Genomic DNA, 984834 nt, shown 5'->3' on the forward strand with positions numbered 1-984834 from the left:
TTTAAACATAAATACTACCTCGAAAATCTTATTGATAAGATAGAATACGAAAAGAAATAGTCATATGGTAAACAAAACTTGCATAGATCATAGATAAAATTTAAAGTAAAATAAGAACAACGAAATGTAAAATCATCACTGGTGAGCTGTATACACCTTGTATACATATAGCATCATAGTAAAGGACTTTCAAGACTGAACTGTCAAAACATCTGACAAAAACGTATTTTTATGTTTCGTAACTGCAATAAGTATTATACTTACCAAGACATGACAGAAAGACTTTACTGTAGATACAATATGTCGCCATTTCCAACTAGATATTAGTACCAACGCAAATGTAAACATAAAACAGCCGCGATTTACTTTCAGTTAATCTTACCAGTCGCAGGTCACTTGATAATGGCAATAAGTCGAAACCGGCCTGCCGCGTAAAATATTTAAAAGAAATATTACCTTACTGCAGCCAGTTTTGGAAAATTAATTTTCCGTATGTCTTATACTGACGTAAACTGTGCTGCGGGCCCAACAGCGCGTAAGAAATGTGATTCACTTTGATGAGTGAAGCATAGTGGAACTATTTTTATTCCGCCTCTCAGGAAACGTCATTTTCGCTTCAAATGGCTGCAACCTCTAGGTTGGGAATGACTGGTCTAATCGCACCTGGCAAGGACTGAGGTGCAGCCGCCCTCTGAGAGCCGGTCTGTCTGTCTGGTGCTGCACCCCGACCGACGTCACGAAACCACCTGCTCTGCTAACGGCCCGTAGCGGGCAGACCGCTGCAAAGCCGTGTAGTCCAGCAGCGCTGCGTATCGCATGCTCCGTGGATATATACGCAGCAGCCGTGGCTGGATTCACGTCTACAGGCCGGAAGCAGAGTAGAGCGGCCGTCACACGCCGGTGTTCCTTTCCTCCTCCTCCTCCTGCTGCTGCTGCTACTGCTGCTCGCTGTTTCTAAGCCAAGCCAGGCCCTACGTGGATCCATGAGCATTGCTGTGTACGGAGCTACGAATGATCGCACAACACTAAATGACTGAGAAAGTGTGAATTTTAATTAATAACGACAGTATTTTCGACTCATTCACATAGAGATCTACATAGCGTTTATTTGACAAGCACATGAGCCGCTGTGAATATACACATGTCGTTTTCGTCTTTTCTTCCTTTTCTCCTTCTCCTCCCTACATGGATTAGGTTGATTAGTTGACTGATTTGGGGGAGGTGACCAAACAGCGAGCTTATCGGTCCCATCGGATTTGGGAGGGATGGAGAAAAAAGTTGGCCGTGGCGTTTCAAAGGAATCATTCCGGCATTTGCCTGAAGCGATTTAGGAAAATCACGGAAAACCTAAATCAGGATGGCCGGACGTAGGTTTGAACCTTCGTCCTCCGGAATGCGAATCCAGTATCTAACCTCTGCACCACCTCTCTCGGTAACGGATTAGGTGATTTCACCTGTTCCAGTCAGGTCCACCATTTCTTCTGTGGTCTTCCGCTTTGTCTTGTTCTTCTGCGTTTCTAACCAAAAATTTGTGTTACAATCTATTTTCATGCAATTTCGTTACATGTGACCACCACGTGCTACTGTTTCGATGTATTTTACTGCGCATTGAATCAACTTGTAATTCATTCTTAGCGTCTTCTTTGCTGTAGTGATCTTCTCTGGTGCATCCTTTAATACTACGGAGAAGTCTCATTTCGGCAACCTGGATCTATCTCATATCCATTTGTTTGGAACGTCAGGTTGCAGATCCATAGAGAACAACTGTCACTGCCATGAATGTAAAATTTCAGCTCAAGGTTTTCTCTTTCATGGCCTTTTTTCTGATTTTCCCGTAGGCTGCTTTAAATTTTAGAATCTTGTCACGAATTTTATTGCATGGTTTTCTTTTTTTTTTTTTTTTTACAGACATCTGAAATCATTGTTAATCTAGAAGTGCAGGTCCATGGCTGCTCTTGGTGTTTTGAGAGTATTTCGTTCTGCTATTACCTACGATTAATTCAAAATAAAACTTTTCGTAAAACGTCCTCAGAATCTTTCGTGGCGACATGTCTGTATAAAATCTTTTTGGTTTTCAAGCCGAGTCAATTCGAATAAATTTCTCTATCTTTCAATGGCTGTCTCGGCCATCGTCGTCACGAGTAAAACCAGTTGAAAACCGAAACGATTTTATACAGACTTTTCGTAATGTATGTTTATTTCGCAATTGCAGAGTAAAATCAGGAAATAACATTGACATTGGCCGAAAATTTAAGATGACTGAAATCACCGCTGCCACCGTAAAATTATGTGAGCGGCTGCACTGATGCGACATGTGTGGCACACATATCTGTGGACCTCCGCTCGACACCGACTGTCAGGTGATGGCATCCTTCAGCTGAGGTACAATGTTTTGACATCTTGACTCTTGACGTCATTATTTAGAGCGCCAAGCGAACATTACGACATAATGGCATGTCTCGTAATTTAGTTCGTATCTGTTACACTGAAGTTGAAGGCCAATTTTCAGCAGAACCCAGTACAAACGCGAGTCGCCCGGAGAGTTCCTTTTGTGTGTGCGTGCAAATCATATTGTTTATAATGTGCTGAGTGAAATTTTCTGGCTCAGGTATAGTCAAACCAAAACAACAGCATTTACCGCAAAATTGCAACAATGAGATTTGGCTGAAATATTTCATTTGGGTAGTAAAAATATGGAATCATTTTTATTCTCTTTTAATTAATTCGAATATCGTCTTGTATTAGAAACTAAGGCCGAAAACGCAACCTGCTGGAAGCCCTGGAAATTAACAAACATCTAGCTCACAGCCCAGATCTAATCTTAAATGACCAGACACTGCTTAACACTTACCCTCTCCTAAACTTCACGTAATCCCGCTTTTCATTACTTCCCACACTGTCTGTTCCTACATATTCCCCTATTTTCTGTATTCATTGAATTCTTTTCTTTTACCCAAATTGTCTATGTAATCCATATAGACTTTAGTTACAAATGTTAAGTCTTTCTTTTAACTGGTACTTTTATTACTTTCCATGATTAATACCTCTTGTAGTTGTCTCATCAAGTACTGTTTTTATTTTACTTGGTCTATTTAATTAATGCAAACTGTTACATAGGCAAAGTTTTGAGTATAGTGTTAATGTTTCTCGTGTTTGCTCCTTTTTTACGTGTACATTGTTCAACTTTTTACTTTTAAAGTACAGTACTACCACGCCCTCAAAGACGTAATTTACTCTATGTTCCCTGATGCTGCTCCATGTTCCTGCATTTTGCTTAAGTTCCTCATATATTCTGTAGTTACATTGACACTCTTTCTTCTTTCATTTGGTTTGTGTATCACTCTCCATGTTTCATACATCCTGCAGTAACCTTGTCAAATTATTATTTTATTTTATTTTATTGCCTTTGTTTGTTAATATAAGCCATTATGTAGGCTTTCTGTCTAGTTATATGTTAAAGTTTTTCCTGTCTACTTTGTTTATATTTATTTACCGTTCAACTTTTTACTTTCTACATTGCATTACCACCACACTGTCAAAGATGTTATTTACTGTACGTTTCTGCTTCAATCTAGATGTGTAACATCTTTTCCAATGACGTTTACAAACACTGTAACTTCTTTGGCGATAAACGTCAGTAAACGTCTGCAGGTGGCCTTGTAAGCCAAAAATCGGTTAACACAAACTAATACTGTGGAACAAAAGCAAACTAACACTTTTCATTTATTATAAGTTTGTTCTACCAAGAACCGACGGAAAGTTCACTTAACATGAGAAACTACCTGCATGAATCGAGTTATTTTCATTTCCTGCTTCGCTTGACACTGCTCTTTTGTTTAAAAACATTACTTCCGAGGAAACGTAGAAACAATTGCTGCTGTTTTTTTCGTATCACGCTTTGAGAGATTAACTCACGGAACTTATCCATCACAATTCTTGCTATACACTCGCGTGGAATGTATGATGTAAAAGCAGACGATAGAAGCAAGCTGACGTTTACAGAGCTAAGCACTGACTGGACACTCACCAGTGACACAGTTTTGTCCTCCGGCTAGAACAACTAGCGGTTTGTGGTATATCGTTTTTGATACAACATGTCATAACCTGATACATTCCGCAGAGTGCTGAGAATTACATTTTATCTCAAGTATTGTTTCACCTTTTCTTTCAATCGTAATTTTTGAATGATATATTGCACCCTTCAAAAGTGAGTGCATAATTTTGCATAATTGTGAAGGTGTGCAGTCACATGTGCTTTGGTGTGGGATACAACTGATCGACTTTTACCAAGGACGTCATATTTTAGTAATAGATATCAGTTTGTTTATTTTCGAGCCGTAAATAACAACTGGGTTATCTTCAGTGGCAAAGTATCATAACTGTAAATAAAAATAAATGAACATGTTATTAAGGAATAAATATTGTGTATGCTTTTTGTCACTTGTGATAATTTCAAATTGTTTCCATACACATTTTGAATTATACCTTCATCTGATTGTGAGTCATTCCAGTTGTTGTTTCCTCTGAAATTGAATCATATCCCGTACTATGTAGGTCAACTGAAGAACAGGATACTCGTACTAGCGAAAGCAAAAAAAAAAGCGACATACATAACAATGGCATCTTGTAACTCAGTTGAACTACAAAGGTTGTATCCTATTTTTCAGTTAATCTATATAGGTCAACTGAAGTGCGGGATACAAATTGTGTGTATGTCGGTTTTTTCGCCTTCACTAGTACTAGATTCCTGTTCTTCAGTTCACGTACATAGATCAACTGAAGTAAGGATACGAATTTTACATTTGTTCCCTTTTTTCGCTAGAATTCGTATCCTTCACTTCAGATGACCTGTATAGGTCAACTTACATAGATAAAAACAATGGCTCTGAGCACCATGGGACTTAACATCTGAGGTCATCAGTCCCCTAGAACTTAGAACTACTTCAAGCTAACAAACCTAAGGACATCACACACTTCCATGCCCGAGGCAGAATTCGAGCCTGCGACCGTAGCAGTCGCGCGGTTCTGGACTGAAACGCCTAGAACCGCTCGGCCACAACTGCCGACTACATAAGTCAGCTGAAATACAGGACAGAAATTGTACGTTCGTTGCCTTTTTTCGTCTTTCCTAGTATTAGTATCCTACTCTCCAGTTCACCTACATATGCCAACTGAAGTACAGGATACAAATTTTACGTTCCTCACATTTTTCGGCTCCACTAGTACTAGTATCCTATATAGGTCAACTGAAGTACGTTATAGAAATTTGACCTTTGTCGAATTTTTTGCCTTGGCTAGTACTAGTATCCAGGTCAACTGAAGTAGAGAATACAAGTTGTATTAGGATTCCACCATTCAGTTCACCTACATAGGTCAACTGAAGTACGGGATATAAATTTCACGTTTTTCGCCTTTTTCCTCTTCGTCAGTACTTCAGTTGATACTAGTACTAGTAAAGGTGAGAAAACCAACAGATCCTGTACTTCAGTTGATCTATGTATGTGAACTGAAGTACAGGATACAACCTATATATGCAACTGAGGTATTCCACGTCAGTGTAATGTACGTCGGTTTTTCTTTTGCTTTCGGTAGCAGTTGTATCCTACCCTTCAGTTGAACTATATACATGAACTGAAGACTAGGATAACAGGAATTTCTGTTGCAAAAAAAGCGATATACGTAACGTTACGTTCGAAATATAGATATTCCTGGTATATGTCCAGGAGCTGTTTTCTCTGTACCACATTGCTCCGTTTCTCAGCATTCGTCTATGACATTGCACTGCATCATCCGTAGTAACTTGTGACGTCATTTTTCACAGTAGAAGGGTTGTATCGCATTCTTCAGTATTCCCCATAACTGCGAGGATGTGCAGTCACGTATTTGCTTTGATGTGTGTGTGTGTGTGTGTGTGTGTGTGTGTGTGTGTGTGTGTGTGTGTGTGTAGCAAAACTGTAAGAATTTCGTTTATTTCCCTTAGACAAATGAAGGTTGGTCCAAAGTACCTGATTCAGCGGTATGCGACGAGCAGAACGTTTGGTTGATCCCGACAAGTTTGAGTGTGTCACACCTGTAGGGGCGGCCTAGTAAGAATGGCAGCATGTGGGACAGGCACAGCTCGAGTCTAAATCAAGCCGAGGCGCCCTGGGTGTTATGCAGCTCTCCGGCTGGCCTAGCCACTGGCTGGCTGCAGGCAGGCTCAGTCGAGGCATGCGGCCACCGCGCTCCTTGGCAGGCCTTACATCCGCGCGTGGCCCCTGCACGATCCAAACAATGGCACAGCCCGGCGCCCGTTTCACTCGCACTGGCACACCCCTTTCACCTCCGCCTGCCAAGTTCTCCACAAAATACCTGCCAACCACAGCACGCTATGAGTGACAAAATGAAAAACTACACATTATATCCAGCGTATGGCAGACGCATGTCGGTACAGATTATACTGACAGACATACAATCTACACAATGAACAGAACTCAGTACGTCACAACAACGGAGCGTACTAGGACCTACAGTGTTCTCAATGTACACAAAAGATTTATCAGATAAGGTCATGTTGGCATTTAAAGAAATTTGGAAATCCCATAAAATTCATCTGAGCTGTGACCGCGTGTAAAAAGCTGAAAGAACATTTCGGACGCTATTGCAAATGACATTCTCAAGACATTGTGGTAGTTGCTAAGATGGATGGGCTTAAGTCGTTTGTGGCTTTTGATACTTCAATTGTCTTCTCGAAAATAGAGTGCAAGCATCCATCCATAGCAAGTACGTGCATCCTGTTCAAATGGTTCAAATGGCTCTGAGCACTATGGGACTTAACATCTGTGGTCATCAGTCTCTAGAACTTAGAACTACTTAAACCTGTCTAACCTAAGGACATCACACACATCCATGCCCGAGGCAGGATTCGAACCTGCGACCGTGGTAGCCGCGCGGTTCCGGACTGAGCGCCAGAACCGCTAGACCACCGCGGCCGGCCGTGCATCCTGTCAGTGTGTTAGACTAGATCCGCATGGACTGAACAAATAGAGTTTTCCTGAGGAGTAACGTAATGCTACCATAGGTAACACCACACGGGGACGGTGGAACTGAAGTGCAATGCCAAGTCCCCATCCCCAGCCGGTTTTCGCGAATGGGCATCTATACCTAATCTTTCCCGTCTTCTTTATATTCTCGTCTTAAATTATGCCATAAATTTATAATTTAATTCTAAATTCATGTATTTTTCTTTAAAAATATGTGTAATGGCTGTAAGTAAGTAAATAATAATACCAAAAAGTAGACAAAAAAATTCCACGCAGCCCCACCTCCACAAGGTTCTGCGTGGACAACGGTGCCCTGGCTTCAGCTGCGTAGCTCAATTCTGCTGCACGGTGGGGGTCGTAGATGCCGGCTAAGAGGTCTGTGTGGACCGCTATGGCCTTCATCAAATAATACGATATCAGGCCCTAGTAGGCATAATTCAGGTTGACGAAAAAAATGCAACTTGTCAGAGTGTACCGTACTGGGATCAGAATCCCACCACTTCCCTTTGCAGTAGGAATCCACGTGTGAAGGTACAGTGTCACGTTCCGAGACCAGTTAGGAGGATAGCGTCTCGTCTCTCAGGCTGCAAAGAACTATTCCATAACCAGATAGGTGTTGTTGCCAACACTCTTTTCTTTAAAAATTTAACAGTTCTTACTGAAAATGCTGAAGGACTATTTGACGTTGTACAGCTTATGTAGTTCTCACGTACTTAGAAAATGTCTAGTGTAAGAATGTAAGCGATTTAAGAAAAAGGTATTTTAATCAAAACTTGTTCTGCATAATACAGGCAAGATCGCATAAACGAAGTTATGAGAGACTTGGTAACTTCAACAGTTCAGGGCACTGAAGCCGAATGATGTTTTAAGGATTATGCGTAGAGTTCACAGAGGCGTGTTGTTTGTAGACTCGTGTGCTTGGCAAGCTGCGAACTTCCCGCTTGCCACAGCTCTGGGGACGCAATTACGCGGTCCGCCGAAGTTTGGCACAGTGCTGTGTGACGTCACAGGCAGCACCTGTCTACCCACGTTGAGCTATCCGGCACCATAGCACTCCCATTCGTAAAGGTTGCAGCGAAACCTCGATGTCAAGCAAATTTCCTGTATACAGGTTATTATGGACAGCATGTCCTTAAACATTGCGCATTCCATTAAAATACGGCAAAGATTTCAGAACAGGAATGTGAAAACACCGGACTTACGAGTAGCTAAAACAATATCTCACACTGTTCCGACGGAGAGAGCAATACTCCGGATCGTTTCTACAAAGTTCTACATTTCATAACGAAGAATGATAAGAAAGTGCTGCGTAAAGTAGTCATTATTAGACCATTACTTGCTGAGGAGTACAAATGCTCTTGTGGACAAGTTTGTTGGCAGTCCATGAGCCCGATCCGCGGTGTGCACATTTCTCCTGGAGAAACATGTGAGCCAACCAGCCGCTCCCCTCGCTTACCTTCCTACCTTCTCCCTCCGATGCGGCAGAACTGCTGCCCCTGTTTCGTGAAGAGAGGCGCTTCTTTAGTGGACGGGCCGTCTGGTGCAAGGCCACGAGCTTCTTTGTACCCATTAAAGATGTTTTTAGGCGAGTGCGTACGTTTGCAGCGTTTTTGTTTTGCATGTTCGTATTCCGCTTGCTAAGGGTTTTTTCGTCGATTGTCGGCCGGCCGAAGTGGCCATGTGGTTAAAGGCGCTGCAGTCTGGAACCGCAAGACCGCTACGGTCGCAGGTTCGAATCCTGCCTCGGGCATGGATGTTTGTGATGTCCTTAGGTTAGTTAGGTTTAACTAGTTCTAAGTTCTAGGGGACTAATGACCTCAGCAGTTGAGTCCCATAGTGCTCAGAGCCATTCGTCGATTGTCTTTTTTTTAAGTTCACTGATGCTATTTGAATTTATATGTTGTCATTTTGTCATTTGTAGATAGTGTGCAGAGCTGTGGACGCTAGAAAATAGAGCGCCAAGCAGAGGAATCGGAACGACATATCCTTCAGTCTGAGTTTAATAGACGGGTGACAGCAGCCAGAAACATTTTCGTCGTATACGGGGATAATGCCATTGGACAAAGCTCGGCAAGGGAATGATCTTCTCGTTCTAAGGCGGATCGTATGACATTAGTGACTCTCCACATTCAGGAAGACATAAAGATTTGATGAAGATCGTTTAGATGCATTAATCCACAACGATCCATTTCAGTGTACTCGAGAACCGACAAAAGTGATCAACTGTGATCATTCCACAATCGTGCTACAAATGGCTCTGAGCTCTATGGGACTTAACATCTGAGGTCATCAGTCCCCTAGAACTTACAACTACTTAAACCTAACTAACCTAAGGACATCACACACATCCATGCCCGAGGCAGGGTTCGAACCTGCGACCGTAGCGGTCGCGCGGTTCCAGACTGTAGCGCCTAGAACCGCTCGGCCACCCCGGCCGGCCAATCGTGCTACATTTTCATGGTAAGTGTTCAAAAATCGGGTGTACAAGTACCACATACTCTAAGCCAAAATCACATCGTATGTCCATCTTTGCTTGCTCTTAATCAATTTCCTCGTGAACAGCGCCGACCATTCCTGTTTTGTATCGTTACTGGTGACGAGAAATGGTGTCTCTATACAAACATAAGGGAAAGAAAGGAATGGTTGACCCAAAGAAAGCAACAGCTCGCCGTACAAACACCTGCACGCATCCACAAAAAATAATGTTACGCACCTGGTGGAACAGTGACAGTGTGGTGTACTACGAATTGCTTCCCCGGGGTGTAACCATCAGTGCTGACATTTATTGTCAACAACTGAGACGTCTTGCAGACATAACCCTTGCAGACTTGGCCCACTACCGCAAACACTACATGAAGTCACCCTTCTCCACGATAACGCCTGCCGGCATTCTGCTAGACTGACAGAAGCACTATAAAGTAGTTGAGTTAGGAAGTCATTCTGCAAGCACCCTACTCACCTGATCTCTCGCCATCAGATTTTCACTTTTTCCGCTCCCTATCGAACAACATTCAAGAAACTTCCTTTCCGAATGAAAATGCGCTCCCAACGTGGCTTGACGACTTCTTCGCCTCAAAACCACATGATTTCTACACTCGTGGAATCTCAAACTTAATCCAGTGTTGACAGACTGTTGTAAATAGTGAAGAAGAATATATGATTGATGACTAAAGCACTGTTATGTGTATCTGTTGTGTTTATTATTACAGTGCCTTACGTCAGCTGTGCGTTTTCCCTACTCTCAATAAAGATGTTTTACTAATTCAGGATAACTTTACGCTGCAGTAAGAAAATATTGTTGGAGGCTTAATGTGTGTACACCTAAATTAGCTTGTCCCAGCTAATACCTGTAACCCTGAATGCGGTTAATACACTCCTGGAAATGGAAAAAAGAACACATTGACACCGGTGTGTCAGACCCACCATACTTGCTCCGGACACTGCGAGAGGGCTGTACAAGCAATGATCACACGCACGGCACAGCGGACACACCAGGAACCGCGGTGTTGGCCGTCGAATGGCGCTAGCTGCGCAGCATTTGTGCACCGCCGCCGTCAGTGTCAGCCAGTTTGCCGTGGCATACGGAGCTCCATCGCAGTCTTTAACACTGGTAGCATGCCGCGACAGCGTGGACGTGAACCGTATGTGCAGTTGACGGACTTTGAGCGAGGGCGTATAGTGGGCATGCGGGAGGCCGGGTGGACGTACCGCCGAATTGCTCAACACGTGGGGCGTGAGGTCTCCACAGTACATCGATGTTGTCGCCAGTGGTCGGCGGAAGGTGCACGTGCCCGTCGACCTGGGACTGGACCGCAGCGACGCACGGATGCACGCCAAGACCGTAGGATCCTACGCAGTGCCGTAGGGGACCGCACCGCCACTTCCCAGAAAATTAGGGACACTGTTGCTCCTGGGGTATCGGCGAGGACCATTCGCAACCGTCTCCATGAAGCTGGGCTACGGTCCCGCACACCGTTAGGCCGTCTTCCGCTCACGCCCCAACATCGTGCAGCCCGCCTCCAGTGGTGTCGCGACAGGCGTGAATGGAGGGACGAATGGAGACGTGTCGTCTTCAGCGATGAGAGTCGCTTCTGCCTTGGTGCCAATGATGGTCGTATGCGTGTTTGGTGCCGTGCAGGTGAGCGCCACAATCAGGACTGCATACGACCGAGGCACACAGGGCCAACACCCGGCATCATGGTGTGGGGAGCGATCTCCTACACTGGCCGTACACCACTGGTGATCGTCGAGGGGACACTGAATAGTGCACGGTACATCCAAACCGTCATCGAACCCATCGTTCTACCATTCCTAGACCGGCAAGGGAACTTGCTGTTCCAACAGGACAATGCACATCCGCATGTATCCCGTGCCACCCAACGTGCTCTAGAAGGTGTAAGTCAACTACCCTGGCCAGCAAGATCTCCGGATCTGTCCCGCATTGAGCATGTTTGGGACTGGATGAAGCGTCGTCTCACGCGGTCTGCACGTCCAGCACGAACGCTGGTCCAACTGAGGCGCCAGGTGGAAATGGCATGGCAAGCCGTTCCACAGGACTACATCCAGCATCTCTACGATCGTCTCCATGGGAGAATAGCAGCCTGCATTGCTGCGAAAGGTGGATATACACTGTACTAGTGCCGACATTGTGCATGCTCTGTTGCCTGTGTCTATGTGCCTGTGGTTCTGTCAGTGTGATCATGTGATGTATCTGACCCCAGGAATGTGTCAATAAAGTTTCCCCTTCCTGGGACAATGAATTCACGGTGTTCTTATTTCAATTTCCAGCTGAACAGTCAAAGCAGTTCCTACTTGTGACTGCTTACGTTAGAAGCAAATATTATATGATGTATACCGGCCAAAGCCCCTCTATTACCATAAATACAGTTTAAGCACCGTGATGCCATTAATTTATTAAGATAATAGTCGTAACACAGCAGCAGCTTAATCCGACAAAACCGCACTGCTATACATACCCGGACTCGTTCGTTTATCGTACGAACTTCCACCCAATCGTAGCTGCTCTGGCTGTAGTTTTATGGTGGTAGCTCCACAAAAGCGCGTTTCCGACCTGTGGTTGTGTGGAAAGTTTTGCTCGATTCGATGGCTCCCTAGCCCGCTCTGACGTGTTTCCCTCCACCCCGTTCAATAGTGTACACAGCACGCGCCATGATCTCTATTACTTTTCTCATGCCGACTGGAGCTAGACCTGTTGCACAAATCCTCGATTACAACTTTTCTAATTTTACGCAGAAAGATGTTACCTTTCTTTTAGAGGTTTCCATTTAAGTTCCCTGGGCACCTGTTACACATGCGTATAGGGAATTCTCAAGAAGTTACATTAGTGGTTCAGATGGCTCTGAGCACTATAGGACTTAACATCTGAGGTCATCAGTTCCCTAGAACTTAGAACTACTTAAACCTAACTAACCTATCACACATATCCATGCCCGAGGCAGGATTCGTGCCCGCGACCGTAGCAGTCGCTCGGTTCCAGACTGAAGCGCCTAGAACCGGTCGGCCACAACGGCCGGCTGACATTAGTGCTTAACGCCCTTTGCACAAGCTCGGATCGTTGAAGTATATGGGAGCAAATCGGCCACGAACGTTTCAGTGGAACCATTCCGCCATTTACCCTGAGGTGTTATGAAAACCTTAATACGCACGATCGAACGGGGATTTGAACTGCAGTCAGCTGTAATTGAACTGCGGTCTGCTGACGCCTGGAGGATCTCGCTCGCTATGTCACTGTCCTAGCGGTGCGTCTCTCAATTCCATCGATGCTTGCTACTGTGTCTGCTCGGTGAAGATTCCAAATGCTGGAACTATTATGACTAAACGATAACGCAAATTCGTTGTATTATTCCTTATTTTTATTATTGTTTATCTCTAATGATGAACGCCAAAAACTTGCATGATTGTCGGTTATGGATATTGTTGTGTACATAGTTCCGCGTAGTCAGCGCGTACACAACTTTCCCACTAGAGCGCGACCCGCTAAGCACAACAGCGCAGGCGCAGCGCTCGTCCGTCTCCGCACTACGAGATGGCGCTGCCTTAGAGACGGACCAAATTCTGCTTCCGCCGATCTGCGTATTAATATGTAACGCAGCCAATGAGATTGCTGCTAACGTAGAACTATTTCTCCTGGCGGATCACACTCGCGCAGTGATACATGAACGCACGAGGTATTATAATGAGTGTGCAGACCTACGATTAGTCAGTCTGCATTTGTCTGCACCAGTCTGTACCAGTCTGCATTAGTCTGCATTAGTCTGCTCCTAATAAGATTCTCATATTCCTGTTTATAGCCATTAAGAGAAATGTATAGACACTTTGTCCAGTATCAGAGATATGTGAGAATAAGATTAACGTACCGAGACCAAAGGAACTTCAGATTGTCTGTTATAAACAGCATCCATAATCAAGTTACGTAATATCTATGATCTTTATTATTTTAATAAATGTGTGTGAAAATTAATCAAGTTCTGTTCAAAGTTGGTCACTGTTAATCTGCTACTCTAAGCCTGCAAGTGGCATTTCTATCGTCTGACCTAACGGCAGAAAATAAACACGCCACGATAAGACCACGAGACATATTGCTGACACTCGCCTCGTTAGAGCGACAAGTCAAGTAATCTGATGGTGTGTGTACCGAAGGTCTTACAGTACGCACACCACAGATATCCTCAGCACAAGAATGCTATTTTCACTTGTCAAAAAAAGTAAAACATTTACGAGGGTTGGAACTTTTATAGTGGCAACTATTTATTTACAGCTCATACAAAATAGATACGTGTTTCAAAGTTCTACTGACCTTCAGTAAGCAGTCACCAGCATTGTGTATAACCCGTTGCCAGTGATATGCAAGTTGTAGGATACTCTTATCAGTGCCAGTTGTGTTGACAGTTCGAGCGGCGCGGTCTATTGTCCGACGAATTTGTAGCAGTTCTGAAGCGAATGCCGTGAAGTGTTTCCTTCAGTCTAGAAATCGAGTTGTACTCACGAGGGCTTAAGTCAGGGGAGTGCAGTAAGTGGTATAGCACTTAGCAGCCCCATCAGTCAAACAAATCAGTAACACGAGGGCTTAAGTCAGGGGAGTGCAGTAAGTGGTATAGCACTTAGCAGCCCCATCAGTCAAACAAATCAGTAACAGCTTGCACTGTACGTGCTTGAGCGTTGTCCTGCAAAATGATTGTCAGGTCCTGTAGAAAGTGTCATCACTTCTGTCTCTAATGTGGTCGTGTGTAGTGTTTCAAAAATGGACAGCATAGTGACAGAAGTGATGACACTTTCTGCAGGACCCGACCTTCATATTGCAGGACAATACTCAACCACGTTCAGTGTAAGCTAGCGCGCTGCGCTTTAGCCTATACGAGCAGGCGCAACAAACTAAATAACACTGCACAACATCCATTCAATAAATAACCGGAGAAGATGTATAAAAATACAAAACTTCGCAGTTTGTACTTTGTTATTTTTTGTGTGCTAGAATTGTTATCAGATGGACACCCCGGACCCGCGAACTGGATGCTTGGAATCAGTGAAACAAGATGGCAGCAATCCTGCAAATTTGTACTAAGCGTGGAGCAGCAGAGTTCCATTAGATTTCTGTTAACTGGAGGGTTGAATCCAATCAAAATTCGTCGTCGGACGGCAATGCAGTGTGGTGAAAGTTATTTGAGTTGAACATAAGTGTACGAGTGGGTAGATAAGTTCAAATGAGGTGTAACAAGTGTTGAAGATTCGATGCCCCCAAGACGCTCTGCGTAGTCACAGAGAGCAATACTGCGACAGCTGATGTGCTCACACGACAAAATAGGGGTGCTACAATCGCTAATATTGCAGCGACGATGATCGTAAGTGTTGGGTCAGCCCATCATATTGTACCTAAAAACAATGTGTAAAGTGGGTTCCGAAACATTTGAAATAAGAAATGAAAGAGAGGCGCAAGGGTGTGTACAGGCAGCTTTTGCGACAGTACGAGACTGAAGAGGAAATATTTCTTCATCATAATGTAAAGGGAAATGAAACTTTGGTGCATTTTAACCCACTGAAAGAAGCCCTTAGTGGCTCAAGGTTCGCTGATGATAAGTAAGTCCAGACAGGAGTGCATAACTAGTTGCGCAGATGCCGCCAAGAATCTTTTGAATGTAGAATTAATAATCTTGTCCGACACTGGCATACGTGCATAGAACTTGAGGGGGATTACGCTCAAATATAAATAAGTGTTGTATTCCTGTCTCGTTATACATATTTAACAAAGAATCCGGTTGTTATTGAATAACCCTTATAGTTACCTAAATAGCTGGAAAACAGGAAGCCATGTAAAAATAAAAAAAATAATTCTGAAAAAAGGAGGCACTACATTCAGAAACAAGCACAAAAAATCGGGATAAGAGAATAACGAAAACGAACTCCACCAGAAATAGTTAGCACACCCACTGACACGTTCTTAGTACGCTTTATCTGTCGACGAATAAGGGTGAAGGTCGTCCACGTGGATGCTATTAATTTTGTGGAAGGAACGGATTGGCGGAGAAACAGGTCAACAGGGGCCTATCGAGGTCGAGTATGCGACACTGACGCCAGAGTTGACCTTCCGGCGAGATAACGAATGCCTCTGCCCAATCGTCCAGATGGTGGGCCAGGCGGGCGCGCACACTTAGGTAGAGGTGTGTGTGCGTGTGTGTGTGTGTGTGTGTAGGTGGGTGTGTGTGTGTGTGACAGCCTCAGAAATAAAAGGCTCGCCTTGGAACCGTGCCCTCCCGGTAGCAGGTCTAGGGTTTGCTTGTGATCGACGCTAAACTTGTTCCAGCACATGGGGGATGCTCTCTACACGCGAGACAGGGCAGCCTATCACTTTTTTTTCTTTATTCAAATTCGATTTCCCCCCCCCCCCCCCCTCCCCTCAAGAGTGGTGGTCGGGCTAACAGCAGCTTAATACGCCGCTCTACAGCCGATAGAAGAGCTTAAAAAGACATAATGAGAAGATAACAAACAAGACAATAAAGGTGATAAAATGGTGACTTTGTTAAAAACAGTGAAGTGGCGGAAAAGTTGCGGAAATTAAAATAGAATAAACGAGGGGTTGACGATGCTAACGAAGACATACAGTAAGTACACAGGCACAATTAAAAAAAAAAAAAAAAAAAAAAAAAACACGCCGCAGTATGGTTTCTGTTTGCAACACTGTAAAACGGGGCACACTACACTGAACACTCAAACACTACACTAGAGATTAGAGACGAAAATAACGCACCACATCCTAAGGTAGATTGGTGGGAGGAAGGGGGGGGGGGGGGCTATCACAGGGGCGGGCCACGTATTACCTAGTGCTCTAGTGTTTTTCTTGTCAACCGAAAGCCTAACAACTTTAAATTTCGAGGATCGATTTGGTTCCTTACGCTATCTGATTTTATATGAAAGACATTCAATAAGTACTACAATACATTTCTTATCTCCGTCAATTTCGGTTGAAAAAATGTGGAATTTGTTGTGGGACTCCGTGGAATATTCCCGTTCCAGCTCTTGTAGTTTCATAACGCACCGCCAGGTGGCGACACTATACATAGCTTTCAGAATGGCGCCTGAAACGGAGATGCATTTGTGACGTAGAGCTGTCACTGAATTTCTTTTGGCGGAAAACGAGAGCATCGCAGATATTCATAGATCCTTGCAGAATGTCTACGGATGCCTTTCACTGAACAAAAGCAATAAGGTCGCGGAAACCTTTCCGATCTCTCGCGTGCTGGCCAGACGCACACAGCTGTGAGTGCTGCAATGTTAGAACGTGCGGACACTCTCATTCGTGGTGATTGACAGATTACAATCAAACACCTCGCTGCTCAATTGGACGTCTTTGTAGTGCTGACACTCTCGTCCACCATTTCGGGTACTTAAAAGTATGTGTCCTCTGGGTTCCTCGCCACCTTACAGAAGACCATAAAGAGCAACGAAGGACCATCCGTGCGGAATTGCTTGGGCGTCACGAGCTTGGTCGAGAAAATTTTGGAGAGATTATTGATGCAGCAAGACGGCTCGGAATTCGACCAGTAGTATAGTACCATGCGAGCATACAGGCCCTCCCAATGAGGTGGCGTAAGGCCGTCGCATTGGACGGCGATTATGTTGAAATATAGGGTTTTATAGACGAAAGAAATCGGAATAATATGGCAGATTGGAAGCCTCAATAGAGCGAACCTGCTTGGAGAAACAAATGTTTTGCGTCACTTATAGAAGCCCGTCGTACATTCGATTACAGTGGTGACAAGTTGAGTGAATCTGAATTTGCAAGTAAATTAGCTCCGCTCTGGATTCTTGTAGCAGAATCCTTAAGCAGAAAAAGTCAGGTCACGCCGACCTACAAAAAAGAAAATGGAACGGATCCAAACAACTACCGTTCTGCATCACTCACATCTATTTGTAAAAGCATCTTAGAGCACATTCAGAGCTGAAACATCACTTAACAGGAACTAGAGAGCGTGCTGAATAGTAGTGCCTTTGAATTTTTTATGTGAAAACTATTAAAGCTTTTTAACATACTTTAAAATACACGGAGCGAAAGGCTAATTACAATTTGTACAGAAACAGGTGGCAGTTATAAGAGTCGAGGGACATGAAAGGGAAGCAGTGGTTGGGAAGGGAGTGAGACAGGGTTGTAACCTCTCCCCGATGCTATTCAATCTGTATATTGAGCAAGCAGTAAAGGAAATAAAAGAAAAGTTCGGAGTAGGCATTAAAATCCACGGAGAAGAAATAAAAACTTTGAGGTTTGCCGATGACATTGTAATTCTGTCAGAGACAGCAAAGGACTTGGAAGAGCATTTGAACGGAATGGACAGTGTCTTGAAAGGAGGGTACAAATTGAACATCAACAAAAGCAAAACGAGGATAATGGAATGTAGTCGAATTAAATCGGGTGATGCTGAGGGAATTAGATTAGGAAATGAGACACTTAAAGTAGTAAAGGAGTTTTGCTATTTGGGGAGCAAAATAATTGATGATGGTCGAAGTATAGAGGATATAAAATGTAGACTGGCAATCGGTAGGAAAGCGTTTCTGAAGAAGAGAAATTTGTTAACATCGAGTATTGATTTAAGTGTCAGGAAGTCGTTTCTGAAAGTATTTGTATGGAGTGTATCCATGTATGGAAGTGAAACATGGACGATAACTCATTTGGACAAGAAGAGAATAGAGGCTTTCGAAATGTGGTGCTACAGAAGAATGCTGAAGATTAGATGGGTAGATCACATAACTAATGAGGAGGTATTGAATAGAATTGGGGAGCAGAGGAGTTCGTGGCACAACTTGACAAGAAGAAGGGACCGGTTGGTAGGACGTGTTCTGAGGCATCAGGGGATCACCAATTTAGTATTGGAGAGCCACGTGGAGGGTAAAAATCGTAGAGGGAGACCAAGAGATGAATACACTAAGCAGATTCAGAAGGATGTAGGCTGCAGTAGGTAGTGGTTGATGAAGAGGCTTGCACAGGATAGAGTAGCATGGAGAGCTGCATCAAACCAGTCTCAGGACTGAAGACCACAACAAAAACAACAACATACTTTATTCCTCATGGCTACATATTTTTTTCTCAACAGGGACATCCTGGCGGCGAACAATTTCTCCCACCGAGAGGCTAGTTTACTAACACTCTCAGTGTTGAATATTTGACTTTGTTGAAGGAGCCACACCCTCACCTCTCCTTGCAAAATTTCATCCATAACAAAGTGAAGTCATCGAATGTGCTCTTTAAGTTTTGAAAACAGGTCAAAATCGGACGGGGCCAAATCGGAACTGTGAGGAGGACGAGCGATGACAGTGAACCCAAGGCGTCGGAGTGTTGCAGATGCCGCAGCGCTTGTGTGTTGTCTGGCATTGACATGCTGAAGGAGAGGATCTTCCTTGTACGAACGGACTCCTCGAATTCTAAACTAGATTACAGCACACTGTTTCCCGCGCACAGACATAATTACGATACACACCGCCATGTTACACGATATAGTTCGGAGCCCTCTAGCGGCAGAGAGCTGTAGACATGAAAAATGAAGATGTAGGACGTTAATAGCATTTGTTTTATTTTAAAAAATGGTTCAAATGGCTCCAAGCACTATGGGACTTAACATCTGAAGTCGTCAGTCCCCTAGAACTTAAAACTACTTAAACCTAACTAACCTAAGGGCATCACGCTCCTTTACTTAAAAACCTTGAAAAGTTTTCGCATAGAAAATCCGAAGACATTACATTTCAGCACCCACTCTTATGTGACATTCTTCACAAAAGTCATCATGGGTGCTCTTTTCTCGTGCTGTCCTCAGTAGTATGTAAGGCGAAACTAAACTCTCGAAAACGTTTTCATTCTGGACCACATGAGTTGAAATTCTGTTCTCTGTGGCATCTTGGATAATAGTGCTACCAAACTAACTTTTGTTTCATCAACATAAACGTTAGTCTACTTGTGAGGCTGTGCTCAGCAACCATTGATTTGTTTTAATCAAGTTTCTGAATGTGTCGCTGGTGTTGGGAACAGCACGGATCGACTGATCGATGTGCTTGCTTCGGCGATGTCAAGTGATGTTGTAAACTCCAGTGCACCTGTGACAAAAAAGTGCAACATTAACTTGACAGCGACTATGTACAGGGTGTTCTCATCTCAGACTTCTAGGGATAGATAAAGTTTTTATAAGGAACCCATGTCCGAAAATGTACCGTTTGGTTATAAAATACATTTCAAAACTCCCGATTCAGGAACGCACTGTCCTCCGTTATATCACATAAGGTACTCGTCCGACTGCAAAAACGGTTGGGAGAAAGTGTTACGTTCTGAACTGGGAAGATTGGTAGTGGTGCCCCACGGACGTGCCGCACTTTCGTCTTTGAAGGGGGCGTCGTCCGTAACGCAGAAGAGAACCCAACGACGAGTACTTGAATCATTTCCCACGCCATAGGCTCATGTAGAGCACACAGGTCACAAGGCTCGTTGCCTCCACTGTGTGCGTACTGTGGAACGCGAGATTTGAAAGTAATCCGACCTTCAAACTTAATTTATATCCAAACGGTACTTTTCAAGGCAATGGTCCCCTATCAAAATTTTAAGCACGAAGTTCCCTCTGCAATACCTAGAGGCCTCTGATAGAAGCTGTATATCCTTAGTGGTTCGCGGAAGCCAGCTCTCGCCGTTGAGACATTACAGGGAAGTTCACAGAGTTGCTTAACATATAACGGACTCCACGAGCATCCACATACCGACATAATATCTCTCAGCGTTACTCTCGACAAACAAGACGGAATTTTACATCAAACGATCGATTTTTTTCCTAATCAGGCGCAGCAACACTACCGATAATATAGTGAGGTGACAAAAGTCGTGAGGTAGCGATATGCATATGTACAGATGGCAGTGGTTTCGCGTACTCAGATGATTCGTGTGAAAAGGTTCCTAACGTGATTCTGGCGGCATGACGGAAATTGACAGGCTTTGAATGCGGTTTGCTAGTGGACATTCCATTTCGGATATCGTTAGGAAATTCTATATTCCGAGATCCACAGCGTCAAGAGTGTGCCTAGGATACCAAATTTCAGCCATTACTTCTCACCACGGACGACGCAGTGACCGACGTCCTTCATTTAATAGCCGAGACCGGCGCTGTTTGCGTTGAGCTGTCAGTGCTTACAGACAAGCAACACTGTGTGAAATAACCAGATATATCATTGTGGAACATACGACCAACGTATCCGTTAGGACAGTGCGGTGAAATTTGGGTTTAATGGGCTATAGCAGCAGACGACCAACGCGAGTGCCTTTGCTAAGAGCACGACAGCTGATCCAGCACCTTTCCGGTTAGGTCCTTGATGACCGCAAAACCGTGACCTGGTCAGATGAGTTTCAGATGGTAAGAGCTGATGGTAGGTTTCCAATGTGTTGCAGACCCTAAGAAGCCATGGATCCAAGTTGTCAGCGAGGCACTGTGAAAGCTGTCTGCTCCATAATGGTGTGGTCTGTGTTTACATGGAATGGACTGGGTCTTCTGGTCCAACTGAACTGACCATTGCCTGGAAGTGGTTACGCTCGGCTACTTTGAGATCATTTTCAGCCATTCATGGGCTTCATGTTCCCTAATGACGACGGCATGTTCCCTAATGACGACGGAATTCTTATGGATGACAATGCGCCATGTCACCATGTCACAATTGTTCGCGACTGGTTTGAAGAACATTCAGAAAAATTGGAGCAAATGCTTTTGCCACGCAGATCGCCCGAAATGAATCCCATCTAACCTTAATTTGACGCTGTTGAGAGGTCAGTTCGTGCACAAAACGGTGCACTGGCAACACTTTTGTAGTTATGAATGGCTATAGACGCAGCATGGCTCAATATTTCTGCAGGGGACTTGTTGCGCTACGACGGGCAAAAGGCGGGCCGACACTGTACCAGAAGATATCCCATGAGTTTTACCACCTCGGTGTATGTCTATAATTTCATGTTTCTATCTGTGCATAATATATGGAATAAATACCAAAAGTGTGGGTGATTTAAAACAAATGTTCTGGGACGTGTTGTGTCTCACCCGCTGAAATCTATTGCCAACAAGTTAGCTCATTCAAAGCTGCGTCCCCAGGCTGGTCTTGGTCTTAATTTAAACTTGCGAGCTGCGCTGTCTCACAGAGACCGATTGTTCGTCGTGTTTATCGGGGTCTGCCGTTTGGCTTGCTGGATTAAGTTTAGATGTCATTGCTTGGTCCACGGACGAGTTCAGGCCCTGTGGGCCGAGTCGTAATGTCACCTCTGCTACACTAGTGCTGTCGTGATGTCTGCCCTTCTCAGTAGCATCCACAAATGAGACTACCTCCAACGACTAGCACTCGGTCAGTCAGAATCGACTCAGTCACCGCGTTTACGGATGTGCCCAGTCCAATTTTCCGTAAACCGATTTCCCGATACCGCTTCTGGTTATCGACTCTATAAACGTGAGTCGACTGCGAATTTCAGTCTCCACAATCGATGTTCTTTCCATGTAAACACTTTATTGCATTTCAGTCGTGATTGGATTGTCAGGTGGCGACTTGGTTTTTAAAGAATCGAAAAAGTTATTTTGTGTGGAACGAAGAAAAAATGCCAATACTGGGCTATCCAGAATACTATTCATTCCATTCATTTTACGGATGTGCCCAGTCCAATTTTCCGTAAACTGATTTCCCGGTACCGCTTCTGGTTATCGACTCTATAAACGTGAGTCGACTGCGAATTTCAGTCTCCACAATCGCTGTTCTTTCCATGTAAACACTTTATTGCATTTCAGTCGTGATTGGATTGTCAGGTGGCGACTTGGTTTTTAAAGAGTCGAAAAAGTTATTTTGTGTGGAACGAAGAAAAAATGCCAATACTGGACTATCCAGAATATTATTCATTCCATTCATTTTAACGAAGAGAAGCAAATTTTAGCTTCGTTGCATGGAATGGGACACATCAATGCTGATAAATTTTCTGAATCAGCAAAGATGACCTGCTTTGTAAGACACTGCATTCCTGTCAAGTTGGTAAGCTACTGCAACTACCCTCCCTTTTTCTGACATAGGTTATCGTTTCCAATAAAAATAAATGTCTTTTTATTCAGATAATTGTATTATAGTCATTCGCCGTCTACAAAACGATGGAGTACAATAATGATCGGCCGATGATCGCATCGCTTTTATTTCTACAAATTGTTTGTTCTCCTTGGGTTTAATAAAACAATTCCTCATACATTAATTTGCATGGGTAAAACTTTTAAGGATCTCTTCTGGAGCAACACCCTCTTCCTCCCCCTCGTTCCGAGTATACAAACATGTGTAAGGAAACTGTGTAGTATCCCATTTATAAATAAATAAAAACTGATAATTTCACATCTGAAGAGCTGAACAAATCGGACCAGCTGATTTACAAACGCCATTCGGGGAAAAGAATTGACACTAGGAAAATAATATTTGATTGAGCTAGCAAAATTGACTTAGGCCTAACATGTAAACACGACAGTAAAAATCTGTTTCTGCAATTCTGTTTTCGTCTTCCGCCAGTTGTACCGCACGCGACAAAGTGTCCGACGCAGCAGCCTAAATACTGCAGAATTAAAATCGTCTCACAGAATAATACCGTGCTTGAAATTCGATCCGCTAGCAACAGCATTCAACCTTTTTTCCCAATGATAGCCAGGGCCGCAGCATCAGCAGAACGCCTCTTCAGATCACCATAAAAAAGAAGATTAGTACTGCTAGACAAGTGGTGAGGGGAGCTCAACTTGCAAGGGGAAGGCCTCATGCACGGCCAAACCGATACGGCTCGTATTTGGCTGCTCTCTTGTGTACAGCCTTAAAGGGAAGACAGATTATTTAGGCCGAAGACCTTCTGTTTTTGAGAAAACTATCCCTTACGTTCACGATAACTGTCGACTCAGAACTGAAAGGAGCGATAGATAATGGAGTCCACAAATGCTTATTTTCCCAGAAATCGTACAAATAAACTTTTTCGAATGCCACTTTGTACCGATTAGCTATGAACTGTTAACCGAAATCGCCGCTGGCGTAGCTACCAAGGCATCTGGCTCGGAAGCAGAGAACTAGTGGTCATTTCTCATTTGCAGTCTGCAGTTATTTTTTTCATGTTTTTTCTTCACGTCGAGACTGGTTGGAATAGGAGGCATAGTAAGGTATGTATTTCAATAAGAAATAATAACAAAACAAGCAAATAAATTTCTCAGACGACTTGGATTAGTAATGAATGGTAATCTTAAGCTCTTTGTATGAAAACAATTCGGAATAAGATAGCTGTGAAGACGAACATTCGGTACACTTTGTCTCATACGGGAGAAAAATTAACCTTTGTCGCAGTTGGTAATGTGCTTAAAATAACGTATTTGTAGACGGTGCAATATTCCATCATAGTGTCTGGAAAATTGTTGCCTAAGATATTCCTGCGCTTACAAGAAACTTGTGATTAACTTGGTCGTCGGAGTATGGAAGAGGCCAATCCTTCAACCGACTCGTTAAAAAATGTTTACTTCAATTGCTGGTAATCAGGGAAATACGAGAATTCAGTTCAGAAAACATATCTTGACGACATCTGAAAACCATACATTGCTGATAACAAGTTCTGTCATATATTGGATTTCTGGGGCGGACAAACAAACTTCGCCATGTATGATAACATGGTTATGAATGACGAGCATCAACCGACTTGCACGGTAGAAGTAGTTCTGCCAAACTTCATACCTCTGTGCCAGGCAGGTGATATTTATTTTTATCGCCAAGTTAAAAAGTGAATTTCAAGGCTTCAGAATTACAGAAATTAATTTCCGAAAATGAAACATTTTTAAATGTAAACGAAATTTGTTTATTCCGGATCTTCCGAAAGAACAATGCAATTGCGAGAAGACTGTATTCGTTACATGTTCTTGGTGCCGCAAGTATATTTGCTTCGAATATTTATACTACAGATACCACGCTTCTAGTTGTTCGAAGGAAGTTGGGGACATGTGACAGAGTAAATGAAAATGTCATTGCAAAGCGACCAGGATCAAACTTTTACTAATTTACTAACTCAAGTTGTTTGAGAAATTCATTTGTCTACCTTGTTATTATTCCTTATTGCTTTACTTACGGTATAAACTCTCCTGTGCCTACCCGTTCCGAAACGGAAAAAATACAAATAAAAAAGAAACCTGCAGACTGCGACTGGGCATCGAACACAAGTTCTCGGTTCCGTAGCCAGAATCCTTAGACATTACGCCAGGGGCACTTTCGTTGAACAGTTCTTACCTGATCGGTACATAAACGGCAGTCGAAAAAGTTTTCCCGACTTCTAGGAAAAAATGTGCTTGCGAACCCCATATATATTGATAAAAAATGCTGAACTGCCACTTACTTGTAGCTCTTGGCAATTCTGAATCGATTGCGCATCTTGAACTTCATAGGTATTTTCTCAAAAACGGGGAGTTATGAGCCAAACTATCTTAAGAGTCTTTTATCTTAGGTTGTACACAAGCGACCTGCCAAATACGTGACGAATCGATTGGCCGTCTCTGAGGCCTTTCCCTTGTCAGGAAGACACTCGGCTTAGAAGACAGGTGTCTGTGTTAGAGTTCCAAATCCACGTACTCAGTCCAGAACTATCAGGAAGTTCTCCTCTAAGAGTAGAATTAGTTCTGACACAATGAATTTCCTTAGTCATTCTTGTCTATCGTTACTCTAGTCTCGTGGTAAACAAAATGTTCCCATTAAAAATGGACACTATGTAGCAGTCCTTCGACCAGAGAAAAAGAGTTCAGGAATGTGCTGAATAGTCCTGACACTGCGACTGTTAGTTTTTCTGTTTATTTAATCACAGGATCGGTTTCGAGATTTTCTTCTATCGGTCTTCTGACTAGTTTTACGTGGGCAGCCACGATTTCCTGCCTCGTCATCTCAGAGTAACTCTTGCATACGATGCCTTAACTTTTAAAGATATTCCAATTTTTACATTACCCTTCATTTTTTGGCCTCTACGATTCCCTCTAGTTATTCCTCAAAGTGTTAACGATTATTCTACCATCCTGGTCTTTCCCATGATTCCCACATACTCCTTTCCTCCCCTGTTTCATAGAGATACTCGTCGTCCCTTACGTAACTAGCCCACTCAGTTCCAGAGTCCTTTAGCACCACATTTCAAAGCTTCGTTTCTCTTTACCGACATTCGCTCCGATCACTTAGATGCGATGCTTTCATCGAGAGGTGTATTCTGGGAAATTTCTTTCTCAAATTCAGGCGTACGTTTCATATTACTAGGTCTCCTTTAGCAAGGAATACCCTCCTTGCTTGTGTTAGACTGCTCCTTACGTACTTATTGCTTTGCCTTTACACGTTGTTGGTTGCTTCCCAACCTTGCAGTAATAACCCCCTCAGGGATCAAATGAAATTTTCTGCGGGGTAAAAAATTTCGATTCTGTTTCAGCCACAAAATTAAATTATTTAAAAAAAATCATTACTATTATTAGAATTTTGTAAGACTCTATTACTGATTATATAAGTTATGAATAATTACTTTTTCTCAGTTAGTAGCATTAATGCGGTGGACGTTACAGGCCCCTCACATAGTCCACCCACTACACACACACACACACACACACACACACACACACACACATACACATGCATACAAACTAAATACCACTGATCTTTCATCATCTAAAAAATAAAACTGTTCCAAGGAAAGTCTTTCATTCCACAGTTTAGTTAGGTGGTAAAGTTGGTGATAATGTGGGAGAGGGAGTGTGGTCAAGACATGGCAGGGAGTGGGGGTGGAGTGCGGGGGAAGGCGGACGTACTGGCTAATGTATGATTACATTCAGGGGTTATGGTCTAAGAAAAATTGGGAACCATAGCTTTAGACGTAGTAAAATTACTTCAGTTTGTCGACAATATGCGTCCTAGTTTTATGTTAAATTTGTCGCTAGTCTCATGTCCGCTGATCCTCAAGACTTTCGTCTTTGATTTACTTTCAATAAAAATTGTGTACTCAGTGGATTTTTCTTTCACTTCAACACGTCCTGTAATTATTCATCACATTCATTCTCATTACTACATGTTACGTAGATCATATTGTCGAATGATCAAAAACGGAAGAAAAGGTCCCTGGCACAGTGCAGTAGAGTGTGCTTTTTTTGTATATTTTTGTATATTCCGACCACGAACAAAATGCTATATATTAAAAGCTTCATGAAGTGTGCATCACAAACACTCAAACAGTTTGAAGGCGTGGCATGCAGTTCGTTTTCATACATGGACTTTCATGATGTTCAGAACATTAAAAAATACCGCGTTCTCCTGTACTGTACCACTTCGTCCAATTTTTGGCCATCCTGCATTAGATATGAGACTGAGTACCTCGAAACTGATCATATTAGTAAAGAAACAATAAAGACCAAACAGTGTCTGTGAAAGGATTATTCAGTATCTCTCCGCGTCGCTTCATCTGCGCCCCCTCATCGGCGCGCTACCCTGTTGGTAGGCGTTTTCTGCCCACCATCGTGTTACAGGCAGACAATAGATGCACTTGAATCTCTTCCCCGAGCGCCACTAGACGCTGCAGGCAAGATCTATAGGCTGTTCTCGCAAGCGAGTAGCGAGGATAAGAAATGGTACTAATTGCAATAAATAACCTTATTTTCTTTTTAGCATTCGCCACAAGACGTACACATATCAACAAAAGTTTTGCATCCGACCCTTTATTTCGAAATGATTGGCACAGGATATAAACATTTTCGTTGACTCACATCTATATGTTCATTTACATTGCGTTCAAATCATCAAATTAAAAAAAAATTAAGTAAAAACTTTTGTATAACAACGAAATCGTCTTTTTTCCCATGGAGGGTTTTTCAGAACACTCATGAGCTACGTCAGTACCTGGCGAACCGACCTCTTGCTCGGATGCAAGCTGGAATCCATCTTGACATACCATCGATGAGATCATCAAGCCAGCCCTGGTCCAAATTGCCCCACTTTTCAACGGCAATTCTGCGTAAGGCGCGCAAAGTAATCGGTTGTTGTCGGAAAAGAAGCTCCTTTCAATTGATCCCACACATCTCCAACTAGATTTATGTCCGGGGAAAAGGCAGGCTACTGTATTCGGCTGACCCTCGCGTGCTGAAGGAATGCGTTCACGAGAACAGCACGATGAGCACGCGAGTTATGATCAGTCAAGTTCAAAATGTCATCAAAATCTTGGCGATACGATCCACTGTTGGTTCCAGACTCTCGTCCCTGCATCGTAGAGAGTGAAATTGCCCTCAATATCCGCGAGCGGTGTGCGCCGGACCTATGTAATGCCACCCGTGGAACATCACACCATCGCCACTTAGTCACACACGTGGGAGACAGTGTTGAAGGTGTTAGATATTAGCGGATTGTCTCCAAACACGTTGTCTGCGATTATCAGGGTACAGACGGATATGAGTTTCGTCCGTAAACAACACCCGAGCCCACTCCTGCATCTTCCATTCTACATGATTTCTTGCCCACCTGTAATAGAGTCCGTGGCATTGTGATGTAAGACATGGTGCTCGTCATCATCGTCGGAAATGGAGAATCGCCTCCTTCAACTGGATACGATACTTGCCGTCCTGTAGCCTCTTCGAACGCCGAATTCAGCTCTGGAGCTCTCAGCCCACGGCTCCTTATACTAAAAAGTCGTTGATATCGCCCATCCTGTACATCTGTCAAAAGTGGACGATCCATGCGATGCAACCCTCAAAACCAATTTTCAGCTGGAACCGATTCTATGTCCGTACTACGTGGCGGACTCCGGTGCACGCATCGATCAACTTCCCTGGTTGACAAGCCTTCTGCGCGTAACGTGACGATGCGGATCCGATCATTGGTTGCGATTGTTCTTCGTGGCTTGATGGATATTCAGTGTATCGTTCCACAGACGTTTTTAACACATTTCTACTCGTGCTTCAATTTTCTACTGAAATCTACATCTACATCTACATTTATACTCCGCAAGCCACCCAACGGTGTGTGGCGGAGGGCAGTTTACGTGCCACTGTCGTTACCTTCCTTTTCTGTTCCAGTCGCGTATGGTTCGCGGGAAGAACGACTGTCGAAAGCCTCCGTGCGCGCTCGAATCTCTCTAATTCTACATTCGTGATCTCCTCGGGAGGTATAAGTAGGGGGAAGCAATATATTCGATACCTCATCCAGAAACGCACCCTCTCGAAACCTGGTGAGCAAGATACACCGCGATGCAGAGCGCCTCTCTTGCAGAGTCTGCCACTTGAGTTTGCTAAACATCTCCGTAACGCTATCACGGTTACCAAATTACCCTGTGACGAAACGCGCCGCTCTTCTTTGGATCTTCTCTATCTCCTCCGTCAACCCGACCTGGTATGGATCCCACACTGATGAGCAATACTCAAGTATAGGTCGAACGAGTGTTTTGTAAACCACCTCCTTTGTTGATGGACTACATTTTCTAAGGACTCTCCCAATGAATCTCAACCTGGTACCCGTCTTACCAACAATTAATTTTATATGATCATTCTACTTCAAATCGTTCCGCACGCATACTCCCAGATATTTTACAGAAGTAACTGCTATCAGTGTTTGTTCCGCCATCATATAATAATACAACACAGGATCCTTCTTTCTATGTATTCGCAATACATTACATTTGTCTATGTTAAGGGTCAATTGCCACTCCCTGCACCAAGTGCCTATCCGCTGCAGATCTTCCTGCATTTCGCTACAATTTTCTAATGCTGCAACTTCTCTGTATACTACAGCATCATCCGCGGAAAGCCGCATGGAACTTCCGACACTATCTACTAGGTCATTTATATATATTGTGAAAAGCAATGGTCCCATAACACTCCCCTGTGGCACGAAGAGGTTACTTTAACGTCTGTAGACGTCTCTCCATTGATAACAACATGCTGTGTTCTGTTTGCTAAAAACTCTTCAATCCAGCCACACAGCTGGTCTGATATTCCGTAGGCTCTTACTTTATCAGGCGACAGTGCGGAACTGTATCGAACGCCTTCCGGAAGTCAAGGAAAATAGCATCTACCTGGGAGCCTGTATCTAATATTTTCTGGGTCTCATGAACAAATAAAGCGAGTTGGGTCTCACACGATCGCTGTTTCCGGAATCCATGTTGATTCCTACAGAGTAGATTCTGGGTTTCCAGAAACGACATGATACGCGAGCAAAAAACATGTTCTAAAATTCTACAATGCTGCAAAATTTTCGAGTGTGTTGTTCTACCCGTAGGTAATGGGATTCTGCCAGTAAGTAACGCTCCTGGTAACTATGTGTATGTTTACAAATGACGTCAGGGTGGCCTACCGACCGGTTGAGGACCACTCATAATAGCAACACTCCTGCACTACATATGGGGTGATGGAACACTGGTTTATGCATCTGTTACTGCTTCAGTTAGGTAGTTACCACCACCTTTACCAGTTACTATGTAAGAAAATGTGTTATCATCTGTAAAGTAAAGTGACGATTTAACATGTTGGTGGGAGTGAATGTAACAGATCCTACATTCACTTCGTCTACTGTTTTTTGTCCCGCCAACGCTCTTGAGCACCTTTCATTTAACATGTGTGTAAGTAACACATTTGGGGTATTTCCAGTTGAGTCGTTCTTGCTGTGTAGCGATCCGTTGCCAGCAGACGCGTAAACAGTGGTGCTGAGGGAGGAGTATGACGTAATACTCCACGTATTCCACGCTTGGCTCGCATCTGCCAAGATTACCGAAAAGCTATTCCAAGCGCCCGTTTATGATTACAACCATCCAGGCAGCACAAGGCTAAAGGAGCGCGCAGAAGCGGAACGCCACAACGCCAAGAGAACTTGATCAAATCAGTGTGATTCGGAATGAAGCCAAACTCTTATTTCACAACTTGTGTTCACATTTCGGCTGCTTCCTTGCCCTCTCATTGTCAAACAGAGCTCGCACTGCATCTCTAGTGACCTCGGCATCGACGAGACGTTACATCTTGGCCATCCCACCTTTTAATAAGACGCCAATTAATATGGTTGGCTTCTGGGTACGGAATTACAGGTAAGAAGGTCGGCTGAAACTCTGCGTTGTCTGCTAAGAAGTTGTTCGACTAATAAAGAGAGAGAGCAGCATTAGTGCACGAGACGGTGAATTATATAGCGCCAGCTGAAGTGACTTTCATGAGACGCTCAGCAAACCCGTGATTACGGAAGCTGCTGTGTCACGTGGGCGCGTTTTGCTTTACAACTGCCATCTTCCACGTCCAGTGACACTAGGACATTTCCACAATTAATTTTGTCTTGAACGAATCGCTCATTATTTTGAAAGTATTAATGAACAGAGATTCTTCAACAATACTTGTAGAGGTCTTTTATTTTCCTTTATTTTCCCCGCAGTAGTAATATCATACAACTTTTAGAAAAATTCTAAGACTCATCAGGCGTTATTCCTCAGATGTTTCGGCTGATATCTGCAATTTCGTTTTTGTTGTTTTTAGTTAAAACCACTACAAACAAACATTGATAACCATGTTTTACGTACGACACCTGTAATCGTAGGAAAACGTGGGTTTGTTAGTCGCTACAAGCCTGTGCCGAGGTGTTTTTATGTGTCCATTTGATAGAGCGTAGCCGCCCGGTGTGGCCGTGCGGTTCTAGGCGCTTCAGTCTGGAACCGCGTGACCGCTACGGTCGCAGGTTCGAATCCTGCCTCGGGCATGGATGTGTGTGATGTCCTTAGGTGAGTTAGGTTTAAGTAGTTCTAAGTACTAGGGGACTGATGACCACAGATGTTAAGTCCCATAGTGCTCAGAGCCATTTGAACCATCTGATAGAGCGGTAGTACATTAGTCTAGTGTTGTATCCGGTTTAGCTGCTTGCGTTTACAGGAACAGCAAAACACGGACAATAGCCAGTAGTTCAACGATGAGAGCGATCGATGTTACACTGCGGCATATACAAGGTGTTAAGAAAAATGGTCCATATTTTGAGAGGTGTTAGTATGAACCAAAACAAGGAAAAAAAGTCCAGTAGACAAGGGCACAAAAATGCATAGCTTAAGGCTACCAGCACCGGTTCATCTTCAGCAGTGTGAAACACATCTCTTCTACTGAGAGCTCTTTGGTGTTAAGACCAATCTAGAGAATTCAGTAAGTAACTGAGAGCACGTTATTATGTTATCTTGGATCAGCAGAGCTTCTAATGTGCCAGAGTACGTTAAAATGGTACAAACGTAAACGTCAATCTACGCCAAAGAAAAGTCTTTATTTCACTTTCACATTTGCTGGTTTTGGCAACTCACAGAACCAATGTGTCCTCATTTGTGTACTGCATTCTGTAGATCTTCCCCTCACCCATTTGATTCGTATGGACAGGGTGTGTACGGCACGACTAGGACTTAAATGTGTGTTAACGAGAAGACAATACACTCAATCGTTTTTGAGAACATCGAATTTGAAAATTATAAGCGTGCTTTCGCTGTACGCTTTGTAGGGTCGCTACTGTTCACGGAGTCAACAGACGAGCGAGTAAGCGCTTAGTTTCATAAGCGGAGCTCTCAGGATCGAATTTCGCTGTCGGTACTATTTCTTTTTGTGAGTTACCCGCACCAATATTCAGTGCTACGCTTCCATACTGTGTGACGACCGAAAATCGTTTATGATTGTAAGGCAAGTTTGTTTTGCAATAGACACATTGAAAAAATCCATGTACTTGCAAAAATTCGCCGTTCATTACACCAGCTGTATGTCCATGTTTCTACGATCAGTATCATCCTGACTCGTGCAATGCTGCATAGGTTACACAACATGCTTGTCACAACTGTAGATGCAATAATACAAATAAGATGACTATACTAATCTGACTGAAACTTTTCTTTATCCTTTCTTCATTTTAATACTTTTAAGAAAAAACTTACAAAGGTGAAAGTATGTTTGTCTGTTACCTTTTCGCAACTAAACAGCTGAACCTATTTTGGTGAAATTTGGTATGGACATAGCTTGAACGCTGATGAAGAACACTAGCTACTTTTGAAATTACAAGATATTTATTGATTTGAAGACTATAACGCGAGTCAGAGAAACTTAGTTACTCTTTAAAAAATCTTTATAAAATCTGTGAAAATACTTCCATTGGTTGATATGTTCTACGTAATATGATTCCACGTAATGAATGCTTGTACACTATTGAATGTGTTTAATCCCTTCTTTCACACTAATACTATAAATGCTTAAGTAACGCTGTCTGTTACGTTTTCACAACCAAGCCGCTGAACCAATTTTAAGGAAATTTAGTATGGCGATAGCTTGAACCCTGAGGAAGAACAAAGATTACTTTAGAAAGTAAAAAAAAAAAAAAAAAAAAAGGTAGCCGGGCTCTATGAGGGAACAGAATTTTTTTTACCTCAGTGAACATAACCACGTTAAAAAGTTACTAAATTTGTTACATAATGTATACACTGGATAATGCATAGCTATCTCAGTAGCATGATGCATAGATGCGCGCTCTTGCCCACACTCCTCCGCATGCAATGCATGGCAGCGAGACTGTGTGTCCTGCCGCATCGTGCATTGGGACAGGTTGGACGGAGGCCGCCCATCATGGGCTGTGCTTGCCCAGACGTGTAGACACGGGATGGCTGATGTTATTCCACGTATAACAGCTAACTTACTCTCCACCGGTCGTCATAACGAAGTTACAATATCTTAAGAAATCTATGATGCTTCTATAAACTGTATAGCCTACTGTGAGAACTGTGGTGATGGTAGCAGGAAACTGGTGTTTGGACGTGCTTCATCTCATGCATACGAGAAGTGTATGCCACCTCCCGTTGTTGCAGACTTGGCCCAGCCAGAACAGTAAGATGATTCTCCTTCGGGACTTGCTGCAGCTTCGCTGATGTCGCTCGTCTGTGCCAGTGTTTCACTGACTCGTAGCAGCTGCAGAGGGCGCTGTTTGCTTCCCGCTCGGTTCGGCACTTCATTTTTAGCTCCTAGCCACTCTCGCCTGCCAATTCCACAGTACGCTACTAAGGAGCTCCAAATGAATTCCCGCATTTGCAGTTTAGGAATCACCGAGGATATAGAGGCGTTAATTCAAGTTTATCCCTTGTTCCAAGAAATATGTATTATCTTCCTGTTGCCCTTTATGTTCATCACGAACTTTGGCAGGTACTAGTGCCGTACAAAATACATTTACAATTCCTTACCAAAGCTTACCGAAAACTGCAAATTGATTCTCGAGGCCGGTATCTCTTTGAAGTATGGTGGTATGAAAATCATGGCAGTTTTTCAACATTTTCTCCTGACGCACCATGGTGATGGTGGAGCACCATGACCGTAATTTTATGGGATAGTCTTACTGTGGTGGCGCGTCATGCCGTTTGCACTTCAGGAAGCGGAGGATAGCCCTGCAATAGCCGCGAGAGACGTTTGTCTGCCACCCGCTAAAGTTTTCCTCCTGTAGCCAGTAGTAGTTCCTTGTAACAGATTTCCACGTTTTTCGTTTTGCAATATCTCTGGGAATTCAGTTAAATAAAAACTTTACAAAGGAAATAATTGGAAATCATTATGTAAACTGCAGGTTAATGCAATGATATCCGGAATTGACAGCATTTATATTTCTGCCTTCTACCAACACCGACTCAAAGGAAGGCCTCGGCGCTTGTTCGTGACGTCACGTCAGCTAGGCACGGCGAACGCCAGGTCTGTTGCAGGCAGTAACGCCTGGACGTGCTTATCACTACAAATCTCGTATTTTTGGACCAAATGTTTGTTATTGTTTTGGAATCTGCAGTTTTATTTAAATGAAAGATTTTCTTACTATCGTAAAGCTACAAATGAAGATCATAGTTCTGTATTACTGAATCCTGTCGAAACAAACGTAGATCAATATGAGAAAATGCTTCGGAAATTTTACATTCAAGTAACTATATTTACTTCATCCATTTTGTTATCGAAACTTACCCTAAACCCCTTACAATTAACTCGTTTCTTTTATTTATTTATTTATTTTCGTTTGACATCGTCACTGGAAATGTGGACTAATTTACATGTGCAAATGTCCAACTGTTGCCAGTCATTAGATCACAGTCGTTTTCAACGAAAGGAATTCTAAACAGGAAACAAAATAGCTTCAAACATCGAAAATACTGCTGAGCTTAAACTTTTTTAAACATGCACATTAGAAAAGATAAATATTCCCCTCTTGCAACTGAAAGGAGAAACTTTATAAGATACGATACCGTGAAATATATCCAGAAAGATGCCAATTTAATCATAAATCCTACTTCTTATTCATATAGCATTCCATGCCTGTTTTCATTAGGATACAATTTAGTTGTACTCCATATAACATCGTTTTTCTTGCGGCGGGGAGGGTTGCTCACTCACTATCCTTCAAACACTCCATCGACATGGATAGGTTTCAGGTTGTCTGCCCCATCACTATGCGATGGTAGACACTGGTTTAGACGACAAAAGCCCCGTTGACGAAAATTCGATTAAATACCTACCACGCAGAGGCCACATAACTCCAGTCCATGGGCAGTAGCTGAAAGTTAGTTAAACTACCGGGTGTTCGGGATTCTAGCATGACTCGTTTGAAAAAAAAAGTCTAAAACTTCCTTTAATTTGGTTTATTGTCTTTAAAACACAGAACATGGCTATCAAGTCTATATTTAATATCCTGGCTTTAATTATACAATGTTACTGTCTCTGTTATAAGTGCCGGCCGGAGTGGCCGTGCGGTTCTAGGCGCTACAGTCTGGAACCGAGAGCGACCGCAACGGTCGCAGGTTCGAATCCTGCGTCGGGCATGGATGTGTGTGATGTCCTTAGGTTAGTTAGGTTTAAGTAGTTCGGTTCACACCCGAAAGCAGCTAGAACTTTCTAAGCATTCACTCACTCACGACTACTTGCGAGTTAACACAGTCAGTCGTTCAGTACGCTTCTTGTAAAGAAGTGCTCGCCATAATGTCTCAAAGCCCTGCTCAAACGAGCGGAAAATGCTCAGTTCCTGTTGGCTAGTACAGGGTGACATTTATTGAACTATATGAAACAAAACGTACCTTCTGAACGGTTTGCGTTAGGACGTTCAAACTGCACGGAGCATGATGGGAATTAGTATTAGCATGCATGGTTTGGTTTAGCGACGAAGCCCACTTTCATTTGGATGGCTTAGTCAATAAGCAATATTGGCGCATTCGGGGGACTGAGAATTCTCATTTCGCGATCGAGAAGTCTCTTGACCCTCGACGGGTGATTGTGTGGTGTGCAACGTCCAGCCACGGAATAATCGGTGCGTTATCCATTGATGGCACGGTGACTACCGAACGGTACGTGAAGGTCTTGGAAGATGATTTCATCCAGATTATCCAAAGTGACCCTAATTTCGACAAGATATGGTTCATACAAGACCGAGCGCGACCCCTTCGAAGCAGGAGATTGTTTGATGTCCTGGAGGAGCACATTGGGGACAGCATTCCGGCCCTGGGGTACCCAGAGGCCACTGATATGGGCCTCGATTGGCCGCCATATTCTCCGGATCTGAACACATGCGAATGCCTCTTGTGGGGAAATATTAAAGACAAGGTGTACAGCAATAACCACAAAACCATTGCTGAGCTGAAAACAAGCATTCAGGAGGACATCGACAGCGTCGATATTTCGACACTTCAGCGGGTCATGCAGAATTCCGCTATTCGTCTGCGCCACATCATCGCCAATGATGGCAGGCATATCGAACGTGCCAAAACCTAAATCTGAATATCTGTAGTGACGTTTACATGTTGAATAAAGAGCGTTCACGCCGCAATTAGTAACTAATTTACGTTTTTTTCATATAGTTCAGTGACTGTCACGCAGTATAAGCAGCCAATCAGATCGCCTTGACCACTTCTGTATTCACGGCATTTCTAATGACAGTCGGTCACATTACCACAAGTAATTTAAACTAGAAATTTCGTAATTCTGAAACTGAATAAATTTTAATGAAAAATAAAATACGACTTCTTTCCAAAAAATAAATTACTAATAAATTTGCCGGCCGAAGTGGCCGTGCGGTTCTAGGCGCTGCAGTCTGGAACCGCGAGACCGCTACGGTCGCAGGTTCGAATCCTGCCTCGGGCATGGATGTGTGTGATGTTCTTAGGTTGGTTAGGTTCAACTAGTTCTAAGTTCTAGGGGACTAAAGACCTCAGAAGTTGAGTCCCATAGTGCTCAGAGCCATTTGAACCATTTTTTGAACTAATAAATTTAATACTTAACGCCCCTTCCGGCTGCCTTTTACAAATTCAACACACATCACAAATTCCCCTATTGCATAACAATTTTCCCACGCATACATTTACATAGTATTAATATCCCCCCCCATGAACCATGGACCTTGCCGTTGGTGGGGAGGCTTGCGTGCCTCAGCGATACAGATAGCCGTACCGTAGGTGCAACCACAACGGAGGGGTATCTGTTGAGAGGCCAGACAAACGTGTGGTTCCTGAAGAGGGGCAGCAGCCTTTTCAGTAGTTGCAAGGGCAACAGTCTGGATGATTGACTGATCTGGCCTTGTAACAATAACCAAAACGGCCTTGCTGTGCTGGTACTGCGAACGGCTGAAAGCAAGGGGAAACTACAGCCGTAATTTTTCCCGAGGGCATGCAGCTTTACTGTATGATTACATGATGATGGCGTCCTCTTGGGTAAAATATTCCGGAGGTAAAATAGTCCCCCATTCGGATCTCCGGGCGGGGACTACTCAAGAGGATGTCGTTATCAGGAGAAAGAAAACTGGCGTTCTACGGATCGGAGCGTGGAATGTCAGATCCCTTAATCGGGCAGGTAGGTTAGAAAATTTAAAAAGGGAAATGGATAGGTTGAAGTTAGATATAGTGGGAATTAGTGAAGTTCGGTGGCAGGAGGAACAAGACTTCTGGTCAGGTGACTACAGGGTTATAAACACAAAATCAAATAGGGGTAATGCAGGAGTAGGTTTAATAATGAATAGGAAAATAGGAATGCGGGTAAGCTACTACAAACAGCATAGTGAACGCATTATTGTGGCCAAGATAGATACGAAGCCTACACCTACTACAGTAGTACAAGTTTATATGCCAACTAGCTCTGCAGATGACGAAGAAATTGAAGAAATGTATGATGAAATAAAAGAAATTATTCAGATTGTGAAGGGAGACGAAAATTTAATAGTCATGGGTGACTGGAATTCGAGTGTAGGAAAAGGGAGAGAAGGAAACATAGTAGGTGAATATGGATTGGGGGACAGAAATGAAAGAGGAAGCCGCCTGGTAGAATTTTGCACAGAGCACAACATAATCATAACTAACACTTGGTTTAAGAATCATGAAAGAAGGTTGTATACATGGAAGAACCCTGGAGATACTAAAAGGTATCAGATAGATTATATAATGGTAAGACAGAGATTTAGAAACCAGGTTTTAAATTGTAAGACATTTCCAGGGGCAGATGTGGACTCTGACCACAATCTATTGGTTATGACCTGTAGATTAAAACTGAAGAAACTGCAAAAAGGTGGGAATTTAAGGAGATGGGACCTGGATAAACTAAAAGAACCAGAGGTTGTACAGAGATTCAGGGAGAGCATAAGGGAGCAATTGACAGGAATGGGGGAAATAAATACAGTAGAAGAAGAATGGGTAGCCTTGAGGGATGAAGTAGTAAAGGCAGCGGAGGATCAAGTAGGTAAAAAGATGAGGGCTAGTAGAAATCCTTGGGTAACAGAAGAAATATTGAATTTAATTGATGAAAGGAGAAAATATAAAAATGCAGTAAGTGAAACAGGCAAAAAGGAATACAAACGTCTCAAAAATGAGATCGACAGGAAGTGCAAAATGGCTAAGCAGGGATGGCTAGAGGACAAATGTAAGGATGTGGAGGCCTATCTCACTAGGGGTAAGATAGATACCGCCTACAGGAAAATTAAAGAGACCTTTGGAGATAAGAGAACGACTTGTATGAATATCAAGAGCTCAGATGGAAACCCAGTTCTAAGCAAAGAAGGGAAAGCAGAAAGGTGGAAGGAGTATATAGAGGGTCTATACAAGGGCGATGTACTTGAGGACAATATTATGGAAATGGAGGAGGATGTAGATGAAGATGAAATGGGAGATACGATACTGCGTGAAGAGTTTGACAGAGCACTGAAAGACCTGAGTCGCAACAAGGCCCCCGGAGTAGACAATATTCCATTGGAACTACTGACGGCCGTGGGAGAGCCAGTCCTGACAAAACTCTACCATCTGGTGAGCAAGATGTATGAAACAGGCGAAATACCCTCAGACTTCAAGAAGAATATAATAATTCCAATCCCAAAGAAAGCAGGTGTTGACAGATGTGAAAATTACCGAACTATCAGCTTAATAAGTCACAGCTGCAAAATACTAACACGAATTCTTTACAGACGAATGGAAAAACTAGTAGAAGCCAACCTCGGGGAAGATCAGTTTGGATTCCGTAGAAACACTGGAACACGTGAGGCAATACTGACCTTACGACTTATCTTAGAAGAAAGGTTAAGGAAAGGCAAACCTACGTTTCTAGCATTTGTAGACTTAGAGAAAGCTTTTGACAATGTTGACTGGAATACTCTCTTTCAAATTCTAAAGGTGGCAGGGGTAAAATACAGGGAGCGAAAGGCTATTTACAATTTGTACAGAAACCAGATGGCAGTTATAAGAGTCGAGGGACATGAAAGGGAAGCAGTGGTTGGGAAGGGAGTAAGACAGGGTTGTAGCCTCTCCCCGATGTTGTTCAATCTGTATATTGAGCAATCAGTAAAGGAAACAAAAGAAAAATTCGGAGTAGGTATTAAAATTCATGGAGAAGAAATAAAAACTTTGAGGTTCGCCGATGACATTGTAATTCTGTCAGAGACAGCAAAGGACTTGGAAGAGCAGTTGAATGGAATGGACAGTGTCTTGAAAGGAGGATATAAGATGAACATCAACAAAAGCAAAACAAGGATAATGGAATGTAGTCTAATTAAGTCGGGTGATGCTGCGGGAATTAGACTAGGAAATGAGGCACTTAAAGTAGTAAAGGAGTTTTGCTATTTGGGGAGCAAATTAACTGATGATGGTCGAAGTAGAGAGGATATAAAATGTAGGCTGGCAATGGCAAGGAAAGCGTTTCTGAAGAAGAGAAATTTGTTAACATCCAGTATTGATATAAGTGTCAGGAAGTCATTTCTGAAAGTATTCGTATGGAGTGTAGCCATGTATGGAAGTGAAACATGGACGATAAATAGTTTGGACAAGAAGAGAATAGAAGCTTTCGAAATGTGGTGCTACAGAAGAATGCTGAAGATTAGATGGGTAGATCACATAACTAATGAGGAAGTATTGAATAGGATTGGGGAGAAGAGAAGTTTGTGGCACAACTTGACCAGAAGAAGGGATCGGTTGGTAGGACATGTTCTGAGGCATCAAGGGATCACCAATTTAGTATTGGAGGGCAGCGTGGAGGGTAAAAATCGTAGAGGGAGACCAAGAGATGAATACACTAAACAGATTCAGAAGGATGTAGGTTGCAGTAGGTACTGGGAGATGAAAAAGCTTGCACAGGATAGAGTAGCATGGAGAGCTGCATCAAACCAGTCTCAGGACTGAAGACCACAACAACAACAACAACAGTATTAATATAATACCACATTCTCATTTTGCATACGTCCTCCATGCACTCTCTCAGTCTCTCCCAAACACTCACACAACTAAAACACGCTGTAATAATAATGTTCCACAGCAGTTTTAATTACGTCGGGAATATGTGGTTATGAAGCTACAGAAAATTAGAATATATGAACCTGATGATGATAATGTTTGGTTTGTGGGGCGCTCAACTGCGCGGCTATCAGCACCCGTACAAATTCCCAACCTTTGCTCAGCCCAATCACGCGATATTCATGAATGATGATGAAATGATGAGGAAAAAACAAACACCCAGCAATCTCGAGGCAAGTAATATATGAACCTGTCCTCTTGGTTACAGTTCCAGTTGAAACGATAGATGAATACATTACACTCCCCAACTCAGTTTCACAATGGCAGCACGGTTATTATGTAGTTTGGGTAAAACTTTTTATCTCCAAATGTACTGAAGCTATTGATTTGAAATTTTAACATTGTGGTTGTTTTATGCATAGAATTTGGTATACTAAGTATGAACAAGATCGATTAATAGTTAATAGTACTTCTTCAGATTCATAGAGCGTATGCGTAACGTATTGCACGCAGCGTTAGGCAAGTACACGGCTCGTTCGGCCCAGGAGCCAGAGTCGGCTGTGCCAGCGTCAGAACCAAAATCTGCTCTCCTCCCGGCACCACGGCAAGCCACGCTTCCAGTGCAAGATGACAACTTGTAATAATTTGCTATGTTACACATTGTAGCACACAAAAACATAATATGTGAGAGCTGTATGGTGCCAATCAACTGAAGGTGGAAGCACATGGACTAAAATTATTACAATGGGAATTTTAAGATAACATATTTAGACAAAGTGTGATCTTTTACAGGATTCCCAGCTAACTCTGCCACGTCACATATTTCCGAAAAGTAACAAAATGTGAAAAATACAATTGTGCAGGGATGCGCCTACGTCAGCGGCTCATACAATGACCAGGAATGTGTTCAAATCAAATGGCTCTGAGCACTATGGGACTTAACATCTGAGGTCATCAGTCCCCCAGACTTAGAACTACTTAAACCTAACGAAGCTAAGTACATCACACACATCCATGCCGGAGGCAGGATTCGAAACTGCGACCGTAGCAGCAGTGCGGTTCCGAATTGAAGCGCCTAGAGCCGCTCTGTCACAGCGGCCGACCAGGAATGTGTAATCTATGGTCAACGAACATCACGTTCATCACAAAGTTGAAGTTTTTCTACACAAATGGAAACTAGAGGTACAACGAGTCATGGCAGACTTGGTTTCACTGTCCTAAACTTCATAAATTCTGAAACTTTAAAGGACGGAAATGATTCCATGATTCCTGCCGTAATGCGCAGGTCAAGGGTGCCTGCACTGTCCTGCAAACTACTGTAAACAGACCACTGTCAGTACGCACGTTCTGCCTTCACTGTTCAACTTACTATGTCTCCTGCTTGGGCCTGCTGTCAAAAACGAAAATACTCTGTGACACATTTCACGTACGTTTGTGGAAGAGCTTTACCTGTTTTGTTGTGGCTTATGAAATTTCCGGCTGTGTCGCCGACATTCCGGTTTTCAACAATGAAGAAAAACTAGACATGATGTTAATTTACGGCGAATGTCGCAGAAAGCAACAATAGCTGTAGCAGTGTACTTTGAACGGTAGCCAGACCTACGGCATTCTTCACATCGTACCGTTCCCAACATTTGCACAAGTCTCATGGGAACAGGGAGCTGGGCGCCCAGAAATTGTCAACATACAAAGAGAACAAACAAAAATGACAACGAAATTTCTGTTCTGGCTGCTGTAGCGCACAATCCTGAGGTGAGTGTACGACCCATTGCACACAGTTGTGCAATAAGCCATAATGGTGCGTCGAAAATTTTGCAAAGGGGTACGTATCATCTGTATCATATCTCACTTCACGAAGGACTGAATCCTGCATTCAATTCTGTTGTTTTGCACTTCAGCAGTTGCAAAGTCATCCTGAGTTCGTGCGTGATACGTTGTTTACGGTTGGAGCTTCCTTTACACATCGTGGTCGTGTGAATCTGCGAAACGTGCACTATTGGTCCATGCAAAATCTCCACTGTCTTCGTGTGGTTGCTCATCAACTGCAGTGTGGTGTCAAGGTTTGATGCGGCATCACTGGCACCCGTATTGTTGTTCCCTATTTTTACCAGGGGACATTAATCGGGCGGCAATATGCATGATTTCTGCAAGACAGTCTACTCCTTCCCGTGGAGAACATGGAATTGGAACGTCTATCAGCGTTGTTACAGCAAAATGGATGCTCTGCACACTACGCACTTTTTTCTTAGGAATCTGTGGCTGTAATATTCCCAAATAGATGGATAGGGTGGGGAGTTCCGTTGGAATAGCCAGTCTGGTTCCCCGATGTGACGCCATTAGACCTCTTTCTCCGGGGTGCAGTGAAAGAGTGTGTGTACCACTAACCCCCAGCAACACCAGCGGATATGCAACAACGCATTACCACTGCGTGAGCGACAGTCTCCGAGGAAACACTACAATCTATGCAACCCTCATTTGCTCACTGTCTCCACAAGTGTACTGATGCAGAAAGTGGGCACTTCGACTATCCGCTGAGGTGACGCAGGTTCATCGAACGTGACGTTCCTGGTTATTTGCGAATGCGTTTTCCGTGCTAAGTATCACGCACTAAACTGAAGTTCCTGTCGTTTATGTACCACTAATAATTGTTTTTAAGACATTTGAACCACGACTTATTACAAAATTGTACCTACAGTTTTTATTTTCGTTTCTGCAGAAAAAAACATACATTAGTCATTTAAATAAACGTAACTTTGTGTTCAAAGTGATTTTTTTCCTGGACATTGTGTGAGGACATGTCAGGACACTTCAGGCAACCGTTCTCCAGCGAATTAAGGCAGAAACTGCGGTACCGTTGCCACTCTTTAAAGTCTAATATTTCCGAGTGTATGCAGTTTAAAACAGTGAAACCAAATCTGTTATCACTAAATGTACCTCTAGTTCTTTTATGTAAAAAAAACATACATTGCCATTTAAAAAACCTAACTTTGTGTTCAAAACGGGGTTCGTTCACCTTTATGGATGATGCATTCCTGCTCATTGTGTAAACAATAACACACATGCATTCCTGATCAATTGCGTTTTCCACATTTTGTTTCATTTTGGAAATAAAATGGGTGGCAGAGTTACTTGGGACGACCCTGTATGTACACACATTTGCATTAACTCAGTCTCGGTTATCTCCAGCACAAGGGATAAGATTAAGAAGAGGAATATTGTCACGATATTACGAACGCTCTCGTTGCGGATACTCCAGTGAGCACTCGCTGCATTTCGGCAGTGTGTGCCCACTGTCAGGCAGATGCAGCGGCGGGAGCAGTCCCTCCCCCCCCCCCCCCTTTCCCGACAATTGGTCTCGTTAGACGGGGGCCGTTATCTCAGCCAGCGGCCAGTCGCGCGCCGGCACCCGACCCATTCGCGCCGCGACGCATGGAGTTGGCAGGCTTCGTTGATGACGCGGCCGTCGACGGCGTCGCGGGCTCCAGCCTCGCCTGCCTGTTGGCGCCAGCTGACGATGCCGAGGTAACTGTCAGGCGATGCAGCAGGTGCTCCTAGCTATCGTATGTGCATGTTCACGTCCAGTCTTCTCACCCCAAAGCGTGCTGTGGAGCTGGCCATATGTGAAACAGTGTATTCGTATTTACGGCGCACTGGAGTGAGATCAATGGCAGGCATGGGGAAAACCGACGGGTTAGAATCGATACCGCTATTTTAGTTCTGAATAACCGGTATATTTCGGTATTTGTTTGGTCTCGGGTATAACAGGTGTTTGTTGTTGTTTTTGTTGTTGTTTATTAATAACCGCGTAAGAGAACCGTAATATTAATTATCCATAGCAGCAGCGCTAAAATTTCCCGTTTCGAGTAAAATTTTATTCGTAAAATTTGCATTAACGTGAAATATTGCGTTATTACAGAAAATGGGAAAAGCGAACAGTGCTTTTTTTTAAATACAATACCGACAGAAACAAGCAACAAATACTCGTACATGGCATAAGGATTGACAGAGCATTGCTGAGATAATAATGTCCCAGTTCCTGTGCGTCTTTTTCCGCTGTCGTCGATGGGCATCCGTTGTATTTCAATATGGTACCAACCCAAGCCTGGAAACATTTTTACGAAGTGACGTAGCAATAACGCAAAATGTTTATTTGCTTTAAGAGATTAAGAATTTGTCTCCCACTTCTACAACGTATTAAAATAGAGCGGAAATTACAATAACAGTAATAAATTAAAAACTTAACAACAGTTCATTCATAGTATACATTAAAATAGGAAGTAGATGATCTGTTGAGTTTGTCTATATAATATACCTATATCTGCTTGCAGCCCATGAAAACGAAAGAATTAACGCGAAAAACAGCGTTTTTCAACTTCAGTTTTGACCCTTTAGCTCTGACTATTTCAAATCTCCAAATGGTGGTAATGTCCCCGATTACGACACAAATTTAAGCAGGGTTTCAAAAAATTAGAATCACTAGGAGAATATTGGCTTTTTCTTGTAGTAGTCAACAATTTATCATTTTCGACAAAAGCAGCGAACGGTGGACGGACTAAATTTTCTTTTATTTATTTATTTATTTATTTTATTTTTTATTTTTTTACATGGATACTCTGCAAATCACATTCAAGTGCCTGGCAGACGGTTCATCGAACCACCTTATAAATCTCTCAATTGCTGCCGATACTATTTCTTTGAATTTAAGCCACATCTGGTCTACACTTATATTATTAATTTGGAATGAGTGCAGATTGTTTCTTAGGAAGGCGTCAATTGAATTTTATCTGCTTTTTTGAATAGGTATATTTTTCGCTTATTTTTCGAGGATTTGGGGATTACAATATTCAGTCTCGCTATGACCACTCTGTGTTCACTAACCCCTGAATCGGTTTTGATGCTCGTTATTAATTCAGGATTATTTATTGCTAAGAGGTCAAGTGTGTTTTCACAACCGTTTACTATTCGCGTGAGCTCATGAACTAACTGCTCGAAATAATTTTCAGAGAATGCGTTTAGCACAATTTCGGACGATATTTTATGCGTACTTCCGGACTGTTGCCTGTTTACCCATCCAAATGAAAACGGGCTTCGCCGCTATACCAAACCACACATCGCATACTAATTCCCAACATACCCCGTGGCCAATCGTGCAGTTTGAACGCCCTAACGCAAAGCGTTTAGAAGTTATGGCTATTTTATTTCAAATAGTTCAATAATTGTTACACTGTTACAATACTACACAAAGAGGCCAGTACTTTACTACATGGGTTTTTAATTTTTTTTCTTTTGCCGGAAACAAAATATTCATTTGCAACTGAAATTTAAGCTTAATTAAGAGAGTTAAATCTGAAACATATTTATTGTATGTACAAATTTATGTACGTCAGTGATTTATCTCCGTTTCTTGCAGGTCTCTTGTTATTCCACTGTCATTATTAATATTGAAACTTCGTGGCAGATTAAAACTGTGTGCCGGACCGAGACTCGAACTCGGAACCCTTGCCTTTCGCGGGCAAGTGCTCTACCAACTTTTTTTTTCTTTTTCTTTTTTTTTATGACAGACGCTCTATCCATCTTTTTTTATGTTGTAAGAAAGAAAATAAAATAAAAATAAAAACGCGGTTCCTCCGCTTTATGGTCCAACAACGCGACCACTTCTTTTTCTTTGGGAACAGGAAGGCAGGGTAAACAAACAATCTTTATTCGTGCTGTCCTAGGGATAAGAAGAGTATCGAGACAGCAAAAACAATTTGGAAAACGCAAAGGACGCCCTCTCTATTATTTTTTTTAAAAAAGTAAATGACATTCCTAGTCACGGGTGGCAGTGAAAATGAAGTTATCATCTGCATCACAATCCCTGCAGCACGCGGTGTCGCATCATAAACCTGGCAGAAAGCCAAATAATCTTGACTATTTCTGCCAGTGTGGGCGGTATGTATTTCTCCTGCGTCGACCATTCGAAGGACCATTACCTGAGGCGGTTTCGGTGTTTACCATCGTTGTGTGTGTGTGGTTTGTTTTTTTATTTCACTTTAACATAATCCAGTCATAACTGGCGCCAACAGGTAGGGGCCAGTTTTTTCTCAGTGTGCTATATGCCAATATAACTGAACCGCGCAGTACTGTCTCTAGTCGTTCTGCTGCAGGAGTCTTCTCAGTTCTGGGACATCCCAGCTGTCGGGCGGATTGTGAAAAACACTTCCTAAAGAATTGGATAAGTAAGTCCTGTATTTCGTATGACTCCGTATGAGTTCGTGTTGCTCTTGTAAATACATCCAATAATCCATCACGCACTTAATATCGTACGAATACAAATATTTCGTCGCATGTCCAGCGATCCAATTGACCGCATATGTCTTTTGTTTGGGAAAAAAGGTCTTGTCCGGTAGAAAAAGTACATCCGATGTGATTTCTGTGTAGTTAGTGCGCCGAAGGAAGGCCAGTATTCGACGCGTCAGCATCCAGACGTCCCTCGCTGCGCCACACACTAAACAATGTTCTTCCGTTGCTAACAGTCCACTGTTTGTGCAAAGAGGAGAATCGACCATATGAATTGTATGTAATCGACTCCTGGTCACAAGTTTACGGTTTATAAGAATATACCACATCGATCTCGCTGCTGTTGACAGTAATGGAGTATGCACTGCACACCAAATGTGGTTCCACGTTCTCGACGGGTATTTGAATTCCATTATGTTGCGGCCATGGTGATCCATCAAGCATCTATAGATCTCCCGAGTCGTGGGTATTCTCATCGAAGGTACTTTCAGACGAACATAACTGTAATCAACAAGAAATGAGGCAATGTGTGCAAGAGAAGGCGAAATGTTGCCCACCGCAATAGGGGTTTCGTACGAAGGTGGAACAAGTACTTCTATCAGAGCTGACGTTATGGTATGCTTTCTTTGTTGCCAATTTCGTATTATCGCTCACATGTAAAGCGCCAGAGCTTTGTTTCGCACGTTTGTGAGGTTGAGGCCACCGTTCCGGAACTGTAGCGTTAACGTATCATATTTGATCTTAAATAACATCCCAGTACTAACATAGTAACCAAAGGCAGCCATGAAGCGGTCTGCAATACCCTTCGGTATTGGTAGGATCCGCGCTAAATGGGGCAGTCGTGACGCTATGTGCACGTTGGTGTATGCGACACGTTGGATCATGTCAAAGGCTCTCAGTGAGTTGTAGCGTATAGTCAACGAACATTCTGCAGAAGCCGCCGAGAACTCGCCGCCGCTGACCGCCGTAGTGAACGGGTAAATGTAATCCCCAGACATCTCAGCGATTCCACCGTCTGAAACGGTGTTGGTACGTCTTCCAGACCCCGTCCAATGTGCATAATTTTCGATTTCGTCATGTTAACGACACTGCCTGCCTCCGTCCCGTAAGAGTCTAGATGTTCAACAGCCTGACGCACTTCATGTCCTGATCTGACAAGAAGGATCAGGTCGTACGCATATGCGCGACAAACGAAAGAGTTCTCATTAAGCGCTATCCCAGTAAGAGAGCGCCTCATAACACACATCAGCGGTTCAAGCGCTATCGCAAACAGCATCATGGAGAGTGGGCACACTTGTCGGACTGAGCTGTTAATAGAAATCCGAGCCCGCTTCCCGACCGTTTACAATCACCTTCGGCGTAGCCCCTCGTATTAGCCTCATAACGATGGAGATGAAAACAGGTGGAATCGTCATTCGGCTCATGACTGACGCCAAGAAGTCATGGTTTATCCTGTCGAACGCACGATCGAAGTCCACAGATATCATCGCTGCTCGCATTTTACACGTTTCCGCAAGGGCGATAACGTCACGGTATTCACTTAACGCAGAGGAGATGTTGCTTCGCACCCCTAGGCAAGCCTGATCAGGAGATATTGTCCTGGATATTGCCAGCTTGAGACGAGACGCTAGTAGTCGTGCAAAGGTTTTATAGTCGGTGTTTAGCATAGTGAGAGGCCGATATTGATTAACACTGCGACTCCCCGCCATCTTCGGGATGGGAAGAAGAAAGCCCGTCACAAAATCCGACGGTAGGCGCATGTCCCGACGCATCGCCTCATTGTACATCGACACCAACTGTGGCATCATGATGTCCACGAATTCTCGATAAAACTCCAGCGTAATCCCATCTGGCCCTGGTGATTTATGGGCCGCTCCTTTTGTGAGTGCCACCTTTATATCGTCTTCTGTGAGTGGCTCCATAAGCGCTGCCTTATCCGTCTCTGTCAGTGCCGTTTGCAAACTGAGCTACCCAAGCACGACTCACGCCCCGTCCTCACAGCTTTACTTCTACCAGTCCCTCGCCTCCTACCTTCCAAACTTTACAGAAGCTCTCCTGCGAACCTCGCAGAACTGGCGCTCCTGCACTCGCTGTGCAATTCACATCTCATCTGAGATTGGTTTTGCCTGTTGTTAAAAAATACTACTACGAGTACCGGCGCTGAGAACTCAAAGTAAAACTTCCAAGATTATCTTCTCTTCAGAGCTTTGCATTAAGTTCAGGTGCCTACTGTAAAGAGTTTTCTTTATGTCCTCTCTGGCCGAAGGAATAATTTCTTTACTTCCACTGCATTGCTCCAGAAGTGGTAGTAGAAAGTACATAAGGTATTTCATTAAACTGAATAAAATTAGAGGTGTTTTAAGTGAAGAACGTGCTAACCTAAACGGCTTCTTTAGTTTGTTTACATGTTTTGGATCCATTTTAAATTGTAATTGTTCTCGATCGTACAAGTAAAGGCATCTTCAAGTGTACCGTACCAAGTAAGACCTCACCTAAATTAACGCTAGTTCAATAATAATGACTGATGTTCCAGACAACGTGTAAGCTCTGGTGCATACTGCATTAAAACCTCAAGTCAGATAAGTGGTCCTCTATCTGCTAAAACAGAGACTCGTGACTAAAGATAGAAAAATCAGCAGAAAATACATATGAAGCTCTCAAGTTGAAAGACATTGTTGCTTTCTGGCGACGACATATTTAGAAAGTTTTTTTCTGTTTGCGGGAGCCAAAATAGACCCTGAGCAGTTATTCGAATCATTGTGAGATCCTCTGTAACGAGAAAAGGGAAAGACAAATGTCAATACCAAGCAACTCCCCTATTGCAGTGAAACATTAATGGGCTCAGAAGTCACGTGGAAGAAGTGAGCCTCCTAGCACAGGCAAGGTCATCGAATTTATGCCTTTGGAAACGTGATCGAAAGACACTGACGCTTCTGTAAGAAGGCTCAGTGCGGAGAGGGCTAATGTTGGTGAAACCATATTCACTCTCTATGAAAACCACGACTCGCTTTGAATTTCACCACTAACATGCAAGCAGCTGCAATATCGTGCGTGCCGCACATGTTGCCTACACTTGTTCCCTAATGAAGCTAAGAAGAAATACTGATCGTGGTTAGCACCGAGGACGTCATTGACATTTACGATACTCGTGGATACTTGGAACCTGCTGCGTGTTCCGGTTGTAACATATCGGCCAGAGGGGATGCTGAGCATGTTGATCAGGTACAATACCCGCAGGCCAGGCACCTGTACTGCTGTCAGTCAGAGGTGAAGGGACGCCGCAGCCTCTATACTGTGTCCGAACAAGTGGAGCTAAAAGCATATTGTTAGCATGGAGTGTAGGCTTGTATAAGCGCTTTACGAAAGCATACAAGACAAGAGGATATGTTCACGGGACACGGGACGTTAACAGTTCACAGTGAAGGCACAACTTGCCAAGTGAAACAGTTCCTTCTTACAATAAGTAAATAATTATCTCGGCGGTTGTGTTTGCTATTTTACCACAGGAATAATAAATTTCCTTGAGACAGAAAAACTTCTGTCCACAAATCAGCACGTTTTTAGAAAGCATCGCTCGTACGAATCTTAGCCTTCTCTTTCGTCACATGATATACTGCAACCATGGATGAAAGGCAAGAGGCAGATTCCATACTGCCATATTTCCGAAAAGCGTTTGGCGTCGTGCCCCACTGCAGGCTGTTAACAAAGGTACGAGCATACAGGACACGTCCCCAGACATGTGAGTGGTTTGAATACCTTTTGAGTAACAGTGCCCAGTAAATTGTCCACCGAGGCGACTGTTTATCAGAGAACGGTATCGTCGTTAGCGATCCAGGGCAACTATTATTCTTTACACACATAAATGATCTGACGAACAGAGTGAGAATCAATCTCAGACTGTGTGCTGATGAAGCTGTGCTGTACGGGAAGATATCGACGTTGAATGATTGTAGGAGGATACCGGATGATTTAGACAAAATTTCTAGTTCGTGTGACGAATGACAGCTAGATCTAAATGTAGAAAAATGTAAGTTAACGCAGTTGAGTTGGAAAAACAATCCCGCAATGTTCGAATACAGCATTAGTATTGTACTACTTGACAGAGTCACTTCTATTTCATTCCTAGGCGTAAGTTGCAAAGCGATAAGAAATGGGACGAGCATGTGAGGAGTGTGGTAGGGAAAATGAATGGTCTACTTTGGTTTATTGGGAAAGCTTTCAGAAAGTGCGTTTTACCTGTAAAGGAGACCGCATATAAGACGTTAACACGACACTTTCTCGAATAATGCCCCATTGTTTGGGATCTGCACCATGTCGGGTTAAACGAAGAGCCAGAAGCAGATGCGGACTGTTAGGTTTGTTACCGGTACGTTCGTTCAAGACGCAAACATTACGGAGATGCTTCGAGAACTCAAATGGGAATCCACAGAGGGGAAGCGCCGTTCTCTTCGAGGGAAAGCTACTGAGAAAATTTAGAGAACTGGCAACTGAAGCTGACTACAGAACTGTCCTATTGTCGCCAAAGTACATCTCGTTTAAGGACCACAAACAGATAATAAGAGAAAATAGTGCTCGCACGGAGATACACTACTGGCCATTAAAATTTCTACACCACGAAGACGACGTGCTACAGACGCGAAATTTAACCGACAGGAAGAAGATGCTGTGATATGCAAATGATTAGCTTTTCAGAGCATTCACACAAGGCTGGCGCCAGTGGCGACACCTACAACGTGCTGACATGAGGAAACTTTCCAACTGATTTCTCATACACAAACAGCAGTTGACTGGCGTTGCCTGGTGAAACGTTGTTGTGATGCGTCGTGTAAGGAGGAGAAATGCGTACCATCACGTTTCCGACTTTGATCAAGGTCGGATTGTAGCCTATCGCGATTGCGGTTTATCGTATCGCGATATTGCTGCTCGCGTTGGTCGAGATCCAATGTCTGTTAGCAGAATATGGAATCGGTGGGTTCAGGAGGGTAATACGAAACGCCGTGCTGGATCCCAAAGGCCTCGTATCACTAGCAGTCGAGATGACAGGCATCTTATCCGCATGCCTGTAAAGAATCGTGCAGCCACGTCTAGATCCATGAGTCAACAGATAAGGACGTTTACAAGACAACTACCATCTGCAAGAACAGTTCGACGACGTTTGCAGCAGCATGGACTATCAGCTCGGATCCCATGGCTGCGGTTACCCTTGACGCTGCATCACAGACAGGAGCGCCTGCGATGGTGTACTCAACGACGCACCTGGGTGCACCAAAAGGCAAAAAGTCATTTTTTCGGATGAATCCAGGCTCTGATTACCGTATCATGATGGTCGCATCCGTGTTTGGCAACATCGCGGTGAACGCACATTGGAAGCGTGTATTCGTCATCGCCATACTGGCGTATCACCCGGAATGATGGTAAGGGGTGCCACGTCTCGGTCACCTCTTGTTCGCATTGACGGCACTTTGCACAGTGGACGTTACATTTCAGATGTGTTACGACCCGTGGATTTACCCTTCATTAGATCCCTGCGAAACCTTACATTTCAGCAGGATAATGTACAACCGCATGTTTCAGGTCCTGTACGGTCCTTTCTGGATACATAAAATGTTCGACTGCTGCCCTGGCCAGCATATTCTCCAGATCTCTCACCAATTGAAAACGTCTGGTCAATGATGGCCGAGCAACTGGCTCGTCACAATACGCCAGTCACTACTCTTGATGAACTGTGGTATCGTGTTGAAGCTGAATGAGCAGCTGTACCTGCGAACGCCATCCAAGCTCTGTTTGACTCAATGTCCAGGCGTATCAAGGCCGTTATTACGGCCAGAGGTGGTTGTTCTAGGTACTGATTTCTCAGGATCTATGCACCCAAATTGCGTGAAAATGTAATCACATGTCAGTTCTAGTATAATATATTTGTCCAATGAATACACGTTTATCATCTGCATTTCTTCTTGGTGTAGCAATTTTATTGGCCAATAGTGTATAAAGACAGTGGTTTTTCTCTCTCTATTTGCATGTTGAACACGAAGGGAAATGACTAGTTCTGGTAGAAAGTACCCTCCGTCACGCACTGTACGGTGGCGTGCGAAGTATGTATGTAGATGTAGGTGCGTAATTGTGGCGGTAAAATAATTCGCTTGGCGCCAAAAAACATGAGGTAGGAAATTTGTCAAATTGGATGCTTACGCACGCCCATAGAAAATCATCCTAGTGCGGGGTGCTTGACTTCGGCTCACTGAAGGTGACATTTCACTACGAGACTCGAGAGCAGACACTTTACGTGGAGATGCCAGAACACGGACTCGGGTGAGACTCTTGACGGGACTTAGCTTCTGAGCGATGCTGGTGCTGACGTGGGACATCCATCCCTGGCCGCAGTCGTAATACAAGACACGCACCGCGGGCTGCATCCACAACGCCGCCGGCCGGAGATGAGATAGCCCGCTGTCTGCCGGCCCCAGCGCGCATTCAGCCGCAGCAGCAGCAGTGCGGCCGTCGCGCGGTGCAACATCTGCACTGCAGCACTACAGGGCAACACGAGGCGTGGTCTATGATGTGAGCAGCATGTCGCCAGTCCCTCCGGCCAGTAATGCCGGTAGCTGAATTCTGATGACGAAGTTCATTCTCTAGTCAACCAGCTCTTCACTTTACCTCACGAGGCAGATGGTAACTGAAGAAAACTTCACAAGCCAAGATCGCTATAAAAGCATTTTATTGGATGACAGGGTTCGACAGTGGTATGCTGTCATCACCGGATCTTAAGCTTTAAAATATTAATACGTATTGTCCGTCAGTATTGCAAGTTGTTTCGCACAGCACACTTGCAAAATTGATGGACAATATTTAGTAGTATTTTAAAGCATAAGATGCTATGATGTTAACATAGCTCTGCCGAAACCGGTTATCCAATAAAATACTTTTTGTAGCCATCTTGGCAGATGAACTTTTCTTCAGTTACCGTACAGCGCAAATCGTACCCAACTAAAAATGTCGCAGTTGACGTCGTTCCAGACCTCTATAACTCAGAAAAAATCGAACCAGGTTCCTTTGGCACCGAAGGCAGCGACACTAACCATTCGGCGATGGAAGTGATCAAGTATGCCACTTTTTGTTAACAAATGTGTTCGTAGTTAACATATTTAGAATTTTGCCTAACGATTTCCTATATACCCTCGAGGCTACAGAAAGGGAATGAAATTGGTTTAAATTATTGGTTTGGGACGGCAGTATTTTTAGTATGATGGTAATTTTAACGTAGCTACACTCAGTTTGCAATTAGCAATTTTCACCAAGTTAACAGTGGCCGTTATATACGTTAATTTGTATGAACTACGATGCCATGAGCATAAGGATACCTCTGTTGACAGATAGTTGACAGTTAGGACTAGCCAGGCAATGGCAATCTAACTGGTCCGTAAAATTCCTTCAACAGAATTTTTTAATAGGAATCTCCATTCAAAGTGACAATACCACACATCACGTCAGTAAGCCGTAGTGTTTGCTGCGACCGAGTCCTTAAACAGGCCCCAGCAGGATTATCCACTTTCACTTTCGTTATTGTTTGATTTTCTGGAGTGGTCAACACCTAACGCCCAAATGTGTAGTCAGCGTCTACCGCAATGGACTCCGTGCTAGGTTCCATGTTGATGAGAGTCCGGTACTAAGGTTACACGCGCTGAAGGCAGCAATAAGAGCATATGATGTAGTTAGAAACGTTCAACGTGCGAGTGGCCTTCAATACTGACTGGAGCAGGAGATCTGCCACGCCCACACTACTGGCTGGCTGACACACAACCAAGTTACACTGTCACTTCTCATTCAACGCATTTCTCTCTCTCTCTTTCTCTCTCTCTCTCTTTCTGTCTCGCCCTGTCTCTTTCTCTCTCTTTCTTTCTCTCTCTCTCTCTCTCTCTCTCTCTCTCTCTCGTTCGTCTCACCCAACATTGCTTTTACAAATGTGAGACGAAATTATTTTCTTAATCCATGTTTTTATTAACCATTGAAAACTGGTGATCCAAAACATTGCACTCGTTCCCTTTGATTACAACACAAAAATGTGATTCCTGAAAACTTATCAAAAGTATTCGAACACCCATATGTAATGAGGAATTGACCATCTGGTTTAATGAGAAGCAGAACCGCCATTATAGAACGAGGTGTGGAGTATTGTGTTGTCAGCAGAGAATCTGTAACAGCAGAATTGGTCGGCCAGAAGAGCTCAGTGAGTTCGAATGTTGACTTGTCACAGAATGTCACTTGAATAACATACCTCCTGGTTCATTTCAGTCCTTCTAAAGCTGTCCTAGTCGATTGTTGGTGAAGTAGAAACGCCAAGGAAAAACCACAACTAAAGCAATACCAGGCAGATCTCGTGTACTGTCGGAGACGGACTACCGTATTTTGCGGAGGGAAGCTGTAAAAAAAAAATCGCTTGACATCAGTGGAAGGAAGTTCCAAAGTGATACCTCAGGTGCAGCTATCAGAATGTCTGAAGGTAGTTCAAAATAATGGAGTACAGTGGTGAAGCATCTCCTCATAAGCCACAGTGGTAAGTGACAGTTGAAGTGGTGTAAAGAGCAACGCCAGTGGACAGTAGATGAATAGAAACGAGTGGTGAATCACGCTGTATCCCGTGGTAATCCGAATGAAGGATCTGGGTTTGGTGAATACCTGGAAAACCTTACCTACCACCATGTCTAGTGACAACAGTAAAGTACACAAGAGTGGTTATAGAGTATGAGAGTTTATTTCGTGGTTAGGATGTGATCCTCTTGCAAGAGTCGCTATCTTTAATCATAAATATATGTCTGCGTGACTCTAAGTGGTATTATTTTTGCATAATGAAAAGAATTATCTTCTCACTAACCTCCAAATTGCGAGCTACACCCTTAACTTTTATAAATAAATTAGTGATTTTACTCATGGTACTTTTGTTGCCTATGCCAGGGGTCACTATGAGAACTCAAATTACTAATCAAATTAATTAATTTAATAAGATTGAACCTTAAATTGCTAGTGTATCCGTTTACCTCCACAATGAAATAAAGACAGTGAATAAGCGAGAGAGTATGAGTGAGAACAGTGGCGTACTTATGTTTACAAAATAATGACAGCTTTTATTAATCCTGTTGTAACTACAAATAGCTGATAAATCTTACACACAAATAACAAACGAAAGTCAGAACAGGAATGGTGTTTGATTGGCACAGCATACATTGGGGTGGAAGCTATACAAATTCTCCCCTGAATGAATCCCTTTTACCACGCAGTCTGATTTTGTTTACATGAATCCTATGTGAGGCTCAACTCTATACAAATGGAATCAATTGTGATCAAGTGTACCACAAACTACGTTTCACCTGAGAACAGGGAGCTGTGGATATCATTTAACAACCCTATATTGGTGCAGCAATACTTTACCCTTCCATGTTCATTCAGGCGGCAGCAGAAAATGGGGCACTGTGGCTGAGGAGTGGTGCGCTGTGTCAGCTGTACTGTTTAGATGCACCCACGAAAAGTTGCATGCTACATGTTCTGGCGTTCTGATTATCAGAACACTGGAAGTCTCCCTATCAGAGCCCTGAAATCTTGGCAAATTTCAGTGTGAGGTGTACCCATTCGCTGGTCTGGCCGAACTAATTGCACTCACAGGCACGACAGAGAGTGCTGGAATTGTCAAACACCAGACGGTCGACTCAGGACGAATAAGTTCACCCTCATGACACATGATATGTCCAACATGATATGCAGTTCCATTGTCAGTACAGTTGTAAACAGACACAGGCTCTTAGCACACCGCAAGATACAGACCACAAGCCTCCTCCACTAGGGAAACACCTGAAGTTCTCCACAGGGAGAGGACCAGAGTATAAAAGAGGCAATGAATTACAACCACTTTCCACCAAGCCTCGGTACGGGAGCCGAATTAGCCGAGCCGAATCCTCTACGCATTGAATCTCCCCTTTTGACTGTTATGTTGACCTGTTAGCCAAACCAGACACAGCACCATGGTTTCCACTTCTCATGCGGGGGGGTGGGGGGGGGGGGGGGAAGGGGCGGAGGAGCAAGTGTCCATTTTGCATATCCTGAGAGGAGCCAATCTGTGACTCCAAATCTTTCTTGTCTGAAAAAATAAGATTTTAGACTATGGATGCGTCATTCTCACAGTGAGCATGGCTATGTCTTGGCAAAAAACGTTTGCCTGGATAGGGCCACAGTCCCTCATTTATGGAGGATCTAATCTTTCTGGGCTGACCATTTCTAATTTCTGGAAGATGGCTCTTAAGCATCCCAGAGAGTCATGCCTGTGAAATATGTGTTTTTGCCGTTCGGTAAAAGAACCGTGCGACTTCATATCGTTATGGGGGTTACAGTCTTGCCTCCACTAAACTTATACGCCAACCACATTGTCCGGATCGTCCCAGCTTCTAACATGAGAGTGCATAGAGTTTTATGACCTTCCCACCAATTGCACGAAAGCTCAGTTTACAGCAGCCTCTCTTAAATGACTTCCTGCACCATTTTCCGACAACTGGTTGCCTTCGTGATGGACTGCCACCTGCCCCAGGTAAAATGTTTTGCGAACTGGCGCCCTTCTGTCTGACCCTAAGTGGAAGGAGGAGAGAGTTTTGGCCAGAAGTCCCTCTGCAGGTAACAACTACTGAGCGCTGCTTCCCAGAATCCCTCACACAGCCAGGTCGCTGCACTCAGCAGTTACTGCCTCCAATCCATCTCTCTCTGTGTTCTGTCGCCTCCACTATGTCCTCTCCGGTACACGTTCTCTACAGATTACAAATGCATTTATAACAACATTATGCCCACAATTTTCTCATGTAAAAAAGTCGTAAACCACACATAACAAATGTAGTATTGGGGAGCAGCGAGATCATGACCTAAAATATGAACACTAATCTACGTCGTCAAAGGGATAGAATGGCGCGGTACCTCTTATTCTTATTGCACTTAAGAAAACGTTAAATGCGGAAGCCTATGAACAAATTTTAAAAAATGGTTCAAATGGCTCTGAGCACTATGGGACTTAACATCTGAGGTCATCAGTCCCCTAGAACTTAGAACTACTTAAACCTAACTAACCTAAGGACATCACACACATCCATGCCAGAGGCAGGATTCGAACCTGCGACCGTAGCAGTCGCGCGGTTCCGGACTGAAGCGCCTAGAACCCCTTGGCCATTGCGGCCGGCAACAAATTTCACAGCATTGTGTTCTGCGTGCAGTAGAGTAACAATTCAGTTGACGATCGCTAACCACAGCACGTCAGTGCACTCTGTCATGAAACAGCATCTATGAGTCAATATTTTGTGTACAATAATATGTATTAAATGGACTGGCTTGCCACGAATCCCGACCTGAACCCAAAGAAATAGCCTTGGGATGGTTTAGAACGCCGACTTCGCTCCAGACCACAGCTTCCAACGCCACTATCTTCTCTGGTTTCGGCTCTTGAAGAAGAATTAGCTGCCATTCCTGCACAATCATTCATACTCCTCATTGAAAGTGTCCTCGGTAGATTTTAAGACGTATTACTGTCCACTAATAGGTGCCGGCAAACTTTTGATCAGATTGTGTACATGTAAACAGTTGGTGAATAATACATTCAAACTATAGATTCAAATCAGGGTTTTTATAGTTCTGATATGGCCTTCTCTGTATATATCAATGTTAACCTTGACTGACCGAGCTAAGAAATAACTGCTTGTAGGTGGGGTGCTATGCTTCTGAGACTGCAGCAAACGGAATCTGTCTCCCTGGCTTCCACCTGTTAGAAGAACGGATCGGCTGCTTAACACCACCCGCTTAACATCACTCATTCATATCCACGATTCCGCTAATTCACTCAAGGTGAATACTTGGATGGTTCCTTCTATAAGCCAAGGCAGATGTCCTGCCCCATCCCTCTCAAAGTAACGTCGACTTAATGGAGCTGTAAAACTGATTTCATGCATTTCTTGATGCATTCAGCAGACCAAGCTTTAAATATACCGTACACCTTCGGGTTTCGCCACATCAGCTACATTTGACACAGTTAAGCTCGCAGATTGTTTAGATGCTGCTTCAGTGATAGTGGCTTAGTTGGGAGATGTAATTTTTCCAGTATGCGTTAGATGTTAACAGCTTTCCTCGCGTTTTCAGCCAGTTTAGCGATGACACCACTCGATTACGTGCCGCAGTAATTCCGGCAGTCAGACTTAAACGGCGAGCGGAGTGTTTACTGCGGAATGGCGCGTGGCGTATGCAGCTGCTCGCGTAATTGCTGACTGGACTGCATGTCGAGTGGTGGTCAAGGCCGCTGCGGAGGACGACGACGCCGCCTCCGTCGTCACAGCAGCGGAACGACTTTACAGAGTATTGCACAGTCCCTACTGCAGGCTTCTAGGAGATGTAGGTAAAGTTCTGACATGGAACCGATGACCGGAAATTACTGTTCGCATCAAAACTGTAAGGAGCGATCAAAGAATTTCCGTTGAGGACGTTGGTGTAGAGTACACCGAGGTGACGAAAGTCATGGGATACCTCCTAACATCGTGGCGGATCTCTTTTGCCCGGTGCAGTGCAGCAACTCGACCTGGAATGGACTCAACAAGTCGTTGGCAATAACCTGCGGAAATATGGAGACATGCTGTCTCTATAGCCGTCCAGAATTGCGGAAATATTACCACTGCAGGATTTTTTCCTCGAACTGACCTCTCGATTATGTCCATAAATGTTCGATGGAATTTGGGTGGCCTAACCATTCACTCGAATTGTCCAGAATGTTCTTCAAATCAATTGCAAACAATTGTGGTCTAGCGACATGTTTGAGAACATGACGTTCATGAATGAGTGCAAATGATCTCCAAGTACACTACTCGCCATTAAAATTGCTACACCAAGAAGCAATGCAGATGATAAACGGGTATTCATTGGAGAAACATATTATACTAGAACTGACATGTGATTGCATTTTCACGCAATTTGGGTGCATAGATCCTGAGAAATCAGTACCCAGAACAACCACCTCTGGCCGTAATAACGGCCTTGATACGCCTGGCCATTGAGTCAAACAGAGCTTGGATGGCGTGTACAGGTACAGCTGCCCATGCAGATTCAACACGATACCACAGTTCATCAAGAGTAGTGACTGGCGTATTGTGACGAGCCAGTTGCTCAGCCACCATTGACCAAACGTTTTCAATTGGCGAGAGATCTGGAGAATGTGCTCGCCAGGGCAACAGTCGAACATTTTCTGTATCCAGAAAGGCCCGTACAGGACCTGCAACATGCGGTCGTGCATTATCCTGCTGAAATGTAGGGTTTCGCAGGAATCGAATGAAGGGTAGAGCCACGGGTCGTAACACATCTGAAATGTAACGTCCACTGTTCAAAGTGCCGTCAATGCGAACAAGAGGTGACCGAGACGTGTAACCAATGGCACCCCTTACCATCACGTCGGGTGATACGCCAGTATGGCGATGACGAATACACGCTTCCAATGTGCGTTCATCACGATGTCGCCAAACATGGATGCGACCATCATGATGCTGTAAACAGACCTGGATTCATCCGAAAAAATGACGTTTTGCCATTCGTGCATCCAGGTTGGTCGTTGAGTACACCATCGCACGTGCTCCTGTCCGTGATGCAGCGTCAAGGGTAACCGCAGCCGTCGTCTCCGAGCTGATAGTCCATGCTGCTGCAAACGTCGTCGAACTGTTCGTGCAGATGGTTGTTGTCTTGCAAACATCCCCATCTGTTGACTCAGGGATCGAGACGTGGCTGCACGATCCGTTACAGCCATGCGGATAAGATGCCTGTGATGTCGAATGCACGTGATACGAGGCCGTTGGGATCCAGCACGGCGTTCCGTATTACCCTCCTGAACCTATCGATTTCATATTCTACTAACAGTCATTGGATCTCGACCAACGCGAGCAGCAATGTCGCGATACGATAAACCTCAATCGCGATAGGTTACAATCAGACCTTTATCAAAGTCGGAAACGTGATGGTACGCATTTCTCCTCCTTACACGACGCATCACGACAACGTTTCACCAGGCAACGCCGGTCAACTGCTGTTTGTGTATGAGAAATCGGTTGGAAACTTTCCTCATGTCAGCACGTTGTAGGTGTCGCCACTGGCGCCAACCTTGTGTGAATGCTCTGAAAAGCTAATCATTTGCATATCACAGCATCTTCTTCCTGTCGGTAGCACGTCTTCTTCATGGTGTAGCAATTTTAATGGCCAGTAGTGTAGCTGAACATAACCATTTCCAGTCAACGATGGGTTCAGTTCGGGCAGAGGTTCCAGGCCATTCTATGTAAATATAGTCCACACCAGTATGGACCCATCACCAGTTTGCTCAGTCCGGTTAATCAGATCACGTTAAGCACACCACGCAACCACCATTTGAATATACCAAACGACGTGCGGTGGGTGTCTAGAATGAAAGTCTGATTCCACGAAATAACTATGATGCTAAGTTTCCCCGTAAAATAAAGCTACCTTTCAAACGCAAAAATGAAGCACTAAAGAAAGAGAGATGACGAAAGAAGTCTGTGAAAGACACCTACAAGGGGAAGGAAAAGGGCAATGAGACAGCTGCTTCACCATTAAGGAATAGTCACCTCGGCTGAAGAAGCGGAAGTAGAGGGAAAAATGGAGCACGGTCAGAGTAGGGGCTGACAAATGTTGGAAGATGTTGGATGTGGATGGGGCACTTATGTAGACGCGCAAATATTATCAAAAGGTAGGAAAAGATGGAAATCAGTATCAGACCAATCGAAAGATGGGTAGCGTTAAGTAGGGACGTATGAAAACTTACAAGGGTACGTAAACGCTTAAGTATGTTTTACTGTTTGAGAGATAATTGAGTCAAATCTTGCACATGTTGCCATTATTGTATTGGCTATAATGTTAATTTTTTGTCACATAATTTGATCAGGACGTTTCCGGATATTTCTAGGACACATACTATCACATGAGAAACATTTTCTTAAACGTTACTTCATTTTTAACTTCAAAGTGTGATAACGTATTCTTAGTAATTATATAAATAATTCTGTCTACCAGTTTTTCAATGTCAGTCTTAGAACTCTCGCAACATTTCTTTAATTTAAATAAATTTTACAGTAACGTACTCTGAATAATTTTGTACCGCGGGAACTTGTATTATAGTGTAAGAATTATAGTGTAGGAAGTCAGTAGCAAATTTCGCCATTTTATTTGCGATCGTTCAACAGAAAGTGTTCCTTATTCACCGAAAAATGAAAGTTGCGGAAATTACAGAAAGAACATTTTGTTAACATTTATGCCAGAACCAAGTACCTCAGTGGTGGCCATAAACGTACATTACATCTTCTTCGTCTTCATGTAACTCTTTTCTTCTAGTCTGATTCTACGGGCATGAGCTTTTGGCAATATCCTTCAATGAAACCTCAGAATTAGCAACACGCACACCATCAGTCTTCTTTAAATGTATGTGAATTCCTAAGGGACCAAACTGCTGAGGTCAACGGTCCCTAGACTTACACACTACTTAAACTAACTTAGGCTAAGAACAACACATACACCCATGCCCGAGGAGGACTCGAACCTCCGGCGGGAGGGGCCGCGCAATCCGTAACATGGTGCCTCAAACTCCGGGGCCACACCGCGCGGCACAGTCTTCTTCAATAGGTTTCCAGTGAAGCAGCCTGCATCAAAATGCAGTTTCATAAAAGTCCTGATTCTTTCAATTTTACCACAATGGAACAGCAGACAGGCATCATATAAGGAAATTTTGACAATAGTAGACGAGCAAAACGTTGTCTTTGGGCAGCCTTCTAAATGAGGTTATTAAACCTTCCATTCGCGTTTTTGTTACACCATGTGCGCATTTCCTTAATAAATCGTAATTAAGCGCATCGTAAATCGACTCACAGCTTATCGTACTCTACTGATGACCTCTGATGGCAGAAAATAATAAAACATCTCAAACAAGGACAGTGTCGCGTAAAAAAGGTGGCGTGGCATTGCGCATTGGCTGAAACAAGATGGCTTTTGCATCTCTTACAGCTCGAATTAAACTCTGAAAATTGGAGACGACACATGTAACATGCTACAGAACTATCTGGTGGCAAAAAATTTTCAACATGTTTGACCAGTTTTATCGGAACGTGTGCGCTAGAACTGGCGTCCTCCATCATGGCCCTTACGTCGGAGCCTCGTCTTATGCCACCTCTCGGTTGTTCACTTGAAGGAGACCGCGCGTCCCTCGCAGACTGTCCGGCCTACGCACTCCGCCGCTCGAGACGGACGCCCTGGAGGATGTGCTGCGTCGTACTTTCCCCTCCAGAGTCGCCAGCGCTGCGCCACGCATGTGTAAACATGTGCTACGTTCCTCTCGCGCGAATCCCAGTGAGCTACTGCGCACGTCGCTCCGCGCTGACAGCTTTATCTCGGCTGACATATGGGCGTCCCACTCGAGCGGCGATTCCCGCTCCAAAATTCGCAGAACCTACTCGCGGCTCGCACTCCCCTCCGCTGCCAGGCGGGCAGATAAGGTGCCCTGCCGAGGCCAGAGGTCAGGCGCGCCGGCCTAGGTCTGGCGCTTATCTGAACACACGCGGCCACGTCAGTCGCCGCTCGGCTGGCGGGACCAGACAAGAGCGCGGCGCGGCGTAGGGTCAGGCCGGCAGTACGCGCAGCGCACTCGCTGCCGTATATGGCCGAGCGGGGGCCGCGCGGGGTGCAGGCGGCTCTGTGTATACGTACCTGTCACAGCCTCTGGTGTTGGGAACCCTGCTTGCAGGTAAACTGTGCACTCGACATCAAATATAGGTTTCCGAAAACGAAGATAAGGAGCACAAATGAATGTTGATCGAGCAAACTGTACATTACGATTTACTCAAGGCCACGGTGTGCCAAACGGCCCGGTTTATAATCCGCGTGCAGACCAAAGCTCGACATATCTCGGCTTTGCTCCTTCCTTCCCGAAAGTACTCGGTACAGCACGACATTTCATTTAATATTGCGGTGTGGCATTTTTCGGTCGGCACAACTCTCTTTCTCTTCAGTTTAACAGAATCTTTTTATTCTTCGCTGTTTGCTCGTTGTATGAAGGACGTTCACAGGTCCAGTGGCTGTTTGCACAAAAAGAGGCTGTATAGCGATGTATCGTCACAAGCCATTAAAATGATGGGGAATGGCAGAAGGGAGGAACGAGAATTCTCGATACATACACTCCTGGAAATGGAAAAAAGAACACATTGACACCGGTGTGTCAGACCCACCATACTTGCTCCGGACACTGCGAGAGGGCTGTACAAGCAATGATCACACGCACGGCACAGCGGACACACCAGGAACCGCGGTGTTGGCCGTCGAATGGCGCTAGCTGCGCAGCATTTGTGCACCGCCGCCGTCAGTGTCAGCCAGTTTGCCGTGGCATACGGAGCTCCATCGCAGTCTTTAACACTGGTAGCATGCCGCGACAGCGTGGACGTGAACCGTATGTGCAGTTGACGGACTTTGAGCCAGGGCGTATAGTGGGCATGCGGGAGGCCGGGTGGACGTACCGCCGAATTGCTCAACACGTGGGGCGTGAGGTCTCCACAGTACATCGATGTTGTCGCCAGTGGTCGGCGGAAGGTGCACGTGCCCGTCGACCTGGGACCGGACCGCAGCGACGCACGGATGCACGCCAAGATCGTAGGATCCTACGCAGTGCCGTAGGGGACCGCACCGCCACTTCCCAGCAAATTAGGGACACTGTTGCTCCTGGGGTATCGGCGAGGACCATTCGCAACCGTCTCCATGAAGCTGGGCTACGGTCCCGCACACCGTTAGGCCGTCTTCCGCTCACGCCCCAACATCGTGCAGCCCGCCTCCAGTGGTGTCGCGACAAGCGTGAATGGAGGGACGAATGGAGACGTGTCGTCTTCAGCGATGAGAGTCGCTTCTGCCTTGGTGCCAATGATGGTCGTATGCGTGTTTGGCGCCGTGCAGGTGAGCGCCACAATCAGGACTGCATACGACCGAGACACACAGGGCCAACACCCGGCATCATGGTGTGGGGAGCGATCTCCTACACTGGCCGTACACCACTGGTGATCGTCGAGGGGACACTGAATAGTGCACGGTACATCCAAACCGTCATCGAACCCATCGTTCTACCATTCCTAGACCGGCAAGGGAACTTGCTGTTCCAACAGGACAATGCACGTCCGCATGTATCCCGTGCCACCCAACGTGCTCTAGAAGGTGTAAGTCAACTACCCTGGCCAGCAATATCTCCGGATCTGTCCCCCATTGAGCATGTTTGGGACTGGATGAAGCGTCGTCTCACGCGGTCTGCACGTCCAGCACGAACGCTGGTCCAACTGAGGCGCCAGGTGGAAATGGCATGGCAAGCCGTTCCACAGGACTACATCCAGCATCTCTACGATCGTCTCCATGGGAGAATAGCAGCCTGCATTGCTGCGAAAGGTGGATATACACTGTACTAGTGCCGACATTGTGCATGCTCTGTTGCCTGTGTCTATGTGCCTGTGGTTCTGTCAGTGTGATCATGTGATGTATCTGACCCCAGGAATGTGTCAATAAAGTTTCCCCTTCCTGGGACAATGAATTCACGGTGTTCTTATTTCAATTTCCAGGAGTGTATTATGTTTTAAAAAAACTAAAAACCGGCCTCGATTGCGAAAAAAGCACCTAGTGTTAAGTGTTAACCCAGGTTTCGGCGTAGACCATTAAGTTATGTAGTGGTTTTGACTTTGTACATATGTACTGTTTGTGTTTTCCTTTTCTTTTTCGTTTATAAATGTATAGCTATGGTGTTCTTTTAATCATTGACAAAGGTCTTCTTAGGCACTTGTGGGTTTTATTGTTGTTCCGAAGAAGGTGTAGTTATCTGCGCCGAAACCTGGGTTAACAATTAACGCAAGGTGCTTTTCTCTCAATCGAGGCGGGTTTTTAGTTTTTCAATATATTAACCAACGATTGCTGACGCGCTGCGATGTTGAAGGCTCTTATATATTATGTTGTCGCATAAGCGAGGGATACTGCAGGTTTGATATGAAACGATGCAGAAGGAATTTAAAGATTTAGTTGACAGTGAAAGAGCAAAACATTACAATGATCGACAGACAGGATTCATTGTTCTGTACATCAAGAAGAACTTTGCTTTAAATTTGCAGCCTTGCAGCACGCGTACAGAAAATTTTCTGAAGTCACGCGGATTCTTCCATTGTCAGTTGCGACGGTTTTCGAAGAAACAGATTAATAATATGGAGACTTTATATATTACTGAAAAGTACGTTGGTTAGGTCAAGGTACACGCTCGAACGATTTTTTGACTTAAAACTCGCTATTATTTAATTTATGAAGGAGAAAGGAGTGCAGGGACGAAACTTAGAAGATCCGGAATGGACTGCAGACTGCACACACTCCACAATAAGACCCTGTAAGATGAGAAACAACTTATTTCTGATTTGATGATGATGCATTTAAAAAGAAAATTGCGTTACGAACGGACACATTTTGTAAACCACAGTCCAGTTCCCTATGCTAACTGGCGTTAAAGGAAACGCAAGGTTTGAAGAATTCATCGTGGCCATGAAAGCATTACAAGAATAGTTTCCTAAACATTTTGAGGACATTGACAATGTTACATATGATTTCGGGGCCGTTTGCCGCTTTAGTTGAAAGTGCCCTGCGCATGTGTAGATGTAACTGAATTGTCCTGGAAGGTAACTCCCGTCTTAATGAGAAACCCATGCTAAAACAGTCCGGGGCATCTACATTGCTTTCCCCATAGAGTTTCCATGTCTCCGTAATGAGATTGCCAAAGTGCTGCAATATTTCCATCGACATATTTGTGTGCGAGGCCTTTTTCTCGATTATTAAACTCATCAAGTCGTGATTACATGGCAACCTGAGTGCAAAAATTTGTGTCATTATCTGCTGACAGTTTGTACCAGATGAAAATTATGTTATATCTTCAGTGCGCCAAACATAATTAAACAATACTGAAAATTTGTTTTGTTTGGCATCTATGTTTTTGAGTAAAGTGAAATATGAAACAAAGTTGTATGCTGTTCAACTACACTGCCATTTCAATGTGGGGCGTTCGCACTTTCCTCCTCTCCCCCTTCCACACACTCAGTGTGGCCTCCTGATGGTGAAGGTGTGCATCGAGGCTGTGTGTTATGGTACTCATATCAGGGCATGGCTCACATGCAGAACTGTTGATCGCCCACGGTTTAGACGAATGAAGACCACAGCTGTAAGCGATGGTCAGGGAGAAGTTGGTTGCTTCGAGCAGTTGTACAGTAAAGTGTCAATAAAAACGCATAAGATACTTCAAGTATATCCATTGGGATTTTCTTACTCAGATAAATCATTGATTTCAAATATTTCTACAGTAGCGATATATTCCTAAAATCGTAAGTTCTACGTAAAATTTTATTCTTAAAGATATATCACTGCACATGTAACGTTGTTTTGCAAACTGAGTGCACTTAACATGGTCTCCCACCGAGTTACCACTGTTTACTTGCTGGGCGAGTTAACGACACATTACTGTGAAACATCTCAAAAATACAAATTAAAAAGGTTTAAATTGTTTTGGTTTAGAATACAAAGATAGGTGTTACCATCCTTTGACATCATGACTATAACAACTTCAGAAATTAATCTATGATTTCCCCAATATAAAATTATGTTAAGGGTGGCATTTAACATTTCTGCTATCACCCTGTCATGTAAATTCATGCAAACAGTAGTAAGGGAAAATGGTTCAAATGGCTCTAAGCACTATGGGACTTAACATCTGAGGCCACCAGTCCCCTAAACATAGAACTACTTAGACCTAACTAAGATAAGGACATCACACACATTCATGCCCGAGGCAGGATACGAACCTGCGACCGTACCAGGCGCGCAGTTCGAGACTGAAGCGCCTAAAACCGCTCGGCCACAGCGGCCGGCAGTAAGGGAAATAATATTGTTCACTTGCTTATAGAATTATTCTCATTTAGCTGATTAACAACTGCCTTGGAAGTGGATTTGCGTTCAGGAACATAGTCAGTACCTTTATGTTATCCAAATAATCTTCAAATTCGTACGAAACGTCCCTGAAAACCATTTTCCTGGCACGAACGCAGAACACGTTACTACTACTGCCAGCCAAGTTTTTGGAATTTACCGCTGTTTACATTCACACAGCACGACAAGGTTGCCATTAGTGACAATATGAAATTAGAGACAGAGCTCGAATTTCTCAGTTTATCGCGGTACTGTCAACCAGCAAGAGTAAATCACATCATCTACGACGTAATACATGCAACAACTCGGTTTCTAATCAACTGTCCCTCACTACTGTTTACAATCGAGGTCTTGATATACACTACTGGCCACTAAAATTGCTACACCCGAAGACGACGTGCTACAGACGCAAAATTTAACCGACAGGAAGAAGATGCTGTGACATGCAAATGATTAGCTTTTCAGAGCATTCACACAAGGTTGGCGCCGGTTGCGACACCTACAGCGTGCTGACATGAGGAAAGTCTCCAAGCGATTTCTCATACACAAATAGCAGTTGACCGACGTTGCCTAGTGAAACGTTGTTGTGATGCCTCGTGTAAGGTGGAGAAATGCGTACCATCACGTTTCCGACTTTGATAAAGGTCGGATTGTAGCCTATCGCGATTGCGGTTTATCGTATCGTGACGCTGCTGCTCGCATTGGTCGAGATCCAACGACTGTTAGCAGAATATGGAATCGGTGGGTTCAGGAGGGTAATACGGAACACCGTGCTGGATCCCAACGGCCTCGTATCACGTGCATTCGACATGACTGGCATCTTATCCGCATGGCTGTAACGGATCGTGCAGCCACCTCTCGATCGCTGAGTCAACAGATGGGGCCGTTTGCAAGACAACAACCATCTGCACGAACAGTTCGATGACTTCGACGACGTTTGCAGTAGCATGGACTATCAGCTCGGAGACCATGGCTGCGGTTACCCTTGACGCTGCATCACAGACAGGAGCGCCTGCGATGGTTTACTCAACGACGAACCTGGACGCACGAATTGCAAAACATCAATTTTCGGATGAATCTAGGTTCTGTTTACAGCATTATCATGGTTGCATCCGTGTTTGACGACATGGCGGTGAACACACATTTGAAGCGTTTATACGTCATCGCCATACTGGCGTATCACCCGGCGTGATGGTATGGGGTGCCATTGATTACATGAGGGTCAAGAAATGCATGCTCGCTTCCACGTGAAATATTCACTATGGGAAGGTCGGAGTCATTCTGCGTTATGCGAAGGCTTACAGATCTTCCCGTGCACCACGGAAATAAGAAAAGGGGGAGTTGTGGGGAGGGGAATGACAGTGGTGTTAGAAGGAATCTCCTCCACATTCTGTAAGGTGACTCATGCAGTACAGTTGCAGATGTATACGACAGGTATGGCGCCCGTAAACAGGCAGTTCCCATGACGCCATTACAGTCTCCCCGGAGTACTGGGTAGCCGGCCGCGGTGGTCTCGCGGTTCTAGGTGCGCAGTCCGGAACCGCGCGACTGCTACGGTCGCAGGTTCGAATCCTGCCTCGGGCATGGATGTGTGTGATGTCCTTAGGTTAGTTGGGTTTAAGTAGTTCTAAGTTCTAGGGGACTGATGACCACAGCTGTTAGTCCCATGGTGCTCAGAGCCATTTGAACCATTTGAACCGGAGTACTGGGAAAGGACGTAACCAGCCCCTGGTCTCTGGTGCAGAAACGACTTAGACGCAGGTTATAAAGGGAAAATCAGTTAATTTGGAATGTACTGCTGGTCGGATGATGATGATAAATATCCTGTGGTAGTTTTATTCATGCGCATGAATATGCACTAGAAAATTCGATACATTCACTACAGTGGCGTCTGCAGCTTATAAACTGCCGCAAAAAAATAGTACACCTGGAAAGACGACATCGATTTTTATCCGCTGACAGCATGTGCCACCTGGAGGTTCAGATGGTTCAAATGGCTCTGAGCACTATGGGACTTAACATCTGAGGTCATCAGTCCCCTAGAACTTCTTGTTGTTGTGGTCTTCAGTCCTGAGACTGGTTTGATGCAGCTCTCCGTGCTACTCCATCCTGTGCAAGCTGATTCATCTCCCAGTATGTACTGCAGGCTACATCCTTCTGAATCTGTTCAGTGTATTCATCTCTTGGTCTCCCTCTGCGATTTCTACCCTCGACGCTGTCCTCCAATACTAAATTGGTGATCCCTTGATGCCTCAGAACATGTCCTACCAACCGATCCCTTCTTCTAGTCAAGTTGTGCCACAAACTCCTCTTCTACCCAATTCTATTCAATACTTTCTCATTAGTTATGTGATTCACCCATATAATCTTAAAGCTGCATGCCCTCGGGAAAAATTACGGCTGTAGTTTCCCCTTGCTTTCAGCCGTTCGCAGTACCAGCACAGCAAGGCCGTTTTGGTTAGTGTTACAAGGCCAGATCAGTCAATCATCTAGACTGTTGCCCCTGCAACTACTGAAAAGGTTGCTGCCCCTCTTCAGAAACCACACGTTTGTCTGCCCTCTCAACAGATACCCCTCCGTTGTGGTTGCACCTACGGTACGGCTATCTGTATCGCTGAGGCACACAAGCCTCCACACCAGCGTCGAGGTCCATGGTTCATGGGGAACTTATAACTACTTACGCCTAACTAACCTAAGGACATCACACACATCCATGCCCGAGGCAGGATTCGAACCGTAGCAGTCGCGTGGTTCCGGACTGAAGCGCCTAGAACCGCTCTACCACAGCGGCCGGCCCACCTGGACGATAGTAGATGTATTGATAATGATTTCAACGTCATCCAGCAACGTAGTGCGTAGTGGCACAGCCACCAGAGCTCCGTCTTGTGTCCACCCAATAATAGGGAATGCCCACAGCCAGAAGGCTCAGTGTAGTGCAAGTATGTGAAGCGAGCAGGCAAGAAGGCAACCATGCCACGGAGATGCATTCGTGTTTCCTACAGCCAGTTAAGCGAGTTTGATAGGGGTGAGATTGTGGCCTTAACGAGTGGCGGGTTGGTCCTTTCGGAGAATTTCCAAACGATATGGACATGCTGCTTCAGTGTTGAAACGATGCTGGTATCAGTGGTCACGTGAACATCCTCACACCCATAGACGAGATTTGGACGTCCACGCAGCACAGACGTTCACGAGGATCGTCGTACTGTACGGGCAGCAGTGGCAAATCTTACAGCTACCATATCACAGATAAGAAGGCTTGTGAGCCCAGACGTGTCAACACGAACTGCTGCGAACCGCTCATTAGCAGTCCTCTAGCCCGTCTTCCACGCACACCACAGCATCAACGTGTACGATTGGACTGGTACCGTCAGAGGATCACCTGTAAGTTGGAATGGTGCGCCGTGGTCTTCAGCGATGAAAGCAGGTTCTGCTCCCATCAAGTGAAGGCCGTTTGCATGTACGTTATAGATCTGGTGAACGCTGCCTCGTAGAGTGCATTCGTCCGAGACTGACAGGCCCACCTCAGGCCTTATTGTCTTGGATGCGATAGGCTACAACTCTAGTTCATCTTTGGTGTTTTCGGAAGGGATGCTAACCAGCACTCAGTACGTGCAGAATGTTGTTAAACCTATTCTTTTTGCCGTTCTTGCAACAGGAAGGAGATGTGTTGTTGCAGCAGGATAATGAAACGCCCACACGACGCACGTGAAACTCAGTGCTCTCTGCAATACGTGCAGTAACTCTCGTGACCAGCACGATCTCCGAACATGTCTCCAATCGGTCACGCGTGGGATCTTATGCGAGACATCAGCCAACTACTCTTACAAAACTACGTGAACAGGTGGAGCACGTATGGTATAACGTATCCCAGGGCAGTATACACCTTCTGTACGATAGAGTCAGCGTCTGCATTGCCGCCCGTGGAGGCTACACCATGTACTAACATAGGTACATCAGCATGGGCCGATGCCAGGTACCTCAGAAACGCTTGTGCTGTTCATCTGTAAATATAATCATTTCATACGAGGGTTGGAGGGTCAACAGAAACATTCGATCTCACGCGTCGGCTTTGACCCGTGACGTAAGGGTGTTGTGGTGTGTGACGTCATTGCGGCGCGGAGTTTGGTTTGTGAGTGTGGCGTGTTTGTAGATGTTGCCTGGTTGACGTTACCTTAGTAGGAGTTTTAGGGCCTGTAATATATAGTTTACCTTTCTACTGTACTTTTTGTTTTAACGTCGTCTATGAGGCTTTTATCAGTTTGCCATTAGATTGTTCAATCTATATGTTTTGTCGCTACTCGTTATGTCTAATGAATCAATATTGTTTTTTTCTTTTTTTTATTTGTTTCTTTTTTTTATCTTTTGATTGACCTACACATTGATCTGTAGCGTAGCCCTGAATACGAGGTTAGGTTGGGAGTTTTTTTTTTGCGGGGGGGGGGGGGGCGCAGTCAGGGGGGGGGGGCGCAGCCCCCCCCCTGCCTGGCCTTGAGTACCACTTGTTTATTATTATCTTTGTTTGCTATCAATGTTAGCAGATTGTTCTTGTGAAACCTTTGTGTGTGTTGTTTTTCTATATGTTTTCGTCTTTGTGATACGTATGCAACGTTTCTATATCCGCCATATTGGAATTGTCGTTTCCGCTATATTTGTGACGTCATGGGTCAAAGCCGACGGGTTAGATCGGACGCTTCCGTTTTTCCGGGTTGGAACTTTAACAGTGGCAACTATTTATTTACAGTTCGTACAAAATAGGTACGTGTTTCAAAGTTTTACTGACCTTCAAAGTAGTCACCAGCATGGTGTACAACCGGTTTACAGCGATGTGGAAGTCGTAGGATAAACTTAGCAGTGCCAGTTGTGTTGACAGTTCGAGCGGCGCGGTCTATTGCCCGACGAATATGTAGCAGCTCTGAAGCGAATGCGTTGAAGTGTTTCCTTCAGATTAGAAATCGAGTTGAACTCACGAGGGCTTAAGTCAGGGGAGTGCAGTAAGTTGTATAGCACTTCGCAGCCCCATCAGTCAAACAAATCAGTAACAGCTTACATCCACACACCGTGCTGTAAAATGATGTTCAGATCTTGTGGAAAGTGTCACACGTCTTTCTCTATGCTGTTCATTTTTGGAACACAACCTACGATCAGCTTAGAGACAGAAGTGTGTAGGACCTAACCATCATTTTGCAGGACAATGCTCAAGCACGTACAGTGCAAGCTGTTACTTATTTGTTTGACTGCTGGGGCTGCTAAGTGCTATACCATCTACTGCACGCCCGTGACTTAAGCCCTCGTGAGTTCAACTCGATTTCTAAACTGAAGGAAACACTTCACGGCATTCGCTTCAGAACTGCTACAAATTCGTCGGACAACAGACCGCGCCGCTCGAGCTGTCAACACAAATGGCGCTGCTAAGAGTATCCTACGACTTCCACGTCGCTGGTAATGGGTTATACACAACGCTGGTGACTACTTTGAAGGTCATTAAAACTTTGAAACACGTATCTATTTTGTACGAGGTGTAAATAAATAGTTGCCACTATTAAAGTTCCAACCCTCGTATAGTGAGTTAATTGGATACCTCTAAAAGTGTTTTCTAAATTTTTTCCGGCACTGTATATAGCGTCCCTTGCAGCACCACAATTCAAACGCTTGCGTTTTCGTATCTCTCTTTTTCTCTCGGTTCATGACTCGTTTCCGTACAGTAGTGTCCGCCAGACATACGATTTCAGCCCGTCCAAACAAAGCGCACTCTCCACAGGAGGAAAGTGAAAGAATCGCCGTCAACACAATTTATCCCTGTGCAGCTCACATTAACGAACGTAGCAGTGCTGCTTGGAGGCATCTGTATGCTCAAGAAAAACACCGGTGGTATTTTAAAACGTGGTAACGCTAAACTACCGTGTCATCATCGAAAGATTAAATGTCAGAGCGGCAAATTTGCAGTTCCATCAGAGGACATGGCAGATGTCGGACGTTTTCTTTTCCACTTCATTTCGTTGCCGGCCTTTGATCTCTGACTACCATCGGCTGAGCCAAGCTGTCGTGCGGAGCACTACGCTGTCTTATCTGCACTGGCGCGCTCCCAGCGTTTATTAAATACGGATCAAAGCCAGCTGCGACAGCCGTGAGGCGCGTGCGGTGAGACCGCGAGTCACGGCGTTCCGGTAGGTCCCTGTTGCAGCCCTGCCGCTGTAATTGTATCACTCGGAAAAAACTATTTTGTAATTTTTTATGAGACTGTCTGGCTGTCCATCTGTTGAGACCCCTTTTCCTCAGGAAATGGTAGATGTATCAAATTGAGGATTATAGTCCTTTGGTAGCGTAAAAACGTTAAGCTTGTAAATCAGTGCAACTCAAAAGATATAGCCATTTATGTCACACGTTTTGATACTCGCCAACTCACTTATTAAAACTTGCAGGTTCAAAATGGCTCTGAGCACTATGGGACTTAACATCTGTGGTCATCAGTCCCCTAGAACTTAGAACTACTTAAACCTAACTAACCTAAGGACATCACACACATCCATATTCGAGGCAGGATTCGAACCTGCGACCGTAGCGGTCCAGACTGATGCGCCTAGAACCGTACGGCCACACCAGCCGGCCAAAACTTGCAGGTACTTTCTCTTCATGTAGAATCATAAAATTTGGTCAGATGAAACGTTTCGTAGTACAAGTAACAGAAAAAAGCAGAAAATTGTTAAGTTGTTATTACATCACATGAAAAAAAAAAGTTATTTTCTCTTTTGATCAAACTTGAAGTTAAAATATTCTCGATAGACTGGAATTCTTGGGACCAATATCTTGCCAGTATCAATATCGTCGAGATCTTCGTTTGGCATAATGGATGAAGTTCAAATGGCTCTGAGCACTATGGGACTTAACATCTATGGCCATCAGTCCCCTAGAACATAGAACTACTTAAACCTAACTAACCTAAGGACAGCACACAACACCCAGCCATCACGAGGCAGAGAAAATCCCTGACCCCGCCGGGAATCGAACCCGGGAACCCGGGCGTGGGAAGCGAGAACGCTACCGCACGACTACGAGATGCGGGCATGGATGAAGTGTCTATATACATAATTACTTTTGTTCGGAACCCTAATGGCGCGAGTCATACTCTCACATGCCCATTTTTTTATTTATTTATTGAATCAGATCGGTCAGTGTGTTTATTACTTAAAATCTGAAGAAATTGCGATTTCTCACCATGTTCTATTCCTATGGTTACGCAGCGAGTTTAAAAAAAGTTTCGTGCAGTCGAGTAAGCGCGGGTGTGAGGAATTGCCGGCGCTTCCAGCAACAGCCGTTTCAAGAAAAAGAGCTCACGATTGCGGTCCCCGCCCCCCTCCCCCCTCCGCCGGACCACCCCCTTGGCGCTTCCCAGAAACTGCTCTGCCAGACTGGTGCCACCTCTGGCTGCCACACACAGATCGAGCCATCTCGTTGCCTTCCATTACACATGGGATAGTCAAATGGAGACTTTTCTGAGTGCTGAGAACTTGCCGTGAAACGGACTGCTTTCAGTATTGTTATAGACATGGTCTATATACAAGTGATACTACTCCTCCGTGTAAGTATTTTTAAGCAAGTTAACCAACAAGCTCTAAACCTACTGGTAGGTGATTTATTCATATTACTTCACTGCTCTGTGTTTATACACAAAAACCAAAACACACAGACACACCTCTGCATGACGTCAACAACATGACGATGATGAACATTTGTATCATATTATTATGATTGACTGACATTGTCAGCTGTATTGGAGGTGACACAGAATCTAAACACGGTTATTCTTCTTGTTACAGAAATTTATTCCCCCAGATCGAACAAAAGTAGATTGACGCTACTTGCATTAGTACCGTCTCTCATCATAGAATAAGAGAACAGCTGTGCGGGCAGTGTACAATAGTTACAAATAAAATGTATAAGACGTGTATAAAATGTTTTCATGTTGTGTCCTTGTTGAGATTTATCAGATGTCAACATGTTACAACATGAAAACATTTTATACATCAACAATGACACAACAGGAAAACATTTTATGCGTATATAAACTAATGTGCACTGTGCACGCAGCTAACTCTCTTATTGTACGAGAGAGACGGTAGTATGTAAAGTCGTCTATATTAGTTCGGCCCAAATAATGGTAAGAGTCGACGGACTGGATTGGCCTTGCAATATTTCTTTCTCTGTAAATGACCTGAAGATGACGATTTAATTCTCTCAAACTAGTGAGCATTGTGCATTTTTATGCGATCTGAACCAATAAGCTTCTGCAATAATAAGAACAATAATGTTTGTATCACGTACTTCGGGTTTTAAACTCTACCTGTCTGAGCCGGCTGCTGTGGCCGAGTGGTTCTAGGCGCTTCAGTCCGGAGCAGCGCGCCTACTACGGTCACAGGTTCGAATCCTGCCTCGGGCATGGGTGTGTATCATGTCCTTAGGTTAGTTAGGTTTAAGTAGTTCTAAGTCTAGGGGACTGATGACCTCAGATGTTAAATCCCATAGTGCTCAGAGCCATTTGAACCATTTGAACCTGTCTGAGAAACTTATAAGAGAGAAAAGGAAGGGTGTATGAGGAGGGAAACGGTGTGATAAAATCCACTGTTGGTCAGCCCACGCTCCTTGAGTCCAGCCAGAATCGACCAAGATCAACGAATTCATCTCAGGGCTGGATGATCAGCGACGGACTCATTACATACCCTCAGTCGTGGAACACAGCGGACGGTTCTCGAATGTAAACCATCTCATTTTCACCAAGTCTTGTGCCGGAATCTTTATGCCACCTTTTCTTCTTCACTGGCGGATCAAAAAACTATGATGGCATTCGCCTCCGTCAGTAGCATTCGAAGCGTCTACTGCGCATCTGGCTAATGTCTGTTTCGTGGGTTGGTATGTAGACAGCCGCTACATTCATTACGTTGCCAGGAGGTGCCTTATATCTGGCAGCACTGTTGTCACCTTTCAGTCGTGATGTTCATAAGCTGCTGCAAGCACTAAAGGTACAAAACAGCTTATAGAGCAAGCGTGATAAACAAATCGGGTAGCACGCCCTTCCCTGTCGGCACACTGGTTGCTGCACGACGCGTGTTCTCTGTCCATTCACCGGGCCGCGTATAACGCTCGTTAACCCATGTTTCATCAGTCTGTATTATACTCTCCGGATTCACTGCTGACATCTCACCAACAAAATGACGAGATCGGCGGAAGAAACTGCTAACCCAGAAGAGCGTATTTTTAGTTATTGAGTATCATACACAGGGTGTTAAAAAAAGTATTCCATATTTTGAAAGATGGCAGTGCGAGCCCAAAAAAGACAAAAATATCAGTAAACATGCACTCTAAAATGCACACCTTAAGAGCTTGCACCACTTCTTCATCTATTAATTAAATTGCGGGGCTATAGACTACCGTCTCACTTGTGTACTGGATTCGCGATTTCCTGTCAGAAAGGTCACATTTCGTAATAACTGCCGGAAAGTCATCAAGTAAAACAGAAGTAATAGCTGGCGTTCCCATGACCTACATAAACGGTTTAAGAAACAATCTGACCAGTCCTCTTAGATTGATTGCAGATGTTGCTGTCAGTTGGCAGAACACGCAGAAAATGTAACAGGTGTACTAAAGAGACTGCTTACACTACACTTTTCCACCCTCTTCGAATTGGGATTCACATCAGATAGAACTGACGGAGAACATCGAAAAAGTTCAAAGAAGGTTAGCTCGTTTTGTACTATCGCGAAATAGGGGAGAGAGTGCCATGGTATGATACACGAACTGGGGTGACAGTCACTAAAAAAAGGCTTTTTTCGCTATCGCATTACCTTCTCATGAAATTTCAATTGCCAACTTTCTCCTCGGAGTGTGAAAACATTTTTATGCGCCCACCTGCATAGAGAGAAATTATCTTCCTAATAAAATAAGAGAAATCAGAGCTCGCACGGAAAAATTTACATATTCGTTTCTCTCACGCGCTGTTCGGGAGCGGAACGGTAGAGAAGTAGCTTAAAGGTGTTTCGATGAATCCTCAGCCAGGCACTTAACTGCGAATTGCAGAGCAATCATGTAATGTAGATGCAGATGTTCGCTACTGTGAAACCCTTCTACTACAAGCACTTTGCTACTACTAGCGACCTTACGTACCAGGAAACAGGTTGACTAGAGCAACGTATCTCCAGCTTCTATCGAACAATTTGCCTGTCCTGCTAGCGGAGCTACCTTTCCAACAATGGCTGGGGATGTGATTGACGAATTAGGAGCATTATCACGTTTGCTCTGAAATATGCGAGAACCCCTCATACAGATATTTAACGTGCAATGAAATAGTCGGGGAGGTCCGGTACGTTGGCCAACTCCTGCCTAATCCCTTATATTTTTAGTTGTGGGGCACTTGAAGTCTTTGGTGTATGCAAGCCCTGTTAATGATGTAAAAACACTGCAGGAACGCGTCACAAATGGCTGCAAGAGCATCCATGACCAACCTAGAGGTTTCAGAGAGAGTGTGTTTCGCTGGGACATCCGTCAGAAGTACGCCTTACCATGAATTAAATGGATACCGTATCGACCACCTTCTCTAGCGATGGTTCATAAGTGCAGGTCGTTTGTAATAGCATGCAGATTGCATTAGCAGCTCTGCTGTTTCAGAGCAACAGAATAATTTATTTTCATTTGTAACTCATTTGTTTACTGCATTCTGTAGGTAATTCGTAAGAGCAAAGAGCTTGCAGTAGAAGACAGGTGTTTAACCTTACCGAAGAGGAACACGCACTCATTGCTCTTAAAATAAGCATTTGAAAGCCCACGTTTACTGTACATTTTTCTCTTGTTTTGATCCATAGTAACACCTCTCAAAGTGCTGAACTCTTTTTTATGACCCTGTATTTGGTTAAATACATAGTAAGAATAAACAGTACGATATGACTTGGCAATTTAGTTTTTATTTTTACGGAGCTTTTAGATCCTGTATGGCTTCTGAAAAAAGAGAAACACCCATATACAGACAATTATTTGCACATGAAACAATTGCTCTTTATTTCTCTGAGAGCACAACTGCACAGATATTAGTAATACAGCCTCGCTGGTATCGCACGTAAAATTCAAAAGCATTTTAATTAAACTGTCACCCATCTCGGTTGGCGACGAACACAAGTGAAGATGCATCGCCGGTGACGTGGAGACAGCTCCAGCGCAGTACATCAGAGTATCAGAAAGACTCGACACGGAAACAAAGAAAGTCAGCAGCATTCCAAGTGACTTGACAGCGAACTTTTTATACGAAAAATATGGAGCGGAAAGACTAGTACTAAATGATAGTATTTTTCATTTATACTTTATGGGTAGGTCAGGTCGTCTGGAGGTAAAGTGTATTTATTTGTAAAACCCATTATTGCAATTTCGACCGTGTGACTATTATCAAGTGGAAATTACGTTCCTGATTACGATCATCATGTGCGTATGGCACTCTCTGAATTGCAACTTATATACGGTGCTCGTTTTCTGCTTAATTTTTGCTCTCATCCGTAATATTAGGTTGAAATGTTTCAAATGGCTCTGAGCACTATGGGACTTAACATCTGAGATCATCAGTCCCCTAGAACTTAGAACTACTTAAACCTAACTAACCTAAGGACTTCACACACATCCATGCCCGAGGAAGGATTCGAACCTGCGACCGTAGCGGTCGCGCGGTTCCAGACTGAAGCACCTAGATCCGCTCGGTCACATCAGCCGGCTGTAATATTGTGTGTCTGGTAAACTATTCCGTATTTGTTTTTGTTTCATATGAAACTGAAATTGGTCTCGTCACATGGTACTCTGTGGACTCATGTCACTTGTTACAGCTTGCGAATCCGTGTGTGAACTGCTCAATTTAAATCCACTGTAACTATATTGCTCCTCTTCTACGTTATTATAGATTGCATATGTTTTTCGTACTCTAGAATTTAATGAAGGCCACTGCTGATAAAATATGCTGTTTGCAGTACCTGTTAAGAACGTGTGAAAACTTGTGCGTAACTACTTTCGCATTTTTAGCAGTTGCAAGGAAGAATGCTCTAGTCACCAAGACTCCAAAGTATAGGGCCTTCTCGTCTACATCTTCATCCACGCTCAGCAAGTCACTCAGCGTCAAGAAGCAACACCATTCAAAGCAGAATTACAGACTCATTCCCTGGCAAGATCTAATAAAGCTGAATACCAATACTGTCAAAATCTTCCATCATGGAGTTCTCCATTGAAGGCGAAGAAGTACAGAAAACGGATGCGCAAAAAAAAGGGGGGATACGAACAACATGCATTTAAATCGAGTAGTTCACACCCAGCTTCGTAAGCAATAACAGATACACATAAGTCTGTAGAACGCCATGCAAAAAAAGCAGCCTCTGTTTTGCATGTAACAAATTTGGAATCATGTACCCCACCCACTAATACTGATGCGAGAAGAACGCAATCAGAATACGAGTAACATATTTAAAACGCAATTTAAAGAGTGCAATAAACACGAGAAGTCATAATCAGAAGCACAGTGTGATGAAACCAACAGGGAATACTAAAAATGAGCCAATAAGAAAGCGAGATGATGGACTGATAAACTTTCAGCACTGCAAGTGGCGCGGCAACCAACCAAGGGCGTGTTATCAAATGTCCCTAAAAGAGTTCCATCCCCGTGCAGCTCCAGGGACTTACTGTAGGGCGGGGCTCAGCGTCCCTGACGTCACACACCAAAGACAAACGCCGAGCCGCGCTGTTGCATAGACGGCCGTGTTTCCGGGCGCTCTCTCTGGTGTTGCCATACCCCGGCCTGCCTGTTAGCAGACTCCGCCAATTGGGGCCGGCGGGACCCGCAATTAACTGCTCTGAAATTCGGCGCAGCCCGCACAGCGGTCGGTCGGTGAACCGCACAACTCGCGGCGGCCTGCTTTACAAACGTGAGTCTTATGTGCGATAACATAACGGGAAGAAAGGCCGCAGTCCATATCCAAATATCAGTATACACTCCACAATCCGCTATGCATTGTGGGGTATGTAATAATAGGAGTTCCGGAATCATTCACCTATCCTCCTCCCTGCTTCTCCGCCGCCGCACCCCCCCCCCCCCTTGCCGGCCGCGGTGGTCTAGCGGTTCTAGGCGCGCAGTCCGGAACCGCGCGACTGCTACGGTCGCAGGTTCGAATCCTGCCTCGGGCATGGATGTGTGTGATGTCCTTAGGTTAGTTAGGTGTAAGTAGTTCTAAGTTCTAGGGGACTGATGACCTCAGATGTTAAGTCCCATAGTGCTCAGAGCCATTTGAACCGTTTGAACCCCCCCCCCTCACCCCCCCAGATCTTCCATGACCCCCTCCCACCCGTTCCCATTACGTACCCTATCTGTGGATAGGGTGACGAAAGGGTAACAGATAACACGACCCCCCGCCCCCTAAGCTGCGGCCACACCGCTTCTCACTGGGCTACAAGAGGCATAGACGAAGCGAGACCCAGACGTCACTGCAGGGGGGGGGGAGGGAGGGGCAGTGTAGACCTAGCACTTTGCGCCGCTGTGAGTTGTTGCGGTATAAGGACGCAGCGTAGGTGAGTGACTAGTGGGATGGTGTTGAGAACTTACTGTGATACCTCCTAATATCGCATCGGACTCCCTTTTGCCCGACAAAGTGTGGCATCTCGACTTGGCATGGCCTCCACAAGTCGTTGGAAGCCCCTGTTGAAATATTGAGCCATGCTACCTCTACAGCCATCCATAATTTCGAAAGTGTTGCTAGTGCAGGCCTTTGTTCACGAAGTGGCCTCTCGATTATGTCCCATAAAAGTTCGAAGGGATTCATGCAGGGCGGTCTGGGCTGTTAAATCATTCCTGTCCAGAATATTATTCAGACAAATTGCAAACAATTGTGGCGGGGTGACACGGCGCATTGTCATCTGTGAGATAACAGGCGAGTTGTGACGCCCTGAAAGTATTCTAAGTCGGCATGGCCGCACGGGCCGCTCGGCAAGCCGGGGCCCGGTATACAACCACGTGGTTCAGATGGTTCAAATGGCTCTGAGCACTATGGGACTCAACTGCTGAGGTCATTAGTCCCCTAGAACTTAGAACTAGTTAAACCTAACTAGTTAAACCTAACTAACCTAAGGACATCACAAACATCCATGCCCGAGGCAGGATTCGAACCTGCGACCGTAGCGGTCTTGCGGTTCCAGACTGCAGCGCCTTTAACCGCACGGCCACTTCGGCCGGCCAACCACGTGGTGCCGAACATTAGCTGAGCAAGAGGGGTAACCCCAGCGTGTGGTCCAGCCGACGCGTGGCTGGGAATTCCATAGTGACGCTATGTCAATGAAGGAGACATGCCGGGAGTGCCAAAGATGGCAGACTTTGTGAAACCTTAGTGGCAGACATTTCACAGTTTGTATAGACGTTAATAGTAGCCAGATGAATCATGATACCTCAAAGAGAAACATATACCTTACCATTATTTGCACGACGATTCTCATGGTCTAATCAGATTTTCAATATCTTTATTAGTTTAAAGTTTAGTATCTGACGATAAATTATACAAGTAACACCCAGAAACTAATTTCCAGAATCTAAACGGTCCATCCGATTTTGTTGATCGACGTGTCATTAGAATGCTATTAGTGTAAACCTACATTAGTATAAATAACAGGCTTGTAACTTGAATAGTATATGAGTTGTTGGAGGTCAAAGTGGCCGATTACTGCTAATCGCGTCAGGCCACAGGTACTCCACAGTCACACGAAAAAACGGTAGCAGCATGCATATAAATATATTTATTCATCTATGTTTTTGTTTATATCCGATATATACTATTCATGAAGAAATTGGTCAATTATTTACAGTGTTTTAGAAACCACAGAGACATTAGGCTACTGGCTTGCCTCTGTTCTATTTCTTTGATATATGTTTATTTAATTTGTTTATGTATTTAATAATGTGTGTTGGAGAGTGTATATGGTCCAGCCGTAGGAATATTTATTTAATTTCAAGTTATTTAAATGTAAATCCAGTATTTCGAAAGTGTTTCAAAATGTTTGTGAGAGTGCGTTGGCTTGGAGACATGACAGGAGCGCTATCGCCAATCACAGCGCTCGTAAGTAAGGGAGGTGCGGGAGAGGACACGGGAGAGTATTGGACAGTACGGCGCGATGGACTCACAGTTGGGGGAAAGACTTTGGAGAGTGGAGCAGACTTGCGCGTGGTAGCGGGAGATAGAAATATTTCGTAGTGCCGACTTGTGCACCTGTGAGTTTTCCGTGGCTTCTGCAGTGAAGACGTACTATGCGTTTAGAAGTGAATATCTCGCGAGCTATGTTGTTGTTCATAACTAATTACGTGAAGTAGGAATCCATTGTTTCCTATTATTCAGCTTATATTTTATTTAACTGCTGGACCATCGACAGCAATAAGTGTTTTGCAGTAATAAACGGCATTCTAAAAGCTACTGCTGCTATCGTACTCATCATTTAGAGTCGTTACGATAGTACCTGCAGATTTTATTTCATTTCAATCTTTCATTTATAAATTAATATTGAGAGGCACCCACATGCCTTGCTCATACTGTGGCATCAAGCAGTCAGGCCTGCAAGATGAGTGGTCTGCCAAGCGAGTGGATTCATTCTTACTTATATAGTAACATGAACTCTAGTACACACACTTAAGTTACAAGTTATCTTCCTATATGATTAATACGCAACGGAAACACGCATCTGACTATCAGTAATTTACAGAACTCTGACTGTTCACTACGCACTGGCAGTACCACATTTTCTTTTTGTCTTTTATTTAACGGCTTTTGTCAACACGTGGCCACCGCACTGAATATGAATGGCGCACACACTATAAATTCGGGACATTACGACAACATACACTTCGAAGGAAAAATCCACCAATATTTTTCTTTTCACTATCTTATTTATTCCGATAAATTCTCTAACCTAAACACACAAATTCTACAACCTACAACAATAACACATAAGAAATTCCGCCCAGTGGGCATGGCTTTACAATGGTGAATCTCTATATTATGGTCTCGTAATTACTTTTAACGCTACAGTGCACTTTCTGGATAGGATGGTGGATCTTTTATTATACCTCACACTTCGACTCTCACAATCATCATCACTAAACTTTCCTCCAGACCGAGCGGTACCGAAGGAACAAGCATAACCCACTAATCTTTTGAAACTACCTCGCTACTCTCCCATGCAAACCACACATACCCAAATTACATGACATACACCACACTACAACATGAAATACTACACAGAGAATAGTCACAACATTATCACTTTCAGCTTTCCCACTTCAATTAATATTTATCCCAGTTTCACACGACACTGCCCCACTTTGTAATTCTACTTTCCTACTATGAACTCTGGAGATATTTGCACGTCTTCCTGTGCAATGCAAGCCAAGTGGCGTTGCTGGATAGACTGCCGACTCACCTTGCTTCTCTCTCAGAGTTTGAATCAAGCGCCACACGGAATCATATCACGCAAAGTAATATTAAGAACATCACACACGCGAGTCCTCAACTGATGCCATGGACGAGTACTTCTCTTTATCCTTTGTCTCATACACAGATTGAGACTCACACAGTACTCACCACGTGGAAGTACTCGTCTCTAATTTCAAGTCCTGCACACGCCATTTCTTAAATATTTCAACTTATGGTACACACGCTATTTCTTAAATATTTCAACTTATTGTACACACGCTAGTAATTCAGCTTAACTTAAGCACACGGAAGTATTTAAACTTATTGCTACACGTGGTTTCATTGTGACCGTTGGTCACTTCCGAAGACTACTACAATCCCTTTAATATTACCTGCCTGACATTTAATTCTCCCCACAAAAGTTCCTGAAATAGAGACATTATTATTTCAAACTACTCTTAAGTATTCCACATGCATACCATGTCTCCACTCTTTCGTCATTACGGAGCACAACTAAAACAGGTGCCGGCCGAAGTGGCCGTGCGGTTAAAGGCGCTGCAGTCTGGAACCGCAAGACCGCTACGGTCGCAGGTTCGAATCCTGCCTCGGGCATGGATGTTTGTGATGTCCTTAGGTTAGTTAGGTTTAACTAGTTCTAAGTTCTAGGGGACTAATGACCTCAGCAGTTGAGTCCCATAGTGCTCAGAGCCATTTGAACCATTTTTAAAACAGGTCTTAACAGCACAAGATCCAGCGGCAGAGTGCTGAAACATGGCCGTTCTCTAGGTCCTCTCCCATCTCTGTCGAGGTGGGGGAAGCACCTTGCTATCGTATTGGTCAGCCACATTTCAGGCGCTCAAAGCTCAGGCAAATTTCATCTCTTTGGTCCCACCAAAGGTGCCCAAAGGATCGACTCAAAAATGATCATATATTCACATTCATTATCTGCGGTTAGCAGACGACCATACATTCATTCATTTCACAGATCTCACCAAACTGGATGTAGGGATTTACTTTGTAGGAGTGCACATGTGATCACTTAAATAAATAAATTGTCATTCTTTCCCACACTGGTATCCGGCTTCGCTGTATTAATTGAAATTGAGTTATTTTACAAAAAAATGTGTTGTTCTGACAAAAATAATGAAATATGTTGTACCTATTTTCAATGTCGGGCGGTACTGTACCCTTTCAATATGTTGCATTAAAAATTCCCAACTGTCAGGTGGTAGGAATCTTCGACCATTCGATTCATGTGTCTGTTCATATTGTATACTGTAGACTCAGCAGTATTTGGCTTGTAATGTGGCAACTACATATCCCAGCCCCTAGACAACGAAACAAGCCAAACTTTTAATATTTCAACTCTGAGTCAGAAGATACATAGTTGATGGCCACAACACCTCATTTAATTTTTTATTTGAAAGCCCGCACATCCATAAAAATTCCGTTCTTGTTTGGGAACATGAAGTTTATAAACGATTGCAAATGTTCTCCAAGCAGCCGAACATAACCATTTCCAATAGATGATCGGTTCGGTTTGACCAGAGAAGCGAGTCCATTCCATGTAAACACATCCCGTACCACTATGTAGTCACCACCAGCTTGCACAGTGTCTTGTTGACAACTTGGATCCATTGCTTTGAGGGGTCTGCGCCACACTCGAACCTTAGCATCAGCTGTTTCCAACTGAAATCGGAATTCATTTGACCAAAACACGGTTCTCCAGTCGTCTGGAGTTCAAACGACATGGTAACGGGCCCAGGAGAGGCGCTACAGGTGATGTCGTGCTCTCAGCAAAAGCACTCGAGTCGGTCGTCTACTGCCACAGCCCATTAACGTCTTATTTCACCGCACTGTCCTAATGGCTACGTTGGTCGTACGTCCCACCTTGATTTCTGCGGTTACTTCACGCAGTGGTGCTTGTCTATTAGTACTGACAGCTCTACGCAACCGCTGCTGCTCTCGGTTGGTAAGCGAAGACCGTCGGCCAGTGCGTTGTTCGTGGTGCGAGAGTGGCTGAAATTTGATATTCTCGGCACACTCTTGACACTGTACATCTTGGGATACTGAATTTCCTAACGATTTCCGAAATGGAATGTTCCATATGTCTAGCTCCAATTGCCATTCCGAGTTCAAAGTCTGTTATTTTCACGCCGGAAACCTTTTCACATGACCCATCTGAGTGCAAATGACAGCTCCACCACTGCACGGCTCTTTTATACATTGTGTACGAGATATTACCGACCTCTGTATATGTGCATATCCGAGAACTTTGTCACCTATTCTGTATAGAGCGCCTATAGGTGAAAAAGAATGTGACTGGCTGGTAAGCTGCACGCCATGTTTCGTACACGGGGCTCTCTCGATTCGTGTTATCGTAGTGCTTTACAGTGCTATAATAATGTTTTCATCGCTTGTGGCAATGACTTCACTGTATTTGAGTTACTTTTGTACACGTTGTATGTGTTTGCACTTTGGTCAAGAAGCAGGTGGCAAGAGGATCTACAGTTTTCTTCAATCTTACAGGATTTGTAGGATAATACCCAGACATGAGTTTCATAAAGCATTTCGACGTAATTATCAAAGAGACTCGAAAAATCACTTTGAAGATTGGAAGATTTTTAGAGCATTGTCAAATACGAAACATATCATGCATTTTACTCTAATTGCCGGTGGTTCAGCGTGTTTTGTTAAAGTTTGAAAATCATAGTTTTTACTCTTACTTAAATTCTACACTTATTATCAAATGGAAATGATAATAAACAAATACTGAATCCAAGCGACTCTATGGTCGGAGCATCCGCAGCTGTGACAGTACATTTTGTAACAAAACCTCCGCAAACAGCTGTAATTTGAACCAGTTTTATTAAGGCCTGCCAGTTTCGTGGCTTGCAGCCACATTATCAGGTGTATATCTAAACAACAAGAAATAAACAATGATAGGGACTGAATGCCTATACATCACAGTAATTCCAGTGCCAGAAGCAGCTAATTATGAGAATAGATAAAAACACACGAACAACTTATTGTTGTGCTGACTTGCTGGTAAGCCTTCTCCTTCTTGCCTCGATGATAAGTTGCTTTTGTTCCAGCATCTCACTTGCGCTCTTTAGTTATAGTTGCGTCCTTGTTACAAGGCACTGGTTATTTCCCGTCGCTCAAATTTTTATAGATTGGCTCTCCGCTCGGCGGACGCTACGTTTTAACTGTGAAGTCTGGGCCTTCTGCATTCTCCACCATGTTGTTTACTATGTTTTAATGTTTGCAACTTTATTTGTGATCTGTTCTCTTAAGTAGGTGACTATGGCTCTGGTATCACTTTGATGTATAAGGGTTCAATCACAATCACTTTTTATTTCTTTTTGTTTCGAAGAGCACCTAATAATGTGTCTACAAGCCACGAAATTGGTACTGCTTGAATAAAATAGATGCATAATACGACTGTTTGTAGAGTTGTTGATACAAAGTATTGAATTACAATTTTCTAATAACAATTACGTATAAAAGGATGTTAAAGAAAGTAATTGTTATTAGAAAATTATGTATATAATGATTTAGATATATATATGATGTCGATGAACACAACACAACAACACCCAGTCATCTCGAGGCAGGAAAGTCCCTGACCCCACCGGGATATATATCAGTAAACAGAGGAGATATAAAACACATCGACTAAAAATAAATTTGCAGTTTCTAGCAGATATTTCTGTAGATACTGTACTGCCTTTTGAATCTTTTTCACATAAGAAGATTCTATTAGATGGGGCCTGTGAGAGATGCATGTCACGGCAGTTAGTTACTTCTTTACTTGGCTCACGGCGACTCTCAAAGTTCCAGGCGACTTAGTTTATTCCTGCAAATTTCATTTACATCACCAAGTAATGCAATGAACTGATTTTTTGATGCACTACATTTCTTTAAAATTTCGTGCATACGACCGCCTGGCTTTGTGAATACTGTATCTACCAGTCTTTCCCGGTAACCTGAAGTTCCAAGCCGAGTTTTGATATGGCCCGTAAGACAAGGCTTCGTTTCGGTTTCCGTGACTGTTGTCGCGGATAAATTGTTAGCATATTTTTTTCGCATTTCTAGTTTGTTGATGAAGCACTGTTCACTGTAAATAAGTGTACAATTCCAACCTATTTGCTGAACATACCGTTTTAGCGACATTTTATAACCTCCTGACATATCACACCTGCAAATTTGTTGTCTAATTTAAATCATTATATTTATTGTGTGAGGGAGACTGTTTTCTTGTTATACTTGTTGCTTTATTTAGTTATCGCAGTACAGTTTAACATTGTGGGATCTTATAAGTCCTTGTTATTTGTAAAGTTACCCATGAAAGGCGATCAGCTTGAACCTGTGAATAATTCCATCTTCAAACACATGTTGACGCCTGAAACGTCCGATTGTTTACGATTTACGGTCTTACCCTGCAATAATGTCTTCCAGTTTTTACGTTTTGCCTTTTACGTGGAAAACGATCGTCTAAGCTTTGAGCATCTGTTTAATGCACTGATTTGTCTCCTGAACAAGTTTCAAAACAGAAATGTTTAGGTCCCCAAACAGATTTTACGTTCACTGTATGAACTCCATGTAATGTTTGCGTAAATAGCAGTAGGGAGACGCATTATTAGCCTAGCAATGACCTCATAGTTCATCAAGCATCTCTTTCGCAATGTCATCTTGTGTTTTCGTCTCAGTGACAGAAGTATTTCAGCGGACTCTGCACCCCTGAATCGTCCGTTGGTAGCTTGCGCCGCAATCTGGACGAAACATGGCCGCCGTAGCGGCTGTGACCACGCCCTCTTTCTCTCTCTCTCTCTCTCTCTCTCTCTCTCTCTCTCTACATATAGGCTCTCTAGAGTTGTGTGCCGAGGTGTCTAGGCTCATTCACATGGTCACTGGCTTTTTTTATTTTTTATTTTCACGTAAGTTAAACGTGGCTTGCAAAAGAAGGAGAGTATGTCCAGAAAAAGGTAAATAAAAGAAAACCTAATCAGTGGTGAAAGTTGGACCACGGAGTCTGAACCTAATCTGAAAAGTTCAGTTTGGACGGTATCAAAGACTATAATGTATTGTGATGAGAAAAGCGCCAATTTTGTTTGCTTTTCGCTGTATAGTCAAATTTTCGCTCATGATAAATGGTCGCTTCGCGTATTTCTCACCATTCGTGTGTGTCCAATAAACAAGTCTCTTGTACTGACGAGAAACGACTTCGCAAACCTGCGCAGGAACTGGTTGTTAACAAACGCCTGGCTCTGTGAGTGGGTTGAGGAGCCATTTCGTCATGTGAAACAAAAAAATTTCTGCTATATTTCGGCGGCATTCCACAAAAAGTAGATCCAACAGGAAGCAACAACATTACCCACGGGACGCGCGGAAAGCAAGACGCCATACTATATTCGTCGTGTTCAGTAGAAGCCTATAATTGGTGGGTTTTATGTGGTACGTTACACCCCAAGAATACATGTAGCTTCTAAGTACCAGCATATTGAATGTATCGAGAACTAATCGTTAATGATATCTTTTGTTGTAATAAAATGACGGGAAACGTCATATTGGTGGTTAAAGAATTTTTGTATTTGCTGTTGTTACTTTCGCGTTATAACGCGCGTGTTATGAGAGTAAGCATTTTTAAGAAAACGACCCATTGAAAATCCATGAAAACGTGTCTTTCTTGTTAGTATTCGTTATAATTAAATGTCAATCATATTTCAGCGATTAAAGCCTTTAGGAGACTCTAACACAAAATATGAGGACATTAAACATGCTGCGTCTCGTGAGGCTTGCGTGCACGACAATGTCAGCTGCCTCGTCCTGCGTGCCGACGGCTTTTAAGTCCTACGAAACTGTAGGAGGTGAAGGTTTCTCAATCTTACTCAATCATTAGTCGACAATGGAGCGAGTACGTATCCACAAAGGCTGTTATATCTCTCCCACAATGGCGTCGCGGTACATGGGAGAACATACTAATAGACTAAAAGATTCAATTATGTCTGAAGTAAGTGCTTTTTTAACAAGAGATGATTGCTCACCAACTACAGATATGAGAACATGTAGCGCAAGAAGGAACATAATCTAACATGGACTGTGTCCTGTTTTGTTGACTGGAATCACAAACCCTGTGTTTTGTTTACGGACTTGTTCCAGACGAGCCAAAACCGGGCGAGACGTTGGAAGAGAATTGTTGGGGCGATTCATGCCTCTTGTTACGTCCGTGACAGGTGCGAAAGACATGCCTTTTATAAACAGTCAAGGTGGGAACGCTACCGTGCGTTTCGTACTTCCTCGCGATTGAATGGTTTCCGCTGTTTATGTCGCACACCACCGTCCTGCTAAATATTTTGCGAAGTATAAACGCGTCTGTTGTCCACAACTTCAAATTCTTCTGTCTGCAGCGAAAGAACTTGTCACTTAGGCAAGGAAAACTAGCCTTCTCAATTTCCTTGACAGAACACTGAAAGGGTCTAGCAATACATACTGCAACAGGCGACTGACTCGGTAGAAAATACAATTTTCGGCTTTGTGTGAAAAGCTCTCTGGGAAGAGAGAAGCCGGCCGAATAGAAGAAAATGATATCATACTGATGGACGAATTAATTTCTCTTCCCACATTATCTACGCTACTCTATTACTGTAATTCTTATAATTCAGCTTTTAACTTATAGGAAGGCTTTTAAAACCTGAGGATTTTTACAGTTGGAGAATCCCAGTACGCCACTGACAGGCGTAAATCCTACCAACCCACTAGTTTAATATCCATTGCAAAATACTGACATAACTATTTACAGAAGAACGGAAAAACTAGTAGAAGCCAGTTTCGGGGAAGATTTGAGTTCTGGAGAAAAGTAGGAACACGCATGGCCATACAGACCCTGAGGCATATCTTAGAAGTTAGGCTGCAGTCTACATTTACAGCATTTGTAGATTTAAAGGAAGGTTTGACAACATTGACTGGAATATAGTCTTTGAAATTCTGAAGGTATCAGGAGCAAAATATAGGGAACGAAAGATTATCTGCAATTTGTACAGAAACCTGACAGCAGTTATAAGAGTTGAGGGACGTGAAAGGGAATTGGCAGTTGCCAGATTTGCCGACTATCCCCGATGTTATTCAAACTGCAAGCAGTAAATGAAATCAAAGAAAAATTTGAAGTAGGAATTGCAGTTCAGGGATAAGAAAAAAAAACTTTGAGGTTGTACTGATGACGTTGTAATTCTGTCAGAAACAACAAAGGACGTGCAAGAGCAGATGAACGGAAAGGGTAGTGTCTTGAAAAGATATTATATGACGAATATCAAGAAAAGTACAACAAGAGTAATAGAATGTGGTCGAATTAAATCAGATGATGCTGACAGCATTAGTTTAGGAAATGATGCACTAAAAGCAATCGATGAGTTTTGCTATTTGGCAACCAAAGTAGGGAGGACGTAAAATGCAGATTCTCAATAGCAAGAAAAATATTTCTGAAAAAGACAAATTCGTTATCATCGAATATAAATTTGTTAGGAACTCTTTTTCTGGAGATATTTGTACCGTTTGTGGGGTTCTTCAGAAGTGAAATATGAATAATAAGCATTTCGGGCAAGAAAGGGACGGGAGATTTAGAAATGCACCGCTAAGGAAGAGAGCTGAACATTAGATAGGAAAATCGAATAACTGATGAGGAGGTACTGAATCGAATCGGAGAAGAAAGAAATTTGTGGCACAACCTGTCTACAGGAAGAAATCAGTTGACAGGACACAACCCCGTGTATCAAGGAATCGTCATTTTGGTAATGTAAGGTAGCTGGGGAGAGTAAAAATTGTAGTTAGAGACAAGACTTGAATCCTTGTAGGCTGCAGCAGTTACACAGAGATGGTGACCCTTGTAAAGGATACACTAGAATATGAAATCTGCATCAAACTAGTCTTCGGACTAAAGCCAGTAGTATGAAAATTAAGGTTGGTGTGAAGTAGAGTAGTAAAACTAAGGCACCTTACTGTAGACTATCGTATGCAAGCACAGACTACAGTAGTTTTCCTAGCAGCTTTGGTTAGTTAAGGTCGTAACCGCGTTGCCTGTACATTATGTGTGTTGCATACGTGATGACTACCTCCTTTGCGTATACAATCCGTGTCTTACTAGATTCCTTAAAAACTAGAAGTGGAGAACCATCTAGAAAGTCAATGAGGACATATAAAGAGCTGGGTAAACTATGGAGCATTTTTGTTCTCCACAGTTATCCTCCTGTCTGTTACTTGAAAGTAAACAATATATATGGCAAAATTGAAACTGTCAATGTTTAATTCAGGTTTTATTCGAAAACTGTTTATATGTAACGTGAAACAGAGGAATGTAATAGAAAAAAAAGAAAACAATACAGGTTTATCATACAAAGACAGAAATCGCAATTTCCTAAAAAAGCTAAATTTAAAAAACAACGCAAAACAAAAATATGTCAAACATCACTTCAGTACTTCTTTGAACTTGCATAAAACTTGTTTCTGTTATTAATAAACAAATTTCCCATTTATCAATAATAACAGGAAACCATTGCATTTGATCATGAGTAAGAAGTATGCTGTAGAGTACAAAATAACAATAACAATATAATAAACTGTTCTTGTACTAGGTCTACAACTTTGCTTCCGCCATTTTTTCTCGAAGTTCAATGCTTTATTGCGAAAAACTTACAAGAAAAATTATGATTCATAGTATTGCCCATCGCTGGCCACTATATTCTCCCACGTTTCGGATAGCATACGAATCCCGTGGCGGCAGAACTGGGCGTCTTTTGTGGGGATCCATAAATCGATTCAGTTTTGCACTTCTTCGTATGATCGGTAGTGCTGGTCAACCAGACTGTATCCCACTGATCGAATAAGGTGGTAGTCAGAGAGAGCAACGTATGGAGAATACGGCGGGAGGGATAGGACTTCTCATTTCATCGTTTCCATGTATATTTTGACGGGTTTTGCGACATGGGATCGAGCACTGACCTCCTGCAAAATTACCTTTATGTGCCTATCGCTGTATTGTGGCCGTTTGTGTTTCAGTGCTGGGTTCGAACGCATCAATTGCTTTCGATAATGATGTCCTGTGACTTCGTTTGTTTCAGTAGCTACGAAAACGTTCTGTCTTCCCCCGCCATGCTGGTCTTCGACATCAGAATCACCGTTCTTAAAGCTTTGAAAACACTATCTGCACGTTCTTCCACTAACAGTCCCCTCACCACTGGTCTTACCCAGCATTTTAAGAGCCACAGCCGCAGATTTCTTCATATTAAAGTAGAAGATTAAAACTTCCCACAAATGGCGAGAAATGGGTACGTAAGATGACGTACTTAATCGAGAATAACCTAATGATGCAATCACAAATCGACTAATATTTTTATAGCATTATGTTTACAGATGCCTAAGCTTATTGTATTACACCTATAACAAACCACCCGAACCCCACTTGCCGCTGCTGCCGTCTATTGCAAAACGGCAGAAGCAAAGTTATAGACCTAATATCAAATATAATTGCTTTGGTTACATAAAGGCACAGAAGTTAAGCGATAAACTAGATTTTATTACTTGTAAAATGCAATTTATATTCTGTAAGATATAAAACATACAATGAACTAACACTGAATTACGGGAGGTTCTAATAAAGTGCAAAAGACAAAGAAAAGAAAGAAAGAAAACAAAGGGATATCGTCGGCTCTCAGTTTCTGTCTACACATTCATTTATATTGCTTCCCCTACCAATGCCACCAATACTTCCGGTGATCCCACCAAATCGTAGCTTTTGTGGAGCGTAATTGTAATCTGAAGTCATACACTGTCTTCCAAATTCTGACGACACCGCTGCCCCATTCAGTTATCGCGCAGGGAGTCCTTGAGTGAAAGATTAATTTATTTTTTTCCGGAGTAGTGAGTGGACGTCCAGTTGACTGCCCTGCGGTCCGCCAGAGCAGCCCTGCGGACGGTGACACGGAGCTCAGGGGCCAGCGTTAAATCTCTGGCGTGACATAATCAGCCGATAGCGACGTAACGCGCTGAAGTGGCGTGACATCACAGTTCTTTTGCTGCCTTGTTAACAGCGAGAAATGAGGTTGTGACGGAATCAGTTGAAGCCCGCGCCAGTTGCGAAAGAGGCAAACCGCTCCAGTCGGCTGCAAGCAGTCCCTCTACCCGCACTTTGTCACACGACCAAAAATTAAAGCGGATACCCGTTTGGAAATACCCTACAAACTGTAATCTCTGTCTCCATGCCGCCACTGGTATCGGGGGAAACACAGGTTGCACAATACTTTACGTTCGGAGTACTCGTCCCGTCATAGGTTTTTCAGTTGTGACACTGGCGTAGTAAGTGCTTAAGGTTTGTCATTTCTGGTTGGCTTCAGGAAATATCAATCGAGCAAAACATGGGTTCCGTCACACACACGATATCTCGTAAATAATAGATGCAAATGAGCTGGCAGATTGCACAACATAATATTGTTGTGAACGTAAGTCCTTCTCCAATCTGTTACCTTTTGTGTTTGAGACGTAGAAGTCCTTCTCCAGTCTGTTACCTTTTGTGTTTGAGACGTAGCGTGGCCAGCTGCAAACGACATAGCAGTAACACAACAATCAAACGTGTACTGACTCCGGCCAGAGTCGGAAGGAAACAGACAACATATTCAGAGATAATCATTTTATGATGTCAAAGACATTCGGGCATTCAATCATAAGATGGAAGCCAGTCAAAGAAACATAGTTTGTATTTGCGCAAGAGGTTGTGAACTTTTAACAGGATAGCGATAAATGGAAATACTGTAAAATGGTTCTTCAAAAATTTAACATAATAATCGACTGTCATCTACCAGCCAATGTAAGGAAAATACTCTGATGAACCAACATGTGTTACACATACGAATTCCTATGACTACCTTTCACGGTAAGATCGATGCCACAAAGCGTTGGCAATGTACAATGGTTATTGCCGGATTTCATATGTTTTTGTTGTGGTTTTCAAATGGTTCAAATGGCTCTGAGCACTATGGGACTTAACATCTTAGGTCATCAGTCCCCTAGAACTTAGAACTACTTAAACCTAACTAACCTAAGTACATCACACAACACCCAGCCATCACGAGGCAGAGAAAATCCCTGACCCCGCCGGGAATCGAACCCGGGAACCCGGGCGTGGGAAGCGAGAACGCTACCGCACGACCACGAGATGCGGACTGTGGTTTTCAATCCGAAGACTGCTCTGTAGCAGCTCTCCACTCCACTCTATCCTGTTCTAGTCTCTCCATCTTCGAATAACTACTGCAACTTACATCCTTCCGAATCTGCTCACTGTATTCATTTCTCGGTCTCCCTCTTCAATTTTTATCCTCCACACTTCTGTCCACTATTAAATCGCTGACCCCTTGATATCTCAGAATGTTTCCTATCAGCTGATCCCTTCTTCTAGTCAGGTTGTCCCACAAATTTCTTTTCACCCCAGTTCTATTCAGTACCCCCTCATTAGTCACGTGGTCTACCAATCTAATCTTCAGCTTCTTCTGTAGCACCACATTTCAAAAGCTCATATTCTCTTCTTGTCTAAACTTTTTATCGTCTATGTTTCACTTCCATACATGACTACACTTCATACAAATAAGTATTTTCAGAAAATACTTCCTAACCCGTAAGTCTACAGTTTTTCTTTTTTTTCAGAAACGCTTCTGTTGCCATTGCCACTCTATATTTTATATCCTCATTACTTCGCCCACCATTATTCATTCTGCTGCCAAAACAATAAATCTGTCTCGTTAAGTAATCCAGTTCCCTCAGCATCACCAGATTTAATTCTACTACATCCTACTATTCTTGTTTTGCTTTTGTTGATGTTCATCTTATATCCTCCTTTCAAGACACTGTCCAATCCGTTCAACTGGTCTTCCAAGCCCTTTGCTGTCACTGATAGAATTATAATTTCATCGGAAGACCTCAAAGTTTTTATTTTTTCTCACTGAACTTTAATTCCTACTCCAAATGTTTCTTTTCTTTTCCTTTCTGCTTGCTCAATGTACAGATTTAATAACATTGGGGGTAGGCTACACCCCCATCTCAGTCCTCTCTCAACCATTGTCTTTCTTTCATGCCCCTCAACTCTGGCTACTGTATTAGTTGTAAATAGCCTTTCGCTCCTTTTACCACTGCTACCTTCATAATTTGAAAGAGAATGTTCCACTTGACACTGTCAAAAGCTTTCTCTGAGTACAAATGCTGTAAACGTTGGCTTGCCTTTCCTTAACAAATCTTCTAAGATAAGTCGAACGGTCAGTATTTCTCCGGAATCCAAACTGATCTGCCCCGAGGTTGGCTTCAGTTAGTTTCTCCACTCTTTTCTTCTCTGCAGGGGCAGTAAAGACTCTCCTGCAGCCTTTTCAATGGGAAGTGTTCGATCATCCACAACACAGCCCTAATTGGCTCGTCCTGAGTATCATCTCTGTTCACATGAAACGCTGGGTAGGTAGACCAGCGTAGAGAATTATCGGAAAGCACAGTCGGTTGCTCTCTACGACGATGGTGTTGGAAATTTGGTACAACGCTCCGATAAATGTGTAAGTCGGAGTGGCGACTACGTAGAGAAGTATCTGGAAAGTGTAGCTAACTCTTGCAAATAAAATGTTTCTGATTTTCACTGTGGTTTCCATATAGCGAGCGATTGGAACTTACTTTCTGGACAACCCTCGTATAAATAACTGATGTTAGTATTTTGCAACCGTGAGTTATTAAACTGATAGTTCGGTAATATTCACACTTGTCAGCACCTGATTTCTTTGGAATTGAAATTATGATATTCTTCTTGAAGTCTGAGGATATTTCTCATGACTCGGTCATAGTGTTGATGAGACTGAAGAGCTTTTCATGGCTGGCTATTCCAAGGCCGTCAGCAGTTCTGACGGAATGTTGCCTATTCCAGAGGCCTTGTTTCAACTTAGGTTTTTCAGTGCTCTGTCAAATTCTTCTCACAGTATCATATCTTCCATCTTATCTTCATTTATGTCCTCTTTCAAACCAACAACATTGCCTTCAAGTGCACCTCCCTTGCACAGATCCTCTGTATACTCCTTCCACTTTTCAGCTTTCACTTCCATGCTTAGGACTGATCTGAGCTCTTGATATTCATACATCTTCTTCTCTTTCCTCCAAAGGCCTCTTTGATTTTCTGTAGGCTGTATGCGTCTTTCTCATAATGAAATATGCTTCTAGATCCTTACATATGTAAGAAGACTTAATTTGATCGAAACTTTATTTCCATGGCCAGAGTCAGTACACGCCTGACTGAAGTGTTGCTGCAGAGTTATTTGTAGTTGGTCACACTACGGCGTAAAGTTACAAGATAATGTAAACAACTTCGCATATCATTGTTGGGTGGGATATCCAACGGGGTCGGTTCAGCCATCTGTCAGAAAGGTTGTTCTTCCCCTCCCTTGCGGATATCTGAAGGTTGTGTATTTGTAGAGTGTAATGTACTGTTGTGTATCATGTTTCTGTTGTATGATGATGAAGATGAATATATGAAACCTGTTGCCGGCACACAGGCTATCTTCTCGAATTTCGCGAAGGGGTAGCAGGGCTGCAGAACATAACGTCCCACCTGACGGACGGCTCACCACCAACAGCGTCACATGCCCTCATTTCGTGAGACACTGCAGAGAGGTTTTGAATTTAATCAAGGATACTGATGTAAGCAGTGGTGATCAGTAACTTCATGCTACCACTTTTCCTCCCTTTCCAGCCAAATAGTGGCGGTGAAAATTGCTTCCACCAAAAGGGTTTGACCGGTTTAAACTCCAATAGAACACCATCCCACAGGCGTGCGTTGCGTCCTCGCGTACGGAGCTGCAGAGCTAATTTATAATGTTGGAAACAGTTTGTTTTTAATCATATTTTATTCCAAAGAACCTTCCTGGTGGGCATTTGCTTAACAAAAACTTCCGTGAGTGATTTTAGACAACGAGAAATTTTACCGCACCGTAAAAAGTGTGATGACAGTGGCAACAAAGTAAAACAGTTGCAGTATTTGTGTACGTCCATCCGTATGGTTGCATATATGACTAGCGAAGCAATCTGACTGTTTTCGGTGTTTTACACTTTCCGTGTCTACGCTACTCGTCTTCCAGCAGCACAGAGGCGTATTTTCACCGAAATCCTGGGCAAAATTGCAAAACTTGAAGTTCGCATGACGATTATAGCAAGTACATTTTATAGTAACTGACCAGCTGGTGGGTTCATAACTGTATTTACAGAAGCTTGAGACATGTCTGTCGACCCCTAGCAACAGTTGAAGAAGATCTTTTTCTGCCGGAGAACGTTTTTCTTGATTAAGGAATTAGCTAGGTTCTAATTCTTTTGTGGCTTCACTAGATGATTATTTAAAAACTGAAGCAAATCTACATTTTAAAGAATTGTAACAGCTTGCACGTAAAATATAAGCTATTCTAATTACTTAAATTTATAACACAATGACACCACTGAAAAGTTTTATTACTTAATATTTGAGTTCGTTTGTCATTTTTTTAGCAGTTTTGAAAGTATGTGGTGGCTTGTCGGACCTATTCTGAAGTATTGCTACAGTACTGATCAAAAAAATGGTTCAAATGGCTCTGAGCACTATGGGACTCAACTGCTGAGGCCATTAGTCCCCTAGAACTTAGAACTAGTTAAACCTAACTAACCTAAGGACATCACAAACATCCATGCCCGAGGCAGGATTCGAACCAGCGACCGTAGCGGTCCTGCGGTTCCAGACTGCAGCGCCTTTAACCGCACGGCCACTTCGGCCGGCACAGTACTGATCGGTACAGTATTGAGAGCCAGTTTCAAAGACAAAAAATTTCCCAAATTTCCATTACGGATATATAAGATTTTTTAAAATAATGTACTGTTTTTATTTATATTATCGAAAAATTCACGCGTGTTACGATTACAAACGACCTTGCCCGCCCGGCTAGCCGCGCGGTGTAAAGCGCTGCTTCCCGAGTGGGAATGCGTGCCGGTCCCCAGCTGAATCCGTCTGGCGGATTAGTGTTGAGGTCCGGTGAGCCGGCCAGCCTGTGGATGGTCTATAAGGTGGTTTTCCCTCTGCCTCAGCGAATGCGGGCTGGTTCCCCTTATTCCGCCTCAGTTACACTATGCCGGCGATTGCTGCGCAAATACTGTCTTCACGTGCTAGTACACCATAATCACTCTACCACGCAAACATTTGAGGTTACACTTGTCTGGTATGAGATGTTCCTGGTGGGGAGGGGGGAGGCTGAAGGGGGGAGTCCACTGGGGGCCGAACCGCACAATAACCCTGGGTTCGGTGTGGGACGGCGCGGCGGGGTGGGTGGACTGCTGTGGCCTGTTGTGGGGTTGTGAACCACTGAGGGCTACGCGGGACGAAGGCTCTACGTCGTTTCTAGGTCCCCGGTACAATACAGCATACACACAACACACACACACACACACACACACACACACACACAAAACCTTAAAACTAAGTACGTCTCTTCATGACTCATGTGAACCTATAAAACTTCATTTATTCACATTTAGTGATCTTTTCAATCAACAGTCAGTATTTTCAATAAAAAAATAGAACACGTATTTAACATAACGAGAAAAGAACAACATCAAGGATGGTATAATAATTCTAAGAGGAAAGGAGATAATGGAACTGTTGAAATCGGTCGATAGTTAAAGTCGTAAGCTTGGCTATCTGGCGGACAAAGGGTTAAACTTTTCACTCTGAGCCGCCATTGCATTAATCATGCCTGTACTGTTGTTGCTGATACCGACTGGTTTGTTACCAATATTTTCGCGTTTTTGAGAGCGTGTGATATTTGGGAAGTAGCTACTTCTTTATTATTGTGACGTTCAAGTTCTATCTCTTTTTGTCATGATTGTGTACTATAAAATGTAACTTTTAAGTTCTATTTTCGTCATTAATGAAACCGGACTGTGTTTCACGGGTCGTTTATTTTAGATACGAAAAACTAAGGGATGCAGATATACATGCATATTCTTTTCGGAAAGGAAAAGCATAAAAATTAACTCTTTCTGTTGCAAAAGTGGCCTTGGCACTACTGAAATATATTGTTTTTGAGCCACGAGCTCGATAGATGAAAGTTGTAACATTACTGGCCTACTAAAAATCACTTTTGTTTCAGTTTTCAGCCACTGAAAATGGCAAACTAATTTTATAAAGAGTCTGTACATGAGGTGATTAAGGAATCTTCTGCTAGATCATTCGATGAAAAACTGAGGAGTATGGAAAATAGAGTCGATGAAATAACTAGGCGCCCAGCTGCTGAGAGAAGTTTACTTAATGGTCCGCTCATATATTTCAAACCTGAATTTAAGAAAAAATGGCTTTCAGCAAAGAATGAGGAGAAGTGTTTACCGGAGAAGAATGCTGACTGCTTAGCGATGGACGTGAAGGTACCTACAGTTTATTTCACTTCTTCAGGCCGCCCGTAAAAAGATTTCAGTGAGTCAAGTGCAGAGAGCAAACGTAGGAAAACTAAAGATTCGCGACAGCTTTCTACCCCTGAGGAACTGACATTTGCTACCAGTATGAGCCAGAGAGCTGCTAGAAACCCTCACGTGACTGACACGATTAAAAAAATTACGGAGACTCTAACAAGGGCAAGGAAACTGAAGAAAAGGATTCTAATGCATGAAGAGAAGAAAGTAACGAAGCCTATAGCAGGTGATGCACTGGCCATTTTTAATGACGCAGAGCTAACAGGAAGCAGTATGAAATAACACAGAGTGCAAGAAAAGCTATATATCCTTTTACTCATTAGCCAAAAAAGTGAAATCACAATGGCATCCAACAGAAGACTCAATTATTGTCACTGAAACTTCGGCTGAAATTAAATTGCAAGAATTATTAGATTTCACCCACATAACGGCTGTACATGTATTTAGATGAAGTGTTACAAGGCACAGATTCAGAAGCAAAGCACTGCTTAGAACTAATATTGAAATGGAGTTGCGACGGTTCTCAACAATTACATTTTAAGTAAAGATTCGAAAATATCAGTGGCAGTAATGCTAACATACTTCAAAAAAATATGCATACCGAATCGTCTGAGGCACCTCTCTAAGGATCATAATGAAATAATTTAGGAATATTTACAATTACTATTAAGTTAAAAGTGAACTGCAATACCTTAAACGTTGAAAACTATTAAAAATAATGTTGGCCTGTTTTGCGTCGTAGCTCGCTTCGGCCTTGGCGTATGACTTGCTCCAGTTCTCGTTCCATGTCTACGTATCTCACGGCACGACCCCCCCTCCTTTATCTATCTGACAGAGGGCAGAGGAGGGGGAGGGGGAGGGGGAGGGCCCGCTCATCAGTGTCTGTTACGGCCGTGGCCTCTCATCAGCGCAGACGCACGCCAAGCAATTGGCCGAGTGGCCCAGCGCTTGCTGGCCTGCGGGACACTAACCACTCCCCTCTGCACTCTAAGAGTGCCTGCACGTATTCGACAGCCCCGCAGTGGCCGTGACTTCCAAAGGATGGGCGCGACAAAAATAAACGGGAGGCCATCACCAGTCGGTCCGCCATAACACACAGTTTATATTGGTCCAACGCCTCCGAATCCGTTCTCGTATATTGTCTTGTAACATACGCCGAAATAGCTTCACGAATTGCCGGGTCGACAATATACACCTCTATAATTCCTTTATTCTTCCATCTAGGTAGCTGCACGTCTGCATCTACATTTAAACTCCGCCAGTCGTTCTGTGGTGCGCGATAGAGAGAACTGCGTGCTACTGTTAACAGCTTTCCATGTTATCTAATTCGCTTACTGAGTGAGGGAACAACGACTGTCTATACGCGACATACGAAGGTGGCAAGTGTGATGGTCACACAGTGTTATTCGAATACAGTTTTTGTAGACTCACCCCACAGCGTTTCGAGAGAACAGAGTCGATTTTCTTCCAAAGATTTATATTTGAATTCCCCGACCACTGATCTGTTTACGACCCTGGTAGCTCGACTCCGAATTCTTTCGATGCCTGCTGTCACGCCTGCTTGACAATGACTGTAAATCATTTGTTATTAGCTGTTACCACCTTCACACCCAACCTCCCCTACCACCATCAAAATTAGCCCCTAACTAAACTTTAGACTGAAAAGGAGTTTTCTTTGAACACTTTAATTTCTAAAATGGCGAAAGACAAACAACATTTAATTTATATGTATTTTTTACTAAAACGCGACATAATGAGTCAAAGATTGCTTATTTGTAACAATCTTTTTTCATAGAATGATAAAGCAATTTTCAATGCATTGCGAGTGCTACCTACAGCTTCTTCTCAGAAAAGAACGCTAAATGTCCACATTGGTGATAGAAATTTGTTACAAAACATGCTTCCACGGAATCACTCCTCCCTTACAACCCTTCCTTCACCCGCACCCTGCACTCCCATTTAAAAATAAACAAGTTAGACGCGTTTATTATATTTAAACCTACTGTTTGTAAATAACTTGATTTCTGGACTAATTACTGCTGAACTAACATAAATTAGGAGACTTCAGGCTGACAATGCATTGTGTCTGACCACTACCACTAATAATAACAATAACAATGTAGTGTAGGCTCTACAGCAGTGTAGTAGCCATTACATTCTTACTGTTATGCTGTCAATTAGTTCGCTCATTGTTACGAATGATGAGAAATCAATAATTAAGCAAATTCCGATCTGTTGTGGGAAATACCCAAAACTCTGTGAAAGCATTCTCATGAGACATTTAAGCATTGTGAAGCATGTGTCTCAGTATTAATTTCATAGAAGCGTGATACAAAATTCTAAGTGTGTGTGTATCTCCATTACGTAGTCGGTAGATCACTTTTACAAGGATATTGTACATGTCCTGGTATTATAATTTATAAACAACGAAAATAACGTAATTAAGTGTAAGAACAACATCTTCATCTAGTAGTCCATGGACTACATGATGAAGATAATGCTCATACATTCAATTAAGTTGTTTTTCCTGTTCTTAATTTCTGATACAAAGACACGTCCAATACCCTCGTGAAAGTCTGGCCGAGTTTTGAATAAAGCTACAAGAACAACAACAACTAATACTACTACTACTATTACTATACATCCGCTTCAGAAGCTGTACCGTCCGCGACACTGTGTCATGCGATTTGTCGATTCCCGGCGGGGACAGGGATTTTCTCTGCCTCGTGATGACTGGGTGTTGTATGATGTCCTTAGGTTAGTTAGGTTTAAGTAGTTCTAAGTTCTAGTGGACTGATGACCATAGATGTTAAGTACCATAGTGCTCAGAGCCATTTGAACCATCATGCGATTTGTTTTTACCCTCAGAAAATTACATTTTACCCCTCAGGGGGAAATTATCCCCAGGCTGCGAACCACAGCTCTAAACTCTAAAGCATAACTCTGCAACTTTCGCAACTTCTCTATAGACACGTAAGCTTTCCTAAAAACTAAGTTTTACTTTCGCTCTTTCTAATATTGATTTTATGTGAACATCCCATTTCATGTCGCATCTTACTTACTGCCACCATATGCAGCCTGTTCCAATGGAGATAGTACCTTTTTAAAGGGCCACCATGATGAGATGCAGATGTAGTCGCGACATCTACCGCACCTAATCGAACTCACATAGTATCCCATTCAAATCAGTGTGCGCATCGAAGCAGTGGAGGAGTTCTGTCGTGTTCACAGCGTTACAACTGACCGCCACACAACACCCCGTGGAAGAGATCGCGATCTCCACGTCCCAGACAGAATGGCAATACCCATGTCGATAAAACAATAGCGTGAGGTGACTTTTGTAATCACTGTGAAGCGTAAGGGACTCGAAATTGAAGTTCAACGCCGGAGAGCATCCGACGAGTTCGTCAGCTCTACAACGAAGTCGTCAGTGATGCGTCTGTTTTCGTTTCCCAACGTTACAAATCCCTCTTAAGTCTTTGCTGAGGTTTGTGAAACAGGATTTAAGATTTCATCATTATAAGCTGCAAGTGGCGCAACTTTTACGGCCGGGAGATAAAGTGAGAAAGCACAATTTCTGTATTGTCAATAAAGAAAACTTCTGACATTATTCGTACACTAATCCGCACCTCATTCGTGAAAAGACGCAGCGTAGCCCAATGGTTGTCGTCTGGTGAGCTATTGGACAGTCAGTTGTAAATTTTGGCCCATATCTTTTTGAAAACAACGACAGCTAGTGAGTTTCAATCCAGGACGGTGTAACCTGGTGATTAACAATTTCTTCACACCACCACTGCAGGGACATTGCCGCCAAAACGGGATATGGTTTCAAAAAGACGCGGCTATGACAGATATCGCCCATAATTCAGTGCCAACACTGAGGGGCTGCTTTCCATGTCGATTAAACTCACGGTTCAGTGACATCCCATGGTCGGAAAGATCACCGAATCTTTCGGCCCATGATTTTTTTTTTCTGGGTTATCATCTGAAGAACAAAGGTTTTCTACAGCGACTGGACAATATTGAAGACTTAAAAGCCGTAAATCGGGAGAAACGATTGATGACGCAATGAAGACCTTCCCCGAACTTCTCCAGCTATACATTGCCAAAGATGGAATCCCTTTGTGTGATGCATTTTTAAGAAAAAAATCTTGTATTTGGCTGTCCAGTAATAGCAAAGTGTTCAGTGTTATAGGTGTATAGAGTTGTAAGTGATATTGGTGTAAATATACGTTAAAACTTATAGTAACCAAATGAAAACTTACTGTGTTTCGGGGGCCACCATGTACTTAAACGACATTAAGTGAGACCAGAAGTTCCCCAGTAATCTTGTAATTGCATACTATTGGATCATCTCTCCTTGCATTCATTTACAGGGGTTGGACAAAAATATGGAACCACTGTGACAAATGCATCCTTTAACATAAATTTATACGGTAGCCAAGCATACAGATTGCGCTGTTGCACGAGTATTTGACCACGTACGGTACCTGTGAAATGTCCTCAAAGTGGGTGCTTTTGTAACGAAGGTAGCCGAAGAATTTGGTGGTTCAAGGGGTACCGTATCGATGATCAATACCGTATTCAGGGGAAGCAGAAAAATATTATCCGCTGAATCACAGTGAGACGGAAATGAGTGTTAAGTGGTCACTGAAGAGGATTGTGACGATAAACATGATGACGACAGCTGCAAAAACTGCGGAACAAAATGATCCACTCGCGAACCCTGCGATCACCAAAACAGGACGAAGAGAGCTGTATAAAGACGGAACTGCGGAGCGATCTGTCATTCGGAAACCATTCATCAGTCATGCCCGGAACAGGAAAACGTGGCAGCGAAGCCATTAAGCTTGGACTATGGAGCAATAGGAGAATGTCGTTCGGTCGGACGAGCCTTGTTTCGCAAGGTTTTCAGATTCTGACCGAGTTTACGTCAGGGGAGTGAAACATAGCTGGCGTTCGGTGATGAATTGGGCAGCCATATCGTGGTATTCCATGGGCCCTATGATCACTCTGCAAGATAGCCATGGATTATATGATTAGGTCCATCCCATGGTACAACGATTGTTCCCCAATGGTGATGGTATGTTACAAAACGACAGGGTCCTGTGCACGCAGCTCGTATCGTCCAAAACTGGCTTTGTGAGCATGAGGATGGATTGTCGTATCTCCCCTGGTCACCACAGTCATCAGATCTCAACATTATTGAGTTCTGTGACCTATTTTGGAGTGCGTGATCGCTATCCAGCTCCAGCATTGTTACCTGAACTTGCCCCTGCTTTGCAGGACGAACGGTATAAGATTCCATACAGTACCTGTATATATCCAGTGCAAGATGAGTGGAAGCTGTTTTGAATGCCAACGAGTTTCGTGCACCGTATAGCACTGGGTTGTGTTTTTGGTGTTTCCATATTTTTGTCCAACCCGTATACATTTAAACAGTTGTGCCATTCATTAAAATGGTTCAACTGGCTCTGAGCACTATGTGACTTAACATCTGAGGTCATCAGTCCCCTAGAACTTAGAACTACTTAAACCTAACTAACCTAAGGACAGCACACAACACCCAGCCATCACGAGGCAGAGAAAATCCCTGACCACGTCGGGAATCGAACCCGGGAACCCGGACACGGGAGCGAGAACGCTACCGCACGACCACCAGCTGCGGACCTATTCATTAATGAAAGTGGAAATGCTGTCCAAGTCTTTTAAATTTTCTTAAGACACTCCACCGGCGATACTTTCCTGTACAAGATGCGTGATTAGTGAACTAACAAACCATTTATGTACACTGCGATTGTAAGATGTCGTGGTCTCCTGACTTTCATTGCTTACATATTCCGCCCTCACAATCATATTTCGCACATCAAGACGCTTCATTCGAACCCAAACTCGATAAGATAAAGTCAGTGTTGTATGAATTCATGTAAGCGATATGTAAATAACAAGTAAGCGCACCGTGGCTGAAATACTCGAGGCTGGCGTACACACAAACATTCCAGACACGATGTTCACAGGAGCTTTTAGTTCGAGAGAGGCAGACCGCACGCCAGGAGACCGGTCCCTTCAGAGGACGAGTCAACCTCGGCTGCCCGTGGAGCGGACGCGTTTGCCCGAGTGAAAGGAAGAACGATCCCGTGTTCGGCTTAAAAGCAAATTCCGCTACATTGTGTGGGAGCGCCCAGCCTACGCATTCTTTACAAATATAGCACACAGTTTCAGAGATTTTCGCAGGGAGACAGCAAACGCCAAACGCCAATGCTACAGATTTCCGGATTGGTTGCCTTAAACGAAACGTCATTCTCCCGTTTTAGAAGAGCAATGCTGATTGGCAGACAATATTTCTGACGCCTTGAGCTGAAGTAGTAATGGAAGAGACCAGAAGATATACCTCTTCACGTCTGACGTGGAGAGGCGCCGTTCCGTTGTCACTCTTGGAGCAAGAACACGTAACGAGAGCGTGCGCGCTCGTACATGTACTCAAAGAGCGAGGAACAAGTCTCTCCTCAGTACTGGCAGAGCACCTCTGTCGAGAGCGAATCGGAGTACTACTCTATATTGAGTCCTTGCTATTAAGCATTGTTCACTGCGTTGGCCGCCACACTTATTGTGCGGTGTGAACGGACAGAGTTATAGCTAAACGCCTGCGAGCGAATTATTGAGAGGCTTTGCAGTGGACTGGTTATCTGACCGGTGTACCACGCCAGTAGTTAGACTAGGGGCGAGTAGGAGTCCTTGACTTCATCAAGGCGTAGGGAGAGTTTGATTGGTGAAGGTCAATCCAGATAGAACGAGAGTTATCTTATTTGTCAGCACCGGGCGGTGCAGACAGCAGTCATCACAGCTTACGGTATTGTGCGCTTTAGCTCTTGCGAGCCCCATATTCCCTCCACAACAGTACACTTCACTGCATTTCACATGCGACAGCCTCGACCGTACCTAACAATATTCTAACGGATAATTATTCAAGTTGAGTAGGCGCATCTCTCAGCCATTCTGCCAAGTCAATAACAATCTTAAACTTTGTATAGAAATTTCATTAGCGAATCCTATCCTTGAGAGGTAACTTCACTTTCCGAAAAGAACCTGGAAATAACTTGTTCAGTTCATAACTAAAAGTGCCATTGTGTTTTCTTAGAATTTTTGCAAAATAAATAATAATTTTCGTAAGTTTCATGTTTTTCTGTTCATAACTAAAAGTGCCATTGTGTTTTCTCAGAATTTTTGCAAAATAAATAATAATTTTCGTAAGTTTCATGTTTTTCTTACACTAACTAGCACTACCCCAGTACCCAAGTATCCCACTAGTTACGTAAGAAATTTTGTGAATTTTTGTGTCATTTCTTTACAGCGGACGGCACCAGAAGATATTTATTGCTGAAAGGTCTTCAGGCATTTCTCTTTAGAACGTTAGGAGCGTCTGTCTGACTTCTGTAGTAGTGTGGGGGTGGAAATTGCATCTTGCAGGAGCCACAGGGTAAAGGGTACATCTCAGATTAATCCGTTGCGCAGAACGACAGAACAGCACCCACCCACACGCTCACAAGATGACAAAAGTCATGGAACAGCAATATGCACATATACAGATAGCAGTAGCATCGCGTACACTATGTATAAAATGCCAGTCCAACGGTTGGGCTGTCATTTGTACTCAAGTGATTCACATGAAAAGATGTCGACGTGATTATGGCAGGACCGCGGAAGTTAACGACTTTGAACGCGGAATGGCAGGTGGAGATTGATGCATGGGACATTCCATTACGGAAATCGTTAGGGAATTCAGTATTTCGAGATTCACAGTGACAACAATGTGCCTAGAGTACCAAATTTCAGGCATTACCTCTCACCACGGAAACGCAGAGGCCGACGATCTTCGCTTAACGACCGAGATCAGCGGCGTTTGCGAAGAGTTGTCAGTGCTAACAGACAAACAACAATGCGTATGGTGAACTTCTCCGACAGGACAGAGCGCCGAAATTTGGCGTTAATGGGCTGTGGCAAGAGACGACCGATACGACTGCCTTTGATAAAAACATGAAATCGCCTGCAGTGCGTCTCCTGGGCTCGTTACCATATCGGTTGGATCCTTGACGACTGGAAAACCGTGACCTGGTCAGATGAGATCTGATTTCAATTGGTAACAACTGATGGAAGGGTTCAACTCACAATGGTGTGGGCCGGCCGCTGTGGGCAAGCGGTTCTAGGCGCTTCAGTCCGAAACCTCGTTGCTGCTACGGATGGAGGTTCGACTCCTGCCTCGGGCATGGATGTGTGTGATGTCCTTAGGTCAGTTACGTTTAAGTAGTTCTAAGTCTAGGGGACTGGTGACCTCAGATGTTAAGTCCCATAGTGCTTAGAGTCATTTGAACCAATTGAACAATAGTGTGGGCTGTATTTACATGGAATGAACTCGATTCTCTGCTCCCCGTTATCATCGACTGGAAATAGCTATGTTCGGCTACTTGGAGACCAGTGACAGTCAATCATTGACTTCATGCTCCCAAACAGCGATTAAATTTTTAAGAATGACAATGCGCCATCTCATTGGGCCACAACTGTTCGTGATTGGTTTCAAGAACATTCTGTACAATTCAAGCGAATTATTTGGCCACCCAGATCGCCCGACGTTAATACCATCGAACACTTAGGGGACATAATGAGGAAGTCAGTTCGTGGACAAAATCCTGCACACGCTTCACTTTCGCAATTATGGACGGCTATAAACGCAGCATATCTCAGTACTTTTGCAGGGGCTTCCATCGACTTGTTGATTCCATGCCACGTCTAACTGCTGCACTACATAAGGTAAAAGGAGGCCCGACACAATATTAGGAGGTATCCCTTTTGTCACATCCGTGTATACTCAGAACAGGGGCGTTATAACCCTACCTTGTGGCACTCTTAATGTTACTTCCGTTTCTGTTGAACATTCGCTTACTAGTATAATTAACTGGTTTCTGTCACATATGTACAGAGTCAATCTCATATGTGTGGTGGAGAAGGCTGGGCTTTCGAAGGCTCCGCTGGTTTCGAGAGCGCGGCGGTCAGGAAGAGACACCGGAAGCGGTGGCGGGCCGGCCGCTGGTAAAAATACTCCCACCACGGTGGCTGCCGAGGCCTCACAAACAATGAGGCACGCCGCATTCTGGCGGGGAAGTAATCCGAGCAGACCACTGTACGAGGGGCTTGATACTGGAGCAGACGATGCAGTTCTTTGTTACAAGATTGAAAGCTTCCACTGCGTTTTACTTTAACCTGTCACGCCATAAGAGACTGTGGCCCACTTTTTAATGCTCAGTAAATCACCCCATTATATAAAACCCGACCCATGTATGAATAAACGCAATGTGACAAACTTCGTTTTTAAGTTCGTAGTGATAAAGAGCTTTCGCAAAGCACTACGGAATCATTAAAGGGGTGTTTAATAAGAGTTAATGCAATACAAAACTGGAACTAGAGGTTTTACTCTAGGCCTCATACAGCTACTAACTATGCAAGTGTAAAAATTACATTTTGTAAATGAAATTCGAGTCGTGCGCTTATTTTTACTCTGTGTATCCTGCAACATCTATTAAAAAGAAAAGACCTGAGCTTGTGTGACAGCAGAAATATATTCCGAGGTCTCCGTCTTTGCGAGTCTTGAAGTTCAACAGCATCACGAACTTAGGTGCATAGCTGAAAACTGTATTCAGATCAACTTCCCATTACTGCTCACGGCAGATTTTTTTCTTTATTGTTATTTCAGCCCCCATCGCCCCGTATGAGTTGTCACCGGTACAGCCAGCTTACTATTCAGCCAATTGTCAAGAAAATGTAAACTAGATGAAACAATAATAAACAAAAACGTGACATTCTGACAACGAATTTAAGACTTTGTAAAGGTGGAAATGAGATGGAAGTTTCTTTATATAAGAGACATGTCTTTCGCTTTTAGTCAAAAACATTTGTAACAAAAGGTGTAATCAAAAACGCAATACATTTTAAAACATTCTAAAAAGCCGTGAAGCAGAACACTGATATTAAAAAGAAGCAGTTCACTGGCACTAAAGCTGGAAGGACCTACTCTGAAATAGGCAGTCTGTTTTTTAAGGGAAAGAACTGTCGTTGAGAAAAGTAGGAAGGAGTTGATATACGGATGTTGACTAGTACTGTTGTATTGAGGAAATAGGAGTGGCTGTTGGAATACAAGAGGAGTTGCAGTAGAGGGTTATTAAAGAGGCTAAAATTTTATGAGGAAAATGAGCTAAAGAAAGAAGGATGCAAGGGAAAATATGGGGTAGGAGAAGTATGGTGAAGGGAGGGAGAGGAGTGGAATAAATCGGGTGGGTTTAAAGCACGTAGAAGGAGTAAATTTCGAGACGGAGTTCATGATCTGGGAGGGGGATACGACTGAAGAAGGCAGCATATTCCCTCTCTGCTTTAAACGCTGCCGAAGAGCATGTAGTATATTCGATGTGGTAGATCTTAAGTGAGCACATGTGCAGATATGGAACATGTGGAAGCTTAACGCATGGAAGAAAAAGTAGAGGGTATTCAGCCAAGGAGATCCTGATTTCGAAATTAAATATCTTGGAGACCAAGATCGATAAATGACTGCAACAAATATTATGATTATTGCGAAATCTGCAAGAATTCTATACAAACGTTGCACAGAAGTTCTGAAACAGTTCCAAAAATCGCAATACGTAGTGCCTACAAATAGTGCGCCACAGCTCAGAGCGATAATTTTTACAGCGTAATCATGAAAAGGGGTTTGTGTACCAAAAGAGTTTGAAATCGTGTATTTCATTGAACAACGTATTTTTCTGGTTCTGGAATACCAAAGGTTAACACAGAATCCTGGGGAACAAGGTGCAGTTTACAAAACAATTTGACGTTCCCAAAGGACCCATTGCGGAAACCATTCGCAGGCTCTTCGCGACATTCCAATAGATAGGCAGCGTTGCTGATGTTCTAGTGAGAAATGTTGCCTGCAGGAAAAATAGTTACTCCCGAAAATATCGCCACGGTTTCTGGATTAGTCAGCAAAACAAGAGTCCGTCCGAAGAATAGCATCAAAGACTAGTTTGAAGCATTCCAGCACGCAGAAAATACTGCGACAGAGCCCACATTCAAAATTCAAACCCACCAGGCCAAATCTGTACGAGCTGAGCGACAGAGAGCTCGCTTTGCAAACCAGATTCTCAGAATGGTTGATAATGAAGAATTTGATGTTGGCTGCATCTGGATCACAGGTGAAGCACATTTCCACCTGAATGGAGTCGTGAATCAGCAAAACTGGCGATTTTGCGGTTCCGAAAAATCGCCCCTTATGTGAAGCGAACACTCTGTCTTCTCCCAAAGTTACTGTTTAGGCTGCATTATGCAGCTGAGGTATTGTTGGTCCTATTTTCGTACAATAAATGTTCACTAGTGAATGTTATGTTGCAGTCTTGGAACAATGTGTCGCCACACAGCTAGCGTTGAACGATCGACCAGGCACCGTGTGGTTCATGCAAGATGGGGCCAGACCGCAGCGCACCGAACAGACGTTTCGCTTTCTTGATACATACTTCGGGGATATAGTCATTGCGTTGAATTATTGCGAGTTTACTGGCGCACGAATGGATTGGCCTCCATAATCGCTCAATATTCCTTGTGACTATTTTTTGTGGAGCACATTGAAAGCCACTGTTCACCGGAATCGTCCCATCACAATGGACGAGCTTGAATCAGCGATCTGTGTGGCATCTGAATCCACTGCCGTTCAGACATTAAAGATGTGACGCCATAATATTTCATTGTTCATTTGCTCCACCTCCAAACTCTGAGTGGTGGACAGTTGGGAAAGATTTTGATGTGATTGCAAAAACTGCTTTCGGAGGACAAGTTCAGTTATGCACCCTGGTATTGTACGAGCTGCACAATGTGCAGCGCCATCTGTTAGCAACCTTTCGAGCTATTTTGTAACTTCTGTGACTTCTCTCATGCTTCATATGCATACCCCATTCAACGGACTGCGTGTCGTTAAAAGATCATACATTACCATCAACACACAAAATATTATTCTATGGGAAGAAGAGCAATGAGCTAAGCAGCTTCAAAATCTGGATGACAAAACGGATGTGTGTTCATTGTGCTGATTTCAACGCAAAACAGATCAGCGCCCCTTCACCATAGAGGGTGGAAAAAGATATTGTGGACCCAAAAGTGCCCCTTGTCTCGCGAACTGATTTTTCTTTCTAGCTTTCGTGCTGGCTGATTCACATCAGAGCTCAGACGATTTGGACCGAGAAGTGACCACGGATTGAGGTGACTGTCGACATGGAGAAGTGATTCATTACTTTTCGATTATGCTGTTGGCAATAAATCATTCGAAGCAGAAATGAACCTAAAATTCTGAGTGACACCCGTTGGGAGAAATCTAAGCGGAATTACTACACAAGACAAAATATGGCAGAAGCAGAGGTCAGACTTGGCTTCACAGGAAGAGTCTTAAGGATATGTTATCCATCCAAGAGAGAAGTAGCTTACAAAACACCTGTAAGAGTGTTTCTTGTATATATCGATCATTTTGGACCGATAATGGAGGAGACAAAGAAACCTAATCGTTTGGCACCAGTAAACCCACGATTCTTTAAAGAATCGAACTCCCAACTATAAAATAACTTCAAATTTGTCATTACAAATGAGTTATGTGTTATATATTTGACATTAAGGATGTAATAAACAGAAAGTTTACAAAGGTTTGAAATTAAATTTAAAGTTTGTTGGAAGTCACTATTTGCTCTCATTATCAAATATTGGACGAGTATATTCTGGGTAATTTGGGCTTCGTTTTAAGCAAAAGCTAGTTTTTCAAGCATCTGAATGTTTATGACGTCATAGAGAAGCAGTAAGGAAGTAGTAAAGCAAACATTCATTCCTGATGCGACAGTTCATTGCATCAACAGCGAAAATGTAGCAAGCGACACTTTTTCTTCTTTTCGCCATTTTGCAGGTGGCGTCGGAGCAAAATAGTTTATAATAGGTTTGAAATTATGTCTACAGTTTGTTGCCAGCCAGTGAGTCCTCTCATTCTCAAATACTAAACGAATATAGTTTAGGTATTTGCGTGTGGTGATTTGGGATGCCTCAAGACATGTACATAGTTTATAACTATAATACTTCTATTACTGTGTTGAATCTTTCACGTAGGGTTATACCTCTTAATGAGTTGATTATGTCAACATTTTAAAATTTTAAACTTGGTCACTATTTACATGAAATATTGCAAATAAAATTTTGTTGCGCCTGGAAGCCAATAGATAGGCAACCTGCAACTCGGGCTGCTTCCGTGCCTCGAGTTGGCTTAATTGTTAGTAGTCCGGCCCCGGTAGCTGAGTGGTCAGCGTGACGGAATGTCAATCCTAAGGTCCCGGGTTCGATTCCCGGTTGGGTCGAAGATTTTCTCCGCTCAGGGACTGGGTGTTGTGTTGTCCTAATCATCATCATTTCATCCCCATCGACGCGCAGGTCGCCTAAGTGGCGTCAACTCGAAAGACCTGCGCCAGGCGAACGGTTTACCCGACTGGAGGCCCTAGCCACACGACATTTCAATTGTTAGTAATACAGATGCGCGGAAGTGTAATGGAGATTCTCACCCAGCACCAGTGGCAGGTGCTACATGAGAGAGGCTGCGCATTACTTAGATGTGTACTGCTAAAATTCCGAGAGCGTACGTTCCACGAAGAGTCTGGCGACAAATTACTTCGCCCCCGAACATCTCGAAATGGCCACAGCGAGAAAACCTGAGAAACCAGTCGTTCTCTGTTAGCGAATGGAAATGGGAAGAGGGGGAAGCTGATAGTGCTACCACAAATACCCTACACCACACACTGTTAGGTGTCTTACGTAGTACAGCCGCAGATGTAGATTGTACTGTTTCACGCCAAGTCGATATCGCAGCAGAGTAATTCTTGTATGCTGGCAAGGCAACTATATCAGTTCTAACGAGTGAACTGAATAAAATTTATTTTAAAATACAGTGATTTGTCTGTTCTGTCATGCATCAAGCTGATACACTTCAAACTTCCGTATTTTTACACTGTCGTTGTTAGAAGGTCAAGGAACCTACGACTACAAAGGCACAAATAGCTGGTGAAACAATACCGTCTAACAGGCAGTTATGACCGCCAGTTTCACTAGACACGTAAGCAGTTATTATTTTGGATAAATGCTAAACATCTGCTTGAAAACAATAAATTTTAGACATATTGTACTTAGTCCCATTCCCAAAACAGAGGTTGCTGTGTAATCATACATTCTTCCCATTTTCGTCAACGAAGTGCAAATTTGCAGATTCAGTCACGTAATTAAAACACAGTGGATTAGGAAAGTATGCGAACTTTACAAGGGCAACGTGTGGACCTGATACATCAGTTGCACTGTGGTAGTCCAATATCAAAAGCCATTTCGTAACAAGATTTTGACAAGCATATGTTACCATAGTTCTCTATCTCGCTGTATAATGCTGGTTGTAAATGAGAGAGTGAATAGGGGTGATGAAATGTCGATTATGTAACATGACGTGCCGTTTGTTGGAAAGTGTACAAATTAATAGAGACGTTTGGCATAGAGTTTGTGCGGTCTAAAAAATATAAACCTGTATGTTATCGGGTCTTTAGTGATCTGTGACTTTTTAGTCTTTAGATTTGTTAACCTTCAAGCATCGATTGTACATAGGTACAAAGTTTTATAGGAAAATGGCCTTGGTGTGCGGTAAAACAGACATAGCTCCATATTTGAAAATAATTTCGTTGTGTTTTAGAAGTTTGACCTGATTTATTTCTCTTATGAGTAATAATATTGCGATTAGTGGCTTGTTCCCAGGATACCTGTAACTACCGACTCGTTACAATTAAAGCACAGCTACTTACATAGGCCCAGTGTGGGCTGTAATTATCGTATGGCAGCGAAACTTGGTAGATATTCTACTGCGTTAATGTGAAACGGAGTTACGCTGAAATAAAATTAGTTTCAGTTTTGACCATTATGTGCAAATCTGGCACTGTGAATGCAAGAAAGACGTTTCCATATGTCGCGAATTAGGAACTGAGAGTGGACAAAAAAGATCAAACAAGTGAGAAAGACATAATGCTGATTTTATTATTAATCGCTGTTACATCATTTGTTCAATATGACCTCCTGATGACGAAAATTGGAACTAATTCTTTTCCAATATAAATCTGTTCTGCATTAACACAGTAGCATATCTTCCAATGTAATGCAATAATGCAATAATGACAACTTATATTGGACCTCCGTCAGTAGCTGCACTTTAGTTCTAACCATCCGGTACCTGCGTACCTAGTTTGATAATAGCCACAACACTTAAAGCTGGGAGTACAAGCGTCGGTTATTAGTTTATCCAGAATATATTTTAGTGTGAAACATAATAATATCACGCTTTCATACTCAAGGCTTATAATACAACAATAGTTCTACTAGTGTTATGTCAAACAGAGGGTTAAACCACAAAGGACGACGACGAGGCACTGTTGGCTTTCAATTGAAAAATGTTGCTAACTGTCTTTGAACCTCAGTACGAAATGCGCATGCCTGGAGCAGACGGAACAACCAGAAACTGAACGAACTGATGTGGTAATCACATGTTGTCCTGACTTAGATAGCGCTGGATAGACGAAACGTCACGCTAAGTGTTGAATCGAACTGGATGCAAACAGTTCAAGAACGCAGTCGCTGTGGGCAAATGTTCAAGGTCGCTAAACGGCGGCTGCGTAAGCGCCAAACTACTCTCGTATGAGTGGTCTTAAGGAATACCACAATACATGTCCTAGTCGAATATCCGTTTTATTGTTTCATCTTTTATTATTCCATGTTCACAAATATTTTTAACTAATTGTAATTTTTTTCTTTTCTACTGTTATTTTATTATTTTCTATTAGTGTTCAGTCTGCTTGATTACATTTTTGCTGACCATTTTAATACACGTTATAAACGAGGACCTACAGGTAATATCTACATCTACATCTACACCAACATAGACACTCCGCAAGCCATTGACGGTGCGTGGTGGAGGGTACCCTATAGCACAACTTGTCATTTCCTTTCCTGTTCCACTTGCAAACAGAGCGAGGGAAAAACGACTGTCTGTATGCCTCCTTACGAGCCCTTATTTCCAGTATGTTAGCAGCAATAGACTCGTTCAGCAGTCAGCTTCAAATGGCGGTTCTCTAAATTTTCTCAAAAGTGTTCCTAGAAAAAAATGTCTTTTCTCCAGAGATTCCCATTCGAGTTCCCGAAGCATCTTCGTAACATTTACGTGTTGCTCGAACTTACCGGTATCAAATCTAGCAGCCCGCCTCCGAATTACTTCGATGTCTTCCTTCAAACTGATGTGGTGCGGATCCCAAACACCCGAGCAGCACTTAAGGACAGGTCGCACCAGCGTCATATATGCGATCTCCTATACAGGTGAACCACGTTTTCGTAAAATTCTCCCAATAAACCGAAGTCGACCATTCGCCTCCCGTACCACAGTTCTCACTTGCTTGTTTCACCTCGTATCGCTTTGCCACGTTACTTGCCAACATCTAATTCTTCTTGAGTGTTATCCATTATTCTTAGAAGTTTGTCAACGACACCCTGAAAAACCTTGCATACTGTCGTCCACACCTAAGTTTGTTAGTGTGCAGAGTATTTCAAATTTTTTGTATACTATCTGATCAAAAGTGTGCAGACACCCCCAAAAACATACATTTTTCATATTAAGTGCATTTTGCTGCCATCTACTGCCAGGTACTGCATATCAGCGACTTCAGTAGTCATTAGACTTTGTGAGAGAGCAGAATGTGGCGCTCTGCGGAACTCACGGACTTCGAACGTGGTCAGGTGATTGTGTGTCATTTGTGTCATACGTCTGTACTCGAGATTTCCACACTCCTAAACATCCCTACGTTCACTGCTTCCGATGTGATAATGAAGTGGAAACTTGAAAGGATATGTGCAGCACAAAAGCGTATAGGCCAACCTCGTCTGTTGACAGACAGAGACCGCCGACAGTTGAAGAGGGTCCAATGTGTAATAGACAGACATCTATCCAGACTATCACACAGGAATTCCAAACTGCATCAGGGTCCACTGCAAGTACTATGACAGTTAGGCGGGAAGTGAGAAAACTTGGATTTCATGGTCTAAGGGCTGCTCATATGCCACACATCACGCCCGTAAATGCAAAACGGCGCCTCGCTTGATGTAAGGAGCGTAAACATTGGACGAATGAACAGTGGAAAAACGGTGTGTGGTGTGACAAATCACGGTACATAATGTGGCAACCCGATGGCAGGGTGTGGGCATTGCGAATGCCCGATGGACGTCATCTGCCAGCTTTTGTAGTGCCAATGTAAAATTTGCAGGCGTGTTTTTCGTGGAGGGATCTTGCACCCCTTGTTGTTTTGCATGGCACTATCACAGCAAAGGCCTATACTAATGTTTTAAGCACCTTCTTGCACCCACTGTTGAAGGGCAATTTGGGGATGGTGGTTGCATCTTTCAACACGATCGAGTACCTGTTCATAACGCACGGCCTGTGGCGGAGTCGTTACACGACAATAACGTCCCTGTAATGGACTGGCCTGCACAGAATCCTGACATGAATAGTATAGAACATCTTTGGGGTGTTTTGGAACGCCGATTTCGTGCCAGGCCTCACCGATCGACATCGACACCTCTCCTCAGTGCAGCACTCCGTGAGGAATGGGCTGCCATTCCCCAAGAAACCCTCCAGCACCTGACTGAATGTGTGCCTGCGAGAGTAGAAGCTGTCATATGCCTGCGAGAGTGGAAGCTGCCATCAAGGCTAAGGGTGGACCAACACCATATTGAATTCCAGCATTACCGATGGAGACGCCACGAACTTGTAAATCGTTTTCAGCCAGGTGTTCGGATACTTTTTTATCACGTGATGTATATAAGTATATGGATGATAGATTTATTCATGGTGAACAACTTTTGTCAGAGACAACATGTTCGCTGATGCTTTTTGGCGACGCTAGGCGTCTGTTTATTACTGATTATGTCCCTGAAAGACAGCAGGACGTAGGCTCTTTGTGGCGTGCGTGCGTATGCAATGTGTGTTGGTCACAACATAGTAATCTGACAGAGAGATTTTCAACAAGAAAACCTTAAGAATGAATATCTCACGTACGTACTCTTCCAGCAGTGTCGGTTTATGGAACCTCTCGAGGGAGTGTCTACGCCGACGTCTCTCATTCGTTGCTGCATCAGTAGTGACTGTCCTTGCTTGTGGTTCCGTCGTGAGGTACGAACTTTGCCATGGGACCCCATTCTTCGGACGACACCACAGTAGTCACAGTTTCTAGAGAGGCAGCAGGTGATTGAAACTACAGGGAAAGATTATTAAGTAGAAATGGACGCTGTGAAACTACAGGGAAAGATTATTAAGTAGAAATGGACGTTGAAAATGAAAATAATGACAGTGCGAAGAGATGAAATCGTAAAAAATATGGTGAGTGGAAATACTTTGGAATATGCACAAGACATCAAGCACTCTGGAAGTTGATCAGGAATTAGCTGAAGATTCAGCACAGACATTAAGAACAGCGATGTTAAAAATGAGGAGGATTAGTTCGAGCAGCGTGCAAATTCGAGAGGCGTACAGAGCAGCCTGTAGTGGCTTGTGCAGTAGAGAGCCGGTTGCAGCAGCCTTGACAAGTGTCTCGCGGCGTAAGTGAGGCGCGCGTTGAGGCGCGGTGCCAGAGAGGCGGGCGGCGGCGCATTGAGGAAATCCTCAATCAGGACCAGCTGTGGGACGCTGCCACCAGGCGGGGCGAGATCAGGCCTCCGATACGGCGGCCTGGGGAGGGGGCGGCTGGGCGGAGTGGAGGGGAGGATGCCACGCCGTTTAACACCACCCGCGTCAGCTCGATCACGATCAAGCTGCTATGAACTAGCGGCCGCTGTCAGCCTTAGCAACACCCACATAACGCGGTGTCCGCGTCTTAGTGTGCTGCCGATAGCTATCAGCCGCTTCGCTTCGTTTAACCCGCTTCCTGTTCCATCCGGACCAGCCGCTAAGATTAAAAAATGGCTCAAATGGCTCTGAGCACTATGGGACTCAACATCTTAGGTCATAAGTCCCCTAGAACTTAGAACTACTTAAACCTAACTAACCTAAGGACATCACACACACCCATGCCCGAGGCAGGATTCGAACCTGCGACCGTAGCAGTCCCGCGGTTCCGGACTGCAGCGCCAGAACCGCTAGACCACCGCGGCCGGCCGCTAAGATTAAAACATTACGCTTTACGTTGCTGACTTGTTTACGTAGTTTTATGATCATCTTCCGTGTTCGATACTCCGGAAGCCGTCATATTGTCTACACGGAGTGCCACACTGTCATTCAGTCCACTTCCTCCTGCATCGCGGAAATTACGGCTCGATATGAGCCCCAGTTTCATTGATTTTAGCTTCGTGGTCGTTATGCGAGATGGATGTTAGAGAAAGAACTGGTTTCTTGACTCATCTCGGAAACTGAGCTCCCGGAAATGTGTTTGTAAGACTCTCCCCGGGGTTCAAATGGTTCAAATAGCTCTGAGCACTATGAGACTTTATACCCGAAGTCATCAGTCCCCTAGACTTAGATCTACTTAACCCTAACTAACCTAAGGACAGCACACACATCCATGCCCGAGGCAGGATTCGAACCTGCGACCGTAGCAGCAGCGCGGTTCCGGACTGAAGCGCCTAGAACTGCTCGGCCACAACGGCCAGCTCTTCCCGAGGCACAGCGTCTGTTTTGTACTGTCTCCCACTTCGGTTCGGTATCTCTTTGACAAGCGGTGCATCTCTTCTTTGGATCTTTTCTATCTCCTCCATCAGTTCACCTCGAGAAGAGTCTCCGAGCGTGGAACGGTATTCAAGAATTTGTCGAATGAATAATTTTTAAGCGACCACCTTCATGCGTGAAATGCTCTGCCTTAGGGCTCTCCCGATAAATGTAAATATGATACTTCACTTCCTCAGAGCTACATTTATGTGATACTCGTACTTCAGATTGCTCTGGACAGAACTCCTAGATACTTGAAGGTTGCGACTGACTGCAGAAACTGAAGGTCAATTCCGTTGCCAAACGATATCATCTCTTTTTTCCACACTTCCTGCGCTTCATACAAAATTTGGCGGACCTCATGAAGAGATGTTTAAAAAGAGGAGTCATAGAATTTGTTCAGAGGAACGTGCGGACGAGGAAGGTGGGTCCGAAAAAACCTCGAGTATCAGATGAAATGCCTCAACTGATCGACAAAATAAGAATGTACAAAAATTGTCATGGAAAGGCAGCAAGACAGAAATGTACGTCACTAAGAAATAAAATAAATAGGAACCACACAGAAGCTAAGAGGAAATCGCTTCAGGATAAATGTGAAGAAATCGAAGCGCAAGTGGTCTACGGAAGGACTGATTCGGCATATAGAAACGTGAAAACAACCTTTTATGAAATTAAAAGCAAGGGCGTCAAAATCAAATGAGCACTGTTAATGTAGAGGAGAGAGCGGTTAAGTGGAAGAGTGCCCTGAAGGTCTCTACCAGAGGGGGGACTTGCTTGGTGATGAGACAGAAGAACAAATGGTAGTCGACATGGAAGACGTAGGAGATCCAAAATTAGAGTCAGCGTTCAATAGAGCTTTGGAAGACTTGCTATCAAATAAGGCAGAAGCGACACACAACATTCCTTTGGAATCTCTAAGATTATTGGGAGAAGTGGCAACCAAACGATTTTTCCGCCTTCCCCCGGTAGCTGAGTGGTCAGCGCGACAGAATGTCAATCCTAAGGGCCCGGGTTCGATTCCCGGTTGTATCGGAGATTTTTATCCGCTGGGTGTTTTGTTGTCCTAATCATCATCATTTCATCCCCATCGACGAGCAAGTCGCCGAAGTGGTGTCAAATCGAAGGACTTGCACCCGGTGAACGGTCTACCCGACGGGAGGCTCTAGTCACACGACATTTACATTTTAACTATTTTTCAAGATGGCGTGTAGAATCTATGAGACTCGTGACACACCATTAGATTTTCAAAAAGTATCACCACACAATCCCGAAGACAGCAAGGGCAGATAAGTACGAGAACTATCGCACAGCCAGCTTAACAACGCATGCATCAAATAATAAGAATAATATACAGAAGAATGGAAAAGAAAATTGAGGATCTGTTAGATGACGCTCAGTTTGGCCTTAGGAAAGGTAATGAGAGCTGGGAGACAGTTCTGACATTTCGTTTGATAATGAAAGGAAGACTGAGGAAAAATCAAGGTACCCACATAGAATCTGTCCATTTAGAAACAGCATTCGGCCATGAGAAATGGTGCAAGATGTTCAAAATTCTGACAAAACTATCAGTAAGCTACAGGAAGAGCTGGGTAGTATATAATACACACACGGTCCAAGACGAAACAATAAGAATGGAAGATAAAAACCGAAGTGTTTGCATTCAAAAAGGTGTAACACAGAGTTGCAGCGCTTCTCCCCTACCGTTTAATATGCACATCGTAAAAGGAACGGTGGAAATAAAAGAAAGGTTCAAGACTGGGATTAAAATACAGGGTAAAAGGATATCAGTGACAGGATTCTCTGATGACATTGCTATCAACCGTGAAAGTGAAAAATGCTTCTCCTTCTTCCGTCATGCGTTAGTCCTTACTCGCCCTGTTGCAGCTACATTTGATCATTAATCGTTTTTGCTGATCAAAATGAATCTTTTCCGTTTGAAATGTATTGCCTAAAATGTAGTGGTAATCCTCTTTACTCCATTAGCAACAGATGGGGCACCAATTTTTTTACTTTTTTGTTCAACCTTACAAGACTAGTTGCATAGAACGAAGAGTCTAATAAGTGCGGAACATGGATTGCGAGTAAACGGAGGAAAAACGAAAATAAGAGGAACTAGCATAAATAAATCAGAGCAGCGATAAATCTGTTGACTACGACGTAGCCGAAGGAATTCCTCGCGTTCGAAGAGAAATAACACATGACGAACGAAGAAAGGAGGACATAAATAGTAAACCAGCACAAACGAAGAAGACATTATTGGCCAAAAGAAGGCTGCTAGGATCAAATAGAGGCCATAATAAGAAGAAGGAATTTATGAGAATGTCTCCGCATTGTGCGGTAGTGAGTCGTGGACAGTCGGAAAACCGGAACAGAAGAGAATCGAAGCGTTTGACATGTGGTGCTATAGGAGGACACTGAAAAGTAGAAGTAGAATGGTTAGAAATGAGAATCTACGTACAACTGGCGAAGAAAGAAACTTATGGAGAACACTGACAAGAAGAAGAGGCAGGATGATAGGTCAAGTGTTAAGACATTAGGGAATAACTTCCATGGTACAAGAGAGAGCTCTAGGGGGTAAAAACTGTAAGGGAAGACAGAACCTGGAATACATCCAGCAGCCGGCCGAAGTGGCCGTGCGGTTAAAGGCGCTGCAGTCTGGAACCGCAAGACCGCTACGGTCGCAGGTTCGAATCCTGCCTCGGGCATGGATGTTTGTGATGTCCTTAGGTTAGTTAGGTTTAATTAGTTCTAAGTTCTAGGGGACTAATGACCTCAGCAGTTGAGTCCCATAGTGCTCAGGGCCATTTGAACCATTTTTTACATCCAGCAAATAATTGGGGACGTAGGGTGCAAATACTACTCTGAGCTGGAGTTGACATAACAAAGAGGAACTCTTGGTGGGACGCATCAAACCAGTGAGAAGACTGATAACACAGAAATACATTTAATTTATTTGCAAATAGTGTCAGCAGCCAGTCCTTACAGCAGACTCTTGCTGTCTGTTTCAGTTTTGTAACAGATTTACAACGATGTCAGCTTAGTTCCCTGTAAACAAGTGCGTCACCTGCGAATTGCTTCATAAAGCTGCAGACCATATTCGACGGGTTGTTTATACGAGATGATTCTAAAATGCTTCAAATGGCTCTGAGCACTATGGGACTTAACATCTGAGGTCAGCAGTCCCCTAGAACTTAGAACTACTTAAACCTAACTAACCTAAGGACATCACACACACATCCATGCCCGAGGCAGGATTCGAATCTGCGACCGTATCGGTCGCGCGGTTCCAGACAGAAGTGCCTAGAACCGCTCGGCCACACCGGCCGCCGAGGTGATTCTGACTAACGTTTAAAAACCCCTGAAACGACGTAGATGAGAGGGAGATAAGTCATTTAATATAAGGCACATGGGATCGCAAATGTCGGGAAATACCCCGAAAGTGGATGAGAAATGTTGAACCTGTGACGTCACCAGATGCTTTGGCGTGAACAGGTGATTGAGCGATGCAATACTTGCATTCGAACAAACCTTTTGCATTCGAACTAATCTTTTGTAAATATAGTCTTTAGTAAGTGTAGATGTTACGAAATTATTTTCCTCGCTGTAACCAAATATAAGCTGTTCTTATTTTGTGTTTCTTTCCTTTTGTCCCTTCTTGTTTTTTGTTTACATACATTATTTAGTACAGAAGACGTACGTCATTTACTGGTAACGATGGAATTCGGAAACTTATACTTAACAACTTGAGACGCAATATGGTGGGGTTTTGTTGTACCTTACTTTGTAATAAATCAGTGGAGACAGAGATATGGTAAATTATAAATAATAAACCCTGTATCAGTGTAAACACATAACTGTCTAATGCAATGAAAAAAATACTGCCTGCCAGACGCAAGATCCGAACCCCCCAGCACAACGCGCTAAAGCCACAGACGTGGGCCCAGAGCCACACCGACGTTAATACTCGACTTTGGTTGGGATAGTCAGGTGTGACAAACCGATAGGCTCAACCGCTGCACGTGCTGTGATATACGTCATATGGTGATGTCAGATGGTCAACATTTGTCATCCACTTTTGAGGTCTTTCCCGACATCTGCAACACCCTGTGTCTCATACTGTTTTAAGATACTTGTCTCAGCTTCATCTGCGTCGCTTCGTAGGTTTTTAACCGCAAATAAAAATCATCTTGTATAGATCATGAACAGCAGTGGTTTCACCACATTACACTGAGATGCGCCGGCCACTACCTTCATTTCTTGTTTTGGCTCTGAGTACTATGGGACTTAACATCGGAGGTCATCAGTCCCCTAGAACTTAGAACTACTTAAACCTAACTAACCTAAGGACATAACACACATCCATGCCCGAGGCAGGATTCGAACCTGCGACAGTAGCGGTCGCGCGGTTCCGGACTGAATTTTCTTGTTTTGCTTCTCCCTTAATAACGACATAGTTATTGTTGCTAATAAGCCTTCAGTCCGGTCAAAGGTACCTGTAGGGATTTTCCGTATACTCGTTTTCCGTTTACTTGGTGACTATATAAGAGGCTTTCTAGGAGTTTGGGTAATTGGCATCATTACCAGCTCCCGTGCCTGCCACACGCCCAGGTGGGTAGTCGCGAGTGTTCACACGATCGCTTCCGGGACAGGTCAGTATGCCGACCCCAGATCTAACCTGGGCGTCTGTATGCCGACCAACCTGTTTTTAGGCGGGTTTCCATGAACCAGTAGGTGAATGCCGGCCTGTTTCCCATGTTACGTCTCAGTTACACCCTACGCAGACATTTAGAACACGCTGCACAGATGGGAGCTATCCTTACAGCACAACCTTCGCTCCTGTGACCTCCCTGGCATAAACCTAAGGTAACTCGCTGCCCCCCCCCCCCCCCAGCCACGACCCAATAGTGTGTGTGTGTGTGTGTGTGTTTGTGGTGTGTACACGGTCCCCTGTCCCAGTAGCCCCGCCTAATTCGTATTAGCTAGTTGTGTGCTGCCATCTCACGCCCTAGTCTGTGAAATCGCGTGCCCAGCCGCCAGGCACCTGCCTCCTCTATATGCACCGCTGGCTAGCCCACAGACACCTCCGCACTTTCCCACTCACCGTGGGCCAGGAAAGAGCTGGCAGTCGACTGAGCACAATGTAGGGAGACAGGCGTATACATATGAGTGAGTGTGTGTATGTATGTGTGTTTTTGTGCGTGTTTCTCCTACAGCTTGAGAAAGGAATTTCATTCCGAAAGCTAGCAAAGCAAAGCTCTGTACCTTTTCCTTGTTTATTTGTCAAGGTCGCAGCACTTCTGGTTTCGGTGAGTCGTCTCCTTTATTCCTAAATTATTCGTTGGACATTTAGAACACTTTCTCACGCGTGCTCACATATTTACTCTATACTCTGCGTGCACTACATCTGTCTTGGTGGAGAGAAGAAGAGTGCTGAGCTTCGCTGTTTGGTCTCCTTAAACCCTTGCTGGGCACCATCATCCGCTGCCTGCTGAGCACAGGGTCCTGGGTCCTCACAACACGCAGGCTTGCAGACGCAGACGCAGACACGGACGCAAATAGCAGCGCGTCGCGGCGCTGTTTACACGGACTGCGGTGTCCATCTGGCTGGTAGCGCAACGCGCGCCGCTGCTGCCAGCACCTCGCACGCAGCGTAGCTCTACAACCTACTCCCTCTGCTACCTGTTCATTCTGCAAGCTCCTTCTCCATTATACTCCCGCTGCTTATGATTTTCATACTGCTCATGACGTGGGGGCCGCTTAGGGTGCGAGCACACAAATTTTATTAGTGTGTTTAATCGGATGAAACTATATGATTCCAGAGGCCTTTGCAACTCCCAAACATCTATGATGTACACTGAAGTCTACATACACCCTAAAAATAACACTTGAAGTCAAAATCAATCAAGGAAATATTATGTATTGACTTTCTGTGACATAAACGCACGTGTTCTCCTCATTTCAGCGTAGAGCCTCTTCCATTGCTACTTATCTAATATTCAGAATTCTTTTTAGGGTTGCGTACCTCAACCGATAAAAACGGAACTCTTTCAGCAGCAATTAATTTATTGTCCGTCCATTTGCACGTACCTTTTCTTTTCTCAGGAACGATCAGAGGTATCAAGTTGAAATTTTTATCAAATACTAAGGTCGACAGTCCATTGTTGGTGTAAAAAACTAAAGCTTCTAACTCAATGCAATGAGAAGATATAATCATTTATGTCACATGTTTCGATACTCCCAAACACACAGGGTCATCCTGTTGACCTAGAATCATGCAATTTTGCGAGAAGCAAATTCTCACAGTATAAGTAAGGAAAAACTCTGAAAACTGTAAGTAGTAGTTGTTGTTGTTGTGGTCTTCAGTTCAGAGACTGGTTTGATGCAGCTCTCCATGCTACTCTATCCTGTGTCAGCTTCTTCATCACCAAGTAACTACTACAGCCTACATCCTTCTGAATATGCTTAGTGTATTCATCTCTTGGTCTCCCTCTACGATTTTTACCCTCCACGCTGCCCTCCAATGCTAAATTTGGGATCCCTTGATGCTTCAGAACATGTCCTACTAACCGATGCCTTCTTACAGTCAGGTTGTGCCACAAATTCCTCTTCTCCCAATTCTGTTCAGTACCTCCTCATTAGTAACGTGATCTACCCTACTAATCTTCAGCATTCCTCTGCAGCACCACATTTTGAAAGCTTCCATTCTCGTCTTGCCTAAACTATTTATCGTCCATGTTTCGCTTTCATAGATGGCTACGCTTCACACAAATACTTTCAGAAAAGACTTCCTAACACACAAATCTATACTCGATCTTAATAAAGTTCTCTTCTTCAGAAACGCTTTCTTTGCCATTACTAGTCTACGTTTTATATCCTCTCTGCTTCGACCATCGTCAGTTATTTTGCTCCCCAAATAGCAAAACTCCTTTACTGTTTTAAGTGTCTCATTTCCTAATCTAATTCCCTTAGCATCACCCGACTTAATTCGACTACATTCCATTACCCTCGTTTTGCTTTTGTTGATGTTCATCTTATACCCTCCTTTCAAGACACCGTCCATTCCGTTCAGCTGCTCTTCTGTCGCTGACAGAATTACAATGTCATCGGCGAACCTCAATTTTTTTATTTCTTCTCGATGGATTTTATTTCCTACTCCACATTTTTCTTTTGTTTCCTTTACTGCTTGCTCAGTATACATATTGAATAACATCGGGGATAGGCTACCACCCTGTCTCACCCCCTTCCCAACCACTGCTTCCCTTTCATGCCCCTCGACTCTTATAACTGCCATCTGGTTTCTGTACAAATTGTAAATAGCCTTTCGCTCCCTGTATTTGACCCCTGCCACCTTGAGAATTGAGTATATTCTAGTCGACATTGTCAAAAGCTTTCTCTGAGTCTACAAATGCTAGAAACATTGTAGTTATAGCACATAAAAATATTTATTTGCCATTTGTCTGTCTCCCTATTTGTCTGCCCGTCTATTAAGAAGCATTTTTCTCAGGAACAGGTAGAGGTATAAAGTTGAAATTTGTGTCAATTACTAAGGTCTGCGGTCCCCTGGCGTTGTAAAACATTTAAGCTTCTAAGTCAATACAGTCAAAGGAAACGGTCACTTATGTCTCCTATTCTGCTACACAGAAACGTACTCATCAAAATGTATAGCTGAACTATCTGTGTGCGTAACGTACGGAACCCCCAGAGCTCGACTCCTACTCGCACCCGTCCGATTTTGTAACATCGCATTTTAAAATGGTCTACTCAGTTCTTGACTGTACGATTTGTGGTCAATATTTCACTTCCCTGTAAAGTTGCACTCCAGATAAAATCTTTCAGAAACGTAGTTCTCGTCTCCAGATAGTTGTCTTTCGTATAGGCAGCCTATATTTAATATTCTCTTTACTTTTGACATAGTCACTAACACTACTGGCCATTATAATTGACCCGGCGGAGGTTCGAGTCCTCTCTCGGGCGTGGGTGTGTGTGTGTTTGTCCTTAGGATAATTTAGATGAAGTAGCGTGTAAGCTTAGGGACTGATGACCTTAGCTGTTAAGTCCCGTAAGATTTCACACACATTTGAACATTTTTGAACATTAAAATTGCTACACCAAGAAGAAATGCAGATGATAAACGGATATTCATTGGACAAATATATTGTACTAAAACTGACATGTGATTATATTTTCACGCAATTTGGGTTCATAGATCCTGAGAAATCAGTACCGAGAACGACCATCTCTGGCCGTAATAACGGCCTTGATACGCCTGGGCATTGAGTCAAACAGAGCTTGGATGGTGTGTACAGTTACAGCTGCCCATGCAGCTTCAACACGATACCACAGTTCATCAAAATTAGTGACTGGCGTATTGTGACGAGCCATTTCCTAGGCCACCATTGTCCAGACGTTTTCAGTTAGTGAGAGATCTGGAGAATGTGCTGGCCAGGGCAGCAGTCGAACATTTTCTGCATCCAGAAAGGCCCGTACAGGACCTGCAACATTCGGTCGTGCGTTATCCTGCTGAAATGTAGGGTTTCGCAGGGATCGAATGGAGGGTAGAGCCACGGTTCGTAACACATCTGAAATGTAACGTTCACTTTGCAAAGTGCCGTCAATGCCAACGAGAGGTGACCGAGACGTATAACCAATGGCACCCCATACAATCACGCTGGGTGATGCGCCAGTATGGTGATGACGAATACACGCTTCCAATGTGCGTTCGCCGCAATGTCGCCAAACACGAATGCGACCATCATGATGCTGTAAACAGAACCTGGATTCATCCGAAAAAATGACGTTTTGCCATTTGTGCACCCAGGATCATCGTTGCGTACACCATCGCAGGCGCTCCTGTCCGTGATGCAGCGTCAAGGGTAGCCGCAGCCATTGTCTCCGAACTGATAGTCCATGCTGCTGCAAACGTCGTCGAACTGTTCGTGCAGATGGTTGTTGTCTTGCAAACGTCCCCATCTGTTGACTGAGAGATCGAGACGTGGTTGCACGATCCGTTACAGCCATGCGGATAAGATGCCTGTCATCTCAACTGCTAGTGATACGAGGCCGTTGGGATCCAGCACGGAGTTCCGTATTACCCTCCTCAACCCACAGATTCCATATTCTGCTAACAGTCATTGGATCTCGATCAACGTGAGCAGAAATGTCGCGATACGATAAACCGCAGTGGCGATAGGCTACAATCCGACCTTTATCAAAGTCGGAAACGTGATGGTACGCATTTCTCCTCCTTACACGAGGCACACAACGTTTCACCAGTCAACGCCGGTCAACTGCTGTTTGTGTATGAGAAATCGGTTGGAAACGTCCCTCATGTCAGCACGTTGTAGGTGTCGCCACCGGAGCCAACCTTGCGTGAATACTCTGAAAAGCTAATCATTTGCATATCACAGCATCTTCTTCCTGTCGGTTAAATTTCGCGTCTGTAGCACGTCATCTTCGTGGTGTAGCAATTTTAATAGCCAGTAGTGTGTTTTGCTGCCCAAGTAGTAAAACTTGTCTACTACCTTTACAGTCTAATTTTCTAATCTAATTTCCCCATCGTCATCTCGACTGCTCCCCATTACCTGCGTTTTACTTTTATTGGTGTTTATCGTATGTCCTGCAGAGTCAGTAGACGGTATCATGAGCAGGTAGCAGAGCGAGCAGGTATCAGAGTGCTGGAAATGTTGTGTGGTAGTATGAGTGAGTCGCTGCACGCATGCTTGTCTAGCAGACAGCGCTAGTCAGGGGCATTTATTGAGTACTGTGGTTTACATTTTACACGTAATGCTGTCTGTGTGGTAGTGTTACGTACCGTAAAAGTTTAACAACTGGGAAGGATGGCGACAAAAAGGGCATGCGGTCACCTTACACTGCTAACAATGCCAAACTCGGTCTAACACGCCGACCTCGAGAAGATGCGGGGAGAAAAGGCCAGGAAATAGAAGAACTTGATAAACTTTTTTCCCTCGTGAAATACGCGCCACTGCAGCGGGGTGTGCGCGTGACGTTGTTGCACTTGGCACCAGTTTTCGAATGCCGAGCACGTGGCTTTCAGCGACTGCGTATTCCTGTGCTGTACGCGTGGCACTGCCCACACACACTCCGGCCCGTTGGGTGGACGCGCCCGGCTGTCTCGCAGCTTCCGTTCAAACAAACAGCGGCGCCGGCCGCCGTGACGCCGCGCGCCTCCCTGCTGTTCTCTTCTCAAAAGCGAAGTCCACGTCTGGAGTGCTACAACATTCTGCTACGCTTCCAATGTCCCGTTATCGTTTTACAAAGCGCACTGTTTCTCGGGTATAAAACTCAAACTTTGCTCCGAGTTTTTGATTTTTTTTTTCGTTTTTAAATCATTAAGCTGTATTTTATACCTTTGACGATTAGGCATCTAATAACTAAACGGCCGATCATTAAAAACTTGTAGTAGCGACCGGAATCATTTCCCAACAATTCTAAGAATACGCGCATGTATCTGCGAACACAAGTTTCTGGACAGATTACCTGTCGTGTGTGACGGTATCGGTCACGCTATTTAGAGAGAGAAGGGGAAAACTAAGATGGTAACTTTGCTGCCTTCTTCGTTCTACAATCGGCATTGCACATAGCTGCTGTCGTCTTCGGATGACAAAAATGGTTCAAATGGCTGTAAGCACTATAGGACTTAACATCTGAGGTCATCAGTCCCCTAGACTTAGAACTACTTAAACCTAACTAACCTAAGGATATCACACACTTCCACGCCCGAGGCAGGATTCGAACATGCGACCGTAGCAACAGCGCGGTTCTGAACTGAAACGCCTAGAACCGCTCGGTCACAACGGCCGGCTTCGGATGACAACAGCCATTTTCACCTTTCATGACTTCTGACATAGTTTACAAATATTAGTCTATTTTCTATTTTTTTATTTCTGGTTTATTTTTTTATTTCCTTTCATCGAAATTAAGACGCTCGCATATGTGCACGCATTCATAGATGTCTCTGTGAACTAATGCCTGGAGCAAAAAGCTGTAGCCATTCCTACCACCCACATACGCCTAGTCCGAATATCTTTAACCATCCACTCTGAACTCTTATGTGGTCGTGCAGATATTTCTGTACAGTTAATTCCACGGAGCGTCGTGAACTCAAATGGGACGTTGCTTTGGCGAAACAGTATTGAGACAGTTCAGAAACCGGCATTTGTGAATAACTCCAGAACGATTCTACTTCCGCCAACGTACATTTCGCTTAAGGACCACAAAGACAAGATAAATTGAGGCTCGTGTGTGTGTGTATGTATGTGTGTGTGTGTGTGTGTGTGTGTGTGTGTGTGTGTGTGTGTGTGTGAATTCCTAAGGTACCAAACAGCTGAGGTCATCGGTCCCTACACTTACACACTACTTAAACTAACTCATTCTAAGAACAAGACACACACTCATGCCCGAGGGAGGACTCGAACCTTCGGCGAGAGGGACCGCACAATCCGTGACATGGCGCCTCTAACCGCGCGGCTTAAGGCTCGTGCGGAAGCGTCTAAACAGTCGTTTTCTCCTCGTTCCATTTGGGAATGGAACAGGAAATGGAGTGACTAGTAGATGCATTATGGTGATACATTATCATCTGGACGTTACGTGAACTCGATTAAAAGTAAGAAGACCATCACAACATATACATCTAAATTTTCGTGTAATCTAAAATGAAATTGAAGATGCTACATGGTTTGGCTCTCTTTTTTGAACTCTGGTAGCTCAGCTTGCCGCTGTCTCAGCCACACAACACCCAACGCAAACAGCTCCATTAAATCACGTAATGTCTCAAAACAATAACAGAAGGCAGATGGAAAATATACCACTGTGTCCGGAGATGGCACAGAATAAACGCTCAGTACATCAGTAGCCAATCCGCCAACATACTCTAACCAGCCACACATTCTGGTCCATTCCCTCATATGTTGATTGGGGCATCGGATAGCAAGCAGGCACGGAGGTGAAGGAAACGGTCTACCGTTCTGAGAAATGGTTTGAAATCCTCGTCCATCCATCAACAGTTATCTTTTCCATTGTTTCCCCAAATTCCTTACTCCCTCCTCTATGCCTTGTGCTTCATCTGTTATCATTCAAGTGGGACATTAAACCCTTATCTTCCTTCCCTCTCGGGCCACTCGTGACTCTGGTGAGTTATTGCTCCTGTCGCGTTCTGCAGATGGGCATCTTCCAAACGGTTTCGCCAGCCTCACTTAGACGATATCCTCATGCTTCCTGATGTGCTGTAGCGAGAAAATTATAACATATTTATATAGACCAAAACAAGGAAAAAATGTCCAATGAGCATGGGCTCTGAAGCGCATACCATAAGAGGATGATTACTCATTCGTCTTCGCTGCTGTGGGACACACCTCCTACTGAACGAGTGACCATAGCGCTTAAGGTAGGCAGTTTAGATCCCATATTTGCTGGACATTTTATCTTGTTTTCATCCATACTACCACCTCTGACAGTTACCTACATTGCAATGTTAATAGATGCGGTAGCAGTACACGTTTGCTAGTGTTTGAGGTACAAGTACGATTTTAACTTTTAATTTTCATGTGGTTCGTTTCCTAACAAGGGTCCCTTTCCTCAAATTGATAAATTTACCCTTCTTGATTGTCCCTGGAGGTTTTGAATGTCATTAGAGAATTACCCTATATATCTAAGGCATATCAAGGATCATCTAAACCTTTGCCGGCCGGGGTGGCCGAACGGTTCTAGGCACTGCAGTTTGGAACCGCGCGACCGCTACGATCGCAGGTTCGAATCCTGCCTTGTTCATGGATGTGTGTGATGTCTTGAGGGTAGTTAGGTTTAAGTAGTTCTAAGTTCTAGGGGACTGATGACCTCAGAAGTTAAGTCCCATATTGCTCAGAGCCATTTGAACCATTTTGATAATCCGTTATTCTTCTTTAAATATTTACTACGCGTGACCATGCGTCATGAGCTCGGAGCTGAAGGTTTCAAGTCTATAACAATATATTAGTCTATAATAATATAATAGTCGACAGTATAGTAGTGTATCCGTGCTGAAAACAAGTTTGCAAGCCACTAGCTGGCCACCCACAAACAAAACCGCCGCTTCCGTGCAGAGCGCCCACCCGGCAGCCCGTCGTAAACAAGAGAGGGAGGAATGTCTAGTGACCCCGCCAGTAAACAAAGGCACGGCTGTCGGTGCTACTACACTGTACGACGGCGGCCAGCGCGCCATTAATCTGAGTTGGCGCTGGGCTGACCTCTTCACGCAGACAGATTCTTTTGACTCGTCTCTGCCTCACGCTGCGTCCCTAGCACAGCGTGGTAGCCACTGTGCGTCAGTTGGTGGCGAGTTATAGTAACCCTTATAAACGCCAGCAAAGAGGGTTGTGCCCTGCGGAACTAACGATGCTGACGCATCATCATGATGCATTTCGCCCTGTATTTGATTCGTAAAATGTCCTAGGTAACTTATCGCGTTAATTCCGCATTCCCAGTGTTCCGGAATATCCACTATTGTCTTCGCAGAAAAACATAAAAATGAAAAATAAATAAACCCGAGATACTGCTCCATGTGAAGGATATCCATATCCTCAGCCTCCCAAAATTTGTCATATTCCATGTGAACGTGGTAGCCGCTACATGAGACAATTAAGTGGACCTGTTCTCAGAAGTATGCTAAGAACCAGCAACATAGCAATCGCAGAAAACTAGAAAACCAGCTGTGGCTGGACATATTGTTGTGAACAAGCACAAGATTCGGTCTCAGCAGTACAAGACCTAAGTCACCAAAGAGGGGTGGAAATTAGATTGTGCTACCGTCAGGTGGCTTGTGGAGTATGGATGTAGATGTTGAACATGGGCTACACTCAGCAGTGTGTGAAAGTGAGCAACTAAAACCAAAAGCTTACATAACAGTAGGTGCCATATTATATATCTTGATGGAAGAAAAGAAAAAAACCGTTCATCAGGTCACCGTCCATTCAGAAGCTCTTGCACGCAGCGACTGTTATTTTCACTTGTAAATAATAGATTTTAGCTATCAGTCGTCGTTTGCAATTTTTATTGGCAGATCTAGATTTCAGCTAGAAACTAGCCATTCTCAATGCACTATCATTTTTGGTCAATGCATGTAATGCCTGTTGGTCGGGTTCATCCACAGTTCATTGAATACTCAAATGCATTCGGGCTTCATCCACAGTTCATTGAATACATTTGAGTATTCAATGAACTGTGGATGAAGCCCGACTAACAGGCATTACATGCACTGACCAAAAATAATAGTGCGTTGAGAATGGCTAGTTTCTAGCTGAAATCTACATCTGCCAATAAAAATTCCAAAGGACGACTAAAATCTGAAATCTATTATTTACAAGTCAAAAACTATCTATAGAATTCCGTCGTCGTTTTGGGGGCTGGTTTGCTATATACTGACGAAAGCTAAGCATTTTATACAGATTTAACGACTACTATTACCAAATAAGCCATTCCCTGCTGCCTTTACCCACATCCTACCACCCTATCTCTTCTTATAGTCAGTGTTTCCCACACACTCATTTCCTAGCTGATTTTTCGAAGGACTACTCATTTATTACCAGGTCACCTAATTTACAGCGTACTTTTGCAACATCACACCTCAAGCGTTCCGATTCCCTTTTCTTCTGGTTTTTCTTCACCCTGTGATTAACTTCCTGTGCTTTATAGGTACACTGTCAGAAATTCTTATCTCTAAATAAGGTCAATTTTGGGCAGTAGAGCACCATTGGCTAGAAACACTCTTCGTGTTTGCTAGTCTGTTTTTTTATGCTCTCTTTTCTTTCCCCGCCATGCGTTATTATGCTTCCAAAGTAGTAGAAATGCTTCATATAGTTTAACATGTTCAAGTTATGTAGCCAATCTGAGGTAATTTAGAAAAGACAATAATTTAGAAAAGACAACGAAAGGCCCCCTATAGTATTTCACTGTGGGCCACTAATTTAATGTGACCAGTGATTTAGTAACTCTAGTAAACGTGAAAACGGCAGATTAGTGGGTGTGCATCCACAGACGATTTATGTGGTGGTGAAGTGTCGACTACTGTGGAGTATGTGCTGCAGCACGATTCGGAGAGAAAGAGCAGTAGAACAATACAACTCACAACAAACCTTATCCGAAGGAGGAGCATCTTCTTTCTCCTGGTTTTATCCCTTATTGCCACAGGGTCGGCATGTTAATCTGGATTTGTCCATGATAGTGATAGTAGGTGGCCTGATGCCCTTGCTATCACAACGCGTTTCCTCCTCCACCCCTACCCCCCAGGATGGGAATTCTGTACCCTATCTTGTCTGCATCTAGTGTTAACCCACGTCAAAATATCAGAACGTTTTTTCATGAAGTTTGCGAATCCTGTAACTCAGGCTGGATATGGGTACCACCAGCCCAGTATTCACTTAATTGGTTGTGAGAAACCACCCATAAACCACATCTGGGCTGGCTTGCACACGAGTCTTGATCATTAGTCTCGCGGGTGCATTCCATGTGAGGATGGAGCTACTCATCACAACCCGGAAGTGCCGCGTTAATGCATCCGGCTATCTGCATGGGACTGGAAGAGTGGATAAAGAGATTAAAAATGTAGAGAAGGAATAATCGTTGCGAAACGAATTATAGGAGGTGAAAATGTCCTGCTGGAGCATCCAATTCGACATTACACTTTTGAGTTGCTCTCCTAGACTGCATATGCAGTAATAATCTACATCATTGTATCATCACTCCAATGAGCCCATTTTCCAATCTGTGTTATCACATATCAGTACTACTCCACATACAATACAGTTGACAGTGGAACTATAATATTCTATCAGTCGCAGACAGAAGTCGCGTGGGATCCGGTGGACCCAATGGTGGGCGCTCGCTGAGCCATGCCTGCAGCGGCTCTGGACTACGATAACCCTCTGCGGCCATGATGTAGGACGGTCTGCAGAAGGCGCTCACCCCACGAGCCTCTTAGATAGGACACCGTTGTTCATGCTTATTACAGCGAGTCTTATCCTTGCTGACATTGTGATAGCTGGACCCTGTTTCTTGCTTCGTTGTCTGTAATGAGTTCATACACTTGGATAAATGCAAGTTAAGTAAATCTTCTGTTTTTTGTGTTAGCTTGTTCCCTAATCATTTCTGGTCCTGTCTAGTTTTCCTACGATGACAGTTGCCACACAATTTTCTAGGCCAACTCTCCATACAGTTGTGTGGAAAGTCGTACACAACACAATCCACAAAGAACATATTACTGGAGAGAGAGAGAGAGAGAGAGAGAGCGAGTAAAGACGGACCGCTATATTGGTGAGCACGTAAGGAGGTGAGTGGTGGTGGAATGTGTGTTCACGAGGGGCAGCGTTCCGTGTAACGCACCAGACAATAGCATCATTGTGCTATCATTGACTTTAGCGTGTGCCTAGATGTTTTCAACATTTACCATTTATTCTCATGTTATTTTAGGAAGAGTGGTAATACGTAAGCACTGTAGTGTTCATTGTATATGGAAAGAGCGAAGCACAGCAAGTATTACTTTCAGAAGCGGCAGAGAGAGTTTTTAGGGGTAGTCAGAAGCAGAACGAGTGTCCCAGTGTTGCGCTTACCTCAGTTCTGTTAGTTCCCAGGGTAGCCACGCGGGACTAGCGGAGCGGTCTATGGCGCTGCAAAAAAATGGTTCAAATGGCTCTGAGCACTATGGGACTTAACAGCTGTGGTCATCAGTCCCCTAGAACTTAGAACTACTTAAACCTAACTAACCTAAGGACATCACACACATCCATGCCCGAGGCAGGATTCGAACCTGCGACCGTAGCAGTCGCGCGGTTCCGGACTGCGCGTAAGGCGCTGCAGTCATGGACTGAGCGGCTAGTCCCGGCGGAGGTTCGAGTCCTCCCTCGGGCATGGGTGTGTGTGTTTGTCCTTATGATAATTTAGGTTATGCAGTGTGTAGGCTTAGGGACTAATGACCTTAGCAGTTAAGTCCCATAAGATTTTTAAAAAAAGTTCCCAGGATAGGAAACAGCTAGAACCTGCGCCGTAGAACTGACAAGGGGACAACCAGACCTGTCGATCACGAACTGTGATGAGTCTTAGCTATGTTTGTAGAGGGACCTGTCTTGAGTACCTGGCTAGCGGCTTTGCATGCGACGGTCCCTTGTTACCGAGAACATCGATGACGAAGTTTCAACGTACCTCCTATAACTGTAATATTAGGCGTGTCTTGTCTAGCGAGCTCAGCGCAGTGGCTAAGGCTCGTGTCTACCGCGATGGTGGTACGTGTTCATATCATGCCTCCGTATTTTTCGCTCCTATTTCATAGCACAGACTATCATTTAACGGTATATATCATTCACAATTATTCAAAAACTCGTTTTTTCCGTCGCAATTTTGTTAAAAAATCACTCATTATAGCAAACTTTCTTCAAAAGTTTATTCCGTTTGTTGTAGAATAAATTACGTCTATCAAATCATCCACAATGATGATTGGTCTTTCGGTCAACAGATCTTGTAATGTGCTGGATATCGCATTTCCATTTGCAAGAGAATCTGTGAAAATCGGACTTATGTGTATGAAGCTTCAAATCGTGAAGCATTCTTTCGATGTATCTGACGGTGTTAGTGAGTTCACCCTTCGATAGTTCGTCACACTCCTCTACTACTGACAGATCTTCTTTTGGCTGTCCTTCTGCAAAAACGCTTGCTTCTTCCATTTCCTGTATTCTTTTGACAGACTCTGCACTGACGGCGGCGCTGCTGCCGCTTTACAGTGGCTAGGAATTCCGTAACGGTCCATAATGGCGAGGGCATGAATCACGTTTAGAAAACGTAGGAAGCGAACTTTGTCAAAATATTTGAAATTTTAACTACGAATTATTAGTCTGATGCGTAAGTTCGTAGCATTTTTGTTTTTCATGTTGGTATTGCGGATTCTATGGTTTTATTTATAGATTTGTTTATTTGTAGTTCACTGTTCCTGCGTGAGTTTACGTATTGTCATTTGGAGATAGTGGGTGGAGCAGTGGACGCTACAAAATGGAGTGCCAGTGGAGAAATCGAAATACCTCCGACGGATTCTTCTGTCTGAGTTCAGTACAGGGGTGACAGCAGAGGGGGCAGCCAGAAACATTTTCGCCGTATATGGGAATAGTGCCATTGGACAGAACACGGCAAGAAAATTGTTTTCTCTCTGTAAGGAGGATCGTATTGACATTAGTGACCCACCACGTTCAGGAAGACCATCAGGATTTTATGAAGATCGTTTAAACACATTAATCCACAATTATCCAAGCCAGTGGCATAAGAGATGAACTGTGATTATTCCACTGTCGTGCGACGTTTTCGTGCGAAGGGGAAGGTTAAACAATCGTGTGTGTGGGAACTGTATGCTCTGAGCAAAAATCACAAAAATCAGCGGGTTTACGCATCTCTACTTGCTCGTCATTAATTGGCACGTGAACAACGCCGACCGTCCCTATCCTACGTCGTTACTGGTGTCTTTATGCTAACATAAGAAAAAGAAAGGAATGGTTCAGCCCAAACAAAGCAACAAGTCTCCGTACAAAGACCTGTGCGCGTCCACAAAAGATAATGTTATGCATCTGGTTAACGGTGTAGTGTACTACGAATTGCTTCCCCGAGGTGTAACCGTCACTGGTGACATTTATTGCCTACAACTGAGACTTCCTGCAGACGCAGTCCAAGAACAACGACCAGGAATACTGCGTGAAGTGATGCTACTCCACGAGAACCCTCGCCAGCATTCTGTCAGACTTAAAAAAAAAAAAAAAAAAAAAAAAAAAAACTCTTTACAGACAGGAGTTGGGTTGGGAAGTCATTCCATATCCACCTTATTCACCTGATCTTGCGGCCTCAGATTTTCACAATTCCTGCTCTCTATCGAACAAATGGTTCAAATAGCTCTGAGCACTATGGGATTTAACATGTGAGGCCATGAGTCCCCCAGAACTTAGAACTACTTAAACCTAACTAAGGACATCACACACATCCATGCCCGAGGCAGGATTCGAACCTGCGACCGTAGCGGTCACGCGGTTCTAGACTGAAGCGCCTAGAACAGCTCGGTCACACCGGCCGGCTCTATCGGACAGCCTTCGAGGAATTTCGTTTCCGGATCAAAATGAGGTCCGAACATGGCTCGCCGAACCCTTCGCCTCAAAACCACGTTATTTCTGAAGTCGCAAAATAGAAATATTTCCGTCGCGCGACCGCTACGGTCGCAGGTTTGAATCCTACCTCGGGCATGGATGTGTTTGATGTCCTTAGGTTAGTTAGGGTTAAGTAGTTCTAAGTTCTAGGGGACTGATTCTCTGCCTCGTGATGACTGGGTGTTGTGTGATGTCCTTAGGTTAGTTAGGTTTAAGTAGTTCTAAGTTCTAGGGGACTGATGACCATAGATGTTATGTCCCATAGTGCTCAGAGCCATTTGAACCATTTTTGTAGGGGACTGATGACCACAGCAGTTAAATCCCATAGTGCTCAGAGCCATTTGAACCATTTCCGTCGCGTTGGCTAACTGTTGTAAATAGTGAAGGAGAATACTTTAGTGATGAGTAAAGACTCTGTTAAATGTATTTGTTGTGTATATTAAACTTACGAAAGAGAGCGACGAACTTACGCAGCAAATTAATACAAACGGAATACAAAAAAAATGGTTCAAATGGCTCGGAGCACTATGGGACTAACTGCTGTGGTCATAAGTCCCCTAGAACTTAGAACTACTTAAACCTAACTAACCTAAGGACATCACACACATCCATGCTCGAGGCAGCATTCGAACCTGCGACCGTAGTGGTCGTGCGGTTCCAGACTGTAGCGCCTTTAACCGCTCGGCCACTCCGGCCGGCAAAAACGGAATACATATTTGAATAAAATTTACTGTAGCGATTGATTTATTAATGAAATTACTACGGCGAAAATGGCTATTTTTAAATAATTTTGCATGAAATATACTGTTTGATGGTATTCTGTGCGATAAAGAAAGAGATAAAAAAACATGGGTAGGATTTGAACCAGACCACCAGCAACCAAAAGCGAAATTTAGCCACTGTGCAACGCTCTCTCAGCGGCACGTGATTGTCCTTATGGATATACTTCAACATTGATTTTATCGAAAAGAGACAAGGGCGCACTGGCGACCCCAGAAAGTGTGCTCCACCTCTGCACAAGACACATTATGCCCCGCCTTCGTACTTGGAGACCACAACAATGCACTGTGCTACACAGACGGTATTACAGCTGCCCTCTGATGCGTGAATTGTGCTACTTCCCAGCTTAGCTGATATGGCCCACTAAACCGTTTCTTGACCTAACAATGTTGTCTGTCGCGTTACTACATCACTCGTCACTCTACTGAACTCCTGGCCTGATGTGGACCGGCGGCCACCCTTCCTCGTTCGGGCGTTCATTGCGGCGGATACGCGTTTGACGTTCGCCGCCGGGCCGTTAATTGGTGCGCAGCTCGTGCCACCCACGCGCCGCCGGGTTTCCCACGCTGGCCGCTGTATTTAGCCGGGAGCATCGGCCGGGCCCGTCGGCCAGTATTTTTACCTCCCCGTCGCTCGCTGCCGCCGCCTCGCTAGCCTTGCCTCGCCTTCCGTGTTGGCGTTGGCCGCTGCGACACCTGCCACAGGGCCACGCACCTTGGGACAGGCGGGCAGTACGTTCTCTGCTTTGCTCCTCACCTGCTGGGGCGGCCACGCTCAGACACGTGTCGACCTCTCTGCCCGTGTGGCACCACCGTCGTGTTTACGTCCGAGAAAAGCCGGCCGCTGTGGCCGAGCGCTTCTAGCCCCTTCAGTCCGTAACCGCTCTGCTGCTACAGTCGCAGGTTCGAATCCTGCCTGGGGCATGGATGTGTGCGATGTCCTTAGGTTAGTTAGGTTTAAGTAGTTCTAAGTCTAGGGGACTGATGACATCAGAGGTTAAGTCCCATAGTGTTTAGAGCCATTTGAACCATTTGAACGCCCGAGAATCAGGAAGGGGAACCAACACCGTACAATATAGTGTCCTTACAAGAGAGATGCTGTCATACACTGGAGAGCCAAAGGAAGTGGTACACCTGCCTAATACCGTGTAACGCCCCGCGAGCACTCAGAAGTGCTGCAGAAAGACGTGGCATGGACTCGACTAATGTCCGAAGTAGTGCTGGAGGGAACTGACACCATGAATCCTGCAGGACTGTCCATAAATCCGTAAGAGTACGACGGGGTGGAGATCTCTTCTGAACAGCACGTTGCAAGGCATCCCAGATCAGTTAACTCTAAATATAGATAAAAGTAACTTAATGCAGATGAAAAGGAAAAGGATCCTGTAATGTTTGAATACTCCATTAGTAGGGTAGCGCTTGACACTGTCACGTCGATTAAATATTTGGGCGTAACATTGCAGAGCGATATGAAGTGGGACAAGCATGTAATGGCAGTTGTGGGGAAGGCGGATAGTCGTCTTCGGTTCATTGGTAGAATTTTGGGAAGATGTGGTTCATTTGTAAAGGAGACCGCTTATAAAACACTAATGCGACCTATTCTTGAGTACTGCTCGAGCGTTTGGGATCCCTATCAGGTCGGATTGAGGGAGGACATAGACGCAATTCACCCGCGGGCTGCTAGATTCTTACTGGTAGGTTTGATCATCACGCGAGTGTTACGGAAATGCTTCAGGAACTCGGGTGGGAGTCTCTAGAGGAAAGGAGGCGTTCTTTTCGTGAATCGCTACTGAGGGAATTTAGAGAACCAGCATTTGAGGCTGACTGCAGTACAATTTTACTGCTGCCAACTTACATTTCGCGGAAAGACCACAAAGATAAGAGAGATTAGGGCTCGTACAGAGGCATATAGGCAGTCATTTTTCCGTCGTTCTGTTTGGGAGTGCAACAGGGAGAGAAGATACTAGTTGTGGTACGAAGTACCCTCCGCCACGCACCGTATGGTGGATTTCGGAGTATGTGTGTAGCTGTAGATGTAGATACGCTTAATAATGTTCATGTCTGCGGAGTTTGGTGGTTATCGGAATTGTTTAATCTCAAAAGAGCGTTCCTGGAGCCACTCTGTAGCAATTTTGGACATGTGGTGTGTCACATTGTTCTGCTGGAATTCCCGAGGTCCGTCACAATGCACAATGGACATGAATGAACGCAGGCGATCAGACAGGATGCTCACGTACGTGTCAACTGTCAGATTCGTATATAGACGTGTCAGTGGTTCCATATCACTCCAACTGCACACGCCGCACACCATTACAGAGCCTCCACCAGCTTGAGCAGTCTCCTGTTGAAACGCAGGGACCATGTAATCGTGAGGTTGTCTTTATATCCGTACATGACCATCCGCTCGGTACAAGCTGAAACGAGACTCGTCCGACCAGGCAACATGTTTCCAGTCATCAACAGTCCAATGTCGGTGCTGACGGGCCCAGACGCGGCCTAAAGCCATCAAGGATACACAAGTGGGCATTCGGCTCCGAAAGCCTATATCGATGATGTTTCGTTGAATGGTTCGTACGCTGACACTTATTGATGGTCCAGCATGGAAATGTGCAGCAATTTGCGGAAGGTTTGAACTTCTGTCACGTTGAGTGGTTCTCTTCAGTCGTCGTTGGTTCCGTTCTTGTAGCATCATTTTCCGGCCACAGCGACGTCGGAGGTTTGATATTTTACCGGACTCCTGATAGTCAGGTTACACACGTGAAATGGTCGTACGGGAAAATCACCACTTCATCGCTACCTCAGAGAAGCTGTGTCCCATTGCTCGTGCGCCGACTATAATACAACATTCAAACTCACTTAAATCTTGATAACGTACCATTGTAGCAGCAGCAACCGATCAGACAACAGCGCCAGACACTTGTTCTCTTATATAGGCGTTGCCGACCGCAGCGCCGAATTCCGCTTGCTTACATATCTCTGTATTTGAATATGCGCGTCTATACTAGTTACTTTGGCACTTCAGTATATTTGCCCATTAAAACCACTGAATTATATGCCCTACAGCAGAAGTAAGACGTACAACATATTTATCTTCACGTCCATGGTAAACAAATCCGCCACAATTGTGAAATATTTTCATTGACCAAAGTCTTTCATGACAGAAATCGTGACATATTACCTCGGTTTCGGGATCTTAGTCACATCATCAGATATATCTGAAATCTAGCAGCCGTAGAACGTCATGTCCATGCCCAAACAACTAGTAGGTAAAGATCTACCATAGATGAACCGTCAAATAGTATCCCAAATTGCAGCTGCCAAGAATCCGAACTTTCAATCACGGCCTGGGAAAATGCCAATTGTCACAAAATTGACACCGGGAATGTATGATGTCGAATACTGATACAGCACGCTGTGTGACCTGTGTGGTTACGGGAAGACGACTGTTACAATGTACACCAACCAGTTGTTTGGGCATGGATACGATGTCCTACTGCTGCTAGATTTCAGGTACACCTGATGTTGGGGCTAAGAGCCCGATACCGTGGTAGTATACAGCAACTTCTATCGTGCAGGATTTCGGTCAATAAAAGTATTTTACAACTGTGGCGGATGTGTTTACCATGAACATGTTGCTAAACAGTTGCGGGTGTCCCACAAATAAAAATTTATGATATTTATCTTCTTTAAACACTCGTGACACTTCTTCTGGCAGCATTTGAACACCAACCAAGTAGCTACTCTCATCAGCACGTGGCGGCTCGCCTAGTCTAGCGCTTTTCAAAACCAAACCGCACAGGCACAACAGTTTTTTTCAGTGTTTCCTTGCCAGTCTTCTAGTCCATTTCTGTGGAAGAAAACCTGCCAATTATTTACAAAACTTGCATTTTCTTGTATTTCTCATAATATTCCAGAGCTTTAATATAAGATACCGCGTCCACATGGATGCCTTTAGATGAAAAAATTTAAGTAAATCTGCAATTCCCGCTCACATGCATCAACATGGACACACTGCTTCTAACATAAAATATATTACAAACCGCCAACAAAGTCAAGGTTGTGGATCTCCTATTACAACTAGAAATTACATTCACACCCTCAGTTCACCCCAACGCATTCTAAATAAGGAATTGCAGTTTTGCCAACGAGCAGTTTCTTCAATATGAACCATTCATTAAAACTTTCTCTCCATCATTGTTACCTCAATGTGCCACTATTTTGCAAGGAGAATGGTATAAGATTCCCTTGAGAAACATAAAGCACCTGCATTTATCCATTCTGAGACGACTGGAAGCTGTTTTGAACGTCAACGATTTTCCTGCACCGTAATAGGCGTGGTAATGTGATGTCCGCTCCTGCTCATAAATTAACGATAATGCTGATACATGGTGAAACAACGCTCTGGTGGGCGGTTTGCGGGTTTAAATCACCTCGGGGTATGACCATGCGGTGGCGCTGGCAGCAGTCCACATACGCAGGGGTGTGTTGGTGCATGTCAGAGTACGGTGCAGCGAGTAAGTGTGCAGACGTTTTCAGACGTGCTAATGGTGACTGTATGTTGAAAATGGCTCAAAGAACACACTGATGACGTTATGAGGGGTAGAATACTAGGGCGACCGGAGGCTGGTCAAACACAGCAGGTCGTAGCACCGGCCTTCCGTGTGCCACAAAGTGTGATCTCACGATTATGGCAAAGATTTCAGCAGACAGGAAACGTGTCCTGGCGCTACAGTAAGGGACGTCCACAGTGTACAACCCCACAAAAAGACCGATATCTCACCATCAGTGCCCGCAGACGGCCACGGAGTGCTCGGAACCTTACCGCAGCCACTGGAACAGTTGTCTCCAGATCAACAGTGTACAGACGACTGAACAGACATGTTTTATTCATCCAGAGACCTGCAAGATGCATTCCACTGGCCACTGGTCAGAGGAGAGCCCGTAAAACCTGGTGTCAAGAACAGAGAACATGGTCATTGGAACAGTGGTCCCAGGTTATTTTCACGGACGTGTCTGAACAGTTTTCATCTGGCGTGAACCAGGAACCAGATAGCAACCCTTTAATGTCCTTGAACTGTATGGAGGTCGTGGTTTGATGGTGTGGGGTGGGATTATGATTGGTGCACGTACACCCCAGAATGTCTTTGACAGAGGAACTGTAACAGGTCAGGTGTATCGGGACGCCATTTTGCACCAGCCTTTTCAGGGGTGCTGTGGGTCCCACCTTCCTCGTGATGAATGATAACGCACGGCCCCACCGGACTGCCATCGTGGAGGAGTACCTTGAAACAGAAGATATCAGGCGAATGGATGGCCTGCCTGTTCTCCAGACATAAACCCCATCGAGCACGTCTGGGATGCTCTCGGTCGACATATCACTGCACGTCTTCAAACCCCTACGACACTTCAGGAGCTCCGACAGGCACTGGTGCAAGAATGGGAGGCTATACCCCAGCAGCTGCTCGACCACCTGATCCAGAGTATGCCAACCCGTTGTGCGGCCTGTGTTCGTGTGCATGGTGATCATATCCCATATTGATGTCGGGGTACACGTGCAGGAAACAGTTGCGTTTTGTAGCACATGTGTTTCGGGACGGTTTTCTCAACTTATCACCAATACCGTGAACTTACAGATCTGTGTCGCGTGTGTTCCCTAAGTGCCTATGCTATTAGCACCAGTTTTGTGTAGTGCCACGTTGTGTGGCACAACATTCTGCAATTATCCTTAATTTATGAGCATGAGTGTATTTGTGCTGTTCCAATATTTTTGCCGTCCCCTGTATTCATATATGAATTAACCTGTTCATGATGTCACTACAAAGTCAGTTAAATCGATTCACATTTTGCACCACCAACATATTTTCGTTGCTTGCTTTACATCTTTGTTCAACAGGAATGCTGACAGTTCGTTGAGGACAGTTGCCGTAACAGGTCTCTCATGGACGAAATTTGGGGAATTCCTCCTCCCGCCAAGTCCGTGAGATGCCTGAGCCGTTGTACATCGTAACGTGAACACTCTAGTATCACACAGCTGACGTTTGCGACATCATTTGGATATTTTCCGTAGCACGGAGATGGCTGAATCATCCTGTAAGATGTGAAGGATAAAAACCGTGAAGTGAGTTATAGTAGTGTCATCTAAACAACTTTACCTGTGAAAACCAGGCTTCTTCACAGAGCACTCGGTTGCATTGCTGCTTAAAGTCTTCCTTTCCACTGTTATGAGAACTGTTGCATCTTGAGGCTGTTCTCGAAAGTTTGTCTTCTTTATACCAGCAACGAAATCCGTATGCGGTAGACAAGTGCACTAAGGTTGGCCATCAATAATACTAAGTTTCGCCAGGTGGTTCACCAACTCGTTCGATAAGACACCAGAGTGCCCCTGGACCCACAATAGCTGAAGATGTTTGTGTTGGCGCTCACACTGGTAGATAAATCTATGCACATCAAGCACAGGGCTGTTAGCTTTTGACTATTTTGTAGGTGTTCCAATGTACTAATTGAATCCATGGCAGTAAGAATGTCGTTGTCCACCTGCTTAGGTGGGTGGTAACGTGCTTGCCTCCCATACACTGGACCCGGGTTCGTTTCCCGACCAGGTTGGAGTTTTTCACCGTTTGGGGACTGGGTGTCGTGTTATCCTCATCATCGGCCGCAAGTCGCCCAATGTGGCGACCGAACCCGAATGGGATATCCCGGCCAACAATGCCATACGATCATTTCATTTCAGGATGTCATTGAACCGATATGTTGCATACAAGGACCTGCTTGATTCCGAGGACTTCGCCATTGGAGATGCTGGCTTCTGTTGGAAGCTTAAACATGGAAATGTTTAGTTCAGCACTCCCTTGATGCTGTTCGAGAGGTGTAGGCAATCTGCTGGCACGCGGCCTCACCCCTTCACTTCTCTTATCATCATCATACAAAACACACACACACACGTTACAGACACGTACCATCAGCAAATAGATTTAATGGTAAGATGTAACAATCAGACATCGCGAGGAAATGGGCCCTTGCGCTCGAAGGTTGAAAACCCTTTTTAATCAGGAAATGCCAAATAGGTCTATTTTCTTACTAGCGCGGTATCATGTAACCAACCCATACCATCAGCGAGCCTTTGGCATTCATCCCACTGATACTAAGTTTGTTTACGAAATGATTGTGTTTATTCTTCAAATTACTTCTATACAGTGTCATTCAGCAACACAGCGGGCGTCTACTAGTTGTCTTAAACGACTTTTAAGTTGTTTCTACTTTCTGTCCACAGTTTAGTTTTCAGTTTCGTCGCCCTGGCTTTGTACCTCCAAGTGTAAACAGTGAGAAAACGGTGCGTCAACAGTCTGGTGTGACGGCTGTCTAGAGATGTTTGATCCTTGCCAGGCTATCAACTGTCCGTCAGAGGCTTGAATTAACTGGAAACACAAGCACATGGTGCTGAAGCAAAGGCGTCAGGGAGAATTACATTAGAGCTAATAGGATACCCGTTCTTTATGTGTAATTCTACTGTCATGGTCTTCACGATTGTTTACACGATGTTCCCTCCATAGCAAGAAGGACTTCGCGTGAACTTCAATATAAGCTCGCTACACGAGGCAGTCTAATTAACGGTTTGCTCCTATCCTGTTGCAGTGTACCTGTTCCGACTGATGGTATGGTCTTTTCTTTGTCATCTATTTTGCCAAATGGAATTCTTAGGCGTTCAGCTTATTTATTAATATTTGATGTTTGACATGTTCCAGTCCTCTCGTTTTAGTGTTGCTGTTAACATGTGCAGCATGTTTTCGGTTACAAAATTGTGTAATTCCATCTTGAGACATTCAGCTAATCAATCGGTTATGGAATACAGCGAAAAGGATCAAACGGCGTGCGCACGGAAGATACATTGTGCAAGCCCAGCCTGTGTGAGCATGTTATGTGAACATAAACTACTCCATTACTTCATATTTTGTTAATTTCCTCACTTGTTATGTCATCTAGTTTGACACTTTTATTCATTTTTTAATGTTGTAAAGCTTTTGTAAGCCATAACCTAAGTGCCCAATTACACGACGACAGCTTGTTACAGCACTTCCTTCTTTTTACAACAGATCTTATAAGCACATGTTATAACACACGACAATGCCAGAATAGTTACAAATGTATGATTTTTTCAGCTTAATGCAATAACAAGAGCAATATTAAAAGAAATGTAGCATAAAATTTAAAAATGATTAGAAATAAAAATAATATTGAAATTAAATTAGTTGTAATGGTGTTATTTATATCCCGTCCATAAAGCATATCTGAACGTAGACCAGCTCCCAAATTGATTCTACTCTGCTACCTACCAGTTCTGCTCTGGACTTGGTAAAAATTGGCCTACAGCACCCTCTATTTTACCTACTTCGATCTGCTCGTTTCTTAATGAAGTCCAATGGTTTTGTGGGTCTCAACAGACTCGTGTTGCAACGTCCAATGTCGGTTGCTAGTTGCTAAATTTTATGAAAAAAATTTAGACGTCGTCGTTAGTTTGCTGCTACGTTAGCAGGCCCTCTGCGTTAGCAGGTTTTCTGGTGGTCCATCGCTTCCTCCTTAATGCTGCCATCCAGCACATCAACTAGGATCTGAAATCTCTGCCTCACTCGTCTGCCACTATATGCTCCTCATTCTTTCTTAATAACTGGCAATCCAATTTGTTTTCCTCCTTTTGATTACACTCAGTAACTTTCTCTGCTCTCCCACTCTTCTCAGTACCTCCTCATTTTTCGTTTTATCCATTCAGCTTATTTTTTCCATCGACTACAACGTCCACAACCACATCCATTGTCTTTCTTCCTCATGGTACACGTTACAGCACCATACAGGAGGACCCTCTATACTCTTGTGTCTCTCAGTGATTGGGACTCCCTGCCAAGCAGCAGAATCGGCATGGAGTCTGAGGTACTCCACCTAGCAAGTAATAATAGTTTCTCGCAATGGGTATAGGGGGCATCCTCTGGTGGAGCTCTGCACTTAAACATGCGTCCGCTCACGCACAGACACTTAACTGTTAGTTCTTGAAATTTCCGGACCACACCATTTGATAGTTTCGACTGTTACTCTTTGTACTGTTTTCTTTCTTTCGGTATCCAGTCTGGAGTGGTTTTGTACAATTAGAAGGCCTTTCTGTGATTTGGATTCTTGTTTCCATCCAGCTATTCACTGCGCGAACTTAGTGGTTAGCGACCGCCGTTCACCGTGTCATTACGTGCTGAGTGTTACTGAACTTTCGCTACCTGTACCGAGTACGATACTGATACGAAACATATGAAACATTTTGTCAGTCTTTTCCTCATATCTTGTGACGTTTGTATTTAATTGAGGTCGCGTACTTTGCAGTACCTTTATCTCTGATCGTTACCGTAAGAATCGAGAGGCAAAAATTCTAGTTTTAGAAAACACTTACCATTTATCCGCTATCCCAGGACTGGCCTGTCGTACTTTTGCCGTTGTGATCATAATCATATCAAATAGTTTATGGTAGAAGATTGAAATACCGGTCTCGGCAGTTCCATGAACACACAAAACCTTACAATTCCTTTTAGTCCTACTCCAAGCTGCTTCGTTGACAGGACGATTCGACGGTTTATTTCATACACATAATACTTGGTAAATTAACTTCTGGGCATATTACTGTATTTTAGAGGTCGGCCAACCGCAGCCAAAATTGTACATGTTGAATAAAATCTTCCGCACTGGCTGTTAAAATACTTTTGTTAAAAAGTCTTTACCAGTTTCGCATCAGCGGAGAGGTGTCTTCAAGTGCTTTGTACAAGAAATTGAAACATTAAAGAATTACAATGGTTTTAAAAATAGATGTGTCCTACCAAAAGCCCCATATATCAATGAGAGTTGAGTACTCGCAGTTTTCTTTGTATTTTAAATAGTCGTCTTGCGACAATGTAAATATTAAGAGACAAATCCCACTGTTCATCGTCAAGATGAAACTGACAGCCCGCTAAAACCGTGGGCAGTTTGGACAAGCAATGATTATTGTAGAGCCTAAGCCTAGAGGACTTCGTTCTTGCTAGCCGACGTCTCCACTGCGCGTTTTGCATTTCCCTTTTTGAGAAACAACAGAGAAAACGGCAAGAACATTTATAATCCTATAACTGAATCCGTAATTCACGTCAAAATCCTGGTCATCGTCTTTCAGTTTCTTAGCAGAGGCACTAACTCCTCCTGAACTGCTTTAAGCCTCGTATCTATTCTTTGGACGTTCAGGTGAGATACTGCCTCGACGCAGCGTTAGATATCATGTTTTCGTTTCTTTTCTGCTCGAGTACACTTTCTTACCACTCTTTCTTACTTGAAAGACAAAACTGTATACAACTATAAGATCACAAACAAAAATCAAAACTCAATACTCCACACAAAAATCAAAACTAGAAGCGAAAGAATTGTATCTTTCCTTCACGTACTAACACTTGCTGACGTCAAGCTAACATACTGTATTATTGTTTTGAAACGCTTCTAACTACACCCGGACACTACAGACACCGCAGGAAGTATCGAGCTGGCGTTGACAAGCCGTTTCAGTTCATCCGAGGCGTTACAGGAGCGCAGAATTCTATAGATTTTTTATTTCGGAGATTAAACTTTTTGCCACGTATTTTAGAATTTTCAAAGCATATTTTAAGCTAATGATTTTTTTAATTCTACGGTGCTGTTATCCCTTATTAACACCACAGAAGACACTGCAAATGACCACCGTTGCCACAGAGTTCTGCACTGCAGACTTTTCTGGAGGCTTTGTCGAAACACTTCCAGTCTTCTGCAAACAGCTCCGCATACATTTCCCAGCAATTGAGCTTCGCATAACACTTGACTGTGAACACGCGCTGCTTTATCATGAGCACAATTTCGTGCTGCATTGAACTGGTCACTGAACACGTCTCCGGGCCCCACTCAGTTAACCGTATTGAATGACACAGCGAAGTACTCGGGACAGAGCATTGGGGAGATGCGCATGCGCAAATATGTGACAGTATCCAAATAGTGCATAAAAATAACAGTTTCCAGCATTTTCTGTAACAAGCAGTTCTCCTGTTCGTTAACAAGAGTCAATTCCGCTCAGTGTCTCCGCTCAGTCTTATTTATATTTTCCAGGCTGGTTTCCTTTTGGCCGCCCTGTACAAGAGAACGATGTAACGTTGAAAACGCCCCTCCTTTTCACTTAAATAAAAACAGGAAAAGCAGCAGAACTACGTACATAGTAAAACTTGTAAGAGAAGCAGGTGAAAGAACAAACTGACATCTCCAAAATCTACAGACCTCCAGACTCAGTCAGTGACTACTATCGTACCAGGTATTCAGCAGTTATCTATACAGAGAAGGAGCAAGTCACAGCACTCTTGAAAATAGCATAAAAGAGAGCACGTCTAAAGTTCTCCAATCATCGATTCAGACAGCGTTGTATCAGATATAAGCTACCTGTATGCCCAGCATCATAAGCGCAAACACACACACACACACACACACACACACACACACACTCACACACACACTGGAACGTCCCCTTTGAACAATTATACATGACTGTGCTTAAACTGACACACAATATTTTGTTAGCGCAACGCAATCTGACTTTCAAAATTCCCTACAAAAGAATGGCCCTGACTAACATTAAACTATACCTTTCACAAATCACTTACCTCACAAAAATCTTCGCTGCTCAAGCTACTGCAATACAGCGAGCGCCACTACTGCCAGCTAAATAAAAGATTCAAACTATGGAAGGCACTAACTACTGATAGGGATAGTTAGCAAATGAAAGATATTAATAGAGAACAAACAATGTATTTACCTTGATATCATCATATATAAATATAGCAGTTCATGACAAATTTCAAAACTCCGCCATCTCTCTCCCCACATCCACCACTGCTGGCGGCTCACCTCCAACTGCGCAACGCTACGCGCTGTTCACATCCAGCTGCCGCTGCCCAACACTACAATGGCGAGTATTACAACAATGCAAAGCAGCCACAGCCTGCACACAGCACAGCCAGTGATTTTCATACAGAGGTGGCGTTACCAATAAAAAAACCTAAACAGCCTATTTACAACACACACACACACACACACACACACACGTACACGTAGACACACAGCATATTGGACTATGATCAAACTAATCTGGGTCCAACTTATTACAACATCACTACACAGAATTCCTCAAACCTGACCAAATTGTCTAAAACTGGTCTGAATGCTAAAATATCACTAAGAAAGTTAAATCTGTTTCGCATGACACTAACAGATCCTGCAAGCTACACGGTTCATCAGGAGCCTCCGAGCCACTACATGGCAATTTTTTGTAGCATGACATTCACAGCACATTAATGCACTTAGTTGCTAACCATAGAGCGCGGGATTAGCCATGCGGTTTCAGGCGCCGCAGTCATGGACTGTGCGGCTGGTCCCGGCGGAGGTACGAGTCCTCCCTCGGGCATGGGTGTGTGTGTGTGTGTGTGTCATTAGGATAATTTAGGTTAAGTAGTGTGTAAGCTTAGGGACTGATGACCTTAGCAATTAAGCCCCATAAGATTTCACACACCTTTGAACATTTTTTTGCTAACCATAGCAAACACATGTGCACACAGAAAGTACATGAACCTGAAAATACCTAAAAATAGCCCTTAAACAAGCCACAGAGTCAGTTTGCTTAAAGCACATATTTAATTTCAGTAAAAAAAAAAACAAAAGTAGCGACAGAGTTGGCATTTAAAGTACCTAAATAAAACAAAAGTTTTGACTTTCTGCTACCGTATAATTAACAGGAATTTTTAAAAGGATCTCACTCTACACGTTCTTTCGCTGATAAGAAAATTTTGATTAAAATAAACATTACTGTTGCCTCTATTTCATGAATATTTGACAGACCAGTGTAAGACCTGCAGTTGGACCCAAGAATTCATTTTATAGAGTCAACACCAGCATTTAGACAAATCAAATTTCACATTACAGTAGTAGAATGCAAAAGAGAGCACACATGATCTGATTTATATAAGCCCAAACAAAGTACATGAATTACTTCAATGTCCCATCTCTCTCTCTCTATTCCTCACTAGGACGCTGTAGATTAATGTACACAGCACACTACAAACATAATTTTCTGCACCATCAGTTGTGTGACGTGGAGACCCACACACACACACACACACACACACACACACACACACACACAATGCATATATACAGGGTGTTTCAAAAATGACCGGTATATTTGAAATGGCAATAAAAACTAAACGAGCAGCGATAGAAGTACACCGTTTGTTGCAATATGCTTGTGACAACAGTACATTTTCAGGCAGACAAACTTTCGAAATTACAGTAGTTACAATTTTCAACAACAGATGGCGCTGCGGTCTGGGAAACTCTATAGTACGATATTTTCCACATATCCACCATGCGTAGCAATAATAGGGCGTAGTCTCTGAATGAAATTACCCGAAACCTTTGACAACGTGTCTGGCGGAATGGCTTCACATGCAGATGAGATGTACTGCTTCAGCTGTTCAATTGTTTCTGGATTCTGGCGGTACACCTGGTCTTTCAAGTGTCCCCACAGAAAGAAGTCACAGGGGTTCATGTCTGGCGAATAGGGAGGCCAATCCACGCCGCCTCCTGTATGTTTCGGATAGCCCAAAGCAATCACACGATCATCGAAATATTCATTCAGGAAATTAAAGACGTCGGCCGTGCGATGTGGCCGGGCACCATCTTGCATAAACCACGAGGTGTTCGCAGTGCCGTCTAAGGCAGTTTGTACCGCCACAAATTCACGAAGAATGTCCAGATAGCGTGATGCAGTAATCGTTTCGGATCTGAAAAATGGGCCAATGATTCCTTTGGAAGAAATGGCGGCCCAGACCAGTACTTTTTGAGGATGCAGGGACGATGGGACTGCAACATGGGGCTTTTCGGTTCCCCATATGCGCCAGTTCTGTTTATTGACGAAGCCGTCCAGGTAAAAATAAGCTTCGTCAGTAAACCAAATGCTGCCCACATGCATATCGCCGTCATCAATCCTGTGCACTATATCGTTAGCGAATGTCTCTCGTGCAGCAATGGTAGCGGCGCTGAGGGGTTGCCGCGTTTGAATTTTGTATGGATAGAGGTGTAAACTCTGGCGCATGAGACGATACGTGGACGTTGGCGTCATTTGGACCGCAGCTGCAACACGGCGAACGGAAACCCGAGGCCGCTGTTGGATCACCTGCTGCACTAGCTGCGCGTTGCCCTCTGTGGTTGCCGTACGCGGTCGCCCTACCTTTCCAGCACGTTCATCCGTCACATTCCCAGTCCGTTGAAATTTTTCAAACAGATCCTTTATTGTATCGCTTTTCGGTCCTTTGGTTACATTGAACCTCCCTTGAAAACTTCGTCTTGTTGCAACAACACTGTGTTCTAGGCGGTGGAATTCCAACACCAGAAAAATCCTCTTTTCTAAGGAATAAACCATGTTGTCTACAGCACACTTGCACTTTGTGAACAGCACACGCTTACAGCAGAAAGACGACGTACAGAATGGCGCACCCACAGACTGCGTTGTCTTCTATATCTTTCAAATCACCTGCAGCGCCATCTGTTGTTGAAAATTGTAACTACTGTAATTTCGAAAGTTTGTCCGCCTGAAAATGTACTATTGTCCCAAGCATATTGCAACAAACGGTGTATTTCTATCGCTGCTCGTTTAGTTTTTATTGCCGTTTCAAATATACCGGTCATTTTTGAAACACCCTGTATATACATGGAAACTACAACGAACATGAAACTACTCCGTCTGTCAATCAAGACCCACAGTCAGTTTGTATATAGCATCAATTTATTTTGTTTTCGTTTTAGTAATGAAATAAAATAAATACATTCTCTTGAACATTTCAACAATTACACGTTCGTATTTCATTTGTAGGCAATTCCAAATCTTTTCAAGTTTCTTTCAGGTTATCTGGTTCTGTCTTCCTTTATGACTGGTCATTTTGTCGAAGTTCTTGATAAGTATCTTTCTTGTAGCACCCCGATTTTATTCGATTTTTGAGGGGCAGGCACTTGTACTTATTATGATCACATTCATAAATTGTTAAACAGCATAGTATGGTTACAGTGGACGCTATTTCATCAGAGAGCAGTTAGTTTACCTTTGGTCAGGTATTTCCACTTCTACATTTAGCTGTACCCACACAGTACATTTTGATATTTTGATTTTTGCAGAAATTTTCACACTGTGTAGCTACTCATACGCGTTAGTGTGGGAAAAGTGTCAGCAGCGACATCTTCTAAATGGTTCAAATTGCTGTGAGCACTATGGGACTCAACTGCTGAGGTCATTAGTCCCCTAGAACTTAGAACTAGTTAAACCTAACTAACCTAAGGACATCACAAACATCCATGCCCGAGGCAGGATTCGAACCTGCGACCGTAGCAGTCTTGCGGTTCCAGACTGCAGCGCCTTTAACCGCACGGCCACTTTGGCCGACCGACATCTTCTAACTAACAATTTAAATCCAGTATTTCTGAAAAGAACTGCAGATCAAAGTATTATTATTAGCAAATGACTTTTAAATCTTAGTTTTCTTTCACTTTCGGAAACTTGCACGTACAATAATAAGCCAAAACCTTATGACCACTGCCCACGGGACGTTCGTGGCCCACTGATCGCGATCGCGGTCACGTGACGCGGTAACAAAAGTATGTAAGCGGTGCAGACGCGGACGGTAGATCACTCTAGCGAAGATATGGGCTGCAAATTGGGAAATCTATTGAGATAAGCGACTTCGGCAAAGGGCAAATTATTATTACGTAAAGCCTATAAACAAGTATCTAGAAAACGGTGAAGCTGATTGAGTGTTTGCGTGCTACTGGCGTGAGCATCTAGGGAAAGAGGTAGGAGGACAGTGAAACAAGCATTAGGCGCTAATTGGTTGGACGTCCACGACTCTTAACAGATCGTGCGGTTGGAGTATTGTCTGCTCTGTAAAATAGGATAAATGGTGGTCTGCGGCATCTTGCCACGCGTCCCATGGTATACGTGCTCTTACGTTTTTCGTTGATACTTTCTTGGGTTTTCTCTCCTTTTTTCTTCCTTCGACGTGTCATTTCTTTAGGCAATTTTGTTGATTATCCGATGCGACACCCATGTTTCATTCTAACCAAACAGTATCAACTTCATGTATATAGTTGGGTAGTCATTTCCCACTACTATTACAGGGTTTTACAAAAAGGTACGGCCAAACTTTCAGGAAACATTCCTCAAACACAAAGAAAGAAAATATGTTATGTGGACATGTGTCCGGAAACGCTTACTTTCCATGTTAGAGCTCATTTTATTACTTCTCTTCAAATCACATTAATCATCGAATGGAAACAAACAGCAACAGAACGTACCAGCGTGACTTCAAACACTTTGTTACAGGAAATGTTCACAATGTCCTCCGTTAGCGAGGATACATGCATCCACCCTCCGTCGCATGGAATCCCTGATGCGCTGATGCAGCCCTGGAGAATGGCGTATTGTATCACAGCCGTCCACAATACGAGCGCGAAGAGTCTCTACATTTGGTACCTGGGTTGCGTAGACAAGAGCTTTCAAATGCCCCCATAAATGAAAGTCAAGAGGGTTGAGGTCAGGAGAGCGTGGAGGCCGTGGAATTGGTCCGCCTCTACCAATCCATCGGTCACTGAATCTGTTGTTGAGAAGCGTACGAACACTTCGACTGAAATGTGCAGGAGCTCCATCGTGCATGAACCATATGTTGTGTTGTACTTGTAAAGGCACATGTTCTAGCAGCACATGTAGAGTATCCCGTATGAAATCATGATAACGTGCTCCATTGAGCGTAGGTGGAAGAACATGGGGCCCAATCAAGACATCACCAACAATGCCTGCCCAAACGTTCACAGAAAATCTGTGTTGATGACGTGATTGCACAATTGCGTGCGGATTCTCGTCAGCCCACACATGTTGATTGTGAAAATTTACAATTTGATCACGTTGGAATGAAGCCTCATCCGTAAAGAGAACATTTGCACTGAAATGAGGATTGACACATTGTTGGATGAACCATTCGCAGAAGTGTACCCGTGGAGGCCAATCAGCTGCTGATAGTGCCTGCACACGCTGTACATGGTACGGAAACAGCTGGTTCTCCTGTAGCACTCTCCATACAGTGACGTGGTCAACGTTACCTTGTACAGCAGCAACTTCTCTGACGCTGACATTAGGGTTATCGTCAACTGCACGAAGAATTGCCTCGTCCATTGCAGGTGTCCTCGTCGTTCTAGGTCTTCCCCAGTCGCGAGTCATAGGCTGGAATGTTCCGTGCTCCCTAAGACGCCGATCAATTGCTTCGAACGTCTTCCTGTCGGGACGCCTTCGTTCTGGAAATCTGTCTCGATACAAACGTACCGCGCCACGGCTATTGCCCCGTGCTAATCCATACATCAAACGGGCATCTGCCAACTCTGCATTTGTAAACATTGCACTGACTGCAAAACCACGTTCGTGATGAACACTAACCTGTTGGTGCTACTTACTGATGTGCTTGATGCTAGTACTGTAGAGCAGTGAGTCGCATGTCAACACAAGCACCGAAGTCAGCATTACCTTCCTTCAATTGGGCCAACTGGCGGTGAATCGAGGAAGTACAGTACATACTGACGAAACTAAAATGAGCTCTAACATGGAAATTAAGCGTTTCCGGACACATGTCCACATAAAATCTTTTCTTTACTTGTGTGTGAGGAATGTTTCCTGAAAGTTTGGCCGTACCTTTTTGTAACACCCTGTATAATAAACAAGTTTTAAGTGGTTTACAGTTGTAAGTAGGCTGTTTATGTTTTCTTATTGGCAACGTTACGTAGCGGTCTGTGTGAGAATCACTGGCTGTGCTGTGTGCAGTCTGTGGCTGGATTGCATTGTTGTCTGCCATTGTAGTGTTGGGCAGCTGAATGTGAACAGCGCGTAGCGTTGCGCAGTTGGAGGTGAGCCGCCAGCAGTGATGGATGTGGAGAGAGAAATGGCGGAGTTTTGACATTTGTAAGAATGGATGTTATGAACTCCTATATATATTATGACTTTTGATGATATTAAGGTAAATACATTGTTTGTTCTCTATTAAAATCTTTCATTTGCTAACTATGCCTATCAGTAGTTAGTGCCGTCCGTAGTTTGAATCTTTTATTTAGCTGGCAGTATTGCAGCAGTTCGAGTAACCAAGATTTTTGTGAGGTAAGCGATTTGTGAAACGCATAGGTTAATGTTAGTCAGGGCCATTTCTTTTGTAGGGATTTCCGATAGTCAGATTGCGTTGCGCTAAAAAATATTGTGTATCAGTTTAAGCACAGTCATGTACAATTGTTCAAAGGGGACGTTTCGCAGTCTCTTAGTACAGTTTCTCCATTTTCCTATTGCAGTCTTTCTCGCCTGAAAATGGACTTATAATCGCCCGAAACCGGCCGTAATTGGACCAATAAAAGCATTTACAACTGCAGCGGTTTATTATCTGATTCAAGAATAACAAGCCGATCACATAACACAAGTTGGATACTCGATTGCTTATGACAACGGCTACGGTTATCTAAAAATGTATTAAAACACATTTCTTTGATAAGGTCTAATGAGGCTGTCATGGTCAGGATCCCTTTCGTTTCTGAGGTTGTCGTCCGCTCCATTCATCACGTCCTAACCATTGGGGTTAAATGGTGAGGATAATAAACTACTGCTCCGTATTGCGCTCACTTTAATAAGTGCTTAACCTCCCGGCGAGGCATTAGGAGAGAATTCTGAAGCTATCAAGTGGTCCCTCTGTGTTGGAAGCTAGGCGTTGGTTGAAAGTAAACGCCGCTACCAATGAAAGGGCGCATTCCGCCCACTTGGGGGCGAGCGGCCCACAGCGAGATCCTCAAGCACGTAGCGGTGTGAAGGGGTCGCCGGAGTAGACAAACAAATAAATCTGAATGGGCGGCGCTTGTTAAATTTATTAGCTGGCGGCGCTGGCAGTCGCGTGTGTGCCTGCGTGCGTGCGTAAGAGCGTGTCTCGCTAATTGTGGGGGCGGCCGCGGCACGCAGGATCCGTGGAGTCTCACCGCCACTCGCTGGCTGGGTGTACGGCGCTTCAACTACGACCAAATGTCGTGCCAAGTAGTCAGTCCCTTGACGCTGGCGGTAGTGAACCGCTGTGCAGTGTGACGAAGCGGTTCTCCTCGCTCTGCAGCAAATGGACTCTCTGTGGAAGATCTGTTACTGAAGCACTGGGGCAGCTGAACAAGCTCGCCGAAGGAAATCGAGCGTAATCTTGTTGAAGGGATCATCCTAGCACGAGTTTCTAGTAGCGTATGAAAACCAATGATTATTTACGTAAGAGTAAACTATACATGCCATACCATATTTTTTTCGTCACGGTAACAGTTGCAGGAGAAAGTTTTTTTTTCCTTTATTGTTATTTTAACGCCGTACATAAGGTGGGCTGGCAGCAGTATATTACGCTGCTCTTCAGCCTCAAGTTGTACAATGAAAATGCAAAGGAGGCACAGAAGATACAATACAAAGCGGTGGGCAAAAATACCGTAGACACAGAAAAAAAGAACACGAAGCCGTTCACACTCGACGAAAAAAAAACACTATAAAACTGTGCCACGGCGCTCAAACACTGACGACTTCGACGGCACAGGTGAACGTAGGAGCGTGACTGCGAAGAACACGAAACACAAACGCGATGGCACACACACGAGAAACTGATGGCGATGATCTCCGGCGCGCGAATGTCCACGTAACGTGTGCGAGTCTCGCAGGAGAAAGAAAACACTATAGCTTAAGTAACCGTAAAATTACCAGAGTATTACAGGTACAAAAACTTTTAGTCACTTACTAAAATTACATCCTGCAATGGAGATTAATAAAACAATTGTGCCAAAGGCGTCGTCAGTACTTAAGACATCATCTCCATTTATACAACATGATTATGGGCACAGCGTCAATGCGAACCCAGTTTAGCATCAGTACTTCGCATATGAACTATCGAGACGAGAGTGTGAAAGCCCTAGGGCAGATGGTTTCGCCGAGAGAGGGCACTTGTGGTATGTGAGAGACACTCGCGCACATTAAAATCCATTGATACACACACATGCGCATCAAAACTATTAAAAGTTGTGCTAATTCAAACCTTCTGTCTCAATAAATAAAACATATCAGAACCATTTAAAAACATCTACGTAAAATAGAAACTATGGAACCAATTTACCTGTGTCCTAGTGTCAGCAGATGAAGCTTCCGCTATGGAACACATCTAACGAGAGAGGGCACTAGTGTTATGCGCGAGATCTCGCGTTACCTAAACGGTAAAGTACATACTAGCGAAAACAACCAAAATTTTAAAGTAAAACGAAACCATCTGTCGCTGTGAATAAAAACATACAGATCGAAAATCACAAACAGCAAACATCGAAAATACGTAAAATCCCAACAAGACAGGAAAAGCGCATTTCACCAGCATCAACAGGCAAGAAAACTAACTTCTAGTCAGCCAGACAATATTACATTAAAGCAAGGAGGGGTTTGAAACTGTCTAAAAATTTTGTTTCTCAGCTGCACCTGTTCATTAAGAACAAAACCATCTTTTTGAGCCAGATGCTTGAAAATCTTTAATTCTTCGAGCAGGTCCAGTTTATAACCCTTGCTCACTTGATGAAGCAATTCTACGTCATCCAGTTTACGTGGTGTGTGCTGTAAGAGCCATAGATGTTCGGCAAACGTAGAATTATGTACGTTTTCCCCATTTTACCTAGCATGTTTTCTTTATACATTCCTTTAATGGGTCTACCTGTCTGACCAATGTAATAGTTTGGACAGTCGTTACAAGTAATTTGGCTGTCGTCATTTACCGTGAAGAATTTCAACAGTTGCTGTTTCAGCCATGTTTAAAATCTGGAGATATTTTTTTCGGCTTTATGACGTACATTCAGCACCGAGAAGGGGAGGAGCAAACGAAACATCACGGGTTAAGAGGGTACGTGATGTTACTTCAGTAAGGTACGAGTACAGGTTGTAGATACATGGTTTGAAGACATATGGAAGTTTGGGTGCGGCTGCGAGTCGTGCTTGGATAGCCTACTGGTAGGGCGACCTCTCGTGATAAGCGACAAACCTGTGTTCGAGTCCCAGTCTGGCACGAATTTTCATTGTCGTCATTCAATTACACATCTTATGGTAGTCGATATTTGCAACTGCGAATTAATTTCCTGGAGTAAAAATTGCAAGCAAAACCAGAGGTTAGAATACCTCCCCCCTCCCCCCCCCCCTGCCACTCCAAAGAGTTCTGATATTAGATTAATGAAAAAATAAAACAGAGAAAAGTTAAGATGAAAATTTAATGCAACATGTGCTCTATATAGTCTCTCCCCACTCAAGTACATCGCACACAACTTTCAAAAAACCATGTGAGACTGTCAGAAAACCCTTCTCTGAAACGTTGTTCTACTCGCCACATTCACACCTTCTTCAGCCTTGGCGAACGAGATCAGAGACCCATTCTGCACTTTATCGTTTTGTCGTAGTTCCGTATTGATAACACCAAGCTGGTTTTTCCAGGCCGGCCGGGGTGGCCGAGTGGTTCTAGGCGCTACAGTCTGGAACCGCGCGACCACTACGGTCGCAGGTTCGAATCCTGCCTCGGGCATGGATGTGTGTGATGTCCGTAGGTTAGTTAGGTTCAAATGGTTCAAATGCCTCTGAGCACTATGGGACTTAACATCTGAGGTCATCAGTCCCCTAGTACTTAGAACTACTTAAACCCAAGCAGGATTCGTTAGTTAGGTTCAAATGGTTCAAATGCCTCTGAGCACTACGGGACTTAACATCTGAGGTCATCAGTCCCCTAGTACTTAGAACTACTTAAACCCAGGCAGGATTCGAACCTGTGACCGTAGCTGTCGCGCGGTTCCAGACTGAAGCGCCTAGAAACGCTCGGCCACTCCGGCCGGCGGTTAGTTAGGTTTAAGTAGGTCTAAGTTCTAGGGGACTGATGACCCCTGCAGTTAAGTCCCATAGTGCTCAGAGCCATTTGATCCATTTTTTTGGTTTTTTTTTTGTTTTTCCAGAACAGTATTTTCTGCGTTTTTCATTTCAATCAACTCGCGGCAGATGTCCACGCGTCGTCGCTTTTTTTCCGGGGTCAAGGTGTACGGTCAAACTTTACATTCACTTTTCTCTCCTACAAAACATTCTAGAGAATGACATAATAATGTTGACATACTACAGCCGCACGTCCACTACTCAACACTGCCTGCTCATTAAGTGCCTAGTCGAATACATATGTATTGTTTACAGTTGTTTGTTCAAGCTGCCACCGCAGTTACATCGCCAACGATGCAAATGCACCAGGAATAAAATCAAACTTTTTTGGGCGGACGGCATATATACATTAATTAATTGAGGACCGTGGGTATGGGCATTACTCTGAGATGAAGAGGTTGGGTGTAGGACCCAAGGATACACACACATACACACACACACTGACGAACTTGATACATTTTGCGCAGGAGCTGCTGCAGTAACTTTTTCACCTGGGACGACCAGCAGTTCGCGGTATCATCAACGTGATTCACGTGTTTGGCAGGCCAGATCACTGTCGCGTCCCTTGGCGGTGATCCCCGCCCAGTTTAACAACAGACCGACGGCTGGCTCCCCGCACCCCCACCGCCGTGTCACCATTACGGCATCTTAATTAAACTGGCAGCCGTCGGCGCGCAGCTCCGCCGTGCCCTCTGCTTCACCCAGTGCAGGCCCGTCTGCCGAGGTGTCTCGGGGCACAGCGCGCGCACTTGTCGATCGACCCGTCTCCGACTGGCTTGCGCGGCAGCTGCCGTAAACGAAGCGGTATCGTGTGCTTATCAGTTGTGTGATGTGCAAATTTGTTTCGAGTCGAAATGGGAGACGTCAATGTAACCGTGGAAAATTCTCCGGAAGTTTTCACCAGTGGCAAAGCACAAAACGCGGTTCAGCAGAGGTGTGTGGCAGATGCCCGCAGTGTTCAGCGGGAGCAGCAAGTAAGTCTTCCTGCACAATGGCCAACAGTGAGGTTATACCGTTAACACTGTTGGACTCCTTGCAAGTATGCAGAGCGAGAAGTTTCGCCGGCAACGAGCGAAAGCGTACCTAAAACTTATACAGACACGTGTACTCTTAATATTAACAGAAGATTTGGATGCGAAACCAGTAGACGCATTGTTTATGCTCTTCACGGGTATGCTGCCGGATATGATCCTGTAGCATATTCGTGAAGAGCATAAACATGTAAGACGTCGGGAAACTCTACGGAATCACAGTAGAATCATTGTTAGTAGAATCGTCTGGTACAGGGCCGCATGCTACTGGTTGCGGAGCATGCACTTTGAGACCGTGAGACAGAGCACTAGAGATCAAAACATGAGCAAAGTTTAGTTGAAGTGCTGGTGAACCGATAGGTATGTTGCGAAAGGACTCCGACGCTGAGGCAATGTTCTTCGTATTTTAGAATTTTTCGGACACTCACATCGTTGTTGTTGTGGTTTTCAGTCCTGAGACGTTTGATGCAGCTCTCCATGCTACTCTATCCTGTGCAATTTTCTTCATCTCCCAGCACATACTGCAGCCTACATCCTTCTGAATCTGCTTAGTGTATTCATCTCTTGGTCTTCCTCTAAGACTTTTACCCTCCACGCTGCCCTCCAGTACTAACCTGGTGATCCCTTGATGCCTCAGAACATGTCCTACCAACCGATCCCTTCTTCTTGTCAAGTAGTGCCACAAACTCCTCCCCAATTCTATTCAATACCTCCTCATTAGTTATATGATCTACCCATCTAATCTTCAGCATCTTTCTGTAGTACCACATTTCGAAAGCTTCTATTCTCTTCTTGTCTAAACTATTTATCGTCCATGTTTCACTTCCATACATGGCTACACTCCATACAAATACTTTCAGAAACGACTTCCTGACACTTAAATCTATACTTAATGTTAACAAATTACTTTTCTTCAGAAACGCTTTCCTTGCCATTGGCAGTCTACATTTTATATCCTCTCTACTTCGACCATCATCAGTTATTTTGCTCCCCAAATAGCAAAACTCCTTTACTACTTTAAGTGTCTCATTTCCTAATCTAATTCCCTCAGCATCACCCGACTTAATTCGACTACATTCCATTATCCTCGTTTTGCTTTTGTTGATGTTCATCTTATACCCTTCTTTCAAGACACTGTCCATTCCGTTCAACTGCTCTTGCAAGTCCTTTGCTGTCTGTGACAGAATTACAGTGTCATCGGCGAACCTCAAAGTTATTATTAGTTTTACGGACACTCACAAGTGAAAGAAAAAACAGTATATTAAAAGGTCAGACATGAGCCATTTCATATCGAGATCTTGCAGAATAAAAGTGGGTCCCACGGAATACCACTATATGGCTGCCCAAATCATCACAGAACCCCTGCCATGTTTCACTCTTGGGAAGTATACATGGCCATAATTTGGAAACAGTGTGGAACAAGACCATCCATTCTTACATTGCTCTTAAGCCCTAGTTTTACGGCTTCTGCATCACTTTTTACTGTTACGAGCATTCGCATCACTGACGAATGGCCTTGTAATTCCAGCTCGCCCTCCGATTCTCTACTTATGGAGGTCCCCTCGTGTTGTTTTGGTTCTGATACGGTTCGCGACTGCGATATTCAGTTCTGCAGTCACTTTTGCTGCAGTCGTCGTCTTATTTTTCGCCACAATCGTCTTCAATGATCGTCTGTCATGATAAGTCAACATATACTTTCATACACGTTGTGACTTAGTGGATGGCGTTTTTCCGCTTTCCCTGCATGTGGTATAAATCTATCTCTTAAACCACCAAACACTTTGGATACCTTGGTTATGGGAACACACGTCGTACGAGCATCAACAAATTGCCCACTTTCGAATTCTCTTAGTTCCAACATAGTGAGCTCACAACCGCAGAGAACACTGTTCTGCCACGACTGATATTTGCAACATACTGAGAAAACTGCGCAGGTGCCTTCATGCTCAAATAGAACGGCGCAACCAGCGGGTTTTGCTGGCGTCTGCATTTCTGTTCAAGCATGCAATTCTCGTCACCCTTCTACAGAACACAAACAGCACATTATGTCGGAAATGTTCCGATTTCTCCACTTGGTACTCCATTTTCTAGCGTCCACAGTTCCAGTCACTATGTCGAAATGACAGTACGTAAACTCTATAATCACACAATCTATAGATCTTTGGTATCAGAGACACACTTTCGACGTGGTTCGCTACTGGTCTAAAAGGTGCGCACGCTTACAGTAGTCGATTTTGATTAAGACGTTCCGGATTTACTGTGTTAAACATTTAACATAAGACTATACCTCTTAATGAGTTGATTATGACAGCATTTTAAATTTTTAAATGCTGTCAATAATTATATGAAATAATAAAATCAAATTTTTGTTGCCCTCGGAAGCCGTTAGATAAACTGCAGCTGAATCGTGCACCTTCATCCACGAACCGGGTTAGCCATTTAGTAACATAGACCTTGATTACAGCTGTATAAGTTATTAACGCTAAGAGCGCTAGAGTAGGCCTCTCACAGCCTGTTTCATATGTTTCCAAAGAAAGGTTGTAAGACCACATATTCCTGAATATACGTATGGGCTGCAGAAAGTTACAAACGTCGTTCCCACGCTAATAAGACGAGTGCACAATAATAGTGACGCATTGTCGGAAGAGTCCATGTTATAGGTTTTCTGCAGACGCAGCTCTGCTGCGGAGTGGGTAACAGATGCATCACAGTGTGTGACTGGAATGGCACTGCAGCTGGAAACGTACTCCATAGTTGAAGTAAGACGGACACCATTCTTGCGGGCAAAACGTATAAATCGCACGCAGGATCACAGTGAAATTCTGGAGGTATTTAGACAAAGATGCAGTGTTGCGTCCAGCCGTAGTGAAAACGTGCCAACAATTTTATCAAGATTGTGCAATCGAGGATGATGATGATCAGGATCTTCATATCTTGCACCATGTAATTTCCATCTTATCGGCAAACTGAAACAACATAAGAGAAGCAGAGAGATTTTCCAACGGAAAGAACTGTTGCACAGCAGGATAACTTTATTGTACGTGTTTAAATTTTAAATTCTACCAGTCGAACTCAGAACAGAGAAGACAAGCTGAATGCTGGTGTCCCAATATGAATGTCAATAAGACGTACCGCCGATGTAACGGACGTCAGGGTACCAAATGTAACTCCATCCTGGGCGCAGGAGCGTGGGACAATGACTGTTCGATGAAATGTAACAATACTGTACCAGCAGCCGTTATTTTCACATTGTTTTGTTAGGCAACCAGTATCGACATTCCAGTCACATCAAACTGAATACGTCACGCCTATACAAAGAAGTTGCAAGACAGCAAATAAACACATAATAAGATGTTACACAGTATTACATAAATGAAAGAAATGACACGTTCAAAATGGTTCAAATGGCTCTGAGCACTATGGGACTTAACATCTGAGATCATCAGTCCCCTAGAACTTAGAACCACTTAAACCTAGGCGCTTCAGTCCGGAACTGCGCTGCTGCTACGGTCGCAGGTTCGAATCCTGCCTCGGGCATGGATGTGTGTGATGTCATTATTTTAGTTAGGCTTAAGTAGTTCTAAGTCTAGGAGACTGATGACCTCAGATGTTAAGTCCCATAGTGCTCAGAGCCATTTGAACCATTTGAACTTAAACCTAACTAACCTAAGGACATCACACACATCCATGCCCGAGGCAGATTCGAAGCTGCGACCGTAGCGGTCACGCAAATGATACGTATTAATGGATATAAGTAAAACGAACCAGTAGTGAATTAAAATATTCAGGTTATATTGAAAGATATACTATGAACGTACAAGATGTTATGCATTCATACAGCAAGAACTTCAGAACTAACAGAAATAACTGTGAAGTAGTAGTTTTATATCTGTTAGGTGACTGATCTTTATTTTTGTGTATGCATATCACGTTATACGTTCATAGTATATCTTTCATTACATCCTGATTATTTTACTTCATTACTGGTTTCTTTTACTTATATACATTAATATGTGTCATTTCTTTCATTTATGCAATAGTATGTGTAACATCCTATTATGTCGTCATTTGCTGGCCTGAAACTATATTCCACAGGCATGAAGATGTGTTTGTAACCTCGAAACTGGTTGACTAATAAAACAACATCAAAATAACGGCTGTTGGTACAGTATTATTACATTTCACGACACCAGGTCATAATTCCCACACAACCACCAAGCAGAAACGCATACGCCCCAGTGCTACACAACAATGTAGTGTGAATTAACCCTACGTAACTTCAGCCCCCGAACGTCATTGCAATAATCAACGTTGCAGAAAGGCCATAGCTCGGCGATTCAGAATAATTATTGAACTACCACGGTAAGGTAAGGAGCTCTAGTGATACCAACAAAGAAGGAAAATGCATTCTTACACCCAAAGTCACCACGTCGTAGGCACAGGCCCACTCCTTTAAATAACGAGGCTTTCTGAGGTCAAAGTGACATGCAGTGGTGCTGCCTTCCTGTGCGTGTTACCAGAACCATAGAGAATGACAGTCCACTGAGTTTCAATGAGACCAGGACAAACTGATCGATTTTGACCTGCTTGCTAGCTGCCTGCTGATTTCAAGACAGAGACGCAGCTAACCTGATGCGTACCTCAGCCTTGGTTCTGCCATTGCTGCCCACTGGAACATCGCAGTTGAGGAGGAGACTGGGGTGGGCCCTCCCTCCTCCATTACGAGTCAAAGCGAATGATCAGCTGTCATCTCCACACTGAATAGGCGTGAGGCGTTCGCGCAGCCCCCTGACCAACTCGTGAACATCTACTGTAGCCTTGGTCAATTCGTGGTGGATGACAAGTGCCTAGTCTTCACAACTGACGTCCTTGACCACAGTCGGCAGTCCTCACCTGACAGCGGGATTGGCCGGCCGTTGTCGCCGAGCGGTTCTAGGCGCTTCAGTCCGGAACCGCGCTGCTGCTACGGTCGCAGGTCCGAATCCTGCCTCGGCCATGGATGTGTGTGATGTCCTTAGGCTAGTTAGGTTTAAGTAGTTCTAAGTGTAGGGGACTGATGACCTCAGATGGTAAGTCCCATAGTGCTTAGAGCCATTTGAACCATTTTTGAACAGCGGGACGGGCTGTCTCCAAGAGCATTGAGGTGGGAGCTGCACTGTACCGCAGAACTTCTCAGCGCGAATGTGCTATGAAAAGGCACAGAACTCTCAGAATACACTAATAAGAAACCTAGGTCACAGAATACACAGGCTGAGCACTACAAGATGGCCAGATCTGCTGAGGAACTGAAAAAGACAACACCCCTAACTTCTCAGTTAACCTCAGACTGTAACAACAAACGAACCTTCAATTTAATGGTCTGTTCACAGGGATCATAACTGTATCACTCTGAAAATTGTAAACAATTACACGGTAAAATTGGAAGCTGAGACAAATCTGACAACTACTGTAGTCACCATAAAGAGAAAATATGTTAGTATTATAGAACACCACATAAGTATTCCCCAGTGTATACGTAAAAATTGTACTAATTTGATATACCACTGCATTACTGTTACAGTTAAGATTTAGACACAGCAATTAGTGATAAGACACGAATGTATAGGCAAATACAAAAAACACACAGAGCTGACAAAGGCAACTAAGTCAAGTACCGAACACAAAAAAACAACCATTACCGCAGTTAATAAACATAACAACCTTACCTGATATGTAACACAAAACTTTCCAGTACAAGCCAAGATCGAAGGCGAAGCCAACATGCTAATACTTCGATTCTAGCAGGAAACCAGGAATTTCCAGCCAACAGACTGCTGCGCGCGCGACGCCTCTTAGTCCCCACGATGCCGCCAGCACAGCGCGCGGCTGTGGCTCACTGACCTGTGACGGCGACATCACAGCTCGCTGATGAGGCGTCAGCACGTCTTCGCGGCACGCGCTTACACACCGTGAAGACACTTCGTAACACTGAATACTCAGCCTGAGAAATAAATGTTACTGCAGGTACCACTGTGTCGCTGGCACCTCCAGGCATAAGCTGGATGACTCGCACACATTCTGCACTCGGCCTCTTTTCACCCTCCGTCAATTCATGACTAAAAACAATATCCTCACGCCTGAAAAGTTTGGACTCTGCGCTGAGCATTCCGCTGTCCAACAATCCCTCCGCTTGGTACAACACATTTGTCTGGCCAGGCAAGGAGAGAAGTAACAGGAGCAGGACATAGAGAAAGGATTTGACGGCGTCTGGAACGATGGCGTAATTTATAAGCTAGTTCAGATTGGGTGCCCAGTACGCGTAATCTGGATCATTGACTCCATTAACGAGCGAGGTGGCGCAGTGGCTAGCACCCTGGACTCGCATTCGGGAGGACGACGGTTCAATCCCGCGTCTAGCCATCCTGATTTAGGTTTTCCGTGATTTCCCTAAATCATTCCAGGCAAATGCCAGGATGGTTCCTTTGAAAGGGCACGGCTAACTTTCTTCCCTGTCCTTCCCAAATCCGATGAGACAGATGACCTTGCTGTCTGGTCTCCTCCCTAAAACAACCCAATTGACTCCATTCTTACAGGACGGCAGTTCTTCGCAAAGAACTTCCGTCCATAGTTTGCAAAGATTTGGTGACTATCTTAAAAAATGATGTTATTTATCTGTGTCACTTTGACTGTAGTACAGCATTCAGTAAAAGTTACTTGGCCTGCCATTATAATTTGTAACTTAATTTTTCATGTCCTTTTGTATTTCATTGCAATTCTGTAGTCTGACAAGTTCCAGTTCTCGGCGTGGTTACAAAGGATTTGGCAATGTTAGTGTTAGGGATGGCCGAATGCCTTTCCTGCCGCCACCCCATACCCCCCAGGACAGAATCAGTGTACCCCAACAGTCTGCATCTAGTGTAAATCGTGGAATAGTGCGGAAGTGTTACAAATGTCTGCGACGCGTGTAACTGAGGCGGAACGTGGGGACCAGCCCGGTATTCACGTAGCGGGATGTGGAAAACCGCCTAAAAACCACATCCAGGCTGGCCGGCACACCGGCCCTCATCATTAATCCGCCGGGCGGATTCGATCCGGGGCCGGCGCGCCTAACCGAGTCCAGGAAGCAGCGCGTTAGCGCTCTCGGCTACCCTGGAGGGTTCTGACAAGTTCCACTGTATTCACATATTTCCTCATTTAACATTTTTAGAACACAGCATAAATTAAAATTCTACATCAGTTTTGCAACAGTCATATAATAGCATTATTTACAAATAGTACCTTTTTAAACATAAAAAGTTAAGAAGTTATGGTTTCAAGTGTGTTGATTTGTGGCAGGTCCTTGAAACAGGACACAGTCCATTTCCTCCTCTATGTGCGCTTGCGGTCCGTCTCCAATGACGTCGTCGACATCGTCAGAGCCTCACCTGCCACGTCAAGGGAGCCGTCGTACACAGCGGTTTAGCCAGGGTGGCAGCACGAACGTCAGGCACTGCCTTAAGGGGAGGTTTGCTATCTTTGGTCCGAAAAAAGCATGTACTTTGAGAATTTTTTTCTCGGGGTGTGTTATAGTAACTATGTCAAATTAAGTAATAATGTTTATTGATATTTCCTCTACAAACTGGAATTTTTTCGACCGGAAATGTCGAAGAGCAAAGGCGGAAGTGCCGTCGAAACGAAACAAAATTTCCATGTAGACCTCCAGTCGCGGTATGTCACAGGTCAGCCGGCTAGTCTGAAATCAAAATTGAATCGAAGTTAGCGAAGTATATAAGATTCTTTAGGAGTTGCACCTCGCTTAAGTTATTTGTACCATAGGAAACAAAATGGCGGCCATTTTTTTAAAAAATAGGGTTTTTTCATCGATTTTTTGACTTCATCGACCAAGTGAAAATATTTATAGTTGATGGATCGGAATAAAAGTGGTAGAACGCCTAGACAATTTAGTTATCTTCCGCGGAAACAAAGAATCACGTCAATCAGTTCAGTAGATTTGAAGTTACCATACCGCGCGATAAAAAAATCGTCATTCCGAGAAAAATGCGTTTGAAGTTTTGACTACGTATAAATGCAATATTATGCAACGTACGTTCAATCTGCTGTTCCGGGTCCATAAAGTAGTCCCTCCTCTTCCACATAGAGGGCGTTCTGCTCGATTTGGGCCATCCCGCGCTGCTCCAGAGCCGCTCGTATGGCCGCTGACAGGCGGTTTTCGGCCGCTTGAATCCGGTGGTCGTCCGAATGCTCATAAAGTAGTCCTTCCTCTTCCACATAGAAGGCGTTCTGCTCGATTTGGGCCATCCCGCGCTGCTCCAGAGCCGCTCGTACGGCCGCTGACAGGCGGTTTTCGGCCGCTTGAATCCGGTGGTCGTCCGAATGCTCATAAAGTAGTCCTTCCTCTTCCACATAGAAGGCGTTCTGCTCGATTTGGGCCATCCCGCGCTGCTCCAGAGCCGCTCGTACGGCCGCTGACAGGCGGTTTTCGGCCGCTTGAATCCGGTGGTCGTCCGAATGCTTGGCGAACTGCGTCCAATAGAGGCCCAGGGCGACGTCCATCGATGTCATGGTCTTCAGAATTGCTGAATACCCTTCGTTGAAGCTGCTCACTGCCAGGAAAGTCGCAATCTCCACAGTCTCCACACGAGAATGCAAATGCTTGGCGGCTAACTTCCAAACACACGCGTTCAAACTTTCATTTGAATTTTGTGTGTTTCCTCCCAAGCACCGGTGCAATAACTCGTCCTCCGAAAGAAAAAAACTGGTGCGTGAAAAAGGCCGATTTCAGGCAGGTGCATTCTTTTGTTCAACCGCGAATAACAAACATTTCCGTTCCGCATTCGGAAAAACCGCTTCAGGGGTGGATTCTAAACACTTTTATGGATCCAAAAATGCAATTTTAAATAAATCGATTTTTTGAACCAAAAGAAACCGCCCCTTAAGTCAAACAGTGGGCGACTTTGATCGGTTTTCGTGTTGAAACAAGCCGACCGCCACATTCTTTCTCATTCGTAATCCTCTCAGCTGGTACCAGTGTCTTTTTTGTAATCAGTCTACAATGCTGATACGTAGTAAAAGAAGCAGCTAACAATCCTCAGCAGCCGTGTTTACGTGAAAGGCTGTTGCCTCTGCTGGCGACGCGGCCGTGACGTCACCAGCGTCGCCCACACCTTGGCCGGCAGCCTGTTGGCGGAAGGGGGTAGTGCGGGGGGAGGGGTGGTGAGGGGGAGGGGGGAGGGGGAGAGGGGGAGAGGAGTGTGCACCTAGCTCCCAGCGTAGATCTCACCACTTGGAATGCCGCCACAGCGGCACAAGTGTGAGTATCGCTAACAACGTCCAACATATTCAAGATTTATAAGGTGCCCTTTATGCATTGCAATGCCTCTTCTTCTTTTTAAGTAGGTAGACACACATCATAAAACGTGCGCATGATTTATGTCACATATGTTTCTCTCTCTCTCTCTCTCTCTCTCTCTCTCTCTCACGCACACACGCACACACACACACACATATATATATATATATATATATATATATATATATATATATATATGTGTGTGTGTGTGTGCGTTTTCTTTCACATGTATTTAACATATTTCACCTATATTTGTACACACATTTCAGTCGTGCATTTTCATCTGAAATCTGAAGAAGTTTTTAATTTGGTAGTAACTGATTGTCGCTGACAACTGCGCTATGTGATGTGACCCTAGAGAGGATGTTAAATGTCTCTGTCGTACCGAACCGTGTGACATGACACTAGATGATGTACCTCACCTCACGTGCTTTGGTTCGGCTTGTCGATCCTACTGTTGCCGGTATGGGCAGTGAGACACATCAGTCCTGTAGGCTACTCTGTTTTCATTAATGTAAATTGATTCATCGTAGTTTTGCATTACCACTATCGCGAGCACTACGTATCACATCGGATAATGCAAGTACGGAAACAGAGTACCCCAGCAGAACGATGTGTAACACTGTCCCCCACCGGCGAGGGTAGAATCGAGAGGCACAACCACTGCACGTACGGCGAGGTACGTCATCTGGTGAAGTCAAATGTTCAACATTCATCATTCACTTTTATGGCATTTCCCGACATTTGCTGCCCCATGTGTGTTATACTAAATTACTTGTTTCAGCATCATCCACAACACTTTTGGTCTTCTTAAACGTTAATAAGAATCAACCAGTATATATAAATGACCTAGTGGACAACATCGAGAACTCCAAATGACTATTATGGGATGACACTACTGTACACAGAGAAGTAAATTGCAGGAAGACCTGAAGAAAAAGAACTCTTGGTTCAGTATGAACAGGTGTACCGTGTCGTGCGCAAAAAGGCAGTAATACTAATTATTGAAAGATTACACGACTGATGAACATGCAGACTGTCACATCCATTCATCATCTGACACTATACGTATGGAGAAATTTAAAGTGGAACGACCACATAACTCCAATCGCAGGAGAGGCATGTGCCAGACTGAGATTCATTGGAAGTATTCTCAAATGTTGTAGTCCACCGACGAACGGCATAGCTTATCAAATCCCCATTCGACCGATATGTGAATACTGTTGCCGGCCGGAGTGGCCGAGCGGTTCTAGGAGTATTTATTGTACACGTCCTGCCTCGGGCATTGATGTGTGTGTGTCCTTAGGTTAGTTAGGTTTAAGTAGTTCTAAGTTCTAGGGGACTGATGACCTCAGAAGTTAAGTCCCATAGTGTTCAGAGCCTTTTTTTTGTGAATACTGTTCGTTAACCTTGGGTCCGTACCACATTTGATAGAGGAAACAAAGTAGATCCAAAGCAGAGCAACGCGTATCGTATAGGTTCGTTTAGCAAGCGGGAACGCATCACAGAGATGCTCGGCCAACTACAGTGGAGACGCTACAAGAGATTCCGAGTGCATACGTTCTTATAAGAGACAATCAGTGTACTATCTACGTGTATCTCGGAAAAAAATCATGAACATAAAATTAGCTCACATGGATACTTGCCGTGAATCGTTCTTTCTGTGCACCATTCGCTTTTGGAGCAGAGAAGGGGGGAAGTAAGATACACGAACTACCCTCCGTCACACACCATAAGGCAATTTGCTGCATTACGTGTGGATGTAGACACCTCAGATATGACAAAAATTACCTTCTGATATCGGGTCGCTCCAACAATTTGGGTAGCCTTTACCGCCTAACCCATGGAGTTGAAGCTCTTAAGTTTCCGTGATGAAAACGGGTCCTTGTCAGTGACGTTAGGTGTCGTCTGCCGCATGTCCAATCCGTAAATCACGATCTTATCCGGGGGGGATTCTTCTACTAGTTCCGGCGGTGGACATGGAATGTCTTTATTGTACAGACTGTAGTTGACAGATGTTGTTCGTCCCGTAGCAGCGCCCCTCAAAGTAGAAGACGCAGTATATGAGACCGACGCTAGAGTACGGACTTCCATGGTCAGTGCTCATTGTTTCAATAAGGAGGTCGCCCTGCAGCGCGCTTTCTGAGGACTAAGAGTCACAGGCAGAGCGCTTTGTGAGTGACAGGTTGCCGAAAAAGCCGTAGATGTAAAAACGCGACATTCGAGAGTTTAAATTGACAATCTGACTCGAGTAATGAGAGACGCCGTTAAGCTGTCGCTGTGACGCTTCACGTGAACTGTTATTGGTGCCAAGGCTAATTGTGGACGGCGCGGCACATTTTCAGTGGTAACTTGTAAACAATGTTCGACGTTTGCTTACTCAGCACTTTGACAATGGAAGCCTTATTTATTTATATGTCCTTGTAAGTCAGTACTTCTTTCATCCTCCTGCTTCAACGCTGGACTAAGCGGCTTAGCGATTTTAAGTGGTTCTTACTGATATAATAAATCAAGCAGGAAGACTCAGCGAATCGGTCAAATTCCCCAACAGTTCTTCTGTTTTATTAAGTGCAACTTCTTTTATCGTGTAGAGACAACCGTGTTTACTATACCTACCAAAATAATTTATATTTCCGGACACAGTCATCTTAAAAGTGCATCACAGTAGACTTATCCTCGCTGAAGATCATGTGTTGTCATATACGTATGACACCGGTAAGATAGAGATGTAAGAGTAAATGTGACCACGTCCGCGAATAAAAAAAAGTATTTTAATCATTTTCTTTTCAAAGTCATAAGCTACCACCAGAATTATATGTTTCATCGGTTAGCTGAAACACACCAGTAACGACCTATACATTGCCAGAAATTGCTCACATACTGCTTTAAACGTAAGAGACACAACGATACTTACAATAAATACATCGGGCAAAGCACCCGATATAAAGCAACTTGTTTCATTACAATAAAAATATGATCAGACATAGATAATAAGCAAATTTACAAGCCTATCACGAAACTGTAGGGGGAAATAACTCCATTCTGTCGAAACAAAAACCATTCAGCGAGGTATACTGGGACTAAGTCGGAAGAAACGAGACATTGGTGTACAGAGTAGTACTGGCTGCAAAGCAGTGTAGAAACAAAGTGGACTTCGTGCTGAAGATGTAACGGTCATTGCAGCGATTACCTGACCCTACAGCTCCACAAAGCGACCGTTGAATGCCCTGCTCTTTATTCTCTCATGGAACAGAAGTAAGATACCGACGACAGCGTACTAGTATTTAGGTCTTGTTGACAACCTGGACCCATGGCTTCGTGTGGTCTGTGCCAGCTTCGAGTCCTAACCTCAGCTCTTACCAACTGAAATCCGGACTCATCTCACCAAGCCAGTCGTCTAGGGTCCTATCGATATCGTCACGAGCCCCGGAGAGGCGTTGCAGGCGATGACGTGCTGCTAGCAAACCAACTTGCATCGGTCGTCTGCTGCCATAGCCCATCAACAGCAAATTTCGCCGCACTGTCCTAACTGATACGTTCGTCGTACGTCCCACATTGACTTCTGGGGTTATTTCACGCAGTGTTGCTTGTCTGTTAGCACTGACAGCTCTATGCAAACGCCGCTGCGTTAAGTGAAGGCCGTCGGGCGCCGCTTTGTCCGTGGTGACAGGTAATGCCAAAAATTTGGTATTCTCGGCAGACTCTTGACATTGTGGATCTCGAAATATTGAATTCCCTAACGACTTCCGAAATGGAATGTCTCGTGCGTCAAACTCGAACTACCATTCCGTATTCAAAGTCTGCTAATCCCCGCTGTGCGGCCGTAATCACGTCGTAAACCGTTTCAGATAAATCACCTGAGCCCAAACGACAACTCCGTCAATGCACTGTCCATTTATACCTTGTGCACGCCATACCATCGCCATCTGTGTGTGTACATATCACTGTCCTATGACTTTTGACACCTCCGTTTATTTTCCTCTGTACGTATACTAAACTCCCTTATCTTACTAGCCGGCCGAAGTGGCCGTGCGGTTAAAGGCGCTGCAGTCTGGAACCGCAAGACCGCTACGGTCGCAGGTTCGAATCCTGCCTCGGGCATGGATGTTTGTGATGTCCTTAGGTTAGTTAGGTTTAACTAGTTCTAGGGGACTAATGACCTCAGCAGTTGAGTCCCACAGTGCTCAGAGACATTTGAACCATTTGAACCAGCCTTATCTTACTCTCATGGTCCCAGCGCGCGATATACGGTGGTGGCAACAGAATTGTACGTGGTTTTCCTCGTATATAAGATTTGTAAGGCTACCGACGGGAATAACATTGTCTTTCTACCAAGGATTCCCTTTTAATTTCCACGTATATTACTGTCTCTCCTTCATATTCGCTGTGAGGTCCTGTTATGATCCTACCAGTGCGTCTCTGAACTTGTTCGATGTCTGCTTCCATCACTACTTTACAGTGGCCCCTAATTTGGAACAACACTCTAGAACTTGTAGTAATAACGTATTCCCGGCTATTTCCTTTGCAGATGCACTGCACTTTCCTAGAAAGCAGGCGAAACATTTTGGACTGACGATTTGTTTTCTTTATTCTCGTTCCATCTCCCTCACCTAATATGGACGAGGGATGGGCTGCAGCGATACAATTGGTCAGCTGTGCAGTCAAACGATTACAGAATACGTAAATCCCTTCAGAATTGGAAAAGTCAATTTAAATCAATTGCCATCTTGTGTTTAAGGTCCAAAGTTGCTGCCCTCTTGCAGTAAGTATTGTACGCTGCCTGCAGGCAGCCGCCGCTACGTTCCACTCTCCTCAGCGATAGAAATCGTTTTAAGTCTCTTTCTCCTACAATAATTAAGTAAAAAAAATATGAAACTCGCATAGTGTGCAGGTGTGTATGGTATCGAAGCGTGTCAAAATATATTCTTTCTCTTTCCAGATTTACGGATTTTTTTTACCACGGTATATCTCGAAAACTATTGAACTCAATAAAAAAATGTCTTTTTATTTGATTCACAAACTACCTCGTCCGGCAACAGATCTTACCAAAGTTTTGTATCGCTTGTCGGTTGTTACGTGTAAGCTGCGGAAAGCGGTGTTTACTACTTTTTATTTTGGCAACATAAATTTCACAACAAGTATACGGTTTAAATTCTACAGCTGCTACAAAAGTTACACAGAAATTCTGAAATTCACGTATGATATAGACCTGGCAGAACAATTTCTCCAAGCATTTCAAAATTCTGCTCTTAATTTTCTTGGGACGACCTTAAGTTTTTGTATTGTTCAGCAGAAGTGACATCACAGTGGGAATCGGCAATGCTAGTACATTTGCCACTGATGTACTGCTGTCGGTAGCAGTCCCGCTCGTTCCGCAATCAAATTTAAACTAATTTAAGTAGGACTACTGAAGTACGAAATATTTACAGGTGTTTTACGAAAAATGAGATTATCTTAGGGTAGAAAACGTCACTGTTGGCTTCCTTCCTCATTTTCAAATGTAAAAATACCATGTAGAAACTTGTAAGGTCTTAAAAACGAGTTACGATTGTTTTCTGAAAATTGGAATGACTTGGACTGGGAAAAGGCAGGCGAGGAAATGGCAGATGCACTGTAGGGTTGTAGGGTGAGGGTGTAAATAACGAGATAGCTGTGTGGAAGGGGGCGAGGGTGGCGGAGGGATCTGATCAGAAAGAGAAATTGTGTAGGCAACTGTCACTATAGTACAGAGAAGAAAAGAAAAGGTTAAATAAGGTGGAGAGGGGAGGAGAGACAGGAAAGTCTCGAATTTGGTTGTGATAAGAGGAGAGGCGTTAGAGCTAATAGCGCGGATCAGTATGTTGGTGTAGATTTTGTTGTCTGGGATACAGAGTCCGTTGAAGTTCCGTTGTCAGGGGAGAAGTGGTTTCCTTTTTATTTTTTGTTAAGATTTCGACGATGGGGGATCATGCTGGCAGTGGCCAAGTCGCATGAAGCAAAGAAAATCTTTGTTTGGAACAAAAACGACAATCCGAATATCAATGCATTGATGATTTGCGTATTCTTCAAATTTGTAGAGATTACGGAGATAGGAGTTACTGTTATAATATTCTAGGTGAGAGGTTTGGACGCGGAAGAGATTGGAGAGGAAGTCGTGTAAAAAAGGATATGAGTTTTGGGAAGGATCAGTAATGCAAGACGTAGGGTAGGCTATGCTTGATAGGATTGGTAGACTCCAGGAATGATTTCCTGATCTGAGAGGGGAAGGCGGTATAAAGTACCGGTGGAACGGTGGGCCTTAATTTCTCAAGGATGCGGTGTTGATGCCTGCTGTAACTTGGTAACGGCCCCACAGATTATCGACAGCTCGAGCGCAGACTCTTGATGTGTTAACCGTTGTGCTGGCCGCCTCGCTCTCAGTTCGACATCCTGAAACGTGCGTGGGTGGGCCACTAGGCGGACGACGTGCGTGTCACGGCTCGAGACGTCACACTGATCGTCGGCTTTCGGTCACGCCCAGCAATAGCACGGCGGCGAAAGCGGCCGAGGTCTCTAGCCGCTAATTATAAATCCGCGGACGGGACGGGAAGGGGAAGCGTTGGCAGCACTGGCGGCCGCGGGTTTTCCCCACGGGCAGCCTACGTGTTGCTACGTGTGGCCACCAGATGGCTCCAACGTCGTTATGCAGCCGATGCCCTGTGTGCAGCTGGCGGGTTTCGTAAGTTTCAAGTTTGTCTTCATTCAACGTGCTGGATACAGATTAAGTAATGTTCAGTTTCAAACTGGAGCATATTTAACAACTCATATTTAAAATTTCTGCCTTTTTCCATGACATGATACTTCTTTATACATACGATGTTGAAACATATAACTTGTTTACATGAATTTTCAAATGTAGTTTTCAATAAAGCTCTTTCCCCACCACCGTCCTCGTTAGACATATTAACACTCCAACATCGAGCCGGACAGGCAGATCTGTCTGCCGGATAGCAGCTCCACTTCTATGGAACAGCTTTTGCTCCACATAAAGTGAACACACTACCTTACATGAGACGTGACTGGGGTGTCATGTTGCGAACTGAGTCTCAAAATTTTGTTCTAATGCGGATGAAATGATTTGGTGTGAAATGGAGAAGAAGAAGAATTATTGGTATGATCAAGTAGTGATTTAGATCCTTTATTTGAAACGAAGCACATTCCATCTTTATTAGATGCAAAGACTTACGTAAAGGCTATTTCTTTTGCTGAATTAACAAAATGTTACTGTTTGGCAACTGCTCTATAGTGTGCTAAGCTGGATAATTTGTCAAGGTCTATACCCATTCGCTCTTCTAGGGCCAAGCATCTATTACACAATTACTAGATGGAGACAAAACATCCACTAATTCTGTGGACACTAATAGGTACGTGCCTTCATTCATTCGGAGACTCTTAACCATCAAGAGTCTCAGGAATATTGTAGTGGATGTGAGTGTTGTATCTTGACACACTTTTCAGACTTCCCGCGCCGCGAGGGGTAGCCGCGCAGTCTAGCGCCTTGTCACGGTTCGCGCGGCTCCCCCCGTCGGAGGTTCGAGTCCTTCCCCGGGCATAGGTGTGTCTGTGTTGTCCTTAGCCCTGTAATAAAAATTAAATATATTTTTATTCCATTTTTGAATTATGGCATTCACTTTTTATTTCTGCAGCCCTTTTCTGAAATTACAAAAACGTCCGCAGAGGGTTAAGTGTTCTTCAAATTTGAAAAACTGTTCCAAGCTACAACAAGATCGAGTACCTAGGAACAAACATTTTATTGCAGTTTAAAAGTGTTCCAGTCGCGAAAATTTTGTCAGTTCTTTATTTACTAGTCTGTTACATTATTAAAACATACCAATGAGTAAATGAAATGAAATTATAAATATTATCAAACAATAGTTGCAAGTTAAAAATCTATTGAAACGGAAGCTATTTAAAACTAACATGATTTCCCATTTTCAAGACAGGGAGAGTTGTTACGACATTAGCTCAGTCCATTAGTAAAAGTCATATGTTCTATGGCAGAAGACGTACTTTCGTTCCGCGGCACAAATTGGTGCTCTTCTGACGAAGTGTGGCTTCACCATTCTCCGGTTATACAACTGGTTTTAAAAATATGTAGAATTTTACTCACTATGAAAATCCGTAACTTGGGAACTAAAAGTATCTTCCAAACAGCTAAATGTATTGTACAACACATAAATGTGTAGAACTAAAATACTGAGAAATGCTGCCCCAAGTCTCATAAGAACAGAAACTGCTTTTGGCGGTCTCTGGTACGCATTCCTTCATATGAGTCTTAAACCGGTCACTAGACTGACACACTGATCACAAAACATCATGTCTACATTTTCATTAGATAGATATTCCGCAAGCCACCGTACTGTGCCTGGCGTGTTCCTAGGTGCACTATCCTCGAAATTATAACCATCTTCCCTACTACAATGTTCCACTAAGCACTTTATTCTAATATGTACGGTACATAACCTGGGCGGGTAGTATAATAAAAATTTCACGCACATTAATTGTCATAGATAAAATTTTTAAACATCTTTTTTTTAACAGTTTCCTTTTCATCCTTACAACTTCGCTTACGTCCATAAGGAAATCGTACTCTTCCTTTATTCAAACACTACGATACTACTGAACGTCCCTCCACCATGCTGATCAACTCAGTACAGCTGATTTACAAAAAAATGGTTCAAATGGCTCTGAGCACTATGTGACTTAACTTCTGAGGCACCAGTCGCCTAGAACTTAAAACTAATTAAACCTAACCAACTTGAGGACATCACACACATCCATGCCCGAGGCAGGATTCGAACCTGCGACCGGAACGGTCGCTCGGCTCCAGACTGTAGCGTCTAGAACCGCACGGCCACTCCGGCCGGCTGCTGATTTACATGCTGCATTCGTGTGAAACAACTGATACTCGGAAAATCGATACTCAATCAGTCTAGGGAACTCGCTTCAGATGTGTAAACACGACAGAGCTAATGACTTTCCGCTACTCATTTTTCGTCTCCAATAATCAGAATCACACGCAAACGTACTGACAGAAACAGCTGCCTTGTTGCCCAAATGAAATATAGAATCAAATGCGTCGGTTCTTAATTGCAAAAACAGGCACACTTGATGTTTGTCGATTTCAACGCCATGTACCACGAATGGCAAACAATAGTTTGAGTAAACAGTGCGTATTTTTTTATGTAGAATCCGAATATGCAACAAAAATGGGGGTTTTCTCGTTTGAAATTGCGAAGTTGATCCCACCCAAGCAGTAGGGGTTGTTAGGAGGTGGCCAGTTGTAACACAGGCAGCTGTCACCTTTACTAATATTAACTTTTCACCTGAAATATTTTTTTTCCTTAGATGCATCGTTTCCGAGACATCTTTTCATCTCGTCTAATTCTAATTTATTGTTCCGTCTCAGTTGCACATTTTTAATAAATTACATGTTTCGATCACTCTGGATCATCTTCAGATCCAATTAGTACTTGATATGTGGTTCTGAGTAGACAAGACTGGTTGCTAAGGCGACTGCTTCGATCTAAAGATGATCGACAGGGACAGGAACATGTAACCTAATTAAAAATTTGCAACTGAGACGAAACAATAAATGAGGATTAATTGTCTCTACAGTTGCTGAATCTCTCAAGACGATCATGTCGATTATAATGACCCTGGCTGTCCACTGATCTTGTTCGTTTCCGTGTTTCCAACTTCTGCTTCACGCCGTACCGCCAGTTTGTTGCATTCACACAGTTGCTACCACGCAGAGACTTCAAAAAGTAGTTTACACATATCTTCCCGCGCTAATACCATTGTGCAACGAGAGTGGCTCATTATCAGAAGAGAGTACATGTTCCGGGTTTCCAACAGACACATTTCTGCTGCGGTACAGATAACAGGTGCAACAGTGTGGGAGTAAATGGTGCGGTAACTGGGACTGTGCTCAAAAGCTGAACTAGAAGACACTAGGAGAAACTTCTAAATCACAACCATATTTACCGTGAAATTCTTGTGATATGTGGACTAAATGCAATGTCACGTTCGCCGTAGTGAAATAATACCGACAGTCTGACCGTGGCAGCACAGGCGTGAGTGATGTTAATCGGGAAGTCCAGATTTTGCACCAGGCTGAAGGAACATCTGGAGGGAAACAGATTTTTCAGCGATGTAGAAGTTCACAGAGCGGTTATCTTACTGGCTCTGTGGCGAAGGAGTGAGTTTATACTACCGAGGAACTGAACAACTAATAGAACATTCCGGCTGTTGTTTACAGAGACTTGGTAACTATGTTGAAAAATAATGTTGTGTATCTGTGAAGCTTTGAAGTGAAGTGCAGTGTTCAATAAAAGTTTCTTGGCCTGCCATAATAATGTATAGATTACTTTTTGATGTCTCCGCGCCTGAAGCTGTGTTTTGGACTGCGCTAAATTCTTCTCAACAGCACATACCACGAGTTTCTGTGTATTCGATTTACATCACGTTTTTCACTCCGCTCTGTGGCAGGTCTCACCATTTAGGTCCATTGTTTCAGCTTCGTACGACCCTTTGTCACGTCAGGGTGACGTCCATCAGCGTTCAGGTCACTGTGCCAGGTGTTGCGTCGACCGCTGGAGTTGTGTCCATTGACCTCCATCGTGTCGCGTATCTTTTGCTGCTGCATCATAATCTGTGTCCAAGATATCGTTTACGGTTTTCCCTAATTTTCTTTTCCACCTTCGTAGATGCTCGATAGTGGGAGGTGCAGAGAGTGAGAGAACGCAGGACTTGTGCTAGATATCCGAAATTAGACGACGACTGTCGTAAGTGATTCCAGTTGTCGTTGGTCACTTCACGCCTGTATTGATCTCACACTGGCTGTCGCCGCTGGTCAAGGACCCGACAACTGGGCTTTAGATCTGCGCAGTCCATCCTTGCGGACTGTTGTAAGTCAGTCGTCCGGTTCTCACTAATTAAATTCTGTACATACCTTGAAGAAAACCAGGTGACATTATTTTGCATCAAGCTACTCTTACAAATCGTGCATTCGTCTACCTCAATGTCTTCTTTCTCTCGTTTCTTTTGTCATGAAGTTATGACTATTTGTCATATGTTATGTGCTTCAGGAGGCACAGGTTCATCGTGCTCTTGTTTTTCTAGACGCCACTGAATTACGTGGTCTGTGATGAAGTCCAGCACCAACGTGCGATTCTCAGTTCGGGATGGCCGGACTTATTCGGTTAGACTGTTTGAAGGAAAACAAAAAAACAATAAATGACAGGGTTGGCACTTCGGCACAGAAATGATCAGTTCAAAATCAGAAACATAATGTCTCTCTCCGATGGAGCCAGGCGTTCTTCACAGTGCTGCCCGTTGTGGCCGAGCGGTTCTAGGCGCTTCAGTCGCAGGTTCGAATCCTGCCTCGCGCATGGATGTATGTGATGTTCTTAGGTTAGTTAGGTTTAAGTAGTTCTAAGTCTAGGGGACTGATGGCCTCTGGTGTAAAGTCCCATAGTGGTTCGAGCCATTTGAACCATTCTTCACAGTTTACATTTCATTCCTTATGCACATTTTTATAATAGGTCTTATGTCTAATATGTAATTCAACAATTAAGAATAGTTGTTACATAAGCTGTGAAAACAGAGATTGTCGGTTGAATGATTTAGGGTAGGGGACCAAACAGCAAGGTCATCGGTCCCATCGGATTAGGGAAGGATTGGAAAGAAAGTCGGCCGTACCGTGCCAAAGGAACCATCCCAGCATTTGCCTGAAGCGATTTAGGGAAATCATGGAAATACTTAAATCAGGATGGCCGGAAGCGGGTTTGAATCGTCGTCCGTTCCGAAAACAGAGAGCTTATATTTGTAGGTTAAAATTAGAACAACAAAGATAAATTAGAGGCAGCTATATTTAGATAGTGAGCCGTCACAGCAGTGCACTTGAGGTTATGGGAAAAAAGACAAACAGAAATATGGTACAACAAAATTGATTAAGAGAGGGGCAAAATTTGAGTGACCGAATGAGAAACGAAAATAGAAATAAACCGTAACTGGGAGAAGAGTTAATTTTTATGGATTAGATTAGATTATTTTAGACGTACTATTCGTCCCGTAGATCCACAGTGAGGTGATTTTCCAGAATGCAATACATGTCAGAAACCAAGAACACAGTAAATATTTACAAAGAAAAACGAATATGCTAATTGAGCTGCCATAAGACCCAGAAGAAATGTTTCTCATGGATATGAAAAAAGACATATTTCCAATTAAAAGATAATATCAAACTTGTCGCAAAACATGTAAATGTTAAATACACTAAGGTACGTATTATGAAAATTCTTAGGATATTGTATCCATACATCATTTAATAGAAAAATCATTTTACAATAGTTATTTGCAGTGATCACATTGCTGTACTGAATTTACACAAAGTCAGACTGAACGTAATAGTCGTATTTTTTAATATTATTAGTAACACACAAACATCAATTGGGTCTATCACTGACAAACCCTTCAGGCTCGTATCAAACTGAACTTCATTAGCAGCAAACTTTCCACTGCTGCTGACGATTTATTGAAAATATGTGATCCAGAATAATGGACACGTCGCTGGGCCTAAGAATGTCACTTTAAATCTTTGTGAAGATGATTCCATGAAGTTGGCTGTTACTTTGAAAAGAGATATATTTCTAATAACCAACTGCGGTAAGGAATATTGGGAAGCTGTAGTTAGTGCCTCTAGTTCCCTAAACAGGTCTCTGCAGGATGCTGTTGAGTTCACACCACAAATAATCTTATTACTTATTTTGGGCTCGAAACTTTTAGCTCAGCTCGATGAGTTCCCAAAAAAATAGTACCATGAGAAATTGTGTAACTCAAGTATGCCTAGTAAGCTAACTTATTTACTTTTATGTCACCTATGTCTGGCAACAGCTGCTTTGGAAATAGAGGTTTGTTTAGGTGCTTCGGCAGTTCTGTGGTATGCTACACATAGTTGAATTCATCATCAAGCTATAATCCCAAGAATTTCTCTTAAATTCTTTATCTCCTTGTCTTCATCTTTTAGCCATATACTGGCGAAAAATCTCTTACAATTTCTAAACTGCATATAGTGTGATTTTTCGAAGATTAGTGACAAAGAATTGGCTAATAAAGGTCTATGAAGAATTCATTTACTGCTCTTTCTAAGACTGAACTTGATTTTCTATTTATTGTAACGTATGTATCATCTGCAAACAAAACGTACTTGCCATCTGATGATGTTGCAGATGAAAGTCCATTGATATACACAGGAAAAAGTATGGGCTCTAAGATGAAGTCTTGTAGTACACTACATATAATTCTTTCCCAATTGGATGATGCCTGATAGCTTAATAAACTTTTCTTTCCCAGTGACACCCTTTGATTCCTGTCGCAGATATACGATGTGAAATATTCCACGGCGTTTCCTGTTACACTGTAATATTCTAATTTAAATAAATGAATATTCTGATTTACACAGTCAAATTCCTCTGACAGATCACAAAATATACCAGTAGCCTCTTTTTCTCTAATGAATTAAGAACATTCTCGCTGTATGTGTAGATAGGCTTCTCAATACCGAAACCATTTAGAATTCCAAACAGTGATTGTTTGTTGTCATATTGTTAAGAAGGCGGGTGTATATTACCTTTCTTAAAATTTTCGAGAATGCTGGCAAGAGAGAAAATGGGTAGAAATTTGACAGCACTTCTTTGTCTCTTTTCTCAAACAAAGATTTAATTTCAGTGTATTGCAACCATCCAGGAAATGGAAAAGTTATAAGATTTACGAAAGGAAATGCTTCATTTTTGTCTCGAACGCAATGACGTATTTAATTATGCGTAGGGTGGAGGACATTTTGTTCCAAGTGCGGAAAGCAGCAACAGAGGAGTTTGCGAACTTTTTTGTTTAAAAGATGGGCGCAGCTTGGAAGTAAATAAATCTAGTCATGTTGGCGCTATTGTGGCCACTTGTTAACGAATTTCTTGTTGCTTTTCGTCTCTCTATATTCGTTCGATGTCTGTTTAATGATTTTCTTGACGTTTCTCCAGTGCAAGAGGCTCGCGGTGTCAAAGATTCAAGGTTGATTGTTGGCGATGGGTTGGAGTCGATCCCGTGGCCGGAAGTTATAGTATCTGTTGCGCAAACGGCTGAGGTTCTTTCCTTGGTCGTTAGTAGTCCTGGTAAAACATAAAAATCATTAAAAATCGTTGGTCGTAGTCATGCAACTTTTCAGGGTGCAGCCATCCTAAATGGGCATATAAACCAATGGAATGGTAAAACAGACGAATGTTGCAGATATAACGCACGCAAGTGTTCATAGCAGGTTCTAACCGTCTACGGTTTTCACCACCTCTGCCTTGGTGGATTAAAGGGCAATAGTAGTTATTTGGCCAAATGAGTGATTGCCCAAGATTACGTTTCACATCCTGTGAAAACATGTTCCGTTACTTTCGAAGGACATAGGGGGAAGTAGAAGTCTTTCTGCAGCTAGAGATAGTATTTTCTGCCCATCTAATGTGCTCACCCAAAGTTATAAGCAAGTCTTTCGCTGTTTCTGGTACCTTATTTTAATGTGTAGTGAACTACAGGAGTAACATTAACCGAGTCTCTAAAAGTTTTCTCATGTAGCCTCTCTTATGGCATTCCTTTAGAATATTTTGCTTATGAATACATAATAATCGTTTTAAAAGCTCAGCCAGTGATATATTATCTTGGAATAATAACTCACAGTAGCTCTTCACTTAAAAATTTGCTTACACGATTTATTTAATCACTCTAATAACTGTCACAAACTTTTTAATCGTCGTTCTCCTCTCGTCATTCTTCCTGTCAGCGGTTATGATCAAAGGCTACAAAAACTGTAAACATTTCACAAGCTTGTCCTCCGCCACGTATTATCACAGATGTTTCCGCAATATGTTACGACACAGATTTTACGAGTTTCTTCGACTCTGTACTGAAAACAGGGAAATCGTGGGGGCCGCCCACTGCCGGACTTGAATCACCTCCTGTTTTGTCAGGATACAGACCGAGGACCTGGGTTACGTCATTAGATGCAATAAAACAGTATTCAAGATCATTCCATTTATTACTCAGAATACAAGACGTTGTCGTATCTTCTGCGACTGCTGGTGGCTACGTAATCCGGAGAGGAGTCCGCTGAATCCAATAGCGGACTCAGGGCTGTCGAGAAAGCTGCATCAGCCCGGTAGAAGTTAATGACACCCTGGTGCGACAGTTTGCCGCCCGCTAGCGAGGCAGTCGCACCGTGTCGGTAGCTCTGATTGGAGATAATGGTGCCCGCGACGTGTGTGTTTGATTCACCCACCGTCTCGGCTAGTACTCAATCCCTCCCTGGTCACTGCCCGAGTTGTACCATCAGGTGGACCTCGATGACGGATGCCGTGATGTCGTGCTGAACCTGTCCCGATGGTATGGTAGGTGCCGGCAGATCTGTGACGCTGTAGTTTTAGGGCAGCTTCTGCCCTGGACCAGAGCCTTGTTGGCAAACCCCTGGACTGTGGTCTTCAGTACTGGAGGCTGGACTTTATTGTCCGTGGCTACGGGTCGCTGATCTCGTAAGGCAGCAAATGTAAGACCGACACCAGAACAATCTCACACACAACATGTTACCATATTATAACAAGAGAATCGGGTGCGAACGACATAAGCGCCATCAAGTCTACTGATCGAGAGTCCTCATCTCGTGAAGGTGGAGTATGTAAGTCGTCGAGGAGAGCCTCCGCTCTACAACGTCATTCGTAATGACGGAATCGGTTATGCTCTTGTCGAGTAGTCAGTAGTCTTCAGTTCCGCTAAATTTAGTTAAAGACTTTGTTACAGTGTCTTTACTGCTTAGTCAGACCCCTACTAGACGTTTTTGCGCTCTATCTAGTGTCTCTTACACAACATTAAGGGAGTAACGAAGGAAGTCCGGTCTGCGCTTTTCTAACAGTTTCTTGCTGAGTTCGCTCGCAGTCTCAAAAGTGTCGAGGTTGCTGTCTTCCTGACCGAGTAACGGTGTTGAAATGTTTACGCTTCCCAGCTGGTGGCTGTTGATACTTCCAAGTGACTGAGTAAAGCGGCTGCACGAACTTTACTCTCCTGTTTCCTTACTAATTTGTCGTGTAGCAACTTGCTTGGTTGCATTCTCTCGTTCATTTCCAAGCAAAAGATCGTACATACGCGATGAAGAATTTAAAATCAACAAAGGCAACGTAGGTCACTTAACGTGAAACCGTAATAATTCACAGCTCACACATTCATTAGCTCACACATAAACAGACAGAAACAGCCACTGCAGACCACTTTTGTGAAGTACAGAAACTACAAATCCCAATCTACTCACACAGGCTGACAGTTGTGGGGAATACGCTATTGGTTATCAAAATAGCGACACCTTGAAAGCGGCAAGAAACGAACGTCAAATTGTCATAAAATGCACTACTTGCTTGGATTCAAGGTTTCAGCCCATCCACACAAACTACGTTCACTGTGGATACCTGCTGATATCGTGTCGGACCTCCTTTTGCCTGTCGTAGTGTAGCAACTCTACGTGCCATGGACTCCACAAGTCGCTGGAAGTCTCCTGCAGAAATGTTGAACCATTCCGCCTCTATAGCTGTCTACATCTGCGAAAATGTTTTGTGCACTAACTGACATCTCGACTATGTCCCATACATGTTGTATGGGATTCATATCGGGCGATCTGGTGGCCAGATCATTCGCTCAAAACAATCATGAACACTTGTGGCCTGCTGACATGGGACATTGTCATCCATAAAAATACTATCGTTGTTTGGGAACATGAAGACCATGAATGATTGCAGATGGTTTCCGAGCAGTCGAACGTAACCATTTCCAATCAATGATCGTTTCAGTTGGACCAGAAGATTCAGTCCATTCCATGTAAACAGTCCACCACCAGCTAGCAGTATCTTGTCAACAACGTGGGTCCACGGCTTCTGTGCCGCACTCGAACCCTATTATCAACTCTTACCAACTGAAATCGGTACTCTTCTGATCGACCACGATTTTTCAGTCTAGGTTACAACCGATATGGCCACGATCCCACGATGGGTGATGTAAACGATGTCATGCTTTAGCAAAGGCTCAAGCATCGGTCGTTTGTGCCATAGCCCATTAACGCCAAATTTGGCCGCACTGTCCTAACTGACACGTTCGTCGTACGTGCCATACTGATTCCTGGGGTTATTTCACCACTGCTGCTTGTCTGTTATCACTGACAACGCCGCTGCTCTCGATCGTTAAGTGAAGGCCGTCGGCCACTGTGTTGTCCGTGGTGAGAGTTAATACCCAAAACACGGTATTGTCAGCACGCCCTTGACACTGTGAATCTCGTAATACTGAATTGCCTAACGATTTCCAAAGTGCAATGTCCCATGTGTGCAGTCCAACTACCATACCGTGTTCAAAATCTATTAACTCCCGTCGTGTGGCTATAATCATGTCGGAAACTTTTTAACTTGAATCACATGAGTACAACTGACAGCTCCTCCAGTGAACTGCTCTTTTCTATCGTAGATACGCGATATTAGGACCATCTGTGTGAGTGCACATCGCTATCCCAGGTCTTTTGTCACCTCAATGGATGAATAACGTCATATACAATTTTGTATAAAAGGAAAGATTATGTAATGAGTCTCTTACTCAGAAACTGAATTTCGAATCATATTTGTGTGTGAGAAGATCTTGTTACGCTACGTGTAAGAAGGAGAAATGTCTACAAGCGCATGTCCGAATTCGACAGTTTATCGTTCCACAATATTGCTGCTTGCACTGGCCGGCATCCCATGAATGACTCGCGAGTGTGAGGTCGATGGGTTCAGGAGAGCCGTACTCAACGTCATACAGAATCTCAACGGTCCAATACGACTAGCGTCCGAGAAGACACACATATTGTTCACTTAGCCAAGCGGGATCGTCTCTCAACTTAGTACAGCTGCATAAATACCTAGTATGAGACAGCAGATAAAAACGGAAATTGGAAATTGGCCGGGATAGGTGAAAGAGCAGTCACACACACTGAGGAAAAAATTGGGTTGTTTGTAGCAGGAAGTGTAGTCACGCGAAAAGTGCTATGACGTTTGAAGAGCAACGCACTGTCAGCAAGGCAACCGTTGTCGCGATCTGCCTTGACGCGGCAGTAGAGACAGGTGCGACAACAGTGGCACCAGACGCCAACACTGGACACGGCAGGGCCACCACGTCATCGTGTCTCCATTGGATACAGCACCATGACGGACATATCCGTGTGCTGAGATTCCGAGGAGAACGGATGTTGCCACATTACCTTCGCCATCGTCAGACAGACCGAACACCTAGTGCTGTGGTATGGGGATCACTGGATACACAACGCTTTTACGTCTGGTTTGCATAGCCGGTAATTTGGACAAGATCAACCACATTTCTGACGTGTTAAGGCCGGTGGCTATGACCTATGTTCAAGGTGAGCATGACATTGCCTTTAGACAATATAGCGCAAGACCGTAATTGCCCGTGACTCCTTTCTCGATACAGATACAGCGGCCAGGATGTACTCAGGTCTCTCACTCGTTGGAGTCCGTCCCCGGCAGCTGAGTGGTCAGCGCGACAGACTGTCAATCGTAAGGGCCTGGGTTCGATTCCCGGCTGAGTCGGAGATTTTCTCCGCTCAGGGGCTGGCTGTTGTGTTGTCCTAATCATCATCATTTCGTCCCCCTCGACGTGCAAGTCGCCGAAGTGGCGTCAAATCGAAAGACTTGTACCAGGCGGGCGGTCTACCCGACGGGAGGCCCTAGTCACACGCCATTATTTATTACCTGTTGGAAACATCTGGTCACAGGGTGCCGAGAGACAAGCAACTATTGTTGAAGGACCTCTGACATAGTGCTGAAACAGCATGGAATGATGTAGCCGTATCTATCATCCATAATCAGTCTGCCTCGATATCCAACTGGGTTAGAGTAGCTGTTGCTGGGAAAAGTTGTAGCCTTTTATATCCCGAAATCCTTTACAGATTTAATCAAGCATTCGTCCTACTACGAGGGGCGTTCAGAAAGTAAGCTCCGATCGGTCGCGAAATGGAAACGACTATGAAAATCCGATAAAGCTTTGCACAGATGTGTTGGGTAGAGTCTCTAGTATAACCCCAGTTAGCATCACGTCGCTCTTCTCATTCCTGAGCTCGCAGTGAGTGCGTAAAGATGTTTAGAAAATAGAGTCTGCCGCCAAGTACGAGGGCCTGGTGAGAAATTTCGCCTGAAGCTATGCAGCTAACATTACATAACTGTCGTGCTGTTTCTTCTTCAAGACAATTCTCAGCCGCATTCTGCAGGGGCAATGAAGATGCTCCTGCATCGTTTTCAAATGGAAATGTGAGATTACCCACAATACAGTCCGCAATTGTCTCCCCCTGAGTTTCATCTCTGGTCACATGAACCGCTGTCTTTGAAGACAACATTTTGACACAGACAACGAGGTGTAGGCCAGCGTGGAGAATTGGCGGAAACCACTGGCGGCTGCCTTCTATGATGAGGCTATTGAAAAGTTGGTACAACGCTATGACAAAAGTCTAAGTCAGAACGGCGACTACGTAGAGAAGTAGCTGAAAGGTGTAGCTAATTGTTACAAGTAAAACATTTCTGATGTTCACTGTGGTTTCAATTTGGCAATCAATCGGAGCTTACTTTCTGAACAGGCCTCGTATATTGTGTAAGCACATTAAGTAAAATTTCTTTATCTACTATCCTCCTTGATGTTTCAGTATAAATGAGTGGGAGGACAGATTCTTCTATTGCATGAAAAAGCAGAAACTTTGACAATATCGACTGCTCTTTCACCTATCCCGCCCAGTTGCCGTTCTTATCTGCTGTCTCATTCTAGCTATTTATGCAGCTGTACTAAGTTGAGAGACCACTAGCAGCTTTTTCCTAAAACTACTAAAGCTGAAAATGGGTGCTGAATGAACATTACTGTTTACGGGAATTTACATCACAGATCTGGCTCTAAAAATGGCTCTAATCACTATGGGACTTAACATCTGAGGTCATCAGTCCCCTAGACGTAGAACTGCTTAAACCTAACCAACCTAAGGGCATCACTCATCCATCCCCGAGGCAGGATTCGAACCTGCGACCGTAGCAGCAGAGCGGCTCCGGACTAAAGCGCCTAGAACCGCTTGGCCACAGCAGCTGGCCTCACAGATCTGAATATTGAAATAAATTATAGATGAAGTGAGTAATAAGGTACTATTTTATTTTTGTTTTCCAATACTTGAGGATTTGCATAACCGGTCCGATCCCTTCCATCAACCTGTTATCAAATTTTGCATCGGAATATAGCACACCATTAAGAAGCCTAGCCAGAGTTTATAAGAACATTTTCTAGTACTGTGTATTCACAATTCATCCTAAATTTTCTCTAGTTATTAAAGAAAAATGCCTCTAAGGTGTAAATATATTGGTATACAAATGTAATATTTACAAGATACCAGAGAGGTTCCTGCACAATGTTTGCTTACAAATTTAACACACTATTCTAATTGGAAGGATCTGTAGAACAATATATTTGTTTATTTTTACGTTAACTCAGTAGCGCAAGAAGGTTATGCTGCAGAACAATGTTGAACGTTCATGACGTGGGGAATGCACAATCATAACTAACAGTGATCATATAAGTGGAACCCAGCACTATAGTCGTACTGCTGTAATGACTGGCATTGCTAGTCATGCTACTGGTCCATTTAGAATACGTTAGGTATGATACGTTCTGTAGCCTCCTAGTGACGAGATGCGTGAGCATGTGGAACGTACAGGATGTTTCAAAAAGAATGACCTGATTTCAATATTACAAACTTATTGACAAAAACATACTACTTGCATGGGATGAATTAAAATACCGACAAAATCTTAAGGTTTTAGCTAGGCTGTTCAAATGCCATATGTGTCCACAAGCAGCAGCACTAACAAGACCTAGACGGTAGCTAAGTTTTTCATAAACTTTACACAATGGATCTGCTTTTACAGAAGTTATGGCAGCTGTTATTCTGTTCTTCACTTCTTCTATGTCACAAGGTAAGAGGGAGCTGAATACACTTTCCTTCACATATCCCCACAACAAAATATCGCTTAGAGTCACGCGTGGTGATCTTGGAGGCCGAGAATGCAGCCAGTGTCTCGGTGTCCTGTGGGCCGCATCCAGCATTGAGGCAGGTTGTCCATGAGAAAGTGACGTGCGTTGATGTGCCAGTGCGGTGGAGACCCAACCTGTTGGAAAAGGAAGTCAACGGGGTCCTCCTGAAGTTGTGGAAAAAGCCAATTGTACAGCATTTGAAGACAACTCACTCCAGTCTCTGTGCTTTCCTCAAAAAAGAATGGACCGCAGACTTTTTCACAAGGGCACAAAAAAGGTTCGCTTTAAGTTAGTCTCTTTCGTGGTCAGTAATGTTATGAGGGTTCTGGAGTCCCTATATGTGCACGTTATGTCGGTTTGCCTTACAGCTAACATGAATTGTTGCTTCATCACTGAAAATTAATCTTGGTAAAAATATACCATCTACCACGTCCTCTAGCCGAACATTGCTGAAATCAGCCCGTTTCCTTTTATCAATAACCGTAAGAGCTTGCAATAATTGTAGCCCATATGGTTTATAGACCAAACGACGCCGTAACACTCGCCAGACAGTCTATGAGCCATTGCCAGTCCTCTGCTTGAGCGATGAGTAGACTTTCGGAGACTCCGCTCAAACGTATGCCGAACTCTTCCCACCCTGTCATCGGAAATGCGAGGTCAATCTGGACTCTCACCTTTGCATAAGAATCCTGTCTCTTCAAATTGGCGATACCAACGACGAATGTTTTTGAGTGTAGACAGATCAATGCCAAAAAGCCGACGAAAAGCACGCTGGATGGAAATCCCTGACTCACTCTTTGCAAACTGTAGCACACCAAACACCTTCTGTTGAGAGCCTTCTTACTCTTGACTGGAAACTGAGAAAACCCATTGATTGACATCTAACGCCGGCCGATGTGGCCGAACGACGATTTTTTGAAAAAGATCACACTCATTCAAACAACCAACATTTCCTGGCCCGCACGTCCCATGTTTCTTAATTATTGCCTTACACAATTAGGTCATTCTTTTGTGAACTCTCTGTACATACTGAAAACAGATTGAGCTTACAGCCGGTGCTGTTGTGACAGTTTTCTGAATTTAAAGAAAAAAGTGTTTTCCGGCCTGAGTGTTGTATAGTTCTACTGACATGTGACTTGTCTCTTTTCAGACACCGTGGAGCAAGAGTGGCAGTTCAAGTTATGGAGTAGGGGCCAACAGTGGGGCGACCAAAGATACCGGCCAGGTAAGGCAGCGTAGTCTGTGCTTATTGCAGGATGGTCTTACCCTTGCAGTACAGTGTGGTTGCATACTCTTTACGAACAAAAGCAATATCCCAAACCTTTACGAATAAATATTATATCCACGGGAGAGTGTGTCAAACTAAGCAGAGAAAAGCGGGGTAAGATCGATGAGCTAAGGCTACAAGACCCTTTAGAGCTAAACTGTTGAACTTATAAATTGTCAGATTTAGAAAAACTATTCATTATTTAATTGGGCACAATATATTAGTCCTTAAAACTAATAGCTTCAGTATTTTTTAGTGAGAGGTCACTTCATAGGAACAGTCAAATGACTTCATGTTAATCCACTAGTGGAGTAGGAGTGGGCACTCGTAAATACTTTATGGGAATATAGAGAAACAAGATATTCAGTGGAAAAGCGGCAGAATTGTTTACTGTAATATGATTTAACTAATAATATTATTCACAAATTTCACGTGTAAAGTAACAATCCACTTCATCTGCTCCGCTACTGCTTTTCTGAACCCAGTGAAGACATTTTTCGCGTTGAATCCAGTCTCCTTCTGAATTTGAAAATACGTCTTCAGAATACAAGCAACTGACGTCTAAACTGTTTTTATCGTCTTCATCCACAGAATCATTGTCAAAGGATTGACTGGGTAATGCCCGGTCTTGACCCCACTCAGTGTGTCTGGTCATACCCCAAGAGCAGACGTTATAAAAACGAAACAAAAGCACACTATTGCTCAACCAAATCCCCGTTGTTTGCTAGTGCATAAATACTTACTAATCATATAATACTCCTGACTAAACATAACTTTTATAACTGTAATGACTATTAAATAATCGCAGTTTAAAAATAAAAGAACATGTCATGGTTCAAATGGTTCAAATGGCTCTGAGCACTATGGGACTCAACATCTTAGGTCATAAGTCCCCTAAAACTTAGGACTACTTAAACCTAACTAACCTAAGGACATCACACATACCCATGCCCGAGGCAGGATTCGAACCTGCGACCGTAGAACATGTCATATTCTTGACTAAACAAAGTTTTTATAAGTAGTGGCCATTAAATAATCTCAGTTGAAAATCATAAGAACATCACTCAATTGATACCGTAAAACAAACGTACCTTCACAGACGGGGTGAGCTGAAGAGCAACAACAACCTAATATGGTCGCTCTTTCTTCCTGAGCTTTTCTTTTTTCTTTCTGTGCCAAGATTTTCATCTCACAGTAGCATTTGCAACCGATATGCTCAATCATCTGCTGTACGTATCCCAAACTCTTTCTTTCTGTGCATTTTTTGCCCTCTACAGCTCCCTGTGCTACCATACTGATGTCTTAACAAATGTCCTATCATCCTGTCCCTTCTTCTTGTCAGTGTTTTCTATATATTTCTTTCCTCGCCGGTTCTGCGGAGAACTTCCTCATTTCTTATCTTATCAGCCCACATATTTTTCAACATTTTTCTGTAGTACGAAATCTTAAATACTTGTATTCTCTTCTGTTTCAGTTTTCCCACAGTCCATGTCTAACTGCCATACAGTTCTGTGCTCCAGACGTACATTCTCAGAAATTTCTTCTTCAAATTAAGGTTTATGTTTGACGCTAGTAGACTTCTCCTGGCCAGGAATGCCAGTGCTAGGCTGCTTTTTTATGTCCTCCTTGCTCTGTCCATCATGGTTTATTTTGCCGCCTAGGCAGTAGAATTCCTTAACTTCATCAACTTCGTGGTAACCAGTTAAGATGTTAAGTTTCCCGCTGGTCTCATTTCCCCTTCTTCTCATTACTTTCGTCTTTCTTGGATTTACTGGAAACTGGAGATTGGTGGTAAGTTCCTATGGGACCAAACTGCTGAGGTCATCGGTTCCTCCCGAGGGAGGACTCGAACCTCCGACGGGGGGAGCCGCGCGAACCGTTGCAAGGTGCCTGAGACCGCGCGGCTACCCCGCACGGCCCCGATTTGCTCTAAACCCATATTCTGCACTCATTAGACTGATCATTCTATTCAGAAGATCCTGTAGTTCTTCCTCACCTTCACCGAGGACAGTAATGTCATCAGCGAATCCTCTCAACTTGAATTTTAATCCCGCCCTTTAACCTTTCTTTTATTTCCACATTGCTCCTTCGACGTATAGACTGAACAGCAGTGGCGAAAGACAACGTCCCTATGTTACACCATTTTTACTTCGTACACTTCGTTCTTGGTCTTTTACTCTTATTGTTACCTCTTGGTTTTTTGTACGTTTTGTATATGTTCTCAGGATTTCGAAAAGCTTGCGCCATTTTACATTGTCGAACGCTGTTTTCAGATCGACTAAGCCTATGAACTTGCCTTCATTAGTGGAGCGTAATTCTGTGTCTCTCCACCAAAGGCCATAAATAATGACATCAGAAACACGGTACCCAGTTTCACCCGATTACCTGCTCTTATCCCACTTTCCTCTACTTTGTTCACACCAACAACTGCTGGTCACATTGCACGGATTGCAAGAAACACTGAATTTTGCCGCTGTCTCTGAAATGTCCTTGTTCTACAATGAAAACAAGAACTCGGACGCAACCACCCACTTACCCTACTTACTTGAGTTTCATACAGAGGTCTTCCTTCATGCTTTCCCATAGAAAAATATGCACCATGGGCTCATCAAAGACGATTTTATGCTGTTTTCAAGATGGCACCACTAATGTCGATGTAGAAACATGGACAATTTACAAGCCCGTTCCTCATTGGCAATTTGTGTGTCGTGCTATACCTGTGACATCGTTCAGAAGATGAAACGAACAACTTAAAGAAAGAGATACGACAGGACGCGTTGGTGGAGGGGTGCAACTTAAAAAGCACCTACCTGACTCATCGAGGGGCAGTTTCATTCGGAGGCCGCAGAAATCAGTTTGGTGGTGCGGGGTATTTAATCACCACTTGCAGTTGCCAGCGTCAACACTGACGGAAATTTTATGGAAACAACTGCAGTTCACCCCACACAAACTGTATCCAATACAGCGTCTAGGGCAAATCGTTTTGTGAGGATATCGTAGCCATTAGTGGAAAGGATTAGCGTTTCCAGAAATGAATTGTTGAGACTGAGCAAATGTTGCACCGGCCGCTTCTGATGGCTTGGGTCACTCCATTTCAGCGAGAAAACTTGTGTGATCAGTTCCTTCAATACCACAGAGAAAATTTTGAATAGAGAGAATTACTCACTGAAAATTGTAAATACTCAGCAGGTAGCCATAAATTATTTTTTTTTTTTTTCTGAAGTTGTATATAAGCGTTCTGTTTTTGTGCTGCTGCATGCTTCAGAGCATAACGTTTCTCGTGAATTTAATCTATGGAGCGAGGAACAGACTAACTGACAAACAGATTTGATTCTGGGGAGTGGGATGCAGGGGGTTTCACAATTTGTTACAACCTCTCCACACTCCCCACCCCCTAAAAAAGTTAATTTTTGTCATCCTCCTTTTTAACGTGCCACAGGTGCCCCGGATTTTAATAAGAATAATGATTAATTTTTTTAATATTATAATTTGTTTACGTAAGTGCTAGTACATCTCTGTAAACAACTTCCAACAAACTGTAATTGAGAGAAATGTATGATGCAATTGATTTAAGAACTAAAATGCCAATAAACTCTCACAACTTTGACAAAACCAGAATTTACAAAATATAAATCTGTGAATGTGCACTTTTGCAGTGATCTCCTCAGGCGCTCAAGAAGCAAGCCCATCGATGCAACAAACCAAGAAACTGAAAACTAACCTTTGTAAAACATAAGCTGTAATTTCCCCACTCTTGGTTTTCATACTGCTTTACTCTCCAAAAGAAAACTGAGGAGTTTGGAAACGTATGCGTATGGGCGGGGGGGGGGGGGGGGGGGAGGAGGAGAGGGTTGGGAGGTTCATGTCCGTTCACCTTTGAGAAATGTTAAACTAATAGAGTATGAAATACATTCTACATCCATCTATTATCAACGTAATGAAAACATAGCTAATTCAACTGTTAACAAGTAAAGAGCAATTTTAAGCCCCCTTGGTGTATATTTGACTTAGTATTCCTGTCGTTGGACACCCTTAGAAGTGGAGTAGTGCATGTAATGTATAATATTCCAGTTACTGACCTGACTGGTGACAGTTCTCATTATACTTGCCCCACAGAGGTGGGTAGGGGAATGAGGTTGGTGGTGGGGTGATGGAAGAGAAGTAGGTTGACATGTGAAGCGTAATTGTGGGATGCGTGGAAGTATTTCACCCATGCTTGGTACATGTACCACTTACCTTCTGGGAAAGTACTGGGGGTAAGATATTCCTAGAACCTATAGGTATGAGGTGGGGGGCTGAAGAGGGTCACATGGTATTAATACGTAACCGGACAACAGCGGAAAATCAGCTGGTTTGATACACGTGTGTCCATCAGATACAGTCTGCTCCAGTATTTAACAGCGTCCTTCTGTACCCATGCCGCCACAAGGGACGCTTAGCACGCAAATTCACTGCGAAACATTTAAGACCTGAAATACTTGTCATTGATTGCACTGCGCCGGTCGCAGTGCACTTTGATAGTACTCGCTAACGCTGGCTCTGACCGGTACCCGTTGTCGTGGACGGATATCACACCGAGGTGAAACACAGAACCCTGCCAAGACGCATGTACACCGTGCGGCAGCCTCACCTCGCCGCGAAAATCAATGGAGCCCGTCTCCTTGACAAACAGCCCGAAAGGTATGCAGTTTTCTTTAGCCTCATATGGAGGGCAGTTATTTATGAGACTAGAAAATGAGCAAGTTTATTGGGGTCACAAGCTAATGGTCAGCCGACAAGCGAGGAAGCAGCCTTATCCGCGATTTATGTGATCGTAAATTTGACGCGCGGCAAACATCAGCATGATTTTCTTTCCCCTCGGCAGACAACAACATCCATGAATCCCACTTAATTAACTCTCCTCGAGACCACTTCTTGCCTTTAGGTAGAAACTTCAGATGATTTACTCCGCACAAAAAGCCCTAATCTTCCCTCTGTGTGTAACGAGCCAGTTTAGTATCTAGTTAATACTATTTTAATGTACATACGGTTACCCAGTGAACCAGGCACTCGTCCAAATACAGCTGGCTCCATTCGATTTGCAACACATGCATTGGTCACACACTGCTGTAACGCCTGTACATCGTCGACAGTTTGGGCATACTCTAGTGCCTTTGAATGCCCCTGCAGCCAGAAATCCAGCGGATTTAGTTCCAACACCCCCTCGATACTCCATCGCCCATGAAACGTTGCATTGGGTACTTTCACGCAGTTCGTAGAAAATGAGGTGGTCCCCAGTCGTGCATAAAACACAGTCGCTGCCCCTCTGAAAGGGCAACGCTGGTAATTCAGCGCGCAGAAATCGGTGATACGTAACGTCTGTTATTCTGTTTGAGACATTGTATGCCCCCATGTGCCTGTCACAGACGATTCTTGTCTATAAGCTCATAACTAAACCATACTGATGCCTCACTTTCAGGATTACTTAAGGATTTGCATCTACCCACGCGTGTGTGTATTGCGGTAATTTATTGTCCCATCTCTTGTGACGTCCTACACGACTTAATGCAACACGTTACTCGGCCCTTATCTCAATAGGTACTGGTTTGCGAGCTAATTTTAAGAACCTTACTTCTAGCTTTGGATCAATACTACCTCCTTCATGAATACTTGATAATTTTTGAAACATCTTGTGTATTGATTGACCGACAAAAGAATTAAGCACCGGGAAGTCTTGGCTGGATGACAATGTAATTTCGTACATACAGACACGATTGAGAGGGGGGAGGGGGGGAAGGTGGACGTAAATGATTACAGGTGCAATTCTTCGTGACAGGTAGAAGGAAAAGGTAAGGAAGATTAGAGGCTTAGGTCCCATCGACAACAAAGTAGTTAGAGACCGAGCACAAGTTCGCGTTAAGGATGCGCGGGGAAGAAAACAGGCCGTGCCGCTTCGAAGGAATCACTTCGACGTTTTCCTTAAGTTTAGGAAAATCACAGAAAACCTAAATCGGACGCGGATTTTAACAATCGTCATTACCATTGCATCACTTCGTTCAGTCCGTGACAGAGCGGTCACCAATACATCAGTGCTCTTCGTGTTTAGTGTTGTTACGAGACCTTGTAGGGTATATAAGGGATGTGAACAGCGTCAAACGTTGAGCGATTACTGTGAAAGACACAGAGATGCCGTGTACTATAGTAAGACATTGTTGTCAGCACCTGGAAGAGTTTTAAGGGATCCTCATTTTGGGCCTCCATTTGGTCGGCTGGCCGAATCGTGCAATATCCAGATTTGTGGGACAATCAGATGTGCAGTGACCCGATATAGGACGGCATGGGAAATTGAATATAGGCACACTGATCGTAAGCTTTCAGTGGACCACGTCTGACCATCACAATGGAGGATCTCCTTATTGTGCACCATGTACATCCTAACCCCTTCACCTCTGCGCCTACCATCCGAGAACAGGCAATGGATTTCCTACAACATTCTATGTAATCTAGGAACATTCGCCGGAGACTGGCAGCAGCTAGTCTAGGGAGTTATCGTGCCATGTGTACACTGCCGTTCACGCCACAGTACAAATAGTTGCGTATCGAGTGGTGGCGTGATTGAGAAGTTTGAACTGTTGATGAATGGTGTCGCGCTTCGTTTATGGATGAATCGCTGTTCTACACTACCCTGGATGACCATCGTCGGCGACCGTGGCAGTTACCTGAGGACAGGTCCCATTCCTCCAATGTTTTGGAGAGGCAGTTCGATATTACTTCTTGCATCATGGTATGGAGAGCTTCGGATGACGGCTGGCTGTTATTGAGGGAAATCTGATGGCACAATGGTACTTGACGGACACCCTGTGTCCTCATGTGTTACCTCTCATGCGATAGTATCGTGGTGCCGATTTCAGCAAGACAACGCTCGTCCACACATTGCACATGTTTCTATGAACTACACTTAAGAGCCAAAGAAACAGGTAGACCTACCTAACATCGTGTAGAGCCCCCACGAGTAAGCAGGAGTGCCTCAAACGACCTGTCATAGACTCGACTAAAGCCTGAAGTAGTGCTGGAGGGAATTGACACCATGAATCCTGCAGGGCTGTCCATAGATCCGTAAGAGTACGAGGGGGTACAGGTCTCTTCTGAACAGCAGGTTCCTAGGCATCCCAGATACTCTCAACAAAGTTCATGTCTCGGGAGTCTGGTGGCCAGCGGAGGTGTTTAAACTCGGAAAAGTGTTCCTGGAGCCACTCTGTAGCGATTCTGAGGAGTGGGGTGTCGCTTTGTCCTGATGGAATTGCCCAAGATCGTCAGAATACACAAAGGACATAAATTAGTGCAGATGATCAGGCAGGATGCTCACGTTCGTGTTACCTGTCAGAGTCGTATCTAGACGTATCAGGGGTCACTTATCACTCCAACTGCACACGCTCCGACCAGGCAAATGTTTCCAGCCATCAACAGTCGATTGCCGCTGTTGACGAGTCCAGGCGAGGCGTAATGCTTTGTGTCATGCAGTCACCAAGTGTACAGCAGGGAGCCTTCAGCTCCGAAAGAATATGTCGATGATGTTTCGTAGAATGGTTCGCACGCTGACACTTGTTGATTCTGATTGAAATCTGCAGCAATCTGCGGAAGGATTGTGTGTTATCGATAGCTACGATGCCACGGCGTAGGTGCAAGTTCGTAGGTTGGCACTACGACACCGAAACCGACAACAGCGCCCTATAGCCGGCGCTGTGCAGCACTGCGAGCACCGCTCCAGATTCAGCCAATTTGATGCCGAGCAGACGACCAAGCAACATTGTTTCTGTTTCATAGTGGGCGAGCCACTACTTGTAACTTTGTAACTCGATGTACAGCTTCGCACCTACGTGCTCATCACAGCCAAAGTTAAGCAAAACCATTTTGAATTGCAGTACCACGTGTTCTACCTCACTTGCTCCTCCTAGCATCCTACATTCGGCCTACCCTTCAGTTTTCAGGATCAGACTCACGCGCCGCCTTCCAGGTGGGATGCAAAAGGTTGCACGTCTGTCACATTGAAGTATTCTCTTTAGTCGTCGTTGGTCCCATTCTTACAGGATCTTCTTCCGGCCGCAGCGATGTCGGAGATTGATGTTTTACCGGATTCCTGATATTGACGGTACAATTGTGAAGCGGTCGTAAGGGAAACTCCCCACTTCATCGGTACCTCTGGGATGCTGTGTTCCATCGCTCGTGCGCCGACTATAACACCACGTTCAAACTCACTTAGATCTTGATAACGTGCCATTGCAGCAGCAGTAACCGATCTAACAACTGCGCCAGACACTTGTTGCCTTATATAGGCGTTGCCGCCTGCAACGCCTTATTCTGGCTGTTTTATCTCTGTATTTGAATACTCATGCCTATACCAGTCCCTTTGGCGCTTCAGTGTATATGCGTGATGGTGAGGTACTCCCGTGGCCAGTTTTGTGCCCAGCAGGACATACTTGTGACAGGCTCGAACTTCAACTCTGTACCAGTGAGACATCAAGGACTAGTTACAGGTGTTGTGGACCAGCTGGCATCAGGTGCGATGGCCTTAGGACACCCTTCCCAACAGAGTCAATGCATGCCTCCAGTCGAGAAGAGGTGCAACGTCATACTGATAAGTGGGTTCATAGTGCCACGTTTTTTGTGCATGTGACTCAATTTTGAGATTACTGAAATAACATCAAACGTCTGTGGCGTTTCATTTCGTTTCTTCCTTCCCTTCTGGGTAGTTTACTTTTTTATCAGGCAGTGTATATACCTGTGTATGTAACGGAACGTATCACACTAAAATAAGGTGGGCACTTCCTATCTCGTCAAATTCAAATGCACAACTGCGCCGTGGACCAGTGTTAACAATTTAGTGAGGGATCCAGCGGCCGTTACGAGGCATTCATGCAATAGGCTCTTCAAGTAAAAATTCGAACATATGATTTAAAATTTTCTAGTATTGGTAGACAGTTATTTTATATAAATGAATCTACAAACATAATAGTAAATATACTATGTACTAAAGCTAACATATAGCACCAAACAAGGTCCTTCTGAAAAGTTTGGTGAATGGTCTCAGAAAATAAAGGAAACAAGAATTACAAATAAAATACCTTTACAGCCCTTCAAAGTAATCACCATTAGTTTCAACACACTTCTGACATCGTCCGTTGCCAGCCGGTGTGGCCGTGCGGTTCTAGGCGCTTCAGTCTGGAACCGCGTGACCGCTACGGTCGCAGGTTCGAATCCTGCTTCGGGCATGGATGTGTGTGATGTCCTTAGGTTAGTTAGATTTAAGTAGTTCTAAGTTCTAGGGGACTGATGACCAAATATGTTAAGTCCCATAGTGCTCAGAGCCATTTTTGACATCGTCCGTAAAGCTGTCAGCAAACACTTCTTGTGAAATCGATCGAAGCAACGTTGTCACGCTTTGCTGGGCATCTGCGTCATTACGGCAGATTAAATCTGTTGCTACCAATACGATCCGGAGAGCTAGCGACAGTCAATGGAGTGGTGTTCATCGTCTTTCCTGCCACCCAAAAATAGTCGACAGATAAAATCCAAGATTAATGCGATACTAATCGCCCTTTTTCCACAGCAAGGAGTTGGTCCATAACGAATTCCTACCTGAGGGAGACGGCGAAGACGATGAACACCTTGCTATTTGTGAGGCTACAGCTGAGCAACAGACATACTTCTACGGATGTCAGACTGAGCCACAATGGGTGACGCTACCGATAAACAGATCATTCCCCGTAGGATCACGTGAATTTAATTACAGGTGTCGTGCCACAGACAATTTAACGAACTGAATTTGGAAACACGGATCCTGTAATTCACAAACGAGAGAATGAAACAGTGGCCTCTATTAGCTCCTGTTTATTATAAGTCCCTGTAGATTTCAAATTCAACACGAAGTGCACAAGTGATAGCAGACAATTACGTTCATGAAATATTAACAGTCTTCAACTGAATTAAAATATCACCATCTTGGCAAAGAACGGATAACGTGTCTGAGTTCAATAGGTTAAAGTCAACAGAGTATTTGGGGAAACAACTACGTTTGTAGAAGTCACACACTGAGTGCCAAAATTTAATCAAAGAGGAAAGGAAGACCTTCAGAAAGAATTATGTATACACCTACTCCCTTGACTCAGCACATGTAGAGCCTACAACTGCCGGAGTGGCCGTGCGGTTCTAGGCGCTACAGTCTGGAGCCGAGCGACCGCTACGGTCGCAGGTTCGAATCCTGCCTCGGGCATGGATGTGTGTGATGTCCTTAGGTTAGTTAGGTTTGATTAGTTCTAAGTTCTAGACAACTGATGACCTCAGAAGTTAAGTCGCATAGTGCTCAGAGCCACCTGAGCCATTTTTTGCTAATAAGCGAACTTTAAGTAAATAATGGAAGTCCTAACATCCGTCCAAATTCTTCACATGCCTCCTACAACTTGGTTAGTGATCGCTGCTGCTGCTGACCGAGCTTAAATGCTTAACATTATCGGTGCCCGTGAGTGGCTCCTCTGGTGGCTGCAATATTCTGCACCGAAGGCTGCCCAGCGCCCGAAGTCCCTCTCTCTGTTGAAGAGTACACCGTCCAGTCTCGGATGTGTCGTTCTACAGAGCACTCCCAGAAAGAAGCTGCATTTTTTTCTTACTCTTTCTTTGTGAGCGTGAGTCTTGTGCATGATTTTTACCACCAATGACAGCGATTCTTCGAAGTGGCCACCAGTCAGAAATATTCTAAAAGGCAGCAGTCTCCCTTCCATAAACTGTTTACTATAATTAATCAATATTGGGACTTTTTAGCGCTGGAGCTCAGAAATACGCAATCTCTTATTCGTACTATGTGTCGTATTGTTCGTTTCACCCAAGATGGACTTCTTCACGTATGCATAAGCGAGTTCTGTTCTCCCACACCATTAGTTATTTATATTAGTCAATGGTAACTGGTATTGTTATTTCGTAGCAGAGTCGATAAAAATTCAGTTAGCCTGGCGCCAGCCTGACAGCTGTGGGTGCCTCACTCCCAAGCACAAAAGAGCCGGGTGATATCCTCTCACTGCACCTTACAAGTCTTACCTCTAAGCCATCCCTTGGCCAGCAGTTCCCAGAACACAGGCCTCCTGCAGGGTGCTGCGCGTTGCGATACGGCGCGCCCTGGCGCTGTCGGCATGTGGCGTGCCTCCCTGGCGCTGGCGGACACACCATGTTAAAAACTGGATATTTCAGTGCCTGCGTTATTCCGAATTACGACGCAATGTTCCTTTGAACATGCATGCGTGTCTAGAGGAGAAGGCACTGTGGAGACTAGAATCGTCATGAAACACATAAAATGTATTCGCAGTTGCGAATATGGACATCCATCAGCTGTATAATGAAATGAGGACAGTGAAAATTTGTGCCGGATCGGGACTCGAACCCAGATATCCCGCTTATCGCAAGCGGTCGCCTTACCAAGGCTATCCGAGCACCACTCACGGCAACACCCAAATCTCGTCAGCCATGTGTCTACAATCTGTACTTGTACACCTATTATGTATATTCCCGTACAGGCGAGACATGTTACTTGAAAGATGCTTGCCCGGTGTCGACTGATATATACGATTTGTAGCGCCTGTGTTATTCCGAATTACGTTGCAATGTTCCTTTGGATCTGCATACATTATTCATTGTCGTCATTCGGACATACGGCTGACGGTTGTCCATATTCGCAATTGCGAAAACATTTCATGTATGTTAGAAACCGGCTCTCATTACTCAATAGCGTTCCACCGGTCTGCTGAACCTTGACTAACACGCAAAATACAGGGTGGTCCATTGATCGTGACCGGGCCAAATATCTCACGAAATAAGCGTCAAACGAAAAAACTACAAAGAACGAAACTTGCCTAGCTTGAAGGGGAAAACCAGATGGCACTATGGTTGGCCGGCTAGATGGCGCTGACATAGGTCAAACGGATATCAACTGCGTTTTTTTAAACAGGAACCCCATTTTTTATTTCATATTCGTGTAGTACGCAGAGAAATATAATTGTTTTAGTTGGACCACTTTTTTCGCTTTGTGATAGATGGCGCTGTAATAGTCACAAACGTATAAATACGTAGTATCACGTAACATTCCTCGAGTGCGGACGGTATTTGCTTCGTGATACATTACCCGTGTTAAAATGGACCGTTTACCAATTGCGGAAAAGGTCGATATCGTGTTGGTGTATGGCTATTGTGATCAAAATGCCCAACGGGCGTGTGCTATGTATGCTGCTCGGTATCCTGGACGATATCATCCAAGTGTCCGGACCGTTCGCCGGATAGTTACGTTATTTAAGGAAACAGGAAGTGTTCAGCCACATGTGAAACGTCAACTACAACCTGCAACAAATGATGATGCCCAAGTAGGTGATTTAGCTGCTGTCGCGGCTAATCCGCACATTAGTAGCAGACAAATTGCGCGAGAATCGTGAATCTCAAAAACGTCGGTGTTGAGAATGCCACATCAACATCGATTGCACCCATACCATATTCTTATGCACCAGGAATTGCATGGCGACGACTTTTAACGTCGCGTACAGTTCTGCCACTGGGTACAAGAGAAATTACGGGACGATGACAGATTTTTTGCACGCGTTCTGTTTAGCGACAAAGCGTCATTCACCAACAGCGGTAACGTAAACCGGCATAATACGCACTATTAGGCAACGGAAAATCCACGACGGCTGCGACAAGTGGAACATCAGCGACCTTGGCAGGTTAATGTATGGTGCGGCATAATGGGAGGAACGATAATTGGCCCCCATTTTATCGACGGTAATCTAAATGGTGCATTGTATGCTGATTTCCTACGTACTGTTCTACCGATGTTACTACAAGATGTTACACTGCATGACAGAATGGGGATGTACCTCCAACATGATGGATGTCCGGCACATGGCTCGCGTGCGGTTGAAGTGGTATTGAATAGCATATTTCATGACAGGTGGATTGGTCATCGAAGCACCATAACATGGCCCGCACGTTCACCGGATCTGATGTCCCCGGATTTCTTTACGTGGGAAATGTTGAAGGATATTTGCTATCGTGATCCACTGACAACGCCTGACAACATGCGTTAGCGCATTGTCAATGCATGTGCGAACATTACGGAAGGCGAACGACTCGCTGTTGAGAGGAATGTCATTACACGTATTTCCAAATGCATTGAGGTTGACGGACATCATTTTGAGCACTTATTGCATTAATGTGGTATTTACAGGTAACCACGCTGTAACAGTATGCGTTCTCAGAAATATTAAGTTCACAAAGGTACATGTATCACATTGGAACAACCGAAATAAAATGTTCAAACGTACCTACGTTCTGTATTTTAATTTAAAAAACCTACCTGTTACCAACTGTTCATCTAAAATTGTGTGCCACATCTTTGTGACTATTACAGCACCATCTATCACAAAGCGAAAAAAGTGGTCCAACTAAAACATTCATATTTCTTTACGTACTACACGAATATGTAATAAAGAATGGGGGACCCTATTTTAAAAAACGCAGTTGATATCCGTTTGACCTATGGCAGCGCCATCTAGCGGGCCAACGATAGCGCCATCTGGTTTCTCCCTTCAAGCTAGACAAGTTTCGTTCTTTGTAGTTTTTCCGTTTGACGCTTATTTCGTGAGATATTTCGCCCGGTCACTATCAATGGACCACCCTGTATAGGCCCATTGCTTTCTCCTCCTGCCCTCGCGGTAGCAGCGCATGCCTTTTTAAAAGAACTGCGACCCCATAATGGCCCGAAACTCCCTCACTCCTCTTTTCTGGTGCCCTCTGCTCAATATGCGTTCAATGGAATTCACAACTACTCATTCAAACAATCCTCCAGAATAATAAATTAATGTACGATATTAGTAGCCTTTTCTAACTGGAAATCAATTTACATTAAATGAGTTTCTCAGTTTAACGGAGTTTGATTGTGGTAATTGGCGATTTTGACAAAAATGGTCACGTAACACAATTACTGTCACTCGGTCATCTGATCGTATTGGTCTCATCTCCTGTGTGAACACAAAAAGCGTATGCTGATAGTTTCGAACAGCTTTACAGCTGATATTAGATATGTGTTTTAGCTCATGACGATGTTTTGAAGGCCTGTAAAGGTATTTTCTTTGTAATTCTTATTTCCTTTACTTTCAGAGACCATTCATAGAACGTTCCAGACGCACCCTGTATTGTACAAGACAGAACGTATTTTCCCACGCTTTTTTGGAGTCACAAGTCTTCTGATTCGTTTGATAATGGCCGTCACGACTTGCTCTCCTGTGTCAACCTTTACATCTCAGAGCAGCACTTTCCAGTCTAGTCCAGAGAGGTTGGGCGCACCGTGGTCCCAGCCCATAGGGTTTCCCAGCCCAGCCACCAACTCGGCCAGACCGTGGCTCTGAGCTGCTGCAGCCCGGCGCATTTAGCTGCAATCCACTGCGCTGGCAACCGCAAGCAAGTACAAGAATTCAGACATCTTGCACTCTGTTGCAGCTCACATCCGACGTGTGGATCCCACTGTTCCCTACTCTCAGTGAGATATACAGTATTTAATGAAATTTGACATTGGCTGCCTGGAGAACGTGATATATTTTAAGTGCACTCTTCTATTCACAAATGTCTTGAGCCACTTTGTAGGATGTATTTTAAACAAGTACAATGAGTGTCTGATGATTATCTGACGTGCTACTTTCGTAACAGTACATGTATTTTTAGCTATGATGCTAATTACAGTCTTAACAGGTTAACGGTAACATACAAGTTGATACAGCGGCCCCTGCCGCTGTGTTTTGTGCAGCACTCTACGCCTTAAATTACCACCTGCAAGATTTTCAAATTATCTCGTTCGCTACACGAAAACGATTAGTCCTAAAGAAAAAAATGAACAGTTTTGTAATGGGGTACCGGTTAGCTGGAGGCCACAGTTCTCGAGGTCGCTTTGTACGTTTTTCTTAAGTAATTCAAAAACTACAGCCTCTAACGAAAACTCATCACAGTACAAAATGTAACTACATTACACTTCCTACAGAAAAGTCCTGTTTACTTTTTCCGTAGGACTCAACGTTTGTGTGTAGTGGACGAGAGAATATAAAAGTTTCGCGTGATGTTTGAAGGCTTTTGGGTTTCATAATACCCAGCGGTAGGAGCCGCTGAATCACCCCATATAAAACAAACGCAAACAAGTCGCTTGTGAATAATATGATATATTTTTCTACATACTAACTTTAAAACATGATAACCTGAGGCTGAAATAAAGCTTCAAAAGTCACCACTGCTGTTCAATTGTAGTTTGGAAATAATATATCTTTTATTTCATTTAAATAAATCAAAAAATAGTTTGAAAAACAGTGTAGGTAAATCAAACACACCTAGAAAAATGTGTAATAAACGAAAAAAATGGTTCAAATGGCTCTGAGCACTATGGGACTGAACAGCTGTGGTCATCAGTTCCCTAGAACTTAGAACTACTTAAACCTAACTAACCTAAGGACATCACACACATCCATGCCCGAGGCAGGATTCGAACCTGCGACCGTAGCAGTCGCGCGATTCCGGACTGCGCGCCTAGAACCGCGAGACCACCGCGGCCGGCAATAAACGAAATATTTTTCTGAGTTACAGCAATAGTAAACGAAAATAAGTGGGTTAAAAGAGTTTCAGCATATTGTTTCGCTCGTTTTACTTTGTTAGAGTTACTATGAATAAAAAGAAGAGCATCAGCATTGTCCATGTGTGAGAGTGGACATATCGCTTTGAGAATGAAAGCAGCAAAATACAGCTTACTTTCAGAAGCTGAGCTGTGTGTTTGGTTGCATAATACTTTTCTGGTGAACGTCTGAAGGTTCAAATGGCTCTGAGCACTATGGGACTCAACATCTGAGGTCATCAGTCCCCTAGAACTTAGAACTACGTAAACCTAACTAACCTAAGGACATCACACACATCCATGCCCGAGGCAGTATTCGAACCTGCGACCATATCAGTCGCGCGGTTCCGTACTGAAGCGCCTAAAACCGCTCGGCCACCGCGGCCGGCGAACGTCTGAAGGGTCGGAAAGTTTTGCCCATTGTTTTCTAGTAACATGGTACATTTCCTTCCATTTTGAAATACGCTTTAAATATATCTCCAACTCATCTGTTGGACTAATACTGTTATCGACATCTGCCCACAAAGCAAACTTCTTTACTTTCGCTGGGAGTAGACTTTTGTGGAGTACGATGAAAGAATGTTCTGTTTTTGAAGTTATCTGATAAGTTCCACTGCATTTCAGACATATGTCAAAGCCGCTTACAGATTCAACCTCGACGATATCCCCACATATCTGTCTATTCTTTAAGTTAGGGAAACCCGTGTCTGAGCCTATAAGGTCCATCTTCGTGTTTGTAATCGAAACCGCTTTCGATTGGCAGTCGGTATTTCACTTTGAAACTGGTCACTGCGGGCTATTAAAATGGCAATAAATGAATTTCACGCCTTACCTCTGCCGTGATTTCTCGTCTTTTATCTTCAAATATCATTTTAGATAACGGAGTTACGGCCAGAGAACAGCAGCTAGCTTATGGCACCTCTTAACAGTTAATTAACTTTTCCTCTAAGAATAATTTGTGCAAAAGGAAATGATAGAAGATTAGTGTTTAGCGTCCCGTCGACAAAGAGGTCGTTAGAGCACAAGCTCGGTTGTTTTATGGACTGGGAAGTTATCCGCCTTGTCATTTCAATGGAACCATCCAAGCATTTTCCAGGAGCGGTTTAGGGAAATCGCAGAAAATCTATATCTGAATGGTTGTACGTTGATTTGAACCGTTATCCTCCCGAATGCGAGTCCTGTGTATAATTTCAGGCGTTTACGTAAAATTCATATTTCAGAGGCTTCTTTATCCTGAAGCGCCTGGTTTATTTGCTATATTGAAATCATCTTCCACGGAAGCAGAAGGTACCGTGTAGGTGATTTCACTAATTGGAGGTCTCCTTGAAGGTCTGTAGAAATCCTCACGTTCTGAAAAGCTTGTCATACATTACATCACGATCGAAAAGATCGCTTCAGCTGCATGATAAATATTTATGAACCATCTAGTGTCATAGTGTTACTCCTCGATACATCTGTATGTAAAAAAGAGCAAAAATTATAAAGATACTGCTTCAGTTAAAATGTAGTTGAATTATGGACGAAATTGTATGTTAACATTTCATAACTTAGTTCAAGCGATAACCCGTAGACGACCCAAAATTCCCTGTCCAGTTGTATTGAAAATGTTCAACCGTCAAGAGGATGGTAGTCAAGTTAAAATACGACAGAATATAGGGAACATAATTCCGATGAAAGAAACCTAGAATAAAGATAAATCGGTAAACCAGTTGGATGTAAAAGTATAAAACATATTAATGTATAGGAAAAGAAAACCTACGCTAACTTGGTAAAATAAAATAGGTCTCAGAACAGGACTTGAATAATTATACGATAGGTAACGAAAGACAAGTCTAGATAAAATTCTGGTTACACAATAGACCATAATCGGGATTAAAGAAGGCCTGGGGAAACGGAAAATTAAAAATATTATACAGAAATGCCAAAGGCGTAATACTGTCGTGACGACATGAAGCACCCTGAGACCGCCAAGACTGCAACTGAGCTGAATTGGGGACGGCTCCGATAAAGGAAACGCGTAAGAGTGTAAATAACGAGAGGCGACATGAGAACAAAATCGTAACATGTGACAGAGATAGCTGGGTAGCCCCTTTACAAGTAATTTTACAAATAAAAGGTAGAAGAACATAATCACAAAAGGATATTTTTTTACCTCAAAGGATGGGGGGGGGGGGGAGGGGGTACACTGCCTAAAACACTAAAATATCAAATAAAAATAATTGCATAAAAATTTATTAAAAAACATCTTTAGGAATACAAAATACATAAATGGCGATGTATGAACCTCATAAGAATCAACAATAGTGGAGGCCAATCAGGAAAATGGTGGCGTGGAGAATAATGGTTTTAGGAGAAAAGATGAAATAGCGCCGTATAAAGATAGTTTAAAACAGGGAATAGCATATATTACTAGGTTATTCTATTTAAGCAGTTGATGTTTGCTAAAACGTTGCAATGTTGTACCTCTAGTTACCCATAAATGGTATGCATTGGGAGGCTCATTTTGTGTCATAATGTTTTGATTTCTTCGTGAATGTTGCAAGTATGTACCTTTCTTTCCAGATGAAGGGCATTAAAACTGTTTTGCAGATTTGTAATGGAGTGTCCCTCCTCACGCAGATGATTGCTTAAGGCTGATTAGGAGTTAGATAGACGAAGATCTTTTTTAATTCTAGTAAGAAACTTCTGCCTCTTTATCCAATGCATCTCATAGGTTTTGCTATTGTTTATAGACAGATATATCCCTGAAAACGTACCTCTAACGCCGTGATATTAGTTGGTTCATAAATAAATATTTATCGTAGAGCCGAAGCGGACTTTTTCATCATGATATAATTCTGCAGCTGTGGATTCCCACAATACAAAATGTTCTCTAAGTTAAACGTTAACATATAATATTTACAGTAATAGAATAGCATAGATACTATGAGGAGTGAAGTTAGTTCGTTTGTTAGCGTGATAGCAATTCCTTCAATTCAACCTGCTTCTCCCTTCTCAGAGATCTTTTCGCACAAGGCTGGATAATGACTTTGTACCGATTTCAATACAGTCAACCACGTTGGATTCGTGGGTACCAACTTGCCCTTTTTGGCTCATTTAGAAACTGACTCATAAGCAAAAGAATATATCTGATGTTGTAGTTAAGAAATAGTGCCATCCGTGCGAAGCCCGTCGGGTCGCTAGTGTTAGAAGAAGGTTCCTTCCTGCGCTACGTGTTGCTGAGCACTGGTTCAATGTTACATAAACATTTACCGCGGGCATAACTACAGTACATCTTTTAGCCTTTTACAATATTCTGCCCTGTGCTGCGACACGGTGTTGAATAACATATAACAGTCTTTGCAGATAGTTTTCCGTAAACCCCTCCTATGTCGATTAATGTGTGTCTAAGATCGAGAAACCTCTACGTCTTATAGTTCTGCACGACTTGAGGTTCTCGCGCACACATAGCCATCATTTATCAATAGTCACTTCCTTAGCAGATTTATGAAGACGTTTCTCGTCGATGCAAACCCTTGTTTATTAGACACACGTGGATCGCAATACCATCCACATTGAACTTTCAAGACTGTGTGCTTCTATACTCAACGCTGATTAGTTTATCTTTTACTTCCCATTTTCTTAATATTCTCTCCTTCCTTTGCAAACCACGTTTAGTTTCCTTGTTCTTTTCCAGAGACAAGAAATAATGGAAGATCTATCATGTATACTGAGATGTCAAAAGTGAAAGGGTAGCGATATTCACATATACAGACGCCGGTAGTTTTGCATACACTAGGTGCAAAAGGACAGTGCATTGGCATAGCTGTCATTTGTAGTCGGGTGATTCATGTGAAAGGGTTCCCGACGTGACAATGGCCACACAATGGGAATTAACAAACTTTGAACGCGGAATGGTAGCTGGAGCTAGATGCACGGGACATTCCATTTCGGAAATCCTAAAGAAATTCATTATTCCGAGATTCACAGTGCCAAGAGCGTGCCGAGATTACCAAATTTCAGGCATTACTTCTCGCCACGGACAACATAGTGACCAACGGCCTTCACTTAAAAGACCGAGAGCAGCGGCTTTTGCTATAGTCGTCAGCATAACAGACAAGCAAAACTGCGTGAATTAACGGCAAGAATCAGTGTGGGACGTACAACAAATGTATCCCTTAGGACAGTGGGGTGAAATTTGGCGTTAACGGGCTATGACAGCAAACAACTGACGCGAGTGCCTTTGCTAACAGCACGACATTGCCGAAGCTCTTCTTCTGGGCTTTTAACCATATTGATTGGATCCTAGACGACTGGAAAACCGTGTATGGGATTGAAACTCAGACGATAAACAGTAGATCATGTAACTAACTAGGAGGTACTGAATAGAACTGGGAAGAAGAAATTGTTGCTCAGCCTGACTAGAAAAAGGGATTGGTTGATAGGATACATTCTGAGACATCTGTTGTGGGTGGGAGCCACGAGGTGCGGTATTAAAACTCGGCAAGAACTTTCCAAATGATTTATTTGTTTCCACTACAGTGCTCCGCTCACCTCGGTCTGCGTCACAGGGCCCCACAATGCTGAGGAAACACCCCAGCGGCCTGTGCAACACAACGTTGTGTCGTGCCGGCCTTGGCTGGCCCCCTGAATTCCGATGATGTCAGAATGGCTGCACCAGCAGCCGACTCAGAGCTGGTCAGTGTGAGCCGCGGGCAGCCAGCTGCGTCCTTCTCCTCGCACGTGTAGCTGAGATCACGGCGAAGAACAAGCGCCCGCTATCCGAATCTGCAGCCCTCACCTCGGGAAGTCTCTGGCGTGTGTCGGGAGCTGAGACGACTGCCCGCGGTAGAGAGCCAAAGAGTGGCCCGCCGCTGGCTGGCTGTGGACTCCACGTCGGCCTCAGAGGGTCGAACCAACGATCCGCTGTGGACTGGGCCGCTGGCAGCCCATGTAGCCCGGTGGTGTGATACGTCCTTCCGTCCAAGAGAGATGCCACACTTGAATGAATCGCGTTAGAAACGGCACCTATTTATACTAGGCTGTGCGCCTCTGTTTTGCCAAGCGCACCGCTTCGCATCACATATGCATAACACTTAGGTTGGCCAGTGGCCCTCTTCTGCCTATAACTTGCATCATGGAAACTGCTGTGTGCGCCCTCTCTGGCAGTTCTACGCCCCTGTGGCCTTTATTTGCCTTCACAACTGCTGGTATGCGTAACTTACTGACTTACTGCAATTCAGCCCACACCTGCCTTTAACTAGTGCTCCGAATATCGCACAAAACTAACTTTCCCTATCCTAAACAGTGGTACCGCTACACATCAAGTAAGCAGATTCAGAAGGTTGTAGGTTGAAGCAGTTACTCAGAGATGAAGAGGCTTCCACAGGATAGACTGGGACGAAGAGCTCCATCAAATCTGTTTTCGGACTGAAGACCCCAACAAGGTTAAACGAAGGAGGGAGAAAACGCTTAAACTTAAGCAGTGTGCAAAGCCGGTTTCGTTCCGTGAAATATCTATATGGACTGTATAAATGGAAGAAAGACTTACACAAAATACAAAATATGCGCCAAAATGAAACTTGCAAAAGTGTGAAAGGAATACTATTCAGACTATTTAGGAGTGTGCCATTGCCGAGGGAGATCTGCGACACTAGGTACTCTGAATTGCAGATGAAGTTAAAATTACTGATTTCCATGTTTCTTCGGCCTGGTTAAACAGATTAGGCAAATTTTACAGCAAAGGAAGTCGCAAAATTACGACGTTTACCTCAAGTTGATCAGATGCTATTATAGGTCATGCTAAAAAGAAATTCCTTAGCTGTCGTAAAACGAAACTTGTTTTTATCCTCTAAAATGCTGTGTGTAAATTTAACCCGTCAAGTCACATGCAAACCATAGTTTATCTTTTCGAGCGTAAAAATAACAGAGTGTTTTGGCACCTTTGCATAAAACAGTGCCAGTGATAAGTATCAGTCGATTACTATTTCCGTAACTTTATCTATGTCTTCAGAAACATCAAGGCAGATTAGGAGCAAAAATTAAAAGAAAAGAACTGTTTCCTTGCAAAAGTCTTGTAACCAATGTAGTAAAATCCGGAAAAATGGGAGGGTATGTTCGTTATTACATCCGAAACGTCTTCTTACCATTTTCAGAAAATAATAGATTGATTTTGTTGGGCTTTTGGCCTTTACATAATGACACCTCTGTCATTAGGACGACGAAATACATTTATTTCGGATTCAACCCAGAACTAATAGTGTATGATTCAGCCCCTCGTTAAAAAAAATTTCAACAGTGTAAATCTTTTTCAGAAAATCGTCGAACAGTATAATTTCTGACAGTTCTTTGTCATTTCAGGTTTATCTGCGGAACAGTATTGTTAAATTTCCGTCATTTCTGCATTGGCAGTTTGCATCACCACATTTTACGAATTTGATCGAGTATGCTCGGTACGCAGCATAATATGCAGAACAACGGCCACAACCATTTCTTACGCCATACCAGTTCTGTCTAAATTAAATTAGTAATTTCTGTAAATTGCCTGAATCCATCCACTTTTCTTTCTTGGGCGTGGTACAAGAAAAATTTTTGTTTTCGTCGTCCAATAGAAATTCGCATTTTTGTGACGATACAGGGAATAAACAAGGAACTGTTTCATTGTTAGCGAAATATACATTATTCAACAATTATCATCAGAACTGTTCTGCAGAAATTGTTCTAAAATATTTAAAGTCAACAAATTAAGAATCTGGCTGGTGGAAGTCGTCCGTAATGTAATATTACACACTGCCTTGATTATCTTTCTTCTGTTAGCCTTCTGTGTGACAGTTACTTCTCTGGCGACATGAACTACAACTTATTTAAATTGCTTAAAATTCACGTGTGTACTTGTGTGTATTTTGGACTTCAAGCTAAGCGGTGCTACGTTCTCTTGTGACAGCTTCATCTGTGTATTATTCGCTGATTCGCGCGCTGAGCAGGAAGGACTGTACAAACCGCTGTTATATGCGGTTCTTCGTGCCGCAAAAATGAATACGTTAAACATTTTTAAATACTTGCAATGCGCCTTTGACAGTACATTTCTTTCGGCGAATTCTTCCTGGATGAAAAATTTCAGGGTGGGTTTCGACATGTCGGTTTGGACAATTCACTTTTAAGGTTCCATTTGCGATCATTACTTCATTATCAAACACTTCTCGTAGTTCCGCCAAGACTGTATATTTGGATTAAACAGAATTTTTTTTCAAACTATTTGAAACATCTCACTTTCTGGCGGCGCCTATGTGCTCTTCTTGGGGCTGCTGTCTATGGCAGAGTCGTTACTTGGAGGAAGAAGGATTTCCTCAGCATGGAGTTTATGTGCCAGTCTTTTCCTAATCTTCCTAAGTGGATTGTGGTTTGTGCAAAAGAAGCTGGCTCAACGTGGAGTGATTTCTCCAGGGCAGTCGGTACCCTTTGCACAAAAGCTCTGCAAGTGCTTCTAGGCTGCAGAACCCTGTCGTAAGCAAGAGCTGGTCAATGAAAACGTCAACGTTCTACTCTTGATTATGATTGGCTGAATCGTTTAAATGCATAACTTTTGGAGCGGTTTGGACTTGGCCGCGGCGCTCATGGGCTGTAAAAGTTTACATCTACATATATATTCCGCAAGCCACATTAGGGTATGCGGCGGAGGGCCGTGTGCCTTCTGAGGCGAAGGTGGCGTTTTCGTTGTGTATTTCCGAAGTCGGGAATAACTGAATCTTTTTGATCAACCAAGTGAAGTACGGAAGACTGGGAGAATCCGAAATGCATACCCGGACACGGGCGTGAAATGCCGCTCAGGCATTTTCCTTTTTTTCTCGGCGAGTGTTGGGGATCAGTGAGTGGGGACTTGTTCGGCAGAGAGACCTCAGCACAAAGCGTGGAAGCATTACCAGGATTAATTCACGTCAATAAATTCCACTTTTTCCTTCCAAATTTGAGAGTGGTGTTTTTGTGTGACTCTTTCCCTGTTTGATAGTTGTTGTAATTATAGTCGAGAGTTGCTAGTGGCCAGTATATAGGCCGTGTATGAAATGCTGGCGGTGTACACATTCCAGTCCGGTGGTCGGACATAGGGATCTTAGTGTCGGTAGTTGGATTATTACAGGCCTTCGATTATTGACAGTGCAGTAGAGATGTTTACCACTGCCTTGTGGGACAAAGCGAGGCTGTCGGCTCTTATTTAGACTCGCTGTACAGCTTGGCAGTGCAGACAATTAATCCTATTCCGCGAGTAAACGTTTCTAATTAAACACGCGGGGCGACACGTCGTATATTTACCCTCGCGCGTGGACGCAATGCGAGCGTGACTTCGCGCGACACCGCGGAAGCTTTGAAGAACGGACGAAAGGAAAGCTTCACACTCTTGCCCATTTTCGGCTGTATAACCATTCTCTCGTGAACAAGTACGAGAATACGTGCTATGTAGAAACCAGCACCTAATCGTTCGATTATGACAAAACTGGTAAACGCACAACCACAAGGTCAGCAACACTGAGCACGGAACATGTTCTCGCACGAAATGGTTCCTGCGCTGTGGCGACGACCGTTTATTAGTCAGCGCGAGTTACAGGATGCTCCGTGCCCAGTTTTTCAGAACTCGTGCTTGTGTATTTACAGATTGCGTGATACGTCGCACGATTAGATGCTGTAACATGTCGCTATTTGTCTTTGCTAAGACGCCTCCAGTAGCTGCGCCTCCATCGAATGTGCCTGAAAAGTGTTTGTCGAAAGTAGACTCTTATTAATAATATAGTTTACATTGAAGTTACAGTCCAGATACTTTAATTGTACATTTATGTTGAACAGCCTACGATTTATGGCCGAATCGTGTATCATATATCACAATTTGTGCACAGATAATCCGTTAGCCACCTGCTATTCTAGGTTGATATTGTTCGAGTGCAGAAACCCTAACACTGACGTGACTATTCACAACAGTTCTCGCCTGACAAACACGTATGATTAACACAGTCACTGAATAAACTTCTAAAATTACTGTATTTGTAGTCTAACACTCAAATAGATACGAAAACGGTGTACATAGTAATTAACTATTGATGATGACACACTTCACAGTTTGACCAAATTGTCACAATAGATGGTCATTATAGAAGTTTGGCACAGTTCCTGAGCTTAACTGCAAGTTTACAGTCAATCATTAAAAACAGTCACTAAACTATACTATGATCTCCCGGATGCGAAAGTCAGCTAGAACTCGACACAGTCCACGACTTCTGACTTTTTCTAACCCGTCTGCGGTATATTTTCAGAGATGCCACCTATAGATCTTGTACCTGTCATAATCTTTCGCAGACTGACTAAAATGGCTTCCAACAGCCTCTCAGAGCTACATTTATCTATTTTTATTTACTGGAGTTTTACAAGCTACAATTAAAAATTTGTGTTCCTGATTACCTCTTGTGAAATATTCTCCTGAATGTGAATCTTTAGATACAACAATAATTGCTACTGAATTATGCTGTCTACTTTGCAAAAATATTGAATTCTATTTCTGCAAAAATATTTTAGTTAAGAATGCTAATTACTCTGGAATTAGATGACTGTAAGTCTTCGTGACATTTTCTCATCATTACCTGTACAGATACTTCACTTACAAAGGTATTTACATATAATTTTAATCTTCTTTAGCTGAAAGTTAGTAGCAGGCTATATGTTTACGAATGAACAATGATAACAAGTAAAATTACTGGTATTTGCAATTAGCTCCTTAACACGTGATAGCTAAAGGAATATAATAAATACTAAAGCTGAATTAGAAAAACTCTGCCTCAGAAGTTGAGAGTCTTAGATACTGCACATGTCATAAAAATAACACTACTGGACAAATTTACAAAAAAAAAAAAGAGGGGAAGAAAAATATAACAGGTGGATGGGATTCACCTGCTTGTTACAATGTCCTGGTTGCTGTTTTAATGTCATGTGGGGTGTAGTCACGGGATCATTCACTTCAAAATGGCTTTATAGCGGAAATTTGCCAATAGTTGTTACATAAACACTAGGATAAGAAGACCTAAATGTGGTACAAAATCACAAAATCAATCTGTATTTTCGAAAGGAAAAGAGTAACTGTTAGGAAAAACATTTCAAATTTTGGAGGGTATAAGTTGCTTCATAATGATACTGTATTTAATTCTTTAAAATTTACAATTGTAACCTAGAAAATATAAATACAGTCTATCATTTTCTGGACTGAAACTCTTAAATATGATACTCCTAGTCCAATGTATGATACACATGTGATATTGCTATGTATACGGAAGATAGATGGTAGAGATCTTAAAAATGAGATAGAGAACACACAAAACGATACACATTCATAACTGAAATTTTCCTTTGGAACATATTTCTATGATATTTGTGGCATGAAACTTACATCAGAGGGAACTACAGAAATTTCTTTATTTGTTTCTCCTATTTTTAATACAATAAGGACGGCCAGCAGTGGGTAGTAACTGTTTCCAATTATACTTAATATATTGACATTAATACAAAAGTAAGAGACACGCAAAAGAGAATCGCTGTCTTATATTTTCCCATGTACATCAACGGGATCGTTAAACACAAAGCAGATTCCTCGTTTGACATTTCTCAGCCCAGTAGTAACATTAGGAATTGGCAATTTCCGTATCACATCACTCTTATTTATAAGAGAAGTGTCTTTTTCATTTAACTGAAAAGCTACTTTTCCATCACCATAGACTTCAGTGACTTAACATTTAGGTCATTTTCCAGTACTTTTTGTATGGTGCAGACATATCTGTTACTCTATATATTCCTGTTTCCTCCTCGAAATTTAGCAAAGATATGATCTCCTCCATCTACATGAGTTGCGTCTGTTATTACAATAGATCTAGTGTGGAGACTCCAAAGTGATCAACATTATCCCCGCAGTCGCTGCTCTTCAAAGATGTCGGAATCAGTTACTTCAGTTTCTTTTCTCTTTCGTGCACTTTCCTCAGCTGTTGTCCTAGGCATATCTTTCTGCCGCTCCTGATTCTGGTTGGGGTTGTAATGTATTGTATTGTACTGAACTGGGGACCTAGAAACGACAGAGAGGTTTCGTAACCGCCTTAGCTGCAGTGGTACACAACCCGGACAACAGGCTACAGCAGTCCACTCACCCCTCCGTCACCCCACACCGAGCCCAGGGTTATTGTGCGGTTCGGCCCCCAGTGAACCCCCTCCCTCCCCACCCCCCCTCCCCGCGGGGAGCGTCTCACACCAGACGAGGGTAACTCCAATGTTTGCGTGGTAGAGTAATTATTATGGTTTGAATAGCTTAGCAAGTTTGTATGAGATATTGCCGAGAAACGGCATACAAACGAATTTGGTTTCTTCTGCTACTGAGGTCTGGCTTACTGGTTTTGCTTTGTTAGATATAATGTTTTTATCTAATTTTTCAATTATGCTTGGGTCATAAGCATTGTTTGATGCTATTGTTTTTAATATATTGATTTCATTAATTTTTGCAGTAGGATCAGCTTGAATCTTGTTGATACGGTTAAGTGCTGATTTGAAAAAAGCTAGTTTATGCTGATTTGGGTGGCATGATGTATTGTTTATTATGACATCTGAAGTGGTGGGTTTCCTATATATCTGAAATTTATGTTTGTTGTTGTGATGTGTTATGTTTAGGTCAAGAAAATAGATACCTTTTTGGGTTTGGTGTTCTACTGTGAACTGTATTTTGGGGTGAACATTATTAAGTTTACCAGCTAAGGCCTCAATTTCAGTGGCTGTCCCATCATATAATATCAGGGTGTCATCAACATATCGTTTATAATAAATGATTTTGTCTGTTTCTATTGGGTTTGCTTTAAAGAATTTAATTTCGAGATCATTAATGTAGATGTCAGCAAGAAGGCCAGCTAGACTACTGCCCATTGCTAGACCATCATGTTGAATATATATTTTGTTGTTGAAGGTGAAGTAATTGTGGGACAGCACTAATTCAAGTAAATCCATCAGCTCACAGATTTCCATGTCACTTAACTTTTTATGTTGTAATAAGTTATTTTTTATTATTCGAAGTGTGTCTATTATAGGTATGTTTGTGTACAGGTTGATAATATCAAGGGATGCAAAGTTAGCTGCATTGGGAATGGAAATTTCTCTGATACTGTCAATCAAATCATAGGTGTTTTTTATGGAATAATTGGTTGGGAATGTATAATATTTCTTGAGTATTTCATGCAGTTTTTTAGTCACTTTGTACCCTGGGCTATTTATGGAATTCACAATCGGGCGTATCGGGTGTCCATCTTTATGAATTTTAGGTTGTGATCTAAGCTTTGGTGCTGTAGGGTTCATTATAACACATTGTTTGGCTTCAATGGATGTCAGCAGAAAGTTACAATTTTTTAACATGTCTTTTATTTTAGCTTGGTATTTGGGAGTGGGGTCAGATTTCAACTCAGTTATGTTATTATTCTTGAAAAATTCTAGGGTTTTCTTAATGTAATCAGACTCGTACATTATCACGGCTGTGCTGCCTTTGTCAGATTTAACAACAAGGGCACTACTGTTTGTTAGCTTTTTGTTAATTTGTTTCAGTGTTGCAGATTCATCATGTTTATTACTGTGGAGCCTTTGTGCATCTATGGTTTTCTTTATTATTTTGTTTGCATCATGGGCTAGAGCATTTTGATCATTCTGATCTAGTTTTGATGCTATACATGCTATTTTGGTGTTAGTTATTAGGTCTTTAACACTGTTGTAATCAAGTTTTGTGGCAATATTATGTTTAAGTCCCTTATTTAACAAATTTAATTCTGTGCTATTGAAATTAATGCTTGTTGTGTTAACTAATCTCTCAAAGAATTTATGTTGCACGGGAGGGCATTCATTTGGTGGAATGGGGGATTTTTTGGCAATCAGGAGTGAGAGCTTTTCTTTTTGTTTATGTGCAATTTTCAACATCTCTTTATTCACATTTAGTTGGGTTAGATCTAAGAAATTCGTGATTTGGCTTAGAGTGAGATAGTTGCTTAACTCTAAGTGCAGCATGTAGATGTCCCTGTTTAACAAGTCTTTTCGTTTGTAATGTGATCTAATTTCATTTTTGATCCATACAATTTCACATTTTCTCTTGGCTGCTTGTGCAGATTCACTCTGGTCTTTAACTACAACTCTTATGTAATTAGGAGTTACATTCTCTAAGATACATTGCTTATTAAATTTGATGGCAAGAATAGTTTTCATTAGTTTCACTTTGCACTTCCTGTATTTGTTCATTGTTCCTTTTACCTGCCTAGGTAGCAAAATAAGACTTTTATCCATTGTGGATGTGGAACACTGCGACTGTGGTGTGAAAAGGTTTCCAGAAATTACTGCAACCAGTCGCCTTTTATGTAGATGTATTTTATTTAACCATGACCGGTTTCGAGCTGCCTAGCAACTCATCATCAGATGGTATATACATTTAGTGCTTTTTTGTACCCATTGTGTGGGTGGTTGAGTATCTGTGGCTAGACAGAAACGAGAACAAAGCTATTCAAACCACATAATGTCAAAATAAGTTTTCACACTAACAACAAAATACAGAACAAAATAGTCCACAACACAAAAAGAGCCAGCACACCCTACCAAAAATCTGGTATATATAAATTAAGATGTGACAGCTGCTCCTGCTACTACATAGGGCAAACAGGTAGAAATTTTGAGATCCGATACAAGGAGCACACTGATGCACTTCGCCTAAACAACTTAAATAGATCCACTTTTGCTACCCATCTAGCAGATAATAAACATTCCATAACAGACATTAAAACTAACCTTCAAATCCTACACACTGTAGACAAGGGATTCAAGATGGATCTTCTCGAACAATTAGAGATTTTTACCCACAAACATAATTCCCCACATACCATTTTAAATGAGCAGACAGAATTGGCGAATAACTCCTTCTTTCAGAGTTTTAAGGATTCTTTGAACTTAAAAAACTAAACAGTCATTCAGAAACAAAATGCCCCCCCCCTCTTCTCTCTCCACATCACCCTCTCAACCCCCCCCCTCTCCTTTTTCCTATACACCCCCCCCCCACACCCCCCCCCCCACCGCCAACTCCTTTTCCACACCCTTTCAAGTATCAGCATCACTTATTATTTCAAGTTAACCATCAACCTCTCATCCCAGACATCATATGCCAAGATCAGCCAATGGAAGGAGCAAGAAATTAGCTGTCATAATACTCTCAATACCAATTATCTTAAATGTAACTGAAATATAATGTAAAAAATCTAGTTTTTTATATACCTGTTAAAATTGCACAGTTAATTTATAAATAAACATTTTACTAGTTTAAGCTAATTTACATTTATTTTCTATGTAATAAAGACAAATCTCTTGTCAGTGTGTGTGATGACTAATAATGCCTCTGGTCAACTTGAAATCTTTGATACTGTAGTTATATTGCAATCTTTGGCTTGTTTATAATGTGTAAATCCTGTATTCGTATCTGTGGCTAAGTGTGTTCAGCGATGTTTACGAAAAACAAGATATATGTTTCCAACAGTGCCTCATAAAAGTAATATACATCTAGTGAAAGTTTTAACTTGTGAAATTGTGAAAAACAAGACACAATGGTTTCAAAAATACGTCCTAAAAGAGATATATATATACCTGCAGAAAGATTTATCTGTAAGTAACACCTCAAAACGTAAATTAAACTGTAAATATTTCGTGTAACTGTACCACATGTAGTGATTATTTGTTCTTATACGTTAAACATAAATTATGCTGTAAATATTTCGTGTTACTGTACCACATGTAGCGATTATTTGTTCTCGTTTCTGTCTAGCCACAGATACTCAACCACCCACACAATGGGTACAAAAAAGCACTAAATGTATATACCATCTGATGATGAGTTGCTAGGCAGCTCGAAACCGGTCATGGTTAAATAAAATACATCTACATAAAAGGCGACTGGTTGCAGTAATTTCTGGAAACCTTTTCACACCACAGTCGCAGTGTTCCACATCCACAATGGATAAAAGTCTTACTTTACTAGTAGTCCATGGATGTCATATATGCAACAAAAAGCAACATCAAAAATTTCATACAGTGGAAAAGAGTTACATATTGCTTGAAAAGAAAAACGAAGTAGTAAGGTTTAGTCAACAGTAAAATTATCCATATAAATGCTATTGCTTGGCCATAAGGCTTTTTCAACAGTAAAAATGATTAATAAAATCTCCTCGGGCTTCCAGCCGTATCAGGTCTGAAAATCTTATGAGATTTCGACCGAACTCTCCTCGTCCGTTGTCAAGTGGTAAATGACTACCGTGTCGCCGTGGCCTCGTTGTTACATAGCCGCGCTCCTGGTTGTGACGTCACTGGTGTTCTCTTCCTCGCCAACTGTGGCAATGAAATTTTCACTCTGCATCGGAGTGTGCGCTGATTTTGAAACTAGGAGGAAATCCGACGACTCGACCCACCAAGACGGATCAAGGAAGGTCCGACTTACACTCGCAAATTCCGGGTGGAAATGCTGACCAGTTATACTGTACGTCACATGTACCACCCTCTACGGACTCGCGGCTAAGCTCAGTAATAACAGTATCAGTTTAGAAGCGGGGGATCTTGCAATGTGACCCAGAAGAGCCAGGGAAGTTCTACTCAAAGTACTACTTGGGGTGACCCTTTCTGGCCGGGGCGTTATGGCCGAGCGGTTCTAGGCACTTCAGTCCGGAACTGCTTCAGTCCGGAACTGCTACGGTCGCAGGTTCGAATCCTGCCTCTGGCATGGATGTGTGTGATGTCCTTAGGTTAGTTAGGTTTAAGTAGTTCTAAGTTCTAGGGGACTGATGACCTCAGATGTTAAGTCCCATAGTGCTCAGAGCCAATTGAACCAGTTTTTGACCCTTTCTGTTCCTGTAGCTCCTCTTCCGAGTTAGTAGTAATGACGCCCTGTCCTGTTTCAGTATGACCGCAGACTCAGCGGCAGCTCGGGCTCCACGCCGGGCTCTGGCTACCGCAGCGGCAGCAGCACCGGCGGCGGCAGCGGCAGTGGCTACCACAGGGATCTGTCCTCGGACCGCAAGTACGGCTCGCAGCTCGACCCGCCGGCTGGCCGCGACCACTCCTCTACCAGGACCGGCTCCTACTCTGACACCAAGTACGGCACCTACCCGCACAGGAGCAGGGTGAGTACCCACCACAAGCAGCTGGTATTTCAGTGTTCACTTACAGCATTCAAGAAAATTCTACTCGAAGTATCACAGTGTAGTGTTGTAGATTTTATTAAAACATTTCTTTGCCCAAGGTCGCAAAGTATAAAACAATAATTATTGGTTTTAACTGCTTAAACGGTCATCTTCAGCTCTGGAAATGGTAATACAAGTTCACAAGTCAGAAATATTTTAAGAATAACGCCACAGTGCTAGTCAGTTTGTTTGCTTTCTTGATATGATTGACTTTGACGGACACTGTGACCTGACATTATGGCTTCCGTCATATTCAAATTACTACAGAAGTGTTTGTGCTACATGTTTTACATACGCATATTATAAATGCGACAGTAAGGTATGTTTTCACTGGGTTTCTGTTGTGCGTAGCTTCGTGCCACTGGCTTTGGATGACAGCAATGCATTTTTATTCTATTTTTTCTAGAGCTGAAATTTCCTTGAGGATTTTAACACAATAATATCTAAGTGTCTTACTTATTGTGTTGATTTAGGCACCACTGTTTGTATCCTGTTATACACTCCGACGGTTTTGGGGGGGTTGAAACTAGTAATCACAGTTTTCTGCTTTGTGATTTTGGCCAAACAAAGATTTACAGGTCGCTGTCACCATGCTGACTACATCAGGTAATTACAATATCACATTTCAAGTTAAAGTACACTGTTTCTTAGTTCATCCGTTATTGAGAAGCTCTTGCGCACCGATTATGTGACTGCAAAAGAACACTGCTAGTCCTTTCTGTTTTAGTCAGCAGTTTTTGGAAATGTTTGTTAGTGTTCTCCGTCCTTCCCTATTTTGTGTTGAACTTGTCATTGTAGCCAATACATGTTGCACTTTGCATGTTCTATTATCTGTCTGCACCTATCATTTTACTCTTAGATTCCTCCTTCCATTCTCAATTATGTATACGATATTCTCCTATGCTGTCCCTTTTTCATGTAATGATGTTCCATACACTTCTTTCTTAATTTATCCTCATTATTGCTTCTTCATTTCATAGCGGTATGGAACGGAATGGTCACATACACTCACATAGACAATCTTCCGTTTACTGGTGGAATGCTGGGAATATACAGTCAATTTAAATAAAAAATAAATTACAAATCTCGTGTGCATCCAATCTTAGAATACGGCTCAAGTGTGTAACACATATTGCACATAAAAAAAGGGTGGCACAAACGATCACATGTTTGTTTGACAAACAGAAGAGCGACGTAGAAACGCTGCGAAACCGGAAGTGGCATACGCTTGAAGACAGCCGCAAATTAGCAAATTATCATGCGAAAGCCTACTTACAAATTTTCAGTTACTAGTATGAAATGAAGAACTTAGAAATGTAATTCAGCTCCTCACTTGTCACTCCCATAAGTACGCAGACGATAAGATCTTACTAATTACATAGCGCACAGAAGCTTTCGAACAGAAAGAAACTTCAACACACGGTACAGCATTATTTACCTTTTCCCGTAATCTTGAAAGTGATTTGCAGAGTATGTATCCTATTCGTTGACTTAATTTTAAACATTCTTTGACAACGCCACAGTTCAAACGCTTCCAGTTACTTCTTGTCCGGTATTTCCACAGTCCACGTTTCACTTCCATACGGTGGTGTGCTCCAGATATACACTTCCGCTAACGTCTTCCTCATTTCTATATCACATTTGTTTCGAGCAGAGCTCTTTTATTGCATTACGATTTCCTCGCCTGTTCCAGTCTACACAGTCTGCCTGGCAATAAAAAAATTAAAAAAAAGGTCCATCTTGAATATATAGTCGGATGTCAATGTAACGTCGTACGCGTACGAACTATGGGCGAGTATGTAAACGATCACAGTTGCAATTCTCAGTGACAGATAGAATGGTCACCCCAATTCATTAGTGTTGTTCGCGTTTAGTGTTGTTACCAAGCTTGGTCGGGTATGTAATGGGCCTCAACAGCATAGGATGTTGAGTGATCACTGTGAGAGACACGGGTATGCTACGTAGCCGTGTGCGACAGCGTCATCAGCACCTGACAGTGTGTGAAAAGGGACACATTTGCGGTCTTCATTTGGCCGGCTGGTTGAAACGCGCAATAATCAGATTTTTAGGGCATTCGGATGTCTGATCACCCGAAGAGAGGATCGCGATATTGTTCACCAAGCACAGCGTAACGCCATCAGATTTGTGGCTGTCATCTAGGACGAAGTAGTGGACTCCTTGTACGTGTTGTGTCATCTGTCACCATAGGCCGGATACTAGCAGCAGCCATACTAGGGAAGTACTGTCCCGTGTTTAGGCTGGCGTTGACACCGCAACACAGACGACTGAGTTTGGAGTGGTACTGTGACCGAGAACAGGAGCTGCTTATGAATGGCGTTAGATTCTGTTCGTCGATGGTTCAAATGGCTCTGAGCACTGTGGGACTTAACATCTGAGATCATCAGTCCCCTAGAACTTAGAACTACTTAACCCTAACTAACCTAAGGACATTACACACACCCATGCCCGAGGCAGGATTCGAACCTGCGACCGTAGCAGTCGCGCGGATCCGGACTGAAGCGCCTAGAACCGCTCGGCCACCGAGGCCGGCTGTTCGGCGATGAATCGAGGTTCTACACTACCCCAGACTACCCATTTTCCACGAGTATGGCAGCGGCCTGTGGAGGTGATCCATTTTCTCACCGTTATGGAAGTGCACAGTTGTGGCTGGTTGGATGGTTGATTTGGGGGAGGAGACCAAACAGCGACGTCATCGGTCCCATCGGATTAGGTAGGGATGGGGAAAGAAGTCAGCCGCGTCCTTTCGAAGGAACCATCCCAGCATTTACCTGAAGCGATTTAGGTAAATCACCGAAAACCTAAATCAGGATGGCCGGACGTGGATTTGAACCGTCGTCCTCCCAAGTGTGCGAGTCCAGTGTGCTAACCACTGCGCCACTTCACTCAGTGCTCCGTTGTATTAGCTACTCCTGGTGTGGGGAGTCAGGTTATGATTAAGGGAAATCTGATGGCAACTGTGTTACATTTCATGTGACAATATCGCGGAGCTGAATACTCGTCCACGCATGGCACGTGTCTCTATGGGCTGGTGAGATATTCCTCTAGTCATCAAAATCCGCAGACCTGATCACAAAAGACGTATGTTGTGACAGCTCGGAGGTCCACTTTCTCCCAGCCTCAGACGAGGGCACAAAGGCTACACAACACCCTTCCCAACCGAATCAGTGCATGCATCCACGTCAGAGGTGTGCAACGTCATACTGATAAGTGGGCTCATAACGCCAAGTTCTTCGTAAATACGACTCGATTTTGTAATCACTGAAATAACGTCTTGTACCCTCTCAGTCCTTGAAGTTCCATTTAGTTTCCTCCTCTCTTTCTGGGTGCTTCACTATTTTGCCAGGCAGCGTATATTTCACTCTGTAAGTTGTTTTATTCTGTTGTTGTTGTTCTTGTTTCTGTTGTTGTAAACTAAACTAGACTGGTATCCTCATTTTAAACTTTCGGGTATGTCTTTAATAAAATTGAACTTGAACAATACAAGTGCTGTGATTATGTGAACGCTGTCTGATAAAAAGAGTCGCCAAATGTCTGAATTTGTATAACTGTATTACATTGAACTTCCAGAAAACGTAAAACTTTATACTAAATAAACTGCCATGTGAAATTCTGTACCGTGCAATGCAGTGAGCAGCCCTACAATGAGTGATATCACAGAAGCTGACTTACAGTTCCAATACGGAAAACTAACAGAATAAAAGTTCTACATAATGTGACAAATCGAATTTTGAAAGAACATTTGTTAAAAATGTTTCCGTGAAAATTATCTGTAAAATTGTCTATGCAAATTGATCAAATAAATTTCCAAATACTAAATAATACACAGCAAATGTAACACTGCTCTGTAAGAATAAGAGTATTTGACAAAGAAATGAAATCTGAATTGAACTTTACCTAAACCGAATCTGCCAACAATTTTGAAATGCAAGGCTTAACTGAAAATGATATGACTGATGTTAACCTGGCCCTACCAGATTTTCATTGCTTTCCTGTGGGAACGGGAACTCGGTACCGTTCGAAAGCGACGAAAATGAAAATGCAGTGCAGCAGCAATCTAGCCAAAGAGGAGAAAGCCTTGTGCAGAGCAATGCAATGACATACAGATGTGCTACGCAGATGATACATAAAGCCGAAATAACTGCGTTCCGCTAAGTGACATAAGGCGACACACAATCAAAAAATAAAACTTTCACGAGGAGACGGTGGGAAATACTCGAGTTTCTAAATGACTGAAAAGATACTAGCATTCAAAACTATATTATGAACTTTATTCCTTAACAACCAAAAGACTTCTTTACAAAATCACTTATTATAAAAATATGACTCTGTCATGAAAGATGGACTGATAAAGGAGTAGTAAAACTCTGAGTGCAAGTTATGTGAGCAGACAACTGTAATGAATCACGTCTGCCAGCCGTCGTGGCGGAGCGGCGCTAGGCACTTCAGTCTGGAACCGCGCAACCGCTACGGTATCAGGTTCGAATCCTGCCTCGGGCATGGACGTGTGTGATGTCCTTAAGTTAATTAGGTTTAAGTAGTTCTAAGTTCTAGGGGACTGATGACCTCAGATGTTAAGTCCCATAGCGCTCAGAGCCATTTGAACCATTTGAATCACGTCTCGCCAGTAGAACTAATTGACTTGAACAAATAAAGGCAAATCTTGGGAAAAGCTTAGCCTTTTTTCAAACACATCATAAATTACGTGCGAGCAAGCAATGCAGCGACAACATTACCTGAAAATCTTCACACTTTTCAAATGAGTCTTTGCCAAATCATACTTCCTAAATTCAATATCCTCTATATTTGTATCTCTGTGCTCAGCTAGGTAATTCCGAACCGCTCAGTAGCGTGAACAAGACCCGACTCGCTCACTTACTTTTCACAGAATGCTACTGGCATCGACAATGCTACTGCCAACTAAAAATCACATTGAAACTTCCTGGCAGATTAAAACTGTGTGCCGGACCGAGACTCGAACTCGGGACCGAGTCCGGCAAAAAGTTTTAATCTGCCAGGAGGTTTCATATCAGCGCACACTCCGCTGCAGAGTGAAAATCTCATTCTGGAAACATCCCCCAGGCTGTGGCTAAGCCATGTCTCCGCAATATCCTTTCTTTCAGGTGTGTTCTTTCAAAATTCGATTTGTCATATTATGTAGAACTTTTATTCCGTTAGTTTTCCGTATTGGAACTCTAAGTCAGCTTCTGCGATATCACTCATTGTAGGGCTGCTCACTGCATTGCACAGTACAGAATTTCACATGGCAGTTTATTTAGTATAAAGGTTCGCAGGAGAGCTTCTGTAAAGTTTGGAAGGTAGGAGACAAGGTACTGGCAAAATTGAAACTGTGAGAACGGGGCGTGAGTCGTGCTTGGGTAGCTCAGATGGTAGAGCACTTGCATGCGAAAGGCAAAGGTCGCGAGTTCGAGTCTCGGTCCGGCACACAGTTTTAATCTACCAGGAAGTTTCATATCAGCCACACTCCGCTGCAGAGTGAAAATCTCATTCTAAAAATGATATTGCTTGTGCTCAGACCCTCTGTGGCGCAACAAATCGACTATTGAGGAGTTCTGTTGAAAAATATCCGTTGTACAGAATTTAGAACAACACATCGAATGAAAATAGGGCTCACATCACTTTCGTTGAATGCCAATTACATGTGTTAAGTTTCGCAGAGTAAGAGCAGCCTACAGGCGAGCAGTGAGAGTGAGTGCGTCGACCCTTCCGGCTGCCCACAGGCGGACGCCAGCCACGGACCCCCGGTGACGCTGCCGCCTACGACGAGCAGCGGCCGGCGGTCACGTGACCCCAGCCCCAGCACCGAGACGCCAGGCGGCAGCTCCACCCTGCCGCTGCAGCTGCAGCTCCGCATGCTCTCGCACCGGCCCTCCTACTCGCGCTCTACGTCGCGGGAGTCCGCACCCACATCCCCTTCCACTTCCAGTCCCGGCTCCAGCAGGTTCTCCAGCGCGACGCTGCCGCGCAGCCCGCACGCCGACAAACCGGCGCCCGTCTTCGGCAGGACCGACGACAGCGCCTCTACCGACCGCGAACGGACCTCTTCGTATACGCCCTACTCTGCCAGGTAACTCCTCATGCCGTCGGCACTCCATTAACTTTCACATAAAGCCAACTGGAGAAGAGCGACCGAGTGATATCACAGAGGTAAATAAAACGAAAATACAAGCCGCACTTACTCTTTATTAACAGGTTACAAGTTTCGGTATGTTGGCCATCATCAGACTCCTCTTAAAAATACAAAGTGTCCATAAGTAAATCAGCAAAATAATAATAATAGCATTATCAATATTTCAAAAAATATAAATGTAAGGATGTAGAGGCTTATCTCATGAGGGGTAAGATAGACACTCCCTACAGGAAAATTAAAGAGACCTTTGGAGAAAAGAGAACCACTTGCATGAATATCAAGAGCTCAGATGGAAACCCAGTTCTAAGCAAAGAAGGGAAAGCAGAAAGGTGGAAGGAGTATATAGAGGGTCTAGACAAGGGCGATGTTCTTGAGGACAATATTATGGAAATGGAAGAGGAGGTAGATGAAGATGAAATGGGAGATATGATACTGCGTGAAGAGTTTGACAGAGCACGGGAAGACCTAAGTCGAGACAAGGCCCCGGCAGTAGACAACATTCCTTTAGACAGCCTTGGGAGAGCCACTCCTGACAAAACTCTGCCATCTGGTGAGCAAGATGTATGAGACAGGCGAAATTCCCTCAGACTTCAAGAAGAATATAATAATCCCAATCCCAAAGAAAGCAGGTGTTGACAGATGTGAAAATTACCAAACTATCAGTTTAATAAATCACAGCAGCAAAATACTAACGCGAATTCTTTACAGACGAATGGAAAAACTGGTAGAAGCCGACCTCGGGGAAGATCAGTTTGGATTCCATAGAAATGTTGGAACACGTGTGGCAATATTGACCCTACGACTTATCTTAGAAGAAAGATTAAGGAAAGGCAAACCTACGTTTCTAGCATTTGTAGACTTAGAGAAAGCTTTTGACAATGTTGACAGGAATACTCTCTTTCAAATTCTGAAGGTGGCAGGGGTAAAATACAGGGAGCGAAAGGCTATTTACAATTTGTACAGAAACCAGATGGCAGTTATAAGAGTCGAGGGACATGAAAGGGAAGCAGTGGTTGGGAAGGGAGTAATACAGGGTTGGAGCCTCTCCCCGATGTTATTCAATCTGTATATTGAGCAAGCAGTAAAGGAAACAAATGAAAAATTCGGAATACGTATTAAAATCCATGGAGAAGAAATAAAAACTTTGGGGTTCGCCGATGACATTGTAATTCTGTCAGAGACAGCAAAGTACTTGGAAGAGCAGTTGAACGGAATGGACAGTGTCTTGAAAGGAGGATATAAGATGAACATCAACAAAAGCAAAACGAGGATAATGGAATGTAGACGAATTAAGTCGGGTGATGCTGAGGGAATTAGATTAGGAAATGAGACGCTTAAAGTAGTAAAGGAGTTTTGCTATTTGGGGAGCAAAATAACTGATGATGGTCGAAGTAGAGAGGATATAAAATGTAGACTGGCAATGGCAAGGAAAGCGTTTCTGAAGAAGAGAAATTTGTTAACATCGAGTATAGATTTAAGTGTCAGGAAGTCGTTTCTGAAAGTATTTGTATGGAGTGTAGCCATGTATGGAAGTGAAACGTGGACAATAAATAGTTTGGACAAGAAGGGAATAGAAGCTTTCGAAATGTGGTGCTACAGAAGAATGCTGAAGATTATATGGGTAGATCACATAACTACTGAGGAGGTATTGAACAGAATTGGGGAGAAGAGGAGTTTGTGGCACAACTTGACTAGAAGAAGGGATCGGTTGGTAGGACATGTTCTGAGGCATCCAGGGATCACCAATTTAGTACTGGAGGGCAGCATGAAGGGTAAAAATCGTAGAGGGAGACCAAGAGATGAATACGCTAAGCAGATTCAGAAGGATGTAGGCTGCAGTAGGTACTGGGAGATGGAGAGGCTTGCACAGGATAGAGTAGCATGGAGAGCTGCATCAAACCAGTCTCAGGACTGAAGACAACAACAACAACAACAACAACATGGTTGAAAGCGAAAGAATCTTTTCACTAGCATAACGAAGACAGCTAACAGGCACATGTCATATAATTCCAGTAGTATCTTACTCCTGAGCTTACCAACGAGATTTTGGGCTTCAAGAATGGACCCGCTGTCTCTTATGTTGCCAATAGGGAGTTTCCTGCGTGCACACCGGTCTTCTAAGAGATTCGCTTTTTCCAAAGAGGAGCATTTTAGCCACTGACCAGCAGTTTTTCAGTACAGTGGCCACAAAACACAAACAATCATGAAGAGAAGGAGCCGTTGCGATAGTCCCCTTCTTTAAACAGTACAGCAAATGACTGTACAACGAGATCGATCTGTAGCCTATGACACGGCATTTAGTAAGAGGCTGTGGGAGGCGCTAGGCCCCAGCTCGCCAACCCACTCACTATCGACTCCACGTTCCCCTTGGCAAGGAATCCACCACCCTCACCTTCCAGACCCAAAACAACACAGAAGTTGTCACATTCTTGGTCTGTAAGAAGTCAAAAATGGAAACCTTAGAATGTTCCAGGGTCCAAAAGTGGGATTAAAGAAAGTCCCTTCGCCGAATTTCGAGTAGTTTACCTTGTGTTCCAGCGCCAGCTAGCAGTACCTGTGCCGCGACTCACCTATACTGGTGTCAGCCACCCTCTATCAAAGACGGTTGGAGCAAATGCCAGCTGCACTTGAGTCTAGCACTGACCCCAAACATTCTCAGGAGTTTGAGGTCCACAGCCGCTTATTCTGACATCGAGCGACACCCTAATTCAGAGCTATCTCCGAAGTTACTAGCACCCTACGGTGCGTCCATATACCAAGTGCGACCTGCTTCGTAATGTGATGTAATGCACTCCTCCAAGTGGTCGGATGCCTGAACCAGAACTATAGTAGACAGCTCGGCAGGATGCAGTGCTGCACTCAGGCCTCACGCAGTCATATCCGAAGGTGCTTGCAGCTCGGGCCAGGAACAGGTACCAGAGACCCAGTGGTCTTCTTTATCGTCATACATTATGGGCTAAACCATTTTTTCTGCAGATTACCGATAGCCAATTTCAACTAAGAGGGTTTTTGATACTGGCAACTATTTATTTGCACCTTAGACAAAATAGATACATGTTTCAAAGTTTTACTGCCCTTCAAAATTATCATCGGTATTTAGTACATAGTGTCTCAGAACGACGTTTCAAAAATTTGGGTACAGATTCCTTACACCAAAACAAGAAAGAAAAATCCAGTATATATGGGCTCTAAAGTACATACCTTAAGAGCTATAAGCACTTGTCTACACATGTCTACCCGACATTTTCTTTCTTCTTTTGGTCCATACTACCTCCTTCCAAAATATGGAAAGCAAAGAGCTTGCATTAGAAGAGATGTGCTTCACATTATCGAAGATGAGCAAGTGTTCATTGCTCTTTAGATCTGTTGCCAGCGATGTGGTAATCCTAGGATATCCTTAGCAGTGCCAGTTGTGTTTATAGTTTTAGTGGGGCGGTCTATTGTCCGACAAATCTTTGTAACAGTTCTGAAGTGAATGTCATGAAGTCCTTCTTTCAGGGCTAAGTCCGGGACGTGTTCTTGGTGGAAACACTTCACAGCCCCATCGATCGAACAAATCAGTCACAACTTACGACATTTGCGCCTGAAGATTGTCCTGCAAAATGATAGGCGTGTCCTGCAGAAATTGTTCTGCTTCTTTCTCTAAGCTGGTCATTTTTAGAGCACAGCCTGCGACCACCTTAGGGAAAGAAGCGGAGACATGTTTTGCAGTACCCGCCCATCATTTTGCAGGACAACGTTGAGAACAAATGGCGCAAGTTGTGACGGATTTCTTCGATAGATGGAGCTGGGAAGTGCTGTACCACCCATCACACTCCCTGGGCATAAACCGTTGTCACTGTAACTTGACTCCTAAACTGAAGGAAGCAGTTCATGTCATTCGCTTCAGAATTGTTACAGTGATTCTTCGGCCAATAGAAGGTTTCCTCCGAACTATTAAAAGAACTGGCGTTTCTAAGGGTATTCTACAACTTCTACATCGGTTGCAACTGACTGTACACAATGCTGGTGACTACTCTGAAGGACAGTAAAACTTAGAAACCTGTATCTATTGTGAATAACTTACAAATAAATAAACTACTGGCCATTAAAATTCCTACACCACCAAGATGATGTGCTTCAGACGCGAAATTTAACCGACAGGAAAAAGGTGCTGTGATATGTAAATGATTAGCTTTTCAGAGCATTCACACAAGGTTGGCGCCGGTGGCGATACTTACAACGTGCTGACATGAGGAAAGTTTCCAACCGATTTCCCATACACAAACAGCAGTTGACCGGCGTTGCCTGGTGAAACATTGTTGTGAAGCCTCGTGTAAGGAGGAGAAATGCGTACCATCACTTTTCCGACTTTGATAAAGGTCGGATTGTAGCCTATCGCGATTGCGGTTTATCGTATCGCGACATTGCTGCTCGCGTTGGTCGAGATCCAATGACTGTTAGCAGAATATGGTATCGGTGGGTTCAGGAGGACAATACGGAACGCCGTGCTGGAACCCAACGGCCTCGTATCACTAGCAGTCGAGATGACAGGCACCTTATGCGCATGGCTGTAACGTATCGAGCAGCCACGTCTCGATCCCTGAGTCAACAGGTGGGGACGTTTGCAAGACAACAACCATCTTCACGAACATTTCGACGACGTTTGCAGCAGCATGTACTATCAGCTCGGAGACTATGGCTGCGGTTACCCTTGACGGTGAATCAGACAGGAGCGCCTGCGATGGAGTACTCAACGACGAACCTGGGTGCACGAATGGCAAAACGTCATTTTTTCGGGTGAATCCAGGGTCTGTTTGCAGCATCATGATGATTGCATCCGTGTTTGGTGACATCGTGGTAATGTATTCATCATGGCCATACTGGCGTATCACCCGGCGTGATGGTATGGGGTGCCATTGGTTACACGTCTCGGTCACCTCTTGTTCGCATTGACGGCACTCTGAACAGTCGACGTTACATTTCAGATGTGTTAGGACCCGTCTCTCTACCCTTCATTCGATCCCTGCGAAACCCTACATCTCAGCAGGATAATGCACGACCGCAGGTTGCAGGTCCTGTACGGGCGTTTCTGGATACAGAAAATGTTTGACTCCTTCCCTGGCCAACACATTCTCCAGATCTCTCTCCAATTGGAATCGTCTGGTCAATGGTGGCCGAGGAACTGGCTCGTCACAATACGCCAGTCACTACTCTCGATGAACTGTGTTATCGTGTTGAAGCTGCTTGGGGTGCTGTACCTGTACACGCCATCCAAGCTCTGTTTCACTCAATGCCCAGGCGTGCCAAGGCCGTTATTACGGGCAGAGGTAGCTGTTGTGGGTACGGATTTCCTATGATCTGTGCACCCAAATTGCGTGAAAATGTAATCACATGTCAGTTCTAGTATAATATAGTTGTCCAATGAATACCCGTTTATCATCTACATTTCTTCTTGGTGTAGCAATTTTAATGGCCGGTAGTGTAGTTATCACTGTTAAAGTTACAACCCTTGTAGGCTACATCTCTTTTCCCACAGATCGTTGCATTTGTTTTCCACAGCCTGGAATTGCGGTACTCTGAACCAATTCTTCACGGTGTCCGTTGTCAGGTCGAGGAATGAGGAGCGCTCCCCGTACCTGTCGTCGCTGCTGTCCAGCAAATCGGACGAGCGGCCCAGCAGGGCGGAGGAGCGGCCCTCCGGCTCGCCCTACCGTCCTCCGCTGCTGGGCTCCTCCCCCTCTATCGGCTCCACGTCTGCCAGGGCGCGCCCAGAGGAGCGCAGCCCCTACCGGACCTCCAACAGCACCGACTCTCGGGCACTCGGCCCCACCGCGTCCTACCTCAGCCACACCAACGGGCCTCTGCGCTCCAGGCTAGACAACTCAACAGCGACCACAGCCTCACGAGAAGACAAGACTAACACCACGACCACCAACAAGGTAACTTCTTTCGGCGACGGCTGTTATACTCGTCACTGTTTTTTTTATGTTCAACAAGGAGCATTGTATAACGGTGGTTACTGTTTGGTCACACAACTGTTTATCTGCATTAAATTCATAGTTCACTGACTTCTTGTCTTCTTTGACTGTTAATCTGACGATTTACTACTTTCATACTCCTGAGTGTCACTGACCTTCATTGATCCTGCCAACTAGATTGTAGTCGAAAATGTCGTCTGAATTCCAGGGCTGTCAACATAAAATGCATCTGATAATTTACTTGACCTCAATATATCACTAACATTTTACCAGTTATTGAAAGTATTTCAGTGATTTTTCATAGTATATGCGTTAACGTGGCGTAATATTTCTCAGGACGGAGCATATGGATTTCAATATTACGAGGGGAGTCAAATGAAAACCTTAAATTTGTAATAACAAATCGAAATTTCGCGCCGTTATCCTGTAAGTTGGTAAGCGTGCTACAAACAGCGTGCAGAATGGCCTGTAGGTGGCAGCATAGTGCAGTTGCACACATACCGTCGCAGTATCATTATAAAGATGGCCGCCCCACTTGCGACTTCCACCAGGGAAGAACAGCGTTCTGTTATTCGGTTTTTGCGTAGTGAAGGTGTGAAACCTATTGAAATTCATCGACGAATGAAGGTTCAGTACGGTGATGCATGCTTGTCACAGCAGCAAGTCTACGAATGGAGTAGGAAGTTCGCAAATGATGTGACTTCAGTGGAAGACGCTCCTCGTCCAAGTCAGGCACAACGAGTTGTGACTCCACAGAACATTGCAGCAGTTGAAGCCATAGTGAAGGAAAACCGCCGAGTGGCACTGAATGACACTGCAGCATGTTTACAGATTAGTCATAGGTCAGCACACCACATTGTGCATGATGTGCTCCAGTTTCACAGTGTGTCTGCAAAATGGGTGCCACGGCAGCTGACTCCTGAAATGAGAGAACGACGTGTTGGTGCTTGTGAAGAACTTCTTCTGCACTTTGAACGAGAAGGTGATGGCTTCCTTGCAAGAATCGTTACTGGGCACGAAACCTGGGTTCACATCCACCAAGCGGGAACGAAGAGAGCGAGCAACCCAGAACTTGCCCCAAGTAATTTCCATATGTTTGGACCACTCAAAGACGCAATGCGAGGAAAGAAATTCCGTTCTGATGAAGAGGTACGCCACGAGGTCCATGAGTGGTTGCGCGGACTACCGTAAGAATTTTTTTCTAAAGGATTTTATGCGCTTTGTAAGCGCTGGAGGACTTGCATTGAGCGTGGGGGAGATTATGTTGAAAAGTGATACAACTTTGTACCACTTCTGCACAATTAATGATATTTTAAAAAAAATATTTTAAGGTTTTCATTTGACTCACACTCGTACTTAAAAACTTCTGGATTTAAATTTTCCTGGATGTAGCCAGCAGCCTGTTTTAAGTTTTACTTTACTACACGTAAGCTACAATCAGCACTTGTTACAGTAATATGGCATAAATATTACAAAATTGTATAGAAGAATAAAGGTAGTCAGTATACGTTCCCACAGAAAGGACCCTGAGGTTGGTTATCAATATCCACTTTTATCTTTAGATGTCACACACATATGAGCCACCAACATAAATAGGCTAGAGATTGTACGGAGGTAGAGATACAGTGCCTTGTAAGTTACAGGGCGATTCAAAAATACAAATAACAAATATATAGTTTTTAATTCGTTACAAGCTTTTTTGTTTAAGAGTATCATTATTGCAAAACTGAAAACATGAAAAGTAAAAAACTTGTAAAGCAAATCTAAACATAACAAATAAATGTGTTGAAATTCGGTTTATATTTTTTTGTTTTTCAAGTTTTTATGAGGAAGTATTCCTGTGACGAAATCAACAGAGACAATCTTATTCGCAATAATTTGAAACCTAGGACTCAAAGTGCAGTTATACCTGTTATTGGCTACTTCTACCATCCGATATGGTGATGTCGAACTATACAAGTGATTCTTTTTCTTTTTCTTCCTCTTATTTTTCTCCTTCCTTCACAGATTTGGTAATTTCGCCTGTTCCGGTCAGCAGTGTCCAGTCATTTCCTCAGTGGCCTTCACCTTTGTCTTGTCCCTCTTCATTTGTAATCTTATCTGAAAGCAGAAAAACCTTGGCGATATTTGGACCTGCAGTGGTTTTTAAGCCGAAATTATATAGACGCCTGGAGAGCCTTTAAAGCTAGATGTTGCAATAAAACGGGTTTGTCAACCAAAATTTTAAAAGTAGAATTGAGTATGTATGCAATTGCGACTTAAGCTCATTCTGTTTGTGATGCAGTTATTTGATTCTTTTCATCAGAAAAATATTTAAATCGCAACTGAAACAGGACATATAAAACAAATTTAATATTCTGTCCAACTTCTATATTGGCCCTATATTCTTTCTCGTACATCCAAAAACTTAGCGATGAAAATATCGAACCGTAAAGTTTAGTAAAACGTACTTCAGTGGCATTAAATTTGGTAACCAATCGACATTTACAACTATTACTGGTACATAAGATATTTTCATGCCCCCGAAAGTTGTTGAGTTTACAAAAAAACACTGGCTATTTAAAGATTAATAGCTTTCACAAAAAGTAAACATAAACAACAAAACAAGTGTGCACCAGCTGTCAGGTTTCTATACTGACCTGGCTGCAGCTGCAGCTCGTAACCAGAGAGAAACAAGTCAGATGTTATGGTAGGATCGCTTGCCGCGTAATGTCATACACCCACTTTCGTCACTCTAAATTTAGAAATGTTTACTACACGGAAAATGATAGTCTGACTTGTGAGACTTCAAATTCTTTTCGACGATTGTGGATACTACTCTAAAAATTATTAGCTGAGTTGTATGAAATGACAGAAACTTTTATTGAATGGTTCATATTGAAGAGAATATTCAAACAAATGAAAATGTGTTGAAGTATTGAAATGTTGGTAAAATTGTTAGAGAGTCCAGTCTGCCGCATTCACTGTTTTATTGTAATCGCTTCGTATCATACTGGTACATCCTCAGGTGTATCTCTGCGAAAAAAATTTAGTGAAAAGGTTTATCAGTGCAGCACTACTGAATTACTAAGTTCAAAATTCCTAACACTAAAAATTAAAATCATAGCATGCGAATTAACAACAAAAGACATGAGCAACTGTCATACATTACTTACAAGGTTTAATGTCCAAGGTAACTAAATGACTTAATGTTTGTTCCAAGATGCAATGAAGAGCAGTAACTGACGCAACCACCAAGGGTAGTCAAACTTAAGAAAGCCGGTTATCATTGTTTATTTACGTTCGGAAAGCACCAGACGTCTCTAAAATAGAAGTATTATATAAGTAATGATGAAGTAGGTCCATCAGGGATTAAAGTAAACCCAAATGAAATAATAATTACAACAATAATGTCGAACTCACATGTCGCAATGTGAAACCGTCCAGACCGTTGAATATCTGATTTTTGAGATGACAGCGGAGAACACACCTGTGCCTACCGCTCCTATTTTGACCACGCATGTATATCATCACAGTTGGCGGGTGTGTTCCTGAATGAAAGTCAATGTGAGGCGAAATTACTCGTCCTAAACTGCAGTTACCAGAAAGTGTTGCTTACAAATGTGTATGCGGAATATGCATTCATTCTGCCAAGTAGTAAGGCCGTCACAAATGGCTTCCTGGGTTAAAGGCAGACTTGCGGAGTCCAGGTAATAGCCGAACGTTAAACACTGTAAACAGGCGTGGTGGGCCACTGACATGCACGCCTTCTACACTGTGAGGTTCCGAGAGAACAGTGATATATATATTATATAGACGGTCTTACTATTAAAGAAAATACATAAAAACACTCTATAAGAACAAGGGTGTGAAGTAAAGTGGGAAGTACATAAGAGAAAGATGGGGAGAAGGGGACGGGGTATAATGGGGAGGGAGGAGGTCGGTATTGGAAAGAGGAGATGAGTATATGAGCAGACACAATAGGGCGGATTATAAGAAACTGTAAGTAAAATTATACAGCGAACCCACAATTAAAGTTAGTCGAAAGACCCTAAATAATCAAAATTCAATAAAAGACTGCGATGTTTGAGATCTGTTTGACTGTTCATGACTTGTGAAGGTGTCTGATAACTAGCTCTTATAATCTGCACCTCTTCTACAATATTTAATACAGCTTATTTGCTTTCCCTGAATAAGATCTCCAAACTGTGTTCTGCATTTGTTATTGAGTGACCAGTATCCCGTAGGTGCGTTGTTACAGATCTGGAATTGTTCAGATGGGGTGTTCTTAATTTGACAGTCGTTAATTGCATAAACATCTGTGCCATTATACGGATTGGTATTCGTTCGTTTATTGTGTCTATATCTGAATCCAGTACTTTTGTTTATGAAGAATTCTGGTATTATGTTTATTTTTATGTAATGGTTTTTGTTGGTGGAGTTCCCAATAACGGTTACGATTAGTGGCACTTACAGTTTAGCAGTATCAGTATGACACTTGATTACAAAACAAAATTGATTCTTAAATAACGTTTTTAAGTAATATTACATTAAAAGAAAGTATTTCATGATATGTTTTAATGGTGGAAATACCCCATCTGTCCAAAACGTTTGGAGACTGGATGAACATAAAATAGTTAACGTAGAGATTTTAATGCGAGAAGTATTCTACATAATTTCCCCAACTTACGTAAAATGCACAACACGTTCATCAAACCATTTGAAATTGTAAGAAAAGTCTTTTTTTCTTTTTTGGGGGGATGTTATTAAACTCACGCGACATATTGTCTTTGACGTCAGTTATGTAATATTGGTAACACCAAGTCTCGTAACACGTGACGATTTATTACACGAAAGAATTGTCGACATTCTTCATTTCAAACAAGTCGCGGCAGGCGTCCATGCGTCGTTGTTCTTGCTCCGGAGTCAAGATATGTTGAACAAACTTCACACATATTTTTCTCTTCTTCAGAACCTTCTAGAGAATGCCTTGAACACCTAATTTACATATGTTGCTTCACTGCGATTTGTGATCATCGTTGGCACACTACACTCGCACGTCCACTACAAGAGCTGTCTGTTCACAACTGACCGGTCCATTGCTGATATATCGTTTGGAGCAGTTAGTTCGAGTGCCACGGTAATTACTGTGCTGACGTCGCTTACATGCCGGGAACACAATTTCGGAACGTCCTAAAAAAACTGTGGAAGTATTTACACTAGTGAATTTAGCATATGTTAGTTTTGAATTAGACAACAAAATACGTGTTAGAGAAACTGTTAGGGTGAATTACTTTCCTGTATGATACAGTGCTGCATTAAATACGTTTCAGCAGTAAGCATCACTTCATGAAGATTGGGAAAGATAAACAGAAATTTATTAATTACAGAATCAACTACGATTATACGCATTATATTAGATTTATTACGAAAGAAACACTCTTCAGTTTTAAACAGAAAATAATTAGTTCATAAGATCTGCTTAAAAGCGCTTGCTTTTCACATCGCTCCATCACAATAAAAACCTCTGGTTTCTCAGCATTTTACCTGGTGGCTGGACAACAGCGGGGCGCTGCCGATATTTCGGTGACCTTGAATTTGCAGCAATGGCCTCAGTACGTTAATTCTTCGGTTTCAGGCGATATTCTGACAATTTCTCTGTTGTTTTTATTATTGTCGCAACAATTAATATTGTTGCGCTCCAGTCTGTCGATGTGTACAACATGAACACGTGACACACAATCAATTACTGAGTGTAAATGAGCGAACACTGTTACTGTCCATGCTAATGAAGATATCAGAGCTGTTCATTTCTTGGGGTAACACAGTTCACAGGTCACTCAGTCACTGTCAATCTTTATGCAGTTCAATTAATATCGCTGACGCATTGTTTCACCCGGAAGTAAGCACTCGTTTTCTATAATCCTCGCGAAATCACATTAGGATATTTCGTTAAGGATCACGATTCTCTGTACGTTTATCGTTAGAACTCCTGCTGTATGTACGAGTTCAGTTCACATGGTTTTCTTTCTGGGTGGTGCCAAACATAAAAAACACGACTACCCACATACGCTATTGTTGCGGATGCTCGCCGGACTCAAACTCTCCACTGTCGATAGGTCATCTCGAATCACCACGAATTCTCGTTACAAAGTTGTATAGCTATACATATAAACTCTATTATTTAAACATACATTTGCAGTAAATAAGAAATTGTGGTGCTATTAACTACATATTTCAGACACAGTAAAGAAGAGAAAACAGTATTGACGAAAGTTCTCCATAGTCATATCGTTACAACATGTTGAAGACAGTTGAATTCCATTACTATGCGACCGATTTTCCACAGTTCATTACCTTAGCGTTTTCCAAGAGCTGCCAATGTCAATAATACGTGGTGTTTCAAAAAGAATACACGTACATCGAATGCATAGATTTATTAAACCTTAGGACATACGAATATGAAACTTTACACGCATATTTACGAACCTCTCAAGTTCAGATTACAAATGATCAATGTGTCGTCTATCAGCGACATGACGACCAATCCAACGGTTCGGTAGACTTTCATTCAGATATTCACGCACTTGGCGACTGCAGTGAGTGGGTGCCCTGTCTTGTTGAAAAATGAAGTTGTCTTCGTGCAGCCTCGGAAACAACCAGTTTTGTAACATAGGGAGAAACTGCTGACCGTTAACCGTGCTTCCCTCAAAGAAGAACAGGCTGTAAACAAATGATCGGGATATAGCACAAAACACGTTGACTTTGGGCGAATCTCGTACATATTCAATGGCTGCTTGTGGGTTCTGTAGGCCCTAAATTCGAACATTGTGTTTGTTTACTTGACCACTAACATGGAAAGTCGCTTCATCACTGAGCACGATGCGTTGTCCGAAAGTGTTATCATTGTCAGTAGCATCAAGAATCTCGTTACAAAATGCAACACGATTGCGTTTTCAGGAGGACGCAGAGCTTGTAACAGCTGTAACTTGTACAGCTTCATAACCAACCGACGTCTCAAAACACGCCAAACTGTTGTTGTAGGCACGACGAGTTGATTTTAAAGGACTACGTTGGAAAGCAATTTGAAATCGTGCAACATTTTCCTCAGGAACACGAGGATGGCCAGGACTCTTTCCTTTACATACACATCCCGTACCTAGAAACTGCCTATATCATCTGCGAATGTTCCACCCATTCGGAGGATCAATTTGGTACCTCAACCTGAAAAGTCTTTGCACTGAAAGCACGGAATTGCACTTCGCAAACTCGAAAACACAAACGATTTCTGCTGCGAAGCAGCCATTTTAAACATATGACGGTTACCAAGCAAAACAGAAGACAACTGACATCTAGTGGCTCTTATTATAAACTAGACTATGTATTCATTTCTAAAACAGCCGAAACATTCTGTGTTTAACAGGGTACACAGAATTTCACACTTATTATCGATATGATTATCAACAATAGTTTTTGTATGCACAGTTCGGGTCCACGCCGTAGATATTTCGTGAAAACGTTGGGACAAAATCATAGCAAGTTTTTCGTACTAATAGCCTATGAATTTTAATTATCAATCTCTTTAATATAATAGTTATTCAGAAACCATAAATCACAAGTTTATCGCATGTATCATTGGTTCACAACACGACGATGTTTGGTGGTCGCGATGCATACTCGTCTGGCGTTGTGCCGTAGCCGTTGTCTACATTGTCACTGTTTTCTGTATTGCCTTCCAACGAAGCTAACACATTATCCGTTTGGATTGTCGCTGTCCACTGTATGAACGATGGGCCAGCTGTGTAATCGCTGTCGCCCATTTTCTCAATTCTTTTTGTCGCTACCGTAGCTTTCGCATTCGCTAGGCACTGGACAATTTTAGGCTTTTTGGATCCCTTTCGACGCAACCTTTCCTCCGACTTTCTATAATCTCGAGCATATTTACGAGTCATACGAGACGACATCTCTCATTATTTTGTACTTTTCAATTTAATACCGATTTTCATTTATATTTCGGCGAATATTTTTATTGGACATCACTACGCCTTGCGGGCACAGCCATTGTTTATTCTGTATTAGTCCCGTAGTTATTAGTGATTCGGATCTGATGGTATTTTTTCACAAAGGGAAGTCCGACCAACTATCACTGTAACAAGTGGATCAATGTCTTCACATCATTTCAGAAAACCGTTTATGTTACCAATGAGGACTGACCTTCACATACTGCCGAGTTACCTACCCTAGCAACTAGGCAACACTGCGTAACAGAGGAGGAGTCTCCTGTAAAGCGTGCCTCATCCGTGCATGTAGGTCTGCTGTTAATAGTTTGTCTCCACGCTTACTATAGGACAGCTCTTCAACATAGAATGACGACGTTGTTTGTCACAGCATTGTGTTGTGGAGGTAATGGATGACATTTTCTTCTTACACCCTCCTGGTGATTGTATTGTCATCTTCTTTCATTTTGGGAGATACGACTTTAGAACTGTTTCGACTTCGTATGACTTCTTCTAATACTCCTCTGTCTAACGTTATACCTGTCTGTTTCTCTCACTGAGGGAGATTGATCAGTGACGGGTCTTCAGACAAGTCATCGAGGCATTTAGATATCTTTGATTTTCCTAAACCACTTGAGGCAAAATGGCGGGATAGCTCCTGCCTTCCAGTTCTGAGCTTGTGCCCCTTCCGTACGACTGTTCATTGACAGTCCTTTTTTCCGAACATCTCAAAATGAAGGATTAGGAAGTTACGTCATCTCGACTAGGAGTGCATCAGAGACGAATAGTAAGCTCATTAGAGACGATAGGGAGGGACATGGTCATCGTCTTTTCCACACGAACATTTTCCTTAAGCGATTTGGATGGGCGGACAGGGATTCGAGCGCCCATCGTCGTGGTTTAGCGTCTAATGTGTTACCTCTGCGCCATCTGACTTGGTTATGTATGCACTCGAAAAGGAGGAATATGATAGTGGTATCAGAACTACCCTCAGATGCGGGAGCATATATGTAGGTGTAGGTAAGACGATTTACAGAAAAATAACAGCGTGGAAGATAAACTGATCAGCAGGGGAAAGATATCTGCACCGACTGAGACGCTTGCGAGATTTTACGGAGATTACGTGAAAGATCTCGCTCCCCTTCTAGCAGTAGTTTATCGTACGTACCTGTAGTGACGAACGCTACTTACTGATTGCTAAAATTTGCGAATCATTCCCGGTTTCAAGAAGGATCATCGGACAGATGAACTTAATTATAGGATTACATCACTGAAGTCAATCTGTTGTAGAATTATGGAATATGTTTTATGTGCAAGCATTATGAGAGTTTTGGATAAGGAAAAATCCCCTCTATGAAAATCAACATGTATTCCGCAAAAAGAAATCTTCGGAACACAGCTTGCTCTAGCCGTCCGTATACTCTCTGTCTGGTAATCTTAACAAGGTCGTATTAACAGAAGAGGTAAAGAAGATCCAACGATGAGCGGCACGTTTCGTCACAGTGTCGCTTATTAAGCGCGGGAACGTTGCAGAGATACTCCACAAACTCCACCGGCAGGTGCTGAGAGAGAGGCATCGTATACCACAGAGAGGGAAACATAGTCTCGCGAAATGACAAGGAAAATTAGAGAAATTAGAGCTGACACGGAGATTTATGGACAGCTGCTCTTTACACGCGCTGTTCGCGAATGGCACAAGGACGGGAGACACAAGAGGCTCTTAATCTATACTGCACAGGATGTGTACCACCTCACAGGGACCCGCGATGTAAGGGACTCATATCACAATGTGTGTTCCTAAGGAGGAAAATCAATTATTATCAATTTTGAATTGAAAATAGATTTATCATGATTATAAGCGCACATTTGACATAAAACTGTATTTTTGAACTTTTTAATAATATATTCTGTGTAGTTCTATATTATTAAACCACATTTTATATAGTACTTTAAACATAGCTGCGCTACAGCAATGGTTCCACGTAAATCAGACTAAGAACAGCCGACCAGTTGCAAAGGATAAAGCAATCTTTACCTAGGTTTCAATAGATATAAATCTATCTTCTTCAGAAGATGCCTGGGGACAATGAACATCGTAATATATATTAAGGTATGAAACATGAGTCAAGAATAAAGTTTAACATATATTAGGAAAATATTGTATTACAAGATGTGAGAAAGATTCTTGGTACTTACAGTATTATAACAACATGAAGTGATATGTCCTTATCGTTTAGGCAAACATCTGCATAGTTACATTAATCATATAAAATATAGCCCTGACAACAGGGTTTGTCAAACAAATAAAATAGGTACATAGAAGTTGCAGAGCGCCTAAGCGACTGAGTAAAATCGGCCAGCGTAGTAGCACAGCGGCCAGGGCAGGTGGCGCTCATGTCGCGAACTATGTGCCGATAGGCGTACTGAAGTAACATTTGAAACATCAATTTTAAATGCGTTCTTAAATAGAGTGATAATAAATAAATTGGCAAGCATTTGACACTCCCGTTATGACATTGTGGGAGGTATAGGAACAATAACGTAGATACATACATCAAAAAGACAGGTGGCGCTTCCGCCGTGAGTTACATGCAGTGGTCTATATAGCCAAAATATAAAGTTATATTACCATATTAGTGAAGCCCATAGAACGTATATAAGTCAAACCATCAAGAACAATCAGTAATGGCTTTTAAGAAAATTACGAGACCTGGTCTACAATCCAGTTACTACGTAATATAGAATAAGAGAAAATTACATGGGGGCCGCTGTAGTGGCAGCCATATATCGTGAAAAGAACACATTATATAAACGATAGTAAACTGGAGGATTTGAAAGTGCATTATAGCTTCCTGAGGAAATAGACTACTGAGGTTACTAACATTAATGTTATACATTACACAGTACGGGTTTAAAGCCTTCAAAAAATTGTTTACAAGCAAGGTTCAACTGATCATTCAGAATATTGCCGTCTTTGAGCTCTAGATGTTTAAAAATAAATAGCTCTTCCCACAGATCTAGTCTCCGTCCTTTGACCTGTCTATGTAGGATAACCGTGTCTTCTAACTGTTTAGGCGTATGGCCGGTTATCAAGAGGTGTTCAGCAAAGGTAGAGTTGCGAATATTCGTTCCTTTTTTACCTAACAGATGTTCTTTATATCGTGTTTTCACAGCTCTGCCGGTTTGACCAATATAATAAGAGGGGCAGTTATTACAGGTTAGCTTGTAAATACCTGAATTAGAAAACCAATCGCTGGCAATCTCTACTGACTGTACAAGATTTCTTTTTAAACTGTTATCTGTAGAAAAGGAGACGTTACAGTTATATTTTTTATTCAGAAGACGTTTAATCCTATACGATAAGTTACCCAGGAAAGGGATGGAAATAAATTTTTTAGTTTCTGTGGTATCCGTGGGGAGAGTATTTCTCAAAGTCGAACATTTTTGGGAGATTTTCTTATTGAGCAGGTAATCAATCATATTCTGGTTATACCCATTATTAACCGCAATCGCTTTGATGACATTCAATTCCTTTTTTTGATCCGCAGGTGATAAAGGAGTGGTTACCATTCGGTGAATGGCGGAATGAAAAAATGCCAATTTATGAGCTTTTGGATGGGTTGAGTCAGCAGGAATGACATTATCAGAATATGTTTCCTTGCGGAAGATATTAAAATGGAAGGAATTATCTTCTATAGAAATTGTTAAATCGAGAAAATTAAGTTCACGTTTATCATTTTGAAGTTCTTTTGTGAAGGAAATTTTTTCATGTAAACCGTTGAAAGTGTTAAAGAGATGCTCTAACTCATGATCAGTGCCATCAAAAGCAATGAAAATGTCATCAACATACCGTGCATAATAGCGGATTTTGTGGCGTAATTCTGAACCTGAATTGAAGAACGTTGTTTCTAGGGCGTTAATGAAAATCTCTGCTAGAATACCGGCGAGGGGGCTACCCATTGCTAGACCATCTGGTTGTACATACATTTTCCCGTTAAATGTGAAGTAATTGTATTTTAAAATGACCTTGAGCAAACCAATGAGTTCGGCAATCTGAGTTTCACTTAATTTTTTGTGTTTAAGAAGATTCTCTTTTACAAGGTCTATGGTTTCATCAACCGGAACATTTGTGTAAAGGCTGACGATGTCAAAGGACACCAGTCTAGTGTCAGGTGTACAACTTATAGATTGAATATTGTTAATTAATTCCTTACTGTTTTTTACAGAAAAATTATTTTCAAAAGTGAAAGCATCTTTAATTTTAAAATGGAGGCGCCTAGCAAGTGTGTGATGTGGACTGCCTATACCATTCACTATAGGGCGGATCGGGTGATTTTGTTTATGCAGTTTAAACTGACTTCTAAGCACTGGTGGTTTAGGGTTCATATTTATAAGCCCTTTCTTTTGGAACTTATTGAACAAGCTGACGGAATTCGTTAAAGTACGCCGGATTTCATTTTGCAGTTCAGTAGTAGGATCTACAGTAACCTCAGTGATGTCGTTTTCCTCAAAAAACTTTACAGTCTTCTCTATATATTCATTTTTATAAGCCACGACCACGGTGTTCCCTTTGTCACTCTTAGTGATTAATGCGTCGTGCTCTCTAAGTTTATGATTAATGCTTTTTATTATACTATATTCGCCCGATTGCTTATTAGGAGATAATTTAATTTCTTTTTCTACTATGTTGTTACATTCGTAGGCACATTTGACTTGCTCCGTTTTCTCTAATTTCAGAGATTCTAAACCGATTTTTAGATCTACAATGAGATTACAAATAACTGGATATTTATCGAGTTTAGCAGGCAAGTTATATTTAAGGCCTTTACACAACAAGTCATTTTCGGCCTGCGTAAAAGAAATATTGGTTTTATTTAGTACTCTATCGTAAAATAGGTGCTTAACACTATTGTCTGCTGTATTATCACTTTTACTTGTGGTCCTATTACTAAACTTTAAAAGCTTTCTTTCATGTCTGGCCTTGATTATTTCTTTACGATTAGAGAGCCATTCATTAATACTATTCCACAGGTGGTCAATTTGAAAATTACAAAGATCTTTAAAGGCTTTAGTTAAAAATAGGTGTATACAGTAGGCTTCACTATTAAGGACATCTTTTTTCTTGTACAAATTTACTGTGCTCTCGGAAATGACTAAATGCACTAGCTTCTTTTTAATAGAAGGCACCCTGTTACACTGTTTAAAATTTTGCTAGGCGCCTCCATTTTAAAATTAAAGATGCTTTCACTTTTGAAAATAATTTTTCTGTAAAAAACAGTAAGGAATTAATTAACAATATTCAATCTATAAGTTGTACACCTGACACTAGACTGGTGTCCTTTGACATCGTCAGCCTTTACACAAATGTTCCGGTTGATGAAACCATAGACCTTGTAAAAGAGAATCTTCTTAAACACAAAAAATTAAGTGAAACTCAGATTGCCGAACTCATTGGTTTGCTCAAGGTCATTTTAAAATACAATTACTTCACATTTAACGGGAAAATGTATGTACAACCAGATGTTCTAGCAATGGGTAGCCCCCTCGCCGGTATTCTAGCAGAGATTTTCATTAACGCCCTAGAAACAACGTTCTTCAATTCAGGTTCAGAATTACGCCACAAAATCCGCTATTATGCACGGTATGTTGATGACATTTTCATTGCTTTTGATGGCACTGATCATGAGTTAGAGCATCTCTTTAACACTTTCAACGGTTTACATGAAAAAATTTCCTTCACAAAAGAACTTCAAAATGATAAACGTGAACTTAATTTTCTCGATTTAACAATTTCTATAGAAGATAATTCCTTCCATTTTAATATCTTCCGCAAGGAAACATATTCTGATAATGTCATTCCTGCTGACTCAACCCATCCAAAAGCTCATAAATTGGCATTTTTTCATTCCGCCATTCACCGAATGGTAACCACTCCTTTATCACCTGCGGATCAAAAAAAGGAATTGAATGTCATCAAAGCGATTGCGGTTAATAATGGGTATAACCAGAATATGATTGATTACCTGCTCAATAAGAAAATCTCCCAAAAATGTTCGACTTTGAGAAATACTCTCCCCACGGATACCACAGAAACTAAAAAATTTATTTCCATCCCTTTCCTGGGTAACTTATCGTATAGGATTAAACGTCTTCTGAATAAAAAATATAACTGTAACGTCTCCTTTTCTACAGATAACAGTTTAAAAAGAAATCTTGTACAGTCAGTAGAGATTGCCAGCGATTGGTTTTCTAATTCAGGTATTTACAAGCTAACCTGTAATAACTGCCCCTCTTATTATATTGGTCAAACCGGCAGAGCTGTGAAAACACGATATAAAGAACATCTGTTAGGTAAAAAAGGAACGAATATTCGCAACTCTACCTTTGCTGAACACCTCTTGATAACCGGCCATACGCCTAAACAGTTAGAAGACACGGTTATCCTACATAGACAGGTCAAAGGACGGAGACTAGATCTGTGGGAAGAGCTATTTATTTTTAAACATCTAGAGCTCAAAGACGGCAATATTCTGAATGATCAGTTGAACCTTGCTTGTAAACAATTTTTTGAAGGCTTTAAACCCGTACTGTGTAATGTATAACATTAATGTTAGTAACCTCAGTAGTCTATTTCCTCAGGAAGCTATAATGCACTTTCAAATCCTCCAGTTTACTATCGTTTATATAATGTGTTCTTTTCACGATATATGGCTGCCACTACAGCGGCCCCCATGTAATTTTCTCTTATTCTATATTACGTAGTAACTGGATTGTAGACCAGGTCTCGTAATTTTCTTAAAAGCCATTACTGATTGTTCTTGATGGTTTGACTTATATACGTTCTATGGGCTTCACTAATATGGTAATATAACTTTATATTTTGGCTATATAGACCACTGCATGTAACTCACGGCGGAAGCGCCACCTGTCTTTTTGATGTATGTATCTACGTTATTGTTCCTATACCTCCCACAATGTCATAACGGGAGTGTCAAATGCTTGCCAATTTATTTATTATCACTCTATTTAAGAACGCATTTAAAATTGATGTTTCAAATGTTACTTCAGTACGCCTATCGGCACATAGTTCGCGACATGAGCGCCACCTGCCCTGGCCGCTGTGCTACTACGCTGGCCGATTTTACTCAGTCGCTTAGGCGCTCTGCAACTTCTATGTACCTATTTTATTTGTTTGACAAACCCTGTTGTCAGGGCTATATTTTATATGATTAATGTAACTATGCAGATGTTTGCCTAAACGATAAGGACATATCACTTCATGTTGTTATAATACTGTAAGTACCAAGAATCTTTCTCACATCTTGTAATACAATATTTTCCTAATATATGTTAAACTTTATTCTTGACTCATGTTTCATACCTTAATATATATTACGATGTTCATTGTCCCCAGGCATCTTCTGAAGAAGATAGATTTATATCTATTGAAACCTAGGTAAAGATTGCTTTATCCTTTGCAACTGGTCGGCTGTTCTTAGTCTGATTTACATTTTATATACATGGTGAGTCAGGTGCCACTACCGCTGGGTTTTAAACGATCTATAACTCATTCAAATACCGCAAGCAAGATTTTCGTATTCTCTCGCTCAGTACGCCTAAGCTGTTAGTCCTACAGAAGAAATTAACATGACATTTTTGTAGGAAATTTTATGTAGAATGAAAAACGTATATAAGTGACCTTCAAACGCGTTTTTCTTGAACAACTTGAAAACCATGGCCTCCAGTACGAAATTTAACTAGGCCTACATTAAATTCCCTACAAAAAGGTCATGTTCATTTATCTGTAGAACTCACAATTTTTGTGCAGCAACCGAAAGAAAGTGAAAATCTCGCGCGTGGGTTTTGAAGGCGCTGTGAGTTGCATAAAACCAACTGGTAGGGGCAGCTGAATAACACTGTATATTATAAATTGGTGGAAGTGTTTTATCTGTATTTTAACGATCTTACCAATATGGCTGTTTCTTTACAGTGTTAACAAAGTTCGCCTCAAAATATTTTTCGTTTGTATTAAGGTTAGTAATTTGTGGTTCTGTAAGGTTGTTCCTGTAATGTAAGTCTGTCAACCATTTTTAAACTCATTTCTGTGAAGTTCTCATCCATATTTTAATGTTCAAGTCAGTTACACAGTCTGTTTAACAGTTTCTATTACAGGCTTCTGGGATTTGTAGACCAAGTTCTGATAAGAAACTCGAGCCCAAGAAATTACCATTTGGATGTAAAATAAGGTTGAAGGATCACTTCCAAATCTCCCACTTCACGGTACACACACGGCGGAAACAGTGAGCTCTGACCTTTGTACTGTACATGAGCCCAGTATATTGGCAATGTTTCCAGTTATCATCATCGAGTTTTCTCTTTGGCGTGGCAAAGGATGTCCTCTCCAAAGACGAGAGCGTCGTGCACCACAGACAACCCTCCCACTTGCGGACATACCAGCTGCTGCTGTAGTCTGAGCGTAAAATGGTATGTGATGTCACAATTAGAAGGACTGAAGACGGCGCTCTCTTCTCAGTTCGTGTGCGTACCGTGAAGCAATCATACCTTCAAACTTATTTTATTTCCAAATGGTACATTTCCGGACATGGGTTTCTTATCATAACTTTATCTACTGCTCCTCTCTACAACCCCTAGATGCCCGTGACAGGAATTTTGAAGCCATTATTTTCCGGTATGCAGCGCGATGATAGGTCTCTGGATTTCACCACTAAGCATTACACAGATCAGGATTTCCCAACCGGTGTCATGTGAAATTTTACTGTGTGGCACAGTGCTATGGCGTTGTATCCGGATTATAAACTTTATGAGAATACAAGATTACGTATTTTGCTTTGTGATGTGGGCTGTAAGAGTTAATCAGCTTGGGCACAGTATGTGCAAGACAGTTCCGTTCGCCGAGGATTGCAGCGATGGAAGAGCCGTGTAAAAGTGATTATTTTAGTCCTTTCACTCGGTGGAAGCAGGAGTAAGAACGTCGTGATCATCTGGTCAGTATCACTACCTAAGCAGTCAACCAGTCAACATTATTATGGAGAGACTTCCTACTCATACAACGCAGTTCTTCATGGCTTTGTGACTGGAGCTAATACCAGAGAACTGTGACGCAGCTTTAGTTTTGTGATTGTTATTGGTTATGTTGGTGCGATAATGATTTAAAAATCAAAGAGCACAGCGTAAGTTAGGCACACTTCATCAAAATAAACTTTTATGAGACGTTACCTTCACACATTACTAACAAATAAAAGTAATGCATCACCAAAACAGGAGTGCATACGGTTGAGTAATTTTCCAGTGGATGGTTTACAGACCACAGAGCGCTACATTTTAGTAGATTCTGCTTTCAGTACAGTAAACGAGTCATAAACTAATTTACTGACGGATTTGTCCTCAATTATAACTGAAAATCAGAGAATGTGGTAAGACTTCTAAGGATTCGCGACACGTCCGCCTTTATCTCTAGAATTTCAGGGAGAAATTTTTAATGTGTGACTGGCTCATCCAATTTTTTTGTAAGTGATCAGCCAATCTCATTTCCCTTTGTAGTTATTTTAGCTTTACTCTTATGCTACTAGTTTTAGAACATTTCAGAGATTTCACGTTACCTTAGGGCATTGGCAGCCAAGACCTGGGCACGAGATTCTTGCCCTGGTCGCGTGCCGTAGCGTTCATCCTGGCTGCACGCTTCCCACACTTCAGCCCCGTTGTCAGATGGAAGAGGGGGAAACTACGAGCGCACCGCGTTCAGATGGCAATGCAGTTGCACAGAATGCGACTTGGTTTCATATTTCTCAACAACATAGATCACAAACGAAACAAATTTTCAGTATAATTTAATTCGTTTTGGTGCACTGGAGACGTAACATAGTTTTTATCTGGTACAAATAGCATACAGACAGACGCAGACTATGTCACATTCTTTCGCACTTAGGTTGAAACTTCTTAATTTAAATGAGTGAGTCTGCACTTAAATTGCTGAATCACTGAGTCCCACAATATCCTAGCACAACGTAATCTCACTGCTCAAAAAAGCACATAAGCTGACTTCAAATAATTAATTCAAAAGAATGGCCCTGACTAAAAAGAAATCCTAAGATAACCTATACATTTCATTAAGCACTTACCTCACAAAAATCTTCATTATGCGAACTACTGCAATATAGCGAGCGTCAATATTGCCAGCTTAATAAGAAATTCTAACTACTAAAGCCACTAACTACTAATAGGCATGTGGTTAGCAAAGGAAAGATTTTGTTGCAAACCAAATAATGTATTTTTTTACCTTAATAATGTGACATCCAGTTGAGACACGAATATAAATCGTCATTGACATCTAGTACAAAGATATACACTCCTGGAAATGGAAAAAAGAACACATTGACACCGGTGTGTCAGACCCACCATACTTGCTCCGGACACTGCGAGAGGGCTGTACAAGCAATGATCACACGCACGGCACAGCGGACACACCAGGAACCGCGGTGTTGGCCGTCGAATGGCGCTAGCTGCGCAGCATTTGTGCACCGCCGTCGTCAGTGTCAGCCAGTTTGCCGTGGCATACGGAGCTCCATCGCAGTCTTTAACACTGGTAGCATGCCGCGACAGCGTGGACGTGAACCGTATGTGCAGTTGACGGACTTTGAGCGAGGGCGTATAGTGGGCATGCGGGAGGCCGGGTGGACGTACCGCCGAATTGCTCAACACGTGGGGCGTGAGGTCTCCACAGTACATCGATGTTGTCGCCAGTGGTCGGCGGAAGGTGCACGTGCCCGTCGACCTGGGACCGGACCGCAGCGACGCACGGATGCACGCCAAGACCGTAGGATCCTACACAGTACCGCAGGGAACCGCACCGCCACTTCCCAGCAAATTAGGGACACTGTTGCTCCTGGGGTATCGGCGAGGACCATTCGCAACCGTCTCCATGAAGCTGGGCTACGGTCCCGCACACCATTAGGCCGTCTTCCGCTCACGCCCCAACATCGTGCAGCCCGCCTCCAGTGGTGTCGCGACAGGCGTGAATGAAGGGACGAATGGAGACGTGTCGTCTTCAGCGATGAGAGTCGCTTCTGCCTTGGTGCCAATGATGGTCGTATGCGTGTTTGGCGCCGTGCAGGTGAGCGCCACAATCAGGACTGCATACGACCGAGGCACACAGGGCCAACACCCGGCATGGTGTGGGGAGCGATCTCACACACTGGCCGTACACCACTGGTGATCGTCGAGGGGACACTGAATAGTGCACGGTACATCCAAACCGTCATCGAACCCATCGTTCTACCATTCCTAGACCGGCAAGGGAACTTGCTGTTCCAACAGGACAATGCACGTCCGCATGTATCCCGTGCCACCCTACGTGCTCTAGAAGGTGTAAGTCAACTACCCTGGCCAGCAAGATCTCCGGATCTGTCCCCCATTGAGCATGTTTGGGACTGGATGAAGCGTCGTCTCACGCGGTCTGCACGTCCAGCACGAACGCTGGTGCAACTGAGGCGCCAGGTGGAAATGGCATGGCAAGCCGTTCCACAGGACTACATCCAGCATCTCTACGATCGTCTCCATGGGAGAATAGCAGCCTGCATTGCTGCGAAAGGTGGATATACACTGTACTAGTGCCGACTTTTTGCATGCTCTGTTGCCTGTGTCTATGTGCCTGTTGTTCTGTCATTGTGATCATGTGATGTATCTGACCCCAGGAATGTGTCAATACAGTTTCCCCTTCCTGGGACAGCGAATTCACGGTGTTCTTATTTCAATTTCCAGGAGTGTATAATCATGAATAATATTCAATCTCCAAGTCGAACATATACAGATCGTTAGCCTACGCTAACACTTCAGAGATCTACCCTCCATCAATGCTAGCTTCTCACGTCTAACATCCATCACTGCTGGCTCTTCACCTCCAATTGCCCAACGGCACTTCCATCACTGCTGGCGACTAACTTCCAACTGCCCAACACTACTGGCGATTAACTTCCAACAACGAGTCCAACCAGCCATAGAGTCTCTTACAAAGAAATCGCAGTCAGAGATCCAATGCAAAGCGCTACACAGCGCTGCCAACACAGAAGCCGCCCACTTACAAGGTTGCCACATAATCGTAACTTATTTAGTTTCATGATTGGAGAAAGACGATTCACACACAAATGTCGATTTAAATATTTTATCACGCTTGCAAACTCATTATGGAGAAGCGCAAACTCTTCCTGAGGAAAACAATGTAGATGTCCTGGAAAGTTTTAACGTACCGGGATTTTTCTTTAAAACGGGTAGTACGTTGCAGGTCAATCAGTTACACCTGCACGTGCACAGGGGCGCTTCGAAGTGAAATGGCAAACTGTCTGCAAACAGCTCTAAAACAGATGTAAGACTGGCAGTGCCCTCAAAACTTTTAGAAAATTATCCTTGTAATTCTACCAAGAACATTACGAATTCTTCAAACTTCGCGTTTTCTCTAAGGCCATTGACCTTAAGAAACTGGTGTTTGTCAGAATTTGTTCCTTCTACAATGCGAATTTCTTTTTAAATGCATCGCCATCAAATCAGAAATAAGCTGTTTCTCACCTTGTAAATCTTACTGTGGGCAGCGCACAGTCAAGTACACTTAAAATGTGACATCTGAAATCCATTCCGGACGTTCTAATACCTTCATAAGTCTAACCATTGCGGATTTTAAATCGAAAAATTGTTCCAGGCAAGTCCCTCGACTAAATGAACTTACTTTGCAGTAGTAATTAAAGCCTCTTCACTTTTTGTTCAGTTCTATCGAAATTGTTGCAACTGACACTGGAACAGTGGAATAATACGTCCAAATCCAGAAATATTTCTAATCGTACCAATAATTTTTACAAGCGTTGTATGCCTGCAAATTTAGCACAAAATGCTTCTTTGTGTACAGAACAACGAATCCCGTGTCAATCGTGTAAGTTTTTTCTGTTTCAATATCAAATAAATGTTCAGATTCTTTCTGCATATTGTTATAATGTTGTTTCGTAGAAAATCTGCAGTACCCACCTACTACGCGACTGCATAATAGATTGAGAATTCCCATCCCTCTCTTCAGCCATTCCTATTTATTTTTCATGGCTTGCCTCTATTTGTGCAAACAGTCACTGAACCTGGAAATTTATTTTTACCATGAACAAATAGCGAAGGACAAACACAACTGACACCGCGAGTCGGCCAAATTGAGCATTCAGACAACGCTCAGTTACATTTTATTCAAAATTGCGGCGCGGCATTTGTCGGTCTCACGACTCCCTTCAGTTAGGCAGAATAGTGGTGACAGCGGCATTTGCCCTTTGCTATGTACTTGGTATAGAAAAAAGTCCGACAGAAGAAACAACACTCAGTTACATTAATATAATAGAGCGCGACGGCCCCATGATATTTGTTTCGATGCGGATGCACAAATATCGTTAGAACACCTACGGGAATCTAGAAATTGCGAGTAGGGTGTATAATGGACATGATACGCTGCAATGCAGGGTGCAATAAGCTGCCTAATTTGGGTCGGACCGGAGGCACGTCCGCCGGCCGGAGTGGCCGAGCGGTTCTAGGCGCTACAGTCTGGAACCGCGCGACCGCTACGTCGCAAGTTCGAATCCCGCCTCGGGCATGGATGTGTGTGATGTCCTTGGGTTAGTTAGGTTAAGTAGTTCTAAGTTCTAGGGTACTGATGACCTCAGATGTTAAGTCCCATAGTGCTCACAGCCATTTGAACCATTTTTTTTTTTTTTTTAGGCACGTCCGGGTGGCCGAGACGATTAAGGCAACCGTACTATAAAAGCGGAGCATCCGCGTCCGATTGCTGGTCCGGGACAAACTTTCAATTTTCGCCATTGCAATGCGGCAGTGCTCTGTGCGGCTAGGAGTCACGATTATCCGCCTACCCCTTTTCTTTCTTTCCCTAGCTAAATAAAACGTCACACTGTACCAAGTACTTCCGAGGAAGATCGAGCAAAACCGAGACAGGTCGAGCTATGAAATGATAATTAAATCAAGACCGTAAGCTGTCGACAGGCGTTGATATACATCAATGGGGACGGTTGAAAATGTGTGTCCCGACCGCGACTCGAACCCGGGATCTCCTGCTTACACGGCAGACGCTCTATCCATCTGAGCCCTCGAGGGCACAGACGATAGGACGACTGCAGGGATTTATCTCTTGCACACTCTCAGTGAGACCCACATTCCCACCTTAACGTCCACACACTACATTCGTACTGCCCCTGCCCATTACACTCATTACTCGCAGCAGACAATCTTAACGAGTCCCGTAAGATTTCGGGCAATGCGTGTGCATCCAGCACAGAAGAAGAATGGCCGGTTAGCCTTAACTATATGGAGATGGTATCTGTTCTTTCAGAAATGTCCTAAACAACACCCAGCCAGAGTGGCCGAGCGGTTCTAGGCGCTACAGTCTGGAACCGCGCGACCGCTGCGGTCGCAGGTTCTAGGGAACTGATGACCTCAGATGTTAAGTCCCATAGTGCTCAGAGCCATTTTTTTGTTCTAATGAATAGAGCTTTGGCCTGCACGCAGCCCGCATATCAGGCTCACGCGCGTTTTGGCACTCTCTTTCCGGCCCCATCTTATCGGATGTGATATAGTGCGACTGCGCAGGTGACGATGAGTGAGGTTGCGAAAGAATGAGTGTAATTATATAGGATTTATCTCTCCTCATTTAATAACTTTTGTAGCTATTTTAACCAGATTGGTTCCTGCTAATCTCCGTATGGGCGTTTATAACCTCGCCATTGACAGAGAGCCTGCAGATCACAGACATACAGTCCGCGGCTCGAGGTCTTGCGGTAGCGTTCTCGCTTCCCGCTGACGGGGTCCCGGGTTCGATTCCCAGCGGGGTCTGGGATTTTCTCTGCCTCGAGATGACAGGGTGTTGTGTGTCTTTCATCATCATTTCATCCTCATTCACTCGCAAGTCGCCGTAGTGGCGTTAAAGAACGTGTGGCGTGGCGGCCGAACCGCCCTGCGAGGGGTCTCCCGGCCACCAATGCCATACGCTCATTATTATTATTATTATTACAGACACACACGTATATTGTTGGGTAAGAGCCTACAGATGTTCAGTGGCGCGAGCCACGCGCAACCTTAAACTAACCCTATAAATGATATAAGCCTAGGGGACTGATGACCTCAGATTTTCAGTCCCATAGCGCTTAGAGCCATTTGAACCATTTGATACGAGTAGTAGCCACAGAAGCTCCACCAGACTCGCATTCTAGCCTGATTCACGTAGATGTAGATATCCATGTAAATGACCGCGATGCTTTCGTCTTGGGCCAAGGACAGCGAACAAGAGCACGTTGCTATTGCAGGTGCAGGATGGGAAGGCGGACGAGGAGAGCTCCAGCGAAGAGGAGGAGTCTGAGACGGAGGAGTCCGAGTCGGAGAGCAGCGAGGAGGAAGAGGACGCAAAGCAGAAGGCGGTGCGGCGCCGGCCCTCGCAGACGGTGTTCGTGACGGTGGTGTCGCGCGGCACGTCGCCCACGCCGCCCTCGGCCTCGCCGTCGCCCTTCCTGCGCAGCCGGCGCGCCGAGCTGGCCCGCGTGCTCGAGCGCACCGTGGCGCGCCCCAGCGCCGCCGCCCGGCCACGAACCCAGGACTGCGGCGTGCAGTCCGACCGCGGCGACGACACATCGCGCACCTCGCGCTTCGCCGGCGCCTCGCGGCCCTCACCCTGGACCTCCTACCTGGACAGGTATTGCCTGATGCCTGCTACCTGCTGCCTAGCCCTGTGCAGCAAGTAGTGGCATCTCTACCAACAGACGGGCGAGGGAGACGAGGGAGGGGGAGGCTGAAAAGCTCCAGAACGAATAGATTTAGGGTTCTGTCAGAGCACATTTATTCAATACATCCCCTCTCTCCACCTCTGCCCGCCCCCTCCCCCACATACACATACTCAATGATGCACTTGTTACATCACTGTTCCAACGTTTCTATGCCATTCAAGTAGAAATCATGGTCAGATATACAACAATCAGCTTGTCTCAGTAACTCATTGTCATCTAAATGACAACGTTTAGCTGTTTCTTCAGGTTAGGAAACAAACAGATGGTAGTCTCTAGGGACCAGGGGTGATCAGTAACTGAGATGATCGATCATTTGGAAACACAGAGCCTTCAATTTTGCAGACACGCCTTGGAATATATTGACAGGTGTATCGTTCCGAAACAGAACGGGCGAGGACGTGCCCGGTGGACAGAGGCCTCATATCAAATTGCGGAGCCAGTATCTGGTTGGAAGTGGTGATTAAGGGGGAACGACAATGTGACGAACGAAAATATTGTTCAAATTCAGGATTTCGTTTTTCCGTACTTGAATGTACTAGACAAACGGGGTTTGATGCAATGAATATAGCGTACATTGACGTTTTAATTGGTATTTTTTGATACAAAATATTAACATCTTCACTGCGTAATTGGAATTTTCCTGAGGCAGCTCTGAAAGGAGGTAGATCGACAGTTGTCGCTTAACTACTTGTATGGTTATCTGAAACATGAAATTAACGTATCACACTGATCCTTACAGATGCGATTTCAGTTCATCGTAGAAATTCGCAAAAAAAAAAAAAAAATTATAAATTACAGATATTTTAAAAAATGGACCCTTCTTTCTGTTCAAAAATATAAAAATATCAGCCAAAAAATCGGCTACAATGAATTGAGGAGATTTCAATTTGCTTCAAGGGAGATGAAAAACCAGTCATATCGGATGAAAATTGTTGCGTGATCGACGACAACCATGCCGAAAAACTTGGTTTTGAGAAAAACACGTTTAACGTATGACAATTATCTATCATACAAAAAAGGGGACAAAGCTTCAAACTTACAGGATATCGTCGATGCTCGGCCCATAATAACTATCGCCCCGAAGTAGTGGATGGCTGCTATCTGCTACTTTGACCTGATAAGCCCTCATTTTCGTTCTCAACGCCCTTTTCGTCGCTTAGCGCATCGACGCTGGAGTCTCTATCTTCACAGAATCGGTGCATTTCATAGCAGATTTTGACTTGACGGGCATTTGCCACGTACAGTAATGCAATGTGGCCTACGTCGAGTAGACGTACGGCCAAATTTGAAGCGATATTGGCAATTTCGCTTCAGCTGGATGTTATTTCGGGAACGTATCTCCAATTAAGACCATTGAAACTTTCATTCACATTTTGAGTGAAACAGCCCAAACAACGCTAGAGAAAATCAGGTTTACTGAAAACCTTGAATATCTCACGCACGTAACGAAGGGAGCGTGAATGCGGAACCAGTTCTCTAACGCCAAGGCGTGCCGTGCACGCTCGGCTTCAAACGCTTACAGAATCGTTACTTTTTGGCGCGCATTTTGGGGTATAATTCTACAGTGTATATACATTCTAATTCCGTAATAAAAAAATTTCGAGTTTTTTTCGGCCGTCGTCATGTCGCTGACGCTTTCTGGAGATGCTAGGCGTCCTTTCATATTGGTTATTCCCCTACGGGGGCAGTAGGGCGTAGGCACACTGCTGTATGAGTAAACAATGTGTGTTGCTTATAATTCAGTCATATGCTCCGCGTCAAAGGGTCTGAGCTGAGCAAAACTAAAGTTCCAGGTTCCCTTGTAAAATATTATTTTCCTCCACTTAGAGGCACTCATTCTTATAGTACTCGTGTCGAAAAACACTCGATTTACTGGCATAGGTAGTACGCAGCACACCAATTTACTAAATTCTGCTCATTCGGTCGGGTAGACCGTTTCGCCGGGTGCAAGTCTTTCAATTTGATGCCACTTCGGCGACTTGCGCGTCGATGGAGATGAAATGATGATGATTAGGACAACACAACACCCAGTCCCTGTGCAGAGAAAATCTCCGACCCAGCCAGGAATCGAACCTGGACCCTTAGGATTGACATTCTGTCGCGCTGACCACTCAGCTGCCGGGGGCAGAGTGCTCATTCGCTGAAATCTCGACTTCCTATGGCTGGTGCCTACTACCGTCTAGACATTTGATGCAAACGCTTTTTGAAACAATCTGCACACTGCAGCAATAAGTAACAATCACAAAATGTAAACAAATAATGAGATTGCCCTATGTACGTCACCCTGGGGATTTTAAATGCCATGGAACTCGTGACGAGGGTGCAGTATGTGTGCTGTGCGACAGGCACTTGAACTCCAGCTACTCGTATAAGAAACTATTCATGCACACTGTGCCAATGATGTTCGTCATCACGCCAGTCGTGTAAAAAATTGTCAAATGAGCTGTACCACAGGTACTAGTCCTCACGCTTGCATGTAATAAGCTGTGCCACGTATGCTGTGGTGCAGCTACTCGTGCTCACGCTACTCGTGTAATAAGCTATGCAATGCACGCTGTGTCGCAGGTACTCGTCCTCGCACTACTCATGTCAAAATCTGCGCCATGTACACTCACGCTGCTCAGGTAATAAGCTACGCCATGCATGCTGCAGGAACTCGTCCTCCTGATACTCATGTAATAAACTGTGGCATGTATGCTGTGGCGCCGGTACTAGGCCTCCCTCTACTTATGTACACTACTGGCCATAAAAATTGCTACACCACGAAGATGACGTGCTACAGACGCGAAATTTAACCGACAGGAAGAAGATGCTGTGATATCCAAATGCTTAGCTTTTCAGAGCATTCACACAACGTTGCCGCCGGTGGCGACACCTACAACGTGCTGACATGAGAAAAGTTTCCAACCGATTTATCATACACAAACAGCAGTTGACCGGCGTTGCCTGTTGAAACGTTGTTGTGATGCCTCGAGTAAGGAGGATAAATGCGTACCATCACGTTTCCGACTTTGATAAAGGTCGGATTGTAGCCTATCGCGATTGCGGTTTATCGTATCGCGACATTGCTGCTCGTGTTGGTCGAGATCCAATGACTGTTAGCAGAATACGGAATCCGTGGGTACAGGAGGGTAATACGGAACGCCGTGCTGGATCCCAACGGCCTCGTATCACTAGCAGTTGAGACGACAGGCATCTTATCCCCATGGCTGTAACGGATCGTGCAGCCACGTCTCGATCGCTGAGTCAACATATGGGGGCGTTTGCAAGACAACAACCATCTGCACGAACAGTTCGACGACGTTTGCAGCAGCATGGACTATCAGCTCTGAGACCATGGCTGCGGTTACCCTTGACGCTGCATCACAGACAGGAGCGCCTGCGATGGTGTACTCAACGAATGTCAAAACGTCATTTTTTCGGATGAATCCAGGTTCTGTTTACAGCATCATGATGGTCGCATCCGTGTTTGCGACATCGCGGTGAACACACATTGGAAGCGTGTATTCGTCATCGCCATACTGTCGTATCACCCGGCGTGATGATATGGGGTGCCGTTGGTTACACGTCTCGGTCACCTCTTGTTCGCATTGACGGAGCTTTGAACAGTGGACGTTACATTTCAGATGTGTTACGACCCGTGGCTCTACCCTTCATTCGATCCCTGCGGAACCCTACATTTCAGCAGGATAATGCACGACCTCAAGTTGCAGGTCCTGTACGGGCCTTTCTGGATAGAGAAAATGTTCGACTGCTGCCCTGGCCAGCACATTCTCCAGATCTCTCACCAATTGAAAACGTGTGGTCAATGGTGGCCGAGCAACTGGCTCGTCACAATACGTCAGTCACTGCTCTTGATCAACTGTGGTATCGTGTTGAAGCTGCATGGGCAGCTGTACCTGTACACGCCATCCAATCTCCGTTTGCCTCAATGCCCTGGCGTATCAAGAGCGTTATTACGGCCAGAGGTGGTTGTTCTGGGTACTGATTTCTCAGGATGTGTGCACCCAAATTGCATGAAAATGTAATCAGATGTTAGTTCTAGTATAATATATTTGTCCAATGAATACCCGTTTATCAGCGGCATTTCTTCTTGGTGTAGCAATTTTAACGGCCAGTAGTGTACTTGCGAACTGTGCAACAGGCATTTGTCCTCATGCTACTCATGTAATAAACTGTGCAATGCCTTCTGTGCTCCAGGTGCTCATCCTCGCACTTTTCATGTAAAAATGTATGCAGTGTATAGTGTACTGCAGGTACTGGTTCTCACGTCAGTCATGTAATAAGCTGTGCCATGCGTGCTATGCCACAGGTACTCATCCTCGCACTACTCAAGTAAAAATCTGTCCCATGCACACCGTACTGCAGGAACGCACCCTCGCTCTGTACATCTTATAAGCTGTGCCACGCATGCCGTGTTGCAGTTACTCATCCTCACGCTACTCGTGTAATAAGCTGTGCAATGCGCGCTGTGCCGCAGGTACTCTTCCTCGCGTTACTCGTCGGGCAGTGGCTCCTCCCGCGTGGGCGGCTACTCGCTGGCGTCATCCTCCCCACGGACGTCGGCCTCCCCCTCTTCGGACAGCCTGGCGTCCAACGCGACCACCGCTGCCAAGTCGCCGAGCGCGCCATCGGTTTCCGGTGACTCTGCACAAGACTCGACCAAGGACAAGGACAAGGACAAGGATAAGGCCGCTGCCGCCTCGAGCGCCAGCGCACCCAGCACGCCATCCGCCGAGGCGCCCTCCAAGGGCGTGACGCGGGCCATCTCGTTCAAGAGCCTGCCCAGGACCAGGGCCTCCCCGGACTCCAAGGACGAGAGCGCCACGTCCAGCCCCAGCGGCAGCGCCACCGCCAGCGCCGCCGAGGCGGGGAAGCCGCCCGCGCTCAGCCGCGCCGCCTCCTCCAGGAACGTCTCCTCCATCATAGGTCAGTCCCATACATTTCCTATGATGATTATCTGAGAAACCTGGCACTGTCCATGTCAGAATTACTGCCGTGGGAGGAGACTTGAGTACCATTCTACATGTGAGATGTGTGCAGACATGTAGCTCATTAAGGATGTTATGAATGCAGCTATCCTCTTAGTAAGATGGTTTGGCCGCAGTGCGCGACAGTGGATGAGTGTGGTGGGCGAAAATCCGCGAAATATGGAGCAATAAATACTCCTACGTAAAGCTAAATAATACACACATCAAAAAAAGGTTTTGCATCACCTCGGTTCCGAGAGTTCCGGAACCTGTACAGAAAATTGGCACAGTGATCAACATAAACATCATTTCGGCCCTTTTTATTGCTTATGAAAACCACACATTGCATGTTGTACCACCATACAGCGAGACCGTAAGAGGTGGTGGTCCAGATTGCTGTGCACACTGGTACCTCTGATACGCAGTAGCACCTCCTCTTGCATTGATGCATGCCTCTATTCGTCGTGGCATACTATCCACAACTTCATGAAGGCGCTGTTGGTCCAGATTGTCCCACTCCTCAACGGCGATTCGGCGTAGATCCCTCACAGTGGTTGGTGGGTCCCGTCGTCCATAAACACCGCTTTCCAATCTATCCCAGCCATTTTCGACAGGGTTCATGTCTGGAGAACATGATGGCCACTATAGTCGCGCGATGTCGATATCCTGAAGGAAGTCATTCACAAGATGTGCCCGATGGGGCGCGAATTGTCGTCCATGAAGACAAATGCCTCGCCAATATGCTGCCGATATGGTTGCACTATCGGTCGGAGGATGGCATTCACATATCGTAAAGCCGTTATGCCGCCTTCCATGACCACCAGCCGCGTACGTCGGCCCCACATAATGCCACCCCAAAACAGCAGGGAACCACCACCTTGCTGCACTAGCTGAACAGCGTGTCTAAGGCGTTCAGCCTGATCGGGTTGCCTCCAAACACGTCTCCGACGATTGTCTGGTTGAAGACATATGCGACACTCATCGGTGAAGAGGACGTGTTGCCAATCCTGAGCGGTCCATTCGGAATGTTGTTGGGCCCATCTGTACTGCGCTGCATAGTATCGTGGTTGCAAATATGGACCTCACCATGGACGTCGCGAGTGAAGTTGCGCATCATGCAGCCTATTGCGCACAGTTTGAGTGGTAACACGATGTCCTGTGGCTGCACGAAAAGTATTATTCAACATGGTGGCGTTGCTGTCAGCGTTCCTCTGAGGCACAATCCGTAGGTAGCGGTCATCCACTACAGTAGTAGCCCTTGGGCGGCCTGAGCCAGGCATGTCATCGACAGTTCCTGTCCCTGTGTATCTCTTCCATGTCCGAACAACATCGCTTTGGTTCATTATGAAACGCCTGGACACTTCCCTTGTTGAGAGCCCTTCCTGGCACAAAGTAACAATGCGGACGCGATCGAACCGCGGCATTGACCGTCTAGGCATGGTTGAACTACAGACAACACGAGCCGTGTACCTCCTTCCTGGTGGAATGACTGGAACTGATAGGCTGTCGGACCCCCTCCGTCTAATAGATGCTGCTCATGCATGGTTGTTTACGTCTTTGGGCGGGCTTAGTGACATCGCTGAACAGTCAAAGGGACTGTGTCTGTGATACAATATCCACAGTCGACGTCTATCTTCAGAAGTTCTGGGAACCGGGGTGATGCAAAACTTTTTTTGATATGCGTGCATGACTTATGAAATTTACCGTATATGTTAAAATGTTTTCATTTTTTCATTCACGATGCAATGTAATGGTGACAGAATCCCCAACGTGTTACACCAATGCTGTGGAGGATGGAAGTGGGTAATTGTGTTTAGCAGATATCTCAATAAAATGCGCGATGTGGAACACTTAGGTCTCTTAGAAAAATCTATTTTCTCTAAGACTTTTGAACTTTTCCGTGTTAGTGAATGTACTTGCTTGTACAATGCTCACCTACTCCAACCACACTGGCGTTAAAGTTACGTTACAGAGACATATGTAACCGCCGGTAACACCAGAAGGCCAATATTACGACGTGGACAATGTGCAAAAGAAGAATAGGTGAAGTGACTGACGAAAACGCGCTAGTTACAAGAAGGATTATACTCGCGAAGATTAAGCGAAATGTTTGTCCGAAATCACTGTAGTGTGCCGCTCAATTATTCATTTGTTAGTTACAAGTGTTTTTATCTTTGAGTCTATCTGGATATTTATCTTTGTGTCTCTGTCGATCTTCGGTAAAGTGTGATTGACAAAAACCCGCTGAGATATTAAAAACTGATCTGTTTAATATTACGCATTGTTATTAAAGTCTGAATGACGAATCCGCACAAGCATGGCATTATGTCAGCCGAATGAAACAAAAAACGCATTTTCACGTGCACGGTTAAGTTCGTAAGTCACAGAGAACATAACTCCTCCTAAGAGTATTTGTTGTGTCATATGTCGCGTATTTTTGCACGCCACATTTGCCCACTACCACGCATCGCCACCAAATTCCTCTGCCAACAGCATAACACCAAGGGCTATCTACCACCAACCTCAAGAATGGGTGGCAGTGCGTGGTCATGGACAAAAGTTTGTCAGTACGTACACACGCAGAACTTTTATATATAGATATAGATTTAATATGTCAACGGTAGTTTAGACACATATCAAAAAATTCGCATTAGCGCTTTCGGCAAATAGTTGCCGTTTTCAGATGTGCTTAATCCATAAAAGGCTGCACAGACAAACAAATATAGTTGCGAACTTTGAATATCATAAATATACATTTCGTCATATGATAAAAAAACTGAAATTTTAGTAAAGTCCTGCTTTTTATGGATGACAGGGAAAGCTGGGGCTGACGGGGGGAGGAGGGGGAAAAACTTTTTCTACGTTAGTTAATTAGCTTCATGTTCTGTGAATCATATGGCACGATCAGTCGTAATGATATGAGACAAGTCACTTTACATTCATATCGCAAATTAATTTGAAAATATGGTTACATGCTAAATATTTCTAAACTCTTTTTTTAAAGTACAGATGTGAGTTAGTAATATCTACCAACCACCGTTTACACAAACCTATAAGAGAAATTCTTCTACGTAATAGGGATAGTTGTCAAGGAGAAACTTTTTCAGTTTCATCCAAATGCTACTCAGCTACCTATAAGTCGTTTTATATCACTGGGTGGTGATCAAAAAAATTTTATGCAGCATTTTGCACCCCTTTTTGTGCTAAATACAACCTGATTGTGGAGTAATGAATGTCATTTCTTCTTCTTGCATTGTAATTATGTACATCATCGTCATTGTAGTATTAAGAAAACAGTGTTAATCTCGTTTTTTTATTTATTTAGTGCCGACCATATGTTCGCCCTGAAGATGGCCCCTTCGATGGGCTGAAACCGGTCGGCACTAAATGAATAAAAAACGCGATTAAGACTGTTTTCTTAATACTAAGGTAATTTATATAATCGCTGTTAATCCAAAACCATGTTGTCCAATCATCGTTATTTTTTAACTGCAGTGGATTATTTACAAGAAACTTCATGAGGAACTAAATATACTGTGAAACAGTAGTCAGAACGCTCAGCTCTTTAAATAGATGTCTACAAGGCTATCGTGGGTGAGCATCACATATTATTCTTAAAGCACGTTTTTGAGCAATGAAGAACACATCCATTTGAAATGATTCTAAGTGCAAATGTGCTTTTCCCAGTCTAAATTCTCATCAATATGGACACATGAGAATTTTTAAGTTTCCACCCTTTGTATTATTTCCTCACCTTGTATTACACTTATCGTTGGTGTAGTATCCCTAGATGTGCAGAACTGAATATGCCGCATTTTCTTAAAATTGAGGGTGAGACCGATCACAGAAAACCGTTCAGAGTCACTTTTAACAATATTGTTTACCATTTCTTCTGTTCCTGCATATATGCTTGGATTGATTGTAATAGTAATGTAATCTCGAAATGCTTTTTGTATATTAGATAGAAGATCTTTTACATACATGAGGAACAACTGCGGACCTAAGATTGAGCCTTGGGGAACCCCATATGTGATTTCTCCCCAATCAGAATTACGTCAGCGGACCATATTGGCTGAATTACTAAATTCAAGTGGGAGAATAACAGCGTACTCTGCGATTACTTATGTTTTCTGTGGCCTATCAAGTTAAGGTAGTATTTTAAACACCAGCACCAAGAATGCAAATTAATGTTAAAAAAATTTAAAAGACAAATTTTAGAGGTAATATGAAAAATTAAAAACATATGCACACGCCAACAACTGTCGTATCTTAAAATCAGACAAAATCTATGGACTTTGTATGCCAAATTTTTCATTTAAAGCCAAGATTCTAAAATGTGTACTCACAAAAACACGTACACGTATATTATAACTGATTAACAGACCCTTCATGGAAGAAAATAATCATGCAAAACTGATTACTAATAGAAATTACAAACCTTGTACCTATGATAAAACGAGCAGAAAGAAATATCATTGAAAACTGTTAAAATTAAATTATAATAAAAGACAAAGTTATTAGGACAGTAGTGCTCCAAACATTTTAAGTCACCAGAATTCAAATACTCAAGTCATGTCGTGTTTGAGCAGACATTCGAGCGTTTAAGATTTCGCCATCTTCTCCATCAGGTGCTTCCGACTCTTAATAGTATGGCTTATTGTTTGTAGCCTGACGGCACCTGGGAGGAGATTCGAACAGGGGAACAGGAAAGAGGAGAGAGTGCAGCGCCTCTACCTGCTCCCACTTATCCTCCTAACGCCAAGTTAGCTATTTCTAGATGCCGCAACAGAGGTCTACCCAACGTGCCAACTTTCCTGGTAATGGTGATACATGGGCTTCTGCCTCCGCCATTGTATATTTCTCGTAGTTATTGTGAGAATAAGATCAGACAGCTTAGGATGCGTACATAAGCGTACGTACAGTAAATTTTCCTCCAGTCAGTGTGCAACAGCTACCTGTTTCCTGACCAAGTACTTTTAGTTTTTATTCATTTAGACTCTTATCTGCCCATTTAACTTTATCGTGCTCCGGTAGCACATTTCACTTCGACCAGTTTCTCTATATTTATTATGGTCCACTTTTCACTTCTATAAATGTTGTGCTCCAAACGTATATATCCAGGAACTTCTTCCCCATCTCCACATCAATTATAAATGATGTTCGTAGAGCTCTTTCAATGAAGAAGGCTTCCTTCGTCTGGGCCAATCTGCTTTCGATAACTCCCTTGCTGGGACCATTTTGTGTAATCTTGCTTCCTAGATAGGAGAACACCTGCTGTTCTGTAGCTGGTGTGTTGTTCCCAGTTTCGATGTTAAGCTGTTCTGGTTGTTCAGGAGACATTCCATCTCCAAAAACGCCTCGTCGTGATTCTGGATGTTCCTGCTACACAATGTTTTCTTCATCTGGGAAAAGAGGGAGAAGTCAGTGGGTGTCGAATCAGGAGTTCACGGGGTGGAAGAGGCATAATTTGGTAGTCCAAAGAAGCAGCACGTGTCCTCTGCAGAATGAACTGAGGCGTTATCATGCAGCAACCCTCACCCCCACCCCCACCCCCTCCCTCTTTCGCATCTTCCCACCGACGCATCTTCTTGACTACCTAATGTAACCTCGTCAGGAGATTTCGATATGCTTTTGTCATGGTTCACTACTTAAAAACATATTCTATACTACCACACCAGTGTGGTCCTATGAACACTCGGCATCTCCTTGCCCAACAATGCTTGGGTCTTCATCTCTTTCGGCGGAGGATCAATGCACATGTTTTCATTGCTTGTTTGTCTGCTTTGTCTCGGGATGACAGTACAGCGTACTGCACTCATCCATTGGTGATACAGTAGCTAAAGAAGTCGTTTGGGTTGGCCTGACATAGATGCCACAATTTCCCTGCTTCCTCACTTTGGCAGACTTTTTAGATTAGTGTGAGAATGAAACCCAGTGTGCGGTGACGTTTATCGTGTTAAAAAGATCGTACAACTTGTCGAAAACCGATCCATGGTTTATTTCACTTTTTCTATATTACCTCGACCGTGATTGTCTTCGTGCAGTAGGACTTGAGATTCTTTTGTCGTTGCCGGTTCTTCACAGAAAGATGTTTTGCTACTTATCTGAGCAGCGCGGTCGGTTTAAGGCCTAAGCTACACAAGCTGCCACTGAGAAGGGCTCCAGCTGTGCCGCAAATGAAAGGCTTCTGTACAGGACAGGTGTTTGTATACAGTCGGTATCAAACTTAGTAACGAAGACTGACTTCAAGCTTCGTAACGAAAATTGACACGGGTGAAGGTGTACGAGGGAACAGAAGTGGATGCGGAGGGGGCGGGGGGGGGGGGGGGGGTTATAAGTCGCTTAGATAGAAAAGTGTTTACGAACCGGCCTTGTTGACCACACTCGAATCATCTACGCCAGTTAGGATGGTACACTGTTGACCTACATTTCCACCAACTCAGCATGGATTGTTGCACCGTTGTTCTTTAAATGCAGAAAACGGATTACCGGACAACACTCCATTTTATAAATAGGCTACGCCATTTGGTTTTGGCTCTTCTACTGCAGACATGCTGCATCTATAAACGTCATGACTGCGAAACTGTTGCCAGCGTAAAAGTTTGTGCACAAACTGATCTCTCGGTTAGGTCCCATAAATCTTCGATAGGATTCATGTCTGGCGATCTGGATGGCCAAATCATTTGTCGAATTGTCGAATTGTCGAGAACGTTCTTCAGACCAATCGAGGAGAATTGTTTCTCGGTGACAAGGCAAATTGTCATCCATAAAAATAAAAATCGTTTCTTGGGGACATAAAGTTCTGCGACGGCTTCGAATGGTCTCCAGATAGCTGAACGTAACCATTTCCGTACAGTACGTGACTGCTCCACCAAAACACTGCCATTTTATACCTTGTGTGGACGACACAACCACCAGTTGTATGAGTGCATGCCGCTGTCCCATGACTTTTGTGATCTCAATGTATAGCTCATCACTGTGCAATATATGGTTACATCACATACGTTTGGGCAAAATCGGGTACTCTGTGGGGCACAAAGGGGCAATGTTGCATTTTCCATCTGAGGCATGGGACACACCGATACTCATGTAACTCAACTCTAAACCACCCCGTACAATCCTCATAGGCTCACACTTTAAATACTTTACCCGATCATCTGATTTCCTTGTTGACGGTGGGTCCTTCTACAAAGAAGAAAAAGCGTTTCATTCTCATCTTCAAAAGACTACAGGGTTGCCACTCTTCTCGGATGGCTGTTATGTTTTAATTTCTTGACCGTAACTTAATGGTCCCATCTCAAATGGAAGCATACCTTCAAATGGTGGACGAGTGTGTCAGCAGCACAAACAGAGATGTCCATGTCATCAGCGAGTTGTTTGATTGTGAACCGTCGATCACCTCGAATGAGAGTGTCCACACGTTCCAACATTGCAGGAGTCACAGCTGTGCGCGGCTGGCCAACACGCGGGAGCTCGGAGAGTTTTGCGCAACCTTGTTGTGATGAAGCCAGACGCCTCCCGCAGCTACTCACCGTCCCTTTTTGCACTGCCAGGTCTCCGTAGACAGTTCACAAGGCCTACGATTATCTGGGGATGGTTATTTTCCGCCAAAAAATACTGAAAGACAGCTCTCTGCTTGGAGCGTAACTCCGTTAAGCCGTCGGCACACGGACCGTGCATCCGAACGTTGAGCGTTGAGCGTGCCGAGTTTCTGACGTCATAGCGTGGAATAGTACGCTCGGGAGCCTCTCCGAACGTGCAGAGCAATATTTGGCATGTCAGATTTTTGAGCGTGCGTCTGAGCGTTGACCAATGAGATGGTACAACGCCGTCTCCCTTCAGTACAGAGCTGTGAGGCGCCATATTGGCATTCATTTTAAGCCTATATGCATATATGCCGTTTCTGAGCACCAGCAAATTGAGAATCGCTGGAAAACCCGTTGTTAACTCTGTGATTCGTTCCAACAAAATAATGAGAAACATCATATTCGTGGCAAAATAATTATTGTAACTTGCGTATTATGAGAGTAGCCAATTTGAAGGCAGCAACATACTGAAGATTCACCCAAAACGTATTGTTCTTGGTACAATTTGTTATAATTAAATTTCAATTAGTAACATATCTACGATTAAGGTTTCCAGCAAGGGGTAACATAATGTGATTACATGTAAGATGTGTGATGTTGGTTCAGTGTAATGAGTACAGACAGTTTTTATAGAAATGTCCTTACCGATTGGTTAAAACCATAAGATTCTATCTGATAAACGTAATATTCAATGGCTGGCACATTACCCTGTCCATTTTTGCACTGTAATGTGTAAGTCAGTTTCGCAGTGAAAGACTGATTATATAGGTCTGATCACTTCAGATACTTAACATTCAATTAATGTCCAGAAAGTGTAGTTGGAAGGCTAGTCAACTTTATTATATATTTCCTTCCGCCATTCTCAAGTATTACAGAAATTGTCTAATATGATTATTAAATTGTTTTATATTTAAAATTATCCAACCAACTTGCTGATATCCATCATAAAGAACTAATTATGCTTCTGTAAAGATTGGAGCTCATGTCATTCAAAGTGCAGATTTTATTTCTTCAGGTTGAAGTTTGAATGTCTTTAAAAAAACTTTTCTTGATGTTTAACTTAATTCTTTCTGGTAATTTAGTCAGTAACATAATCTTCTGTTGTGTTTCTTTAACATCAGCGTAATTGAAATGATCAAACTGTTTTGTTTAAATAACTTCATGTATAACATGTGTACATGGTTAATACATGAACTTAGTATGTATTTGGAATGTGTAACATTGTTTTTTGAATAAATTTTTTTATTAAAAAAAAGTACCATCACTGTCCTGAAAAGAGTTGTCAGTTAGGGGCGGTGGTTCGCGACTCGACATTCCCAAATTTTTTTCCTAGCATTCGCGTTTTTATTAGGTTCTGATGCTTTATTATTACTTTAATATAAATATATACTATAATATTTGGTGTTACGTAAATATAAGTTCCCTTCTTTTTTGAGGGGTGACAGTGTTCGATTGATTAATCTACTTTTGCTTGCGCTACTTGTATAAAGATATTTTGCTCCTTTTTCTTTTACGCTTCGCAGTTCACATGTTACAAAGATTCTGCTACTGGGTAGGAACAGTGATCAAGCAACACTGACCTTGGGGTTTTACTAATATGTGAGAATGATGAAATAATGTTTATCTTATGCGGAGAAGTATTCCAAATTTGTAATGCACTGTTTCTAATGGAACTTTTATAAGCCTGTGTCCTTATTGATTGGACATGGTACTCTCCTTTTCGTGGACGATGGAGGAAATGTGCGTTTTAATAGGGCTAGCGTGGGAATTTTACGCGTGGCCGTTGAGTAAACAGTGTGATTTACGAACTAGAAGCATCCCTCAACTGCCGCTGGAGTGCGTTGCGATCGCGTATACCACGTTGGGGCCCACGTTCCGTATGCACAAGTCGCATCGCTCCGGAGCGTTCAGCAGCACGTGAACTTGACACGCTCAACGTTAACGTTCGACAGCACGGTCCGTGTGCCGACGGCTTTACAGACGCCATTTTCAGGGCTATGTTTAGCGCCGCCACCTATTGGCACTTCATGGAACTGATAGGAGCTGAAGAGGGCACACTGCACGGCCACCCAAAACCAGTTTCGCATTTTTTCAGCCGAAATTGGCCTAGAAAAAAGATGTTTGCATTACTTACTGATGTTGTGCCACAACAATTTCCAGCATTCTTTTCGCAATCATCCGTTACAGGTCGCCTCCAGAGGTCAGACTCGGACCTCTCGACGCGTTCCAAGTCGTCTTCAGCGGCATCGCTCTCGGAGAAGTCACCAGCGCCACCGCCGGCGGGAGCGGAGGCGGCTGCGTCTGCCCCCAACTCACGGGCGGCCACGCCGCACGACTCCGAGTCTTCCCGCGCGTCTGCGCCGGCAGACGCGGCGGCCATCAAGACTACACCTTCCGAGATGCAGGCGCAGACGACCAGGACGCGCTCGCCGTCGGCGTCGGCGTCGTCGCTGACCGACGCCCCGCGCTCCAAGTCCGGCTCGGCTTCGTCGCTGTCCGACAAGGCGGACGCGGCCGGCAAGCCGCCCCGGGCGCCCTCTGCGAGCGCCGGAAGCTCTGCTGGGTCCGCCGCCTCCAAGCCGCCACCTTGCCCGCCGCCCGCAGACCTGGCGCGCTCCAAGTCAACGCTCTCGGCAACCTCGCTCGCCGACAGGCAGACTGGTGAGGGCTGCTTACTCTCTACTCACAACTCACTGGCCAGTTACTCCATCTCCACACTCTCACTGTCATCTCGTTCACACCCCCACGATAACCGCAACGTGGAAATGTTGTCGAGGCGTCGCCAAGAAGCCCTGGCGACCTACGACATCCCAGATATGGCTTTACAATTGTCGTAAGACGTACACTACTGGCCATTAAAATTGCTGCACCAAGAACAAATGCAGGTTATAAACGGGTATTCATTGGACAAATATATTGTATTAGAGCTGACATGTGATTACATTCTCACCCAATTTGGGTGCATAGATCCTGAGAAATCAGTACCCAGAACAACCACCTCTGGCCGTAATAACGCTCTTGATACGCCTGGGCATTAAGTCAAACATAGCTTGGATGGCGTGTACAGATACAGCTGCCCATGCAGCTTCAACACGATACCACAGTTCATCAAGAGTAGTGACTGGCGTATTGTGACGAGCCAGTTGCTCGGCCAACATTGACCAGACGTTTTCAGTTGGTCAGAGATCTGGAGAATGTGCTGGCCAGGGCAGTAGTCGAACATTTTCTGTATCCAGAAAGGCCCATACAGAACCTGCAACATGCGGTCATGCATAATCCTGCTGAAATGTAGGGTTTCGCAGGGATCGAATGAAGGGTAGAGCCACGGGTCGTAAGACATCTGAAATGTAACGTCCACTGATCAAAGTGCCGTCAATGCGAACAAGAGGTGAACGAGACGTGTAACCAATGGCACACCATACCATCACGCCGGGTGATACACCAGTATGGCGATGACGAATACACGCTTCCAATGTGCGTTCACCGCGATATCGCCAAACACGGATGCGACCATCATGATGCTGTAAACAGAACCTGGATTCATCCGAAAAAATGACTTTTTGCCATTCGTGCAACCAGGTTCGTCGTTGAGTACACCATTGCAGGCGCTCCTGTCTGTGATGCAGCGTCAAGGGTAACCGCAGCCATGGTCTCCGAGCTGATAGTCCATGCTGCTGCAAATATCGTCGAACTGTTCGTGCAGATTGTTGTTGTCTTGCAAACGTCCCCATCTGCTGTCTCAGGGATCGAGACTTGGCTGCACGATCCGTTACAGCCATGGGGATAAGATGCCTGTCATCTCCACTGCTAGTGATACGAGGCCGTTGGGATCCAGCACGGCGTTCCGTATTACCCTCCTGTACCCATGGATTCCATATTCTGCTAACAGTCATTGGATCTCGACCAACGCGAGCAGCAATGCCGCGATACGACAAACCGCAATCGCGATAGTCTACAATCCGACCTTGATCAAAGTCGGAAACGTGATGGTGCGCATTTCTCCTCCTTACACGAGGCATCACAACAACGTTTCACCAGGCAACGCCGGTCAACTACTGTATGTGTATGAGAAATCGGTTGGAAACTTTCCTCATGTCAGCACGTTGTAGGTGTCGCCACCGGCGCCAACCTTGTGTGAATGGTCTGAAGAGCTAATCATTTGCATATCGCAGCATCGTCTTCCTGTCTGTTAAATTTCGCGTCTGTAGCACGTCATCTTCGTGGTGTAGCAATTTTAATGGCTAGTAGTATATAAGGAAGAAATAAAAACTTACATGAACATGTAACACCATAATATACGAGGCGTGTTTTTTTAAGTAAGGTCCATTTGAACGTAAGTACACAACGAAAGATAATTTCAAAAAAGTAAATTTATTTTCAGAAAGTACATACTTCACTCTATTTTTCGACATAGTTGCCACGTTTGTTCAAACACTTATCATACCTCTCAACCAATTTTAAAATATCCTCTTCATAAAAACTGGCCGCCTGTTCCGATAACCAAGAGTTCACTGCCGTTTTCACGTCGTCGTCATCATTGTAACGGTTGCCACTGAGGTGTTGTGTGAGGTGGAGGGACAGATGGTAATCGCTCGGTGCAAGATCAGGTCTGTAGGGTGGGTGGTCTAAAACTTCCCAGCCAAAACCGTCCAATAAATCGCGGGTCTGACCTGCAGTGTGAGGTTTTGCATTGTCATGGAGACAGACAATTCCCTTTGTCAGCATGCCGCGTCTTTTGTTTTGAATCGTTCTGCGTTGCTTTCTCAGGGTTTGGCAGTACGGTTCTGCATTGATAGTGGTTCCTCGTTGCATGAAGTCGACCAACAAAACACCATGCCTGTCCCAAATCGCCGACGCCATGGTTTTGCGCTGGGACAGAGTCTGTTTGGCTTTCACCTTTGTAGGCGAGTGTTGCTTCGATTCGGACGTGTTATGTGAAACACATGTTTCGTCTCCAGTTACGATATGACTCAAGAAGCTGTCACCTTCTTCGTGATGACGAGTCAAGAACTTCATCGCACACTCAAATCTTTGGTTTTTGTGGTTCTCTGTTAGTAGTTTCGGGACCCAACGGGAGCACAGTTTCCAAACCTTAAGGTGTTCAACGTTGTAAAGCACTGATGACACGTCAGGAAATTCGTTTGAGAGACCTGTTATTGTGAAGCGCCTTTTCTCAAGAATCCTCGGTTCAACTGAAGCCATCAAATCGTCTCTAATCAGAAAAGGGCGACCGGAGCGGTTCTCATCATGGACATTGTCACGGGCATTTTTGAATTCTCGTACCCACTTACGCACTTTTCTTTCACTCATAACAGTATCACCGTACACTTCGCAAATCTCTCGATGAATTTCTGCAGCAGACACGTTCCTTGCTGACAAAAACCATATCACTAAGCGAACCTCACACGCGGCGGGCGGGTTGATAGTCTTAAACATTTTGAAAGCACAGTACAGAACCGTACAGGTTAGCTACAGAGCTGAAACTGAGCACAATTGTTCCCGAGGCATGCCGGTACACGACGCACGCACTCTTTGCGGTATGCGCGCGAACTGCTAGTTTCTACAACAAAACGGACCTTACTTACAAAACACGCCTCGTAACTTAATTGTTAACTGTTTTAATAATTTAGCAGCCTAACTGTTACTTTTTTGACGTGGATTGATGGTTAAAGACAATCGGTTTTAGCACGGAAGCTCTTACAACAGAACTTCGACTGCATAATAATAATAATGAATTTAACCGACAGATTTTGAGCTAATCAATGTCGTGATTAGTTGCACTGTGTTAAATCATATATATTACTTTTGAACACAATGGCAGACAATCACCACCTTCGTCTTACATATCATGCATGTCAAATTTCAACACACACCCAGTACACCAAAAATTGACACACGCTGTTCTGATGATGCACATAGGTGGTCCACACTGTAACCTAGTGACTGACGAGAATTCTGATAACCGGCACTCTGTATCCCGCTATTCAGTTTTACTAAAACAAATACATTTTTCTAGCTAATCAGTGTATTTATTTTTATTTTACTGAGAGCCCACTTGCGGCAAGAGTGAGACACACACATTAGTTCGTTCATCCACCAGCTTGCACTACGCAATTACAAAGACCTTCTCTACACTGAGCAACAACAAATCACTAATCCAGCGCTCTCGTTGCTCGGTAACCGATCACATTCACCTGTGTGAATGTATAACAAATTGATAAGGGCGAATACATTACAGGGCCGATCTCCAGCACGTTGCTGGCAAGTGTGTTGGTCGTTTGCGAGCCACTCGGTGCGATTGATAGAGTTTGCTCAGGTTCAGTGGCGACGGCAGCACTATGAGCTCACCAGTGTGCCAAGTGGCTCGCAGAACGCTCATGCGAGTCTCTTCGTCTCACTTTTTTCCCCTCGGCTGGCTCACCGGCCCCTCGCAACCTGTTTCTCATAATTAGATCCGCTCCTTAAAACTTAAAAAATGGTTAAAAGTTACAAAGCGTGTTTACCAACTCACCGCATTCCCGTCTCTCCTCATTCACACTGAACACCTCTGAATAGTCTACACCATCTGCAAACTCGATTCCACTACTCCTATCTTTTCCCCTTCACTATCCAATACTCGTAAGCTGCCGCCCCATTACCAACACATCCCACCAACCCTCCACTTACACATCCTCCACACGCTCTCCCAACGAAACTTCAACCATCTCTCCCTCCCACATCATGAATTTCGCCCCGACATTTAATCATCCTACCAGCTATAGGTCCACTCCACCCAGTTCACCTTATCATGGTTTCCTCTTCCTCCCCTCTTTACATTTCCATACCCCCTTTTTCCCCTTCTGTCCTTCTTTCCCTACCCCCCCTTTTCCCAACACCCATTAGTGTCACCAATTCCCCCCTTTACTCCACTCCCTCATCTGCCCTAACAGCCACTCCTACCACAACGCTGCAATGCACCAGTCCTCCATCCTTATACCACCACATTCCTACCCTCTTCACTGGCCAACCTTTTCCCCTTCAGGAACTGACTCCCTATCCCATTGCGGCTGCTCTCAATTTCTGGTGACAGGAAAGTTCTTCTTTCACGTATCAGTGTTTCGGCAACATGTTTTAAATGTGCGCTTTTGGTACGTCATTTTATCTTCTATTGTTACTGTTTTTACTACCAGTGGAAAAGGTCATCCGTCGTATATCACAAAACTTCCATTTTATTTTTCACCTTTAAAAGAATTTTAAATTCAATCTACATACTTTCGCTAAGTGTTTATTGTTTTTTCATCTACTTTACTTTTTTTGTTCATTGACTGAAAAGAGGGTTTCCATTACCGCTTACAGCCCTCCTCTCCCCCCCCCCCCTCCAATATTTGGCACGGGGGGATGATGTAACAAAAAGGAATAGAAACAAAGGGCGGTGTCGGTAGAGATAATGAAAGGAACGGTGACAGTCATTCACCAAGGGAATATTTAGTCCAGTCTAGATTTCATGAACACAGGTGTCCTCCACAAGTCAAAGTGATCTCATTTCATAAATTTCGGTGTGATATGTCGTATCTTTTCGATTAATTTCATTTCCTCTCCACATCAGCTCACATTCCAAGCAGTGAAAAGTTACTCGCGACCGTTAACAGTCAGCGTAGGGACAACGCATATGCAACCACAACACTGTTAGTTTTGGTTATTTTTACGTGCCAACGCTTACATACCGAGTTTTCCTACGTAATAATTCATACGTGTACCGCATTTCGTTGCCATTGGTCCAGGCGTTTCAGACCTACGCTGGAACACACAGACCAACATGTACACACCATACGCCTACACGTTCCCAAACACACACACACACACACACACATACACACGCACACACGCACGTATGCACACAGCAAGAGAGAGAGACAGACAGAGAGAGATAAATGCTAAAAAAAGCCGCTTCTGCCAAGCAGACGGCTGTGCAGGACGATTGGGTCACAGGAAGTGTGGAAAGGTAGGATGCAGAGTTAAGACAAGCTGCGATTGTATCAGTATGTCTTTACGGTTATCGAGCGTTGAGAATTGTGCAACCAGGAAGTCGAGAACGGGACAGAATGAAGGATCGGTTGAAGTCTACTAACACGAGGCCTTATTTGGTATTGAAGCGCCTTGATCATAGAGCGCGAGGACAGTAATTGACAAGATGGACAGACGCGGCATGGACTTCTCGATCTGAAAGAGGGAGTATGTCAAACGTTGTCCAAGAGCAGAAAGTGGTTTACAGAGAGATGTGCACAGGGGATCTGTATGTCTATATGGGCACAGCACTGACCCTAGAAATGAGAGGACAGAGGACTGTATGTGTTAGTGTGGGTGTGTGTACTTGCAGGTGTGGTACGTGTGGGCGTGTGTGTTTCCAGCATAGCACTTAAATCACACAATTAAATTATTAACACTGACAGATTCCAAATTTATGTATCCTATGGATTGTCTGAGACATTCAAGAAGGAAATTTCAGTAACTGCTAGAGAATACATGTAGGACAAGGGAGGCGAGTACAGACAACAAAAAGGGTATCATGGTGTTCAAGCACCTGTAAAAAATGATAAAATTTAGGGAATGTAGAGACCCTAGCTACGAGAGTTGCGGTAAGGACAGGTTCAATGAAGCTTTTGTAGCTGCGGTGGACGACAGGTGGATACAATCTCACGTGCAGCCTATTCTTAGTTTCAGTGGGTTTAGACAATCCTGGGCTTCTTGTCGGATCGTTAGTAGATGTAACGAGAGTCAAACCAATCATATATGTAACACCGTTTAACAGTGTTTACGAGCTAACATCGTAATAATCGTTACAGTATTCAGAGCTCTGTAGTGGACTTGGGAAATTCTATCAAAAAATTTTTGCAGCTAATGATACTATCGGTCTGAATAAAAAAAATATTATTAATATGCGCTGACTGGATTGCAAATTTCGTAATATAGTAAGACAGAAAAAATTATATTAACTTAAATAATAATACCATATTCGAGTAGTTAATGATAGTAAAAATCTGATTTATAATGTTTTAATACAGGCTAAAGTTAAATGAATTTGTCCTTCAGTACAAAATAATTAAGTGACGAATCCCCTGTAAGTCTAATTACACAACTTGATTGCATTTGTATCTTTTAAGACTCAAAGAAAACCATGAGGCTAATTACTGACTAAGCAACGAAATAATTTTGAAATACTTTTGTCTAAAGTGAAATATCAAATTAACCTTATGACTGCATTAAACTCATTTTATTATGCAATAACATTTTTAAAAACGATATACAGGGTGATTCAAAAAGAATACCACAACTTTAAAAATGTGTATTTAATGAAAGAAACATAATATAACCTTCTGTTATACATCATTGCAAAGAGTATTTAAAAAGGTTTTTTTTTCACTCAAAAACAAGTTCAGAGATGTTCAATATGGCCCCCTCCAGACACTCGAGCAATATCAACCCGATACTCCAACTCGTTCCGCACTCTCTGTAGCATATCAGGCGTAACAGTTTGGATAGCTGCTGTTATTTCTCGTTTCAAATCATCAATGATGGCTGGGAGAGGTAGCCGAAACACCATATCCTTAACATACCCCCATAAGAAAAAATCGCAGGGGGTAAGATCAGGGCTTCTTGGAGGCCAGTGATGAAGTGCTCTGTCACGGGCTGCCTGGCGGCCGATCCATCTCCTCGGGTAGTTGACGTTCAGGTAGTTACGGACAGATAAGTGCCAATGTGGTGGCGCTCCATCCCGCTGAAATATGAATTGTTGTGCTTCTTGTTCGAGCTGAGGGAACAGCCAATTCTCTAACATCTCCAGACACTGTAGTCCAATTACAGTAGCACCTTCTAAGAAAAAGGGACTAAAAACGTTATTGGCTGAAATGGCACAGAAAACGTTCACCTTAGGCGAGTCACGTTCATACTGAGTTGTTTCCCGCGGATTCTCAGTGCCCCATATACAGACATTGTGACGGTTGACTTTCCCGTTAGTGTGGAAAGTTGCTTCATCACTAAACACAATCTTTGAAATGAAAGATTCATCTGTTTCCATTTGAGCAAGGATAAAATCACAGAAATCGATTCTTTTAATCTTATCAGCTGCAGACAGTGCTTGAACCAATTTCAGACGATAAGGTTCATAACTAACCTTTTTCGTAGGACTCTCCACACAGTTGATTGTGGAATTTGCAGCTCTCTGCTAGCTCTGCGAGTCGATTTTCCTGGGCTGCGAACAAATGCTTGCTGGATGCGTGCTACATTTTCATCACTCGTTCTCGGCCGTCCAGAACTTTTCCCTTTGCACAAACACCTATTCTCTGTAAACTGTTTATACCAACGTTTAATACATCACCTATCAGGAGGTTTAACACCATACTTCGTTCGAAATGCACACTGAACAACTGTCGTCGATTCACTTCTGCCGTACTCAATAACACAAAAAGCTTTTGTTGAGCGGTCGCCATCTTAGCAGCAACTGACGCTGACGTCTAGTCAACAGCGCCTCAAGCGAACAAATGTACAACTAAATGAAACTTTATAGCTCCCTTAATTCGCCGACAGATAGTGCTTAACTCTGCCTTTTGTCGTTGCAGAGTTTTAAATTCCTAAAGTTGTGGTATTCTTTTTGAATCACCCTGTATAAATTATGTATGATATTATAGAGCCAAAGATACAAAAACACGTTGTGTAATTTATCATTATATGAACTTACGTCTACATCCATTATTAGTCTGGTCAACCTTGAGAAATAAATAGTTCTACCATTGTAAAATAAATTTCGAAGTAAGTTCATCACTAGATGTTTGTAAAGACGTAGTGACTGAAGTGAAGTGTTCTAGTCAAGATTTGCAGAAATGAATATTTGCCTAATATTTATTGCTTAGAAATTCTCACTCTGTTACGATGGTTGGATGATTAACCTCAAACCTTCCCACTCTTTAAATCATATGATTAAATTATTGACACTGACATACTAACAAGCATTGTACTTCATGCAACACCTCTCAGCACGAAATTTGTAATAACTGAACGAAATATGCACTCGTTAAAAAACTTGTTTCATATCACATTATTACTTAATTATATTTTACTCATTCAGTTTACAGTTATTACTGGATAGCTGCATGGTTGCCCCATATAGTCTCAACAACTTCTTGGGTAACTTTACATTTCAAAGCTCATCGCTATTCTATACATTGTTCTCTTTTAAGACCACGCTATTTTTAATGATACTTGCTTACACTTATTACCCACCATTGACTACGCACATCTGAATTTTTTTTCACCAGCTACATCTTATTCTAAGACACCATTAAATATTATTTACTTGTTGTATGTTATTTAGAGCAATGTCTTGTTATACAGAGAAATATTATTCATGTTTTCTGCAAGGTTTTCCCTACATTTTCTATTGTTACCCTCTATTATTTGCCTATTTGACCTTCGAATTGTTTCCACTTTGGTAGGCTTTAGGAATTCCCCTTATTCTTAATGGTTAAAACAACAGCTCCTTTGAATGAGTTCCAAAACTTTTTCCTTGTAAATCAGTTCAATCATTTGATTCATTTCTCTTATTATTCATCCTTCAACTAATTATAAGCCTAAAAACATATCATACTTCGCTACTCTCTTCATTTCTCTCATTTCTTCTTTTTTCGCCTTCTTCCTGTTGTTCACTTCACATTAAAATGTACCGAATAACTGTTTTCAACACATTACTGTTTTCCACGTCAAGGTCATCAACTACTTTAGTTTCCATATGGCATATTCCATTGCTCTCCAATACATCAAAACCTCGCTAAATTGTTGTAGATAGTATTAACTGTTCTTTCTCTCACAGTTGTCTAAACTCATATATTTCAATCTCTTTCTCCAGGGTCTGCCAATTATGTCAGCTTCTGGACCCATTTTACAAATTTCTAGTTAAAAACTTTCATTCTGCTCACCTATATTCTCACACATTACTTAATAGTTAATTAACTAGGATTCCAGTTATAGTGTCTGAGATTCTATACTTTCAGTTGTATCATCTTTTAGACACTAATGAGCTTCTGTCACTTGTCCATTCACATTTAACCGTCCTCAGTCTAACGGTTTCATGAATGTTTCCTGATTTTAGAAAACTTGCTGAATAATCCCAGATGTTTTCGATGTAATTGTTGTTTGAGATACTGTTGCTAGTGTTTCATCAGTATCTCCTATCTGTGGCAGCATTTTATTCGCAGCTTATTCCAACGCTATCTCTCTTCCTTGTCCCAGTTTTTCTAGCAGTTGTTGCTCTTCCTCTTGCCGTTCAGGTTTATTAGCGTCATTTAATTCTTCCTCGTGTTTTCTTTGTTTACACCATCTTCTTTTTAACGTTTAAATCTCCATCTAAAAGATGTCAGTATTCTTCATGGTGTTCTCTTTCTGTTAGTTCTTTTTAAAGTCGCAATTTAACAATAAAATTGACTATCGTTATACTACGTGCATTACAAGCTCACATTTCTTTTGTCCAGCTGAGCTTAAAACCCAATCTCATAACAGTACTTCTAATCACTGTCACAAGCCATCTCGGCGTTTTTAACGTTGTATTTACTGTTAATTTCTTCAACAGTTTTTCACTTCCAAACATCTCACATTCCAAAAATTCACATCTAATACTATTGTAGCACCATTAAGCAACCTTCCAGATTCTTCCTTTCCCACTAGAAACACTCTTGATTCCTCCCTCAAGGTCACCACATCCGTCGCTTTACTTAAGTTTTCATCTGCTCTACAATTATTGTTACGAACGTTTGCTACCCTACCTTTTGTTGCTGCATTCTGAAATACTTATCAATCTATAATCTGACAACAACAATTCTTTTATCCTCCACGATCACCTTCCACTGTTACCATTTTATAAGACTTAGGTAAAACTTTGTTTTGACTCGCTAATCTTTTACTGTACCCCACGCAGTGAGACTGGCTGAATAATCTGAAAGGAATAGGTACCATAACCAAATGCTTGAGTTTGTTTGGATAAAAATAGCTGTGTATATGATGGTAGAATACTTGCTTTTTTAAATACTCATATATTGCTGTTGTATGTTGTATGTTAACCGAGGAGCTAGAAACGACGGAGAGGCTCCGTCCCCGCCACAGTCGCTGTGGTCCACAACCCACGACGACTACCGCAGTCCGCTTCACCCCTCCGCCGCCCCACACCGAACCCAGGGTTATTGTGCGGTTCGTCCCACGGTGGATCCCCCAGGGAACGCCAGACGAGTGTAACCCCTATGTTTGCATGGTAGAGTAATGGTGGTGTTCGCGTACATGGAAAACTTGTTTGCGCAGGAATCGCCGACATAGTGTAGCTGAGGCGGAATAAGGGGAACCAGCCCGCATTCGCCGAAGTAGATGGAAAACCGCCTAAAACCATCCACAGACTGGCCGGCTCACCGGACCTCGACACAAGTCCTCCGGGCGGATTCGTGCCGGGGACCAGGCGCGCCTTCCCGCTCCGGAAAGCCGTGCGTTACACCGCTCGGCTAAACGGGCGGGCCTATATTGCTGTTGGGGAATCATTCTCAGTTAATTTTCACATCAGTAAATAACGCTGTCTGTTTCAGCTACCTTCTTCAGTCCCCATGAAATCCACTAGCCAAGTTAGGATTTGGCAAGGACGAATACAAGCAGGAGAAACTCTCATAGTGTGCGGGCGGACATTATCTTGCTGAAGCCCAAGGTGGCTTGCCATGAAGGGCGCCAGAAAAGGGCGTAGAGTATCGTCTACGCAATGTTGTGCTGTAAGGGCCCTGCTATGAAATGAAGTGGCATCCTAGACTATCACTTTTGGATGTCGGACCGTATGGTGACCGACAGTCAGGTTAACATCCCAACGCTGCCCGGGTCGCGCCTCCAAAGACATCCTCGCTAGTGATCGGGGCTCAGTCCGGAGCGGGACTCCTCACTGCAGACAACTGACTGAACTTCCAAACCGAATGCACCCGACACCGCTCCAAACGGGCTTGTTACTGTACAGAGGTCAATGGTAGTCGGCACAAGCGGCGCCGAGAGATCTGCCCCCTTTCTGTGACCAGCCTATTAGTGATCTTTGTGCTCACTGAAGCACAGCTCGATGATGATGATGAATTCGGGGCTCTGAATGCCTCCCCGACGACTGCTCGGTCCTCCGTTCTGTCGTCTGTCTTTGATGACAGCTTCCTTCTCGACGCTGTGTTCGGCCATGGTTCACCCATTCCTGTCAACATTTCGAATAGTGGCACCGCTCCTATTCAAATGTCGAGCAAGCCGCCGATTTCTCCAGCCGTCTTCTTTGAGCCTAAATACATCTTGTCTCTCATCTACATCTACATCAACATGGTTACTCTGCAATTCACACTTAAGTGCCTGGCAGAGGGTTCATCGAACCATTTTCATACTATTTCTCTACCATTCTACTCTCGATTGGCGCGTGGGAAAAAGGAACACCTAAGTCTTTCCGTTCGAGCTCTGATTTCTCTTATTTTATTATGTTGATTATTTCTCAGTACGTAGGTGGGTGTCAACAAAATATTTTCGTATTCGGAAGAGAAAATTGGTGATTGAAATTTCGTAAACGGATCTCGCCGCAAAGAAAACCGCCTTTGTTTCAGTGACTGCCACCCCAACTCGCGTATCATATCAGTGACACTTTCACCCCTATTGCGCGATAACAAGAAACGAGCTGCCCTTCTTTGCATTTTTTCGATGTCAATTGCGGACATTTGCTTCTATTGTTCACGCGCCTGTCTGCGAGGCATAGTTACTGTCCAACTGAGTCCACGGAATGAAATTCGCAAAAACTTTTGTGCAGTGGTATCGACATGTCCGCTGTTTACTGTCCTTGCCACCTGTGTAGTGAAATTGCGCTGCACCATCACACATTCATCCATCGGCAGCCAAAGTTTACAATTTTGCATTTTCTGTAGATACATGCCTAAATATCAGTTTGTGAACAGTTTGTGACCAGTTTGCATACCTCCTTCGTGATGCGTCGCTTTTCCTGTCTTAGAGTGTATTTCAAAATTATTGAATTTGTAAATGATATGATATTTCTTATAGTCATTACTGTTTATAGACGGCATTTGCTACTACCAGGCAGTTCGAAATGAGTTTCTGGTAAAGAAAAAGTTTTTCGTTGATTGTACTGATATGTTACCTACACTTCCGACCAAACTAGTCACTATATTTTGAACTGTTACTATGAGGTACTTACAAATGCACCATTTAAATTATAAATTACTTTTAAACTCGAACTATGAATGATAGTAAACTATTTCGTGAAACCTTTCACATGCAGGTGGTCAGTTAGGTGCCCACACATTTTAATCACTCAGCTTACGGAGAAACAAATATGGTTTCGACGAATACTAACATTAGGTCAATAACTCACACACATTGTAAGGGACTATAGAGTAAGTCTTCATACGGCCTCGTCTGACAGTGGGGAAGAGGTCCGAAATAAATGCCTCCGACATCGGGACTATTAGAGACCGAATCCAAGGTGTGGTGGAGAAGAATGAGAGAAGGGGTTGGTCATGGTGTCTTTTAAGGAACCACCACAAGAGAGCCTGCATTTTCGTACAAGTCGAGAAGTGTATACTTCTTCCGATGTACATCTCGTGTAAAAATAGAGAAGAGGTACTCGTACCCTTTAATCTCGCGAGCCTTCCGCAGTAAGGTGGAACACACGAGAAAGGAGATTTCCGCAGTCGTGGTCGTCCTCAACAAAGCTTGTGCTCTCATTTGACCGCCTCTTGTTGTTCATCGAACCAACCAGTTATTTATGAAAACACTCACAAGTAAACCTACCCAAGGGATACACTTCGAGTTTTATCGGGTTTGAATATGTTGCAGTGTTCAAATGGTTCAAATGGCTCTGAACACTATGAGACTTAACTTATGAGGTCATCAGTCCCCTAGAACTTAGAACTACTTAAACCTAACTAACCTAAGGACATCACACACATCCATGCCCGAGGCAGGATTCGAACCTGCGACCGTAGCGGTCGCGCAGTTCCAGACTGAAGCGCCTAGAACCGCTCGGCCACACCAGCCGGCTGTTGCAGTGTAGAGCAAAATAACAGACACGTATTTTTTTATACGTGCCCGTACGGCCGTTAAGGAGGTGAAACACAGCCTGAAAAAAATTGAGTTTAACACACTCTAAGTAGAAAAGAAGGTAAGGAGTTAGGTAAATGGGTCACAAATGGATATACATACAGGTGCCAACTAAAAATTGTAAACTTTGGCGGCTGATGGATGAATGTGTGAGACTGCAGCACAATTTCACCGCGCGGCCGCGGGTTACCTCTTCATCATACCCGGTTGAACTTGCTATTAACGGTGTTATAATTTTTGCTGTTAGTCAAACGTGGAAATAAAAAAACTAAATAGTGGGAGAGGGAGCGGACCAAACAGCGAGGTAATCGGCTCCATCGGATTAGGGAAGAATGGGAAGAAAGTTGGCAGTGCCCTCTCAAAGGAACTATCCCGGCATTTGCCTGAAGCGATTTTAGGGGAATCACAGAAAACCTAAATAAGGATGGTCGGACACGGGTTTCAGCCGTCGTCCTCCCGAATGCGAGTCCAATGTGCTAACCACTGCGGCACCTCGCTCGGTCATTTTAACGTACATTAAAAACCATAGAACCTTTTTTGTATCTGTTACCGTTTCAACGGTATTCGTTCAAAAATATTAAACTCTGAAACTTCCCGCCAGATTAAAAGTGTGTGCCGGACCGAGACGTGAACTCGGGGTCTTTGGCTTTCGCGGGCAAATGCTCTACCATCTGAGCTACCCAATCACTAGTCACGCGCCGTCCTCACAGCTTTACGTCTGCGAGTACCTCGTCTCCTACCTTCCAAACATTACAGAAGCTCTCTTGCGAACCTTACAGAACTAGCACTCCTGAAAGAAAGGATATTGCGGAGATATGGCTTAGCCACAGCCTGAGGGATGTTTACAGAATGAGATTTTCACTCTGCAGCAGAGTGTGAGCTGATATGAAACTTCCTGGCAAATTAAAACAGTGTGCCGGACCGAGAGTCGAACTCAGGACCTTTACCTTTCGCGTGCAAGTGTTCTACCATCTGAGCTACCTAAGCACGACTCACGCACCCTCCTCACAGCTTTACTTCTGCCAGTTCGAGTCTCGGTCCGGCACACAGTTTTAATCTGCCAGGACGTTTCATATCAGCTCACACTCCGCTGCAGAGTGAAAATCTCATTCTGTAAACATCCCCCAGGCTGTGGCTAAGCCATGTCTCCGCAATATCCTTTCTTTCAGGAGTGCTATTTGTGTAAGGTTCGCAGGAAAGCTTCTGTGAAGTTTGAAAGCTAGGAGTCGAGGTACTGGCAGAAGCAAATCTGTAAGGAGGCACGTGAGTCGTGCTTGGGTAGTTCAGATGGTAGAGCACTTGCCCGCGAAAGACAAAGGTCCGGAGTTCGACTCTCGGTCCGGCATACAGTTTTAATTTGCCAGGAAATTTCATATCAGCGCACACTCCGCTGCAGAGTGAAAATCTCATTCTGGATATTAAACTCTGTTTTTAAAGGGGGTGTTACACTCTCTTAATGGCCTGTCGGGCAGTTATAAAAAATACGTGTCTGTTATTTTGCTCTGCGCCACAACATATTCAAAGCCGATCAAAATCGAAGAGTATCAATTTGGTAGGTTCACTTGTTAGCTTGAGCGTATTTCGATATTACATGACCTTCTAGATCAGTTTCGAAGGCCTTTCGACAATTTAGGAAGAAAGAATCTGCCTTTTGACCTGTATGTGGTATATGGAAGATACCGCATATCAATAAAGTGAGCGGTGGTTTACACGAGTGGTTTTCTTTGAATCCGTGTCGTTCCTTCGAGAGAAGCAGAGGAGGGAACACTGTAGCTGCACAGTGCAATCGGGTGGGAGACTGAAAGGAAACTGCGAAGGAAGAGTTGGGAGCTGTGCAAAGTGTAGGTCATCCTCGCGATGCCACACTGCACCGCTAGCTGCGCTGTCGAGTGAGGATGTCGTGTCTGTTGTGGCAGGCGCAGCCGGTGCCGACAAGCCGCCGCCCGCGCCTCCACCGCCCCCGCCGCCCGGCCCCCAGGGGCCGCTGTCGCGCTCCCAGTCGTCGGGGACGGCGGGGGCGGGCCTGGGCCGGAAGCTGCCGCCCGTGGCGCCCAGGGCCGGCAACAAGGACTTCCGCAAGTCGGCGCTCAACGTCGACCTGGAGGCGGCCGTGCGCCGCAAGCTGCGCTCCGGCTCCGACGGCGCCATCGCCGACGCGCCGGCCGCGCCTGCGGGGGCGGAGGCCCGCATCTCCGCCAGCAGCTCGGCGCCCAAGGTGCTGGTGACGGCGCCGGCAGCGCCCGGCACTGGCCAGCACCCAGCCGCCGCCTCCGCCTCTGCCTCAGAGAGCAGCAGCAGCAGCGAGACAGAGTCCTCCGAGGAGACGTCCAGCACAGAGTCAGAGTCTGAGCAGGTCTGTCTCTTTGTCTGCCACCGACTTCGTTTACTTCTTATAACATTACGACCAACAAAATTCCGTGGGATGCAGGTCACCTGTTTGTCTCCTATTTGGACTGATTTACTTTACACCCTTTGCTTAAATACCGCTCATACGAGCTAACATACAGTCCTTGTATCTCACGTTAACCAACACTATTACACGCAAAGACGTGCACGATTTCGAACCAGGGACGAACTGGGACACTGAGTGACATCCTGTGGAGTCCAGCGCTTCTGTTTGTGGCAATCAGATCGGTGATGGCATGACTTTCGACGACCTGTTCAAAGGTCACAGAAAGCAATTATTGTCGAAACCCTATTGGAGACGATAATAGGACTGATTTGGGTAATCTTTGAAGGGAGGCTAAATGTTAGCCAGTATATAGGAAGAATGGTAAACCTTGTGTTACGCTTCATGGCCAGGGCACAAAATGGGTTCTTCTAGCAGGATACTACAAGACTTCCACACTGAAGTTCACACCACTGCGTTTTTCGGTACCCTCATTTGCTTGACAGGGATAAGAAAACAATTTTTTTTCTTTTTTCTTTTTTTTTGCTTCAGTATGATGACTCGTCTGATGCGGCCCACCACGAATTTCTCTTCTGTCTCAGCCTCTTCATCTCAAAAAAAAAAAAAATTCAAGTGGCTCTGAGCACTATGGGACTTAACATCTGAGGTCGTCAGTCCCCTAGACTTAGAACTACTTAAACTTTTTTTTTTGACCAGCCTATGACGTCCACCCAACTCTACGACGTCTGGTCGTGCTTTCACCTTAGTTTTGCCAAGTGCTGAAGACACTCACCCCAGCACGCCTCGAACACCCGACAAATCGTGCAGTTTCAAAATGGTTCAAATGGCTCTGAGCACTATGGGACTTAACTTCTGAGGTCATCAGTCCCCTAGAAGTTAGAACTACTTAAACCTAACTAACCTAAGGACACCACACACATCCATGCCCGAGGCAGGATTCGAACCTGCGACCGTAGCAGCAGCGCGGTTCCGGACTTAAGTGCCTAGAACCGCTCGGCCACAATGGCTGGCTTTCATCTCAAAGTAGTGCTGTTTTCCTGTGTAGTTTTTACCTTCTACGCTCCTTTTAGCAACATGGACATTCTTCCGTGATGTCTTAACAGATGTCCTACCATCCTGTCCGTTCTCCTTGTTATTGTTTTCCATATATCCCTTTGCTCACCGATTCCCTAGAGAACCTCCTCATTTCTTACCTTATCAGTCCACCTAATTTTCAACATTCTTTTGTAGCACCTAATCTAAAATGCTTCGATTCTCTTCTTTTCCAGTTTTCTCACAGACCATGTTTCAATACCGTACAAGCTGCACTCCAAATGCATATTCTCAGAAATTTCTTCCTCAAATTAGGGCCTATGTTTGATACCAGTAGACTTCTCTTAACCAGGAATGCCTTTTTTGCCAGTGCTAGGCTGCTTTTTATGTCCTCCTTGCTCCGTCTGTCATTGGTTATTTCGCTGCCCAGCTACTAGAATTCCTTAACTTCATCTACTACGTAATCCTCAATTCTGATGTTAAATTTCTCGCTATTCTCATTTTGGTACTTATCATTACTTTCAGTTTTCTTCGATTTACTCTCAATCCGTATTCTGCACCCATCAGACTGTTCATTCCATTCCACAGATACTGTAATTTTCCTTCACATTCACTGAGGACAGTAATCTCATCAGCGAATCATTGATATCCTCTCCCCTTGAATTTTAACTTCACTGTTGAACCTTTCTTTTATTTCCATCACTGCTTCTTCAATACATAGACTGAACAGTAGGGGCGAAAGGCTACATCCTTGTCTTGCACCCTGTTTTATCCGAGCTCTTCGTTCTTGGTCCTTCACTCTTCCTGTTCCCTGTTGACTCATGTACGTATTGTGTATTACCCGTATTTCCTCACAGCTTACCTCTATTTCTCTCAGAATTTCGAACATTTTGCACCATTTGACTCTTTTTCCAGGTCTGCAAATCGTATGAAAGTGTCATGATTTTCCTTTAGTCTTGCTTCTATTAGCAACGTCATAACTGCCTCTCTGACCCCTTTACCTTTCCTAAAGCCAAACTGTCATCTAACACACATCTTACTAATGCTAATAATAGACATAAGTTCCAAACAGAATGAAAGTTTAACCATTTGATGAACATCTACATAAAGTTTTATATGCAGGACGTTTAAAATCTTTGTATCGAATCTCTAGGGACGTCAGATCACGTCTTGGGGAACACCTAGTATGAGAGACTAAATTTTTGCTGTTGCTTCCCGGCGACGACGAGTTTTCGTCCAACTAGCAGGTCTCCTGTGTTCTGCACGTTGCTTACGCCAGTGTGAGTGAAGTATTAAGAATGACTCGCTAATCAGAGAAAGAGAGTTTCGAAGCAAATCAAGAACTCTAATTTCGGTGAACGGATCCCCTTCCATATGGAGAGTTGACAGGATTATAGACAACACACAAGGCTTACGCATGCCGCATAGTGCCTTCGCCCTGGCGCCTCTCAGCGGTAAAGCCACTGCAGTCGTGAAGTAATTATCACCTCTAGCCATATTTTGTTGCAAAGACTTTAAAGCACCCTCTACATCTGACCTGTGTATCGTAGTGTAATACTTTACATTTTCAACAGTGTAAAATGGCTAAAACTCACTGCAACAAGCAGAATGTATGTAAAAGTCATAAATTACCTAAAAGTTTGACTATCTAAACCATAAGTGAAAATTTAGAAGAAAAAATGAGCAATGGGATAAATGAATGTTTTTAGCTCTTACACGCAGAACTTTTTACTTCATCCCAATGTTTTTTTGTTTTAACATGCGTTACGCCCTCGCCATCAGCAGATCGATAAGAGGACATTCACAGTGGTAGTTGCAAAACGCAGGCGTGGTAAGCTTTGACGAGCTGCATAGTATCTACATTTTTTTATATCCCGTAGTCTTTGAACTAATGATGGCGATGGCGAAATGTTTCAAATGGAAATTTGTAAAATAAAATAACTGTGATCTTACAATAATTCTGTGTTTAAGCCACAGGTACGATACTGTATTATTATAGATTAACAACCAACTTAAAATAACCCATGATGTTATGAAACATGTATACATGAAGGGGAAATAAATTGATACTGTCTTGCCTAGTGCAACGTTTGAATACTAGTTGTTTCTCTGCGAGTGTACAACTCAAATGACCGACAGTATCCCTAACACACTCTAAGACAGAGAAAGGCGTTCCACCGAGGAATCACCCGAAAGAGACGGAAATTGGTAGATGTGGCGTACATGTACATGTACGGCGAGAATTTCGGAAAAACTGGATGTTTTATTCAAGAGAAAGAGCTTCATAAATTGAGTTTTGGGGCTCAAATCCAAGAGGAGACTCATCACTGAAAACAATTCTACTCGAGTCAGTGAGATTCTAAGCCCCAATAGCCAGAGAATGCGTACCTGGAGACACCCCAGATAGCGGTGAGACACCATCCTGACTGTCACGCGGCATTCAGCTCGACAGCCAGATGTGACGGTCTGGTGTGCCATTTTTTTACATAGCGGGACCCCTTTGGTTGTCATCCGCGGCACCTTAAAAGCACAGCGTTACGTCGATGATATTCTACGCACTGTTTTGTTGCTTGTCATGGCAGGCCATCGTCGGCTTGCATTTCAGCAAGATAATGCCCACCCGCACACGGTGAGAGTTTCTACTACTTGTCTTCGTGCTTGCCAAAACCTACCTTGACGGGCAAAGTCGCGAGACCTCTCCCCAACTGAGAAAGTTCGGAGCATTATAGGCAGGGCCCTCCAACCAGCTTGGCATTTTGACGATCTGATGAGCCAATTGAACAGAATTGGACATAATATCTCTCAGGAGGACAGCCAACAACTGTATCAATCAATGGAAAGTCGAATAACTGTTTGCATAAGGAACAGAGATGGACTGACGCGGTATTGACTTGCTCAGTTTGTAAGACCCTTTCTCTTGAATGAATCATCTAATTTTCCTGAAATTGTAATCATTTGTTTGTCTGTACATGTACATCACATCTACCGATCTCCGTCCCAGTTGGGTAATTTTTTGCGTGGTGCGTCTTTTTTTTCTCAGAGTGCATAATATTTTCAATGTCAGACTAGGCTACGATCACGTAAAGAGCGCGAATGAACTTAACGGGCCGTGCGGTTAAAGGCGCTGCAGTCTGGAACCGCAAGACCGCTACGGTCGCAGGTTCGAATCCTGCCTCGGGCATGGATGTTTGTGATGTCCTTAGGTTAGTTAGGTTTAACTAGTTCTAAGTTCTAGGGGACTAATGACCTCAGCAGTTGAGTCCCATAGTGCTCAGAGCCATTTGAACCATTTGAACTTAACGAGCTGTTGTATTCGTACCTCCATTATTCTTCTCTCAAGATCTCTTCACGTCGCGACGAAACTTTTCTAGGTTCTCCTGTCAAGATTTTATATTACATCTGATGTAGGTTTTTCCATAAGACTTCATCTGTCAGTTGAAATTTTGCCTTGTGCTCTGTCTTGTACAATGTCTCCTGGAAAGTCTCTTCATGAAAACAGCTGTTTTTTGTTAAGAGCGAAAAAATGTGAATACTTTTAGCCCATTTATAATTGTTAGTTCTGATTTTACTCCCTAAAATTTAGTCGCTTCTACCTGAAAGTTTATGTGATTTCACTGCAGTATCTACATTTGTCTTGAATTCTCTTTTCATTCGCACTATTTGCAAGATAAAAGCACCTCTGCGTTCATAATAGGTACACCCAATCATTAAAGCGCACCGCCGGCCGTGTGGCCGAGCGGTTCTAGGCGCTTCAGTCTGGAACCGCGTGACCGCTACGGTCGCAGGTTCGAATCCTGCCTCGGGCATGGATGTGTGTGACGTCCTTACGTTTAAGCAGTTCTAAGTTCTATGGGACCGATGACCTCAGATGTTAAGTCCCATAGTGCTCAGAGCCATTTGAACCATTTTAAAAAGCACCATTTCCTTCAAAATAATAAAATAATTTTAAAAATTGTAATATATGTTTAAAGTGGTCGCCCTGTCTCTCTATGTACGTTTGTGATCGTGAAACCACAGTCAATCTCACTTTACGCCAAACTGTAACATCCGTTGTTTCAGTATTCAAGCGTACATTTTAATCCTGCTAGCGTATCGTTTTGGGGCTATTTTTATACGCTTTCCCTTCTATATATCACCGTAGGCAAAAATCACTGGCAGGCAAGACATTAACTGGAAGTTACAATAAAAGAAACGTCAGTATTGACAGTGGTTCGAAAGAACATTGACCCGATAGCGTGGCTGTCATAAAACGCGCACCAAATTCCATTTCTTTACCTCGAGGACGATGGTGATGCCCCACGTGAGAGTTTTCACGGTACCAGTGGTAATTACTCTGGATACTCACATGGACACAAAGGTAAAAACAAGCTTCGTCACAGTGTCGGGTCGAGTTTTACATCCACAACGACTTAAGCAACAACTCGCAACACTTGATGCTCTTTTTTTATCAGCTGTAAGTAATACCTCAGCACATGAATCTTGGTAAGTTTTCAGGTGTAAAGACCTAAGTACAGAATGACCGGCTGTATTTTTAACACCTATTTTTTGCTGAAGCGACCTGACAAATTCTTCGGGCTAGCAGTCACTTTCTGCAAAGTGCTACCTGATGAGTTACAAATATGCTTAGAATTGGAGACACCGACGATGGGGCGCTATTTTGTTACCATCTTCTAAGGATTAATTTTTGCAGGAATGCTAGAACTAGGGAATTGCTCATGAAGAATTTCACGAATCTTCTTACCCCTCCTTCTTTTTTATTAAAAAAGCTGTACGCCCATGCTGTTTTGAGTCATAATGATACGAGCGTTTATTAGCTCATGTACGGCCACATTTTTGCCAGAAACAAACAGTTTCGAAAGTATTTCCGTACTCTTTCCCCACAGAGCTCTTGTTGGTGCTAACTTGTCATTTGCTCTTCTTGCTCCTTTATCGGACTTATCATTCAAACGTTAACACGTGAGATGCAACATAATCGTTCCTGTGCCATAGCGGCAGAGAGGATAGCTTTACCTGTTTCTGGATTCCATAGACTCTTTGTTGATTCATCATTCGATTTATACACACCAGCCAGAAAGAACAAACCAAAACAGCCTTCAAGTGTAGTTTGATCTGATTCTTCCCAACTCTTACCATACATCTTTGGACCCTCATTATTAGTCATTTCCATTAAAAAAAATGGTTCAAATGGCTCTGAGCACTATGGGACTTAACATCTGAGGTCATCAGTCCCCTAGAACCTAACTAACCTAAGGACATCACACACCACAACACTCTAATATTATGGATCATAAGATTTAGAAAAGAGGATAACTCTCGGCACTACTATTCTTCAGGTACAGTTTCGATAGGAGTGGGGTCGCCATCCTCGTTTTTAGCGACGAGACACGATTAAAACTGTAACTATTCCAACACCAAAGATAATTACCCTACCTGCAATCGAAAGATTCCGAGATCCCATCACTGTATTTGGAAATGCACATCGCTAACAATATATACACCGATTCCAACTGCTTCCTTCCAACTTCAGCAGAAATATCCGCATAGCCAAAACAGGGTAATCGTTCATAACTACAAGGGTGGACATTCACTTCAAAGTCCAGGTACTTTAATTTCTCACGGAAACAATCACATTGTAATAGCTACCATTAGGCGCCACCAAAAGCCAGGTAGTCGCTCCACGGCGGGCCCACGAAGGGGAATAAAACGCCCGTCCCAAAAAGAATCCCGTCGGCAGCTGTTACTCTGAACCTCCTCTCAATGGACTCGCAATTGACCCTCCGCAAGTGTGCTGATGCTACCGTCTCTTGTGCTCAGGAGCCTGTGGAGAAGCCGGCAGACAGGGAGGAGGCCAAGTCGTTCCTGATGCGTGCGCTGGCACCCGTCACCAGCTTCTTCCGCGGTTCCGGCGAGGCTGCCACGGACAAGGACAAGGACAAGGACAAGGAGAAGCTGGCGCGACACATCCGGCACGTGCAGTCTGGGGAGCGCGCCTGGTGGCTGGACCCCAACGCCGAGGTGCCCGAGGGTGTGGCTCGCATCGCCAGTAGCCACCAGCTGGCCGGTGGTCGGTATTCTGCACCATTTGTCTACTCAACACCCTGTCTGTACTCCACACCCTGTCTGTGCTCCATACCCTGTCTGTACTCCACGCTCTGTCTGTACTCCACGCCCTGTCTGTACTCCACACCCTGTCTGTACTCCACGCCCTGTCTGTACTCCACGCCCTGTCTGTACTCCACGCCCTGTCTGTACTCCACACCATCTGTACTCCACACCCTATCTGTACTCCACACACTATCTGTACTCCACAATATTTTGTACTCTCCACCCTGTTGTACTCTCCACCCTGTTGTACTCACCACCCTGTTGTACTCCACACACTTTTGTACTCCTCACCCTGTTGTACTCCACACCCTATTGCACTCCACTCTCTATCTGTATTCCACACCCAGTCTGTACTCCACACTGTCTCTATTTTATTCTCTGCCTGTACTCCTTACCTTCTCTGTATTCCATACTCTCTCTGTCCTCCAAACTCTCTCTGTTCTGCACTCTCTGTCTGTACTCCACTCTGCCTGTCTGTAACACACGCCCTGTGCTTCAGGTCAACATAGCTGTCTTCCTTGATAACACCCTTTACATCTAGACTTGTCAGACAATTCTCTTCTATACGAACAGACATAGTATAAATTTTACATTTGTGTAGCCATAGTGTCTGCAGTTGGTTTAAATTATTAAAGGTATTTCAAATCCATCTTTTCAACGACTAAAAAAATATGTATTTATTGAACTAAATGAGTTTCGTTTTGATGACTTAAAATATTGGTAGTTGTTTAGAGTGAAACATATTTACATTTCTGGTTTGCTTCTACATCTCAAAACAGTTCGTTACAAAAGGTATCGAAGTGTGACGTTTACTATGTATGAAAGATTTTGTGTGATCTCCACTTATATCTGAACTGTCATCTTCTTGCACATTTCCCAGATATTTCTTCGTTTGTCACTGATTTTTTGGCCTAATTTCACGTTGGCTGAAGCAATGCGCATTTGTTGACGACAAACACGACAAAATATTGCACCACCACTGTTTACTTACCTTCCCCTGGCTAGACCTATGGTAGTATGATGATTTCAACTTATCTACTAATTCTGGTTACCAGTCTTCTTTAAAAAGTTCTTTTTATGAATGGTTTGCCAAATGTCGAATGATTTTTGTTCATATGTACACTGTGTGCCAAAAACGTGAAGCACCCAGAACATGTGACCAGATGTCAATATAATTTCCTGCAAGTAAACAACACTGGAGGGTAAGTAAATTGTTAGAATTGCAGTTCTCTGTGACAGGTATAATGCCCATTAGAGTGCATAAGTGTTGTTCATGTTTAGTGTTGTTGCCATACATGCTAGGGTACGCAAGAGGCTGAAAACCGTCGGATGTTGAGCGATCAATGTAAAGGACAGAGATGCTGTTTACTCGTGCGAGACAACGTTACCAGGACATAACAGTGTTTTTTAGCCTCATTGTGGGCTCCACTTGCCCGAATGGTCGAAGAGCGCAATATCCAGATTTGTGGGGCATTCGCATGTGACAGTGGCCTAATGTTGGATTGCAAGGGAACATGAGGGCAGACATACACGTCACCATTGTTCTTGTTGTGTCTAGACAAGACAGCCTAGACACAATGAGAGGAAGCCGAAAGGCACGCGCTAAGCTAAAGCAGGATGGCGTGAGGTCTGAAACAGGATACGTAATGAATGCTATAAAGAAAAGTACGTAGCTTCTGGAATACTTAACTTTAATCCATCCTTCTGGTACATCTGGAGATTGTGGCGATACAAGTGAGACTCTTTAGATACATGCAATGTTACTAATGGTGCCTTGCTAGGTCGTAGCCATTGACTTAGCTGAAGGCTATTCTAACTATCTGCTCTGCAAATGAGCGAGGCTTCGTCAGTGTGCATCGCTAGCTACGTCGTCCGTACAACTGGGCGAGTGCTAGTCCGTATCTCGAGGCCTGCCTTGTGGTGGCGCTCGGTCTGCGATCACACAGTGGCGACACGCGGGTCGGACATGTACTAATGGACCGCGGCCGATTTAAAACTACCACCTAGCAAGTGTGGTGTCTGGCGGTGACACCACAGTTCTAGTCGACCACGTCTCATCAGCACGAGGGAGGATCACTGTATTATGTACCAAGCACATCGGAAACTTTTCACATCTGCCATTCGAGAACAACTCCCGGAACCATCGCAACATTCTAAGTCATCCCACACCATTGGTCAGAGACTACAGCTGTCGGACAAAGGAATTACCGTCCGATGCGTAGGCTGCTGTTAACACCACTGTACAAAAGGCTGAGTTTGGAGTAGTGTCCTGACCAGGAAGCATGGACAGCTGACGAATGGCGTCTCATTGTGTTCAGCGATGAACCATGGTTTTCATTCTAATGTTTTGAAAAGGCACAGCTGTGTTAGTACCGGCGTCACTGTTTGGGGCGCAATAGGGTATGACTTCAGGTCATGGTTAGTAGCGACTGAGGGAACTCTAGTGGCACATTGATAGGTCACGAACATTCTGCGTCCTCATGTGTTACCCCACATGCCACAATACTGAAGCGCCATTTCTCAAGAGGACAATGTCCGTCCACACGTGCGCACATGACACGTGTCACTATGCACTGTCTACATGATGTTGAGATACTGCTGTGGCCAGCAAAGTTCCTTTATTTGTCCACAACAGAACATGTGTGGGGCCATCCCGGACGTCATCTCTGCCCCAGTGGCAGTACCCAGGACCAGTTAACAAAAGCTGTAGGCCAGTTTGCCTCACGAGAGGATCGAACACCTTTATGACACCCTACCCAACCGAATCAGTGCATGTGTCAAGGACAGAGGAGGAGGAGATTAGTGTTTAACGTCCCGTCGACAACGAGGTCATTAGAGACGGAGCGCAAGCTCGGATGAGGGAAGGATGGGGAAGGAAGTCGGCCGTGCCCTTTCAAAGGAACCATCCCGGCATTTGCCTGAAGCGATTTAGGGAAATTACGGAAAACCTAAATCAGGATGGCCGGAGACGGGATTGAACCGTCGTCCTCCCGAATGCGAGTCCAGTGTGCTAACCACTGCGCCACCTCGCTCGGTTGTCAAGGACAGAGGGGATGCAACGTCATCCTGATAAGTGGGCTGTTACTGCCAATTTCTTTGTAAATTTGGCGCGATATGGTAATGACTGAAACAACATCACGTACCATCTCAACACGTGTGATTTCATTTCCATTCGTCATCCAGTATTGGGGGCCCCACTCTTTTTTCAGGCATCGTGTTTATTTTAAACATGCAAGTAAGGTGAATGAGCAGTGTGGACGTCAATGATTTATATGGAAACTGGGGATGTGGGATATGCAAAGATGAGTACAAGGTAGTGAATAGTGAGTGCAAGGTATTTGGTCTATGATATCCCTGTTTATGGTTATTTGAACGATATTGGGTGGTTTGCAACAAAACACAGTCTGGATGGCGCGTATTTATTCCAGTGATTGGTTTCGCTCGCATTATGTCATCTTCAGATCTAAAATATGGAGACTGTGGAAGCTGACACTAGCAACAGACGAACCTGCAAGCTTCATGGTTTTTCATGGAGTTGAATATGACAATCCGGAATACGAACAGTCATCTTTATTCTGAAATACTTTTCACATAAATATTTATTTTATTATATATTTTGGTATTTAAAACTGTTATATTCAATCTCATTCTCCGTAGCCCATTGTCTACCAAAGGAAACTGTTCTGCTGTCAAGAAGTAGTATGAGACTTCATTTTTAGTTGCAGGGTTACTTATTAATTGAACTTAACGCGAATAAGAGCGTAGATTTCATGGTGAAGACACTTCTACAAAGAACAGAACGCACATTAGTTTCAGTAATAAGCCATGTAGTCTAACAAGGGAAGTGCGTGACCTCGAACGTTCAGAACTGCACGAAAATTTTCTTAAGAATAAAAAACACTCATCCCAAAAACACAGGTATGAGACAATCGCATACCAAACTGGGCGTCTTGTCCTGGGAGACATTTGAATGATCATCTGTTCAAGGTGTAAGAGACCAGCTTCGTAACTCAGAGAAAGAAAATGTCGATATAATTGACTACTTTGCAGAGTGCCGGGTAGTCCGTTCCAGAAGCGGACAACAGCAACAGAGGATGAATTTTCAGACGTCTCTATTTTATAGATGAGCTCAGCTAGGAAACTAGATAAGTTAGATCTTGCATTGGTGTTATGATGGGATGACAGGTACTTGACGTCTAATGCCAAGTACTGAGGCATATATACAATGTTAATCATGTAAAACTTGCACCACAAATATTGCGGAAATGGAAAGTGCTATTGGTGTGCGGTTTTCACAAAATGGGTTGGTTGTCAGAACCTCGGATTGTTAGCTAATAAAAAGACTGTAATAATACTTAGAAAGTGTATTTTTTGTGCAAACATACACTTTTTAAAGGGAACAATGCCTATTGATGTTAACAAACTAAAAGTACGGCAAATCAGAATGTCAGTGGTGTTTATTGCAGGACGAGATGTCGTATTTGAAAAGTTTCCACACCGACACTTGTACAACAGATGAGCTAGCGCACACAGAGAACACCACGGGCTCATACACTAATTATATGGATTCTGACCAGTAATGAGACAACTCATCATCACAAGATGTGTTCAAAATAACCGCCGGCAGCGGCAATACACGCTTCCAGTTTGGTATGGCACGACAGTTGCTCATGTGCTAGCATTTCACCGGAGATGTCCAAGTAGGCTGCAGTAATACCTCGTTGCATATCATCGGATGTAGTTGGTATCTCCTTCTAGACAGCGTCTTTCAGCTTTACCCACAGACAAAAGTCTACAGGCACCAAATCCGGGGAAGAGACCTATGAATCCAATCCAACGATTGGGAAACAATTCGTGAAGACATGCTGTAGTACTACGTGCACTTTGGGCTGTTGGTACCCCATGTTCCCCATACTCTGCAGAGGAACGTCTTTTACCATACGTGGAAGACGATCCGTTAGGAGGCTGCGATGCTTTTGCGCGTTCAGTATCCCTCCATGAAACACAGGCCTATGAGCTGATGGTTCACTATCCCAAACCTCACGTTTACACTCCATGGACGCCGACGTTCCACCTGACAAAGCCAACACGGATTGTCAACAGACCAATAGTACATGTTTCGGCAGTTTACCTTACCATCTACATCTACATGGATACTCTGCAAATCACATTTAAGTGCCTAGCAGAGAGGTTCATTGAATGATTGGTAAATGTGGCTTCATCACTAAACAAGATACATGATACATCTGGAGTATTTCCATGCAGCTCTTGATGGAGATAAATATGATAGGGATGGAACCTGTGTCGATGAAGAATGCATAGGACACTTGCCTGACTCATACCACGTCCTCGTCCGCTTGCATGAGAGCTAACATGCGGATCAACTGCAATAGCAACAAGAACATTGATTTCCTCCTCTTCTGCCGTCAGTTGTTTCCTTCTGTTAAGTTGTCTAGATGCTACACTAGCAATTTTACGTAACTAGTTGAAGAGCTGATAAATATTTGTCAAGATGGTCACATCTATTGGGATATCTTGCCGCTTACACCGTACAAGAACGAACTGCATTCTTCCTACACTCTCCTTACACCATAAGCATGTTGGTATTTGCTGCATTGATAAATCCCATTGTCCACCCACAACCTACTGCTTAGACTGCCACACACTAAATGACTAGCAACTCGCAAAGCACTCAAGGATCACACAAGAACACTGTAAGCAAACATAATAACATCGTACCTAGCAACGACGCAGGTTGAATGGGCACAAACAAGCGTCGGTGTGAAAACTTTTCACAGAACGACATCTCCTGAACGACTCTCACTAGAATCCTGCAACAAACACCACTGACACACTAATTTACGCTACTTTTTGCTTGTTAATGTCAATAGGCATTGTTTCATTCGAAAAAGTATATGTCTGCACAAAAATACACTTCATAAGTATTACTAAAATCTGTTTAATGTCTAACAGTACAGGCTCCTGATTACCAACCCATTCTGTCAAAACCGCACACCAATAGAACTCTCCATTTCCTAATATTTGCGGTGTAAGACTTACGTGATTCACTTGTATAATTAGGTGACAAAAATCGTGGGATAACGATGTACACATATAAATGAGGTGATTCGTATGTAAAGGCTTCCGACGTGATTGTGGCCGCACGACGGGAATTAACAGACTTTGAACGCCTAATGATAGTTGGAGCTAGACACATGGGACAATTTATTTCAGAATTCCTAAACGAATTCAATATTCCGATATTCACAGCGTCAAGAGTGTGCCGAAAATTCCAAATTTTAGGCATTACGTCTCACCATGGACAACGCAGTGGCCAACGACCTACATTTACCGACCGAGAGCAGCAGCTTTTGCATAGAGTTGTCAGTACTAAAAGACAAGCAAACCTGCGTGAAATAATCGTAGAAATCAATGTGGCATTTACCCTGTAGGACAAAGCGGTGAAATTTGCCCTTACTGGATTATCCCAGCAGGCAACCGACGCGAATGCCTTTGCTGCAGCGCCTCTCCTGGGCTCGTGACCAATCGGGTGGATCCTAGACCACAGTAAAACCGTGCCCTGGTTCTGAGTCCCGATTTCATATGGTAAGAGCTAATGGTAGGGTTCGAGTGTGGCGCAGGACCCACCAAACCATGGAACCAGGTTGTCAACAAGGCACTGCGCAACTGATGGTGACTCCATAATGGCGTAGGCTGTGTTTACTTGTAATGCTTTGGGCATATTGATCCACCTGAATCGATCATTGACTGTAAATTGCTCTGTTCTGATCCTTGGAGGCCATTCACAACTATCAATGGACCTCATGTTCCCGAGCAACGGTGGAATCTTTGTGGATGACATGTCACCGGGCGACAATTGTTCGCGATTTGTTTGAAGGACACTGTGGAATATTCGAGCGAATGATTTGACCACCTAGATCGCCCGATATGAATTCCATCGAACATTTATGGGACATAATCAAAAGGTCATTTCGTGCACAATGTCCTGCACCAATAGCACATTTACACTTATGGACGGCTATAGAGACATCAAGGCTCAATATTTCTGCAGGGGATTTGTTGAGTCCATGCCACGTCGAGTTTCTGCACTTCGCCGGGAAAAGGAGGTCCGACACGATATTAGGAGGCATCCCACACTGAGGAGCTGATGAAGTAGATAGACCGTACAACAGCCAACTTAAATGGGCGTTTGAAGTACTGAGACAGACGGATGTTGCAGATGTAACGCACTCAAGCGTTCATAGTTAGTTGTAACTGTTTAGTGTTTTCACTACCCGTGCCGCGTTGAACTAAGTATCAATAGTGTTGGTTTGGCGTAATGACTGATTGCACAAGCGTATGTTTCACATCCTGTGGAATTATATTCCGACAGTTATTAAGAGCAGAGGCAAGTGGAAGCCTTCCTGTATGTAACGACAGTATTTTCTACCTATCTGAGATGCTGATGCTCCTCCAAAGTCACACCCAAGCACTTCACCGTGTTGTGACCTGATGTTGGGTACGGTTAATGAACAGGAGAAACTTTTCGCGGAATTCTGAACTCATTAGTTGATGATGGGATATTAAAATTATTTCTGACTTTTTCGAATTTAGTTTAGGTCCTAAGTTTTGTGCTTATCTCTCCACTGAAGACAGGTTATCAATCATCTGGATCTCTATCTTCAGGCCTGACACTTACGTAAATCTCGAGGTTATCATAGAAATGATATTTACAGGACAGTATCGACGAGATGTCATTGACATACAGGGAGAACAGTAATGGACCAGGAATGAGCTCTTTAGCTTTCATGAGAGAACATGCTTGCAGGACCACTTTTCATTCCCACAGACAACATTCTGCTATCTCTTTCTCAAACTGCTTTCAAATCACTATCCGAAAATTTTAGCTGTCACATTTTTCTGAGTATTGTGTCGAGTTGACGGTAACAAATGCTTTGGTGGAATCTGGCAGTGTTAATATTTTGGTCTCGCGGTTTTCCGTGGCATATGTAAGGTCATCAGCTACACTAATTAGTGTCGTGTTTCTGCTGTGGTGCCTACAGAAACCGGACTGATATTTGCCATGTACAGTTTACGTAAGTTTTCAATAATTTGATCGTGAACAATACATTCAATAGCTTGAATGCAGCGGGTAAAAGGCTTCTTGGGTGGTAACCACAACGTGTTTGTGGGTTTTCGTTCTTAAGAATAGGTCGGACTGTGCGTTTTTCCCATTGAGTGGAACATATCTCGCTCACAAAAGAAAAATTAAATATGTCTGTCAGGCCTGGGTTGGGTTCTTTGGGGAAGAAGACCAGATAGTGAGGTCATCGGTCTCATCGGATTAGGGAAGGATGGGGAAGGAAGTCGGCCGTGCCCTTTCAAAGGAAGCATTCAGGTATTTGCCTGGAGCGATTTAGGGAAATCATGGAAAACCCAAATCAGGCTGGCCGGACGCGGGATTTAACCGTCGTCCCCCCGAGTGCGAGTCCAGTGTCTAACCACTGCGCCACCTCGCTCGGTCTGTCAGGCCTGGTACAAAGCTGTCCATAATATTCTTTCTCAATATAATTCTGATGCTGTCGTCGACAATCGCTTGAGAAGAGATTCCCACTTCTGTTTATCTCGCTGTGTTTATTGTAAAGTGTTTTAGATGGAAAGTGTCAGGGTTAGAAATGTAGTCTGGGGATTCTTAGTGTGATAGTTATTTGCAGTCTGGGGACTGCCTAGTGATAAAAAAAGTCACATAGTTCTTCAGCTGAGACCTTGAACACCAGTTTCTAATTTTGTCTTTCCTGCAGTCAAGCTACGGAGAGTCCACCATAGAATCGCAGGGTTCGAGTCGCTGCACACAACGGAACGAACATGCCTGGTTTTCACATTAAGGACGCTCTGCTTTGTCGCGTTTCGCGTCTTTGTGTGTTCTTCGTAGCGCTCCGGTTAGACTTGTCTTGCTATTGCCAGTCTGCATTTTTTATCCTCTTTATTTATAGCATTATCAGTTACTTTGTTCCTCAAACAGTAAAACTCCTCTACTACTATAACTATCTCATTTCCTGATGTAATTCCCTCTTCACTGTCTGGTGTTTTTTCTACATGTACATTTCATGAGACTTGTTTTGCTTCCGTTGATGTTCATCTTATAATCTCTTTCCGGGACACTATCCGTTATGTTCAACTGAGCCAAGGCCTTTGTTGTCTCTCACACAATTAGAAAGTTAGTGGGAAATCTTAAAATTTTTATTTCTGTTCCTTGAACTTCAATTCCTTTTCAGAAGTCGTCTATAACTTAGTTTACTGTCTGCTCAATGTACTGATTTGGTGGACGTCTCACTCCCTTCTCAAACACTGCCTTCCTTTCATGTCCTTTGGATCAGAAGTGTAGTCCGTCCACTGTACAAGTTGTACATAATCTTTCGTTCAACTACGTTTTATTCCTCAGATCTTCAGAACTGCAAAGATTCCAACCCTGTTAACGTAATGAAAAGCTGTTTCTGTATAGGCGCAGTTTAGTCCGTTGTCGAAGAAGTTTTGAGACTGGATTAATAAATATAAAAGTTAAGATGGTGGTCTAAATATCTCCACACACACACACACACACACACACACACACACACTCCTGAGTACAACGCGCAATACGTTACGTTCACACAATCATGTGAAAATGTCAGATAAATCTCCTTCGGAATGTTGTTCAACTAGCGCGTCACATTGGCTTGAATATTGGTTTTGTAGTCAAAGCGTTGACCTTCACGTAAATTTCAGCACTTGTCGTTTTTTTGTGGTAGGTTCGTATTGATAACAGCAAGTATCTTCGTCCACGATGAGGCTGGAGACTTCGCGTCGTTGTTTTTCTTCGGAAGTCAAGGCGTAAGGGACAAACGTTGCACACACTGTTATCTTCTTCAAAACATCTGGAAAATGTATTGAACATTTGATTTAGAGATGTTGCTTCTTTGCGATTTGTGACGAAAGGACGTTGGCAGACTACGTGCGCAAGTCCACTATTTAATACTGCCTGCTCACAACTCACTGGTCGAATGCACACATCTGTTGTTTACAGTTGTTAGTTCAAACTACCACCTTAGTTACCGTTCACGTCGCTTATACACAGGAATAAAATCAATTTCGGAACGTTTTGGACGGACGGAGTATATTTCATACGTCTATGCCGTACAGTGCTTTGTACAGAATATATGGCATCCGAGATGTATTGTACTGTCTCCTCCCCTGGAGAATGGTGCAACCGAGATTTATCGGATAATGTACATTTTAGAAAAATCTGTAGGGATGTTGGCTGGATTTTCGTCTGTTTACAGAAAATGAATCCACCATTTAATTCGTCCTTTACGGTTTTTCTAACTGCAATATAGGCTTGCCTCCATAGTGGGCGGTCACTATGTGTGAATCCCGAGGAATGTGGTCAATTCCCGGTACTGCCAGAGCTTTCTCCTCGGGTGAGGGAGAACAAGAATTAATGCACTCATTCACTTGAGGCCAATTTAGGAGCTACTTTAACGAGAAGTAGCGGTTCCGAGAGTCGGAAAACAGACAGTTGCTGCAGTTCTGACTACACATTTTAGCATTCCGTATCCAAAGGAGTTGCTTGCAGATAATGACAGGACGACCAACCAGCATCGTGTGATCACCATTGCGAAATTATTTTCCTTTTTAAACTGCTGTTCCCGATAAAGAGAGAGACAGGTACACTACTGGCCATTAAAATTGCTACACCACGAAGATGAAGTACTACAGACGCGAAATTTAACCGACAGGTAGAAAATGCTGTGATATGCAAATGATTAGCTTTTCAGAGCATTCAAACAAGGTTGGCGCCGGTGGCGACAACTACAACGTGCTGTCATGAGGAAAGTTTCCAACCGATTTCTCATACACAAAAAGCAGTTGACCGGCGTTGCCTGGTGAAACGTTGTTGTGATGCCTCGTGTAAGGAGAAGAAATGCATACCATCACGTTTCCGACTTTGATACAGGTCGGATTGTAGCCTATAGCGATTGCGGTTTATCGTATCCGAAATTCCTGCACGCATTGGTCGAGATCCAATGACTGTTAGCAGTATATGGAATCGGTGGGTTCAGGAGGGTAATACGGAACGCCGTGCTAGATCCCAACGGCCTCGTATCACTAGCAGTCGAGATGACAGCCATCTTATCCACATGGCTGTAACGGTTCGTGCAGCCACGTCTCGATCCCTGAGTCAACAGATGGGGACGTTTGCAAGACAACAACCATCTGCACGAACACTTCGACGACATTTGCAGCATCATGGACTATCAGCTCGGAGACCATGGCTGAGGTTACCCTTGACGCTGCATCACAGACAGGAGCACCTCCGATGGTGTACTCAGCGACGAACCTGGGTGCACGAATGGCAAAACGTCATTTTTTCGGACGAATCCAGGTTTTGTTTACAGTATCATGATGGTCGCATCCGTGTTTGGCGACTTCGCGGTGAACGCACATTGGAACCCTGTATTCGTCATCGCCATACTGCGTGAAAATGTAATCACATGTCAGTTCTAGTATAATATATTTGCCCAATGAATACCCGTTTATCATCTGCATTTCTTCTCGGTGTAGCAATTTTAATGGTCAGTAGAGTAGATCCGGCACCCTCGGCCTGTTCAGTTAGGCAGGGAGGACTGAAGCGAGGTTGCGCCGCTGCCAGCAGGTGTGTCCCGCACGCCGAGCGCGGCGCAGGTGGCGGCCGGCGGCGGGCTGGCGCGCGCCCCGAGCTCCAGGAAGCTGGCCGCGCTCCAGAGGGCGCCCAGCTCCCAGCGCGTGGGGCCCGGCTTCCGCATCCGACCGCAGCAGTCGGGGGAGCTGCCCTGGTGGCTCTGCAAGGACGCAGAGGTGCCCGAGGGCGTCGTCAAGCTCGAGACCAGCTCCAGCGACGAGGACCACAGGTCAGTATCAACACTGTGCCACACATTCTGAAAAACCTAGTCCACTTTTCCATCCACCAGAGCAGTCGTGTCAGATGACTAGACAGTTCTGCAAGGATGTCGAGGCGCCCGAGGGTGTCGTCAAGCTCGAGATCAGCTCAAGCGATAAGGAGAACCACAGGTCAGTGGCACCACTGTTCCACAAATTCTGATAAACCCAATCCACTTTTGCATCTAGCAGAGCAGTCTTGTCAGGTGTGTAGACAATTCTGTAAAGATGTTCGAGATCAGCTCCAGCGAAGAGGAGGATCGCAGGTCTGTAACACCACTGTGCCACAAATTCCGAGAGACCTAGTCCACTTTTGCATCCAACTGAGTAGTCGTGTCGGATGTGTAGGTAATCCTGCAAATTTTTCGAGGTGCCCAAGGGCGTGCTCTAGCTCGAGATGCTCCAGTGACGAGGAGGATCGCTGGCCAGTACAGACACTCTAATACACCTACTGAGATATTCAGTCCACTTTCGCATCCGGCTACAGCACTCGTGCCAGATGCTCTGGTGATTCGGCGAGGATTCCAAGGTGTCCAACAGTATCATCGACAATTGGACACGCTCAGCACGATGATATGTATCACATGTTCATATCAGCACAGCAGGCCTCAGCCCACTGCATATCTAGCAGGTAGCATCCAATACAGTTATGAGAGCAGGCCAATGTTTCCTTCAAAACACAGCATCCGTGTCTTATATCACAGATCACACTGCCCCCCTCCTTCGCACACCGTGCCACATTTTTCCTAGGTATCCATGTTCAACTATCAGAGGGAGGAATTGTTGAGTATTTTCTTCTTTATAGTATGGCAGGAGACTTTACTGCCTGCCGGAGTGGCCGAGCGTTTCTAGGCGCTACATTCGGGAACCTCGTGACCGATACGGCCGCAGGTTCGAATCCTGCCTCGGGCATGGATGTGTGTTATGTCTTTAGGTTAGTTAGGTTTAAGTAGTTCTAAGTTCCAGGGGACTGATGACCTCAGAAGTTTAGTCCCATATTGCTCAGAGCCATCTGAACCATTTTTTTGAGACTTTACTTACGCCTGCAGCCCCATTTGATTTTCGTGGTTCCAATCGATAAAAACGGAATCCTTACAGTATGACTTTGTTGTCTGTCTGTCTGGTTGTCCGTCTGTCCGACTGTTAAGAACCCTTTTTCGCAGGAACGAGTAAACGTAACAAATAGTAAGGTCTATGGTACCTAGCCGATGTGAAAACTTTAAGCTTCCACGTCAGTGCAGTCAAAAGATGCGGCCATTTACGTCTCATATTTTGATGTCTTGCCAGTATCGATATCGATAACAGGCAAAACTCGATTCCCGGGTTGGATGAACTATCTGTATACTCGTACATTGTTAAGTTTGCACGGAACCCTCGGTGCTCGAGTCCTACAAGCACTTATCAAGATTTTTCTTTTCAATGATGGGCCATTTGAATGGTTGGATGTTATCATGTATCTCTTCCTAACCTGGCTAACTTTTGTTTATCTCATTCTGACTGTCATACACCCATCTTGGACATGAACATCATTGCGCGATACATGTTGTAAACCTATCTTTCATCACGCAGTTCACTAAACACAACAAAAACTGAGTTCATGACAGGAGTTCCTACTTATGGAATGTTCCATTCCGGCAGCAAAGTGATGACAATATCAGTACCGATAACGAAGCTAGAATAAAAACGGTTTGGATGTGATAATAGCAGTGATCCAGATTCTGTATGAAATACATGCCATTTCACTGAATGCAAAGATGCACAATTTTTCCCCTGTTTGTTATATGGTAATGGGCGCTGAACAATAACAATGGGACAACTCGATGCTGTGGAAATTCGTACGCTGTATTGGATAGCTAATAACTGATACCTCATCAGGTCACAGTGTCTTCCTCATCTTCTTGTTCCTATGGGGCGTAGGGTGACAGTTCACTATCGTAATGAACCATTCGCTTTCCGGCCGCAGATACATTATTATTTTCCGTACTTCCTTAAATTCCATAGCTGGACGTGTTAGAAATTTTTCACTTCAAATGCCATCTTCAATCTCACCGGTGTCCACATCCACAATACGTAATATTCGGTGTCTATATTCATTGCTCCAACTCTTAACTTTTCACTAAGACAGAAGTGTAACACGTCGATTACATAAGTTAACGTAGGAGACAACGTTCATTACTGTTCCTCGCTTGTTCCTAAAACTCATTCCAGAATCCAAATCTAAACATTTGTTTGTTTGTATGACATCACCTTCACGAGTACCACATAGATTCATGAATATTATATTTATAAAAATTTGGACATAATTCTGAATAAACTCATTAGCTTCAGTCAGTCCTAAAATACGCGATGTGTTCATAAGGGAGTTCATCTAGAACCATGTCGAGTGTTGCCGAATAACATGTTACTGCAGCTATATACACGTATTCCATATCAGCGACCTCAGTAGTCATTAGACATCGTGAGAGAGCGGAACTCACGGACTTCGAACGTGGTCAGGTGATTTGGTGTCAACCATTCCTTTCTTTTCCTTATGTTAACGTGAAGACACTACCTCCCATCACCAGTAACGATACAGGATAAGAATGGTCGGTATTGTTCACGAATCAATTGATGACGAGCAAGCAGATATGCGCGTATTGCCACCCGCAGATTTTTGTGATTTTGGCTTACCCACACACCCGATTTTTGAACCTTCCCCCTTGCAGGTAAATGTTGCGAGTTCTCGAGCACAGTGACGTTGGTGGCTGTGGATTTATGCATTTAAACGATCTTCATCAAACACCGAAGGTCTTCTTGAACGTGGGGAGTCACTAATGTCAAAACGATCCTGCTTAAAAACGTGGAAACCATTTTCTCGCCATGCTCTGTCCATTGGCGTTATTGTCATACACGGAGCAAATATTTCCGACTGCTTCCCCTGCTGTCACCCCTCTAATATACTCGAACAGAAGTATATGGCCGCGCGGGATTAGCCGAGCGGTCTAGGGCGCTGCATTCACGGACTGTGCGGCTGGTCCATGCGGACGTTCGAGTCCTCCCTCGGGCATGGGTGTGTGTGTTTGTCCTTAGGATAATTTAGGTTAGGTAGTGTGTAAACTTAGGGACTGATGACCATAGCAGTTAAGTCCCATAAGATTTCACACACATTTGAACATTTTTTTAGAAGAATATGTCGGAAATTTTTCGATTTCTCCACTTGGCATTCCATTTTCTAATATCCAGAGCTCCACTTACTATTTCGAAGTGACAATACGTAAACTGAAATAACAACAGCGAATTACAATTAAAAAATGACAATCGATAAATAAGACCATAGCAATTAGAATACCAACATGCGAAACAAAAACGCTACGAACATACGCACCAACCTAATAAAACTAAGGAATTAAATAAACTAAAAAAGTCAGGTGTCAAATAACTCCAGCACACAGTAGTGTCAAAATTCGTACAAGGTTCAGTCTTCAACACCGGTTTTCCTCTTCGCTTCACGAGCGGTCTAGGGCGCTGGTCCCGGCGGAGGTTCGAGTCCTCCCTCGGGCATGGGTGTGTGTGTTTGTCCTTAGGATAATTTAGGTTAGGTAGTGTGTAAACTTAGGGACTGATGACCATAGCAGTTAAGTCCCATAAGATTTCACACACATTTGAACATTTTTTTAGAAGAACATGTCGGAAATTTTTCGATTTCTCCACTTGGCATTCCATTTTCTAATATCCAGAGCTCCACTTACTATTTCGAAGTGACAATACGTAAACTGAAATCACAACAGCGAATTACAATTAAAAAATGACAATCGATAAATAAGACCATAGCAATTAGAATACCAACATGCGAAACAAAAACGCTACGAACATACGCACCAACAAAACTAAGGAATTAAATAAACTAAAAAAGTCAGGTGTCAAATAACTCCAGCACACAGTTGTGTCAAAATTCGTACAAGGTTCAGTCTTCAACACCGGTCTTCCTCTTCGCTTCACGAACGGATTGTTAATTTGTATGAATGTCACAAGTGAAGTATTGCTGATTCTACGACGCTGGCATAGTGTACGTTTATCTCGCTTGCAGTAAGGCGGACAGCGGGCGGCGCTCGCCATACGACAATGTGCCGGACACCGAACCTGAGCCCGGCGTCGGGCCCGACGTCGAGGCTGCCCAACAGACCGGCGGGACGGCGCGCAGGCGCAGCCGCGGCTTCATCGGCGCGCACACCAACATCGACGACATCCTGGGCAGCGTCGCGTCGCTCGTCGAGCCCGCCATGGGCGTCGCCAGGCTGCGCCGCCGCCAGATGGGTCTCGCCGCCGAAGACGACGACGAGGACGCTCAAGGTAACCACCGGCCACAGCCCTGGCACTGTGCGGTGTCGCCTGTAGTGCTGAGGCTGTACACCCTCCCACAACAGATTTAAGTAAACAAGCACACCAGACAAACAAATGGCACCCACAGCAGACACCCTGCCAAGGCCTTTCTGCCTTGATATACTGAGATGACAGAAGTCATGAGACAGCTATATGCACATATACAGATAGCAGCGGTATCACTTACACCAGGTATAAAAGGGCAGTGCATTCTCGGAGCTGACATTTGTTCTCAGGTGATTCACGTGATAAAGTTTCCGACACAATTATGGCCGCACGACGGGTGTTAGCAGACTTCGAACGCGGTATGGTGGTTGGACCTAGATGCATGGGACATTTCATTTCGGATAATTGTTTGGGAATCAATATTCTGACTTGCGCAGCGTCAACGTCGTGCCGAGAATCCAGATTTCAGGCATTACCTCCCACCACAGACAACGCGGCGGCTAACGGCCTTCACTGAACGACTGGGAGCAGCGGCGTTTGCGTAGAGTTGTCCCGTTGAAAAATGGCACCAGAATTCTGCCGCATGAGAGGTAGCACATGAGGCCGGAGGATGTAAGTGACGTATCATTGTAGCGTCAGAGTTTCCACAGTTACTACATGCCGTGATCTGAAGTCACACTACTGGCTCTGCACACCATGATGCGAGGAGCAATACTGCTGTGCATATCCAGAACGTTGGAAGATAGAACCCCTCTCTATATCGTTGTCATACTACCTTCCGATGATCATCTGGCGCAGTCGCAGCCGCAACTCATCGCTGAACACAATGCAAAGTCATTCACCAGAGCCTACGCCTCCTGATCACGGTACCACTCCAAACCCAACCGTTTGTCTTGTGATTTACACAACGAACGGCAATTCGCTTGTCCAGGTGCTGGTAGTCTCCGACCAATGGTGCACGGTGAGACAGGATGTTACAGGGAGCCTATTACTTGTTCTCTGATGGCAGACGTAGTTGTAAAGGGGCTACAATGTGTTTTGTGGACAGTACAGCCATTCTCCTTAATCGTGGCCGGATTTTGTCGACCAGAACCTTGACGAGTATGCCTGCGCTCACGTTGCCATGCATTCCGACATCGACCCACTACCAAATCCGAATGCCCCACGAGTCTGGATGCTGCAGGATTCGATCAACTGGTCGAATGGAGAGCCCTTTCACACACTGTCAGGTGCTGATAAAGCTGTCTCACGTATGCACTCAGCATCTCCATGTCGTTTACGTGATCATTCAACATCTGACACTGTTCATGCTCCTTATATACACTATCCAGGCTACGCAACAACACTAAGCACGAACAACACTAATGCACACTGGTGACCATTCTACTTGCCAAGAGAATGGCAACTATAATCTTCTACACACTTGCCAACGGTCTGTAAGAAGTTACAATTACTTCCGACCATATCTTCTGGATGCTTCACATTTTTTGTCAGGCAGTATGTATGTGTAACATGCTTCTGCACTTTCTCTTTTTTTATCCATATATGACCTACTACTAGCATATGTATGATAAAATATCCATATAAATACAAGGTGCCTATCTCTTAGTACGCTCATGGTTGTAAAGCAATGTCACTTTCTATATTTACTAGTGTTTCGTTCTCTCTGTCACTTTTGCCACATCTATTGGCATCTAGCGTCACGGTTTTGTAATTGGTTAGGTCAATCTGCCTGGTGTAGCGTCCTGGCAGTCGGAAACCTGACACAGGGCTTCCCAGGAGGAATGATCAGTTTTCAGATATACGACAGGAACGATCATTCGAAGCAAAAAACTCTAGTAAACGCGGGCTCTCAATTGCGTACCTTAAGCTATAGGAACTATTTCATCTTCGATACTGTGAAACAAATCTCTTCTACTGCAAGTTCCGTGCTTTCCATATTTTGAGTGGAGATAATACGGACAAAAGCAAGAAAAAATTGTCAAATAAACATGGGCTCTAAAATGCATACATTTTGAGCTGTGAGAACTTGTTCAGTAGAGGAGATGTGCTTCACAGTAGCTCTTAAGACATGCGCTTTAGAGTCCATTTTACGGGACCCTTTTTTTTCTTGTTTTGGTCCATGCTGTCACCTCTCATTATACGGAAAGCAAAGAACTTGCAGAAGAATAAATTTGTTTTACAGTCGTAAAGATGAAGAAGTGCGTATAGCTCATAAGTAATGCATCTTAGAGCCCACGTTTACTAGACCTTTTCGCTTCGAATTATCATTCCTGTCATAGTTAAATAGTGATTATTTCTGGGACACCTTGCATGTGTAGCCCTACCTGGAGACGGCTGACCTACCGTTCACAGCGACAGAGAGTTTGAGACACCGCCATGAATGGACGTATGTCTGTCACCTGTACAGGTAGCTGGGGAGCGGAGTCATTGTGTAGCTGTGCTGCTGATCGTGTATTCAGTAAACGTAATCTCTTTGTGATAAAAATTTTGCTTCGTAAGGGGAGAGCAGCGCGTCCCCTTGCACCATATGCTGGGAAACTATATAAACGATTTCACTTACAAGGGGTTATTTGCATACAACTAAGTAAGAGGGACAGTCAAATGAAAACGGAACACCCGACACGATGGGACCATGGAATGGTTCAGCCGGTCGGTGTGGCCGAGCGGTTCTAGGCGCTTCAGTCTGCAACCGCGCGACCGCTACGGTCGCAGGTTCGAATCCTGCCTCCGGCATGGATGTGTGTGATGTCCTTAGGTTACTTAGGTTTAAGTAGTTCTAAGTCTAGGGGACTGATGACCTCAGATGTTAAGTCCCATAGTGCTCAGAGCCATTTGAACCATGGAATGGTTCCATTCAAAAGTAATCAACCCACGCGTCAAGACATTTGTTCCACTGGGAGACGAGACAATCAGTTTCTGTTTCGCAGAACGTGATCGCCCGCTGTGGGATCCACAACTGCACTCATTCTTTTCCGACTGAAACCGACGTCTATGCACATCTTGCTTCACGTCGCCAAAGATGTGAAAATCAGACGGTGAAAGATTCGGGCTGTACAGAGGATGTTGCAGTGTTTCCCAACCAAATTGTCGAAGCATACCCTTCACCGATTGACAGTGTGCTGGTGCAACAGGATGATCCCCTGCTCGTTGAGTTCCTCGAGCGTAGAACCACAGTCAATGCGGAGCACTATGAAGACACTTTGCAGAAACTGCGAAGCACCATAAAGTCAAAACGCTCAGGAAGACTCTCGCACTGCATTATCCTGTTGGACGATAATGTCAGCCCCCACTGCCAATCGGAAGAAGGCTACGCCTTGGCGATTTGGTTGGAAAACACTGCAACATTCTCCATACAGCCAGGATCTTTCATCATGTGGTTTTGAGATCTTAGACGGCCCGAAGAAAGATATGCGCGGACGCCCCCCCCCCCCCCAGTGAGATAAATAATGCGTGTGGGGATGACTTATGAATGGAACGGTTCCATAGTCTCGTTGTGGCGGGTGTTCGGTTTCCATTTGACTGACCCTTATGTACACCCATCAAGAGGACTGTAGGTTAAAATTTAGCGAATAAAGTATCTTATTCGCGTAATACACAGCCTCACAGCATCCATGACTTCTTTTAGTCGATTTTCGAAAACTATGGTACGAAGCATAACGGAAACAACTTCTGATGATTATAATTACTTCTTGAAACTGTTCGAGATAATAAATCAAAATGCATCTGCAACTTCTTCGATTCAGGAAAAACTGACGATAATCTGTGCATTTGCTGCCGCGTCGCTTTGACTGGGAGCTAGGAACATATGATATTAATATCTCGTAACTCTGTGAAAGGACGAATAATGTACGTTGTTAGAATCTATAATGGACCACTTATACTTTAATACCAAAGTGCAGGTTCGATTTTACATAAGAGACTAATAACTACAAGTTATTCCGAAAGTTAATCTCACCAGACAGAATGGAAAACGCAGCACAATGTGAAATCTACCATCAAGTTTCTCAAACACGTTCCTTCTGTTAAGAAATTTCCCGCACCCGGGTTCCCGGGTTCGATTCCCGGCGGGGTCAGTGATTTTCTCTGCCTCCTGATGACTGGGTGTTGTGTGCTGTCCTTAGGTTAGTCAGGTTTAAGTAGTTCTAAGTTCTAGGGGACTGATGACCATAGCTGTTAAGTCCCATAGTGCTCAGAGCCATTTTTTTGTTAAGAAGTAAGACATAAATATTTACTGCAATCATGTACGCGGACATCACAAATTCCTTTAGTTACACTTTTTATTCCTCAGTGATAACAAGTTTCACAGTACTGTACCTGGCTTTACAATAGGTTCGTAGCAATTACTAAGCACAAATAACAAATCTTTTACGTCCGCAAGAGAAATAAGCTTGCATAACAGACAGTTCGAAAACAGAGTGCATTTTCAATACTTCTTGTCGAATCCAAGTTTTCTCTAATGATGTCAGCAAGTATCAATGTATATTGCATGGAACCCTAGATTTCTTCACACGCACATTACCTACTGTTAGCAGGTAACTGATCAGCAGTTAAAACATTTACAAAAAATAAGCGCTCTAAACTGGGACACCATAAATCACTGCGAACTTTCCTTTCTTCAACAGGTACTAATGTATCCTTCCCTGGAAGGAAAGAGTTTTTCGTTTGCAAGGGGACCATACGAACTGCCCTCTCAACGATTTGATTCGTATTGACAGGGTGCGTAGGGAACGACTAAGACTTCAAAATGTTTAAATAGGGAGATGCAACTCTCATCCTTATCGAAAAAACCGAATTTGAAAATTTTAGGTGTACTTATGCAGGGTGTTACAAAAAGGTACGGCCAAACTTTCAGGGAACATCCCTCACACACAAAGAAATAAAATATGTTATGTGGACATGTGTCCGGAAACGCTTACTTTCTATGTTAGAGCTCATTTTATTACTTCTCTTCAAATCACATTAATCATGGAATGGAAACACACAGCAACAGAACGTACCAGCGTGCCTTCAAACACTTTGTTACAGGAAATGTTCAAAATGTCCTCCTTTAGCGAGGATACATGCATCCACCCTCCGACGCATGGAATCTCTGATGCGCTGATGCAGCCCTGGAGAATGGCGTATTGTATCACAGCCGTCCACAATACGACCACGAAGAGTCACTACTTTTGGTACCGGGGTTGCGTAGACAAGAGCTTTCAAATGCCCCCATAAATGAAAGTCAAGAGGGTTGAGGTCAGGAGAGCGTGAAGACCATGGAATTGGTCCGCCTCTACCAATCCATCGGTCACCGAATCTGTTGTTGAGAAGCGTACGAACACTTCGACTGAAATGTGCAGGAGCTCCATCGTGCATAAACCACATGTTGTGTCGTACTTATAAAGGCACATGTTCTAGCAGCACAGGTAGAGTATCCCGGATGAAATCATTATAACGTGCTCCATTGAGCGTAGGTCGAAAAACATGGGGCCCAATCAAGACATCACCAACAATGCCTGCCCAAACGTTCACAAAAAATATGTGATGATGACGTGATTGCACAATTGCGTGCGGATTCTAGTCAGCCCACACATGTTGACTGTGAAAATTTACAATTTGATCACGTTGGAATGAAGCCTCATCCGTAAGGAGAACAGTTGCACTGAAATGAGGATTGACACATTGTTGGATGGACCATTCGCAGAAGTGTACCCGTGGAGGCCAATCAGCTGCTGATGGTGCCTGCACACGCTGTACATGGTACGGAAACAACTGGTTTTCCCGTAGCACTCTCCATACAGTGACGTGGTCAACGTTACCTCGTACAGAAGCAACTTCTCTGACGCTGACAGTAGGGTTATCGTCAACTGCACGAAGAATTGCCTCGTCCATTGCAGGTGTCCTCGTCGTTCTAGGTCTTCCCCAGTCGCGAGTCATAGGCTGGAATGTTCCGTGCTCCCTAAGACGCCGATTAATTGCTTCGAACGTCTTCCTGTCGGGACACCTTCGTTGTGGAAATCTGTCTCGATACAAACGTACCGCGCCACGGCTATTGCCCCGTGCTAATCCATACATCAAATGGGCATCTGCCAACTCCGCATTTGTAAATATTGCACTGACTGCAAAACCACGTTCGTGATGAACACTAACCTGTTGATGCTACGTACTGATGTGCTTGATGCTAGTACTGTAGAGCAATGAGTCGCATGTCAACACAAGCACCGAAATCAACATTACCTTCCTTCAATTGGGCCAACTGGCGGTGAACCGAGGAAGTACTGACGAAACTAAAATGAGCTCTTACATGGAAATTAAGCGTTTCCAAAAAATGGTTCAAATGGCTCTGAGCACTATGGGACTTAACATCTACCGAGCGAGGTGGCGCAGTGGTTAGCACACTGGACTCGCATTCGGGAGGACGACGGTTCAATCCCGTCTCCGGCCATCCTGATTTAGGTTTTCCGTGATTTCCCTAAATCGTTTCAGGCAAATGCCGGGATGGTTCCTTGGCACGGCCGATTTCCTTCCCAATCCTTCCCTAACCCGAGCTTGCGCTCCGTCTCTAATGACCTCGTTGTCGACGGGACGTTAAACACTAACCTCCACCACCACCACTTAACATCTATGGTCATCAGTCCCCTAGAACTTAGAACTACTTAAACCTAACTAACCTAAGGACATAACACCCAGTCATCACGAGGCAGAGGAAATCCCTGACCCCGCCGGGAATCGAACCCGGGAACCCGGGCGCGGGAAGTGAGATAAGCGTTTCCGGACACATGTCCACATAACATCTTTTCTTTATTTGTGTGTGAGGAATGTTTCCTGAAAGTTTGGCCACACCTTGTTGTAACACCCTGTATACGTTGCGTGGTAGCTAATATGCAGGGAGTCCGCAGCCATTCGAGTATGCGCTTAGTTTCATAAGCCTGAGGTCTCTAGATCGAATCTCACTGCCGGTATGTCCGCATCTCGTGATCTTGCGGTAGCGTTCTCGCTTCCCGCGCACGGGGTCCCGGGTTCGATTCCCGGCGGGGCCAGGGATTTTCTCTGCCTCGTGATGACTGGGTGTAGTGTGTTTCATCATCATTTCGTCCCCATCGACACGCAAGTCGCCGAAGTGGCGTCAACTCGAAAGACTTGCACCAGACGAACGGTCTGCCCGACGGGAGACCCTAGGCACTTGGCATTTCCATTATACTGCCGGTATTAATTCTATTTGTGAGTTATCCAACCCAATGTTTGTTGCTACGCTTAGTTACGTGAGGTTCGCCACGAAAATGTGTGACGCCTGAGAACCATTTGTGAATGTGAACCAAATCTGTCTTGCAATAGACACAGAAAAAAAAATGGACATACAAAAATTCGGCGTTCATTACATCTGCTGTATATCGCGATAACTACAGGGTTCCGTATTGTTATGATCAGTATCATTAAGATTCGTGCAGTACTACATACTTTAAGCATTATACTTTTAACAAATGTAGATACAATAATACAAATAAAATTACTGCACTGATTTGATTCTAAGTTCTTGTGTATCATGTTTTCATTTACAATCTCCTTAAGAAAAAAAGCATTTCCTCTCGTTTTCGTGTTAAAGATCATGAAAGAGTAAATTAATGACTAAATATCGCTACCTTGCATAGTCAAAATAAACCTGTTGTTAGAATTACGTGAGAATAAAAAATACCAGCAGCGAGATTCGATCCAGAGACCTCACTTTATCAAACTAAGTGCTTACTCGCTCAGCAGCGGACGCTGTTTTTTTTTTTTTTTAAAGATATTTATTTAGCTTTTAACAGTTTCACATAATATCAGAAAAGGAACTCATGTTCAAAATAAGTATACACGTTACAAGACATTCGTATTTCTGTCTTTTTAACGGAAATCTGCAAGAAACTGTGTATTGAATTATTTCTTATATGACAGTTTTGCAGAATTCACATTACACTAGCGGCCCTACAAAGCATAAAGCGTAGGTACACCTATAATTTTCAAACTCGGTTTTCTCAAAAACGGTTGAGAGTTGCGTCTTCCTGTTTACGCTAAGTCCTAGTCATGCCTTACACGCCATGTCAGTACGAATCAGGTTGGAGAGAGGAAATTCGTACGGTTCTCTTGTTGGTGTCGCACCAACAGCTGTGAAAGATCGCTCTTGGCCGTCGCCTGCTGTTTCCTTTGCCTCGCCCTGCCGACTTCTCCGTCTGTCTCACTAGGCTGTTTACAGATAGGCGCTACGCAGCAGTCTAGTTTACGACGCGAGGAAATTGCGGGACGTGTCTGGTTAAGGCAGGGCCCGCTGCCCGCTGCCAGCACTGCAAGTGTAGTAACGGACGCGCGGGCGTAATTAGCTTTAATCCCGGCAATCGGCCATGTCGACATCTGTAGAGCCACTCGGCAAATCACAGCGACGCCAGTGCAGCCCCTGCACTCCGTCGCATTTTGTTTCGCTCTGGCGTAAGCGGTTCGTTGTTAGACTGTGTGACAGTTACTCGAATTCGCGACTGTAATTAGGATGGGCCGACACCCCTGACGTGTGTTCCGCCCTGCGCTCCCTGTTTCTGTTCTAGAAAACAAGTAAGTACAGAGTACTTAGCTTTGTTCTTGATGCTCACGTAGAAGTAGAAACTGCGCAGTCGGTATCTCCGGCTCACAACCTCAGCCTTGCCGGCCGAAGTGGCCGTGCGGTTAAAGGCGCTGCAGTCTGGAACCGCAAGACCGCTACGGTCGCAGGTTCGAATCCTGCCTCGGGCATGGATGTTTGTGATGTCCTTAGGTTAGTTAGGTTTAACTAGTTCTAAGTTCTAGGGGACTAATGACCTCAGCAGTTGAGTCCCATAGTGCTCAGAGCCATTTGAACCATTTGAACCTCAGCCTTGCATTAACTTGCATGATGAACTTAACTGCTATAAATAAAAGGACTACCTGCTGGTTTTGATAATCGTCATTATTTATTTAAGTTTCTTGTTCCTCATATTTTCTTTAGAACCATTAAAGTTGCAACATAAGTACAACAATGCGCAACAATACAGCATGACGAGGATCTATAAAAATGTCTCTCTCCGAACACATCTCGACATCGACTTCCCCTCCTGTTACTTGTGTCAAACCAATTCGCACTTGGTCCAAAGTCAATTAACTTTCACACTTTAATTTCCTTGCGCAGGTTATTAATAATCTTTCAAAATGGTTCAAACGGCTCTGAGCACTATGCGACTTAACTTCTGAGGTCATCAGTCGCCTAGAACTTAGAACTAATTAAACCTAACTAACCTAAGGACATCACACACATCCATGCCCGAGGTAGGTTTCGAACCTGCGACCGGAGCGGTCGCCCGGTTCCAGACTATAGCGCCTAGAACCGCATGGCCACTTCGGCCGGCTATAATCTTTCAACTTTATGGTAAATATTAAACATATATTGATAATTATCAGACAGTATTTCTGCTTCTTCGTAGCAATCAATAGCTATAAAAATATAATTTAGTATTCTTGTTGAAGGAATTTGGTCTCGGTGAGGGTTGTGATGCTCGCAAAACCGAAATTAAAATTTAATGTCGACTTTTCAGTGTTATAAAAATCCAAAAATGGTGCTAGTATCGCTAATTATGAAAATTAGTTGTGTTTCGGTATTTCGATTTAACACAATTTACTTTTTAATATATGGATATTATCTAAACAGCTTCTGCATGCTCTAAAATTCGTTGTGTTTACTCCTCACTGTGAACTTTCCAATGAGCTAAAAGTTATCGAAAGGTAATAATGACTTTCTGCAATAAGCAACATCTGTAGCAAAATGATTCGTCAGATTATGTGTCAATTGTACTGTTTCAAGGTTTAGTCGATGTTTTCGCTTTTACATTTTTACACATGTTGTCATGGTCGATGCAAATGAAGTAACTGCCATAGTTCAGTTGCTTGCCAAAATATTATTTTTGGGCATGTAAATGTTACAAACATGGCTGTAATTAGCGTTCGTCAGAAAATTTTCTTTTCTTTATCGACATTTGAGCGTAAGAACAGCTATTGCCGTATCCAATACACGGCAAATACGAGTACTACTGTACTGCCGACACGCGATTTAGAACGCTATATTTGTCACACGAGCGCTTCAAAATCCCCTTGGGAACGGTAAATGAAAGGAACCTCCTGGCGGATTAAACCTGTGTGCCGGACCGAGACTCGAACTCGGGACCCTTGCCTTTCGCGGGCAAATGAAAGGAGTTTATGAATGCCACTGGTATCACATTATTTCTGGTGATACTGTATTTTGTAACTACGGTGTACCAGTGCGATTTCACGTGTTGATATACGCATTAAACAGGAGTGAGGGCTGGATCCACCTACGTCGGAACCCCTGTAAGCTACAATACCATATATTCACACGCTATTCATTAACTTTCACATTTGAAACCAACCTACATTGACATCTATATCTATACTCCGCCAACTATTACGGTGTGTGGCGGAGGGTACTTCTTATACCTCCTTCATCTCGCTCCTTAATTTTTCAGTTCATGAATGGTATGTGGGATGAACGACTGTTGTTAAACCTTATATGAGGTCTAATTTCTCTAAAACCCTGTCGTGTCTTTTCACAACACGTACAGTCGTGGACAAAACGAGTGAGACCCCTCGCCTTTCCGTTATGCTGATCCGCACAGCTGTAAAGTCTGCTACACAGCATAACAGGCTAGGCGACGAAGTGCTACCAACATACTATGCACAAACGTGAAATTGAAAAACTATCCGAAATTTGTCAGACTGTTTTCAATCATGTGTAAGACTATATTAATGCTGATTAGTGTGTTAACCACAACACGTAAATATAAGATATGAATGAAAGAAGAAACGCTAATTAGTATGAACTGTATTAGTAAAAATGAATTTCAGCTTATCGAGATAACATAACTGTTTTAGTAAGACAAAGTACCCCAGATCGTTACGAATTAGCAAAATATTATGCGCATTCGGCGGCGAAATGGTCTGTGTCAACGTTCAGACCAGTCATACTGGATTACCGTTGCTGACCTACCATGAAAGTGTGCAAATTTAGCAATGCATCAAGATTCATAACGAAATTTCATTCAGAGCCACACTTAAGTCAATTCAATTATTGACAGAAGCGGAAAAAGGAGGGAGTAACAAGTATGAAATTCTACAAGAGTTTCTTATCGACATCCACAGGGCGCCAGTACAGAATAAAGGTAGCAATAAAACGTACTGGGAGGCGCGAGAATTTCTTAAAATTCCTTTACTGATAGTCTATCTGCCTCCATCGAGATTAGAACCGAAAACAAACCAGACCTCCCTTGCAGTAGCAAACACCTTTCACTATGCTAGCAGACAACCCAGGCACACAGCCCTCTATTATTACCCCAGACATGAACAAGCCAGCAATTTCGCAATGAAAATGGCAAAATGATCTGCAGTTTCTGTTGCATAAAGCTTTCTGGACTCAAAAACATGAGTTGTCTACCTTTATGTCACCGCTTATGTGACAATCATTCGGGATGTTTATCGAAATAGCAAAAAACTGTTATTAGCGAGTAAATTTAGTAGTATAATTCTGCACCATCCCAGGAAATAAACGGCGACGTAGCTGCCAAACGTATTCTACAATGTTTCGAATTCTCCATTAGACGTGCCACAGCCAGAAATCGTTCATTAGCCGAAGTGTTCCATAAGGTAGCTAGGAATTGGAATGCTCGCACATCTAAAACGTGGTGGCATTAATAGTGGGATCTGAATTACCACGTGTATAGGCAAATGGATTTTATTTGCATTCCTGTAAACGTGATTTGGATCGAAAGCGTAGCTACGATTAATATGCTGATGTATCGACTGCAACTGGAACATTTCGAATAAATAGTAGGGGAAATTACTATGCGTCCCTCATCTTCAGTAACTGTGGTAGCTATTTTCGTTGTTAGGACTTCGTCACGTAAATCGGTAAAAATGGAACCCTACTAGTCTCACTTTCTTGACCGTCTCTCTGTCTACCCAACTCTTACAACACGTTTACGTCGAATACGAGTGGACATAATAAGCGGAAATGTATCGCACTTCCTGCGGTATACGGTCCCTTGGTGGTGTAAAAAAGTGAACTATGTCAACGCAATCTAAAGGTACGGCCGTTTATGTAAAGAAAATTTACACCAAAGGTCAAAAAATGGCTCCAAGAACTATGCCACGAAACTGCTTAGGTCATCAGTCCCCTAGACATAGAACTACTTAAACCTACCTAACTTAACACACATCCATGTCCAGGGAAGGATTCGAACTGACGGCGCAAGGAGCCGCGCGGTCCGCGATATGACGCCGTTGAGCGCACGGTTAACCCGCGCCGGCAAGCTGTTAATATCATCTGGTGTTACTAAAAAGTTATTCACTTTTGGTGAATGATTTTCTGCGCAGTTCATTTAAGAAAGAATAACTAAAAGATATTTGATGTTACGGAAGAGGAAGGACGCCTAATTCGTTTCCCCTTGTCTTCTTCATGATGTTAGATTCGCAATCTGAGCATACGTACTATCCATAAGCACACTTTAGATCCAAGTCATAGTCACAGATATGCGAATACAACACATTGGCTTATATTTGAGGTATTTCGTTTTCCACGAAGTGGTGGCAGACGACGCTGCGGCGTCTTGGAAGCGCGAGTTTCGCCAGTTATCTCAGCGCATCAGCTGAACGAACTTGCATAGTATGTTGGTAGCCCTTCGTCGCCTTGCTTGTTATGCTGTGTAGCAGACTTTAAAGCTGTGCGGATCAGCATAACGAAAAGGCGAGGGGTCTCGCTCGTTTTGTCCACGACTGTACATGGGAGGAAGCAGAACGCTCTACAAAGTTTAAAGTAAACCTCTTCGTCATGCACTACTAGCTCTCTTGTAGCGTCTGCCACATCTCTCTCTCTCTCTCTCTCTCTCTCTCTCTCTCTTATATTATCCACCCTGGTAAGGGTCCTGTAGTAATAAAATGTTGGTAATTAACACTCTGTATCTTGCAAGAGCGCACAAGAGCAACTATGCCGAACGGGAATAATATAGAGCTGGAGTCCCGTCAGAACAGCGATTGCATGATGACCATCAGGCAAAGTTCTGCTGTCAGTCTGGGAAAGGTTTAGTTGCTACCGAGGATTCATGTGGTGGAACCGCGGTGATGGCCATAGGCCTGCATTTGACACTTATTAGTGAGGTCTCATCCAGGAGAGCCGGTGTAGCCGAGCGGTTATGGGTGCTACAGTCTGGAACCGCGCGTCGCTGAATGTGACAGCTGGTACAGTTGGTGCCTAGTACTTTAACTAAGTGATCCAGCCACCTCTAGATATGGATTTTATACAACCCGCAATGCCTTCAAATACAACAAGCAAGACTCTCATTTCCTCTTTCTCACTATGCTCAAAATACTAGAACTACAGAGAAAAAACGAACAGAACCTTTTTGGTAGGGAGTTTAATGTAGTTAAATTTTGTACTGGAACAAGTTTCCAGTAGAGGCCGCAATTTTCGAATTATTCGAGAAAAACCTACAGAAGCGATTTTCAAACCCGTTATTCTTGAGTAAGTCGATAACTGTGGCCACCAGCGAAAACTTATCACAATACCGAATTTAACTAACTTAAATTTCCTACAGGAAGGTCCTGTTCATTTTTTCTGTATTAATAATAGTTGGCACGTAGCGAGCGAGAGAATATTAATCTCTCGTGTGTGGTTTTTGAAAGTGTTGTGGGTTGCAGAGAACTTAGAGGTAGAGGCAGTTGAATCACCCTGTATACAAACACTCTAACATCACTCGCAATGTAAAAGGTAGCCTTCTGAGAGCTTTACATTACATATTTTTGTTCATATTTGTCTTCCTTCTTTCTTAACCGGCCACCAAATTCGACCTTTTTGAGTATCATCCAGCAGCCTAATTATCTTTCTTCCTCTGGCTCACATCCCCAGATTCTCTACTACTCTTCTTCGCTGAGGTAATTTCTTCACAGTACATGTCTGAATCAAAAGGTTTCTTCATTCATATCATTCCCACTAATTTCTGCATTCAACATTGTACCAATTTGCCGATCTTCAACACTTAACAATGAACAATTTAAATAGGAGTATAGAAAGGTAAAATCTGCTTTAGGTTATTATATAGTTTTTGCATTTTAGTATCAGGAGTTCATAGAAGAGCTCTGAACAGTATTTAATATGAAACTTCCTGGCAGATTAAAACTGTGTGCCCGACCGAGACTCGAACTCGGGTCCTTTGCCTTTCGCGGGAAAGTGCTCTACCAACTGAGCTACCGAAGCACGACTCACGCCCGGTACTCACAGCTGTACTTCTGCCAGGACCTCGTCTCCTACGTTCAGGAGTGCTAGTTCTGCAAGGTTGCAGGAGAGCTTCTGTAAAGTTTGGAACGTAGGACGGTAGCTCAGATGGTAGAGCCCTTGCCCGGTAAAGGCAACGGTCCCGAGTTCGAGTCTCGGTCGGGCACACAGTTTTAATCTGCCAGGAAGTTTCATATCAGCGCACACTCCGCTGCAGAGTGAAAATCTCATTCCAGTATTTAATATGTTTTAAAGTTACTTTCAGAAACATCAGTGTATAATAGTTGCTGCCACATTCCACTTGACATATTGCCAACAGCTGAATGTGCTGGGTTCGAATCAAATCATTTCTTTTGATAGCGCAATACGCTACTAATGTATTAAATTCAGACCGTTCGTTCATTAATTTATCTGGTCTCTTCGTCTTCCGTTCTACGGAGCATTTTCTTTCCACCAATGTCATGTTGTAATTCCACCAATCAATCATGTCTACCAGGAGCTGACATTAGTCGAACTATGAATTGGTTACCGCCCTCTATTTAGTCTTTTTTTCTGATTTTACATAGGGTGATTCTGTGATGATGTTACAGACTTCCGGGGATGATGGAAGAGTACATGTATCAATTGGAGGTGAGGGACCCTGATCTGGATAAGACAGAGTCGGAAGTTATTAATGAAAATCGTTCTGATATCTGCAAGCTCTTTGCTTTCCATATTTTAAGAAGAGGTAATGTAGCCCAAACTTAATAAACACGGGCTCTAAAATGCATTCCTTAAGAGCTACGAGCACTTGTTTTGTAGAAGAGATGTGTTTCACAGTATCAAAGATGAACAAGTTCTCGTAGTTCTTAAGGTATATGCTTTACAGGCCATGTTTACTGGACATATTTTGTTGGTTTTGTCCGTACCAAAATATGAAAAGCAAAGAGCTTGCAGTAGAAGAGGTCAGAGACTCAAATGGTTCAAGTGGCTCTGAGCACTATGGGACATCTGAGGTCATCAGTCCCCTACAACATAGAACTACTTAAATCTAACTAACCTAAGGACATCACACACATCCATGCCCGAGGCAGGATTCGAACCTGCGACCGTAGCGGTCGCGCGGTTCCAGACTGAAGAACCTAGAACCATTCAACCACACCGGCCGGCGGTCAGAGGTATCAGAATGATTTTCACTTATAGCTTTCGTTTCAGTCGTTTCCGGAATTGGGTCCCTTGACTCAAATTGATATATTTACTTTTCTCCGCCATCCTCGGAAGTCTTTAGCACCATCACAGAGTTACACTGTAGAGTCGGCTAGTTCTCTGGAAGAGATACTGTGCTGTGTTTTCGTTTTGGAGTCTGGAGCGTGGACAGTAAAGCGTGTGTTGTATGTGTTGTGTTGGCAGACGTGGAGGAGGTGGACGCCGCGTCGGTGCGTCTGCACGACAGCTCCGCCCAGAGGCCCACCATCGTGCGTCGCAGGTCAGTATACCACACTAGTATACACTACTGAAGTACCTTCGGCCATAAGTTACATCTTTTATCGTTGACAGGACGTTTTGGTACATAATTTGAAAACCGACACAACATTTTCACGTTTTCAACTTTCTTTGTACATATTGATATCATGCTACAGTCCAAGGGCACTTTTCTATAAGGCTATGGTGGGGGGAGAGGGGGTGGGGAAGGGGGCATTTGTCTACGGCAGTCGTCGTCAAAGTGCGACCTGATTCAAATATTCGTGCAGCCTGAGGTCAACCTGTTTTGTAATAATATGCATCTAGCAACTAACAGCTGAATCCAAGAACATCAACTAACGTTAAAGGCTTCCTGAGGGTATAGTTTTCCTGCTCATAACAAAAAAATACTTACAGAGACAATAATATTTCAGGACGTGCTTAATTGTAAATGACGTTTCTGAAGTCGGCCGTGAGCTAAAAATGTTGGTGGCTTACCTCAGGAGCAGAGGGTATGCAGTGCGGCCACTGCGGAGGGTGTGGGAGGAGGAATGCTTTATTGTTTGTCTACCAGTATTGCCAACTGACTGGCGTGGGCGACTCATGCCGATCAGCTGCTGTGGTATAAATATTGACACTAAAGTAATACGGATTCGTGAATGAACATTACAGAGATGGTCGTCTTCAAATGCGATACATAATTGTAGCAAGGAATATGATATTAAATTAAGACTATTGTGATAAACCACAATGAGCAGAAGAAAAATGGCATTCAAAACATTTAATAAACATTGATTTATCCGCTCACACAGTCAACGAAACACTTCGTCAGACAATCAAGCCAGGTTCACACACGCAACTAATGTGGCGCCACAGCTTGTGACTTCCTGTAGTTGCATAGTGAGTTATTGTTCACACCGGACACCATAAGTTCTATGTCGTTGCACAGTTTTCACTATGGCGGCACCCGAAACCGTATGGGCCCGTATTAATGATACAATGCAGGCTGAGGCATTACAGCTGTGACAGGAGTTAAATATAAGGAAGAGTAAACCCCAAATGTTGAATCCGAAAATTGATTCGCACAGGGATAAATCAGGGTCCACAAACACATTTTAAAAGAAATAACACTCGGAGACGAAAATGCTGCCTGCAGTTGCAAACTAACCAACAGCTGGCATGTAAATGTCATCTGGAGAGATGCTACTCTTCCAAGATTTTAGAATCTTATTGTATTCGTTTATATCATGAAGTTTATACGACTCGTTTTTTTGGTTACACGTATTAAGTTTATTTATTTATTCGTCCAAACATCTTTTAAGATTTTGGAATACGCCAGTACGTCACTGGTTTGCACACACGCACACACACACACACACACACACACACACACACACACACACACACACACACACACACATTGCTGCAGAAAATCAGACATAGGTTGCTGTTCTTGTAGTTCCAGAAGCTGTGAAAGTGTATCTGGTGACCATTGTTTTCACCGTTTTCAGAAAAAAAATGAAAACATACTGAGATCGAATGGAGTACAGCAGCAGTTGTCCACAATAACTGCGACAAAATGCTTGTTTCGAAATACTACCACCAGGGACATGTGGTGGAAAGAAAGTGGCCCAACAAAGTACAACCAAGCTGAACTTTTTGTGCAATGACAAAAGTGGCGTCTATTAAGTTGCGCCACTAAAAACTGGGAGTTCACACATGCAACTGCAGTATGCTACTCGGTGTGGCGACATATTTGTTGCGTTTCTGAAACCGGCTTTGCAGTATTTCAACTTTGTTGTCACTGAGGGCGGTAGCAACCTGAAACAGAGAACAGTCGACACGAAGTGTTCCGAATGGTGCCGACGGTCAGCACTTTGAGGTCGGCAGGCTACTCGTCGCGCACTTACTATAGCTAGTCTACTGAGGGCTCATAAAATACTAAGTCATGTAGGTCACCAGATAGTAATAAGATCGGTACATACGCAGCCCGATGTGCCATCCCACAATGTCAGTATTGGCTTTTGTGCAAAAATGTTGTACAGCCTTGTTTCATGACCCGCCACGCCTTCCTCTCCTGTGCCTATTTCTGTATCTCATATTAACACCACCCAACGTTCTCATTTACTTGTTGTTTGTATTCCAATATCTACTGTCTCCAACAATTCTTGCGCTCCACTCCTCCCATCGGTAGCATGGAAGTTTTTGCCTGATATCTTCCTAAACGCAGCATGGTGCTCCTTTTTCTTGTGCAATGGTTCCCAACCTGTGGTAATCATCCCCTGAAGTGTAAAATGTAATTTCTGAGCGGTAAAAATAAAAAGATTCAATTGTGTTCTGGTCACGAAACTAAAGTGTTTTTAAAAGATCATCACTGTTATCACCATTTAGTAAGACCGTAATACTGATTACATAAGTGCCCAATAATTTTTAATACTATCATTAATGCATAGCACAATATGGTGGAAGTTACAGCTTGTATGAATAATATCTTCCTCACATACACTACACACATTCTTTCTACCACGCATCTATGACAGTAAAATTGAGACTTGTTGTTGTTGTGGTCTTCAGTCCTGAGACTGGTTTGCGGCAGCTCTCCATGCTACTCTATCCTGTGCAAGCTTCCTCATCTCCCAGTACCTACTGCAACCTACATCCTTCTGAATCTGCTTAGTGTATTCATCTCTTGGTCTCCCTCTACGATTTTTACCCTCCACGCTGCCCTCCAATACTAAATTGGTGATCCCTTGATGCCTCAGAACATGCCCTACCAACTGATCCCTTCTTCTGGTCAAGCTGTGCCACAAACTTCTCTTCTCCCCAATCCTATTCAATACTTCCTCATTAGTTTTGTGATCTACCCATCTAATCTTCAGCATTCTTCTGTAGCACCACATTTCGAAAGCTTCTATTCTCTTCTCGTCCAAACTATTTACCGTCCATGTTTCACTTCCATACATGTCTATACTCTATACAAATACTTTCAGAAATGACTTCCTGACACTTACATCTATACTCGATGTTAACAAATTTCTCTTCTTCAGAAACACTTTCCTTGCCATTGCCAGTCTACATTTTATATCCTCTCTACTTCGACCATCATCAGTTATTTTGCCCCCCAAATAGCAAATTTCCTTTACTACTTTAAGTGTCTCATTTCCTAATCTAATTTCCTCAGCATCACCCAACTTAATTCGACTACATTCCATTATCCTCGTTTTGCTTTTGTTGATGTTCATCTTATATACTCCTTTCAAGACGCTATCCATTCCATTCAACTGCTCTTCCAAGTCCTTTGCTGTCTCTGACAGAATTACAATGTCATCGGCGAACCTTAAAGTTTTTATTTCTTCTCCGTGGATTTTAATACCTACTCCGAATTTTTCTTTTGTTTCCTTTACTGCTTGCTCAATATACAGATTGAATAACATCGGGGAGAGGCTACAACCCTGTCTTACTCCCTTCCCAACAACTGCTTCCCTTTCATGTCCCTCGACTCTTATAACTGCCATCTGGTTTCTGTACAAATTGTAAATAGCCTTTCGCTCCCTGTATTTTACCCATGCCACCTTTAGAATTTGAAAGAGAGTATTCCAGTCAACACTGTCAAAAGCTTTCTCTAAGTCTACAAATGCTAGAAACGTAGGTTTGCCTTTCCTTAATCTTTCTTCTAAGATAAGTCGTAAGGTCAGTATTGCCTCACGTGTTCCAACATTTCTACGGAATCCAAACTGATCTTCCCCGAGGTCGGCTTCTACCAGTTTTTCCATTCGTCTGTAAAGAATTCGTGTTAGTATTTTGCAGCTGTGGCTTATTAAACTGATTGTTCGGTAATTCTCACATCTGTCAACACCTGCTTTCTTTGGGATTGGGATTATTATATTCTTCTTGAAGTCCGAGGGTATTTCGCCTGTCTCATACATCTTGCTCTCCAGATGGTAGAGTTTTGTCAGGACTGGCTCTCCCAAGGCCGTCAGTAATTCCAATGGCATGTTGTCTACTCCGGGGGCCTTGTTTCGACTCAGGTCTTCCAGAGCTCTGTCAAACTCTTCACACAGTATCGTATCTCCCATTTCATCTTCATCTACATCCTCTTCTATTTCCATAATATTGTCCTCAAGTACATCACCCTTGTATAGACCCTCTATATACTCCTTCCACCTTTCTGCTTTCCCTTCTTTGCTTAGAACTGGGTTTCCATCTGAGCTCTTGATGTTCATACAAGTGGTTCTGTTATCTCCAAAGGTCTCTATAATTTTCCTGTAGGCAGTATCTATCTTACCCCTAGTGAGATAAGCCTCCACATCTTTAAATTTGTCCTCTAGCTATCCCTGCTTAGCCATTTTGCACTTCCTGTCGATCTCATTTTTGAGACGTTTGTATTCCTTTTTGCCTGCTTCATTTACTGCATTTTTATATTTTCTCCTTTCATCAATTAAATTCAATATTTCTTCTGTTACCCAAGAATTTCTACTAGCCCTCGTCTTTTTACCTACTTGGTCCTCTGCTGCCTTCACTACTTCATCCCTCAAAGCTACCCATTCTTCTTCTACTGTATTTCTTTCCCCCATTCCTGTCAATTGTTCCCTTATGCTCTCCCTGAAACTCTGTACAACCTCTGGTTCATTCACTTTATCCAGGTCCCATCCCCTTAAGTTTCCACATTTTAGCAGTTTCTTCAGTTTTAATCTACAGGTCATAACCAATAGATTGTGGTCAGAGTCCACATCTGCCCCTGGAAATGTCTTACAATTTAGAACCTGGTTCCTAAATCTCTGTCTTACCATTATATAATCTATCTGATACCTTTTAGTATCTCCAGGGTTCTTCCATGTATACAACCTTCTATCATGATTCTTAAACCAAGTGTTAGCTATGATTAAGTTGTGCTCTGTGCAAAATTCTACCGGGCGGCTTCCTCTTTCATTTCTTAGCCCCAATCCATATTCACCTACTATGTTTCCTTCTCTCCCTTTTCCTACACTCGAATTCCAGTCACCCATGACTATTAAATTTTCGTCTCCCTTCACTATCTGAATAATTTCTTTTATTTCATCATATATTTCTTCAATTTCTTCGTCATCTGCAGAGCTAGTTGGCATATAAACTTGTACTACTGTAGTAGGTGTGGGCTTCGTATCTATCTTGGCCACAATAATGCGTTCACTGTGCTGTTTGTAGTAGCTTACCCGCATTCCTATTGTTTTATTCATTATTAAACCTACTCCTGCATTACCCCTATTTGACTTCGTGTTTATAACCCTGTAGTCACCTGACCAGAAGTCTTGTTCCTCCTGCCACCGAACTTCACTAATTCCCACTATATCTACCTTTAACCTATCTATTTCCCTTTTTAAATTTTCTAACCTCCATGCCCGATTAAGGGATCTGACATTCCACGCTCCGATCCGTAGAATGCCAATTTTCTTTCTCCTGATAACGACGTCCTCCTGAGTAGTCCCCGCCCGGAGATCCGAATGGGGGACTATTTTACCTCCGGAATATTTTACCCAAGAGGACGCCATCATCATTTAATCATACAGTAGAGCTCCATGCCCTCGGGAAAAATTACGACCGTAGTTTCCCCTTGCTTTCAGGCGTTCGCAGTACCAGCACAGCAAGGCCGTTTTGGTTATTGTTACAAGGCCAGATCAGTCAATCACCCAGACTGTTGCCCTTGCAACTACTGAAAAGGCTGCTGCCCCTCTTCAGGAACCACACGTTTGTCTGGCCTCTCAGCAGATACCCCTCCGTTGCGGTTGTACCTACGGTACGGCTATCTGTATCGCTGAGGCACGCAAGCCTCCCCACCAACAGCAAGGTCCATGGTTCATGGGGCGTGTGAAATCCATCACGGACATTCCACGCGCGAGTCCTGACAAGCGCATGACATATTTGCACACATCCTGTGTATCTATAAAATTATAAGCTCCAGAAGCCACTACTTACATCATGACTGATAAGGATCATTAGCAAAATAGACTGACAAATTAATTTTCTTTCATTTATCCGTTCATTTATGTAATCTTTACGAGAGGGTGAGCAAAATAGCTAAGTGACTGGCAGGCCGTTTTCTCCTGTCCACATATAAGGGGTGCTCAGATGAAAACAAAACAGATGGAAAAAGTAAGTAAACAAGTTATAATGTTGAAAGTTAACGCCATAACTGTTAATAGGGGATGGTTATAATTAAACTGACGCTGTTCCAAGTGCTACAGTCTGGGCTATATACGTCGTAGATATGTTCATTATTCGGTGCGCTCGTGGAGTATGCTGAAAGCAATAATAGTTTCACTTTCTGCCACTAGATGAAAATATGGCGCTGTAAGAATCCAAAACGTGGTTGGATAAAGGAAAAGAAGAGGGAAGATCAACTACATAATGGTGGTTCTGTCACGCTTATTAGGATATGGTCACAAGTTACGTTCAGCATAGTCTCCCAACTCAGCAACATGCTGCATCCATAATCCGGCATGGTCGATAGTTGCTCGCAGCATCTCCGGTGGAATCAGAGCGACGAATGCTATCACTCAGGTCAGGTGGGGTCCGGATACATCCTTGACAGACACGATCTTTCAGATATCCCCACAATCAGAAGTCACATTGATTATAGTCGGAGGATCTGGAAGGGCACACATCTTGAAATTCCCTAGAGATGATGCTGTCGTTAGCGAAGGTTTCTAGTAGCAAATCTTTCACCTGGTAAGCGACTTGAAATGTTACCCCATCAATCTTGAAAATAGTGGAGTGAACACTGTTGCGGTGTCGCAAAGGTGGAAACACTCCTTATAAAGTGCAGATGTCACTGTACACCTAACAGACCTGCGAGACCATACGCGACAGTTCTGTGCATTCACAGCACCGAGCAGAGTAAAATGTGCCTTGTCCGTCCAAAGAATATTCTCCAGCCACATGTCATCCATTTCCATGAGTGCCAAAAAAACCAAGGGCAAAGTCACGGCTTTGTAGACTATTTTGGGGCTTTGTTTGGCACATATTCTAAATCTTGTAAGTATACCAGTGTAAAACGCGGTGCAATATCTTTTGCATTGTTAACAAAGGCAGAGAGAATTCTCTTGACCCGCGCTGCTTCCTGGACTCGGGTAGGCGCGCCGGCCCCGGCGGATTAACGACGGCGGCCGGTGTGCTCGCCAGCCTGGATGTGGTTTTTGGGCGGTTTTCCACATCCTCCTAGGTGAATACCGGGCTGGTTCCCAAGTCCCGCCTCAGTTACACGACTCGCAGACATTTGCAACACATTCACACTATTTGACGATTTACACTAGATGCAGACAGCTGGGGTACACTAATTCCGTCCCAGGGGGTATGGGGTGGCATCCAGCCACTCCTTAAAATTAACCATACCAGATTGGTACTTAACCCTGCCAACCCTGCGCACAATGCGGGATAAAGGCTGTAGCAAAAAGCAAAGAGGAGAGAGAATTCTCTTGACACAGCTCGAGCAATGGTAGCAGAAATTGAGGCACGTGCTCCACAAGTGGCTATAGCTACAGCAATATCATCAACTGCCATGGGAATGGGTTGTCCCTCTCCCTGTAAACTTTCTACGAAATATTGGCTATATGAGAGAAAACTGAATATATTAATTTCAAAAACTTTCCTGTCATGTAACATCGTACTCAATTGCTGTTGGTTGGTAGCTGTGTTGCGCACCTGAAAAGTGTCGTAAAATAAAACTATAAACTTCATCAAATGCAAATGTTGAAACAAAGAAACTGAATCTAACAAAATGCAAAAATGAACTAATCGCATGTTCAAAGAAAACAATATAACTAAAGCTCAGTATGGAAGTACATCATGATTGTTGCGTGATATGAAGTGCAATGTTTAACTTCGAATATCCACAATAAAAATAACTACGCTTCTCGGTAGAAAATGACTGTTTGAAATTACCAACACTGTTCACTGAAAAATCATCTGCTTGCTAGTACGACAACTGACAATTCCGACTACACACTTTTTGCACAATAATGTAAAGGGAGATCTGTCCTTAAATGTGACGTACCTCTTGCTCAGCATGCTGCTTTTGTGAAGTACCGACATTCTCGAAAGCAAATGTAGCAGTTCAAGATAAATAATGTAATCTTTTTTTGTCAGAAACAGTGTGTTACTGCGCGTGGCGTAAGGTGCAATGCACGCGTGTCAGATTATTTCAAACTTTACTATGAATTATGGAGGTGGTTTTACTTTAAAGAAAATCGATATTAAGTCATCTAATTATTGATAAAAAGACTGTGCAACATAAGTAGACTAACAATTGCAGAATTCTCTCATTACAAAGAAACTACAAGGGTACCTTTAAAATTCTCCATCAATATAAACGAGATTTCATCTACATAATAAAGTATTCCAGATTCCTCCTCCCAGATTCACAAATAAAGATCTCATTCTCTGAAAAACACAGCTACTAAGCCTCACAGAATTTCCCAGCGCTGGCCAACCGACTGTCTAGCAAGGCAACCACAGATAAAACCACACACAGAGTCAATAATCTTCGCAGTGCGTTCATTTATCTCTGTCCCAGCACAGTAAAGGTGAATTATTTACAATAGCAGGAAACATATGAGAACCTTACATTATCTCCTGACCACCAGAAAAAAATTTGATACGGATTGTCTTAGCTGTGGTAAACCAAGGTGAATGAATTTTTAAAAAATACAACGAAGTGAGTACAATGAGTTACAATTATAAATAACACTACAAGAGTTAGGGTTCGGATTACAAAATGTACAAGATAACGCTCTGATCTGAGTTTTTTATAAGAAGATGTCTTTGCGCAGATAGGAGGCACACATACTATTTGTCGTGTTCTGCAGATTGTAGGTGAATATTGCGTCACTCATAACCAGCGAAGATTTGCTTTAAAATGTGATATCATTAATCCTGAGGCTAGGACGTCAATACAATTGAAGGTAAAATGTTGCACCACGTAGCACCAATGAAGTCTCTTTTCGTTAATCTTGTGGCTAAGAAAAGGATGCAACTGGCACAATATTGATACATTTCTTCAAGCTTGATAGCCTATGAGAACGCTAAACCTGTAGTGCTGAACCCACAGGTGCGCAATACCGACGAGTATTAACAGTGTAATATTCGGGCTTAGGGGCAGCGAATAAGGCAATTGAATATCTACATCTACAACCATACTGCGCAAGCCACCTGACGGTGTGTGGAGGAGGGTACTTTGAGTACCTCTATCGGTTCTCCCTTCTATTCCAGTCTCGTATTGTTCGTGGAAAGAAAGATTGTCGGTATGCCTCTGTGTGGGCTCTGATCTCTCTGATTTTATTCTCATGGTCTCTTCGCGAGATATACGTAGGAGGGAGCAATATACTGCTTGACTCCTCGGTGAAGGTATGTTCTCGAAACTTCAACAAAAGCCCGTACCGAGCTACTGAGCGTCTCTCCTGTAGAGTCTTCCACTGGAGTTTATCTATCATCTCCGTAACGCTAAATGACCCTGTAACGAAGCGCGCTGCTCTCCGTTGGATCTTCTCTATCTCTTCTATCAACCCTATCTGGTACGGATCCCACACTGGTGAGCAATATTCAAGCAGTGGGCGAACAAGTGTACTGTAACATACTTCCTTTGTTTTCGGATTACATTTCCTTAAGAGTCTTCCAATGAGTCTCAGTCTGGCATCTGCTTTGCCGACGATCAACTTTATACGATCATTCCATTTTAAATCACTCCTAATGCCTACTGCCAGATAATTTATGGAATTAACTGCTTCCAGTTGCTGACCTGCTATATTGTAGCTAAATGATAAAGCATCTTTCTTTCTGTGTATTCGCAGCACATTACACTTGTCTACATTGAGATTCAGAGATCCTCCTGCATTTCAGTACAATTTTCCGTTGTTACAACCTCTCGATATACTACAGCATCATCCGCAAAAAGCATCAGTGAACTTACGATGTTATCCACAAGGACATTTATATGTATTGTGAATAGCAACGATCCTACGACACTCCCCTGCGGCACACCTGAAATCACTCTTACTTCGGAAGACTTCTCTCCATTGAGAATGACATGCTGCGTTCTGTTATCTAGGAACTCTTCAATCCAATCACACAATTGGTCTGATAGTCCATATGCTCTTACTTTGTTCATTAAACGACTGTGGGGAACTGTATCGAACGCCTTGCGGAAGTCAAGAAACACGGCATCTACCTGGGAATCCGTGTCTACGGCCCTCTGAGTCTCGTGGACGAACAGCGCGAGCTGGGTTTCACACGATCGTCTTTTTCGAAACCCATGCAAGCCATCACCGACAACACTCTGAAGATTGGTAGTAAATGTAGAATCAATATGAACAGACTCAGGGAAGAACTTTTCGACGGGTAACTCATATGCCCCGTTCAAGTATCATAAATAACTTTGCACTCAGTGCTACTATTTCCTTTATGTGTGTGTGCAAGACTATTTTAAGAATTCATGACTATTTTCTCTTAGAGTAGCTCTTAGTTCCATGAATAACTTCGTAGCCAAATGCGTTTGCCATTTCACTTTAAAATTTGAGGATACCTTTAATGTTTCGCTATGTATGTGTATTTTCTGTTATATTTTCGTAATTTTATTGTAAGATGCAACCAGACTAATGTACTTTGTTGACTCCAAACTATCTTTCAATTATAGTTTATATTTTGTAAAGAAATCAGACGAATATCCTGTTTGTCTTGTTTTATGCAATAATTGTATCTGGTGAAATCAGCCCTGCCTGAAACGAAATAAAATAAAATTTAAAAATAAAATGTTTCAAAACCTGAAATGGCTGACATTTGGAAGATAGACGCTAGCTATTCCGCTAAAGTCTGGCCAGAAAATTTCAATACCTAGCATTACGTGAGTAATCTAGGAATATGCTGCAAGACTATTTATCATTTCCGTAGTGAGCGGAAAAACAAAACTAGACAGCGCGCACAGAAACACTACAGTAATCATTTTACCAGCCAGCCAATTGCGAATGGAAGAGGAAGTAAAGTAATACATGATACTGTGAGAAATACCCTCCGTCATGCGCTATACAGTTTGTAGAGTACAGATGTAGGTGTAGACGTAAACTTCGAAGAATTCTGAATATTATCAGGGCAATAATCGATACTTACATTCATATTTCCCAAAGATACATTATTAACGTTGCATCTGGTGCTGCGAAAACTATTTCCACCTGTGTGAAACATCCGAATGCCCAGGACCGCGTGATTCAGTTATAAAAACTCTTTTGTTACGCGGTTTGTGTGACATGGATGCCGGAAAAATTAATGATAAACTTTTAAAAACGTTGACGAAGGTATGTATCAATAAGCAGCACGAGACAAACTGATTTTATTGCTAGTGAATTGCTCTTGAACAGTGTGCTAATTTATATTATGATATTTTTGCGAGGAAGGATACAGATCCAACTTTCTTGTCGTGGCCACTTCTCGCAGCTGCTGCTAAACACCATTTACATAAATTGTGGTGTAAGAAAACACTTTTCGCATGATATATATAAATACAAATTGATATGCAGCGTGCAAAATAGGCGTTAAATGCGCTGAGTAAATTCGTCACACGCAGAATTAGCTAAATTTAGCCATTGTTGAAAAGGCAGAGCATATTCGGTGTCTAAAATAACCAAAACATTTTGTTGGTGAGGATGTTACAGTCTATGGAAATAAGTAACGTAATATGTTACATATTATCTATTGCCTCAGAAAAAAATACAGGGTGTTACAAAAACGTACGGCCAAACTTTCAGGAAACATTCCTCACACACAAATAAAGGAAAGATGTAATGTGGACATGTGTCCGGAAACGCTTAATTTCCATGTTAGAGCTCATTTTAGTTTCGTCAATATGTACTGTACTTCCTCGATTCACCGCCAGTTGGACCAATTGAAGGAAGGTAATGTTGACTTCGGTGCTTGTGTTGACATGCGACTCATTGCTCTACACTACTAGCATCAAGCATATCAGTACGTAGCATCAACAGGTTAGCGTTCATCACGAACGTGGTTTTGCAGTCAGTGCAATGTTTACAAATGCGGAGTTGGCAGATGCCCATTCGATGTATGGATTAGCACGGGGCAATAGCCGTGGCGCGGTACGTTTGTATCGAAACAGATTTCCAGAACGAAGGTGTCCCGACAGGAAGACGTTCGAAGCGATTGATCGGCGTCTTAGGGAGCACGGAACATTCCAGCCTATGGCTCGCGACTGGGGAAGACCTAGAACGACGAGGACACCTGCAATGGACGAGGCAATTCTTCGTGCAGTTGACTATAACCCTAATGTCAGCGTCAGAGAAGTTGCTGGTATAGTGGACGGCTGTGATACAATACGCCATTCTCCAAGTCTGCATCAGGGATTCCATGCGACGGAGGGTGGATGCATGTATTCTCGCTTACGGAAGACGTTTTGAACATTTCCTGTAACAAAGTGTTTGAAGTCACGCTGGTGCGTTCTGTTGCTGTGTGTTTCCATTCCATGATTAATGTGATTTGAAGAGAAGTAATAAAATGAGCCCTAACATGGAAAGTAAGCGTTTCCGGACACATGTCCACATAACATATTTTCTTTCTTTGTGTGTGAGGAATGTTTCCTGAAAGTTTGGCCGTACCTTTTTGTAACACCCTGTACATTCAGTGTGTTTCCTAACACAGACTTCGTTTGCGCACGGTGAATTCAAAAGACTTTATACTCTGTTCCTAGAATTGTTATAGGTACTTAGAAATTATGCAGCATGTAATTTTGTTATTATTAATTGTGTTTGCAGTACAGAATACTTTCTGTATCTGATGACTGCAACTTGCTGTTACAGGAGCCAACCGTCAGATGGCCCGGCGAGCGCCCGAGACGGCATGATCAAGGTAAGCACGCTCTCAACAGATGGCAGAAGCGTCGCTAGCGTCTTCGTGTTCGCGAGCGCGCTGTTTCCGAGCGAACGCGTACAAGTTTGATAAACATCGGCTTGCGTTTTATTATGAATTAGCAGAACAACGAATACATTTTGTACGAGCTCCAAAATAAGAGCAGTAACCATATAGCGATTATTATACCATCCAGTTCATACTGTTACAAGCACTTTGAGTTTGAAGCAAAGAAGTCTTATTACCTCCTCTGATCCGACTAGCATCTTCATCAAACATACACCATATTACTGGAAAACTATGTTAGAAGCATTATTTGTACTGAAAAATCAAAGGAGCAAATTTGAATTCAATTAATAGCTTTAGGGTGCAAGATCTATGGGGATATTCTTTTCGCTGTAACGCTGCTAGTTAATGAGCTGAAAACGTGATTGAAAACAAAAAGAAAATCATTACGAACTTTTATAGTGAAATTTATGTTACACGACACGTTCACTACCGAGTCCTGTTGATTGTACACAATCATTATTCCATTTTCAATACGACGAAGTTGGAAGAGTCTGTGTCGCTTACGGTAGCTCAAGACAAAGAATAGTTTTAATAACATTACGTTTAATTTGCAGACCTGTTCTCCTTTCGCTGGAGCTGTGTTAGTGTCTCGTGCACCGAAATCGATTGGCTTATGCTACGACGCAAGTTACTCATAGTTGAAGAAAGGGAGATCAATTAAGTGTCCGGATAGCAATTAGGTATTTAGAAACGTAGTACTAGCTGCATTGTGCAGCCAAGTCCTTATTAACAATCAAGAATTTAGACAGGTGCGTTCCAAATTGTATCACCTATGAAAAGCAACTAATATTATACGTTAATTCATTAATTGTAACATGAACAACAGCGGTCGTATCTCACTCCCCTGTGCCACACCAGATGTTACTTCAGAGTCTGCAGATGGCTCTCCATTCATCATAACGTGCTGCGTCCCGCCTGTCACGGAAAATTCGAACCAGTCGGAAACCTGCTTATCTGTCCGACAGGAACGTTTTTCTGTAATGGCTCAAATGGCTCTGAGCACTATGGGACTTAACATCTGAGGTCATCAGTCCCCTAGAACTTAGAACAACTTAAACCTATCTAACCTAAGAACATCACACACACCCATGCCCGAGGCAGGATTCGAACCTGCGACCGTAGCAGTCGCGCGGTTCCAAACTGAAGCGCCTAGAACCGCTCGGCCACACCGGCCGGCGTTTTTCTGTAGAAACCGTTCTGGATCAAAAACTTTTCGAACGTCTAGAAATACCGAATCAACTTAGTTACCTCTATCAAATAACATTGAGGGTATCATATGAGACGAAGGGAGTTACGGTTTTCATGATGGATGTTTTCAAAGACACTTCTTATTTCCACGGAGAACGTTATTTTGTTCCAGGACAGTCATAATGTTTGAACTGACACTATGTTTCAGTATTCTGCTAGAAATAAATACGAGCGGTATAGGACGGTAGATCCATATATCATTTCTACTCACTTTTTTGTAGGCATTTCCCACATGGCTCCTGATTGACAGTTGGGCGCTAGTTTTCCTTCGGTACTGCTGCCAGTTTATCTCGTGGAACTAATTACGGAGGATGTTCCGCTCTGCCGACCTAATTTCGCGCTGGCGGCTAATCGAGCTCCGCGCTCATCTTAATGAGTTTGCTCGCAGAAATTGGCTTCCTCTTTTAGCTAATGACTAAGCGAAGCATTTTACCCTTCAATTTCCCGGCAAATCTGCGCTGATGAAACTTTAAGTGACACATTAATTTCCTACTTATGGCAACATTTTCAAGCCGCGGTCACCCTGGCTTATTCGTGAAATTTAGCGTGTTCCACAAATATCTGTGGTAATTTTCGTGCTAATGGAGTACTTACGTGACGTAACAATACTTCCCAACAGCTATATATTTCATGGCCTTACTGGCGAATAACTTCATCGCGTAACATCTAGTTGAAAGCAGCTTACGTTGTTATCAAGCAGCGCAAGTAAGAAAACAATATTTATTTTATTCATTTATTTCTGTTACAATTAAACCTGCAGTTCAGATTGCACAGTGCAAATTGTAACCATAGTAGTAATTGAAACACTGGCTTCATAAAGGCATAACCAGTGGCTGCCTTTCTGTGTTCCAGATAGAATAATCTATCCTGAAAATCCACCGACTAACCTGTTGGAAGTAAATATCAATTTTCTGTATTACAATTTTAAATACTCTTAGATCTACCATGTTACTTAGGAATCACGACATGGTATTTGTGGAGCTAGTGGCGGTTAGACCCTCAGAATCCGTACCAGACAATTCAAAGACACGTGCTGGAAGTACTGACTACTTTATTACAATGAAACTACTGTTGAATATCTCTGATCCACTGTACATTATCCAGTCCTCTGGAAGTCTTTTCGTAAGAAAATCGTTTTATTTGCTGACTATGAAAGGGCCTCCGTGTCATCAGAAACCTTGGTAACACATCAGGAGCACCGGAGTAATACACTCCTGGAAATGGAAAAAAGAACACATTGACACCGGTGTGTCAGACCCACCATACTTGCTCCGCACACTGCGAGAGGGCTGTACAAGCAATGATCACACGCACGGCACAGCGGACACACCAGGAACCGCGGTGTTGGCCGTCGAATGGCGCTAGCTGCGCAGCATTTGTGCACCGCCGCCGTCAGTGTCAGCCAGTTTGCCGTGGCATACGGAGCTCCATCGCAGCCTTTAACACTGGTAGCATGCCGCGACAGCGGGGACGTGAACCGTATGTGCAGTTGACGGACTTTGAGCGAGGCCGTATAGTGGGCATGCGGGAGGCCGGGTGGACGTACCGCCGAATTGCTCAACACGTGGGGCGTGAGGTCTCCACAGTACATCGATGTTGTCGCCAGTGGTCGGCGGAAGGTGCACGTGCCCGTCGACCTGGGACCGGACCGCAGCGACGCACGGATGCACGCCAAGACCGTAGGATCCTACGTAGTGCCGTAGGGAACCGCACCGCCACTTCCCAGCAAATTAGGGACACTGTTGCTCCTGGGGTATCGGCGAGGACCATTCGCAACCGTCTCCATGAAGCTGGGCTACGGTCCCGCACACCGTTAGGCCATCTTCCGCTCACGCCCCAACATCGTGCAGCCCGCCTCCAGTGGTGTCGCGACAGGCGTGAATGGAGGGACGAATGGAGACGTGTCGTCTTCAGCGATGAGAGTCGCTTCTGCCTTGGTGCCAATGATGGTCGTATGCGTGTTTGGCGCCGTGCAGGTGAGCGCCACAATCAGGACTGCATACGACCGAGGCACACAGGGCCAACACCCGGCATCATGGTGTGGGGAGCGATCTCCTACACTGGCCGTACACCACTGGTGATCGTCGAGGGGACACTGAATAGTACAGGGTACATCCAAACCGTCATCGAACCCATCGTTCTACCATTCCTAGACCGGCAAGGGAACTTGCTGTTCCAACAGGACAATGCACGTCCGCATGTATCCCGTGCCACCCAACGTGCTCTAGAAGGTGTAAGTCAACTACCCTGGCCAGCAAGATCTCCGGATCTGTCCCCCATTGAGCATGTTTGGGACTGGATGAAGCGTCGTCTCACGCGGTCTGCACGTCCAGCACGAACGCTGGTTCAACTGAGGCGCCAGGTGGAAATGGCATGGCAAGCCGTTCCACAGGACTACATCCAGCATCTCTACGATCGTCTCCATGGGAGAATAGCAGCCTGCATTGCTGCGAAAGGTGGATATACACTGTACTAGTGCCGACATTGTGCATGCTCTGTTGCCTGTGTCTATGTGCCTGTGGTTCTGTCAGTGTGATCATGTGATGTATCTGACCCCAGGAATGTGTCAATAAAGTTTCCCCTTCCTGGGACAATGAATTCACGGTGTTCTTATTTCAATTTCCAGGAGTGTACATACTAGGAGCGCTTCATGAAGCTCATAGTGGAATGCTTGCAATACCAAACATCACATCCTCACCAGGCTCATCACGAGACAAGCCGCAGTACTTTCCTATGCACAGTCCTATTGGAAGTGGTATTTTTCAGCTGACCTAAACAGTCAGTTAAACATGGTTTCCGAACCACTTCTGACACATAAATATCGTTACTACAGCTTAAAGGAGCGATAATCGACAGAAAAAAAAAAATCTTGAAATCAACTCGTGACTGAACGCGGGAATTTTGGATAGCCATACAATAAGCACACACGCGTGCGACATGCATATTTTTTTAATTTTTATATGGGACAATGGGAAGAATACTCAGAAACAAATTGAAACTAGTCACAATCCTCTGGTTCCGACCAGGGTTTTCAGAAGGTTACCCTCATCTGTCGAGGGAGTGCCAGAAATTGAAAACTCATCGCAAACATTGTCTTTGGGAACCGCGCTTACTCGCTCTAAACCCTGCAGGAACCTCTTCTCGCTTAGAAACAAGTCGCTTCTTAGCTCAGAGTTGAAATCTTGCCGTGCTCAGCACTCCGGTGCCAGACTACTGTGGTGGAATCCTCGTCGGCCAACTGTGCCAACGAGTAGCACATCTGCGAATTATCAATTCTTAACCTACGCTCGTGGCGCCATCGGAAGTCGTAAAGGGAAGGCAGTGCGAACTCGGGTGGTGCGACATTGGACTATGTGAGTGCTTACCTGGCTGGCTGGCTCAAATGGCTCTGAGCACTCTGGGACTTAACATCTGTGGTCATCAGTCCCCTAGAGCTTAGAACTACTTAAACCTAACTAACCTAAGGACATCACACACATCCATGCCCGAGGCGGGATTCGAACCTGCGACCGTAGCAGTCGCGCGGTTCCGGACTGCGCGCCTAGACCACCGCGGCCGGCGAGTGCTTACCTGTATAGGTGGCTTAATCAGCATGTGAAGATGTCTTATAGTTGTGAATTGAGACGGAGATGATTGAAGATTATTGAGCTTTACAGAAGTAATACGATACTACATTCGAAGCCAGCAAACGATTGATTTGATTGTGTAAAGATATGTTTGACTTATGAGGTGTTGGATGGGCAATGGAGGTCCGGTAAATGCTTGGCTTTGGAACGATCCGATGTCAGTTGACACCGACTGGGCAGCCAGGGCTGTTAGCAATAACGGGTCCACTGAGGACTGGGGCGGCTTGATTATGTGGACCGAGGTACGGTCATAGGACACTACCTTACTTGGATGCAGCCTCGTGTAGTTTAAACCACTGTCATTGCATTTGACTGTATCATAAACTTTGGATATTTACTTGCTTTCAAGATGCGTAAATGGTCTCTTAAAATTTATTGTTATATACTTATGGATTACTCACGGAGTTTGTTTAAATGATCAGCCTACGATTAAAAAAAAAGACAAGGGTAGCTTTACCACACAGTCGTGATAATCTAGAAATTTTACAAGGAGTTATTGTCCTGTAAATGTATGGTTCTTGTGAATGAATTTCAATTTTATGTTTTTAAAATTCGACTGATTGGAAGTAATGGTCTTGTGAAAGATTTTAATTTCATGTTTTCTTTTTAATTCGACTGCACGTAAAAATTTAGAAAGGTGTTAATTTTTTGTTTTAATGAATGTTTGAAATTGTTAGTCTGCCTTTTGACACCCAGCTCTCGCTCCACAGCCCACTTGGTACACAACTAATCAATCGACATTCCCCGTATTAGTCGTTTCGCCAGCCGTCAACTCCTACACACGACAGTACTCTGCGCGGTATGTTTCTACTAAGCACGGTTTGTTGCGCTACATTCGAAGGTGGAATGCGACCACTCTGACTCCCCATGCAGCCGTAAATAAAGTGCCATATCAACAAGGACGATGTGGTAGTTCCGCATTGCTGTCTTGGGCAGGTCCTAGTGGATGTAGTTTGTCATTGCGTTTTTCAAACCCGCCTTTGAAGTCTCAAACGATTCTGTGTCACCAGGAGGGCTAACGAGTGCTCGTAAGATGTAGAAATAGACTGAAAGAAAAGTTGACTCAAAGCCTGCTCGTGTGGAATAGCACCGAGACGGCCCATCGTCAAGGTCCACAGCCGACGGACGTATCTGCATCTACAATGAGTTATCTCACTTCTATGGAATTTACCTAAATTTGTCTCCCCATTTAGCTATGAGAAACCTATGCTGTCACAATTTCTTCTAGTTGCAGTATACGAATCAACTACACACTAGTCGTTGGCGGCCGATCCACCTGCATCTGACAATAAACAAGTAAATAGACGAACAGTTCGTTTCAAAAATAAATTTATCGTAATTACCAGTATTTCTGGAATGGAAAAACTGATAGAACCCAAACTTGGGGAACACCAACTTGGACTTCTGAGAAATGCAGGAACACGCGAGGCAATACCGATCCTTAACGTGAAGATAGATTGAGGAAAGACAAACCTAAGTTTATAGCATTTGTAGACAACGATGACTGTAATACTCTCTTTGAAATTCTGACGGTAGCAGTGGTAAAAGGAGCAAAAAGGCTGTTTACAACTTGTACAGAAACCAGACGGCAATTGTCAGAGTCGAGAGGCATGAAAGTAAAGCTGTAGTTGAGAAGGGAGAGAGACAGGGTTGCAGTCTATCCCCAATGTTAATCAATCTGTACATTGACCAAGCTGTAAAGGAATCCAAAGAAAAATTTGGAGTGGGAATTAATGTTCAGGGAGAAGAAATAAAAACTTTTTAGGTCCGTCGATCACATAGTAATTCCGACAGAGACAGCAAAGAACATGGAAGAGCAGTTGAACGGAATGGACAGTGTCTTGAAAGGAAGATATAAGGTGATCTTCAACAAAAGCAAAACAAGTATAATGGACTGTAGTCGAATTAAATCAGGTGATGCTGAGGCAATTAGCTTACAAAACAACACATTAAGTAGTAGATCAGTTTTCCTATTTGGGTTAGGAAAATAACTGATCATGGCCGAAGTAGAGAGAATATAAAATGTAGATTGAGAATGGCAATAAAAGCGTTTCTGAAGAAGAAAAATGGCTCTGAGCACTATGGGACTTAACTTCTGAGGCCATCACTCTCCTAGAATGTAGAACTACTTAAACCTAACTAACCTAAGGACATCACACACATCCATGCCAGAGGCAGGATTCGAACCTGCGACCGTAGCAGTCACGCGGTTTCAGACTGTAGCGCTTAGAACCACTCGGCCACTCCGGCCGGCTCTGAAGAAGAGCTATTTGTTAACCTCGAATATAGATTTAAGCATTAGCAAGACTTTTCTGAAGGTATTTGTGTAGAATGTAGCCAGATATGGAAGCGAAACACGGACAGTAAACAGTTTAGACAAAACGAGAATAGAAGCTATTGAAATGTGGTGCTGCAGAATAATGCTGAAGGTTTCATGGATAGATCACGTAAATAATGAGAAGGTACTGAATAGAATTAGGGACACAGGAAATTTGTGGCACAACCTGACTAAAAGAAGGGATCTGTTTACAGGGCACTTCCAACGACATCAAGGACCATTAGTTTAGTATAGCAGGGAAGTGTTGGGGGTAAAAATCGTAGGAGACCAAGAGATGAATATAGTAAGCAGATTCAGAAGGACGTAGGTTGCAGCAGATATTCGGAGATTAAGAAGCTTGCTCACGATAGGACAGCATGGAGTGCTGCATCAAACCAGTCTACGCCGGCCGGAGTGGCCGAGCGGTTCTAGGCGCTACAGTCTGGAACCGCGCGACCGCTACGGTCGCAGGTTCGAATCCTGCCTCGTGCATGGATGTATGTGATGTCCTTAGGTTAGTTAGGTTTAAGTAGTTCTAGGTTTTAGGGGACTGATGACCTTAGAAGTTAAGTCCCATAGTGCTCAGAGCCATTTGAACCATTTCTGAACCCCATCATCGTTGGAGGAGACTTAAATCATTCAACAAGCAATTCGGCAAGTTACGGTTATTAAGTACCGGGCTTGACAAAACGCCGTGCGCAACAATACTAAATTTCTGTCTTAGGAACTATTGATAAAAGATAGTTCGGAAAGCTACTCATGATGTAAATACGTTAGAGGCAACAAATAGACCTGACGTCCTTGAGGGGGTCGACATTGAAATTGATATCAGTCACCTCGAGACAGTTGTAGAAATAATTATTGCCAGATTACAGAGTATAACGAAAACAAGTAGTAGTCTTTAATATTCAGCAAGCTATGAAAAGAGGCAGTAATGTTGTATCTCAATAAGGAACTCGAAAAAATTAGGTCTGAAGAAGATAATGTAGAAGGATCGTGGTTGAGGATTAAGAAAATAGTCGACTACGCATTTGATATGCTCCTAATAGAACAGTTCGTGATGGGAAGGGCCTTCATGGTATACAGGCACTGTCAAGGAACTTGTAAATAAAAAAATCCGACTACTACATAGTAGGTGTAAACTAAAGCGTAGGGCTGTGGATAGAGCCATGCTGAGTGAAACGCGTCTGTCTTGTCAGGAGGGCTATGCCTGAAGCCTGCAACGACTACCGTAGAAGAATGTTACCGAAAGATCTCCCACAAAATCGAAAAAAATTCTGGTTCCTCGTAAAAGCTGTTAATGATATCAAAGTTAATGTCCAGACGCTTATGGACGAGACAGAAACTGATACTGGCACAACAAAAGCAAAAGTTCTGAACTCCGTTTTCAAATGTCACGTTAGTCCAATTTAGCTAACGCACCACTGCAAAAATGGGTGATACGGATATTGATGTCAGTGGTGTTGAGAAACATCTGATTGTTGTTGTTTTTTTTGGGGGGAAGGAGACCAGACAGCGAGGTCATCGGTCTCATCGGACTAGGGAAGGACGGGGAAGGAAGTCGGCCGTGCCCTTTGAATGGAACCATCCCGGCATTTGCCTGGAGCAATTTAGGGAAATCACGGAAAACCTAAATCAGGATGGCCGGACGCGGGATTGAACCGTCGTCCTCCCGAATGCGAGTCCAGAAACATCTGAAATTGCTAAAACAGAACAAATCTCCAGCCCCTAATTTGCGTCAGATTTAGCCGTCTTTTTAACCACAGTCCACCATATGTGGTGGTTCTTTTTACGTATGTGTACTGCTGGTTTTTGTTTGTTATGCAAAGTTGGAGTTAGTATTATTCTGCCTGCTTCACAACTGGAAAATTATTTACGCCATCGACTCAGTTATGGTATTTCTCGCAGTTAGTTTGCCCGACAAGCTGTTTTTATATCAAAAGACACCACTAACACACAGCTTACTTCTGTTTAATGTTTAGGATTCCATTGTGAAAAGTAGAGATGGGCGAATTGAAACACGTAACTGTTTCGAAACAAATGTGACAGTACAATGAAATATTAAATGTGACAGTACAATGAAATATTTCGAAACAGAGAAACAGTTTCTGTTTTGTAATCTAATAAACCTACACACTTTATCATCTTGAATGTCTACTGTATAAGTATGTCCATATAAACAAAAATGAGGTGCGAGAGCAATAATCATATCGCAGAAAGTATGAAACTATCACTTAGGCGTCTTGGCAGTTTCGTATTTCCTGCAGCAAATGCGCTGCTTTCGTGTCGTGTGACTTTCATACTTTTCAATTGGCTGAGGACAGCCATAGCTGAAGACAGAAGAACCACCACGAACGGAACTGGAGGTGGGAGCAAACTGCAGAAACAACGGATATGCTACTGGGATTCCCACATTCCGTTAGTATGGGTAATATACCCATCCTGCTAATTTCCATGCGCATAAAGGGAATCATTGTGGATAATAGGCACAGTGACTATAGACTCACAAATAACGCCAAATAATTTGAATAAATAACAAAATATAACAGAAAAAATTTTGTCTTTCAAGGTGTTTCGAACCGTTACTATAAATTCACCATGCTTCCCAGCCCTTCCCGTTCACCATTACACTATCAGTGATATGTCAAACAGATTGCTTGCAATTATACCTACATCAAATTTATGTATATGCCTAATAACTGTCACTCTACACCCTTTTTTTATTCAAAATGTTGTAAGCTTACTTGCGTTTCTTAATATGATTACTGTACATGAACAGAGAAGCGTATGTTATAAAAAAAAGTGTAATTTAACTGAATGATTTTTACATATTTGTTATTTTGAATGTGAGTAGTATGCGTTGTTTTATTGTTTGGTTAGTGTTTATAAAGCAGATGTTACGCCATTTCGAAATAGGACAGTCAGCTAGAAATGAAGCTTTATTTTCGGATATCTTAAGCTTCATGCTATTGCTTGTCAAAAAGATTTCGACACTCTTGAAAGTGTTTCATGAAGTGGCATGTGTTTCAGTACCTGTGCCGAGCCCGAATCTCGTCCGACACAGAGCGGAATGAAACACCACTGTTTCGAAACAGTGAACCACAGCCGTTACGAAACACTGAAACAGTTCCACGTATCGATACACTGTATCGAAACATAGAAACAGTGGCCAAGTCTAGTGAAAAGGCAATGCTGGCGAGATTCTCGTAATATCCGTTAAGCGAAGATCAAAAAATTTACTGAAATCACGTTAAATGAATATGATTCAATATTAGAAAAACTGACTACTATTACTGTTTCAAAAGAAGAACCACTAATGAAGAGAAATCTCCTACATTTACATTTATTTTTAATTATTTGTCAAAATTAGCAAATATTTATTCCGACTCTAGGCCGTTACCGTTTAGAACAATGGCTTTGACCTCTGCGCCAGTGTTCCCCTATAAAATTTGCATAAATCGTTAATATATATCACTTCATGAATATAGGAGTTGTTACAGTAAAACATTAGTGACACTTTTGAGCACTATTTGATTATATTTAGTCTTGTGCCTCGTCACAAAATGGCTTCTTACACTACGAAGAAACAAAAGGGAAGTGAGTGCGATCCTTTATCAAAAGGCACAGAGATTACAATAACAATCATAGATCATATTAGTTGATTACATAGTCTTTTCAATTTTTCTGCGATAATACTCGTATTTATTTCGTTACGACGTCAGTTTTGTTAAATTTGCGAAATTGTTCAATAATATTTTTTCACATTATGTGCCGTACCGCCACACGTAGATACCTCGAACAAAAGGTGTCAGTTCATTCAGTTTCCATTTCCGTTAGAGTACGTACGACGGCACAGATGGTTTTCAAAATGTTGAAGTTTGATTATTCTGATAAAAGCTTAAGGTTCTCTATCAAGTAACCACAACAACACGTCCAGTGAAGACAACACGATTTACAGCGGAGGTGAAAACGATTCGATCTTGTGAAGCGTAGCGTATTGGTAATGTATTTTTTCATCTATGATAATGATGCAAGCAAAAGCAATGAATCAAATTTTTTACTAGCGCCGGGATTCGAATCGTGACCTGCTGCTTACTGGACAGAAGCGCTATTCGTTATGCAGCTCTGGCACTGCAGATACCGCGCCTGCACGGACTATCCTAGTACGTCTCCCTCACCGATTCAAATTCTAACGCACCCCTGAGCCCATCGCTATTCCTTTCTAAACACGCATCACAAATAAAGATGAGACTCAGTACGTCTCAGGAATACCAACTTTATATGGTTAATTTTTTCATCGTACATACTTTTCTACGAAGTGTGGAATAAGGTTCTAGAATCTGCGCGAAGATTTTTTTTTTAGGCACTCAAGGTTGCTTCCTCACTCCAAATGCATTGTTGTTGTTGTGGTCTTCAGTCCTGAGACTGGTTTGATGCAGCTCTCAATGCTACTCTATTCTGTGCAAGCTTCTTCATCTCCCAGTACCTACTCCAACCTACATCCTTCTGAATCTGCTTGGTGTATTCATCTCTTGGTCTTCCTCTACGATTTTTACCCTCCACGCTGCCTTCCAATGCTAAATTTGTGATCCCTTGATGCCTTAGAACATGTCCTACCAACCGATCCCTTCTTTTTGTCAAGTTGTGCCACAAACTCCTCTTCTATTCAATACTTCATCATTAGTTATGTGATCTACCCACCTAATCTTCAGAATTCTTCTGTAGCACCACATTTCGAAAGCTTCTATTCTCTTCTTGTCCAAACTATTTATCGTCCATGTTTCACTTCCATACATGGCCACACTCCATACAAATACTTTCAGAAACGACTTCCTGACACTTAAATCTATACTCGATGTTAACAAATTTCTATTCTTCAGAAACGCTTTCCTTGCCATTGCCAGTCTACATTTTATATCTTCTCTACTTCGACCATCATCAGTTATTTTGCTCCCCAATTAGCAAAACTCCTTTACTACTTTAAGTGTCTCATTTCCTAATCTAATTCCCTCAGCATCACCCGACTTAATTCGACTACATTCCATTATCCTCGTTTTGCTTTTGTTGATGTTGACCTTATATCCTCCTTTCAAGACACTATCCATTCCGTTCAACTACTCTTCCAAGTCCTTTGCTGTCTCTGACAGGATTACAATGTCGTCGGCGAACCTCAAAGCTTTTATTCCTTCTCAATGGATTTTAATACCTACTCCGAATTTTTCTTTTGTTTCCTTTGCTGCTTGCTCAATATACAGATTGAATAACATCGGGGAGAGGCTACAACCCTATCTCACCCCCTTCCCAACCACTGCTTCCCTTTGATGTCCCTCGACTCTTATAACTGCCATCTATTTTCTGTACAAATTGTAAATATCTTTTCGCTCCCTGATTTTACCCCTGCCACCTTCAGAATTTGAAAGAGAGTATTTCGGTCAACATTGTCAAAAGCTTTCTCTAAGTCTACAAATGCTAGAAACGTAGGTTTGCCTTTCCTTAATCTATCTTCTAAGATAAGTCGTAGGGTCAGTATTGCCTCACGTGTTCCGATATATCTACGGAATCCAAACTGATCTTCCCCGAGGTCGGCTTCTACCAGTTTTTCCATTCGTCTGTAAAGAATTCGCGTTAGTATTTTGCAGCCGTGGCTTATTAAACTGATAGTTCGATAATTTTCACATCTGTCAACACCTGCTTTCTTTGGGATTGGAATTAATATTGTGTTCTTGAAGTCTGAGGGTATTTCTCCTATCTCATACATCTTGCTCACAAGATGGTACAGTTTTGTCAGGACTGGCTCTCCCAAGGCTGTCAGTAGTTGTAATGGAATGTTATCTACTCCCGCGGCCTTGATTCGACTCAGGTCTTTCAGTGCATTAAGTGTATTGAAAATGCCAAGTTGTGCCACGGTTCAGAACCTACGTTAAAGTGTCATTCTCCGCGTATCTGTTTAGGTGGAAAGGATCCAAGGCCGTAAAAGGCAAGGGTGGTGCATGGTAAAGCTCAGCCTGTTTAATGGACCCATCACTGCTTATCCTGAATATTATGTTTTATTCCTCACTCGTAATGGGCGTAAAAGACGTTTTGGTTTTTGCTGTGATGCAGAGAGTAGACAGAGTCCGACGCCTCTGTCCAGGCCCGCTTGACCATTCTGGCGACGCGTCCGCACCCATCCGCGCGGCTGCAGAAATCGTAAAAGGCGCGCAGCCCCGCCTGTCGTGCACGACGGCCGTGCCGTCTGCAGGCCAGGCACGAGGGCTGCCTTCTCAGATCCGCCATCGCGGAGAATACCCGAGACGTGCCCGGAGGCGCCAAATTCAGTAGGAGGGCGGCGAATATCAGACCAGCGGCGGGCACGAGAGCGCCACATAGCCGCAGGCTGCGGACCTGTGTGTACACACAGCACGGCCGTAACGGCGCGACACCCCTCGCGCTCTCGCCCTTATCTGGCATTCCGTCGCGCCACATTGATCGCGGGACGGTGGTTTTCTCAGGTGCTTCATAATTCCTTGCCTCTGCTGACTGTGGAATGTAAATACTATCACGATTTTCATGCAGCAACTATGCTCTTGTCTACACTTGCCTTTTTATCAACGTATACGAGCAGTTACAATCAGGACTTACTACCCTCCAAACGCTGGCATGTCAACGTTAAAAAACTGTGGCTAATAGAGAAGAGCAATGATCAACCTAGTACTGTAAAGCGACAAAATGACAAACAATCAAACACCGTTTATATCACTCTACCAGGAAGCAACATCACCGTTTGATGTCCCGTCGACATTGGGGTCATTAGAGAGTAGCAGAAGCTCTCATTGGGAGAAGTATGAGAGCCCGCATCTCGTGGTCGTGCGGTAGCGGTCTCGCTTCCCACGCCCGGGTTCCCGGGTTCGATTCCCGGCGGGGTCAGGGATTTTCTCTGCCTCGTGATGGCTGGGTGTTGTGTGCTGTCCTTAGGTTAGTTAGGTTTAAGTAGTTCTAAGTTCTAGGGGACTGATGACCATAGATGTTAAGTCCCATAGTGCTCAGAGCCATTTTTTTGAAGTATGAGAAATAATCAGCCGTAGCGTTTCCAATAGCCCCAACCGGACATTTGCCTTAACGGATGCCACAGAGAACTAAATGTGACTGACCGGGCGGGTATTTGAACTATCGTCGTCCGTAAAATGTGTCGCTCTATAATATGAAGTGTTACCATCCACGGCCTAGAAACGGGCGTGCTGAACGAAAGAAGCAACAAAATCCGTGTTTTTCAAATATGTTCCTCCAGAAGAAACAGCGATATTTCAAAGCGTGAACACGTATAGAATTCGAAGATCTGTGAAAGAACGGGCATAAAAAGTGTAAGTAGGCTGTTTAGGTTTTTATGTCGGTAACGCCACGTAGCGCTCTGTACGAAAATCACTGACTGTGCTGTGCGTAGTGATGGGGAGCTCGTGAATGAGTCGTTCAAATGAACGCTTCACTCCAGTGAAGTGTGAACTAACCACTCAGTTTCAATGAACTGGTACTCCAAACTCTTCACAGATAGCACACTCCACACTTTTTTCTAGTTCAGTCACTCTCTTCCCCTCTCCCTCTCCTACTACATCGGCGCTACGTCACTCATCCTCCCTTCACTTCAGTCCTCCCTCTACTGCCTGTCGACGAATCGCGCGGTGTTTTTGGGGAACGATAGGTTTGCGAGGGGAAGTCAGCGTCAGCTACTTCCTACAGTGCTGACATCATTACACGTGACTATTTGTGCAGTTAAACGTCGCGTCTGCGGGTAGACTACCGTTGGCAGCGCTTGCAGACAAATGAATATTAAAGATGCAAACGAAGAGGCTGGCTGTGTGAACCTTCGACCATAGATACTAGTAGACTGGCCTTGCTGTGCAGAAGCTATAGGGCTGGTGTGGCTCCAACATAAACCACGTGACTGTTGGCAAAACGTGGCGGGATTTCAAATGAGCGGTCTGCCATCCTGTGTTTGTATCGTATTTTACCCACATTTCTCAATTGACTGCCAAACGCTTCCAACAAAAATTACTTTTTTATTTGCGAAACATTATGTCAGAACTGCATTTGACCTGGATTTGTTCACAGTACCATTTATAAAATCTAAAAAATGTATCGAAGGCCCCTCTGGTGGGCAGCGGGACTAAATTACTATAAACTATCAGTTAAAGTAAAACGTCGTTAAAATTCTTTTAAACAATAAGAGTGGGCTCGTGTCAAAACTTTAAATATTGGATTCGCCGCGTTTTGAGCTCTATTCACTTATAAAAGAAAATGGGATATGGGAATTATGTCAACTATAGGTCCCAAAATTGTCGACTTTAGGAGCAGGTCCATTTTAGAGTATCAATTTTAGGTGCACTTCAAAGGTTCAGTTCCTACTATTTTTACAAAAGTTTAAACTATCAGTTTAAAAAAATGATAATTTAAATGAAAGGTGAGACTCTAAAGTTTCAGAAAATAATTTTGGAACCTACATTTATTTAATAGTATTAGAAGGTAGAAAAAAAATGCTCTTCATGTGTCGACTATAGGTGCTCTTACCTTATTATAATCTCACTTCTATATACAAAAAGGCGCCTATGTGCAGATGGCTTAAAGTTTTTCCGTTTCAGGGCCTGTATCCAAAGCTGTCTTCGGTTTTCATCCTTAGGGAACCTATGAGTAGGAACGAGAAACACTTATACTTACTTCTATAACCGAATTATCACAGATACTTTCCAAAATGTAATATGAGTCTGACTTTACAGGCAACGCTTTCAACGCTTTAATTTACGTGATACTCTACTTCAAGTGTAAAAAACATATAAAAGTCACTTCAGCAGATTTCAATAAACGCATCTGCATTATCGTAGAAACACACGTGAAATGTAATGCCATTTCCCCCGACAAAACGCTGAGTACAGCCATAAGCGCAACATGAAACAACCATGTTTTGCCAACATTCACATGACTTTAGCCCAGAGATGTTGGAGCCACGAAAATGACGTCAGGGCCAGTCTATTATATTATGAACACGCGCAGCCAACATGAAAATAAAAGATTTGTCGATAACACTGAAAGAGGGATTTTACCTGAAATCGTACCAATGACTACAGGTGACAGTTTACGTTTTGAATCTGGAGGGTTATTGGTTCAAATGGCTCTGAGCACTATGGGACTTAACATCTGTGGTCATCAGTCCCCTAGAACTTAGAACTACTTAAACCTAACTAACCTAAGGACATCACACACATCCATGCCCGAGGCAGGATTCGAACCTGCGACCGTAGCGATCACGCGGTTCCAGACTGAAGCGCCTTTAACCGCACGGCCACACCGGCCGGCTCGAGGGTTATTATTCTCAACAAAAATAAAATCTACAGGATACGTTCTGAACAATTACTTAACGTAGGTATATAGACTTTGTGACAGTGGTAAACATACTCATTCTAGTTTGGATTAAATTTTAAAAGGAACATAAAATTGGACTGCATTTCGTTGGTAGCCCTAGTTTTCAGTCCATGAATATAAAAATAATGTTTCATTTGGCAGCTAAAGACTTTTTTGGGCGCTTCATGAGAAAAGTCGAGCAAGGGTAAATGTAATACCTTCTTTATACGTGACAGGCTTCTCTGTTTATCTTTCCTTTGTCCCCTTCGACCATGCTCTATTTAACTCAGACGCTATAAGAGCGTAAAACGTTGCGTGCACGTTACTGCATAGTTCGGCCATCTGTTGGTAAAATTATGAAGTATTACAAAGCTTTATTGTACGAGCGAGGCGAAGCGAGCGTAGCCACGGCTGAGCGGCGAACTGGGCAACTTCGCTAGGCTTCAGTACTTCATGAATGAACTACTTCATTTGAACGCTTCACGGCAAAGAGTGAAATGAATGAAGTAGTTCACGGGAATGAACGAGTTCGACACATCTTTAGCTGTGCGCAGTCTGTGGCTGGTTTGCATTGTTGGAATATTTGCTGTTGTAGTGTTGGGCAGTTGGATGTGAACAGTGCGTAGCGTTGCGCAGTTGGAGGTGAGCCGCCAGCAGTGTTGGATGTGGGGAGAGAGATGGCAGAATTTTGAAAGCGGACGATCTGGACGTATGTCCGTCAGAAAGAGTAAATTTGTAATACTGGATATCATGAAAAAAAAAAAAAATATATATATATATATATATATATATATATATATATATATATATATATATGTGATGACTTTTGAACATTATTAAGGTAAATACATTGTTTGTTCTCTATTAAAATCTTTCATTTGCTAACTGTGCCGATCAGTAGTTAGTAGTGCCTTCAGTAGTTAGAATCTTTTATTTAGCTGGCAGTATTGGCGCTCGCTGTATTGCAGTAGTTCGAGTAACGAAGATTTTTGTGAGGTAAGTGATTCATGAAAGGTATAGGTTATTGTTATAGTCAGAACCATTCTTTTGTAGGGATTATTGAAAGTCAGACTGCGTTGTGCTAAAAAATGGTGTGTCAATTTAGTGTTGATCAGAATAAGTAAAGAGAGAAATGTCTGAGTACGTTCAGTTCTGCTCAGCTGTTTGAATATCAAATAACATAAGAGGTTTATCAGCACAGTAATTCATTAATTTTTCTAAGGGGATGTTTCATAAATGGACTGTAATTTAAGTTTGTGACAAAACGTCTACTGTCTTATTGGCACTTCGGAAGTATCCACGAAAATACTTTACTTCAATACTGGAAAATGATACCTAAAGAAAGAAGATTTTTAGAATATGGCTGGATTCTATTTGTGATTTTTTGCGCCGCAGAAACCTTCAATAGAGTGACTGCAAGGATACAGCAAAGCGAAAATCGGGAAACGAGAGACGTCAATCTTAAGAAGGCTCGCTAATACGTAACTTATTTTTGGTACGACAGATGTCCCACCTAAAGGCGAATTCTTACTATACAAGGTGAAAATGATAATTGTTTACTTGTTTACAACGTATCACACTGATGTAGGCGAAGACGAGACGAACAAACTGATATAGGACACTTGCTGTCTACAAAGCCTGGCAACAGCCTGAAATTATCCTAAGCTACAGCGCATGACAGCAGAACGAAACTGTCGATATCTTCTATCTATCCTTACGCCACCTGCGTGCTCTGTTACTTCGTTAACATTATTAAACTCTCCCGTGAGTTACTGAAAGAAAAATACTTTCGTAAACACTGTACAAAAACAAATTACATTTACAATTTGACGTAATCTTAGCCTTCAAAAGCACAGTAGTCTTGTTATAAGAAGACTAGAAAAACAAAACAATATAATTGGGTTGTTTGGGGGAAGAGTCCAAACAGCGAGGTCATCGGATTAGGGAAGGGCGGGAAAGGAAGTAGGCCGTGCCCTTTCAAAGGAACCATCCCAGCATTTGCCTGGAACGATATTAGGGAAGTCACGCAAAATCTAAATCAGGATGGCCGGACGTGGGACTGAACAGTCGTCCTCCCAAATGCGAGTCTAGTGTGCTAATCACTGCGCCACCTCGCTCGGTAATTGTTAATTGTATGGTGTCAAAATTCGCAATATTTCGAGGAAAAATTTACACACACTTCTATGTTATATTAGGTATGTGCAGGAACAAGGGGTTTTTTAATATTCGATATCGAGTTCATCCAAAACTGCGCTCGCCGCGCATATCCTTACGTGGCTTTTGTACTCGAATTTGAGGCAGTTTCCTCCCGGTTTGGTAACCAAAAGTGCCCTATATGAGTTTGTTCGTCTCGACTTATACGCCACTGCGGTACTTTGTAAATATTTATCGTTTACTCCCTGTGTACGCCAAATGTTTGGCGACACTGCTGTTGGCAACCCTGCTACCTCAGTCGTGGAAAAAAGAATTAAATTAGGGTTTAAACTTCCGTGGACGATGAGTCTGTTGTTATACTCCACAGTCGAACTTCTCAGGAAGAACGAGTGCCACGAAGCTTCGATATGACCTCTGATTCCTCTAATTTTCCCTCCTGATCATTTAGCGAGATCTGTGTTCCCTGACTCTCGGAATTTTATTCTCTCTGTGATGCTCAACGCTTCTCCGTAACAACTGCTTCGGAGACCCATGTGCATCTTCATGATGCTGTCGCTATTATTAAACGACCTCATCACGAAACGCGCCGCTCTTCTTTGGGCCTTCTCTATATCTTGTTAAGCCCACCTGTAAAAGGTCCACGTCATCCACAGAAATTTGTCAGGGTTAGGGTGTGTGTGTGGGGGGGGGGGGTGGTCAGGACTATAAAATTGCCATTTTTTATATAAAAGAGCTGGTCAGTTTCGAGACGTGTCATGTCATAAGATCCAAGTTTTTATGTGTGAAACAAAAAGCTTGTTAAGCCTATAAGGACCATAAGACTGATGGTTATCCCCTCGCTGCATGAATAAAAATTCTTTACTCCAGATTTCAAAAGGTGGTGGAGAGGGGGAGCGGCAAGTGCAAGAGGATGAAATCCAGTGGCAGCGTATAATCACTCTTCTCAAATAGCACCAGGAGGGTCACAGACCTTACATCCCCATCCGACGGGCGGTTCACCATCAGCAGTATCTCATGGCCTCACTTCAAGAGACACTGTGGAGGAATTTGGAATTTAATTCAGGAATTGGCTACCACAGAGCCTAGGCCACAGTGCATGCATGCGTTAGTGATCTCAGCAAACGGCTTTTGAAAAACCCATCACGGGAAACCCGGGAGACAATTAACGGAAACAGAGGAATTCCTAAACCACTATGGCCGGTCGTGGATTTGAATCCCTATCCTCCCAAAGATAATACCAGTATCTTTATATCTGTGTCAGCTCGGGTGGAACAAATCCTTCACTACAGTTGTACAGATGGTTCCCATGCTATCATTACTTGCACTGCAGTGATGACGCTTTGACTATTACTGAACTCCATACAAATCCTTTGTGTCTTGCTGCACTTTTAGTACAGCAGAGATGACGGGCATTATGTATTGTTTAATAGACACAGTAATGCCTTTATTTTCACACTAAACTTTTAGAGACTGTTTTTTATTATTTCACTAGCGCGGGCTCGCCTACAGTAAAAACAGGAAGCGACGGCTCCCCTGTGTGCAAAGTTAGCAGCAGGGGTCGTGTCGCCATGGCAACCGTAAGGGAGGCCGTTGGGAATCGTTGGGCTTTGGTCCTGCGCAAGTCTGCCTCTGTCCTCGCTGCGTATAGTCGTGTGACGCCAAAGCCATAAGTTCGTTCTTTACAGAACACGCATAGAACGCCTTTTTACGGCAATGAGTTATCGAAGTATGAGGCAGCATTGATTAAATTTAAACACAATCTGTATCGTAGACTTCTTTCCATATTCCAGTGACTCTTCACATACAATCTGTGGAATATAATTCACGTAGTACAAACATGTAATGTAAACCAAAAAATCTTCATATTACGCTCGCCAGTTATTGATGTTGAGATTCATTACAAAGGTCTTTATGAATAAACAGTTGTCAACAAAGACCTCGGCACTGAAGTTGTATTGTCACTTCCACTTGCGGATGTTTATCGAAACGCGACAAATTACATTTGCACTGGAAAGCGAACTTACCTCGCACCAGAAACTGCGTGTTGGCTCTATTCAGAGCATTGGAAAAGTTGTGCACCGATACTAGTCATTTCAAGTTCTTACAAACGGCCACTAGTTCGCCGTCTTGAGATGTATTGTTACCAGTGTTTTAAAATTTCTCGTTTTACTAATTCGTTAAAATGTGTCAATTGTTATTGTTAAGACAATGACGGCTGAGTAACTGGCAGAGTAGCTCGTCTACAGTTTTCTTGAACCCTCCTACTCGGTTTTTGAACTGAATTCAGAACACAAAAATATGTTACTTCGGTTAAAATTCCCTGAAAAATATGCGTATTTTATATAAAATTTTGACCCAAGAAAAAGTTTTAACGCTGTCTGACCATGACTTACTAACGCTATTCAAGAGTAGAAGATGCTTACATTGCGCAACAGAAAGAAAACAGGGAATGAATGATTATCTGAGTGTACAGTTTGGGTCCACTTTCACGAATAATTCTGCTGAAGTCAGAGTTCACATTGAAGTTTGTGCCCAACCCAATCAAGCACAGATACAAGAATGAAAATAAGGCCACGTATGTAGACGAAGTACAGCAATGATTTCATAAGTGACTGGGGAAGGTAACTAAATGATACATGTTTTCGTGGAATTTCTAATTATTAATACTAATTTCAATAAGCATTAACAAATACGAAAATCGGGACAAAATAAAACTCTATACATGCCAAAATACTTTCAGCAGTATTAAATCAGTGGGAGTTTAACGAAGCCAGCACGCTAAAGTCACAGACAAAGAAGTGAAATAGCGATACTGTACCGCTAGCATGGCACAAGAACCATCTCTTTGGACAATGAAAACTAAGTCTGAACACCAATGAATGTACAGCTATAGACTTAAAAGTGGTGAAAAAAAAAAATATTACACCAAGCAGCTCAAGAATGCCGTGGCCTCATCGTAAACCTCATAGACGGAAGCACGAGAGTAGCCATCAGAATTTAACCTCAGTTCAAATACATACCGTCCATAAGCCAGCTCCGACCAGTGTCGAGTAGCAGGAGAAAGCAAATCGTCCGTACAAACGGCAAACAGCAGTGGAATAGAAGGCCTTTGTGTCCGTTCAACAGGCCACGCTAATACATAACTCTGGTCGTGCTGATCTCTGATTGGCCGGTTTACTAATCCTCCAAAGTATCTCCTAGCAAACATACCTTCACTTTACCAGCCACAGACTTTAGTATGTTTAGCAATCAATAACACGCGTACAGAAAGCCTTTGCAAACAGATCTGCGATTCATAGCTCACGTAAGAATGAATGACTCAAAAGTTGAATTTTTAACGAACGACTGTCAATATTTTAAAGAAACAGCATTCCCAAGAAATGGAAATTTCACATGTAGCTTCTTGATAGATTACTTTTTACGATTTTCGTAAAGACGTGATTCTACATCAATGCCTCGAATCATTTTGTTCAACTTTCGGCAGTCTCCTTCGGAAAAGAGTTTACAGTAGGTTTGCAAAATTTCTACATTGTCGTGCTTCGTCAACGATGAAATTCATCAAGGCCCACAAAAATAGATTATTATTTCGACAAAATCGATTTATGAGGATCAGCATCCCTAGACACATCGAAGACTGCAGTAAATTCCATATTTTGCATGAATATGGATTAGGTACAATTTGATCGAAGCTCAAAAGCAGGCTCACGTCAGTTGGTGTAAAGAAATGCTCACAAAATCCTATTCAGGAATTAAATATTCATGTACAACATCGCAATGGGTGACAAGTTTTGGCTTCGGATACTAAACAGCAATAAACCGTTTAGATGTTCCAAAGTGAACCGAAACCAAAAAAAGGGTTCATTTGCGAAGCTCTTACAAGAAAATGACGACTTGGCCCTTTCGTAACACAGGACACGTCGCGTCCATTGCTTTACAGGACTGAACATCATTTAAAGAGAAATAGTACACAATTTGTTTTTGCGACACGTAAACGTATGATTCTTCATCATAACAATGTCAGCTGTCACGTAGCACGGCACACATACACCGTCCGTCCAAAAAGGTACAAAATGGGGTAAATGGCTTTAAGCACTATGGGACTTAACATCTGGGGTCATCAGTCCCCTAGACGTAGAACTATGTAAACGTAACTAACCTAAGGACATCACACACATCCATGCCCGAGGCAGGACTCAAACCTGCGACCGTAGCAGCCGCGTGGTTCCGGACTGAAGAGCCTAGAACCGCTCGACCACAGCGGCCGGCTTCCAAAAAGGCCCGAGACTGATTTTATTGCTGGCGTATAAGTGACGTCAGCGTAGTAACACCGGAGGTAGCTTGGACTAACAACTGTAAACAAGATGTGCATTCTACCAGTCAGTTGTCAGCAGGCAGAGTTAAGTACTGAACGTGCGGCCTTAGTGTGTCAACGTTGCTGTGTCACAAATCGCAATGGAGCAGCCTCTCTAAATCAAGTGTTCAAGACATTCCTCAAAAACTTTTGAAGAAGAGGAAAGTGTACACAAAATTTCTCCCGCACGTCTTGACTCCCGAACAAAATCACGACGCGTGGACGACGGCCGCGATTTGATTGAATGTACTGGAAAAATCGTCACGGATGACTACACTTGATGTTGTCAATACGAATCAACCACAAAACGACAAAGTGCGGAAATTATCCTGACGGGTCAACACTTTGACGAAATAACCGACATTCAAGACAATGTGACGAGCAAGTTGAACAACATCGCAATGAAGGATTTTTCCAACAGTTTCACGCACCTGAATGTACGTTTCGTGTGTTATACTAAAGTTCGAGTAGAATGCCTGAAGCAATAAAATCACCATCTTATCATGTCTATGTTTTTTATTAACCCAGTCTCTATCCTGACTGATAGAGTTTGATTATTTCACGGAGAAAAACTCGAATTAATATGTCATCGTATAACGACTTCTTTTTCTTTCCTTATTTCAAACAGAATATGTGCGGACAGTGATTTTCGTCAACTCAATAAGCTATTGAACCCTTCCAAAACCATGATTTTGTGGTAGCAACGTCATACAGAAAACATTTTTGGAGAATTAGTTCGAAAGCATGCAGAAGAATGTAAATTTTATAGACGAATATTTTTTAGAAAAAATAAAACGTTTTACATGAAAAAATGTTTTTGTAAAAATAAGCAGACCTTGTACTTAAAAAGCTGGAGCGCATTTATTTGGCGTTTATTTCAAAAGTAAACAGTAGTTAAGTCACTGAAAAATAAACTGAAGAGCCAAAAACATTGCGTATTCAAATCCAGAGATATGTAAACGGGCAGAATACTGCGCTGCGCTTCGTAACGCCTGTATAAGACAACAAGCGTCTGGCGCAGTTGTCAGATCGATTACGCTGCTAAATTGGCAAGTTACAAGATTTAATTGAGTTTAAACGTGGTGTTATAGTCGGCGCACGAGCGATGGAATGCAGCATCTCCGAGGTGGCGATGAAATGGGGATTTTCCCGTACGTCCACTTCACGAGTGTTCCGTGAATATCAGGAATCCGGTGAAACATCAAATCTCCGATATCGCTGCTGCCGGAAAAAGATCTTGCAAGAACGGGACCAACAACGACTGAAGAAAATAGTTCAACGTGACGGAAGTGCAACCCTTCCGACAAATTGCTGCAGCTTTACGCCTCGCCTGGGCCCGTCAACTCCGACGTTGGACTGTTGAAGACTGGGAACATGTTGCCTGGTCAGAAGAGTCTCGTTTCACATTGTATCGAGCGGATCGACGTGTACGGTATGGAGACAACCTCACGAGTCCATGGACCCTGCATGTCAAATGGTTCAAATGGCTCTGAGCACTATGAGACTTAACATCTATGGTCATCAATCCCCTAGAACTTATAACTACTTAAACCTAACTAACCTAAGGACATCACACAACACCCAGTCATCAGGAGACAGAGAAAATCCCAGACCACGCCGGGAATCGAACCCGAGCGCGGGAAGCGAGAACGCTACCGCACGACCACGAGCTGCGGACCCCTGCATGTCAGCAGGGGACTGTTCAAGCTGGTGGAGGCTCTGTAATGGTGTGGGGTGTGCGCGGTTCCAGTGGCATGGGGCCTCTGATAGTCTAGATACGACTCTGACAGGTGACACGCACGTAAGCATCCTGTCTGATCAGCTGAATCCATTAATGTCCATTGTGCATTCCGATGTACCTGGGCTATTCCAGCAGGACAATACGTCACCCCACACATCCAGAACTGCTACTGAGTAGCTCCAGGAACGGCCTTCTGAGTTTAAACACTTCCGCTGGACACCAAACTCCCCAGACATGAACATTATTGAGCATATCTGGGATGCCTTGCAAAGTGCTGTTCAGCAGAGATCTCCACCCCGTCGTACTCTTACGGATTTATGGACAGCCCTGCAGGCCGGCCGGGGTGGCCCAGCGGTTCTAGGCAGTCTGAAACCGCGCGACCACTATGGTCGCAGGTTCGAATCCTGCCTCGGGCATGGGTGTGTGTGATGTCCTTAGGTTAGTTAGGTTTAATTAGTTTTAAGTTCGAGGGAACTGATGACATTAGAAGTTAAGTTCGATAGTGCTCAGAGCCATTTGAACAGCCCTGCAGTATTCATGGTGTGAATTCCCTGCAGCACTACTTCAGACACTAGTCTAGTCCATGTCACATCGTGTTGCGACACTTCTGCGTGCTCGCGGCGCCCTTACGCCATAATAGGTGGGTGTTCCAGGTTCTTTGTCTCTTCAGTGTATATCCACTTCCCGACAAGAAAAATGAAGCAGGCAGAAGGGGAGGGAGGAAATGAAATAAAAAATCACGGGTTGAGAGGGTATGTGATGTTACTTCAATGATTACAAAATAGAGTCAAATTTAGAAAGAATGTGGCAGTAAGAGCACACATATCAGTATGACGTTCCACCACGTCTGGCCTGGATTCATGCACTTATTCGACTAGGAAGGGAGTCGTAAGGCCTTTGTACGCTGTCCTGAAGCATCGCGGCCCACAACTGTTGTAAAAGGCGCTGCAGTCTGGAACCGCAAGACCGCTACGGTCGCAGGTTCGAATCCTGCCTCGGGCATGGATGTTTGTGATGTCTTTAGGTTAGTTAGGTTTAACTAGTTCTAAGTTCTAGGGGACTAATGACCTCAGCAGTTGAGTCCCATAGTGCTGAGAGCCATTTGAACCATTTTGAACAACTGTTGTAACTCTTCCTTGATATCCTGGGTACTGTCACTGGGACAAAGTTGACGTCCGATGTGGTCCCACGTATGTTCTATGGGGGACAGATCTGGCGATCTTTGTAGTCACGGAGTACTTCAACACTACGAAGACAGTTCACAGAGACGCGCGCCTTGTGTGGATGAGGACTGTCCTATTGAAAAATTACACCACGATTGTGTCGCATGAGAGGTGACACGTGAGGACGCGGGATCACATTGTACCGTTGTGCCGTCAGATTTCCCTGTCGGTGAAATGTCATACCCGATGGCTCCCCACTCCATGACGCCGGGACGAACACCACGGTGCCTCTTCAAAAGAATGTGACCAGGTCGCGGCCATACTCTCCGACTATGGTCAATAGAGTTGTTCAGAACCCCGATTCATGCCCTCAGGTTCCCATGCAGTCTACCTTAGGGCCACTGTCATACCAGAGTAGCCCATAAATCTGGGTGCTGCACGCTTCGACCAGTCGATCATATGGAGACTCACAAGGACGCCCTTTGAAACTCTGTCAAGTACTGATAACGCTGTTTCATACAAGTAGGCTTCATCTCAGAGTCCTTCACAGTGATCACTCAACATCTGATGCAGTTCCGGTTCCTTATGTACCATACCAAGACCGGTAATAGCACTAACCACGAACAAAGCTAGTCGACCCTAGTGGTCGTTCTACCTGTCAATAGAGTTGTGCGGAACTTTAATCATTTACATACTTGCCGATTGTTTATACGTGTACGAAGTTACAGTAACAAACGACCATGTCTTCACTTTTTTCGTCAGATAGTGCATTTCGTACAGAACAGAAATCATCTTCTACATTTCGTTTAAATGTCATTTCCATTATATGTTTTGTCCTTTCCGATCATCATGATTTCTCGTCGGATAATTCAGAAACCGGTATTCATGCCGCGTTCGCAATCAGTATCCGTAACGCTTCCAGATGTCGTAGAAATAAGTGACGTGGTCAAAGTTTCTCTAGAGTCACACCGTAAAGTGCATAGTCCTATGATTCATTTCCAATTTAGCTATTGTAATACGTGTCGATAATTTACTTCTTAAATAACAAAACGCAGTACGATGTCGTCGATGGCGAGTGTTCGTCAGAGATAAGGTTATCGCCAGGAGTGCCAGAGGGAAGTGCAATAGCACCGCTGTTGCTCGCTATGTAAATAAATGATACAGCGGACAGGGTGAGCAGCAAACTGCTGCTGTTTGCTGATGACGTTGTGGTGTACGTGAAGGTGACATCTTTGAGAAACTGCAGGAAGATGCAAGATAAGACAGATAAAATTTCTAGTTGGTGTGATGAATGGCAGCTAGCTCTAAATGTAGAAAAATGTAAGCCAAGGCAAGTGTTTAGGGAAAACGAACCCATAATGTTCGAGTACAGCGTTAGTAGTATGCTGCTTGATACAGCCACGTCGATTAAATACGTAGGCGTAACATTACAGAGTGATATGAAATGGAACGAGCATGTAAGGATTGTAGTAATGACGGCGAATGGTCGAATTCGGTTTATTGGGAGAATTTTAGGAAAGGATGGTTCATCTCTAAAGGAGATCGCGTATAGGACATCAGTGCGAGCCATTCTTGAGTACTGCTCGTGTATTTGGGATCCGCACCAGGTTGGACTGAAGCGAGACATCAAAGCAATTTAGAGGTGGAGTGTTAGAAATGTTACCGGTAGGTTCGAATGACAAGTAAGTATTCCGGAGATGCTTCGAGAACTCAAATGGGTACTGTTGAGAACATTTAGAAGAGTAGCATTTGAAGCTGTTTGCATAACGATGTCTACTGCCGCCAAAGTACATTTCGCGAGAGGACCACAAAGAAAAGTGAACAGAAATTAGGTCTCATACGGAGGCATACTGACAGTCGTGTTTTTCTCGCTCTGTTTGCGAGTGGAACAGGAGAGGACACGAGTAGTAGTGATACAGGCTACCCTCCGCCACGTACTTAACGGTGCCTTGTAAATGTGTGATGTTATCTCTTGACGTCGTAGTGATCTCTACGTATCAGTTAAAATTCAGCAATGCACGACGGCCGAATGAGTCAACGAGCGTTAGATCTTGCTGCTGTCCACCAACTCTGCATTTCGCATTCACCCTCATAAGATGAAATTATAGAAAACGTGTCCGCTGAAACTCCACGCCACGTCTTCCTTTTCAGTCTCCTTATTCAGATATTTCTGAATGTTGGTTCTTACGTAATTTACTTTTTTTTTTTTTAAATGTTCACACAAACAATTTTGTCGACCGCCTGTCGGAAGCACAGCGAGCTGTGTAAACAGCGGGCCGTTTCTGCTCGCCAGGCGCTCGGCAGAATGTTTATGAACAGTGTTTCCAAACTGTATCTTTAACGTTACATAATACAACCAGACCATTTACATTATGATAGTGGTACAATTGGTAAACGTGATGATGTTCTCAAACCGAAACCGATCATGACGCAATAAATTGTGTAATAACACAGCTGTGGTGGTTTTCCTTGATGTTGACATTGAAGAGACCGTGTCGTCAGTTTCAATAGATACTGCCAAGGAATATGCCAAACTAACCATTACAAATAACTTAAGTAAAATGAATGTGACCCTCACTACAGCAGTTAGAAATAATGTCCACTACAAAATCTATAAAGTCAAGAATGGTACCGGTTATGAAAAAATATCTACAAAATCAAGTAAGAGTTTACTGGTGAGTCTTCCGGGCTGTGTGGCCGTGGTCGACGAAACTTTTCAGCATCCGACGTTTCTTCCGGAGCTGCGTTGGACATCTTCGGAGGTGCTCCTGGCGACGCTGATTCTTGCCGACTGACGAGTCGGACGTCGGAGAGAGACATAAGTACTGTGTAAAGTCGGCGTGGTCCAGTTTACACGTGATCAGCATAGATAATCTTTGTCAGAGATAAAACTTAACTACCGATTGTCCTCTGTCATAGATAAAAACTTATCTATCGATTCTGCAGATCCACTGTCCATCACTATGGGACTTAACATCTGAGGTCATCAGTCCCCTAGAACATAGAACTACTTAAACCTAACTAACCTAAGGACATCACACACATCCATGCCCGAGGCAGGATTCGAACCTGCGACCGTAGCAGCCGCGCGGTTCCGGACTGGAGCACCTAGAACCGCTCGGCCACAACGGCCGGATAAAATTATCACTCTGATTGTATATTTCGATGATTCTCTATTTAGGATAATAGTTTGTCATAGTAGATAAAATAGTGGTTACGGAGAACTTCACTTCATTATTTCCTGACTGAGGAGCATGCTCTGCTACAATTGATTTTTCTATTTTCCTGTAGTAGGCAAAGACTTTCATGTTCTTTCAGTCTTGTATTCACGCTTCTCTTTGAAGTTCCAGTGTTGACCTTCTATAAGTACACGAAAGCTTGTATACTCGACCTCATGACAGAGGAGGGCGTCTGTCCTTTAGAGATAGAAGTGCTTGACGTATTTTCTTAGTTGGTTTAAAATCGGTCTAATGTCATGTTTCTGTAGAATCTTGCCGACCTGATGAGTTACTTTTTTGATAAAAGGGAGAGATACCGTGTCCTTCCATCGCTGTTTTATCGTTGTCCTTTTTTCTACTGTTGTTCGTTCGCAAAACCCTATTTACCTCTACTTCTATGCCTGAATAGCTATTCTTCTCGAAACCGTGTGTCAGATGTTTTAATTCGGCGTCCAGGTGTTCCGGCGCGCAAATTCTTTTGGCTCTGTCAACAAGACTTTTAATGGCACCTCTCTTTTGTTGCGGATGATGGAGTTCTTATGCAAATATCTATCCGTATATGCCTTTCCGAAAAACCTTATATTTCAACTTTCCATCAGCTTGTCTCATAACTGAAAAATCCAAGAAGGATATTGCGTTGTCTTTCACCATTTCCATTGGATTTTTCGATTTATCTCATACAAATAACAAAGGAATTCTCCTGAAGCTTTCTTACCATGTGACTAAACCACGAATGAATCATCGACAAACAGATGCCATCGGCATTATTTCTTGTTTGCATTTTTTAGAGCCGACTGTCGAATTTTTCGATATAAAAATTAGGGATCGCAGGATCTAATGGGTTACCCATTGCGACACTTTCAACTTTCTCATAAAATGCATTGTCCCACTAAGAGCGTTCTTTTGCGTTTAGCGGCGCCCTTAGAGGGGAGTGTGTGCCGTGTGTTGGCTGTGACGAGCAGCCGAGATGCTGGCCGCTGGACGCTGGCAGGGACAGCTCCTCCGACGCCCGAAATATTCGCTTTAGGGCGCTGCGTCGTGCTCTGGCTGCGACGCGATTTCGACAGTGGCTCGCGCGCCCAGGGGTCTACGTGGCCACAGGCTCAGCCTTTGTCTCGCGGTGCGTCACAGCCAGACGTCTCCACACTACCGGCGGCTCCAACTGCAGCGGTCTGAGCGTGCCGGCCAAACACCTCGCCCAATCACGAACTATCACTAGAGAGGAAAAGAAAGTACTTTATGATCCTGCGCCCACATGATAAAAAATAAAAACACCTACAGCCGTCCTTATGATTTTATTTTATTTTGTCGCTACCAGTTTCGATTCATTGCGTCATCTTCAGGCTGTTTTGATGCGGTACAGGTTGATACGATGTTGTTGTTGTTGTTGTTGTTGTGGTCTTCAGTCCTGAGACTGGTTTGATGCAGCTCTCCATCCTACCCTATCCAGTGCAAGCTTCTTCATCTCCCAGTACTTATTGCAACCTACATCCTTCTGAATCTGCTTAGTGTATTCATCTCTTGGTCTCCCTCTATGATTTTTACCCTCCACGCTGCCTTCCAATGATAAATTTGTGATCCCTTGATGCCTCAGAACATGTCCTACCAACCGGTCCCTTCTTTTTGTCAAGTTGTGCCACAAACTCCTCCCCAATTCTATTCAATACTTCATCATTAGTTATGTGATCTACCCACCTAATCTTCAGAATTCTTCTGTAGCACCACATTTCGAAAGCTTCTATTCTCTTCTTGTCCAAACTATTTATCGTCCATGTTTCACTTTCATACATGGCTACACTCTATACAAATACTTTCAGAAACGACTTCCTGACACTTAAATCTATATTCGATGTTAGCAAATTTCTCTTCTTCAGAAAAGATTTCCTTGTCATTGCCAGTCTACATTTTATATCTTCTCTACTTCGACCATCATCAATTATTTTGCTCCCCAAATAACAAAACTCCTTTACTACTTTAAGTGTCTCATTTCCTAATCTAATTCCCTCAGCATCACCCGACTTAATTCGACTACATTCCATTATCCTCCTTTTGCTTCTGTTGATGTTCATCTTGTATCCTCCTTTCAAGACACTGTCCATTCCGTTCAACTGCTCTTCCAAGTCCTTTGCTGTCTCTGACAGAATTACAATGTCATCGGCGAACCTCAAAGTTTTTATTTCTTCGCCATGGTCTTTAATACCTACTCCGAATTTTTCTTTTGTTTCCTTTACTGCTTGCTCAATATATAGAGCCGGCCGGAGTGGCCGTGCGGTTCTAGGCGCTACAGTCTGGAACCTAGCGACCACTACGGTCGCAGGTTCGAATCCTGCCTCGGACATGGACGTGTGTGATGTCCTTAGGTTAGTTAGGTTTAATTAGTTCTAAGTTCTAGGCGACTGATGACCTCCGAAGTTAAGTCGCATAGTGTTCAGAGCCATTTGAACCATTTTTAAAAACAATATACAGATTGAATAACATCGGGGAGAGGCTACAACCCTGTCTCACTCCCTTCCCAACCACTGCTTCCCTTTCATGCCCGTCGACTCTTATAACTGCCATCTGGTTTCTGTGCAAATGGTAAATAGCCTTTCGCTCCCTATATTTTACTCCTGCCACCTTTAGAATTTGAAAGAGAGCATTCCAGTCAGTTGATACGATACCCATGTATAACCCACCAGTTGCCAACATTACTGGATTCGCAGATACGGTGTCAGCACTCCAACTATCAACTGTCAACTCTTGATGGTTGGAGTGCTGTCACATTATCTGCGAATCCAGTAATGCTGCCAACTGATGGGTTATGCATGGGGATCGTATCAACCTGTACCACATCAAAACAGCCTGAAGATGACGCAATGAAGCGTGGAAACTGGTAGCGACAAAATAAAATAGAATCATAAGGACGGCTGTAGGTGTTTTTATTTTTTATCACGATAGTAAACGGCCGTCGTCCCAGAGACGTCCTGCTAAAAGGATGGACATACAAATGCACCCACATGAGTCTGTTACACCCGATGTTCCAGATTTCCGGAGAAGAACAAAGTTAACTGTTTCTGTAACAGTTCCGCTGTATCATTTCAAAACTCGAGTGTGATCTGGAAATTGGCTGGCTTATTAGAAAATTGTTTTGCTTTATTCTCACTCATGCTTTACCCACTCATCCCAATGCCGTGCAAAACAACGCAGTGGGGTACAGCAGATATCTATAATTTAGATACTGTATTAGCCACGTCTTTAAGTACATGTAATTCTTAAAATAAAATGTCCCAAACAATGCAGCTGTCTGTTGCTCAGACATGCCTTTACTGATGATAAAAATTCCGAATGAACTACACAAGTACCCTCTCAATCAAAAACCGATATTGTCATATGCAAGGGCTCATGTCTAAAGTGAAGTACACTTTACGTAATTGGTATCCGATGTGATGTACTGCCTGGCGGATTCACCGATCTTTCCACTGCCACAACCAGCGGTGCTGCCAACTTGAGGTACGAATCTTTAGAGTGTGAAATTTTCATATAGGGCGCTTCTAACACTGTTTTCTACCGTAGCGCAACAACTCACGAAAAATACTTCGCCATAGTGTAAGAATAAAAATCGAAAACTGACGATAATGTAAAGTGTATCTTGAAAATCATGTGAACAGCCGTCTGATGATGAACTTGCCGGTTCGAAACCGGTAACGGCGCTAGAATGAGATATTCACTCTGCAGCAGAGTGTGCGCTGATATGAAACTTCCTGGCAGATTAAAACTGTGTGCCCGACCGAGACTCGAACTCAGGACCTTTGCCTTTCGCGGACAAGTGCTTTACCATCCATTTCCATGTGAGAAAGTGTCGTTTATATCCAAGCTAAAATTAAGAGAACTTCCAAGAAATACACAAGGTCCATCGACGAGGGCGTGGACTGCATCACTCTTCACTGGAATGCGATTTTTCTTGTCTCCTGATGTTATTGTAAGTTCAATGTTTTCTATGGTTTAGTAGACTGTTGTGCGAGTACGACGATGGTAGAGCACTTGCCCGCGAGGCAAAGGTCCCGAGTTCGAGTCTCGGTCGGGCACACAGTTTTAATCTGCCAGGAAGTTTCATATCAGCGCACACTCCGCTGCAGAGTGAAAATCTCATTCTGGAAACATCCCCCAGGCTGTGGCTAAGCCATGCTTCCGCAGTATCCTTTCTTTCAGGAGTGCTAGTTCTGCAAGGTTCACAGGAGAGCTTCTGTAAAGTTTGGAAGGTAGGAGACGAGATACTGGCAGAAGTAAAGCTGTGAGGACCGGGCGTGAGTCGTGCTTCGGTAGCTCAGAGGGTAGAGCACTTGCCCCCGAAAGGCAAAGGTCCCGAGTTCGAGTCTCGGTCGGGCACACACCTTTAATCTGCCAGGAAGTTTCGGTAACGGCGCTATTTACCTAAATAAACAGCCGTGTTAATAGTGGCTGATTGCTGTTTTCATCTTTGTAAGAATTAACCTACATTAAGAAAAGATTCCCCGTACGGCACAAAACTTTTTATGTTAAATTACATGCTTAACTAATGAGCGTTTTAAAACAAAAAAATTTTGGTCTTAAGTTGATGCTTTAATCAATGGTGCTTTAAAAATTGATTTGGATGTTACTCCACTAGATCTGTTGCTGGCGCCTTTTTCAAATTTATTGCATTTGATGCATGATACGATAGTTTAATGATAATTTGCCATTTTTCAACTGAATAATTAAATTTGCTCAGTCTACCAGTGTGTGCCTTATGTCAATTGATAGTCATTATCATCATCATCATCATTTAAGACTGATTATGCCTTTCAGCGTTCAGTCTGGAGCATAATCCCCCTTATAAAATTCCTCCATGATCCCCTATTCAATGCTAACATTGGTGCCTCTTCTGATGTTAAGCCTATTACTTCAAAATCGTTCTTAACCGAATCCAGGTACCTTCTCCTTGGTCTACCCCGACTCCTCCTACCCTCTACTGCTGAACCCATGAGTCTCTTGGGTAACCTTGCTTCTCCCATGCGTGTAACATGACCCCACCATCTAGGCCTGTTCGCCCTGACTGCTACATCTATAGAGTTCATTCCCAGTTTTCCTTTGATTTCCTCTTTGTGCACACCCTCCTGCCATTGTTCCCATCTACTAGTACCTGCAATCATCCTAGCTACTTTCATATCCGTAGCCTCAACCTTATTGATAAGGCAACCTGAATCCACCCAGCTTTCGCTCCCATACAACAAAGTTGGTCGAAAGATTGAACGGTGCACAGATAACTTAGTCTTGGTACTGACTTCCTTCTTGCAGAGAGAGTAGATCGTAGCTGAGCGCTCACTGCATTAGCTTTGCTACACCTCGCTTCCAGTTCTTTCACTATGTTGCCATCCTGTGAGAATATGCATCCTAAGTACTTGAAACCGTCCACCTGTTCTAACTTTGTTCCTCCTATTTGGCACTCAATCCGTTTATATCTCTTTCCCACTGACATTACTTTTGTTTTGGAGATGCTAATCTTCATACCATAGTCCTTACATTTCTGATCTAGCTCTGAAATATTACTTTGCAAACTTTCAATAGAATCTGCCATCACAACTAAGTCATCCGCATATGCGAGACTGCTTATTTTGTGTTCACCTATGTTAATCTCACCCAGCCAGTCTATTGTTTTCAACATATGATCCATAAATAATCTGAACAACAGTGGAGACAGGTTGCAGTCTTGTCTTACCCCTGAAACTACTCTGAACCATGAACTCAATTTACTATCAACTCTAACTGCTGCCTGACTGTCTATGTAAAGACCTTTAATTGCTTGCAAAAGTTTGCCTCCTATTCCACAATCACGTAGAAAAGACAATAACTTCCTCATAGGAACCCTGTCATATGCCTTTTCTAGGTCTATAAAACATAGATACAATTCCCTGTTCCACTCGTAACACTTCTCCATTATTTGCCGTAAGCTAAAGATATGGTCCTGACACTCTCTAAGAGGCCTAAACCCACACTGATTTTCATCCAATTTGTCCTCAACTAATACTCGCACTTTCCTTTCAACAATGCCTGAGAAGATTTTACCCACAACGCTGATCAAAGATATACCTCTGTAGTTGTTACAATCTTTTCTGCTTCCATGTTTAAAGATTGGTGTGATTACTGCTTTCGTCCAGTCTGATGGAACCTGTCCCGACTCCCACGCCATTTCAATTATCCTGTGTAGCCATTTAAGACCTGACATTCCACTGTATTTGATGAGTTCCGACTTAATTTCATCCACCCCAGCCGCTTTATTGCACTGCAATCTACTGACCATTTTCTCCACTTCCTCAAATGTGATCCTATTTCCATCATCATTCCTGTCCCATTGTACATCGAAATCTGAAACATTACTGATCGTATTTTCACCTACATTGAGCAACTCTTCAAAATATTCCCTCCATCTGCCCAAGGCATCAACAGGATTCACCAGCAGTTTTCCTGACCTGTCCAAAATACTTGTCATTTCCTTCTTGCCTCCCTTTCGAAGACTGCTATTTACACTCCAGAATGGTTTTTCAGCAGTTTGACCCAAGGTCTCCAACCTGTTTCCAAAGTCTTCCCAAGATTTCTTCTTGGATGCTGTAATTATCTGTTTGGCTTTGTTTCTTTTTTCAACATAATTTTCTCTGTCTACCTGAGTTCTAGTATGTAGCCATTTTTTATGTGCCTTCTTTTTCCTTTTACAGGCTGTCTTGACTGTGTCATTCCACCAAGCTGTTTGCTTCATCCTACCTTTACACACTACTGTTCCAAGACATCCTTTGGCCACTTCTAGTACTGTGTCCCTGTACCTTGTCCATTCCTTTTCCAGTGACTGCAATTGACTACATTCAACTAACTGGTACCTTTCTGAGATCACTGTTATGTACTTGTGTCTGACTTCCTTATCCTGCACTTTCTCCACTCTTATCCTCCTACACATGGACCTGACCTCCTGCACTTTCGGCCTCACAATACTAATTTCACTGCAGATTAAATAGTGATCAGTGTCATCAAAGCCAATTGATAGTGTTAAATAAAATTGTGAAATTTTGATTAAGAGTGGGCTTCCTCGCTTACCGTTCCCCGGACCTCAAATCATATACCTTTTCAAGACACAATGTAAAAAAAAAAAGTTGCTATTGTAGGATAATTTACGTGACTGAATGGCCACGTATTTCGCACCTGCGGATAAGATTTGTATGACACATTGTGCTTGTTTTAAAATAGTCAGAGCGGAAAAATATAGTACTAGTACCTGTGACTTGGACAATAAGTATGTATGATTAATATTTCAATTTCTCTAATGGTGAAATAACATTAAACGTATAGCACTGTTTTTTTGTAACCTTCAGTCCGAAGAGTGGTTTCACATAGCTCCGCACGCGTATGCTACTGGGAAGTAAAATCGGAAAAATTTTAATTTATTTCAAACTATGATTTACTTCAAAGTGTGGTAAATCGCTAATCTGGTACATATCGTTGCTCCAAATTCGATGTCTTCGCGACAATTTTATATTCGAGTACTAGCGACCCATTTCGTACTGTCACTGCAGCATAATTTGTTAAAACAGAGACTCGGTAATACGATTAAGTGAACTACAGTACCTGAAACTAGCGGTGGCTCTCCCTTATCTTTCTGTAATTGGAATAAAGCGACATTTGCAGTATGCAGTCGCCGCAAAAAAGCAAAATGCTTTGCATTTATCACTTCAAAGCTTTACTGTGTTTATTTCAGATACCGAATTCAAATTATTAATGTGCCCATGAAACTCGTATATAAAAAAAATCCACGGTTCTTTTGAAAGGGGTCCGCATGTACTAGCGATAGATCAGCAGAGCGGTGAAAGCAGACTTTACGTCATACCAAAGTCATGTAGTTTTAGATGCAATGTACATTGGCGACAAAAATTATATTCAGCGTATCTGAATGCTCACTCAGTAGGTATTAATGCTCATTAACGAATGAAATTTAACTGCTCGAACAGCTAAGATGAACTCGAATCTTAACGCTGCATTCCATCTGTTCAAGGCAAAAATTTTTCCTCTTCTTCTACTATAACTACGGCATTTGACGTCAATTAATGCTTGGCAGCACGTAAAATTTATGTTCAGCTCAATGCTGTGATACGACTGATTCTAATTTCGTTCTAATATTCCACGCAAACAGTATTTGCCTGGTGATTTTCCGGCTTTAACGGAAGCCTAAACTACCTCTGTGGTGAAACAGCGTCGCACCCGACCCGTGTGCTGTTTGCTCTAAGACTGCTTTACGACCGTTGTGAATCTGAAAAAGCAAGACTCAGATCTGTGCACAAGCTATAAAATTTATGGTTATGTCTTCAGTCATGATTCCACAGTTTTAGCAAAAATTACGGTGGTTGGTTGGTTGATTCGGGGGAGGGGACCAAACGGCGAGGTCATCGGTCCCATCGGGTTAGGGAAGGAAGTCGGCCGTGCCCTTTCAAAGGAACAATCATGGCATTTGCCTGAACCGATTTAGGGAAATCACGGAAAACGTAAATCAGGATGGCCGAACAGGATGTCCTCCCGAATGCGAGTCAAATATGGTAACCAATGCGCCACCTTGCTCGGGAATTAGGGTGGCTATCCTAATGCTGCTTAGCCATTTTGCACTTCCTGTCGATCTCATTTTTGAGATGTTTGTATTCCTTTTTGCCTGTTTCACTTCCTGCATTTTTATATTTTCTCCTTTCATCAATTAAATTCAATATTTCTTCTGTTACCCAAGGATTTCTACTAGCCCTCGTCTTTTTACCTACTTGATCCTCTGATACTGATACTGCGTGAAGAGTTTGACAGAGCACTGAAAGACCTGAGTCGAAACAAGGCCCCCGGAGTAGACAATATTCCATTGGAACTACTGACGGCCGTGGGAGAGCCAGTCCTGACAAAACTCTACCATCTGGTGAGCAAGATGTATGAAACAGGCGAAATACCCTCAGACTTCAAGAAGAATATAATAATTCCAATCCCAAAGAAAGCAGGTGTTGACAGATGTGAAAATTACCGAACTATCAGCTTAATAAGTCACAGCTGCAAAATACTAACACGAATTCTTTACAGACGAATGGAAAAACTAGTAGAAGCCAACCTCGGGGAAGATCAGTTTGGATTCCGTAGAAACACTGGAACACGTGAGGTAATACTGACCTTACGACTTATCTTAGAAGAAAGATTAAGGAAAGGCAAACCTACGTTTCTAGCATTTGTAGACTTAGAGAAAGCTTTTGACAACGTTGACTGGAATACTGTCTTTCAAATTCTAAAGGTGGCAGGGGTAAAATACAGGGAGCGAAAGGCTATTTACAATTTGTACAGAAAGCAGATGGCAGTTATAAGAGTCGAGGGACATGAAACGGAAGCAGTGGTTGGGAAGGGAGTGAGACAGGGTTGTAGCCTCTCCCCGATGTTGTTCAATCTGTATATTGAGCAAGCAGTAAAGGAAACAAAAGAAAAATTCGGAGTAGGTATTAAAATTCATGGAGAAGAAATAAAAACTTTGAGGTTCGCCGATGACATTGTAATTCTGTCAGAGACAGCAAAGGACTTGGAAGAGCAGTTGAATGGAATGGACAGTGTCTTGAAAGGAGGATATAAGATGAACATCAACAAAAGCAAAACAAGGATTATGGAATGTAGTCTAATTAAGTCGGGTGATGCTGAGGGAATTAGATTAGGAAATGAGGCACTTAAAGTAGTAAAGGAGTTTTGCTATTTGGGGAGCAAAATAACTGATGATGGTCGAAGTAGAGAGGGCATAAAATGTAGGCTGGCAATGGCGAGGAAAGCGTTTCTGAAGAAGAGAAATTTGTTAACATCCAGTATTGATTTAAGTGTCAGGAAGCCATTTCTGAAAGTATTCGTATGGAGTGTAGCCATGTATGGAAGTGAAACATGGACGATAAATAGTTTGGACAAGAAGAGAATAGAAGCTTTCGAAATGTGGTGCTACAGAAGAATGCTGAAGATTATATGGGTAGATCACATAACTAATGAGGAAGTATTGAATAGGATTGGGGAGAAGAGAAGTTTGTGGCACAACTTGACCAGAAGAAGGGATCGGTTGGTAGGACATGTTCTGAGGCATCAAGGGATCACCAATTTAGTATTGGAGGGCAGCGTGGAGGGTAAAAATCGTAGAGGGAGACCAAGAGATGAATACACTAAGCAGATTCAGAAGGATGTAGGTTGCAGTAGGTACTGGGAGATGAAAAAGCTTGCACAGGATAGAGTAGCATGGAGAGCTGCATCAAACCAGTCTCAGGACTGAAGACCACAACAACAACAACATCCTAATGCTGAGCCTTTTTTTTCTGACTGCTTTGATGCAGCCCGCCTTGAATTTCTCTCCTGTGTCAACCTTTTCATCTGAGAGGAGCATTTGCACCCAGTGTCCACATTTATTTGTTGTTTGTATTGTAGTACCTTGGAAGTTATTCCTTGATGTCTTAACGTATGTCCTATCATCCTGTCCCGTCTTTTTATAAGCGTTCGCCGTATATTACTTTGTTCACCTATTCTGCGGAGCATCTCCTTATCCCTCATCTGGTCAGTTCACCTACTTCTCCCTCTTTGCCTTTATCAGTCTGCTTTTTACGTCCTTGCTTCATCCGTCATCTGTTATTTTGCTTCCAAAGAAGCAGACTTTTTTACTTCGTCTGTTTCGTGGTCCGCTCGCAGAGTCGTGATTTCTTATGATAATTATATACGGCGCGCAACTCAGATTTTAATCGTACGGCCCCTAGAACAAACTGTACCGTATGGCCCCACCTTCCTGACACAAGTGGTTACCTCAAATCACTTCAGTAAGTGCGTATTTTTGACGCGATCCGATGATGGACGACGTGTTTCGTCTGCATATCGTCATTCTAAAGTTATTAAAAGTAGTTATTAAAATGAAATATAAAGTTATTGGATGATAGCTTACTGTCGAGGGGGTAGCTAGTATGATTGTCAATTAAATCTGAGTCATATTTTTAAAAAATATTAATATTGGGCGCTGGCCCAAGGGTAGTCCCTACATCTCCTGTTGCGGCAACCAATCAGATTCACACACTATAAATTGGCGCAGTTTATCACAGAATCGGTACCCACTATACCATCTGCTGTCTGCACCTCAATCCATTTCTTACGCCTTACACCAGTTAATACAACCTCAACTAAACTATGAAGTAAAGCTTGCGGTTGAATATTATGGCTACTAAAGCCATAAATGTTATAATAGTTCGCTGTTCTTCACAGCTGCCGGTTAGTAACCGTTCACTCAGAAATACTGGGTTGGTGTCTGGGATGGAAACAGTTAAACAAACTAGAAAACTAATGCATATTTATTGCAAACAAGTACAACTGCCAACGTTTCAGCACTTGACTCGTGATCTGTAACAAGAAACACGTAAATACTTTGAAATTCGAGTGACGTTGAGATCTCTGTAGAGACTCCACAACCGTCCATCCCGGTTTAGGTTTTCCGTGATTTCCCTAAATCCCTTCAGGAAAATCACAGGATGGTTCCTTTGAAAGACCACGGCCAACTTCCTTCCCTAATCCGCTGGGACCGATGACCTTGCTGTTTGGTGGAGGGAAGGAGGAGATCAGTGTTTGTCGTCCTGTCGACAACGAGGTCAGTAGAGACGGAGCACAAGCTCGGATTAGGGAAGGATGGGGAAGGAAATACGCCATGCCCTTTTAAAGGAACCATCCCGTCATTCGCCTGAAACGATTTAGGGAAATCACGGAAAACCTAAGTCAGGATGGCCGGAGACGGGTTTGAACCTTCGACCTCCCGAATGCGAGTCCAGTGTGTTAACCACTGCACCACCTCGCTTGGTGCTGTTTGGTCCCCTCCCCCGAATCAACCAACCAACCAATCAACCAACCAAAAACCTGTTCTTAATTTTAATTAATGTTGGAGCTATGTCTTCTTCTTTCCCCTTCAAGCTAGATGAGTTTCGTTCTTTGTAGTTTTTTGTTTGATGCTTATTTCGTGAGATGTTTGGCCCGGTCATCCGGTCATTATCAATGGACCACGCTGTATAATGGACTAATTCTCAGTTTATTAAGTGGGTACTTATTTGTATTTGTTAAATGAGACATTACGTAAAAAACGTTCCCTAAGGTCTCCTACCTTCCAAACTTCGCAGAAGCTCTTCTGCGAAGTTTGGAAGGTAGGAGACGAGGTACTGGCAGAATTGAAGCTGTGGGGACGGGTCGTGGGTCGTGCTTGGCTAGCTCAGACGGTAGAGCACTTGCCAGCGAAAGGCAAAAGTCCCGAGTTCGAGTCTCGGTCCGGCACACAGTTTTAATCTGCCAGGAAGTCTCACCCCCGAACACAATTTTTTCTTTAATACGGCTCTATTCCATTGAGATGCGGTACATAAATTGAATTTTTTTTAAGTCACTTTGTAAGCAGGCTGTTTAGGTTTTTATGTTGGGAACGCCATGTAGCGCTCTGTATGAAAATCACTGGCTGTGCTGTGTGCAGTCTGTGACTGGTGGGCATTGTTGAAATAGTCGCTATTGTAGTGTTGGGCAGTTGGCTGTTAACAGTGCGTAGCGTTGCGCAGTTGGAGGTGAGCCGCCAGCAGTGGTGGATGTGGGGAGAGAGATGGCGGAGTTTTGAGAGCGGATGATCTGGACGTGTGTCCATCAGAGACAGTAAATTTGTAAGACTGGATGTCATGAACTGATATATATATTATGACTTTTGAACACTATTAAGGTAAATACATTGTTTGTTCTTTATCAAACTCTTTCATTTGCTAACTATGCCTATCTGTAGTTAGTCCCTTCAGTAGTTAGAATCTTTTATTTAGCTGGCAGTAGTGGCCCTCGCTGTATTGCAGTAGTTAGAGTAACGAAGATTTTTGTGAGGTAAGTGATTTGTGAAAGGTATAGGTTATTGTTAGTCAGGGCCATTCTTTTGTAGGGATTTTTGAAAGTCAGACTGCGTGGCGCTAAAAATATTGTGTGTCAGTTTAGTGTTGATCAGTATAGGTAAAGAGCGAAATGTCTGAGTACGTTCAGTTCTGCTCAGCTGTTTAAAAATCAAATAACGTAAGAGGTTTATCAGCACAGTCATTCATAAATTTTTCTAAGGGGACGTTTCTACTTCATTTAAGGATGAACATTAATTTTATCCCTTTAGAACGATCTTTTTAATAACCAGCGATTTTTCCATCCCCTGAACGCGGAAAATATTAGTCCTAGAGAAAACGTGAACAGGACCTTTTTTGTAGGAAATGTAATGTAGTTTATACACGGAAACATTTTCTCTAGAAGCATTAGCTTTCGAGTTATTTGAGAAAAGCGTGAAAAAGTGGGCGTCTAACCGTTCCCCACCCCAACGCACACACCTCACCGGTTAGGATTTCTCGTATGTTACTATGACACTCTCTCCTAGCACTGTGTAAAGATTTGTGACTAGACGATTTTCCCCCTGCTTTTCCTTCGATGACTGCACTACTACGGCTGCTGTTGATGACGTGGCGTTTTGCCTGACACAGTCATGGGCTGGGAACGGGAACTGTGCATGTGTCTCCACCTTGGCGACCTCCGCGCCTTGGGCAGCTTCCAGCGCCTCGCGTGGCGTGGCTTGCACGTGGCCCGCTGCCCACCAGGTCGTCACTGTCACCAGCCTGTGACACGTGTCTATTTTAAACATCTTCTTTTCCAGTGCACAGCTTCTTTGAGTCTGCGTAAAACATGTTACTGCTTTTCTTTGGTTTCAACAAAAATATGCGTGTTTTCTTATCGCAAATACATCGCCATGCTTTGTCACACAAACTAAGACTTTAATTGCGGGAAGAATACAATTAAAAACGAAGGGATAAAAATTTAATCATAGTATACATGGTGACATTTCGATGAGCACGGAAACTCAAACGACGTACACATAATGCTGAAAGAAATGGAAAAGATGTAAAGGATGAACATCAACAAAACCGACAAACTGCAGAGATGGATTCCTGACTGGAAATGGAGAAAAAAAGATCCTACGAACATGTGCCCGGAAACGGGCAGCGTGCGTGCAACGACAACAAATAGTCTCCGAACACAGTACAGAACTGCATCGCATCCACGTCACGAGAGATGTTCTAAATGGCTTCCATGGGACTGCAGGTGTCAGGGATAATAGTGGTTGTCAAGCAGGACATAAGTAATCGTACTTTGGCTTACACCATGTTGGCGAGCCACTTGCCTGTAGAACCCGGTCCTCCAAATTTGGTGTACGCACAGTCCGCCACCTCCCGACACGTTCATCTGTCTGAAAAGACCCATGATCACACAAACGCCCAAAAAGTGCTTGAAATATTGTCTGTTGGCGTCTGTAAGGATAGTTGCTGTGGTAAAGCCGTGCTGCCTCTCGACCGTTTCCATCTGCTTGGCCGTACGCAAAGCCCAACTAGGCCTGTTCCCGGAATGAATACCAAACCACTCTGCTGCTTACAGTAAGTTGCGAAAATTACACAGCCTGCTACACAAAAGAAACACACGGTACGTGGTCAGAAAAACTGTCATTCGTCAGCGCAATCTACAGTGGCAACGATGCATTTCCGGACACATGTTCAGAGGACCTTTTTTTCCTCCATTTCCAATCAGGAATCCATCCCTGCAGTTTGTCGGTATTATTAATTTTCACCCTATATCCCAGTTGTTTACTCAGAGCAATATTTTCGGCGATATCATTACTTTTCTGTAGCTAGCTAACGACTAAGAGAAAGGAAATAAAACTAATTTATAAGTAAGGTGATGACTTTATAAAGATTTAAAGGAGCTTCTTCGTTAAAGTCGTAAAGCGTACGACAAATTTCAGTAGTGGACTGAGTGATAGAGGGTCGTGACTTCGGGAGCATCATTCTTCCTCCGGGCTTGGCCAGAAGTGCCGTCTGGTCAATAACAACTCGAGGTAATATGACGTACTTGTAAATAAATCTGCCGCGTATTGCCTTCACTCTCTGAGAAGTCTAGGGTTGGTCGACTAACAAATGGAAGAGGAACTTTCGTCTCGAAAATTATTCCAGACGAACTTTCTGTAAGCATCAAAAGTCATCCCAGATACAGGGTGAGCCAGAACTTCACCGACAAACTTTCAGGTTTGGTGATACAGAGAAAAAGAAGAAAACCTTGTCTAGTAAACAAGAGCTCTAAAATGCATACATTAAGCGCTATGACTACTTGTTCCTCTCCGCTACTATTAGACACATCTGTTCTACTGAAAGCTCTTTGCTTTTCGTATTTTGAGAGCTGGTAGCACAGACCAAAACAAGAAAAAAATTGTCCAGTTAACATAGACCATGAAGTGTATACCTTAAGAGTTATGAGCACTTGTTCTTCTTAGCTAGTGTGCAACACCCCTCTTCTACAGAACAAGCTCTCATAGCTCTTAAGGGATGCTTTTTAAAGCCCATGTTTAGTGGACTTTTTTCCTTGTTTTGTTCCATACTATCTCCTCGCAAAATACGGAAAGCAAATAACTTGCAGAAGAAAATATGTGATTCGCAGTATAGAAGATGAACAAGTGTTCATAGGTCTTACAGTATTTTTTTAGATTCCATGTTTGTTAGAAGTGTTTATCTTCTTTTGGTCTATATTAGCACCTCGGAAGGTTGGTCGATGGAGTCCTGGTTCAAGCAGTATAGCTTTGACTGCAATAGCATCCTATGTTGAGTTTAAAACTACTTCCCCACATGTTTGTTGATACTGATTTACCTACTTATTTAACCTAATCATATTGACATCTTCAGGCCATATATTAAATCGAGCAGTGTTTTACACACACGATATTTTTTGCATTATAATTTAATTAAATGATGACAGTCGCTATAATGTTACAAATGATGATAATAGGGAAAATATTGAAAGGATGCTACGATCTAGACTTACATTATTTCTAACACAGAAAACTTTTAGTAATGCCATTTAGAATAATAATTCTAAGATCTGATAAAAGCAACACTAGTAAAGCTGTACTCAATCCGAAGCACGGTCGTGTTGGAGGTGGTGTGCCATTGCCTTCCTCCGAACTCTGAACAGAGCTACCCAACACTTTATGAGTGGAGGGAGTCCACAACTTAATATGGACTCCAAACCACGATGCAGTTTGACATTTTTCACATTAACAACTCGTTGCCAGAGATGACATAAGCAACAAATGAGAATTAACTATTAATCTTTGGGTTTTTATTCTGTCATTCATCTACCTAGCTACGTGTCACCATTATTACTGACAGTGATAACAGTGATAATATGCAGGCAAAAATACCAATAAAAACACATGTCATTCCGACTAAAAACGAACAGTACATTTTGACGCAGTAAGGAATAGCTAACAGCTGCAGGGATTGTCGACATCAAAAGGAAACCTTGTTCCACATTATATCTGAATGTAAAACACGAGCACACTTAGAATATTATTGAAAAGTTCGGTTCTTAAAAATATTTTACGACACAGAAATGCAGCGGTTATCAGTTGATAAAAGTCCTTTCTCGGTCTATAGATTCGACCTTTCCACTGTCACAGGAAACTACCCAAAACAAAATTTACTGGAACTGCAGCATAATAAACGATAAAGCAATCCGATAAAAATGTTAACAAAATCTGTGTAACTCACCTTCCTCGTGGACTCCGTTGTAACCTTCATCAAACATTTTCAGACTGTAGGGCCCGCAGCCTAATATAGGTCACAGTATGACATTTTTATAAATAGGTAATTCCTGTTAGCTGCTTAAAGGTTATTATTCTTTCGTACGACTTTATCAGCTTATTTCAGAGTTATTGCCATTTTCTAGTACAAAATGCAATTATTATACACAGGACAGATTTTCAATTAGATGCTATTTTTACATAGAATATGCACAAAGGTATACCTACGTTGTGTTGTTCTTAACGTATGTATATACTGCATCTATGTTTGGTCGCGACTTTCTTGTGTCTTATGAATAACTGTGTATTTTCATAAGATTTGACACTTGATTGTATTTTGACAGCCTATTAACTTGATTCAGGTTTACATATGTTAAGTTGTTAGAACATATATAGATTTACCCGATTTGTATATGGTCGTAATTTTCTTGCAATCTTATATCGTCAATAATTGCATATTTTTCGTAAGACTTGACAGTTGGTTCTATTTTGACAGCTTTACAGCTTGATCCAGAGATGCTCTATGCTTACATTTGTTTATCTATATCATAGATATCGTGATTTCAGGTTTTATTTGTGCAATCATAGATACCGTGGTTTCAGCTGTTTTTGTGTAATCTTTGGTCTGTGTTGTCACTCGGATGCTAATAAAATTTTCTAAAAACGTCTGTTTGTTCCTTTAGAATACCTCGTAGGCTGTTTTTTATGTGTAGGTAATTTTCCATTTCTTCTAGAATATTCATACTGACTCCTTCTGTAATTTTGTGTAATACATGAATGCTGTTTCGATGTTTTCTGTGTTACAATTGTGCGTTCTTACATGTAGAAAGAAGGTCGATTGGTTAGTGTAGGAATCTCTTGCATGCTCTCTGCATCTGTCATAGAAGTTATGTGCCGTTTGTCGTATGTAATATTTTTCGCAGATTCCGTAATTAACATATGAAATTAATTCTAAAGCTGTCAATACAGAACTGTCAACTCTTATCAAAAATCTGTAATGATTAACATTACAAGACAGCTAGAAAATTAGGATCATATACTAATCCAGTGTATTAATGCGTTATAACAACTTAACCTAAGTAAGCCTGGATCAAGTTAATAAGTTATCAAAACAGAACCAACAGTCAAAACTTATGAAAATATATACTTTTTCATAATATAAGACAGCAATAAAATAGCGACCAGACACAGAGGTAGTATTTACAAACGCCATGAACAACTTAACGTAAATATACCTTTGTACATACTCTATCTAAAATACCACGTAATTGACGACATGTGTACTATCTATGTTGATTTCAGATTGTACTATGAAATAACAGTAACGCCCAAATGAGCTTATAGTACGAAATAATAATAAACTTTAATCAATTAACAGAAATTAACTATTCACCATAAAACAATTTGCAAAATAGCTCCAGTGAGAAGACTGTGAAATGCAGGGATCTGACAGATGAAGTAAAATTAAGTGGAAAGAGAAATCATGCACTTTAATAATATCGGTCTCTGACTTGACTGCTACGAAGAGCCTACAGGACCTAAAATTCCATCCTGAATCTGGTTGACAAATGAATGTGGCAGTTGGGCTGATCACCTACTGAATAATTCGTCGAGTTCTCGGAGAACATAGTTAAAACCCTTATAATTTGTCGTTTAAATTGAGGTCATTATCAATATCATGCAAATGGAGTGAAATGGTACGTAGTAATAACATGACAGAGAACACGCAGGAAGAAAGTAAGGTCAGCAGACTTTACAGTTCTTGACTATTTTCTGTGAAGTACAGTATTATGAAAACTATGATGACGGTTTTGTATAAAATTGGTGGTTGGTATTTACTTGCTAGTTCAAGAAACATGATACAGTGCTGTCACGAGGAAAATGAGGTAAATAATACAATGCAACATAAGAGGAAGAGTCCATCGCATGAATCCAGGCTGCGACTGAAATACTGAATACACAGCTGCATTTATTTCCCAGTGAGCGCCAGTCTCTACACCACGAATCCTTTTTAAACTCTTTTGTGAGGTTGTCTATGGTACCCTCTTCCTAATTCACTGTACGGAGGAACGCTTTTATTGTGTTTCTTAACGATATATCAGATGCACATTCATCACTAAATCCGAACTTTGACCCTCCCACAGCTTCCAAATCACGAATTTTTCCGTCTTGGTAATGATGAGGTTCCCATCTCGCTCAACATTCTTCACGTTGTCGGTGTTTTTCCGTGTGCGCCGTGTGAAACACAGAAAGTTTTCCTGTAACTTCTGTTCAACGCTGGACGACTTCTGTCTGTAACGCCACTCATTAACATGGAGTTCGCCCACACTCAGCAGTTGGCGTCAAAGGTCGTTGCTCTAACGCAAACGGGTTCCCGCTGGTCAGCTATAATTGTAACTACCCACTGACTTGAAATACAGCCTTCGAAATGTTGCAGCCCACATAGGTAGCAACTTTCTATAGCCACCTGGGGAGCACGTCTGGTCATTTCAGACCGTATTGTTCAAGTGTGCGACGTCATACTTGGCCGCTAGAGTAGGTGATATAATATTCTACTCCTGTCTTTACTGACAATCAAGAGAAAAGTTTACTAAAGCAATTCTATGGTAAAATATCAGTTCTTACAGTCGGTTTTCGGAGTTTTCTTAACTCATCCGATCATCTGTATTTAAACTTCCTATTTTCCGCCAAGAGTTGAAAGTACTTAGCCCCGGTTCACCGAATTAAAGTGGTCGGGCATTCTTCTTATTTGCTGCACCTTTCGAAAAAACATTCGATGATCCTCTAGACCTATTAAAAAAGTCTCGCCTGAGAAAAGAACTGTTCATAAATACAGTGTAGGTGCAGCATTCCACTGCCAACGACTCGTGATGGTAAAAACCCACCAATGTTTCCTGTTGCAAAGATTCTGGAAGATTAAGATCCAAAGCCCAGACTTGGCTTTCCTAATGGCACATTTCCTTCCGCGTTCAGATATTTTCCGAGCTTGTGCCACCTTAGATAACCTTGTTTGCAAATGGTCCATTAAATTCTGTCCGTGCTCACTTCTTTCTACGGTAGAGAAACGCGCCTTTCTTGTACGTAGCTTTTTCACCTCAAGAGCAGCCATCTAATTGATGGCTTCTCAACGAATTATAAAAAAGAAAAATATCGTCACTTAATGTGCTTCATGGCGTGTTAAAGTAAAATCGAAAATCTGCCTCAAATTACATATTCGTATAAGGATTCTCGGACTTCTTGCCGCATCAATTCAAGGTAAAACTTAGAACTTTCGACGATTACCTCTATCATCTTCGTCAAGAGCAAATGACTGTCAGAATTGCCGTTGTGATTACCTTAAATTTGTATAGCCCATAGACGGCTTCGATAGGGCAAACATTGCGACGAATATCTCTCTTTTCTCCACCGAGAGCTCGCTTCCATGCACCGATAAGATTATATCCGCTGTCACGGTTGAAGTTCTTCTCGCGCATTCTTATTTCTACAGCCTCTGTAATTACAAAATCCCAGTATGTAGGAGCCTGGGATAAAACATTTATTTCGTCAAACAGTATCTTGTGTTTGTTTGTGAGGCTGTGCTGAGCATCTGCAGATTTCTCCAGTTCTCGAGTTTTCAATATGCCGTCAATGTTCTGCACAGCCGTCAGAATCGCTGCGGACGGACTGACCGATGTAATTGCTTCCGCATCCACAACGGATGTTATAAATCCCAGGGATCCCGAGGCCGAGACTGTTCTTTACAGGACGTAGCATCTCCTCTTACTTCTTAGGAGACCGGAAAATAGTTCTTCCATCTCGTCTTCTCAAGACTTCGCCTATTTTACCGAATATAGCGCCGCAGAAAGGAATGCTATCGGTGGCTCATCACGTGAATGTTCGATATTTTCACGTTTCCCTGCCTTGGAGAACGCTGATTTCATATCACGTGAACCATTGTCGTTCTGAAACTTCCTGGCAGATTAAAACTGTGTGCCGGACCGAGAATCGAACTCTGGACCTTTGCCTTTCGCGGGCAAGTGCTCTACCGACTGAGCTACCCATGCACGACTCACGTCCCGTCCTCACAGCTTCACTTCTGCCAGTACCTCGTCTCCTACCTTGCAAACTTAACAGAAGCTCTTCTGCGAATCTGCCAGGAAGTTTCATATCAGCGCACACTTAATTTTAGAGATTGTTTACTTTATTACTGCTGAAACTGTTGACGCAAATGTTAGTATCAAAAACTGAAATAGTTAGGACCTTTTATAAGTTGTGTTTTTTAGATGCTACACACTAATATTTCGTTAGTTCGCCAAGCAAGTAAACAGTGGTAAGTCAATGCTCACCCATGTTAAGTGCACCTATTTTGCAAATAAACAGTGTTAAGTACCTACTGAAGAATTTTTAAGAAGAAAATTTTGGGTAGAATTTTACATTTTAAAAATATGGTGTAGACTACATCTACATCTACATATTCAAGTAACTCCGTTAGCCACAGTACGGTGCGTGGCTGAAGGTACCCTGTACAACTAGTCTTTTCCTTTCCTATTCCCTTCGCAGATAGAGCGAGGGAAAACCGACTATCTATATGCCTTCGCATAAGCCCTAATGTCCAGTATCTTTCTTTTGTGGTCCTTACCCGAAATGAATGTGGCGGTAGTAAGATCGTTCTGCAGTCAGCTTCAAATGCCGGTTCGCTAAATTTTCTCAATAACGTGCCTCGGAAAGACCGCCTTCACTCCAGGGATTCCCATTTGAGCTCCCGAAGCATCTCCATAACACTAACATGTTGTTCGGACCTGCCAGCAAGAAATCTAGCGGCCCACCTCTGAATTGCTTCTTTGTCTTCCTTTAATCCGACCTGGTGCGGATCCAAAACAGTCGAGCAGTACCGAGGAACAGGTCGCACTAGCGTCCTAGATTCGGTCTCCTTTACCGGTGAACCACCCTTTCCTAAAACTCTTCCAATAAATCGAAGTCGACTATTCGCCTCCCTGCCATAATCCTTACACTCGTACTCTCATTCTATTTGCTATCGCTTTGCAACATTACCCGAGATATTTAAACAACATTACTGTGTCAAGCAGGATACTACTAATGCTGTATCCGAACATCACGGGTTCGTTGTTCCTGAACACCTGCATTAAATTACATTTTTCTGCATTTAGACCCAGCTGCTATTCATCACATCAACTAGAAATTTTATCTAAGTCATCTTGTATCATTCTACAGTCACTCAAAAATGACACCTTCCCATATACCACAGCATCATCAGCAAACAACCGCAGAGTGCTGCCCATCCTAGCCGCCAGATCATGTATGTATATAGAAAACAATAGCAGTCCTACCCCTGGGGCGCTCCTGACTATACCCTTGTCTCTGATGAACACTCGCCATCGAGGACAACATACTGGGTTCTATTACTTAAGAAGTCCTCTAGCTACTGATATATCTGGGAACCTATTCCATATACAGCTGCCTTCGTTAAGAGCCTACTGTGGGGTACCGTGCTGCGTCAAGTGCTTTTCGAAAATCTAGAATTTGGAAACAATGAATTATGTGAATTAAAAAATCATACTACATGTATAAGGGGCATTCAAATGAAACCGGACACTAGTGTAAAGTAACGGTAACGATATTATTAACTCAAAAATGTAGTTATACATAGTACAGATACTCAAAAATAGTCGCCAAAACTGTTGGCACATTTATCCCATTGCAACAATAGCTGGTCGACTCCATTTTTGAAGAAGTTAGTAGGCTGCTGTCGGATCCAGACCTGGAACCAGTCACACACTTCGTCGTCCGTTGCGCATCGATGTCCGCGAAAAGCTATTGTAGAGGTCCAAACACGTGAAAGTCACATGGTTAAAGGTCGGGACTGTACGGTGGATGTTCCAGCGTTTGCCACCGAAACTGCTGTAATGTCGTCTTCGCCCCATTGGCCGTGTGTGGGCGGGCATTATCATCCAGGAGGATAACGGCACTGGACAACATTCCTCGGCGTTTCGACTTGATGGCTCGTCTAAGGTTCTGCAAAGTGGCTTGATAACGATGGGCATTGATGGTGGTTCCCCGTTCCAGGAACCCGACAAGCAGTGGGCCCTTGTGCTCAAAAAAGAAGGACATCGTGACCTTACCAAAACCGTTGTGCACGGCGTTTGGTTTCTTTGGAGGTGGTGAAGTCGCATGTTTCCACTGCTTTCTCTGACGCTTGCTTTCCGGTTCAAAATGGTGACACCATGTTTCGTCACCTGTGAAAATACGAGACAAAAAACCGTATTCCTCCTCATGATAACGTTGCAGATCACTCAAAGACAGCGCCATTCGAGTGTTGCGCTGTTGGGCGGTCAGTTTTTGGGGAACCCACTGCGCACAGATTTTTCGAAAGTTCAAATGTTGATGCATTATGGTGTGGGTGGTGCCCCGCTAATGTCCAGTAACCGATGGATCTCGTCCACGGTGATTCTGCGACAACCATTACCGGCGTGACGACACGATGAACCTGTCCAGGACGAGCATCGTTTCCAGTGACTCGCACCCCTCAAAGAATCGTTTGCACCATTCCACAACACTTGAACGACTCACACTGTACTCAGCGTACACAGCCTTCATCCGTCGATACATTTCACGGCCTCCAACTTCCTCCGCCGCCAAAAATCGAATCACTCCTCGTTGTTCCTGCTTACTCGCCTGCATGCAGGAATAGAAAAGCAACTGGAATCACTCAATAGAGGAAAGTCCACTGGACCTGATGGGATACCAATTCGATTCTACACAGAGTACGCGAAAGAACTTGCCCCCCTTCTAACAGCCGTGTACCGCAAGTCTCTGGAGGAACGGAGGGTTCCAAATGATTGGAAAAGAGCACAGATAGTCCCAGTCTTCAAGAAGGGTCGTCGAGCAGATGCGCAAAACTATAGACCTATATCTCTTACGTCGATCTCTTGTAGAATTTTAGAACATGTTTTTTGCTCGCGTATCATGTCATTTCTGGAAACCCAGAATCTACTATGTAGGAATCAACATGGATTCCGGAAACAGCGATCGTGTGAGACCCAACTCGCCTTATTTGTTCATGAGACCCAGAAAATATTAGATACAGGCTCCCAGGTAGATGCTATTTTTCTTGACTTCCGGAAGGCGTTCGATACAGTTCCGCACTGTCGCCTGATAAACAAAGTAAGAGCCTACGGAATATCAGACCAGCTGTGTGGCTGGATTGAAGAGTTTTTAGCAAACAGAACACAGCATGTTGTTATCAATGGAGAGACGTCTACAGACGTTAAAGTAACCTCTGGCGTGCCACAGGGGAGTGTTATGGGACCATTGCTTTTCACAATATATATAAATGACTTAGTAGATAGTGTCGGAAGTTCCATGCGGCTTTTCGCGGATGATGCTGTAGTATACAGAGAAGTTGCTGCATTAGAAAATTGTAGCGAAATACAGGAAGATCTGCAGCGGATAGGCACTTGGTGCAGGGAGTGGCAACTGACCCTTAACATAGACAAATGTAATGTATTGCGAATACATAGAAAGAAGGATCCTTTATTGTATGATTATATGATAGCGGAACAAACACTGGTAGCAGTTACTTCTGTAAAATATCTGGGAGTATGCGTACGGAACGATTTGAAGTGGAATGATCATATAAAATTAATTGTTGGTAAGGCGGGTACCAGGTTGAGATTCATTGGGAGAGTGCTTAGAAAATGTAGTCCATCAACAAAGGAGGTGGCTTACAAAACACTCGTTCGACCTATACTTGAGTATTGCTCATCAGTGTGGGATCCGTACCAGGTCGGGTTGACGGAGGAGATAGAGAAGATCCAAAGAAGAGCGGCGCGTTTCGTCACCGGGTTATTTGGTAACCGTGATAGCGTTACGGAGATGTTTAATAAACTCAAGTGGCAGACTCTGCAAGAGAGGCGCTCTGCATCGCGGTGTAGCTTGCTCGCCAGGTTTCGAGAGGGTGCGTTTCTGGATGAGGTATCGAATATATTGCTTCCCCCTACTTATACATCCCGAGGAGATCACGAATGTAAAATTAGAGAGATTAGAGCGCGCACGGAGGCTTTCAGACAGTCGTTCTTCCCGCGAACCATACGCGACTGGAACAGGAAAGGGAGGTAATGACAGTGGCACGTAAAGTGCCCTCCGCCACACACCTTTGGGTAGCTTGCGGAGTATCAATGTAGATGTAGATGTAGATGTAGTGGACGATAACTTGTGTGACCATCTTCTCTTCGGCGTGAAACCACACTGGCGCTATGCAACATCAAACGGTGCGCACGCGTCATTCTCTCTAGTAATATATGTCGCCACCATCCCTGCAGTTACATGGTTCCACCTTACGTGTAAGACAAAGCTAGACGCACTGACCAAGTTTCATCTGAATGAACGTCATAATTGCAATACGATGCTTTATTGAAACTTTACTGTGCAATTTGTCAAAACCATTGTTTACAGCCGAGATCTTCGGTTATTCTAAGGAATGAGGATACGATCGAGCACCAACGGTGTTCGGTGATCAAGGATGGTAAGGTCTTCTGGAGACGTTGTGAAACGTAGCGAGTACCGGTTGCAAATGAACTGGTCTCGGTATGGCTTAAGAAGAGAGACGAAAATATGAGGAAGCGCAGCTGCGGCGAAGCTAATGAGAGTGCATTTGGCAGGCTGGTGCTCCGCTCTGTTGAGGAAACTGCGGATGAGTGAGTCATGCGTCGCTGTAATCACTGAGGAAGTGGTCGGGAACGCGTGGACTCTGCGACCACACTCGGTCACGCGCGTATCATCGCTGCCGTCGCGCCGTGGCGAGAAATGCGATGAGTTCCGCGCTGGCGACTCGACACGGCTGTGTATTTCGGTCACGCAGGGTGGGAAACCTGGCCAGCGGCACGGCGTCAGACTAGCAGCGCGTTAAGCGTTTAGTCGCTAAGGAGGAGCTGCTGTTGTGAGTAACAGCCCCGCGTCACGCGGGAGGCATCCGCAAGGCGTGACATGTGTCAAGCCCATGACGTGCAGCTGTACGGAGCGGGTAATATGAATGCCGCTGACTTCGTGTGACGCGCAATACGAGACAACTTGTTCTTTACAGTCAACAAATATGCTGTATTATCAATGAAAGAATTTATAAACAAATAGAAATCAAACGCATTTTCAAAAGGAAGGTGCTTGATTATACACTGACCAGTCACATTAATGTGACCAACTGTCATTTTGCAGCGCGGACCGCTTCGAAACGTGCAAGAAGAGAATCAATGAGGTTTTGGAAGGTACCGACAGGGACGTGGAACCATGCTGACTCAAGCGCCGAGGCCAGGCCGGTTACTCTGCATTTCTCGGTTGAGTATCAATGGAGCGACCAGAGCGACCGAGATGGTCCCACATATTCTCGATTGGGCTTAAATCCGTGGAGTTTGGCGGACAGGGAAATGCGGAAACTCATCCTGGTGCTCCTCGAGCTACGCTCGTACACTCCACGCTGTGTGACACGTTGCGTTGTCCTGCTGGTAGATGCCATTATGCCGAGGTAAAACAAAGAGCATGTAGAGGTGGATATGTACCCAGAGGATAGATGCATATTTTTATTGATCCATTGTGCCTTCCAGAATGACATGATCATTCAGGGAATGCCACGAAAACATTCCCCACACCATAAAACGTGCAAGATGTTTGCTTTCAGACGTTCCACACCGTACACGCCAACGGCCGTCTGTGTGCTGGAGCATTAAACAGTGATTCTTCGGAAGATGCCACCTGTCACCACTCACTGGATTTCCAGTGCGGCACTAGCGTGCCAGTTCCAGCCTTCGTCGCTGATAAACAGCAGTAAGCATGGATGCATGAACTAGGCACCTGCTGCGGGACCAATACACTGTAACGTTCGCTGAACGGTTGTTGAGGAGACACTATTGGTAACTCCTCGGTTCATCTGGGCGGTCAGCTGTTCAACAGTTGCACATCTATCGGCCCGTACGCCGTCATTCACGCCACGCGGGATTATCCGAGTGGTCTAGGGCGCTGCAGCCATGGACTGTGCTGCTGGTCCCGGCGGAGGTTCGAATCCTCCCTCGGGCATGGGTGTGTGTGTTTGTCCTTAGGATAATTTAGGTTAAGTAGTGTGTAAGCTTAGGGACTGATGACCTTATCAGTTAAGTCCCATAAGATTTCACACACATTTGAACATTTTTTGCCGTCATTCACTCCCGTCATATATGCCCCGCAGTGCACTGCAGTTGCCTCAGCGCCTGCTCTCGACAGCGCCATTTTTCCATGCACGGTATACTTTAACCAAGGCGGCACGTGAATAGTTTACACACTTAGCCGTTTCGCATATGCTTTCACCCTTGGCCCAAAAACCAATGATCATGCCCTTCTGCACGTCAGATAAATCATCCCGTTTCCGCATGACGACAACGACTGCACTGTTTTCTGCATCCTCCCCGGAACACTTTATGTACCCTCCACTGCTAGTGCTTACGGAAAGTTGAAAAAGAGCGTTAGAGAGAGATAGAGGGTGATATTTACGTGTGTATGAATAACGCCTTCCCTCTAAAATATTTCTCTTCTTCGTACCTCCTCTGTGTTACCACAGATGACGTCTCAATGATCTCATTTGTACTCACACTGCAGTACACGCGAGGTGCCTATTAGCTTCCATCGCCCTGAGTGGGAAGCTTAAGTTCTAATAAATTTTCACCAAAAAATGGTTCAATTGGCTCTGAGCACTATGGGACTCAACTGCTGAGGTCATTAGTCCCCTATAACTTAGAACTAGTTAAACCTAACTAACCTAAGGACATCACACACATCCATGCCCGAGGCAGGATTCGAACCTGCTACCGTAGCGGTCTTGCGGTTCCAGACTGCAGCGCCTTTAACCGCACGACCACTTCGGCCGGCTAATTTTCACCAACTTGCACTCTTCTGTAGTTGTCCTCTGCGCAGAAAACAGCCGTAGGTTTCGTTTCGCAGTTGTTTATTATTATTCTGGTTTTAATACTTGTGAAATAATGGAAAGATAGCACGCTATTGAGAGATGCTTTAATTTGAAATGCGAGTAAATACGCTGTTTAATTTTTCAAATACTTTAATAGTAGAAGATTACCATTTTCGCGCGCAACTTCCGAAGGCAGCAGTCAATCGCGGAGAAGAACCACAATTTAGGCGGTCGTTCTCATGAACAAACCATCTATCTGTCATCGGTACCTCACACCACATTACGTCATCTTGTCACAGCTGCCTTCTAAACTGCTCTAAAAAAAAAGCTTCTTGTAGCTGAGTAAAAAAATGATGGCTGCAAAGCCACAAATATTACATGCTGCCACCTGCCGTTAGTGAGTTGTTATTTCACGTTGATGTAGAACATACGCCGTGGTCACACTAATGTGACTCGACCGTGTACATATTATGTTACATTCTCGTTCTGTGCTGGTAATGCAAAGCCGCTTCTTCTTGCATACCACTGGCACTCAAGCTGTTTAAGGTGATTTTTATTGTTTTAGTTAGGAGAATATCAGAAAATCCAGCTTTTAACAAACAGAAAGAAAAACACACTTCTATGCTACCAAGAGCAAAGCATAAATTCAAGCTCTTCAAAAGAAATAACTTGTCTCTTTTGCATCATATTTCTCACTATATTATGTACTTCAGCTTCTCTTTCATCCGACTAAATTTTCGTACATTTGTTTTTTCTCTGTACGTGACGTGGCCACGAACAGCAGTTTGTTTCTTCCATCTGTGAAAACCGAGCATTTCAGCTTACAAGGAAACCTTGATCGATTTCCTAGCTCCAACAGAGGAGGCTATCGATTATATTCAGTGCCTGGATGTCAATTCGTAATTAAATTGTATATAAAGTCTATAATAGTAGCGACGTATGCCATACGATAAATAAATAAATAAATATATGCAAACGGCGTATTTATCGCTTTAAAAAATCCAACATTTTTTTTTCTTTCGCAAAGAGTCCGTTGTGACTTTTTCTTGAATTGTTGATGGTGTACAGCAACTCACCGGAAACAAATGTATAATTTGTTTTGATTAAAGGATGAAAAACACCGTCTGATGATGAATTGTGAAAAATTCGAAACCGGTAACAGTACTTTTTAAATAAAGTAACGTAAAACCAATTTGTGGTTGGTTGTTGTACACCATTAACAATTTATTTTATATAACAGCCACGGTCTCCAAACAAACTTTTATTGACAAAATTGCATTTCTCTTGAATGTCCTTTAACATCATAATGTTCTCTTAGTCGAGTTCCCTCTCTTCACATCAACGTACCTAAGTGTTGACAGCCGCTATAGCCTCATAGCAAATGACAGTGCATTTCACTTCCGTGGCCGCCTCAATCGGTTCGTCGTCTACAACATGAGCCGTAACTTCCTGAACTATCTCCTCTTCTGTCAGTTCAGATACAAGGTTGTCGTCTAACACCCATCTTCTCAATTCTTCTGCATCTTCTTATGGAATGTTAATTTCATCACAAAATGTAATTGCGGCCTTGGTAACTTCGTTATTATCTTCAAATCTGTTATCTCTGTCGTCTTTCTTTGTAAGAAATGGGGTTTCTGGCCAAATATTTTCTAAAGATTTTATCGGAGTTAAAGGCTTGACTTGACGCCAAGCAAATGCTGTGTTGACAATGGTATCCTTGATGTTAATATTTTTATGACAGATGTGATGTCTGCGTCAGATTGGCTGACAATATCAATCAGCAGCCGCTTTTTGTAATGTGCTTTCAGTGTTTTGATAACATTTTGATCCATCGGCTGAATCAGTGCAGTCGTATTTTTTGTCAAATACAAACCTCTATATAACCATTAACATCTTAACTTTCAATTCGTCTTCGTCCGGTTGTCCTGGAGCATTATCTCACAGCAAAAGGGCCTTCAATGCCAGATTTTTTTCTCTTGAAGTGTTGTTTGACTCCTTGTACAAAATGGTTAGAAAAGCAATCTAAAAAAACTTCTTCAGTAATCCACTCTTGGCTTTGGCTTTTGTACGTCGCTGGAAGAGATTTGACTTTTATGTTTTTAAATGCCTGTGGGGACCTGATCTTCCCACAGGTAAGAGTTTTAACGCATGACTCTTTTTGGGGTTTCCTTCCTGAAACATTGTTTTCTTCCTCCATTACATAAGATTTTGTTGGGAGTTGTTGCCAGTTTAAGCCTGTTTTATCGGCATTATACAGTTGTTTGGCGTAAGCCTAGTTCGTCAATTTTGGTGTCTAAATCTTTAATGAATTGACAAACTTCAGTGTCGTCAGGTGGTAGTTTTTCTCCGCTCAACTGCAACAAAACGAATGCTAAGCCGCTTCTTAAAGCTTTCAAACCAACCATCGATGGCTCGAAAATCATCGCTGTTGATCATTTCACGATAAAAAAACTGGGCTTTCTGTTTTAAAATATATCCCTAAATAGGGAGATGTCTGCTTCTTTGTTGTTTAAACCAAACGTACAGAGCTTCCTCAACTTGAGGGTATTCGCTCATGCCCAGAGTTTTGCTCTTAGAGTCATCTACAGTTTTAATAATTGTTCTGCTTTACCGCTGTTTTATACTGTCTGCATCTTCTTGCGGAATGTTAACCTTTTGTGCGTCACATTTAGAAAAAAATTGGGGAAAATTTTTTTGTGATGAATATTTACTGTATACGTTGCACATATGCCATATCCATTGCAAAAATTCTTTTGAAGCTATTGGTTAATAAATAAAATAATGATTCCAAATGGCATCATTAGAAATTACATAATAATTACTCAAAAAAAGCATACATAACTGTATTGTAAACTTACCGTATTTCTTTCCCTTTCCCTTGAGGAACTACGTTAAGTTGGTTCCATAACCAAGAATTTCAGTATACACAGAATAAAACTAAACACAACAGTTTTTGTTCACTCACAAATGCAGTAGCACAACTCACGACACTTCTCTGTTTGTAACCTCCCCCTCACTTATCGACCTTAATGACAGTGAAAAATTAAACCGCGTGTACCTGATGGAAATTTGGGGAAAGCAATTGTCACCGAAGTTTATCTGTCGGTGAAGAGGGAGGAAAGGGTTACATCTAAATGAAAGGAAAAATGCAAATGAAACTGGTGGATATTAATTTTGAAACAGGGTAAAGGTAATAAAGAAAGTAAATGTGCGGCCGTTACGTTAACAATTAACTAGCGGTAATTAGATATTTGAGATTTGGGGGAAATTACGGTCGCCAGTCCTATGGACAATTACTATAGTAACTGAAAAAGAAAGGTTATTACACATATAATTAGCACTAGAAGCGTAGCAACTGAAGGTTGACACGTGTTGTGTGAAAACTGAAAGTTTGTCAGAAGTAATAAATTTCGCTACACTCTGACTTAATTTAGCAAAAGAATTAATAAAACCGGAAAATTGAAAGTTAATCTAGTGACTGAAATTAATAGTAAGCTTTGTTTCTGAAGCACATCGAAATTCAGTAAAATACGGTTAGTCTTGGGCTACCTCAACAATCATTTCAAAAGCTACTTGAATCTACGCAATTTAGAAATAAGAGATTTAACTTTGAACTTGAATTAAATGATTCTGAATAATTAACAATAGTAAAATTTAGTACGTACCAAGCTGAGCTGCAGTCGCAGGTAAGCTAAAATACGGTAACAAAACTCGCACTCTTAATTTGTGCTTGGGTAATCTAAATATTGTAGCCAGCTATGAATACCTTAACTGAACTTTGAAATTAAAGCAGTGAAATCGAATGATATTACTTTAATGCTGGCGTTTGAATTTCAACGACACTCGGGTTCATTCCGAAGGAAGGGACCCTGCTTGGTCATGCAATTGGGACAATGAGCAACAAAGGTTCATGCTACGTTGCTGTAATTTAGTGAGAAAAATTTAACAGTTTGAAAAGCTGAGGTCTGCCATACAGTTCTAAAACTTTACGTGCTACCAGTCTTCCTTGTTGGTTGATTGAAGGTTTGAAGTCGTCGATCGAGGAGGTGGCGACAGTCACTCATAGTCGGCCGTCGCTGTTGCAGAAGCTGGATGTTGGCGCGCCTTCTTCTCGACACGGTCTCCAGCCGAAACGGGCTCTTGATGTGTGCCAGCTAACGCTTCCCGTCCGCGACACCGTGTCAGAAACTATCATAGCAATTCGAGCGCAATTACATGCTGCCAAACCCCGAAAGCGCGGCAACTCGCGGGAGCGTCACACAACACACCTGCTCCACTGCACTACTCCAGCCAGACTCCCCCTGCCCGCGCTCCATGCGGCAGAGTTAACACTACCAAAGATCCTAAACACTTTGGTTCTCCACACGACCTATCGATGTATTCGTTCGATAGCATAGTTTTCCCTAGGCCAGACCCAGCGTATAAATACAAATAATATTCGCAAAACAAACCAATTATACATCGACATAAATGCATATATATACAAATAGTAAAGCAATTACAATATACAAAGACACAGAAATGTTACATCTTTAGGTAACAAAATAAGGAAAAATCTATAGAACAATAGATGGAAATAGGAGGATATGCATTTCCGGCGTTACATGTTCTGCACTCCAAATAAACGGCACTGTTTAAACGCCACTGTGATCTGTTGGCCAAACTTGTAACTACGTGAAGCGATGCTAAATACCTAAAGCTTTAGAAATGGAAGTTGGAGATTCACCACTGTCATACCTTTTAATAATTTCCCATTTATCAGTAAGAGTTAAATTATGCTTACATTTAGCGTTTCCACTTGTGCTCGCTATCACGCAACACTTTTCGAAACAAAAATTAAAAAAGAACAATTAATCCACGTAGGAAAATTCAAATTCACTAATAACATGAAAGGAGCCCTCTCAATAACACATTGTTTTATATTGGCGTGAGGCACGTGGCGGGCGGGAACAACCGCTTGTCGTGACAAGTTATGTGCCTGCCTGTATCTGGAGCCAGCGCAGTGCCGACCTCCGACGCGGAATCGGACTACCGAGAGTGTGAAAGGTCAAATGTCGGATCATCACGAGTCTACTGTATTTTGATGAAAATTTCCGTTTCTTCCATGGTATCCACTCTTTCACTTTTCCCTTTTTGTGTAAAATTTCAAAGTTGTTTTCGTTTTTCAACGGGTGGCCTGTGCTTTTAACGTGTATTGTCACTGCTAATTTGTTATATCTATCGAGTCTGTAGCAGTCTACATGCACTTTAAATCGAGTTCTGAAAGTACTGTAATTTCTACCTGTTTGAAACTTTGCACAAAATCTGGAAAAGTAAAAGAATGGATATCACGGAAGAAAAGGAAAGTTTCATTCATTCAGATCGTTTCTGGGTCTTATGTCGTTTTCCTGGACGTGAAGAAACACCAAATAAAAAAATTCTGGAGACGATGAATCTGGTCTATGGGAAAGTAACGGAATATCGCCATTTCTGCTGATAAGACGACCAGGAAATCCGTGTCCAGCCAAATCCATTTCAGCAGTATTGTTCGTTGCATCATCTTGCTGGAAGAATGTTTTTTCATCTGGGTCGTTGGCATTGCGTTTAGACAGAGAAAATGTTACTGTCATGTCAGCATAACCTTTAGAGTTTACCATCACCGTGTTACCGTTTTCATCTTCAAGAAAGTATGGCTTCAAAGTTGAAGATAACACACGAGTTCGTGGGAGTAAATTAAGTTCTCGGTGGAAAGCGCGATGAGCCTTAACAAAACTATCCGAGTTTTTGTAATACGCGACTACAGCAAACGCACATTGCGCACTGAACGACAACTGCCCCCCCCCCCCCCCCCCACACACACACACACACACATACACACAACCACGGCAGCCAGCCTGTCGTCAAATCTTCCTGTTTCCCGTATAAAAACTCTTCATATGATGAGTTAATTAGTATTGCCTTATTGTTGATCTGTTTTATTTATATGCTATACTAATCTTATTGTAACTGATTTTCAAACCTATCTTCGGAATCGGTGCTTTAAGTTCTTGCAGTAGTTGACGTTTATTTGCACCAGGCAGTACAATGTCACCAGAAAAACAAAAGTGGTTGAGATGTATTACACTAAAATGTACTTCTGCTTCGTTGTCTATGTTTAAGGTACTGAAAATTTCCTCTAGGACTGCTGGGAATACTTTTGGTTTTATGAAATCTTCTTAAGTGAGTCCTCTTTCAATTGTAAAGTTCTCATTATCCTGATGGGGTGTCTTCAAGGCTGCAGTACCGTGAAACTTTTATGGAACAAATATTAGTTATATGTCTGTATGAGTCGTGTCTCTTCTTTCAGACATACCCGAAAGAACAGACACCACTCAATATGCGGCGTGAAGGCTAATACACTGAAGCATCAAAGAAACTGGTATAGGCCAGTATTCAAATACAGAGATATGCCAAACAGGAAGAATACTCTGCTGCAGTCGGCAACGCCTATATAAGACAACAAGTGTCTGGTGTCTTTGTTAGATCCGTTACTGCTGCTACAATGACAGGTTATCAAGATTTAAGTAAGTTTGAACGTGGTGTTGTAGTCGGCGCACGAGCGATGGGACACAGTACCTCCGAGGTAGCGGTGAAGAGGGGATTTTCCAGACCGGCCATTTCAGGAGTGTACGGTCAAAATCAGGAGACCGGTAAAATATCAAATCTCCGACTTCGCTGCGGCCGGAAAAAGATCCTGCAAGAACGGAACCAACGACGATTGGAGAGAATCGTTCAACATGACAGAAGTTAAACACTTCCGTAAATTGCTGCAGACTTCATTGCTGGGACATCAACAAGTGTCAGTGTGCAAACCATTCAACGAAACATAATCGATATGGGCTTTCGGAGGCGAAAGCCGATTCGTGTACCCTTGATGACTGAACGACACAAAGGTTTACGTCTCGCCTGGGTCCGCCAACACCGGCGTTGCACTGTTAATGACTGGAAACATGTTGCCTGGTCGGACGAATCTCGGTTCAAATTTTATCGAGCGGATGGACATGGACAGGTTTGGAGACAATCTCATGAATTCTGAATAGCCGATAATCACACTACTTTCAACGAAAACTAGTATCAGAAACAAGGATTGATTTGTTTATTCGCATTGCCAACTTCTGAGACGTAGCAGTAGGCACAAAACAAAGTAATTCGCAGCTTTCTAGACTATGTAGTTCCCAAGATACGACTGCTGAACTGTTGCAGTATATGCGTAGCGCGAAATTTGACAGTCACACGTCAACATTGAAAATATTATTTGAAGGTCTCACAATTGTCTGATTTTAATGTAGTATACAACGTAATGTTCAGGAAAGTCCAAAGTATATTATGGGGTAGAAAACAGAAAATGTCAAATTTCAACGAATTTCACGTACAATGTCCCTTTAACAACAATACTAACCACAGCATGCCGGGAAGACGCGTCGGCTGGCCAGACAGACTGACTTCGATACGGAAGATAAAGGGCGAACCATCGCGACCAGGATGCGAATCTCGTCTTGTAGTGTAACGACGTAAGTTTTTTATAAATGATTTTCTTTCGACGTATGACCATGTGTAGACTTCGTCACCTACGTCAGTTACAACCCACTTCAAAATTATTTATATTCCTTTTAAATTGTCTCAGAATGGTTCTTGAACGAAACTGTAAAACATCATTTGAGTCGTATGCGCAGAATTACGTCACTCGGGCCAACTGGTTTGCGTAAACTTTTTCAATTTTAGATGTCGTTTGTTTCTCCTCTGAAATTATATTGATACACGTTATCTGATTTAATCGATATTAGAACCACATTGAATAAACTTTGTGAGAGTCAAAGTCGCGATGAACGCTGTCAAAATTCAATAATCTTGTCAAATATATTATTAATTCATTCACATAATTCTTCATAAATAAATCCTCGGAACACGTATTTCAACTTTAGTAGCATCCACTAGTTTATGATCTTCCTACATACAGACGTGAATCTGAGCCTTGACGAGACAAAACTAACAGTATCAATAAGATTAAACTCTCTACGACGTCATTGCTGTACAAAACATTACAAATTATTCATTTTCAATTTTTAGAAGCACGACGCAACAAATCGGTTTCAGAATCTTCTGTCGCTCTTTGGCTGTCGACCCGCGACGTATAGTGGCCAGCGATTTTCTCTCCGGTCCCGGCAACGAAGATGCTGTCTCCGTTCGTCGCGCCGCCCTCTCCGTACATGAAACATTAAAAAAAAAATACAAAAACTTTAGACACTTCACAACCATTACAAATATTACAAAAATACATAAACAAAACTAAATTAAACTTATATTCACCTGCAAACTGGGCTGACACTGGTGGATGGTTGACGCTTCAATTTCGTCCCACTACAGTCTTCGACCACCACAACCCCGCGCAGGCAAACATACTATGGGCGGTCTTATATAAGCAAGCACGCAAGCTGCTACAGCCAGTTCATCTCATTTCGTTGTGCTACGCTGCTACGTACGTTTACTATCGAGAATTACGACTAGGCGCCGAATAATGGACCATCATTCTGGTATACCGCATCACTCACTGTCTACTCGTGGCCGTACAATCTGGACCCTATTTACCGGAACGGACTAAGGCATGTGAATTGGACATATATTTTCGCGGTGTCAATAATAAACATGCATCATTTTTGGTTCTGTGTTCTTTCTGTCATAACACCTGTTAAAGTCATTACCACGTGCACTGGTGAGAAGTGTAGCCTTAATACCAGGTATATTGAAAACTCTAGCGTTGCAAGATTTCTGTAAGACAGACCGACAACTGACGAACCACCCTGACAAGACTTTCTCTCCTCCTCGTTGATGTCCATTGTTACAGGGCTTTCTACGCCACTGCTCATCTGTATGTCCAGAAATAAACGAGTGTCTGTACCAGCAACGGATTTACGTTTCAACGCTAATTCTCGTCCGTAGGGGAGTGGCCACCTTGTCTGACTGACCCGGGATCGGTCTGTAGTAGCGTCAAGGTTTTTTTCACGTTGAGAGGATGGACGGAGTCTGCTCAGCCTCTTGGCGACATGTGAAGATCTACTTGAAGGACAAGTAGCAACTCCGTCTTCAAAAGCCGACATTAAAGCCACGGAGAGCGCTTAGGTAAACAAACGCCGCTCCTGCGACTGCACTGGATTCTGCTGCGCTTGGCACGGTTCACACAGTCCCTGGATCCTGATCGTGAAATTGGTTAACTTTTCATTTCCTGTTATCGTTGGTGGGGATAAGAGGTACTTATAGTCACGATCTCATCACATAGATTAAAAAACTGCATTTAATGTTGAAATAAAAAATTCAAACTTGTCGTTATCGGTAAGGATAAACAAGTAGTCTTAGTAGTACATAGTGACACGGGTTTCAAACAAAAATAAATATACATTGACGGAAATAAAATCGCAACAACAAGAAGGAGAAGTGCGAGATGGACAATAGTTGGTGGGTGTGTTACCACATCTGAAGGATGACGTCTATTCAGTTTTCGCGCCAGTCGCTTAAGAATGGCGCTGGTAGCGCTACTATGAGAATGGAAATCAAGTTTGTTTTGAATAAAGCAGTAATGGTCGTGAGCGTTAGCTACCTTTGAGATAGGGCGTACTGAGTCGATGTTAGTCAAGAATGCCTTTAAGAAGATGAGGACGCCATTATTAACAGTTCACTGAGGTTGCACGATGTCGTGTAATAGGGCTATGAGAAGCTGGATTTTCCTCCTATGATATTGCAGAAAGACTTGGCAGAAATGTAGCCACTGTGCATGATCGCTGGCAGCGGCGGTCAACGGAAAGTACTGCCACAAGAAGACCGTACTCCGTACGGCCACATGGCACAACTGAGAGGGAAGACCATCGTGTTCGGCGTTGGTCGTGACGTATTGTGCTGCGTCTGCAGCAGTAATTCGAGCAGCAGTTGGCACCACAGTGACTCAATGAACTATTACAAATCAGTTACGTCAAGTACAGACCCAAGCCTGATGCCCTGTAGCGTGCATTCCATTGACCACAGACCACCGCCGTTTGGGATGTCAGTCGTGTCAACCGAGAGCTCATTGGAGGGCAGAGGGGAGGTCTGTTGTGTTTTCTGATAAAAGCTGGTTCTTCCTCGGTGCCAGTGATGACCGTATGTTGACTAGGAGGAGGCCAGCTGACAGCCTGCAACTAACCTGTCTGCGTGCTAGACACCCTGCACACACACCTAGAGTTATGGTCTGGGGTGAGATTTTATATGACAGAAGGAGCTGTCTCGTGGTTATCCCGTGCAGCCTGACTGCAAATTTGCACGTCGGTCTGATGATTCGACCTGTTACGGTGCCATTCATGAACAGCACTACAGGGGGTGTTTACCAACAGGTTACCGTTCGCCCACATACCGCTGTTGTAACCCAACACCCTCTATGTAGTGTCGACATTTTGCCTTAGCCTGCTCGATCAGCAGATCTGTCCCAAATTGAGCACATATGGGACATCATCGGATGACAGCTCCAGCGTCATCCACAAACAGCGTTAAACGTCTCTGTATTGACCCACCAAGTGCAACAGGCATGGAACTCCATCTCACAAACTGACATCTGACATCTGGACGGCACAATGCATTGTAGGGAAGCAGCCTACTCACGCTGTAGTAAATTCACATCAGTTTCCATTGTGTGCCAGCCAGTCTGCTGTAACTAGCTCTGACGTCATAAATGTTGCGCAATACCTTAAAAATCAAGCAAAGGACCTAAAACTTTTCTAGCATGTCAGGAATAATACTAAATTAATGTGTGTTAAATATCAGTTCGATAACTTCAGTCATTTTCGAAATTTGGACGTTTTTCTGAAAAAATCATTGGCGCAACAGAAAAGAGCTAGAGACTTCAAAATTTATATTTAGATTCATCTTTCATAATGATTTAATAAAAACAGTACTTTGGATTTCACAAATTAAGATTTTAGTGGAAATTCATGATTTTGTGGTTTTCGTCTCAAAACTGAAGGAAGCAAGATAGATTAAGTAGGCTAATAAATAAGGCTAGGATGTTTAGATTTAAATAGGGTGGAGGTCCGCTATGACTATGAAGATGTGAAAAGTTTCTTTTGAATACCTATAAAATTATAGCGATAGCGGATCTCAAAAGGGCCAGTTCAGAGCTCATCTACTGCGTGCAGTGTAATTAAATTAATTCTCTCGCCCAAAATATTTAACTTAGCCACGTCAAAAATTTATTATCAATACTTACCTGCGTGCTGAATGCACGTTTAAATTAAGAGCTTCATCGGCCATCAGCAAAAGAAGCTATAAATTATTATGTAACTTGAAGTGGTGCGTTACTAGCCCAGCGGCTAGTCGGGAGAGCCGATTTGATCAGGTGTTCCCTTAGCCGTCCGCACCGCGGCTTTATATATAAGAACGCTGCGGAGGAAGGAAGGCCCCAGTTCTCTCCAGACGCTGAATGACACGCTATCTGTGTCGGGAGTCGCGTCGCATCGGTATCACTGCTACAAACAGCCTCGGGTGCCGTATCAAGTTACTAGAGATACGCGGAACCATGAAATCATTTCAAGTGAAGGGTTAATTCTGGGATGATTTTCATTATCTAGCTTCAGTTTGCGTATTGTTGTATTTTCACGTGCCGTCGCGGGACAGACATTCTACCAAATATTTAGCGTGGCGTTTGATGAAATATTTTCATCAAATTATGGCGAGCATTATTTTTAACATTTAATTCGGACATTTATAGTTGCATCAGCGCATTAGACTCTGAACTGCTCTGTTAGTTAGGTTGTAGGGATACTTGTGTTTTTTTATCAGTGAATTTCAGAATATACTCAACTATTTTGGAAAATCGTTTTTGATTAGAAATCCCGGACAATCTCCTAATTCCTCAGAGCTATAAGCTGCAGCTATAATTGTATTCTCAGATGAAGTGGGCACTAGGAACTCTAATTACAGGCTTCACGTTTTGTTAAATCACTTTCTGGGTGCTAAAAAATAAATAGAGAGCCAGTGTTGAGAATGGCGAAAGACAGCATTAACAACATTCTAAAAGCCAGAAACTGATTCAACATGCAAGCATTTATACAGCAATTTATTTTCTACAACTTAACCGCCGCCCCACAGCATGTACGTTTGCAAGCTTGTATTCAACATTTTGGCGATTCCACTGGTTATTAATGTACCAGCATTTCACATTTGCAATAACTACGAGGTGCGACAATAAAGTAATGAGACTGATGTGAAAAAAAATGTTGCTTACCATTTTAGTCAAGTTCAGTGTTGTCTCCTTCAAAGTAGTTCCCTTCTGATTGCACACGCTTTTTCCAGCGCTTCTGCCATTGATGGTAACATTTCTGGAGCTTATCTTTTGTAATATCCTCCAAGACCCTCGCCACAGCTTTTTGGACATCTCGTGTTGTTTGAAAATGGTGTCCCTTGACCGCCGTTTTGACTCTTGGAAATAGAAAAAAGTCGCACAGAGCGATATCTGGTGAATACGGTGGCTGTGGTAGTACTGAAATTTGTTTTGAGGTTAAAAATTGCTGTACTGACAGAACAGTATGGGATGGCGCATTATCGTGAAGCAGAATCTTCAGTTGTTGTTAGACGAACCATTTCTCAACTGATGTTCAGTTCTTCTGCAATCATTTTCACGGATAATCTTCGATCAGATCTTACGAGTTCACGCACCCTGGCCAAGTTGACATCTGTCCATGAGGTCGATGGTCGTCCACTGCAGTCGTCATCTTCACATTCGTTCTGCCTTCACTAAACATTTTATGCCAACGAAAAACTTGAGCTCTTGACATAACCTCCTATCCAAAAGCCTTCTGAAGCTTACTGTAAGTTTTCGTCGTGCTTTCACGCAATTTAACGCAACAAGAAATGGCATACCGTTGCGCAATATTATACGGTTCCATTTCTGTGACGAGAAACACAAACACGTGTTAACTTATTACAGCATAACTCACGACTGAGCAGTTGCATCGATGTGCCATTTGGACTAGAAGCAGCTTATAGACCAAGGTCAAAGATATTGTGCCTACGCAAGCCTGCAGGTTTCCCACATCTTGCTATGAAAATCAGTCTCATTACCTTATTGTCGCACTTCGTATACTCGAGTATATACTAACCTGTGATCTTGCAACCTTAATCACTTGAATATATTACCCAGACATATGTATTCCAGAAATTTCATTACTATAAATTAATTATTTCTTGGTGTTGGGATTTTTTCCGTCAGAGTATATCAATTAAAATATTTAGAAAATTAGCTTACTCTGTTCGTCCATGACGAGGCCGAGCCTATTGACGGGTTCCTTGACTTTCGGAGATCATTTAGCACAGTTATCACAGTCCTTTAATCAGCAAAATAAACGCTTACCGAATACTACACTAGATTCGTGACTGAAATCAGAACTTTCAAGGACATAGTGTTCAACACATGTTCTTAAAAGGGCGAAATGTTCACATATAACAGTAACTTCGGGAGCTCGCCAACACAGTCTTACAGAAACGTTATGGTGGCGTGGGAAGCATAATGTGGCTGTTCCTGGTTGATTCTTTTGATGGAAGTTGCAGCGCCAAATGAGAAATTCAGAAAGATCTGTAAAGGATCGACACTTGGTGCAGGGAATAGCACTTGACCCTTAACGGAAACGAATGTGGTGTATTGCTCATAAATAGGCTTAAATCCTCATTACATCTGCATTGTATTGTCGACGGTAAATTGCTGGATACAGTAACCATCGTAAAACGTGCCAGAGTAACCATCCTGAGCGACGCAATATGTAACGACCACACTAAACTAACTGTAGGAAAATCAGCTGCCAGACCGAGATTTTCTGAGGAAAAAGATGGCAAACAAAATTCTCATTTGACCGATTCTTGAGTACTGTCCATCAGGACGGATTCTTTACCAGAAATGATTAATAGAGAAGATAAATCACAGCGGCGGTTTTCGTCAAGTGTTAATACGCACGCGAGCGTTACTGTGATGATCATCAAACTCTGGAGGTAGACGCTGCAAGTGACGCATTGCGCATCACGGAGAAGTTTAGCATTAAAATTCCGAGAGCTACAGTGCAGGCGGAGTCATGCAACGCATTACTTCTTGTCACATGCATTTCGCGACTTGACCTTAACCACAAAATCACATACATTGTAGCTCACAGGGAGGTATACTTACATTCATTCATACTAAGTACTATTAGCAAATGGAAGCGGAAAGGGAAGAAATGTTAAGGGTACATGGAATACGCACAAAGAAAAGTGGTTTGCATAAAATACAGATGACCCTAAACATTATCGGCTTCTGTTGAACAGCGTAATGATTAGACCTCGGATTTTAGGTAAAAACCTATTTTGTTCCTCATTAAATAAAGGCAATAAAAGTTGTACATACACGAATTTATGGTCGAAAAGGCTAGTTTTATAGCACCCCAAAATACCTAATTTCAGGTTAGTACCCAATTGTAACTAAATTTTAAAAATCCAGTTAAACAAATTTTTTATAACTAACATTCTCTCGTGGTCTTCCCAGCTAAGAACTTTGCAAACATTTCATCGAGAACAGTAATTTTATAGTACCTCAAATAACTAATTTCATGTTAGAACCTGACTGTACCTCTTTTTTAAAAATCCTAAAAATACCTTATTTCATGTTAGAACCTGATTGTATCTAATTTTTAAAACTCCAGTCAAATAAAATTTGTATGACCAAAACTACTCTTCTGGTCTTCCTGGCTACTTAGAAAACAGTAATTGAATGATAACTGGTTTGTTTGCATGCGTGAACGTCAATAGTGAGTCACACTAGGACAGCATACGCCAGGCTGCTCCAGTCCACCCTGTTCCACACGCTCGCTGTGTGCCGTCAAATGGGCCGGCATGGCACGGAGGAGCCTTGTGATATGCCTCTGGCGCCCTCCTGCCCTGTCGGAATAGCCTGTTTACTCGTAAAACAGCTGCACTGTCTTCATTCTGTTGGTCAGCGTGCTGCTTGGATGTGGTGAAATATTTCACAGCGACAGTCTGTTGTGGAAAGTCAAGCATGCCGAAAGTAACCAACTCCAAATTATCTCTGGTTCGTCAGTGGTTACAAGAATTTACTGATTTCTCTACAGACGGAAGAGTTATTTACTGCAATGTTTCCAACAAAGACGTAAGTAAAATGTTAACCTTTTATCTGCTACACCCACTCACAGAACAGTGATGCCACTGTTTTTCCAGAGTTAACTTGGACCAGACACATGCAAACGCAAAAATATTGTTTCTAACCCCTTAATATATGTTGATTTTGCTAAGTAGATCTCGTACATAAATTCTTCCACAAAGTATTCTCATTTATTTCTGTTTTTAGGTACGTTTTGAACAGAGGTCGCATTTAAGTCAGCATGTTGCGGCGAATAAACACCAGGCAAATTTAAAAAATAAATCAAACTTGAAACAAACATTTGTAACTAAAACAAATGCAACAAACAAAAACGAATTTCATCTTTGCCCTGTGTCGAGCCTTTGTTGCAGCACACACACCATTCAATGCAGTTGAAAATAGCCAAATCAAAAGTTTTCTAGAGATTCCATCAGAATCCACACTGATACAGAACTAGTTAGATACTTTATATGACAATACACTGAGCAGTATAAGGGAAGATACAGGCGATTCATACATGTGCATCTCTGTCGATGAGACAAGTGACAGACAAGGTCGATATGTGGCTAATCTGCTTGTTGGAATGTTAGATCCTGACACTCGCTCCGTACCTCATCTCATCTGCAGCAAGGAGCTAAAAAAGACTAACCAGGAAATAATTGCTCACTTTGTTAATAAAGCCCTCATATTACTTTTCCCCAACAATCTAGATGAAAATAAAGTACTTGTAATGTACACTGATGCAGCCGCATAAATGACTGCTGCTGTTAAATTGTTGAAAGTGTTTTATCCAGCCTTGCTCTATGTCACATGTCTTGTCCATGTCATGAATCGTGTAGCTCTTACGGTACATCTCGAATTTCCACACTAAGTAAGCTAGTTTTAACCATCAAAAATGTTTTTATTAAAGCACCTACAAGAATCCAGTTATTTCGAGAGGAACTTCCCAACATACCACTTCCACCAGAACTCGTACTTACTCTCTGGGGTACGTGGCTAGAGGCTGTGGAATATTACAGCGAGAAGTCAATAAGAACATTATTCTTAAATTGTGGGAGGAGACAGTGAGTATTACTTCAGCTAAAGATCTTCTAAAGGACCCAACAATTTCCAACGACATTGCATACATAAAATCTCATTATGCATTTTTTATCCGTATTATTAAAGCTCTAAAGTGTTCAGGAAAACCAGTCTCTATGCAACTACAATTGATTGAAGAGGCGACAGAAAAGTCAACTTGGTCCCGGGCTCTATTGGTATGAGAGTTAGTGAAAAACTAAAGACAGTGCTACAAAAAAAATACCAAGATTGACACACTCTGAACAGTGGCTGACATCGTATCAGGTAAATCAACAGAACATGAGTGTGCGGTCACACTGTGCCTAATACCGTCATTTAAATATGCTCCGGTGACATCTGTTGACGTGGAACGCTCGTTCTCGGCAGATAAGATTCTATTAACAGACAAGAGATGCAGTTTTTCAACGGAAGATCTGAAGAAAGTGTTGGTTATTTACTGTCACTGTAGTTATGGACTTGGTCAATAATATAATGTGGATTTTTGTCAATGTATTTATCTTTATAGAGAATAAAACGTCAGATTTTGTTCACCTATTTTCTGATTTTTATAACCTATTTTTGTAAGTGATAGAACCTATTTTAAGTACCTAATTTAAGATTTTGAGAACCTTAAAGTCCGAGGTCTAGTGATGATACACCTTTGCAGCGCAATACTGCAGCGTTTCCGCCGATCAAAAGACAGAAGAGAACACGAGAATTGCCGAACTGTGACGTAAACTGTTTGAACACTGTATGTTGTATTCAGACATGGCCTACTTAAAACAGTGAAAACTGGGCTGAAACAATAGAAGACGAATTCTCCAAAAACACACGTGGTAGCTATCGCAAAACGTAACCACAGATGGTGCAACTTATCGTCTTTTCATACAGGTGGAGAAATATTTGTTTGTCGCATTCCGTTGACCCCCAGTGATTGAAACACGCCCTTCGATTTAAAGCGACTGTAGTTTCCCAAGCGGCTTGCGTTCGCTGTGAGTATGGACGAGGACAGAGCTAATCACTTTGTGTGTGGAAGATATTAAACGTCTCGGGCACTACCGCTAGTAACAAATATTTGCACCGCATTAAAATTGTATTCAATTAAATGACTGATTGTTGTTGTTGTTGCACGTAGGCATCAAAGAAAAAAGAGTGTCAGATGTAAGTTTTCAATTACGCTTAGAGGAAGTAAGATGTGGGATCCGTACCAGGTTGGGTTGACAGAGGAGATAGAGAAAATCCAAAGAAGAACGGCGGCGTTTTGCCACAGGCTTATTTGGTAAGCGTGATAGCATTACGGAGATGTTTAGCAAACTCAAATGGCAGACTCTGCAAGAGAGGCGCTCTGCATCGTGGTGTAGCTTGCTGTCCAGGTTTCGAGAGGGTGCGTTTCTGGATGAGGTATCGAATATATTGCTTCCCCCTACTTATACCTCCCGAGGATCCCGAAGAGATCACGAATGTAAAATTAGAGAGATTCGAGCGCGCACGGAGGCTTTCCGGCAGTCTTCCCGCGAACCATACGCGACTGGAACAGGAAAGGGAGGTAATGACAGTGGCACGTAAAGTGCCCTCCGCCACACACCGTTGGGTGGCTTGCGGAGTATAAATGTAGATGTAGATAACGGTAGTGGTGAACTTTTCCCACTGCATTAGGGACTTGGCAAAGTTTCTCAAGTAACAGATCTGACATCGTCAACACCCCATATTGGTTCTTGCTATGGTTCTCGGAGGCGATAACCTATCTTATTAAAAAGAACGTTCAAAATATCGACAGTAATCTACGTTATTTCCAAGATTAAGACGGGATTTGACGTAAAACTTTCCCTGGCAAGGCATCGACTTCGTGACGTCACACAGCCTACCCGTCACTTCTCACAGACTATACAGGGTGTTACAAAAAGGTACGGCCAAACTTTCAGGAAACATTCGTCACACACACAGAAAGAAAATATGTTATGTGGACATGTGTCCGGAAACGCTTACTTTCCATGTTAGAGCTCATTTTATTACTTTTCTTCAAATCACATTAATCATGGAATGGAAACACACAGCAACAGAAGGTACCAGCGTGACTTCAAACAGTTTGTTACAGGAAATCTTCAAAATGTCCTCCGTTAGCAAGGATACATGCATCCACCCTCCGTCGCATGGAATCCCTGATGCGCTGATGCAGCCCTGGACAATGGCGTATTGTATCACAGCCGTCCACAATACGAGCACAAAGAGTCTCTACATTTGGTACCGGGGTTGCGTAGACAAGAGCTTTCAAATGCCCCCATAAATGAAAGTCAAGAGGGTTGAGGTCAGGAGAGCGTGGAGGCCATGGAATTGGTCCGCCTCTACCAATCCATCGGTCACCGAATCTGTTGTTGAGAAGCGTACGAACACTTCGACTGAAATGTGCAGGAGCTCCATCGTGCATGAACCACATGTTGTGTCGTACTTGTAAAGGCACATGTTCTAGTAGCACAGGTAGAGTATCCCATATGAAATCATGATAACGTGCTCCAGTGAGCGTAGGTGGAAGAACGTGGGGCCCAATCAAGACATCACCAACAATGCCTGCCCAAACGTTCACAGAAAATATGTGTTGATTACGTGATTGCACAACTGCGAGCGGAATCTCGTCAGCCCACACATGTTGATTGTGAAAATTTACAATTTGATCACGTTGGAATGAAACCTCATCCGTAAAGAGAACATTTACACTTAAATGAGGATTGAGACATTGTTGGATGAACCATTCGCAGAGGTGTACCCGTGGAGGCCAATCAGCTGCTGATAGTGCCTGCACACGTTGTACATGGTACGGAAACAACTGCACTCTACATACAGTGACGTGGTCAACGTTACCTTGTACAGCAACAAATTCTCTGACGCTGACATTAGGGTTATCGTCAACTGCACGAAGAATTGCCTCGTCCATTGCAGGTGTCCTCGTCGCTCTAAGTCTTCCCAGCCGCAAGTCATAGGCTGGAATGTTCCGTGCTCCCTAAGACGCCGATCAATTGCTTCGAACGTCTTCCTGTCGGGACACCTTCTTTCTGGAAATCTGTCTCGATACAAACGTACCGCGCCACGGCTATTGCCTCGTGCTAATCCATACATCAAATGGGCATCTGCCAACTCCGCTTTTGTAAACATTGCACTGACTGCAAAACCACGTTCGTGATGAGCACTAACCTGTTGATGCTACGTACTGATGTGCTTGATGCTAGTACTTTAGAGCAATGAGTCGCATGTCAACACAAGCACCGAAGTCAACATTACCTTCCTTCAATTGGGCTAACTAGCGGTGAATCGAGGAAGTACAGTACATACTGACGAAACTAAAATGAGCTCTAACATGGAAATTAAGCGTTTCCGGACACATGTCACATTACATCTTTTCTCTATTTGTGTGTGAGGAATGTTCCCTGAAAGTTTGGTCGTACCTTTTTTGTAACACCCTGTATATCTCGTGGGCTACGTCTCCAGTAAAGAGGCTTCTCTCCCCTGTCGTAAGAGCAGCGGTCAGCGCAGACGCTGTCGGCAGCGCGACCACGGCGCACACCTGGCGACGGCAGTTGCGCTCCGTCCCGCCGGTAGCGCTAGTGTCGCGCAGCTTCGCGTCGCACCGGCAACTCGCCACAGTCGCGGCTCCAGTCTGTGCGCGGAGGTCGCGGCGACAGGAGGGCGAGGCGAGAGCGATGGTGAGCATGGAGGGCGACGGGCTGACGTGCCGCGTGCAGTTCCTGGACGACGTGGACCCGTTCGCGTACTGCAGCTCGTTCCCGGAGCCGGCGCGGCCGCCGCTGCACACGTTCAGCACTGGCTTGCCCCTGGCCACGCAGATCGCCGCCGTCCACCGCCTTCTGCGGGCGCCGCACCGGGTGAGTCCAGAGACTGTGTAGTCGAGTCGCACGTGCGCCGCGCCGTGGTCAAGGCCGGGCCGGGCCGGCGAAGGCACAGCCAGCCGGGTCGCTAACCCGCGCCACAGGACAAGACGTTGCCTGCACCCACCTGCCGCTCGCATCACCGGCCAAAACCAAACAGCACGCCTCCCGCCGTCGGCCACAACTCTGGCGAGCACATGACATTGTCAACAAAAACACACGGCTAACCGATTCGTAACTGCAGCGAAAACATATGGGACTGATGCTGTCCTTAATTGACAAAAAATACTGGACTAGTTGAAGCAAGCGCGTGCATACCCAAGGACAAGAGGGATCCGCGGCGGCCCCACCACCGCCTACCCTATCTCTCAGGGGAAGAAAAAGAAATATAATGTAGTCAGTTATTGTCTTTCAAGAAAATGATTTAAAACTCGGTATTACAGAGGTTTTAACAGCGTCGGAAGCAGAACCTCTTGTGGCTACTTACAAGTCGCCTCACGTCTTCCAAAATAATAAAAAATACTCCTGGCCTAGCCCCCCCCCCCCCCCTACTCCAACAACTAACGTACGGGCGCCCTTGATTTGAAGGAATGCATTATAGTTAAGTCTTTATAGACTATGTTTGCATGTGTTATAGAACGTTGTGGTAAGTTTGATTCGGATTCAAAACTGCTAATGAGAAAACATTTTAAAACAATCTTTAAAAAATAGAGATTCGCTGTATGATGCCCAAACTTGCCCGTAGTGCCTTCAGTATAATTTCGGCCTACACGCACTGAGCTGCCGTGACAGATTAAAAATGTATGCCGGTCTGTGACTCGAACCTTGCCTTTCGTTGGGAAAGCTCTGACCCAGGGTGCTTGGCCCTCCGTCACAACTGACTTCCTTTTGTTACGGTGGCCTCGAAGAACCCACATCCTTTGGTAAAGCTACGTTCCGTCCTCGCTGACCTCTCACAAGTCCCGTAACGCAATATGACTCGGACACAGTGCAGATTATGTGCACATTCCACCGCAGAACGAATAGTTCGTTCTCTAAAACTGAGTTGTATCGTCTATATACAAAAAAGCTCGAGTTTGTCTGTTTCCAAAATAACAGGTCAGTCACTATCCCTCGAAACGAGTGAGAGAGCTGAGCGATCTATACGTTGACATAATACTGTCTCGACATGTGCGAGACCTTGAGTTCGACTGCACGCTGGAGAGCAACGTGGGCAAAAACGTTTGATTATTGACCACATTCTAGAATGGCTATGGAGCTGGAGGCAGAATAAGTTTTTGCTGCAAGGACAAAACTAAACTTACCTACAACCGAAACAGACGACATTCTGCTCAAAAAGATGAGATCAAAGATATATTGTTGACACACTCTTGCTGCATGAGCTGTAGAACGTGTCAGAATTAACATAATTGTGCACTGTGTGAACGAAAACTCGCGCACTCGGACGCCGCAGCGCCATCCCTTGCGTACTAACAATACAAAAATGTCTGTGATGAAAGTCAGAGAAAGGCAGTTTGGCAACACTGAAATAATATGTGCGACAATGCCTTCACTCAGTACTCTGTAGGTGTGCTGGCCAGTTAGTGGAGTGGGTAGGGGATGTGTTAAGAGTTCGTTTTCGAATTTAGGTGTAATAACTACGTGGTATGGTATCCGACTTCTCGGTGGTTATACAGTAATTACAGCTGGTCTAACTCAAAACACGGACAATTATTTAGCACCAACGTAGAAATGAGAGTACAATGGTTTTTATTACTCCATTTTTAAGAAGTATTTTGTCTTTGAACGTTTACTCAGTTCTCCTCCAGGAAATATATCCTACCATGTCGTTCGACCCATACCAACATAGCTTCTTCAGTTACCCCGTTCCCCAGAATTACAAAAAAGGTCGCTTTTACTAAATACAGTATTTTTAACACCTCCTCACTGATACGTTTCGTAGTTATTTCTGTCCTAGGACAGGTATCTAATTAATATTTGATTGATTATGAATTTTTCTGGAACGTCCTTTGTTATATTAAACGTAAAAAATACTGTAATTGAGGGATATGAATCGTTTAAGAAACAGTATACTACAACATTATTGAGTAGATCATTCAGAATGAGAAATAAAAAAAATTACACCTGGTCCCTGAATCGAATTCTCGAATTGAAGTATTCTAACGAATAACTCTCGTCATATCCAGTGCACTAAATGAGCAACACACCGACTAAGTACTGAATGAAGATATGTGTCATTCAGGTGATTACATAGTTGGCAAACTGATTTTCTATGGCGTCAGTTCCACCGAAAATATGCAGGGGACGAAATTTTGTTAAAGACAATTTTGTATTGTTAGTATGCAAGAAGCGCGCACTGGCGTCCGATTGCGCGGATTTTGGTTCTCCGTGTAAATATTTCCACGAATCCAGGTAATGAACGGGCTGGATGCAAACAGTGACAACAATATGTTCGCAATAAACTCTTAGCAATATTGTTGTTATATTCTAGAGATAACAACATTTCTCATTTCGTAGCGCAGAAAAACAGAATACAATATCAGCTCTCGCGCTGTAGGCCTATATGTACTGGATATTGGGAAAATCTATTATTCCAAACAGGGCGAAGCGTAGTGGCGCCGTACTAAGATACTGGACCGCATTTGCGAGACGGCGTTCCAGAAGTACGTTTCACGAAGCTTCTCATAACCACAAGGCAGATGTCGGTATGGTTGCTTTGAAAATAAAACTGCCAATTTGCATCCACCTATTGATCTTGTGCTCCCTTGTCTTTAATGACGTAATCATCGATAAGATGTTAAATACTAATTTCTTTCCATTCTCTGAAATCGCCCATACTACACTGTCATAGGAGGTTTCAATAGTTTAAAAACTAAATACGCATTCTTTAGTTTACATGTGAGTGTTTTAGAATGTGTAAGATCAGTGCGTTCGAAAATTGCACTGATTCCATGAGCAATGTTGGCACTGCAATCGTAGCAGTCAGCGGATATTGGCGAGGGAGGTGTGCAAGCTATTATTGTAGAACATCGAGCGATGAGCTGCAATCGTTATTATTTTCATGACTAACGATACATTATCTGTATTTTTTCATTTTATTTAGCCTAAAACCAAAAACTGTTTCTTCCTTCACAAACAGTCTGCAAAAGGATTCGCCTTCGAGTTACGCGTTTTATGCTGCTGTACTGAAGTTGAAGGTGCCATAAATCACAACTGAAACCGGTAATTGCAAAAGTAAAAAAAGTGACTGTCGCCCGGTTAAACGAAATAAGAAAAGATTAATTAAAGTTTCAATAACAACGTTCTCCGAATCGGCTACACGCTACAGTGTGTAACACTCGTGCCATATTTAACACACTTTTCATTGTATTAACTTAAACTTCAAGATGAATTCAGAAAAGCTGTGTTACGTAATAGTCATATCCCCAATGGGTTTCTGGGTGTACTTACATATATAAGTCAAGTAAAATGCAAAGGGTGTCACTGCGTACTCTTACCTCCATTGTGTCGATTATGTCGTATTATTTCGTGGGAAACACGGACTCCCACTTCTGATCGCTAGCAGTTGGGAGACTTTGTGCGGTTGTGACCTGCAGATGTTCATTGCCAATAGTGCAGCGTACTTTCAGCTGGTGTTGACTGCATTGTCGTTTGCGTTTTGTTTTTGATGCGATTGTTGATCAATCGCGGGGTTATCTTATGCTTCAATTTAGAAAAGGAGGCCGGATATCAGGAGTTCGTGGAAGCTCACAGTACAGATTTGTGCTAACCTTGCACTACTTACTTGCAGTATACGGAGGCGGAGTTTATCCCCCCCACCCTCACACTCCACCTCTTCTCGCAGCAAACCCTGTATGTTCTAGCGTGATGCCAAGTTCACGAGTAGCATGCTATACAAAATTATTTGTTGTTAGAATGCATAGATGCTTTACCGCGTGTACCTTAAGCCTTGAAGGAATGGTGCGTGGAGATCAGTGGCGGGTCGTAAATAGTATCTGCTGTATGACAGTTATGCTTACCCACAAGTTCATACGACAGCCACTATCAATAATAATAATAATAATAATAGTAGTAACCATAATAATAAGATGAAGATAAATAACTTATCTGACAGAAGAAAGAATTTTTTGTGGAATTCTTTTTATTTTGTACATAATTAAGTTCACTTTAGAACAATAACGGAATAATGTGTAAGCTTTCACAACTCTCCATTTCGCATTTGTGTGTAAATGGGGATTCTCTCGCTTTTCCATTTTTTCGGACAAATTTACAAGATCCCTAATAGATATATTAGTTCACGAATTTATTTCTGGGCTGAAAATCAAATATTCTTACGCTGTACCCACATAACAACTTGTGCTAACTGCGCATTTTGATTTCGGCACACTCCCAGTCAAAGGATCTGTTCTCGTAGGGCCTCGTTCCTTTGCGGCTAACTTTTCCTCGTAATTTACTTTTCTGTTCCCAGAATGAGATTTTCACTCTGAAGCAGTGTGTGCGCTGATGTGTAACTTCCTGGCAGATTAAAGCTGTATACCGGACGGAGACACGAACTCAGGACCTGTGCCTTTCGTGGGAAAATGCTCTACCAACTCAGCAATGTTTACATCAGGTTTATTCTTATGATGAACGGATAGTAGCTGTGCACGTCATGAACCGAGGACGTTGTTTTATCAAATCCGTATGTATTCAACCCGTAATGCAATTACGTTACGCGAGTTGCGCATTCGGAAAAGCTCCGTAAAACGTGCACAACTGAAGGTGTGCGAGCGACCCTGATGCCAAGTTTCACGGAGTCCAGAGGAGCAGTAGCGCGGTAGATTTAAGTGCCGTATCTTCCGGACTGCAACCTCTATGTTACGTTTAACAGCATTCAGAGAAAAGTAGCCAATTAATGTCAAAGTTAAGGCGTTCACGTGCTCTTGTGCTCTTACACAGCGACCGCCACTGGTGGAGACTATGTACAGGGCTATTGCAAATGATTGAAGCGATTTCATAAATTCACTGTAGCTCCTTTCATTCACATATGGTCACGGCACACTACAGATACGTAGAAAAACTCAAAAAGTTTTGTTCGGCAGAAGCCGCACTTCAGGTTTCTGCCGCCAGAGCGCTCGAGAGCGCAGTGAGACAAAATGGGAACAGGAGCCGACAAAGCGTATGTCGTGCTTGAAATGCACTCACATCAGTCAGTCATTACAGTGCAACGACACTTCAGGACGAAGTTCAACAAAGATGCACCAACTGCTAACTCCATTCGGCGATGGTATGCGCATTTTAAAGCTTCTGGATGCCTCTGTAAGGGGAAATCAACGGGTCGGCCTGCAGTGAGCGAAGAAACGGTTGAACGCGTGCGGGCAAGTTTCACGCGTAGCCCGCGGAAGTCGACGAATAAAGCAAGCAGGGAGCTAAACGTACCACAGCCAACGGTTTGGAAAATCTTACAGCAAAGGCTAAAGCAGAAGCCTTACCGTTTACAATTGCTACAAGCCCTGACACCCGATGACGAAATCAAACGCTTTGAATTTTCGGCGCGGTGGAGATCATGATCAGCAATTCATGTCATGGCCTCTACGCTCTCCCGACTTAACCCCATGCTATTTCTTTCTGTGGGGTTATGTGAAAGATTCAGTGTTTAAACTCCTCTACCAAGAAACGTGCCAGAACTGCGAGCTCGCATCAACGATGCTTTCGAACTCATTGATGGGGACATGCTACTCCGAGTGTGGGAGGAACTTGATTATCGGCTTGATGTCTGCCGAATCACTAAAGGGGCACATATCGAACATTTGTGAATGCCTAAAAAAACTTTTTGAGTTTTTGTATATGTGCAAAGCATTGTGAAAATATCTCAAATAATAAAGTTATTGTAGAGCTGTGAAATCGCTTCAATCATTTGTAATAACCCTGTACTATATTAGATCGCTGGTAACTATGAATTTTGTGTCGGTCAGTATGCAGATAGTGGTACGGGGTGATCTGGATGTTGTAGAAGTGTTCACCCCCGAAGACTGTAAAATACGAATCTAAACAGTACGTAGAAGAAACGGTGCACTTTTGTCACCAGAACTTATCCCTAATTGACACACAATTGGAAACATGTGTAAGATGACGCTACCATTGGAAGCAAATCAAATATAACTGCCGAAGCATTGCTGACAGTTGTGATTCCTGAAAACTATCTCTTTCTTATGCTGTATCCGGTAGATCTTTTCTTTTGAAATACAGTGACATGGAGAACATGAATCGTAATAACACTATGCCCTTTGTTCCTCGCTTAAGTGATGAGTGAGCAATATAGAGACAAAATGGAAATATTTCTTGAATTTATTGACCGGACTCCCGCGAAGCTGGATGCGCAATACACATTGACAATAATCACAGTCATTGAGACTTCTTGCCGGGAAATGTACGAAAACAATGACTGGACCAAACAAGGGCACATAGAGCACAGATGCATGTAAATGGTATAAATTTATTGGTGAACGAATTCGTACTAAATCTGTACGACTCACAGTAGTGAATAGTCCCCGTCCTGAGCAGCAGGTATGGTCTTCAAGCTTCGATCGCGGTGGCTTAATTGGAATTTGGACTTTCTCCGCTCCATTTATGGATGAGGCGTATTCCTGAATATCGCCATGTACTCTGCTGGCTTATATCTCTGTTACTAATGGAAGAAATTATATGTTCTACAACGTTTGTTCAAAAGAAACATAATTTTTTGACCTGCCTGCCGTCGTTGGTAATTATGCTATAAGATGTTTCACATTTTCGATGTGTTTTACTTTTAAGGGTTCCGTACTTCTAGGATCACTTGGGTGTCCGCCCCTCTCTCTCTCTCTCTCTCCGACCATTTTCTCAGGAACATGTAGACATATAAAGTTGAATCATATTGGCACATACTAAAGTCTGTGGTCCTTTGGCGGTGTAAAAAATGGGAACTTTTAAGTCAGTGTAATCAAAAGGTACGGCCACTTACGTCACGTATTTTGATACAACTCACTCATCAAAATCTATAAGATACTTCCTGCTGACCTGGAATCATGAAATTTGGCAAGAAGCAAGGTTTCACAGTAAAACTGAAGGAAAAAATCCGAAAATTGTTAATTTGTAATTATATCACACGAAAAAAAATTGTCATTCAGCTATCTGCCCGTCTGTCTGTTAAAACCCCCATTTCTCTGGAACGGCGTGACGAATCAAGTTGAAATGTATGTCACATACCACGGAATGTAGTCCCCTGTCAGCGTAAAAGGCGAAAGCTAAGTCAATGCTATCAAAAGATACACCAATCCCGTCACATATTTTTATACTAGCAAACTCACTCACCAAATCCTATAGGATACTTCCCTTTGGCTTATAGAATCTTGAAATTTGGGAAAAGCCAAGAATTCAACGTGCAACCCAAGGGGAAAATCCGAAAGTTGTTAATTTATAGCTATCTCATTCGGAAAAAACCGTTATTTGTTATTTGACTGTCCATCCGTCCGTCTGTTAAGATCCCTTTTCCTTAGTAACTGGTAGACGTATCAGTTTCAAATTTATGTCAGCTACTAAGGCCTATGGTCTATTGGCGATTTAAAAAAATTAAGCTTCTATTTCAGTGCAATCAAAAGAGGCGGCCGTTTACGTCAGAAATTTTTATACTCGTAAACTCACTCATCAAAACCTATAGGACACTACCCGATGACCTAGTATAATGAAATAGGTAAACAGCAGGCCTTCACAATAAAAGTGAAAGAAAAAAATCCGAAAATTGTTAATTCATAATGTTATTATCTCACCTGACAAAAAGTTTTTGTCATTTGCTATCTGACTGTCTGTCTCTTCGTCTGTTAAGACTTCTTTTTCTCATGAAGCTGAAGATTAAGTCACATATGGAGATCCATGGCCCCTTTGCGGTGTTAAACATTTAAGCTTCTACGCTAGTGCAATCAAAAGATATGGCCAGTATCGATATCGGTAACGGGCGAAAACTTGAAATTCTCGATTCCCTGGGTGAATGAACTGTCTGCATAATTAAATTTGCATGGAACCCGCGATGCATGATTCCTACTCGCACTTACCCGGCTTTTTTGTCACGAAATTATGAAACTGTCCTGAAGCTGAAACGGCAAGACGTGTGTTGAAAAGTGTTCGGCCTGTAAGAGAAACGGTTTGAGTGAGTAGTGTTTCCAGCAGTTGGGGAGCGAGCAGAGTGGCCAGCCACAGAGACAGCTAGCAGCTACAGCTGAACCTGCCCTGCCCCGCCGGCTGGAGCAGTCAGTATTCGCGTGGGAGCTGTGAGCCCTCGCCGGCCGCTGGGAACTTGTCCGCGATTCCCGGAGGTTGCCGCAGCCTGGGGTGAAGGTTGGCGGTCGCCGTGCATTTCCCATCTCGCGTGGGAGCGGCCCTGGCTAGCATCGGAGCGAACTCTCCATTACTGCGCATAGCTTCCTGTTCAGTAACATCAAACAGCACGTCGAATGGCGCGAATTCCATTCTCAGGTGTAAACTTTCCTTCTCTCTCATTCTTACGTCTTTTTCATATTGCTTCCGTCTTCTCGACCAATAAATGAGAATATCACTGCTCCTGCTGTAAGCCACAATTTCAGATAAAGATCAGTTCACCATGTAGAAGGAATCGCAATCCAAGACTTAAAAGTACAGCATTTATTGCTTTCCCGAGTCTATTACCTGCCACCTAAGCATTACCGGAGTAGTTTGATCCGTCCCTTCTCTTATGAGCTGTTTCATAAGTGACGTTCCCATAACTTCGGGGAGATTTGTCATTTGAAACTGATGACTGGTTTGTTACGCAATATACAATTTTATCCGTAGCGTGATTCTGGGCTATCACACCCAAAGTGATTAATGGCAGAGGCGTTCTTTTGTACCATGTTCTGGGGACAGTGACGATTCGAACACGCTTCTTTAGACTTTGTTTCTTCAAGAAAATTAGCGCCCATGATACTGTCTGGTCATTTGCCTGAGGACGTGTCTTCTATGAAGCAGTTATTTGCCATGTTGTGTTATATCCTTCTTCTTAGTTGTTAAACGTTTCGTTAAGATGCACACTATTTTAAATACTTCTTTCTCTTCGATTTAATCCTTGCAATGACATGGGAGTGGAGGATGATATTCTATGTCCACCTTATGAAAATATTGTAATTGAGTCAGTTATTTTAAATTTTAAAATATCGTTTTTAATGAATTCTTGTATCAGGTTTCATAAATGCTTTAAATTTTTCAGTTAAATTAAAATTTTTGTGTTAAGTCTTAGTAGTGATGTCACTTTCCGCAGTCAGTGTCATATTCAATATTTGAAGATTCAGGAACTTACTTACACTTCAGTATCTCTTTAAAAAGTCCATTGTAAGTAAAAGTCAACAACAATCAACGGAATTTTTATTTTTAAAATTTTTTTGCGGAGCTTGGTAGTATTGAAAATGCGTAGACATTGCTAAGTGTCTACTGAAAGGGTATTTTCAGGTTCTTTACCACACTTACAGATCAGTATCTCTCTAAAAAAAGGTGTTGTTAATATAAGTCAACAACAATTAAACAATTTTGTTTTTTAACCTTTTTTAGGGTGGGCAGAAAGACCCGCACTCCTCCTCACGTGCGTTGTGGAAAATGAGTTGGTATTGCTAGGGTTAAGCTTTGCTCAGTATTTGGTATGGTCATTTGCTTCTTTAAGCTATGTTTTCCCTGACTTTCAATTTAGCTTTTTGCTGTGAGGTTTTAGATGTTGCAAAGCTTGAAACGGCAGGTTGCAAATTTCACTTCCCACATCTATTGTTCCCAGGTCTACATACAATGCCCTCATAATTTTCTTCTTTAAAAAAGATTCGATTGGTCTTGTTTAACCCACACTGTATGGCAACACTTATCTACTTTTCTTTCTATCCTTGTTTTTTATCTCTGTTTATGATTTGCACATACTTTTTTTTAAATCAAGCTAAGTAGTTTCTTCTTCCTTTAGTTTTCAAATTTTTGTACTAAATCTTCTCAAAATATGCTTTTGCTGTCTTCGCCAGATTCTAGTTTCTTTGAGCAGAACAAGAATTTTCCTCTACCTTTGGTTCCCAATTTTTTATACTGTATTTATTTCTTGTAATGTATCACGCTGCTTACAGCGCTTTAGGTTTAACTATTGCATAATGATTTCTGAGCTTGGCATTCAGAAATATTGTTATTTTATTGTTGATGTTTAATCGGGAGATCGTGTTGATCATCTTGGATCTTGATGTGTAACTTTATTTCTCTAAAATAACTAAACACTTTTGTGTGCAGCACCTTTCCATTATTCTCATCTCTGTCTGTTTGCACTAGTACAATGATCACCATTAACTTGGATTTCCTTCGAACATCTGGAGGCACTCCGTCGCCATTTGTACTTTGAGCATTTTTAAAATTTGTATCTCACGTTCTTAGGAATCAGGAGTCATGAAGGCCGTCTTCGAGTGAGAGACTGTAATCTGTCATCCTTTTACATAACTTTGCGGAAACTCATTCTCTTATTCCCTTTCCTGTCAGCTCTCTGTGGCACTCGAAAGCCTCCGTCGCTTGCCCCACTTTACAGTGCCTGTACTTATCAACAAGGAGAGTGGGACCTCCGATATACATTAAATGCAGCGTTGATCAGTCTTTTTCTTGCTCTCATAAGCAGCTACTGTAGTAATATTTTTACAATACCCTTTCGCTCATATGTATCCTTGGCTCATGAGGCATGTGCTGTTCCTGCACGTCATCTCACTTGTACTTAATTCTACCAAATGATATAGATAGATATCGAAAATGACAGTCATGGTAAAGCTACGTTGTAGCTTACACTGCTGTCACGAGGTGTGGTCTCCCAGCACACGCGAAAGTTTTCAAACTCGCTGTCACAGGTAAATTATGACGGAATGCTTCTATACGCCCCCTCCCCCCCCCCCCCCCAAACTTTTTAAATCGGCAACCATGTAGTGTTTTGTTGTCGGTTGCAATATGGCGTTTTTTGTTTAATGCTGACATGTATGGGCACCTAAAATACCTAATTTCATGTTAGCACCTGATTGTAACTAATTTTTAAAAATCCGGTCTTCCTGGCTACTTAGCAAACAGTAATTGAATTATGACTGGTTTGTTTGCATGCGTGAATGCCAATCGTGAATCAGACGACGACAACATACGCCGGACTGTTCCAACCCGCCCTGCTCCGTAAAGTGTTGTCGCTCGCTGTGAACCGTCAAATGGGCCGGCAGGGCACGGAAAAGCCTTGTTATCTGCCTCCAGCGCCTTCCTGCCCTCGGAATAGCCTGTTTAAAACACCTGCACTGTCTTCATTCAGCTGGTCAGCGTGCTGCTTGGATGTGGTGAAATATTTCACAGCGACAGTCTATTTGTGGAAAGTCAAGCATGCCGAAAGTAACCAACTCCAAATCATCTCCGATTCGTCAGTGGTTACAAGAATTTCGTGATTTATCTACAGACGGAAGAGTTATTCACTACAATGTTTCCAACAAATGTTAACCATTTATCTTCTACGCCCACTCACAGGTGATGCCACTGTTTTCCCCGAGTTAACGTGGAGCACACACATGCAAACGCAAAAATATTATTTATAAAGCCTTAATGTAGGTTAATTTTGCTAAGCAAATCTCGTATGTAAATTCTTCCACAAAGTATTTCTCATTTCTTTTTGTTTTTAGGTACGTTCTGAACAGAGGTCGCACTTAAGTCAGCATGTTGCGGCGATTAAACACCCGGCAAATTTAAAAAATATATCGAACTTGAAACAAACGTTAGTGCCTGTGTCGAAGCATTGTTGCAGCACACATACTATTCAATGCAGTTGAAAATAGCCAGTTCAAAAGTTTTCTAGAGAAATACTGTCACCGCAGCATTCCATCAGAATGCACACTGATAAAGAAATATTTAGATACTTTATAGGAAAATTCATTGAGCAGTATTAGAGAAGATGTAGGCGATTTATACATGTGGATCTTTGTCGATGAGAAAACTGACAGATAAGGTTGATATGTGGCTAATTTGCTTGTTGGAAAGTTAGATCCTGACACTCGCTCTATACCTCATCTCATCTGCAGCAAGGAGCCAAAAAGGACTAACCAGGAAATAATTACTCACTTTGATAATAAAGCCCACAAATTACTTTTCCCCAACAATCTAGATGAGAATAAAGTACTTGTAATCTACACTGCAGCCTCATACATGATTACTGCTGTTAAATTGTTGAAAGTATTTTATCCAACCTCGCTCCATATCACATGTCTTGCCCATGCCATGAATCGTGTATCTGAGACGATTACGTCTCGAATTTTCATAAATACATAAGCTAGTTTCAACCAACAGGAAGGTTTTTATTAAAGCACCTACGAGAATCCAGTTATTTCGAGAGGAACTTCCCAACATACCACTTCCACCAGAAGCCATGCTTACTCGCTGGGGAACGTGGCTAGAGACCATGGAATATTACAGCGAGCATTTGGAAGACATTAAGAACATTATTCTTAAATTGTGGGAGGAAACAGTGAGCATTACTTCAGCTGAAGATCTTTTAAAAGACCCAACAATTTCCAACGACATTGCATACATAAAATATCGTTATGCTTTTTGGTCCCTATTATTAAAGCTCTAGAGTGTTCAACCAGTCTACATGCAGCTGCGATTGATAGAAGAGGTTTCCCTTAAAAATCAACTTGGTCCCAGGTTCTATTGGTATGAAAGTTAGTGAGAAACTAAAGATAGTGCTACCAAAAAACAGGACTGACCATCCTCTGCACAGTGGCTGACATCTTATCGGGTAAATCAACAGAACATGCGTGTGCGGTCCCATTGTGCCTAATATCGTCATTTAAATATGCTCCAGTGACATCTGTTGACGTGGAACGCTCATTCTCGGCATATAAGATGCTATTAACAGACGAGAGATACAATTCTCAACGGAAAATCTCGAGAAAGTGTTAGTTATTTACTCTGACTGTAATTATGGACATGGACAATAATAATGTGCATTTTTGTCACTCTGTTTACCTTTCTAGACAATAAAATGCAAGATTTTGGTCACCTACTTTCTGATTTTTAGAACTTATTTTTGTAAGTGATACAACCTGTTTCAGGTACCTAATTTAAGATTTTTAGAACCTAAACGTCCGAGGTCTAGTAATGAGTGTTCATACGTTTGGATAAAAACAAGTAAATCTTCTGTTCGCTGTGTAAGTTGTTCACTAATTTCTGCTCTTGTCCCACTTAGCTATGCCGAATGTTGCTGCACCACTCTGTAGTCCACCTCCCCTTACCGTTGTGCCAGAAGTCCTGCACAACAGAAAGAACTTCAGAACAGTTGGAATGGAGATCTTTCTGTTTCTCCAACTACATACTTAAAGTTTTAGCTAAAATCAAATGTGTTCCGAGTGGTGGTAAAGACAAATGTAGACGCCAGCATTGAATGTCAATGTTACAGATTTCCTTTTTATACGTGTGAAGAGCAATGTTTATGTGCTAGTTTAAACCCTGGAATTTAGTTTACGTGAAAACTTGTTTGCTACAGAGATACAATATTATTTCAGAATGCAAAATTCAGTTATCTAACAGTTCATTTATGTGTAGCATTTAAAAATCGCACAAGAGTACATGATTTTGTATGGTAAAAAGTAAACTACTGCAGGCTTTGCCTAGTGCAATAAAATCAACTTGTAATATTTATACAATACGTAAATAGATCATAATTATAAGCTGGACAGTGACTCGATCTCGGGACCTTTCCCTTTCATGAAAAAATGCTCTACCAACTGAGCCACCCAAGCACGACTCACGACCCGTCCACAGAGCTCTCCTGCAAAACTTGCTAGAGTAGCCCTCTTGGAAAAAAAGGAATTGCAGAGACGTGGCTTAGCCACAGACTGGAGTTTCGTTTCTAGAATGAAATTTTCACTCTGCAACGGAGTGTGCACTGATATGAAGCTTCCTGGCAGACTGAAACTGTGTGAGCACTTGCTCACGAAAGGCAAAGGTCCCGAGTTCGGGTCTCGGTCCGGCACACAGTATTAATCTGCCAGGAAGTTCCCTATCAGCACACACTTCGTTGCAGAGTGAAAATTTCATTCTGGGAACACATAAATAATTTTAAAAATAAATGTTATATAACTTAGATTGAAAATTTCAAATAATTTGCGCCTTTAATCTCAGTTGAAACATAGGGGTCTCATAGACCTCATACACAAACAGCAGTTGACCGGCGTTGCCTGGTGAAACGTTGTTGTGATGCCTCGTGTAAGGAGCAGAAATGCATACCATCACGTTTCCGACTTTGATAAAGGTCGGATTGTAGCCTATCGCGATTGCGGTTTATCGTATCGCGACATTGCTGCTCACGTTGGTCGAGATCCAATGACTGTTAGCAGAATATGGAATCGGTGGGTTCAGGAGGGTAATGCGGAACGCCGTGCTGGATCCCAACGGCCTCGTATCACTAGCAGTCGAGATGACAGCCATCTTATCCGCATGGCTGTAACGGAACGTGCAATCACGTCTCCATCGTTCAGTCAACAGATGGGGACGTTTGCAAGACAACAATCAACTGCACGAACAGTTCGACGACGTTTGCAGCAGCATGGACTATCAGCTCGTAGATCATAGCTGCGGTTACCGTTGACGCTGCATCACAGACAGGAGCGCCTGCGATGGTGTACTCAACGGCGAACCTGGGTGCACGAATGGCAAAACGTCATTTTTTCGGAGGAATTCAGGTTCTGTTTACAGCATCATGATGATCGCATCCGTGTTTGGCGACATCGCGGTGAACGCACATTGGAAGCGTGTTTTCGTCATCGCCATACTGGCGTATCACCCGGCGTGATGGTATGGGGTGCCATTGGTTACACGTCTCGGTCACCTCTTGTTCGCATTGACGGTACTTTGAACAGTGGACGTTACATTTCAGATGTGTTACGACCCGTGGCTCTACCCTTCATTCGATCTCCGCGAAACTCTACATTTCAGTAGGATAATCCACGACCGCATGTTGCAGGACCTGTAGGGGCCTTTCTGGATACAGAAAATGTTCGACTGCTGCCCTGGCCAGCACATTCTCCAGATCTCTCGCCAACTGAAAACGTCTGGTCATTGGTGACCGAGCAACTGGCTCGTCACAATACGCCAGTCACTTCTCTTGATGAACTTTGGTATTGTGTGGAAGCTGCATGGGCAGCTGTACCTGTACACGCCATCCGAGCTCTGTTTGACTCAACCGTTATTACGGCCAGAGGCGGTTGTTCTAGGTTCTGGTTTCTCAGGATCTATACACCCAAATTGCGTGAAAAAGCAATCACATGTCAGTTCTAGTATAATATATTTTGTCCAATGAATACCCGTTTATCATCTGCATTTCTTCTTGGTGTAGCAATTTTAGTGACCAGTAGTGTAAATGCAACCAATTTGGAGCACTGGCCGTAAGGAAGAATAAGGAGAGGTCGTATTCAGATTACTTCACGTAGCAGTTCCAGGCCGTCCGAACGCTCAGCGAAGATGACGCCAGCCGTCAGTGTGTCACCGCGTCAGCTTCCGCCAGCAGACCACGGCAGGGAAGCGACAGCAGCCGCTTCTGGCGCTGACGTCCGACAGGCGCGCGGCTGCTGCACCGGCGTCCCTCTGTATTCTCAGCGTGTCTCAGCTCTTCTAAAAGCCTTACACCAACTGCGTGTCTGCGATCCTGTGTTGGCATACATCCGAGGAGAGCAGAGATTGAAAGAATAACCGTACGAAACCAGAAAAAAACTTTACTGTGAATTAAAAGCAAAAAATTACGAAAAGAAGGAAAGCACACCCCTAAATAGAGTGCGTACAGTACTTGGCCCATACCTCCCAGGCGGCGCGGATGGGGCGTACGGGACGACGGCAGGCTTGGCAGTTCCCATGTGGTAGGGGAGGTGCAGTTCGAGAGCTGCAGCCTTTTGATTAGTGTACATGAACCGTGACTAGGGTTGCCAACTTTTTTGTGACAAATAACGTGTTTTTCCAAGAAGAAGCGAATTAAAAAGTACATTTTTAAAAATGAAGTATTTTCGAAATGTGTGTGTTTCTTTACTTAAATACGAATTTTTCGTATTCCTTACATTAAACATGGCTTCTTGATTGGGTTTAAAAGGTTTATTTGCAAATTTACTTTTAGATAAATAATTTTTTTATTTAAATTTATGGAGTTTCTGTCTCTCTCGTCCCACGCGGATTCACCCATTATTAGAGCGACCAAACGTCCCGGAAAACTGGGATTATTCCGGTTTTTCATCATAACAAACGATGCCCCGAAAAATTCTTTCGAGATATTCAAAAGTTCAGGAATTCCGTTTTTAAATGTATTTTGTAGAATTGTATATACGTTAATTGAGAGTTCGCTTGATTAAACGAAATACCACACGATAAATTAATACATTTTAGCTTATGTCTCTAACGTCCTTGGCACCACAGTAATCACAGTATCAACATTTATAAACTGAAGCAATAATTTATTTTGATTGGTACTGTGTCAAAATGCAAAAGTGTTGAACAGACAGTTTCTTATTTGAAGAGGAAAAATATTGTAATCCATGACTCCATTTTATTTTATTAATTAGAGATACTGACAAATTTCGTTGAAGAAAAACTTAACAAGTGGAATGAAGAAAACGAAATATCGTTGCAACGTTATGAGAAGTGCGTGAGTTTCTTTTAAAGCTGCAACCATCTTCAGCGCTGCTGCCAGATAGTAATAATTGCAAGACATTTGTTTGCAAAACCATCCCGTAAAGCCAATGTGGATAGAATATCTTACAAGATACAATTTCTTTGAAACTTCCTGATTATGTGCTGGACCGGAACTCGAACGCAGGACCTTTTCCTTTCGCAGGCAAGTGCTCTGCCAACTGAGCTACCCAAGCACTATTCACGACTCATCCTCAAAATCATGTTATGGTTTGGGAAAAAAGGCGAGCAGAAATTGGAAGAACAGTTAAATGCCAGTCATAGAGCAATTAAAGAAGCAGGCATGGAAATGGGCTTAACAAAAAGTGCAGTACTGAAAATCAGCAGCAAAAATATAAAAAAAATGAAGGATGTAACTTGCAATGAAAAAATTATTAAAGAAGTAGATTCTTGCAAGCGTCTAAGAAGTAAATTATCCAGGAAAGGAAACATCGAGGATGAAATTTCGGAGAGAATAGAAAATTGTTCAGAATTTTATTATTGTGTATTGGTCGTAATTATAAATTGGAAAGTACCTGCCAAAGCAAAGATCGTGATGTACAAGTCATATTATCTGCCAATTTTGACCTGTGTATCAGAATGTTGGTTCAAAAATGGTTCAAATGGCTCTGAGCACTATGTGACTTAACTTCTGAGGTCATCAGTCCCCTAGAACTTAGAACTATCTAAACCTAACTAACCTAAGGACATCACACACATCCATGCCCGAGGCAGGATTCGAACCTGCGACCGTAGCGGCCGCGCGGTTTCAGACTGAAGCGCCTAGAACCGCCGGCCACTCCGGCCGGCAGAATGTTGGACTTGGACAAAAAATACCTGAGCATAATACAAGCAACAGAGATAGGCTTTCTACAAGGGATCGTGGGTAAGACGAGAAGGGACAGGATAAGGAATGAAACAATACGAAACACCCTGCAGATCAGGGTGCTAAAAGAAAATGTGGAGAGTAATAGGCGTAAATGGTTTTGCCACGTTAAAAGAATGGGACCAGAAAGACTTACGAGAAGAGCCCTAGAATGGACAGAATCTGGACGAAGTCCAATTGGAAAACCGCGAGCAAGATGGAGAGACCAGGTGAAGTATGACGTGTACTGAAGAGGACTTCAATGAGAGGAATTGCTAAACGATATACAGTGGGAGAAAAAAGAAGCTTGGAAGAGGCCATGTGAACGGTGCGTTTCAGGAAGAAGAAATAGTATGAGCTTTGCTGTAGACCGTAGGAGATCACTACATGATTCATCGTGTATGTTTTACGTCTCACGATAGTGCACTGAGAATCTAGATTTACTTTTTCGTCCAGTACATAGGTAGCTGTACGTAATGATTCTCTATTGTCAAAGAGTATGGAGAAAGAGGTTTCCGACTAGGTGCCCCACACGTGACATTCGCCACTTCAGAGGCAACTTCGGGTAGCGTTTCTACGTTGGACGGCTCTCGCCAGGTTAGTGCCGCAACGCGAAGCAAAACCACAGCTGGTACCCAGAAAGCTGCGGTCGTTTGACGCCTTGAGTAACCGCCGCGGCCGCTCTGCCAGATTGCGGCCTCTGGGATTCCTGTGGCCAGGCGGGATACTCTCCTGCCCCCGACACTGCTCAGCCACCAGCTGGCCTACCGGTCCGACCAACCAACTAGTCTAAGATGTTTTTCATCTTCTGGCTGAGGAATTCACAGTCGCGCCTATGATTTTTTTTTCTGTCGCTTATCGCTTCTTTCATATCTGACAATGATTTGTGAATATCAAGTTGCACCGAGGTTCGCAGTCCACATTACACCGAAAGCCCTCCCGCAGGTCAAATGTTGGCTTACAGTCATCTTGACGCGGTACCTGAAATATGGAAAGTGCCACAACCAATTTTTGAGCAAGTGAAGTGGAGCAGACTCGTAGGTAGGAAAATCAAATGGAAAGAAAACAGTCCCTTTCCTACGTAGCAGTCACGTGAGGACTGTAGGCCTAAAGTTACAGGAAAAGCTAGGTGTAGAAGAGGAGGTCACAAGCATCATGAAACCTAGTGCCAAGCTTAGATCAGCTACTCATAGTAGCAGGAGCAGGAAACAGCATGGCTAGTAAATTACAGTATTGGATGAAAGATGACCTAGAGGAAATAGCAACAGCATACACTCGGAGGGGTTTGTGGAGGTTCTGCAGTGCCATGACCAGCTCTGGATTAACACAGTTGACAACTGAATAAACGAAGAGCTGAGCGGTTTGCCTTTGATTGAAACGAAGTCCCATATCAGTGCTGTGCTTGTTGCTGCAATTGGGAGAAGGGATACACAAATTATGGCATACATTTGAGTAGGAGGGGGGAGGACAGACAAGCTGAGCACCCTACAGGAAGCGTAAGGGGTGCCACAACAACGCAAGGCAAAATCCCTGTGATTCCCGAGTCAGAGGGCACAGGTTTTTGGGTTAGAGTCTTTTTATAGACTGATAGTCTTGATAGACATTAGAACAGCATAGCGCCATAATATCTGTAACAAATTCCAGAAAAGTAAAACTCGTTTGCTTCGTCAGAACGTACAGGGCTGAAAACAAGGTAAATGAGCTTCTTGTATGTCTAGAAGATGAAAAGTTCTGAAGTGACAAGCGTTATGTTCCCCTTTGAACAACATATATCCACAGAGAAAGAGAAATTGAAATATCATGGGTTATAGAATAGCATAATTTTCTTGTAGAATCAACATGGAAAAAGGTGTTAAAAAATACGTTAAAGCCTGACAAAAAGTCAAAAATATTTAAACAAGCAGTTTTTGTGTTGATCAAAACTTAAAAGCATTGAAGTTTGGACAACATGGTTATGGATTAACAGCGATTAATATAAATTAACTTAGTATTAAGAAAACAGTTTTAATCGCGTTTTTTATTTATTTAGTGCCGACCGGATTCAGCCCATCGCAGGGGCCATCTTCAGAGCGAACATATGGTCGACTGCTTGTGACGTCACGTCAACCAAGTTGTGGCAGGAGACTGTGTTGTTGAAGGCAGGTGGTAGGAAAACCTCCGGTGTCTCATGAAATGTCACGCGTTGGCCTGGGTCGTGTGACGGCCAGTGTAGTGTCTTCGTAGACGAATGTAACGAAGAGGGTGCTATCCTATGTCGACACACAGTGCACTGTTGTTTCTCTGGAAGAGCACGATTTGCGCCATTTGATTTGAAGACCCCGACCTACCATCACCAGTCTCATGTACGTCTGTAAGACACGGCGAAGACGTTTGGAATTCAACCCGACTCTTTGGCACAACCTCTGGAGATTAGGAACTTCTCGCCACCAGCTCTCTTACCATTTTTCAGGCAAACACTGCTGAAGAGAAACGAGATGAAAAACCGAATTGGACAAAGAATAAGCGCCGAAAAGTGGCGGATGCGTAAAGAAAAGTGAAACAATAGTGGTCGGAGATGTTTCGATATTACTATGTATCTCAAGCTACGAGTTGCCGGAAGTATCAGTTTGATATTTTTTTACGTCATTAAGAGTCGAATGGGTTATCAGGGAGTCCTCATAAGCGTCCCGACTTTGTCTAGACACGAGTGTTGTATACGTACCTACAACAATTTATTGGTACGGCCTAGGAGTATCTGAATTGTCGTTGTTAAATATCAGTAATGTGCCAAAATCAATCAAAGCAATTGTTAATGGTGTATTAGTTGTTAACATAGAATAGCATTTCACATTTGCTACCGGGCGCTGATGGCCCTGCAGTTGAGCGCCCCACAAACCAAACATCATCATCAACCTTTGCTACATATATTTTAATTTAAATTCCACCGTCATCGGGATACCGCGTGTGTGACATCAAAGCGCCATTCCCTGTAAGAAAAAGATAAGCGGTGTTATCGCAGAATGAACATGTTGTGACAGGGCGTGCCAAACGCTAGGAGCGCTTGAGAGATATCAGAACGATAACGCGTGAAGCGTATCATACTTTTTTTTATCGGAATAATTCAAAGAAAAATCCCTCATCTGAATTTTTCTCGGTAGAACCTGTCCGTATGGGTCTGTCTCCGAAGAATGAGATGATGCATTTGTAGAACCTTGGATTTGTAATTCGGAATACTGTGCGTCTGTGCAGGCCCCCATGCCCTAGGTACGTCTCACCGATAAATGGATGCTTTGCTTTGTTAGCGGGATGATGTACTTTCCTCCTGCATCAATGTTTACTTCGTAAATGTTAAAACGCTATGCTACGATATTTTTTATACAGACCTGAGTGGATAGTATTTATTTTCAATATGGTTCACTTTATTTACTGTTCGACTGATTGTTGATAAATCTTCGCGAACACAAAGGAACATGCCCACGATTGGCCTTACTTTTTTACCACCGTATCCTCACCATTCGACAAAGGCAAAGCAGTTTATTACAGGGTGTCCCAATAAAAGCGGTACAGCTCACGCCTGATATTCAGGTAACAATGAACTAACTGAAAAAGAATAGGTGATAGTAAAGTTGAAAAAACATGTAGATACCTGTTTTTAAGAGATGCTGTAAGTGGTGGCCATATGCATCCAGGCATCGCTGGCTTCGTGTGATGACGCTGAATTCTGCAGGCGTAATGGTAACTTCTCTACGAATGTTCCGTTTAAGATCGTCTATTATGCTAGAATTGTCAGCACACACTTGGCGTTTTAGTGTGCCCCATCAATAAAAATCTGTCAAGTCTGGGGACCTTTGGGGCAAGATGCCTCTAGTGACAAGTCTTCAGGAAACACCTTGGTAATGTTGGTCATACTTTGTGACTGGTTGCTCCATCTTGAAATACTGCAAACAGCTTGGAATACTGCAAACAGCTTCTCTACGTCTTTAATTGTGTACAAGAAAGAGTGGAAGATCTCTAGATATCTGACATTGTTATATGTGCAATCGAAAAATATGAGGTCAATAATGCGCACGCCGGAAAACGCACACCAAACACCTATCTTCTCTGAGTGCAGAATATGTGGGTTGTCCTGCGACCAGTATCTACAATTCTGGGAGTTTCATAACAAGGAAAATGAAACCGGGGCTCATCTGACTTGAAGTAAAGCAAGGAGTCCAAGTAACCGTTAGCACTTGATTGTTAACAACTAGTTACAGCAATGAACTCTCTTTTTTCTTATCCTTAAATTTCAAGTCTTGCATTCGACACGCAAGTCGCCGAAGTGGCGTCAACTCGAAAGACTTGCACAAGGCTAACGGTCTACCCGACGGGAGGCCCTAGCCACACGGCATTTCCATTTCCAACTCTCGCATCATACACGATGGGTTTTAAATTTTATATCTTTTAGCACAATACGACACGATGTGCGAGATATAACAATCTGCTGCGATAACCTCCTTACGTTCTTGCGGGGACTTCTCGTAATTTCTACCCGATTTCTGCCTCTTGTTTCAGGCGTCCTCACTGTCAGTCGTCTATTTCTCTGCACATTCTGAACGGATCCCGCAACCTCCATTTCTTGTACAGATCTTGAAAAGTGCTGGCCGTGGCGAGTTTCCTACCAGGATACTTCACTTGAAAGATTTCTTTACATTCCTTGGCTTCTTTATGTAACACTCCACACTATCAATTCGCTGTTCTAACTCAAACTGCCCCATTTGTAAAACAACTCAACAATACGAGCTTCTCACAACAATTGATGCACGAGCACACAGCTACACTCAGCTTTCCGATAAAATGCAGTGTACCCAACTTCCGAGTGTGTTGCCACTTCACAAGGTATTGGACTAGACATGATTAACCAGTACGTGAGGCTTGCCGATTTTATGTGGGACAGCCTGTAGAATATGTACCAACTTGCCTTTTAAAAAAGAACCGGTTGAGAATCACAGGTTTTATTTATACAGTTACTGATTTAAACTGAAAACTAGAGACGTCTTCAGGTCAGATGTTGCAGCATAAGAAGAGGTGTATGTATTGTGATATTCACAACATCTTGTTTGCGGCGCTCTTGGGGAGACAACAGACCTATTGGGAGCTGTTTTGAGACAGCGCCATGTACTAGACGTTCCTCGTCCTTCTATCTATACATGGGTAATACAAGTACGAGTAACCCTTCAAGAACATGCGTCTGGAAAATTGTTTCTCAGGCTGTTAATATCGAGATCATCCAGGTCAAAGTGTGCCAATCACAACTCCATAATTTCATTTGCTGTTCAGCGCCATTTAGATCGTCAATATAATCTTCAGATATTTGTGTATTTGTGATCGTCTGCTATGACCAGTTATGTGCATAAGACTTTATTCTGTGATAAAATTCTTGCGACAGTACGTGTAAATTTTTGTATCCCGCCTGGGAGGCGGTGCGTGGGTCTGCTCCTGTAAACTGAAGGGTAGGCCGAATATAGCAAGTGAGTAGGAGCAGGAAAAGGGGAAATGCTTCGGTACTGTAATTAAAAGTGGTTTTACTATATCACTACACAATAACTTGAATACAAGAATTTTAACTTCCCTTTGCGTACAGATGAGCACGTAGGTGCGAAGCCGTTAATTAATCAAACCTAACATCGGCTAGAAGTTACCAAGGCAAAATCTGTAGTGGCTTGCCCACTATCAAATAGAAACAATGTTGCTTGGTCGTCTACCCGGAATCAAATGGACTGAATCTGGAGCGGCTCTCCTAAAGCTGCACAGCGCCGGCTAGAGGGCGCTGTCGTCGGTGTCTGTGTCGTAGTGCCAACCTAAGAACTTGTACCGACGCCGTGGCATCGTAGCTATCGATACCGCATAAATGTGTCCTGAGTTCACTGTAGCATCTAAGACCTCGCCAATCTTTGGTAGGTGGAGCAAAGAGATGGCGCCGCATTGAACCTGACGCCACTGAAGAGTCGATCCTGCCCGTCGACTTCAGCAGAGAGACCTTTCACAGTGACTGAACTTTCCTTTGTTAGCTTTTTTAAGTTGAAAATAGTTTGGATTTATTTCCACTTGTCCACGTCTCAGAAAATTCATTGAATGTGTAACTGTTTTCGCCCTTATTCCTATTTTCTTAGTTGTTGTTTCGGTAACAAAACACCTACACAGGATAGCTTCTAAACAATGATTGTTCAGTTTAAAGCAATATGAAGTATTTGTGTGTTGGGAAGTATTACAGTGCTTCGTATTATTTATGGGAATGAGCTCATTTAGGACTGTTTGAAAAACTTAGAAACTTTGGTGCGCCTTCCGTGTCCATATTTCTTTCAAATTTTTCTTTTTTTTGCTGTGAGCTGTTCCCATCGAACTTTGTTTCCGATGAGCTGTTTTCCATCAAATAATGTTGCTCCAGTCTTCTTCGTTATCTCCTCCCAGTCAATATGCCGCTATTAAGATTAAACAATCCAGTTAACCTTTTGTGTAACCCCTAGCAATTTTGTGTCATTCTTTTATTTCTCGAATCCATTTAACTGTCTCTGTTATCGCTTTACTTCTTGTTTCATGAATTCAACTGTTTGTGTTGTAAGTCTGTCTGGTTTCATTTCCCTGATGTAAAATTCTAATTTGTATTTTCTAATGTAACTGTGGAATGTTTGATCTATTGGTTGGTTCCTGGCGTGAATCGAAGGATTTTTCTTATACTTTTTCATCGTCCTCTTTTTCGATGTTTTCGGTAGTTGGTCTTCTGTAACAAAGAAAATGTGTTCCTGAAATCCTACAACAGAGAAATTCTGATTAATAACACAGTTGTAATGCTTCAGTTTAGTATGTTCGGAGATGCACTTCTTAGTGCGTGAGTGGGTGAGACGGTATCCTGTCCACCTTCGTTCCTAATATGCGCGCGTGTGTGTGTGTGTGTGTGTGTGTTTAACGAGAACTTTATTTTGCACTCTTCGTATTTACGAGCACTACCGCCGCGCGCTGTGGCCGCGCGGTTTGAGGCACCATGTCATGGATTTCCCCCGTCGGAGGTTCGAGTCCTCCCTCTGGCATGGGTGTGTGTGTTGTTCTTAGCGCAAGTTAGTTTAAGTTAAGTTGTGTGTAAGTCTAGGGACCGATGACCTCAGCAGTTTGGTCTCTTAGGAATTCCCACACCCACACGAGCGCTACCAGACGAACTGCAGTGATCTGAATATAGGATTCCACAGAGTTACTGAGCACGCTGAACCTAAAACAGTATGTGGACATTCACACATACTCGTACAACGCACGCAAAACTCTTGAGTTAATTACCGTGCAGCTAGACTCGGCAATAACAGCAGACAATTTAAGTGCGGAAATTTAAATCGATTTCGTAGCGCATCGTCGTTCTGCGTTTTTATTTTTAGAATGGTTTAAACTGTAATTGGAATGTTACCGTAGCTGTACAATCTGTAAGGTTGCTCCAGAGTGTACTATATTTAAAATAGATCTTCTTGTCCAGTGAGCTCCTTGTCAGTACAAGTGAACAAAGAAATGAAGCAAAAACCAATGTTAAGTTTCTTGCACGGCGCAGACTTAATTTCCAAGTACCTTGGCACAGTTTTAATGTCGTCTTTACGGCCGCGACTTTGATACGATTAGTGCGAGTAAACGCGAGGAGGAGATTCGGTAGTAGACGGGAAAGCGGCACACGGCTGTGGCGCCAGTCGTAGATGCGTGAAGAGCAGCCTGCCCGCTGCGTGTGTAACAGCGCAGCAGGGACCGACCGATCGGCAAGAGCCGGCCTGCTGCGGGCGAGCCGCGGAATCGGAGCGGTGCTAATGCTGATGGTAATTCCCTGGGCCTCGACGATAGAGCAGTCACGCAGAGCCTTCGTGACCCAGCTTTCGTGGTTAATACCAACCACTCTACAATTACCCGCCGTATTACTTTTACGTGCGTCCCCAGCACCAGCTTAGGGCAGAAAAAATTCCTCTGCCAGAAAAAGAAAAGGAAGCCCTAAGATAAAGAGCCCAGCATCGGAGTCAAATCATATGCCGTGGCGAAGTAACAGATACTCCATGGTAATTACATTTTCGGGAATTATGTTGCTCTGTTGCACTCATAAACCGCATAACAGCCGAGATAATTACCAGGTGTACCGGTATGAAATGAGCGTTTTTTTTTGTGAAAATGGAACACTAATTTTGAATTGAAAAGTAAAAACATTTTGCTCAAAGTACTGACCATAGCTTTCTATACATTTTGACCACCTTTCTGGCAATTTGTGGACACCACGCCAATAGAAATGTTCGTCTTTTGAAGCAAACCAATCAGACACCCAATTTTCGACTTCTTCGTAGGAATCGAAGTGTTCCTCAGCCAATGCGTGTCCCATTAATGAAAACAAATGGTAGTCGGAAGGGTCCAAGTCTGGTGAATACGGCGGGCGAGGTAGCAGCTCCCAGCCAAGTGTTTTGATTGTATCCTGATCCAGTTTTGCTTTGTGTGCAGGTGCATTGTTGGGTAAAAAAATTACTTTGCCATGTCTTCTGGCCCATTCAAGTCTTTTTTCGATCAATGCGTAGTTCAAATTGATCATTTGTTGTCTGTAGCGATTAGTATTCACAGTTTCACCGGGTTTTAGAAGCTCATGATACACCACACCTTTCTGATCCCACCAAACGCAGAGCATTGTCTTCTTGCCGAATCGATCTGGTTTTGCAGTCGATGTTGATGGTTGTCCCAGATTAACCCATGATTTTTCCAGTTTAGGATTCTTAAAATAAGTCCATTTTTCATCGCCAGTAACAGTTCGATGCAAAATTGATTTTCTTTCATGTCTTTAAAGCAAAATTTGACAAATGGTTTTTCGGTTTTCCACATGTGTTTCATTCAATTCATGTGGCACCCATTTTCCACACTTTTGGATCTTTCCCATAGCTTTCAAACGGTCAGAAATTGTTTGTTTTGCAACATTTAGCATTGCTGCCATTCACTTCTGACTCAAAGAATTATCTTCATACAATACTGCTTGCAATTCGGCGTCTTCGAACTTTTTTGGTGGTCTTCCACGCTCTCCATTTCTTACATCAAAATCATTATTTCTGAACCGTTGAAACCATCTTTTGCATGTTGCTTCTGATACAGCATGATTACCATACGCCTCGACAAGCATTCGATGCGACTCTGCAGCACTTTTTTTCAAATGGAAACAAAAATTAATGCTTTCCGCAAATCAACACTTTCTGGCACAAAATTCGACATTGTTAACACGATGAAAACATATGATGTTGTTTGTTCCATGACTTGATGTATACTAAATATCTTTGACAGATGTCATACCAACCAAACAAAAAAAATTAAGGCTCGTTCACAACAAATATTCCCTATCGACACATTTGTATCTTAACGCTCATTTCATACCGGTAAACCTGGTATATTTTTTATAAAAAAGGAAAAGGTTAGTTTCTCACTGGAAATCATTTAGTTAACAGGAATGTTAGAAATTGGACAGTTCCGACGATTTTACCGATCGTTTTGATTTACCTTTTATTCGTTTCATTACAGAATTTGGTGTACTTAAGCTACGCTGATCAGTCAGAACATTATATGACCACCGACCTACCGTCAATACAAACCCGTTCAGGCGACAGCAGCGTCGCCTGGCGAGGAATGACTGCTAGTCAAACACACGCACGGTGCATGTAGAATCAGTGAGCGTGCTGTCCGGGTGAAGAATGGGGAAGGCGCGTATTCTACCTGAGTTTGACCGAGGACACGTTGTGATGGCCCGGAGGCTCGGCACGAGCATTTTGGGAGCTGCGCGAGCTGGCCAGAGTGGCCGAGCGGTTCTAGGCGCTATAGTCTGGAATCGGGTGACCGCTACGATCGCAGGTTCGAATCCTGCCTCGGGCATGGATGTGTGTGATGTCCTTATGTTAGTTAGGTTTAAGTAGTTCTAACTTCTAGGGGACTACTGACCTCGGAAGTTAAGTCCCATAGTTCTCAGAGCCATTTGAACCATTTTGAAACTGCACCATTTGTCCGGTGTTCGAGGAGTGCTGGGGTGAGTGTCTTCAGCACTTGGCAAAACGAAGGTGAAATCACGACCAGACGTCGTGGAGTTGGGTGGACGGCGCAGGCTGGGCAAAAAAAAATGTTCAAATGGCTCTGAGCACTATGGGACTTAACTTCTGAGGTCATCAGTCCCCTAGAACTTAGAACTAGAACCTAACTAACCTAAGGACATCACACACATCCATGCCCGAGGCAGGATTCGAACCTGTGACCGTAGCGTTCGCGCGGTTCCGGACTGAAGCGCCTAGAACCGCTCGGCCACCCCGTCCGGCGTAGGCTGGGCAGACTGGTTAAACAGGCCAGGCGGCGAACTGTGGCGGAACTAACAACCGACTATAATGCTGGTCAGAGTACAAGTGTATATTAACACACACTGTGCACCGAACACTCCTAACGATGGGCCTCCGCAGCCGACGACCCATGCATGTGTCAACACCACGACATCGGGAACTTCGACTGAAAGGGGCATATGGCCATCGGCACTGGACGTTGGCCCAGTGTCAGACTTTGCCACTGAATCCTGATACCTTCCTCATAATGCCGATAGAAGGGCGCGAATACGTTGTATTCCAGGGGAACAGCTCCTTGACACCTGTACTATGGGATGGAGAGAGCCTGCCAGGGGTTTCATTATGCTCTGGGCAACATTCTTGTGGGCGTCTGTGGGTCCAGTAGAGCGTGTGCAAGGCACCATGACGGGTAAGGAGTATCGTACGCTGGGTGCAGACCACTTACACACCTCCATAACAATCATTTTTCCCGACGGCAGTGGCGTTTTCCAGCAAGATAATGCGCCGTCACGAGACCAGGAGTGTGATGGACTGGTTCGCGGTATATAGTGGCGAGTTCAATTCATGAGCTGCCCCTCCCTGCTCCCAGCTCGCCAGACCTGAACCTGATCGAACACATCTGGGATGTGATTGAACGTGGCGTCACTTCACAAGAATTTAGGGAAATTGGCTGACTTGTCTGTGCAGATGTGGTGGCAACTCCCTCCAGCGATCTATCAAGGCCTCATTGCTTTGTGCCACGATGTGTCACCGTTGTTTTCCGTGCCAAAGGTGGACATACAGTCTATTAGGTAGGTGGTCGTAATGTTCTGTCTGACCAATGTAAGTGTGTAGACTTAAAAGGCGTATTAGAAATGAGCTTCAGTATCTGTGCACTTTTTTTATGCCGTTTCGTACATTACGACTGTGCGCATGCCTTTTCATGAAAACAGGTGGTGCTGGGTCTGACGGCTGTAAATGCACTAGCGACCTGCCTTGGCTTCGCGCAGGTGACATTAAGTATTTACAGCCGGATAACTTATTTGGAGTAGCGGTAATTTTGTTTACCACCAACTGCTTAGAGCTATGACAAAAATTCAGTAAACAACATTAGGCAACAATATCATCACTTTCGTATAACTTGCACGCTGTCCTGGTGTTGCAGTCGGGTGGCCTTACGGCTCTCACCGCAATGACACTGTCATCACAGCAGTGAGGGACATGAACTCATTATAGTTCAGCCAATTTGTACTATTTATACAGCGCTTCCTGGGATTAGCCTGAAAAGACGGACAGAAACTGCTGCGGGAGACTTTATAGATAGATACAGGTAGATATATGGTGCCTTCACTTCACTTGACTTCAGGTAGGAATTTCGATACAATTCGGCTTTGTCACTTAGTGAGCAAAACACCAGATTACTGAGTATCGGACAAGCTTTCTGATTGATTTCACGACTTGATATCACATAAAATCTAACACATCATTCTTAACAGGGCGACATCGCCAGGTATTAAACTAATTTCGAGAGTACGTCAATGATATGTTGTGCCATTATTGTTCACTACATATACAATTTACCGGATCGATATCGAAAAACTACTGGAAACAATCGCTACGGGAAAGTTAGAGCTAGTTGCAAGAAAAGCAGATGCCAGGCTGAAATTTGGTCAATGAACTCAAAGGAAATTTAACTCATCCACAAGAGAAGTGGCTTACAAAATACTTGTTTGTACCATTCTTGGTACGCTTAGTAAATAGGCTAGAGGAAGACTAGTGGAGAACGGTACGTTGTGTCATGGCTTCCGTAGAGCACGGAGGCAATACCATGAGGTGACAACAGTCGGGCGATACCTCCTAATGTCGTGTTGGATCTCTTTTTGCGAGGCATAGTGCAACCACTCTACGTGGCAAAGACTCAACAAGTCGTTGGAAGTCCCCTACAGAACGTGTTGCCGGTACTGGATGTTGTACACGAACTGGCCTCTCGATCAAATTGTCCAGAATGTTCTTCAAACCAATCCCGAGCAATTGTGGCCCAGTGAGATGGCGCATTGCCATTTATAAAAATTCCATCGTTGTCTGAGAACAAAGTCTTTGAACGGCTGCAAATGGTCAATTATCGGTTCAGCTGGACCAGAGAACACAGTCCAATTCACGCAAACACAGCCACCTCCAGCTTGCACAGTGCCTTGTGGACAACTTGGGTCCATGGCTTCGTGGAGTCTGCGCCACATTCGAACCCAGCTCTTACCAACTGAAATCGGGACTTGTCTGAGGTTTTCCAGTCATGTAGGTTTCAACTGATATGGTCAAGAGCCGAGGAGAAGCTCTGCAGCTGATTCCGTGCTGTTACCAAAGTTACTCGACTCGGAAATTGCAGCCATAGCACATTAGCTTCAGATTTCGCCGTATTATACTACTGGATACGTCCGTCGTACGTACCACATTGATTTCTGCGGTTGTATCATGCAATATTGCTTGTCTGACAGCACTGACAACTCTACCCAAACGCCGCTGCTCTCGGTCGTTATATGAAGGTCTTGGCCACTGCGCTGTTCTTGGTAAGTGGTAACGCCTGATATCTGGTGTTCTCGGGGCACTCTCGAATTCCCCAATGATTTCCGAAATCGAATGTCCCATGTGTCTAGCTCCAACTGCCATTCTGTGTTCAGCGTCTGTTAATTTCCGCCGTGAGGCCATAATGCCGTCGGAAACCTGGTACAAACGTTAGTTCCACCAATGCACTGCCCATACCTTGTTACGCAATACTGCCGCCATCTGTGTAAGCGTATACAGCTATCCCATGACTTTTGTCACCTCAGTATAATGTTGGAGTTGTCGTCTGAGCCATGAAAACTGCACTGCTTTCTTAGGGATGGGGTGGGGGTTCAAAGTGCTACCTTGAACTGAGATTAGATTTCTGTGGTACAGGAAGTTTATGATTCAATTTTAGCTTCATGTCGGCCTGAGCAGGGGCTTTCTCGTGATCTGGGCGCCCTACTGCAGTGGTGGTTCCTGCTATTAGCTTGTAGTTTTATTGGGTTGCTTCCACAGTTGTGCGAGGCACTCGTACCTGGTGCCGTTTTTCTGGGGTGACTTAGTATGTGTTTTCCAAGCGTATGTTGACTGATCGTAGCATGCCGATTTTGATCAGTAGAGTTTGGGTTTTAATCCTTATTTGGTCACAGATCGGTTGCAAGTGGGTTTCTTGGTTAAGCAATTGACTCGAGCCCCTCTCGGGGTACCAAGTACAAGTCTTATACACCTGTTCTGAATCAACTGTAGTACCTTGAGGTTCGTGGTGCTAGTGATCCTCCCCGTTGAGCAGCTGTAGAGTAATACGGGTAGGACCGTTGCTGGTTGAGTTGTTTTGGGGAGGAGACCAAACAGCGATGTCATCGGTTTCATCAGATTGGGGAAGGACGTGGAAGGAAGTTGGTCGTGCCCTTTCAAAGGAACCATCCCGGCATTTGCCTGGAGCGATTTAGGGAAATCACAGAAAACCTGAATCAGGATGGCCGGACGCGGGATTCAACCGTCGCCCTCCCGAATGCGAGTACAATGTGCTAAGCACAGCGCTACCTCGCTCGGTAGGACCCTTGCCTTATATAGTGTAAGCTTTATATTTACGTTCGTTCGCTTGCTGGCTAGTAGGGAGTACAATTGCTGCAGAGGTGTGATAACTGCATTCTATGTTGATGCTAACTACAGTCGAAAAGACATGAGTTCGTTGACAATCCGTGCTTCCGAAGAATGCGGAGGCATCAAATCAGAGATAGTACCAAAACGGCAACTAGTTTCACGAATTTTAAATTTTTAAGCTTCTGAGATCATTTGTGGGAGGGAAAACATTGTAAAATATATATTTCCACCAACACGCATGCTATGCGCTCTTGAAATAAGCTTTACAAATAAAGATAACTGAGAATTTTTTAATACCTAAGTGAGATGCCACAGTATCATTAACGACCCGGGAAACTGCCATAAATCATAAGGCCATCTGTTGTTGTTGTTGTCGTTGTGGTCTTCAGTCCAGAGACTGGTTTGATGCAGCTCTCCATGCTACCCTATCCTGTGCACGCTTCTTCATCTCGAAGTACCTACTGCAACCTACATCCTTCTGAATCCGCTTAGTGTATTCATCTCTTGGTCTCCCTCTACGATTTTTACCCTCCACGCTGCCTTCCAATACTAAACCGATGATCCCTCTATGCCTCAATATGTGTCCTACCAGCCGATCCTTTCTTCTAGTCAAGTTGCGCCACAGATTCCTCTTCTCCCCAGTCCTATTCAGTACCTCCTCATTAGTTACGTGATCTATCCAAATCTTCATCTTTATTCTGTAGCACCACATTTCGAAAGCCTCTATTCTCTTCTTGTCTAAACTATTTATCACCCATGTTTCACTTCCATACATGACTACACTCCATACAAATACTTTCAGAAAAGACTTCCTGACACTTAAATCTATACAACAAATTTCTCTCCTTCAGAAACTCTTTCCTTGCCATTGCCAGTCTACATTTTACATCCTCTCTACTTCGACCATCATCAGTTATTTTGCTCCCCAAATAGCAAAACCCGTCTATTACTTTAAGTGTCTCATATCCTAATCTAATTCCCTCAGCATCACCCGATTTAATTCGACTACATTCCATTATTTACATAGAATAATTCAAAAAATGGCTCTGAGCACTATGCGACTTAACTTCTGAGGTCATCAGACGCCTAGAACTTAGAACTAATTAAACCTAACTAACCTAAGGACATCACATACATCCATGCCCGAGGCAGGATTCGAACCTGCGACCGTAGTGGTCGCTCGGCTCCAGACTGTAGCGCCTAGAACCGCACGGCCACTCCGGCCGGCTATAGAATAATTACCGAGCGAGGTAGCGCAATGGTTATCACACTGAACTCGCATTTGGGAGGACGATGTTTCTAATCACCATCTGATTTAGGATCTCCGTGATTTCACGAAATCGCTACGGGCAAATGCCAGGATGCTTCCCTTGAAAAGGGCGCGACCTATTTCCTTCCCCATCCTTAACAAAACAGTTTGAGATTGTGCTCTTTTCTAATGACCTCCCGTCTCTAATGACCTCGATGTCGGCGGGACGTTAAACACTGTTCTTTATCCCTTCCTTGTGGCATAAATGTCGTTGTAATTAAATAATAAACTTTTTACGTAGAAGTCAGACTTAATTTTACTGCTTTTGTCTCGCCGGTAATTACATTTACCGTCCTTGGCCGTCTCTGCTGTAGCTTCCTGGAGACAATGAGTGTGGAACGAAAGACTGTTGGATGTAACCTTTTAATGTCCTGACATTCTTATCGAACGAGCCTTTGGCGTGGGGCAGCAAAAATATTTACGCACTCCACACAAGAATAATTATCTGCAGCGAAGCAAGTAAGAAGGCAACAACAAATACAGATCTCCAGCGAGAGCTGGCTGGGAACTGTCAACGTTACATCATTGAGGGGCACCCACGCGCACCAGCATCGGGATTTCAGTCCAGGTACGTCCCGCCAAAGCGCTTTGTGTCGTAGTTGTTTTGTAAGCCCTTCTGTGCTGAGTACCTCACTTATCTTCCCTCTTCGCTCATTCCTCGACATTGGCTATGTAGCACAATTGTTTGCTGTCTCTAAAAGCTACATATACTGGCGCAGTGGGCTCTTGGAAGCAGCGTACATTCCGATCTGTGTGGGTCATAGTTTTCTCTCTGTGTATCCATCATTTGTTACATATGCAACGATTGTAGGCGACAGTAATATAGCTCCTAAAACTGAAACTGTCTCAGATTTTTCTAGAAAATATTGTTGCTGTTGTTGTTGTGGCCTTCAGTCCTGAGACTGGTTTGATGCAGCTCTCCATGCTACTCTATCCTGTGCAAGCTTCTTCATCTCCCAGTACCTACTGCAACCTACATCCTTCTGAATCTGCTTAGTGTATTCATCTCTTGGTCTCCCTCTACGATTTTTACCCTCCACGCTGCCCTCCAATACTACTGGTGATCCCTTGATGCCTCAGAACATGTCCTACCAACCGATCCCTTCTTCTGGTCAAGTTGTGCCACAAACTTCTCTTCTCCCCAATCCTATTCAATACTTCCTCATTAGTTATGTGATCTACCCATCTAATCTTCAGCATTCTTCTGTAGCACCACATTTCGAAAGCTTCTATTCTCTTCTTGTCCAAACTATTTATCGTCCATGTTTCACTTCCATACATGGCTACACTCCATACAAATACTTTCAGAAATGACTTCCTGACACTAAAATCTATACTCGATGCTAACAAATTTCTGTTCTTCAGAAACGCTTTCCTTGCCATTTGCAGTCTACATTTTATATCCCCTCTACTTCGACCATCATCAGTTATTTTGCTCCCCAAATAGCAAAACTCCTTTACTACTTTAAGTGTCTCATTTCCTAATCTAATTCCCTCAGCGTCACCCGACTTAATTCGACTACATTCCATTATCCTCGTTTTGCTTTTGTTGATGTTCATCTTATATCCTCCTATCAAGACACTGTCCATTCCATTCAACTGCTCTTCCAAGTCCTTTGCTGTCTCTGACAGAATTACAATGTCATCGGCGAACCTCAAAGTTTTTATTTCTTCTCCATGGATTTTAATACCTACTCCGAACTTTTCTTTTGTTTCCTTTACTGCTTGCTCAATATACAGATTGAATAACACCAGGGAGAGGCTGCAACCCTGTCTCACTCCCTTCCCAACCACTGCTTCCCTTTCATGTCCCTCGACTCTTATAACTGCCATCTGGTTTCTGTACAAATTGTAAATAGCCTTTCGCTCCCTGTATTTTACCCCTGCCACCTTTAGAATTTGAAAGAGAGTATTCCAGCCAACATTGTCAAAAGCTTTCTCTAAGTCTACAATTATGTTAAGATATATTAAGAAATCAAAAGTAAACGAAAATGCAAATACATGACATACGTGAGGCAGCACAAACGAAAATACGTGAATATTTTAATAAAATAAAAGGAGGTTTTCCAGGCGTTTATACAAAGACGGCTGTACAATTCTAAGCATTTAGCGAAGCTTCTAAATACAGTTCACTGTCCCTCAAATACGTTTCGTGTGACAAGTTTTGTAAACAATGCCAGACCTGTGAATGGCTATATTGTGTGTCTCGTCCATCCGTTTAGTAGAACTTCACGAGTATGAAATATATACTTGACATTTTCGACGAAGATATTTACTAAGGGTAGTAAAGTAAGGAAGGAAAGAAGTTGAGGGTTTAATGTCCCGTCGACATCGAGGCCACCAGAAACGGAGCACAAGTTCTGAATATTTCAAGGGTGGGGAAGGAAACAGACAGTGTCCTTTTAAAGCAACCATCCGGGCAGTTGGCTGGAACGATTTAGGGAAATCACGAAAAACCTAAATCTGGACGGTCAGACGCGGATTTGAACCGTCGTTCTCCCGATTGTGAGTGTCCTATAACCATTGCACCGCCTAGCTTGGTGACTGGCACTAGGGAAAGCTTTGTGATGTACAAGGCGTTTCACAATTCCTGTTCAAAATGTTCAAATGTGTGTGAATTCCTAAGGGACCAAACTGCTGAGGTCATCGGTCCCTAGACTTACACACTACGTAAACGAACGTAATCTAACTTACGACCCAGCGAAGTGGCGCAGTGGCTAGCACACTGGACTCGCATGCGGGAGGACGACGGTTAAATTCCGCGTCCGGCCATCCTGATATAGGTTTTCCGTGATTTCCCTAAATCGCTCCAGGCAAATGCCGGGATGGTTCCTTTGAAAGGGCACGACCGACTTCTTTCCCCGTCCTTCCCTAATCCGATGAGGCCGATGACCTCGCTGACTAGTCTCCTTCCCCAAACAACCCAACCCAACCCACTAACTTACGCTAAGGACAACACACACGCCCATGCCCGAGGGAGGGCTCAAACCTCCGGCGGGAGTGGCCGCCCGACTCGTGATATATGCCTCTAACTACGTGGCCACTTAGCGAGGCTTCACAATTCCTGTTCCAGGCTTCTAGGAGTTGTAGAAGGGATTTATTAAATTAAGTATTGATACTGATCCCATGTGCGACATTGTACCGTTTGGATGTAAAATAAGTTTAAAGATCGGATCAGTTTCAAATCTACCGTTTCATGGTAGGCACACAGTGGAGACAATGAGCTCAGACCTCTGTCCTCTACAGGAGCACTTGGCGAGCCGGCTGTTCGTTAAACGAGGTGAATCCGCCACTACACTGGTACTGGTCCACGGAGCGCCAGTCAACCCTCTGAGTTGCATACGTACCACATCCCCAAGCCGTTTTTGTAACTGGACCAGTACGATATGTTTGAATTTTCTCGTTTTGAGAGTTCTGAAGGACGATCTGTAAATAATTGTTAAAAACCATTCAACAGCCAAGATCGCATAAAATATTTCTTTATTCAAGACAACCGGTTTTAATTACTACTTTGCTGACAGCCGGTTTCAATAGACTTTGCTGTCATCTTCGGGTCTTAAAAATCTTTTTGTTGCAGAACGTGTTCATTTTACGCTGAAACTCACGCAAAAGGTGTCAAGTGGATAAAAATCAGTACATTATAAAAGGTTTGTCGTCGCCAAAATATTTAAATACGTAAAGCACCATGTCCAAAAGGCCGTATTCGTATACATATTGCTCGCAGATGCTTGTTAGATCACACAAATACGATACATAATAGCACATCTGTTTAAATATGCTGAATGTATTCTAAACAGTGCGAATCAACTGCGGAAGTGGATTCACACTGTTCAGAATATGTCCAACATATTTAATCAGATGTGCTATTGTGAATCGTGTTTGTATGATGTAACAAGCATCTGTCAGAAATATGTATATGAACATGGCCTTTTGCAGAAGGTAATTTATGTTTTTAAGTATTTTAGCGATGACATACCTTTTATAATGTAGTGATTTTTATCCACTTGACATCATGCGCCCATGGTTCGCCGTAAACTGAAGACGTTTCACAACAAAAAGATTTTTAAGACCTGAATATGACAGCAAAGTCTGTTGAAAACCGGTTGTCTTAAATAAAGTAATGTTTTATGCGATCTTGGCTGTGGAATTGTTGTTAAGAATTGGTATGTGATGGACTGAAGCGATCTGGGAAAGGTTCTCGATACATGCGTTATGCAGCTCTACCATCATGTACGATGCTGTGAAGCGGGAGATTTGAAAGTGATCCGGTCTTCAAACATATATACCAAAGGCTAATTTCTAGACGTGATATCTTTATCGAAACTTTATCTAATAAGTCATCTCCACAGTCCCCAAAAGCAGGTAATAGGAATTATAAAATACTCTGTAAACCTATTAATTTCGCTTTTGACAAAAATTTACTTTTAGCATGCAGTAGCTATTAACTCTTCGAAAAAAAAGAAACCCCTTTTGTGCTGCTGGGGACGCTCATCTCCACTCGCCTGCCGTCGGCACCAGATCTTGTGAAAAAAAAAAGCGGCAAACTTGCATATGACGAGATGTTGACTATAGAGACGGAAGTGAAGAACTGTGCAGCTAAATACTCAGTAGAAGTTTGTGGATGATTTACTGGAGCGGCGTGTCCATGAAATAAACAGCGGTCGGTCTGGATGTTAAGAGGTGAGGAATGAGAGAAGCGGAGGGGGCTCAGTGTGAATTGGGTGCAAGGCCTCAAATATTGACAAAGTTTCGAGAGTCTTTCTGAGCCCGTAGAGCCTGCGGTGGACCCTCGTGGGTGGCGGAGGCAGGTCTGGTAGGGCAGCTGCTGGAGTGTTTTCTGCAGCTCAGCGCAGGGGCGCGTGAGATGACGACGCCAGGGCTGCTATGCTGTGCTGAATGTTGATGAGCAGTTACGACTTTTAAAGCAAAATCTGCGGCCATGCCCTAAAGGGGTATTATCGTTCGACGGCAGCTTTGTACGCACCCACAAAGATAATAGTTGATTGGCGCAGGTGCTGACTTTGAGAGGACTACTCGAATGGGAGTAAATTAGTTAGCTCTCAAACGATCTGGGCGAAGTCTTCACCTCATAACTATATATTTTGTGGAAGTTAAAGTGCTGGAGTTTTGTGTAGCTTTCTGACTTTCATCTCTTTGAACTGTTGTCCTGATACATACATCTTCAAGAAAAATTACCCTGTAATGGTGAGGGATCTTCCTGTATTCCATCGTGTTATTGGCTTATGCTCCAGCGAGATCTTTGGACTTCTGTTTGTTCATCGGTTCGATATTTTCTTTGCATTGTGGTTTATTGTCTATTAGTCTGTCATTTGCACTGAAAATGTTCAGTTCTTTCCGGATAACATTACTCCACTCTTTTATTCAGCGCTGTATAACGTACCACAGGACTTATGTAATCTCGTATCAGCAGCTTCTAATCATCTATCCTGATCCGCTTGTGCCGGCCGGTGTGGCCGTGCGGTTCTAGGCGTTTCAGTCTGGAACCGCGTGACCGCTACGGTCGCAGGTTCGAATCCTGCCTCGGGCATGGATGTGTGTGATGTCCTTAGGTTAGTTAGGTTTAATTAGTTCTAAGTTCTAGGCGACTGATGACCTCAGAAGTTAAGTCGCATACTCAGAACCATTTGATCCGCTTGTTGTCCATTTATTACTGTACTATATTAACATTTCTAGTTTTTGGTTCAAATGGCTCTGAGCGCTATGGGACTTAACATCTATGGCCATCAGTCCCCTAGAACCTAGAACTACTTAAACCTAACTAACCTAAGGACAGCACACAACACCCAGTCATCACGAGGCAGAGAGAAAATCCCTGACCCCGCCGGGAATCGAACCCAGGAACCCGGGCTTGGGAAGCGAGATCGCTACCGCACGACCACGAGCTGCGGACTTCTAGTTTTTCACTCGTAATATCCTGCTAACTATATAAAACATTCTTTGAAATTTGTTTGTGTTATTGTTAATTTCCACTGTGTCACAATGTCCCAAGTGATTGAAACTGCTTACTTGTTCCATAATTTTATCAGTTGAGTGCTCAGTTTCCCTTGACATCCCATCACATTGGTTTTTCTTGCAGATATCTGCAGCTATAACGTTTCTGCAACATATTTCATTAACGTACTATTGGAGGAAATGACTCACAATCAGGCAGCATAGCAGTCAGGCCGTACGCCGAGGGCGTAACATACAATAATATCTGTTGTGTTATACAGGGCGTCCCACTCAGACCTCCCTGATTTCAAAGACCCAGGAAAAAGACCACAGTAGATACGACAATGGAAGATGCGCCACATTGTAGAGCATCTCAAAGAATTTATTTCTTTATATGTGAATCATTTGTAGCACGAAGAATATTGAGTCTATATTCAGTTTCATGCCAGGTTCTTTGTAGCATTTCCTCTGTTATTGTTGCAATAACATTAGTGATACGATGTCGCAACGTAGGAATATCGTCCACTCTTGTCGCATACATGTCCTTCACGAATCCCCACATGAAGAAATCAACCGGCGTAATGTCGGGTGAACGCGGTGGCAGGGCAATGGGTCCTCCGCATCCAATCCAACGATTGGGAAATTTCCTATCCAAGAACTTGCGAAAAGGCGTTAACCAATGCGGCGGAGCTCCATCTTGACCAGACGTTTAGTTTAGGGCTGTCACGAATATGTTCCTTGACAACGTGCGGATTTTGCTAACCCCAAATTCGAACATCATGCCTATTAACCCTTCCTGATAGATGAAAGCATATCCGCATCAAACTGTTGTCGGCGTGATTTGTAGTTCGGCATCAGATGTTGCAGAATTTGCACTTAAGCACACATACGAAGACGCTGATGAACTACACGATGCAACGTTGATCGAGGTACATCAAGTTGCCTAGATGCTTGACGAATTGACTTACGTGGGTTTCTGAAAAACGTTTGTCTGATATCCTCCACTGTCTCTTCTGAAACTCCGTAACGTGCACCGCCAGAATGTTTCAGAACACTTCATGTTGCCAGAAACTTCCTATACCATTTCTTAATTGTTTTCAAATCAGGTAGATCACGTTCAAACGCACGATAATAATTTCTTTGCACAGCAGTCGGCGATTTTGCTTCTGCAAGCCACACTACTGCTTGCGCACGCTGCTGTGGAGTCGCCATTTTCACTTCATGCGACCATGCTGCATTCTGACGCGGAAATATAAATTCTTTGAGGTGCTCTACAATGTGGTGCATTTTTCACTGTCGTATCTACTGTGGTTTTTCTCTCCTGGGTCCTTGAAATCAGGGAGGTTTGAGTGTGACACCCTTTACTTTATGGCCAAGCACACAGAATACATCATCTACAGTTCTCCATGTTATTGTTACTCTGCAGACATATCAATCAAAGCAAATTCTTGTCTCTCCATCCGATTGTTAGATGCGCTATGTGATGACGTTTATACATCGACAGCTCTGAAGCATTTAAACAGCAGTCGAACAGGAAATCTCTTGTGCACAGACTGATACGTCTGAGAAAGCAAACTAGAATTAAGTTTATGTCTTAAAGAAAGTTTTTCGGTAGTTTTGTAGAACTGCTGTATGTTCTGGTAATGTACAGATTTGATCTGTTATATACAAAAAGAAGTAGAACAGGGATAAATCATTAAAACGCGACGCTATAAGCAAATTAATAATAAAGTCATCATCATCTTGGACAGTTTCCAGCCACTGGCTGGGTCTGTCGGGAACACAAGCCTCTCCATCGTGTTCTGTCTTTCCACCATTCCCCCTCTTCCACCTTCGTCCAGTTCTCTCCTCTTCTCATCACACATTCCTTCACTCCCTTCGCCCATCTATCTCTTGGTCTTCCTCTGGGCCTCTTCCCCTCCAGTTGCAGATCAAACATCCTCTTTGGAATTCTTCCCTCATCCATTCTCTTCATGTGTCCATACCACTGCAGTCTTGATTTTTCTATCCTGTCCTGTACTGGTTCCTCCTTTAGTCTTTCCCTCACATACACATTTCGAAATCTGTCTCGTCTTGTTACACTCAACCTGCTCCTCTGGAACTTCATTTCAATAGCCTGTATTCTACTTTTGTCGCTTTTGTGCATTACCCATGTCTCACTTCCATATGCCAATATGGGGACAAAGTAGGTTCGGTATATCATTCCCTTGGATTTCTGTGGCACCTCCTTGCTCCAAATAAGCCCCCTAATGCATTTGTAGAACTGCCCTGCTTTTCTGCACCTTTCATTTATTTCCATCGCGTTTCCCCCCTTACTTTCAATCATGCTTCCCAGGTACTTGAAGTTCTCTACCACTTGTAGTTTTTCCCCTCCACAAGTTATATCCACATTTGGCCTATTCTTCTTCCTTGTTGTGACAATTATTTCACTTTTCTTTGCAGAGAAATGCATTCCATATTGTGCTGCCGTTGCCTCCCATACATCTAACTGCTCTTGCACCTCCTTCTCGCAATTTCCCCATAACATCAGGTCATCGGCAAAAAGCACTGCTTTCATTTTATGATCTCCAATTGCATCTGATACTTTCTGTAGGATTTCATCCATAACAATAATAAACAATAAAGGCGAAAGTGCACTTCCCTGTCGCAACCCATTTTCCAGCTTGAACCATGCAGTACGTTCCCTCCCCACTTTCACACAACTCTCACTTCCCTCATACATTTTTCTGACTTTTCGTGTTATCTCTTCATCTATCCCTTTTGCGTTCAGCACATCCCAGAGCTTGTCCCTATAGATACTGTCATACGCCTTCTCAATATCTAAAAAGGCCATGATTAAGTCCTTCCCGTACTCATAGTGCCTTTCCTGCAGTTGCCTTACCGCAAATATGAGGTCTGTTGTTGATCTTCCCGGTCTGAAACCATACTGCTCCTCTTGCAGTCTACTTTCAATACTGCTTCTTATTCTCTTCTCCAGGATCTTTTCATAGATTTTTCCACAGTGGCATAACGGGGTGATTCCTCTGTAGTTCTCACATCTCCTTTTATCCCCTTTCTTGAAGATCGGGACTATAATTCCTTTCTTCCAATCCTCAGGAATTCTGTTCTCCTTCCACACCACCCTCAGCACTCTGTATAGCCACTTGGTTCCTACTTCTCCTGCTGCTCGTATCATATCCACTGTTACTTCGTCCCAACCTGGTGCCTTGCCCCCTTTCATCCTCTTTATGGCTTCTTCCACTTCATTCCAAGTTAGATCATCAGTTTCCCCACTATTATAATCGTCTGCTGCCTTAGGCTCTCCATCGCTGTTAGTTACCCGCTTGGCGGCATTCAACAGATCTTCAAAGTACTCCTTCCAAATCTTTTTGAGCTCATGCATTTCCTCCACAACTCTTCCATTATTATCCATGATCCTCAGGCACTCGCTTCTGTCATTCCTCTTATTTCTTACCATGGTGTAAAGTACTTTTTTGTTCCCTTCACTGTCCTCTTCTAACATTCTTGTCCATTTTTCCATCCACTTCTTCTTCTCCGCCCTTACTATGGTCTGTGCCGCTTTCTTGCTTTCCTTATATTTTACTCTAGCTTCCTTTGTTCGGGTCTGGAACCATTCTCTGAAGGCTTTGTTCTTTCGAAGTACTGCCTCTTTACATATGTTGTTCCACCATGGAGTTTCCTTACTTCTCCTCTTTGTGCTAGTTCTTCCGCACACAGTCTCAGCTGCCTCAACTAGAGCCCTCTTAAAATCTCCCCATTCTTCTTCCACTGTTCTCTGATCTTCCTTTGGCAGCTTCTTCCTGATCAGTGTCTGGTACTGGGTCATCCGTTCATCCTCTTTCAGCATCCATGTCTTCAACCTTTTCTCCTGTATATCTGTTGCCCTCCTATCTTTTTTCTCTCTCAGGGTGGCTACCAACAGCCGATGGTCACTGTCTAAGGCCTCAGATGGAATGACCTTAACATCTGTGAGGCTGCTCATCATCTGCCTATCCACTAGTACATAGTCTACTACTGAAGTTTGGGACCAGTCTCCACTGTACCAAGTTATTTTGTGGCTACTTCTCTTCTTGTACCAGGAATTTGCGATCGCCAGCCCATTCCTCTTGCAGAATTCCAGCAACAATTTTCCTTCTCTATTTCGGTTCCCCCAGCCCTCTGGTCCCATTATCTCCTCGAATCCTTTCCTGTCTGTGCCAACATGTGCATTGAGGTCCCCTATTATAATCTGATTACCTCCATTTAGCTGCTTTTGCATGTCATCTTCAAATTCCTCCTTCTCCTTTTTTGTACACCCCACCTGTGGGGCATACGCTTGGATGATTTCAATGCTTTTTCCTTTCACTCGTACTCTGGCTTTTATCATTTGATCATTGATACCTTCCACCTCCTCCTGCAGACCCTCTCTGACCACTATTGCCACTCCATTTTTAAAGGTCATCGACGAGCATATAAATGATAGTCACGACTTAAGGAAAATGATCTGTGTTTCTTGCAAGGCAGTATATTAATTCAGAGACACAGCTAAATGAATCATGAATAATTAAATGAATTATTTGAATAAAATAAGACAATTAGAAGACATTGAAAAACTCCTGTTTGTGTCAACTGTACTTAGAAGATGTTGGCCCTACATGTATTCAGCAACAATTTCTTATGTAGTTAGAATCGCTAATTAATACAAAATTGTTCAAATTACTAGTTTCAGAATGTCAGTACCATCAACAATAGTGGTATGAATATTCACGGAATGGTCTCTTTTTGAAGCTAAAGCTAACAGTTCAGTGTTTAAGGACAACATGATTGTTTGACTGAAACGTGATATAAATATTTTTGTAATAACTGTCGATCGTAACTAAGTAAAAATGTTGTTGCTGTAAATGACGTCGATGGCATGACTTCCATCTGGTGATATGTGAGTCCTTACGTAATACATATAGCTCTGGTGGGCGTTAATAAAGTGTGCGCGGCCAAAAGTTGCAGCATATCCGACTGGGCAGAGTTAATCTGAAGTGCAGTTTATCACCGGCTATCTCATCCAACTGACAGAGGTCATAGGGTCGCGTTGGCCACTATTTTGGGCGACGCCTGGCCGTGAAAGAGTAGCAATTGAAGTACGTAAATTACTACTTTTTGACCATGCGAGTAATGTTACATTTCTGTCAACTTTGCTTTCGCTGTGATTTGAAACTTCCACCAGCCGGAAGCAATGCACGACATTGTAGTGTACGAGAAAGTCAGTCGAGAATAACAAAGAGCGAGGGCGATTTGTAGCAGAAGCGCACGTACTCGATCCGCTAGTGAGAAATGGTAAACCAGTCTAGAAAGAGTTGCAAACAGTATCAAATATCACGTTGGTCACTTTTAAAATTAAATCGACTGTAGCTTATACCCTCTAGTTAATGATTCACTAGGTTCCTTCGTGATACGAATGTCCACTCCCTGTTCACCTCCTTAAATCCTGACAATTACAAACACGTTTTACCATATCTAACCAGTCGCCCAAATTTTTCAAGCTGTGAGGCAATAAAACCGCTCCCGGCACTTGTGCAATATCAACAAAACCGTACCACAACAAAGTAACTTAGCGCACCCAACAGCTGTTACTTTCAACACAGTTCTGAACCAGACAAACACTATTGAACTACTCGTAGCGACTTCCAACATTTTTACTCTTCCAAATATAGAGGCAAGCTTTTGAATACTTACCATATTCACTTCCATTCACTCATTCCGCCAGTGTTACGTAGTTCATTAGGTGACTATTACTTCTCTTTATAAAATTGATCTACACACATACAAAAAAAAAAAAAAATTGTTCAAATGGCTCTGATCACTATGGGACTTAACTTCTGAGGTCATCAGTCCCCTAGAACGTAGAACTACTTAAACCTAACCAACCTAAGGACATCACACACATCCATACCCGAGGCAGGATTCGAACCTGCGACCGTAGCGGTCACGCGGTTCCAGACTGTAGCGCCTAGAACCGCTCGGCCACTGCGGCCGGCACACACATACAAAAGACACACGGAAACAACCATCTGTGGGAATCACATGCATATGTGTTTCTTCTCTTAGATGAAGGCTGTTTTCTTCCGTATGTTTCACTTGGAAAACGTTCCAGCAAGAAGAACACAGCAAGCTGTTGAACACACACATTTGTACCACTGGATTTTTGGAGTGAAGCACAAGGCAGGCGACTGGCTGCATCCAGGAGAAGAATCACACATGTAAACCACTGCATCCAGCTCTGGATGAGGTTGTAAACCTTCGAAACTCGTCGTGGAAGCAAATAAAATAAATGCCACAGACAATTTTTACAGTTTGCCTTTTATATAATAAACACAGTCAAACGTGCACAAAATAAGACCAAGTGGAACAGAACCGCTTCCTCGTCGATTCTTGTACGTTGTGATGATGCTGCGCTTTCCGTGCACGTCTACGTATTGTCCACACTTTCCTTCTGGAACAATATCTCTAATTTCACCGCCCGATTCGTTAAACTTTTCCTTTGTTTCTTCCGTACAGCTATAATGGCCGAAAAGAGATCAATAGTGGGACGTGGACGACTGTAATCGCTTTCCCGAACCAGACGAATCACGTTTCTGCCTCTGTCTGGATCTTGGGCTACGTCACTTTTATCGCAGGTACCAGGAAACCTTTCACTAAATAGCTTGCAAGAGTTGGTTCATGACAGACATCCCTTTTGGGGATGTAGTTATTTCACTGCGTAGCCAGTGTTCGCTGTTTACTATTCATGCGAACGAGATCCATATCTTGGCCAGCTCTCTCATTCAAGATACAATTCTCGCGCCTGCCTGGCTATAGTTGCGTCTGCTTAGTTGAGGAACATTCTGGAGAAATAATACAACCGGACAACCAGCAAAGTCCCTGCTTTGAATCAGTGAAAGTCCCTGTAGCTACCTGGAACTACAGCACACTCTGAAGTAGGAGAGGGCATCCACGGTTGTGCTCGACGTGCAAGAGTGTTCGGGCGGTGATAGCCAGAGCATTATGCAGTCCATGGCAATGCGAACTGCAGCTGTTAGCGAGGCTCCTGAGGCGTTCTACATCTACGTAGATACTTCAGAATATGCGCCCTAGTCTCCCCTACTTCGTCCGTACTCGAGACGAACGTTGGAGTCAGAAGACTGGTTCGCCAGTCAGCTTCAAATGCAAGTCCTCTAAACTTCCTCAACAGCGTTTCGTGAAACGATCTTTTTCCCTCCAAGGAAGTCGATCAGAGCTCATTTCCGCCACACTCTCTTACTGAAGATACCGACAAGTAACACATCTGGAATCGCGGTTCTGAATTGCTTGGACGTCTTTCTTTAATCCGACCTGGTGGGAGTCAAAAACACTCGAACAATGCTCAGGACTACACCCGATTAGGTTCAAGGTGACTAACGTTTTGGCTGGCGTTCTTTCTTTGGATCCGTGAAATCCGTCTCGAAGGCCCATCTCAAAATGGTTCAAATGGCTCTGAGCACTATGGAACTTAACATCTCAGGTCATCAGTCCCCTAGAACTTAGAACTACTTAAACCTAACTAACCTAAGGACATCACACACATTCATGCCCGAGGCAGGATTCGAACCTGCGACCGTAGCGGTCGCGCGATTCCAGACTGAAGTGCCTAGAACCGCTCGTCCACAGCGGCCGGCGGCCCATCTCAGACTTAGCGAGTACATTGCTTGCTTTCTCACAGCTGCTCCCCTCCCAGGGAATTCCGCAGCTTACAATTTTCAGAGTCCCGTTTACCGACTCGTGCCTTCGCCAACATCGTTGCGACCAGCACGTCCACTAGTCACGATCGTCGACATGCATTTCATTTCACCTTGTCGGGCCTGATGGTCCAGCAGTAGAGCGTGTCCCTGGAAACAGGTCACGGGATCGAATCCCTACCGGACCCCGGAAAATTTCAGTTTGCCTTCGGTCTAGCCTTCCCTTCTCAATGATGTGAAGAACCGCGAGGAACGGCACGTGGTTCGGATGCCACGCGAAACTCTTAAGCCCTCTTTCTCCGGCTGGAAAACTGGGCTAGATTAATGATACTCAATTCGTCAAATTGGCGCCGGTTAAGACTTGCACTCGGCCACTGAACAACGCTAAATTATTACATCATTTTTCTTTTAGAAAACGTAACATTTTGGCTGAAAGGCAGTGTATCGGTTGCCACACTGCTCTTTTGTGGAATCGAAAAAAAATTTTAAAGGGCGTTTGCTCTGGGCGTCAGGTAACAGAGAGGAACGTTAAAACATTTCACTTTGTGCGTTCCAAATGGCGGGATTCACACGGGCCGAACACAGAACGGAGCGGGACAGAATGCCGACGTAAATAATTCTGTGGAAGAAAGTTCTGACGTCGACGTTGGTAGGTGAGAAGTAGCGTCGTCTCTGAACATCGGAAGTTAACTTCTTTCCCGAGCATCCATTCAATTTATGATGTCGATTTTTTGCCCTCTGCATATTTATTTTATTCTTTAATTTATGCAACACACTGTCAACGTTACGTAACTTGAATCATTTTTCCTGTGAATTTCTTCCACAAAAGATGCCCAACATTTGAAAAAAATTGATTTATCATGATTTCCTGTGTTTTTGCCCCGCATCGGCACACAGTGCGCATGATTATTAATGCATTTGGCACTCTCATTTACGGGGTGGCTTGATGTCCTTCCTGTGACCAGCTCGTCTCCCCCTCCCAGTAGGCAATATGATTATCCCAACTGTCTGCGTGTAGCGTTATCCATGTGAATGTGAGCGAAAGTTTTCTAATTATACGTGAATCGTGTAACTGAGGCGGGACTTCGGTACCAGCCCAGTATTCGCCTAGTGGGATGCGGAAAACCGCCTAAAAACCACATACTGACTGCCTGGCACACAACCGCATCCCAGAAGCGGCGCTTTAACATGCACGGCTATCCAGGTGGGTCGAAAGAGAACATTGATTGATTTAGGTTCTACGTTACCAGAACAAACATAAAGCCCGCATAGTGCATTCAACAAACGTAAATACACAAAAAAATTCATTGAACAAATTTTGAACAGAGAAAAATTCGAGGGGTATTCAATCATAGAATTATTTTTCTCATTATTGCATACAATGGATAAGTTAAAAGGGCTCCATGCATTGCCTTCTATGTATTGTTTGATGTTTTTATGTAGAAATTTTGTCTAGCAAATAAATGTCGATGTTTGAAATGTTTGAGCGACACTTTCCCTATATTTTTAATTCTCGGAAGTTTACCATACAAATTTTGTCGTGAACATCCATTATGAATTTCGCATTAGTAGTTAATAAATTACATCGTAGCTAATTTTTTTTTAAATTCTGGTATTATATTTCGACTCACTTTTACCGCTCGGTATTGGGCTAAGTGAAGATACGTTTGAGTGGACATTCCGTTTTTAGCGTGAACACCATTTGACGCTGCTGCACTGTGCCGTTGGCGCCTAGTGTGGGTCGACGTTAAATCTGGACGCGTACCTGACAGGCGGATCGCGAGGACCAGTCGGCAGGAGGAAGAGGAGGAACCTGCAGCGACCGGCTGGCAGCCGGGGCCATCTGGCAACGACGCCGGCAGCGGGCAGCAGGCTGGTGGCTGGTGGCTGGAAAGCGGCCCCGCATTGTGCCGCCGCAGAAGGTCACGGGCCGGCCGCGGGGGTCGACCTCGGGTCCTCCGCGCCGCGTCCTAACGGGAAGAACCGTGGCCCGACCGCCGGCCATTTGCGGCTCCTCTCGCTCGCGTTGTGGGGCCACTTGCTAGGGCGCTGCACAGGACTGCGAGGGTATCTGAGCTTCGCTGGGTACAGCGGTCCCCGCACGTTTTATAGGCTGTATGGTAGACGACAATCCAGGTAGACCACACGTGTCCGAATTCTAAAAGATCTGGAGATGGTGCACCGCTAGGGAAATACTATATCATTTCCTACTCTATCAGGAGGAGGTTTCAGAGAAGGAGGGAAGATTAGAAGTTTAGAAAGCATTGTCCGTCCGAATCTCAGCTCGCCCTTTTCACCCACAATATCTCCTACGCACGAGGATCATTCCAAAAGAAATGCACACTATTTTTGTAAAAATACAGTGTTCATTCTGCATGTGTGAAAGTTTTAGTGTGTAGATACATCCTTCCCGCTTGTTTTCAAACTTAGTTCAGCCTGTTACCGTGAGTGGCGCCGTAGCAGCATGTCTTCAAGATGGCTGCTATACTTGACGTTCGTCAGAAGCAACGTGCTGTCATAGAATTCCAGTGCCGTGTAAACGAGACAGTGGGAAACATCTACAAGAGGTTGAAAAAGGTGTATGGAGATCCTGGTGTCCATCGCAGTACAGTTAGTCGGTGAGCAAGCAGGTTACGTGATGAAAGCGGGCACGGCAGCTTTGAGGATTGTCCTCGCAGCGGCAGGCCTCGTACTGCACACTCTCCAGACAATGTGCAGAGAGTTAACGAATTGGTGACTGTTGACAGACGCATCACAGTGAACGAATTGTCACGCTACGTTGGGATAGGGGAAGGAAGTGTTTGCAGAATACTGAAAGTGTTGGCGTTAAAAAAGGTTTGTGCCAGGTGGGTTGCCAGGGTGTTGACAGTGGCTCACAAAGAAACAATAAAAACGGTATGCAGCGAACTTTTGGAACAGTACGAGAATGGTGGGGATGAATTTCTTGGAAGAATTGTGACAGGTGATGAAACGTGGCTCCATCATTTTTCACGAGAGACGAAGAGGCAATCAATGGAGTGGCATCATGCAAATTCACCCAAGAAAAAAATTCAAAGCCACACCTTCTGCTGGAAAAGTTATGGCTACGTTGTTTTTCGATTCCGAAGGACTCTTGCTTGTGGGCATCATGCCAAGTGGAACCACCATAAATTCTGATGCATATGTGACGACACTGAAGAAACTTCAAGCTCGACTGAGTCGTGTTCGACCACATCGGCAAAAGCAGGACGTTTTGCTGTTGCACGACAATGCACGGCCACATGTCAGTCAAAAAACCATGGAAGCGACCACAAAACTCAGATAGACAACGCTGAGACACCCGCCTTACAGTCCTGACCTGGCTCTATGTGACTATCATCTCTTTGGGAAACTGAAAGACTGTTCGTGGAACAAGGTTTGAAGATAATGACTCCCTTGTGCACGCTGCCAAAGAGTGGCTCCAAAGGTTGGTCCAGAATTTTACCGTGCGGGTATACAGATGCTGGTTCCAAGATGGCGTAAGGCAGTTGAGAGGGATGGAAATTATGTGGAGAAATGAAAATATTGCTCCTAAAGGATGTACCTACACACTGTAAAACATTCAAACATGTAGAATAAAAGATTTTTTTTAAATAGTGTGCATTTCTTTTGGAGTGATCCTCGTACTATGGATGGAGGACATCATGCAGATTCCAAATTTCTAAATTTCCGGAAAGCGTTTGACACACTGCAGACTGTTGACGAAGGTCCGAGCAGATAGTTTACGTTTCCAGGTATGTGTGTGGCTCGAAGGCTTTTTAAGTAATAGAACCCAGTACGTTGCCCTCGACGACGAGTGTACATCAAAACAGGGGTATTGTCAGAAGTGCCTCAGACAAGTGTGAGAACACAAATGATCTAATGGTCAGACTGAGCAGCAGTGTACGACTGTTTCCTGATGACGCTGTGGTGTACAGGGAGGTGTCGTCGTTGAGTGGCTGTCAGAATATACAAGATTACTTAGACAGAATTTCTAGTGCGTGTGATGAATAGGGGCTCCCTCTAAACGTAGAAAAACTGAAGTTAATGCGAATGAATGGGAAAAATAATCCTGTAAAGTTCCGATACAGCATTAGTAATGTGCTGCTTGACACAGTTACGTCGGTTTACATCTTGGCATAAGGTTTCAAAGCTATATGAAATGAAATGAACACGCCAGGATGGTAGGAGGGAAGGTGAATGCTCGACTTTGTTTTATTAGGAGCATTTTGTAGATGTGTAGCTCATCTATAAAAGAGACGGCGTATATAACGCTAATGCGACCCATTCTTGAGTACTGTTCGAGGCTTTCGGATCCCCATCAGATTGGATAAAGTAAAGACATCAAAGCAACATAGAGATGTGCTGCTAGATTTGTTACCGGTAGGTTCATGAAATCAAATGGGAATCCCTGGAAGGAAGACGATGCTCTTTTTGCGAGGTGCTCTCACGGAATTTGAGGCGGACTCCAGAAATATTCTACTGCCGTCATCGTACATTTCGCGTAAGGGCCACGAAGATAAGATGAGAGAAATTAAGGTTCGTACGGAGCCATATAGGTAGTCACTTTCCGCACGCTCTGTTTGAGGGTGGAACAGGTAAGGAAATGACTAGATGAAGTTACAGCTTGGAATTTCACGCACACTACATCGCGAAGTGTGAAAGAAAGAATCTGGAAAGTAGGATTTTTACCTCATGGAGAGGAACGTGGCCAGTGACATGCAACCACGGTTGTACATCACAAGGAGCAATTACGAGACGCAGTACTGGATTAAGTCACGTGTAGCTGAACTCCATCTTTGGTGTTTTTTATATTACCTACATGCTGTGAATATAAGCTGTTTCAAGTCACTGGCGCGTTGAAGATCTCTCGAAAACGCGTCTTTTTGGTACATTTGTTAGAGTAGAATTACGGGAAACTACGTGTCGCTGATTAAATGTTTCCCATACCGATGCTTCTCGTATTATAACATGCCTACTAAGAAAGTAAGCCGTTCCAGTGATACTGCACATTTTTCTGGTTTGTTAAGAGTTAAATATCAAATAATGGCATCTGTGGTAACAGTCTTTAGGCATTTGTATAAATCGTATAACATACTGTGTCATTTAGATGCTGCTGTAATGTTAGAACCGTCGTGTAGTTTATAGAGTCGTGAACTCAGAAGGAAAAGGGACCAGGTTCGCGTCTGGGTACTTGCATTATTTTTTCTCACCTCATTTGTTAAAAACAATTCAAAAGCCAAGATCGCATAAAAATTCCTTTATTCAAAACAACCGGTTGCAACAGTCATTGCTGCCATCTTCAGGTCTTTAACATCTTTTTGTTATAAAACATGTTCATTTTACGCTGAACCTCACACACACGATGTAAAATGGCTAAAACTGAGCACATTATTAACGTTTGTCATCCCTAAAACGTTTTTAAATATTTTAACGATGACAAAAGTTTGTAATGTGCTGAGTTTCATCCACTTGACATCTTGTGTGTGAGTTTCGGCAAAAAATGAACATGTTTCATAACAAAAAGATATTAAAGATCTGAAGATGACAGCAATAACTGTTGAAACCAGTTGCCTTAAATAAATGATTTTTTATGTGGTATTGGCATTTGAATGGTTTTTAACAATTAAAACAGATCGCCCTTAAATACTCTGAAAATGAGAAAACTCAATTCTCACCTTATGTTTTCTAAAAGATTCTGGGACCTTCGTGTTAACTTTATAGAAGTGTGATCTCCAATGCTCGATTTTGTAAACATGTCAGGGAACATGGACCAATGAACTGCAAGACTGCAGTCTACATCACTGGCTGACTCCATCCTTCATTGACGATCGCGAGCAGAGGTACCGCAGCTATTTCACGCGTGTCTACGTTCTTAAACAAACTGTGTGATTTGCACGCAAGATGCCGCCGACAGCTGCCACCAGAGAGCGCTGCGGTCGCAAATCATGAACGCAAGTGCGTTCCTGTGCGCTAGGGTCAAATTCTGTGGTGTCGGTAGGCACGAATTGCGACCTGGTGAGTGAGCACGTGCTTAATTGTCAGGAGCTTCCCTCCTATCAGATGGTGCAGACAGCCCCTTGTTGCAAGTGGTGCAAATCACGATGATGCCCAGGTCGTTTCAGAGCGTGTAGCAACCACGAAGGACACCACGTCTGGCGTCCTTGGCAGTGAGAAACACGTCCCTTTTGAGGAAGGCTTAAGGAACGTTAAGGGGTTAGTGATTGCCCAAGCACCGTGAACGGCTCTGCGAGAGGTATGGCGATGACGAATATACGTCCAATGTGCGTTCACCGCGATGTCGCCAAACACGGATGCGACCATCATGATGCTGTAAACAGAATCTAGATTCATCCGAAAAAATTACGTTTTGCCATTCGTGCTCACAGGTTCGTCGTTGAGTACACCATCGCAGGCCCTCCTATCTGTGATGCAGCGTCAAGGGTAACCGCAGTCATAGTCTCCGAGCTGATAGTCCATGCTGCTGCAAACGTCGTCGAACTGTTCGTGCAGATGGTTGTTGTCTTGCAAACGTCCCCATCTGTTGACTCAGGGATCGAGACGTGGCTGCACGATCCGTTACAACCATGCGGATAAGATGCCTGTCATCTCGACTGCTAGTGATACGAGGCCTTTGGGATCCAGCACGGCGTTCCGTATTACCCTCCTGAACCCACCGATTCTATATTCTGCTAGCAGTCAATGGATCTCGACCAACGCGAGCAGCAATGTCGCGATACCATAAACCGCAATCCCGATAGGCTACAATCCGACCTTTATCAAAGTCGGAAACGTGATGGTACGCATTTCTCCTACTTACACGAGGCATCACAACAACGTTTCACCAAGCAACGCCGGTCAACTGCTATTTGTGTATGAGAAATCGGTTGGAGACTTTCCTCATGTCAGCACATTGTAGGTGTCGCCACCGGCGCCTACCTTGTGTGAATGCTCTGAAAACTTAATCACTTGCATATCACAGCATCTTCTTCCTGCTGGTTAAATTTCGCGTCTGTAGCACGTCATCTTCGTGGTGTAGCAATTTTAATGGCTAGTAGTGTATATGGCGCAAGAGAATGTCCACGTTCTACTTCTGAGCCTGATGGATTGAAAGAATTGAACAATGAAACGATTTTGGGGCTTTCTGGGAGCTCTAAAAATCGAGAGTCGGCCTTGTGCCATCCTGCGTCGTGGAGGTATGCCGTGGGCCACCTGGAGGCGCTATGTATTAGTGTTAGTGGCTTTTGACGTCGTCAGCTGGATTTGATGAGCCAAAGTGATCGATATAATTATTTTTGCAGTATAGTAACCTTATTGCAATTCGCAAGTGCGTTTTTGTGCGCGAGTGTCAAGTTCTGTTTCTCTTTTACGGTGTCGGTAGGCGCGTATTGCGACCTAGTGAATACGCTCGTAGTTAATAGCCAGAGGCCTTCCTCCTATCAGATCATGCAGCCTGCCTCTAGCAGCAGGTGGTGTGAAATGAAAAATGCTGACTTAGCTAGCTCTAATTGAATTCAGTAGACTGGATTTGATTTTTCCGTTCACTCCTAAACTTATGTCTTTGGGATGACTCTTGATCTTGTAGTTTCCCCTGTGGAGTTTTCTGTGGAAATTACTAGAGGCCAGTTTCTAAAAGATGTATTTCCCGGAGTTTATAGTCCAATGATCAGTACTCGCAATACATCTGAAAGCTGTTACGTTGCTACGGGACGCCATAGTTTTCGGACTAGTGACGATTTTAACACAAGACTGGCGAACCTTATTAAAGCTGTTTGAAGATTGTAAGAGTGACATCCTTGTCCGCCGATAAACGTTTCCTGGCTATTCGGTGGCACTACACATCGCATGACTAGCCTCGCGCGTCGCTGATGGTGGTTAGGGAGCCTTCGCGCGACCCCGCGCCACGGTATGTCATCTGTGCGGACGAGTCGAAAGAGCTAAACTGCTGAAGGATCTTCGTGGTCCTCTCTCAGCTGATGTCACATGGTTGGAAGGGACCTCAAATTGCTGAGAGATTTATTTATTTATAAATAAATAAATAAATAAATCCATACATATTATAATAATGGATGTACGCAACGACATCATCGATTTCAACCAAACTTGGTACATATGTATCATTTACCGTCTGGAAAGAATCGCTGTGGGGCTCAGAACCATCTATCAAGGAAAGGTGTGTGAGTGGGGTCAAAATGCAGCGCACGACGCGCGAATACCCATAATTCAGTCATCCATTATTTGAGAATAAGATCACTTAGCGAATTGCAACAAACTTTACGCATAATGTCATATCCTCACGAAACTTTTTGTCACTGACAACCCCCATAAAATGGTGAAAGGAAAAAAAATATCATCGCTTACTACGTTTTCGCTGTTCATGCAGTAAAACTGACGCATGAAGCACGACGTTTTGATTTATCGCTTCTAGGGGTTAGCCGTAGCGACGTTACTAGATACTTAACTGTACGTCCAACAGCTTTGTTAGTTCTGGCGAAAAGTTGCCACATTGGAACGAAAAGGTGTCCGGAGATCACCAGTTATCACAACATCAATGGTGCTTTATAATTTCTTTTTGCTACTTGTGTTACTGAAATGCTGTGGCAGGCTGCAGTCCAAAGAAGAAAGGCAATGATTTTCATACAGTGTCGAGGGTAATAAAGCGCTCGAGAAACAACTTCCTCAGAGCGCTGTCCTTCGCAGCAAGGTAAGTCTGAGGGAGATGACTCAGACGGCGTAATAATAGGCTCGTACTTCGCAGAAGCCAGTTTCAAGTCATGCTGTCACCATTTTAATTTAGTGGTCTCCTTTAGTCACTTCAGACAGACACCAAGAAACCACGACCGATTTTTCCGCACTAGTGCACTGACGAAAGCAATCATTTGTACTCACGCGATTCATGTGAAAAGATTCCTGTCGTGATTATGGCCGCATGACGGCAATTAAGACTTTGAACGCGGAATGGTAGTTGTAGCTAGAAGCATGGGACATTCCAAATCGGAAATCGTTAAGAAATTCAATATTCCGAGATCCACAGTGTCAACAGTGAGCAGAGAATACTAAATTTCAGGCATTACCTCACCACGGACAACGCAGTGGCTGAGGGCCTTCACATAACGACCGAAAGCAGCGGCGTTTGCTTAGAGTTGTCAGTGCTAACAGAGAAACAACGGTGCATGAAATAAACGCAGAAATCCGTTAGGACAGTGTTGCGAAATTTGGCGTTAATGGGCTATGGCAGCAGATGACCGACGCGAGAGCCTTTGCTACCAGCACGACATCGCCTGCAGAGCTTTTACTGGGCTGAGACCATATTGGTTGGACCCTAGACGACTGGAGAGACGTGGCCTGGTCAGATGAGTCCCTATTTTAGTTGATAAGGTTCGATTGTGGCGCAGACCTCACGAAGCCATGGAACCCAAGTTGCCACTTGTGCACGCTGGTGGTGGCTCCATAATGGTATGGGCTGTTTTTACATGGAATGGACTGGGTCCTCTGGTCCAACAGAGCCGATCATTGACTGGAAATGGTTATGTTCAGCTACTTGGAGATGATTTGCAGCCGTTATGGGCTTCATGTTCCCAAATAACAATGGAATTTCTTTGGATGACAATGCGCTATGTCATAAGGCCACAGTTGTTCCCGACTGGTTTGAAGAACATTCTGGACAGTTCGAGGGAATGATATGGCCTCCCAGATCGCCTGACATGAATCTCGTGGAACATTTATGGGACATAATTGAGAGGTCATTTCTTGCACAAAATGCAACAACGGCAACACTTTCGCAGTTATGGGCGGATGTAGAGGTAGCTTGGTGTAATATTCCTATAGGGGACTTCCATGCCACCGTCGAGCTACTGTATAACGCGGGGCAAAATGAGGTCAGAGACGATGTTAGGAGGTAACCTATAACTTTTGTCACTTTACTTTAGTTGTTTGGAAAGCCTAGCGACAGACAAACCACTTCACTGGACGAGTATCCGTAGGCAGTCTGTTACGATATTAAGAGATTAAAGCCTGACGAAGTTATTCCCAGTTGAGCACATGTGTTGCACGTCTAAAAACCGTTGCACAGCATCTGAGGTGAAGATTCCGCTCTCACGTGGCATAAAGTAGACAGCGTGCTAGATCTCCCCCTATCTCGCCTGCTGTAATCGACATCTGCGTCCCCGTGCCTGATGCAGTGGTTGGCTACGCCGTCTCCGGAACCATCTCCTCACCCCGCGTCCCTTCCATTGGAGGCGTGTTGTGTCCGGACAGGGAGCTTTCTCCCGGAGCTCTTCGCGTTACATTCGGTTATCTACGCTTCCTTATGACTTTCCTCCAGTTAATGTTACGTCCTAACATTAAACTTCATCACCTAGTTTCAGTATGGTCGACTGTTTCCAACAGTTTTATTACCGTGGATAATTTTATCCCACGTGTGCTGCTTCAAGGACTAACGGCGGAAACGTTGATAAAGGTTCTTCTTAATATGCTTGGGAGCGTATGAATGAAGTATAATTAAAAACTCTGTAATACTTCCAGACGGAGTCGTAAATCTGCAGTTTGGCTTTTATACAAATCCCCAGTCTCAGATATGCCCTGAAATTGGGAGCTGTAATTTTTCGGGTATTTTCAATATAAGAATTAAGACAAGAACAGTAGACGTCATATTTAACGCTTACGATGAATATCATGTCCTATGTCAAAAACCACTGCGACTTAATACATCACCTGCTCGAACCTCATGCAGTTACTTTTTTTCACGTTCTTCCTCTTTCTTTATTTTAGTATTCAAGTTTCCTTTGCTTAACACTGATAGATTATCTACGTAAAGCAAGAGAACACGTGAAATAGTATGTAACGTAAATGTCGAAAGAAAATCCGAATAATTTACTCTCCTATTTTCTACAGGGAGCGAAAGCCTATTTACAATTTGTACAGAAACCAGATGGCAGTTACAATAGTCGAGGGGCATGAAAGGGAAGCAGTGGTTGGGAAGGGAGTGAGACAGGGTTGTAACCTCTCCCCGATGTTATTCAATCTGTATATTGAGCAAGCAGTAAAGGAAAGAAAAGAAACATTCGGAGTAGGTATTAAAATCCATGGAGAAGAAATAAAAACTTTGAGGTTCGCCGATGACATTGTAATTCGTGTCTTGAAAGGAGGATATAAGATGAACATCAACAAAAGCAAAACGAGGATAAAGGAATGTAGTCGAATGAAGTCGGGTGATGCTAAGGGAATTAGATTAGGAAATGAGACACCTAAAATAGTAAAGGAGTTTTGCTATTTGGGGAGCGAAATAACTGATGATGGTCGAAGTAGAGAGGATATAAAATGTAGACTGTCAATGGCAAGTAAAGCGTTTCTGAAGAAGAGAAATTTGTTAATATCGAGTATAGATTTAAGTGTCAGGAAGTCATTTCTGAACTTATTCGTATGGAGTGTAGCCATGTATGGAAGTGAAACATGGACGATAAATAGTTTGGACAGGAAAAGAATAGAAGCTTTCGAAATGTGGTGCTACAGAAGAATGGTGAAGATTAGATGGGTAGATCATATAACTAATGAGGAGGCATTGAATAGAATTGGGGAGAAGAGGAGTTTGTGGCACAACTTGACGAGAAGAAGGACCGGTTGGTAGGACATGTTCTGAGGCATCAAGGGATCACCAGTAGTATTGGAGGGCAGCGTGGAGGGTAGAAATCGTAGAGGGAGACCAAGAGATGAATACACTAAGCAGATTCAGAAGGATGTAGGTTGCAGTAGGCACTGGGAGATGAAAAAGCTTGCACAGGATAGAGTAGCATGGAGAGCTGCATCAAACCAGTCTCAGGACTGAAGACCACAACAACAACCACATTTTCTATACCTCTTACTTAACACATGGTTCAGTCGCGTTAATGTGACCACCGACTGTATTCGATGTTAAAGTGCAATAACGACTGACAGATGGCAGGTGGCAGCAGTAGCGGTGGAGGGTACATAAAGCGTGTCCGCGGGATGGGGGTGGGGGCGGCGAACATTGCAATCGTAACGCGGAAACGGAGCGATTTATCTGACGTCCAAATGAGCATGATCATTGGCTTTCGACCAAGAGTGGAAGCATTTCCGAAACGGCTATGTTTGTAAATTGTGCGCGTGCCGCCGTGATTAAAGGATACCTGTTGTGTTGGCAGAAGAGCCAAAACCGTGTCACTAGTGGAGGCCGAAGTGCACGCGTTTTAGCTCACGCAGGCTGGCGTGAAGAGGGAAGAACTATACTGACGTGAGGTCTGGAACATGACAAGGAATTAGAATTCAGAAAGCGGACGTAATTAGTTTGATACTTAACTTTAATCCATTAATGATGAACGTCGCTCTTGACGGTACATGATTCACAATATTATCTGTTCAGAATACATTCGTAGTAACTGAATATGGCGCCTTGCTAGGTCGTAGCAAATGACGTAGCTGAAGGCTATGCTAAACTGTCGTCTCCGCAAAAGAGAGCGTATGTAGTCAGTGAACCATCGCTAGCGAAGTCGGCTGTACAACTGGGGAGAGCGCTAGGGAGTCTCTCTAGACCTGCCGTGTGGCGGCGCTCGGTCTGCAACCACTGATAGTGCGACACGCGGGTCCGACGTACACTAACGGACCGCGGCCGATTTAAAGGCTACCACCTAGCAAGTGTGGTGCCTGGCGGTGACACCACAATACCGTGCATGGGAAAATGGCGCCATCCCAAAACGACGCCGAGGTAGCTGTGGTGCACCACAGGTCTAGTTTACAGGGGTGAACGACGGCTGCGCAGATGTTTACGGGCGAATAAATACGCAACTGTTGAGCAACTAACCGCTACCAAAAGTGTCTCCTAAACGACCGTTCAGCGAACATTGCCTTGTATGGGCCTCCGCAACAAGCGCCTGGTTCATGCACCTGTGTGCTACCTGCTGTTGCGACGAAGAATAGAATTTCCACGCTCGTACCGCAACTGGACGTCCGCTGAGTGGTGACACGTGGCCTTTTCAGACGAGTCTCGTTTTATGCTCCATCGGACAGATGTTCGTTGGAGTGTACCGCGTGAAACGTCTGAAAGCAAACCCCCTGCATGTGTTACGGTTTCGGGAACGTTATCATGCCATTCCCTGAGTGATCTCGTGATTATGGAAAGCACAGTGGATCAACACAAATGCGCAACTATGCATGGGACCTTGTCTACCCATACTTGCTGTATGTTTTTCGTCGGCACGGTGACATTTACCAGCAGAACACTGCGACGTGTCTCACATCTCGCATTGTACGTGCGTGAGGCGTCGGAACCCCTCGAATTAAAACCCAACCGAGAATCTGTGGAGCCACCTCGATCGGGCTATTTGCGCCATGGATCCGCAACTGAGTAACTTAGCGCACTGGAATTGGCATGGCTCCACAGTACTTTCAGTACCTTCCAGACCCTCACTGACTGTCTTCCTGCACGTCTTGCAGTGATCCTTGCTGCAAAAAGGTAATGAGCAGACAAAAATTACTTTGCCTCAACGCAGCATGTGCCGAGAGTGCATCGCGTGCTTGTTGGAGCCATCTTGTTGTAACCATTGTTCCCGTTTGTCCGAAGAGAAGCTGACAAACTGAGGCTGGTGCGGCTCGCTGTGAGGTTCTGCGCTTATGAACGTCCACCAACTTGTGTGATTCGAATCTTAAAAAGTAGTGATAGTACCAACCGTAGAGAGGGACAGTACTCACGTATTGTCTGCCGGGACGTCGAGAACCTCGGCCGGGGTGGCCGAGCGGTTCTAGGCGCTACAGTCTGGAACCGCGCGACCGCTACGGTCGCAGGTTCGAATCCTGCCCCGGGCATGGATGTGTGTGATGCCCTTAGGTTGGTTAGGTTTAAGTGGTTCTAAGTTCTAGGGGACTCATGACCTCAGAAGTTAAGTCCCATAGTGCTCAGAGCCATTTGAACCATTTTTGAACGTCTAGAACAGAGATTTCTTCTCCTGCTTTGATTCTAATGATCGAAACATAGTCTTTTTGTAGCCCTGCACCCCCTCTAGGGCATTTGAATTTTAGTGTGAACGGTATCCGCCGCCATCTTATACAAATGATCAAATCCTCTCAAAACGATCACATCTGAACATAGATTCAGGCATTCTGATGACTGAAGCGATTTCACATAATTGCTGTAGCTGTAGTACGACATATTGTCACACACCCATAAAAAAACTAAAAATGTCGATAATTAAGTTATTCTCACCTTCGGCGCAGCGTGTCTCTGTTAATCTATTCAAAAGCACAGTTGATGTGATTTCACGTTTCTGATGGGTTTGTTGGTAGAGAAGGGGTAAACACTAAATCTTTCACATACCCCCCCCCCGTCCCAAAAAAAACAACAACAACAAAAAACGCATGGCGTTAGGTCGGGAGAGCGTGAAGGCCATGACTCGAATTGCTAATCATCAGCCCCATCAGGACCGATCCATCGGTTTCTCAGTTTCCTGTTTAAGAATCCACGAGCATCTTGATGAAAGTAGGGTGGAGCACCATTCTGTTGGTAGATGAAGTCTACAGTGTCGGTCTTCAATCGTGACATGAGCCAGTTTTCCAGCATATCCAGATAAACATGCCCTGTAACGGTCTGTTCGCAGAAGAAAAAAGGGGCTGCAGGCCGACCGGTTGATTTCCTCTTGCAGAGACATCCTGAAGCTTTATACTGCGCATACCAACGTCGAATTAACTTGGCAATTGGTGGATATTTGTTGAACTTCTCTCTGAAGTGTCGTTACACTGTTATGGCAAACTGGTATGAAAGCCTTATAAGCACAACGTAAGCTTCCTCGGCGCCTGTCACCGTCTTGCCTTACTGCTCACTGCTGCACTCTCGTGGAAGAAATCTGAAGTGCGCTGCAACAGTACAATAATGTTTGAGTTTTTCTTCATGAGTTTCAGTTTTGTGATAATATGTGAATTAATGCAGCCACAGTGAATTTCTGAAATCACTTCAGTCATATATGATAACCATGTATGTCAGGAACGAATCTTTTACGGTCACTCTTCTTTCAGAATTTTTAATCAGGGATAAATTTGTGTTTAATGTTTGGGGAACTTCGAACTAAAATTGCTAACTTGATAATATGTTCACCAGTGAGTCAGTCATTAAAATGAGTTGGGGATCTGAAATGATATGTGTTGATTTTTAGTTATCTGGAATTTCTTTCTTTGCGAATGGACACCTGCGCGTCTCGACGGTTGATGAAGCTCGCCAGGGCTGTGGCGTCATAAACCGACGCCGCACTGAATCCCGGGCTATTCCCGGATGCGCTAATATACCACTGTAGTATTGCGTTTGGTTTCACAGCCTTTCACGGTGCAAACACGGACCCTCTCTGGTTTCTGCTCCGGAGTTCGATACTCAGGAACTTACAAAAGCTTCCGCAAATACGTTTTAAGTCCGGAGGACGTGGAGGCCAGGAACTGATCCACCGCTTCCTGTACCTGTATTTGACTTCTGACATCTTGACATTAGCTAAGATACAGATACCAACTTAGTATATGCGAAGAAATATGTCAAGAAAAAGAAGAAGAGCCTGGAACTTGCAGGAAGAACCAGAGGACCTCACAAAGTACACTGTTTACTAAGTACCTAGTTAACGTAGTCTCACTATTTGAACTCTTACATGTTACCCTATTAACCTCCTCGTGTGGAGAAAGAATTGCTATTTTTGTTCAATTATTTCCAAGCAATGTGGTCAGACTTGCGAGACCTTTCAGTTCAGTATTATATTGGGTAACTTGGCTACTATACAACAAGATTACAAAGGATTATTGCAAGTGTTCATGTTAGGCAGTCGCACGTTTATAACTAAATTTACCTGAAATGGGGCAAATACCCGCACTGCGGAACTGTACCCCATTTTGTGGGGTAAAACCCCGCAATTTTTGTGTTAGCTAAATTGTAAATTTCTCTATAATTAACAGTCAGACAGAGCTGGAATTTGATTGGGTTGTAGGTAACAACCCATCACTTCACTCTGAAATCGTGGGAAAAATCTATCACTCATTAACCACAATATTGGGAAAAATCATACTTGGCGGCACTTTACCCCCACCTACACTATTCGGTTCGTTATGTCTCTGTGTGATCTCAGTATTAGTGTACTATGGAGACTTGACTGGAAATGATCGTAAGGCGATATAGGAAAGGCAATGGCAATAAAGCCTATCCGAATTTATGTCCATATAACATGGCTTTTTCATATTTGAAAAATGTGACTTGAAAGATCGCCCAAGCTTATTTATCAAGCAATTTAGCGCGCACATTAAAATCTGTGCTGATCGCGACATGCAGAAGTTATGCAAAGCTGACAACAGTCCCGAACGCACTCGTACCAACTCCTTATATCAAAGCCAATTCGCCAGACAACAACAGCCAAGTGGCTCATGTAAGTTGACTTTGTTTCGGCCGATGTGGATTTTTTTAAGGTTTTTTGAATTAGAAGTAAATTTTTTGCGCAATAAGGCGGCATTACATGGACGACAGCGAGAGGGTACTAAAGTCATGAGAACCTGAGTTTTAGAATTATCGAACTAAAATCAAGTTCTCCGGCTTCGTCTAATCGCTTAATTGATTAAATCGCTGTTACCTTCAAATAAATGAAAAAACGTAAATTCTGTTTCAAGCATAATGGTTTTTATCTCTGACTTACCGAGATATAATGCTTCTGTACACTCAGTTATTATAACCAATATAGAAAAGTGGTTAGTAGCATTTTAATAATTATAATTTCTTTGGCTGTATGACACGCTGCTGGCCCTGTAGTGTACAGTGCCGCCGAGAGCACACTTAAAATGCAGCATGCCTCTTCTGCTGTCATTTAGCAGAGAAAACTATACAACAGTTTTCGTTGTGAGCCAACAAGTAGTCGATGTAACCACTGGATATCGAATCACATTTAATACAGCCGCAGACAATGATAATTCGAAGACAGAAATGACGGCTCTACAACCTGTTCGTTATGCAAGTACTTGTTAGCTCAAGTTTGCGCAAGGACGCGTACCTTGAATCTTTTTGTGCCTCCGCTTTCTTACAGTGGATACAAGTACAAATGGGAACTAATCCACGATACGTAGTGTACGCAGTTCATAATGAGGAGTTAGTCATCGCTTGTTTCGCATAGGTCGATTCTATTGAATGCGTCGGTCTACCTGGCGCAATACGAGCTTCAGAGTGTGTGTGCCAAGCCACAACCAAAATATTTCTAGCTGCCGTACGTGATACTCCGACCGCTGCTAGAGCCATAGAGAGGAACCTAGTTCTCCTTTTAAAGCAATTTCCTAGTCAAGTGCAGCGAAATTGTTCGCAGTTAGCCGGCCGAAGTGGCCGTGCGGTTAAAGGCGCTGCAGTCTGGAACCACAAGACCGCTACGGTCGCAGGTTCGAATCCTGTCTCGGGCATGGATGTTTGTGATGTCCTTAGGTTAGTTAGGTTTAACTAGTTCTAAGTTCTAGGGGACTAATGACCTCAGCAGTTGAGTCTCATAGTGCTCAGAGCCATTTTTTTGTTCGCAGTTGTGATAGCCGTTACTTTCTAAAGGACGGCCGTTAGTATCAGGTTTCGAACGGACACCGCAATTTAGAGTAGCTTCTTAGTAGCTCTCATAGTATTAAGTGGATCCCCTTCTAGCGCTCCGACCAAGGAAAAACAGCATTTTCGTCTAGAACGAAAGAACAGTTTATTTCAACAGAACTGTTCATTTTAGGATCTCGTTAAAGGATTCAAGTGCCAAACATCGACGGGTCGGAGAACTAAATAATAAAAGCGAAACAAAAAAGACCCATACGAATAAAGAAACAAACGTATGCTTCTTTCTACATGTTGTTGTTAAGCTTAGCCCTGTAAAAATTTTTTCGATTGTTTTTCGATTGTTAGACAAAACAGAATTCTATGCTCCTATTGCCTCGTAGCAGTATATGTCACGAAGATATAAATAATCGATTCGATACGTTTCAGAATTTAATAAATGGGTACGCGCAAGTTAATCACATTCTGGTTTCTTTTTTTTTTTAATGCCACATTTTCCTTGCCAAGTAAAATCTCGCAGTTTCTATGCAGTGACATTTCTCGCAGAAGACATAAAAAAGAGCATTTATAAAATTTCTTTTTTGTAGAAACATCGTCATTGCAGGATTATTATAGTGTAATCAGCGTATAATCAAGCAAACATTTTATTCTACGCATGCTTGCAGGCAAAATTTGAATTTCAACAATGAACGAGTATACAGAGATCATCTGACCATGTATTACCATAATCTATCCTTCTCGTTGCACAAACCAGTTGTTTTCATACTGCGTCCACCATCTGCTGTACTGTCAAAACGCAATGAAATAATATTTTGTGTGATCAGCATAGCATTTTCGAACTATCTCAGCTGTAGTTAGCGAACTAGATTCGTTGATAGAATTTCATGCATCTGTTGTCTAGTGGGAGGATATTTAAAGTCTTGTAACATATTCGATCTCCTTCCGCTGACCGTCGTTATGGTTAGACGTCTATTGAGCTCTGAGTTTTTTTTCTTACGATTGTAATTCGTATGTGTACACTAATATTTTACGTACGGTCAGGGGACTTTAGGGGGCAGTTCGCCGACTGAAATTTTCTGCTGCAGTCGAGAATACATTTATAAACGATAAAAAATCGAAATTGTTGTTTTTCTGTTCAGTAGTTTGCATGATCTCATACCTACTTATCTTCTCTGTGATAACTTGTTTGAGTCAATGTTTAACGGAACTACGGTGTGGCGTCAAATATTTCCCGATAAAGAAGTAAATAGGTGCGAGAGATAAATTATGCGTAGCCGTACCCGACTGTGCCGCCACATCCTCGCAGACTATATTCTTCTAACTATTGACGGTGCTGCAGATATTTAAATTCACGGTCTATCAGTTATTTGGTTAATATTATTTACAGTGTCATGGGAATAGTTATGATCTTTACTCGATATTAATCAAATATTTACATAAATCTCACAGACAAATGTATTAGTTACAGTAGTATCACACCACCTTTAAACGGGGTCTATACAGACGTTGCACAATATGAAATTGACACCGCGCTTTGCTGTTCCATATAATTCTTGACATGTGAAACGTCTTTTTAGACTGCTATACAAATATGTTTTGTGACAGTTGCGAACGTGCGTGGATGATACCACACTCAATAGTACTACGAATCCCTCAATTGCGCTGATCTTACGTAGAACAGGTAAGATGCTCTATTCCTTCGCAGTCCTAGCGTCAACATGCAGGCTCTTGAGCCGATGACGTGTTTAGATTTGCGAACGTCCGCTGCCCCCTAAAATAGCCCGACGAGAGACTGTCATGTCATCCGTTTCCCACTCCAGGGTAGTGGGCACTGCATGGGTTTGAGTCTAAATACTGATGACCTTCAGGTAAAGAACTAAATCTCTCAATAGCCCTAAGTTCTTATTTCTGCAAAAAATGCCGAAATAAATGATTTGTACAAAAAGCCAGAGAATCCTGCTCTTCATTCGATCACTCCATGACTTCAACTCATTCTGAGGAAGGATATTCATATTTCTGAACTTTTTCGTAAAGTACGATTGTGACACTTCTATTCAGCGTACGTTGCTTTGTGGAAGTGTTCTGGTGTTATTGTCCACGTAGATATCATTTCGAAAATAGCACATTATGAAAACACTCAATGGAGCAGTAATTCTTGAGTGGTTTTAACCAGAGGAAAATGGTCTCAGCCTACTTTCTTTCAGCTATTAAAAGAGGAAGCTGTCATTCCGGAAGTTGTTTTGAACAGTGCAGTGCTTAACTGGGTATGGTCGTATTGGAAGTGGTATGCCCTTGCCTTCCTGCGACCTCTGAATTGACCCGACGCACTGTTTAAATAGTGCCTTAAGTAATGCCTTTCATGGTTGTTTCACATTTTCGCTAAACAAGGAAACTCCGTGTGATGCACAGTGATTAGGGATGTCACTTGGAATCGTTCTCGAAATGTGTTTCTTCAACTAAAGGTTGTCCTCTCTCTTTGGAGCCGGTACCAAGCGAGGTGCCACAGTAGTTAGCATGACTCGCCTTGGGAAGAACGACAGCTCAAATCCCCGTACTGCATCCAGATTTAGGCTTTTCGTGGTTTACCTAAATGACTCCATGCAAATGCCGGGATGATTACTTTGAGAAGTGGTCGACTGACTTCCTTTCCCATCCTTTCGTGATCCGAGCTTGTGCTCCGTCTCTAATGATCCCGCTATCGACGGAACGTTAAACTCTATCTCCTTTCCTTCCTTTCTTCCTCCCTACCTTCGGGAACCAGTGAGCTAATGTCTTGTGCTGAAGCTTGCCTATCCGAGACGCATTTGCTTGCAAAGTTGTCAAGTTTCACAGGAAATTCAAGAAATCTCTTTTCACCATATTTCAGAAATGCTGGCCATGGTTTCAGCAATAAACGCCACGCCGGAATGAACACATTTTTTAAGACGAGGTCAGGCCAGTAGTGATTTCATTCCGTCTCAGTGCAGCGCCTAATACAGCGAAGCTACGAAACCAGTTTTAACGTAACACTAGCCTTTCGCATGCCGCAACAGCAATACGATTTTCTCGAAGTTTGATAATAGGAAATAAGCTCCGCGTTCTAAAAACGTAACTGGCTGTGTAATGGAGACCTGCTGATGATAAAGTTTCTGTCTCCGTTTTATTTATGTAAACTGATGTTTATCAGCTAAGATGGTCACCTTTTTTATTTATGTATTTAAATCCAGTGCCGTTTTATTGCGTAAAATGGCGTCTGATCTTTGAAATATATGCGGTGATTTACTTACTGTGTTAGGCTCATTTGTAATTTGTCAAGTAATGCTTGTCTCTGTAATTCTGAGCCTAAATCAGTTAAAAGCAAATAGTTGAGTAGTGCTCAGGGAAACATTAAATACCAGTGACCAAAATGCGGGAGAAAACCAGAAATCTTTGGGCACTTTGACGCACGTCTACAAAAGTAGCCATTTTCTATTTACAGAACTGATAAATTTTTACTATTCTCTTTCACCTCGTGAAGACAGTTCGGCTGATGTCTTCTTTTATCTGCCTATATTGTTGCTCATACTTATTTTTCCTTCATTGTAACCATTTGAATACTTTTCCCATTTGTCGTTTTCTTATCGTTCAGCGTTCATTTTTATGCCGTTTGTTTTTTCCTTTCTTTACTCCTGTTTTATCCTAGTTTTAGCACCAGTGTTTAGAAAATTATTATTTCGCTTCAAATTTCCTTTTTTTGTATTTTCAGATTTTTTTAAGTTCTCGAATCCAGCCCTTAAGTTTTTTTTTTTTTTTTTTCAAAGGAATTTGATCTGTCATGTTATGCTAACGCCATAGTTTCTGTATAAATGGACGAGATACATCTATATTCTTATTGTTTCGTTTCTTTTACCTCTTATACTTGTCATTAATATTATTGGGAGCATCTCATTTAGATCTGAACCATCCCAAAAATATGTAAGGAACGTTATTAGATCTACGAATACTGTTACTGAACAGCTGAGATTTGATTGTGCATTGAAAAGTGCTCCTTAATGAATCTTGTGAGCATAGGCACACTATGATTTCTGTTTATTCAACTCGCTTGCCCAGACAAATGTGCATTTTTTTTTAAAAATATCAATCTACACGCACGCTACTTCGGTTTGTGGGCTGGTGGTTGTATCGCTCTTGTGATCTATACAGGCTTGACGTCTTGATTGGCGTTATGCTTTCGATTGCAAATATTGACTGCATCTGAAACGTACCTGAGCATGGAATTTGAGGTTCCCGATATTAATCGGTTCAAATGGCTCTGAGCACTATGGGACTTAACATCTGTGGTCATCAGTCTCCTAGAACTTAGAACTACTTAAACCTAACTAACCTAAGGACATCAAACACATCCATGGCCGAAGCAGGATTCGAATCGGCGACCGTAGCGGTCACGCGGTTCCAGACTGAAGCGCCTAGAACCGCACGGCCACACCGGCCGGCGACATTAATTGCATGAGAGTAAATTTGAAACGCAGTTTTATGGACAACTGAGCTGAATAAGCACAATTCACGTATTGCAGGTGAGCGCTCCATTTCCACATTGCTATAAAATCATCAACAGAATAAGACTGTGGTGGGGCGAGCCTTAAGTCCAGATCTTCGCTTTCGGGCCGGACGTAGTGGCCGAGCGGTTCTAGGCGCTTCAGTCCGGCACCGCGCGACTGCTACGGTCGCAGGTTGGAATCCTGCCTCAGGTATGGATGTGTGTGATATCCTTAGGTTAATTAGGTTTAAGTAGTTCTAAGTTCTAGAGGACTGATGACCTCAGATATCAAGTCCCATAGTGCTCAGAGCCATTTAAATCATTTTTTTCGCTTTCGGAGACAACATTCTAGCAGCATCCCAATTGGCTCAAAACTCGACAGAACTGTCCAAATTGCAATATCTTCTTTCTTCTTTTCCAAAGTCCACGCATTTCTTGGATTCCTACCGAAATGAATTGTAATACAATCACTAATAGAAAACAACATAACAACCTTTTCTGCATAGCATGCTGAACTAGCACTCCCTGGGGAAACGGAACCTTGTAGAATGGTTCTGATTTAGCTATGGAGTGTTTCTGGAACAGAGCTGTCATTTTTCTTTGTAACAGCCATTCTGACATTGTACACATAACTGCTCTTCCCCTTCCTGGACGTGAAGTGCTTACATCCATGAAGCACGGTGGTATGAAAATCGTACTACATCTTCAGTGTTGTCCCAGAAATCATCATGGTGGTACATCTTCAAGACCATCATGGTTTTACTATCACTTTACTGTTTCCTTGAGTAGTGTGATGCGGAATTGGGTTCGTGGTACTACAGGAAGCAGAGGAATTCTCTCAAATAATCGTCACTTGGTGATGTTAGTTGTATATTGTATTGGAGTTTCTCATTATACAGGGAGTCTCTCCTAAGAGTCATCAGGCGTATTTTCACTGGTGTTTCGGCGAATATTTCCAATTGCGTCTTAGGAACGTGTAGATGGATGGAGTCAGCCCAAACAAATACTGCTCACTTCGTCATTCAGTGTCGATGGACAGTATGGGTTGGAAACTTCCTGGCAGATTAAAACTGTGTGCCCGACCGAGACTCGAACTCGGGACCTTTGCCAGGAAGTTTCATATCAGCGCACACTCCGCTGCAGAGTGAAAATCTCATTCTGGAAGCATGGGTTTGTTTCTCGCTACAAACAAAATGATTGTGAAATCGTAATTTTGCGTGCCCATTCGATGTGTGCTAACAGGGACAGTAAAACACGAAGAGTAACGAATACTCCAGCAGCGACAACACCGTCCTGGCCCGCGTTGGTTGCTACCGGCATTCAGAAGCGCTGCTCAGTCGGTGCTGGGGTACTGTTCTTCGTGATTTACTGTTCCTCATAATACGTATCGATAAAACGAATAACTTAGTAGACTAATTTTGGAACGGTCTATCGAATGGGCCCATAAAATCACGATTTGAAAATAATTTCGTTTGTTAAGGGAAACAAACAGACAGCTTTCCTTTGACGCTAGACAAGATATGTTTGGGCTGACTCCAGCTCCACGTTGTAAAAAATGGACCCATTGAAGAGACACCCTGTGTAGTGCTTCTGGGAAGTATCACTGAGGTATTTGCTAATTATTAATTATTCATCACTCTAATTCAATGTCCAGATCGTGTTATTTATGGTGGTATGTACATGTAGGTAGAAGGTTTCTTAACCTAAAATCCATCGACTAAACGTCGTTTGAAGTTGTCCTTATGTTTTTTGTTGTTATTTCTTCTTCGATGATTCCATGGTTGTGAGTCACTGCTATGATGAAGTGTGTGGGGTTAAAAAATAGGTATTGAAAAAATGGCCGATCGAGATTCCTACTGATCGCTGGCTTATAAATGATATAGATAGTGATGCTGAGTATGGAGTCTAGTACTATGAACCGCCTTATAATGACGAGACCATCAGTGACACAGCAGTTACTTGTCACTTCACGGTGAAACCTAAACTGGTTCTACAGACCTTGACGAGCCCATCGGTACCTACCGACTGCCGTGTCATCCTCTGCCAACGGCGTCATTGGATACGGTACGTTAAAGGTGGTCTGCGAAAACTAATTATAGATGTTGGCCACTTATGCATCGTGTATACGGATGGTGTTAACCACCTCAGCATCAGCTAAGGCCTGAAGATGGTCCATTGAAACACCGAAACTGGTAGCGATACAATGAATGACATCATAAGGACGGCTGTGTTTCATTTTCTTACATAAGTGAGCGACCGACGTCTCCAGATCTCCAGTCGCAATGATGGACATACAGAAAAGTATCAATCGGTGGGCTAGAATTATCGGTGACAGACTCATAGGGCCGTGCACCTTTTCAAGCAGAATAACACGTGCCGCGTATCACCGATTTCTGTGCGCTGTGTTACCAGCGCTGTTGGAGAACGTTACCCTTTGTGCACGACGTGACTCCAAGCCATTTTCTACAGATTGTGCGATAGTACCTCATCGCAAAGTTTCGTGGGCGACGGATTGGTAGAGGAGGTCCGGTAACGGGCCATCTCCACTCACCACACCTAAATCCTTTGGATTTCTGGCTACATGGACATTTAAAGCCATTTGTGTACGCCCAACCATCGACAATAGGGAGAGGTTGCAGGAGCTTCTGACCAATGCATGTGACTCAATCCGAATGGAGCCCAGTGTATTTGAAAGACTGCGTGATTCACAGCGAAGAAGGGCTGAAGGATGTCTCAGGATGTGTGGTAACCACAAGCAACACTACGTACAGTGTTTATCTCCACGCAGCAGACAGATGGGAATGAGAAGAGATATTGACCCATATCTCAGCAGGTATTGATTTCCATACGCATCATTATAGGAACTGTTCTGGTCAGCACTAACTACATTAGGAACACTTCACACTTTTTTATATACTCAATGGTGTTGTTGTGGTCTCGGTCCGAAGACTGATATGATGCAACTTCCATGCTACTTCATCCTGTGCAAGCCTCTTCATCTCCGAATAACTACTGCAACCTACATCATCTGAATCTGCCTGTGGTATTCAATACTTGGTATCCCTATATGATTTTCACCCCACACTTCCCTCCAATACTAAACTGGTGATCCCTTAAGGTCTCAGAATGTGCCCTATCGACCGATCCCTTCTTCTAGTCATGTTGTACCACGAATTTCTTTTCTACCCACTTCTCTTCTGTATCTCCTCATTAGTTACGTTATCTGTTCATCCAACCTCCAGCATTCTGCTGTAGCACCACATTTCAAAAGCTTGTGTTCTCTTCTTTTCCAAACTGTTAATCATCCGTGTTTCACTTTCGTTGATGGCTGCACTCCATACAAACACTTTCAGGAATGACTTCCTAACACTTAAACTATGTTCGATGTTAACAAGCTTCTCTTCAAAAATGCTTTTCTTGCCATTGCCAGTCTACATTTTACATCCTCTCTAGTTCGGCCATCATCGGTTATTTTACTGCCAAAATAGCGAAACTCATCAGGCACTTTAAGTGTCTCGTTTTCTCATTTAATCCCCTCGGTATCGCCTTATTTAATTCGACTACATTCCATTATGCATGTTTTGCTTTTGTTAACGTTTATCTTACATCCTCATTTCAAGACACTGTTCATTCCTTTCAACTGCTCTTCCAAGTCCTTTACTATCTCTGACAGAATTACAATGTCAACGGTAAACCTCAAAGTTTTTATTTCTTCTCCTGGCTTTAATTCCTACTCCATACCGAGCGAGGTGGTGCAGTGGTTAGACACTGGACTCGCATTCGGGAGGAAGTCGGTTCAATCCCGCGTCCGTCCATCCTGATTTAGGTTTTCCGTGATTTCCCTAAATCGCTCCAGGCAAATGCCGGGATGGTTCCTTTCAAAGGGCACGGCCGACTAACTTCCCCGTCCTTCCCTAATCCGATGAGACCGATGACCTCGCTGTCTGGTCTCCTTCCCCGAAACAACCAACCAACCAACCTACTCCATATTCTTATTTGGTTTCCTTTAATGCTTGTTCAGTGTACAGATTGAATAACATAGGTGATAGGCTACAACCATGGCTCAGTCTCTTCTCAACCACTGCTTCCCTGTCACGCCCCTGCCGGCCGCGGTGGCCAAGCGGTTCTAGGCGCTTCAGTCCGGAACCGCGCGACTGCAACGGTCGCAGGTTCGACTCCCGCCTCGGGCATGCATGTGTGTGATGTCCTTAAGTTAGTTAGGTTTAAGTAGCTCTAAATTCTAGGGGACTGATCATCTCAGATGTTAAGTCCCATAGTGCTCAGAGCCATTTGAACCATTTTTTGTCATGCCCCTCGATTCTTACAATTGGCGTCTGGTTTCTGTACACGTTGTAAATAGCCCTTCTCTCTCTGTGTGTTACCCCTTCTACCTTCAGAATTTCAAAGAGAATGTTCCAGTCAACATTGTCTAAACCTTTCTCTAAGTCTACAAATGCTGTAAAGGTAGGTTGGCTTTCCTTAACGTATCTTATAAAATAGGTCATAGGTCAGTATTGCCTCGCTCGTTCGTAGATTTCTCCGGAACCCAAATCGACCCTCCTTCAGCTCGGCTTCTACTAGTTTTACCATTGTTCTGTAAATAATTCGTATTCGTATTGTGACTTACTTAACTCCTTTCTTTGCAGCAGGAATTATTACATTCTTTTTAAAGTCTGACGGTATCTTGTTATGGCTGGCTCTCCCGAGGCCATCGGTAATCCTGACGGAATGTCGTCTGCTCCCGGGCCCTGTTTCGAATTATATCTTTCAGTGCCGTGTCGAATTCTTCTCGCATATATCTAGAAATATTGGTTTCAGGAACTAACATTGTTGCAAAGCAATAGTACCTGTTGTAGGAATACGTGTAAATACCCTATATACGACCTTGTATTTGCAAAAATTCCATTTAATTTTTAACCGATCTCTCGGTATAACTGGTACACCCCTGTCAGAAGTACTGGTAGTATAAAATCTGTGCTGCAGGAGATGGAGCTAGTCGTTGCTGACTGGGTACCTTTGCCGTCGCCAGCGAGCAGTGCTGGAAGTGGGTTAGGCCGGCACGCGCGCGCGGGCTACGGGCCGCGACCGACGCAACCGGTGCCATTAATGCGCCGAGGCTCGCCTCCATTGTGGGCGCCGCCGCCCGCTGGCTGCTCCAAGGCCGCCGCTTTTTGCTCATTGCCATCCGAAAGCGTTCTTCTCCCGCCGCATGACGTGACTGTTTGCCGTCATTTCGGTTTCTACCAATTTGCCGCGCTCGCGTCCAGACGGATCCGGGTTCGATGCCAGGTCCGTTCTTCCGAACCGTCATTAACCGCGGCTCCGCGCAGCGCTTCTCGTAAGTACCTGGTGGCTTCTTGGGACTTAAGTGGCAGAGAGGGAGCCTACGCTCCCGATCCGCTCACAGCGAACGCCTAGCGAATGTGGTTTGCCGTGACCTTTCTGTAACCCGCCAGTGTGACGTGTCAGATGCGTAACTGTGCGTGCAATACCTCACCGTCACCTAGTAAACAAGATATGTGCATACGGATAGACATGTAACTGGAGTGAACATTTGCCGGAGGTCATCAGTCCCCTAGGACTTAGAACTACCTAAACCTAACTAACCTAAGGACATCACACACATCCATGCCCGAGGCAGGATTCGAACCTGCGACCGTAGCGGTCGCGCGGTTCCAGACTGAAGCGCCTAGAACTGCTCAGCCACACCGGCCGGCGCAAAAACTTCGCATGGACTTATGTCTTATTCCGAGGGATTTTCGAGATAAAACATTTCATGTCACCATTGTACGTTTTTATTGAATAACTCGAATGGTCAGACCCGTGGTCTAGGGGAAGAGCCGGCACGGTAGCTCAGCGTGTTCGGTCAGAGAGCTGGTTGGCCTCTGTAATAAAACACTGAGTGGAAGGATCAACAAACGAACTTGAACGAATGTCATGTGACGTCCGCAACGACCAAACACAACGATCAACAACGAACAAAATGTTTAAAAAATAAAAAGGGGGGTAGCGTCTTTGATTCATAATCAAAACCTCTTCGGTCCCGGGTTCGAATCCCGCCGCTGCTTAAATTTTTGATTAATAATCAGCACAGGCGGCCGAAGCCTTCCGGCGTAAGAAGTCACCCCTAATTCTGCCAACGGCCGTGTCAAAGAGGGCGGAGGGGCGGATAGAGGTTCAGAGCACTCTCTTGACCTTGGGGTGGGAAACTGTCCCTATAGGCGGAAGAATCAGCAATGATCAGCGGCATGAGGATGCAGAAGGCAATGGAAACCATTGGAAATCATGCATTAAAGACACGTAACGTGTATCCACATGACATGTGACCTGTAATTGAAGAAATGACATGATGATCTCTCTATCGGCAAAAGATTCCGGAATAGTCCCCCATTCGGGTCTCCGGGAGGGGACTGCCAGGGGGGAGGTTACCTTGAGAAAAAGGTTGAATAATCAACGGAAGGATAACGTTCTACGAGTCGGGGCAACAGACGAATGTTGAAAATTAGGTGGACTGATAAGGTAAGGAGTGACGAGGTTCTGCGCAGAATAGGAGAGGAAAAGAATATGTGGAAAACACTGATAAGGAGGAGGGACAGGATGATAGGACATCTGTTAAGACATAAGGGAATGACTTCCATGGTACTAGAGGGAGCTGAAGAGGGCAAAAACTGTGGAGGAAGACAGATTGGAATACATCCAGCAAATAATTGAGGCCGTAGGTTGCAAGTGCTACTCTGAGATGAAGAGGTTAGCACAGGAGAGGAATTCGTGGCGGGCCGCATCAAACCAATCAGAAGACTGATGACAAAAGAAAAAAAAAAAGAAAAACTCGAAAACTGCGGTCTCTAGAGACAAAGTGTCGGAGTTCAAAGTTAAATTACATTAAATTTCGTACAAAAAAGGTCCTATTCATTTATTTCTCTAGGACTAATTCATAGTCCAGTCACATTAATGCGACCACCGCCTAGGTTCGACGTCAGCGTGCAGTAACTATTCACGGATGGCAGGTGGCAGCACTTGCAGTGCAGGATATACTATGAAGCATATCGGAAGGATAACGTTCTACGAGTCGGGGCTACAGACGAATGTTGAAAATTAGGTGGACTGATAAGGTAAGGAATGACGAGGTTCTGCGCAGAATAGGAGAGGAAAAGAATATGTGGAAAACACTGATAAGGACAGAGTGCAGGCTCGTAATGCGGAAACGGAGCTCATCTACCAGTACAAAAGGGCATGATCAGTTACTTTCGGGCCAAGGGTGGAAGAATTTCAACGACTAAATTTGCAAGTTGTCCTGCATGGAAAAATGGCGCAGTCCAAAACCGGCGGCGAGATAACAACGTTGCAGTACGGGCCACAGATGACACGAGTGAACAACGCCCGCGAAAATGAGTACAGGCGTGCAACTGTTTAACAACACACTGCCCAGAAGAACCAAGGGGCTACTAACAGTGTTTCCTCAATGTCCATTCAGCGAACGTTGCTGCGTATGGGCCTCTTTAACAGGCGCCTTGGTTCGTGCACCCTTGCTGAAGGCTGTTCATCGACGACGAAGGCTGGAATTTGCACGCCGTTACCGCAACTGGTCAGATGAATCATGTTCGGACAGACGCTCATTGGCGTGTACTGCGTGAAACATCTGAAAGCAAGAAACCTGGGAGCGTTACGGTCTGGGGAATGTTTTTGTCTCGCATTGCAAAAGGTGGTTATCCAGTTTTTTGACAAATGATCATATTGATGTGGCTGGACAGTGTACAGGGTTATTACAAATGATTGAAGCGATTTCACAGCTCTACAATAACTTTATTATTTGAGATATTTTCACACTGCTTTGCACACACATACAAAAACTCAAAAAGTTTTTTTAGGCATTCACAAATGTTCGATATGTGCCCCTTTAGTGATTCGGCAGACATCAAGCCGATAATCAAGTTCCTCCCGCACTCGGCGCAGCATGTCCCCATCAATGAGTTCGAAAGCATCGTTGATGCGAGCTCGCAGTTCTGGCACGTTTCTTGGTAGAGGAGGTTTAAACACTGAATCTTTCACATAACCCCACAGAAAGAAATCGCATGGGGTTAAGTCGGGAGAGCGTGGAGGCCATGACATGAATTGTTGATCATGATCTCCACCACGGCCGATCCATCGGTTTTCCAATCTCCTGTTTAAGAAATACTTCTGCTTTAGCCTTTTCCGTAAGATTTTCCAAACCGTCGGCTGTGGTACGTTTAGCTCCCTGCTTGCTTTATTCGTCGACTTCCGCGGCTACGCGTGAAACTTGCCCGCACGCGTTCAACCGTTTCTTCGCTCACTGCAGGCCGACCCGTTGATTTCCCCTTACAGAGGCATCCAGAAGCTTTAAACTGCGCGTACCATCGCCGAATGGAGTTAGCAGTTGGTGGATCTTTCTTGAACTTCGTCCTAAAGTGTCGTTGCACTATTATGACTGACTGATGTGAGTGCATTTCAAGCACGACATACGCTTTCTCGGCTCCTGTTGCCATTTTATCTCACTGCGCTCTCGAACGCTCTGGCGGCAGAAACCTGAAGTGCGGCTTCAGCCGAACAAAACTTTATGAGTTTTTCTACGTATCTGTAGTGTGTCGTGACCATACGTCAATGAATGGAGCTACAGTGAATTTATGAAATCGCTTCAATCATTTGTAATAGCCCTGTACTTTACGCGAAGAGAGCGAGAGAATCTTGAAAATCTCGCCCGACGCGTATGCGCTTTAGCTTAGGTAGTTCCTACAGGCCAATTTTAGGTTGTTTTCTGGCTTCACAGACGACAAGTGCCCTATATCAAATTCCTCTGCACTATTGTGGTGCGTTTTAAACAGTGACAATGCACTGATTAGTTCATAAAATAAATAACAATGTACACTAAATGTGTTCTATCCTGGAAACCATTCGAAATAGAGCATATGTCCATACGAAGTTTTTTGCTTCAAACGATCGTTCTTGTCATATATCTGAATACTGACCATTCTACATCTACATGGATACTCCGCAAATCACATTTAAGTGCCTGGCAGACGGTTCATCTAACCACCTCCACATTGCTCTATTATTCCAATCTCGTATAGCGCGTGGAAAGAACGAATACTTATATCTTTCCACACTAGCTCTGATTTCCCTTATTTTATCATGGTGATCGTTTCTCCCTATGTAGGTCGGCATCAACAAAATATTTTCGCATTCGGAAGAGAAAGATCGTGAGAAGGTTCCTCGGCAACGAAAAGCGCCTTGGTTTTAATGATGCCCTGGGATACCCTGTAAACGAATGACGATGTCAGACTTGCAATGCAGACACTACTACTCTACACGTATGACCAACAATGAACGTGAGCTCAAGCGTCGGTTGATACATACTGTGGGGCGGCGACAATCGCTAACGATTGGAGTTTTACATCATTTATCACCATACCGTGTTCTGTCTTTTGGCAGGTTTCTTTTAGACCATTGCTGTCTCCGTCTGATCCTATTCCAGGTCAACTGCTTCGTATTCCGGTATATTCCTGTTTTCACTTCATAGACAGCATTTTCATTCGTCGTCCTTCGTACCGCAGACTACTCGCGAATTGAAATGGAAAGGGGAAAAATGGTAGTGTTATCGAAAGTACTCTCTGCCGCGTTCCATATTAACGTTTTTTTCTGTCGAAAGACGAAAGTTTAGAGTTTCAGTAACTTTTAAGAGTTAATGATGATCTTAAATGTAGCAATGAGGACTGAATTTACGAAACGCATGCTTATCATTTCACCTGCTTTAAGTTGAAGTGTGTCGTCGTGATATGCTTAGCGTTTGATAACTGCGTGTTCAGAACTACCTAGAAATGGGGACACTGAGCTGCAGCTGAAGTTTTATTGTTTTGGTTGGGGATTTTGCTGTGACGCGCTATTTCTCTGACACTGAGCAGCCTCAGATAGCGTTGTGGACAGCCGCTGAGCAGATGTCAGGCAATCGAGGTGTTCCTAGTAGCTCAGTATCAGCTGGCGATATCTCGCGCAAGCAGGCGCGACAAGCGATGCAGCGCCTCGACGCCAACAGCGGGTCAGTTCCTTTCCTTCAGCACAGGCTGTAGACGCGTGCTTAATAAATAACAGGGCGGACCAATCTGCCAAAAATTGTTTCGCACCGAGCGAGGTAGTGCAGTGGTTTTCACACTGGACTTGCTTTCGGGAGGACGACGGTTCAAACCCACGTCCGGCCATCCTGATTTAGGTTTTCAGTTTTCTCCCTAATCGCTTCAGGCAAATGCCGGAATGGTTTGTTTGCAGGGGCACGGCCGATTTCCTCTCCCTCCCGTCCTTAATCTGAGCTTGTGATCCCTCTCTGATGACCTCGTTGTCGACGGGACGTTAAACACTATTGTCGTCCTCTTGCTTCTCCACTATTGTTTCCGCCTGACATCTGCTTCAGAGAGTGAGACAGAGAGAGAGAGAGAGAGAGAGAAAATATTTTCATTCGATAGAAATCAGTGATGGCTTAGTTAATTTTGTAACGCCAAAGAAAATGTGCAGCTGAAGCGCACGTTGAAGGAACCTTATCATGTACAGGCCTAAGCACTACTAACGTCTGCACTATCGATGTTGTGTTATGTGCGACGCACATGGCGCGCTGCCCAGGTAACTCGCAGACTGCCCACTAGCTGGCGCCACCGCGTCTCGGCTCTCCGTATTATAATTAGTGGCGCTACGCACCTAGAACCGCTTGGCCCCAAATGGTCGGCGCATGTCGGTGTTACTCATGGCTGTATGCTGTGGGGAGCCATCGTGTCTGAGACGAGGACACGGCTGGTAATGATTGAACTCTAGCGGCACTACGGCACGTGACGGATATCTTGCCTCGATAAGTTTTACCTATCTTGTGAAAGAATCGTAGTGTCATTTATTAACAGGTCAATGCTCGTCCACCCATGGCACGGATGTCTATGTACTGTCTACGTGTTGTTTAGGTACCCTTGTGGCACACAGAACACTAGTGGGAGCAGCTCGGACAACAACTCCTTCCCAGAGCCAATGTTCAGGATATCGACGACTAGCTACAGCAGTTGTGGGACAGCTTGCCTCACAAGTGGATTCAACGGATTTATGATACCCTTCGCAACCAAATCACTTCATTAATCCAGGCCAAAGAAGGTGTAACGTCATACTGATAAGTGGGTTCATAATGCCGAGTTCTGTGTAAATTTGACTCGATATTGTAATCACTGAAGTAACATCACATATCCTGTTAATCCGTAAAGTTTCGTTTACCCTGCCCCTTCTGGGTGCTTAGCTTTATCAGCCAGTGTGTACTGGTCGCTTTGGGATCCAGATAAAGAAACTGAGGATAGGAGCCTGTTTCCGGAAACGTCACCTGTCTTTGCTACAGAGCGCCGAACTCGCAGCGCCCAACGTGTGCTGCTAGGCCATTCCTTCGACAGGAAACGTGATTTTGCACGCTGATGTATCGCTGGCGAAACTCTTTGCGGTCGGCCTGGCAGCATACAGGACGTTAGATGCCATCGAAAGTGTCCAGGCTTGTTCGCATCACTGTAGAGACCGCCAAGTGTAGCTCCGCCAGTGTCACGACTCACGTTCGCCACAGGCGTTTGTCCCTATAAATTCGTAATCTTTACCGTAGTCGTTGGCCGAGACAGGTTACTACATTCGTTATGTTCCCCGAATCAGTGGACACAATCCGGCCAAGTTTGTCGGTATGGTTTTGTTACACCCTGTATATACTAAAGAATCAGTTCATCAGAACCCGCAGCGAATAGAGCTATTCATAACCTCGCTATGCGGTGAAACTTTCTGGCAGATTAAAATTGAATGCCGGCCAGATTCAAACTCGGCACTTTAGCCTGTCGCCGCCAAGTGCTACAGCACGACTCACGATCTATCCTCACAGCTATATTTCTGCCAGTACCTCACCTCCTACCTTCCAAACTTCACAGAAGCTCTCCTACCAAACTTGCAAGAGTAGCAGTCCTGGAAGAAACGCTGTTGCGAAAACATGGCTTAGCCACAGGCTGGAGGGATGTTTCCAAACTAAAACTTTCACTCTGCAGCGAAGTGTGCGCTGATTTGAAACGTCCTGGCAGAAAGTCGCGAGAAAGGCAGTGGTCCCGGGTTCGAGTCTCAGTCTGGCACACAATTTTAATCTGCCACGTAGTTACACATCAGCGCGCATTCCGCTGCATAGTGTAAGTTTCACTGCTTGAGATGACGTCTCCATGCTGGTAACTCCTTGAAAAACCTAGGCCATACACAGTCTAACTGGACCAGAAAGCGGCAACAGCAGCAGGCGGCTGTTGACATTCTACAGGACACCTCCAGGCGCGCCCCGTTCACAAGTAGCCGGTGTCATTTGCGGACCACTTTCGACCACAGGTCCCCAGTTACCATCTTACTAAAATACAGTCTACTTGGTAAGTAAGTTAACGACCAGTTAACGTTCTTTTTTTGCTTCTAACATCTCGGTGTGACCTTTTACCATAACTTAACCTGGAACGGACGTATGAATCTGGTCTGAATATAAATGTCGTGAGGCTCGTCATTGGAAAACCAGTTTGAACGAATTAGAATCATTTGAAACGTGGTGCTATCGAAGAATGTCAAAAATTAAGTGGCCTTCTAAAGTCTACAGTTTGTAGAAACAGTAACAACAATAAGGCAGGGACGAAGATTAGTGTCCAACGTCCCTTCGACGACGAGGTTATTAGAGATGGAGCTCAAGTTCGAATTGAATAAGGAAATCACCCTTGTCCTTTGAAAGAAACAATCCCAGAATTCGTTTTAAGCGATTTACGGAAGTCACGGAAACCGGAGGAGCGATGGAACTGCCATCCTCCGGAATACGAGTCCAGTGTCTTGTCAAAACGCTTCCCTGACGGGTAATAAAACCAATGGGTGAGGAATGAAATCTGCGGGAGACCCTTGCCGAAACAGACAGGTTAGCGGGACGTCTGCTGCGACATTACAGAATGTCGGCCGGTGTGGCCGAGCGGTTCTAGGCGCTTAAGTCTGGAGCCGCGCGACCGCTACGGTCGCAGGTTCGAATCCTGCCTCGGGCATGGATGTGTGTGATGTCCTTAGGTTAGTTAGGTTTAAGTAGTTCAAAGTTGTATGGGACTGATGATCTCAGATGTTAAGTCCCATAGTGCTCAGAGCCATTTGAACCATTACAGAATAGTGAACTTGGTGCTGTGAGAAGTCACAGACGGAAAAATAAGACGGGGCAGAAAGACACCAGAATATGCGAAACAGATTAGAGTGTGCGCTGGGTGCAATAGGTGCGTGGTGATGAAAAGATAGGGAAAGATAGGGGACGGCGTGAAGCCGATGGCTTGAAGAAAGCAAAGCATCACAGGCGACTGCGGCGGCCAGCGTGCCTCTGTCCCTGCCGAGTCATTCAGCTTCTCGTTTTGCATTGCAAAAGTGAGTGAACTTTCTACCAAGGGAAACTCATAGGAAACACTGGTAGTAGAACCCGGAATCTCTGCGTCAGCACCCACCTTTAATAATCAGTACATCAGAGATGGCCAGTTTTACGATGAGAAAGGTAAACTTGATACAGCCTGATTTTTTTCTTATCATAGAGATCCCTATTAAGTCGGATCAACTAAATGAACTTAAAATGTTCAGAGCGCAGTTGCGTACACTGTGAATCGTTTATGTAGACGAGGAGTTTCAGAAAGCGTTTACATGTTACAAATACAAGTCTTCCTCTAAGAAAAGTGATAACGTCTATATATTTCAACCAACAGATATCGTTTTTTAATAAAAGATTAATTATGTGTTAAATTCTATGTCTATTGTTACCTACTAGTTTTAATATGACAGGACAAAAAAATGAAGATTTATGATCGATCATTATTGCTTTCCCTCTTCTCTGCAAATGATGATTAGTGTATGGACTGTGGAAGGTACTGTTATTCGTAACGACTAAGATATTCATTTTTATGAAATTTAAGAAATGTGCTACTTAGTAACCTTCAAGTGCCCACTATGTAACCATCATCCGGTCGGAGTGGCCGAGCGGTTCTAGGCGCTACAGTCTGGAATCGTGCCACCGCTACGGTCGCAGGTTCGAATCCTGCCTCGGGCATGGATGTGTGTGATGTCCTTAGGTTAGTTAGGTTTAAGTGGTTCTAAGTTCTAGGGGACTGATGACCTCTGAAGTTAAGTCCCATAGTGCTCAGAGCCATTTTTTGTAACCATCCTCACAAACCAATTGTGTTTTTTTTTGTTTTTTTTTTTTGAATCGTTATCTGATTTAGCAAAACTCGAAGAACGAGTTATTCTCCAAAGGAGTTATTCTCCAAAGTATTCGATTTGTCTAACTTTCCATTTCCCTGTTCTCAGTTGAGAGAGTGTGATTCCGTTAAGAGACCTCTATCAGAGATAACTTCTACACTCTTAACGTTTTAATATACGATATAACGTTTTTCTATACCATGACATCTATCCTTCAAGATATAATAATATCCTCGTTCAACAGTGTAACATCTGTTTTATTGGATCTTTTATTCCGCAATGCGCATACTTTTATTTCAGCTTAGTGTTGATAGCTATTTTCGACAACATTTCAGAATTTATTACCGAATTGAGTAACTATAACTTTTTACTTTAAATGATGCGTGGAAGGAGACATGAAAGAATAAAATATAAAGACAATACTTCATGCTACTCGATCACTCGAATGTACAGTTTTGTGCTTAGTCGTTATGCGGCGGTAGTTGTTATTGTAAGCGGTAAAGTTTTCAATTATTTTTTACCAGTCGTGACTCCAGAACTGAAAAAAATATTGTTGGCGAATAAATGCCGCGTCTTTTAATCGTTCAGACAGTTTTACGTTGTAGTCTACACTGAAACTCCACTTCCTTCGGACGACCCGGAGGTAACTTTGTAAATGTTTATAGCCTTGAAGTAAACACTGTGGCACCAGGGTGATTCGAAGGCAGAGAGTAATGTGCTTTGAGTGGGTCGCTAACACTACTATCACGTCCTACTTGGCGGCCCTCCTAGACCAGGACGTGTGAGCACACACAGAAACACCCATTCTTTGTACTATGGGTGATTCAACGGTGACACAACGCAGTTTCGCTTGTGGTGTTAACAGGTGATTACCAGAATAATGGAAACATCTGTGATCCAAATCACGCGACCTTTAGGTGATACGTAAGCTCAAAATCTGGCTAGAAAGGTCCGGCAGAACCTCAGGCAATCTCATTTAAAGACGGAATGCGGCAGAGGCAATGAAAATCTCACGTCAACTTTTTTACTTCAGAGAATATACGTTATTATAATGGGTAACATTTGTTTTATAAAATTAACACCGAGCATGGGCGATATTGAAGTGTTCTCCAACCTTTATGGCCTCCCTGAATTGAACTTAATGCTTTACACTTGTGTATGTCCGGATTTGAAACAAGTGCCGCACAAGCGTCAGATTTCATTCGGCAGTTGCGGGCCACGCAGGTCGAAATCACTGCTTGTCAATCAGCGTCAGTGGTGATGTAATGCAATGCATATGAAGACGATTTTATAGTGTTCAACAAAAAAATTGTATGAAAACTTATACAGTGTGTATATTAAGCGACATGCCGACAAGTCGAAACAAACGTGCCAGTAGACGTTAATCGTTCGTGGAAGGAAGCTAAGCTGAGGTTCACCGACAAAGATTCTTGTAGTGGCCATATAAACCAAGAGATTGGAAGGCTACGTAATCATCCTCTATGTCACAGAAGAACTGTGGTATATTAAAGATATGCTTTAGATGTTTTTAGTGTAATGAAGCAAACACATTAACATATCAAATATATATAATTACTTAAAGTATAGGATAAACTGTACCTGAGGTGACGGGGGTCGCACAACATCTCACCAGGCGGGGAGGGGGTTCAAATTAAGAAAAAAAAAATTCCTCACGTAATTAATGGACGCCCTCCTTTCAGCCAACAAGTCTGATAGTTAGCTTTCAGCGATTATCGTTCGCGTCTTTTCAGCGGAGCAGGAAAAAAGGAATATTAGTGTTTAATATTCCGTCGAAGGTGAAGTCAATAAGGACGGAGCACAGGCGCAAATTGGGGAAGTAAAATATCTGTGTTGCTGCTGTTCAATGCCATCGCCTGAAACTCCCTTACAAGGAAACATCACCAACTCGACTTAAGGAGAAAGAAGCACACTTGTAGGGGAACAGCCTGAGCAACCGAAACCGAGTGAAAATTCGGACTATAATTCTGACAATACACGGTTATGACCTCTTGAAAGTACGGCTTTTAAACTTCCGCGCTCACCGATTGTTCGTCACTCGCTCCACCTTACTGCGGCCGGCTAAGTACTGTACAGAGATTGAGTAAGAGGTTTGTGGAATATTGTTTTGACGTTAGTAACATGTTTGTTTGTTGTGTCAAAATGTGCGATTTCTAACCTGTAGCTGGTCCTAGAGATCTCTTTGCTTTGAACACTTTTGTGTTGCAGTTCACAAATGAAGTGCAACTGGAAGAAATGAATTAATGTCTCAGCAAAGAAATAGCGAAGCGCTGTTTCATTATTAACATCGCTGTTGTGCAGTTTAAAAAAAAAGGCTGGCACTGTGAAAGTGATGTACATCTGCAAAAGATGCACTTTCTTCAACGTGATTGGTATTTTTAAATTGTAAATTTAAAATATTTTACCTCATTTCAAAATAATTCTTCAGTTACTTGGGTTCATTAATTTTGATTTTGAGATGTATACATAACTGCAGAATGATCAGTACGAGAATATTGTTAAAATAATATTGAGCGTATATGTGCGTGAGCATACACAGGCCTGTTACTACTTTCCGCGAAAGATAACATGTGTTCTTCAACAAGATTTTAAAGCTCGTTGGATGGATATGTCCACATACCCCCTCCCATTCCATCGCCTCCAACATCCCGTGAATATGAGGGCTGTGGTTGTCACTCCGCTACGCTCGAATATTAGGCGGCTGTAGTGTGGCGCAACGAGTGACAAACAGTTTAAAAGCTGTACTTTCGAAGATCATGACTGAGTTCTATCAGAATTAAGCCCACATTTTCGCGTGGGATCGCTTTCTGCAGCTGATATCTTGCAAGTGTGCTTTTTCCTCGTCAAAATATGACGTCAAGTTGGTGGCGACCATGAAAATCAGCTACGGCGCCAATTCAGCTGAAGCAAATAGATTCTACTATCGACGTTTGCGTGAGCGACACGCAGCAGCGGCAGAGAGTAGGACTATTGGAACACTTCACCAAAGAAAGGGTGACCACCATGTGGCTATCGTTAAATCACAAGGTCATCGTATTGGGTCGACGTAGGATGTCTATTTACAGGTAATTGCTTCTCTTTCTTACTATTCAGTTTTCGTTTCTTGTGTTGGTTCTGTGTCATTTACGCCTACATGTATTCGTTGTTAGGGGATGCGGTTCCCAGTATACTGAGGATGATACTCATGTGTCAGAAAGTCACTTTTTATCGTATGAACACGGGCATTAAGAAAATAAAACTCATAAACAGTCATCTATTATTCCAAACTCTAGCTATTGCATCAACCTCTTCATCTCAGGTAGCTGTCGCACCCTATGCCCTCAATTATTTGCTGAATGTTTTCCAGTCTCTTTCTTCCCGTACTGTTTTTACTTTCCACATGTGCTTCTGGAACCGCGGAGGTTATTCCCTGATGTCTAAATGCATGCCCTATCGTCCTGTCCCCGAGTCTGCTCCTTTCTTCATCAGTTATGCGCAGAACCTCCTCATTCTTTATAAGTCCCCCTAATTTTCGATTATCTTCTGCTGCACCACATCTCGAAACGCTTAGATTCTCCTTTGTTCCAGTTTTCCAACCGACCGTGTTTCACTTCCATACAACGCTATGCTCCATATGCACACTTCCACTACATTTCTTCCTCAAAACAAGGCTTATGTGTGAATCCAGTAGATCTATCTTGGCTGAGAATGCCCCCTTTTCCTGTGTTAGTCTGCTTCTAATGTCCTCCTTGGTTCGTCCATCATGGCTTATTTTGCTTCGAAAGTAGCAGAATTCCTTAACGTCATCTAATTCATCAATTTTGAAGTTAAGTTTCTAGTTATTCTCATTCAAAGATGCGGAATTAGATCCCCATTGTCTTGTAAGACATTTTTCTGTTCCTTGTCGCTGTTTTAGCTAATTTGTACCGTATTGAAAGTGACAGCTTCACAGACCACGTTAAAACTGTTGGACATCTTATAACTAGCTGGGTAAGTCAGTAAGTCAAGTTCAAAGGTTGGTAAGAGCGTACCACCTGCACCATGACCATGCTTGTGGGTTTCAAATCAACCTCAGTTTGATGACAGACTTACCTTTATGTTACTCGTATAACATATTGTTTAAGAATTTTTTTGTTTATATGTATCTCAGTTGGCGTAATCCCTGTTTTGAATTTACGCATCTCTTACTACAGCTACAAACGAACATCCCGTGTTATGTGGTTGAGCTTTTGCTGCGGGAAGTATTACTATAAGAAAATTCAGTATCACTTTCACCGTTCCAGAAAAATATCGTGATTAATTATGCAGTAGAAACTTAAAAATGAATAAAGAAATATTAGTGATAAAAACGCAGGGTGCTCATAACTAAACTTACGCTAATTGAGCCAGTGTATGGGTCCCAATTTTATCGGAATGATGTTCAGACTGTGTGTTGCAGGATTTGCGTCGTTTGTAGTGTTAGTGTTATGACTTGCTGGTACCGGTACGGCGACGTAGGGTGGAAACACAAGCATCACTTGGCATAACAGTTGCAGAGTCAGCGTGTATCAGCGCAAGCCAAGCAGGGCTTTACTCATAAAGCTGTTTTATCAAAATCACAGCAGTTGTGCTGCTGCTCAGCGCAGGTATCGACGCATTAAAGGAATACGGTGAGGTCCTCTTTCCGCGCCGGAGTTGAAGAGCATGATTCGGATGTTCGAATGAGAAGTTACTGTTGTCACGGCTGAGAATGCTGGACGTCATGTGTGTTCTTCAAGCAGTGCAGAGCTTTGTCGCGACAATCGAACATCCATGCTCCGCCGTTCGAAATATGCTGCGAACAATTGTGTAATGGCATTTCTAGTGCGGTTCCAAGCTGTCGTGGATGTAGATGGTAGTCACATTGGGTAACGTCTGTAACCTGGAACGTAAACATGGTATGCAGTTAACAGTTGTTACCCTCTCATGTGACCGGCCGGAGTGGCCGTGTGGTTCTAGGCGCTACATTGTGGAGCCGCGTGACCGCTACGGTCGCAGGTTCGAATCCTGCCTCGGGCATGGATGTGTGTGATGTCCTTAATTTGGTTAGGTTTAAGTAGTTCTAAGTTCTAGGGGACTGATGACCACGGCAGTTAAGTTCCATAGTGCTCAGAGCCATTTGAATCATTTGAACTCTCTCATGTCGAAATTAAAATGTGTTTCTTTCAATAAATTACTCGTTGTTTATCTTCCACATCCATCCAGCCGCCATGCGCTGTTGCCATTCTTCGGGGTGCACTCAGCCTCGTGATGCCGATTGAGGAGCTACTCGACCGAATAGTAGCGGCTCCGGTCAAAGAAAACCACCATAACGACCGGGAGAGCGGTGTGCTGACCACACGGCCCTCCTATCCGCATCCTCTTTTGAGGATGACACGGCGGTCGGATGGTCCCAGTAGGCCACTCGTGGCCTGAAGACGGAGTGCTTTTTAGTGCTTATCTTCCACATGTTCTTACAAATGTATCGACAAAGTTTCATTGACCTACGACCACTTGTATTTCATGGGGGCTCTCTTACGTAGTTAAGTTTTGATTACAACCATCCTGTACATTAGGAAACTTTTTTTTTTTACGTGATATCGGCTGGAAACTGTGAAGCAATGTATTGTTACTAGCACTGTTGGATATATGACTGATTTCTGGTTGCGCAATTGTGTGTCTAAAGACGCTGGAATGACGATGTAAACGTGAGCCACAGTAAAATTGGGGTCTTCCGGAAGAACAGTCACGTGCGAACGCGAAGCCTCTCTCGGGTCTCGAGATGTTTCGTTGATGTGCGCGGCGCGCGATGGAGGCCAGCGATAAGGGCGCGAGCTACCGCGTGCCGTTTGTCAGCGGTCTCTCGGCAGCGAGATAGTCACGCGCTATCGCTGGCCGTGCGGCAGACTTCCGCTGCCTCTGATCGCGTCATCCAGCGAGGGCCTCTTATAATTACAGTGTTCCTCAGGAACAGTGAATCACATACCAGCGATCAAACCGTTTCCGTTTGTGGGAGTTAGTGCAGCGCATAGGCAACATAGGCGTGTATATACAGGGTGAGTCACTAACTATCGCCACCTAGAACAACTCCGAATGTATGATAGTACCTGAATGGTTTGTGAGACAAATGTAGCATGGGACAACGGGGGCCATAATATGACGTTGGCTTTTTGTTGCTAGGTGGAGTCGCGTCAGAGATATGAAGGTCAACTTTGTTTTTTTTATCGAATACTATAATTTGGTTGGCTGGCTCTGAGCACTATGGGACTTAACTTCTGAGGTCATCAGTCGCCTAGAACTTAGAACTACTTAAACCTAACTAACCTAAGGACATCACACACATCCATGCCCGAGGCAGGATTCAAACCTGCGACCTTAGCGGTCGCGCGGTTCCGGACTGTAGCGCCTAGAACCGCTCGGCCACCCCGGCCGGCTATAGTTTGGTACTTATTTTCTTATAGCAGCTATCAACACGAATGGTTCAAATGGCTCTGCGCACTATGGGACTTAACATCTGAGGTCATCAGTCCCCTAGAACTTAGAACTACTAACCAGACTGAAGCGCCTAGAACCGCTCGACCACCACGGCCGGCTATCGACAAGAATCCGATGGTGTGTAACAGTGAGGTCTTTGAAAGTCAACGAAGGTCAAAAAGGTGGCGTGAACGTCCATTTACAGCAATGCAGTGCTACAATCTTCTTATCATGGATTTATTGGTATTTCATATCACTTCAGCACTTATCGAAGCACATGCTCTGACAATATATCGTGCGAATAGTAAATATTCGCCGAATACAGCGTATCCATCTGACGCGCTGTTCACATGTAAACACCATTCGACGGTTTCGCAATACAACACTAATAGGAACGGTAAGACTAGTATCGTCGAATCAAGCGAATTTGAATGATATATTCCTTCGAAGAACAAGTCGATATGCCTCTCATTTACGGAGAATGCCTACGAAATTCAGTAGGAGCTAGAGATTTATATGCTGAGAGAGATATCCTCAACATACTCACCCAACACGTCGTACATTTAAACATGTGTGTGATAATTTCAGAACAACTGGATCTTTAAAGCACCGGTAACATATCCGGTAAAGGAAAATTACTAACGAGGAAGCAGAAATTGTATTCTTGCCTCTGTGGTTCGAGCTCCTTGTGCTAGTTCGCAACAAACAGCAAGGGAATTTGGCATGAGCCAGAGTAGTGTTATTCGTGTTCCGATCGCCATAAATATCATCCTTCCCATATCAGTCTCCACCAAGAATTAACTGGTACGGATTGTATGCGTCACATTGAATTCTGCCGATGGCCTCAACTTCAGATTCAGAGGGATGACACATTTATTAATTTTATTTTATTTACTGACGATGCCACATTTCACGACCCATGGAAATGTTAGTTTGCATAACTTGCATTATTGGGCAACTGAAAATCCATTTTGGCTGCGCAAGTTGCACATCAAAAACCGTAGTCGGTGAATGTATGGTGTGGGATTCTCGAGGACAAAATTATAGGCCCCAATTTTATCGAAGGAAATCTTAATGTGAGAATTTGTAATTATTCAGAATTAAAGGATCGCTTTTTGAAACCTCGTAATTGTCTCCCATTGCGACGCATGTTTGAAATCTAGCTCAAAAGTACGTACAACCGGCCTCTGTAATGGTACAAAAGGGTGGCGGCCTGAAATTCTGCCCATCGCCGCTTTGGACGTGTCATAATGATGAGAAGGTCGTCACAGCCCCTCTCACTGGCATTTCACTGTTTCGTTTGACGGATCTGCGATGGAATTCAGAACCGCGACACGCAGCATTGAAATCACGCGGTTTTCTTACGAGCGCCCAATGAAAACATTTCAGACGTACCGCTTGCTCCGAACGTAAACGAAAAGGTCTCAGCGGGTGGCGTACAGGGCGTCAATGAGATCACCTCTTTCCTTGGGACATTTCGCGGTCGAAAACGACAGTTCGCAGTGCGATGAGCAACAGAAAGACATTCTTGACAATCGTTGATACTACTGACATATCCCTGAAGCTTGAAATCTTCTTTAAAAACATCGTTAGCTAGCAACCGCATTAAACATGATTTCACCTTTTTGGAGTCCGGCCCCGTTAGCTGAGTGGCCAGCGCGGCGGACTGTCACGCAAGGGGCCCGGGTTCGATTCCCGACTTGGGCAGGAGATTTTTCTCTTCGTTTCCCTACCTGTTTGGAGCGCACTACGACGGAAATTTTTGTTGTGATGTATAGTTGGAACCATTGGACCATTATAAGAAAAAGACCTCTTCGCTGCTTCGGATCACGTTTATATTTCGTCGAATGGTTTTGAACTTGTCCGTGGTGGTTCAACCTACACACGAGAGCAAAACCTGCGTTCACATGGCACTTAAAAGGGGAGTAATATCACGTTAAATGGGGTTACTAGTCCACAATGCCCTTGAAGAAGGGTTGAAGCGTCAGGGGTATGTCAGCAGTATCAAAGATTGTCAAGAACGTCATCCTGTTGCTCATCGCAGGCAAACAGTCGTTTTCGACCTCGAAATGTGAGGGAATCAACGTCCCAAAGAAAGGGGTGATTTCATTGACACTCTTTATGCTACCCCCTGAGGCTTTCCCTTATCGACTCTGAGTGGCAGTGAGCCTGAAGTGTTTTCCTTGGCCACTCGCAGGAATTTAACGCTGCGTGTCGATAGCCGCTATAAGAAAATAAGTACCAAACTATAGTACCCATTTTAAGAAACAAAATTGACCTTCACATCTCTGACGCGACCCCACCCAGCAACAAAAAAACAACGTCATATTATGGCCCCCGCTGTCCCATGCAACATTTGTCTCTCAAAGCTTTCAGCTTCTATCATACTTTCGGTGTTATTCTACGTGGCAATAGTTAGTGACTCACCCTCTACACATACCCGCATCGGGGTCGCCTACGTTGCGTATACGCTTCACCAACGCCAACAAACGGAAACAGTTTGATCGCTGGTAAGTGATGCACTGTTCTTGAGAAACACTGTAATTATAATAAGAGGCCCTGCTCTGGATGACGCGATTAGCGGCAGCGGAAGTCCGCCGCACGGCCGGCGATAGCGCGTCACATTATTAACTCACTTTACACGTGAACTTCTCTGAGTTCTGGCCTTTTTTCGCAAGTCGACACCTTGCTTTTTCAAGGGTCGTCGAGCCCAAGGGTAACGTCGCAAGGTCCACGATTTTGTACCACTACAGGGGAAGAGTGTAGGCTGTTTTGAACCAGATTTCGAATTTATGCGTCGCAATGGGAGACAATTACGGGGTTTCGAAAAAGTGATCCTTCAATTCTGTACAGGCTCCTCCGTCATCTACGAGAACAGTCATATAGTTTCAATTGTCACCGCGAAAAGATAATGCTTCACTTGTAAGAAATTCTCCACCTATTCACTCTTCAGCGCGTCAAATTTTTCGACGTTGGATGATTTGGCGGAGACTGATTGTAGAAGTCTGCATTTTGTCTGTTAGAAAACGTTCCATTAAAATCACCTCGTTATCGTTCTGGAAAGAGGAAGTTGCTGCGCGACGTGTCAGGAGAATCAGGGGTGGGGCAAAATTTAGTAGTCCAAACAAGCAATATCTGTAACTTTCCTATGCAGAATCAGCTGGATATTTTCGTGGAGCAAAAATAACTGTCTTGGACAGCTTCCCGCAATGCTTCGTCGTGACAGTTTCCGTAACTTCGCCTGGAGATTTCGGTGGTATGCTCCTTTAGCGACTTACCTCGTACAAGCATGATCTGTTAGCAAGCATAATGGGTTATCACCACACCATGGCAGTTCCAGAATACACTTAGCATCTTCTTGCTCCATGATGTAGAAACCTTTACCTTTTCCGCCGGGAATGAATTCACATGTTTCCGTTGGTTGCTTTGCAGCGTTGTCTCGCGGCCGTATTGGTACACTCAGCACTCGTTCATTGATGATAAAGGCAGCTAAATACAATTCATTTTTGACCTGACACAGCTGCAACATTTCCGCTGGTGCCTTGGTTCGGTGAGCTTTTAGTATGAGTGTGAGCAGTCGCGGAACCGAGCGGGCGGCAATAGCAATATTATTTGAGATAGTAAGAGAATAGAAGCTTTTGACATGTGGCGTTACAGAAAATGGTGGAGATTAGGTGGGTAGATTGAGCAGCTAATGAGGAGGTAGTGAATTGAGTTGGAGAAAAAAAGAAATGTATGATAGAATTTCGCTAAAAAAAAAAAAAAAAAAGGGTAGGTTGCTGGGCAAATTCTGAGATATCTAGGAATTGTCAATTTTGCAATGGCAGAAAGTGTGAGGGAGGTCAAAATTCTAGAGGGAGACCCAGGCACGATTAAAGTTAGTAGGCTCAAATGGACTTACGTTGCAGTAGATGAAGAGGATTGCAGAGGATGTACTAGCTTGGAGAGCTGCATCGAACCAGTTTTCTGACTGAAGACCACAGCAACACAGCTTTATCAACGTGTTGGGCCTTTTTGTTTTTTGAATTTCACGGTACTTTGGCGCGAGGTTTTCAACGTGTACCACGACTGCAGACATGCACCTGCGGTCGGCCGGTGTGGCCGAGCGGTTCTAGCCGCTACAGTCTGGAATCGCGCGACCGCTACGGTCGCAGGTTCGAATCCTGCCTCGGGCATGGATGTGTGTGATGTCCTTCGGTTGGTTAGGTTTAAGTAGTTCTAAGTTCTAGGGGACTGATGGCCTCAGATGAGTCCCATAGTGCTCAGAGCCATTTGAATCATGCACCTGCAGATAAACAAAATAAATACTTCCTAAGTTTACTTGTTTACATTTTAGCGGTAATAATTAAAACTTTATGACATTTTAGCGGTAATAATTAAAACTTTATGACCATCCATCGTACAGCCAATAGGCCAAATATGGACTGAAATCTCATCCCGCCCCAACAACTCCATATTCACGATTTTCAGCTGACACTTTTCTTGTACCCACAATGACAGCTGTAGTGAATTGTGTGCATCGTCTACGTAAGTAGAATAATCAAACGACCCCAAAGCATGCTAAACAAAAAGGAATAAGAAGCTCCTGTTCGCCTTTTTCGGTCAGTGTGGACTGTTTGTAAAAAATTGCTCAGCTACCAAAAGAGGTTTTCTGGGTGGAAAGCCAAGGGCATCTCGCGCTGTAAACATATCGGGTAACTGGACCAAGACGAAGTTCCAGCACTTTGCCATCTGTACTAGAAGCCGACGAGTTGGCGCAGGTGAGGTGACGGTCAAGGCTGTGAAGGGACAAAGGGCGGGATCGATGAGTAGGGGGGAGGGGGGGGGGGGTCTGGAATGCAACAGCTGCGCGCTGCAGCCGGCTGGGCCGCCTCCCTCTCCCTCCAGCTCTCTGAGAACTCAGGCATTGCGCTCGCTATCTCGCAGGGCGAGCGCAACTTCTTGTCGGTCGAGGCTTTCACTTTTGTAACCACAACTTAGGTATTCCAGGCCCGTTGTGGTGCATTGTCGAAGGATTTAAATCCGGAGAGCAATTTCACGTGCAATTCCGGACACCACAGGCGCGAGCCACAGCATCATTTTCGGCAGATCTTCAAAGTGTATGGTAGCGCACATTCTCCGTTTATCGGAAGCCTCGTGTAGGATTTGCAGCTGTGCAACTTGCGCCAAGTCGTCGTGTGTCGGTGCGTGTCTCAGACGCAGGAAGAGACATCCGTTCAGTTGCATACCTTAGTCACGATACGTGCACATGATTGGTTCCATTCCACCGAGCCAGATTCCTCGGACGCTCCACTGAAGATGTCCGTCTTGCTAGCAGCAAGTGTCGCAGCAGCCCGTATTATTATCCTGAAACAGGTGAAATCGTAGTCTTAGAAGAAAGCGCTAGTCCTGTTTTTGTGAATGCTTCTTAGGCCGATTTGTGCGTGGAAGAAAGCGTTTTCAATGGTTCAAATGGCTCTGAGCACTATGGGACTCAACTGCTGAGGTCATTAGTCCCCTAGAACTTAGAACTAGTTAAACCTAACTAACCTAAGGACATCACACACATCCATGCCCGAGGCAGGATTCGAACCTGCGACCGTAGCGGTCTCGCGGTTCCAGACTGCAGCGCCTTTAACCGCACGGCCACTTCGGCCGGCAAAGCGTTTTCGAAGTTAATTATTCATCATGTTGGACGATTAATAGCGAAGGAAAACACGACCCACAGCGGCGACAAGGTTGTCTCTGACACTTCGATTGTTGTCCAAGTTTGATATTGCAGTTCATGTTATCTACTTTGTCTATTTCTAACTTCATTCCAGACTGAAATTTTCACTCTGCAGCGGAGGTTGCGCTGATATGGAACTTTCTGGCAAATGAAAACTGTGTGCCGGACCGGGTCTCGAACCCGGGACCTTTGCCTTTCGCAGGCAAGCGCTCTAACGACTCGGCTACTCCAGTACGACTCATGACCCGCCCTCATGCCTTCACTTCCGCCAGCACCCCATCTCCTACTTTCTGAACTTCACGGCGGTTTTCCTGCGCTACGTCCAGGGTTAGCACTCCTGGAAGAAAGGTTCCTGTCGAGACACGGCTTAGCAACATCCTGGGGAATTGTTTCCAGAATTCTGGATACAATTCCCCATTATATAACGTAAAGGTAGAAAGCACTATGATACCTGTATAAGTGCTATGGAATATTTTAAAAGTGAATTGTATTTATCATTTTCAGTTATTCGTTGAGCTTAATGCACATTCATGCCATCAGCCTACAGAAGCTACAGTAAAATGTTGCCCTGTAATTGACTGTTAAAGGAGCAAGGTCAGTAATTAAAGATCTGCCAAAACGCATAGCCAAAATTATTGTTAAGAACTAAAAAAACTATTTGTGACAGTTGCGAAAACTGGTAGCATATTTTAATTTCTGATCTACAGGAAGGATGTACAAGCGGAGTGCATGCATCAAGCGGAGTGCATACATATTCCTACACCACTGGTCGTGAATTGTGCTGCCATCGGCAACTACTTCTTGTAGAAAGGAACCTTGGTTACTAAATTTATGGTTTGCGCTCGGCGTTCTTTGCCTCTGCGTGAAACATTAAACGGTGGCCGTGACTGGCAGTTAGCGGCCATAAGTACTTGCAGTACCTGCCTGACTCCATTCACAATAGTGTGCGGCCTTCCTTGGTGTTGTAATTACTTTCACTCCTATTGCTTTCTTGCTGATGTACCAGCCAGTGTCTGAACAACGTCTTTCACTTTTTGTGCTATCTCTGAGCTTGCCAACAGATTGTACAATTGACGGTAATCATTTGCCCTTTCGCGTTAATGATTAGTAAATTAACTCCCGTCTAACTGCTCATCAGTTTGAGAAAGCTGCCGATTATTTTCAGCTGCCACCTATAGAGTCGTCCTCACCGCCAGGGACATCCGAACCAGTTTATGGCGCAATTCCTGCATCACGCCCAGTAGTTGGCGTGTAATATTTCAAATACTTTTTGGTTCTTGCACTGTGTCCAGAAACTCCCCCCCTCCCCCCACTCTCTCTCTCCCCGCCACGGCCTTCGGTACCTGGTGGTATCTTTAGAAGGGAAAAGGAAGCTTCTATTATATTGCTGGAGAACAAACTTTTTATTTAAATGCCCCAAAATTTTCCACAGATGTCAAAAAGCATTCTTGTAATTAATTTTTTTTTTATTTCAAGTTTCTACAATAACAAAAAAATTTTACTCTTGTTTTCAGAAAACACATTTGATTTATGTGATAGGAAAAAAAACAGAAAGCTGACCAAAGAAGCTAGCTACAGCTGAATTGTAGTGAATGTGGTGTTTAGGTTGTAGTTTTCCTTCCAATTCGCATTGCATGTTCTTTCAAAAATGGTCCACTATATTTACGTAGCCGACGGCGTCTGTGAGTTAAATAGACATTTTGTGAGCGTAGTTAACGCCAGATGTTTCACTCATCAGCATGCGTAGTGAGGATACAGATGGTATGATCCGTAGAAAATATTGATCAAGTGCAAAAATTGATATGTGAGAAAAGAACAGACACTTCAGGGTGAAGCAAATAAAAGCGGCCCGGACGAGGGGATACCATTAGACGTGAATGTATGCGCGTAACCACACCACGTGTACGCCAGCCACGTGCACCTTTGAGCACTTTTACACAGTCTTCACGCCTGACAGAGTCGCTAGAAGAGGTCAGTCGGGTCGCGGCCGTTGCTGGGCCACCCTGGCCATCCGATCTGTCGGTGTGCGATTACTTTGAGTGGGGAGCTCTCAAGTCTAAGGTGTATCGCAACAACCCTCATTGTCTTCGAAAACTGCAGCATAACATTTCGGATGCAGCAGTTCCAGCAATCCAGCTTCGATCCACTTCCAGCAACTTGCTGTCTAGGGCCCAAAAGGGCCAAGAGATGAATAGTGGTCACTTTCAACATCTGCTATAGTCAGATTAATACTGTATTTCCCTTCTCTGTTCTCCGAGTCTCTTTTATTTGCCGCACCCTGCATAAAAGGAAGGAAGGAAGATCGGATTTGTAGGTCCTGCCCATGACGAGGTCTGCAGATTTATAGCTTAAGTTTGGATTAGGGTAGGATGTTGAAGGAAATCGGCCATGTCATTTCACAGCCTTAAGCAATTTAGGGAACCCAAGCAAAACCTAAATCTTGGCTGCCTGACGAGAATTTGAACCGCTGTCCTCCGCAGAACGAGTCCAGTGTTTTAGTGACTGCGTCATCTCGGCTGCATTAGATAAAGGTTATTCAAAAGGGTTTTAGAAATCTGTTTATTGTCTGTGTGTGTCCTGGCTACACATGCTGTTTTACTGAACGTTTTCAACGACGCCAAATTGTAAGTTTGAATGAATAGATATTTTACTTCATTGTACACTACTGACCATTAAAATTGCTACACCGCGAAGATGACGTGCTACAGACGCGAAATTTAACCGACAGGAAGAAGATGCTGTGATATGCAAATGATTAGCTTTTCAGAGCATTCACACAAGGTTGGCGCCGATGGCGACAGCTACAAAGTGCTTGCTGACATGAGGAAAGTTTCCAACCGATTTCGCATACACAAACAGCAGTTGACCGGCGTTGCCTGGTGAAACGTTGTTGTGATGCCTCGGAGGAGAAATGCGTACCATCTCATTTCCGACTTTGATAAAAGTCGGATTGTAGCCTATCGCGATTGCGGTTTATGGTATCGCGACATTGCTCGCGTTGGTCGAGATCCAATGACTGTTAGCAGAATATGGAATCGGTGGGTTCAGGGGGGTAATACGGAACGCCGTGCTGGATCCCAACGGCCTCGTATCATTAGCAGTCGAGATGACAGGCATCTTATCCGCATCGCTGTAACGGATCGTGAAGCCACGTCTAGATCCCTGAGTCAACAGATGGGGACGTTTGCAAGACGACAACCATCTGCCCGACCAGTTCGACGACGTTTGCAGCAGCATGGACTATCAGCTCGGAGACCATGGCTGCAGTTACCCTTGACGCTGCCTCACAGACAGGAGCGCTTGCGATGGTGTACTCGACGACGGACCTGGGTGCACGAATGGCAAAACGTCATTTTTTCGGATGAATCCAGGTTCTGTTTACAGCATCGTGTTTGGCGACATGGCGGTGAACGCACATTGGAAGTGTGTATTGGTCATCGCGTATCACCTGGCGTGATGGTATGGGGTGCCATTGGTTACACGTCTCGGTCACCTCTTGTTCGCATTGACGACGCTTTGAACAATGGACGTTACATTTCAGATGTGTTCGATCCCTGCGAAACCCTACATTTCAGCAGGATAATGCACGACCGCATGTTGCAGGTCCTGTACGGGCCTTTCTGGATACAGAAAATGTTCGCCTGCTGCCCTGGCCAGCACATTCTCCAGATCTCTCACCAACTGAAAACGTCTGGTCAATGGTGACCGAGCAACTGGTTCGTCACAATACGCCAGTCACTACTCTTGATGAACTTTGGTATCGCGTTGAAGCTGCATGGGCAGCTGCACCTGTACACGCCATCCAAGCTGTGTTTGACTCAATGCCCAGGCGTATCAAGGCCGTTATTACGGCCAGAGGTGGTTGTTCCAGGTACTGATTTCTCAGGATCTATGCACTCAAATTGGGTGCATACTATATTTGTCCAATGAATACCCGTTTATCATCTGCATTTCATCTTGGTGTAGCAATTTTAATGGCCAGTAGTGTATTTTAGATTTTATGTGATTTTAAAAGTTAAATCGTTGCTCTTGGATTTGGCAAATAGGCTATAGCGCACAGGGATACTTTCGTAAGTAATAACTACCTGACACACGTGTGAATAAATTTTCCCGGCCATTACGCAAGGCTGGGATGTGTCGCATCATTATTGCGCGATTTTACAAACAGTACGCATCAATATCTTGAAGATAAACTGTATATATAGAATTATGGTGTAGCTTCTTTGGAAGAAGCGCAATACAAACGCTCGACTAGGGGATGTGTTAATTCTGTAGATTTTTTCTGTGCATGTTCGGGAAGAGATTAATGTAGATTTTACTTATACTGCATTTTAGATTTTATGTCATATTAAAATTTTAGGTACCTCCTCGTGCATTTGTCAAATACGTAATTGTGCACTGACGACACTTGTGTTGTGAGCTGGACACTAGTCGAATGACGCGAACATCAGTTAGGCGATACCGAACTCGAAATCGACTGTCTCTGCCTTCAGTGCTCACACTGGAGGTCTGGGGTCGAGTGCACTGTACTTCTTTTTTCTGGGACGGTACTTCTGGAACAGGATTCGCTGCGAATTCAGAGGAGCTGCCTGAATAAATAAGCAGATCGACAAGTGCTGTCAAACAGAAAAACTGACTCCACGCAGCGGCCATACAATGGTAATTGCGTCTACTTTTATTTCCTTTTTGCCGTTTATTCCTCCACTCCTGCTTCTGCAAGAGCCTGAGGTCGACGCAAGGGCTATGGCGGTCGGCGAACGCGGCCGTACATGAGCGACCGTCTCAACAGTGAAACGCCTTGGAAAACTGCGGCAGTTTGAATTGAGTTGTGTAACAAAGAAGAACAAGGAAAGGAATAATAACATAGCGCATTCAACAAATGCAACGAAAATTCCAGTTCTATTTTACGCGCTAACAGAATGTCTGCGAACAATAGGATGTATGACTACCGTGTTAATTGAAGAAACTTGTCACCCTTTCAATAACGCAGCTATTTATAGAAAACGAATTTTGCCAGTACTTTGTCTAGAAAGACAGATTATAGGAGAAAACAGCAGTCTGGAAGGAGCACAATGGATTCGCACAGACCACGCGAAATGCACAGGAAGTCGTATACTGGTGTGCCAACAGCTTTTTTTCTTTTTTTCACTCATTTTGCTCTTTTTATTTTTCTCTGGCATCTGTTTAAACTGTCATATAGCCGCCATCTCACCATTTCTTATAGTAACGTCCATCTTATGTGTTTAATCGCATAATTTATTCCCATTTATCACGCCAAAAAGAAAATTTTTGGTGTTATTAAAACACTAAATTTGATTTTTTTTTCATTAAACTAATGAATTTCAGTATTCTGCCGTGATATAATTCTTGATTGTAGGATAATATCACCATTCAAATTTGGTGAAAGTCTATACATAGTCTGTTTCTTTATTTTCAATAGTTTTAACAATTAAGCCAATTTGAAATATGGCCGCAACCCTCTCGCAATTGAGTAAAAGCCGTTCGAAAATGATAACCTACACAGAATGCACATCAGCAGCGGGGCAGGTACACTGCACATGTGGAGCAAGTCACCGACTTCATTCTGTATTCACGTAAACAAATACACCTACACTGTCTGAACAAAAGTATCCGAACACCTATTAGTGGACATTACTGTGGGGTGTCTCCCCCCTTGGCCTTTACGACCGCTTGAATTCTGCAGGGGACACTTTCCGTGAGGTGCTTGAATGTCTGTGGATCCTGTGGGTTCGGGTTGTGACCAGAGTAGCCAGTTCATTTCAGGAATATTACTGATGACAAACCATTACCTTACAGATAACATGTTAAATTGTCACTGAACGCAGCACACAATGATCTAGAATGTGTTACTATCCTTTCGCATTTAGTGCTTTCTTAAACGAGATAAGGGCACCACACCCAACCACTAGAAACGCCATCATACATTAACACCACCTGCTCGGTACCTTACTGTTGGCACCACACTTGCTGGATGGTAACATTCTCAAGTCATTCGCCAAACTCCTCCATGGGATTGCCACAGGATAAAGTATGATTCATCACTACGAATCACTGCTTTCCAGTCATCCATGTCCAGTGACATCACTCTTTACACTACCACAAGCGTTGCTTACAGTGGAAACTCCCATCGCACCCCCTCTGATTTGGTGGTAAGAGGGCACAGTGGCCAGCTCGTCGAAAACTGAACGCAGATCAAGCATGAAAACAGGAGGGAGATGTACTGGACTGCGAAAAAAAGTAAAAATAAAAACAGTGAACGGTCCAAAAACAGGAAGCGCAAATCAGGGCAGCCGGGCATAGAAATGGTGTTGTGGTCAAGTGGTTACGGTATTGCACTACCAAGCGGGCAACCTGTGTTCAAATTTCTGTCGCTCCTATTTATTTATTGCTTTTTCGCTGTTGGATTTATTGAAATTTGTGTCGTGATGTAACGTCCGTTTGCAACGGCGAGGGACCCATAATGACAGTTGATTCTGCACAACTGCTCTATTAGCAGCCGAAGCTAAGTGGCTTTCGATTGAGAATCGCAAACGTCTGACGACAAGGCGACAAGTCAACCGAATCCTCCACAGGAAAACACGTCCGGTGTGTCACACTCACAAGGGAACCTCCCCATCGCACCCCCCTCAGATTTAGTTATAAATTGATACAGTGGATAGGCTTGAAAAACTGAACACAGATCAATCGAGAAAACAGAAAGAAGTTGTGGGGAACTATGAAAAAATAAGCAAAATATACAAACTGAGTAGTCCATGCGCAATATAAGCAACATTATGGACAATTTGAACGGAGGGGCGCCGTGGTCCCGTGGTTAGAGTGAGCAGCCGCGGAGCCAGAGGTCCTTGGTTCGAGTCTTACCTCGAGTGAAAATTTTACTTTCTTTATTTTCGCAAAGTTACGATCTGTCCGTTCATTCATTGACGTCTCTGTTCACTGTAATAAGTTTACTGTCTGTGTTTTGCGACCGCACCGCAAAACCGTGCGATTAGTAGACGAAAGGACGTGCCTCTCCAATAGGAACTGAAAACATTTGATCGCAAGGTCATAGGTCAACCGATTCCTCCACAGGAAAACACGTCTGATATATTCTATACGACACTGGTGACGGCATGTGCGTCACATGACAGGAATATGTTGTCGACCCACCTAACTTGCACACTTGGCGAATGGGTAAAAAGATTCTTCTACCTTGCCCGATTTAGGTTTTCTTGTGGATGTGATAAACACTCCCAAACAAGTGATGAAAACATAAGAGTTTGTCACATAAACTGCAACAAATAAAGGCAACAGTTTCACAGTCGCACAGTTTTCCCTGTGCTCTGTCAAAACAAGTTTTTTTACGTTTTCAAATGTTTCCGTGCGTAGACCGTCAAATCCTGCATATGTCCAAGCAAATCTGAACATGTCCTGGAATTTTGGAGAGCGAAGTTGATTATGTGTGAGTGCCTGAACTTTGATAATTGTCTGAAAATAAAAAATTAAACTTTTCACTCGAGAGAAGGCTTGAACCAAGGACCTCTCGTTCCGCAGCTGTTTACGCTAACCACGGGACCACGGCGCTCGTAAGCTTACATTCTCCTTGATGTTGCATATCTTGCACATCGACTACTCAGTTTGTATATTTTGCTTATTTTTTTCATAGTTCCACACAACTTCTTCCTGTTTTCTCGATTGATCTGTGTTCAGTTTTTCAAGGCCTATCCCTGGGCCAACTTATAACTAAATCTGAGGGGGGTGCGATGGGGAGGTTCCCTTGTCAGCATTAGTGATAGTACGTGTGTCTTATGATACGAATCTCTTATCGACGCACGTAATTTGTACGTTTTGTAAGTGAGTGAGAAATGCCTCCTTGCCCGAAATAGATGTTCGTATGAACGTGAATGTGTTCATTCCCAAGGAAATAGATGAAACCATAATAGTTTGTCACATAAGCTGCAACAAATGAACGCAACAGTATCACAGTCACACAGTTTCTCTATGCTCTGTCAAAACATTTGTTTCTAACATTTTTGACACTGCGTTCCGTTTTGCAACATAGTTCACACCCGTTTATTTGTTGCTTTCATTTCTGTGAGACGTCTATGTGGTATCTCGCCTGCTCTCACTATACATCACGTTTACTTGCGACGGTAGCGTATTCTTACCAAATGACTCATATTCTATAGCCAACGCTATAACAACGGCCAAGATAACAGAAAGAGAACAAATATTTCAATGACCGTACAGACAATTCATAATGTTGCGAAAAAAAGGCACGAAGAACACGGCTCACTCGCTTGGCAATCCAACCCCATGACCACTTACCCACGACATTGTTGCTGTTTCATGCTGCTCGTTATTGCACGTCTTGTTCTTGGACCGTTCACTGTCTCTATTTTGCTTTTTTTTCACAGTTCAGTACACCTTCTTCGTGTTTTTATGCTTTATCTAAGTTCAGTTTTTGACGGTCTATCCACTGGGTCATCTTACCACTAAATCTGAGAGAGGTGCGATGCGGAATTTCCCTTGTTAACGTACACTACAGGAATGAGTGGGTGATGTGGAGCTGTTCAACTATTGTCCCCTACCCTCTTTAACTCCCTGGTTACAGTCATTGTGCTAGCTGTTCTGTTAGTTGCATTGGGACTCTGGAGAGATTCTTTCCGCTGATTTCATGCGTTTTTTTTACAACCACTCTCCGCTGTCTGTCAGTACATGTGGTGTCCATGGTCGTAGCTTAGCTGTGGTTCGCGATTCCTCTTCACAATCACTTCACCAACGGTCGACTAGAGGGGTTGCTGGACTCATTCCTCCCGCTGTCAGAAAGCGCGTGGCCGATCCGCGTGCCGTTCACGCTGTTCTGCGGTTTGTGTGTGTGTGTGTGTGTGTGTGTGTGTGTGTGTGTGTGAGTGAGTGAGTGAGTGAGAGAGAGAGAGAGAGAGAGAGAGAGAGAGAGAGAGATTAAAGACTTTATTAATTCAGCATTCCGTCTTAATTCTCTGTCAGGTAGACTAGTCATGAAATAACCTTAGGAGAGGCCTTTCTAGTGTCTTTCCAATATAGTTGGAATCTTGTCAGCGGGCGTTCATAGAATAATCTGGTAGATTGTTTGCTCCATTAGGCCACAATCACATTGAGCGTTGTGGACGAGCCCCGTTTATAAAGGGACGCGTTGCATCTTGCAAGCCTGCTCCAGACGCAGTTGAGGCGGCTACAGATCCTCCGTATGATAGCGCCAGAGACCGGCATCCGTGCTGTGTTGGAAATAGTGTGAAATCCTGTCTCTGGGACCCGAGTTGCTGCTGCGACGTCTTCATTCTTTTTTGCTGTCTGTTTACGAACGGACTTCGCGTTTTTAGAGACGCATAATTTGTGCAGGGCAGGCTGTACCGAACTCGTTGGAAGTACAATGATCAACGTGGAAAGCGGGCTAGTTAAGTGTTGTAACAACCCCGTTTCCTCAGTTCAGTAATCGCAAACGTAGTAAAATGAAGATAATTAAATTTCGACATTTCTGTCAGCACCAGCTAAAACATAAATTTATATTTTAAGCGGGAAAACGGGATTGTGTACAGGCTGTTCCTAAGTTGATTGTAGCAGTAGTTAGCAAACAGTAAATATACTCAACTTGATTTCTCATACATATTGTTGACTCGGCTAGTCGTCGTATAAAATTAGAAGTATGATTTCTTCAGATGCTATGGTTTTGTCAAGTTTAGTAAAAAATATTTAGCTGTTAGCGTTTTATTATCATAGTATATTGCTGATTCGACTCTGATAATACATTGATTCTCTTCATTTACTTAAACAATGACACTGATTAAAAATGATCAATTTCAAATTAAACACTGTTTTTAAGATTGTTTGATCTTATATTTCAACACAAACTGATGAGAGAGAGAGAGAGAGAGGGAGGGAGGGAGTGCGAATACACTTTGCATAGCATGGCGGAAGCTGCTGAAGATGACCGACACTAGTTCGCCCAATGACGGCTGCCCACGCGGGTGCATACGAACGCGGAAACGTCGCAGACGCGCAAAGTACTCAAACTTGCGGTTTTCTCTTCCGTGAGCTTCGCGTTGCGTGAAGACGTGTGTAACCCTCGTGTGTCCTTAGCTGCGTGGGAGGGGCCACGCGCCTATTAAGGCGCTCTTATAGTGCACCGTCTGTGGCTGCACGAATCGTGCGGCAGTGTCCGTGCGACTGTCCAGTGACACGGAATGTAATACTTCCGAGTGCTCGGCAGAGGGTTGTATACAGTCACACCAAAGAAGTGTAATTTGACAGCCGCACGGCTACTGCCGCGCCGTTCGTGTCGCGACAACCGTTGCAGTACACTCGAACCTTAAGCTCGCACTGGACGAGTGTTCCCCCACTTGGAGGCGAGGGAGACAGAACCACGTGGATAACGAGTGATGGGGAACAACTGCTGCTGATTCGGCTCGCCAAGCGTATGCAGTGCTCTAACGACGACGCTGTGCTGAGCTATTCTAGCGACACGTGTTTCGTCCGACGGCTCTTGCGCTAAGCCGTCGGCACACGGGACGACGTAGCTATCGTTGCTGTGGCGCCGTACAAGATAGCATTTCACTTACTGCTATTTCACGTTGCGGAGCCATTTTGTCAAGTGAAACACAAGATGTATTCTACGACATTTCGGCAACGTGCCATGTAAAGGAACAATAGGAACAAAAATGCTTCTTACGTAATAAGCAGAAAGCAACATGATGCTCGGTATATGTTGTGTACAGTAGAAGCCCATATTCAGTGGGTTTTGTGTTGTATATTACGCACTACGAATATATGCTGTTTCTAAGCACCACGACATTGAGTGTCTAGAGAATGAATTGTTCAAATGGCTCTGAGCGCTATGGGACTTAACTTCTGAGGTCATCAGTCCCCTAGAACTTGGAACTACTTAAACCTAACTAACCTAAGGACATCACACAAACCCATGCCCGAGGCAGGATTCGAACCTGTAACCGTAGCGGTCGCGCGGCTCCAGACTGTAGCGCCTAGAACCGCTTGGCCACTCCGGCCGGCAGAATGAATTGTTATTGGTATCGTTTACTGTAACAAAATGACGGGAAACGTCATTTGGTGGTTAAAGAATTTTCAGATTTAATTATTTTTGCGTTATAACTCACGTGTTGTGATAGTAAGCCTCTTTAAGGCAACGACCTAGTGATAATTAATGACAACGTGTCGTTCTTATTAGGATTTGTTATAATTAAATGACGACTAGTAACATTCTGGGGATTACAGCTTTAAGAAGGCTCAAAATGAAATACGAGGTTGCAAGTAATTGCGTTCGAGCATAGCGTATTCGGTTGAGGGGTTCCGTTTCAGAAAAGAGAGTACGTCGGTAGAGGGTTCGCGTTCTATTATATACACTTTTTTTTTCACCTCCGCTGGCCGTTGTGGCCGAGCGTTTCTAGACGCTTAAGTCTGGACCCGCGCGACCGCTACGGTCGCAGGATCGAATCCTGCCTAGGGCACGGATGTGTGTGATGTCCTTCGGTTGGTTAGGTTTAAGTAGTTCTAAGTTCTAGGGGACTAATGACCTCAGCTGTTTATTCCCATAGTGCTCAGAGCCAATTTTTTCACCTTCACGTTCTCTGAAAGACTGGACTTTCAGAAATAATTTCTGTAATATTTGATGTTTTGTAAATGTAAGTGCGCTCTCTGTCAGGAGTGAGTGGTCGTATGTCTTTCATTTTTGTCGTATTTGACGTTCACGGACATTGAAGTTTTTGTTTATGTATATCACAGGCAGAGCAACATGATAAGCATATGATCAAGAGAGGATTTGTGCGTTTTAATAGAGGTAACGTAGGAATTCTACGCGGGTTCATTTTCGTCCATTTTCGTAAGCTGTATGATTTGCGAGCCAAATGAAGCCGAGAACTGCCGCTGGAGAGCGCAAAATCGTGTTAACCAGCTCGTTACGTGTGCCGTCGGCGCGGTCTCTCGTGACGCTGGATATCGTACCTGTATGCACGTTTGCCTTGTATATTATTACTCCGCATCGACTTTGATGAAACCACTGTTCGCTTAGGCCTAAATGCTCGGAAGGTATTCCTGGACAACCACCACAATTTTTCCGGTGGGTTTGGGGTCATAGTGTTTATCGTGCACAAGTAGGCCCCGTAACGCGGTTACGTTGTATGCTTGAAGATGGTGGTGTGTCTGGCGATGTAGAGCTCAGGGCGGCCAGTGAAGGGTAAGCTGCGATCCCACCTCACGTGGTAGAACGGGCCGTGTACTGCGCGCCGACGGCTGCTCCGATCGCGGCGCGGTGTGGCAGACGGTGAGTGCACTTCGCCTGCGGCGGCCGGGCGTGGCCCGCAGCGGACGAAGACCCCAGAAGGCCGCCGCCGGCGGCCTTTCCCCGCAGCTTCTTCCTGTGCTACGGCAGCCTCATCGATACCAGCTCACCAGAGTGCACCGCATGTTCACGACTATTACAGTTTAATCTCTACTAGCGACCCAGTCCGGCTTCACACGTGTAGTGTTAAGTATCCACGGCCAGACGACTTGACTGGCACGTCGTTTTCTCACTTTCTAATGAGCCACGGAGTAGTTGTGGTGTCACAGCTAGACACCACACTTGCTAGGTGGCAGCCTTTAAATCGGCCTCTGTCCGTTAGTATACGTCGGACCCGCGTGTCGCCACTATCAGTGAATTGCAGACGGAGCGCCGCCACACGGCAGGTCTAGCCTAGAGAGATTCCCTAGTACTCGCCCCAGTTGTACAGCCGACTTTGCTAGCGATGGGTCACTGTCTACATACGCTCTCATTTGCAGAGACGACAGTTTAGCATAGCTTTCAGCTACGTCATTTGCTACGACCTAGCAAGGCGCCATATTCAGTTACTATAAGTACTATCTTCAAGAATGTGTTCTGAACAGATAATATTGTGACTCATGTACCGTCAAGAGCGACGTTCATCATTAATGGACTAAGGTTAAGTATCAAACTAATTACGTCCGCTTTCCGAATTCTCATTCCTTGTCATGTTCCAGACCTCACGTCAGTATAGTTCTTCCCTCTTCACGCCAGCCTGCGTGAGCTAAAACGCGTGCATTTCGGCCTCCACTCGTAACACGGTGTTGGATCTTCTGCTAACACAAAAGTAGTGATGGTTGGCAGTTGCTGTTCCGATATAAGTGGAATGGTCTCAGTCGGTACCGACTTGTCGTAATTAGCAGACGACAGTGTGTCGAATCGTAAACAACGGCAGACTATTTCAACATGTTGTTGTTGTGACCTTCAGTCCAGAGACTGGTTTGATGCAGCTCTCCATGCCACTCTATCCTGTGCAAGCTTCTTCATCCCCGAGTAACTACTGCAACCTACATCGTTGTGAATCTGTTGAGTGTATTCATGCTTTGGTCTCCCTCTACGATTTTTACTCTCCACACTGCCCTCCAATACTAATGCCCCAGAATGTGTCCTACCAACTGATCCCTTCTTCTAGTGAAGCTGTGCCACAACTTCCTCTTCTCCCCAATTCTATTCAGTACCTCCTCATTAGTTACGAGATCTACCCAACTTCGCCGGCCGGAGTGGCCGTGCGGTTCTAGGCGCTACAGTCTGGAGCCGAGCGACCGCTACGGTCGCAGGTTCGAATCCTGCCTCGGGCATGGATGTGTGTGCTGTCCTTAGGTTAGTTAGGTTTAATTAGTTCTAAGTTCTAGGCGACTGATGACCTCAGAAATTAAGTCGCATAGTGCTCAGAGCCATTTGAGCCTACCCAACTTCAAATGGTTCATATGGCTCTAAGCACTGTGGGACTTAACATCTGAGGTCATCAGTCCCCTAGACTTAGTACTACTTAAACCTAACTAATCGAAGGACACCACACACATCCATGCCCGAGGCAGGATTCGAACTTGCGACCGTAGCAGCAGCGCGGTTCCGGACTGAAGCGCCTAGAACCGCTTGGCCACAGCTGCCGGCGATCTCGGGACCTTTACCCTTCTAATCTTCAGCATTCTTCTGTACCACCACATTTCGAAATCTTCTATTCTCTTCTTGTCTAAACTATTTATCGTCCATGTTTCTCTTCCATAAATGGCTTTACTCCGTACAAATACTTTCAGAAAAGACTTCCTGACACTTAAATTTATACTCGATGTTAACCAGTTTCCCTTCTTCAGAAACGCTTTCCTTACTGTAGCCAGTCTACATTTTATATCCTCTCTACTTCGACCATCGTCAGTTATTTTGCTCCCCAAATAGTAAAACTCATTTACCACTTTAAGTATCTCATTTCCTAATCTAATTCCCTCAGCATCACCTGATTTAATTCGACTACACACCATTTTAACATACGGAGTTTGAAATCACGGAAACGTTATATGCATTTAAATTGGCTTTAAATTTGATACGCTGACTGAAGATACTCTTTGCTGTAAAATACATAGCAGTTACTTCACAAACGAAATTTGTGATTACAGATGCTTAAGTCATTTGCTAGTACTAAAAATACTTATATTTTTACCTTACACCTTTCGTTTCACGCCCTCACACAGTGTCAGGTCAGCAGTTTTGTCCCATTCCACTTGTTGTTGTTGTTGTTGTGGTCTTCAGTCCTGAGACTGGTTTGATGCAGCTCTCCATGCTACTCTATCCTGTGTGCAAGCTTTTTCATCTCCCAGTACCTACTGCAACCTACATCCTTCTGAATCTGCTTAGTGTATTCATCTCTTGGTCTCCCTCTACGATTTTTACCCTCCACGCTGCCCTCCAATACTAAATTGGTGATCCCTTGATGCCTCAGAACATGTCCTACCAACCGATACCTTCTTCTGGTCAAGTTGTGCCACAAACTTGTCTTCTCCCCAATCCTATTCAATACTTCCTCATTAGTTATGTGATCTACCCATCTAATCCTCAGCATTCTTCTGTAGCACCACATTTCGAACGCTTCTATTCTCTTCTTGTCCAAACTATTTATCGTCCATGTTTCACTTCCATACATGGCTACACTCCATACGAATACTTTCAGAAATGACTTCCTGACACTTAAATCAATACTGGATGTTAACAAATTTCTCTTCTTCAGAAACGCTTTCCTTGCCATTGCCAGCCTACATTTTATATCCTCTCTACTTCGACCATCATCAGTTATTTTGCTCCCCAAATAGCAAAACTCATGTACTACTTTGAGTGTCTCATTTCCTAATCTAATTCCCTCAGCATCACCCGACTTAATTAGACTACATTCCATTATCCTTGTTTTACTTTTGTTGATGTTCATCTTACATCCTCCTTTCAAGACACTGTCCATTCCATTCAACTGCTCTTCCAAGTCCTTTGCTGTCTCTGACAGAATTACAATGTCATCGACGAACCTCAAAGTTTTTATTTCTTCTCCATGAATTTTAATACCTACTCCGAATTTTTCTTTTGTTTCCTTTACTGCTTGCTCAATATACAGATTGAACAACATCGGGGAGAGGCTACAACCCTGTGTTACTCCCTTCCCAACCACTGCTTCCCTTTCATGTGATTCCACTTACATCTGCAAATGTCGTGTGCTTGAACATTTGTTAGCAGTTGAAAATACGGCACCCTTAAGAATTGTAAGGCAACTACGAACACAGTGGCCAAATGAAATTAAAATCAAATTTAGTTTAGGAAGATGGAGGTAAAATTTACAAAGCACTGTATACGTTACCAGTGACTTCCTTATCTTTAATGTCACTGAAAACATGTACATTCAATCCCTACACATTACATACAGAGTCACTCAAGACTATCCGTTTCACTTGCACTGGAAGTTCCATGACGCCATCGCTCGTCCAGTACTTTTTCTAATCGTGTCGCCTTATTGCGGTGCCCTCTTCAGTGACACTTTATAAGGCAGGCGTTGGTAAGGCTCCACCGGGCGTGTCCGCAGTCACAATTCTTTCTCTAAGATGTCTTTTTACTTTTGCCCAGGCGAGTTCAATTGCGTTGAGATCGCATTTGTGCGGCGGGAAGCGGACGAGTTTATGGCCTAAACTTAACGCCAATCTCTGCAGATTGGACACGCTTTTTCCAGGGTATGCAGCATCTCGCTGTCTTGACCGAGCAAGCGGGTGTAGTGGTTTCTTCTGCGGTTTATCCAGCATTTAACAACATTCATCATCATTCTGTGAGCGTTACTGCGAATCATTACTCTTTCCACAATCGCGAGTCGAAAGGGTTGAAGGCGTCACCATAACGAAGCAGCAGCGTCAGAGTGACTCAGTTTGTAGTAATAAATTGTACCGCAAATCGCGTTACGAAACGGCGAAATTAAGCTGGAATCAATATATCAGAACTTAAGTTTGTAGCGACGGCAGACAAGTGAATGTTGTTCCGAAGACCTACAGTCTTGCTAGTTACATCGAAACAGCGACAGTGGACAGTTGCCGAGTCATGGTTCTTTAGAAAGTGAACAGACAGTATTTTGTTTGGGGGGCCACGAACAAAATTCAGAGAACAATGTTAAGTAAGTGAATATCATCATTTTCATATAAGTTAGGCGATGTAAGCTGTGCGCTCCAGGGACTCAATCAGGAGGCATGAATGTTATGTGTTCCATATCGAATTGGCGTTTGAAGTAACATCTTATGGCAATGGTGTGGGCACGTTATGATTTAAGCAATATGTTTACGACCTATTTAAATATTGTATACGGGTCGTGGATGTATGTGTGTTTGTTTGTGATTCAATATGTATCGAAAAAATAAATAAAAGAAGAAATAAGAAAAAAACCACGCATGGTTTACATGTTTAGCTCGTGTTACAGCCCTCCTGTTGTGAAGGATATTTCGCGCTGAGGTGAACTGTTCAGACTCACTGCCACAGTTCTTTGTTGTCGTCACGTTATGGCTGACATTTCCGCGTCACGCAAAGAATCGTGTCCACATGTAACTTTGCTGAAAGTTAGCCATCTTCTGTGCTGCTGAAACAACATACTGTGTGTAAACGAAGCAAAGTTACTGAAGTACTTTTTCGATATAAACATTTTACTTAAAGCATAAAAAATAAAAACACCACATATTTAGGATTCGCATGTTTTTTCGCTAAGTAGTTGTTCTCAAATGATTGCGGGGCAACTACTCATTAAAAATAATTGATTATTTCAAATTGTACGTCTCACATCAGATGAGGTAGTTATCTTTTCCTTATTGGTGATATTTATTACGATACTTATGAGTATCTCCCTTACCCGTTGTTCGAAGAATTTGCAGTCAGTTAAGAGAGTGAATTGCATCTGGTAATCTGAGGGAAGCAGAAATTGGATGTCTGGAATAGTCGTAATATTTCGAAATGTGTCCATCAACCATCTGTAAAGGAATTTCGAAATCTTGTGCATTCACCTGTAAGATATGTATGAATCTCATTCAAGGAGACCGTGACCATGACTTTATGATTTTTAAAAGACATAAATCTCTTTCTCACCAGTTGTAGATACGTATAATTTGAAACTGTCCAAACAAATAGTATCTTACGCCCTACCATGCATGTAATCGTGTTCGCATCTGCGTCTGACTCAAGGAAAGCAAAAAGCTGGAAGTTGAATCATCTGTTGCGCTACTGCAAAAAATTCTTTATGTAAGCGAAGTAAAGGTGATCCCATGCTGTGTTTTACTCTATGCGTAAATAATTCAAAACCACAGGTTACGAAGAGATTGCAATCAATTGGATCTCACTTAGGTGGCTTGCATGTCCCTTGATGTCCCATGTCGCCAGGTGGCAATAGTATCTTCTTTACAGCTTAACTTCTGTGCGAAAAAACCCACGTTCGAGTACAGGTGCGGCACAAATTTTCAGTGTCGCCAATCAGTTATACAGCTGATGGTTGTCCGTATTTGCAGTTGCGAATACATTTAATCTACTCCTGAGATTGGCCTGCACATGCAGACAGATGTGAGGAAATGACTTCAATTTATATAGATAGAGAAGAGGTAGCCCAAGTCAGTGTTCACAGTGCCTGCAGTATTTGTTTAAAAGTTTGGAAACTGCACCCAGAAATGTGGGACTGCGGACGGGTCGGGTCGGGTCTTCCGTGCGCGTAGTAGCAGTTCGTCCACTTGGGGGCGAACGTTAGGGAGCACGTTCCGATGCAAGTTTTGTATAACCTGCGAAGAGAGCCACAGCTATGGTCCTCCGTTCACACATCCACCCTTACAGTTTCCGAACTAGGGCTCCGTAACTTCCGTAAGCGAAAGTGGTCGTAGAGTGATTGTGAGTACTCCACGTGAAAGAATAATCATTATGATGTCAAGCGTCGACAAGTGTCTTACGCGCAACAATCCACGATTCTTACGGTGAATTTGGAAAAAAAAAAAGATTGAAGTTTTACGTATCATCGACATCGAGGCCATTAGAGACGGAGCCCAAGCTCGTGTTGTTTCAAGGATGTGGAAGAAAATCAACCGTGCCCTTTCAAGGAATGCAGATTTGAATCGTCCTCCACCCAAAAGTGAGCCAGTGTGCTAAGTTCTGCGCCACCTGACTCGGTGTGAATTTGGAGACGACCTCTGGCAGGAATTAAAATTAGCATGAAGCTCTACTTAAGTGGCATTTCCTCTACATAGGTCGCAAACATGTTAATTGATATTGAAATGTTATGACTACTTATTTGTTTGTGCAGTATTATTATAACTAGAATTTAGCATTAGCATAGCGCCAGTCCACACAGAGTTAACGTATAACCGAGTAACGCGAAGAATCGTAGCAACCAAAGGACACCAAGAAGATAAGATACAATGTAATCACTGAGATTAAGAAGCACGACAAGGGTCGTGTTACACCGTCAAAGTTCTTCGACACGTCTTTCGCAAAAATTAGGACCACGCTGCAACTTTTATGAAAGATACGGTAAACCTTATTACACCAACAGACTGTATAAAACCAAATATTATAAAAATATTTCACAAATTTTTGATATAGTGCGGTATAGGTCTTACCGATATAGCCGTGTAACCTTCAACGTCTGTAGAATAGAAATAAATGCATAGCACACATATGTAGTTAAGTTTCCTTTCGTCAGTTGCTGGAGGCTTTATACCAACGTCATTTCATTTAATCGCGCAGAGTACGTTATGTTAAACATTCATTATGCCACGAAAAAGATTATATTTGTAACCTGAACAAAATGAACTTAATGTAGTGTCACTTAGCTTCTATGACGACAGTGTTTGATGAAACACCAACAAATACACTGCGGGATTCTAGATGCGATCTCAGTCTGTAATCTTTTTAATGAATGGGTTACGGGAGCACTGTCAACTTTTCGCGCAACGTAAAACCACCGTTCCCTCTTTCGTTCTTCCATTCGCAAATGTTTGTCGCTATCGAAGCATTGCACTTACGTGCATCTAAATTTGGGATTTTCATCTCATGTCCTAACTATGGTGCAGGCTTGAATCCAATGCCAGATACTCATTGATAAATAACTTTCTCATATGTGTTGTTACGGCATGAAGATGCAATATCGAACATGAAGTTAAAACACGGGAGTGACATTCAATGCCGGCCGGAGTGGCCGAGCGGTTCTAGGCGCTATAGTCTGGAACCGCGCGACCGCTACGGTTGCAGGTTCGAATCCTGCCTCGGGCATGGACGTGTGGGATGTCCTTAGGTTAGTTAGTTTTAAGTAGTTCTAAGTTCTACGGGACTGATGACCTCAGAAGTTAAGTCCCATAGTGCTCAGAGCCATTTGAACCATTTTTTTGACATTCAATCCTCGCCCAGATTTTCTGTTCCGTGAGCTCGTCGGCATTCCTCTCCGTCTCCATAGCTTTGGTCGGTACGCGCGATTGCCTGTTGGCTCTATTTAGCCCTTGTTTCATCACCAATATTTGGCTGGCAAAGAAAGAGAGGCGGTAAAGTTTCTGTTGTGTGCTCCCGCACGCCTCCGCAGTTTCTCATGGCGTGAGTCCATGGGTCACTCTTTTATCACGTGTTATTATCAACGGAACGAACGCGACATTGCACTCTCCACGTACTCGCTACATTCATTTCCACAGCAGAACCACTCCAAAGAAATAATAATAATAATAAAAACACTTCGCGATGGACGGTATTTTAGGATCCTTTGTGGCAAATTACAAAAAGTTGATCACGCTGAATGCGTTTTGTTTCCTCGACACGCGGGTCTTAGGATTTATGTGGCTTTGGGGAGATGGGTTTCACTAGGTCGGTGTTTTGGGAAACCTTACGGCTTGCTAACGTGAAGGCCATTTTGTTCTTGGTAGATTATTATACAGGGTGGCCAAAACAAAAATATCTCGGAAATTGCCGCATCAAACAGCATACTTATCATTATGCAAAGGCTGTTCAGCACTCATAAGAAGATAGTCTGATGGATGATTGCACCTACTCTGTGAATTCACATAATCGAACAAATTGAACCAGGCCTCACGTAAAGAAAAGAAAAACTAACTATCCAAATAATACCACTTCAGTCAGAAACAAACGATAGGGTTGAATAGGAGCCTGCTTGTCTGGACGCCTCAGTTCTTGAGCAACAGAAAATTTGTGAGAGTAAATACGCATGTCCATTATGATGATGATCTGACATACGTTAATTCCGAACTGTATAGATTACAGGCTTTGCGATTTTGTCAGATTTACTGGCAGACTGTCTTTCACTTGTCAATGGTATCTGGCTCGGACTTATTTCGCATAGTTTTATAAGATTTTTGCTGTTTAGAGTACCTTTTCACGAAATGCCCAAAACACCTTACGTCTTATCGTAGGTTTCAGCATTGTCTTCCCATACAATGTAATACAAGACAACATCGTCGGCCGGTGTGGCCGAGAGGTTCTAGGCGCTTCAGTCTGGAACCGCGCGACCGCTACGGTCGCAGGTTCGACTCCTGCCTCGGGCATGGATGTGTGTGATGTCCTTAGGTTAGTAAGGTTTAAGTAGTTCTAAGTGCTAGGAGACTGATGACCTCAGATGTTAAGTTCCATAGTGCTCAGAGCCATTTGAACCAAGACTACCATCATATTTGACATATCGAACTGATAATCAGCATAGCGACACGTATATTGTACGCTTTGAAAGGCATTTTATGCCAACCAAGTGATATTATGCATTTCCAAAAAGAAAATCCAGTGATCACCATATGACCACTTACAGTCGCAGCGGATGATACGTTTGACTACACTTTGATGATGCGTAGAGAATGTTCGAAGCGGAAAAAAACCAAGGCGCAGCTGTGAAGTCCGCTGTAAACCTAATAGCCACCTAGAGCACTATATTCCATTTACGAGGAGGCCGGACATTCTTACCTTCGCGGATGCTAATAGCTCCCACAAACCATTCCAGGTGGTACAGTCGGGCTTTCCAGAGTGCGTGACCAGACTCAGGTTCGCAGCCGCAAGATTCGTTTTCTGTTGTGTTGTTGACAGAATATATTATTGGCGTAATATGACATTGTTTTACGTTGTTCTTGCCACTGATTCTGTAATGTTTAAGGCGGAGTTCTCACGGAGGCGATACGATGTGCGGCACGGACATTTAATAAAGGTCGATGCGACACTCTTGTTTCCACTGAGACGATACCATATGCGATGCGATATGCGACTCGCGATACGACAAGCAGCTAGACGGCACGACTCACGTTTCTGTTTCAGTCTCAGTTGCAATCACGAGCTCTTCTGAAGAGGACGGTGTGTCATATCAAAACACTGAAAAAGAAAAGGAAGTACTGAATACACCTGCACAATCCTAGAAATATCAAACATACTTCGGCTGTATTTTGTCGTGAGATCTCAGCACGAACACAGATTCCACGAATTCTACAGAATGAGTTCAGATACTTTTCACTTTTTGGAGCAGTTAATATAAACTACTCTGACAAAGCAGAACAGTTGCTATCTCTACAGCTGCGAAGCTTCTCATTACAGTAAGTGAAACAGCGTGAATGACGTTAAAAATTTGGTTATGTGAAGTTTATTTTTAGTAAGACCACCTTGTATGGTAGTTTATTCAATGTGGTACATATACAGGAGGAAGGAAAATTCGCGCACTCGGACTTCGCAGCGCGCTTGCTCACATACTAGCAATACACAAATGGCTGTCACAAAATTTCCTCCTGCACATATTTCCGTTAGTAAATGGACGTTAAAGATTGACAATCTGCAATCTGGTAACACAGTAATCATATGTACAGTACGTAGTCTACCTCCTTCAGCCTGTCAACATATAGCAGTAGCGTCGTGCAGTTGGTAGAATTTTGGGTTAGCATACAGGAGGTCGAGGGCGCGATTCTGGGTCGAGGCGTTGTTTTTTTTTTTTTTTAAATAATTTGCCAATTTCATTCTGTCATATAATGCTATAGTGTACACCGTTTCTTAAGCCACATGTATTCGACATTAACATAATAGATGTTGTGAAATTATTTGCAAAGCACGTTGCTGTCCTACTGGTGACGCAGAGACATAACGAAATGTAATGAACTTGAAAGTGACAAGAATAATTGTTGGTACCAATTGATGGGACCATTGGGAGAGGGTACACAGGAAACAGGTTTGGAATCTAGTCGAAGCAGTGGTGTGAAAGAATTCGCGTCCACGACGTGCAAAAGGCTTCTTTAAAAGGTGACCAGTGAAAACCATTGTACTTCCGTTTCTGTGTTCGCAGTACGTAAGTGCAAATGTTTTGTAGAAGACCCACTGTAATTTCTGTATGACGATTAAGATACCAGATACCGTAGCACGCAGACTGCAATTAGTAAACAGAAAAAAGTACTCGTCGACACAGAACAAACCCTTGACCTCCTGCATGCTAACCCAAAACGCTATCCACTTCACCAGCTGCATTGCACTACTCTGATATGCTAACAGAGGTAGTTACCGTACATGTGAGTACAGTGATTGCCAGACTGCCAATCTTTAACGTCCATTTACTGCCGGAAATATGTGCAAGACGAAATTTTGTGACAGAGTTTTTGTATTGCTAGAATGAGAGGAATCACGCTGCGAAATCTGAGTGCGCGAATTTTTCTTCACCCTGTATAAATGATGTTACAAATTAATAAAGCTAGAATAGTATTTCTAAAGCTCTTCAGTTTTGCAAAGCGGCATATGATTCAGCTTGAGGAATGTTTAAAAGAAAGACTCGATTTGAAGTGATTATTCGCCATCGACGGTGTAGCAGTGGACGGTGAACTCTGCGTAAGTGTAGATAATGCGTTTGAAGGAACGGAAGAAGATCGAGATGTCAAGCAGAACCACGAAGTGTCAGAAGTAACAGGAATGTGGCTTTCAGCTCTCTTTTATGCTTGTCACAAATTTTCGTGAAATCATGGAGAATAGACTCAAAAAGCATACCGTCAGCATCATCAGCAGATGAGCCCCGGTGTCTTTTGATTTCACCAAGTTTTTTTCATTACCAGCTTCTGCTTGTATCGGCAGGATAAGAGAAACAAGAAGCAGCTCTGCACTTCACCTAGCAGACCAATAGCCTCGCATATGGCACGTAGCTGTGAACCTCGTTGCAAACACTCTCCAATATATCTCACGTATAGTCTCCTATACGGAAAGAAGTATCGCTCTCCTTCCACGTCAAAAACACTTTCGATATGTGAACTGTATTTGTGCGCAGCGATGTATGATCTAAAACTTACCAAAGTAAACTGGCCCGGAACTACATTCTTCACCGCAAACTGCTCAAAACATGCCAGGCAGTTTACTTATTTGCGAAGTATCACAATAACTATGGGGAATACCGGAAATAAAATCAGTTCGTTATCAGGTTGTGATGTGGGACTATAAGATGTGAAGAAATAATTTTTTTTACTGACTAGTTTTCTTCGAATCGGATGAGGAAACCTGCACAGTAAAGAATACAAGAGAATCTGGAAACCGTGGTTCTTAATTTTTTATGCGGGAAAGAAAAGCTTTACTGAGAAACTAAGTAGAGGGATGGATTAGCTTTGCTTCATTTACATATCTTTTGAGTCACTTCTCATGACCCGAAATATATGTCGTACGACACAGCTGCGTGGAGCAACCAGGACTTCCTGTTGCACAGGCGATTCGATAGAGATACGTGTCGGTGTCATATCGCTGTCGTCCCAGTGCGGACCAGTGAAGTCGCTTCAACTACTTTTCTCTGCGCGTCATCAATGTGGGTTGCCTCCGCGTCATACCGCAGGTGGAATCGCTAATCATATCGTATCGTCTCAGTGAGAACCACCTCTTCTCTCCGCTGGGCGTGTGGTGAATTAATCACACAAGCGTCGTTTCCAGCTCTTTTGTATTGACATCACTTTGTCCGTTTAGCCCAGTTTACCGTGCTGGTTAGCCCAGTCTACTGTGCTGGAATGTACGTCAAAAATTGTAAGCCATCATTTGTCGCCACGCCGTGGGTCGTCCTCACGGCGGTTGTGGTCACTAGAGCCGGTTTCCTGTATTGTGGTACAAGGTGACTTTGTCCAGCCTGGTTATGGTCGGTCGGTCTTTCCGAAATCCGCCTGAATTGGTTTGTGGGCTGAAGCTTCTTGGCTGGCTTAAGGGCGAGTGACGTTCCCAATAACGTAGGTGTTTTGGAACACCTGGTGGACATAATCTGAAAAGTTCCGGCAGGTAGCTGTTCTTTGCGTAGGAGTTCTACTGTTGGGAGTAGGAAACGCCTGATGAGGGTGCCGGTATTTTTTGCTGCTGACCTTTATCCGCTAAAAGAATTTCGTAGAGGTGTGGGTAGCTCGCGAAAACAAGGGTTCAGCTGACGGCCCTCGCAGGTGTTCAACATCCAGTGGTCCTTCGTTATCGATGAAGGTATCCCTCTGACAACGAAAGCCTTGTAGAATTCGAAGGAACGTACTTGGGCACGGAGGAGGAATTCCAGTGTGGGGGTGCTCATACTCGACAGCAGCAGGTCTCTTACCAGCGCGGGGCAGAAGTGCGCACTACCTAGACACGGCTAACGCGTCGCCAGCACGCACAGAAACTGCGGATGAACGTACCGGCTCACCTGACACGCCCGCCCCTGGCCACTGCTCGACAGAGCACCAGCGTTACGGGAACACCTCGGCGTCAGCGACAGGCCGTATGTAGCTGCAAGCCGCTGCTGCCGCTCAGACCGGTCCTCGAGTGCGGTGACGCCGCCGTAGTGTGTGGCGGGGAGGGGCGGGGCGGTACAGGAGGGGTGAGGAGAGGAGGGGGGGGGGGGGAGCCCTCCTGCATCCAGCTGAGAAGCCTCAGTCCCAGGGACCGGCTAAATTGTGACTTTCAAATATCACTGACTTCTGTGAATGTTACTTTTCCGTAACTGCGTTTATTACACTACTGGCCATTAAAATTGCTACACCAAGAAGAAATGCAGATGATAAACGGGTATTCACTGGACAAATGTATTATACTAGAACTGACATGTGATTGCATTTTCATGCAATTTGGTTGCATAGATCCTGAGAAATCAGTACCCAGAACAACCACCTCTGGCCGTAATAACGGCCTTGCTACGCCTGGGCATTGAATCAGAGTTTGGATGGCGTGTACAGGTATAGCTGCCCATGCAGCTTCAACACGATACCACAGTTCAACAAGAGTAGTGACTGGCGTATTCTGACAAGCCAGTTGCTCGGCCACCATTGACCAGAAGTTTTCAATTGGTGAGAGATTTGGAGAATGTGCTGGCCAGGGCAGCAGTCGAACAATGTCTGTATCCAGAAAGGCCCGTACTGGACCTGCAACATGCGGTCGTGCATTATCCTGCTGAAATGTAGGGTTTCGCAGGGATCGAATGAAGGGTAGAGCCACGGGTCGTAACACATCTGAAATGTAACGTCCACTGTTCAAAGTGCCGTCAATGCGAACAAGAGGTGACCGAGACGTGTAACCAATGGCACCCCATACCATCACTCCGGGTGATACGCCAGTACGGCGATGACGTATTCACGCTTCCAATGTGCGTTCACCGCATGTCGCCAAACACGGATGCGACCATCATGATGCTGTAAACAGAACCTGGATTCACCCGAAAGAATGACGTTTTGCCATTCGTGCACCCAGGTTCGTCGTTGAGTACACCACCGCAGGCGCTCCTGTCTGTGATGCAGCGTCAAGGGTAACCGCAGCCATGGTCTACGAGCTGATAGTCCATGCTGCTGCAAACGTCGTCGAACTGTTCGTGCGGATGGTTATTGCCTTGCAAACGTCCCCATATGTTGACTCCGGGATAGCGACGTGGCTGCACGATCCGTTACAGCTATGCGGATAAGACGCCTGTCATCTCGACTGCTAGTGATACGAGGCCGTTGGGATCCAGCACGGCGCTCCGTATTACCCTCCTGAACCCGCAGATTCCATATTCTGTAAAAAGTCATTGGATCTCGACCAACGCGAGCAGCAATGTCACGATACGATAAACCACAATCGCGATAGGCTACAATCCGACCTTTATCAAAGTCGGAAACGTGATGGTACGCATTTCTCCTCTTTACACAAGGCATCACAATAATGTTTCACCAGGCAACGCCGGTCAACTGCTGTTTGTGTATGTGAAATCGGTTGGAAACTTTCCTCATGTCAGCACGCTGTAGGTGCGCCACCGGTGCCAACCTTGTGTGAATGCTCTGAAAACCTAATCATTTGCATATCAGAGCATCTTATTCCTGTCGGTTAAATTTCGCGTCTGTAGCACGTCATGTTCGTGGTGTAGCAGTTTTAATGGCGAGTAGTGTAGTTGCGATTTGGCACAGTTTAGATCGCAATCTATGCATTCACAATTTGTAACCTCTTCGCAACACTGACCCTCGCAAAATGTAATATAGCCTGGCACTACACATTTTCAATTTCTTAAAAAAGTATATGTTGTTTTTAAAGATTTCTTGTATCAGATAACGTAACTGTTTTAATTTTCGTTATAAAACTTAAGCCAAAAATTCAAGTCTTAGTAGTGAATGATAGTTTTCGCAACTAATGGCATGTTCATATTTTCAGGTTCAGGACCCTTCTTAGGCATCTATATAACTTTAAAAAGTCTGATGTGAATGAAAATCAACGACAATTAACGAGATTTACATTTTTTAAAATATTTTGTGGTGGTTATATAGTATCCCTCCATTCAGTTTAAACTCCGCGGAAAATGCGTTGGTGGTACTAACTTTGTGCTAAAAGATGTTTTAGCTTCTCTATATGACTTATACATCAATACCTATTCAAAAACTGTGTTGTTAATAAAAGTTAAATATATTTAACGAAATTTGTTTCTTTTTAGTTTTGTGATGGGCACAGAGCGCCCTCCCCCCTGATATTACGTATTATGGAAGATGTGTTGGTATTGCTAGGTTTAAAATGTGATTTATTGCCGTAGATAGTACACTGTGATTAGTCGCAGTCACAAGTAGAAACTAACAGGCATTGGCACGCACTATCTGGTATTTCTAGTATTCTGTGTCAGTGGAACGGAAGTGGTATGTTCTCATTTGTAAACTGTACAAATTTAGTATTTCAAAAGTGTGTCGTTGAAGTAATTACGCGATTTGAAAGGGATGATAAATAAATACGAAATACACTGTAAGAGAATAATGAAAATTCTATTCTTCTATTGTTAAAGCTGTCGCAAATACCCAATTTTTTGCCAAGTAGTTATCGATAAAGATTTGGTGTGTCTATAAGGTTGATAATAGGCAAGTAAAAAGAGAGAAGAGTACAGATCTTCCAGCTAAAAGTTGACATCAATAATAGTTCAAGTGCAATAGTTGAAGATACTTACACAAGTTTACCTGTGTATTGTAATGTTGAAAAAAAAATCTACTTGAGAATACACTGCAGCTAAATATTTGTTAAAAGTCACTTAGTGGACCCTTGCATTTGGCGTAGTATATGTACGATACATGTGTAAATACACATCAAAATATTCGTCATAAACTTGTCCATTACGTATGTAATATAGGTTTTCTGAATTTACCTTCCAGTTTCAGTTTATATGATGAAAAATATGTTAAGTGTTTTTTTTTTATGAAATTTATTTCCTGACTGCAAATTCCTTGACATCAGCTGTATTCGGTACAGATCTACTACCCAATAGTGGCATACGAAAATTTGTGCAGCACTGGTACTCAAACCCAGGTACCAACTGATGTCAAAGAATTCTCAGTCACCAATAAATTTCGAAGTTTTTCGTAGAGCTGTGGATGGCCCAAAGTGGTTTCTTTCTCTGACATGCATGTAAGTCTGCTTTAAGTTTGTTTAAATATGGCGCGGACGTAAACATTAGGCTCTCAACCGAATTATCATCTTTCAAACTAATCTAGACCTCGGGCTGCGCTACACAACCAAGATTTCAGAGAGGGGAGGGGGAACTTCAATATCACACTCTACGCAAACATGTCAGTGCCGCTGACAACAGTGTAACGTTTTTCTCCGAGCAGATTAGCTTCTTGGTTCATTTCTTCGATCATAGTTAGGTTAAACATCCATAGCGTGAGACACAAGGTTCTTCGAACGACATACGAACATCGGTCAACAGATGGCACACGGCGCTGAATATTAAATGCTGCTTGTTACTACTCGCTACTTGTTACCCTAGTTGCGAATGAAATAGCTGCCAGATAAAGTTCTTATTGCGAAAACTTTGACTTCACAATCACTGTGATTTGCAACCGATACGTCATTTTTCGCCCACTCCTATTGAATCCTGAACCGTGCAGCATTTCGCTGGCACACCACCGGCCGAGAAGTCGCTACCGTTTCGGGACGGGCACAATCGCATCGTAGTATGAATACAAAAGCAAATTTGCTGACAAGATAATCAGCACCTGTTAAATGGAAGAGTCCAAAGGATCATAAGAAAATATAACCAATTGCAGGGCACAATCACGGACCAAACAAAATGGAAGCAAAAATCGGGAGGTTACGAGCTTCAACATAGGACCCTGCTTGCTTGCGGCCGCTTTTGTAATACAGCGCTAGTTGTAGTAATAGGCTTGAAAACACTGTCTTCCACCTCTCAGTTTGAAACTACCGTTACGACGCGCCAAGTCCCACTACATCCACGGTCATAATCTGTGTGCACTTCTGGCTATGTGCGGCGGGCGAGACACATCGCGTAACCTGTTCCTTCGCACATTCACTCGCGGAAAAGTGCAGTCGTATGGCATTGTTGGCTGGGAGATCCAAAGGGAAAGGTTCAGAAACCTGGCCGCAGAGTGTTTTTACCACCACGCAAAATGGCCACTTCTCTTGTGGACATGTGAGAGCTATATTATCTGGAGGTGGTTTTTGCCTCCGCGCAAAATGTCCACTTTTCTTGTGGATATATGAGATCTATATCGTCTGGAGGTGGTTCCCAGGAGCGCAGACGGGTCGCTGACCGGCCGGTACGCTGCGATGGCTGATGACATTGGCTCGGCTTCAAGGCGACCACGTCTTTACTGTACGTTTTCCTGAAGAACAGCTCTGTCGCATTCTCGGTTTCTCTGAGTGGTAATTATTTCCGTGTTTCACATCTGCGTAAAGAAATGAAAATTTAATGAAATGTCTGTTTTGTTACCGCCATGTTGTGAATCAATAATTCTTTTGCTGTATTCACCATCGTCCTTCCTTGTATGGCTTACCATGAGCGTTCCTTTTGTGTCACTGCTACACTCACCGGTAAATTGGATTGGATTGTTTGGGGGAAGAGACCAAACAGCGAGGTCATCGGTCTCATCGGATTAGGGAAGGACGGGGAAGGAAGTCGGCCGTGCCCTTTCAAAGGAACCATCCCGGCATATGCCTGGAGCGATTTAGGGAAATCACGGAAAACCTAAATCAGGATAGCCGGACGCGGGATTGAACCGTCGTCCTTTCGAATGCGAGACCAGTGTGCTAACCACTGCGCCACCTCGCTCGGTTCACCGGTAAACAGTGGTTACATTAATAACAGTGCGAACTCGAAAATTTCCCGCCTCAGCTGAACTCGCGCTATTATTTGCTACGTTTACATGCAGCACTTTTACTGTAAGACGACTTTGCTGGCCCAGTTAAATATAAGTTCTCCAAACCTCAGTCGTCATTTGTTTCATACGAATGGCCTTTGAAAATTGGTTGTTCCCGTTTCCGATTTAGTTAGCGAAATGGCTAGTTTCCAAAAGTTGAATAAGTGAGATGAATAAACAAGTCTAATATGTCCTCTTATCTGTAGCTGTGAACAGAGTTACTCCACACAGATCAGCCGCCTTTTGTAAAAAGCAAGTAGGGTCGTGACAACCCAAGTCCATCGCAAAACCGGTTGGCCATTTACAAGCGAGCGTGTATCGACATTGGAAGAACAGATCTAGCAACTAGAACTGCATTCCGATAAATGATGTTCGAGTGTTTATACGACCAACCACAAGTGGTATTGGGAAATAACTTCGATGTCCGGAGTGCAATCCCAGATGATGCACCGATTTTTTAACCGCTCCAGTCTACAGGACAGCCACAGGTCCACTAAGGCTGCTATCAAATTAGCAGCGCCAATCTTTAACGGGTTGAAGTGTGGCTGAGGCGATGTTCCTGCTACCCTCTCCGTATTAGTTCCGAGGCGAAGAAGGGCTGCACTCTTCCTGCTTCTGCCACAGACTTTACCTGCAGTTATGTAAACTATATTTGGGAGCCCCGGTAACGTAGTGATTAACACTGGAGAAAAGGCGTCAACAAGTGGTAGTTTTGTGTGAACATCACTGCACTTTACCGAAAGGAGGAGCCTGTAGAACTGGACATGACCTCGTCTCTTTCCAACATTTCGCCTGTCTCACTCAGTGCGTTATGTAATATACGACTCAACGTTTGACTTGATAATACGAGGATTAACTGGGACTGGAGACTCTTGCCGGCGGATCAGTAAGACCCGTATATCTCAGGTGCTATCATCTCACCTCTCTAAAAGTTCGTCGTTGTATATTTGTCGCTTCACTTGCTTTAGTGCCTGTAACCCATGAAAAGGCGGCGAAATGTATTTGGTGCTTGGCAACCATCACAATCATCATTACAAAGTATGAAGAATACAAAATTCTTCATAACACGGAGCGGTAAATGGCTGGACTATTATAAAGAAATAGCTGCAGCGGTTAGCTGCATTCGAAGTAACTGTACTGTGGATGAAATAAGGAAGAATTGAAATGGAGTAAGGAGTCAGTATTTGGCGGAAAAGTTAAAAGAAAGTACCTAGAAATGCAATTAATTGTAAATACATTTATTTTACGAAGTGCAAATACATTGTTCACGTACATTCGCCTTTATTTATAGACCGTGAGAAGTGTCAATACCGGCACGAGCACTTCGTATATTTATAAACGCAGTGTTTGTTGGTACTTGTTAATAGTATCCCTCGAGAGATAAACAAACGTCAATCAAGAGCGTAATAATCTGTATATTGTGCATTTTATTGGTTATAGGATGTGGGAGAAGAGACCGATGAAAGTTCATGAAATAGGCCACCAGGTTATTCAGGCACGCAGTCAGTCGTTTCACATACGTCCAGATTGAATGAAAAGAAAACTCTATGGTCGTGTGGAAATCTATGTGGTCTTAATAAAGAGTATGAAAGTGAAATTAACGTATTTATTCGTTGATATAAAAACGCTGTGTCAACGGCCTTGCCGCAGGAAAAATTGCTTGCCGTCAAATAACCGAAATTAAGCGCTGTTGTGCTTGCCGAGCACTTGGACAGGTGACCGTCTGCACTCAGGAGCTACTTGACTGAAAAGTAGCGGCTCCGGTCACGAAAACTGACAACGGCGTGCTGAACACGTGCTCCTCCATATCCGCATTCAGTGACGCCTGTCGGGGCCGGCCGCTGTGGTCGAGCGGTTCTAGGCGCCTCAGTCCGGATCCACACGGCTGCTACGGTCGCAGGTTCGAATCCTGCCTCGGCCATGGATGTGTGTGATGTCCTTAGGTTAGGTAGGTGTACGTAGTTCTAAGTCTAGAGGGCTGATGACCACAGATGTTAAGTCCCATAGTGCTTAGAGCCATTTGAACGATTTGAACGCCTATCGGTTGAGGATGACACCGTGACCGGTCGGTACCTTTGGGTTTCGAGGCCTCTTCAGGCGGAGTTTAAAGATGTTATGCTTCCTTTCAAAAATTCCTTCTTTATTAATATGTAGCTTCATGTGTTTCTGGAACATTACGCTGTGGAATGTGAGTGCTATATTGCGAGCTCGAATAGCTTTCACATGTTGCTAAAACTCTTAACGTAACCACGAGATGATCTTTAGCAGGAATGGCATTTCTTAGTATCTATTTAGGGCAGTGAAATTAAAGCGAAACAGATGGAAAAAAGTAAGTAAACCGTTTATACCTTCAAAAGTAATACATTTTTCCCACTGTGGTACAAGACGGCCAGTGCATTCTATTGCAGGACAGTGCCCGCCCATATGCTCCCAAGATTGTTTACACTATGTTTTGAAATTTCTCTGGTAAGTCCGTACACATCCTCCATACAGTCCCGATCCATCCTCATGTAATTTGCATATCTTTAGAGCCCCGAAGAAAGACGTTCGTGGCTGCCTATTTGCTTCAGACGAGTAGATGCACCCGTGGGTACAATCAACGTTTCATAGGCGACTGCAAACATTTTCCCATCAAGGTATTGACCAACCAGTCTGACAGTGGGGTAAATGTATTAACAGTTATGGCGATTACTTTTGAAATAGTAAACAGTTTACCTACTTTTAACCATCTGTCTCTTTTTCATTGGACTGGCCATTACAGAAGAACAAAATGAAATGTTTACTCGTCCATTATAAAATTATTTTTGTAGATCTTTAGGTCCTGTAACTCACGAAGTAAATTGTTTCATGCTTCGAGCTTCTGTTTTCGCTATGCACAGTTTCACATACAACCGTTTCCATTTCTCTTTCTTTTCAAGCCACGCGCTTGCCGCCAACATTACACTGAATGCTGCCACACAGGCGATTATATGTTTGACATCTATTCTTGATCAACTATGACGAAAAATTTTACGACAAAGAAGTAGCTCCAGTGAAGCATTTTGGCCCAAGACTTTTTCGAAAATCTTTGCAATATGGGCCTAAGTCCTCTCGGGCTAGCTGCAGGAACCAGTTAGGCCTAGTTTGTGTTTATCTCCATATCGCGAGAACTACAAAAAGTTTGTGAAAGTAGGCCTCACATGTCAGTTGTGTAAGTGGTCTGAGCCATCATTTCCAATCTGCTAACAGCCGCAGGGTCGCTGACTGCAGTTTGGGCTCCCAGCCCCTCACCCCTGGGAAAACGACGGCAGTGGGGGTGCGCGACCCTCGGCAGGCGGCTTGGCTCTCTTTCCCGTCACAGGACGCCCTTTTATCGATCTTTTCTTCCTCCACAGCTGTGCGAAACGGGGGTGCGCCTCCGTGCTGCGAAGCTGCTCTAAGAAATGTTTGGTGTCTTCAGTAGCACATGGTCTGTTTCAAATCTGGTGACAGGAATGCTATTGGATAGCTGGGGCAACGGAATCTTGTGTGGTGTGTTCGCGCAATGTTTTTATACAGGGCATTCTCGTCGGCGACGATACACGTTGTTCTTTCGCTGCACCTCAATTTATGCTGTAACATAGGTATAGCTAGACAGCATAAAAAGCGGGCATGTTTGCTGTACATGAATAGCAGAGGCGATGCAGGAATTCCAGTGGTGTTTTCTTCCTAATGTCTTACTCCAACTGCCGACTGTAGAACTGAAATGCTTGTGCATCTAAGTCTTGTATTCGTGTTTGATGAGTGCGAGCTACAACAAGGATTTAATCCAAGTCAAAGCCTTGTTAATAAATGAAATGAACTTGAATGTAAAATTTAAACACCAATCTGACGTAAAACGCTAATAAGTTTAGATCTTGCGTAATATCTGTAATAGGGTAAAACTCATAATTATTTATTAAGTTTCTCAGTGGCAATCGTAGCATCAAAGCAGAAGGTGACAGAGATAAGGTCAAAATACTGAATGTGACCTTTCCGCTTGTTTCACTGCAGAAGAGAGTAAAACGGTTAGTCCTTTCAATCATTCCCGCTTTCAGAAAGGGTTGCCGGACATAACCGTATTGTAGACCCATACCTCTCTGTTGTAGAGTTATGGAACATGTATTATAGTAACGTCTTATGACCTTTTTGAACAACTATTCTCCGCGGGAATTATCATGGATTCCGCAAAAACAGATCTTGTGAAACTCACCAATCTTTCTCATTAAAATCCTTTTGTGTGCATTGCCCGTCATTTTATAAAATACTTAAAAGGCTAAAAGTACTCGTGTTGCAGGGAGATTGCTCAAGACATAGATTTTTTAGTTGGGAAATAGGTGCTGCAATATACTAAAATAATGTTTTTCTCCTACCGACGTCACATTTATTACATTTTATTAGCGCTAAAATAAAAGTGGTCGATGTTAGGAGAGGAGGAGGGGATGCATAGCAGACAGCTCATGGACTATATGGCTTGCTGGTAGTTGACAACCAGTCCTCTCTTTTGATGCAGTCAGGATTTTAGTTGACCCTTTTATTCTGCGTGTTCGCATACCTCCTGTCTTGCAAGTGCTCGGACTTCCTGAAACTTTGCCCACAATCGCGATGATCTGTAGCGAACATAGCGCTCATGCTGTGATATGTGATTGCAAACAGGCCTTCCTGTTTGGCCACTGAAGGGACACCGCCCCCCGTATCTCGTGTACACCAGCGCTGTTAACGGGTTTTGCTACATCCTTAGTAAACGCTACCAGATCCCGCATCCTACGTTATAAATGCAGTTTACAGAAGCAGTTTCGCTCCAGATAATTAGTCTACGTTCTGAGGAAGGTCGCTGCAATACGGCCGAAACGTAGCTTATTGTGGTATCTATAGCATTTTAAGTATTTTATAAGTGACGTTAGCAGTACAACCAGAAGGGTTTTAACATGGTTGACACCAGCCACTATATTCTACGTATATATCAGCTTTTTCTGTTCGTACACTAGGAACAGAAGGCTTTCGTTAACGGCACCGACGTCGGTGTTGCGTTACTAGACTCCCGATACATTTCCGCATTGTTTCGTCACATAGTTGAATTGGCGAGTACGTTATCACCCTGTATCTGACTCCTGATTTTCTTCTCTGACGTTGCCATGTGGTTTCCCGACACGTTACTGAATTGCTACCGAGGAGAGGAACCGAAGGCGTCGTATTTCTAGCGAAATCGCACACAGGTGCCGAAGAGGAATATCGAGCAACGCCGGTTAGCGGGTAGAACTTGACGGTCCCCCCTTCAGCCGTGCGTGAGGCACCCACGACTCCTTTGTGCGTGAGGCGCCGGCGTGACTCACTGCATGCGTTGTGAGGGCCGGACCGGCTGCGAGTAGGGGGTGGAATGCCCGATGAAGCTACATGTCGCGCCGCGACGAAGCCCGATCCTAACAGTACTGGAAATGTTATGAAGGTTGTGGTTTAATCACTTGTCTATACGTTGAGGAGCTCTTTGTTAACAGTCAGTCCCAGTCTTGGCATGGATTTTCATCAGGTTCCTGTGTGATAGAGAAATTTTAAGAACTAAAAGTAGTAGGTACCATCAGACGTGAGTAATGGGTACTTACGAACAGATCGACAAAATCAGCATGGCTTCAGATATGCTCAAGATCGTTGTACCTGTGACAGAGGAATTATCTAAGAATATCAGTAACATATGAAGATTCATTTCGAAACCACATGTAAACTGTAAAAGTAATTACTCCAACAGTGCCACACGATCATTTCATTTCATTGTAAATCTGTACTTACTATTTTCTTGTGGATGTATTGCCTCTTCCGTTTTGTCGTTATTGAAATTTTTATGCCTGCGGTCAAATTTGTCCTAAGTTGTTTCTTTCGTTACACAAGTGTATCCGCACAAGAAGCAAGAACTACAGTGTCGTCAGCAAAACAAAGTTCGTTCAGATGCGTTCCATCCACGCATACATATTCAGCTTTCCTCCGTAAGGACTTAAAAACTGCCTCCAGGACTGCTGATAATTTCTCAGATATTATCTATTTAGAAACTGATCAGTGGACTAGTAGTAGTCCTCAAGGAGAAATGCTTTGATTTTCTTTTCAGAACTGTTTTCGTTGTCTGTCAGGGCCTATACTTCACAAGGGAGGTACATAGTTAAATATTTTGATGGCCCCACACTTTGCTCCTATTCGAGAAATTGCCATTTGTGGATACCATAATCGGAACTGGTGTAACTTTTTGATGATAATTAGGGAAGAATGTTTTTGCAACAGCTCGCATTATTCATTTCAAGTAGGATATGAAACGTGCATGGAGATGTAGCAGATAGCTTCTGCAGATGGTTTCTGGAGAGAGTTACGTACTGCATGTTGTGCTCTTTCAAGCAACATGTTTCCTTCAGTTTCTTAACCAGAATAACACCGTATTAACACTCACTGTATTTTAAATGGTAAAAACGGACTTATTTCGTAAATTTTGCGAGTAAATAAATGCTATACCATCTGTTCACACCTAGACTCTAATTTTTTGTTCTGTTTTTATTTGTTTACTGTAAGAAGTCCAAGCAAACACTATGTTGGTGTATTACGGATTATTTGTTGAGGGACGAGAAAATGGCTCGCAGTCTTCATAAGGGGGGTTACGGAGCTTTTCATGAAAATTTCAAGTAAACAATGTGAAATGAGTAAGCAGGTTGAGAGACTGGAAACAACTCGCACCAAACCTCTGAAGCCGAGAGCTGCAGTGTGTCGAAACATAGCATGTTCTAGTAGACCGTAAAGCGTACTTCGTCGTACATAAGCGAACATTCAATACAAGTGGACGCTGCGTCAGGATCTTATAAATTATTTGCGTACGTCGATTTGGGATGGGAAGCTTGTCGCCCTACCACGCTAGACACAGGCAGCAACACCTACGCACAGGAAGTTTGTGCGTGAGGGAACGGGCGGTGCGTGTGTCGCTGGCCAGGTGTAGCGTTGGCCGTGGAGCTGCCTGTAGCGACGAACCGAGAGAGGTGGGAGGTTGCGTCACTCGCTCGTTCCGACTAAGACAACTTTATCTGTTACCCCCAGTTCGGAGAATAGTCAGCTCCGTGGAAGTTATCCTGTTCGGTGTCATGCAGTTGTGTTGAGTGAAATACGAGGAGTATCACGACATATTGCCTAGTGATGTATATCCATCACGAAAGAGCTTGTTTACGCGACTCCAACCATAGACGTTGCTTAGTATGAAGACTTTTTGTACGGCTCGTATTTCGTGTCGTGTGATCTAAGAAAGAATCATTGTTGACAAACAATTCGTGACTTTCGGCTGGTCATCGATGAAAAACACTGTAGAGGAGTGTGTTGGAACAATTTTGAAACTTTTGTCTCCACTCAGCCCTGTAATAGAAATTTAATATACTGAAGTTAAAATCTTCTGGGTAATTAGGCCGCGTCATATTTCCTCTAAATACTCGACGTTTCGACCCCTCTGCTGGGATCTTCTTCAGGATATTCCGGTGTCAACTACTGCTAGAGTGTTCTAGCAATAGTGGAACCGGAAGATCCTGAAGAAGATCCCAGCAGAGGGGTCGAAACGTTGATTATTTTAGAGGAAATATGACGCGTCCTAATAACCCAGATCTTAACTTCAGTGACAACGGGCACGAAAGCCTGCTGACTTACATAAGTTTAATGTAGTTTCTCATTCCATTTTGAAATGATAGCATCCATGTGTGCTGCAGTATTTTTCTGAAATTATAAAAATTACCCGGAAAATTAAGGTTTTTCCAAACGTGAAAACACGTTCCAAGGTATGACATGCTGAGGTACCTACGATCAAATATTCGACTGAAATTTAAAAACGTTGCAATCGAGAAAATCTTGTCATTATTGTATTTACTAATTTCTATCCCATACATAATACTCAACTAGACACCAATAAATAATCAGTAAGTGAAATCAAACTAAGCAGAAATCTTATCAAAACCCGTTAAAACTTTCAAAAATATTTTGAAATAGAAGCTATTAGCAGTTAATACAAGTTACCATTTTCAACACAGGAAAATTTGTTAAGACATTAAAGAAAGTCAGTTCATTTCCAAATATCACACGTTTCACGGTAGAAGATATTCTACCGCTTCAAGGTACAAGATGGTGCACGACAGACGGTGTATGGCTGAACCATCCACATGTTGTGCAAATGGCTTTAAAAATATATAGAAGTTTAGTCACTATACAAATCTGTAAACGAAGAATCAAAAATATCTTCAAATTAGCTTCATTGTATTATAGAGCTCTTAAATTTGTAGACCAATGAATATTTACAATAGCTGCACAAAACACAACATAATGTAGCAGAAGAAGATAAACAGTAGAAAATGTCAGAAAGAGCTTACGGCGGCTTCTAGTGCGCTTTGCTTCATGCCATTCTAAAATCGTCCGGGAAGCAACATGTGTTCCTACGCATATTATCCTCCGTATACAACACTCTCCCCTACTCTTAAATTATTTCATATTGTCACGTATGCAAATAATTTCTTTGTATCAGAAATGGAACTTGATTATTCTTCATCGTAAAATATAGGATTTCTGAGTTATCCTCAAACAGTTCTGGAAAACGAAGCACATTATCCGTAAGTTTTCCTTTTTGCAACCTTCTTTTACTGCATTCATATGTTTTCTCCTTTCGCCAGTTAAAAGGCAATATCTCGTGTGTTATCCAAGGTTTTCAACTGCTTATCTTTATCAGGGAAAGGTACCTCTTCTTTATTTTTTGTATTTCTTTCCCCTGTTTAAGTCAATCGTTGCCTAATGATCTGCTTGAAACTTTCAGTGACGTCTGATTCTTTCAGTTTATAAAGGTCCTTGATTTCCTAGTTTTCTGCAGTTCCTTCAGATTCAAAGTCACTGGAAATACTTTGCGGTTTCCAATCTGGTTTCAAATTCTGTATCTTACCATTATGTAATTTATCTTAAACATCCTGCTCTCTCCAAGTAACATCCACGTAGATGTGGTATTCTAAAATACGTTAGTATGTTATGAAATTGACCAGGATAAAATGTTCTGCTGCGGAGACAGTGTTTATGTTGTTACCTCTTCAAAGCTGTTGCTCTGTCGACTTCAGTTGCTAGTCAAACTGAAACAATGAATTTTAGATTATGTGTAATTGAATAAATGCAATTTTCGTTTCTCCTATATTGCCACTTATTTGGTGGCAACACTGAAAATACCACAAAACGAAAATTTCCTTCATTCAGTTGCATAGGCAGACATATGTGGTTAATTTATTTTGTTTCCGTCGGCATCCCTTACATGAGTCGCAGTTGCTCGCCCGTCTGTCTCCTATGCTATTCGGTAATACGTATTGAGGTTTAGCGCTGTTGGTAGGGAAAGTTTCTTCAAACATTTACAGCCCCAGGGATATCCGCTGAAAACGTGCCAGTGCTAACCATCTGGACCGTTCGCCGTGTCCCGTGCGTTATTTATCACGGAAACGTGATGCCGCCCTGCAGACCTTTCGCGTGACTCACATGTTTACGTCACATTAATATGCGCGCCAGATTTACCCAGCATTCCAGCGCAGCGCAGTCTGGGCGGAAGAAAGGAGGCACCATTGTCGAGTATATAATGTGACATTCACAATGGCGACTTTTAAAATAGATGAGCTGTTTAAATCCGTGGTGTAAATTGATTATCAAATTCGCTTCTTGCAATCCAAAGCCATTTTTATATTGTCCATACAGGTAGCTTCAGATTAGTGTTGACTGAATTCAAAAGATCATGTGATGCCGATCATCCTGTTATTTATCGGAATTCAGCGAGTTAATAGTGTCGTATTCACACAATGTTATAACCACATACAACATCAACATCATCACCACAACCATCATCATGTGGTAATTCAAGTTTGTTAATGACGACGTGGAAAGTCGCATAAATATATGTAGTATCAGTCGACTGGTTGCCCACGAACTCACCACCAAATGGAGCACTGCGAAAAGATTAGAATTTTGTGAAAACTTAAAAGTTATTTGGCTTTCACGATTATTTACACTATAGGGAACTCGATAACCAATGACGCACGACCTGAACTGAAAGGAGGGGTGGGAGTGGCGGGTTATTAAATTAATTATTAGATCTGTTACTTCATAACTGATAGGGCACTGACTGGCAGCACGAGGGAAAAAAACAAGGCGGGTTAAAGATACAAAGCTACTGAAAGCTTTTAGAACCCAGAGACATCTGGCATTGTAAGTTTAAAGAAGAATAGCAGCAAACGGCCAATTAGCTTTCAGGACAGCCGTTCTTCTTCAAACTGATATTGAATCCTACGCCTGCCCCTGGGCATTCCCTTGTCAATGTCGTCCATCTTCTTTGCTTCACTAATACGTATAACGCAACTCTGTGTGATAACAGACATTTACACTCTTTCTGCGGCACTCAACGCCTATATTTGACTGAATGAGGCTCTGTGAATCGTTACCATTTGTGATGAATGCGAAGAATCGTATAATGAATCTCAGTCTATATGCACAAATTACCGAGATTGATATCAGTTAGTGAAATTTAGTATTCTTTCATTTGTGGACATAGCCCATGAAATCCTTGAATTGCATCCGATATGTCATTAATTGCCGGCCGGGGTGGCCGAGCGGTTCTAGGCGCTAAGAGTCTGGAACCGCGTGACCGCTACGGTCGCAGATTCGAATCCTGCATCGGGCATGGGTGTGTGTGATGTCCTTAGGTTAGTTAGGTTTAAGTAGTTCTAAGTTCTAGAGGACTGATGGCCTCAGAAGTTAAGTCCCATAGTGCTCAGAGCCATTTGTCATTAATTAATTTCAAGTTTTTCATATGGACTTGGTCAATATAAAATGTACTATTCCTCTAATATAAAAGCATTTCGAAAGTTTCTCAAGAATTTGTTAAAATACCGAAGAACTTCCTTCAGTCCAGTAACTGAATGTGCGCTTAAACAAATTATTTCTTGTGTTACAAATAAATTTATGGGTGTAATCTTGAAAGTAAATTTGACGTCGGAAGTGTTTTTGAGCTACTTAAAAATAAGATTATTGCATTATGGAAGAAATATTACATTTGTATTTACAGCCTGTTTACTTGCGACTGCTGAAAAGTGCCACATTCGTAAGGTCAGCGCTGTTGCTGCAGTCCGCCGCTAAGTTTACAACGAAAGTAAGCATTGCGCTATGTTTCCTCCGCGTTTGTTGTTACTTAATTGGAATCTCCTTTCTGTAGAGTGTAAATCACGTCCTGTCGAATACAATCGCGAACGTACCGTTACTACGGTACTATGTGCTGCAGCGTCGCAGCTCGCACATCACCTTACCGGCTGATGCTTTTACATCTAAATAATTACCCTGCAATTTACAGTTAAGTGCTTGACAGAAGGTTCATCGTAAGATCTTAAAGCGAGCTCCGATTTCTCGTATTCTATTATGATGATCATTTCTCCCTATGTAGCTGGGCGCCAACAAAATATTTTGATACTCTGAGGAGAAAGTCGGTGAATGAACTTTCATGAAGAAGGTCCTGCCGCAGCGATAAACGCCTTTGTTTTAATGACTGACACCTCAGTTTCATATCCGTGGCACTCTGTCCTCAATTTCTCGATAATACAAAACGAGCTAACTTTCTTCCATCTGTTTCGGTGTCCTCCGTCAATCGTATTTGATGCAGATCCCACACTGCACAACAGTACTCCAGAAGAGGGCGAACGAGCGTTGTGTAAGCGGTCTCTTTAGCTTGCAGTTGCACAAGTTGACCTTCCCGCTGCTGGGATCTGCTCCAGGATTTGGCTTCAACTGACGTATTGTAGCAGCACAATAATACAAAACGTCAGATTCCCGGTATACAATGATTTGTAAAACCGACGATCAGCAGGCAAACAGTATTTGTAAGGACAATAAAATCATATTCGATAAAAATCTGCAATACGCGGCACAAGGCACCAGGCGGGAAACAAAAGTTAACGTGAGAGTAGGAGCAGCAGAAAAACGTGTCGAAAACGTAAGATATTTTACGTGTGCGAGATATGTGTAATGTAAGTGTATTGTCGAGATTTCTCCGGGCAACCAAATAATGAAGCCGTAGATGAAGTCCCATACTTCGTGACAGAGCGTAGGGGAACGATGCGGTAGACCCGCACCGCCATACTAGGCAAGGTCCTAGTGGAGGTAGTTTGCCATTGCCTTCCTCCGACCATAATGAAGCCACAGAAGCACTACGTATGGCAAGTTGTCTGGTAATATTTCAGCTCCTTTTATACTAGAATTCGAGTAATCCAGTTCACAACTGGAACTGTCATACGCTTCACTGGCGACCCACTCCAGCTTCGCACGTGTATAGCACTAAGTATCAAAGGCTGGAGGACTTGTTTATAATATGTAATGAGGAACGAGATAATGCATAACGCTCTCGATCAGCGTTACGTCGCACCTTGCTTTCGTGAAGTGTTTCCAAAGAAAGAGTTAAAGCGCGATTTCTTGAGCCATACCAAGTCTCGCCTCACGATTTTCAATAGATTGTTGAGACCACATAGTCCTCAGGCTTTGAGAAATACTGGACCGTTTTCTGGGGATATTTAATCGTAAACAAAAAATCAAAATGTAATAACTGAGCAGACAAATTACTAAGCAATCAAGAAGTCAAATATAAATAAAACCTGTGGAAAGAAGCAAACCAATTTCGTTAAGTTTTTAATGCACAAAGGGAAATCAGTAAATCTTTATTTCCTAGCCAAGTAAATTCAATGTTATTTTGTATTCGTAAATATAAGATTGCGGTGATTAATTTTGCCACCGACGTAAACTTCCGAAAATACATCTGTCACTGAGATAAAGAACTAACGGGGCCATCGTGTCACTGAAGTATACATCCGAACTACCAAGCTGAGTAGACTCCTGAAACTTTAAATTAAGATACCTTTTTTCTATGGTCCGAAAAATGGTTCAAACGGCTGTAAGCACTATGGCACTTCACATCTGAGGTCATCAGTCCCCTAGACTTAGAACTACTTATACCTAACTAACCTAAGAACATCACACACAGCCATGGCCGAGGCAGGATTCGAACTTGCGACCATAGCAACAGCGCGGTTCCGCACTGAAGCGCCTAGAACCGCTCTGCCACAGCGGCCGGCTCTGTGATCCGATTTTGCTGAAATAAAGTCTACTTATTGCCCCATGTACAAACAAGTTGTTTGTGAAAATTCGACGAAAATTCGTCTAGAATTTTTGCAGATTAACGTGAGCGAACACACAGATAAAATTTTTAGAAACAGTCTTACTGCATGCTGTTACACTCCCTACATCACGCGCAATCTGTTTTTGGCAAAAGTTTTCAATGTACAGACACAACGGTTTTCCAGTTTTCTTATTAGTACATATATAGATTGGTGCGAAGCTGATCGACCACAATATCGGTAAAGCCATCCAGTTCCCACGCAGGCACCTTCTAATGCACAGAACTTTTCATAAAATTGTAAAATCCCCCTTCCCCTCTTGCCAGGAGCTGTCTGTTTACCTGTGTTGTACTTTACCTTTCACGCACCTAAAACACTCTTCGCAAATAATCCAATAAACTCATATTTCCGAAATCTGCCGTATTGGTAGCGACAGATTTTTTTTTTCTAAAAGCTTATCGAATACATGCGCAGAAAACGATTAACCCTTAGCGTCCCAGATAGTTTTTTGTCACATTCTGTCCCAGGTATATATTTAAATGGCCATAAAAATTGTATTCAGCAATTTCAGTGAAATAGTTCACTTTTCTATGTGAAATGTTACTTTAATACCACACAAAATATATAGCCAAATAAATTTCAAACTTAATTTAAAGAAAAAATGCAGAAAGGTCCTCACTTTCGCACTCTTCCTATTCTGAATTACATTAACTTTCAATTTCGTTGTCACCATCTAATCCAACATCACTTTGTCCTCAAACCACTTTAAAACAATATCCTCGACCTCAGCAGACAAAGGCCAGGCTACTGAATCCATAATGAAAAGTCCCAGGTGCGGTCTTAGGTGCCGCTAGCACGAAAGAAACAGTAGGGTAGGTCGACGTCACATTCAGGTGACTGTTGACAAAGGAAACTAAGACAGATTCGGGGAAGGACAACTAGACAAGGCTGTAATCTCCTACCCCACTCCTATGCGTTAGCAACGGAGTGACAATAAACGCTAGCGGTCTGTGAGACCGCACATGGGACGTTAAGGGTTAAAATGGAGTGAGAAACGGCCTGCGCTTAATATTTTGCACTACAGAACACATGGCAGCATTCTGACAGCGCCTATCAATGGCGTAAGTACACATGAGCACGACAGGTAAGACAGAGAAAGCTATTGTCCTATGAGATTGAAAACGAAAACTTCGCCGACCAGGGTGGCCGAGCGGTTCTAGACGCTACAGTCTGGAACCGCGCGACCGCTACGGTCGCAGGTTCGAATCCTGCCTTGGGCATGGATGTGTGTGATGTCCTTAGGTTGGTTAGGTTTAAGTAGTTATAAGTTCTAGGGGACTGATGACCTCAGAAGTTAAGTCCCATAGTGCTCAGAGCCATTTGAACGAAAACTTCACGAGCTAATCATTCAACACGGTGGTTGGCGAAGAGTTTCAATCCATTAGTATGCCTGAGAGCGTCCTCAAGCTAGAACAATAATGAAATAACTGATACGGTAACAGAGGTTTTCCAGTGACGTTACAAAATGTGGTGCAGATGTATCGCGCTACAGTCGTTGGTCGTGCTGAGCGGGTTAGGATTGAACTTGCGATGAACTAAGTATAGAAAATGTCAGTAAGTAACCCAAAAACAATTTAATTCTCTCTCTGGGGCATTTCCGACGTAATAAATTTTATTTTCCATTATATGATCTGCTGTAAAAATTTGGAGTGTCTTGTAATCAGCAGTGGACGACAAGCTGTCACTGAAGAAGAAAAAAGAAAAAAAGTGATGATGTGTTGCCTGAGTGTTTAGACAACGAAGTTCTTCTGCAGGCACACTGCGATTTCAATTTGCCTTAGGCCCATGTTTTACAAAGCGTTTTAAGTTATCGCCCAAAATCGTTAAAATGTGTTTTCTAAATATTGTGTATTTGTTTGAACGAAAATTGAAGAAGGAAACACACACCCTTTTTTGTAAGCCGAACCACCATTTTTCGTACTATGCTATTTTGAAAAAAAAAGCGTATCTGCGCCATCAGTGTACAATTGTATTTTTTTCTCTATAGGTCTGAGTTATAACAACCGTCTTCACAGAAGAAAAACGGTATACATCAATGGAACAAAAATACATTTTCTGCAAATACGAAACAACTAAGTGCAGAACATACATAACTGGCACAAGAATCTGTTTGAACATGAGCCGTACAAATGTACTGTATATTAGCACAATTAGGGCAGCGTATACTTGGTGAGAACATCACACTTTTTACGTGTTTGCCTGCTAAGCGGTCACAGGATCCGACATCACGTCCGTGGCCAATCGTACACAAGAAATCGTAATGGAGGGGGTGCGTGGCCCTGGCTCAAAAATTTTGCTTCGAGAGGATCGATAGTAGAAGCAGTACCTCTTTCTACCTCAATACATCATCATCTGATGAAGCAGTAGGGTCTATGAATCCATATACGACGGCTATTCGGAAAGTAAGGAACGATAGGTCGAGAGATGGAAGCCACAGTGAAAATCAGAACTGTTTTATTTGCAACAGTTAGCTACAACTTCCAGCTACTTATCTCCATAGTCGCCGATCCGACTTAGACGTTTGTCGTAGCGCTGTACCATCTTTCCAATACCCTCGTTATAGAAGGCAACTGCCAGCACTTTCCGCCAATTCTCTATGCTGGCCTGTGCCAAAATGTCTTCATAGCCAGCAGTTCATGTGAGCAGAAACGAAACTCAGAGGGAACCAATTACCGGCTGTGTTATGGATGGTCAAACATTTCCAATTGAAAACGGTGCAGGAGCATCTTCATTGCCCCTGTAGGGTGCGGCTGAGAATTGTCTTGAAGAAGAAAACGCACCACAGTTGTTTAATGTTGGCTGCATAGCTTCAGGCGAAATTTCTCACCAGGCCATCGTACTTGGCGGGAGACACTATTGTTCTAGGTATGTTTGTGTGCTCCCTGTGTGCTCAGAACTAAAAAGAACGACGTAATGCGATCGACGGTCATACTAGAGACACTGCCCAACACACCTGTGCAAAACTTTATCGTATTTTCACTGTGGTTTCCATTTCGCGACCAATCGTTCGTTGCCTTCCGAATAATCCTCGTATCTGTGGCCACAATTTTATTTTATGGCAAATCTTAGAGTGATGAAAGCCCTATAGCCATATTTTAACGTACAGTCTTTCTCGTCTTCGGCTTCCTCTAGCACTGTGGAGGTTATAATGCCTTAACAATACTGCTATCATCCTGTTCCTTGTACTACTTACATTTTTCCACCTGTTCTTTGCTCTTCTTTCCTCATCAGTTGTCCTAATTTTCTTCGTACTCTTAAAGTTTTCGATTCTCTTTTTTCCGGTTTCCCGACAATTCATAAATTTTTGAGCGAAGCGGAAACATGATTGCCTAAACATCACTCAGTGAAATCTTCATAACCAAACGAAGTGTGCAAAATGGACAAATTGGATATCAAACTGATCAGCATGAGGTCTAATATTTTAAATGAAAAGAAAACTTGAAAGTAACCAGGGAAATTAATAAAAACTTGATCGCTGATTTAAGGAAAAATTCGTTCTGTCGTCTAGAAAAAAATAACATAGAAATCAAATCACAACATAAATTTAAATTTGTCTGCTTTCCCTCGATCTATATAATCGTAATAGAATACTAATCTACATTTAAGTATCTTATGAGTAATGGTTCCTGAAGAAAACTTCATCATCATTTCCTTTGGGTCTTTGTCCCGCTTCAACGCGGGGTCTGCCTTGTTGCTACGGATTTGGCGGTGTTAGTTGTGTCAGAGGGTGGCCGGATGCCCTTCCTGTTGCCACCCTGTACACTCCCCTCCCCCCCCCCCCCCACCCCGGGACGGAATTAGTGTACCTCAGCTGTCTGCGTCTAGTGTAAGCCATGAAATAGTGAGACCCTTTTCAAATGTCTGCAGAACGTGGGGACCAGCACGGCATTCACCTAGCCGGATGTGGAAAACCGCTTCTGAACGGAACTTGAAAGTGAAAAAAGATCAGCTGTTTTGTGAAATGATTAGTCTAAAAGAAAGAAATAATATAGATTTTAGAAGCATGGGACGCACCCTGATTTGTCTCAAAGAAAGAAATTAGATTAGAGCAACATTTTACGCGCCTTTGAATGATACTCGAAGTCATAAGCCACCAGACAAATATCCTCTAGTACTCTTTAAAATTCTGCCTTAACCATTGAGTTTAACTTCTTAATCGCTACTTAATTTGCCGTACGTGATTTCGAGCATTACACAGAAGCGTGTCCAGTGTTCCCTAATCTAATTTGTTTCTTTTCTGTAGACAAGACATTTCACAAAACAATTGTGCATTTTTCGATTTTTTTAAAATTTTATTCTAGTGTAACAGGATTCGATTTCTACGTAGCTACCAATTTTGATAATTTGGTCCCTACTCTGCTGATAGGGTGTGTTCAGTAGACTGTTTGTTACAGTCGACAGGCCCTGTAATTCTTCCTCACTTTCACATAGGAATGTCCTCATCGATCTTATCAGAGACAAAATTTATACTGAACTGTAATTCCACTTCTGAAGTTCCACCATTGCTTTTTCGATGTGCAGGGTGAACAGCGTCCCTTTATAATAGTGTAATGTCAGTTATGACGATACCAATATTCAGACAGCACAACACCGAATCCCCGAGCGGAGAAAATCTCCGACGCCGCCGGGAGTCAAACACGGGCCCCTTCGCTTAGCAATCCGCGGCGCTGACCGCGCAGCTACCTAGCCGGACTCGTTGGTCTTCAACTCGTAGGAAAGTGTGTTTTTCCATAACGAAGGATGGCGTCAGCTGCCTCTCTGGTCTGAGTACCTTTCCAAACGCCAAAGTCTTATGGAGCGTAGAAGTCTCGGCTCGGCTGCGGGGCACACCACGCCGGCCGACCGCCTCCAACCACCCGTCCTTCCAGAGCCCGGCCGGTCACTGGCTCCCCGCAGGGCTGACGTCACCGCCCGCGAAAGCCCGGCGCCGCGGCCGCCTCCTGCCTGAGCCTGCCGGTACAGGCCTGCCTCCCCTTCTCTCCCCTTCGCGCCCCACCCCACCCCACCCCTCACCGTTATAACGACGCGACTCCCGCGTCCCCCCTGTGTCCGTCCACCAGCGGCTGGCCGGATGCTGCGGCCGCAGCAGGTACACAAGTACCAGGGCAAATTGAAAACCCCTCCGCCTCGCGGTCAACGACTTGATTTTTTTTTGTTTTTTTCCTATGTAATCCTCTTGTCCAATGTTTTTCCAGTGTATAGTTTCCATTTCTGAAGTGTAATTCAGCAGGGACTGCAAAACACACATGTAAGATTGCTGTAACGTCTCGAATGGACTCCCACGTTTTCCATCGATCGATATTTTCCTTCAAATGTAGTGTCATCCAGACAAGGAAAAGGGCGCAGGGGGATGAGATAGATACGGTGGATACTGTTCTGTGTTCACCAGTTTATACATTATACAAACAAAACTACCCGACCTCCGTATGTAATGCGGGCTATGCCACTAGATCTCACTAGAGGCGGGGCACACTGATATCAATAGAAGTGGGGAGTACTGTCAGTAGGGAAGCATAACAGCAGAATGGGACGGTTAGGAGAACTCCGTCACCTGGGTAACAAGTCCATCAGGGACATTTCGATCCTTCTACAACTGTCCATGTCGACCGTTGGTGTTACGATAGTGAAGTGGAAACGCGAAGGAACACCCATAGCTAAACCAAGACGAGACAGACTTTATGTATTGATAGACAGCGACCGTCTAACATTACTTCGGTTGTTTGTAAAAAAATCGGTCGAAATCAGCGGTAGGAATAACTCGTGGGTTCCAAAGTGCTGCCATCTAAGCGAAGCTTGGGCGGTGTAAATACCAAAGACACTGGGCAGTGGATGACTGAAAACGAGTGATTTTGAGTGCTGAATCACGTTATACCCGGTGACAATACGATGGGAGGGTCTGGGTTTGTCGAATCCCAGGAGAACGTTAAGGCGCGTTTACATTTTGTTCGGAACATTGTGTGCAACTTGTTCCCTCAACATGTTGGCAGCATTGTTCGTTGTTCTCATTCCCGTTTACACTAGCGACCAACATTTCTACGTATTCGCATAGTCTGCTGCGGTGAACTGATAGGTTACTTTGTGTATTCACATCAAGAGATACGCTATTTCAAGTGAAGAGGAAGAATTAATGACATTTGGTGCTGCATTAATAACACGTAACGAAATGAACAGACGAAGAAAACGACGTAGTCGTCGTTGGTGGACCAAAACATACTATAGAAGATGTGGCGGGAATGACATGCTTGTGAGCTGAATTTGGAAGACGGTTCTGGCTTTCGTAACTTCTGTAGGATGTCGCCGTCAGATTTTGAAATGTTGTTGAATATTGTAGGACCATTTGTTTCAAAGAAAGACAAAAATGGTTCAAATGGCTCTGAGCACTATGGCACTTAACATCTGTGGTCATCAGTCCCCTAGAACTTAGAACTACTTAAACCTAACTAACCTAAGGACATCACACAACACCCAGTCATCACGAGGCAGAGAAAATCCCTGACCCCGCCGGGAATCGAACCCGGGCGCGGGAAGCGAGAACGCTACCGCACGACCATGAGCTGCAGGCAAAGAAAGACACAAATTTCAGAAAAGCAATCCCTGTGAACGAAAGACTTGCTGTTACTCTTCGTTTTCTGGCATCACGAGACTCCTATCTAATCCAGCCATATCCCAAATAGTTCCAAATCATCCACGAAACGTAGATATTTAAATCCAAACCACTTCGTTTCGTAAAGTGTGTCAGTACCACATCCAGATTTTTTACTTCCCTCTATTTTTATTTTCTCTCGTCGATACTGAGACAAGAGTGATTCAATTTTTTTGTCCACGTCACTGCTGCTTGTGCCAAGCGCCGCAGGAACTTTTTGTAATGACTCATGTTTGATTTTAGTATTTTTGTAACCTGCGCAACGTACATTCCACAGGCACTCCTCTGCCTCATAGAGCGATACCAATTGGAAAATTTTGTCTCGTGACCACTCCATTTCAAATAAAAATGAAAGGACATAAAATAAACGCACCATTACACTCCAGCAAAACAACCACCAAAACAGTCACTCAGAGCAAACGAACACTAGCGCTGCGTAGCGGAATTTAGTGGTAGCAGGCCACGAGAAATGTTTCTTTGATCTCTACCGACGCAGCCGTGGATCACTGATTTTGTGTTTCGAACATGTTGCCAACATGTTGCGAACATCGGTAGTCCATGTTGCGAACAATGTTGTGAGCAATGTTGCGAACTCAGTGTAAACGCGCCTTTACGTGCCATCTTGTGTAGTGCAACAGTGAAGTGCGGAAGAGATGCTTCTTGTGGGTAGGTGTTTAAAAAAACGCAAATATAGAAGAATATGATCACATTTTACTGCATAGTGTACTGCTCGAAGACGATGGCTGTTTGAATTAGCATGTCTATGCATGCTGTTAAAAGGCAGCAGCTGTGTGGCAATGGTTTGTGCACAACAACATTACTGACATAAACTGACCTGCCCAGAGTCCCTACCTGAACAGAAGGGAACACCTTTGGGATGAGTCACAACGTCGACTTCGCTTCATCCCCTAGGGTCCAGCATCATTATCTTCTCTGGTTTCAGCACTTGTGGAAGAATGGGCTGCTGTTTCTTCCATAGTCCTCGCTGAATGTGTCCCCAAAAGAATTGAAGCCATCATGAAGGCGAAGGATGGACGGAACCAATAGTAATGTCCGTTAATAGGTGTCCGGATACATTTGATCAGATAGTATAGTTCATGTCTTTCGTTTTACCCAATGATAAAGGGCGTCTGTGGACACCGATACAATCACCAGTTCTTTCCTTCCAAAATTCAGACATCTACTAACGTGTTTTCTCATCTATTTGAACCAGACAATTTGAATAGTACTCGGCAGTTGTTGTTTACCAGTTTGCAAAGTAATCGAGTGAAGACAAAATAATAATTCAGCCGCTCACATCGCAAACATCACGCATAAATGCCATAATACACGAAAAACACGCTAGAGAATGGGAATCATTTCTTCAAATGCGCCGTGCAAGAAATAAATAAAAGGTAATTGCGACTGGCAGCAGTAAAGGTTGTTGTATAACAAAACCATGTCTCTGGTGCCTTTCTTATCTGCCGGACGTCTGTTCTTCCGTAGTTATTCCTCAGACATTACTTCGCAGAAGTAATGCAGTAGCCTTTCCTCGGCCTATAGACCATTCATTTGGTTCACCTCACTACATCCAGAGTCCTGACTTTCTGACGTAACTCGACTGTAGCCTTGCCCCGCAGTTAGCAGATTTGCTGATTCTCGGTGGAAGGTGACCTGAAGTCAAAGTTCCCATCTCCCATTATATTACAGCCACTTACGAGGCACTGCAAATTCCTTTCGCTTGCGGCCTTACGCTCCCCCACATTATTATTGGTTGTATTGACCAATGGAAAGGACAGTGACAGCCAGATATTGATGTTGCGTAGTGCTCTAAAAGACAACTCTCAGACCGCTCCTAACTGACTAGATGATCCTCTTTAATCTGTATTTCACTCAATGAACCTGTCTGTAGTTTACGCAGAAAGCTGTCATGTTGAAGATACCATGGCTGTTTGCAGGTGATCTGCAAATAGGGCAATTTCTTTCGTTAGTTTAGCTGTAACAGAGTCACTGTTATTCGTTTCAACTTTATTTTAATTTTACGTACAGTCACCTTTCGGCTGTACTTACGTTCTCAAGTAACTGCATACGTATCAGAGAAACATAATATGAAAGCAACTTAGAAAGCAACCATTGCAGAATAAAATCAGACTAAAAATAGAATAAAAAGAAAGCAATGCTTAACCGAGTAACTACGTATGTTTTGGGTGGTACTCGTTTTATTCTCGTGACTATAACCAAAGGTTTCGTTGTAATTTGTATGGTAATTAATGTTTTTGTGACATGTTTGCAGTTGATTGCGAATGGTTACACAGCCGAAACGTTTTAATATGTAAAATAAAACAAAAACTGAAAATGAATTCGTTCAAATGGCTCTGAGCACTATGGGACTTAACATCTGAGGTCATCAGTCCCCTAGAACATAGATCTACTTAAACCTAACTAACCTAAGGACATCACACACATCCATGCTCGAGGCAGGATTCGAACCTGCGACCGTTGCGGTCGTGCGGTTCCAGACTGTAGCGCCTAGAACCGCTCGGTCACAAGGGCCGACCGTCTCTAACAGCCGCCCTTGATAGCTCTAGTGATTAAAATCGATATGAACGTTGAGTAAACAAACATCCCAAAAGAAGGAAGTAACAGACCCGGTACGTTACGAAACGGATTATTCGCTAACAGAAAGAACAAAAGATAACAAATTTCCGTAGATCACTGTTGGGTTCTTAATGGCAACCTTCGTTAAAGCACAATACGCTGAAGAACAGGTTTCATCGCGGTAAGGTTCACTGCTGTAAAGCTTAGTCAGTTGCAATAGCTAAAACTAAGTGAAAAAGTAGTAAAGCGGCTTTAAAACCAGTGAAGACATATCCTGCAGGGAAAAGGGGAGGCGGGAGGCGGGAGGAGGGGGAAGCTTCGTGTCCCTGCGTGTGGCTTGTGGAGTCACAGGTGACTAAACTGGGCGGTGGCGTGTCGTCTGCACGACTCATACGGCACGCTGCATCGCTATGACAATAGTGCCTCGCAGGAGCCGAAACACGCGACGCCTTGTGCAAACCCTGGCAGCAGCAGCAGCTGCGCGAACACCAGTGTTCCCACTTACCGACTTCCATTGTGCAGTTCCTTTCACGTGAATCGTCGCCGCCGTCTAGCGCCCGCCGACATCGCGCCCTTTGTTTAAGCTGTCACCCCGGTATTGATCTGATGCGACCTAGACAAATCGTAGAAAATCTGTTCAAGCAGGAGCATCGAGGATCAAAACTGTGAATCGGTTACTGCGAATGTACCCGAGTTTGTGTATAAACAGTGCTTTTAATGAACATAGAGATATGACTCAGCAGCGGCCTATCAGATGTGTTGTTGTTGATATACGACCTCCCTTAACTTTTTCTATTCCTTCCCATAATCAGTCTTTTAGTATGAGAAAGTCAAGGCCGGCAAATCCGAAGTTAACCACTGTTGTGTACATAGTTTCGCGTAGTCAGGGCGTACACAACTTTCCCACGAGAGCGCGCCCCGCTAAGAACAACAGCGCAGGCGCAGCGCTCGTCCGTCTCCGCACTACGAGATGCCGCTGCTATAGAGACGGACCAAATTCTGCTTCCGCCGATCCGCGTATTAATATGTAACGCAGCCAATGAGATTGCTGCTAACGAAGAACCTTTTCTCCTCGCGGATCACACTCGCGCACTGATACCTGAACGCACGAGGTATTATAACGAGTGTACAGACCTCCGATTAGTCAGTCTGAATTTGTCTGCATTAGTCTGTACCAGTCTACAGTCAAGTTTCAGTCTGCTCCTAATAAGATTACCGTATTCCTGTACATAGCCATGAAGATAAATGTATAGACACTTTTGTCAAGTATCAGCGATATATGTGAGAATAAGATTAACGTACCAATACCAAAGGAACTTCAGACTGTCAATTGTAAATAGCATCCAGAAGCCAGTTAAGTAATTTTTATGCTTGTTATTATTTTAATAAATGTGTGTGATAATTAATCAAGTTCTGTTTAAAGTTGGTCACCGTCAATCTGCTACTCTAAGCGCGCAAGTGGCATTTCTATCGTCTGACCTAACGGCAGAAGATAAACACGCCACGACAAGACCACAAGACATATTGCTGACACTCGCCTACTTCGTTACAGCGACAAGTCAAATAATCTGATGGTGTGTGTGAACTGAAGGTCTTACAGTACGCACACCACAACCACCAACGTTTTAGTAAGAAGCAATAGTTTTGAGCAGGCGCCTGAACTTGCTGATTTTCAATTCCGTTTATTGGTGGTTTTAGGACAGACGTAGCTTCAGAGGGACCTTTGACAGTTTGGATTGATAAAAAAAACGGACGACGACACGTACAGACACTGTATATTGAGAACTGCTTATAAAAATACAAGATAGTACTCATTTGCCTAGCCTTCGCAGGTGATCTCACTCTTAGGGCAAACAGTGCAGAAGAAGCTAGTTACCAAGTCTGCTCCCTTTTTGTCAATAAATATGATAATGAATAACATTTAGATCTGTGTGAACATTATGCCGCAATCCATCCCTTTCTGTCCCCATTTCTGAAGTTGTTGTTGTTGTTGTGGTCTTCAGTCCAGAGATTGGCTTGATGCAGCTCTCCATGCTACTCTATCCAGTGCAAGCTTCTTCATCTCCCAGTACCTACTGCAACCTACATCCTGCTGAATCTGCTTGGTGTATTCATCTCTTGGTCTCCCTTTACAATTTTTACCCTCCACGCTGCCCTCCAATGCTAAATTGGTGATCCCTTGATGCCTCAGAACATGTCCTACAAACCGATCCCTTCTCCTAGTCAAGTTGTGCCACAAACTTCTCTTCTCCCCAATCCTATTCAATACTTCCTCATTAGTTATGTGATATACCCATCTAATCTTCAGCATTCTTCTGTAGCACCACATTTCAAAAGCTTCTATTCTCTTCTTGTCCAAACTGGTTATCGTCCATGTTTCACTTCCATACATGGCTACACTCCATACAAATACTTTCAGAAACGACTTCCTGACACTTAAATCTATACTCGATGTTAACAAATTTCTCTTCTTCAGAAACGATTTCCTTGCCATTGCCAGTCTACATTTTATATCCTCTCTACTTCGACCATCATCAGTTATTTTGCTCCCCAAATAGCAAAACTCCTTTACTACTTTAAGTGTCTCATTTCCTAATCTAATTCCCTCAGCATCACCCAACTTAATTCGACTACATTCCATTATCCTCGTTTTGCTTTTGTTGATGTTCATCTTATACCCTCCTTTCAAGACACTATCCATTCCATTCAACTGCTCTTGCAAGTCCTTTACTGTCTCTGACAGAATTACAATGTCATCGGCGAACCTCAAAGTTTTTATTTCTTCTCCATGGATTTTAATACCTACTCCGAATTTTTCTTTTGTTTCCTTCACTGCTTGCTCAATATACAGATTGAACAACATCGGGGAGAGGCTACAACCCTGTCTTACTCCCTTCCCAACCACTGCTTCCATTTCATGTCCCTCGACTCTTATAACTGCCATCTGGTTTCTGTACAAATTGTAAATAGCCTTTCGCTCCCTGTATTTTACCCCTGGTTCAAATGGCTCTGAGCAATATGGGACTTAACATCTATGGTCATCAGTCCCCTAGAACTTAGAACTACTTAAACCTAACTAACCTAAGGACATCACACACATCCATGCCCGAGGCAGGATTCGAACCTGCGACCGTAGCAGTCGCGCGGCTTCGGACTGAGCGCCTAGAACCGCTAGACCACCGCGGCCGGCTTTTACCCCTGCCACCTTTAGAATTTGAAAGAGCGTATTCCAATCAACATTGTCAAAAGCTTTCTCTAAGTCTACAAATACTAGAAACGTAGGCTTGCCTTTCCTTAATCTAGCTTCTAAGGTAAGTCGTAGGGTCAGTATTGCCTCACGTGTCCCAACATTTCTACGGAATCCAAACTGATCTTCCCCGAGGTCGGCTTCTATCAGTTTTTCCATTCGTCTGTGAATAATCCGCATTAGTATTTTGCAGCCGTGACTTATTAAACTTATAGTTCGGTAATATTCACATATGTCAACACCTGCTTTCTTTGGGATTGGAATTATTATATTCTTTTTGAAGTCTGAGGGTATTTCGCCTGTCTCATACATCTTGCTAAGTATAAGTGACCAAAGTTGCGAAGATCATTTTGGAACATCCTACAAAACCAAGGAACAGTCGGCATAAAATAGTGCGGAATCTATGTAAATGGCGAAGGGAGAAGACGGAGGGGGCAAAAGTGAAGCTTCGCGGCGAGAGCGGCGATGGGAACGTAAACGTGCCCAGAGATTGCGCTCTGAGTTTGCGCCGCTCCTACGGTACCCGCGCCACAGCGGCAGACCTGAGGCCACTGGCGGCCGAACAAGTCACGCGCAGCCGCTGCCACCGCCCGGACTCGACCACGGGACCGTTAGGTGGCCGACCACGCGCTCGTCCCGAGCTATGCTCTGCGTTTCACACACCACGGAATTGTGTCGGCAGGAGCTTACGTTGGCCGTCTTGTCCTGTGTTCGGAGGAGAGCGGGTTATGTCACTGCGGAGACAAGGACAAAGGGACACTAGGCCTGTTCAAAGCCGGCCACTCGCCTGCTTTCAGCTACTTCTGTTTCTTTTTTTAAGTTAACAGAAATAATACGTGTACGAGGGCAAAGCTGAAAGGTTCCGCCCCACGATGGAAGACTTTTTGATAGCAAAAAATGCATTAGGTGGAATCACTTCGTCCGAAAGTATTCCAGTGAGTAAAGTTTACCGGTGAAGTTCGATTCTGGTAAATTTAAAGTATCCTCCTGCAGCTGGCGAAAGTTCATTAAACTAGTTATGAATCGTACACACCTCTGGCCGGCTGTTGTGGCCGAGCGGTTCTAGGCGCTTAAGTCTGGAACCGCGAGACCGCAACGGTCGTAGGTTCGAATCCTGCCTCGGGCATGGATGTGTGTGATGTCAAAAAAAATGGTTCAAATGGCTCTGAGCACTATGGGACTCAACTGCTGTGGTCATCAGTCCCCTAGAACTTAGAACTACTTAAACCTAACTAACCTAAGGACATCACACACACCCATGCCCGAGGCAGGATTCGAACCTGCGACCGTAGCAGCAGCGCGGCTCCGGACTGGAGCGCCTAGAACAGCACGGCCACCGCTGCCGGCCTGTGTGATGTCCTTAGGTTAGTTAGGTTTAAGTAGTTCTAAGTTCTAGGGGACTGATGACCTGAGATGTTTGAGAGGGATTACGAGGAGCGATACTTCTTTATTGAAAAAGCTCTTCTTTTGGTCTCACGAGCCTGAGTGGACGCTGTTCCAGACCTTCCTACCCCGGAAAAATTTGATGGGGTACAGGGAATCGAACCCGGGTCATTCTGCACCGAAGACAGTGACACACACACTCCCCCCACCACGATTTTTTTCTTCGTCATTATATTGTCAGTGCTTCTTGGCGGATGTCGTGTGACACCTTTCACATTTACAGATATGAGGACTTGGCCCAGATTTTTTTTAATTACAGGTGGTGACCAGACCCTTGACCTAATACGCTGAGCTACCTTGCCGACAAATTTTAGCAGTGGCTGGATTCGATTTGAGACTCCAGGGCGACACCATTCGGCTATATATGCGGTCATTAGGCTAACAGCCGGCCGGCGTGGCCGAGCGGTTCTAGGCGCTTCAGTCCTGAACCGCGCGACCGGTACGGTCGCAGGTTCGAATCCTGACTCGGGCATGGATGCTAACAGTCCAGCAACGAATTTCTTTAGACGTGGGAAAGGTAGAGCGGGGAGCTTAATCTGCTGAGGAAGAATGTTCTAATGCATGAAAGCGTCATGCTGGTCACATTCAGAGACCAGAATATTATTGCAACAATTTATATAGTAGGCAGTTCTTTCTAGCGGTGCAAATGGAACTGCTCGTTACCAGAATATGGTGCATCCGAAACTCAATAGATAACGCAATGAAACTAATGTTTACGAGATTGAGGGTTAGCACTTACTTTCGCCTACCACCTCAATTCGTACTTAAAATATGACAATTGTCCCATTCGCAAAGATCCGATGTGGATAACACTACTGTCGTGCTGAAAATTTTCCTTTTTGAATCTAGGAGACTTACTTAGTATTCGCCAGTTATTGTGCTTCAGTATGCAAGGTAACGAATGATAAGAATCGCGTGTATTGCAAAAGTCAGAACTGTTGTACATTACGAAAAGAGCACTTCGGAAGATTAATCTGGTGCCCTCACCTCATTCACAATGTGTGTGTGTGTGTGTGTGTGTGTGTGTGTGAGAGAGAGAGAGAGAGAGAGAGAGAGAGAGAGAGAGAGAGAGAGAGATTAGAGACTTTATCAATTCACCATTCCATCTTAGTTCTCTGTCAGGAAGATTAATCATGAAATAACTTTAGGAGAGGCCTTTCTAGTGTCTTTCCAATATAGTTGGAATCTTGTCAGCGGGCGTTCATAGAATAATCTGGTAGATTGTGTGCTCCATTAGGCCACAATCACATTGAGCGTTGTGGACGAGCCCCGTTTACAAAGGGACGCGTTGCATCTTGCAAGCCTGCTCCAGACGCAGTTGAGGCGGCTACAGATCCTCTGTATGATAGCGCCAGGGACCGGCATCCGTGCTGTGTTGGAAATAGTGTGAAATCCTGTCTCTGGGACCCGAGTTGCTGCTACGACGTCTTCATTCTTTTTTGCTTTCTGTTTACGAACGGACTTCGCGTTTTTAGAGACGCATAATTTGTGGAGGGCAGGCTGTACCGAACTCGTTGGAAGTACAATGATCAACGTGGAAAGCGGGCTAGTTAAGTGTTGTACCAACCCCGTTTCCTTAGTTCAGTAATCGCAAACGTAGTAAAATGAAGATAATTAAATTTCGACATTTCTGTCAGCACCAGCTAAAACATAAATTTATATTTTAAGCGGGAAAACGGGATTGTGTACAGGCTGTTCCTAAGTTGATTGTAGCAGTAGTTAGCAAACAGTAAATATACTGAACTTGATTTCTCATACATATTTTTGGTTCGGGTGGTCGTCGTATAAAATCAGGAGTATGATTTCTTCGGATGCACTGGTTTTGTCAAGTTTAGCGAAAAACATTAAGCTGTTAGCGTTTTATTATCATAGTATATTGCTGATTCGACTCTGATAATACATTGATTCTCTTCATTGACTTAATGAATGACACTGATTTAAAATGACCAATTTCAAATTAAAAACTGTTTTTAAGATTGTCTGATCTTATATTTCAACACAACCTGGTGTGTTACACAAGTTAACATTCTTATTGAAGAAGATTTGGCCGTAATCACATTATGTAATTTCACATTATGTAACATCCTAGCAAGTCACAGATTTGGCTTTCTACGTGTAACACTTGACAAAGACTCTCCACCAGGTAATAGTAAAGTAAACAAGGATAGCACACCTCGCCTGTGAACCGGCCGTTGTGGCGGAGCGGTTGTAGGCGCTTCAGTGTGGAACCGCGCTGCTGCTACGGTCGCAGGCTCGAATCCTGCCTCGGGCATGGATGTGTGTGATGTCCTTAGGATAGTTAGGTTTAAGTAGTTCTAAGTCTAGGGGACTGATGACACCAGATGTTAAGTCCCATAGTACTTAGAGCCATTTGAACCTTGTCTGTGCAAAGAGTTTGTAAGGTAGCATTACAGCATTTCTGAGATGACATTTATAAAGAAAGTAATAATAAGAAGACAAACGTATTTTATAGAGAAAAAGCAATTATACATTCTTAAGCGTAATTTTGGTAGTGAAATTTCGTGATTTGGGCAATGTTAGATATAGAATTATCTGTCGGTTACTGACGTAAGAAACAAATTCAATTTCACAGGATAATTGATGTTCCCAAAAGTTTCACGAAAAAAATGGCTCTCAGCACTATGGGACTCAACTGCAGTGGTCATCAGTCCCCTAGAACTTAGAACTACTTAAACCTAACTAACCTAAGGACATCACACACATCCATGCCCGAGGCAGGATTCGAACCTGCGACCGTAGCGGTCGCGCGGTTCCAGACTGTAGCGCCTAGAACAGCTCGGCCACTCCGGCCGGCAAAAGTATCACGAGAATGAGAAAAGTGGATTTTCAAAATACACTCCTGGAAATGGAAAAAAGAACACATTGACACCGGTGTGTCAGACCCACCATACTTACTCCGGACACTGCGAGAGGGCTGTACAAGCAATGATCACACTCACGGCACAGCGGACACACCAGGAACCGCGGTGTTGGCCGTCGAATGGCGCTAGCTGCGCAGCATTTGTGCACCGCCGCCGTCAGTGTCAGCCAGTTTGCCGTGGCATACGGAGCTCCATCGCAGCCTTTAACACTGGTAGCATGCCGCGACAGTGTAGACGTGAACCGTAAGTGCAGTTGACGGACTTTGAGCGAGGGCGTATAGTGGGCATGCGGGAGGCCGGGTGGACGTACCGCCGAATTGCTCAACACGTGGGGCGTGAGGTCTCCACAGTACATCGATGTTGTCGCCAGTGGTCGGCGGAAGGTGCACGTGCCCGTCGACCTGGGACCGGACCGCAGCGACGCACAGATGCACGCCAAGACCGTAGGATCCTACGCAGTGCCGTAGGGGACCGCACCGCCACTTCCCAGCAAATTAGGGACACTGTTGCTCCTGGGGTATCGGCGAGGACCATTCGCAACCGTCTCCATGAAGCTGGGCTACGGTCCCGCACACCGTTAGGCCGTCTTCCGCTCACGCCCCAACATCGTGCAGCCCGCCTCCAGTGGTGTCGCGACAGGCGTGAATGGAGGGACGAATGGAGACGTGTCGTCTTCAGCGATGAGAGTCGCTTCTGCCTTGGTGCCAATGATGGTCGTATGCGTGTTTGGCGCCGTGCAGGTGAGCGCCACAATCAGGACTGCATACGACCGAGGCACACAGGGCCAACACCCGGCATCATGGTGTGGGGAGCGATCTCCTACACTGGCCGTACACCACTGGTGATCGTCGAGGGGACACTGAATAGTGCACGGTACATCCAAACCGTCATCGAACCCATCGTTCTACCATTCCTAGACCGGCAAGGGAACTTGCTGTTCCAACAGGACAATGCACGTCCGCATGTATCCCGTGCCACCCAACGTGCTCTAGAAGGTGTAAGTCAACTACCCTGGTCAGCAAGATCTCCGGATCTGTTCCCCATTGAGCATGTTTGGGACTGGATGAAGCGTCGTCTCACGCGGTCTGCACGTCCAGCACGAACGCTGGTCCAACTGAGGCGCCAGGTGGAAATGGCATGGCAAGTCGTTCCACAGGACTACATCCAGCTTCTCTACGATCGTCTCCATGGGAGAATAGCAGCCTGCATTGCTGCGAAAGGTGGATAGACACTGTACTAGTGCCGACATTGTGCATGCTCTGTTGCCTGTGTCTATGTGCCTGTGGTTCTGTCAGTGTGATCATGTGATGTATCTGACCCCAGGAATGTGTCAATAAAGTTTCCCCTTCCTGGGACAATGAATTCACGGTGTTCTTATTTCAATTTCCAGGAGTGTATAACTGAAAAAATATAAAAAGATAAGTGAAATTTCAAGTAGTAGTCGCCAAACATCATAATTATACGGAATACTCCTGTACTGAAAATAAATATGCTGTTTTCAATGAAACATCACTGGAATATAAATGGTATCGAACAGTTCAATAAATAAGGGTGTATTCATCAGGTGACACAATGATAGGGATTCGTTTCAGTGCCCAGGTTTAATTTCCAGATGCTCGCGCTTGCGTATCGAGGGAAGTTACTGACGTGAAATAACCTCAAACCTGGATTGGTGTTACTGTCTACATGAATTTCCCGGGAAAATATAGGAACATTTTCACCTCGTCTTACAAACTTTAGAGTGTGATTTTGAAATGCATTCGGAGATAAGAATGCCAGAAACCCAAACGGAAGTAAACCGGGGGCCCCATAATGAAGGTAACAGAAAACGTGTGTGGCTCGAGCAGCAGGACGCACGTTCTGCTGGCTGCCGGAAATAAACACGCGCGATGCGAAGCAGGTGGCGGGGCGGCGCCCGTCCGTCGGCCGCTGTTATTACACCGCGGCCGCGCTCTCTGCGTCCGCTGCTCCGCCAGCACTGCCTCATCCAGAGAGACAGCGGGGCCGAAGTTTCTTTCACGGCAGATGTTAAGTTTCTGTATCCCTACACGAAACAGGGTAGTCTTTCATTAATTCCATCAAAGTCCACTCGAAACGTGATGGTTAATGTCACTTTTCTGCTGCGTGTGCTGCAATCTTCTTTCTCTCTCATCCTTCCTCTCCTATCCCCTCCCCCTCTCCCCCCCCCCTCCCTCTTGCCCCGGGCTCCAACGATACCTTGTTGTTGTTGTTGTGGTCTTCAGTCCTGAGACTGGTTTGATGCAGCTCTCCATGCTACTCTATCCTGTGCAAGCTTCTTCATCTCCCAGTACCTACTGCAACCTACATCCTGCTGAATCTCTTTAGTCTACTCAACCTTTGGACTCCCTCAACGATTTTTACCCTCCACGCTGCCCTCCATTAATAAATTGCTGATCCCTTGATGCCTCATAACATGTCCTACCAACCGATCCTTTCTTCTAGTCAAGTTGTGCCACAAACTCCTCCCCAATTCTATCTAATAACTCCTCATTAGTTATGTGATCTATCCATATAATCTTCAGCATTCTTCTGTAGCACCACATTTCGAAAGCTTCTATTCTCTTCGTGTCCAAACTTTCTATCGTCCACGTTTCACTTCCATACATGACTACACTCCATACAAATACTTTAAGAAACTGCCACCTTTAGAATTTGAAAAAGAGTATTCCAGTCAACATTATCAAAAGCTTTCTCTAAGTCTACAAATGCTAGAAACGTAGGTTTGCCTTTCCTTAATCTTTCTTCTAAGGTAAGTAGTAGGGTCAGTATTGCCTCACGTGTTCCAACATTTCTACGGAATCCAAACTGATCTTCCCCGAGGTCAGCTTCTACCAGTTTTTCAATTCGTCTGTAAAGAATTCGCGTTAGTATTTTGCAGCCGTGACTTATTAAACTTATAGTTCGGTAATATTCACATCTGTCAACACCTGCTTTCTTTGGGATTAGAATTATTATATAACGAATATCACAGACTGTTCAGTCACATTAATGTGGCTACCTGTCAGAAGCTTGAATAATCACCTTTTGCAACGGGGCCGCTGCGAGACGACAGGGATGCGGAACCATGCCGACTCCCGTGCCTTGGCCCTCTCCGTTAGTTTTCTCGGTTGAGGAACCATGACGCGAACATCCCTTTCAAGGTGGTCCCATAGATTCTCGATTGGGTTTAAATCCGGGAAGTTTGGTGGCCAGTAGAGTATGGTAAACACATCCTGATGCTTTCCGAACGATGCACGTACACTGGGAGCTACGTCAAACGTTGCATTGTCCTGCTGGTAGATGTCATCGTGCCGAGGAAAAACAAAAGGCATGTAAGGGTGGACATGGTCCCCAAGGAGATTGGTACTTGTGTTGATCCATTGTGTTGATCCATTGTGTGATTGGATTGAAGAGTTCCTAGATAACAGAACGCAGCATGTCATTCTCAATGCAGAGAAGTCTTCCGAAGTAAGAGTGATTTCAGGTGTGCCGCAGGGGAGTGTCGTAGGACCGTTGCTTTTCACAATATACATAAATGACCTTGTGGATGACATCGGAAGTTCACTGAGGCTTTTTGCGGATGATACTGTGGTATATCGAGAGGTTCTAAAAATGGAAAATTGTACTGAAATGCAGAAGGATCTGCAACGAATTGGTGCATGGTGCAGGGAATGGCAGTTGAATCTCACTGTAGACAAGTGTAATGTGCTGCGAATACATAGAAAGAAAGATCCCTTATCATTTAGCTACAGTATAGCAGGCCAGCAACTGGAAGCAGTTAATTCCATAAATTATCTGGGAGTACGCATTAGGCGTGATTTAAAATGGAGTGATCATATAAAGTTGATCGTCGGTAAAGCAGATGCCAGACCGAGATTCATTGGAAGAACCCTAAGAAAATGCAATCCTAAAACAAAGGAAGTAGGTTACAGTACGCTTGTTCGCCCACTGCTTGAATAGTGCTCAGCCGTGTGGGATCCGTACCAGATAGGGTTGATAGAAGAGCTAGAGAAGATCCAACGGAGAGCAGCGCGCTTCGTTACAGGATCATTTAGTAATCGCGAAAGCGTTACGGAGATGATATATAAACTCTAGTGGAAGACTCTGCAAGAGAGACGCTCAGTAGCTCGATAGGGGCTTTTGTTGAAGTTTCGAGAACATACCTTCATCGAGGAGTCAAGCAGTATATTGCTCTTCTCCTACGTATATCTCGAGAAGAGACCATGAGGATAAAATCAGAGAGATTAGAGCCCACACAGAGGCATACCGACAATCCTTCTTTCCACGAACAATACGAGACTGGAATAGAAGGGAGAGCCGGCCGCTGGTGGCCGAGCGGTTCTAGGCGCTTCAGTCTAGAACCGCGCGACCGCAACGGTCGAAGGTTCGAATCCTGCCTCGGTCATGGATGTGTGTGATGTCCTTAGGTTAGTTAGGGGACTGATGACCTGAGATGTTAAGTCCCATAGTGCTCAGAGCCATTTAGAAGGGAGAACCGATAGAGGTACACACCGTCAGGTGGCTTGCGGAGTATGGATGTAGATGTAGATGCCTTCTAGAATGACGAGATCACGCAGGGAATACCATGAAAATATTTCCCGGACTGTAACGCTCCCTCGTGGGCTTGGACCCTTCCGACGATCCAACGGCCATCTCTCCAGTGTAGCGTAAAACGTGGTTCGTCAGAAAGGCCGCCTGTCGCCACTTAGTGGGCGTCTAGTTCCACTGTTGGCGTGCAAATTCCAGCCTGCGTCGCCGATGAATAGCAGTGAGCACGGCGGATGCATGAACCAGGCGCCTGCTGCAGAGGCCCATACGCAGCAACGTTCACTGGACGGTCGCTGAGGAGACACTGTTGGTAGTCTCTTGGCTCATAAGGGCGGTCAGTTGCTCTACAGTTGCACGCATTCGCCCGTACACATCACCGCAGCTGTCGTCCACTCTTGCCATCTATGCCCCGCGGTGCATCACAGTTGAACGGTGCCAGTTTTATGTAGAACCATTTTTCTAGACAAAGGACACTTTAACCACGGCGGCTCGCGAATAGTTCACAAACTCAGCCGTTTCGGAAATGCTTCCACCCTTCTTCCGAAAGCCAATGATCATGCCTCTTGGACGTCAGATATATCGATCCGTTTCCGCATTAGGGCAGCGACCGCATTGTTTTCCACGTCCGCCGCTCCCCCCCCCCCCCCCCCCCCCCGCCCTCGGCCCATTTTACATATCCACTACTGTTAGTACTGCCATCTGTAAGTGGTTATTGCACATTGTCGTCGAATATAGGCAGTGGTCCCATTAATGTGACTGGACGTGTGTGATCTGTTTCCATATATGCGATTTTTCTGTCATCTGTACTCGGCAAAGCGTCATTGTTAAGTCAGCTACACCAAAAGTACCGTAATACCATTAATGTAAGGCGCTGCAGCCATGGACTGGGCAGCTGGTCCCGGCGGAGGTTCGAATCCTCCCTCGGGCATGGGTGTGTGTGTTTGTCCTTAGGATAATTTAGGTTAAGTAGTGTGTAAGCTTAGGGACTGATGACCTTAGCAGTTAAGTCCCATAAGATTTCACACACATTTGAACATTTTTGAATCATTAATGTGTTAAAATAGTAAGCCCCACTACTAAGCACGTCACTAGCTACTAAGACGCTGGTGGAAAAGAAAACAAGTTATATTTTAGTCAGTCTTGTTTTTTCAAATATTAATTTTAACAAAAAATGCTCGAAATTTCTACTTCCAGTGTTGCTACAAATTTGACATCCTCTAAGAAATGATTGGCTTACCCTCTCGAAAATTTTTGAGGTGCTGTGGATGACTGTCGCGGCCTCAAAAATTCTTGCGCCAGCTGTTCGCGGCTGTCGACTCCCACCCACACTCACAGTTTAGCCTTTTAAGGTCACCTTCAAACTACATGCCTTTCAGTTCTGAAGAAAAAACTCAAAGGCGTCTACTGTTAATGGATGAATTCAGCGGAGCGCATATCTTGAGAAAATACGTTTGTATTTTACTCGAAAAAATAAGCCTTGAACCCCTGTGCACGTTGCGCTCTAATCTGCCGTGGTGTAGCCTGAACAGAGGGTGTAGCTCTGTGTATCTGAAGAATGTCAAGTCGCGTCGTTGTTTTGATGAAACTGGAATCTGTAATAAGTGACACTAAATTAGAAAACTTGCCCAAAACGTAGCAGCTATGTATTTTTATTTAGGCCTTTCACTAAAAAACTGCACGAGGCGTATTTCTAGAGACAATTTCTTTTCCTTTTCGGTTTCAATTTCCTCCTGTTCGTTTTGAAGCAGTTCTCTGCGCCTGTTTAATGAGTTTCACAGAACAATGTGCGAAAGATTAGCATTTGAATTTATTTTGTTAAGATGAAATTTCACAGCGAGGGGACACATCTACCCAATGTTTAAAATTTATAGAATTTAGTACAACCATTGATAAAAAAAAGTTTTGTTTTATGACCTATTTCGATCTATATGGTCGTCATAGTCATCTTGTAACCAAAAGAGGGACCACGAAAAGGTATAAAACACACTTTTATTATGTTTTATATATCTTCGCGGTGCATATCTTGGCTACACTAGTTTAGCAAGACAAACATATATGATGATTATCATGTAGATCGAAACCGATCAGTAAATATTTTTTTACCATAGAAGACTTTTTGAAATTCTACCGATTTTAATTTTATTGCATTCTCACAGTCATTATTCCAAAATTCGTTTCTTTGGTAGAAAAAAAAATGCTATCGTTTGATTGTATTTTCAGTAGCTTGAATTGTTTTCAGTCATATTTTAAAGATATTGATGTTGCATTATAACATGACTTCTCACAAAGTGTTTAATTTCTTTTCATCCACAAGCTAATGAAAAAAAATTCTTTTGTTTCAGGTAAGAGCCACTACTCCCTTTCGTATGACAGTTATTGGTGAGTAGATGTTTTGAAAACGTCGTTGTACTTCAAGAGAGCCGACTGAAACTAAAACTAATGCTGGTTTGGAGCGTAGTAGCAGTATGCATAAAATGTCCTGATGAATATACTTATTATTCGCTAACAAAACTAAGATAGAAATTAAGCATATATGTCTCTAAACTTGCGGAGAGAACAACGAAAAACCCGACCAAAGATGCAATTTTACTTTTTTTACTCGCTCGATGACCAGTTTTGGGCAGAGACCCATTTTCAAATCATTGTAACATAGTCAAAAATGATACTTCCGAAGGTATCAAAACAATGTCAGAAATGTGCAACGAACAGTTACAGCGCTTTATCTGATGCGCCGTAACTGTTCGTTACACTTTTTTGATATGGCTTTCACATCTTCGGAAATACCATTTTGATTATGTTACGGTGATTTGAAGATGGGGTCTCGGTCAAAAACTGGTCAGCGAGTGAATAAAAAAAGTAAAATTTGGGCTGGTTCCTCTTTGTACTGATTAACAGAAGTTGCTGACCCACAGCCACTCCAGCTTGCTGGAAGTTTGTGAACTTGCGGAGACCCTATCCTGTTGCAGAAGTAACTATCACATTATTCGTAACACATCATGGGAAGGGATTTAATCTGGCTTGTTTCAGATCTATTTTTCTTCCCACTCTCTATCAATGTATTGATGTATTGATGCCCTCTAAATGCAGCTCTCCCAGTCATTTGTGATTATACTCAACTACAATTGTTATTCACTGTTGCTCCGTTTTTCTAAATTATGATATTATAAGAATAAATCGCCTGTGCACGATTTAGTGGGTACAAGAGAAACCTGCATCTCTCAAGTGCATGTCGTGAGAATGTTTTTCTGCAAACAATAATGTAAGACACGATAATAGAGAAACACTGACGTCAGCTACGTGAGTTCACTGAAATAATTTAATGGCGATATGTGGAAATTTGTGCCGGACTGGGACTCGAACCCGGATGTCCCGCTTTACGCGAATGGTCGCCTCAACCAGGTCTGCTACCGGACCACGCTGCACGTCCGATCCAAATTCACAACTTGTCGCACACTAGGTTCCTAGTGGCCCACTATCCACTCACACAAAGCAGGATATCCGGGTTCGAGAACTGGTCTGGCTCTAACTTTGACTTGTCATTGAATTATTTCAGTGCCCTCATGCGGCTGACGTCGGCATTTCTCTATAACCCTGTATAAATACGCCACGGAATCATGAGATTCTATTCTTTCGGAGATGAAAAACAGTCTTCATTACTCCTTCTCAGCTGTCAAACCCGAGTACCGTCTGTTTTTTTAACAGTCTCAAGATGTTAATTAGTGACAAACGATCCCATTTGTTTCTGAACTATTATTCTTAGTTGCTTCGTCCGCTATGTGTAATTGTGCATCGTGCTACTGAAATCTGTTTGTTTACTTACACCGTACGCGCTTTTGTTTTTATTTCCAAACGCGTCGTAAGTGGCAGGTTTTCTCGGTGCGATACTGAGCTTCCGGATGTCCTGACGAATTGTTGTTTCCCTTTTATGCACAGTGTTTCGACGACCGACCCCCCTTCTTCAGGTGGTGCGGCTTTTGGTGTTAGGTGTACTGGCTGCCTGGGCTCTATGCAGACTGTTAGGTGCGATGTTCGCGGCGAGGATCCTTACTATTCGAGTTACATCTCCGTGTGTTTGGGGCTCGGGAGGGACCCGGTCAGGTGGCGGTTGGCGGCGTGCCAGCGGACCTCACAGATTGTCAGTGGAGGTGGAGCGGCATACAGCCGGCCGTGATTTACTGGGGGCGGCGAGTCCAAGAAAAACGCCGGAAGAGGAGGCCGTAAGAATGCGCTCAGCTCTGCTCAAAATACAGGCCACACGTGCACGGTCTCCGCCCTCCACAACTCCCAACTGATTACAACGACTGCAGCGTCCGTTGGTACAGTCATCAGCAGCTGTCTGATTCATGCTACTACTGATGACTTACATGGAGTCATTAGCGTTAGAAGTGCAATTAAAGTTCCCCTGATGCAGCTTCAGCTGTGGGAACGATTTTTTTACAAAGAAACATCACCAAGTTGTCCTCATATTTGAAGGCGAAAAAAAGCACACTTGCAAGATATCAGCCCCAGAAATCGATCCCTCGCCGAAATTTGGGCCATAATTCTGGCAGTACACAGCTATGATCTCCTGAAAGAACGGCTTTTAAACTTCCGCGCGCACCGATTGCTTGTCACTCGCTCCGCTCCACTCCAGCAGCTTAATGGCCGAGAGCGAAGTACTGTGCAGCGGAGTAAGTAAAGAGCCCTTTACACGTTCAAGTTTGTCTCAGGAGATCATAATCGAACGACCGTCCGCACATCTGGTCTCCAGTATTCAAGTCGCATTTACACCTTCCTACCGCAGTGCAGTTTTCGCATATCGTGAATCATTTTTTCTATAGTGCAGAGCCATTACCAAATTAATTAAATTTCTCTTTTATGATAATTATTCTATTTCATGCTATTTATTTGTTTGCTTCTTGGTAACATACTCCATTACAATATTTATAATGTATGTATTACGCATGTGCATGTGTGTGTGTGCGGGGGGGGGGGGGATGTGTGTGTGTGTGTGTGTGTGTGTGTGTGTGTGCGTGTGTGTGTGTGTGTGTGTGTGTGTGTGTGTGTGTGTGTGCGAGGGGAGGGGGGTGCGGAGTATAGTGTACTGTTAGTGGCGTATGGTGGTGATGAGAGAAGGGTGAGGGTGAAACCTGATTTCCGGCACTTAGCCTACTCCTCGCGAATAGCACCAAGGCGGTAGCCTAGTTTACCGTCCCCATCCGACAGACGGATCCCCATCGTCAGTGTAACATAGCCTCACTTCATGAGACTCTGCGTAGAGGTTTGGCATTTAAACGCGACACTAGCGCAAGGTCTGGTGATCAGGAACTCTACACCACCACCTCTCCTCCCCTTGCCGGCCAAATATTGACAGTCAAATTTTTTTCCCCCAGCAGGACTCGAACTGGTATCCTCTGGTCGAGCGGCGCACGAAGTAGAGCCGTCAGCTTCGGGCCGATGGAGAGAGGTTGGGTTGGGGCGAAACCCGAAGTCTGGTCACTGTGCTCCCCCTCTTTCTTGTCTCGACCTGTCCCTTTATCTGTATAATTGTGCCCATCTAGGGATAAAGAAGATATCTAAAGAACAAACACAAAATTAAACCATAAATACAACATAAAGGCCGCTCTTCTGGTGGAACCAACATTAGACACTGCACCCACGGCTACTAGCTACAAGATGTCCGCGGATACTCCTAACCCGCCATTGGGGCAAGGCACGTCTTCACAGAGAAAGGGTCCGCACGGTTCCGTCATTTGTTGCGGTCCGTAAAACTGACACGCAAATAAAATTAACGTCTCATACCTGGCACACCCCACCTGCGGGGAGAGTCCAAGAAGACACTATCCAGATAATTAGCAAAGTATTGGCGGTAGCGCTTGTGGCGTTGGAGACGAGTGAATCGTTCCAGTAGAAAGGTACAAAAATAGAGAAAATGCTTGTCACTATTCCGGTAAAGATACAATATTGCCAAACCCTTGGTCCAAATCTCTGCATGCACCTTAGTACGTGGGTAAAATGTCTTATCCGGAATAAGAAGAGATGTTGGCGTCACGGCAGTTGGGGTCGTGCGCTGATTGAGGGCCAACATCAGTCTCGTCAACCTCCCCCCTCCACGGCGAACTCACATTCTAGACGCTGTTCTTCTGCATCAGGTAGATGACCTGGAGACATAATGGAGAATCCGCCATCCGTATGGTATGGAGTCTCCGGCGACTCACATATATGTGGGTGACCGCTAAATACCAGGTATGACCTCGGCCACGGAAGCTCGAGTTTAGTGTTATTATTTCGCAAATAATAAGAAAAAGATCAGTACGGAGAAGTGGCTTCTACAACATGTAACGCTATCGAGTGTTAAAGTATCAAAAGAGCTAAATGTTGTAAAGGACAACTGCTTTACATATCTAGCACAAAGAGACATTCTTTGTATCGTTGCAGTATATTACATCGTATACACTGATGAGCCAAAACATTATGACACCGACACATTCGAGAAACAGGCCACAGCTCTGAAGTTTATGTGAGCTGTAAGGTGGGTTAATGATGTTACATGGCGCCAAATTTCACCAAAATTCTGCCTAACGCCATTGCGGACGCGTCACACGATGGGAATTTGGTTACAGCCCCTCTTGCCACATTTCACCCCTTCTTTTGACGCCTCTGCGATGTAAGTCAGAAACACGACATTCAACGTTGGAATCACGCGGTTTTCGTATGTATGTCAGACGAATATATTTCAAATACACCTCCGATATCAATCGACAAGGAAAAGCGTGAAGGGGGGTGCCATAAAGGGCGTGAATGATACCACCCCTTCCTTTGGCGCATTGATTCGCACACTTTTCGCAGTCGAAAAAGACAGTACGTAGGGCGATGAGCAACAGGACGATATTCTTGACAAACTGGGCCACTGTTGCCACATCAGCAGTCCCGTTGAACGTGATCTCACCCCGTTGGAGTGTAGGGTGACAGAGCAATTTTTACTGTGCCATGCGCGGTGGAACCACTAGGGACCGTTCGACGTTGACATATGCGTGATTAAAATGGCAAAGACCGCCAAGTTCCGCAACAACCTCGGTGTCACCGACACACCTTTCTTGAGCACTCTAAAAATGTACTTCTCAAAAACGTCGATACCAATTCAGCCTCGAAGCTGCTCTAGCGCCTGAAGTTTAGGCATCCCTTTTGACACCGTTAGGTGGAGTTTTCCTTCGTATAAAGCGGGCAAAACTGTGGTTTTTGGTTGACGTATTACCCACGTGCTGGTGTTACCTCAGTTTATTATCCATTTAGATGTGCAAGAAATTCACAAATGGAATCTCATCCAGTATATGTCCATTGATCTACGTTTCAGATATCCGTAAGAAGCTGTGATTTGCTTGTAACTGCATATTAGGAGTATTTGTAAGATTAAGGGTTAAACTGCTTGCTGTTAACTATTCTCCTCGCGGTATTTGATGTGGATATGCAGAGGGGCAGCTTCACCTGTCCTGCTGTCCGCTGGTGCTGTTGCCTAAATATGCTGGAACATGAACGGCGGCAACTGATCGAACTACGACAGCGGCAGCCTTCCCACTTCCCTCCCCTTTTTTAAGGTGTCAGAGTTAAATGCTTCAACTGCGGGTTAATGAAGTACTCCGTTAACGAGGAATGGTCACTTCACCTTTTAAATTGAAAAAAAAATGTTTCTAGTGAAGTTCTATTACGTAAACGACTTCATCTATTGAAGTAGTCTGTGACGTTTGCTTGTCTTGTCCCGTTCTACGTATTTATTTCCGTTCAGCGTAAACTAGCTTCATTCACGCCACTTCAATGACTCACTGTTATAAAGAGATTCATGACCTAAATTTGACCGCATATCTCGCTTTATCTTTGCAAAATATCGCAAGAAACGCACACTCACTTGCGCTGATCAGTCCTCGAGAAACACGTGACACGGCGTAATTCTCAGGAAGATGATACGTAGGTAGACGTCGCTTTTTAACGGCCACTTTGTGCACGGTGTGTGCTCTGCCACAGAGCCCACACCGCTGCCTACAGAAAGCAATCTCAGGCTCTCGCCTTTCATGTGTTTGCGTTGGCCGGGCGCGCCACGCCCATCGACATCGGCAGCGGCTCTTACGCTGGGAACGGACGGTCAACACCGACGCTTCGGCAAGACTGCCAGCCATGACGCCGTATGGTGTTGCTCCCGGACGTATTTCTAGAGCTGACTTGTGAAATTTTGTACAAACCATCAAGTACTGCAACGTTGTCTGTATTCCTCGAAACGAAGACTGTCCCTTTGAGCGAGGACCGACTAAGTGTAAACATCCCTACCCCTAGATGTCAATCAGGTCAACTCGCAGGCGTTAGAACTACGTGCGAGCCTCTCAGTGCTGTCTCGCGAATAATGAAGGTGGTTTGCGACTGCTTCCCCCTGGCCTGTTTTGAAGCGTCGAGTATGCGGATGGAAAGGTTCGAATGGCTCTAAGCATTATGAGACTTAACATCTGAGGTCATCAGTCCCCTAGACGTAGAACTACTTCAACCTAATTAACCTAAGGACATCACACACAGCCATGCCCGAGGCAGGATTCGAACCTGCGACCGTAGCAGCAGCGCGGTTCCAGACTGAAGCGCCTAGAACCGCTCGGCCACATCGGCCGGCTAAAGTGTGCGTCTTTGCCGTGTGGATAGCTGTGATTACAAAAAACTCCGCTTAGAACAGTGTTTGTGTTGTTTGACTAGAGTGCAGGGTGGCAAGTGTGGCTCGATTTCTAAGTGGGTGAGTGTAAGACGGCTAATCCAGTTCTCTGATGATTCGAACCTCAGCGAGTCCTAGGATTTTGTCTTTTATCGCGTGTTTCAATCCTGGAATTTTCCTCATTCATGAATCATTGTCAAACTGCACCGTAGTTCAGGATCCACGATAATTGTAAATCCCTCTGTTACAAGCTATGCCACTTCACAGGTCGGAGAAAGACAAGAATATAGCACGTGCAGTGGCACAGTGGCTTATAAATCACTGCGACGTTGAAAGCAGCCTTTTTGGCTGAGGACGACTTGACATGAGGCAAGGGTAAGGGAGGAGAATGCGAACCCCAGTGCGGGCGAACAGTATGCTGATTTCGATAGCGCCACGGGAGGCCGGCGATAACAACCTTCCCATCCGTCAGATGAATAACCATGAAATAATGCAGACATGTTTAGGATTTAGCCCAGGTTACTGGTGCAATATCTGGTGCTTTACAATTGTTCTTTGCATGTTAGCCAAATACTGGCAATAAAAATTTATTTCGCCATCAGGATTCGAAATGGCTACTCGTGGATCGAATACCAGGGCACTCAGCTATAGAGGCTGGTGGCCCTAGCCCTCCACAATAATTTCATCCAAGTGTTCATTTTATATGTAGAAAAATCACAGGATAATTAGACGAGTACGGCCTTTTTAACGTGGTACCGCGTCCAAAGCACTGAGGTGTGTTGCTATCATTTTATGGAACTGGCTGTTGTTGGATGAGACAAAAATTCCCTTTATTTCGTTTTCATTGCCATACATTTTCGATTGCAAAGCTGTTTTCAATTTTATGCACGAGTAAAATCCACCAGAATGGCCATAGTTGCTTAGCGTGCAAGAACTCATCATTTCCCTCAAGTATGAGTGTAATCGTAAGAGATTGGCCACATTATCAACCTTCACAGTCAAGGATACGACGGCAAGTGTCTAATGACGTCCATACAGTTCTAATTGGTACGCTGGACAGCTACTGCTCCCTAACTGCCATACTCACACACTGTCATCTATCATCGCCTCGCCTAGTCGCCCTAAAATATCATTTGGACAAATTCGACATTACATCTATATCACGGAAACCACCTTGAGGTTGGTGGCGAGTCATGGTGTGCATCGGACTAAAGCTACAACGGCCTTGAAGGCGTCCTCCGCAAAAGAGAAAGAAATGTCGTATTTTAAAAAGAAATTCACTCGACCACGGTATAATAGCCCGCAATATTTCAGCAAGTTTGACATTTGCGGCCGCGAAAGTTTACATTTTGCAAAAACGGGAATGGCTAAATGAGAAATGCAAGCCTCTGGACCAATGTATGACTGTAGGCTGAGATAGATTTCGCTCATGGTAAAATTAAAGATGCCTTTGGAGCTGTACGAATATCAAGACCTCAGATTACAAACCGGTACTAAGTAAAAGAGGGAAGTCTGGAAGGTTACAGTAGTATACACTAGGTCGATAGAATAAACAAACATGGGGACCGAGCGAGATGGCGCAGTGGTTAGCATCCTGGACTCGCATTCGGGAGGACGACGGTTCAATCCCCTGTCCGACCATCCTGATTTAGGTTTTCCGTGATTTCCCTAAATTGCTTCAGGCAAATGCCGGGATGGTTCCTTTGACAGGGTACGGCCGACTTCCTTCCCCATCCTTCCATAATCCGATGAGACCGTTGACCTCCCCGTTTGGTCTCTTCCTCCCATATCACCTCAACCCAAACATGGGGACAATATTACAGAAAAAAGATCAAGTAGTGGAAGATGAGGTATGAGATATGACACTGCCACAAGAATTAGACAGAGCACTGAAAGGCCTAACTGGAAACGAGGTCCCTGTAGTTGACAGTATTCCCTCAAAATTATAGAGATCTTGGAAGAGCCAGTCATGGTAAACTTCTTCCACCTGCTGTTCAAGGTATATGCGACTGGGGAAATACCTCCAGACAAAAAGAAAAATTTAATAATTCTAATTCCAAAGAAAACAAGCTGTGCTATTGACAGAAATTATTTGCAGAAGAATGGAAAAACTGATAGGGACCGTCCTCGAAGATGATAACATTCGGTACCCGATAAATTTGAGAACGCGCAAGGTAATACTGACCCTACGACTGTCTTAGGAGATAGAATGTACAAGGATAACTTACGTTTATAGCGTCTTTATTTACAACTTTTACAGAAACCTGACTGTAGTTATAACAGTCAAAGGACATGAAAGGGAAGCAGTGGGTGAGAAGGGAGTGAGACAGGGCAGCAGCCTATCGCCGATGTTGTTCAGTCTCTGCATTTAGCAAACAGTCAAGGAAACCAAGGAAAAATTTGGAAAAGGGGTAAAAGCTCAGAGAGAAAAAAAAACTTTTGCTATTTCAGGTGACATATAGTTCGATAAGAGACGGCAAACGATCGATATGGACAATGTCTTGAAAAAGGTTATAGTATGAACGTCAACAAAAGTAACAAAAGAATAATGGAACCTTACTGAATTAAATCAGGCGACGATGAGGCAGTTAGATTAAGAAATAAGACGCTGAAAGTAGTAGCTGCATTTTACTATTTGGGCAGCAAAATAACTGACGATGACCGAAATAGAGCGGGTACACTGAGGTCACAAAAGTCATGGGATACCGCCTAATATCAGGTCGGATCTCCTTTTGCCCGGCGTGGCGCAGCAACACGAGGCTCAACTAGTTGTTGGAAGTCCCCTGCAGAAATGTTGAACCATGTTGCTTTTATAGCTGTCCATAACTGCAAAGTGTTACTGTTGCAGGATTTTGTACACTGACTGAGCTCTCGATTATGTCACATAAATGTTCCATGGGTGGCCAAATCATTCGCTCGGATTGTCCAGACTGATTTTAAACCAACTGCGAACAATTATGGCCCGATGACATAGTGTACTGTCATCCATAATAATTCCTTCGTTCTTTGGGAACATTAAGTTCATGTCTCCAAGTATCCGAACATTTTGACTTAGTGCTTTTTTATGTACCGTATTTTTAAAATGTGACTACACCTATTCAGGCTGTTTTAGTTTTATTTCTAGACCATGCCCTCTTAGTCAAATTATAGATTCAGGTATATCTTCTGAAGAAGGCTCAATTATTTGGGCTGAAACCCAGGTAAAGGTTAGTTTCATTACCGTAATCGAGGCTGATGGTTTCTTGTATTTTAAATTATCGCGATTGCTGACAGGGCTGCAATGTTGAAAGTACGATAATCATTTCCAGTCAATGATGGGTTCAGTTGGACCAGGGAACCCAGTGGTTTCACGTAAACACAGACCACACCATTATGGAGCCACCAATAGCGTGCGCAGTGCCTTGTTCACAACCTGAGTCCATGGCTTCGCGGGGTCTCCGCTACACTGGAACCCCATCAACAGCTCTTACCAATTGAAATCGACTCCCCTAACCAAGCCACAGTTGCCCAGGCGTCTATTGTTCTACCAATATGGTCACGAGTCCAGGAGGGCGCTGTAAGTGATGTCGTGGTGTTAACAAAGGCACTCCCATCGGTCGTCTGCTGCCATAGCCCATTAACGATTAACTACGTCATACTGTCCAAACGAATACATTCGTCGTACGTCCCACATTGATTTCTGCTATTATTTCACGCAGTATTACTCGCCCCTTAGCATTGACAACTCTACGCAAACGCCGCTGCTCTCGAACGTTAAGTGAAGACCGTCGGCCAATACGTTGTCCGTGGTGAGATGTAATGCTTGAAATTTAGTATTATCGTCTCTCTTTTGACACGGTGGATCACGGAATATTCCAAAATGGAATGTCCCATGTGTCTAGATCCAACTCCCATTCCGCTTTCAAAGTCTGTTAATTCCCGTCGCGCGGCCACTTTCACGTCGGAAACCTTTTCACATGAATCACCTTAGTACAAATGACACCTCCGTCAATGCATTGCCCTTTTTATACCTTGTGTACGCGGTACTACTGCCTTCTGTATATGTGCATATCGGTATCCCATGACTTTCGTCACCTCATTGTACAAAAGGCTTCTGTTTATGTGCATATCGGTATCCCATGACTTTCGTCACCTCATTGTATAAAAGGCAATAGAAAGAAAATTGTGTCTGGAAAAGAAGAGTTCGTTAATATGTAATGTAAATTTAAGTGTAAGGAAATATTTTCTGAAGGCATGTCTAGGAAGGTATAGGCTTGTAACTGAATGAAATGTCGTCGACAGATAACACAGAGAAGAAAATAACAGAAGCATTCTGAATATGGTGCTGTACAAGATCGCTGAAAGATTGGATAGGTAAATCGAATAACTAATGCGGGAATACCGGGAAAAAATGGAATTTATGGCACAACTTGACTAAAAGAAGGGAGCAGTTGATAGGACACGTTCTGGGGCATGAAGAAATCGTCAATTTGGTTATGGATGAAAGTGTGTGAGAGAAAAATTGTAGTGAGAGACCAAGGCATGAAAACAGTAAGCAAGTTTAAATGGACGTGGGATGCAGTAATTATGAGAGATGAGAAGCTGGCACGGAGTAAACTATCGTGGAGAGCTTGTGGCAGGAGACCACAAGAAACAATCATATTAGAAGGAGCTGTTGTGGAGAGATTATTTCTGATCAGATTCAAAATTTGCTTTAGCAGACAGATTCACAGTTTAGGTTATTGGGCAAACCACAAAAATATTTGTGCTGCATGTGAAAACTGGCAGGCGGGACGAATATCTTCTATTTTTCTTTGTGTGTGTGTGTGTGTGTGTGTGTGTGTGTGTGTGTGTGTGTGTGTGTGTGTGTTTCTTTCTCATTGGACTAGCAGCAGCTTTTCTACACAACGAGGTTAAAATAAAGACGGATATTTAGAACTTGAGATGTTGTCGACCTTGGCGGCAGTCGATGTGTCACACTCCATGGCGAGTGAGGTTAAAGTACACACTATGGAGATGATTTTATGCAGACGTCAAGGGGCGTCAATAGTACCTGTACTGCTATGGTCGTGTGTGCCTATTTTGTTGACTTTCTCTCGAGTACTTTGTAATTTACCCATGTGCAGATAAGAGCGCATTTACTTTATTTCCAGTTTTGTTATTTCACATATGTGAAGTGAATGTATCAGCGCTGCAGTGCATAAAGAGTAAGGAATGAGCGATAAGTTCCCAGCAGAGTAGTTTGGTCATCTGGCGCTTTCAGAGCCAGTGGGCTGAGGTGTTGATGCAAAAATCGCTCGTGACTCACCAAAGAGATTGGTAGGGAAAGTACATTTATTCTGACGCGAAAAAAAGTTGGTATTTGTCACTCAGACATTAAGAAGTGTCTACGGGTAATAAATACTACCCTTCAGTAATTTTACAGTGCCGAGAAACGTTGATATTAATAGATAAAGGAATATCTGTGGCATAACTGAAGATATACGATCTTATACGAACTATACCGATTGCACTTTCATTTTACAGTCTGTGCGCTCTAGTCAGCAGTCATCGATAGTATGCCTTTCAGTCTAGTCATGCGGTAGACCCTACTCTCTTACCGTTAATGGTTAGCTTACAATCAGTGTGACCAAGTTCATTTTGCAGTGTTGTTCAAATAAATAAACCACTTAACATACTGTAAAAAAATTATTTGCGCAAAAAGACTTCTTCCAGCTTCGTTACGTAAAACACAGACCGTAGTGTTGCACTTTCAGAATCCGAAGGCGCTGATACGGCTCCGCAAGGGGACATAAAAGTACGAGAGCATCTCCACAGTATAGGCAGGAAGAATTCCTACGCAGCGGCTCACTAAGTCAGTTCAAGGACGGACTGGCTTAATTATCGGAAAACTAGGGTAGGAAAGTGTGGCCAGTCAGCCAGTAGCCCCATGTACTGACCAGCTATACTGTGCGCCCCGTTACACTGGCCAGCTACTGTGCGCTCCTTATACCACCATCTACGGACTGAAAGGCTACACTGAGATATTTCTGGAGGTTTAGTACGATTGGGAGTTTCTTGCAATTTTGCTAATGAAGAAAGCTGACGTGAGTCTGTCACAGAGACTACACCCAAATATCCGAGCAGCATGGAAGGAAGAATAATTAATATCCTGTCGACGACCAAGTTATTAGAGTCTGAGAAAGCTAGGATTGGGTAAGAAAATTGGCCGAGTCCTTTTCAAAGGAACCGTCTTAGCTTTTATTTTAAGCGATTTATGGAAAGAACGCAAGACCGAAATCTTAGAGCACCGGACCTAAATTTGAACTGCCGCTCTATCGTATGACAGGGCAGCTTCTACCCAGTGCGTTTGCCCCGACGCTCGGCAGAATTCGGTACTGCTGGTTCCACTTAGAGAAGGAAGGCTTGTAGTCACGTGGCTGAGGTCACTGCCTGCGGACAGGTGGACGGTGTACCTCGCAGAATCGGCAGCCAAGCGCGGCTACCGGAGCCCCGCTTGTCGCGTCGTGTACTGTAGTGTGGTGTGGTGTGGTGTGCTGCACTTTGGCGAGATAAGACGGCGAGCGGTCGTTGGCTACACACTTATCTCTGCGGCTCTTCCCTCCTGCTCTGCCTAATGCCGGGCGGCGACGCGGCCTCGCAAAGCAATCGAGGCGAGTGCTTTCCGGTCGCTCTCATTCATTCTCATTTCTACTTCTCGTTCCACCCAGAATTTCCGTAAAGTAGGCCGTTCTTCACTCGTTTCATTTTCATTTGCAAAGAAACGACGGTTGTTCCTAGCGGGTAACAACTTCAAAAAGAAAAGAAATCGTCTTCATATTAATGAGTTGCTATTGATGTTCAGCACTACAACACAAAAGGCATGACTCGATAAGATTTCGGCAAGCAATAATATTGCGAAACACTCGTCCAGCTCCTGTCGTAGCTACAATCAATAGTTCGAGATGTGAAATCAGACTGCCTGGAAAGACCACTCGGTCAAAGGACGTATAAGAAGTCAGAAGGTCCTTTTCGTAGATCAGTTTTCAAATTATTTGTTCGGCTTATATTAAAGCTGGTTCGCCGTCGCTAGCCATTGGTTCCTACGTGTAGGGAACACTTCGGTGTTTACAGAAGGTCGCGCAAAAGTGATACCAGCGGCAAAATGCTCCTATCGGAGCACAAAAAAAAGACCTAACTGAAAATTGGGGCCGGCCGTAGTGGCCGAGCGGTTCTAGGCGCTACAGACTGGAACCGCGCGACCGTTACGGTCGCAGGTTCGAATCCTGCCTCGGGCATGGATGTGTGTGATGTCCTTAGGTTAGTTAGGTTTAAGTAGTTCTAAGTTCTAGGGGACTGATGACCTCAGAAGTTAAGTCCCATAGTGCTCATAGCCATTTGAACCATTTTGAAAAGTGGGGCACCAGCTGCCTCATATGCCTTCCTCAGAACCTTTAAAAATTTTGTCAAAAGTTTTGCAAGCGAACGTATTCGCGCCTTTTTTTAACATGTAACTCACGTCAAACTCTCAAAGCACCCACAAGTCTACCGCTCATACCCATCTACTTTCAGTTGCCCTTTCTCACTCAATCACATCCACCAGTCTATCGCTCATACCCACACACTCCAAGTTGCCCTTTCTCAGTCGCTCGTTCACCCCAACTCATTTGTCATTATCTCCTTATGTCTCTCCGTCATAGTCTCCTGTGTCACAGTTACAGTTGCCTTTGTTCTGTCCTAAACTACAGTTTCCTCTCATTGACACCGTTTCCCTCTTGCTCTCTCTCACTGGTAGGATCTCATTCCGTCCCTCCTACTGCTGCTGTCTCTTCTTACTGTCACTATCTCTCTCTGTCCTCCGCTTTCCTTACTTCCATGTCTTCGCCACTGACACTTTCTTCTCTCTCTGCATAAAAAACCGCGAATATTTTCGCATGCCAATGTTATTGTGAAAAATTTTAAAGGTGTTGAGGAAGATGAATGAGGCAGATGGTTACCCACTTTTTTGTGCTTCCTTAGGAGCATTTTTCCGCTGGTACCCTACTTTTTCCTGCTGCAGGAGGACGTGTAACTCACATGAAAAGAAATGTATTGGTCAGTAAAATTTAGATAGTTTACTTATGTTAAATTGAAATAACGCGAAACTAATGTTACAACCACAGACCGGATCTTGTTTGCAAAAAATTTTTGCGTGTGCTTCAGTATTACTACATGGGGTTCCCAGAGGACAACGGAGACACTTTACAGCATATTTCTCCGTGCTGCGTCACTTGATAAACTGTGTCTTCGTCTCACGCCGATTATACGTGTTAATGTGCAAGTAGGGTAACTTTGAACCTATGCATCTCGGAAAGGGACAAAGACATGAAGAAGATTTTCAATATTGTTCGAGATCGGAATCTTAGGAACATGTAGTAAAGATTTTAGACATTTTTTGTGTGTAGACGTCTTGGAATCCTCGACTAGGTTTTGGTCCACGGTGAAAATATAGTAAAAAACATTTTTTGGTGTTTTCCCAGAAACAGCTAGTGAACTAATGATGCCTCCGTAAGTCTCATGAAGCCCACTGTAGGTCACACCAAATGCAAAAAGAACAAACCCCTTTGCTCCATTTGCCTAAGTAGGAGGAAGTTTGTAATATTGGTACTTTGACCCTGTACTGTAGGATACGGTTGGGTTGTTTGGGGGAAGAGACCAAACAGCGAGGTCATCGGTCTCATCTGATTAAGGAAGGAAGTCAGCCGTGCCCTTTCAAAGCAACCATCCCGGCATTTGCCTGGAGCGATTTAGGGAAATCACGGAAAACCTAAATCAGGATGGTCGGACGCGGGATTGAACTGTCGTCCTCCTGAATGCGAGTCCAGTGTGCTACCACTGCGCCACCTCGGTCGGTGTACTGTAGGATAGTGACACTAAGATGATCCTCCTGTTGGGACGCTAGCCAAAGGTGTATCCTAATCGCTTGACCCCACCTCTTTAGCAGAAATACAGTCCGAGGTATATACTCGGCGTTCTGTCGCATGCATACCGAATATAACAGAAATTTACGTTTTTAGTTTACCGTCGTGCTAGATATTCAAGCAGTCGGCAAGTAATTACTGTCGTTGGATTTGTAATGTTACCCTTTTGTATGAATCCGTGGTTGGAAGTATTATTAGTCAACAATTAAGTGCTCTTCCTTCATAAAGAACGTGACGACGAAGCTGCTGAGCCCTCTCCACTTGTGGGTGACACATTGCGGAAAAGTCTCAAGCTAAGACTGCACCGTAGATATTGACGATCATTTTGTTTTCAGTAGCCGACTCCAAACGATTACGTGACTAGGCCTGCTGCTGATGGAGCAGGGAGTGGGCCGGCTGCGCTCTGCTGACGCGATGCGCCATCCAAAGCGTGAAGGCCGCGCATGCGACGAGGACGACACGGAGGCGGAGGTGAGGCGTGGCTGCAGAAACACCCAGCATCCACGCAATACGATCGCATTTGTTGTCGCCGTAGTAATGTCTGCCCTTGCTTGTGTTAACGTTTCAGCAAACAATGGAAACGGCTTCCGACTAAACCTAATACACACATCAACAAAAATTTTCATCATTCCGATGTGTCGTGCAGGTACGTTGCTATTGTGTCTGTTCCTGTACCGTTCGGAAGGTCACCTCTGGCGTTGTTTGTAAGCAAACACAGTTACCATGAGCGCCGCTTATGGGCAGATCGCCGCACTCAAATGGACTGCGGTGTTTCAGTTGAAAGTAAAGAACGCGTAGGGACGCATTAGAGACATCTGTGGAACTGTAGAGTGACCACTAGGAAATTCGCTCAACGTTTGCACCGGAGTTAAAGTAATGTGGCACGGATATGACAGTTAGTATTGGGGACTTAAACCACGCAAGCCGTCCGCATTCGACAGGTGCACATGATGATTAATATCTACGGATTTTGAGTCAAAGGAACCGTGGGCTGAGTGTTGTAGAACGAAATTCGGCGTTAGAAATGGCTACAGGATGTTGTGTATTCCAATAAACTGTTAGGAGGCGACTGCATGATGCGAAACTCCACTCCTGACGATCATGGCGGACTCCTCGTCCTACGCCACAACGCCATGGACTCAGTCACAGATGGGCAAGAAATAAGCAGAATGGACGAGGATTAGCTTCAGATGCAGTTTACGAACGAAACTAGGTTCTGTTTGTACCTTGATAATCGCAGACAACGTGTTTGGAGACAACCGGCAACTCTTCCAACTCTGTGATCCACTTGTACATCAAGATGTTGGTGGTGGCGTTACATGGGGCCGCTTTACAGCTCTCGTTTTTACTGAGGGCAGTCTCACTGCTCTGCGGCGTAGGAACGAGATTCTGCAACCTATAGCGGGACCTTATTGCCAACATTTAGATGACAATTTCATGTTGACGGATGATAGCTCGTGTGCTCATCGTGCTGTTCTCGTGAACACTTTCCTTCAGCATGCTATCACCAGAGTGAAGTTGCCTGCACGTTCCCCAGACTTGAACCCATTCGAACACGTGTGCGGCCGATTGAAACGAGCTGTTTTTTGACGTCGACATCGATCTCGTACAATGCGCGACTTAGCTAAATGGCCATTGAAGAATGGGACAATGTGGATCTGAATTGGCTTCATGATCTCATCGACGGTATGACGGGTTCAAGCCAGCATCCGAACAAGTATTGACGCTGCTCAAGTCTGATTTGGTGTAGGAACAGATTGCAAATGAATATATACGTATGCTTAAGAGCTAATTTTTGTTTCTGTTACATGAATTTCGAGATAAAGGGATGATGCAACACTTTTGTGATACGTTTGTATTTAGACAATGTAAAAGTTCACCTACATCAATATCTGTTATGTGGCTGAGGGTGCTTCTGACACCACTGTCATATCCTCCATTCCCGTTCATTTCGCGAGTAGTGGGCAAAAAAATCGATTAAAATCGATTAATTGTTGGTAAGGCGGGTACCAGGTTGAGATTCATTGGGAGAGTGCTTAGAAAATGTAGTCCATCAACAAAGGAGGTGGCTTACAAAACACTCGTTCGACCTATACTTGAGTATTGCTCATCAGTGTGGGATCCGTACCAGATCGGTCTGACGGAGGAGATAGAGAAGATCCAAAGAAGAGCGGCACGTTTCGTCACAGGGTTATTTGGTAACCGTGATAGCGTTACGGAGATGTTTAATAAACTCAAGTGGCAGAGTCTGCAAGAGAGGCGCTCTGCATCGCGGTGTAGCTTGCTCGCCAGGTTTCGAGAGGGTGCGTTTCTGGATGAGGTATCGAATATATTGCTTCCCCCTACTTATACCTCCCGAGGAGATCACGAATGTAAAATTAGAGAGATTCGAGCGCTCACGGAGGCTTTCAGACAGTCGTTCTTCCCGCGAACCATACGCGACTGGAACAGGAAAGGGAGGTAATGACGGTGGCACGTAAAGTGCCCTCCGCCACACACCGTTGGGTGGCTTGCGGAGTATCAATGTAGATGTAGATGTAGATGAGTTGTTAATTCCCTGACTTGGCCGCCATGCTCAATTCACGCTTTTATCAGACAACCTATGAGTGATGCACAACACCTCTCTTGCAGTGTCTGCCAAGGCAGTTCCACGTAAGACTATAGCGCTTTTTAAACGTCTGCAACACTGTCGGTCGGCCGGAGTGGCCTAGCGGATTTAGGCGCTACAGTCTGGAACCGCGCTACCGCTACGGTCGCAGGTTCGAATCCTGCCTCGCGGGCATGGATGTGTGTGATGTCCTTAGGTTAGTTAGGTTTAAGTAGTTCTAAGTTCTAGGGGACTGATGACCTCAGACATTAAGTTCCATAGTGCTCAGAGCCATTTGCAACACTGTCGCGTTTACTAAACGACTTCGTGACAAATAGCGCTGCTCTTCTTTGGACATTGTGTATCTCCTGCATTAATCTGACAAGCAATATCAAGCATCGGTGGAAGAGTATTTTGTAAGTCATTTCTTCAGTGGATCTTATACTTAGTAAATGCTTCATTCGCGTAAGTTTCGCGTCTTCATTGCTCTTGCGATGAAATGGTTATTAGCTCGGCGGATGTAAAGATTAGGTTTGTTAGGACCATGCTCTTGAAAGAGTTTCTATGTGGTGTGACAGAGCTGGAGCTCGTTGTAAGTTTGTATGTTACCTTGTGCTTTTATATCTCCCTCGTTTCTTTCTCTCGATTCTTTTTTCCTGTGCTTCCCGTTAGTTTATCTGTAAACTGTGTTGGTTGCTTATTCCTTTTTTCTTCTGTTAACTGCTGTGTGGAGAAGTCATTACTTGTCTTAGAACGCAAACTGCAGACTTTCTTGAACATTTTAACTGTGAAAGGCACTGCAGTCGGCGTATACGAAGGACCTTCACCTACAGAAGCAAGAGTAATTAAGAGAGTTGAAGTGAGGGAGAGATCAGAAACACATTGCCACAAACTGTCTGCAGGTATGAAATGTCGATATGGATCTTAAGAAAAGGTTACTGCATATGTACCTCTGAAACTTCGTACTTTGCGAAAGTGAAACGTAGACAGCGTAAAAACGAGAGAAGAAACTTGAAAGAAATTAGTGCTGAACGAGGTTACACAAAAAAGTACGGAGTGATGAGCTACTGCCGGCCGTGGTGGACGAGCGGTTCTAGGCGCTACAGTCCGGAACCGCGCGACCGCTACGGTTGCAGGTTCGAATCCTGCCTCGGGCATGGATGTGTGTGATGTCCTTAGGTTAGTTAGGTTTAAGTAGATCTAAGTTCTAGGTGACTGATGACCTCAGAAGTTAAGTCCCATAGCGCTCAGAGCCATTTGATGAGCTACTAAATGGAACAGGACAGAAAACAACTGGTTTGTGGATCATGACGATGAACCGTTTCCGATTTGCAGGTGACATTATTTTGTTTGCCTCGTGTACAGAAGAACGTTGGCCAATAGTAGACGAACTGAACGTAACAAGTGTGAGGGAAGGCCTGAGGATTTAATCACTGTAAGACGCATATAAGGTATAATTAATATGCCGATAGGAAAACAGTTAAAATTAATAATGAAATATAGGAAAAGTGACGAATTTTTGTGCGTAAGTCAAATGAAAACAACAAGCGCATTGTCATTTAAAGAAAATAGGGTATATATAACTCATAATAAGTTCATTTAGGAAACTCAGTGCTCAATTCAAAGATTAAATTCCCAGTTTTACCTTAGACGAAAGGTATTAAACCATTATCTACTACCAGAATCAACTTATGGAAGTGAAACATGGATGTTAAATGCTGAAACAGTTCAAAAATTGATTGTCATCCAACGAGCATTGAAAAAATGCTTGTTGGGCATAAGGAAAACGAACAGGAAATAAATGTATACGAGAAAAGACAAAAGTTGAAGATGTGGCACTGACTGTTACGAAACTGAACTGGAGATAGATCGGCATATAGCGAAATGCAATAAATTATGAATGATTGATGGAGATCCTGTGTTGGATTCCTCTTTATAAGAAACGCACAGGGAACTGCCTAATTGAAGATGCTTGAAGATAAGTAGAACAAACTTGGATGTGAAAAGCTGAAGACGGTAACACGTGCAGTCATTTGGAAAAGACCTGTATCCAGCGATGAACGACAAAAATCTGATGATGTGATGACGATGAATTCCAGTTGACTTGTTGGCGCCCGTACTTGCTGGCGCCCGCATGTGCCGACTGCCACAGATTAATATGGAAACAGTGGTTTGGCCGGTAAGTAGTCTCCAAGTTTCATTAGAAGCCGTACCAACCTGATTTTTACTGCACGAGCAGTGAACGGTAGATCACATATGCTGCATTGTGATGGATCTCTGGGACTACGTGTGGGTCAATTCATAGGAGGGTTCACTGCCATGCAGATTTGCCAGCGAGATCCTAAACCAATTTTTGCGTAAAACTTGGGGGGAATCAAATCAAATGGCTCTGAGCACTATGGGACTCAACTGCTGAGGTCATTAGTCCCCTAGAACTTAGAACTAGTTAAGCCTAACTAACCTAAGGACATCACAAACATCCATGCCCGAGGCAGGATTCGAACCTGCGACCGTAGCGGTCTTGCGGTTCCAGACTGCAGCGCCTTTAACCGCACGGCCACTTCTGCCGGCTGGGGGGAATCAAAATTTTGTTTAGGGAGAGGTGGTGTTGCGTGTGTTGTGACACGTCGGTTTTTTAGGAGTACAAAAACGGCAGCAGTGGGCACGCCTGGAAAGTGGCAGCCGTGCTGTGTGCCTTGTGAGGTTAGCGGCCTGCGAGTGTACTGGCGCGAGGCCAGCCCCACCCCCTCCCCCCTCATCCCTGCCACAAGATCAATAGCACGCCGCCGCTGCGCTGGACCACTCGGCGAGTCCACAGCAGAAGAGCTCGACTCTTAAGGTCTCCGTGGGGAAGTATCGCTGTGCCGTCTATAATCAGTGCGGAATTCTGACACAGGTGTGCAGTCACGTATCTGTCTCATTTTCATACGAGACAAACAAGCGATTACCTTCGTGTTTGCCTGTAGCGACACAGGGACTCAGCAGCAGCAGAGGAGCATGTTCATAACGGAACGAGGGGAACAATTGGGTTATAATAACAGAGCATTGGAGGGGCTGACATCACGGCACTAAACTATGTTACAAACATATCTGAGGCTATTATTGAATACAGATATTGTATTGTATTGTATGGAACTGGGGACCTAGAAACGACAGAGATGCTTCGTCCCCGCCGTAGCCCTCAGTGGTACACAACCCCACAACAGGTTACAGCAGTTCACTCACCCCACCGCCGCCCCACACCGAACCCAGGGTTATTGTGCGGTTCGGCCCCCAGTGTACCCCCCGGAACGTCCCATACCAGACGAGTGTAACTCCAATGTTTGCGTGGTAGAGTAATTATGGTGTACGCGTACGTAGAGAAAGTGTTTGCGCAGCAATCGCCGACATAGTGTAGCTGAGGCGGAATAAGGGGAACCAGCTCGTATTCGCCGAGGCAGATGGGAAACCGGCTTAAAAACCATCCACAGGCTGGTGGATAGCGGAAGCAGTATCCTTAGGATTGGCGCTTAGACACAGCTGGATGTCGTCACCGCATAAGTGATGGGTATAAGAGTGTAATAGTTACGCGGTTTAGCCGCGTCTTGTCACGGTCCACGCGGCTGCCCTCGTCAGTGGTGCGAGTCCTCCATCTGGCATGGAGGAGGAGATTAGCGTTTAACGTCCCGTCGACAACGAGGCCATTAGAGACGGAGCACAAGCTCGGATTAGGGAAGGATGGGGAAGGAAATCGGCCGTGCCCTTTCGAAGGAACCATCCCGGCATTTGCCTGAAGTGATCTAGGGAAATCACGGAAAACCTAAATCAGGATGGCCGGACGCGGGATTGAACCGTCGTCCTCCCGAATGCGAGTCCAGTGTGCTAACCACTGCGCCACCTCGCTCGGTCCCATCTGGCATGTGTGTGTGTGTGTTGTCCATAGCGTAAGTTAGATTTAAGTTAGATTAAGTGATGTGTAAGCTTAGGGACCGATGACCTAAAATTTACAATTTCACAAGAGTATAATATGGAAGAAATACTGATATACGTGGAGTGAAGCAACGGACCAGGAAGTGAACCATGGAGGACTACTTTCCTGGCTTCTTCGACCGCCTGACGACTTAAGCTGTCGAATCACTCGTATTCCTGTCCAGAATACAGGGAACAGTTCCACTTATTCCACTTCGCATGTTTTTGCGTTAGCTGAGTTTTTCGTCGGTGCTTGCAGAACATTATAGCAATATTAAATAGAAAATACCTCCAGATCTTCTGCGAAATTACATTTATTTGGCGCTCGGCTTCTTAGGCCATCGATAGGGGAGAACTGAATGTTGCAAACGCAAATAAAATTACGTGCGACTTATACAGCTATTAATTATACAGAAGACATAAAAGATACGAAAATAATGATATGTAAGAGTGTTTACATAGGAAAGTATAACACTTGTTATGTTACGCAAAAATAGCTATATTAACTAAAAAAGGAACAAAATTTTTATATGAGGATACATATAACAACGGGTGAAAAAAAATTGAATTTACAATTTTAACTTGGTATTTGTAACTAAAACTTAATTTAGCAGTGGGGAAGGGGGAAATGAAGTTGAGTCTGGTCATTTAATGCTAAGCCAGCGTCCTGTGTCATATTTTAGTTGATGTCCTGTAGCTGTAGTAGGTTCATTTTGTGCTTTTTTTTTTTTTAACGAATATAGAACTTTACATTCTGTATCATTTAAGAGACGCTTTTTTTCTTAAAAAAAAAATCTGAAAAGACTGAATCTGTCTTTGACAATCTCCAGCGGGTTGTTCCAACAATTGCCGATCATTATTGACAAAAAATCATTCATATGATGAAGAGTCTGAAGTTTTACATCCTTTTAAGAAAAGCGGAAAGATGACACCACTGAAACTATTGAAAATCTACAAACACGTGACACTGGGTGCCAGGTCAGTATTAAACGGCCAGACTTAATTTCTTTCTCTCCTTCTCTTAAATTTAATTTTAGTTAAAAATGTGGGTTAAAATTGCTAATTCAACTTATTTCTTATCATCTGATAATGTATCCCCACATACCGAGCGAGGTGGCGCAGTGGTTAGCACACTGGACTCGCATTCGGGAGGACGACGTTTCAATCCCGTCTCCAGCCATCCTGATTTAGGTTTTCCGTGATTTCCCCAAATCGTTTCAGGCAAATGCCGGGATGGTTCCTTTGAAAGGGCACGGCCGATTTCCTTCCCCGTCCTTCCCTAACACGAGCTTGCGCTCCGTCTCTAATGACCTCGTTGTCGACGGGACGTTAAAACAACACTAACCTAACCTATCCCCACATAAATTACTTTGTTTTCTTTTTTAGTTGTGTAACTATTTTTGCGAAACATAAAAAAATTATTTTTTACTTTCCATGCAAACACTCCTACATGCCATTGTTTCCATATCTTCTGTATAAATAATGTCTGTGCAAGCCGCACGTATTTTTATCTATGTTTGCGGCATTCAGTAGTCACTTGACGGTGAACACAGAAGTCGAAAGTCAGCTCGTGACCGTGTAAATCATCGAGAAGTGTTCGCTATTTAATATCACATATTGTTATACGGGTTGGAAAACAACACTGCCTCTGGAATAGTTCCCGCCTCTGTATAGCGAGCGTGACAATCGAGGCGTGACCAAACGGAAATCAATGGCCAGCTACGTGCCGAAGTAAGGCCGATTTCAGTTGGTTAGCGTAACGCGACGGACACGGTGCGGCTAGAGATCCGCCACGGCTCGGCGCCACCCATCGCCCCCTACGTCACGCTTACAGGCCAGCAGACAGCGGAGTGCGCCTGCGTCTGCAGAAATGTGAAAGCTGTCACGACCTTGACGCACGTTTTATGACCACAACAAAAATTTCGCTGACGTGACCTTCGCCAACGAACAACCGAGCGTGTCCGTTGATCATAAACTTTCCCAACTTACAACATTACGCTGAAAAGTGCAGATATTGTAAGTGCACTCTAAGGTGGCGGTTGAAATACCCGTCCAGACATCCGTATTTATCGTTACTGTAGTTTCCCTAAATCACCAGAAGCAAATGCTGAGATGCTAACTAAGAAAAGGACACGGCCAATTTCCTTCCCTGTCCTCACCCAAACCGAGCGTATATTCCGTCTCTAATCATCTCCTCGTCGACGGGACGTTAAAACCTAAAATTGTTTCTTTCTTTCCTGTTTGAAAAGACTGTCGGCGAGCTGAGATGGGAGCAGTGGATACCATAGAAATCGAAGTACGGTGCCTGCTTTCTAGAAAATAACAGACAACACAGTATATAATGTGTCTGACATGTCATCTTATGATAATTTCAAACTGACAGTTAACTTCACGTGTCACTTCAGCTAGCGTTGACGAAGGTGCAGTAAACGCAGTGTTGCCTGCTCGCTAATGTTCTCCGCAGCCGGAAAGCAGTCAATGCCGGCCTATCGCTATAGTTCAGCTACTCCCATTATTCATCTCGCCGAAATTGTTTCTACAGTGCGCCATTAGTAGTGCTTAAGTAAGCCGAAGTTAATACCCTAAGCTGAACAATCCAAATTTCTTTTATTTTTGTTTACCTGGTTTTAGGTGGTATCCACCAATCCGCCAGCTACATCTCGTTCATACATCTGCATGTGACGCACTTTCTTAAATACACATGTTTACATACACATATATGTTGTTGTTGTGATCTTCCGTCCAAAGACTGGTCTGATTCAGCTCTTCACGCTACTGTATCGTGTGATCCTGTGAAAGGCTCTTCATCTCTGCTTAACTAGTGCAACTTACATACCTTTGAACCTCCCTCTTGTATTCAAACCTTGGTGTCCTTCCACAATTTTTGCCACACACACGTCCTTCCATTACCGAACTGGTGCTTCCCTTCTTTTAGTCAAGTTATACCACAAATTTCATTTTTTCACATATCGATTCAGTACCATCAGTTAGGCGATCTTCCCTTCTAATCGTCGACATTCATTTGTAACCCAACATTTCAACGTTTTTATTCTCATTTTGTATGATCTCTTTATCGTCCACATTCCGTTTCCATACAAGTCTGCCCTCCAGGCATTTATCTTCAGAAATGATTCCCTACCACTTAAATTTATATTCGATAGTAACAAACTTCTCATTTAACGGACTGCTTTTCTTGCTAGCCAAGACTGCATTTTATATCCTCTACTTCATCAGTTGTCAGTTATTTTCGTTTATTACTCTTAGTATATCATTTCCTAATTTCATTACATCAGCATCACATGATTTAATTCGACTAAATTTCACTAGTCTCGTTTTATCTTTGTTGATGTTCATCTTATAATTTATTTTCACGACATTATCCATTTCATTCACCTGCTCTTCCAAGTCCTTTGCCGTCTCTAGCAGAATTACAGCGTCGTAGTTTTTATTTCTTCCACTCGAATTTTGATCCCCTTTCAATTTTTTCCTAAGTTTTCTTCGCTGTTTGCTCAATGAACAGATTTAACAACATCGGGGAGAGGCACGTATACGATACACAAATAGATGTGTTGTTGTTGTCTTCAGTCCTGAGACTGGTTTGATGCAGCTCTCCATGCTACACTATCCTGTGCAAGCTTATTCATCTGCCAGTACCTGCTGCAATCTATATCCTTCTGAATCTGCTTAGTGTATTCACCTCTTGGTCTCCCTCTTATGATTTGTACCCTCCACGCTGCCCTCCAATACTACGAGTAAATTGGTGATCCCTTGATGCCTCAGAACATGTCCTACCAACCGATCCCTTCTTCTAGTCAAGTTGTGCCACAAATTTCTCTTCTTCCCAATTCTGCTGAGTACCTCCTCATTACTTGTGTGATTTACCAATCTAATCTTCAGCATTCTTCTGTAGGACCACGTTTCGAACGCTTTTGTTCTCTTCTTGTCTAAACTATTTATCATCCATGTTTCACTTCCATACATGGCTACACTTCCATACAAATAGTTTCAGAAAATATAAACGTCCAAAAATGAAATGAAGCTAAATTTTAAAGTTTCAGTCTTTATGCAAATTTGGAAAACTTATTTTCGTATCTAAGACTTGTAACATCGGAGAAGATTTCGTTGTTTACTGGGTTATGCTTGACTTTTAAGTTAAACGAAACGCCCAAGAACGCACAAAACCATAGCACAGCAGCAGTTGAGTCGGACAAAATCTCTGACATACAGTCAACGTGGTGTGATTACCGTGCATAATTGTCGCTTGTAGGCCGTTGCTTTATGTCCTTAACGACCATGACTCCGCATTTCAGACCTACGATTGTCTAAAAAGTTCTTCTCGATCTAACAAACCATACTCTCATATGACTTTCAAACCAATTGTGTTCGTTACGGCACATTAAATACATGAATAACTAAACAGTACAGTCAGTCCAAAAATCATGACATTTTCACTTGCCACGCCACACAAAACTGCCAATTTATTCAACGAAAATTATGTCACAGTCAATTTGGTCTTTCGTTTAACATCTATTGCTGCTACAAATCGTCCGGTTGAAACAGAAATAGTGTATCCATTGTCGTTTCGACATTGCGGCCGTGGAGCGACAAGAACAGTGTGAAGCGTATAGTGTCTTGCTTCGCTGTGTTATATGGGAATTTACGACAGACAGACTTGTATCCCAGTCTCTCTGTTCAACATCAACGTACGCCGGTATTACATGTGCTAATGTTTTATTAAAGCACTCTGAGAGGCCATTGATCTGTGGGTGGCAGGCGGTTATATAGCGTGGGCGATGTTGCAACTATCTACCACCCACAGACGAATGGCCTCACAGAATGCTGAGCAGTGCTTCAAGCTAGGCTCTGTGCTATGTGGCTTGGCAGTTAAGCGCTACTGGCTGGCGTGCTATGGAAGCCAGTTCGAATCCATCCACCTGCAGTTATTTTTATTTGTGCTTTTTGAAGTAGTTTTGCGAATCTGAACCACTGATATTCCACCGACGGTTACTCCTTGTGATCCTTGCCAGAAGTCCCAAACAAGAATAACTTTATTACTACATTCTGCTAAAACGATAAATTCGAAAGGCTGCGTTCTCTCATTGATGGCTATCTTCCGACAGGGTGGACGTATTTCCCATTTTCTTGCATTCAGCCCAGTCACTTTCGTATCACGGATCACATCTTTTGCAAACTAGCAGCACTCCAGCGAGCGACGCTAACCGCTACGCCAGAACGTATGCAGCCCACCTCGTGGAAATATTACCGAACTATCAGATTAATAAGTCATGGTTGTAGATACCACCACGAATCATTTACAGAGTAATGGAAAAAGTTGACTTCCGAGAAACTCAGTTTCGGCTCGGCAGAGATGTTGGTACACGAGGTAATGCTCACCCTACGACGTATCCCACGAGACAGACCGAAGAAAGGCAGTTGCATATTTACAGAAAGCATTTGACAATGTTGACTGAAATACGCTCTTTGAAATTCTGAAGGTAGTAGGGATAAAATATAGGGAGGGAGAGGTTACTTACAATGTGTACACCGATACCACACTACAGCTATAAGATCATAGCGACATGAAAGGGAGGCGATGGTTGAGACGTGAATGAGACGCGGCTGTAGCACATTCCAGACATTGTTCAGTCTGTATATTGAGCAAGCACTAAAGGAAACCAAGGACAAATTTGGAAAGAGAAATGAAGTTCCGGGAGAGGAAATAAAAACTTTGCGGTGTGCCGATGACACGGCAGTTCTGTCAGAGACAGCAAAGGACTTGTAAGGTCATTTAACAGAGTTAACGGTGTCTTAAGCATTCTTAAGATGAACATCAATAAAAGTAAAAGAAGGGTAACTGAGTGCAGTCGAATTAAGTCAGGTGATGATGAGGGAATTACGTCACCTAATGGTGTGTGGCGTATCGTACTTTTTGAACCGCTAACTGATTTCTCCACCTTTTTCACTCGTGAATAACGTGCGGGAAGAATGTTTGTCGGTAAGCCTCTGTATTGGCTCTAATTTCTCGAATTTTCTCCTCGGTGTTCATTACGCGAGGCTTATGTGGGGGTTAGTAATATGTTGTTCGACTCTTCACGAAACGTGTCTTCTGGAAATTTCAATAGTAAGCTCTCCATGAGTACAACGCCTCTCTTGTAACGTCTGCCAATGGAATTCGTTGAGCATCTCCGTATCGCTCTCGCGCCGGCTAAACAATCCCGTGACGAAACGCGCAGCCCTTCGTTGGATCTTCTCTATCTCTTCTATCAGTCCTACATCCTAGGGATCCCAGATAGGTGAACAGTAATCAAGAATCAGTCTAACAAGCGCCTGATTTTTAGCCTCTTCCTTCGTGGATGAGTTACATTTCCTTAAGATTCTTCCTATGACTGGCATCTACTTTCCCCACTTTTTGTTTTATGTGGTCATTCCACTTAAGGTCGCTCTAGACAGCTACTCCTAGATATTACACTGCAGGTACTGTTTCCAGCAGTTTCGCATCAATAGTTTAGTTGTACAATAGTGGATTTCCTTTCCTATGTGTGCGCGATATGCTACATTTATTTACGTCCAAGGTCAACTGCCAGAGCCTGTACTATCCATAAATTCTCTGGAGGTTATTCTGCAAATCGTTCTACATCTACATTTATACTCCGCAAGCCACCCAACGGTGTGTGGCGGAGGGCACTTTACGTGCCACTGTCATTACCTCCCTTTCCTGTTCCAGTCGCGTATGGTTCGCGGAAAGAACGACTGTCTGAAAGCCTCCGTGCGCGCTCTAATCTCTCTAATTTTACATTCGTGATCTCCTCGGGAGGTATAAGTAGGGGGAAGCAATATATTCGATACCTCATCCAGAAACGCACCCTCTCGAAACCTGGCGAGCAAGCTACACCGCGATGCAGAGCGCCTCTCTTGCAGAGTCTGCCACTTGAGTTTGTTAAACATCTCCGTAACGCTATCACGGTTACCAAATAACCCTGTGACGAAACGCGCCGCTCTTCTTTGGATCTTCTCCATCTCCTCCGTCAACCCGAACTGGTACGGATCCCACACTGATGAGCAATACTCAAGTATAGGTCGAACGAGTGTTTTGTAAGCCACCTCCTTTGTTGATGGACTACATTTTCTAAGGACTCTCCCAATGAATCTCAACCTGGTACCCACCTTACCAACAATTAATTTTATATGATCATTCCACTTCAAATCGTTCCGCGCGCATACTTGGTTGGTGGCTCTGAGCACTATGGGACTTAACATCTATGGTCAGCAGTCCCCTAGAACTTAGAACTACTTAAACCTAACTAACCTAAGGACAGCACACAACACCCAGCCATCACGAGGCAGAGAAAATCCCTGACCCCGCCGGGAATCGAACCCGGGAACCCGGGCGTGGGAAGCGAGAACGCTACCGCACGACCACGAGATGCGGGCGCACGCATACTCCCAGAAATTTTACAGAAGTAACTGCTATCATATAATCATACAATAAAGGATCCTTCTTTCTTTGTTTTATGTGGTCATTCCACTTAAGGTCGCTCTAGACAGCTACTCCTAGACATTACACTACAGGTACTGTTTCCAGCAGTTTCGTTACTGTTGTTGGTTCTTTTTTACAGATAATCACATCATCTGCGAACAGTCTTAAAGAACGCCCGACGCTTTCTACTTCATTATTTATATATATTATAAACAGTAACGGTCCTATCTCAATTTCTTGGGGTACTTCGGAAGTTACTTTTACATCTGTCGATTTTGCTGAGTTCTGTCTGCAAGGAAATCTTGAGTCCAGTCACATATCTGCTCCGACACTCGATAAGCTCGGTTTTTTTTCACTGAACGGCAGTGCAGGACGGTGCGAAAAGCCTTCCTGAAGTATAGGCACACTGAGTCAACCTGAGCGCAATTGTCTACAGCGCTGTGGATCTCATGGAGGAACAGAGCGAACGGAGTTTCGCAGCATCTCTGTTTGCGGAATTCATGTTGATTTTTATAGAGGAGATATTCCTTCGCCAAGAATGTCATAATTCTTGAGCATAAAACATGTTCCATAATCCTACAATAGATTAACCTCAACGATATATGTCCATAGTTGTGTGCATCTATCCTGCGGCTCTTCTTAAAAACTGGAACGATCTGCGCTTTCTTCCAGTCGCTAGGTACCCTTCGTTCCTCAAGCGATCTACTATAAATTACTACTAGAAGAGGAGCAAGTTCCTTCGCATTGTCTTGAACCTTGTAGGTATATCATCTGGTCTTGACGCCTTTCCATTATGAAGCGATTGTAATTGTTTTTCTATTCCGCGATCGGTTATCTCAATAGCTGACATTTCGACGTTCGTACGACTTTTGAAAGGAGGGACCGTGATACGATCTTCCACGATGAAACAGTTTCGGAAGACAGAATTCAGTATTTCGGCCTTCTCTCTGATATCTTCAGTTTCGGTGCCAGTATGATCACTGAGTGAATGAATAGATGATTTCGATCCACTTACTTATTTTACTTACGACCAAAACATTTTTTCTCTCATTGCTCTCCTTACGCTCACTTTCGTTTCATTCAGCTTTTGTGTCAGGTATGCTTTTGCTTCTCTTAGTTCTCTTTTATTACGTAGCAGTTGTGTACACATATAGAGGCTTGCACAATACAGACCTGTGTAGAGAGCTGCATCAACCATTCTTCGGACTGAAGTCCACGACAACAGGATGATTTCATGTTTTCACTTCAAGTCGTTTCTAGAAGAATTTCTGACAACTCCTTGACGTCAGAATCACGTAGTGTAATATCGTCTCGGTCAGGCTTAACGACATTTTAACGTTCACGCCTGGCGCCATGCTAGCAGTCTCGATCTGAATGTGGTAGTGTGTGTAACGGGGCATTGCAACTCCAGGGCAATATGCTTCCCGCAGGTCGGCAGCAACCGACTGAATTTAGCACATAGAGTTTTCATGAAATCGTCGTGATAAAATACACTGAAGAGCCAAAGAAACTGGTACACCTGCATAATGCCGTTTAGTGCCCCCACGAGCACGCTGAAGTGCCGCAACAGTAGCACTATGTGGCATGGACTAGACTAATGTCTGAAGTAGGAGAGAAATGACACCATGAATTCTGCAGGGCTCTCCATAAATCCGTAAGCTTACAAGGGTCTGGAGACCTCTTCCGAACAGCACTTTGCAAGGCATCCCGGATATGCTCAATAACGTTCATGCCTGGGGAGCTTGGTGATCAGCGAAGGTGTTCAAACTCTGAAGAGTATTCATGGAACCACTCTGCAGGAATTCTGGACGTTTGGGGTGTCGCATTGTTCTGTTGGAATTGTCCAAGTCCATCGGTATACGCAATGGAAATGAATGGATGCAGGTGATCAGACAGGATGCCTACGTACGTGTTACCTGCCAGAGTCGTATCTAGACGTGTCAGCGGTTCCATATCACTCCACCTGCACACGCCCCACACCAGTAGAGAGCCTCCACCAGCTTGAACAGTCCCCTGCTGACGTGCAGGGTCCCTGGATTCATGAGGTTGTCTCCAAAGCCGTACACGTCCATCCGCTCGATACAATCTGAAGAGAGACTCGTCCGACCAGCAACATGTTTCCAGTCATCAACAGTTGAATGTTGGTGTTGACGGGTCCAGGCGAGGTGTGAATCTTCGTGTCGTGGAGTCATCAAGGGTACATGAGTGGGCTTTCGGCTGCGAAAGCCCATATCGATTATGTTTCGTTGAATGCTCGCACGCTGACACTTGTTGATGTGCCAGCATTGAAATCTGCAGCAATTTGCGGAAGGATTGCACTCCTGTCGCGTTGAACGATTCTCTTCAGTCGTCGTCCCATTCTTGCAGGATCTTTTTCCGGCTGCAGCGATGTCGGAGATTTGATGTTTTATCGGATTCCTGATAGTCCCGGTACGCTCGTAAAATGGTCGTACACGAAAATCCCTACTTCACCGCTACCTCGGAGTTGCCGTGTCCCATCGCTCATGCACTGTCAATAACACCACGTTCATACTCACTTAAATCTTGTTAACCTGCCATTATAGCAGCAGTAATCGATCTAACAACTGGGCCTGACACTTGTCTTTATAGGCGTTGTCGACCGCAGTGCCGTATTCTGCTGTTTACATACCTCTGTATTTGAATACGCATGAGTATACCAGTTTCTTTGCCGCTTCAGTGTAATAAGAAGTATTTCGTTTTAATATGTAATTTAATTACCATTATCTCTAGTACAGGGGTTACACAGAGTAGTGTAGAGAACAGATAAATCACAAGTTTGAACTTCCGTTGGTCGATGTATGCCCCAGAAGACAGCTATGTAATCGCTTTGTGCCGTTCGTTCATTTCCTTTTCGACACTGCCATACCTCTGGCATTCTTTTATTCCTTTCACCGCGAACTTTCCTGTAACTTGTGTTTTCTGTGTTGCTGAGCATACTTACGAGACATATGAGACGACATCATTTATTCGGTGTGGCCGAGTGCTCCTAGGCGCTTCAATCTGGAACCGCGCGACCGCTACGGTACAGGTTCGAATCCTGCCTCGGGCATGGATGTGTGTGATGTCTTTAGGTTAGTTAGGTTTAAGTAGTTCTAAGTTCTAGGGGACTGATAACCTCAGAAGTTAAGTCCCATAGTGCTCAGAGCCATTTTATTTTTTTATTTTTATTATTATTACTATTTTTTTTAGTGGCCCAGTGCAGAAACTCGACGTAGTATGGACTCAACAAGTCGTTGGAAGTCCCCTGCGGAAATATTACGCCTCTATAGCCGTCTATGATTGCGAAAGTGTTTCCAGATTAGGGTTTTGTGCACGAACTGCCTCTCAACTATGTCCCATAGATGTTCGACAGGATTCATATCGGGCTATTTGGATGGCCATATCATTCGCTGGAAATGTCCAGAAAATTCTTCAAACCTATCGTGAATAATTTTGGCCAGGTGACATCGCGTATGTCAGCCCTAAATATTCCTTTGTTGCCTGGGAACACGAAGCCCACGAAGGGCTGCAGATGGTGTCCAAGTAGCCGAACATAACCATTTCGTCAATGATCGATTCGGCTGGACAAGAGGACCCAGTCCATTCCATGTAAACACAGCCACACCATTATGGAGCCAGCGCCAGCTCGCACAGTGCCTTGTTGACAACCTGGGTCTATGACTTCGTGGGGTGTGCGGCACACTCGCACCGTATCATCAGCTCTTACCAACTGAAATTGGGACTCATCTGAGCTGACCACAATTTTCCAGTCATATAGGGTCCAACCGACATGGTCACGAGGCGCTAGAGGCGATGGCGTGCTGTTAGCAAAGGCACTCGGCTGGGTCGTTTGCTGCCATAGCCCATTAACGCCAAATTTCGTGTCACTGTCCTAAAGGATACGTTAGTCATACGTCCCGCATTGATTTCTGCGGTTGTATCACGCAGTGTTGCTTGTCTGTTAGAACTGACAACTCTACACAAACGCCGCTGCTCTCGGTCGTTAGGTGAAGGCCGTCGGCCATTGTGTTGTTCGTGGTGAGAAGTAATTCCCGAAATTTGGTATTCTCTGCATGCTGTCGTCATTGTGGATCTCCGAATATTGAATTCCCTAACGATTTCGGAAGTGGAATGTTCTATGCCTCTATATCCAACTACCATCCCGCTTTCAAAGTCTGTTAATTCATGCCGTGCGGCCATAATTAAGTCGGAAACCTTTTCACATTAATCACCTGAGTACAAATGACAGCTCTGCCAATGCACTGCCGTTTTACACCTTGTGTACGCGATACTACCGCCGTCTGTATATGATCATATCGCTATGCCATGACATTACGTCAATGTAGTTCCGCCCAACACCGTATTCAGTTTGTGCGATGATCTACACTACTGGCCATTAAAATTGCTACACCAAGAAGAAATGCAGATGAACAACGGGTATTCATTGGACAAATATATTATACTAGAACTGACTTGTGCTTACATTTTCACGCAATTTGGGCGCATAGATCCTGAGAAATCAGTACCCAGAACAACCACCTCTGGCCGTAATAACGGCCTTGATACGCCTGGGCACTGAGTCAGACAGAGCTTGGATGGCGTGTACAGGTACAGCTGCCCATGCAGCTTCAACACGATACCACAGTTCATCAAGAGTAGTGACTGGCGTATTGTGACGAGCCAGTTGCTCGGCCACCATTGACCAGACGTTTTCAGTTGGTGAGAGATCTGGAGAATGTGTTGGCCAGGGCAGCAGTCGAATATTTTCTGTATCCAGAAAGGCCCGTACCGGACCTGCAACATGCGGTCGTGCCTTATCCTGCTGAAATGTAGGGTTTCGCAGGGATCAAAAATGGTTCAAATGGCTCTGAGCACTATGGGACTTAACATCTATGGTCATCAGTCCCCTAGAACTTAGAACTACTTAAACCTAACTAACCTAAGGACATCACACAACACCCAGTCATCACGAGGAAGAGAAAATCCCTGACCCCGCCGGGAATCGAACCCGGGAACTCGGGCGCGGGAAGCGAGAACGCTACCGCACGACCAGGAGCTGCGGACTTCGCAGGGATCGAATGAAGGGTAGATCCACGGGTCGTAACACATCTTAAATGTAACGTCCACTGTTCAAAGTTCCGTCAATGCGAACAAGAGGTGACCGAGACGTGTAACCAATAGCACCCCACACCATCACGCCGGGTGATACGCCAGTATGGCGATGACGAATACACGCTGCCAATGTGCGTTCACCGCAATGTCGCCAAACTCGGATGCGAACATCATGATGCTGTAAACAGAACCTGAATTCCTCCGAAAAAATGGCGTTTTGCCATTCGTGCACCCAGGTTCGTCGTTGAGTGCACCATCGCAGGCGCTCATGTCTGTGATGCAGCGTCAAGGGTAACCGCAGCCATGGTCTCCAAGCTGATAGTCCATGCTGCTGCAAACGTCGTCGAACTGTTCGTGCAGATGGTTGTCGTCTTGCAAACGTCCCCATCTGTTGACTCAGGGATCGAGACGTGGCTGCACGATCTGTTGCAGCCATGCGGATAAGATGCCTGTCATCTCGACTGCTGGTGATACGAGGCCATTGGGATCCAGCACGGCGTTCCATATTACCCTCCTGAACCCACCGATTCCATATTCTGCTAACAGTCATTGGATCTCGACCAACGCAAGCAGCAATGTCGCGATACGGTAAACTGTAATCCCTATAGGCTACAATCCGACCTTTATCAAAGTTGGAAACGTGATGGTACCCATTTCTCCTCTTTACACGAGGCATCACAACAACGTTTCACCAGGCAACGCCAGTCAACTGCTGTTTGTGTATGAGAAATCGGTTGGAAAGTTTCCTCGTGTCAGCACGTTGTAGGTGTCGCCACGGGCGCCAACCTTGTGAAAGCTAATCATTTGCTTATCACAGCATCTTCTTCCTGTCGGTTAAAGTTCGCGTCTGTAGCACGTCATCTTCGTGGTGTAGCAATTTTAATGGGCAGTAGTGTAGTTCAGAAAACGCTTGCTAGTAGAAACTCACCTTTCGTAATTGCGTGTGGAAGCAGTGATCAAAGCGACCGGACATGTGCCGCTCGGCGCGAGCAGTGAGATGCCAATACGCAGCCTCCGCCGACTCGGCGCCGCAGCCCACGCCGGCGCAGTGGGCCGGCCGGAGCAGCAGGCGGGCTATTGTCGCGGGCCCTGGACGGCGCGGCGTAGGCCTCGCGGCCTTGTCTTCCATCCCAGGACCAGCCTCCGAGCTGCAGACGCCCACTGCAAGCTGCGCAGAGTCCAGCGAGAGGCCGGGAACGTTTGCATACAAGTGTCCTGACTGTTTCGCGACGGTATCGACCTGGGGGTGGTTCAAAAGCATTGAAGAATTACTTAATGCTCTGGAAATTTGTACTAATGCACCACATTCCTGTCCGGGAGGGCACTGGTTCAAATTTTTATTCATCAATCCGGGTTAGTTTTCCGGAAATTCTCGAAATTGGCTAAGGCAAGAGGCGGGATGGGTCTTATGGAACGGACACGAACGATTTTCTTCCCCAAACTGATCTTGTGCTCCGTCAAGTACGTGACGCTAATTTCAGAGCAGTGGAACCCATACAACGGAATAAACGCTTGCGAAGACGAACAACTAACGAGGGGACCTTCTGGGAGGTGAATCGAGTTATGAGCTCCCACTTCGCCTGCTTATAGTGTGGCTCTGAGCACTATGGGACTCAACTGCTGAGGTCATAAGTCCCCTAGCACTTAGAACTACTTAAACCTAGCTAACCTAAGGACATCACACACATCCATGCCCGAGGCAGGATTCGAACCTGCGACCGTAGCGGTCGCGCGGTTCCAGACTGAAGCGCCAGAACCGCTCGGCCACCAGCGGCCGGCTGCTTATAGTGTGGATAGGCCCCTATCACACCCTAAAATTGTAGGTGCCAATGCGGACTCGTTTTTGAAATATTGCCTTTTTAAGTTTGGGCAGCTCTTTATATACAGAAAAGTTTCACTGTTGAGGCAAGTGAGCGAGTAGCCGAGTGAAGCCGGCACGGTAACTCAGCGTGTTCGGTCAGAGGGTTAGCTGCCCTCTGTAATAAAAAAAAACTGAGTTAATGGATCCACGACGAACTGAAACGGGTGTCTTTCGACGTCTGCCCCCCAGCAGATACAACGAACGAGAACGAACAAAATGAGATTTAAAAATGCCGGCACGGTAGCTCAGCGAGTTCAGTCAGAGGGTTAGCTACTCTCTGTAATAAAAAGACTTGAGTTAATAGATCAACAACGAACTTAAAAGGGTTTTTTACGACGTCCGGCGCGATCAGATGCAACGAACGAAAACGAACAAAATGAAATTTAAAAAAAAGTGGCAAGCGAGCGAGACTCTCGTCCAGGCGACCCTGTTTCGAGACCCGTCCATGCTACTTTTGTTTCCTTTTTTCAAATGTCTCTTTTATTTCATAATTAAACATGAAAGTTCGCAAGGAATTGATTATAAAGAATTACAAGCCTCTATAAATCAAAATTACACATTGAATGTCAAATTTTGTTTCAATCTTTTGCGTTTTTTTTTAACAAGAAATTAACCGTAACGCTCTTGCAGCGTGTGCCAATGCATTTGGCTAAGCATCTCTATGGTGCTTTCCCGCTTACTAAAGGAATCTGTAACAAAACACGCAGATCTTATTACGATCTTCTTTATTTCTTATGTCGGGCGTATATGTCACTCATCCCATATTCACTAACATATTGGCCGAACTATGGATTTGTAAGCTACCTCCTTGGTCAGTGGACTACATTTCTCGAGGGTTCTGTCTGTGAATCTCACTCTGGCATCTGCCTTACCTGCGATTATATCATTACGTACGCATTGTACATATGGAAGTAACAGCATGTAGTGATTGTTCTACAATGGTGTAATCATGTAGTAATGGATCTGTCTGTTTATGCGCAACACGTTACTTTTGTTGATGTCGAGGGCCAGTTGCCAGTCCCTGCCCCAAGCGTCGATTCTCGGCAGGCCTTCCTGCATTTCGCGTTGCGACTTCTCTGCACACAACAGCAGCATCCACAAAAAGCCTCGTGTAACTTGTGACGTTATACACCAGGTCACTTATATATATTGTGATAAGTATCTGTCCAATGATACTCCCTTGGGGTAACAGGAAGCTCCTTTTCACACTTGAAGAGTTTTCTCCGTCGAAAAGGACATACTATGTTCTGTTTGCTAGAAGCTCTTCAGTCGAATCACGCAACTGGTGTGGTGTTCCATACTCTGGTATTTTGTCCATTAGGCAGTGCGTAGCTGTGTCGAACGCCTTCGGAAAGTCAGCGAACACAGCATCAACCTGGACGCAGGTATCTGTTGCTCTGTGGATATTGTGGACGATCCTCCAGTATTCCACGCTCTTCATTCTACAAACTCGTTATTCGCGGCAAAACAAACCAAGTACCAACACTTGGATATGTGCAACAGCTGGGAATGTTGCTATTATTCGTTCATTGCACTGTGGGTATTTACAAACATTTTGCTTTTTGGATCCGACCAATCACTTTGGAAACGAATGACAGTTGAAGACGGAGATTAGAGGACATCTAGGGAACGACGGAGAAACGTTACAAGTTTGGGGGAAATCACGGAAAACCTGAATCTGGATGGTGAGGCGATATTTCTAACCACTGTTGGTTCCAACGTCTTACCACTGCCCTTATCATATCTCTCTGTGCATGTGTCGCAGCCACAGTTGCCGACGTTGTTGTCAACTGCATACGTTACGGAAACACCGAATCAAGTTATAACCCTAGTAGGACCAAGAAATTAACTAGTAAGGATCGGTTTTACGCTGGTCGTTAAGTTTTGCTCGATTTCAAAACGAATGCAGGTGATTATGAAGACAGGGTTAACATATGATAATATACAGGGTGAGTCATTAACTATTGCCACCTAGAATAACTTCGAAAGTATGATAGTAGTTGAAAAATTTGTGGGGCAGATGTTGCATGGGAGAACGGGGGCCATAATATGATGTTGGTTTTTTGTTGCTAAGTGGGGTCGCGTCAGAGATATGAAGGTCAGCTTTGTTTCTTTAAAGGGGATGCTATAATTGGGTACTTATTTTCTGTAAATGGACGCTCATACCACCTTTGTGACCTTCGGTGACCTTCAAAGACCTTACAGTTACACATCATTGGATTCGTCTCGATAGCCGCTATCAGAAAATAATTACTAAACTATAGCATCCCATTTAAAAAAAAAAGAAAAAAAGTTTATCTTCACATCTCTGAAGTGACCCCACCTAGCAACAAAAAACCAACGCCATATTATGACCCCCGTTGTCCCCCTCAACTTCTGTCCCATGCTTTCGGAGCTGTTCTAGGTGGCAATAGTTAGTGACTTTGGCCGCGCGGAATGGTCGCGCGGTTTGAGGCGCCATGTCACGGATTGCACGGTCCATCCCGCCGGAGATTCGAGTCCTCCCTCAGGCATGGGTGTGTGTGTTGTTCTTAGCATAAGTTAGTTAAAGTTGTGTGTAAGTCTAGGGACCGAAGACCCAGCAGTTTGGTCTCTTAGGAATTCACATACATTTCAACATTTTTGAAATAACTTCAGAAATAATTGAAGGATTTATTGACGGTATGTTTCTACAAGTATAGTAAACCGTAATGTTTTGTACACACCTAATACATCTCGATACGCACGTCATTAGTGGCGCTAGAGACATCTTAATCTGCATTCCACTTCTCTTGATTTTATGACGTATCTGCAATTTCTACGTCCGGAGGCGCTACATTTTATGGATGACATCGTGTACTGTCAGGTGGAGTAACTTTGACTGCCTACTTGCATGTCGGATTGATTTACGAGGGCTCCGCTGAAACGTCTTACCGATTAATTCAGCAGTAGCCTCTGGAACTCCGTGCTCGACGTGGTGGTCCAATATCGAAACAAACTCCCACTTTCCCGAAACCGCTTGTCCCATGTCGTGAATGTTACGTAAATGGGAAGATCGTCAGTTGGCGGGAATCCATGTTCACGCCGAAAACGATGTTGTACCAATGTAACAGACTTTACATCCGCGAGAGAAAGCACACAGATCGCCTTTTGCTGTGGAGTCCACATGGATACTGCCGCATATTTACGTGATCAAAACAGTTACACAGTACCAACTACCGCAAGCAAAAGCAGAAAACATTTTAACTAACCATACTTGTAGAAACAAAGAGCCAGTAAATATCTCAACTACGTCTCAAACTATGACAGTCTGTATTAGTATATGTTGAACACGAACACTCTGTACTACAGCATGATTGCAGCATGCGGAAACAGCCTACAGTCTAAGTTATGCTCCATTAGAACGATAATGTTCTCATCTTCTAAGCTAGCACGTCTGCTATATGGTTCGGTGACGAGTTCATCCGTTCTGTAAGTACCGAAAGGCTACTGCGAGAAAGTCTTGAGATGCTTATGCTTCGACGTACGCCGTGCAGCTTCTTAGTGTAATAGCAGGTAACCGCTGCAAATGATGCCCTATCAAGCCGCGTGTTCCTGAAGCAGCTGCCTCGGAGATTTCAACGCTAGTACAGAACAGCTACTTTTAGGCTGCGGTCAGCACACATCTACCTGCAAGACAGGGCAGGGACACAGGGGGGGAAAAAAAAAGAAAAACAAAACAGAGACTGTACACATTGCTACTATAATATTTATCATTTCGTAGCCTGCGCTGATACCGGAAATCAAATAATATTTCTTGAGCTGCTGAAGTAGAACCTGACACAAAACGGAACGCTTTTATACAGTTTTCCCTTAATTAATGCCTTTCTTCGATTTTTGGTGATGCATTGCATCCGATTTCCAGTAATCCACTCCCGTCTTCATTCTTTCGCATGCATGAAAACTTAGTTGTCTGCCAGCGTATTTGATTTTCTTTTCCACTTCCTGTACGATTTACCGCCAGTAATCTTTTATTTTACGTTACTTAGGTGTAGGCATCTGCCTTATTCAATCGTTCTGTGAGACATGAATTAACAGAACTGCGCACTATACTGCATGAATGGCATCTTAGTCACATGCTACACGACAGACATCGTGAGGTCCACACTCCCTTAGCATTTCCGCCGTGGCTTTACGGAAGTGAAAGGTAGCTGCTCACCAGTTCATGTCTACGGTAATAAATGTGTACATTCCTGTCTGTGCGTGACACACACACACAGGCTCGGCTAACCCGAATTGCCGGTTGTACACATTGGAAAAGCTGAAATAATACTTTGTGACATCCGGTTCGTTAGTGTCCAGTGCTCACATAACTCATCATGTTCCATTGTGTATTTTCCTCGGCGAGAGCTCTAGATAAGCTAGCAACGGAACTGATGGCCTGTGCTTTTGTGAGTGGGGTGTTGGGAGGGGAAAAGTGAGATTTCACTAGAGAAGTCGCCGAATTTTTCACAGCTTTTGTAATGACGTTCACACAAGGTCAGCTACGTATTTCAGCGGGGTGAATATTCGAATTAATTTTACCAAACATCCAGGTATTTCTACTTGGTAACATATTTTCCTGATGAAGCCTGAACAAGAGTCGCTCTTGAGTCCCTGTGTGGATTTATTTCAGATTACGTGTGAGACTGATTCAAATTAGCGAAGTTCCCATACCGTCAACCACGCAGCTCTCGGCAAGATATGTCACAGATTTTTGGCCGGCCCGAGTGGCCGAGCGGTTCTAGGCGCTTCAGTCTGGAACCGTGCAACCGCTACGGTCGCAGGTTCGAATCCTGCCTCGGGCCTGGATGTGTGTGAAGTCCTTAGGTTAGTTAGGTTTAAGTAGTTCTAAGTTACAGGGGACTGATGACCTCAGATGTTAAGTCCCATAGAGCTCAGAGCCATGTGAACAGATTTTTGTTTTCATTGTCGAGTATTTCATAAGTGACATATTTAACGATCGGGCCAGTTCTCACACACACAATGTTTGGATACTGTGGATAAACCAGTAATTAGGATGTATTTCATTCGTATTTGGGAATAGCGAGAATGAAATCCACATCCCACAATTTAGATCTCCCATGGTTTCCGGATATTGGTTCCGCCATTCCTACTTCATGGAGAAGGTGCGCAATCCGTGCTGTAGGCACCCGTGGTCTAGGGGTAGCGTCTTTGATTCATAATCAAAACGTCTTCGGTCCCGGGTTCGATCCCCGCCACTGCCTAAATTTTGATAAATAACCAGCATTGGCGGCCGAAGACTTCCGGCATAAGAAGTCAGCCTCATTCTGCCAACGGCCTTGTCAAAGAGGGCGGAGGAGCGGATAGAAGTTCAGGGCACTCTCTTGTCCTAGGGGTGGGAAGTTGCCCCTAAAGGCGGAAAAATCAGCAATGAACACGACATGAGAATGCAGAAGGCAATGGAAACCACTGCATTAAAGACACGTAACAAAACTTAGGTACAAAGGAGGTAGCTGCGAAGAAACCATGGGTAACAGAAGAAATACTTCAGTTGACTGATGAAAGGAGGAAGTACAAACATGTTCCGGGAAAATCAGGAATACAGAAATACAAGTCGCTGAGGAATGAAATTAATAGGAAGTGCAGGGAAGCTAAGACGAAATGGCTGCAGGAAAAATGTGAAGACATCGAAAAAGATATGATTGTCGGAAGGACAGACTCAGCATACAGGAAAGTCAAAACAACCTTTGGTGACATTAAAAGCAACGGTGGTAACATTAAGAGTGCAACGGGAATTCCATTGTTAAATGCAGAGGAGAGAGTAGATAGGTGGAAAGAATACATTGAAAGCCTCTATGATGGGATATAAGAAGAAACAGGAGTAGATTTAGAAGAGATAGGGGGTCCAGTATTAGATTCGGAATTTAAAAGAGCTTTGGAGGACTTACGGTCAAATAAGACAGAAGGGATAGATAACATTCCATGAGAATTTCTGAAATCATTGGGGGAAGTGGCAACAAAACGACTATTCACGTTGGTGTGTGGAATATATGAGTCTGGCGACATACCATCTGACTTTCGGGAAAGCATCATCCACACAACTCCGAAGACGGCAAGAGCTGACAAGTGCGAGCATTATCGCACAATCAGCATAACAGCTCATGCATCGAAGCTGCTTACAAGAATAATATACAGAAGAATGGGAAAGAAAATTGAGAATGCGCTAGGTGACGATCAGTTTGGCTTTAGGAAAAGTAAAGGGACGAGAGAGGCAATTCTGATGTTACGGCTAATAATGGAAGCAAGGCTAAAGAAAAATCAAGACACTTTCATAGGATTTGTCGACCTGGAAAAAGCGTTCGACAATATAAAATGGTGCAAGCTGTTCGAGATTCTGAAAAAAGTAGGGGTAAGCTATAGGGAGAGACGGGTCATATACAATATGTACAACAACCGAGAGGGAATAATAAGAGTGGACGTTCAAGAACGAAGTGCTCGTATTAAGAAGGGTGTAAGACAAGGCTGTAGCCTTTCGCCCCTACTCTTCAATCTGTACATCGAGGAAGCAATGATGGAAATAAAAGAAAGGTTCAGTAGTGGAATTAAAATACAAGGTGAAAGGATATCAATGATACGATTCGCTGATGACATTGCTATCCTGAGTGAAAGTGAAGAAGACTTAAATGATCTGCTGAACGGAATGAACAGTCTAATGAGTACACAGTATGGTTTGAGAGTAAATCGGAGAAAGACGAAGGTAATGAGAAGTAGTAGAAATGAGAACAGCGAGAAACTTAACATCAGGATTGATGGTCACGAAGTTAAGGAATTCTGCTACCTAGGCAGTAAAATAACCAATGACGGACGGAGCAAGGAGGACATCAAAAGCAGACTCGCTATGGCAAAAAAGGCATTTCTGGCCAAGAGAAGTCTACTAATATCAAATACCGTCCTTAATTTGAGGAAGAAATTTCTGAGGATGTACGTCTGGAGTACAGCATTGTATGGTAGTGAAACATGGACTGTGGGAAAACCGGAACAGAAGAGAATCGAAGCATTTGAGATATGGTGCTATAGACGAATTTTGAAAATTAGGTGGACTGATAAGGTAGGAAATGAGGAGGTTCTACGCAGAATCGGAGAGGAAAGGAATATGTGGAAAACACTGATAAGGAGAAGGGACAGGATGATAGGACATCTGCTAAGACATGAGGGAATGACTTCCATGGTACTAGAGGGAGCTGTAGAGGGCAAAAACTGTAGAGGAAGACAGAGATTGGAATACGTCAAGCAAATAATTGAGGACGTAGGTTGCAAGTGCTACTCTGAGATGAAGAGGTTAGCACAGGAAAGGAATTCGTGGCTAGACGTTGGACTGTTATTTGGGAGGACGGCGGTTCTACTCTGTACCCAGGCTTTCAATTTTGGTTTACCGTGGTTTCCACTAAATCTCCCAAGGAGGACGTAGGAGAAAATGGACAGGAAGGTATAAGCTGATGTACTAGGCTACTGGCTGTGACAACAACTTTTTTAATTTTTCAATTTTTTTGGTCGTATAATTTGGCCATAAAGATGCTGCGTATCTTTCGAACACATACTGTCACATGAGAAACATTTTTTTAAAGCTTACTTTAGTTATCATTCTCACAATGTGGTAGGTGTTTCTTAGAAACTAGGTAAACAAATCTGTGTACCAGTGTTGTAATATCATTTTCAGAATTCTCATAATCATTTTTTAAATGTTTGTGTTTGATACAAAGCAATTTTTACTTCATAAAATTTTAATAAATTTGGCAGAGATGCAGTTCGTAAAATTTTGCACCACAGTCAGTTGTGGTACAGTATTTAAAAAGCGTGCCGCAAATTTCACCCTTTATCTGCAAAGGCTCAGCAAACAATAAACAATCTTCCTTATACAATGAAAAATGTAAGTTGAGGAAAATGCAAAAAGAAGATTTTACTAGCATCTAAGCCAGAAACAAGTACCTTGAGCCCATAATCATACATTTGGTTCTTTTGGTCTTCATGTGGCCTTTTTCTTCTAGTCTGATCCCTCTGGCATGCCCTTTTGGTAGTAATCTTGTCTGACATTTAAGTACTAGCAATACGCATATTATCAGTCATTTTAGATACCTTACTGAAAGTGTTTATTTACTTTCAGTCACTTTCTTAAAAGCCTAGCTGCTGTATATTGGCGTTTTACACGGCAATCCAGTTGGAAAGTTTACAGACGCTCGTGCTTCTTGCAGTAAAAGCAGGACAATAAACATTTAATGTTTGTACACCACAGACAATAACAGCAGGCAAAGATAGCCAAGGGCAGACGAAGATAACGCATCGTAAACTGGCTCACTACTCTTCAGATGCTTCTCTAATCTCGAGAAATAATAAAACACCACAAACAAGGACAGAAACGCGAAGAAAAGGGGGGGGGGGGGGTGAGGGGGCCTGGGACTACGCATTGGTTGAAACAAGGTGGCTTTTTATGCTGTAGCCCCAAAAAAACTGGTATAGGCAGGAGTATTCAAATACAGACATAGGTAAACAGGCAGAATACGACGCTGCGGTCGGCAACGCCTATAAAAGATAACAAGTATCTGGTGCAGTTGTTAGATCGGTCACTGCTGCTACAGTGGTAGGCTATCAAGACTTAAATGAGTTTGAACATGGTGTTATAGTCGGAGCACGAGCGATGGGACACAGCATCTCCGAGGCGACGATGAAGTGGGGATTTTCCCGTACGACCATTTCACGAGTGTACCGTAAGTATCAGGAATCCGGCAAAACATCAAATCTTCGACATCGCTGCGGTCGGATAAAGATCCTGCAAGAATGGGACGAATCACGACTGAAGAGAATCGTTCAACATGACAGAAGTGCAACCCTTTTTCAGATTGCTGCAGATTTCAATGCTGGGCTAACAACAAGTGTTAGCGTGCGAAGCATTCAACGAAACATAATCCATATGGGCTTTCGCAGCCGAAAGCCCACTAGTCTACCCTTGATGACTGCACGACACAAAGCTTTACACCTCGTCTGGTCCTGCCGACACCGACATTGGACTGATTATCACTGAAAACATGTTGCCTGGTCGGACGAGTCTCGTTACAAAGTGAATTGAGCGGATGGACGTGTACAGGAATGGAATCCATGGACACTGTATGTCAGCAAGGGACTGTCCAAGCTATTGGAGGCTCTATAATGGTGTGGCATGTACAGTTGGAATGATATGGGACCCCTGATACGTCTAGATACGACTCAGACAGGTGACACGTACGCAGACTTCCTGTCTGACTATCTGTATTCATTCGTGTCCATTGTGCATTCCGACGAATTTGGACTATTCTAGTAGGACAATGCGAAACCCCACACGTCCAGAATTGCTACAGAGATGCTCCGGGAACAGTTTTCTGAGTTTAAACACTTTCGTTGGCCATGAAACTCCCCAGACGTGAAAATTATTGAGCATGTCTGGGATGCCTTGCAACGTTTTGTTCAGAAGAGATCTCAGCCTCCTCGTACTCTTACGGATTTATGGACAGCCCTGCAGGATTCATGGTGTCAGTTCCCCCAGCATTACTTCAGACACTAGTTGAGTCCATGCCACGTCGTATTGCGGTGCTTCTGCGTGCTCGCGGGGGTCCTGCACGATGTTAGGCAGGTGTACCAGTTCCTTTGGTTCTTCAGTATACATGATTTGCAGTACGAATCAAACTCTGAAAATTGTGGATATAATTTCTAACATGCTACAGAACTAAATGGTGCCAAAAATTTTTCGACATTAGGACCAGTTTTACGTACACCCTCCCTCCCCCCGCTTAAAGCGAGTTCTGGGATGGTTCCTTTAAAAAGGATGTAAATATTTATTTCCCTCCCAAATCCAAGTTAATTCTTTGTAGCTAGTGACTTCTTCCGAGTTGAAACTTGCCTGTCTAACGGCTTTCAGAGCCACAGAAATTTGATTTTCAATATTTCATATAGTTACTGATCGAATTTCAAAATTTTAAATGTTTTCATAATATACTCATTAAGATATGTTAATGGTTTCACGCAATAAGACGGTTATTAAAGTTAGAAAATGTGTATGTGTCTTGAGGAAGTGCAACTGACAAGTGCTCAAATTATATGATAGTATTTGAGAATGAGAGCACTTACCTTTGTCGAACAAACTTTACACATAATTTTAAAAGTTTTTGAAAGCTTTTCTCGTCCTCCGTTGCCTCCCACAAACTAATGGAAGCAAAAGTGTTTATCGCTTACTACCGGTTGGCTGTAATTAAGGTGCAGCTACTCGCGGAGGTCGAGTTTGCGATGTAATTATCGAATGGCAGCGAAATTTGGTACATATGCTAATGCGTTAATGCGAAACGGATTTACGCTGAAAAACAATTAGTCCCAGTTTTGGTCACAAGGCGCAAATCTCGCGCTGCACGCTGTTTGACGGTATGACATTCACGCTGTCATTTGACAGTACATAACGTGAATGAACAGTATAGGTATCGAGAAGCGAAAGCGTGCGCTGTTAGTGAAACAATTGTATTTGAAATACATCAATTACATTGCTGCAGTGACAGAGCATTGTCGACTGAAAGTCTGAGTAGAGACCTGACGTCATTAGATGGTTTAAAGAAGATGATTATTCGAACACACGGGTGAGCTTGGTGTGGCACTGGGAAGAGGAAGGCATCCTATCCCGGTGAAAGTTTTCACTAGATTGCTGTTGCTGTAACTGACCGTGCGGCTTGTGCCCCGGTTAGTGCTAGTGCTCGTGCAGTGTTACGAGAATTGTTCATACCGTGGTCAACAATACGGGCTCTTCGGTTTTTAGAATGGACTGAAGTTGATGATATATGGCCAGGCAGTATTCTATGGAATGGTGAGGCACATTTTGCATTGCAGCATGCAGTGAATACACAGAACTGCCGAATTTAGGGTACTGTTAAACCGCATGTTGTGCACGATGAGCCACTGCACTCGTCGTATGTGACCCTGTGGTGTGGATACACAAGCACCTACCGTTCTTTTTTGAGAGGGCCCTGTAAGCGTACCGTGGCGTCTGCATTTTATCGAGGCTACCTTGTACAGCATGTGATTCCTGCTTTGGAAGAGCGCAGCTGTGTGAAAACTACTATTTTCATGCGGGAACAGCTCATGTCGCTCGCCCAATGAAAGATCTGCTTAATGCAACGTTCTACGAAAGTCGTATCACCACACGTTTTCCAAATGCATAGCCTGAAATATCACCTGATCTGAATCCACGTGATTTTTGACTCGGAGGTATCTGCAAGAACGCATTTACCAGGGACACTTTCGACCTCTGCCTGATCTGAAGGCCAGTGCGCAATAACACGTTGTTCAGATTTATCGGAACCGCTGTAAGCAATTGTTGATCACGTTACTTTACGGATGCAGCATTTCGTCTACGTCTCCGGTTTTCGTATTGAAAAAATAGTGTAAGCGACAGTTAATAATACAGTCAACGGCATGCCTGCACCTGGTGATCAAAACTGGAACTAATTTTTCTCCAGCGTAAATCGGTTTCGCATTAACGCACTAGAATATCTACCTAAGTTCCGCTGCCATACGATAATTACAACCCACAGTCGATCTCTATGTAAGCAGCTGCACTGTAATTATAAAATCCAAGTACATTTTCGCTGTTCATGCCGTAAAACTACAGCATGAGGCACCACTTTTTAATTTATTACTTCTTTACTGGTAACTCCGTTCGCAACAAATTCTGTGGGCAGTGTTCACAGGAACCATTAAATGTACCTGCAAAATTATATCATTGTACGACACAGTTCACGAGATATAACATCGTAAAACTTGATACGCGTGAAAAACTAGCTTTCTTAAAACGGGAAGTTTTAGTTTTGACCTTTACATTGGTATGTGTGGAAAAAGTACAATAAAGTCGTAAGATATTGTTCACAGGCAGACGCCGTAGGGGAGGTTCTGCCGCCTTCGCACATAATGGTACCTTTCCTCCGCAAAATATGAGAGTTGTGGATTTAAGTATATCTGGCGAGTGCTGGCGAGAGTAATGCGTGACTAGTGTGGTGTTAAGTTTGTGTTACGTGATGATGAGAAGGGAGAGGTGAAACCCCTTACCGTCATGTAGCTTACCCCTCTCGAATACGGGCCGCCGGGCTTAATTTCCCCATCCGACAATGCCCTCGCTTCATGAGACACTGCGTATGTGTTTGGACTTTAATCCAGAACATGAGAGCAAAGACTGGTGATCAGAGACTTTAAGTCACCCACCCTCCCTTCTTCCGGCGTTAAGACAAGGGGAAAGCTGCTAACCGCACGTGGCGTACCTGGGCGATAACCCATCCAAGTACTGGCCACGTCTCACATTGCTTTACGTCGGTGGTATGACGAGATTGTATTCAACGAGGTAAGACCGTGAAAGTTAAAGTTTAATCGACTGCGTTCGTTCTTATAACAGTTCTTTTGCTTTTCCTTCGTCCACGGCAAACGTTAAACGACACCAAGGTAATGGTGCTTGCTAAGTACGGGGTCAAATAGTGCATCACGGTGGAACTGTTCATCCCGATTTATTTAATCGTTTGCTGATTTTATACAATATACAGTTGATATAAGGCAAATGATTTTATACAATATACATATGATATTAGACAAGATTAAACCTTAAAGTCCGTGTTTTTCAACCAGTTAATTAAGCTGGGTGTGAGAGTGAACAAGTCATCGGGAATTCCAGGGCATGAGTGAAGTGGACAGCGTTGGACTGGATGTTCAGTTGTCTGCTCTTCTTGATTACATTCACACATTGGTGAACTGATCCAGCCCAATTTGTACCTGAAGTACCTACAACAACCATATCCAGTCCTTAACCTGTTGAGGCGGCACCAAAGGTTCTCCGGTAGGTCAAAACCTTGTGGCTTCTTTGTGGGATCAAGGTGATGGGCTCTTGTTCCCAATGTTTTTGTTGACCGTTCATGCTTCCAGCTTTCGTTTAGATCAAAACCATCCGCGATGAGTTGTCCTGCAGTAGCACTTGCTGGTCTTCTTGATCGCAATCGTTGCTGTGGCGGATGACAGAATTCCTGGTGCAGTGGTAGAGAGGGTGATGCAGAGATTATGACATGTTCGATCCGCCTGCCATCATTGGCAATGATGTGGTGCAGAAGACTAATACGAAATACTGCATGACCCGTTGAAGTTTCGGAACATCGATGGTGTCGATGACCTTCTGAAGGCCACTTTACAGCGCAGCAATGGTTTTGGGTTATTCCTCTGCACCTTGTCTTTAATATAGCCCCACTAGAAGGTGTCGCATATGTTTAGATCCGCAGAATACGGCGGCCAATCGGGGCACCCCAGAGCCAGAGTGCTGTCCCCAAATTGCTCCTCCAGGACATCAAACTCTCCTGCGTCGATGGGGTCGAGTTCCGTCTTGCATGAACCGCATCTTGTCAAAACCATGGTCACTTTGGATAACGGGGATGAAATCATCTTCCAAAACCTTCACGTACCGTTCGGTAGTCACCGTGCCATCAAGGAATATCGCACCGATTATTCTGTGACTCGGCGCTGCGCACCACAAAGTCACCCGTTGAGGGTGAAGAGACTTCTCGATCGCGAAAAGCGGATTCTCAGTCCCCCAAATGCACAAATTTTGCTTATTGACGAACCCATGCAAAGGAAAGTAGGCTTCGTCGCTAAACCAAACCAAACTTACTAAATCCCATAATGCTCCCCGGCCAACCGTGCAGTTTGAACGTCCTAACGCAAACCGTTCAGAAGTTATGACGATTTTGTTTCATATAATTCAATTATTGTCACCCTGTACATTCATCGTGATTTCGACGGGACCAAACAACGAGATTGAAGAAGGCAGAACAGAACTGTTTCTCTGATATGAGACATATGCAGTCACGATAAGTGCTGTTTGTTTTCACAGTTACTCAAACGCCAACCTCTGTTCGCGGCTGCCTGACTCTTGACATCTTGAAACAATGGCTGCATTAGGGATTGGCCCGCGGCACGAGCTTTCCAGAGAAATGCAGTACCAGGAAAGACCGCGCGCAGCGCCCACCGCTGTGTTGCCGTGTCGCCCGTCTCTGTACATTTTGAGAGCAGGAAATCTGTTCGCTTTAACTGTGATGCATATTGCACTCGCAAGTCCCTAGTCGGTTGCGGAGAAGAGCAGGCGCTAAGCGGTGACGTCACGGCCGCTCCTGCTCTTCGCAGCGCTACGCACCAGTGGCTGCCAATCGGCTGCGTGGTTACACCAGGGAGTGCTGGGGCTCTGCTTTCCTAGGAAGCTCACAGTTATTGACTTCGAGACTGTTGGTAGAAGAATTGAGGAACGAAGCAGCCCCGACCTTTTTAAGGAACTGCCATACCAATTATCGTCGGTGATTCAGAGAAACTACTGGAAACCCCATTGTCAGTGGTACGAGGGTCGTCTCTTACGTTTCTCAATCATCTGGTAGATGTGGCCTTTGAGATGTGATATTAGTGTTGCTTTAAAATTTGTTACTACCAAAACAATGTCAGTTCAGTAACGGGACTAGGATTCTTTTTTATGTGAGTGTTTAAAGGAACATTGTTGTGAAAAAAGATAAGTTCAAGTGAAGGTTTTCGTAGGATGATTTTTTTTTTACGATTTCCTTCAAGACCTAACTCAACACTGACGCCTCGAATCGCTTCGTCCAACTTCATCTACAGAGAAAACGGTTTACGGTTTGATTGCAGAATTTCGTGGTGGTTGTCGGCGATGAATTTCGTGAAGACTAAGCATATCGATTTCAGAAACATACGGAAAGTATAGAGCATGATTGAAGCTCGGCATGTGATCCACCGTGAGCTAGAGGGATCCTTAGACACCGTCGCATTGCGTCGACATTAAATCTCAGGGTTCAGTTTTGGGTCCACTCCTGTTCCTCAGGCATTTGAAGACCTAACACGTTACATTCAACAAGCAGAATTGATAATTGTTGCAGACGATATTAGTGTTGTAATAAATTTCATTAGAGGGAAAGCAACGGAATTTTAATGACTTTTTTCAGATAATTATTAAGTTGTTCTCTGAAAATGGACTCTCCCTCAACATTGAGAAAACACACTACATTCAGTTCTGCACATCAAATGGAGTCGTTACAACAACTGAAGTAGCACAGGGACAGGAGTCAGTAAACAGAGTAGAATGCTCAAAATTTTCTGCTGTACTTGCTGACGAAAACATGAACTGAGACAAGCGTATTAGTGAGCTTCTCAAACTGATAAGTTCAGCGACTTTTGATCGTCGTATAATTGCTGGTCTCGAAAACAACTGAATCAACTTCCTGGCATATTTTCTATGTTTCCACGTCTTATGGAATAATTTTCTAGAGTTATCATTCAGAAAGAAAGTATTGATTGTACAAAAACTATTAGTAACAGTAATACGTGGCGTTAAACCGCGGGTCTCGCTTAGGTACCTCGTCAAGGAGTTAAACATTTTAACTGCATCATCACGATATATATACATTCGCTAATGAAATTCGCCATAAATAATCTGTCACAACTTAAGAAGAATACTGATGGAAAAAATGTCCTTTATTATCCCTTTTTGAAGCTTGCAGCAGGTCAGAAAGGAGTTCGACATGCAGCCTCAAAAATCTTTGATCATTTGCCCAATAACATAAATGTCTCATAGGTGGCTAAACAAGTTTAAAAACTAACCTAAAATCATTTCTCCTGGACAATTTCTTCTACATCAAGGACGAATATTTAAAAACTGGTACCCAGAAAAAAATAAAAAGGGGACAGTAAATTTTTAAGGGTAGAGGCGTGAGTGGGACTAAAAGATATGATCATTAATGTTAACATTAATCATGTAAACATGTCCTGTAAACTGTCGGGTCGCACATCATTTCGATAAAAGAATTGTTCAGATGATGTATGGAATATGGAACTAACTGACTGAGTGACTGAATGGACATAAAAAAAAGTGAAACGGATTCGTTTATGATGAATTTCGCACAATTTGATTGAAGGCCAAAAACAGGTTAAGTTAGAGTAAGAAAATGCTCGAAAATTTGTGTGAATTCTTAAGGGACCAAACTGCTGACGTCCCTAGACCTCCACACTACTTTAATTTAAACTAACTTACGCTATGAACAACACACACATCCATGCCCCAGGGAGGTCTCGAACCCCCGGCGGGATGGGCCGCGCAACCCGCGACATGGTACCTCAAAAATGTAATCAACTGAGGAAACGTAAAATCCTCTGTAACAGCATTGCAGGAGACGAAACTGGGGTATATTCCAGAAACTAATCAGCAATCAACTGTTTGGGAATTTTTTTTAAAGAAAACAAAAACGGTACCAACAAATGCGGGACGTTCGCGAAGCACTTTCAAACAATGATCGCTTGTTTCATTCGTTACACAAGGCGTATCTGCATATTAAGAATAAAGGTTCAGAGAACAGTTAATGCTGTAGGATGCACGACAATATGTTTGCCACAAGTCATGGATGAAATCAGGAAAAACAGTGGGAAAAAAATGGTTCAAATGGCTCTGAGCACTATGGGACTTAACATCTGAGGTCATCAGTCCCCTAGAACTTAGAACTACTTAAACGTAACTAACCTAAGGACATCACACACATCCATGCCCGAGGCAGGATTCGAACCTGCGACCGTAGCAGTCACGCGGTTCCGTACTGAAGCGCCTAGAACCGCACGGCCACCGTGGCCGGTCAGTCGAAAAAACTGGATCATTCTTCAACAGAACAATGTCACACAACACGTTAAGCAGTTGATTATTTGACGGTGGAAATCATTAAATTAGTATGTTATTGACAGAATTTTCCTGATTTACCCCTCAACGATTTTCTGTTCTCTTATGTCCAATCAAGAATGCGGGGACAGCGATTTTCACACCTCGAGAAGCTACTGAATCCTTTCAAAACCATACTTTTGATGCGCCGAAGTCAGAGTCGTAAAGTTTCCAGAATCGGTTCGAAAGGATGCAGAGTGATAAATTTTTAAGGCGAAATTTTTAGGAATTGTAAAATGATTTGTACCTAAAAGGCGTTTTTCTTTTAGTATTTCTGTAAACACTTAGTGCTTGAGACAGAATGCGAGCTGGGAAGGAACACGTCGGTAAGATTTGGCGACCTAGACGAGACTCATTCCCGCAGTTTTAGTTAGAGGAGATACTGGAGAGCCGCGGTAAACGTGAACGTGAGGGGGCGGTGACTGGAAGCACGATTCACGATGATCAAGAGTGAAGGCAGCGGTCCGCCTGGGATGTGTAACAGGATGCGTCGACGGCAGTAGACACAAAGGCGGAGAGGAGCGGCGCTGGCCTATTTTTACACCTGCGCCGTGGAGAACCTCCTGTCAGCGCCGTTGCGGCTGCTTACAATCGCTAACGACCCGCCACCGAGCCTCCACGTGCAAGCTCACCCCGAGCCTTCAACCTCCAGCTTTTCGTTGACCTCCTACGGTTTCATGGTGCCTAGATGGACTAAATGGTTATGCAGACAATTTATTTCCTGCGTACCTCAAAGCTGTACGTTACCGTGGGTAAAGTGAAAATTTCCGTATAATTCATTCATCACCAGACATTTTGCTTGTGCTATACGCCTCCATGTTGCTCCTGACTGTTCTCTACTGTCATTTATCCATCTTCCATTCGGCCGATGGTTCTCGAAAATGTTCCAATGATCATGTCTAAATATAAAACAGCAAGAACAACATAAGGATCTCAATTGTGATATTTCACTGACGAGTAAATGTAATGGAGTGTCTTCGTTGCAGTTTTGGATACATATTAGCAAGGAATTCCCAACATTGAGCCCAAATGTAATGAAGGTCGTGATTCCTTTTGCAAGAACATACTTGTGCGAGACAGGCTTTTCATCTTTGGTAGTTATGTAGTCTGACTAATGTTGAAAGCTAAATCTAATCAAAGAACTTCCGAGTGGCTGTTTCCGCTTTCAGGCCACGTCTTGAGAAACTTCCTTCTCAAAAACAAGGTCTTGCGTCACAATGAATTTTGTAATTTAAATTTTTAATGCTCTTGAGGTCCATTTTTGCTCGATTGTAAATATTGTTCATTTTATACTTTTGGAATTAATGAAAGTGTGATCAAAACAAATAATTTTTCCGTGTTTTCGTTGTAATAGTTCATGTAGTATTGTCTTCTGTTGAGTAAAATTGTTCTAAAATAAAACTGATAAAATAGAGAATAAGACAAAGAAAAAGCAAAAAAATTCTATTCTTATTAATAAATTACGCTGGGGGCTGACACTATTTTTCTTCGCGAAGCGGTGCCCACAGCAAAGAACAACAGAGTGCCGTATGTTTTTCGTATCTCTTGGATTCCTGCAAAGAACTTCCTTGCTCTATCTGCCATCATTTCGCCTGACAATTTGCCCCAACCAGTTTCATTACATTTTAATTAGGATCGTCACTTGACTGTCTTCCGTGAGCAATTTGATTTCTATTGATTCCAGTAATTACCAACACGCGCTTCTCTATTGCTCGCTGAGCAGGGGTGTATATATATTATATACGTAATATAAAACACTAAATACCCCTGTTTTAGTGTTTTGTAATGACGCAACCTAATACCCAGAATTATTTATTCAAAACTGCAGATAGGTTTGCAGTTTAATGCAGGACATTGACACAAGTACTGGTGATCAGGAACTTCAAGCCAGTCTCCTACCCTTACGGCCAAATACTGGCTGCGAAAATTTCATCCACCACCCGGATTTGAACCGGCTTCTCTCCGAGACGAGCGTCACGATACGACGTGCGTTAGCGAGCTCGATTAAGGAAGCGGTTAGCAGCTCAACTGACGACGCGCAACAGTTTCTGCAATTTTTAGGTAACCAGATACGCTCATTTATAAATAATTTTATTTCCTTTATTTTGATGACCGATAAATTTATTTGTATGTAACGTACAGCTGATTTCAAATTTTTACAACCATTCGTAGATCCGAAACCTGCTACCAAAAATGTAAGAAACGCTGTGAGTTAGACTTTGTTATACAAACAACTTAAAGGAGAGGGGGGACCCAGCGACCACAGAGTTGGACGAGCTTCGGCACACTATTCGGTAGCCACTCGATAGTAATTCCTTTGAAGTGGTTTAGCTCACCGTGGGTCCATAATTGGGGAAAAAACCATGGTCAAAGCTACATTGTTAAATTTTATTTATACTTACCAGGCTTGCAGCCTAATAATTCCTAAGAAATCTAATAACTATTGATTTCGATCAATTGTAGATATCTACAAAATATAAATGCAACATTTTTACATTGAATATATGGGACTGTAAATCAACAGTACTAAGTTCGTAGTGCTAAAATGGGAATTATACAAGGGGCGATCAAAAAGTTTCCTTTTGAGGGCTTTGCTGCAGCATGTATGCATTGTAGCGCGGCTCCGATGCGGCTATACAAGCACCGACATGTAGACAGAGGATTAGTGTGGCATTTTTGTTTTTGCAACGTGCATGCGGTAAATAGGGAAACGTGAACTATGGTGACATTATTACCAAATGCGCCCAAACAGGACCAGCGTACTATTATTCTTTTCTTGGCTACCGAAGTAGACATCAATCGGAGATTGAAGAATGTGTATGGGGCAGCATGTCTGTCAAAAGCCACCGTGGTGGAGTGATACGACAAGTTCCGTGCTGAGCAGAGTTCGACACAAGACACCGACCGATCTGGAAGCCTAGCCTCAACTGGGAGACTCAAGTGGGAGACATCAGAGCACCTGCCCTGAGTCCTGATCTCTCTCCATGTGAATATCACACCTTCGGTCCCAGAGAAACGGCCTTGATGGGTCGACGTTCTTGTCGGACGAAGATGTGTAGCAGGCAGTTTGAGAATTCTTCATGCACCAGGATACGGAGTTTTACCAAATGCGATTCCTCCTGATTGGCATAACTATTCAGGACTGTACGGCCTTCGAACGAAAACTTTTTGATCGCCCCTTTTGTATGATGAATTACGTGACTGAGGTCACGCCTTTTCTGCAAAGTCTCGTGCTCTAAGTCGATTTTAGCAGTTTTATTCGCGGTAAAATCGTTGACGAAATCCTGTCATAATCTAAAGACAGCTATGCAAGTCAGAAACGGGCTCACGATGGAAATAAATTGTACGTTTCATTGTCAGTGATAAAATTTCTCCATCAAAGACCGACCGAAGAGTCCATCAACTTGAAACTACCGTTGAAGTCGTTTCGAATGTTATGTTCTCCATAGTTCACTGCCGATTGTTGTAATTATGCAGTGAAAGGCGGAATTACTCTAATGCGTACTACTATAAGCGAAGAACGCGGCAGGAAGCAGGCCTCGAAGAAGCCACTTAAAAGGCGCGAGTTGGCTGGAGGGGAGGAAGTGCGGGCCTTCCACGGCTGTGGTATTCCCCAGGCGGGTGGCTGACTGGACACTTTCTCAGCGGAGACTGAATGCGGCAGGCAATTAGAGCCGGGCATGCGTAATTGCCGCCGGCGCTCCACTGTGGGAGCGGAAGCGGCAGGTGTGCCCGCAGGCGCTGCCGGCTGCGTTCCCACCACAAAACTCCGTGTCTCCACAAAAAAATGAGCCCAAGAATCCCCGGCGACCCACCCGCCCTCCACAAAGGGCAGCCTCTGCCACTGTCAAGGGCCGATCGCCGGCCGCCGCCCCAAGTACCACTTTCCCACTCTCTCCACCTACGAGATATCGAATCGAATTTACGACTGGATCAAACATTTCGTGATACTCAGGACGCAGCGTATTCATTATGCTGGATAGAGAGTCCTATACAGTCATCCAAGTAATATCTACTGTCACCCAGGGGAGCGTAATTGGACACGTGCTGCTCAATTATGCAGGGTAATTAAACTGACAAGTCGAAATATTATGACCACTTGCTTAGTAACATGTTAGTCCGTCTTTGGAACTAAATGCGAGGGTGATTTCAAAAGTTCTCGGAGTCACCACGATAGGTCAGTGCTAGTTTAACGAGTTGTTCACGTGATAGTCATTGGACTGTTGCCTGTAAACACGTGCCACTTCAGTGCTCTTGGAAGAGAGCTGCGGCGGTGACGTGGTTCTGTTGCTGTTCCCGCGTAGTGATTTGCGAAGATGGAAAAAATCGAGATTAGAGCAGTGATTAAGTGATTTTTTCATAATGCGGGGCCACAGTCATAATATATTTCTTTAAAGTCAGTACCGCCATAAGACTGTTGTTAATTTACAGTGTTACATTTACACTTTGAAACTTCCCCTTTGAACAATTATACAAGACTGTGCTTAAACTGACACACAATATTTTGTTAGCGCAACGCAATCTGACTTTCAAAATTCCCTACAAAAGAATGGCCCTGACTAACATTAAACTATACCTTTCACAAATCACTTACCTCACAAAAATCTTCGCTGCTCAAGCTACTGCAATACAGCGAGCGCCACTACTGCCAGCTAAATAAAAGATTCAAACTATGGAAGGCACTAACTACTGATAGGGATAGTTAGCAAATGAAAGATATTAGTAGAGAACAAATAATGTATTTACCTTGATATCATCATATATAAATATAGCAGTTCATGCCAAATTACAAAACTCCGCCATCTCTCTCCCCACATCCACCACTGCTGGCGGCTCACTTCCAACTGCGCAACGCTACGCGCTGTTCACATCCAGCTGCCGCTGCCCAACACTACAATGGCAGACAACAATGCAAACTAGCCACAGACTGCACACAGCACAGCCAGTGATTTTCATATTGAGCGCTACGTAACGTTGCCAATAAGAAAACATAAACAGCCTACTTACATAGAGAAAACATAAACAGCCTACTTACATAGAGAAAACATAAACAGCCTACTTACATAGCCCCCATGCTCCCCACAAAAATTTTTACAAATGGTGTTGGGCACTGGCCAATACAGATTTGACAAAAATTTTTCACAATTACAGTAACAAAGATATAAAATGCGCACACTTATTGATACATTGTTGGTCAAAAGCTAAAAATTTCTCACAGTCCATAAAGACAGTCCACATTGTTCATCACAGTGAAACTGCCGTTTCTTTTCTCAAAGTCTGAGCAGTAAAAGACAATGCACACAGAAGTAGTGGATTTCCATGCAGTCTTGAAGAAGTAGTGTTGTCCTTCCAACGGAAAGACAGTGCTGACTCTTGACATGCTGACAGGTAATGGGTCACAACAGAGCAAACCCACAGCAGAGTCATTCGAAGTTTTGAAGAATATTGGTAGGTAGGTCATCACAGAGCAGACCCACTGGAGTCCTGGTAGAGATTGTGGTATTGGTGGGCCACCAGAGGTGCAGACCCACTGTAGTCCTTGTAGAGATAATGGTAATGGTGGGCCATCAGAGGTGCAGACCCACTGGAGTCCTTGTAGAGACGGCCAGCAGCCATCTGTTGCGACTGTGCAGGTGCACAATCACCCTCGAAGAGTCTTGCGGAGAATATAGCAAGTCCATAAACCACCACTTGTGCACTCACAAAGTTTTTGGAATTGTCCTTAGAACCAGCAATGCTGTTATCCAGTCCCTTGCTGAATTATTAACACATGTGCAAACACTATCAGTCCCTACTTCTCACATATTGTCCATATACGATGACCAACAGAAACGTGTGCAGTGAAATGTAACTTACAAGTTAATAATATCATGAACTGGTGACAATTACAATTTTATAACAGAAGAATACAATAACAAAGGTACAAAATACATCATTAAAGAACATAACAATACAGATAACATTTGTAGTACAGGCTTTACAAAAGAATCGAACTAACATAGACATCAGTGTTACAGGAATTATGACATGAGTACGTACATAGAAGATCCGAATAATTACTGAAACATCAACTTCACACATGAGCATTTAAACAGAATAAATAATGTGTAAGCATATTTATAAGGTAAATAACATATTATGAATGCCAATTATATTTGAGGATAACAGTATTCCTCATCATAGTGAATGTAGCTTAATATTAATAGAAGAAAAAATTCTATGAAACTGCACAGAGACAGGAAGAAAACAAATACACAAGGGTACACAAACATATAGTGGGATAACACGAAAGGACAGGGTTCGTTTTCAGTGTAACATGTGGTACTGCAGTCCAACCCAAAACTTCATATATCTTTCCTCTTATTTCATCCTTTGTTTCCACCCAAAAAATTCTATCTAAGCATGCTTTCTGTATTTATATGTTCATACATTTCTTACCTCAACATTTATTTCCAAGAAAATCCTACCTAAACCTGTTTTCTCAATGCATTTCTTTACCTATTCTCCATAGTCAGTTTCTTATATAGTCTACCCCCTCTTAAGCTAACTTAAATCTACTGAGCTCAGATGCTAAACTAAGGGACAAGGCAATGCAGCAGCACATAAAACAATTAATATAAGCAGCAATGACAAGAAATACAGATTGGCAAAGCTAGCAGCAGCAAATGTAATAACTTATATCAAAACATGACATAGCTCAAGCAAAAAAGATATTACAGTAAAAACAACAATGCAGATAAGGGAAATGTATAATCACATCTTAATGTCTAAGTAATTAAAGTGGTGCACCACAAGAAGTTATTCTACCAAAAAGTTACCAATTACTTGAAAAGAAAATTATGAATGCAGTTACTAGTTCCTTCTTATTGTTCTTTCCTTTCCAAGTGCTCCTTTTTTTAAAGAATGTGGATCATAAAATAATTATTTAATAGATCTGTTGACAGAAAGTGTTCACATTAGCAAATGCATTTCATTTTATAAAAGCAATGCTGCAACACAGCTGAAAAACAGGTATCAAATGAAATAAGCAATTACGCAAACCAAAGCATAAAAATATCATTCAATAGTCATGTGACATTTCATAAGTTAGTAGAAATTCTCTCAACTTTCGTAGAAAGACGCTTGTCGTAATCAGGTGTGCAGATGTACGAATATTTCCCATCAATTCATAAGCATTTCAGTAATTAGCACAAAGTGCGAGTAATCATATGTTTTCAAGTAACGAGGGTGTCGCATTAGCGATGAAAGGCACACCCTAATGGCTTGTTCTCCAGGTGTTTGACACAGCTGTGTGCCCACAACGCATTACAAAAATCATATGTGGTTAATGGCGTCCCCTTTTTTTTCTACCTGTGCCGCTGAAAAGGGCTCGCAATAATGGCTTTTTCTCCAGGCGTCTGACACAGCTGGGTGCCCGCGACGCATTACGTGCAGGTGGTCACTTAACTTTCGTACGGAAATATTTACGACAGCACTACCGTGGTAGTCTCATATAAAAATATTTCACAGGTCAAGAATTAGCGTTGCAAATCTGTAGAAACAAAATCCTATAAATATAAGTGTCCAAAAAAAATATTCGTCAGCATTGTGATACAGTCACACATTTCATAACTCTTAAAGTACGATTCTTGGTTTCCAACAACCTTTTCCACAAATCAGAGTCCCTAATCACTATTCATTACTCCTTACCTTATTACACATATACGTATCCATCGACACTCGTCAATATTTCGTCATTATAAATATGAAGCATAATCAAATAACTCATATAGTAGCCTCAGCCTATTAATCGTAAACATACCTCAGCAGCATAATACACATCGTCGTCGTAAAAATAACATCATAACACCTCAGTCAAATCTCAAAATCGTCGTAGCTTCCTCCAATAATTAAAAAAAATTCTCTGCTCATGTCAAAAGTGTCATCTGCCTCAAACGTACTTTAAAAATCATAATCCCTTTACCAAATACATCATTCAAAGCTCTCATAGTATCACAATGGTTCCGAAAAATTATGAACAGTTTCACAAAGTACAGACAAAATACAGTTTCATAAGTGTGAAGTTATCCAGCTGTGTAATTACGTAAACATCTGTCACTGACGTAGTAAAAAAAATGTTTATCTCTCAGTTAAATGATCAGATAGCTGTGTAATTTGTGTGTTAGAGAAATATGGTACCGATGTGTAAAGTTGTATAAGCAAATACCATATTAGCTAGGGTTCCTTGTGGTTGCCACACACATGGTACACAAAGTAAGCGTGTACCCCCCTGAGGATTAATGTAATTATACCCTCAGGTGTTACAGATTACACCAATGGAATGAAATATATCACGGAAAACTTTCTTTGTAATTCAAAAATCTTTAAAAATAAATGTTTTAAGTATAAAATTGATCACTGAAATGCGTGTCCTGTAGCGCTAAATGTGCATCTTGTTGTAAGATAATCTCTGTGGAAGTGTCGTAGTTATTTTCCTCCGAAAGCTAAGTTCTGCAGAAGCCAATGTACTTACCTCATGATAAACAAAAGTGAAATGCTTTGCGTATAGATATCGTAGTTATTATGCTTATTGGCGTGATGAAGAAAGTACTGTACAGTAACGTATCGTTGTGCCACGAAAAAGGCTGTCTCGTTGTTGCTATACCACAAAAGTTACTACTAAAACATGTTTTTCTTTCCAGAAGAATTCAGAAAACTGTGCAGATATAAAACAGATACACCGCAAAAGCAACATTGTAAATTGTCACTCATTAGTAGCGTCGTGATAAAAATCGTGTAGCTGTCACATAAACTAACTATTGTCTCATCTGGTATCTCACAGAAAGTACTTTAAATCCGGAATGTATTTTCAAGTAAACCAAAATGTTGCATTAAAATCTCATTAGCAGTACTGGTAAATGTTCTAATCGTACAACTAACAAGCAAGAATGTACACACACAATAACACTGTGACGTCTGTTCACTATAACAATGCATTCGTCATTTCTGTTTAAATAAGTTCTCTTGGTTCTTGATTGGATATTTAACTTCAAACATTGTTGTATGTTAACAGATTCTAAGTCTGACAAAGCATATTAGTAATGTGAAGCAAAAAATTTTATGACAAAGACTAAGTTAAAAAGCAGATTATCTTTCAATAAACGGTTTTACATGTGAAATGTGGTGTAAACCATTACTCTTCCTAGTACGCAGAATTTCAACTTGAATGCAATTATCATGCGGTATTCGTCCGTAAAGAATACTGGAATCTTGCTCAAGGTTAGCGTCAATGTTATTTTTCTCTGAGCCAGCCGGCGCACGCGGCTGCCTGCGGTGTGAGTCATTGTCTGTTTCTTTGTTGGCGCGCGTCGTTATTGGGATTAGGAGACCTAACTTCTACAAATTCACCGTGACGAGAGGGCCCTGCTCTGTTTGAATCCCGCCAGTTCTGATGCAATTGACGTCTGTCGTTATGATCATATCGTCTGTCGTCATTTCGGTAGAATCCGTAGTTTCTTCCTTGTCGGTCACGTGGTGGAGAATTTCTCCCTGAATCGTAACTCCGCGCTGAACTGTTGCGTCTGAAGTTATTCTGTCTCCCCTGGTAATAATTATTTTGGTTCCCATATTGTCTGTTTCTCTGATTGTCTCTGTGATAGTCATTACTGCGGAGAGGTGATCTTTCCCTGTAGTTATTACTACTCTGCCAACGGTTGTCATACGCGTGGTGTCTGTTTTGGTCACGATTTGTGTTGTGAGAATAGCCTTGTCGTGTCAAGTTATTACTTCTTTCATCGCGGAATTGCGACGGATGTGACCTGTAATTGTTGTGTTCCTGGTTTCGCGTTCCGCGATTGTCAGTGTCAATTTCTAATTCTTGTAACAGTCCCTGAAATGCTTCAATGTCGTCTTTGCAACGTCCTGCCAAAATAATATGTCGTAAATGTTCAGGCAGTTTGATTAAGCAAATGCGGATGAGTTCTGAGGGGCTGTATGGGTTTGAAAGATACTGATTCTTATGCAACATGTCTTCAAAATATTTCATAAGACTGGAAAATTCAGATTGTTCGAAACGTTTCATCATTATGATGCTATGTTTTACACGGTCTTGTGTGGCTTGAGACCAATATGCTGAGAGGAAGGCATGGTAAAACTCTCCTTCACTGTGGCAATCGTGAATTACCGATCGCATTCTTACAGCTGGTTCATTCTCCAAGTAGCCACACATAAATTCTAATCTGTGCTCCAATGACCAGTTGGGAGGAAAACAATGAGAGAATTGATGGAGCCATGCTTGTGGATGAATGTCGTTGCCAGAATTCTTAAATGTTTTGAATTTACGGGTAGTAATGAACAGCTTATAGTCAAAATCATCATGTCGGCGAGTCGCATATCGGTCATTGTTAGGTCGTGTCGGCCGTTCCATCTCAAAATTCGGTGCACATTGCCAATTTCTTTCATAACTTCCGAAATGCCCTGTGTTATTATTTTGTGGTTGTTCCGTATTTCTAAGTCCCTCTTCCCGTATTGGGGCGCGAGTATCCTCTGAAATAAGTAATTCTTGTATTACCTGTGTCAGCTGATCTTGTACTTCCCGGATTTCTCTTTGGTGTTGTGTATTAATTTGATTCTGATTTTGTTTGAATTTTCTTATTTGTTCATACTCTTTTGTGTCAGTGAAGGCTACGGGTCTTGTGTCATTCAGATCATCATCTACCTTTGTAGATAAGTTAGTGACCTGATCCGAAAGTTCGGCTACTTTCTCCGATAGTGTACTTATTTCTTCAGTGTGTTTTTCTGAACCAAGTTTCAGAGTATCTACTGTGTCCTTAAAGTTTTCCTGAGTTTTTGCAAGTTGCGTAACCGAATCGGTAGATGCAACTGAGTCAAATTTAGCTTGCAAGGTCTCATGATTTTCATGAACAATAATTTGCAGTTCTTTTATGGCTGCTTCGTGATTCTGTAATGCATTTTCATGCCGCGAAAAAATAGGTTGAAAATGCTCACAAATTTGTGTTTTTACGTCATTACAGACTTTTTGACATTTCGATTCAATGTTATGTAACTCAGTAGTTAAATCTTCACGTGTTTGTTCAAGTGTTTGTTCCAATGAGTCTAACTTTTTAAGATTTTGTTCCACTGTGTCTAACTTTTTGAGATTTTGTTCCACTGTGTCTAACTGTTGCTGTGTTTGTCTCTGATTTTGTTCCAATGTGTCTAACTTTTGCAGCTTTTGCTGTGTTTGTCTCTGATTTTGTTCCATTTGTTGCATTAGTTGTAATAACAATGCATTAGTGTCTGGAATCTGTTCCTCTACTCTTTTCGGCAGTGCATTTGCACCGGCAACATTCACATTTTGACAAGCTGAAAATGTGTCTTGACTTATTTGAGAAAACGGTGAGGACGCAAAACCTGAATCTACAGTATTTGCAATATTGTGTTCTGTCATTCCCGATTCCTGAGGCGAGCTGTTGCCGACCAATTGATCGATAACGCTTCCCTGTTCACTACCTGTTTCACTGTCTACACCATTGTTTGCCGCCCGCTCCATTTCCCTATGCGCAATTACCAAATTACTACTTTGAACATCAGTTAATTCATTACTCGGTGGCGCTAACACACTGCTTTCATTTTCACTGTCATTTCTCAGTTTACTTTGGAGCCTAGTATTACGTTTTTCACACGCCATTATTGTCACAGTATTTCACACGACAACACAGAAAAACACAATTTGAAGAGCAAAAATAAGAGAACACATTAACATAACACTGAAAATTATATCTAGTTAATTACAGCTGCGAAATACTTGGTGCAAATCTATATGCATGCCACAACTGTTTTACTGTACAACAATGAAAGGCTACAACTACAAAGGAGATTCTCTCTACAATTACGCGCTAGCAATAAACAAAAGCTACACTAAATACACAAACTACAAGAAAAATCAGAAGATTCCAGTGAGGTATCCTAGGCTAAGGGTCGACATATGAAACGTCCCCTTTGAACAATTATACAAGACTGTGCTTAAACTGACACACAATATTTTGTTAGCGCAACGCAATCTGACTTTCAAAATTCCCTACAAAAGAATGGCCCTGACTAACATTAAACTATACCTTTCACAAATCACTTACCTCACAAAAATCTTCGCTGCTCAAGCTACTGCAATACAGCGAGCGCCACTACTGCCAGCTAAATAAAAGATTCAAACTATGGAAGGCACTAACTACTGATAGGGATAGTTAGCAAATGAAAGATATTAGTAGAGAACAAATAATGTATTTACCTTGATATCATCATATATAAATATAGCAGTTCATGCCAAATTACAAAACTCCGCCATCTCTCTCCCCACATCCACCACTGCTGGCGGCTCACTTCCAACTGCGCAACGCTACGCGCTGTTCACATCCAGCTGCCGCTGCCCAACACTACAATGGCAGACAACAATGCAAACTAGCCACAGACTGCACACAGCACAGCCAGTGATTTTCATATTGAGCGCTACGTAACGTTGCCAATAAGAAAACATAAACAGCCTACTTACATAGAGAAAACATAAACAGCCTACTTACATAGAGAAAACATAAACAGCCTACTTACAACTTACACATCATGATTTCGGCTTCAAAGTGCCATTATGCCTAAGATGGCATACTGTCGTATTTTAATACTTGATAATGGCACTTTGAAGCCGAAATCATGATTGTGTAAGTGTACATCTACATTTATACTCCGCAAGCCACCCAACGGTGTGTGGCGGAGGGCACTTTACGTGCCACTGTCATTACCTTCCTTTCCTGTTCCAGTCGCGTATGGTTCGCGGGAAGAACGACTGCAGGAAAGCCTCCGTGCGCGCTCGAATCTCTCTAATTTTACATTCGTGATCTCCTCGGGAGTATAAGTAGGGGGAAGCAATATATACGATACCTCATCCAGAAACGCACCCTCTCGAAACCTGGCGAGCAAGCTACACCGCGATGCAGAGCGCCTCTCTTGCAGAGTCTGCCACTTGAGTTTGCTAAACATCTCCGTAACGCTATCACGCTTACCAAATAACCCTGTGACGAAACGAGCCGCTCTTCTTTGGATTTTCTCTATCTCCTCTGTCAACCCGACCTGGTACGGATCCCACACTGATGAGCAATACTCAGGTATAAGTCGAACGAGTGTTTTGTAAGCCACCTCCTTTGTTGATGGACTACATTTTCTAAGGACTCTCCCAATGAACCTCAACCTGGCACCCGCCTTACCAACAATTAATTTTATGTAATCATTCCACTTCAAATAGTTCCGTACGCATACTCCCAGATATTTTACAGAAGTAACTGCTACCAGTGTTTGTTCCGCTATCACATAGTCATAAAATACGGGATCCTTCTTTCTATGTATTCGCAATACCTTACATTTGTCTATGTTAAGGGTCAGTTGCCACTCCCTGCACCAAGTGCCTATCCGCTGCAGATCTTCCTGCATTTCGCTGCAATTTTCTAATGCTGCAACTTCTCTGTATACAACAGCATCATCCGCGAAAAGCCGCATGGAACTTCCGACACTATCTACTAGGTCATTTATATATATTGTGAAATGTAACACTGTAAATAAACAACTGTCTAATGGCAGTACTGACTTTAACATGATTAAGTACTTCTTAAAGAAAGGTATGAAAGCAAGGGGCATTCATGCCGATTTCCAGAATACACTGGGGGACACCGCTCCTTCATATTCAACTGTTGCCAAGTGGACAAATGAATTTAAATTTAGTCGGGACAGTCTAGATGATTATCCACGCAATGGTTTGCCAAGATGTATCACTACTCCAGAAATCATTGCAAAAGTGCACAAAATGGTCAAGGAGGAACGCCGATTGAAAGTACGTGAAATTACTCACGCTTACCAGATGCCATCTGAAAGGGTATATCACATTTTAACTGAAGAATTAGAAATGATAAATTTATCTGCAAGAAGGGAGCCGCGACTCTTGACGTTGGATCAAAAACGCATGAGAATGGATGTATCGGAACAGTGTTTGGCTCGTTTTAGGAGAAACGAACAAGATTTTTTTTCCGGTTTGTGACGACAGATGAAACTTGGGTGCTCTACTATATCCCAGAGACAAAACAATAGCCAAAGCAGCGCAAACATGCTGATTGTCCGTCACCAAAGAAAGCAAAGACAATTCCTTCGGCGGGAAAGGTAATGGCATCATTGTTCTGGGATTCTGTTTGTAGATTATCTCCCCACTAGAATACTATTCCAACCTCCTGGACAAATTAAAAAAAAACAACAACAACAACAAAAAACAGACGAGAAAAAAGGCCAGGTTTAGCAAGAAAGAAAGTCATCTTCCATCAAGGCAATGCGCGCCCGTACACTTGTGACGTCGTCATGGCAAAATTACACGAACTAAGGTATGAATTATTGCCACATCCACCTTATTCGCCTGATATGGCTCCGTCAGGCTTTCATCTCTTCCCAAAACTGAAAATTTTTCTTGATGGGCGAAGACTCACTTCAAACGAAGAATTGATTGTCGGGAGTTGACAACTATTTTGCAGCTGGAGGAAACTCATTTTCGAGATGGGATCAAGGCACTGGAACATCGTTGGACCAAGTGCATTAAACTACAAGGAGACTACATAGAAAAATAAAAGAGCTTGCAGTGATATAAGTACTTTTTTCTGTTCCATTCCGAGAACTTTTCAAACCAACCTCGTATGTCACTGATTCTGTCTGTCAGGGATACTACAGTTTGTTCGTATGTTTGTGGAGGTATGTGGTATTAGATGTCCACGTACAAGTCATGTAATACGCGTAAATAACATCCCGCTGATTCGCGTACGCGGTGATGGCGCCCAATAGCGACCCAGATGGGTTCCATAGGATTTACATCAGGCGAATTTGGCAGCTGAGATATCAACGTGAGCCCACTACAACGCTCCTCAAATCACTGTAGCACGGTTCTGGCCCCGAGACATGGACAATTACACTACTGAAAGATGACATCGCCATCGGGGAAGACATCAAGCGTGAAAGGATGCAAGTGGTTCGTATCTGTCAGCGAGTCTTCGATTACTATCACAGGCCCCATGCAATCGTAGGAGAATGTCTTCCATCATACTGCTCCCACCAGCCAGTGTCCGTGGCGCGCTGCACTTTTCGAGCCGCCGTCCACCTCGATGACAGCGTTTGTGGAGACGACCAGAGACCTAGTGTAGCAAAAAATTTGGTTCACCCGAAGAGCTGACATGTTTCCCTTGATCAATGGTCGAATCCCGATGGTCCTGTGCCCACTGCAGTCGTATCTCACGATGTCGTTGGGTCAACGTGTTAACACTTAGGGGTGATCTGCTGCGATCCTCCATGTTCCTTCATGTAAGATAAAAAGTGGGCTCCTGAACACTTTCGGGCGCCAACATTTTGGTCTTTTGGCAGAGATACCACGGGCCACCATCCATTGTAGGGGAGTGGGGGGGGGGGGGAGGGGATGAAGAGATAGAAAGGGGAAGAGGTGATGGACTTAGAGGCGGGAAGGAGGTGGTGGACAGAACAAGGAAGAGGAGCAGATGATCAGAGAGACAAAGGGAGGAGCAGATGGACAGGAAGGTGATGGACAAAGAATGGGGAAAGAAGGAAGTGGACAGAGGATCTGGAAGAGATGGACTAACAGAATATTGTAAGTACAACAGCGGTTAGTTGACTGCCTGAGAAATAAATGGTTTTTAAATTGAATTATTTAAGTGTGTGCACGTTTATTCACTTCCTACGAAGCCAACAACTTCTGTCCGTTCCAAATTCTCCAGCGCTAAGCATCTTACGAGATTTTCTCCCTCTCATTCTGTTAAAGTACACTAAGTGATCAAAAGTATCCGGACGACCCCCAAAACATACGTTTTCATATTAGGTGCATTGTGCTGCCACCTAGTGCCAGGTACTCCATATCAGCGACCACGGTAGTCATTAGACATCTCGAGAGAGCAGAATGGGGCGCTCCGCGGAACTCACGGACTTCGAACGTGGTCAGGTGATTGGGTGTCACTTGTGTCATACGTCTGTATGCGATATTTCCACACTCCTAAACATCCCTAGGTTCACTGTTTCTGATGTGATAGTGAAGTTGAAACATGAAGGGACACGTACAGCACACAACATCGTCTGTTGACTGAGAGAGACCGCCGACAGTTGAAGAGGGTCGTAATGTGTAATAGGCAGACATCTACCCACACCATCACACAGGAATTCTAAACTGCATTAGGATCCACTGCAAATACTATGTCAGTTAGGTGGGGGGTGAGAAAACTTGGATTTCATGGTCGAGCGACTGCTCATAAGCCACATATCACGCCGGTAAATGCGAAACGACGCTTCGCTTGGTGTAAGGAGCGTAAACATTGGAGGATTTAACAATGGAAAAACGTTGTGTGGAGTGACGAATGACGGTACATAATGTGGCGCCCCAATGTCAGGGTGTGGGTATGGCGAATGCCCGGTGAACGTCATCTGCCAACGTGTGTAGTGCCAACAGTAACATTCGGAGGCGGTGGTGTTATGGTGTGGTCGTGTTTTACATTGAGGGGGCTTGCATTCCTTGTTGTTTTGCGTGGCACTATCACAGCACAGGCCTACATTGATGTTTTAAGCACCTTCTTGCTTCCCGTTGTTGAGGAGCAATTCGGGGATTACCATTGCATCTTTCAACACGATAGAGCACTTGTTCACAATGAACGGCCTTTGGCGGAATGGTTACACGACAATAACATTCATGTAATGGACTGGCGTGGACAGAGTCCTGACCTGAATCCTATAGAACACCTTCGGGATGTTTTGGAACGCCGACTTCGTGCCAGGCCTCAGCGACCAACGTCGATACCTCTCGTCAGTGTAGCACTCCGTGAAGAATGGGCTACCATTCCCCAAGAAACCTTGCAGCACCTGATTGAACGTATGCCTGAGAGAGTGGACGCTGTCATCAAGGTTAAGGGTGGGCAAACACGATAATGAATTCCAGCATTACCGACGGAGGGCGCCACGAACTTGTAAATTATTTTCAGTCAGGTGTCCGGATACTTTTGATCACACGGTGTATCGTATCAGACCTCAGTCCATATTGTCTTCTGCGCCCTAATTGCGCCAGGCAAGCCACACCTTCGTCCAAAACTGGTGATAGGACCTCTGCCGGGACGCGACGGAGTAGGAGAGGCAGGGTTCGCCTTCAGGAAATGGAGACATGCATCGCCTGCGAGGCGTTGCGGAAGAGTGATTGGTCACACGAGGCAGTCTCCAATAATCCCCGCGTATACACGTAGACTGAACGGGTGCTGATGGTTAGCTGCTATCATACCGTGGAGAATCTCTTATCAGATGCACTAGATTTCCTTTTTTATTTACAACACAAAATAGCCGTGATGACAAATTGTTGATAATGTTGGCGCTGTATTGCTGTAATATAGTGATATCTGATACGCACTGCCGGACTATGGTAATCGTTGTCGGATGATTATTATTTCTTTTACTATGAGATCCTTTAAGGCAACGCATTCTCGTTAAAACTTGCGATTTAGTATGATCTTTATTGTGCGATTTGCTTGGTGTAATGAATTTCTATATTCATGATAGCAAACGCTTTAGACTTTTGCATGAAATCGTGAATAAATTTTTATCTTTTTACTTCTTATCGGAATATAACTAGCGCTAATTTCTTTTTAAACTGTGCGCCTAGTTGACTTCGTACTATCCTCTTGCAGAGAGGTGTTGCAGCGTATTCAATGGTACCAGGAAAAATTCATTTCTTTATTTATATAAGAAGCTTGACCTTAAGTTCAAAATTAAATATAACCTTTTTCTTTCCAGCAGACCTTCTCTGTTACGATGTTAAACTACACTGTTGTACAACATAAAAACCTGTTGTTAGACTATTTATTTCTTTATTTCACTCAAAAATCAGTGCATTCGAGGGCGTGGTGTTGAGTAAAAATAACATCAAATTATCCTACTTTCCAAAACTAAGATTACTCTAAAAAAAAAAAATCCCACTGTGAATTTTCACAATATTCAGCCAATTCTACACAAAAACAACGTCTGGATTGAGAAACGCTCCTTTATTGTCTTCTAGCGCATGAATATAAAGGTATTCAGTACTACATATCACAAAATGAAGTGGATGGCTCCTAATTCATGCTCTCAGCAAAACTTTAACGGACCATTTCTTTCACGGATAAAGGATAATATTTTAATTCATTACAGTCATTACAATAGTAACACCCTTCGCTGCTTGTGGCCGTTTAGTCTCTGACTGATGTTATAATAAACCTTTTTCTTTCCAGCAGACCTTCTCTGTTACGATGTTAAACTACACTGTTGTACAACATAAAAACCTGTTGTTAGACTATTTATTTCTTTATTTCACTCAAAAATCAGTGCATTCGAGGGCGTGGTGTTGAGTAAAAATAACATCAAATTATCCTACTTTCCAAAACTAAGATTACTCTAAAAAAAAAAATCCCACTGTGAATTTTCACAATATTCAGCCAATTCTACACAAAAACAACGTCTGGATTGAGAAACGCTCCTTTATTGTCTTCTAGCGCATGAATATAAAGGTATTCAGTACTACATATCACAAAATGAAGTGGATGGCTCCTAATTCATGCTCTCAGCAAAACTTTAACGGACCATTTCTTTCACGGATAAAGGATAATATTTTAATTCATTACAGTCATTACAATAGTAACACCCTTCGCTGCTTGTGGCCGTTTAGTCTCTGACTGATGTTATAATAAACATCCGGCAGCTTATGTGGCCCAGGGCATCGTTGGTATGTGGCTCTCTGCCCCCCCCCCCCCCCCCCTTCCTTCAATCCCAACTCAAGCACTGTACGATATATGCAACATAATAATTATAGCTACAATTAATATACATTGTACGATATATTTTTGTCCTTTGCATTGATCTTCCAAAAAAAAAAAGATTAAGAAAGTAGTCAGTAGCTCGAGAGACGGAGTGGTGGAAACGTGTAGAAAGAAATCACTCACTTAGATCAGGAAGACAAAGTAGTATCTTACAGGGTCGTATGAAGGTTGACGATATCGTCTGTTGCAAAAATAGCCTCATCAGTGAATAGGATGAATGACAGGGCGTGACGAACCAGCGAGAAAACCGTAAGTAAACAGTAAGTAAGAAGACCTGAACGTGTTATTAGTAATTCAGGTAGTGGTAGTTGTGAAGAATGTTCCATACAGTTGTCAGACTTACCTCATGTTGGCGGGCCATCTACCTGGTGTCGATACTGTGAGAACCCTTAATATCGTTATCTTCATCTTCAAGTGGACGTACCCCGTATATGACGTTCTTCGCTCCTTACCGTCTCAGGGATCGTTTCTTGCAGCTGTCCCCATTTAGAAAAATAGCCCAGACGAGGTGTAGTACTCTGCCGGAAGGTAGGGCTGTTAATTAAATATTGATTTAGCCACATGTAGATATATTTTCCAAAAAAATAGCTACATCTCCGATATTTTTCCCAGTATATCGATATCGAAATGGCAATATCGAGTGCCGATATTTGTTTTATATTTTTTTTCGCCGCTTTCGGTAAATATTTGCAACTCTTCTGTTGAAATTGTGGTAAGAAGTAGCTTTACTTTCACTATGTGTGGGAGTGTTAATAGTTTTTGAGCTTTCATCACGTCATGTCTTTCTCTTTGACTGTGTTAAGGAAGTACACAAGTGGCACAGAGAAGATGCTCAGTTGCCCGAGGGGGGGGGGGGGGGGGGGAGCTGGCGGTGTGTAGAGGCAACAAGATTTCCAATGCGAAGAAATGCTATTTCTTCACATTGGAACTCTTTAAAAACACTTTCTGAAAATGATGAAGAAAAATCCATATGACAAGACTGGTCTTTGCGGGGAGCGGAGATGTGTGAGTGAAATCCTGAAGTAATCGGCGCACTGCCCTATTAACAGACTCCGCAAAGTTTGCAACTCTTGCGCCGCAACTGTTAGGTCGTCGCGTTTTGCAGAAATGAAAAAAAAAAACAAAAAAAAAACAAACAAACAGGGAAGTCGACATGAAGTGTTCCGGACAAGTCCGATATGTGACGAAACCGAACGACGGACTCACTGGACACCTTTTATTGTGCTACATACATTCAGTTACTACTGTTATTCTTACCCAGAGAGGGATAAGAGGCTGCTAGCTTGTTGATGTACAGAATATCAAATAACAAATCAATACCTTCATGTGCAGCTTTAAAACTGGCAGTATATTTACATTATGCAGCCGATATTTTTATATGTCGGTGCGTCAATATTTTTTCTGTTGAAATATCAATACTTCGATATAACGAGGGCCGATATGATATAACTTAAAATATCGCTATACCGAATTCCCGATATTTTTAAACATATCAGCAGTCCTATCGGAAGGTATGTGCCACTGTAGCAGGAGCTCTTGATCTGTGGACGGCCCTGCCCTGCTCTGCCTGCTCGTCCCGCGGCCTGCTGACAATGTACAGCAGTAGCCACAGCTCTCTTCCACAAAGCAGCTCCGACAGTTGCCAGCTGGTACGGTTACAACCTACAAGATAGCGGTCCACAATCATACCCCGTCCACTTTCGGTACATATACCTTCTGGATGTTTTAATTGTACTGAATAACCGTGTGGCCGTGGTAGTCTAACGGGTAAAACAGACGTCATCCCTGGAGGTTTCGAATTCAATCCCGGGTAATGGCGGGGATTTTTCCTCGTTCCAGTCTCTCCAGGACGGCTCCAGGTCCAGTCAACCTCCTCACAAATTATCAGAGATCTTCCTAGGGGTAAAAGGCGGCCAGGGTGAGGGACACGCCAACCCTGCACCTCCTAGTGCCGCGGCGATAAGAAGGGCAACACTCCACCTGCAATCAGGTCGATAGACCGGTCACGGGGCTTACACCACAGACTTTACCTTTTTACTAAATTCATACATATTGTAAAAAATTATATATATATTTCCGTGGTGAAGTTAAACGTTGCAAATTCTGTTGGTAGCGCAGTACGCCGATTACTTCATTTCCCCTCACACGTCTCCGCCCGCCGCAAACACCAATCTTGTCATTTAGATTTTTGTTCATTATTTTGAGAAAGTGTTTTTGAAGAGTTCCGATGTGAGGAAATAGCATTTCTTCTCATTGGAAATCCTGTTACTCTACACCGCCAACCACCTAGCTGAAATTGACTTTTAGGTTCGTGGCCCCTCCATCGGTAATGGTGGAATTCAATATGGTGTTGGGTCCCCTAAGCCTTGATGTCAGCTTCCACTCTCCCAGGCATACGTTCAGTCAGGTGCTGGAAGATTTTTGGGCAATGGCAGCGCATTCTTCACGGAATGCTGCGCTGAGGAGAGGTATCGATGTCGGTCGGTGAGGCCTGCCACAAAGTCGGCGTTCCAAAACATCTCAAAGGTGTTCTGCAGGATTCAGGTCAGGACTCTGTGCAGGCCAGTCATTACAGGGATGTTATTGTCGCGTAAACCACTCCGCCACACGCCGTGCATTGGGAACAGGTACTCGATCGTTTTGCAATCGCCATCCTCGAATCGCTCTTCATCAGTGGGAAGCAAGAGGTACGTAAAACATCAGTGTAGGCCTGTGCTGTGATAGTGCCACTGAAAACAACAAGCAGTTCAAGCCTCCCTCCATGAAAAACACGACGACATCATAACACCAACGCCTCCGAATTATGCTGTTGGCTCCACACACGCTGGCAGATGAAGTTCACCGGGCATTCGCCATACCCACACCCTGACATCGGATCGCCACATTGTGTACCTTGATTCGTCACTCCACACAACGTTTTTCCACTATTCAATCGTCCATTGTTTACGCTCCTTTCACCAAGCGAGTCGTCGATTGTCATTTACCGGCGTGATGTGTGGCTTATGAGCAGCCGCTCGACCAAGAAATCCAAGTTTTCTCACCTCTCGCCTAACTGTCACAGTATTCGCAGTGGACCCTGATGCAGTTTGGAATTCCTGTATGATGTTGTGGATAGATGTCTGCCTATTACACATTATGACCCTCTTCAACTGTCGGTGGTCTTTGTCAGTCAACAGACGAGGTCGCCCTGTACTGTTTTGTGCTGTACGTGCCCCTTCACGTTTCCACTTCACAATCACATCGGTAATATCACAAGTGACACCCAGTTACCTGACCACTGAGGTCGCTGATATGGAGTACCTGGTAGTAGGTACCAGCACAATGTACCTGATATGAAAAACTTATGTTTTTGGGGGTGTCCGGATACTTTTGATCACATAGTGACTACATATACTTGTGTGTGTGTGTGTGTGTGTGTGTGTGTGTATGTGTGTGTGTGTGTGTGTGTGTGTGTAGTGTTCCACATCTCCTCCTGAACTACTGGGCCGATTCCAACCAGAGCTGGTACACACATCCGTTACTCTCAGACAGCAGTCGCTTATGGTGGGAAAACCACGTACCTGTCGTAGTTCAGGGGATATGACGTCATAAACACTGAGACCCCTGAAAAACTGACGCATTGTGCATGAACTTTAGATATATTACTAATTTGCTACTAACTCTATTCGCAACACATTTTGCAGATAGTATCCCCATATCCCGCTGAATGTATGTACACAAATATATGACTGCAAGTCACATAGTTCAACACGTATGAGTTCACAAACACTGGGATGCGTGAAAAAATGCCGTATCATGTATGAAGTTCTGATACTTTGAATCTTTACTACTAGGACACTCCACACTGGAGATAAGAAAATCCCTGACTCTTGGTAGCGTTTTTGACGGCTTTCAACTACGAAGCAGAAACAGCTGTAGGCGAAAACGATAGCCATCTGTAGAGCTGTGAAGAGGCGTTGCTATAGAGATGTTTACATAATCGCGTTGTAGATACATGAAGGAGCTGCGATCAGCGTATGGAAACTGCCCGGAATATTGCGTTACAAACAGAGTTCGTATTTTGTTTTCGATTGTTATAGGAAATTGGCAAAATAAATGGCAAGGCAGTGCCGGGTTCGCCAACTAGTAACAGAATAAAAAGTAACACATAAAGCTGTAGATACTTCTCAAATAAAGCTAACTTTCAGATTAGTGTTGTCTCATTTTGGAAGTTACCAGGAGTACTTCAAAGATCTTAGAAACCGGTAATATCCATTAACAAGATTGGTGGCACATTTATGTACCCTAGAATATCGTTTAAAATACCAAGGGAGAAACTACGAAGCCGCACGAAATAGAACGAAACGTGAAAGCCACAATACGAAAGACATGAATTTGTTGGAAGACTCCTGGAAAGTGCGGCGCATCTGTAAAGGAAACTGCGTACAAAACACGAGGTAAGTCTTTTCCAACTCACTGCTCCAGTGATTGGAGAGCTTACCAGGTAGAGCGGATATAAGGAATTGAGACGCTCGGTGCACCGAGCGGGGTGGCGCAGTGGTTAGACACTGGACTCGCATTCGGGAGGACGACGGTTCAATCCCGCGTCCGGCCATCCTGATTTAGGTTTTCCGTGATTTCCCTAAATCACTCCAGGCAAATGCCGGGATGGTTCCTCTGAAAGGGCACGGCCGACTTCCTTCCCAATCCTTCCCTAATCCGATGACACCGATGACCACGCTGTCTGGTCTCCTTCCCCAAACCAACCAACCAACCAACGCTCGGTGCAAGCCCGAGATGGAAAATGGCAATTCGAAGTCCCGTTTACGACGAGATCACTATAGATGGAGCGGAAGCTCGGATTGGGGAGAGATAGAAGAAATCGGCCGTGCCCTTCCAAAGGAAGCCGGCCCTGGTGGCCGAGCGGTTCTAGGCACTACAGTCTGGAACCGCGCGACCGCTCTGGTCGCCGGTTCGAATCCGGCCTCGGGCATGGATGTGTGTGATGTCCTTAGGTTAGTTAGGTTTAAGTAGTTCTAAGTTCTAGGGGACTAATGACCTCAGAAGTTAAGCCCCATAGTGCTCAGACCCATTTTTCCAAAGGAAACATCTCGGCATTCGTCTTAAGCGGTTCAGAAATACATAAGGCTCTCGAATCATAATAAGAAGAAACAACGATAACACTGAGTGCAGAAGAGGACATCACATGCAACAAGATTCCAGTAGGCAAAGCAATACGCCAAGGGAGACGATATTTACAAGGTTATTTACCCTAGCGTGCGAGACGTATTTAAAGGTTTGGACTGATATAATCGAAGGATCAAAAACGGTGGACAGTCCGTGAAACACTTAGAATTTTCTACAGATGTTGTGTTGATGAATGAAAAACTGACCAAATTTACAAATATGATTCAAGAATTGAAGTTACTTGTGCGGCACTTGGTTTGGAGATGGACATGAGAAAATCTTAAGTTCCGGGTCCAAACAGAAAGAAACAATGAGCTACTGAAATCATTAATTCATCTCCAAATACATCGATCTTGGTTGTAAAGCTAATAAATGGGTCGCCAAAGAAAGTGCAGAAATTCCACGAGCATTGGTTTGAACTCATCGGCAAAAGCATCAGTTCTTGTTGAAAAACAAGGACGGCTGTTACAGTAATTCAATAACAGGAAGCGTAAAATTCTTGTGCACTGCCAGTCACAACTTCAGTCTAGAAACTTGGGCTCATGAAGTGTGAATGCTCATAAATTACAGTGTGTACAGAGAACAACAAGAGGCTTGCGCTGTGCATCAGCCTCTGGAGCGAAGTGATCAGCAGCAGAACACTGCTAACAGATGTCCTCTACAGGATCACCAGGTTGGAATGAAAATGTGCTGGCCGCAACCGACGCCAGAGCTCAACAGATGGTGTAATAAAATGTTTCATCCACAGAAAAAACTGCGGAAGACCCCAGGAGAGATACTGCGGTTACAACACGGCGGTACCCGTTGACACAGAGGAATGTGGATGGATCATTGCTGAAGAACAGGATACATCTCGTGCAGGGAAAGAAGGGAAACCTGAAAGGTGGAAGGAATGTATGTAGGGGCTGTACAAGAAAAATGAACTACAAGGTGATACTGTAGAAAGGAAGTGGAAGTAGAGAAGATGAATGGGAGATATGATACTGCTAGAAAAATTTGACAGAGCACTGAAAAACCTACGTCGAAACAAGGTCCCTGATGCAGACGACACTCCCTCACAACTGTTGCTGTCTTTGGGAGAGACAGTCAAGACGAAACTATTCAACCTGATGTGCAAGACCTATGACGCAGGGAAAATTCGCTCAGAACCTATGACTCAGGGAAAATTCGCTCAGATTTCTAGAAGACTGTAATAATTCCAAATACAAAGAAAGCGTGTGCTGACAGGTGTGAATATTTCCAAACCATAAGTTTAAAAAGTGTTGGTTGCAAAATATTGACACCAATTATTTGCAGAAGAATGGAAGAATTGAGGGAAGCTGACCCTGGGGGAGAACAATACGGATTCCGGAGAAATGTAGGAACACGCGAATCAGAACTGATACTACAACTTACTTTAGAAGACAGATTAAGGAAGGACAATCCTAAGTTTATAGCATTTGTAGACTTAGAGAAAGGATTTGACAATGTTGACGAATGCACACTCCGGAATTTTGAAGGTTCAAATGGCTATGAGCACTATGGGACTTAACAGCTGTGGTCATCAGTCCCCTAGAATTTAGAACTACTTAAACCTAACTAACCTAAGGACATCACACAACACCCAGGCATCACGAGGCAGAGAAAATCCCTGACCCCGCCGGGAATCGAACCCGGGAACCCGGGCGCGGGAAGCGAGAACGCTACCGCACGACCACGAGCTGCGGCCAGGAATTTTGAAGGTCGCCGACCAAAATACACAGAGGGAAAGGTCATTTACAACTTGTACTGAAGCTAGACGGCAGTTATAAGATTAGAAGGACATGAAAGGAGGCGGTGGTGCAGAAACAGGATTGTAGCCTGTTCCTAATGTTCTACAATCTGAACATTGAGGAAGCGCTATAGGAAACCAAAGAAACATTTGGCGAAGGAATTAAAGTTCAAGTTGAAGAAATAAAAACTTTGAGGTTTGCCGATAACATAATTCTGTCAGAGACGGCAAAGGGCTTGGAAGAGCGGTTGAATGGAATGGGCAGTGTGTTGAAAGGAGGATGTGAGATGAACGTCAACGAAAGCGAAACAAGGGTAATGGAATGTAGCCACATTGAAGCAGGCGATACTGAGGGAATGAGATGAGGAAATGAGATACTAAAAGTAGTAAATGAATCTGCTATTTGAGCAGTAAAATATCTGATGCAGATCGAAATGGAGAGGATATAAAATGTTGACGCAATGGCAAGACAAGCCTTTCTGAACAAGAAATATATGTTAATATCGAATATAGATTTAAGTGTTAGGAAGATTTTTCGGAAGTTGTGTGGAATTGTAGCCTTATACGGAAGTGAAACATGGACGATAAGCAGTTCAGAGAATAAAAGAATAGAAGCTTTTGAAATGTGGTGCTACAGAAAAAAGAGTAACTGAGTAGATCGCGTAACTAATGAGGAGACACTGAATAGAGTAGGGGAGAAAACAAATTTGTTGCAAAACTTGAGTAAAAGAAGCGATCGGTTGGTAGGACACGTCTGAGACACCATGGAATCATCAGTTTTGTGTTGGAAGGAAGTGTAGGAGGAAGGGATCAAGACACAAGAATACACGAAGCAGGTTCAGTTGGATGTAGGTTGCAGTAATCTTTCGGAGAAGAAGCGGTTGCATAGGACAGTAGCGTGGAGAGCTGCATCAAACCAGTCTTCGGACTGAAAACAACAACAACAGCGGAAGCAACAGGGGAACATAGGCATTTTTTCCTCGCTCAGTGCGCGAGTGGAATAGGACAGAGCACGGGTGGGCAACGTTCGGTGATCTTGGGCCTGATTCACATGCTTACTTAAGCTCACGGAACGCCTAGACACGCGACAGGTCAAAAGTATTGCGTCTGTCACGTTGAAGTTTATTGGATAACGCACCGATATGAATGGCACCCGTTCCTGACTCGCATCGCCAACAAATTATGCCTCAAAGCAACCAGATGTTTACATTTATTTACGCGTAGTGAATATTTTATCTTTATTTATGGCGTTTTAAAATAGCTATCTTAAAAACTTCCGTTACAAAATCGTGCAGTGCAGTGTCGTTAATAAAGAATGTTCACAACATGCGAATACTTGCACAGAGCTGAAGAAGGGCTGACAGGAATCGTGAAGCGTCATAATAGAAAAATAACCGCATATAAAAAGCTTTCTTGAGCCAAGATCGCATAAATAGTTCTTTATTTTCAACAACCGGTTTCGATAGACTTTGCCGTCATTTTCAGATCTTCAGAAATTCTTTTTATAAGACGTAGCGCATTATACCAAGATTTGTCAGAAATACAGCATTTAAAATCAGAAAGTACCTTGTGCACATGGCCATGTCCGTATCGTATACGTAACTCTCAAAGTTGACTGTCACATTATGAAAAATCACTGTGCATTTTATTGTATACTGTCATTTTTATGAGGTAACAATAATCTGTGAGCACTACATACTCGTATACAGTCTTAGCCATGTGCATAATATGCTTTTTGAGTGTAAAAGTTTTATTTCTGACAGACCTGTGTATAATGTGCTATAGTTTACCTCTAACATGACAGCTTGGCGTGAGGTCCCAGCTCACAATGAACACGTTTTATAACAAAAATTTTGACAGCAAAGCCTATCGAACCGGTTGTTGAAAATTAAAAAAAAAAATATTTATGCGATTTTGCCTCTCAGCTGCCGGATTCCAGTACGTCCACAATGCACAAGTTATCTACGAGGGTCACTCCAAAAGAAATGCACACTATTTTTTTCCATCTTTTATTCTACATGTTTGAAAGTTTTACAGTGTATAGATACATCCTTTAGGAACAATATTTTCATTTCTCCATATAATTTCCATCCCTCTCAACTGCCTTACGCCATCTTGGAACCAGCGCCAGTATTCCCGCACAGTAAAATTCTGGACCAACCTTTTGGGGCCGCTGTTTGGCAGCGTGCACAAGAGAGACATCATCTTCAAACTTTTTTCCACGAAGAGAGTCTGTCAGTTTCCCAAAGAGATGATAGTCACATGGAGCCAGGTCAGGACTGTAAGGCGGGTGTTTCAGTGTTGTCCATCCGAGTTTTGTGATCGCTTCCATGGTTTTTTGACTGACATATGGCCGTGCATTGTTGTGCAACAGCAAAACATCCTGCTTTTGCCGATGTGGTCGAACACGACTCAGTCGAGCTTGAAGTTCCTTCAGTATCGTCACATATGCATCAGAATTTATAGTGGTTCCACTTGGCATGATATCCACAAGCAAGAGTCCTTCGGAATCGAGAAACACTGTAGCCATAACTTTTCCAGCAGAAAGTGCGGTTTTGAATTTTTTTTTCTTGGATGAATTTGCATGATGCCACTACCAATGGTTCCAATGGCTCTAAGCTCTATGGGACTTAACATCTGAGGTCATCAGTCCCCTAGAACTTAGAACTACTTAAACCTAACTAACCTAAGGACATCACACACACCCATGCCCGAGGCAGGATTCGAACCTGCGACCGTAGCGGTCGCGCGGTTCCAGACTGAAGCGCCTAGAACCGCTCGGCCACTTCGGCCGGCGATGCCACGTCATTGATTGCCTCTTTGTCTCTGATGAAAAATGATGGAGGCATGTTTCATCACCTGTCACAATTCTTCCAAGAAATTCATCTCCATCCAAAAGTTCGCTGCATACCGTCTTTCTTGTTTCTTTGTGAGCCACTGTCAATATCCTGGGAACCCACCTGGCACAAACCTTTCTTAACGCCAACACTTTCAGTATTCTGCAAACACTTCCTTCCTCTATCCCAACGTAGCGTGACAATTCGTTCACTGTGATGCGTCTGTCAGCAGTCACAAATTCTTTAAATCTCTGCACATAGTCTGGAGTGTATGCAGTACGAGGCCTGCCGCTGCGAGGACAATCCTCAATATTGCCATGCCCGCTTTCATCACGTAACCTGCTTGCCCACCGACTAACTGTACTGCGATCGACAGCAGCATCTCCTTACACCTTTTTCAACCTCTTGTGGATGTTTCCCACTGTCTCGTTTTCATAACACAGGAATTCTATGACAGCACGTCGCTTCTGACGAACGTCAAGTGTAGCAGCCATCTTGAAGACATGCTGCGACGGCGCCACTCACGGGAACAGGTTGAACTTAGTTTGAAAACAAGCGGGAAGGATGTATATACACACTGTAAAACTTTCGCAAATGCAGAACGAAAACTGTATTTTTACAAAAATAGTGTGCATTTATTTTGGAGTGACCCTCGTACTAATGTTAGTACGATAAAGAACAGAGAAACAAAATATGGCACTGAATTTTTTCCGCAGGCCGAATTGAAAACAATCGCTGGCCGGATCCGGCCTGCGGCCCGTCGGTTGCCCACAGAGTAACTAATAACGATGGGGAGTACCCTCCGTCGCGTAGGTTACAGCGGCTTGGGGAGAGCGTCGTCTAGCTGTAGGTGAAGCGAGCGACCAGGAAGGAAAGAGGTGCGACCGCGTCCGCTGCCGTCCCAGCCTGCCTGCCTGGTGGCTGTGGAGGCCCCGCGAGGCAGAGCAGAGCACCGGAGCCAGAGGCCGAGCCAGTACCTGACCGCCCACAGGCCTCTGCCGCGGCCTACATCCGTCCCGAGGGACTGCTGGAGCTGGAGAACCCGCAGCCCGGCCTCGCAGCCTCGTTCCGCGGCTGCCCGCGCAGTGCAGCCGCCGCGCTGGCCACTCTCCCGCCCAGCTTCCCACGCCACGCACCTCACCTCACCTCACTGCGGCCTCCTGGCTTTTCCAATACAGTTGCACAGTGTCGCATTTTCATAAGTCCGCTGCACCGTTTGACACGACGAATCTTGGATTCGTTCGTGAATCTCAATGTATGGTTCCTAAAAAAAAAAAATCAATGCCTAAATACCGGGTGATCAAAAAGTCAGTATAAATTTGAAAACTTAATAAACCACGGAATAATGTAGATAGAGAGGTAAAAATTGACACACATGCTTGGAATGACATGGGGTTTTATTAGAACCACCCCATATTGCTAGACGCGTGAAAGATCTCTTGCGCCGGCCGGAGTGGCCGTGCGGTTCTAGGCGCTACAGTCTGGAACCGAGCGACCGCTACGGTCGCAGGTTCTAATCCTGCCTCGGGCATGGACGTGTGTGATGTCCTTAGGTTAGTTAGGTTTAATTAGTTCTAAGTTCTAGGCGACTGATGACCTCAGAAGTTAAGTCGCATAGTGCTCAGAGCCATTTGATCTCTTGCAGGCTTCGTTTGATGATAATCGTGTGCTCAGCCGCCACTTTCGTCATGCTTGTCCTCCCAGGTCCCCAGACCTCAGTCTGTGCGATTATTGGCTTCGGGGTTACCTGAAGTCGCAAGTGTATCATGATCGACCGACATCTCTAGGGCTGCTGAAAGACAACATCCGACGCCAATGCCTCTCCATAAATTCGGACGTGCTTTACAGTGCTGTTCACAACATTATTCCTCGACTACAGCTATTGTTGAGGAATGATGGTGGACATATTGAGCATTTCCTGTAAAGAACATCATCTTTGCTTTGTCTTACTTTGTTACGGTAATTATTGCTATTCTGATCACATCAAGCGCCATCTGCCGGACATTTTTTGAAGTTTTGTATTTTTTTGGTTCTAATAAAACCCCATGTCATTCCAAGTATGTGTGTCAATTTGTACCTCTCTATCTACATTTTTCTGTGATTTATTCAGTTTTCAAATTTATACTAGCCAGCCGGAGTGGCCGAGCGGTTCTAGGCGCTACAGTCTGGAACCTCGCGACCGCTACGGTCGCAGGTTCGAATCCTGCCTTGGGCATGGATGTGTGTGATGTCCTAGGTTAGTTAGGTTTAATTAGTTCTAAGTTCTAGGCGACTGATGACCTCAGAAGTTAAGTCGCATAGTGCTCAGAGCCATTTGAACCATTTTTGAACCAAATTTATACTGACTTTTTGATCACCCGGTACACTGAGGTGACGGATGTCGTGGAATAGCGATAGTCACATATACATGGCGGTCGTATCGCGTACACGTATAAATGGGCAGTGCATTGGCAGAGCTGTTACTTGTATTCAGGTGATTCATGTGCAAAGTGTTCAGCGGGATTATGGCCGCACGACAGAAATTCGGACTGAACGCAGAATGGTAGTTGGCGCTAGACATATGGGACATTCCATTTCGGAAACCATTTGGGAATTCAGTACTCCGAGAACCACAGTGTCAAGAGTGTGCAGAGATTACCAAATTCCAGTCACTACCCCTCGCCCGCATCTCGTGGTCGTGCGGTAGCGTTCTCGCTTCCCTCGCCCGGGTTCCCGGGTCGATTCCCGGCGGGGTCAGGGATTTTCTCTGCCTCGTGATGGCTGGGTGTTGTGTGATGTCCTTCGGTTAGTTCGGTTTAAGTAGTTCTAAGTTCTAGGGGACTGATGACCATAGTTGTTAAGTCCCATAGTGCTCAGAGCCATTTGAACCACTACCCCTCACCGCAGACAACGCAGTGGCCGACGGCTTCACTTAACGATCGAGAGCAGCTCCGTTTGCGTAGACTTGTCAGTGCTAATAGACAAGCAACACTGAGTGAAATAACCCCGGAAATCAATCTGGGACGTACTGTGAATGTATCCACTAGGACAGTAGGTTGACATTTGTCGTTAACGCGGGATGGCAGCGGATGACCAACGCGAGTGCCTTTGCTAACTGCGCGATATCGCCTGCAGCGCCTCTTCTAGATCATATCGATTGGACCCTAGACGACCAGAAAATCGTGGCCTGATCAGATGAGTCCCGACTGCAGTTGATAAGAATTGATGGTAGGGTTCGAGGGTGGCCTAGAGCCCACGACGACCCAAGGCAGTATGCAAGCTGACAGTGTCTGAACTGGGTCCTCTGATCCAGCTGAACCGGTCTTTGATTGGAAATGGTTATATTCGACTGCTTGTAGACCATTTGCAGCCCCTCATGGACTTCATGTTCCCAAATAACGATGGAATTTTTATGGATGACAGTGCGACATGTCACCGTGCCACAGTTCGTCATTGATTTGAAGAACGGTATGGACAGTTCGAGCGAATGATTTGGTCAAGTCACTCGTCAGATATGTATCCCATCAAACACTTATGGGACATAATCGAGAGGTCAGTTCGTGTACGAAATCCTCTTCCGGCAACACTTACGCAGAAATGGACGGCTATGTGCAGGCGACTTTGAAAGACCTGTTGAGTCCATCCCATGTCGAGCTATTGCACTGCGCCGGGCAAAAGGAGGTCCGACACGATATTAGGAGGACTCCCATAATTTTTGTGGCCTCAGTGTATAAGACATAATACACAAAAATTTATTACTGCACATGTTCGTTCCACACTACTAGAAATAATGCATCGGAGAAACAGAATATTCTAAATTCGTAGGTATTTGTATTGATACGAGTAAGAACCTGAGTTGTAAGTCTCACGTCAACAGTTCTTGGTAAATGTCTAAGATCTGCAACTATTGAGTTACGAATAAAAACAGGTTCTCTAGATGAAGATTTCAAAAAGTTGTCTTTCTTTTCTTCTTTTAATTCACTAGTGCCTTATGGCATCGTATTCCAGGTTAAGTCGTAACTGCGGAAGGATGAGCTTGTTGCACATAAGTGCGTGAGAAGGATATGTGCTATCCACTCTATAAGCTCTTATAGACAGCTCTGTAAACTGACGATCGTAGCAGTAACACTTTCACCGAACATTCACTTCCTTAAGAAGTTTATTGTCAGCAGCTAATCTCAGTTTGAATGTAACAGGAACACAAAAATAATGCTAGAAAAAGAAATGATTTACACTATTCGTCACTTAGCCTTAGTGGGCGTGGGAAGCATTCAGCCACAATAATTCTAAACCATCTACCCAGTGATGAAAAGAATTTGACTCTATGTTTAATAGATGGAGAGACTGAATATAGTTAACTGTGAATCGCTGTAGATACGGGATAATAAACCTAAGAAATCATGTTAGTGGTCAGTATGTTGTCATACTTTCCTCTGAGAAGTTGTACTGTAATTGTAAAACTGACTCGTTCCACATCATAGCGAGAGGTCGTAATTATAATCCACGGAACATGCAGCTGACCGGGATTGGATGCATTCACTGGTTGTGTTGGGAAGGGTGTCACGCAGCCGTTGTATTTTCTGCTGAGGTAAGTTGGTTAGCCTGCAACTGCTGTACTGGTCCTGTATACCATGCACATTGGCACTAAATTCGAGTTGACACCCGAGCTGATTTCACATGAGCTCTACTGGGGATGGATACGAAGATCTTACGAACCAAGAAAGTGCCTCAACGCCTTGCATACAGTTTTTAGACACACATGGTGTGTATGTGTGGTCGAGTGTTGCCCTGCTGGAAGATAGTATAGTGGTATATATACTGTCTGACGAGGGATAACACACGAGATATAACAGCGGCAAAACTATCAAACCAGTGAGAGAGAGTCTGAGGGAAATTACTGGTGTATCCTTACAGCATAGGCGTTCAAGACGATCGACTGGCCTTACACAGTGAGTGACATTGACACCAGGGGGTACAATAGCTGACACTGTAAACCACCTAGTAACGGTAATGTGGAAATGCGACTACTTCTTTCGATACTGGATATTTCCCCGTTTGTAATAGTCCTCGGTATATCAAGCATATTGACACTAGGTTGGACTTGCTGCCTGAGCTGATTCCACAGGAGGTCTACTGGGGACGGATCAGATCTTACGGACCAAGAAAATGCCTCGACACCGTGCAGGCAGTTTTTAGACACATATGATCCAGTGTTTCCCTGCAGAAAGATAGTAAAGGGGTATATGTACTGTCTGACAAGGGATAACACACGAGAGGTAACAGAGGCAATACGATCAAAGCACGATTAACAACCGACAAATTCATTACAGACTGCAGCCGAAACTGCACACAACCTGGAAAATGACAGCGATCACTGGCATGATCGAGGCAAAGCTGGCCGAACATCACTAACAGTGAGACGAAGGTCATCGGCATCCAGAAGACTTCTCCGGGACCGAGGTCGCTAACGCAAGCTTGTGCGGTGGCGCTCGACATGAAGTAAGCCGGTTCGAATCCTGGTGGTGGAAAAAGTTTATACGGCCAGTATTTAGCCGGAAAGGAGACGAGAGGTGGTGGCGTAAAGTTCCTGATCACTAGAATTTGCGCCAATGTCCTGGCTGAAATACCAGACCTTTGCATAGTCTCATGATGCGAGGATATGGGATACTGTTGATGGTGACCCGTCAGTCGGATGGGGACGTCGAGCTTGGAGGCTCCCTTGATGCTAGACTACGTGACATCATCGTCATCATCATCATCATCATACAACATAAACATGACACTCCACCCACACACACACACACACACACACACACACACACACAATGCACAATACATAAAGATAGTATTACAAGTATTTGAATGGAGCAAGTTGGACAAAAAATCCCGGAAGAAGACGTGTTTCAAGAGCGAGGAGGGGAGTCTACTACAGAGTGGAAATGCTAAGAAGAAACATCAATGCGAAGACAATAAAAAAAAATTACAAAAAGGTTTCATAATGTCTACATTCTTCTTGGAGTACAGGTGCTATGCTTTTTGTTCAGCCTTCGCACAACGTAAAGTGGTTCCGCCCTGTTCATTCTGAGAATGTGTTGACGCTCGATGCATTGCTGTGATCTCGTGGACCAACGGTGCAACTGCCTGCCGAGATTTGTCGGTTCACTGGCTCGGGCGAAACACGCTAAAATAACACGTGTGGCGCTAAGCAATAGATTCTGGCGAGCGGCGCTCGGTGACGCAGGCGCGAGAGTTACGCGTCGCTAAAATAAGGCGGCAAGCTGTCTGAATCACCGACGCTCTGGCCAGGCGTCAAGTGGGAGGGACCACACTACTGCTGTTACTACTGCTGCGGCTCAGGTGTCGCCCACCTGCCGTCATTTCGCAACAGCGCGAAACATTCGAAGATTCACCTAGAACTAATGGTCCAGAGTAGACTCAGTTCAGTACACATAACATCAACCGGTATGTAAATGAGCAGAATTGCAGCCATCCGTGACCAGACTTCCAAAATCAAAATACGGGGCACAAATTAAAAGCAGAAAGGAATCGACATTTTGTGGAAACTTTCGTTAATGGTGTATGTATATAGCACATTTATGTTAAAATACTACTTTTTTATGCTGCCTTTACATAGATCATCGCAACTTTTTGTTAAAACTCACACTAAAAATATCGCATTACTATTATTGCATTACTAATCGAGTAATTTTTTGTTTTATTGTTGTCGCATAACACAATATATCACTTTAATATGACGGCGTCTTTAGCTAGGGCAGACAGATTATTAGCATTAGTGCCAGGTAGAGCTAGCACAACCTACACCACGAATATTGCTCATCAGCAAAGGTTTAATTCGTGTAAAAACATCGCCTTGTCCCTTTCTTCCTGCATCTCTTGCAGTTGTCACCACACAGTGTTACAGTTTTCCCCCTGAGATGAAATTTATTGAGAACTATCATGATAAGGTTTGTTATAACCTCAGCCTTTTCACTTGTTACGTTCTGGAAATCAACCATCTTTACCTGAATGCCCTTGCTTGGCATTAAATATCTAAGAAGCACTGGTATGAATCTTACAAATTTGTGAACAGATGTTTCCACCATAAGTGAAATGTACTTTGCATCTCTCAACCGCCGCGCAGGATTAGCCGAGCGGTCTATGGCGCTGCAGTCGTGGACTGTGCGGCTGATCCCGGCGGAGGTTCGAGTTCTCCCTCGGGCATGGGTGTGTCTGTTTGTCCTTAGGATAATTTAGGTTAAGTAGTGTGTAAGCTTAGGGACTGATGACCTTACCCGTTAAGTCCCATAAGATTTCACACACAACTGAACATTTTTGAACATCTCTCAACCCCTCACAAATTTGATGCAGTGCCTGTGGGGCCAACACATTTGCTAGATCCACTCTTTGTTCTGGAACTTGTAAACAGCTCAAACAGCTTCTTTATGATTACAGTAGTGCATTCCGTTGACCTGAAGGAATGGTTATATTTCATTGCATAGAAAGCTAGAAAATCTTCCTCAGGAGCAACATGTCTTTCTTCATCATTCTCACATTTTGTAACAAAACGCATCACACTGTGTGAAGAAACTTTTGCTTGAAACCGCAAGCTTGTGTTTCTTCACAGTGGATCGACCCCCATGGTGTATTGAAAAAGTACTTTTACAGGTAGTGCAAAAAAAAAAAAAAAAAAAAAAAAAAAAAAAAAATATCGCTTTGTTGTTCTTATTTTAGGAATGGAAAATCAGCTTTAACTTCGTCAGTAAATACATACTTTCTTTTTGGCTTTTCTGTTAAAAAACTGCGTTTCTGTTGTTACCTAGTAACGCTGGTGGTGGTGGTGGTGAGTGTTTAACGTCCCGTCGACAACGAGGTCATTAGAGACGGAGCGCAAGCTCGGGTTAGGGAAGGATTGGGAAGGAAATCGGCCGTGCCCTTTCAAAGGAACCATCCCGGCATTTGCCTGAAACGATTTAGGGAAATCACGGAAAACCTAAATCTGGATGGCCGGAGACGGGATTGAACCGTCGTCCTCCCGAATGCGAGTCCAGTGTGCTAACCACTGCGCCACCTCGCTCGGTAGTAGTAACGCTGCTGTCAGGCCTTAAGGGCGTGCAGTATGCCTAGGGTGCATTCCACAGGTCCACAGGTCGTCACCAGTACACAACAGAGTCTAAAAGGGGGCGTCGTTGTGGCCGGCTGGTAGGATTGTGCAGCGTCCGCCATGAGCGGCGTTTGGATCTGACAGCGTCCCAATGACGGACTGAATAGGACAAGGGGGATACCGCATCGTCTTAAAGGCGGTGTTCCATCAAGTCTGTTGGCACAGTGGAGGGTCCCCGTTTTGTGCACCGAGTACAGCGTAACCTCTTCACATGTTCCAAGCCGGCCGAAGTGGCCGTGCGGTTAAAGGCGCTGCAGTCTGGAACCGCAAGACCGCTACGGTCGCAGGTTCGAATCCTGCCTCGGGCATGGATGTTTGTGATGTCCTTAGGTTAGTTAGGTTTAACTAGTTCTAAGTTCTAGGGGACTAATGACCTCAGCGGTTGAGTCCCATAGTGCTCAGAGCCATTTGAACCATGTTCCAACTGGGCAAAAGAAATGGACTCACAGCAGTAACCCTTGTAATCCCGCACATGGATGGCGGTTATCGCTGAAACAACAGGTTTTCGTTTGTATCTTTTTTCAAATGGCTCTGAGCACGATGGGACTTAACATCGATGGTCATCAGTCCCCTAGAACTTAGAACTACTTAAACCTAACTAACCTAAGGACAGCACACAACACCCAGCCATCACGAGGAAGAGAAAATCCCTGACCCCGCCGGGAATATATCTTTTTTCCTCACGGTAGTTGAACCCGGCTGTTAAAACCGTTCAGAGTCTCCGGTTTTCGAAATAACTGCTTTACAAGTTTTTATTCCTATTGCTTCCTGTAAAACACGTAGAAATCGAAGAAATATTGAAAAATATTGGCTTTCTCAGTTTCATGGCGCTCATAATAAAAATTTTAAATTAAACAGGCAAATGAAAGAAAACTTAGTCCGTCCGCTGCTTTCCTCGAAAAGCGGTTGTGGCTGAATACAATAAAAAACACCAGTATCCTCCTAATGATTCCAATTTTTTGAGACACTATTCAAAAATCATGTTGTAATCGGGAATCACACCATATTTAGGCATTACGAATAGTCAATGCTAAATTTTGAAAACTGGTGTTGAAAAACTCTATTTTTCATGTTAAGCAGAGAAAGGCATATTATGTCGAGACAGACACAGATCAGCTGCTTTCTATCTTTATTGTAAGCTATGAATGAATTGTTAAATTATAAATTTTTCTCCTTATGTGGTTTGACTCTGCCCGTTCTTAATCTCTTAAAGCAAATGGAGTTTTGTACTTCAGTGATACCAAACTTCGTAAAATATTTCCAGACAAGGGATAGTGCCATTCTTTAATACAACTGATGTCCAACGAGAACAATGAGAAACTACCACATATACCGTGTGAGGCAAGGGCTGCACATGCGCACCACCCAGCAGACCACACCACACAGTAACAGGTTCGTTATTGTCTCAGCAACGCAGTACCGGTTCTTATCCCACGTGTCTGTTGTTCGTTTCTGTCGGCATTGTTATTAAAATTGCACTGATCGCTTTTCACATTTTCTATGAATCGTTATCCAGGGAATAGGCTGCCGTAAACAACACAGCGCCTCCGGATTAGTGCCGTACTTGGGAAGCGTGGACTGCCAGCAAGAGGCGTTACGTCGCCTTCAGCGATGAATGTCACTTCTGCACAGCCTCGGATCGCCATCGATGGCGAGTATGGCTTCAAAAAACAAAAGCTGCTCAAAGCTTTGTCAAATTCGTACGTACAATGCTCGTTACGGTAGTGGTACAATAAAACATCCTGCTTGGCAGTGAGTTTAACAATTTTACGGGTGCGATGACACAAAATCATTTCTAAACAGCTTCTCTTTGTGCTACATAAATCTTGTTAAACGATAGCTGACACATTCGGCTGTGCTCCCTCGTTCGTATCAATAGTGATTCTAATCGTCGAGCTGTTAATTGGAACACGAATGACTTCATTACGGAACTCAAGAACACAGTGTGCCAAGATATCAAGGTCCACTCCGATTTACAGCACGAGGTCAGAAACTCGTGTCATCTGAGGCAGAGACTTTCATGTTCCCCGTGCCGTTGCCTGGTCTAGTTACTGCCGTGACGGTGGAAATTTCGTTGGTCAATTGCCTTCATGCTTATAATTACATAAAATTTCCTGTGCACAGGAGACGTGGAGTGCGAGTAAAATACTAACAAATGGCCTGAGACCAGATAACTGTCGTGGAGTCACAACTGTGGCTCTTCAAAAATCGCAATGTACCCTGTGTACGGCACTCGGACGAGAACATTACCGTTCCCTGTCAAATGTAAGATGCAGACAACAATGACCTGTTATCGTCAGGTGGGTTTTGACTTTTCGATTATCGGAAAGTCTTTAAAGTTTTTAAGCGAAATCCTTTAACGAAAAGAAGTGCGTATTTAAGTAAGTGGTTGAGACTGTCTCGAGTCCTACCTATGAGAGTGTCATCGTAGAGTTATTGTCAGTCGTGTAGTGAGCTACACGTTACCTAAAATGTAATGAAATGTAACGGACTTAGTATTGTTCCCCACCGATCGAGATGGCCAGTGGTTAGCGCACTGGTCTGCTTTCGGGAGGACAACGGTTCAAACCCGCTTCCAGCCATCCAGATTTAGGTTTTCAGTGATTTCCCTAAACCGCTCCAGGCAATGTCGGATTGATTTCTTTTAAAGGGCACGGCCGATTTCCTTCCCCATCCTTGACACAATCCGAGCTTGTGCTCCGTCCCTGATTACTTCGATGTCGACGTGACGTCAAACCCACTCTTTCTTACAGCATCCCCTATATTTAAGAATATACAGAACTAACTAGAGGCAGTTTTGTTTTAGTTCATTTGATTGAAAAAATGTAGCATTACTGGGTTCGAACGTACAAAATTCATCTTCCGGTAGCTTATATGCTTTAACGTTATATATATATATATATATATATATATATATATATATATATATATATATATATATATATATATGATACTTTTTTCATACAAACGACACAGTTTCCTGTTCAGTAACATTTTAGTAACTGTATTTAGTTTGTTACGACCTGTTTGGGCAGCATTCTGCCATGAGCAGGTGCCTTTCTAATAATTCCACATTATTTCGTCCTGATTACATTACTCGAAGTGCAATGCTTTTTTCGGTGTTGTGTGTACAAATGGTTCAAATGGCTCTGAGCACTATGGGACTTAACTTCTAAGGTCATCAGTCCCCTAGAACTTAGAACTACTTAAACCTCACTAACCTAAGGACATCACACACATCCACGCCCGAGGCAGGAATCGAACCTCCGACCGTAGCGGTCTCGCGGTTCCAGACTGTAGCGCCTTTAACCGCTTGACCACCCCGGCCGGCGTTGTGCGTATCATTGAAGTTAGGTGGCAAAGTTTACTTGGTTGTGAAAATTGAAGGTGGAGGGGGGGGGGAGAAAGGAAAGGAAAGTAAAGGAACTATTGATGACAGCTAATGGTCACTTCATGCGGAATCAGCAGCGTCAAGAGAAAACGTGTGCCACACCGGGATTCGAGCCCGGGATCTCCTACTTACTAATCAGTTGTCTTAATCACTCCGCGAACTGGACGCAGTGTCTATTGCAATTACGCGGACTTATCTCAGTTCGCCTCCCCGCCGACCCACATTTCCACGTAGCGCCACCTCTGCGATGTCCCCGTCCCTCTCATCCATGCTCGCTACTTTGAGATTCCCGCAGGAGGTCGAACGTAAGTGTGCATCCACACTGAAGTTGGTGGATTCATTGTCCATCGAGGCGAATCAATTATATGAATGCATGGTGTCTTTTCTTTGGGACTGTGAGTTACAATGCAACACTTTGTGATCTTATGTTGCGCATATCCGTTGTTTGTTGTTGTGGTCTTCAGTCCTGAGACTGGTTTGATGCAGCTCTCCATACTACTCTATCCTGTACAAGCTTCTTCATCTCCCAGTACCTACTGTAGCCTACATCCTTCTGAATCTGCTTAGTGTATTCATCTCTTGGTCTCCCTCTACGATTTTTACCCTCCACCCTACCCTCCAGTACTAAATTGGTGCTCCCTTGATGCCTCAGAACATGTCCTACCAACCGATCCCTCCTTCTAGTCAAGTTGTGCCACAAACTCCTCTTCTCCCCAATTCTATTCAATACTTCATCATTAGTTATGTGATCTACCCATCTAATCTTCAGCATTCTTCTGTAGCACCACATTTCGAAAGCTTGTATTCTCTTCTTGTCTAAACTATTTATCGTCCATGTTTCACTTCCATACATGGCTACACTACATACAAATACTTTCAGTAATGGCTTCCTGACACTTAAATCTATACTCGATGTTAACAAATTTCTTTTGTTCATAAACGCTTTCCTTGCCATTGCCAGTCTACATTTTATATCCTCTCTACTTCGACCATCATCAGTTATTTTGCTCCCCAAATAGCAAAACTCCTTTACAACTTTAAGTGTCTCATTTCCTAATCTAATTCCCTCAGCATCACCCGACTTAATTCGACTACATTCTATTATCCTCGTTTTGCTTTTGTTGATGTTCATCTTACAGCCTCCTTTCAAGACAGTGTCCATTCCGTTCAACTGCTCTTGCAAGTCCTTTGCCGTCTGTGACAGAATTACAATGTCATCGGCGAACCTCAAAGTTTTTATTTCTTCTCCCTGGATTTTAATACCTACTCCGAACTTTTCTTTTGTTTCCTTTACTGCTTGCTCAATATACAGATTGAATAACATCGGGGAGAGGCTGCAACCCTGTCTCACTCCCTTCCCAACCACTGCTTCCCTTTCATGTCCCTCGGCTCTTATAACTGCCATCTGGTTTCTGTACAAATTGTAAATAGCCTTTCGCTCCCTGTATTTTACCCCTGCCACCTTCAGAATTTGAAGGAGAGTATTCCAGTCAACATTGTCAAAAGCTTTCTCTCACTGAAATGTAGTATAGCTTATGTGTGGCGACAAAATACTTTCTGTCTCTGCACATAGAACAGTAAACAAAACAAAACAAAACATTCTGTTCCACATATCCGTTTTTATACTGAAGTTAAGTGCAAGCGCTGCTTTTGTTTTATTTCGTGTTCTGTTTGCCAGAGATTGCAATTAATGTTCTTACCAGACGTAAGTTACAGATTATTTAATTGAATATATTCAGTATAAAAGTGCAAGAGTTGAATTAGCCATCTTCTCCATATAACCTCACTGATGCACACAGTAGAACATCGCACATACGTCAAATGTAACCAGACAAAGTAATGTGTAACATGCTGTCAGAGCACATCATGGCAAACTAAATATTAATATTAAAACGTGATTCGGACAGAAAACTGTGTTTATAAAATTTGTGAGGTTGTACTACACCTCATCTATACTATCTAACGTCGATAAAATTGAGTTGAAGACGGTACGTTATTTTGTTGATGCGTCACGCTGAGATAGACAGAAATTAACGGTCTGAACAGTGTGACAGTGATGGTCGACGTCGAGGTTCCGTTACAAAACTCGTGTGAGATGAGTGCCCGGATTACTTACGGTGAACTGATGGATAACGTCGTAGTTCTTGAGGCTGAGTAAGGCTGCTGGGAAGAAAGTGCTGTGCTGGTTTAATCTGGGAGAGACGGGTGCTGTCAGCGTAGGTCAGGCGGCGAGGCCAGTGGCTCAGACACTCCAGGAAGTACGTACTGGGAGCTGGGGGAGAGAGCGATGGCAGATCGGCGCGCGCTGCCTGCCTGCCCATCGCCGTCCCAGCGCAGGCAGGCGACTGCTAGTTTGATAGTTAGTTACGTGTTCCACAGGTCATTTCAACGATTTTTTCACCGAAATGATGTAGAACGAATCGGTTTGCAGGATATGTGCTCATGAACACGTTGTTATTAGTCCTTCTCATGCAACTACATATTATTATTATTTTACTGGATACCAGTCTTTAAGTAGAAATTCGTCAGTGGAATAGGAGGAGTTGTCCAGGAGAAATTATTTTAAATTAGACTTGGAACTAGCTTCACTATCCGTCAGATATTAGCCGAGCGGTCTAACGCAGGGCTTTCTGGAGCGGGAAGGAGCGCCCGGTCCCCGGCACGAATCTGCACTGTGGAATTATGTCGAGGTCCGGTGAGCTGGCCAGTCTGTGGATGGTTTTTAGGCGGTTTTCCATCTGCCTCGTCGAATGCGGGCTGGTTCCCCCTTATCCGACCTCAGCTACATTATGTCGGCAATTGTTGCGCAAACAAGTTCTCCACGTACCCGTACACCACCATTACTCTACCACGCAAACAAAGGGGTTATACTCGTCTGGTGTGAGACGTTCCCTGGGGTGTCCACCGGGGACCGAACCGCACAGTAACCATGGGTTCGGTGTGGGGCGGCGGAGGGGTGAATTCGACTGCGGTAGTCGTCGTTTCCCCGATTAACATCCAACATCCAAGCTGTCAGATATTGTATGTTTTGGGCAAATGAGCAAAAATTTTTGTTGCTGCATATTGAATCCTCTTCCGAGCCACTGACAGCTTTAACAAAGGGTAATAAAGATAATTTTTCCCCCTGGTGTTGTAGGTGTGGACATCACTGTTCTTCTCAATATGTGATGGATTATTTGTGACGAATTTCATTAACGAATACATGTAATATGTTGGCGCAGCTAAAATTCCAGACCGCCACCCCCCTTGCAAAACTACACTGCCCCTGTCGCCTCTGCCGGAACATAATACCTGAGGAAAATGTGGTTCAAAAATGGTTCAAATGGCTCTGAGCGCTATGCGACTTAAGTTCTGAGGTCATCAGTCGCCTAGAACTTAGAACTAATTAAACCTAACTAACCTAAGGACATCACACACATCCATGCCCGAGGCAAGATTCGAACCTGCTACCGTAGCGGTCGCTCGGTTCCAGGCTGCAGCGGCTAGAACCGCACGGCCACTCCAGCCGGCGAGGAAAATGTGCTTATCCTTCTCAGTCAGAGCTAAAATTGACAAAAGTGCAAGGAACTGATGGGTTTCCATAAGATTCCATCCTGAATTTTCGGCTGAGTTAGACCGTTTAACCATAAAACACCGTAGACCTCTCGAACAAAAGAGCTATGTGCAGTAGTTGGAAGAAAGCACAGGTCACAGTCGCCTACTAGAAGGACAGCAGATGTGATCCACAAAACGGGGCAACTTGAGCTTTCGGTACCGCCCGTCAGCTTTGATCCATGACGTAGTAATATTGTGGTGGGGGACGTCATTCGTTAACGATCTTACGCTCGTAATCATTCATGTTAGAGGGATTCCTGGATGCCTCTGTCGCCCCCCCCCCCTCCCTTACCTTCTCCGCTCTTGAGGACGTGCGTTGTCGTGCTGGAGAATCAACCTCTCCTCTGAGATCCACGACGTCTCTCTCTCTCGTGGCTGGCTTCACCTTGCTTAAAAACAACTCAGAGTAGTATTGGGTGTTCGTTGTAAGCTGTTCTTGGAGATAATCACAAAAACTGGACCTTCAGCATCCCAAAATACCGTCAACATGACTCTTCGTGCTGATGCTTGGGTTTTTAATCTTTTCTTGACAGGTGAGTTGGTGTGCTTCTACTCCATGATTTGTCTTTTTGATTCTGGCTCATAATAGTCAACTCAAGTGTCATCGCAAGTTAAAATTTTGTTGAAGTGCTCACCTTCTCTTTCATAACGTTCCTTTAGCTGTGCACACTCTCAACCATTTTTCCATGTGTAGCAGCGTCCACTCCTTTGGGACCCGTGTTACACGTGTTTTGCGCTACTTCAGCTTGTTACAGATAATGTTATGGACTGTACCAGTACTAATTTGAACCTTATCAACAATCATTTCCACCGTCACACGGTGGTCGGCACAAATAATGTCATCAATTCGACTTTCAAGTGAGGGAGTTGAAATTACAACTGGTCGGCCAGAACGGTGTTCGTAGGTCACTGAGTCGCGACCACTTCTGAACTGTTCTTCCCACTTGTAAAAGTTTGCACGATTCGTACAGTCTTCATCATAAGCTTTAGACATTCTGCAGTGTATATTCACTGGTTTCTCGCATTCAACAAGTAAAAAACGAATAACAGAACATTGTTCAACTAATGTGGACGTTTCAAGCGGACTCGCCGTCTTGAAATGTATTTTTGACGTTATAAACAAAACAATGTTGATACATCAGCTGATCAGGGCTCATCCCAGTGATGCCAGCTTAAAGCCATAAGTACCAAACTCGCCCTACTAAGAGTTTTTTCCCCAGACCAATTTGTCCCTTTAATTATTGAATGACCTTCGTATATTGTGAGTTCCAATCCATTGAGCTAACTCTAACAGAAAAACCTCGTTCATGCCAACCAACATCGATTCTGAAAATATCGACCTTGCGAAACCCAACTCGCACTTTTTTCGCCCATGATCTGGAAACTCATTAGGTAGGTACAGCGTTCTTTACTTTCAGAAATAGTTTAACTCAGTAGCACACTGCAACTTATTAAGGAAGATGCTATCATACCGGGTATCAAACAAAAGTTGTGACTAGACTGAGCACTTCTTGATACGGACAACGCAGCATTTTATCTGGAATCAGAAGACATGGGCAAAAATAAAAGTAGCTTGATGTGTGCCCCAGGGAAGTGTTTGGGAATTAATGCTTTTCATTTTGTACGTTAATGACCTGGTATACAATATTACGCAATTATGAATAAGGAAGTACTATCTGGAAAAAAGCTGCGGACTTCGATTCATTTGTAGGACTATGGGAAAATGCAATCTGCCTACAAAGGAGATTCTTTATAAAACACTAGTGCGAAAATCGTAAAATATTCTCAAACATGTGCGACCCATTCCAAACAGGACCAACGGAGGATATTGAAGGCATACCAAGAAGGTCACAGTTTTAACTCAGTTGAGAGCGTCAACGGCAATGCTGAGGTACATGAACTGGCAGATGCTTGAACACAGACAAGTACTGTACAGAGTTACAAGGGCCACTGTTATATGGGGAATCTAGCAATGTACTATAGGCCCCTAAGTAAGTCCCGTATGGACGTAACACTCCCGTACGGACAACGAAGACAAGAGTGGACTAATTACAACGCACACTGATGCATTTAAGCAATCGTTCGTCCCGCGCTCCGTACGCGAATGGAGTGAGAAGAAACCGAAATACCTGGTACAGTGGAAAGTACCCTCCGCCGTGCGCTTCAGTGGTTTGCATATTATGGATGCAGACGTTTCTCCAATGTCTTCCCAGTGAGTAGGTTGTGGTTCGGTGGTTCAGAGGAAGGAAGAACTAACGAGAGAAGGACAACTACAAGGGGAGGAAGGAGGGCGTTAAAAAAAGAATTATAATTGAAAATTATGTGTCAGCCTACTGATCCAAAGGTCCATGGTTCAATTTTCATTTGTTCCTAGCATTTTATTTCTGACATTCACTTCCTCTGTCATATCTGGCAGTGGTTTTCTAGAGCGAAAAATGTAAAGTCACACCGTGGTTGAGTCGACGTTAAACTATGAAAAATGTTCAAATGTGTGTAAAATCTTATGGGACTTAACTGCTAAGGTCATCAGTCCCTAAGCTTACACACTACTTAACCTCAATTATCCTAAGGACAAACACACACACCCATGCCCGAGGGAGGACTCGAACCTCCTCCGGGACCAGCCGCACAGTCCATGACTGCAGAGCCCTAGACCGTTCGGCTAAGCCCGCGCGGCGTTAAACTATAAAACCTCCCGTAATTGGCTGAGTACGTCAGTTCAAATGTTGGAGGACGGCACGAGTATACCAGCTGCAATAATCTCGTGCCTAGTAAAGGACTGAGATGTTTAAAGCAACCTTCGGGTCGATGACAGCTTTAGCTTTAAACTTTACTTCTGAAGTACGATTGCGAAAGCTTAACAAAGTAACCATGTATGCCTACCTTCTTATACAGAATTCCATTCACATATTTTTAGTATCTCTCGTATATCTTTACTAATCCTGTTTCACAGTTACGTAAATTTTTCACTCTTTCTTCTGCTTCTTTCCCGTCCTCATTGATATTGTCTCTTTGCTTAGCTGTAAGAGATCTACAGTATTATCGCTCAGATTATCAAGATGTTTCTTCTGTCTTATGTATTACAGCAATGTCGTATTCAGTCGCCGGGCGGAGTGGCCGTGCGGTTCTAGGCGCTACAGTCTGGAACCGCGTGACCGCTACGGTCGCAGGTTCGAATCCTGCCTCAGGCATGGATGTGTGTGATGTCCTTAGGTTAGTTAGGTTTAAGTAGTTCTAAGTTCTAGGGGACTGATGACCACAGCAGTTAAGTCTCATAGTGCTCAGAACCATTTGAACCATCGTATTCAGTCGCCCTCTTGTCCCCTAGAAATATCTGTGGTACCCCAATTTCATGGTTTATTGCCCTTCAGTGTGTGATAACTTACTCCGCTCCCTGTTTGTTTTCTACGTTGACAGTCGAATGTACCCCTGAATCTCATCCATATGTTGGCGCCAGTTTCACCGAACAGTGCTTCATGATTCTCATCAGTTTCTACGTATCAGTGGAGTCGCCCCGGTAGCTGAGTGGTCAGCGTGACAGACTGTCAATCCTAAGGGCCCGGGTTCGATTCCCGGCTGGGTCGGAAATTTTCTCCGCTCAGGGACTGGGTGTTGTGTTGTCCTAATCATCATCATTTCATCCCCATCGACACGCAGGTCGCCGAAGTGGCGTCAAATCGAAAGACTTGCACCAGGCGAACGGTCTACCCGACGGGAGGCCCTAGCCACACGACATTTAGTGGAGTCATAGAGCTCCCCGAAATCGACTGAAGTTACTACTGTCATCTTGTTCTTCACCGTAAATATCTGTTTCATTTGGTCCATTAGAAATTTGTGAAAGCCTACGTCCGTGAAAGCAGTTGGTACATTTATGAATAACTTTTCTACTAACAGTCACGATTTTCTTTTGTGCATATTTTGAAAAAAGAAAGGCTATGAGCACTGTGGGACTTAACATCTGAGGTCATCAGTCCCCTAGAACTTAGAACTACTTAAACCTAACTAACCTAAGGACATCACACACATTCATGCCCGAGGCAGGATTCGAACCTGCAACCGTAGCAGTCGCGCGGTTCCGGACTGAAGCGCCTAGAACCGCTCGGACACAGTGGCCGGCTATATTTTGCACGACACGTTTCGACGAAGCTGCAGGAAACGAGCTTCAAAATAGGAATTTCTCGAAACGCGTCGTGTAAAATGTAAATAAAAGAAAATCGTGATTGGTAGCAGCAAAGTCATTTATAATCAAACTCATTTCAACTATAAAACAATGGTAAATCCATGATGGAATGTAACAATACGAGAGAAGGAAAACTGCTACTCACCATATAGCAGAGATGCTGAGCCGCGATAGGCACAATAAAAAGATTCACACAATCATAGCTTTCAGCCATTAAGGCCTTTGTCAGCAGTAGACACACGTACACACACGCACGCACACACTCACGCAAGCGCAACTTTAACTATCTGTTTTCAGCGCAGTCTCTTCCTCTTCCCTAAAGCCCACTCGTTTGTCTCCTACCGAACTTTACAGTTGTTCCTCCGGTATCTGCAGGATGTATTTCGACAGAGCCGTGTATCCAGCAAATGCATCATACAGGGATTCAGTGGGTTTAGGCTGCTATCAGACTGATGGAAGCTCCTCGAGTAACTTGGTCGTGCCAGCGCGCTGACGGAACCGCCTGTGGAGAAACGCGAAGCAGGAAGCTGGTCGCTATTGTGTGTCTGCGTGACACCATCTGCAGGCGCTGCCCGCCGCCAGACTCTGGGACTCTGGCATTTCCGGAGCAGAGAGCGCATGCGCTGCTGCCTTGCCGTTTGTCCGGCTGGGGTAATTAGCTAAGGGGTTTATCCTACAACAGCGTTTCACACAGCCATTACTTGTACCCTTCTGCCGCAGTTACCTACGCGTATTTTTATCTGCCAGTTATTTACAGAGGAAGTTCTGAACAGTTTATTCAAGGAAAACTCCAGTGTTGCTACGACTGCTTTACGCAATTAAAAATAAATTCATTTTCGCGTAACATCGTTAACTATTTCTTGTGCTGTCGTCCTCAATTGTGTGTAATATTATGTTGACAATAATTACTATAGAACCGTCTAAATCACAACTGAATAAAACAATTTATTCTTGTCATAGGCGTTTCGCCTTTACTGTTTGCAAGGAATCTTCTGCAGCAAATTTCGTAGATGCTGGTCTGTACGCGTTCTTTTCCCTTTTATACAGCTGTTTTTCTGTTTTCTACCATAAGATATTTTGTTTTCACAGCACCAGGACAGCAGCTGTAAAACAAGAAAAAGAACACATGCATACCAGCATCTACCAAATATTCCACTAAAGATGCCTCGCGAACAATAAAGGCGAAACGCATATGGCAAGAAAAATGGTTTTATTCAGTTGCAATTTAGACGGTTGCAAAGTAATAATTACCAACATAAAATTGTTTTTGTGTTTCTGCACATTTCAGTATGTTAACGTTAACAAGAAGTTCATTTTTTGCGGTTGGTATTCACACTCATACAAAACTTTTTAGAAGAAATCATCATTTCCTTTGACTGTTTGATGATTCAGTTGTCGCTGCTGCTGGGTTTTATGCAACTCGCATCATCTTCAAATACCACGCGTAAAATTTTCATATTCTCTTGCAAGCTACGTGAAAACTATTAGTCCTACAGAAAAATGAATAGGACATGTTTGTAGAAAATTTAATATAGTTATATTTTGTGCTGGGATGCGGTTTCGCTAGTGGCCTTAGTTTTCAAATTATTCAAGAAAAAATAAAAAAGTGACCTTCTGCAATACCTCGAAAACTGTGGCCTCCAGCGGAAACTTATTCCATTACGAAATTCAACTACATTGAATTTGCCAAAAAAAAGGAGTTAGCATTTTCTTCTGTAGGACTAACCGACTGCACATAATGAGCGAGGGAATATGAAAATATTGTACGTGATATTTGAAGACTTTACGGGCTGCATAAAACACAGTGCTAGGTTCAGCTGAATCACCATGTATGATCAGAAGATGAGCTATTGCTCTTTTAGTCGTTTAATCGATTAAAGTTGAGTAGAGTGTCTCAAATAGTGAGCGTGTGTATTGGTTTTAATGTTATGCAAAAGAGACTGTGCAATTGTATCTCAAATCTTATGGGACTTATCTGCTAAGGTCATCGGTCCCTGAGCTTACCCATTACTTAACCTAAATTATCCTAAGGACAAGCACACACACCCATGCCCGAGGGAGAACTCGAACCTCCGCCGGGGCCAGCCGCACAGTCCAAAACTGCAGCGCCCAAGACCGCTCAGCTAATCCCGTCCGGCTATGCAAAAGAGACAGTGACAAATACTTGGTCTAGCAGACAACGATAAATACTCGGCCTATGTATGTGACAGCATATGGCATCGTCATCAGTTTCCTGCTGTGCTAGCAGGCCCCTTGCATCTCTGTTTCTGGTGGTCTATTGCTACCTTCTTAATGTTGCCGTCATGCACATCATCTGGGATCTGAAATCTCTTCCTTTCTCGCATCCTCTACCATTCCACATACCCTTTCTTTTATTACATTCATTAATCGACTCTGCTTTCCCACTCTTATTACACCTCTTTTTTTCCCGTCCTCCATCACATCCACGTCTCAAAAGTCTCCACCCTTGCCTATCTTCTTTCCTCAATGTCCAAGTTTCAGCACCATTCAAGAGGACACTCCATACAAAACACATTTTCAATCTTTTCTTAAATCTCTGTCCACATTGCTGCAGAAAACAATCCTCTTCTTGCCGAATGCTTCTTTAGTCTTTGCTATTCGGTTTTAATTTGTGTGCTACATTTCGAGTAACTTTCTGTTCCGCTTTCTATGGGTTTAAAGGTCTTAAATACGGTGTAACATTTTCAATAACAGTTCTCAAAGGCCTTTTTGACATGAGCTTGTGGTTCTGGTAGGTGTGCTGGTGGAGGTGACACAAAAAGTGAACATTTCGCATTAGCTCTCTTGAAACTGAAACCTGCCTTCGACTCGATGGCGGAGCTTCCGTGGCCAAGTCTGGCTTGCGGCCACGGTCGGAATCCACGGGTTCTGGGGCGCAAGATAAATAGGAAATGTTTATTGACGGACCAAGATCAATGCTGTACATACAAGATAATCTGAATAAGGATCCCCAGCCGTCTTTGACCTGCGAGACGACGTTGAACTTCTCACTGCTTCAAAACCAGTAGTTATTGCCCTGCAGCTATGTCACTGATTTCAGCAAGTGTGCGAGGTTCCGAGATCCAACCACTTGCGTTGTTACCTGTTTGGTCTCGATAAAGAAAAAGTCTGAGACCCTGTTCAGAACAACATGCCACGAATTGAACTCGTGAGTTTCATCAGTGTAATGTGATGAATTCGGTGGCTGAAGTTGATTTAGGGCCTTTGGATCCGCACGCCACTTGTGCTGTCTGATTTTTTAACTATGAGCGATGTAACTATTGACAAATCAAAACCTCTTTTAGTACTCTCACTGGACTCTGATATCGAGATCGACGCACCAGCGTTGGCCATCCGAAGTTGTTTGGTTTCATGTCTACACCGAAGATAGCGTGGACGTCATGTTACTTGGCAAGTTCCTCGCGGTGTAAGCTAGGAGGAAAATGTGCGCTCTTTCCTCCTCCAGTTGCGTTGGCATTTCCAAAGCTTCGTGATCGCCAACGTTATTTTCGCACACAATTACTCGCTTGCTCTTGGATTTTCTCTAGGATTTCTATTGTGGCTTTGTTTGTACGCTGTTGGCGACTCTTGGCTCTTATGTTTTAGATTGCTTTCGGTTTGTGCTTTCGGATTTGTATATTGTTTTTGTGGTCGACCATTTAGTCTTTAAGGCCACTCGCCATTTCTCAGAAACAGAGTCGTAGCACCCCCACATCTGGGAAGTGCATTACTACACATATCGTTATAGCACAATGTATGTTTTGTAAAGATTTACAAAAGACGCTCATGGTAGGCATCGGACACTGTTGCCAACCTATATTTGGTTGACATTCACAAAAATTAATAGTATTTTACGTCTACGTGACCTACTATAATTTCAACTCACGCTCAAGTGGTGCTTGGCGTCTCTCCGAAACGTTTTTAAAGTCATCCCTCTCTCCACCAGTTTAAGGGAGGTGATGTCGCAAATCGAAGTATTAACATGTGCTTAGTAATAGAAGCAAGCTGCCTGAAGGCTAGAGCTATTTTAGTTTATATTTGTATTAACAGAAAATAGTTTTTCTGTGTCACATTAAATGAATGCATATTAATGTGGTAATAACCACATTTGAGTCCACCATTATTTCCACAAACCCCTCCGCTATCTTAGCAGAATAAAAAAAAGTGAATTTATTACGAAATTTCAAACGACTGAGAAATTATGTATAAAATGTTTCATCGTAAAGAAGTTTTAATGGTCATTCCAAAACTAGTCCTAGATTTTTCGAGTTCCTAATATTTCCGAAGTTTTGGAATGTTTAATATTACGATTTATATTGTGGTAAAATTAATTCGACTAAAGCTTTTGGATTACAATCGTATGAGTAAAACTTGATCTTTTCCTCCAGAATATGCCGAATAAATTTTACTTTTCAAAAAAGTGTTTTAATCGAATTTGGATGTAACGCAACAACTTCCTTTGTTAATGTTATGCAATCCTGGAATTAGAGGAATGAGTTGATCTTCCTTACAATCTATTATCCTGTTATGGTTTTTAGTTACTATAGATCTCAATTCTTCGTGGCAAAATCTAGGCTAACGTATTAAAGTACTTTCAACATTAGTAATATGAATTTCTTAAAATATGTTTTCGGAAGGATTGTATGGTACCAGTAGAATCAGGAGGAAATCAGCAATATTGTGCTGTTATTATAAATGTGTCTATGTATAATACAAAATTTGGAATTTACTTTTTATAAATTTTGATTTGGGTCAAAGAGTTTGTTATTGGGTGTCGTGACTAGCTTGACATCGATAATCGAAATTTTTTGTGTAATTATATTACACTCTACTGGTTAACATACACCACTAACACTCAAATCACCTAATTACCTCTGACGATAACCTCCACCAAGCCAAAACAGGATAAGTCAACAGGTCAACTTTCACTCACAATACTCATAAAATTTCCACAGGAACAAGGGTTGTTTATTGGCTTTACACAGACTTCTCCAAATTAGACTCTTTTATAAAACATCTAAATAACGACACCACACGTCGATATAAGATCTCTTCCTACCGAGAACTTACACAACCACTAAACTGCTACACCTGCCTAGAAAGCCAGAAAGTGACTAAGCAGAATTCCAAACTCGTGCATGGGAATGCACTTTTCACTTTAGAATACTTTAAGACTTTCTGTTTTTTATAAAAGTAATATTTTTGATCACGAAGGCTCACTAACCGCCAACTTCAGAAATATTTAACACCTTAAGATGACGTCTCAGTTCTGGAGGGCACACAACTCATCTTCTACACGCAACTTCTCGATTTCATGCGCTCCAACTTCTCGGTTTCCTGAGCTTCAAGCGACTTCACATAATTGTTTTGACGTTCACTCATTTCAGCAAATTAAGAGCAAAGTGCAGACATTTCCAAGGTCCCTTTCGTTCCTCCCACTGATAGCACTCCTCTGCAAAGTGCCGCTTCCCGCCAGGACTTTTCGGAAATTTGTCTCCAGCAGAAAAGTCACTAGCCCTTAAGCCAATCTAGAGAGTACCAACCACACAACATGTAGACGAATTACGGAAACACCGACCTATCATCTCCAAACCGCACAAAGTCCTCTTCCACTGGAATATCGGAAATCGGCTCGAGAGTCCTCAATAGTCACGAGGACGGCACCACTGCGAGAACAGGGGTGATGTCTTAGAAAATTTCCGTCCAGATTGCAGTGCGACGAAATGGCAACGTGGTAAAATACCAGACAGGCGTTCAGGAGAACGACGGTTCGAATCTTCGTCCAGCCATCCAGAATTAGATTTTTCGTGGTTCCCCTTAAGGTGAGTTCCAGTTTAGTTCCTTCCAAAAACACGTTATCGATTTTCTTTCCAATCCATCCCATACGCAAGCACTTGCACCGACTCTATTAACCTCGTCGTTAACTTTTTTTATTAAAATTACTGTCCAAACAGAAACTGGAATTTAAAAAATACAAATATAACTGGTCCCGGCGGAGGTTCGAGTTCTCCCTCGGGCATGGGTGTGTGTGTGTTTGTCCTTAGGATAATTTAGGTTAAGTAGTGTGTAAGCTTAGGGACTGATGACGTTAGACGTTAAGTCCCATAAGATTTCACACACATTTAAACACATTATTTACAAATATAATCGCGTGCCGAATGCCGAGATGGGTACACCTGTTCCCTTCAGATCGTAGAAGTTAAGCACCGTCGGGCGCGGCCAGTACTTGGATGGGTGACCTCCGGGTACGCCGCGTACTGTTAGCAGTTTTTCCTCTGTCTTTACTGCAGAGGGCGCAGGGGGGGGGGTGGCGTAAAGTCCCTTATCACCACTCTTTGCACCATTGTGCTGCATTAAATTCCAAACCTCTTCAAAGTGTTTCACTGAGTGAGGGCATGCATGCAACACTGTTGGTAGTGAGCCGTCCACTGTTGGTAGTGAGCCGTCTGTCGTAGAGGGACGTTAAGCTTGGGAGCACCCTTGGTGCTCTTCGAGAGTAGGCTATGTGTGGGCACCGGATTTTACTCTCTCTCTTCTCTCATCACCTCGAACACGAACACGACATTACACTACACACATGACCTTGCTGTCACCTACGGTCCACAGATAAACTTATGCACACAGTTCTCATACTTCGCGAAGGAAAGACGGCCGCGGCCGCAGAGGACAGGAAAAACCTTCCCCATTAGGCTGCTGAAGCTGTCCTTCTACGTCTACTAGCCATTCATGGCGTGTACTTGACCAGACTGCCGTAACAACAAATGAAAGATGTAAGCATTTTCACGATTTAATGAATCGAACAGTGTAGAAACAAACTATAATTTCGTTGGAAAATAGCACATAGAACTGACATAAAAGTTCCAGCTACAGAAATCTAAATATTACCGTGGGAATTGATCATAAAATATAAGAATTACATGAGAGCGCGTCCAACTACTAAATATATGGAGCTTATTATACATGTAAAGGAAAAAGAAAGATAGGTAATTAGGAGCTCCTAACCTCGGCCAATGTGTCTTTACGAATCGCGCAATACGAACGTAGGTACGAGCGTAGGCCGCAGCAAGCCTATTTTAAGGTACCCGTGACAGCTAAGGTCGTACGCGGGTGGGTAAGACAGATCGTACAACTGGGAGCGTTCCTGGAAGCTGGAAATCTCGCCAACATTTGCCTCTCAGCACTAAATATTCGTTCTGTATTTTCCCGTCATCTGACCAGAGCAATTTATCAGCCTCAGGTTAGGCTAACAAGGAAATACTCGAGTACAATAATAAGTTATCCATTCGTGACCAGTCAGTGGCAGTCATTTATTCACTATACATTATCTGTGGCGGATGTACAAGCTAACCATGCAGTATCTTCATTGTCTCAAACAGCTAATAAAATGAAGAGAAATATATGAAAAAAATTACTTGCATTTGAGGCTATAGCTAATGCACGCAATCTTAATTTTTTTCCTACCTTTTGTAAAGCGCCTTTATTTTCGTTACTGGTATCCACTGGACAGTTCTATTCTACACCAGATTTTATAATAAACACCATACTATTGCGTTGCAAATCAGCTATCAGCGTGATGTATACATGAATAAAAATAGTAATAGGAGATACTTATTTTCAGTCGGTCAATCATTTTATATTTATTTTTATTTTTCACTGTTTGGTTGCGTGTAGTTGGAAGTTGGTCATTCCACAATTGATTTTAAGTGTTTTCTGTGATAATCCGGGCTTCATATTACTTTCCCGTTCCGTGGTAAGTCTATGTATACTAATAATTGTTTAGAAGCAGAAAATATTGAAGATTTTTCATTCGTATAAATAATTCTTTACTTGTCCTGTCAGGCCTATAAATTTCGGTTATTGCGTGACAGGCCATGGCAAGAAAGTTGACAGAGAGACTAGGAGAATTTTCCATTTGATGTTGATACATCAAATGAGAAAAGTAGTGATTCTGGGAGAAAGAAAAATGTTAACTGCATCTTCTGTCGGTTCTTGGTAGAACAACATCATAACAAATAGTGCTTTTCGTTTATTAAAAAAAAACATGTTCTTGAAGTATTTGAACTCAACAATTTACACGTCAAAGTAACGAAAAATGACGCCACGCCACGTTTCAATCGTCAACAGAATACTTCCATTTATTCTCTAGAAGCTGAAGAAATTCAATTTGAAGCCAGCAGTGATAACAAGAAATATCTCTCAATTCTTTTCAGAAAGAAAAGAGAAAGAAAAGATTTTCACTTTCAAGTGAAATTTGAACCCAAAATCCTTGTAGCTCATGGCCGTATTTTGTTGCTAGTGTAAGAGATGTGAAAATTGTGCTATTTACAATATAGAATAAAGACCTTGTTCAAACTGTTCCCATTGTAAGGAGTTTTTGTGTGTCAATGAGAGACAAAATTATTGACACCACTACTCACAAAGTAATGTTTGTCGATGTTAATATCATTACTACCTGACGGGACTCTCCAATCCATTTTTATAAAGCATGAAATAACGCTCCAGAAATATATTTTTTCTGGTTGTCAAAGTCAAAGCACGAAAAGTATACAGCGGCAGGGTTCTAGTTGGGTTTTAGTATATGACTAACTTGACAGTGTTCCGTTAGTAAGACTGATTACTGTATAATAGGGTCTATACTGTAAATGATATGTGGTGCAATATTTGTATTGGAATCAGATGGAAATTTTTTGCTTTGTAATATTGAAAACATAGGGTTAGACACCATTAGTTATTTATTTTTATATTATTTAACAAATCTGAAAGGGGCTGACACTACCCAAAAACGGTCGGTTTGCGGTAATAAGAAAAGTTATCGACAGGCGGAAAGTAAGTATATTTCTTAAAAGTAAAGGTCGCAGATAATTGCTTGCCGACAAGTCTGTCCAGTTCTGAGATGTTATTAACATCAACAGATAATCAAAACTACGGGGTAATGCAAGTAGAGGAATTGTAAATTGATTTTCTCAACTTTGTTTCCAATGTATGCTGATATCTTTTGTGTGATAACGTTCTTTCCCGTATTATTCACTTGTATATAGACACCACTTGTTCAGAAATGTACACGCTGACTATTAAGCGAAGGGATAGAGTGAAAAAAGTATCCCGAGAATACCAAATTTCGGGCGTTACCTCTCACCACAGACAACGCAGTGGTCAACGGCCTTCACTTAACGACCGCGAGCAGCTGCGTTTGTCACTTAACGACCGCGAGCAGCTGCGTTTGCGTAGAGTTGTCAGTGTTAACAGACAAGCAACACTGCTTGAAAAACCGCAGAAATAATGTGGGGCATACGAGGAACGTATCTCTTACTACAGTGCGGCGAAATTTGGCATTAATGGGATATGGCAGCAGACGATCGACGCGAGTGCCTTTGCTAACAGCACGACATCGCTTCAGCGCCTCTCTTGGCTCGTATCCATACGGGTTGGACCCTAGACGACTGGAAAATCGGCCGGCCGGTGTGACCGAGCGGTTCCAGGCGCGTCAGTCTGGAACCGCGAGACCGCTACGGTCGCAGGTTCGAATCGTGCCTCGGGCATGGATGTGTGTGATGTCCTTAGGTTAGTTAGGTTTGAGTAGTTCTAAGTTCTAGCGGAATGATGACCTCAGATGTTAAGTCCCATAGTGCTCAGAGCCATTTTTGACTGGAAAATCGTGGCCCGATCAGATGAGTCCCGATTTCGGTTGGTAAGAGCCGACGGTAGGGTGCACCCGAGTTGTAAACAAGGCAGTGTGTAAGCTGGTGGTGACTCCATAGTAGTGTGGGCTGTGTTTACATGTAATGGACTGGGTCCTCTGGCCCAACTGAATCGATTATTGACTGAGAATGGTTATGTTCAGCAACTTGGAGACCATTTGCAGCCATTGATGGACTTCATTTTTATGGATGAGGGTGCGCCATGTCATCGACCCACAATTGTTCGCAACTGATTTGACATACATTTGGGACTGCTCGATTGCATGATTTGGCCATCCATATCGCCCGACACGAATCCCATCGAACATTTATGAGACATAATGTAGAGGTCAGTTCGTGCGCAATATACAGCACTGGCAACACTTTCGCAATCATGGACGGTTATACCGGCAGCATGGATCAGTATTTCTGCAACAGACTTGTTGAGTCCATGCATGACACGTCTAGTTGCTGCAATACGCCGGGCAGAAGGTTGTCCGACACGGTGTTAGGAGGTATCTCATGACCTTTGTCGTAGCAGTGTATACCAGACACCAGCAACGGTATGTATCCTCAGTGACGAATTTTTGCCGCAGGTATTGTTTAGTTATGACTACTGAAGTGTAACAGCCCTTACACATGGGCGATTGAAAGCTGTGAACAACACTTATTTTCAGCGTCGTTTCTCAATGGTATCGTTGAAAGCCGGTTCATTGGTGCACTTATTGTAAGCTTAACGTCCTAACCGAGCAAAGTGACTCGTTTTGTCGCCATGGGATACACAGTTCGGTAGTAAATGTTTAGCTATGATTTTTACGTTATTTGTTTGAACACCATCGAAATTGTTCTTACCTGATGCATTCTTGTCTGCCGTGGTAGCCACATTAACGTTTAAGCTTACTAAGCTTACAGAGTATTTTGCAGCAACACAAGGATGTGTTTTGCATATTTTTTTATTTGATGTTTTGCCATGTACAATTTTATTGTGAATCGTAAGTCACTACTAAGCTTTAATATATAGAAACCGTACTTTGGTTTGACTTTACCGACTTTGGTGGTAGCTATCAAAAAATGGTTCAAATGGCTCTGAGCACTATGGGACTTAACATCTGTGGTCATCAGTCCCCTAGTACTTAGAACTACTTAAACCGAACTAACCTAAGGACATCACACACATCCATGCCCGAGGCAGGATTCGAACCTGCGACCGTAGCAGTCGCACGGTTCCAGACTGCGCGCCTAGAACCGCGAGACCACCGCGGCTGGCCTCTGGTGGTAGCTGAAAGCCGGCCGGTGTGAGCGAGCGGTTCTAGGCGCTTCAGTCTGTAACCGGGCGACCGATACGGTCGCAGGTTCGAATCCTGCCTCGGGCATGGATGTGTGTGATGTCCTTAGGTTAGTTAGGTTTAAGTTCAAATGGTTCAAGGTTAGTTAGGTTTAAGTAGTTCTAAGTTGTAGGGGACTGATTACCTCAGATGTGAAGTCCCATAGTGCTCAGAGCCATTTGGACTATTTTTTGTTAGCTGAAAGATGGGAACATGTTAGTAGGTTGAAGGTTAGTCAGATCTTTGAAAAATCCAAAAGCTGGTTTGATTTTCTCCACCTCAGTTCAGTTTACATCTGTTGCTAGATAATTAAAAACTAATGCGAAGATATAGATTATCTGTGTCACTACGAGCTACCCATACAAACCCAATCTGTATAGACAGGTTAAGTGAGGAAAAAGCTCCTACGAAGCTCTCTGTTTACCTGTTAGAATATAAGTGAAGAAAAGACACAGAAGATTGTGAAGGAATTCCGTTTATGCGAAGATTGAAATATTTTCGTACACAGACATACACCACTCGATATTTATATGTAGGAATGTTGTTTTTCGTGATGGTGAGGTGTTTACATTCCCTGAACGCTTCTGATTCGTTTAGGGCTCGTTGCCCCCTGGCCCGCTTCTTTGCGGTGTTTATGTACTGACCCCATTCCTGCGGTGAGAATCCCCAGGTTGTTGGTAAACCCAGAGGCTAGGTAGGCGCGCTGTTGCTATAGCTCAGGGCCAACTGCGGATCTCAACGGCGAGTGCCGATCGCCGTGTGCCGTAGTGTAAACAGATACAAATAGGATCACCGCCCTACAAACAAACATGCCCTGACGCTAGTACGAGCTTTACAGCATAGAATGGAAACGGCTAAGTTGAGCTTGGTGCAAGCTGTAGTAACTTATCTATTGGAGCTTATGAGATCTTTTCCTTTGATCTTTAAGAAAACACAGTTTAGAAACTGTCACTTATAACAATAAGTTATTAATTGAAGAGATAAAGTGTGTAAATGAGTCCGCAATTATTTTTGGGGACCGATGGCCCTAGCAGTCCGGTCCCTTCAATCCCACAAACCAACCAACCAACCAATTATTTTTGGCACTTTATTTTCACAAGTCCGTCTTGATTACCCAGATTTCTTACACTTTATTACCGGTTTCGGCATACTGCCATCCTCAGACCTGTTACAGAGATAAATATTGTGTAAGCGGCAGGTTCAATACGTTAACGCTAAATCTAACGAGTCTTGGTGCAAATGGCTCTGAGCACTATGGGACTCAACTGCTGAGGTCATTAGTCCCCTAGAACTTAGAACTAGTTAAACCTAACTAACCTAAGGACATCACAAACATCCATGCCCGAGGCAGGATTCGAACCTGCGACCGTAGCGGTCTTGCGGTTCCAGACTGCAGCGCCTTTAACCGCACGGCCACTTCGGCCGGCTTAACGAGTCTTAGTGATACAAAAAATATAAAATTATAAAATGTTTATAGCCACGTATAGCAGTCATACGTACGATTAAAATATTCTGATGTAAATCATCGTAAAGTTAAACATATGAATACTTGGTGCTTGCTGGTAATACTCAGATTGTGTCTGGTATTTATACAAGAGACTAATGCCAACAGAGGGCCCTTTTAGCTAGAGCGCATATTAAACCAGTGTCGCCAGTGTGATGATTAAATTGCGACATGCACAGTCATTAGTTACAGTTTTTTTAATTGGTTCCCATAGCAAAACGAGCGTCTAACAGTAAAACGTAACTGATGTGAAATTGGATTCATACTTAAAATACCATAAAAAGTTCAAATACTAACATAATACAGCCACTAGCCTGACTAGGTAAAACAAACAAGCTAGTATAATTTATTTTATTTTATTGTTACACTTTTTGTACTAGCTTAAACAAGTTACATGTTTTACCTAGTCAGGCTATTGGCTGTGTTATATTAGTGTATTAGTATTTTAAGTATGAATCCAATTCCACGTCAGTTAAATTTTATTGTCAGACGCTAGTTTTGCTATGGGAAGCAATTAAAAAAACTGTAACTAATGACTGTGCATGTCGCAATTTAATCATCACACTGACGACACTGGTTTAATATGCACTCTAGCTAAAAGTTCCCTCTGTTGGCATTAGTCTCTTGTATAAATACCAGACACAATCTGAGTATTACCAGCACGCACCAAGTACTCACATGTTTAACTTTACGATGATTTGCATCAGAATATTTTAATCGTATGTATGACTGCTATACGTGGCTATAAATATTTTAAAATTTTATATTTTATGTATCACTAAGACTCGTTAGATTTAGCGTTAACTTATTGAACCTGTCGCTTACACAATATTTATCTTTGTAACAGATTTGAGGATGGCAATATAACAGTAAGTTCCAGTAAATTTTCGTATCGCGTTGGAATAGGCCTTAACAAGTCGCACAAATGCCGAAGAAAAATAAATATATTTGCTAGAAAATTGCCGAAGTACTCAACGGGACACGTGAGAAGGAGATAGCTAGTTTACGAGAAGGCGATAAACAACTAATTAGATAGTTCCATCAACTGAGAATAGAGTGATAAGTACCTTGAAAGTAAACAAGCTCGAAGAGAAAGGAATTATCCTAACGTGACAGTAATCGGCAGATGTGACGTACAAGTACAGACAAGCAAATCGTTACAGCTTGAGAAAAATTGGATGATTTATTCAGGAGAAAGAGCTTTACAAATTTAGCGAGGCAATTACCCGTTGGTCCAACTCTGGCCCTTATGCAAGCAGTTCTTCGGTTTGGCATTGACGGAATTATTGGATGTCCTCCTGAGGGACGCCGTGGCAAATTCTGTCCAATTAGCGCTGGTGACTTTGCAGGCCTAGGTAGGAATTGGCAAGCACGAAGAAACTGTCGACGTATGCAGGCGGGCATTATCTTGCTGAAATATAAGTCCAGGATGGCTTGCCTTGAAGGGCAACAAAACGGGGCGTAGAATATCGTAGACGCATTGCTGTGCTGTAAGAGCAGGAGGAGATCAGTGTTTAACGCCCCGTCGTGAACGAGGTTGTTAGAGACGGAGCACCAGCTCGGATTAGGGAAGGATGGAGAAGGAAATCGGTCGTGTCCTGTCCATTGCGCTAACTCGCTCGGTGTGCTGTAAGAGAGCCACGGATGACAACCAAAAGTGTCCTGAAATGAAATGCCACCCAGACCATCACTCCTGGTTGTCGTTCCGTATGTCGGGCGACAGTTAGGTCGGTATCCCACCGCCGTTCGGTCGTCTCCAGACGCGTCCTCGGTAGTAATCGGGACTCATTTCGAAGCGGGACTCATCACTGAAGACAGTTCTACTCCAGTCAGTGAGATTCCAGGCCGAGACACCACTGCAAAAAGGGCTTGTTGGTGTACAGAGGTGAGCGGTAGTCGGCGCGATAGGCGCTGGAAGCTCAGACCCCTTCCTGTGAGCTACCTGTTATCGGTCCGTCTGGTCACTGAAGCACCAGTAGCTCGTCGGATCTAAGATAAATGATGAATCTGGGGCTTTGAGTGCTCTTCTGACGGCTGTTCGGTCCTCACGTTCTGTCGTCTCTCTAGATCGACCGATTCCATCTTGATGCTGTGATTGGCCATGGTTCACCTATTCCTGCCAACATTTTCGAACAGTGGCGACTCGCCGATTACTCTATCCGGCTTCTTTGAGCCCAACTCCACGCCCTCTCTGGAATGATGACCTTTGCTATATTGTTCACGCGCCTGTCTGCGAGGCATAGTTGCTGTCCAACTGCGTACACGGAATGAAATTCACTAATACTTTATGTCCTTGTAACGACAGTCCTCTGTTTAGTATCCTTATCAGCTGTGCGATGAAATCGCGGTGCAGCGTCACACATTCATCCATCGGCCGTCAAAGTTTAGAATTTTCGATTTTCCGTCAATACGTGTACGAATATCAATTTGAGACCACTTTACATAACACATTCGTGGTGTGTCTTTTTTTTAGTGTATTATGTTGAAGAAAATATGAAGTTATGTACAGTCAAAAAGGACTTTACAAAATATATTTATTGATAGAACTTACAGGATCGGTAGAGGTGTCGTTTTGTAGCAAACAGCTTCAATTTTGATTCACGTAGTGCATCCGTACCCCCTTTTACCACCAGGAGAATATTGCTCCGCGGTGTGGGATCCTTACCAGGTGGGATTGACGGAGGACATCGAAAGGGTGCAAAAATGGGCAGCTCGTTTTGTATTATCACGTAATAGGGGAGAGAGTGTGGCAAATATGACACGCGACTTGGGATGGAAGTCATTAAAGCTAAGACGTTTTTCGTCGCGGCGAGATGTATTTACGAAATTTCAGTCATCAACTTTCTCTTCCGAATGCGAAAATATTTTGTTGAGCCCAACCTACATAGGTAGGAATGATCATCAAAATAAAATAAGAGAAATCAGAGCTAGAACAGAAAGGTTTAGGTGTTGTTTGTCCCGCGCGCCGTTCGGGAGTGGAATGGTAGAAAGAAATGAAATGTAATGTATTGCGAATACATAGAAAGAAGGATCCTTTATTGTATGATTATATGATAGCGGAACAAACACTGGTAGCAGTTACTTCTGTAAAATATCTGGGAGTATGCGTACGGAACGATTTGAAGTGGAATGATCATATAAAACTAATTGTTGGTAAGGCGGGTACCAGGTTGAGATTCATTGGGAGAGTGCTTAGAAAATGTAGTCCATCAACAAAGGAGGTGGCTTACAAAACACTCGTTCGACCTATACTTGAGTATTGCTCATCAGTGTGGGATCCGTACCAGGTCGGGTTGACGGAGGAGATAGAGAAGATCCAAAGAAGAGCGGCGCGTTTCGTCACTGGGTTAGTTGGTAACCGTGATAGCGTTACGGAGATGTTTAATAAACTCAAGTGGCAGACTCTGCAAGAGAGGCGCTCTGCATCGCGGTGTAGCTTGCTCGCCAGGTTTCGAGAGGGTGCGTTTCTGGATGAGGTATCGAATATATTGCTTCCCCCTACTTATACCTCCCGAGGAGATCACGAATGTAAAATTAGAGAGATTAGAGCGCGCACGGAGGCTTTCAGACAGTCGTTCTTCCCGCGAACCATACGCGACTGGAACAGGAAAGGGAGGTAATGACAGTGGCACGTAAAGTGCCCTCCGCCACACACCGTTGGGTGGCTTGCGGAGTATCAATGTAGATGTAGATGTAGATGTAGATAGTATGATTGTGGTTCGATGAACCCTCTGCCAAGCAGTTAAATGTGAATTGCAGAGTAATCATGTAGATGTAGATGAGGTTTCCTCGATAATCGCTTCCCAGGTCGGTGGATTGGCCTTGAATGGCCAATCGCATGGAAATCTCGCTCCCCAGACTTGACACCACTGACTTTCTTTCTTTGAGGTTTCGTTAAAGACCGAGCGTATGTTCCTCCTCTACCAAACAATTTTGCCGACGTGAAAAATCGAATCTACGCTGCCTTTGAACAAGTTACTCCCGGTTTGTTTCAGTGAGTATGGGAAAAAATTGACCTGGTGGTATGTTTGCCACATTACAAATGGTAGTTGTACTGAACCAAAATCGCACTTGACACTGTTATTTAAAACTTGTAGCTGTTTCCCCCACCAATTCTGTAAGTTATGTCAATAAATTTACATATCATTCCAAAGTTGTGAAATCATTTTGACTCACCCTGTACGTATAAAACAGTGCCGCTACCGAGTGTGTAGAAGAGTCCTTTTCACGTTTTCATTCAATGCATTGCCTCAGTGTGATACTGTGAACGTAATCCAAATAAGTACTTGATAAACCAACGTCATTCACTCAGTTCCAGCTTTTTTTATTGATTAAGTAAAAACATAAATGAAGGTAACCACATTATAGACTGAAGAAGTACAGTGTTGTTCGTAAGTTCCTCCGAGATTTCAGAAGACGACTGGGCGGAAACTACAATATGTCTAGAAAACAGATGCACGTCCAAGTTTTTAGTTCACCTGTTGCACATCGTTTGTGATGCAGGAAACGTCAGTAAGAAAGTCAAACTCTTGCCGTACACGGTCCAACCATTATGATCGATATGGGCGAAGGTGTAATTATCCACCGGCCGTGGTGGCGGAGCGGTTCTAGGCGCTACAGTCTGGAGCCGCGAGACCGCTACGGTCGCAGGTTCGAATCCTGCCTCGGGCATGGATGTGTGTGATGTCTTTAAGTTAGTTAGGTTTAAGTAGTTCTAAGTTCTAGGGGATTGATGACCTTAGAAGTTAAGTCCCATAGTGCTCAGTGCCATTTGAACCATTTTTGTAATTATCCTTCCTTGCAACTTTTCAAATTCAGTGGCAGTTTAGGCAGGGACATACTGTGTTTAACATAATCCCATGAGAAGAAATCACGTAGAGCTAAATCACGTTACAATGAGGGCCACCGAAGAAGAGGAGTTTCGTGATGTGAAGCACGTCCAATCCCGTACTGAGGCACTTCCGCACTGAGGAAATTTTGGAGGAAAGTGTGGTGGAGCAGCACCTTATTGTGAATTAAGTTTCCTATGTCTTGTTAAAAATGTAGCCTAAGCCATTACTGCAGCATAATGAGTTGCATGAAACCTGTCAAAGTTTTATTTGCAAAGAAAAGTAGTCCATAAACTTGCGAAGAGGACAAGGCAGAAAATAGGTTAACTTTAGGTGAATCGCGAATGTGTTCCACTATCTGGTGTCGATGTTCAGTGCACCAAACCCACACGTTGTGACGATTCATCTTCCTGCACGTGTGAAACGTGGCCACTGAAAACCAACTTACATGAGAAACCATCTTTCCCCAGAAACCGCTTTAAGTCGTCTCAAAAATCAGAACAAAGTTCATTGTCCCGAATAGTCAGAGCGGGTATGGTTTTACACTCAGGCATTTGCGTAAAATGCGCCGCATAGTATACTGCGGTATCTGCAGCTTTCTGCCCGCACGTGCCGTAGAGTTTTTCAAGGCCGTGACGTATGATTGCCGCACACACTCTGCCCTCTACTTACGATCCCGGCGAGATTTTTTTTTTTCTTTGCACCACATAAGCAGCCAGTTTCACTAAATGTGTTGTATCTCCCAGGGATTGTTTCGTCTGTTGGAACTTTAACCGGATTTTTGTGCTAAACCGTCACTGAACCGCCACAATTGACGGGATACCAATTCGATTCTACACAGAGTACGCGAAAGAACTTGCCCCCCTTCTAACAGCCGTGTACCGCAAGTCTCTAGAGGAACGGAGGGTTCCAAATGATTGGAAAAGAGCACAGGTAGTCCCAGTCTTCAAGAAGGGTCGTCGAGCAGTTGCGCAAAACTATAGACCCATATCTCTGACGTCGATCTGTTGTAGAATTTTAGAACATGTTTTTTGCTCGTTTATCATGTCGTTTCTGGAAACCCAGAATCTACTATGTAGGAATCAACATGGATTCCGGAAACAGCGATCGTGTGAGACCCAATTCGCTTTATTTGTTCATGAGACCCAGAAAATATTAGATACAGGCTCCCAGGTAGATGCTATTTTTCTTGACTTCCGGAAGGCGTTCGATACAGTTCCGCACTGTCGCCTGATAAACAAAGTAAGAGCCTACGGAATATCAGACCAGCTGTGTGGCTGGATTGAAGAGTTTTTAGCAAACAGAACACAGCATGTTGTTATCAATGGAGAGACGTCTACAGACGTTAAAGTAACCTCTGGCGTGCCACAGGGGAGTGTTATGGGACCATTGCTTTTCACAATATATATAAATGACCTAGTAGATAGTGTCGGAAGTTCCATGCGGCTTTTCGCGGATGATGCTGTAGTATACAGAGAAGTTGCAGCATTAGAAAATTGTAGCGAAATGCAGGAAGATTTGCAGCGGATAGGCACTTGGTGCAGGGAGTGGCAACTGTCCCTTAACATAGACAAATGTAATGTATTGCGAATACATAGAAAGAAGGATCCTTTATTGTATGATTATATGATAGCGGAACAAACACTGGTAGCAGTTACTTCTGTAAAATATCTGGGAGTATGCGTGCGGAACGATTTGAAGTGGAATGATCATATAAAATTAATTGTTGGTAAGACGGGTACCAGGTTGAGATTCATTGGGAGAGTGCTTAGAAAAAGTAGTCCATCAACAAAGGAGGTGGCTTACAAAACTCTCGTTCGACCTATACTTGAGTATTGCTCATCAGTGTGGGATCCGTACCAGATCGGTTTGACCGAGGAGATAGAGAAGATCCAAAGAAGAGCGGCGCGTTTCGTCACAGGGTTACTTGGTAACCGTGATAGCGTTAGGGAGATGTTTAATAAACTCAAGTGGCAGACTCTGCAAGAGAGGCGCTCTGCATCGCGGTGTAGCTTGCTTGCCAGGTTTCGAGAGGGTGCGTTTCTGGATGAGGTATCGAATATATTGCTTCCCCCTACTTATACCTCCCGAGGAGATCACGAATGTAAAATTAGAGAGATTAGAGCGCGCACGGAGGCTTTCAGACAGTCGTTCTTCCCGCGAACCATACGCGACTGGAACAGGAAAGGGAGGTAATGACAGTGGCACGTAAAATGCCCTCCGCCACACACCTTTGGGTGGCTTGCGGAGTATAAATGTAGATGTAGATGTAGAATTGACTGACGTTTAGGGATTCAAGGACATAAAACGCACAGATCCCTCTCTTATACGCCATGGTCTGACACGCCTCCCACCTAGTGTGCGCTCCTCAACAATGCCAATATGTGTGTTGCGAACTGAAATTTGGAGTGATGTTCTATCCACTTGTATGTGTCATTTTCTGTACGTCTTGCAGCTTTTATTCTTATATAGCACACAGTAGGAGGCTGCATTCCACAGTGCCTCCCTCACACAGGCGTGACGTGCCTGGTAATCATACTTTGTACAGTACCGCGACGGGGAATTGAACTCGGACCTCTTACACTTGCAGTCCTCTGTCGAGTGCGTTGCTGTTCGAGCGGTGTGTGAAATGCACTGTACTCAGCATTTCCTTAGACAGTTGGCAATAACGCTCACCTTTTCTGTTCCAGCTCGATGATGCGGCGTTGCAGCTGTACAAAGATGGCGACTACGGGGCATACCTGGACCTGGACGCATCCATCAACGAGCAGCAGGACGAGTTCGAGAACTTCCACAAGAAGTAAGTACCAGCTTTGCATCGATCAGGAAACGAACTGATCGTTATTACAGAAAACGGCGCCCGCATACACGTCACCGAGCGAGGTAGAGCAGTGTGTGTTAAAAGTACTGGATTCTGTTTTGGAAAGATCAGAGTTTAAATCCCTTTCCCAATATTCACATTAAGGTTTCCGTGGTTTTCCTAAACCGACTGAGCTGAGTGCCGATATGGTTCCTTTGAAAAGGATTCGCCAATCCGAGCTTTTGCTCTAGCTTAAAGGACCTAATAGTCGATGGGAAGTTAGACCCGAATTTTCCTTTGTTCACACATGTCCTACATTTTAGAACGGTCATCTGAAAATTACCTGAAATGTCTGGACAGTATTGGTCTCTCGATATATGCGTGTTCAAAGACATCATTTCCTTCCGGGTTTCAAAAATACGATGGCAGAAACAATACGCAGTCTTTGTTGAAGTGATTTAAAGAAACAAAGAAAGAGTAAATTCATGTGGCTGTAAAGGCGTGACGTGTACCCTCATCTTAAGACACCCTTCAAGGGGACAATTGTTTGATTAAAGATAACGTCCATAGAAGTACGCCACTGGCATCAGACATTACTACACCCTGGATTCTTAGTGTAGTGTTGGCCAATTAAAATCCGACCGAAATAAATTCGCTGAATGCGAGTTATCCATTACGTTGATGGTGATTTCAGATTGGAGAGGATAATTACTGAGTTAGCCGTACTTGTCTGTCGTCCTGTAATCTTGCATCTGGGCAACGAGGAGGACTGTTTAGCAAGCTCTAGATCTGAGTTTTCTACGGAACAGCTGCCTTACCCTTGCCCACTGTCCGCACTGACTTAATCCTTTTGATATTCTTTTATGCCATCTTAATAGGCATTTTTAGGATTTTTAATAGAGCACTTCAGATAAAGTAATAAAGAACACGAAGTTATGATCTCTTAAGTTGTAGTCGATGGGAACAGTTAACAACGATGTAGCTGAACGGGTATCACATTTTAAATATGTGCCACACGAGTTATGGAAGTGATATAGCTGAAGAGCTGCATGAATTTCCAGCAATATATGGAATATTATCAAGAACATTTAATTATTGAACCTGAAAGAATGCAATGACAAAATTTATTAAACTGTGGAGTTGCCTTTACTGTAGTGTGAAAACGAGATCTGGGTAACTTACAAGAAACAAAAGTAAACTAGAAACAACAAAGGTCAGAAAATTGATACGATAGAAGGGCTCCATAAGAAGAGATCCAATTGGAAAAGAAATCAATTGTGATAGACTGAATGTAACTGCTCAAATCTTGTTTCGCTACTCCCTCATGAATTGCATAGTTTGTATTTTGTAAATCGTAAACGTCTTTCTCGATAAATTTGTTGACCACAGGAAATCGCTGCGTACAGCTTCCTGTATAACGTAGGTGATAGTAAACCTGCATTCTCAGTGCAGAGTTCGCCGTTTCTACGGTCGCGAACGAGACAGTGCGAATTGCACTATTCAGTCTGTCAACGTATCTCGAAAGACCATCTCAAGCTTAGAGCTTGCGCACTAGGCCACTGTACTGTCAGCAGGTGAAGTTACAGACGTACGTCAGAGCGACATCACTCGAACATTCAGCCTCGGGTTGGCAGGCACAAAACAATGAAAATCGGCTTCCTAGAGGTCACGTTCGTCAACACCACCATCTGATGACAGCTGTCTGGCAGTTGTGGCTCGTAGGTACCCCGAAGAGATGACAACAAAACTGTTAGCTCCTTTTTGCAGGCTAGTGGTAGTACTGTAACAACTGGGGCAGTATGCAGCTGTGATTCGTGAGCTTCTGTGGACTTATTTGATGACAGAGCAGACAACAGGTTTACTGCTGGTCCTCGGCACCCTAAAGGCTGACGAACTGGCATTCACATTCCCCGCCTACCCCAGCATTCCGTATGCCGCCTGCAGTATCAGAAACGAAGCTAGTACGAGTGTAATGTTGAGGGTTGCGTACAGTGGTAATCAAGGTGACAATTTTACCTCAGTGCTATAGTGGCTTCCTTCTTATCCTGTACTGTTCCTCGAGTATCACAAGTCTCAGAATAGTTCGCTCCTACTCGAAGACTCATTCTCTCTGTGGCAAAAAAGCGCGCTGATTTTTGTATGCTTTTGGCCATAACAGTTTGCGTTTTTGTGCTAGTAGCTAATACCGAGTTGTCGTACTTATCATTCATTCCTCTACCTTTTTCGAAGACTGCTGTAAACTGATTTTAAAAATTAATTACCAATTAGAAAATGGACTTCATCCTCATGTCATGTCGTCTTGTGCGTATGTGTCAATGTAACATTCTCTGAATAGAGATTAGTTAGTAAAATAAAATTATAGCCGTCTTCCAAATGGTATAATACATTCAGAGCGTTTCCATTAGAGCGTGCAAAGATTTAACAGGACATAGAGGGTGTCCACTGAACAATTTGAGGTAGGGAACGTGGAGTCGAAGAAGACAGCTTAGGGAGATAATAGGAATAAAATCACATCACTGTGTACCTTTTTATTTACATTAGTTACAGGTAACTGCAAATACAGTCAATGACACTATGAACGTACCGTTTGTACTGTATCTTACAAAATGTGCTGAAACTGACGGCCATCAACTTCAATGCAGGCATAACATCGGCGAACAAGATTCTGACGCACCCTGACAAATATCACTGGTGTTTCGAATCACATCACAGGCAACTACAATTTTGGCAACTAGTTCTACCTCCGTATCTACTTGGGCCTCATAAGCAAGTGCCTTCAGACATCCCCCTAGGAAATAATCGAGGTGATTCAGGTCAGGTGACCTCGCTGGCCATGGAAAAGGACCTCCCGTTCCAATCCAGCGACCAGGAAATAAAGCTTTGAGGTGGTTGCGGACATCAACACTAAAGTGAGGCGGTGGACAGTCATGTTGTATCCGCCTCTTTTCACGAACAGCCAAAGGTACGTTGTCCAAAAACTCAGGTATAACTCTTTGCACGAACCTCAAGTAGAGGTGACCATTTAGACGGCCAGGTAGAAGATATGGCCCAATGAGGTTGTTGCCTACAATGCCGGCCCAGATATTCGCAGCAAAACGCACTTGATGGTGTAACTCTACTACAGCGAGGGTTTCCCTCATCCCACACCTGGCTATTCCTGTTGTTCGGAATACCATCACGATCAAATGAGGCCTCGTGAGTGAACAGCACGATTTGAAGGAAATCTGATCGATTAATCCATTGTCAGAAGCAACCACGGACGCAGTGCGAGCCTTCGTGCATAGTGAGTCACAAGCACTGTAAGGAGTCGTTGTGGGTGATATGGGTGTAATTGTTGTACGTGGAGTAGTCGCCAATCGCTAGTATGTGCAGCGCCCATTGCACGTGAAATACGACGATTACTCGTAGTGAGGTGTGCCGCCAAACGTTCCAGCACCTCCTCTTCCTAATCATGTGTGAGAATGGTCCTCATATGGTTCAAATGGCTCTAAGCACTATGGGACTCAACATCTGAGGTAATCAGTCCCCTAGACTTAGAACTACTTAAACCTAACTAACCTAAGGACATCACTCACATCCATGCCAGAGGCAGGATTCGATCCTGCGACCGTAGCAGCAGCGCGGTAACGGGTTGAAGCGCCTAGAACCGCTCGGCCACAGAGGCCGGCTAGAGTGGTCCTCATGTTGCCAGGTCCCTCGTTTCTTCTTTCCAATGGACCAGTCTCCCGCATTCGTCGATCGAGAGAAATAAACACTCCTCGTGGCGGATGATACCTGTTAGGCAACCGTTCCCTGTACAGTCTCAGCAGCGAGAGCATTGCATCTACTTCCCCACACATCAGGTGATGTCAGTGAGTTCTGCGAAACTGTAGCGGTACTGCTCCATCGTGTTGTGCTGCACTTCTCTGAGTAGCACTGCGTAATGAATCGGTCTGTCGTTGATTCACAGCACGATACAACAGAGCCATCTTATGGACAAGAAAAAAAACCCGCATCATGACTTTCTAGTAACCATGCTCGTCCTTCTTGATTCCTTGTAGGAAATAAAGAATGTACATGTAAATAAACATAACAGTACCGGCTAGCCGCGCGGTGTAACGCGCTGCTTCCCGAGCGGGAAGGCGTGCCGGTCCCCGGCACGAATCCGCCCAGCAGATTAGTGTCGGGATCCGGTGTGCCAGCCAGCCTGTGGATGGTTTTTAAAGTGGTTTTCCATCTGACTCGGCGAATGCGGGCTCGTTCCCCTTATTCCGCCTCAGTTACACTATGTCGGCGATTGCTGCGCAACCACTGTCTCCACGTATGCATACGTCATAATTACTCTACCACGCAAACATTTGGGGCTACACTCGTCTGGTATGAGACGTTCCGGGGGTGGGAGAGCGGGGCGGACCACTGGGGGCCGAACCGCAGAATAATCCTGGGTTCGGTGTTGGGTGGGGGTGGGGTGGGTGGTCTGCTGTGGCTTGTTGTGGGGTTGTGACCACTGAAGGCTACGGCGGGACGAAATCTCTCCGTCGTTTCTAGGTCCCCAGTTCAATACACATACACACACACACACACACACACACACACACACACACACACACGAGTAAACTTGTTCGCATGTTAGTTGTAAATAAGATGGAAAATAGTAATTCTAGACAAAGTGGTAGAAAAATTTACTTCCATATCTCCTTAGGCTATCTTTTCCGACCCCACTTTCCCTACCTCAAATTGTTCAATAGAGCATTCTCTCTGTCCTGTTACATTTTTGCACGCTCTTACAGAAACATCCTGTATACAAAACACACACAAACATACACACACGCCGCGCGGGATTAGCCGAGTGGTCTGAGGCGCTGCAGTCATGGACTGTGCGGCTGGTCCCGGCGGACGTTCGAGTCCTCCCGTGGGCATGGGTGTGCGTGTTTGTCCTTAGAATAATTTAGGTTAAGTAGTGTGTAAGCTTACGGACTGATGACCATAGCAGTTAAGTCCCATAAGATTTCACACACATTTGAACATTTTTGAACATACACACACACCCAGGAAAATATTCGCTGTTAACCGGTCAGTCATTGTATTGGTAAATAATAATCGTGATGCCCTACGATTGCATAAGTAGCGGCAGCGCCGCGAGTCCTTGGTTATATACTGATGTGCAAAACTTAACGACGTAGGTAACTTTCGCAAGATGTGTCGCTGCCAAGTAACAATCTCGATGAAACTTGGAACGTACATAGAAGGAACGGCTACAGTATAGTACAGAAAGTAACGGAAAAAAATACGCAATGAGTAGAACAGATATGACACTTTTATTCAAAATGGTTCAAATGGCTCTGAGCACTATGCGACTTAACTTCTGAGGTCATCAGTCCCCTAGAACTTAGAACTACTTACACCTAACCAACCAAAGAGCATCACACACATCCATGCCGAGGCAGGATTCGAACCTGCGACCGTAGCGGTCGCTCGGCTCCAGACTGTAGCGCCTAGAACAGCACGGCCACTCCGGCCGGCACACTTTTATTCGAAGACAATAATTACTGTGGAGTCACCAAGATTCATGATGGCCCCCTGTACATTACAAAAGGCGAGACATGGCTCTTAATAGGCTGTGTGATCACCACGGATCGCACTGCATGCTCCGCAACGTGCTCCCATTCGGGTCACGAGGTTGGTAAGGAGTTGGTAAGGAGTAAGGCGTTCCATTCCTACACCACCTACCCAAGGCATCCCATACGTGCTCGATGGAATGTAAGGTGAGGAAACGGACCGGCCAATACTTTTGCTGAATAGTCACTTGTTCGAAGAGCTCCTGGACCTGCACTGTTCGAAGCGATCGCGCACTGTCATTCATAAAGATGTAGTCACGGGCGAATGCACCCCTGGAAAGACGCACATGTGGAAGGAGTACAGTGTCACAGTAACGTTGTCTGGAAAGATTGGGAAATCAGTATGCCCGTGCAACATTATGCCTGCCCACAACGCAGCACTTGGACCACCAAAACGATGACGTACGACATTGCTGGACATACCTTCATATGGGGAGAGGTGGGAAAAAGTAATAAATCCACGAACATAGGTGGACATAATCGTTTTGGTGATAGAGGTGTTCTGGTGTTGGGAGGCATAAAGTCGGGTGGGCGTATTGACCTCTAAATCTTTGGACACGGTAGCTCTGTGTCATTGTCATTGTGTCACTGTTCTCCTTCCTCATGGTCGTCAGTTCAGAAGTACAGTCGATCGTGACTTTCTATTAATTTAAACTTTTCCGTGAGGAACGTTATGCAAAAACCAATCATGTGTACAGTTCTATCTAAACGTACCACAGTAGCACAAGACCATACAAACAAAACGATTTAATTTTTAATCTTGTGCTATTAAAATTAACAATATTTTGGGGTAAAGTGACATAAAAGTCAATTTTACGTTATGTCAGTGCAAGAACAATGGGTTTTTAATCAATGACGATTATAGGCCAAATCTCGTATGGCTTTTGTAGGCGAATTTCAGGCTGTTTCCCGACTTCATAGACCACAAGTGTCGGATATCAATTTGTTCACCTCAGCTTCGCCTACGCCACTGTGGTACGTTTAAACGGTTCTCATATGCAGCGTGTGTACTTATTGTCCCATTGGCATGGGCATTCGTACACGCCGCCCATACGAAGTCAGAGATCATCCTTGACGCTTCCTGATAGTTCCATCGTTTTAAGCAACTGCCGCATGCGAAAGAGCATTTAAGCATGTCACAGTCTACATGGTGGAACACAACGTGTTGAATGTTACCCGGCGGCACAGTTTGATTTCGCAGATGTGCAAACATGTGTTCTTTCCAATAAAGCCGGCCACTGTGGTCGAGCGGTTCTAGGCGCTTCAGTCTGGAACCGCGCGACCGCTACGGTCGCAGGTTCGAATCCTGCGTCTGGCATGGATGTATGTGATGTCCTTAGGTTAGTTAGGTTTAAGTAGTTCTAAGTCCAGGGGACTGATGACGGCAGATGTTAAGTCCCATTGTGCTTAGATCCATTCGAACCATTTCCAATAAACTGCCTTTATTGTGATTATTGTTTCTATTTCACAAATGATTTTTTCGATTTCGTAAGGTTATTCTTCCTTCCTTTGATCCTGTTGAATGCAATCCCACACGCCTTACATTTAATGATATAATATAAGGGGTATTCAAATGAAAGCTGGTTACTAGTGTAAAGTAACGGTAACGATTCTATTAACTGAAAAATGTAGTTATACACAGTTTCAAAAACTGTCTCCAAAACTGTTGGCACATTTATCCCATTGCAACACTAGCCGGTTGGTTCCACCCTTGAAGAAGCTAGTAGGCTACTGTCGGATCCAGACCTGGACCCAGTCACACACTTCGTCGTCCGTTGCGAGTCTGTGTCCGCGTATAGCTTGTTTTAGAGGTCCAAACACATGAAAGTCACACCGTGAAAGGTCGGGACTGTACGGTGGATGAGCCTGTCCAGGACGAGCATCGTCTTCCAGTGAGTCGCGCTCCTCAGGGAATCGTTTACGACATTCCACAACACTTGAACGACTCAGACTGTACTCACTGTACGCAGGCTTCATCCGTCGATACATTTCACGGCCTCCAACTCCCTCCGCCGCCAAAAATCCAATCACTCCTGCTTACTCGCCTGCATGTTCGGTAGTGGACGAAAACATGTATGACCACCTCTTCGGCGTGAAACCACACTGGCGCTATGCAACATCAAACGGTGTGCATGCTTCAGTCTCTCTACCAATAGATGGCGCCACCATGCCAGCAGTTACGTGGTGCCACCTTACGTGTAAGGCAAAGGTAGACGCACTGACCAGGTGTCATTTGAATGAACGTCATACAAGGTAGGTGCGAACAGAAGCAGAGGGAGAGTATCAAAGAAAATCCTTACCTACAATTCCAGAAGGAAGATAAATAAATAAAGAGCTGCGCGGCGTTGTTGGCTGGCAGACCTCGGGACCGTCCACTGGGACAGGGTTCTATTCCTCGGTGCATAACAGCTACTTTCCACGTTGTGCGTGAGTTGTGTCTGTTGAGTGTAGTTTACTGCAATGGAAGTATGCGTACAGTGGGATGTGTCGTTTGTATGTTTATCAGAGAAGGGAGAAGGTGAAACCCAGCCACCACACATCCTACTCCCTTGTGATGGCTTCACGTCCTCGTGTAACGGACTGATAATCATCAAAAGTGTCACACCCTCACTCCACGAGATACTGCGAAGATAGTTTTAACTTAATCTAGCATACTCTTGCACTGTTCGATGATCGGGAACATTACGCCGTCAGCTGCCCTGTTTGTCAACCAAATATTGGCGGTAAAAATTTCTCCCGTCTCCAAGATTCGAACCGGCTACCTCCGAGTCGAGCGTCACGGCACCAGCGAAATAGTGAATTTTTGTGAAGACGGAACAAATAGATGCTCAGCCCTTGTAGCCTGAGAAAGACAGTGATGGCAACTTCTGATAACCCAGTAGTCACCAAACCCATTAGTCAGCAGAGCCAAATATCAACAGTACAACGATTGAAGTATCCTTTGGAAGCCAATTTTTTAAAGCTTCAACTGTGTAGGTAGGTACGGTGTTACTAACTTTATTAGGGAACTCCTAAACTGGTTTTGCCAGAAACATCTGCAATCTGAGGTGCGTTCACTGGGGTCGATCCCTTCCAATTGTTCCATCCACACTCGTCTGGTGTACTTGTATCATCTTCCTCAACATTCCTTTCTTATTACTCGACAGTACATGCTCTTTCAATCCACACTGCTACCTAAAATTAACTTAAGCACTTCACTTAAAATTTTAAATCTTAGATACACTATTTATACGTTGAATGAAAATTGACGTCATACTTAATAACGATCTTATTTATTGATGACATTAAACTGTAATTTAGCCTTAAAATTAAATCATCGCAATGACTGACAAACACTGATGTGAAAAACGACCTTAGATGCCAAAGGAAAGTTTCGGTGACTCAACTTTGTATGTTGCTTTTAATTTTAGGCACGATTCCATGTTCTCATCAAGAAGACGATTTCGCGATTTACTCTTGATAAGGTTAACGCTTGAAAATTATTTTTCACATAAATATGTAGACATGAATAAGGAAAGAAGGGCAGACGCCAACTTTTTAAGCTGGTTCTATAAATTAGGAATACTTTCCCAGGTGTTAAAAATAATCTCTCTTCTACAGATCTTTCAAAGCAGACCACTTGTGCTGTGAAGTAAGTTCACATTTGGAACCTCCTGGCAGATTAAAACCATGCGCCGGACCGAGACTCGAACTCGGGACCTTCGCCTTTCGCGAGCAAGTGCTCTAATTTCATTCTAGAAGTTCACATTTGTTTTGCCCCATTATTTCTATATCAGCACACGGACTTTAAAATTTCGAGCTCCATAATTCTTTTTGTCTTTTTTATGTTACAGTAGCATTAAGGGTTTTGCTTCTTTCTCACTTCCTCAAACCTGCAGAGGAAAGCTTCCCACATATTTAAAAGTGTTTTGGAATCGCAAACGTCAGTATCAGAATTATTTTCTTGGAGTTTTTTTCAACAGATTTCGAAAGTGCATGAAAGTTTTTCTTTTCAAAATCTAGAACAAAAAGAGATAACTTATTTTCGAATGAAATAACTTCTAACATCGAAATAGTCTGTCCTTTCCCCTGTAGTGTACGAGTAAGCTATTTTAGATGAGACGTAACGTATACCATGAAATAAATTTTTTGATCCACTGGATAGTGAAAATTATTCTCAAAGAGAAGTTTTTTAATTTCTGTTCATAAGGAACCAAAGCGTTTTCACTTAGCCAGACAACGTATCTTGCAGTGCAGCAGATCTGTGCACTCACTCTCCGTTTCAACTAAAATTTCTTGGAATTGCCGACGATGCTTTAGCACTGTAGATGCACGCCCACACGTCGTATTTCGTGGAAAAGCAGCCGCAGTCAGAGGGCCGAAGAGTCGCATGCAGCTCGCCGCGAGCGGCGGTTTGCCGACAAGTGTCCTAAACTGCTTATTTAAGAGACGATTGGAAGGAAAGATTTGAGAGTAAAAGCGCACTGTCTGTTTCTGTACGCAATCTGGCAACTCATTTATTCTAAACGTTCATTTTTAGACCGTCAGCTGGAAAGTGGACGTGGAAATATTTCGAGGACCCTAATAATGGAAGAGTGCCAGCTGGAGTTGCCTGGCGTTGGCTCGCGGTATGTGAACATGTGTTTGCTCGGTCCCTGTAGGTAAACAGCCGCTGCGTGAAAACTAGCATTTTCGCAAACATCCTCCTGACACTAACGTTTCTGTCTCACCGTTAAGTCAAACACATCACTGGTCGAAGGGCACGTATCTCCTATAGGTTGTTACAGGTCTGCTGCTCTGCACTGCAATGACCATTTGTTTGGTGGAAGAAGAAGTCTGGAAGTTACAGACACTACAGTAGTAGTTGGTATGTACCACGGGGGATGTTAGAGAGCATATATACAGGAGAGAGGCCATAGGTGAAGTCACACGTGATTGGCTGATCAGCTACGATGCCACGTCTGCGCGCATATCTCCAAAAATGGTTCAAATGGCTCTGAGCACTATGGGACTTAACATCTATGGTCATCAGTCCCCTAGAACTTAGAACTACTTAAACCTAAGTAACCTAAGGACATCACACAACACCCAGTCATCACGAGGCAGAGAAAATCCCTGACCCCGCCGGGAATCGAACCCGGGAACCCGGGCGCGGGAAGCGAGAACGCTACCGCACGACCACGAGCTGCGGACGCGCATATCTCCTTCGATTTGTATGTCCGCAGTGCTTTCCAGAGTGGGAACATTGTTTTGAAGACTTGTGCAAATGACTGCAAAGTATCTGAGCTATTTTCGGATTTGTTAACCCTCTGAGCGTGTTTGCACTTCGGTCAGACAATAATGCACTTGAGCGTAAATGCGAGCTTTTATTTGACATGGGGACGTTATCAACTAACTCTTTTCGATTTTGTCTATAGTATACATAACAGCAGTGTAGTGTCTGTGGATGACTTTCCGACTTCTTCCTCCACCAAATGGTGACTGCTGCCTTACTTTGCCTACAGTGCTGAGCAGCAGACCTCTGACAACCTAAAGCAATACAATTCAATTCTAAAACAGAAAAACTAAAAAAAATCACATTTGATGAACCGATTATTTCCAAGCACTGTTAAGTACAAAACATTTCGCGATAATTTATCTAGACACTGTACCGTCAAATTTTAATAATGAAAGTGTCTATGGTTCAAATCTCGCTAGTGGCAAGTTTTTTTTACTTTTATTTAAATTCTATTTCTGTTGTCAAATGGAAATGATAATACGTATTGAATCGTAATAAAATCCAATAAAAATATCATTTTATTCTTAATTACTGACCGTATGAAATAAATTAAAATTTTATACAGACATGTGAAATGTGAAATGACTATTGTTAAATGAAAGACTTACATACGTCAGTAATATCGATGGATTTCGTAAGCTTGTATTCCCATGGAACGAGGAAAGAAGAAATCTTTGGGTACTTGCAGTAAATAGAGGAGATAGAACTTGAAGATATTATGCTTAACAAATCACCTTAACGATACTTAATAATCTTGTGACGTACCACTCATGCAGATTTACTCTCTAAGTTAAGACTTTTGTGGGATATACACAGTTTTCTTGTCATATTTGTTATTTCATTTCGATATTATGGTATAATGCTGTATGGCAGTATATAATGGCCTGTTATTCGTAAAGTTACCCATGAAACGCACTCAGCCTAAATTCGTGAGTGATTCTGCAAAAGCGTCGCACTATTACATTGTGTTACATCTTTAAACACTTGTAAACCGCCTGAAACGGACGACTGCTTACAATTTTATCTTATTTGGTGTAATGTCTGCCTCATTTTTAACTTTTTGCACTTGACATAAAAAACAACTCTTGTTGTTGTTGTTGTGGTCTTCAGTCCTGAGACTGGTTTGATGCAGCTCTCCATGCTACTCTATCCTGTGCAAGCTTCTTCATCTCCCAGTACCTACTGCAACCTACATCCTTCTGAATCTGCTTAGTGTATTCATCTCTTGGTCTCCCTCTACAATTTTTACCCTCCACGCTGCCCTCTAATACTAAATTGGTGATCCCTTGATGCCTCAGAACATGTCCTACCAACCGATCCCTTCTTCTGGTCAAGTTGTGCCACAAACTTCTCATCTCCCCAATCCTATTCAATACTTCTTCATTAGTTATGTGATATACCCATCTAATCTTCAGCATTCTTCTGTAGCACCACATTTCGAAAGCTTCTATTCTCTTCTTGTCCAAACTATTTATCGTCCATGTTTCACATCCATACATGGCTACACTCCATACAAATACTTTCAGAAATGACTTCCTGACACTTAAAATCTATACTCGATGTTAACAAATTTCTCTTCTTCAGAAACGCTTTCATTGCCATTGTCAGTCTACATTTTATATCCTCTCTACTTCGACCATCATCAGTTATTTTGCTCCCCAAATAGCAAAACTCCTTTACTACTTTAAGTGTCTCATTTCCTAATCTAATTCCCTCAGCATCACCCGACTTAATTCGACTACATTCCATTATCCTCGTTTTGCTTTTGTTGATGTTCATCTTATATCCTCCTTTCAAGATACTGTCCACTCCGCTGAACTTCCAAGTATTTTGCTGTCTCTGACAGAATTACAATGTCATCGGCGAACCTCAATGTTTTTATTTCTTCTCTATGGATTTTGATACGTACTCCGAATTTTTCTTTTGTTTCCTTCACTGCTTGCTCAATATACAGATTGAATAACATCGGGGAGAGGCTACAACCCTGTCTTACTCCCTTCCCAACCACTGCTTCCCTTTCATGTCCCTCGACTCTTATAACTGCCATCTGGTTTCTGTACAAATTGTAAATAGCCTTTCGCTCCCTGTATTTTACCCCTGCCAACTTCAGAATTTGAAAGAGAGTATTCCAGTCAACATTGTCAAAAGCTTTCTCTAAGTCTACAAATGCTAGAAACGTAGGTTTGCCTTTCTTTAGTCTTTCTTCTAAGATAAGTCGTAAGGTCAGTATTGCCTCACGTGTTCCAGTGTTTCTACGGAATCCAAACTGATCTTCCCTAAGGTCGGCTTCTACTAGTTTTTCCATTCGTCTGTAAAGAATTCGTGTTAGTATTTTGCAGCTGTGGCTTATTAAACTGATTGTTCGGTAATTTTCACACCTGTCAACACCTGCTGTCTTTGGGATTGGAATCATTATATTCTTCTTGAAGTCTGAGGGTATTTCGCCTGTTTCATACATCTTGCTCACCAGATGGTAGAGTTTTGTCAGGACTGGCTCTCCCAAGGTTGTCAGTAGTTCTAATGGAATGTTGTCTACTCCGGGGGTCTTGTTTCGACTCAGGTCTTTCAGTGCTCTGTCAAACTCTTCACGCAGTATCGCATCTCCCATTTCATCTTCATCTACATCCTTTTCCATTTCCATAATATTGTTCTCAAGTACATCGCCCTTGTATAGACCCTCTATATACTCCTTCCACCTTTCTGCTTTCCCTTATTTGCTTAGAACTGGGTTTCCATCTGAGCACTTGATGTTCATACAAGTGGTTCTCTTATCTCCAAAGGTCTCTTTAATTTTCCTGTAGGCAGTATCTATCTTATCCCTAGTGAGATAAGCCTCTACATCCTTACATCTTATAACATGCAAATTTGTAGTAGATGTTCTTTTTAGTGCAGTGATTTGGCTCAAATGGCTCTGAGCACTATGGGACTCAACTGCTGTGGTCATAAGTCCCCTAGAACTTAGAACTACTTAAACCTAACTAACCTAAGGACATCACACACATCCATGCCCGAGGCAGGATTCGAACCTGCGACCGGAGCGGTCGTGCGGTTCCAGACTGTAGCGCCTTTAACCGCTCGGCCACTTCGGCCGGCGCAGTGATTTGTCTTCTGAACATGCTTCAAAGCAGAATTATCCAGATGCTTATAGAAGAGCATCCAATAGCTGAAAAAACGTTTGATAGCGATGTTTTCGTAATTTTAAACTTGCTTTTTTCCCCTTAGGACTGGCCTCGCTATTGTCCATTGGTACTTTCCACTGCAGCATGGACGAAACATGGCCGCTGTAATGGCGCTGGCTAATCTCTCCCTGTATACAGGTTTTAGGGAGTGTAATAGGACCGTTGCTGTTCATATTGCATATTAATGATGTAGCGGATAGTGTTTTGTTGCTGTCCCACGCTTTTATCAGATGAGGGAGTTATCTACTAGGAAATTCTGTCCAGTAAGTGTGACACTCACATTCTGTTAGATCGCCACAAAAAATGAGACTGGTGCAGATTGGAAATTAGCTCCCGAAAGCTCCGGAAGCTTGAAATGTGGTCTCCTTTAATTATGCAATTAATGAGTTATATTAGAGTTAGTCAAATCATACATAAATTTGCTCTGAGCACTATGGGACTTAACATCTGAGGTCATCACTCCCCCTAGAACTTAGAAATACTTAAACCTAACTAACCTCCATGCCCGAGGCAGGATTCGAACCTGTGACCGTAGCAGTCGCGCGGTTCCGGACTGAAGCGCCTAGAACCGCTCGGCCACCGCGGCCAGCATTTGTGATTAAGAACGTGTAGAGTGATGAAGTGGAAGGACCACATTGGATGAGTTGCAGTTAAAACAAATGGAAGCCCACGATACGGAGAAATTGCAATTTTTCTACGAAAGATATTGCAGAGAAAACATTTGTAGGTTGATACTTGAACATTGCATCAGCCCAATGTAGCAAAGAAGTGAGGCTTGTTTGACTGGCGACAGAGTGCAAGAGTAATGTTGACAAAAATATTATCCGGCAGACGGGCGAAGAAAGGTGCCGTACATCTCGCGAGAGCCTGCTGTGACAACTTGGAGAACCGTCTTTCGTGACAGATAATACGGAGATGCTTCAGCGCCCTCGGCATCTATCCTGTAGCGATGTCGCGGGTAAAATAACACAAATGCTCGCACAGAGACGTACTAGCAGTCGCTCTTCCCACTCTCTGCCACGCAGTTGGCAGAGTGCAGATGTCGATGCGGAAAGCGGCCGCATCCGTATTTTTTCCGAGAGGTGGCTGCGGGATGTTGACCGGCAGGTGACGTCAGACGCGGCAAACAGGATTGGGAAGCTCCGCAGAGGAGCCGCTGCCATGTCACAGGCGTCCGCGGCCCTAAAGCGATTTGCCGCCACATCCGTAGCCGCGCTGCGCAGACGGCGTTCCGCTCTGTCATCTTTTCTTAACCGGACTACTCCCTGTACACTATCTGATCAACAATATCCGGGCGCCCCTACGTAATACACGGAACTGACTTGACAAACTACTTGTGTGCCAAAACCTCTCGCTAGCAATGTGGAAGCGAGTTCTTTTAAATTCCGATTAACGTGTCTGATCTAGAATTGCCTTTACTACTCCACTTTTAAGCACGAACTTACTTGTGCAAATTACTTTTTCCATGTGTGATTTTAATCCATTTGAAACGCATCTGGCTGTCTTTAAATTAGATTGTACATGAAGAATGGTTCATAACAACAATCAGGAAAACTGTCATAATCAGTCACATACTCAGACTAACTTTATCATGAGTCAATCACATGCAGTGGTTAACTTCTACGTAACGGCGCGTGTGTTGGATTTACATGAAATTTTGCTAATGAAGACTGATGTTAAAATTGAAGACTGATCTTAAAATTCTCTCAAAAGGTTAATTTACGCCCTAGATTTGTTTCTTACCTTGGCAACGGATAGCTCGGCTTTGCACCGACCCTACTGCAAAAGTTATGAGGGCAGTGTCGTAGGACCGTTGCTATTCATAATATATATATATGACCTTGTGGATAACATCGGAAGTTCACTGAGGCTTTTTGCGGATGATGCTGTAGTACATCGAGAGGTTGTAACAATCGAAAATTGTACTGAAATTCAGGGTGATCTGCAACGAATTGACGCATGGTGCAGGGAATGGCAATTGAATCTCAATGTAGAAAAGTGTAATGTGCTGCGAATACACAGAAAGAAAGATCCTTTATCATTTAGCTACAATATAGCAGGGCAACAACTGGAAGCAGTTAATTCCATAAATTATCTGTGAGTAGGCATTAGGAGTGATTTAAAATAGAATTACCATATAAAATTAATCGTCGGTAAAGCAGGTACCAGACTGAATCCTAAGGAAATGCAATCCGAAAACAAAGGAAGTAGGTTACAGTACACTTGTCCGCCCACTGCTTGAATACTGCTCACCGGTGTGGGATCCGTACCAGATAGGGTTGATAGAAGAGATAGAGAAGATCCAACGGAGAGCAGCGCGCTTCGTTACAGGATCATTTAGTAATCACGAAAGCGTTACGGAGATGACAGATAAACTCCAGTGGAAGACTCTGCAAGAGAGACGCTCAGTAGCTCGGTACGGGATTTTGTTGAAGTTTCGAGAACATACCTTCACCGAGGAGTCAAGCAGTATATTGCTCCCTCCTACGTATATCTCGCGAAGAGACCATGAGGATAAAATCAGAGACATTAGAGCCCACACAGAGGCATACCGACAATCTTTCTTTCCACGAACTATACGAGCCTGGAATAGAAGGGAGAACCGATAGAGGCACTCGAGGTACCCTCCGCCACACACCGTCAGGTGGCTTGCGTAGTATGAATGTAGATGTAGACGTAGAAATGGCTACGTGCCGTTTGCCTTCGAATCTTATTTTTATTTTGTGGCGTTTTCGTAAATTAAACTTGGTTCTTTTTCTGTAAATATGATTCTCTGCACACGCAGTAATGCAAGGGATGGCAGTTGACAGATACACCTATCATCAATGAGAATAAGTTTCAAAGTTTTTGTAAATAAGCAAAATGGTATTTTTGCAATTAGATTAAATGGTTTTAGTAACTCAGGATGGACTTTTACTAACAATAATTATAACTTTTTTCTGTCACTGTCGCACATCGTTAAATTTACCTTTGTACACGATCTTTAAATTATATAAGAGTCATACTTTGCCTTTTTAGTGAAATACTTTATCTACCAGTAAAGGGAGGAAACTAATTAAAATTCTGAACACAAAGCTGATAACCCTCCCTGGATGCCAACACGGAGATACGAGGTTTGTAACTTTAATAGTGACAACTATTTATTTATAGCTCGTACAAAGTAGATACGTGTTTCAAAGTTTTACTTACCTTCAAAGTAATCACCAGCATTGTGTATAACCCGTTGCCAGCGATGTGGAAGTCGTAGGATACTCATAGCAGCGCCAGTTGTGTTGCCCGACGAATTTGTAGCAGTTCTGAAGCGAATGCCATGAAGTGTGTCCTTCAGTTTAGAAATCGAGTTGAACTCACTAGGGCTTAAGTCAGGGGAGTGAAGTAGGTGGTATAGCACCTAGCAGCCCCATCAGTCAAGCCGGCCGCGGTGGTCTCGCGGTTCTAGGCGCTCCGTCAGGAACCGCGCGGCTGCTACGGTCGCAGGTTCGAATCCTGCCTCGGGCATGGATGTGTGTGATGTCCTTAGGTTAGTTAGGTTTAATTAGTTCTAAGTTCTAGGGGACTGATGACCACATATGTTAAGTCCCATAGTGCTCAGAGCCATTTGAACCCATCAGTCAAACAAATCAGTAACAGCTCGCACTGTACGTGCTGGAGCATTGTCCCGCAAAATGATGGTCAGGTCCTGCAGAAAGTGTCATCGCTTCTGTCTCTAAGTTGGTCGTAGGTTGTGTTCCAAAAATGAACAGCCTCATGCTAGTTTAGCAATTCGATACCTCCAGTCCCACCCCCTGTTGATATAAGCAGCCAATAATGTGGTTGAAGGTAGACAATATCTGTGGCATCGAATGCCGTAGACATCATTGGCCTTTTACGACCTCACATTCAAGGCGTTCCTTCTTAGAGTCGGCCAACGGCCAATACACTTTTATTTCAGAGTTCTTGTGCGTCGAACTCGGGTACAAGATACAGACGGTATTGGTGCCAGCATTCTGGGAGGAATGCTGGTAACTAACACGCAGCACTCCAGTCATAGGTACATAGTGTACAAGAAGTTAATGCGCCGGTGTTCTAATTCACAAAAGAAAAGAGAATAATAATTGACGAAAAAGTAAACTGATAGCAAAAAGAGAAATAACTGGCGAATATTAAATCAGTAATAGAAATAAAATTGCTGGAAAACTTAAAATACAAGGGGCAGTCAAATGAAAAAGAGACAGATCGAAAGAAAGGGAAGATTCCCGTTTGAAGTCACGAAGCATTTATGTGTTGTTCGAACCTACCGATAACAAATCCAGCAGCAAGCCTCTGAATGGTTGCGATGTCTTCCTTTAATACGACGTGAGGTGCTCCCAAACACTCAAGCAATACTAGGAAATGGATCGCACAGGTTTTTTTTTTTTTTTAATACGCGATCTCCTTTATAGATGAGCTATACTTTGCTAAAATTCTCCCGATAAACCGAAATTGACCATTCGTCTTCCCTACTACCGTTCTTACGTGCTCGTTTTATTTAACATCGCTTTGCAACTTTACGCCCAGATAATTAATCGATGTGACTTTGTTGAGCGGCACACCACTAATACACCTACCGTAAATACACCTATCGTATTAAAAAAATACAGGTTTTTCCTACTCATCTTCATTAACTTAAGTTTTTCTACATTTAGAGCAAGTTGCCATTCATCGCACAAAATAGAAATTCTAACTCATCTTGCACCCTTCTACAGTCACTCAACGACAGTACTTCCCCGTATACTACAGCGTAATCAGCAAACAGCTGTAGATTGTTGCTCACCCTATCCGTAAGATCATTTATGTGTAGAGTGAACAAGAGCAGTCCTATCCACGTACCTGGGGAAGTCATGACGACAACCTTGTATGTGATGAATACTCGCCATCGGGGACAACCTGCTAGTTTCCATTACTTAAAAAGACTTCGAGCCACTCACGTGTCTGTGAACCTATTCCAAATGCTAGGAACTTTTTTAACAGTCTGCAGTGGGCACCGTGTCAAACATTTTCCGGAAATCTAGAAATATGGAGTCTGCCTGTTGCCTTCATCCATGGTTAGCAGGACGTCATGTGAGAAAAGGGCAGCCAGAGATTCGCACGACCGATGCTTTCAAAATACACGCTGATTTGTGGACAGAAGCTTTTGTGTCTCAAGGAAATTTACTATGTTCGACGTTAAAATATGTTCAAGGATTCTGCAATAAATCGATATTAAGCAAGCTTGTCTTTTTTGCGGGTCCGTTCGAGTGACCTGTGCTTTTTGCCAGTCTCTTGGGATTTTTAGCTGGGTGAGAGATCCAAAGAGTACTCTGTAAAACCTAAATGGCGGTTCCTTCTAGAACTGGCGACTTAATTGCTTTCATCTTTTTCAGTTGCTTCCCACTCAAACTGATCCTACGAGCCTCTGGTTGTATTAGCAGTGTAAGGGCGGGCATTTTGAAAATGCACAAAACTGCGAAAAAGCATTCGACACTTACGATTTTGCATTGCCCACTGTAGTTTCTTTAGGGTAATACAATGTTGATCTGCATTGTTCTTAGGCCCTCGCTACGGTCGCAGGTTCGAATCCTGCCTCGGGCATGCATGGATGTGTGTGATGTCCTTAGGTTAGTTAGGTTTAAGTAGTTCTAAGTTCTAGGGGACTGATGACCTCAGAAGTTAAGTCCCATGGTGCTCAGAGCCATTTCTTAGGCCCAATTAGCGTCCGATGAATCAGCGTCAAAACTGCCGTACTGCAGTAATCCAATGTGTTTTCTGCTGCGAGAAGATCGCACAAATTTTGCTGCAGCCGAGAAATATTTGAGATACTTTTTCGTAACTCGTCGAAGATTACACCCTCGTCTGGCACGGTTTCGCGCTTCACTCGATTCGCCAAATCATCTGCGACGAGTGATGGACTATTCGGCCCAGTTTCGTCGTGCACATTTATTTGTCCATTCCTCATCATTTCACATAATTATCTCACATTTTTCGTCATTGTTGTATAACTACATTCTTCCTTTAGTTCAAGGTAACTGTATGTAGTTTTCAAGTTCCGGGCATTAACATCAAGCAACACACTTGGTCCCACAGTCTTCAGGATTTTGTGTCTCACTGTTAATCACAGAATGCACAATAACGTTGGCACTCGCACAACACGGAGAATAGATGTCGAGGAAACCCGTAGGTCGTTAACAGAAATCTGACATCAATATGTGCAGCGGGAATGCGCAGTAGGTTGTAACTTCCTGGATTACCTCCATGCGTTCCACTAACGGCCATGCAGCGTATCTACTAGTTAATTACAGTGTCTTCATTACTGTGACACCTTGCTCAGTGTCTTTACGTAAATAAATGGCTAATGACAAAGCAAATACTTCTGTCCTTTTTTTCAGTACTTGTTGGAAACCCACATATACAAACCACTTTAGATGTTTTTTACACTCCGAAAAGTTCAGAGTAGTATTGCAAGGGGTGTTCAAAACGTTTCCGTTTGAGAGCGTTGCTGCAGTGTATATGCAACGAACGTAGCGTGGATCCCGTGCGGGTTTGTAAGCCCCGACATGTAGACAAGAGATTAGTGTGCCATTCGTGTCTTTCCCACGTGGGTGCGGTAAATGCGGAAACGTGATGTACGGCTACGTTATTACCAAATGCGCCCATATAATCAGCGTGTTGTTATTACACTACTAGCCATTAAAATTGCTACACCACGGAGATGACGTGCTACAGACGCGAAATGTAACCGACGGGAAGAAGATGCTGTGATATGCGAATGATCAGCTTTTCAGAGCATTCACACAAGGTTGGCGCCGGTGGCGACACCTACAACGTGCTGACATGAGGAAACTTTCCAACCGATTTCTCATACACAAACAGCAGTTGACCGGCGTTGCCTGGTAAAACATTGTTTTGATGCCTCGTGTAAGGTGGAGAAATGCATACTATCACGTTTTCGACTTTGATAAAGGTCGGATTGTAGCCTATCGCGATTGCTGCTTATCGTATCGCGACATTGCTGCTCGCGTTGGTCGAGATCCAATGACTGTTGGCAGAATATGGAATCGGTGGGTTTAGGAGGGTAATACGGAACGCCGTGCTGAATCCCAACGGCCTCGTATCACTAGCAGTGGAGATGACAGGCATCTTACCCGCATGGCTGTAACGGATCGTGCAGCCACGTCTCGATCCCTGAGTCAACAGATGGGGACGTTTGCAAGACAACAACCATCTGCACGAACAGTTCGACGACGTTTGCAGCATTATGGACTATCAGCTCGGAGACCATGGCTGCGGTTACCCTTGACGCTGCATCACAGACAGGAGCGCCTGCGATGGTGTACTCAACGACGAACCTGGGTGCACGAATGGCAAAATCCAGGTTCTGTTTACAGCATCATGATGGTCGCATCCGTGTTTGGCGACATCGCGGTGAACGCACATTGGAAGCGTGTATTCGTCATCGCCATACTGGCGTATCACCCGGCGTGATGGTATGGGGTGCCATTGGTTACACGTCTAGGTCACCTCTTGTTCGCATTGACGGCACTTTGAACAGTGGACGTTACATTTCAGATGTGTTACGACCCGTGGCTCTACCCTTCATTCGATCCCTGCGAAACCCTACATTTCGGCAGGATAATGCACGACCGCATGTTGCAGGTCCTTTACGGGCGTTTCTGGATACAGAAAATGTTCGACTGCTGTCCTGGCCAGCACATTCTCCAGACCTCTCACCAATTGAAAACGTCTGGTCAATGGTAGCTGAGCAACTGGCTCGTCACAGTACGCCAGTCACTACTCTTGATGAACCGTGGTATCGGGTTGAAGCTGTATGGGCAGCTGTACCTGTACACGCCATCCAAGCTCTGTTTGGCTCAATGCGCAGGCGTATCAAGGCCGTTATTACGGCCAGAGGTGGCTGTTCTGGGTTCTGATTTCTCAGGATCTATGCACCCAAATTGCGTGAAAATGTAATCACATGTCAGTTGTAGTATAATATATTTGTCCAATGAATACCTGTTTATCATCTGCATTTCTTCTTGGTGTAGCAGTTTTAACGGCCAGTAGTGTATATGGGGCATCATATTTGTCGAAAACCACCGTTGTGGAATGATGCGACAAGGAATACTGGTGCTGCTTTTTGATAACGAAAGTCCCCATATCGGAAACGTCGGAAAGCAGAAGTTACTCCAACACAAGCAGGAGACACTCGAGTATCCGTCCCATAGTCCTGATCTCTCCCCATGAAATTATTATGCCTTCGGTGCCGTAAAAATGGCCTTGAAAGGTCGACGATTCCTATCGGATTAGGGTGTGCAGCAGACAGTTATTGACCTGTTCATGCAGCAGGACACGGTATTTTACCAAACGGGTATCTTCAACCTGGTGCGACGGTGGGATGATAGCCTCACTGCTCACGGCTGATTAGCATATTTATTGTGGGCTGTATACCTTCGAACGGAAACATTCTGATTGCCCCTTATACTTTAATAATAACACAAGTGCGACTGTTGCTAAATGTTTTCGACGTAAGTAATGATCTCTTGAGATTAATGTAGAATAGACGCCGACCAACCGAAGCTTCATTTGTCACAAAACTAAATTGAAAGGCATGCTGGAGGTAGGCAGCGTCCGTTACTGAAAACGTACCTGTCAGGCACTGGGCGGAATGTGCCAAGTGCGTTGTCGCTGTCGTAATGGCCAGCGCTATTTTGGGCCTCTCGAAACACGAGAACGGCTTCCCGATTTTCGGAAACGCGCAGATCGGCAGTGAGCTTATTGCCAAGAGAGATAGTAAAGAAAATGGCCGACCATACAAGAGAGCAGGTGAGGAAGTTCTGCTCGGCGGGAAGGCACTCGTGTCACTCCTGCCTTGCTGGTGTTTGGCGTCAAATTGACGTGCAACTTAACTCGATAGCAGTCCACAAATGCACTTTAGAGCGCTATATTGGATTTACGTATTTTGTTGTTTCCTTATTTTAAGCTGTGTGTTTGGCGGTACGCCATTTGAAGGCAACGGCACTTTGAAGGTTTATTAGAAACATGTCAGGCTCGGTACTATTTGTTATAATTAAATGTCAGTTAATCTGTGGCATTAACCTTCATTTGAAAATTAATGTCCGTAGTTGCTTGACTAAAAGTGTTGCATAGTGAGTAGAGGCAGAAAGTTACGAATTATGTTCTACAATGTTCATTGTTACTTACGAGGGCAGTTCAATAAGTAATGCAACACTTTTTTTTCTGAAACAGGGGTTGTTTTATTCAACATTGAAATACACCAGGTTATTCCCCAATCTTTTAGCTACACAACACTATTTTTCAACGTAATCTCCATTCAATGCTACGGCCTTACGCCACCTTGAAATGAGGGCCTGTATGCCTGCACGGTACCATTCCACTGGTCGATGTCGGAGCCAACGTCGTACTGCATCAATAACTACTTCATCATCCGCGTAGTGCTTCCCACGGATTGCGTCCTTCATTGGGCCAAACATATGGAAATCCGACGGTGCGAGATCGGGGCTGTAGGGTGCATGAGGAAGAACAGTCCACTGAAGTTTTGTGAGCTCCTCTCGGGTGCGAAGACTTGTGTGAGGTCTTGCGTTGTCATGAAGAAGGAGAAGTTCGTTCAGATTTTTGTGCCTACGAACACGCTGAAGTCGTTTCTTCAATTTCTGAAGAGTAGAACAATATACTTCGGAGTTGATCGTTTGACCATGGGGAAGGACATCGAACAGAATAACCCCTTCAGCGTCCCAGAAGACTGTAACCATGACTTTACCGGCTGAGGGTATGGCTTTAAACTTTTTCTTGGTAGGGGAGTGGGTGTGGCGCCAGGTTCGAAGTGATGAACCCATGTTTCATCGCCTGTAACAATCTTTGACAAGAAATTGTCACCCTCAGCCACATGACGATCAAGCAATTCCGCACAGATGGTTCTCCTTTGCTCTTTATGGTGTTCGGTTAGACAACGAGGGACCCAGCGGGAACAAATCTTTGAATATCCCAACTGGTGAACAATTGTGACAGCACTACCAACAGAGATGTCAAGTTGAGCACTGAGTTGTTTGATGGTGATCCGTCGATCATCTCGAACGAGTGTGTTCGCACGCTCCGCCATTGCAGGAGTCACAGCTGTGCACGGCCGGCCCGCACGCGGGAGATCAGACAGTCTTGCTTGACCCTGCGGCGATGATGACACACGCTTTGCCCAACGACTCACCGTGCTTTTGTCCACTGCCAGATCACCGTAGACATTCTGCAAGCGCTTATGAATATCTGAGATGCCCTGGTTTTCCGCCAAAAGAAACTCGATCACTGCCCGTTGTTTGCAACGCACATCCGTTACAGACGCCATTTTAACAGCTCCGTACAGCGCTGTTACCTGTCGGAAGTCAATGAAACTATACGAGACGAAGCGGGAATGTTTGAAAGTATTCCACAAGAAATTTGCGGTTTTTTCAACCAAAATTGGCCGAGAAAAAAAATGTGTTGCATTACTTATTGAACTGCCCTCGTACATATAAGAGCGCACGATCTCAGCAATGATTTTCTTCGGTGTTTTGACTTCAGCGTGATTAAAAAAGCGAAAGATGAAATTACAGAGAGTGAAAAGAGCGACAACGACATTTATGTTCTTCCTTTAACAAATATTTAGCTTTTTTTCTGCGATATGTTGCGATTTCCGAGTGTCCACGCACACACGGGAGAAGCTAGTGTCACTCCCGCCTTACTGGGTCGACTGCTGTCGAGTTTCGCAGCGAGTGATACGTTATTTTGACGTCACTTCCGTGTTACTGCGGTCCTCGGGAAATATGGGCCTCGCAGCGTACTTCTGACGTCACACTAGATAACTTGCCTAACATATATCGCAAACGCTCGGCTACGTCTCGGGCTAGGCGGGAAATCAATATGTCATTAAAAAGGTACTCGATAAAGTCCTGAACTTCGCCATATGTTACCGAGAGCGTGAGTTTGTTTAAACGCGCAGCTACGAAGTATTGAACTGGTGTGAAAATATCAGTCGCTCCCTCCTGGAGACAGTCACTGCAACTTTTAACATCTGCAGTGTCATGTGCTGTGACTCACGCTACAGGGCCGGATCGGGAGTGACACGAACGAACGTTTTTCCTGTCATTGGGAGAGGGACGGCTGTACTCTTAGGCGAAGGCGTGCTGTGAACTGGCTGCGCACGCGGAGGTGTGTACAGAGAGGAGCCCACCTGGCGCTCTCGTCTGGCTTCTCGAGTTGAGTACGCCATCATCGGCCGCGAAGCTGTTGGCCACGACGTGTTTCGACCAGCGCCGTACTCGTTGTACAAGATCTGTTAGGAAAGTAAGGAACGATAGGCCGCGAAATGGAAACCACACTGAAAAACCAAAACTGTTTTATTTGCGACAGTTAGCTACAACTTCCAGCTACTTATCTCCGTAGTCGCCTATCCGACTTAGATGTTTGTCGTAGCGTTGTGCCCTCGTTATAGAAGGCAGCCGCCAGTGCTTTCCGCCAATTCTCTACGCTGGCTTACAGCTCGTTGTCTGTGCCAAATGTTGCCTTCGTAGCCAGCGGTTCATGTGAGTAGAGATAAAACTCAGAGGGAGACAATTGCAGGCTGTATTGTGGGTAATCAAACATTTCCAATTGAAAACGATGCTTCATTGCCCATGCAGAATGCGGCTGAGAATTGTCTTGAAGAAGAAAACGCACGACAGTTATGTAATGTTGGCTGCATACCTTCATGCGAAATTTCTCACCAGGCCCTCGTATTTGGCGGGAGACACTGTTGTTCTAGCTGTCTTTATGTGCTCTTTGTGTGCTCAGAACTAAAAAGAACGACGTAACGCGATCGACGGGCATACTAGAGACGCTGCCCAACACACCTGTGCAAAACTTCATTGAACTTTCACCGTGCTTTCCATTTCGCGACCGATCGTTCCTTCCTTTCCGAATAACCCTCGTATTTAACTGACCCGTATCATCGAATCCAATATACACCTTAGTTACACTTCCTGACAAAAAAGTGAAGCATCTAAAAGAAGAGGAGAAAACGGAATGAAACTTCTCGGATTGAATGCAATTGATAAAGACACTGACAGTATGAGCCCGCTTATCACAAAGACGTTGCACCCCTTCTGGCTGCGAAGCGTGCATTGACATCTGAGCGGGTCCCACACAAGCTCTATTGGGGACAGATCTGGCGATCTTGCTGGCTACGGAAGTACCCTAACATCACGCGGACTGTTCATGGAGACACCTGCTACGAGTTCACGGGCATTGCCGTGTTGAAAAATGGTACCATGATGCTCTCGTATGAGAAGTAACGCACGAGGACATAGGATGTCCATGACATACCGTAATGCAGTAAGTTTCCTCAGTCACTACCACCCTTGACCTTAAGTCAAATCCGAGCCTCCCAGCACCACGATACCACTCCAAAACATTGTAAGAGTTAGACTTCTCCCCAGGTCGCCCCCATACTCGCCGATGATAACATTTGACGTATTACGGTACCTCCATTGGTCTCTGAACAGAATGTGACACTGTTCATCAGCAGTCCAAGCTTTCGGGTCATGGTACCACGCCAAACACAGCTATTGGTGTTTTGTTGAAGGCAGCCAACGAATGAGATGATAATTCCGTAGTCCGGCTGCTTCTAGCTTCCGACCAGTGATGCGAAATGACAGAATATTCTTGGATTAGATGTGAAAGAGTTACGAAGTACTTACCGCACAATACGGCGATCCTCTCTTGTGTTGCTCATCCGTCGTCGACCAGAATATTGTCGACGAGTATGCCTGGCTTCACGTTCACACGCAGTTCAACATCGGGCCACTGTCTTTTCCGAATGCTCCACAAAGTTGGATACTGCGCGATGCTACCAATCGTCCCAATGGAGACCCGCGAAGAGGTCCCTTTCAAGCTCTGTCCGGTCATGCTTACGCTGTCTAAAACTAGTACGCGACATCTCTGTGTCCTTCACAGTGACCACTCAACACCTTACAATCTCCAGGCCTTTGCATACCCTACCACGCCTTGTATCAAACACACTGGTGGCCATTCTATCTGTCGCAGTGAACTGCTACTCTAATCATTTACGTACTCGCTGGTGATGTGTACTTGTACGAAGTTGTATTGACCTTGTCTTCTAGATGCTTCGCCGGCCGCGGTGGTCTAGCGGTTCTAGGCGCGCAGTCCGGAACCGCGCGACTGCTACGGTCGCAGGTTCGAATCCTGCCTCGGGCATGGATGTGTGTGATGTCTTTAGGTTAGTTAGGTTTAAGTAGTTCTAAGTTCTAGGGGACTGATGACCACAGTAGTTAAGTCCCATAGTGCTCAGAGCCATTTGAACCATTTGATCTAGATGCTTCACTTCCTTTGGCTGGTGATGTATGTGGGTTCTTCATCCTTCTTACTCCAATCCTGCGAAGCCCTACATCCCTATATGTAAGATCGTCATGTCAGTACCCTGCTCCACCAACCGACCAAAGTGCGACACTGATTTCGTTTTCAGATCCCTATCAGGTCATCCATATTTACGTAATCCATGATTTCCGTGAATTTCATACCTCAGCGGTATGTTGGGTCCTACACCATCGATTTCCTTCCCCAATTCAAGCTTGTTCTGCTTCCCTAATGACGGCGTAGTCGGTGGAACGTTAAACTGTAATATCCTATATTCCTCCCTTCACTCTCTGTCATCGCTAACTGCTTTCCCCATGACACCTCCACTTCCATGTCTTCACCCGTAAAACTCATTCCAACTACACTGTACCCTACTCATCAACTTTAAATCTCGTTACGTTTGTGTATAAGTGCATCGTAATCCTTTTGATGGTTGACATCTTGCTCTTGCTTCCACTTGCCAGAAACCTCACCATTCTGCTACAACGCCTCCTTCCGAAGACATCGAGACAACTTTAGCAGCCTCGTCGCCTAACAGCATTTGTTGTTGGTCGGTGCTGGGGAGGGTAAGAGCTGTCAGTCTGCCTCGCTCATAGGAATCGAAATTCAACAACAATGATCATAAAGCAATCTTTCAGCCACTTGAAATAAGAAATGATGTAGGGGAACCTTCATTGTTCAACTGTGTTTTGGAAAAAGTTGTTTCTTGATTTTGAACCTAAAAAATTACACGTCTTTTAAACAATAATTATATGGAGGAAACCCAGTCTAATTATATGAAATGCGTAACTTTTGAAGACTATTTTGTGTACTTTCAGAAAATCTGACACAAGGAGCGACTCAAATAAAACTTCTGGAGGTAGTAACCAAAAAAATTGGTTACAGAATTCCAGCTGAAAATACAAACTTAATGACGCATTTAAACAAAATGCAACGAAGTACATAGGAACACAGATAGCTAATTTAGAACGAGTCAGTGAATTTAAATCTTTTGGAGAAACCAAATAGCAGAATGAACTAGAAAATAATTACAGTAGCTGTAGGAATATGTGCAATAGAAATAGCGTATGGTTCAACAGAAAATACCTGCAGTAAAAGGTGCATGCCTAGACACGCAGAAGGAGAACTCAGTAGCACAGTTGTAAGACCGGAATGTTTATGTGGTTCTGAATGCTTAACAATGGACTTAAATTAAACAGAATAACGATACTTGAAGGAAAGATTGTAAGAAAAAAAAACTAGTTTCAATGCAAGCAACAGAGAGAAATTGAGAAATGAAGAGGAGACCTATCAGAGTACACAGAAAATGCTCGGAGTGATCATAGAATAGAAAACTTGAACCTGCTATCGAATGAACGAGAACAGTATAACAAAATAAATATTTATGTATTTCTGCAGAAATGTGTACAATAGCATGAATTACAGAAATAAGAAAAGAACTTTTAAAAAAATATATATAAAAAACCGGAGACAAAAGGTGGAAACCATCGAAGGAGTCCCAATCGAATTGAAAATCCCCGAAGTTTGGGGGATTCCCCACAAATTAGCAATGCTGGCCATCGGTGTTGATCATATCCATCTGCGTTCAATTCACGCAGTTGCATGGAGAGATTCGGTTGGGTGAGATCCTTCTCGACCAAATAGTTGACTGACTGACAGACATACTAAATTTAGAAGGCATTCAAGGCATAACAAAGTAGAAATCAGGAACAACAAGGATGGAAGAAAGGATGATACTGTGTACTGCGCAATAATATTAACCGTCTGAGATCGTTATTGGCTGCTTGTGCAGTATATCGAAGAAGACTGTGGAGGAGCTTTAAAAATATTGATGCTCGCCAAATATATTGTGCAGTATAGTGCATCGTGTAAGGGTGGTATTGCGAGACCTAGAGAAATTCATCTCGCTGCGAAGCAATTTTCGCAAAGAATTGGAAGAAGTAAACGACAGAAGATCAGGAAGTGAGCTGGCAGATGTATACGAAAGCACCATGCAGAAATTCCTGATTGATCAGAAAATGCCATATACGCCGTTGTCCACAACAAAAAAATGTTCAGATGTGTGTGAAATCTTATGGGACTTAACTGCTAAGGTCATCAGTCCCTAAGCTTACACACTACTTAACCTAAATTATCCTAAGGACAAACACACACACCCATGCCCGATGGAGGACTCCAGAACAACAGAAAAGGAAACTGAAGACCGTGGTGTCATGACAGTAAACAGAAATGTTATTTTACATGTAGCAGAAAACTGACAACAGGTGAGATGTCCAGGGAGCATGTACTTTTTTTTTCAACAGCTGTCACAGCAGAGACGTAAGATAATACAAGCTTTCAATTATTAGCCTGGAAATAATTGCTTTATTTCGTTGCTAACTCTTGCTGCAGTAGAGATATGTATAGAAAACAGCACAAGTACACGATAAACAACACAGTTCACGTGTTTAATTTGTAATTAGTTGTTGCGATCTACGAATCTGTGCTGCGCCTGGTCCACTGAAATGTTTCCTGGCAGCTTTTCAGACATGTTTCGGCCGCTCTGCATAATTTATGCCTGTGATTTGCAAAGCAATTAACTCAGTCGCAATACATGCGAGTTTCACATTGTCGAGTGCCGACATATAAGTGACGCTTCCCAGACTTAAGTATTGCGCGGTATTATTGTACCGTCCCTGGCCCCGCATTTCCGCGCAATGCATTGATGCAACGTTACTGTGTCATAAACACTGAGCCGCCTGAGGGCCGCTTAAGACGAGGCGCCCCTCTTGGCGGGCAGTGCCTGCAGCCTGGCAGCGGCCAAGGCGCCGCTGGCGTCAGGTTTCAGCGCCTCCCCTCCTCGCACTTCCCACGCGGGCCGCCGTGTTTACACAGCCGTCCGCGGTCGTTGTGAAACACCCTCGGCTGCTTCTTCCGTGTCCGACATTCCCCCAAACCGTCGCTACGTCCTTGGGGTCCCTCTTCTCGTCGACTTTTCCATTCGCTCAGATATGTGCCTTTTCCTTACGAGATCCGGACAGAGGTGTATCAAGTCTCCTTCCAGACTGCCTGCCCCTATCTCCGCGGCAGCCATTAAATCATCCATCCTCCTCCAAGACATAAGAGTAAACGTGTACTGCTGTGCAATGGTTAAAGCAGCCCAACTTGGGTTTCTAGAAGCTTCACGGGACCCATTCAGCCTGCTGCACCCGACAAAAGCTTGCACTATCAATCCAGTGTGCTTAACCAGTTATATGTTCGTGTATGTAGTTTCACTGCAACCCATTTATCTGAACGGTGGGAACAGCAGACCGAACAAACCAGATTTAAAGGAGACTGAGGAGAAATTAAGGATTGGGGAATACGTACCAGTCACGAGAGAGAGCCAAGTTAAATAACAAAAAAGTTGTCGTGGGCTTATGAGGCAGCTTCAAATAAACCGGTAGTTGTCTCGCAATGGAAGTTGTCTAAAAAGTTACTAAACAGTCATTCGGGAACTTCGAGTATGTTAAGACATGGTTGCAAATTTGACCAGCAGTTTCCTCACTCCGTAATATTTCGAAAGAGAGCGTAGACTTAGTGTACAGAAATGTGTGCTGATAACTAGAGGCCATTTAGCAGTATGTAGGCATTCTAAATTTAAGGCAAATATTGATTGACATAGGAAAAAAATGTGGCTCAGCCGATGTAAAAGTCCAGACTCTGATAGTATGCAACGTAGTGCGAAGAAAGCTTGGTGTGAAAGAATAGCTTCTTGTTTTAGACATGTACTTTTTAGATTAACATAATATGAATAACGGCCGCGCGGAGTGGCCGCGTGGTTTGAGGCGCCTCCCGCCGGAGGTTCGAGTCCTCCCTCAGGCATGGATGTATGTGTAGTTCTTAGCACAAGGTAGTTTAATTAGGGTGTAAGTCTAGGGACCGATCACCTCAGCAGATTGGTCCCTTAGGATTTCACACATATTTGAACATTTTTTTATGAATAACGAACTTCATGTTTGTTAAAATGAATTCAGCAAACCTGCAATAAACATCCTGGAGAACGTGATTAGAATTGGTGTAACTGGGGTCATATTTGGTTTAAACACACTAAGGCTACAGAAACCAGACTTCCAAAACCTTACTTTAGTTGACGTTGCTGCATACTATAATGCAGCTTCGTAGGTGCAGGGAATTTCAACTTTCAGAGATGGTTCTACTTACTATAGAAAACATGGTTCGAACTGACAATAGACTAGTCTAAAACGGGTGATGTTGCTGAGAAAACTGTTCATACCGAAATAAATAAATAAGCCCGAAATACGCCTAAAAGGAAAAAAATGACAAATAAAATTCACCATTTCTTGGCGTACAGTGATTACGGATGAATACATGTTTTTTTGAGACTCGTGATATCCGAATAAAAAAAGACTTCTCAACTTCCAAACCCTTCTCATAACACTACAATGGAAGCGTACAGAATAAACTGCTACGTAGCGTAGCACCGCGGGAAGACGGGCAGGCGAGTAAGATTTCTTTAAGCCCGCTTGGGTTGGACATAGCTTGGCTTCGAAGGGAGCAGAGCAGCCTACCCGTTCTGCTGACAACGAGCGGCAACTTGCCTGCTTGGCTAACAGATAAGCATGGGCAGTTCAAAAGCAGAAAGTGTACACCTCTGCATCACAATACATGATAGGACGTGTTGACTTTATTTCCATTGCATATTAGTAGCTTGTGATGGAGAAAACGAGACGCCAATGGCGGCCAACACCTCCGCATGTCAACTTGACGTCATCATCCAAGATATCTCTTGCTGTCAATTCATGTGATACTGTAGAAAGATTGTGTGCTTAATTCTCAAAACGAGATAAGGAGAGCTATTCCAGAATAATTTTGGTGAATAGAAAAGCGAAATCTTGGCTACCGAACTGTTTATTTTATTTTTTCACCTGCATACTCAGAATGTGGTTCAGTTACGGACTACGAATCCAAAGATCCAAGGTTTGCGCCTCAGTTGGTCCTAGGATAATTTTTTTTAGATATTTTTGCCTCTGACAGCATATGAAAAATGCCAAGTTAATCAGTGCTTCAGAGCCCACGTTAAACCATAGGTACCCCTACAACTGGTTGTGCAAATTAGTTCAGGGTCGGAGGAAGACAACAGCAAGCCTCCTCCAGCATGTCGATGCCTGTGATGACAATTTTGCTTTAGTTAGCCAAGTGACCAGTCTTTTCAGTTAGCTCGTTAATTATAGACTGACACCAAAACGGCAAGTGATACCGTGAAGACGGAAATATTAATGTCTCTTTAAGTCGTTTCACTGGAGATAGCAGCATTTTATTTCTTGCTTTCGATCATCACACTAACGCAAAAATGACATATATAAAAGTAAGTAATTCTGAAACTGGAGCCGGCCGTTGTGGCCGAGCGGTTCTAGGCGCTTCAGTCCGGAACCACGCTACTGCTACGGTCGCAGGTTCGAATCCTGCCTCGGGTTAGTTAAGTTTAAGTGGTTCTATGTCTAGGAGTCTGATGACCTCAGATGTTAAGTCCCATAGTCCTCAGAGCCATTTGAATTTTTTTGTGAAACTGGAAAGCAAGGCATTCTACAGAAGGAGCCAACTGGAACTGATACGATAGCAGTTGGACTACACAGGGTGATCAAAATAAAATTGGCCTGACGTTTCCTGTTAACGTAAACCAACAGCAGAGAACACGTTACGTACACAAGCATTGCAATGTACCCCACCACAGCTCCCTTCTCCCTGGCGCCTCGTGATGGATCAGTAAGTTTATTGTGCCCCGGCTGGAATTGATCTCATTTGTCCTTAATCGTTTCCTTTGTGTCGGAAACAAAACACTCTTGGGCGCTTATCGCCGGCACACCAGTCTACCCGCCATATACCCGTCGTCAAGTTTTCCACTTCACCATCACATCGGAAACAGTGGATCTAGAGATGTTTAGGAGTGTGGAAATCTCGCGTACAGACGTACGGCACAAGTGACACCCAATCACCTGACCACATTCGAAGTCCGTGAGTTCCGCGGAGCGCCCCATTCTGCTCTCTCACAATGTCTAATGTCTACTGAGGTCGCTGATATGGAGTACCTGGCGGTAGGTGGCAGCGCAGTGCACTTAATATGAAAAACGTATGTTTTTGGGGTTTTCGAATACTTTTGATCTTTTAGTGTACGCTTGAAGTTCTCTGAGGCTGTAGATACTGAAATAGTGTGTAGCTCAATAGGCATTTCAGTTGAAGAGGAAGGTACATCTAAAAAAAGGGTGACCAAAGACGTGCGAAAGAACAACGTTGGTACAAGGAATGTAACTGCGAAGAAGCCATGGATAACAGAAGGAATACTTCAGCTGATCGATGAAAGAAAGAAGTGCAAGATGTTCATGGAAATTCAGGAATATGGAAATAAAAGTCACTTAAGAATGAAATAAATGGGAAGTGCAGGGCAGCTGAGGGGAAATGGCTGCAGAAAAAATGTGAAGAAATCGAAGAAGAAAAGCTTATAGAAAAGTCAAAATAATCTTCGTTGAAATTAAAAGCAAGGGTGGTAATATTAAAAGTGCTACGGGAATTCCACTGTTAAATGTAGACGAAAGAGCGGTTAGGTGGAATGAGTACATTGTAGGCCTCTGTAAGGGGGAAGACTTGTCTGATGGCGTGATAGAACAGACAGCAGTCGACAGAGAAGAGGTAGGGGATACAGTATTAGAATCAGAATTTAAAAGTGTTGGACGACTTAAGATCAAATAAGTCAAAAGGGATAGGTAACATTACATTGAAATTTTAAAAATCATTTGGGAGAAGTGGAAGAAAAACTATTCAAGTTACTGTGAAGAGTGTGTGAGCTTGTCGATATACCACCAGACTTTAGGAAAAAACATCATCCACACAATTCCGAAGATTGCAAGAACCGACAAGTGCGAGAATTATCGCACAGTCAGCTTAACTGCTCGTGCATCCAAGGTGATGACAAGAATAATATACAGAGAAACAGAAAAGAAAATTGAGGATCCGTTAGGTGACGATCAGTTTGGTTTTAGGAATGGCATGAGCGCCAGAGACGTTGCGCTTGATAATCGAAGTAAGACTGAAAAATTCAAGACACGTTCTTAGGATCTGTCACAGATATAAAATTCCTGGGACTTTGGGAAATGAGAACTAAATATTAGTTCAACAATGCACGTATTAGGATCGTAGTCCATAGATTGGCTCTCATAACTTCCACACAGTGAAGAACGTGGAGTTCCCGCGCATACTTCAGTGCAATTATGTTACCAGGAGGTGATGGGGCTTCACACACACACACACACACACACACACACACACACACACACGCACGCACAAAGAAGCTTTATGGAGGTTGCATAGGGGGTTCACGGGAAGATGGACTACTAGGCTACAGTTAACTAACATGGAAGGGATAACATGAAAAAAATAGTTCTGTATGCAAAAACATTAATCTCACACTGCTTTCTTTTGTACAAAGAGTCCATCCTTCTCTCGATGTGTGGGGAGTGTTAACTCGCGAAACGACTGTAATGAGAAAATTCGAGAAATTATAGCTAATACGGAGGTTCACCGACAAACATTGTTCCCACACGCCATTTGCGATTGGAACAAGGATAGGGGGATGAGACAGTGGTACCTTAAGCACCTTCCGTCGCACACAGTCAGGTGACTTGGGCAGTGTGGATGTAGGGTCGTGGAAATCTAAGACGAACGATGTCTCACTCGTTTCAGAACACTGCTAGTGCTAATGGCCGTCTTTGCGTCATAGTACTGTTTAGTATGGTTTTTATTCTATTGGCAATAGGGATAGATAGCTCCACTGCAGACGTTGTCGTAGGTATGATAATCACTTTCAACCATTTATTTCGCTAAAACACCCATGCAAATTATTTTCATGTTAAAACTGGAGAATAGGGACAGAATCTGCGAGAGTTATACCGTTTTTCGATAGAAAGCTCTGGTCTGAATTAGTTTACGTATCTGCTATTTAGCCGCGTGGAGTGGCCACGCGGTTAGAGGGGCCATGTCACGCATTGCACGGCCCCTCCGCCGGAGGTTCGAGTCCTCCCTCGGGCATGGTTGTGTGTGTTGTCCTTAGCGTAAGTTAGTTTAAGTAGTGTGTAAGTCTAGGAACCGATGACCTCAGCAGTTTGCCCCCCCCCCCCCCCCCTCTCCCTCCTCCGTCATAACTGGCTGGGTAAGTCAGTTGAGGAGTCGGAGGAAGTCAAGGACTTTCGCAGACGGTGCGTAGGAAAGCACTGCAGTCTCTGGATCGACGCCAGGCGGGGAAACGACAAGGGTAAGAGTGCAACTGCGACTGCACTGGAGATGTCGACCGGCAGGTGATGGGGGTCAAGATGAAGACTGCATCCGCGTGGTGAAGCCTAGAGCTCAGCACACGCTCCCCATCACTCGTTGTCTAACGCGGTCCGGTGTCACGGGCCTTCTTCGCACGTGCGAGCACTCGCCCGTTGCGATTCAAAAGCCTCGTGGTCCCTTCCACGCGGCTAAGAAAACATAACGAATAGCTACTTTCCAACGCAGCGCAGAGGAGGTGGCGTATCAGACCTTGCACACACTGCAGCTTCACGGCATGTACGCGTCTGCGTGACTTCCGTGTAGCTATGTAAGCGCGCAGGCGGTGTGGCATTAGACGTAATGGTTCGGTAACTAGCGCCAGGCTGTGCGAAGTTTATTCGTCCTCCTCTCGCCTGCAGTGCTCTAGGTTCTAGGCCGACACGAGACATAGCTTTGCTGCTATGGGCAGAACAGGAGAAACTTCTAGTCCTTCCGTTAATTTTCGCTCCTTGGTCTCGACTAAACGGGCGAATGAGGAAACAAAGTAGGATCTTGGGCGCAGTAGTGTACGTTGGGCCGCATTGCTCTCAGATTTTATTGGGGACATAGGCGGGGTGGTTCATTTTCAGTGAAACTGCTATGTTAAAAGATAGCCTGTTGAACTTCACTTTGGTTTCTGGAAAAAATTTAGAAATATGCGAGGCAATGTTAACACTACGACTTATCTAAGAGAATAAATTGAACAAAGGCAGATCAACATTTATAGTTTTTGTGTATTTAGGAAAAGCATCTCACAATATCGACAGGCATATTGTCTTTTAAATTCTGAAATCATCATGCATAAAATACAGGTGGCGAAATGTTATCTGCAACATGTACACAAACTAGGAAGACATTACGAAAGGCGAAGGACATGAGAGAGACAGTGCTGTGACCTATTCCCTCTTTTAATCAATATGAACATTTAACAAGCACAGAAGAGAACTAAGGAGAAATATAGAAATGGGATTAACGATCAGATTTTCTGGTGACATTGTAAGTCTGTCACAAACCACAAATAACGTGGAGTACACATGAATGGAATTGGTGCGTCCTGAAAAGACGAGGGTTATGGACTGAAGTTGAATTAACTCAGGTGATGCTGAGAATCAGATTAGGGAGTTAGTTGCTGGCTATAAAATGCAGAACGTCATCAGCATTTCTGAGAAAGAGAAATTTGTTAACAACTGTTAGTAAGCCTTTTCGAAGAGTATTTGTGTGGAGTGTAGCCTCTTACGGAAATTAAATGTGGACGATTAAAGGTACAGGTAAGGAGATAACATCTTTTGAAATAAAGAGGTACACAAGACCACCGAAGGTTGGGTGTTCAGATTGAGTAACTAAAGAAGTATTGAACTGAATGAGGAAGAAAAGACTCGATGATACAATGTGACTAATCAAAAGGATTGGGCATGAGTCAGCAAGGAATGGTTAATTTCGTAATAGAAGGAAGTGTGGTGGGATAACAGTTGTTGAGGGAGACCAGTGCTTCAGTGCAGTAAGCTGGGCAAATGGATGTAGTGCGCTGTAGTTAGGTACAGATTGGTGTGCATGCGATACATTAACGTGGAGATACGCTTCAAACCAGTCTTTGCAGTAAAGACCACAGCAGCTATACCACAGAGGAAGACCAATGAGTGAATGGAGGCAGATCTTTTTGTACCGCAGAATTTTCTCCGATGAGTCATTTCGGGCCGACGGTAAGAAGAGCCACTGGAAGGTAAGTAGCCGAGGCTCGGCGCACCTGGAGTGCAGGCTATTCCTGGCGGCTGGCCTAAGCGGGCAGCGAGTGAGCAGCCCGGCCACCTTGATCCGCGCCCACTCGTGACCCGGGGCCACAGGAGCGTACGCACGGTTCCGAGCCAGGAATTCAGCACAAAAATCAGAGGCACTGAGCTGAAAAACCATTTCTACAAAATCTACTCATCGGGTACGCTCACTGAGCTCTCCATCCGAAATTCAGAAAATAACGAACTCTTCCAAAAATAAAAGCAGGTATGAAGATACGAAGTTGTTAGTCTTCCAATAAAGTTCTTAAGAATAAGCTGCATATAATAAGTTCAGGGCGGCGCACGAAAAACCAGCCTCGAGTACAGACTGTCACACGCACGAACTGTTGCTCGCCACGAACAGATACAACAACAGATAGATAAACATATAATAATTGGATAATAAAGAAGTGACAAATAATCTGATGCAAAGGCCAATATTTACTGAATTGCTCTTGTTTTTTACATCAAGTTTCATTAGACTTCTAACGTTATTGGGAGCAGAGCCAGATTATAGACGTGGCACTCTATTTACGCCAGAGATTTTCTAAACACCCCCCCCCCCCCCACCCCAGTTCTCTTTTACCCCAGTCCCATCTGTTTTCGACTGTTACGACATTCTTCGTGACTTGTCTTGTCCCCATCTCTGTCTCCTCTATTTCCTCGTCTCCAGATGTTCAAAACTCCATTTTACCATCGAAAGCCTCAACCTTCAATGCCTGATCTGCATCAACACCATCAGTAACATTGCTTCCATTCCCATCTTTACTATCGCTCTTCTGTTGCTACGCATTTCAGCACCGTCACTGCTTTAATCAAATTGTGTTAAAATTTCACTTGAATGTTAATGTTATTACTGCCGAATATGTTGTTGTTGTTGCGGTCTTCAGTCCTGAGACTGGTTTGATGCAGCTCTCCATGCTACTCTATCCTGTGCAAGCTTCTTCATCTCCCAGTACCTACTGCAGCCTACATCCTTCTGAATCTGCTTAGTGTATTCATCTCTTGGTCTCCCTCTACGATTTTTACCCTCCACGCTGCCCTCCATTACTAAATTGGTGATCCCTCGATGTCTCAGAACATGTCCTACCAACCGATCCCTTCTTCTAGTCAAGTTATGCCACAAGCTCCTCTTCTCCCCAATTCTATTCAATACCTCCTCATTAGTTATCTGATCTACCCATCTAATCTTCAGCATTCTTCTGTAGCACCACATTTCGAAAGCTTCTATTCTTTTCTTGTCCAAACTATTTATCGTCCATGTTTCACTTCCATACATGGCTACACTCCATACAAATACTTTCAGAAACGACTTCCTGACACTTAAATTTATACTCGATGTTAACAAATTTTTCTTCTTCAGAAACACTTTCCTTGCCATTGCCAGTCTACATTTTATATCCTCTCTACTTCGACCATCATCAGTTATTTTGCTCCCCAAATAGCAAAACTCCTTTACTACTTTAAGTGTCTCATTTTCTAATCTAATTTCCTCAGCATCACCCGACTTAATTCGACTACATTCCATTGTCCTCGTTTTGCTTTTGTTGATGTTCAACTTAAATCCTCCTTTCATGACACTGTCCATTCCGTTCAACTGCTCTTCCAGGTCCTTTGCTGTCTCTGACAGAATTACAATGTCATCGGCGAACCTCAAAGTATCTATTTCTTCTCCGTGGATTTTAATACCTACTCCGAACTTTTCTTATGTTTCCTTTATTGCTTGCTCAATATACAGATTGAATAACATCGGGGAGAGGCTACAACCCTGTCTCACTCCCTTCCCAACCACTGCTTCCCTTTCATACCCCTCGACTCTTATAACTGCCATCTAGTTTCTGTACAAATTTTAAGTAGCCTTTCGCTCCCTGTATTTTACCACTGCCATCTTCAGAATTTGAAAGAGAGTATTCCAGTCAACATTGTCAAAAGCTTTCTCGAAGTCTACAAATCCTAGAAACGTAGGTTTGCCTTTCCTTAATCTTTCTTCGAAGAGAAGTCGTAGGGTCAGTATTGCCTCACGTGTTGCAACATTTCAACGGAATCCAGACTGATCTTCCCCGAGGTCGGCTTCTATCAGTTTTTCCATTCGTCTATAAAGAATTCGCATTAGTATTTTGCAGCTGTGACTTATTAAACTGATAGTTCGGTAATTTTCACATCTGTCAACACCTGCATCCTTTGGGATTTGAATTATTATATTCTTCTTGAAGTCTGAGGGTATTTCGCCTGTCTCATACATCTTGCTAACCAGATAGTAGAATTTCGTCAGGACTGGCTCTCCCAAGGCTGTCAGTAGATCTAATGGAATGTTGTCTACTCCGGGGTCCTTGTTTCGACTCAGGTCTTTCAGTGCTCTGTCAAACTCTTCACGCAGTATCATATCTCCCATTTCATCTTCATCTATATCCTCTTCCATTTCCATAATATTGTCCTCAAGTACATCACCCTTGTATAGACCCTCTAGATACTCCTTCCACCTTTCTGCTTTCCCTTCTTTGCTTAGAGCTGGGTTTCCATCAAAGCTCTTGATATTCATGCAAGTGGTTCTCCTTTCTCCAAATATTTCTACCGAATAGGCAATTCAAATTTACTTTTTCATACTTAGAAAAATATTCACCATGTGTCTTTACTTGAACAATATCTGCTTTTTTCTTTCAATAATTCATTTCCATTTTGTATACCACTTAATTTCTTCACAACACTCACCACATTGGACATACTGATTCTCCTTCTTGTTTTAAGAAAAAAAGAAATATAGCTAACACATGCAATGATAACTGACAACCAAAGGAATGTCAACTCGTGCAGCAATTGATTTCAAAAACATCTGTTCAGTACAGATCATAAACGGAGCGTGTGCGATTCCAGTGTTGAAGGTTGCATACAGGAGCAATCAAGGCGCCGCTGTTACGTCAGTCTTACACTAGCACCCGTCCAACTCGCTGAAGCTCTGCGAATATGAGAGTCTGAGAACGGCGGCGTTGCTGCAGTTGCTAATCAACGACTCTTTTCCTCTTACCAAAGTGTGCAGGAGTGCCAAAGTGTGCAGGAGTAACTTGTTGTGCAGGGGTGTAAAGCCGGCACTTAGCACAGAAGTTCAGTAAACTATCTTGCTGTTGTAGTATAACACTGACAGGGTGAAAATGTCCAACGATCAGCATCAGATAGGCTGTGTTTTGTGAGACTGTAGAAGGTGTAACATGTAAATTTAGTAATACAGTGTATAAATTGTAAATTTACGTCAAAAGAGGAAGTGTGGCGTCTGGAAAAGGTTCGGCGCTAGACCCTACACATCAGACGAGAAACTTACAAAGTTACATATAGAGTGTCCCAGGAGGAATGGTCAGTATTCGCGGATTTATGACAGGAACGGTCAGTCGAAGCAAAAAAGTCTGGTAAACATGGGCTCTAATAAGCATACCTTAAGAGCTACGACCAGTTGGATAATGTTTCCAGACACGTGTTGCTATCCTCAATTTGTTCCTTAAGACACCCTCTGCAACCTCTCGAAGCCTGTCGCAACAATTCTGGGACACCCTTTACATTGGTAACTTTGTGTACATTCTGGTTCAAAAATGGCTCTGAGCACTATGGGACTCAACTGCTGAGGTCATTAGTCCCCTAGAACTTAGAACTAGTTAAACCTAACTAACCTAAGGACATCACAAACATCCATGCCCGAGGCAGGATTCGAACCTGCGACCGTAGCGGTCTTGCGGTTCCAGACTGCAGCGCCTTTAACCGCACGGCCACTTCGGCCGGCCTGTACATTCTGGTACTGAACATAATTTCGTATATGCTAATTTACAGAATATATATGTGCCTTGTGAATCTAACAACGATTCTTCCCGTCTTTATTTCTAATGTTTATGGTTCTTATTGTCTCCAAATGTTAAAATTATGTATCTGGAATCATCACTCCCGCCAGCAGGAGGCGTATTGTGACGACTTGTTTAATTCACATCCGCTTTCCTAATTAAGTTCTCCGCAACAGGTGATTTCCGTGAGGGTAGGAATATCATATTAAAGAGCCAAAAACCCAGATTATCCTTAAACAATAAAAACTGATGCTTACTGAAAGGCGGAAGAATAACCAACTGACCGGGAACGCTTTACACCACCACGTCGCATTAAAGGAAGCCATCGTAGCAGAGGCGTCCTGCTAGATTTGTTACCGGTCGGTTCGATCAGTTTAGTAGTGTTACGGAAATGCTCTCTGAGGTTAGGTGAAAATCCTTGAAGGGAAGAAAACAAGCTTTTTGCGCAACGCTATTTATCATTTTCAGACGAGCAGCATTTGCGATAGTCTGCATAACGATTTTACTGACTCGAACATTCATCTCTCATAAGGCCAAAATAGGTGCATTTTCTTTCTTTTCATTTGCTATTGGAACAAGAAAGGGAATGAGCAGCAGTGGTACGAAGTACCTTCCACAATGCAATACTCGTATATCGTAGCTTGCGAAATTCGTAATTAGATGTAAATTTCCTTAGTTCTCTTAACTAACGGGCCTCCCTCGCTTGGTCAAAATCTTAGAGTTCTCTACGCGGAGAGTGTCGCTGGAAATAGGTCAGACCGTAAGTATAGAACACACAGTGTAAATGGCGTAAAACTATTTGTTTATGATGGAAGACAATAAATTTTATGGATTTCCTTTTTGTCTATCCGTGAAGCGCTATATAAAAGTTAAAAAAAAGTAAAGCGCCCTTCAATCCAAAGTGCTTTACTAGGCAAGGACCTACCGGAGGTGATAACCTAACACCTTCCTTCGACCTATGAACTGATTTATCCTGTCGACGATAGAAGAGTCTGCGGTTTAACGTGGTATTTTTCAACATGCTTTTATGGGGTCGCTTTCTTGTCTGTCTATGCGGTATAAATTTTACAATTGAAATTAAACTAACTTCTCGACGAGCTAGAGACCTGAAATTTTAAACTTAGGTCGGAACTGGATGGCACTGCAGAAGCGTGGGGTAAAGAACCAGCTATCTGTAATACGGGTCTAAGTGGGGGTGAAACGGGGTGACATTAACCGTAACACGGAGCACCGCCTGTCCAGTTGGGGTTCCTGCCCGATGGCCGTGTTTAGCAGATTGCGTCACAGCTCCTTCAGGCGCAATGTGCGTAAATTACCTGCTGCAGAAAGAGTCGGCGACAACTAATTCACTTTATAGGTACACCTCTGTAAGGCCAGAAACAGTTATTACCAAACTGCGCCCACGTATCGCTTCCAACGTCGAAAAAACAAAATATACTATGGGACTAAGACTCCTAGCACCCCCATAACATAACTCAGGGATACCTGGAGCAATTTGAGCCAAATTTGGTATATAAATGATTCAGTTTACTATGTTTTTGTTAACTCGTTCTTCGTCTGTTTGTCTGTTCGGTGAAATTTTTTCAGTAGATTTAAAACTAACTTCCCAATGAGCTAGGGGCTTTCAAAGAAGTTCGGATCTGGATTACAATGCAATATTAACTGACATTCTGGTCCGCTTAGTGGCGGAGGCTACTTAGTGTATCGATGCCATTTTCCTTATTTTTCTGTTACAGTCGAGAGTGGTTTGCGGGAAGAACGGTTGCTGTTAAGCCTCTGTGTGAGCTGAATCTTGCTAATTTTTCAGTATATTTACGTGAGAGTCACAGGGGAAAGCAATATATTGATTGAGTCTGGTGAATTGAAGTTGAAATGAACTTGAAATTTGCCACACCGCTCTGTTGTAATCGCATCAGAATGTTTAAAATTGATTGAAAAATTTCGAACACACAAGACTGAAAAGCAGAAAATAATAATTTGAACAAAAATAAGTTTTTAATATTCCTCATTTTAAATCGGACTAAAAAGTATAAAATAATCTCTCATTGCCCCATACAGATTCTTTACCACATACAGATAAGTCCCGAAAATTTGTGCTTATGAATTTTTAATAGCTACGAAAATACTTGTAAGATTTGTAATGAAAAACGTGGGCCGCATGCAATACATCGTTGATGCATGAATAGCTCACCTCCGAACCATTATCTATTGCAAAACGCTCCACGTTTTTCTTTATAAATTTTACAAGTATTTTCATAGCTATTAAAAATAGAGAATCACCGATTTTCAGAACTGTTTGTGTGGGGTTAGGAATCTGTATCGGGCTAGGAAAAATTATGTTATAGTTTTTAGTCCGACTTTAAAAAGGTGTTATAGCAAAAATTTCTATTTATTGGAATAATTTTGTAAAAATACAGCTGCCTGCAACCCGAAGTTCTTTAGTATGCGAAGACGTACGAACCGACAGGGGCTTCTGCGGTAACGTAGTACCAAACCCGCGCGCTGCACGGTATTTTTCACATTACAGTAAAAACTCGATTAACCGTCACTCTTTAAACCGTCAGTTTCTGTTAACCGTCACTGCTGTAACAGCATAATAATACTGTAATAACAGAATGCTCTAAGGTGCAGTGACGCGTTCGCTTTGTTTATTTACTCTATGTGGGAAGTGAATGTCCCCCCCCCCCCCCCCCGCCGTAGAATGGTACATAAAATATGACCTTCAGTTGACGTGCTAACACATCTCCCCCTTTTCTTGTCTTTGGCTCACTTGTGAGTCAACAATCACCACTGGATCGTTTCCAGTCGTGGCGAGAAGACTGTAATTGTCGCAGTGTATCTAGCGGGCTGTGCTGTGTTACGTGTTTTCCACTTGAATAAGCTTTATTGACTAATATTTTACACTACCGTATTTAGTGCAGGAGTGTGTGATATAGTGACTTGATAAAATGTCTGAAAAACGGCAGAAGAAATTGACTATTTCCAAGCTAGATAAAGCCGGCCAGAGTGGCCGAGCGGTTCTAGGCGCCTCTGTCTGGAACTGCGCGACCGCTACGGTCGCAGGTTCGAATCCTGCCTCGGGCATGGATGTGTGTGACGTCCTTAGGTTAGTTAGGTTTAAATAGTTCTAAGTTCTAGGGGACTGATGACCTCAGCTGTTAAGTCACATAGTGCTCAGAGCCAAGCTAGATAAACTATTTCACCTGTAAGTTTATAGTACAGTACAGTACTCTACATTACGTATTTTGCAACTTTTGTAGCTACTGTACGGATTTTTTTATCATGTAATAAATAGTTTTATTTGCTATACAATCGTGTTTAATTTGTTTTCGCTCCGAAATATTATTATATTACTGTGAGAGTGATATGTGTCTATACATAAAACAATTGATTGAGGTTAGCCCGCAGCTCGTGGCCGTGCGGTAGCGTTCTCGCTTGCTACGCCCGGGTTCCCGGGTTCGATTCCCGGAGGGGTCAGGGATTTTCTCTGCCTCGTGATGGCTGGGTGTTGTGTGATGTCCTTAGGTTAGTTAGGTTTAAGTAGTTCTAAGTTCTAGGGGACTGATGACCATAGATGTTAAGTCCCATAGTGCTCAGAGCCATTTGAACCATTTTTTTGGATTGAGATTATGTTTTGGAGGAATACAGTGTTTTTGTTATCCGTCTATTCGCTCAACCGTCACGACCACGGTCCCGAAGATGACGGTTAATCGAGTTTCCACTGTATCAAATGATATTCAAAAGTGAAAGAAGCGATAAGAGATGAAGCCAATAGGAACGTATTTCTGTAGCGACCACAAAACTATCAAACGAAGGAACGTGTTATGTTTGGAACGGAACTCGTCGCTGCTGCGCAGTGCGGATAACATCAGAAAGCTGTTAACGAATGGAGCCGCGGGCTGGCGGCCAGATGTTTGTCGGCGTTGACGCCGGCCACGTGTAACGCGCTGTTTGCTAAACACTGCGCTACGCCCTCTCCTGCTTCTCTCTTGTCTTTTCTTGCTACTCCGGCTTGTCGTAAATACGGGGGCCAGTTTATGTTGTGCAATAAAAGCCGTTTCACACTGCTTGCACCAACATCCCATGTCGTTTGCCGCAGCGTATAAAATAAATTGGCCAACGAGAATAAGAGACTCATGACTCGTGCAAACATCACTTCCAGTTCTGTAACACGAGCCGTAATAATTCTTGGATGGTTTTTACGGGCTAGCTTGTACACAGAAATGAGTAACGACTTACAAAACGACTTCAAAATGGAATTGTATAGCATGTCGCGTTTTGCTCCGGAAGGAAACGGGAGTGTAACACCTCATAGCGCAGCCAGCCGGAGTGGCCGAGCGGTTCTAGGCGCTACAGTCTGGAACCGCGCGACCGCTACTGTCGCAGGTTCGAATCCTGCCTCGGGCATGGATGTGTGTGATGTCCTTAGGTTAGTTAGGTTTAAGTAGTTCTAAGTTCTAGGGGACTGATGACATCAGAAGTTAAGTCCTATAGTGCTCAGAGCCATTTGAACCAACCTCATAGAGCCTGACATTCTCCTTTCAGAAGTTGGAATAAGAAGTAAGGAATGAAAAATAAGGACGCCCTGTGATGTGTGCATCTCAAACAATTCGAAAATGCGCCGCTCATACTTCAGATTATATTACACGGTAACAAGCCGTCGCTGAGCCATTTCCGATGCTCTCAACGTTACCTGCTTTTGAACATTTAGAGATGCAGGTAACCACGTTTTCCTTTCGAAATACCCACAGGAAGTTAAATGAACTACGAAGGTAACGAATTAGTTTCTTCGGAATTTAGACACTTTTTTCTAGGTTATGTAATCCTTTCCAGTAATAGTGCCCGCGTACTGCATTGCGTCGTGCATGGAACAGCCCTTACCTTGGGTTACACCCATGGCTCTCAGAATCTCAGTTTGTGATGAAACAGCGTGTAACAAGCTATTTCAGCCAGTTGAGACCAGGGGTCGGAGAAGTTTTTCTCAGAGTAACAAGACTATGTTTACATTTCTGTTTGATGTGGCCCGATTGATGTCCACGCCTGGATAATACGATCCTGTCTGTCAGCGACGCAAGAGCCGCCGTGATGTTCTCACAAGTACAGGTTGCGTATTTCACGTGGTTGACAGCTACTTCACCATGGACATTTTGCTCTGGAGGTGATTTAATCATCAGTAACAAACAGAGAGTGAGTTTGATTGTTTCACGATTAGTTCTTAAAATAGATGCTAGGTCTCAAATTTTAAAAGATTTCAGAATAACTCCTGATGAGCAGTTGTGGACAATGGACCTACAAACATATCGGTGGTAAATGGAAACTATTTAAGGGACTGCCATACCAGCGTTCATAATTAGTTTCTCCGAAAACAGAATTTGCCAGTAATGAAAAGCAATTGGTCAACTTCCATCTACAAAAAACAAGTAGAACCGATCCACAGAATTATTATCTCACTTAAGTCACATCTATTTGTAATAGAATACAAGAGCATTGTGACCTACTTAAAACAAAATAACATTTTGTGGAAATCAGCACGGGTTCCGAAAAATTGATCAAATGAAACTGAACTCGCGCTCTTCACGCACAACAGATCGTTGTCATAGATAGAGGAAACCAGCTAGATTCAGTGTCTCCGTACTTTCTAAAGCTTTTTGATTCAGTAATTATGATAATTTCGTGTGGTTTATCGAGCAAGTGCAACTCTTCCAATTGGACACTACTTCGGTGGCTTGCGTGCCCCTAACCTACCCCAGTTATCCAGTCGGGAATCCGAATCATGCGTCTCTTCTGGCTACCATGACGTCATTGAGAGGTGAAAGCTAAATTAAAGTTAGAACGAAAATTTCTGTGGTCCAACCGGGATTCCATCGCGCGATCTCTCGGCTCCCTGACATTCACTTCGGCACTAGATCGTCAGGTTCTATTCTGATATCGATACATTGTAAAGAAAATACTGCCCCGTGGAATATGTAACAAGGTTTTGTGACTGGTTCGAACATTTCGTTATAGGCAGGAAGCCGAACGTTATGATGAGTGGACAGTCTTGTGCAGACTCTTAAGTAATATAAGGTGTGCCCGAGGGTAGCGTGATAGGACCGCCGCTCTACATTTTGTATATATTAATGGCTTAGCAGTTAGTATTAGTTCTAATCTCAGGCTTTTTGCATTTGATGCAGTTATCTAGGAGGAAATTATATCTTGCAAAAATTGCATTAATATTCATTAGATGTCGAGATAATATGAACCTGTTGCAAAGACAGCCACTAGCTGTTGACGTGAGGAAACGCTTAACTACGCGTTTCATGAAACGTAAAAGCGTGGTAGCCTTTGACTAAAGGAGTAATAAATGAAAAAGTAGAGTTTGTGGTCCGCAGCTCGTGGTCGTGCGGTAGCGTTCTCGCTTCCCACGCCCCGGTTCCCGGGTTCGATTCCCGGCGGGGTCAGGGATTTTCTCTGCCTCGTGATGACTGGGTGTTGTGTGATGTTCTTAGGTTAGTTAGGTTTCAGTAGTTCTAAGTTCTAGGGGACTGATGACCATAGATGTGAAGTCCCATAGTGCTCAGAGCCATTTGAACCATTTTTTTAGAGTTTGTGATGTCATACAACTGAAAAAACATCGTGTAAGATGTTGTATAAGAACACACGCTCAAGTGTGTGGGACTTACGTCAGGTCCGACTCACAGATGCATTTTTAATCTTCCGAATTTAGCGCTTCCTTAAGTGCAATAAAGTGACCACACACTAACGAAAAACAGCCCCATACGTTGATACGACCTCCTTCGTACTTCACGTGGCTAGCGTTGCTGCCTCCGGGTCACGGGTTCGATTCCCGGCCAGGTGCTTCTGCTGTCATCATTTCAACATCATCATCATCATCATTCGTGACAGTGGCTAGATTGGATTATGGAAAAATTGGACTGCGTAAAAATTGAAACTTTGTACGGGCGCTGGTGACGCGCCACGGATCAAACATCATCCTCATCGTCTGTATTTCACTGTTGGCACTGCATATGACGGCAGGTGACGTTCTCCGGGTATTCGCCAAACCCAACCCATCCACTGGATTACTACAACGCAAATTGCCATACACTTGTTTCACTACCGAGAGTGCAAAACGGAATTGCAGAATAAGCGTAACTGGTAGATACTCTAAGAAATATGATTGTGCATCTCATGATAAACCTTCAAGCTCCATCTCTCAGGGCGGCAAGCGCGAATAGTCTAGAGCCCATTATGCATATGTCCCGTAGAGATCGTGCAGGTAAAATCAGAGTACGTACAACAAGCAGCTCTTCCTCCCACGTTCCGTCCGTGAACAGAACGCGGAGAAACTTGGGAATCCTTATGTAATGCGGAACTGATCACTAGGTGTCTCGTGAGGCGAACCCGCCGGTATAGAAGTGAGTGGGGAGCATTGTGTTGGCGGTTGAGAAACAGTAACAGGCGAATAGATCGGTCAGTGACTTCGAACGTGGACTAGTCATAGGATGTCATCTCAGTAGCAAACCCATCATGGACATTTCAACTCTTCTAAAGCTGCTCAAGTCGACTGTTGGTAATGCGATTGTGAAGTGAAAACGCAAAGGAAGAACGACAGCTAAACCAGGATCACGCCGGACAGAGAAAGTCGAGCATTGCGGAGTGTGGTTGTAAAAATTCGCTTAAAATTGTCAGAAGGAATAACTGGTGAGTGCCAAAAGTGCTACCAGCAGTCCAGCTAGCACGATGACTGTGCGTAGGAAATTAATAAGAATGGGCTACAGTGTTAGAGCAGCTCACGCATTTATGTGTTGAGTGTTAAGGGACACTTGAGATGGCGTAAAGAGCGACGCCACTGTACAATAAATTATTGGAAGCCAGTGATTTGGTGTGATGAATCACGCTATACCCTGCGGCAATCCTGTGATTTGGTTGGGCCTGCCAAATGTATGGAGAATGTCACCTGCCATCATGTACAGTGCCAACAGTGAAGTACGCAGTCCAATTTCTTCACAATCCAATCCAGCCACTGTCACGAATGATGATGATGACGATGATGATGATGAAATGATGAGGACAGCACAAACCAGTCCCCGGGCGGAGAAAATCCCTAACCCAGCGGGGAATCGAACCATGTTACTTCCGATTGACATTTGCACCGTAGGAGCTGGTCAATTCAAGTTGTGCACATGTGTGAGCTGTCAGCATTGGAAAACAAACAATAAAATATTCCCCATCTCTTCTATTAGTTCCGCAGTGTCTGCGCTACGTAACCACTCCGTCCCTGACATAAGCTGTTAACTCTTCACGGCTGAATTCACCAATTTCAATAAAAATCAAGCACATCTCAAAAAATTACTGTCTCTGTATTTTTGTTCGTTGCTGATCAATAAAACTACGATTTAAGAAGCTCTGACCGTTAGTGGACGCTTTTGGACTCGGCAGTTAGTCACTAGATGCATATTACACACATCAAAACAAGTTTTGCATCATATCGGTCCGAGAGTTTCGGAACCTGTACAGAAAATTGGAATATAGATCAACATAAACATCATTTCCGCCCTTTTTATTGCTCATGAAAACCACACATTGCATGTTGTACCACTATACAGCAAGACCTTTGGAGGTGGTCGTCCAGATTTCTGTACACACTGGTACCTCTAATACCCAGCAGCACGTCCTCTTGCATTGATGCATGCCTGTATTCGTCGTGGCATACTATCCACAAGGCACTGTTGGTCCAGATTGTCCCACCCCTCAAAGGCGATTCGGCATAGGTCCCTCAGAATGGTTGGTGAGTCACGTTGTCCATAAACAGCCCTTTTCAATCTATCCCAGGCATGTTCGATAGGGTTCATGTCTGGCGAACATGCTGGCCACTCTAGTCGAGCGATGTCGATATCCTGAAGGAAGTCATTCACAGGATGTGCGCGATGGGGGGCGCGAATTATCGTCCATGAAGACGAATGCCTCGTTAATATGCTGCCGATATGGTTGTACTATCGGTTGGCATGACATTCACTCATCCGACAGCCATTACGGCGCCTTCCATGACCACCAGCGGCATACATCCGCCCCACTTAATGCCACCCCAAAACATCAGGGACAGTCATCGGTGAAGAGAATGTGAAGCCAATACTGAGCAGTCCATTCGGCATGCCGGCTGGGGTGGCCGATTGGTTCTAGGCGCTACAGTCTGGAGCCGCGCGACTGCTACGGCGCAGGTTCGAATCCTGCCTCGGGCATGGATGTGTGTGGTGTCCTTAGGTTAGTTAGGTTTAAGTAGTTCTGAGTTCTGGGGGACTGATGACCTCCGATGTTAAGTCCCATAGTGCTCAGAGCCATTTGAACCATCAATTCGGCATGTTGTTGGGCCCATCTGTATCGCACTGCATGGTGTCGTGGTTGCAAAGATGGACCTTGCCATGGACGTCGGGACTGAAGTTGGGCATCATGCAGCCTATTGCTCACAGTTTGAGTCGTAACGTGACCTCCTGTGGCTACATTAAAAGTGTTATTCAACATGATGGCGTTGCTGCCAGGGTTACTGTGAGCCATAATCCGTAGGTAGCAGTCATCCACTGCAGTAGCAGCCCTTGGGCGGCCTGACCGAGGCATGTCATCGACAGTTCCGGTCTCTCTGTATCTCCTCCTCTCCTCCATGCCCGAACAACATCGCTTTGGTTCGCTCCGAGACACCTGGACACTATCCTTGTTGAGAGCCCTTCCTGGCATGAAGTAACAATGCGGACGTGGTCGAACCGCAGTATTGATCGTTTAGGCATGGTTGAACTACAGACAACACCAGCCGAGTACCTCCCTCCTAGTGGAATGACTGGAACTGATCAGCTGTCGGACCCTCTCCATCTAATAATCACTGCTCATGCATGGTTGTTTACATCTTTGGGCTGGTTTACTGACATCTCTGAACAGTCAAAGGGACTGTGTCTGAGATACAATATCCACAGTCAACGTCTATCTTCAGGAGTTCTGGGAACCGGGGTGATGCTAAACGTTTTTTGATGTGTGTATGAGAGATTGCAGGGCACTCTTACTTCGGATTTGGTGTTATGCCACTTCATGTTCTTAGGGAAGATGATCTTTATTACGATTTGACTTTGTACATCATGATGAAATGGTGGGCAGTAGTTAATGTTTTTGCTTGCATGCTCTAGGGAAGGAATAACGGTAAGCTTTAACTGCATTCAAAGGAATAGGGTGCCGATTTAAACAACTGCAGTAAAAGCACAGCGGCGGTGACCCGACGGAAGCGCGTTTTTTCTCCAAAACCTGGGTGGAAACATTTCCGGACGCCAGAGTTCTGCGGTCTCATTGTGCAGACACGTTGGTTGGCGCTAGTCGGTCGGTATCCGCGTCCAGGTAGACTGACTAGCGCTGAGAAGTAGCCGCTGCAGTGGCCAGCGCGTTGTAGACCGGCAGTAAAGCAGAGGATGGGCCTTCATCAGGCAGGAAGCCAACAAGACAACTGTGAGCATTCTGTGAATTTCCGTGGGACAGGTCACTGGGGCCCAGACGTCCAGACTCTGCTACAAAACATATTTGTGAAAGCACGAGGCTTTTAGCGAGTTTATGGCTGTTCTTTGGAAACTTTGAAATGGATGCAACAGGGGAGATAACTAGCTTTTAATGGAGGGGTGTGGTTCCATCCTGGTCATGTTGTTAGCAAAAGATATGGCGTAAATGTGTGGGAAAGAGGCCGCGAAGCTGTATCTTTTTTCCTTTTCTCCCAATTAACTTTAAAGTCTCTGATTGTTCAAATCTGTGTATGCAGAGCATGGGGAGCTTCTGAGCTTCGAATGCCGGGTTCCAGCTCGTGATTGGCTTGTGCTAAAGTGGGGGAAGTTTAATATGTAAATGGGCATTTGCTACCGAGCTGAAGAGGAAAGCGGGCAGAAAGAGAAGATCACTCTTGTACTGGAACTTCGCTAGTGAAGAACTGCAGATCTCCACCTAAACAGTGAGACTTGTGTCCTTTGCTAGTGTGCCATTCACCTTCTGAACCATCTGAGGTACTGCTTCTAGCATCACACACACAACGAGTGATGCATGGGTGTACTTATTTGCCCTGAGTCGGCCGTCTAAACATTTGACATATTCTGTTACGCATAGCCGTGGCACGGAGTCGAATTGGTTTTGCAGAGCAGCAAACAGGTCCACCTGCGCACTGGAATCCACCGGGGTTTCCGAGTCTCATAGGGAAGTACCTGCATTCCGAATTAACCGAACGCGAGACCGCGTACTTGCATTTTTCGGGCGCGCGCCATTAATAACAGATTGCGGCCGTCCATGACTTCAGTCGCCGAACGCATCGTGGTGTGCCGCCTTGACCAGCAGGAGGGTAAGGTATTCGCTGCTATGGCGTAGGGCTCCAATATATGTTTCTCAGCACCCTGTTCTTTCGAACCATATTTTTCTTGTTTTGAACAGTAGAGTACAGAGGCTTGATGGTGGCGTAGTTTTTGTGCCATAATCCGGATTTACGTGTATTAAGTCAGATAAAGCGATTAGTGTTCTGGTTAGTGTCATTGTCATTTAGATCACAACTTATCCCTGTGTTCTGATTAACAGTTACTTGTCATTTTTATTAAAGTGCAGATTATAAAAGAAAGTATGTCTGAGAGCCGCGCGCCGCACGAACATTTGATTCGGGCGGCAGTTTGACGGCCACTGAATTAGAAGTCGACTTCGCCCCAGATCCCAGCGTCAGACACGACTAACTTTTCCGGTTTAGGCTCCTGAGAAGAATGGGCTATTCCTCCACAGACATTCAGACATCTCATTGAAAGTGTCCCCAGGTGAGTTAAAAATATTTGTTCCTATACTTTTGATCGGATAGTGTACTACCATGAGGCAGACGTAGGCAGTTACATGCCCACCCTGTCAGTGTCCAGCTGCCGCTGCCTTTTTATAATTTCAGAATGATGTTTATCTGACCGTTTTATTTTTTTCAATATGCTACCTTGTTTACACATTACAATACAACTATTATAGACATTACAGCTATCGTCGACGTCTTTCTAAGAGAGTGTCGTTTAACCTGATTGTGTTAATTAAATATAAAAGCTGTCGCTAAAACATTAACCCAGTCACGCATCTTTTCCATTTGTAAGGTTTCTCTCGCCTTAGTAATGGTGGTAGTCCGAAGGTCGAACCAGCTTGCATTATTTTACGCAGTTGTCGTCTCCACCACTTTTAAAGACAATTGCGTGTTGCGTCAGATGGCAAGACCGCGACCGTGTAATTTACTGGAAACAGCTTTCCTTCAACAAATAGCTCCGTTGCTGGAAATCAGCTGCTGGGGAGATTGAAATCTGCTGGCTGAGCAGAACCGCTATGAGCATTCCACTAACGATGTGAATGTTGCTGTGTATGAGTATCTCACGCTATCCCTGTTTCTCAGACGATCGGGTGTATGAGAACGTCACAATTTCTCGGAATGTATCATATGAACCAATATCTTATTTTAGTCAAGTTATGCCACAAATTTCGTTTTTTCCCAGTTCTATTTAGTGTATACTAAATACTAAATTTACATTCGATGTTAACAAATTTCTCTTGTCCATAAATGCTTTTCTTGCTTTTGCCAGTATGTATTTTATATCCTCTCTACTTCGGCCATCATCAGTTTGTTTTGCTGCCAAAATAGCAAAACATACGTACTCCTTTTACTCTTCAAATGGTTGAAATGGCTCTGAGCACTATGGGACTTAACATCTGTGGTCATCGGTCCCCTAGAACTTAGAACTACTTAAACCTAACTAACCTAAGGACATCACACACATCCATGCCCGAGGCAGGATTCGAACCTGCGACCGTAGCGGTCACGCCGTTCCACACTGAAGCGCCTAGAACCGCACGGCCACACCGGCCGGCTCTTTTACTCCCTCATTTGTTAATCCAGTTCCCTTAGTACTGCTTGATTTAATTCGACTCCATTCCATTACTCTTTTTTGGTTTTGTTGTATTCGTCTTATATTCTCCTTTCAAGACACTTTCATTGGTTCAAATGGCTCTGAGCACTATGGGACTTAACATCTATGGTCATCAGTCCCCTAGAACTTAGAACTACTTAAACCTAACTAACCTAAGGACAGCACACAACACCCAGCCATCACGAGGCAGAGAAAATCCCTGACCCTGCCGGGAATCGAACCCGGGAACCCGGGCGTGGGAAGCGAGAACGCTACCGCACGACCACACTTTCATTCAATTCAAATGCTCTTCCAACTGTTTTGCTGTCTCTGACAGATTTACAATGTCATCAGCTACCTGGACTTTAATTACTTCTGCAAATGTTTGTTTTGTTTTTTTAACTGCTTGTTTAAAGTACAGATTGAATAACATCGGGAATAGGCTACAACCCTATTTCACTCTCTTCTCAACTACTACTTCCCTTCATGCCCTTCGACTCGTAACTCCCGTTTGGTTTGCGTACAGGTTGTTAATAACCTTTCGCTCCCTGTATCTTACCTGTGACAGCTTCAGAGTTTCAAAGTGTATTTCAGTCAGAACTGACAAAGCTTTCTCTAAAGTCTACAAATAATGTAAACGTAGGTTTTAACCTCCTCAGTCCTGAGCTTATATTTTATGAATGAAAAGTTTATGTTGTTGTTCAATGCAGTCTTCTTGGGCAAAATAAGATTGAAATACTGAAATTAAAAAGTTGGTGTGATTCATAAATATTGTAGACAGTGTTCAAAGTAAATAATTTTGTTCAAAGTCAATAATTTTTATGTCGGAAAATAATTAAAACATGTGCAATATCCGGAAAATTCAATATTAAACACCAAAAAGTTATGAAAACAACGTCACTGGAATGTGAAAATATAGATGCGGGCCAAATGTAGTCGCCGGCCGGTGTGGCCGAGCGGTTCTAGGCGCTTCAGTCTGGAACCGCGCGACCGCTACGGTCGCAGGATCGAATCCTGCCTCGGGCATGGATGTGTGTGATGTTTGAACCAAGTGTAATCTTAGCGCTCCATCGAAAACAAAACATCACTGTATTGTTGTGATGCAATAAACTTAATCGATAGTGTAGGATCTATTAACATATTACAGCAGGGTCTAGACGCATTCTAAACTAAAATTTCTCAAAACAAAAAGAATTACCTTTATTTTTCGAACACTTGCTGGTACTACAGTGAGCACCTTTTTTAAGCATATGTTGTGACCTACTGGGAACATGTGAAGATGGAAAACAAGTGACGCTGTGAAAGCACATGGTGTAAAGTATATGTTACAATTTGGCACAGCAAGTTTAGTTTATTCCCTGGGCTAGAAAACAATAAAATTTCGATGTAGCATATATGCTACATAAGGACCGAAGAGGTTAACCTATCTTCTAAGATAAGTCGTAGATTCAATGTTGCCTCCCGTGTTTCTACATTTCTCCGGAATCCAAACTGATAGCCCTAGATGTTGTATTCAACCAGTCTATTTTCATTCTTCTGTAAATAATTCGTGTTACTATTTTGCTACCAGGACTTATTAAACTGATAGTTCGATAATGTCAGCACCTGCATTATTTGTAATTGGAATTGCTACATTCTTCTTGAAGTCTAAGGGTGTTTCTCAGCTTGGACACCAGGCAGAATAGTATTGTCGCACCTAGTTCTCCGAGGATGTCTGTAGCTCTGTGGGAAAGCCCTTATACAAACCAATCCCCTCCTAAATCACTGGACTGATTTCGGCCAAACTTTGCACATATATGCCCTACTGTCAGACAACAATCGCTGTGGGGTAAGAACCAATTACCTATAAAAGAAATGGGGCTGGGGGTAAAAAAGAAGGGTGGCCTGTGACGTGTGATTACCCAGGCTTTACTCATCCAGTATTTGAGAATGAGAGCACTTAGTAACTTGCAACAAACTTTCCACATACATACAAACATTTACTAAATATTTTCTCGCTGACAACCCCTACAAAATGATAAATGGAAAATGTTTATCGCTTACTACTTTTCCGCTGTTCGTACAATAATAGTATCGCATGGGGCATGACGTTATAATTATTACTCCTTTACTACTTACTGTATTCGCCGCACATTTTACAGACAGTATGTTCATAAACCACTGACTGTAAGTGCAGAATTATATCGTTGTACGACAGGTAGTTCAGGGGATATGACGTCAGAAGATATGACGTCGTAAACATTGATCAAATGGCCAGACGCTGGATGGTACGAGCGTGGAAGCACAGCTGTAAATAAATACCTGGAAAACGCAGGGTATCTCAGGTAGTATCCACTGAGATGATGAAAGTGAGGGGATATCTCCTAATATCGTGTCGGACCACCTTTTGCCCGGCGTAGTGCAGCAACTCGGCGTGGCATGGACTGCTGAAAAAGTCGTTGGAAGCCCCTTTCTAAAATACTGAGCCATGCTGGCTCTGTAGCCGTCCATAATTGCGAAGGTGTTGCCGGTGCAAGATTTTGTGCACGAACTGACCCCTCGATTATGTTCTATAAATATTTGATGGAATTCATGCTGGCCAATTTGGGTAGCCAAACCATTCGCCCGAGTTGTCCAGAGTGTTCTTGAGACCAGTTACGAACAATTGTAGGCTGTTGACATGGCACATTGTTATCCACAAAAATTCCATTGCTGAGTGGTTTCCAACTGGCCGCACATAACCACTTCCATTCGTTGATCGTTTCAGTGGAACCAGAGGACCTACCTAGTCCCTTGCATGTAAACACAGTTCACACCATTATGGAGCCACCACCGGCTAGCACAGTATCTTGTTGATAACTTGGGTCCATGACTTCGTAGGGTCTGCTCCATGCTCGAACCCTACCATTGGCTCATACCAACTGAAATCGGGACTCATCTGACCAGGCCACAGTTTTCTAGTCGCCTAGGATTCAATCGATACGGTCACGAACCCAGGAGAGGCGCTGCAGGCGATGTTGTGCTTTTAGCAACGGCACTCGCGTCGATCGTCTGCTGCCATAGCCCATTAACGCTAAATTTCGCCGCACTACCCTAACAGATATGTTCGTTGTAGTCTCACATTGATTTCTGCTGTTGGTTCACGCAGTGTTGCTTGTCTGTTAGCACTGACAACTCTACGTAAACGCCGCTGCTCTCGGTCGTTAAGCGAAGGCTGTCTGCCACTGCGTTGTTCGTGCTGAGAAGTAATGCCTCAGATTAGGTAATCGCGGCACACTCTTGACACTATGAATATCGGAATATTGAATTCCAAAACGAATTCTGAAGTGGAATGTTCCATGCGTCTTGTTCCAAGTAGCATTACGCGTACAAAGTTCGTTAATTCCCGTCGGGCGACCATATCACGTCAGAAACCTTTTCACATCTATCACCTGAGTACAAATGACAGCTTCGCTAATGCACCGCCCTTTCATACCTTGTGTACGGGGTAATACCGCCATCTTTGGCGATATGCACATGTGCAGATGGTGGTAGTATGTGGTATACATGGTATGAAAGGGCAGTGCATTGGCGAACCTGTCATTATGTGTACGCTCAAGCGCCAAAGAAACTGGCGTGTACCGTGAGTATCAGAAATCCGGAAAAACATCAAATCTCCGACATCGCTGCGGCCGGAAAAAAGCCTGCAAGAACGGGACCAACGACGACTGAGGAGAATCGTTCAACGTGACAGAAGTGCAACATTTCTGCAAATTGCTGCTGATCTCTATGCTGCGCCATCAACAAGTGTCAGCGTGCGAAACATTCAACGTAACATCATCGATATGGACTTTCGGAGTCGAACGTCCCTCGTGTACCCTTGATGACTGCACGACAAAAAGCTTTACTCCTCGCCTCAGCCCATCAACACCGACATTTTATTGTTAATGACTGGAAACTTGTTGCCTTGTCGGACGAGTCTCGTTTCAAATGGACGTGTACGGGAATGGAGACAACCTCATGAATCCATGGACCCTGTATGTCAGCAGGGGACTGTTCAAGCTGATGGAGGCTCTGTAATGGTGTGGGGCGTGTGCAGTTGGAGTGATGATGGATTTCTGATACGTCTAGATACGACTCTGACTGGTGACACGTACGTAAGAACCCTGTATGAGCACCAGCATTCCGATGGCCTTAGGCAATTCCAGCAGGACAATGCGACACCCCACACGTCCAAAATTCCTAAAGAGTGGCTCAGGAACTCTCTTCTGAGTTTAAACACTTCTGCTGGCCACCAAACTCCCCGGCACGAAGATATCCGGAATGCCTTGCAACGTGCTGTTCAGAAGAGATCTCCACCCGCTTGTACTCTTATAGATTTATGGACAGCTCTGCAGGATTCATGGTGTCAGTTCCCTCCAGCACTAATTCATACACTAGTCGAGTCCATGCCACGTCGTTTTGTGGCACTTCTGCGTGCTAGGGGGGACTACACGATATTAGGGAGGTGTATCAGTTTCTCTGGCTCGTCAGTATATATATTCTGCAATAGTTGAAGCGCTATTGCACCCTGGAACTCACATGCGTTCCTTCCTCTGATTTCATCCAATCTTTTACAACCATCGTCTGCAGTGCTCGACTTTCGCCACCCATCAGTACATGAGGCCTTCGTGGTCTTGGGAAAAATATACCCACAAGAGATTTATCCCTGAAGATTGAGTTCATATCTTTCGTGTCACTAGTATTGCTGCAGGCAGTGCAGACTCCGGAAAGCGCTGGCCTTTCGAGTTGTCACTGTGTGATAGCTACACCGAGGCAGCCGCAAGTAGGCGGCGGGTGTGGAAGGCGAGCCGAGGCGTAGTCTCGGGTTCGCGCCGGCACCGCCACCGGCGTGTGACAGAGTCGGCAGCTCCGGCTACTAGCCGCACTTTGTGCTCGCCTCGCGACACCATGGCTCCGGTTACCGGGAGTTCCGCTCCGCGCCGAGACACTAAAGTGGCTGTCGCTGTTATAGCCGAGGCGGGCTGTGGTGTGCTGTGCTGCTGCTAGAGGCGCCTCACTCACCCATCTGACGTACGTCAACTGCCTTCTGTATCTAGCGTCTCAACGCTCATACAATAGGTCCGCTGCCCAGCTATACTTTGCAGAGGATTGCTTGCTTGTTCCTGTGTCGTGAAAAACTGGCTATTACTCAATGAGGCACCAAGTTCGAAAATTATCAAGCTTTTCTATTGGATCAAAAGTATCGGGACACACGCATGTAATGCGGAATCGAGCACTAGCTGTCGCGAAGGAGGAACCACAACTGAACCGAGACAAGGAAGACGGGCGGGGAACGTCGAGCATTGCAGAGGGTGGTTGTAAAAAATTGGACGAAATCAGCGAAAGGACCCACGTGGGAGTGCCAGGGTGCAACAGCGGCTCAACTAGCGCGATGACTCTGCATAAGGATTTAAAAATAATGGGATACAGTGGTCGAGCAGCTCCTCGTAGGCTACACATTTCTGAAGTCAGTGCTAAGCTAAACTCGGGGTGGTGTAAAGATCGATGCCACTGGACAGTGGATGACTGAAAGCGAGTGACGTGGAGTGATGGATCACGCCATACCCTGTGGCAATCCGATGGAGGTTTGGATTTGCCGAAAGCTTGGAGAAGATAACTGGCGTCATGTGTAGTCCCAACAGTGATGTACGAAAAGTAATGGTGTTACAGTATGGCAGTGTTTATCGTGATTAGCGTGTGGTTATTTTATTGCGGCTACGAAAACGCTCAGCGGAAGTTAATGAATACATTTTACAGCACTGTGTAAAGCGTAGAGTAGGAAAATAGTTCGGAGACGATGACTTTTCATATCAACAAGAGAGTCCACCAAGTCATAAAGCAATATATGTGGGGCGATGGCAGATGGCCTGTGGTGCGTAGGACGTGAAGCGTCTGAAAGCAAACACCCTGCAACAATGGGCGGAAGGATCCAAGCGGGAGGAGGGAGAATAGTGTCTGGGGAATGTTCTTGTGGCCTTCCCTGGGTGCTCACGTCATTCTCGAAGGCACGATGGATCAACACACGTATGCATCTATCCTTGGGGACCCACCATCAGCACAATGCGACGCATCACACAGCTCGCCGTGTGTGTGTGTGTGTCATTCGAAAAGCAACAGGGTGGCCTTACGATACTCCCCCACCCAACAAACTCCACGGATTTAATACCAATTGAGAATATGTGGGCTGTAATGTGCCATGGATCCTCAACTGAGAAATCTGGCGCAGATAGCACGGCACCGGTGTCGGTAACACACCACATCCCAGCGGCACCTTCCAGAACGTCATTGACTCTCTTTCTGCAAAAGGTGGTTATTCTGGCTTTTGACAGGTGGTCACATTAATGTGACTAGACATTGTATATACCAGACAGTTTTGTTCAGATAATGTACAACGTGTATCCAGATAAAAATCAATATACTTCCTACTGCGGTGCCGCTTGCTTGCTTGATAGCCTAAGACAAAACAGGTCTGTTTGACAAGGTAGCAGAGTGAATACATTTTTCCATGGAAAACCAAGGATAAGACGGACAGATGCTTGGAAGATATACACTGAAGAGCCAAAGAAACTGGTAAACCTGCCTAATATCGCGTAGGGCCCCGCAAGCGTGCAGAAGTGCCGCAACATGACGTGGCATAGACTCGACTAATGTCTGAAGCAGTGCTAGAGGGAATTCGCACAATGAATCCTGAAGGGCTGTCCATAAATCTGTAAGAGTACGAGGAGGTAGAGGTCTCTTCCGAATAGCACCTTGCAAGGCATTCCAGATATGCTCAATGATGTTCATGTCTGGGGAGTTGGGTGGTCAGCGCAAGTGTTTAAACTCAGAAGAGTGTCCTGGAGCCACTCTGTAGCAATTCTGTACGTGTGGGGTGTCGCATTTTCCTGCTGGAGTGGCCCAAGTTCGTCGGAATGCACAATGGACATGAGTGGATGCAGGTGATCAGACAGGATGCTTACGTACGTGTCACCAGTCGAATCGTATCTAGACGGGGACCAACTGCACACGCCCTACACCATTACAGAGCCTCCACCAGCTTGAACAATCCCCTGCTGTCATGCAGGGTCCATAGATTCATGAGGGTGTCTCCATAACCGTACACGTCCATCCGCTCGATACAATTTGAAACGAGACTCGTCCGACCAGGCAACGTGTTTCCAGTCATCGTAGTCCAGTGTCGGTGTTGACGGGCCCAGGCGAGGCGTAAAGCTTTGTGTTGTGCAGTCATCAAGGGTACACAAGTGGGCCTTCGGCTGCGAAAGCCCATGTCGGTGATATTTCGTTGAATGGTTCGCACACTGACACTTGTTGATGGTCCAGCATAGAAATCTGCAGTAATTCGCAGAATGGTTGCACTTCTGTCACGTTGAACGATTCTCTTCAGTCATCATTGATCCTGTTCGGCAGGATCTTTTTATGGTCGCAGCGATGTCAGATATTTGGTGTCTTACCGGATTCCTGATATTCACGGTACACTCGGGAAATGGTCGTACGGGAAAATCCCCACTTCATCGCTACTTCGGAGATGCTGTGTCGCAGCGCTGGTGCGCCGACTGTAACATCACATTCTAACTCACTTAAATCTTGATAACCTGCCATTGTAACTGCAGTAACCGATCTAACAACTGCACCGGAGAGTTTTTGGTGTTGCCGACCGCAGCGCCGTATTCTGGTTGTTTACATATATCTGTATTTGAATACGCATGCCTGTACCAGTTTCTTTGGCGCTTCAATGTATAAACAGTTCGTTTAGTCACAAGTGGAACTTTTCAGTTACGAACAATCAAATAATGAAAGAGAGACCAAAATACTGTTTTTACAATATTTGAAACCTGTGACAACTCTGATTACTATACTGTTAGTTTACTATGCAGTTGATAATTATATCAACAACTAATTACGTAATTGTTAAGGCTTTCGTGGCCACTTGTTGACAAACTGCCTATTGGCTTCTGTCTCGGGTTCTTCGGCCGACGTTCATCTAATGATTTTTCTGACGTTTCGCCAGCACGAGTGGCTGGCATTGTCAAAGCTTCACCCTCCATTGCCGGTGGTGAACTGGAGCCGAGCTCGCGGGCGCAGACTATGTGTACCTGGCGCGCCAGGTTGTTTATTTGAATCATTTCATTTATGTTTCCATGAAAGCGACAAATATGCACTTGACCTTGTACCCTATATCACGTATTTCAGTTGTAACCACCGACTGATAAATTTTCTGTAATTTTGAACAACGCGGAGAAGCCCTCGGACGTTGGCGCGCCAGGTACATATAGTCTGCGCCCGCGTGCTCGGCTCCAGTTCACCACCGGCAATGGAGGGTGAAGCTTTGACAATGCCAGCCACTCGTGCTGGCGAAACGTCAGAAAAATCATTAGATGAACGTCGGCCGAAGTACCCGAGACAGAAGCCAATAGGCAGTTTGTCAACTAATTACGTATTTACTACTGCAACACGTAAAACGAAATCTCATTGATCATGTAAACAAAGCGATGATTTGGGCTACTGTATTATTTAGTGAAATTCTGTTCGCACCAAAAAATAATGTACGTATATATGAAACTATGTAGAAACATGTTAGGAATATTTGGATTGAAGCAATTTTTGTGTAATTAACAAAATAATCAGCGTTGTTTATTTGAATCATTTCATTTATGTTTCCATGAAAGCGACAAATATGCACTTGACCTTGTACCCTATATCACGTATTTCAGTTGTAACCACCGACTGATAAATTTTCTGTAATTTTGAACAACTTTGTGGCTGTAGTTAACAAAATTACTGCGTGTATCAATGTTTCGATTGTCAGCGAATGTATATAAGAACCGGGAGAAATCGCTGGGACGACAAGTAAGGGCAAAGATTTCGACGAGGACAATATGACGTAATAAATATAGTGTGCACCTAAAACAACGACTGTCCTTACATGATCATTATTTCAGCAGGAGTCGGAAACGGTGTGCTGCATTGTAAAAGGAGCAAAGCGAGACGTACGACGGGGAGAGAACGCAGAGCGAAGCGTAGAGAGGGAGAGAAGGGAACTGCGCCATGGCTTGCCTGTGGTTGTATCGGAGTGACCGGGTCGCGGGATGCGTGCGCGAGTCAGCAGGGACCAGTAGGCAACCTCGTTCTGACCACCCACGCGCTCTCTCAAAGGCAGCGTGTGAAAGTAAGGACCCCGTTCTGGACCGCGCATTTTACCCGTCACTGGTTTCGCTACCGATTGTGCTAGAGACGGTGTTAACGCCGCGCCGAGCGGTGAGCGCTACGTACGCGCAATGGCAGCACGAATTGGCTGGAATAACGTGGCGTATCTGGAACTGGAATACAAAAACTATCTATTCGGCCCAAGCTGGGCACGAACTGCTTGACGGGAGTGAAACGTGTCCTGTTCTCATTCACAACCTCCTCGGTCCGCCAAGACTAATCATTTGCCAACCTACTGACTCGGCCACGTCGGGGAAAGGAAACGTGTAACTAAAGAGACGTATTGGGGTCAACGGAATCTCCTGGAATACAATTTACACAGTAATGAACAACAGTCCTATCTCGTCGTTTCCATCCTGCCAAAGTGGCTGCATTGTAACTGCAACGCTGGGGATGCGGGAGCAGTGGCTGCTCTTGAGTATTCAATCTGGATGTTCACAAATTTTTAGATTTAGGTAAATGTGAGAGTGTGAAATTAATAGCATCTGCTGTATAACAGTTACGCTAATCAACATATTTATACAGCTACGACCACTGCCAATAATAATAATAATACTCGTAACTTGTATGAAAAAAGAATGATTTGTTTTTGTGAAATTTTTTGTTTTTTTGTTTTTTTTTGCAAATATTTAAGTAGAGTTTAGGTCAAGAGTGAAATAATGTTTAGGCGCTGCAGTCATGTACTGTGCCGCAGATCCCGGCGGAGGTTCGAGTCCTCCCTCGGGCATGGGTGTGTTTGTTTGTCCCTCAGGATAATTTAGGTTAAGTAGTTTGTAAGCTTAGGGACTGATGACCTTAGCAGTTAAGTCCCATAAGTTTTCACACACATTTGAAGATTTTGAAATAATGTTTAACCTTTGACTGCTCTCCTATAAATAGGAGTTTTCGTGCTTTTTTATTTTTTCGGACAAGTGTACAAGATTCCTAAACACACATATTAGTTAATGAATTAACTTCTGGGCTAAAAACCAGACATTCTCACAGTGCATCCACACAACAACTTACGCTTGTTATATACTTCTTTGTTAAATGTTCACTTGTAGTCACGCGTATTTGATGTCGTCACTTTCTCAGTCAACGGAAATGGTCTGGGAGGCCCTAGTTCCTTTGCGGTTGACTTTTCCTGGTAATTTTTTTTATGTTAGCACTTAAAACGTATTCAACTGATTTCATGTTGACACTGCTCACGAAATTTGATTCCTGCACAGTAGAAAACCAACTCCAAACGCAAACTACCTTTTGTGGAAATGATGAAATTCAAGTAGTAGGGCCTACTGTCTACCAACGTGGTCACTTGACTAGAATATATATATATATATATATATATATATATATATATATATATATATATACACACACTCCTGGAAATTGAAATAAGAACACCGTGAATTCATTGTCCCAGGAAGGGGAAACTTTATTGACACATTCCTGGGGTCAGATACATCACATGATCACACTGACAGAACCACAGGCACATAGACACAGGCAACAGAGCATGCACAATGTCGGCACTAGTACAGTGTATATCCACCTTTCGCAGCAATGCAGGCTGCTATTCTCCCATGGAGACGATCGTAGAGATGCTGGATGTAGTCCTGTGGAACGGCTTGCCATGCCATTTCTACCTGGCGCCTCAGTTGGACCAGCGTTCGTGCTGGACGTGCAGACCGCGTGAGACGACGCTTCATCCAGTCCCAAACATGCTCAATGGGGGACAGATCCGGAGATCTTGCTGGCCAGGGTAGTTGACTTACACCTTATAGAGCACGTTGGGTGGCACGGGATACATGCGGACGTGCATTGTCCTGTTGGAACAGCAAGTTCCCTTGCCGGTCTAGGAATGGTAGAACGATGGGTTCGATGACGGTTTGGATGTACCGTGCACTATTCAGTGTCCCCTCGACGATCACCAGTGGTGTACGGCCAGTGTAGGAGATCGCTCCCCACACCATGATGCCGGGTGTTGGCCCTGTGTGGCTCGGTCGTATGCAGTCCTGATTGTGGCGCTCACCTGCACGGCGCCAAACACGCATACGACCATCATTGGCACCAAGGCAGAAGCGACTCTCATCGCTGAAGACGACACGTCTCCATTCGTCCCTCCATTCACGCCTGTCGCGACACCACTGGAGGCGGGCTGCACGATGTTGGGGCGTGAGCGGAAGACGGCCTAACGGTGTGCGGGACCGTAGCCCAGCTTCATCGAGACGGTTGCGAATGGTCCTCGCCGATACCCCAGGAGCAACAGTGTCCCTAATTTGCTGGGAAGTGGCGGTGCGGTCCCCTACGGCACTGCGTAGGATCCTACGGTCTTGGCGTGCATCCGTGCGTCGCTGCGGTCCGGTCCCAGGTCGACGGGCACGTGCACCTTCCGCCGACCACTGGCGACAACATCGATGTACTGTGGAGACCTCACGCCCCACGTGTTGAGCAATTCGGCGGTACGTCCACCCGGCCTCCCGCATGCCCACTATACGCCCTCGCTCAAAGTCCGTCAACTGCACATACGGTTCACGTCCACGCTGTCGCGGCATGCTACCAGTGTTAAAGACTGCGATGGAGCTCCGTATGCCACGGCAAACTGGCTGACACTGACGGCGGCGGTGCACAAATGCTGCGCAGCTAGCGCCATTCGACGGCCAACACCGCGGTTCCTGGTGTGTCCGCTGTGCCGTGCGTGTGATCATTGCTTGTACAGCCCTCTCGCAGTGTCCGGAGCAAGTATGGTGGGTCTGACACACCGGTGTCAATGTGTTCTTTTTTCCATTTCCAGGAGTGTATATATATAATGTTAAGTGGGCCTACAGCAGAGATTAATCTGACACGGCATAACATCAACAGATGTCACAGCCGACGATGATGTGCTTTATGGTTCTCAGCGCCTCAAATGGATTACAGTATGATAAAATCCAAAACTTAATATACATCTCATTCAGAATACCACGAAATAGGTTTTTCTGTCTGTATAACTGTAACACATACTGATACCCGACCTAATTTTACTAAATAAATTTTGGTGGTAAGTTTTTATGGGACCAAACTGCTGCGATCATCAGTCCATAGGCTTACACACTACGTAAACTCACTTAAAGTGACTTACGCTAAGAACAACATACACACACCCATGCACGAGGGAGGAGTCGAACATCCGACGGGGGGAGCCGCGCGAACCGTGGCAAGGCGCCCTTAGACCGCGCGGCTACCCCGTGCGGCTTTACTATATAATGAGTAAATTGGCATATCTGAGGAGTGTGCTGCCTTCTAGCGGTATTTACTCAAAGCGAATGGGGAAAAAACTTGCTGAAGTGTGCTACCACCTGGTGGCACTGACTTAAAATTGTAGTTGATTGGTAAAGGCTAGCTGTGCACGCAGTGAATCGTGCACGTTGTTTATCAAATCCATATGTATTTGGCCCATAAGGCAATTACGTCACGCCAGTTGCACATGCGAAAAAGCTCCTTAAAACGTGCGCAATTACAGTTGTGCTCGCTATCCTGATGCCAAGCTGCACGGAGCCTAGAAGAGTAACAATGTAGCATAACATGGTAGATTTAGTACCATGTACTTTAGATTAACTTTTCGTTTAATAGCACTCAAAGAAAAATATCCAAAAAAAACGCAAAGAGCTCTTGTGCTCTTTCACAACAGTCGCCACTGTGCGGGAGTGTTGGCCCAAAAAAGTAATAAACAGAAAATTAATCATCTTTACGTAATGTTTAAGATAGCTCTAAATAAAGTTCTTGTGATTTGGTAGGTGCAACTCAGTATCTTCAGAATAATACACACGTCAAAAAAAGTTTTGCATCACCTCGGTTCAGAGAGTTTCGGAACCTGTACAGAAAATTGGAATAGAGATCAACATAAACATCATATCCGCCCTTTTTACTGCTCATGAAAAAGAAACATTGCATGTTATGCCACCATAGCACGACACCTTCAAATGTGGTGGTCCAGATTCCTGTACACACCGGTACCTCTAATACCCAGTAGCAAATCGTCTTGCATTGATGCATGCCTGTATTCTTCGTGGAATACTATCCACAAATTCATCAAGGCATTGTTGGTCCAGATTGTCCCACTCCTCTACGGCAATTCGGCGTAGATCCCTCAGAGTGGTTGGTGGGTCACGTCGTCCATAAACAGCTCTTTTCAATCTATCCAGGCATGTTCGACAGGGTTCATGTCTGGAGAACATGCTGGCCACTTTAGTCGAGCAACTCTTCCTCCATGGAACGCGTGAGATTTGTGATATGAAATGGAATGAGCGTTTAAGGACTGTAATAGGGAATGGTCGACTTCGGTTTGTTCACCTACAAAGGAGACGGCATATAGGACGCTGTTGCGAGTGTTTCGGATCTGCACGAGGTCTGATTAAAGGAAGACATCGAAGCAGTTCGGAGGCGGGCTGCTAGATTTGTTACCGGTAGGTTCCAATAACATGCAAGTATTACGGTGATACTTCGTGAACTCAAATGGGAAATGCTGGAAGGCATCTAAAACTGACATCAGAACGATTCTACTGCCGCCAACGTACAGTTCGCGTACGGACCACGAAGATAAGATTAGATAGATTAGGATTGGTACGGAAGCATATAGACATCATTTTTCCCTTGCTCTGTTTGCGAGTGGAACAGAAAAGGAAATGAGTAATAAAGCTACAGGGTATCCTCCGCCACACACCATACGATGACTTGCCGAGTGTGTTTGTAAAAGTAGATGGAGATGTAGAGCAGAGACACGGACACTGAGAAAGGAGGAAGGAAGAAGAATAGAAGCATCTGAGTTGTGGATTTGGGGGAGGATGGAAGGGATAAAACGGGCAAACAAAGTGAGAAGTGAGGTGGTGTTAAGAAGAGTGGGGGAAGAGAGAAAAACTGTAAACGTAATCGGAAAGAGGCAACGCAATTGGCTTGTACATTGAATGGGAAGAGTTTGTTAACTCATGGTCGCTGTGGAAGGAACAGTGAATGAAGGACGAAGAGGAGGACGCAGAAGATACCAGATGGTGGATGGTATAAGGATAGAAGGATAGAAAACTATTACGGGAAAACGAAGAGGACAGCAAGTGACAGAACTGCATGGAGAGCTACATGTGATGCCCTGTCCTAGGGCAGAACACTGATTATGATGATGATGTTGTTGATGATGAAGAGTTTCTTAAATATCCTAACAACTTTCCCTGTCTTGAAAATGGAAATTTGTCTTAATTGCCAATAACTTATATTTCAAAACGTTTTTTAACTCGTCTCTGGTTTTCGATAATACTTCTGTTTAATTTGATTTCACTTACTGATTATTGATGTGTAGCAGAGTAATGATGTCAGAGATAGAAATTATTAAATACAGTATTGATAAGGTTTTCTCGACTGCAACGCATTTTAATTTCTATCTAATTTTTTGTTCCTAGATACATGGCCATGTTATACCTTCGAACATTTTTTCAAGTAATTTTCCGGAGTAATTTTTATAATTTCAGAAAAAGACTGCAGCGTATTAAAAGTGAATGCCGTAATTTAAAAATGGAAGAAGAAAATTCATTAAACTTGTATTCTAGGTAGAAAGTGTGCCAAAGTTGTACAACACTCTTCCCTACTGAGCCAAGTGCAGCTAGTGCGGCGGTTTCATCAGCAGCCCTCCCTTCCACTTCCCGCGCAGACAGCACACGATATGAACAACAGCCGACATTCTCGATTACCAGAATGTTCTCTTTTTACATCATTGTCACTGCTTGACGAGATAATTTCTCGGTTTGACACACAGGATGGTGTTGGTGTTACTGACATTTTATCTTTGTCGCTTTGCTATATGTTACGCTGCAACCTGTTTTTACTTGATCTGCTCAACACTTACGTTTTTATACATCTTAAAGGAATATGTTTGGTTCAAATTGACAAACTGAAATACCGTGTCGTAATACAAAGAAACCACGTTCACTCCATTTACAATGTCTGTTATAAACCTCTGTCATCTTTCTACGCCAACTAAATAAATCTCACAAAGCGCACAGCTCTTCTGCGAACGTTGTCAACTTATTCAGCCATCGCAACTTGGCTAGAGTGCCAGAACGTGTTGTGCAATCTACTTCTGCATTTTCTCCAGTTCCCCCACTGAACGGCAAACCAGTATCCGTTCTTCCCACTATAACAATGCCGTGGCCGCTTCATTGTATACAGTTTCGAACTGTCGCATGAAAGAATTTCAATGTCACTCACTCTACGTAATACACCGCTGGAAAACGTATGTTTACTTATGCACTTTAAAATTCGTACATTTATATTACAGTCTTCAGTTGGCCGCTACATCAAGCATAAATTGTCTGCTAAACTTTCCAAATTCACGGCAGTTGTCACGGGAACTGCATGATCCGCACAGTGATGGCGGTAACCTATATGAACAGTCTACGTGACCATAGTTCCTTAAACAAAACGTTACGCCCAATCTTTTAATCATTCCAGAATTATGAAGCTAGAGTTGTACACCGCCTGTCTAATGAACTGTTTCTCTCTCTGTTACAGCCACAAGAATTCCATCGTCCTTCGGACTCAGCTGTCGGTTCGCGTGCACACCATAATCGGTGAGTACCTCCACACATACGTGGGTTTCGGTCTTGACGCACATGTGTGCATCATATTTCTTTTTACTTCTTGAATGATGTAGGTTAAAAAGTGTGTTTTTGCTCCTCATATTCGTGTAACTTCTTCCTGGCTTATTACTTGTGTACACATTCTTAAGGAAAACTCTTTTTAACACTGCAGGGATCAAAACACGAAGATATTTAGCAGCAACATAGGCTGTGGCGTGGAAGTGGTGGCGGAGGACGGGGGTTTGTGAAGGTGTAGTTATAAGAAAACAGTGATATCGTTTGTTTATAACACTACTGTCAACACATTTACTAAAATGTTAAACCTCACTAGTTCGCCTTCACTAATGATAATATGGAAAACAATAATACGCAAAAATGTTCACTGAGAGAAACAGCATTACCAGCAGTTCGCTAGGTGTGGAACTACATCAGTTCTCAACATACCTACAAAATCTGACAATTCATAATTGAATTCTGGTTCAGCCAAAGTAGAAACCCTCAATCAGAGAATACCTTAAAAAGTTAAAACTAAAACCTTAATCTAACATGCATAAAATAATATCACACTTAAAACTTAGATAACACAGAACTTGCAACAAGGCTCACCATAACGTTGGTGTGAGCGAATTTATTTCACTAATTGACGGCCTGCTTCGTCTCTCGCACATTCTTCATCCAACATTATGAATAGCATCAGACAGTAAGCTTATAAGAAGCGTTTAGTACCGTTAAACATCAGCCCGGAAAGATAACGTAATACAAATATCAAAACTTGGTAATTTTGGAAATAATGTTTTAACAGTATCTACACGAATATGCCCCAAGACCTCCCCATATACAAATTACGATGAGGCAGAACGAGGTAGGCAAGGTCATTGTGTGCTAATGATAGTGTGTCTGTTCTCGCCTTTCAGTAAATAATAAACAAAGGCGCACCGTTTCAAAACTACCACACAACTACACAAAGCCACTGTGGCACGCCAGGGAATCCATAACAAATATCAAAGACTGTTAACTGAACACTCCCATGCCTGAAAGCTTCCATGAGCAATCCTGTGTAGACGACACACAGCACTCTCGTACACTGCAGGCGCAGTTTTCACGGGAACCAGAAAAATATCGTTTGGATTAGTCTTCATGTGTTTCGCTTCGCTCTCTCAGTATCGACAGCTGTCAACTTCCACTCAGCACCGCAGGCGCATGTTTCCAGTCTAGCTATACGGTCCTCTCCATCAGGCTCCTTTCCATCACCACGGCTGCTAGCTTGTTGATTTCGGGTGGCGCTGGCGAGGCTCCGCTTATGATACCACCGTCCAAGCAAGGCAAGAAAACTACTGTATCCTTGGCGCCACCTGCCGGATCGGAGCGGAACTCTCTCTATGCTGAGAAATGAAGGGTACAGTGCATGCAAAATGCCTATAGAACCATCACCGACAGTGCTTTATGGATAAAGCGAAACGTGCCTGGTGAAAAGCTTCCGTACTTTGCAGTAAGCTTAAGAGAGAAAAACGTATTAGTCATACGGCCATCCAGACAAACATATCAAGTTTTTTATCTTCAGTTTAAAGAATAGTCCAGTGAAAGCGTTCATTAATTTGTAATCATTCTGTAAGCAGCCCCTCCCACGAATGGCACCTCCTTGACACGCTAAAGGTGGCACAGCACCGCCTTAAAGACATTCACATTGGTATTTCCATTTTTTTTATAACATCTGAAGACCCCAGCTTAACAGTTGTTACTCTTGTAGTTGCGGGGACAGGGCGCCATCGACCTTTACGTGAACTCCAAGCCACGCCGTCGGCACCACGTGACCTGGGCAAATCTCCCGCCCAGAGCTGTGTACAAGGCCGACCATGACCTCCAGCCGAAATGGAAGCTGCCTGCCGTCTATTGCGGGAAGCGCACCAGCGGTAACAGATAGTCATGCGCGATGCAAACCAAAGCGCACGTCAGTGTGACGTCGGCATCCTCCCAAACAAGGCCGCCCACGACACCTGGAGCGAGGAAAGTCCAAAGATCGTCAACCGTAGTAGAGAGCAGACAGTAGAGGTCGTCAGAGAAGAAAGAACTCTGATGACAGTCGACGAGAGGAAAAAATGAAAGCTGATGAACGAGCGGGAAGGCTAGTATATCAAATTGGTAGTACCAGCTGTTCTGGCAAGTATTTTCGGAGATTTCCAGTGGCTATATCGTGAATACCGGAAATGTCCCTAACAATCCCCTCCAAATACCTTCCCAGTTGAGGAGATGTACATTATCCCCCTCCTCCCGTACCCATGCAATAATTGAAGCAGATCTACATATGGCTGCAAAGAGTCACACTCTCGAACAACCCACATTCCTCCATAAAGAAAAGTACGCGGTCCTCAGTCAGGCTGGAGCACTGGCTGCGTTCACAGTGCACGTAGCTGCTGGAGACATCGAAACATTCCTTTGGTAGTTCACGGACGGCAAAGGAGCTCGTATGGTGAGGCATCGGATACGATAACAACATGGGGAGGGGAGCTACACAATAATACGTCAGAGTTTACTGGAGGACAATACAACTTCGTCTTCAGAAGAAGAGGATGAGGGACAACCACCAGCCACTGAAAATCACGACACTGCAAACAGCTCAACAGAAGAGGCAGTGAAAATACAGGGCAAATGACAACGAGGAGACACAAAGACGAATACCATCAACATACGAACAATGAGAGTAGTGGAAGAAGACAAAAACTGAAACCAGCAACAGATACGAGCAGCTAGAGGCGAGAAACCGGTGCAGACAGCTGGCAATCAAGAATCACTTAAACAAACTGAAACTAAAAACCCACCCATAGTGATTTATCACTGCTCCAACAATGTCAAGCTGTGCAAGGAGCTGAAGAGCAGGAAGGAAAATGATGTAGTGCCAAAGACACAAAATTCGATACCATATACGACGTTAGATATACACTACGCACGAAGATACGAGTGGAGCACTATGTTTGTCGCAATGAACCCGCACATTGCTAATGTCGCCAGCTTTGGACTCAGATAACAAACTATTGCTGGTTTCCAGCACGTTGTGTGAAATGTGGCTACATGCACTGAACTCAGAGGATGCTCTGGCAAAATGCACAGGTGTCAAATGTCATACAGCATCTTAAAGGGATATAGTGAGTTCCAAAAAGAATTAAACCCGCTGGATCACCTACAAATAGTAACCAGAAGGGGAAAATAACTGCAGAGGAAGGCACGACTGAACAGCTTGAGCCGACTTGTGCAGCTCGAGACTCCCGACGGGAAAAATCAAACCCTTAACCGATGAGCGACGATCGATAAGGACGAATGACAACAGAGCGGAAGACGTATTACGCCTCGGTCGTATCGAATGACAGAGCGGTTCACAGAAAAAGTGCGACGTACAGCCACGGACAGAAATCAGAAAAAGCTATGACAGAATTCATAGCAGGTCTGACGTACCTGAGCAGACGGAACGTACTGAATAAAATGGTCGACATCAGGAAGAAGGTGCGCACAGCTAAGAACAAATTGACAAAAATAATCATGCTGGTTGAGGCATTAGTGATCTTTGAGATTTAGATTGTTAAGATCGCTAACCATACAAAAAGACATAATCAGTACTTCTGAGTGCGGATGGTGTACAACACCGGCCGCCATCGACATTGAGATACGAAGTTACGCAACATTGGCGATCTTCGATGGGCGATAAAACAATTTAGTGACTTAGGCAGTGCAGCATCAGCAGTGGCATAAATTCCGTATCGAGATACTTTAACGAGATTGGATGATCATGGACATTTACAGAGAGACATCACAACCCACCTGACAAATCGAAATTGGGGAAAAGAGATAAAAAAGTTGCAGGCATTTGGTGTTTGATTCTCGCAGCGTCTCGAGTATCGTATATATTGATTGTCATCCCTGTGACCTGGCCTTTGCTTACCGTTTAATCTTCACTCTAATGAGTGATCGGGACTCTGCCCCTGAGCCGGCCGATGTGGCCGAGCCATTCTAGGCGCTACAGTCTGGAACCGCGCGCAGGTTCGAATCCTGCCTCGGGCATGGATGTGTGTGATGCCCTTAGGTTAGTTAGGTTTAAGTAGTTCTAAGTTCTAGGGGATTCATGACCTCAGAAGTTAAGTCCCATAGTGCTCAGAGCCATTTGAACCAGCCATCTGCCTCTGATTGCTCTGCCGATTCTTCTTACGCACAAGCCATCTAACTTCCGACTGAGTGCTGCCTCAGGCAGGCTAATTTGACACCCCATTTTGTCGTATTACTACTCTTCGTTTGGCTTTGAAAATTCACATAAAACCCCATAATGTAATTTTCCCTCAAACCACTAGTAAGTTTTTCTGAATTGCTCGGATTAATTTTTTTCCCGAAGCTAGACATTACGTTGGTTACTTTGATACCCCGTTTCCCATTCTTCCTCTGTCTATGAAAATTGGTACAAAAATTTCCTTCGGTTCCTAGTGAATTAAGGGTTTCTTAATTATGCTGATTACTTTCAATCAGTTAAACCTTTTTTTGCAAAACTAGACTTCATACTGGTTAATTTGATATCCCATATGTCCATTTCCCACCCTTCATTTGAGTATAAAAATTGGGACCAAAATTTATTGTTTAATTTCTTGGGAATCTTGTTTCTTTTGGCGTTCAAACATCTGGCAAAAAACACTTATCTTGACGCAAGCAATTTTCTACTCCGTAAAGCAAGGCATTCTGTCGCAACGGTGGAGCCCGCCGTGCTTTTAAGGCTCTAAATCGCCCTCGTGGCTATGGTTGTCCAGTGCCTCGATTGCCGCTCCACCTTTGTGACTAGCATGTTACAGAGCTGCGTGTGTCTGACTGAGTCATACCATGCTGCTTTCTGTGCATTGTGTGTCAGTTGTTTCTGTCGGACAACAGTTAGGGAGAGGCGGCGAAGCCTTACTTTTGTACAAAGTGTACATTAATGTTTTAAAGAAAAGTAACTATAGCATACAGCAGACTATAAACTGTGCTGTACCGTGCCCATCACAATGTAATAAGCCACCCTAGAATAAACTGTGAAAGAAAAAAATCTGAACCATGACACAGCCAGTGGGTGGAGTTAATACAAAACTGGGTCTAGCATAAGTGGGAAACCAACTTACAAAATCAGATATCCTTTTCGTTATCGGCTTTGAAGTTACAGAAAATTGTTACAGGATTGAAGAACATTTCTTCGCCTTGGAACTATAAACATATCATACTTAACTGCTGAATCTCCGTATGGACCGAAGAGAAACTAACATTTTGTGCTGAAGTTGCTTTGTCGACCTAAATTCGTGAATTGGCGACCAGTGTGCGCGATGCGCCGTTGGACGCTTTCACGACCCCCCACACCCACGCAACACGCAACACACCTCGGCTGGGCGGGTCGAGCCAACGCTGCGGGGGCGAAAGTAGCAGTTTCAGCGTTTGCTGAAATGATCAGCAAATATTTTGAAAGTTTCGATACGAACGCGACCGACTGAGAGCTCACCAAATACATGTCATCTGCTGTATTCCATTTACCTAAACTGAAAGAATGTTAAAACTTTTTGCCAGGTGGTGCAACTGCTCACGTGGTTGCAGTTTCAGTAGTTCCATCTCATTTTTCGCGGCAACTAGCAGCCCTTCAAGTTCACGCATACACATGCAGACTTACATCTTATTACAGTTTATTTGCGTGGAACTGCAAGAATCTCTTCCTGTACAAATAAAACAAATTATATCGCAATCATAAAGCAAGAAGAATGCTTGGCCTGCGTTATAAACTAAAAAACTTAGCATGGTGCTATAAACCAGACAAAAGTGTTCGATTCTCTCCCTCCTTAAATTAAACATGCTGGCAGTGAATCTTAAGAATTCAAACAGTTCTAGCAACAAAATCTGTCTATATTTCGGAAGTATAAGTAACTTAGAACAATATTTTTTCTAAATTGTTGATAAATCTGCAATTATTTTCTATCTGCAATAGCTTAGTACTCAGGAAATTTGTTTTCTGGTATGGGTGTGTTAACCGTGAACAGTTCGATGCGAGTATATTTTTTAATTGTGTAGTGGTAATTATTAAGAATCTCTTAACTGTCAGTAAATATTCCGAATATACTTTATTTTGCAACTCTTACACTTCCTTTTAATTGTATGTTAATCTGTTTTATTTGCTCATGTTATATTCATTTTTAGTAATATTATGATTATAATGTGCGCTAAAATATTTTACTATATTGTTACGATTTAACAGTTTAGTATATTGTATCTCATATCGTAATTTGTGTCTGATATATTCACTTCATTATATTTCACTTTGCGCTGTAGCAGTCTATGTAACAATGTTTGTAATTTTTTTTACTTGCCCTCCATCCAAGCAAATTTCTCGCTGATTGAATACACAAGATTCTAAATAAATAAATACAATATTTGACAGCTGCTGGACGAATGTTGTATACGATGAATTCACATGTTTATGGATTTCTCAACCTGCCTATGATGGACGCAGGAAGGAAAATATATTGTTCTGTTCCTGCTGAATTGTTTAGCAGAGACTTCGGAAAAGACAATTGAGAATATTCTGGATGTACTTCAGCCGTGCGAAATTTATGATAACTACAGAGGCAGCCCCTATTGTACATTTAGCGTGGGTCCATTTCGTTCTGTAAAATAAATTTTTGTTTGCTTTGAAATAGGTATAATACTTTGCGGAGTTTTGTGGTAAATTGTTTAACGCAACTTTCGAGCTCTGGAAGGATTTCATTTGTCGCAACTTTAGAGTTCTGGAAGGGTTTTATTTATCGCTCGTTCACAACAGTTCCATCAGCTACTTTTGTGTCATAAGTGAAATACATATGGACCAAAAGATTAAATAATATAAGCCAGATACCGTTCTTAAACTAATGTGACTTTGCTCGCCACCGTTGCATTTAATGAGTGACTCCATAAGCCATGGAGCCAGCTGTCTGTTTACAGGCTGCAACACGGATTGAACTGATGTCTACCGTACTTATTCCATACAGTGAAACAGGAGAATAAATGTTAATGTTGCTATTATTTTCTGTTGGCCCGCCTTGAGAATACAGAAACACAGTATACAACAATGTTTCATTCCAGTAGTGCTAGTGAAAAATTAAAGTGTCGAATTATTACTTTCTGTTTCGCCTTCATTTCAGAAAAACTCCTCAACTCGGAGGGACGTGAACTGCGGCGCGCCCTTTTCTCACTGAAGCAGATCTTCCAGGTGAGTCACGTAATCTGTGCACAGTGTGTGGGAAAAACTTTTCTTGCCTGCTATCATCAGAAACATTTTGGCACAACCAGTGCCGAGAACTGGCGGAAAGCACAAGTGGCTGACGAGGGTACTGGAAAGTTAATAAGTTCTACGACAGATGTTGAATTCGGAACGGCGACTACTAGAGAAGTAGCTGGAAGGTATAGCTAACTGTTGCAAATAAAAAAATTTGATTTTCACAGAGGTTTCCATTTCGCGACCGATCGGACCTTACTTTCTGAGTAGCCCTCGTACATTGCAGTAATATCTGATATCTCCACAATCTTCGTTCATTTCCATGAAAATATATTGAAACTGACAATCTAATAATGGGAGCGATTCGAAAATTTTGCTATTCACACCACCAATTCTATCGCGTATTCTATGCCTGCATATTTAACACAAAAGTGCTTCTTATCGTACAGAACAATGAATCCCATATACACCGTATGTCCATCGTTATCTTTCATCGTCAGCTAAATCTTTAAATTCTTTGGAATAAATGATGACTAACTGACAACCTCAGCTGCCGACAGGTGTTGTTGATATACCTCGATGTGGACAGCTGAAAATGTGTGTCCCGACCGGGACTCGAACCCGGGATCTCCTGCTTACATAGCAGACGCTCTATCCATCTGAGCCACCGAGGACACACATAAATCGCGCGACTGCAGGGACTTATCCCTTGCACGCTTCCCGTGAGACTCACATTCCCAACTGTCCACAATTCTACATATGTATTGTACCTTATAGACATTTGCCCACCCACTCATTACTCGCGCACGCTTTGGCGATTCCCGTGAGAGTTTGGGCAACCTGTGCGCATTCGCACAGACGAAGGTCAATGGCTGGGTAGCCTTTAACTATATATACGAAGACAGTAACTTATTCTCGAAAGAACAGTTACTGTTGATGACCGTGCAGCTTTTCCCTGCAATAAATGATTTACACCACGAACAAATAGCAAAAGATAAACAGAAAATTGTCATGTCGGTCACAATAAGCCGCACACAATGCTGTAAGAAAATGTCGCCTCCAGTGCTAAATGAAATGACGAGCTTTGCCGAGAAGCAAAAGTCAAGATGTACCGAGTACTGCCGGGGCAAGCAAAGCCGCGGACCGCACAATCGAGGGAGGCGGCTAAGGCAGAAATTAGACAAACGTTGGACTCTTATTCAGGAGGCCGGCGGTTCAGACGTCCACTAGATCATCCAGATTTAGGTTGTTTGACATTTCTCTAAACCGCTCAAGGAAATTGCAGGATGATTCCTGTGAAATGTGGTATCCGATTTCCATCCCCATTCCGAGCATGTGTTCTGCCACTAATGACCTCGTCATCACGGGCTGTTGAACCCTAATCTTGCTTTCTTCCTTTCATGTCCACAGTACAGTATGTGAGAATTATTTTCATCTGCATCCACGTCTGCATTCCACATGATAACTCTCGATGTGCAGGGGTTTCATCATCATTGCCCTTCTTTTCCTTTGCTGCTGGTGCATTGGAAGAACGACTGCCGGAAAATATCAATATGAGCTCTGGTTTTCAAGTCGTTGAGTGTCTCCGTAACGAACTGTCACCGACTAAACAATAGCATAAGGAAATGCGCCGTTCTTTGTTGGATCTTATCTATTTCTTCTTCTTAATCTTACCTTTTGGACCAGTGGTTGGGAAGGGAGTGAGACAGGGATGTAGCCTATCCCCGATGTTATTCAATCTGTGTATTGAGCAAGCAGTAAAGGAAACAAAAGAAAAATTCGGAGTAGGAATTAAAATCCATGGAGAAGAAAGAAAAACTTTGAGGCTCGCCGATGACACTGTAATTCTGTCAGAGACAGCAAAGGACCTGGAAGAGCAGCTGAACGGAATGGACAGTGTCTTGAAAGGAGGATATAAGATGAACATCAACAACAGCAAAACGAGGATAATAGAATGTAGTCGAATTAAGTCGGATGATGCTGAGAAAATTAGATTAGGAAATGAAACACTGAAAGTAGTAAAGAAGTTTTGCTATTTGGGGAGCAAAATAACTGATGATGGTCGAAGTAGAGAGGATATAAAATGTAGACTGGCAATGGCAAGGAAAGCGTTTCTGAGGAAGAGAAATTTGTTAACACCGAGTATAGATTTAAGCGTCAGGAAGTCGTTTTTGGAAGTATTTGTATGGAGTGTAGCCATGTATGGAAGTGAAACGTGGACGATAAATAGTTTAGACAGTAAGAGAGTACAAGCTTTCGAAATGTGGTGCTACAGAAGAATGTGGAAGATTAGATGGGTAGATAACATAACTAATGAAGAGGTATTGAATAGAATTGGGTAGAAGAGAAATTTGTGGCACAAAGAGACTAGAAGAAGGGATCGGTTGATAGGACATATTCTGAGGCACCAAGGGGTGACCAATTTAGTATTGGAGGGAAGCGTGGAGGGTAAAAATCGTAGAGGGAGACCAAGAGATGAATACACTAAACAGATTCAGAAGGATGTAGGTTGCAGTAGGTACTGGGAGATGGAGCTTGCACAGAATAGAGTAGCATGGAGAGCTGCATCAAACCGGTCTCTGGACTGAACACCACAACAATAACAATCCTACCTGACTGATGAGCAGTATTCAAGCTATCTCTTTTGCAGACGAATGTAATTTTCTTTGGATATTTCCCGTAAATCTCAACTGTGCATCTGCTTTTTCCACAATTAGTTTTATGTCTCAGTTCCCCTCTAGAGCGCTCCGGACACATATTGCTACGTAAACTGTAAGGAAAAAAGCAGCACGAAGGGATTATCCAAATGGGACGGAAACCGGTAGATGTAATGTACACGTACAGACAAACTAATTATTAAAATTTCAAAAAAAAAAAATGGATTATTTATTCAAGGGGACGAGCTTCACAAATTGATCAAGTCAGTAACGCATTGGTCCACCTCTGGCCCTTGTGCAAGCAGTTATTCGGCTTCCCATTTATCGATAGGGTTGATGGATGTGCCAAATTCTGTGTAATTGGCACGTTAGATCGTCCAAATCCCGAGGGTCCTGCCCATAATAATCCAAACTTTCTCAACTGGGGAGAGATTCGGCGACCTTGCTGGCCAAGGTAGGATTTGGCAAAGACAAACACTAGAAAAAATGGTTGAGATGGCTGTAAGCACTATGGGACTTAACATCGGAGGTCATCAGTCCCCTAGACTTAGAACTACTTAAACCCAACTAAGGTAAGGACATCACACACATCCATACCCGAGGCACCAAAGGGATCTTACTACGAAAAGACATGGCACCTTAGAGCGTCTCCAGACACATCTTCACTGGTCATTTGGGCTCATTTCAAAGCGTGAATGATCACTGAAGACAATTCCACTCCAGTTATTGAGATTCCAGACCGAAGACGTATCTAGAGACATCGCGGACAGTGGCGGGATACCAACATGATCGTCGCCTGCCATACGGCCCGAGAACGAGGAATAATGGTCTGCGCTGCCATTTCTTTTCAGAGCAGGACCCCTTTGGTTGTCATTCGCGTCACACTTACAGTACAGCGGTATGTCGACGATTTTCTAAGCCCCGTTTTGTTGCCCTTAATGGCAAGCCATTCTCGGCTTAAATTTGAACAAAATAGTGCCCACCCGCAAACGGTGAGAGTTTCTACTCTTTGTTTTCATGCTTTCCAAACCCCACCTGGCCAGCTTGTTCGCCAGATCTCTCCTCAAACGAGAACATTTGGGGTATTATCGGCAGGGTGCTCCAACAATCTCGGGATTTTGATGATATATCGAGCCAGTTAGACAGAATTTGTCACGATATCATTCAGGAGAACATCCATCAGCTATATCAATCAATGCTGAGCCGAATAAATGCTTGCATAAGGGCCAGAGGTGGACCATCGCTTTACTGATCTGTTCAATTTATGAAGCTCTTTCTCTTGAACAAATCATCCACTTTTTCTGAAACTGTAATCATTTGTTTTTTCTGTACATGTACATCACATCTACCGATTTCCACCCCATTCGAGTAATTCCTTCGTGGTAACCCTTTTTTTTTTCCTTGGAGTGCATTTACGGTAATTACTGTTCCCAGTACTTTATCGTCAATCATTTCATCGAACACCTACGTTGATGGTCAACTGCCAGTCCCTGCAACAAACGTCGATCCTCTGTTGCTGCATTTACACAAGACACAACTCATGAACACGAAAACTGATTTTCGGAACCTTTTTAGCTACTTCGTCATATATCTGGACGTATGCCGGTCACTTCTGCTTCCGGCACAACGCTCGCAACGAGCGGGTAGCCTGCTCTCGTGCCGCAGGCGCTCCTTCAGTCGAGAGCCGAGCGCCGCTAGTACACCGCGTGTTACGGAAACTTTACTGCATACAAATCCTAACACACCAGTTGACATGCCGACCTCTAGCAGGCACCAGCGTAGTTCAACAGCACTCGCAGCGCCGAGAGCGGCGTTGCCATCGCAAGGTCTACATTGCACCTGGTGTCATGTGCTCGGCGAGCCACGCCTATGCCTAGTCATCGCTTTTGGAGGCTTTGCCCGTCCAACGCTGGAATATCCCGAACTCGGTGCCTCAGTTAACCATCACGACACACTTCACGGCGGACTAGCGTCACGAGCCACCCAGATCACTGCAGACTCTTGGCTACGTCACATTACCATGTCAGAAGGATCCCGTTCAGTTGCAGCATTCAGAAGCTACTTTATAGGGAACTTTTTTTCTACCTGTGCCGTGTTAATAAAGTGTCACTTTCATGGTGCTTGGGAATTAATCAATTGTTGCAATGAGCTTGCCGCTCGGGATACTATCTAGTCTCGTCGACCACGTGGCCATCACCCTCTTCTACCCGTACCTGTTGATGATGGTTCCACTACTCTGCACGTTGCTGACATGGGACTCTACTCAAAGAGTGGCACTAGTCTTAAGTTGGTGATAAGGATGATGAAGTCTACAAGCTGCAACAATAGGTGTCATCTCACACAGCTATCCTGCCCAACTGCTGCCGTTCTCTCAGTTGTGCCTAATATTGGCCGGCAGCTTTGCACCTTCACCATGAAGATGCGTCCATGGCCGGCCTTCCACACAAGGGTGACACAGCGCAGGACAAATCATTTGGCGCCAAGAGCATGCCTTTGTTCCCACTGCACCACACCTCGTCTACCACCCAGTTCCCTCCTCCTCTGGCCACGAGCCTGACACTGCTTCCACAGCCCTGTACCTTCACCAAGAAGGTGCGGCCATAGCCGACCTTCCTCACGATGGTGGCACATCATACTATTTGGCACCGAGATTCCTGTCTGTGTTCCCTCTAGACACACCCAACATTGTCTCCATGCTCTGCACCTATGCTGCGAAACCGCAGCCATGGTTGGCTTTACTCACACAGTGCCAGGACTCATGTGTTATCCAGCCACTGTCTTCTCCCTGGCCGCACCCGAGGCTGTTGCCGCTGCCTTTGCCAAGAAGATGCAGCCGTGACTGACCTTCCTCACGAGTATGGCATAACACATCGTTCCTGCTTTCTTCTGGGTACTTGTAGCTACATGCTGATTTCTTCGCTTCTTTGAGTACTCCACACTCTCATCTACACCTACATATACATATACACTCTAAAAGCCACCGTACGGGATGTGGCGGAGGTTACCCTGTACACGACTAGTTGTTTCCTTTCCAGTTCCACTCGCAGATAGAGCGAGGGAAAAACGAGTATCTGCATGCCTCCGTTTGAGCCCCAATTTCTCTTACTTTATCTTCATGGTCCCTGTGCGAAATGTATGTTAGGAGCAGTAGGATCATTCTACAGTCGGCTTCAAATGCTGGTTCTCTAAACTTTCTCAGTAATGTTCTTTGAAATGAATGTCTTCTTCACTCCAAGGATTCCTACTTGGGCTCCAAGAGGCGTATCTGTAACAACTGCATGTTGATCGACCTACCGATAACCAGTCTAGCAGCTCGCCTCTGAGTTTCTTCAATCAATTCTTTCAATCTGATCTGGTGCGGATCCCAAACACTCGAGCAGTACTCAAGAATAGGCCTCACTAGCGTCCTATATGCGGTCTCCTTTACAGATGAACCACACATTCCTAAAATTCTCCCACTAAACCAAAGTCGAACATTCGCCTTCCCTAACGCAATCCTCATTTTATACCACTTTGCAACGCTACAGCCAGATATTTAAACGACGTGACTGTGGCAAGAAAGACACTACTAATGACGTATCCGAAAATTAGGGTTTGTTTTTCCTACTCATCCTCATTAACTAACATTTTTCTACATTAAGAACCAACTAAAAATTTTTTCTACGTCATATTGAATCAACGTACAGTAATTTATCTTGGATACCTTCCTGTACACCACAGCATCATCACTGAAAATCCAAAGATTGCTGCTCTCCATATCTGCCAGATCATTTATGAATATACAAAACAACGACAGTCTTGAGAATGAGATTTTCATTCTGCAACGGAGTGTGCGCTGATATGAAACTTACTGACAGATTAAAACCGTGTGCCGGACCGAGACTCGAAATCGGGACCTTTGCCTTTAGAGGGCAAGTGCTCTACTATCTGAGTTACGCAAGCACGACTCACGACCCGTCCTCACAGCTTCAATTCTGCCAGTACCTAGTCTCCTACCTTCCAGACTTCACAGAAGCTCTCCCGCGAACCTTGAAGAACTAGCACTCCTGGAAGAAAGGATATTCCGGAGACATGGCTTAGCCACAGCCTAGGGGATGTTTCCAGAATGAGATTTTTCACTCTGCTGCGGAGTGTGCGCTGATATGAAACTTACTGGCAGATTAAACTGTGTGCCGAACCGAGACTCGAACTCGAGACCTTTACCTTTCGGGGGCAATTGCTCTACCATCTGAGCTACCCAAGCACGACTCACGACCTGTCCTCACAACTTCAATTCTGCCAGTATCTCGTCTCCTACCTTCTTCTGCGCAGAAGAGCTTCTGTAAAGTTTGGAAGGTAGGAGACGAGATACTGGCAGAATTGAAGTTGTGAGGACGGGTCGTGAGTCGTGCTTGGGTAGCTCAGATGGTAGAGTAATTGCCCCCGAAAGGTAAAGGTCCCGAGTTCGAGTCTCGGTCCGGCACACAGTTTTAATCTGCCAGGAAGTTTCACATCAGCGCACACTCCGCTGCAGAGTGAAAATCACATTTAAGAGCTTCTTATTTCGGGTTTTAGCCAGCTCTCTGACCTAAGAATAATTTGAGGTTGAGAACTTTCCTGGAGGGCACTAAATTCGGGAAGTTTGTTACGAATACTTTGGCGATTTACTGATAAAATTTTTACTGTGAACCGTCCTGTCTCTGGATGCAGTCTGATTTACTTACATGTGTATCGACAGGTGACTGTTGATGAGAGTACCTTAAATTATTTCCTAGCCTTAAAAACAACCATGTGCACTCCACAAGCTCTCTGCTACTGGAGTAGCTGCTTCCTTTGTGTATCGCACCCCTGACCTATCTAGGGGAGTCCTACAAATCCCCACCCAATAACGCAGGCCCAGAAATCTGCAACCAAGACTGCCACGAGACGATGAAACCTTTGGTTGAGACCGTCCACTCGGTTCCAAACCTGAGGACCCCAGTCACCTCTGAGAAAGATGCTGTGGATTGTGAGCTCCGCTTGCACCCTGTGTGCTAGGCGACCTGTCTTCACCACCTTCACCAGCCACTCGTAAGAACTGAAGATGGCCTCAGAACCCATGCGACAGGCATCACTGGTGCCGATTTAGGGCACAGCTTCCAGAGGGCTTCACACTGTATGCTCAACAGCCACATCTCAGATGGGGCCCACCAGCAAACATATCAAGTGCGTATTGGTTTTGTTTCCAGCCCTGAACGCTGTCATCCTAAGCGGCATCACAACACGCCTAACATTGGAGCTCCCAGTAATTAGCAAACCCCTTCTTATGTGCTCCTACACATGCCACAGTGACGTCTTTCTCTCCAGACTGTGAAGTCGTCGGATATGATGTGTGCAGAAACACGAAAGAACGAAGGCCAATAGAAAGACCTGGAATGGCGGGAAAGTCATCGCTGTGTGTGGTGTACGCAGGAGCACGAAGTAGTAGAGCCAGCAGGGAGACTCGGAGTGGCAGGAAAGTCATCTCCCTGGGGTATGTAGGAGCAGTTTTCCACAGTTCAGTTGGCCATCTAAAGGCAGCTTCTAAGCCTGGGTGGTAGGTACAATTTGTGCCAACTTATTTACGATCTGCAGTGGGCTGTGCTTGATGCATTTAACACACACTGACAGAGAGACTTCATTCAGAAAATATACAGAGAGCAAACTGGCCTTCCTTTTCATTGTGTCAGCTATTTTCCTAAGAATCGCCATTGCCTGTCTAACATTTGAGGTGGCAATGACTGACATGCTCACCTGCGGGTTTTTCTGGGCTTCGCAGAAAGACCATCCACAGGATAAACAAACAATTACACTGGCTCAGATGCCCTTTCTGCAGTGGGGAACACCTTGTATTTGCTTCTGAGGTGTAAGAGAAATGATGTGCAAGTAGTACCCACATTTTTCTTCCACCCAGAGGTTTACAAACCCTCCACTCTCTGCTATTCACCCTCATGCAGGGACAACCCGGCCAGGTCATATGCGTATGAAATGCAGCAATGGCAGGGTTTCTGGGTAGATCCCAAGTACACTGTGCCCTTTGTGGCTGGTGCCCAATACCTTTGCATTCCAAGGCAATAATTGACCCATGTCAACAATTGCCACCTGTCAATATTTGCCACCTTAGCTTGATCTGTTTCTGGACTTTCTGTGTATTTCTTGCTTCACATAGAATGAACAAAATCCATGGATATCTCTCACTGAGTAGAATTATACAATAAAACAGGTAAAGTTATAATCTAAGCTGTGATAGACTAATTTAAGACTATGGGCAAACTGCTATAACAAGAGATCAAACTTTATGACTGAGGCACTGCAGTTACAGCAAAGCTGACTTATTAAAATTACCAGCTGCAAACAATGAAAAAAGGAAGTAGAGATGAGCAATGATGATAATCCTGAACCCTTCTGGAAGAACAAAATGTGAAACAGCTGGTTAGCGTCTAGAACAGTAATAACAAATTCAGGAGGTGCTCATGTTTGTGATCATTACTTCATTAATGCTCATACCAGTAAAAGAACGGAGGTTATTCAAATTGTAAAGCAGCTAAGTTTGTTGAATCCTGTTATGTGCTTCGCGTAACTGGTTCTAGGAGATGAATATTTATTAAAGCACTAAATACCAGTGGGTGACTGTTTTTGTGTTGTACCACCAGGTTAAAAAAATTACTTTTGGTATTTTTTGTACATACTTCTTATTTTATTATAGCTAATTAAGGAGTGCTCTTTCCAGGTTACAGTGCAGTGTAGCCTATATGGATTTGACACAATTTTGTAGGTACATGGAAGTGTATGTTTGATTAAAACTTGTGGTTGCCTGATAGTACTACTAACATAGGACACAGTCAACATTTATGAAATACAAACAGCTTCTCATCCAAAATTGTTGCATCAAGAAGCGATGGAAGAACACATTATTACCGTTTGTAATAACACACATCACTGAGTATTATTACATCATCTAAAGTTGTCACATTGTTGTCTGTTTTGTGAATGAGAAACCTTTTAATGTACATAGAATTTTTCAGGAAATTTTCTGTAAATTTCTCTGATAATAAAATGCTTTGTATTTCTTGTTTAGGAAGACAAAGACCTAGTCCATGAATTTGTTCAGAATGATGGCCTAGCATGCCTCATCAAAGTTGGCTCCGAAGCAGACCAGAATTACCAAAACTACATCCTAAGAGGTGAGTCAATCCCATATTGGCATCCATTATATTACTATGGGTTATATTGTATATATCAACAGTAATCTTGAGAAATAACAGTAAAGGAAGACATAATATTTCCAATAAAACAGAAACAAATAAAATGAGACGACAAAAAGTCATGGGATGCCTCCTAATAACATACTGGACCTCCTTTTGCCCGGAATATTGCAGCAGCTCAACATGGCATGGACTCAACAAGTCATTGAAAGCCCCCTGAAGAAATATTCAGCCATGTTGCGTCTGTAGCTGCCCATAACTGCGAAAATGCTGCCGGTGCAGGATTTTGTGCATGAACTGACCTCTCAAAAATGTTCCATAAATGTTTAATGGGGTTCATGTTAGGCAATCTGGGTAGCCAAATCAGTCACTCGAATTGCCCGGGATATTCTTCGCGGTTATAGGCGCTGCAGTCTGGAACCGCGAGGCCGCTACGGTCGCAGGTTCGAATCCTGCCTCGGGCATGGATGTGTGTGATGTCCTTAGGTTAGCTAGGTTTAACTAGTTCTAAGTTCTAGGGGACTAATGACCTCAGAAGTTGAATCCCATAGTGCTCAGAGCCATTTCAACCATTTGATATTCTTCGAACCAATCATGAACATTTGTGGCACGATGACATGGCGCATTGTCATCCATAGAAAGGCGAGTGCTGAATGGTGTCCAAGTAGCTGAACATAAACATTTATATTTATTGATCGTTCCAGTTGTCCCAGAGGACCCATTCCATTCCATATAAACACAGCCCACACCTTATGGAGCCATCACCAGGTTGTACATTGCCTTGTTGACAACTTGGGTCTTGGCTTTGTGGGGTCTGTGCCAAACTCGAACCCTACCATCAGCTCTTACCAACTGAAATTGGGACTCATCTGACCAGGCCACAAATAGTAAAGAGTAGAGACCGGATTTTATGCGTCATAAAAATCTTAAAATATACATGCAAATGTGCAAGAAAAATGTTTAAAATGCATTAAAAGGGTCGAAATATTAAAGATTAAGTAGTAGAAAAACTTGCTAGTTATTGCGTGGATTACTTCTCAAGTCGAACCTGCGCATATCAACTACGAGGAAGAGCGCCGACCACGCAAAAATTGGCATATTTAGAACGCTGATATCATTTTCTGAATCCTTTCTGGTAGAAGTTAAGAAGGGGGCCTTCTGGGATTATTTTCTAAAAATCTGCAAAATGGGGGCGTATACCGTATTTCAAGAATTGTTCCATCTTCGCTATTATTGTCGGTAACTAGCGGATGCGATGTGAGTGAATCGCAGCGAAACAATCGATATTTACAGGGCCAACTTCGAGATATAGCCCACGCAGAGGGGCACGCTCAAAAACTCCGTAACACTTAAAAAAAAACATACATTTATGATTTTTTGGACAGTATTGACTTTTAATTAATGCTATTGGACCAAAGCATCATTTACAATTTATTTTACATTTTTCTACAATTGTAAACATAAACGACCAGGTACTCTTCCAAACGTTCGGTAGTAAGATTGTGACTTCACTTACTCAAAACATTTTTATAAGCAGAACAGGACCGTTCTACATCAACTGAGGTAACTGGGTAGTATTTGAATTTGGGCGCTATGTTGGCACTTGCTGTTTCTGATAAAAGTTCATCCATCCCATTAATAAAACTATCAATTTGGCACAAGGGTTCAAAGCCTGGGTTATTGTTTAAAATGTTTACAAACTTTCCTGTAAGTTTTCTTGGGAATACCTCCAGTAATAAGGAGCTCACAAGAATAATTTTATTTATTAAGTGAATAGATTCATTCAAGGCCAAACCTTGAATTTCAAGCTTTATGATATTTGCAGATATATGGGAAAAATTATTGCTAATCACAGCTATGTCTTTTTTAATACCGGAGTGATTAAAAGCTACCTTGATGAAATCAGTCTATTAATATTTACATTCACAAACGTGGAACGTACGTCTTTAGCAAGGCGATGTGCTCCATAAGCAAAGCACGTCACATGAATCAGATTGAGATAAAATACTAGGAGGGCATTTCCTGCTTTGATTATATAGGGAGCAGCATCCGAAATAAACACAAACACCCCTTCATCTGCAGAAGATTCTGGAAATATTTTTCTCATACCCTCATTCACAAATCTAATCGTAGAATGATTTACTTTTTCAAGTTCTTTGTAGGCCGCTAAATAGGAAGAAGGCTCTTCTTTTAAAGCACCAACAATTAAATTTGCGATGTAACGGCCACAAGTATCTGTAGTTTCGTCAACTGAAATCCCGATAATGCTGTCCTTGAATTCATTGCGCATTTCTTTCAGAACATTTACGTAGATCGTCGGTATGTAATTTTTGCGCGATGTTGATTCATTTGGTGTATTTTGATTTAAGCAATATTTGCGCAGGAAGCCTTTGAGGTTAGGGGTTGTAAGTTTGTGAAAATGAATATTGCTTGCAATGAAAGCTTCACACAGACCCTTGTTAACCGACTTTTTTCGTTGCCTTCGGAAAAATTTGCGCTATTGCAACTTGCTGTTATCAATAGTTGTTGTCGTGATCCTTTCTTCTGCATTCCTGCGATATGAATACTTGTCTTGACATCTGGTCTATTTGAAGCTTTTTTGCACAAAACGTTTTCTCGAGAACTTGACAATATAAAACAATTCCGTTATATATAAATGTTTCAGGATGTTCAGCTATCCACGAAACGACATTTCTTTTTTCAGGTGGCATGGCGCTCAACGCATTACGCACTACACGTCTTAAACACGTTCAACTGTGTACAAGTAAATGAAAGCAAAACTGAAACAATGGATATGCGACTAAAAACTTGCGTATTTTAATTGTTGCCGACGTGTACGGCATGACAGCGGAGGGGGCGCGGGAGCAGGAGCATTGACTCTGTCTGCCTGTTCCTGTTTCTCCTTTGTAATGATTTCGCTAGGCAGTGGCCTCTCGGTTAGCGATTGCACGCAGCTATAGGTCAGGTTTTAGTTAAAATATGCAACAACCGGTGAATAGGAGCCAAATATGCAAATGCAAACGCAAATGCATATAATCCAGTTCCTAGACTCATGAGACTAGGAGAGGTGCAGCAGGCAATGTCGTGCTGTACGAAAGGCACTCCATCAGTCTACTCCACTCACAGTAAACTAATGCAAAATTTCGCCACGCTGTCCTAAGGGATATATTCATCGTATGTCCCATGTTGATTTCCGTGGTTATTTCATACAGTGTTGCTTGTTAGTACTGGCAACTGTACACAAATGCCACTGCTCTTGGTTGTTAAATAAAGGCTTTCAGCCACTGTGTTGCCCGCAGTGAGAGGTAATGCCTGAAAGTTGGTATTCTCAGCACGTTCTTGACGCCTTCAATCTCAAGAGTATCGAATTCCTTAGCAATTTTTAAAATGGAATGACCCATGCATTCAGAGTCTGTTAATTCCCGTCATGTGGCCATGATCAGATCAGAAACCTTTTCATATTAGCAACCTGAGTAATAGAATCCTTATTAGCTTGAAATCAAAGCTCTGGTATCATTTGTGTCTAGCTGTTGACTGTGTGGATGAGAGGTCAATAGTAAGTGCAGAAGGACCAAGATAAATAAGTAAGTATTCATTTAAATCAAATACTGACTACTGTGAAGTCACCACTACCCTGTAAACGATAGCCTTTCGAAAATTCACAAGTGCAGTGGCCTTGATGCCACCTGGAAATGATTGCACAAACACACATATTGGACAGTCACATGTTCTGTGCTGCAGAACATCCAAACTGGTATCCATCGACTTGGTCTTATATAGCACTGCCTTTTCCACACTCCTGGGACACTGAACAACCTAAATTTAGTCTAAAATGTCTATAAACTGAAGTTTTTGAGCTACAGTGCTCACTTGTGTATTAAACAGCACATCATTCTGCACCCTTGAATGCAATGCTTGGATCTCATTTCTAAGACTAATATTATGGGAGATACACCTTAATGAGTGAACCACAATTATGTTGTTATCCAACAGTAAAATTCATTTTCTGGGGTAAGGAGGTCATCAAAGAGGAGAAGTACAGACGAAAATGTCAGTGTGAAAAGCAGAAGTGTAGATGACATCCACACCCAGCACAGAGACCAGGGTAACATGTAGGCTTATGGGGACAGAGGCAACATTCGAAGCTGCACCAGGAGGGAGTACAGGGAAAAGCTAGAAACTGGGAAAGTGAATATCAGTTTTTAATGGATTGTGCTACTTCACTTACGAGTTTGTAGGCCATCTTGGGGTGAGTAAATTCTACTGAAGCTGATTTTTATGAGAAGATCCAAGTAGCATAGGAAGTAAAAACAGTGTTTGTACTTTCACAAGAAATATGATATTGATCTAAAATATGAGAAGAAATTAATACTGTTCACACTAAATGTCACACACACATTTTTCTATATTTGTAGTGACTTATTCAATGACCTTTGTACATTTGGCCCAGATAATCTTGTAGAATTACAGATAATAAAAAATGGTAAAAACCCTGTATTAATGTATTCTAAAGTGTAACATGCAGTTTACTATATACCTTCAGTTAGTTTTATTTACTCTTGTAGAGTGCCTTAGATCTATTTTGGAGTGTAATGTGTAATTTTAGCCCTTGACAGAACACATATTTAGAGATTTTTTTATCCCCGTGTTTAAATTCTTCCTGTCTATCATTTTGTAATTACTAATTGAACTGTTTCTGGAACAGAGACAAAAATTTTTATTGTTGCATATGATGTAGGTAAACTTTCCCAATTTTTTAGTCCATTCTACTCAGTTTGTCTGCCTACTGTTTTAAGTTATAACTGTTGTGGTTCCTTTCTCCAGTTCAGCACTATTTCACTTATACAAATATCACTTACTGGATCTATAATGGCCAATTCAGTACTTATAACCACAAGACCCTAGTAGCTGATAGAACTTTTGTGAACAATGTGTGCTTGTCCAGTTTTTGTTGAATGTCAGGAAATTTTTAAATGTTTGTAATTTATATGCAATTTATAAATCAATCATTTCTGTTTAATTAAACAACATTCTTGCTTTTCTTTATTACATCTTCTGCAGTAAAGGAAAATGTTACTCATTTTAGTCCATTTTCCAGAGCTCTGTGCCCCGGTGATCCATGTTGTGAATAGGATATGAAATGAGTTATTGTTACAAGTTTGTTGTGGCTATTATAATACATTCTGTGGTATTACATAAAAAGTTCTAGTCAGTTTCATATTAGGTGTGTACACTTTGATTTATTACAGAAAAATAAGGTATTTAAATATGCCTACATTAATAAATAAACATGTGCACAAATATGGATTTTATACATCATGGTCCAGATATTCTTCTGTAGTGTAGAATGACCCTTGTGATGGGGGGAATTTGGGGCTAGGGGGGGTGGGGAAAGCTTATCATGCACTAGACATTAATGTGTGAAGGGAGGTCATTAAATATCTTACAGTCAGTAAAATGGATTCCCTTCTGTACCAAATAGAGGTATATATGCTCATTGCGGATGTTGTCCTTTCTTGTAATATCGTGACACCAATACATACTATTGGATCTGAAGAGGGGTAATTTTTTCTTTATGAAACATTCCGGGAGGATATGTATTGCACTGTAGGTGTGAGGATTTCAGGTTCCATAGAAAGATTTTTGCATGGGGTTCTAGGATGGAATCCACTCACGATTCTTATGACTAAATTCTGTGCACATGGTACTTTTTTAGCCAGTGGCTGATTTCCCCAAAAGATGAATTGATATGCCATAATGAGATGAAAATAACCATAGTAAGTTGATTTAATATTTATCCATGTTTCTTCAAGATCAAGTAATGTGTAAAGCATAAGTTGTAGAACACAGTCTTTTGCACAGATTAATTATCAGTAAACATCATAGTGTCACCAGCAAAGATTGTCAATTTACAATAAATTGCACAAATAGGTGCCACTGACAAGTTTGAGAGACAAGGAATAAGTTATCAGTAAGTAGCAGTGATTGTTGCATACTTAATAAAGTTTATTTACAAGTTAACTGAAGCTATTATTTTATTTCCAGCTTTGGGCCAGGTTATGCTGTATGTAGATGGAATGAACGGTGTTATGGAACACAATCAGACAGTTCAGTGGCTGTACACACTGATTGCCAGCAAGTTCCGTCTGGTTGTGAAGACTGCACTGAAACTTCTGCTTGTATTTGTGGAGTATGTGGAAACAAATTGCCTACTGCTCATCCGAGCCATCCATACTGTTGATTCTTCGCATGGTTAGTATAATCTAGAAACATTCCTATAATCTCCATAAATGCATGAAGTAAAACCTTTGTTGGTGTAATAATAATGCAAGGACACTCAAATGTGCACTCACCTTTGCGCGGCATGTGTATTGTTGCAGAATTGTGATTTTTTTTCTTCTGTAATATATTGTGCTGACAAAATGGTCATACGTTTCATAAACAAAGCAATTTATCAGAAAACATTTTACAAGTGAAAGTTATGTAAGTTAGTGCACCAGATTGAAAGATTGCCATGAGAGATAAACTTGTGCTCGAATAGAGATGATATGGAAGATATATAGTGTGTGATGTCATTTGTAAACATATTGTTTCTGTTAAAAAGGGAACCTGTTGACCTGATCGTTCCTGTCCTGAATGTGATCTTGGTAAGAGTCTCCATTTCCTGCTGACATGTGCAGTTAACTCCAGACTTTAGATTAATCACAAACAACATGATTAAAGCTACCAGTGGAAATAAAGGATAGGTGGGGAGCTTACAACAGTATTCAAATAAGGGACATATTCAGACTCAAATAAACATATACACTGAAATTTTCAATTACATGTACAAGGAAGATCCCTATTTGATAAGTATAACCACACTGAAATAGATTGCAAATAATGTTTAGTTGTCCACAAGGACACAGAATGTATCTGGAAATCATTACGCAGTTACTAAGAAATTAAATATCATGATCAATAAAGAAATGCAGTAGATAATGATGAGAGGCAAAGAGATGTCATCAAATAATTATACGACAGCAGTAGGACATATGGCACTATCTGAGTGGCTGCACAAATAATCCCTTGATTCATTGATTATTGTATAACAGGTTAATGTAGCTAAGTCAATTAATGTCAGTAGCAAGAAATAATATGATCAAAATGATTGTTCATTGAAAACAAGCAGACTTTTATAAGCTTCTGAGGTTTCAGTACACAGATAAACTTCTACAGACCTGGTGCCTAAAGTGTAGGCCCACTTGATCTGGAGGCTGACTATGGCAATTGCAGAAAGAGTGTTATTCTCCTGAAGACCAACTAAAAAAAAGCCAGGCAATTGCTCTTCTCGAGTTCTACTTCAAACCTCTGGACTTGAGGAAAATTTTCGACTGAACAGTGTGGCCTCACTTTTTATGACTATATCTACATGGCAGCTATGCAAGTCACACTAAAGCTCATGACAGAGCATTCAGGAAACCACTTTCAGACTATTTCTCGACCACTCTTCAAAAGCACATGGGAAAAATGAACAAATCTTTCTGTGTAAGCTCTAATTTTTCTTCTTTTATTATGATGGTGATTTCTCCCTTTGTTGGAGGTAGTCAATAAAATAGTTTCATACTCAGAGCTCTTTGTAGCGAGTTCTGAAAGCTTTCCTCTGGGATGTTCAGTTGCCATATTCTGGTGGCTTTTTACCAACAACGGCTTTTATACAAGGCTTGGAACTTAAATAGTGGCAACTATTTATTCACAACCGATACAAAGGAGTTACATGTTTGCACCTGTTACTGTCCTTCAAAGTAGTCACCAACGTTGTGTAGAGCCTGTTGCCAGCAATGTGGAAGGCTTAGGATACCATTAGCACAGCCTGTTCTGTTGATGGTGCAAATGGAGCAGTCTACTGCCTTAGAATCTCTTGAATAGTTCTGAATTAATTGCCATGAAGTGGTTCCTTCATCTTCGGAATCAAATCAAAGTCACACGCACTTAAGTCCAGGGAGTATGGTGGATGGTATAGTACCTCCCAGTCCCGTCGATCGAACAGAGCAGCCACGGCTTGCACTGTATGCGCCCGTGCATTGTCATGCAAAATGATGGGTGGGTTGCGCAGAAAGTGTTGCTGCTTCTTTTGCAAAGCTGGTCACAGGTGATGCTCCAGAAATGAACAGTAATACTGTCCATTGACAGTCTTCTGTGGAGGAATGTAACGTGTTACGTTTACACCATCACAGTCGTACACCAGAATCACCATAACTTTCACCATACTGAGGCTCTGATGCACTTTTGACTTTCGCGGCAACCTATAATGACACCATTTATTGGATTAGCATTTCAGTTTTGGCTTGTACGATGTGGCCCATGTCTCATCCAGTGTTACGATACGGTGTAAGAAAGCCTCTCTTTTGCACTCATAGCAGTCCAAGTGTGTCTGAGCAGCATCATAACGCATCCATTTCTGCATTTCCCTCAAGTCATGCGGAACCCATTGTGATGCAATTTTTCGCATGCCCAGGCATTCCCTTAGGATGTGAAGCACAGTCATATGCACTAATCCGGTTTCGTGGGTGAGCTTACGAATCATATGCCGTCGATCACTGTCCACTAACACGGCAACAGCATGCACTTCTTCTTCAGAAACGCTAGGACGACCTGCCCGATGCATGTCTGCCATAGTTTGCCAACCTTCATTGAAGGTTTTTACCCAAAGTGCCACTGTTATGTCGATTCCCCACATGCCTCTTGAAGACCTTGATGACACTGTCGTGCTGTACGACCTCTGGCACATTCAGTCTTGATCCAACTCTGTTGTTCCTGTTAGAAAAATGTAGTGACCCCATTACGTTAGACTGCTCGCTCACAGGTGATTGTGTTTCCCTCGATTGTGTGCACGCCGGTGACATGGGACGGGCAAGTCCATTTGCTCGGAGGTAAGGTAAGTATGTCAACAATGTGTGCTATCAGCAACAATACTAGATTCCATTGCATAGTGTCTCCCCAGCTGTGTTGCCTCTATTGAAGTTCCAACCTACATAATTTGGCCACCTGCAGTGATAGATTCAGTTTTAACACAAATCACAATCTTGACAATAATTTGTAACTTATTAATTCCATTAAGTATCAGTTTACAAAATTTGATGAAATTATTTCTGTATCTGGTGAATGTCATCACATTATTATCATCTTCCAGTTCCCCAAGAACTGCACTGAAAATGGATATTAAAATTGATATTAAAATATTTGAATTCTGTAGTTAATAAAGATTATTGAGTTTTAGCTTCAGTTCTATGTAAGTACAGTATATAATGTTGCTCACCATATGTAGTGTCCGTCTACTGGTAGCATACAAAATATCAGTACAGAGTGTGGTGCCCTTGCCCAGTAACACTGGATGCGTAGCTGCTCCTCTGAGCATGCTGTGGATGAGACCATCTGGAAGCAGCTTGTGTGATGTCCTGCACTGCTGGATAGTGGCCTGTGAAGCTCAACAGTGGTCCACAGTGGCAGTGAGTAAAATCCACACGCTTGCAGTTTTCAATGCTTGTTTGACTGCATTTAATTTTGGTGCACAAGCTGCTACTATGTACAAGTGATTTTGTAGATACTTATTCATCAGTTGAGGGATGTTGCATCAGGTAGTTTCCATCAGATGGAACTCAGGTCTGTATTATCCACAAAAAAGGGGTGCACATCAGTGCAGGATGTCATTCATTCAAACTGCAGCTATTACAAGTACCCAAAGGAAACGAATGTATGCTTGTAATAATGTCTTGTTTCCACAGATGGAAACACTCAAATTACCATATTGATCAATTTCCACACAGATGTTTTTTGTTGGCTAAAAGGCAAATGTTGGGGTTTCAGTTGTCCCCTCTGACCCATGATAAAAAAAGTCCTAACGACATAATGCTTAAGGAAGCTAAGGTACAAAAGAGCATTTGGCTCTTCCTAAGCCCTCTTTTGCTTCCAGGGAAGGAATTATATGTAAAATAAATAAGTAAATAAATAAAAATAAAAATAAAATATTACATGCATGTAGGGTGATCCAGGGATACACCACATGATGGAAGAATTACTTGCGAGGCTACAGCACGTATCTACTGTGAACAATATGGTACCACACCCTGCTATTCCTGGATCTATTTGAGGTGGGAGAGACACCAGATTTGGTGTGCCGAGTGGTGTCTCTTTGTCAAAGAAATCTATATGGCAGGCTGTTGAGTGTGCACTGCAAACTTTCATAGTTGATAACTCACAATGTGATAGGAGAGTTCTGATCCAGGAATTTGCTAGACAGTTGCTGTGTCAGTTGGACCCAGTCAGACACTCACAGCAAGGTAATGATCGTGATGCTGAGGCATAACATGTGGGTAGCATTGCTGGTATTGCTGTTGAATATTTCCTCCCTCTTGGATATGGCTGCACAGCTGTTAAATGAAAATGGATGCTATTCAGCTCCTAGTCCACCTTATGCTGATTGGGTGGGCCTTTAACCTGCCAGTGATCTGGCCACTTGTAATACCACACAAATGTCAGAACCACAGTTATACGTTAATAATTTTTATTTAGGTGGAAAACTATGAATGAGAGAAATTTAACATTGTATACATGAAGAGTGTCTGTATTCTGACTGAAATTAGTTCTATTAACTGGTTCTGTTGAGGCAGATTATATAGCTCAATGATTAAAAATAGGTTAATGATGAAAAAGCTTTTTTAATGAAAATGGCTTATTCCTGTGGCTTTTAGTGTGCTGAATCTTAATATGATAGCAAACAAGCCACATCACCCATTTCTTTATTTTTATTTATTTATTTCAAATGAAACTCAACAGTTTTAAATTCAGTTTTTCTTTGGAATTTTAATGGTATATATTTTGTATACTATTTCAGTTAATAATGTGAATTGTGGATGGGATAGTATGGTTAAGGGATCATCACCAAATTTGTGACTCAATTGATGATTTCTTGGCAAGGAAGACACTGCTTGTTATCTATATCTACATCCACATAGATACTCCACAAGGCATCGTATGCTCCATGGTGGAGGGTACCCTTTACCACTTCTAATCATGATCTTTCCATTTAGACTCAAAAATACAAGGGAAAAATGACTCTCTACATTCTCTATATGAGCCCTAGTCTCTCTAATCTTATCTTCGTGATCCTTATGCACAATGTATGTTGGTAGCAGTATGGTCGATCTGCAGTCACCGTCAAATGCTGGTTCTCTAAATTTTCTCAATAGTGAAGCATCTTCTTAATATTTGCATGTTTTTTGAACCTACTGGCAACAGATCTAGCAGCCCACCTCTGAACTGCTCTGATACCTTCCTTTAGTCTGACCTGCAGATACCAAACCCTCAAACAGTTCTCAACAGTGGGTTTTGCTAGTGGCTTATATGTGGCTTCCTTTACAGATGAACCACATTTTCCTAAAATTCCCCAAGTAAACTGAAGTCAATGTTATGCTGTGCTGCAGATTTGTTTGTCTACCTTCCCTTCAAAGGAAAATTAGTTGTGTGTCAGGAAATAGCTGGTAATTTGTATAAGGAATGAGGTAATGATTTTTGCATCTGAAGGACATTGGACGAGGTAGTGTTTGATAGTGGAAGCCCATGGTCATGATGGATGCTGGAGCAAGTGGTATCGAAAGTGGAGATGGTGAAGAGTTGGTGAAGGAAGTGATCAGTATCTTTGATGTGGGATGCTATGTTTTGGTCAACAAGAGCAGAAATTCTTTCAGTGGGAGCACAATAGCCAGTTATAATGGGGCACCACAATTGTTTTGTTTGTGGACTTTGGGGAGTGTGTAGAAGGAGTTAGTGTAGAGTTTCTGGGGTGAGGAGGGCGATGGAGTCAGGGAAGAGGTGATGGGAAGGGCCTATGGATTTCGATAGGTATTGGACATTATGTTGAACTCCTAGAATGGAATCACTATGGTGGAGCTTATAGGTTGAGGAGTCAGAGAGTTTATGGAGACCTTTTACATTTTCAAAAGAAGCATAGGGCAAATGGTCAGTGGTGATCTTGATGAAGGGACTAGTCTAGCATAGGCCTGAAATGAGTTAGGAAGTCCACACAATATCTAAATTAGGATTGCTAGACAAGGCAATCTCAGATTTTTCTGAATATGAGGTTAGAATCCTAACAACTGCACAGCCTTATTTGGCTGGTCTCTATTGTATGATATTCTTTGATTTACAATATGCTGCTGATAACTGATAATATAAAACATAATTTTGCACTTCCTCATTTCACACACTGGCTGGTGACTTCTGGACCGTGAACATGCTTGTATACCCCTTGCACTAACACCAATGTGTTTGGAAAATGACTCCACACCCATAAACATGTAACTATGCCCCATGCATTTCTTCATATCCTCCCCTGAGTCTGGGAGAATAACTGAGTGGGAACCTGCCTCCCCCCCCCCATGATGAATGAGATATTGAGTGCAGAATGACACAATATTACTATCATGCACTGTAGAACCTGGCATGTGACTGATTTTCTTCTAAAAGCATTACCATGTGGCATGGTGTAGTTATCTCCTTTTATTATTAACCACTCCTCTGAGCCCTCAAATTAATCTTTAATTTGTAGTACACATTATTTATGAAGAATGGTTTATCACCCTTTTTAAAGAGATGTATTTTAGTAATATTTTTCATCTCCTTGAACTGTTTATTATTCAATTTTATTCCCTGAATCAAAATACTGTTTTGAGTTATTTTTGTTTGTTTTTCGTTGGTAAATGTATGTCCAAACTGGATTTTGTTTCATGATTATGTATAGAACTGTTAGTGAAATACTTAGTAATGCTTCCCTGATTTGTACAACATATTCGACATATTGGTTGATGTAATCACTTGGTGCAGCAAGGATACCCAGTTTTTAAATAGTTCTTTGCAATGAACCCAACTGTACTTCTCGTTATTACTCTTATGGCCTCTTTCTGCAGTTTAAAAACTGTGTCCATGTTTTGCACCTTCAATCCCCAGAAAAGAATCCATTAGCTAAGAATTGAGTGTATGTAGAAATAATACATCACCACAAAACAGTGGTCATTATGAAATGATTAGACTTCCAAGAGCATAACATGCTGATTACATTCTTTTTGCTTGTGTTTTGTGTGTCCATTCCATGTTAATTGACAATATTCACTCCTAAAAACTTCATGGTTTTTAAACAATCTATGACTTATCACATGTACTTATGTAACAATTGTTTTCCATCTTTATACTGAAATGCATAATGTTTGTTTTCTTGATGTTCGCTGTTAATTTATTATGTTCTGCCCAGCCCTTGAGAGTTTCATTTGCTTTCCGTAATAGTTCTAATGTTCCATCATTGACTATGATGTTGATGTCATCAGAAAGGAGAACTTTTTCTCCTTGTTTTATATTATCATGGGAAGCCATTGATATATTTTAAGAACAGAATGGACCCAATATACTACCCAGAGGAACACTTGTGTTTGCATTTTTCTTGTCTGACAGTTGTTTTGCTAAAAATTTATAATCAGCAGACATGTAAGACTGATAGATAAGACTGGAACCATTTGTTTGCTAGTCCTCTTACACCTGGTACTCCTAGCTTCTGTGCTTTTATTTTTTGCATTACATATTATTTTGCAACTGAATGATTTTAGGAACTGGAGATTAGTGTGGTGCTTTTGTAAAGAATTGTTAAATTTAAGTATCTGGAAATGTCAGAACAAGATGGCGCCAGGTTAAAATAATTTTTGTACTTCCTTTAAAATGTAACAATGGAAAGTCCAGGTTGGAATTTCAACATGGTATGAAAAGGGCAGATTGCTACTCATCATAAAGATCACATGCTGAGTTGCAGATAGGTGCAGTGGAAAGACTGTTATGTATAAGCATTCACCGATTCGCCGAAAGCCTTCTTCAGGGCCATGGGAAAGGAGGGGGGGGGGGGTCTTGTCACCCGTGATGATTTTTTCCAGATCAAATTGCCTGCATTTTGCATTTCTATCAAATTGTTGTTTTTGTTCGGGAGTCAAGGTGTGTGGGACAAACTTTGCACACACTTTTCTCCTCTTGAAAACATTCTGGATAATATCTTGAATTCTTGGTTTAGAGATGTTGCTTCTGTAGTGGTTTGTGGTACAGCTACAAAGACACTTTATGGACGCAGATCCACTTCTTAACACTTCCTGCTCTTCCCATGTGCACAAATGTTGTTTCCAGATGTTAGTACAAGCTGCTGCCGTAGTTACTTTGCTGATATCACTTACACGCCAGGAAGAAAATCAGTCTCAGAACTTTTCGGACAGTCAGTTTATGCAGTGTTTTGTTGTTTATTTTTTATTTAAACTTCTAGTTGCATAGGAGCAAATCTTCAAGGTCATGGAATGTGTCAGTACATGAAATTACAACATAAAAGTAATGAGAGATAAAATCTTTATGAACCCAACAAAAGTCAAGCCATAAGTTTAAGTAAACACAGTCAACAATATAACATAGGAATCATCTTAATTTTTCAACGAACTCCTCAACAGAATAGGAGGAGTGACCCATGAGGAAACTCTTGTTTCGATTTAAAAATGCTTGGATTACTGCTAAGGTTTTTGAATTCTTGTGGTAGCTTATTGAAAATGGATGCAGCAGTATACTGCACACCTTTCTGCACAAGAGTTAAGAAAGTGCGGTCTAAATGCAGATTGGATTTCTACCTAGTACTAACGGAGTGAGAGCTGCTAATTCTTGGGAATAAGCTTATATTGTTAACAAGAAATGACAGTAAAGAGTATATATATATTGGGAGGCCAATATCAAATTCCCCAGGCTAGTGAACAGGAGTTGACAAGAGGTTCGCAAACTTACACCACTTATTGCTCGAACTGCCCATTTCTGAGCCAAAAATATCCTTTTAGAATGGGAAGAGTTACGCCAAAATATAGTACCATACGGCATTAGCGAATGAAAATAAGCAAAGTAGACTAATTTTAGTGGAACAGTCACTTACTTCAGATACCATTCAAACAGTAAAAATGGCAGCATTAAGTCTTTGAACAAGATCTTGAATGTGGGCTTTCCAAAACAGTTTATTATCTATCTGAACACCTAGAAATTTGAACTGTTCAGTTTCACTGATCATATACCCATTCTCTGAAATTAAAATGTTGTTTTTGTTGAATTGTGTGTTAGAAAAACTGAGTCTTACTGTGATTTAGCATTAGTTTATTTTCTACAAGCCATGAACTTGTGTCATGAACTGCACTGTTTGAAACAGAGCCAATGTTGCTACCAAGCTAATGTCATCAGCAAGCAGAAATATTTTAGAATTACCCATAATACTAAAAGGCATATCATTTATATAAATAAGGAACAGGAGTGGCCCCCAACACTGATCCTTGGGGCACCCACCATTTGACCATACCCCACTCAGATCCCACATCACAGCCATTCACAGAACTGTGAATAATGACCTTTTGCTGTCTGTGTTTGAAGTAAGAGGTGAAACAATTATGAGCTACTCCCTGTATTCCATAATGGTCAACTTTTGGAGCAATATTTTGTGATCAATACAATCAAACGCCTTAGGTAAATCAGAAACTACACCTAGCATTCGAAACCTTTTGTACAATACATCCAGCACCTCACAGAGAAAAGAGAATATAGATTTTCAGCTGTTAAATGATTTCTAAAGCTGAACTGTACATTTTATAGCAAATTATGTGATATAAAATGATCAATTTTCCTGCCTTTTCAATAACTTTAGCAAATACCGATGGCATAGAAATATGTCTAAAATTGTCTACATTATCTCTTTCTCCCTTTTTAAAAAGCAGTTTTTCTACTGAGTACTTTAATCATTCAGGAAACTGACCATTCCTAAAAGAAAAATTACAAATATGGCTAAGTACAGGGCTAATATGTGCAGCACAATACTTCAATATTCTGCTAGGCACTCCATCATATCCATGAGAGTCCTTAGCCTTCAGTGATTTAATTATTGAATCAATCTCCCCCTTGTCAGTATCACAGAGCAGTATTTCAGACATCAGTCTCGGAAAGGCATTTTCCAAGAGAGTTATATCGTTCCCTGTAGAAACTAAGTTTTTATTTAATTCACCAGCAAAGCTCAGAAAATGATTGTTAAATACTGTACATGTATCTGACTTATCAGTACAGAAATACTTTTACTATGAACTGACTTTATAATGTCGACCTTATGCTGCTGACCAGACACTTCCTTCACAATGGACCATATGATTTTAATTTTATCCTGTGAATTTGCTATTCTCTTTGGCTACCACATACTCTTTGCCTTCCTAACAACATTTTTAAGCACCTTAAAATACTGTTTGTAATGGGCTACTGTAGCTTGATTGTGATTACTTCCAAATTTTGATATAATTCCCACTTTGTTCTACATGATGTCCTTACCCCACTAGTCAGCCACCCAAGCTGCCTTTTACTGCTAGTACCCTGTTTAGAACATTCTAATGCAAAATGAGAAATGTGTTAAGGGAAGCATTGTATTTGTCATCTATGTTATCAGCACTATAAGCATTCTGCCACTCTTGTTCCTTAACGAGGTTTAAAAAACTCTCTGTTGCCATTGTATTAGCTTTCCTGCATAGTTTGTAACTATATGTTACATTTGTTTGAGTACAAAAGCCTTTTAATGTTAAAATTTATGCATCATGGTCTGAAAAGCCATTCATCCTTTTATTAACAGAAGGCCCATCTAGTAATGAAGAGTGAATATGAATAAAAATATTGTCTGTGGCTGTGGTACTGTTCCCCTGCACCCTGGTTAGGGAGAAAAAAAATAGTCTGCTTCAGATCATATGAGTTTAAAAGATCTACCAACACCCTTTTTCTTGCATGATCATACACAAAATCAATATTGAAGTCACCACATATAACTAATTTTTGATACTTCCTATAAAGTGAACCAAGAACCCTCTCTAGCTTGAGCAGAAATGCTCTGAAGTCAGAGTTATGGGCCTATAAACGACAACAATTAGAAGTTTAGTTTCACTAAATTCAACTGCCCCTGCACAACATTCAAATACCTATTCAGTACAGTACCGTGATACTACTAGGGACTCAAATGGAATACTGTTTTTTATGTACATGGCCACTCCCCCACTCCACAAGGAACTCCTTGAAAAACAGTCAGCTAATCTGCATCCTGCTAAAGGAAGCCTCTGAATTGTCAAATTATTTAGGTGGTGCTCCGATATACCAATAATGTCAGTCAACCTATATAAGCAGTTCACTAATTTTATCTGTAGGACCTCTTATATTACAATGAAATATGCTAATTCCTTCTCTGCTTGGATACCTGACCCCCTGTGAAGGTGATACCTTTGTTAGAGGATCTTCCTTTAAGCAGGTACACCTATCACCTGATTTCAGTGTAAAAAAAGGTACAGATGTAACACCAACTATTACAGGAATTTTTCAGTGAGTAATCCCACCATTACCCACACCAAGGTTGTGTAATGCATACCACCATACTGTTCAAAGACTTTAATTCATCTTCAGGCTAGTGTAATTTGTTCTTAGTAGATTGCACATTTTGATTAATACGTACATCCTACCTTTCACATACACATTGAAGAAGTCTCTAAATGGGTTGAGACACTTTTAAGGGAGAGGAACCTGTTGTCATAATTTATCCTAAAACAGGCCGTATCCTCCTACCTATGACAACATGTATTTGGACTTGTGTAGCCCCACACCCTTCTGCAATACTCTCATTAATTAACTGCACCAACCTCTCCTGCAGATCTTGCAGAACTAGCATTCCTGGAAGAAAGGATATTGCAGAGACATGGCATAGCCACAGCCTTGGGGATGTTTCCTGAATGAAATTTTCACTCTTCAGCGGAGTGTACTCTGATAGGAAACCTCCTAGCATATTAAAACTGTGTGCTGGACTGAGACTCGAACTCGGGACCTTTGCCTTTCATGGCAAGTGTGCTACCAACTGAGCTACAGTACCCAAGCATGACTTAATCACGTGTCCTCATAACATTAATTCCACCAGTACCTTGTCTCCTACCTTCCAAACTTCATTGAAGTTCTCCTGAACACCTTGCAGACTCCTGGAAGAAAGGATACTGCAGAGACATGGCTTAGCCACAGTCCGGGGGATGTTTCCAGAATTAAATTTTCACTCTGCAGCAGAGTGTGCACTGATATGCCAGGAAGTTACATATCGATGCTCACTTCACTGCAGAGTGAAAATTTCACTCTGGGAACATCCCCCAGACTGTGGCCAAGCTATGTCTCCACAATATCCTTTCTTCCAGGATTGTTAATTCTGCAAGGTCTGCAGGAGAGCTTCTGCGAAGTTTGGAAGATAGGAGGCGAGGTACTGGTGGTATTAAAGTTGTGAGGATAGGTCGTGAGTTGTGCTTGGGTAGCTCAGTTGGTGGAGCACTTGCCCATCAAAGGCAAAGGTCCCGAGTTTGAGTATCGGTCCAGCACACAGTTTTAATCCGCCAGGAAGTTTCATATCAGTGCACACACTGCTGCAGAGTGAGAATTTCATTCTGGGAACATGAGATATTTCCTAAACACAACACAGAGATGTAAACTATTCACTTTTGTGACAAGAAAAAAGATGCTAGAGTGGCTGTACCATGGTGGTCTAGGTATGGCACAGTGGTTTTTTATGGGTCTTGTGCATCACTTAACAAATGAATTAATTTAGTCCTGGCTCTGTAAAACATTTTAATGCATAAACTCTCTGTTTGTGGTTCACCTAGAAATTCAACTTTTGAGTAAAAAATTTAAATAGGCCATCGAAAATAAGAAGAATATGTGGATGCATATTGCTGCATTTGTAACAGGTTTTTTAACTACTCACCATATTTTCATTTGTGATGTCTTCTTTATTTTCTTACAGGGGCTCTTCCCTGGAGTAACATAATAAAATTGCTGAAGGATTTTGACACAGCTGACACTGAACTGCTCATATATGCAACTACACTAATAAATAAAACACTGAATGGTATTCCTGATCAAGATACATATTATGATCAGGTTGATGCCCTAGAGGAACAAGGCATTGAAGCTGTAATACAGAGGTAAGGTTTCATTATTTCATATATGTAAGAAAAAAGGTTTTCTTTTCTATGTCTATGTTATATCTCATAAGCAACTACCTATTACACAACCAAAACATTTGCATGCCATTTTGTTTCTATACATATGAAGATCTTCCTAATACACAAGTGGAGATTTTTGTAGTTTTATGTATTATTATTATTTATTATTTACTTTAGCACACAGTATATGAGAGAGTACATAAAACATTTTGTAAATCTCATAAATACTGAATTTCAGTTTAGGCAGTAGTTTTCCAACGAAAAGCTACAGTAATCTTTAAAGTTATATGCTGTGTGGTCCTGCCAACTGACAGGGAGGAGGGGGGGGGGGGAGGAGAAAGAAAGATTACTGCAACTTCATATGTGCTACTGAGTTGGCCGCTGTGGCTGAGCGATTCTAGGCATTTCAGTCCAGAACCACGTTGCTACTACAGTCGCAGGTTCAAATCCTGCCCATGGATGTGTGTGATGTCCTTAGGTTGGTTAGTTTTAAGTAGTTCTAAGTCTAGGGGACTGATGACCTCAGATGTTAAGTCCCATAGTGCTGAGAGCCATTTTTAGTTACTGAGGAAATAATAATGTGCATCAAATCATATGTATAAAATTGTTGAGGCTTTCATGGGCACTTGTTGATGTATTGCCTGTATGCTTCCATCTTGGGAGCACAAGCTGAAGTTTTTTTAATGATTTTCCTGACATGATTCACCAGCAGGAGTGGCTGTTATTTTCAAAGATTCCCATAGCTGGTGGCAGACTGGAATTGGACCTGTATTTTGAGATTATAAGTAGCTGTCACGCAAATGTCTGAAGGCTTTTCCTTGGTCATCACCACTATGTTTCTCTCCTTGATACCTGGAATGGTTGTTCGCTGCAGCATGGGCATACAGGATCCATTTACCCTGAGGCTTTCTTTCTTCTTGTTGAAACTATTGTCATGTTTGTAAATTTCTGCGACTTCTCCAAACACAATGTAAAGACTATTTGCAAACAGACCAAGGAGATCAAAGAATGGCTCAGATCATCAAAAGACAAAATGGACCCACTCACAGTCTTAGGAATGTATCGCATACTGTGTAGATGTGGAAAAATCTATATTGGAATGTGTGAAAGATCCACCAGTACCAGGATCACTGAACACAAACAAAATTATAGGTTCAGACAAGTGGAGAAATTGGCCATGTCAGAACAATACACAATGTAAGACCAATCACATCATACAATTTGCCAACACAGGGCTTCTAGCCATGGACAAGAGCTACCACAGCTGTATTGATTTGTTTGGGGAACCCACAGAAATTCAAAACATGACAATTACTTTCAACAATGTGGAAGAAACATAAGACAAATGATTCCTGGATTCCTAAGCTGCAGCAAATTACCATTGGATGTACAAAGGGGAGAACTACAGTGTCAATAACCAGGGAAAAGCCTCAGACATTGGCACGACAGGTACACACAATCTCAGGATGTGGGCTTGACTCTAGTCTGCTGCCAGCAATGTAGGATGAATCTTTGACAATGCCAGCTACTCCTGCTGGCAAAATGTCAGGAAAATCATTAAACAAATGTCAGCCAAAGATCCTGAGACAGAAGCCAACAGGCAATACGTCAAATCGTATGTGGTGTTAAAACATCAATATCATTCTTAGGGTGATAGCTCTGAAACAAATCCTGAGTTAATGGCACCTTAGTCCAGATTCACATTATGAAAGGGAAGGATGTATTTTAGAAAAAGACAAGGAGAGAAAATCCTTAGGTAACTTAAGAAATGCCGCCACACATGCTTTTTTTCCCAATTACTGGAATTTGCATAGGTGGTAGCTATACAATTTACCCACAATTACTTATTTATATTTCTTATTCCAGTCTTTTTCCTATTTTTCAAGGAAATGTTAGCTATTATTGATTTAGAGACCTACATTTGAGACCAATAACTTACTGGCAGCATCTAATTTTGCTTTCTGTAAAGGATTCTCTACAGGGAGAATTGAGTTCTAGTTGAAAAAAAAAACAGTGTATATTAACCAGTTGGCATTGTTTACAACTGTGTTGAGACCTTCAAGTGTATAAATTACAAAATTTTGCAATGGTGGCTGAGGAGTTAGGTATTAGCAGATTGCAGTCCATTGAAGATAACAGATTTTAATATTAACAAAAAAATATAACAGGAATGAAACTAAAGTTGCAGTTACAAACCACTATATATGGTTTCCCTCAAGATTTTTATTCACATTTACACCCAGATCTATAGTTATACTGTAGAAGCCACTTCATGGTATGTGACAAAGGGCATTCCACGTGTCACTATTGCTTCTCATTTTCCTGTAGATGACTCTAATTATAGTCAGATCTGCCAAATCAGGTGAGAGGTTTAAGAGAAGCTGGAACTAATGTGCAAACAATTTAAGGAGTTTGCAGTGTTACCACCCATGTTGATAATAATAATTTATGCTGCCCTCTAGGATATGGCTGAACTGAAATACAACCTTACTTCTATCTTTGGCTCTATGTTGTGTAGGGAGTTGGTTGCATTTCTTACTTGTAGTTCAGTTAATAAATCAACTGCACCCAATTTTCTGTAATCACACAAGTAAGTAATAATGACATGGTAAACTACTATAAATTTCTCTAATCAAGACAAATTGGTCACAAAAAATAAAAGTTTTCCATAAATACTTTTCACTTGTAGCAGTTGGCCTTGGTCTCTGGCATTGTGTAAAAGTAACTTATGCAAATATTTTTTCCTGCGATGCCTATTACAATTTTATGTTGACAAGGGCCTCTACCTGTGGACATTTAGTAGTGAGCATTCATTCTGCAGTATGGCATATGTAATCTGTCTGCTATGTAAAGCCATGGCTTTGTAAAATTCTTATTTTGTCAATTTTGTATATGACAAGAGCCACTCGGTTTCATCTAATCTAATGTGATGTAACAAGGCCCACTACTTCTGAAGAAGATATTTTTACAAATATCAGAACCTAGGTCAAGGTCGAATAAACCCTTGTTTGCAACTGTTTTGCTGATTTTTAACCTCTTCACTTTTCACTTGTGCCTGTTATGAGCTTGAACAGATATTAACAGCAAAGCAAAACAAAATGTTTAAGTTCTTAGACTAATCCATGAGCCCCATACAGTGTAGATAATGCTGTAAAATTTCAAAGTTCCAAGTGCTAATGTGTCCAGTAAATCATAGTTCAGCAAACAAAGAAGGAATACAAGCCCCAATTATTTGTTACACCACAGAAATAATGCCCAACAGTGGCAAACACAAATAATCAAAAGCCCTGACTGATCAACCATCTGAAAGTAAATAAAAGATCCAACTGTTTGTCAACCACAAATAAATGTAAGTGTGAATAATTCCAAGTTCACACTAAAACAGGTGGCCGGTTATCCAAGCCGAGTAATATGGCTCCTGTTCCTGGCGTGGTCACAAACTGATTCTGCTCTCCAGCATTAGACTGGCCCTTAAAAAATTGCTGGACTGGACTCTCTGAAATTACCTGTCATTCACAGAATTTTCTGCAGTACAAAATTAAATTTTTTCAACCCTTGATGTTAACTAAAGTGTAATTCCAAGCTTTCATGCTGATTAACTCAAGATGATGTGGTAAGCTGTGCAGTGGATAGTCTGTCTACAATTAATAAAAATATAAAATTAGCATAATTGCACAGTTTCATTTATTAGCCCTCAAGCAGATGCACCTGTGTATAAAATGCACCAACTACAAATAAAATTGTTTTGTACCATTCCATTGTCATTTTACAATTGTGAGCCCATGCACATTCCTTGATTATTGTTTTGTCTAATACAGTGATAAGTTGTGTTGTCATATGTCCCAGTGAACAGCATTTTCCTTTCTACATTTTTCACTTACTAACCCTATCATCTGTGGTATCATCATCATCCTAATAGCAAAGGTGTGAAATATATGTCCTGCTTGTTGCTAATATTTGGCTGTTTCTTCTGAATATGTTGTGATTTATGAGGTTACTGTCGGACCTGAGAATACAGCTGCTTTTATCTGAATACATATTGGATTTCGCTTCTATGCTGACGTGAGGCTGTGACAGTTTCTCTTGCTTCCAAACTTATTGTCTGCCCGCTGCTCTCTCATAATAGGCTGCGTAGAACCAGCAGCTAGCAAATTCCTTTTTTGTTCCCATCGTACACCACGGTAAAAATTAACAGCATTGGAGCATGAAACACCTACCTAAGTACACCACTGGCTCCTATCCAGACTGTTACTGTCTCCCACAGAGATTAATACTATTCTCAAATATTTGTACAATTTTAAAGTTAATTCAGTTTTGACTAGAAATGGATTCAAGCAAACTGCAGTTCATACATGTTAGATTTTCCTAAAAAGCCAAAGTACACCTGATTAGCAATGTGCTGTAATTTGCTGCCCACTCACTACCCCCTTCCCACTCTCATTTAGCTCTCAGTCAAGCCCATAGTGCTGTGCCAGCAAGTGTGAAATGAAGACTGCAATATCTTAGGGTGCAAGTCATATATAACAACAGCATCTGATACCTAAATTAAAGATCACAATCATAATTCAGTCCAATATTTGAGCTTTCACTCATCCTGTGATCTACTGATGTCTGTTGGTACTGTCTCCATGACGGGTCTTGTCACTGTCATTTAGTCTCACAACAACGATGAGTAAGTTTAATATGGTTTATTTTGTTTGTTAGACATTTCATTCTGGATTAATTTTCCTTCTCATTTCATCTCAATGTCACCATCATGTTCTAAAGCTGATTGAAAGTATGTATCCTTTTTCCCCAGTATTCTAATACATGAACAGCAACCAAATTTCTCATTTGCAGCCCACTTTGTAAATCATTACAGTCTCTCGTAATCTAATAAAATATTGAGCTGGGTTCAGAATCTAGTACTGTTTTTTGAAAGGCAACATTTTTTGCTTTTTAATGTTAGCTTTACTTAAAATGCAGCATTTATGTTTGTTCACGATATCCACATATGTATGAGAGCATTTGTTGCAAAACTATTCAAATACAACAAGAGTTCGTAAGATTATAGGATGTAGTGCTATTTCTTCCTGTGTTTCACAAAGTTGCCAAATGTTAAGCAGAACAATAGATTGTTGTAGTGGATAGTTCATAGTTTTTAGCATGTCCTGTGGACTAGTGCTGCAGGAGTGAAATGGCACATGATGGTTTGAGCAACATCGATACAATATTGAGCAGTTTGGCGTATCTGCAAATCTTAGCCTGTTCGAGCATGAGTATCATTTGCTGAGGCCTAAAGATGAACCCTACGTAGCCGGCCACTGTGGCCGAGCGGTTCTAGGTGCTTTAGTCTGGAACCGCGCTGCTGCTACAGTTGCAGGTTCCAGTTCTGCCTCTGGCGTGGATGTGTGTGATGTCCTTAGGATAGTTAGGTTTAAGTAGTTCTAGGTCTAGGGGGCTGATGACCTCAGACGTAAGTCCCATAGTGCTTAGAGCCATTTTAACCTTTTAAACCCTACATACACTATTAAACAACATAAAAACATCAACTTCCGCAGCAATAACTTAATTTGCAAATGTAAGATGACCCTCCATTTTTTACTGACAAATTGGAAAAAACCTTGTCTTATAATTGGGTAAATATGGCAAAATAAACAGCGAACAAGGTGTGGAAAAATATATGATTGGTGCAAGAAAATGCCCCACATTCTGAGCTAGTGGCACAATCCCACATTTTGTAAGTTTCCTATGAGATAATTAGTAGTTGAATAAGAATTTGGCTGAGATCTGATGCAGGTGTACCCTTTAATGCTTCGAGTGGGTCATTACTGGGGGGAGGAGGTAACACTTGTACTTGGCAACAGAGTGACCCTACAAATGAGGTCTACAGGAGGACAACAGCACAATTCTCAGCATCAGGAATACCAGAGAAGACCATCAGAAACCTTTTGGCATGGAGTCCAGTACCACCATTACACCCTATAATCATCAATATAGGTGCCTCAATCTCTCAGCTTGACAGGTTCCTCAAGACTGCTGAGTCCTTATGTATGGAAACCCTGCCACCTTGTAAACAACTTGACAGACTTCACACAAAGTCTGATGGACCTACACATTTCAGACATTGCCATAATGGTCAGTTTTGACGTTGTTTATTTGTTCAGCAGAGTGCCACCAAAGGATCTGATAGAACTGACAAGTGAAATATTTGACCATGAAATGACAGACCTGTCCAGGCATATGTTAACACCCACCTATGTCTTATACATCATGAGCAAACTGAGGATGTAGCTAAGAGCAGTTCACTATCTCCAGTGATGGGGAATCTGTTCATAGAACACTCTGAGAAAACAGCTTTGGATTCATACATTTGCAGACCATCCAGTTTCTTTTGCATGTGGATTACATATTTGTGATGTGGCCCCATAGAATGGGGAAACTCAGTGAATTCTTTTATCTGAGCTAATGTGCACCCCCCCCCCCCCCCCATGTCGGATTCATTATGAAACTGGAGAAAGATGGGCAGATGCTGTTCTTGGATGTCCTGGTGGGGTGGAAGACAGATAGATCACTTGAGCACAAAGTTTACTGCAAACCAACCCACACTAACCATTACGTCCTGGTTGATAGCTACTACCATCATGCCCAGAAGAGTAGTGTCTTGAGGACCGTGACCCATAATGCATGCATCCTATCAGATGAAAAAAGCTTCGCCTCTGAATTAAAGCATTTGTGAGAAGTCTTCCACAAATATGGCTACTCCATAGCCCAAATTGAATGTGCACTACATCAGTCACCTTCCAAAGAAAAAGAAGAAACAGAAGAGGACAGACAAAGAGGTTTTAACATGTATACCATATGTAGAGGCTGTCACTGTGAAGACCAACAGTATTTTAAACAAATTTGGCATTGAATGTGTGACATGTGCAGGCACCAAGATGTGCAGCCTATGTGGCTATGAAAAGGACAACTTAGGCTTAGAAAGTGTTTACAACATCCTTTCAGAGTATGGCATGCATACATTGGCAAAACAATCTGAACAGTGGAAGATAGATGTATTGGTTAACACCAATACCACACTAGGCTAGAACAACTCAATAAATCTTCAGTATCTGTGTGCTGCTGTCTGCAGTACAAGCACTATATGAAGTATGGTAATATGAGAATCCACAGACTTCCAGGTTCCGGGAAGTGACTGCAACCAAGCAGGGGGAACACTTGATCAATAGACATGCTGACTACCAACTCGGCAAGGCATGGGGCTCCAAGCTCATATCACTGAAGGAGCAACAGCATTTGCATATGATGAACAGTACAAAATAGTGAAAGTGAAGATAGAACTTCATCGACGTGTCCTCTGGTGGCAGAGGAGACAGTAGACACAAATAATGTAGATGGGAGTGTGGACCTGAGAGCTGATGGCATCACAGAGCACTGTCAGCTGGACCACAGGGGATGAGTTATGGAGGTAGAGGCAGGTATAAAGGCAGGAGTGGCTCCCTCAATGTCTCAGTACATCATAATTAGCTGATGATGCTTATGATGTTAACAATGAAAATCTGGGAAGATTCAAATCTGCATAAAAATTAATTTAGGAGGAATTTATGTGGTTATCAGTATCAGTAGGTTACGACCAGTCATAATTTTTGTTAGTAGCTAGTTGTTCATGATGGGATTTTTGGAACAATATGTGTGAATGACTGAATGAACAAATTTGATGAGAATTTTAGAAAAAGGGAGTGATCATCACCGAGTAAAACACTGTTGTGATGTTAATATGATACAAGGAAGTCCTGGGTGCAGTACAAGTAATGTAATGAGTAAGTTAGTTTGTTGTTTAGTCAGTTAGTTTCTTATTCCAGGGATCATTTTGCACAGTAAATTACATACTAAAAACAAAAATGATGAGACTTACCAAACGAAAGCGCTGGCAGGTTGATAGACACACAAACTAACACAAACATACACACAAAATTCTAGCTTTCGCAACCAACGGTTGCTTCGTCAGGAAAGAGGGAAGGAGAGTGAAAGACGAAAGGATGTGGGTTTTAAGGGAGAGGGTAAGGAGTCATTCCAATCCCGGGAGCGGAAAGACTTACCCTAGGGGGAAAAAAGGACGGGTATACACTCGCACACACACACATATCCATATCCATATCTGTATATGTGTGGATGGATATGTGTGTGTGTGTGCGAGTGTATACCCGTCCTTTTTTCCCCCTAGGGTAAGTCTCTCCGCTCCCGGGATTGGAATGACTCCTTACCCTCTCCCTTAAAACCCACATCCTTTCGCCTTTCCCTCTCCTTCCCTCTTTCCTGACGAAGCAACCGTTGGTTGCGAAAGCTAGAATTTTGTGTGTATGTTTGTGTTAGTTTGTGTGTCTATCGACCTGCCAGCAGTGTGTGTCTATATACACTCCTGGAAATGGAAAAAAGAACACATTGACACCGGTGTGTCAGACCCACCATACTTGCTCCGGACACTGCGAGAGGGCTGTACAAGCAATGATCACACGCACGGCACAGCGGACACACCAGGAACCGCGGTGTTGGCCGTCAAATGGCGCTAGCTGCGCAGCATTTGTGCACCGCCGCCGTCAGTGTCAGCCAGTTTGCCGTGGCGTACGGAGCTCCATCGCAGTCTTTAACACTGGTAGCATGCCGCGACAGCGTGGACGTGAACCGTATGTGCAGTTGACGGACTTTGAGCGAGGGCGTATAGTGGGCATGCGGGAGGCCGGGTGGACGTACCGCCGAATTGCTCAACACGTGGGGCGTGAGGTCTCCACAGTACATCGATGTTGTCGCCAGTGGTCGGCGGAAGGTGCACGTGCCCGTCGACCTGGGACCGGACCGCAGCGACGCACGGATGCACGCCAAGACCGTAGGATCCTACGCAGTGCCGTAGGGGACCGCACCGCCACTTCCCAGCAAATTAGGGACACTGTTGCTCCTGGGGTATCGGCGAGGACCATTCGCAACCGTCTCCATGAAGCTGGGCTACGGTCCTGCACACCGTTAGGCCGTCTTCCGCTCACGCCCCAACATCGTGCAGCCCGCCTCCAGTGGTGTCGCGACAGGCGTGAATGGAGGGACGAATGGAGACGTGTCGTCTTCAGCGATGAGAGTCGCTTCTGCCTTGGTGCCAATGATGGTCGTATGCGTGTTTGGCGCCGTGCAGGTGAGCGCCACAATCAGGACTGCATACGACCGAGGCACACAGGGCCAACACCCGGCATCATGGTGTGGGGAGCGATCTCCTACACTGGCCGTACACCACTGGTGATCGTCGAGGGGACTCTGAATAGTGCACGGTACATCCAAACCGTCATCGAACCCATCGTTCTACCATTCCTAGACCGGCAAGGGAACTTGCTGTTCCAACAGGACAATGCACGTCTGCATGTATCCCGTGCCACCCAACGTGCTCTAGAAGGTGTAAGTCAACTACCCTGGCCAGCAAGATCTCCGGATCTGTCCCCCATTGAGCATGTTTGGGACTGGATGAAGCGTCGTCTCACGCGGTCTGCACGTCCAGCACGAACGCTGGTCCAACTGAGGCGCCAGGTGGAAATGGCATGGCAAGCCGTTCCACAGGACTACATCCAGCATCTCTACGATCGTCTCCATGGGAGAACAGCAGCCTGCATTGCCGAAAAGGTGGATATACACTGTACTAGTGCCGACATTGTGCATGCTCTGTTGCCTGTGTCTATGTGCCTGTGGTTCTGTCAGTGTGATCATGTGATGTATCTGACCCCAGGAATGTGTCAATAAAGTTTCCCCTTCCTGGGACAATGAATTCACGGTGTTCTTATTTCAATTTCCAGGAGTGTGTATATATAATAGAGGGAAACATTCCACGTGGGAAAAATATATCTAAAAACAAAGATGATGTGACTTACCAAACGAAAGTGCTGGCAGGTCGATAGACACACAAACATACACACAAAATTCAAGCTTTCGCAACCAACGGTTGCTTCATCAGGAAAGAGGGAAGGAGAGGGAAAGATGAAAGGATGTGGGTTTTAAGGGAGAGGGTATGGAGTCATTCCAATCCCGGGAGCGGAAAGACTTACCTTATGGGGAAAAAAGGACACACACACACACACACACACACACACACACACACACACACACACATGCGCGCACACACACACACACACACACACACACACACACACACACACACACACACATATCCATCCACACATTCACAGACACAAGCAGACATTTGTAAAGGCAAAGAGTTTGGGCAGATATGTCAGTCACGGCAGAAGTACAGAGGCAAAGATTTCATGAAGGATGGATCTCAAATCCTACCCACTCCACCAAGAGTCCGCCTCAACTTCGTAACCTCTCGGTTCATCCCTATGAAATCCCCAAACCACCTTCCCTACCCTTTGGCTCCTACCCTTGTAACTGCCCCCTGTGTAAAAGCTGCCCCATGCACCCTCCCACCACCACCTACTCCAGTCCTGTAACCCGGAAGGTGTTCACGATCAAAGGCAGAGCCACGTGTGAAAGCACCCACGTGATTTACCAACTGACCTGCCTACACTGTGAAGCTTTCTATGTGGGAATGACCAGCAACAAACTGTCCATTTGCATGAATGGACACAGGCAGACAGTGTTTGTTGGTAATGAGGATCACCCTGTGGTTAAACATGCCTTGGTGCACAGCCAGCACATCTTGGCACAGTGTTACACCGTCCGGGTTATCTGGATACTTCCCACTAACACCAACCTGTCAGAACTCCGGAGATGGGAACTTGCCCTTCAGTATATCCCCTCTTCTCGTTACCCACCAGGCCTCAACATCTGCTAATTTCAAGTTGCCGCCGCTCGTACCTCACCTGTCATTCAACAACATCTTTGGTTCTGTACTTCCGCCTCAACTGACATCTCTACCCAAACTTTTTGCCTTTACAAATGTCTGCTTGTGTCTGTGTATGTGTGGATGGATGTGTGTGTGTGTGAGTGTATACCTGTCCTTTTTTCCCCCTAAGGTAAGTCTTTCCGCTCCCAGGATTGGAATGACTCCTTACCCTCTCCCTTAAAACCCACATCTTTTCGTCTTTCCCTCTCCTTCCCTCTTTCCTGATGAACCGTTGGTTGCGAAAGCTTTAATTTTGTGTGTACGTTTGTGTTTGTTTATGTGTCTATCAACATATCAGCGCTTTCGTTTGATAAGTCACATCATCTTTGTTTTTAGATATATTTTTCCCACGTGGAATGTTTCCCTCTATGGTTTAAGTTAGTAATCCCTGCTCACCACATTTCTGAATGGCAGTGGATTATTTACAACAGACTTCATGAGGGAATAAATATATTGTGAAGCAGTAGTAAGAATGCTCCACTCCTTAAACAGATGTCTGCAAGATGATTGTGGGCAACACCACATATTATTATTTCAGTACGATTTTGAACAATGAAGATTTTCTTACTTAAAGATGAGTTACCCTAAAACACTATCCCATATGGCATTATTGAATGAAAATATGCAAAATACGTCAACTTACAGATTTGTCTTACCCCAAGATTTGCAAGCATTCTAAGAGCTAATGTGGCTGAGTTTAAATTTTCATCAACATGGGTACCTAAGAATTTTGAAATTTCCACCATGTTTGTTATTTACTCACCATGTTTTACACTTATAATTGGTGTAGTACCAATAGATGTGCAGAACTGAATATGCTGTGTCTTTTTTAAATTGAGAATGAGACCATTCACAGAAAGACAGTCAATGAGACTTTTAAGATCATTGTTTATGAATTATTCTGTTTCTATATGCACGCATTGATCGACTACAATGCTATTGTAATCTGCAATATTAACTAATTCTGCTTGCAAATGGAAGATTCTTTACATGTATGAGGAACAAACGTGAACCCAAGATTGAGCCATGGGGAACCCCATATGTGATTTCTTCCAAGGCAGAATTGTATACCTGGACATATTGGTTGACTTACTAAGTACAACATTCAACAATACGAGAGAAGGAAAGTTGCTACTCACCATTTAGCGGAGATGCTGAGTCCCAATAGGCACAATAAAAAGATTCACACAATCATAGCTTTCGGCCATTAAGGCCTTTGTCAGCAGTAGACACACATACACACACACACACACACACACACACACACACACACACACAGACAAGCACACACAAGCTCTCTGAGACTGCAGACGCGTGTGCAAGTTGCGCTAGTGTGAGTGTGTGTGTGTGTGTGCGTGTGTGTATGTGTGTCTACTGCTGACAAAAGCCTTAATGGCCGAAAGCTATGATTGTGTGAATCTTTTTATTGTGCCTATCGCAACTCAGCATCTCCGCTATATGGTGAGTAGCAACTTTCCTTCTCTTGTATTGTTACATTCCATCCTGGATTTTCCATTGTTTGATAAGTACAACTTACAACAGTATTACAAAATGGGTAGATTACTACTTACCGTAAAGACGACCAGCTGAGTTGCAGAAAAGCACAATGAAAATACTGTGATACACTATCCTAGTTTTACGAACTAATAGTTCTTTTCCTAGGCAGACTAGATGAATAGGATGTGGAAAGTTAATGTCTTCCATTTTTTTGTTATAAATTCAATGTGTCTCATAATGAATAAAAAAGTAATGTTGCACACCATAAAAATTATAAATGACTCTCTCTCTCTTTCTTTCTTTTTACTTACATGATAAAGAATTCTGAATATTTGCAGGTACATGTCAAAGCAAGGAACAGACTTGGACCTTCTTCGTCAGTTCCAAATATATGAGGCAGTTCTCCACCATGAGGATGGAGAAGAGAAGGGAACACCACTGAAGCAACTGGATGATGCCATTAGGTAATAAATAGTTATGATTTTAATAACACAGAACAGTCTTGAAAAAGAAATCATCATAGATATCATTCCCTTCTGTCATTGTTGATATTCTCTTATGATATTGTTGATATAACCATACTTCTCTATCTCTCAGTATCTGTACCATTTAGTTGTAGCTGTGCAATTCATTCCACTAATCACACTTTTGTAATATGGATGTTCTGAGCTTAACTCTTGTTTACTTTCATACAACTTTCACTTCAAAGATATTCTTTATGAGTTTGGTATGCTGCATTAGATGTCCAAATAATGCAGTGGTTCTTTTGGAAGATTTCAATCTGTATCCTTTTTTGTCTAATTCTTTTAATATTTGCCGACTGGATTTTCTTTCAAACTGGATGCTTTTGTGACTCCATCATACATCCTTATATATATCTCTGTTTTTCCTCTTTCATGACCATAGATAAATCCCTTCAAGTTAATATCTTGACTTCATCTTTAGTTACTCCATATTAAAGTGTTGCTCATTGATAAATCATTTTTATTTTTGAAGGTTGGTTTGACTGCTGTGATTGGTCTGTTAATACCCACCAAACATGTATTACTATCACTTAGTGTATTGTCTGAAGCAGCCATCTTTATTTATTTGTTTGCTTCATTATAGCCAGCACGGATTCAGAAAATATCGTGCTTGTGAAACACAGCTAGCTCTTTATACTCATGAAGTAATAAGTGCTATCAACAGGGGATGTCAAATTGATTCCATATTTTTAGATTTCCAGAAGGCTTTTGACACCATTCCTTACAAGCGTCTCCTAATCAAACTGCGTGCCTACGGAGTATCACCTCAGTTGTGCGACTGGATTTGTGATTTCCTGTCAGAAAGGTCACGGTTCGTAATAATAGATGGAAAGTCATCGAGTAAAACAGAAGTAATATCTGGTGTCCCCCAAGGAAGTGTTATAGGTCCTGTATTGTTCCTGATCTATATTAATGACATAGGAGACAATCTGAGTAGCCGTATTAGATTGTATGCAGATGATGCTGTCATTTACCGTCTTGTAAAGTCATCAGATGATCAAAACGACTTGCAAAATGATTTAGATAATATATCTGTATGCAGCAAGAAATGGCAATTGACCCTGAATGAAGAAAAGTGCGAAGTTATCCACGTGAGTACTAAAAGAACTCAGCTAAATTTCAATTACATGATAAGTGAAACAAATCTGAGTGCTGTAAATTCAACTAAATACTTAGGGATTACAGTTACAAATAACCTAAACTGGAATGATCACATAGATAATATTATGGGTAGAGCAAACCAAAGACTGCGGTTCATTGGCAGAATACTTAGAAGGTGCAAAAGGTCTACCAGAGAGACTGCTTACACTATGCTTGTCCGCCCTATTCTGGAGTACTGCTGTGCGGTGTGGGATCTGCATCAGGTGGGACTGACGGATGACCTCGAAAAAGTACAAAGAAGGGCAGCTCGTTCTGTATAATTGCGAAATAGGGGAGATAGTATCACAACATGATACGTGAATTGGAATGGCAATCATTAAAACAAAGACATTTTTTGTTGCGATGGGATCTTCTCAAGAAATTTCAATCACCAGTGTTCTCCTCCGATTGCGAAAACATTCTGTTGGCACCCACCTACATAGGGAGAAATGATCATCACGATAAAATAAGAGAAATCAGGGCTCGCACCGAAAAATTTAAGTGCTCATTTTTCCTGCGTGCCATTCGAGAGTGGAGCAGTAGAGAGACAGCATGAAGGTGGTTCATTGAATCCTCTGCCAGGCACTTTATTGTGAATAGCAGAGTAATAATGTAGATGTAGATATATTTCCTATCTTAATGCTTGATCTTACTTGCATGTCAAAGTGCTCTTTTGCCATCTTTTTGATTTTGCTTTTGTTCATTCCTAGATCATAACTGCCCAGTAAATTAGCCAAAATACATAATACATCTTTTTTCTGAAACTGCAGAGACTATTATATCATCAAAAATCTTATGTAATGCATTTGGTCAATGAAATATACAATTTTTGTGAGTTTTTTTGTGTTTCTATTGTTCTTTCCATAAAAAAATTAAACAAGGGGAAAGAAGAGACAGAATAGTCAGATGCCTCTTCTTATTGAAGCCTGGTTCTTCATGCTATAAATGTCTAGTTCTCTACTATAGTTTCTATAGAAATAGATAATTAGTCAAAACTTTATGGTAGATGAGAACTGTTTGTCAGACAGGGAGTCAATCTTGGAACCTTGCCTGCTGCAGACAGAGTTCTTACCAACTAAGAACTCCAGCAAGTTTCATGATATACCCTCTTACTGCCAGTACATCTTGCCTAGTTTTCCAATCTTCACTTAAGCATGGTATTAATGAGAAATTCTGTCAAGTCTGGGAAATAGAAGACAAATATAAGTAGATCTAAGTGGCCACTCCTTCCCACGTGCGCTCAGGGTGTATGAACACATATGCTACAGCCTGGCATCAAGACTGACTATGTATCACTCACTTGCCCACACCTGTCCACATGTACCTGTCATCAACCCACTGCCAAGGTTTCTTTCTGTAGGAACAGTGTACACATGGAAAAGAGGGACAACCTTAATCAGCAAATTACGATGGATAGATGAACACAGAACAAATATGAAGTTGTACTTAGGTAATAAGAGTCGGCCGGTGTGGCCGAACGGTTCTAGGCACTACAGTCTGGAACCGTGCGACCGCTACGGTTGCAGGTTTGAATCCTGCCTCGGGCATGGATGGATGTATGTGATGTCCTTAGGTTTGTTCGGTTTAAGTAGTTCTAAGTTCTAGGGGACTGATGACCTCAGATATTAAGTCCCATAGTGCTCAGAGCCATTTGAACCATTTTAGGTAATAAGACAGGTATCTGTTAAGGGAGTGCATTTACAGTTGAGAATTGACAGAAGAGATTAATTTGTTTCTGGTCAGAAAACAGATTTTATAATGTTGGATGACTAATTTAATTAGCACAGTAACCACTCATCATATGAAGGAAGCATTCCATCACTGTATAGTGAGTAGCTATCTTAACATATTGTGTTGCTTATGTTCCAGTTTTTAAATTAATAATGCTTGTATAGATATATTTTAAATAATTTTTTTTATGTGAGAGTGTCAAGAAAAGTGAGCTATAATTACTCATAATATACAATATTTATGCACTATGTTGTCCACATTATGGATTAAAAATATATCTTTGCCTTATTTTTTATATGTAGGAAGACACTGCGGCAGCGGAAAGCTTTGACAGAGTCAGTACCAGCTACTGGACGACGTAAGTCACGCCGACATTCAACCGGCACATCCCCATTCTCTCTTCGCCAACAACAACAGCAGTCACCATCATCAAATCAACTGCTGGTCCCTGGTCAAGATGAAGAAGGTTCTCCCGGATCCCATACACCACCTGGTTATGGAGACAGCTCCCATAAGGACAGAAGTAAGTTTACCTTCAATTCTAAAAGCCTTGCAAATTTTGCAAGAGGCAAGTGCATTTTGGTATCAGTTATGTGTTTGAGAAATATTAGTGTCATTGTAGACCTAACTGCCAAACTATATGTAGAACAGTGAAGTAACCCACAAATGCCTAAAAGCTTTCACAGAAATACACACAGTGAACTGTTTAGTCTTTGGCTTCATAACTGCACAATAGTTATTGAAAATGTGCAGCCACTGTGAAAGTGATGAGGGTCACTGGTGTTTGGTTGTGTTGTGTGGAAACTAAATAACATAGAGCTAAATGGAATGGAGCAAGTTTGAGATTTAATAACCTTGTGACTTCATGGATACTAGAGATGCAACACTTATGTAATTAAACAAGGATGAGGAAGGAAACTCAGCTTGGCCTTGTCTAAGAAACCATCTTGGCATTCACCTGATGTTTTTCAGGTAAACTATGGTAAATATAAACCAACATGTCCTGAACCTTAGTTCTTCGTGAATACAAGAATTCAGGGTTAGGAATCATATATTTAATTATTCAAACTACAAAATAGTTTTACATGCAGTACTTATAGTTTCTAGTTGTAGTAGTAGTAGTAGTAGTAATAGTATAGTTTTATCAGCAGCTGATATTATGGTATCAACTGAGGGAGAAATTAACAAAATATTGTTTGTCAGACATTCCTCAGTAATGGTTTATATGAAAAGATGAACATGGTACCAAATAGAGAGCATTCCTATGACTAAATTTTCTTGATATAGATATGGTATTTTTATGTCAAATTCATTATACCTATCTGTTTCTGTACATTGTTATTTCTTACCATTTGTATAAATATATTATCACAATAAATATTTGTTTTAGATAGAAAACTATTGGGAAATGAAGTTGGCACATGGTAACATATTGGGCTTTACAAGAGATAGTGCAGTTGTTAATGCACTGGACTTGCATTTGGGAGAATTTAGTTTATTTTCATGATTTCCCTAAATTGCTCCAAGAAAATGTTCAGACGGTTCCTTTGAAAAGGGCATGGCTGATTTCCTTCCCCGTCTTTCCATAATCTGAGTTTGTGATATGTCACTAATGACCATGCTGTCAACAGGACATTGAACTGCAATCTCCCTTCCTTCCTTGAACTTTACTTTCAGGCACTGACTGAACATCTAGGTTTGGGTTTACCATGTTTTCCTACAGTTCTTTTACTGGATGAAAGAACCTCTGGTTCTGAAAGCAAGTTTTTGTGGTATTTCTTAGCCATGCCTATGTCTGTTGTTCTTTGGTGCATAACAGGTTTTCCTATCTATATTTGGTTGTAGATTCATTTGGGAGACTTTTTCTATATAGGAACAACCAAATACAATTATGTGTAGTTGGATCTACCCATGTGGAAATAATTTGTGTTATACACTACTCTTAAACTCTGGGTTCTCTTTGTGTGCGAAAGGATGGAAAATGGAACAAAGCAAAATAGGTATTTTGAGGGAAGCCACTCAGGATAAAGGGACAAGACACACAGCATAAGGGGGTAAAATGGAAAATGAATCTGGGGAGCTTTGCTATGTAATCATTGTAAAGTCCATGTCATCCACTCCTTACCTCCAATTCTACCAGATGTGAAAACGTCAAATTCCAAAAGTTTATTGACCATATAACTTTTGTGCATTCTCTATAGCTGCTTGGCATGCAAATATTTTTCGTATTCTTTTTCAAACTTAGTATACACTTCCTCCAGTTTGAATGAGTTAGGATGAAAACCAAACATATTAAAAACTTAAGCACACAATATTGATATTCCACAATAATGTATATTGTATAGTTTATTATGAACTGATTTTAGCTTTACAGACCATCCTCAGGTAACTTAAGTCTAAAAAGATAATCCACACAAAGTCAGTGGAATTTTGTAGTTGTACAAAGTTTATCTTTCCAAAAATATGTGTCCTTTTACAACTAAATATATATTGAAAAAACATAATGAAATTCATAAAGAAGCTCTGAGCAAATAAATCTTATATTACAGTATACCCAAAGATTAAAAGCATAAGGCCATAAACTATGTGCAAGTGACTATTCACTGGCACAGACTACTATTTTAGATGGACAAAATAACTGGTGAATGTGATGAACAGGCCGAAGAAAGCAGATTGGGCGGGGGGGCACAGAGAGAGCCGAAAGGAGCCTATGGAATGATGTAATGTGGGTGTGGAACAGTTATGACAAGCACATCGTCTAATGATGACGAAAAACAGTAAGCAGCTGCTGCTTCTTCAGTAATACTGAATAATAAAACTGTGTTTGGTCTATAGGTATCAGGTCAGGATTCTTTGATGGGTGGTTATTAATAGCCAGAATTCTAAGTAATGTTAGTTTTCTGCATTTAGCTCCTCTATGGAGAACATCACATTCAGTATCATAAGAATGACATTTATTCAGAGCACGTTCAGCAAAGGTAGACTCTTTCTTTATCAGTCTCCAACTCCTATCATGGTCAGTAAGTGTAGTAGTTATAGCTCTCCTTGATTGACCTAGATATAATTTGCCACTTGTTGTTGTTGTGGTCTTCAGTCCTGAGACTGGTTTGATGCAGCTCTCCATGCCACTCTATCCTGTGCAAGCTTCTTCATCTCCCAGTACCTACTGCAACCTACATCCTTCTGAATCTGCTTAGTGTATTGATCTCTTGGTCTCCCTCTACGATTTTTACCCTCCACGCTGCCCTCCAATACTAAATTGGTCACTTAGATTGCAGAGATCCTATAAATTTACCTCTATTTCAAATGTGGAACCTTGTCTTTACACTTATTCAGAATGTGGGCTATAGTATTCCTGGTGGATTTTAGCTTGTTGGCAAGTACCAGTACCTATGAAGTCCTACCTACATATAGCATGGTGGTCAATTTGTTATCAGTGTAATTTAGTGCTTTCCAAGGAGGATATAGAATGGGAAAAGGGGGGGAGGGGGGGAGAGGTATTTTAATTCGCAGTAATTTGTACAGTATTTGCTGCGGAAAACTGAGAGCTTTGACTACAGTTTGTTTATGACAACTGAATTCATTTTGGAGAAAATTTGCATTGCTTAGTTCAAAAATATATATTTAAATTAAACAACGGAAAGTCCAAGCTGGAATATCAACAATATTATGAAAAGGATAGATTGCTATTCACCATAAAGATGATACGCTGAGTTGCAGAGAGGCACAATGAAAAGAATGTTGCTCCTTGAGCTTTCAGTTAAAGCCTCCTTCAGAAAGGAAAACACACACACACATTCACACAAACAAACACACTTCACATACATGTGACTACTATCTCTGGCCACTCCTGCTGGAATGCATTTTGGCTGGAGCAGTCATGAGTGCATGGAGTGTGCTTGCTTGTGTGAAAGTGTGTGTGTGCGTATATATTTTCCTTTTGAAGAAGGCTTTGGTTTAAAACTCAATGTGTAACAGCCATTTTGTTGTCTCTGTATGCAGCTCAGTGTGTCGTATAAGTTAATATGTTAATGTATTATTTTACAATGAAATTATGACATTCTGAATCTCGAGATTCAGTTCATTAAATTAAAAAAACTAACTTGGAACTTAAATAAACTGCTGTGGAACATCCACAGTTTTGTATCTCCATTCATAATTGTGAAAAGAATTCATTAACATTTTTGTGTCTCTGAGGTACATCTTCTGCACAACAAGTAATGAAAATGATTAAATTACATGTGCCGTACACCTGCACAGAGAGGGACATGGCTGATTATCTTATCCTATCTAAGTGAGTAGATTTCTGTGCTTTCCCTGGTTTCCTTAAGTCAAATGTTGGAAAGGACATGGCTGATTTCCTTGTCGTATCTAAGTGTGTACATTGTCTCTAATTACCTCGTTGTCAACAGGGTGTTAAATCCTAACATTCCTTCTGTCCCTGTAATGAATCGTACTGCAGAACCTGTTCTATGTATCCACGCACTACAGCTTACTACAGCTCCACCACAGCTAATTGAAACCAGTCCTTTATTTACTTTTTTTACTTAATCTTATTTTGAATTATATTTTAACTTTTCCCATACTAATTTCTTCCATATTCACCCGTACATCTTTTCTGTCTCTCCTCCTTCTATCATCTTTGAGCTGACACTGGCACAGTGCTTAATAGTCCACTACAGTGATCTCACTAAACTTCTGAATGACCTACTGTACTCTTTCCTTTCTTCTCAAACAGCTAAGATAACAGTTTTTTTATGTTCTTTCAGTTGTACTGAGGGTTGCTCCTTCTGAAGGTAAGTAATTGTGAGCCCATTTAGGTTTTCGATAATTTAACAACTTTGTGAATAGTATCATCCATTTTATACATTTAATTATATGAACAGATTGAAAAATCAGTCAACCAGTTGCAAATAAAGGTTTATTATCCCTTGACCATGGTTTCGATATTTGTAAAAATATCTTCTTCAGAAGTATTGGCCTTATTACACACATGATACCACAATATATTAGATGAAGCTGAGCGGCTATTGTCATCAACAAAATTGATGAAACAACAGTTATTACAAGCCATGGCTTTAGGTAGTGCCAGATTAAGTCGTACTTCAGAAAGAGTGCTCATTAGTAAATGTCCACAGGTAGATGATCTTGTCAACATATAAATGTAATATATTATTTATTATCGAATAAACATTTATATGGCAAATCGGTTAAATTATAATAGTAAATTATAATATAATTTTGTATGATATAACTATATAATAATAGTAAGTTATCATAGTACTATCTGTAATGTAGCAGATAGTAATAGAGGCTCTGTGAGGCTGTTCACAGACAGTGCTGGTGTCCCTAGAAAGGTTACAATACCGAAAGACTGGTGAAGCGCAGGAAGACCTGCAGAGGATGGACAATTGGTACAGTGATTGGCAGTTGATTCTAAACATGAGTAAATGTAAGGTATGTGCGCAAACAGAAGGGATCCATTACTATTAATTACACCATTGGTGATGAAACCATTGGAAAAGCAAGACTACCACAAAATAGCTAGGATTAAATGGCCAGATTGAGCTAAAGAGAAAATATAAAACAGATTGTAGATCAAGCAGATGGCAGACTGACACTCATTGGAAGAAACTTCAGGAAATGTAATTCATCAATAGAAGAAGAGAAGAAGTGGCTCATCAGTCCTGAATGCTTACCAGGTTGGATTAATAGAAGAGAGAGAGAGAGAGAGAGAGAGAGAGAGAGAGAGAGAGAGGATCAATATAAAGTGGTGCATTTAATCATGTGACTACTTTATAAGCGTTTGAGTGTTACAGAGGTGTCAAACAAACTCTAGTAGCGGACACTACAAGAGCAGCAATATGTATCATGGAGAGGTTTACTTTTGAAATTCTGAAAGCAAGTGTTTCAAGAATAATTGGGCAACATATAACTTCCTCCCATGTATGTCTCATGAAATGACAATTATGAGAAAATCAGAGATACATAAATCTACCAACAGTCATTCTTCTCACACACCATTTATAAATGGAACAGAGAAGGGAAAAATGAAGTGTGTTATAGCCACCACACACTGTAAGGTAGCTTGCAGAATATGGAAGTTAATCTAGATGTAAAAGCCACCTCTTTGTCCCACTCACTACTACATATTCCAGCTTCATCACCAGTAACTCCTAAAACATAAAAATCAGAACAATGTGAGAAACCACTTGTGTTTTTTACCAGGCAGTTGTGTATACTACATGACTTTGTTTACAGAAGCAACTGATTGAAAGCATGAATGGACACAAATTGACTTCTACTCCTGTGTTTATATGCTGCAAGCCACCTCATGCTTTGTGGTGGAGGATACTGCGAGTTCAATGTGAGTTGTTTCCCTTTAGTGTTGCAGTCACGTGCAGTGCACAGGGGGAACAGTTGTTGGTAAGACTTAGTGTGAGCTCAACTCTGCAATGTTACAGTGCTGGTGCTATTGCTAGATATACATAGGAAGAAGGAGTATATTGGTTGTCTCTTTCAGGAAATTACATTCATGGAATTTCAACAAAAAACCACACCATAAAGCCCATTGCCTCTCTTCTAATGCTTGCCACCCAAGTTGATGAGCATGTCCATGACACTACTGTGCTTGTTAAATGAACCTTACCAAATGAACTTGTGATGAAGTGTGCTGCTCTTCGTTGGATCTTCTTTGTTTCCTCTATCATTCCTTTCTGGTGTGCGTCCTAGATAGCCAAGCAATATTCAGGCAGCAGTCGAAAGAGGATTTATAAGCTACCTTCTTTCTCAGTGGGCTACAATTCCTAAGGATTTTTTGAAAGAGCATGGCCAACATGTGCCTTTTTTGTGGTTACCTTTATGTGGTCTTTTCATTTTAATTAACTCTTTGTGCACACTGTTAGATTTCAACAGATGTCACTGCTTCCAGGGGCTGTTCGGCAATTGTTTGTGAGCAGTACATTACATTTGTTTATATTGGGAATCAACTGCCAATCCCTACACCAAGTGTTGATCCTGTGCAGATCTCCCTACATTTCATTACAATTTTCTAGCATTACTACTTTTCTGTATACTCTGTACCATCCTGAACAGTGTCATGGATCTCTCTCTCTCTCTCTCTCTCTCTGTGTGTGTGTGTGTGTGTGTGTGTGTGTGTGTGTGTGTGTGGTGTGTAGTGAACAGTAATGCTCCTATAACACTCCTTTGGGGTATAACCAAAGTTTTTTTGTGTCTGAGATTTTGTCTTTGTTATGACTGATATGCTGTGTTCTATTTGCTAGGAACTCTTCAATACAATCACAGAGTTGATCTAATACTTCATAACTCATACTCTGTTCATTTTGGAACAGTGTGGAGCTGTAGTGAACAACTTCTGGAAATCAATGAACACAGCAAAAATTTGGGCTCCAGTCTCTACAGCTTTCTGTATCTCATGGAAGAACAGAGTTATTTGGGTTTCACATGTTCATGTTGAGAAATTAAATAATAGTGTAGCACCAGCTTCTTACATTATGGAATAATGTATGCATAATATGTGCAGTAACTGTTCTTAAAAATTACAGAACTATGTAGCACCAGTTTTTTTCTTTATGAAGTAACCTATTTGCATGTATGGATAATCAAAGCAGTATTGTACACCAGGGATGAACTGAATCAGGCTGTATGTTTTTAAACACATTGCCCTTGTATTCAGAGGGATAGGAATTCTAATCTCCACCCAGCCATTGTGATTTAGTTTTTGCATGGTTTGCCGAAATTACTTCAGGCAATTGCTTGGCTGGTTCTTGCCTGCCCCATTCTCTTCAAACTAGACTTGTAAGTAAGTAAAGTTTTATATTTTAAATTTTTAAGCTGTAACGCCATAACATGTCCGGTCTTCTTATTAAAGTGACACATGGATGAGTATAAATACCACTACTTTTACTGCTACTAAAGAACTGTCTGTCATGAGGACACTCCTCACCTAGTTTATGAGCATGCTCCAATCAGACATTAACAGCATTTGAAAATAAACAAACAGTCTCACTTGAACTTTGTGATCTGAGCAAGGCTTTTGATTGTATCCCCTTTGACATCCTACTAGCCAAGCTAAAGTATTATGGTATAAATAATACAGGGTAGAAATAATCAACTCTTACCTAAATGACAGGAGGCAATTTGTGTCAATTCAAAACAGACACTCTTCTATGAATAATGTTGCATCTGGTGTACCTCAGGGCTCTGTCCTTGGTCCTTTCTTCTTCATTGTTGCAGTTAATGATTTGCCATCTTATGTTGGGCCTGAGTCAGTTATCTGCTATGTGGCTGATACAATCTTAATTAGCACAGATCGAGATTTATAGGACACTCTCACCTTCACACTAAACTGGTTCTCGGCTAACAAACTTCCATATAATCCAGAGAAAACTCAGCATCTGCAGTTGGGACTGGCTAATGAGGTAGAACCAAAATCCATAAAACTGCTTGGAATACACATTGATTCCAAACTTAACTGGCAACCCCATATCAACCAGATCTGCAAAAAGTTATCAAGGGTGTCCTATCTCATCTGGAAACTGCCTGATTTAGTGAGTAACAAATATCTCAGAACAGTCTACTTTGGGCTTTTTCAGTCTCATATATCTTATGGGCTGTTACTGTGGGGCCACTCATGTCATGTCAGTGATGCACAACTAATGCAGAAAAAGGTTGGTCCAAGGGAACACTGCCTTGACTTATTCATCAAAATGGAAATAATGACAGTGATAAATCTTCATATTTCTGTATCACTGATATATGCTAAAAGAACAGAACATAATTTAACACCAGAGAGAACATATACTTTCATGACACCAGAAACAAAGAGAGTATTGATATTCCTAGACATAGGCGAACAAAAACGGGCAACTCTCACAAAGTGAACTGTTTGAAATTATTTAACAAATTATCACATACAGCACTCAATACACCTTTCAATAATTTTAAACATAAACTGCACAAATGGTTAATAGACAATCCATACCGCAATTATACAGAATTCTTGGATACCTGTAACATAGAAATTGAGCTTTAAGTCTATGATTGCAATACTGTACAATTGATTAATGCGGCATAAATAATTTGTACTTGTAATGTAAACACTAACTAATATAGTAACTTCTTATGTATCTTGACATCATTATAATAAAGCCTATTTCACTGCATGTGGTCAACGGAAAATAAAGAATCTGAATCTGAACAATATGACTCCTGAGGCCTGAATGGCTGTTACTGCTGCACTATTTGAATCCTCCCACCCATTACTAATTTCTCTGAACTTCAGTTCCATCTCCACTCCACCATCATTCTACACTTAACAAACTGCACTTACACGAATGAGAAATTTTCATTATATACTCAGTTATTTATTTATTTTCATTTTTCTCCTTTTTTTATAGTGATTTCACCCTCTTGTCCTCCTCCTTTATTATTTCTTACTGCCTATTTATAAATTGCCTTACTCATTTCATTTTTCATTTCTCTTCCCCCTTAATTCACCTTTACTTCTCAATCTGTCCATTCTATCACCTGTGAACTAGAGCTTTATTAAAAGAAATTGGGGAAAAAAGAGTATCTTCTAGTGACAATAGATTGGTTCCGTGCAACATAAGGGTTGAGTGATCTGCCCTTACTTTCCAGCCTATCCCAATCAACCTCTCTTTCCTCCTGGAAGAAGAAACAGAGGAAGTTCCAAAAGTTAGAATTAGTATTTTCCACTGATCAATAGTATTACGAATTTTGGCCTCTTGAGATGAGTACTGTCCAGTCATTTTATGTGATTTGTTTAACCAAAGTTCATTTTGAGAATATGTTGGACACATTCATCCCAGATAAGAAAACAAAAAACATATAGGCAATGAAGCGTACTTCATTAACACAATTATTACATAAGCCTTATCAATAACACTAAAAAATGACTGAAGTAAAATTAATTGTGACAAGTTCATTGAAAGACAAGACAGTTAAAATGCTTTGGGATCCACAATATAATGTACTAACACTCTATTTCCAACTAAATAGCCTCTCTAGTTCTCAAATTAAGAGTTGAGTAGTCTTTGTCTTGTCTAAAATTCATTCATCTATGGATGGTGAGCTTGTATATCAAACACATACGGACATTAAAAGTGACTGCATTGACCAGGCTACTTATATATTCATGTTTTTAGGACATTTTATGAGGGATGATTGCACATAATATATTTCTTTTCATTTTTGTTTCCAAAATGTACTGCAAAATCTGCTGAAATTATCATATAACTGCAAGGTTTGTTGTATCTTATATGCTTATAATATTTCACTTGAAGAGAGAGGACAAGTTGCCTCATTACCAACTATAGATAATCTCAAAATTAATCATATGTGAGCAGTAGTGACATGTGGACTTTGCACGGACAGACGGTGATGCAGGTGTGACACCAGCTCTGAGGAGGCGTAGAGAGCGTGCCGAGCGCCAGCGGAGCTTCATCCGCGAGCAGCAGGAGACCACCGCCTCTTTGCGTGCCTCAATTGTGGCACACGGTACTTATATTTTTGTTTTGTTTTTTGATACTTTTCACTTTTATCAGAATTTTATTTCTATATTTTTTATAGTTTTTCAATTATGTTTTTGAATTATTATATGCTGTCCATCACCAAGGTTACATAGGGAAAAAATCCTTCTGCATTCATGTTAACTACAGTGTGTGGCTGCATTTTACACACGCAATGTATTGGAGCGTATAGCACACTTTCAACAGTAAATTGTTTCTTGTGCTTACATGCAGTTTCCCAGTAGTCTCATTCCTGCGACTTTAGTGTACTGTGTTTCTTTGCACCATACTAGCTCTAATAACAGTTTTTTTAGCTTTTCAGTAATGGCTATTTTTTATGTTGGAAATTTACTTATGAAAGTATAAAGGAAAGGTATTTTAACAGCTCAGGAAAATATACAATTACTATATCAAATGTTTTTCATAAAACTGTTTAGCCATTTGTTCCAAACTGCCAAGAACATTACATTGTCTGAAAACCTGTTGTCCCTCAGAATTCAATTCATTACTTTGCATTCTGAATTACCATGCCAAGTATTTAAATACTAAACAGAACTCATTATTATACAGTCTAAGTGACATTTAATGTCAACTAGACAGCACAAACTTCTGTTGTACAAGTATCTATGCATATTTAAAAATAAAGCCCCTGCTGTATTTTTCTGTCTGTATGTGAAGGCTAATCTCAGGAGCTACTGTAGCAATTTTAATACAGTTTTCACTAATAGACAGATTGATTCATGAGGAAGGTTTGTGTATATAATTTATTACTGCTGTGCCAGACAAGCTGTCCAGCCATAGATACTTAGTACTATTACTAGTACTATTACTGTGAAGATGTGGCAGGTTGCCAGTGACTTATTAAAATAGAGGTACAAAACTTCATGCTACACCATTGACTTTTGCAGGTGACTTTTTGGAAGTGGATGCTCCAGAATTTTTTACAGATGTATTGATAGTATAAGGTATTGATAGTATAAGGTATTGATATGTTACTGTCAGTACAACATGGTCAAACTTACAGGAAAGAAATGGATGATTTAGAGTGACTGTGAAAATGAAATTGAATTTCCCTTCATGTTAAGCAAGTTATGTGGACAGAACATTGTTTTTGACTAGAGTGAGGCTCCAGACTCTTGTTTGGAGGACGTAGCAGTTGGAATTGCTGGTGTAGAGAATCAATCAAAAGAGTTGAAAACAAATAAGTTGCCAGGTCTGGATCGAATCCGTGGTTGATTTTACAGAGAACACTGTACTGCATTAGCCCTTTACTTAGCTTGCATTTACCATGAATCTCTCATTCAGCGCAATGACCCAAGTGACTGGAAGACAGCACAGGTGACTCCTGGAGATAAGAAGGGTAAAAGAATGGACCAATAAAATTACAGACTAACATTCTTAACACCTGTTTGCAGCAGAATTCTAGAGCACATTCTATGTTCGAATAAAATAAAATTCCTTGAGACAGAAAAGCCTCTGTCCAAAAATCGACACAGATTTTGAAAGCATTGCTAATGCAAAACTCAGCTTGCCCTTTACTCACATCATATTCTGTGAACAGTGGACGAAGGGCAACAGGCAGATTCCATATTCTTAGATTTCAAGAAAGCATTTGACACAGTGCCCCCTGCAGACTGTTAATGAAGGTCCGAGAATATGGAATAGGTTCCCTGGCATATGAGCGGCTCGGAGAATTTTAGGTAACAGAACCTGGCCCATTGTCCTTGGCAGTAAGTGTTCATGTGAGACAAGGATATTATCAGGATTACAAAAGGGGAGTGTTCTCTGCATATACAAGTAATCTGACAGATAGGGTGAGCAGCAGGCTGTGACTGTTTGCTGATGATGCTATAGTATATGGGAAAGTATTGTGATTGAGTGGCTGTAAAAGGACACTGGATGACTTAGGCAGAATTTCTATATGGAGTGATGAATGCCAGCTTTCTCTGAATGTATGAAAATATAAGTTAATACAGATGAGTGAGAAAAACGATTCTGTAATGTTTGAATACAGTAATAGTGGTCTGCTGCTTGTCACAGTCACATTGATTAAATATGTAGGCATAAAGTTGCAAAGAGATAAAAAATGAAATGAGCATGTAAGAACAGTAGTAATGAAATAAAATGGTCAAGTTTGGTTTATTGTGAGAATTTTTGGGAAATGTAGCTTGTCTGTGAAGGAGTTTGCATATAGAACACTCATGTGACCCTTTCTTGAGAGCTGCGGATTAAAGGAAGACACTGGAGCAATTTAGAGGTGTACTGCAAGATTTGTTACTGGTAGGTACAGTCAAGAAGCAAGTACTGTATTACGGAGATGCTTCATGAACTCAAATGGAACTCCTTGGAGAGAAGATGACGTTCTTTTTATGAAACACTATTGAGAAAATTCAGAGACTCAAGAATTGCAGCATACTGCAGAAGGATTTTGCTGCCACCAACATACATTTCACATAATGACCAGATAAAGGAAATTAGGGTTCACACAGAGATGAATAGACAGTTATTTTTCCCTTGCTCATTTTGTGAATGAAACAAGAAAATAAATGATTGTCAATGATATAAGGTACCGTCTGTCATGCATCATACAGTGGCTTGCAGAACATGTGTGTAGATGAAGATGTAGAGGTAAATGTTGATGAAATATAAATAAATAAAAGTCATAGAATGAATGGAGAAGGAAGCAGTGAAATAAGGAAAGAGCAACATTTATCAACAACAGGAGTTTATTTGGGACATGGGAAGACAGTGAACCCAAATGGCAGTATAGGGGTAAAAGTTTGCACATTATTGTACTGTAAATAAGAAGGTTATTTTTTTGTGTGTTCTGTTTAGTCACTGGTCTATTTAGTTTTTTCCTGTAGCTGTAATCTAGTTATTTTCACAACTAATTTTTTCAACCCAGTTAATTATTTTGTAATATAGGTCATAATGAATACTGCGTGAGACAAAAGATAAACATGTTCTTAGCAGCTACTGAAACGGCTAAGAAAATTTCAGCCTAGCATAAACACAAAATGTTCACTGTTTTGAAATTTCCAGTCAAATTTAGAAAACAGACATATTTTCCTGGGCAGGAAATTTTTATTTTCACTTTTTTTTTACCGTTAAATGTACTGTATTTTAAACTAAATAAGGCAATGAAAAGTTTTTGATGGAATGTAAATGGTGGAAAGAATAAAGATGCAAAAGTCGTCCAGTTGATGGGTTAGTAAGAATTCTTGTATAAAGTCTGAAAACATCACCACCAAAAATAGCTAAAAGTGGTACAGCTACCAAATGAAAAAGATCAACACAAGTTTCTGGATTAAAACAATAGTTTATTCTGCACTACCATCTGTTGAAAATTATGTTGGAGATTGAAACATTGGCAAAGTGTTTACATGTATGAAGCCATTACGCAGTGCATTATTATTGCATAATAATAATGCTAATGTCTATGTGTCACAGTTTAAACTACAGCTGTCACCAACACTCAATTATGCTAAAATATTTTGACCAAATTGGACAACTTGCTTCTCATCTAGCACACACACCTCCCTGAGCCATTTCCAGTCACACAATGCCCCACTTTCTGTGTACAGGTACCTGAGCAAACTACTCCTACCTCCCAAGAAAAATTGTCCATCCTAACTGCCAACAACATTTGGTGTTTGCACCTAAGATGAGGCTTACAACCAGTAATGTTACAATTAGTAACACACACAGGGATATATTGTCCTGACTGACTAAATTGTGCCAGCACTGTACCTCAACTGGGTGAGAGGATAAGTATGGTAGACAGGATGAAGGGAGAAAGGAGTCAGGGAGTGGAGATTGAGTTGGAGGAGGGGCCTGACAACTGGAAGGGAGAAACAGTAGGTGCACAGGATGAGAATGTGTCACTGGTGAGTTTATTTGGGCTGGTGACAGGGAGAGTTATGCATGACTCATAACAACATGATGGACTGGATTGGGAGGGAGAGGTAGAACAGAGGAGGAGGGAGGTTTCAAACAGGAGGTTGTGAGTGCAGGGTGATTGAAGCTGCAGTCACAAGGCAGAGATGGAAGTGGATGTGAGGCAGATATGAGCGGAAATGGAGATCAGGAGGATTATGGAGTTAAAGGATTTGTTGCACATACAGTTCCCATCTTCATAATTCAATTACGTTGGTTCTGGTGGGAAGGATTTGGGCTATGAAACAACTGTTGAAAATGAACGTGCTGTATTAAATGGCATGCCCTGCACTGCGTGGACAAACTCTGGTCTCGGACACAGTTCGGTGGTGGCCATTTATTTGGGTGGACAGCTGGTTGGTGGGCCATATAAAATGCTGTGCAGAAGTTATGGCATGCTGTGCAGAAGTTATGGCAGAGCTAGATTATGACTGCTTTCGTGCTGTGCCTCTGATAGAATATGATATTCTTGCGACAGGATTATGAACAGGATGTGCTTGGAGGGTGTCAGAGAAGAATGCAGTATCGTCCTGAACTGGTTCAACTTAATCATATTCTTTGCCAGGATTTTAAATACTCATCATCATGCCCATAAATGAGAGACATCATGTGCTGCAGTTCTTCCCAACTCTCCCAAAAAGGTCTTCTGCCACCCTCCCTATGCAGTATCATCATTCATCCTGATGCCATACTCATTCTAATCATTTTCCATATGGGTCTTAGCCCTTTGGAAGACAAAGGTGCAGGACCTATACAATACACCCAGTTAGGACATACTACTCAAGTCCCGTCACATGCTGATCCTATTCTTATCCCATCTTATCACAGAGAGGGTAACCTGTGGAAGGTTTTACGATATATGTCATCTCTGCTGTAGCTCATGCACAGCATTTTATGTGGGCATGACCTCCAACCAGCTGTCTATCCAAATGAATGGTGACTGTCAAGCAGTGGTCAACAAACAACACTCTGCTGAGCACAACATCGTCAGTTTCAATGGCTACTTCATAATGTGTGCCATTTGGAACTTACCTCCAATACAGGCTTCTCCAAATTACAAAGTCAGTTGTCAACGCAGTACACCTTTCAATCTCATAATCCTCCTGGCTTCAATCTCCAAAAGCCTCTGCCCTACATCCAACTCTGGCCCTGCCTTGTGACTCCAATATCACTTATCCTACACTAACACTCTCCTGTCTGCACCCTCCCTGTTCCTGAGTTCTACTTCCTCCTCCCAATCCAGCCCTCCACATGACTGTGCACTGTGCACAACTGTCCCTGCTAGTGGTCGTAATGAGCTCACCAGTGCCACATTCCCTTCCTGTGTCTCTTGTCTCTCCCTCCCATCTGTCAGCCACCCTTCTCCAACACAACATCCCACTTCCATCTCCTTTCTCCCCTCGTACACTCCGCTGGACACCCCACCACCACAACCATCACCAGTTGAGCTGCAGTGCTGACACAGTGTAGTCTGCCAGGACATTGTAGGCTTGCAGGGGTGTGTGGGTGGCTGAGGATGACATGGTGGCCAGACAGTATCATTGGTGCCTTTAAGGCTTGTTCGGGCGGTGTTTGTTTTTTGTATAAAGAAACATTCCACATGGGAAAAATATATTAAAAAACAAAGATGCTGTGACTTACCAAACGAGAAAGTGTTGGTAGATAGACACAATAAAAACACACAAACACACACACAAATTTCAAGCTTTCGCAACTCACGGTTGCTTCATCAGGAAAGAGGGAATGAGAGGGAAACACGAAAGGATGTGGGTTTTAAGGGAGAGGGTAAGGAGTCATTCCAATCCCGGGAGCAGAAAGACTTACCTTACAGAGGAAAAGGACAGGTATATACTCGCGCACACACACACGTATCCATCCGCACATATACAGACACAGGCAGACATATGTAAAGGCAAAGAGTTTGGGCAGAGATGTCAGTCGAGGCGGAAGTACAGGAAAAGATGTTGTTGAGTGACAAGTGATGTACGAGGGGCGCAACCTCCACTAATTTCAAGTTGCCGCCCCTTGTACATCACTTGTTACTCAACAACATCTTTGCCTCTGTACTTCCGCCTCGGCTAACATCTCTGCCCAAACTCTTTGCCTTTACATATGTCTGCCTGTGTCTGTGTGTGGATGGATATGTGTGTGTGGGTGTGTGTGTGTGTGTGTGTGTGCGGGTGTATACCTGTCCCTTTTTCCCCGTAAGGTAAGTCTTTCCGCTCCCAGGATTGGAATGACTCCTTACCCTCTCCCTTAAAACCCACATCCTATATAAAATTCAGAAGGATGAGAAAAGAAGCGGTAAAACATGCAATGACACATGTAGTCATTTTTTCCCTTACTCAGTCTGTGAATAGAACACACAAAGAAGAGACTGATAGTAGCATGGACTAAGGTTCATCATGCTCTGTTCAGTGGTTTGTGGTGGGCATATGTACATCTAGATTTTATAGAATATAACAACAAAAACAATCAATTGTTGATAAAATTATTTAATTAGATAGATAAAAAATCTACTCACAAAGCAGCAGCAGAACACACACATAAAAAACTGTTGTGATTGGCAAGCTTTCGGAGCTGGTGACTCCTTCTTCAGGCAGAAGGGTTGAAGGGGAAGGAAGAAGGGTGAAGGAAAAGGACTGGAGAGGTCTAGGAAAAGGGGTAGATTTTGGCAAAGTCACCCAGAACCATGGGTCAGGATGAGAAGGAAATACTGATTGTTGGGTACTCTCTCAGGGTTTCAAATCTCATCTAGTACAGTCCCCAACAATCAATATTTCCTTCTCATCGTGTGCGATAAGTATTCCCTGACCAGCAGTTCTGGGTGACTTTCACAAAATCTACCTCTTTTCCTAGACCTTTCCAGTCCTTTTCCTTCACCCTTCTTTCTTCCCCTTCAACCCTTCTGCCTGAAGAAGCTTCGAAAGCTTGCCAACCACAAGAGTCTTTTATGTCTATGTTCAGCTGCCACTTGGTGAGTAGATCCTTTATCTATCCAATTAAATAGACCTTATAGAAGTACTCACTCTTCCCTTTCCATGGTAACGTCTTCCTTGTTCCAAACTATAATTGTTCTCTAATCTTGAAAACTTCCAATCATCCTGTACTTGGAATTGTGCATGTCATCTCTGTTTACTTAATATTGTTGCTGACAGTACATTGCACCCTTTCTGTTATACTTTTCATGGGTCATATGCAACTTTGTATTATGTACTGTTTCATAGCAATTTATCTGAAAATAATTTCTCATTTGTATCATTTCTGAATACTAAGATCACCCTGTACTCATTTGCCTTTTATTCATCACACTTTACATTTATGCCTTTCTGTGTTGTCTTTGTATAATAATTTCCTACTCTTTGTTAACTCCTGTTGTAGAATGTGTTTGACTTATGTTTTCTTAGTCTCAGATAATAATGAAAAAGTACAGTTAATGTCAGAACTTTTAGTAATAATGGTAATGATAATAATAATAATAATAATAACAATAATACAACATCAAAACATGGTTTCATATGTGCATTGTCTTAACATGTATGGGACTGCTGTTAGAATGACTCTAGTTCAGATTTTCAAAGAATTTGATGTTGATAACTTAACATAAGATATAGACATACTAGTTTTAAAATACAGAGTAAATTATCTTAGCAGGTCAAATGGGAGTGGGCTGTTAAAAAGAAAAATCGTGGTAATAACAATTTGTGTTTTATTATCACACAGTTTTACTGTAAACATAAGACCAATAATAAAGTAAATAAACAGTTGGAAAAGAATTAACACAAATAAACAATTTTTGTAGTACTTTCAGTCAAACAGATATATGGTGAACAAAAAAATTGACAATAAAAATTCTGTTAATAATTAAATTAGAAAAAATGAAATACCTTGATAAAGCTGTACAGGAGAATGGACAAGGCAAGAGATATTAAAAGATATTATTGAACTTAGGGCAAATAAATGGAAACAACCTGTCAGTTAACTAAGAATATAGATTGTGAGATCATTCATTTAAGGCCATTTACTGTGTATGTCCTAATTTCATTCTCTACGTATCATTGCTATACTGCAATAGATGTTGTAGTGAATGTTATGGTCAACCAATGGAATTCATTGTAGCCTTCTATCCTGATGAGAATGTATGAGCTTGTCAAAAAGGGTTATGCAGCCATTTCTGAATGGGAGCCACACAGTGGTGAATATATTACTGCAGTGTATAAAAAGAAATATGCAGCAAAGAGCAGTGAAAAATTATACTTATTTAGAGCTGCTACATAAACATACCAGGATACAGCTCTACACACATAAAAGTGCAGTTCCTAGTTCAAAATAGTTCAGAAGGCAAGCTATCATTCAGAAATAATCCATGTTATTTGTTGAGTTTCTGCCATACGTGTGAAATGCGGGGCGCAATGTAGAAATTGTGCAAAAAGGCAACTAATCAATACTTCACTTTTTTGCTTTTCTCATAAAGTTGGTACACAAAATGGGAGGTTAATCATAGAAAAATAGCTTATTTGTATTTGTAGCTCTTTTGTTTTGCGTTCAGTGACACCAGAAGTGAGAGCGGCAGAGTACATACAGGCAAAATTTCATTGACATGAGTTGATGAAGATCTTGATATTGTGAAGCATTATCATTATGGTGGAAGGTGGTGTTACCAGTTTAATTTGGGTGTAAAGAATCAAAACAGGGAAGCACTTGGAATATGATAACAACTGAGGAAAGTAAAATTAAAGAATTGTGTATCATGTCAATGGAGGTTTCTTTTCTTTTCCATTCAGATGGACTGTCCCACAGTAACATTGTTTCTGTGAGCACTATAGTGAAGAGAAACTACTTTCTGGACAAACATACTCTATATTTGCTTGCATACATTGTGTCACAAAGAAATATTACAGAGAAATAACTTTTGTATTATAATTATTTCTGCTTATTAAGCAATGTCTGTGTTATTTTCAGTTTAAAACACAATCTGCTATTGAATATCCATATTTTCACCAAGTTCAGCTCCTACAAATATTCTTCTTCTCAAGATTGTTTAAAATAGGAAGTTGAATTCAGAAACTAGTTAAAACCACAGAGAAAGAAATGCTGACGAGTACTTATCGTCACAAGTTACAATTCTTAGTACTGCTGGTAGAACGCAGCACTCCTAATTTTTGGAACAACAGGTTTCCTTCTTGAGAAAACAAAGAGGATGGAGGATGGTAAGAGAACCAGGTTTCCAGGCAATAAGTGAGAGGGACTCACCTGTTTTGAGAAGGAAGAATAAAGGAAAAAAATCAGGTTTCTTTGATAAGCAAAACTTAAATATCGCTCATTGCCCATTTGGAACAACATCTACACCTAAGCAAGGGCAGTGGAAGGTCCTTGTGGAATGTAAATAATTTAAAGAGTAAAAGTAACAACTCACTCAATAGTATAGGTGTTGAGCCACTGAAAGGCACATAAACAAGACCGGAAATTGTTGTAGCTTTTGTAAATATCATTTTTTTAAAAATAAAGAGTACATGTATGCACATATACATATGCGCACATGTACACATGTATGGCTACATTGTGCCTTCTGACCACCTTGCACTATGTAGTCAGTTTCTTTATTATTTTTACAATATGCAGTTGCCATCTCTCACCTTAAATGGGTGCTGTGGAAGGCTGAAGTGATACCAATATTTCCAAAAAACAGGCACAAAATAGTCAGTATTGTCAAACACAATAGAAAAGTAATTTGAATCTTAAGCTTTTGGAAATGAAAATTGCTTGATTAGTATGAAAATTAAAAGAGGAAGTTTAGGAGAGGATGTATAAGTGATGTAGGAAAAAAAAAATTACATAGAGCCATAGGTCAAGTAGATGATACACAGTGGAAGTAATGAGTTAAAACATACCATTGGACTGCAACACACCAAGTTCAACCCACAGACATTAATTTAGTTTTAATCTCTCAGGAATTTACTATTGTCATCATCTAGTTATACTTGTATCGTCTCTGGTATGGTTATTATTTTTTTTCAGCTGTTGGAAAGAAATTGTCACATATTGTCAAAGACTGGAAATGTGAAGCACAAGACAGTGAACTGTTGTAATCAACAAGGTAGTCATGAGTAAAACTGATCATTGGCAGGAGGTAAGATGGAGTAACTGAGAAGTGAGGAAACAGAGTAGCCAAAAAAGAAAGATAGAAAAGACAAGGACAAACAAAACAGATATGGATATGTGGTCTAATGTGTAATTTCTATGCTTCTTACAGACTGCCTCTTACAGACACCTGAGTATGTATGTAAATGTTTAATACAGCACATTTTTTAAGCACGAAACTCATATGAGAAGAAAAAAAGTGTTCTTTTGCACGTTAGTTATTAATCAAAGACAAATTAGAACACTCAAATTCATTAAGTATTTGACCTGAGAAAAAGATACATCAGTCATTCAGCAGGTTATTGTGCACTTGTACACTATTAATATGAAGAATGTACAGAAAACTTGACAATTTAAATGAAAGGTATTGTCTTCCTCACATGTAGTAAAAAGATTTTGGTCTTGATACAGAAAACCAGAAAAGTGTCACATCTGGTCACGAGATGGAAGGAACAGCACAGACTCCTGACTCACCCAAAAGAGAATCAGGTTCAGTACGTGATCTCACACAGAGACTTGCAAATGCAGGTGTCGGTGGGAACCAAGATGAAGTGACAGGCCCGCGTCCACCAGACCTTGCTGGTGACATGACTGGACTTGTATCTCGTGCTAAGGAAGGCCTGGCCAAGTCAAAATCAAAGGTAAGGCTCTGTTTGTCAAAGGCATTAATTAGAATAATGTAAATAACCATTCATTGTTTTCAGTTTCTGAATATATCATGTATGTCGTTGAGCAATTAACATATGAAATAGTATCTACAGATTCTTGATTTGTAAATTGTGTGAATTAGTGTTGACTACAACAATACCAGAGAAGGAAAGTTGCTACTCACCATATAGCACTGATGCTGAGTCGTGATAGACACAACGAAAAGATTCACATGATTATAGCTTTTGGCCACTAAGGCATTTATCAGCAGTACACACACATACACACACCCACATATACACTCATGCAAACGCAACTTGCACACATGTCTGCAGTCTCAGAGAACTGGTTTCAGTTTGCGTGAGTGTCTCTTAATAAAACAACAAGTGCTGAAGTCAAGTAGGTTACATGCAATGTCTGATAGGAAATTCTTGGTGTACAATAGAAAGATGGTGGAATGAGGCTTTTGTACATTTTTAAACTATGCAAGAACATGCAAAGGAGATGGGAGGAACATTTTAGGGGGTTAAGCGTGTGGATTGTGAAATTATTGTACAGGGTAATATAACTGTGCAAGGGATATCAGATGACTTGATGATGGCTGAGAAAAACTTCATCACAATGCTGTTTATATTAAGGCAGATCAAATACTATAACAATAAATGAAACCAAGAAGACAGCCATAATTAGTGGACTTCATATTAAAATGAAAATTCACCAAAGAAACAGTCCTGTCAGAGGAACATCCACAACAGAGCATATACCGGAGGTTGAAAGTACCACTACGACACCTGAAGATGGGTGTATAAGATCCTAAATCCGGTCCTATGTTAAATAAAAGAACTTACAGCTGTAGCAGTATATTCAACCTCTGGTCACCAAAGAAAACTGTAAAATTATGAGACAGAACTTCTGCCCAGAACTTGCCTTCAGAAAGAGAAATATTTAAGAACGCATAAAAGTACATGAAAGTATCCTAGCTTTCAGCTCAGTTGCATGAGTCAATATTCCTTTGCCAAATACATTTGAAAAGACAGGAAGAGGTGATACTGATCTTTAGTTACAGGTGGTTTGCTTATGTCCAGTTTTGTAGGTGGGTGTTACTACAGCACATCTAAGTGTGTCTGGAGTTATACTCTGGGTCATTGATTGATAACAAAAATACAAAGGGTAATCCTATCAAGACAACACAAGGTTGTAATATTCTGATAGAAACAGTGTCGTAGCCAGCAGAATTACTACTTTATAGTCAAGTTATGAATTCTTGGATCTCCTGAAGGGGCTGTATTTTTGAAACGAATATCTTTTGGTGGTCCAATAAGTGTCTGCATGAATAAATCTAACACATTTGTATGTGGTTGCATTTTACTGTGTGCAGTGTTTGCACCACTGTGAGGAAGCAATCATTGAATTTGGGGCCAGTGATTTAAAAGTGGCACCTTTTATGCCAGAGCTGTTTTCTGGGTGGCTCAATTTCATTTCGGTTTCTAGTTTTATTTATTTCTTGTTTAATGACATCGGAAATAGTTTTACTTTATTCTTGGAGTGTTTCACTTTTTGAGCATAGTACACAAATTTTGCTTTTTAATGACAAAGTGGAGGGTTCTACAACACTGTTGGTAATGGAATTTCAGGCCTTCAGAAGTGTTGTGCATAATTCTCTGAATTGTGCAGAGCTCCCTCTCCTTGGTACCAGATACATTAATGCCCAGAGTTATCCACCTCTGAACCTTGCTCCTGTTCAGTTTTATACTTATTTGTTTTAGGTGCAAACATGAATCAAAGTGCTATAGGAATATGTTTAAAAAAAAGCTAAATTTTTCATTGGCATTGTCTGCTTTACAAATTTGTCCCCAGTGTTCCTCCTGTACTTTCTCTACAAACACTGTGACTGAGTCATTGTTTATGATTCTGTGATATGATACTTGTCTTCTGTTATCTGCACGTAATGGCCAGTAAATTTTATTGTTAATATTTGACCACCATAATCAGATAACCCATTGAACATTGTGTTTACAACTAAATCACTACAGTTTATTGGGTCTAAATACAAACGGTCAATATTTAAACAAATTTCAACAGTTGAACACCACACCATTTTCAAGGCACAGATGCATGAGAGAGTGCTGTGTAAAGAAACTTAAACTCTATATACGTGGGGCTAGGCCAACCAAGAACCATAAAACAGCACATGGAAAAAAGACAACAAACACACACACACACACACACACACACACACACACACAACTATTGCTGTAAGGCAACCAAAGATGACCATTGTGAGAAGTTATTGATATTAATTGCCAACAGATGACCTAGTAGCATGAACCCAGCCCCTTTGTTGTTTGATTTTGAGAGAGGAGGATTTCAAGCAGAACTCAAGCAAAAATCTCTGTCTCTGTTTATAGTGTCATTTGATAATTTTATCTCAATTGTTTCCATAATATTGGAGTCAATACTACTTGCTGCTTTATCAATAACTTCTCATTACTAATCTTTGCTTGTATGGTGGCAGTAGTTGTTCTTTTGGTTAATGTAGCCCCACCCTATCCCATAAGAGTCTAAATTTTCTTGTACAGCCGTCTCGTTCAAAAATGGTTCAATTGGCTCTGAGCACTATGGGACTTAACATCTGTGGTCATCAGTCCCCTAGAACTTAGAACTACTTAAACCTAACTAACCTAAGGACATCACACACATCCATGCCCGAGGCAGGATTCAAACCTGCGACCGTAGCGGTCACGCGGTTCCAAACTGAAGCGCCTAGAACCACACGGCCACACCGGCCAGCCCAGCAGTCTCTTATTGCATTTGTGCCTTGAAAATTGCAGGGTGTTTCCTTGTCGAAATAGCAGCAGTTGTCGATGAACTCATCTGACTGTTTTTTTCCGTAGGCTATTTCACTGATCTATTCAATAGGTTCTTTAATTAGACACCTTGATACTTACAGTATATAAGGCACAATCTATGTGCTACAGTTCCAACATTCTTCAAGTTTTTTATGTTTTCCCAGTTGGTATCTTGTTTATCAAACATATTTCTGACTGTATTGTCTTCCAAAATATGTAGGTTTCAGCTTTGTGGTTGAAATTCTGACAGGGATCCATGGTATATACTACAGATCCTTGAACTGAGTCATTTGTAGCAAACTTTCTTTTTCTCACAGTGTACAGTGCCAGTGTTAAGTAATATTATTGATATTGTAGAACTCAAGACACTAAACTAATGTACAATGTGATACACATGTTTATTTCATATTTGTAACTTAGCTCTTCAGTCTTTGCATTGCCTTTTGATTCTGTATAGGTAATTTTCACTTTTGAGTATTTTTCAGAGAATATTTCTTCATTTAAACAGCAATGCTTTCATTTCTGACAGACCACTTGTTGAGTACAAAAACCAGTTTGTTCTTTTGATGTTCAGAAGTTCTTATGGGACCATATTAATAATATTACCATATTGATTTGACGTGAGATGATACATGAATAATTGTTCTGAACATTTTATATGCTGGAAGAAACTCATGTTTGAAATTGTCAGTACCTATTGCACTATATCCTTCAATCCTTGTAGGGGATTTTCCTGTGAAAAGTGATTCAAAACTGGAAATCAGCAACTCTAGGTGCCCTCTGTCAATGCTACCTGACATCAAATAAACTTTTCAGATGATAATGTGTGCCTGTACCCACTACGCTACGGTTCTTGTCTTTTAGTTGTGCCACAAAAAACTCTTTTCTCTCTTATTTCATTTAATACATCTTCATTGATTGTCCAATCTAGTCATCTAACCTTCAATGTTCACCTTAAAACACTTAAATTTATATTTGATGTTAACATGTTCCTCTTTTTCAGGAAAATTTTCCCACTATTGCCAGTCTACATTTTATATCCTCTTTACTACTAACATAATCAGTTATTTTACTGCTCAAATTGCAAAACTCATCTACTATTTTCAGTGTCCAATTCCCTCAGCTTCACCTAGCTTAATACGAGGACTCCCTATTACCCTTATTTTAACAACATAAAGAGATAGGTTACAACCCTGTCTCATTCCATTCTCAGTTAGTGCCACCCTTTCATGTCCTTTGACTCTTACAATTGCAGTCTGGCTTCTATGCACATTGTAGATAATATTTCATTCATTGTATTTTATCAATTGTTGGTCTGTATCTCATATCTTGTCTTTTCTAGAGACGTAATGTTATTGAGATGGTATCAGTAGATTCAGTAGAATCTAAAGTTTTATTGAATCTACCGATACCATCTCCATGGTGTTACAATATGAAGTGACGTTGGAACCAACAGAATTATTTGTGCATATATGTTTGTGATGTGGATAATAATGTTTTGAAAGTTTTGTATTTTTTATTTCATATTTCTTCTGCATATATCACTTCAGCTGGAGTTATGTTTGTTAAAATTTTTAGGATCTTCTGTTGCTAAAAACCATTGATGTTCCTCATCTCACTATTTAGAAAATTACTATTATTTCCTTTAATTACTATTATTTCCTTTTATGTCCAATTTTTATCCAGTAGTTTGCTGAAGCAGTCAAGAATCTCACAATATCAGTGTCATCAGAGTTGACAGCATAGGCTTAGAAAGACAAAGGTGGCAAAAGAAATTTACCGTGGCCTTTATGAATGAACAACTCTGGCAATCATCATTCACTGACCTTCTGAAATGCCAAATCTCAAAGCTATTGAAAGCTTGCATTCCAAGTACAAGTACAGAGTGTTAATCATTTTGTACTGTCTGTTAAACCAGCCTTTTCTCAATGAGAAGTTTGGTTGATCACTGTCACATTAACAATGCTTCACTTGACAGTCTGTTTACTGAACTGGTAGGATGTTACCATAATTTGAAAAAAAAAAAAAAAAACAAAAACAAAAAAAAAAACAAAAAAAAACAATACGAATAATTTCTATTATAGTGAAATTATTTAATTAACAACAACTTGTGATGAACATCTGCTATTAATACTCCCTTCTTCTCTTTTGATGTGCAGATTTATAGATGCAAGTATAGGTATTAATGCTGTTGTTTTGTAAATTTTGGTCTTCACCTTCTTAATAGCATAGCATATACACTACCTGTCTGCTAGACGTCAGCATGCATCCTAAAAATGGTCATCATTTTTTGAGTACTGTTATTGACAGAGCCGAATGTAAATTTCTTTTCATTTATTGAAGTGATGTTTTTTGCACAATACATTGACTATGTATTATTACTTGCAGAATGTTTGCGCATTTTTCAGAATTTGTTTTTCGTCGGTGGCAAGTAATCTGTGACAAATGGACACACAAACTGATTTTAGTATATAATACATGAGTTAAATCCAGTATTCCTGCAAGTAATGTAATGTACTTCTTCCACATTGCTATCAATAGTTCTGCGACCTTAGCTGTAAATGTATCTCTGATGACATCAGAACAGCTGCTTGTAGTTGTCAGATTTCAGTACTCATAGTTACAGTTACTACTATGTGGCACTTGATGGCATAGCATTATGATCTGGATTCTGTCTACATGTATTTATGAATGATGTGTGACCATATATGTGGAAGATAAATCCGCTAATTATACAATGTAAGACATGATGCAAGCAAGTTGATGTCACGCATGTAAGAAGAGCTATCACTGTAATTTGGTTATGTTAATACAATCTTGTAATTTTTTATATCTACATGTATATCTACATACATACTCTGCAATCCACCATACAGTGTGTGGTGGAGGGTACCTTGTACCACAACTAGCATCTTCTCTCCCTGTTCCTCTCTAAAACAGAACGAGGGAAAAATGATTGCCTATATGGGTCTGTACGAGCCCTAATCTCTCTTATCTTATCTTTGTGGTCTTTCCACGAAATATAAGTTGGCAGCAGTAAAATTGTACTGCAGTCAGCCTAAAATGCCGGTTCTCTAAATTTCCTCAGTAGCGATTAATGAAAAGAATGCCTCCTTTCCTCCAGAGACTCCCACCTGTGTTCCTGAAGCATTTCTGTAACACTCGCATGATGATCAAACCTACCAGTAACAAATCTAGCAGCCCGCCTCTGAATTGCGTCTATGTCCTCCCTCAATCCAACCTGATAGGGATCCCAAACACACGAGCAGTACTCAAGAGTAGGTCGTATTAGTGTTTTATACATGGTCTCCTTTATAGATGAACCACATCTTCCCAAAATTCTACCAATGAACCGAAGGCGACTATCCGCCTTCCCCACAACTGCCATTACATGCTTGTTGCACTTCATATCCCTCTGCAATGTTATGCCCAAATACTTAATCGATGTGACTGTGTCAAGCGCTACACTACTAATGGAGTATTGAAACATTATGGGATTCCTTTTCCTATTCATCTGTATTAATTTACATTTATCTATATTTAGAGTTAGCTGCCGTTCTTTACACCAATCACAAATCCTGTCCAAGTCATCTTGTATCCTCCTACAGTCACTCAACAACGACATCTTCTATCCGAAAGATCATTTATGTAGATAGAAAACAACAGCAGACCTACCACACTTCCCTGGGGCACTCCAGATGATACCCTCACCTCTGATGAACACTCACCTTCGAGGATAACGTACTGGGTTCTATTACTTAAGAAGTCTTCGAGCCACTCACATATTTGGAAACCAATCCCATATGCTCATACCTTAGTTAGGAGTCTGCAGTGGGACACCGAGTCAAATGCTTTCCGGAAGTCAAGGAATATGGCATCTGTCTGATACCCTTCATCCATGGGTTTGCAAGATATCATGTGAAAACAGGGCGAGTTGCGTGTTGCAGGAGCGATGCTTTCTAAAGCCGTGCTGATGCATGGACAGCAACTTCTCTGTCTCAAGGAAATTCATTATATTCGAACTGAGAAAATGTTCGAGAATCCTGCAACAAACCGATAGCGATATGATGTATGCAGACAATGTTAGTCTTTTCCACAATGGTGTATTTCAATTTTAGGTACCTGAAAATTATACAAAGTCAAAATTAGCTAATCACACAATTACATAAAGAGCATTAATATACAACGGACCATGTTTTATTTGTAAAATATTTAGAGGCTGCGAACCTATACAGTAATAAAATTTTAGTGGTGCAATTGTTGCAATTGTTTTCTTTTGTCTAGAAAGATGAATAAAGTCTTCAAAATGCCTCTTGATACTTCCTGGATAGAAAGTAGCCCTTGTGTTGCAATATTATGAACTCCTTAATTTTGTCAAGCTCTCTGTACCTTATGAAATTTTTGAATCCCAAACCACTATTAACTGCATAGGGATATGTTGAATCAAAAATCATTCATCTCTTTAGGCAAAAATTATTCTGAGCTAGTTTAGTGAACTTTCAATTAATTTAGATGACTTTGGATGTCCAACAGCATTCCACAAAGCACTACATTTTTCTGTAGTTTTGCAATTCACTTTGTCTAAATGCCATTTTAGGAGATTGTAAATTTAAAGTCTATTGATGCTAGGGAGTCCTTATATTGTTCACTCATTTTCTAGTGCTGTAAACATGAGAGTTATATGTAATTATATGACTGAGACACCCATATTCAATAAGGTTAGCAATTTAGTTACAATTGAAGAAGGTACTGAAGATAAGAGACTTTGGTGGTTACATCGTCATCTTTGACTAGTTACACAGAGTGCTTCCATTAGCAATGAGAGGAAATACTGGCAATCACAGAGTCAGTTCAATTGGGTCATGTCAGTAGTGTAACTGCAAAACCATTCACCTACAGAGTATTTTTATGCTATATTTGTTACACTACAAAGCAAGTAACAAGATGCTCAACCCAAAGATTGATTTGAACACTGCAGTGTTTCAGAAGTCATGGTCATACTGGAGTGGCATGCTCTTGCCTTTCCCTCACCAGGTACAGGTGGGCCCATAGTTCAACATGTAGCCTACTCCAAAACACATTGCTACTTGACTTAGCATTTAAATTATTGTTGTAGGTGGGGGGGAGGGAACCCAAGTGATGAAAATAATGACCAACAGTGGATCTAATCCCAGGCTTTTAGTGTAATGATCTGGAGTTTCCTCACTGAGCCAGCAATGCATACCACTATATACAGCTGTATTAAATTATTTATCAAACAAAAACTGACCTGACCCACAGCAACAAAAAAATCAACTGACAAGCAATTGTTTGTATTTGCATAGATGAATAATCACTTTAAATGTTAATATTTTATTAGTGAATAAAATTTTTTGCGATATATTCGAATAATTATCTAAATAGAAATTTATCCAGATAACACTCTTCTCTGCTAGAAATAAACAGTAAACTGAAAAAGGATCTCGTATTCTCATAACATATGCCATTGACCGTTTTCAAAATAGTTTTATATTTCCTCCTAGAATACTGAACACACAAGGTTATAGTTTTGAAAGTGTGACATATTTTTTGTTTCCCAGGCTGAAGTTGTGCCATCTCCTAGACCACCACCAGAGGTAAAAAAGTCAGAAGTTGACTTACAGTGGGAGGAATTAGTGAATAAGGTCAAGCGGCCATTGGCTCTAGCTGACTTGGACTTTACTGACTTGGTCAGTGATGATGACACTGACCTCCTTTCTCCGTCACCCATCTGCAATGGTGGTCCGCCTCCTCCACCTCCAGCACCAAGAGGTGTTGCTCCACCACCACCACCAGCCCTAAGAGGAGTTGGTCCACCACCACCGCCGCCAGCTGCCATTCCACCAGCTATGCGGAATGGTCTTTCGCCACGGACAACCGCGCTTTCAAACTCACCCACATCTCCACCAATTAGAAAGACTAAAAAGACAGTCAAATTATTCTGGAAGGAAGTTCGTGATGATCCTGTTGTTGCAGCCAAGTTGCACAGTGTAGGAGGCACTATATGGGATGAGCTTCCCTCTGTTGCAGTTGATACGCAGAAGCTGGAGCACCTGTTTGAGTCACGAGCCAAGGACCTCATTGCCAAGGTAGGAGGATACTCAAAGTTATTTCTGTGGGATATTTCTCTCTCTCTCTCTCTCTCTCTCTCTCTCTCTGTGTGTGTGTATGTGTGTGTGTGTGTGTGTGTGTGTTCCCATTTTATTGCATAATATTATCTTATTCATAACATTCTGCTGCATGTGTTTTTAAGTAACTTCTTTGTGGAAAAAATGCTTATATGTTCCTTAGTTTGTGTTACCACTTGCAATTAAAAAATCATTTTGCACTACTACACCTCAAAGCATGGACAGGAATTTTTATAGCATGTAGTGCACTATTATTACATTGTGCTTTCCTGACGGTTTTCATGTTTAACTACGTGACCTGTAACAAGCTTTCTGTAAGCACGAGATTTACACATGGTATAGGTTCTGCCTCCAATCACCATGCTGGTAATAATTACTTAGGTAAAACCTACTGTGTAAATGAAATCACAATTACAAATTAAAATAAAACTACATGCACACTCACTGACACACACACACACACACACACACACACACACACACACACACACCTGAGCTTGTTGATACCCACAGTGTAGATAGTTCCACTGTTGTCCTCCATTTTTTTAATTTTTCCCCGTATAATGTATTTATATAAATTTTTAAATTTTGAAAGCTTACTGCTTAGTAGTTTTTGCCCATATGTACCTTTCCTAGATGCATGTCACAGAAAAAGTATTCTTTTTAACTTTGAACAAAGGTTTCTGTAGTGTAGTAGATTGTTTTGAAATTTGTTTTTTGTGAACTTGCACATTCATAAAAAATAAAGTACAAAAATTCATTTTTTACAATTGTTTTTTATTTCAATATTTCCAGGAAATATTTTTATCAATAGCACTTTAGATAATATTGTTTTTGTAATGTATCTTTGCCACAAACCCAAGTCTCTCTAAATAATTGACTGTTTTTTATGAACTACTCGGTAAACACATATGGAATAAGTACCACATTGGTGAAGGAGGCTTGTAACATTGGTGTTTCTTGGGGTAAATATCTCTCGTGATGACAGAACATAGAATTATTGTCTGCCATCTCAAATTTTTAAAATGAAGTGTAATAGTCAATGGAAGAAGAGTAAATACATATAACAAATTAAAACCATGATAAGACTAACAAGTAAAAGTTAAAGAAATGTTCATTTCTTGGAGAGTTTCTTTTTCTGTAAGTGCCGATTAAAAATAGAAGGTGAAATGGTATGGGTGCGAAATGTACAATTTTATAATATTTTTAATGATGAGTTAATGAAAATGGACAAATAGAAGTGGATCCAACAAGTAGTCAAGTGAAGAAACATGGGTAAATAGAAAGAGGAAGAAAGTTGCAAGACTGATCCGGTAAGACAGGGAAACATTTGAACCTAGAAGATGATTCAAGTAATTCACCCTAATAAATAGTCAAAAAATACAATGAGATAAAAACTTCACTGGTAAATATTAGGACTTCTATCTTTCCCACCATATGTTAACTGTAAATCTATTTATATGTTCTGCAGGAAGTGTTCTTCCTCATGTCTGTTCACTGCTGTGTACAGACCCAGTCATGGAAAAACTGTGTAGTATTTTCTGAAAAGAAAGCATCAGCTATTTCTTTGAACAACATGAGGACTCTCTGGAGCCACAAACATCAACAAAAAAATACAGGAAAGCCATAAAACACTTCCATCAGCTGCATATTCTAATAACCCTCGCTTGGCCACTAGAAAAATTATTAAGTATTCCTGATAAGAGCAAAAAGAACAACCAGGCTGGCAGCCTTAAATCTTTCCACTGCAAAATTGATTATAAATACTGTTCCATACTCTTGCCAAGTCCTCATTCCTTCCTTGTATTAAATGATTTAAATAAATCTGTCCTTTGGTGTTATGTTTGAATATGAAAATTGAAACTGACTTTTTCATCAAAAATAAAATATTTAGTGCTGTGGATCTTAATTACTGTCTTCTTGGCTGAAAAAGAGTAAATTGTTAATTTTGCAGTAATGCATGGTGTCTCCAGAGTGCAATCAAGCACACCAAAGGTTTAAGTTCTTAGCAGCCAGCATAAGAAACAGTTTTTCAAGATCTGCGTCATAATGTAACTCTGAAAAATTCTTGATGCTGTTATTGAAGAGCAAGTCAGACGGGTATGATTCTGAACAATTATGATAGTCTGTGTAAGTAGGGCAAGTTCCAGAAATTATCACTTTTCACAAAACAAAATCTGTTCATTCCAAAAGACTGTGTTGTTAAACAGGGATCACACAGTACTGCCTAGCATTTAAAGTCCTAAGTCTCCTGCTTGCTTGCACTTAGTATCGTAATTACTAGGAGAGGAAAGATGAGCATAATATTCACTTCATAAACGAGAAAAACTTTACCTTTTAAGATAACAATTATTATCTCATAAAAATGTTCTTCTCAGTGCTCAAGTATTACAGTATATATTCAACTTCTTAAAAGAGTGTAAATTAACGAAAATTAATATTTTCTGATATCTCGTAGCAATGGCGGCTGTTTTTTTTTTTACAGTAGAAGTGCCCCTCCTTTGAAAATATGTCCTTCCTTAGTCAAGTCTACTATCTGGGGGGTGGGGAATTAATAAAGTCACAGAATACAGAAGTGTCTTAGAAATCACGGAATGCTAGCAAGCTAAAGATGTTATTTACAATGCTTCGCTCTCCCAGGTGAAAGCGATAATCAGGTTACTTATAACTGAGAGCTTTTCCATTGCTTCTCTTTCACAATGTTCCACAAAACATTTAAAATATAGTCTTGCTCTACCAAATAGACTCTTTTACAGTATTTTAATGGTAAATAAACAGAATATTATTATTGGAAAACATCTTTCAAGCCGTCGCAGCCCTCAGTATTTAGATTTATATCGCAGTTTGCATTACACATTATGAAGTGTAGTTATGTAGTTGTGTATCAGCTGTTGATAATTTGTTTACAGCTACTTAAGTGAAGTAATTAGAATTGAACGTTTATGTAGCAGAATTTGCTAACACTCTAGTGGCTCATATCTCCGCTACATTTAATTCTTACAGAATTTGAAGTGTCAAGATTCAGTTCTGATTTTTAATTTCAGATGCATAATCTATTATGTAGAACAGGAAATTTCTGTTATGAAATTCTTTTTAATTACGTGTGATATGTAGTACTCTTTAAAATATCGTGCTTTCTCAGATATATCTCAGAAGTGAAAGCCTGTTGTATCAAACATGCTGGTGCCTTTGAAAAATTGTTTTTCATATTAATTTTTAAGGCTCTAATTATAATGTATCATATCATATTAACAAATCAATTAATCACATGTTACTTGTAGAAATAATTATTTTAAATCCACACATGAAACCAGATAATTCGATGTCTTATCAGTATTCCTTGAAAATGCAAACAAGGACAGGTTTTTACTAATGTTGCGTGAACTCTAGTGAAGTGCACCATTTTAAAGGAGGTTAGAGAAAGTTAGTTTAATAAATTAATCACATCTGCAATGTGAATCAAGTTTAGATTGCATTTGTCATAGGTTGTGACAATAGGTGCTATATTTCAGCAATCAGAAAACCCGAAGCCGTAAAACTAAAGACAGGTTGCATACTTTGCATACATCAGTAATGATTTTGTTTCCATTTGACCACCAATGAGCTGTTATTACCATTTGTGGTACTTATTCAATTTAGAGTTAATGACCCTTAAGAGAAAAAATTAATACTAATTCAGATTCACAGCTTGGTATCATAATTTATGTCTGAAGTAAGTAAAATAAGTCATTGTTTGTAGATGCAGGACAACAGGAAATTTTTGATATTACAGAAATGAGTCACTTAATGGAAATAGTGCCACAATTTCTGTGCTGTGGGCTGTTTGACATGTCATATTGTGATGACGTACAACAGACAGTTGTCAAAAAAAACTAGAACTTATGTGTAGTTAATCAAAGACCAGAAAGAAGTATAAATGGTCATTATTAATACATATTATATTTTGAAACAAATTTATTATTTCTGTTTCTTGTGTGTACTAGTGTAGGTAGAAATTTTCTTTTGTCATAAGGGTGAAGGCAGCCTTCTACCATTCAATCATTCCTATTCCAAATGCTTTTATCTTCTAAGACGTCTTGGTACTTACTCAGAGGAAAGGGTTTTGGAGGATTCAATATCACTAAAATATATTGTGATGAAGCAGGACACTGACAAGTTGTTGTGGATATCAGGGTGGAGTCTGCATGTCCCTGTTCATTGTGAGATGGCCTTTGATTTGGTTGTGTGACTCTCTGTCATACAAAGTACATAACTGTTGTGGACAGGATTCATTTGTGTAGTAAATATAACCATATCCTGGAACCTTCTTGATAGAAATTCAGCCTTCGTTCTTCTTAGTTTAATTTCAAACTCAAGTTAGCTTTAAACTCTAGTCCTTCTGTTGGAATGGAAATAAAATATGCTTTACCAAAAATAATAACCTGTTTTCTGATTTCAAGAAAAAAAAGTTTGTTCACTGCTACAAGAGAGTAAGAGAGACGGTAATTTAAGACTGCGTCACCATTAAGTTAATACTGCAGACAAAATAGATTAGCCATGACCTAGGGGATTGTTTTCAGAATGGATTTTCACTCTGCAGCAGAATGATATGATTTGGAACTTCAAGACAGATTAAAAGATATCTGGGTTTAAGGTATCTGGGTTTGAGTCCCAGTCTGGCACACAGTTGTAATCTGCCGGAAGATTTCGGATCAATGCAAAAATTCATTCCACAAATAATTAAGATTGGGTAAGCTGGTACCTAATGACCAAGAAACAGTGTAGTAGTATAAATGAAAACCTTTCATCATAGATGGATATTACATTGGTGTTCAAAATTAAAGCAACAAATGTAAATTATTCGAGGTTGCACTTACTTTGCAACAATACAGTATAATAATAATGTCGTGCGCCGAGGACCTCCCGTCAGGTAGACCGTTCGCCTGGTGCAAGTCTTTTGATTTGACACCACTTCGGCGACTTGTGTGTTGATGGGGATGAAATGATGATGATTAGGACAACACAGTACCCAGTCCCTGAGTGGAGAAAATCTCCGACCCATCCGGGAATCAAACCTGGGCCCTTAGGATTGACAGTCTGTCGCGCTGACCTTCTTTTTTTTTTTTTTTTTTTTTTTTTTTGACGTAGAAATAATGTAAATAATACATAACACAAACAAACTGCAACATGCATAAAGGTAGAGAAAAATGTTCTTCCTTTTTTTTCCAACTTAAAAGATTTGCACATACATTCTGACAACTGATCAATGTGCTGAGTGTGGAGTGTGACCTTGTATGGCAGCAACACTGGTCTGACGATGGGGCATGCTGTGAATTATGTCATCAATCTCATGTTGAGGCAGTAAAGCCCATTCCTCCAGCAGAGCTGCCCGCAAGTGTTGGAGAGTGATTGGTGGTTACAACCTGTGTCCCTAGTGCATCCCAGATGTGCTCTATGGGATTCAAATCAGAAGAGCAAGCAGCCCACACCATCCATGCAGTATCTTCTGTCTCCAAGAAAACGTCAATCTCATGTGCTCTAGGAGTTCGATCATTATTGTCCATCAGTACAAAGTCTGTGTCCACAGCATCTCACAACAGCCACACAGGAGGTCACAAGTTATCATCATGATACCTGACAGCAGTTAAACCATGCCAATTCATCCATACAGTTTCAAAAAGAGGTGATCAGTTGGTCAGCATAATCTGTGCCTAGACCATCAGGGATCCTCCTTGACACAGGTTTCTTTCCACAATTTTTGGATTTTGAATTTGTGTTCCACATTCCCTCCAGATGAGGATCCATTGAGAATCACTTTCCAAATGAAATCAGTATTAAGGGGGTACCGTCTTGTATTTACAGCCAAATAGTGGTCCTCTCTTTCTGATGCCACACATGGTCAGGCCCACCCTGGTCTTTGGAATACATTTCGGTCTCTATAAATTGTCACCACACCCTAAAGACAACAGAATGATTCACATTAAGCCAGCGAGCCAGATCAGTTTGTATCTGACCTGCTTCCATTGTTCCTAGGCCCTCCACGGCAGAGAATCTGGCAGGTATCTTCTCTGTGCCATGCTGCATTGTCTTTGACTGTTTACACGGCGATTGTGGATATGGGACTACTTGTAAGCGTTACCCCATTTGACAGGTACCCTCCTGTCATTGTGGACATGATTGTACAATGCCAGAAATGCCATATTCTATGTGGAACATGATTGTATGAGTATGTGTTGAGAGTTCGTATGATTATATCATGAAGGTGACAGAGGATGGGGAAATAATAGTTTGTTGCTTTAATTTTGGACACCAGTGTGTTTACAACTTTCTTCTAGTAAATGTGATATATCTATGTCTCTCTTGAGATGCTTGAAGTATAAAAGATATGGATGAAATTCAGCTGCAGAATTCTTGTATACAGTGCTGTGGCTTGGTGATGCTAAAATTCTCCTGTGTTGGAAGTTTGTTAATATCACAAAGAGACAGAAAAACTAACTAACCACTCCCAGTACTGTTGTTAGATATACTTAGAATAGAACTTAGCAATTCTAGCTATCAGAACAACAGGTTTCTTCTTCGGGGAGATAAGAGGATTTGGATGTGGAGGCTGTAAATGGGAGCAGGGTGGGGGACAGGTCATTCAAACGCTGAGCTAAGAAGGACCACCACATCTTATGATGAGGAATTAGGTGGATGAAAATGATGGAAAGCTTGTGAGAAACAGTAGGATGTCAAATGTATCACACTAGTAGGCTCCGTGCCAACTTTAATTCAGAGATAATAAAAAGAATAGAGTGAGAACCAAAGGTGGGGGTAAAAGAACCAGGGAAAATCAGTGAGCCAATACTAAATTGGAGAGACTACTCCATGAAGCCAAGCTATGACGCAATACGTCACAGCCTCCTTGATAGGTAAGTGCAAGCTGACAAATCATTCTGCTACACAGGATAAATGAAATCACTGTTCACTAATATTACATATTGCTGGCTAGATTCAGTTTGAGTTCACTACAAGAATTGCTCAAAAGTCACAAGCACAAGTAATACCAACTACCCGGAATACCCATTGCCAATATGACATATCCACCAAACATCATGTTTTACTGAACGAAGTTGGTTTTGAGTTGTCTCTCCAGTTTAGTACGGAGCTCACTGAGGAAAATAAAGACTGATATGAGTATTGCAATTAAACACAAAAAGGAAGAGGAAAAGGAAATAAGGATAAATGATAGGGACAATAAAGTTTAGGAGGGCAATGTAAGGCAACAGTGGGTGGTGTGGGGAGAATATGAGGGAGAGATGATTTCATTTCAGGGTTTGAAATTAGGAAGTCATAATCCTGGCTTGAGGCTTTCAGGGTCTTGGTGGTAATTGGTGACAAGGGAGGTACATTGAGTTTTTTAACGTTAAATGTCTCTTGGTTGGAGGTGCAGAAGTGGAGACCACCAAGGAGATATTGACTGTTGACAAGATCAGTAGAATAGCTGACAGGGAGGAAAGCCTGATAGAAGTGATTAATATAGGTCTCAAGAGATACAGCATTAGAGCAGAATTGTTTTTCATAGATACGTAGACCATAGAGAAGGAAGCATTTGACATGGAAGGGGGGCAACTGTTGAAATGGAGATGTTGCTATTTATTGGTTGATGTTGCTATTTATTGGTTGATGTTGTGTGAAGTACAATTTGAATGTGGTCCTCAAGGAAATGGAGATTAAAATCCACCAATTTAATTTGGTGAACAGAATTATTCTGTTGCAGAAAGTAGTTTAGTTCTGCTTCACAAAGATTTCAGAGCACAGCACAAAAATATTTTTCATAAATTTGTAACAAGCCAGGGGCCCCAGCTCAGGAGATTTGAAGAATGCTTTTTCATTGTTGTTGTTGTGGTCTTCAGTCCAGAGACTGGTTTGATGCAGCTCTCCATGCTACTCTATCCTGTGCAAGCTTCTTCATCTCCCAGTACCTACTGCAACCTACATCCTTCTTAATCTGCTTAGTGTATTCATCTCTTGGTCTCCCTCTCTGATTTTTACCCTCCACACTACCCTTCAATACTAAATTGGTGATCCCTTGATGCCTCAGAACATGTCCTACCAACTGATCCCTCCTTCTAGTCAAGTTGTGCCACAAATTTCTCTTCTCCTCAATTCTATTCAATACCTCCTCATTAGTTATGTGATTTACCCATCTAATATATCAAGTATCTAATCTTCGGCATTCTTCTGTAGCACCACATTTAGAAAACTTCTATTATCTTCTTGTCCAAACTATTTATCATCCATGTTTCACTTCCATACATGGCTACACTCCATACAAATACTTTCAGAAACGACTTCCTGGCATTTAAACCCATACTCGATGTTAACAAATTTCTCTTCATCAGAAACACTTTCCTTGCCATTACCAGTCTACATTTTATTTCCTCTCTACTTCGACCATTATCAGTTATTTTCCCCCCCAAATAGCAAAACTCATTTACTGCTTTAAGTGTGTCATTTCCTAATCTGATTCCCTCAGCACCACCTGATTTAATTTGACTACATTCCAGTATCTTCATTTTGCTTTTGTTGATGTTCATCTTATATCCTCCTTTCAAGACACAGTCCATTCCGTTCAACTGCTCTTCCAGGTTCTTTTCTGTCTCTGACAGAATTACAATGTACCTAAAAGTTTTTATTTCTTCTCCATGGATTTTGATTCCTACTCTGAATTTTTCTTTTGTTTCCTTTACTGCTTGCTCAATATACAGATTGAATAACATCGGGGATAGGCTACAACCCTGTCTCACTCCTTCCCAACCCCTGCTTCCCTTTCATGCCCCTGGACTCTTCCATCTGGTTTCTGTACAAATTGTAAATAGCCTTTTGCTCCCTGTATTAGACCCCTGCCACCTTCAGAATTTGAAAGAGAATATTCCAGTCAACATTGTCCAAAGCTTTCTCAATGTCTACAAATGCTAGAAATGTGGGTTTGCCTTTCCTTAATCTGTTTTCTAAGATATGTTCCAACATTTCTACGGAATCCAAACTGATCTTCCCCGAGGTCGGCTTTTACCAGTTTTTCCATTCGTTTGTAAAGAATTCATGTTAGTATTTTGCATCTGCGACTTATTAAACTGATAGTTCCGTAAGTTTCACATCTTTCAACACCTGCTTTCTTTGGGATTGGAATTATTATATTCTTCTTGAAGTCTGAGGGCATTTCGCCTGTCTCATACATCTTGCTCCATACATCTTGCTTACAAGATGGTAGGGTTTTGTCAGGGCTGGCTCTCCCGAGGCTGTCAGTAGTTCTAATGGATTGTTGTCAACTCCCAGGGCCTTGTTTTGACTTAGGTCTTTCAGTGCTCTGTCAAACACTTTACGCAGTATCATATCTCCCATTTCATCTTCATCTACATCCTGTTCCATTTCCATAATATTGTCCTCATGTACATTGCTGTTGTATAGACCCTCTATATTCTCTTTCCACCTTTCTGCTTTTCCTTCTTTGCTTGGAACTGGGTTTCCATCTGAGCTCTTGATATTCATACAAGTGGTTCTCTTTTCTCCAAAGGTCTCTCTAATTTTGCTGTAGGCAGTATCTATCTTACTACTAGTGCTATGTGCCTCTACATCCTTACATTTGTCCTTTAGCCATCCCTGCTTAGCCATTTTGCACTTCCTGTCAATCTCATTTTTGAAACGTTTGTATTCCTTTATGCCTGCTTCATTTACTGCATTTTTATATTTTCTCCTGTCATCAATTAAATTCAGTACATCTTCTGTTATCCAAGGATTTCTACTAGCCCTCGTCTTTTTCATCTCTCAAAGCTACCGATTCTTCTTCTACTGTATTTCTTTTCCCCATTCTTGTCAATTGTTCCCTAATGCTCTCCCTCAAACTCTCTACAACCTTTGGTTCTGTCAGTTTATCCAGGTCCCATCTCCTTAAATTCCCACCTTTTTGCAGTTTCTTCAGTTTTAATCTACAGTTAATAACCATTAGATTGTGGTCAGAATCCACATCTGCCCCTGGAAATGTCTTACAATTTAAAACCTGGTCCCTAAATCTCTGTCTTACCATTATATAATCTATCTGAAACCTTCCAGTATCTTCAGGCCTCTTCCATGTATACAACCTTCTTTCATGATTCTTGAACCAAGTGTTTGCTATGATTAAGTTATGCTCTGTGCAAAATTCTACAAGGTAGCTTCCTCTTTCATTCCTTACACCCATTCCATATTCACCTACTACATTTCCTTCTCTTTCTTTTCCTACTATCGAATTCCAGTCACCCATGACTATTAAGTTTTTGTCTCCCTTCACTATCTGCATAATTTCTTTTATCTCATGATACATTTCATCAATCTCTTTGTCATCTGCAGAGCTAGTTGGCATATAAACTTGTACTACTGTGGTAGGCATGGGCTTTGTATCTATCTTTGCCACAATAATGTGTTCACTATGCTGTTTGTAGTAGCTTACCCGCATTCCTATTTTTTTTATTCTTTATTAAATCTATTCCTGCATTACCCTATTTGATTTTGTATTTGTAGCCCTGTATTCACCTGACCAGAAGTCTTGATCCGCCTGTAACTGAACTTCACTAATTCCCACTATATCCTACTTTAACCTATTCATTTCCCTTTTTAAATTTTCTAATCTACCTGCCCGATTAAGGGATCTGACATTCCACACTCCAATTCGCAGAAAGCCAGTTTTCTTTCTCCTTTCATATGGCCCATGAAATAGTTGCAGTAGTATGGGGCCATCCTCATTCCCATTAAGGAACTCTTCATTTATTTTTAGGTCTAGCCCTCAAAGTGAAAAAGTTATGGGTAAAGATGAAGTTGGCTGGTGTTGCAATGAATGCGGTTTTTGGTAGACTTTCAGGTGGGCATTGGGAAAGCTGGTTTCCATGGATTGAAACACCATATGCATGGTGAATATTGGTTTAGAGATAGGTTTCATTGGTTATGGCAAAGATTTGAGTTGAGGCAGGCAGCAATGGGTTTTCATAGTGTGTCATTATTGTAGGGGGAAAAACAATGAATATCCACACACTATACCAGTAAGCTTTTTACAATATTAGTAACTAATGTGGACTCATGGTATTTTCTAGGAAAATGGTGTCCATTCAAATAAATATCTCACTGGTGTTATACAATATAATGTATAATGCTGTGATATCTGTGTTCCATTTAATGGAAAAAAATTGGGAGAAATTTTTGTAGCCTAATCTATACTTGATATTTCATGTACATTCGACCTGTGATGGGTCAGCTAGAAGTTAATTTTGGATGCAAAAGTTATCAGTACATTTGTGTATGGTGATGTAAATGTCTTTAAATTAGTTTCCTGCTCTAAAGAGTTAGGGAATTCACAATTTCTCTAAATGATGACTTATTTTGCTTACTTTAAACTTTTCTGCTGTCCTTAACTAAAAAGAAAAACTATTTCTCTCTTTCCTAAACATGTTATTTCACAATGTTGTTTGACTTTATATTTTGTTTATCCATACAAGTAAGTGTAAGTTATAAAATGCCAACAAACCCAGGAGTTGTCTGCATTCAAAAGTGTGCTAACAAAAGCCAAATAAGGTCTGTGTCATACAAAATGAAACTACAGTTCTTAGAAGACTGCTGACAGCATGAAAATGTCACAATGTGCCACATTTTTCACGTTACTGAAAGATATACTTTGACCTATTAATTCTGGCTTGCAGATATTTAATTTACTTTTAAACAGTTAGGAATTAGATTTTTGACTGAGAATTACATCAGTCTGATGCAATAGTAGCATGCGCATATATATATAAGAAATTGAAAAATACACATATTCATGGCTTCATTAATATTTTATGTGATCTCATTATATGAGTGCTACATGTGATGCACAAGAAATGCCCAGATAATTTGGCAGAAATTCTTGTCTGTGATCTGTGATCACAAAATATATAAAACGGAATGATGTTTGGCCTATGTTCTACTTTGCTTGTTGGATTTGTTGGTATTGGATGTTGATCCCCTGACTGTGTGCTTTGCTAAGGTACTTTGGTGTATAACTACAATTTACTCATGCTCTCTAATCTCTATTGTATTATTCGTTATATTGACTGGCTTATGGTACTTACTCAGATGCTTATTAATATTTTATGTTCTCTTTCACAATTTTTTGAATGGTCATCACGAAATGGCATGCTGCTCTAATAGGAGGTGAGTACTGCTCTTGGGACTTCTGCTTTTTTGGGGCCTATTTAAGAAAGAAATGGTATCTTGGAAGAAAATAATTTATTTGGTTAGCTGGTTGGTTTAGTAATTTACTATTATTTTAGTGATTTTTACTGTTATGCAATTGAATATGGTTGAAATAACATACACTATGTCTTCTTTAGTTGCTGTGGTATTTGCTTGTGCATATTCCTATATGAATAATGTCTGATATGCCACTTCTGAAGTAAGGTAGTTTAAATTAAGATCAATTTTATGCCAATGCAGCTATTTTCTTCCTTTATTGTAAGGAAATAATGAAAATAGGGAGAACAGTGAGGTTATTGGAGACAGAGTACATGACCAGAATATGGAACTGATAAGAAAGGAAATTAGCTGTGTTCTTTGCCAAAGAATGATCCCAAAATTTTCCATAATTGATTCAGTAAAAACATAAAAAAATTAACTCCTGAATATGAGTCCTGCATGCGAAGTATGAAAAGGGTTAGTCTCTTGCATTATGAAGTGTTGTAAGCAATAATAAAGAAAAACCCTTTCTCAAATGATTTGATTGGTAAGTGAAGACTCTCACATGACAAACAGAGAGGCATACATATGAGTATAAGGTTTTGTTGATCAGTGAAAAGTAAGGATGGAAGGATTCATATTTCCCAGGCACCTTACATTGTATCTTATTGACTCTGGAATAAAATACAATCTTTAATAAGAAAGTCAAATACATATACTTTGAAATTGAGTGGAAAAATAAATCTTGATCAATATGGTGTGGCAAGTAGGACACTGGATTTATACTTGTGAGGAATGGGTTTCGAATTTCCATCTACCCAAGCTAATTTAGGGTTTCTGCTGTTTTCCTAAGTTAGGTGGTGTGGGTGCTATGAAAATTTCTTAAATAACTCCAAGGCTAATTTCCTTCCATACCCTTGTTCCATTTGAGCTATTGCTCCTTTTATAATGATGTCACTGTTAACAAGAAGCTAACTGCAACCCAAACTTCATCAAAAAGATAAAATGGAGGTAATCGGTAAATGCAACGTACATGAAAAAGACTGCACTGCAACCAAGGCCTCTGTTTCGGGACATGAAATTTAAGAATAATAACTGAATGATTTGACAAAATGGCAAAGAAAAGTTCACATTGTAACTTACTCACAGTTATGGAGGCAATCTTCTTTCTTTCAGGTATGATTGCTTGAAATAGTATGAATTTTCTCGAGAATACTGACACAAATGTGAATAGTGACGACATGATCATCTGAAAATTGATTTGATAATCGATATATACATTGTAAATTCTGATGAGAAGTACTTTATAAAAGAACACATTTCTATGTCAATGCCATGTGGCAACAAGAAATGAGATTCCAGCTACATTCATAAAAATGCAACAGCACAAAAAAATGAATAATGAAAAGGAGAAAAGTAAGAAATTAACACATAGCCTGTGAATGGTAAAAAATGTGCATCATAGAGCAAATTGAAATGTGAGCTAGTCCCCTCCGAACTCAGTTATGAAGTTACCTGCTAAATGACGGTCAACACTGCTAACTGATGCCACCAGAGGCAAGTTGCATCTTATTCTGTCAATATGTAGATGCTCTCTTTTCAAAACTCACAGACCTGTGAAATTTTGATTACCTGCAGACACAAAAAACAGTAACAGTAATAATAACAATATCCACAAAATGAACATTAACTAATAATAACCATTGTTATTACTGTTAATATTATTATCATTACTGTTGTTACATGCACTATAGCAACCTGAGAGCTTAGCATGCATACAACACTGATAAAAATACCATTGTAAAAAGAACACTGAGTGTAAACATGCTCACTGGGAAATAGATCACAGGCAGACTGTAATTAGCTACACAGAAAGAAAATGGTGATCAAGAGGGTATAAGTAAGATGAAGTGGAGGTAAGTTAGGAAAGGAAAAGTATAGAAAGAAGAAAATGATGTAGGTGCAAAGAAATGGTAAGAGAAAACTGAGCAAAACTACTACTGTGTCGGATAGAGATAAAAGCATTGGCGCTTATACGTTTTATAATGAAAGGTCATCAGCCAGGAACAAGGAAGTCAATATTCAATAGTTATTTTCAGAAAAGTAATGTAAAAGTCTTATTGGAGACTGTATGTTACCACTAAAATTAAGAAAAAAAATCGTTTCCAGTGGTAAACACCACTAACTTGTGATTAGCAATCGCACAGGCCAGTTTTCATATACTTCAGAATGTATCCTACAACAAGGCATATGATGGTGGCACAGTAGACTGTATCATTTATGCACACTCATTGTAACATTCTTGTAGGCTGTAATATTTTTGTAGGCAATGTGACAAATCATGCAAATGCCTCTCACTAGGTGCATGTCTTGGTGGTCACATAGTAGAACTAACATTGTGTAGATTGGACACATGCGAATAAAACAAACATGATAAAAGATGGAAACAAGCGAAATGTGATTATTGCTGGTTCCTTTCTCCCTTTTCGGTGCTCTTTATCTTGCTAGCGCTGGATCGACATTAGTGTGGTCATCCTCCAGTTTTGAGGAGAACCAACCATAACCACATATAGGATATTATTATGATGGAGTCATATTCCCAACGACATTTTAAAGCTGCTGCCAGCCCCCAGCTCTGTGTCAATCTTATAATGACTTCCCAGGCCATTTTTATTTTGACCACCTTGTATAATTACTATCAGTGACTATCATCCTGTTAAATAAAAGCAGAAAAAAGAGTCATTACATAAATCAAGGCATTCTTAAAACTATCAGCCATATCATATTACACAAAAGTGTTTCATCCATCACACTGCACAACTCGCAGATATATATTGATTATCAAGGACTATCTGCTGCAGAAAGTCATTATCCTAAAAAAGAATTTATAAATGGTGTGCAACTATGAGTCATTTACTCTTAATGCCTTTTGTGCCTCAGTAAGTTGAATATGTTAGCAGAAGATGGGACCAGTTGCCACAAAAAGTAAACCAAATTTGTAAACAATTAATTGTCATCTGTGATTAAAATGTTGGTCACAACTTGTGGTACGATCATTGTTTAAGTAAACACAGTATATTCCTAATTTTTTCTGTGCATCAACTAAACAAGTGGGATCCTTTTCTTTGGTATAATGCATTTTCAGATTTTTATCATTCTAGTATCAGATAATAAAGAACTGAAAATATAAATGAAAATGTACTTGCCTTTGGCTGGAAAGAGGCTTCAAGACCTGTTTTGGAACATTTATATGTTTAGATAGAAATGTATTTTGTTTATGAGTATGTTGTAGTAAGAGATTATGAGTATTACTTAAGATGATTAATCTTGCCATTATACAGTGTTGAAATGAAGTCTGATATCACTGGCTTTCCTTTTTACAATAGAAACAGCAAGAGATGAATAAAAACAAGGAAATCATAGTATTGGATCATAAACGCTCAAATGCAATAAATATAGGAATGACAAAGCTTCCTCCCCCAAGATCTATACGAACTGCCATTATGAAGATGGATGCCACAATCATGAACAGGGAAGGAATAGAGGTGAGAAATAATTACTTTTATGATAACACAATAACTAACATCATTTCTTATACGCATATTTTATGATTTCTACCTGCAATTATTGTAAATATGGTACGGAAAGTTGTTGCAGAATGTAAATAATTTTGGAGTAAAGGAAACCGCTCATCAAATAATGGAATTGTTGAGTCATTGACAGGCACACATAAAAGAATAATACTTAACTAACTTTCCTTGTGCAGCTGGCACACTATAGCTGTACAGATACACATATTTGTGGGATGAGAGGGTGGGGGATTATATTTTTGTGTACTCTAGCTCAAAAAAGGATTTTTCCAAAAGCTATCAAAGTTCCTTTTTTATGTTGATAACTCAATACTTCTACTATTTGATGATATGTTTGTAAAATTGTTAAGTCAGTACAGTCCCCAGTTATGGATGAAGATGATGATCATGATTATTCATTATAAAGTATGCTATGTTTCTAAAGATAATGAATTTATTGTTTGGAAGTGTGGTGTTTTTAATATTTTAGTTTGAACACCCTTGTCCTGCTTTAAAAAAATGTTAAAATGTGTGTGAAATCTTATGGGACTTAACTGCTAAGGTCATCAGTCCCTAAGCTTACACACTACTTAACCTAAATTATCGTAAGGACAAACACACACACCCATGCCCAAGGGAGGACTCGAACCTCCTCTGGGAGCAGCCGCACAGTCCATGACTGCAGCGTCTTAGACCGCTCGGCTAATCCTGCGTGGCTTGTCCTGCTTAATATTGTCTTTCAAATGTCTGGCTTTGACTGCTTGGACTCAAAAGGCAAAATATTTTCCAATGCAAGTTACAAGTTCCTATTTAGGGTATGTAGACATGCTGCTAATTGTGATTTTGTCTCAACTTTCTTCTTATATTAAAACATTTAGCTTTTCACATAACTGTAGCATTTATCAGACATCTGTAATGCATCACTGGCATCTAATTTCAGTGTTTCACCTTTCACTTGTCTGTTAGTGGAAATCATTGTGTTGCACTGTTGTAGTATGAACTTCTTCAGTGTTGTACCACAGCTGCTTGACAAGGTCTAAGAATCCATATCTTTCATCTCACTATTCTCTGAAGCTTGTCCCAATTTTGATAGCAATTATGCTGTGCTACTGTAGTAATTATTGTGCTTTTGCTGTATAAGCAACTCATTTAGTGTTTTCCGAAGTTTATACACTGATGATGAAATGCATTTTGTAACCTGACATCTTCTACTAGATAGATCTCTCAGATTTGACTGCCTTCATATTTAGGGGGTGGAAAAAAATATGGAAACACTGTGAGAAATGCACGCTTGAACATAAACTCAGATGATAGCCAACCCTGCAGGTTGCATTGTTGCATTTTCCCTTGAACAGCACCTGTGCAGTGTTCTGTGTTGGTGCTCATATGGCAGGTGCTTCCATAACCAAGGTATCCAAAGTGTTTATGTTTCAAGATACATGGCATCGAAGATTTATACTGCAGCAGAAGAATTGTCTGGAATTTACTTTAAGAAACTTGATTATATGACAGTCCAAGTTTATATTTTTGTAGTTTTTTTTCTTTTTTATGGTATATTCTGTAAATTTCTGGTCAGTAAGTTGCTTTCTCTTCAGTAAATTAAGTAAGTGTAATCCATGAACAAAAACCCTTAGTGGTCAAAGTGGTGATTGTTTCTATTACTAAAGCATTTATTAAGATATCCAGGAATCTGATCGCTCTAAAGATGCGATCAAAGTAACTAGTTTGGTACCATAGGCCATTTAAATTCTGGGAAGGCTTTGGACTAAGTTCTAGAAATTGAAGGCAGTATTCTGTTACTTTTTTAAAGTATAGTCTGTGATTGTTTCCAAGTTCATACAAAAATTCATATGGCATGCAACCAGTGATCTAGCCATCTCAGAAATGTTAAAGTGTGGTGGCTCTTGTCTCGGCTTGAAGCAGGCCAGTCCTGAAAATCAATGTGATTTCAAACCATGATGCAGCCTATGCCAGAAGTCCATAACTTTTTATTATTGTTACTAAGGAAGGAGCTACAAAGAAAGGCCCCATATTATTAAACACAGAATGTTATCAAAACTAGAAGATTGTTAGAGAACCATAATAAGTACTGTGCTTAACTATGGCTGGAAAAAATGTTTCAAATAAGCAAGTAGTGTTGATGTTACAAGAATCTGATTATGTAGATAACATCTGTAGTTTGACATTAGACAAGGCAGGCTTCTCTTACTTTATGTATTATTAATTTTACAGGATACCAAAAAACAAATCAATATTGTTCACAGCAAGTGTTTATTTCGCAAATGAACACTAAGCTTAGTATGACATTTATCAGTCACTGAAATGCAGGACTAGATTATATACAAATTTATGAACTAACACTGCCTACTTACCACAAACTATGGTTTCATGTACGTTTGTAGTGCTATAAATTTATAACATCTACTTTTCTTATAATCTTTTGATTATAAAATAACTGATCTCAGCTCACCAAAAATACAAAACACTCTTTTACAAAGATCAACACTTACGACTGACCAGCATATATATAACTGACTGAAATATAAAATTATATCAACAATTATTTGCCTGTTATGAATTAAGATTGTTTCACATAAATATTGTGAAAAATGTCAGAGTAATTACATTTATTTCCCAGAAACTTCTCACAATGCTTCCAACAGAAGAAGAATGTACTAAGATCCAAGAGGCACAAATGGCCAATCCTGACTTACCACTTGGCAGTGCAGAACAGTTCTTGCTGACACTTGCATCAATTTCAGAACTTCCTGCAAGATTGAAACTCTGGGCCTTTAAACTAGATTATGAGAACAGTGAAAAGGTATGTACTATATCTGATTACTATGGAAAAACTCTTAATTCAGTACTTACCTCTCATTTTAAATTCTGTTTTTGGTTAAGTCATTTTTGTTTGTTTTGTAAAATGAGTTGAGCATGTGGAACTCCAATACAAAATGATAACGAATGATAGACTACACAGTGGTATGAAGCAGGCAACACTAAATTTTGTAGGAACTCGACACATCCAAGGATACACAACTTAACACACTCGAGTTATAGAGCGAACTGCTCCCATCAGAGATAATACTGTGAGTTGTTTTCTCTGGCCACTGATACTAACGTTCCCACGAGCCCAGCCCCTTTCCCCACTCCCCCTCCACCAGTAGTGTGGAGCACAGTTTGAAGGTAATGACTGAGGCAGCAGAAGTACTGGCAGGCATGGTCTGATGCAGGATGTACAGATGATAGTCATGGAAATGGGTGGAAGCATGGATGTTGCAGTCCGCGCAGGTGAGCATGCGAGGTGAAGGTGGGGAAGATGTATCCCCTATGTGTGTGCATTGGACGGGTCTGTGAGGAGGTCACTGTCAGGAGTGGGCGGGTGAATAGTGAAAATTGTCAGGCTGCCATCGGCGATTAAATGTGCATACAGAGGGACAATGGGAGTAGGAAGGGAAGCCATTGTGGTGGTAGAGTCCTTATTCAGGGGGCTAGCTGATGAGATACCGGTTTCAGTCAGTTAATGGAGGCTGTGACTAGCTTGTTGTTAAGCAGAATGTCATAGGTGTTTGGGCTGCGGGCCTGAGAAGGGGGCCTGGAAGTTGGTGTGGGTAGTATCATCACACAGCATGATGTGGTTGTGCATGGCTAGGTCCTTGGAGATGAAAATTTTAGGAAGAATATGGAGGGAGAGAAGGGGGATCATGAAGGTTGGAAATGTGATGCTGGACGCTGCGAAGGTGGAAAGCAACATTGGCATAGGGGAGCAGTTGGAAGAGATGAAACAACTGGGAGGGATAACATCTAACTGTATAAAATCTCAGCTAGTGAGGCATTGAGGTCTTGTTTATGTGTTGTGTGGATACCCAGCAACTCTCACAGGAGTATGTCTGACTGGTCACCCCCATTACAAATAAGAGCCACTTCTCAACAAGCCCATTCTTGAGAGTGGTAGGTGGTAGTTCTGTAACAGGTAATGGCATATAGTTAGTTTGGCAAACAGTGAGGACTTGAATTGCCTACCCTGGTCCATGGTTATGGAGGCAGGGTAGCCAAAATGTGTGAACCAGGTAGACATGAGAGTTCTGACAACTGTTTCAGCAGTGATGTCTTGGATGGGGGTAGCCTCTGCACAGCATATTGCCTGGTCAGCAATGGAGAGAACGTAATGATTGTTGGCGGATGGGAGAATGGGGCCCACCAGGTCCACCTGAATGTGTTGGAAGTGTCCCTTTGGTACCTGGAAGATGCCTAGCAGGGACTTAATGTGCCAGGTGGTTTTACAATGCTGGCCCAGTACACCGACCCTTATCCATAACTTGTGATCTCACTTAATGTGGAGCCAAATGAATTGCTCAATTATAGGGTAAGCAGTAGATTTGACTCTAGGGAGGGCAAGGTTTTGAAACAGGTTGAAAATATATCAGAGACTTCGCAGGTCTCATAGAGATAGGATTTTATGTATGTAGACTGAAGTAGTGAATGAAAATTTGTGACAAGGCCTGGAATCAAAACTGGGTCCCCTGCTTACCAGGCAGGTGTGTTAGCCACTAACAACTTTGGCACAGCAGTTCACACAACTGCATGGATTAACCTGGCATGCCTCTCCTCTTGATCCAAATCCTCACTGCCATCCCAGTCTACTTTAAATTCCTCTTTACACATGAACAGAATTGCTGAGGTTCTCCATATTTCTGGAGTAGCACCGCAGCAACAAATGTAAATGGCGGTCCAGCCTGAAACCCAGTTGCAGGTGCTTATACAAATGAATGACATAATTTCAAAGACTTCACTGCTCTCCATACAGATATGATTTTATGTACACAGACTGAAGCGATGAGTGGAAATTCGACTTTGGATTGAGGAGGGAGGCGTGCCAGTGTATACCGTGCAGTTGAATGACTTAGTGGGTAATGCACCTGCTTAGTAAGCAAGAAACACAGGTTTTATTCCTGGGCTTGGTACAAATTTTCACTCACCGCTTCAGTCTATACAAAATCATATCTACATGAGAGGAGTAAAGTCTCTGAAATTATGTCATTTCATATATAAAGGGCAATAAAATGAAACCTGATCACTAGTGTAAAATAATGGTAACAATTTTATTAACCCAAAATTTTGTTATACACAGTAAACATACTCAAAAATAGTCACCAAAACTGTTGGCACATTTATCCCATTGTGACACTAGCCGGTTGATTCCATCCTTGAAGAAGCTAGTAGGCTGCTGTTGGATTCAGGCCTGGACCCAGTCACACACTTTGTCATCCATTGCTTATCGATGTCTGCGAATAGCTTGTTTTAGAGGTCCAAACACTTCGAAGTCACATGGTGAAAGGTCAGGACTGTACGGTGGCATTTCTCACCGAAACTGCTGCAATGTTGTCTTCAGCGCATTGGTCATGTGTGGGCAGGCATTATCATGCAAGAGGATAATGCCATTGGACAAAATGCCTTGGCATTTTGACTTGATGACTCATCTAGGGTTCTGTAATGTGGCTTGATAATGCTCGGCATTGATGGTGGTTCCCCATTCCAGAAACTGGACATGCAGCAGGCCCTTGTGGTCAGAAAAGGGGGACATCATGACATTACTAGAACTGATGTGCACGGCCTTTGATTTCTTTGGAGGTGGTGAAGTTTCATGTTTCCACTTCTTACTCTGATGCTTGCTTTCCAGTTCAAAAGGGTTACACCATGTTTCGTCACCTGTGACAATACGCAACAGAAAGCCGTATTCCTCCTCATGATAACATAGCAGATGACTCAAAGACAGCACCATTCGAGTTTTGCGCTGATCGGTGGTCAGTTGGCGGGGAACCCACTGCCCACAGATTTTTCTAAAGTTCAAGTGTTGATGTAATACGGTGTGGGCGGTGCCCATGCTAATACCCAGTAACCAATGGATCTTGTCCTTGGTGATTCTGCGGTTGTCAAAGACTAAAGCATTCATTTCCGCAACCATTTCCGGTGTGATGACATGATGAGTCTGTCCAGAAAGCATTGCGTTCCAGGGACTTGTACCCCTCAAGGAATCATTTACGCCATTCCACAATACTTGAATGACTCAGACTGTACTCACCATACACAGCCTTCAACCATCAATACATTTCATGGCCTCCAACTCCCTCTGCCGCCTAAAATCAAATCACTACTCATTGTTCCTGCTTACCCGCCTGCATGTTCGGTAATGGATGATAACATATGCGACCACTTTCTCTTTGGCATGAAACCACACTGGTGCTATGCAACATCAGATGGCACACACATCAGTCTCTCTACCAATAGATGGTGCCACCGTACCCACAGTTACATGGTGCCACCTTACATGTAAGGAAAAGGTAGACGCACTGATCAGGTTTCATTTGAATGAACCTCATACATATGTATGTGCACCTGAGTTTCAGGATGGATCGACCAATTACATTTGATGCTAAGGTGCTATTCCAGAACATGGAGTGCCTTGGAAATTCTGTCCATGTGTAAGGTGGAATTTAAAGTAGATGGCACTGAGAATTTGGATTGAGTTGCCCTGCTGAGCTGTGCGAGTTTGTCGAACTTGATCATGGCTCAGATGGCGCCAATGTGTGACAAGTAGTCAGTGACTACGTTGTCTGTGCCTTTTGCGTGACGGACATCCGTAGAGAATTGTGCGATGTATTCGAGGTGATGGTAATGGTAGAGGCACTCATCCTTGGGTGGGATACAGATGGCATCGACTAGGGGCTGGTGGTCCATGTAAAGTGACAAGAGGGCATCCTTCAGTATCTTCTCTGAAATACCTCACAGCTTTGTAAATAGCTAGTAGCTTCCAGTTATTAGCCAACCACCTGTGGTGTGCCTCAGTCAGCTTACAGGAGAAGAAGCACAAGGAATGATTGGAGCCATTGACCTCTTGCTGAAGGATGGCTCCTATTGCTAAATTTCTAGTGTCAGTGGTGCTGGACTGGGTAGCTTCTAGAATCAAGTGGGCCAAGGTGCCTGCCTGAACCAAATCATCCTTGATTGCTTGAAAGGAGCACTGCATGTCTGTAGTCCACGTGAGCTTCCTGTGACCATATGTATTTTTGCCTTTGAGGGCTTGTGTTAAGGGTTCCCGCAGGGCAGCGGTGTGGAACAAATGACAACAACAGAAACTGATTGTCCTGAGAAAACAGTAGAGTTTGTGATAGATGTCAAATGGTGGCTTAGGTAATGAATCAGCTCGGTGTGCTCTGGAGTTGGGCAGATGCTGGAAGCATTAATGATGTGGCCCAAGAAGGTGACTTGCACCTGACAGAGTTGACATTTGTCAGTGTTCATCACTACACTATTGGCTTCAAGAGTGCTGAGAACTTGTTCAAGGTGGGCAGAGTGTGAGTCCATGTCTGGCAAAACAATGAGGATATCGTCCAGAGATGTGTAACAAAAAGAAAATTAGAAATCAAGCTGTCTATAAAGCATTGCCAGTCTTGTGCAGCATTTTTTAGTCCATAAGACATAAAAAGGAACTCAAACAATCCCAAAGGTGTGATTGTGGCAGTCTTGTGAATGCCATCTTTGTATATCAGTATCTGCAGATGTGCCTTCTTACAGTCAATTACACTGAACACCGTAGCACCAGCAAGATAGTGTTAAGTCTTCAATATTAGTGACTGGATAGTTGTACTTGATTGTGCAGGCATTCAAGGCTTGATAGTCCCCACAGAGTCTGGCCGAGCTGTCCTTCTTAGGGATGAGGTGGACGCTTGAGGCCCGGCTGCTACCTGATGGGCGAATGATGCCAGCTTGTAACAGTTTGTCCACCCCTGCCTTTGCCATGCAGAGGGAGTCACAGGGTTAACATCTGGGGAGCTGACTAACCACCAGGTTGGGTTTAGTGTTAATGTGGTGCACGGTGCTGTTGTTGGTGACGGACAAGATAAAAAGATTGTCTGGAGCAGAGCCACTGGTTGAGAGTTTGTCAGTGTGGATCACATGGAGGTCAGTGTCCTGAACAGCAGAAATGACATGAGATGTCAACTGTGGGCTAGAGCTGGGCTGCACGAGCAAAGTGGTGGTCTGTACAAGTGTGGCACAGTCAGTGAGCTGTGGTAGTTCAGATGCAGTGCGGCAGGCAGAACCGAGTGGAAGTGCTGGCTTGGTCCGGGAGGTGACAGCATCAATTGGAAGCTGCAGATTTGAGCTGGGCTGTCCAAGTGAGGCTGGTGCTTGTGCATGTGTGGTACAGTCCACGAGATGTGGAGGTTCAGTCATGGCATGGCAGGCATCGCTGGGCGCAGGTGCAGGCACAGAATGGATGAGGCCATTCTGTGCAGGCACAGGCATGGATTGGGAAGCGGCGTACTACACAGGCATGGATTTGGTGCAGCAGGCATCATCTGGCATGGGCGCAGGGGTGAGGGAGGTGAGCAGCAGTAGTGCAAGCATGGCGTGGATGACAGCAGGTGGCAAAGGAGCAGGCACAGAACAAGCAGCAGGTGATGTACTGAGCTGGTAGATGGTGAAGTGGGGGCTGATGTGTCAAGCAGCTTGAGGTATTGGGTGACAGGTGCAGGTCCACAAGCTTAGGCAATAAGTGAGGAACAGAGGCACTTGAGGGTGGAGCAACCCTCTGCAAGTTCTGCCTCTGTTGTTTGGATGCGACTGTGTGGAATATGTTTTCCTGTTGGAGGAGAGAGAATGTCTTTTGCATGTTCATACGCTGTTGACAGACATGTAGTAAGCAGTCAGCACAGGCCACACAGTGTTGTATGTACTGTTGCTTGGGCATGGCTGAGGGCGGAGGAACGTCAGCCTCATTGTATTGGCATTGGGTTGATGAGGTAGCTGGGGCACGTATACTATCAGCAGTGCAGTCAGGAGGCTTGTAGGTGAGCTCGTGTGCATGCAGTAAGGGCACAAGGTGAAAGGCCCATTGGAAATCAGCACCTAAGGCCAGCTCCATAACATCAGCAATGGTGAACAACCATATGAAGGGTGCAGTGAAGCCGAGGTCTCGAGTCTGTGTCGGGATACTCCTAATAGTGCTAGGAGAGCTGTTAGCAGCCCGTGCTGATCTGCAGTCTGGTGTTAACCAGGAAATGTAACCCACTGATGTGGTCGAGGACATACAGATGGTTGTTCAGAGCGACATCAGAAGCTGGTGGGCATGTGGTGACTTTGCGTTTGTTGAGGTGGCTTATGCTTTGTTCATGGTTTGGGGTGCATCTTGCAGGCCATGAGGTGAGTTGGGTAGCTACAAGGCTCATAACAGGGCCTGCGATGTCACCAAAGCGGGTGTGGTACCAACAGAGGTGAGACTGTGAGTGTACGGCTGCTGATATATCGAAGTGACAGCTACAGCTGAGTTTGTTTTGTAAACGCAGGGGCGGTGGCCACTGTGACGTCAGCATTGTTTGGAGCTGGGAGCACTCAGTGATTGTCAGTGGCTGCAGGAGCTCGTGCATGTGGCAGTGCAGTGTGCATACCCACACCATTGTTGGGAGCTTTGTTGATGCTGTGCCTGTATTGGGAAATGGTGAAAATGCAGTCAGCCAGGGACAGGTGGATGTCAGGAGACTGGTTACTAGTGGCAAGTAAAGCTGTCTGCATGTGGGATGGGGTCTTGACAATCCAGATTATCCACAGCATCTTGTCGGGCATGATGCACAGGTCTATTTTGCTGTGAAGATGCTGCCACAATTCAGAAGGGTCCCATCCTGTAAATGTTCATTGTAATGTACCTGGCAGAGTTGCTCTTTGTGAGTTTGGGAGAAGCATCATAAGAGTGTTGTTTTGGCAGTCCTATGCTTGTCCATAGACAGCAGTGTCAGGATGACATTGTAGATAACCTCAGTGTGAGAGCCAAACTTGCTGAGTAGAGTGATGTACTTTGTGTTGTCTGTGATGATGGTGTTTGAGGTAAACATGCTTTTGACGACTGTGAACCACAGGTTCAGGTTATCCGTATGGACTGGTGGTAGTGTGAGTCCTATTCACTTCAGTAATGTGGTTCGAATATAGCTGCACAGCATGGGGAGAACTGCAGGTAAGCTGTGGCCAGTAATGCAGACGAGTGGATTGGAGGCTGGACAGTTCGCTATGCAGTGCAGGTGAGACAGCATGCATATTTGTGGACACATGTCCAGTGCCTACTATAATGACACCACAACACGATCAGCATGGATCAGTAGTCCAGATTTTGAAAATGTTGATGGAATGCAGGGGTAGATGTTACGCTGGTAGAGCCTGTAACAAAGTCAATAAGCAGATTGTCAGTTGCATTGCATTCTCGTACGCCTGCAATTTGGAAACAGGCTGCAATGTGAGAAGTGTCACTGTCACTTTTAATCACTTGGCCAACATATGGAGTACTGTTCATGTATGTCAATAGCAAGGGGTGCAAGAGTTCAATGAAATTCGAATTTGGCGTAACACAATGGGGGTGCGATGGTCACATTGTCATGATGCAAATTTGCACTATTTTGGCATTCAGTCAAAGTTCGGGGTCACCAATGTGAAACTCTGGTATGTAGTGATAGTGAATGATAGGTGACACAGTGGTACGAAGTACACAACACACTTTATTTTATAGAAACTCAATATATACAAGGATAAATGGCATAACACACTTGAGTCATAGAGTGAACTGCTCCCTTTGACTGTCAGAGGTAAGACTGCAAGTCGTTTTCTCTGGTTAGTGATGCTAACATTCCCACAAGTGAAATCAGTAAGACCGCAAAGAGATTCATACATCATGCTTTCTATTTATCAAACTACGAGGGTCAGTCAAAAAGTAATGCCTCCTATTTTTTTTTCTACGTTTAATTGTCAGGAAATTTAAATGCAATTACATAGGTTGAAAACCACAACATTGAGGATCATTTTGTCATTTTTCAATGTAATCTCCGCCCATCTCTACAGTTTTGGTCCATCTTTGAACAAAGGCATGTATCCCAGCACGGTAAAAATCACAGCTCTGCTTCCTAAGCCATTGACGCACGGATGTTTTGACGGCCTCCTCATCTTCAAAATGAATCCCACGATGAGCTTCTTTTAGTGGCCCGAACAGATGGAAGTCTGATGGTGCCAGGTCAGGGCTGTATGGGGGATGAGGCAAAACTTCCCATCCAATTTTGACAATCTCGTCAGAGGTGTGACGACTGGTGTGTGGTCTTGCATTGTCATGAAAAAGAAGAACATCTGCCATTGATTTTGTTGGGCGAACTCGCTGAAGACGTGCTTTAAGTTTGTTGAGGGTTGTGACGTATTGAACAGAATTTATTGTGCATCCCTGCTCCAAAAAATCAACCAGAATCACACCCTCTGTATCCCAGAAAACTGTTGCCATAACTTTCCCTGCCGATCACACAGTTTTGAATTTTTTCTTCCTCGGCGAGCTTGTGTGACGCCACTCCATTGACTGCCTCTTTGATTCGGGTTCAAAAAAATGCACCCATGTTTCGTCCCCGGTCACAATTTTTTTCAGAAACTCATCTCCCTCCAAACGGAAGCGTTGCAAGTGTTGGGAGGCTATTGTTTTCCTTGCCTCTTTATTCTGATCGGTTAACATTCTTGGAACCCACCGTGCACAAACTTTTGAGTACCGCAATTGTTTAATAATCGTGATCACACTGCCTTTACTAAGAGAAATAATGCGACACGCTTCATCTGCAGTCACCCGACGGTCACCACGAATGATGTCATCAACTTGCTGAATGTTGTGTGGAGTCACTGCACTCACCGGCCTGCCGCTCCGCTTTTCGTCAGTCAACGGTGTTTGCCCTTCAGCTTCCTTACAACGACGAACCCATCGTCTAACAGTGCTGACATCCACTGTCACAACACCATACACCTTCTTCAGTCTTTCATGAATGCGTATGGGCGTTTCACCTTCTGCATTCAAGAATTCAATCACACAACGCTGTCTCAAACGAACATCGATGTCGGCCATCTTACAAACTTCTGCTGTGCTGCCACCTGTTGACACAGAAAGTTACTACTGCAGTGGATTGCAGAAGAAGGTTTGAGGAATGGCGCCAAATTCAAATTTTTCACTTAACTTAATTTCTTTAAGTAGAAAAAAAATGGGAGGCATTACTTTTTGACCGACCCTCGTAGTATTTGAAAGTAATTGCATCTTTCTTACTACTTACATATGCAAACACTGACAAGACAAAAATCTTCATCCTTGTACCTGTTAACGCCATTTTTTAAAAAAGACATTCATGTCATATTTCCATTTTTTGGCATTGTCTTGTCGTATTTACATTTTTTATCTGTATAGTCCATTTTTTGTGAAAGCTCTTAAAATTAAACAATTGTTACTGTTGCATACTACACGTGTAAACTACCAGCAGATTACTTCATAATAAAGCTTGAATGACTCAGCTATTTACAGTGATAGAAGTAATTTTTTCTCTGGTAGTCATTATATAACTTTTGTTCAGTTCTTTTGTCAGGTAACAGCTCATTATCAAGTAAGCACAATAGTGTTTTATAGCTGACATCATAATGTCATTATCTCGTTAGTCAGACTATGTGACTGAGTGAGGTGGTGCAGTGGCTAGCACACTGGACTCGCATTCGGAGGACAACGGTTCAATCCTAGTCCGGCCATACTGATTTAGGTTTTCTGTGATTTCCCTAAATTGCTCCATGCAAATGCCAGGATGGTTCCTTTGAAAGAGCACGGCCGATTTCCTTCCCCATCCTTCCCTAATCCGAAGAGACCGATGACCTCGCTGTTTGGTCTCCTCCCCCAAACAACCCAACCCAACCCCCTCAGACTACGTGATTTGGATTTTCCTCTCCTTTTGGGATACTGTCATTTGACCGATACAGTTTTGAATTGGGTCCATAAGAAGACAAGAAGACGATGAATAAGGAAGTGGAAATGGAGTTAAAGAATCACTTCTGATGAGATAAAAAGTTGGCTCTATTTGCTTGTTTTTGTCTGCAATAATTACAATGTACTACTATATAATGTTAAAGCCTTACAACAAAGTGTTGAAACAGATGGTTTTCACAGCATAAAGTACAGTTTGATTCTCTTTTACTGATGACCTTAGATGTTAAGTCCCATAGTGCTCAGAGCCATTTGAATCATTTTTCTCTTTTACTTCATCTCTACTGCTGTTCCTGACCTGGACAAATACCATCTGTTTTCAAGACACTTAGTCATTGCAGCAGCTGACACAGTGATGTTGCCTTTACCATGTAGAGAAGTCTTTGGCCTGGTAAAGGATCAGCATCAGATTGGTTTAGTTGCCAGAAAATTGTCAGCTCTATCGCTCTGAGAGTGTGGTATCCATAACTTACAACATATTAAAATCTGCTGGAAAGGGTGCAGGAAGATTAAAAGAAAACAGAACAGTATTATGTGGTATAAAAAGAAATATGCCTTTCCTTAAGAACTGTACAGCAGAATCTGCCCACCTAACTCATAGCTGTGAAGGAAGTAAAAACAGTCTAATTGTTGTTGTAGCTGGTGGTAGTGATGGTGATCTTCAGTCCTAAGACTGGTTTGATGCAGTTGTTCATGTTAGGCTATTCTGTCCAAGCCTCTTCATCTTTGCATAAATGATGCAAATTACACCCATCTAAACCTGCTTACTGTACTCAAGCCTTGCCTTGATCTCTCTATACAACTTTTAACCCCCACACTTCCTTCCAGTACCAAATTTACAATTCCTTGTCACTTCAGGATGTATCCTATCAATCAGTTCCTTCTTTTAGGCAAGTTGTGGCAAGAAATTAGTTTTCCCACTTCAATTCAGTACCTCTTCACAGCTATTTAAGCTACCAATCTAATTTTCAACATATTTTCATATATTATGATCTAACAATTGTTGACATGGGTGTTGAATCTGTATATTACATTCAGCTGTATCCATTATTGTAAATTTTATAGAAAGTCATGATTTTACAATATTGTTTCAACAATAACTTGTTCCATTTCATAACAACCCTGATGTTGGGATCAATGGAACTCAAAATAAAATAAAATAATATGTACTTTGTCAATACAATTAACCTACTTTATTAATATTTTTGGTGTGGCATTTTACACAAATAAATTAAAATAAATATTACACTCGTATTGGGCATGTGAAACAGTTCTTGTAATGAGTAAAATTGATTTTCTGAAAAGAAAATGTGCAACTTTTCCTCAACTAATTTAACATGCGTATATTAATTGTAATTTGAGAATTTTTTGTGCCTTTGATTTCTATACAAATTTGAGTGTCATTAGTTTTTATTAATCTGTTTAGTGGTAAAACAAAGAATGTGCTGTTTCTGGTGTTATGTTCATGTTGTTGATTTGTTACAATTTTTTTCAGTAGTTCAGCAAGAATATAGTTAACATTGTCAAAATATATAAATTAATTGCTCTTCAGATATTACATTTTATGAACAAATATGTGTTGTGTTACGTACCCTTGCACTTACTCTGAATGCGTTCTTCTGATATGCTTTTGCTGTTTCCCTATAATACTAACCCATAGCGTAACAGAGATTGAAAAAAATATGAAATATTCTGTCATTACATATTCTAAAATTACATAGAACATCAATGTTCAGTAAATATATTGCTGTGGATATCAAAACTGTTATGTGTTCAGCATGATATTTCCAAGTTAGATAGTTGTCAAGCATTAATCTTAACAAGTTTACAATATTATAAGAAGGGAAGTTGCTACTCACCATATAGCGGAGATGCTGAGTTACAGACAGGCACAACAAAAAGACTGTCACAATTAAAGCTTTTGGCCATTAAGGTCTTTGTCAACAATAGACACACATATCCGCACTCATACACTCACACAAACACAACTCACACACACAACTGCAGTCTCATGCAACTGAAACCACACTGCCAGTGTGGTTTTGTCTTTACATCACTATTTTCTGGTAAGTCAGTTACCTGGGATTCTAACTTTGGTCCATGAAGCATTCCATATTGAACAAAAAGTGGGTTTGATAGATGACCTTGAGAACTCACAACCAGCTTTCTCTTATAAAAATATGATTTGAATAGCATTAAACTTTCATCACAAATTTTGTGGTACTCCAATTTACTGACCAAAACAGAATGTTCAGACAGTCAAAATTAATTTATGATGTGAATGTAAAATGACTTGTTCCACATCATTGCAACTTATTATGCAAAATGATCTATGGACTGTGGAACTAACTAACTTAGTCTTGTTTACATCACAGAAGAAAATGTGTCTTTAAACATTGTCTTCAAGTGCTGATAAAATGTCTGTTACCAAGAGTTCTGTGGGTGATAATGTTGACCTTTCCTTCCTGCAACCAAACTGTGAAGAGCTTGATATCTTATTCAGTTCTAAGTAGTCAAATGTTTGCTGATACATGATGCTTTCAAAGACTTTGTATAGCATTCAAATTAATGAAAATGGTCTATAGTTATGCAGGTCTTTGCTACCTTTCTTAAATGATTGGGGTCTACTTGGATGTTTTAGGGGCTCAGAAGAGATACCTTTTACAATACATAAATTTATAAATCATGTTCATGAATACAAAATCAAATAGGAGTAATGTAGAAAAAGGTCTAAAAAAGAATAAGGAAACAGGAATGCAGTTAAGCTACTGTTAACAGCATAGTGAATGCTTTATCATAGACAAGACAGACATGAAGCCAACATGCAGCACAGCAGTACGGGTTTATATGCCAACCAGCTCTGCAGATAATGAAGAGTTTGAAAGAATGTATGCTGAGATAAAAGAAATTATTCAGGTAGTTAATGGAGATGAAAATTTAATTCCTTTGTGGGACTGGACTTTAATAATAAGAAAAGGAAGAGAAGGAAAAGTGGTCGGAGAATATGGACTGGGGGGGTAGGGAATAAAAGAAGACCTGCCTGGTAGAATTGTGCACGGTGTATAATTTAATCTTTGCTAACTCTTGGTTTAAGACTAATGTAAGAAGGATGTGAAAAGACCTGGAGACACTGGAAGATTTAAGATACATTGTATAATGGTAAGGCAGTGATTTCAAAACCAATTGAACTGTAAGACAGTTCCAGTGGCAGATATAGACTCTGACCATAATTCACTGGCTGTGGACTGCAGATTAAAACTGAAGAAATTGCAAAAATGTAAGAAATTAGGGGGATAGGACCTGGATAAATTGAGAGAATGTGAGGTTATTGTCAGTTACAGAGCGTGTTTTAAGCAATGATTGACTGAAACAGGGGAAAGGAGTGGAAAGAGATGGAATAGTGAGGGCTGCAAAGGAGAAAATAGGTAAAAAAGACAGAGTCTAGTTCAAATCTGAATTTAATTAATGAAAGAGAAAATATAAAAATGCAGAAAATGAGGCACATAATAGGAAATTCAGACGTGTAAATTAACAGAAAGTGCAAATACCTAAGCAGGAATTGCTAGAGGACAAATGGAAGGCTATATAAGCATGTGTAACAAGGAGCGTAGATACCACCTATAGGGATATCAAAAGTTTCCTTTGGAGAGTAAAGAAGCAGCTGTATGCATGTCAAGAAATCAGATGACAAGCCATTCTTAAGCTAAGAAGGTAAAACAGTAAGCTGGGAGGAGTTTATAAAAGGACTGTACAAGCGAAACAAACTTGAAGGCAATGTTGAAGTAGGGGAAGAGGAACTAGTTGAAAGTGACAGTGTCACATAATAACACAGATACCACAGCTACTGCACTGTCTTCTGTGGAACTTGCATTCTGTGTGGAATTTTGATGAGAATTTTCTGACAAGGAGATGAAACTGATTTGGAAACATAATCACAAGTGCCAGTGCAATATGTTGCCAATGCTCTTAAAATCACAACCGCAAATGCATGAGACTCGGTAAGTAATAAGTATATTATTAACATTAATGGGGCTAGCTACAAATGACAGCTGAACTACAGTAGATGGCTATAGTTCAAGTTGCAAATTACAATATCCACACTGTTCAGTGTGCATGACTGCAGAAGTTCAGCAGTCAACAGTTATGTCACTCTGAGTTAGGTAAGCCCATCCACAACAGCAAGATCATACCACATTGGATGGGAAAGTCAGTTTTTAATTTTCCTGAGGCAAAAACCACATAAAGAACAAAAGGTTTCAATTTTTAATTATTCTGGAGCCAAAAGCCACATAAACAGCAAAATTACATCAGTTTTTCATCATGGTCCTGGGGCCAAGCAAGAACTGTGTATAAAGCGGACTAACATTGGTTTCTAATTGTTGTGATACTGGCACAAGACATTTTCAATTTGCTGTCTGCCATTTTCTGCCACAAGTTGAAATTGAGAAACAGCATGCTCCACAATAAACTGGAGTGTCTTGGGGGTCATGTTCAGAATGTGATGTGCAATGTGTCCTTCTTTTTACTTACATTCATAAATGGAGCACTGAGCAGAACTTCTTTCAGCTAACTCCCAGCCAGAAGTCACAAGGGTTAAGATCAGGTGATCTGGACTGTCAGGCTGTAGGGAAACAACAGCTGATAATTCTAGCCTTTCTGAAATGCCTCTGCAGCAGCCACCACTTCACTGGCTGTGCAATGTGTGGAGGAGTGCCATCTTGCATAAAAATGATCTTACCCACACATCCATGCTGTTGAAGGGTTGTAATGATTTTGGCACAAAAAAAACTCTCATTATGTTTACCAGTGCCAGTAAAGGTGACAGGACCTGCAGAACTCATCTCTTTGAAAAAAATATGGCCCTACAATAAATGATGCTGTCAGTCCATACCAGATGGTTGCCTTTTCAGAGTAAATTGGTGCTGGTTGATGTCAATGCAGATTTTCTGTTGCTCATATTCTGCAGTTCTGCATACTGACATGTCCTTGCTGATGGCAATGGGCTTTGTTTGTCCACAGAATGTTTCATGGTGATTCATTGTCCAGTTCCATGTGAGCAAGAAATTCCATAGTGAACATTTGTTTTGTTGGCTGGTCAGCAGGAAGCAACTCTTGAACATGGGTGATTTTGAATGGATAGCGTTGCAGGATATTTCATAGGATTTTATGCACTGTGCTCACAGGCATGTCCAACATTGGGGCAATTTCCCGTGCACTGCATGTTTGCACACTGCTGCGTGACCTCTCCTGTGGTGCTGATGTTACATCCTTGACGGACGTTGATCAGCTTCTTTCTTCCCTCTGCCACATTGCACTTCAAAAGAACCTGTCTTTTCTAATTTTGTAACCATTTTCTCCTGATCCTTAGCAGATATCGCACCAGTGCTTGTTGAGTGCCCAGAATGTCTGCAGGGCTACTGATGTGCAGTCACCATTCTTGTAAAGGAGCTATATCAGCAGCGCATGATTCTTCATGGAGACTGTGATGTGTGGCATCTTGGACACAAATTGAGAAATAGCTGTGCGCCGTGCATCTGTTGATGTGCATGCATATTTTGACACTGACAGCGCTATCTATTGTCAACTTTTTTCCCATGATGTTTCCCCTTATGTCAATAATATTCTGTTCAAATTTGATATTCTGAGAAGTGCTTTTCTTTGTAAGCACTTTGAATCTGGAAATTTAATTTTGGGCACCTTGTACTAATCCTGTGTGCCAGACAAATCATCCACCAAAAAGCAGTCTAATTTCTGCATTTATGATTATGATAAGATTTGATAATATTTTTATTGTAAGAAAAGTTGGAAATTAGTATTACAAAATAAGACATTTGAATAATGCAGTGTGGAAACAGCGGGAGTAAATAAAGTAAGAGCCTTGACTAGTGTGTGTCGATGCTGAAATGTAATGATTAAAAATAGTAATAATGGTGTGCGTCAATTCTGATGATGTAATAATAATAAATGAACTTTATAGCAGTTATGAGTGAAATGAAAGAACATTTAAAGATTTGTGCCAAATAATTTTCAGTGGATATAGTTAAAATGTTAATTGTAAATGACTCTTTTGTGATCAAATGCATGTTAGCCACAGATAAAATGTTGACCAGAGTAGTTGGTCACATGATTCACGCTGAACTGAGAGCATAAAGAGAGTTTTTCAAGGTCTTTTGCTGGTGGACACTGGTCTGGTAAGATTATTTAGGTGATAAAGTTCCACACATGTATGTACATCAAGTAACAGATTTTCAAGAGTCAATGATTTGACATTTAAGCTGAGAGCTAGAGACTGAGTGTTTTATTCAGTGATGTTAGATTTGTGTATACTGCCTGCAAACTGCTCTACATTTACTGCTAGACATATAATCAATTTAATTGTTCTTAGTATGACTATCTTGAATAGATTTTATATGTTTCTTGATATCATAAGATCATAATTATTTCATTTTATATCTCTGCATCGATATATCCTGTGTTTAGCCAGCACTCAAAATAATCTGATCAGTTGTGAATAAATTGAGATTTGTCAGAATTGTCTTGATTTCAGCTATTTAAATGTATCAATTCCCGTATTTTGTGTCTTTATTTTAATCACTGACTGAATTTTATAGGCCACTTACTTAAAACTGAAATGTGCTCATGAGGGTATAAATGCAGTGGTGGACAGTGGCTCCCCTCAGTACGTGAGCCATATACTAAATATCAAAGTATTAAATAATTCTGGAAGGTTTTGTAAACTAATTTGAGATATGAAGTACCTCTTAAAAATAATCCCAGCCTGTTGGTTACTCTGAGCTAGCGTATTAGTTTTCCCGTGTTGTATTTTGTAAGACTAAGGTCTGATCTGAGAAAATTAACCCATTCGCCTTGGAAGAACACATAGCATGAGGACAGTCACCAAAAACATTATCAGAGTGTGCTTTTAGTCTTGTAGGTTCTGCATTCACATTATGGAAATTATGCTGTCTTAACATGTTCAACAACTTTTTTACACAAGGTTTCTAAATATGGGGTATCACTCAACATAACTCATAGTCAATAAGAGTCAATTGTATGAGTTTAGATTGTTAGAAAAAATGGACTCAGACTGAACTACACTCGATTATGTCACCATGAACTAGAATCATGCTGAGTTCCATTGTAGACCAGAGTCCATGTTAAACAATAGGTCCCTATGTCTGTGTGTCTGTTCAAAGGTGTGAGGAAGCTAAGGGTACACCACCTCCAAAAGGATCATGCACGGTACATCACTTTGATGGTCAAACCAACCTTTGTGTTAATGACAGCTGTACGGGACCAGACAGTGCATATGTGTACTCTTTGTGCCCACAGCTTCTGTAGTGTTGAATAACAATGACTAACAAACTAGTGAAACCTTCAGCAGCAAATAGAAAACTACCAAAATCCATGACCAGAAATCTATAATATGTACATTTGCATCAAGTTTAACATACAGCTGAAAGCCTTACATGATAACACAGTTGTCTACACTTTACATTTGTGTTTGCAGTCGTATAGGCCACTCCATTCTAATATCCAGTGCCAGATGGCCATGAAATATCAGCTGCTGAATGATATTTTTTTGTACAATATTGATATAAAGATAATTATGAGAGCACTAAGTCTTGAAACCAAATTTCCTGAATATACCACATGCTGCTTTCCTAGTGTTCTCAGCCACTGTGGTGAGCAGTGTTCAATATTCAGAATATTAAGCAGTGAAAATTATATTGTTTCATTTCATTTATTTTATGGATATCCTGACTATCTGTGTTCCTCGACTTTGGAGAAATTTTTTGAGGAAGTTTGACTAGCATCTTCCACCTATTTCCTTCTGTCTTAATGACACAAAAACTACAACAATAAATACTGTGTACCTATAAAGTACAATTATATTTTGTGATGAAAGCCTGATAATTGTGTCATTAGCTCACTTAGTGGTGTAGCCAACAATGTCTTATGCTAATTCTAATGAACACTGAATCTCATTCAGCTGAGACAGTTTGAGTCTTTTATATTATAGCGAAATTGGGAACTGTATTCATTTTTCGAAGTAAGACCAGAGTTGATCTCCAGTAAGCAATGATTATACAGTTGGCCCCAAGAGAATCAAACTAGTCTAGGACTAGCTGCCCTATGACTACTTCTGATACCATAATTGTTCATTGAATTATGCCAAAGTAATATTGCTTATCATTCTGGATGTCATCTGAATCCAGTTCATTCTTTATGCAACATTGTGACTACCTCCTATCTCAAAGTGACCTTTGGATCCAGCTCATTTCAATACTTTCTCCAGGTTTTCTGGGAAATACTGATTCCTACTTACTTCCTTGGTATGTCATATAACTTTTGTCATCATTGATCAGCAATTAAAGATCACTAAAAGTGTTGCTACTTTAATGGTTGGTGGTGGCAACTGGTTCCTGCTACCCTTTCCTGTACAATGGGAGCTGAGCTTTGTTCTCGTCTCCCACAGCACTCTGGCTGCATTCTTGCTGTCTTAGTGTCAATTCACCTCACTAGCAGAAGATCTCATTCAGGCAAACTGCGAGGTATCGTTCTTCAATTCCACCAATACGTCAAACAGCACTAATGCTACAATGTTTGTTTATGAAACAAACCCTGATGAAATTAGGAACATAATAAAATTGTTACCCAATAAAATCTCTAGTGGCTATGATGAAGTACCTGACCTCATATTAAAGGTGTGTGCTCCCCATATAGTAAAGCCATTATCAACCATCTACAACCAATCATTAAAAACTGGCATTTTTCCAGATGCTCTCAAAGTAGCTAAAGTCTCACCATTACTAAAGAAAGGTTCCCCTGATTTAGTATCCAATTATAGACCATTATCCATATTAAGCATCTTTTCAAAAATCCTGGAAAAACTTTTTTATGACAGGCTTATAAATTTCATAAAAAACCATGCACCAATCAGCATTCAACAACATGGTTTTAGTAAATCTTTATCCACCCAGACAGCAATTTTTGAACTGTTGGACCACATACTGAAATCAATTGACCAACATAATATAGCTGCAGGTATCTTCTTAGATCTCTCTAAAGCCTTTGACGTACTAGATCATAAAATACTGCTTGCTAAATTGGAAAGAAGAGGAATAAGAGGTGTGGCTCACAACTGGCTATGCTCTTACCTACAAAACCACAGACAGAAGGTATCACTTCAATACGATATTAATGTACAGAATAAAATAAATAGCACAGTTTTCCTCTCAGAGGAAAGAACAATAAGATATGGTGTTCCCCAGGGTTCTGTTCTAGGGCCATTACTTTTCCTCATTTACATAGATGATCTTGTTGAACGTATGAGCCCACAAAAAACTACTCTGTTTGCTGATGATACAAGCATAGTGTTGACTGGATCTAGCCCTGAATCCCTTCAGACAATATCTGATAACTCTACGAAAAAACTTTCTGAGTGGTTTAACAAAAATGGCCTAATTGTTAATAGTGGGAAAACTGTATGTATCAACTTCCATCTAATTCCCACATCCAATCAAAAAACTATCCAAGTAAAGTTAAATAATGATGAAATTGAAAATGTTAATGTAACAAAATTTTTGGGTCTATGGGTCCAACAAAATTTAAAATGGGACACACATATAAACAACTTATCAAAGAAACTCTCATCATTGTGCTATGGACTAAGAATATTAAAATCTACTACAAGTAAATCCACACTAATGCAAGCATACCATGCGCAGTTCCACTCATTGCTCCGCTATGGAATCATCTTTTGGGGAAATTCAACTCACAGCACAAATATATTTTAAACTACAAGAAAGAGCACTGAGGATAATCTGTGGCCTCAAAAAGCTGGAATCCTGTAAATGTCAATTTATAAAACTTAATGTTCTAAGCATCCCATCCCTATTCATTCAAGAAACAATCCTATTCACCAGGGAATACCTCTCAAGAACAGGCAAATTAATCCACAACAATGATATACACGCTCATTATACCAGAGGGCAATCTAATATCCATCAAATTTTTTCAAGGACATCATCATACCAAAAATATATAACTCATCTGGGTGTCGTATTACACAATAAAATTCCAGAACAAATAAAAACTGCTCCAGATCCAATATTTAAAAATAAACTAAAGGCATTTCTGACAAAGCACTGTTTCTATTCAGTACAAGAATTCCTGGAAATGAAAAATTATAAAGTCCTTTGTAAAATACTGTGATTAGAGTAAAACATTCTGTAGGCAAAATAATAACCTAATTTCTACTATACACAACTATGTTTCAGTTTCACTTCCCAAAATTTTTTAACTCGCTTTTTGAATGTACAAGTACACATTCTATTAGTATTAAAACTTAATTGTCTGTGAAATCTCAATGTTAATTTCATGTTTAATGTAGTTTTTAAATGACATTGTCCTTCTGTTGTGTTTCCAGTTGACATTTTCACTATTCTGTAATCTCAGTGATTATTTGTGTAAATTTAAAGTAGCACTACATTGCCTACATGTTTCTTAGTTCCCCATGTAAATTGTTTGTATTCTCTGTATGTGAAGTTACTATATTCATCAATGAACAATTTTGTGTACATTTTTTAAATGGCAGTCCATTGCCTATTTTTTTTCTCCAAACTACATATTTGTTAAGAAAAATGACTTGTCCTATATCGTGTGTACTTTGTACAATATGTGATCCACAGGATAAATAAATAAATAGAAATACAAATACAAATACAGACCAAAGTGACGTTCTGCCAGGCAGCATGTAGAAACTTACACTGGCCAGGGATGCCTGTGGCAGTTAGTCTTCAGGTCTGGTAAAAAATTGACAGAAGTAAGGGAAGGGACCTCTACAGCAGTAACTTGCAGACTGTATGTAAACAGAAATTCTAGTTTCAACCTTCTTTCTAAGGTGCTGAATGATTTCTAAAAAGGTGGTTTGGATGGTGGTGGTGGTGGTGAGGGGAGGGGGGAGGGGGGGGGGGAGAAAGAGTCATCCGGAGAATATAGAATCATATATACAATAAGTGTGACAGGGTATTTGTATGAATTACAGTAGTTTCAAGAGCTGAAGAAATTACTTCTGAGATAATAGGAAAGAGATTACTTAGATTTTAGATTTCAGGAAAGACGTGAGTGAAGATTGACATTCGAACAGAACATAATTAGGAAGTGAAGGAGCAATAATTTCATATGTTTCACATAGCAATACATGCTTGGAATTGAAAACTATTTTCCCCAATGTAGCTTTATATGTTGTAGCTACAGTAACAATAGATTATTGTGTCATTGGAACATAGTGTTTGTATTTGTTTAATAGAGACTGATGTTTTTCAAACATGTATGTGTTATTTGCCTGTGTAACTAAATCCCAGATCATTTTGTTTTATTGAAATATTTCATCACCCATCTTTGAAATATTGCTGTCTATTGTAATTCCTTGCAATAAAGTCATAAATTGATTTCAATTTCTTAACCTACAGGAAGTAGCAGAACCTCTCATGGATCTTAAGCAAGGAATGGAGACCCTTAAATCCAACAAAACATTCCGTGGTATTCTTAGTACCTTGCTTTCAATTGGTATTTTTCTAAATGGAAGTGAGGTAAGATGAACACACTGAGAAATGTATATAATATGCATTCTTTAATAAACTGTTTTGAATGGAAGTTTAAAATCTTGACTGAGATCTGAATACTACTTAAAAATTGACATAGATAATAGGGCCAGAGGATGAAATGTTTGAGGTTCAGACTTTATTTATATTGTATCTTTTGAGTGTAGGCTTAAAGCTAAGGAACAATTCACCCATTCTTTTAAATTATTCTAAGTGGTGTCACAACATAAAAAAGAGTTTTTCATTGGGTTAATTATTGGGAACTTGTATTTTATTGTATATTGTTATTTTGATTACTAGAAATCATCATGGTGTGAAACATATTATTTCTGCTCTGAGTAGTGCAGCAGCATCAGCTGTAAATGTAGTCAAGAGCTCATGCTAATAGTCTTCCGTGGTTAGCATCTTGTAAAAATGCAATTTTTTTCTGAATTATTGTATTATTTTGAAAAACTTCTATTTCTCTTTCCAAATTAACGATTAACACACTGAATAATATTTGCTGGAAAAAGCTCTAATGTTTGTGGACCTTTTTATTCGTTATTGTAACATATATTTTGCCAAAGAAACATAAATCATTTTAAATTATGATAAATGAAATAAACAGTTAACCTTTCAGTTTCCCATATTGTATGATTCTCCAAAATAGGGTAAAAAATGTCACAGATGAAATTTGCTTAGACAGTATTGTCAGCTTCCAGCCTCTGCTTGTATCCATCCTAACCTATATGCTATAGTTTTTTGAGTGACTTATACTTCATTGAAAGTAATAGATCATCAGCAATGTAAAGGCTCTTCTTTTATAGAGATCTGTATGAAAATATTGCATGTGCAATTTTTCATTGTTTTTGTATCAACACTGAACAGTTTGCTTAAATAGGTATCTTTAATGAGGTTATGTACTCTTTTTGATATGAAATTCTCAAAGGCCCACAGTGCAACTGAAACCCTATATTTAATTTTTGTTCAGGTGAAAGGATTTCAGATAGAATATTTGGCAAAGGTTCCAGAAGTAAAGGACACAGTGCATAAACACTCTCTGCTGCACCACCTTTGTCATATGGTTATGGAAAAATTTCCAGATTCAACAGACTTGTATTCAGAGATTGGTGCTGTTACACGTGCATCAAAAGTTGATTTTGATGAGCTTGCTGCCAACATTCAGAAAATGGAGCAAGAGTGCAAAGCCTCTTGGGACCATCTAAAAGTTATTGCAAAGCATGATGGCTTCACTATGAAGACAAAGTAAGTTATCTGTAGTCAGTTTTATGAGTTTACTTAGTTTTCTTTTACTCTCCCTTACTTCCCAGTTCACACACTTCATGCCATAGTTATGTTTTATCATCTGCTGTAAATATTACTGATTCCATATTAGCTTTGTTTGTAAGTACATTATCTGATCAAAAGTATCAAGACACCCCTATTTAACATGGAACTGATGGCTAGATGTAATGAGAGGTGAATCTGCCATTGTAAAAGGAAACAGGGAGTATTGTGTTGTCAGTAGAGAAGCAGTAACTTCAAAATAAGTCAGTCAGGAGAGTTCAGTGACTTCAAAAGTGGACTAATCATTGGATGTCACCTTAGTAAAAGATCCATCAGATCATATTTCAGACTGTTCATGATATGATTGTAAGTGGAAATGTGAAGGAACAACTACAACTGCACCAAGACCAGGCACTCAGCAGAAGGAATTCCTCGGTATTTCCAGAGAGCTACCAGCAGTCCAGCTACCACAGTGACCACTTGTAAACTTTAAGTTTATTTTGAACTGTTCATCTTTGTTACCAATAACTCTCTTTGTTGCTCGATATTGTCAGCTATAATAAGTTTCAGCACTAATAAAACCAATTTTGTCACATGCAGAGTACTATACTAAGGAAAATCTGGGATGAAATAATAACAATCAGAAAAGGATAGATTGCTACTCAACACATACAAGAGGCATTGAGGTGCTAGATAAGCACATTGAAAGAAGGCTGGAAGATGTTATTATTTATCGGGCAAAACCTTCAAATAAAGGAAACTCCAGGTTGGACTGTCAACAATATCGGAAAAGATAGATTGCTACTTACCATAAAGATGACACGTAAGATGCAGTCAGGCACAGTTAAAAGATACTTACATGTAAGCTTTCAGCCACAGCCTTTGTTAGAAAAAGAAAGAGAAACACATGATTTGTTCACATAAGCAAGCACTCCTCACACATACTTGACCGCCAACTCCGGCAGCTCAGACCAGAATGCAGTCTGGTCCAAAGTACCCTTCATGTGTGCATGAGGTGTGCTTGCTTGTGTGTATGAGTGGTGTGCGTTTCTCTTTCTTTTTCTGATAAAGGCTGTGGCTGAAAGCTTGTGTTCAAGTGTATTTTAATTGTGCCTGTCTGCAACTTAATATGTCATCTTCACAGTAAGTAGCAATCTGTCTTTTCCTATATTGTTGGACTGATCCCTTCATCAGACATAGGCAAAACACACAAACACATGAATAACTCACTGTTGTCTTAAGGTGAAGTCAAGTCTTCAGATATTGCTTCACTGCCTGTACCATCTAGATTCTGCCCACCAACACCAGCTTTTCTGAATAATTGCACAGATGGGAACACTCCTGTAACATATCCTTCATTCCTCTAACCTGCATAGCCTCATCCATCACGAGCCCTTGTCCTTCATCTGCCTATCTCCTTACCTGTTCCCACTCCAGCCCTACATGTGCCTTCTATCCCTCCAGTGCACCTGTATAGTTTTTCCTCTTCTACTTCTCTCCCCTCTCCCTTGGCCTTCCTACCTGACCCCAATACATTCTCCCGATGCTGCATCTAGCAGCCCACTGTCCTGTTCCCACCATATCCCTACATGCTTCCACAGGTAGCATGTGTCTTCCCCCACTCCTATACTGATACCCCTCCACCTCCCTGCCCCAGAAGTATAGGGAAAAGGACAGCAGCACAATAAGATGAAATATCAATATGAACAAATTCTAAACAAGTTTATAGGAAAAACTGCTACATTAATAAATGCAAAACTGGGTTTCTTATTTTAAATGGCAATTACTGCCAAGTTTTCCGCAACTCGTCGACTCGCGGTAGCGTTCTCGCTTCCCAAGCATGGGGTCCCGGGTTCGATTCCTGGCAGGGTCAGGGATTTTCACTTGCCCCAAGATGACTGGGTGTTGTTGTGTCATCTTCACCATCATCATTCATCCCCATTACAGTTGGAGGAAGGCAACGGCAAACCACCTCCATTAGGACCTTGCCTAGTATGGCGGTGCAAGTCTCCCACATTGTTCCCCTACGCTCTCTCAAGAAGCATGGGACTTCATTTCCATTTACACTGACAAGTTAACTAATTTTCACCACTTGTGACAGATTTATCAGCATTGTGTCTGCTGTAACTATAATGAATAGAGACAGAAATTTAAATCAGGTGAGCTCTTTATATAGTCTTCGCTTAGCTAAATTTGATGTGCAAGTCACCAAAGTGGTGTCAAATCAAAAGATTTGCACCCGGCAAATGGTCTACCTGACGGGAGGCCCTAGTCACATGACTTACCTAAACTGGAGCATCTTTTAGTTCCAAGTCTTCAAGTTTTGTATCATTTGCTTTGGCAAGGTGTACCATCATTGATTGCGTGCGCTAATGTTGTCTCTTAGACCTTGGCTCAAAAAAAAAAAGCTTCTTGCAATACATGACACACACACACACACACACACACACACACACACACAAATGTGCGCACGCGCCAGCGCAAATGCAGCTCACGTACACAACTGCAGTCTCAGGCAACTGAAGCCACACTGAGTGTGGTTTCAGTTGCCTGAGACTGCAGTCGTGTGTGTGTGTGTGTGTGTGTGTGTGTGTGTGTGTGTGTGTGTGTGTGTGTGTGTGTAGTCTATTGTTGACAAAAGCCTTAATGGCTGAAAGCTTTATTTGTGAGTCTTTTTGTTGTGCCTATCAGCGCCTCAGCATCTCCGCTATAAGGTGAGTAGCAACTTTCATTTCCATAATATTGTTACATTCCATCCTGGATTTTCCACTCTTTAGTTTTAAATTTTATATTGTTTTCAGCTATGTCATCACACTAAGAGTTAATAATCAACACAGAAACATCAGAATTTGTGTGTGTATGTAAGAAAATTTGAAATGGATAAAAGCACTTGCTTAAGCTCCTTAAGTATGCCCGTTAACTGACATTTGCACTTAACATGATTTCAGGTCTCAGAGTGAAATAAATTACGAAGTTAACATATTTTATTTATTTCCATTCATTAATGTCCTGCAAAATTATAGCCTGAGGTAACTTACCTTTAACACTTTGACTGCCATGTGGCCACTGATAGCCAAAGCAGGCTGCTCTACTGCACCAATGGTGGCCTCTTGGCAGTCAACTTATAAATAACACATGGAGTGTTACTCACTGTAATGTTATCACATAATAAAAACTCGTAGTTAAGAAAGCTAGTTTTATTAAGAAAAGCAGACTATAAGAATATTGTTATTATGTGATATTAAATCACAGCCATTATTCAGGCAACTTTTTCAGGGGTTTGGTAGACTGCCTCATTCTGTATCACTGACATGTCACACAAATGATACATGGATCACCAACGACCTTCCTGTTGCATTGTTATTCAAAAATTATTCATTAAAAATATGTTGACGAGTCACAAGGTATTTGGTTTGTTTCAGGATGTCCGATTTTCTGGCAGACTGTGCCGAGAGGATTATTGTTTTAGGGATAGTGCACAGAAGAGTCATGAACAGGTTAGTAATAAATACTATAACAATTACTTCAATACAATTTTGTGTGTGTGTGTGCGTGTGTGTGTGTGTTTTGTTCTTTACTTCATTTATCTTTCTTTGGAAGCTAATCAGCAGTATTATTTTGTGTTCCATATTTGGATGATATGCCTACAGTTGCCAATTTATCGAAAATTCTTTACAGAGCAGACTTATTCATCTAATAAACCAGTATATGTTGAACCAATTATTTTTCTGTAACAGAAAACTTGGTAATAATGCAGCTCATGAAAGAATGATGCAAAAAATATTTGTGTTTAAGGTTTCATAAATTTCTCCTATGGCTGGGGATTCCGATGCATCGAGTGCAGGATTTACGACCAAATGAATTTTGCCGCACTGTTTCTGAGTTTGCTCTTGAGTATCGCACTACTCGAGAACGTGTACTGCAGCAACTCGAGAAAAAAGCAAATCATCGTGAACGCAACAAAACACGTGGGAAGATGATTACTGAGGTATGATGTACACAAAGTCATTAGTGTTACAGATATTAACTGGAAATGATGAAGAGTACATGTCTAAGTAGTCATTTAATACCTTAAGGACTTTTTATGTTTTGTAGGTTGGCAAGTTTCGCACAAAGGAGGATCGTGCAGATGCTGAATTACGGCAGCTGTTGGGTGGAGATGTTTCTGATGCAGAAAGTGTTCATGGCACTTTAACACTGCCATGGCGTCGACAAAGGAAGGACGCAGGTACATAATGAAACTCCAATTTTTTTAAATGATGTTGTTGTTGTTTTCATTGACATCATCAGTGTCTTCAGTCTGAAGACTGTTTTGATGCAGCTCATGTACAAACCTTTTGATCATTAAATAACTGTGCCAAAGTAAATCCATTTGAACCGTCTTACTGTATGCTAACCTTTGTCTCTCTCTACAGTTTTTACCTTCCGTATTTCTGCTACCAAACTGATGATTCACTAATGTCACAGAATGTGTCATATCAACTGAGCCCTTCTTTTAGTCAATTTGTGCCACAAATTTCATTTTTACCCTACTTGATTCATGGCCTCCTCATTATTTATTTGGACTCCCATATAATTTTCAGCATTCTTTTGTAGCACCACATTTCAAAATCTTCTATTGTCTTCTTGTCTGGAACAACTTATTGTTCACATTTCACTCCCATACAAGGCTACACTTTCTTACACATAAAATTATATTTTATATTAGTAAAGTTCTCCTTTTCAGAAACGCTTTTCTCTCTATTGTCAGTCTGCATTTTGTAGCTGCTCTTCTTCAGCCATCATCAGTTAATTTGTTTCCAAAATAGCAAAATGGATTGAATACTTTTAGCATCTCATTTCCAGAACTCATTCATTTGTTGTGTTCCATAGATAGCATCAAAAAGGGGAACCTTCATGAATGTGGAACAAGTCAAGGTGTACATTAACATGAGACTAACACATCATGCAAATTTAATCTGTATACTGTATTAAGAGTAATCTGTCATTATACTGCTTAATGCTTTACTCACTTACACCATCTAAACTTGAGTAAGTTAGTAAGAAAGCTGCTACTTTTTTTTAAAAAAAGCTGCTGTGTTCTTAGTTTTATTATGTAGCTGCTATTAGTAGTTAAATATTTATTTGATTACAATGGTGTTTTTCTAAGAAAATATTTCTACATATATAAATATGAGTCCTACTTATGGTACAATATCACTTGTCAGATAGCTTTATAATGAATCCTACAACTTGCCATTTACCGATCAAAATGGTTAAATCCCTGAATTAATCATATAATTTGTAGAAAGAGTGGTTAATGAAATATGTTTTAATTTCCTTTTGAATTGGTAGAGGTTCCTGATATTTTGCATTATGTTGGACAGGAGCTTGTTAAATATCTTACTACCAGAGTATGTGCCTCCATTCCGAAACCTGGACAAATAGCCAAGGTCTACGTGAAAATTATTTTTGTGTATTATATCGAGACTATGCATATCACAGTTTAGTAAAAACTGATTTACATTATCAGTAAGAAAAATCATTAAGGAGTAAATATATTGGGAAGTGAGTGTAAGAATTCAAAGTTCCTTAGAAAAGCTTCTACAAAATTTGTGGTTCTCTGCTTTACACGATATTCATACTACTCACTTCTGCTGAGCAAACACTGTATTCACTTCTGGTGCACTGCTCCAAAAGATAATTCTGTAATACAACAGCCAGTAAAATTATGCAAAATAATCCAACACCCTTGTCTGTAGTCAGCACAATGATATATGCTTGTAAGGGCAAGGCTGGAATGAGCTTCTTGATTAGTTTATCCATATATTGACTCAATTTTTACTTGTTATCTAGGAATTACTTGAAATTGCATAATAAGAGTCTTTTTGAGATTAAGACTTAAACTGTTAACTGTGAACCACTTATAAACATCTTCCTATCATCTAAGGTTTTTCTGCCAAGGTTGGGTCTGGACCCTTGATTAGTGAAAGTGAAAACTCAAGGACTGATTTCTTTTGCAAATGCATCTTATGAAGATTATGAGTGGCATAGCTGTACACTTTGGTTATTGGTGGTCTTACGCATACAATGACCAGTTGATTCTTGTAAATGGCATGTTGCCAATGCGTAAAAACATGAATCGTAATATGTAGCCACTTATATAGAATTAAGTATCAAAATCTGCTTGTATGAGACTCAAGGTGATGTTACCATTTTACAATATCTTACGCTTGATCCATGTTGTACCTTTTTAAAAGCACTCACATGTTTATTGAATGCTGATCTACTTTATTAGGTTTCTCAGTTGTCCCAGTAATAGTGGCTTGTCTATATAATAGTGGCAAATGCAGAAGCAGCAGATATTTGTTGCATGTGTAAAGTGTAATGAAAGCATTTTTTAACACCACTAATGACTTCTCACATACTTCTAATGTGTACTTGGAAATTGACAGGCGTTTATAAAGCTAATATTGTAAAATGTATTTTTCATTTTAATAACCAAATTTCCTGGTGCAGGTGGGTGAAGGTTATAGCACGTCAAGGAATTATTAAACTGCTTAATTAACACAGTATAAGCTTTCAAGAGCCATACACTGCAAGTATTAATAATTTTCTGCATCTTTCATGTGCATGAACCACCTTTTGCACTAAACAGTATTGACATGTTTAGATATGTACCTTAAAATAAACGATGCAGGTTGATCCATTTGTTCAAGATTGTTCCCTAATTAAATTAACAGGAAAATTCTCTGGTTACTGATTCAGAAAATTCATTGTGCACTATGGTATGAGCCATATGGAGGTGATTGGATAGGCAGGGAAGGGAGAAAAAAAAATTTTGTTACCACTAATTAAGTTCAAAAATCTGCTTAGAGGATTCTGTAAATCAGCTGCTAATAGTTACATATGTATGTGGATGCGTATATACACCAAATTACTTTGGGACTGAAGATATCAACCCACAGAACAGTAGAGGCATTGTTTCATCAAAAGTTATGTACATGAAACAGAGAACTTTGCAACCTTCCCCATAAATCCTTATTTGAACTACACTAGGCTCTTTAGTTTCACTACAATAATTATATGTGATGGCAGTATGCTTTATCACGCAACAGCTTTAAAACAATTACATTGGTACTGCATGTTTCTGATTGTTGCATAATGTACTCCAGAATGATGTCTGCAGCTTCAACATCAGCAGTGTGAGATTTCTTCACATTCTCTTCTCCTATGTCTTCTTCTTCATCACTTTCATCATAACTTTTCTGTATACTTTTGATTAACTCTTTGTCTGTTAAAGTTTGGTCATAACTGGTTGCTTATCCACCATTGTACTCAGCAGCAGTGGCGTTCTGCATAGAATATCAGTTCAACTTATCGCTAATTTTGAGTTTCCACTCGAGGTCTAGCATAACATGTTTCCTTTCAGAAGCATGATGCTGAATCCTAAAGAAAGCTACAGTTTCAGTATAGCATTGTGTAACATTATATTTAACTAACAACATTGTTGTATGTGAGTATTCGTTATTGTACTTGTCATTTCTGCTTGAGTGACTACAGGGTGGATGTGGGCCAGATTACTGAAAGGCCAGATTAGCAAGAGCTTAGTGTACTGCGCACACACACACACACACACACACACACACACACACACACACACACACACAGAGGTGATTGTAGAAGTTGTTCAAGGGGGGGGGGGCAGGGGGGAATGGAATATAGCTTAACAAAAGGAGAGTTGGGGTCATCAGCTCACAAATTGGTAAAATTTGGTTTTGCTTAAAGTAGTTTCTGGTAACTGTTTTTGAGTTCAGGGTAAAAATGTGTATTACTAAATAATAAGATGCCCATTTTAAGTTAAACGATATTTATTGGTTTGCATAGTAAGCTATTTGCTGTTCTTATTCTTTTGTTAAAATTTGTTTGAAATGCATTGCAACCTATATTGCTACATATTTATAAAAATAATGAATGAGTCTGTTGGAGTAATATATTCACTGATTTCTTAAGTCATTTTATCCAGTATAATAGGATGTTCCACACGCGCACACACACACACACACACACACACACACACACACACACACACATCTGTATGGCTACAAAGTGTCAGAACTGCAGTTCTCCACCTTGATTGGTGTAAGGTTTTTTTGGATGGATTAGGTGACTCACAGGCATGGGAAAAGAAGCAGATGCACAGGATAGGAATGTGGGAAGAAGAGGCAGGAGGTAGGAGGAACATGAGATAGGAATGCATTAGGGAGAGACATTAGGTGGATGGAATAGGAACGCGCTATGGATATACTGTAGATGCATGGGATAGGAACATAACACAGCCACCAGCATCACAGAGTTTGTGCAGGGCCGATAATGATGATGATGATGATGATGATGATGATGATGATGATGGAGATGACATGGAAGAGAAGACTGGAAGGTAAGACAGAACAGAGGAAGAGCAAGGTGGATGAGCACCGGCCCCGTAACTTCACTCATCCTACACCCATGTCTTCTTGCCCACAGTAGGATACAATAGGTTTTACCACTGCTGGCAACCCATTATCTTTTGGGCTGACATTGGCAAAAATATGAGCCTCATTAAATTAAGATCATTAACAATCAGAAAATAGTCAAATTGTGTTCTGGTATCTTGCGGTTGGATATTTTAACATTTTTGGGCATAAAATATGAAGTACTCCCAATGGCTGAGCTTATTCTATATAGCCCTGCCAATCTGACATTTTGGAACTTTACGCTGCTACGTATAGTGTACACATACAGTATACATACAATCAAACGTGTTTTACAATTTTTCCCTTCCACATATCACTCCACCGGACTGTTTACCACTTCTGACATGCAACCCTGATACTTTCTTTGATGCTTGTGATGCTGTAGCTTGAATTCTTTTGTTGCATGTATATTGATCATGCCTTCCTCTTGTTGCTGCTGGTTCAGCAGTTAATGGATATTGGAAACATTTGAATCAGTTTTCTCAATTTATGTGGCCCAGGGAGTCCATCATTCCCTACCATAATTTAGGGGCCCCTTCCCTGCCTCCATCCTTCCCTGCCCCCACCCTTTCTCCCTCCCTCCCCCTGTTACCATCACATGATTAAGAAGATTGTTTGAGTGTTTTAAGAACTCGTGAATATATTATGACAAAGGCACAATCCATGCCACACCATTGTGATGTGCGCTGTGAAGTTGATTCTCAGGTTTGGTTTTTTAATTTGTCAATAAAGAAAATGCAAATCTTCAGATGTTGAAAGCAATGCCTCAAAATTAAAAATAGCTCCTTTTCAACAATCAGGCAACAACTTGCCAATCATAAGAAAAAAATTGAACTTGTTGTTGTTATGAGTCTTTCTTTGACCTTTTGTAAACAAAGTAACCATATCAAAATTGATCAGAGTGTCATTATAACTATAAAAAAATTATCCTTACGATGTACACTGTGATCTCCTCCATACATCTAAAAAAGACAGAAAGAATAGTCTACATGAAAACTTAAAAATAATGCAAATTTCAAATTTATTCATAAATTAGAAAGCTAAACAGAGTGATAGGATCAACTATTTTTTTTTTCCTTTTTAATGTAGGAGCTTCTTCTTGTACAAATTGTATGTACAATCAGCCTCAGATTTTCAATGTTGTGACATCTGTATTATTCGATACTGGCCCTGCCTCCCTCCTTCCCTGCCCCCCCCCCCCCCCCCCCCCCCCCGCTCTCTCTCCCTCCCTCCCCTGTTATCATCACATTTTAAATAAGATAACAATGAAAATTAATATCCAACTAAATCATTATAACTAAGAAGATCATTTAAGTGTTTTAAGAATTCATGTGAATTCTATGGTTACTTTATCTGCAGTTACAACAGACAGTTCTCGTCAGAGAATGACACAAGAATCTGTAAACTGGCTCATGAATAAATCAAGTTGTTGCAAAATATGAACATTGAAGAACATAGCATTAAGGGTATGGAGGAGAAAATACTTGAATATCTCCTTGCCAGAGTTCTTCCATATTAATGGGAAAACTTTTCAGTAACAGCAGGAGCACCACCCGCAAATAATGCTTGTATTCCATCATGTAGCTTACACTATTTAGAAACACAGTTGTTTCCCTTGTAATAGTGCTCCTTTCCTTTGCTACTTAATTCTTCCTTTGGCAGTCCACTTTCTACATTTCTTTTTTTGCAAAATTAGCCTAAAAGTAACCATTGTATGTGTTCTCACAGCAATTAAATCCCAAGTAATCAGAGCCCAAAACAATATCGGAATAATCTGATGATGGCCATGTTAATACCGTAGGGCATAAACATTTCATTTGTAAATATAAAAAATCATTTCACCCTCTCCAGCGATGCTCTATAGCTGAGATGTCTGTGCTATCTACTGTTTGTGCGTAACAGTCAACTCTAACACTCTTCCTGTCTCACACATATCTTTCCAGATAAGTACAATTAAAATAACTTAAGCTTCAGGAGTTTAGTATTTTCTGTCCTTTATTCATAGTCTAAAGGAATATATCAGACATACTATCACCATTCATATGGCTTACTATGTAGTGAAAGTTGCCCTGAGCAATTTTGTAGCCACATTAGTAATTCACTTCATTACTAGAAATATTTTTAAAAATCTACCACTCCTCCTTTGAACACCCATTGTTATTCAAATGCTTCAGACTCTGTATCTTTCATTGACAATACTCTTGCCTAATGAATTATCCAGGCATGATTCATGACCTGCCTCACAGCTTACCTCTGCTGTTAACACTCTTCTGTTTTCTAAGAGAGGTACTGCCAGAGGACTACAGTGAGACATGGTTTGATAACTTGTCCCATAGCTGAATGTGCCTCACAATGTGTTTAAACGTAAAATTTAAATGTAGACTAGAGGACTACAAGTAAAATGTAGGTACACACTAGAGGACTACAATTTTTCAGGTCGAAATGCTCTGAGTCCTTCAACTGGCGATGCAACAGTGAATGGTCACCTGACAGATGGAGATGATGAAATTTTGGAATCTCTTGTGAAAACTGCCACCAAAGCACCAAATACGAGGACAACTCCACGAGAACGCAAACGAACCAGAAATGCTGATCGCAAATCCTGTAAGTCTAACAGCTGATATTCCTCTCTCATTAAAAGTAAATTTTAGGACTGAGAAGAAGAGCTCCAAGTTACATGATGAAACAAAAGCAAGAGTACTTGACTAGGCTAAATATGTTTCTTTGCCTGCACTTTATATTACATGAGACAGGGTTTGGGGTAACTTTTTCTTCCTTCCAGCAACTGCATGTCTGTTCTGTGCCAATGCTTTGACTGCATCTTTCCTCTGACAAACATAGCTAAAAAGTTTATTTGAGTGTCTTTCAGCCATTGTCTAATTTGTTTATGTTTCAAAAGAAGCTGATAGGATACTCAAAAAGAGTATCCAACCACCTTCTTTGGAAACATCTTAGCAAAATTATCCTGTTCAGTTATGAATTTCATATTCATATATTGGTTACTTGAAAAAGTTTAGGAACTATTTCAGTAACATCCTAGGCAGTATTAAAATTGTTGCAGTTAGTTCCCTGATTAGCTTCTGCACTTAAGTAATGCAAGCACCTTACTTGAAAATTTTGCAGTAGTAAGTATGTTGGTCCATTAAGTTACAAGTTAACAGTAAGTAGCTATTTGTCAAACAGTTGTCGTCAGTTATCATCCACAAAAGGTTACAATTTTTGGATATGTTGTCTGCATGTTCCTGCACATTATAAATAATAATAATAATAATATAATTCAATAACATTAATGTTAAAGGTGAGTTACATAATTACACTCAAAACCTGCTTTTCGAGACAGTGCCATGGCAGATGCCACAGCACTTCATTTACATGTGAAAGTTTAAATTTAGGTCCTCAGTTTGGATGGGTTTCCTTCTTCTGAAGAGACATAGTATAACGATGAAACAAAAACATACTGCAGGCTGTGAAATTTTAAACTGAGACAAATGAACAAATGTTTCACTTTTGGTGAAGCAATATAGAGTAGTTGGAAAACAAGTTGTTTACTGTCAATTTGCCTTCCAGCCTTCGTTTATCGCAGCTCAACATTCTGGAAGACTTATCTGTTTCTGTGTGTTATTCACCAATTTTTCTCACATCTATATTTTGTCTTCTTATCTCTGGTAGAAAGAACTCATGATTCCAGAAACTTAAGTTGGTGCTATCTTTTGCATATACACATTATGCTTTGGAAGTGTTATAAGTATATGGTGTGCAACAAGCATCTGGTTATATTTGCATATAGACTTCAAATTGTCACATAGCTGAAGTCTTTATATGTGGTTACTTCTTCTTGAGACCTCACTCCTGATGTGTGTCCCTTATAGAGCACAATGGCAAGAAGTTTTTTTTATCACAATACTAAAAAACTAAATGCAGAATATGACCTATATTGAAAAATTTTATAATTCAAATAATTTAGATATTGTCTTTTTTGGTGCTCTATGTAAATAGTCAATGCCAAATACACACTCGTGATCTGTGGATCCATGAACAAAACCCAGGTTGTTGTGAGTGCAGCACGGGATAAGCACCAAGAATGTGAGCCAGAAAGTCAATGTCCAAAGCAGTGTCAAGATCTGAATAACAGCTAGACGTAACCAGTGTTTACTTGTATGGTATGCTGTACTAGACTGAGGTATGGTAGCTCGCTTAACCTGTGGCAGTCAGTGGGTCAGATCACATAACTCAATGGCCATGCCCCTGGTGGCACCTAGCTGAAACTAACTGGAGTGCCTGCGTGTTGCCATTGCTAAGATCTGCTGTCAGGAATATAAAACCAGCATGTAGGGCCAAGTTGACCTCGCCGGTGCTGGTGACTGTGAGTGTGGGGGGGCAGGAGAGGCATCACTCACTGCCGGTGAATCCATGACCATCAGCCCTAGATCGACCCCAGCAGGAGGCCAGCTTGACGACAGTGAGGATGGAGGAGCTGCAGTGGATCCGCAGCTTGAGACTGGTCCAGTGCCACTGAAGTGTGGGGCAGAGGGGAAGTTCTTTCTCCACAGGTGACCTAACTGTGATTCTTTCATCTGCACATTAGTAAGTAAGGTCCTGGGGTTGGAAGTCCTACCATGGTGCAGGAGGCATGGGAGAGGGGATGAATTCCTGGCTGGAGGTGACCCTAGTGTCAATTCTGTGGAGCAGAGGAGGAGGCTAGGATTCTGTAGAGACAGCTGTGGTGGTGCAGCAGGTGAATGATGCCAGTCTAGATTTCAAACAGCTGTGAATCCATCTGGCCTAGGATAAACCCTTTGGTTCAACCTGGACACCAGATGAAACTGTGAGCACATACACTGGCACCCTGAGTGTAGGCGAGCCTGTATGCAGGAGGACATGGTGCACGGGATGCAGAAGATCTAACAGGGTGTGATGATGCCTGCGCCCATGCAGAAGTCTGGCTGAACTAACTCCGTTGATGGGTTGGGCTTATATGTTGCAAGGAATCTGTGTGAGGCATCCTCAGCCAATGGTGTATGCATGACGTTCCACATCTGAATCTTGAAGGTGTGGACCATCCATTCAACTTCCCTGTTGGAGTTGCAGTGAAAAGGCAGTAGTCAAATGGATGATGCCATTTTTGTGTCAGAAGGCCTCAAACTGTGCTCCACCTGATTTGATGTAAATTGAGAACTGTTGTCAGATACTAAGGTGCAAGGTGCCCCCTCAATAGCAAAAATTCTCTCAGGGGTGCTGATGGTGGTGAGGGTAGTAGCGGTAGTAGACAACATGTGTGTCACATATGAGAAACTGGAAATGGCATCCACAACCAACAGCCACATAGCTCTCAGAAATTGCCCAACAAAATCGCTGTGAAACTTCTCTTGTGGGCAGTCAAGGCAGTTCCGCGGTGAAAAATGCTGCACTGGGTATGTCTGATTGAAGGCGTGGGAGTGGCATGTGTTTCAGTGTTGGTTTTGATGCCAGTGCAGTAGACATGTCACCGGGCTATAGCCTTCATGAGCGTGATCCATCAGTGAGATGTATGAAAAAACTGGAGGATGTGGGTCTAGAGCCAGTAAGATTGACAACCCAGTAGTCAGAGTCCTATGAGGTCAAAGTCAAGATGCCCTGAGGTGCATGGAGCTAGTAATACAGCATGAAATAATTTTGAAAAACTGGGTCAGCCTGGCAGGAAACATGTTCCAGCCACTCCTGGATTTCAGACATGTTCCAGCTACTCCTTCTGGACTTCAGACAAAACCTTGGGGGTCGTGGGATGCTGCCATTGTGACATCACATGTGTTCTGTGGTGACATCACATGTGTTCAACAAGAATTCATCCAAGGTGGTTTGCAGCTGTTAATCCACTGCAAAACAAGCTGCTTGATGGCAGTCGAATTCCATGTCAGAGTATGTCTGCATTGGCATGTTGGACAGTGGGACAAAAATGGATGTTGTAATGATAGTCGCTTAAAAACAATGCCCAGTCCCAGTCGTACTATGTATAGTTGTCAAAGGGGTGTTACTGGAGCACTGGTTCTCAAAGTATTTGGTCTTTAATACGATTTTTGTAACCCTGACTTCACCGCTAACTCATGCAGGGCTTGGACAGCATCCTTAGAGTTGTTGGTTATGATTGCTATGTCATCTGCGAAGACAAGGACCTCATCTTGATTCTTCGGGTCCCGGCTCCACCTTGTTGTACTTCCGTTATGATGTTGAAACTCCAAGATAATTCTCCTGTGAACTTCACCTTAGATGTTGTATCTGTGAGAGTCTGTTTGATGAGGGTGTGTGTGTTGTAATCCATACATCGATCTTGGAGTACTAAGAAGAATGTGTGGCGGTCAATGGAATCATAAGCTTTCATAAAGTCGACAACAACCATGGTGATGTTCATACTCCTTTTTTGTTTTAGTTGGAGAATGGTTTTCAGATCGATGATCTGCTTGGTACAGGGTATACCACATTGAAATCCTCCTTGATATTCACCAGTTGTTTGTTCACATTGACTTTCTACATTGTCCAGTAAAATCTCGGAGAGCACTTTGTATCCTGTTGGCAGCAGAGAAATCCCCTGGTAGTTGTTGACACCACTGCAATCGCCTTTCTTATGTAAAGGGTGTGTGATAGCCGATTTCCAATCATCAGGGACCCTGCCAGTCTCCCAACAGTCAACCAAGATCTGGTGTAAGGCCTCTGTGATTGTATTTCCAACTGGTTTCAGAGCTTCTGCAATGATGCCATCTTCCCTGGGTGCCTTGCAGTTTTTAAGATGGTTGATAGCATTAGCAACTTGCTGTATAGTTGGTGGGTTAGATGGTAGGAGCATCTCTTGAGGATCTTCAACAGGCAGTCTTTCTGTGGGCTCTTCACAATTAAGCAATTGCACCAAATAGTTTGCCAAAAGTTCCACATTCTCGTGGTTATTAGTGACCAGCTCCCTGGGTGTATTCTTAAAGTGAAGGCATTGTGGTTTGTACCCTCAGAGTTCCTCTTTGAATGCTTGATAAAAGTTTCTGGTGTTGTACATTTTAAATTCTTCATCCAACTTTTCCAGTCTTGGTCGATCATAAGATCTCTTCACACACCTGATGGTCTTGCTTGTCAGTTTCTGTACCATTGTGAAATTCGCCCTGTGTTCTTGTCGTTTAGTCGAGTTCCACTTCCTCCAGGCTGTGGCACGCTCATCAACTGCAAGGTCACAATCAGGATTCCACCATCTTTGACGTCACTTCCTTCGAGGTTGTCAGAGGTTATTGGTCGCCTCACTATCCTTTTCATAATATTGTCATTATTCCATCCCGGATTTTCCATTGTTTGATTTTTTCAAAGCTACTAAGGTGTTGTGTGCTTAGGCCAAGTAATGTGACTGACGGCAATTGAAATCCACACTTTATGAGGACAACAGGGACTAACTAAGTTGAGTTTCTAAGGACAAATGTCCATGAATATTGAAGAGGCGAGGAGCAGGGAGATTAAGCAATGACTCAGTCCCACAAGGCTGGGAGCTTGAGGGCACTCAACTGATGAGCAGCAAGGTGCTTTAATGGCATGGTTCTGTGAGGCAGTGGCTCATGGATAGTCCAGAGACAGATTCAGTGGAACAGTGCTCTCAGAAGTGGCTGACAAAAGTCCAACGTTGCACGGGCTCATGGCAAGTGCGAGAAAATGCCTTGGTGGTCTTCAACAGCAGCAGGCATTGGGTCTGTAATGCAGACTTTTAGTGGTTGATGGTTAGTCAGAGTGTGGAGCATAACTGACTCCCGAGGGGTGAAGCAGCGACCTAAGTGCAAGCCCATGGAAGACTTTATGTGCAGTGTCATGTGAACATATGGCCTTGCAGATGTGAATAGGTGCTGTGTGTTGTGACCTTTATGCCATGTATTGGCACAGCTTGCGCCTCCGAATGCTGTGGCAGCTGCAGGAGGCACTGTGGTAAACAGCTCAGTGACTTGTCTATTGACAAATAACCTCCAAGGAAGTGTGTCCATAAGTGTGATCGCTGAAAATGTAAGGGGACACGCCTGCATTCACTACACCCCTCCCCTCTTAAAAGAGATGGCTCAACCATGTCAGAGAAGTGCAGCACCCAAGTGAGAAGGCACAACACAGACTGTCCCAATAGCTTGAATGAAACAAAAGTACATTTAGGTAGTGTGCAAACATGTGCCTAAGAAGTTACCAACAAGCTTCTGATTACTGCTACACAAACTTGCATGTCACAGGCTTTGAATATACCCTAAACACTATGCATAAAAAGAACCCCTGAAAACACAAAAACCTCCAAATAAGATTGTAAGATACAGTGAAGAAGACCACTGAAACTGTGTTGCAGAACCATTGGTATCTGATACATAGGAAGGAAAAATCATGTAACTATTTCACAATAACTTACAAAAGCTCAATGTGAAGTGTTTCAATATACTGAACTGAACCACTAAGCAACACAAGAACAACGATCCCAGGAAAACAAATATGCCATGTCTGCATAGGTGAACTGCAACCAACTGCTGCTGATGATGGTGGGGAAAGCCGGGTGTAGGCAGGGCTTGAGACTAAATTTCCATGAAGCTGCAACCCAAGGCCTGGAAGAACACATGACAGGATCAATGGCCCAAGTGGGGACAGAGAGACTAGTAGCAGGAGCAGTTCCTGTTGAGCCACAAACTGGTGTTGTTGTGACCTATGTTGCTGCCTCAGTTGCAGAAACTTTGGGCCCATAACACAGGAACCTAAAACACACTTGTGATCTGTGAACAAAGCCAAGGTTGTCATAAGCAGAGCACGGGATAAGCACCAAGAACATTAGCCACAAAGTCATTGTCTAAAGCTAGGTATAAATCCAATTAACAGCTAGACATTACAGGTTGTTACTCGTGCTGTGTGCTGTACTAGACTGACCCATGATGGATAGCTTAACCCATGGCTGTAAGTGGGTCAAATGATGTGATGTGGTGGCCACATCCACCTGGCAGTGCCTAGCTGAGTCTAACTGGAGTGCCCCCACATTGCTATTGCTAACGTCCATTGGCAGGGATATTAAACTACTATTAATTACACACTCATATAGACTACTGCATGTGTAACTGTTGGTTCTCTGTTGCCAAGATACAGTAAATTATCACAAACACCATTAAAGAGCACTTACATTTATAACAGAAATGCCACATCCATAAAGAGAAAATAAGCATGTAGTAACACAGGACAATTCTGATATAAGTTTTCAGCTGAAGTTAGAAGTACCAAGAATAATAAGTGACAGGTGGCAAATATGCATAGAGATGTGAAGTAGAACATTCACAAACATTCAGTTCTTTAGTAAAATGAATACTAGGCTTTATTGCATTAGTAGGAAACTGGAAAGCCACAGTTTGTCTACAAAAAAGATAGGTTGCTTACTAAGTCTATAATGAAATAAAGGAGAAGTGGATATCAGCATTGAATTGGCCTGACAGAGGACATCAGACACGTATAATGAAGTTGAACGTGAATGACCACAGGCTTGTTAAACTGGTAAGTGTTTAAGAAAACTATTACTAAAGTTGAGTAGAAACTCATTTCCATAGGAAGAGTCAAAAAGGAGGTAGACTAACAACAGCTCGTATAGTGATTTATTGAAGTCGAGTGATCTTATATTGTGTCTCCACAAGATATGGGACTGATCACAAAATATTAAAAATACAATAAAATTTTTACATGGAGATAGGGCACTTGCAACCATAAAAGTTTTTGGTATTTGTTTCAGTAACAACAATAAAGTACAATATGCCTTAAACAGCTAATACCATAAATGAAAACAGATATCAAAATCCTGCAAACATATTGTGCCTCAAATGACAGTGACTATGAAAATAAAAATGCCAAAACATGAAGTCACTATATTAATATATAGAGATATAAATAGTACATAATAACATGAAACTTGAGTTTCTTCTGGCATATGAAATGTTCAAACAACTTACATTCCACATCTTATAGTTTATTCATTGGCCCTTTTAAAGAGGTGTAAAAGCTGTAATTCTCTCTCCACTTGATCTGTGGGAATGAATAGGAGAAAATCTTAAAACATGTTATAATACTAACTGCCATGTGTGGTGCCCCTCAGAGCAGTACTGCAGCTGTATTGGGACATTATTCACAGTCAATTTAGTATACAGATAGGAACTGTGTGGTTTTTGCAACTATGTGCATAATACATTTGAAAAATAAGATGGAATTAAGAAAATTAACATTTATCTTATGTTAAATGGAATCTCATACTTTAATTTCTAAAGATGCATGACAGTAATAACCTACTGGATTAAGGCATCATGTTGGACAAATTGATGCTAATTATAACACCAAAACATTTGCTAAGTGCGGGTTCAAATGTTCACCTCATGTTTGAAATACCGATAGTGATAAATAGTTTTGTATTCATCTTCCAAGACAAACTATGAAAGACGATAAGAGGAATGGTTTGTTCTCTTCACGTATCAATTGTTGCAGAAATCCAGAACTGCCTAAAATGAGAGAGCCTGGTAAAAGGTGGTAACTGTCTTTGAAAACGAGTCTTCAGTGAGTTATTGCATGGCAGTCTGTTTCCTAATGACACAGAAATTTAAGAGATAAGATAATATAAATTACAAAAAGAGTTTGGTTGCAATAATGGCTTTTCTCACACTCTGAATGCAGGAGTATCTAAATAAAACTAATACAATAACCAGAACTCACAGTCACACTCACATAGACAGGAAGACTGTATGAGGAGCTGATGTTTGAGAAAGCAAGTGGACTGATTCCCAAACTCTGAGCAAAAAACTGTTCATGTAATGATATATAGCCAATGAAATATTTGATACTCTGTTCATCAAAAAAACTTACAAAATATGATTTGCCCACCTAATACATGTAAAAATTAAACAAAATTTAAGTAGATGCATGGTGTTTTACATTTTGAAATTTATGACCACACTAAGTGCAAAACAAGTGCATTGTACAACCAACTTAATAAATGTTTTAAAAAATTTTAATTTGTATGTGACCACTACATAGATCAGTCAAAAACATGATGAGGATTCCCTGTTTTTTCACATAAACTTCAACTTTAATTAGACTATTCCAGGGATGCTATTTCAAGTCTTTTCACTTCTATTCAAAATAACAAATGAATGAGGTCCAGCACCATTTTTCTATTTCTTCTTAGAAATAGTCTCCAGATACAAGTTTTTCTGCTACTAAAACATACAGCACAACTAGCTATGTTTATTCTGGCTCTTTTCCATCATCCTTATTTTGCGGATGTCTTTAGTTTGTGTTGCAAGCCTCTGTTTGTTGTTTTTAAAATCTTCAATAATTTTTTTCTCTATCATAAAGTTTCCAGTCATTCCCTTACATTTCAATGAACTATTCTTTCTCAACAGTGATTGACACTTACAAAAAGTTCTGTCAATGAGAAGGTCACTATATCCACTGATGATACATCTGATTTGAAATTCAAGAAATTTTTGAGATATTTTAAGTAAATATTGTATCAAACCACACTAATCTAGTTTTACACACATTTCCCCCCTTCCCTTTTTTTATGATTCTTATCGGTGATTTATGTGCATCATGCATATCTTCAAGATGATGTATAATAATTGTTAAAAAAAAGGTCACTTAGCCAACACACCAACACTGGACAGATATTGAATCTCTATAGAATCATCTACTCCAACAAAGTATAACAAGTTAAACTAAGTTTACACGAAAATTCAACTTCTTGGATGAATGATATCCACTAAGTCAGAATCCAGAACACAGCACCAAACTAGAATTCACTTTTCATTTTTCCAACTTAAATAGGATGCAGTATTGGGACTGTGAACTCACTTTCCTGTTAAGTGTTCAGTCTCTTTTATTTAACCATATGCATTTTTAATTTTGAGTGTTTAATTTCTGTTAATAACTGCAAAGTCAGGGAACAGGAATTAAAGTTATGGTTGAAAAATACTAATCATTAATTAGTGTTGTTTCCATCATCTGGATATAAATCACTATACATATCTTAATAATAGTGCAGTTATGGTGTTAGCGGCTGTTGTGTTGAATGCTGCTGTTGGTAACAACTGAATAGGATGAAGCATTCATCAGTTGTTTTAGACAATCACAATGCTTGTTCATAATTTCTTATGGTTTGTAAGTGAAGTTAGTTGGTATTTTTATCTAATAGGTTAGAATTTAACTAAATCATTGAATTTTCATAAAAGTTAGAAATAAGGCTGCATTACACTATAAAAATCTTTGTCAAACATATTTTATAAAAAGTTGTCTATAAAATCTTTTATAGTGTACTGGGGTAATTTTATCACATCTTTTATAAAAATTAAAGCATGATCATAGCTTTTATAAAAGATTTTTCAAAGAATTTTGATAGTGTAATACACATATGAGACATTATAGTAGATTATTGCAGTGACAAATGTATGTATCAGGCTACACTACACATCAATCTATTAGTTTTTCCCCCTCTTGTGAGGACTGGTAGGACTGGTTGGCTTCACCAACTCATAACAACACTGTCACATTCCAGCCTAATCCAAGCCTTGGGCTTTGCTACAGGTCAGTCTGCCAGTACATATAGTTTTTTTCCATTCAGACTGCTACATTTGAAACTAACATAGAACTTGGATTTTGATAGAGCTCTCTCTGTCAGCACATCTAGCCTATAAACATGATGCTCTAATAAATGTTCAGGTTGCATATAAACAATAGGCTATATATACATGATGCTCTAATAAACATTCAGATGGACATAGGCTATGTATTTTTTTTAAACAGCAATAAACAGGTTTTATGTTAAAAGCTGCTGCTAAAAAGAAATTGCTGTGCTATGCTCTGCTGTGAAAATGTGCGGTTTTGTTTCCTTCTCGCAGTCAGTTTTAACAAAGGTAGCAAGGCATTTTAACCACTAGACAAATTGTTTCTTCAACATATATTCCTTCTCATATATATATAAACAATGTGCTGGTTTATTTTCTTCCTTGCTTTCTGCTTTCACTAAAAATAGGAAATTTGCATTTATAGCTTATCAGCTTATAATTGGAATGCTACTACAGGATCTGAATTTGGAATATCATTAAACAAGGCTAAAGACCAGAGAGAGGGGGAAAGAGGAGATGGGCAGAGGTAGGGGGAGGAATTGAACATACAGAGGGGGAGGTGTAGATGGACAGAGAGGGGAGGTGGAAGAGATTGAGTGAGGAGGGGGGGGGGGAGATGGACAGAGAGAGGGAAGAGGAAGTGATGGACAGATGGGAAAAGAGAAGAACAGGAGGAGACAAGTAGGGGGGGGGGGGGGGGGAGAGGAGAGGAGATTAGGACAAACATCCAGTTCTCACACATATGTAGCAATTGCAAAGCACTGCCTGGTTTGCATAATAAAACATGCCACACATATGATGTGAATCTTCAAATGACCAAACACATCTTACCAAACCGATATATTGTTTGCTCCTACTACAAACGGCATATTGTGGCCAAGATAGACAAGAAGCCCATGCCTACCACAGTAGTACAAGTTTATAAGCCAACTAGCTCCACAGATGATGAAGAGATTGATGAAATGTATGATGAGATACAAGAAGTTATTCAGATAGTGAAGGGAGGTGAAAATTTAATAGTCATGGGGACTGGAATTCGATAGTAGGAAAAGGAAGAGAAGGAAACGTAGTAGGTGAATATGGAATGGGTGTAAGGAGTGAAAGAGGAAGCCGCCTGGTAGAATTTTGCACAGAGCATAACTTAATCATAGCTAACACTTGGTTCAAGAATCGTGAAAGAAGACTGTATATATGGAAGAGGCCTGGAGATACTGGAAGGTTTCAGATAGATTATATAATGGTAAGACAGAGATTTAGGGACCAGGTTTCAAATTGCAAGACATTTCCACGGGCAGATGTGGACTCTGACCACAATTTATTGGTTATGAACTGCAGATTAAAACTGAAGAAACTGCAAAAAAGTGGGAATTTAAGGAGATGGGACCTGGATAAGCTTAAAGAACCAGAGGTTGTAGAGAGTTTCAGGGAGAGCATTAGGGAATGATTGACAAGAATGGGGGAAAGAAATACAGTAGAAGAAGAATGGGTAGCTTTGAGGGATGAAGTAGTGAAGGCAGCAGAGGATCAAGTAGGTAAAAAGACGAGGGCTAATAGAAATCCTTGGGTAACAGAAGAAATATTGAATTTAATTGATGAAAGGAGAAAATATAAAAACGCAGTAAATGAAGCAGGTAAAAAGGAATACAAACATCTCAAAAATGAGATCGACAGGAAGTACAAAATGGCTAAGCAGGGATGGCTAGAGGACAAATGTAAGGATGTAGAGGCTTATCTCACTAGCGGTAAGATAGATACTGCCTACAGGAAAATTAAAAAGAGCTTTGGAGAAAGGAGAACCACTTGTATGAACAACAAGACCTCAGCTGGAAACCCAGTTCTAAGCAAAGAAGGGAAAGCAGAAAGGTGGAAGGAGTATATAGAGGGCCTATACAAGGGCGATGCACTTGAGGACAATATTATGGAAATGGAAGAGTATGTAGATGAAGATGAAATGGGAAATATGATACTGCGTGAAGAGTTTGACAGAGCACTGAAAGACCTAAGTCAAAACAAGGCCCCGGGAGTAGACAACATTCCATTAGAACTACTGACAGCCTTGGGAGAGCCAGCACTGACAAAACTCTACCATCTGGTGAGCAAGATGTATGAGACAGGCGAAATACCCTCAGACTTCAAGAAGAATATAATAATTCCAATCCCAAAGAAAGCAGTTGTTGACAGATGTGGAAGTTACCGAACTATCAGTTTAATAAGTCACGGCTGCAAAATAGTAACGCGAATTTTTTACAGATGAGTGGAAAAACTGTTAGAAGCCAATCTCGAGGAAGAGATTCCTTAGAGATGTTGGAACAAGTGAGGCAATACTGACTCTACAACTTATCTTAGAAAATAGATTAAGGAAAGGCAAACCTACGTTTCTAGCATTTGTAAACTTCGAGAAAGCTTTGGAAAATGTTGACATGAATACTCACTTTCAAATTCTGAAGGTGGCAGAGGTCTAATAAAGGGAGCAAAAGGCTATTTACTATTTGTACAGAAGACTGATGGAAGAGTTGAGGGGCGTGAAAGGGAAGCAGTGGTTGGGAAGGGAGTGAGACTGGGTTGTAGCCTATCCCCAATGTTATTCTATCTTTATATTGAGCAAGCAGTAAAGGAAACAAAAGAAAAATTTGGAGTAGGAATTAAAATCTATGGAGAAGAAATAAAAAATTTGAGGTTCACCGATGACATTGTAATTCTGTCAGAGACAGCAAAGGACCTGGAAGAGCAGTTGAATGGAATGGACAGTGTCCTGAAAGGAAGATATAAGATGAACATCAACAAAGCAAAACAAGGATAATGGAATGTAGTCGAATTAAATTGGGTGATGCTGAGGGAATTAGATTAGGAAATGAGACACTTAAAGTAGGTGATGAGTTTTGATACTTGGGGAGCAAAATAACCGATGATGGTCGAAATAGAGAGGATATAAAATGTAGACTGGCAATGGTAAGGAAAGCGTTTCGGATGAAGAGATATTTGTTAACATCAAGTATAGAGGTAAGTGTCAGGAAGTCGTTTCTGAAAGTATTTGTATGGAGTGTAGCCATGTTGTTGTTGTTGTTGTTGTTGTGGTGGTCTTCAGTCCTGGGATTGGTTTGATGCAGCTCTCCATGCTAATCTATCCTTTGCAAGCTTCTTCATCTCCCAGTATTTACTGCAACCTACATCCTTCTGAATCTGCTTAGTGTATTCATCTCTTGGTCTCCCTCTACGATTTTTACCCTCCACACTGCCCTCCAATGCTAAATTTGTGATCCCTTGATGCCTTAGGACATGTCCTACCAACCGATCCCTTCTTCTAGTCAAGTTGTGCCACAAACTTCTCTTCTCCCCAATCCTATTCAATACCTCCTCATTAGTTGTCCAAACTGTTTATTGTCCATGTTTCACTTCCATACATGGCTACACTCCATACAAATACTTTCAGAAACGACTTCCTGACACTTAAATCTATACCCGATGTTAACAAATGTAGCCATGTATGGAAGTGAAACATGGATGATAAATAGGTTAGACAAGAAGAGAATAGAAGGTTTCAAAATGTGGTGCTACAGAAGAATGCTGAAGATTAGATGGGTATTGAATAGAATTGGGGAGAAGAGAAATTTGTGGCATAACTTGACTAGAAGATGGGATCGGTTGGGAGCACACATTCTGAGGCATCAAGGGATCACCAATTGAATATTGGAGGGCAGCGTGGAGTGTAAAAATTGCAGAGGGAGACCAAGAGATGAATACACTATGTAGCTTCAGAAGGATGTAGGTTGCAGTAGGTACTGGGAGATGAAGAATCTTGCACAGGATAGAGTAGCATGGAGAGCTGCATCAAACCAATCTCTGGACTGAAGACCAAAACAACAACAACAACTCCTTTGGATGGAGCGAGTTAAATGGCTCATTGTCCCACAAAAGGAATTAGCTGAAGAACTGGAATTCTATTGTTTGTAAAGGGGGAAAAAGAGAGAGAGAGAGAGAAAGAAATGTTAATACAGTGTTTCCACCTATTTGTTACACTTTCATCTGGCCAAATGTAATTGTGATAACCATTACAATAATATTGAGAATTTTGGAGAAATCAGTTTAACCATACTACTGCATGTGTAATACTAGTACAACACGCTATTCAGTAATTAAAAATCAATACTTGATTAAGCTATAAAAGAGAAAAACTGAAAAATTGTAACTGACAGTTCCACTTCACATCATTTCTAATGACAACAACTTGGCTGTTTGCCTTCTATCATGTGGTTTAGATGTTGGTATCAAATCTCAACACAGCAGAGATAGGGGAAGTGCAGTTTATATACATCTCTTATCTAAGTAAATATACTAAAAATTAAAACAGACATAGTACAAAAATATAACTGAGTTGTACAAGAGCATAATGAAAAAGAAAAAAAAATGATAACCCCTCAAGTTCAGTAATAAACAAGCTACAAATAATATAAACTGACATTTATGTGCAAATAAAGAGAATATGGAAGTTGTGAGCAGTAACATTACATAATGATATCACAACTGTATTATTATTATACAAGGTGAGTCAAAAAGGACTCTACAACTTTGGAATGATACAGAAATTTATTGAGATAAATAACAGAATTGGTAGATGTGTCTTTTTGTAGCAAAGAATCTTAAGCTTGATTCACATAGTACATCAGTATCCAATTCCACCGCCTGGAGTGCCAGCATAATGCACAGTTAAAATGGCTACTTTCACTGGTACAGAGTGTACTCAATATGTGATTTAGTTTCATGAAACAAACTCTGCAACAACTTTTCAGTGTAAATTTCACACCAAATATTCTAAAGAACCTCCAAGAAGGTCTATGATTTACTCTTGGCACAAGGACTTTGTTGACACGGGTTGTTCACTGCAACACAATAAATCAGCAGGTCAATTACTTAGTGCTGATGATGTCAAACAGGGTAGGGAGAACTTTGCCTGCAAGCCACAAAAACCGACGTGGTGTGCATCTTGCAAGACTGGCATTCCACAAAAGACTGCTTGGTGGGTTTTGCACAGATGTTTACACTTGAAACCACACAAATTCACAATGGCGCAGCACATTAGTGATGCAGACAAGGTTGCTTGTGGGGAATTCTCTGTGGAAATGATGTATCAGATAGAGGATGATGAAACATCACTGAACACAATAATCTTGAGTGGTGAGTCAATATTTCATATCAGTGACATAGTGAACACCCACAACTGCAGAATATGGGGCAGTGAAAATCCACAGGCAGCCCTGGAACAAGTTTATGACAGCCCCAAAGTTAATGCGTATTGTGCTCTTAACAAACTGACAGTGTGCAGCCCTTTCTTCTTCATGGACAAAACCATCACTGGTATTGTGTACCTGGATATGCTGGAAGACTTTTCAGTTCTAGTGATCGATGAAGATAACTGAGATGGGATGGTTTACTACCAGTAAGCACTACATCATTTCCTTACAGAAGTTTGAAGTTTCCTCAACAATCCTCTCCCAGGTTGGTGGATTGGACGCGAAGAGCCAATTACATGGCCACCTTGCTCCGAAGATTTGGCACCAATGGACTGCTTTCTCTGGGGTTTCATTAAAGACACTGTTCATGTTCCTCACCTACCAAGCAGTTTAGCCAGCCTGAAAAATCGAGTCTACACTTTGGTTGCAGAAGTTACACCCCATTTGCTGCAACTATGCAAAGAAATTGATTACCAGTGGGATGTTTTCCACATCACAAATGGTAGTCACATCAAACCAGAATGACACTTGACACTTTTATGTGAAACTGTAGGTTGTTTAATAGAAACAACTTTTGGATACAGTTGTGGAAAAATTGCAATCAGTGTCAAAAAGAAATATCATTCACTTAATCCTGGATACAAATGTTATAATTGTGCTTTCACTGATGCACCGAGTATTGAAACTTGTTTGTTGTCTTGATGTGCAGCACTTCTGGTGTAGCTATAATATCATTGCATTATTGCTGTGACTTGATATGATATGTAAATAACATATGAACTTTCGTAAGTATTAAGTTATACCCCCTCATTTGTAATTGATTGTACTCTATGCATTTGTGTTTGTTTCAAGCTTTTTTCACTCTATGTAGAGACTGTGATGATGAGTATTAACTGAAACCAGTTGTGACAATAAAGAACATACAGACAGCTGTGTGTCCTCTATTTAAAAAAAAAACACTTAATAGCTGTTGCCAATCATCTTCAAAAAATGTTTACATCTGTTTTGATGTATTTCTTTAGTGATGACTGCTTTTTCCTTTAACTTTGTAAGGAAATCTGTTATTGACTTTATCAGTACCTAGCTGATTTGCTAACTGTATGGTCACAAATTTATGTGTCTGCGTTCTGTGCCATTTTTTACTCTTTCTCAAGTGTTCGGCTATACTAGCATGACTTACAGAAAGTATTTTCCACATGTGCCGTGTGTCCTTGATATCAGTATGTCTTATGGGAGTTAGCATCAAAAAATTACTATGTGCAAAATTAAGACAGCAGTCGAAACTTCTGTGTGGAATACAAACAATGGAATGGGTAATGACACTTGTTTACTATGTCAAGAAGTTTCTGATTATTTGTCGTATGTACCTACCCAGTGTTCAACACCTCCTCTATACAGTGAGTGGTTCTCTGTTCTTTCCTTCATAATTTTCAAATATGCTGGGTACAAAAAAGGGTAGATAGTGATAGTCACTGTGCATAAAAATTTTAAACTATACTTAACACAGCAAACTTGAAACTAGGCCCGAGAATCAAACATAATAATACTAAACTAAGTAATCATTGCATTGAAAATGAAGTCATGAAACATATTTATGATTATTTTTCAAGTTTAGCATAACCAGTGACTGGATGCCTGAAGGGATAGTAAAAGAAATAAACAGAAAAGTAAAAATAACTTGGGGTGCTTCTCACAGTCTAAGTAATTTTCAAAGCAAAGATTCCATTGTGTCTCTGAAATTGAAATTTTAGATTTGTTACAATTACTGACAGGACAGAAACTCATTATGGTGTTTTATACTGGAAAATAAAGTATGTGATATATGGTACAACAAAAACTGATCTCTGCTAGACACCATGTAGTAATTCACAGAGAATAGATGAAGATGTAAACTTGATGTGACCGTGACAGTAAATACACATAAAGATTTGTATATAGCAGTGTAGGTTTTCAGATTTTGTCTATAATTTTTATGAGGATTCAGTGCCTCTAGTGTTCGAATGTCCGTGGTTAGTGAGACATGAGTGAGGGAAGTATCTTTATTAAGTTGTAATGCCACAGATAAAGACAAAATTTTCTTTGTGTTTGTAACATCCATAATTCTCTTCTTGGAAAAGTGCAGCACTTACGACCACAAGATATGAGTTCAGTTTTGGAAAACTATCATTCATTTAATTTACCAATATTACATTCCACAAATAACAAAAAGCTTCAGTAAATACATACAGTAACTCGAAAGTTACACACAAAAATGAGTACAGGTAAATCTCAAAACAGACGTGTTCGTCTGTTTGGGGATGGTAGGGAACATGCAGAGAATAAAATTTTGTAATAGTCTCTGCTGGAATGCTGGAAATGTACTTCAGATCACAGACCAACCAAAACACAGTAGCATAAAATAAACTGGATATTTTATCAATGTTTTACAATTCACATCATCCTAAAGTGTCAGTAGGTTTTATAATTAAACCTTTCAATGCTTTATACAGATATCACTGTCTAGTTTCTTGTTACCTCCTCTGAAACCTCAATAGTCTTAAAAAATGTATTAAAGTTTTGGCAGTTCTTACCATGGTAACTAATGTTTGATCTTTCTTTATGTGTTGAAATAACTATAAATTGTATTCCTATGATATCGCTACCAATGTGTTGCAAAACTGCAGCTGTGCTTCTTTTGAAATATTGATTTTAGTATTTCACACAGTATACACTAAAACTATAAATGCCAGTTTCTGTACAGAAATTGGTTGTCAACAAAACTGTATTTAAAAATAAAGTATCTGCACTGCTGATAATTTTTGTTTAATAATCATATTGCTCACAGCATGCGGTCATCCTACACAGAAACAGCTTCCATAATTGATAGCATTTTTATGTGCTTCTGTTGCTTTTCACACCCTATACAATGAGCCTAACAGTGCACATGTTTCTTTCATAGTAAAGCGGTCTCGAACACGGGAGAATAATGTGATGGAAGGTTGTAGGGGGTCACCATGATCAGAAGGTTTGGTATGTGCTTAGCATGTGTGCTAGTATGTTTGTATGCATGTTGTGAATTCATCTGCTCGGATTGAAAATGAAAGCCTTTTTTTGATTTTCTGTAATTTCATGTAACTGTCAGTGTGTGAGTAATTATTGGAATGAGACACATGACTATGGTAGGTTTTGCTACACTGCTTATCATTAAATCAGAGTTTTAACAGATATCATTATGGTAAGAATTAGTTACAATGGGATAGTTGTGTGTATCAAAATGAAACATATAGACTGTGGAAAAAAAACAATGAATGTGATATTGAGTTACTAATATCTTAACTTAAATATATTGTTTTCAGCACTGATTTACTGGAGATGACTAACATCTACTGACTGAATGCACTGCTCTTCTGTGTGTAGCATAACACAATGAAATAAGCATAGGAAATCATTTTCTAGATATGAATTTATGAGCATTTTATTGCTACGCATTAATTTAAATTGTTACAATAACAATCTATCTGGCAGATGCAAAACAGGAAGCATGCTATTACTTCACACTCTGGTACAGTGATATACTACCTTGGTACAAAAGATATGAGACTGCTTGCAACACTAAGCAACTATTACGTATGGGGTATGGTAGTCTGATTTACATTAGTAGATACCTGATTTTTAAGGTCAGAAGTTGTGACATTGTCACATTACGTATTGTCTGCAGATTGCCACCGCAGTGCATTGCTCTCTGTGTTGATAAAAAATTGCATTGAAGCCCCTATCTCTGATAAAAATTAAGTAAAAAATATCAAATTCATATATGGTGTAGCTCTCTGTAGTGTATCTAAGCATGCCAAAATGTATTCATAAGTTTCATAAGTTTCATTAGTGTCAGAGTTAACATTAATTTTTTTGAAATGTGTATGAAAATTTCCCATTCATAAACAGCTTCAAATATATCACATCATATCTCGAAAACTATTGAACTCATGGCAATACTTTCTTGTTCATACCAAACTACTGTACCTGACTGTGACTGACTTACTGCATACAATCACATTCCTATACCCATCTCTTTTCAAAAGTGTTAGGAATGTGCAGCCACAGTCTGCCCCTCTTTCGAGTACTTTACACATCATCAGGCACAGGAAGCTTAAAAGTTACATATTAATGAAGATGCAAAGCTAGTTCTTTTTGCTGATGATACAAGATACTCTCACTAAAATTTTGAGAAAACACATTGTACATAGTTCTGTACAGTAAATGGCATAACGCCATCGGTAAATACGGGCTTTGAACAGAAGTCTGTTGCTGAGGGAGAGTGTTCAAAATTTATGGGTGTATGCGTTGATAAGAAATTGAATTGGAAGGAATACATTGATGATCTGTTGAAACATTAAGGTTCAGCTACTTATTCTATTAGGGTTATTGCAAATTTTGGTGATAAACATGTCAGTAAATTAGCCTGCTATACCAGTTTTCTTTCACCATTAAGAGAAAAATATTCATTGCACAAAAAGGTGTAATCAGAATAATAGCTGGAGCCCACCCAATACCACCTTGTAGATATTTATTTAAGGAACTCGGGATATTCCCAGTACCTTCACAGTACATATATTCACTTCTGAAATTTGTTGGTAATAACCCATCTCAGTTCAAAAATAGTAGCAAAGTGCATGGCTACAACACTGGGAGAAAGGATGATCTTCACTATTATGGGTTAAATCTGACTCTGGCACAAGAAGGGGTGAATTACGCTGCCTGCTGCCACAAAAATATTTGGTCATCTACCAAATAGCATTAAAAGTCTGACAGAAAGCCAACAAGCATTTAAAAACAAATTAAAAGAATTTCTGGATGCCATCTCCTACTCAATACATGAATTTTTAGATGCACAGTAGTAAAAGAGAAGAGAGAGGAAGATAATTTTTTTTAGATATGAAGTAGGGAAAAAAGTGTTAACTTACGTTAAGCTGACTTGTTCCACATCACAAATGCCATATTCATGATTTATGGAACAAGTATTAATGTAAGGTACTTGAGTCATTTATAACTATGGCTCATTGAGGATTGGCTGACATTTCTCAGTAGCACAGCAGCACAGTGGGATCCAACAGTGCCTGTACAGCTCTCACTAGTGTATTGCTGGTGGGGGCAGCCCAGCACGCTGCCAGTCAGATGACCTACAGTTTAAACTTCTTCAAGCTTACACCAAAACACATTTCATCATGAAAAGATTTACACCACGTGGCAAAAGGCAAGCAACTTATTTCAGATTTGTTCTTGCGCTCCACCAGAAAATGTGTGCAATGTTAGACATGAAAGAAACAAGACTGATGCTGTGGATCTGTGACCAGGTACATTCAGTTAGCAGTGGTCCTCATTTTAATGCACACATGTCTGTATTCATTACTTCCACTGCTTAGAACAAGGCAACACATAATTTTCCATTAGGCTACACAGGAGTTCCTGGTTGAGAATGACAACACTTACATGGTAAACTAGTAGTCCATTGTCACTGATTTACTGGTTTTGATAAAACTTGTCACAGAATAGCAGCTTAGTTTGAGGTTACAGAACATTTGTGCACTAGTATACTGGGATAAAATAGTTTCTTAGAAATGCCACACTCTCATTCCTTTTGTTTGAACTTGCAGCATTTTTTTGTGTTTAAATGATGCACTCACCAAGCAGTATGTGATTCTGTATGTGTGTTGTACTCTTTCATGTAAATTAATTTAAAGTGACATCAGTCATTAATCTAATTTAAAATTTACAGACACAACATTCATAAAAGCTGTAAAAGTACAAATACTGCTATTACATGTCACAAACTACATAACACGTAGGTAAGCTGTATTGCATAAGAAAAGCGGTGACCTAAAATGTTAGATATTTCGTTGAAGCCATGATAGAAATTCATTGATATTTTCTGTTATATTACAAGGTGTGAGAATAGCTGGCCAGTACTTATCTTTAAGATGTAAAATTCCAGTACTGCTTGTAGGCGTATACAAGTGAATATCAGAAAGTAATGTATAATAAATTTACTACCAGAAAATTTAATAGGTAACAAAACAAAAAAGTGAGAAATGAACTTAACATCTTTTATCTAGTTTTCTACATAGAAAACAACATTCTCAACACATTTCTTCCAGCATGGTAACCGTTTCAGTACACTCTGTTTCTAGAAGTCTGTTTGGTTGGAGTACAGCCATCTATGAATGCTGATTTCACTTCTGCATCTGTCACAAAGCATTGGCTGGCCAGGAATCTCCTCATGCGACCAAACAGATGAAAGTCCAATGGTGCAAGGTCCAGACTGCAAGGTGGATGCTGGAGCACCTCCCACCTAAATTTTCTCATGAACAGGAGTAGTAACATGGGGACAAGCATTGTCATGAAGAAGTTTGACACCATCAGCATTAATGTTGTGGTCTTTATGATGAAAGGCATGATACAGCTTAACTAAAATTTTAATATAGACTGCAGCATTCATAATGGTCCTGCTTAGGAAAGTCCACCAGTAACACACCATGCATCTCAAATAATATTGTCATAAGCACTTTCCTAGCGGCCTGTTCAGTTTCAGGAGTGTAGTGGTACACCAACAATTCAACACCAGTCATGATTCCTTTCAGAAAGTCATGCTTCTGCATTGTAAAGTGTTAAGTGAGCCAAGCTTGTCATCATTCTCTGGTCCTTGTAGTTGTCTGTCAGCTTCGTAAGCACCCAGGGAGCACTAACTTAACCAAATTTCAATGTATCATGAACAATATAGCACACTGCACCATAGAAAGTGTTGAACTGTTGTGATAAGATTCGCAGTTTCACATGCCGGTTGCTCAAAATTGTTGCCTAGGTGGCTCTTGACATTCTGTGGGTTGTAGCTGTTACCAGCCACCCATAGTGTGGTGAATTGGCCCTCTGGGAAGAATGCACACTACCTGGAGACATTGCTATGGTCCATACAGTTGTCCATATACATGCCACATATGTCCATGTGAATTTCATTCAGTTTATTCCCTTTGATCCACAAATATCAAACTACACTTTGATGCCAGTAACATGGACATCAAGTTTGTTTCTTAGCTCAGGCTTGTCTTACTAGAATTGCACATGAAAACAAAATACCCTCGGTAGTGCAAACTTCAAACTCAGTTGTGAAATTTTAACATTCCAACGGCAATAGGAGGGGAGAAAAAAATTATTGCACTTTACTTGCAGATCCTCCCTCTTATTAAAGTACAAAAACTATCCTAGCTTTCAGAACTGTTAGTTCCTTCTTCTGAGAGGAAAGAGAGAAATATTGGCGAATGTTAGAAAGTAGGGGCAGGTCACACAGATCTCAGGGTGAGAGAAAACCAGCTGTTGTGAGGTGAAGGTGAAACAAAACTCTTCTCTTGTGCTCAAAGCTACTGGGTCCCTCTCTTCCTGGGATCTGAGTGACCTGCCCTATTTTCTAACATTCCCCACGCTGTTCTTCTTTCCTCCCAGAAGAAGGAATTATAATTCTGAATGCTAAGACAGGTTCTGGTACATTAGTATAGCTTATCAGCAGTGCTGGAATTTTTCCTCTTGAGGGTAAGTTCTGTCTAGCCTTTCTGTTCATTGTAATTTTATGGTTTTCTCAAACGAGTTTTTCTTTTGATGCAATTAATATTCTTCACTTTATTAAGAAAATGGGGAATAAAGATGTACTTTGCCCTTGATTTACTTCTTTTCTTGTTCTTATGTGTCACCAGCATCCTGGACTTCTTGATTACTTAATTCCTCAGGAGTCTCACTTTCCCATACTTTTCCTCTCTTCTTTTTTCAAATAAAGGCACCCATTGTTCCAAAAGATACTATTTGTGTCCCCTATTTGTATTCATCTGTTAATGTTTCGACTCGGTAAGTGAAAGTTTACTTGGTTGTGATTTCATTTTGGAGATAATTTTCCCGACAGATGTCTTAAAAAAGCTATATTTGTGCCACTGAAGATAAGAATAAGGTCATCATAGCACTAACCCCAGAGATAGAAATTCAAAAAATATCAAATAAATGTAAAAAATAATTAAGATTTACAAGGGCAAGCACAAATAGTTCCAGGTTTGTCTGACTCATAGGAGAGTGTCACTGAGATGCTGAAATACTTGAATTGCATATGTAAATTGCCCTGTGAAAATGTACCTGAATGAGGAATACTGCTCTCATAGGGTCTCCAAAGACAGTTTTAGATTACTTACTGTGCACTAAGAAGTATTTAAGCAGTGATCCTTCCCATGCTTCAACACAAAATAAAAGGGGAAGAAACCCTAATATGTGGTACAATGGGAAATATCCTTTGCCATGCACTTCACAGTAGTTTGTAAGGCATGGATCTGGATGTAGAAAAGTTCGTAATCACTAAGCATGTAATAGAAAAGATAATTTAATGAAAACCAAATCAGTTTCTGCAGTCATCAAGTATAGGAAAACTGTGTCATGGTCAGACCATTTTAAACTCTTGGTGCTGCATACCAAATTTATAAGTCAGTGAGATATGTTGCAACTGTATGGGGGTATGAGATTAATAATTATAAGTATTGCCAAATGACAAAAATGTGACTAAAATGTAGGAAAACAATACCTATCTTATGGAACTATCAAGTCCTTCTCAGAGACAAAAGAGGGATAGGTTAGGAAATATCGGAAAGAGAGGCAGGTTTCACTCACATCTCAGGTTAAGAGGGTCACACGTGCAGTGAGGATGGGAGAGTGAAAGACAAAAGATCTGAATATTAATAAACTTCATAATCATCCATAATATTTCATATTGAAGGATAGACAAACAGATAAGTGATACATTTATAGTACTAAGACTCTCTCCTTCTTGTGTTAATTGTTTCATGGGTAGCTTAAGTAAACCACTTTCATCTAGTTCTGCTATAGTGACAATTTTTTCATTGGGTTCCATATTTTGTCTAAACTTTCTAGAAATTCAAAATCCATATGCACAGATAATATTTATCTGTTTTGTAATCTCATACCATCTTTGTTATTTCTGACCTCCATGTCACTTACAGGCACTTTCATACCTCAGTGTATATGAAGTGGCAAACAAACAGCAATACTACACGTAAATAGTTATCATCCCTTACTTACAGATCATTTCTTTCCTTGAATATGTGGCAGTTGTGGGAAATGTATGTTTTCATAAATAGCCAGTCTCACATACTGTCCTCATGTATAATTACCTCTCCAGCTTGAAAACAAGTACACTATCTGTGCCAACCATAAAATAATTGATTCCTAAACACAACAAGAGGCTATATTTCTTATCATTCAGTCTTAGCTGGGAATGCAATGCTCCAGCCCACTTGTCTATTTGGAAAATAATCAAATCATGCCTTGAAATGAGATACTCCACTTGATGCAAAGTAACTTTTTATCACACCAACAACCTCAGTACCATCCTGGTTAGATCCTATGCTTTTCCTAACACTGTTTCCTTGCCTTGAGGTTCATATCATTGTGACTAACACCAATCCAAATCCCTCCTCCTATCACTCTCTGTTCTAGCTCCAAAATTTGCAGTGCAATTACATTAACATTCGACTCTCACGATCAGCCCCATTATCTCAGAAATTTACAATTTTGACTTTGATTACAATATGAACATTGTTCTTAGATTTGGCTCTGAGCACTATGGGACTCAACTGCTGAGGTCATTAGTCCCCTAGAACTTAGAACTAGTTAAACCTAACTAACCTAAGGACATCACACACATCCACGCCCGAGGCAGGATTCGAACCTGCGACCGTAGCGGTCTCGCGGTTCCAGACTGCAGCGCCAGAACCGCGCGGCCACTTCGGCCGGCATTGTTCTTAGACTCATTTAGACTCAATGTCATTCTAATCACTAGTTTCATTTATATTTTCTCCTCTTCATTTCTTGTCTGTTTCCTCATCCCCTCTCCCTCTGTTTTTATTATTTATTTTTCCATTGTATAGGAATTTCTCCTTTGCATTCCTCTCTTTGGAAGCAGATCTCCAGCACTTGTCATTTCTTCATCTTCTTTATTTTGTTACCCTTCCAATCTGTCTGACTGATGTCTACTCTGCCTCCCGCATCTGACTTCTCAGGGTTTCAACTCTTGTTTGCGTGTTATTGTTCCATTGGTCATATACCTGTCATACTATCTCATTGAGTTTACTTTTACTTGGTTGACTATCCTATTTCATTCTTAATTAGATTTATTTCCTCCAGTCCTTTCCTCTTTCTTCTCCATCTGTTTCGTCAAGGAATTTCTGGTTCTTAGAGCTCAAGTGGTTGTGTTTTTTTTTGTTTGTACTTACATCTATTATTGCCTAGTAAGTATTTTTTCTATTTGTTAAGGTCACAAGAAGACATTTGTTTAGTCTTTATATTGTGTAATTTCAAAATCATAGTTCTAACAAAATTCTTTTTTTTTTCTTTTCCTTTTTGCTCTGCAGAGTCAGCAAAAGGTAAACAGACTGCAGGCTATATTTAATTTTGTTGCAATATTAACTTTTTGTCTGTACATGGTAGTTATAAATATTTCTTTGAGATTAGGTTTTCTGTACCAAGAACACAGTTTTGTTTCTCTTCACTCAAACATGTTTTTTGACAGTGCTATATCATTGCCTGAGAATATGCTATTTATTCAATTGCATTTTAGTGTGGCACTGAGGACACATTACATTGTTTTAACTTACAGTACTGTACCTTACTCACTGTATAGTAATGCAATAGAATAAATAATGTAGCCACCACAACAGTAGTGAAATATTTTTGGGCCAAGAGAAACAAAATTATATTTTCTAAAAGACAGGCATGATCTCCAAAAATGTTTATTAGCAAACAATATTCAAGTAGGCCACACTTACATCTACTCATAGTGACAGTAATTCAAAAGTAAATCTACCATAAAATAGCTCTCACATTCTTAGTCCATTTGAAGTATGTTATTCAGCTTTCATCAGTGCTAGTGTTTCCATTACTCACAGTGACCTAAGTTCATCCTCTTAGTATCAGTGAGGCTTCCATTCACATAAGTGCATATTGATATGACCAACCCATAGGCATCATAATACATTACTTCAAATGCCTTCTAGACAAAACACTGCTCTTAATATGCTCTTCATTACAAAATTAAGTTTCTGTGTGTCCACAATTCTGATATTATAGTTCAATAACAGCTTAACAAAAAGTTGTTGTTCACCTTCCTAATACTTTGTGAGAAAACAAAGAAAAATTTTACACTTCATATGTCTACCCGTATCTCAACAACATTTTATGTCATCAGTCCATTAGAAAATTCAATGAAATGGAATATTTTTGATGTAATATTGTTATGAGGAATCTAATATTATTTCTTTACTCTTACAGCAAGGTATTGATGATCTATCTTAATAATTCAAGTGGACTAAACACAAATTAATTCATTCGTAAATCTGCTGCCAATAAAAAACTAAAATTTAGTAAACTCTGTGAGAAAGCTGGGATCCATCTAGTAAACAGTTGTCATCTAGTGTTCTTGGTATCTTCCTTAGTGTGAGGCATGTGGTATCACTTGTGGGATTCAGTATGCAAAAATTTCTCAGATTTCTCTTCTTTTCTTTTATCTCTTGTCTTCTGAATTAAAATCATCGTTCCTTGGTTGATCGGATGTGCAGTTTTAGCAGAATATGTTAAGTCTGTTTTTGTTTGCTAAGTCTGTTTTCATTTTCCCTTGTAATAAAAAATTTTCTAATGTTAGGTGTTTAAAGAAAATAACTAAATAAAAACAGAAAACAAGAGTTTATACAGAGGCTCTAGAATATCCCAAGACAGGAACTGCAGCAGGCATCAGTACACAGATCCGCAAGATAAGGGAAAAAACATATGATTGATCTTTTCATAACTAATGTAGTTCGTACTTTTGGAGTCATGAAAGCTGCAGGAAAAGAAATGGTGGCAAATTACAGGCACAGTACCAAGCTCCAAGTCAAAAGAAATAATCAGTTTAAACAAGTAAAGTGCTTCAAACTAAGAATGTTTTGCCATACTGTGTGATGGTACAGTAGTAGAAATATGAAAGTCAAGTAGAGTTAAGTCAGGAAATGTGTAGATAAACTAAAATAAGAAAATAGGAATACATATATAAGACTTATAAAAATAAACAAAGTGAATGTCATTAACAGTAACAGAAATGGTAGTAGATTTCATCTTAAAGGAAGGAGAAAGAATTGGAGAAGTGTTGAAAAAGAAAATATAAGAACAGTTGATTAAAAAGGTTACCAAGAAAGTTGTTACAAGATAAAGATGACAGGATGACTAATGTGCGTGCACATACCAATGAAGATCACAGGGTGTGTTAATAGCAGAAGAATATAGCAACAGGGAAAATTATTGGGACTTTAGAGATTTGAGGAAATATGAAGGAAGAAAATGAAGTACGGCTGAAAGCAAGTATTAAACTATTTTACAAAATGTACTGAATGTTCAGATGATGGTTTTCCACAGTTGACTTTCCTAAAGAGGGCATTGAGAAAGACTTTGTTAACATAATATGAGCTTCTTTTCTCAAAAAGCATACAGCTGTATATGGCTGCTGGGAAAACCTAATTTTTTGTTCTTCAGTGGAGGTTTTTCTCCATAGCAAATGAAGAAATGAAAAGAATTAACAAGGTAGAAACAAGTCCCTTACAATGGTGGGGTAGGAAAGAGACTTCCTGAACTCGTGTCGTATGCTTGAGAACCATAGGGGCTTCCAAAATGGTTCATGATTGCAATACACACTAGAAGCTGCTACCCAAGTGGCTGACTTGAGTGTGGAGAGCACACAATTTCTTTTTTTGTGACTCTCCATCAAATTCAGATAATGTTAATTTCAGGAAACACCAAAGCATTAGTGTTAAGACCTGAAGAAATGCCAATAAACACCCCCCCCCCCCCCCCCCCACACACACACACACATAAACACAGATGAAATAATTAAAATCCTAGTGACCAACTGCAGAAGCATTCACAGCACAGTCACAAATACTGAAGCAGTGCTAAAAAGCAGTACAGCTCATTTAAATTCTGACAAAAACCTGATATCGACAGAAGTGAGATTTCAGGGCATATAGATAGGAGAGGCTAATGGATATGGATATTGTGTATTTGTCATAGTAGACAAGAAACACAAATTCAGTGAGATAGAAATTCAAATTGCTTGTAAGATTGTTTTGGCAAGATTCAATATCAAGGATGGGTATAAATTTGTAATTGCATCCTTCCACTGACCACCAGGTGCACCCACAGATGCAATTGAGAACTTGTGTGGATGGTAGGAATGACAAAACTCCTGCAAAATAATACTAAAAGCATTCCCTTGCATTGTATTTAATACCAAGAAGTACACCTGGCCTCTATCAGAATGTCCATATTCAACCTGGTATGAGTGACCATAAGGCAGTTGTAGCAATAATGATTACTAAAATACAGAGGACAGCTAAAACAAGTAAGATTTACATGTTCAGTAAGCTAGATAAAGAGGCAACCTTGACATATCTCAAAGAGGCACTGAAAACATTTTTCTGTGGGCAGGAGTATGTTGAGGAACTGTGTCCCTAAGTTTAGAAGAACAACTGACTGAACACTGGATGTATACTGTACCTTTTAGAACAGTTCCCAATGGGAGGCATCCTCCGTGGTATACAATCACATTAAACAAACTTCTAAAGAAACAGGGACTAATGTGTAATACATGTGAAACAACACATTGGTTTGCAGATAAGGAGATGCTGAATGAAACACATTTGGCTGTCAAGAGAGCAATGCATAAAGTCTTCAGTCACTGTTGCAGAGAATATTATTGAAAGATCTTTCACTTTACCCAGAGAAACTCTGATCATATGAAAAGACCAGTAGCAGCACTAAATTTAGCTGTCCAGGCCCTCATGGATGACAAGCAAAGTGAAAACAGGAATACTGAACACCTTTTTCAAATGTTGCTTAAAAAGGAATCTACAGAAGTACTGCCCCACTTTTAACTCTTGCAGCACTACAAAGACAATTGATACAGATATTAGTCAGTGGCATTGAGAAACAGCTGAAATCACTAAAATCAAACAAAATTCCAGGATTGGGTGGAATCCTTGTTGGAATCTTTACAGAACTGCTACCTGAGTTAGCTCCCATTTTAACAATAACAAAAAGCTATGCCCAGTGACCGGAAGAAAGCACAGGTCATATCTGTCTACAAGAAGGGTATCAAAAGTGATCTACAAAACTACTGTCCAATCTCATTTATATCCATCTGTTATAGAATCCTAGAATATGTTCTGAGCTCAAACATAATGAGATAGCTTGAACATAATGACCTCTTCCATGCAAACTGGCAGGGAATATGAAAAAATTCACACTTTTCTCACATGGCATTCTGAAAGCCATGGAACAAGTAAATCTGGTGGATGCAGTATTTCTCAACTTTTTCAAAGCATTTGACTCCATACCACACCCATGCTTCAATCATATCAAGTATCAAAACAAAATTTTTGACTGGATTAAGTGTTTCTTGTTACATAGGACACCACATTTTATCTTGGATTAAGAGTTATCAGTAGAAGTAGAATTAACTTCAGGTGTGTTCCTGGGAAGTGTATTTGGTTGCTAACTGACTAACTTTTTGCAGTTGATGCATTTATCTATAATGAAATACTATCTGAAAAAAACTGCACAAATATCAGTCATACCCCGATAAGATTTCAAGGTGATGTCAAGATTGACAACTTACTTTAAATGTAGAGAAATGTAAAACTGTGCACTTCATAAAACAAAACAAAGAAAATTTATATCCAATGAGTACAATATAAATGAATCACAGCTGGAATCAGTCAACTCATACAAATACATAGGTGTAACACATGGTACGGATATGAGATGGAAAGGTCACAAAGACCCAGTCATATGTAAAGCAAGCAGCAGGCTTTGATTCATTGCCAGAATACTGGGAAAATGTAGTCAGTCTGAAAAGGAGATTGGTTACAAAATATTTGTGCATCCCAGCTTAGAATATTACCCAAGCAAAGCATGTGTGACCCTTACCAGGTATGACTAAGAGGGGTTATTGAGTATATTCAAGGAAGGGCAGAATGAAAGGTCATAAGTTTGTTTGACTCATGGGAGAGTGTAACAGCAGTGCTAAAAAACCTAAATTGGCATACAGCTGAAGGTAGACACTAACTGTTCCATAAAACTTACCAAGTGTGAAGAACCAGTGTTAAGTGAAGAATCCAGCCCCAACATTTCACTCCTGTAGAAAACCAGTAAGACAAGCTTCAGCTAACTGCAGGACACACAAAATCGTTTAAGCAGTCGTTCTTCCCACAATTTGGCCCATGCATTTCACAGTCATCTACATAGTATGTCTTTAGATGTGGGGATTTTTGTATATTTGTGAAAGAGTTCAAAGAATGTATGAAGGTTGGAACTTCAATACTGATAACTATTTATTTACAGCTTGTACAAAATAGATACCTGTTTCAAAGTTTTACTGACCTTCAAAATAGTCACCAGCATTGTGTATAACCCATTGCCAGCAATGTGGAAGTTGTAGGATACTCTTAGCAGTGACAGTTCGAGTGGCATCGTCTGTTGCTCGACGAATTTGTAGCAGTTCTGAAGCGAATGCAGTGAAGTTTAGAAATCGAGTTGAACTCATGAGGGCTTAAGTTAGGGGAGTTCAGTAGGTGGTATAGCACTTAGCAGCCCCATCAGTCAAACAAATCAGTAACAGCTTGCACTGTATGTGCTTGAGCATTGTCCTGCAAAATGGTGGTCAGGTCCTGCAGAAAGTGTTATCACTTCTGTCTCTAAGCTGGTCATAGTTTGTGTTCCAAAAATGAACAGCTTAGAGACAGAAATGATGACACGTTCTGCAGGACCTGACCATCATTTTGCAGGACAATGGTCAAGCATGTACAGTGCAAGCTGTTAGTAATTTGTTCGACTGATGGGGCTATACCACCTACTGCACTCCCCTGACTTAAGCCGTCGTAAGTTGAACTTGATTTCTAAATGTAAGGAAACACTTCATGGCATTCACTTCAGAACTTCTACAAATTTGTCAGGAAATAGACCTCACTGCTCGAACTTGTCAACACAACTGGCACTGCTAAGAGTATCCTACAACTTCCACATTGCTGGCAATGGGCTATACACAATGCTGGTAACTACTTTGAAGGTCAGTAAAACTTTGAAACACCTATCTGTTTTGTACGAGCTGTAAATAGATAGTTGCCACTATTGAAGTCCCAACCCTTGTATATTTCCAGCTAGGTGTAAAAGAGTGAAGAAGTCTGTAATAAATTTTAGGAGTTTTCAATCAATATAATCTGTCTGAGATATATAATTTTAAGTCTGATGCTGCAAATAAAGGGTATTTAGCCCTGGGTAATCATGTAGAATATAAACTCCTTCAAACACATTCCTCATTTGCATTTTCAAACACTTTCTTCAGAGATGGTGTTTTGGAACCTCAGACCTTCTCCTTTCCTTAATTTTGATATAGATTCTTGTAAATGTGTCATTGAGTTAAAGAGAAACAAAAGTATGGACTTTTCACTTCAACTTATAACAAAATGGAATGTAACTGGATAGATAAAAAAATCTACTCACCAAGTAGTGGCAGGAGAACACACATAAAAAGTCTCATATATGCAGGCTTTCAGAGCCAGTACTGTAGCTCCTTCACTTGGCAGAAGGATTGAAGGGGAAGAAAAAGGGTGTAGGAAAAGGACTAGTGAGGTTTATGAAATACGGTAGAATTCAGAAAAGTCACTCAGAACTCCAGGTCAGAGAAGACTTATCGGACAGGATGGGAAGGAAAGACCAATTGTTGGAGACTGAGCCAGATGAGATTTGAAAACCTGAGAGCTTAAAGGTAAAAAACAGTGTAATATGCAAGACAGAGATTACTGCTAAAACATCATGCAAGAGTTAAAAAGAGCAAAAAGTAGGTGTTTTGTATGTGACAGAGGTGGGAGGGAGACAGCAGAAAATAGACGGGTCAGGAAATGGAAGATGTAGAACACTAAAATTGAGTGAATAAAGAAACAGTTACTGAGAAGAAATGCTGAGACTGGAGAAAATAACATAAATTAAGGCCATGTGGATGGCGAGAACCAAGGACATGTAGCACCAATTCCCACCTGCGGAGTCCTGAAAAACTGGTGTCTGGGGGAAGAATCCAGATGGTACAAGTGGAGAAACAGGTACCGAGGTCATGACTGTCTCGTAATTCATGCTCTGCAACAGGATACTGTCTGATGCTAGTATACACCCTCTGCCTGTGCCCATTCATCCTAACTGATAATTTGATGTATCAGGCTGAACAGTGTTTATGTAACAGCTGCTATATGACACATTGTTTCACAGGTGCATTCTCCCTTTGAGAGTATATATTTTTCTGGTACAGGTGGTGGTATGGGTGTGCATAGGTCAAGTCTCTCAGTGGGGATGGTCACAGGGGTAGGGGCCATAGATTAGAGAGATGGGTGCAGGAGCAGCATAGGGTCTGACAACAAGGATATTGCAGAGATTAGGAGGATGACAAAAAGCTTTCTAGATGTGGTGGGCAAAATCTGAGACAAAATGGACCCCTTTTCCTAAACCTCATCAGTCCTTGTCCTTCACTCCTCTTCCTTCCCCTTCAATCCTTCTGCCAGAAGAAGGAGCCATTGGCTCCAGTTTGCATACATAATACCTTTTATATGTGTCTCCTCCTGCCGCTGCTTGGTGAGTAGACTTTTTATCTGTCCAATTACTTATATTTTCAAAAATTGATTATTTTCATTATTATGACAAAATTGCGTACTCTGAGTCAATATATATTGTTAGAAAATATTAATTAATTTATGGTATATATAGAATAATTCTCTCTCTCTCTCTCTCTCTCTCTCTCTCTCTCTCTCTCTCTCTCTCTCTTTGCATGCTTGTATCTGTTATAATTCTTTTAATGAATATTTACTGCATCTTCTTGTTTGTTTTAGTGCGAAGAACTCTTAAAAATGGTTTATCAGAAGAGGACAAGAAGCACCTCGCTGCGTATATAAAAGGCTACTGAGTAGTTTCTCCTTGCTTGATAGACTGTGATACAATGTATGTGCATTATATGTGATATTTATGTAATTTCAATGGGGGATTACTAGTACCTCAGTGGCACGAAAGTTGGGAATTTTTATACCTGCTATGTACTGAAGGTGTGTTCCTAGTCTTTTTTTATTCCAACTGGAAGTGTCATATGTTTAAAATGTAAAAGTACAAGCAATACAAAACTGTTGCATTTGTATAAATTTATTTTGTAAAAAATGTATACAAATTTGAGAAAAATTGTGTTTCTCATTTTATAACATAGTTTCAACATTTCAGTGTACATATGTATAGTGTGGTGAACAACTGATGAAAGTTTTTCACAAAGAAAGAAATTTTACAACTTTTATAAGTGTGTGTTTTATGTATGAAATGGGTATGCTATTTACAGTCAAGTTGCTAATAAAGTCCAAGAAAAAGCTGTCTCCAACTAATGATGTAACAAATGCTTCGACAGAAAGTCATGAATTTTGTGGAATACTCATGCCTATTTAAGGTCTTTTGCTGTTTTTTCATCACACAATAACAAATAAGCAGTGAAAGAAATTATTTCATATTATTAGTTACACTTCTTAAAGACTATACCATCTTGGAAAAAAATAAACTGCAAAATACGGACAAAGATGGGCTGTTTCCTGTATGATTGTGAACTGTGAAAAACAAAAGACTGAAACATCTAGGAATTATTCCCGGTGGAAGATTAAGAGATATTCTCAGCTGGACCAATAAAATGATGGTAAGTTTACTCAGAAAATTTATGTAACAAATGAACATGTGGGGAGTGTTAGCTCTTCGACTATTTCCGCAAAAAAATATAATGAAAGATACACCATTAAGTCTGATAACTTTATGTATGTTGAGAATTATGGAAAAGATAACCACCTAATTCCTGTAGATGATAAAAACAAGTTGGTGAAACAGAAATGATCCTTTGTGGTTCATATTTAAGTCCCTCAATAAATCTGCAGTGAGTGGCTGTTTATGGTGAATTATTTTTATGCAAAATATTTGTCATGAAAATTCCAATACTGAACCACATTGTAATTCTCTGTAGGAAAAAACAGTGGTGCTGTAAAACCACACATATCAAAGAATATCATTCCATAATCACCAATTTCCACTGTTACTGAGATACATAGGAAGGAGACAGCCTAGGACCAATAGCAAATTTATTTGTACATAGTATGGATAAAATGTGTTCCCTTTTCTTTGGTATACAAACTACATTTGTGAGCAATATTTAGCTTTAAATTTTCTTCAAGTTTTCCTGTTGAGAAATAATTGACAGATAAATGCTTCATGAGGATATGATTATGTAACTTTGCTAGTCTTCTAAGTGTTGTCTGTTCAGCACTATATTGTAACAGAACCTTTTGTATAGAACAATCACATGACAAAATAAATAGTGATGCTTATGCTCAAAATCCACTGTTTACTTGCTGCATTTTCAGCTCCATTAAATTTAAACCAAATTTTTGGAGTCATGGCAGGCTTCACCCTTAATAATAAAATAATTTAATGATTTATTTTGAGTGAACCTACAATTCATTGTACAACTGGTTGTTTCATACCATTGCGCAGATTGTTACTTCCAGAGATACTGATATGTTAACAGTGAACCTCTCAACCATATAATAATGATTAATAAAATAAAACAAATATGTTGCCCAAACAGGTGAAACAACAAATGTAATTCAGAATGGATAAATATTAAAGGATACAGTCATTTTTGAAAGGGCCTTACTCCAAACCCTTAAGCTTTCAGAAATGAAGAAAAACATTCAATGGGTGAGTATATGGAAAGTAACATGATGGACTTTCCAGAGCATCATGGAATGTTCATCTTGTCATTACTGCATTTTCTAAGTTTTGCAATCTCTGTGAAAAAATAAGTCCAAAATCTTGGAATAAGGTCCTTTTCTTGAGGAAGTAATTCGTCCATATGGTCAGATTATGCATTTATTAGCCTTCGAAGTTTTACATTTCTTTCCTCATACATTACCACAGTATTGATTGTTAACTCTAATCAAAGTACACACAACATGGTGTCATTGATCATAATCAGCATGATCAGCAGCAGCAACAGTGCTGTCTACAGGCCACTTTATAAAATCATTGTAGAAATACCTATATTCATGTAGAATACAATCAAGTAAAGATTGAATGTCCTGCATTTTGTTTCTGTAAGTAGCCACTGGTCCAGTGTAAACATCCACAAAATTAAAAACAACGCACAGTCCCAGATATAAAAAATCTATTATATGCTTCTATAGTCCTCTTATGAATTTAGAAGCCACAACACCCGACTGTAACTTACAGTATTCAAAATGCATAAAGGAAAATGGCTGAAACTTGACTTTCTGGATCATGCCTACCTTGTGCTTTGTTCGACAACCCCCATTCCTGTAGTATGATGACCACCACGTGGAGAAGTTGTAGATATCTTTGGTTTCTATTCGCTTTAGAATGAACTTCAATTTCTGGAAGCAGTGGCAATCATTCCACAATATTCTTTCACCGTATACGCTCTATCAGCTCTTCTGGTTACACATTTTACCATGGAAAATTTCCTGTCACATACATTATATGAATGTCCATGAGTCAGAAAAAACTGTTCCACTTTATCAAAACATTTAGTGTCCAACAAATTGCACCATATAGTGATTCTTATTTTGCCCAGTGCAACTGTCAGAAAACAAACATACCTCTTTGACGTTTTCTGCCACATATTCTTTTATAATTAAACAGGAGGGAGCACATTTCATTTGCTCCTTTCTTTGCAGTGCATTCATGGTATACATGCACTAAAGACTCATTATTCTTCATGTTATGTACACAAAATACATTTACTCATAGCTGCCAAAGATGAAATACATCCTGTACATTCAGGTTTAGCAGTGGGAAGTTTTTGCATGAAGTCAAAACAAATACCAAGAAGTGAATCACTGTGTTTGCATTCTTCCTCAGTAATTTTCACGATTTTGGAAAACTTATGTACAACAAGCTCCATAGCAGCTACTCTTTTAGCAACATCATTCAACATAGGACTTCTCATCTTTAATTTAAGTTCTTAGCATTTTATGTATGTGTCAACTTCTGGTGGACCTAATGACAGATTGAAACGTTTTGTGAAATATTTTGCATAGCACTTGGGTGTAATGCCAGAAGTGGGATGTTCTGTTCAAAACAAATGATACATACCCTGAACTGTGGACTTGGAGTCCAAATATCTAAATTCATATGAGGAGTGCCATGACTCTTGTACAGGAAATGGCTCTATGTGGTCATGAATGAGTTTGACATGAGCAGGTGACCAAGCATGGTTCTTATTATCAATTCCCTGCATATTTCGTGAACTCTTCTTCTGAAGCCTTATTGACTGAAGTCTCTTTACTGTTTTCTCAAAGAGAGAAAACAAAACTGGGTGGCACACTTTACGTCATTCAGCATTTACTGGCACAAAAAAATCAGAGCAAGATGCTTGTGATCATTTCCTAGTAGACTCATCCCACATGGCTCTCCTTCTTCTTCTTCTTCTTCTTCTGCATATTGGTTTTGCAACAAGAAAACAAATTAAATATGCATCCTGTTCATATTTTGTGCTAAATTCACACAGCACCTAAAAGCAATTAAAAGAGAAGCAAAATGAATAAACCATTACTTTGTCGTCCTATTTTCAGATGCAATATGCACTGGTAAAAGTAATAATATCTTCTGATAAAGCTATGTAAGCACTGTACTGACCTGCATTATTCACCAATATTTCTTTCTGCAACACATTTTCCTTTACAAGTGGTATTCTCATGACCTTTTACTCTTGCTGTGTTTATAACATTTTGTTTGTAATTTCCAACATTACTTTCTCCTTTCTTGTTTTTCTTGATACTTTCACTACATTCCAACTCAATACTTGATGTCATTTTACAGTTCACAACACATGTGCAGAAATAACAACAGTTGAACTATGGACAGCTAAACGTAATGTATAGTGCGATAGGTATTGCAAAATGTTCATCATTTAAAGGGCATTATTTCTGGAGTAAAGGCATTTCAAAATTGATGTCACTGTAACAGACTCACAAACACACATTTACAATGTGTGAAATAATGCCTTTTAATGCAGAAAGACATATCTATATGTATACATTCTGGTAAGTCCTTAACTCATTTTGTCAAAATTTGGAATAAGGCCCATTCAAAAATGACTGTACCAAAGGTGAAATCTCTTTGCAATAAAAACAAAGGGGAAATAATATGCAAACTCAGTCAAATAATGATATGCAAAAATGTATGATAAGACAGGATGGGAGAAATACAAGCAGGGCCGGTTCTAGGACATTTTTCTACAACGTATCATTTGCAGCCCCTCCCCCTACCCCTCACCTCTCTGCACTAATAATTAGTTACTGAAATGGTGGTGTCAGATGAGAATATTTACACCAACCTATGAGCCACATGAGATTAATTGTTTAATTATGTATAAACACTATAATAATTTTCTTATTCATTTTGAGGTCGAAGCACACTGTTTTTCCTGTGTTTGCTTACAAATAAATCTGTTTTTGAGTAGGTTCCACCTCAAGTAAAGTACAGAAACCACAGCATTTGTTAACAATGTACAAAAATTTCTGTTTTCAAATTTTGTATACTTAGAAACTGAAATTTTATATGGGTAGACAGTAAAAAGCAATTTCTCATGTTATTTGATAGAAAGCAAATAAAAAACCCCTCTGGTGATGCTGTAACTTTGGTGAAATATGTCAGGGTAAAAAGAAGGGGAAAAAAGTGTTTGCTCAAGATGGAAGCTATCCAGAAACAAATTTGTACTTTTGTGTAAAATATGGGAAAGGCAACCACTCACCTGTAGCAAGACTGTTGTGTGGCACATATATGCACATAACAGAACACAGCGTTCACTAGCTCTGAAGCTCTGCCTCCAGATGCACACTATCCTGGCCACTGTAATACTCAAGACAGTGTGAGTTTGTGTGTGAAAGCGTGTACTTTCTGTTAGAAGAAAAGCTGGAATACAAAGCTAATGAATAGTTTTATATATATATATATATATATATATATATATATATATATATATATATATATATATATATCCATCCGCACATACACAGACACCTGTATGTGTACGTGCGGATGGATATGTGCGTTTGTGCGAGTGTATACCTGTCCTTTTTGCCCCCTAAGGTAAGTCTTTCCGCTCCCAGGATTGGAATGACTCCTTACCCTCTCCCTTAAAACACACATCCTTTCGTCTTTCCCTCTCCTTCCCTCTTTCCTGATGAAGCAACTGTTTGTTGCGAAAGCTTGAATTTTGTGTGTATGTTTGTGTTTGTTTGTGTGTCTGTCGACCTGCCAGCACTTTCGTTTGGTAAGTCTCATCATATTTGTTTTTAGACTAATTTTTCCCACGTGGATAGACACACACACACAAAATTCTAGCTTTCGCAACCAATGGTTGCTTCGTCAGGAAAGAGGGAAGGAGAGGGAAAGACGAAAGGATGTGGGTTTTAAAGGAGAGGGTAAGGAGTCATTCCAATCCTGGGAGCGGAAAGACTTACCTTAGGGGGAAAAAAGGACGGGAATACACTCGCACACACACACACATATCCATCCACACATATACAGACAAGCAGACATATTAAAAGGCAAAGAGTTTGGGCAGAGATGTCAGTCGAGGCGGAAGTGCAGAGGCAAAGATGTTGTTGAATGACAGGTGAGGTATGAGTGGCGGCAACTTGAAATTAGCGGAGATTGAGGCCTGGTGGATAACGGGAAGAGAGGATATATTGAAGAGCAAGTTCCCATCTCCGGAGTTCGGATAGGTTGGTGTTAGTGGGAAGTATCCAGATAACCCGGACGGTGTAACACTGTGCCAAGATGTGATGGCTGTGCACCAAGGCATGTTTAGCCACAGGGTGATCCTCATTACCAACAAACACTGTCTGCCTGTGTCCATTCATGCGAATGGACAGTTTGTTGCTGGTCATTCTCACATAGAATGCATCACAGTGTAGGCAGGTCAGCTGGTAAATCACGTGGGTGCTTTCACACGTGGCTCTGCCTTTGATCGTGTACACCTTCCGGGTTACAGGACTGGAGTAGGTGGTGGTGGGAGGGTGCATGGGACAGGTTTTACACCGGGGTCAGTTACAAGGGTAGGAGCCAGAGGGTAGGGAAGAAGGTTTGGGGATTTCGTAGATATGAACTAAGAGGTTACAAAGGTGGAGTGGGGAGGATTTCATGAAGGATGGATCTCATTTCAGGGCAGGATTTGAGGAAGTCGTATCCCTGCTGGAGAGCCACATTCAGAGTCTGATCCAGTCCCGGAAAGTATCCTGTCACAAGTGGGGCACTTTTGTGGTTCTTCTGTGGGAGTTTCTGGGTTTGAGAGGATGAGGAAGCGGCTTTAGTTATTTGCTTCTGTACCAGGTCGGGAGGGTGGTTGCGGGATGCGAAAGCTGTTGTCAGGTTGTTGGTGTAATGGTTCAGGGATTCCAGACTGGAGCAGATTCGTTTGCCACGAAGACCTAGGCTGTAGGGAAGGGACCGTTTGATGTGGAATGGGTGGCAGCTGTCATAATGGAGGTACTGTTGCTTGTTGGTGGGTTTGATGTGTACGGACGTGTGAAGCTGGCCATTGGACAGGTGGAGGTCAACGTCAAGGAAAGTGTCATGGGATTTGGAGTAGGACCAGGTGAATCTGATGGAACCAAAGGAGTTGAGGTTGGAGAGGAAATTCTGGAGTTCTTCTTCACTGGAGTCCAGATCATGAAGATGTCATCAATAAATCTGTACCAAGCTTTGGGTTGGCAGGCCTGGGTAACCAAGAAGGCTTCCTCTAAGCGACCCATGAATAGGTTGGTGTACGAGGGGGCCATCCTGGTACCCATGGCTGTTCCCTTTAATTGTTGGTATGTCTGGCCTTCAAAAGTGGAGAAGTTGTGGGTAAGGATGAAGCTGGCTAAGGTAATGAGGAAAGAGTTTTTAGGTAGGGTGGCAGGTGATCGGCGTGAAAGGAAGTGCTCCATCGCAGCGAGGCCCCGGACGTGCGGGATATTTGTGTATAAGGAAGTGGCATCAATGGTTACAAGGATGGTTTCTGGGGGTAACAGATTGGGTAAGGATTCCAGACATTCGAGAAAGTGGTTGGTGTCTTTGATGAAGGCTGCATGTAAAGGGTTGAAGGTGTTGATCTACGTAGGCAGAGATACGTTCTGTGGGGGCTTGGTAACCAGCTACAATGGGGCGGCCGGGATGATGGGGTTTGTGAATTTTAGGAAGGAGGTAGAAGGTAGGGGTGCGGGGTGTCGGTGGGGTCAGGAGGTTGATGGAGTCAGGTGAAAGGTTTTGTAGGGGGCCTAAGGTTCTGAGGATTCCTTGAAGCTACACCTGGACATCAGGAATGGGATTACCTTGGCAAACTTTGTATGTGGTGTTGTCTGAACGCTGACGCAGTCCCTCAGCCACATACTCCCGATGATCAAGTACCACGGTCGTGGAACCCTTGTCCGCCGGAAGAATGACGATGGATCGGTCAGCCTTCAGATCACGGATAGCCTGGGCTTCAGCAGTGGTGATGTTGGGAGTAGGCTTAAGGTTTTTTAAGAAGGATTGAGAGGCAAGGCTGGAAGTCAGAAATTCCTGGAAGGTTTGAAGAGGGTGATTTTGAGGAAGAGGAGGTGGGTCCCGCTGTGACGGAGGATGGAACTGTTCCAGGCAGGGTTCAATTTGGATAGTGTCTTGGGGAGTTGGATCATTAGGAGTAGGATTAGGATCATTTTTCTTCGTGGCAAAGTGATATTTCCAGCAGAGAGTACGAGTGTAAGACAGTAAATCTTTGACGAGGGGTGTTTGGTTGAATCTGGGAGTGCGGCTGAAGGTGAGGCCTTTGGATAGGACAGAGGTTTCGGATTGGGAGAGAGGTTTGGAGGAAAGGTTAACTACTGAATTAGGGTGTTGTGGTTCCAGATTGTGTTGATTGGAATTTTGAGGTTTTGGAGGAAGTGGAGCTGGATGTGGGAGATTGAGTAGATGGGAGAGACTGGGTTTGTGTGCAATGAGAGGAGGTTGAGGTTTGCTGGAAAGGTTGTGAAGGGTGAGTGAGTTGCCTTTCCGGAGTTGGGAAACCAGGAGATTGGATAGTTTTTTGAGATGAAGGGTGGCATGCTGTTCTAATTTGCGGTTGGCCTGTAGGAGGATGCTCTGAACAGCCGGTGTGGATGTGGGAGAGGAAAGATTGAGGACTTTTATTAAGGATAGGAGTTGACAGGTGTGTTCATTGGCTGAGTTGATGTGTAGGAGAAGGATTAGATGGGTGAGGGCAATGGATTGTTCAGTTTGGAACTGGTATAGGGACTGATGGAAAGAAGGGTTGCAGCCAGAGATGGGAACTTTAAGTGTGAGGCCTTTGGGGGTAATGCCAAATGTCAGACAAGCCTGAGAAAATAAAATATGTGAGCGTAATCTGGCTAGGGTGAAGGCATGTTTGCGGAGGGAATGTAAATAAAACTTAATGGGGTCGTTGTGGGGGTGTTGTGAGGGTGACATGGTATTAGAAGGTGGAAAGTGTAACATGAGGCTGAAATGAAAATGAAAATAAAAATATATGGGGAGAGATAAAGGTGAACTAGAAAGTAACTGGAGATCTGGTGTGAAAAAAGGCGAAAAAGTGTTGGTTAAAGCTGGGCTATGTTGATCCTGTGGTGAACTTGGGTTGGTAGACAACGATGTGCACAAAGGTTAGGTGGTTGTGTTGCCGCCAAAACACGTTAAAGGATGGAGAAATTCGGGAAAATTTCGAAAAAACTGCGTGTAAATGTATTAAAAGGAGTGGTTTTGTGGTGGCAGATTATGAAAATGAGGCTAACAATTGTCTGGCGCCGAAATAATGACGTTAAAACCTGTGGCAAGCGGCTAAAAATTATCAGTGATGTGGGAAAAATATATCTAAAAACAAAGATGATGTAACTTACCAAACGAAAGCACACAAAGAAACACAGACACATTTTGTGTCTGTGTTTGTGTTTGTTTGTGTGTCTATCAACATACCAACGCTTTTGTTTGGTAAGAGGGAAGGAGAGGGAAAGACGAAAGGGTGTGGGTTTTAAGGGAGAGGGTAAGGAGTCATTCCAATCCCGGGAGCGGAAAGACTTACCTTAGGGGGAAAAAGGACAGGTATAAACTCGCACACACTGTACATTTACTGTAATATAAGCTAAAATATTTCAGTAGTCAATACTTTATCACACTATATTGTAAATTGTATCTTCATTTGACATTGTCAATTGCTGTAATGGCCTAAATACAGTAAAATCTATATTATTATTACTATTACAATGTAGAAAATGAAAGCAAAATCACGTGGGATGTTATAAAACAAGAAACTGGAAGAGGCAGACACACATATAACAATATACAAATCTGAGATGGGAATAAAGTAATAGAATGTCCTCAGGAATTAGTTAATTTTGTTAATGATCATTTTTTTATTTCTGATATTGCGGAGAAGCTGCAGCAAAATCTTCCTAAAACACATGCAGCACCCGCAACAACTTACACCACAAGCATAGTGATGGTCTTCCCAACAACAGAGTTTGGAGTTAGGAATTCAGTACAACAATTAAAAATTTAAAAAAAGTCAGCAGGCGTAGATGAAGTTCCTGTCTCTATTCTGAGTGCGTGCGTAGATAGCATCCAAGCCCAATTAACAAACACAATAAATGAATCCTTTAGTTCAGGTCTTTTTTCCAGGATACCTAAGGGATGCATGAGGACTGCCCTTCTAACAAAAGGTAATATCGAAAGCACTGAAAACTGTAGGCCATTTTCACTGCTGCCTTCATTCTCAAAAATAATAAAGCAGTCATGAAAGAGAGACTGATAAAGCTCTTGATAGATATGATTGTGTTACAGACATTGTTTTAGACTTGTCCAAGGCTTTTGACACTGTTAATAATAAAATACTATTGAGCAAGTTAGGAGCACTAGGTACAAGAGGCACAGAAAATGAGTGGTTTCAATCTTAATTTAAAAACGGGTTGCAAGATCACAGGATGCAGCAAATCCTGGTTGTCAGCATAATCCACATCTGTAATAAATTGCCTCTCCACTAATGAGAAGGTGATCAATTTTGTTGAATCTTGGCATAGCTTAAGGTGACATTCCAAGCCTGCAAAAAAGTTGTGCAAATCGTTCTTTAGTGATGTGAACAGCCTCATAAAGATCTCCTCCAGAATACTTCATGTGTTAGGGATTTCCCCTACAAGCTTTCATGTTGCACCTTCTTGTTTTATAATATCATCTACACATGATTAGGTTACTGTTTCATTCTTTTTTCCTCTCTCAGAAATCATCAAAGTACTTCATACATGTACAAGCTGTTGTTTGCCTGGCTACATGCCCTACCCACCCACATTTCAATTTAATTGTAGTCATAAGTAAGTCTTCCACCATGGTCTGTTCCCTGACTCATTGGTTTGTTTTTCTATATTTCCTATTAAGCCCCATTCTGCATCTCTCCTTGTTCAATGAACATCCCTCAGTATTTTAATGGTTTAGTACTGAAAATCGATGTGACACTGCTGTGGGTCGACAGTACTGGCATTGATTACAAGCACTCCTTTTCAGACACTCGAGAAGCTCTGATTTGAAAACTGTTTAATTTATTAGAAGCAGCCACACCAATTTTACTCTTGTGTTCATTTCTTTTCCAGTTCATTTATTCATTCTTGTAAATTATCTTCAGTATAAACAATGTAATTTTACTGTTTATTTACACTATTTTCTGTTCACTGTATAGATTATATGTTACTTTAGTATTACTCCAATCAGTTTTCAGTCGTATTTCCAAACATGTTAGTGCAAGTGAATATAAATATTTAAACAAAATTTTATTTTAATGTAAAACAAAATAGCATCACACATTAATACGAACAAAAGTGCTAACATAAAGTACATTGCATGTAAATGCTGAATTAGAAAATTAATCTAACTTCCTAACCAATAAATGTTGTATTCTGCGGGGAAAATCATATAGAAGTGAGATTTTTGTACACATTTAATTTTGGCGCTTCAGTGTGTATTCATAGAGCTATCAATTAAAGCCATTCTTGAAACTTTGTAGACTTTCTCTGGATAGTTTAAGTCTATGTTCAAGAGTCTTCCAGTTCAATTGCTTCAGTATCTCTGTGACACTTCCCCAAGGATTAAACAAACCTGTGATCATTCGTGCTGCCCTTCTCTGCATACTTTCAATAGACCCTGTTAGTCCTATTTGGTACAAGTTCCACACACTTGAGAAATATTCTAGGATGCGTCCCATGAGTGATTTATAAGCAATCTCCTTTGTAGACCGACTCCATTTCCCCAGTATTCTACCAATAAACTGATGTCTACAACCTGCTATGTGATCATTCCATTTCATATCCCTACATATTGCTACACACAGGTATATGTATGGTTGACCAATTCCAACAGCGACTTGTTGATATTATAGTCGCAGGATACTATGTTTTTTCGTTTTATGAAGTTTGCACTACTTTGAAATCTTATCAGCATCTGACTAAATATTTATTCAGCTTCATTCAGATAGTACTTCATTACAGATAAGTGTATGATCTGCAAAAAGAATGATGCTACTATCGCCTGCAGGGTCGTTAATATACTACATGAACAGCAACACGCTTCTCTGGGGTACACCCAAAGTTACTTTTACATCTGATAATGACTCTCCATTCGAGATAACATGCTGTGTCCTGCCTAATGCAAAGTCCTGACTCCAGTCACAAATTTCACTTGATAACCCCTATTATCGAATTTTTGACAATAAGTGTAGATATGGTACTGAGTCAAATGCTTTTCTGAAATCAAGAAATACTGCATCTACCTAACTGTCTTGATCCAAAGCTTTCAGTACCGGTATGTCATGTGAGAAAAGTGGAAGTTGGGTTTCACGTGATCGATGTTTTCGGAATCCATGGTGTTTCGCAATGAGGAGGTCATTCTGTTCAAGATACCTCATTATGTTTGAGTTCAGAATATGTTCTAAGATTCTACAACAAACTGATGTCAAAGATACTGGACGGTAGTTTTGTGGATCACTTCTTCTCCCCTTCTCGTAGATGGGTGTGACCTGTGCCTTTTCCCAAGAACTGGGCACAATGTTTTATTCAAGGTATGTACGATAGATTATAGTTAGAAGAGGGGCTAACTTGACTGCAAATTCAGTGTATAATCTGACAGGGATTCCATCAGGCTCTGGAGCTTAGTTCAGTTTTAACGATTTCAGCTGTTCCTCAACTCCACTGACACTAATACTTATTTCGTTCTTCTTATTCTACTTCTTTCATGATGCTCTAACCTTGAGCTGAGAATCGAATCTGATCGAATTTTTGGGTTCATGAAAAGTACGTCAACTGATGAACCTTTCTTCGCTTAGTAAAACCGTTATTTTTGGTTGAAAGTTTGTTGCTTAGGATATTGTGAGGCTCTCTATCGTTGTTTCGAGCAAGCACATGTACAGTCTTAGACATAAAAACTGGCCGCCGGCCGGCCGCCACAGAGACTAAGTCCGAGTCGTTCACTTAAGGTGGCCAATAAAACTGACAGCCCCTGACAACTCTAATAAGTCCGGCTATCTGCACAATCTGGCAACACTGTAAGATGCGGAAGTGTTAGGAGGAAGAACAGTCTACTTCCGAGTTGTTCTCGGACTGGGTGAGCCCGTGGCCTTGCGGTGCCGGTACGGTTGCTCAGCGTGTTCGGTCAGAGGGTTACGTGCCCTCTGTAATAAAAAAACTGAGTTAATCGATCAACAAGGAACTAAAACGGATGTCTTACGACGTCCGCCCTGAGCAGATGCAACGAACAAAAGCGAACAAAATGAGATAAAAAAAAGAGGTTTGCGTGCTCTCTCTAATAAAAAAACTGAGTCAAAGAATTAACGATGAACTTGAACGGATGTCTTGTGACGTCCGCCCAGACCAAACGCAACGAACAATACCGAACAAAATGAAAAAAAAAGTGGTAATCGTCGTGCATTCTAAACTTGTAGTCGCATGTTCGCGTCCAGTGTATTTTTTTTTTTTTTTTTTTTTTTTTTTTTAACCACATGTCGGTCTAAAGTTATGAGTCTGATTGAACATGGAAGATAATTCGCTTAACATTCTACCCACTAGCAACAACAAGTATAACAGAAACAATTCCATAGGACAGCTCGTGGCTGCGTCGCGATCATAATAGCTTACGCTCGAGCGTTTCCTCGCGCTGCAGCGGCTACCGGCCACCGGCCAGACGCCACCCGCCGCCTGAAATCCGGCGCCGCCAAGGTGAACGCGGCGCGACGCTGTCAGTGTATGTATCAACTGTCATTTTCGAATTTGAAGTTCTAATTATCATCTTGCAGTTAAGCATTGGATTTTGCATACTTGAAAATCATGAACTACAGTTAAGCATTTTAAAACTGACCGTTCTGGAATGAATGATTTTCCACATTAAGGAAGTCTCGACTACTGATATATGTGATAGATTACCATTTTACTATCATGCGACATCTCCATTCAACAGGCAAAGTTCAGAAGTCTGGTGAATGAGTACTGCATGCTCTAATTCGAAACAACAAAAATCAACGGAGTGACTTTTATTGAACGTCATCAGATCGTTCATTGAGCATTCCTATGCAGTACTGTTACTGGTGACGTGTTATGATGCCTTTATCGTTAACTTCCTAAGAAGAAATGAAAGGCTGAGTCCCACAAAAAGATGTAAACTCGAGCAAAGAGTAGTGTGAACATAATATTTTACATCTGATAGCTCCAAAAGTGTGTTTTGGGCTACGAATTCTGCCTCAAGGGGTTTGTGCAACACAGCTGGAATTTGTTGCCAACAACATCCAGGAGATTGATAGGAAAGTCGTTTCTCAGGCACTTGAATTGATAGGGAAGTCCTCTCTCCAGCACTTGTCCCTCTCGTCATATATTCGTAAAATTTTACCTTTCCCGCTCTTGATCGATCAACCGTCGACGCCATTCATTTCTAGACGAAAATACTCTTAAAACTACACTGGTTTAATGACATTGTTAGAACCAGTGGCTTTCTACGGGCGTAGAATTTGTAAACAACTTCAGCATTGTCAGATTGTTTTAGATATCATGAAAGAAAATTCTGCTGCTGATTAATTTTTCTTTGATGATTACTGTTGCGTTTAGTAAACTAATGGAAAATGCAATTAAAATATTCACTGTACTAATACAAATTAAAATCAGCTTACTACAGAATCATCACGACAGCAGTCGATCTTAATAAAGCGTTAAGTGTCTGTAAGATGATTGAGCCTATTTAACAGGAATTAGTAGGATATTACCGACTTTTGACTTCGTAAAGATTTGTATTTACTTCATTTCCTGTATCATTCGCAAGTATTATGAAAATGTGGCATTTCATAGATAAATTATGTATTCACAACAACAAAAAATATGTCGGCAGAAAACAAAGATGACATGAATTTGGCAGTAGCGTACGGTTTTCGCTCTGACACTAAGGGTTACTGAAAGTAGCAAGACGAATTTTGCTCGAGCGTTTTCTTATGATTCCCTTATTGAGTTTGTATCTGCCTGCTTGTAGCTCTGCTACAAAAGAATTAAAAATCTGGCCTTCAGCGAGTCTCGAAAGGCGAACGGAAGCAGCTTGCACCTGGCAGCCAAGCATGTTAGCTGGGAACTGGTTTTTTCCTAAAGTGGGAAGATATCCTTTTATGGTTGAATTGTTGGCAGATGTCAGTCAAAAAAACATGGTTCAAATGGCTCTGAGCACTATGGGACTTAACATCTGTGGTCATCAGTCCCCTAGAACTTAGAACTACTTAAACCTAACTAACCTAAGGACATGACACACATCCATGCCCGAGGCAGGATTCGAACCTGCGACCGTAGCGGTCACGCGGTTCCAGACTGAAGCGCCTGTAACCGCACGGCCACACCGGCCGGCAATGTCAGTCAGACGTGTGCCGTTGGTCTAAGCGTTTCGGCGTGTTGAATTTGCACCAATGATTTTTCTATTGGTTTTTTTCTGTCCCAAATAGAGAGTTGAAGTCTCCCGTCAGTATTATCACGTCATCTTTACCAGAGATCTTCGATATTGTCTGCCGCGCTACCTTGGACTCCCCAGAATCCGAAAATCCAACTGCTGCCTGTCGACAGCCGGGTTGTGTAATACCAAGGGTAAAGTTGACTTTGCTTGCACAGTTCATGTTTGTTTGTGTTTCATTGGTTTGGCCTGGGTGATTCCAGGACCGGACAGGACCAGAGGGTGTTGAAGCTTTGGAAGCAAATATTTTCAGCCGAGCTCATTGAGCTAACAGACGGTGAGCAGAGTAGCGGTGATTTTCACTCAGACGTGTCTGGATTTTGGGTTCAACGGATTGAGTAGCCGTTCAGGATTGTGTTAGTATTTGGTTCACCCCAAGCATTTGATTTCAAAATGGGTCAAATGGCTCTGAGCCCTATGGGACTTAACTTCTGAGGTCATCAGTCCCCTAGAACTTAGAGCTACTTAAACCAAACTGAACTAAGGACATCACAGACATCCATGCCCGAGCAGGATTCTAACCTGCGACCGTATTGGTCGCGCGGTTACAGACTCTAGCGCCTAGAACCGCTCGGCCACCACGGCCGGCAGTATTTGATTTCCTCGGTACCCCCCATATGGGGTAGGGTTTCCCCTATCCGCCACACGGGATTATTGTTATTATTATTATTGTTGTTGTCATTATGTCATCAGCAAATCCGATATGATGTATCCTCCCACCACTGAAATAGATGTGTATTGTTTGATTAAAAAAAAAAAATGTTCAAATGTGTGTGAAATCTTATGAGACTTAACTGCTGAGGTCATCAGTCCCTAAGTTTATATAACCTCGCTGCGATGGAGCACTTCCTTTCACGCCGATCACCTGCCACCCTACCTAAAAACTCTTTCCTCATTACCTTAGCCAGCTTCATCCTTACCCACAACTTCTCCACTTTTGAAGGCCAGACATACCAACAATTAAAGGACAAACACACACACCCATGACCGAGGGAGGACTCGATCCTCCGCCGGGACCATTGTTCGATTTAGTATTGCCATCACATACATATGGGTTGTAATTACGTTACATTGCTGCTAGTAGACATATTTCTCACTTTTTCTTAGACAGTTGTTACCTGTTACTCCATCATAGGAATTTATGTGCGCAGCAATGTTGCAATACAGACGTTTAAATTATCCGATTTCTGTAATTTCATTTTGATGCCAGATCGTTCTAATCGGATTCAGCCAGTCAGTCTTAATGTGGATATCCGACTACGACTCTCATCATACGATGGATTTTGTAAAACCACATTCTTAATCGGACTGTTGAATCTACATCACTTATCTAATACAGGGCCTGAATTCTTAAACACAGTGGAAAATAATAATCGAATATGCTTATTACAAACACGTTATATAAATATATGAACTAACGAGATAACAGTTTATTTACAGGAGCAGAGCCCCATCCATCATAGCAGAGCAGTGCGAGATTGGTTTCAGGGCCAAGAGTGGATAAAGCTGTTGCCGTTTGTTCCACGATCACCGAACATCAACCAGATAGAGAATATGTGGGCAGAGGTAACAAGGTCATCGCCATGTGGACCTACAAATGCAACCGACCCTAACTGGAATCAGTAACTGTGTGTGTGTGTGTGTGTGTGTGTGTGTGTGTGTGTGTGTGTTTTCGTGTTCACGCACAATCTGAATCAATACTATTAACATTGGAGAGACGACCAACAATAAATACTGCACCAAATATGACTGTAAAGTATTTTAATGCGATGGGAAGTTACAAACTGAATTTTTACCCAACCCACGACCTGCATATTACGTTACGTTACGTAAGATGTATTAACTCCATAGTATCGTTAGCAGAGACAGTGCGCTCTTGTTGTCGAGGCTCGCGACAAGTGCAGCGATTAGCAGTGCCCAATGCCGCCGCGATTTGTTTATGTTGGCTGAGCGCGGACACTGCAGCAGACGCTTCGCCATAAACAGAAAGAAATCACCTTGGCTCTGACTGCAGTGAGCGGATATCACTGCCTGCGTGTTCTTATAGTAACCAACGCGAGACTCTACTCACAGGTGCCATGGAGCAATTGCAACGGGTATCATGGCATTAGTCATTAGAATTTTAGCCAGTGATGAAATGTCCACTCTATTTGAATCCCAAGAAAATAGGAACCTTCTCACAAAGGAATGTGAGATGATATCAAGATTTATCCAACATACGAAAATTATCTGCAGGGCTTTCATGTATGTAGTAGTAGCACACAAGGAAATATTATGTCTTGGAAGCGTATATTTCATTTCCTCTTCTCATATTAACGCCCTTGTTTTAGTATGAAGTGAGAAAATAAACACGAAAAACTAAAGTTCCTGAGAAGCATATAACTCATTTCCTTTTCTCATATCATCACTTTTGTTTTAATATGAAGTAAAAAAATAAACAGTTTAGGGTTGTGAAGCATAATATGACTCCAGATTCCTATCGTAGGCGCTATCGGAAACGCATAAAGCAGGGAGCTGTCCATTCTTTTGTCCAACAGTCTGTTTCCTTTCATGCACTACTCCCGCTAGGAGATTCTTATTTAAGGACTTGGGGGCATCAAGTTCTTCAGCAGAATAAGCCTAGTGTTATTGTGCGAGTACGGTATGGAAAAAAATGTTGCGGCTGTTCCCGGCGGAGGTTCGAGTCCTCCCTCAGACATGGTTGCGTGTGTTTGTCCTTAGGATTATTTAGGTTAAGTAGTGTGTAAGCTTAGGGACTGATGACCTTAGCAGTTAAGTCCCATAAGATTTCACACACATTTTTTTTATACTTAAACCTTAGGACATCAGACACATCCATGCCAGAGACAGGATTCGAACTTGTGGCCGTAGCGGTCGCGTGGTTTCAGACTGTAGATCCTAGAACCGCTCGGCCACTCCGGCCGGCATACTTGTATACTGACCATTCTTTATTGGACTAAATATGAACTACAATCTGATTCGCATATATATGACATGAGCTAGCGTTGGCACAAAGCAATGACTAACGGTTGGATGCCGTTGAAGTCCTTTTACATTGATGGCAAGACAAATGTTCGCAAATCACCTCTATTTCCTCAAAAAACAATTGTATCTTAAATATCGAAGGACCGACGTCGACACTGTCACAGCGCGTTGAAATACAGCAACGACGGCAGATGAAAATTAGTGACCGACTGGGCTTCGAACTTGGACCTCCTGCTTACTAGACACACGTGCTGATCACTGCACTAGTACTTTTTTTTTTAAAGTTGAGAAGACTTTCAGCACCAGGTAGGCGGAGGCAAAGAGGGGAGGGGTCGAAGATCCGAGGCCTAGCCACAATGCCTCCCCCATACCTATCACTGAGCAGTTGCATTACTCCCATGTATTCCATGTTTGCACCCATATATTACTTTAAATTGTAGAACAAAACTGATGTAGTTATTAAGGTAAAATAAATTAGACTGCAGCCTCCAATGGCGTGCATTCCTTGTAGAACTTATAACAGTGGAAAGGGTGACGGAAAAATACATAGCAAACATTCATTCACAAATATATTCACAGTTTAAGTTACTATGCACTGGATGCATATGAGGTCTGTAACGAAGCCATTTATTTTTCAACAAATGAAAGAAATTTCGGAGCCGGAGGGGTTTTGCCAAATTAGAACAGTTCTGTTTATATGATTCTCGGGCGAGACGTCGGATGTCATAGTGAAAACTCCACAATATTTCGTCAGCGCAACTGGCTGACATCTTCAGATGCGACGAACACACTGCTAAGGCAGGTTTTTTTTCTTTATTGTTATTTTAAGCACTTATACAAGGCGGGCTGTCAGCAACATATTACGCTGCTCTTCAGCCGTGAGTGGTACAATAATATGACATAGAGGTGGCACAGATAAAACAATAAAAACGGCGGGCAAAAAACTGTAGACACGAAAAACAATAAACATGAAGCCTTTCACGCTGGACGAGAAAAAACACTAACGCTTGTTGACACGGCGCACAGCGCACATAACACGGATGACTGCGACGGCACACGTGGACAGTGGTGGCGTGACGGCGAAAGAACACTAAACACAAAACGAAGGCACACACACGAGACACTGATGGCGATGATCTCCGGCGCGCGAATGTCCACTGAGCGTGTACGAGTCCGGGGACCTGCCAAGAGAGGAGGAGGGGGGGTGGGAGAGGGAGAGGGGAGAGCAGAGATGCCATGGGCAGGGGAGATAGGGGGAAGGGAGGAAGGGGGAGGGGAAGCCCGGGGGAAGAGGGGTGGAGGAAGGGGGATGGGGGAAAAGGAGAGAGAAGGGAGGGAGGGTGCCGAAAGGAAAAGACACAGGAAGGGGGGGGGGGGGGAGGATCAAAGTTGATAGGAGTGGTAGATGCAGGGGAGGAGGACATCATCAGCGAGGGGGAGCTGGCGGAAGCCACCTTGGGAGAGGGTAAGGAGGGTGGAGAGATGGAGACCGGGTGGGACGTGGAAATACAGGTGCGGCAGCGGGCGGGGGTGGGAGAGGATGGGCGAGACAAGTGGGTGAGGAGGATCGAGTTTACGGGAGGTGTACAGGATCCGTATCCTTTCAAGGAAAAGGAGGAGGTGGGGGAACAGAATGAGCTCGTACAGGATCCGCATGGGGGAGGGGAGACGGGTGCAATAGGCGAGGTGGAGAGCATGGCATTCAAGGATTTGAAGGGATTTATAAAAGGTAGGGGGGGCGAAGATCCAGGCCGGGTGGGCATAACAAAGGATAGGGCGGATGAGGGATTTATAGGTGTGGAGTATGGTGGAGGGGTCCAGACCCCACGTATGGCCGGATAGGAGCTTGAGGAGACGGAGTCGGGAGTGTGCCTTGGCTTGGGTTGTCCAGAGGTGGGGGATCCAGGAGAGGCGACAGTCGAGGGTGACACCAAGGTACTTAAGGGTTGGGGTGAGGGCGATAGGACGGCCATAGATGGTGAGATAGAAATCAAGGAGGCGGAAGGAAGGGGTGGTTTTGCCTACAATGATCGCCTGGGTTTTGGAGGGATTGACCTTGAGCAGCCACTGGTTGCACCAAGTGGTTGGTTCTAATGGCTCTGAGCACTATGGGACTCAACTTCTGAGGTCATTAGTCCCCTAGAACTTAGAACTAGTTAAACCTAACTAACCTAAGGACATCACAAACATCCATGCCCGAGGCAGGATTCGAACCTGCGACCGTGGCGGTCTTGCGGTTCCAGACTGCAGAGCCTTTAACCGCACGGCCACTTCGGCCGGCCGCACCAAGTGGTGAACCGGTCAAGATGGGATTGGAGAAGGTGTTGGGAACGCTGCAGGGTGAGGGTGAGGGCAAGGAAGGCGGTGTCATCGGCAAACTGGAGAAGGTGGATGGGGGGTGACGGCGGCGGCATGTCCGCTGTATACAAAAGGTACAGAAGGGGGGAGAGTACGGAGCCTTGGGGCACACCGGCGGAGGGAAAAAAGGTGTAGGAATTCATGTTATGGATGGTGACGTAGGAAGGACGGTGGGAGAGAAAGGAACCGATCAGACGGACATAGTTAATGGGAAGGGCGAAGGTTTGGAGCTTGAAGAGGAGACCGGAATGCCATACGCGGTCATAGGCACGTTCGAGGTCCAGGGAGAGGAAGATTGCGGAGCAACGAGAATTAAGCTGCTCGGAAAGGAGATGAGTTAGGTGAAGGAGAAGGTCATCGGAAGAGAAGGACGGCCGAAAGCCACACTGGGTAACGGGAAGTAGGCAGTGCTGACGGAGATGCTGGTGGATGCGTTGGGTGAGGATGGATTCCAGGACCTTGCTGAAGACTGAGGTAAGGCTGATGGGACGGTAGGAGGAGACGGCGGACGGCGGTTTACCAGGTTTAAGGAACATCAGGATACAGGAGGTTTTCCACAGGACGGGGTAGTAGCCGGTGGACAGGACTACATTGTAGAGCCTGGCCAAGGTGGAGAGGAAAGAGACAGGAGCTTCACGAAGGTGGCGGTAGGTGACACGATCGTGACCAGGAGTGGTGTTGTGTTTTGTGTGGAGTGTACCAATGAGGTCCTGTGTAGTGATAGGGGCATTGAGTTTCGTGCGTGCAATGTTGTCCAAGTACTGGAAACCAGGTGTGAGGGGAGGGACAGAGGTGTCAGTTCGATCGCGGTCATCCGGGAAGAGGGAGTAATCGAACTGGGGATCATCGGGGATGGAAAAGATATCGGAGAGGTAGGAGGCAAAGTGATTGGCCTTACTGAGGGTGTCAGGGAAGGGGTGATCATCATGGAGAAGAGGATAGTAGAGGGAGGGTTTAGTTCCGGTAAGGCGACGGAAGGCTGGCCAGAACTTGGACGAGTTTATAGGTAGGGTAGCATTTAAACGGGTTGCTAAGGCAGGACCAGAGCTCCCTATTTATGCCAGTCTTAGGCAGGAAGTGCGCATGCGTGGAGGTGCCAAATTCGATGGCCAATGGCGACGATATGAACCGATAGCTGGAAGGACAGCAACGCCACCTACAGGATGAAGAACCAAAGACTTCGGCGCACGCGCGGAGGCTGCCGCCGCTGCTCTGCGCTGCCATCGGCCGACCCAGCGACCACTGTCGGAACCCGCAAGCAAAAAAGCGCGTCCACGTAGGCGCCTTGGTTATCCTCCCGTTGACAGCACAAAATTTATGTTGGTCATCCGTCTTATGACCAATATTACTCCTCTCTGCTCGAAGCGACTTCAATATGGCCAGTGCTGGATCCCAAGCTGTGCTAAGCTGAAAGCCCGTGTCTCTGTTTACAAGCTTCGTCGAGCTACGTATTTCCACTGCTTCCTTAATAACACTGTCGAAGCGAGAATTTTTGTATGTTGGTAATTCATAGAATGGCCTATACTGAGACAATACTCGGCCACTGCAGACTTTTCTGGTTGCTCCAGATGAGTGTAGCGTCGGTGTTCAGTACATCTCTCTTCTACAGTGCGACAAGTTTGTCCGATGTACGACATGCCGCAGCTGCAAGGAATCTCGTAAACACCGGGTCTTTTTAGGCCAAGGCTGTCCTTAGATGAGCCCAAGAGAGCTCTGAGTTTTGCCGGCGGACGAAAGACACGTTTAACTTTATGCCTCTTCAATAATCTTCCTATTTTTGAAGAGACACCGCCGATGTATGGCAAGATGACCATTCGCCTTTGTTCTCAGCCTTCTTCCACTTCCTCACGTTGGGTAACCCGCTTCGGTTGTAAGGCACGGCGAATCTCCCGTTCGGTGTATACATTTTGTTGGAAAGTGGTATGCAGATGGAGTAGCTCATTGGATAAGCTGTCTGAGTCTGATATGGCTCGTGCTCTGCGGACCAATGTCCTCAGCACGCCACTTCGTTGCGAAGGATGGTGACAGCTGGTGGCCTGTAAGTATAAGTCTGTGTGCGTTGGTTTACGGTACACTGCGTGACCTAATGTGCCATCTGCTTTTCTCCGTACCAACACGTCCAGGAATGGAAGTTCGCCGTTTTTCTCCATCTCCATCGTGAACTTGATGTTGAGATGAAGCGAGTTGAGATGCTCAAGAAAAACATTCAGCGATGCAATGCCGTGAGGCCAGATAACAGAGGTGTCGTCCACATATCGCCAAAACACGTAGGTTTCAAATCCGACGTCTGGAGTGCTCTCTCCTCGAAGACTTCCATGAAAAGATTGGCCACAATGGGCGACAAGGGACTACCCATTGCGACGCCATCTGTCTGTTCAAAGTATTGTCCATTAAATAAAAAGTACGTCGAGGTGAGCACATGTTGGAATAAGTCTAAAAGTTCCCCATCCAGCTTCTCGCTAATGAGGAACAACGATTCCTGCAATGGTACTCGAGTAAAAAGTGAGACTACGCCAAAACTCACGAGTATATCTGATGGTGCGAGTCGTAACTCCTGGAGCCGACGAATAAAGTCTTGTGAGCTACGGATATGATGCTCACACTTTCCTACTAAAGGGCTCAGGTGCGCTGCCAGATGTTTCGCGAGATTATACGTCGGTGCACCGATATTACTCACAATAGGCTGCAGTGGCACATTATCCTTGTGAATTTTGGGCAATCCGTATAGCCTGGGAGGTACGGGCGCCTGTGTACGTAGTCTCTTAGCAACCACATCGGAGATCGCGCTGTTTTTGAGGAGCTCCAAAGTTTTTCGCTGAATTTTGGCTGTGGGGTCCTTATCTAGTGTGCGATATGCAGAGTCATCCAGAAGCTGGTGCATCTTGCTCAGATACATCGACGTGGAGAGGATAACAGTCGCATTTCCCTTATCCGCCGGTAAATTAACAATATCAGGGTCTTCTCGTAGGAATCGAACCACTGACCTCTCTGCAGCTGTTATGTTGTTCTTAGGCACTTGAGCCCGTGTCAGAGCACGGCAAGTCTCCCGCCGGATCTCCTCGGCAGATTCCCTGGGAAGTTTTAGGATGCCTTGTTCGACGGAGCTAATGATGTCCAAAACAGGTAGTGTCCTCGGAGTGGGTGTGAAGTTCAATCCTTTCTCCAAGACCGATACCGCCGCGTCAGGCAAAGGTTTGTCCGCTAGATTGTATACAGTTCGTCTACGAACTTCGTTGTTCTCATCTTGTGGTAAACGGTCTCTGAAGCGATGAAACTTATCAATTTGACGTGCTGCGTCTTGTTGTCGTTTTCAGTCTGAGAACGCCCAAGTAGCGCTATCAACCCACGTCCAAGAATCAGTGAACAGTCTTGACGATATCTTCAAATGAAGTGCCAAGAGCTATCTGGATACGAAGTCCAGTTCTCGCCGAGTATGGTGAATCCTTTCTCTTACCAGTGCGTGGCTTGCTCGATTTTTTATCCTTTTAGCGGCTGCAGAGGTTATGAAGTGCGTCACCTTAGCGAACGTCGGAATAACTCAATGATCTCGGCATCTTAATAAAAACGTAAGGGCACATAGCAGTCTGCTCTTCTTATTCCGTAGTTTATCAAAACTATTAACTTCTTTCACCATCTCCTCTCCGTACAGGTATCGGATTTGTTGCTTGAGGCTTTCCCGACGGACATGTTGTATATATGGTTCTCGGGCTAGACGTCGGATGTCATAGTGAAAACTCCACAATATTTCGTCAGCGCAACTGGCCGACATCTTCAGGTGCGACGAACACACTGCTAAGGCATGACTAGAGCCCCCTATTTATGCCAGTCTTAGGCAGGAAGTGCGCATGCCTGGAGGCGCCAAATTCGATGGCCAACGGCGACGATATGAACCGATAGCTGGAAGGACAGCAACGCCACCTACAGGATGAAGAACCAGACTTCGGCGCACGCGCGGAGGCTGCCGCCGCTGCTCTGCGCTGCCATCAGCCGCCCAAGCGACCTCTGTCGGAAGCCGCAAGCGCGTTCTGATTTTAGAATCAACGTAAAAGAATATTCCAGGGATAAAAACAGTGAAAGAATAGTATTCTGCTTAAGAATATTCCAGGAATAAAAAAAGTGAAAGAATAGTATTCTGCTTCTAATCAAACAAACTGTCAACCTCTTTGTAGCCCACATATACATAAAAAAAATTTGAAACTATTCCTTATATTTGCTATTCTTCTTCAGCTTAAAATGTTCTTCTGTGATATAAAACATGTACTCTTCTAAGTTCTAAGTTTTGTTTGTTACGACGTAAAACAGAAACCGTCCCAGAAGCCACGAATAACTGTTATTCTTAGCGGATGGGTAACATTTCCAGTCCGGTTGTAAAGCTTCATTTATCGGTATATGAGCGGTTCTGTTGATAGTGCTAATTTCTTCCTAGTCCAGTTCCAAATTCTGATTCTATTTTCACATAAGATGTGCGCTACAGTTTCTACAAGCCGACATTTGTCGCAGTATGGAGATGGTCTCAATTTGATTTTCCATAATCGTTCCGCTGTGGGTACGGTTTCGTTTACAAAGTCGCACCATACGGCACTGACTCTAGTTGGTAGAATTTTACTGTTGATATTTTTCCAGACGTTCCTCCAGTTTTTTTGTAGGTTAATTTACCGGATTTGGTTTGTGAAGACGATTTCTGGTAATATAATCATAGACGGTTCTAGTGTTGGTTTGTGCTGGTGGAAGTCTTATACAGCTCCAATCGCCATAGTACTTTCGGACGTAATCTAGGCTGGCATGGTACGCTAACAGGAGCGTTCCTATCCCCAGGATCTAACGAGAGGAACAGAAGTTTCATGATGCCTGTCTTAGTGGCATGTATTAGTTTAAAAGTACGTCTTTAATTCCAAGTCCTCCGTTTTGCCTGTGCAAAGTCGCCGTGTGGAAGAATGCTTTGAAGATATTTTGTTTCCACACATACCAAGAGGCTACAGCTAATATTTTATGTGCAGTGACCTGCGGTATCGGTAAGACTGCTACGACATGATATATTTTACTAAGTATGTATGTATTTATAAAGTGAACTTTCTGCAGTTGGTCTAACGATCGCATGCCATGCTCCTTCAACAAGGTTCTAATGACATTAAGTTTCCGCTCCCAGTTGTATGTGGCCATGCGCTTGGGATTCGCCCTTAACTACAACCCGAGTTGGAGTCTCTCATCAGTTACATATAACCAGTGCGCACCTATTGCACTATTGTAAGAACCGAGATGCAGTATTTTGGATTTAAAATTTTGTAAATTAGTAGTAAGAAGTTATGAGACCAAGCTGCTTAGGTCATCGGTCCCTAAGCTTAGACGCTACTTAATCTAACATAAACTGACTTATGCTGTGGACAACACACACACCCATTCCGGAGGGAGGACTCGAACCTTCGACGGTGGGCACTGTCGGGACACAGCACCCAAATAATTATACCGGATGTTTTAGGTGGAATAGTAAATACTGTAGGAGGTGGTAGTACAGACACATTGCAGAAAAAATGCCATATAACCCCCTCTATGTGGATATATGTGTGGTGTCTCTTCTTTCGGAAATGCCCGAAAGAACACACACACACACACACACACACACACACACACACACACACACACGTTTTTATCTTAAGTGCTATTCAGAAAATGTTTGGCAACTCAGTGACAGTGCCGGACTGCAGCTGCATCAGCCTACTCATTTCACTAGATATAGTTGTAATTTTCTGAACAACTCCTGTTTAATAAGTGACAGCGACAGTGTCTCTCACCGTTTACTTTGTCGGAAACCTGCTTCTTTCTGCCCTAGCCTATACTATAGCAGTGAGTGATTGCTCACATTCTTGATATCTCACTGGACGTGCTACTGCAACTGTAGCCAAAGATTCAAACCCCGCTGGAAAAGTATGTTTCGAGTCAGATGGTTTTGCTGCTCCCCCACTGTCATTGAAAACGATCACAACGAAATTAAGTATAGGTATGAAACCCTTGAGTTCATACTGCGGTGCTGTGAAGATGAAAAAAGTAGCTTTTCACAATTATCAGATGACAGATGGAATTTGTCAGATTCCACTAATTATGCTTGCATTATTAACTGTTGGTTCACAGGCGCTTTTCTGCCGCTTATTGTAACTGTTATTTACATGTTAGAGATGGAAGAATAGAAACATCAAATTTTCGCCATATGGAATGTTCGAATTCACCTTAAGTCTTCACGTTTCGAGCAAAGGCAGAGTATCCGTCAGGAAAGCTGACAACAATAAGCCTGTCTCCTGGTGGATGTGCCAATGACAGTGATCTCAATAACAATATTGTACAGCAAAGATACATTGCCAACTCAACCACTGTAGGAGCTCCAAAATTGTGAATCGTGTCTGGTGAATACGCTTTCAAGGTTTCGGTCCGATTAAGACAGTAAATCACAAATAATTGTCGCAGTTATGAATTTATGACATTTAGTTTGCAATCAGTGCATCGATGTATTACAAGTAATTGCACTCTAGCCCCTAAACCTACTTACAGAAATGCGAATAAGGTTCATTGACATAATGAGGATCTTGCGGCCCTTGCCACCCGCAACTTTGAGACAAAGCTATAGTCACTTCCGAGGTCACTCACAGAACACATCAGCTGGTATGCTTCCTGGCAGTATAACTGAGACTTGGCAACAGCGCAGAATATGTTTGGCAACTCTGTGACCGACGAGTTACTTCCTTGATGGCACCGAACTATCCTACTAAATTCACTTGATATTATCGTGTCATTTCAATTGAATACTGTGAGTGATTTTCTCTTGAGATGTGATATAAGGATATCAGTTAATGCTTTTGAGTCAACGAAAGTGGTACCACACGGGAAACACAACTACTCTCGTCTCTTATGTTGCGGTTTATCTGCCATAGCGGCTACTGAGCCAATAAATACGTCAAAAACCCGCACCTGTTCGCTAGCTCCTAGGTATGCGGTCCTTCGGCGGACGTATGGTGTTTGGTCAAAAAAAATGATCGCCTTCCTCCTTCGGGTGGGGCCGCAAACAATAGAACCACGCACACTACTTCTCCCAGATAGGACATATTATCCCCGAACGAAGACAAACGCAGTGACTTGGATTCGAGGTTTGACTGTGCGTTATCTTTTCCGAGACGGCAGTAAGAATGTGCTTGACTTTTGGGCCTTACTACAGGAACATCACTCACAGCTTATGAGACATCCGAGATATCGAACATATTACGCAAATTTTTTTGGGAGTGCCTTGCTTGATCCCCCACCCAGTTGGGGTGTCCCGGGTAGGAGAATGTAATTATTGTCTATAAGTATCAGAACAAGAAAGGACCAGGACAGTGGAGAGGATCCACAAACACACGTGAAGACGTACCCGACACCAACGCGAGGTATGACGGGATTAGGGAGGTACGCGCCTAAAAGAGGAACGTAGAACTTTATTGTTTTGTACTGACAGACGCAGGATATTTTATTTTATTTTTTTCACTATTATGTAAAAAAAAAGTCCACTTATTTACGTTTCCCAGAAAAATTTTATTTTATAAAGTCATCGTCTCATATATTTAAAAAAAAAATGCTAGAAGCAGTTTATGTTTGTTACTGTTACACCGGATGGAAAAAAAAGCGGTTCTAGAAAAAAAAGCGGTCTAGGGCGCTGTTAAAAAAAAAAGTTGGTAGAGCATTTGCCTGCGAAAGGCAAAGGCCCAAAATAAAAAAAACAAAAAAAAAAAAAAAAAAAAAAAAAAAGATGGTAGAGCACTTGCCCGCGAAAGGCAAAGATCAGCCAACTTTCAAAAAAAAAAAAAAAAAAAAAAAAAAAAAAAAAAAAAAAAAAAAAAAAAAAGTAACGTGCTTGCCTGTCAGGTGCACGCTGCCTTTGTTCGCCTTTCGAGACTCGCTGAAAGCCAGATTTTTAATTCTTTTGTAGCAGAACTACAAGCAGGCAGATACAGATTCAATGACCGAATTGTATGACAACGCTCTAGCAAAATTCGTCATGCTCCGTTTAGCAACCCTTAGTGTCAAAGCGAAAACCTTACGGTACTACCAAATTCATAATGCCACTTTTGTTTTCTGTCGACATATTTTTGTTGTTGTGAATACGTAATTTTATCTATGAACTGCCACATTTTCATAATACTTGCGAAGCAAATCATGTGAAGTAAAACTGTGGAAAAAGCACTACCCTTTCTGGACGCTCTCTGTATCTTCCCGGATGTCGCGGGTGTTCTAGTAATACGACCTCCGAGTAAATGGTTAGAGATGAAGAACCTAGTGGTGAATGAAGTCATAGATGAGCTGAATGCGAGGGACTACTCTTGAAAAGAATAAGTAGACGATTTATTCACAGTAAGACTTAGAAAATTTGCTAGTACTGTTAAACCTATGTGCACTGAACATTGCGAAAAAGTATTTAAAGACGAGCCCCACGAAAATTGGTGTAGTATTATTTATGGTGAAGCATATCCAGCACACATACTGAAAAATTATGTTTCTCGATGAAACTTTAGGGAGGGTTGTAGTGTATCCAGAGGTAGCCCTGGATGGAAAACTATTATGAACACCTCACATAAAGAATATGTTCCACTGCGAAAGATAATCTTATAAGCACTAGAAGCTGCTGTAGGGTAAACTGGAGTCTAAACCCAGTACGTACTGAATATACACCTCTGCAAAAAGGCCAATGATAATTTGTTGGGCTATAATATGAACAAAGTTGAACAGAAGGTGGCTGCTAGGGAGTCTGGCAAAGTGCAGAGACTGGCCTGCTTTCACAAACAGAGGGAATTGGCAGGACATCCACTCTCGGAATGGATGTTATGCTAGACATGCCCGCCTTACACCTGTGGCTTAAAATGGAGGCACCGGCAGGGACATAAAGGCTAAAAATTGGAAACAACTGGATATAGTTAGAATATACGGAATCACAAATCAGTATGGCGATGGCTGGGGAAATGCCGACTAACTATACAATAAGTTCTAGCTGTTTCAATAAACCTTGCCATGTAACAGTTGGAAGCAGGGAGCAGTGGAAGAACGAACCACTACACCGTTCAGGAGACATAATATAGTGGTTTACTGACAGGTCGAAAGCAAATGAAAGTACTGGGTCTGGTGTACTGCCTAGAATCTCTTTAGGGAAGATGGCCACAGTATTACACGGTATCTTCTATCAGCATGTGCACGGAGGAGAATTAGAGTAGACCCTACAAAAATCGTAGCATCTACTTTTATTGAGACAGCCAAGCAGCTCTGAAATCTCTGTCAGCCCCTGCAACTAGATTGAAGGTCGTTGCAGACTCCCATGAAGCATTTTCTTTCGGACATATCCGAAAGAACAGACACCACACATATATCCATATACAGGGTGTTTCAGGAGGAATAGTATATATTTTAGCAGGTAGTAGTACAGACGAATTGCATAAAAAAAATTCCATATAAATGCGTCTACATTTTATTGAGTACAGAGATACAGCTGTTAGTATGTAACCCTAACAAACTCAAAGAAAGGCAAATGAGGACATTCAAAATTGATTTTCAAAAATTCCCCCACCAACTTTAATGCACATTTGACTTCTCTTGATAACACCATGTGTAGCTCTTCTGAGGTCGCCTTTGCGTTCTTTCATGAGGACTGCTCTATTCATAATCCAAATGATCAAATCGGCTCTTGGGTTTACTTTTTCTTTGTAGACTTCGCCTTTAACCATCCCCGCAGGCAAAAATCCAAAGAGATAAGTTCCGGGGACCTTGAAGGCCAAGAAAAGTGCCAATATCTAATGATCCATCTTCCGGGAAATGTTAGGTTTGGATAATGTGTCATCTGACGACTAGAATGTGCAGAAGCACTGTCATGCTGGAGGAACATACGCATTCTTGTAGCCCAATGAACCTGCATCTCGGTTCTTACAATAGTGCAATAGGTGCGCACTGGTTAGATGTAACTGATGAGAGACTCCGACTCGGATTGTAGTTAAGGGCGAATCCCAAGCGCATGGCCACGAACAACTGGGAGCGGAAACTTAATGTCGTTGGAACCTTGTTGAAGGAGCATGGCATGCGATCGTTAGACCGACTGCAGAAAGTTCACTTTATAAATACATATATACATAGTAAAATATATCATGTCGTAGCAGTCTTACCGATACCGCAGGTCACTGCACATAAAATATTAGCTGTAGCCTCTTGGTATGTGTGGAAACAAAATATCTTCAAAGCATTCTTCCACACGGCGACTTTGCACAGGCAAAACGGAGGACTTGGAATTAAAGACGTACTTTTAAACTAATACATGCCACTAAGACAGGCATCATGAAACTTCTGTTCCTCTCGTTAGATCCTGGGGATAGGAACGCTCCTGTTAGTGTACTATGCCAGCCTAGATTACGTCCGAAAGTACTATGGCGATTGGAGCTGTATAAGACTTCCACCAGCACAAACCAACACTAGAACTGTCTATGATTATATTACCAGAAATCGTCTTCACAAACCAATTCCGGTAAACTAACCTACAAAAACTCTGGAGGAACGTCTGGAAAAATATCAACAATAAAATTCTACCAACTAGAGTCAGGTAAAATAAATTACAGATTGCGGCCTCCAATGGCGTGCGTTCCTTGTAGAACATAACTTATAACAGTGAAAAGGGTGACGGAAAAATACATAACAAACATTCATTCAGAAATAAACTCACAGTTTAGGTTATTATGCACTGGATGCATATGAGGTCTGTAACGAAGCCATTAATAACTAAATCAATTTTGTTCTACAATTTAAAGTAATATATGGGTGCAAACATGTAATACATGTGAATAATGCAGCTGCTCAGTGACAGGTATGGGGGAGGCATTGTGGCCAGGCCTCGAATCTTCGATCCCTCCCCTATTTGCCTGCCGGCCGAAGTGGCCGTGCGGTTAAAGGCGCTGCAGTCTGTAACCGCAAGACCACTACGGTCGCAGGTTCGAATCCTGCCTCGGGCATGGATGTTTGTGATGTCCTTAGGTTAGTTAGGTTTAACTAGTTCTAAGTTCTAGGGGACTAATGACCTCAGCAGTTGAGTCCCATTGTGCTCAGAGCCATTTGAACCTATTTGCCTCCGCCTACCTGGTGCTGAAACGGGGAAACCCTACCCCATATGGGTGATACCGAGGAAATCAAATACTGCCGGCCGAGGTGGCCGAGCGGTTCTAGGCGCTACAGTCTGGAACCGCGCGACCGCTATGGTCCCAGGTTCGAATCCTGTCTCGGGCATGGATGTGTCTGATGTCCTTAAGTTAGTTATGTTTAAGTAGTTCTAAGTGCTAGCGGACTGATGACCTCAGAAGTCCCATAGTGCTCAGAGCCATTTAAGCCATTTTTGAAGTATACAAGTATTTGCGAGCAGTAGAAGCAGCACTGCAGCGAGATGATCACTTAACCAAATGCAACATAGAGTACCTGACAATGAATCATTCCAGCTACATAGCTGAGGGTAATATTTGCAAAGCAATTCATTGCAGAATTAATGTAATACCCCCACGATGATCTCTGTCGTCATATTGTATCATTGGCAGCCCGCGAATGGAGTACTATGTTCGTTAAATCGGATTACTCAAGCTGAGGCCAAAAAAAGAGAAGCGACGACGCCACAACACTATCTTTACTTAAGTAGGCAATCAGTGCTAAATTATGGGCGCCACCATTAACGTTACTGAATGCAAAAAATGGCTTAAATGGCTCTGAGCACTATGGGACTCAACTGCTGTGGTCATAAGTCCCCTAGAACTTAGAACTACTTAAACCTAACTAACCAAAGGACAGCACACAACACCCAGCCATCACGAGGCACAGAAAATCCCTGACCCCGCCGGGAATCGAACCCGGGAACCCGGGCGTGGGAAGCGAGAACGCTACCGCACGACCACGAGATGCGGGCTTACTGAATGCAGTTTGACAGCATAACACCACCACAACTACTGACAACCTGAACCATTATCATCACGCAGTTGTGACTCGCAGTGATTACAAGTTGCTGACATTTGTCAAGAATAGCGGAAAGCGCCTCTGAAGTTCCATTTGCATTACGACTATGACGGAGAGAAACCTAAATAACAGTAATAGGTCACCCAGCGAAGAGAAGAGTCCACGTATTGTCACAAGTTCTTGCAGTTTGATATTAATGCAGTTCCTGACGGTTTCACACTAACGGGTTCTTTTGGCTATCGAAATACTCATATGGGAATTATAAAAGTGTAATTGCTAGAACGCTCAACTACCTTAATAACACCTCGTCCTGGATTGAATACGACTCGGAAAACGACGTTAATTTGACGTTTCCATCCATCACCTGGCGTCTTACTGAATGAAGTCTGAAGTGCATGCACAGTTGTGTTGCCTGCCGCATGGGTTCTGTGAAGTGTTGTGGCAGCTGGCAGTCATTGCTGAATATAGACATGTGCAAATATCCTCGCTGCTCTAGGGGAACTAGTCTTTATTGCACTTTTTCCATACCGTAATTAGCACAATAACACTAGGCTTATTCTGCTGAAGAACCTGATGCCCACAAGTCCTTAAATAAGAATCTCCTAGCGGGAGTAGTGCATGAAAGGAAACAGACTGTTGGACAAAAGAATGGACAGCTCCCTGCTTCATGCGTTTCCGATAGCGCCTACGATAAGAATCTGGAGTCATATTATGCTTCACAACCCTAAACTGTTTATTTTTTTACTTCATACTAAAACAAAAGTAATGATATGAGAAGAGGAAATGACTTATATGCTTCTCAGGAACTTTAGTTTTTCGTGTTTATTTTCTCACTTCATACTAAAACAAGGGCGTTAATATGAGAAGAGGAAATGCAATATACGCTTCCAAGACATAATATTTACTTGTGTGCTACTACTACATACATGAAAGCCCTGCAGATAATTTTTGTATGTTGGATAAATCTTGATATCACCTCACATTCCTTTGTGAGAAGGTTCCTATTTTCTTGGGATTCAAATAAAGTGGACATTTCATCACTGGTTAATATTCTGATGACTAATGCCATATGCCGGCCGAAGTGGCCGTGCGGTTAAAGGCGCTGCAGTCTGGAACCGCAAGACCGCTACGGTCGCAGGTTCGAATCCTGCCTCGGGCATGGATGTTTGTGTTGTCCTTAGGTTTAACTAGTTCTAAGTTCTAGGGGACTAATGACCTCAGCAGTTGAGTCCCATAGTGCTCAGAGCCATTTGAACCATTTTTGAACTAATGCCATGATACCCGCTGCAATTGCTCCATGGCACCTGTGAGTAGAGTCTCGCGTTGGTTACTATATGAACACGCAGGCAGTGATATCCGCTCACTGCAGTCAGAGCCAAGGTGCTTTCTTTCTGTTTATGGCGAAGCGTCTGCTGCAGTGTCCGCGCTCAGCCAACATAAACAAACCGCGGCGACATTGGGCATTGCTAATCGCTGCACTTGTCGCGAGCCTCGACAACAAGAGCGCACTGTCTCTGCTAACGATACTATGGAGTTAATACATCTTACTTAACGTAATGTGCAGGAAAAAAATTCAGTTTGTAACTTCCCATCGCATTAAAATACTTTACAGTCATATTTGATGCAATATTGATTGTTGGTCGTCTCTCCAATGTTAATAGTATTGATTCAGATTGTGCGTGAACACGAAAACACACACAAAATCACTCACACACATACACACACACACGCAAACAGTCATTGATTCCAGTGAGGGTGACAACTACTGTGTGTTGAACAACACATGCACCAGTCAATTCCTCAGCTGGCGTTGAGTGGATGAGATTTTTCAATTACCTTGCATTGCAAGAATTGTAAGCAGGAGACTGAAAGTAAATGGACTTCTATGCTAAAGAGCTGCACAGAGATAAGCTTGACCGATAATCAGATAATTGTTCACATGGGTTTTGTGGACGAGTATACTTTTAGTAACCACCCCACCCACGATCATTACATAACATTTCTCGAAGGCGTAGGGCCATAGATTTCATTAAGTCGTCGACAGTGTAGCGTGATGGTTTACTTCCCACAATACATTTTCTATATTCGTCGAAAGGTCGGTTGCATTTGTAGGTCTACATGGCGATGACCTTGTTACCTCAAACCACATATTCTATATCTGGTTGATGTTCGGTGATCGTGGAACAAACGGCAACAGCTGTATCCGCTCTTGGCCCTGAAACCAATCTCGCACTGCTCTGCTATGATGGATGGGGCTCTGCTCCTGTAAATAAACTGTTATCTCGTTAGTTCATATATTTATACAACGTGTTTGTAATAAGCATATTCGATTATTATTTTCCACTGTGTTTAAGAATTCAGGCCCTGTAATAGATAAGTGATGTAGATTCAACAGTCCAATTAAGAATGTGGTTTTACAAAATCCATCATATGATGAGAGTCGTAGTCGGATATCCACATTAAGACTGACTGGCTGAATCCGATTAGAACGATCTGGCATCAAAATGAAATTACAGAAATCGGATAACTTAAACGTCTGTATTGCAACAATGCTGCGCACATAAATTCCTATGATGGAGTAACAGGTAACAACTGTCTAAGTAAAAGTGAGAAATATGTCTACTAGCAGCAATGTAACGTAATTACAACCCATATGTATGTGATGGAAATACTGAATCGAACAATACACATCTATTTCGGTGGTGGGAAGATACACCATATCGGATTTGCTAATGACATAATGACAACAATAACAATAATAATAATAATAATAAAAATAATAATAATCCCGTGTGGCGGATAGGGGAAACAGTACCCCATATGGGTGGTACCGAGGAAATGAAATACTGCCGGCGGGGTGGCCAAGCGGTTCTAGGCGGCACAGTCTGTAATCGCGCGACAAATACGATCGCAGGTTCGAATCCTGCCTCGGGCATGGATGTGTGTGATGTACTTAGTTTAGTTTGGGTGAAGTAGCTCTAAGTTCTAGGGGACTGATGACCTCAGAAGTTAAGTCCCATAGGGCTCAGAGCCATTTGACCCATTTTGAAATCAAATACTTGGGGTGAACCAAATACTAACACAATCCTGAACGGCTACTCAATCCGTTGAACCCAAAATCCAGACACGTCTGAGGGAAAATCACCGCTACTCTGCTCACCGTCTGTTAGCTCAATGAGCTCGGCTGAAAATATTTGCTTCCAAAGCCTCAACACCCTCTGGACCTGTCCGGTCCTGGAATCACCCAGACCAAACCAATGAAACACATACAAACATGAACTGTGCAAGCAAAGTCAACTTTACCCTTGGTGGTACACAACCCGGCTGTCGACAGGCGGCAGTTGGATTTTCGGATTCTGGGGAGTCCAAGGTAGCGCGGCAGACAATATCGAAGATCTCTGGTAAAGATGACGTGATAATACTGACGGGAGACTTCAACTCTCTATTTGGGACAGAAAAAAACCAATAGAAAAATCATTGGTACAAATTCAACACGCCGAAACGCTTAGACCAACGGCACACGTCTGACTGACATCTGCCAACAATTCAACCACAAAAGGCTATCTTCCCACTTTAGGAAAAAACCAGTTCCCAGCTAACATGCTTGGCTGCCAGGTGCAAGCTGCTTTCGTTCGCCTTTCGAGACTCGCTGAAGGCCAGATTTTTAATTCTTTTGTAGCAGAGCTACAAGCAGGCACATACAAACTCAATAAGGGAATCATAAGAAAACGCTCGAGCAAAATTCGTCTTGCTACTTTCAGTAACCCTTAGTGTCAGAGCGAAAACCGTACGCTACTGCCAAATTCATGTCACCTTTGTTTTCTGCCGACATATTTTTTGTTGTTGTGAATACATAATTTACCTATGAAATGCCACATTTTCATAATACTTGCGAATGATACAGGAAATGAAGTAAATACAAATCTTTACGAAGTCAAAAGTCGGTAATATCCTACTAATTCCTGTTAAATAGGCTCAATCATCTTACAGACACTTAACGCTTTATTAAGATAGACTGCTGTCGTGATGTTTCTGTAGTAAGCTGATTTTAATTTGTATTAGTACAGTGAATATTTTAATTGCATTTTCCATTAGTTTACTAAAAGCAACAGTAATCATCAAAGAAAAATTAATCAGCAGCAGAATTTTCTTTCATGATATCTAAAACAATCTGACAATGCTAAAGTTGTTTACAAATTCTGCGCCCGTAGAAACCCACTGGTTCTAACAATGTCATTAAACCAGTGTAGTTTTAAGAGTATTTTCGTCTAGAAATGAATGGCGTCGACGGTTGATCGATCAAGAGCGGGAAAGGTAAAATTTTACGAATATATGACGAGAGGGACAAGTGCTGGAGAGAGGACTTCCCTATCAATTCAAGTGCCTGAGAAACGACTTTCCTATCAATCTCCTGGATGTTGTTGGCAACAAATTTCAGCTGTGTTGCACACACCCCTTGAGGCAGAATTCGTAGCCCAAAACACACTTTTGGAGCTACCAGATGTAAAATATTATGTTCACACTACTCTTTGCTCGAGTTTACATCTTTTTGTGGGGCTCAGCCTTTCATTTCTTCTTAGGAAGTTAACGATAAAGGCATCATAACACGTCACCAGTAACAGTACTGCATAGGAATGCTCAATGAACGACCTGATGACGTTCAATAAAAGTCACCCCGTTGATTTTTGTTGTTTCGAATTAGAGCATGCAGTACTCATTCACCAGACTTCTGAACTTTGCCTGTTGAATGGAGATGTCGCATGATAGTAAAATGGTAATCTATCACATATATCAGTAGTCGAGACTTCCTTAACGTGGAAAATCATTCATGCCAGAACGGTCAGTTTTAAAATGCTTAACTGTAGTTCATGATTTTCAAGTATGCAAAATCCAATGCTTAACTGCAAGATGATAATTAGAACTTCAAATTCGAAAATGACAGTTGATACATACACTGACAGCGTCGCGCCGCGTTCACCTTGGCGGCGCCGGATTTCAGGCGGCGGGTGGCGTCTGGCCGGTGGCCGGCAGCCGCTGCAGCGCGAGGAAACGCTCGAGCGTAAGCTGTTATGATCGCGACACAGCCACGAGCTGTCCTGCGGAATTGTTTCTGGAATACTTGTTGTTGCTGGTGGGTAGAATGTTAAGCGAATTATCTTCCATGTTCAATCAGACTCATAACTTTAGACCGACATGTGGTTAAAAAAAAAATACACTGGACGCGAATATGTGACTACAAGTTTAAAATGCACGATATTACCACTTTTTTTTCATTTTGTGCGTTGCGTTTGGTCTGGGTGGACGTCACAAGACATCTGTTCAAATTCATTGTTGATTCTTTGACTCAGTTTTTTTATTACAGAGAGCACGCAACCCTCTAACCGAACACGCTGAGCAACAGTGCCGGCACCGCAAGACCACGGGCTCACCCAGTCCGAGAACAACTCGGAAGTAGACAGCTCTTCCTCCTAACACTTCCGCATCTTACAGTGTTGCCAGATTGTGCAGATGGCCGGACTTAAACTGTCAGGGGCGGTCAGTTTTATTGGCCATCTTAAGTGAACGACTCGGACTTAGTCTCTGTGACGGCCGGCCGTCGGCCAGTTTCTATGTCTACGACTGTAGATTTCCGCTGCTTCTACATTGCAGTGCAACGTTTCAAAAGCACTGTTCGCGTTGCCATTACATTTACCTGTTAATGAGTCATGCAAAGTGCAGAAGTCAGCCTATTTCCACAGTCACAAACTGAGTTTATTGTTTACAATCTTTTGTGCACTTCTAGTGTATCCACTTCTGCGTAAAAAGGAAGAAAACACCACGTCGACATCGTGGTCATTAGAGACGGGGCACAATCTCGGCATATTTGAAGTATAGGGAAGGAAATAGGCCGTACCATTTCACAGGGACCATTTTAGCATTGGCCTGGAGAGATTTAGGGAAATCACGGAAGACTTAAATCACGATGGCCGATGCGGATTTGAACTGTCGTCCTTCCAAATTGGAGTACAGTGTGCTAACTCCTGCACCAAGCGTAAAAGCGTATCTATTTAAACATTTCACCATATAGACATAAGAAATCATAATTATTTACGGAACCGTTAATCAGTACTTCTATAGCCTACTCGTCGCCTTCTTTGGATAATTACTTTTCTTTAAATTAACAAATAGACTTCACCTCTGACATTTCGTTAGAAACTGGAATCAGTGATCATGAGGCAGATGTAGCAACAATGATTATGGAAGTACAATCGGCAACTAAAACAAGTAGACCATTCTTTATGTGGTAATTCAGGTTAGCGGCGGTAGTAGCCTATCGTATCTCAGTAAGGAGCGGGATACATTTTATTCTGGAGAAGAGCATTCAGAAGTGTGGCTCAGGTTTAGAAGAATAGTTGACCATGCCCTTCACAAATAAATGCCTAGTAAAACGGTACATGCTGAAGTCTAAAACAAAGACTAGGGCTACACATAGGATGATGCTGATTGAGACAAGTTTGACTGTGGAGAGAGCATTGCGTGAGACCTTCAACGACTATCTTAGCAGAATATCGAAAGGATCCCCCACCAAATCCAAAAAATTATTTTTCATATGTAAAGGCTGTCAGACACTCATGGACGAGACAGTAACTGAAATTGAGGCTAGCAAAGCAAAAGTAGAAATGTTGAGCTCTATTTTCAGATGTTCCCCGCAGTTGGAAGAAAGCACACGTCACACCCGGCTACTGAAAGCTTAAAAAAGTTGCACAAACATTCAGTCGAATCTTGGTATGACTTCAAACTGGTGCAATATTGACAACTAGCTATAGACGTTCAGAAACGTAAATTTGCGCCCTTCAGTAAACAAATACTACATTATCAACGAGTCACAGTTGGATTCGGTCAACTCTTGGAGATATATGAGTAAAACATTTCGTAGGAGTATGAAATGGAACGATCACATAGGCTCTGTCGTAGGTAGAGTAGATGCAGACTTCGGTTCATTGGCAGAATACTAGAAATGTGCTATCAGTCTGCAAATGAGATTGCTTGCAAAACACAAGTCTGTGGGACCCGCACCATACAGGACTAACAGGGGATATTCAACGTGGACAGAGAAGGGCCACCCCTTTCTCCCATTTTTCGGACAGCATACGAATCCCGCGGCGGAAGAACTGGGCGTCTTTTGAGGAGATCCGTGAATCGATCCAATTTTGCACTTGTTCGTATTACCGGAAGTGCTGGTCAGCCAGGCCCGTACCGTTGATGGAAAGAAGTGTCAGTCATGCCTGCAGAATACAGTGGATGGGGTTGGACTTCCCATTTCAATATCTCTAAGTATGCTTTGACGGGTTTTCCGAGATGGGGTCGGGCAACTGTCATGCTGCAAAATCATCTTTCCAGTCTATCGCTGTATTATGGTCGTCTGCCTTTCAGTTCTGGGCTCAAACGCATCAGCTGCTTTCGGTAACGATCTCCTACGATAGTTTCCATTGATTTTAGTACCTTCGAGGTGTAAACAGCTTCAATTTAAAAAGGCAAAGGTCCCGAGTTCGAGTCTCGGTCATGCACACAGTTTTAATCTGCCAGGAAGTTTCATATCAGCGCACACTCCGCTGCAGAGTGAAAATCTCATTCTAGCTTCAATTTAATATTTCAGCTTATCCTTCACTGTGCAAAAAGTCACCACGTCCATACTAGTCGAAAATTTTTAAAAACAAGACGGAACCTGACAGCCCAAGCGCGTTTCAAAACCTGTTGCATTTACGTGGGAGCGAAAATGGATTGCGGAATTGGAAAACTGGCAACTAGAAGCGGATTTCCAGAAGTGTTTGCATGACCAACCAAAAGCGGTGTTGGGAAATCGCTTTACAAAATCCGGTTTTGGGAGCCTCGTGTAATGGGGTGATATATCACATGATATCTTGCGAACCATGGATGAAGGGTATCAGACGGATGCCATATTCCTTGACTTCCGGAATGCGTTTGACTCGGTGCCCCACTCCAGACTCCTAAAGTGGTTCCCAAGTATGTGAGTGGCTCGAAGACTTTTTAAGTAATAGAACCCAGTACGTTGTCCTTGATGGTGAGTGTTCATCGGAGGTGAGGGTATCATCTGGAGTGCCCCAGGGAAGTGTGGTAGGTCCGCTGTTGTTTTCTATCTACATAAATGATCTTTTGGATAGGGTGGATAGCAATGTGCGGCTGTTTGCTGATGATGCTGTGGTGTACGGGAAGTTGTCTTCGTTGAGTGACTATAGGAGGATACAAGATGACTTGGACAGGATTTGTGATTGGTGTAAAGAATGGCAGATAACTCTAAATATAGATAAATGTAAACTAATGCAGATGAATAGGAGAAAGAATCCCCTAATGTTTGAATACTCCATTAGTAGTGTAGTGCTTGACACAGTCACGTCGATTAAATATTTGGTCGTAACATTGCAGAGCGAT

At 42.7% G+C, this 984834-nt stretch overlaps 2 protein-coding genes and 1 non-coding gene across 7 annotated transcripts; 2 read left to right on the top strand and 1 right to left on the bottom strand.

Annotated features, from left to right (window-relative positions):
- Positions 1–43696: 43696 nt before the first annotated feature.
- LOC126481875 (mucin-5AC-like) lies at positions 43697–294584 on the top strand. The gene is made up of 10 exons (XM_050105834.1): positions 43697–43809; positions 195055–195129; positions 226786–227007; positions 232827–233173; positions 238827–239157; positions 262526–262908; positions 267480–267928; positions 277743–278216; positions 293600–294036; positions 294579–294584. The coding sequence occupies exons 1-10, from the start codon at positions 43717–43719 to the stop codon at positions 294582–294584; spliced, it is 2817 nt and encodes a 938-aa protein (XP_049961791.1). The 5' UTR covers positions 43697–43716.
- Positions 293895–944587, top strand: LOC126481662 (FH1/FH2 domain-containing protein 3). 5 transcript variants are annotated; one of them, XM_050105589.1, is made up of 27 exons: positions 293895–294036; positions 300940–301189; positions 312920–313157; positions 317252–317514; positions 333176–333251; positions 346057–346105; positions 705784–705893; positions 775859–775917; positions 783090–783157; positions 792896–793001; positions 799068–799274; positions 811900–812080; positions 824798–824923; positions 828157–828377; positions 838271–838393; positions 848893–849122; positions 857558–858086; positions 873707–873867; positions 876530–876712; positions 898177–898296; positions 899279–899553; positions 902997–903071; positions 903370–903562; positions 903670–903802; positions 910506–910673; positions 928847–928917; positions 943884–944587. In XM_050105589.1, exons 2-26 carry the CDS (start codon positions 300988–300990, stop codon positions 928903–928905), a joined length of 4155 nt encoding a protein of 1384 aa, XP_049961546.1. In that variant the 5' UTR covers positions 293895–294036; positions 300940–300987; the 3' UTR covers positions 928906–928917; positions 943884–944587. The 5 variants fall into 5 exon arrangements, with proteins under 5 accessions (XP_049961546.1, XP_049961544.1, XP_049961547.1 ...); XM_050105587.1 differs by lacking the exon at positions 928847–928917 and having other exon boundaries at positions 312923–313157; XM_050105586.1 differs by lacking the exon at positions 928847–928917 and having other exon boundaries at positions 293896–294036; positions 857558–858085; positions 873709–873867.
- Positions 783764–783838, bottom strand: Trnat-ugu (transfer RNA threonine (anticodon UGU)). The gene has a single exon. It is a non-coding gene; the product is annotated as a tRNA-Thr (tRNA).
- Positions 944588–984834: the final 40247 nt, after the last annotated feature.

Source organism: Schistocerca serialis, chromosome 5, assembly GCF_023864345.2.
Source record: "Schistocerca serialis cubense isolate TAMUIC-IGC-003099 chromosome 5, iqSchSeri2.2, whole genome shotgun sequence".
Taxonomy (NCBI): Eukaryota; Metazoa; Arthropoda; class Insecta; order Orthoptera; family Acrididae; genus Schistocerca; species Schistocerca serialis.

Bases quoted from the DNA above. Each gene is read 5' to 3' on its own strand.
- LOC126481662 (XM_050105587.1), top strand. From the start codon at position 300,988: ATGCGTGCGCTGGCACCCGTCACCAGCTTCTTCCGCGGTTCCGGCGAG. The intron at 317,515-333,175 runs GTAACCACCGGC...TTGTGTTGGCAG, and splicing joins CGACGACGAGGACGCTCAAG to ACGTGGAGGAGGTGGACGCC. The intron at 903,803-910,505 runs GTACATAATGAA...ACAATTTTTCAG, and splicing joins TCGACAAAGGAAGGACGCAG to GTCGAAATGCTCTGAGTCCT.
- LOC126481875 (XM_050105834.1), top strand. From the start codon at position 43,717: ATGGAGTTGGCAGGCTTCGTTGATGACGCGGCCGTCGACGGCGTCGCG. The intron at 43,810-195,054 runs GTAACTGTCAGG...GTCTCTTTTCAG, and splicing joins CGCCAGCTGACGATGCCGAG to ACACCGTGGAGCAAGAGTGG. The intron at 195,130-226,785 runs GTAAGGCAGCGT...GTCCTGTTTCAG, and splicing joins CGACCAAAGATACCGGCCAG to TATGACCGCAGACTCAGCGG.